Below are 1,153,433 nucleotides of genomic sequence, written 5' to 3'. Positions count from 1 at the left end.
CCCCTAATGTGCCCTTTTGTCCTACAAAGGAAAGTGAGCTCCCTGGAAACAATCCTTTGTTCATTTATGACTTCCTTGTCCTGCCTTTAAAAACCTTTCCCTCTCTGTAGCCCTTTGGAGCACCTTTCCATTGCTAGATGGGATGCTGCCTGATTCATGAATCATTCAATAAAGTAATTCGATCCTTAAAAATTTACTCAGTTGAATTTTTGTTATTTAACATATTTATATATAAAATTTTATAATATGGGTATTAAATTTAGTTTCCATTATTTTAATTCATCTAGGTGCACAATTTTCATACATAATTAGGACTATTCACTTACTAATTCACATATTGTCAAGGAAGAAGAATTTCCTCAGCCCTTCCAGGGTCTTTTAGCAAAACTAAGAATCAAATTGACATGAGACAGATTAACAGGAGAAAATAAAATTTAATTTTGTACATACAGGGAATTCACACAGACATGGAAATTCCTAAGACAGTCAGGCAAAATGAGGTACCAATATGATTATTTTAATTTAGGAGGTTGTACTTAATGGGTTAATCCAGTTTGTGATTTTTCCACTAACACACCAAAGAATTTGCATTCACTCATTTTATAGCTACTATTAGGTTCGTTGTTTTTCAACCTTGAGGTAGAAAAACAGCAGGACAACCAATTACTTTTCAAAGGAAAAGTGCCTCATTAAATTAATATATCATAAAAAAGAATTCAAGTGCAAAGTGGATTTTTACAAATATGTCATATATATTTAAAGCCAAAACACCAAATCATTTAGAGAGTTCTGACAAACTAAAAAAATAAAATCTTTAATAAACTGCTCATAGGATTTTCATAGTTAAAATTAGGTTTCAAAGGCTTTTCATTTATTCCTGTTTAGGTAGAATATAGTGATTCTTTTGACCATTGTCTTAAAGTGAGCTAACTGGCAAGTCCTTGGCCAGAGCCAAGTGCCACTGTTCTTAACCTCCCTATTTCCCAATAGCCAGGGTGAGTTGGGTGCCCTTCTCCCTACAAACTTACCCTAAACCAGAAAACATTAACAGAGAACCCAACTTCTTGCAATTTGACTTCATCTTCTTTATAGCCAGTCAAATCACACTGTTGCCAAAATGCAACTCTTTTGGTAATATCATTGTTCACACGCTGGTCATTCTCCCCACCTTGTCTCATCTGTAAATTGCATTTTCATACCATTAAAAATTAGTGTGAAATGTCCATCCCAGCTCAGCACTCTTGAAAAGTCCCTTCCTACTCCTAGCCTAGATTTCTTACACTCCTAATATAAAAAGTGCCTGCTGCTACATTCAGGAACTCAGGAAGTTTTCTCAAGATCCGCATCTCTTTCTATTCAGAAGCCCACAGGGCCCATCTGATGATCCTTTGGTTCTATACTGTTGCTTCATGCTTGATTCTCTCTCTCCACACACATCTCCTCCAGCATTCCGGCTTCCATAGTGCAGTATTGTGATTTATAAATCAGAGGACCAAATATTTTGGTTCTTAAAAAACTTCAGAACAATAAAGGTGAAATGAGTGTCTTGTTATTTGTAATAGCCCTTTCTGCTGTAACTGGGTTTATGGTTGTGAAAGTGAATTTTGCAAAGCACCTGAGGATGGGGGCTGGTTGCTGGGGGCACTGACCACAAGTACGGAGTACAAATTTTCAGTCCCATCCCCTTATTTCTAGAGAGGGGAGAGGGCCCAGAGGTTGAATCCCTCACCAGTGGACAGTGAGCTATTCGGTCATGCTGATGTAATGAAGCCTCCATAAAAACCGAAAGGAACGGTCCAGAGAGCTTCCCGTTTGAGGAACCAAAATGTGCTGGGCCCCCAGCTCCAGAAGGACAGAAGCTCCTTTGTTTGGGACCTTGCCTTACCTATCTCTTCATCAGACTGTGGATTTGTATCCTTTAATAGAAATCGGTAATCTAGTGAGTATATGGGTTTCCTGGGTTCTGTGAGTTGTTCTGGCGAGTTAATTGAATCCACAGAAAGGGTTGTGGGAACCTCTGATGTAGGCAGCTGGCCCGAAAAACAGGTCACAACCCGGACTTGAATTGGCATCTTTAGTTGGAGGAGGTTGTTGGAACCTCCCATTTGCTCTCAGTTGTTCAAAATCACAGGTAACCTGGGTTTGTGATTGGCGTCTTGTGACGCTGAACCCTCTATCTGTGTAATCTGCTTCTTTTTGCAGGTAGATAGTGTCAGAGTTGGGTTGATGTCTTGGGCACCAGCTGGTATCTAAGCATTGCTTGTTGGGGTAGGGAAGCCTCCACGCAAACACATTGGAATTGGGTTCAGGAACCTAACTGACATAGGTACATTTGCCTATAATCATCATTTCCTGAGTTTTGGGGGATCAAGCAAGGTAAATCGGGTCATTTCTTGACCTTTTTCATATAAACTTGGGAGTCTGCTTTCTTGGTTCTGGCTGAATTAGTTAATGCTTTTGCAAGACTTTCCAGTTCCCCACTTTTTTGTTCTTTTTTCTCCTGTCCCATGCTTCATTGTGCAAGCATCCCAGGGCTGTTACAACAAAATACCGCAAACCCGGTGGCTTAAAAGACCAGAAACTCAGTCCCTCACAGTTTTATAAACTAGGGGTTCGAGGAAGATGTTAACAGTGGAGGGGCACCTGCGGGGCTCAGTCAGTTAAGCGTCTGCCTTTGGCTGGGGTCCTGATCCCGGGGTCCTGGGATCAAGCCCTACGTTGGGCTCTCTGCTCCGCGGGGAGCCTGCTTCTCCATCTGCCCCTCCTCCCCCCGTGCACTCTCTTGCACACGCTCTCTCTCTCTCTCTCTCTCTCTCTCTCTCATGCTCTCTCAAATAAATAAATAAAATCTTAAGAAAACAAAAACAAAAAAGTGTTAACAGTGGCATTCTCTCTCTGAAACCTCTAGGAGTGGATCTTTCCTTGCCTCTTCCAGCTTCTGGTGGTCCCAGCAGTCCTGGATTTGTAGCTGTATTACAACAATCTCAGTCTACGTTTCTGTGGCATTCTCCCTGTGTGTGTCTTCATGGTCATCTTCCCTCCATGTCTCTGTCTTCTTAGAAGGATGCCAGCCATATTGGGTTAAGGGCCCACGTTACCCCAGTATCACCTCATATTAATTAATTACATTGGTAATGACCTGTTTCCAAATAAAATTATTGTGGAAGCCTCTCAGCGTTGGGACTTCAACATATCTTCTTTAGAGGACACAATTCAACGTATTACATTCTCCTAGTCGTCTTACGCATTTTTTAAAAAATGTTCTTTACTCTAGGTTTAGTGCAGTTTCAGGAGAAAGCAGAAGTCTTATATGACTTCTTGATGGTGTGATTGAATAATAGCAGTACTCTCTTGAACTCTGAGCCCATAAACTAAAAATTTATAGCTTTTTATTGAATTCCAGCCTCCTAAATTCCTGTTCCTCCCTACTTCTACCTATAACATCAGCTCTCAAGATATTGCTAGTTATACATAATTGTTATGGGCAATTGGATTTCATTTCATTGATGTTGATTTGTACTCATATAGAAGTGGAATAACAGCTAGCATGACAGAGTGCTAAGGTATTTTTCAAATTTATTTTACCACTACTCTTTCCCCAAAAAATGTTGGAGATAACCATAATGTGGCACAGATTCCAAGTTTTCAGAGGAAAGACAATTTTTGTAATAATAAAATTTTGATCTAGCAAATCTGACTTAAATGCTCTTCTCGTTGCATGCCCCTCTCTTAGTCTGGTTATGAGGACTGTTCTTTAAGTAGTGATATATAATAGAGTCATGGGAGAAGTAATAGCACCAAAGTGCTCACATTTTAAAGAAGATTTAATATCAAATATAGGTAATGGAAAAGATATTTAAGCACATTATACGTACAAATGCTGCTAATGATGGGTCACTTCTTCAACGGCTTTACTCCAAAGTGTACCACCATATTAACCAAATACTTGGTATTATCTGCACACGGATTATTACTAAGAGACTAGTATTTCAAAATAAGATCTTACTATAGTCATTAATCAGTCTCCTGGCTACAGTGGCACTTGAGTAAATTGACTCAGAGAAGTAAGGCTGTAGTTGAAGAACAGACTTATGGCTGACTCATCACCAGCTAACTGGTGACATTTGGGAAGATATTTTACATTTGTTGTAAAGATTAGATATTTACACAAAATAATGTGTATAAAACTGGCTAACATGTTGCCTACACATAATAGATGCTTGTTAAGAGTTATCACTTTTTATAGTATTCAGCTAAGTGCCAGGCACAGTTCAAAGCACTTGTCTGAATGCTTTTATATATTTAAGTTGTTTATCCTTTGCACACCACATATGTTTACATTGAAAAGTGACCTAACTGAAACTACCACTAGATGTACCATTTTGAGAAATTTATAATTATGCATTTTAGATACATGTAAATGAAGTAATAATAAATAGTGTTGGTCCAACTACCTCTTGAAAAGATTTTTACCAAAGCATTCTACATATATAGCTGTCTTTCTTATTTTTAAGGAATTTCAGAAAAAGTGATGTTTCTTTAGCAATGTTCTATTGATTAGTGGCTCTCAATCTTTAGCATGCGTCAGAATCACCTGGAGGGCTTGTTAAAATACGGTTTCTATTTCAGTAGTTCTAAATTAGGGCTCAAAAAATCGTGTTTTTAATAAGTTCTCATAACACATTCTCAGATGAAGCTGTTGGTCTAGGGACTGCAATTTAAGAATCACTGCTATAGGTCAATGATTGTCAAGGAGCAAGAAATTCTTCCTTAATTCTAAACATAAGTCTCTCTGATTCATATTCTTAACTTATATCTAAGAAAACATTTGAATTGCTCTTGCCTGTAAGGTAATTTATTTTGAAATACTGAAACTAAAATCTGAATGGATATTGAGGAAAGCCTGAAACTGAAACTCGGATGACAATTCCCATTCTGAAAGTATAAAAGATCTCAGTGCAGGCCCACTTATAAATATCCCAGGACATGAATTTCGAGCATCGGGGGAAGCAAGAAGTCCTTTGCACACAAGAGGACACAATCCTGCTTTGTTCTGGACAGACAGTACACCCATTCAGGAACATTATCCCTAAACATGTTAGTATTTTATTTCTAACCGATATTGGCAGGTATAATTGGATCATCTCAGGCCAATCATCTAAGTTAAAGCCATAAAAATCCCATTGCATGCTTTTAAAATTTGTTCTCAGGAACATATGGATTACTTTCTTGTAAAAAATATGTCTTGCTATTCAAGAATTTAGACTGTAATTAACTCATCATGGTACACAAAATATATTTTTCACGGAATAAGAGTCAAATTTCAAAGCTTTTTCAGTTTCTAATGCCAAATTTGAGATGATGGAGGTAGGAGAGAAGTAGGGCACAGTACCCTTCTTTGCCGAGAAGTCAAGCTTCCAGCTTAGAACCGTCGCTGAGAGAGCCAGCAGCCACATACCATATGCATGAAGCAATCCTCTGTTCTGAAAAACAGATATTTTTATCTGTAAGGGTGAATCTCATCCTATGAGATTTCACACATGCTACTCTAATAGTACAGAAGACAAAAAGTTCTTTTCCTTATTGTTCAAAACATATTTCATTCTGTTCCGGAGTGCCTCTCCCTCTGATGACAGGCTTAGGAAGAATGATTTACATTTTCTAACTAAAACGAACTTACTCTCTTTTGATTAAGCATAGGGGGCCAGGTCAAAGTCTAATCTCCCTCCCAGAGTCCATGGTCCTCCTCAAGAGGTCTCCCATCCCTGCCTGGTACAGAGGAAAACTAGTGCTCTCATGGCCTGGGATTATCAGAGGTTCAGATGCTTTCCTGAATGAAATTGTCTTGGTCGGCTTGACGCTGGGCATCTGCTTGCAGCCTCTCAGGCGGACATGCCCATGGCTGGTATGAATTGTGAATGACTTCCTCAGCCAGAGCAAGGCAAGCTAACTGCTTCCAAAGGCTTCAAGCCCCTCTCACTGTTGGCCAGTCTCCATGCCCCGCCCCCCGGGGCACCGCGGAATTCCTCCCATGTAGCCACAGCGGTTTTATGGGTCCACTCAGCAGCTATCAGCCTAGTTTTAGCCTCATTGATCTCATATAACCCCCTCAGGTTATGAAGGCACCCGTGGAGGCCACACACACCAATGAGAGCTGAGATTTACTCAGTGCATCATCTCAAAGCCTTTGTCCTCCTACACATGCCACACCACTGTTTCCCTCACCTGCAGAAGCTCTGAGTGGGATGCCGGCCAAGGGGCTCCCGGAGGAGCTAGTCTCCTCCCTGAGCTGTCTAAGTGACCCCTGGACTTCCTTCTTCTCAGAGCTCACACCCAAGGCCAGGCCTGGAGGCGAAAGGCTGGAAAAGGGGAGGAAGGCCTGGGAGGGCTGCTTTCCTGAGGGGCCGGGGAAGAAAGTCCATCCTCCTCTCATTTCCTCTGAGTCCCTGACTTTTCCACACTTTCCACCGTGAGAGAAACTCCTCATGAAAATTGGCTGAGAGAGCAGAACTTGAATGTTCTCACCAAAATAAAAATTTTAACTTAAAAACATTTAATTATTTTTATTTTTTTTTTTTGAAAAGACACTTCATGTTCAACCTGGACATATCTTGAGTTCTTACTAGTTATGGCTTGAAATCTCACTTCAGGTGGCCAACTTTTACTCTTGCTATGTAAAGAAAAGCTTTTACAATTTACAAAAGTTTTTTTTCTCCTAATACAGCAAGGCTTTCAGAACTATTGCCTGTCTGGGCTATAAGATCCTGTTTTGTCAGTTTAAAGTTGAAATTGACTGTTTTTGCCTTCTTAATTATTACGATACTTATCTTCCTGAGATAATAGATAGCTCTGGCTGAAAGGGGAAAAAAAAAAGATCCAAATTCAAGCAGGTATGAAAAAAAAAAAGCACATTAATTTTTTTAAATTCCCTGTTGAACGGACAATGTTTTAGGAATTTTTTACGAAAAAACAATGAGGTTAGGGACACACTCAGTAGGATCTTCATCATCTAAAGGCTGTTTTTAGCCCTTCAGGGTAAGAAATTTTTAATTGCATTGGTTTCCTCAAAGACATCCAAACTTAATAAATTAATTCTCACAATTTAAACCCATAAAAAGCTCATTTGAAACCATAAAGCTAATGTTATCATTTATAATGCAATACATATCTTCTTTGTCACCCCCCAGCTACAATCTTAGGAGGCAGAGTCCACAGGGACTAAAATGATGCAAGTAGATAACTATTTTTAATTGATTTGCAACAAAGTCTGATATTTTTAGCTTTAGGGTTATAATTATCTGAACACTTTTAAGGTATACACAATATGTGACAAAGCAATACAATTTAATGTTGAGTAAGAGGTATAACCATAGATATACCCTGAAATGTTATTGTCCGTGAACCAGAAAGTTAAATCAGGTCTCAGGCATTTTTCCATTCCATTTATATAAGTACATATTACTATCAAGAAATCTGATATTCTATTTCATACTATAAATACGTTATTTAATTTGGTATTAAATAAATACTTCTCATGCTTGGAGCTATTCATTGCAATAAAGTAAAGGAGAAATAGTATCCCAACCTATACATAATTACTTAATGGTAGATCTGGGACTACATGCTACTCTGATATTGTTTAATATTTTCATATTTTTAATTGAATACATTTATTTAGAAAAGGAAATAAGGCAAGTATCTGCTCTTATCACTTCTATTCAATGTTGTACTAGAGATCCTAATCATTGCATTAGGGCAAGGGGGAAAAAAGGCATAAAAATGAGAAAGGAAGAAATAAAAAACAGTTTTTAGTCACAGATGACATGATCATCTAAATAGAAAGTCCCAAGTAATCTATAAAAGAAGTAATTACTAGAACTAATAAGTGAATTTAAGCAAGGTTGAATAATAAAGGTATTATTAAATAATCAAATTTGATTAATCAAATAAATTAAATATCAAAAAATTTTGATTTTTCCATATCCTGCCAATGCATAGGTAAAAATTAAAATTTTTTTAAAATAGTGTCTTTTACAAGAGGACCATAAAATATGAAATTCTTAGGTATACCTAACAGAATAACTTCAAAACCTGTATGCTGACAATTATAAAAATAAATGGGAAAATTTTAGAAGAAAACATAAGAGAAAATCTTTCTATATTGGGTTAGGAAAAAGAGTTTTTAGGAACAAAGAAACATGTGCCAGTGAAGAGAAAAAACTTGATAAATGGGACTTCGACAATATTAAAATTTTCTGCTCTTTTAAGAATGCTGTTAAGGGCGCCTGGGTGGCTCAGTTGGTTAAAAGCAACTGCCTTCGGCTCAGGTCATGATCCTGGAGTCCCGGGATCGAGTCCCGCATCGGGGCGGGGGGGGGGGGGTGGTCCCTGCTCGGCGGGGAGTCTGCTTCTCCCTCTGACCCTCCCCCGTCTCATGCTCGCTCTCTCAAATAAATAAGTAAAATCTTTAAAAAAAAAAAAAAAAAAGAAGAAGCGGGTTAAGAAAATGAAAGGACAAGCCACAGCCTGGGAGAAAAGATTTGCAAAATACAAGTGAGGCGTGATTAAAAGTAAGATAAAAAGTAAGAATAAGTGGGTAGGGTTAGCTAATGATGTGGCACTTCATGCTAAATGCAGTCATGCTTCTCTTTCCGGTTTACAGTTGTAATTTTCCTGTCATATATATGACCTGCACCTCATTATTTCCAGGTGAAGGTAGCTGTGTCATGGATATTGAGAAAAGTTAGTGAGAAAGCACTATGAAGTCTGTAGAGCTAAAAGTCACCAACATTTTGTGGTCACTTTACAGTCAATAGGCATGTATTTACTTACTCACTGAACACGGTCAAACCTTCCACAATTTCATAGTATGGTATGACCAAACAGCCTGGCGTATGGATCTGAACGTTTGATTCAGCACAAATAAAATGCAGAAAATATGACTGACCAGATTAAACATGGTTCTCATGACCATTAACATGGAAAAGCACACTCTTATTTAGGAAGGATCTTGAATCCTTTCGTCCCTGAACGTATCTAAAAAGTAACTGTATAAAGCAATATGTATATGATTGTACTAGTAAGCATATAACAAATGGAAATGTAATATATTTGAAAATAACAACTCAGGAGGAGGGCGGGGCAAAGCTGTATTGAAATAAGAAAATGACACCACATGAATCCACATTAGCAAGTAAAAAGAACCAGAAAAAGTAAAGAGATATTATTTGATAGGATGAACATGTTTGCTCAGCCATTTGAGTTCAAAAATATGTAATTACAGTAAAGTTTTGGGCACTGCATTTGGCGCTGCAGATAGAATGTTTATTAAGACCAAAACCCATCTCATATGTATATGAATAGACAGTTCCTTGATAATATGGTGTTTCTATAACAGAGCATGTGCAGAGTTCTCTGTAGCAAGAAGGAAAGTTTTTATACTTGTTCTTTTCTAGGATAAGCATGAGACAACACTTTTCTTTTTCAAAGAGGAATAAAAAATGAATGAAAAAAATGAATTTTCTAGGTCATGAATTTGTTTAATCACAAAGCATGTTCTCTCTAATATTGTATGTTTCTTCCAAAAGAACTCTTATCAATACAACAGTCCTTTCTCCCTTATTAAAATAGATGTTCCGTGTTGTATGAGTTCATAACATTGTTTGGAGCATTTCTCTAACTAGGTCAATTAATTTCACTCTTTTACCAGTCTCATACTATACACTTACTTGATCACCATCTCAAAGTGAAGTTTTGCATAAGCCCAGAAGCATGGCTAAAAAATCAAGGCAAATGTCTTAATAGAGACTGAGGATAGTCAACTTGAATCGAAAGAATCAGGAACATATAAGAGAAAAGGAGTCTTACCTGCTGATTTTCATTTGTTGTTAGCGCTGTAATTAGATCAGAGGTTAGTTTCACATATTTAACATACTTAGTTGAATCTTACCCACCCGGCTGGCTCAAGGTTGTGTGAAATGACCTCCAATGTTTTGATGCTGCATCTCATTGTCAACCTTCTATTATATTTATTCATTCAATATTTATTAAATATGTACTCTGTGAAGTAATGTATCCAGCAATGGGAATAAAATAAATATTTACTTAATGCCTATTATGTTTATTCATTTATTTAACACAAAATTTTGAGTGTCTACTTTGTACAAGACACTGTATGAGTCAGTAGCTACATATTGATGAGGATGACAACAGTTTTTTCTTTCATAAGACTTATTGCCTGGGAAGTTGGGAAGGATAATTAAAAGCTGTAACAGAAAATAAATCACCATGGAAAGATATTATTCTGTAATAACAACAAGTGAGATTGTCTCCATGTCTGTTCTCCTTTTCCTATTTCATCGTCTTTAAGAAGCAGCAGGGTCTGTGTTCATTAATTGATGGGAGGCTTGAGGCAAGGTAGGAAGTAGAAGTCTATTACAAGACTTTTTGAATTTTATTCCAAAAGCTTAAGCCAACTGATGGTATTTAAAATTAAGTAAAGTAGATGCTGCCCTCAAATTAAAGAGGTCGTTTTCCCAGGCTGGGCATGGAGGAAAATGATTTAAGGACTTTAGAATGGAGAGTATAAATCACTATTTTATGGCACCACTCCAAGAAGCTGGTCAAACTTGGAAGAGGTGTTAGCCTTGTAGAGACATTAGGGTTTTTAGACTCACCATGTGCCTTGTGCTTGACCTAAAACATAGGAGCCACCACATTTCAAGGGACCATTATAGGCTTGAATGACTGGTGTTTTTGCCAGGATAGACTGGTATTTACAGGCTTTCTCCCCCTTTTCCCAAATATGACATAAGGCCCATAGGTGCTACCATGAGAGAAAAGGGAGAAAAATCTTAGTTATGACCAAGATGAAATTTTCTGCCAAGCAGGTAGAATGTGATAGAGGCTCAATGTCAGAATTAGGGTAATTTAAAGGAAATACAGAAAGTGAGTTTGATGAGTGAAATTATGCCCACCACTCAAGAAACCAAGATATAAATACATAATACAAATTTTGACTAGTACTACAAAGGAGAATGACCAGGGTGGGTTCAGACTATCCAACAAGAGCTCCTACAAATGAGAAGAAATTTCTGATGCAGGGAAGAGCATGAGTGAAGGGTCAAACACAGGAAAGCACAAAGCAAGATGTTGAAGAAACCTAGCACAGAGTGTTGGAGACAGTTACATAAGATGTGATAGGATAGTGACAGGGAAGATAGACCCTTCAGGGCTTCATAAGTCATAGTAAGATACTCAAAATTTAATGGAAAAATCAAAGAGGGATTTAGCTGTAGAGTGACTTAAGCAACTTAGTTTTTTTTTTAATTACTCTGCTCAATACAACTCAACACCCCAAAAACAAATAATCCAGTTAAAAAATGGGCAGGAAAAAAAAATGGCAGAAGACATGAACAGGCATGTCCCCAAAGAAGACATACAAAGAAACAACAAGTTTTGGAGAAGATGTGGAGAAAAGGGAACCCTCTTGCACTGTTGTTGGGAATGTAAACTGGTGCAGCTATTGTGGAAAACAGTATGGAGGCTCCTGAAAAAATCAAAAATGGAACTACCCTACAAGCAGTAATTGCACTGCTGGGTATTTACCCAAAAAATACAAAAACACTAATTCAGAGGGATATTTGCACCCCCATGTTTATTGCAGCATTATTTACAATAGCCAAAATATGGAAACAGCCCAAGTATCCATCGATAGATGAATGGATAAAGAAGATGTGGGGTGTGTGTGTGTGTGTGTGTGTGTGTTGGAATATTACTCAACTTTCTGAATGAAGAAATGAAGAGTGAAATCCTGCCATTTGCAACAACATGGATGGAGCTAGAAAGTATAATGCTAAGCAAAATAAGTCAGTCAGAAAAAGACAAATACCATATGATTTCACTCATGTGGAATTTAAGAAACAAATGAGCAAAAAAAAAGAGAGAGAGAGACACATCAAGAAATAGATTCTTTAATAGGGAACAGACTGATGGTTACGGAGGGAAAGTGGGTGGAGGGATGGGGAAAGTAGGTGATGGGGATTAAAGAGTACATTTATCATGAGGGGAAAAAATTATTTAAAAAAAAAAGTTACTCTGCTCAATGATAAATGCTCTGGATGGGGCAAAATTGAAAGAGGAGAGAACAGTCAGGTTTTCAAAAGTCCAGGTGAGAGATGATGGTTGTTCTGACACAGGTATGGTGACAGCAGAACTGGAGAGACATGGGCCAATATTACCCACATACATACAAACACATATGTACACATATAATTGGGAGTGTATAAAACTGTATTACGCTCAGTATGAAGACAACTTAGAATCAATTGAAGAAGACAAAATTTTAAACAAACCTTTAAAAAATTATGACAGCACATGATAGGTTCAATCTTAGACAATGTATGATAGAGTGTTATTAATTACAGAGCAGGGTGTGGAGGTCAAAGTCCTCTAGGATGTCTAAGAACTTTACAATTTGAACAACAATTTCAAGTGTACTGCTATGCAAAATGGAGCTGCCCGTCCCCAAAGAAGAAATTGGCAAATTAACTAAATACTATTCCACTAATTAGAACAGCTTCTTAACTTAATCTCGTGTGTGTGCGCATGCCTGTGTGAGCACCAATATATATCACTTTAAAACCTTGTAAAAACTGGATCTCAACTCCTTCAAACAAAACTCCCTTTTAAAAAATGGCATGTGTGTGTTCATAACAATATGTATCACCTTATAACCTTCTTGGGATCTCAACACCCTTAAACAAAATCTACCTTTGAAAGAGAGAAATTGTGAAACTTCACTCGGAGATTAAATTTAATATGACACTGAGTATTTATGCTGAAACCTTCCATCAGGGGCATTCTGCATCAAACAAAGCTTCAAAAAGAATAGCTCATATAATTGTGTCTCTATTAGGTATTTGATAAGCACACACTTTGTAACAGAAAATGTTCTAAATTATTTTCTGAAGCAGAGAAGAGCTAGGGCAGCATTTCGGTGGATGTACAAAAGAAAACCTGACTTATGAAGTAGGTTCTAGACCTTCTACTATGAGTCCCTGTCACCTCATCTTTAGACCTGAGATAATCATGCTGCTGAAGACGATGCCTGGACTAGGGGTACCCCTCGAGACTGCTTCCTGTCCTAAGATCTATGATGACAATAGTTACTATTATTGGGCATCATCTTTAACTGGGCACTCTTCCAAGTACTTTATATATGTGAACTCAGTGAATCGTTGAACCTCAGAGAAAGTACTATAATTTTCCCAGTGAAGAAGATGAAGCAAGGAGGAATATGCCTCCAGACATCCCTCAGCTTCAATGTTAATCCATCCCTCTAGTCCTCAGTCTCATCTTCAACTAAAAATCTGATTTCCCCTGATAGCTTGGAAGATATTTTAATGTTGTTTTTAACTTGTAAAATGTCAAGAAAGAAGGTCTATCTCTCGTTAGCCCTAAACATATAGTAATGAATGTTGGTTTCTTCACCTACAAATGCAAAGGACAATTCTTTGCACAGGTAGTATGTGTCCATCTGCCCACCTAGTTGCCTGAGTGCAAATGTCTTCATTCGTCCCTCAAAGAGTGTGCTCTATAATGAATGCAAAATCTTCTTATAGGAAAAAATAGTCATGCTGTGTTTATCTGGTGACAACTCCATTATAGAATATCAGCAAGGAGTTAAATATTTTAATTAATGATTTTATCATACTAATTCCCAGGACTTTTTTTTTACTTTTTTGTACAGAGTGAATTTTGAAAGTTTTCACAAATAAATATGTTGTCCCAAAGTAACCGCAGATAAATATGCCAAAAAGTATCCTAAGAGGGTCATTTATTTGAGTTTATAATCAAATGGCATCTCAGCTCATACATGAGGCCATAAAACTTTTTTCTTTTTAATGATGTTGTTCAGGTATCAATGTGCCCATCCTTTCACATCATTTTTTCCACAATGAATAGAGTGTTAACAATGTAATCTAAAACGTGATTGGCAATTGCACACTGTTTTAAAGCTTTGACAAGTCCTCTTTTCCGGAGAATTGATATTGCAATACAAATAAGGAGATGAAAACATGTCTTTCCCATGCAATGTTTTAAAAAACAACCACATACGCAATATTATATATAATAAATATTTTATATACATAATATTACATAAGTATATATAATTTTTAAATATTTATTAAGTATATACATGTAAAACATTAATCAAATTTGGATGTGGTTAAACTTCTGTCCTTGGTAATTTAAAATCTAAATTCATAATCTCCTGGATCAGGCAAACATGTAGATAATTAGAAATGGTCATATGAAGGGTGGGTCATTTTATTAATTGATGTGGAAAGGTAAAGCTACATTTGTCTAATTCCTGGTAGGATTTTAGGAAAGGTTTTCCCTTTCCCAAATTGTGTCCACTCCATCCGAATCTGCAAAGCTCAGGGATGGAAAGGAACCTGAGACTAGGTATTTTTAACAAGCTTATCCTGTCACTCTTCAGACCCAACAAGCTTGGAAAATACCCATTTGGCTATTTGTCAATCCCAGTTAAGGAGTTTGGTAGTTATCTCTTCCACTCTATCACAGATATTTCAGATTCCTACCGCTACTGTGCAAGATACTGCTGAACGGAGGCACGCAGTGATGGGCTATGATTTCTTAAAATCATAGTGTCTGGTCAGAAGGTAATTTAAAGGTCATCTTACCCAGTCTTAAGTGATTTCCTGATTTTTTTTTTTTTTTTCAAATTTAGCCTGACAGTCAGGTTATCACCTCCTGCTCATCAATCCTTCAGGTTGGTGTATGAGTCAAACATGGGAAACTCACTTAACTCAATTAGAGAAAGTAATATATTTTAATGAAAACACTACATTTCAGTAGATTCCATAATCACCAGCCAGTCGTTTTGGGCCTACCCTGCTCACGAATATTTTTGGATTGACAAGTGACTGTAGTGATTCATGTCTAATTTACATGCCTATTCATTCCCTAGGGCATAAAATAAGTCAAGCTAAGGCTACAGAATTACAGTTCCTTAGTTATTATCACCAGGTGTCATCCAAGATACCATGTCTACCAAAAACAACAACAACAACAACAACCGGAAATGACAATGATAAAATTTAATTGGTTAGTGCTATGGCTATTTAAGTAGACAGTTCACATCAGTCTTCAAAACTGCATTTGTTACCAAACATTATTGCTATTACTGATGGATTTTAGGGCAAAACCAACTCTGAATGATTTAGTCTGTGATTGAATTGCACAGTATAACTTCATTGTGTTTCAACAAAAATTTTCCTGTAATTCAGAGTCTGAGAGACATAAAGCAGTTATGTATTGATTCTTCCCCCACCCCTCAAATAATCAATTCAGAACTTGTGGCCTTTATTTCCCCAAAGACTGCAATATCCATAAAAAGATGATTTCTGTGAGTATACGATTCTGTATACTACAAAATGTCATCAGACATTTTTGAGGACCATCTGTACTATCGTCACTTCAGCAACAGAGGTGGGAAAGAGAACTGACTCTAGCACAAACACCAGAAACAAACAAACAAAAAGCCTTGCTGAAAATAAGATGTATCGAAAATAAGATGTATCAAGAAATGTTTAAAAGAGGTGGAATACACTGGATTCCACCTTTCTTCTTTGAATAGAGTAAAATGGGTTTTTTTTTTTTTAATCTTTTTTATTGGCTGATCATTTGTCCTTGACCATGGGTGACTACAAAATGTTATCATCGAAAGATTCACAAATTACCTAGTCTTAGTCAATAAAGAAATTATAGGCTACCTGACATTGATAGTTCATTCAATAAATATTTATTAAAGGGTTACTATGTGCCAACCAGTGCCCAGGGCACTGGAAACAGAGAAATGAACAAAATAAACAAATCCCTTTTATCCTCATGGGCTTTCATTCGGCTGGGAGCAGATAGATAATGAACAAACATGTGATAAGTACCATGAAGCAAAATAAGCTCAGGTAAGTGGATAGAACATTTGAGCAAGTTTTGTATGGAATGAAGGTGTGAGCCACATAGATATGTATATGTCTCTGCCCCTAAACTAAGACTTATGCCTCTTAAGGGCAGAGACAAACTGTTAAATGTCTTTGATCTCCTTTCCCCTCCTCTTAGAGCTTTGCATCATAGGGATCCAAAAATATTTTAACTGTTTTGAAAGTGATTTCAGTGGCAGTCATGACAATCACTAACATCCCTTTCCAGCCCATAAAGCTAAGATACAACTACTAACTTCATGAGGCAGGAGTACAAATCCTATCAGGCGAGAGTAGTTTCTCAACTCTCTCTACTTAGTTCAGCCCATATCAGAAATTTCATAAAACAGGACAGCAAACCCGCATTGACAAACTGGAAAGAAATTCATTTTATCAGTTCACTGACTTATCAGCTCCAGTGGAGGGACAAATCTCTAACACGTTAGTCATGACCTTACAGAAACTTGCATAAAAATAATGCAGATGAGAGTGATAACACCTATTTGTAAATGGCTTCAATCCGACAAAACTATGCTATATTTTCAATTCATTCAGCAAACACTTGCTGCACACTTACTATGTGCCAGACGCTGGGGATGTAATGCACAAGAGAGTCCCTGGCCTCTGAGAGTTTGTTTGCTGGTGCATTTCAGATCTAACATAGTCTCTTCCTCTGTAGGGGCTGATTCTTAGGGGCCTGGCACCACTGCCATTTAGCATTGTTTGAAGAAATAAAAAACACGCAGGGAAGAGCCTAGTAAAAGGATGCCCCACACTCCAGTGTTTCCCTGTCCCAAAGGACAGCAGTTTCCTTGACCTGACGGTTCCAACCCAAGTGTCTCTTTGGAGTCAGAACCAAGGCCTTCAGAACTGAGTCCCTTGTTGAGCTGAAGCTCTTAGGCAAAGACCAAACACAGACAGATGTAAACACACACATCTGGAGACACACTGCAGCAGCTACCTTGTACCCACTATTACGCCACGCATCCCAGAGTTTGCTTCCCTACCTCCGTTACTGGGCTTTCTCTGCAGATGTCGTTCTGTGGTGTACAGCCAGCCAGTCCTTGGACCACTGACCTCTGGTCCGGCCATTAAGAGACCTCTGCTCCTTGAAAAATCAAGAGGCATATGGGTGCAGAGGGAAAATAGCCCTGCCATTTTTTTGACATATTCAAATTACCAAGTTTCAGTTACAGTTCTAGATAAGAATTTGAGTAAGTCCTTATTTTATAACTGAAAAGGAGAAAAGCTAGCCTTATCTCCATTTTCTCTGTTGTCTACTGGCTCTTACGTTTCTTGTAATATAATGTCATGTAAGTCAGGGGAGATGGGGCTGGGGCTGGTCTCCTGTTGTTCTAGAACCTCCCTGGTCTGAGGTGAAAGTCTTTAATTGGGCACGTGTGCCATCTCATTTGTCCTTTTTGCCCTTTGCTTTGACTGTTTTATTGAGAGAAGCAACATTATTTTTAGTAGCTCCTGACTTGATGCTTCATGAGTACAGATGTGTCAAGTTGCTATCTGATCTTTCCAGAGTCAAGTGGCTACTCCTGTCCAGTTCTGATGGGAAATCTGACACACTCTGTGATCATGCTGTAATTTTGACAAGGGAAATCTAGCTGAACACACCACTGTCTCCGTACAAATAACCTAGAATGGCTCCCTCTCGTCCGTCCGTAAAAAATGGTGGTGCCAAGTTGAGGTGTAGAGCCATGAAGAGGCTGATGCATTATGCTGTCAGCTAAAGCAATGAGAAACTTGTGCTTTATCTGCTAAGGACGGCGACCTTCAGGCACACTAACAGCTATTCCTTAGTAGAGCATATACACTTGCATTTTCTCAAAAAATCGTTAAGTCTTATTGGTTTCTAACAGAAAATATATAATATTGTTAAATAACCAGCAAACTGAAAGTCTGGGACTAGAAGAAAAGAACTGGTGCTGAGTTTTAGGATTTAAGGTCTCAGAAAATAGAGTGAGATGAAAATAATCAAGAGAATTATAGATTGGATAATACGGTATTTCTTCTTCTCCACAGTTGTAAAGAGTCCATAATTTCACAATCTGGTCAATGATCCTTTTTTCCTGCAATAGCCACTCTAACATGGGCATATGAGGAATTTGGAATTATTTACTGTAGCTTAAAAAAAAAAAAAAGCCACAGTACTTATCTTAACTTTTGCTTCTCCATAACATTTACTAAAGAAAAAATGTTCTTTTAAAAAAAATGAAGTATCTGCCTTTTATACTTGATATAGCATAGCCTTTTGTGCATACTCAAGATCACCTTGGAAAACTTGTTAGATTATACTTAATGAATCTTTGTGAAGAATGACAGAGTTAAAAATGTCTCAATTCTTTCAATTTTATCAGTAGAAAAGCACAGTTTATTCAAGCCCATTCACTTCACACTTACAGAGCCTTCTGTTTGCACATCACTCACTTTATTAAGGGCTTTGCAATCCCTGTTCACAAAGTGAATATGCCTGTTTTATGATTCTCAGATCAAAAGTCAGCAACTGAAAATTTTGTACTGGTATTTCTTATTATAGAACATACATTTGCATTCTCCTAAAAAAGAATATTAAACTTATTGATTCCTTTTCAATTAAGCAACAAAAGTATATAATATTCTTATAAAGTGACTTTTATTAAACCAAAAAATTACTAAATAATAAGAATGTGGTTAAAACAAATTATGCAGTGAAAAAGAACAGTTCAGATGAATGATCTATGAAAAGAGCCTGACTAAAACTTTAGCTATAACCTGGAAATTGTTCCCGGTAATTTACATTGGAAAGAATGGCAAGGTGACAAAAGTATAAGATTTTTAAAAAGAAAACCTTAATTAGAAGTCTTTTGACTAGAAGCATGACCCACCTTAGTTATTTATATTACCTCACCTTGATTTCTCATCTTTAAAAATCTGTTATCTACTTAAAGGATAAAATAAGGTGAGAGAATAGATATTAAGTGCTTGTAACTTATAAAGCATCATAAATAGGCAAGTTACTTTCATTCTTTTTGTGGTATTACAAAACATCTTACAAACAGAAACACAATATTAGCTTCCATTTCTGAACTCAAAACGTTCTCTCTCATGAAATGTGTATGTAATCTATGTCACTTCCGGGTAAGAAGAGGATCTTCGAATGTAACATGGTAGCAGGGTTGCTGTTTCTTTAGTCTAAGGTACCAGAATCTTGCCAGCTGGGATTCAACTGGTTCAGATATAGATCCACAATGACACACAAACTTCTTTAATAGATGACTCTACCAAGACACTAAGGACTGAACTGAGAACAACAGAATTCACATTCTGCTATGTAGAACTGTAGACATCTTGGTATAAAATCAACAACAGCGCAGGTGATTACACCTATCAGCGATCCAAAGTGGTGCCCCATCATTAACTTCCTCCCGTACCCCTCCCCACTCACTGAAAGTGAATAGGGCTGGGGGAATATATTTTATGTTCTATGTTCCATCTTTCTGACTCAGTGATCTTCCTGTGTCCTCCTTGCTCTTGTCCCAGGCTGCTTTGCACTAAAGCGATTGCTCCCATATTTCTTTTCCCTTAAACCAAATAGAAAAAATTCCAATTCTCTCTGGAATTGTTCAAAGTTCAGACTTCAAAGAGCAAAGTCCTCATTAACTCTATTGCTAAGGAGATTGCTTCCTCCAAGAGATTCAGAAAAATGCCACTGCCATTTACTTCGATTTAGAGAGTGACTTCTCCCCCCACTTGCCCTGCGCTGAAACTTTTCTTTATTTCGGAACACTTTGTTCAGTGTCATGTAGGCTGTTATACTGTTATACTGTGACACACGAATCTTTTTTTTTTTTTTTTAATTCTTGCCTTTGGGAGCAGGAAAAAAATTCCTGCAATTTGTCTGCAAAGGCTCTCGCTTTGGGCAAAAGAAGTTTGCCAAGACACTCCTAATTGCAGCAGCTTGAGGCTGTATTATTTACCTCTCATGCCTTCTGTCATATAGGCTATGTAAGTCTAATTTTTAAGAGATAAGAATTCTAATGTTTGACAAAAAAATTAGCCATCAGACCATAGAAAATAAAATGTGTAATTATAATAATACTTAACCCAGCTAGACTCTTAGAAGCTCGAGTTCCATAAAGAAGAAAAGAAATACTCTGCTAATATTGAGAAACTCTTATACTATTAAAAAAATAAATATTAAAAAATTCAAAAGAAAAAGTTAAGAAAAACTTTGCTGGAGAATGCCTTTTTTTAACTTTCATTTTACGAGCTATAACTATTGCCAATTTTATAGGTATCTCTCCAATAAAGCACATTATGTTTAGCACCAGGCAAATGAAAGGCCAATATCTGTTTTATAAAAATCAATCATTAAGAGCTGTTTTCATTTAGCTTTAGCTCAGGTCAAGATTTTACTTTGCATTTTACTTTGCAGCTACTGTTTCGACTTGAGGTTTTATTTTGTCTTGTTTCCATCTTAATGTCTTATTAAATTGCGGCTATTTATCTCCTATGCTTCTTCTGTACATGATATGTTGACAATTCAGTTATTTGTCATTCTTGCCCAAGACTACAAAAAGTTACATACTAGTTAAAGGCTTTAAGAACCCTTCAAGATTAAAGCCTAGCAGAACACTCCTCTCTCCAGATTTGCATTTTACAATCCATTATTTATTATTGTTTCTTGCCCTCTCAGAACATTGTTCTTTATGTACTACTGTGAGCAATATACATAGTCCAAACTCATTATCTTTCTCCTTTTGTCTATCCAAACCTAAACCCAAGAGAAGACTCTCATTTTCCATACTTAAGATAATGCCTATGTGCCCAACTGAACAGCAGACCTGTTTCTAAGTACCCAACCTCTGAGCCTTAAATATCTAGATGCATGTCATATTCATGGTGATTCATACATAAACCGTTTCTGTTTCTGATCCCTCCAGCTGCCTAGTGTCTGAATGAGTTGTCCCAGAGAAAAAATAATAAATGAAACATCAGGCAAAATGCTTTCCCACTCTCTTGGCTCATACCAATCTTTATTGCTCCAGATAGTCTCAATATATATTAACAGAATCAGGGGCGCCTGGGTGGCTCAGTTGGTTCAGCATCTGCCTTCAGCTCAGGTTATGATCCCAGGGTCCTGGGATGGAGTCCCGCATCAAGTCCCACATCGGGGCGGGGGGGGTCCTTGCTCAGTGGGGAGTCTGCTTCTCCCTCTCCCTCTGCCGGCCACTCCTCCTGCTTGTGCTCTCTCTCTGTGTCAAATAAATAAATAAAATCTTAAAATATGTATCAGATTCAAGACACAGGGCTCTCCTTCATAATTTTAACCACAAAGAAGACTTGCTTGCTCCCTTTCACTATTTCTAAAAGTAACGTGTTTCCCCTCTAAGGTTCTTTTATTTATTGTTGGGGGAATCATAGACAAGTAATTGTCTTTTCCAAACCATGAAATGTGTATTGCCCAACAGCCTGAAAAACAAGAAGACAGAAATAAAGGTCACAAGATAAAAGGGGCACACAAAAAATCAATTCTAGGAACAAGGAGTGTGTTATTTTAATTATTCTACTTGACTCAGCTACTGACCAAAATTGCTGGATGTCTATCTTACTTACCAAGTTAAACAATCTTCCAAATGCCATTCTGAATGGGGAATGGCTGCTATATTCTTTTTTTAGCTGAAATAAGCTGTGGTTCAATTTAAAGAAAACAGTCATCGTAGAGCTGATACAGCTGCCAAAAGTAGAATGTTACATATAAAATTAACTTTTAGGAAAAGATTTAAGATCCTTTAAAGACAAATTTATCTGCCCAGATAGTAAGTTTAAGAAATTGATATTAGGAATAAAATTACTACCCATAAAAATAAAATGTTTTGGCCCCTCAATGGAAGATATACAATTATATGAATAGCATGCTGTGCCTGGAACAGAATCCAGTAAAATAAAGCTTTTTATACATTATCTGGAATATGAATGTCTATCATCACTCTGGTTTTTTTAAAAATAAAAAATAAAATCATATAAAATATAAAGTTATATAAAATCCAGGTGAAAATGAAAATAAGTATAGTTTCTTTCTATAAAATAAGTTCAACACAAACCAAGTTAGTTTACTGGACAATTGAATACCAGAGACAAAGCCAGATGAAATAAGCCAAAATTGAAATGAAATTGACAGCAATCTTTGATGTTCCCATGTTAGTGGTTCAGTTATTTTTTTAAATGCATTATATTGAATAACACATTACAGTAGTCCATGATTATTTTTCATTTTGAGCCTCAGAAACAAATAGAAATATTTGATTATACATTCATTCATAAATTCATTATACATCTCTTTCTCCTTTTACTCTTCTCTTGATATCTAGCAAAATCTTAGTAGCTCCTAGTATTAATGGTGTTTAATAAATATAATAAATAATAAATATATTGTATTTGCCCTCTAAATTAATTTCCAAATGCTGGGTATTTTCTATGAGAAAGTATAATTAATACAACCCTGTTTTTTTAAATTAAAACTGTAACAGTCATGACCAATTTCTTTTTTAGTGCCTACCACTTAATGAGCATTTACTATGGACAAGGCACCATGCTAATCACTTTACTAATATTTGTTGCATTTAATTCCCGTAGTAACCTTATGCCATAGATAGTACTATCAAGGATACTGAAGTCTAGAGAAGTTTAATGACTTAGAGGTAATAAGCCCCAGAACTAGGATTTATTTATTTTTCTTTTCTTTTTCTTTCTTTTTTTTTTAAAGATTTTATTTATTTATTTACTTATTTGACAGAGAGAGACAGCAAGAGCAGGAACACAAGCAGGGGGAGTGGGAGAGGGAGAAGCAGGCTTCCCGCGGAGCAGGGAGCCCGATGCGGGGCTCAATTCCAGGACCCTGGGACCATGACCTGAGCCGAAGGCAGACGCTTAACGCCTGAGCCACCCAGGTGCCCCTCTTTTTTTTTTATTAACATATAATGTATTATTTGTTTCAGGGGTACGGGTCTGTGATTCAACAGTCTCACACAATTCACAGCGCTCACCATAGCACATACCCTCCCCAATGTCCATCACCCAGCCACCCCATCCCTCCCACACCCCTCCATTCCAGCAACCTTCAGTTTGTTTCCTGAGATTAAGAGTCTGTTATGGTTTGTCTCCCTCTCTGGTTTCGTCTTGTTTCATTTTTCCCTCCCTTCCCCTATGATCCTCAGTCTTGTTTCTCAAATTCCTCATATCAGTGAGATCATATGATACTTGTCTTTCTCTGATTGACTTATTTCCCTTAGCATAATACCTTCTAGTTCCATCCATGTCGTTGGAAATGGCAAGATTTCAATTTTTTGATGGTTGCATAATATTCCAGTGTGTGTGTGTGTGTGTGTGTGTGTGTGTGTGTGTGTGTGTATCACATCTTCTTTATCCATTCATCTGTTGATAGCTTGGCTATTGTGGACATTGCTGCTATAAACATTGGGGGGCACGTGCCCCTTCAGATCCCTACATTTGTATCTTTGCGGTAAATACCCAGTAGTGCAATTGCTGGGTCGTATGGTAGCTCTATTTTCAACTGTTTGAGGAACCTCCATACTGTTTTCCAGAGTGGCTGCACCAGCTTGCATTCCCACCAACAGTGTAGGAAGGTTCCCCTTTCTCCACATCCCCGCCAACATCTGTCGTCTCCTGACTTGTTAACTTTAGCCATTCGGACTGGTGTGAGGTGGTATCTCATTGAGGTTTTGATTTGGATTTCCCTGATGCCCGGCGATGTTGAGCACTTTTTCATGTGTCTGTTTTCCATTTGGATGTCTGCTTTGTGGAAATGTCTGCAGAATTAAGATTTAAAACCCTTTATTTTTCCTGACTCTAGATGAAGTTCTAGCAACCAAGGTTAAGCAAACAAAAGCAGTACCTGGCAAAGGAGAGACTCTAGAGTGGTATGGAGAAGAAGGGGGGCAATGGATGATGACTTTCTTTGGTATCCTTATGCCTCCCTTTATTTAGCCCCAGTGACTCTATGCAACAAAACTAAGTACTCCCAGGGCCCCTGGGTGGCTCAGATGGTTAAGCGTCTGCCTTCGGCTCCAGTCATGATCTCAGGGTCCTGGAATCGAGTCCCACATCCGGCTCCTTGCTCGACAGGAAGCCTGCTTCTCCCTCTGCCTGCCACTCCCCCTGCTAGTACTCTCCCTCCCTCTCTCTCTCTCTCTCTCTCTCTCTGGCAAATAAATAAATAAAATCTTAAAAAAAAAAAAAAACTAACTACCCCTAAGGGACGCCTGGGTGGCTCAGTCAGTTAAGCATCTGCCTTCGGCTCAGGTCATGATCTCGGGGTCCTGAGATCCAGCATTGGACTCCCTGCTCAGTGGGGAGTCTGTTTCTCCCTCTCCCTCTACCCCTCCCTCCCCCTTCCCCTCTTCCCCTTCACTCCCACTCGTGCATACTCTCTCTCTCAGATAAATAAAATCTTTTAATAAATAAATAAGTAAAAATAAACTACCCCCAAAACTCATTGATTTAAAACAATAAGTATTTATTTAGCTTATGAGTTTACAAGATAACAGTTTGGGTGGGGTTGGGAAGAGCAGTTCTTCCCATGTTCACCGGGCTCATGCATGTGTTTGGTGGTCTGCCGAGGGTTAGCTGAAGCAGCGCGGTGATGGCGCCATATGTCTTCAGGAGGTAAACTGGTGAACACAGAGAAACAAGGGAGGGCACATTCAAATGCACAAGCACTCTTCAAGGCTGTCCTTTGTCCTATCCGCTAACATCCCCTTGGATCAAGTAGGTCACACGGCTGATAGAGAGTCACAGTGAAAGAGCCCAACAAAATTCCATGGCAAAGGGTCTGAATGCACAAGGTTGAAGAATTAGGTCCACTAGTGAAATCAATATGCCATAATCTGCAACTTTGAATCTTACTTTGGAGATTCTCTTTCACCTCTGGCATTCTAAGTCTATGATTCCACAAGAACAGCGATCTACGGTAAATAGAGATGACACATGGGTATAAAAATGACCTTCAGTCCTGCCAGGGCTCTAGCGGTGAAGAAGCATTCATTACTTTGCTACTCAAAGGTGGTAACTGGACCAGCCGTATCCACATCTTGCAGCATCTTGTTAGAAATTCAGAATCTTGGGCCATACCCCAGGCCTAATAAATCATAATGTACATTTTAACAGGATATCCAGGTGACTTATATTAACATTAAAGTTGGGGAAAAAAGCACTGGCTATTAGATTTATGAATCTGCTCTTAAATTTGTTCTCAATTGTGTTTGCGATGGAAACAAAACTAATATAGTTGGAAGGATTTTTAACTGAAAGAATGGAAACCAAAAAAGGTGTTTGACTATCTGATAATAACCTAATTTTTAAAACAGGCAAGACTTGGCACTTCACCAAAGAATATATACAAATAACCTATAAACACATGCAAAGATTATTAGTAACATTAGTCATTAGGGAAATCCAAATTAAAACCATACTGAAACCCACCAGCATGGCTGAAATTAAAGAGGCTGAAAAAATTTTCAAGGATGGGGAGCACCGGGTGCTCTCATAAAACTATCTTTGAAAGTGGTTTAGCAGTTTCTTATGAAGGTAAACTTCTACCTACCCTATGACCTGTAAATTCTCCTTTGAGTACATGCCCAAAAGAAATAAAAGTATATATCCACAAAATTACATGTACAAGAATGTTCATAGTAGTTTTATTCATAATGCTAAAACTGGAAACAACCCAAATATCCATTAACAAGAGTATGGATACACAAAATGTGGTATATTCATGCAATGAACTACTCCTCCACAATAAAATGGAATGATAAACAAAATATAGATGTATCTTGCTGACATTACATTAGAGAAAGACATCAACTACAAGAAAACACAGAGTATAGGATGCCATTTATCTGGCATTCAAGGACAGGGAAAATGAATCTATGGTTATAGAAATCAGAATTATGCTTTCCTGCATGGCTGTGGAGGATGTGGTGTGGATTCATCATAAAAGAACGATATCTGTCTATAGTAACAATCAGCTTTTGTATCTTGCTTTGGCGATTGGTTACACAGGTATGTATATTCGTCAAAATGTATTGAACTTCTCACATTTTATTATTTATAAGTCAATAAAGAAGCTTGCATCCCTTCATAGTTTCAAATCACATATACCCATATATCATCTCATTTGCAAACCCCCCTGGGACCAATGGGGCAGGTATTATTAGGGAACAATAAAGCTCACAGAGGTGACTCGCTAAAGTCTCCTGAGTGACTGGAGGCCTCTGGCCACTGTTTCATTTCTGTATGCTGCATTTCCATTCCCCCCCCCCAGCAGCAAGTGGGAGCAGGGCCACAAGTCCTGAACTAGAATGAGTTCATGGATTCTAGAATGCTGAGAAGAACTTTTCTGCTGGAATAGCAGTATTTGAATACGAACCATAGTCTCTGCATATCAAATGTGCACTTCCGTCTCTTGCCGGCTGTTATAGAATATAGGAGAAGCTTTCCAAAGAGGGAACTGGAGAAGACCCTAGAGAAAGGAGACTACTGTTCTAGGGGAGTGGGCTTCCTTGTTTGGCTGGGAGCTGGTCTTTCCTGTGGTTCACCAGAAGCATGAGGGAGAGAGAAACATTTTGGACCAGTACTGAGAGACTCAAGGAAAACTGCGAAGTCCTGTATCACAGCCAACCCAAAAAGAGATCCTGAAGAAAAGCCATCATAGGAGACTTGGGTCAGGCTAGCCAGTGTGATTGGTGATTTCTATAGCCAAGGCTATGGAAAGAAATGCAACTGTGGCCTGGTTGCCAGAGGTCAGGACAAGACAGGTCGGCTTTGGATAAGACAGTTTCTCTAGGCTCACAGGCTGCTTCAGAACACCAGATCCACTTCTAGTCCCCTGGCTGAGCATCTAGACCCACAGCCTTGAAGCTAAGGGAATGGCCCATTGGCTGATGCTAATAAACTGTCCCCTGCAGGAGAGATCGCTGCATCCTTGAATACTTAGAACAAGGCGTCCTTGAATACTTACCACAATTAGATTTACGTAGTAAATCTGTATATTGTTCACCTATATTGTTGTTCTGATTCTTCTCAGTAAAATCCAAATTGGGGCTGGCTAGAGAAAACACATGTAGATACAGGGAAGGGAAAGGTGTGAAGAGATGTGTTTCCTGTGATAACTGAAGGGTGGAAATCAATAAGCTCGGTGGTTCTTTATCCTGGATTCATATTAGTGTCATATCTGGAGCTTTTAACAAAATCCCAGTATGCCTAGATCCTATTTCCCAGAGATTATCATTTAATTGGTCTGAGGAGATGGAGAAGGGAGGGGAGCATGACTTGCAAAAGCTCCACAGGTGGGTCTAATGTGCAGTCCAGGGTTGAGAACAACTGAGTTAGGCAAAGGAGAGAGGATGGTTATTCAAAATGAGGCCCAAGTGCATAGACCGGCCCTCCAAAATGGGTTGGTGCCAACAACTCCTACAGAAAGAAGAAAAAGCACTCAAACAGGTTGTCCCACTTTCAGGCCAGATGGCCAAAGGGAGAGACACCAGAGAACCCAAGGCCAAGAAACTCTCCCACAGGAAAAGAAAACATGGCCCCATGAGGGCTTTCATTGCTACAGTCTTTGCTCCCAGCACATCCCATGGTGTTGCCATTTCTTATGGGAAATAAACATGGACACGAGCTGCTGGTATGGAATCTCTGAGTTCATTACTGCCATACATCCCACTTCATCTTACAAAATGTAAATCGCGACTTTCCCACTTGGAGTCACCTTGACCCAAGTTACCCAGAGAAGCCCTGAGTACCATACTAAATACATTCACTTTACTGATTCTTCTATACTGTGAAGTTGCATATTCATATCCTACTAGAAATCAGAGAAATATAAACTATAATAATAATATGTTCTTAGAATCAGATTAGAAAAGATTAAAAATATAATACCCAACACTGGCAACAATAAGGGAAAGAGGCTTTTTCATACTCTGCTGTTAGAAATCTAAATTTGTAAAACTCTCCTGGAGGACATTTTTTTTTTTAATCTTGAGAGAAAACTTAAAAGTTCAGAAAACCCTTAATCCAACGTACCCCTCTGGAAATTTATCCTAAGGAACTAATTATGGATACATACACACATTTATGTATCAAGATGATCATAACATTAGAACAGCCTAAATATTAATAAAGGATTAAGTAATTAAATCACTAAGTCCATTCCATAAAAAATGTGAAATGATATATGAAAGAATATTCACAGAATTAATCTATGATCAGACAAACAGTAGGTCATAAAACAGAATGTACAATAGAATCCTATTTTTTGGCTCTTTCCACAGTTTGGCTATTGTGGACATTGCTGCTATAAACATTGGGGTGCACGTACCCCTTCGGGTCCCTACATTTGTATGTTTGGGGTAAATACCCAGTAGTGCAATTGCTGGATCGTATGGTAGCTCTATTTTCAACTGTTTGAGGAACCTCCATACTGTTTTCCAGAGGGTTTGCCCCAGCTTGCATTTCCACCAACAGTGTAGGAGGGTTCCCCTTTCTCCACATCCCCGCCAACATCTGTCGTTTCCTGACTTGTTAATTTTAGCCATTCTGACAGGTGTGAGGTGGTATCTCATTGAGGTTTTGATTTGGATTTCCCTGATGCCCAGCGATGTTGAGCACTTTTTATGTGTCTGTTGGCCATTTGGATGTCTTCTTTGGAAAAATGTTTGTTCATGTCTTCTGCCCATTTCTTGATTGGATTATTTGTTCTTTGGGTGTTGAGTTTGATAAGTTCTTTATAGATTTTGGATACTAGCCCTTTATCTGATATGTCATTTGCAAATATTTTCTCCCATTCTGTCGGTTGTCTTTTGGTTTTGTGGACTGTTTCTTTTGCTGTGCAAAAGCTTTTTATCTTGATGAAATCCCAATAGTTCATTTTTGCCCTGGCTTCCCTTGCCTTTGGCGATGTTTCTAGGAAGAAGTTGCTGTGGCTGAGGTCGAAGAGGTTGCTGCCTGTGTTCTCCTTTAGGATTTTGATGGACTCCTGTCTCATGTTTAGGTCTTTCAACCATTTGGAGTCTATTTTTGTGTGTGGTGTAAGGAAATGGTCCAGTTTCATTCTTCTGCATGTGGCTGTCCAATTTTCCCAACACCATTCATTGAAGAGACTGTCTTTTTTCCATTGGACATTCTTTCCTGCTTTCTGGAGGGTGTTATGCTGAGTGAAATAAGTCAATCAGAGAAAGACATGTATCATATGACCTCACTGATATGAGGAATTCTTAATCTCAGGAAACAAACTGAGGGTTGCTGGAGTGGTGGGGTGTGGGAAGGGATTGGGTGGCTGGGTGATAGACATTGGGGAGGGTATGTGCTATGGTGAGCACTGTGAATTGTACAAGACTGATGAATCACGGATCTGTACTTCTGAAACAAATAATGTAATATATGTTAAGAAAAAAAAGAAGAAGATAGCAGGAGGGGAAGAATGAAGGGGAGTAAGTCGGAGGGGGAGATGAACCATTAGAGACGATGGACTCTGAAAAACAAACTGAGGGTTCTAGAGGGGAGGGGGTGGGGGGAATGGGTTAGCCTGGTGATGGGTATTAAAGAGGGCACATTCTGCGTGGAGCACTGGGTGTTATGCACAAACAATGAATCATGGAACACTACATCAAAAACTAATGATGTAATGTATGGTGATTAACATAACAATAAAAAATTATTAAAAAAGAAAAAAAAGAATCCTATTTTTTATAAATATGTATGCATAGAAAAACAAATGGAGCTTAACAGGAAACTCTTGGCAGTGATTATCTGGGTGAGGAAGTACTTTCTCCTTTTGTGTTATATCTTTCTGTTATATTTTATAACTTGAATTTAATTTTGTATTCCTTATATAATTAAGACAAATGCATGAAAACAAATAAAGAAAAAATACTAAAAGCCTATATGACAAAATACTAATAGTCAAGATGCAATCTTTGCGTCTCTATAGTTTCAAGATTTATAGCAATGACTGTGTATTACTTTTATAATAAAAAAATGCCCCCAAGTAATTTTAACTGGACATTTACTGATCTCAGACATTTCAGATTCTTCAAATAATTCAACTGTTACAGCTATTGTATCTCCTTTTTTGAGCCCAAAATTATTTTTAAAAATAACTGCAAACTAAAGCACCAATCGTTAACACCAGCTTATTTCTGCTTACGAGAAGAATAATCTGACCTTCCACTACTGACAGTCTGTTTGGGTTTTGAGAACTGTCCTTGCCATTATGTATGGCTTTACAACTCCAGAGCAGAAGGCATTTGAACTTTTGTTCTGCTTAGATATCCCCCCCTTTTTTTGCATGTTTCATTGTTCATTTAGAAGCAATCCCAAATTTTGCTTATAAATTCAAAGTTGCTAACAACTTTGTTCACTATGCCTTTTTCATTCATATTTTTTATTGATTTTTTTCCCCACATCAAATTGCCCTAGTTCTTGATAACCCATACCCTATTAGGATCATGCAATATTCTAAATGCATTGCAGTCTGCAAATGTTCAGGTACCATTTAGTGCAGAAAATCGCATCAAAATATTCCCCTTCAAATTTCATATTCAGAAAAAGAGGAAGATATTTCAGGATTTCCAAACCTATCATCTTGAGGTGCCGAAGCCATGTCTGCTGAGAAAAGCGTTCATCAACTATAGTCTGAGAACATTGTTTATATAGAAAGTTAACACTCCTTCCTCACTTCCTTCTGTGGAAGAACAAGATATCATTTCCTGTAACAGTTACCTGAGATGTCTGCCTCTGAACTGGAAACATGTCTGCAGTCCTCAGACTCAGGTGCTCTTGTAAGAAGTGGCATTGTAATATTGGAACTTATTCTTAAGAAATAATCTGTCATGAATCTGTATGGTGGCCTTATTTTAATTGTTATTCCACCTCTAATCTTGTGCAAATTCTTATGTATAAAGGTTTATTCTCCCTAAAGAAGTCCATTAAAATTCATTCACTCATCCAGCCAGCCAGCCAGCCATCAATTTAGGTTTTTATTTACTTATCCTGCAAGTATTGTCAAACACTTCTGTATGCCCAGTGCTGAGGACATGATGGGAACAAGTTTTAGTGTCTGCTCTCAGGGAGCTTGCAGAGAGTGATGTCATTGCCTCTCTGGTCAGCTGTTGGGATTGGGTGGACCCAGAAGTTCTTCCTGAGATATCCTTTTATTTATCTGGATGATGCCTAGGTACCACTGTGAAATATTCCCAACTGGGAGTGTGATTTAAATGTAGACTAACATAGGTCCTAGTTTAGATGAAGGGCATCTAAAACTCTGACAGACAAACCACAATCTTTCTGGCCTAAAGAACTTGAGGACAGAGTTTGGGATAATCACAGCCACTGGAAAGTGTACATATATGTGTGGCAGGTGGGGGCGTGGGGAGGTATGAATCCTGAAAAGGGGAAAGCTAAAAAAAGAGAATCCCAAATTTTGCTTATAAATCCTGCCCAAATCTCTAGCTGATCCCAGAAGCATTCATGCACAAAACAGTCAAACCAAAGATAAAATAACTAAACTGATACTAGAATTACTGCCTAAGATACAAAGTTTGCAGTTTTAGACCCTTCATTTAACTGTCTGCTAAAACAATGAAATCAGCACCGTTCAGAAGAATACAACAGAATCCAGAAACTCCAACACAGTGTTCATCAAGTTTAGGACACAATCCAAAATTACTAGACATATAGAAAATAGCAAAATGTGACCCATTCTCAAGAGAATATATAATCAACAGAGATTGACTTCAAGATGACCCAGATGCTAAAATTAGCAAACAAGAATAGCTATTATAGCTCTGTTCAATAATGTGAAGAATGATGTAACTTGACACAAACTTGGCTTTCATAGGTATGTTAGGAAATAATCACTATCTTCTCTTAGTCTATTATCAGATACTGTGTAATAACCCACTCTTTTCTGGAAATTATATTTATTTGTGTGGGATATCATTTTCTTCTCTCACTAAAAGCAATTTCTGACCCCGATACTCCAGTCCTCTGGCCACAGGTAGGTCCATGGGTCATCATGTGATCCAGGCCAGGCCAACCTAAGTCTCTGCCTATGATTTTTTTTCATACTGAGCTTTGGAATAGAGATTCTGAGAGACTTAAAAACTGTTGGCAGCCAACTTCCACGCAATGGGGAGAAAGTCACTCTACAGTGGAAGCAGACTAGATGAAGCTTCCTCCAGACAAAAGCAGAGTCCATAAGCACATGAAGAGACTCTTGATAGCGTTTGAATCTTAGTCCCAACTGTCCCTGAGTCCAGCTGTACCCACTGGTTAGAGGACCCAACCAATTTCCACATTTTTGTTTCATTTGACTCAAACTTGGATTCTCATAACCAAAAACTAAATTTTTGTAAAATACAGACCTAAAAAGCAGAAGATAGGCAAAGAGAAGAAATCACGGTGTCGAGGTAATTCGTGCCTGAGCACTTTCAGGACAAAGGGTAGCTTCAGAGACAAGCCAGAAAGCACAATGAAAAGACTTGCTTAGCACTTGCAAATGACCTTTTCTTTCCACTTGCACTGCACTTGAGATAAAATAGGGGCAGGGCTGGGCAAGGAGCAACAGTAGGAAGTGAAAAGTCTTTGGGAGGTTGCCAAGGAGACCACTCACTCATTCATAACTAATGACTTACCATAGTGGAAGGAGTATATAGGTTGCTGAGGATATAGCAATAAGCAAAATAGTGTCTCTTCTTATGGAGCTTCAGCCTAGTGTTGTGTTACTTTGGAGAAAGAATACAATTACTGTGGCACACCTTGAGCTAAGAAAGGTGTCAACACCAAAAATCACAAGATCCCTATGGCATGTGAAACCAGGCCATACACTAGACAAGAAGTTACTGGTACAGTGTCCCCAAAAGAGAGATTTCCAGAAAGATCAGCAAATAGCGATATAAACACATGGAATCTTATGACACGTCTTGATAAGGGGGAAGAGATACGCCTCAATGAGCAGGAGCACAAGGGAGGGAAATTGGGAGGATTTTGATTGTGCTAGAAGACACGTTTCTCCAGGGATTCAACTATCAAAGAAGCCATCTCCACTCTCCTATCTGCCAGGATTGGAGAAGAGGGGTAGTCTACAGATGGGCACGCAACATCCTTAGGATCTGTCAAAGACACTGATACACTGCTGTGTTCACGGTCACAGAGAGCACATAATTAGAACTTAGAGGTCTGAAAGCAGAATTTCTAATGGTTTGAAAGATCCTTCCTTTAACAGGATAGTTAAAAGCACTGCCTCTCACAGCCAAACTGAGTACTTCTGTGGTCGCATTTTACAAATAAATGAAATTTCACTGCCATCCCATGGCGTCAGCTCTCACCCAGGCCATCACATTCTGCCTGGCACACTGGGAAATGGGGGGCAAAATGACACATTCAGCTTTCACCAATGAGCGCTGGCCCTTGGGCTCATCAGTCAGTCCCGGTGTGACTGCGAAGCATTCCTAGAGGGGCTTCCAGGACCAATGTGTTTTCTGAAGGCACAATTCTATACAGATGGTGGAGAAAGTATCTTGATTTTATTTATGTGTCAGATGGCTTAAGATCATCAGAATTGCCTGTGTTGCTAACAAGCCCTGTCTCCTGTCAAGGCCATCTCCCCGGGCATATCCTCAGCAGTCCTCAGAGTCTACAAACTCTAAGGTAAATTAACCTCAACCAAAAAAATAAATAAATAAAAACAAAAATTATCTATCTATCATCTATCTATATCATCCATCTTATCTACCCTAACTATCCATTATCTATCATCTATATATCATCAATCTCTGAAGGGAGAGAGAGAGAAAAGAAAAAGCAGCATTATATAGAAATGAAAGTAGGATACAGAGGAAATCATTAAACTTTGGGGCCATTGTTGTGAGTTTAATACCATCTTCAAAGAAGGCACTTCTAGAAATATGCTCCAGATACATGTAAGTATATGTATGGGTGGCTGAAAAACAGATCTGAGCTACACAGGTCTTACCGCTGCACAAACAGGATGTCATGGTTTATCCATAGGATGAATATTGTCCAGACATTAAATACCATGTTTTGAAAAACTTAATAGTAAAATAAGCTTCTTGTATAAAGTTAAGTTTAAAAAGCACTCATTTAAAAAAGCGTGTTAATTTTGAAAGTATACACACTCATACACACCCATATACACATGTGTATATACATTTTTCTATGTTTTCTATATTTAACAATGTGTAAATATTGGTTTTGAAGATTTATGCACCAAAATATTAATTCTGGGGGTTTTTTTCTTGGCAGATTTAGCAGTAATTGATTCTTCATTTCTTCTTAACAATCTTCTACATATTTAAAATTCCATGTAATGAACACATGTTATTTCATAATCAGAAAAATATTACCTGCTTTTACCATCCCTTGGCTTTCACTTGACAAGGAGTTTGAATTCATAATTAATTGGAGAAAGGGAAATGAAACTTCATAAAGCTTTCTGGTTCATGCAACTTTCAACGTGAATGAAAAATGAATACTTTCCAAAACATTTCTGAAATGCTGATCTCTCTACTTTAGATCCTCAGTTTGTTAAGATGAAGGTGAATACAGAGAAAAGTGAGGACAGACAATGAAGGGCTGGTTTGGCCACATCAGATATTTGGGGTTTTATTTTATTGAAGTGTTTTATGGACCCTGTGACTTGAGGTCTCTTTTTGGAGGGGAAGAAAAGTCACTATAGAGTCTAGAAACTGGAAGAGTACAACTGACAGTAAGGAAAGTCTGTTAGGAAACTTACATAATCTAGGTGAGAGCTAGATTAGCATAAGCAAGGGCACAGGCAGTAGAGACAAACAAAACGGGCAGGTTTGAAAAAGCACTGGGAGGAAAAAAAACAAAACAACACTCTTCCTAGTGGTAGATCAGATACTGAGGATAAAAGGAAGGGAAATATCAAGATTCACTCTTGGGGTTCTAGAACCACTGAGACAGGGACCACTGGAGGAAAAGAGTAGATTTGGCAGATTGAGCACGACTTTGAACCCAAATAAATTGAGTTAGAGATGACTTTCAATCCTTCAAGCAAAAATGTTAAGTAGGTAAGTTAGTTATATCTGGTTCTCAAGGAGATTGCAAGGCTGGAATAAATTATCAAATGCTATTGAGAAATCAACAAAGATTGACTACAAAATGTCCAGATTTAGCAACATGGAGGTCATTCCTGACCTTAGAAAGATTTTTTTCATTACATGTTGGCGATTGATTAAAACTAAATTGGAAAATGTTCATTATGGGGTGGGACAATGTAAAGGGATAAAAACATTATAGATGGAAATTTTGGGGAAAGGAAGGCTTTCTGGCTTTGTTTTAATGGAGAGGTTCAAAAATTGTTAAGAAAGAACTATTTGAGAGGAAGATGTTAAATATACAAAACAAAGTATAATCAATATCATAAGATTTCTAAGTAGTCAAATAAATGAATTAATCTTTTTTTTCAAAAAGTTCTACTTTTTTTTATTTTATTATGTTATGTTAATCACCATACATTACATCATTAGTTTTTGGTGTAGTGTTCCAGGATTCATTGTTTGCATATAACACCCAGTGCTCCACACAGAATGTGCCCTCTTTAATAACCGTCACTAGGCTGACCCATCCCCCCACCCCCCTCCCCTCTGGAACCCTCAGTTTGTTTCTCAGAGTCCATAGTCTCTCATGGTTCGTCTCCCCCTCCGATTTCCCCCTCTTCATTTTTCCCTTCCTGCTATCTTCTTTTTTTTTTTTTTTTTAACATATAATGTATTATTTGTTTCAGAGGTACAGGTCTGTGATTCAACAGTCTTACACAGTTCACAGTGCTCACCATAGCACATACCCTCCCCAGTTAATCTTAAAGAAAAGAGGAGAAGACCTTTATTGAAATCAAGAGAACAGGAGGATAAGATGGATCCAGATGTAGGCCCCTAGCATATTAGCCACTTCATGCTCATCCTACCCAGTCAGCTTATTAATGTGATGTTCTGTGGGCTACCCAAACCATCCAGATTTCTTCATATCCTATTATGAGAAGAGGATGAATTAACATAGCCATAGGTAGGGCAAACCAATTAAGTGTCCAATCCATGAGAATATGAACTACTGCTGATCCTCTTTTCTTCTTCTTCTTTTTTAAGATATATTTATTTATTTCAGAGAGAGAGTGCGAGCACACGGCAAGGAGGGGCAGAGGGAGAGTCTTAAGGAAACTCCATGCTGAGTGTGGAACCCCAACACAGGGCTGGATCTCACAACCCTAGGATCGTGACCTGAGCTGAAACCAACAGTCAGACCCTTAACCGACTGTGCCACCCAGGCACCCCCCCGCTTCTGGTCCTCTTTTCTTACCAGAATACTTTAAAATGCATTCACAAAATTAATGGCCCAGTGTCATGTAGCTGAGGCTTTACGTATCTCCTGTAACAACAATGAAACATCTGACACAGCATCTGCGAGAAGGGCTACCAGTGTTGGATCCTGCAATGACTGACAGTTATTCCAAAGGATCCACCAGTATCTGTAAAGGCCAGACTAGCAGACTAAGAGGAAATAAGGAAATGATAGGGACCACTGCCCCACAAATCTCTGCCACATTCTCACTACACCCTTTCCCCACAGTGCATTAGCTAGCATGGGTGCTTCCAGCATGGGGGCAATTTCAGAGATTTCTGTTTGGCCTCCCTCACTATATGACCTCTTTACCTAACAGGCAAGGACCCAGTGAAAGAATTATTCAACTATCAAGTATGTCTATCTCAGTTATGCAATCGGGAAATGACCCTGGACACAAGGGACCCATTGAAAACTGGATTTTAGTCAGAACTCCATTCATTTTCCGAACTTCATAAACCACCAATCTAGCAGGGAAGCCATGATGATGCTTTGGAGTGGGACCAAACAGATAAGGTCTCTGTCTTCAAGGGGTTTATATTCTTGTTTGGGGAGATATGTAGATTTATTTCTTTTAAATGTAAGAAAATTCATGGCAATTGAAAGATTGTGCCTTCAAGAGAGTATTTCTCTCAATAGAATGCTAGACATCAAATTATGTGTTTATGGAATCAGCAAGTTATTTAAAAATGGAGCTAGTGGACATAGAATGTTATTGCGAAGAAGTCACACAGAAAACAGAACTTTAAAGGGAAGATACAAGTGTGTTAATTGGAAGAAATAAATGGAAACAGTGCTTGAAGATGTAAAATAAAGGGAATAATTAATGGAGTGAGTCCTGCAAAAGGGATGGTATTGTGAGTGTAGAATAAACCACTAGCCTTGAGAAGAAAAATGGACCTTCTTTTTTCTTTATAAGAACTGAGAATTTATAAGAATTAAGAACAAGGTGAGAGGGGTTGCCTGGGTGGCTCAGTTGGTTCAGTGTCTGACTCTTGATGTCAGCTTGGGTCATGATTTCAGGGTCCTGGGATCAAGCCCTGCATCCGACTCTGCACTCAATGGGGAGTCTACTTGAGATTCTCTCTCTCTCCCTCTGCCTCTCCCCCACTGACACGCTCTCTCTCTCCTTCGCTCTTTCTCTCTCTCCCTCTCTCTAAAATAAATAAATGAATCTTTAAAAAAAAAAAAAAAGAATGAGGTGACAGGTGAAAATACAAAGAAAATGTAAGGTGGGAAATACCTGAGAGTTGAGCTTTCCTCAGATGGTGCTATTTATCTTGGTGAAGATGAAAGGGGCTATGGATGGGTATTTAGGTGTGAAGAGAGGGACAAAAATAATATTGGAATTGTACCTCTGAGGACCATGACTCCAAATCATAACAGCTGGCTCACGGGCTTTGCTGAGGGCTCATCAAAGGTTACGTGCCATGAATTTTTAGAGCACCTAATCAGCATGAGTTTCTCCAGCAACCCAAGAGCAGAGAACATAGAAAATTCAGGTTGTAAAGCAAACTGAAATAAAAGTAAGTAAATAAACACATAAAAAATAGATGGCAAATACGATGGAAAGTCAGGGCATTTGATATACAAAAGTGTTACTGAAATGGATGATGACAAGGTCCAATATAGACAGAGAATTCAGAATCTAGGAGAGAAGTCATGGTCAGTTCATGGGAACATGACAAGCCGATGCAGAATAAGGCAGTTGGAAAGGTAGGAAGTAAAAAGATTGTAGACAGAAAGGAATTGCAGACTCTGGATATGGGGTTACAGAAGTTCCTAGAAATAATATAGTCAGGATGAGGCATTGAGCCTTAATTAAAAGTATTGTGTACAGTGAGGGTTTCAAAATATACTTTTCGAATCTCAATCCACCATTTATTACAGATCTGTATGTGAAATCCTAAGGTGCTAATTAAAGCCTTTGTAAACATTTGCACATAGTAATTTCACAATTCTTTGAGGAGATATGAAGAAGCACTTCATCCTTTGAGCACAGTTTATTTTTGCAAGTGGTTGTTATCAATGTGAAGTTATAAAAAGGAAACTTCAGATGCCTTCTCTGTGCTGTTGGCAACAGTCTCTTTTTGGCCAGGAAAGGAGGAGGATGTGATTGGATTATAGACTAGAAAATTCCTAAATGTGCCTCATGCTATATTTATGATGATTGAATTAAATTTCGTTACCCCCAGGGTTTGGCGATCAACTTGGAGAACAAACAAAAAACTAAAGAAACTGAAAAGAACATTTTCTCCTAATGTTCTGCTTCTTAGTAGAGAAAATGAATCTTAGGAGCTGTATTATTTTGACTGGAAGAAACAACTTGGGCAAGGCAGCAGGTGGTTATCGTTTTGAAACAAAAAAATAAACGCAAATTCCCATACCTTAAAGTTCAAAATGTTCTTTTGAACTTAATCCAACTGAGTATTAATGTCTCCTGAGTATTGATGTCTGTGGGTGAGCTCTGAAATGCGAATACAATGAGTGACTTCATCACGCTGGATCACATATTCAAAGTCCTAAATACAGAAAAACCAGGGTAACTTAATCCCCCTCTTAGCCTATGAGAGTCACATTTCTGGAAGCAACATCCCCCGTCCCCACCCCCGCAGCCCCACTCGGAAATACTGAAGTGATCAAAGAACCAAAGCATTTGGTTATATCGATTCCCTGAGAGCAATGTTACCTCACCTGAGCAGCTCACACAGTACACTGAGTTCTCCCCAGAATCATCTGCCTGTTTTAAACGAATTGCAGAATATCAAACTGACTACATCCTCAGTCCAATTTGGTCACATCTCTACAGATAGAATACTTGTTTAATTTGTTTTCTTCTACAGTGGAACTTTTTTCCTCCCCTCTCCTTTTCCGGAATACAGAGAGGAAATTCACGGTCTTAATATGGTTTGGAAGTTCTGCAGAATACTTGATGGACTGCTTTGATAGGTATAAAATGTAAGCAGACGGATTAAGTCCTCCAAATTACACAGCACCAGGACACAGCATTCTCGCAGAACGCCAGACTGTGTCCCAGGTGGTGTCATTCACATTACATTCTCTGTTGTGCAACATGGTGGCCCTGTGGAGAGCAGATGACAAGTGAGTTTGTCAGGTATGTGTGCCTGAGCAAATATTTGTGGGCAGAACAGGTTGTCTCTTCATCACACAGATAATAGTAGGCTAACACATAGCACTGACTTGTGCCTGGCACTCTTCTAACCCCGTGGGAAAGATAATTTTATTATCTCATTTTACACATGAGGAAGCTGAGTTAAAAAGAGATTAGGTGCCTTGCCCTTGGTCATAATGCTCATAAGTGGCAGAACCAAGATTTGAAAGCAGGTAGTCTGCCTCCAGAATCTGGGCTTGTCTGCTTTTCAGATTGAGGAAATAATAACCAGGACAACAACATAGTTCGTGAGATCTGCAATGATAGAAATATTTGGGAGAGCACTTGATTTATTATCCAGGCTGGGTCTTTCAAAAGCAAGCACTGGATATATTTTCTAGGAACTTGTAAAAAATATAAAACAAAAGGAATTGTCAGTGGCATCTGAGAGAGCAAATTTAATCATGGAGCAATTACTCCTTTCCTCTCAATATCATATCAAACCTGCACACACACAAAAAAAAATAAAGAAACCAGCTTTCTTTAGAGAGGGTTATCACACTCTACTCTCCATTTTTCCTTTTTTTAATGGAATGCAATGAAAGAAGGGTATGAGCTTTCTTTTGCCATATGTTTCTTTACCTTTACTATAACAAAGTGAAAGTCAATAAATGATGGAAATGAAATGCACAAAAATCTATATTTATAAAAAACTAAGAAAATATCTTAAAAGGAAGGGTATCACTCTTGGAGTCATTTTTCTATTGCTTTTATTCAGGTGCTTCCTGATGGTGCTATTTTTTATTTTATTTTTTTACTTATATGATAATGTCCAATTAAAGTAAATTTCTCAGGAATATGAGAGAACGTTTCAAAGTGTGTTATACAGAATTTTTAAAACATCATTCAGTTTTATCAAACACAGAAACTATTATCCTGGAGTTAAAACAAGGCATTACTTATTTAAACATGCCAGGCAACCACATAATATAGCTTTTTTTTCTACAAGATTTATCTTCTACTTGACAGTGTTCATACATCATTCTCAGATCCTGACAGATAACCTGATTGTAAAGATTTTACAACCGAGCTACTAAAGTATGCCAAGGTTCACATAAAAGAAACTCCGGCAATTGGTAAAAGGCTTCTCAATAAAATGGAACACGCTTACACCTCAAATAGCTCTGTGAAAGATTGAAAGATAAAGACATTTGGATAGAAATTGCTTGGCAAAGTCAAAAGTAGCATGCAGCTTGGTTCTGCACCTGAAAATGAAAGTCACAAACATGAGTAAAGACATTATCTTTGGAGAGCAAAGATGAAAGTTCCCATCCTAAAAGCTTTTAAGAACCAAAAAAAAAGTGGTTCCCACCTCGGTTTGAAAGTGCCCAAAGCAAATCCATTAAAGAAAACTAAAACTGTTTCTAGAAAATTTCCTTATATTTTCTGGAGTTTGAACAGAGCCACCTTCTTGGAGAGCTGAAAATGCACATGACTGTTTCTATTGATCAGCAAGAAAAGCTGAGGCTGCTTGCAATTTAGTTTGCCATCTTCAGGAGGGCACAAGAATATTGCACTCGAGGGTATTGAAAATAATATGCAGATTCTTTAGGAGGGAGCGACAGCAGTCTCGCAGTCTCCAGTTGTGAGGAAGAGTCTACCCTGCACCTGCAGCTGGGCTCTCTACCCCAAATAGCTAGGAGAATTTTTAGTTAAGACTGGAGAGTCAATTTAAGAAGGAAAAAAAAAAAAAAAAAAAGAGGAGTGTGTGTGTGTGTGTGTGTGTGTGTGTGTGTGTGTGTGTGTGTGCTTACTCTGCTTATCTTTTTATTTGTCTAGCTGAGCCCAGGAGAATGAGAGAGATACATGACTTAATAAAGAGATGTAATATCAATAAGAGCTTGTCCTTCAAATCCAGGTAAATGTGATTTGAAGGTCAGTGTGAACAAATGCTGCCTGTGAGAATCCATGGCAGAAAACAAAGATTAGCAACAAGGCACAAACAAAATGGGAAATGAAGGAGTGAGCAGCTCTCACTCCTTCTCCCTTGGCCCCCTTCCCACCTCCTAACCTTGAGCCTCCCTGCCTGAATCTTGTGGACAGACGGCCCACAGATGTTAGGGCTTTGTTCTTTTGTTTTCAAATAACAAAAAGCCAGCTGGGTTATCTCATCTAGGGAAGAGGGGCCTGGACTATAAGGTAGCTCATTTGAAAAACTGAAGCTGCGGTGCAGACTCTTCTTTCTCTTTCCTTCCGGCTCTCGTCATCCCTGGTCCACTAAGCAACGTCAGTTCTCTTTGACGCCCTCCACCTATTTTAATCTTTTCTGCTCCTTTATAATTTCAGTTTGTTCATGCTTTGGCTAGTTACAGGTCCTCATCCATGACATCCTCTCAAAAGAGAAAACTCTTATTTTACTTTGATCTCAGATTTCCAAGATAGAGATTGTGGTTGGCTCACTCATTCTTTTGTGTCTGGTCATGGTTCATAAATATTTGGTCACTGTTATGGCTTGAATTGTGTCCCCTCAAAAGATATATTGATGCCCTTACCCTCCTAGTACATGTGAATGTGACATTATTTGGAGATAAGGTCTCTGCAGATGTGATCAAATTAAGATGCAGTCATTGGGGTGGACCCCTAATCCATGATGACCGGTATCCTCAGAAGAAGAGGGGAATTTGGACACAGACACAGAGGGCAGATGGCCCATAAAGGTGGAGGCAAAGATTGGGGTAATCCTTCCATCAAAGAAGGAATGCTAGGACTACCAGAAGCAGGAAGAGACAAGGAAGGATTCCCCCTTACAAGCTCCCTGCTGACACCTTAATTTTGGACTTCCAGTCTCCAGAACTGTGAGAGAATATATTTCTGTTATTTGAATGTATTTCATTACAGCAGCCCTAGAAAATTAATGCAGTCTCCTTAGTCAGTTGTCCAACCCTGATCCAAATATTGGGAGGGTGTCATATGCCCAAAGTATGAAACTTTTGCACTTTAGCTGAGCTTGCGGGAAGTAAATAGCTGATGTCCATATCTCTTGTCAAGAACAAACCTGGTGACTATTACTAATAAAAATCTTCTCAAAAAGTGAGGGGAGGGTCTGTTCCTTTTCGTGAGAAGTGCATGGTTTATTTTCCAATTTCTGGGAAAGGAAAAATTTCAAAAGGAAGAAAATCAGTGCTTTCTTCTAAAACTGAAACTAATGAAGTTCCTTGAAAATGTATTGTTTTCTCCCCTCTAGCCAAGTTCTCGTATTTTTCAAGAGAGACTCTAAATATAGGAAAGATTCCATACTTAACATTGACCATCATTTTTTATTTTTTTTAAATTCTTCTGTTCTCATTAGCATCATGGAAGTTACTATAACCTGAAATAAAGCCCAAGAAAGAAACAGCCGCAATGTGCTATCCAATATATTTCAGTTAGTCCCTATTATTTTCTTGTATTGAAATGAAACTGATATATAACATTGTGTAAGTTTAAGGTATACAATGTGTCAATTTGATATATTTATACATTGCAATATGATTACCAGGGAAGCTTTAGCTAACACCTCCATCACACCACGTGGTTGCCCACATGGCAGTAGAGAAATCTGGAAAGTGAAGATGTGGGGCAATGGAGAAGAGAAACAGGGGGGACCCTGAAATAGCTCTGTGAAGGGCCCAATAGTAAAGGTTGTTGACTTTGCAGGCTGTGCAGTCTCTGTGACAAATTTTAGCACAAAAGCTATGCTAGGTAACAAGCAAATGAATGGGCATAGCCCCATTACAGTAAAACTTTACAAAAGTAGGGACGAGGAGGGGATCTGACCTGCAGGCCATGGTTTGCCAACTCTATTCTAGAGGATCAGTGCAAACACCTGTGGTTTCTGATGAGGTTCTTCATTGGTCAGCATCCAGCATGGAAGCGTGTGACATCATATCCGGGAGGACAATGCCTCCAATGACCTCTTCCCTGTTTCTCCATAGATGGGTCTCAACTACAGTCAGTTACAAGGTATAGGAACACATGCAGCCAATGATAGCACTTGCAAGGCATTACCCAGAGCAGCCTGGTGCTCCTTGAAGATGTGTTAGGACCTTCCTCTGCCACTTGGGACAATTGAGAAGCCCTCAGAATCTCAGTGTCTGTCAAAGGTCACACTTTACCATTTGTTGACATATTGCCATACAAATATTCTTTCTCAGAAACAATAGTAGCATGTTAAGCAAAAGAAATCCTTACCACAAGTGTACCTAGATGCAGAAACCAGTCAGGTCTACAGCCCCACAGCAGCTAATAAATGCAGTCTGATGTTACCACTGAACAAATGCTTAATGACAGCAGAGTGCATATGAGTGCCCCCTCATGTCTTTAGAGGCAAAAAGAAATTGGCACCCCATTCTATAAGGACAGGACACAATATATACTGTCGCTGGCCACGGAGAGACGTAACATGATGTCATCCTGGCCAATTCTCAGAACCATTCACACAATCCATAAGTATCACAATAGCCTTGAACCTACCAATACATGCTTAGAATGTTACTAATTGCCATAATTCCTGTATAAGGTCAAAACAGACCAGAAATGCCACAGTGTCCTGACCTCCCAATGTCCAAATGTCTCCAGGACCCTGTGCCATCAGGTTGCAGCTCAGACCTCAACCACTTCCATTTACAGTGGAGGAGTCCATCATAAAACAACAACAATAACAACAACAACAAACCCAGAAAACAAAAAACCTATTTTAGCCCCTATCCTGCGAATGATGTGATCTGCTAGATCTGGCTTATACCAGCTTGTCAGCGCTAAATGTCAGATTTTCAGAAATTTGTGAGCCAATTGACATCACATTGTAGTTTAAAATCAGCCTTACTGGGAATATTTATTTCACAAACATCAGCAAATACTACAAATCAGGATGTTTCTTCTTCCACGGACTGATGTCAAACAGTTACCAGAACACCACTGACCCTGTTCCTGCCTTACTGCACCAGCAAAATGTCCTTATGTTTTAATCAGATGGTCCATCTTGGACTGTCCTGCCTCTTGAACACCAGCTTTCAGCATCTCAATGCCTTCCATTTCAGAATCTACCTGTTTAATCGTCCTCCCCTTTGCCACAGAACAAGAGAGAAAGGAAATCAGCTGTTACTCCTCCCGGCTACAACACATCTGGCCCACACATCAGAGAATCCATCTCGTAATCACTCACGATACTCCTACAGCAGTAACAGCTGTTATCACCGCGATCATTCTGTGATCCGACCCCACCACCCATAAGTCCTCCAAAAGGATGGATAAAATACTTTTAAAAGATAAAATTTAAACGTGAGCAATTGATGAAACTAAGGTAGCATTGTGTGTCAACAATACTTCAATCAAAGAAATAAATAGAAGTGGGCATTTGAAAATATTGAGTGATAAATATTTTAATTTCAGACTAAGCCAAAAGGAGCACATCCCCCACAAGAAATACAGAGTAAGACTAATTCCTCAGACAAGCTGCTTCTGCAAAGTTGAGAAGAAAGAGCAGCTGTGCATTTTGGCTTCAGTCCAGCTTGATAAGTTAGAGATGGTCTGCGGCTGTTCATGGAAATTTTAATGTTCACAACTCCACTCTTTAAGATCTATAACAGGGATTGTTTATCCCTTGTGGTTTGCAATTGATTTCTCTCCCATAGAAGGGGAAATAAGCCTTGTTCTAACAGTAAACCCTTCTAGACTGCAATAATAACATAAGATGATAAATCCTATTCTTTCATTATTTTTATAACTGCGCTCTCCTACCCTCTCCCTTATGCTTTTTGTACCTGATGAGACAGAAAAAAATATTGATAAGAAAGGGCAAATTTATCAATAGATCATTCCTGAAATTTACACGTAAAATGCTATTCTGACTAAAAGAATCACCCTCAATAATCAGCCACATGTATACATTTCCACCATTAGAGAATCATTCCTTTGGTTTAAAAAATTACTGTATTAAACCATCCACATTTTAAAATGAGCCCAATTATTCCAAACTGGAAAAACTTACATTCTTCACACTATAGTCTTTGGGTGCCCTGAGTTAATGAGGCTCTGGATTGCATTAAAGGAATACATAAATGAGCTTAGACTTGCCCAAGAGAGATCTTGATGAAACAGTTCCCTTGAAGTGTGTCTTTTTTTAAAGAATTTAGTTATTTGTTTGTTTGTTTGTTTGTTTGTTTGAGGGGGGAAGAGAGAGAGCATGAGCAGAGGGAGGAACAGAGGGAGAGGGAGATAATCTCCAGCAGGCTCCGGGCTTTGAGCACCAACCCCAATGTGGGGCTCACTCTCATAACCCTGAGATCATGACTTGAGCTGAAACCAAGAGTCAGATGCTTGCTTAACTGGCTGTGCCACCCAGGCACCCCGACGTGTGTCTGAAGATAGTACCAGCACACGTTTATCTCCACGTCCCAAGGTAAGATATTAGGTAATATGCCCAAGATCACACCACTAGTAAATGGTAGAGCTAAGAGTTGAGCCAAGATCTAATTTCAAGACTCTAGTCTTTGTCATATAATGTGTTGCTCAGGGGGTAGAAAGGAGGGATCAGCCTCTGGTAATATGCAACAATCTCAGCATTATGGCATGTTTTTGTCCTGAATGACAGCTACCATAGTCTATGAAAGTGTTAACTAGTCTTTGGCAAAAATCTTTGGCCAAAGCATGATCTAAGGATTTCATTTTCTATTTCTTAAAATCCATGTATTAGGTATTAACAGAAAGGTGACATTGATGGTTTTCATTTACTAGGACTTGTATTAGTTTTCTGTGGCTGCTATAACAGCTTATCACAAACTGTGTGGCTTAAAACAACAGAAATTTATTTTCTCACAGCTCTGGGGACAGAAATTCAAAATCAAGGTGGCAGCAGGGCCATGCTCCCTCTAGAGGCTCTAACAAGGAGTCCTTTCTTTGGCTCTTCCAGCTTCTGGCACCTGTGGGCATTCCTTGACTTATAGCCATATCTCCATCTCTGTGTAGCCTTCTCCTCTGTTTGTCTGTATTATTTTTCTTTGCCTCTCTATTATAAGGATATTTGTGATGACATTGAGGGACCACCAGATAATCCACAGGATTGGCTTCTCTCAAAATCCTTAACTTAAATGCATTTGCAAATACCCTTTTTTCCAATTAAGACCAATTATAAGTTCCAAGGATTGGATCTGTTTCTAGAATACAGGTGAGCCATAGGCTATAAGTAACACTGTCCTTAAACCTTGGCTACTAGGGTCCTGTACATTGGAGGCCCTCACTCTGGCCTCACTATGACTGTATCCCCCCCCCCCCCGGGGAAAGAGTCCATGGTTCAAGGAGAAGTGCCAACCTAGAGCTCATGCCCTCCCTCTCCCATTGTAGATCACATTCTGGGAACCTGCAATATCAAAATTCCCTGCGCAAAGAGCCCCTAAGTCTTTCCTCCCAAAGATGGACTGCACTGCCAGTATGGATACCCGCAGTCCAGAGAGATGCCCAAGATGAAGCTATTTCAGGTGTGGATTCGCTTGGATGAAGAGACGGGGACATCTACACACATGCACTCCAGGCCAGAGCCAGGTGTGGGAAGTGAAGGTGGGAGGCCTATGGACTGAGAGCATCTATTCATTCTCTGACCCAAAGCCCTGAAAATGTCCAAGGTGGGCCTTGTGGTGAGGATGGGGATTGAGGCAAAACCAGGCATGGCTGAGAACTGCTCTTGGCTTCATCATGATGTGTTAGGAGACCAGAGAATCCCAGATCACTGGGAATAGCCAAGCAACTACTCTGCTGATTTAATATCCACCAAATGCTAAAAATATATAATGCTTGCTTTAATATGTTAATGGTCTTAATAATGTTCATACTTTTTGACTCAATAATTTTACTTCCTAAAATTTCGTCCTTGAAAATATTTCAAAATACAGAAAAGGTGTTATATACAGATGTTCATGCCCCCATGTTTTAAGATAATAAAAAGGAAGCATCCCAAATGCCCAGTGACAGACAGGTGGCTAAATAAACTGTGGTATATTGAAATCAATGTACCAGAGCTTATAAAAACAATGTTTACAAGTTGTTTTATGGCATGGAAAATCTTTACGACTTGGAATAAAAAATAAAAGATATATGATACAAAAATTATAACTATAAAATGGTCCACCTGTGTAAAAACTAATTCCAGGAAAAAAAAATGACTTCAAGGAAATAACCAAAATATTAATTACACACAGAAAGTGTTCTGGATTCTTTTAATTACACTTCATAATTTAATTAACAAATTGTTAATTTGTTGCAACAACACACATTACTTTTACAACCAGATTTTAAGAAGCAACACTAAAAATAAAACACTGAGACCACTTACACATGGTGTTAATCAGTTTCTTCCCACAACCACATGAGATGACAGTTGAGAGGTGTTTTTTTTTTTTTTAAGGATATAAAAAGAATAAGAAAGGGGACAACAGCAACACAATTTTGGAAAGTAGGAAGCTGGTGGATAAGAAGTCACTGACGATGTAAAGCTGAGAAAAATGACCTTACTACCAGCAGCATGGAGAAGTCAGGCTGATCCATAGAAAAGCTCAGGAATTGGAAGAACCCGATTATGTAAAAGCAGGAATACAAATTTGGGCTGTAAAAACTAGAGGATCAATTGAAAATCTGCACATAATTTATTTAGAACCCGGGAAGTCTCTCCCACTCCAATAGAAGACAAGTTTACTCTCTACAGAAGAGTGAACCAGAGGGATTCAGAGCTGGAGGCATAGGCAGTACTGAGGGTCAGTCTGTTGTATTGAGAACGGGGGCATTAAGTCGATGGTGAGATCCTCGCTTGCTTCCTCCAAAATGCTGGTGGATAGGCTTACGCTTTTCAGATAGGAAACTGACCAAACCAAGAGAAAAGACACATGTACTGCAGGTGTGGGGGGGAGGGGGGTCCCTCAGTAAAAAAGCCATCCAGTGACAAGCCTTTCCCATATCCATAGTTACATGCCACCCTTTTATTTCCTTATTCTAAAAAACGAGTGGAAACCAAGGATTATAAGGCTTTTGAGGAAAAGTTTCCAACATGAAAGAGAGAAGTTAAGACATCTAAAAAGTAAAAAATAATTCAAGGGAAACAAAAATATTGCAGTAAACAGAAACTTTGAAAAAACCGTAATTGAAACCTTCAGAGGTAAGATAGTATCCTTAATCCACAAAATCAAAACACAAGGCTAGATTTCATTTTTCTGATGGCTGAGTAATATTCCATTGCATATCTACCACATCTTCTTCATCCATTCATCTGTCAATGGACATCTGGGCTCTTTCCGTAGTTTGGCTATTGTGGACATGGCTTCTATAAACACTGGAGTGCAGGGGCCCCTTTGGATCACTACATTTGTATCTTTGGGGTAAACACCTACAGTGCAACTCAACCATCAAAAAAAAAAAAAATGAAATCTTGCCATTTACAACGACATGGATGGAACTAGAGGGTATTTTGCTAAGCGAAATAACTCAATCAGAGAAAGACAATTATCATATGATCTCACTCATATGTGAAATTTAAGAGACAACACAGAAGATCATAGGAGAAGGGAGGGAAAAATAAAACAAGACAAAATCAGAGAGGGAGACAAACCATAAGAGACTCTTAACTATAGGAAACAAACTGAGGGTTGCTGGAGTGGTGGGGGGGTAGAAGGGATGGGGGGCTGGGTGATGGACATCGGGGAGGGTACGTGATGTAATGAGCACTGGGTGTTATATGCAACTGATGAATCACTGAACTCTACCTCTGAAACTAATAATATGTTTATATGTTAATGAGTTGAATTTAAAATTTAAAAAAGAAAGGAAATAAAGTAAAATAAGTAAGTTTCACCCTTAAAAAAACAAAAACAAAACACAAGGCTATAAATCTAAGAATATTAAGGGGAAAAAAGATCTTTGCACTTTACAAATAGTATGATAGCAAAATGAAAATCTCAAACAAAAAGATTTGGAATCAAAGTTAACTGTTGGAGATTGAGTGGTAGAGCTGATCCTCAAACCTAACTTCCCACTATTCCTCTCCCTTCCTTCCATCAATGCCTGCCCCCTATGCATTCTCATGGATGGCGGCTGTGGTTTAAAGAATTCATCCGTAGCATTCTAAGCCTCCCTTAGAACTGTTACATAAAGCACTCTCACTTCACGAGCAATAAAACTTTATTGTCAGATTCTGCCATTTATCTGGAAGTAGAAGAATAGATTTCCCCTGCCCCCTGTTTCTCTCTTCATTCTTAAATGCATTCTATGCAATAATTTTATAATACCAATTGCCCACTGGGTGTTTTACTTTTCCAGGCAGCCCACACAAAATGGACTCTCCGTTATAGCCTTTGGAAATAGTAACTTGAATTAGAAAGAGGTACTGACATGCTCCCAGAGGCAATCCACAGCTCCAGCAGTAACTTCCACTAACACCAGCCAGCTCCATCTGAGGAAACTGCAGCCCCACCCTGCACCATCCTTCACTCAGCCCTCCAATCTCTGAGATCATTAATTACCCACTCCTTCAGCACATTTGTGCTGTACTTGTAGGTGCTGACAACACAAGCCTGTCTCCTTTCATGTGGTTGTTTGAAACTTTCACAGCAGCCAAGGCTCTGATTTAATCATTTGATTCTGATGCACTTTCTTTAACAAATTGTAGCAGCATTTAAGTACAGTATTACAGGTCTGGGACTGTGACAACCCTGTTGATCAGAGTTATTCCCATCATAAATTCCTGGCTTTACAAAGCTTTTAGACTTTTAATTTGGTGGTGCTGAAGGCTTTTGCTTGTTTTTGTTGTCATCTGGTATGTCCTAGAGTTCTAGAAAGACCAAATGAACAATGATCAAACTTGTTTCTAGTTGCACTGAATCAGAAGCATTACAGAAGACAAAAGCCCAGTCAAATAGATGTGCTTTAAAAACTGCTATGAGAAAGTTCAATACCTAGACTCATAAAACAAATGTATTTGAGGAAGTCATTCATACCAGTAAGATGTCTAATCAATTAGAATTTGCCAAAAATGAAATCTTTTGGTCCATCCAAACCACACACACATACTTTGCAATTTATGACCTATGTACTTTGGAGCACATAAGTTTATCTTTACAAGAGCTATAATATTTATCAGACATAATTCCCAAAATAATTTTGCATATCATTATCTCATTTGATCCCATGTGTGACCCTGATGAATATGCCCAGCAGCTCTTATCGCCAACTTACAGAGGATGAAATCACTTGTCATAATGAATGAAAACAGGCTTGCTTCAAATAAATGTTCCTCCTTTGCATATACCAATGCTTCTAGCAGTAGCTAAAAGCTCGTAGGAGCTCAATAAATGTTCTGGGGGAAAAGAAACATAAAACTCAAGAAAATATTGATTTTCAAAGTTATATCTTAAGGGATTTCAGGGAGAAACGTTTGCAAGACTAGCACACATGGTGAGGTAGTGCCGCAGCAAAGGTGTTGAGTGCCCAGCTTCCTGAAAGAGATAAAAAGTCTCTTGACTCAACCTCTTTAACCTAAGTCTCCGTGGGATGACATGTCAGCCTGGCTTGCTGTATCTTTTACAATATCCCTGGCCCAGAAATCAACAAGGCAAATAAGGTAAAACCTAACTAACGTGGGCCTCTTGGCAAATGGCTATAAAGAAATAAAGTCAGTTCTGTTTTTGAATAACACAAAGGAACTCAAAGAATGCCAACACTATGGCTTTAGCGGAAAAATAAGTAAAATTTATTATTAGCAAATAAAATGGTCCTTATAAGGGTTGTAGTGTGTCTATGGCCCTGTGACAGAGGTGGCCCATTGTTTGGTGATCATATGTTTCCATGTCTAATCACCTCCGCCTCCCACCCCCCAGGGTAAGGTCTGGGTCCTATTCATCTTGGTACTGCCAGAACCTATCTGATCCAAGTATTACAGGGACTCAATGAATGTTCGATGAGTAAATTAATGAATGAATAAATAAACTGCTGTTGAATGGTTGTTGGATGCATCTTGGCAGAGAAAACAGCATAGACTGTAGACTCAAAAAAAACTTAGGTTCACATTCCAGCTCATCCAAAAAGAAGCTGCATGATCTTAATTTTCTCAACCACTCTCCTCTTGTCTCAACTATAAAAGGAACATAACAGTGGGAAACAATGCCTACCATATAGGGCTGCTCTGACAAGGAAATGAGGGAATGAGGTAAGCATTTTACCTGTTTTCTCTGACACCTTGGATGCTCTATAAATTCACTTTAACTATGAATTTTTTTTTTATCAAGCAAGCTAAACTTCAGATCTCAAAATACCATAACCCTAAATAATTAAGTTCTGAAACAGAGTTCAACTAAATTCACTGTCCTCTCTCAATACACAAGACAGGGAGTGATTAATTAAAAGTGTATGCCAGTGACCACCAATTAAAATAACAAAATGAATAGTGCATATGTTACCAGCCACCAAAACATCTCTGTGAATACGGCTTTGATGTTAGATTATTAATTTTATTGAGAGCAAATATTCACTTGACTGCTTTAAGATTAATAAATTTATCTCAGTAATTTGTTGGAATTTGGACTCCAAGGTGATTTAGCGACAGCAATTTCTACATAGAAAAGGTTTGGCTCATGAAATAGCTGGGAAACCAAGATTAAGGCTAAACGTGATTGAAAGAAACAACAAAAACAAAAAATATTTCCAAAACCTCTGTGGGAATTCCCTACTCCTACTGCTGCAGAGGATCAAAACCTGGCCTGGTGTGTTTTCTAATTCCCTGTAAGGCTTTCCACAATGCAAATGTCACGGTGAAAAATTTGGCAATCGCTTTCAGGAAGGTAAGTTGCCCAGATCACTAGAAAATGTTTTGACATTTAAGTGACCCTTCCATTCTGTTTTATAAAAGAAGTTCCAATTAAGCTCAAAGCTCTCCTCTTATTTACTATCCTGGCCCTAAAAATGAAGGCCATAAAAAGTTGAATGCTAGTTTTGCTGTGGGAGCAAGGCTGAACGCTCTGTGAGATGGAACAAGAACTCTCAGCCACCTCCCAAGAAGACAAGAACTGATGAAAATTGCATTTTGTCTCGAAATTTATCACCATTTCCCCACAGCATTGTTTCTTTTCCCTTGGCTGTGGCCCAGTACAGATGCCCAGTGCAGCTGCTAGTGCTTGGGGAACAGTCTAATGTTGGAAAGCTCTGGTCTTGGTTTTGCTACAGATTTATCATATAATGTCAAATAAGCCTCTTCATCCCTCAGGACCTCTGTGTTAACACTGAGTGTTATATGAAAACAATGAATCGTGGATCACTACATCAAAAACTAATGATGTATTGTATGGTGACTAACATAATAAAATTTAATTAAATTTTAAAAAAAGAACCTCTGTTTTCTTATCTATTAAATGAGGGGGTTGCACCAGATCATTTCTGAGGCTCCTTCCAGCTCCTTCCAGTGTGTGCATTCCTGGTCAGGAGTGATGGAAGAAGGCAGAGCTTGTGTAATGAGGGGACTGCCCCAGGGTGGTCCGCCATCCCCAGCTTCCAGCAGAAACCCAAATGCTAAAGCGGAACCCCCAGAGTGAGCTGAGGCTGAAGGGGGAACTCCACAGTTACTCAACTGAAGAGGCCAGAAATGAGACACAGACCTCAGCAGGTGCAGGCGGGCTCTGGCAATCTAGGGAGTTTGGGTTCCAGACTTATTTGAAATAATACTGGACAAAAGACACTCATGTTTTCTCTCTAGTGCTAATTAGTATTCTCTCCTTGCAGGCTGTCATACCAAAGTAGCTTGAGGAAAAAGGTGGAAATGGTTATATGAATAAAATCTGGACCTAGGAAAAAACTGGAAAGGTGAATCCTTCAGGAACCTAGGAAGTAGTCTCTTGCTTACTGTCTCTTGTCACTGCTTCCTCCTCCGTATCTGGTCCTCCCCCATCCCCCCACAGCTCTCCTCTCCATCTTCCTTCCCCTCCCCCTTCTTCTTTTTCTCCTCCCCTTATCCCTCCCAGCAGGCTTTCTCTACTCTCCATCCACATAGAGAAATAGGATCCAGCGCTCCTGACTTTAGATGTTAAAGCTCTACTCATATCGAGAAAAAAAAAAAACTAGATTTCCAATTTCCCTGGACAGAGGTGCAGAATGGACCAGGCATCTATGCCTTGTCCAACTGTGGCCAAAAACTGTTGGCAGGGATCAGTGTTGGGGGGTACACAGGGGGCCATGTGAATAGACAACAGTTCTAAAACTTCAACTGTAAAGTCTAATCTTGTTAAGCCCTCCTCAGATATAAAGCAAACTTCCATCACTGGATTCCTTTTGTTCATTTGAAATGGGTTATATGAATGTTCAACCTCACTCACCTTCATGATGTAGCTAATGACCAAAATAGTTTTTCAACTGTTGAGATTGATATTATTTTTTAAGTAGTGCTATGCAATTAACCATAATCATATTTAAAATGAGAGCTCTTTAAATGCCTTTCAAAAATCTCACTTAATTTAATTGCTGTTACTTTGTTCACATAATTCAGAATGTTTGACTCCAAAGATGATTTCCTCTGGAATTTCTTTTTGAAGTAATTTCCTTAGTCAATAAAAAACACTATGCTTGAGTTCCCTAATAGGTGATGTTTATAGCTTGCATTGTATGGAAATTCCAAATTGATGTGAGGACACTGAGGATAGCTTCAGGAATTGCAAGAAGGAAGAAAGAAATGGCCAGATATATTTGAACACTCCTCAAGGAGGATCAAAGAAATGATTGTTAGTTCCTATGAGAGATTTATAGAGCCTTTCCTTTCTTAGCTAACAAAACATATCAATTTATTTCTACTTACTCATTTATTCCCCCAGCAAGTAGTTATTTGCTGTCTACTCTGCAAAAATAACAATTTGCTAGATTCTTTTTCCCACATGTAACCAGATTGGTCATTTGTTACCAAGAGAAAAATGTGTTCCACTATGCCCAATTATGAGTTGCTTAAGAGTTATTAAACATCTACCAGAAACACATTTTCACAGTTTTGTAAGTTTTTTATTCCTGGGTAAAGAAGCACATGTAAAAAAAAAAAAAGAATTCAAATGATAGAGAAATAAATAAAGCAGAAGCTAAAATTCTCCTGTAATCACATCCCTTCCTCTGTTAAACAGTTTGCTTGTAAATTCTGGTAGATTTTTTCCTATGCGTGCACTGATACAAATTATATATGCATGTAATTAACAAACATATAAATGCACATAAGACACATACACATTTTTATAATAAAATGTACATACTATTCTGCAATTAGCTTTGGTCACTTGCCAGTGTATTATAAATATTTGCTTTTAGCTACCTCAACCCTTTAAAAGGCAACAAAGTAATCCATTATTTGAATACAGCAAGTATCTTTCAAACTATCTCCTAATTATACTCATTGTAGGTCATTTCCAAGGTTATTTCCACTTTTTTTCTGTATGAACGTTGCTAAGACATTCTTATCTGCATATCTTTGTTTACTTGAGTCAGCATTTCCAAAGAATGAAATCCTAGAAATGGAATCACTACATCAAAGTATATACAGTTACCATTTAAGTAATAGCTGCCAAAGTGCTTTCCAGAAAGCTTTTACCAAATTATAACCTCACCTAGAATTCATGGCAATACCTGTTCTCTACACCCTGGCCAGTGTTAATTGTCTAATAAATCACTGCTACTTGTCCAGATGAAGAAAGGTTATTTCAATGTTTTAATTTGCGTTTCTTAGCAACAAATATTTACCTATGTTTTTTGGATTTCTTCTGACACTACCGATTTATTTTTCCTTGCTCACTTTCTATTGGATTAGTCTTTTTATACTGATTTGAGTGTGCTTTTGACAGAGTTGCTGTGAACCCTGTGTTGTCTGCCCATTCATTGCCTCTTGTGTAACCTTTCTCCAGTTTCAATGGCCTTTCAGCGGGCCTATGATCTGAAACTAATACAAAAACTGAAATACCTGATGTAATCAAGAACATCCTTTTTTTCCCCCTTTGTTTCCTGGTTTCTACCTCGTATCTTCTTGTATTAGCTTTCTCTGCTGCTGTAACGAATCACCACAAACTTGTGGTTTAAGACAACACACAATTATTAGCGTGCAGTTCTAGAGCTCAGAAGTCTGACACTCAAGGTGTTGGCGGGGCTGCATTCCTTCCACAGGTCCTCGGGGAGAATCCATTTCCTCTCCTTTTCCAGCTTCTAGAGAATGCCTGCAATTTTTGGCTCATCCCCCGATGCTCCTTCATCTTTGAAATCTAGTGGTGGAGCATTTTCAAATCTCTCTCTCCCTCATCTACTTCTTCCAGCATACCTCCCATCTCTGTCTCTGATGCTGACCCCCTGCCTCCCTCTGATTAAGACCCTTGTGATTACATTGCACCCACCCAGATAACCCAGAATAATCTATGCATCTCAATTAATTAAACATCTACTTTAATCAATCTGCAAAATCCTCTAGTTAGTAAGGTAACATGTTAACAGGCTTCAAAAAGTGGGACATGGACAACTTTTACTGTGGGCTTTTATTCTGTCTACCATACATCTCCATCAAAGGATTACAAACATTACTCCCTGTATTATCTTCTACTGTGTTGTGATTTTGATTTTTACAATTAGAAAAATCTAGGCTTTATTTCAGTATAGTATGGTCATTTATTTAAACCTCATAAAAGGGACGTCTGTCTGGCTTAGTCAGGAGAGCATGTGACTTGATCTCAGGGTGGTGAGTTTGAGCCCCACACTGGGCATACAGCCTACCTTTAAAAAATAAATAAACTTCATAAAAAATATACAAATAAACCCGCCTCTCTTTTATTTCTAGTGCTTTCCTTCTTTCTTCTATCTAACCTATAACCTTGCTGAAGTCCCACACATTGGACAAACAAACGAAAAGTGCTCTTGACCCTGCACCTTTCTAGTTACTGCCCCCCACCTTTGCTTCCCAACTGAGCTGCTCTGGGCTCTAGCCTCTGCTCCAGATAACACAACCTTAGTTTGCACTCCTTGGCCCATGGGAACGAGGCTTCTGTCATCTCACATCTTCTCTCCCTGGAGTTCCTAAGTGTTCTCCTGCCCCTCCCCCCCGCCCCATCTCATTCTCCATCCTCCTTGAGGCTGCCAGAATGTTCTTCCCCAAATTCAAACCAACCATGTCACTTCCTCGCTGAAAACCTATCAGAATGTCCCCATTGCCTGCAGGATGCAATGCAAACTCTGTGGGGAGGTGTACGTGGCCCTACAGGTTTGGACCAGTGAGGACCTGTCCAGGTATCCCTCTGCCAACCCCTTGTGCTTCATCACACTGAGTGATGTGCGGTTCTGAAGATTCCTGACGTCTTCTTTTATTTCAGCCTTCTGAGCCTTGTGCTCCTCTACCTGAAATACCCCACCCTTCCCCATATGTGCCAGCAAAGGGCCACCATCTCCCAAGACCCAATTCCAGAGTTGCATCCAGAGTCTTCCCTGATGAGCCTCCCTACCTCCCAATCCACATCTCATAGACCAGATTTATTATTACCTTATCAGTTTCTTTATTATTCTCTGTAGCTTACAGAGACTCGGGAGATAGCACAGGGATTGTTCGGGGTGGCTTTTATAGTCTCTCAAAGTTGATGTGCTTCTCTGCCTTAAGCCAATCGAAATAGACACACAATTACTGAATTACAAGGTGCTTGCCATGCAAATGACTTCTCCAGGTAAGTTCAGAGGAATGTGTTCAAAGGAAACAGCTCTTCTCCCTAAACCTCTTTATATCTGTCAGGCATGAGGGCAGGAAATAGATCCTTTTCTATGTGTATAAATGAGAAAGGGATTGATTACAAGAATTAAGTGCTCATAAAATTGTTGGGAGGGCTGTAGGAGGAGCCAGGGGGTGTCCTTGGAACTACTGGGTTCGAGAACACTCTACCATAGGAATCAGGCAGACACTGCCTTCAACCCCACTGCTGCAGGCATTACAACTGTCTTATGAACCCCACAAAGCAAGTGACAGATAGATTGATTTCAGCTGCTGTACCTGCCTCTCAACATTCACTACTCTGAGCTTTGCTGAGGGGTACGTGGCTTCTGCCTCTCCTTTCCAAGTCTCAATCGGCCGAACCTATTTAACATGGAGAATGTTAGCTGCAAGAGAGTCTGGGGAAATTAGACTTAAGCTTTCTAGCCTTTTGTAACATAAGACAGGACACAGAAAGAGGTGGAATGTTTCGAGGTGGGGATATTTAGAACCAACTGACCATCCCAAATTGCCCCTCTTCTATAAATATTTCACAGCCACCATGCTTCTGTTCACATCTATCTGAGTACATGGAATATTCTCCTGAGGTTGTTTAGTATCTGCCTCTCTTCACAAGACCTCGAGGATGGGGACAGTGTCAGCTTCATCTCTATCTCACAGCACCTCAAGACTGATCCCCAAGCAATGCACACAATGGCGAATAAATACATGTGCACAGAGGGCCAAACAATCTTGTGTACATATCCCTTCCTGCCTCACTACACACCCCTTGTCTTACTTACCTTTAAGATACATGCTCACAGCAACAGAAGGAATCAACCTATCTCAAGAGCACAGATTTTAGAGTTAGAAAGGTCTGTGTTGCAAGTCTAGATTGTGCGGGATTTTGAGAAATGTTTCCTCACTGAGTTCAGTTTCCTTACCTTTCCTTCTTTGAGGGGCTTATTAGAAATGTTGAAGAAGGTGGTGCAGGAAAAGCCCATGACAGATGCTGAGCAAGGGCGAGGTTTTTGCCCCCTGCTACTGAGTCCTACCCTATCTATGTCTCTTTGCCCATCTCACGTATCTGCAATCAGGAGGATAAGAACTAAAAATAACGTAATATGAAAGACACTACACAGAACATCAACTTCAACTTTTTTCTGCTGTAACTAATCATCTTAATTATCTTGTCCCCTTAGAATCTTTTATCTGAATATTTCAAAGGATGTTACAGCATGAATTATGATATATAATTGATAACTAGAGTAGCTGAGGCTTAGGGACTGAGAGATTTGTCAGTTGTCTTGTGATCCTCATAAAACCAGCAGCCTACTGGGTTTTTGCTATGCTTTTTTTTTTTCCTCTTCTTCCTTCTTTTCTTCCTCTTCTTCTTTCCTCCCCCTTCCCCTACCCCTCCCCCTTCTTCTTCTTCTTCATAGTAGTAGTAGCAGAGTGTTCTGACCAAATTTACATGTTTAAGGGCAGAGAAGTGTAAGAACTGGGGAGACAGGAACCCAACTATAGGATCACTTTTCTGCTTCTAACCTGGTAAAATTTAGGGAACATTTTCATTTTATCATATAGTTTATTTTTTCCTCAGATTTCTGAAGCTTCTATCTTTAGCACATTAACATGGTGTTGGGGGGCCATAAAGTCAGTTTTATCCCCAACCCTTCCTCTAGTTCACTCTGGGACTGGATTGAGTAAGTAAGATTGACAGCCTCTGGCTTTTGAAGCCTCCTGTCTGAATTGATTGAGCTGAGCGATGTCCAGTCCAGCTCAGTGGCTCTGTGAGCCTTTGTGCATAACTCTGAGGCAGTGACAATGAGGAACAACAGCACTTTTCATCAGTGGTGTATAAGAAGCCAAAAATACAGTCTCTGTGCCTTCCTTTCAGAATAGAAGCAGCAGCAGGTAGCAAAGAAGAGTGAATCACGACTTGTCCTTGCCAGGGCCAGGGCAAAGAGTTGGGAGCTGAGAGTGCCATGCAGAGGCTGAGCGAAGCCGAGGAGGAAGCTGAGAAGGCAGCTGACAGCAGAGATGCTGAGGTGCTCACTCCCAGCCTGGCAGGCACCAAAACCACTGAGCTACTGGGGATTCTGTTTGGTGAGGCAATCTGCAGTTCTTCACTCTAATAAGATGCCAAATACTTGAAATGGGATTTTTATGCAGGAGTCTTCCATATAATGACTTGGGCCCTTCTATGAGTACATCTAAACTGTGTAGGCATGCAAACTAAAGAAAAAATGTAAAAAAAAGAAAGAAAGAAAGAAAGAAAGAAAGAAAGAAAGAAAGAAAGAAAGAAAGAAAGAAAGAAAGAAAGAAAGAAAGAAAGAAAGAAGAAGAAAGAAAGAAAGAAAGAAAGAAAGAAAGAAAGAAAGAAAGAAAGAAAGAAAGAAAGAAAGAAAGAAAGAAAGAAAGAAAGAAAGAAATCAGAACGTGATTACACTAAAAAAGAGACCTTTGAAAATGGGTAATCCAAACTCTTACCCACCCTTATCCCCCTTCCTTTTTAGGGATAATAAAAATGAGAATGAGAAGAGAAATTAATGATTTGCTCAAGGTCATCCAGCTTATCAGAATTTGAGTTAATTTAAGCCATCTGATTCCTAGATCAAATCCCACTAAAGTATAGGTTATATTTGTATATGCCTTTGTGAATTATACTTGGCTACTTCTGGACTCGACTGGAATCAGAAAAAAAAGGCAGGAAAAAAACAAAAATCAGTGTGCCACTCCAAAGTATATATATTCAGACTGGACTTAACCCAGTCTATCTGGTCTAAACTTGCCTCAGGAGGTCCGGGCTGAAAGCACCAGGGGTCTCAGGGACTCCTGTTGTGAAATCTTCATTGGTCCCTTTGTCTTCTTTGGTCTTTCGGTCAGCTGTTTTCTACAAGTGCCTCTTTCATTTCAAGCTCTGCCCATGGAGTTTCTGACCTCGTAGAGCAGTCCAGCTGGGGGAAAACAGACATTTCTAGCCAGATTTGGCTAAGTAATAATATATTTTTTAAGAAAGCCTGAAAATCCCAGTGGCTTACTCAAAAACAAGTATTTATTTTTCACTTATGAGTCTACAGGTCAGCTGGGACTCTGTTCTGTGTGTGTTCTCATTCTGAGACATGACACAGGCTGAGAGGATAGCCCCTATCAAGGTCCTGTTCTCATGGCAGCCTGCAAGGCTGAACCAAACCACACAGCATACATACATACATTGCTGTTTGCAAGGGCATAAATCATGTCTACCCACATTCCATCAGCCAAAGAGAGTCACATCGCTCATCCTGAGTATGGGACATAAAAGCACCATCTACTTGGAGTCATGGCAAGGGTGGAGATGTATGATATTCTTACAGACGGAGGAACAGGTAGTTGGAAACAACAGTGAAACATACCGCAGCATAAAAAGGCTGGTAGGTGAATGATGTTTTCTTGAAGCAAGAGGCAACCAGCTGTACCTGGGGCAGATCAGTTGAAGAAAGTGAAAAACATAAAAACTTGCTCCAGGGCCTTTGCAGGGTGAATAGGAGTTTTCCAGTCTTAAAAGATTTAAAAAGCATTCTACATAAGAAAAACACCATGAGCATTAACATGAATGCGTTAAATAATGTATCGTATTCAGAAAACTGTGAGTAATCTTGTAAGAATGAATCACATTTGTTTTCCTTTCATCCTAGATAGATAACAAGATTCTTCAGAGTATAAAACACACACACACTTGAGATTCAAGAAGGATCACAAGAGAAAGGTAAGGTTTAGGAGATAGCGTTGCTCACCTAGATTCCCTAAAGCTTTCTGAAACTTCTGAGACATGACATAGTGGCTAAGGATTCCAAACACCACAGAGTAATGGAAGGGTGGGTACAGCTTAGCCCAAACTTGGCACTAAAGGTTCTGAAAGAGAAACTGTTACTTACATGGGTCACTATGTTCAGAATATAAAAACAAACCACAAGAGGGTTCAGTTTTAGGTAAAATCAAGTAACTCTCACCACCCTGTCTCTCCCACTGAATGCAGCTATGAAATCTGGATGCAGCTATTTAAAGACTTTGAAAAGTAGAAGGTATATTAGGAAAGAAGACCAAAATCCAAAGTATTGCTAAAGTGGTAGTGAGTTTACCATTGTTTTTCTCCAGTAGCTCCAGCCAGGACTTGAAGGAAACACTGCAAGAGGCAGGTATCAATGAGGACAGAGACAGCCCCCAGAAGAGGCCACTAGTTCAGCTCAGTGAGCAGGAAGGAAGTTTACTGGTACCGACAGCAGCAGTATCCAGAAGAGCACACATCTAAAGCTCTGCAGAAGGAAATTTCTTCCCTGGTTGGAGGAGCTGGGGTCCCAAAAGAATGGAGTAAACCTCTCTTGCTTTTTTTTCGCTTCCTTTCCTTCCACCTCTTGGCCCCAGACACAAACACAGTCATGGGAGTGCGTGGCAGTGTGTGGTAAATAAAGTCCTAAGTTCCTGACTGAAAGATTGAAAAGAATATCTCTAGAGAAGTGGAAAGCACCAGGGAGGTCACTGAGACGGAAGAACTCAGGAAACTGATTCCATAAGGAAATTCATGATCACTGAGGCTCACCTTGAGCTGGACATGGGTGGGTCTAATCCTACACAGCATAGTAAAGACTTTAAGAACTGAATCAAGATATAGACCACCCCCCAGGACCCAGAATTAGCCACTGGGTGATACACATGTGAGACAGATATGAATAGCACTGAATAGGCTCTGAAAATGGAAGAATATTTAACCACGTCCAACAGAGGATTGGTGAAAATGGGCAGCCTAAAGCCAACTGGGCTGATTCCAGGCTAAAACAAAAATGCCAACACATTCCCTTAGATTTAAGCAATAGGTACAGTTTCACAATATTCAAAATGTCCAGAATACAATCCAAATCTACTCAGTAGATGAAGAACCAAGAAAATCTCAACTCACATGGGAACAAGAAATAAACAGATGTCACCACCAAGGTGGCGTACGTGCTGAAATTATCTGACAAAGACTTGAAAGCAGCTACTATAAAAACGCACCAGTAAGAAACTGCAAACACAGTTGAAACAGAGAGTTAGAAAATTTTGGCAAAGAAATGGAAGATTGAAAGAAGAACCAGATAGAAATTTTAGGACTGAAAAAATATAGCACCCAAAAGAAAAAAGTTACTGTATGGGCTTAAGAGCAAAATGGAGATGACAGAGGGAATATTCAATGAACTTGAAAATAGATCAGTAGAAATTATCCAGTTTGAACAACACAGAGGAAACCTGTTCTTTAAAAAATGAATAGAACCTAAAGGACCTATGGGACAATACCAAAAGGTCTAATATTTATGTCATAAGAAGTCCAGAATAAAAGGAAAGAACATAATGTAAAACAAAATATTTAAAATAGAACAATGGATGAAAACTTTCTAAATTTTATGAAATATATAAAGTACAGTGAACCCCATATAGGATAAATATAAATAAATTCATGCCCAGACACATTATAATCAAACTGCTGAACACTAAGCACAAAGAAGATATCTTGAAAGCATCCAGAGAAAAACGATGCATTGCTGAGAACAATGATTTTAATTACTATGTATTTCTCATTAGAAACCATGGAGGCCAAAAGATGGGAACACATTTATAGAATACTCCTCCTGGTAACAGCAGAATACACATTATTTTTAAATGCCCACAGATATAGTAAGATAGAACATATCCTGGATCATTATAAAATCTTCAACAAATTTAAAAGAATTTAGTTCATTCTAGAGTCCTCCAGAAAAATATCTCCAAGTTCATACAGTTGCGCGGGTGAATTCTATCAAACATTTAAAAAAGAAATAACATCAATTCTAAAGAATCTTTTCCAGATAACAGAAGAGAAAGAAACACTTACAAATCATTTCATAAAGCCAGCATTACTCTCATACCAGAAGCAAAAGACTGAACAAGAGAGACAACCACAGATGCAAAACTCCTCAACAAAATATCAGCAAATCAAATATAGCAATATATAAAAAGTATGACACATCACAACAAATGCAAAGCTGATTTAACATTTGAGAATCAGTCAATGTATTTACAATATTTTAACTCCCTATGGAAGAAAAAGCACACATTCACATCAATTAATGCAGAGAAGACATTTGACAAAATTCAGCGCCCATGGTGATAAAAACTCTAAGCAACCTAGGAACAGAAGAGAACTACCTCAGACCGATAAAGGACATCAACAAGAAACCCACAGCTAACAACATACCAAACAGTGAAAGTCTAAATACTTCCCTCCTAAGATAAGGAACAACACAGAAAGTCCATCTTATCACTTCAATTCAAAATTGCACTGGCATTCTTAGGACAATGAGACAAGAAAAAAAACTAAAATGCATATACCCTGGAAAGAGAGAGAGAATATTCTCTCTATTGATAGATGGCATGACTATCTGCATAGAAAATCCCAATGAATCTACAATAAATCTCCTAAGACAAATATATGAGTTTAGCAAGGATCTAGGATACAAAGTCAACACACTAAAATCAATCATATTTATATTAGTAATAAACAATTAGAAAATGAAATCTCTTAACAATACCATTTGTAATAGCTCCACAAATATGAAGTAGTTAGGCATAAATCTAACCAAACACATACAGAATTTGTATACCAAAAATTACAAAATGCTGATGAAATATAGCAAAGAAGACCTTGATAATTAGTCATATCATGTTTATGGACTTGAGAACACCACATCTTTAAGATGCCAATCCTCTCCAAACTAGATTTAACATAATTTTAATAAAAATTTTTGCAGGATTTTTGGTAGATACAGACAAGCTAATTCTAAAATTTATATGAAAAGCAAAGGAATTAAAATAGTTGATTCAATATTGAAAACTAAGAATAAAGTTGGAGTAATCCCACCACTCTATTTTAAGCCTTACTATAAAGTTATAGTACCAAGACAGTGTACTGGGGAAAGGATGACATAGAGATCAATGGAACAGAATAGAGAGTTCATAAATAAAATCACACAAATATGGCCAGTTCATTTTTGACATATGCAAATGTTACTCAGTGGAGGAATGATAGTCTTTTCAACAAATGGTACAGAGCAACTGGTCATTCATAGAAAAAAAAAAGAATCTCAATCAAAACTTTAACCCTTATGCAAAAATTAACTCAAAACAGATTTCAGACTCAAATATAGAGTCAAAACTGTAAAACTTTTAGACAAAAATGAGAAAATTTATGATTTTTATGGCAAAAGCAAAAAGGGGCAAAAATTCTTAGATATAATAGAAAAAAAATAGTAAACTGGACCAAATCAGAAATAAGAGTGTTTGCTCTGTGAAAGATGCTATTAACACAAGGAAAGACAACCCACAGACTGGGAGAAAATATTTGCAAATCACATTTTCAACAAAGAACTTTTATCCAAAATACGTCAAGAACTTTCAGAACTCAACAGTAGGAAAATACACAATCCTAGGGTTTTTAAAATGAGCAGAAGATTTGAGCACCTCATAAAGGAGGATATACAGAAGGCAATCAGCACCTGAGAAGACCCCGGACATCGTTAGCCATTAAGAGCCACCAATGAGGATGGTGATGAGATTTAGAACACATCTATTAGAATGTCCAGAACAAAACTTCCTGACAGTGTGAAGGCCTGGCAAACATGCAGAGCAATGGGAACTCTCAGACATTGTTTGTGAGAATGCAAAACAGCGCAACCGTTCTAGAAAACACTTGGTCTGTTTATCAGGAAGGTAAACATACCCTTCCTATATGGTGCCCACATTCTCACTCCAAGCAATTTCCTCCAAGAAACAAAAACATGTCCAAATGCTACATCAATGGTCACAGCAGCTTTATTTCTCATAGCTAAAAACTGAAAACAACCCAGATGTCCTTCAGTGGGTGAGGAGATAAACAATGTTGCATCCATGTCATGGAATACTACTCAGCCAGAAGAAAGAAAGAAATTAGTGATGCACGCAACAACCTGGATGATCCCAAAGGCATGATGCTGATTGAAAGAAGCCAGTCTCAGAAAGTTCCATATTGTATGATTCTATTTATATGACATTGTCCAAAAGACAAAACTGTAATGACTGAGAACAGATCAGTGGTTGGGGATTAGGGAGATGGGAGAGAGGTATGACTATAAAATGAAAGCCTAAAGGAGTTGTGGGGGGTGATGGAAGTGTTCTGTATCCTATTGTGGTGATGCTTACCTTACTATGTATTAATTTTTTTAAAAATGTAAAAAAATACTGGTAAAATACCTCTACTTTTAGTACTGAGCCCTGTGTGGAATTTCCCTCATCATCTTAATAAATGTAGTGTAACGAACAGTAATGAATACCAAATATCCTGAGGATGAACCTATATAGTTACTCATTCACTAGTTTATTCATTCATTTATTCATTCCCTCGACAAATTCTTACTGAGCACCTACTACTTTTCTAAACACTATGAGTCACAGGATTTAGCAATGTGTATTATAAGACCTTAGTTTGACACATCTGCCAGTGCAGGCGGAGGGCACAAGGACAAAATACAATTGTAAAAGCAATCCTACATGAGCTGAAATAATACAGTCCAGGAACTCAGCTACCCTGTGCTCTGACTTGAATTGAGGATGGATTTTAGAAAATGTAGAGGAATAAATGGTTCGTAATATGTAAGCATTAGTTCTCTAAACTGAGCATTTAATAAACAGTAAGTGGCAGGGAGTTTGAGATAATATCCCTGCTAAGTACCTGGAGTGCATTATTCTCTATTTTCAGTTAAATCCAGAGCCACTTGATTTTTGAGTCAGCCCAGCTGGGGGTGGAACCCCTTACAAAAGCTGAGAAGTCTGATAAGTGCTCCAGCCCTGATAGAAAGCCGCTCTGCCTCAACCCAGAGAGGCTGAGGGAAGTAGAGATGGGAAAGGTCGTGAAAAATCTCCATTAGGGACTCAGAAAGTATAACCTTGAACCATATAAATTTTAGGTATACCCCACAGAACTTACTGTATCAAACATTGAACCATATTCCAGCTCAGTATTAGGAACTGACCACCAAAAATTATTATTTGGGTTTTGGGTTTTAAAATAGTTAATCTGTAATTCTTAAAAGGTAATGCTACTAGTATGAACTGAATTTTGTGCACCCCACACACAAAAAATTCATATGTTGAAGTCCTAACCCCCAGTGTGATGGTATTTAGAGATGAGCCTTTGGGAAGTAATTAGGCTTAGAGGAGGCTCTGAGGACAGGTCTGCCATGATGGGATTAGTGCCCTTATGAGAGAAGACACCAAAGTTTCCTCTCTCTCTCTGTCTTTCTCTCTTTCTGTCATTTGAGGACACAGTGAGAAAGAAGCCAGGAAGTGGGCTCTCACCAGAACCCAACTATGTTGGCATCTTGAGCTCAGACTTCTAGTCCCCAGAACTGTGAGATATAAATCTATTTAAACCACTCAATCTGTGGTATTTTGTTGAGGCAACCTGAGCTAACACACCACTCCTAGGTCATGACAAGAGTAAAAATCATTATAATTGATAAAATATACCGAGTGCTTAAGACATGAAAGATCATTTCACTCAATCCTCACAACGTCCTTATAAATTAAGTGACTATCATCATCTCCATTTCATAAACAGTGGAATATCTTTCCAAAGTCACCCAGCTAGTAATAGCAGGTGTGGGGTGTAGACTAGACACTAAAAAGAGCTCCAAGGTGTAGCTCTCATTTACTCACTGCAAACTGACATAAGAACCATCCGAGATCTTTCCTATTGACCCTGAATTAAGGTGCAAGTTCTAAATAAATGTCAATACCTGAGTGGGAGTGGTCTCTATGAAGATCATAGAGTTAATCCATAAACTATTCCTATCAACGACAGCAACAAATAACCTTCTATGATTCCTGGAAGATTTCTCCCAAATAAAGTGCATAACTAAAAGAGGTTAATGGTGGAATACAGTGTACTTAAATCTTTCCTCTAGTCGAATAACTAAACCTTGTCAGTGCCCTCCAGCCAAAATCAATGAGGAACACATCTATATTTAAACACGTTAGACTTCTTGCTCACTGCAGTAAGGGAGACCACACACCACGAGGAACTAGTACATTTCAGTAAGAGGATGTCAAAAAGAACTTGTAACAGGTATGAGGCTTGGGTTAGGTGACTTTGGGGGAAGTTTCAGGGAGTAAAGCTTTGCTCAGGATTGGATACTTTTCGGAAGCAGGAGGAACTCTGTAATTCTAGAATCACGTCTTAGATAGGAGAGGAGTACAAAGTCAGGCTAGAGCTGTGACTGGTAAAAAAGCAGAGGTCGCTCATAGCAGGCGGGATAAGGGAGTGTTCGGTATCTTGTGGTTTGCAGTGACCTTGTTTTGTTTGTGGGCGGACAAGATTGCAGAGCGGTCTTGTTTTGTGTCTCCCTTCTGCATGGTCACAAAGCGCCCTGGTCTGATGGTACTCTGGGAGGTTCTTGTTCAATAGGACGGTCAGATTCAGGCCAGCTCCTGGCAACAGCAGCGCCCACCTGACAGCGCCAGGCCAGTTCTGAGCTAGCCGGGGCTGCTTTGCTCTTTCTCAACTTAAACCTTTTTTTCTGCACTCAAAAAATGTAGGCCTGGGAGAATGAAGTTTGCAATAGATCAGTTAGGAAATTGGCATTGAGTTGCCACTCAGATGGAGCGTCTAAGAAACTAATTAGCATATAGTTGTAAGGGAAGAGTGTTGTCCTTTAACAAAAATGAGATAGATCACTCCCTGAATCAACGAGCTATATATTATGTAGCAGTGGGTGCCCTTTCAAAAAGAACAAAATCCCTTTTAGCCTTCTTCCTTGGCACAGAGATTACAAAATCATTTTTCATGTTATCCAAATGCATCTAAATGTTTCCTTAGCATCCACTGAGTCTTTCCAAGGCAAAAAAGGAAAGAGATCATGGAGGCCAAGGGAACATTTAGATTTTGGCTGTGGGGCTTTCCCAGTGGCAAATACAGTGGAAAGAGGATGGGTTTTGGAATTAGATTATCCTTGTCTAAGCAGTGGCTAGACCACATTGCTTGCATGACCTTGAGCTTGTTGCTTAAACCTGTAAAACAGACGTAATAATTATACCTGCCATCACAGGTTAAAGATAATTGAGATAAATAAGAAAACACTCTATAATCTCTAAAAGCATTCTAAATAACTGGTCATCTTGTTACTACATATATAAAATACTGTGCTATTGATTTTAAATGCATCACTGATGTCTTAGAAATAAGGATAATGAGCGGCGCCCGAGTGGCTCATTCAGTTAAGTGTCCGACTCTTGATTTCAGCTCGGTCATAATCTCAGGTTTGTAAGATGGAGCCCCATGTGGGGCTCTGTGGCTGGCAGGGAGTCTGCTGGAGATCCTCTCTCTCCTCCGTCTGCCCTCTCCCTCCCACTTGTGCGCGCGCTCTCTCTAAAGTAAATAAATAAATCTTAAAAAAAAAAAAAGAAAGAAAGAAGGATAATGATGTAAAAAATAAACTGATCATACTAGGGCATCCCTTTAAATTAGGCATAGAATGTTTTCAATTTCTAAAAATCTTCTAAAATTCATAGCAAGTTTATATAAGATGTTTATCTCAGGAAAGTTAAAAAGAGTCTCTGAGAGTCATCTCATCTACTATCTAACTGGCTCAAAGCCATTAATGTAAAATAAATGACCCACGGTATCATATTGATTTATTATTTCATCTTGTAAAAAAGATTCTAGTCCTTAGGGCATGTAATTTTCAAAGAAGAATAAATAGTGAGACTAACTCGAAATTAAAGGTACAGAAAATGGCTACACTCCATGAAAGCGGGTTAAATAAGTAGTTCAATCGATATGCACATATAAATGGAGAATTAGAAGTAGGAGTCTCTCCTTGGCTCTCAAGGTGCAAAATCTTTAGGAACAAAAGAAACAGCTCAATGAATAGACGATAGATTTGAAAGAACATGTGATGAGCAAGGATCTAAATGAAATTCACTGGGCTGTCTTAAGGAAGCAAAAATAGAACACATGGAGACAACACCCGGTGGAGCTTGGGACTAGAGGTCCCACTGTGAAGGGACCGTGCAGACGGAAGCCAAGTCAGGATGCAGAGATGGTCCAGCCTCCACCCAGCAATCCAGGCCATGGCTAACACCCAGAAGCACCATGGGTACAATTAGAGCCCATAAACCAGCCGGTCTCCTCATGCCTACTCCAAAGAGCTATACCAGCTATCCTCCCCGTTGGAGTTCAACAAGGACTTTCCTTTGACAGCAGCGTGCTTTGATCAATGGCCGTTAACCAGCCAGTGTAAGTGACATCCATCAGAGCCCCAAGACTCTGCTTGGTCTCTATCAACCTGACATCTGTGGAAAATCCCCTTGTCTCAAGGAATTCACAAGCCCCAGGTCTGTATGGGGATGTGAAGCATGACATCTGGTGAAGTGGTCAGAGTGCTAGAGAAACTCCTCCACATTAGCTGACACTGAACAGACCTGGGTGGCTCAGGTGGTTAAGCATCTGCCTTTGGCTCAGGTCATGATCCCAGGGCCCTGGGATCCAGCCCCTCGTTGGGCTCCCTGCTCAGTGGGGCTTCTCCCTCTGTCTGCCACTTCCCCTGCTTGTGCTCTTTCTCTCTCTTTGACAAATAAATAAATCAAATCTTAAAAAAAAAAAAAAGAATTAATGAGGGAGGAAAAAAAAGATTTCCCATTCTCCTCCAAATATCCTTGAGGATCCCAAACTTCCAAGATGACCATTAGACCAAAGAGATTACCACACCATTTTAGTCACTTATAATCCTTACTGAGCCCCTTGATTAAAAAGGTCAAGTGTTATTTGGAAAAAGTAGAGCATAATGGAGTAGCTTTCAACTGGCATTTGTAGATAATTAGTTTTTGTGGATGGATACACATTTAATGGACTGCCCCATGCTTACTCTACCATTCCTCACTGTGGATCATCAACACAGTTGAGAGACTTGCCCCTGCTCCAGAGTGAGCACTAAGTAGTCTAGACCAAGAATGGAAATCTCTTCACCCATACAAGCATTAGGAAGCCCTCCCAAGCCAACAGCTCATTTCCCAGGAAACAGCCATCAGCTCAGGAATAGGCATGTTACTCAAACCAGGACAAAGAGCCATCAGGGGCAAGTTTTCAGAGAGAGTCACAGGTAGAAATGCTTTCTCTCTCTTCTGCCAAAATTGTTGAGAAAACAGAGAGCTTCATTTGCTACTGGCAGGACTTTTATGACTGTCAGAGATCCAGCTTTAGTGTGGAGCCTACGCTGTGAATGGCAGACAAAATGAAAAAATCTGGATCTTTAATTGCACCCTAGGCTGCTGGATCAACCTCTCCCGATGCCAGCTAAATTCCCCTATACATTTCGTCAACATTTAAGCCAGTTAAGTTTCTGTTACTTGTGACCAAAAACAACTGAACTGATACATATGGCTATGATGCTAGTTTAAGGAAATACTATATCTGTGGCTCTAGAGGCCAAGATATTTCCTAAACATAGAGTCAATTTTTACCTGAAAATGTACCTTTTCTGGCATTCTCCTAGGTGATGGCTTGTCCCTCAGATTAGAAACCAAAAAGAATTAGAAGGCTTTGGGAGAGGATCAGAGTTAAAACACACTTTTTTGACCTTGTAGCAAAGAGACCACATGAATAAAGGCATTTTCTGGAAACAGAAGTGAAATGTAATCGGGAAGCTGGGAAATGAGGAATCTGGCTAAGGTGTTCTTTCTGGAGCAATGATCAGGTCAGCCATAGCAAAATTAGGAAAACTAGGAAAATAAGGAAAAAATTAGGAAAACCTTAGGAAAAATTAGGAAAACTAGGAAAATTAGGAAAAAATTAGGAAAACCCTAATGCTGTATATACTGGCTGTAATTTTCTGCCTAAAACTTCTGTATTTTATACCTCTGTTTACTATTAGTACTTTAAAAAGTCCTTATTGAAAGCTCTTCTCTCTGCTGTTCTACGAGAAAACCAAAGTCCCTCTAAGGGATTGAGTGTATCCCTAATTGTAATAGGAATTAAAGTGAGAAGACTCTAAGAGAAAAGTTAGAGCTCTGAATGCTGACTACTCCCCTTTGGAGATTCTCTTGGGTTTGGGCTTACCAAGAGGTCCTAAGTTTTATTTTACTGATGAACATCACGTCCCTTTGTGGCATTGTGGTGACCTTGTGGCTATGTTGGATTATAAATGGACCAGACTCAGCATCTAGATGGTCTGAGCAGTCACATTGGTGACAGGTGCATAGTCCCTGTGTAGTGTTTTCTCACTTCAGGAATACCCAGGTTAACAAGAGTTGCTGTCCAGGGTGCTCTTAAATCCTCAAGCACCATGAACACCCAATCTGCAGGGTGAACTCGTTTCCTTCCATGAGGCACCCATGAGTCTCATACAGCTTGAAAACGGGAGATTCTCTGAATCGGTACAAGCACACCACTTTGTAGATGTTAAGACCCTGCCCATCCATTTTAGAGGACCTTGCAGATTCTCATTTCAACAGAAAATCAATATATGGAAAGTAATTCATGTATCAGCACAATCAGCAGTGCACAAAGCAGAGACTAGTAAAGTAAGCATTTTTTTTTTTTTTTTTTTTTTACTATTTGGACTAAAAAATAAGTTATGGCAATTTTTTTCTCCCAATTGCTCAGCAAAAGAAAATGCCATTTTAGGATGTCCACCTTTACTGGCTGGTTGTAGATCTCTTTGACTTTAATTGCCTTTTTTGGAGCGATTTTAATCTATTACATGCACATACCAGGCTTACTTACTAAAAAAGCTGTAGAACCTTTTCATCAGGAAAACAACAAAGTTCCTGAAAGAACACAAACCTAAGAAACAAAATACCATGGAAATTACAATGTAATTAATGTTTTTTTAATTTGGTTGGGTTTTTCTGCATGTCTCCAAGCAATTGCACAAATTATCAGTTGCTTCTTAATTTTAATTCAGACTGACAAAACTATTTTTAAATTCTAAATCGACTTTAAAAATTAGCTTACTGTCTCACTTTTGCAATTTATTTCAATTCCAAATATATGTTTTATTTGAGCTCTTTAAAAAATTATGCCATGCTTTGAAATATTCAATCATTGCCCTCAAGTTTTAGTCTGCGGTTATATTTTTGTTGTTTTGAAGTTAGAAATCACTCAAGAGAGACACAGCAGCACTCTCCCTTCGAATGGCTCAGCTATGTACTGTATTTGAATGTTATCAATATTATATAATGTTTTTGAGTTCTTTTGAAAATAAAAAGTCCAAAACATCAAAAGGAAATCTCTTAGATATGCACCACATGCCACTCCTTTGGTTAAAAATGGAAAGCTAATCTTTGGAGCAGGAGTTTGTAGTGACACCAGATCTCTGCTTTTGGTTATTATTATTTTCATTATTGCTCAGTAATTGGTTCATAGGGCAGTAAAATATAGGACACCATGAGACCCATTTTCAGCACAGCAAGCAGTGACAGGGTTTCACCATGCAACTTGTCATAGCCTTACTGTGCAATGAGAAATACATTTCCACCTCCATGCTGAAATTCCTGCCAGTAGGACTGCACTCAGAATACAGTAAAACTGAGACCAACAGGCTACACCATCTCTGGTTGGACAGGTAAAGCACAAAGGGAGTTGAAGATTTGACAGCGATCAGTTAATTTGGATAAGAGATACCACCTAAGTGAAATCATTTAAGTCCTAGTGTGGGTCTAGGAACGACTCTTCTCAATGGTCAAATTAATTATATAATTGCCAGATATTGTTTACAAGAGTAAGCAGTGCTGTTTGCATAAGATGCAAATGAATGTGATTCAGATACCTGGTATTTCTGATTTACTAACATTGCCAAGATGGTCTGTGAATAGTGGATGAGGTAGTTTACTCCCCTGATACTTCAAAGGCCATTATATGACAACTAACAAATACAGCCAACAGAGTCATTGGTTACATCTCATTCCTTGAGGAAGGTACAGACTTGAGGTATGCATTCACACATCCATTTATTTTTCCCATGAACATATAGTGGGATGGAATGAACAAGGCACTGTTTTAGGAACTGAGGATGATCACGAGAAGAGGCAGACACTGAGGCTGCTGTCCTGTGGCTGTCCACAGGAGGAATGACACGAGCCAGACACCTGTCCATTCTGTTTCTATAGTAATCACAACACGACCTTCAGAGCCAGACAGACTTGGTGCATAATCTGGGCTCAACTCACAAATACCTACCACTTGTGTGCCTTTGGACAAGTCATTTAATTTCTCTGAGACTTGGTTCTCTTATATGTAAAAAAGGTTCTCTTATATGTAAAAAATCTCTTCCTCACAGAGATTTTTAGGATTCAGATAATCTTGGAAAATACCAAGGCAAGTGCTCAGATAACAGTTCTTAATCAAATGATGACAATGACAACAAGGATAATGATGATGGCAGTGATGACAAGTCTTAGATGGGGAAGGAAGATAATTATTAGACCTTTAAACAGTTAGAGTTGACCACTATTTTCTATGTATAACTTGAAGGATATCAGAAAAATCCTAGCACGAATCACTAATGGAAATACGCTGCATCTTAAAAATCTGCCCATTAGGAATTCACGCCTGTGAATTAGGACCTTGTACCTGTTAAAATACAAAGGCAGGGAAGAAAAAACATGGAGAGATATTTTCAGTCATTAATATCTTAGGATGAATTATTTCATTATATCCCAAATGGAGGACCTACTTGACAGGGTTTTCATTTGTGGATAAGAGGAAGAGTAGGTCCAGAGTACAGGGCGTTGTTATCATACATAATGGGATCTGCACAGTCACGAGTATGAAGACATAGCACATGTGGTCAAGAAAGAGCAAGGGAAGGGGCACCTGGGTGGCTCAGTAGGTTAAGCATCTGCCTTCGGCTCAAGTCATGATCTCAGGGTCCACACTGGTCTCTCTGCTCAGCGGGGAGCCTGATTCTCCCTCTTCCTCTGCCTGCTGTTCCCCCTGCTTGTGCTCTCTCTCCCTGTGTCAAATAAATAAATAAAATCTTGAAAGAAGAGAAAGAAAGAAAGAAAGAAAGAAAGAAAGAAAGAAAGAAAGAAAGAAAGAAAGAAAGAAAGAAAGAAAGAGAAAGAAAGAAAGAAAGAAAAAGAAAGAAAGAAAGAAAGAAAGAAAGAAAGAAAGAAAGAAAGAAAGAAAGAAAGAAAGAAAGAAAGAAAGAAAGAGAAAGAGACAAGGAGAAATGGCAGCAGGTGGGAAGGTGGGAAATTTTTAAATAATGGCTAACATGTGACTATTCTAAGGACTATTCTAAAGACCTTGCATGCATGTCACATGTGGTGCTCACAATAATCTTATTAGGTACAACTATTCATACTCCCAGTTTACAGCTGAGAAATTTGAAGCAAATCAATGTTAAGTAACTTCCCCAAGATGTACAAGTAATGTGACTGGCAAAGCCAAGATCCATACTCCATCAGCCTGACTCCAGAGCGTTCGCTTAATGACTGTCCCCAAAAGGCTCTTTCAGCTCTTCAGTCACATGACTGGTGACATTCAGCTCTTCAGTCACATGACTTTGTGACATTTAGCCAGTGTATTAGTTAGAGTTCTCCCAAGAAACAGAACCAATAGTGTATATTTAGGTATATTTAAAAGGATTTATTATAAAGGATTGGCTCACATGATTATGGAGGCTGAGAAGCCCCATGATCTGCCATCTGCAAGCTGGAGGTCCAGGAAAGTCAGGGGTTTAGTTACAGTGCAAACCTGAAGGCCTCAGAACCAAGGAGTCAGTGGTGTAAAGTGTCAGTCCAAATCAAAAGGCCCAAGAACCTGGAGCACTGATGCCTAGGAACAGGAGAAGCTTAAGCAGAGAGCAAATCTGCCCTTCCACTCTGCCTTTTTGTCCTACTCAGGCACTCCCTAGATGGGTTAATGCCTGCCAGCATTGCCGAGGGCCATCTTCTTCACTTAGACAAATGCTAATCTACTACTGAAACACCCTCATGGACACTCATCCTCACTACGCCAATGCTAGCCTATTACTGAAACAGCCTCATAGACCCATCTAGAAATAATGTTTTACCAGTTATCTGGGCATCCCTGAGCCCAGTTAAGTTGACACATAAATTTAACCATCTCAGCCAAGATTCTCAAAGTTCTTGGGATGTTTAAGTCCACCCTCTGAATCAATGGGAAGGTCCATTTTGATATCAGGAACTTTCTGAGCATACAAAACAAGTGGGGAAAGTAGAAACAAGACCAAAGGATTCTTGTGTCCTAATGCTTTTATGGAGAATGTCTAAAGAGAGTACAATATGTGCTGACCTACAGGCAAGGCATTTTGGAAGCTCTTTTTAAGGAAGGGACAATTGCTTCCCTTTGAGCACAGTTGTTAGAGTGTAGTAAAGAGAGCTTTTTTTTTTTTTTTTTTTTTGAGACAAGGCCAGACATTGATACTTAACAAAACAGGGCTCCTAAATCAATCTCTTCGGTAATAGATGGAGTAGGGATACTACAACCCTTACTTTCTGGCATTAAGTGCAGCTGTGGTTGTATTTGGCATTGGCAGCCCAAACCTTGGCAGAAATTTCTGTGATGCAGGAGTTTGGGAACGTGGGCAGGGGGCTGAGGGACAGGGAGCATGTGAAATTTCTCTGCCGAAAACAGGGGCACTCGAGGAGCATCTTGTGGGGACTGAATCTTTTGCTCCCAACTTACGATAGTTCTCAGGGGGCTGGCCTGAATTAAAAGTAAAATGAATTCCACACCCGGGAGACCAAGATGTCCTTTATGGTTTCCAGCATTAGCTTGGGACAACGTCTAAGTCTTATTACCAATGTTCCTCTTTGCCTTCTAAGCTCAGCTGGCAGAGATAGCATGTTAGCTCCCATACTGAGGAAGGTTATGGAATGAAAGACAGGGATCAAAACGTGGGAGAGGCCTTTTTCCTCCCCGTAGACCAATGTTATCTTTTAATTTTCATCAGTGTTATGACTGTGGAGGAGGGTAAAAAATCAAGAAAAAGAATGGAGGAAGCTGGCACTTCTAAAATGACTTCCAGACCTATTAAAACATCAAAGCCAAAATATTCCCCCAGGAATGATGACAGTTTAAAGGAAGACATTTCAAGAAATGTTTTTCTTCATATTCACAAAACCTAAGCTCCCCATCTCCATAGCATTCTGTGTTTTTATGTGTTTTAGCAGCTTGTAATGACTTCAAAGAAAAAGTAAAATTATGAGCATATATTGTTTTTAAATTGTATTTTAGATTTTATATATTTATTATAAGATTCTATATATTTAGATTTTACATACAATATATATTATATATTATATTACATATGTATAACATATATAATCTAAAACATAATCCTTAATCATTCATTATCACTCTAGTCTTATCCAGTAGGGACAGAATAAAATTTGAAGTTGTCATGCATATTAAAATAGATAAAGAACACTTCTACAGGACTATTCTTTACGGGAATATTTTTTATTGTCACAAAAATGTTTCTAACCACTGGAACACAAAAAGGCGCACAGATACAAAAAAGCTATAAAAGATTCTGAGGACCTTTTCTGAGTAAAGAGGAAATCTACCTCTAGAGAAACACACACCTCTTTTTAAGTGTATAGCTCTGTGTGAATTCCTTTCAAACAAAAAGAGAACAGTGATACAGTAAAAATCAAACAGAAAGAGCACAGTGATACAGTAAAAATCAAATTTTAATCAACTTCTCAATGCATAGTAAGGTTAATAGGATAAGCAGTTTTGAGCTCCTGGTAGACTTATGAATAATTTCCCGACATTTTTACATTAGAAAATCCAGTCATCAAATATCTCAACTTTGTGGGGAGAGTTTGCTCTCCAAAGCATGCTGCAGTTTTCACAGGAATGGGGGAGTAAGTGTCTCTTCTCTGCCAGTACCCCCTAGCAAGAGTGGAAGGGTTTCATCCTCCCCAAGGATCCATTTGTGCCCTTGGCAGTGGGAGTACCTAAATAGATTCCTTCTTCTAAGGCCTGTGTGAGACTAGAAATCATGATGGAAGCCAAGTGGTCAGGAGTACAATATATTTGGCATTACTGTCCCCAGATAGACATATACAGGCCAGACCATGTGTACTGATAGGCCATGCAAGAAATATGGTCACCATATGTTCAGATTTCCATGTTTTCCTAATTCTATTTCCTCTCCACCTTTCTTTAGCAGTTTATGGTTGCTTTTCATTGACAAATTGCCAATTCTTAATTTATAAAACAAACTAAGTGTAAAGTCACCATAGTGAGGAAACCAAAACAAAGGAAAAAATAAAGCAAAAAGAAATACAAGATCAAAATATTTCCCATCACCGAGGCATGATCTGTTTTCAAGCTTTGAGCCACTAGGACACTCAAGGGGAGCAAACACTACTCAGAGGTGACCCGACTACGATATTCTATGTTCTCTATCCATGTGGCTGGGGTGGGGAATGTGGGAGGGATACTTGTTCAATTTACAAACAAGCCAGCTTTCTAAAACAAGTGCAAAGGAACTGATAGGTTACTGAGCATTTTTAGAGAGCACATTTTCTTACTCTGGCTTTATCAAAATAAAAAGAAAGCATCTTGTATTAGAAAACCCCAGGAAACTGCCCAGTCTGCTTTAGTATCTAAATGTCTAAATAGGATCTTATGAAAGTAGTAAGCAAGTACCTTTCATTTGAGGTTCTCTCAACTCCCCAGATACTTCGAGCTCTCTCCCAGACTGTCCTTTTAAATCTGCCATCAGCTAGAGGCCCCAGCCCCAAGGCCAAGTCACTGCCCTAATTGAGGATTATGAGATTCTCTGTTCAAGATTAAGTACTTGCCTATTCTGACTTGCTAAAACTTTATTTGTCCAAACCCCAACTCCCCTAATTGAAGATAGACTTGATTTTACAATAAAAGCAGTTAAAAGGCTTCCCGTATCATAAGGAATTTTCTCCTTTCCTGTAGCTTACCAATGATATTAATCTACCCAAGAATATTTGCTTAAAAGGAGATGACCAGAACAAGGATATGGAATAGAATTTGCAGAATTGATTGTCTTCCCAAGTGGCTTGGTGCTTGGGATAGTGTCCCCAGTAAGGGTCATAAGCACTGGAAAGGAATGCTTCCTTCTCCAGGCTTAATTTCTACCGCTAGTCCTCATGACTGGCTGATGGGGTGTTTTGATTGGTATCAGTCCATCCCTGAGAGTCTCTGGAAGTACTAGTAATGTCAAGGTCTTCGAGCTACAGAAATAAAGATCAGATCTGATTTCAATATCTTCACTAAGGCTGGGATACCGTGAATAAAAGAAGCCTACTGGTGAAGAGCCAGTTGGTCAATAACACACTTTGGCCTCACAGAACACTTTTGTTCAAAGGTCATTGAACTGTGTTCAATCAATATTTTATAATCTCTTCCCTCCTTGCTTCACCCTTTCTTCCTTTGCCCTCACCATTCCCCTAACATGCCAAGAATATTCATATCTCTATCTTTTCCTCAAATTGTTCTTTCTGTTTGAAAGAGTTCCTTATGACTAACTATATCTGAGAAGTAAGCAAAAGAGAGCTTTTCCCAATGGTGCCCAGTCCAGGTGTATAGAAGGAAAGCGGTGCCATTAACTGAATTGAGATGCAGGCACAGTGAGGAACAGATCTGGGAGGGAAGGAGATAGTGGAGATAATAAACTTGGGGACCTGTTGTGTCTTTTAAGTATCTATAAAACATTTCAAAAGAGAGCTATGTAGCAAATAATTCAGGCAGAGTTTGGGGACAGTGATAGATACACGAGAATCATTAAAGCAGTGACAGACGAAGAGATTTCCAAAGGAATGATAGTAGAGGGAGAAAATAAATAAGATGAATGAAGACAGCACCTTGGTAAATGTATGAAAATAGGGCACACACAAAAAATATAAACAGTATAATTAAATTCCCCCCAAATGAAGAGAGCAGGCAAGTAGGAGAACCAGAAGACTTCTTGGTCACAGAAACCAAGGAAGGATCAATAATGTCAAGTAATAACAAGATGCAAAGCAACAAAAGAACTGAAACAAAAATCATTAGATATGGTCATTAAAAGATTAAGTAAACCTTGAGTAGGAGGCAGCCCAGGTAACCCTGGAATGGGACTGCCTGGGTTTGCATCCTAGCTGAAACTCTGTGACCTTGGGCAGATTATTCTCGCCTCCATGTCCACATTTATAAAATGGAGATCACGATAGCACCTACTTTGGAGAGTTGACATGAAGATCACGTGAGCGACCATGTTTAAAGCGCTGAAACCACCGCCTGACACAAGCTCTACAAGGATGTTTGCCGCTATCATTGATTATTATAAGATTTCAAGGAGTCAGAAAGCAATACATAGATGGCCAAGCATATTAATCTTTGAAGAAGTGTGGCAATAAATCAAAAGGGAGAAATAGGGCACTATCTTCAGTAGGAAAAAGTACAGGCACTTTTCCTTTGACTTTCCCCTACAACAATACTAAAGGTAAAAGAAAAGAATATCAAATTCATGGATAGTTACATCAATACTAGTAACATGGAAACTGAAGTTCTTGTCAAATACTGGAAAACACCACCAAAGTTCTTATGGGTACTTCTAATCTGACATTTTTAAAACATGGAGGTCAACAACACCTACTGGTCTGATTTGCTTAAGGTATATTTTTATTTCCACCCACTCTGTGATTATTTACCTCGGTTAATCAAATAACTATCAAGTATAGTCCTTTCTCATTGTCTCTAATATGGTTTCAAGAAGTAATTGTTGCATTATAATAGATTTGTAAATAAAAAATTCACTCTTTCCAGAGAAACATTATAGAATAACTAATCTAAACAGCACATGTTATTACATTAAGTAAGAACAAATTATGCTTCCCCAAATAATTTTACCTTAACTCTGGCCATAATCATCTCATAATTAGTAAACAAAATAATTCTTCTCTTTAATTATATAAATCCTTATATCTGTGAGTGAGAAGTAGGAAATAAAAATTTATTATAAGGAATGTAAGGCACTTTTTTAAAATTAAAAATGACTTTAGTTTTTAGTTTTCCCAGCATTTGGTGTCTTTCTGCTAATACAGTATTCTGTTGTATTCTTATTCCTTACCCTTACAAAGCTTCCATTCACATCAAAAGTATGTTCAAGACCCTGACCTTGACCATGAAAGTTCTCTTTGTCTGTATGATTACATCTGGTAGAACTTAGCTGGCCACCTGCTATCAATTATTTTATTTAGTATCATAGAATATTTTGGCCTGTTCCACAGAGCCTTTCAAGTAAAGTTTGGTTGGGATTTTTTTGTTTTGTTTCTTTCTTTTTTTTTTTTTTCTTTTTTCATTTTGAAGAATGAGAAACTAAGATAACAGGGAAAGATTTTTAATTTTTAAGCCCATTAATGACTCACATTTGGGAAAGGAAAACAACCAGGATTTTCACAAGCAAGTTACCAATTGACTATATTGGGACCAGCAGAGGCCTGGTAGGCATGGTAGGTCTTGTAAGTCACGGTTTGCCAATGTATCTATATCATGTTCCGTCAATCATTCTATCAAAGAATCTTAGTCCAACAGTGAGCTCCCTTTTTAAAGGACATTTTTCAGTTTCCAAGAATGTGCAAGGACACAAGTTTAACTTGGGAAGCAAAACTAATAAACACGATTGATGAAATATCAGCCGAGTGTCCAACAGCACTGGGAAACTGTCCATAAGTGCAGTCAGAGTGGGGAAAAAGGACATCAACAGTAAGGAACAGAAGTGAACATCCACCTGACTGGAAAGGTATTAAGGGTGAGGAAACTCTCTTGGTAGCAAAATTCCATGCAAGAAAAATCCCAGCAGCCAGTTCTGCCCAGAGAGAGCAAAACCGGGTGCCTGGGAGGATCCCAGTCACTGGCTCAAGCACACACCTGCCTTTAGATAGGCCAATTTCAGTCCATACACTTCTCGTTTTATCTGGAACAGAAGACTTTTTTTTAATGACTTGACACCTTTTATAACTCTAGTAAATTTATAAGTTACAACAGAAATTTCTCATATGGCAACCTAATTACTGGACTCAAAAAAAAAAAAAAAAGAAAAAAGAAACATAAAAATGTGTGTCCTCCCTAGAAAGAAATTCCTGTTCTTCCATGGTTTATTATGTGTAGTTACAGACTATTTTCCAAAGATGTTTGTGCTTCCGGTCTTCTCTCCCCCAGAATTATGCTGCATGTAACACCGAGTCCTATGTGGCCCCAAAGAAAACTGCCCACAGTCTCCCTGGTGAGGGGTAACCGCAGCTGCTGCCTGCAGAGCCTGGCCTGGGGAACAGACCTGATTGGGGCCGTGTGTACTGGCTACACACCTGAAAGTGTCATCCACCTTCCTAGATACTGTTGTGGCTCACTGCAGGTGTTTAATTCTATTGATAAATTGACTTTAAAATGACATAGCTGATTAAGCCATTTCCAGGAAATTAAAAAAAAAAGAGGATGGGTTTAGATTAGATTGAACATCATAGAAAAAAACCCTCTGCCCTGCATCACTGCCAATCTTGCCAATTGACTTGCTTTGTTGTGTGTGGAGGGGTGGGGGCTGGCCAGCCTGACGGCCACTCACCAGTTCTCTGGATCATTGACGTGGCTATAAAGAGTCCCCCCACGCTCCTCAAGCCTGTGACCGCTCACTCCACACCTAGACCTGCAAGGACCTTGAAGGACACTTCATAAACTCTATTCTATCCCCCATCACGTACCTGGGTTGATCCGAGCTGCTCCTTTTTGGTTACTGCTTATTCCAATTTTCTATTCAGCCTTTCATTCTATGACCCAACTGATGAGTCAGTAGAAACCGCACAAATAAATCCTTTAACGCTCGAATGTATGTGGCCAAATTCAGTGAAGAATATTGAACAAGTGCTTAATGTGTTTCCTATAGTTAGCTGCCACACAATGGTTGTCATTTTTAAAAGGTAAAAGGGAGAGGGAACGGTGGATTGAAATTCTGTTCCTTGATGCAGAACAGACACTAATAACTTACCAGAAAAGTATTCGGTTCTCACACAGGTAACTCAAATTCCTATAAATAAACAAGCGTGTCAACCTTGTTACCTTTTTATCTTAATAGTGGTACCAGGAAATAACTTTTCTAATCAAGGAACACCAGTCATTTGAACTATGCCAATGAAATCTAGATTTCTTATTAAATTTATTAATATGCCTCATGACCAGACTACAGCAAATAACAAGTGTTTTATATTACTGACTCATTAAGAAAACATTTTACATGTCCATTATGGAGGCGTGCTATAGTCATCAGTAAATGTGGGGTCAAAATGCCTCACAGTCAATGTATATAATATGTATATAATTACAGCTTCATTATACAAGAAAAATAACAGAAGACAAAGAATGTTTTTTCGTATCATTCTAATCTTGGCTCTTCCTCAATTTAATGTTAGCCTAATAATCTCTCAAGGCCACTTTCATATTCTGAAAATGGGGAGATTAGACTAGATGCTTGCTTAGACCTCTCATAGCTCTAAAAATGTCAATGAGTTTAGATTAAAAAAGCATAAATATCTAAAGTCATGGGAATAAAAAGCAGAGCATAAAAAATAGTCAATAATATGGTAACAGTGATGTCATGGGAGAGATGGCAGAGAGAATGTTTCTTTTTTCACTCACTACCTGTGGTGAGCATAGCATAATGTATAAACTTGTCAAGTCACTACACTGTGCACCTGAAACTAATGTCACATTATGTGTCAACTATACTCAAATTAAAAAAAATTTTTTTTAAACATAAATTTCTAGACAAGGTAACTTAGGCTAAGCATTGAATAACTATAGATATTAAGGAGGTTCAGAGTAGAAGTCAATCACGGCAGCTTGGCCAGGGGAAGACACCCAGAAGGAATGCAAAGCAGACCAGGCTCAAAGGATTGAAGTTGGATGGGGTGACTGGAGACTTGAACCTGCCTACTGAGGTGAGGTGATACAGAGCTACATCAGGTGCTGGAACCAGACTGCTTGTGCTGAGGGGACCAATGAGCCCAGCTGAAGGGAGAGAATTATAGAAGCTGAGATGAAGCTGTTATGAAGAAGCTGTTTCTTTCACATCATGCTAACTGCTTAAGTTACTGGTACATAATTTTTAACTGAATATAAATAAAAAGCCAAATCTTATTTCACAATAGAGCATATAACCTTCACTTTCTATTGAAACAGTTACACTGGATTCTTCCTATTTTTTTAAAAAGTCATTTATTTTATTTTAGAGAGAGATAGAGCAGGGGGAGGGGCAGTGGGAAAGAATCCTCAAGCAAACTCCCTGCTGAGTGCAGAGCCTGTCACAGAGCCCTACTCGGGGCTCAACCCGGGGCTTGATACCAGGACCCTGAGATCATGACCTGAGCTGAAATGAAGAGTTGGACATTTAACCGACTGAGCCACCCAAGGAGCCCCGGATTCTTCCTATTAAGTAAAGGACAAAAATACATCATTCAGGGAAAATAGTAATTTTGAAATTAGATAAAGGATCTAAGAAAATAGGCATGCATGTATTCCTTTTCCAAGCCCAAATAATTCCCCAAGAAACTAAGAATATGAATATCAGATTCAACTCAAGAGTTCTGCACTGATAGGAGATTTCGTCCAGGATTTCTGGGTCTTTAACCACATAAGGTCAGCTCCCTGTGTCCAAGCTCCTCTCCAAAAGTGAAGATTGAAGATTTCTATGCTACTTGTTCAACCCTTGCTGACCTTTCAGTTAATAAGCAAGCCCTAACATCTGCGGGAGCTTTAGCCCCACCCTTAGTCTGGCTGCCCTGTGGATGTTATGCACTTTGTCCCAAGTGAACCGCTGGAGATCTGTTTGCCCTCGAGCTTCACGTTTATGTCTGAGCCCTACCGTGTGTGTGCACCATTCACATGATAGGGCTTCTTCTCTTATTCCTAGTCGCTACTCAAGTTTCCCTACTGATCCTTGAATTTTACGCTGAAATCCAATCTGCTTGTCTGGGGCTCTACTCACCTAACTTGTGGCAATCCCCTATTTCAAGAGCAATCATATAAAAGACTAGAAGTTTTCAATTGAAACAGTCTCCATTGCTTCCAGTGATAGCCCCATCAATGTTTATTCGGGCACTCCCAGGAAGCAACCCTCCGCCCGGCTCAACAATGGTTTCAGGTGCCCATTAACAGAACAAAAAGTTCTTTAATTGTCCCTTAGCTCCCAGCAGATTCCAGGATCTATTTCCACTGTTAGTCATAGTCTGTACCCCAAATTTGATTGTATCAATAGCTCTTTTAAGGTAGTGGGAACTTAATGTCATTTAAGAATGGCTCTGGATCTCAGTGTGACTCTCTTAGGAACTCTAAAACACTCTGTACCTTATGCATTTTTTTTACTGCTGTATAAAAATTACCATAAACTCAGCAACTGAAAACAGCATCCATGTATCTCACAGTTCTGTGGGTCATAAGTCCAGGTGGACTTAGTTCTTTCATAGAGCCAAAATCAAGAAGTTAACTGGACTGACTTTTATCAGAAGACTCAGAGGAAGAATTCACTTTCAAAACCATTCAGGTTGGTGGCAGACACTCCCTTCCCTGGAGCTTTCGGTCTGAGGTCCCTTTCCTTGCTGGCTGCCAACAAGAGTGCACCCTCAGATCCTAGAAGGAACCCACGTACCTTGATTCCTGGCCCTCTCCATCTTCAAGCCAGCAATGGCACATCAAATCCCACTCATGCTTCAAATCCCTCTGACTTCTGCCATCAAGCAAAGTTTCTGCTCTTAAAGCCTCATGTGATTACATTTAGGCCCACCTAGATAACCTTCCTTTGCTCAGGTCAACTATGTCTATGCTATGGGTTCAGTTGTGTTACCTCCCCCACACACACACCAAAAAAAGGTATGTTTAAGTGCTATCCCCCAGTACCATACAGTGTGACCTTATTTGGAAATAGTGTCTTTAAAGAGGTAATCAAGTGGGGCACCTGGGTGGCTCAGTCGGTTAAGCATCTGCCCTCGGCTTGGGTCATGGTCCCGGGGTCCTGGAATCAAGCCCCAAGTCGGGCCCCCTGCATGGAGGGGAGCTTGCTTCTTCCTCTCCCTCGGCCCCTCCCTCTGCTTGTTTGTGCTCTTGCTCCCTTTCTCTCTCAAATAGTTAAAATCTCTTTTAAAAAAATCTTTAAAGATCTAACTGGTGTTCTCATAAAAAGGGAAAAATTAGACATACAGACTGGCACAGAAGGAAGAGACGTAAGGATACATAGGGAGAATGTCCCATAAAGACCGAGGCAGAGATTAGACTGTAGTCCAAGGATCATCAAGGATTGCCGTCCTCCACCAGAAACTAGGAAGAGACAAAGAAGGATTCTACCCAAAGTCTCAGAGGGAGCATGGCCCTGCCCACACCTTGATTCAGACATCTAGATTCCAGAACTGTGAGTTTCTATTGTTTTAAGCCATCTAGTTTGTGGTGCTTTGTGACAGCAGTCTTAGCAAACTGATATATCATGTTAACATAACACAATCCAAAGAAGTGATAATATTCAGAGGTTCCAGGGATTAGGGTGTGTGTGATGTTGAAGAACTTCCCAAGAAGCTCCCTACCATACTTACTCTATAGCTCTTCCACAGACTCTGAAGATCCTGTGTTCTGAGTTCCCCTGGCATCCCCTTCTCAGACCACACTCCTTTTCGCTCCCAAGGCAGACCACAGATCCACTGATTTTCTTCAACTCTTTATTGAGATGTAATTGAAACACAAAAAACTATACATTTTTAATGTATATACTTGATGACTTGGGACATATGCAAACACCTGTGAAATCATCATTACAATCAAGGTACTAGATATATCCATCACCTCCAAAATTTCCTGTGTCCCTTTGTTTTCTTTTGTGTGTGTTGTAGAAACATTTAACATGAGATCTACCTTCCTAACAAATTTTTAAGGGCACAATGCACTATTGTTAACTCTAGACACTCTGCTATACGGCCGAACTCTGGAACATACTCATCTTGCATAACCGAAATTTTATACCCATTAAATTCTTCCTTGGCTCAGAGTATTTTTTTAACTTCCTTAAACAGACTTCCTTTTAGTAGACTGAACTGGAACTATTACTCCCTCCTAGCAAAACCCAAGAGAAGACACAGGAAAGGCCCCTAAATTCTTTTTCAGGGGTTCCATCACCAGAAGTTGGAAAGACAGTTATGTAATTCAAATACCAGGAGCACTTTAGGTAGTTCCAAAGTGCTCAAAGTAGCTTTGTGAACAAAACCCTAAGGACGACTCTGGATTACACCAGAGGAACACATGCACAGCTAGTGCATTAGGGAACTACTCCTCTGTACATAGTCTACCAGAGGTACAGCTGCTGCAAAAGCTCAACACGATGTCTTCATGAAAGCAATTTGTTCTTACTGACCTTACTTGTTTAGAACAAAACCCCGAGGTCTGAGCATCGTCTTCCCAATTCCTAGCCCTCTCAGTACATCTCCTCTCCCTCTCAAAGAAGGAGTGATTTCCCTGCAGCCACTCAACCCCCTGCAGTGGATAACACAGACTTTGAGAAAGCTAGGATTCCCGAGGTTTCTCTTGATCTCCAGATACTCTGTCCTGTCATCTCCTATCTAAACACAGATTGCTCCTCTTTCTACACCTTTTCTCTCACTTTGCAACACTGCTCTCTCTTCCTTCCCCAGGAGAGTTTCTGCCAAACATTTTCCCCATATATAGACAACTCATCATACTTTCTGAGAGCCACAATATCCATTCATAAGCATGAAATACTGTAGGCTCAGGGCCCAGAGATCAGCCTTGACCCAAAAGCCTTCCTCAGTAGGCGAGAGGGGAGAGAGCCAACAGCCTCTGTCGAGTATCAGGCCCGAAAAGCCTGCCAAACACAGCCCATTCTGAACTGGTATGCGAGCAGAGAAACTGAGCAGGTCTTTCCAGCGACTCAGACTGTAAAACATACTGCAGGCAGGAGCAGAAACCGAAGGAGTCACCCGGGGCAGAGGTGATAAGCCTCAGTCATGACACAGAGGAAGGCAGGACTGAGTAGAAGCCACGGGAAAAGAAAAATAAATAAATAAAGGTAGTGTGAGAGTGGAAGGGAGGGAAACGCAGAGACAAAAGCGGAAACTGCAGAACGGTAAGGTACCCGGAAGAGGAAGCGATGGGTTCCACCTCTGAGGGCAGAGACCACAGGGTCTTTGCCTCCCGGGTGATGACTGCAACAATCATGATGAGCAGTGCAACTGCCACGTAGGCATGCAGAACCAGTGTCCTTAGTTTCCTTAAGATCATTCCCCGCCATCTAAGGCTATGGAACATTTTACTTCATTTTTTAAATTGTATTTTCTTCCATGTCTTATACCCTCAAATGGACTTCGGCTCTATTACATAGTTTCAACTCAAGTTATTATGTGTCATATAAAGAACATATACATGCCACCATGACTTGTCCTCTTAAGAGAAACACTACTGATATTCTAAGGCAGACTTGGATTTTATGTGCAAAAGCCAAGTTACCTATGAGTAAGTTCAAAGCGTTTCACCAAAATGTTACAGTATATGAACGGAAAAAGTATCTTCCTACTGATCTCCAACTATTCTCTATGTTGTAGTTGGACTGAAATACTTTATCAGCCATACCAGAAGTGGAAATTCCAGGCAGATGAAACCTGCAGTGACTCTTTTTTAACCTCTTTCCACTCAGCCACAAAGAGCATGAGAATATATTCATGGCTTAGCATATAGACATAGAGTAGTGAACTTGACCCCAGTATTTTATCTTCTTTTATATTAGGCTACAGTCTTCTTCTAGACATAGTATATAACACTCTGACAGCATTTTAAATTTCAACTTACCTTCTAAACACTAACTGATTATTTAACTACTTAATTGAGGGATTCTAGTGCTTATCCATTCAACACTTGCCTAACCAAAATGCTGGTTTGTGCTCATTTATGCATTCATTCAAATATTTATTGATGGTTTCTATGTGCCAAACACTGTTCTAGGAACTAGAACAAGGCAGGCAAGAGCTCTGCTTAGGAGACATAGACAAAACAAATACTTGAATAAGTCAGAAAATTGACAAAGAATGGAATAAAAATGATTATGTATTAAGAAACATTATGTGAGGCAGAGCAAGATGGCAGAGGAGTAGGAGACCTGGATTTCGTCTGGTCTCAGGAATTCAGCTGAATAGGGATCAAACCATTCTGAACACCTACGAACTCAACAGGAGATCGAAGATAAGAGTAACAATTATCTGAACAGAAAAGCGACCACTTTCTGGAAGGTAGGACGTGCAGAGAAGTGAATTCGAGGCGATATTTGGGAGGATAGACGGTGGGGGATAGGAACTCCGGCGGCTGCTTCTAACAAGTGATAGAGTCGCGGAGCACAAAATCGGAACTTTTAGAAGCCGGCTCCGCGGAGGGACGTCGCTCCAGTGGCTAAGCGGGGGGTGGAACCCTCGCGGGACAGTGTGGTCTCAGGACCCTCGGGGTCACAGAAAGACCGCGGGTGCTGAGTGCGGCAGAGCTCCCAGGTATCGGAGCGGGGAAGCCAATGCAGAGACGGAGAGGAGGCGCAGGCTCTCACCTCGGGGTTGCCATAAACTGTGATCCGGGCCCAGTTGGGCCACTGCTCCTCCAGCAGGGACCCAACAAGCGGCAGAGCCGGGGAGACTCCCCTTCCTCCCCGGGGAGGAGCGGCGCGGAAGCGCACCGCAGGGATCTGCCAGGTTTGGAGACTCCGACGGGGTCGGGTGCCAGACATAGAAACGCTCGGTCACAAGCTGGGTGAGCACGGAGTGTGGCCGGAGACCGGGGACATGGGAACGACTGCTTTTCTCTGGGGGCGCACTGAGGAGCGGGGCCCCGAGTTCTCAGCTCCTTCGGGCGGAGATTGGGAGGCCACCATTTTCACCCTGGTCCTCCAAAGCTGTACCAAGAGCTTGCAAGGAACAAAAGCTCCCGAGAGCAAACCCAAGCAGATTACTTAGCCCGGACTGGCAAGGGCGGGGCAATTCCGCCTCCGGCAAAGACATTTGGGAACCACGGCAACAGGGCCCTCCCCCAGAAGATCAGCACGAACAGCCAGCAAGCCAAGACCAAGTTTACCCATCAAGGAGAACGGGAGAACTCCAGCGCTAGGGGAATACTGCATAGAGAATTCATGGCTTTTTTACCATAATTCATTAGTTTTTCAAAGTTAATTTTTTTAACTGTTTTTTTTTTTATTTTTTCTTTTTCCCTTTTTCAAACAACATCTTATCAATCCCTTTTTTTAAAAAAAAAAACTTTTGGGACGCCTGGGTGGCTCAGTTGGTTAAGCGACTACCTTCGGCTCAGGTCATGATCCTGGAGTCCCGGGATCGAGTCCCACATCGGGCTCCCTGCTCAGCGGGGAGTCTGCTTCTCCCTCTGACCCTCCCCCCTCTCATATACTCTCTCTCTCTCATATTCTCGTTCTCTCAAATAAATAAATAAATAAATCTTTAAAAAATTTAAAAAAATAAAAAATAAAAAATAAACTTTTTATTTTTCATTTTTAGAGTCATATTTTTATCCCTTCATAGTAGTTACCCTTATTTTTGGCATATATATATATATAAATGGTTCTCTCTTTAAAATTTTGAGATACAATTTCTTCTAACAGATCAAAATATACCCTAAATCACTAGTGTATGGCTTTGTTCTATTCTCCTGCCTGATCACCTTCTCTCCCTTTTTTTTCTTTTTTCTTTTTCTTTTTAAATCTTCTTTCTTTTTAAAAAACAACTTCTTATCAATTCCTTTTATAAAATTTTTTATAATTTTCATCTTTACAGTCATCTTCCATCCCTTCATTGTATCAACCCTTATTTTGTACATATATAAGCCTTTCTTCCTTTAAAATTTTAGCAGGCACTTTCTTCTAACAGACCAAAATATGCCCAAAAGCTAGTGTGTGGCACTGATCTATGCACTAGCCTGATCATATTTGATCATACTCTGGTTTTTTTTGTTTTGTTCTGTTTTTGTTTGTTTTTATCTTTTTCTTTTCCCTTTTTTTTTTCTCTTCTTTCTTTCCCTTTCTTGTCCCCTGGTTTCAGATCTTTTCTGATTTGTATAGAGTATATTTGCTGGAGACGTTGTTAACCTGTTAGCATTCTGTTGTCTCATTCATCTATTCTCCTCTGGACAAAATGACAAGACGAAAAAAATCACCTCAGCAAAAAGAACAAGAGGTAGTACCGTCTGCCAGGGACCTACTCAATACTGACATTAGTATGATGTTGGACCTAGAGTTCAGAATCATGACTTTAAAGATACTAGCTGGGCTTGAAAAAATCGTGGAAGTTATTAGAGAAACCCTTTCTGGAGAAATAAAAGAACTAAAATCTAACCAAGTAAAATCAAAAAGGCTATTAATGAGGTGCAATCAAAAATGGGGGCACTAACTGCTAGGATAAATGAGACAGAAGAAAGAATCAGCAATATAGAAGACCAAATGATGGAAAATAAAGAGGCTGAGAAAAAGAGAGAGAAACAACTACAGGATCACGAGGGCAGAATTCGAGAGATAAGCGATACGATAAGATGAAACATTAGAATAACTGGGATCCCAGAAGAAGAAGAAAGAGAGAGAGGGGCAGAAGGTATATTGTAGCAAATTATAGCAGAGAACTTCCCTAATGTGGGGAAGGAAACAGGCATCAAAATCCAGGAGGCACAGAGAACCCCTCTCAAAATCAATAAAAATAGGTCAACACCCCGACATCTAATAGTAAAACTTACGAGTCTCAGAGACAAAGAGAAAATCCTGAAAGCAGCTCGGTAGAAGAGATTTGTAACCTACAATGGTAGAAACATTAGATTGGCAACAGACCTATCCACAGAGACCTGGCAGGCCGGCCAGAAAGGACTGGCATGAGATCTTCAGAGCACTAAACGAGAAAAATATGCAGCCAAGAATACTATATCCAGCTAGGCTCTCATTGAAAATAGAAGGAGAGATAAAAAGCTTCCAGGACAAACAAAAACTAAAGGAATTTGCAAACACAAAACCAGCCCTACAAGAAATATTGAAAGAGGTCCTCTAAGCAAAAAGAGAGCCTAAAAGCAGCATAGATCAGAAAGGAACACAGGCAATATACAGTAACAGTCACCTTACAGGCAATACAATGGCACTAAATTCATACCTTTCAATAGTTACCCTGAATGTAAATGGGCTGAATGCCCCAATCAAAAGACATAGGCTATCAGATTGGATTAAAAAACAAGACCCATCGATATGCTGCCTGCAAGAGACTCATTTTAGACCCAAAGACACCCCCAGATTGAAAGTGAGGGGGTGGAAAACCATTTACCATGCTAATGGACACCAAAAGAAAGCTGGGGTGGCAATCCTTATATCACACAAATTAGATTTTAAAACAAAGACTGTAATAAGAGATGAGGAAGGACACTATATCTTACTTAAAGGGTCTATCCAACAAGAAGATCTAACAATTGTAAATATCTATGCCCCTAACATGCGAGCAGCCAATTATATAAGGCAATTAATAACAAAAGCAAAGAAACACATTGACAACAATATAATAATAGTGGGGGACTTTAACAACCCCCTAACTGAAATGGACAGATCATCTAAGCAAAAGATCAACAAGGAAATAAAGACTTTAAATGAAACACTGGACCAAATGGACTTTACAGACATATTCAGAACATGCCATCCCAAAGCAACGGAATACACATTCTTCTCTAGTGCCCATGGAACATTCTCCAGAATTGATCACATCCTAGGTCACAAATCAGGTCTCAACAGGTACCAAAAGATTGGGATTATTCCCTGCATATTTTCAGACCACAATGCTTTGAAACTAGAACTCAATCACAAGAGGAAATTCAGAAAGAACTCAAATACATGGAGGCTAAAGAGCATCCTACTAAAGAATGAATGGGTCAACCAGGAAATTAAAGAAGAATTAAAAAATTTCATGGAAACCAATGAAAATGAAAACACAACTGTTCAAAATCTTTGGGATAGAGCAAAGGCAGTCCTGAGAGGAAAGTATATAGCAATACAAGCCTTTCTCAAGAAACAAGAAAGGTCTCAAATACACAACCTAACCCTACACCTAAAGGAGCTAGAGAAAAAACAGCAAATAAAACCTAAACCCAGCAGGAGAAGAGAAATAATAAAGATCAGAGCAGAAATCAATGAACTAGAAACCAAAAGAACAGTAGAACAGATCAATGAAACTAGGAGCTGGTTCTTTGAAAGAATTAACAAGACTGATAAACCCCTGGCCAGATTTATCAAAAAGAAGAGAAATGACCCAGGTCAACAAAATCATGAATGAAAGAGGAGAGATCACAACCAACACCAAAGAAATACAAACAATTATAAGAACATATTATGAGCAACTCTATGCCAGCAAATTAGATAACCTGGAAGAAATGGGTGCATTCCTAGAGATGTATCAACTACCAAAACTGAACCAGGAAGAAATAGAAAACCTGAACAGACCTATAACCACTAAGGAAATTGAAGCAGTCATCAAAAATCTCCAAAACAAAAAAAGCCCAGGGCCAGAAGGCTTCCCAGGGGAATTCTATCGGACATTTAAAGAAGAATTAATACCTATTCTTCTGAAACTGTTCCAAAAAATAGAAATGGAAGGAAAACTTCCAAACTCATTTTATGAGGCCACCATTACCTTGATCCCAAAACCAGACAAAGACCCCATCAAAAAGGAGAATTGCAGACCAATATCCTTGATGAACATGGATGCAAAAATTCTCACCAAAATACTAGCCAATAGGATCCAACAGTACATTAAAAGGATTATTCACCACGACCAAGTGGGATTTATCCCTGGGCTGCAAGGCTGGTTCAACATCCGCAAATCAATCAACGTGATACAATACATTAACAAAAGAAAGAACAAGAATCATACGATCCTCTCAATAGATGCAGAAAAAGCATTTGACAAAGTACAGCATCCTTTCTTGATCAACTCTTCAGAGTATAGGGATAGAGGATACATACCTCAATATCATAAAAGCCATCTATGAAAAACCCACAGCGAATATCATTCTCAATGGGGAAAAGCTGAGAGCTTTTCCCCTAAGGTCAGGAATGAGGCAGGGATGTCCACTCTCACCACTGCTATTCAACATAGTATTAGAAGTCCTAGCCACAGCAATCAGACAACAAAAAGAAATCAAAGGCATCCAAATCGGCAAAGAGGAAGTCAAACTCTCACTCTTTGCAGATGGTATGATACTGTATGTGGAAAACCCAAAAGATGCCACCCCAAAACTGCTAGAACTCATACAGGAATTCAGTAAAGTAGCAGGATATAAAATCAATGCACAGAAATCAGTGGCATTCCTATACACCACCAACAAGACAGAAGAGAGACAAATCAAGGAGTCGATCCCATTTACAATTGCACCCAAAACCATAAGATACCTAGGAATAAATTTAACCAAAGAGGCAAAGGATCTTACTCAGAAAACTATAAAATACTCATGAAAGAAATTGAAGAAGACACAAAGAAATGGAAAAACATTCCATGCTCATGGATTGGAACAACAAACATTGTGAAGATGTCAATGCTACCTAGAGCAATCTACACATTCAATGCAATCCCCATCAAAATACCATCCACCTTTTTCAAAGAAATGGAACAAATAATCCTAAAATTTGTATGGAACCAGAAGAGACCCTGAATAGCCAGAGGAATATTGAAAAAGAAAAGCAAAGCTGGCGGCATCACAATTCCAGACTTCCAGCTCTATTACAAAGCTGTCATCATTAAGACAGTATGGTACTGGCACAAAAACAGACACATAGAACAATGGAACAGAATAGAGAGCCCAGAAATGGACCCTCAACTCTATGGTCAACTCATCTTTGACAAAGCAGGAAAGAATGTCCAATGGCAAAAAGACAGTCTCTTCAACAAATGGTGTTGGGAAAATTGGACAGCCACATGCAGAAGAATGAAACTGGACCATTTCCTTACACCACACACAAAAATAGACTCCAAATGGTTGAAAGACCTAAATGTGAGACAGGAGTCCATCAAAATCCTAAAGGAGAACACAGGCAGCAACCTCTTCGACCTCAGCCACAGCAACTTCTTCCTAGAAACATCACCAAAGGCAAGGGAAGCCAGGGCAAAAATGAACTATTGGGATTTCATCAAGATAAAAAGCTTTTGCACAGCAAAAGAAACAGTCCACAAAACCAAAAGACAACCTACAGAATGGGAGAAAATATTTGCAAATGACATATCAGATAAAGGGCTAGTATCCAAAATCTATAAAGAACTTATCAAACTCAACACCCAAAGAACAAATAATCCAATCAAGAAATGGGCAGAAGACATGAACAGACATTTTTCCAAAGAAGACATCCAAATGGCCAACAGACACATGAAAAAGTGCTCAACATCGCTGGGCATCAGGGAAATCCAAATCAAAACTTCAATGAGATACCACATCACACCAGTCAGAATGGCTAAAATTAACAAGTCAGGAAATGACAGATGTTGGTGGGGATGTGGAGAAAGGGGAACCCTTCTACACTGTTGGTGGGAATGCAAGCTGGTGCAACCACTCTGGAAAACAGTATGGAGGTTCCTCAAACAGTTGAAAATAGAGCTACCATACGATCCAGCAGTTGCACGACTGGGTATTTACCCCAAAGATACAAATGCAGGGATCCGAAGGGGTATGTGCACCCCGATGTTTATAGCAGCAATGTCCACAATAGCCAAACTGTGGAAAGAGCCAAGATGTCCATCGACAGATGAATGGATAAAGAAGAAGTGGTATATATACACAATGGAATATTATGCAACCATCAAAAGGAATGAGATCTTGCCATTTGCAACGACGTGGATGAAACTGGAGGGTGTTATGCTGAGTGAAATAAGTCAATCAGAGAAAGACATGTATCATATGGCCTCACTGATATGAGGAATTCTTAATCTCAGGAAACAAACTGAGGATTGCTGGAGTGGTGGGGGGTGGGAGGGATTGGGTGGCTGGGTGATCGACATTGGAGAGGGTATGTGCTATGGTGAGCACTGTGAATTGTACAAGACTGATGAATCACGGATCTGTACTTCTGGAACAAATAATGCAATATATGTTAAGAAAAAAAAAGAAGAAGAAGATAGCAGGAGGGGAAGAATGAAGGGGAGTAAGTCGGAGGGGGAGACGAACCATTAGAGATGATGGACTCTGAAAAACAAACTGAGGGTTCTAGAGGGGAGGGGGGTGGGGGGATGGGTTAGCCTGGTGATGGGTATTAAAGAGGGTACATTCTGCGTGGAGCACTGAGTGTTATGCACAAACAATGAATCACGGAACACATCAAAAACTAATGATGTAATGTATGGTGATTAACATAACAATAAAAAATTTTTTAAAAAACAAGAAAATATGAACAAAATGCAGACTTTAGTTAAAAATAATATCAGATTTAATCATAAATAAATAAATAGTGGCTTTTTAATTCAAAAAAGGCACATAAAAAAAGAAACATTCTGTGAATAATTAATATAGATTGATGTGAGAAAGTGGAGATGCGAATCATGAAAGGCTTTCCTAAGGAGTTGCTACTAAAGCTCAGATCTGAATGATAAGAAGGAGCCACAGTGTGAGGTCAGAGAGAAGAGCACTTTAGGTAAAGGGAAGTGTTTCTGCAAAAGCTCTGCAGTGAGAACAAGCCCGATTAATTTAAAGAACAGAACACCGGCCAGTATGGCTGAGTATAATGAGTGAAAGGGAAGGTAGTGTGAATGAGGTAAGAGTCACAAACTGGACCCAGATTAGGGTGGGCTTTGTCAGCCAGTATACGGAGTTGATATTTTATTCTCATTGTGATAAGTTTTGGGGAAGATTTTAAATGAGTTTAGGAAAGGAGAGGGAAGGTGGAGTTGACAGAATCTAAGTTACATTTTTAAAACAATTTCTCTGGCTGTCGTGTGGAGATTATGCTGTGTAGGTGTAAATTAACCAGTGTTAAATAAAGAAATGCTTTAAAAAATTACTTAGGCTCTTTTAAACAAAGGCTATTTAGTACTAGGAATTGGTTACAGGGGCGCCTGGGTGGCTCAGTCGGTCATGATCCCAGGGTCTGGGATGGAGCCCCTCAGCAAGGAGCCTGCTTCTCCCTCTGCCTGCCGCTTCCCCTGCTTGTGTTCTGTCTCTCTCTCTCTCTCTGTCAAATAAATAAATAAAATCTTAAAAAAAAAAAGGAATTGGTTACAAAGCTGATAGAAGACCTAAGATTTCAAACAGGATATGATGAAGCAACTTGAGATTCACCAAAGCCTCTACTACTTCCAGGAGTGAAGGAACCAAGAGAGGTAGTTTGACAATGACCCAGACCCTTGAGTCCTCCAACAACAGAACCATCGTCATCACCTCTTGTCCAGGTCAGATTGTCAAGCATGGAGGTATCAAGTGTGTGCTAAATGAAGGTATGCCAATTTATCATAGACCATATGAGAAAGGTCGCCTAATCATCGAATTTAAGGTAAACTTTCCTGAGAATGGCTTTCTCTCGCCCGATAAACTCTCTTTGCTGGAAAAACTCTACCTGAGAGGAAGGAAATAGAAGAGACTGATGAAATGGACCAAGTAGAACTGGTAGACTTTGATCCAAATCAGAAAAGACGGTGCCATTACACTGGGGAAGCATATGAAGATAGATGATGAACATTATCCTAGGGGTGGTGTGCAGTGTCAGACCTCTTAAAGCAGCCAGTGAATAACACTGCTGGCAATGTTATTATACATATAATATGTATATTATGTATAATATATATGCATACATAATGTATACATATAATATGTATAAATGTAATGTATACATTACATATGTATACAAAAATGTAATTACATTTGTATTACAATGTACATATAATTACATATGTATTACTAATGTATATATATAATATGTATATATGTATAAGATGTATATTATATGGGGTAGTGAATAAGTGATGGACTATAATCATAGCTCACTACTTGCCATTGTTTTTGTTTTAATATTCAACTATAGTCATGTTTTAAAAGTTAAATGAAGAATAAACTCAAATATAAAAGCTCAAAAAAAAAAAGTCCATATGTTACCATGGCAGGATCCTCCTTTAGGTCTACAGAAGATGGGACTATCTCAAGCAGCTAGAGCCACAGAGAAGATGTGGTACAGGAGCCATGGCAGCAAGCCATCTTCTACCAATTCTCTCTCTATTAGGCAAATCTACCCACAAGTCAGAGGGCAAGGGAGGCTAGGAAATTTAGGTTGCTGAGGCACAGAGCTGAACAAGAGATCAAAGAACAAAAAGACAACTGACCAGCCCACAAGACAAAAGCAGAAACAAGGAGACCAAGAGGAGGCCGATGCAGTAGGTCAAATGAAAATTACAGTTGATTGGAGCAGGAAGGTGGAAGTGGAAATGACCACAAATAAATGGAGTCAATATATTTGAAATATGATCAATAAAACTCATTTGGAGAGCAGATGTAGCAAGTGAGAGATAAAGTGTAAACTTAGGGATAACTCCTAGATTTTTTACTTGAACAACTGAAGAGATAATGATACCTCTACGAGGATGAGAAAGACTGAAAAAAAAAAATTAGTGGGCTTTAGATGTGATAGAATTAAAAATTCTGTTTTGGCCATGTTAAATTCAAAATGCCAATTAGACATCTATGTGGAGATTTCTGGTAGGCATTGGATATATGAATCTAGAATTCTGGGCAACTATCAAGACTCAAGATATAGACTTGGGAGTCATTGGTATATACATTGTTTTAAAAAAGAATGGGATGGATGAAATTACCAAAGGAACATCTATAGACCCAGAGAAGGATGCCCAGGAACATTCCAATGGTGAATGCTGTTGACAGGTCAGCAAAGGAAAAAACCAGAGAGAGGACAATTGTATTGGCAACCCAGTGATCATTTATGATTTTGACAGTAGCCACCCCAGTTTAGTTGAGGGTATAGAAGCCAAATTAGAATGGGTTGAGAAGAGGATATAAATATTACATGGAGGGGGTTCTACTTTGAAGAAATTTTGTTCCAAAGAGGAGCAGAAAAATAGAGCTATAGCCACAAAGGAATGAATTTTTCATCTTTTTACAGACAAGATATTTAAGATAGGAGGAAAATTTGATTAGATATTGATGGAAAATTATCCAGTGGAGGGATACAGAAGATGCAAGAGACAGAAGAAGAAAATTGATAGGGCCAAGACCTTAAAAAATTAAGGAAAATATGATCCAAAGCACACAAGTTGAGGGGTTTGACCCTTGATAGGCATAGAGACACTCCAACCACAATCAGAGAGGACAAGTCAGAATTGGCTACAGAAGCAGGTAGGTTGGTGGCTGGGGATCTTGGAGGGTTTTGTTTGATTACTTCTGTTTCATGTGAAACATGAGACAAGGTCATCAGCTAAGAGTGAGGGAGTAGAGTACATAAGAGTTTGGGAGTTTGAGAGAGGGCTTGAAATTGTTTTGAAAAATGAAAAATAAATATGCAAGGGATGTATATTAGGGCTGCCCTCTATAATAGTGCCATTGGAGCAGATGACTAACAGAGCCTAACTAGGCAAGTGCAACAGAGCAAATGAAGGACGTTAGGGCAGTTATGGGTTTATGATGGTGAACTATGGAAACAACATAGGGTCAGGTCAGAAATGAGTGGCTAACTCTCTCCTGAGTAGATATATAACACACCTAGCTAATCACCTACATGACAGCAGCAATGCAGCTTTCTTTCAGTACCACAAAATGTGTGTATGGCAGAGCCTCTGCTCAAAGCCAAGAATGACCAACCTGACCACACCAAGGAATCGAATCCAACCTGACCACACCAAGGAATCAAATCCAACCTGACCACACCAAGGAATCGAATCCAACCTGACCACACCAAGGAATCAAATCCAACCTGACCACACCAAGGAATCGAATCCAACCTGACCACACCAAGGAATCGAATCCAATCTGACCACACCAAGGAATCGAATCCAAGAGTTTTCAATAAAAAACTATGAGTGTCTTCTACTCTGGGAGTTCGTTCTTAATTCCTTACAAAATAAATATTTGCATCATTCAATTATTTCTTCATACAGGGTAACTAGAGCAGGGATTGTATTAGTATTTTTAATTACTGACAGTATGTGCGCTTTTTTAAATTTTGGTCTTGAGATCCCTAAGTGAAGCTCTGTAAACCCTACTAAGCTTGGTCAAATGAAACAGACTCTGTCTTAAACAAAGATGTCCTTATTGTACAGACTAGTTTATTTTCATCAAAATATGAAGCAGCCATACATTAGGAACATTTTTAGTAACTAGATCATACTATTTATTATTTTAGTAAATAGATCATAATAAGAAGCCCTAGGGGAAAAATCATTTTAAATCCATTTTATAGACTGTTACAGATAGACAGCATATCCAAGAAGTTGAAAGATTTAAGGACTAAATTAACTGGGTTATATAACATTATGTAGACCTAACCATCGTAATGGGAGTCTTCTTTTTTCTTTCGGCAATTTAAGCAACTGAAAAATTTTCCCAAGCTGCATAAATATGGGCAACATTCAACATTTTAGGGTCTTATTTTCCTCCTCTGTGAAATGAAGGGTTACTCTCATATAATCTCAAAAATTATCATATGGTTCCTATCCTTTCTTTTATTAACATGGTGTATCATGCTGACTGACTTGCAAATACTGAACCAAACTTGCAGCCCAGGAATAAATCCCACTTGATTGTGCTGAATGATTCTTTTAATGTACTGTTGGATTCGATTTGCTACTACCTTGTTGAGAATTTTTGCATCCATGTTCATCGGGGATATGGGCCCTTAATTCTCCTTTTTAATGAGGTCTTTGTCTGGTTTTGGAATCGAGGTAATGCTGGCCTCATAGAATGAGTTTGCACCCAAAAAACAAATAATCCAGTTAAGAAATGGGTAGAAGACATGAACAGACATTTTTCCAAAGAAGACATACAGATGGCTAACAGACACATGAAAAGAGGCTCAACATCAGTCATCATCAGGGAAATACAAATCAAAACTACAATGAGAGGCCACCTGACACTTGTCAGAATGGCTAAAATTAACAACACAGGAAACAACAGATGTTGGTGAGGATGCAGAGATAGAGGAACCCTCTTACACTATTGGTGGGAATGCAAACTGGTACAGCTACTCTGGAAAACAGTGTGTAATTTCCTCATAAAGTTAAAAATAGAACTACCCTACAATCCAGCAATTGTACTACTTGGTGAAATACTGATTGACAGGGGCACATGCACCCAGATGTTTATAGCAGCATTATCAACAATAGCCAAATTACAGAAAGAACCCATATGTCCATCAACTGATGAATGCATAAAGAAGATATGGTATACACACACATACACACACACACAATGGAATATTACTCGGCCATCAAAAAGAATGAAATCTTGCCATTTGGAATTACATGGATTGAGCTAGATAGTATTATGCTAAGTGAAATAAGTCAGTTAGATAAGGACAAATACCATATGATTTCACCCATACGTGGTATTTAAGAAACAAAACAAGCAAAGAGAGAAAAAGAGAGAGAGCAAGAGGCAAACCAGAAAACAGACTCTTAACTATAGAAAATAAACTGATGGTTACCAGAAGGGAGATGGGCGGGGGGATGGGTTAAATAAGTGACTGGGATTAAGGAGTACACTTGTGACGAGCACCGGGTGATGTATGGAAGTGCTGATTCACTATACTGTACACCTGAAACTAATATTACACTGTATGTTAACTATCTTGGATTTTAAATAAAACTTTTTAAAAAAGTAAGCCCACTTAAAGGCCTTACCCTGTATGTCTATGCCATTGTCAAGAGTGGCATTATTTGCAGGAGGTGGGCTTAACACTAGTGAAACCAAAATGCAAATAACTAACAGAATATAGTATCAGTGGGGAAAATAGATGCAAATGACTAGGAAAGGGGAAGCTTTTTTTTTTCATTTGATGGACAAAGCAGCAATCTCACTATTTCATCTATAACTAACCTAATATAATAAGCATAATGGACAACTTTCATATTCAGCGTTAACATATTTAAATAGTGCTGTGTTGTACACCATACCTAAGACCCAATGAAAGAGCAAAGGCTTTGTAGTCACAGAGCTGAGATCATCCTCTAGCTCCTCCTCTTACTGTGTAGCTTTGAACAAACTACATAAACTGCTGAATTTTAGCATCCATGTCCCTCAAAGGGCAATATTCTTCTAAATGTCATAAGAGTTTAATGATGTTGGATATTGTGAGTACATAGTACAGTGCCTGGAACTTATTAGAGTTGAATAGATGATAGCTATCATCAGACAATAATAAATAGGGCAGTGAACCCTGTCTGCTAAAGTGCTCCGAATTCTGTTAGTATAGAATATAGAAAGGGAGTCATGTAGGAAGAGAGTCAAGGAGTCATGTGAACAGATTGGAAACAGGTGCCACGCACATCAAAGACAAAGTTTAAACTATTCTTGGTTGTGGCATCCTACACCCAGGAATCCAAATTCCCAGGAAGCCTGTGGAAACATTTCATTTGAAGCCTTCTGATTCAAAAGGTGAGAGGCTATAAACACTTTTTCTCTAACATAGACAATTCTGCTTGGTAAACTGGCAGCATCAGTGATGACTCCGTAACTCAGCCTATATAAAACGTGCTCCAAAGAGTCCTAAAATACAAGATAGGATTTCTAGTGGATGTGAAGGTTATTGGCTCTAAGGGAATGATTTCTTGAACCAACGGAATACTATTGAAAGATTTGTCAGAAACCAGAAAAATAATTTCTTCTTCTGCAGTTTCCAAGATCACATTGCAAAACATTCCATCTAGGAATCAGTAATGTGACAAAATAGTTTTTGTTTTACTCTAGGTAGACAATAAATACAATGCAGTGATTTAACACAACTGCATGAATTTCTCTCTCCTTTACTGATATGACATATACATCTTATTTATCTACCATGCTGGCTGCTATTATAAATGTACTGATTTTGTAGTCCTTAAAATAACTCGTTTGACATCATTTGTGTGATATACACATGAAAAACAAATTGGACATAAAAACCAAATAACTACATATAAATTTCTATTGCAGGAGTCCATTTGGAGACTGAAATTTCTAATGAAGAACTTTAATCAATTTATAATTCTGAGACACTGGAACTATAAAGGATCTCAGAGACTATCAAGACCAATCTCCTCATCTAAAAAATAAGGAAACTGAATCCCAAGAAGGACAAATGTTTCATACAGGATCACACAACTAGTTAGAAACAGAACAGGGACAGAAACCCAGAGCTTCTGACTCCACAGATGGTGCTCAAGACACTGGGCTCGTTATCAACTTAAAATAGATATTCACTCCAAGAAATAATAGATCCACTGAAAAACATCTTTATGTAAAGTATGAGGCAGCTCTGTAAGCAAACAGTCAGAATCTTAATGAAGTCAGGATGAGATTAATGAAAATTAAGAAGCAAGACTAATGAAGAAAGGCAAAAATTATTCAATAGTTAATATATTTAATTCCCCACACTTACTTTGTGTTGGCTTACTGGAGACTTAAACACTGTATGAGAGCTATATACAGATGTCTTATATCTTTTATTCTAGTCTTAAAAGATCTGGAGAGAAGCCACAAATGCCAAGAAGTAGGAGGAACAAAAGTAAATATAAATGGGCAACCATGTTAATTTGAGAAATTTCAGGCAAGAGTTCATGTACCAAAAATGAGTTTGAGGACTAGATGTTCTACAAACAGGAAGAATTTAGGCATCAAAATCCAATTTGATCAAACCACTTTGTACAAACGAAAGGAAACTGTATGCAAGACAGTTTGCAATGAGGTTGTCTGTCATTTCTGAGAAAAAGATTTTATATTCATACAAGATTCATAAGCAAAATCATGTCAAGTATGATGGTGTTGTTAAAGGATATAGCTGTAAAGTCAATGCATTCACCACAGTAAAAACTGTGTCTCATGTAAATATTGAGAAACATTTTAAAATGTGAATTTTAGTTACTAAATTTAAACATCCACTGGGAAAATGGCTATAATAAAAGAAATTGAGCCTATGACTATCTGTATTCAGGCACCAAATGCCACCAGGAAAGCACCCCAACCCAGTCTCCTGGCTCAGTTGATTGTGGGGTGAACAACATATATCACTGAGAGGACCAGTAAGACCTTCTTAACATTGTAATGATCTGTATACATTTTAATCTCATGGTCACAACCTACAAAACCAAGACCTATACAAATACCTGAAAATTTAAAACTCAATATATGCTTTATCTCAAGAAAGAGAACTCTAAGATTGTATCCGATTCACCAAAATCTTGAAAATCAACATTGTTGACTATGAATATCAGTTCCCATATCCAGAGATCAGTAATTCCTATGTTTATAAATAATTTTTACATAAGAAATAATGCATTATTATAGAAAAGTAGAAAATATATACATAAAGACAAAAAAAAATTACAAATGATAGGCAGTGAGAACGAGGCAAGGATGTCTGCTCCCTCTATCTCTGTGTAATATATTGGAAGTCCTAGTCTGTCTTGCTGTAAATCAAGAAAAGGAGAAGGCATTCCAATTGGAAATAAAAAGTAAAACTTGCCTTGTTCATAGATGATGTAATTTTATATACAATAAATCTTAATGACTCTACAAAATAAACTATCAGAACTAATAAATGAATACAACACAGTCACAGAATATAAGGTAAATGTGAAAAATCAACCATATTTCTATAAACCAACAATGTTTATGTTCCAATAAACAATTGGAAATTTAAAAAATTTTAAATGCCATTATAATAGTATTAACAAATGAAATACTGAGGATAAACTTAAAACACAAACGCAAGCTCTCTACACCGAAAACCATAAATATTGCTGAGAAAACTAATGGAGACCTAAGTAGGTGGAGAAACATACCATGTTCATGGAATGATTGATTCAAAGTTAAAATATCAATTCTCTCCATACTGACCTATAGATTCAATGCATTTTCAATAAAAATGCCATGAAGCTTTTTTGACTTGACAAACTGACTCTAAAAATCATCTGGAAATGGAAGAGACCTAAAATACCTGAAACAATTTTGAATATGAAGAACAAAGTTTGGAAATGTAAACTACCGGATTTGAAGAATTACTATATAAAGCTACAGTTGTCAAGACAGTGTGATAGTAGCACAAAAAGAGACATTTGAAAAAAATGGAACAAAATAGTGAATCCAAATATAGTTCCACAAATATCTGCTCAGTTTGGGGTCTTTAATTTTTTCTTGGTTTGGTTTGGCTTTTGGTTTTTGGCTTTTTAAAAATTTTATTAGAGTAATCTTTCCATCCAACATGGGGCTGGAACTCGTGACACTGAGATCAAGAGTAGATGAGTGTGGAGCCTACTTTAAAAAAAGAGATGTTTGGCTAAAAAAAAAAAAAAGTCCCCAAGGTTATCTGGGGAGAAGAAAAATGTTTTTTCAACAAATGGAACTGAAGAGTTGGAGTATCAGTGTGAAAAAAAAGATGAACTTTGATCCTTATTTCACATTGCAAACAAAAATCAACTCCAAATAGATCATTACCCTAAATATAAACTTTAAAACTATAAAACTTCTAAAAAATAATAAAACAAGAAATAGAAAAACCCTTTGAATTCTTGAGGGAGCCAAAGATTTAATAAATAGAATACACAAAAATGAGTCATTTTTAAGGAAATGATTATATGGATTTTAGAAAATTTTAAAACTTTTGCTTCTCAAAAACACCACTAAGAAAGTTGGAAAGCCAAGTCAAAGACCAGGAAAGATTTTTGCAATACATATACCTGACAAAGGACATATGTCTAGAATAATAAAGAACTCTTACAACTCAAATGGATGATAGCCCAATTAAAAACACACTGCTCACAGTGTGAGCACTGTGGTGCCTGGATGACTCAGTCAGTTAAGCATCTGCCTTCGGCTCAGGTCATGATCCCAGGGTCCTGGGATTGAGCCCCACATCGGGCTCTGCACTCAACGGGGAGTCTGTTGCTCCCTCGCCCTCTGCCCCTCCCGCCTTTTTCTCTCACTTTCTCTCTCTCTTTGTCTCAAATAAATAAACAAAATCTTTTAAAAAATAATGTGAGGAAAAGATTTGGACACCACAAAAAAGACTTATGCATGGCTAATCTGTGCATGGAAGGGTGTTCAGCATTCTTAGTCATCAGGGAAATGCTGATTAAAACAAGATACTGCCACAACCCCACTACAATTGTTAACATTAAAAACACTGATATTACCAACTATTGACATGAATGTGGAGCAACTCATACATTCGTTATTCATGGCAGTGTAAATGGTGCACTCGTATTGGAGAATATTTTGACCCAGCAATTGCACCCTTAGATATTTATCAGAGGGGCGCCTAGGTGGCTCAGTTAGTTAAGCATCATCTCTTGATTTTGGCTCAGGTCATGATCTCAGAGTTGTGAGATCAAGCCCCCACATAGGGCTCTGTGTTGGGCATGGAGCCTGCTTAAGATTCTCTCTCTCCCTTAGTCCATCTCCTCCCTAAAAAAAAAATAAATAAATAAACCAAAGAGCAATGGAAACACATATTTATAAAAAGTCTTGACATAAATATTCACAGAAGCTTTATTAATAATAGCCATTAAATGGAACAACCCAAATGTCCATCAAAAGATAAAAGGATAAACAAACTATGGTTTAAGCATGCAGTTGGGTACTGCTCAGCAATAAAAAGGAATGAACTACTGATACATACAACAACATAGCTAAAATCCCAAATCATCATGCTAAGCAAAAGAAACCAGAATCAAACAATATGTACTGCAGGAGTCTATTCATATAAAATTTTAGCGTATGCAAAACTAACCCATAGTGACAGAAAAAAACTAGTGGTTGCATGGGGCAAGGAGTTAAATTTTTGACTGTAAAGGAGCGTGAGCAAAATATGGGGGGATGATGAAAATGTTGGTATTTGTATTGTGGTAGCAGTTACATAGGTTTATACATCTGTCAAAACTTGAAAGTATAATAGAACTTCCAGACTGACAAGCAAATAAAAAAGAAAGAAGGAAATTTTAACAAGTCAACAAAAGTAGGGAAATGGAGAGGGAAAAATAAATAGCAAATATCAAACAAGAAGACATAAAATCAAGTATATCACATGACCTGACCTATTTTTAAAGGACATTCTGGCCTCTGTTTTAAGAAGAGGCTGAGAAGGTATAAACAAGTTTTCTTCTAAATATTGCCTCTACAAAGGCAATTTTCTTCTAAAAATTGCCCCTTCCCTGGCTTCCTTCTCTAAAGCAGTCACACACATCCCATTTATGATTTTAATACATAGAAAAATGCATAAATGATCAGAAAAATTACTAGAATTAATGTGATATTAGCAAGAGTCCTGGATACAAAAATCAATATATAAAAATCAATTTTGTTTCTATATAATAGACAAATAATTGTAAAAATATTTTAAAATATCACAATAGCATCAAAATATCAAAAACCTAGGAATCAATACATTATGAAATATTACTGAAAGAAATTAAATAAGACCTAAATAAATGAAGGCATATAATCATTCTCATGAATTGGAAAACTCAATGTTATAAAGATGTCAACTCTTCTACCTCCTACACTGTTGGTGGGAATGCAAGCTGGTGCATCCACTCTGGAAAACAGTATGGAGGTTCTTCAAAAAGTTGAAAATAGAGCTACCCTATGACCCAGCAATTGCACTACTGGGTATTTACCCCAAAGATACAAATGTAGTGATCCAAAGGGGCACATGCACCCACTGTTTATAGCAGCAATGTCCACAACAGCCAAATTATGGAAAGAGGCTATATATCCATCAACAGATGAATGGATAAAGAAGATGTGGTATATATCACAATGGAATATTATGCAGCCATCAAAGAAATGAAATCTTGCCATTTGCAATGACATGGATGGAACTAGAGGGTATTATGCTAAGCAAAATAAGTCAATCAGAGGAAGACAAGTATCATATGATCTCACTGATATGAGGAATTTGAGAAACAAGACAGAGGATCACAGGGGAAGGGAGGGAAAAATGAAACAAGACGAAACCAGAGAGGGAGACAAACCATAAGAGACTCTTAACTACAGGAAACAAACTGAGGGTTGCTGGAGTGGTGGGGGGTGGGAGGAATGGGGGGCTGGGTGATGGACATTGGGGAGGGTAGGTACTATGGTGAGCACTGCAAATTGTGTAAGACTGATGAATCACAGATCTGTACCCCTGAAACAAATAATACATTACATGTTAATAAAAAAAATTTTTTAAAGACGTCAACTCTTCTAAAATTTATCTATGGATTCAAAATTTGTTTATGGATGAGAATTTCTACAGCTTTTGGTAGAAGGTGGCAATCTAAACTCCATATTAAAATGCAAAAGACCAGGGCGCCTGGGTGGCCAAGTCCATTACGCATCTGCCTTCAGCTCAGGTCATGATCTCAGGGTCCTGGGATCAAGCCTGCTCAGTGGGGAGTCTTCTTCTCCCTCTCTCTCTTCCTCTGCCCTCAATTTGTGTTCTCTCTCTTTCTCTCAAATAAATAAATAAAATCTTTTTAAAAAAATAAAGTAAAATGCAAAAGACCAAGAATAGCCAAGATGAAGAACAAAATGAGAGTACTTACTTAACTAGACATACAACTGCAGTAACTAAAACAGCAGGGTACTGCCTCAAGGATAGACAAATAGACCAATACAACTATTAAAGAGTCCAGAAAGAAACTTACACATATTTGGTGACCTGATTTATGATAAAGATAACACTGCAGAGCACTAGGGGGAAAGAGACTATTTCAATAAATGATTCTGGGTCAATTGGATATTCAGTTCTACATAAATGAAATTATATCCCTACATTCTATTATATAGAAAAATGAATTTTGGTGGATTGAAGACTTAAATGTGAAATGCCGAACAAAGTCCCTAGATTAAAATGTTTGCATATATCTTTAGGATATTGAAGTCGTTTCAACTGAATATAAAAGTCCTAATGATAGGGAATAAGATTGATTAATTAGATTATAGTGAAATTAAGAACCTCCACTGAAAGATCAATACAAAAAGTAAATAGGCAAGTTATAGGATTGGAGATGATGTTTGCTACACTTATAACCAACAAAGGGCCCAAACACAGACTGCAGAGCTACTATAAGTCATCATTAAAGATACAAGTCTACTCACTTGAATAGGATAATCAAAAGGTCCAAAAAGGATAACCACATGGTCAACAAAGTTATGAAAACTGTCCAACCTCAGTAGTAACCAAGGAAACGCAACCTGAGATCATAAATCAGCATCACTATAAATGCACCAGAATGACAGAAATTTTTAAAATCCTGATAATATAGTGGTGCTAATTCACTAACCTATGTATTTATGATTTGCATGTATAGTGTACTCCACAATAAAAGTTACAACTAGTTAAAAAATAAATGATGGGGGATCAATATTAGAAAGTCAATTAGAAGAGCAAACAAAAATATTCTAATGAATGCACAAATGCCTAAACAATACTTACAAAAAGTAGAAGCTTTTGTCAAATATTAAATTCAGCCAATATTAATTTCATGCAATTTTAGTTAGAATCCTAATTTTGACGATTCTGTTGGGACTTTGGTGGGGAGAGAAGGTGCATAATTTTTTTTAGGATTTATAAGATAAAAAAGTGTCAGTGATAGAAAAAAAGATTGTGAACAAAGAAAAATGATAAGGGGAATATATGCATTACCAGATATTTAAATTTATTATAAAGTCGCTATTAACTCTGGGGCTGACACAGAAATAGATAAATATATTTGTGGAACAAAATAGAGTCCAGAAATAAATCCACAAAAGTGACATTTTAACTTGGGGGAAATAATTGGTTTATTAATAAATGATCCTGGCATAATTGGCTATCTGTCTACAAGAAAACAAGCTAGCTCTACCTCGCACCATATGCCAAAATGAATTCCAGATGGATAAAATTTTAATGCAAAAATATTTTTGAAGTTTTTAAAAATTAGAAAATTAAGAAATTTTCACAAACTTGAGGTAGAGAAAAACTTTTTATGCAAAACATAATTGTCTGAAGCCATAAATAAGAGACATATTTTGACTTCACAAAATTAAACATATATATCTATGTCAAATCCACTGTAAACAAAGTCAAAATAAAAAATGATAAACTAGGAAAACATTTGCAGTTCATGTAACAAAGGACTACTACATCTGACAAGCAAAAAGAATGCCTCTAATTTGAAAAATGATGAAGAAATGAAAGAAAAATGGACAGGGGTGCTGGGTGGCTCAGTCATTAAGGGTCTGCCTTTGGCTCAGGTCATGATCCCAGGACTCTGGGATCGAGCCCCATGTCGGGCTCCCTGCTCAGCTCTCCCACTCCCCCTGCTTGTGTTCCCTCTCTTGCTGTTGTCTCTCTCTGTCAAATAAATAAATAAATAAAAATCTTTTAAAAAAAAGAAAGAAAAATAGACAGAAACTATAAACAGGCAATTCATAGGAGAGGAAACCCAGTTGGCCAATAAATGTGGAAAGATGCTTAGCTTCATGAGTATCTAGAGAAGTGGAAACTAAAGCACAATTAAAGTAGCACTTTTCACCCATATCAGTAAAAATAAGATGTATGGCATTCGGTGCTGATGAAGACGTGGGGAAAGGAGTACTCTCGCATTTTCTTGCTGGGACTGAAGCTCCTCACAGTAAGCTAACGTTAAGAGGCCTGGCAATTGCTATAAACATTCAAATATACATACTTTTTGACCAAACAATTTTTCACTTTGGAAAACCTATTCTATAGAAACAAAAATACCAATGTGTGATGATAAATACAAGGATGATTGTTGCAACAATTTTTGTGGCAATAAAAAAGGAAAAATAGAAAACCCTGGAAACAAATGCATGTCATCAATATAGAAATAGTGAAATACATTGTGGAATATCCATTCTATAGATACAGCTTTTGAAACAAGAGAGAAGGGAAAGGGGAAATGGGGAGGTGCTAATCAATGGGTATAAAGTTGCGGTAAGATGAGTAAGTTTCTAGAGATCTGCTGTACATTATGCCTCTAGATAACATTGTATTGTCATCTAAAAATCTGTTAAGAGGGCAGATCTCATGTTCGGTGTGCTTACTACAATAAAATAAAATTTTAAATTAAGAAAAGAAAGGTAAACATTTAGATCAGTATCTATTCACTTACGGATATCCAGGATGCAATTCTAATTGGTATGCAAATAAGTATAGTATGATAACTTCTTTGTAAAAGAGCAAATGAGATCCTGTAGATGTGTATACATTTCTATGAGCCCTGAGAAAATCCTGGAACTTTAACATCCAACATGTATATCAGTTTGAAACACCTGGGGATAGAGGGAATGAGAAAAATTATCTCTTGATACATCTTTACATTGTTTCACTAATTTCAATGAGCACATATTTTGTAAATACAGATTTTTACCCAACACTTTTTATAGAATACTTGGTAACTAATTGAAAACGGACATTTGACCCTATTCTAGTATAAACTCACACATTCTAATTAAGACTAAATCTTTTCTCTTCACGTCTCTGTCACTCTTCTTTCTTGACTTGGCTTTTGCCCCCCTCTCTATCCCTTCCCTAGCTCCCCTTGTTAGCACCTTTTGGGTGGCTCAGTCGTTAAGCGTCTGCCTTCGGCTCAGGTCATGATCCCAGGTTCCTGGGATCGAGCCCCGCATCGGGCTCCCCGCTCCGCGGGAAGCCTGCTTCTCCCTCTCCCACTCCCCCTGCTTGTGTTCCCTCTCTCGCTGTGTCTCTCTCTGTCAAATAAATAAATAAAATCTTTAAAAAAAAAAGATTTTATTTATTTGAGAGATCGAGAATGAGAGAGAGAGAGAGAGAGCACATGAGAGGGGGGAGGGTCAGAGGGAGAAGCAGACTCCCTGCTGAGCGGGGAGCCCGATGTGGGACTCGATCCCGGGACTCCAGGATCACGACCTGAGCCGAAGGCAGTCGCTTAACCAACTGAGCCACCCAGGCACCCCTTTCTCACTCATTCTTGAAATAAATCATTTCTGATCATCCCTTCCCATAGCCATTCCTTGCCTGTGTGTTTATGGTCTTTATTTCATTCATTCATGTTCTCGAATCCCCACAGATTCAGAGAAATGTAAGAGACAGATAAGGAAATCGAAAAATTAAAATAGGCTGAGATAATCTCTTGATGTAACATACATTGAACTGCTAGAGGGAAGTACATGGAAGTCCGTTTTGAAACACCATAAAGGTACCAGCCACCTGGGGCTAAGCTTTTCGAGCAAAATCCTGGGGAAGGATAGGCCAACCTTCCTGACATCGCAAACGGTGGGTGTATGTTGCCATTCATTGATTCTCTTTTTCTCCAGCAACATTCAATGTTCAGATCAACCACATGAATTACAGAAGACTGCCTATTGGATGAAAATTGTGCTAAAAATACATTTCCTGTTCTGAAAAATGTAGAGAAATAAAGATGTTGCCAGGCTAGTAAAATAGGCCAACCAAAAGTATCAATTTGGAAATCAAATTCAGCAGGAGAAATAAGAAGCATGCAAATGCTACCCTACTCTCCTCTAAGTTTCCAGCATTTATATTTTTACTCCTACAAGACAAACGCAGTGCCTAGCTTCACAGAGCCATGCAGGTATGATGAGTGCAAACAGAAAAGGAGCACAGGATGCTGTGGTAGTTCATACACTTGTCATCCTTTGGTTTGATTAATTAATTATAAAATATTTTGTTATATATGTTGAGTCACATGATTTGTTGGGGGGTCATTTTTCTTTAAGGTGAAAGGACGATGTTTGAACTGAGGAGTGAAGTGAAAGGAGGCACTGGAACATGACTGCTACTTGCAAGGGCACTGTTGGAAAAAAAGAACCTGGAAGAATTCAGGTAGCTCTACTGCTGTCCCCCCTTCTCATCACACCACAGCGCATGACTGCTACCTGGATGGGAAGGACAGACATGGGAGGTTGTGTTCGAATTGGGCAAGCACACCTCTTCTGCTCTTTGGCTGGGTCATCTTCCAGAACACAGAAATATATTCCCTCATTAATATGGAAAAAAAGTTTACCATCTCGAGAAACTGCCTTGTATGGAGCAGAAGCATACACCTATGGAGAGGATAACTGGAAGCACTCTTAGAAATATCTGTCTCAGCTCTTTCTTTTTGTAGATTAAATCAGAGCAGAGCAGTTAAATAAGATGTTTAAGATCTCACAGCTACTAAGTAGTCTTTCCTCTCCATAATTCTACATCTCTATGGCAAGTCCTTTGAATGAGAAGCAAGCAAATATTTTTTGAATTTCCACAAGCATGAATTAAGATCTTTTTGAAAATTTCTACAGTAGGAATGCTACTTTAAATACACAAAGAAAAGGGACACCTGGGTGGCTCAGTCGGTTAAGCATCTGCCTTCGGCTCAGGTCATGATTCCAGGGCCCTGGGATCGAGCCCCACAGCGGGCTCCCTGCTCAGCGAAGGAGTCTGCTTCTCCCTCTCCCTCTGCCTCTCTCCCTGCTCATGCTCTCTCTCTCTTGCTCACTCTTAAATAAATAAATTAAATCTTTAAAAAAATACACAAAGGAAATTTCCTATTAAAAGAAGTTGAACGTAGAGGACCACAGTGGAAGGGAGGGAAAACTGAACAGGAAGAAATCAGAGAGGGAGACAAACCATGGGAGACTCTGGACTCCGGGAACCAAACTGAGGGTTACACAGGGGAGGGGGGGAGGGGGACAGGGTAACCAGGTGATGGGTATTAAGGAGGGCATGTATGGTGATGAGCACTGGGTGTTATATACAACTAATGAATCGTTGAACACTACATTAAAACTAATGATGTACTATATGTTGGCTAATTGAACATAATAATAAAAAAATAAAATAAAAATAATAATAAAAATCACAGACCTGTACCTCTAAAACAAATAATACATTATATGTTAAAAAAAAAAAAGAAGAAGATAGTAGGAAGGGAAGAATGAAGGGGGGGAAATCGGAGGGAGAGATGAACCATGAGAGACTATGGATTCTGAGAAACAAACTGAGGGTTCTAGAGGGGGAGGAGGGATGGGGGGATAGGTTAACCTGGTGATGGGTATTAAGGAGGGCACGTTCTGCATGGAGCACTGGGTGTTATACGCAACAATGAATCATGGAACACTACATCAAAAACTAATGATGTATGGTGATTAACACAACATAATAATAAAAAAAAGGAGAAAAAAGAAAAATAAATAAATAAAAGAAAGAAAAAATAAAAATAAGAAGAAGCTGAAATGTTTTCAGTGAAATAAATATCCTTTCATCAATATTAGGTTTCGGTTTTTAAATACTACTGTATTTTTCTGAGAGAGGAAGTAGTGCATTATTTTCTTAAACCATATCAATGAAAAATCAATGCTCTTGTCACAATAGCTAGAGAAAAATCATTGCAATGATCCTATCAACTCCACCATTAGATAGTCACTGAGAAATGTCTTATGTTTCTATTCCACTACATATGTGCCCAAGTGTGTTTTTTTTTTTTAAGATTTCACTTATTTATTTGAGAGAGAGAGAGACAGAGATAGCGAGAGAGAGCACGAGCGGGGAGGAAAGGAAGAAGCAGGCTCCCGGCTGAACAAGGAGCCCAGATGCAGACGCGGGGCTCGATCCCAGGACCCTGGGACCATGACCTGAGCTGAAGGCAGACGCTCAACCTACTGAGCTACCCAGGTGCCCCATATGCCCAAGTGTTTTAAAAAATAAAGGAAATCTCAAGATTGTTCTGTTAGAATAAGGTCAGCACATTTATTCACTCCCCACCCCAGGAAGTTCTGTTAATTCTGACTTGCCTTTTGTTTCTCTGCCTCCCTCCTGTAGACCTTTTTTTTCCTGGCATTTTAATTTTTTATTAAACGTTTTTTGTCAGCTGCAGGGCACCACCTGTTTCTAAGCACTTGGCATTCATGTCTAATAAATTGTTCTATAAATACTTTGGAGCCTTTCTTTATAGTCCTTGTCAACCTTTCCCTACTACATTTTTCAATCTTCAGTGATTATATTTGCAATCATACCCCAAATAAGAGAAGAATATTTAGTCACAGTCTAAGAGAGGGCAAAAAGTTGTAAAGGATGATAAGTGCAATCATGTCCATTTTGGAAAACGGATGTGATGTACCACAGCATATTCTCTTCTCCCTATCTTTATCCAAGTGTCGCTTTCCCTTTAGTGATTGTACCTCAACTATAACAACACCCTCACACCAATGCAACGTTTTAGTTCAACAAATATTTCAGTGCCCAGTGTGTGGCACGCACTGAACATCACAGACAAATGAAACGTGGCCGGTGCCCTGGGAGGGGAGGTTCCCACATGGAAGGAAGTCGGAGTTCAGTTACTATATTACAAGGAAGTTAGTGCTTCGTAATAGAGGTGTTATCATGCGATCGAAACTTTTAAGTTGTTCTTAAAATGCACATATAGAGTAAAGTATATGAATCATGTACACATGGGAATTAGAACCTAAGCAACTAATGAGGAAAATGTTGCTTAGAAGACTCTGGTTGTGGGTATCTTGGGCCACTGAAGATTAGGCCTATTCTGGAATTATGTCCTCCCTCTCTGAATATCCCAAAGTGTTTGGATCCTCTTTCGAATTCCAACTTATTTCTGCCCCTTCCACAGGCCTGGCTTAGTCCACCTCCCCCTGGGGGCTCTTTGAGATATTTATGCATCTACCTAATCTAGCCTCCAACCTCTTCACCTGTCCAAGACCTCTTTCCCCTGGCTGGAAGTTCCCCCCAGAGAGCTTCTCCAGTTCCTACAGACTGTAATGCCTCACTCTCATCTCTAAATATTCACTCGGCGGCTGGAATTAACTTTAGAATCAGCACCAGAATCAATCACTACTCAGAGAAGACGAGAGCAACCCCCACTCCTACCCCAAAGGGTAACGGACATGAGCCCAGAGAAGACATCGGCCTTAAGAGATGGCAAACTCGGGGATATGAAACCAGACAAAAAATAAAGATGAAAGAGACCGAAAAAGAACCCAAAACCTATCAACCCAGAGCAGAAACAAGATCTTAAATAGAATAGCAAAGTCTGGGAGTATTTTCAGGGGATTCTCCAAGGTCAACTTGGAGAACTGCTTCCCTTTCGCCTGATTTGCAGTTTGCGTTGGAGTTTTGTTTGGTTTTGTTTTGCATGCCTCCAATAGTTTCTTCCCACATCTTGATCGCGCAAAAGGAAAACTATAGTTTTCTCATCATCCAAATGCCACATTTAGCCACTTCAAACCCACACTGAAAGCACCAAGAATCTGTTTGGAAAATTGAGCGGGGAGAAAAAGGTAAGGGTTCTGGTTCATCTGGGTTCAATCAATCCAGGCTTCCAGGGGGCACTTGAAAGAAGGAGGCTTTTAAGTCTCAAAATACTTGAAGAAATTCTTGCAACTTCAAAGGAGTGTCAATGGGAGCCTTCTCAGAGCATCTTTTCTAGCTTCTCTGTGATGTCCCAGTCAAAGCTCTGAGGTAGAACCTGGTGTCTCCAGGCTTCCGATTTTAGCCCAACCCAGGAAACACACAATCTGAGTTCTTTCTGTGGATGAAGCTAATCTTTCCTGTTTGGTTTGGACTTTTGTCTGGCTACCTCAGTCTTTTTTGAAACTATAACATCTTGGGCAAAGAATTTCCACATGTTTTCTAAGCAAGGCTTAAGCTTAGGTCTTATCTGAGGGCAGATCTCTGGCTGCTTCTCACACAAGATGTGTTTTGTTTGAAACATCATCTGGTCTCTCCTTTATTCTTATTCATCATGATAATATTTCCTGTGTAAACTGTACCATGAAAATACTACCTCATGAATATTAAATAATGAAGGTGGAAAGAGAAAACTATTCAGCATTTCCTCAGAAAACCTTAACATCTTGAATATTTCAACATATTTAACTTGAGAATACTTATCTGAGTCCTATGCATTTCAAACAAAATATAGACTGGCGTGGGCCTAAAAGATTCTTGTGAAATTATTTAGAATGTAATGAATTCCTCATAGAGACTATGATATAAATGATGCTTAAATGAGGTACCAATCCTCATTAGCACATCTGATTCCATTTGACACTAATTGCACACCCCACTGTAGCAAACCTCCACGCACACCAGAGAATCCCAGAACATATCACATACTCCACCATACCTCCTCCTCACACCCAGCCTCCCTTGGCCTACCTCCAGGAATGCACAAAAAGGGAGAACAAAACTAATGTTTGTCTAGCAACTACTAAGTGCTGAGATGGGGCAACATATTAAATCTTACTTAATTTCCCATCAACAAGACATTCGAAAAGCCAGCCTGATAGGAGCTATAATTATATAATCATATGTTAATGTTGCACAATTTCAGTTGCAGACCTACAGCATCCCTTTCTGCACCAGGGGACTATGCTTGGTGATAGATGTAAAGAGGAATAAAATGCTGTTTCTATTCTCAGTGGAGTTTATAGAAGAATGGGCAAAGGAAACACCTAAACAGATAATGCCCTTACCACGATATTGTTTTCATCCTGCATCTTCATTAGTAGCGTGGGTCTAATAATACTGACCAAGAGGGAAAAAAAAAATACTGACCAAGAGGTTGGGAGTCAGAACTAGCTGTGCAAAACAGTTTTGTTAAGTATTATTAGCCCCAGCACTTTAACGCATCGCGAAACCTAACTTCCACCATGGCCATGAGGTTTCACGGGAGACCGCATGGAAACCATGACTTGCCATGTCCTGCGTGAAATAAGAACTGTAAACAATGCTGGCGCTCTTCCCTCCCTTCCTTGATATTTCATATTACACGTAGAATTTTAAAACTCTTTTTAAAAAGATGAAATTCCAGATTCTGAACCACAGAGGAAACTGTTCAAACTAGGAGCATAATTGCTACTGTGTGGGGCAGTCTACACAGTCAGTGGATCTTTCTGGTTTCTTACTTCTTCCACTGTAAACCGCTTTCCCTGTCCAAAGAGCAGGTGAGAATGTGGGTCATCTCTACAGGATGGGTCTCTCATGATCACTTAACGCTGACCCAGCTTGCTTCGCTATGGAATCCTGCATACACTTGCAAAGCCTGTGTTGCTACAAAAGGACATACTTCAAAGCTGGTGCAGTGTCGTTATTAGAAATAACACGTCTATTATCTCCCTTTATCTTCTTGTTCAGTAAGTGTCCCTTTGTTCAGAGTGACCTGGCAAAGTGTGACTAACGGGAACTTGCAGCCATTTTTTAAAAATCCATTCAGAAGTCTCCGTTGAAGGAGGGGAAAACTGAGAGCCTAAGACATTTGAGAAAATGCCAGGGGCTTGTTCAGAACTTGCCTTATTAAACCTCAGACCTAGTTAGCAATGAGTTCTTCTCTTTTAGGTGCATAAGGAATGATCTCTAAGGTGCCTGCCAGCTCTAAATTTCTATGATTTAAAGTGAGCAGGGTTTCCTTAAGAGAGCAATCTTTTTAATGATATGAGCAGTGGATCTGAACCCTTAAGCTCTTCTTCAGAAATTCATTTCAAGGGACTGATTTCTGCTTTCAGAATTCATCAAAGACCAAGCCTGTACTTACTCCATGGAGGCGAGTTTCTTTAGGGGAATGTGCCTTTATGTGATGTGCACCACCAAAGCAGCATGCATTTTTAACCTAGGTGCACAATATTGGGGGAAGTCCACAGAAATGTTTCCAGCTGATGAAACATCTCTCTCCTCTTCGCTCCAGCCTAGGAACAAGGAATGAAATACAGTGTTCTATGCATTTTAGGTCGCAATTAAAATTCTTATTTGTCCTCGGTCTAAATTCTTAATCCAGGCTCATCTTAAATTCTTTCCAACACAGACTCCTGAACTGCTGGGGACAACTGAATACACACAAAAATCTCCATTCGTGTCTGGACAGTCTTCTCCAACAGGCCCCTTTAAGAGGAAGAAACTAAGCTAAGAGGGACTAATAAGAGCTCACATGCCCCCCCATTCATCTAAAGTCTTACACAAATTCATTTAATCTTCATAATTAACCTATAAGGAAGAACAATTAATGTCACCATATTACAGCTGGAGAATAATAATAAGTTTCCCCAAGTTACACAGACACTGAGTGATAGAGACAGGTTACAAATCCAGGAACGAAGCATTGTGTTACAAGGGCTCCGTATGAGGGCTTTCCTTGGATTGATCCTCAGAGATTCTGAATCATTTGTGGTGGGGTGGGATGTGAGAGGAGAGGAGGCAGTGGAGGCTGGGGTAGCTTCTCAGGAACCAGCACCCCCCCCAACAACCCCACCCCCACCGCCACACACACACACACACACACACACACACAGCTGCTTGTTGAACACAGCAGCTCACCACTGGAGGGAGAGCAGGTACCAGTTTTTTAAAACTCTGATAATTCTAATACATGGGTGGGGTTGAAAACTACGCCCTGTAGACTGTTAACTCTAGTCTCTTCAAGGAGTGAAATCAGAGGAGAGAGAAGGTGGCCTCGTTTTCAAGGTGGCCTCTGTCTCTTACTTACAGATATAGAAATAGCCGTTGGTGTCATGCTTTAGACTTGGCAGTGGGGGTGGAGACAGCAGGTAATGAAGAAAGGTTCTTACCACTGCCTATCCAGGAAAGTCAAGAGCAGCAGAGTCAGTGGTGTGAACAGCCAAGGGCCGATTCTCAGCAGACAGAGCACAGGTCCAGGGAAGAAACTCGGGGAGTTATCAGGTAGGAAGTAAAGGTCAAGGAAATCAGGCAGAGAGGTCTGACACCAAAGAGCTGGAGTCCAGTTGCGATGCCTGGGCTTCAGGGACAAGAGAAGAGTTCATACCTGACAAGATTGGCACAAACCAGGGAAAATTTTGGTCATGGAGGAGCTGGGATCCTAGGCAGGACGCCCAGTTGTAAAGACATTGTGGAGAAGTGACCCTGAGGTGCAGTCCCTGAAAGACCAGTTCACTAGGCCAAGGTTCTGAGAAGAACAGAAACCAAGCTGGCCTGACTATGAGACTCTTCCTGAGCTTGCTAAATGTCTGGGGTCTTGGCCATGTCCTTGCCATGTTCTTAGAAACAAAGATGATCTGACTCCTGGAACTGAAATTCCGCAGGTGTGCCAACAGATGTGATACACACAGTGTCACTTTAGCAGGCATGACACTGTGAATTTTTATAGTATTTCTGGCTATGCAACTTCAGTTACATAGACTGAAAATAAATAAATAATCAAATCAGAATGCCATTGCAATTGAGCAACACAATGAGGCCACTCCATCCCCATTGCAAAATTTCTTACGTAACACGAATTCTCCATCTAGGTCTAACTTCCTGATTTTTAGCAAAAACCAAAGAGCATAGTAAAAGTGAAAAATAAGTAGAAAGAGTAAGTATCCACAGAGCAGCACAGATGTGAAACATAAGGGATATGTATCATATAAAACCCAAAATAGGAAACAGAGGACATGGCCCTATTATGTTCATATAATGATTCAGTTATCCTTAAATTTTTCAGTCAACACAAAAGAGGAAACTTTTGAGAATGAAAAATGGCTCCTCATGCTGCCACTAAGAAATATGTGGGTACCATACTGTATACCTTAAACTTATACAGTTCTATATGTTGATTATTTCTCAATAAAACTGGAAAAAAAGAAATATGTGCCTAGACAAGAAATCTATTGTATTGGCAAAACATTTTCAACAGCTTAATTCAAATGCAGTCTTTGAAAAAATATCATTCTTTCACTCTGACCCATTTGCTTAGAAGTGATGATGATAGACCACACACATACAGTTACTGTTCACAAAACCTCAGATTCATGGAGCTCCTTTGGGCAGAAACTCTAGTGGTGCCTAACACATAGTAGATATTCAATGGATATTTATTGAATTGAAAGGATGGTATACAATGATCTCAATATTGCCTATCACTGGGGTGGCAAGGGTAGAATTTTCAGAAGGAATTTAGATGATCCACCAGAATGCATTCCTGATGAAGGCTTTTTAGTCACTAGCTGGAGTAAAATAGGGGTCTTGTTGGTTACATTTACTAGGATGATATGTGCTACAGACATCTACAGTCTTTTAAATATTAGAATTACATCATACCACACATGGGAATATATGGACTCATTTCCTTTTTAATCTCTTTAATGGCACATTTACCTAAAATCCATTTTTATCGTAATTTATTATTTTATCTAAGCTAGATCAGCATAACTCCTCCTAAGATTTTTTTCCATCCCTTTAGTTTTCTATCTTGACAAACTAAACTTCAAAACCGTTTTTAACCAACCTGGAGACGTTCTGTTTTAATTTCTTATTTCGAAAAGAGTTCAATAGATTCACAGCACTTTGTGTATGCTAGCATGTTCTCAGCCTCTTTGACATTTCTGTCGTCCCTTCGAAGGTATTCTTATCTATTTTGCTCATGTTAAGGATTTGTTTTTGTCTAATTTATCTAAGACAACTTTCATTTTGTTTAAATTTTTCCTGAGCACTTAGTTATGTGGCTGTGCTAAGGTGCTCAACCTCGGAAACTTTGAAGCTACACAGCCAAAAAGACACGAATCACTCCTTTGTGCCTAATAATCTTGAATTAGTTGGCAGGCAAACTTGAAATGGATGCGTTGGCAAGGAGCTCAAGTTGTTCAACAGAGACAGAGAAGAAGAGCTCTCTGAGGTATTCTGCCCAAGGCTCTCCATTCGCCCATGCTCCACTCCAGAGAGGGTTTCCTCTCTATAGGAAGCCTAAGGACACTCAGACCTCTTTTAAGGATGTCACCATGTACATTAGTTTCCTATGACTGCTGTCACAAAGTACCACACATTTGGTGGCCTAAATAGTACCTACTTATTCTCACAATTCCAGAGACCAAAAGTCCAAAATGGTTTCATTAACCTGAAACCAAGGTATAGGCAGGACCACACGCTAGAGAAGAGTCCATTCCTTTGCCATCTCCCAGTTTCTACAGCTGTATTCCTTATATTGTGGCTTTGGCACCATCTTTCATCTTCAAAACCAGCATCATAGAATCTTGCTCCAGTGGTCATTGCCTTCTTTGTCTGGATCAAATATCCCTTTGCCTCCCTTCTGTAAGAACGCTCATAATTGCATTTAAAGGCCCCCTAGGTGATCCAGAATAGCTCTGTCTCAAGATCCTTAATTTAATCACATCTGAAAAGTCTTTTTTATCATATAAGCTAACGTTCACAGATTCCAGGGATTAGGATCTAGATATCTTCTGGAGCCATTATTCAATCTATCATGGTCTGTTATCCTCCTTTCCGTATTTTAACTTGTTTTACTAAAACAAGTTATTTGTATATGTTTTTAAGCCTTTGTACCTCAATAATAGAACTTTCTGTTATCCTTATTTATTCTATTTTTCATTCACTTACTCTTTCCACTTAAAGTTGAGTACCTCCTTTTTGCCAGACAAAGCAATAATCAGAGCAGACAGATATGGCACAGATGTTGAAGTGATTAGACAGGAAATTTAAGATAACTATGACTAATATACGAAAAGCTCTAGTGGAATGAGTAAGCAACATGTGAAAATAAATGGGTAAAGTGAGTGGAAAGACAGAAAATATATTAAATAATCAAAAGGAAATACTACAAATCAAAAACACTAGCAGAAATGAAGAATGTCTTTGTTGGCCTCATTAGTAAGCTGGAACACAGTAAAGAAAGAATCAGTGAGCTTTCATATAGGTCAACAGAAATTTCCTAAAGTGAAATCAAAGAAAAATAAGTATTTTAAAAAATAGAGCAGAACATCCAAGAACTGTGAAACAATATGAAAAATATAAGTACACTTAATTGGAATACCAGAAGGAAATGAGAAAAAGAACAAAGCAGAAGAAATATTTTAAGTACTATTTACCAGGTAATTTCCAAAATTAGTGACAGACACCAAACCACAGATTCAGGAAGCTCAGAGAACACCAAGCAGAATTAAAAGGAAAAGAAAAGAAAAGAAAGAAAGAAAAGAAAGAAAGAAAGAAAGAAAGAAAGAAAGAAAGAAAGAAAGAAAAAAGAAAGAAAGAAAGAAAGAAAGAAAGAAAGAAAGAAAAAAAGAAAGAAAGAAGAAAGAAAGAAAGAAAGAAAGAAAGAAAGAAAAGAAAGGAAAGAAAGAAAAAGAAAGAAAGAAGAAAGAAAGAAAGAAAGAAAGAAAGAAAGAAAGAAAGAAAGAAAGAAAGAAAGAAATCATCTTAAATGTACACATATCCTTCAAACTGCAGAACGCTAAACACAAGTAAAAAAATCTTGAAAGAAGTCAGAGGGAAGAAAACACCTGACCTCTAGAGGAGCAAACATAAGAGTTATAGTGCACGTGTTGCTAGAAACCATGCAAGCAAGAAGAGAATGGAGTGAAATCGGTGAAGTATGGAAAAAGAACCCCCAATCTAGAATTCTATACATAGCAAAATTATCTTTAAAAAGTGAAAGAGAAATAAAGGCATTCTAAGAGTTTTTGTCAGACAAATAAAAACATGGAACTTACCACCAGCAGAACTGTAGGCAGAAAGAAAAGGATATGGTCAGAAACTTGAGTCTACATTAAGAAAGGAAGACTGTCAGAGAAGGAATAAATGAAAGCATGAAGGTCGGTTCTGTGTGTCCACTTGGCAGCGCTCTGGTCTTCAGTTAGTCAATCAAGCACTAATCTAGGTGTTGCTATGATAGTATCTTGTAGATGTGATTAAAGTCCATAATCAGTTGACTTTAAGTAAGTGCGATTATCCTAGATCATCTGAATGGGCTGATTCGATCAGTTCAAAGTTTTGAAGAGCAGAGCCTGTTTTCCTAAAGAAGAAACCTCACATGTGGACAGTGGCTTCAGCTTTAGGTAGACCAGAAATTCCAGCCTGTCTTTCAAGGCAGCCTGCCCTGTGGATTTTGGTCTCGCCCAGCCAGTATAAAATACATGTCTGTAATATGTATGTATGTATCTGTGCATATATATCGTTGGAATTTTAATTTGAATGTGTTTGTGAGTGAAACTGATTATTTTTTCATGTGTTTAATTCTTGGTTTACAAGGGGAGCTTTTCTTTGAAAATTGGTTCTTGGTGAAAGGAAGGGGAAAAAAGGAAGGGAAAAAAGGAAAGAAGGGAAGGAAGGAGGGAGGGATGGAGAAAGACAGGGATAAGGAACACTGAACAGAGAGTGGACTTCTTATTTTAACAGGTTTAATTCATTGTATTTATATTATTCCTAAGTTTGCTTTAAAATTTTTAGTCTAGGGACACCTGAGTGGCTCAGTTGGTTAAGGGTCTGCCTTCAGCTCAGGTCATGACCCCGGGGTCCTGGGATCGAGCCCCAAGTCAGACTCCTTGCTCAGCGAGGAGCCTGCTTCTCCCTCTGCCTCCGTCCCTCCCCCAGCTCGTGCATGTGTGCACGCTCTCTCTCCCTCAAATAAATAAATAAAATCTTTTTAAAAAAAAATCTTTGTATCTAGTTTTTTAAACTTCTACTTTTAATCTTTGTAGTTTTAATTAATATTAACGTTTTAACTGTTTTCAATCACTTCATTTTTTAAATTACCATTCTTAACCTTTTATTCCCCCCAGGGAACTCCATTTCAATTTCCTCTTCTTTTATACAAACTTTATCTATTGACTGTGTTTCCAAGGAAGCACGTTCTGACTGCAGCGGGAAAAGCCAGCAAACATGAGCGGTGGGGAAATTACCCTGCTGCCTGTATTATCTGCTGCTGCATAATAATCACCCAAAATTGCAGTGGGTTAAACACCATAGTCATTGCTTATCTCTCATGATTTCTGAGGGTCAGGAATTCACACAAGGCACCCCAGGGCAGCTTGCCTCTACTGCAGTATGTCTGGGGCTTCACCTGGAAAATTTAAAGGCTGGCACCTGGAATCATCTGAAGGCTTGCTCATTCGCAAGTCTGACATTTGATTCCAGCTGAGACCTGAGCTATGGCAGTTGGCTGGGACAGGTACACATGGCCTCACCATGTGGCCTGGGCTTCTGCACAACAAGGTGGCTGAGTTCTAAAAATGAGCAAGCTGAGAGAGAAAGAAAGACAGCACGATAGAATCATACTCCCTAATTATAACCTAGACTTGAAAGTCATGCAGCATCACTTCTGCCACATTCTGTTGGTCAAGGCAGATGCAAACACACATCTAGTTTTAATGGAGAGAGAATACTGTCAATGTCATATTCTCTGAAGAGCATACCAAATGGGATATATATTGGTGAACCCATATTAGAAAATATAGTTTGCTAGAATGCCAGATGCATCGGAAACAATCCTTCAAGTTCTTCCTAAATGAAACTTCATGCCTTCCAAGTTTGGCTATAAAAATAAATAAATAAATGCAGGAATAAATGAATGAATGAATGAATGAATGAATGACTTCCCCTGGTTAACTTGGGAAGATTTGGGGTAATACAGTTCTCTGCCCTCCATTTGGTTCATTGATGATTATCAACCACTCACACATTCTACACATATTTGAGAGTGCCTGTCACATCTCAGTCACCATGCTAGGGTCTGGAGAAATAATGACAACATTACAGAATCTCTGTCCTTAATGAACTACAGTTTTGTAGGAATTACAAAGAGTAAACCAGAAATTATAACTCAAATATGTTTTGTATGAGAACAATGTGAAATAGTGTTCTATGGAAGTATCTGGGAGATACTCATTACCTAGCCCTAGGAATTGGGAACAACTTCCCAAGGGAAGTGACATCTAACCTAGAAAGAATGAATAAGTAGTAGGAGTTAGCCAGGAAATATGTATCCATGATGCAGGAAGGAGTGGGGGCAGAATTATTCAAAACAGAAGGAAGAACACATTCCACAGTTCCAGAGGCAAGAGAAAGTATGGCTTGATGGCAAACAAGCAAATAGTTAGTTTATTATGGCTGAAATGTTTGTTTTGAAAACAGTCATGGAAATAGTTGAGATTAAATTGTTAAGAGCTAGAGCGAGAAAGGTATTGTGGGGACACCTGGGTGGCTCAGTCGGTTAAGTGTCCGCCTTCGGCTCGGGTCGTGATCCCAGGGTCCTGGGATCAAGTCCCGTATTGGGCTCCTTGCTCAGGGGCTGCTTCTCCCTCTGCCTGTTGTTCCCCCGCTTGTGAGAGCACTCTCTCTCTCTTCCCTGACAAATAAATAAATCTTTAAAAAAAAAAAAAGGTATTATAAGTCTTGTTAAGGAATTTGGATGTACCCCATCAATCAGATCTTTTAATCCCAACCTGTTCTACCCAGGGCTTCAGATATTCTAGGCAAAGCAGCTGGGGCTATGTTCTCCAGTACAAATACTCCTTCAGGCTCTACTCCATCCTCTACTTTCCCCACAGAGGGCAGAAGAGACCAAAGAAGGAGGCAAACCATCCCAGATTGGTAGGCCGCAGTTTTAACAAGCAAAGGAACTTACTTACAAGGCCTATCTTCGGCAGCCATAAGACAGGTAGACCTCTCGATCAGCCAATCAGAATCTTAAAAGTATACGATGGCCTTAAAAGTATACTTATAAAAGTATATAAAGCCACATATGCCATCCAGATAGTCGAAACAACACATTGCTCTCTCAAGGCTGTGTCCTTGAAAATCCCACCCACTTTGGAAGAGGTGGACAGAGCCTACACTCTAAGGGTGGGGGAGGGGATGAGGAGATCTGATTGCTTGGATCCAGCTCAGGGTCAACCAACAGTCACATTTACTTGATGACCTCCCCCAACATTTATCAAAATACAGGAGATAACAACTGTTGGCAAGGATGTAGAGAAAAGGCAACCCTAGAATACAGTTGGTGGGAATGTAAATTGGTACAACCATTATGGAAAACAGTATGGAGGTTCCACAAAACATTAGAAATAGAACTACCATATCATCCAGCAACCCTACTTCTGGGTATATATCTGAAGGAAATGAAATCAGGATCTCAAAGAGATATCTGTACTGCCATGTTCATTGCAGCACTATTCACAATGACCAAGATATGGAAACAACCTAAGTGTCCATCAACAGACAGAGGAATGGATAAAGAAAATGTTTTGTATATATATATATATGTATATATATGTGTGTGTGTGTATATATATATGTATATATATATATATAGCCATAAAAAAGAAGGAAATCCTGCCATTTGCAAAAATATGGATGGACCTTGAGGGCATTATGCTAAGTGAAACAAGTCAGACACAGAAAGACAAAAAGACAGATACTCTATGGTCACACTTAACATGAGGAATCTAAAAAAAAAAAAAAGCCAACCTCATAGAAAGAGAGTAGAGTGGTAGTTGCCAGCGGATGGGGAATGGAAGAAATGGGGAATTGTTGGTCAAAAGGAACCAACTTCTAATTATAAGAAAAATGAGTTCTGGGAATCTAATATTCAGCATGGTGACTCTAGTTAACAATACTATATTATACACTAAAATGTTGCTGAAAGAGTAGGACTTAAACGTTTTTACCAGACACAAAACATATTGTAATTATATGAGGTGATAAATGATCTAACCATCACATTGTGCACCTTAAATGTACATAATGTTATGTGTCAATTATATTTCAATAAAGCTGAAAAAAATTCTACTTTAAAAAATCCCCTATATGGGGGCACCTGGGTGGCTTAGTCAGTTAAGCGACCAACTCTTGATTTTGGGCTCCAGTCATGATCTCAGGGTCATGAGATTGAGCCCTAAGTCGGGGAGTCTGCTGGGGATTCTCTCTTTCCCTCTGCCCCTCCCCCATCCCCGCTCATGCTCTCTCTCTTAAAAAAAAAATTCCCTGTGCAGTCTTGGTGTGCAGTCGGAACTCAATGAATGTGGGAGGATTTCTGGATGAGAAGCAGCAGGTCGTACCAGAAAGAGTACTGAGTTCTACCATTAACTTACATAAGTCACTTTTCTTCTGAGTCTTAGCTTCTTTTTTATCAAATGAGAAGATTGGTCCTTTAATCAGAAACCCTAGTGTTAAATAATTTGGTGCTAGCCCTGTACCTTTAAATCCAGCACACTTATATTGTTTTTTTCTCAGAAGGAACATATTGCTTTGGAAGAGCCCAACCAGAGAGCTATAGAAAGAGAGAAATATTCTACTTATTCAACATATCAGTTTATATAAAAATAGAACAGACTCAGAAAACACTAAAGCATGATAATATTTTAAATGCCTAAGTGAAAATAGTATGTGTATGTTAAAACCCTGAAAGCAAAGAATTAACTTCCTCTGATATCTGGCAGCCCCAGAAAAGGGTGCTAGATTATGTATTTGCTTGTTTGGAAAGCCATTTATATTCTATTCAGTGCTGGAAGATTTAGAACATCATGAAAATGTTGCAGCTCTTAAGGAAGAAGAAAAGGAAAGAAATAATAAAGTTAATCCTTGGATTAAATGAAAAAAATTAAAGGAAGAAGAAACAAATCTCAGAATATAATAAAAACAGGTATCTCCCAAGAGGAAAGGGGAGTATATCATGCAGGTAAATGCAAACTTAATAGGAAGAAAGATAAATTTATAGTAGATTTTCCACAATTCCAAAACACACAACCAAACAAACACCAGAGCTTCGCTCTATAGATTTGAATACATAATTGTTTCACGGTCCTGCTAAATGAATTCAAACCTATAATTGTTTAAGTTCCTATTGTATGCGAAGTTTTGCAAACTCTCAAATACATTTGGGGAAAAAAAATGCTACACTCAGCTGTGGCTTGAAAACAATCAAAAGACATTCAATAGCATTTCTCAAGTTATAAGAAAAATACTCAAGTATGGTTTATTCTAATTTAGACCAGCATCCACTTAAACCCAAATCTTGCACAGCTCTTCATTCGAACATTAAAACTTACTTTTATTAAAAACTTCAAAAAGCATTCTTTTTGCATTTTCAATATTCCCAGCGAGATGCGTTATCTGTACTGAATTTATCATTCAATGTAGCAGTAGCAGGTGGTCCCAGAGGCTTAATGAGGATTTGCTTATAAGCGCAGGGGGAAAACTGCAAGGAAAATGCCTTCATTCTGGACACTTACCTTTCTAATCTGTCTCAGTATGCTACCTTTTAGCTAAAGTTTCATCTTTATCCCTGACAGAGATCAGGCTGAAATAGCGGGGCTTATCAACAACGACTGGAGAGAACGGTGTTCGAATCTTACTTTGGCCCCGTTTTCCCAGACCATATCCTCTATAAATGGAGAAGTTAGGGAGCTTCCGTCCAGAGGCGACTCTACAGATAAACAGGCAGGCGACATCCAAATGGTTCCAGATGGGTTACTATACCATGGAGTCAAGTTTTTAAGATAATTTTAAAGGGCGAAAGGCTATAAAAAGGAAAGAGGAAGGGATTTTTTTTTTTTTTTGCAGCTGATGTTCCAGAAAGGAGAGCTAATGTCAAATATGACATACGTTTAATAAAGTCACCCTCTGGCCAAAGGTGACTAGTTACTTTAGAAGGTAATCCTCTCTGAATTTGACTAGAAAAACTTTTGACCGGCTAGTATCACTTAAATAAATTTTGGTTTTAAAAAATACAAGCAGAGAAACACTGGTAGCCTGGTGATCTCCCATTCTCCCCTAGCTTCTCTATTCTTGTGTATATTTCTCTTTTCTGCTACGATCCCCAACTGCTATATAAGGAAGTGAAGCCTCCTTTGTTCTGCTGAGTACTTTTATGAGTTTAGGTTATGCAAGTTTTTTTGGGGGGGATGGGGGTGAGGGATGAGAAATGCTTTGCAAAAAGCAGGAAAACGATTTTGAACTCTGTGGTCGATGTGGAATTAAAGAGAGGCAGAAAAATAGAGGACTATATGAGTAAAGGCTCCAAAAACTAACAGAAATCATGAGGCAACTTTTAGATGCTCAAATCCATGATTTTGGCAAGAGTCTTAGAAAACAATATTTGGATATCAGGAGCATGAGAAGCTTTATTTCATATCTGGGTTACACACCAAAATAAGCACTGGAGCATAGAGGGGTCTGAATGTAGAGACTGAAATCACTGGCACTGAACAAGGTCAGCTGGAATTCATTATGGGAAAAGGTCCTTGAGACTTTGGTCTCGAAGACGTCTCTAGAGTCATTTAGCCCATCCCTGCCATTGCACTGGGACCCATTCAAACCACCACAAGCAAACAGCATTCCTTAGGCACCCTTCCTCATGAGAGAAGAGTCCACCACCTTCCCCACAAACATCTCCCAATTCTCACCGTGCAGGGCAATATCTACCAAGAATCTACACAACTGAATGACTCCCTAGTGCTTACAGATTTACCTACCATTTAAAATCAGTAGAACTTGTCAGCTTTAATGAATTAATCCGTTTTCCTAAGAAACGTTTTAATAATTTAGCTATGAGATTAATAATAGAAGGTATTGCTAAAACTACAGCTAATCTGTTTCCCAGAAGGAATTAGCAATTATTTCAGGACTTCCAAATACCTTTTCTCTTGACTTAAGGTATGATTTCAAATTTGGTTTCTCCTAGAGTGAAGAAATATTTTATGAAAATGTGCTGGCAGAAAAGTCTCTTGTCAGCGTCGTTTGCAGTGTATTGGGATAGAATCGCTGCCGACTGAAATGGGTCTGCTGTGCCCCTCCAGACCAAAACAGCCAAGAGGCTAACACAAGGCATTCAAGCACATCATTAACATTTAGTGACACTCAGGGTTGGAGGTGGCCTTAAACGGAGACAAGGTCAGGGTGACTAAACTGTATTTTGAACATGATTTCATTTAGCCATCACAGTTAGTTCACTCTTTTTTAATCTTTAACTTGTGAAGTGACAAAAATGAAGGCAGGTTTTAAGAGAGAGAAAGGAACTAAAATAATTCATGAGCTCAGCACACATATATTGAATAATGCAACATTTACCATAATTAGAAATAGTCCCCTTTTTTGTTTTAAAAATGCTTGCTTCTTTTTAAATTGAAAATAGACACACGAGTGCTACAACAAAAACAGTACTTCTGTACACTTCTGAGGCCCCAAATTTTTCTTTCATTCACCAAAATGAAAGAGATAACAAAGTTTGGTTTTTGTGTACAAATAGCATTCATAAAAACATAATTATACTACATGTTAAATAATGGTCTATTTTAATTAATAGCTGAAAAGAAACATTTTAATTCTCATTTTTTTTATTCACACATGACTGGGAAGTGTCCTACTCTGATTAATTTTATGTCACTGTTTTTCTTCCTATAAATTCGCGCAGATCACGCACTACAGAATAAAGACGTTTACTACCTAAAAAGCCTTTGCAGCAACTGTCCATGGAGATGAACTTGTTCACTTTAACTATAATCAAAGCATTGATAAAAACCAAAACAATTTTGGAATGAGAAAGAGTTTAAGGTGAAAATAGAAAAAAAAAAAAAAAAGCTTACTTTTCCAAATGACTCCAAACAGGTAAATGTTGATACAAGGCCACATCTTCATCCATCCGGGTTTAGTTTCTAGATGTTACTTCCCCATCCTGGACCATTCGCTGAGGAATCCTCCCAACCAAGTCCACGGGTGGAGAAGGACCTACAGGTGTTTCCAATGGAGTCAGTGCAGTACCAGCCACAAATGGAGGCCGTAAGAAAACTCAGTACCGTTTGATTTAATTCATTTAGAACATTACTCTTAGACTACAATAACATAATTTAATAGAAATAGATGTATTTATGACAGAAAGTGTTTGGTCTCAGATGTTAAACGATTAATGGTCATAGATTTTGTTGATGCTGATGCCATTATCTTATCCTGACTGCGTATATTACATTGACCCATCTCCAATTGATCGTGCCCTTCTCTCCTGGAAAAGCCCTACTTGGAAGCTGGTAATTCTGTTTGCCTCCAAGGAATGGTTTCTGGTTTTTTTTTTGTTTGTTTTGGTTACAGTGGAGTTTGGCTTTGTTCGCGTCTGTCCTTGACTGACTTTATAATCTTCAGATTTTCTGGTATGTTAATGTCCTCGTGTCTTTAAAATACAGTCTCTTTTGTGAGAAATTCTATGGAGTAGCTACAAAAAGTCAAGAGGAAATTAACTTTTAATAAAAGTTAGCCTAAGGGGAATGTCACTTCCTTTGTTAGTGACTGCTTCATTAACAGGATTGTAACTCAGCTCAGACCAAAGCAAAGTATGAAGATGCCTTCTTGGGAGCTTCTGGGAACAGTGCGCCTGCCTAGGGGAGCTACTAGATGGAACAGCATCTCTTGCTCTGGACTTTGTCATGTCTGGAGACTGCTATGGCATATTACTATCTACACAGAGAGCCAACACTAAGAATTGCAGATCACAGATGGAAAGAATACGGATCTCTATAACCTCATTGAGGTGGGACACAACCATCCCTTAAGGGTGGTAACCAGTGTCCTACTGCTGGTGTTCCTGTTTTATAAGAAAGTGAACTTCATTAGTACTTAAGCCAGTTTGAGTCAGAGTTTCTATTACTTTCAGATGAAAGGACTCTAACTGATGTAACACACTTAACCACATTGATTTAGTTCTTATTATGAACAAGACCCCATGCTACTTCCCTCAGATTCTCATGAGCTTCCCCAAAAGATGTGAGAAATAATACAACTGACTTTGTGGAGAAACCAGTGGACTGTGTAATTTTTAATGAATAAGCTCTACTTAATGTTAAATCACAATTTTAGGGCGCCTGGGTGGCTCAGTTGGTTAAGCAACTGCCTTCGGCTCAGGTCATGATCCTGGAGTCCCGGGATCGAGTCCCACATCGGGCTCCCTGCTCAGCAGGGAGTCTGCTTCTCCCTCTGACCCTCCTCTCTCTCATGCTCTCTGTCTCTCATTCTCTCTCTCTCTCAAATAAATAAATAAAATCTTTTTCAAAATTTTTTAATAAATAAATAAATCACAATTTTAAAATGGAAATATAAACACTGCTATAATAGCATAGAATATCTGGAGCTCCTAACCAGAAAACAGGAGTCTTACTCCTCTTTTGCTTAAAGAACACAGAAATGGTCAAACAGTATAAGACTCTTTTTCCTCTTGAAGGGACTGCTGATCTATCAGTCATGTTGATGACCAAGTATTTGGGTGGGATCAGAATTGGATTCCCTGGGCTTGAATGGGAACAGGAGAGGCTGTGAATACTCACAGCCAGAGGGACAACCAGACCAAAGACCACTGGCGGGGCGGGGAGGGGGGCGGGGGGGGGGGCGTTTGAAGGTCCAAGAGACAGAAGCCAAGTGTCAAATCCAAGGGTAAAAGGCAAGAATCAATGCCAGGACCAAAAAGCTAAACAAACTTGAAAGTCAAAATTCAAACTAATTAGAATGAGCCCAACAAAACATGGTTTCCAGAACTGTCTCCACCACTTCTGGGTGTTCATACTTCCTTGATGGAGCCAGCAGGTGTAGGATGCTTGGAAAGATGAAAATGACTTCAAAGACTAAGGCTGGGCAGACGGCCAAGGGTCTCAAAATCAAAACCAAGTTTTAAGCACTTAAATGTGGATAACTATAACGGCATGAAGCAAAGTATCTGTTGCTGTGGAGAAAATCTGAAAGCAGAATTTCTCTCTTGGTGCAGCAGAGGATCTCTAGTGAGAAATAATGCAAGAAGACACATGTGTTACGGTAATTATAAAGGTAAATAACCCTCAAGTACGTTCAAGGATCCTAAAGTTCTAATAATGCTCGATCATTGAGAAAGAGCAGAGATCAAGTGTCTTTTGCATAATTCTTCCAACAAAAGACATCGAGATTAACTGAAATTCAGGTCTGGACTGGGGGACAGCCATCTGGAAAACACCACTGCAGATCTACTGCACGGCGCGTCAGTCAGCCTGCAGAGATGAAGGGAACTGTCGCTTGCCGGGGATGATGTTATGTATTGTGGGCCATATCTATCGGTGCATTCGAATGACTGTCAATATCCAAACTTGAAATAATTCCAGTGATAGGAATAAACATTAAATATTTACCAGCCAGTGCACCACTGGATCAATGGGCTCATCTTCCTCCCTTGAGTACACACAATAATAAATGAATAGGCTTGGACCAGCAAGAACGGTTTGCCATAAAATTGGAAATCAATGATACCACTATGGTTACATGACTAAAATAAGCAATAAATGGAGGTTGCTGTCATTTTTTTAGAAAATACTACAATAACAAGGAAAGGAAAACAAGGGAAAGGGAAATTTTCCTTGTATTTGCTTTATTTATTTTGAATTTTTTAAATGAATTCTTACAGAAGTCCCAGGCTATGTGTACTTTTCAAAACGACATATTGTCCCAAACTAACAATGTCTCCTAATCCTAAATCAAGTTCTTGTCAATCTGTCCCTAAAATATTTTAGGTTCAGATTCTCAGTTCTTGTCTCTGCCGAGAAAATGTCTGATGACTAAACATCTTGAGGAGGAATGGAAGACAGAGTTGCAATAAATAGTGTCATAGGAAGAAAAATATGTGTGTTTTCTTTTCATCTTTATTTTATTCTATCAAATCTCATGCCTTACAAGTTCTGCTGAACCAAAAAAAGTGCTCAAGTCATGACTTATACCGTGGAAAATTCTCGTGTCGATGCCTTCTCTCAGAAATAACGAGAGCGGGCTCTAGGAGCTGATCTAACTAGTCTTACAAGCTTACTTGAGCCAACGGTTAATAGTAAGACTGTGACTACAGTACTGCGTCCAGTCAGCAGACCGGGTGAGATCTTCCAGGTGCATGACAATAGCACCTTCAAGGCCCAAATCAAGTGGCTAAGTGATAAAACCAGATGGAAGACATACTGGAGAAAATGCCGCGGCGAATCAGCCAGAAGCTGCATCTGTGACCAGTGCGTTCTTCCTCCCCTGAACCAAAGAGTTGGCCCCAGCCAACTCCAAGGAGGAGACAGCAATGGCAGATGAAACTAAGGGGACACATTGGTACAATCAGAAAATACGTCTCCTCTTCCAGAAGAGAATTGGCGCTAACTCAAGGGAAAGATAAGTTCCAATTTATTACAAGCCGGGAGCCCTACAAAGTTGAAAGCCAGTTCAGGGGCCTAAAAATACTTTGTTTCTTCTGTTGCTAATTTTGAATGTTGCTTTTCCCTGTGCGATTATATTCAGCAGGATTCAAAATATTTGAAATGAACAAAGGGACTTGTTAGCTCTTTTCTTTATCATAAAGCCCATTCTTTACCATTTTATGTAGTCTGTTTCTCTATTTTCTATTTTCTTATGTACAAAATTTCAGAAAGCCCTCTAAATGTTAGATTATTTTCCTATAGAATTTATCTTCTTGTGAAAGTTCCAAAGCCTGTAGAACATACTTCTGAAAAGATGTGAAAGCATACATATGTCAACAGTAGGAGTTATTCAGTTCACAATGCCCCTATGATTACTCACTGAAGTTGTCAATAGGTAGGTCCATTCAGTGTCAGGGTTTTTTTGGTTTTGGTTTTTCTCTTTTCTTTCTTTGTTCCTCCAGTCTATACAGATTCTGCAAACCCTCTGAGGAGAAGGCCCAGTCAGTGAGTGCTTCTTGTAGCTTCTATGTCAAGCCAAATTAACAGTGTAGATACCAATATGCCACCCCTTACAAAACTACTAACTTCATTTAATAAATCATCCACGTTCATTTATTGAGCCTCTAGTTTGTGCTACTACTACTGAGCCAGGAGCTGTGGAGACAAGTCACTAGTCTGGCAGCAAGTCGTGCAGTCCCCAGGGTTTTCAAGTCAAGTAGGTTCAAATGTGAAAATGTGCGTGTCAAGAAATGGAGGTAGAGAATTTTTCAGCTACCAAGATTCTGCTTGGTATAAGCATTGTACACTTTTGCAGAACGAAATGCTGTGGAGAGCCACTGTAGTGGGATTTGAGACACGAAAGTAAAAGGCTTTCATTAAAGAGCAGAGGTCAGTGAAATGTGGTCAGAAGCTCCTAGATCCCGTGATGGATGAGAAGCCAGGCCGGGGTAGAAGGAGAGAGAGAGCCGCATGGCACTATGCAATAGAGGGCAAAGGAGCTTGAAGACCTCTGGGGAAATCCGAAAGAGCAAAGAGCATCCAGAGAAGGGGGAGTAAGGAAAAAGAAAGTAACAGCCACAGAGACTTGGTAGAGGCAAGGCCAAGAAAGAAGTCCAAAGAACATAAATTATCTCATGTGATACTTTTTTTAAATGCTTTGTTACATAATGTAGGATTCCCACTCCTACTCATTTCTGGCCACCCCCCTCCTACCCGCACCCTCCTGCCAGGTCTCCCCACTCAATGTCTTCAGTAAACACTACCAAAAAAAAAAAAAAAATACACATACAGAAATCCTTGATGTTTACTGGATCTCTCGACAAAACCATTGAATATACAATGTTGCAGATCTGGGTTGACATAGCCTGCAACAGAATCAGGATGTGGCTGAAGGGATAGCGGATGTTGGGCTGGTTTCATACACAGAATTCATTAGCAGGGCAGATCCAGGTTTTCTGGGGCCTAAAGTAATACTAGGAGGATTACATTTAAGAAAAAAAATTCCACAAAAATACAAATTTAGTCACAGGGGCTTGGAAGGAGTCCATACAAATGAGGGTTACCAAAACTAAAGCTTCATTTGCTTCAATGTCAACCTGCCTATGAGTCCGTCAAATTATGGGGACTTTTCCTAAAAGAAATACAAATATTGTGTGAGACTTTTCTTCATATAAGACAAGAAGCTCAGAACTCTGGATAGAGTGGAGAAAGGATGGGAATATAAAAATAAAACTTTATAAAGTCAATGTTTATCATTAATTATCTAAATCATTTCCTATATGCCCATCATTGACACATTCTTTTAATTAAATGCATGTCTGATATAGAAACCATCTCATTATGTTACTATAATCAGATAGGAGCAGTTTATGTCATTACATTTAAATACACGTTAATTCCCAGTGTCAAAGTAAGTATATATAGAATGTTGATTGCATTGGTTTCCAGTTACTCTTATTAAGACCTCTGAATAATCTGCATGAATTATAGAGCATATTATTATTATAATTATGGGTATAAGATAAACAGAAAGTATACTGTTCTTGTTTTATAAAATCCCCCTGACAATGAGGAATGCATGTCTAAGAAAGAAGAAAGGGGTGTTATCGCCGCCAGCATGCTTTAACCACACAGCTACCCTAATCTGTGCCCTTCCTTCAACTCAGTGCCTTCCCTACCAGAATTTCCCACCGAGAATCCATACAAAAACATCAGGAGAGGAACAATAAAAGCATGTCAAAGATGCAGATTTTTAATCAGAATATTATCTTTCTACCTGCATTCATGCTGACTTTGCCTTAGATGATAAGGCTCAAAGGACAGCAGGAAATAAAATGCCATTTGACGGTTCTACTTTGGCACAGAACAGGGAATGCTGGGCCTAGTCTCCCTTTCCCCTTCTTGGCAACAACCTCGGCTTTGCCTTTTAAGGACTCTACTCCGTCCAGTTCTTGTGGTCCGTTGAGGCTCTCTCAAGGGTATTGAAGGGACAGCATGTGACCCAGGCCAGACCAATTGGTCTTGCTTTCCTGGGAGGCTGCATCTATTTGTAACAACATGAAAGGCAGATGGAAGCCATTGGGGCTGAGTTTTTCCAAGGGCACTGTCCAGAGAAGACACGGCAGTGAATAGCGAACAGTTCCCTGGAGCCGGTCCAGGTCCTGTCCTTCCACAGGCTTGGTGACTCAGCAATTCCTTAGCATCTGCAAGCTATCCAGAATCATTCCTACAAAGTCCTTCTATACTTAGGTCAGAATGAGCTGGTCTCTGGATTGCTAGCAACCAATGGGCCCTAACATGGGGAGAGAGGTGGTGACCTCCATGAACAGAGCAGTCTATCACTAAGTTAAGAGCAGCTCATTTTCTGATTTTCCAGTCATGTTCATTTCTCTCTATAATCTTGGAGCTACACTGGAAGGAAATCTGAACGCAGTCTTAAAAGCAAAAAATCCCCTCCCCTCCTGGGGAAAAAAAAAAAAAAAACTTCCATGAAAAATTTAAAAACATTAGTTCCTTTCATACTTCACCAAATCTGCCATACCGGGTCTAAAACTACAGGCAAATGCAATATGAGAATTGTAGTGTCTTATATGGAAATTCCCAAAGGGAAATGTGGGGGGTTTTTTCCAAGAGCTTATAAGACTAAATGAATCTTGGGGGTTAAAAAATTATCTCTTGTGGTTTGAGGCCTCACTGAAACTTTTCTTTAAACTCTCTTCAAGGCCTATTTGCAAACTTACTTTCATTCTTCTCTCAAACTATTTAAAAATAGTTTAAAAATGTTTAATTTTTAAATGTGTCAAAAATATTTTCAACAGATTTGTATTTTGTGTTTGTTTGGATAATTCAAAAGAGATTAATTTTGACAAATTGAAATTAGAAAGCCAGTTACCTCTAAAGGCAGCCTAATTGATTTATCTACTTAAACAACAAAACAAGTAGATAAAGTGAATTTTCCAAGCACAGCATTCTCCTAATATGTTCACTACCAGCCGAAGAGGTTACCATAAGACACTCGAATATGCACAGAAGAAGTGAGCCCTCCGTGGAATCACTCAGAAGAGATCCCCAATTACGTTTCTGTATGGGATCCTGCTAGAGGTAGGCCTTTTCTCACAAGACAGGACTTAAATACAGCCAACTGCAGAGGTTTCTGCTCTAATGTCTTTGTGTAAATTTTCCAGAGGTGGACCAAATGTATTTCTAGACTTGTAAAACAGCACAGTAAATCTACTATGTCCAGCGTAGCAGTATGTTACATATTCACAAGTTGCTAATAATTACAAAATAACCTTTGGCTTTTTCTGCCTATATTCTGGATCATTCAAATTAGGACAAACTCAAGAAGCAGTCTATCTGATCTTACGGAGATTACTTACCAACCATACTTCAAGCCAGGGTGTGGCAGTGGATAGTTTACAGTTTTAGCAAGACCTATAAACCCCTAGATAACATTTGCTGATACTAAGATTATGGAGATAATGTGTACTGCGGTGTCAAAGAGAAATGCAAATGATAAAAATCTTGTTAACACCCATATTTTGGGTCCTTCTTAGAAATCAAAGTTGAAGTAGAACATTAATTGAGTTTCATTAAAAGAGCAACATGAATTATGGGGTAGGGAGTGGGCCACAGACAATGTGGTTTTGCGGCTCATATAACAGGGAGGGTACACATGGCCATGTTTCTACATGCCCCTTCTCTGGGAATGAATCTTAGGTTGTTTCTCCTCAGTTCTCCCCCAGTAAAGGTGTGAAGGTTTTGTTTTCTATGTCCCACATTGTCCTGGGTGTCAGAGACCTAAATTTTTGTTTTTGTATTCTGTAGATAGGGTTGGGAGTGACACTGGAATTTGTAGGCGCTCTGGGTCCCTATAAAGGGGGAGATCCATACCCAGGGGTTCAGACAGAGCTGAGCAAGCATCACTGTTGCCCAGCACATCAGCCCGTGATGGAAGTCCCCACTAGGTATCCACTAGAAAACCAGCTGCTGTGGCTCCGGGGTAGGGACTGCCCGGGCCACCATGACCTCAGTAGTGTTCATGTGGCAGAAGCCGCCAGAATCTCAGTGCTCCTCTGCTCTCCTTCCTGTGGTCCGTCCAAGCCTGTTCCTCTCATTGCGTGGCCCACTGACTGCCTCAAGTGTCACAGTCCATGTCTAATCCTCTGGCACGGCTCCCAACGCTGACTCCCTAATCTAGTCTGCCGAGGCTCTTTATCTGTTTTCTTCCCTGGTAATGTGGTATGAGTGTGGGTGTGTGGGTGTGTGTCACCCTGCTTCATTTCTCTCTTAGCAAAGTTTTGGTTTCCTCTAAATGATGTATGGTGGCATCTCAGTGCACCCCACACAACCTGCTTTTCCCAGAAGGTGGCAATGAAGTTAACATCCGGGATTCCAGATGTACTGGGCTATCCAAGAGCACATAGGTTAGACCTAAATCCTGGTCAAGTGCTCATGTGTTTCCACTAGAGAATCACTTTGTTTTCTCAGGATGCTCTCCTTTCTCCCGGCATCGCTGCCCTCACCCACCCCACCCAACCCAGATTGCTCAGCCTCAGATGTGGTCATGGCTTCCCTTGACAGCTAGGTAAGTTTCGAGGAGTCTTTGCTCAATAAGGGCAAGCAGTTGTCCTTATCTAAGCACAGAGAACAGGTTTGGGTAGAATATCAACCCAATCTCCTGCATTCCCTCCCCTCCCCAGAGTCACTGCATCTGTGAGGTGTGGTCATCTCATTTGAGAGGTAGTTTTGGCCCCACTTTCTGGATCTTCTCTCACTTCCACCAAGGAGATCTCCCAATTCCTAGCCTTAAAATCTCTTCCTTGCCTAATTATGGAGGCATTCTCTCCCTTCAATGTGAAGATCCTCCAATATCCCCTAGGCCTCCATACTTCTCATCAAAGATGGTACAGCATTCCCTCCCCAAGAAGAGATTTGATACTTTTGGCACCTTGGTGTCTGAAGTTGGGGTCCTTCCAGGCCCAGCCTTTTCTATGATACACTCTCAGTCATGGGCTTATGGCAGCCTCTGTTCCAAAATCAGCAGAGATTTCTGAGCATTTACCCCTTTGCCACACGCCATTTTTCTCCTAGGGACACAACTCTGATTTCAAGCTGACTTGTTCCAATTCTCATGCAGGATTATATTAGTTTGTGGAACAGTGTGCTTCAAGCAAGGACTCTTCAGAATTCCAGACAAGTGTCCCCGTGTAAGGGATATGAATTTTAATAATCACAAAAGATGAGTGTGCACAAGTAGAGATTTCTTTCTATCTTCATAACTAAACACAGCTCATACACTCCTTCTTTTCTGCTGATGATAAAAACATAATCATTCCACATGGATATTAAAGAATGTCAGAACAGAATGTTTCAGTCTGAGTTATGGCTGAGGCCCCAAAATCATAGACACCAACCATGCTCACATTTCACTTCCTATCGTGGGGGTAGTGGAGAAAAACCAGTAATGTGATCACTGGCCCCTAACCCACTGGTGATTATAAAGGGGGGAGTATGGAGCCTTTCTTGTCATCTCTAGTCAAGTGAGAACAACTTCAATGGGACCATTGACAAAGCTTTCCAGGCACAATGGGATCAAAGAATTCAATTAAGTCATGTTCTTCTCTCATAACTTTCTTGGCGTGACCATTCAGCATGGTGAGAGGCTTCGTCTTACTGCTTTAGGTGAGCCCTAGGGCAGGCCCCATAGGTTGCCTGACTGTTCTCAGATAACATCTAAAGTAGACTTGTTTTAGTAATTAATGTGTGTTTGAATGTAATCACCAAAAACCCAGATTTCATCCAGGGTTAAAGCATCCACCTTCCCTAGCTCGAGCCCGTGGTGAGTGGGAAGCCAGCAGTGGGAAAAGAAGGAAGAAGGCAGATTCCCCCTTTTTCATTCTGTCAACGTCTCCAGAAACAAGCCCCCCACATTGGCTACAGCTTCTGATCCCTCAGGGCTTGGAGCATGGAGAGCAAGAGGAATTAAAGGCAGGACAAAATATTGCTCAAGTGGCACTAATCTGGAATTGGTTTCCACAGAGATTGGCAGGTGTTTAAAATGGATTTTTTCTCCCGTGGGTGTTTCTTCACGGGCTCCTTGGCAGCAGGGCTGATGCCTGTCCCACGTCTGTTTGCTCTCAGATCCAGCCTTTACTCCACCTGCTCTGCATTTCCACAGAGCTGGTTTCTTGGGGTTTGGCTAGTTGGAGGCACTGAATGGGGAATAGAAAGTGGGAAGGAAAGGAGAAGCCAGAGAACTTCTTTCCATCTCACTTCACCTCTAGCGGCCCCTCCAGCTGTGGCCGTGCTGCCTCAGAAGCTCAGCTCCCACTGAAGAGCCCCACTCAGAGTCCAGATCCCTCCCAGTGGTCCCAGTGCAAGGGCTCCAGTAACACCACCTCTCGCTTTGTCCTCCAACCTAAGGACGTAGTTGCTTCCTGCTCTTGCCAGTCTCTAGATTACCTCTCCATTCCCTGTCTAGTTCCCAGTTCCTCTGTCACCCATATAAACAATTCGCTGCAGTAAATTCCCACCACTGTAGACACTGGAAGGTGTCTCTGTTTCCCTAGTTAGACTAATGATGTCCTCCTACACACATACACACGGCTGCCCCATGAATCAGGACCTCCCCTTCCGTCCCCTGACATGGGAGAGCAGTCGGGCTGGCCACTTGCAGTTTACCGCTCAATCCCTGGTCACTGGGAACACTGGAGCATTTTTCAGTGGAGGACTCCTCTCACTGCCAATGGCCGTCCAGGCTAGAACCTAAGATGAACTAACTGCATATGTCCTAGATGTGGTCCTCAGGGGAAAGACCCACCATAGAAATGGTCAATGGAAATCTAATTATTCCCTGTCTTAGCCAGGGTTCCCTCAAAAGCAGACTCTGAGACAGAGGCTTCTGCACGAGCACTTAATTTGAGATTGTGGTCCCAAGGAACAGGACTGAGGGATGAGGGGGTAAAACAGGATGCTGTACTAGTTCCCTATTACTGCTCTGTCTTATAACAGTACAAATGTATTATCTGATAGTCCTGAGGCCATAAGTTTGAACGGGGTCTTACAGGCTGAAATCAAGGTGTTGGCAGAGCTGGTTTCTTTTGAAGTCTCTGAAAATAAAATCCATTCCCTTGGTTTTTTTCAGATTCTAGAGAATGCCAGGATTCCTGGGCCCATGAGCCCTTTCTCACATCACTCCAAACTCTTGCTTCAAACATCATACTTGCACTATCTCCAAGTCTACTGCCTCTTTCTTGTAAGACCCTTGTGATTACATTTGGCCCGTCCAGATAACCCAGTATAATCTACCCATCTCAAAATCCTTAACATCTGAAAAGTCCCTTTTGCCATATAAGATAACGTACTTACAGATTCCAGGGTAAGAACGTGCCCATCTTTGGGGTGTCATTATTCAGCCCACCACAGACACGCTGGCCACTGCTGTGGGGAGTTCACTCCCGCAGAACCTTCTAAGTGGTCTTACAAAATCCATCTTAGAACTAGCCACCTAGAGGAAGAAAGGGAGACAAAGTCACCAGCAGCACCCATCCCCTGTTGATCAAGGTTGTCTCCGGGGCATTAACTCCCACAGTCACATCTCATGAGGGTGGGGGGGGGGGGGAGGAGAGAGAAAACCCTTCAAAAGCCTAAAAAGGAAAAAATCAGAATTTATCTCTAATGGCTACTACAAGGAAGTGATACAAAAAGAAGCTCCAAAGATTGGACCAAAGCACAAGAAAGGCAGTTAAAGAAATTATTCTCTGCCTAGCTAGAGTTAGTTCTTACTGAGAGTTCAAACTCTTCTCAGAACACACAGGGGATAGAGCATCTGAGCCCTGACTGGGAGATTTCTAAAATGTCACCAGAGTGAGAGAATCAGAAGGTAAGCAACATAAGCTATTCGGGTCATTCATGTTCTCAAGAACCACCACCCTTTAACGAGCAGGCACTTGGACTTAGAGAAAACATTAGGGCTGACTTCTCTCTTCCACCATTTATCAGAAATGGAAGAAAAGGATCTGTGTATGGAGACTGCCAGTAGCACAGAGAGTAACACCACCACACCGGGAATCACGAGTGTAAACTAAGACAATACTGTCTCACTTATCAGAGAGGCAAAAACTAAAGGAGGAAATAGATACAGTTTGGAGAGGGGATGAAAAAATGAGCATTCTGACAATTTCTCTGGAAGCGTGAATTGACAGTTTTTTGAAAGGCAGTCTAGCCTTATCTACCAAAATATAACAGGTGCAGCCCCTTTGACTCAGAATTCTGTTTCCGGGGAAAAAAAATATCTTACAGAAATACATAGACAAATAAGCAAAAAAATCATATGAAAGCATGACTGTTACAACATTGATTTGAATTAGAAATCGTCTGAGAAGTTGTTTTAGAAAAAAAAAGTAAGTTAATTCTTTATGTACTGATGTGGGAGGCTCATGATACATAAAGACAAATAAGCAAATTGCAAAATAGTGGGTGTGGTATGACCCAGTTTTATTTTACAAGATAGCATTTGCATGTGTGAAAGCTTAGTGTGATTTGACTAGCAGGTCGCAGCCCTGCCATGCTATGGAACAGCCTTCGCATAACATTGTCCCTCTCACCGCCAACATGGGCTTCACAGAACAGAAGCTGTAGCACCAGAGCTGCTTCCTTTGTGGACTTCCTCCTTTGTTTATGAGTAAAATGGGTGATTAAGATGACGAATGAACATGAAGTCTGTGTTAATGAGAATGCGGACAGCAGTAAGAAAAGAAAATCCATTCTCTCGAACAAAGCTGGATATAATCAATTATTAGATGTGCCCAGTGATGTTTAAGTTTTGTTGCTATTCTTAAAAGAGTTACTGAAACCCCTATAGGTAAAAAAATAATTTTGCTTTAAAATTCTAAACCCTGGGGTGCCTGGGTGGCTCAGTGGGTTAAGCGTCTGCCTTCGGCTCAGGTCATGATCTCAGGGTCCTGGGATCGAGCACCAGGTCGGGCTCCCCGCTCAGTGAGGGGAGTGCCCTCACCGCTGCTCATGTTCTGTCTCTCTCTCTCACATAAATAAATAAAATCTTAAAAAATAACAACAAAAAATAAAATAAAATTCTAAAATCTGTACTTCTAATCCCCTTTTCTATTAAAATAATTTAATACGTGATTATTTTTAAAGCAAGACAAAATGCCTGAAGAAGACAATTATTGAACTACAGCAGGACAAATTTATATATATTCCTAAAAACCTGGAACGTCTGACAACTTCAGGCTAAACATGGAGGATGGGATACAGATGCTGCTCTCTTGCAAAGCCCCACTGAAATAAGACTGGAGGAATAAAACCAAGATAGAAACCCACAAGGACCGAGAGAACATAAGAGGATACAGTAGTGAATGGAAAAGAGGTGTCGACACATTTTTGGAAGAGGGAAGAGTGTGAAGGAACTGAGAAAGCTGAACAACAAGGGTTGGTGGTGGCAGCAGGGGAGGAAGCTAACAGGAAGTAAGTCACTTCATTCAACAAAACCCAGAAAGTCTCAGGCAGGCACTGGAGGCACAGCTGCCTGAAAAAGTTAAGCAGGGAATTGCAAACAGGAGCATCTGCGAGCCTGTAGGAGGGAGTCAGATCTCTAGACCCTCATCCTCAACCAACACTATCAGGCCATTGCTGCTGAAGGGAGCTCAGAAACATATGGTAGCTTCCTTGATCACTTTCCTGATCACTTTCCTGTTCACTAGATATTGAGCTTCTCCTGTAAGGGAGTCAGGGGTAAGATATTCTCTGCAGGGAGCAGAGCAAAAAGCTTGGGACCGCCGAGGCTTCTTCGTGATCCTGGGAAAACTGCCACTATCTCAGTAGGAAGTAGGAGGAATCCAAGAGAATGGAAAGGGCAGAGGAAAGGCTTGAGATCTTCTACAGGGGAGGCCAAAACCTTCTCCAGGGGAGCAAGAATGTGGCTCCAAGACTGAGAAAGTAAAGCTGTTTAATGACATAATGTCCCTTTGCAAAGCACATACCACAATTTTGAGAGAGCTATAAAAAAAGAGAGAGAGAAAGAGAGAAGGGGAAAGAAAAAAAAAAAAGACCATTATCTACCCTGGCAGAGGGAAAAAAAGTATTTTGTATTAATCTAAGATGGCTGAACACATCAAATTTAAATTCCAGACTTATACCCACTGCAGTCAGCAGAAAGCCCTGCCAACACCGACAGCTCATTCGGGACATACCCAAAGCAGCAAAATGCTAGAGCAAGCATGCTAAGATTCCTCATCCTGGGAATTAGCAAGAAAGAAACTTAGAGACATCTGGTAGTGACCACAACTCCAGTCAATATTCACAAGCCACTGACAGCACAGGTTAGAAAAGCCCCCAGAATTGCTCAATGTCATAGGAGAAATGTTTTCCAGGTATGAATTTTCTATGCAAATCCACTCAGCTCAAGAGAGGTGGATCCTATAACAAGTACTCACTAAACCTAGATACAAAAGTCTAAGACGAGTCCCAAGAAGATCCACAATCTGAAAGAGTTAACAAATTTAACCGAGCTCATTAGTGACCATGAAACCTGAGTCACCAGATGGCCAACATCAGGATCTATCCTGATCCAGCTATATCAGTGACCTCTTGCCACCATATAGTTATATAAATACAACCACAAAACCTCAGTGGCTCACAATAATAAATATTTATTTTGCTCACAAATCTAGAGGCCATCTGGGTAGTCCTGTTGCTCTGGGACAGGCTTAGCCGATCTTGGCTGGACTCATCATGGATCTGCAGCTGGATGGGGCCTGATTGTCTAATGTGGCCTCGATATTCAGTTGGGATATCTCCCCTCTGATTCTTGCAGTTCCTCAACCCGGCAGGCTGGCTCAGCCTTGTTCTTATGAGGGAGCTTGGGCTCCAAGAGAGCAAGCAGCACCCTTTAAGGCCTCTTGTGGCCAAGGCTCAGAATGGGCTCATCTTCGTATCTGCGGCCTTTTATTGGCCAAAGCAATTCGCAGGCCAGCCCAATTTCAAGAGTGGAGAAGTAGACCACCTCTTTATAGGAGGTGCTAAAATTTTGCATTGCAGAGAGCATGGGAACAGAGAGGGGTGATAAATGAAGGCCATTAAGGTAATTAATCTACTCCACCCACATCTTGACATAAGAGAATTAGTTCCCTGAGTAAATCAAAAGAACTTGGTTAAAGGCAATGTGATATCCTAGAAGGAAATTAAAAAAAAAAAAAGATATCAGTGAGAAAACTGCTACAATCTGAATAAAGTCTGTATTTTAGTTAATTGTAATATTAATTTCCTAGGTCTGACAAATTCAGCATGGCTCTAAGGTATTAACAAGAGAAGACGCTAAGTGAAGGACATATGGAAACTGTACTGCCTTTGCAACTTTTCTATAGAACAAAAATTCATTCAAAATAAGTTTATTTTTAGAGTGCATTACAAAGAAGAACCTCGAGAGCAAGGCCATTTTGGCGTATGGCCCCCAAAACTGGGTGTACCACTGAGTCACGGAAAACGCTCCATCCTAGATTAGGAAACTCCTATGTGGCCTGGGAAAATTTGTCAGCATGCAGGGCACGAAAAGCCTGGGCAGGGGGCTTGGCCAAGGCCGTGTCTCTGCAGACCTCCCGGGCAACAGCGACGCTGAGCCTCCGGCTCCGCAGGGCAAGGGGCCGTGCCAGTGGCCTTTCTCAGGGTGTCCGAGGGGTGCTGACCCAGCTGGCTGTGGTGGCAGGAGCAAATGCCGCATGGCCACAAGCCTGCAATGCCTGGGGATTCTCTTTTTCTCCCTTTTCAAGTGAGTGAAATCTGGGCTCAGCCGTCTCCTTCTGACTTTGTTAGAGTGACAAGTTGCGATCTTCTTTGGCCTCCTTATCCCTGAGTCTAATGGGAGACCAAATGAGACATAGAAACACAGGATTACAGTACAATGGGATAAGGTCCATGGAGTACGCAGGTTCCCAGACCTGGTTACTCAGAGCAACCCTCCCTCTGGGCACTGCAACTGGTCAAGGGAGAGGCTTTGCCCAAGGTGTGCTATTCAGACCCTCTCTGCCATATTTGAGATAGGATCTCTGGGGGGAAAAGAGGGGTCTTTCTTTCTTTCTTCGATACTAGAAGCAGATTATAAAAATACAGACTGTCTAAAGCTAAAATTACCAGTGGGAAGAACCAGGCTATGGAAAGGGAAAATCATCACAATGTAGCTGGAACCCCTGGATACAGCCAAGCCTGAAGCCAGAGACACCTCTTGGACTTCCATACTTCTGGCCATAATCCACTTTGAGCTGGGTATTCTCTCACTTGTAGCCACAAAACCCTTACCTAATGCAGAGATCAGGACCTGCAAGTGGGGCTGGGAATTAACAGGCATCACAATGAGGATTTTGTTGAGAACAGGTGGGATGCCAGTCAGGGAAAGTGGCCTTTCAGGTTCTGGGAGGACAACAGAGCTTGGTAAGTGGAAACAAAGCAGCTGGGCAGATTTTTCCTATTTGTGTTTTGGGATTCAATGCAATTCATCTCTGTCTGGGGTGTCTGGGGAGTCAACTGTGACAAAGTTAAAGTCGGTTGACTCCCAGTTTCACAGACTTTGGGACAGTTCCTAAAAGTCTCAGACCAAGCTGGCTCTCTGACGGCGGCAGAAAGTGAAAGTTCCACAGAGCCTCACCAAAGAGATGACTTCTCCCCGCAATCCTTATGAAGATACAAAACCTGATTTTCCTATTTCCAAAGGAGGTCATATCAGGATGCAGGAAGAGCTAGAGCACAGGGGAAACCCAAGTTCCCAGGTCTTTATCAAACACCTCTACAAATACACTCCCTGCCTCCAAAAAAAGCTATCATTTCCCCCATTTTAAAAAGACATCCATGAGGATGAACCCCCATCATTATCCCAGCCCATGGTTCCAAGGAGAGGGACCAAGAGGCACGCAGGTAAAGACTTACTGCTAAGAGACAGGAACTGAGAAAGCAGGTAGGACTCCAGAACCGTGCCACAGTAGGACAGCTGGTCTTCATAGCCAGCCCACTGAATTTCCAGAAATTGAATAGGCTGTCCTCCCCCTGCGATTTCAAGGCACTGTTATTTCCACAGACTCCCCAAGCCCTGCAAACAGGCTTGTGATTGATTGTTCAACCCCTAAGGCAATCCCCAGGCCCCCAAACCTGCACTAAAAGAAAATGGGCTAGAGTTCCCCAGCTGTTCTTCCTGAACTTTATGGGTAAATTCGAGGAAAGGATTACAGGAAGTCACACTTGAGCCTGCCTCTGGCCCAAGCCCCAGTGCAGCATGACCGGCAACAAATCGGATACCACATTCTCATCCCCAGCTGGCTTGTGTCTAACCCACAACTGATTCAGAATTAGGAAGGAATAAGGGTAAGAAATTAAGCTCTGCCTCAAGCCCCAATACCAGGGGGTTGGTACTTTTATCCCTCAGGCTTTAGGGAACAGGAGGGACCTGTCACCAGTTTCAAGCAGGATTAAGGCAGGGGAAACTCATGGTGGGGTTTGTGAAGGTAACCGTGACCACACGGTGGATTGGTAGAAGAGTAAGACTGCAAAAATGAACCAAAACTGAGTAAGCGACAGCAATAGGAAAATGAATAATGGCTCGAACAACAGAGTTGCAACGAGTATGGAGAGGCACTGGGGGACACGGAGGTTGTGCAGAAGATGAAAATCTCACCAGTAGAGGAAATACAGCAAAAGGGCAGGCACATCCTGTACGCCAGCACCCAGATGAAACTCTGTGGACTGTAAATGGAGACAAGCCACTCATTTGGTTTTCGTTGGAGGGAAGGGAGCAGCAGATAGCTGGAATTCTATCTGGAGCAGAAGGAAAGACTTTAAAATCCCTGTTTGGTTTACACTTGAAAAGGATTTGTCCTGAAAATTGCCAAGCTGTACAGATGCTCTTAAGGGATCTTGGCAAGACATGCACAAAAGAACGTCTCGGTTGGCTCACCGAGGTGCAGCCCCCTGGGACCTGACACAGGCGCCTAGGTCCCACCAGCCCCACTAGGTTAGATAACGAGGTTAATTACATTCCTTCTGGGTTCCCTTTGACCTGGATGAGAGCACAGCGCTAAGCTAGCCTAAAGGATTCACCTGCCTGCAGAAATATGCAGACCAGAAAGATCTGAAACACACTTCCATGATTTATAAAAGCTGGCAGAGATTACCTGCCCAAAGGACTGCAGCATCCGTCCAGTTCCTTCAATATTCCTTCCCTGACGGGGATTCTATGAAACACTGCATTTCTTTCCATACTTAACCTTCCCTCCTCTGTCACAACTTGATGACAGTCCCTAAAGAGTTCTTTCTACCAAGGTGCTGACTAAACACCCACTGGTCTCTCAGGCAAATGCAGATTTGGTTTGGTAGTTATAGTTTGTCTGTCATACAGCATCAATGGGAGGATTAAATGAAATCTTGTGGGGTACGTGCTTAGCTTAACTCCTGGCATGTAATGAACAATCACATATGGTGGCTATCCCCAGTTACATATAACATTGAAAAGTCTGGCTTTAGCTACAAAAGGATTTAGCAAAAAGACACTTTGCTGTTCCAAGTATCCAGTAACCCACCCCTAATTTCACTCCAGTCTATACTTCTTCCTCTGTTGATGCTTCTCCAGAATTAATATATCAGAAGAATTCAGGCACATAGATCCTTAAATTTAATTTAAAAAAAAAACTTAATGGTAATCCAAACACCACCCAAGCATTCTTTGGCTAAGTGCAAGATTATTATTCACTAGCACACTTAAGCTTCTCACCCTTTACCAAGAGTAAAAATTATTTCTCATCATCAGCAGGAAGACTTAAAGTTCTTTCCCAGAAACAGCTTAGAGTTCTTTCCCTGACTTGGCCAGCTGCACTTGAATGCAGGGTTTCCGCCCTAGAAAGAATGTGGTTGTGTCCAAGTGGGATGAGTCACTGAATTCTAAGCAGAGAAGTTTTCATCTTTTTAAGAGGAGCAGTGGAGAGTTCCATGTTTGTGGTGAAACAGTGTTTGAAGGGAACCCGGATGAGAGCCATCCCATGTCACATCCTCTCTTCCAAGCCTTGCAGCTAGGAGAGGAAGGGACGAACTGACCGGAAAGAAGAATAGAACTCTGGCAACAGGCCACTTGGCCTTGTGGATTTACCAACTAATCTTGGCCAAGAGAAAAAGGTCCGATAGAGGGAGAGCTGAGAAGGGAGGCTGATGCAGTCTCGATCCCAGGACCCTAGGATCATGACCTAAGCCGAAGGCAGGTGCTTAACAGACTGAGCCGCGCAAGCGTCCCTCTAGTAGCTTTTAATCAAGAGGAAAGACAAAGCAAAGTGAGCTATGAAAAGCTTTGGGTTATTTCCCATAAACTCATGGAAAAGCATGGAAGGATGGTAGGCAAGAGCATGACAATCCTAATGGCATTTTAGAGAGCTCCCCCTGCCGGCAGGATGGAGAACAGATTTAAGGGGAGCAAACAAGTCCGAAAGCATCAAGAGGCTACTGCAATGGTCTAGGCAAGATACAAAGGAGCCTCAACCTAGTGCTCGGAATCCAAAGAGAATGCAGAGAACGCATTAAAGGATTTTAGTCAGGGAAAATTAGTAGGACTGGTGGCAAATGATCGATTGATGGGGGCTGCTGAGGGAATGTGAAAAGGAACATCACACCCAAGCCTTCAGCAGCTGGGTGGGAAACAGTGCTGTGGCAGAGATGGAGAAGGGCGTTTAGGCCGGGCCAGGACAAAGGAGCTTGGGAAGGCTTCAAGGAACAATGAGCACAGCGGACAAGGCTGAGAAAGCAGGCTAGTGCCGTCAATGCCAAGCATGGAGTTTGGACTTCAATTCAGTGAGCAATGGAGGCTTTTAAGCAGTAGAACCACAAGATTGAAGCAGTTCTCTTGGAAAACTACCCTGATCAACAAAGAGACTGAGGTTCCAAAAGGTTAACTGGTAAGACAACAAGTTAGTGTCAGAGGGGAATCTAATATGCAGGTCTTTGGACTCCTGGCCTGATCTGTCAGAGGAGGAAACTTGCTGGCTTCTCAGAATTCTAAATATGCACTCCTGTCCCCAAGAAGTCTTCTGCCCTTACTGAATCCTGCAGGCTTTATACTCAGCTTCGGCCTGACATTTAGCATACTAAGAGAATGGATGGCTACTTGTACCTAGTATCAACCGAAAAAGGTTGTTCTAATCACAAATGTGCAAAAATTAACTATAATTGTTAAATGTAGATAATAAGACTCCTTCAAAGGTAGGAATCTAGTGGGAATTAAAAGGGTATGGAATACTGTAAAAATAATAAAATGGCCTGCAAACACAAGTTATTATTATAAGACAACAAAAGTAAGAAATACATCTTACGGAAGTCTTATTCTGTGATAGCAATTACTTGAGCCATTATTTTGTCTTCACAAACAGCCATGTGGTAGGTGAGGAGGCTCAGGCAGGCTAAGTAATCTCCCGGCGGCCACACGGCGGAGTCATCATTTAAGCCCAGCCCTAACTCCACACATGCAGCTTTTAAATAGTCTGCTATTCTGCCCTTCCCGATCGTTTGCTAGGGAAAGTTCGAAAGAAGCTAGAAAGAGCAAGAGAGCTCATTTTTGTCCAGGGGCACTGAGCAGTGATTTTCTTGGGGCTGGGTAGGCCACCGTAGCAGACAGCTGTCTTTTACCTGGAGCCACAGTGTGGAGCCACAGTGAGAACCGACCCACTCCAGTCATGTCCGCATTGCAATCTCCCCTACTATTTAGGAAGAACAAGATCCTGTTACACTGGAAATAAAGACTGGGGAGGAGAGTAGAATGAGAGGGGAGTGGGCTGCCATTGACGTCACTTATTTTAAATAAACACTGTGATGAACAAAAACAACCCGGAAATGAAAATAAACGAAATTCTAATGAGTGCGTGTGTATGCATGTGCTTGTGTGCATGTATGTGCGTGCACAGAACTAGAGGGAAAGCACTGGAAAACCAAGCAGCCAGAGTCAGCAGCAAGCAGTGGGCTTTCCTGTTCACTTCTCAGAGCTGTTATTTTCATGACATAAAATGCTGTGTGTTGGTGCTTCCATTTGATTAAGGCCCATGCTTAGATTATTTTTTTATGAATGCCATTATTTGCCAAAGTAAATTTAATAAAGAGGTTCCCATGGGAGCAAAATGATGAGTTTCTTAAGTGAACATTTTGTAATATAACTTTACCTCAACATCTCCCTTTACCATGTTTAATCATGACCAGGCAGTGAATTTTAAATCTGTTCCTTTCATAATCCATCTCTTGAGAAGAATGAAGGCTGGGCTTAATAAGAAGGAAGGTCTGAAGGAGATGAGCTCCTATGCTGGGTTAAACATTCATGCTGGCTGGGAAGGAATTATGGAAAAAAGGAGCCATAAGAAAATACCCAATCAAAGCAGCATGATAACAGCATGCAAAAATTAACTTTTTCCTAGAAATGATTCTTTAATTTTTGCCAATTATTGAGCTAATATTCTCAGTTTCATAGCACTGTCTATATTATATCAAAGTATTGGTCCATTGTAATATCAAACTAGGGATAATATGGTCAATGGGAGTCATACGGTCAATCCAATCAGTTGCAAAACAATTCATTATAAATTCATTATAAATTCATTTGAGCAGTTCATTCATTTGACGACTCCAAAATGAACAAGTGTCAATTCAGGGGCGGAGAGACAGAAGGGAAGGATAAGAATGAAAGAGTAAGGGCAAGGGCAGGGGAGGAAGTCACCCCTAAGGCCTAGACATGAGTCCTTATGGAACAAGGTACATGTTTCATTTTTATATTTAAGCTGTTAAAAACAGATAAAGCAATAAAGTAGTTTAAGAAAAAAGAAATGAGTAGTCAATCTCAAAGATGTTGTTCCTATAGCCATTTAAAACTAGAGTTTAAATAGATAGAATACACAGTGAAATTAAATGCTTTAAAAAAAGAAATGGAAAAAAATCAAATAAAGCAACATGACAATCTCAATATGTGTTGATGTTTAAAATATTTTTTAAGAAGAGATGAAGACTTAAGGGTAGTTTATTCTAGGATACTCAAATCTAAAAGAAAAACTTTTTATTGACATAACAGACTTATCTAAGATCATATGAACATTGTTCATATTTTTTTAAGTGAAATATAGATCTTGAACAGAAAAATAAAAGAATTTTTATCATCAGTATGTCAAATGAGTTGTTAAAGAAAATAAAAACTCAGTCTAGGAATCACCAAAGAAATTACAAAAAAAATATTTACAATACCTCTTCCTTCCTGCCTTTTCTATAAATAGTAGTTTTACATTGGAAAGTTGGAAGGATTTACTATAGAATCACAGATCTGGAAGAACCTGTCTAAAACTACACATTCTTCTAAACAGGAATGATTTCAGACCAGGCAAAATTTTTTTCATTTAACTTTTTCTTAGGAGGCTCAGAAAAGGAGACACTACAGTCTTGAAAATGCCAATCAGTCTATTCCCAACAACCTTGAAAAGTATTTTTAACTCTAACATGAGACCAATAAAAACACAATAATCAGCTTTCAGAAAGGACATTTTTCCTAAATATTGTCTTTGGAAATTATATTTTTTCCTTCTTCTCCTGATTAAAAAAATACAAATCAAGGTATTTGTAACCTATTTTCCTAAAGCAAAAAAAAAACTTTTTAGATAAGTAAAGGGGCCAGATGGTCCACGGAGGAGCCTGAGAAAGGCCCAGACAAGCATCAGTCTGGCTCCAAGGAGACCCTGTGTCTGCAGTAAGCAAATTATGAAGGGACTAACTCACCTGGTGAATCACCACAGCTAATCTGCATCTGGAAATGTCAATGCAGGAAAAATTAACACTCCTGTGCCTGATCTATAGTCAGGACCTTCAGCCCTAGACTTGAAAAAGGCCCTCCACAGCCCAGCCTCTTTGTGTCAGAGAAGAAGAAAAGCTAAGAGAGCTCTCCCTCTCTTCTTAATCAATGCTCTGGTGTGAGGTGATGGACGTTCATGAAACTCATTGTGATGGTCATTTTGCAATATATACATATATCAAATCATTATGTTGTACACATAAAATTAATGCAATGGTACATGTCAATTATATCTCCATGAATAAACAAACAAATAAATAAATAGAACTAGGCTTGAGCAAACTATGGATTTCAAGAATCTTAACAATAGAAAGATTCTAACACAAGTAATAATAAAAACCAGAGGATGGAAAAGCTGGAGGACATGTGCTAATTTTATAACTTACAGAGCCAGGAATCCATCGATACTGTCTAAAATTTGAACCTGTAGTTTTAAAAAAAGGACTACCTTCTATTTTTTTAGCAAGGTGCCTTGAGAGCCAATTTCCCTCACAGTGAACATTTCTCTCCAGTTCCTGCAGCCTCTGCCTGTGCCAGCATCTCTGACTGGGGGACGGAGGGCGGGGAGCTTGGCAGGCCAGGTTGCCCCAGGAGGAAACCTCAACGAATGGTGGGCAGGAGCACGTGGGTAATGCTGGTCAGAAGGAAGATTCTGAGGTGTGTTCTGTAGTCCTTCAGAAGCTGCCTGATTCCTCACAGCCCTGGTCCCCTCACTGGTTTTCCTCCCTCTTTGTCTCACCTCCCCCCATCTCACAGTGCTCCTGGGATCAGACCTCAAAGTATCGGCGCACTCAAATCCTTGTCTCAGACTCAGCTCTGGGGAGAAGCCAGCTGTATTAGTCTGCTCAGGTGGCTATAGCCAAATACTACAGACTGAGCGGCTTAAACAACAGAAATTTATTTTCTCACAGTTCTGGAGGCTAGAAGCCCAAGATCAAGGTGCCACAAGGGTTGGTTGGTTTCAGGTAAGGCTTTGTTCCTGGCTTGAAGACATCTGCCTTCCTTCTGTGTCCTCACACGGACTCTGCTCTGTGCACAGGCAGAGAAAGAAATCTCTTGTGTCTCTTCTTTCTCTTAAAAGGACACTAGTCCTCTTGGTTTAAGGTTTCACCCTTATGACCTCGTTCAACCTCCTCACAGACCCTCTTTCCAAATACAGTCGTATTGAGGGTTAGGGCTTCAATATACGAATTGGGCTTTGGAGAGGACACGACTCAGCCCCTAACAGCATTCTAAGATAGGACCTCGCTGGGAGGAGACATCAGCTCCACGCAGCTCCCACAGGGACTCTCCATCCCAAGAAAAAGAGCTGCTGAGCCAGAGTCGGTAGAGGGTTAGGTGAGATGTCCCACTGTCTGGCTGAAACGCTTAACTGAGCTTCCTCTGGTACCACGGTCCAGAGCCACAGGTGAAGACTCGGGATGGCAGGAACACCATGGTTTACAGATCTCCAGCCCTTCTTAGGCCCTCAGTGAGAGGAGAAGCATCCACACAGTGGCAATGGCAGGAAGTCGAGGGTTTCCGTGTACGCTCACAGAAGAGAGGAGGTGGCAATTCCTCAAAAGACAGCCAAGAATAGACACCTTAGGTTTGAATCCAAGTCCCAATACCCAACAAATGGAGGCTAGAGTTCAAAAACTTATGGTACATACATATTCTTTTTTCCTAAGTGATAAAACCATGTTTTCCTCTTTTGCCTAACACTAATAACAACACCTCATTTCAAGGTCATGGTGAATAAATGAAATTGCAGATACCACGCATTCAGTCCAGTGCCCAAGCCAGTTGCCCGCACTTGACAAGCATGACTTCTCTTTCCCCTTCCACAAATGTGAGCATCCTTCTCCCCTGCACTGGAGACTGGGACGTAGACTGGTCTCTGGCTTAGCCTGAATATATCAGTCACAGCGGTTTTACTGTTGTTTACTGTTGTCAGTTTTTAAAAACTACCCCTAGGTTCTTATGTTTCAAATCAAATTTTGTTGAAATGAAAACAAAAAATTTCTCTTTTTCCATGGACCACTTAAGCTTTCAGATTTCTACTAAAATGAAATTTTGGGGACAAAGCTATCCTTTAACTGATTTGGGGGCAAAAAAATCAAGTCAACTTCAAGTATGTATCAGTGTGATTGATCTATCTGGTTCCTACACTGGAACAAGGGCCTACTTCCAGAGCTTGGCTCGGGGGTTGGTCAGATAACACCTTTCACCAAAGGAAGCTCTGTTTCATAGGGAAGATGAGGCACAACAGGAAGAGAGGCTGACTCCTAGTTTAAACGAGACAGAACTATCTCCATTGCTTTTCCTCTTAGTTAATAGGGATCTCTGTTTCTATAAGTCAATCCCATTTTCCAGTTCTTTGATCTGTTAGCATCCAAAGAACATCTACTTTTCCTTTCAAACTATTTCCATGTTTTAAATTCTCATCCTGCAATGATTTCTCTCCTCCTCTCAATACATCCATGTATTTCTCATACATTTCTCTCCCTCTCCAAAGCCCACACTTGCCTTTTCTTTTCTTCCTCTTAGCTTGCTACACCAAAGCCATTCCAGGACCAGGCTGTCTCTATGATGCCTTCGTGACAATTCAGTGAAAATCTCCGTGACAGCTGGCTCCCTGGATGACACACAGATTTTAACCGATGTTTGGTATTCCGCTCACACTGTTTTCGGGGCCTCGCTGAGAGGGTCTGTATCTTTGATAAGAGCATTCCTTGACAATCTCCACAAACACTTCTACCTTCTACCCTCCTGACTTCTCTAAAATTAGCAAGAGGAAAACTGTTGTGATTCTAGTGGAAGAATAAAATAGGCCTGATAACAATAAACAAATTCCCACATCGGTTGACCAAACAAAATATTCAACCCCGACTTGCTGGGAGCAGCCTGGTGCTCCTGGCAGGCTCCAGCAGCCCACTCTTCTGGTGCACAATGACCGGGGACCACAGCCTCACAGCGAACAGGAAGGAAGGGGAAACACCACATGAAATGGGATGAGCGCCCCAAGGCACCAGAAAAGCTCAACGCCAGACTTCCAACATCTGCCCCAATGACATCCTGTGCCTTTGTCAACTAAGCAATTTGAATTCTCTCCATTTCTTTTTTTTTTTTATCTCAAACAATTTCTTTTTTTTTTATTAGCATATAATTTCAGGGGTACAGGTCTGTGGATTCATCAGTCTTACACAATACACAGCTCTCACCACAACAAATACCCTCCCCAATGTCCATCACCCAGGTACCCCATCCCTCCCGCCCCCCTCCACTCCAGAATTCTCTCCATTTCTAATGGATGGACCACAGATACCACCTGCCCCATGCTGTCACCCAGTGAGAGAATTCTGTTTGTAACATTCCTGAAGCTTAGTCACCCAACTTCTGCTAGACTATTTCTAGAAGGCCTTGAGGGACAATGGACAGTCTGCTGCCTTTTTCACATCTCATTTTGAGCTCTTCTTCTGCAAGCTGAACAGTCGCGGGTCCTTTCCTCACTCCCAGTTAGACATGTTTTGTGGGCCCTTCACTCTCTTAGTTGCTCTATTCTTATTATATTTGGGTTTCAAAGCTGGTTTCAGACTCAAAGGGGTTCACAACTCCAGCTGGTATTACTGACCATATCACTAATACGATATTATAGATAACATTATTATTGTCAGCATCATGGTAGGCAAATGGCCAGCAGCTTTAGAAGTGATTATTTAATATTCCTCATTACATCCTGGGACACATGTTAGCCTCTAGTTAGCTCCCACTTCCTGATTTTTCTCAAATAGCTGGGCAGGCACTGAAAAAAATCACATTCATTCTCTTGCAAAATCAAAACATGTCTTATAAATGTCAGATTATGTCTCAGGAATGTCTTGTTATCTAATATTACACCACTCCTGAAAAGAATCATCAGCAAGAACTAAGGAGCAATGAAATTTAATACAACAAGGACTGGAGGAAAATGCATGTTAAAATGTGTGGAAAATCTATGTGACAAAATGAATCATATACTACAGAGAATAGCCTTGAATGACGTAAACATGGAAACCAAACTTTTTTAAAAATCTGGTTATGTGTCCGTAAGCTAAAGCACAGCTCTGGAAGTTGGTATTAACAAAAGCAGCAGACCCACACCCATGTCCTGCTTCCTCTGTTAAGTGGGCAAATACTGGACACTGCAAGGTCATTATGCTTTAGAATCTCTGCATAGCAGGCTGAGAAGAAGGGGCAAAAAATAGAAAGAAGGCAAAAAGGAAGGAAAAGTAGGAAGGATGAAATCAGTAACAGAACTAACCAAGCCTACTTGCCTCATACAAAAGGCATTTCTGCCAAGAGAATAGAAAATGATGATAGAGCGTTTCCTTTTCAATAACCCATCTATCAACAACCTCTGTTGTGTAGCCGCTGTAATGATTCACACTGTAATTAGTAAAACCTTCCCTATCTATATTCTCTAATGTGAATGTGCAAGGAAGAACATCATGTAAATACCCTAAAATAAGACAGCTCTCCAAGACGTAAGCACACACCCAAAGCTATCGCTGGACAACAGAGAAATAGAAAGAAGTACTGCTCTTTTCTGACTTCAGAGTGTGCTGGTTTGGTACAGAGAGGGGGAGTGATCTGTGGTTTTGTGCTTTTTTGTTTCGTTTTGTTTTGTTTTCCAGAAGATAGCATCTGCTGAGAGCCTTTTAAAAATGGAAAGAGAAGCTCCTGCAGGTTTCGTGGAGACAATGTGAAGAGCCATCTTTCCTGAATCACAAACATTAACAGATAAAAACGAGACAGTAACTAAAGGTCATCACACACTCACGGCCTTCTGAGTTTGGAGCTTTCCTTTTTCCTCTGGCCACCACACTGCAGTCCATTTACGTGTTGTTTTCTTTGTGGAATTGAGAAAAACAGGCAAGCCAAAAGCGATTATTTTCCAGAAGCTTTGCTTGTTTAGTGTCATGGGAATTTGACGTTGTTATCTGGTACATTTGGGAGTCAGAGCAAAGGTTCCACAATGTTTATGGATTTCTTTTCTAGTTTGATGTTTCTACCATCCTCACTCTTCCCGATGGATTTTGGTTGCACCTGCCCGCTTCCCCGTGGACCTGAAAGGACAGCTAATGTTCACTGTCCGAGGCTGCCCTGCCCTAATCCCAGAATCATATGAGCAGAAAAGTTTTAAAACATAAAGGAAGCAAGGCTTTTCTCAAAGCCTTATTAATCATATTTTGAAAGGGATAAAACACTTGACAAATGTTTCTTATTTTCTGGTCAAGTAAAAAAGAAGCATCAGATAAAATATATCCAATTTACATCCTACCATGTGCCCAGAACTATAACCAGGCACTGTAAGGGATGTGGCATTTTAAAAATACAAGACATGGCCCTTGCTCCTACATAGTTTAAAATTAAACTGAAAAAAAATTTAGAAGATAACGAAAAGGCCACAGGAAAAAGGAAAGTCTCAGGAGGGACAGAAAGTCCAGCAAGACCTTGAGCCAGCAGATTCGTGGTGAGCTAGAGAGAGAGGAGACTGCGGCCTGATAAGAGCATGATTAAAAGCAGGAGGGAGGGACCACTCTTGAGAATTTTCAGGCAGACCCAGCAAACCTTAGAGGAAGCAAGAGGAGAAACCAATTAACATGCTAAAAACAGGCTTCGATTATTTTAATTCTAGGAAGGGGTCATTTTTCTGCTCATTAGGGCATCAAATGCTTTGGAATAGATGTTTTATTTTCTTCTCATTTGTCTCAAGTTCTATTTCCTTTAATGTACAAATTCCTGGTTGGGGGGGGCGGGCGGTGGGGGAGTTGTTTGGCTGGTTGGTTGGTTTGGTTTTGGGTGGTAAATGGCTTGCAGGACCTGAAGTAGTGCTTCCTCATAAGCAAAGTACAACCTCTTTTTCTGCAGAAACCACATGTGAGCAGCCTGGGTTCCTCACACCACCTGCCCACCCATACTGCCCGGCCTAATAATAGCTGGGGGTTGGGGGGGGGGGAGGGGCTGTGGGTGGGGGAGGAGCACTAAGGGAGCAGGAGAGCATGATGGACTGGGTTTGAATTGTTCTGTTTTCGGGATTTGGTGGGGAATCGCTTGTTAGTATTTTATAAAGGATAATGTTCTATTAATAACTTCAACTCCACTGGAAATGGAAATAGCACCAAAACCCATACCTGGAGAGAAGGACAATATGTATTTCACTAAGGTTTGATAACATCCACAAAAATAGCCCCTTCTAAGATAGTAGGAAGGGAAAAATGAAGGGGGGGACATCGGAGGGGGAGACGAACCATGAGAGACTATGGACTCTGAGAAACAAACTGAGGGTTCTAGAGGGGAAGGGGGTGGGGGGATGGGTTAGCCCAGTGATGGGTATTAAGGAGGGCACGTACTGCATGGAGCACTGGGTGTTATACGCAACCAATGAATCATGGAACACTACATCAAAAACTAATGATGTAATGTATGGTGACTAACATAACATAGTAAAATTAAATTAAAAAAAACTAATGATGTAATGTATGGTGACTGACATAACAATAAAATAAAATTAATAAAAAAAATTAGCCCCTTCTCTCTTAAGGCAGTGTATCTCTGAGGAGGCACCTGTTTTACTGTGTTCAAGTAATATCCTGCAGGTTATTGCAAAACTGTTGGTTCTGTTGTTTAGCTTTGAAATTCCTTTTCAATTCTCTTCCTTCCATTGAGCCAATATTCAGGTAAAGCCGTGAAACAACCTGAAGACAAACAACAGGAAGGGATTTGTAAGTGACGGTAGATACCATTTACTATCCTTCATATGTCAGATCTCTGCCAAGAGTCTTACCTGCATTATCTCATTGAATCCTTCCCACCACCCTAATCAGGTAGGCGTTATAATCCCCATTTTATAAATGAGGAAACTGACACTCAGAGAGGATGGGTAAGTTTTCCAAAGTCACATTTTAGCAAGTGGTAGAGCTAGGATTCAAGGTCTGCCCTTGACCATTATGCATATTTCAGTATGGAGTGTGGGGTAAGTGAAAGGGAGGAGGGGCCACAGGAGGTGTGAAATTAACCCTTCAGGGAGGAACTGAAAAGACGGTCCTGGTGTCAAAGTGGCTGATCGCTCATTCTGAGGCAAGAGGGTAGCTGAAGAACCAGGATCAGAGTTTAGAACAGACGAGAGATCCAGAGGAGATGAGCAACACCCAGAAAACTAAAAGCGTGGTCTTAGCCAGAAATCATCTGAGCCCCCACATTCTCTACTTTTATCGTGAGTTATCTGAGTGGGCTCTGCTCTGCGTGGTTATGGACAAGCTGGGGAGAGAAACCTTCTCAGAGATACCAAAGACTAGAAACCAGGGGCGTTGCCCGAGAAGGAGAAATGGTCTCTATTTTTACACGGGGGTGGTGACAACCTCCTATGTGGAAGTAGTAAGATCAGTAGAAGAACCAAGTAGTAGACCAATACACTCTCACAACAATATCTGCTCATCTTCAAAGCACATTAAATATCTAGAATATGTTGTCATTTTTTAGACCACCAGTGTTGAGAAGACACTATTTAGAAAGACGATAATTTAAATGTGACAGGATGCTTTTTTGTAGGCTGGGTCTTCTCCAAAACCCTAAGAAAAGGTGTCTTCCACCATCATAGGATGTTTGGGGACAAGCAAAAAGGCTCTAGTCACATTTCCATAAGAACGGATCTGAACGGTGACAATGATATTCAGGTACATTAAAAATATGTCTGCTGGAAAAGTCCAGAGAAAGCCAGATGTCAGGGAGGAAGAGCCTCAGAGGAAATCCCAGTAAATGAAGAGAGAATCTGGTATGGTGGGTGAGAAGTAGCGCAAGACCTGAGTGTCCAAAGGAAAAGTGCTGGTTGGTACAATGCAAGGCAGTACACTGATACCCACCCTTTGAAACTCAGTCTCCTGATGGCACCTAAGGCCTTAAACCCAAGCAAAAGGAATTCACTAAGGAACACTTGGGTATCTCTGTCTCTTGGGATCCAAGACTCAGAATTTCACACAATCCGTAATCTTAAATATTCACCCTCATTACCAATGCCATTCAAACCCCAGGGAAACTCTTCACATTCTAGCCCTGTCTTTGAAGAAATGACAACTGGATCCAAATGCCATGAAGGTTTAGGACTATGCCACTGCCCATTTCAGTGACTGACAAGGCTTCAGAGTGCAGGGAGGATTCGAGCAGCCAAAAGGATTTAAGTAAGGGAAAAACAAATTAAATAATGTGTCATAAACCTGTCCAATATTATGAAATAATACATTCTTGCATAATGAAGAATATCATTTCCTATCGCTACTGAGCATCCATTGTCTTCCTTCTCTTCATGTTCCAAATTGAGTTTCTGGCGGCACTCACAAATTAGCACCCCATTCACAACAGTTGCATGTGGAAAATGAGGAACAATCTTCCATATTAAGTAGTTCGTGTTACTCTCAAATTATACATATAAGTTTATACTTTTAAACTATACATAGGATCTAGACATAACATGCATGAAGCAAATATATTTTCTTTACATTGGCAACTAGATGGACATTGAACACTAGAAGTAGTAATAGTTTTATTTTTACAGACAAATTTAAATGATTTAATTTATAGTCAGAGAATTAAAATACCAGCTCTATTTTAAAAATTGATTGCAATTTGGGCGCCTGGGTGGCTCAGTTGTTAAGCGTCTACCTTCGGCTCAGGTCATAATCCCAGGGTCCTGGGAATCGAGCTCCTCATCAGGCTTCTTGCTCAGGGAAGCCTGCTTCTCCCTCTCCCACTCCCCCTGCTTGTGTTCCCTCTCTCACTGTGTCTCTCTCTGTCAAATAAATTTTAAAAAATCTTTAAAAAAATTTGATTGCAATTTATGATATTCATTAATTATAATTTGAATTTTATCTCTTAATTTCAATATATCTTTTTAAATATTTTAGAAAAAAGTAGTCTTTGAAAATATAAAAAAAGATTTTATTTTTCAGGATTTGCATTTATTTTCATTTATTTTTTAAATGTGTTCAAATTTTGTACACTGTTAATAAAACTATATTTTATACTTTAGATCACTGAGATTGAAAACAAGCTAAAATCATGATAAAAAATATAAAATATGTTCAGAAAAATTAAAAGGCTGAAATTTTAAAAATAGAAAATTTGTTGTAATAAGAGATTTGTAAAAATCAAAGGATAAGCTATATTTTCTAGAACATCTTCGCTTAATTTATACTCTTAAGTCTTTAGACTTCAATATGTGGGCCTCCATTTTTACTCTTCTCCTGGGCCACAATAATGTTGGTTGCAGGACTGCTATGCTCCCTAAAGTGGAGAGAAATGTATAGAAAGACTTTTTTTAAATGTGCAAAGCTGTATTTCTAAGACCCTAAGCAAATTGTGCACTTTGCCCTTGGAGAGCTTGGTAATATAACCGAAACAGCCGTATGTCTTAGAGTCTCTCTTATGAGACAGCTCCCACACACCCACATGACCAGGAACGGGCTGGGCTCCAGAAGGAGAGTCATTTTACTTGTGGACAAAGGGTGAGATGAGCACCAGGGGTCAGGAGGCAGAATTCCAGGCCATGGCAACTCCAAGGATAAACACTCCAGGTCATCAGAGATCAAGGGCAAGTCATGCGTGCCAAGTAGTGACACAGCAGCCACTTTACTGGACCAGAGAGGCCAAGACAGATGGATTCCCTAAGGAGACCAGCAGCAGCCAGAGCACAAGGACAGCAGCCCCCTAGGCAGTGACTGTATTACAAGAGTCGCACTCCTCCTCTGTATTCTGGAGGATTCCCTGCATAACACAGTAATCATGACACATCAGGGACTGCCTCTTGAAAGAAGTGGCTGTTGATCCATAGGACCAGAGGATTACTACCAGGAAAGTCACCTGGCCCAGGTGACTCCAACAAGCTGATGAAATCTGGGAGATAATCAGGTCCTAGAGATACAGATGAAAATATTTAGTGTGAATATTATTAATAAGCAATAATATCCCAAGGCTGGTCCTCAAGGAATGTAAAACTTAGAAATAAAGACATTATTAAGCAAGATTAATCCATTAAAAATTTTTTCCTGAATAACATAAAATACTATTTTGAGATACACAGTTAAAAATCTGGGATTTTCAACTTTTTTGTCTCAAACCTGAAGTATGTAATATAATATATGAGGCACTTTAAGGAATCAAGACACTTCAAAAGACAATTTGGTTGGTTAGTTTTTTTAAGACATAACAGATATGTTTTACTCTTTCAGGCTGCAAATGTCATAGGCGCCACTTAACCAAAAGGAATAAACACACTTGAGATAGATGCTGCCTGTTCTAAATCAAACATAGCAAAGAAAATGCGTTGGGAAAGGATCCTTCCCAGAGAACCATAAAACGTATTATGCTTTTTCGGGGGGAATGAGTCCATTCTTTTGCAACAGTCAACATTCCCTTAAAAACAAATGGGAGTGTCCCTCTCAGCCTGGAATTTTTGCCCTTGAAGGACAATTCTAGTTGAGAACTTATGTATCCAGTCATGGGTGAAAGTGTGAGAACTTTCCAGAAGACTATGTTCTGTAATTTTCCTATCACGAGGAAACTTCAACTCCCACAGCCACATTCAGGGCTTCCCATTGACTCCAAAGGTCCATGCAGGAGGTGGCCTTTCCCAGATGGGTCCACCTCAGGCAGATGAGGGGAACCTAGGTAGACATCAGTGGAATTGTCTGAATGGTTACTATTTCTCCCCCCTGTTACAAAGAAAGATTTTCTTCAGGCCATTTAAATAGGCATAATATTTATCACCCATGTTAGCTCTTTTGGAACATTTTAAAAAGGATTCTTCCAACTGACCTCCTTTAAACAAATGATGCCTCTCTGTGTAATCCTTAAGAGACAGGAAGCAGAGATGCAGAGAAACTGTCATATACTCAGAGTAGGCTAATAAATCCCTCTCTGCAAAGATAAATAAGTCAGCTGTCACCCATGAGACTTGGAAGCCAAAGGGACACAAGCTACCACAATCCACTGAAGTCCAAACCACAGGGCAGCCTGGGTGAATTGGGGACTTGAGGTCACCCTGGAAGGGCAGCCACACTTGAAATCCCTGTGGCTGCCCTCAAGTCCAGGGAACATTTCTTCCAGCAGTCTGGAGAACACATGCTGAAGTCTCAAGCAAGGATCCAGTAGGCTCCTGTATGAATCAGAGCTCTCCAGAGAAATGGAACCAATAGGGTATAGACACATACAGGGAGAGAGCAATTGCTTTTAAGTAATTTGGCTCAAGTGACTGTAGGGACTGGGCAGGTCCAGGACAGACTGGCAGGCTGGAAATTCCAGCAGGAGTTGACTTTGCAGGCAGATTTCCTTCCTCTTTCAGGACCTCAATCTTTTCTCAAAAACCCTACAATTAACTGAAAGAGGCCCACCCATATCGTGGAGGTTAATCTGCTTGACTCAAAGGGTACTGATTTCAGTGTTAATCACATCTAAAAAATACCTTCACAGCCAGTATTTAGGCTTGTGTTTGGCTAAACAACTGGGCACCACGTAGCCAGGTTGACACATAAAATTAACCACCGCAGGTTCCAGAAAGCCTGGACTCCCCACCAAGGTGCTCCAAGCTCTAGAACCAGGTACTTAGCATGGGAGCTAATCCATCCTGCACAAGTACAAAGTCACCCACCATAGCCCCATCCCAAACACAGGTAAGGATCCCATAGCCCCAGATACTTCTCAGCCACCTCAAATCCTGAGGGCAGGTCTCTTGTCTTCAGAGCACCGCACCCTGTCTGAACATGCAAAATGGGCTCTCATTTTCTGTATCTGTGCACAGATCATAACAGAAGCCCCTCGTTTCATGATTGCCCCAACACAAGCGTTGAACTGAACCATCAGTGCAGTCACAAAATCTACCTGTCACATACTTTTAGGCTGGGTCTCTCAGACATTCCGACAGTCTGAAATATTTATAAATCACTCAGAGATCCCCAGATTGCTATCACTTTGTGTAAAAACTGGGTGACTTTTAGCAGCTCAACACTTATACATACTAGGAAACAGGTTCCTTTAATCTCTGAGCTTACTCTTAGTTTTAGAAATAAAGCCTTTCCCTACTGCTTTTGATAACAGAAATTATAGCAGAGAGAAAACACTGATGTAAGAAGATCCATCTCAGGCTCAGGAGCCAACACATGAAATGGGTCCCTGATGCCACAGGGCTCGTCAGGAGGCAGAGAACAAAAAAACAAAACAAAACAAAAAACAGAAAAAACAAGAGGCAAGGCATGGAGCACTCATTTCCTTACAGTTGGAGTCACTTTTACACACACAGACAGACTTTGTGGAGAGTTCTGGAGGCTAAGGGAGAGGAATGTCATACAGCAGAATGAAAACCAATGAATAACAGCATCACCACAAGGGATGAAATTTTCCAAATTCTTATTCATTCTCTAGTAAGACAATTGCAAGCAACTCTAGCATCATAAAATGAGTTACTGAAGATCCTGGTAGCTCTATAGAAATTAAATTAGTTCTTCCATCCTTAGTACAGTAGATGATTCACAAGGTAAGGGACGGCTGCATCGCCCAGGGAGCCTTGTTTTAAACAGGGAAGTGGCCTCCATTTCTGCTTCACGTGGGTCTGTCCCCTAAGAGGGAAGCTGAACAGCAGGACAGCTGATTTTGTGTACTTGTTATCATCACTGGTAATTAACATTTACCAAGCATTAAGGAGACACTAAGTGCCTAGCAGACACAAAGGCTGCCAAGTGGGCCCTCGGCCTAATTTCGGCCCCCAAACATCAACAAAGACCAACCACTAAAATCAATAGCAAGAGGATGCAGACTTGCCTCATCACACCGAGAATTGCCTGATTACACAACAGGAAAAAGAAGTAGCCAGAAAAGAACTTGAAAGAGGAAAGCTGATTTTTAGAAATGTGTCATTTCTTTCCTTTACCCATGGACCTCTTCTGTAGGACTTTGTAACAAAGGGATAATTATTTACAAAAATGGCTCACAGCACGCTAGAGAAGAGACCTGAAAATTATTAAAGATTCCTTATGGATTAGAGGAGGTTTTGGTTTCGGACGAAGGAACAAGTTCTTCATCATTCAAGTTGTAGTTATTAGAGTCACCGGTAAAACCAAAAGCTTACAACAGCCCTGTTGCCACGTCTTGAATTGGACATACAAAGGAAATTTCCTTATAACAAATAGGAAATCTGCATTCCTGTTTTATACTAGATCATTTTTGGCCTCGGTCAAATCCCTGGAGGAAAGTAGGGCACAGAGGTAAAGGGCTTGCCCGATGCGTTCACATGAGAGACAGGAACCCAAGCCTCCCGTTGTCTTTCTGACCCGGGGCTCTTCCGCGGCTCCCCAGGTCCCTGACAAGTTGTGCAAACTCTGATCCAGGTTTAGGCAGCAGGGAAAGGCAGGCTCAGTGCTGAGCCTGACTCACTCACCGGGGGCTATCACAGTTGGATCTACCAGTAAACTGATGTGCTTCCCTTCTCTCCTTGTTTCCTTCTAGGGCAGTTCCTCTTTCCCTCCGAAGTCCCAGCCAGCCTTGCAAGAAGATGCAGCTCAGACAGGGCTTTTGCAATAAAACCCAGGGCCCAAGGTCAAAAGCTACTCCCACCCACCTCCTCTTTTCCTTACTCACCCACGGTTCCTCTCTGTTCTGGCCCTTACATCAGGGCTTTTTGACCACAAGCCCTACAGACGGACTCCCAAGGAGGCTTTACTTCCCTGCTTCTCTCCCCTTCCACCCTGTCATCTTTACTCTCACCTTCTGCATGAATATCTTCTTCCCTCCCTCTCCCTATCCTGGTCACCTGACTACCCCTCCCTCCTCCTGTACATCTCAATTCCAGCATCCCGAGCTTGGCATCCTTCTGAATCACTCCCACCCACTGCGCAGATGGGATTCAAGTGCCTCCCTTGCTGGTTCCCAAATGTGGGTTTCTATCCTTGCTTCCTTGCACTTACCACACTTTTTAGATTTCTGCTTGCACGCTCTTCGAGGGCAGTGACCATCTGCTTTCACATCCCTGGGACATAGCACAGCGCCTGGATTCTCAATAAATATTTGTTTGAATGAATGTAACACAAGTAAAAATATCCCAACTATTTCATTTAGCTAAAACTGCCGTTGTTTGCATGTTAGTGACTTAAAACCCTTTCACAGGTTCCTTAACTGATGAAATAAGCAACTGTCCTGTTTTCTCTTCTCCTGACTATGATGTCCATACCTCCCCTCATGAGGCAGCACCTCTTCTACTTTGTTCTTTCCTCCAAAATCTACAATTTCAAAGTCAACCTCTCCACTCAAAGGGTTAAGAGAGACTTGAGGTCCCAAGGGTTGCGTGATGCGGAATCACCGACTACTCGGGAAGTACAGTCCCTGCAATGACAGATACACAGAAATCAGAGGAGAAGAATCTCACCGTGAACAGAACACACGCTGCCGCCGAGCAAAGGTGCGCTTGAAAACGCCACTGCCACACTCCTTGTCTCTCACCCCAACGGGCAATTTGTGCTGCCCAAGGAGCACACGAGGTTCCCCTGGTGCTTCCTTCTTCTAGCTTTCCTTCCCACTTTCTCCTTTTTCCCCAAATCTCCATCCCCACGCACTCATTCTCACCCTCAGCTTGCCGTGACCTTCCACTGGAAAGAGTTCAGCCCAACAGACCTCCCATGAACTGGCACCTCCACACCCTGCCCCTCCCATCTGCTCCGCACCTTCAGCCTCTCCTCTCCTGAGAAAGGCTGATGCTGCCCCCTGTGCACCAGATCCCAAGCTTTCCTGCCTCTTCTCGGACATTTCTCCAGCTCTTCTTTCCTCTCTCATGCAGCATCCACTTTTCCTTCTTACACTGGATACTCCCATCAGATACAACATACTCTTTTCCTCCCATCTTAAAAAAAGGAAAAAAGAAAGAGAGAGAGAGAGAGAAGGAGAGAAAGAAAGAAAGAAAGAAGAAGAAAGAGAGAAAGAAAGAAAGAAAAGAAAGAAAGAAAGAAAGAAGAAAGAAAGAAAGAAAGAAGAAAGAAAGAAAGAAGAGAGAGAGAAGAAAGAAAGAGAGAGAAAGAGAGAAAGAAAGAGAGAAAGAGAAAGAGAAGAAAGAAAGAAAGAAAGAAAGAAAGAAAAAAGAAAGAAGAAAGAAAGAAAAGAAAGAAAGAAAAGAAAGAAGAAAAGAAAGAAAGAAAAGAAAGAAAGAAAGAAAGAAAGAAAGAAAGAAAGAAAGAAAGAAAGAAAAGAAAGAAAGCCTCTACCCAGTTCCTTCCACATTTTCTCCTTCCCTTTCTAGCACATTTCCCAGGGAGCCGTCAGGAGCAGTGTTTGCAACTTAACCCTTTGTGTTGTGACTTGAATCTACACCAGTCACACTTTTACTCTCAGAAGTCCCCCATGCCCTCCACATTGCTAAAGCCATGGCCAAGTCTCTGGCTTCGTCCCATTGACATTTCAGCAGATTTTGCGAAGGCAGTAACTATCTTTTTCTAATTCCTCCTCACTGGCTTGGAGGACACCTCACACTCCTGGTTTGTCTCCTACTTGCCTGGACACTCCATCCTGATCTTCCTTCCTGGTTCCCCTTCATCTCCCAAATCTCTAAATGTTAGAGTACCCCAAACTCAGCCCTGAATTCTCTATACTCACTCCCTTGGTAATCTCATCTAGATTTCTCATTTGAAATACCATTTTATGCTAATGGTTTCCAAAGATATTGAATAGCATCTTAAATTTATCATATCTGGAACTAAACTCTCAATACAGACCCCCAAATTAGCTCCTTTATGGTTAATTGTAACTGAATTCTTCCAGTTGCTCAGGCCAAAACTCTTGGAGTCATCTTTAGATCCTTTTTCCATTTACCCTACATCAGCTCTGTCAGCCAATTCTGTTGACTCTGCTTACTTTTTGCCTTCATCAGCATCTTCTATTATTTATTAAAGGGCTCTAAGCCTCACACAACTACATAAATTGAAAGGAACCACAAATGCTATTAGGAATGCCAAAGAAGGGCAGAAGATCCCAAGAAAAAGCCACAACACTGCTTAACCCTCAGAGCCTGTTCATTCCCTGCTTCCCTGATGTGTCCTCCCCACATCTGCTAATTTTATCTCATTTTTGTACCTCTCACCCTGTTTCCATCAATGTTGTGTCTTACATAGTAACTGTAGCACAATGTCAAAACCAGGAAATCAACACTGGTGCGCATGGATAGTAGTACCATGTCATTTAACCATATATGGAGATTCCCATTAAGCAACCAACTGCAAAGATACAGAGCTATCTCTGACATGAAGATCTTCCTCGTGCCTCCCCTTTATAATCACGTTTACCTCCCCACATCCCCAACCCCTGCAAATCACTAATCTATTTTCCCATCTCTTTAATTTTGTCATTTTGATAAAGTCAGATAAATGGAGCCATATAACATGTGATCCTTTGAGACTGGCTGTTTTTCACTCAGCATAATAACCATGAAGTCCTTAGAAGTTTATTGTGTGTATCGATAATTTGTTCCTTTTTTTTTTTAGAAAGGACACACGTCTTTTTGTTGTTGTTGTTCCTTTTTCATTGCTGAGTAGTATTCTATGGTATGGCTGTTCCATGGTTGTTTAACCATTTACTTATCAAAGGACATTTTTGGTTGTTTCCAGTTTTTCACTTGTATATATAACAGTGCTGTGAATAATCCTGTACAGGTTTTTGTGTAGGGGCACCTGGGTGGCTCAGTCGGTTAAGCGTCCAATTTTTGATTTCGGCTCAGGTCATGATCTCAGGGCTGTGAGTTCAAGCCCCATGTCGGGCTCTGTACTGAGCGTGAAGCCTGCTTGAGCTTGTCTCTCTCTCCCTCCCTGCCCCTCCCTCCTTCTCAATCTCCTCTCTCTCCTCTCTAAAAAAAAAAAAAAAAAAAAAACAAGATAAAACACATAAGTATTCATTTCTCCGAGATAACTGCCCAGGAGTGCAATTGCTAGGCTATGTGGTAAGTATATGTTTAGGGTTTCATGTTTGTTGTTTTTGTTTTGTTTTAGAAACTGTCAAACTACTTTCCAGAGTGACTGTACCATTTTACATTCTGAGATATTTCCAGAATCCAATCACTTCTCACCACCATGGCCCGCACCCTGATCCAAGTCCACAGGTTCTATTACTCCTCTGTCTGAGAGCATACACTAGCTTCCCACGCCAACTGAGTAAAGCCAAATTCCTTACCATGATAGAATTTCGTTTTCCCTCTTTCTCTGACTCTATTCCCAGTTATTCTCCCCATCAGTCACTCCTCTGCAGCTCGGACAATGGCCTCCTTGCTCTGCTGACACGTGGCAGGCACTCTCTTGTCAACTTCACATCCGCTGTTCCCTTTCCTAAAAGGCTCTTCCACACAGTTCATTCCCAAACTCCTTCAAGTCTTTATTCAAACCCCCCTCCCAGTTAGGCTTTCCTGGCCATTCCACCTCCCCACCAACCTTCCCTGCTTTGTTTTTCTCCTTGGTGCATTATCACCACCACACACGGGACGTGCCTTGGGTGACGGTCTCTGACCTTTCACTACAATGCAAGCACTTGGAAGGCTGGATTTGAGTCTGTTTTGCTCCCTGCTGAATCTCCAGTGTCTGAAATAATTCTTGCCACACAATAGATGGCTCAATAAATATGTCTTAGGTGAATGGATGAATAGATTAGTGAACAATCGTAACTAGAAAGCGACTGCCAGCATTCCACATCTGTTCTCAATGTCCCTATAAAGAATGCCATTCTAAGCACATAGAAATGGAGGTCAAAACAAAACACCAAAAGCATTTACAAATGTTCCCAGGAAATTACAACAAGTGCATATTTGTAAATGTACCACATCAATAATGCACTGGGCCACTGGGCTAGAGTCCTTGCATGTCTGCATCTCTAGAACAAAACTCTGGAGCTGCCCCGTTTCTGAAATGTCGTATCAGAACACACAGCTCAGGAGGCCACAAGCCCATTCCCTGATAACCAGGAGAAGAAGGACACGTACAGTTTACAGCCACCCTCTGGTTGTCAATCCAAACACAAAGATAGACTCCTTCACTCCTGTAATGACTGATTCTCAAAAGCCTAAAAGAATATATCCTGCCTCATTACCCATTGCATTCCACCTTGAGCCACACTTAAGCTTGGTGAGGACAGAGAATTTAACCAAACACAACAGGCAAAGAGTTCACAGAGGGTGTAAGAAGGTTCAAAGCCAATAAGGAGAGCTTGCTAATAGGCTAGCTAGGTACCATTGCATGGCATGCACTTGGCTAGAAAAAAAATTTAAGTAGGCTATTTTATACTTCGCTTACTGATGTCAACTGCTTTTTTTTTTTTTTTTTTTTGAGGCCTTGCTGTGGAAATAGCCAGTAATTATATAGTACATATATGTACCAGGACTATCCTAAACACTTTACACATATTAACTCAACCAATCCCCCTCAATAGCAATGAGAAGGTAGACACTGTAATGGGCCCCAGGTTACAGACAGCTTTAGGCAACATATCCAAAGACACACAGCCAATGAGTGAGGCTCCGAGCCTCCTGAACCCCAGCAGCCTGGCTCTGGAGTTGTGTTCACACTTTGCCCCTTCACTTTGTGTTAACATCTGAGCTAAAATATGTTCCCCTCATTATCTTGTTAAATAGTTAAGACTACCCAAGAGGTAAAATAAGAGGGAACTGAAGAGCTGAAGTAAGTAGGCTGTTAAGTGGTAGGGAGGGTTTCCAACTCAGGGGACCTGACTCTTAAAGGCCATCCACATGGCCTCTTCTGGCCTCTCCCTCTACCTTTTCCTACACCATACCCCTGAAGGGAGGGGAGGGTGCTCTCCGTGGCTGCCCACCTTCACAGCCTTCATCCCAGCCTACAAGCTACACACACACCAACCTAGCCTCCCCTTCCTCCTTCCTTCAAAACACCTTTCCCTCAGTCATGTTGGAAAGGAAATGGATTCGGCTATGACTGAGACTCCCTTTAAGAGAGTCTACTACTTACCTCAAATGAAATTTTTATCTGTCAGGCTTCAGATGCCAAGATAAGAATCTCAGAGAGCCTTATGGAAATACTTTTGACTGGTATGGGGGCGGGGAGGGGGGTCTCTTTCTGGTAGACCACAGATCACATCCTCTGAGCGCTTGTCTTTATCTATAGTGGCAAAACAACAGTAGGCCATGCTGCCTGTGTGATCTCTGACAAGTCATGTCATCTCTCTGTACCTCAGTTTCCCCATCGCACGAAAGGAGATTAAAGACATAGCTACTCTGTGGGGGGGTGCGAGAGGCTTCTTGAGCTACATACAGAAAGCAGTGCTTGGAAAAGTTCTCAGCACAAAGTGAGTGCTATGTAAATATTTGCTATTATTACCCACTTTTATTAAATGCCCTGCGTACTGTCCCAACACGGTGGCCGGGAGGAAGGAGGAACGAGACTTTCTCCACTCCTCCATTCCCAAACTCCTCTCATCCAGAAACACTTCTGCCACTGGTTTTCAAGAAAGCTTGTTTTCTGCCTCGTGGAGTGGAGAATCGATTTGACTTAATATTACTTGCTATTCATATAGTGTTTTTCTTCCTTAAAAGACCTCTGTGCAACCAACATTACTTGCATGACACTAAACAAAGAAAGATTCTTTTAAAAGGAAGTTTTTGAAAGACATGTTTTGAGCCTCGTTTTTCAGGAGTGGCCAACCTGCTTAAAGTCTGCTTACTGGGAGAAATGTGACACAAACCCCCCAAAACAAGAATTTCCAGGGGACAAGGAAATGGACTTTGTTCAAATGAAAAAAAAAAAAAAGGCTATTTTACATTTATCAGCATTTGAGAGTAAATTTGCATTATTCTGAATGCTTTGCATGCTGCTCCTTCTGCTTCTTTTATAAGGAATTTAAAAGAAGGAAAAGAAAAGAGAACAGGGCAATAAAAGGAAGGCCTCCTTTGCTTATATAACTCCCGCCATGGAGATTTAGCGAAAACAGACGGCTAAGCAATGTTATCCAATCTCATTGCACAATCCACTGATAATCTTCACCTCACCTGATGGAAACTCCTATGCTTCCTCCTACTTTTGCATGGGATTGTTCATCTTCCTCATTCAGAATCTATTTCCCAAAGCACGAATTTTAAATTATTCTCATTTAACTCGTGCCTCACTGTGCTCTGAGAGAAGCTCTGAAACTTATAGACAGGAAACATGTCCTGTTCCCTATTCCCTAACTGAATATAGGCTTCTGTAATAATTCATTGCAGTGACTCCCAACACCACAATACGTGTTGCAACTTCAAATGAAAGGATTTGCTCGGGTAAGTATGAAAGAAACCAGATCAACGGTTAAATATCTGCATGGTCAGAGATGAAGAGATTTTCCTAAACAAGATATCCTAAGACACTCTGCTTCCCGTGGGCTTGAGGACAAGGGCTCTTGCTCCCGGTGCCGAGGGATCAGTATCTGGCCAACAGGGACTCCCCTCAACTTACCAGCTTGATTAAAAGATTGGCTTTTGGACCAATACACCTTTCCGTTCCATATGTCTGGACTATATTTGACATAGAAGACACTGAACTACCAACTGTTGGGGCCCTATGATTCTGCCTCACAAGTAAGACATGCTCAGCTGATGTCCCCATCTCAGATGACAAGTCAGCAGGGTCTGATTGGAGCCACGGCCTCCTCTGGCAATGGCTCTCACACATGCCTTTGATGGTTCCTTCTGTCTGCTCTGAGGAGACTGCCCTCCTTCGGCAAACAGTGCAGCAATTGCTTTGACATCTTGTTATCACACATCCTGTTCACAAGCACAGATAAGAAGACCTGTGTCCAAATAAGCAGAGTGCTGTCGCATTTTCTTCATTAGATTGAGTGATTCAGTTGCCTAATTATACGTGTATCCGTAAGCCCATGGTGGCCAGATCTACACACTTGGGCAGGATTTGTGCTGCTGGTTGAATCCAGAGAACACATACACTAATGTTGAGTTCTGCATTTTATCCCTATAGCTCTCCTTGGTTCCAAGAGCTCTCTTTGAAGTCAGCGCTCTTGGGTTTAGATCATTAGCATGCTATCATAACAACGCCAGAGCCATTAACCGGTTCATTTGTCAATTAATGTCACTCAGTTCTGTGGCACAGGCTGTACTCCTTCTACTCAATTTCTCAGAAATACTATAGGTTACCAAAAAGACCAACTTAAGAACAAGTGCTAGATCAGCATAAATCCACCACCCCAAGAGATAAAGCAAAGTCACCATCCTACAAAAAAAAGGCGGGGGGGGGGGGGCTCATTTTTCTTATGTAAGCAGCTGCATTGCATACAGAATTGTTCCTTAAGAGCGCCATTCACCTAGTATTTATGTAAAAGCATAAAACCAGCACCTGTACTAACACCTATTACATGTAATTAATATCTACAGTGTCAAAAGTTCAGAGTCTAATGTTCACACAAGTATGACATCACCATAACCAAAGCTTTTGTGGATTTACTCTATGGTCTTGAAGCATAAAAGGCAATGAAACTGGTTCTGCCCCCAGAGTCATTGTGACAACGTTTAGGCATTCCATCAGAATGTATTATATTAATAAACCAGGGATGAAGGCTGTTCACAAATTAGATCATTTTTAACATGAAAACATAGAGCCTGAAGTTGGTATTCCTCATATCAAAACAGCCAGAGGGGTGGATGTCCCTGCCCGAGTGCATGGCCCATCTTGTCCCAGAGGTGGCTATATCCATATCAGGAAAATGAATTAGTCCAGCTCCCTTTGGCAAACGCCATGGATTACTCAAATCATGCAACTAAATTCCCTGGTTCTAAGAATCTCTGTAGCTTGTCTATAGGGGTAAGATGCACTTGCTGCTGACACTAGCACTCATCTATTTATGGAATTCAACAAATAGGCATTCACTGTCTAATTCAGGCTTTTATCCTCCTGGAGCTTGAATTTTAGACAGACATTGATCAAAGAATTATATAAATACATATGAAATCCCACTAGTGACAAATGCTATGAATGCAAGGTGTCGACTCCTAAAAGAACAGAAAATAATCTGAACATATCAGTATTGTTATTATGGTGATCAGGTAGAAATCAATGTAATATTTAACTTTCAGAATTCTTGTGGAGATTAGTTTGATATACACAAAAGCATATTTTTAAACTCTACATACTTGCTGAACTCTACCTCTGAAACTAACAATGCACTATATGTTAATTAATTGAATTTAAATAAAATAAATTTTTTTAAAATTAAAAAAACTCTACATACTTAGATTAAAAAATAAGGATCGGTTTACTATAGTGGATAGGCTAAGCTATGTTGCAGAATAAGTAATAAATAAAATCTTGGAACTAAATACATCAAAGGCTTATTTCTCACTAAGGCAAAAGCACCAACAAATGTGGCAGCTCTCCAGGGCAGCTCCCTTCAAGCAGGGAATCATCTTAGAATTCCAGAGCATCTCAAGGTGTGGCTTCTAGATCACCATGGCAACAAAGACCCATAGGGCAAGGGACTGAAGGGTCATGCACTGGCTCTTGTATGTTCCATCTTACCACGAGGGCACTAGTAAATGTGGGGGAACATGGATGTTCGGTAAATATTTCTGCCATGAGTGGGAAAAGCATGGTTCTTGAATGAGTGATCTAACTCTTTTGAGACCATTTTCTCATGGATCAAATGGAAAGGGTCCTTCAAGCTATCTCGCCACGTTAAGAGGAGCTGTGAAGAAGACCTTATTTGCTGCAAAGAGCCAGAGAAAAGACTATTACTGCTATTTCTACCACAACCACCAATGACAGCAACACCAAAGGAAAGAAGAAATACTGAAGTGAAGCATGATGGGCCTGGACTAGTTTCTGCCAATGGAACAAGCCAGCCAGTCTGGCTGGGCACCCAGGGATCAGCAGCACCCTGCAACCATGTCACTTGGGGACAGACAGAGTAGGGTGGCTGGAAACAGCACTGGAGCAAACCGGTGCAGACCCTGGCCCATCCCCAACCTCTCGGAAAGCACAATTTGACTTCTGGGTCCCTGCACATTTACCTAGTGAGCTAGTCTAAAATTGCCTAATTGGGCTAACAGACCCAGTTACAAAAAAAGCTAAATATACCTAGTACTTTCTCATCCTGAATAATATTATCCTGGGTCAGAGATAAGGTATATTACTTGTTTAACTGCCATTATTGGTCTCTGTCTGACCATTATGGAGCCAACAGCCCTGATCTAAATTACAGACCCTTCTTTACCCAACTAAAAACCAAGAAACCCATAAAGAAGCAATTCCCGGTTCTCATTAGGGCTCCCAATTGTCTTTGGTAAGATGGAAACTCAGGTGGTGTTTATCTATTTGAGAAATATTGTATTTACTTAGACTCTCCTAAGCGTCCATCCTCAGCACCAATACATCTGCTTAATATGCTCCATTTATTGCTTTGGTGATGGATACCACCATTAGGCGCACAGCATGACAAATGTTTTTTGGACCTTGTGAAAATCATGAGTTTTAGTTGTCTGTCTCCCCGTGCAGCTATTCACAGCCAGAGCAAAGAAGCAACATGCAATAATATTAAAGGCAATACTAAAATAAGAAAAAGAACGTTTCTATAAAAACAAGTAGAAGTGAAAGAGAATGAACTGAAAGTGACTGATTGTAAGAAAAAGTCTCAGAGATTCCAAAGATCAAAGATTAAAAAAAATCCAAAGGCTTGGGAATTAATTTAACCACTACAGAAAGATGATTCTGGGGAAAAACAGCCTACAAGACCCGTTGAAAAATAAATGGCTGTCCCAGAAAATAGGATAAAATCGAGAATGTTGAGAAGATAGAAATGATACGGTAAACAAAACTGCATTTATGTACTTTTAAAAAGGTTTTATAGCCACAATGTGTATCATTATTAAAAGGTACTACGATGACCCAAAGCAAATTAAAACGTGAAAAAAATGAAAAACAGAGACACTACATTCCTGTTGTCTGCTAAGAGAAGTTAAAGAATTTTGGAGGCTTTCCTACAACAATAAAGCTTAAGAAATCACACAAAGAAAAAAAGAGATTCACTACGTGACCTTTTCATTATTACTGGTAGAGATTCGTTTTTAACTAATAGTAGATTGTCTGCTTTTAGCCTATTTTATGAAAACTGTCTATTAATATTTTGTCATATTATGGAACTAAATACGTTGAGATGTTTCCAAACGTGCCTGTGAGTGTGCTTCTATATGTATATGTGGTGGGAGGTGTGAGTAGTGTGTGTGACTACTGTGTGTGCACAGTGTGTTTATGCACAGCTGTGTAGTTCAAGTGTGTGCAGGTCTGTGGTTGTGCGAGAGGGTTATGTGTATGGGGTGGCATGTGGGTGAGCATGAATATGGGAGTCTGTGTGACTGCATGCGTTGAGCGTCTGTGGGGAGTGTGACTGTGAATATGTGCGAGCCTATTCAAGTCTGTGTGAGCGTATGTGCAAGTATGTCTGTAAGTGGGGATGTGATGATGCATAGGGTGTGATCGGATGTGTGCACCCGGGCACACGTGAGCATATGTGGGAGGCTGCTGCTCACGGCAGAACACTTCTAATAAACCCAAGGAGTGAGGCATTTCCATGGCCTAGAAGGACACAAAAGACAAGCGTTAAGGGGTAATTAGCATAGCAACTTGCTTCTTATTAGATCGCTCAGACCAGAACCACATTCACCACGAAAGTCATTTCCTGACTAGTCCCCTAGAAGCTGGGGCCTGTCTTCCTGTCTGTCCACTCACTGCTCTTTTTATCCTTAGCCCAAGAAGGGCAAAAAGAACTCCAGGAGTGAACCTCACGAGCTCCCAACCAGGTAGCACCTTGCCACCTCTGTGAGGAAGATGCGCCCTCCACCTGTTCCTCCAGGCCCGTGACGTCTTCCAAGCCCTGATTAAAAACAGTGTCATCGGGGGGCGCCTGGGTGGCTCAGTCGTTAAGCGTCTGCCTTCAGCTCAGGTCATGGTCCCAGGGTCCCAGGGTCCTGGGATCGAGCCCCGCATTGGGCTCCCTGCTTGGTGGGAAGCCTGCTTCTCCCTCTCCCACTCCCTGTGCTTGTGTTCCCTCTCTTGCTGTGTCTCTCTGTCAAATAAGTAAATAAACTCTTTAAAAAAAAAAATGTTCATTCAAGAAACCTTCCTTACCCAGCCTCCGCCAACACCAATCTCCCCCTCAGCCCTTAAGAATAACATTTACATTTTGAATGACGTATCGAATGGAATTAACTGTACAAAGAGATGAAATCACATGGCTACCTACACAGGATGATTTTAATAATTATAATAATTAACTTTTATTGAGAACCTACTATATTTGTGCCAGCCACTCTACTAAGCCTTTTATCTACATCTCAATTAATTGTCACCACATTCCTTTGATTTGACTGTAGTCACGACTTTCATTTTAAAGATAGGAGAGTGAAATTCAGACAGTTTAAGTAACTTGTCCGAGGTTTACTCTCTCTTTCTCTCTCTCTCTCTCTGTTCTGTTATTCATATTCAGTACATTCTACTGATATGTCCTCAAATTCACTGATTTTAGTCTGTCTTCTCTAGTCTACTACTGAGCCCACCCAATGAGTTTTTGCCTTGGTTATTGTATTTTTCAGTTCTATAATTTCCACTTGGTTCCTTTTTTATATAACTTCTGTTTTTTGGCTCAGATTTTCTAACTTTTCATTTGTTTCAAAAAATTCATTCCTTGTGAAGCATTTTTACAGGACTGCTGTAAGTTGTGAGATCATTTCAAAATGTGATTCATCTGAGCGTTGGCATCTGTTGATTGTCTTTTCTCATTCATGTTTTGATCTTTCCAATTCTTGGTATGAACACGTGACTTTCTATTGAATGCTGGGCATTTTGGATAGTTTATGATGAAACTCTGTATCCTATATTAACTTCTGTTTCTAGCAGGCTGGCCCTCCAGTGAGGTGCAGTGCAAGATGAGATGGGTGTGTATGTTCAAATGCCCTGTGGGCCCTGCCAATGCCACCAGAGCAAGAAAAAAGGACCGACTCACACCGCCTCCTCACAGACAGGGTATTCCTATTCAGCTCTCCTTCTACCTGATTGACACCTTCTTGGTGAAAGTGGGGCACTAACTCCTACACCCTGAGCTCAGCTGCCACCGGTGGTGGGGGGGAGGGGGGCTGACTGCAAGCCCTGCCTCCCAACATCTAATCCTGTCTTGTTGCTACTGGATGGAGTGGAGGCTCAGCTCCCCACTGGGGAAAGGAGAGTGCTGATTGGCCCCAGGGTGCACTGTCTCTGTCTCATTGTTAGTGAAGATGAAGACTGAGGTCAGCCCTGGGTCCTACTGACACGCCCCTAACCGATTTGCACTGCCTGGTTCCACTGGGCAGGACATGGGAGATCAGCGGCCCACTTGGTCCTGCCAACACAAGCCAGCGTGAGAATCGAGGCACTGCTTGCTTCCTCCAGGCACAGGACAGAAGGTTAGCTTCCTACTCGGCCCTGCTGAGGCCTCCCTGTGGGGTTACGGGAGCACGCTGCCTGCTTCCACACAGCAAGGGGGTAGAAGATAGAGGGGTCATTCCTCCATTGGTGTTTGACACTTGGCTAGAGTAGGGTAGATGTTTTCAAAATGCTTCCTGGTCCTTTGCCTCAGGGGAACAGAATCTTCTTGGAGCTTTTCATGCCTGTGCCTATAGGTGGTTCTGGTTTGGAGGCTTCTGAAGCACCTGTCCAAAGTATAGAGATAGCAGTCAGGTATCCCAGCAACTCACCATGTGTCATTCCTCAAGTCCTGTGGTCCCAGGCAGCCCTTTTTCATTTACCTTTCAGAGACTTCCTATGCTTGTTCGTTGTATTACATCCAGAGATGTTTAGTTGTAAGGGAGGGGAGGAGAAGGGGTAGAAACCTTATAGAAAGGAGGCTACCCCCTCTTGGTGGAATTGGAACATTCCAGGGTATTATAAACTCATAAATGGTGAGGCCAGAATTTGAATCAGGAAATCTAGTCATGAAATTATTATTTTAATTGTCATGGTAACACTAGTCATAATAGAAATTATACGGGTATTAGTTTGCTAGGGCTATCATACCAAAATACCAGAGACCGGGTGGCTTAAACAAGAGAAAATTTTATTTGCTCACAATTCCAAAGCCTAGAAGTCCAAGATCACGGTGTCAACAAGGTAGGTTTCTTCTGAGGCCTCTCTTCTTGCCTTACAGATGGCTGCTGACTTCTCCCCGCATCCTCACATGGTCTTCCCTGTGTGTGTGTGTGTCTGTGTCCAAATGTTCTCTTTTTTAAAACTTGTCATACTGGATTAAGGCCCACAGCAAGGACCTCACTTAAACTTAGTCACCTCTTTAAGACCCTATCTCCAAATACAGTAGCATGCTGAGGCACTGAGGATTAGGACTCAAACACATGAATTGGGGAGGGGGGGGACTGAATTTAGTCCACAACAATATGCAATTGTGTATAAAGCAATATATTACATAAAGGTAAGATATTATAAATGTATATTATACATGAGAAAAGTAGCCTAAATGTATAGTAGGTTCTTGGCATCAGGGTGAATTCACCAATCTGTACATTAACTGTAATTAACACCCACTTGTCTGGTCATTCTCCTTGGTATTATGGCAGGCATAGATTATAGCTGATTGAAGTTGTGCAAAGGAAGGAGCTAGTGCCCTCTCTGAGACACTCTGGTTGAGGAACAGGAAATCCATTGGCTCAACCTGCCCTTTTCCTGAAAATACACCCCAGGGCTTGGCTTCTCACCCCCTGCCCTAGGAAGGGAAGGTTGCTGGAGACTGTCAATGCTTCTTCACAGCTTGTGGGGGTAATTGGCAAGCTCAGCCCAGATCCCGGTGCCCCATTCCCACAATTACTCCAAAAACTCCATCACCTGAACTACAGTGACAACCCAACAACATGGAAGAATCTTAGCAATGTCATATTAAATTTAAAAAGTAAGTTCCATACCATACTGTCTTGATGATTACAGCTTTGTAATAGAGTTTGAAGTCCAGAATTGTGATGCCACCAGATTTGCTTTTCACATAGATCAGTGGAACAGAATAGAGAGCCCAGAAATGGACCCTCAACTCTATGGTCAACTAATCTTTGACAAAGCAGGAAAGAATGTCCAATGGAAAAAAGACAGTCTCTTCAACAAATGGTGTTGGGAAAATTGGACAGCCACATGCAGAAGAATGAAACTGGACCATTTCCTTACACCACACACAAAAATAGACTCAAAATGGATGAAAGACCTCAATGTGAGACAGGAATCATCAAAATCCTAGAGGAGAACACAGGCAGCAACCTCTTCGATCTCAGCCACAGCAACTTCTTCCTAGAAACATCGCCAAAGGCAAGGGAAGCAAGGGCAAAAATACACTATTGGGACTTCATCAAGATAAAAAGCTTTTGCACAGCGAAGGAAACAGTCAACAAAACCAAAAGACAACCGACAGAATGGGAGAAGATATTTGCAAATGACATATCAGATAAAGGGCTAGTATCCAAAATCTATAAAGAACTTATCAAACTCAACACCCAAAGAACAAATGATCCAATCAAGAAATGGGCAGAAGACATGAACAGACATTTTTCCAAGAAGACATCCAAATGGCCAACAGACACATGAAAGAGTGCTCAACATCGCTCGGCATCAGGGAAATCCAAATCAAAACCTCAAAGAGACACCACCTCACACCAGTCAGAATGGCTAAAATTAACAAGTCAGGAAATGACAGATGTTGGCGAGGATGCAGAGAAAGGGGAACCCTCCTACACTGTTGGTGGGAATGCAAGCTGGTGTAGCCCCTCTGGAAAACAGTATGGAGGTTCCTCAAAAAGTTGAAAATAGAGCTACCCTATGACCCAGCAATTGCCTTACTGGGTATTTGCCCCAAAGATACAAATGTAGTGATCCGAAGGGGTATGTGCACCCCAATGTTTGTAGCAGCAATGCCCACCAATAGCCAAACTATGGAAAGAGCCAGATGTCCATCAACAGATGAATGGATAAAGAAAATGTGGTATATATATACAATGGAATATTATGCATCCATCAAAAAAAAAAAAAAAACGCTGAAATCTTGCCATTTGCAACAACGTGGATGGAACTAGAGGGTATTATGCTAAGTGAAATAAGTCAATCAGAGAAAGACAAGTATCATATGATCTCACTGATATGAGGAATTCTTAATCTCAGGAAACAAACTGAGGGTTTGGGGGGTGGGAGGGATGGGGTGGCTGGGTAATAGACATTGGGGAGGGTATGTGCTATGGTGAGCGCTGTGAATTGTGTAAGACTGTTGAATCACAGACCTGTACCTCTGAAACAAATAATACATTATATGTTTAAAAGAAGAAGAAGATAGTAGGAAGGGAAAAATGAAGGGGGGGAAATCAGAGGGGGAGACGAACCATGAGAGACTATGGACTCTGAGAAACAAACTGAGGGTTTTAGAGGGGAAGGGGGTGGAGGGATGGGTTAGCCCGGTGATACGTATTAAGGAGGGCATGTATTGCACGGAGCACTGGGTGTTATATGCAAACAATGAATCATGGAACACTACATCAAAAACTAATGATGTAATGAATGGTGACTAACATAACATAATAAAATTAAATTAAATTTAAAAAGTTCCAAATATTGCTTACAGCATGCTGCCTTTTTTACAAAGTCAAGAAAATTACAAACTGCATATGCCTTTTAGGAACACAACAATAACACATACAATCAACAGTAACACATACGATAAATTATATAAAGAAAACAGTGAACATAAGACTCAGGATGATGGTTACCTCTGGGAGGAAACATCCAGACAATGATGGGGATGGAAGAACAGGTTATATTCGACAACAACCAGGGTCTCAGCTTCTCCTCTGGATGGTGGACACATAGGTGATCATTATGTTCTTTTAAAATAATTACCAAAAAAATTACAAAAAAATAAAAGAAAAAGAAAAGAATTACAGAAATAACTTATTAAATGAATAAAAGCAGTAAGAAACTGGATCATTAAGAGCTGACCTTAGTCGGGGCACCTGGATGCCACAGTTGGTTAAGCATCCAACTGGTGGTTTCAACTCAGGTCTTAATGTCAGGGTCCTGGGATGGAGCTCCGTGTAGGGCTCTGCGTTCAGTGCAGAGTCTGCTTGAGATTCTCTCTTCCTTTCCCTCTGCCCCTCCCACTCATGCTCTCTCTCTAAAATAAATAAATAAATCTAAAAAAAAAAAGAGTTGACCTTAGTCTTAAATTAGCTAAGATTCCAGATTATTGATCGTTTTCCTCTTCTTTCCCATTCCTCCCATTCGTGAAGAATGAACTGTACTTCTCAAAGGATGATGTCATTTCCTACTTCAAAAAGTTTAGTTTCTCACCACCCAAACTGAAAAATCGCAGCACGGTAATCATTAAGGTATATCCTCAGCATTTGCTACCTGAGGAATTTTCCAAACATAGGGACTCCCAGGCCTCACCATAGAGATTCTGATTCAGTAGCAGGAATGAGGTCTGAGACTCTGTATTTTATGGTCTGTGTCCTAAGAAGCCGTCCTGCCTTCAGCGTCTTGGTCATCATGTCTGAAACACTCCTATCACCAGCACCCTCTAAAACTTCTCTTTTATCATATTACTCTTTCTTCAAAAACCTTTACTGTTCCGTTCTTGCTTGCCAAATCTAAATTCTCTGCCCACCGGCCAGGGCCCTCTACAATATGGTGCCACCCTAATGATCCAAATGTATCTTGCACATTTGCCATAGGCAAATCTAAATACAATCAGGCCGGTGCTCCCTGCCACCAATGTGGAGCTTATTAGTGCCTCTGGCCTTTTTGTGTAGTCCTTGTCTGGAAAGCCTTCTCTCTCTTCTACCTCTCCAGATCCACATCCACATCCAGATCCTTCCAGGCCAGATTCAAATCTTTCCTTCCACATAAGCCATTTCTGATTTCATCTCACTTCTTCAACAGCACATGGTAGCCCTTAATGAATTCCTATGAAGTGACTAGTGTATTTCCTAATTTCTCTCTTTACAGATAGTAAACCTCCCTGTGACTAAAAGTTATTTTTTTCTTCTATATCACTTATAATTTGGATTATGTTGAAACTTGTGGACACTTAGGATACCATCAATCCAATGCTCCCGTCTACACACTATCTTTGTCCCAGGCTAATGCCTGAGCCTTCCTGTTGATAGCAAGACATCACACTACTGATCCTATTCAATGGAGCAAGACTGACTCTAATCTGAACTTGGCCAATGAGATCCTTCTGTGGGATTTTTAGACCCAGTGCCCAGAGATTTGAGGCCTTAAAAAGAAAAGTTTGGATGCTGACATCTCAATATCAGTCATGTTTCTTACTATGGGTAAAAGAGAGGCAGAAAAATCTAATGTTCAAATAGAGGAAGGCACAGCTGAACAGAAGCAGAATCAAGGACTGGAGGGAATGGGTGATTGTTAAGCCTCTGCTTCTAGTTAATTCCAGAGTTTTAACTAAATTCCTGCCCCCGGGTTTAGCAAGACCCCCTCAGTAATTAATAAATTCCCTGTCTTTCAGTTCAGCTACTTTAAATAAACTTTCTACCGATTTCATCCAAAGAATCAATCTTCTTTATGATCCATTCTCCATGAGGCTGACGCATCGTACCTGCCCCTCATTGTCCACCTTCCTGAGCCCTTTCGGCCTGTTAGCCAAGAAGGAATAATATGTGACTGCTATTAACTAGTTTAGGCAGGATTTACTGAGTGCCCTGTGATGCTGGGTACTAGAGATATTAGACTCTAGCCCCCAGGAGTGGGGGTTACTCCCAAGGAGAAGTTGGCAGTCAACCATTGGTTAAGCTCACTTCAGCTCTGACCTCCCCCAGAATCTCCCTTTGTTTCTGGAATGAACACCCCTAACATCCCTGGAACAACATTTCTTGGTCTCAGAATTAACATTTATTAATTAAAAAAAGAAAAATGCAAGGTTATATAGATTTTAACACATTCTCTCAGGTTTGGCAAAATGGAAAAAGGACTAAACCCTCTTTTTATCTCCTTGCAAGGAATTCATACTCTCAAACTTCACAGAACAGACTATTTCCTTAATATCTGACTTTCAGAGAACAAATCATGAAAACAAATATCAGGTCACTAACGCTTTGACTGTTTTAACAAGTCTGCACATTTATATACATCCTTAAACTATGGATTTCATGAAGCAATGTGAATTCTGAGCGCATTTCCAATATCTAAAATAAATGAGTTATTTATTTGCTCTGTGACCAACACAAGGATTTTGCACTGCTACGAACCTGCTTTTCACAGATAACATTGTAGCTGGTGTCCCAAGCCATGCAGTAGCCATAAAGAAACGTTCCCTCTTACTTTGCGCTGAATCTACAAAGCACATATATTTTTGCCTGCCAAGCATTCGAGCCTTCCCCTCGCCCCCATGTCAGAATTATGAATTCTGTGGTACGGATGGTATTCTACCACACAAAATAAACAGTTAGTGGTGGTAAATGATTAGCAAGGGAATACTGCAGGTCCCACAGAAAAACTAGAACAATAAAAAAGTCAAAAACTGGTCTCTTGGACACTCCCGGGGTCTCTCCCCATGGACCAATTAACCAACACTCAGATGTTGGCAGTCCTTTTTATTTTCAGAACCACGGGCCCAATTACGGGGCTCCAAACAGCTACATTTTATAGCTGAAATGATTTAGAGCCAATGTTTTCATTGCACAGTACGTGTTCCTCTTTGTTAAAATGAAAGTTCCCAGAGCAGGCCGCAACTGAGGCGGGGAAGGGAGGCAGGCATGCAAAAAGATCCGACAAGCAAAAAGCCAAATGCAAATTAGAAAAAAAAAAAAAAAAAAACCAGCAGTCTTTGGACTTCAGCCCTTATTCTTTGGGATTCAATGCCAAATGGGTATTTAAAGACACCCTGAAATATCACCAATTTAGAATTTATTTTTTGCCTTTGTTGAAAATGCTGCTCTGCCATAGAGTTTGTTGAACAATAAGCCTAATTCGATTACCAGAGGACAAGAAACTAGCCGTCCATCTATTTTTGCTTTGTTAATGACTAAGTCAGGTAGACGATCAGAGATTCTATTCATTGTTTAATGCTCAACCATTAAACATATTTGGAGTGAAGGGTTGGGAAATAGGCTTTGATTTTTTTTTTTTTTTTTAAAGTAGTCTCTAAGCCCAGTGTGGAGCCCACCCGGGGCTTGAACTCACAACCCTGAGATCAAGAGTCAGACGCTTAACTGACTGAGCCACCCAGTTGCCCTAGGCTTCAAATTTTAATACAGATGAGGACAAAGCCTCAAACCTGTGTCAAGCCATCTGCTGAGGAGAGTTGACCCAGTCTCACAGGTTTGGCCTATGTGGTTTAAATAAAGGAGACATCTCCTTTTTTTATTTGATTGCATAAAATCATTCTTCCCTGACCATCATCTTATAAATGAATCCTCTGTTCACAGTTCTACCTTGGGTAATTAAGAAATGACATATGATAAAAAGGGACTCTAACTCTGAGAGTGGTATGGATTTAACTGCTGTAAAACCTTTGTACTCAGTGGTTCTCCATGAGGTGAGAGAGGGATAACGCCCTCCAGGGATCGTTCGACAATGACCGGAGACATTGTTGGTTGTTACTGTGAGGGTGAAGGGTGCCCCTGGCATCTAGTGGGAAGAAGCCAGAGATTCGGTTAAACATCCTACAATGCACAGGACAGCCCCCCGCCAGTCAAGAATTTTCCAGTCCATAATGTCAATAGCGCGAAGGTTGAGAAATGCCATTTTATGCTTCCACACAAATTAACCATCAGATCTTTCAAAAGTTGAGCTAAGAGCAGGTTTCCATAAGATTTTATCTCATCTGAACAGGGTGTCTAGGGTGAGAAAGAATTAAGAAAAGGGTAGAAGGTAGCAGAGGGCAAGCAGAAAACTAAAAAGGGCCGTTACTGGAATTGAACACAAAACCTCCCTCCGTTTCACTTGGGCTTAAAAACTAACTACCTACTGGAGCCTTATTCATAATCAGCCTTGTTACCTCATCTCTGTTCTGAGAGATAACTCGGCTTCAATCCTCTTCCCACAAGTGTTCAAATTCTCCATTAACTTCTTTACGTGAGGAAACAAACTTCCCTTCTTCCTCACTCTCTTGGGGCTTCTCTCTGGATGTTTACATCCTAGAATTCAGCTTTTGATATTCAAGACAGAAAATGGGTCTTGTTTCTAACAACCTTTGAGTACTATATTTCAAAGTCAATTTCATATTAAGCACCCAAAATTCTATATATTTTCTCTAGGAAACAATACTGGGAGAGAAATATCAGCCAACTTGGAGAATTCTCATGACATCATGGGTACCGGCTCCCTCAGTTCTTTAAAAGTATTGATACAGGTCTCAATCTATCAGATCAGCATTCCCCATCTGGTTTCCTTAGAAGAGTAGTCTCTCGTGTGTTGCCCCCAGAGTCATGCATTCAAATAAGATAATGATATTATACTAGAAACAAGCAACTGAGTTTGGACTCTGATCCTGGCACTCCACCAAATGTTCTACATAACATTATATTATTTGCCATACACAATAAGCCCTATGAGCTGAAACTCATTATTCCCACTGCTACAATGGGGTTGGAAGATTCCCATCAGGGGCGCCTGAGTGGCTCAGTTGGTTGAGGGTCCAACTCATGATTTTGGTTCAGGTCATTATCTCTGGGTTATGAGATCAAGCCCCACATCAGGCTCCGTGCCCAGCAGGGAGTCTGCTTGAGATTCTCTCTCCCCCTCTCCCTCTGCCCCTCCCCCCACTCACACACACACACACACACACACACACACACACACACACTCTCTCTCAAAAATAAATAAAATCTTTAAAAAAGAAGAAGAAGAAGAAGATTCCCATCGTACAGGGAAGCAATTTGCCCAAGTTTCATGGCTAATAGTGAGCCTGGGATTTCAGTCCAAGTCTGTGCTCAAAGTCGGCACTCTTAATTACTACATCCTACTAGTGGGTTAAACAGAGTTTAAAGAAGAATTCTTTACTGCAGAATTTCTCAGACCCTTTAATATGCCATCTCTAATCATAAGCTCTAAATTTGTTTCCCAGCCTGATTTGTCCCATGCCACCTTTTTCACCATAAAGCATCCTGCATGACCAATTCTCCACAGAACCTGTTGAGAACTACACCGTGTTCTCCATCCGGAAGAGCCTGGTCAGAAAAAAATCTGAAGGGAAGCTCGCACCAGTTAGTTGTTCTCTAAGTGACCTGAGCCAGTGACCACAGGACCACCACAGTAAAGCTCTGTGAAGCAGTACAAGTGTTACGGGGCTGATGAGAGAAGATCATTTCCCAAAAGCAGAGGCCAAAGAGAGTCAGGTTTTTTGTAGAGTCTCCTTTAGAATTTAAACCAAGCATGGTTTTCTCCCTATGAGCCTCCTGTTGAGGTCTTTACCAACGAACAGCTGGAGAGCATTAAAAGCTGTGTGAATATTTTCTTACCTTCTAGAGCAAAAGATATAAACTGCCAAGGGAGGTTTGGTGACTTATGAAGTGTCCTGCATCATGAGCAGTTTGGTCGGCTGCAAGATTGGTTCAAAAAGGCCAAAAATGAAGTGTTACTATCGAATGAATTGCCACATTTTCATAATAACATTGTTAGTTTGTTATGCTTTTCAAAACTTTCCGCTGTGTTCCTCACTTTTATAGTCAATATTTAAGTGGGATCATAATTCTAGGAGGATTCAGACCCTGGGGAACAAGGCAAAGTCAAGTAAAGAGCATTATATTCCATAAGTCACATATACTTTAGGGAAGCCAAGAGGAGAGACAGTCAGCAAAATAAAACCAGATGTGAATTTGATATGATTATACCAGCCCTTCCAATGGGACGAGCACTTTCAAATTCACATTTTTTTTTTCTTGGAATCCGTTGCATCACGGGATTCTTTCAAATAAGTGAAACACTGAGCATCTCTTGCCCAAAAAGAATTACATGAAACCCACACAGGGCTTTTGAGAATTCATTTGCATTTGAATGATGCAAATTATAATTTAGTATAATAAAGTCTGGAACTGAGAGCGAGAAATTATATGAACAACTCCACTTCCAGTCAAGTCTACTCCTAGTCCTCATTCCAACCTTTGGTCAACATGTCCCATCAGAGATGTTTTTCTGTAAAATAAGTCATATCCTTGCTAAAGGGGCTGCACCTGTCTGTGGCTGACAGGATCAAATGTGGTGTACACGTGTGGCTATTTCCACCTAATAATGTATTCTCAAAGATTCCCCATGAACAATGGACGTTTTTGTCCGAGTCTTCCTTCGTACGATAGCTAAGGGATGATGATGCCATAATAAGAGTGAACCTCTCTACGATACGTTCAAGTTCTGATGTGGAATTAGCATAGAAACAAGTCTGTATTATAAAAGATCATATCTTTGCTGGAAAAAAACCATATTCATCAACTGTACACTATTAGACTACAAACAACTGTAAACATACCTCCTTATTTTCAAATTCAAATCAGATAATAATGCAAGAAAGATTGTCTAATCTATCCTCGGAATGGTTAACTCATGGAATTTCGAAGCCTGTAATATTACAACGTGGGGAAGGGAGACTAAAGCATCACTATTTGGGGAGAGCATGAAGGGGAAAGACCACTTTCCTTCACTGTGCATGCGTGCTCTGTCACCACAGCATAGTACTGTTCCCTTGAAGCTGAGCTTAAATTTGGCAAAAACACTTTCATAAAAAGTATGCATTTATAGTCTCTTTATCAACTCTCAGCCTTCAGAGAATCTTAGATGTCATCTAGCATACCCACCCAGCCCCCTCCAATCAGGACTGACATCTTAGCTGGTGCACCTTTAACAAAGAGGCAGCTGTGGATGCTTTGAGGTGATTACATCCCATGTTGTGTTTCTACTCTGAAAATACTTCCATAAACAAAGCAGAATTGACTTCCACAAAGTTCCTCGGAAACAGCACAAACTGAATCTAGTCCTTCTTTAAAAAGACTGAAAGGGGGACGCCTGAGTGGCTCAGTTGGTTATGCATCTGGTTTTAGCTCAGGTCATGATCCCAGGCTCGTGGAACTGAGCCCTGTGTCAGGCTCTCTGCTCAGCGGGGAGCCTGCTTCTCCTTCTGCCTCCCCCCAACCCCCTGCTCATGCTCTCTCTCTTTCTCTCTTAAATAAATAAATAAAATCTTTTAAAAAATAAAAAGACTGATGGGCGCCTGAGTGGCTCAGTTGGTTAAGCGACTGCCTTCGGCTCAGGTCATGATCCTGGAGTCCCGGGATCGAGTCCCGCATCAGACTCCCTGCTCAGCAGGGAGTCTGCTTCTCCCTCAGACCCTCTCCCCTCTCATGCTCTCTCTCTATCTCATTCTCTCTCTCAAATAAATAAATAAAATCTTAAAAAAAATTTTAAAAAAGAGGTTGAAATTAAAAAAAAAAAAAAGACTGAAAGGCACACTATTCCACCCTCGAAAGGATCTGCTCTCCCTAGAGCCAAAGTTGACCCAGTCACTCAACCATTCCTCATGCGATGGGTGTGGAGACTAAACACCCTTGCCTCCCTTCTCTGATACTTCCATCTCCCAACCTCCTCCTCCTCGACCCACCCTTTTGTTTTTGGGTTTTCTCATTTTCCTTCCTTCCCTTCCTTCTCTTCCCAAACCACACACTCGCTGCTGTCTCATAAATGAACACTACCCAGGCTGAATCTTCAGTGCAGATTTCCATTTCAAGCTCAAGTCCTAACTGAACCACAGGCATGGATCAGAGGCGTCTCAATCTCAACGTGCCAAAGTGACATCTTTCCTCTGCATCCCTGAGCTCACTGAATGCAATTGACCATCATCCAAGGAAGGCACTTTGAGCCATAAGAAAATCCTCTTTCCCCTCTCAATACCCCCTTCCAATAAATCCATTTCCTAGAACATCCTTGAGTTCTGTTCCCTCTTAGCCATTCTCCTCCTGTCACCTTCACTCAGGTCATTGCTCTTCCTCACCCATTTCCCTCACTCTGTCCCGAGTGATCTTCCCAAAACACAAGCATGTCACATCATTTTAATTACCACAAAAGAAGCTAAATCTAACTAAACCCCCTCTCATATCATGTAAAAGTGCACTTACTGGCCATATTTTGTAGACAAAAGATGTGCATATAAATGGTATTCTTTTTTTAATTGAAGTATGATTGACATACAATGTTATATTAGTTTTGGGTATACAACATAGTGATTTGACATTTATATACAATACAAACGACCAACTTGATAAGTCTAGTTACCATCTGTCACCATGCAAAATTATTATTTTATTGGCTATATTCCTTATACTGTACTTTATATCTCTGTGACTTATTTTATTAACTGGAAGTTTGTACCTCTTAATCCCCTTCATCTATTTATTTCATCCATCCCCCACTCCCCGCCCCCCGGCAATCACCAGTTTGTTCTCTGTATTTATGAGTCTGTTTCTGTTTTGTTTTTCAAATTCCAAATATAAACACCATACAGTGTTTGTTTTTCTCTGACTTATTTCACTTAGCATAATACCCTCTATGTCCATCAATGCTGTCACCAAATTGTATTCCTTTTAAGAAGAGGTTTGAGTTAAAAGAAACAGTTGTCAGAAAGGAAGAGCGGCAGCTTTACAAAACATTTCCACACAGCTCATCAGTTCTAAGCTGTTAGTTGACAATAAACATATGGGAGGAAACAACAATATAAGACAGATTTAGAAAATACCTGTAATTTCAATAAGACATTTTCTAGACCCTCATACCTGGGTAAAATCAAAGAACATGTTCTGTGGTGCCTTTCAGTTTTTAAGAAAGAAGTTAATCTTCCATTTCTCCCATCATTAATAACTCCGTCGTATTTTTATGCCTGTTTACCCACACAGATTACAGGGGGGCTCTGATAGCGCTCTCTAGTAGGAATAAATGCACTGGGCTGAAGAGTTTGAAAGGATTGTGATTCAGTAACAGAAACAGAAAACTGCATTACATTTTTTTCATGAGGCAGGTTAACTTCTATATCATATGAATTGTCTCTATCATGAACAGCATCACATGAGAGATGGAAAGTGGATTCTGTTAGTCCTCAGTCACTTTTATGAACAAAGCAGAGTGATTTAATTATATATTCTTGGGCTCCTAAAATTGGCACTCCCTTTCTTGGCTCTTACAGTTTTCAATAAATACACACTAAGAGTCACAACTTTGGAGTTTCTTGACAATTCCCCAACAAAATATTTTAGATTCATTCACTTGTCTAAATTTATTTAGAAAAAATAAAGAGTGATGATGGACTGGACCTAGCCACATTCCAGATGAGCAGGATGTCCTAGATTTTCAAATTTACTTATTTCTTTCTGAAAAAATCCACAGTACATTCTCAGTTAAGTAGTGCAAAATTAAAGGAAAAGTTCTTTTTTATTATTAGTCTTTGATCTCGAAGACTAATCAACTCTAAAAACAAACAAAAACAAAAACACTAAATCGTGAACAATAAATGATTTCAATTAGGTCCCAAGCCGAAAGTCTGACTTTTCTCATGTCAAAAGAACTGACATATACTCTAGAAACAGAACTGGTTTCCTTGCATGTTTGTAAGTGTTTATGTAAGTATAAAGCAATGAGTTCTCTTCTCCTCTTCCTTTAAAAACAGAAATATTTTGATTGAGATTTTTATTTTTCATTGTCCCTTTGGAATCTGACACAAATCTGCAGACCCAAGCAGTTAGGTGTTGCCAACAGCCCCTGAAGAAGTTAATCTTTATTTAGCATAATTTTAAAGAATTATTATTTAAATGGGTCCATTAACAGATATAATTTGAATTCAATTTTCATAGTCCTGTTGGTAACCAGAACACATGTTTTGGTGGCTGTATCTCAAGTTCGTCAACCTCCCCAGAGACTTGTCAGCGTGGATATGTTTATGGCCAAGTCACTGCCCTGTCTGGCTACACAAACAAGATGATTTGGGTCAAAATCATATAGAAAAAATGAGGTTTGGTTCTCTTTCAAACAAGGAAAAATAATTGCAATAGTTTTTGTTATGATTATGGCCATAAAATGATTTTTTTAACCCTCTCCAGGAAATATTTCAGATGCAACAGAAAACTTGAAAAAAAAATGGAATGGGAAAGCCACTCTTAAATATGACATTTGTACAACATCAATTCCCTACCTAAATGCAACCAAAAAGAGGAGGACAATATCTCTCTACGGTGGATAAAAATGAATAAATAAAACTTGGGAGTGAAAAAGGAAAGCACTCTGAGAAGATACATTAACAGAGGATTAACCTCTGAAACGCTAATAAGATAGGGAAGGAAATGATAAGGAATTTCGACCACATTTCTCCCTGCTGAGCCAGAGATAACAGTTCATCATTGCCAAGAGTTTGTTTATGTATTGTCATCTATGAAAATCTATATACATTTCACCCTATTTTTATGTATGTAGAATATAAGCATTTTTAAACACCTCAAAACAGCACTAATTGAGGATATTTTCTTTAACTTTCACCTTTTAACAGGATCCATAACTCATTATGGATTCATCTCTATATTTCAGCTCTTGGTTTAAGGCCCCCAGTACCGGATATGTCAATCTACGGCTATCTAGAGCATTAACTGAAAATGTCAAAAGTGTAATTCTTCATCACAGAGGAAATAGAATTATAAAAATTAGATCTTTCAATTACGACTGACATTTACCACTCTAATCAAGGTTAGCCTTACATGTGGTTGGGGTCAGAGGTCGAAGGAGAATGATTCTGTACTCCAAAATAACTCAAGCACAGGTCTGCCATTAAGGTTTTGTTTCCACCATCAGTAAATTCTTCCATTATCTTGGTTCTCACTCATAATAGCCACAATAATAGCCATACTTTGTTGCCGATTTCCTATGCACCAAATACCGTGGTCAGCCCTTAATAATTGACATAAAGGAGTCCTGAAGTATGGACACTAAAGTCAGACTCCATGTACTTGAACCCTGGCTCTTGGGAAAATTACCTAACCTTGTTAAACTCCTGTTTTCTCAAGTATAAAATGGACTTGATTGTATCTATGTCATAAGGTTGCTATAAAAACAATGAAAGATGATGACCAAGAAAATTAAGCATTTTTCCTAAGATCACACTCAGCTAAAGAGATGGAAAAATGAGATTCAAACCTAGTTCTTAAAATTCCAAATTTCCGAGTTCCCAAAACCGTTCACTGTATCACACCACCTCTGAGGGTGACCAGAATGACATGCAGACAAAAGGTGTCAAAGAGGAACCAGCCACCAACACAAACAGTATTTCCATTCCTGGGAGGTAATCCAGACCTTTGAGGTCCCAGGATAACGGAAGCACACAGAGCCTGTTTGACACTCAGAATTTGAGAAAATTATATTGGTGACATATTGTTCCAGCTGGACATCATAGGGGCAGATACAGAGTTTCTGACCAACAGTGCCTGACACACCATAAAACACACACACACACACACACACACACACACACACACACACAAAGGATTGAGGGTAAAGAATGAGTCAACTAAAGAATTCTAAGAAATTCTATATAAGGTAGAGAAAAACTCCTACTCCCAGTGAAACATTTTATACTCCTTTCCCAACTTCAGCACCCTTCAAACACCTTGATACCTACATTTTATGACAGAAGATGAGGGTACAATTCAGGAAATTTGGGATGAGTTATGGTGCCTCTTGATTGTAAGCTCCATGAAGTTAGGATGAACATCGGTTTTTGTGACCACTGTACTCGTACTAGCTAGCACATGCTGTGTTAACACTCAGTAAGTACTCTTGAATTTAATTGAATCAAATTGCTACTGTGATCTTCCTCCATAGCGCACAGATATTTGACCCTCCTGTTTTGTCTTGAACTCTCAATATCTAGCAATATTCAATTTGACATACATTTGGATCCCTTCCACATTAAGCATCTGCAAGGCAAAGACCCAAAGCCACACAGATCAGACATATCAACTCAAGGAAAATGGAAATATTCCACATCAAAAGGAATGAGCATTATTCTAAATGGTTCTGTTTAATATATAAGATAATGCAATTTGATAGAGGTCTGTAATATTACGTGATACTAATCTGGATTTAATATAGACTTTCCTCCTTCATGGTGGTTTTTCTTTGCAAGACATTAGAGTCATCTGAAGACCTAACTGGGACAAAAGAATCCATTTTCAAGGTGATTTACTCACAAGTTGGTTCTCATTGGAAGGCTCAGTTCCTCCCTAAAGAGGCCTCTCTGGAGGCTGCAGTGTTCCCTTAACATGACTCCTGGCTTCCCCTACAATATGTGGTCCAAAAGAGCAAGGTGGGAGCTGAGATTTGTATGACCTAGCCCCAAAACCACATGCCATCGCTTTGGATTTTTAATGCTGTCTTGCCGGCTGCCTACCACAGCTTTCCTCCACAAAGACAAGTTTAGGAAACCAAAATAACATTGTTCATAAGCCTATATAATTTCTGTAAAGCTTTTTGGAAATGTATGTCAAAGACCTTAAAAATGTTTATATCCTTTGACTGAATAATTCCGCTTCTCAGAATCTATCCCAAAGAAATAGTCACCAATGCAAAGAAACATTTGTATTATGAGAAAAAAAAGTTCGTTTTTTATAAATACATAACTTTTATAAATAAAAGACCCAGGATAACAAAATGATTAATTAAAATTCAGGTGCATCCACTGATGCTAAGATTCACCTTTATCCACATGTTAACCTCTCTGAACTTGAACTATGTCTTATAGTAGTCAGCCAGCATCTTACTATCCCCATCAGACACGCAGTAGGCAAAAAGTAGCTGTCAGTGCCAGGCAAGCATGAATATGGTCACAGATGTTCATCTTGTCATTACCTCAGCTGAATTATGTACATTGTTGGTACTACCCATGTTGATTTCACCACTACTTAAAATGTCTTCGAAGTAACACTGTGATTCAGCATTGTGATGAAAAGTTTTGTGTACACAGAAAGGCATGTAAACAGAACAGCAGTGGGTAAATTTTATATTGGTGAGGCAAATATTCGTCACAGGAGGAATGATCACTATTCCACATTTTGTTACAAAGCAACAAATCATGTGAGTACTTTATGGAACATAAGTAGACGAAGAGATGTTACATTTTGTTTTCTGAGGCACATGCAAATATATATATATATATATATATAGCATATGCAAATATATATTTCTTTTACATGCCACATAATGCAACTAAAGGCAAAAGAATTGCCAAATCCCTGAACTAGAAAGAAATGTCAAAGAATTGAAAGGCTGGTATGACCAACAAATTTTTCATGGAAGGCGATCATTAAGGCTTTGTGTCACAGCTTAATTAGAAACATTTTTGTCCTTTCATAGCAGTATATAAAATAATAATGTGTCCTAAAGTCAATGGCATCTTAAAATCACATTTTTTCTTAAGATTTTATTTATTTATTTGAGAGAGAGAGAATGAGAGATAGAGAGCATGAGAGGGAAGAGGGTCAGAGGGAGAAGCAGACTCCCCGCTGAGCAGGGAGCCCGATGTGGGACTCGATCCTGGGACTCCAGGATCATGACCTGAGCTGAAGGCAGTCACCTAACCAACTGAGCCACCCAGGCGCCCTTAAAATCACATTTAAAAGACAGACTTCCTGGAGACTTGAGAAAACGTTGGGCTTAAATAAAAATATAAAAGCAGCATACAAAATTGCAGTCACAGCCATGTTAAGATGATTTTAAAATAGTGTGGAAAAAGTGAAAGCAAATACATTAAAATGTTAAAAGTAAAATGAGATTATAGTTAATCTCTATTTTCTTCTTCCTTTTCATGTTCTCTAAATTTTTAAAAGAATGTGGGGTTTTTTTAATTAGTTACAAATAATATTTAGAATATTATAAACAGAGATAGGAATGTACCCTCCCAACACTTAAAACATCCTTTATAACCCATTATTGTTATCCACCTAAATCTTTTTTGAATCCATTTATATTTCATATCCTTCTTCTTCTGTGAGAAGTACATCCTATAGATTCAGAAGCTTCAAGTTTTACCTCCTGCCTGATGTTGCTGGCTTGGCCAGTGCTGGTCAACCCAATCTACATTCTTCACACTTCCATAATCTTCAGTAAAACTTTCACAGCTTTGCTATTCCAGCCACAAATGCTAGTTTATTAGTTTTTTTTCCCCCCTCCAAATATTGGAGCTCTTTCAGAAAACTTTAGGACCTTTCCAACTCATCTTTTTCAGTACTTAATAATTATTCTGAGCTCACCACCCGAGGCCATCCTGAGATCAGGTCTATAGCAGACCAAGTATATCCCCAATTTATCTATCCAATCGTGACATCTTTCCATTTCTTTCCTATGTGACAGAAACTAAGAGAACAAAAGAGGATACACATCTTTTCCTGGGCATACGAGTGATCAAAGGGCCTTTTAAATGGCATATTCTGCAACCATGGGCTTTTGGATAGCAACTTTAACATCAAACATGAGAATTTCTGAGATCATTGAGAAAATGAATGAGGAGAGCAGAAGGCAAAGATGGAACGGAAACAAGGAGATATGGAAGCTGAATTGAACCTCAGAACCAGGAGACTCTGAATGAGCTGGATTCACACTGGGGAATGTATCCCCAGGCCCATCTTCCTCTCTGCCCCGGATCTTTCTAAGTGTTATTGCATTTGCAAAATCTTTCTCTTTCTTCTTTTGTCTCTCTCACGCTTCTATAGCCGAAATAAATTGTGACCCATTGCCACAGGCAGTCCTGGGTTGCAAACAAGAAGCAGGATGAACCCAACCTCCCACGCTTGGGCTCTTCATCCTCAACACTAACAGAATACCTCCCCCAAAGCAGCATCTCAATTTGTCTCTGCAGTTCCCAAGCTTCCATCCTTGGGCCTCATACACTCTTCTGTCACTTACCAAAGCTGATGTGGACCTGCTGCCGAGGTGGCAAGAATATCAGAGGACCACCCATCAATTCCACCAGCAAAGGCCACCATGCCCCAAACGACACTCTCCCACTGGCACCACCAATCAGCCAAGTCCCTAAATCCAAAGTTGATTACCAGAAGTCATTTCCCTTTAGTCCCTCCTAAAAGCGTGTTCATTTCATGGTATAATGATCAACTCATTGAAGCATTTAACCTGCAGCCCATAAGCATGTTCAACTCCCTATTTTTGCCCTATCGCATCCCCGACTGGTTAAAATAATAAATAAATAAAATCAGGCTTTAATGCTAGTCATTTACAACTAATAATAAATGTCTGAACTGGTCTGCGATTGAAGTTCAAGACTTACTTGGCTGGAGCTAGACTTTTCCCAGACTTGGACACAGAGGCACGGTGGAGGAAGATGGGATGTCGGGGCACCACAGCAATATAGAGCTCATTTCAAATCAGAGACTCAGCACATCTGCTCGTTGCAGGGAGAGGAGCAGCCAGCGCACAGATTTGGGGGAGGAGGAAGAAGGGTCTACTATAAGTGTCTTGTCACCATTACATTAAGACCTAAACTTTGTAAAGTCAGAATCTGCCAAAAATAGCAAAGGAAGGATATATCTCATTGCTCTGTCATGTGTGAGACGTTCATTAGCATTTCATGCAGGCAGAAAATTGCTCGAGAAAGGAAGAAATCACATTCCTAGCTCATTCCCCACCAAGCCCTGCAAATTTGGCATTCCTGCGCAGGAGGAAACCATACCCTGCTGGCAACAGACTCATCATCAACCCAACTCACAATGAAAACACAAAGAAAGCAAAACACCCCTGCATCTTTATTGCTCTCAGTAACTTGTGAGTATTTATCAGACTCAGAAACATTTCCTGGAATCATACATAAACTCTCTGTTCTCCCAAAGTACCATGCTCCCTACCTGAATTCCGTTTAATTCATTGGAACAGAGGTATAATTAGTTTCTTTAATGAGCAACATACTCTGAGCCATCTGAGGAAGTGGGGAAAGAGAGGAGGGACGGCATGATTGCGCCCCAAGCACCGGAGGAAGGCTGGGTGTCACCTGCGTCTCAGCCCCATCCGCTCCGCCCTCTTGAGAAGTGGGGTCCCCTCTGACCTACCAGGCTAAGCTGCTACCCAGCCCCAAGTGATCAATTGGCCGCGATGCTGAATTTGACTTGCATCTTTGAGGTTACGTTGGTGCTTCTAACTCTGCAAGTTTCTCAATTATCTATGGCAACGCAGAACTCACAGAACTCAGAAGCAGATGAAGGCAAGCGCTTCGATTACTTGACCCCATTTTTCATCGCACCTCTTAAGCAGAACTGATTGGTGAGGAACAAAGTGGACAGTTTTCAATTTTACCTCTTCCTCCTTTAATGGCCCTGCTTCTGGCGTAAGAGTAATAAACAGGGACGATCTAAACGCCGTGTGCCGAAGCGGGACAGGCGGGATAATGAGCGTCTGAATGCTCAAGCGTCGCTTCTGCCTCTGCGTCCACCCGGAAGTTGAGGGCTCTGTCTCGCGGCGGCCCGGGGGGACCAGTCTGTGGTCGGAACGGTGCTTTGCACTGTCAATTTATGCTGATAGAGAGGACAAAAAAAAAAAAAAAAACCTATTACGCTGTCTTTAGTGTGTGTCTTTGAATTGACTTTCTGTCACCTGCCTCTCGACGACCTCTGCTGCTGCGGGCGGGAGACTGACAGAGCTCCGCTGCAGTTGTCAGCGAACGTTCCATGCTGACGTCGCAGATCACAGAACCAAACCTTGGCACCCTTTCTTTTCATTCCGTAGCAGGATTTATTCCACCTCATCCAGTCCTCGGGGCTCATCATTCAAAACGATAAAAACCAAAAAGAACGACCTGAGAATATTAGCTAGTTAGCGATTTAAAAATCGACTTCTTTGCAGAACATTGAGTGACATGGGGAAAGGCTCATCATATAATACTAAGTGAAAAAAACCAGGATACAAAATTATAGATGCAACATGATCTGACTGGATTATGCGCATATGTATGTGTGTGTACTTCCAAAATATTAATCTTGATCATTTCTTGACAATGCAGTTAAGAGTAATTTTAATTTTCTTCTTTATGCTTCCAAAAATTTACTAAATTGAGCATGTATTACTTTTATAAGCAGAAGGAAAATAATCTTTTCAAACTGCTACACAGATGTAAATTATTCCTCTCTTTAGACCTGCATTTTATTGTTTATTTATACTACATGCTACTACACTAAATCCACACCCTGTCATCTGGATTCCCCAAGTCCCACCCACATGGTTCAACTCTGGTTCTAGCATCCAGAATGCAAATGAAGTGAGCAAGCTGACTTCTGGGTGACTCCTCAGTACATCATGTGTCAGGAAGCAGAACGAGCCAGGGGAACTAACTTCGGGTCCCCATCCTGCTCCTAATAGTTATGCAAGAAACTTGGAAATCCCTCTGAGCATCCTGGGCTAACTTCTCCCCATATATGAACTGAAAGGTTAGGCTGGATGACCCAAGGGCCCATCTTGCCTGAAACTTCTACTTTTCCTGAGCTGCTGGATCTAACTGCACCAGAAAGTTCCAATCACCATGAGTGTGAGGTTACTGCAAAGTTCCATTCACAAGGCAAATGATTTTCATTCAACAGGAAATGGTGAAAGCCAAGAGTCATAAATACCCATAAATATGTGCTGTTTTATCTCGGAACAAATCTCTCAGGCAAAATAGTCATTGCGGATGTAAATACAGCCTAAACCTCTACAGTATTAAAAGGGGGGTGGTGTGAGGGGGTTCAAAGAAGAGATCAGTAAGGTGGTCTTTCAGAAACATTAAATTATATACTATCCCAAACATAAATAAGGAGTTTGCTGTGTACCCAACATTTAAGTTTAAGAGAGTCTGAATTCACCCGAATCATTAGGTGACTCAAGCATAAACACCTGGTATGATTAAAATAATCTGAATCTGAACAATTAGTCATAGAAAAATATAACCTTCAACTTGGATAAGATTATTGACATGTCAGTTAATTTCTTAAAATTATGCAAGTAATACATAAATTTGCCATCAAATAAAATTCAATCCATACAGATGTACTCTACATATACAGTAAAAACATGGAAGTTTCCTTTCAAGTCTCCCCCCTGCCCACAGCTCTGCCCACAGGTGACCTATGTTGTAGACCCTTTTTGTTTTATTTTTTTAAGACTTTATTTATTTGAGAGAGAGAGACAGCACTAGAGAGAGTGAGCATGAGTGGTGAGGGTGGAGGCAGAGGGAGAGGGAGAAGCACGCTCCCCACTGACCAGGGAGCCTGACGTGGGGCTCGATCCAAGGCCCTGAGCTGAGATCATGACCTGAGCTGAAGGCAGAAGCCCAACCAACTGAGTCACCCAGGCACTCCGACCTTTTTTTTAAATGTGCTTATCTTCACATGGATCCTATCTCTCCCAAAGCACTACAGGAATATCTACAAATGTCAGATGTCTTTGTTCTGTCAAATATAACCAAAAACTTGACAAATTTCTTACTAAAATGGAATAGTTCCTTTCCAAAGAAAAATCCATTACTTAACCTCTTCTAGAATGGATTCCAACCATTATTCTCTATCTCTGCTAATCTTCTTTTTAAAATAATAAACAGATCAACATGGATCTTAAAGGAAGAAATGCTACTGGGACAGCACGAACAGCAGAGAAGCCTGTGTGTGTGTGTGTGTGTGTGTGTGTGTGTGTGTGTGTGTGTGTGTGTGTGTGTGTGTGTGTGTGTGTGTGTGTGCGCGCGCGCGCGCGTATCTTCTGACTTCCCAGACACGGGCACATGCAGACCTTTATTAGCTCAGACTCTCGGAGCTCAGCAGATGCCCCCAGTTAGTTAGCATGTGAAAACACGTCCAGTCTGTGGGAACTGCTGGCAAATAGGATCATAGCTCTTCCTTCTCCATCTTCTTTCCTCTCACTCTCAACTCTTCCTTCTCTGCAAAACTATTCCCAGACAGAGCTACAGTTCAAGAACAATCTGGTATTTTGGAGGTATGAGAAGTCCAGAGATGGCTCTTAGATTAGAGATCAGTCCCAAAGCTTTCATAATTTAAATGCTGACATGGACAATGTATTACTGGAAAACCCAATTTTCTGGAAAGTCTTAAATACAATGAAGGTTTTGCAGAGATCACTTAAGTGTGGAGTAGAAAAGAAAATAATTTTGGGCACCTGGGTGGCTCAGTCATTACGTGTCTGCCTTCAGCTCAGGTCATGATCTCAGCGTCCTGGGATCGAGCCCCGCATTGGGCTCCCTGCTTCTCCCTCTCCCACTCTCCCGGCTTGTGTTCCCTCTCTCACTGTGTCTCTCTCCATCAAATAAATAAATAAAATCTTAAAAAAGAAAGAATTTATGAAATTAAATACAATTAACCAAACAGCTCAGGTCTAAAACATTATTGAGCTCAGGGAAGGGAAATGATGTTTTTTTTTTCCTTAAAATAGAGGAAATATACTATATCTACTAATAAGTATCATTTATTGGTGCTTACTATCCTAAACATCTTATATAAGTTAAACAATTTAATTTCGACAACAAACCTACAGGAAAGTACTATTATCATCTTCATTTTAAAGATGAGCAAACTAAAGAACAGAGAGCTAGAAGTTTCATCTCACAGGATCTGGGCTCTCCCTCCTTGTAGCAAAATGGCTGCAGCAGTGTCAGCCCTCACATCTCTTCCCCACACCAGCCAGAAGAGAAGTTCTCTTCTGGAATTCACACTCTCATTGGCCAGATTGTGTCACATGCTCTTCCCATGGGGACAGGAAGACTGGGATGTGCCAATTAGACTAAACCAATCAGAGCCACCTAATCATATACCCGGAGGGAGGGTCAATGTCACCTAAACTTCCTGGCTGAGAATGGAGGTAGTAGGAGAAGGGAGATAATGTATCTTGGAGAGGTAGCCTTCTCTGAAATGTTTACCATAGTATCCATCAACCAGAAAAAGAAGAACAGAAAGTTTCTCCAGTGGTACAACGATAACCATCTTCCAGCTTGAAACTATTAAGTCTTATTGGCATTATTTGTTCTGAAACAATATGTCCTCCATGCAGTTACTTTTTCAAGAAAAGTCAAAGTTTTATTCTATCTTCTCTTTCCCAGAATCAATTTCTCCTGGGGACAATAGTAGGTTTGTAATACATGTTGGGCACTCTCAGGAACATATGTGATCATTTTTTATGAGGAAATTTGATAGTGCGGAACTAGGACTATTATATACTTTTTGATTAGATAAAAATAATGATTTCAAATAAGGGGTTTCTTTCTACCTACTCATCTTTTATGCATGTGTTATTTCACCCCTGAGTTATGGAGTTAATGCTTTGCTTACACACAAGCAAAGCACACAAATGAAATCAAGAACTGTATGAGTCCTTATGAAGTACTCAGAACTATTTCTCTGCTTTTATTCTAAACAGATAATTAGCTATCCAATTTAAAAGATGTTCTCAAATGAAGATGCCACAGTGTTCCTTGAGAACACATTTTAAAGTTTAATGACCTTTACTATCAGCAGGATGCCTGTATTGAAACTAACATTGAATTCAGTTTAATCCAATGAATATAAATGGAGTTAAATATGGAGTACCCACTATGTGATCATCCTGAAGCTCATACCCGGGTCTCAATAGAAAACATCGTCCCCATTAGCCTTCGTAAACTAGAAGACCACAGTTGTACACAAGCCCTACACAAGTTAATCAACATGTATGTATTTGAGTAGCTGTGCGAGGGAAAGTGACATGCAAACAAGCGTAAACATTATCCTCAACCTCACCTCCCCAGGATACATGTTGCATTTCATTTTCCTGGTCCTCATCATTTCCATGGCTTTCCTCTGAACCTCCTGCTAATTTTCCACAGCTACGGTAAATTGATGTCTCACAATGGAACTCCACAAATAGAAACAACCAAATGGATCCTAGAAACAAATAGTCACTGATTTGGGGAAACAGATTCCCAACTACAACCCTTTTACACTGAGTTGTGCTTAAATGGAAAAGAAAAATAAGTATAAAACTAAAAGAGTAAACATAACAGATCTCGACTAATAATCCAGGGGGAAACGCTTCATATCGTTGTTACTAGGGATGACTAATCTGATAAAGCCCTTAGCTAACACCAGCTGTCCATAATCAAAATAGACTCGCAACCATTCCCAGGCCCATGATGTGCACACATGCGGCCGAGAAGGACTGATTCTATCAAAGCCTAAGCAGCTCCAAAGTTCATTTAGTTCTGTTCCTCAACAAGCTTCAAAACCATTATAGACCTCCCCAAGGGGGTGCAAAGCTCCAGAGCGGGCATATTAGGGAGTGATTGAAGTCATCTCATTTAATGCAAGAATCCCTCTACAACCACGGTTATCCATTGATGCAGCCCCAGGGGAGCTGGGCAGGGCTGCTCCAGCGACCTTTGTCAGGTTCCAAATATTGGGAAGCCATTCCTTACAGTAAGTCACACCCCTCCTCTGTCATTCCCACCACAAGGTGTCTAACCCTCCTTCTGAGGATAGGGCTTTAAAGAGAGGAAGACAGCTATCACGGTCCCTTAGTCATGTTTCCCACTGCCAACATCTGACGGCATGGGTATCGTTGGCATCTTTCTTTCTCCCTGTCACTTTGGTTCAGCAAGCTACGTGATCTAAAATCTAGACTTTTTGCAAAAATTTACCTGCTTCCTTTTCTACTATATTTTTTTTTTGTTAGAGATGTTTATGTTTATTTTGTCCTCACTCAGAATTGAACGAGTAAGTGCACCAATGCATGTCATAATAAGCCTTTATCCTGAGGATGTCCTTTTCATCATGAGTCAACATTTATGCTGCTTTGTGCCCGTTTAAACTCTACTCTGTTGCTTTCCTCTGCCTTGCAGTCTCTCCGTATTCAGTCTTCTCCATGCAGTTAGTCTTGCCCTGTGGATTAAGGTCAGGTAGCAAATGCCTCTCTTCTACATCATCTAATTGATCATGCTGCTGTGACATTTCAATCTCTGCTGCATCGGGAGAAGTAGCCTCACGTTAGAGGGTAATGCTGTGGAGGGAAACACAGAGACAGAAAAAGCCTATTAACCTTCAGAAAATGATAGTATATTTTGTGCTTCTCTTAACACCTGATTATTTTCTATGCAGTAAAACTTTCAATTCATTAAGCCCTAGGTGGGTAGGGGATGCTTTATCAAACGGAGAACATGAGATACCACTTTTACATGATTTTGTGGCAATCACACAAACTGGGAGAGATTGGAGTAATGACCAATCTACGAAAGCCACAGACCTGAGTTCCGAACACTGAGGTGCTCTGTCTACACATTTCTACACTGAAATTTGTGCAGATAACACTAACGTGGAACTCCAAAAGGCAGAATTCAGACCTTGTCTGAAAGATCTGGGATTACGACCCAAAGTACCCAATACAGACCCAGCTTGTACTGTGTATAGCAGCTTTACCCATCTTAACTCACTTATCCTTCAAAACATCCTGTCAACAACTGGAAGATGGGCTCACTTTTATGGACGAGTTCACTGAGGTTTGGACACTTGTGACTTGGTGAAGCTCACGTGTCAAGTGGAGTTAAAATAGAAAACAAAATCAATCACTGAGTTAGTGTAGTACACGTGTCTCTCATAATTCCTCCTCTTTGAGAGCTAATATTACAAAATTAACCTCTACTTTTACTTGCTGTAGCGTTTGACTAGTAGTACAGACAAAAGAGATAATCAGAGGGGAATAAGGATCCCAAGAAGGCTGCCGACATATGTCCCGAAGCCTATGTCACCAGGACGCTGTCTGGCAGCCAACCCTGATCTCGGCCTCAGTGACTTGAGGGCGAGAGAGAAGCCATCCTACGCTGCTAATCATGCAGGAACACCACAAAGCTGTCTTGGCATCTGCTGCTGGCCATCCCCCCTTCTGCTGCTTGCTGCAGAAATCTGACCCCAAAGACCCAGCTCCACTGCGAATACAGGACCTTCCAAAATATGGAAACCCTGAGACAGTACCCAATTTTCCCGTCTCTGGGGTGAGGTATGAAAACCCATTTTTTAAAAATGCTCCGAGGACAGGGAGAGACAATTTTTCTTTCTCGTTTTCTGAGAGAATTGAGAAGTTTCCCTCTGAAATGTTTGTAGGGGGAAAAAAAAGAGAAAAAAAAAATCCTTGGGGTGGGGATGCAATTTTCCTTCTGAAATTTTCCAGGTATTTCTGAACCTTCACACTACTTACTCCAGTACTAAGCATGTGAACATCGTGAACTTTTTTAGGTAACTAAGCAGAGAACAATCTCTGCTTTGCCATTTTCTTTATAATTGTAGGCTAGTGACATATGTTCCTTCATCTGTAAAATGATGATAACATTAGCCTACTCCAGGGAGATCTTGTAAGAATAATAGAGAAAAGCCTTTAAACCCAGTTATAGCAACCACCCCCAGACACAAAGGTTTTGAAGGGATTTGGGAGGAGTGGGAGGGAGCACAGAGGGGGTAGGATGATAGGAGGAAACTCAGAGAAAGAAGCACAGCCCACCTCTCCCCACGCGGTAGCATTCTAGCTTCTATTCCCCTAATACAAGCCCTCTTCTATGATCTAGTTCTTCTGACCCAGTAGGTTCTCCATCAGACTTCCTCCAGGTCCCAGAGAACTATTATTTCCACATTAAGGGCCCTTGCTTAAGATTTCGTTTGAGATTCTCCCATTTTTATATATGCCTTGCTGCTTTCCAGACTACACAAAATATGCTAATGCCATGGCTAAAGATTCTTGCATTAAAAAAATTATAGCAACGTGGAATCTGTTGATTTTTCGCCTTAGAGACCAATTACATTACCATCCACTTCCCGCTCTATTTTAACAACAGTTGACAAGCTCATGGAGCCTTGTATCAGTAGAGGCAAAGCGGGTTTACAGGGCCGACCATCCTGTGATGCTTACATACCCAGTCAGCCTCAGAGGTAATAAAATGTTACCCATTACTGGAGAGCTAAGGAAAATAAAAGAAACAACCTTCAACTGAACACCACCATGGCAGAATTATGAAAAAAATGAAGCCATTGCTTGATTGGATTTAAAAGAAACTTACATAAAGAAAAAAGAACATTTCTTTTGGTCCACCCAAATTCATAACATTTAACTCTACTGGAAGCACTCAATTGGCAGAGAATGTGTATCTGCGATTATAGGTCAAGCCACTAACAAAAACTCAGGATTCAAAATGTAATAACTTATAATTGGCCTTTTTTAAGTCACAAATGTCAGTATTTTCAAATTACTAGAATATGTTTCAATAGAAATCACTCTTTAAGCCCAGATGTCCATCGACAGATGAATGGATAAAGAAGATGTGATATATATATACAAAGGAATGTTACGCAGCCATCAGAAAAAATGAAATTTTGCCATTTGCAACGACGTGGATGGAACTAGAGGGTATTATGCTAAGCAGAATAGGTCAATCAGACAAAGATAAGTATCATATGATCTCACTGATAATGAAGAATTTGAAAAACAAGACAGAGGATCATAGGGGAAGAGGGAAAAATGAAACAAGACGAAACCAGAGAGGGAGACAAACCATTAAGAGACTCTTAATCTCAGGAAACAAACTGAGGGTTGCTGGAGAGGAGGGGGTGGGAGGGATGGGTGGCTGGGTGATGGACATTGTGGAGGGTCTGTGCTATGGTGAGCGCTGTGAATTGTGTAAGACTGATGAATCACAGACCTGTACCCCTGAAACAAATAATACATTATATGTTAATTTAAAAAATAAAGTAATTCTGGGGCAGCTGGCTGGCTCAGTCAGTATAGCATTTGCCTCTTGATCTTGGGGCCATGAGTTCAAGCCCCACACTGGATGTAAAAATTACTAAAAAATAAATTAAACATTAAAAAAAATCACTCTTTAAAAAGTTAGGCTTCTTGGGGCACCTGGGTGGCTCAGTCGTTAAGCATCTGCCTTCAGCTCAGGTCATAATCCCAGGGTCCTGGGATCGAGCCCCGCATCGGGCTCCCTGCTCAGTGGGAAGCCTGCTTCTCCCTCTCCCACTCCCCCTGCTTGTGCTCTCTCTCTCTCTCACTGTGTCTCTCTCTGTCAAATAAATAAATAAAATCTTAAAAAAAAAAGTTAGGCTTCTTAATTGTATTTGGAGATGAATTGATTGTGATTTCCCCACTTTTTAATCAAATAAAATTTTAGTATCTATACTGAGTTTGGTCAAGATGTTTATCCACAAATATAGCTAAATAACAACAACTAACTCTTTTTAGAAACAAAGACAAGACAAAAGACATACTCATCAAGTATAAAATCTGATAATTTTTTAGTTTAGCTTCACAAGCCTCAAAATTACCTAGACTGGATGATTACATGTTCATTCCCTTCTTCCTTTCCAACTACCTGTTTTGCATCATAAGCCAGACTCTTCTATACTTGTGATCCTTTTCCTGAAAATGTCAAAAGGCCAGTGGTCCTGCTGTAATTTCAGTGCCTCTCTCTCTCTATGCATTTCCATCCACCTTTTCACTAAGTATCAGATTAATGATCTGTTCATCTTCAAGTCACTACTTAGGCACCCCATAAATCAAGAGATGTGCTTTGATTCAATACATTACCCTCATTCCTTCTCTGCTAGACCCTAAAAAAGAAATCATTCAGATTAGGAAAAATTATTTCCTAGAAAAGAATCATCAAAAAAGTATTTCAAAGGGGCACCTCGGTGGCTCAGTCGGTTAAGCGTCCGACTCTTGATTTCAGCTCAGGTCATGATTTCACTGTCATGAGATCCAGCCTCACATCGGGCTTTGCACTCAGCGTGGAGTCCGCTTGAGTTTCTCTCTCCTTCTCCCTCTGTCCACCCCACCCCCCGCCACCGTCCTCTCTCTCTCTCTCAAATAAATAAATAAACCTTTTTTCTAAGTGTTTCATGGCCTTCAAAAATCTACATCAGACCTGCACTATCATTGCAAGGTACTATTTAAAAATAGCATAGGTCTATGTAATATAATATGCATTTGTGTATGCATGCACAATAATTTAAATCAAATGTAAAGACATACATATAAACTATTACAGTAGAGCTCTATGTGCATGTGTGTTTAATATTTTTGACAGCTCAATATTCACTTCTCCTTCCTATACGACACAAATTTTCTTTTGGTGAATTACTTCTTTCCCATTGTATTGCTTTGGTGGGACAGTAAATCCAGTCCCTGCATCCTACTAAGAATGTCGAATTAACCAGCCTTCTCCACACTTCTTCAGAAAAGCCAGAAGCCTGGGGAATCAGCTGCTGTCTTCCAGGATTTGCATCTTATGTGAGAGATACTGGGATGGAAGAAGCTGCTGGAATCCACACTTCCCACCTGTGGTGCCCAAACATGATCGTTCCTGGTCTGACAACATTCCCAGCCCCCAGAGCAGCCTTAAATAATGATTATTACTAAGTCTGATTCTCAGTTTTCCAAGGATTTGCTGAGTTCCTGGTAAATTTCCAGGAGATTCCCTTCTTCAATTGCCCAAAGTCATCTGTTGCCTGCAGTCCAAGGACCCTGATCATGACAGTTACTTATAAAATAAACACTGAGTAAGAATACACATTAAATATACTATTTACACTCCGGGTGACTAGTATATATGTGTAGATGCATTTTGTTGATCAGTGAGTAGAGAGGAGAAAGGAAGTTGCCCTTTCAGGCAGGAAGGTTGCCATGAGCTCTCTCCAAGAAAATAAGAGCTGAGAAGACATCTTTTTCAGACTGTGTGTGTGTGTGTGTGTGTGTGTGTGTGTGTGTTGCAGATACTACACATATATATTAGTGGTATGTTCTAAAATTTTATTAATACCTTCAATGGAATATCAATTAAAATTGGCAGCAGGGATGTTCAGTGAGAACTCCCAACAGCAAAAAAAAAGTAAGCTGCCTTTCTGTGTTGGAAAATTTTGTATTTTATGCAACCAGTTAAAAGAACATCTCATCCAACTATTCAACATAAGAGTTTATTATGCTCAAATAGCTATGGATATTTTACTGTTCACTCTTTGCGATCTTTTTTAATAGCTACTAACTATCCCAATGTGCCGGTATCACCCCGCCAGGAGGGGATTTCTTCCCTTTGTTGATGCAGAGCATTAACTTAATGTTGCAGAACTTAAGGTCTTCTCTTTTATAAACTTACCATATCCTTTCTCTCCCTGTGCAGTCTGATTTAATTATCTCCCAGAAATCAGTAAAGGTACTATTTTTGTCTTTGCTTGCCCTTAATCCTTATTTGATTAATTGGGTTGCGTTTACCTCCACCTCCTCCCTTCCACATATCATCGAATGTGGCCGTGGGACAGCTGGTTTTTTCACAGGCCCCTTGGCCTCCGCCGCAGGGGGCTCCGAGCTAACCAGCAGATGCGAGTAAGGCCCGTTCCTCTTCTCAGGGGGCGCTGCCCTGCACTCCCACGCCCCCTGCACCTCTTCCTTTTCCCAGTTCCTGCCGGCAAGGAAAGAGGAGATATTTATAAGAATGAGGCGGGTGTGTGACACCAATTACTCTCTGTTCAACAGGCTGGGATCTTTTCAATCTCGCAGGTCTTTGAAAAGACTTCTAGTGCTATTTGATGGAAACCCTGCAGTATTGACCAGAAAGGGCTCACTAAAAACCTCAGCATCTGAAAACGAAATAGAAAAACATAAGCCCCTGTCAATACATATTTTTTAAGAAAGTATGAGTATTATGGGGGCGCTTTTACCAATGAGTGAACTTGGAAGGTGCCAGGAGGGGGGTGGGGGAGGGGAGAGAAAGAGGGAATGGGGGCAGGGAGAGAGAGACAATTTCTCTTGGCTCTAAGTGGAAGCAATTTTTCATCAAAGTCATTTTCCCACCAGTAGGCATCTCCGGGGTCGCCATGACACAAGGCACAACTGTAACAGAACAACGTTGGTGGAGGAAATGACTGGTAATGTTTCGACATTACCCTCAGGGCCGGTTTCCTGTGTGGCTGCCATAACAAAGCACCACAAACTGGGGTGCTTAAAACAACAGACATTTTTTCTCTCACAGCTCCAGAGGCTGGGAGTCTGAAATCAAGGTGTTGGCAGGGTTGGTTCCTTCTGTAGGCTCTGAGGGAGAATCCCTTCCATGCCTTTCTTCTGGCTGGTGGTGCTTGCCAACAGTCCTTGGCTTTGCTTGGCTTGCAGCTGATTCACTCCAATCTGTGCCTCTGTCATCACGTGGCCTTCTCCCTGTGTGTCTCTGGGCACAAATTTGCCTCTTCTTATAAGGACACCAGTGAATTAGGACCCACCATCATCCAGGATGACCTCAACTTAATTTGATTACATAAACAAAAAGCCTTATTTCCAAATAAAGTCATATTCATGGTATGGGGAGTTAGGACCTCAACATACCTTTTTGGGAAACACAATTCAACCCATAATACCCTCCATAAATAAATTAGCCTTGTGCTATTTCCAAGCTCTTCAGTGTTCATCTTTGTATGTTCAACCCTTTCTAGAACTCACAATGGTCCACAGTCAGTGGCAACTACTCATGGTGTACCCTTGCATGAGTGTGTTGCCATAATTTCATTTAAATGTTATAAAGTAGAGGACAATGTGCTGCGAATAAGAGGTAAGGAACATAATTCATCTGGATACAAATAAAGGCTGTTTGTTCACTATAACCCACAAGAATTTTGCCTTATTGGTATATCAGAGAAGGAGTTCAGGGCAATCAATAGGTCTACCAAGATGGGCACCACTGAAACTGGTGAGCGGTGTGGGAGCAAGGAAGAATGTTCTACACACTGGGAGTCATGACCATACCGCGATGGCAGCCGCACTGTAATCATCGCTTACCTGTTACACTCTTCTGAGACTCTCAGTCTCTCCCAGTGTGCCATCAAATCTATTTATGCCGCATACATATTAAGAACCTCTGTTTTCAATTTTAAGTGTAGATCAAATGTTCCAACTCCAGTACCTCTCCCACTAAATAATACCTTCATAATTTACTGACTGCCTAACTCAGTGCATTGTCTAAAGATGAAAACCTCTGACCTATAAAGGAAATGATTTGTGGTGGCTGAGTGCTTTTTCTAATTTATCCAGTGATTCGATCCATGGATATAGGAAAATGGACTCCATTCAGGGCTTGAATAAAATCACCTAACTTCACCAGAAAAAACTTGGCCTCAAGAAGATGAATTTCAAGAATTCATCTATAGCTTCTGCGAGCACCTAGGAGGATTTGCCCAGGCTACGACGCCCAGAAATTATTGGGGAGCCAGAAATCCCATCAGCAAAGATTTATTCTGAAGATGACGGAAGAGCAGCCTGATACAGTGGAAATACCCAGCCCCGCACAAAAAGTGAAGATTTTATAGAGAACCCTTTATCAGGTATGTTTCCAACCAACAGAGCTAGAAGTAAACCCAGGAAAGGCCCTGCTGGAAAGACACAAAATAAAAAGCAAAGGTGCCTGATAATGTCACTGCCTTCGTAGCTGTCTTGGGGGCCAGTCCTGTGACTCTTCTCCCCATGGAGCTACTGGGTAGCATGTCCCCCGAAGACACTTTACATAACATGGATGATGGAGGGGTCCCATGAGGCAGGCGATCTGCCCAAATATGCTCTCAGAGAGGAAAGTCACATTCAATGAAGGGAAATGAGGGAAAGAATACAGATCTAGAGAAAAGAAAAAAAACGTGTTCTGCTTTTGCTCCAGTGGTCAGCTTCCTCACCCCTCAGCCACCCTCTTCTTCTCCAACCCGCTGACTGCTGAGTCCTCTATGTTTATCCCGAAGGCCAAGTGAACACTAGGTGGAAAAATGAGAGCCCAAGGCCCAGCGGCCTTCCACCACTCTCCACGGTCCAGGGCAGAGCTAAGGAGGAGATGCTCGCCTGCGCCCTGTGCGTCAGATGCAGAGACTGCACCAACTAAAAGCCAATGTAAGAGCCTCACAAGTTTACAGATGGGAGGAGGCCTCTGGAAATGTGAACAGTGCTGAAGCTCTCTCTCCTGACCACACCTTGACTTCTCTGTCCTTCAGAAACCTGCTCCTACTCTTCTCCACAAAATACTCTAGCCAGAACTTTCAGGCCACTTTGCTAGGGCTATAACTAAAAAAACACCTTCCCATTCACGGGACACCCTAGTGCTGCCAGGTTAGTTGTTTCAGTATGGAGGTGCAGCAAAACCACCACGGGGCCGAGACTGGGGGCCACATTCCTCGTCCTTCCTGGACACAGAGCTGGGCCTCACGCCCAGTTCCCTCGGAGTTAGGTATAGCCACAACACTGAACCCTAACAAGGGGACTGTAAGGGACATGCACCACTTGTCTGTCTGGTGCATGGAACTTCCATGCACAGCAGTCTGTATTCTTTCTCCACCCACTGGCCTGATGCAACAAACACAACCACTTTGGAAGCCACATGGGGAGGACGACAGAGCCACACGGCAGAGCCACAGGGTAGGTGCAGGTTGGGTCCCTGAATCACCACCAGGAAGCTCCAATTAAAGAACACCCTTCAGGGTATTATATAAGCAAGAAATAAACTATTATGTTTGAGCCATTGCACATTCTTGACTCCAATTTGTTTCTTACTGCAATGAATCTACCTTAATTAATATGCACGTTCTTTCAGAGGGGCCCATCCTGGAGGCTCTGTGCTTTCCCACACTGGTTTTCACTAGAGCATTTCATTGGCAGTTATGCTTCTGAAAACACTGTAGATGATGTAAGAGAGCCTTCCCTATTGATGATAAAACTTTGCTAAGCAACAGGCCTCTGTTCTTGTGTGGAGGAAATAGGGCAAGCTAGAGAGTCAGGCTGGCTTTGATCTCTTTTCCACAATATTCTGCCCAGGTGATTAATATCAGCTCACTTTATCTTTCTGATCCTAAACCCTTCTCTGTAATTGGGACAACTAATTATCCCAATTAATTATTAAGATACATTTGCAAAGAGTAAGGTTTAAGGAGTAGAATCAGGGCACTTAATACAGTGCCTGGTACACAGAAGCTATTATTGTCATTATTATTTATATTTACTAATATTTACTCGATTGTACCCTTTAAGTACAGGAACAGTATCTGATTCATCCTTTTAACTTCAGCATTAAACATGAGTTCCCAGAAGACATGGATTATGTCTGATTTATCTTTATATCCCTACATCTAGAACAGTGATGATTACTTCATGAAGGGAAACTATCCTTAGTATTAATATTATTACTAACTGTTGCCTCCAAAGCAAGGATTGTGTCTATAAATCTTTCTTTGGAATCTAGAAGGATGACCTGCATGTAATAGGCCCTCAACAATAGTAATTAGTAAACTAATTTCTCCAAAAAAATATAAATCGATTAAATCAATAAACCAATTTCTCTCTAGTAGGTAGTTGATGAGATTCTGGTCATGGGGATTGGTGGGAGGCAGTGGTCACCAGAGAGTAGGTGGGTCTGTGAGGGAATCTGGATTCCAAATCAATAGCAGCCTGGAGTTCCCAGACCCCCATACCACATAGGTGGCATTGCTCCCCACAACCACCAGAACATTCTTTCGAGGTGGAGCGTCCTCCAGTTCCCACTGTGTCATTAAAGGTAAACAATATAGCCTAACCAGCCTACCTCAAAAAGTTGTCATGAAATTCATCCAGTGCAAAAACAATTTACAGAATGCAAGTTTTTCTGGAAAATTGACTGGTACTGCTATATCACCAACGTACCTTGTATAACAACTGTCAAATAGTCATTTTTCCCCTAATTTCCAGAATCGTAAATAGAAATAGTGCCTCTATTTCTGATGCTGTAATTAAAAAATATTACACTATAAAACTTTAAATTTTTATTAAAAAGTGAAAATAGGGAGCGCCTGGGTGGCTCTGTTGGTTAAGCGACTGCCTTCGGCTCAGGTCATGATCCTGGAGTCCCGGGATCAAGTTCCGCATCGGGCTCCATGCTCAGCAAGGAGCCTGCTTCTCCCTCTAACCATTCCCCCTCTCATGTACTCTCTCTCTCTCTCTCTCTCTCTCTCATTCTCACTCTCTCAAAATAAATAAATAAATCTTTAAAAAAAAAGTGAAAAAAGTACTAAAAAAAAAGTTGACGTGAAGCGATACACACATACGGAGGGATGCTCTCACTGTTACGGGTGTTCTCACAAAAGTCACCTCCAGTCTTCTTTGTTGTCAGTACTCTTGTGTTCATCCTTTCCCTTCATCTGGCGGGAGATCCTGTGTCCCGTTCTTTCCCTGTGTAAGGTACAACGACGTCTTACTTTAAAACATTATTATTAAGACAAATACTCTTCTACTATATATTACATAAAGACAAATATCTTACATAAAGACAAATATTTTTTATTATTAAATTGTCCGTTTCTTGGAAACACACCCAGAAATGACTCATTTCTTCAAAAATAAGGTAATAAAGTACTCCGCTTTGTCCAAGACAAGACTGTATCACACGTACGTCAGGCTAGCCGGTGATAAGTCACATTTCACTTTCTCAAGAGTGTTTCAACAATGAAAGTTTATGAGTGTTTCAACTCATAAACTGCTTTTGAAATGAAAAACAGGAATTGGGAGGAGAAGGCGGGGCAAGAGCTTAAATGAGAAAAATAGGTTGAGATTAAACTTGGTCATAGCTGGAGGAAATGTAGTTCGAGTACACTGTATATAAATAATTGCCCTGGTTACGTACGTTAAGTCTGAAAGAAGGTGCAGGTCACGTTATTAGTGTCACCAGGAGGTCCTGCCAGGCTTACAGCCAAATGACCCTCAAAGTGACATTTAGCTTGGGGCTCTCTCCCTCAGGCAAGGCCAGTCCTCCCCTCTATAGGCTTTGATATTCCATGTTGTCAGCACACACAGTGAATTCACCTCTGGAGGATGTAAGCTCATGGGAGATTGAGGGAGAAACGAGAAAGCCAACACGTCCACTTACACTGAGCCTTGCAGCTTTCAGGACCCTCATGTGTGTGCCTCGCCTGGCCAGCCCGGAAATACAACCTGAAAGCAGTTCACTTGGTGCGCCTGGCCTCAGGGCGGGTTATAGTATTCCAATTACAGGACTTTCAGTCCATTCTTCACCACCACAGAACACACCTGCCTCTAGGAGTCAGTACATCAAGTTGGGGAAAATGGGCTCCTTCTGCCTTCCTAGCGTGCCCACCTTGGCCTCTCTGTCCCTTGGTCTCCTGCCTCCCACATGTACTTGTCCTCACCCCCCACCCCACCTGGATGGCACAGTCTTTCTCATTCTTCATCATATTGATCAGGTCAAACAAGGGTCTCAAGCTTCCTGTTAAGAGCATGCGAAATGCTTTCTTTCTATGGTGACTCTTGCCACTATTTAATCTCAAGGACCACGTGATACTTTCATTCAAGTTGTCAACTCTCCTTATAAGAGGTCCCGTTACTTTTGCCCAGGGCAGAATATATTAGGCCTGCTTTTTGAGGCAGATGCTACTCATTTGATGGTGTCATCTGCAAATGCTTCGGTTTCAACTTCCATCGTAGGGACAGATATACTTATTATTAAATAAATTGACTTCAGACGTACAAATTTCTTGTCAAAAGAAGTCTGAAAGAGCAAATATCGTAACTAAAAGAACAACTGGTACCTGAGGCACAAGAACGTTGTTGAAATAACAACAGGCTAGAATTTGGAGCGCCTGGGGTTCTCAAGCCGATTCAACCTTACAAGCTCTGTCCCTGGCTCTCCCTCTCCTTCCCCCACTCCCTCTGAGGGCCAGAAGGCAGCCAGCATCCGCAAGCCAGGCATCAAGCCCTCACCAGGAACCCGATCAGCCAGCATCATGATCTCGGATTCCCAGCCTCCAGAACTATGAGAGAGAAACGTTTGTTGTTTAAGCCACGTAGTCTATGATATTTTGTTTTAGCTCCCTAAGACACCCAAAGCCCTACAGTTACTACCAGGTTAGAACCCTGTGCTAAAAGAAATGACAAAAACATCTGAAGAAGTTGCCCCCAGGGCAGCCTACTAAATGCCAACAGTCCCAGATCTTGGGTGCTGCTATTCTGAGGGCAGAATTGGAAATTAATTTGTGTCAGTGCCAGCCCTACTCCCAAAAACGTGGCAAATGACCTAGATGGTCTAATTCAGAGGACGGGCACTCCAAAGGCCACCTTGTGCAACAGTATCTCCCTGGCCCGGAAGCCAGCAAACTGGGCACTTGCCAAGCCACCATTCCAAGTCCATTCTTCTGGAATCAGTGCTACTCTCCTCTGGAGGCTCTCTTTCAAACTGCAAGTTTCACTGAGCTGGGAGGCAGAAGCTCATTGCTCCAAGCTGGTCCACCAGATGCAGCTGCCAAGCAAGAGAGAGCCCCAGAGGCCTGGAAAAAGAAAGGGTGGGGACCGGCAGGAGGGAACTGGGGGGGAGGGAGGGAGGCAGATGAGGGGCCACCACTGCCTTTTCAGGGCACTGGCACGATTCCCCCATAGAGAATTCTGCCCCTGGCTTGAGCCGGGGTGCTAAAGCCATTATTTATAGCTTACAGCCTCTCAAATCAAGTGGCACTACATGCATGGGAAGGTAACCAAAAGAAGCAGGGAGCACATCACGGTGGGGACATTGCTACAGCAGATGGTGGCCATGGCTTGTTCAGAGGAGACTCTGTTCTGCTTTAATAGCATCTGATTCCAAGCGAGGCTGAGCCTCCAGATCTGCTGACACTGCCGCTCCTGGATCCAAGTCGGTCACCGGCTCGGCATCTGGACCCCTCAGCCTTCGGGCAGGCTGCTCTGAGCTCAGGCAGAAAATGGAATTTCCCCTTCCTGCCTCATTAAAGGAACCATCCGAGTTCACTTCTCCAACAGGAGCAATCTGGGCTGAATTGAGTCTTGAGCAGTGATGAGCTGGGGCATCAAATTCCCTGAGCCTTCCTGTGTCTCAGTATGCAATACACTGGAGTCAGAAAGAAATTGCTGCACCCGTCCTCCCTCCCATGGGGCGTATGCAACTCCATCTGCTGCTTCACGTTCTAAGAGCCACGGATGGCAGTCATTTCTAAGAAACCACAAAAATAAATTTCTTTCCAGGCCGTACTTTGCATTTTTACCTCCACTGAGCATATCACTGGGCACCAGGCAGAGAATACTATGGGTCACAAAATCTCATTGGCTTTCGATGTATGTACATTTGGGAAGCGGGACATTCTGGAGGTTTCCTCTGGAATATCCAGAGGATGGAGGTGCCACATTGATGAGACGTTTCCTATCTCTCTTAATCCCCTCCTTCGTTTCTCCTGTGTGGACCCCGCTTTCCTTTCAGCTTCTTCAGCTCCATTCTCGGGCATGAGATTTGTTGTTCCAGCGTGGACTGTGAGGAGAAAAATGTAAGAATGAGATCCTAGGTCTCACTAAACCCCACTGCCCCAAAACACAATGAGCCACTTCTGGCAGCCTGGCCAGTTGGACAGGAAGGCCAGCGGCTGAGGAACGGCACCAAGCTTTAGCTAAGTGCTTGCTGTTGGAAGGTTTCATGAAAAAGTCCTGAAGCAGAGAAGTGAAATGTTCAGGGAGTAGAGCCCCCCAACTCCTGTCCTGGAAATAGTGTTTATTGGATGGTCTCTGGCTCCCAGCAACCCGGTCTCAATTTCCACAAAGCAAATAGAAATGAACACAAACTCTCAGCTGCCCCACCCTCCCCACCCTCCCCAAGCAACCCAGGCTCGCAGCAGGCTCTGACTTCTCTCACTTCCTTTCTAAGCGCAAGCCCTCAGCACCCTCTGCTTCACCCAGAAGGTAGGTGGCAAACAGCCAAGCTCTGGGGGCAGTCAGAGAAGCAGAGACCCAAAAAACAGAGCCCTGGGCACATGGGCCATTGTGGGGGGGGGGGGGGGCGGGGAGAGGCGCGGGAAAGGTTCTGCCCGCCCTTGGAGTTTAAGGCCCAGGCATTGCAACTTGGAAGGACCTCTGTCCACTTTGGTCATTTACTGATAGAAAACCTAGCCCGGAGTGAGTAGTGGGAACCCAAGATTACACAGAACTTGAATTCAGGTCTCCTGGGCACTCTCTGCCCACTAGTCCTCATTGTCTTCTTGTGCTCGGGGTAAGAGAAAGGAAGGGGCTCATGGAGCATGAACGTTTGAGAAGCTCTAGCCCCAGGGTTTTCTGAATCAGAAACTGTGCACTTCTCATCTGTTCTGCCCACACTCCTCATGAGGCGTCTGGTGGGCTGCTCTGAAGAGAGGTCCTCATCTCCTCGTGCCAACTCGGACTGCAGTGGGGCCGAGACAGAGCTCAGCCCACGTCTGGACCCCACGGCCTCTCTCCTGCAGCCTGGGCAGGCTTGCATCTCCACGGCTTAGATGCCTGTCCCACCGACCATCTCCAAAGCCACTGTCCAGAAACGCAAATGTGAAATAAGGTGGATTTCTCTGCCTCTCCCCACAGGGTTTTGAGAGCTTCAAAAAAAAAAAAAAAAAGTTTCATCTTCTTTAGACTGTGGATCTACTTATAGCACAAAAACCTAGATTTTAACCCAGGGCCATGCCGCCTTTAGGAAACACAGATTCATGGTGATATCCAACCCTCCAGAATTTTTCGTGTGGGCCCTGTGGACATTGTTATTTGCCTTGACCCTTCTGTGTACCAAGATAGCAGTGATTGCTCTTTGTGATACAAGCCAGGGATCTCAGATACATCAGACAAAGCAGATGTTATTCCCATTTTACAGACAAATAAAATGAGGCTGAGAATTCCAGTTGCATGATTTGCCCCAGATCTTACAGCTGGTCACAGGGCTGTGATTCACACCCAGGTCTGAGTCTGAACCTGGTTTCTTTCTTAGGCACTGCTCCTTCAACCCACCTCCAGTACCAGCAGTCAGAACTTAAGTCAATTCATGACTCCTCTCCATAAAACTGAGCACCGAGAACCCCGGAATACCCACCACCCCCATACTCTATTTGACCACTGAGACTCAGCGAAGGGGAGCTCTGCTGTCCCTGTTCCCCTGAAATACTAACCAGAGAAAGGCAAACTACTTCCTGTTCCTCAAGAGTCCCCGTTACCTGCATATCTCCTTCTGATATGCCAATCATGGTTCCACCCATGCTGGCTGCTACCAAGTTGGTTTCATCCCTCGGTCATATTTGCAAATTTGTGCCCATCCCTTCAGCGATGGTGTTTACCCTAAGTTATAATTCTACACAGAGGAAATCTAGGCTGTTTAATTTTTGATTCAGTATCAAACAGAAAATCACCCAGAATTGGGCACTTAATGAAGATGATGATGATGATGATGATGATGATGATGATGATGATGAGGGCCTGGGACGCTCTGTCCCAGTAAAGCATCACCAAAATTATCCATAAATATTTCCCAGCAAGCTGCTGCAGACGACTCAGTAGACAAGGGCATCAGAGTCTCTGTGAACGGGTTTTCCCCAGTAGTACCGGATAAGGGTTTGGCATTCCCCACCCCCCCACCCAGGGCACTGAACTGGGTCGCGGGGGGAGGCTCAGAGGCAGCAGGAGGCTCAGAGCCAAGCTGACAGGCGGGAGGAAGAAGTCAACACACCTTCACATGGGGTGCAAGGACTACTGGTTTCCCTCATAACATGCTGAGCGTGGCTCTAAGTAGGAGAAGCTGGAGCAGAGAGCCCAGTCCCCCTGGTGAGCTGGCCGCATTTCCCCGCCCTCCCGGAGAAGGCTCTGCGTCCCACCACCGGGCCCGCTGAGTGGGCTCAATGCCATAGCACAGGGCCTCACCCCCTGGAAAGCAACAGTGATAGTTGTGGTCCTGTATGGAACACAGTAGCGATAATAAGGTAAAAACTGTGGAGACACTTTCATACAGGATGCAACTTCTTCCAGAAGGCACCCAGAGCCTAGCTGTGAATATCTTTTAAAATGCTCTGGGGGGCCTGGGGTCTCAGTCAGTCAAACGTCCAACCCTTGATTTCGGCTCAGGTCGTGATCTCAGGGTCCTGAGATCGAGCCCCACACTGGCTCCACATTAGGTGTGGAGCCTGCTTAAGATTCTCTCTCTCTCTCCCCCTGCCACCCCCCCCCAAAAAAAAAAGATTAAAGTGCTCAGAAACTTTCCCCCCAGGTTTTCTGCATAAATCAAAAATTACCTTTTATCTTCTAAAGCAATTAGACTTAAGTGATTGTAAATAAAGAAAATAAATAGCTTACCTAATACACCGAGTCAATATATCACCTATCTCAGACGAATAGCTGTTGCCCTGATTCCATCTTGCATTTAGGACGTTTGTTCTTTTTTTTTTTTTTAATTTTTTTTTAAGATTTTATTTATTTATTCGACAGAGAGAGCGAGAAGAGTACAAGCAGGGCGAGCAGCAGAGGGAGAGGACGAAGCAGGCCTCCCACCGAGCAGAGAGCCCGACATGGGGGCTCAATCCCAGGACCCCGAGACCATTACCCAAGCTGAGGGCAGATGCCCAACCGTCTGAGCCACCCAGTTCCATTTGTTCTTTGTTGCATTCGTGGTTTGCTGAGTGCTTTCAGGGAGAATAAATAAGACTTTGAAGGAATAGCCGAGGAAACTTATAAATTGGAAGTCTTCTTTACTTTTAAAATAATTGTATACCTCTAAGCAATTGTACGTCAATGGCTTATAGTCTTTTAAGAAGCTGTACATTTTTGGAAAGGAAATCTACTTTAATATGAACACGTTCTTGCTTGCTTTAGAAATAGGACACAGAAATCAATCCACAGACATATTTCAACTTTCTCTTGTCATTTTTGTTATTTTATTCCACAGCTCATAGAGATGAGAACCGGAAAAGAATAAAAATGTACCATTTGACTCATATATCCTTATTCTGTTTTAATTGCAAGTAAAGATGACACATTATAGTGAAGACGTTTTATTACAATTCAGAAAGAAAAAGCTTGAGTTATGAGCGGTATGGGATGGGAGCACAGAAAGATTCATGAAGGTTCAGTTCAGGAATACCCATCATTTCTCTGTATGTGGTATTGCAACAGATAGATAACCCACATGTCAGTGATTGCATCTGCTTAAATAAATGGCATCGGCTTGCTATAAATATTAAATATTGTCTTTTCTATTAGAGTAAGCATTAGTAATGATACTACTATCTCTGCATTTGAGGTCAAATGAAAAAATTAGTGTACCACATTCTAGAATGCTGAACTCTGACCATCCTTCTCTCTAGCACCCACAGCCAGTTCCCAGGCCTGCCTCATGGTGTTAGGAGTCGGGGAGAGAGGGGACGAACACACGGTCAGGAGCCAGCCTGAGTCCATATCCTGACTCTACCCCTCTCTGGTGCTAAGACCTTGACAAGCCACCCAGTTTCTCACTCTGTGCCTCATTCTCCTCCTCTGGAAAGTGGGGCAAGAAACATCGCCTGTTGTGTGGATTCATGGAGTTGCATGGAAAGCGCTTAGACCAGTGTACCTAATAAATGTGAAATAAGCATCAGGTCTTTTGATGACAGTGATCTTTTTTTCATATTGAGGCCTTTTTGAGTAGCGCTACTTCCACTCCTCTCCACACCTACTTCCCACCCCCTACCCCACCTCACCCCACCCCCTCTGGGCAACTGCAGCAAGTATGATCCTACCTGGGCTTTCTGCTTTCTGCACACCCACCACCACCACCACCCCGGCCCCAGTTCAAGTCTAACATCCCCTCCTTCGTGGCTCACACTACCCAGTAGACAGATCAATCCCAACACCCACTACACTTCACTTTTCATTTTCTTCATCCATCTATATTCATGTGTAGTGGGGCTGAAAAACACATATTTTAAAGGCTGATGTCAGAAGCCCACTTAGATAGGAAATTATCTTCATTTGGGATATACCTTAATAAGCAAACTTTGGCAAGAAAGATGAGTCCCAAAGATTCTGACTCTAAGGAGGGACTAACTCCTCCACACCAGAGGGACACATACACTTGGGTAAATGGTGGAAAATAAGTTCAGTGAATGGAGAAAGGCCAAAATGATTTCAACTTGCAGAAAAAGACGGCCAGTGAGAGATACCTGGTGGCAGGGGCCGAAGGATATTTAAGAAGGAATAAGTCCTCTTGAAGTTCAAATTGTTTGCATTTCTGGGATGTGAAAAAGACCCAAAACTTAAGTAAAGCCTTAAATAGGTTGGCTCAGGTCCTTCAAGAAACAGACAGGATTGGATGTGTAAGAGATTTACCATGGGAAACACCTGTGGAGAAGTAAGGGCAGAGAACTGGGAGAGATGCTGAGCTGACCAGTGCAAAAGAGGAGAGGGGAAGGGAGGAAAATTGAATAGAGCCTCAGATCACAGAACACTCTGAGAAAGGTCTGATCAGGCTGATGGAAAGGCCTTGAGTCAAAGTCACCATTGGAAGAATCCTGCATCTCACAGTGGGTGACAGTCCCCCCACCGTGCTACTAGCAGCCCACTCACTGAGGGTGTAGGACGCACAAACATGATGGTAGATCCAGAGCAGCGACTGGGGCTCTCAGCCAGCCATGCTCCCAGAGGAGGGGACTGGAGCTGCGCACCTGCCCTCGCCACCACCCAGGGTTACCTCAGCTGACAGGAATCATGTCTGATTCATCATTTGATACTCAACTGCTCAATAAGTTAATAAGTTGATCCACATTACACACCACATAATCATCCTAAACAACTATTGAAACCAAATGTGGTACACACGAGAATTCATTATACTCTTCTTTCTATTTTATTGCATTTCAATTTCCCTTAATAAGAAGGTTTATTACAAGTACTATTTAGAGGGGTGCCTGGGTGGCTCAGTCAGTTAAGCATCTGTCTTCAGCTCAGATCATGATCCCAGGGTCCTGGGATCGAGCCCCACCTCGGGCTCCCTGCTCAGTGGGGAGTCTGCTTCTCGCTCCCCCCCCATTCTCTCTCTCTCTCTCTCAAAGAAATAAATAAAAATCTTTAAAAATATATATTATTTAGAAACCCTCTGGTGGTTCCTCAACAAATTAAGTGTAAAAAAAATTAAATATAGAATTCCCACATGATCCAGCAATTCTACTTCTGGGTATATATCCCAAAAGAACTGAAAGCAGGGACCCAAACAGATATCTACATTCCCATGTTCGCAGCAGCACTATTTGTAATCACCAAAAAGTGGGAACAATCAAAATGTCCCATCGACAGAAGAATGGATAAACAAAACATGCTACACACATACAATAGAATATTATTCAGCCTTAAAAGAGAAGGACAATCTGCCACAGACTACAACATAGATGAATCTTGAGGATCGTTATGCTAAATAAAATCAGCCAGTTCCAAAAAGACAAATACTGCATGATTCCAGTTATGTGAGGTAACCACAGTGGTTTCAAACTCCTAGAGACAATGTTTATTCTTCCGATCCATGAGCATGGAATGTTTTTCCATCTTTTTGTGCCTTCTTCAATTTCTTTCATTAGTGTTCTGTAGTTCCTAAAGTATAGATCCTTTACCCCTTTGGGTAGGGTTATTCTGAGATATCTTATGGTTTTTGGTGCTCTCTTTCTACACTTGCATTGTTAGTGTATAAGAAAGCAACTGATTTCTGTGCATTGATTTTGTATCCCGCCACATTACTGAATTGCTGTATGAGTTCTAGTAATTTGGGGGTGGAGTCTTTCGGATTTTCCACAAAAAGTATCATGTCACCGGCGAAGAGAGAGAGTTTGACTTCTTCTTTGACAATCTGAATACCTTTTATTTCTTTTTGTTGTCTGATTGCTGTTGCTAGGACTTCTAGTACTATGTTGACCAATTGTGGCGAGAGTGGGCATCCTTGTCGTGTTCCTGATCTTAAGGGAAAGGCTCTCAGCTTTTCCCCATTGAGGACGATATTCTCTGTGGGTTTTTCATAGATGGATTTTATGAACTTGAGGAATGTTCCCTCTATCCGTATACTCTTAAGAGTTTTAATCAGGAAAGGGTGCTGTATTTTGTCAAATGCTTTTTCTGCATCAATTGAGAGGACCATACGGTTCTTCTCTCTCCTCTTATTAATGTGTTCTATCACACTGATTGATTTGTGAATGTTGAACCACCCTTGCATCCCAGGGATAAAGCAGAATGGTGGTTACCATACTGGGAGGAGGGGAGAATAGGGAGACAGGCTATCATGGGTAGAGTTTCGGTTTGGGGAGAAGAAAACATTCTGGCGATGAATGGTGGGGATGGTTGCACAGCTTAATGTCACTAACACGTACACCTAGAAATGGTAAAAATGGTAAACTATGTCTTATGCATATTTTACCACAATAAAAGTATATATTACTTAGAGATTATATCTGATAAGGAACAAAACTACAACTGGGATACTTTCTGCTACCACGTGCTCTTACGCTTCAGGCTCCGAGTCTCTGCCTCCAGATCCTCAGTGAAATCAGTACAGCTATGACTTCTCCCAGCCCAGCCATTTGGCTGTGGGCTGGTTCCAGGGCTTTCTTTAACTGTCTTCCTCCCAAAGTCTGCTTAGGGCAATTTCTCCCAGGAGCCTCCTCTTAGAGCAGCCATTCGCACAAAAGGTCACAGAGCCCAGGTCTTGGTAGCTCGTTAAACCCCCGATGCTGGCCCTGTCCTCTGGCCCCCTTAACTGAGATTTCTCTGTTTAAAAATAAAAGTAGACTTGTTTTGGTAAAAGTAGCCAGATGATATTTCTTCCCCTGAAAGACTTCTGCTAGGATGATGGCATGAGAAAGAAAACCCTAGTGAGACACTAAATGAATCTTTGGCAAAAGAGCGCCATAGCAGTCAGCCCCCATCGCCCCCTACTGGGCCACGCCCTCTGGGTTAACAAAGAGGCTCAAAGGAGGACCACTGCAAGAGGCAGACCCTGGCCTGTCTTCACGGTGCCTGCTTCCTTTCTTTCTGCTTTTCTCGTGCTCCTGACCCTTCTCACTTTCCACCCTGCTTCAGGCGCTAAACAACTCCAGATACCCTGTCATTCTCTCCATCTTCCTTCCTGAATATCTGTCTCCTCTATTAGTTCTATCATATAAGATGTTGCAATCATCAGGGACCCCAAATTCAAAGTTTGGGCTCACATACTGTTGTTCAAGTCAGTGTGTCAAACAAGATAACATGAAATCAGTAGGAGCTGCGGGAGCACTGACCACCCAAGCTTATAAAGGTGACCAACACAGCTGACCCAAGCCACCGTAGGGCTTAGATCTATACACAGTTCAGAAGGTCAGGGGAAGGGGGACCAAGAGAGCATTGGATGTTTAAATAAAGGATGCAAAAAGTAGGGCTATTCCCTCACAGTAATGGCAAAATACTCCAAAAGCTACTCTTTCCCTGAGTAGCTTGCCATGTCAGTTTACTTTCAGGTGACCCAAAACCAATTCTAAATAGTTTAAGTGAATAAATAAATAAATAAATAAATAAGAGGAGTTCTCTCGTGGGACCCTTAGAACAGCCCATCAATAGGCTTGGGGACGAAGCAGCCAATAAAATGCCCAAATTGCATTGATCCAGCCCTGTGGTTCCAGACATCTTGGCCCACACAATCAGCACTGCCACGACGGTCTCCAGACACGGGATGCTCTTACCCCTGCACTAGCCAAGATGGCCCCACACCAGCCCCAGCTTCACTGGCTTCCAATGTGAAGTCTGATTGGTGGGACCGAGGTCACATGCCTGCACCCTAACTGGAGGGCTGCTGGGTAAGAATCTGGGGAACTGGTAGGTGTCTCAGTTGGGGGAGTCTCCGATCATGAGCACCAGCCCAGGACTGACCCCAGGCAAGCTGGCTCCAGAGACAGTGCTCTTCACCACCAGCTAGTGATGGAGATACTCTATGTATATGGAAAACTTAATCATGGTCTCGACAGAAAGAGCATATTCTAAGAACTTTAAAGTAAATTTTCACAAATCATTTAATTTTAACATGGAGAATGGCTTAACAGAAGAAAGCTTACCAATATTTCTCTGTCCCTAACTTTATTTGAGGGGATTTCAGATCACACACATTGTACTTTCTCTCGCCTCCCAAGTCAAGTCAGATAAGGCAGGTTAGAGAAACATCTGCCTCTTTGTGGCACAGAAATACACACAGAAACATCTCAGAAATGCAAAAGCTTCTGTGAAGAAACCAAACTTTCCCTCACCTCTTCAATTTAATGGTATGCTAATCATACTATCTGAGGCATGTCTGAGAATAAACTCTGAAAGCCGCAGTTCTCAAGAAGATACCAAGAGTCTAATATAGATGGGTACCTACATCCTAGAAATCAAATTCTCTTATTTAAATATTTATGACAAGAAGTTATATGCCAGGGTTAAAATTTTCCAGTGGCTCCAGTCAAAAAGCTCTTTTGCTTTCATGTTATTATGCTGTGTTCAACCCAGGGGAGGTATTTTTAGTACTCTATTGCTAGGTGCTCAACTTTCCTCTCTCATCAGAAATATAATTGACTTTATTTTTATCTACCTCAACATTTCCTTAATATGGGAAGCTTCTAAATATCGGCATCTGATAAATAGTCAGATTTCAGTATATATGTAATGTTTTCAGCTCTCAATGAGGAAACTATAAAACTATAGGAAATTCATCTTGGATGGATGTTCCTCTGGGCATTTTGTGCCCTCCATCTTCCAGTGCCTTTCCAGAAGCAGGTATCACCTGAGAAATTGCTTCTAAATTTATGTTCTAGAAAATGTTTGGTCTCTCCTGAAGCGTAGCAATTATTTGTCTTACCAAAAATGAAAACTAGTCTTGTTGCTCATCTTACTTTGGCCAGCAGGAAACTCGGTGCCAATTGGCAGGCCAATTATATTTGGATCCATTAGCTGCAACTGGAATTGAAGCTACTTAGAATTTTACGGCTCAGTAGTACGCTTACCCACTTATTGCCTCTCAGCTCCTAAGTCGTTCTTTTTGTCTGCTCTGGAAAAATGGATATGGTCCCTTTAAATGTTTTTACTCTGCTAGCTGGCGCTATGTTAACCTTTGGAGAGACATTGCAGGAGGAAAAGATTTTTGTTTCCTGGTTCTGGTGTTTAATCTCCAGGCTCCTGCCAGACTCCCAATGTCTTGAGGGTCCTCTCCCAGCACACGTGGCTTCCCCAAGGCCCAGCACCTGCAGCAGAACCAGCTTCTCCCTTGCTGGGCTCCGGCAGGGCGCAGTGGTCTGCATCCCGGAGCAGCCCACAGCTCTCCCAACATCCCTTTGGGCAGATCTGTAGCTGAGTTTCTGAGACACCTCCCTGTGAACAACTTCGTCCAGCACCCTAGAAGGCAGGTTTCCGGCAAATTCCTAAGGTCAACTTTCTAGATAATTCCAACAGCACAGCATCACACTGACTTCTCTGCTATTGTCAGCCACAGCTGCACACTCTCCAAGGTGTGGATCTCTGGGCCCCTGGGGGCGCTCTCCCCTGACCCTAGCTTAGCCGTAGGGATAATGGCTGTCCCAACTCTGAAGTTCTGATATTCTAGAGTTCTCTTTACTTCTTCCCAGGTAGCCCCTTATTGCTCCCCTTCCCTGTTAGTCAGTAATTCTTTGTATTAAACTTTCCGTGTTCAAATGACTGTGGTTTTTCTCTTCCAATCAGACCCAGACTGATATACTTAGCATACGTGCATTTTATATTTTCTTCCCATCCTGACATCTACTCAAACATATTTTACCCCTTGGTTCTATTATTTTTAAAATTCAGAGTTCACTAATATCTAATTGTGTATATACTTTCTTTACTCTAAAACTATCTGTGGAATGTCAAGGCCAAGAATTAATTGAAATGTCTATGCAAATGAGGGTCATGCCTATTTAACTTGCTGTGCACCTTTCCAGAAAAGAACCAATCTCCATGCAGTAAACCAATTATTTTTGACGAAGATAATGAGACTAATGATCCTAGATACTTCCATCCCACTTTAGACTTTCCTAACAGCTGAAATAGAACCCCTAGAAGTTTAGAAGTTCACACCAAAATAACAAACCAGTAGACCCACGATAATAATTGTTCGTCATTGGGCTTCTCAAATCAAAATTTTCTTTTCCTACACGGTTCCTGAAATTCATGTGACCTGTCCCAGGCTAGCAGCTGATTCAAGAGATCCTAAACACAGAGAGATGGATGGAGATGGATGTGGAAAATTGTATGAGATAGAAAAGAGATTTTCAAACTAGCGTGACAGAACAGAGGACAGCAATTTCACATGAACGTAAGAGAGACCAGTGAGCACTGTGACGTATAAAAAGTAAAATTTCAGACCAAATTCCCATGGTGGCCCCAAACTGCAAACCTCCCAGGTTAACCATCAATCCCCTCACCACGGCCCCAGGGACCGAGGGCTGTGGCAGAGCTGGCTTCTGTGAAACCCCAGGCTCCGCTGAGTACTCATTATATGCCCTCGAGCAATTCCTTAACCTCTAGAGTAACAATGCCTACCTTCCAGGGTTGCCAGGTGGATAAAAAGAAGCACTAATTATGAATACCCTCATCACGGTGCCTGGCGCATCCCAAGTCTTAACAAATGTGATTGCCTGCTCCCCTTCGATTAATCAGTTTCCTAGGGCTGCTGCAGCAAAGAACCACAAACTGGGTGACTTAGTGCAACAGAAATGTATTGTCTCCCAGTTCTGTAGGCAGGGAGTCCCAAAATCAAGGTGGCAGCTTGACCCTGCTTCCTCTGAAATCTATAGGGGAAGGATTCTTCCTTGCCCCTTCCAGCCTCCCATAACCCCAGACATTCCCTGGCCTGTGGCAACGCAATTCTGAGCTCTGTCTCCATCCTCACATGCCTTCTCCCTGTGTTTGTCCATCTAGTCTTCTCTGTGTGTGTCTATCTCTGTGGCCAAACTTCCCATCATACTGGATTAGGGCCCACCCTTAGGTGAGGGTCATTAGACCTCATTTTAACCTGATTAAGTCTCTGAAGACTCTATTTCTAAATAAGGTCTATTTCTAAATAAGGTCACATTCAGAGGTACTGGGGGTTCGGGCTTTAACGTGTCTTTTTTTTGGGGGGGACAATTCACCCCTCCTTAGTTTTCTGCCTAGAGGTGACAGCCTAGTACCGTTCCTCCATGATGAACTATCGGCTGTTTAGAACACAAATTCTGCTTTATCACAGTTTCCTGACCGTGGGCTGTCTATAATACACCAGAGAGGTAAAGCATGGGTTCATTACTTAGAAACCTCCTCCTCTTCTCTGCCTCCCCCATTCTGGGAAGTGGCCATGATGGCCTCTCCAGCCTCCCCTGGGCTCTACCCCCTCTGGCCTCCAGTCCCCTGCCTCACTTTGCCAGCCCTGCACTCACCAGATACTGTCCCCTTTCCCTCCCTCTTAGTCTGACTCCTCACCTCAAATACCCATAACCACATCAGTTGCATTCAAATCTCTATACTCCGCCAAACAGACACAATCTATAAGAAACAGCAGAGATGGTAAGAAGCACATTTTAGTTGATCTGAAGGAAAACCCTTCACGTGCCTATGTTGAAACCCAAGTCCTAATCTGAAACGTAAGAACTTGTAGGAAGGGTACACATGTTGTCACTAACTCTTCCATCTGAGTTGCAGGGGGAGGGGTCCTACTAAGGCACCAGGCTCATCTGTGGAACAAGAAGACCATAAGGGCAGGAGCACAGACAGTGGGCACGTGTGAGTGGAGGCACCTCGAGGTACATTCAAACCGACCCACGCTAAGAAAACCCGGGGCACTGAGAGGAGTTCCTCAGCTTTGTTACAGGCCCAAAGCATCAGCAACAATGGATTCATAAGCACTGACTCTCTCTCCGTCCCCACAGTAAGCATGCCTGTATCTCCCACTCCAGAAATCCCAAATAGAAAAGAAGAGATGGCTCCTGAGAGGCAGTCCCGTGCATAGTCTGCTTTAAGGGAAATTCCCTAGTCTAAGGTCACCTCCCCAACTACCCCCCCCCACCAGGGTCTAAAAGTCCCATCATTAGGATCACTCTTAAGTTAAAGATATCTTATCCTCCCACGACATTTGATAAAAGCAGAACACTTCTGGGGAGGAACACACTGTCCTTAGTGCCCATGAATATTTCATGGACACCGGGAGACTGTATTCCCTGGTGGTCACCTCAGTCAGCTGTCCCCACGGGGGAATAAATCCAACTACGGGCATGCATTGGTTTTGTTCTCTGCTATATCCTCAGAGCTGTACAAATCCCTAGGTGTAAAATGTAATATAAATCTGCCTCTATAAAGTGGGACCAAATATTACCTAGCACATCACGCTGCTGTGAAGAGTTAATGATTAATACAGCTAAAATGCTGAGAACAATTCCTGGCATAGAGATCCCGGTAAATATTGACTATCATCATCATCATCATCATCATCATCATCATCGTTAATGACTGAGAAAACATACAAGTAAAGGAGAAACGTCTAGAGAATGGACACCGGAAAGCCCCCTTGAGGAGATGCGGGAGGGAGGGGTCTGAGAGGAAGTGGGTGGGGGGCCAGAAGGGACCGAGGGCAGAACCAGCTGCTTCCACCACACAAGCGTGCAGACAACAGGCCTGTGGACACGGCCTACGTCCCGGGCACGTGGCACTCACTGAGGCCCGCTGGGAGCCTGGCGCTGAACTGTGACCATCCCTTCCCTCCTGCACTGAGCCAGAAGCATTTGTCTAACTGCTTTGCCATAGCCAAGGAGGTGTGATAAAACGCAGCTGAGTGCAGCAGGGAGACACCTCCATAAATTACAAAGGGACTGTGTCCCGGAATCTCTGACACCGAACCAGAGAAATAGGGAGCCCAGGGCACTAGAAATGAGGTGTCCTCGATACCCAGCCAGCACCCACGGGATCCCACAGAGCCTAAAGGGAAGGCAAAGTGCCCCAACACAGTTTCCCAAACTGTGTTCCAGGTGGCTCAGGAAAAGAAAAAGTATTCAAATAGGTTTCTGGGTTAAATGGAGTTTAACGTATTTCTTCAGAATAAGGTTTTCAGAGCTTCTGATAGGCCTAAATGCATTGTGAGCCTCCAGAGGTGGATCCCGTGCACAGTGCTCCCCTCATATGCTGGAGAAGTGAAGGCTGTTCTTAACAGTATCCGGAGACCGGGGTCCTGCCAGAAAACCCTGGGGCCGTCAATAAATGCCGGACAAAATGTCTCGGAGGGCAGGTCACCTAGAGTTTCTGAGCCCTCTGTTTCCTCATCTGAGAAATGAAGGGCCTCAATCGGCAGTTCTTGGCCGAGCAGCTGGTAAAAGCTGTGCATTTCCTCCCTGTGACTAGGTGCATATTATACACACGTCAGATTTCTTCCCATACAGTTTCAGGGAATCGTAAGTCTCTCAACTCTCTGATGTTCTAAGACCCCTCCCATCTCTAAAATGGTGAACACACTTGAATTAGAAGGCTATCATGATAGGGGTGCCTGGGTCGCTCAGTCGGTTAAGCGTTTGCCTTTGGCTCAGGTGGTGATCCCGGGGTGCTGGGATCAAGCCCCGCATCGGTCTCCCTGCTCAGTGGGGAGTCTGCTTCTCCCTCTGCTTCTCCCCCGCGCCCCCCAGCTTGTGCTCTCTCTCACTCACTCTCTCTCAAATAAATAAAATCTTAAAAAAAAAAAAAGGACATCATGATAGATATCCATTGCTTTTGCCTTGCATCCCTTCCCTTTCATTTTGGGAACAGCAGGAGTCTCCCCTTGTGAAACCACCTCTTTCCCATTCTCCGTCCATATATTTCAACAAAAGTGGACTAACATCCCCCCCTCCAACTCCAGAAGCTGGTATGTCACTCAAGCCCGCTGACCAGTCAGCATACCTCGTTCCCATGGCCACAAAGAACCACATGGGTGGCGCAATGTTGAGAGAGTTCTTGAGGACACAAGCAGTAGCTATCAGATAAGGAAGGGCGGGAGGGAGGAAAGTGTCCACACTATGGGTACTAAATGAGCAGAATGAAAGCCTTCAGTCTCGGTAACCATCCTTATCTTTGAGAGGGAAAGCCATTCCTGATTATATTAGGTGAATCATCTCTGAAATCCACTTCATCCCCCCCCCACAATATCACATTTATGTGAGTCAATAAATATTTCTTCTGTTTAAACTAACTTGCAACTGAAAGAGCGCTGAATAATTCAGACATCAACCCTGGGAGTCCCAGGACTGCTGTGAGGCTCAATTAAGAGGCTCACAGTGTTACCGCTGAATCCACACTCAGCAGAGAACAACTGTGGAAGGACAGTGATGGATGACTGCATTGGTTGGTCCTGTGTCCCATGGGAGCTGTGTACAAGAAGACCCCAGAGACCTCAAATAATTTCTCCGCCCTGCTACTTGCAATGCCATCATGGAGCATCTGTGATGTTGGGGAGGGGGTGTAGGGAGAGGTGTGAAGGATGTCACAGAGACTTTTGAGAATCTAATGAATTTAATCAATCCTCTTCTTTAAAAAAATATGCAAAAATATTTGCCTGCAATTGCAGGGGTTTTTACACTCCCTGAAACCCCAAAGAGTCTTCCTTCCTCAAGGGTCTCAACTTTAGGTATGGAGAAATTGCTGAAAAATGGCAGCCTCTCAAAGGACTAGGGCTGGGAAGGAAGTAAAAAGGGAGCTCTCCGAGGACACAAGAAGGGAAAGGAGAGTGCCGAGATAATCCAATAATCAGCAAAGACTCTGGCATAGGGACAAACAGCATGAATTGGTCCCACAGCCTCCCCCCTGCCTTTTGAGGAGTTTCCATCTTATAGCAAAGGGGAGTCACCAGGGCGAGAGCCCCCAGAGTCAGATTTGGAATTGACCTGAGGTCAAGGTTGGACTCCTGTGAAAAGAGATCTCTGGAGAGAGGACCCTTAAAACTCCTATCAGTCAATCATACCTCATGCCGATAACATATTTCCATAAGGAGAACGGGTGAGTCAATGAACGTAGAGGGCAGAGTCCTGACAATGGATGTCTTCCGCAGTCTGCCTTTGTCTGCACTTGCTCAGCAGAAGCACTGCTGTCTTAAACAGCAACTGATTCCAACCTCTGGAACGTTTCACTAAATAACTGTTAAATGGCTACGTTCTTCCCAATTGTGGGAGGGTTTCTTTAAAAAAAAAAAAAAAACAAGGCCTCATAAGCAAAGAACTACTGAGTTTATAGTCGGCCTGACATTTAGTAGTAAAGTCAGAAGCTGATGGTGTGACAAATCCTCCCCGTTTTTCTTCCCATCCTTAAATTTTTGATCAGAAGTGGCCTCCCTCACTGCAGCCTAACTGGTCCACTCCCAGCCGCCCACCCCGCCCCGAGCAAGCCCGTGCAGAAGGCAGCCAAGGCATGTGCACGGCCGCAGCTCCGCTCCTGGCCATGACCCTTCCACCAAACCAAAGTCTCGGGAAAAAAAATCCCTGTATGGGATTTTTCTCCTGCCCTACAAGATGTCAGCTTGAGGGTCCCACGTCAGGAGGGCTCAGACGACTGTCTGTGAAAAACACATTTTAGGAGCAGGAGCCTTTTGCCAAGAATAAGAATGGTCTCCCTGTGCTTATTTCAGTCTCAAACAGAGAGCAGATAATAATTTATGTTTGCCGCACTCCCCCATAGCCCAGAAAGTGCTTTTCTTTATCATTCTGCCTGTGTGTGATACTTGAGGGGAAGCACCGTGTCAAATCCACTCCCTAGCAATACTGTCCCTCTCATTTCAGCCGGGCCCTGGTCCTCTCTGCAGATGCAGTCTGAGACTGGTGCCGGGTCCTCGACCTCACTTCAGGGGTATTGGTGCCAGCAAACATGAATATTTTTCAGTGTTTGCCGCCATAAATCCTTGAAAAATAAGAAAAACTTATTCTTATATGAAATAAGATGTTTACGTCTAAAAAGCAAATTTCACTAAGGCATCTAGCATTTTGAAAGGCCTGATGTCTTCCAACAGGAAGCTCATTAAAACCTGAGAAATAATCGTGAGCCAAGGCCTGACACCATCAGCTCATATAGCAAGAATCTGGGCAGTAGGATCTGTGTTTTTATGAATGACCACATACAGGCATGGCCTGGGGCATCGAGTGTGGATTTCACCTCAGTGCCACCAAGGAAAGTCAGAAAGTATAAGAAGTTTGTATCGGGTTCTACTCCTCTCTGTTTTAGCACCCTCCTACACTGTGTAGAACCCCCTTGGAAACTTCTCTTTGTTCTCTGTCCTCAGACTTCACCTTCATGCTGCTTCTCCATGTCAAAGGGCTCTAGGCTTTAACGTACCAACATGGCGGGTGGGGGGGGACACCTGGGTGGCTCAGTCGGTTAAGCATCTGACTCTTGATTTCAGCTCAGGTCACGGTCTCAGAGTCGTGAGATCGAGCCCCGCATCAGCTCCACACTGAGTGCACAGACTGCTTAAGATTCTCTCCCCTCTCCTCTACTCTCCCCTCTGCCCCCTCCTGCTCACGCTCTCTCTCTCTCTCTCAATTAAAAAAAAAAAAAAAAAAAAGGAACCTCCCCGCGATGGCAGTTGTAAGACTGTTGCAAGAGCAAGTTTGGCCTGTTAAAAAACAGTTTCATAGAGATGTCAGGCACCATCTGGCAGGATGCTTTTGCCTCTCCCTAGCAACTGCTCCCACTCCCACATCCATGTCTTTGGTTACCTTGCCTGCTTCCCTAGTTACCAGTGCTCCCAATCTCCTGCACACTCCTGACACCACCCACCTCCGTTTGCAGCTTCCCTAGTGAACCCCCCTGGAGGTGGATCCCAGAGATTCTGCCTCCTGAGCCCAGACTGACTCTCAGAACCAACTCTGGTTTTCAGCCTGCCAAACCCACAGTATGTTAGTCAAAACCCCCCATTCCAGCATTTTAATTCAGTGTTAGATAGTCTGATCAATTATCCCAGTGGATCTCAATCCTGAAGCTCATTTGAATCCCCCTCGGAAACCCTTAAAATTTACTAAGGCCCAGGGTTAATACACAGCCCCAGAGATTCTGATTTCACTGGTCTGGGGTAAAGCTGTGTTTTTTTAAGCTCTGCAATAGTTCAAAGGGGAGCCATGGTTATGATTGATCTAAGCCAAGAAAATTACAAAGCAAGCTCCCTTTCACATGCAAAGAATAATTGATTAATAATGACTATGTGGGGCACCAGGTGGCTCAGTTGGTTAAGCGTCGAACTCTTGATTTCAGCTCAGGTCATGATCTCAGGGTGGTGAAATCAAGCCCCATGTTGTGCTCTGCGCTCAGCAGGAAGTCTGCTTGAGATTCTCTCTCTCCCTCTCCCCCTGCCACTCCCCCTGCTCTCTCAAATAAATACATAAATAAAATCTTTAAAAAAAGCAAATGACTGGGGGCGCCTGGGTGGCTCAGTTGGTTGAGCATCTGCCTTTAGCTCAGGTCATGATCTCAGGGTCCCAGGATCGAGCCCCGCATCGGGCTCTCTGTTCAGCAGGGAGTCTGCTTCTCCCTCTCCCTCTGCTCCTCCCCCTGCTCGTGCTCTCTCTCTCACTTGCTCTCTCTCTCTCAAATAAATAAATAAGATCTGTAAAAAAAAAAAAAGAAAGAAAGAAAATAAAAATAAAAAACAAATGATTGTTTGGACAAATACTAAAGAAGTTATCGCAGTGTAAATTAAACAAGTAATTCCTCCAGATATTTTAATATGCCTAACATTCAGTAAAATACATATTTTATAATGATATTTTATAAAGACCAACCCAGTTTTTTAGCCTTGATGGAACTGCATCACTACCTGCTGACCGTAGACTCTGTCATGGGACTCCCCGGCTGACTATCACGCATCTTTGGCAACTGTAAGTCCTTCTTCACATCACTGAAGTCTATGAGACCCTGAAACAGTCAGTTACATACTAAGAATGTCATTAAAACCATTTTCCCGATGAAATCTTTGCAGTGTTCCACCTCGTGCTCCAATCCCTTGCTACTCCCCGTGAGGTCCACAGATTAGCAACAGGGAGAAAAGCAGATTCCATGGCCCCAGCCCAGACCAACTGAATCAGAGTCCGCATTTTAACCCAAGCCCTGGGAGAACGTGCAGGCACGTTCCAGTGTGAGAAGCACTACACAGTAAACTGCTTTTATCAGTCTTGGTGTTAAAGTACTTCTTTCAAGACCCTCCCTCTGTGGCCTTAGCCCTCCATAAATCCTCTGTTCCCCCCACACACACCGGAACACCTCCAGCTTCCAGAACTTTGCTCTCCCAATCCCCTTCTCCACCATCTGCTAAGCCCTCCTCTCTCCTTTTTGCCTAAAAGCAGCATTCCCATTTCTCCAAGTCCTCACTGAGACTCTCCTCTCCAAAGTGTTCACAGATCTCCCCAGCCCTAGCCTTCTTGCCTTCCTCTAATTTCATAACATTTGTCTAGCTACACATTCATCCAACATCCTGGCTGTTCTTGCTTTACCATTCAACCTTTATTTTGCCCTTGACTTTCCAAGTACTTCTGCCTTGTCTGCCCCACTAGTCCATCACTTATTTGCCTTTGCACCTGCCGTGGGGCTTTGCACAACAGATTCAACAAATATTTGGTGTTTGGCTTTGACTTAGATCTCTGATGGCAAACTATATGATACATAAAACCTATCTGAGTCTAGAAACTAGTAAAAAATTTACAACATCCAAGCTTTCCTGGCATTAAAACTTCCAATATGCTCAACATAGGAGCTGCAGAATAACATGGTGTATAAATAGATACTGGACTATTTCAAATAACTAGAGAAGACAAATATCAAAAATGAAAGCAAGACAATATAAGATCAGGTATCCGCTAACAATGCAAGTAGAAATATTTCATATCATTACTGTTAAGGACATCTAATCAAATAAAATCCCTTAGCTACCAACAGCTACCATTGACCAAAATGCCAATCCCAGCCCCATGATGTGAAAATAAAAGCATATCAGGCTCCTGCATATAGGATTTCTATCAGAGTTCAGATAGTCCCGAAACTCATTTCATTCCACTCCTCCATAGAACAACCCCATACCTGGCAGCAGGAAAATTCAGGGGTGGGCTTCTTTCTATTTTTTCATAAAGTCCATAAATTGTATCGAGAATTAACAATGTATCCTCCCACAGAAACACAAAGATGACTAAGACATGTCCTTCCATTCAAGTTGGTCACAGTCTTAGTGGGAGCAGACACTGACAGATCATTTCAACCCAATGTGGAGCCTACAGTACCAGAGTATACATACAGAGGGTATTGCTGGAACACAGGGAAGGGTTGCCTAACTCAACCTGAAGCAATCAAGGAGAATCAAGGATGGTTCTTTGAAGGCGGTGATGCCTGAGCTGAGCCTCAGTTGGAAAAGACATTAATCAAATGAAAGAATAAGACAGATATTCCAGTTAAGGGAAAGCACACAAGGAGAGGAAAGAGGTAACTGATACCATGGTGTGTGGAAGGAGCTCAGATTGTTCTGCATGATAAGAGGAAGGAAGTGAGGAAGTTCCCTTTACAGAGGCAGTGACAACTTGCTAGCCGATAAGCTCGGGTTCAGAAGACCTTCAACTTTGTCCTCAAGGCAAATGGAGACTCCCTGCAGCTTCCAAGAGCTAATTTGACAACTAAGAACAGCTTAGATTCTGCATGAACCGCCTACATTAAGTGCCATAGAGTCCTTGTCAACATGGCTACTGAGACACTGATTCAAAAATTTCTTGGATCATCTCTACAGGTGGATATTGGGGAACATGATCTCAGATAAATCCCTTCCAGCCCAGGTTCTACTTTCTGATCCCCAGTGGCCCACAAAACTATGGACCCATGATGTAGGCCTGCTCTCTGGAAGGCACTGAAGCATACCACAGGACAGTACCACAGTGTTACCAAGGTATGGTAATAAAATAAAAAGAGCCATAGAATTAAAGGACAACTGAGGACAAGAGCCTGTTTCTTCTCACCCCTAGCTAACGGCTCTCTTCAGCAATCCACGCCTTTTCTCCAATTACAGCTCATCATGTCAGGCATATGGTGTGTGTTTCGTATTTCTTTACCTCTAGTGTTTTAATTGAAAATGAAAATTAGTAGGGTTTTTTTTTCATTTGCAAACAACCAGTTCAGTTATTTGCTTTATACTTACACACACACATACACATTCACACTCACATACACACACTCACACACTCAGAGTTTTATCCAATTTTGATAGGTGAGAAGCTGGTTGATTTGAATGTTGGCATTTTGTGAAATTTTGCCTCTGTATAAAAAGTAAATTGTTTAGTCTAGATGTTCAAAACCATTAACACAGAAGAAAAACACCAGCAGGAAGTAATTGTTTAGTTCAGGCAGGTGACAAAATGAATTTTACCCAAAGTTACCCATAAGCTGGAATCATTCAACTGCCTGCCTTTAAAATATGTCATGTCTCCAACCTGAAACTTACATTCTGATTTCCCTAATGGCTCCTAATCTGGTCCAGACTTTTCAAAATCGGTGAAACTGGATTAACACAGCTCTCTCCTGCCAACCTCACAGTATCCGGATGCAACAGCCCATCCTTCCATCTTCTCACCTGTGCAGCTTTTGTTCTTCTGGCAGCGATTCTACTTTTTGGAGATGGGTGCATATTTACATTGTTTTTAATCTTTTCAGGACCAAGGAATTAAGTAATCTTTAGGAAAAATAATGATGATGATAAAACTTAGAATAATATTAAAGAGGTAGGTGTGATCCTTAAAAACATAAAAATTTACGGGCATCTGGGTGGCTCATTCAGTTAAGTGGCTGCCTTCGGCTCGGGTCGTGACCCCAGGGTCCTGGGATCGAGCCCCGCACTGGGATCCCCGCTTGGCTGGGAGCCTGCTTCTCCCTCTGTCCTGCCCCCTGCTCATCATGCTCTCTCTGTCTCTTCCTCTAATAAATAAACACAATTTTTTAATTAAAAACCTAAAAATTTAAAAAGCACATGGTAAAGAGCATGAGCCCTGGGGCCAGACCGCAGGGTGTGACTGTTGGCTTCCCCACTTGCCAGCTAGGTGACTGAGAGTAGGCCCTTTAGTCACTCAAAGGCCCCAGTTACCCAATGTGTAAAATGGGAACAATACTACTAGTTTCCATCTCATAGTGTTGTAGACAAATTTTTTTAAAAAGCTTATTTACATACAACATTTGAATCAGAGCTTAGCACATAGGAAGCTGTATGCAGTAGCTATTATTAGTGCCACCACCACCACCACCACCATCATCATCATCATTATAAGGCACCATAATCTATTAATCTCGCTAATTCTCAGAAAATAGTGCCATGGAATATCACAGGATATTTAATATTCACACACCCTCTACTTTTCCAGAAAAAAAAAAAAAAAAAACTCATCTCAAGAGATTGTATTATAAAGTTTAGTTAGCAGGAAAGTCTGATGAAGCAGACATTGTTGGTTAAATGATCAACCCCACTTCTTCCAGCCACTTCCCTGGGTCCTCTCCCAGCTTGGAATGTCCACATGACACAGTTCAGCAGGAAAAGCCTTCTCCCTTCTTCCTACTGATATGATGGCTGGGCTGCAGGAACCTTCCTTGGCCAGTGAGGGAAATCCCAAAAGAATCACAGACGTCAGGACTAACACTGCTGAGCCTAGGAACCAGAGCCAGCAAAAAACCCCCCTACAGATTTTTCTCCAGGGCACAAAGAACAAACTCCTTCACAAGTAAGACATCGTATTCAGGTTTTCCAATACACGCAGCCAAAAGTATCCCTGATGAAAACCTGTACAAACCCTGCATTGCTCTGGAGACTAACGGAGAGGTACCAATCTGCCCCAGTCAGATTCAGCCATTGCCACGGGTGGGTGGCAAATTCTTTTCCTAGAGTAAACCTAGGTCCTTGGCGCTGGTGCTCCCACAGGTTCAGCCTTCCACCTTAGCCAGCATATGTCGAATCCTGGAAATGCCCAGGAAGCCCTTCCTTCCAGGTCTTCTCCATTCCATCCTCTGGCTCTTGGGTATGGGTCCCACTTCCGGCTGCACCCACTGTAGGCTGTCCACTTCCTGCCTCCCAGGAAGCCACATTCTGGATAACCAGTGCACCTGTTACTGGGGCACTCATTACCCTTGACACAAGCATCACAAGGTTTCTCTTCAGTGTTACCCAGGAGGGAGCACACCTCTCCCCATCACTTGTCTCTCTCCGCCCTATCAGTTTTATTCTGGTGGCCGGTTTTTCCAGGCTCCGGCGGTTTTCAAAAAGGCACTCCTGCCCAGTCAATCCTCAGCCCCGGCCTGCTCTCTGCAGCAGTCCGTTACAGTTGTAGACACAATCAAATTGGTAAAAGCTACGCAGCTTGTGAACAGTGTTGCGGAGGAATGTTTCCAGTCATCCTTTGTGTTATTGTTATTTAGACAATCAAACGGCTCACTGAAATTAATACATTATTACATGATCCTGGAGTCTGGGATCGAGTCCCACATCGGGCTCCCCGCTCAGCAGGGAGTCTGCTTCTCCCTCTGAACCTCCCCCCCTCATGCTCTGTCTCTCTATCTCATTCTCTCGCTCAAATAAATAAATAAAATCTTTAAAAAAAAAACTAGTTTTAAATTGTCTATGGACTTGTTTAAGGTGGTACTTCTTCAGCTCTAAAATTATTCCACCAGTTCAATAAAAAAAAAAAAGAATGAAAAAACTGGAACCCAGACTAAGTAATTGATAAATTATTCTTCATAAAATTAGTTCATATTCTGGAAACAAAGGTTTGTCTGCTTAATATCATAGGAAAAATTATAGTCATCTTGGCTAAACAACAGTGTCAGTAAATAGCATCTAGATAAGACTGGGGGAAAAAAGGGACTATATTCTTGCTGCCAGCAGAAAGATAAATTTTGTTGGCCTTTGAAAGCCAGGGGATTAACTAGCGTTTGTGGGGAGATGCTTTGAAAGATACAGAACCTGTCATATTTTCTGCTTCATGAACTAAACATAAACACTGGGAAGGCTGTTATGAGTATGTTACAGCTGTCTGCCAACAGATGAGGCTTTTGAGGTTGTGAGCCCAAGGAATAGCAAACACCATTCTGTGTTTAGTAAGCCATGTACCCTCCAGTACTGAGATTACCCCTGATAGGGAGTTAAAATTTCGAAATAACTAGTTCTTCTAAGTCCTGGAGGTATAACATAAGATCCTGTGATTGTAAAGAAATTACATGGATTGTGAAAGGAGCAATTAGAAGAAATGTCATTTTTCTTTAAAATTCACTAGAACTTACAAATGGCAGGGGCGGGGGAGGCGCTGAGCTGATGAAGTATTCGAATTATCCAAACTACTATTTGAAAATGCTTTAGGCCACAGGGGACACAAAACAATATATTTGTTTTCTAGCAAAACATGTTTATGTGAATCGAGGTGAATCAGAAACTCTTCCCAGATAAGAAAACCTTTAAATCATCAAAATAATAAAGCTAAAAGTCACTTTCAGGCAATAACTCAATATTATACCAACAATAGAGCCATCACATATATAATTCAAGCATACTATAATCCTCAAGACACATATTCCTAAAATAAAGAGGCAGACAGCCTGTATGGGGATCTGGCTCTTGCTGTGTTACTCTATGCAAGTAACTTAACATCTCTGGGCCTCAGTATCCAGATCTATAAAGTGTGGGTAATAACTAAATTGTGGGGATGTTAAAATAAGTGAAACAGTTGATATTTGTACAGCGTTTTTAGAACAGTTCCAGATGCATCATAAGTGATATGTAAGTATAAATAACAAATAAGAACTGAATAGCTGGGACGCCTGGGTGGCTCAGTCGGTTAAGCGTCTGCCTTCGGCTCAGGTCATGATCCCAGGGTCTTGGGATCGAGTCCCACATCAGGCTCCCTGCTCAGCAGGAGGCCTGCTTCTCCCTCTGCCTGCCGCTCCCCCTGCTTGTGCTCTCACTCTCTCTCTCTCTCTCTCTCTGGCAAATAAATAAATAAAATCTTAAAAAAAAAAAAACAACTGAGTAGCTTACCTGATGGGATAAATTTAAACAAAGAGGTCACTGAAAAGAGCCATGGAAGCCTCCAGACCAACTTCTTATCTCATTACCAAAATTGCCTAAAACACACCAACCAAGCTTTGACACACAGCGAGGAAGAGAAGACTGCCTCTCCGTAATGCCCACCTGGAATTCTAAATCTACAACAGCAGATAAAGCCAAGCTGCCTTCCATATGGCAACACATCACAAATCTTTAAGGAGCCGTCACCACCCTTCCCTCCTTCTTTTCTTCAAGCTGAGCGTCCTTTATGTCTTCATCCTTTATGACTTGAATGCAGCTCCAGTTTCTCCACTGTCCCCAAGACCTGCCTTTACAGGCACTGAGCCTGTCAGGTTCCTCAGAAAAATGGGGCAGGAGGTCCCCAGCTGTGGTCTGTGTGGCATCTTTGACACTCTCTTCTGGATCTTGATTTCTAGTAACCTGAGGCTCAGATTGCATGAACAGTTTTTGACAACCATGTCACCCCATGGCTTTATACCTAGCTTCCAGTTAAGAAAACTAGCCTCTTGACCTGCTGAAAAGCCAGAGCACTGAGTTCTATCCTTACATTACCATTTTAAGCCTAAACTCAAAAATGCCTATTTATCCTTATTAATAAATCCTACTTTATTATTAATCAGGATAAATGGGTGTGCAAATGGAATCTTAGTACACCAAATCAGATTTTAAATGCCTAGAGGAAATTACGGGTTTTTTTTTACAGAAACTTAATAATGAAAATTTTGTAAAGCAGATAACTATCCTCTGATTGATTTTTTATGTAAATAGCTACTAACATATTATAGTTGCCTAAAGCACGATACAAATATATTAAGCTTTGTATAATACCATATTACATTATTACAGCAAATCTGCCCTCCTCTACTTTGATTAAGCTAATACTCAAATCAGTTTATTTTCCCTGAATATACTGAAACTGGAAGATTAGCGTGCAGAAGACAGAGTCAGGAAGCCACAGACCAGAAAGCTATGTCCAGGTCTAAAATGTCCATAAGGTGAAAAAAATCATTATAAATAAAGAAATAAAATATAAGGTATACTACCCTCACATGGCAAACCAAGAGTTGATTCTTTGGCTTAAATGTCTCCTCCCATCCCTTTTATATGAATGAAATAATATTATGAATAAAGAAACATTATAGTTGACTCTTTCCTATTTGTTCAGTTTCCATCTCATTCATGTCTAATGACACTCCATCTGTCACCCCTAGAGTTTCACCAGCCCCACCCACCTGTACACTCAGCTCAACCCATTTCTCCAAACCACTCTTGACAAAGGAGGCAGTAAGATCTCAAATCAATCCCATGGTAAGACAGCCGGTTTCTGGTGTGCCTGGGTGGCTTCCTGGCTCTGTCTTCTGTACGCTAATCTTCCGGTTTCAGCATATTCAGGGAAAATAAACTGATTTGAGTATTAGTCTAATCAAAGTACAGGAGGGCAGACCTGCTGTAATAACATAATATGGTATAATCTGGGAACCACAGCTGGGATGTGCCCTTCTCTGATACTTACTCTCCCCCACCACGGAGCACACTGTGCATGGCCTTCTAACTCAGTTTCTGACTGGGCCTTCCTATCCCACTACTAAGGCTGAAGGTCTTGCCTGAGCCCAGACACTTAACTGAGGTCTCAGCCCACTTCCAGATGAGTTACCACCTGAGATCCTGTCATAAACCAGAAAGAACTCCAAGCACCATCACGCCACCTCCCACTAGACTTTCAGTATCAGTTCCTGCCCAAGGACCTCCCACCACATTGGAAAATTGGCCCAAATTTACCATGGGTCTTTCTATATCACCATTAGGGCTGCCAATGCTAAAGGGAAGCTTGAAGAAGAAATAGGCAAACTCATGGATAAAGAAAGCCTCAATTTCTTTTTCAAGGCATAAAAGGAGTCTCATATAAATGAAGATTCAGGCCATGTTCTTGGGGGTAACAAAGAGTCAAGGCCAAGAAGTACTGAGAACCCAGTTGAACCCATTCAACCTTCAGCAGGACCAATCTGCTCATGGGGAGATTTTCCAATCAGAAGACTACTCAGGTGTAGAAGACTGATGGTTGGATTCATCCAGGCTTGATATTTTGCCGAGCAGATGTGAGAGAAGACATGGGAACAGAAGAGTTGATCATGTCAAGAGAGAGTCTGAAGTGATGGAACAGAACATCTAAATGGGCTGGGGAATGAATTAACTATAGAATATAAGTGATGGAGAAAGAAAATATAGAGGAATCAAGAGCCTGGAAGGCCTAATGAAACAAAGAGTTCAAAGCTCTTTGTTGGAGGCTATGTCCAGAAAGAGGACATCTGGATATGAGATTTCAGTGATGACATATGGAGGATGACAGTGCAAATTATGGCTTTTGAAGGATTTGATGAACAGAGAGATGGGGGAAACTGTCAGAATAAGTAAGTCAAATCTCTGAGAAGCTGTTGTCATTCAAGTCAATCTGGAGTCACCCAGGATGTGGCACAAGGGTCCACAGAAGGACCAAAGTCACAGGGCAAAGTAGAACCTATTTTAGAATGGGTAGGGGATTAGCTCATTTAGGACAATCACTTAGAGGGGTGCCCGGGTGGCTCAGTCGGTTAAGCATCTGCCTTCAGCTCAGGTCCTGATCTCAGGGTCCTGGGATCGGGATTGAGCCCGCATGGGGCTTCCTGCTCTGCAGGGAGTCTGCTTCTCCCTCTCCCTCTGCTTGCCCTCTCTCTCTCTCTCAAATAAATAAAATCTTAAAAAAAAAAAAAAAGGACAATCACTTAGATACAGAACAGGAAAAAGAAACTTGAATTGTCTGTAATCATTCCATGTCTAAGATTGAGTATGGGGAGATAAAAGGAATTCTCAGTTTACATGTTCTGGTTAATTCTACAAATACAAATTTGACTTCACCAAGAAAAGTTATGAAGCATGTTCCCTGGTAGGAACAGTGCAGCTCAGGTGCTAGAGCACAGCATGAGTTTCCAGAGGTCTCTACTTCAACATCAATGAAATAGAACCCATCCTAAAGTTACCTTTAAGCATGGCAAGAAAATGAACTCAGGGGATAACTATTAAAACTTAAAATAGAAAAAAAATACACTTGACAAATATTTATTTCATTAGTTTAGAAAGTTATTTAGAAATAATTAAAAGCCGTGACACCTCTAATAAAAAAGATTGGCAGAAGAAAAAAATGAAACTGGTTCTGAGCTGGGATAGTAGCTAGGACAACAGCAAAATTATAAAATGTTAAGTTCATGCCATAGAAAAATGCCAGTTACTGTAGCCTCCCCAGTACCACCCACTGATTTCCTTGGAACAGCATTCCATTTCCATATATCATTTCAAAGAAGTTGTACTTAGCCTGGAAGTTCTAATATCAAACCGAAAATAAAAACTCACGCATGTAAAAACAAAAGGTAAAGTTCTGTTGCTCCCACCTCCTTTGATAAATAAATAATAATAAATAAATAATAGTGATACTGGAAGGCCAATTTCATTTTAAAAGTTCCAACTTGCTCCCATGAAAGTCCATGACCTAAAAATGACAAACTAAATGGCATTGCTTTGAGGCCCCATCACATTCATCCGAAGAATGACCCTTCACAGTTTGGGTTTAAGTAAAAGTTTCTCTACAAATAGCCCACAAGCATTTTTCTGATTAGTATTCATACACTAAGTTTATAAAACCCAGAGATGGACTCTTGGGTTGGGGGAAAAGAGATTGAGCAAACGATGCTTGACTTTCTGGCATTTAATTTCTTCCACAAAGTAAAATTCTACTCGTCTTGCTCATTCATATGTCAAACTTTCTAACATCCTAAAGTTCTGTACCATATATAACATCCAACTGAGAACACAGAAGAGTAACTGGTAATCCACCTCCTCTGCTAAAGCAGAGGAGTCCGTGTCTGCATCCACTAATTTACCACCACAAATATCAGTATCACCATCCACTAATTTACCACGGAGAGCACAAATCTTTATCAACAATCCGGCGAGAACCAGGATTCTTGGCAGGAGGTTAATTTTTAACTAAACCATTTTTTAATATTTGCCTTCTTATGCAGGTCCCTCTTTTAAACTTGTGGCTGGGTTTATTACTCTTTTGATAATCAATTTTTAATCATCCTTGCACATAGGAATTGAGAGCTTTAATTGAAACTACAAAAATCTCTTAAAAAAAATAAAAATAATGTAATCGTTGAGGGCTCATACACCTTAACAAGTAAGTCAACTTTTGATATTGATGTTTGAAATGAGTTTCAGTTTTAAAATTATAAGTAAAAATCGTGCAAAATAATGAGAAAAAAGAAAGAAAACACACACATACACACACAAAACTTTTTGTTTCATTCTTCTAAATCCCAAAGTGACTCAGATGCAAGCGATCAATTTATTTCTGGGTAGCATAAAAGTATGCCAATACTTTTCTCACACTGAAATTTGGGCTGGGTGGAGAATGGGTATCTTTTCTATTAGCTTCAAAACTGGAGGAAAAAAAAAAGATTAAGTGAAAATACATCTTTTTCACAGAACAAAATACACTAAAGAAAAAGTTAACATGTGTGAGCTATAGGGAAAAAAATACCTCTTTACTTCCATGTTTCAGAGATTAATTCAATGTTTTTAAATTTTTCTATAAAAGATTATTCTCTCACCTTAAAATGAGAAAGCTGAGCATAAGCAAAACTGTAGTTTTCCCATGTTTCATTCTCTGAAATAAATACATTAACATAAAGCCACTTTTCAGCTTGACACAAGAACACTGAAACCATCTCAGACAAGTATTCCATAACCTCTCTGTCTTAATTTGACAACTTAATCTCCAAGACAGGCTCTGGAACACTTGCTGACCAAAATATTTTATGAACTATTCCTCATATTATTCAAAAATAATAATAAAACGTATCACACTGAGTCATTTTTCTTTTTAGAACACCGGGGTAAAGTCTTGCAAAGATTCAGTTGAACATCAGTGTCCCTCTGGCGATTAATTTAGCAAAGATGTTATGACTGGGAAAATCTTTTTCTGGTGAGATATGTAAGAAAAGATACAAAGCCATAAGTATTCATTTGTCCTTTTCTTCCCTGTGGTGACAATATAAAAAGGGTTTATCTACCTTTATTCTTGATTGCAGCATAAATTTAAGATAACCTGCTCCCTTGTAGACAATCCACTTGTAGATGCTTCGGTCTTGGCACCTGAGTTCCTGCAAGTTTGGGTTCTAAGAAGAAATTCTGCATGCCCAGAGAAAATGTGTCATAAAATAACGTATGCATGGAAAGTGTGAATTTGAGTCAGCATTTTTTCCTTTAAAACTGGTCATTCCAGAGGAAGACAAACCATTAAAAACTGCCCTAAATATCAAAGGTTTTCTTTCAGCAACATATTTTGAGACTCATGACTGAATCAAAGTAGATAATGATTAGAGTTTAAATCAAGAGGACTATAGAGCCTTAACCAAAATGCTGACGGCCGAGGAAGAGCGAGGAGAAAAATGTCAGCAAAACTGTTCACAAACACGTTCTTTACTTGTAGGAAAGCTTTGAATACAATGTCATGCTAATTAATTTTATTTTTTAAAATAACAGTTTCTCTACATGTCAGAGTAGAAATAATTAAATAGTTTTGCCTTTACACATTTTCCTTGTTGCCGAGAGGGTATCAATTTATCCTTTTAGCCTTGGAACAAGATTAGATTTTCAACCAAAATGTGACTAGCAGAGTCATAAAATTTGAAAAGCAAGGTATCATACTCACTTTGAAAATATGCTGTTCGACATTCACCAGTTCCTAGCTTATTTTTGTTCTTGCCTCAACAAAGCCTTTAATCTTGCCTAACTTCCTTCAACAAAACCAGTGAAGCCATTATCTCAAACAGCAAGACTTTTTCTTTCTAAATGTGAAGCTTTGGTGTCAAATTTTAGCCAGAATGTGTGCTCCTGGGCCCTGCTGCAAATCTATGGTCAATAGGGTAGAATCATTCTATTGTAGCATCTCTTGCCCTTTTCCCAAGTTCCGAGCAAAAAGATCTCTGTGAGCCAAGTTGCCAAAATACAGGCTCAGGATAAAGTGCAAATGCAGACTACTTTTTGTACAACTGACTCTTTCTTTAAACTAGAAATAAACTTTGAATACAAAAATTAGAGAGGTTTTGTTTTTTTCTTTAATATACTTTTTACCCAAATTTTGAAGGAAATAGTGCTGGAATAAGACCTGTGAACTTAATATATTTAACAAGATAAAATCTGAAAAACATATTTTTTTTAAGATTTGTTTATTCATTGGGGGGGCAGAGGGAGAGAGAGAGAGAGAGAGAGAGAGAGAATCTCAAGCAGACTTCCTACTGAGTGGAGCTCGACGGGGGGCCTCAACGGGGGGGGGGGGGGGGGGGGGGGGGGCCTTGATCCCATGAGCCCAAGATCATGACCTGAGCTGAAATCAGGCGTGGGTAGCTAAACGGACGCAGCCACCCAGGTGCCCCTGAAAAGTATTTTTAATACAACTAGTTTATATTTCCCAGGTATTACTTCCTCTCATTTTTCCACCCTCCTCTTTGTCAGTTTTCTACTTTTCTCCTTTTTCCCCCCTTTATCCCTATCCTTCGTTTGGGGCATTTTCCACGGTTCAAACTTCTTGCAATTTCTTTTCTCTCTCCACTTGATATTTCATAGTAGAACCACTTTTGTATGTCACTTTATATATTTTTCAACAGTTAGCACATTTGATTCTCATAAGCCTCCTATTAGATAGTCCTAAAAGGCACCATTACCTTTCATTCTACACCTACCTGAAATCACGCACCTCGTGAGTGGTAACACAGACACTCGCTAGAATCTCCTGATCGTCTTCACCCCCTCCAAGGGACCACGCGAGCAGGAACATCTCTTTTTCATCAGTGTGACCGCAGCAATTAGCACAGCATATGTTACACACACATAATTATATACAAACGATCACTGTAATATGCTCAAGGTTTTATTTATTTATTTATTTGAGAGAGAAAGAGAGTGGGCGAGAGAGAATAGGAGCGGGCATGGGAGGAGGGTAGGGACAGAGGGAGAAGCAGACTCCCAGCTGAGCAGAAAGCCTGAAGAGGGGCTGGATCCCAGGACCCTGAGATCATGTCCTGAGTTGAAAGCAGACGCTTAACCGACTGAGCCACCCAGCCACCCCTGTAATATGCTCCATATATTGAGTAAATAAATGAGTGAAAGCTAGCTCTATTTCTTATACATGTATGGGATCACAGACTTTTCAAAGTACTTTTTTAAATATGGACTCCCCGATGAACACATTTTATGAATTGGAAAGATCAACTTTGGTCCCTAACTCTACTGATGAAGAAATTGTGGTTCAGGGGTGCCTGGGTGGCTCAGTCGTTGGGCATCTGCCTTTGGCTCAGGTCATGATCCCAGGGTCCTGGGATCGAGCCCCACATCGGGCTCCCTGCTCGGTAAGGAAGCCTGCTTCTCCCTCTCCCACTCCCCCGGCTTGTGTTCCCTCTCTCACTGTATCTCTCGCTGTCAAATAAATAAATAAAATCTTAAAAAAAAAAAAAAAGAAAGAAATTGTGGCTCAGAAAAACTGAAGAATTTATTCAGAAATAATAGTCAATAGCAGTTCCAAGCTTAGAGACTAAAAAATATCAAGTTGAGAAGAATTTGGAATCCCATATGAACCTGTGAGCTATTCTTTACTATAAGGCTGCAGTTAGGTGAAATGAGTTATGGCTAATTATTTTCATCCTTCTGCATAGTCCTAATACCGTATATGTATCTGTGTATGTACCAGGGCAAAGCTTTTGGGATATGAGGGAAAAAATCTTATATATTTTTACTAGCCGATTGCCTCTACACAGTGCATTGAATTAAGCCCAATTAATCAGTTCCTTTTAAATTTTAAAACACATAATTAGTAAGATCAAAGCTTTCTGATATTATTTAAGCCACGACAGCAGTCCCTATACCACTGTTCTGTATTAACACTCCTTTAAATAAAAAACATCCATGACCTGAAACATTCCTCACACATTACATGTATGTTTACACATGTGTGGTGCATACACACTGTTTCTTGCAATTTTCATCACAATCCACCACCCTGCCCTTTGGCCCTCCAGATGGCCAACTGGTTCTATTCAAACTGAACCCCAAGATTCCTCTTTCCTAATTGCTGGTGCCAGAGGGAGCTGTCTGCAGCAGCTGTGCCCCATGGTCAACGGCAGCAATGCACTGCTTGGGCCTAGTCTCAATAGAGTCTTCAGGCGCTTCCTCTGCCTACCTACTTCATGGCCATAACCAGTCCTCAATTGTCTATGCAGAAAGGGGATTATCTATGCAAAAATTTAAATAGGTTATTTGAAATTCAAAAGGTTATTTGAAAGGACAAGAAGTATTATACCAGGTGAGACCCGTTGATCTCAGTTTTCTGGTCTCTGAAGGCAGCGAAGAGGCTTGTGGAAGAATTTGGTTACCAAGATAAAGTATATTCTTTACTAGTTATTTGTTCATTTATTCAATAATTTTAATAAAGAGCGTAGGATATATAAGACCTCAATTAAGTAGCTGGGGGCTAAAGAGAATGGAGGGAGAAATTAAGAAATGCAAGCCACTATTCCAAGGAGCTGAAATCAAGATTTCCAGCTACCATTTCCATGATGCACTCTGTTTTCTCCGGGCCAGGTGCTTCTGTAGCTGCTAGTCCCCAGCCTGCAGTAGCCCTCTGCCCCAGGTCCACCTTCCTTATAGCACCCTTCACCCTCTGCTCCAAACTAGTTAATGCCAACGCATCCCTCACATCTGACATCCAGGGTCGCCTAGTGGGAACCTTCCCTAAACCCACCTCCCAACCACAGCACCTGTCCCTCCTCATTGTGCCTTCCACTCTCTTCTACCATCACATTAGCTCTAACTTTACATTTAAAATATTTTATTTTGGGGCGCCTGGGTGGCTCAGTCTGTTAAGCATCTGCCTTCAGCTCAGGTCATGATCCCGAAGTCTGAGATGGAGCCCCACATCGGGCTTCCTGCTCAGTGGGGAGTCTGCTTCTTCCTCTCCTTCTGCTCCTTCCCCTGCTCGTGCTCTCTCTCTCTCTCTAATGAATAAATAAAATCTCTAAAAGATAAATAAAGAATAAAACATTTTATTTTATTTAAAATATATTTAATGTATTGTGTTATGTAAGAAATTGTTTTTATCATATTTAATTATTTCATTTAATATATAGTATTACATATTTTAATTATTTACTCTCTGTCTCTCCAGAACCTAATACCATGCCAACCATTTAGGAGGTCCCCAACTAATGTGCCTGAATAAAGAAATGAATTAGTAAATGATAGATGTAAGACAAAATGATGTAAGCTCTTGGTTAGAAATACAAGTTTTGAGTCAGATTGCTGGGCTCAGATCCTTCTTCAACATTTACGAGCTGAAAGAAACTCGAGGAAAATACAGAGATTAAAGTTGTCTCAAGCAAGAGGAGATTTTTAGTAAGGATTCTGTGATGGTTAATTTTATGCATCAGCCTTGCTAAGCTATGGTACCCAATTAGTAGGTCAAACACCAATCGAGATGTTGCTGTAAAGGTATTTTTAAGATTATCAGTAGACTCTGAGTAAAGCTCATTACCCTCCATGTGGGTGGGCCTCATCTAATCAGTTGAAGGCTTTACAAGAAAAAACCTGAGGTTTCCAAAAGAGGAAGAAATTCTCCTCAAAACTGCAACATAAAAACCATGCCCAAGTTTCCAACCTGCTGCCATATATGGAATTCAGACTCAAGACAGCAACCTCAATTTCAAGCCCTACAAATTTCAGATTTTCTGGTCCCCACAATCATGTGAACCAGTTCCTAAAAAATCTATCAGTATCTCCCCCATGATATAGCTACATACCTCTCTATACAATATATATAAGCATATATACACAGGTGTGTGTGTGTAATATTGGTTCTGTTTCTCTGGAAAACCCTTCCTAATGCAGATCCATACTAGGGAACCCAGGGGAAGCCAACAGTCCTTCTTCACATGGAAAAGAAAAGATAGAATCAGACTCATGGAGACCAGGACCATTCAGATGCCCAGTTACTGAGGGCCTCAGCAGCAGGCACTGGTACTTCTCGTCCTAGGACTTAGCCATCAGTGTGGCTCTGCTGCCACCCCCTTGTCTCTGTTTGTCTCCAACAGCCGGAGACGGACTCCTCGTGTGCTGATCTGCTCATCTGTTCCCTGGCTCATATCTTCTGCTGACTCACAGTTTCTGCCTTTCCATCTTCCTCATCATTTCTGCCTCCTTCTGACCTTGGTCTGTCGTGGCCTCATAGCACCAGTATGACTCCCCGGCTTTCTCCTAAGCAACCTGTGTTTCAGCTCCCACGGCTGGCCTCTTCCCTACCATTACGATTCACAGATCCCGTTCCTGACAGGGAGTCTTGAGTTGGCACAACTCATCATTTGGGGCCAGATCATAGTATAGGCCTCTGGACAGCCTCTGAATTGGCTGCTTTTGTTTTTGTTTTTGTTTTTTAAAGATTTTATTTATTTATTGACACAGAGAGAGAGAGAGAGAGAGAGCACAAGTAGGCAGAGTGGCAGGCAGAGGGGGAGGGAGAAGCAGGCTTCCCGCCGAGCAGGGAGCCCGATGCGGGGCTTGACCCCAGGACCCTGGGACCATGATCTGAGCCGAAGGCAGAACCCAACCGACTGAGCCACCCAGGCGCCCCTGAATTGGCTGCTTTTGGAACAATGAACTACAACTGGGGACGAGTCAGGTGATGCCATGCATGGCCATCTGAGACCGTCTCTTCATGGAGAACTCTGACAAAGTTTCCCCTGGAAGGAGCTGTGAGTATACGATGACACGTCTCCAAAAGGGGACTGGGCACTGGCAGAGAAGGGGCAGCCACAGGCCGATAAGAGCAGGGTCTCTCTCCCACCCTCGTGGAGGGGGCGACCGGCACCATCAATGTCTACAGTACAGACCACTTCTGACCCGTGCTCTGTCACTATCAGGGACAGAGAAGCCTTGCTAGTTCCACTGGTTGTAATAATGGGGGGACTGTCAGGTAATGACAGTATTCAGTGTTGTTATGAATAATAGTTAACATAGTATTCGCAGTGTTCACAGCCCTGTCATGAGCTCTATGCTTTTATTCTGACATTAGATTGGAGAACCTTCAGGGACGCCTGGGTGGCTCAGCCAGTTAAGCACCTGCCTTCAGCTCAGGTCATGATCCCAGGGTCCTGGGATCGAGCCCTGCATCGGGCTCCCCGCTCGGCGGGAAGCCTGCTTCCCCCTCTCCCACTCCCCCTGCTTGAGTTCCCTCTCTCGCTGTGTCTCTCTCTGTCAAATAAATAAATAAAATCTCTTTAAAAAAAAAAAAGATTGGAGAACCTTCAGAAATTCTTATTATCTTTGGGGGAGAAGGCGGTTGACCAGGAGCAGTCCAAATTCTGGCATAACGTTTACCTGCACCATAGACTAGCTGCCCCCTCTTGAATTCAGCTTTTTTTTTTTTTTTTTAAGATTTATTTATTTATCTTAGAGAGAGAGAAAGAGCACAAGCGGCAGGAGGGACACAGGGAGAGGGAGAGAGAGAATCTCAAGCAGATTCCCTGCTGAGTGCAGATCCAATGCGGGGCTCAATCCCACGACCCCGAGATCATGACCTGAGCTGAAACCAAGAGTCAGACGCTCACAGACTGAGCCACCCAGGCGCCCCTTGAATTCAGCTTCAAGATGTTGCAGAGAATTGCAGCAAGACTTTTAAATGACCTCAGTGGGATTACTGTGGACCCTTACAGATCACTCCTAGCTTGGGAAACATTGCTGAACTGTGGCCAGGGCATCACTGAGGAGCCACCAGGTGGGTGTGGAGCTGGACCATCCAACCCGGTGGCCTCTGATTATACATGGCTACGCACATTTAAGTAAATTTAAGTTGAATTAAATTCACAATGTACTTCTCAGTCATAGTAGCGAGTTTTCAAGTGCTCAGTAGACACATATGGCAAACAGCTATGATAGCAGACAGCACAGAAATAGGACATCTCTGTCATCACTGAAAGGCCTATTAAACAGTGCCTGAATGGCATGCTTGCTGTGATATTCAAAGTGAAAGGAACGGGAACACAGTCCACTAGACCTTTCCTTACAGAAGGATGATCTTAAAATTTCTAGGAAGGCACTTCTGACGAGACTTCCAGGAAAAAGAATTGTTGGTACCTTGCCTTAGATACTTGAATTTTTAAAGAAGCTGACCCATTTCCTAGAAAGTAAAATGAATACACTGTAAAATGTGGCCGAACACCAGAGCACGAAACCACCCTTGCAGTCCCAAGCCCCATGATATCGTAAGAAACGTATGCCCAGATACTGGAGTACAAGTGAGGTGCCTAATTCAGCAAGGCCCTTATAGCAGCAATAAAAATCAGAAAATTAGTGTTTCTCCAGAGAAATCCTGCATGAGTCTTTGAGAAAGACTTTTTTTTTTTCTCTTTGTGGTAAAATTTTTATTGTTGATACACTTTCTTTAAAAGATGCAGCACTATTGACATTTTCTATTTTTCATGTGTGTCAGTTTCTTTAAATTGGATCTTTTTTAAAAAAGTATCCATTTTATCTAAATTATCAAACTTAATGGCATAAAGTTCTTATTCCCCTTAATATTCTTTGGATTTCTGAAAGATGTGTCCTCATTTTCATTCTTAATACTGGTGATTTATATTTCTTTTTAATGTATGTCTTAAAAGGGATTTATCAATTTGATTACTCTTTTTCCCCCTTTAATTTTTTATTGTTATGTTAATCACCATGCATTCTGAAAGCTGGCTAAAACTGTGTTTAGCTAAGATGAAGGATGGCAAATCTGAGGGAGGAAAACCCTGGAATTCAGTAGAGAGCTTGCAAGCCCTTCTCTTGAAGGCAACCATGTTCTCACGTGGTACTAAGGATTTCTACCCAGGGGTTGGGAGCTGTGAAAAATTTAACTGCTGAAGCAGAATAAAGAAAAAAGGCCAAAAGTAATACAGGAAACAGTATAAAGTAAAGGACTTGATAATTAACCAGAAGTTGGACAGCTTCTGAGCCTACAATTCTCAGCGTTGACAGTTACAGGGCAGGTAACGTAGATCCCACCAAGGTGAAGCAAGCCAAGACGACTGCTCTGTGACGACACGGTCCTCACGTATTTCTTGTTGTTTATTCAACAGTGTGATGAATCACCTCCCTTTACTCTTTTAACCTTCTCATAATGGGCAAACACCTACTTACATATAATTATAGCCTCTAGGAATATATATTTTAATCTTTTTCATCGTAAAATGTATCCGCCAAGTTCTTTTAACCTGTTGGATTGGAAAGCGGGTGGCCAGAGTGTAGCCTCGAATTCCTGTGTACACATAACCCGGTTTGCCTCAACGGCTATGGTTTATGTTGCTATTCAGGTGTAATTATTAATAGAGCCCCCCTTCACTCACAGAAGTCTTAATTTGGACAATAAATATATGGCTACCTACCCATAATGCTCTTCTCTAAATGTGTTCCAAAATGCCAAGGGCAAATATGTTGTTTTCAAAGTCTGGTGGTTTTGGGGCCACTTTCCATCTCAGCAAATGTCACCTTGGATGGAAGACATTACTTCACCAAGTTGGCATTGTTGACCATTTTCAAAACTATTTCATTCTGATGCCTTTTTTTTAACCTCTCTGTACTTTTCAAATTCAATTTTAGTGTCAATTTTGCTTGGCACAGTCTTCTTCCTGTCCTTCACTCTTCAAGATTTTTTTCCCTTTGGCTATTTTCTTTACCTCTGTTGTCTATTTTTCTACATTTACTGTAATATGTGTCTCCTATTTATGGTTCCCTTTCTTCCCACATTCAATTTGTCTGTCATGTTCTAAATGACTGGTTTTGAGTAAACGATAGCATTTCACAAACAACCACTGGTAGAATGTGCACTACCGGATAACTAACCTTTTTATTCCACCTCAAATATATTATATTGAACTTAGTCTGATAGGTTAAAAATTTTAGTGCCTTTAAAAATATCTGAGGAGCTGCAGGCTGCTGGGAAATATTTACTAACTGGCTTTGGGGACAGGGAACCCTGATTTGTAGTGTTTGCTTATTTCTGTGGTGTAATACTCCCACCATGGATGATTTCAACGTACCAACATGACCCCAACCGATTTGTGAAAATTTAACAACTAGCCCTGATGAGCCAATATGAGCTAGCTTCAGCAGAGCACCAAAACCCTTTGCCGAGACACAGAAGTAAAAGCTCTGAAAAACAAATCACATAATAATTATTCTAATTATTTAAATTTTCTATTTTATCATAAAAGGAAAATAAGCTTATATTGTAAAAAAATATATGGAAAATAGCTTATATGTGAAGCTTATTAAATAATAAAATAAGCAGATGTTGAAAATAAGCTTCTGTATGAAAAAAATAACATCAAAGATTCTATCTGGTAACTAGAAATTTCAGTAGAGGCTATTTCTGGTACTAACTTTGCTCTATTCCCCCAAAGATTATTCTCAAATCCTGAGAACATTATTATGCAAGGTTAGGACTCCAGGCTCCATGACTGCCACAGTAAAACAAATCCATGGGCCAGGAAACTTCCAAGCTCTGGATCTGAGCCTCAGGCAGAAAGTGAAAAAGTCAGACACTATCAGAGCTATAGATCACTCTACTAGCTATCAAAAAATCCTTTGGTATTCAGCAAATTTAAAAGACTGCCTTCTTTCTGTTCTGAGAGATTCCAGAAGACCTAAAGGTTACATTTGGGATCAGTGGTTTTTCACAGATCTAAGCATTATTTTTATTTAAAGCCAGTTTATAGCTTTGATTAGTCCTATGGCTTAATATATAATAGAAACTAAAGTAGCTTAGAGGTGGGGAGAGCCCTTTGAGAAATAAACAGTTTACCACTCACATCCATTCTAATGATTTAATCAAACATAAGAGATTCTAACAGAATGCACTAACCAGAGACACCCAGTGAAGGGCCAAAATGAATATTTTCTAGAAAACATTCTGTGGCCAACACAACACTACCTCTGAACCTGAAATATTTGGCCTGAGGGGAAAAAAAACTAAAGGCTTAAGATTTACTGACCCCAAATTTATTAAGATACATGTCTTTGAACACATCAGCCATAGATATTATTGTACATTTTTTTAAAACCCATAAGCCAAACTTCATAGATAATAGATTAAAAATAAAATAGACTCTACTTATAGTCATAAACTGATGCATCATTTCTAGAAATAGCTCACATTTGTTGTTAGACGCTGAGATAAAATCTCTGCGCAAATTATTTTATTTAACATATTAAGAACCCTAAGAGATAAATAGTATGATCTACATTTTACACATTAGGAAACTTGAGACTTGGGTGAGTGACTTACCCAAAGTTACACAGCTAGAAAATGGCAGGATCTGACTTGGAACTCAGGCCATGACCCAGAGCACCTAAATTTAACCAAAGGCTGCCTTGCCAAAAACCTTAAAATCAGTTTATACTCACTCTCTGACCACTCATCACTGCTACAAACTTATCCCAAAAACTATGTCACAGGCAGACACAAATATAGCAAAAGACTTGGAAACGATGTAGATGTTCAGCAAAGTTAAATGATCTATTCATACAATAGAGTATTTTTGTCAAAAATTTGTATTCATCAAAGACATCTGAGATGAGAAACTCACCATATAACATCCAAAAAAAAAAAGCAGACTGTAAAACCAAAAATACAGTATTTCACTGTGTAAAATAAATATATATGTGGATGGGGGCTCCAGGGTGGCTCAGTTGTTTGGGCGGCTGACTCTTGATTTTGCCTGGGATCATAATCTCGTGAGTTGGAGCCCTGCATCTGGCTCTGTGCTCCGTGGGGAGTCTGCTTGAGATTCTCTCTCTCTTCTCCCTCTGCCCCTCCTCCTGCTCGCACTTTCTCTCTCAAATAAATAAATAAATCTTAAGTGTATATATATTTGGATGGGGAACAGCTAAAAGAAAAACACAGTAATATCTCTGATTATCTCTTGGATTAGGATTATATTTTTTTTTTTTTACTTTCCTTCTGGATCTTTCTATTTTTTGTGTTTTTTGTGATGAAAATATTTTTATAATGAGAAAAGAGTCATTTTTAAATTCAACAAAAGTCTATTTAGAGGGCTCATCCCCACATCTCATGAAAGAAATGTTGGAAGGAAAAGGGTCAAAGAAAAGTAACTAGAAGGGTCAGAGGAATGGGCAATAAACTAATATTATCAGCTCTGGGAATTATTCAAAAAGTTCTGCAATACACAGGCAGGTAATGTCCCAGCTGATTCGGTCCTGGCTGGGGGACATAATGGGTAGAATGTGCAGTCAGAACAGGACAGAGGCCCAGGCCAGCCCCACGATCTCTCATCTCCCTGACGGCCAAGACCCTTGAACGAGTTGCCTTCCCTCCCTACCTCCACTCCCTCAACCCCATTTACTCTTTAACTCACCATAACCTGGTCTGCCCCCCCCAACTTCCTCCCCTGCCCCACAGAAATTGCTGTTACCACTGCCACCAACGTTCTCTTTATTGTCAAATCCAACAGTCACATTCCATCCTTGTCTTCTGTGAATGACCTCAGCTGCCACTGAGCCAACGGACTCCTTCCTGGAGCATCTCTTTCTTTGAATCCCATAGCAGATCCACTGTTGCTTGGCTCCCCAGCTGTCATCCTCCTATGCCCAGGTGCCCACACGCCTACTTTCTGTCTACACAATACCCAGCTACGATCAGGTATAGAACAGCAGGAAGCTCTAAGGGAGTAGGCTTCTCCCCCAGCCCCAGGAGATGAACTGTGTTGGCCTAAACCAATCAAGGAAATCGCACTCTCCTTTGCTGTAATTGGTTTAGGAGTCAGTACTGGCCAAAGAGACCTGAGGATGAGCTCCTACTACGCACAATTCCTGTCTTTGAACGCAGTTTTTAACATTTGATACTGTGACAGCCTTTTTGTGATCATGAGAGGAAAGCCAGGAGAATTAGCAGAAGCTAATATAGAGCTTGGGACATGGAAGAAATGCTGTACCAATTCACCCTGAAACTACCCACCCCTGGACTATTATGGGAGATTATAAAAGCCTATTATTTAAGCCACTCTTAGTTACGTGTTCAGTTTCTTGCAGCCAAAGATATCCTAGTCAACGCTGATATACGCTCCTTTCTGGCGCCACTTCTCTATCCCATCTACTCTTCAGGCCCTGTCCTGAACTCTACTGCACCTTGCATGACAGTGTTCCGGAGAGTTTCACCTTTGGTCTCCTTATTATTCCATTCACTTTCTCTTTGCGCTTTCTCTCTTGCACTTGGATGATTTCAACTATGCATATTTATTTATAGTTCACATAAATATTTCCTGGAAGTCTTCTAGGAGCAAGATCCTGTTCGGTTTTCTAATGCTCTGGGAATATGCTGATGAATAAGACCACTGAGGGATAAGAGAGAGGGGGAAGACAGGGGGAGGGGGGAGGATTGAGGATCTTTTTATGAGTCTTTTTATGAGATTTATGGTACAACATGGTGTCTATGGTTAACAAATCAGTATTGTACATTTAAAAATTTGTGAAGAGGATAGGTCTCATGCCAAGTGTTCTTACACACACACACACACACACACACACACACACACACACAAATGAAGGGAGGGCTGAGCAGAAGGAAGAAACTTTTGGAGGTAGTAGATATTTTATTACTTTGACTGTGGTGATGGTTTCACAGGTTTCTGCATATCTCCAAATTCGCCAAATTGTATACATTAACTATGTTCAGGGATTTGTTTTTTTGTTTTGATACATCAACTATACATCAATAAAGCTATTTTTTAAAACATAAAAATACAAAAGAAAGTTCTCTTTTATAAAAATGAAAATGTTCAAAATGTTTTTGCCTCTTTTTCTATGGGATTATCTTTTTCATATTTCTTCTAAGAAGTGTTTTATTCTAGATACTACTCTTTCTATTCTCTAAGTCTGCATAGTATGGATAGTTGTTTCTTAAAGATTTTGTAAAACTTCTGGTAAATTTATCTGGACCTGAAATGTTCTCTGTAAAAGGACTTTTTATTTCTTCTTGAGTCAGTTTTGGGGAGTCATATTTTTCCAGGAATTCATCTATATCTTCAAATGCATTCGCTTAAATTCTCTAAAATATAAACTAAAAATTGCCCTGTTTTCAGCTTTGGTTGCTCCCAATAAGTTTTTACATACAGGAGAGGGCGCGGAGCCAGGAGAAAGATGGCGGCGCCCGCAGAGGCAGCTGAGTCGCAGGCTTCGGGGGGTCCTCGCCCCTCAGTTTGTCTAGGCTTACTGGACATCTACATAGCCAAGGCTCTCCACCTTATGTGATTAATCTGGACCCAGCTGTACATGAAGTACCCTTTCCTGCCAATATTGGTGATGAAATTTATTGAGAAGGCCCAGAACATGTCTAAATATGTCTTGATTGACACACCTGGACAGATTGAAGTGTTCACGTGGTCAGCTTCTGGGACAATCATCACTGAGGCCCTGGCATCCTCATTTCCAACAGTTGTCATTTATGTAATGGACACATCAAGAAGTACCAACCCAGTGACCTTCATGTCCAATATGCTCTATGCCTGCAGCATCTTGTACAAAACCAAGCTGCCTTTCATTGTGGTTATGAATAAAACTGACATCATTGATCACAGCTTTGCAGTGGAATGGATGCAAGATTTTGAGGCTTTCCAAGATGCCTTGAATCAAGAGACTACATACATCAGTAACCTGACTCGTTCAATGAGCCTGGTGTTAGATGAATTTTACAGCGCACTTAGGGTGGTGGGTGTGTCTGCTGTTCTGGGTACAGGCTTAGATGAATTCTTCATGCAAGTCACCAGTGCTGCAGAAGAATATGAAAGGGAGTATCGTCCTGAATATGAACGTCTGAAGAAGTCACTGGCCAGTGCACAGAGCCAGCAGCAGAAGGAACAACTGGAACGCCTTCGGAAAGATCTGGGCTCTGTAGCCTTGGACACAGGGACTGCCACAGACAGCTTATCTCCTGCACTTGACCCTTCTGACTTGATCCTGACTCGGGGAACTTTGGATGAAGAGGCTGAGGAAGCAGACAGTGATACTGATGATATTGACCACAGAGTTACAGAGGAAAGCTGTGAAGAGCCAGCATTCCAGAATTTTATGCAAGAATCAATGGCACAGTATTGGAAGAGAAACAAGTAGTTCCTAGAAGTCCAGAATTTTGGAACTCTGTGAAGGAACTATCCTAACCTCTGATTGGCGGCTACTATAAAGGACAATTTTGTTCAGAGTTAGCAGAGTTTCTCTTATAGGGAAATTTGACTTAGATGCAGCCAGGGATAGAAAAACCACTGGACGTGGCAGGTAGATGCCAATTCCCCTTGGCCTATCCCTTGGATTTATGCAAGGAAGGATATTCTGACTATTCTTGGATGCTGATATCCCTTCAAGCCTAAAGCTTCAAGTTTTATCATTTGAACTGAAGTATTTTTGCTGCTGATGGATGGAACAGTGAGAACTTTTCACTTCAAATCTCTGTCAGGTTGGGTCTGTATTCTACTTTCCCAGCATCTTGCCCTTGACCCTGTACCATGAGTTCCCCTCTTTTTAGCCGAAAGGGAGAGGAAACATGAGCTTGCCCAGGGTGGCAGTGGAGTCTCCTTGGCAACCAGTCAATGTTGGGTACAAAGTGTGCCTCACATGGGGGTAACTCATTATGGACAACAGGTACATTGCAGAAAGTGAGCAAAACATATGACTAATGAATAAGAATCCTGCTTTGGATGATGACTTGGATAATTTTAACTTTGTTATAAGCCTGCCTGTCATAATTTCAAATAAGAAAATTATGTAATTGCAAGTAGGTTCGCTTCTATTCAACACAGAGGTTTAAAGCCACATGTCCAAACCTGTCTCAGTAAAGCAGGGATGTTTACTAAAAAAAAAAAAAAAAAAAAAAGTTTTTAAATACAGTATCTTTATTTAGGGGTGATTCTAATTGCCTTCTAATTTATATTACAACTTTTTCTTTGACCCATGGGTTACTTAGAACTTTTTTAGTTTTCACATATATTGATTTTTTTTTTCTAGACATCTTTTTGTTAGTGATTTCTAACTGAATTGCATTTGTGGTTAGAAGACATGCTCTGTATGATTTTACCATCTTAAATTTGTTTAGACTTCCATTATGATATGGAATATATCAATTTTTATAAACAACCCATCTGTTCCTAAAAAGAAATGCATTTTTTAGTTCTTAGATGTCCTATGTGACCATTAGATCAAATCTGTTAATATATTGCTCAAAATTTTCTCTCTCCTTATTGATGTCTTTTTTTTTTTTTAAGTAAGCTCTGCACCCGATGTGGGGCTTAAACTCGGGACCCCTCAAGATCATGAGTCATATGCTCAACCGACTCAGCCAGCCAGGCGCCCTACCTTGTTGATTTTCTTGTTAACTAATTCCATTACTTACGGAGAAAGATGGGTTAAAATCTCCCACTATGATTATAGAATTGTTTATCTCCCTTCACAGTTCTGTAGATTTTGCTTTATGTATTTTGAAACTGTGTTATTTTGAGCATCCAAATTTGTTGCAACATTCAAGGGAATTAGACATGTTACCTTTATCTCTAGTAATGCTTTTTGGCCTTAAAACCTATTTTTTTTAATTAATATAAGTGCATAAGCTTTCTTCTGGTGAGAATTTGCCTGATTTATCTTTTTCAATCCTTTAATCCAATCTTTCTTTATCACATCCATTGTCTTTTAAATGATTCCATAAAACTATCACTGTAGTGTTCTAATTATAGTTTTGGCTTCCAAAATAAGATATTTACTTCTCAAAAGAAACAAGAAACAGAACTGGTATTTCTGGAATTATGGTTTGTGGTTTTGAATATCATTGGTTTGCCATGGTAAACCCTGTTCTTTCTCTGAAGACCAGTTCTTGTTTTTACTGAGCTCATGGGCTCTACTGGAAAAACATATGTGTGGGTGGATGCCAGGGCAGGAAGAGGGAAGATGTGGCCAGGAGAGGTGGTAGTGGGTATGCAATGCTAAGTGTAGGGTGGATGTGGCAAATCCAAATGCCTACGAGGGCCAAACAGCCAATTTAGGCAATTATACAAGGCAGGAGGGCACTGTCCAGACTGGGGATCACTTGCCCCTCTAAAGGCAGCTCTTTATTGTCTGTCAATCCTTACTCTGTTGGAATGTTGTCAGATCATTTTCAGAAGCACGGGAATTCTACACCAGTCAAACAAATCACATCTGTTACTTATATTTGCAAATCCTTGGCTCCACCTGCAAATCCTGGAAGAGACTGCACTTAGGAGAAAGAGAACAACTGGAGAAGGCTTTTTCCCATCCCTGCTCATCCTCCTAATTGGGCTAGCCACTCCTCTTTATGAAGAGAAATTCCTCTTAAGGAATGTAAACCTAATTCATGTCCTAGCTCTTGACAAATGGATTTTGAGGTTTTTGGCCTGGTCGGCTACCACAAGCAGCATGATATGCTGGTCATCCCTAGAGATACAAATGGGAGATGGTAAGAAGCAAGAGTGGGGCTCATGCATGAAGATGTACCAAAAAGTTGCTACCAAAACAAAATTTGAAACTTCTGGGGCCCATGCTGGCAGCCCTATGCCAACATCCAAATCTGAACTAATCTCACTAACCTCAGCCCAGGTTAGTCCAGTCTGAGAAAAAATATGGAAAAAAGAGGGAAGGAAAAGTTAAGATGTACTCCCCAAAAAAGATATATATATGCAGGCATGTATATATACAAAATCCTTATACTTCTGCTTATTTGTTATTATTCCCAAGTAATAAAATATTAGTGAAGTATCTCCAGAAAACCTTTAGAATCTATCCTGCCACCCTGAGGAGGTGCTCTGATAACTGGACAAACAGGGTGTTCTTTACCAAAAAGAAGAAGGAGGAGAACAAGATTGAGCCCCTACTACTTACAAATCACTTTTAGCTATTTTTACGTACACTATGTTACGGAGCATCAAAACAAAACTGTGAGGTACTCCCATTTTATAGTGAGAAAACTGAAGCACAAAGAAGATAAATGACTTACGAAGGTCACAGATTTAATAAGTGTTAGTTGCCAGGACTGAAAACTAGGTTTCTTGTACGGAAATCCTGGGTTTTTCACTCTATCACACCTTCTCTGGCTGACAGTCAGATGAGAATCTCAGCTCCAGCAGCATGGTTCTTAGATAGCCTTGACTTCTGACAAAGTGTGGGAGCTGGGAGGTGCCAATGTCAAGAATTCAAAGCTGGGTGAAATCAGAAATGAACAGCAGGACTCAGCATGTAGCAAAGACAGGGCTACTGGACAGTTGCAAGGAAACAACACTTAAGTCTGATTTTTAAAACCCTGTGATTTCTCCCCTTCCCCATAACCAAATCCCCTTTTCCTCTCCTCCACACACAGACCTCACACCCACATTACTTCTCTGAACATAAAAGCCATTTTACCTCAAATTCAAAGAAACTACTTTTCTATTTCCCTTTTTAAAGTCTCCTTCCACAACCGAATCAACTATTTAATTACTTTAGCTTAGCAAACTTCAATTTTACATGAAATTATTTCACTATCCACCTTATATTTTTAGTATATTAAGATAGGTAAGTCAGTATGTATTGCCTCGGGTAAAGAGAACACACTCTCGATATAGATTAGAACATTTTGAGTAACAAAAAATTCCTTCTGCTTTAATCTAGTGTCCGTGAACAGAATCATATTTACACCTGTTTAGAAATACTGATCATATAAAGTACATATCTAGCACGGTATTCTGACACAATTTTTGACTCATCATATGGTAATTGTATTGAATTCATCATACAAGAAAACAGGGTGTTTTCTTTTAGACAGAAAATAAACAAACAACAGAGTGGATAATTAAATTAGTTCTCATTCTCTTCAACATGCACAATATAAATTTTCTCAGGGAATTGTGATAAAAGACATTTCACTAGAAAAGAAAATCCATAATTCATATGCCATCTCTGGTTAATTCTGCCCGACCCTTCAGAGCAAAGCCTATAATTGTTCTCCAGCATTTTCATTATCAAAGGTTTATTTTACAAATAAAAATTATACATGTATAACCCATCTCCCAACATTGTGAAATTTAACTTATTCTTGGGATTTGTTAGAGATTTTAGGGATTCATTCTGAAGTGAACAGCTTCTCCCCATTCAAACTGATCTCAGGCCCACCTTCTTCACAATTGCTTTGTATCTCCGAAAATTCATAAAGGCTCTAATAAAACATTTAGTAGTAAAGACAGTGTCTTATTTACCTCAATCAGTATCTACCACAGTTCCTTGGAATAAATTGTGGAAGGAACAGAGAGAGCATATGAAATTGTAAGCAAGTAGGGTAGAAAAGAATTTAACTCTACCCTTCAACATTCTCCTAGGTGGTCTAAGAATCAAATTGACAGGAGACAGAAAAACAGGGAAAAAATCAAACAAAGTCTAATAATAATGTATACCTCCTGTACACATGAGAGAGACCAAGGAAAACTGAGTACCTCACTGAAATGGCTGAAGCCATCATCTTTTTTTTTTGTTTTTTAAAGATTTTATTTATGTGACAGAGAGAGACACAGCGAGAGAGGGAACACAAGCAGGGGGAGTGGGAGAGGGAGAAGCAGGCTTCCCGCGGAGCAGGGAGCCCGATGCGGGGCTCGATCCCAGGACCCTGGGATCATGACCTGAGCCGAAAGCAGACACTTAACGACTGAGCCACCCAGGCGCCCCTGAAGCCATCATCTTAAATATCACCTCCAGCTAAAGGCAAAAGGAGGTATTGGAGTTGGGGAGTGAGTTACAGAAGCTTACCAGGAAAAGCACAGTAAAGAAGGGTAGGGTTGTTATGCAGATTTAAGCCCCCTGTCCTCTCTGTTGACAAATTTCTAATGACTTAAGAACGTCCCCTTCTTCCTGATACTAAGGAAGGAACTTACAAATGGAGATTTTTCTTACACATGTAAATGTCTCTTACTACGAGCTAACTTCTACTCAGTTTTCAGAGTTTCTCTTGCCTCTGCAGTTTCTTAAAAATAACCAGCTCAGAACAGTCAATATGCCAAAGAGGCATATCTTGGGGTGGCAAAATTTGCTCCTTTACACCCACAAACAAAATTAAGCTTTAAAAATAGATTTCCTGTACAAATGACTCACACCTATTTTGAAGAGTTCTCCCATTTCCATAGGGAAGGTACTTGGGAAAACATAATCATTTACATTTAACTGAAAATTTACTTTATAATTTTGCTATAAAATTATAAGTTTTCTAAAAACTCCTTGCTTATTGATACATTTTCACAAACACAAACACACAGCATGTATTGAAATTCTCTGCAAAAAGAAACCATTCAGTTTTCCAACTTGATTATGTCCTATCCCCTTTAAGAAGCAGTTATTGTCATATGAGAGGGTCAATGATTATAAAAAGAATTCTGTTTCTCTGGTTTTTAATAGAAAAATTCGTGAAGAGCTTTTATGAAGAGCATTTTAAAAATCTCTAGCAGTTTGTTTTATCCATTTCTAGGACCTTTAGCTAAAACCAAAAATCCATTACGTTTTCTTGAAACATTTCACTGGGCTTCACAACTTGTATAGAAATAGGTCCCCCAAGGGCCCACATTATCCTCAGTGACACCCATACTACAGTGTCCCATTAACTCCTGAGCCAGCCCAGTGAATCATAGTCAAATAACTGCAGAGGAAGTAAAGGTGAAGTCTGAGAATAGTCGAGTATAATTCCAATTCTATGGTATCTTATACAACACTATTCTATACTGATAAAATACAGTGGTTCTATCTATCTCATAGAAACTGGAATAGGAAGTAAAACAGTGAGATGATCAATGTTCAATATATAGCAGAGAATTGTTCTCTTTTCTGGAACACTGAGTCTTCTAGGTTACTTGTTCACAAATGCTTTGTCCCATGTTTGGGGATCTCTTCAGGAAGATCATTTGCCTAAACAGAAAGGACTCAGTAGAATAAATGGGTCATAGATGAGATACCAAATGAAAAATATCAAGAATGTTAATAATTTATTTCCAGAAATGAAACTCACTGACTTTGATATACCAGAATAAATAAGCAACCTGTCCAAGATCCATGGGATAGACTCTTACAGACCCTATTAGTTTCCTAAAACTGCTGTAACCAATCACCACATATGTGGTGGCTTAAAACAACAGCAATTTATTCTCTCATAGTCCAACAGCCAAATGTCCAAAATTGATTTCACTGGGCTGAAATTAAGGTGTTGGCAGGACCACATTCCTTCCAGAAGCTCTAGGAGAAAATCCTGTCCTTGCCTCTTCCAGCTTCCGGTGGCTGCACCATCCCCTGACTTGCGGCCACATCACTCCAACTTCAGCCTCACTGGTTGTTGCATGGTTTACTCCTCTTCTGTCTGTGTTCAAATCTCCCTCTAACTCTCTCTTACAGGGACATTCGCAACGGCATTTAGGGGGACTCTGGCATAATCCAAGATAATGTAATCTCAAAATGCTTAACTCAACATCTGCAAAGACATCTTTTTCACAAACACTGGTTCCAGAAATTAGGATGGAGATATCTCTGAGGGAAGGTGGGGAGACAATTTCAGTTTACCGTACAGACCAAGACCACAGTTCAAGAATTTAATTGTGAGTAAAGAAAATGATGGATCCTGAAACAAATAATACATTATATGTTAATAGAAATAATTTAAAAAGAAAATGATGGGGGGAAAAAACGTGAGCTTTGCAAGCCTCACATGACATCTTTCCCAAGTCCTGACTGGGTCATGTCAGCCATTTGGAGAATCGTTCAGGGGTCTCAGTCACAATGATGTTTATGAATTAATAGATTATCTGCCGTCAGACAATCATCAACCAATTGAGAAGCCAATTTCTCTGCCATTTATCGAATAATAAACATACATGTAATGGGGGGGGAGCGATATTCTCCCCTGACCCTGAAGTAGGACAGAACATGTTCTCTGATTATCCCTCAATGCCTTCCAACAAAGCGTTTTAGTTTAAAAGCTGCCTGGAGACCAACAGTTTTTTGTCCACAGAATATTGTCACTGACACAGTTACAAATAAGGGAGGCAGAGTTTACTTCCAGAAAAGTCAGGTGAGGTGCTGGGAAAATGTCAGGCCAGCTTTGGTCGCTGGTGCTTACCTTTCAGCTGCTAATGTATGTAAATGATCCCATCCAGAGGCCCAGCTGTTGGATGTGGAAATGTGCTGATGAAACTAAATGGGGATTCTAGAGAATGCAAATCAAATTGTAGGCAAAATTACTGAAACACGCCAGCCCTCTTTTGAAGCATTATAGACCAACCCAAGAAAAATGACTAATGGGTAATAACACACAGTCCTGACAGGAATCATAAGCTAGGAAGGAAGTTGCATGTAAAATAATAATAAAGAATATTAAATTGCCACCAGGCCCCGCCAGAGACAGATGAAAACAGAGCAGATTCTAACCACCAGTCACTTACTCAATCCCTTTGAAAATGTCCCAGGAATCTGCAAAGAATGCTTTCACCCATATTCCCTTTCTGCTAGAAAGGCATGTTTTTTCAAGAATGTTTCCACACTGGAAAGGGCAGATAGGGGATGCCCCTCTGACAATTAGGCATCCTTCTGGCCAGTTCATCATCCTTCCTTGGGCACCGAGGTGAGATTAACAGGCTGCTTTTATCAGCTACCTGTAGAGAAAATTGTGCACTTTCCCCAAGATATCCACAGTTTGATGGATTTTCATTTCTTCTCTTATCATGTCATACCTCTCTGTCTTATATACATATAATATGAACTAATTGTTAATTGCCCATAAAACTTAAGATTATTTTTACTCCTAAGTGATTCCTTTTTATCAGAAGGCAATTTGAGGTCTTTCTGGAAGTTCAAATGCAAAGCTCTGTCACTGGTCACTAGTAAAAAGTGAGCCCCTGCCTGCCCGGCTCAACCTCCTACCAGCAAATTGCAAGTGAAACCCAGGCTCGAGGCCAGCAGCAACCCGCACAGGTTCCTGCAAAGGACAGGTAGCAAAACTCCAGGGCAGAGGACAGGCAGCCCCCAATCTCACACGGCAGCTTATTTCAGCCTTGTTCTAATCACCCTGTTTATTCCTCCTTGACTTTACTGACCTATGGGGACAGCAGTTCTTAACCCTAGCTGCACGTGAGACACATTCGGGAAATGTCTATAAACATAATTAAAGTCTCAAACCTTGCCCCAAACACGGATTGAATTGGTCTGAGGTGGGGCCCCGGCGTCAGTATTTTTTTAATTCCCTAAGTGACTCTAATGGAGCAAACAAGTTTGAGAACGCTTGTTCTACTTGCTGGCTTCCATTACTTTTGACCAGTCCTGTCTTCCCAGACTCTCTTCCACATTCACCTACCCAGGCCCACCATATTTATCCACTTCTTTTTCTAGGGCCATTTAAACTTCATTTTGCCGCCTGAAGCTGGGGTACCATCTTGCCCTTCTCCAGACTTGATACATTGCCTGGCAAGACTTCCCGTTCAATTCTATTCCATATCCTGGCTTCTCCCGGCTTGCTCCAATGGGACACCCACCAAGATCACAAAAATACCACCAGCCATCTCCCTTCTTCACTTTAGCCCATCCCAAATCTGACAAGTCACATAACCCTTTCCTCTTGGGACTCCCTAACATTCAATGCCTTGGTCCACATTTGAACCAAATGCCTTACCGTGGTATACCCTTGCCTACCTATGCATTCAGAATTATCACCATGTAGGGCCAAATAACTCTTTGTTGTGGGAGCCTATCCTGTATGTTAATAAGATGTTTAATAGTGTCCCTGGTCTCAAGACATGGCCCAATGATCCTGGGGAGGATGAAGAATTACCCCATCCCCACCCCATTGAGAACCACTCCTTGATCTGTATGTCTCATCTCCCAAACTACTTCAATCAAGTTGGTTCCTCTGCCATCTGGTATATATATTCTTCCCAGTATTAATTTTCACCCACGTTTATAATCCATTATTCTGAAGCACAGTCTTCCCCCTGAGTTGACAACCTTTAGCTCTGATTCATTTCCCAAATGATGCCAACCCCAAAGCAGCTAAGACAGATTCTCACATCCTCTGGTCATCCTTCACCCTCCTGTTGCAGATGAGCATTGGGAAAATTCTGTGGAACATATCCCAGTATAGAGTTCCAATCCATGCGATTATTCTGAAATCTTAAAACCACTACTGTGATTTTCCATTACATAGCTTTGTTGCATAAAGACCGGCCTTATGGGAGGCACCTCGGTAGCTCAGTAGGTTTAAGCATCTGACTTCAGCTCAGGTCATGATCTCAGGGTCCTGGGGTCCATCTGCATCAGAGTCCCCAGCTCAGCAGGGAATCTGCTTGTCTCTCTGCCCCTCCCCCTGCTCATTCTCTTTCTCTCTCTCTCAAATAAATAAATAATCTATTAAAAAAAAGATTGGCCTTATGTTTATAAGCCGTGCAAACACTAAATGAATTTATGTAACAATGAGAATGTTAACAGGATATAGACCAGGACCTTTCTTTTCTTTTTTTTTTTTTTAGATCTTATTTTTAAGTAATCTCTACATCCAACATGGGGGTCAAACTTACAACCCTGAGATCAAGAGTTGCATGCTCTACCTACTGAACCAGCTAGGCATCCCAGACCAGGACCTTTCTTAACATTAGAAATGCTAAGTTAATTCCTGACTCTAAACACTCTTACCGTCCTGAACAATTATTTATTCCTGCCTCTGACTTGTGGAATGGGAATTGTAATGTTCTCGCAAAGCCCTTTGAAATTCCAAATGGGGTGGAATTTCATTTCGAGTACCAACTCTTAATTATTTGAGCTAATGGAGAGGGACAAAGCACCAAAAATAGAATATTCATATAATACAAATTTAAGCTCATACTGACACAAACATATATTCTCAAATTTTCAGAAATTAAAAGGTTACCTAAAGTTATTGGGCAGATTTTATTGCATGATTCAGAACTCTTCCAACTGAAGAACTGCAAATATGTATGAGCATTATGTTACTGGCATAAGACAACCGGAAGAGCAACTTTCCATGGTTCTTCACTGTAATTAGAGGTGATTTCAATGTCAATGTTGGTTTGGTAGCTTTACAATAAGAATTTTTATTCTCTTCATAATTTTCTATTTTTTTATATTATTTTCCTTAAACGCATATTATTTTTATTGTGATAAAATACGCATACAGAAAATGTACCACTTAACCGTATTTTTTAAAGATTTATTCATTTATTCGGGGGGGTGTGCACAGGTGCAATGGAGGGAGGGGCAGAGGGAGAGAACCCCCAAGCTGACTCCCTGCTCGGTGCAGGGCCCCGGGGGGCCCAGTGCCACAACCCATGAGATCATGACCTGAGCAGAAACCAAGAGTCAAAGGCTCAACCAACCCAGCCACCCAGGTGCGCACCCCTCCCCCATTTCACCATTTCTAAATATCCAGTTCTGTGGCATTAACTGCATTCACATTGATGTGCAGCCATCACCACCACCCATCTCCGGAACTTTTTTATCTTCTCCAACACCACAAATTCTTTAACAGATAGCCCCTCCCTTCTGTCTACTAATAAACTGCTAAATATCATTTCAAGTTAATTTCCAGTAGCTCTTATTGCAATAAAGGTAAGTCTACCTACAGGGTTTATACGGGTTTATTAATTTGACGTTCCTACATAAAAATAAAAAAAGAATTCTTGTCTTTTTGTAGTTATGCTTCGTACGTTCCTGCTACCCAATGCCTGACTAACCCTGTCCTCTCACCATTTCCCCTCCAGGGGAAATTAACATGCGCAAGAGCTTCCGGCTGCTTTCAACAGTACATACAGTACAGGGTGGTTGACTAGACAACTATGGTTTTGTATCTGCAAAATTAGAAAGTTATTTTTAACAAATATACTTCATTTTGCTTAAAAAATATTATGGACATTGCTTATAGGATACTAAAACAAAAGCATGCTCATTTGAGGTTCTTTGTTTTTCTTTTTAGGGTGTGTGTGTGTGTGTGTTTTAAGCCTTTGGCTTTTAGACTAAACCATTTTTGGTTTAACAGGCGCAAAGTGTTAATTACTAGGGAAGACAGAAGTTCCATAAAGCTTTACTAATAAAGTTTATTTTAGCTTCCCACAGCCCTAGCTTTATTAATAAAGTTTACTTTAGCTATACATCTCTTAAAAAGGCTATGGCAACTTCTTTGGAACATAACATACTACCCAACTATCACAAAACTCCAAACTTTGGATTGAGGAAAACATTTCTACATTGATTTTTATACTAGAACTGCAGACTCTCATTTTCTGAGAGACAAAGACTGAAGTGAATGGCACTGATAATCACTAAGCATGTCTCCAAGATCCATGTCTTTCACAGAACCACTAACAATGATCCTCATGGCACTGTAGCCCTCATTTTAAAACTTCTCGATAAGGAAACTGTGTATCACAATTAAAAAGGTGAGTTTCCCATAGTTTCTCACTACAGCAGGTGGCAATTTTAACTTCAACATTTTTAAAGAAATGACTTCCTTCTCTCTGCTCTTTCTTAATGATCATTTTTGTTTAATTTGCTGTAACTAAGTGAGAGTTAATACCGTGCTCTTAACCAGAAGTCAATGGCAGATTTATCACTTATGTCATAGAGTGGATCAAAGACAAATGTCAAAGGATTCAAGCCCCAAAGACTCTCTTCATCTGTTAGATCCAGAAACTAAAACAAAGCATTGATTTTCTTACTTATCCCCAAACTGACTCAAACCTAGAATTAAACTGTATGATGATAATCACATGAAACTTGTTTCGAGAATTGTTCTAAGATTCCAGGAAAAGGAACCTCTACATTCCAGAGGAGAAATACAACAATAAAGTTTCACTGTTATTTGTCAGAGTTCGGGCTGCTGTAACAAAATTACCATAGACTGGGGGAACTTAAGAACAAACATTTACTTCTCACTTCTGGAGGCGGGGAAGTCCAAGACCAAGGCGCTGCCAGATTTAGTGTCTGAAGAGAGGCCACTTTCTGGTTTATAGACAGCCAGCTTCCAGTTGTGTCCTCATATGGTGGAAAAGACAAGGCTGCTTTCTGGAGTCTCTTGTCTCCGGGCACCGCTCCCATTCTTGAGGGTTCCACCCTCACGAACTATTCACCCCCCAGAGGCCCCACCTCTGAACACCATCACATCAGGGATCAGGATTTCAACATGCGAATTTTTGGGGGATGCAAACATCCAGTCCATAGCACTGTTGTTGTTTCTTGCTTGTATTTTAAAAGTAACACTCCCAGATGGAGCCGGCAACACTTTGACCAAATAGCAGTGACTCTGACATTAGCTCATGGAAAGTACTTAACACTTGGAACACACGTGGTTCTGAGCAGAATTGTAAGGTCGGAGCATCATGGCACACATTGATTGTTTTTAAGCTCTCGCAACTGTTGTTTTAAAAACCCACAACCCTTGCCAGCAGAACATTTGGAACCGTATACTCCAGTGTTCCAGGGAGGTCAAATTTCTTTCCTACAACTCTTAAGAGGCACCTCTTGAAACTTTCCAGTTAAGATTTTTGAAACTTTGTAATAAATACTAGCCCTGGATGAAAGCCTATAACATGGTTCTCAGTGAACTTGACTTACATCATAAAATGGAAACATTGTCAAGATGTGGGGTTTTGGAGCACCTGCCACCTAATAACTATTCAGAGAAAATACCCACATTACTTTAGGTCTTTTTGTAACCTTTGTGACTTTCAAATCATATAGAAGGGTAGTCATTTCTATTGATTTATGAAACTAGTTATAATTTCTCAAAAAATATATATGTATAGAGGCATTATTGATTCTTAGTAGTATTACCAAAAAAAAAGTAAAGAGCAAATTTTAAGTTTGTTCTTTTTCTCCCTAATACCTAAAACAGGATGAATGAACATGAGCATTCATTCATTTATTCAACAAACTTTTATTGATGACCTATTATGGGCTAGGTACTGTGTTGAGCCCTGAGGCGAATATAAAGAAATAAATGTTCCCCCCATCCCCCATAAATGGGTAAATCAATGTCAAGGCTAAGTGAAGATTAAAACCACAGCATATAAAGTAGAAGCAAGCAGCCCAAGTCACCAGGGAGCCTAAACCCCCAGTCAATGTCCTTCACATTCCTCTCGCTCGAAACTGTGGTTTCATTCAGTGCTTTTCAAAGACAGATAAAGCCTGAACAAGAAGATACTTCTACTGCCCTTTTCCTTCTATATACAGAAATGAGGGCTTGTTCTAACCTTAGATTCTCTCCCTCACCCACTTGGAAAGTAGAATGGAGAGAGGGAATGAATTAATGAGGAACAATTTGTAAATCACTTGGGAAATGTTGACTGTTATAAAACAAAGGGGAAGTCCAAATAACTAACTTTAGAATCTGTCATTACTGTGGTTCATCTTTTTTTTTTCTTGTTCTTATGCTTTAATTTTGCTTGGACTTCAGTTTTGCACATAAATGAATAAAAACACAACATGTCCTCAGTCAGGTTAGAATGGTCATCGTTTCTCCATCACGACCAAGAGCAATAGTCCTCTTTAATCCTCTCCTCCCTTCACCCATGTCAAGGCAAGTCCAGGGGAGTGGGGCCCCCACTTGATCCAGGAAGCCCCTTACCCCAAGCCCCTTTGGGTGCTCTCCCCACCCCGCCTCCCACCCCACCTCCGGCTCCACAATCCTGTGCTCCATCTTTTTCCCTTTGAAAAACAGGGGGAGAAATCACTCTGAGTAGCTATCAAGGGTATTTAAAAGAACTGTGGGGGAAAGGTAGTGTTCATAAAACTCTAGACATGCAAAGTGTATAAGGCCCAACAGTGCTGTTTTCCATGATTTCTGGTAGTGTCAGAAGTAAAGGCCCTTCACCTGGCCAGTCTACCACTTTGCTCTCCACTGTTGAAGGTAAAGAAGACATACCTGAAAGGAGATTGTTGCGTCTCAAATATATTAGGGACTCAGGGAATGACCGTTGAAGCTGAAAGGATGCGTTGGTGTTTCCGAGTTCTTGATGTACTATAACAGGTGCTCAGTAAAGTGCCTACTAAATACTTAGGTCTCTCAAAGACTCCATAAAATGTCTCTCGATTCTCAGATCTAGGGATTAACAGAAGAATTCCTCATTCAAACATGGTGCTCCCAATACATTGCAAGCAAATCTCATAGAAAACTGCGTGGCCTGAGAGGTTCAAAGAGAGGAGAAAGGTGAACAAAACCCTACCCACCCTCGCAGCTGGGTGCTCTGCCATGTGGCTCAATGTACATAAACTTGACCCCATACACAGCTGCCTAACTGGTTTCCAACTCCCTAGGCCCATCAAGCCATCCCCCACGGAGCTCCCAGTGGTCTTTGAAAAAGTGGCACTATTTTTTATTATTTCATACCTTACTTAAAATTCTTAAAATTCTTCAGTAAACACTAACATCTATCTTTTAACACAGTCTATGAGGGTCACCCTGATCTGGCTCTTACTACCACTCCAGCTTTTTAGTTGGTTGGCTGGTTGTTTTTTTTGTTTTTGTTTTTGGGGGCAGAGGGCTTTTTTTTCCCCCATGAGGTTCTGGTTTTCGCTGTGTTCAGGTGTTAGAAGCAGCCCCCCGCCCTTCTCTCCTTTACCTTTAAGCCTCCGTGCTGGCACAACCTCCTCCCGGAAGCCTAAGGCTGAGTCAGGTATCCCCCTTTCTTTCCCCAGCAATTCCTCAGACTATCCTAACCCTGCACCTCCAAGTTATTTTGTTATTATTTGGCTCCCTTCTAATGCCCATTACTCACAGATTGGCACAGTCTGGCCCATAGTGGGTGCTCAAGAGATTTTGAATAAATGAATGAATCCCGGATGGCTGTGCCTGAGAAAAAGTTGCAGCAGCCAAGTTAAGAATTAATGGCCTAAAGTGGCCCCTGAGTGCCTCCTTTCTACCTCGCCCCACAGCCCACTCTTAGGGGGGGGTCTGTGATTGGAAGAGAGGTGCATTCTGGCCCCAAAGGGAGACTGACCTTGAAACTTCTTATGTGAACAGAATAGAGCTGAGAACTTAAGAGGTTAACATTTCGGTTAACCTCTGAGCCTGGGTGGCTCAGATGGTTAAGCATCTGCCTTCCTCTCAGGTGGAATCTCCAGGTCCTGGGATTGAGCTCAGCAGGGAGTCAGCTTCTCCCTCTGCCCCTCCCTTGTTCTCTCTCTCTCTCTCCCCCTCCCTCCCTCTCCCTTGGTCTCTCTCTCTCTCAAATGAATAAATAAAATCTTTAAAAAAAAAGAGGTTAACATTTTCTCTAAACTATTCATCAAGAAACAAGCCCAGCATATACCTGCAGAAATTCTCAACCCCACCACCAAGTTGTTAATGACAGAGGAGGGTGAACTGTCCCTAAGATTTGACAAGTTCAAAATATCTTTTTTTTTTTTAAGTTCAGAGTATCTTTAATGTTTTGGGTTCTCTCTCTCTCTTTTTTTTTTAAGATTTTATTTATTTATTTCACAGAGAGAGACACAGCGAGAGCAGGAACACAAGCAGGGAGAGTGGCAGAGGGAGAAGCAGGCTCCCCACTGAGCAGGGAGCCCGATGTGGGGCTCGATCCCAGGACCCTGGGATCATGACCTGAGCCGAAGGCAGTCGCTTAACGACTGAGCCACCCAGGCGCCCCTTGGGTTCTCTCTTTGAAGTTCTTGTAAATTTATCATTTTTTCCATAAAACAGATTTTTTGTAAATTGCCTGCCAATTAAATGACTTCATTTCCCAAATCAAATATACACATCTGTTAGTCCAACTGATATTCCAGAAAGGGCCCCGTATGTATTCTATAGCTTCCCATCCTTTTCCAACTCCCCCCAGAGAAAACATTATGACATTATGGCTCCTCTTTGTATATTATATCCCTAAAAACCAAGTGTCAGCCATACTTCATGGGGGAGGAAAAAAACCCTAGACTAAAAATGGAATAAGGATAACCTTCAGAAATAGAAAAATGGGGGGCCTGGGAGGGAGGACTTGTCCTCAGTATGAAGGCCACATAAAACTTCACACTTGTAGATCCAATGATTCTAGAGTTACTCCATCTACCACCATCCCCATTCCCTTGAGAGCTCCCAATGAATCCTTGCATTTCCGTAGACACTACAGGAGAAAACAGTGACTACAGGTGATGTATCTCTTGGCATCACTTCATACAAAAAAGAGTCATAAAGGGGGGCTGGGTGGCTCAGTCCTGCTCGGCGGGAAGCCTGCTTCTCCCTCTCCCACTTCCGCTGCTTGTGTTCCCTCTCTCGCTGTCTCTCTCTGTCAAAGAAATAAAATAAAATCCTTAAAAAAAACCAAAAAAGAGTCACATATTTGCACATATGTGAAAAGATATTCAATACAGCACTCTTTGGAGTAGAAACAAAAAACCTGAAAACTTAAATGCCCATCAAGAAAGGACTGGTGAGATAAATGACACACTTCCAGACAATGACCCATCATGCACAGTATCCCGTAGCTAGCAAGCAGAATGAGGTCGATCCTTGCTACACGTTCACCCATGCACTGCATGAGCTCCAAAGAAGAAAGCAGGGCACAGGACAGGTATAATTCCTACTGAATCGAAAAAAAGGGAAGAATATATATATTCATTATATGTAGGATGTCTCTGAAAAAATATACAAATGGTTCCCCCTGGGGGGGAAAAAAACCCTCCAGGGGTTACTGAAGGAGGGAGATTGACTTGTTATTATATACAAAAATTATATTGCTTAAATTTTTCACATAAACTTTTCAAAAACCAAATTGTTTATGTGTATTTGTACATAAACACACACACTTTCAAAACAAAAGCTATCTAGAGGAAATACAGGCAAAAGCAAAGAGGAAGGGCGAAGCCTGGCTCACTCTGCACGCGCACTCCCGGCTTCCGGTACCACTGCCTTCAGCTTGGCTGGTTTCTCAGTCCAGAAGGCACTGTGCTCTCTTTCAAGAGGAGTGTCACCAATGATGGAGGGGATGCAGGAAAGAGACCCTATCATAAAAATGCAGATCTTCTCCCAACATTCTTTGGAAATTTAACTTCATGAATTGTACTTTTAATTAAGGCATGTCTCAAAGTTTCTATTTCTTTTTCCCTATGAACTTTTTCTTTGAGAGAGACAGAGAGAGAGCAAGTGTGAGCCAGGGAGGAGCAGCAGGAGAGAGAGAGGGACAGAATCTTAAGCAGGCTCCATGCCTAGCACAGAGCCCAACACAGGGCTCGATCTCAGGACCCAGAGATCATGTAACCTGAGCTGTAATCAGGAGTCAGACACTTACCCAAATAGCCACCCAGGCGCCCCACCCCCTCCACAAACTTTAAAAGGCATCTCTACCTTCATTCCCCACGTTCAAAACAATTTGCAATATGCTGCTAAGACTGAGGTCAAAGAAAATGTGAAGAACTCTTCCTCCACATTGAGTACCAATCCACCTTGACAATTCGCATTCTTGGCAAGAAACTCTGGGGGAAAAGCCTGTTCCCTCCTAGCCAAGCGGGCCAATTACACAGAGAGGAGGTCTTCTGATGGCGTAATGCTCATCATCAGCCCCACAACAACCTGGGAAGCATTCATTCCCACTCCTTAACCCCTTAAATGAAATCAGACCAGTGTTCAAGCCAATCCATACCCAGGAGCCAAAAGGAATAATTAAAGGAGTGAATGTTTTATTCTCTAGTGTTTAATAGAATACATAACAAGTCACATAATCAATGATTCATTACTTCACACACAGGGAGGAAAACAGTATCAAGTAGGTCTATTATACAACTGGTTGTGAACAGGGAGAACAAAAATCTCTAGAGCATTTGGATGGTTGAAGAAATTCTCACTTAAAGTTTGGGCTCGTCTGAATTGTCTTTTTTAAAATACAGAGGGGGGTTTTTTTTCTTGGCTTTCTGTTTCATTAGAAAAGTCTGATAATCGTTATGATTTTTTTCCCTTCCCCTTCTACTTTGAGAAAATGGTTCAGTGATACATATCACTTAGCATATAATGTTTTTAACAATTGCATAATCCTGGGGAGCTCTGTGGAAATCTTAGATTGTTTGGCAGATAAGAGTTTTTCATATGTAGGGAAAAATTTAAATAACATATAATTTATGTCTTTAAAATTAACATCCACAATGGACGTCTTAAACTTTCGTCATTAAATGTCACTAATGATGGGTAAGTGATCACAAACGAATTATCATTTGTACTCATAATGGCAAAATTCACTTGCCTATAAAGTCACGAAGACAGTTGTATAATAGTTTACATTACAATTAATGCTCACATACCTCAAAATACATTTAAAATACAAAAAAACTTGGCCTGTGGGGAAATAAAACACAAAATGTATAAGGTGACAAGGATTCTTGATCAACTATTCATCATCCTACCACACAAGATTAAACTCTAGTGTAAATTGTCTGCTTGGATTTCTTCCATCTAAGTTTCAAGGTCCCCAGTAGAGAATCTAAATCTTCAAATTCAAAGATCTTTAAGATTTTTATTGTCCAAAATTGTGACAAAGAAAAGTTAACTTCAACATAACTTGTTTCTGGCTCTAGGAAACCCTGCATAAGGTACTATAGCCACTGAAAACCCAAGAGTATTTTATTTATTCTCAAAAGACAGACTTACGTCATCTAAGAAAACTAATTCAGTTTTTAAATGAGTTATCATAAGGAAAAAACAAAAGAAATTCCAAAGGATTTACTCTGCTAAGTTTACAATAAAAAATATTCAGTTTACTATTTTAGAAATTTAAGTCAATTGAGTAAAGTACTTATGATTGAGACTATAAAAGAAATTCTTACAGAATTCAACCCCTCCAGTCAATACTTTTCTAAAATCTTGCACCATAATTTAGCATTTTTCATGTGGAGTACAAAATGTTTTGAATATTAGATTAGAATTTACCATAATTTAAAAAGTAAAAAATTACCAAAGCTTCACCTTACATGGCTTCAATGTAGTAACACTCCATGGAAAAGTCCAATAAAAATTGAATATGTTATGAGCATTGCCAGTCGCCCATTTTTGTCTGAGAATTCAGATTATGCATTTCCTCAGAGAAATAACAGGCCCCATATATGGATCTGGTTTGAAAGAGAAGACAATTTGGCTAGTATTACAAATTTTCACTTTGCTATCAATGCCAAAAACAAAACAAAACAAAACAAAAAACCACCACCACCATCACCACAAAAAAAGAAACACAAGAATAAAAACAGTACTGAAAGGGAAAAAAAATGTCTAAGTCTCACACCTCCAAGGAGTATTTTCTACAACGTACAATTTGAAAAATTAGACTGACTATGGTTCATGGTCTACATGTATTAAAAAACAGGCGACTTATCCAATACCTGGTGCAAAAGCACTGAGCATGGTACCTGTGTTTTTAACCACCACTGTCAACAATTCTTTTTTTTTTTAATGAAATTTGTTAAATCTCATGTCACTCCCTGGTACTTATGAACAAAATAGTCATTAAAGCCATGGTAAATGCACACTACACTGGGTCAGCTTCCTGCAGTCATAATTATCTGAATCATTTATAACATTCTCCCAGGTTATTTGAATGGTATCTTTGGAGGGCTTACTCGTATGGACCCTCGATATCCCATCCAAGCTCAGAGGTGACCACCGACACTCCAGCCCACTTTGTAGACTACCAAGGGTCCTTCTGTGGCCCACGGCACATGGAAGAGAGGGAACCCCAAAGCACCTATGCTAAGTCACCTCACCACAGTTATAGGATCCACCCAGCATAGAATGAGTTTCCTACCCAGCCTTTACTTTGGGCTAAAAGTAGAGTATTTTCATTTTTCGACAGCCAACCTTAGAGTGGACAGTCATCCCTAGGAACAGAAGTCAGTTTAGGTCTCTAACCATTTAAATTCCCAGTCTTTGACGGGATGAAAGGGGTAGGGGAGCACTGCAGGGAAGCCAGGGTGTGTGGGGAAGTTAAGATCCGTATGCCCAATGAAGTGGAACAGCTCAACTCAAAGTTTTACGAGATAAAATTCATTAAGACTTGAGTGGCACAAACAAAACTTCAGCAGTTTCCCATGACTCCCGGAGCTGTGCAGATTTAACAGGGAAAATCAGAATCCCAGAGTCTTGCCATCTGTCAGTGGATTTGATCTGTCCTAAAATGTTCTCAAGTATGTGTTTTTTGTCTCACAATCTAAGAGAACACCATATAGCATGGAGAAATCTCTGTGGCACTGTTTTGTCCAGAAAGCGACTTTGCTAAATCATTTCAGGCTTGGAACAGAGATAAGCTCTGTTGCATCACCTACTCTGAGAACACACCCAACTTCCTGGATTTCTGCTTCCATTTCTCTTACAATTACAGTCTTCATACATAAAGCTAACTTTACCTTTCTAAAAATGTAACTCCAATGAAAAGACTTCAAATCTTTGTTTACCAATTAAAAAAAAATAGAATTAGTGGGTTAAAAATACAGGTACCTCGATCTTAAGTGGACAGTTAATGGACACATTATTAGTACATAACTAATAGCCAGGAAAAAAGTATGGAGCAAACTCAGTTTTAAAACTATGTATTTTTTCCTAACCCGGTGTCCCCAGAGACAAAGATCTAAGAAACTCATGAAAACATGTTGCTTTAGTATATACACCATCTGATGCACGTTACTGGGGGTAAATATAGGAAATCTTTTAGCATTAGTAAATGAATTAAAAAACTAAATGATTCGTGTAAAATGTTTATATATGGTATATACAGATTGGATCACATGAATCTAAGAATAAAACTGTTCCAATTCTTAGTATCTGTTATGGACATAGTAAGATACAGTACAAGATTCATTTTTAAAAAGAAGAAAAATAGCACTAATTTGAACACTGAAAACGACTCTTACAAAATCTTTAAAAACATACTTCAGAGAAACTACTAAACCAATGAAAAAGGAAAGGCTTCTCCGTCATCACAGAATATCCAAAGGAGCCACACAGCATGAAAGACAAGGATTTACTTCCCTTCACCTAAGGTGTAGACAGGATATGCAGTGGGAATTTATTCCATGTTAGAGTAAAGGTATAAGGCAACCAGGTCTCCTTCTGTTTCTCTTGCATTTACCTAAAACACTATTTTATTGCTCGGCCCACTTGTAAGTACTTTTTCACCTTCGTCTAAAAACATGTCATTGTACAACTACCTACAGATGGGCAGCCCTTGGTGCTTCTATGGCTCTGCTGCTGTCACCCAAAAAGATTCCACCTTCATTTTAAACCATCTGCAGGAAAGAAAGGGCATTTTCAGGATTTCGGGGTTTGCCCAGAAGTCAACACTGGCTGGGTTTGAAGAAAATACGGATTTTTAAGAAGAGATCTTAAGTTTAACCAAAATCAAACAGATTTTGCTTGTTAATACATCTTAAAATCAGGATTTATAATCAACAAGAAAATAAAGTTTAAAAAAAAAACGAAACTAAAGTTCAAAAACTACTGGGTAACTCTTTGGTTATGTAAGTATCAGCAACTTCTAAGTTTCGACTCAAAACAGTTAGTTCATTAAACTGCCAGATAAGAGTGGATCTGTTATTAATCTTTATAAAATGCTTTGCATGTTTGTGTGTACTATTTTTTTAAATGTGCGTGTACTCGAACGGATGGCACAAACTTCCACCTTTCAAATAATAAATGAATGTGTCTGCTCCTCCCTTCCCACCCCTTCACCCCTCCTTCCTCCCTCCCCATCCCACCCCCCCAAGTCTTATGAGCTAAGGTCCTACTGCCATTCACTGCAAGAATATGGGCTTTCTTAATACCCACGACGTGCATTACTACTCCCCAGCTCCGTTTACAGTCACGGCCAGGTGACTTCCCGCAGTGCTTGGTGACCTGGGCTGTCTGGCCCTTCCGGCGTCAGCACTCTTGCTCCCTCCCGCCAGGAAGGGCGGCCATGTCGACCAGTCGAACTAAGCGCATCAAGCGCTGGAGCCAAGGAGAAAGGATGCCTCCTAACGCAGGAGAGTGACTTTATACAAGTTTAAGCCACAGGCGAAGATCTTTCATTGTGCACGGAAGAGATAGGATCCTTCATTGTGCCAGCACTAGATTCTTTTCCTACTTCTACCTGTAACTTGTCAAAACTTTAGTCATTTTGTAGTCACTGACCTGCCTCCACGGGATCCTAATTCCAGGTCCAGAGTCTTCCATCCAGCCCTCTAAAACTCTACCTTTAAAAAGGGTCAAAAGGTTACATAATGACCTTTTAAAACACTATTCCCAGTGTTCTCAATTCTGATCTCTTAAGCCTCGAATGAGTCAAAAGGGCTTGGGATTTCAATCTTCTACACACTGGACAGGGTCCAATCAGGTTCTGAACAATTCTGCCATCCCCAGGTACTTGGTAACTTTGTGGCCACACTGCCCCCATTAGATCCAGACTGAAGGACAATTCAAGGGAGGGGTGGTGTGAGTCAGGGGACAGAGGAAGCAATGGGGGGGGGGGCATCTAGGCTCTCTCGGTTAGCGGGGTCCAAAAAAGACGAAGAAGCCGAGAGGATCTGCGGCTGCAGGTTCTCAAGTGGGGGGGCGGGGTGAGTGGGCCTGGCCCAGCTACTAAAGCTGGGAGGCAGGGGAATGGAAAGGCGTGGGATAGGAGGGGAGATCTATAATCCTCTCCTTGGCAGGAAGGAGGGGAATGGGAGAGCTGGAGCCGCGAGGGGGTCTGGGGAGCTCACTCCCTGCAGAAGACGTACTCCGTGTAGCTGGTCCAGATCTTGTCCTCGCTCTGGTCGGTGCTGCTGGCGAAGGCGCAGGTGCCCGTGGAACTGCACGCCACCATGTGAAAGCCCGACTCGGACAGCTTGTCGAAGGCCTGCTCCAGGAAGTTGAACTTGAGGTAATAGCGAGAAGTGTAGCGCTCGGGAGGCCGGTCCGGATCCCGGCTCTCATTCAGGGTGTCGCCGAACACCTCCTTGGCCAGCGACGTCTTGCCGCACACGGTGATGCGTGCCACTCGCCGGAACTTGGCGTCCGCCTGCGCGTCCCGCCCGATAGTGTAGGAGCCGCGGTAGCCGATGGTGATGTAGCCGGAGCGCCGGCTGCCGTCCAACGACTGGGACGGCGTGAGCAGCGGGCCCGCCGCACCCCCGGACGGGCTGCGGCTAGCCAGCTCCAGCGTGGGCGACGGCGCCCCGGCCGACGAGCCCTCTTGCTGCTCGGGCTCCGCGTAGCCGAGCGGCAGCAGCTCGTCGCCCAGCGAGCCCTCCTTCTGCACCCCGCGCCGCGAGTGCGGCGGCGGCGGCCCGGGGCCGGGCTGCTGGGGCGCCCCGAGGCGGCGCACGAGCTCGGGCAGCTCGAAGTACTCGGCCTCGCGCTGCAGCCGGCTACGCTCGGGGAAATAGTCGGGCAGCACAAGCTGCAAGTCCCGCAGGTAATCCAGGATGTAGCGGAAGAGGAAGCCGTCTCGGTCCAGAAAGAAGCGGCCTTTGCTGTCCCGGGCCAGCTCCTGCGGCTGCTGCTGCGTGAACATGCGCCAGAGCAGCGAGTCGGGCACCGACACCACCGTGCAGCGCCGGGTCACATACACCTGGCCCCCCACGTTCAGCTCCACGATATCGGGGAAGAGCGGCGGCTCCGCAGAGGAGGACGACGAGCCGCTGCCACCCCCGCCGCCGCCCCCGTTGGGTAATCCACGTGTGCTGTCCGCCAGAGCCATGGCAAAGAGGTGGCCGGTCTGGGGTGGTGGGAGGGAGCGGGGCCGCGCGCCGAAGCCGCCGCCGCCTTTCTCGGACGCTGGCTCAGCCCCGCGCTCCGGCCGCCGCCGCCGCCGCGAGCCGCGCAGAGCCCCCGAGAACCCCGGTGCGCTCAGCCCGCCTCACCCGCGCGCTCCAGGCGAGTGTCGGGTCTCGGTCGGCGCGCGGCTTAAGTAGGGCCGCCAGCTCCGGCGCCGCGGCGCGCAGGAGGCGGGGGCGGCCACCGAGCGGCGGAGCCTTGCTCCCCCGGGCGGGGGGGGGGGGGGGGGACGGCGGAGCGGGGAATCGATTTGCATCCTAAACGCTGACGCCGCGCCCGGCTGCTGGCTCCACCCCGGCTTGCGCGCGTCGGGGGCGACCCGACTCCCCAATCGCCCCACCTCCACCTCGCCGGGCCCGCGCTCGAACCCTTTCCGCTCCCGCCCAACTTTCTTCCCTTCCAAGATGGACAGAGCCTAGGACGGGCCGCTTCGGAAGACGAGCTTCCTTCGGAGGGGCCGTCACTGCACCCTCTCCCCTCCTAATCCCGCCTGGAAGGAGGACGTAAACTTTTCGGCTCCCCCCGCCCGGGCAGCAGAAAAGTGCGCGGCCGCCTCGGCCCGGTCGCCTCAGGAACTGGCCGCTTTAAACACTGGGGCTGTGGCGCTGCCCTGGTCGGTTGTGTTGTTGCTGAAAGTCCTCAACAGCCGGCAACAATCTGGAGGGAGGAAGGGGCCGCCCCAGTCCGGAGGCGGCCAGATAGTGTTGACGTTAACGAGTAGCCTCGAAAAAGCCCGAGAAACAAAAAACTCACCTCACTCTCCAGCCGTAGAACTGTCACCGATAGTTAATTTTCTGGGTGAAGAGGCAAACTCATTGGTTGAGAGACCTCAAGGTAGGAGGAAATGAGCTGCAGTGGCCACGGGAGAACTTGGGTGCGCTCGGTGGCGCGTTCCCCTGAGGATGGAGGCCGAAGTAACCAATCCGCCTCCCGCGCCCTTTCAGCCTTCGCTGAATCTCGCCGCAAAACAAGGAGGTTTTACGGATCTAACGTAATTTGGAAAAACCACCTTTCAGCCCCTGCGTGTTTCTCCTCCCGAAGGTCCAGGTGCGCCTGCTCTCTCGTGCACCGCGGTCATTCCAGGCCGTCCTCTGTCTCAAGGGCCTTTGTACTTGGGAAGGCCTTCCCTACATCCCACCTGTGCTGTAACTCCTCCCTCCACGTTTGCATTCATGGGGCACGCGGCAGCCCAGAGCACTCCTTCTCCCGCACCGCCCCAAGCCTTCCCTGGCTTCCCAGGCCGAGGAGCCCTCTGGATCGCTCCCTCCACGTGCCAGCCTACCCAGGCCCAACACATTCTGAAATTTCTTATTTGTGGTGATTATCTGACCCTGACTTCGGAAAGTAAAATATAGCGCTACTGAGCACTACAGAACGAGGACAGAAGAGAGGGCGGTGAAGGATGTTAAGAAATCACCGTGTCAATGACTACGTGTTGTGCACCTCTATTTGCCAGCGCCAGATCGTGAAGAATGCAAGGTTGAATCTGATCCACAGCGCTTTCCGTGTAGCCCAGTAGGCAAAGGGTCAGAAGTCTGAGCAGTTGTCAGATCAGTTTGAAGTATGGACCGTCAGTCAGGATAAATCAGGGGAGATCTTTGTTCTCGATAAAAATGTTTACCCTTGTTGTAACTACCCAATGAGCTTTACAATCTTCTCATGGGTAAGTGTCATTTTTACTTTGAAATGTTTATGTCTGCTGAACAATTATCTCATTCATGTCAGAATGCTGAAATATGATCAAGCCCCAAACCAGCTCACTTAATTGCAAGTACAGACTTTGATACTGAATATATTTGACCGTTCTTTTTTTGTTTGTTCTTTGGGAGAAATAATAGATGACACAAAAAGTCCCAAGTTCCAATGTTGAATTTCTAGATGGTTGTGCTACTATTTGGCATATCAGTGTCACGAGACTGACAAAACCAGTCTCTTTTCTATATACCCCAGAAAAGCCTTCTTTCTGTACATATTTTTATATCATTACTTTGTTCATTGTACCAGCAGATCCTTTCAGTTCTGCCCTTAAAATACTTCCAGACTATTAACAAGTTCTTCCCCCCCACAGCTCCCCACCCACCACCCTGGACCAAGCCACCCATCATCTCTTATCTGGATTATTGCATTATTGTCTGCTAACTGCACCCCCCTTTGTCCCCTACAATATTTTATCACCAGAACAAAAGGAGGGATCCTCTTATAACCTAAATCAGATCATGTCTCTGTGCTCAAAGCCTCCCAGTGGCTTCCCATCTCACAAAAGAATAAAAAACAAACTCCTTTCATTGGCCTACAAGACTCTACAGGATTGGAGCTGCCCCCCACTCCCCAGCACCTCTCCACCCATCTGCTGCCACTCACCCAGCAGTTTGCTGGCTTTAGCCACTTCAGCCTCCCCACTGTTTGCTCAGGACCTTTGCACTCCCTATCTCTTTTGCTAAAAGGCTTACCCTCCCCCACCTTATCTTCCTCACCTTCTTCAGGTGCCTCCCTCCTCACCTTCTTCAAAACTGCAGCAAGACCTTAATCACTTTATTTAATATAGCGCAGCCCCACCCAAGCAGCTTCCCCTTCTGTTTTCTGTTTCCCTGCATTAGAATGCAAACTCCAGGAGTTCAGGGAGTTTGCCTGATTCATTAGCACATCCCCAGTGCCTAGAATAGGCATATTCAATAAGTATCTGTTGCTCACTTGCTCATTTGACCAATATACATTAAGTGCCTTCTACTCAGTGTGTTAAAACATAATCTCTGCCTTCTTGGAGCTTACAGTGTTGTGAGGAAGAGAGATAATAAGTATATAGATAGGTAAGTCCACTTTAGGTAGAGATAAATGCCATGAAGTAAATAGAATTGTGAAATGAGATAGAGGGACTGAGAGTGGAGATACTATGTATAGACTGGCCGGGAGGACCTCTCCATGAAAGTGACATTTGAGCTGAATGACAAGAAAGAGAACCATGGGCAGTCCTGGAGGAAGAGCATTCCAGGCAGAGGGCAAAGCAAGTTAAAGGCATCTAGGTAAGGAATGAGCTTGGTACATTTCTTTTTTTTAAAGATTTTATTTATTTAATTGACAGAGAAAGAGAGAGACAGAGAGAGAGGGAACACAAGCAGGGGGAGTGGGAGGGGGAGAAGCAGGCTTCCCGCCGAGCAGGGAGCCCGATGCCGGGCTCGATCCCAGGACCCTGGGATCATGACCCGAGCCGAAGGCAGTTGCTTAACCAACTGAGCCACCCAGGCGCCCCTGAGCTTGGTACATTTCAACAGTATAAGTTTATCTGTGGTTATCATCTTCTTGTATTATCATCGGCTTGTATCTTGTGAATCTTCAAAGTACCCTTGAAGAGATCAGTATAAGCTCAAATGTGAGAGATACTGCATGCCTACACACCGGCAGCATACTACCTTCAGTCTCTACCAACTGACATAACCCGTTCATCCACCACAAGCTAGTCCTACTGCAGGAAGCCATTGGTATTTCTTCACAGAAGTCTAGGTTGTGCATGAGGGGCATAGTGATGAAGGACACAGGTGATCTGAGACTGGAGAAATACTTTTCTGGCCAATTTGGTATGTTCTATTTCTTGTCTGTTGGTTAGTATCATGAAATTCAAGAAGTGTAACTGGGGAGCTTTAATGCTGGGACTTAAGGGCCTGCGTGTTTATAAGCGAAGGGAGGGCCATAACTCTGGCTTGCGTATGTTAATATACTTAAGGTAAGGGAGGAGTTGGGAAATCGCCAGCTCTGTGTCTAGTCTCAATCCAGTTTCTGGTGACGGGTAGATGGATGGTCATTGTTCCTTTGCAAGTGACTCGTTGCACTTTCCTAAATAAGAGACGGTGCTTTGTCCTTTTGTCCTAAAGCGTTAGGGTATGGGAAACCTCTCTGACCCACGTTCTTATCCGATTTGTATCTCCCCGCACCTACCACCTTCTCTTCCAGTCAACTTCCCACCCCACTGCGCCCCCCATGCACTTGGCAAATATTCTGCACACTAAAGATCTGAGCAAAGAAATGAGGATGGTTATGAGAAATATAAAGTTAAAAGGGGAGGAAGAGCTGGGTGAAATGAAGTGAGCACCTCGGAGGACTGAATAAACTCAACATGAACGAGCAGTAAGCTGTAAGACACCACTCGAATGTCAGAACCCCGATTTTCCCCCGCCTGTCAGAGGGCCTGACAAGCCTCCGCAATAAATACCGAAGGAGTAAACGAATGGCAAAAACACTGAAATGAATGCTCTGAGGAAAGGGGAGAAGAGACAGAATCAGAAATTACCCCAAATAAATGTTTCGTTCATTTATCATCCTTCCAATGTGTGTGAATCCCTTCTGAACGCAGCCTTTAAAATTCATTGACTTGTTGCTTTCAGAAAAAGAAAAGAATTGGATGCTGAACTTGAAGTAAAGCAGGGAATAAAAGAGTCTCAATAAAGATCCAGCAAAATATACACCAATATCTAATCCTTAAAAAAGAGAGAGAAAATGTTAAATGAGGGACATAGCCAAAGTCTAGGACATGGCCTAGAAAATGAAGGAAATCCCAACATCACTATGATGTGACTTTTATAGTTAATAGAACCAAACACAGGAAAAAAATTAATAATGTTGGAAATTTTTTAATTTTTAATTTCCATATCCTTATAGTGTCTGAGACTTTTCCCAGAAACAATTAGTAATATAACAGCAGGCTCCATATAGCACTATGTGCTGACCCTGTTAGATCCATCCATGGCATTAGCACATTTCATCTTTGAGGCTAGTACTATAACTACCCAATTTTTAGAAGATCATATGAGCAAATGAGGGGTGGAGCTGGGATTTGAACCCAGGCAATCTATTTCAGAATTGATGCTTTTTTTTTAAGATTTTATTTTTCCATTTGAGAGAGAGAGAAAGAGAGAGAGAGAGCATGAAAGGGGGAGGGTCAGAGGGAGAAGCAGACTCCCTGCTGAGCAGGGAGCCCCAAAGCAGGACTTGATTCCGGGACTCCAGCACCATGACCTGAGCCGAAGGCACATGCTTAACCAACTGAGCCACCCAGGCGCCCCAGAATTGATGCTTTTAAATGCTGTCTTTTCTAGCTTCTCACTTCTACAAAAGCTCTACATATATGAAGGAAATCGGTTCTATTATTTTCCCCACTTTACTGATGAGGTACCCAAGGCAAAGGGAGGTTAGGTAACTTGACCAACATAATGCAGCTGTTTATCCCTGCCACGGGCAGAAATGGTGCTCTAGTGTCCCTGTGCTTGTGAGCTCCTGGACTGGTGACTGAAAACTCCAAATAGTTGCTGTGAAAGAACTAGGATTAGGAAAGAGTGAAATCCTTGGCTCTCACTTCTGCCTTCTGTGGATAGCACAGTCTTGCCTCCAGGAGGCATCTCCAAGGACATGTTTGACCCCGCAGACAGAATAGACCCACTATTGCCCTACTCTTCGCCCAACCCGGTCCCACACGTGATAAATAAGATTTCATTCGTGGCCTTTGAAAATACCATAAAGGTTTGCTAGGCATCAGCTTCTTAGTATGTTTACTCTGATCTCATTACTCTAGACAAGGATAAAGTGAGTTGGTGAAAAGTGCTGAGATCCAGGCTCTCGCATTCCAGAGCAAGCAGTATCCACTGGTCTTCTGGGGCTTGTGAAATTGAACAAATGGATTCTACCGGTGGCTTTACATATCAAACCGAGCACAGAAGTAACTGGACCTCACACACACGGGTGACTCTGGGATTTCTCACCAAGGCTAATTATTAACACCACTGGTGTTTCCTAAGAACTTGAAGGCCTTGGTTTCAGACTGTGGGACTTCACCAGGAGGTTAACGATGAGTGAGTTACCACATTCTATTCCAGTGCCCCACTGTTTTGAGGGCTTTCGTACTGTCAGCTTCACTTGATTATTACCACAGTGTCGGCAAGTGTCATTCAACAGTGTCCCAAATGCGGAAGGAAGCTCAGAAAGGTTAGATGACTTCCCCTGCCCCTCACGCAGCAACAGAATGCAAACGGTGCCTCTCAGGGAGCTGGATGCAGGGCAGGGATGCCAACAGAGGCTTTGTGACTCGACATTCAGTGCTCTTCCAGCTTTTCAGCAGCCCTGTCAAATCTACTCAATTTCACGCCCCACATGAGGATTGTCATTCAAAATAATCATCTTGGAGACTATATGCTTATTTGGGAAATGTCAGAATCGCTCACCATTTTTGGCATATCTGTTAGGAATTTTCTTCAGAGCCAGTTTAGACAAGAACATCATTGCGTTACTGTATACGTATGCCAAATGTGGGGTCAATCTCTTTACAAGCCTATAAAACTAGGCACCTCACTGCAGGACAGACCCACGTGTCTGAGAATAAATTAGGACAAAACCAGTTTTCACGAGCATGAAACCAAGATGATGATTATCAGGTGTTCACCTTTTGACACGGGGCTTTAAGGATCTCATCCCCGGAGTTCTCTATATGCTGAATAGTATTGAGGTTAGGTTTTGCAGAAGGAAGAAGGGCTGATTCAACCGCAGAGATTTTAATATGTGGTTCCAGAAAGTCTGCATTTTTCACTGTGAGGTTTGGACAAGAAGCCAAGCCACTGGCTAGACTGTAATGGGCGACTTCTTATGTAATTGTAAGATCATTTGTTTGATATAATTAAGTGAGGGGAGGGACGTTTCCCTAATTTGCTTTCCAGTTACTGCGGAAATATGCATGATATTTCACAGTAAGGAAATGGCCTCAAACTCTGCTAAACTTTAAACTGATATTGCCCATTATGATTTATGTTTAGAAAATAAGTTTCTTTTCCTCAAGTATATGAGAAAATCATACACTTTGGAGTTGGATGAACCTGTACGCTTCTCCTGGCTTTGTTATTTAAAATGTAAGATTTGGGGCAAAATTATTTAAATATCATGAACTTCAGCTCTTTATCTTAAAATAGAGCAAAAATGCCGGACTCTTGTGAGATTAAATACGATAGAAAGCACTGCATTTTACAGTGTCTGGCACATAATGGGCACATCATAAACATCAGTTTCTACTGCCACCTTCCTGTTCCTGTCTCTACCCCGCTTCTGTAATCCCAACAGTTCCTTGCTAAATGTGCTTACCTTGAGAGTTTTATTACTCTGTCTCTTGGATGACCTCTCTAGTAGTATCAGTAGTGTCTAAAATGGGCAAGGTAAATGGCATTTCATCTGCTGTTCCCTCTTCTTCCCAGAAGTCAGTCATTTCCAAGATAAATTTGCTCTCTGGTTCAAGGATTTAGCCAAAATCTAGACAGTTTGGAAGTTTCAGTTTCAGGGCTTGTCATCCTAGACTTTGCAACTCAGGTGAACAATTAATAAAATAGCTTAGTTTTATTCCGAACTAGTTCAGCCACTGGCAACACCTGGGAGGAAGAGTCTAGGTAGCAGTGGGCAGAGGTAAGGCGGCATAAAGGGAGTCTAAGGAAACTCCGGATGTCCTGAAAATCCAAAGATGGTGACTTCCTCTCTGTGCCCAACCCAGGAGCCTAAGCCTGGAAGTGATGAAGAACCAGGCCTGAAGAGGACAGGGCAGCAAGAGTACCAACTCAAGTGGCAACTGTGGTGTTTCCCTGCAGCGCCCATGGTACAGTGGACCAACAAGAGGCAAAACACGTGTGTACCCTGCAAAGGAAACAGAAGTTTTACATTGATTGTAGCAGACATTACTGGAAGAGATATTAACAATATAACAGAAGTTACATTGCATTCTTTACATTGCGTTCAACATCCCTTTAAATATTTATAAAGCACCTACTATGTGCCTGATTTTGTTGGAAGCCACAGTAGCTCCAGAGGTCAAAATGGCTCATGAGAATCTGCACAATATCAGAATGACTGGCCACCAGGGGGGGCCGTTGGGAGTTTCATGTATCACACAGGAACATTATAGGGAAGGAAGATACCTTCCTGTGTCAGGTTCTCCAAGAGAAAAGAATCAATAGGATGGATATCTAGATCTATGTCTAAATATCTATCATTCGAAAGATAAAGAAAACGATTAATTTTAAAGAATTAGCTCACATGATTGTGGGGGCTGGTAAGCCCAAAATTTTTGTAGAACCAGCAGCCTGGAGTCCCAAGCCTTGAGACGGAATTCCTTCTTCTTTGGGAAACCTCAGTGTTTGGTTCTCTTGACCTTCCATTTATTGGATGAGGCCCATCTACGTTATGGAAGATAATCTCCTTTACTTAAAACCGAATAATTGTACTTTTTTTTTTTAAGATTTTATTTCTTCGTTTGCCAGAGACAGAACACAAGCAGGGGGAGCGGCAGGCAGAGGGAGAAGCAGGCTCCCCACAGAGCAGGGAGCCCGATGCGGGACTCGATCCCAGGACCCCGGGATCATGACCTGAGCCGAAGGCAGACGCTTAATGACTGAGTCACCCAGGCGTCCCTGAATAATTGTACATGTTAAGCACATCTTCAAAATACCTTCACAGCAACACTGGACCGGCGTTTGACTAAACAATTGGACACCATAGGCTAGCCAAATTGACACAAAAAATTAACCACCACACCTTCCAAATAGTGTCATAGTACGTGAACCTGAGCTTCTTTTGAGGAAAGATGGCTGTCGATCAGCAAGAAGCCACAGCTTCATAAGCTATAAAGAACTGAAACTACATGCATGTTAGTGAAAGAGCATTTTTAGCCCCCTTAGTCACTTGTTCTTATGATCAGGTGCTCTTCAGACAGACTTGAGGAGTCCAAGCTGTTTGTGAAGAGACGAGCCCCAGTGGTCTCACCCTCGGCTGTGTAGCTTAGGGACAGGAGGAAACCCTCTACTGCATTTACAGGCCATAAACCCAGGTAAAGTATGTGTGTGGATACATTGCACTGTATCTAAATGCTCATTTCTTAATGAAGACATTCTTTATTATTAATTCCTCTATTATGTATCATTTATTTATGATTCTGTTAAGGAGGCATAACGAGATCACAGGGGAAGAAAGCATTTCATAACTAATATGACAATGCCCAGTCCCCTCCAAAAATCACTTTTCACACCCACCTGTGTACCTTTCTATGTCTTCAGTCTCTAGGCTGTATATGAACAGAGTGTTGAAGGATTGACCTTTTCTACCTATGAATGAGAGACAATGTTGTTCAGCTTTCCAAGGAAAGAAAAAAGATAGTTCCCAGAAAGTAAAGACTAGAAACTTGACCTCCTCCTCTAAAAAATTCCAGAATGGATTCTTAAATAGATTGTTCATGGACTTTTTAGAGAGAGAACTGACCTCTGGAAACAATAACAGCTCACTTTCACTAAGTCATCTCTAACAAAACACTTTTCCTTCTTGGGCTGCATTGCTCATCTCATGCAATGTAGTAAGACTGTATCACAGTATACTATATTTTTATAAGATATTTGACGGCTCAATCATAATATCTTTTTGGACAATTTAGGGAGAGAGGCTGGATTTTAATATCAATTACATGGGCCCATTGTTGGTAACACAGGTCTATTCAAGATTGATGATGAATGGAACAATGTCAAACTAAAGAGAAAGGAGTAGGAACAAGGTTCTGTTTTCTACTCAACTTTTATCAGCAAATTAAATGAATATGTGAGAATCATGTTAACAAAATTTTTAGATGACACATATCTTGCTGGGCTTACTAATCCAACAAATATGGAATTAACATTCAAAATCATCCACATAGGCTTCAGTAACAAAAAGAAACAAGAGATAAAGTAATAGGGATAAATGTATATCATACAGTTGTATAAGATGCAGCTTAGCAGAAGTTCATGTGAAAATTTATCTGGGACTCAGCATCAGTTGCAAGTTCAAGAAGCCAATAAGAAATAAATAAAATCTTAAAAAAAAAAAAAGAAGCCAGTAAGACGGAATATCTGTAACACACACACACAGACACACCAAATACAATAGCTTTTAAAATTTGGAAAGGACTCTAGAAATTATTCAAATCAAATCCCTCATTTTATAAAAAAAAGCTGAACATGCAATCATAGAAACACAATAACTGATAGTAAAACCGGTATTTATGTCTTACTGTAGACATCACCATCTTGAGTTTTTATTGTCTTGATTTGCATTTCCCTGATGACTGGTGATGTTGAGCACCTTTCATATACCTTTTCATTGGCCATCTGGATGTCTTCTTTGGAAAAATATTCAATTCTTTTGCCCGCTTTGTAGTCGAGTTACTTGTTTTTTTGCTATTAGGGTATAGAAGTTTCTTACGTGTTTTGGATATTAAGCCCATATCAGATATATGATTTGCAAGTATTTTCACCCATTCCATAGGTTGCCTTTTCATTTTGTTGATTTTCCCTTTTCTGTGCAGAAGCTTTTTAGTTTGATATAGTCCCACCTGTCTGTTTTTTCTTGTATTATCTAAATATCCATTGATGGATGAATAAAGAAAATGTATATATATATAAAATGAAATATTACTCAGCTTTAGAAAAAGAAGGAAATCATGCCATTGGGACATGGATGAGCCTGGAGGACATTATGCTAAGCGAAATAAGCTAGACACAAAAGGACAAATACTACATGGTATCACTTACATAGTCAAACTCATAGAAACAGAGCAGAATAGTGGTTCCTAGGGGCTGGGAGTAGGGAGAAACAGAGAGGTGTTAGTCAAAGGGCACAAAGTTCAGTTATACAAGATGAATAAGTCCTTAGAGGTCTATGGTACTGTTTAGTGCCTAGTACTCAAAATTTTGCTAAGAGTGTAGGTTTTATGTTGTGTTATCACAAATAATAACAATAAATAAAGAAAAAGAGTTATTGCCATTGGCAAAGGTTATTTCAAAGAGTATAAGCAAGATTTTGAGGAATCCAAAAACAATAGAATGGCAAGACTTTTTTTAGTTTAGCCTAGAATATAGTAGAATCGCCTAGAAGGTAGTACTGTTTGAGGCAGCGTGGCAGCTGTAGTCTTCCCAATACCAAACAGCAAAACTAGGTTCTGCAGGTAGAAGTTAAAACGGAAAAGTTCAGGTTTAGCTCATGAAAACCTTTTGAACTGAAACCACCCATTGATGGGAAATGCCACTTCAACAAGAACTGTGTTCCCATTCCTGCGATAGATCTAAGCTGTAGGCCCACTGAAGACAAGTGACATAAAAGGGATTCATAATTTGGGTTAAGAAGCTGCACTAGATGATATACTTCCTTTATATTTCTTTCTTTTTTTTTTTTTAGATTTATTTATTTGACACAGAGAAAGAGAGAGCACAAGTAGGCAGAGTGGCAGGCAGAGGGAGAAGGAGGCTTCCCGCCAAGCAGGGAGCCCGATGCAGGGCTCGATCCCAGGACCCCGGGACTGTGACCTGAGCCGAAGGCAGATGCTTAACCGACTGAGCCATCCAGCCGCTCCTTCCTTTCTATTTCTAAGATTCTATAATTTCAGAGAATTGCCTCACCAACTTCTTATGCAAAAGTAAACAGGTTTGTTTTTTTTCTAATCTCCTCTCCCATTTTCAGGGATCAACCCTGATTTAATACCTCTAATTTTAGAGAACTTACAATCATAATCAATAGCTAATATGTCTTACACATTCCCCATATGCCAGGATACACGGCAAACAGTAGACCAGTGATGCCTTATATGTCCACATACCCAGTGATTACCAGGTTGAAAGAAAAAAAAAAGGCAGAATTTTCTTCTTGTTAAATCTTTGACTAAATGTGAAGGCAATACTCTCATTATTATCAAATATTTCCAAAGTGTTTTATAATCATTTTTATTCATTTACTTAAATAAATCAAACCATACAAGTATAACAAGTGAACATTTACTAATAAATCTACTTTTATAAGTACATTACAGTGGAAGTAAAAACCTATTAAATAATATGGTGCCAATCCACATAATTTAAATCATTTTATTGCACAAATTGATTTTTTAATTATATTGGTTTCTCACCTGTTCATTCTACTAAAACCTTTTTTTTAAGATTTTATTTATTTATTTGATAGAGATAGAGAGAGGGAGAGCACAAGCAAGTGGACTGGCAAGCAGAGGGAGAGGGAAAAGCAGGCTCCCCGCTGAGGAAGGAGCCCGATGTGGGGCTCGATTCCAGAACTCTGGGATCATGACCTGAGCCAAAGGCAGCCACTTAACCAACTGAGCCACCCAGGTGCCCCTCATTCTACTAAAATCTTATATTATTGAGCCCTTATGCTGGATGAAAACTGAGGCAATCATTATGTATTTGGCAAAATCCATAGAATTATACAACTCAGAGTAAATCCTAATGTAAAATATGGACTTCAGTTTAAACTAATGTATCCATCGGCGTGCCTGGGTGGCTCAGTCGTTAGGCGTCTGCCTTCGGCTCAGGTCATGATCCCAGGGTCCTGGGATCGAGCCCCGCATTGGGCTCCCTGCTCCGAGGGAAGCCTGCTTCTCCCTCTTCCACTCCCTCTGCTTGTGTTCCCTCTCTTGCTATGTCTTTCTCTCAAATAAATAAAATCTTAAAAAAAAATAAACTAATGTATCCATCAATTGTCACATCAATTGTAACAAATACACTACACCAAAGGAAAACACAGAAGAAACTTCGGAGGTGGGAGTATATGGGAACTCTTTGTACTTTCTATTCATTTTTTCTATAAACCTAAAACTGCTCTAAGAAATGAAGTCCGGTAATTTAAATAAAAAAAAAAAATTGAAGCAGTCAGGGACACCTGGGTGGCTCAGTCGGTTGAGCCTCTGCCTTCGGCTCAGGTCATGATCCTGGAGTCCCAGGGTCAAGCCCCACATCGGGCTCCCACTCAGTGGGGAGTCTGCTTCTCCCTCTGACCCTTCCCTTTCTCATGCCCCCCCTCAAATAAATAAATAAAATCTTTAAAAAGTAAAATAAAAAAATGAAGCAGTTAAACTTTCATCAGCCCTTTGATTATTTACGCTTAAGTCATGCCCCCAAAGGGTCTATCACCCTACATTTATCACTGTTTGCAAATAACTCAGCCATAGAAATATAGAGATACTAAAGATAGAAAGAAGCAGCTTTCATTTATCTCAGGAATTGTCCCAGTGTGTGACGTCATCACAATCTGGAAGCTTAGCTTTCCCCTACCCAATTTAACACAGGACCAGGTGTTTTTAATATATCCCAAGGAGAGTGGGAGAGTTGTTCCATGAATTTTATACATATTTGGACTATCCAATCCCTTTTCCTGATAGAATCTCCATCATCCTTCCAATTCTTCTAGCCTTCTAGCTAGACGTTATATCAGCCCTTCCCAAACTGCCCCAAGTATCTGTGTTGTTTGGACAGTGGAAGTAGCGGGTCTCCAGGCATTACGCTTCTACCACGTGTAAGGCCCTGCGCTGTGTTCTGAGGATAGAGCTGTGTGCAAGGCAGGCAGCCTTCTAGCCTCAGCAGAGAAGGCAAACATTACACAAATTTTACGATAAATAAACAACCCTCTGTTTATCACATTCACAGTGTCCATGCAAGAAATATCAATTGAATGAATGAATGAATTCAACTGATTAAGAACCTGGATTCAGTTTAACGTTTCCTTTCTACCTACTACGTAGAAAACGTTTTTCTAAGAAAAAATAATAGCGTAGACAGAATAACGCATGCATATCCAAACCGCTTAAACTGAAGATGTTTAAAACATTGGTATAATCATTTAGTTGATGTCCTAAGTTTCAAATAAGCCTTATTTTTTTTAATTTAAGAGAAATATTTTTCCCTAGTTAGCAGCTTCAAGTAACCAGATGATTATCCTGCGTGTTTTCTCAGAGCACCCCAGGAAGGCTAACTATGTGTGTTAGGTATTTAAATGTTCTGATCAAACCTTCCGATGTTCAGTTCAGAGGAGGAGCGAGGGAACTCTGTTCTGTCAGCAGGATAAGGAAATAGCCATGCACCCTGTACAAGAACATCAAAAGGCATATGTGTTTGTTTGGTTTTTGTGCCAACTACTTTCAGCTACTCAGGTGAGGCTCAGAGTTGGACGTACCCAGGGAAGGAGTGGACGCATCCAAGTGGTGCAAGGAAGGAAATGGGGATGTGAGTGGGGCCTTCTCAAAATAGCACTTAAAGACATGGGATTACACTTCACTATTCTTTTCTCCTCAAAAGAGGAGTTCAGGGAGCCAATAGAGCATATAATGGGGTTTCTAACCAAGAGGGAATAATGGAAAGATCATTTCCCACCTCTCACTTTTGCTGTCTCTCAGTGTGTCTCTAGCCTCCTTTATTAACATGACACACCTGGATCCTGCCGCTTTGGGTCTACCTGAAGAACAGAGCCTTTTCAGCTTCCTCTGGACTAATCAATATTCCTTTCACTTCAATTCTCTTTCGACCTTCAAAAGTAACCTTTGTGGGTGACTTGTACTCTTGCTGGTGTGAAAGGGGCTGAATTGCTGGATTTGCTCATCATGTTATTTCTATTTCTGTCTGTCGAAACCCTAAAATCCTATCTCCAAAGTTAGAGCAAAAAGCAGGTCCTTATTCCTCTAATCAAAATAGTTCCTTGACAGGGAAACAAGACTCAAGAGATACGAGTAAAACAAAAACCAGTGTCGATTATATTTCCAATGATCCAATTACAATGAGATGTGCTGGTAACCCAGAGGAAGGCAGGCACCTGTCCAGGTGTCCTGCCCAACACTCCCACATCAATCTCTGGCCCAAACTCAGTCATGTGGCCACGTCCTGCCTGCAGGACTACCAGGCGATGGACAGCACAGCCACCGACAAGTTCAAGAACACATCTATCCAGACAGTGGAACATTTTTGTCCACTTAGTCTCAAGGCATGTGAAAGTCACCAAAGGATCCTTCTATTCATATTTGTCATCCTGCTCAAATGAAAGAGGATCCTGGGAGCTGTCACTATGCCAATTCTCTGCTTACAAATCTGACTCTCCTTCTCTTCCTTGCCAGCCCCGCTTCATCCTAAACTTCAAGCCTTCACAACATAGAGGCCATTCCATTTTATTTTTGTATCTGAAATACATAAGCTTGCTCAATAAAAGTTTGCGTGAGTGAGTCAGTGAGTGGATGGGTGAATCTGAGGGAAGACATGAAGAAATATGTTCCAAGTATCTAATCTGCCCAATTGGCTTATTTTGTGTTTTTTTAATCACAATTTATTTAGCTTTTAATTTTTTCCCACCTCAAATTTTTTATCCATTGGGAGGGAAATTTTTAAAATTTAATATTTAGAATTGCTGAATTTTCAATCCAATGCCTTGATAAAACTTTTCCTCAAAAAGGTCCAGTGGACATAAATAGGAGGGTGGTTTATGTCCTCTTTATCTTCAAAAATGTTTACGATGTGCTTATCCACAAGCACTGGGTGGGAGAAATCCTTCCAGAAAAGCTAAACAAACAGGGATCCTATCAGCTACTTATCATCTATCTCAAGACATTTAGCATGAGACTATAAACACATTCCATACATTTTCCTCCTTCACAAATACAGATCAATAATAAGGCCTTTGAGTGATTTGTAATATATAATAACTTCAAGTTTTGTGTTTTTTATTATCTCACATGTAAAATTGTTTAGATATTATAATATGCCACCTTTCTGGGGAGAAATCATGGTCATGTCAACTGTCTTTTTAATGAGATTATAACCCCATAGCTTCTTTTCATGAATATGAATTAATAGCAACTAGAGGTATTGATAGTCTAGTTTTCTGAAATGTGGTATGGGGTGATACTGCAGAAAGCGGGGATAAGCTTCACTTTCTACAAAATGTTGAATGCTTGGCCAACCATTTTCAAAATACTGTACTGTTACACTGATGAGTAAATATGCAAGGTGAAGTTTTAGCTTGTTTAAATAGCGGTCAGGAAACAAAGGACTCAGTTGGTTTTGCATCTATCTTGCTTTTGAGCCTGGAGATACGTATGTGATGGAGGAAGAGTAGCACCTAGTGGTAAAAAGTATCAGCTGCACCCACCAAGTAGCTGACTGGAAGTGTTGCAGAAAGTAGTTCAGCCACATTTTAGAAAAATGCATTTTGTATTTCAGGCATTTTAAATGCTGGCATCTTCAGTTACTCAGATGGGTGTTTATCATGTCAATTACAGATCTGAGTCAACTTTATATGCTTGAATATTTCCAGATAAAATGTAGAGATGATCAATATATCCAAGAATTTAGAAAAAGACACTAGGGGTACCTGCAAGACTCAGTCGGTTAGGTGTCAGACTCTTTCTTCATCTTGGCTCAATTCTTGATCTCAGGATTGTGAGTTCAGGTCCCATGCTGGGCATGGAGCTTACTTTGAAAAAAAAAAAAAAAAGACCCTAAACTTTCCAAACATTTCATGGGTACCTAAAGTATGTATGGTAAAAGGTGCAGGTTAGATTTTTTTTTTTTTTTTTTTTTTTTTGACAGGGACACAGCGAGAGAGGGAACACAAGCAGGGGGAGTGAGAGAGGGAGAAGCAGGCCTACCACAGAGCAGGGAGCCCGATGTGGGGCTCGATCCCAGAACCCTGGGATCATGATCTGAGCCAAAGGCAGACGCTTAACAACTGAGCCACCCAGGCGCCCCAAAGGTGCAGGTTAAAATAGTATATTTCTTAGATGACCTCAGATTTTATTTAACAATTATCTAAGTCTACTAGTATATTTGAGCAAAAGAATATTGCTTTCTTAATCAATGAGTTAGTATTTCACTGAGATTATTTGAAGAACTTGAAAGTACATTTTTTTTTTTTAAGATTTATTTCTTTATTTGAGAGAAAGAGCAGGGAGAGGGGCAGGGGGAGAGGATCCTCAAGCAGACTCCCCCCTGTGCTCAATCCCAGGACCCTGAGATCATGATCTGAGCCGAAATCAAGAGTCAGACATTTAACCAACTAAGCCACCCAGGTGCCCCGAAAGTACATTTAAATAGCTATTCTGAAATTCTCTTTTCTTTCAGTGGTGGATAAGCATAACAGTATTTTACATCCTTTGGACATAAAATAAATTAATAATTGAGGATTAAAAACTTGTATAATGGAAACTAATTTTAATTATATAGCTTAGAGTTAGGTTGACATTGACAGAGATAAGGAGAAACCGTTGGTGAAATTATGAATAATCATTTGTATATACCTTTATTCCTAAATTAAATATAAATTCAACTAAAATTTTATTCCCCTAGTGGCATATAATCATAAGAGTACATCATTTGTCCATGAGACCCTGATAGGAAAAGACAGAATCGTGAAATTCAAATTGCACTTACATAAACATTTTGTTTTGATTCCCCAGGCTCCTTTTTCTAGTAGCAGACACCACACACACACACACACACACACACACACACACACACACACACACACACACACACACACACACACACTCTCTCTCTCTCTCTCTCTCTCTCTCTCTCTCTCTCTCTCTCTCTCACTCACACACACACACACACACACACACACACACACACACTCAGGCCAATCATCATATCCTGCCCATTGTCCTTCAGGATTATTCCAAGGTTGTCCATTCAAAGTGTAGCTTCCAGCAGAGATATCTTCAACCAAAGCTGGAAGGGAAGTCCCTTCTTTCCCCTTAGGTGGGCAACTGTAAGGGGCAATGCTCCAGCCACAAGAAGCTTCTTGCAGCAGAAAACAAAGTCAAATAACAAGACAAATAGCCCTTAAGGCATGAGTCTCTCTTTCTGGTTGCTGAGGTCTCTGGCTCCTGTTTTAAGTTCCTGTTTCTCTTCCCATAAATCTCTTTGAGGCAAAATCTACTTTGAGATATGTTTCTGCAAGCTGAAGAGAACTGACTCATACTGCATTTCTAAAATAAGGCGTAGCTCGGCTCATGCTACCGCCCTGGTCAGAAAATCTCCATTGCTCTCCATTGCTTGAAAAATAATCTCCAGGGCGCCTGGGTGGCTCAGTGGGTTAAGCGACTGCCTTCAGCTCAGGTCGTGATCCTGGAGTCCCAGGATCGAGTCCCGCATCGGGCTCCCTGCTCAGCAGGGAGTCTGCTTCTCCCTCTGACCCTCTTCCCTCTCATGCTCTCTCTATCTCATTCTCTCTCTCAAATAAATAAATAAAACCTTTAAAAAAAAAAAAAAGAAAAAAAAGAAAAATAATCTCCAAGCACTTCTGGCTTTGTGATTCAGCTCTAATCTACCTTTCCAGCCTCATCTCATTCAATCTAGTGAAACTGAATTATTTCTTATTTCTTCAAAACACCTACAATTTATGTTTATTCACTCTGCCCCAGGAAAATCATTTTCTATCTCCAGACACCCCAGTTTCCACCTTCTGAATTTGTATCCACTTTTAAGATCAACCACAAATGACTCATCTTCTATAAACCCTTCCTCATTACTCCATGAATCAGTTAAGGTGAGGGTCTGCTGCCTATAAATGAAAATCTAAAATTATAATGGTTTAAAGAAGTGAGAAATTTAATTCTTGCTCACTTTGTAAAAGGAGCCTGGAGGTAGGCATTCCTGGGCTGTTACAGCAACAGCACGGACATCAATGTACTAGTGTTCTATGTGTTCTATGCTACATAACAAACTAGCACTAACTCAACAGCTTGAAACAACACACTTTTATTATCTCACAGTGTCTGTGAGTGAAGAGTCTGACTTTGGCTTAGCTGGGTGGCCTCACAAAGCTGAAATCAAGGTGTTGGCTGGGCTGCATCATCATCAGGAGACTGGGAGGACAATCCACTTCCAAGCTCCCTCAGAACTGAATTGTTGGCAGAGTTCATTTCTTTGTGGCTATAACCTTTGTGGAGCATTACTTTTTCAAGACCAGCAAGTGAGCAAAAAGAGTCTCTGCTGCTTGGAATCTCTGAATTCAGGGAAGGCATAGGCCCTCTTTTAAAGATTCCCCTGATTAGGGCAAGTCTACCCAGAATAATCTCCCTTCTGATGAACTGGAAGTCAACTGATTAGGGACCTTAATTACATCTACGAAATCTTTCACCCTTGCCATATAATGAAGTGTCACTGTGGGAGTGATAGCCCATCTCCTTTGCCATGTCCCATTGATTAGAAGAAGCAAGTCATGGGTTCCATCTTAACCCAATGGGAGGGGATTCTACAAGGTCATGACTCATCAGGGGCTACTTAGTATTGTCCACACAAGCAGGGACCTGGGTCCTCAAGTTTTCTACTCTACCCTATCACTAGCTTCCATCCTCAAGTTCCCCTCATGATGGAAGAAGGTGCTAAAGCTCTACCCATCATGTCCTCCTAACATACTGCAGAGATGAGGAAAGAAAGAGCAAGAAAGAGTATTCCTCCCACCTGAGTCAGTTGCCGGTAAGCAGAAGTCCCACATGTTCACTTAAATCTCTTTAGCCTCGGCTGCTGGCAATAAGAAGAGCATTATCTGTAAAGGAGTTATTAAGAAGCAATAAAACGGACTTAAAGTCAGCCTGCTTTTTATTGTTACCATCCACTAGCAAGTCTAAACAATCCAGTGATAGAACACTCCTTCCCAAAAAACATTTTGTTGGTGGTCTAAATTCTAAACAATCGGTGTGATTATGGTTGAGTTTTAAATAATATACGTGGGGCGCCTGGGTGGCTCAGTCAGTTATGTGTCTGCCTTCAGCTCAGGTCATGATCTCAGGGTCCTGGGATAGAGCCCCACCTCTGGATGGCTCCCTGCTTAGCAGAGAGTCTGCTTCTGCCCCCCCCACCCTCATGCTCTCTCTCTCAAATAAATAAAGTCTTTAAAAAAATAATAATATATGTGCAAGTTTCAAATTAACACAGTTTTATTACTTATCCTCCATTGAGTATTCTACTTGGAAATTAATTCAAAGAACTCCCCACTTACCTCCCTTCACACAAGAACTTGTCTATTTCAAGAGTACATTCATATGCTTTAGAATCTTCCAACTCCCAGGACGCCTGGGTGGCTCAGTTGGTTGAGCCTCTCTGCCTTCAGCTCAGGTCATGATCTCAGGGTCCTGGGATCAAGTCCCCACATCGGGCTCCCTGCTCAGAGGGAAGGCTGCTTCTCCCTCTCCTCCCCACCTGTGCTCTCTGTCACTCTGTCTCTCTCTCTCAAATAAATGATTAAAATCTTAAAAAAAGAAAAAAAAAGACTTTTCCAAGTCCCCTCCAGGCAGTTTGTGCCTTCAGCTCCAGTGGAACGACACATCCCTGCATTAAAACGGCAGATTCCAAGTAAACAATGATAGTACAGGAAAGAAATAGAAACGGAATTACTTCAAATTCTTTCATTCTGTGTAACTGCTCAGAGTTGTTATTTTGTGTTTAAATTTAAAACACAGAGAGTGCAAACTGAGAGGTGTACTGTTTTTGTTTGGTGACTGCAAATTTTAACTTATGTATGAAATGTATGAAATATTTCACTTCACGGTGATGATTTAAAATTAAAGTATTTTCTTTATTTCCTTTTTTTTTTTTCCAAGTAGGCTCTACGCCCAATGTGGGGCTCGAACTCAAGGCCCGAGATAGAGTGGCATGCTTCACCCACTGAGCCAGCCAGGCACCCCTTTCTTTTCAATTGTTAGTTATTTCTAAACTAAAGAACAAATTCAAAAAATGAAACATCACGTCAGTGGTCAATTTAGTAGGTGCTTAATTTTTGCAGATGTTTTGGTTTTATTAAATTTTGTTTAACTTTTATTAACTTTATTAGTTACTATAATGTCATCCATGACTATGACAAACAATTATGAGATTAATGGGTTTTTTTCTTTCTATTTCATTATTCCTGACATATCTATGGAGCTCAGTGACCTTGACCTATCTTTCTAGAAAATAAAGAAGTATAATGAGTAACTACAGAACTAAAGTAGCATGCTTTGCTGAACCCAGTTTTGAGATGGAGAAATTTCAACTTCCTATACTTCTGAGTTGAAAAGAGAAAAAAACCTCACCCTGCTTTCTCCTCTCAGGTGCCCCAACGCCAGTATCAACATCAGGCTGTGGTTCTGGACTGAATAATCTGGCCATGACTGTACCATCTCCCCCAATACAGGTGAGCTTTCCTAGGTGTGAGTCAAAATCAAGCCATTATTCACTCAGTGATAAACTGGGTGAGTGAGGAAGAGAAACTGAAAAAATTTCTTGGAAGGCAGCTATGCTCACCACTATACCACCAATTCCTGAACATGGGAAATAAATTTTGTTATTTTTAATGGACAGGAATATTGCTATGGTTTAAAAACTTGACTTTTTTCTTTTTTTTTTTTTTTCTTTTGCCTGTGCTCAACAGTAGTTTGGAGGCATTCAGGCTCGACCTTTTAGCGAAGTGCAAGTACTCCATCGATTCAGCGGAGACTTTTGAAGGACGAATTCTCACCTTCTTTGGAATAAGCAGGCTATGTTAACCAGGGACAAGAGGTGGGGGCCACACAAAAACCCCATCCTGGAAATTCTTTTCTCAGAATTACACAGGTTGGAACTGTATCCTGGAACCTCATTCTCAACAGAGAGTTGCCCAGTAGAGCAAAACACACTGTCTCGAAAATCCAATAACAAAATGTTCATTCAATGCGTTATCATACCTCCCGAGATAACAAAGGACATCAAATCATCACCAGCTCTTTCTGCCCAGGCAATTCGTATAGCTCCCTTCTCCTTCTGGGCCCGCAGAAGGAGACCACCCACTTCAAAGTCAGCACCACTGGGTTATTTCCAGAAGAGGGCAGAGGGATGTGGGTAGTAGTACTGGTTTGTGATTTTCTGTAATTCTGACATTTGGTTTCCCCAAATGCCTCCTCAATTAATCTGGGGAGAGGGCTGGAACAGAAATTGCTCGAGCCCACTAGACTGTGGTTGGCCCCAGGGGGCGCAACCCTCTGTTCAGACGTTCACAATAAAAATCCAGGGACACACTGGCCATGACAAGGACAGGGTCAATGTATGGACATTCTCAAATGCAATACTTGATTATTTCATTGTGCAAGAAAACATGATTATGCATTTCAAAATTAAGTCATTTCTATATTTTAAATTCGTATTAATAGAAATTGAATGCTATTTATTTAAATAACTTTTAATAAATGTTATTCTCAGTAATATTAATGTTATTTACTAAATAATAATGAATGTCATGTGTTAAATACTTATTTAATATGATATAAATAATATACACTGAATAAATGTTATTAAATGATAACACACTCAGTTTTAAAATTAAGCATCAAATCTTCAATGTGCTAAATACAAATAGTTAAGTCAAATGCAAATGGAAAAAGAATAAAGCAGGCTGCATTCTGGAGTTAACCCAGTGAGGATATGTATCCCCACAACAGTGAGGATAAGATATGTATGTTCACTTCAAACCTCCTAACCTTTCCCCACAGCAGTGGGTCGGGGCGGGGGAAGAGGGTATTGGAGAAGCTGCATGGAAACCTCACAGGAGCACCTCCTCTGCTTTGCTGGGTTCTGATTCATTTTGTCGCTGACCTGCCTCCCAAGTTCTCTGGGTGAAGAGATACATAGTCCATGTTGAGCCAGCAGAGAAGAAGCAAGCCAGTCAATCGCTTCTCGGCCTTTTGGCTAAGATCAAGTGAAGCAAGCCAGTCAAACCAGAGGAAAATAAGTCTGGTGGCTCTGCCTCAGAGCCTACCCATTCCTTCCAGGATTTCTCAAAATGGTTCTCTCTGGCTCAGAAGAGATTCCCGGCTTCCGGACACTCCTGACAACTAACACTGTGGCAGATGCTCCCAAGACTGCAATTTGAGAAACTCTAACCTTTTAAACAAACTGAACGTGAGATTGTCTTAACACGATAGAGTAAAACAATGCTTTAATGGTGGGGTTTGGGTTATTGAATGTATTACGCCAATTTTTTCTATTACCTAGTGGAGAGAGTATAATGGAGTCCCTCATGTCAAGCAGGGGCCTGTGTCAAGCAATGACACAAGCAGGTAAGGTCCTGCAGCTACAAGACTTGGCAGGACCAGCGTCAGCCCACACCCCAGAACTGATAACGGGCAGAATCGGCAGACGTCTGCAGAGACCCAAAACTGATTAAATCCCTTTAAAAGGGGGAGGATTTGGGCAGCAAATTGTCAGACTCCTCAGACCTGAGCCCTCTATGTCTGACCACTTAAAAAAAGGCAACTGCCGCCCAAGGCTCTGCCGGATGGATCTCCGAACAGAACCGAGAGCCTTCCCTGCTTACACATCAGAAGCCGGCCATCGCTCGGAGCTGTGTCCCCATTTGCTCTTCTCCAGTTTCTGTAATCTCAGGTGTTCCTTATACTGACTTCTTCTATGGCCATAAAATATAGCCACCATCCCCTTTAATAAAAAAATACCTTCAAACGCCCCTGCATCCCCCTTTATTCTGTTTCACAAAGAAGCCCCTCGGAATAGGAATAATCGTAAGCAGCCGGTCATGTCCACCACGCTCCCGCCGCTTCTCCCTGCCAGGTGCTTCCTGCCCCATCACTGCCCTGAAAATGCTTTGATGAAGATTCCTGAAGTCTTCCCGTTGCCAAATATAATTTCTTTTTTTCAATTCTCAGAGTCCCCCAAACTCTAACAAGTGACCCTGTTGATCACTCCGTGTCTTTAAAACATTTTTCTCCTTTGGGTTTTGAGAAAACACTCCTAATTCTGCTGCCTCGCTTACAGATTTTTTTGTTGGTTAAGTGTTGGTGTTCCCTAGGGCTCTGCACTCAGGCTAGTCTATACCTGTGGCTCCGACTGTGGTCTCCAGACCAGGAATGTCATCATCCCCGCGGCCCTTGTTGGAAATGCAAATTACGTTGCCAGATGGAATTCAGGACACCCAGTTCAACTGGAATTTCAGATAAGCAGTGAATAAATTTTTATGATAAAAAATATGTAGGGTATGTCTCATGTAACTTGAGGACATACTTATCCTTTAAAAATGTGTTTATCTGCAATTCAAATTTAATTAGGCATCTTGCATTTTTTTAATTTGCTAAATCTTACAATCCTAAATGCAAATTTACAGTCTCTGTCACAGTCCTACTGAAATTCTGGAGATGGGGCCCATAATCTGTGTTTTAATAAGCTCTCCAGGTGATTCTAAGTTCCCGAAAGTTTAAGGAGCACTGCTCTATCTCACACCCGTGAGTGACCTCATCTGCTTGACATGACAACACTTCCCCCAAGCGTGGAATGCTCCTGAACTGCTAACTGATGTGAGTTTTCCTGAATTTGATTAACCATGTGACCCACCTCTGTGTGGAAAAGCAGGAAAAATACAAAAATAAAGCGATCAAGGGTTTGGCTTTAGAGCAATTTTTCTTTTTTTTTTAAGATTTTATTTATTTATTTGAGAGAGAGAGAATGAGAGAGAAAGAGCACGAGAGGAAAGAGAGTCAGAGGGAGAAGCAGACTCCCTGCTGAGCAGGGAGCCTGAAGAGGGACTTGATCCCAGGACTCCAGGATCATGACCTGAGCCAAAGGCAGTCGCTTAACCAACTGAACCACCCAGGTGCCCCTAGAGCAATTTCAACTTGTCTTGGTGTGAGACAGAAAGATTTCGGAGGAGGCAAAATGAGGGAGAATCTGTTTTTTTCTGCAATTCCCTGTAGAGAATTAAAAAAAAAAAAAAAAAAGTCCCTGGAAGCATGTTTGCTGCCCCCAGTCCCCTGTCCTTATCTCTGTAAGGGAAGGGGATGGAGGGATGAGGTCCCCCTGTAAGTGTGGGGGTCTGAGCCTAGAGGGGCCAGTGCCTCCCTCTGGAGTTTCTCTGAGCCCCCATGGCTTTTGAGTCTGTGGAAAGGCTCAGACAGTGAATTAAGTAAGTTGCGCAGCTGCAAGGTTCTTCCATCCGGAATAGTCTTAAGGACTTAACTCCGAAATTGTAGAGGAAGAAGTGGCCTTTAATCGAAATAGCACTGTTTATCAGTCTTACACAGTTAAAGAAGGCATGTACTGCATGGAGCACTGGGTGTTATATGCAAACAATGGAAAGAAAAGAAGAAAAGAGGGCGCCTGGGCGCCCGGGCGCTTCTCCCTCTCCCACTCCCCCTGCTTGTGTTCCCTCTCTCACTGTGCCTCTCTCTGTCAAATAAATAAATAAAATCTTAAAAAAGAGAGAGAGAGAGAGAAGAGAAGAGAAAGAAAGAAAGAAAAGAAAGAATGAACGAAAGAAAGAAATGGAAGGGGTGCCTGGGTGGCTCAGTTGGTTAGGCGACTGCCTTCAGCTCAGGTCATGGTCCTGGAGTCCCGGGATCGAGTCCCGCGTCGGGTTCCCTGCTCGGCGGGGAGTCTGCTTCTCTCTCTGACCCTCTCCCCTCTCATGTGCTCTCTCTCTCATTCTCTCTCTCTCAAATAAATAAATAAAATCTTAAAAAAAAAAAAAAAAAAAAAAAAGAAATGGAAGGAAGGAAGAAAAAGAAACCGTTTGAAAATAAAAAAATTAAAATTAAAAAAAAGAAATAGCACTGTTCAAACACCTGTGGGTCACAAGATCCCATCATTGAAAGCCCTGCTTGCCTTCTCCCCACTAGTTTATTGAGCACCCACTAGGCCCTGGGGACCACGTCAGATTGAAAGAGCTGGTGGTATAATTCTTGATATGTCGCTATTATATGGAAGTAAAAATCTCAACGGTGAATGGAGGCTATTAAAACGAGCTGCAGCAATTAAGCTTCAGATACTTATATAACTTTAGGATGAAAATATCAAGAAGGATAAAGGGAAAATCATGGAAGCAAGTAAGATACATTCCACAAAATAATAAAAGACAGGACCTTTATGTAAAGGCTTGATGGGAAGAAAATATCACGAGTTAGAATAATGCTCATTATGTGTTGACTGTGTTCCATATGTCACAGCGGAGATCTAATTCTATGAGAGATTTCAATTTACAACTCCCATTGTGATGACTAGGTCCAGAGCCACCTACTGGCTTCTTCCCACGCAAGGGCCTGGGAAACCAGTTTGGCACAGTAGGTGGCACTGTCCCCCCTGGCTTTCTGGGTCGGGGGCCTCGAGGCACGTGGAGCCTTCCTTAAGGAGGCACTGATGACACCGCCCCCTTGTCTTGCTGCTGCTGCCTCCCCGGCCACCCCTCCCCGTGCAGGTGCAGCTCCACCTCACTGGCCGCTTCTCCCTGAAGTCTCCCTCCGCCAGAAATGCCCTTACCCCTTTGCTCCACCGGGAAAATTCTACTCGTCCTTTTTTCAACAGGCCTTAATGAAATGTCCCCTCCCCTGTGACATCTACTTGAGGCCTCCAGAATTTCCAGGATGGTATGCTAAGGATGGGCGAGCATGTGCCCAGGGGAGCCGCAAATGACTACGCCTGGAGAGGCGAGAGGGTGGTGATGCCTAAGGAGAGGGGCGGGATGCCTGGGATGGAAATGCAGGGAGCAGTCAACATAGCTAAGGGAGGAGAAGGCACTCTGGGCAGTGGGGACAGTGGAAAGACCGTGAGTTATGCGTGCTGGACTTGGGGAGAACCTACAAGCAGTTAGGTGTTTGGGGGAATTCAGAGAAATTGACAAGAGGTAAGCCTGGAGACAGGAGTAGAGATCAGAACATTCCTGTCCTTTTAGGATGCTTAGATCTCATTCAGGCGGCATGATAGACTCACCCAGGTAGCATGATAAAAGTACACACCCCCCTGGGGCGCCTGGGTGGCACAGTCGGTTGAGTGGTGGACTCGATTTTGGCTGAGGCCTGAACTTGGGGTTGTGAGATGGGGCCGGCCATGTGGCTCGTGCTGAGCCTGGAATTTGCTTAAGGATTCTCTCTCCCTCTCCTTTTGCCCCTTCCCCCACCGCATTGCAGTTCTCTCTCTCTCTCTCAAAATAAAAATAAAATAAAAATATTTTTTGAAAAGTACACCCCCCCCAGAGGTGCTGATTCCATAGATCTGGGCAAGGGCCAGAAATCTTCCATTTAACAACCACTCCAGGTGGCTCTGATGCATTTGCCTAAGAATTGCATTTTTAAGAAACTTCTTTAAATGATGGGAAGCCCTTGAGGAACTTATACAAACACCTAACAAAGACTTGTGTTTTAGAGAGAACACTCTTGTGGTCTAAAGGAGGATGCAGTTAAGAGAATGAGGTTAGAAGCAGACAGTACACTTAGGTGGCCTTTTCTTTGGCCAAAGTAAGAAATGCTAAGGGCCTCAAGCACAGCAATAGTTTAGGGGACAATGAAATTCCCCCAACACCACCCAGGTGCTCCATTTCATGCTCTTTTTTGAGGAAAATATGGATCCTTCCCACAGAAGTGGGAACATCCACTTAAACAATGTCCCTGTGACTTTTGCAAAATCAGAGTTACTGCCCATTAAGTTGTGCAACATCCCTCGTGGAAGACCCAGACAATAAACTGCTTCTTGATTCAGGGCAAGAAAAACTTCAGTTCCTGAAAAAGCTGGCCTGTGTCCTACTGTCAAGCAATAAGAATCATATTACTCAAATATTTCCTCTTTTTGCCTCAGCTCCAGAGAAGTAGAAAATTATTGTGCCCTACTGCAGTAATTGCTTTGTCCCAAGGGCCCTGTAACATTGATTCCTCTGCTATATTAATGTATCTCTGGTCAAAATTGTGCATTGTGTTTGATTTTGTAATAGCCTCTGGCTTTTCTAGAAATAGGTGGGGTATCATTTTAAGGAAATGCATTTTAATTTTACCAAAAATTGGTTTCCTTCAAAACTTTTATCTCAGTTTTATTTTTTTTTAAGGCTTTATTTATTTGAGAGAGAGAGAGAGAGGGAGAGCACAGAAGGAGCATGAGAGAGAGAAGCAGGCTCCCCGCTGAGCAGAGAGCGCTAAATGGGGCTCGATCCTCAGACCCTGAGATCATGACCTGAGCCAAAGGCAGTCACTTAACCCCCTAAGTCACCCAGGCGCCCCGCAGTTTTTTTTAATGTTAATTTTTCTATGTAGTTAATCTCTGTGTCCTGCATCAGAACCTAAATTCCATGAGGAGAAAGACTCCATTTAATCAGCTGACTGTTGCAGCTTCAGTACCTAGCATCATGCCTGAGGGTCTAGGGTACCTGTATCAGTCAAGATAGACCAATTGTACTCCCCCACCCCGTGGGTTAAAAGTACAAAGAGTTTTTTTTTTTTCTTGCTCACTCTACATATCCATAGAAATCAGCTGTGGGTGTTTCCTGCCTCTGACCACTGGATGATCATCATGACAAAGAAAAGAGGAGAAGGCACAAATCACTTGCTGGCTCTTCCCTTTCAAGAGCCAAACCCCAGTCACAGGCCAAGAAGGGGAAATCGAAACCTGCTGGGGAGGGTTCCTGCTCTAAGGGAATTTAGTGATCACCCATTAACACTACCATAGGAATCAAATCATCTAGACTTAAAATTACATTGTCTTCAATTAGGTGCTCTGTCATTATTCTTTCCCATGTATCTTTAGCCTTTGGTACATTCGAAACTTATTTGTTTTATAATAGCCTGATTTCAAAGTATCTCACTACACTGTTGACTTATATTTAGGTCAAAATATACTTCACCATGCATAATATCTCCCTCCTATGAACAGCTCCGAAAGTCTAGAGAGCTGAATACTAACTTTTCCTGACACCAATATAGTACCTGAGGCCTCGGTGTTACCGGATTTCTTTTCCTTTAGTGCCCCCAGTTCTTGGTCATGCTGCTTCGAGGAATGAAGAGGTAGACCAGATGAAGAGTGGTAGGCAGCAAAGCTGTTTACTGAGTGATAGTTACTGAGCAATAGTACAAAGCTCCCGAAGAGGCAGGGGACCCGAGAGGGTTGCCATTTGGCATTTAGATCTAGGGGTCTTAATGGGCTATTTGGTGGGCTGTTTTAATCTGATTAACCCTCCAGGTGCCTGTCATTCAATCAAATCAATCATTTGCCATCTACCTATCACGTGGGGAAGGGTGGAGGGCTCCTTCCAGGGTGGTGTAAAATCCTTTAAAGGGTGATTTCCTCTTAGGGTGGGGCCCCTTGTCCCTGCCTGCCTGCCTTCCAACTATCCTTCATTACTAGTTGATTTTTACAGAGGGGTGGCAGTTTCAATGTTCTGTAATAGGACAGCCCAGGTAACCTGGAACCCTTTCACTTCAAGACACCTGAAAACCCTGGACAAAATATAACAAACATTCTCTTAAAGACAAGCCTGAGCTTAGAAGAAAATAAGGGAACTCCAAGGGCCAAAAATGAGAATAAAACTGAAAACTACAAGAGGAAGCCAGAGAGCCAAGAGTGTGTCAATCATGTGGTTGGTGGGGCTTTCAAGCTTGATGCCAGCCTCACAATCTCAGGGTTGAAATTTTATTTTTAGAGCATGTGTGTGTGCGCTCTCATGGGCACAAAGTGGGGGTGTAGCGCAGAGGGAGAGGGAAAGAGAATCTTAAGCAGGCTCCACACCCCGCACAGAGCCTGACATGACACAGGGTTCCATCTCAGGTCCCTGAGATCATGACCTGAGCGGAAATCAAGAGTCAGATGCTTAACCAACTGAGCCACCCAGGCACCCCTCAGATTGAGTTTAAAGTCTTCATGGAAGGAGACCTCAGTCGAGAAGTTACACCGAGACCCCAAATAAAGCTTGACTGCCCAAAAAAGACCTCGGCCCAAGTAAAAGATACGCCCAGAGTTGCCATATTTAGCAAATAACATAGCGTTAGAGGATTTTTTTCTCTGTCGATGCCCATGGCTCTTGGTCACACCACTTCAAAGAATGAAGAGGTAGACCAGACAGAGTGTGGGCACCAAAGCAAGGTTTATTGAGCGACAGCAAAGTGATAATACAAAGCTCCCGAAGAGGGCGGGGACCCGAGAGGGTGGCCACCCGAGTTTCTAGGTCTAGGGGTTTTTATGCACTTGTTGGCGGGCTGTTTTTATCTGATTAACCCTCCCAGCACCTGTCATCTAATCAGGTTTTTGTCATCTACCTATGACGTGGGAAAGGGTGGAGGGCTCCTTCCAGGGTGGTGTAAAATCCTTTTAAGAGTGTTGCCTCTTAGGGCGGGGGCCCCTTCTCCCTGCCTGCCTGCCTTCCAACTATCCTTCAATAGGACATCTAGTTAAATCAGTAATGCAAATGAACAGCAAATAAGTTTTTAATATAGTATGTCCAGTATTGTATTTGGGACATACTTATACTGGAAAAGTATTTGTTGCCAGTCTGAAATTCATATTTAACTGGGAGCCCTGTATTTCATCTGACAGCCCTAGATACACCAGAAAAATTATCCACCAGTATAGGGAGACAAGAATGCCTGCCTATCTCCATGTGGGCTCTGAGTAGGGGCAGGAAAGTATCCCCCACAAGAATTAACAATCATAGGTCTGCCCTTCCATGGTCTTATGATATGACTTTATACTACGCGCATGATCCTCATCTACCAAGCCAGAAATTAGCATAAGAAATGCTTTCCACCCTCCCCACTCCAAGACCATGAAATGCAGGGACTCCCAGCAGAAGGAAATAAAACCTGCTGTGAGTAAGGAAGGGCTGCGCCCTCAACTCAGGCCACTGTGGGGATCCACAGACAAAACTCTGATACGGAGAGCAAAGGCAGAAGGAAGTGGAGACGAAATGAAATGTCCTTATAAGCTGCAGCCCATCGTCAAGTACTTGAGGCAGGCAGAGTATAATGTTCCTCCAGGAAACCCAACTGTCTTAATGCTAATGCCTTGTTAGGGGGAAAAACAACCTTAGCTTGACAATAGCTAGGCCTCCAGGGTCTTGGGAGTCTTCTTTAGCAGATGAAAGTACTTTTGGAAATTTCCCTTTGCTTTTACCTCCCCCCAGCTCCAAAGTGTATAATCAGCCGTTCCTCACGGCCCCAGGGCAGCTCTTTCTGCCCACGGGTCCCTGTGTTTTAATAAAATTACCTTTTTGCACCAAAAATGTCTCAAGAATTCCTTCTTGCCCATGGGCTCCGAACCCCACCACTTCAAACCACATCAACCTCACTGAAGATGAGTTCACGAGCCAAAATAACAAAACAGGGGAGATTGCTGGTGTACAGCAAGGAAGGCTGGCCTTGTCACTTACCAGTTAAAAAAGTGAAAGGGCACACAGCCTTTGAAACACATCCAGGGTCGTTCAAAGCTGATCACTTCACCGTGTTCCTTTAGGTGGGGCAAATCACAGTATCCGGTTCCTAGACGTCAGACTATGATTCTCGTCGGGCCCACCATCTCCTACAGATCCATCACCATGGCTGAGGGGAAAAAAAGCCACCAAAAAAAAGCCAATTTTAGTGCCAGCAGGCTCAGCATTCACTAATCCATTAAGAATAGATCTTAAGGCACTAAAGGGCTTTTAGTCCCCTTTTCTCGCTAAGAAATGCTTGTTAACTAAAACTAGAGGGACACCTGGGTGGGTCAGTCAGTTAAGCGGCTGCCTTTGGCTCAGGTCATGATCCCAGGGTCCCTACTCAGCTGGGAGCCTGCTTCTCCCTCTGCCCCCCACGCTTGGTTTGTGCTCTCTCTCTCTCCCTCTCTCTCTGTCAAATACATAAAATCTTTAAAAATAAATAAATAAAAATAAAATCTTAAAAAAAAATAAAACTAGAGAAAAGCCGGAGCCCACCGCTTACAGAGCCTAAACTCCAAGGCTGCACTTCCCTGAATTTTCCAGAGACTAACCAACATCGCAGTGTGCCTGGGACTTTCCCGGCTTTGGCAATGAAATGCCTCAGTCCCAGGCACGGCAAGAGGATTGGTCATCGAAACATTCTTCATTTTAATAAAAGGCAAAGAAAGAAATATGTGAATGTTTTCCTCTGTATCCTCCTACCAGCAACATTCAGGCAAAATAAGCTAATAATTATTTCAAGAGGTTCTTGCAGAGAGTGTCCATAATGATGGCATGCGTATATAAAGACGCATACTCCTTGAGCTTTGGTTTCCTCATCTGCAAAATACAAGCAAACAAGGGAGCAGAAGGTTTGGGCAAGGATTAATGAGACTGTGTTGAATATAGATAAAGCTCTTAGCTCAGCTGCTGGCCCATCATAAACACTCAAGACAGATGGCTATTTTGACTATTAAGTTTCAGGCTTTTGTAGCATTTAGATCTTATATTTCAGAAACATTTACTAAATGCTTCCATTTTGCACATTTTGGGCTTGAAGTAGAGGTTTTGTTGGTATTGCTTGATTATTCTCACACAGCTTGTCAGAATTTATTGACAGATGCAAATTATTTTCTCTTACTGTGTTTGGACACTTATCTGATCATTCATCTTTAATTCTGATATCCAAAATCTTCATTGACACTTAGGGAAAATAACAAGAATCTCGATACTCTTTTTTTTTTCTTCCCACTTTTTAGAAAGCAAACTTGATGTACTTTATCTTGTCTGCCTATCTTTATTTTTTTCCAAAATGTAAGAGTAACTGTAAAAATTGCATTCTTTTTTTTTCTATCTCCTACCATCAGTGACCCAGAACTAACAGATGTACTTCTAACTGACTGATTTTCAAAGTATCCAAACTCTAAGTAACCTCTAAATTAAGTGTGTATGTTATGTCATCCATTGTTTTACTGGCAGAGAAGGGGCTAAAAAAGCTCATCTTTCCCGTCTGGCATTAGACTGCACTGAGCATATCAGTATTAACAATCTTTTAAATTGCTATCAATTTGAAGATATTACCTTCTCTCTGTTAGAAGGACATAATGTTGAGTCATTTGGAGTGAGTTGTGATAGATTTGCCCTAAGTCACCCATAAATTCTTATTTGGTCTCCTTTGTGGCCAGAATATAGTATAATGTACTGACTACTTTGGATATTGATAACCAATAAGGCTTATCTTTGTTTGACATTTAAAAGTCCTAAATGGGGTCAAAAATACGTGATCTAAACTAACACTTCTCATGCTTCAAGGTGCACACAGATCACATGTTGAGAAACTTAATGAACATAGATTCTGATTTAACAGGTCCGGGCTGGGCCTGGAATTCTGCATTTCCAGCAAGCCCCCTGCGGACGCTGGTGTGGACCACACTGCAGCACGGGTGTAAGGCAGTGGTTCCCAGAGCGTGGGTATGGCACCAGGAGCACAGACACCACCTGGGAACTTGTCAGAAATGTTCATTCTTGGACCTTCCCAGACTTTCTAAAAGAAACTCTAGGGGTGCCTGGGTGGCTCAGTTGGTTAAGCGACTGCCTTCGGCTCAGGTCATGATCCTGGAGTCCCGGGATCGAGTCCCACATCGGGCTCCCTGCTCAGCAGGGGGTCTGCTTCTCCTTCTGACCCTCCCCCCTCTCATGCTCCATCTCATTCTCTCTCTCAAATAAATAAATAAAAATCTTTAAAAAATAAAATGAAACTCTAGGGACAAGCCCTCCGGGTGACTCTGATACGCACAGTTTGAGAACCACTCTTCTTAACAAGTAAATCTGCTTGCCTAGATGAACTAAAACACATATTGGGTTATTGCCCAGGAGGAGGGGAGCCAAGGAGGAGGGGAGCCAAGGCTGTCTTGGGGCTAAGACAACGACGCCAGACAGGCCAATGCCCAGTTAACTGCCAGAAATGAGCCTTTAACAGATCCACCCACACTGCTGAGTGGGCTTTGGGGGAACAGACCCTGCCAGGTGCCGGCTGAAACTCTGTCAAGCAGGTATGTCCCCTGCCATCCAATGTACAGGCCGCACCGACGTCCCCGCTCAGCGTCAGGGAAGTGTGACATGAGGTGACAGCAACGCTCAATTGCCCAACAAGGGAAACGGGCAAGTGCTTACAGCATCTTTTTTTCAGTGCTTAGGGTCTTTAAAGAAATAATTTGTTGCCCAGTGGAGCCTGACACAGCTTAGGAGAAATCAGACAAAAGTCAGAACTGCATGGAGACAAGAGATAGCATCTGGAGAGATCTGTGGGCCCCAGGGAAAGACTGAAGAAAGAGCCGGCTAGAACTGGAGAGACTGTAGGGCTCTGAACGAAGCCAGGTACATATCTGGAGAAGGAGCAAGCCTTAAATCCCAGAGTGGAAGGCCAGAGACCAGTAAGTGCTGACTCGACGAAAGGAAGGGAACATCATCAGTAAATCTCAGAATCTTAGGCTCTCACCTTGGCTACAGATGGAATCATCTGGGTAACGTTAAAAAATACTGATGCCGGCCTGTCACCCCTAGAGAGTCTGTATCATTGGCCTGGGGCCTTACCTGAGGAAGAGATTTCTAAAATCTCCCCTACTTGAGTTTTTTAGATAGCAAGGGTTAAGCATCTTACACTAAGGTCAGCACTGATCTTAGAAGTTGTGAGGGGCCTCACTGTACATAGATGATCAATGAAATGGCTAGAAAAACCATCTCCGCTGCTTATCCCCACCTTCTCTCCTCTTTATATTTATGCTCTGGACTTAGCTCCTCTCTGGCTGCTGGTAGTTCATAGAGCACCTTTTTGCTATTCAGAAAAATGCTCCCCTTCTTCCAGACACCGTGTCAAGGACTGCGATATTACCCTACAAGCATGCTAACAATGTAGCCTACCACAGTTTCATGGATGGTGGCAGAAGACACAAGACTTCTGGGCCAGAAACAAGGGACTTTATTACTCACAGAAATAGCAGAGTATCAGCTTTTTCTTGCAACAAGAAAAGCCCCTTTGCCCACAACAATGGAAAGAGGTGACATCTACACATGCAGGGAATTTCATTACAGGAGAGAAACCTGAATTCAGGGAACCCAAATCTTCTACAGTAGGCAGTAAGCCTGCTTGCCCTTTCCTCCACAGAGATAATACTTCTACTTTCCAAGGCTGTTTACTACGCACATTTTTCAAAAGATAATCTGGAATAAACAGTCAGTGAGTCCGCTGGCAAAATGTGAAGAAACGTGTGAGACCCAGGCAGAATTGTCTTCCAGCATACTTTACTTTCCTCGTCAGAAAAATTGTTATAAAACAATGATTTCATCAGAATGAAAAACTTCATGTTTCTGCTATGCCGTTATTATCGCAGTCCTGCAGAGCTACCAGGTCTATGATGTAGATGGAGCCCTCCTACATAGGAGCGGTTCACAACCTATGCAAGTGTACCGTGTGGCATTTCCTATTTTTCACTTACTCGCCTACTCTTTAACCTTCTTGGCCCTATTCAACCTTGCTTTTGGACTTACTGTATTTTTCAATCATGTCATTCCTAAGCATTTTCCTTCTTACACCCCAACTTCCCACTAATTATTTACCTTAAAATTTTAATACTTTTATTTTTTTTAAAGATTTTATTTATTTATTTGACAGAGAGAGAGACAGCGAGAGAGGGAACACAAGCACGGGGAGTGGGAGAGGGAGAAGCAGGCTTCCCGCGGAGCAGGGAGCCCAATGCGGGGCTCGATCCCAGGACACCGGGATCCTGACCCGAGCCGAAGGCAGACACTCAACCGACTGAGCCACCCAGGCGCCCCCAAATTTTAATACTTTTAAACATGATCAGTCCCATTCATTCTTGGATCTATTCCTTGTGATTCATGCATTGGAGCAACATGAGGGACGCCCAGGATGGAGGCACACAGATTACCTCTGCAAATTAAACTAGCAAAATCCACAGATAATGACTGAGTTCTGTACAAATGACCCATGGTAAAGATGAGACGAGACAAGAGATGTCTAAGAGCAATGACAAGGTGTCAGGACCATGAAGATATTTCAGGAAGACATGATATGCCACAAGTAAGCAGACACCTTACCAGTTACAAGAACTCAAATATAATTTCTGAGAACTACACCGAAAACATGACCAAACAAGAATGTGCTGTCATGTATAGGAGTGTTGCAACAAGAGGAAGATGATCAGTATGGATTCTTAAAGGGGAATAAAGAAAAACAAGTAAACAGAGACCATCTAGGGTAACCTAAAAGGACTGCATCTGGTGAAGACCAACAGAGAAGTATCCACTCTGTGGGAGCAGGGACTTGTGACTGTCCTGGTGAATGTCCCTGAAATCCCTGTCACTGTTGTCTTCCAGTCCTACTCAGCAAGCAGTATCTCATTACTCACCTGACTTCCCAGCCACACTGCCCTAGGGAAAGACCCTACACGGTGAAAGTATCTAGCCTTGCAACGGAAAGGAACATCCAAAGTATAAAATGGCAGACTGGCATTCTGATCTATGCCTCAGCCTTTTTTTTTTTTTAAGATTTTATTTATTTATTTGAGAGAGAGAGAGAGAAACAGCATGAGAGGGGAGGTCTCCGGGATCATGACCCAAGCCGAAGGCAGTCGCTTAACCAACTGAGCCACCCAGGCACCCAGCCTTTTTTTTTTTTTTTTTTTAAGATTTTATTTATTTGACAGAGAGAGACACAGCGAGAGAGGGAACACAAGCAGGGGGAGTGGGAGGGAGGGAGAAGCAGGCTTCCCCTGGAGCAGGGAGCCCCATGAGGAGCTCGATCCCAGGACCCTGGGATTATGACCTGAGCCGAAGGCAGACGCTTAACGACTGAGCCATCCAGGTGTCCCTATGCCTCAGCCTTTTTAAAAGGTTGAGGCAGTCCCTCCCCAGTAGAGCTCAGCACTCAGGGCTGGATCCTGCAGGGTCACTCACATGACCTCATGAAGGCATGTTCCTAGCAAAGCCCTGCTGGATTGTCCCATTGGTCTCTTTAAATTCCTCATTACTCCCTGACGCCAGCTGTTCCCACAGTCAGCTTTCATCCCTCCGCAGGATGAGCTCCTGAGCTGATACTGGTCCCCCAACATTCCAGAAGTCCATGGAGGCACAGCAGCTCCAGAGCCTTTCAGGAAAGCCCCTGCTGTCCATTTTAGGACATGCAGGCAGAATGTTACCCCCCGGGGCAGAAGTGCAATTCCTCAACTGTCCAAAAACTAGAATAGGGGAGGGACTTGGAGCTACCATACTCACCTAGGGTCCACATTCATGCCCTCCCTCACACATTCATTCACACAGCACCCAGAATGGGGCAGAGATGATTAAACGTACTGGAGATACAAAGACAAATGATATGGAAGCTGGGGGCCTTGAGGGCATTTTGTATTAGGGTTCTCCAGAGAAACAAAACCAATAGAGTGGTGTGTGTGTGTGTGTGTGTGTGTGTGTGTGTGTGTGTGTGTGTGTGTGTGTGTGTGTGTGATTGGAATGAATTCAAATGGAGAGAGAGATTTCAGAGAATTGGCTCCTGTGATGGTGAAGGCTGGCTAGCATGAAATCTGCAGGGGAGGTTGGCAGCCTGAAGAGCCAGGGAAGAGTGGACACAGGAGTCGGGAATCTGAACAGCCATCTGGAGGCAGAATTCCTTCTTGGGGGATCTCAGTGTTTTCTCTTAAGGCCTTCTATTGATTGGATGAGACCCATTATAGATTATAATCTGCTTTACTCAAAGTCTATTGATTTAAATGTTAATCACATCTGAAAAACACCTTCAAAGCAACATCTAGACTGGTATTTGGCCCAACACATGGATACCATAGCCTAGCCAAATTGACATATTTAAAAAAAAAAATACTGGCAAAACTTGAGCCCAGAGAAGCTAAATGATGGCACTTTTCATTAAAGCTCATCAGGCTTACTAAAGCTCATCGTTCCTTTATTTTTTTTAAAGATTTTATTTACTTATTTATTTGACGGGGGGGAGGGTGGAGACAGGACAAGCAGGAAGAGCAGCAAGCAGAGGGAGAGGGAGAAGCAGGCTCCATCCGAAGACCCTGGGATCATGACCTGAGAGCGAAGACAGATGCTCAACTGACTGAGCCACCAGGCGCCCCTCATCATTCCTTTATAAAGCTTTTCCACGGTGAGATGGTTGAAGTCATCATAGCCTATTTTCATTTCATGTAAAAGTGGTCTTAGGAATTGCTCAGATGTTAAATAACCTGTTTTTTTTTTTTTTTTTTTTTTTTTTTTGGACCACTAGGAGTATAAACCAATTGTCTAAGACTAAGGAAACAGTAATTACCCAGAGAAGCAGAGCGAGATCCAGACTAGCCACAGCAGAGTGATTGATTATAAGCAAAGAGGCCTGGACAGGCTGTGGGGCCAGTGCCATGGGCGAGAGCAGGGAGGCAGGCCATGTATCCCAGCAGCTGAGCAGAGGACCAGGAACCAGAGATCTGCATCTGCAGAAAGGCAGGGCAGGACCCAACAAGGGTCGAGCAGGAGAAAAGCATGATTAATTCCCAATGCCCTTCTAGGTTCTTAATGTCAAGCTACCAGGAACTCAGGCTGGCACATTTGTCCCCAGACAACAGTGACCAACAGGGGTGACATGAAGGGGGAGATGAGTGTGCCTTAAACACTGCCCATGCCCTATTTTACTTCAGCAACCCACTGTTTGGGGGTACTTGATTGTTTTTAGTTTTTAATCTTATAAGCAAATCTGTGTTTTTTTTTCTTCCATACATCCATGCCGATTTCCTTAGCATAAACTTTTCGAAGCAGGAATACCTGGATAAAAGAGGGTGCATTTTTCTGCGTTTGATGTCTGGCATCTAAGCCCAGGATGCAATCCTACCTTTGCTGTGCAGTTCCCTGATGTCTACGAGAAATCATTTGACCATCTCTCTGTTCCTTCCTGGCCTCGTTTAATTCCTCATCCCCTGTAGGTTAAACAACTCATCATGAGGAAGTTGAAATGAGCGTATGTATGTGGGAGGTGTTGAAATAGTGGAAACTTTAGGGTCACAACAAAGAGAAGGGGAATGGGCTGGGAAGAGTGAAAGGTATAAAGGGTGTCACCCAGCCAGTGAAGTCCTCCTCCAGTTCGCGCCTGAGATACGCCTCCAATTTTGACACGATGCTCAAGGTATTGTTACATCTTACGTGGCTTATTTAAATTGGTTTTCTAGCTTACCTCTCCTTTTCTCAATGTCCTTAGAGCTTCCTGCTTTCTTCAAAAACGGCATTTTAGCATTTCTCATAGCCTCTGAGCTATCTAATTACCTGCATCTGGTTTTTCATCGGTGTTTTACCAGTAAGAGATGTGATTCTGTTGCACAGAATTAGGAAGAAAATGAATTATTACAAGCTCATTGAATTTTAACCTCCCGGTTTTGTCTGTGTCCATTATGGCATGGCCAGATTGCCTTTTTAATGTCTGTTTACTGTCCTTAGTTCCCCGGAGAAGATAATCTTTTTGTAGCAGGAATCCTAACATCTTGGTTTGATATTCTAGAGAGCTTAGCACAGTGCCAGACACATGGCAAGAACTTGTGAAATATTTATCAAATGGCTGCATGTTTTGCCTTAATTTATACATTGATAACAGTATTTTACTAAAAAGAGTTGTAAATGCCATGAGAAAATCAGGAAGACCAAAAAAACATTTTAGAAATAGATGGATTCAATCCTACAGACAGCTGAGCAGTTGCATGTTTATGTTCTCATGTTCCTTCTTCCTCGGGAGCATTTCTTTGGGACGCAGGCGCTTATCCAGGACTTGTCAGGAGATCCCCAGCGGGCCCTACCTTCGCAGGTCTCTAGCGCCATGGGATCATGCAAACGGATGCCATAATCCCCTTCCAGGCTCCATGTGGTTGCCCCCATGACACATGCTCCCCAGGCACACACGTGTCTGCATAAGCCTCTCCCAGGTCGGATCTAACCCCGGAGAGATGAATGACCAATCACTAAATGCCTTCAACTGTGGGAGCTGTGCGGATGGAAAGAGAGCTTGAAAAGAAGTCATTTTGCTTAGAACAAGGGATCCAACCAGTTCTGTTTACTTGGTGGATCATCAAGCCAGTGCTTTTCCCTCCTTCCCTGCCCCTGTCCCTAAATATGTTTACCCACATTTCTAGCAGCAGGACAATCCAAGTTATTATTCTCCATCCTGATTAGAAACATCCGTGCCAGCCCCCTCTCTCTGCCCCATCTGCCTTCTCTCCTGCTGTCTCCCACCCCAGGCTCCCCTCACCTTTCTACCAAAGTTTCAGAGACATACGACGTAGCCCATTCTTTTTCGAAAATGGCAAGGGTTCTGTGACTTGGTCATCTCAAGACTGAAAATAGGGAACCAGCTGGTGGGCAGGTTGAGGACTTTCAGATGGCCACTGGTTCCATCTCTGAACCCCTGCCCAGACACTGATCTTAGCATCAGGGAGCCCCACACACCCCAGATCCTCTGATTCAAAAACCCGTCGCCCTGTAGCCTATGTTTTAAAAAGCGGTATCTGATGCTCAGAGAGGCAAAGGAAGTTGTACAACAATGTAATAATCAGAACAGAAAAGGGAAACAAGCTGACATTTACTAAGTGGTGCTAAGTACTAGGCATGTCGTGAGACACAGTTGAAGAGTGGGTGTTTTTAGTGGTACATAATAGATGTTGTCTTGGGAAGACGTGTAGAAAACAAAATAACCACCTATACATTGAAGAACTTGATATTTAAAGGAATGGCAAAACACTCTGCTGCTTCTGAAATGCAAATAATCCCGCAGGTTTTTATGATCTGGTTTGTGGGTGGCAGCAGAATGGTCTTCTCCGGGGGCGCCTGGGTGGCTCATTCGTTAAGCATCTGCCTTCGGCTCGGGTCATGATCCCAGGGTCCTGGGATCGGGCCCCACATTGGGCTCCTTGCTCGGCGGGAGGCCTGCTTCTCCCTCTCCCACTCTCCCTGCTTGTGTTCCTTCTCTCACTGTGTCTCTCTCTGTCAAATAAATAAATAAAATCTTAAAAAAAAAAAAAAAAAAGAATGGTCTTCTCCACTAGGATGAGCACGGGCATTTCATATTCAGCAAGTTCACAGCTAGCCCGTCGTCACTGTCCAGACAGCTGCCCCTCTTCCTGTGCTCCCTCTCGTGGCACATGGCACCGTCGTATCCCCACCCAGAACCTGGGCTATCACAGCAGTCTCTTACCTGCCCTTGTCTACCCCTCTCAATCCATTCTCTGCACGAGGGCTGATGGAGATCTTTGCAAAACACAGTTCTGATCATATGAACCTTTTAAAGACAGCACCATGGCTCCCCTTTAAGCCACAGTCTTTAGCCTGGTGGAACTTCCACCACTCAGTCTAGCCTGCAAACCCCTCTCACCTCTGCCCCCTGTGTGCAGCTCTGCAGCTGGGCTTGCCTAAATCACTGCATCCCTCACACCTCTAAGCCCCAGGCCACGCTGTCACCTCTGCCTTTAACCTCCATCCTTGTCCCGGGCACCTTCACCTGCTGACTCCCTTAAGTCTTCATAACCAGCCCAGGTATCGATGCCTCCAGGTAATCTCCACCACCAAGAATAGACAGGAAGTAGTTCTCAAGTGTAATTTTAAATTTTCTAGTGGCCATATTTTAAAAAGCAGCTGATAAAATTAGTTATAATACTACATTTCATTTACTGATATATCCTAAATATTATCATCTTAGCACATAATCAATATTTTACAATTATTACTGAGATGCTCTATATTCTTGTTTTCCTACTAAATCTTCAAAACCCAGTGTTTATTTTACTCTTATGACACATCCTAGTTTGGACTAGCCACATTTCAAATGCTCAATAGTCGATGTGGAGAGTAGCTACCACGTCGGACATGATAGCACTAGAACATTTAAGAATCACCTAAAGATCTTAATGAAAACACAGAATCCTGCGCTATGCTTCCAAAGCTTCTAGTTCATTTGCAGGTGGGGTGGTAGTCTAATTCTGGAAGTCTGGAGTAGGGACCAGAAATGTTCATTTTCAACAAGAACCCCACATGTTCCGATGTTTCTTTTCCTCCTCGAGAAACGTGGCTTAATAATTACATGCAGCAGTTTGGAGTTAGGCCTGTAGGAATGTGTCCAAACTCCACCATCTAAGAGTTGTGTAACTCAGGAACATCAAGTCTGGGTCTCCTCACCTGCAAAGCGAGATGATGCTCATAATACCTACCCAGAAACTTGGCGGCATTCAATGGATACTGTATTTACAACAGTCAGCATGACACCTGGCGCATATCTAATAATGTTAGCTCCTAGATGCATACACCGGTCCCAGCATGCCCACCTTATTTTTTTTTAAAGATTTTATTTATTTGAGAGAGAGAATGAGATAGAAAGAGAGAGCATGAGAGGGGGGAGGGTCAAAGGGAGAAGCAGACTCCCTGCCAAGCAGGGAGCCCGATGCGGGACTCGATCCCGGGACTCCAGGATCATGACCTGAGCCGAAGGCAGTTGCTTAACCAACTGAGCCACCCAGGCGCCCCCCAGCATGCCCACCTTATGAGCAAGATGTCCCTCTCATGGTCTCCTAACTCTGTGCTTCCCTCCGCCATAGCCCACCCTCTCTGTGGCCATCACCTGCATGTTGGCCTGTGTCCTCAACTCGAGGACAGAAACTGGCTATTGGGCATTTCCACATCCCTTTGCCTCACACATAGCAGGGGCTCCGTGCTCATCATTTCTCAGGAATTGAACTTAGGTTGATTAACTGGCTTTCCCCTAGTGGAGCAAAACTCGTCACATAAAAGTACCTCAAGCTCCTGTATAGCGAGGAATAAGCAAATACAAATTGCATGTAGCATGTTCTAACACTCTTCTCTTTAAAGTCTGTCACAGAAAGCTTTGCCAGAGTGATCCATGGCTTGACAGTGGGGCACCTGACAGATAACGTTATTCAAAGAAGCAAGAGAATGATTCTGGATACTCTGGGCGTTGGCTTCCTGGGAACCAGTACAGAAGTGTTTCACAAAGCCAGCGAATATAGTAAGGTAAGAAGCTCGGTGTTTACTTTAGATATAAAACCAAATGCCTGCTCATGAGGTATACCTGCCAATGTGCCCAGAGATATGTGTTTATGGTCTATTATTCTACTCTTTGTTTTAGAGATAGTACTTGGTGTGTGTAGCATCCATCGCTGTATATGGTTTTATGCTCTATTCATCTGAGTTTTAATATTCATCCATATTCTTTGCTAAGTTACTGTCTATAGACCAATCTTAGGAATAGCGTCTACCCCAATAGCATCTACCATTTATTCATGCAAAGACTTTAAGAGTCTCTGGAGAAAAAGCTGGTTCAGCACTCTGAGCAGAGTGGGTGTGTTATGTGGGAGATGGAGCACCCACCCTCCAAAGGATGTACTTGGTATAGACAATTGGTCCACCTTCCCTGGTATTTACCCTCAAGAAATAAATAAGAATAAATTCAGACTCCATTCCCTGGCACACCTGTGGATCTCAGTCTGGGACAGAGCCCCAACATCTCCTCTCCCTTCCATGGGGAAAGTTGTGTATTCCTCTACAAGGAAGAGAAAATTCCAATGGTTTAAGGCTGCAATCCAGCACAAAGTGTTCAAATAAGCACCATTATTGACTCCAAAGATGAGGAACGGCTCTTGAAGTGGTAACTTGGCATGTTGTGTTTTCACTCTGTATCTCTGATTGATATTCTTTGGTTCCAGATCTACAGTTCCAACATGTCCAGCAGTGTTTGGGGTCGACCAGACCTAAGGCTCCCGCCATCATATGCTGCTTTTGTGAACGGTGTGGCTGTAAGGAGACTTACGTATCTTTTCAACTGTGAGACAATAATAATTTCAGAGCCAGGAAATAGCTCAGAAATTGTTCGGTTTCCATATTTCATGGATGAGTTACTGAAGTTCAGAGAGATGAAGTGGTCTGTCCTCTCTTCTATGTAGTTACTTCACTTTTTGTGTTTGACAGTGAATTAATGCTTTTCAAATAAATTGTGAAGCACAGGAAATAAGATGGAGGACTTAGATAAAACACCCTAAGGTATCTAAACTTTGCATATAGATAGCAAAAAATATAAAACTTGGTATCTAGACTCAGTTCCTTTTGTTGTAACCAGTGCCAGTTTCTATTCAATAACCAGCTTTTCATCCATCCATTCATTCACTAGATATTTATTGAGAAAGAAACAATGGCCATATGGTGTCTACATTTTCTGAAGCAAAAATCAGCACTTTTCATCTGACGAGTTTTTTTGCTTTGTGTGTCAGCATCCGTCTGTATCTATATACAAGATATAATTTAGACGTGAATGTGTTGGGACTTCTGAGATATTTTTATGGTTTGGGACAGTAGCTCAGAATACTGAAAGTCAAATCCAGCAAGTTCATCCAGGAGTAGATGTCCAGCATCCAGACCAGCCACATCCAATAGACATGGAATTCTATTTTTTTAAGATTTTATTTATTTGAGAGAGAGAGAGAGAGAGAGAGCGCACGAGCACAAGAGGGAAGGAGAGGGAGAAGCAGGCTCCCCGCTGAGCAGGGAGCCGGATGCGGGGCTCGATCCCAGGACCCTGGGATCACGACCTGAGCTGAAGGCAGATGCTTAACCGACTGAGCCACTCAGGCACCCCTGGAATTCTATTTTTAAGTGAACTTCTGGTTATTACTATTTCGTATAAGGGATAAGCAGATGGCTAGGATGAAGAGGAATAAAACCTACAGCAGCAAATAATGATTTTAAAATATAGCTTAATAGTTAATCTGGGTTCAAGAGTCCTTGCAACTTCCCTGTTAATTTGAAATTATTTCGTAATGAAAAGGTACAAAAATATATGGCCTGGTATGGAATAAATGGCATTAAACTTTTAGTGCAACTTATTTGAAGGGTGGGGGAGGGAGAGAGGAACCACCACCTAATTTCACAGCCTTATTTTTAAGGGGGATATAGCTCTTTCCAGGGGCTGTGCCAGAGATTTCTGGCCACCTGGGTAAGATCCAAGCCCACTGGGGGCTCTCTAGTTGCTCCCCAAAGTCCTGTCTGCTCTGGGCAGAGGACAGCAGGTCTCAGTGCCCAGCCATATGATTAAGAATTACAGCCAGCTTATAGGTTTTATTTTCTGATAATTAGATCTAAAAAATCTCATATCAAATAAAGTTATTATGAAACTAAACCCTTACTGGTCACTGCATTCAGAGAAATATTATTCTTTTTGGTTTTTGGTTGTTGTGTGTCTGTTTACATAGATTCACTCAATGGATTTTGATGACACATGGCATCCTGCCACCCACCCTTCTGGAGCTGTCCTTCCTGTCCTCATGGCTTTAGCAGAAGCTCTCCCTTCAAGTCGAACATTTTCTGGCCTTGATCTGCTGCTGGCTTTCAATGTTGGGATTGAAGTACAAGGCCAATTATTGCATTTCTCCAAAGAAGCCAGTGACATACCAAAGAGGTACGGAGAGAATCTGCCCCCACATGTCCCCTTCACCTGTTGATCGTTATCTCTGCGGAGCCTTCTGACATAGAGCTTAGCTCAGTTGAAAATATTAACATTAGTGCTGACAGCTAAGTCAATTTTCCAGTCACATATCAAACCATATATCCATATACAAAGGTGTGACTTCAGAAGTACTAATGAAAAGTCTCCTTTGGGTTTAGAGGGTCAAGCAACCATGAGCATAAAATTAATTGGGGCCTCTAGTCGAGGGTGATTCATGTCATTTTGGCATCCACGGGTACTGTGAATCTTCCCAATCCCATCTCAAAGTAGAATCTACTTTGATATTTGCTAAGGTCCTTCAGACTGAGAACATTCAGAAGATCTTGAAACTGACTGTTCAACCCACTAATCAAAAATGGTCCCATGTTGACTGTATCATGTAGTTCAATCTTATATTTACTTTTCCAATTGATCCCGCCTGCTAGGAGAGGAGTAAATTGGAATACTGAGTGGATTTTCACAGTTTCCACCAGGTTCTCCCTTTTTATAGCTACTTACGTGGGGTTTCAGCAAATAACAACTTTTGCTTTTCTGGCAACAATTAACAATTTACTGTGTCAGGCACTATTGTAAGCCTGTAGATTCATTCAAAACTCATGAAACCCTATGAGTAGATAGTATGATTAGCACCATTTTATGGGAGAGGAAAGAGGTGCAGAGAGGTTGAGTGACTTTGCTAAGATCACACAGCTAGTAAGTGGCAGAGCTGAGATTTGAACCCAGGCAGCAGGCCTGAGGCATCCACACGCCTGACCACTAACTATACTGCCTCCTGGTGACTGAGGTCTGTAAAGCTCCAACTCTTCGCTTTTTTTTTTACTTTTCAGATTCCATCCCCCCTCAGTTGTAGGAACTTTGGGTAGTGCGGCTGCCACATCCAAGTTTCTAGGGCTCAGCATGACAAAATGCCAAGAGGCCCTGGCTATTGCTGTTTCTCATGCCGGGGCACCCATGGCAAATGCTGCCACTCAGACCAAGCCTCTTCATATCGGCAATGCTGCCAGGCATGGGATGGAATCTGCTTTCCTGGCAATGCTGGGTCTCCAAGGAAACAAGCAGGTCTTGGACATGCAGACGGGCTTTGGGGCCTTCTATGCCAACTACTCCCCACAGGTTCTTCCAAACCTAGATTCCCACACGTGGCTGCTGGACCAGCAGGATGTGGCCTTCAAGAGGTTCCCTGCACATCTGGCCACCCATTGGGTGGCGGACGCAGCTGCGTCCGTCCGAAAGCACCTTGTAACAGACAGAGCCCTGCTTCCCACTGACCGCGTTGAGAGAATTGTGCTCAGAATTCCAGATGTCCAGTATGTCAACAGGCCCTTCCCAGACTCGGAGCATGAAGCTCGTCACTCGTTCCAGTATGTGGCCTGTACTACACTGCTCGATGGTGGCATCACCGTCCCATCCTTCCACAAATGCCAGATCGACAGGCCACAGGTGAGAGAGTTGCTCGGGAAAGTGGAGCTCGAGCACCCTCAGGACAACCTGCCAAGCTTCAACACACTATACTGTGAGGTAAGTGTCACTCTCAGTGATGGAGCCACCTTCACAGAGTGCTCGGATACCTTCTACGGCCACTGGAGGAAGCCACTGAGCCAGGAGGACCTGCGGGAGAAGTTCAGAGCCAATGCCTCCAGCATGCTGTCCTACGACACAGTAGAAAGGCTTCTCAAGATCGTAGAGAATCTAGAAGACCTAGAAGACTGTTCTGTGCTAACCACTCTGCTGAAAGGACCCTCTCCACCAGAGATGGTTTCAAAATCTATCCAGGATTTAACAATTCCATCGTACAATCTCTCCTGAGATTTATCAACATCTAAGTGACTTTATATTGGGGAGAATTCGGTTATTTGCTTTATAAAGCAAGGGTTTACGGTCGATCTGCCCAGGAATAAGGGAAGCAAGGTGGAGAGAGTCCAGAAAGAGAACTGGATTTTTATGGAAGGAGTAGTGTCCTATAAATTTTGCCAGACAGTTCCAGGTACCTAAAGCAAAATAATAAATATGCAAGGAACACAGAGAAATTGATTTTTATAAGCATTCATAAGGCTGAAATTCAAGTCACCTGTAATTTGCTTGTAAAGTTAATCTTTACAGAGGAGTTCTTTATGAACTTCATGAACCTCAAGATGTAGGAGGAATTTGAACCTACATGCAAATTTGCTGACAGTGGAGAAGGCCTCTGGCCTATTGTGCCACCAACAGATTTCTTAGACCACGGGTTTTTACAAACCCTCCACAGTGGAGGGGGTGCTATTGGTTTAAATATAAGGAGTTGGTGGGTCCAAATCCTGCCCCTACAACTTACTAAATGTGACCCTAGGCATGTTGCTGGGTAACCGTCTGCCTCGGTTTCCTTACTGATAAAGCAGAAATAAAAAGCAGTGTAAAAAGTAAAAAGAGTTTGGCTCTGGAAGCCACGCTGTTAACCTCTACAATATATTGCCATTTGTTACAAAAATTTCTTGGGAAAAATATCATGGATGAAGAGTCTGAGATATAATACAGGATGGCAACAAAAAAAAAAAGTATATATGTGAGTAATTAAATATTGATTTTGTAAAATAACAGAAATGTCTTATGGGGTTAAAAATTACAACTTTAGCAATAGATATAAGCAGGGAGTTATTGTAGTTAATGTAGTCTAAATTCCTTGTGTCATTTAAGAAAAGGGTAAAGCTATTAACTCTAGACTTTGATTTGTAAGTATGCATGTTGACATTTCCAGGTAACCATTATAAGACAGCAGTAGAATGTATCACTTCCAGGTTAATAGAGGGAGAAATTTAAAAAAATAATAAAAAATTGGGCACCTGGGTGGCTCAGTTGGTTAAATGACTGCCTTCGGCTCAGGTCATGATCCTGGAGTCCCGGGATTGAGTCCTGCATCGGGCTCCCTGCTCAGCGAGGAGTCTGCTTCTCCCTCTAACCCTCCCCCTCTCATGTACTTTTTCTCTCTCTCTCTCATTCTCGCTCTCTCAAATAAACAAATAAATCTTTTAAAAATAATAATAAAAAATTAAAAAATGGAGAAGTATGGAGTTAGGAAAAAAATAATCCAAAGGAAGGCAAGAAGGGAGGAAAAAAAATGAGAAATGTAGAACATACAAAAAACACAATATAAAACAACAGGAAAAAATCCAAATATACCTATAATTACAAAAAGAATAAATGGACTAAATACTCCAGTTAAAAAACACAAAGATTATGTATAATTAAAAACAATGTTTAATGTTTATTAGTTTCTAATTTACATATCATTAATTCATCTAGTTTGAGTGTATAGTTCAGTGAGTTTTAGTAAAGTTACAGAGTTGTGCAAACATTGCCACAATCCAGTTTTGGAGTACTTTTTAAGATTTTATTTTTAGTAATCTCTCCACCCAATGTGGGGCTCAAACTCACAGCCCGAGATCAAAAATTGCATGCTCCATCAACTGAGCCATCAGAATACCTGGAGTACCTCTGTCATGCCAAAAAAACAAAAAACAAAAACTCCTCATGCAGGCCTGTGATTAATCCTCATTCCCACCTCCAGCCCTTAGCAGCCAATGATCCATTTTCTATCTCTATAGTTGTGTCTTTTCCAGATATTTCATTTAAATGGAATCATACAGGGGTGCCTGGGTGGCTCAGTTGGTTAAGCGTCTGCCTTCAGCTCAGATCCTGATCTCAGGGTCCTGGGATCAAGCCCTCAGTCGGGTTCTCTGCTCAGCGGGCAGTCTGCTTCTCCCTCTCACTTTCCCTCTGTGCCCTCTCTCAAATAAATAAAATATTTTTAAAACAATGGAATCATACAATATGTAGTCTTACATGTCTGGCATCTTTCACTTAGCATAACAGGGCTTTTTTTTCCCACATATGTATCAGTATTTTATTCCTTTTCATTGCTGAGTACTGTTCCATTGTATGAATATACATTTATTTACCCATTCAGTAGTCGATGGACAGTGGACTGTTTCCAGTTTGGGTCTACTACAAATTATGCTTCTATGATCATCCACATGTATGTCTTGGTGTGAACATATCTTTCTATTTCTCTTAGGTCGATACCTAGTTGCTGGAATGCTGGGTCATTTAGTTAGTACATGTTTAACTTTATAAAAAAAACCTCCAGGGGTGCCTGGGTGGCTCAGTCCGTCAAGTGTCTGCCTTCGGCTCAGGTCATGATCCCGGGACTCTGGGATCAAGTCCTGCATCGGGCTCTCTGCTCAGTGGGGAGCTTGCTTCTCCCTCTCCCTCTGCCTGCCACTCTGCCTACTTGTGTTCTCTCTGTCTCTGTCAAATAAATAAATAAAATCTTAAAAATAAAAACCAAAAAACGTCTCCAAAGTAGCTCTATCCCATTACATTTCTACCAGTAATATATGAGGGTCCCAGTTTCTCCATATCCTTACCAACCCTTGGAATTGTCAGTCTCTTTTATTTTAGCCTGTCTAATGAGTATGTAATGGTATCTCGTTTCAGTCTGCATTTTCCAAATGATGAATTCTTGCCTATTTTTGAGAAATATTTTAATTAGGTTGTCTTCTTATTCAGTTGTAGGAATTCTTTATATATCCTGGGTATAAGTTCTTTATCAGATGTATGTTTTACAAACATTTTCCCCCAAGTCTGTGGTTTGTCTTTTCATGTTTTTAGTGGTCTTTTTTAAAGATCAAAAATTTTAAATTTCAATCAACTCCATCTTACCATTTAAAAAAATTTTATTAAAAAAATATAGAAAATAAAAATAAAAATGTTATTGTTCCTGCTTTTGGTGTCATCAGAAGGCTTTTTAAAAATCCAGTTATATAAGTTATCCAAGACTCATAAGGATGCAGAAAAGTCGAAAGTAAAAAGATGGGAGAAATATGGATGGAATACTAACCAAAGCAAGCTGGAATAAATAAATGTTAATGTTAGACAAAAACAGAACTCAAGCAAAAAGCATTACTGGGAACAAGGAAGGTGACTACATAATGATAAAAAATTCAAATCAGTAGGTAATTAAAATAATTCTAAGTAATACTGAACTACAAGGAGAAATACATGAATCCAATACCATACTGAGAGAATTTTAACACTAATCTCTTAGTAACTGATATCTCAAGAAAACCAAAGATAAATAAACTGTATTAAGATTTAAACACAATTTACATGTTTTATCTAAAGGACCTACAGAGAATCTGCACCAAACAAGTAGAGATTTCACAATCTTTTAAATATCTCACAGAACATTTACAAAAAAGGACCATAAGCCATAAAGCAAGTTTTAACAACTTTTCAAAGGACTGGAAGATATAGATCATTTTCTCTAATCATAATGCAATTAAGTTTAAATTCAATATAAAAAAAAGATGATTAGAAAACTTGAAATGTTTGGAAATAAAAATTCCTTGAAGTAACTTTTGGGTCACAGAAGAAATTGTCATAAAAATTATAAAACATTTAGAACCAACCGATAACAAAAATAGCATATATCCAAATTTGTAGGATGTAGCTAAAACAGGACTTAGAAATGTGTAGAATTTTCTATGGCTGGCTCTCTACCACTTGGATTATGCTGTTCGATAAGACATATCATGTAGCTGTGATTAATTTGAACAGTAAATAAAACGGGAGATCAAAGTGGTGGTTTCTATTGTGGCCTTCAGATACAATTTAATTATCCTGTCTTTATACACTTCAGAAATTTCTAGGGGCAAGATCTAAGGGCTAGTAATAATATCCTCAGGTAACCCCTGTTATAAGCAAGACACAGACCCAAAATGGAGTCCTTATGCTAAGCCCCACATCACTAAAATGAGGTTTACTTACAGTTTCAGCACTCCCAGAAATGGAATCTCAAACCAATCATTCAGGAATTTCCAGAACAGCACTAGTTAGGCAATATGCCTGACAGACCCCCGCCATCCCCTAAAGGAAAGTAACCTTGAAATAAACAATCTATTTGGTCTAATGTAACTTCCCTGTTCCTATTCCCTCCTACCTATAAGTCTCTCATCTTACACAGCAACTTGGAGCTCCTTTCTACCTGGCTAGGTTGGGTGCTATGTAATTCAAATCAATTTTTGCTCAAATAAACTTTTTTTTAATGTAATGTAATGTTATTTATTTATTTATTTGAGAGAGAGAGCCAGAGGACGAGCAAGCAAGCACTAGCAGGAGGGGTCAAGGGAGAAGAAGAGGGAGCGAGAGAATCTCAGAGCCTGAAGCAGGGCTCGATCTCATGACCCTGAGATCACAGTCTGAGCCAAAACCAGGAGTCGGATGCTCAGCTGACTGTGCCACCCAGGCGCCTCTCAAGTAAACTCTTTAAAAAAATTTAACACAGGGACACTTGGGTGGCTCAGTCGGTTGAGCATCTGCCTTCAGTTCAGGTCATGATCCCAGGGTGCTGGAATCGAGTCCCGTGTCAGGCTCCCTGCTCAGTGGGGAGTCTGCTTCTCCTTCTCCCTCTACCCTTCCCCCTTCTTGTGCTCACTCTCTCTGTCAAATAAAATCTTTTATTTTTTAAAGTTTTTTTTTTAAGATTTTATTTATTTATTTGAGAGAGAGAGAATGAGAGATAGAGAGCACGAGAGGGAAGAGGGTCAGAGGGAGAAGCAGACTCCCTGCTAAGCAGGGAGTCCGATGTGGGACTCGATCCCAGGACTCCAGGATCATGACCTGAGCCAAAGGCAGTCGCTTAACCAACTGAGCCACCCAGGCGCCCCTAAATAAAATCTTTTAAAAAAAATTTAATACGCCTCAGTTTATCTTTTCACAGCTTTGATGGATGCTTCAGACAAACAGCAGAGGTTGGGGAAGATGTCCTGAGGGGACCACAGCACTCAAGGTGACCTTGATATTGGTTATTATGCACACCAAGTTAACTGGCAGGAAAAACTATGAGGGAATATGGGTCTGTAGAGAGAACATAAGGGTCTTCCTCACTGGCAGTCCTGCACACCATCCCCCACCCCCACTCCCCCACCATACCACATACAAAAAAAAAAAAAGCAGAGGTAAGAGAGGGAAAGATTGGCTCCCCACATTCCTTTCTAGATGATTCCTTTTTAGAAGGGTCAAAAGCTTGGGCATTTTTGAGCCAGAGTGCTGAAGGAGAGCTTTGATGGAATGGAAGAGTTAAATCAAGCCCACTTGTCTCTTGGGTCCATGAAGCTGGAGAACAAGGATGGCCTGTGGGCCACTCACCCTGAGAAAGCCCAAGGTGGGGGCTTGGGCCGCTCTGATCTGCTGTCTAGGCAGTGTGGAAAATGCTTGCTTTTCCCCTTCCATTCCCTTGGGGGTGGCAGCAAAGGATGCCACTGTGTTATAGGCTCTATGTGTCGGCGAATGAGTCCTCCACATGGATCAGGCCGGGCCACCAGGGAGAAAACCCACCTGAGACTGGGACCAAAGCTCCAGCTCAGAGAGAGGCACATTCCAGCACCCTCCCTGTGTTTCTGCATCCTCTGCACACGTTCAAGGCCTTAAGTCAAACTACCTGTCACTAGACACACCAAAGGAACCACGATGCTGGCTAGCATATGTGTTTTGGGGATCCCCAAGATCACACGCACATTCAGGGATCATTAGAAGAATATAGGGGACTCTCGTACCCATGGGTAAGGTTTATTACAGTGAAAGGATACGTGACAAGTTCGACTAGAGAAAAAGCCACTGGCAGCATCTGGAGGCTTCAGATGCCCCCTCCCACCAGTTAGGAGATGCATGAATGTGTTCCTCTCTCCAGGAGTGAAAAATTCACTGAAGTGTGTACACTCTTTCTCCCCTGGGGAGAGAATTAGCACCCAAGGTTTTTAATAGTGTCTGGTCACGTAGGTCCCCTCTGCCCAGCAATGATCATAATCCCAAACTCAAAGAAGGAAAGCAGGTGTTTGGCATAATTGTCTGCTGAACAACTATGTCTGCACAGTCTCGGCAGAGCAAACTATTTTTATCAGTCAGGGAGTGGGTTAAGGGCCAAGCTCCCAGATGCCCGCCAAGGATGAACCTCATGAATGGGCCTTAATAAAGACAGCAGCTTGAGGCCTTCTACATTCTCTTTCCTGCACATTTCCCATCCCGAAATGCCTTTCTTTCCTATTTGTGTGGTTTTGTAGGCTATAAAGATACAACACAGGAAAATTGGATGTCACCTCCACTCCGGGAATTGTCTCTGCTGTGTAGCAGTGGGAGCTCTACAAGCCGTGGGTTCTATCACAGTGTTAACTAAAGCTGCTAGCCCCAGCAGCTCACAGCTGTCACAAAGAGCGGTAATGATTTTAGCCCAGGCACTGAAAATGAGACTATGTGAGTTTTCTTTCTTTTTAAGATTTTATTTATTTATTTGAGAGAAAAAGAGTAAGACAGAGAGAGCACAAGCGGGGTGAGGGGCAGAGAGAGAAGCAGGCTTCCCTCGGAGCACGGAGCCCGATGCGGGACTTGATCCTGGGACCCGGGGATCATGACCTGAGCCGAAGGCAGACGCTTAACAACTGAGCCACCCAAACGCCCCAAGAATATGTGACTTTAAAAGGAATTTTTATATGTTGTATTTTATAACAACTTTGCTCGGAAGCCTTTATCTAAAACAGATATCCCCGTCAGATGAATCTCCTATGACCCCACCTTTAGGCCTGTAATACCTTACGTAGGGGAACCTCTTTGGAGACGCTTTGTAAATGGTGGGCGTTCATTATCAACAAACTTATATCAAGGGCTTCATATGCCAGAGGGTGTTCCTGGTGCAGGTCAACAAAATAGACAGACGCCTCTTACCATCATGAGCTTATAATCCATAAGCTGTGAGTAGAGAGACAAGCAAATCAGTACACAGGACAAGGAAAGTGCTCTGTACCTATTCGGGGCCAGCTGCGCTTCCTCACTCCTCCCCTGGTGGGAATGTGAACCTTCCAGAGGTAGAATTCGTAGCTTCCGGTTCTTCCTGGGCCGAGACAGAACCTGTGACAACAGAAGCTTCATGGCACTGGAGAAATGCAGGACTTCCCCGCACAGAGCAAAGCCACAGGGAACTGAAGGGAGCAGGGCAAGGTCACAGTAAGATCTGCTGCTCCTCCTTCCGGCAGAAGGATGCACCTGTGCGCGTGCGCCCGTGTGTGTGGTCTCTTCCCATCCATATGAAATCTACCTGCGATGTTGCAGGTTTTTATCACCCGGTGAGATTGTTTTATTCCCCCCCTCTTCCCCTACTCTATAATTAAAAAAAAAAAGTATAGGGATAGTTCCTAGCAAGTGAAACACTCCAAAACAGATGAGCGTTCCACAGGCTACTCTGGTTCCTGCTAAACCCTGGGTGCCCAGGCACGGACAGCTGCAGAGGACATCAAAAGAATGTATGACACACAGTAACATTAAAAAGTGTCATGGCTTTATCTGAGTCATAGCAAACAGAAAACCTTCACAGAAATCATGAAGATTAGTTTAGTCATCTAGTTGAGTTGTAAATGCAGAAATCAACATCCAGATGTCATCATCTCACTTAAATTCCCCCTGCTTTCTATTGTCCTTCTTATTATGGACAATTCAACCCATCCCAGTTACAGTTGGTGTCCTTACAGGAGCCAACCTGGAGGTTCAGGAAAAAGCCTTTGGAACAGCCCAATGCCCGTCTGTTTGAAACACGGCTTGAGAGTCATTTCTGACTTTAAAAAATGAAAGAAGTGAAACTATGCTTGTCTAGAAACCATGTATTTCTGAATAATTCAGTGACAATTATTTAATCTTTGAGTCAGGATCACATTGAAAGTACCTCTCAGTAAGTGATAAAGTGTGTCCCTCATTTGGCTGGAGCTGTTTTTACTTGAACATGTTCTTCTAAATATTATAACTAAAGCATCACTTTTCAAATCCCTTCGAAAGCCTCCCCTGCCATCTTGCCGCTTTCTCCACACTGCTCCCATGGAGGGGCCGCCTCTGGGCCACTCTGTTGGCAGCATCCTAGCAGGACCCCCCTCCCTGCAGCCCTTTGCGCAGCCAGGCTCCTATTCGGCAGCGGCCCCAGCTGCATCATCGAACCTATCAGAAGAAAAGATACCTGGGAGGAAGAAAATGTTTCTTAGGCAATTGACAGCATGACTGTGAAGAGAGTTAAAATGATCAGCTTGCACTGGCCTCTCAAATGCGGCAGTGTTTGGAACAGAAGCCCACAGGCACTGTGCATGGAAGAAATCTGTTCCAACATGAGGCTTCATTTAAATATTCCCTTAGTAAGAGAAAATGAAGGCTGTATGTACTCAGATTAATAGGAAATAATTAAAGCAAGGATAATTTGATCCATTCAGCTGAATGATATCATACAAGAGAACTGATATACTGAGAATTTTTTCTTATAGAGTAAGCCAGTGTATTTCGAATGAATACATTTTCCCTATGATTCAAAGCCAGCTGGTCTCATCACCTTAAAGCACTGTCCCTCACCGTGTCCGGCCCCCACCTGAGTGCCAATTACCAAATATGGCAGGCCCCACGTGGAAGATAATTCGTTAAGCTACCAGGAAAGCAGTCACATTGATACTCATTTGGAGGAAGGAAAATGGGAAAATGCTATAGAACCTACTTACCAGGCAGTAAGCTTTTCACCCTTTCCTCCCCCTGCATCCACATGAGTTTCCTGACCCACTGTGACTTCACAGCATGAAGGTGTCAGCTGCCAGGATGTGTGAAATGCAACAGAAGAGTCCTTTACCGAACTGCTCATGGGGTGGCTCTGGGCCACCCCAACACCACCTACAAAGAGAGGAAACCCAGGGCTACCTGGGGCAGCTGACAAGAAGAACCTATGAACAATTAATTCTTCAGCAAAGAATTAAGGCAGATGAGCACAATAACCCACCATTAGAATGCAAAAATAACATTTCTTTAAGTCTTCTGGGGTTGGCAATGATTTAATTAATTCATTAACTTCATTTTTAAAAGTCAGAACAGCAACCTGTATTTGTCAAAGTTGCTCAGAGATCCTTCTGTAAAAAGCTGGTGCCAAAGGCTGAAACACAAACCTGACCCTTAGGGAATTTACACGGCTTCAATGTAGCCCTTGTAGAAAGTGGATTTTACAGACACCAAATAATAATAATAAACGTTTTTCATCAACAGTAAAATTCTGAAGATACAAGGTGGGATACCCATCATGATGATACTTTTTGCTAAATATTTCAAGTGTGGTACAAAGTAGAAATATAATTTTTAAAAGAGCATTTGAGATAACTTCAGTCCTCCTAAAAACAAAACTGTATCTTCATGTATTAGAATAAAAGATTGTTTTAAAAACCACTGTAATTTGTGCTCGCTTCGGCAGCACATATACTAAAAACCACTGTAATTTTTTGATTGATTTACAAGTGACACCATTTGAGACGTGAAAACTAATTTTAACATCAGACCTCAAGGGCAATAATCTTTACAAAGTTGTCTCAGGGCATACCTTTTCGCAGTGAGAGAAAAAAAGACTAAATCTACAAGACACCAGCAGCTCAAATAAAATTAATAATTAATCTCCCTTATGTTCCCCCCAGGTTTTGTAAAGAGATATTTAAACTTATGTTGTATATATAATGTGTAGCAAGTCTCCAATGCCCGATAACCATGCCGCCTAGTATTCTTTGCCTTTTGTAGACTCCTCTCTTTGAACCTAAATCTCCCTTTTGATCAATGGAATGTGGCAGAGATGACACTGAGGGACATCTGTGGCTAGAGTGTAAGAGGAAAGCCTGGGTCTCTTGGAATGTTGTTCTGAGGGTTGCCAGCTCTCATGTGAGAAGCTCAAACACCCTGGGGTCTATAGGTTACCAGGAAGCCCAAGATCACCACAGGGAATGGCCAGATGGCTGCTCAGGTGTTCCAGACAATCCCAGCTTAGGCACCAGAAAGACACCAGGGTGGTGACTTCCAGCCCAGTCATGCCTTCAGATGCCTGCAGCTCTAGCCACCATGCAGCTTGCCAGAGAGATCTCAAGCGAAGCTCAAGCTAAGCCTAGTCGACCAAAAGAACCAGGAAAGATAATAAATTATTGTTGAAGACGCTAAATTTTGGTGGTGCCTGTTACCCAGCAATAGATATCTGGAATACTTTGTATGTAAAATAGCAGTAAGCAACCTGTTCAGATAGACATGTAAGTATCCACAGCAACACACTCCTTATCTAAAACAATGATTTCTGATTCTCACGGTAGGACATCTCCAAACCACCTCCAAAGATTTCAAGAATATTGTGAACATTTCAAATAATCTTAAAATAGGGGCACCTGGGTGGCTCAGTCAGTTAAGCACCTGTCTTCAGCTTGGGTCATGATCCCGGGACCCTGGGACTGAGCCCTGAGTCGGGCTTCCTGCTCAGCAGGGGTGGGGGGACTGCTTCTCCCTCTCGCTCGTGCTCTCTCGTGTGCGCTCTCTCACTCAAATAAATAAAATCTTAAAAAAAGATTATTTTTTAAGATTTTATTTATTTATTTGAGAGAAAGAGAGCACAAGCAGAGGGAGCAGCAGAGGGAGAGGGAGAAGCAGACTCCCTGCTGAGCAAGGAGCCCGATGTGGGGGTTGATCCTAGGACCCTATGAAAATGACCTGAGCCAAAGGCAGATGCTTAACCAACTGAGCCACCCACGTGCCTCCCAAAATAAATAATCTTAAAATAACGGTGCATAGGTGGCACAGTCAGTTAAACATCCATCTGACTCTTGATTTTGGCTCAGGTCATGATCTCAGGGTCATGAGATTGAGCCCTGTGTCAGGCTCATGCTCAGGGAGGAGTCTCCTTGAGATTCTCTCTCCCTCTGCCCCCTCACCCCTGCTTGTGTGTGTGTGCACATGCGCCTGTGCGCATGCCCTCTCTCAAGAAAAATCTTAAAAAATAATCTTAAAACTGATTTTAAGTGTTTGAACAAACTAAAACTGTTTAGTCTGAAAAAGATCAATATATAACACACAGTTCCTTATGAGGGGATTAAATAAAAAGAAGTAAAAAACATCTAAGACAATTATACTTGTAAATCAATTATTTATTTTAAAAGGTAGAGTCACCTATCTATAAGTGATTCCTGCACTGAAAAGGTCCAGAAACAGGCAACCCTCCACTGTGATTTCCAGTGTCTCAAGGTCTCAAAACGTGGGCTGCATGCCACCTGTCACCTGGGAGCTGAATCAGCACCTGCGGGCTGTAACAAGATCTCCAGGTGATTCACATACCTATTAAACTTAGAGACAGGCTTTTATAGAGCAGTGGTTCCCAAACTTGTCTGCATATGAGAATCATATGGGAAGCTTAAAAAATTCCAAAACCCAGGCCATAGGGACACAGGCACTGGTGGTTTTAAAGTCCTCCAGGTGATTCCAGGCACAGCCAAGTCTGGGAACCACTGGTGACTCCTTTCATAAAGCACTGGTCCTCAAACTTGGCCGCACAGTGGGAGAACCTGTGGAGCATCAAAAAGCACTACCATCTGTTTCCAGCCCCAGGAAGTCTGATGCGACTGGTCTCAGGTGTGACCCAGGCACTGAGACTTTTTAAAGCCTTCCCAAGTGACTTTCATGTGCAGCAAAGTTTGAGAACCGTGATCTAGAGCCTGGCACAGAGACTTCAAGATGGTAGCTAAGTCTGCACCACTCTTTCTGCAAAGGGGTTTAAAGTCAGTGAACATTAATTAAAATTAACAGTTGGTCTCACAGCTTTCAGCTAACTCACCGGCATAATGACAGCTTCAAGCTTGCTGGGGTTCAGGTCTGCCAAATCTTCTATGTCCTCATGGGCTCTCCTGGCACTTTCCTCCAGCACATTTCTCTTCTCTCCTGCTGGGCTCTCTTTCAAGTGATTAACAATGTACATCTGCTCAGCATTAGGAGCAAATAGCTTCACCTTCAAAAATAGAAATAAAAACAAATGATGTCATTGCCTCTATGAAAATAATCAAGCAAATCAATCTCAGAGCCTAAACCAGGAAGGAAAGTCAGAAAACCACTAAGTAATTCCGTATGCCTTCAGGGCCAACACCAACTACAAATAGCCACAAGGAAGAACTGCAGGGGACTTCTGCAGGGGTTGGGGGGGAGAGCTATAAATTAGCTTCCAGAAAGAAAGTAGAACAGAAAGACACTGATTTCCAAATACATACATACACATATCTATCTATACACACACAGCCATATATGTGTGTATACATATGTATATAAATTACATAGCCCTTGAACGACACAACTCCATGCATCGAAAATTTGTGTAACTTTGACTACCCATAGCCTACTGTTGACCTAAAGCCTTACTGATAACATAAACTGTTAACGCACACATTTTGTATGTTACATATATTATATACTGCAGTCTTACAATGAAGTAAGCTAGGAGAAGAAAATGTTAAAGAAATCATAAAAGTACATTTACAGCTGTATTGTATTGATATTAAAAAAAATTCTGTGTATAAGGGGACCCACACAGTTCACACCCATGTTGTTCAAGGGTCAACAGTACATGCTTTTTAAAGAGATGGAAGAGAGGATTTTATTTTATTTTAAAGATTTTATTTATTTATTTGTTAGAGCACAAGCAGGGGGAGCGGCAGGCAGAGGGCAAAGCAGGCTCTCCACTGAGCAAGGAGCCTGATGAGATGCAGGGCTCAATCCCAGGACCCTGGATCATGACCTAAGCCGAAGGCAGACGCTTAACCGACTGAGCCACCCAGGTGTCCCGAGAGGATTTGATTTTATAGATAGAAACAGAGGGCTCAAAACCATGGGAGAGTTGAATAAATCTATGTTTAAAGTCTTTCTAAAGCTGGGATTCTCAAGCCTGCTGCATATTAGAATCACCTGGAGAGGCTGAGGCCCTGTTCCATGAGAACCCCTGGGATGGAAGCACTAGCTTGGGCATTGGTATGTCTTAAAATCTACTGAGGTGATTCCATCATCTGTCAGGGTTGGCAATCACTGAACTAAAGCAAATGGGAAATAAAACTCATAAACTCAGGGCTCTAAGTTAAAATCTCACGGGTTTTATTTATTTTTTTTAAGATTTTATTTATTTATTTGAGAGGGAGCGCACGAGTTCGATCCCAGGACTCTGGGATCAGGGCCTGAGCTGAAGGCAAACACTTAACCAGTTGACTGAGCCACCCAGGCGCCCCTAAAATCTCAGGCGTTTTAATGCCAAAAACCCAAAGCAGACCATTTGGAAGCTCTTGCTTGACCTACTTCCAGGCATCCAACCCAACCAAGCTCTGGATTATCACCCCCAGTCTGCCATCAGAAAGAGTTCCTCTTTCCCCAACAGCTGGATCCTGCAGGGGCAGTGATCTGGGGAGACATGAGGATTAGGAGGCAAGGAAGGAAGTGCAGGGCAGGCACCTATATACTGGGGCCCTAGGTGTCACAACTTCTTCACTGACTTCTACTCCACCCCAAAACTTGCAGGTCCACTTCTCCGGGATTTAGATAAGGCTGGTCTGAGTCAAATGTCCCTTGACTTTGAGAAGGCATCATTAGGACTAGAAAGCATACGATCATGTTTCAGCCTCCTGTTATTAAACTTTGTATTTGATTAAAATATATATTAATATTCTAAACATTCTCTCTTCTCTGTATTTTTGGTTTTACAAAACTGAGTAATATCTCCTATCTGTGGGATAGATCTACGGGAGAGATTCTAAGCACATATATATCCCATTATTAGTAAAAAGAAAAAAAAAGCTGCGAACGTTCTGAAGGGCAAGAAAGATGAAAAAAAAATGTGGACTGGTTTTTAAACCAGTAATTCTGGATACAGACTGGCTTGCAGTTGCTTCGTGAAATTAACCGGATCTACCTGCCCAAGGTGGAGGTGAAGATAAAAATTTAAATTTCACCTAAACTCTACCCTCCCCCAGAATCCTATAACTCTATTTTTTCCTTTGAGGAGATGCTATACAGTTCCACTGGTGGGCAACAGTTCAATGGTTGATAAACATGATTTTATCAGACTACAGTACTCTTCTGAGTGTTCTTAAGCTAACTGAGCAAGGACCCAAGGGAAACCAATTGGATTAAAATTCAAACTATTTTTTGATGGATCTTCCAAGATTTAAAAACCATGAACTAGAGAGAAGTCAGTACAATGAGGTATCAGGTAACAACAGTCTATAAGCATCTTCTGCCTGGGATGCTGGGGTCATAGCCAAAAGGAACAGAAGGCAGAACCAGGCCCGAGCAGATGGGAGCTACTGAGAGGCTGAGTTAAGGCTAATATGAGGGACTGCTTTCTCACCATTAGAGCTCCCTGCACGTGGAATGAAGAGACTGCAGTCCCGAGAGAGAAGAGCCCCACCACTGACCATGGTCAACTCGAAACTTGTTTCTATAGCTCTCAGAAGTCCTGAGTAGGATGGGAAGCTCCATTAGCCCTCTAGCCTATGATCCCATTATTTGTATATTGTTACTTTGGAGAGCTGTTTCAGGGGTAAATCATGCTCAAGTAAATACCCTCTGGGAATCCTGTGGGTGCCCTGTCAAACTGAACATTACATTTCAGCCGTCATAGCTAGGATGTGTTGCGCCCTCCCTCCCCACCCCCAACTTGTGTGGGTCTTTGGAGAGGTCAGTTGGTGATTCAGAACAGAGCCATGGTATGCAGGAGAGCTAGGATTGCACCCACCTAAATAGTTAGGTAAGTGGGTGTTAAAAGGGTACCCTGCCTGAATCTCCACAGAATTTCCCAAGCTGGCGCAGCAAGTGGGAGAAGGGGAGGGAGGTTGGGGGCGGGAGGGACAAATTCCCATCAGCCCTCAGAAAGCCTAGCAGGCGTGGGGAAGCCAGTGCTGCTCCCTCCATGGGTCATGTGGTCGCCTCTGACCTCACTTACTCCACTATCCTTTACAAATACTATGATGGTTCACAAGTGTTGTGGGTGAAGTGAAGGTAAGCTGCTCTCTTGTAAAACAAGTAACTATAAGTTATAACGCTTTTAATGTACTATTTATAGACATAAGTTAATATCTTTGTATAAAAGTATGGCAGGCCTTGGATATCTCACCAGAAGCAGGGCGGTTGATCCCATTGTTTTCTTGAGCTGGATGAAGGGTCAAAGAAGGGTAATGTAGAATCTTCTCCCCCACTGAAGCGGGTGATCCCAACAAGGAAGAACATCTGGGGGGGAAGGGGTGGAGTGGATTAAATAGCGTAGTATCGTGGGCTGTGCACTGCGGTGGCCATTGGCTCAGGTTGGGTGAGGACCAGTCATTCCTCCAGGATTGTCTTCCTCACTGCACCACCACCGCCAAATAAAGATTCTTTCACTCCAATGTTTAATGTCACCTAGTCTGGACCCTGTGTGGAGGGGTGAGAGTTCCGTGCTAGAGAATCCAAAGGAGGGGCCCAAAGACGGACTCTTTTGTTGGTGGTGGTGGTTTGGTTTAGGTGGGAATTGTTGAGCGCAGGTCAGAAAAATAGCTCCAAAGAAGCGGTGAACTTTAAACTGAGACGCGGGGCCAGAAGCACTGGGCATTCTGGGTCTGTTTCAGAAAAAGGAGGCCCCGAGGCCCGGATGGAGCGCTCCAAGAAGCCGGACCCAGGCGCCTTCCCGGCCGGCAAAGTTTTGAAAGCCACCACCCTGCGGGCAGCTGCGGACAGGAAAAACGGTCCGCACGAAAGGGCTCCGCTCCCTCCCGCTCCGGAAGGCGTCCGGCGCGGCGGGGCCGAGGCTCCGGCCGGGGAGAGGGTGGGACCGGCCGGACCCAGGCGGCCGAGTCCGGAGTTGGTGCGGCGCGGAGGCCTGGCTCCGCGCATGCTCAGTCCGCGTCGCCGGGGTCGGGAGGCGCCGGAAGCACCGGGAGCCGCCACATGGCGCAGGCGGGGAGCGCCCACCGTGGGGTCGGTGGGCAGCGGAGCGCGGGCGCGGCCTCGGGGTGCGCTCTTTGGCGCTGGGCCCTGGCGCTGCTCTGGCTGCCGACAGCCGCGGCCGACCCCTCCCGGCGCCAGTGGCCGGTGCCCTACAAGTGAGTGCGCGCGGGCGCGACAGGCGCGCGCACGGCCGGGGCTAGCGGGGCGGGGTGCCGGGGCCGAGAGGCGCTCCCCTCGCGGTGGGGGACCGGGTGGGGCGCGCCGCCCTGGGGCCTCCCTTCCTCTGGGGACACTTGCGCCAGTTTCTAGCTGACCTAGGCTCAGGACACTCCCTAATCATGAAAGAAACGGGAAGTAATGTCATTTTACTGAGTGAATTTTGGATGCAAGTAACCGACTGTTTGAATAGTTTGAGGAGACTGAATATCGCGTTTGTTTATTAACGTCTTGCGCGTCGTTATCGTGAGCGCGTACCCATTGGCACAACTGACAGCGTTACCCACTGGTTGGGGTTTTCTGAGACTTTCCGTTTTTATCCCTAAAAGTCATGTGTCCTTAGACTCGCCCGCCCCCTTTGACTCGGGCACCCCGGGAAGGCTGGTGACCTCGTTTGTCCCGTTCCCAGTCTGGGTGTAGGATGTGGTCATAAGACCAGGACAGAGACTGCAAACCTGTGAAGCTGATTGGAGCCTCTGACCTAGAAGAGTATTTACACAGCAGAAGATGGTCAGGTGGCTAAACACAAGGAAAGAAAACAACGCTGTTAACACCAGGCAGGGCTTTTGAAAACGCACAGCTATTTCGGATGACAAAATAGTGAGTGGAGAGGCAGGTTAACCTAGTGGTCAGGCGAGAGTTCTGGGTTCCAGTCAAATCAGTCACCACCATCACTAGCTGTTCGATAGCGGATATCCGTATCTCTGTAACCACATGTCCTGAGTTAGCAGGAATAGTAGCATTTACCCGGTGTTTGTAGGGGGATTACATCTAGTAAATGCCAGCTCTTGTCAAGCCTGGATATTAGCGTATTCTGCTCACTGAATGCTTTGCACCACTTCCTTGTTTTGCTCGATATATATGGAAAGAGAAGTTTGGGTTTTCTTGAAAAAAATGTTAATACAATGTTCGCTCAAAAAAACATAAAAAAGAAGTAAAAAATGTTCAATAAAATAAGAGATTGTAAATTCAAAACTACTTGATTTAAAATTAGGGAAATGTATGAACTATAACTTCGTGTTTCTATAAAAATTTCAAATATTGAGTTTAATCTTCTCTACTGAATATAATAAAATTTAACTTTATTAAGTTCACACAAATTATGCTTTTGAAATTACCCTTGACCTACAAGAGATTTAGCTGTGGGCAAGTGAAAACTATGTATAGTTAGTTATGTATTTGTTTCAACCAGATGAGCACCTCTAAAACAGGTAAGTATACCTGAGTCTTATAAATGTTGTGTGTGTGGAGGGAAGGGGGGTGTTAATATTTTTGGCTAACTTCTTAAAATAGAAATTTTTGTTGATGTGGTAGCGTTATAAAAGAACAGATCTGTCTAAAACCTTAGAGATCAGTATTCTTCAGGATAGATGGAGGCAGCGTCTTTCATCTGTATCTTCCACTGCCAAATATGGAAGGTGACCAGGGGTGTCTACTACTACAGTCCGCCCCCTGGTCCTATTGCCAAGGCCTTCGGGGATTGGGGGGGGCTTCTCTTCTTGTTACATTATGACAGTAAACTAACTGACCGATGCCTTAACTTCCTCTCTCACCGCCCTCTTCTAACTCATAAAATAAGGTTTGTTTTGCAGCAAATCCAGTCAGACCAGGGCTGCTACTTAAAATCCGTGAAGCTCACTCTGGGGCTCATTCCTTGCCAGTTGTAGAGTCCAGGGGTTGCGGTTCGTGCTGCGTCGGTGCAAAAGGACAGTCCCTGCTGCCCTCTCCTGCCCTGAAGCCTGAATTCTTTATTTACAGTTTTATTTACCCGCTGTCTTAAAATACTTAATGTTTTCTCTACTTTTGTGTCCTGACCTTTGGAAGTATTTTAAAAACCTAAGCCAGGTCTTCATCTCTTTCTTTGTCCTCATCCCCACCCATTCCACATCTGGTAAAAGTGATTTCTCTCCTGTGTGCTCGCAGGACTCTATCTTTCTTTAGCACTTACCACACTGCACTTGGTTTACTTGTTTAATGTATTCCCAGCCCCCACCCAAATGTTCTTGAGGAAGGGAACATCATTTTAATTTTGTTTTCCTCCTCCCTAGTATGGTGTCCTACACATAGTAGAGCTTTAATAAATATTGGCTGAAGGATCATTGGTTAATTTCATTATTTAAAATTGTTTACTTTAAAGATCTAATTAGCTTTATTAAACGATTCATGAATTGGGCCACATCCGGTCTAGCAAATAGAGGGGCACTCCTGTTGGTTAATTCTTAAGAAAACAGAAAATATATTCTAAAATATATATATATATATTCTACTTAATCATAATTATTTTGGAATCATCTTAACATATGGATTGTTTAGGAAATTAAATGTCACTTGAAAATACTCCTTTATTCAGTGAATATTTGTCTACTAAATAAGATCTGATCTGTCAACATTTTAAGATACAGCCTCCGTTTTCAAGATTTTCACAATGGGAGCAGGAAACAGAGAAGCATGCATTTATCAAAGTGCTTTTAATGTATCATTTGCTATTAAAGACATCATTGGAGGGCGCCTGGGTGGCTTAGTCGGCTAAGCATCTGCCTTCAGCTCAGGTCATGATGCCAGGGTCCTGGGTTGGAGGCCGGCATCCGGCTTCCTGCTCATCGGGGAGCCTGCTTTTCCCTCTGCCTCTGCTGCTGCTTCCCCTGCTTGTGCTCTCTGTCAAATACATAAAATCTTTAAAAATAAATAAGACGTCATTGAAGTTTGTTCACAGGATAACAGATCAAATGTTTAAACACTATGGGCTAAACTTTTGAATGTTTCCTCTGAAAATGTTATTGACAGTGGTACTAAAATCTGGATTCTAAAATGTTCAAGAAGAACCAAATTCCTATTAGAATCTAAGTTAGTGGTTTCTTTTTCTTTATTAGACGCTTTTCCTTCCGTCCAGAACCAGATCCTTATTGTCAAGCTAAATACACATTCTGTCCAACTGGCTCACCTATCCCAGTTATGAAAGGTGATGATGTTATTGAAGTCTTTCGGTTACAAGCCCCAGTATGGGAATTTAAATATGGGAACCTCCTGGGACACTTGGTAAGGCTGCATCTTGATCTTATAACTTCGGTTAATTAAATGATTTATTAAGTGGATTTGAGGGAATAATCGCTGTTCAAAGGGCTGATTTGAGACAATGTTTAATTGGTGTTCTTAGCATGTTTAAAATGAGTAGTCAGTGGGGCACCTGGGTGACTCAGCTGGTTAAACATCTGACTCTTGGTTTTGGCTCATCTCATCATGATCTTGGGGTCATGAGATCCAGCCCCGCCTGGGCTCTGTGCTTGCGGGCAGAGTCTGCTTGAGATTCTCTCCCTCTCCCTCTGCCCCGCACCCCCCTCTCGAGGGCACCCGTGTGCTCGCAAGCTTGTGCGTGCTCTCTCTCAAATAAATAATAAAATCTTTAAAATGGGTAGTCAAAAAAATATTACCGTATTTTATGATCCTGACAGTAACAAATGCAGTTGCTTTAATCCATTTTGATATTCTGTATCTGTACCCACCTCCTGTACCCAGCTCCTGGAAAGTAAGAAAGGAGAAGGCCTGGGGAAGGGGCAAGGTAGGCAGGAAACACTTCACCTCCAGTCCCTGCTGCACACACTTTTCCTAGGTTAGCTCACCATTTGAGCCTCTCATCCGCCTGTAAGTATATAGACTTCCTGAGACTGGCACAGAGCTTCTTGAACCCATTCTAAACTGTAAAGAAATGAAGAGCATGTCCGTATAGCAAACATCCTTACTGTCTGAGATAGGCAGCAGTCAAAACCAGAGTGGAGGAGGGCCTGGGCTTTGAGGAGCCACAGCATGGACGCAAGAATAGCAAATGGAGGAAGAATGGCTGAGCAGTTGCTGTAGTTGATAGACAGTCATGGTGTATTACATTTTCTCCCATTTGGTTCCTGGGCCAGTGGTTCCTTCACAGGTGCTTTTATACATGTATGATCTTTACACAGAAAATTATGCATGATGCCATTGGATTCAAGAGTACTTTAACTGGCAAGAACTACACAATGGAATGGTATGAACTTTTCCAACTTGGAAACTGTACATTTCCCCATCTCCGACCTGAAATGAACGCCCCTTTCTGGTGTAATCAAGGAGCTGCCTGCTTTTTTGAAGGAATTGATGATATTCACTGGAGGGAAAACGGGACGTTAGTTCTAGTAGCAACCATATCAGGTAAGTTTGAAAAATATGGCAATATTTGACAATTGCATCAGTATCCAAATGAAAAAAAAAATTACTTTCATTGAGGCATTTCATTCATGTTCTGCTCTTTAGAGGTCAGTTTACAAAATGTACTTCTGGAAGCAATAATTTTTGACCCAAACTATTGCTCATGCCAAGCGTCACCTTTAAACTTTTTTTTTTTTTAATTCATGAGAGACAGAGAGAGGCAGAGGGAGAAACAGGCTCCCAAGGAGCAGGGAGCCTGATGCAGGACTCGATCCCAGGACCCTGGGATCATGACCTGAGCCAAAGGCAGACGCTTAACCATCTGAGCCACCCAGGTGCCCAAGCGTCACCTTTAGATGATGAATAGTGTATCTCCTCTATTCCATGGTAAAAAATGAATGAAATGATAAAATGTTTTCTGCAATTAAATTGGACTTTCTAAATAAAACAGTAGAAGAACATCCACGAAACGTCCGATAAAATAACTGATTAAAGGTGCTGTTAACCGTATCTGGAAAAAGACTTTCAGTGATGATACCTTGTTTTTATGTCAAGAAGTAATAGCTACCACTCATGGGGACTTACTCTGGGCCCAGCAGCGGTTCCAGGTGCTTTATCTATATCATTTATCTATACATCATTTATCATCACAACCACCCCTCCCCAAAATAGTTACTGTTATTCCCCACCACCACCATTTTACAGATGGGGAAACTGAAGCACAAAGTGCTTAAAGTCACACAGCTAATAAGTGGGACTCCAACCTTGGCACTGAAGCCCTGTTGACCATTTTCTTAACTACTTCACTACATTATTTCCCAAAATATTCACAATCTTATGGATTTGAGGCTCCTCAGGCAATTGAAATATTTTATCTCTTAAGATTTTCTGTTCTGGGCACCTGGGTGGCTCAGTCGGTTAAGCGACTGCCTTCGACTCAGGTCATGATCCTGGAGTCCCGGGATCGAGTCCCGCATCGGGCTCCCTGCTCAGTGAGGAGCCTGCTTCTCCCTCTAACCCTCCCCCCTTTCATGTACTCTCTCGCTCTCTCATTCTCACTCTCTCAAAATAAATTAAAAAAAAAAATTTCTGTTCTTTTGGATGTATTGGAAAGTTGATGAAATACTTGGAATTTTGCTGCATGTGTAGCGTTGTTGGGTAGTGATGAAGAAAGTTCAGAACTTTTACCAGAAACTGGTATGTGACCTTGGATGACATTTTACTTTATTGACTCATTACCCCATGTGTGTAGAATGGGGATGAGACTGCCATTGCATCCTAGAGATAGGGAGCTTGCCCATATGATTCATAGAGCTCCGCATTATACTTGTTCTCCAAGAAAATGGAGATCTGGAATGAAAGCCCTGTTTGTGATAATTCTTCAGTAAACCACAGGACTTGAGGATGTTATCATGCTTTCCACTTGGATAGCTCTTTGCACAGCATTTTGGAGCATGTTATCTCATAGTTCAGTGAGGAGAAAACACTCTTCTTCCTTTTATAAGTAAGGAATTGAGGGTCAACCAGGTAGCATGACTTAACCAGTCTCTTCAAGTCACAAATCTGCTGGTAGAACCAGGAATAGAATGGTGTCTTAAATGTCATCTGGGGATCTTCTAACTGTACACCATGCTGTTACCTGATCTTCCTTCCTACTTTCTAATTGATGTGCCCCAAACCATTCCAACAATACCAAAGTCCATTTCTCTTTTAACCGTGCTCGGCATTCATACTCTTCATTCCAGGCCAGTTTACATTTCTCCTTTCTCTGTCCACCTATCTCATTATCTGAAAATTCTTCTTTCTGACATCAGTGTATGATATGAACAAGTGATCATTATTTCATGTAAAATAGTTTGTAATGTGCTGGTACCTAAATCTTTCAAGTTACCCATCTGCTTTGTGATTAATTCTGTTCATTGATATTTTCTCATGTTACAGAAGTGTTTTGAAGTATTCTCTCTTAATTACAGGAGTGACTTTTTAAAGTTGAAGAACACTAAGAACAGTATCCCCAGTTCTAAGAAAACAGGCTTTATATTATTCCACAATTTTAAGTCCATAAAGTTGATCAAAGCAGCCACTCTATTCATTTTATAGGACATGAAGTACTGATTTCATGGACTCAAGTTGGAGCACTTAAGAAAGGTTCACACAAGGTGAAAAAGTGAATTGTTGGGGCCAAGCTCTATTAGGCATTGTAAATGAGGTTGTAACCACACGAAGTATGGTGTTTTGTTAACTTTTGGAGAGATTCCTCTGGTCTGGTACAAGGTGGTGGAAGAGTGTGAGCCATTCCAGAATCTGTATAGTGCACAAACGTGGCCAAAAACATTTCCCGTTTAGTTGCTTCATTGGAAGAATTTGTATGGTTAGTGGGAAGGTTGTAAGCAGAATCCCACCAGCTGCAAGTATAGAGAGAAAAGGGAAATATCAAATATTCAAGGAGGATAGGGTATATAAGTATTTTTCTCTTGTAACATGAGTAGGCCAGCTTTCTAGAGTAGCGGCTCCCCTGGCTGCCATTCATACTGTGTGGGCACCATGCTATGTGACGGAAAAGCTCTGCATTTCCCCTCCTCCATTCTTAACACGCCTTGGCCCCGCCCCATTCACTTTTACCTCTTCCAGAGTTTTTTCCTGGTTTTCTCTCTTTTGCCTCTGAATCCAGAATTTGTTGAGTGGGGTAAAGAAAGAGGGCTTCTGGGGTGCCTGGGTGGCTCAGTTGTTAAGCGTCTGCCTTCAGCTCAGGTCATGATCTCAGGGTCCTGGGATTGAGCCCTGCGTTGGGCTCCCTGCTCGGCGGGAAGCCTGCTTCTCCCTCTCCCACTCCCCCTGCTTGTGTTCCGTCTCTCGCTGTCTCTGTCAAAATATAAATAAACTCTTAAAAAAAAAAGGGGGGGGCTTCTGCATGTGTATAATTTTGCTTTTGACTATACCTTAAATGATTGTAGAATTGGTATGTAAGACTTTATACACCTGTTGTAGCTAATGTTTACAATTCAGAAATACCTTGTACCTTGAAAAATAGAATAAAAATTGGCTGAGCTTGGATACCTATCGTGAGATACAGGTTTGGAACTATTACTATAAATAATAGATAATTAAATAGTAATAAAAACTATTATTTATTCATGGCCTTAATCATCAGGTTAGAACATTTTACATAAAACTAGTATTAGCTTTGATGTTCACATAGGTGATTTTTTTCTTTTTTTTTTAACTAGGAAACACATTTAACGAAATGGCCAAGTGGGTAAAGCGGGACAATGAAACAGGGATTTATTACGAGACATGGACTGTCCAAGCCAGCCCAGCAAGAGGGGCGGAGACATGGTTTGAATCCTACGACTGTTCTAAATTCGTGTTAAGGACATATAAGAAGTTGGCTGAACTTGGAGCAGAATTCAAGAAGATAGAAACCAACTATACGAGAATATTTCTTTACAGTGGAGAACCTACCTATTTGGGAAATGAAACATCTGTTTTTGGGCCAACAGGAAATAAGACTCTTGCTTTAGCCATAAAAAAATTTTATTACCCCTTCAAACCACATTGGTCAACTAAGGAATTTCTCTTCAGTATCTTGCAAATTTTTGATGCAGTGATTATACACAGAGAGTTCTATTTGTTTTATAATTTTGAATATTGGTTTTTACCTATGAAATTCCCTTTTATTAAAGTAACTTATGAAGAAATCCCTTTACCTAACAGAAACAAAACACTCTCTGGTTTATAATATTTTAATTCTGCTTTTTCTTTCCTTTTATCACCAGCATATATGTTTTTCACGGGGTGATTTTACATTTGTGGATTTCTTAGGCCTTTCTACCTTGGACCAGAAATGCACCTGGGCAGAATTGCCCCATACCATCTCAGGACTATTTTTGGAGAGAAGCTGAAACTTACTGCATTGGTCAAAGTGGGCCCATTAGGTGATCTTGGTTTCAAACTCCAAGCCTTTCTTAATATGAATTACAGTTCATATCAGATATATAGGATCTTTGGGGACACCCTTTTTTTTTTAATTGTGGATATGGTGTACCAAGATTTTTTTAATACCCTCAGTGACATTTTCATGATGGGAGGTACTTTTTTCTGGTACAGTAGTTATGCATTTTCATTTAAGTACTTTTTGGTGGTTTAGACGGACTTCACAGCTTTTGTAACTTTTGGGACCAGGTCTAGTAGTTTGATTTTGTTCTGTTCACTTAGAGACCAATCTGGACACCATAGCTGCAGCACTCGTGCTTCTGGATGAGGTAAAAACAGTGTTAAAGAGCTCAAGTTTCTAGCTAGCATTTTAGAATTAGCCAGCAACTAGCATTTTGTGATTTAGGCAGCTTAGCATTTCTGAACTTTACTGTCCTTATGTCTAAGATGATTCATCTGTCAGGATTGTTGTAAAGACTGAAGCCATGTATGTTTGTCATAGGAAAGTTACAGTAAATGGTCGCTATAATGATGAGTCAAAGAACAAAGTGCCATCCTTGATCTGGCCTAATGTAGTTTAAATGCCAACCTTTCCTGGGGTTTATAGTAATTCCCTAGACTGAGCTGACAGTTGAATGCTTCTGCAATTCTTCAAACACAGGGGACACAAGTATCTGACTGCAGGTGCATCTGGGTGAACAGGCACCCTCTGACTCCTCTACTCTTCTTGAATTCCTTCCACCCAGTTGAGGTGCCAACTCAGAAGAGGGTACACTTCTCAGACAGGGGACAGGTTTTTGTCAAGGATCTCCAAGTAGCTGTGCTTCAAGGTCCTTTAAATGTTTGGTGATGTCTATTCATGGAAAAAACACCACTCAGTAAGATGATGAAGCAGAGACAATCGGTTAAATATGTAAACTGTTACTCAGTTTCTACTAACATTTGAGTGCCTCTTGAGAGGTTAGTTATCACTGAGTTCTCCTACAAAGCCCAAACAGAGGCATTATTTACCTGACCCAAATGAGTAAACTGGGGCTTAGGTTAAATGACCTTTCCCTGGCTACCCAGCTAATGGTAACCGAGCCACATTTTGAACCAGTTCTGTTGACTGCATGGCAAACACTATCAAGCGAGGTTTCACCGTTACTCAAATATGTAGTCCTCAGACCAGTGCCTGCACCACAGGTTACCAACACCATAGGTTACTGGTCAAGTACAGACACGGATAGGAAAGATTCAGAAACTTCTTTTAAAGCAATTTATTGGAGTAATTTTGTTTCTGTTGAATCTAATAAAAAAATTGCTTGTATTTTGTATGTCTTTATTTCATTTGTCTAGGAATTAATTTTTATTGTCTTTTTTAAAACTATAGGCACTACACCAGTCTGAAAATAAAAACCCAGCCCTTCACCACAGATAACTTAAGCACTGCATTACTCTGCTTACTGCAGCACAAAGGCAAAGTCTTGCTAAGATACATGGGGAGAACTTTGTTTCACTGCCTACCATTTAGCCTATGTCCTCATGTTAATAGTGCCTAAACTCTCCTAATTAATTTTGCCTCTTTAACCTGCTAGTTATCTTCAGAAGGTCACAAACGTGGATCTTTGCGTTATCACCACCTAGTGGCTGAAATAGGGCAGTGCCAACTTTTACTAGATAATTTAGGAAAATTGATCTGGAAAACAGAATTCTGGATTTTCTAGAACTGCACTGGGGAAACAAGGAAAAACTCTTGTGCCACATTTGTGTTAACTCTAAAGCACAGAACTTGGTTCTGTAGCAAAGACAAATGAGGACATCTGGATGTGGAACTTGAATTTTTATTCAGTATTTTTCAGTTCCTAAGAATATTTTAACAAATGAAGGAATTCTGTGAAAATAATTGGTAGACTCAGGTGACTATAGCATAGAGCATAAAAATCACATTAGTACTTACTTAAGAATTTATCAAACTTGTCAACTGTACTTATGAAGTAGGCCTTTTGGAGTAGAGATGGAATGAACATGCTTTCAAAATGGTAGTTTATGGCCAGGCAGGAATTTGCCAATTAAATCTTGCTGCCCTTTGATCTACTATATAACTTAAATGTGATTTCTATTTTTCTGTTATGAATGTATAAAATTTCCTCTATTTCTGTGAAAAACCATTTTGTTGAAGTCTGATATAGGGGCTTTAGAATAAATATATCCTCACTTATTCTGGCTCAGTATTCAGTAAGTATACCCACAAAGTGTCATCAAATGTATTTTAATACTTATAGGAAAACAGTCAAAAGATTAAAATACATATTTGGAACCCTTGATATTGGCTCCTTTGAAATCAGGGAAGAAAGTCTTAAACTTCATCTAGTTTTATAATCTGGTCTGGTGGTACTTGAAGTTTTTGGGGCTTTCAGTTCAAGATCTTTTTTTTAAGAAATTGTTGGTATGTTATACGAAGAACAGTGTTCCAAAACCATACACATGCTTTTCCCTGTTCACAGCCAAGACAAATGGGCTGGGCGAAGTTTATTTCCATCATCTTCCTATTTACCTTTCATTGTCCAAGTAGCTTCCTGTGCTCTCAAATTTGCCTATCTACATTTTCTCTCCCCTACTTCATATATTCTTTTACTGGACTGATTATTCTAAGGATAAGCTCTTGGTTGTCTTTTGGAATAAAGGGCTTTGTGTCTGTTTGTAAGTCATATGTCCTTGTGTTTAAAGGATAGTTGGGTGTCAGAAGCAGGTAAAATTCTTCTGGCTGCTTGATAACAGTAAAATCTCAGATAAACTGAAGCTGGAGTCTACAAATATTGTTCCCAGTTATGTATGGGGTACAGATTACAGCTTCTTAAAGGACCTAGTTCAGGCCTAAGCCTTCACACCAACCCCCCCCATTTATCTATTCTAAGCTTTTCTGTAAATAAAAAATTTTCTCTGAATGCAGTAAATTGATTTAATCTTTAGTTATGCCTGTTGTTTTTTTTCCTGATAGTATTGTTAAATAGCCCAGATTACCAAGGGAAATTGAAGTTATTTTCTAGAAGCTGTGAAGAGAGGAAATGAAAATCATTTCAATAGTTTAGAAACTATTCTGGTTGGGACACCTGGGTGGTAAAGTCTGTTAAGCATCAGACTCAGGTTGTGATCTCAAGGTCATGAGGCGGAGCCCCAGGTCAAGCTGAGTGGGGCTTTGTGCACAGCAGAGACTGCTTAAGGCTCTTTCTCCCTGTGCCCCTCCCCTCAGCTCTCTCTCGAAAATAAATCTTAAAAAAACACAAACTATTGTGACTGTATGGATTTATAGAAGACATGTCTCTATGAAAAGGCTACCTGGGTTTAAGGACTTTTAAGAATTCTATTTCAAAATAATCTGTTTTATAATTCTTATTCTAAAAGCAGAGTCTATTCTTTTTAATTTAACCATTTTCTTTATAAAATTTGAAAAAGAAATGTGCATTTCACGGTCAGTTTTTATTTCCTATCACTTTAGTCATAAGAGTTTATTTCAAGGATAGATTCCATTTGCCTAATCTTACTACATCTTTCCATAAACTTATTTAATATTAAACACTGTATTTATCAATACAAATTTGAAACTAAAACCCTAAATTTGTATGCCTCACTTGTTGGAAAATCAAGTACATGTTAGGGTAGTTTTTAAAAATTAAATAATACAACAGCATTAGTAACTCTTTATTCTCAAATTGATAAAAGCATTTAACATACTTTACAGTATAAACAAAGTAAGTGCTATGCATTTTGCTTATAAAGTGACAAAGTATTTCAAGCATTATGTAATTCAATTTGTACAAAAAAGTAAATTTCCAAATAAAGCTTTGGTTAGTAGAACTGATTATGTACTGTCAAATCCATTTTCCAAAGTTGTTCAAGGAAGAAAAGCTTCATCCACTAACACAGGTATTTCTTGTACAAAGCTATTTACTATTGGTGAGAGGGGAAAATATTACAATAATTGCTTTTAATTTCCAAGTCTGGATCAGCCTTTTTTCTTCTCATTTATATGTGGCCAGAATACCATAACTTTTGAAAAATCACCTTTTACTTTATTCTTAGGAAGGTAATCTATTTAAAAAATAGATTAGATCTGTAAGACTGTTAGTTTCCGTAATTACCAAGATGCTTTCTAAAAGTTTCAAGCATTAATATATTAGTCCATTGGGGTAAATCACTTCTAATTTCCCTTAGGAAAGGTAATAGTCTACTAGCACTAGTGCTCAGAATCAAAGCTTATATAATACCTAAAAAAACTAAATATAACCCAAAACTTAATATTTTTACAGCAATGTGTGGATAACCTTTATTCATATGAAAGTAATAAAAATGCTACCTAACTTAAATAATATAAAATAGCATTTTAACCAAATTTAAATCACAAAACTTAAGACATTTTTCTATTAAATTTTTCCAGTCCACTGAGAATATTTACTCAAAAATATGATTATGAACTTAAATATATCCTCTTTTAAGTTTACTTGTTTATGCTGAACTGTACAATTGGTGCTCCTTTTATTTTTGAAAACTCTACTTATAGAACTATTTAATTCCAAAATGGAAAAATGAGCCATCACTAAAATTCACTGGAAATAATATTCTTTCATGGAAATAATTTATAAACATTTTAAAGTTCTACCTTTAATTACTTCAATTTGGCTTTTTTATATAGATAAGTTTTTCATTTCAATTATTGTATAATACTTCAAAACTAGCTTTAACAAAGATAAAACCAAGGAGAACTGGTAAAGCATTCCTTACTTTACACTGGATGCCTCAAAGTGTCACATACATAGTAACATCACAGAAAAGAATTTTTATGGTTTAGCAGATTATAGAGCAAACCTGAAAGTTTATACAAAGTTAAACACTGCCTCCCTTCCTGTTTTTTTCTTTTAATTTGATCTTGGCTCTGTTTATTATCCTTCTATAATAACCACTGACACTTCCAGTTTTCTAAGAGATCCAATTACTTATACATACCTCTTTAAACAGCTCTGTAACATATTTCAGAACATTCAACCAATCTCTTTCATTTGATACGACATATCCTACACATTTTTTCTCACAAAATGCTCTGTCCTGAGCTATATTAAACACCTTATAACAGGTGTATGTATAACTGAAGACCCTAAAATGTCAAGTTTACATTTTTAAAAAAATGCATAGAGAACATAACTTTGGAAAACCTATTAGTACTCACTTCTCAGATACTAGTATAGGTTTTGTTTCTTTCAGACTGTTAATCTTCATAACTGGTTATTACTTTCAGATCTGAATGACATTTTAAAAGATTTTTTCTGAGCTTTGCTATCAGGCTAAAGAAAGATGAAGTTTTCTGACCGAAACTGGTCCATGGGTCTTCCAGTAACATCCTTACATATTCAATGCAGGTATCAAATTTCCAAGCCACAAAACAGAATTACATCAGAACTACAGGAAATAAACTCTTATGATAATACAATATGCTTAATGTTAAGGTGCTATTCATCATGCCCTACACATCATTCGGTCTTTACCAAGTAGGCATCATGTCTGGAAACCACACCCTACCGAGATGCTTGGACACCTCCCAATGGATCTGCTCCAAACTATATTTTTGGTCAGGAATTAATACTTCTTCCATAATGGATAACTGAGACAGGCGGCCACCACACATCTTCACAAACTCAACAAAGGCACTACATGAGACTTCACATTCCCCTAGTCCAATAGCTGACAAATTTTTACAACGTTCTGCAATGCGAATTAACTCTTCATCAAGTGGCCGTAATCCATTAGCACATACTACTAGTTCAACTAGTCTAGGGCATGTCATTCCCACACGGCCAAGCACATCTTTGCTTACTGATCTCCCAAAGTAAAGATGGGTGGCAGGTATTTCATACCGGAAGAATGGATCAAATTCCTCTTCATATAAAAAAAAATACATCACTAAGTTCACTTTTGGTGAATGTCTGATGAAAGCATCCCAGCTGCTCTTCTGAATAGTATGGAAGTGTGTCTGTCCAGGATTTTCACTAACCACATCAATGCGCAAATGTTCTAATCGGACGTGTTTTTCAGAAGATAAAGCAAGCAGCAATTCATCACTTAACAAGTGGTAATTCAGGGCCAGTTCACGTAAGCCATGACATTGATCAGCCACACAAAGGATACCTTGAAAGAAAAAAGACCTAATTATTTCCAAATTTTTGTACAAATTCATCATTTGTTCAAAAAATTTCATGAAGTACATGTCTCACAATAAAGGTTTACCATATTTCCCTATCACAAAGCTATACAATTTAAAATTTAGTTATATTGTTGGACTACCAGAAAGTCACAGTTAAAAACCTATTACTAATTCTGTCTATAAGAAAATGAGACCAATTCTAAATATGATACCTTAAAAAGACATGAAGCTCACTTAACAACTTAGATCATAAATTATTAATAAATACAGTTGACCCTTGAACAACACCGGGGTTAGGGGCACTGACCCCTGTACAGTTAAAAATCTGCACATAACTTTTGACTCTTCAAACATTTAGCCACTAATAGCCTACTGTTGACCAGATGCCTTATTGATAACATAGTCAATTAATACATATTTTGTATATTAAATATATTTTGTGCTACATTCTTACAATAGTTAGAAAAAAGAAAATACTAAGAAAATCGTAAGAGGAAATATATATATAGTATAAATCTGTATTTATTGTAAAAAGTCCACGTGTGTGGACCCACAAAGTTCAAACCCATGTTGTTCAAGTGTTAGCTGTATGTTAATATTCCATAACTAAGTTTACCCCAGTAACAAATGGACAGTGTCATATTTTTTAAAAAAACTGATTATTAATACCAAACTTGCAGGTTAAGCCAAGAAAAATTATATGATCATTGCTATAGAGGCCAATGGACATTTTTTGAAATTGAAAACTTAATCCTAATTAAAAAGAAAAAAAAAGGTAAAGCCATACAAAAGAATCAATGTAACTAAATAAAACATTTGACAACTTTTTAAAAAAGATTTCTAACACGTGAGCAACAGAGTTTTAACTAATAGTATATAATAAACTTATCAAATTTCCAAGAAAAAAAATACCAAGATACCACTAGATAAATGAGTCAAAGATAAACAAATTCACATTCATGGAAATATTAAATATAACTAACATATTCTAACATATCCAGAAAACAGTTCTATTAAATGTTTCCCTATACTTAGGGCACTATGCTTCAGAACTGCACCAAACCCCTATCAGCAGCAGATCTTACCAAAGGTCAGTACCTGATCAGTGAAATGGCCTAGAATAAAAATTCTACCCCAACCAGATGGCCTATACTACTTGATAAATGATCCATTCAAACCATTTATTTCTTGTGTTTAGAAACAAGGATAGGAACAAAACACATATCATATTATCTACTATTTATTGTATAAGTATGACATGTCAGGTACTAGATATGTTATCCCATGAATACTCAAAAAAATCTAGAAAAGTGTTATTTCTATTTTGAAGTCGATGCAGCTAAAGACAGCAAAGCTGGAATTCAAACAGACTGACTCTTAAGTTCATGTACTTAACTACTGGTTGAGAAGTGACAAGACAGGCATCAGTAAGACAAAGCTTAATAGCAGTGGAAGGAGAATATAGGCAATAGAATCAGTGAAGAGATAAATTGACTCATCAGTATAAGAGTCACAAAAGAGGGAATAAAAGACATCTGTGCTGGAGCGCCTGGGTGGCTCAGTTAAGTGTCTGATTCTTGGTTTCAGCTCAGGTCATGATCTCAGGGTCATGGGATTGAGCCCTGCACTGGGCTCCGTGCTCAGTGCAGAGTCTGCTTGTCTCTCTCCCTCTGCTCCTCCCCCTCCACTCTCTCTCTTTCTAAAATAAGTAAGATTTCATTTATTTTAGAGAGAGAGAGCACAAGCAGAGGGAGCGGGAGGCAGAGGGAGAAGCAGGATCCCCGCGGGGCAAGGAGCCCGATGCGGGACTCGATCCTGGGACCCTAGCTAGGATCATGACCTGAGCCAAAGGAAGATGCTTAACCGAGTCACCCAGGCATCCCTAAAATAAATAAATTAAAAAAAAAAAAAAAAAAGACATCTGTGCTTCACTCTTCAGCCACCTCAAAGTTTTTGTTCTCCATAAGGTGTGGATATACTTTGAAATAAATCATTACCCAGGATAACCTGATCTCTGTTCTTTACAATCTCATAAAGCCTGATAGAAAACAAATACATGGGGAATAGTAACCAAAGACGCAAATAAAAGAAACAGATACCATTTGATAACTATTAAAGCAGTTGTGGCAGGCATAATTCTAAAAATGGTTCCCAAGATCACACAACCTAACCCCCTGGAACTTGTAAATGTGATAAGATACCACTCCCATGATTATGTTACGTTATACAGCACAGTTGGCTTTAGGATTGTCCAGGTGGTTCTAATCTAATCACATGAACACTTCAAAAGCTGAGTCCAGTTGCAGAAAAGAAGTCAGACTCAGAACTTCTCTAGCTAAGCAGACAAGCTAGCTGAGCAAAGCCTATAGCTCTGACGTACAGAACTGTGATACTACTAAATCAGTGTTGGTTTAACCTGCTAAATTTGTAGTTGTTAGTTACGCAGCAATAGAAAACTCAAACAGGGGCGCCTGGGTGGCTCAGTCGGTTAAGCAACTGCCTTCAGCTCAGGTCATGATCCTGGAGTCACGGGATCAAGTCCCGGGCTCCCTGCTCAGCAGGGAGTCTGCTTCTCCCTCTGACCCTCCCCTTTCTCATGTGCTTTCTCTCTCTCTCATTCTCTCTCAAATAAATAAAATCTTTAAAAAAAAAAAAGAAAACTCAAACAGTTACTATATGATTCAGCAATTCCACTCACAGGTATATAACCAAAAGAAATTAAGCCTTATGTCCACACAAGATCTTACATGAGTTTTCATAGCAGCATTGTTCATAACAGTCAAAACGTGGAAACCCAAATATCCATCAAATGAACAAAAGGTAAACGTGGCATATATCCATACAAAGGAATATTATTTGGAAATAAAAAGAAATGAAACACTGATATATGCTATAACTTGCACAGAAATTCATTATTGGTGGTATTATAAATTCACACAACTCATTTAGAAGAAAAAACAGTAAAAAGCATAAAAAAGATCCAGAACCTCTGACCTAGTTCTTCTACTTAATCATCTGTCCTATGGAAGAAATTAGTAGAAGGAAACCGCTATGTGCCAAAATAGTTCATTTTTTAAATCACAGCAAAAATGTAGAAATAAGTATCCAACCTTAAAAGAATTATAAGACAAAATGTTGGCTTATCAACAACACAGAATACTAACTAACTAAATGTTTATTATTTCAGCTGATACTTAAAAGCGTCTTCATATCAAGCACTGGTGCTAGGGCAGTAAAATACAACATGAACAAGACAGCCTTATCCTAATAGAAGGCAGCAGATAATGAAACAAGAATGCTCTGGGAGTCATAACAAGGGAATCAAGGAAGATTTCCCAGAGCTAACACAGTGGGACAGAAAGAATTAGAAGGATCAAGTGAGGGCAAGAGGTGAGGGAGAAGGAAAGTGAATAGTATTTCCCGTATAAACACCCAGTCGTGGAAGAAACACAAGCCTTCTAAGAACTAAAAGGAACTCAACATATAGTAATGCAAGTAAGGTAACATCTTTATGGATGAAGCCCAAGAGACATGCAAGGGCTAGATTATATGGGACCTTGTAAGCCTCAGTAAGGAGTTGGGATCTTACCTAAAGCATAGTGTGAAGAAAACGAGAAATCAGATTTGTATTTTAGAAAGATTACCATCTGTAGCATGGAAATCACATTAAAGAAGAGCAGGCTGCAAGTTAGGAAATCAGTTTAAGAGGGTACTGCACAGGGGCGCCTGGGTGGCTCAGTTGGTTAAGTGTCCGATTCTTTTTTTTATTTTATTTTATTTATTTATTTGACAGAGAGAGACACAGCAAGAAAGGGAACACAAGCAGGGGGAGTGGGAGAGGGAGAAGCCGGCTCCCCGCCGAGCAGGGAGCCTGATGCGGGGCTCGATCCCAGAACCCGGGGATCATGACCCGAGCTGAAGGCAGACGCCCAACGACTGAGCCCCCAGGCGCCCCTAAGTGTCCGACTCTTGACTTCAGCTCAGGTCACAATCTCAGAGTGGTGAGATCGAGCCCCACAACGGGTTCCTCAATGAGCACAGAGTCTGCTTATCCCTCTCCCTCTGCTCCTCCTACCCACCCCACTCATGCTCACATCCTGTCACTCTCTTGCTCTCTTTTAATAAATCTCAAAAAAAAAAAAGAGGGCACTACACAAAGATTATGGGGGCCTGTACTAGAGTAGTAAGGGTGGAGATGAAGAAAGGTGCAGTGTCAGTTCAGGTTGCTTAACAGAATACCACAGACAGGGTGGCTTACGCAATAAATACTTATTCCTCACAGTTCTGGAGCCTGGAAGTCCAACATCAGAATGTTAATAGCATGGTCAGGTTCTGGTGAGGACAATTCTTGCTGGCTTGTGGATAGCCACATTCTTGCTGTGTCTTCACATGGTGAAAAGGAGATCCTCTCTCCTGTCTCTTCTTCTAAGGGCACTAATCCCATTTATGAGAGCTCTACCCTCATGACCTAACTCTTCCAACCCAATTCCAAACACCACCACACTGCAACTTAGGGCTTCAGCAATATGAACGGGGATTGGAGAGGGGATCGACACAGATCTTCAGTCCGCAGCATAGAGATTCAAGGCATACTTTAGGGATGGAGCCACCAGACCTTGGTGATTGAAGGGATGTAGAAAGGGTAGGAAGAATCAAGGATGTCTGTCAGGTCCCTGACAACTAGGATGGATGGTACCATTTATTGAGATAGCATAAAGGAAAAGGTGAGAGATTTGGATAGAGGGAAAAGAAAGTTCATTATTAGTCTGAATATCAATGAGACACTCCCAAGCAACTGGGCCATCGCAGCTTAACAAAGCTCTGGAGTTCCAGAGCAACTCTAAGTAGGAAGTGTTAACATATAGAATGAAACTGAAACCATAGATGACCATGACACAGCCCAGAGTCTGCACAGTAAAACAAAAAAAGGACCCAGCACAGAACAGTGAAACACCAAAATTTAAGGAATGAAAAGAGAAATCAGTAAAAGAAATGGTAGAACAATCAGAGAGGAAGGAGGAAAATCAAGAGTACAGTATCAGAGTCAAGTCACTAGTATCAAATGGTGCCTAGAAATCAAGCAAGTAGACAACTATAAGGACTGTATGAAATGGGAAAGAAGTTTGATAAAATATTCAGTGAAGAAAAATAGAAAATAGCCCTTAATTTCAACTTCAAGAAAGAATAGTCCCACTATGCAAAATATGGATAGAAAGAAAATATGCAAATATGTTAAATTTTAAATTGAAATCCTCTATGGTTATACTCTTAAATTAAAAAGTATTACAAGTAACCCTCTTTCATTTCCCTTCCCTTCCTGAACAGCTTGCCCAAAAGCCATTAGGTAAGACCATGCAAGTTTAGACACACTATCAGAATTGATGTGTATGTTTAATAAAGTAAATGAACAGAAGATGGACCAGGATAAAGAGAATAATGAACTCATAGTCTCACAGAGAAACCAGAGACCCAAAGGCTCTCCTATATTATGGGAAGTGCTGTAAGTTATGTTCAGAGTGCTACAGAAACAACACATGGGGGATCTAAACCAGAGAGAAGGAGGAAATAAGAACAAAACTGGATCATCTGAGCTCAATTCTGAAGGCTGGCCTGGAGTTAGCTAGATGAAGAAGTGGGGCGGGGGGGAACGGTATTCCACAAAGTACAATGTACTAAAGCACACACACAGGGACTAAGAACTGTAGTTATGTAGGACTCAAGTAAAAGCGTCACGTGAATGAATAGCAAATAAGATTAAAGAGGCAGGTGGAGATCAGGATACAAAGGGCCTTGTACCCTATCAAGCTATGAAATATGAACCACACTCTCACAGCAAACCTATACTGTAGATAGAAAATGTAACCAAGGTCACATCAGAAGTGCCAAAGGTCCATTCTTCTTAAATTATATTTTATTTAGATAATCACTTTCAGTAATAATCTAGAAGTGGCAGAAGCAGCTAGGGAATACTGCAATAGACCTAGCCATTCCCATCACCAAGACCCTCCATGTAGGACACATGGACAACAAGTAAGTAATCTCCATCCAAGAGGAAATCATTTTCTTGGGGGAAGGCCAGGCTTTAGTTATGGCAAGGAGGTGGGAAGTATTTAAAGACACCAAGGATTTAACACTATGTCTTAAAAAGAGGTTTCTCAAATAACACAGCCAAAAGACTGGGAGGGATGTCAACAGTGGGAGGATGTGTCAGAAGTGAAGCATCAGAGAGCAGTTATACCAAGTGCGAGTTTATACTTACTTTACAATATGAACCATTTAGAATTTAAATGATTTCAAACTGAGTAATGTAGTAATGCTTAGAAAATTCTATAAAAGTTGGAAAGAGCTTTCATAATGCTATTCCCCATTCAATGGGCTCTCAGCTCCAAAATTCAACATAGGAATAGGGTTATCTTGCAAAATGTAAGATGGCAACTTTAGCACAACTCTCCTCCCTCTACACAGTGAGAAGAAAAACAATTACTAAATCGCTGATTCAAAACCTACCCTGCTGGCTCAACTACAATTAGAGAAAATTCTATCTAACCTGAAGGGACACCTCAGGCAGATCTAATACTGTCTTTTTTTTAAATTTATCCATTTTCTTGTACAGGTTGGACACAAGTTGCCAAATAAGAGTAGAAAATAAGTTGAAAGTAAGTGTCTAGGCTAGGAATGCTACAGAATTTATGTTATTGTATTATGACATTAAAAATATGTTTATGCAAAAGAGATGAAATAATCATATTAACCCATCCACAAGGTTAATGATCACAGTTTTTAATTTGATAAATACATCAATACATTTTACTAACAGGTCATCTGGCAAAAAGCACAACATACCTGCTGGAGAGACGTGAGGACAGCTGCTCATTTTCAGCAGCTTGAGTGTATCACTGTTGTTGGCCACTAGTACTTTGAGGGATGGATCATCTACTGGGGTATCATCTATTTTAAGCGAGGACAAGGATTTGGAGTTTACAAACACTACCGTCAGTGCAGAAATAAAGTGAGACTGAAAAGCAAAAAAATTAAAACAGTTGCAATTTTCACAAATGAGAAGGGGGTGTTCATATAATTCACATATGGTTCATCTGAACCCTAATGATATATTACTAACTGTTTTAGGCATAGCATCCCTGCACTCTGTAAAAAAGAGATGTGACTATTTGCGATCTTTGAGGAAAATCTTTTCAGCTGTAGAAGAAAGAGATTTCAAGCCTTAGGGTGAGTCCTAAATCACAATAATCACTGGTAAGAAGACAAATTATGGATTCCAGGATGAGAACACCTCTCCAAAACTTCATATCACATCTGGAAACCCTGCTCCGGTGTTTTATAACACTCGACTGCATTCTTTTTTGGTCTGATAATGACTGTTAAAATAGTAATAATTATTGGCATAATCATTAAAAATTATAACAAAAATCAACTCAGAAGCTATGAAAGACTTACTTGGAATATAAAAGCTCACAGAGATTTTGATCCTAAAATAAGGAAAATCACACCTAAATAAAATTCCAAGTTTAAAACTCCTTTAAATATGTTAAATTATCTATAGTATTTTCAAGCCATGTTATTCTAATGTATTCTCCCACAAACGTACCAGTTATTATTATTGCATTTATTATATACATGTAATTATCTGCTGGACACAGAATCTGACCCTAAAGGAACCACTGTAGTACAGCAGGAATTAAAGCATGGTCAGAGTATGTAACTTGGAATCAGCTAAAACCAATGGACAAAGAATCCAGGAGTAGGAAAGAGAGGTAAACATATGCTCCAACATCTTCCTCTACATAACCAATCTCACCCTCCATTTTGCTTTATAAATTCACTACAGCAGTTAAAAGGAATGAGGGCAGGCTAACAGCCAAGAAAGTACAATGAAACACCATTTTCATGATCACATACCCTAACTTTCTTTTCCCCTACAATTAAATAACTGGTTAACTAATTAAATTTTGACCCATTTAAATGTTAATAGCTTTCTCCTACCACTTCGGCATCAAACTCAATTATATCTTGTACAGTCACATGTCATTAGTATACTCATGACTATCACTGCCTTTTCCTCATTTCCCTCAGATTTATCTCTGGTCAAATACACTTCTTTCATGTTCTCTTCAGTTCTCCCAAGATTTCCAAGATATAGCAATATCCTATTTCAATCTTCTACAAAGCCAAAAAGGGGACGGGGGGGGTGGGGTGGGGGAACAATATAAGCATCTTAGACCCATTTAATTAAGGAAGGAAGCCATCCTACTAGATGCATCATAGTACCCAAAGAAAAAACTACTAAAGTATTAGTACTAGATATGTATAATGATAATCCTTAGTAGTAAGAAAAAAGGAAATTAAATTTGTTCAGCATACCTTTTAATATAGTATGTTTTATACTATATATTTGTTTAGCTATGCTATGTACGTAGAAAATCAATTCAGAATATATCATTTCCCATATAAGTCAGTGCTTTTTTTTTTTTTTTTAAGATTTATTTGAGAGAGAGAGACACAGCGAGAAAGGGAACACAAGCAGGGGGAGTGGGAGAGGGAGAAGAAGGCTTCCCACTGAGCAGAGAGCCCGATGCGGGGCTCGATCCCAGCACCCTGGGATCATGACCCGAGCCGAAGGCAGACACTTAACGACTGAGCCACCCAGGTGCCCAGTGCTCTAACTGACTTAATCAGAATCTCCTGGACTGCTCATAGGAGGGGGAAATTCAGAACAGGAAAAGTAATCCAAAATCTCAAAGTTTCTAAAGGTGATTTTCATGTACATTAAGTTTGAGAGAACCACAGTGCTCGGACTCACGTACTTACAATCTTAAAATGTTGAACAGAGTATCTTACCCATCTCCCTTACCTTACATGAGGAAAACATTTAATCTCAAATGTATGTAAGGAAACTTTTAAAAAATCAATTAAGGGGCTCAGGTCATGATCTTAGGGTCATGCGATCAAGCCCCATGTTGGGCTCCACATTAGGTGTGAAGCTTGCTTCGGATTCTCTCTCCCCCTCTCACTCTGCCCCCAACCCCAGCCACTCATGCTCGGTCTCTCTCAAAAAATAAAATCAATTAAGACTTTGTAATCAACTGGTGATACATTTGTTATTGATATTCCATTCCATTACCACCTGGGTTATAACACACACTCAATTTAATACTATTTCTTCCTGAATCACCCTAGTAAATTAAACTGTTAGATGTGTTATATGGGTATCTATATTTCAGTCTGCAGTGTACTCTGAAAAAAACCTTTCAAATTATTGCTGGATGCTAACCTACCCAACATCAGCTAACAACTCAGGGGGCCTTTATCAATTGCCTTTCTAAAAATGCACACTTGGGGTGTCTAAGTGGCTTAGTCGGTTGGGCGTCTGATTCTTGATTTCAGCTCAAGTCATGATCTCAGGGTCACGGGATCAAGCTCCACATTGGGCTCCATGCTGGGTGGGGATTCTTCTTGAGATTCTCTCCCTCTCCCCCTCCCTTTGCCCCTCCTTCACATTCGAGCGTGCTCTCTAAATTAAATAAATAGGGCTGCCTGGGTGGCTCAGTCGTTAAGCGTCTGCCTTTGGCTCAGGTCATGATCCCAGGGTCCTGGGAGCGAGCCCCGCACTGGGCTCCCTGCTCAGCGGGGAGTCTGCTTCTCCCTCTCCCTCTGCTGCTCCCCCTACTTGTGCTCTCTCTCCGTCAAATAAAATCTTTAAAAAATGTAAATAAAAAAATTAAATCTTTAAAAATGCACACTTATTTTTCTCCTTTGAGACTAGTTATTAGAGACACCATATAATTACATGCAGGATTATGTTAGAACATATATATATGAATATAAATAGTTCACTCTTCACCAAAAAGAAAAGGTTTTCTTTAAATAAAATCTATGCATTAATCCAAGCTGCACTAATTTTTGCTCAAGAATAAATCTTTACACATTTACCAGAAGATTTTATAAGTAAGCTATATATGTTCTCACTACTGGCACTACTTTTCTTTGATTATAATTTCACCAATCTGCTCTGAAAGTCCAAAAAGGGGCTGCTATATGTCTTTTTTCTAATATGCTTGTTTCTCAGTTTTACTTAGTCTCTGTTAGTATGTCCCCTCTGCAAATTCAAACTTTTCCCATCAAGAAGTACAAGGTAATCAGAAAAAGGAAAAGCTTTTTTAAAAATCCTATTGCCTAACCATCTAAATAGTAACCAGTTTTCCACTGAGTATACTATTTTTCTTACACTTTTATTGTCACTACAAGAAATGGGCAGGGCTTCATTCAATTTCTCAGTAACTGCCAATAACAAAACCAGCAAATACCTTTGGTAAATCCATAAAGCTTGGCCGAGCCGTTGAAATAAGTCCAAGTGTTTTTAAAGAGCAATTTACCAGCTGCGATAATATATCACAAGCTGCTTCAGCTGATTCTTTGCTGCTGTCCACCTTAAAAAAGAACACATCATTTAGCCATGCATATATTTACATTTCTCTGTGTAATCTTATTTTTACAAAAGCACGAACAGTTATTAGTTTATTACATTACAAAGAGTATTTATTCTTTCAATCATATACCCTCACATACATGTCTCCCTGAAAAATTTTAAGTGCAATTGTCAAGACTTAAATTTTGTTATGATACAATATATACTTAATGTTGAAAGGACTTGGTTTTTAAGTTGATTTATTCCAAACTGACCGTATGATATATAACCTAATGGAACACATGAATTTATAACCTCTGAAAAATAATTATATATTTGGTAGTGGATCTGATTCTACATGCAAATACAGTGTCTATGGTACACATGTTTCAAGGAACCATAAAGTGAGCATTTACTCAAAAGGTTCAAATTAGTCACAACCTGGGATTCATCATTAATGATATTAATGGAAAGATGAATGTGAAATAAAATAAGGACATCTGACCAGTGAAGCATGAAAATCTGAACCAAATGAGAAGCAGCTGCTCCCACACATAAACATTTCCTGGAGGAAGAGTAATATGGACAGAAACTCCTGTAGGATATGAGAAGGAGCTCTTCTACCAAAGAGGAAGTTTTCCCTGGGCTAAAAAACATCTTAAGAGAGACTACTTAAAAGTAATATTACTTTCATTTCCAGATTGATGTACACTACCTTAACCCAAAAATGTTCTCAAGAGCTGGTTGTAAAACTGATGGACTATTTCAGAAGTGTTTGTAATACTTTTCATTGGCTAAGTATTTCTACACAAGTGGTTCCAATGTGTGCTCCCTAGACCAGCAGCATCAACAACACCTGGGAAGCAGTTAGAAATGCAAATTCTCATGCTCAACCCAGATCATCTCAATCAGAAACTCTGGGGGTGGGACCCAGCAATCTTTGTCTCAACAAGCACTCCAGGTGTTTATGATGCACATAAAGTTTGAGAACCACTGTTCTATACTCATAATTGACTACAAGCCTGTCTAGCCTAGTTAGTGATAAACTGAACACAAATATAATCAGGAGAGCTCAGGAGAATCTTAACAGTATGGTTCTTTTGGTAAATCAGAAATTGTATCTCAGGAAAATAAACAATCCCTAATAAAAATGTTTAAACTTAGCCATTCTGACTGGTGTGAGGTGAAATTAACAAGTCAGGAAACGACAGATGTTGGCGAGGATGTGGAGAAAGGGGAACCCTCCTACATCGTTGGTGGGAATGCAAGCTGGTGCAGCCCCTCTGGAAAACAGTATGGAGGTTCCTCAAACAGTTGAAAATAGAGCTACCACATGACCCAGCAATTGCACTACTGGGTATTTACCGCAAAGATACAAATGTAGTGATCCGAAGGGGTACATGCACCCCAATGTTTATAGCAGCAATGTCCACAATAGCCAAACTATGGAAAGAGCCAAGATGTCCATCGACAGATGAATGGATAAAAAAGATGTGGTGTATATATACAATGGAATATTATGCAGCCATCAAAAGGAATGAAATCTTGCCATTTGCAACGACGTGGATGGAACTGAAGGGTATTCTGCTGAGCGAAATAAGTCAGAGAAAGACATGTATCATATGATCTCACTGATATGAGGAATTCTTAATCTCAGGAAACAAACTGAGGGTTGCCTGAGTGGTGGGGGGTGGGAGGGATGGGCTGGGTGATAGACATTGGGGAGGGTATGTGCTATGGTGAGCGCTGTGAATTGTGTAAGACTGTTGAATCACTGACCTGTACTTCTGAAACAAATAATACATCATATGTTAAAAAAAAAAAGACAGTAGGAAGGGAAAAATGAAGGGGAGGAAATCAGAGAGGGAGACGAACCATGAGACATATGGACTCTGAGAAACAAACTGAAGATTCTAGAGGGGAGGGGGTGGGGGGATGGGTTAGCCTGGTGATGGGTATTAAAGAGGGCACGTACTGAATGGAGCACTGGATGTTATATGCAAACAATGAATCATGGAACGCTACATCAAAAACTAATGATGTAATGTATGGTGATTAACATAATAAAGAAAAAGTTTAAACTTATAGGACAGATGGTTTTGTGAGGGTTATACAAGTTAGATACAGCTGAATTGTGTCACATGGCTGTAAAGGAGTTTAACACTGACCCAGCCAACCCCCTGGATGCAAGTGGTCTTAAACATATAAGATTAATGTATTACGCTCATCTTTTCTCAAATTTACCATTAGAATACTCTTAGACAACTCAAAGATGACTGAAACCAAGGAAGGCTCTTGAAGTTTCTTCATGGGGAGGTGGGGGGAGGGACAACACTCAAGGAGTTCTTGGATTTGTTTGATTCTCTCACCATTCCCTCACCCTTACCCTCAGTTAGGGTTGCCAGACAATATACAGGACATCCACTTAAGTATTATGTCCCAAATAATGAATGGAACATATTTATACCAAATTATTTGTTGATTATCTAAAATCAAAATTCAATTAATAGACATCCTCTATTTTTACTTGCTAAACCTACCAATCCTACCCCCAGTGGGCTAAGTGCCTTTGTGCATTTTTCTGGTAAAATGGCCAAATGTACCCAACCATTCCCATCACCACCTCTCTCCTCCTCTTCAGACACATGTGGAAGAATAAGCAAGTAATCTTCATCTAAAAAGGAATGACACCCTTGAGAGAGTCAAGACTAGTTTCTGCAAAGAACTCTGGGTTAAGAACCATTGCTTTATCTAGGTTTAATCTGACCTATTTAACAACTGCTACCTATGGGTAATCAGATATTCCATATGTTACTTTGCAACAACTGTCAGGTATGTTAAAGGTTTAGTAAACACGTCTACATTCCATTACTCATCCTCAGAACAAAACATTATAAGCCTCTGTACTCCTATAAACCACTGTGATTCCTTAAACTATTCCAGACAGCTCAAAAAGCCACCCCACTTAATTTCTCTCATCACTGCATGAACTCCAATATGTCCCTTCTGGCAATGAAAAGAAACAAACAGTTCTCTTTGGCATTCTTCCACACACCTTCTCCTATTTCTCTCTAAAATATATTCATCTAAACCTTTTACATAATATTTCTGTATCTCCTTTTTCTTTGAAGACCCTATATCATAAAGCCATCAATAAGCAGAATTCAGTCCCTATTAAACAGTAACAGGAATTAAGTTTAGTCAATCATAATCTCCACATTTTATATTTTTTTCCTCAAATTAACAATAATTCAATGTGACTGTCAGCTTTGGTAAATGATTTATGCTTATTTAATAGTTGCTTCTGTTCTTTTAAAAAATTATCAGTAATTATGATTTAATGGAGTTATTTAGCTCAAATATATTTCTGACAGCTTCTAAGGTATGCAGTAATTCTCAACCTTTAAGAACTTTCTCTAAAAAGGCAGTATTTTAAAGACAGGGGAAGACATATTGGTTTAGGACAAAAAAGCCAAAACAAAATATGCTTTATTTTTTAAAAGGATTTAAAGTATTACCTTGAAGCTGACATATTGCAGATGGTTTGAATGTCTTTTAATAATCTGTTTGATCAGCTCTGGATGTGTAGCTTTCAAGTAAGATGTAGCTGGCTGATTCAGTTCAAATTCGAAACATCTCCACAAGTCAGGCATGTGAAATACCTGGTTCCAGTTGCGGCAAACTTGTGAAGCATGAGCCCGGTCAAGAAGAGGCAAATACTTAAATACTTGGAGAATAATGTCCTGAAGGAGATTACCCCAATCACAAGTCTGAGAATGCTCATTTGTAGTCCTCAGTTTCTTAGACTTCTCTGCAGTACCTTCCGATGAATTATGGTCACTATCTCTTCCTCCTCGTTTCATCCTATTCAGAAAAATGCATCATTTTTTTTCATACTTAACTTTTGAATAAAAATAAATCCAATACTCATTCTGTCACTGAGATGCATATGTATGTTTATAAATAGAAACACAAACATGCAAAAAGAACTGGACCAGTAATTCAAGGAGAATATCAAAACAAAATATAATGAAAAATGCCAGTGGAGACCAACTGTTATTTTACAGGTGTTTTTAAACATGTTTTTATACTGTACTACTTGGGTGAGGGGAAGAATCATGATTTTGAAACTAAATCAAGAATTATATTTCAAAAACTGTAGTCAACTAAAAGGAATATAAAAAAGAATCTACGGTGATACTTTCCAAAGGTTCTTAACAGACCTGTACCTCTGAAACAAATAACACATTATATGTTTTAAAAAAAGAAGATAGTAGGAAGGGAAAAATGAAGAGGGGGAATTGGAGGGAGAGACGAACCACGAGAGACTATGAACTCTAGGAAACAAACTGAGGGTTCTAGAGGGGAGGGGCTGGGGGATGGGTTAGCCTGGTGATGGGTATTAAGGAGGGCACGTACTGCATGGAGCACTGGGTGTTATATGCAAACAATGAATCATGGAACACTACATCAAAAACTAATGATGTAATGTATGGTGATTAACATTAAAATAAAATTAAAAAAAATCATCTAAGGATACCTGCTATATCTGAGTTAAATTCAAGGACACCACAGTCCCAAGGACCTTTAGAAAGGATTTGAATTAAGTAGCCAACAGATCTTTCCACACTGAATAGTCTGTGATGTGCATTACTGCCAGATGCAATCTCTGCTTAAAATAAACAAATCCATCCCTACTATGCACAGGTCCAAAATGTGGTTTCTTCTTCCAACACATCAGTTACTATTGCAATGTTTACCCTAAACTGTATTTCTTTTTTTTTTTTTTTAAGATTTTATTTATTTGACAGAGACACAGTGAGAGAGGGAACACAAGCAGGAGGAGTGGGAGAGGGAGAAGCAGGCCTCCCGCGGAGCAGGGAGCCCGATGCGGGGCTCGATCCCAGGACCCCGGGATCATGACCTGAGCTGAAGGCAGACGCTTAACGACTGAGCCACCCAGGTGCCCCACTAAACTGTATTTCTGAACTAGGTATGTATTTACTCTGTATATATGTACTACCTTCATTCCATTTGTTTTTTTGTAATGGTCTTTGTTGCAAAATAGTAGCATGGTTAAGAGAATGGGCTCTGGGGAATCAAGCTCCCTGGGTTTGAACTGTGGCCCTACCTCTCTTCGTTATGTGGCCTTGAACAAATTACTTGACCTTCCTGTGCGCTTCAGTTTGTAAAGTGGGGATAATAACGCACAGGGTTCTTGTGAGGAATTAAATAGTATTAGGGCTTGAAAGGAGATAGAGAATGTTGAATTCAGGTACAGGAAAGCAGTCTAGCATTAAAGACATTACAATGTATGACACAAAAATGAAGTATGTGTGAGAAAGTGCAAGAACACGTTTATGTATAAGAAACACACACCGGAAGTAGATTCACCACAGTAACGTACTATAAGTGGGATTATACTGTATTATATATTAACAATGTAGTAATGAGATTATAATAGTGGCATTACAGTTGAATACTGTTTTGCCAATATTATATGCGTTTGTCTATATTATACGCATTTCTTTTAATGTCAATGAATTACATTTTAATCAGATAAAAAGGTCTTGTTTTGATTTGTTATTTGGAAAAGTAAGTACTGCAGGCTCCAAACTGAAGGGGGTAATTGCAGATCAATCACTAGTACCCCTGTTTAGTTTAGGCCTGCAACACTTTTATCTCTAGAGAATAGTTCTGGCAGGGTAGTGGTTTCGATTTGGAGTCACAGCTTTTGGAAAGAATGGCTTGTGGCTCTAACTCCCTTCTTCTGGCATATGAGTGTGTAAGAATTTCTGATTTCTGTGTGGGATGAAGGATGTGCATATGCATGACTCTTAACCAAATATGTCTCTGTAGACTCTATCCAACAGCTAGCAAAACTTGTAAAAGAGGACTGGCGGCTGGAAGGAAACAATGGCAAAGGCCCCTTGGCCTTCATGCCATTAGAATCCGCCCAGGAGGTCTTAGCACATGTGCAATAAATGAACTACATTCCTCACTGATCCTACTTCCAACTATGTGAGTTAAACAACTAGCAAGGGGAGAGGAAAGAAGAAAACAGAATGACAGAGGTGATGGCAAGAGGGTAGTTTTATGGAAGATTAAAACTTGGGTGTGAATCTAAGAATACATTTTTGAATGTGTTTGGAGAAAAGGTAGTATAATCTACAATATAATCTTTAATATAAAAAAAAACCTTCTAGTAATAATATCCCACTAGAGGTTGAGGTAACACTGTCACTATGACCCATTTTTCGGCCCTACCTTATCCTGAAGGCTTAATTTTAGCATAGAAAATTTGGGTCAAAGAACAAAGAGTCTGCTGCCCACCAAACTCACAATTTGGCTTATAATTTCTCTTCTGACTGCCTAAAATCACTCATAATTTCGAGATGCACAGATTCAAAAAAGAATGAAACTGTCTTTATAATTTCTACTCCTTAATATACAATGCTGACTGCCTGTTTCTGGAGAAAATCTTCTAAAACGATAATTATTCAACTTACAGATGGAATGATTCATTTTACTTTAGAATATAGGGATATATAAACAATAAAATGACAGCCTTATTTACACAATTATCTTTGCTAATACTTTGCTGATGCTAACAATAGGTACTTTCCTTTGTCTATTACAGCCCTGTTTTAAATAAAAATATGTTTCAATACCCTTCCAAGTTGAGGGGAGAAAAAAGGTGCCATATCGAAAAGACATATGCAACCCTGAGGAATAGTATCTCTTGGTCTAGATATAAGACTGTATGATCACCAAAGTATATTTTAAGCACTTACCTCTTATGAAAAGCTGAACAAAAGTCTACAAATTGTCATATGTAATATGACTGTAATATGTCAGTCAATAGTCTATGTCAGCAATAGAAAAATGCAAGGCCAAATGCTGATAAAAATGGTTCTCTGTATTATTTTCATTCATGCATGAAAATAAAAGAACACTGTAGGCGTCTAATAAAATTTTTAAATGTCAGTTTTTTCCAAGATGATCTCAAGTATTTTATTAAATCTATTTACACATGAAGCTTTGCTGTATAAACAATTCAGAGCATCCACCAGTCTGCAAAAAATTTACATCAATGGAGTTTTAAAACAGGAGTTCTCCTGTTTTAGTCAAAGTGAAAACACCTCTTATATTTGAACAGGAGTGCAGAGGAGGAAGCTGGACAATAAATGTCAATGAGACTTTGCAGAGCACGAAAATCAGGCTTCTTCAGGGCTCCAGCAGTTCCATTTCAAACTGCAACTTCTCCAGGCCCCAAATAATTCATGCAACTTAGGCCCCAAGAACATTTGGTAGGGACTGAAATTATCATGATGCACCAAAGGGGGGGGGACACTAATAAGGAAAAACTACAGACTAGTTGAGCAGCACAGGGAGTTACTGAACTCTTAACATTTCCATACACTCTGAAAGAAGCAGTAAACTCGTTCATTAGAAGAAGCGCTGAGAACACTCAGCTGTGTGTCCACCATTTGTATTAAGCACTTTTAGTAAACTGTGCATGTAGTGATTGTAAAAGCCCATTTGTACTGAGCTCTAAAAAGCCTCTTTTGGCATCACATTCCCTTTCCGTTTGTGTTCTGCTTTGACTAACATCAAAATTAATCTGCATTCTTCGGCTGGAATACAAAGAAAAAAAAAGTGGGAAGAGATTAATTCTCAGAACTAGATGGTAGGAAGAGTGTGGTGATGAAAATATATGTAGCGGTTATTTGTAGAAAACTGAGTGGAGGGCATTATTATAAATATTTCAAAAGAAGGAGAAAAAAAGACTAATTAAGAGATCTGGGCCACTGGATTGGACATCATCAGCAACAAAATAATGGCAATCTACCCTCTTAGCTTGGAGATGCATGTCAGTCATTTAACAGGCTGCTTCCTGATCCCTATTTGCAACTCCACCTGAAACGCTGCCCACGCCTAAGGCAGGCGCGAAGCTGCTCATCGCAAGTTGACCAAGTTTTCTACTTGGCTACGGGGCCGAAGCGTCCCCTCCTCCTGCGCCACCTCCACGGATTGGCTCTCCGACATTTCGCACGCGCTCTACCCTGGGCAGTCTGTTTTGACATCTTAACGCCCCTCGTTTTTCAAGCTACACACACGGGCACAGCCCACGCCGGGAAGAGCGTGGCAGAGCGCAAGCTCTACGGTGCCTGTCACCAATCCCCGTCAAGGGTAATAAAACCCGGCGACAACCCCGAGCCCGCACACGCACCACGCCTTGTTGACATGTTTTGAAGCAGGCATCGCGGGGAAACGCCCCCAAGCAGGCTCCAAGGTCTGGGCGCCGCGCTCCGCCCGACGCTCCCGAGGGGCGGCCAGAACGCGCCCGGGACCCCGCGCTCCCGACCCGCCGTGCCGCCCGCGAAGGTCGGCGGACCCACCCCCGCCCCGCCGTCACCGGGGGGCTCTGGCCCTGCCCCTCCGCCGTTACCTGCTGCCGCGGGCGGCTTCCCGCACACACCACCCCGGGCTCCGGGGACGGCGGCGGCGACCGGTCCCGCGGCTCTCATATGAGGCCCCCCGGGGGCCCCGCTTCGCGCTCCCGCCGCCGCGGCCCCCCGCGCTCCGCCCGCATCCGAGGCTCTGGTCCCGCGGCGGACGCCAACGCGGCTCCACCTTTGCGGCTCTGGCTGCCCCAGGAGAAAACTTCTTTTTCAGTCCCGCGCGGTCCGCGTCCTCCTTCCGAGACCCCTTGTCGCCGCAAAAGACTCCTTCAGCGAGTCGCGGCCACCGCGTAGGTCCCCGCCGCCTCGGCCCAGACAGCGGCTCCAAAATGGCGCCCGGGGCTCGCGGCCGCGCGCTTTCCCCGGCGCGTCTCCGCCCGAGAAGGCGGGCGCGTCTCCGCCCGAGGAGGCGGGCGCGTCTCCGCCCGAGGAGGCGGGCGCGTCTCCGCCCGAGGAGGCGGGCGCGTCTCCGCCCGAGGAGGCGGGCGCGTCTCCGCCCGAGGAGGCGGGCGCGTCTCCGCCCGAGGAGGCGGGCGCGTGTCCGCCGGGGCGCGCCCGCGGAGGGCGGGGGAAGGCGGGAGTGGGCCGCGCCCGCCGGGAGCGCGCACCGCCGGTGCCGACGGGAGCCTTCGCCTTCCGATTCCAGGAGAGTCGGCCGCCTTTCTCCCCGACGCGCTACTGCTCCTTTTAGGGGAGTTTTCGTTTCGAAGCCAGTGTGGGAGGGCTGGAACGAGCTAGATGGCTAAAAAGCTATCTGCTGTTGAAATTGGAAAGTTTAGGGAGATGGAGCAGGAAGGGAGGAAAGGAGGGACTGTCTCCGCAGCCAGCGGCAAACGCACAGCTGGTTCGCGGCAGAAAAATCAACTCAGCTGCTGACGGCGGACACACCTCCGCGCTGCCAGGCGGGGCTTCGGCTGGGCACGCCTGCGCCGCGGAACCCGAGGGGTTAAAATACAGGCTCTAAAAACTGACACACAGCCTAGGTTCGTATAGGTGATTTTAAAAACTATGAAGAGTCAGGGAAGAATGGTGGCAGTGTTAACGATGGGATTACAAATGATTTTTATATTTAAAGTTTGTATTTTCCAATTTTTCTAAAACCATCTTTTTGTCATCAGAGTTACTACTTTTTAAAACTACCTTTATAAAGTAGATAGACTCCTGAAATTTGAGAACAGCTTTCTGAAACACAATGAGAAAGTGTAAAGGAGTAGATGGCTATTTAAAAGATAACCCCCAGGTGAAGCCTTGTGTCAAGTCCAGGAGTCTTTGTGTCTTAAGGGCTGCCTACTTAGCTTGTTTTAAAAGTTCGGATTTTTAGATCCTGGGTTTTCTTAAAGTTAGAAATGTCCTTAGGTACAAAATCATAACTTGAATCATGCACCAAACCTCCGGCCTTCCTCCAAAATAAAAAGAAAGTTATTTTTCACCCCAAGAGGTCTTCTCCGTGATCTGCCCCATGTGTAAGAGCCTGGAAGCAGTGATGCCCAGCGAGTGCTCTACTCTTCTATCGCTCCCCAGAAATCAACCTTGGAAGCCATGTGTAAAATTACATTAAAATTCAGTGTGGGAAAATGCCATCGGTTCTTTGTTGAGGGCCTGGCTATCTGATCATCAGGTCAAATGGAACAGAGTCTCTCGCCACATAATAATGTGGATGGATCTGAACGGCAACATTTTTTTAGGTTGTTCAGTGACTGAATGATGAAGGACAATGGGAAGTTTAAGACAGGCAATGATAATTATTAGTGGAAGAAAAACAGGTAAATCAAATCAGGCCCATTTATTTAAAGCACGGTTAACAGTATAAATGATTGGCAAAGCATATTAAGCCAAATCAGCAAACGTAACTAGGATATATGGTATCACGTTAAAACTCTCACACTCCAGTCGCAGTCTCTTTTAAAATCCTCGTCACAGTCTGTTCTCCCCCTAAAGAAGACAAGGATCTTGACACATTTCACCTATTGAATGTTCCCTCTCCTTACCTGCTACTGTTTTTAATGATTTTGTTTCACCTTTTTGTAACTTGTGTTTTGAAATTTGTGTTTATTTTTAAACCTGTCAGCACTTACTTACATTTGTCAGTTGTATTAGTCAAGATCCGTGCCACTGAAGGGGAAGGAAGAGGGTGGCTGTGGAGTAGTTTGGTCCAGCACAGAATCTTGTATTGCCAACCCTGTTTAGAATTGCCAATACATGTGATAATAAAAAGCAAACCAACATTTATCAGCATTATGACTGTTTTTAAATTCTCTACAGACAGTGTACCCTCTCTGCCAGGAACAAGCTCTTCCCATCTCCACGCCCACCTTGGCCCTCCACTGGTTAAGACAAATTAGGTTATGTTGAGTAGCTCCTAAGACACCATTGTAGTTACTCCTTGTTTCAGTGACTTTCACAGTTAGAAGTACTACTCCAGGATTCAGTATTTTGTATAATGTTCCTCCATTGGGGTTTGTATCTTGTTTTTCTCATGATTAGACTAAGAGTATGATTGTTTGGGAGAAAGATCACAAATGTATAAAGTACCATTCTTATCACATCATATCAAGGCTACCTGTTGTCAAAAGGACTTAATCTCTCTTGATGTTGACATTCGTCAGGGTGAGGTCAAGTTGCTCCACTACAAAATTACTTTTTTTCCTCTATTTCCATACTGTATTGTTTAGAAGGAAATCACAAAGCACAGATGACACTAAAGTGTTGGGGAGTTATACTCCATCTCCGTGAGGGAGGGGAATGTCTGCAGAAATTATTGGGAATTGTTCTGCATGAGAGGATTGCCTCCCTATCTCTTAATTTCATATTTTTATGTCTTTATTGCCCTGTACTGAAATCTTTGTGATTTCCTCAGATATGTCTTCCAACTCACTAATTCTTTCTTCAGATCAGTATAGCTTCCTTTAAGCCAATCTCTCCCTATATTTTTTATTTCTAAATGTTATGCTTGGTTCTTTTTCACATCTGTTTGATCTTTCTTGATGTTCTTTTCTCGTTTTTAATTTTTTTTCTTTAATCATTTTAATCACATGAAATAATTGGGGGCCTAATCTTGATTTTTGTAAATGTTCATGGTGGGTTTTTATTCATGTATTTTATGATTTTTGGATTGTGAATTCATCTTCTGTGAAGCTTTTGGTGTAGGAATCCTGTGCAGCCTGGTTGAGGGCGTGTCACTCTAGAGAGGCTTTTTGGGTTTGCTTCTGCTAAGTGCTGCAGGGTATTACTAGCCTGGAACAACTTTTTATCATAATTTCTTGACTCCTGGGTTCTTGGGTCATGACAGTATAATTTCAGGCTCTAGCCTGTGTGAGGGCAGGCCCATGGTTATGAATGCTCAGAAAGACTTTTTTTCTTTTTCCTAACCTAGAGCTCAAGCTAAGACAGGTTACCTGATTGTTTATCTCCCTGTGGCCTGGGCCAGCTATTCCTTGAAAAGGATAAAGATCTTCAAAATTCCCACCTTGTGGAGGGATCTGGGTTACAACTTCTCTTGCAAACTCATCTGCCGTCCCCATATAAGTCACTGTCTCTTCAGATAGTTCTTTCCCTGCAACCCTTCCATTTTGGTCTTATGCACTGCATGCTCACTCCTCTCAATTCATTTTCTATGTCTTTTAACTGCCCTTTTATATTTTTCTCTTTGTTTCTCTTTGCTACATTACATATCATCTTCTAACTCACTGATTTTCTCTTTGCCTCCAATATAGAGTTTATACCAACTATAAGCTGAAATTGAAAATCCCATTCCCCAAATTTCTCATTTGTTTTTCATATTCATCTAATTTTAAAATAACTATTCCTTAGGGCACCTGGGTGGCTCAGTCAGTTAAGCATCTGACTCTTGATCTTGGCTCAAGTCATGATCTTAGGGTCTTGAGACTGAGCCCTCCGTCAGGCTCTGAGCTGAGCATGAAGCCTGCTTTAGATTCTCTCTCTCTCTCTCTCTCTCTCAGGGTGCCTGGGTCACTCAGCCAGTCAAGTATCTGCCTTTGGCTCAGGTCATGTTTTTTTAAGATTTTATTTATTTATTTATTTGAGAGAGAGAGAGCAAGAGAGAGCAAGTGGCTAGCTCACTTGATTTCAGCTCAGGTCATGATCTCAGGGTTGTGAGATAGAACCCACTGTTGGGTTCTGTGTGGAGCCTGCTTAAGATTTTCTTTTTCCCTCTCCCCTGCCCTTCCCTCACCCCTCGCTGCCCTCTCACTGTCTCTCTTAAAAAAAAAAGTAAAAAGGAACAGGTAAAATTAATTTTAATAATATATTTTATTTAACCCAGTATATCACAACTATTATATTTCAATATGTAAGGAATTCAAAAAAATAATTTAGGTATTTTCAATACTTTGTCTTTTAGTACAAAACCTTGGGCTACTTATTTAACCTCCATGAGATTCAGCTGCCTCATCTGCAAAAGGAAAACAATTGTGCACAGGTTTGTGGAAGATGAAAGTGTGATAACGCACATGAAGCCCCTTTTATTTATTTATATTTTTGTTTCCTATTGCTGCTATAAGAAATTGCCCCAGACTTAGTGGTTTAAAACAATACAGATTTATTAAAGCATATGGTTCTGGAGGTCAGAAGTCCAGGTCGGCTAAAATCACAGCTCTAGCAGAAAATGTTTCCTTACCTGTTCCAGCGTCTGAGGCTGCTTGCATTCCTTGGTTGCTGGCCCCTTCCTCCATCTTCAAAGCCAAACAGTGTAGGGTCTTCCACTCTCTATCTCTGAGCTCTGCTGCTATCACCATCTCTCCTTCTCTGGCTTTGATCTTCCTGCCTTTTTCCCATATTAGGATTCTTGAGATTACATTGGGCCTGCTGGATTAATCCCGGATAATTTCCCCATCTCCAGGTCTGTACCCTTAATCACATCTGCAAAGTCCCTTTTGCCACACGAGGCAACATATTCACATCTCCCGGGAATTAGGACATGGGCATTTTTGGAGGACTGTTATTTGCCTACTACACCCTCCACTCTGGATTAGCAAAGTGTTTAGCTACTGTAAACTCTTGACAAATGTTCATTTTTTTTTTTAAGATTTTTATTTATTTACTTGCAAGAGACTGAGACAGAGAGGGCAGGAATGGGGGTGGGTGAGGGGCAGAGGGAGAGGGAGAAGCAGACTCCCCACTGAGCCTGACACAGGGCTCCTTGAGGGGCTCCACGTGGGGCTCCATCCCAGGACCCTGAGATCATGACCTGAGCTGAACTCAGATGCTGAACTGACTGAGGCACCCAGGTACCCCAACAAATGTTCTTATTGTTAGAAAACCTTGATTCTAGTTCTTAACAACATTATTTACACATTTTTGTAAGTGTTCTGTGAGTGTCTTATCCTTGGCATTTGGCACAGCACATCGCACGTATTTTACTCACCAACTCATGTTCATCAGGTACTTTCTGTGTGTAAATCATGGTTACTAAAGCAGTTGGGAACCCAGTTCCCACCCTCATGAGAATGTACTGTCAACTGTAGATACAGAATGGTGCTCAGATATTTATCAATGAATTAATAAAAACAGCTTACTTCCACTTCAGAGGAACACATCATTGCTTTAGCTCTTACCATACTCTCTCCCTGGGATGCTCTTTCCTACTTTTCCTTGACAAAATTTATCCATGCTTCAAGACTAGGCTCAATATCTGCACTTTGCTTTTTTTGAGGAAATGCACATTAAGTTGTACCTGAACATGTTCCCTGCCTTGCTTTGTTAGCTAAGAAATGTATCTCAAAGTTGATGGCCTGTTCTCTAGCCACTATGTAAGACTGTATGGTTACTTACTGGACACTCATCTCTAACCTGGGATTTCTTTTCATAATTTTTCTTCACTTCAGTATTTATCTTTTATGGTCTTTGAATTTCCTCTAAGTTACCTTACATGGTTTGTGAAATGAAGACACCATAAGTAAGTCATTTAAAATGTGTTATCCTCCTGTGTCAGTCAGTCAGGTCCTCTGGGAAACAGAGGCCAAGATAAAGTTAGAAGTGCAGGAAGTCTGTTTGGGGTAGTGCCAATGAGAGATGAAGGGGTGAGGGGCAGCAGGCGGGGACGGCCATAAGACTGCACTGTGGGTTTGACATCTAGGAGAGGGTAGAAAGAAGGAAGGCTGGGTGGGAAAAGCTGCTCTGGGAAAGTCTCGGCTAGCCCCAGAGTCCTGGTGCAGATTGTCCAGAAAGCAGTGCTTGTTGGGCAGAGATGGCCAGGTCCTAGCACCCCATACTCCCGCCACTGGCTGGGGCTTCCCTGGGGAGAGTGTGGCTTTGGACTAAGTGCTGTGGCAGATCTCACAGGTGCTGCAGCTGGAGGCTGTCGATTAACAGCCTCCTTGACGTGGGGTCTCCCCGCAAGGAGATCCAAGCTGTGCACCTCCAGATCTAGCCTGCTTCTTGAGGCAAATACTGTCATGTTCCCTTCATAACCTTACCCATACAGCAAGTGTCCAGTTACTTCTTTTCATTGAAGCTGTGGGTGATGTAATAGCAATAGCATGATATGGTAGAGCTTGGGTTTTAGAGACAAAAAGAACTGGATTCACATCTCAGGTTTTGTTTTGTTTTAAGATTTTATTTATTTTAGAGAAAGAGGGAGAGAGGGAGAGAGAGTGCTCAAGAACTAGAAGGGGGAGTAGCAGAGGGGGAAAGAATCTCAAGCAGACTCCACAAGCTGAGCCTGGAGCCTGACAAGGGGCTCAATCTCGCAACCCCAAGATCATGACTGAAACCATGATCATGACAGAAACCAAGAGGTGGACGCTTAACTGACTGAACCACCCAGGTGCCCCCACATCTCAGGTTTTGCTAGATTAGATTAGCTGGAATCCAGTGCAAGTCATTTAACTTCTCTAAACCTTTAAAGTCATAAAATGAGATTAATAATGTTATATCCTTCAGAATTGCTGGATTAAATGAAAGGCCTACAATTTGGTGTCTGCCATTGAGAAGGTGTTGAATAGCTTAATAGAAGGTGCTGAATAAATGTTTTCTCCTTTACTCTTCACTTTCAGATACTACTTTGTTGTGGGACGAAGTGCTTGTGTAAATTCTTTCTCATTTGACTTAGATTAGGTATTATTGTTTCTAAGACATTGTGACTGAAGAAGGGTAAGTGGGTTACTCAGTTCACACAGCCAAAACAGAGGCAGAAGCAGGACTCGAACTCAAGCCTACTGGCTTCAACTTCAGCATGCTTTAGGCACTGTTGGTGGTTTTCAGGAAAATGAACTGCCATGTCCCATCAGACAGGCACTCTCAGAAACACATGTTACTCTACACAGGTAGAATTCGGTGACAAAGTGGGGAGAGACGTGGGGGCTGAAAATCTGAAAAAGAAGGCGAATCAACACCTGTTGTGAATTAAAAGTGAACAGAGAATACTGCATGTATTTTTCAAGTAATCTTATCGATAGGAGAAGGAATTTTTTAGACCTAAACAGTCTGGCGGGAAAACTGCTTAAAAATGGCTTATTCCTAGGCCTGAAAATATAAGAGGAAAGCAGGTTTCTTTCCAGCTTCCCTAACACCTGCTATCGTGATTCTGTTGTTTCTTACCTTTTTCTTTGTGCAAGGTATGCTTGAGACAGATGCATGCAAAGCCCCTTCCTTTCTGTGCTTTGTCATAACTTGTTCCTGAAGTTATGTTCTCTGGTTTTGAGATGCTTGGGATATGATTAAAAATACCTTCCTCATAAATTATGGTAAGTTTTATCCTTTTGATTTCTAGAATATTAACTTGAGATGGCTCATTCTGTCAAGCATCTCATTAGTTTCTTGTCTCCTTTTATATCCATCACAGTTTACACGCTGGAACCGATCAATTTGCCAGCAAAGTTAATGGATACAAAATGGTATTCTTTCCAGTTCTCAAGTGTCCGTGACGTCTCCCGTGTGGCATTCTGAAGGTTGGTCTCATTCCCATGGCCTGTGAGTTTACATCCATTCTAATTACCTTACCTCTACTCTTACCACTCTAATGGCCTTACCCCGTTCTCCCCTCCAGTCTCCTCGATATACCTAGGAACAGCTTCTGTCTCGTCTCTGCATCTATTTTGGGTTTTCTTTTTTAAGATTTTATTTGAGAGAGAGCGAGCGAGCTCACAAGTGGCAGAAGGGGCAGAGGGAGAAGCAGACTCCCCGCTGAGCAGAGAGCTGGATGTGGGGCTCGATCCCAATCCCGGGCCTCCAGGATCATGACCTGAGCTGAAGGCAGATGCTTAACCAGGCGCCCCTACTTTGGGTTTTCTGGAAAAATTTAAAGCCGGTCCTGAGCCTGTGCCCTCAGACTTCTCCCACAGGCCTAGGCCAGGCACCAGGTTACTGTCATAGCTGAGGGCTGGAAAAGGAGACACAGAGCTTCCTAAGTCCTGAGAGGTAGACCCTGGGCCTGAGTGGTCATCCCTTCCTGATGCTGCCCAACATCATCACGGCAGAATGATATGTTCTGAAGGAAAAGACTGTGTTGCCCTGAAGGTTCTGGAATCTTTTTTGAACACAGGCAGCAAGTCTCAACTGGCCCTTTGAGGATATAAACATGTGAATACCTTCAGAACACTTCTCTGCTTAAGGCATCAAGACTTCTTCATGAAATATTAACCCAAGGTCTTCTGGAGGGTCAAATTGGATTAGTTCTGCCTGCAACTCTTTCACCTTGGCTTGGGACCACCAGTGGTGCCCTCAAGGACAACAGATTGCTCCTGCTTTCAAACACATTGAGGCAATTACAAATTGCTTGTCATTCTGGGGCACCATCACCCAACACAGAGTTTGTGTAATCTCCGATGGATCAGATGTATCTTATTTAGATGAAGGGGGACCTTCTGTACTACTTCAGATCCTTCCTTGCTCAGGAAGCCCATGAGTTTGCACGAACAGCGGATCCACAAACTGCATCATGAAGAGATCAGTCTTTGTGATCTTCAGGTTTTTGTTTTTGGTTTGTTTTTGGCAGTAGTCTCCAACATCAGGAATTAGACTACTCACGCTGTTCTATTACATTGTAGAATTTTCTATTTACGTATTTTTCCTAATGCCTTTCTCCACCCCTTCAAATACTACTTATTCTTCAAGATGGAGCTCAAATGGCCTCTTAGCTACTCCTCTGCCAACAACAGCAAAAATAAAAACCAGTAACAACAGTCTTTCCTAAATCCTGAAGCATAGGACTTGGACATGTTTATGAAATTTATTAAAAGATTCTCTGAATAGTTATCTGTGTCCAGATTTGATCTTTTCAAGTTTCTTCAAAGCAAACATTATATTGACAAATAGATGTATACATTTTCAACAGTGGGAATGTAGAACAAAACTTATCAAAACTTTTGCCATTCTCCTGAAATAAATATAACCTGACTTATGATGACTCATAAATCAATAGTTTGTCAATTTCATGAGTTAACTGTAAAAAAGATCTACAGAAACACACTGTAGTCTGTAAAAAAAAAAGCCTAGTAATTTTGTTGATTACTTTATAAAAGTTTAATAAGGGGCTGGTTAGTAAGATGGGGTTGGTCAATTTCCTAAATGTTTTCTTTTCCTGTCTTTGGCATGTCTGTTTATTAACATACATATTTATATGTTTGTCCCAGTGTTTAAGATTCCAAAATGTACTGCATTACCACTCTTCCCTAAGAGTTAAGAAAGTCATCATTGTGCTGTGTTAGTGAATTTGGATGGATTTTTAGATCATAAAATCTAAAAATTTCCATTTTGTTTCTGAAGCAATAGCTCACACAGTTGTCAGACTTTATCACTGTATAAAAATGTACAGTGGTTTATTGACATGTACATTCCAATATGTTTACAGCTGCAAGATAATGAGGCACACTCCGTATTGCACTTCATTAAAATTTCAGGCTCAACGTAACCTAGAAGTTTAAATGAAACTGCATTTGTAATTTAGTAATTCTTATACAGGACAAACACTGATATCTTTATATACAGTGTGATACTTATTACATTTATATGCCAGTCCTAACACAATTTTTTTTTTTTTAAATAACAGTCTAGGAAATAAACCAGAATATTCCTCTTTTCATCCTCACCCGTGATGCAATTATACAGGATTACAAAAAGGCAGTATACAATAAACAATGATTATTTTTCTTTTTTTGCTTGAAAGCCAGCATCATTCTTAGTCCATGGGCATGGCGATTCTTTTATATCAATTACCTATAAATGTTCAATGCTTCACAGGCCAATGACGGTAATGGCCACATGCAAACACCTCACAAGTTTGATGTCTTGGTTCAAAAGAAGATAAACCGAAAGAATGGGGAAACTTTCCATAGCAAGAATTATGTACATGGTATTTGGCATCCTTCTTGCACTGTGAATGGTTCATTTTCATGGATGTAAAAATGGTCCCGTCCTTATCCTGAGCAGAGTTTAAACTTTACCACATCCACTTGGGGGATGAAGGCAACTTCTTCTCTGTAGACAAAGGAATCTGAGTGTTCTAAAAAGTGTGAGCATTTCTGCACACTCCACAACCCAAAGCAAATTCTTCCCCAGTGGGTGGATGAACAACATGGAGTGGACATTCAGTTCCTTCTAATTGTTTGCCTTTGGGACCTATATAAATTTTGAAGGAGGCAAAAGAATATAATTAAAAATGACACATACATACAAACCTAATCTAAATATAAATCACCAATAAGTTATTCAAAGAAATTATATGGCTATGGTTACACAAATATAAAATTTAAAGATTATATTTCTTCTAGCTACAAAAGTAAAAATGTTCACCATAAAAAATTCAACATAGCAGGTATATACAACAGAGAAAGGACAGAATCCCTTACCTACAACATCCTGCCTAGAAATAACCCCTATGAGCTATAGATCTTATTTGATTAATGAATGAGATATATCACCTAAAAAAAAATTTTTTTTTTAATTGAAGCATAGTTGACACACAATGCTACATCAGCTCCAGGTGTATAACATAATGATTCCACAAAATCTATACATTATGTTATGCTCACCACAAGTGTAGCTACCATCTGTCACCATACAAAGCTATTCTAATACCACTGATTGTATTTTCTATGCTGTACCACCTTTCAGTCCCATGACTTATTCATTCCATAATTAGACGCTTGTACCTCCCACTCCCTCTTTACCCATTTTGTATCCCCCCTTCCTCGAACTATCAGTTTGTTCTCTTTATTTATGGGTCTGTTTCTGCTTTTTTGTTTTTTAGATTCCACATGTAAGTGAAATCATACAGTATTTGTCTTTCTCTGACTTACTTCACTTAGCATAATACCTTCTAGGTCCATCCATGTTATCACAGATGGCAAGATCTCATTCTTTTTCCGGCTGCATAACAGTCGTGTGTGTGTGTGCGTGTACCACAGTTTCTTTATCCATTTGTCTATTGATGGGCACTTGGGTTGCTTCCATATCTTGGCTATTGTTAAATAATGCTAAAATAAACACAGGGGTGCATATATCTTTTTGAATTAGTGTTTTCATTTTCTTTGGGTAAATACCCAGTAGTGGTATTACTGGATCATATGATAGTTATATTTTCATTTATTTTTTTAAATAGGCTCCATGCCCAGCATGGAGTCCAACATGGGGCTTGAACTCATGACCCTGAGATCAAGAGGTGAGCTGAGATCAAGAGTCAGAGGCTTAACTGACTGAGCCACCGGGGCCCCTGGTATTTCTATTTTTAATTTCTGAGGACCCTTCATCTTGTTTTCCACAGTGGCTGCACTAGTTTCCATTCCCACCAACAGTGTACAAAGGTTCTTTTTAGTCCACATCCTTGTCAACATTTGTTATTTCTTGTCTTTTTGATTCTAGCCATCCTGACTGGTGTGAGGTGGTATCTCACTGTGGTTTTGATTGGCATTTCCCTGATGATGAGTGATGTTGAGCATTAGATACATCATTTTACGGCAAGGAATGATGAACAAAAATGATAATGAAAACCCATCAGTTCAGTTGAACAGAAAATTATTCTGGATGAGAGAATATGGAAACTTTTGTATAGAATGTTCTTCTCCAAGTAAGAACAAATTTAAGTGTAAATAAGCCATGTTATCCTTCTACCTTCTCTGAAAAAGTACACACTGACGAATGGGAAGACTGATTATTAAAGTCTGTTATTTTTAAAAGTATCTGAAGGGAGATTAGTAGAAAAATGAAAACCGGCCTAAATATACGAATGGTAAAATAATACAAAATTTAACAATGTGGAAGAAGCACTTTGGGGAAGATATAAGCTTAATAATAATCAAATAGATGAGGCTTAAAAATGGACATTGAGGGCACGTGATGTAATGGTGTAAAAAGACTGATGAATCACTGAACTCTACCTCTGAAACTAATAATACATTATATGTTGATTAATGGAATTTAAATAAAAAATAAATAGAAAAAAATAAAAAATGTATAAAAACCTGTACTTTTCTATTTTAAAAAAGACCTGTTATGTTAATGTGCTTCACATCATGTGTTTCATATCATTTAAAAGGCATTTTTAGCTCCTTTATAAATGAGGAGCTTTACTGTGCAGGGAATACTGGCTGGGCTTATACTTGAATGCAGAGTCCCTAACAGCAGAGGAAGGGATAAAAGTATGCATTAGTTTCCTACAGCTAGTAACCAAAACAATAAATGTAAATTTTGACTCTATTTAAGAGAAAAGTATGCGATCGGATGGAATGAGCTTATCCAGATCAATGGAGAATGAGATCTTATTTATCTCTTCTACGTTTAAAAACTTCTGTGATGTAAAAGAAGGAAAACAGGAGGGGAAAAAAGGCTAGTGTTTATGAAGCTTAGGCTGTACATATACTCAGTAAATGTTAGTTGTTATTACTACTACTGAACAACAACAAACTGGCCTCATGTAAAGGAATGAAAATTAAGCTCCATAGAAGTGGAAGACCAAGGCATGAGGGTAATATCAAACTGAGGACAGATCATCTCAGAAGAAGTCAACTGCTGGTTTCAGCTAGCAGACACAAGAGCAGCAGTTAAAACCTAGAAAGGTAATTATTCCAGTTAAAATTATAAAGTATATCAGCACCTCCCACCCCAAATCACGCTGCACACTGATATTCCACCTGCCTCCCTGGTGGGAGGGGGAGAGCTGTCAGGAGGGAGGGACACTCAATGGCAGATCTAACTTAAGTGCCTGACACCATCAACGATGGCCCCTGCAAACTGCAGTCCTTTGTTTTTTTCTGGGAGAAAACAAAGGGTCATTTATTCAACAAATATTTACTTAGTGCCTAATGGGTGAACGGTGTTACATCAGGTGCTTGGGATGTAAAAATGAAGAGTACAAGGCCCCTATCTTCAAGGAGTTCATAATCTAATCATGATGGTGAAAAACAGTAACAAAAACACACCTGCAGACATTTGCGTGCTTACTACTGAGGCACTGTTCTAGTATATTAACTCAATCTTCTACCAGTCAGAGGCAGGAACTATTGTCCCCACTTTGCAGATAAGAAACCTGAGGCAAAGTTAACTTAATCTTTCTTGATTCTTAGGTCCCTCATCTTTAAAATAGGCACAACAATATTTAACTCATAGGGAGCTATAAAGGTTAAGTATCCTGGCACAAAGAAGGTAGTCAGCAAATATTTTAGAAAGTAATAGAGGAACTATCTAATTTCTTAATCTGGACTCTTATCCTCACCCATATATTAATTGGAATTAATGGGCTGACAGTGGTTAGAGAATCAATCCTTCTGTCCTTCTTTTTTTTTTTTTTTTTTTTTTTTTTTTTTTTTTTTTTATTTTTTTATTTTTTTTTTTTTTTTTTTAAAATTTGCCTTACTGGTTATGATGTTCAGGTATTCTTTTTTTTTTTAAGATTTTATTTGTTTATTTGACAGAGAGAGAGGGAGACACAGCGAGAGAGGGAACACAAGCAGAGAGAGTGGGAGAGGGAGAAGCAGGCTTCCCGCCGAGCAGGGAGCCCGATGCGGGGCTCTATGCGGGGCTCGATCCCAGGACCCTGGGATCATGACCTGAGCCGAAGGCAGATGCCCAACGACTGAGCCACCCAGGTGCCCCAATCCTTCTGTCCTTCTAAGTAAAATGCATGGCCGTCTTCCCTGCTGATTTCACTGTGGGGTCTGCTTTAATTTTGTTCCAGTTCTCTAAAGGAATGGATAAATTAGAGGAATGTGAGAGGCTGGGAGAGCACACCTCTGTCTGAGCGTTATGATCTTAGACCAGCTACCGTACCACTCGAGGCCTTAACTTTCCATCTGTGAAGGTGGGGATAACACCATCTACCTTATAGGCTGTAAAAACTACGTAAGAATATACATTTAAGGGATGCCTGGGTGGCCCAGTTGGTTAAATGTCTGCCTTTGGCTCAGGTCATGATCCCAGGGTCCTGGGAGCAAGTCCCGCATCGGGTTCCCTGCTCAGTGGGGAGCCTCCTTCTCCCTCTGCCTGCCGCTCTCCCTGCCTGTGCTCTCTCTCTCTGACAAATAAATAAATAAAATCTTAAAAAGAAAGAAAGAAAAGAAGGAAAGAGAGAGAGAGAAATTAAGAAAGAAAAGAAAACGGAAACAAAGAAAGAAAATACATGTGAAAATGCCCAGGATCGATGACTGTTCCTTCCTTCTGCAAGCTCTCTAAATCCTCTCCTGCCTCATTTCTCTGGTTCACGGCTGTTTCCAGGGTGGGGCCCCTGTGTTGGCTGACCTAGGTGATCATGTGAATGTGCGAGGGGAGGCCTTGCCTTGGCCGGAACCTCTCAGCAACGACCCCACCACTATGTTCTCCACCATACTTGTCTTATTGCTAGCTAATCTGAATACTTTTAGTGTTTTGTTCTTTTGTCCTTGTTTCTGAACATAAAAGAAACTTTCTTCCATTAAGCAAAATGTGGATTTTCCCTGATGACATTGCTCGCCTCTAAGCTTTCTCAACTAGAAGCTGCTGATCTCCTGAGCTCCTCTATGTTATAAGGCCAGGAAGCAAGACTGACTCTCCTGGTTCCCATTTACCCAGACCACTGACTTACAACTTTCATTCAATAACCCCCTCTCCCTCCCCTTGAAGCTAACCTGATCCAAATGCTGCCCCCTTTTCACTCCCTTCATCTGCTCACCTCCAGCTCAGCATCCTCCTCCTGCTATTAGGTTTCACATCTTTATTCTGGCCATTATCCTAAACACCTAGCCTCACATTATTCTGATCTTGCTTCTTTCAAAGTCTATTATATCTACTTAAAAAAAAAAGTTTTTAGAGGGGGAACAGTGTAACAATTTCTTTTTGACATGAACAAACAGAAGTAGCCATACTAAAACAAAACAAAGCAAAACAAAAAAACCTTACATATTCTTTTTCTTTCTGGATAATTTATTTCTCATGGTTTAAAAATCAAAATGTTAAAAAAATTGTATATAATAAGTCACCTTCCCCCCTTCTCTACCCATCTTCCTGGGTTTTCCCAATAGTTAATTAATTTTGTTAATTTCTAGTGTACTGTTCCAGTATTTTTTAAGGTACATGTAAACAAATATGAGTATATATTTTCATTTCCCCCTTTCTTACAAGATCACATACTGTATACCCTGTTCTGTAACTTGATTTTTCATGTAACAGTCTCCTCTACATCTTTCCAGATCAGTACACAGAAACACCACCCTCATCATCATTTTATTTCTTTTTTTTTTTTTTTGATGGTGCATAGTACTTAGTGTTTAACCACCCTCCTACTGGATACTTGGATTGTTTACAAATTTTTATTATTACAGGTAATATCCTTGCACATTTACTTTTTATTTACGTCACATATGTAGGTATATCCCCAGAAGTGGGACTATTGATGTGTTTGCAATTTTGAGAGGCACCGTCAAACGGCTTTTTCTATAGAGTTCTAGCATCTGCACTCTGATAAGCAGTGAATGAGAGTGTGTCTCCCAGCTTTAACAAAATCGTGTATTGTGCTCTAAGTACTTTTGTATGTATTTTCACCAATTCCAGATATATCTCATGTAAAATTCTCTTCTGCGGCCATGTTTACCTCACCTTCCACTTCTCTCCCTTCCCACCTCATTGGGACCACCACCCTCCTGATCTCTTCCAATTTTTTCAGTTTCTTTTTGGTTTCATATTCTTATTTTTCTCAGCCTGACCTCCATACACAATCATTTCTCCCATATTCTCAGTGGCTTAACTCCTTGGCTTTCTGATGTTCACTACACTGCCAATTCCCAGTCATTCTAGATCAAATCACTTGTCCATTTTATGGCACTGGTTCCAGGTGTCTCAAAAAAAAAAAAAAAATCACAAGAATCCTTTAAAATGGTTCTATTATCAATTCGTAACTTCAAACTTCACATGGCCCTTTAGTGCTGAACAGTGATTCTTTTACTAATCTTTAAATGACTTCCTTCTCCTTCCCCAGGTAACTGTCTCCATTATAACTCCTGACCCCTCATAACCACGGTGATCTTTCTACTTCATTCAGAATGTCAGAAGCTTACAAGGGCCAAAAAATTGCCTGATTCTTCAGGCGAGTCTGAACCGGGTTTCTGCCACTTGGAACAGAGTTCTTATGTGATCATTAAATTAAACCAGAAAGTATATACATCACAGTCATGTTTAAAAATATTAAAAGCATACCTGCAGGACAGTGTGGTAGTTCTTCCTTGGGAATGCTAGTCATTCTCTGAAAATCATCATGACAAGCATTACAAAAATGTGTTGTTCCAAAACAGAAAAAGACAGCCACTGAACAGCAGTAGCGACATTTATATTCCAAAAAGTCTGTGCCATGTTTTGGACACATCTATAGCAAAAGAAAATACACAGACACAAGATTATGGCAAGTCATTTCAATCACACTTAAGATAGTCATATATATAGCTCAGTGATTCATATTTTGTAAGTACACATAGCCCTCAAAACTGACTGAAGAACTGATGACAGATACATTAAAAATATTGATGAATAAATGTGTGGCTTTGCCCAAATGGTCTGGAGAAAGCCCTAAATTCTCATCTCATCTCATCCATCAGAACCAATCTGATTTAATAAATAAGACACATTTAATTTCCTGGTGAATTGTTCCTGGGCAGCCAAATTGAATAGTTAATATTTCATCTATCTCTCAGTCTCATAGCTGCACTGTGGAGATTTCATTGGAGGTGAGGTAAACCTAAAAGTGTGGCTGCAGGTTTAAGAAAATGAAATAAGTAAATTTATTACTTGTTGAAATATGGTGACCATTTCATGGAGGACAAAATTATAAAATGCAAATACCATTGGAGAGAATAATATCTATGAATTAATTTGGAAAATTATACACTGTGTATAAACAACAGAAAACACTGGGCAAAAAACCTGCTATACTATTCCCACCACATTAGTTATATTATTATTTTTGAAAACAACAGAGGTTTAACATTTCTAAACTGTCCTTTCTAATAAAATGTTCTGCCCACCTGAGCCCTGGACACATCAGAACAGGCACCGCAAATGAGCTCTCTGGGATCATAGTCATCCCCTTGTCCAGCCTCAGCATCGCAGCGAGCTTCGCCACCAAAATATGCCTATGCAGAGAACACAATTAGATTACGGCAGGAAAAAAGAAAACCTTGCTATGGGAGATACAGTATGAGCACAGCGAAAGAAAGATCAAGAGGTCTTAGAAAATACTATTATCTATTCGACACTCCCTTGCAATGCCAAGTAGATGCCTATATGGGTGGATCAGGGTATGAAATAAATCTGCTTTAATTCTGCAATAAACTCATGCTTACAGTAGGAAGTTCAAACATTGTATTGTCAAAACAAAATAACGAAAGAATGTATATTATTCCAAATAAACATCAAGAATAAGATATTAAATAATGATGAGAAACTTTTTTCAGGGCAAAGTTTGAGTAATTTTTCTCATTTTGAAGTATTAAATGTTTCCTTCTACTGCTTCGAAAAATATGTTCAAGAAATTTCCAAATTTTGGGGCGCCTGGGTGGCTCAGGGGTTAAGCGTCTGCCTTCAGCTCAGGTCATGATCCCAGGGTCCTGGGATCGAGCCCCGCATCTGGCTCCCTGCTCCGTGGGAAGCCTGCTTCTCCCTCTCCCACTCCCCCTGCTTGTATTCCTGCTCTCACTATCTCTATCTGTTAAATCAATAAATAAAATCTTTAAGACAAAAAACAAAAAATATGCCTAAAATAAATATTAGTACACAATTAGAATCGTGGGGCTAATGGGACAGAAAAAAAAATCAATTTTGATTATACAAAAATTTTTAAAAAGGAAAGGGAACGGGTGCCTGGCTGGCTTAGTAGAGCACACGACTCTTAATCTTGGGGTTGTGAGTTCAAGCCCCACGTTGGGTGTAGAGATTACTTAAAAAAAAAAAGAGAGAAAGAAAGGAAAGGGAAATTTGGTAATTCCTCAGAAGACTGCTCATACTTATAAAGCTACACTGTGTGCAGGAACTCAGCAGTATCCAATATACACACTTGAATAAATGAAATTATCTTGGTGGATGGTTTATCTGTATTTACTCTGGACACGAAATAAATGAGGCCAATTATAATTGGGGCAATCTGCATGCACAACATGTCCCACAGCCAAAAAGCTATGTCCGTACTTGAGGATAAACAAGATAAGTCAATATAAATCTATTATCTGTACCAGAAAAACAGGTCAAAAGACAGGTTCCATTGATACAGAAGTTATAAATGGTTGTCCCCAGCTAAATCTGGCCTCAGAAGTACTTCATTTGCCCTGAGGTCTACTGTTTATTCTAGCTATTTCACTTTTCTAGATTCCCTGCTTGGCTTCCTAGACATTGGACTGTCATCCCTATGGTAACACAATATTCATTTACGATGTTTAACACATTGAACACACAGAAATACTATTTTGTTATTTGTAACAATACAAGTTCCACAAATGTACACTGTTAGTCTTGCCCTGAATGTATGTATGTTTATCTGCCTTTTTGGCTATCATCTACCTAGTTAGCCTTCCATTCATTAGCTATATTTTCTTTTTGTTATATTAGGAGACTATGCACTTTTCATTTACAGACTCCTTCATTCATTTATTCATTCTCTAATTAACTCAGTGTCTAATAAGTGCCAACCAAGTACTGGAGAAAGAGAAACGAAAAAACATTGTCTTTGTTCTCACAGAACTTATCAAGTGGCGCGGAGACAAGTGAATCAGTAATCATAATGCAAAATAAGGAGTGCTACAAAGACGGTATGTAAGATATCAAAATCATGTGGTAGTGGAGAGGAGGTGTGGGCACATTACAGAGAAGGTGAAACAGACAGATTTGGCTATGCATACAAGCACGTCAGTTTGGGCTGGGCGTCAGGTCAGAGTGAAATGCAGAGAAGGAGTAGGGAAGAGCATTCCATGAAGAGGAACAGCCTATGCAATGGCACGGAGGAGTCAGTGAGTGAGCAGACATGGCTGAATTTGGGGAATTGCAGGCTGTTCGGTATTTGGTAGCACGGGGTGCAAATGGTAGCATATTGGGAAATGAGACGGGAGATTTGGACAGGGTAAGCAGAAAAATGACACATCAGATCTGAGGTTGAGAAATATTAATCTACTAGCAGTGATGTAAGTGTAAAGGATGGAATGGAAGGACTAGGGGCTCCACACAATGGGCTCAGTAAGAAGGCTACTATAATTACCAAAGAAAATGATTAGGGTTGCTGAAGATGTAACAGAAAAAAAGAACTCAGAGAGATTTAGAGACAGAATTGAAAAGACTTTGTAAATAAAGACTGGAGAACGAGAGAGTCAAAGTCGATGATTAAATACTCCTCATGTGGACTTTGAAGTATGTGTGAGAAATTCAAATGTCTGGTAAGCACTTAAATATTTGTATCTAAATCTCAAAAATTTTGGAAGGTCAGGATGGTACAGATGTTTGGCAAAGACATGGATATACAGAAGCTCAGCAAAAGTAAGGAGGTTATTATTAGGCACGAATACAGTGCTGAGAAACTAAATATGTAAGGAGGAGGCGAATGAAAAGGAACCCTATATAAAGGAGTTAAAGACAAGAAACCAGAAAGAAAGGATATCCAGAGTATTGTCCTGGAAGCCAAGGAATTTTAATGAGGAAATGGTGAAAAGAGTTAAGTAGAAGACATTTATTTAAAAACCAACTGGAGGGGCGCCTGGGTGGCTCAGTCATTTAGTGTCTGCCTTCGGCTCGGGTCATGATCCCAGGGTCCTGGGATCGAGCCCCGCATTGGGCTCTCTGTTTGGCAGAAAGCCTGCTTCTCCCTCTCCCACTCCCCCTGCTTGTGTTCCCTCTCTCGCTATGTCTCTCTCTGTCAAATAAATAAATAAAATCTTTAAAAAAAAAAATACCAACTGGATTTGGCAAACAGGAGATTACTGATGTGCAGTAACTTGTATACAGAAATGTAACATGCTTTGGAAATAGTCTGTATAGGTTAAAAAAAAAAAATCCCCAAATTAAGTAAAAAAAATTCAACTTCAAGTGTAGTATCAAGCTTTCTGATTTTTAACTTCAGACTTAAAGATATAAGAATTAGATATCATTATACAATTCAATTCTTAATCACATAGGTAATCTTTAGTTCTTAAAAATTCCTAGTATAATTCACAGCATACCTTTCTGCATTTGTAGCAGACATAATATGCATATCTGTTCATGGCATAGCCAGCTGGGTCATTATAAAATCTCACACCAGGAGTTGTGATAGCTTCACTCTTATGCAGACCTTCGTATTCCAATCTCATTAAGGCTTTTCTTCTGACATCCTCATAGAGTTCTTTTATTGGATCAAGCAGGTCTTTTAATACTATATGATTTATTTTGTTCTGAAATTTAAAAAATGAACATTCTTTAACAGAATCATTTATCTATGAATTCAACAAATACTGAAGTGTGCACCTAAGAACCAAGCACTGTGCCAGGAGATAAGCAGAGAGTGAACATTTTCTAAATAAAATGCCATTTAGGAATAATCCTGTAAAATCCTCACAAGCTCACATTTTCCCAAGATCAGGGACAACAGGGGCAAAGGAGATATAAAGCATGAAAATTCTGTTTTATTAGCTTCACATTTCCTGAGTTTGAAATTTTTCTCTGGCTGCCTTAGCTCTTCTGGGAATAAAAGGTTGCCTTATTACCACAAGTAAGACATACTCCCTCTGTGTGTGTGTGTTCTGGCTCCTTGGGGGTAGGGTAGAACGCCAGGTGACAGAAATGAGGAGGTAGTATTTTCTGTATCATCTTCATATATCATTTCCTAAATGTGACCTTTCTTTGTGGCACCATATGAGAAGAGAGGGCAAATTACTACAATCTTTTTGATTGTTCCTCAGTCTAACTAAGCAATAATTGTGCTAAGTCTTTCCATGTTATACCCTTCAAACCAGTCTGCACATCTGAAGGAAATAGGGAGAGCTTAACAGAACAAAAAGCAATGAAGAATGAACAGAGAAGGCATTGTTAATCACAATCTTAAAGGTTTTTTTTTTTTTATTAATCATCACTGGCTTGCCAAAACAAGTTGCTACTTTGCTTACTATCCTTAAAGAGATGGGCAAAATGTCAGTATTTTCTCCTTATTTTACCTAAGATTCTAAAAGAATCTTGGTTTTTAGGCTTCATCTTTAATGAAGATGAAAACCCAGACTTCATCTTTAATGGCAGGTATCAGAGCCTACAAGCACCACAGGCTCATTCATTTTGGTAGTCACCCATTGTCATGTCACATATCTGAACTCTGAAGGGTCTGAACGTGGTGACAAACACCCTTTAATGCATGATGATATCTAAATGAATTTTCTGATGCGATATGTTTAATTTCACTTAACCAGCTTTTAATTGACACTTACGGTTTTGAAATGCATTATAACAGATAGAGAGATCTTATAATATTCTTTGGCATCACCTGGATGAAAAGAGCAGAAACTGATGGGGGCTGGGGGTAAAAAGTAAACTGGGAAGGACACCAAGAGATGTGGACACATTTATTCTGGAAGATGAAGATAAAGATGAAAACAGATAGAAAGTAGATAATTTCTGATTCTCTCCATACCTTGCAAATGGGACAAGATATAAATCCAAATGTTATCCTTGGACCAAGCCATCTGTTTTCCAAAACTCGTCGGCAGCACTGTAAGTGGAATACGTGACTACAGTCCAGCTTAAATTAAAAAAAGAGAGGGATATAAGCAAATGTGATAATAATAAACACTTGAATAACTGGCAGATTATTCAATGAAGGTGCTAATTAAAGCAGATAAAAGAAAAATCAAGTTTAGGACAATGAAATTTCAGCACTTCTCTGTTATTCATGAATTATTAACTAGGTCTTCAGCTTCTTCCAATTTATTACCACTTGCATATTAATGCCACCTTATAAAGAGTAAGTCAGGTTAGGGAGCAATTTAAAATTATTCCCTTTTGTATCTCATAGAAAGAAGGAACTACTGATTTAAAGATTTAAGATTTATTTTGTGAGAATATTCATTTATCTTAGAATCATAAGAACTGAAAATATAAACAAGTGGTCAAATTTAAAAAAAACATTTAGCAAATAGTAACTTCAATAATATCACTAATATTATAGACATATGCATATATGTTTCATACAGCGGTGTGTACTACTACGTACACATCAATTACATAGTGCTACCATTTTGGGTTTTGGAAATTAAGGAGAGTAGTTACCAGATAATCTGATTATCTTTTCCTCCCTTATGAACATTTTATACATTCCATTGATTATATAGGCTCAGACAAATGACAAATGAAAGCTGAGTGCACAAAATGGAAACAGAACATAAAGAGTCAGAATACACTCTTCGACAAACTGGGAGATACTAGGGGCACATTTTCTCCCAGTGAGGCAAGAAGTCCAGGGATCTCTTTATTTCACAGATATATTTCTATTTCCCATGTTAAATTCCAGGCACTTTATAAGCTGAGACAACCTGAATGGCTGGTGCTGCTGAGAGCGCCTCAGTGAAGCAGATCATGCACATGTCGTCGGCGTCCTGCTTCAGCGTTGTGGCACTTTTGTCACAGCCATGTAGACAGGGCAGACAGTGCTCTTCATTCTTGACACCTCCACACGGATGGCCACAGGGATGCGTCTTACTACAGGCTATCTTAGCATACTCCTATTAGACATAAATTATAATGGCATACAAAATATCAAAAAAGGCACACAGCCTGGTAATTATATCCATTATGTTAATTTTCCAAGATATTTCCCACAGGAAATACACATTAAGGCTATGTAGCAATAAAGTTATTTTTATTCTTTTTATTTTTTTAAAGATTTTATTTATATATTTGTCTGAGAGAGAGAGAGAGAGAGAGCACAAGCAGGGGGGGAGTGGCAGGCAGAGGGAGAAGCAGGCTCCCCACTGAGCAGGGAGCCCGATGTGGAACTCGATCCCAGGACCCTGGCATCATGACCTGGGCCAAAGGCAGATGCTTAGCCAACTGAGCCACCCAGGCATCCTATTTTTATTCTTTATTTGAATATAACTTATGGATTATTAGCAAATTTTTTTAGTGTGTAATTTTAAAATTTTAATTTAAAATTTTTCAGTGTGTAATTTCTCTTTTAATGTGATTTAAAAAAATTTCACTTCACATAATGGGAATGATGATAAAAAGTAAAATATAATTTTAATCTATTTATTTTTGTGCACAGTCATGAAGCAAAAAAATTCTGGGTATACAATCTCCCAATCACCACCTATCCCCTCACTAAAATGGGTATAAAAAACATACAGGCGGGCGCCTGGGTGGCTCAGTCGGTTGAGTGTCTGCCTTCGGCTCAGGTCATGATCCCAGGGTCCTGGGATCGAGCCCCGCATTGAGCTCCCTGCTCCGCGGGAAGCCTGCTTCTCCCTCTCCCACTCCCACTCCCCCTGCTTGTGTTCCCTCTCTTGCTGTGTCTCTCTCTGTCAAATAAATAAATAAATAATCTTTAAAAAAACAAAACAAAACAAAAAACCATACAGGCATCTTTCACTAGCTGGGGCCTATCCAAGTTCTTGTCAACTGAATTGAGGAACTGAAAATATCTGGATAGCATGAAATATGTGTATGGATGTTGAGGACTAAAGAACTCTCAAATATTGAAAGTTGATTATAGGGAAATAAGTGAATAAAGTAGGTTAGAGGTCAAAGAAATGCAGTCCATAGATTTTTACCTTTTTGTAGCAAAAAAGCAAACATTAAATATCTATTATGGTGATAGCTGATAAACACACACTGTCTGTGTGGGTTTGAGAAACTTATCCATTCTCTAGCTCTGATAAAGCATTTAGCTCTTGACATGGAGAATATATTAATTTAGAAAACTGAAGTGATGCTGAGCTCTAACTCTTAATTAAGATGAAGTAAATACATCATGAGGGAATGTATGCTATTTCTTACTGGGACAGCCTGTCTAACTGTATACTCACCTGGCAGTCTGCATCAGAACACACACTGCCAACAGCAGATAACTCTGTTCCACTCCTGGAACCACAAAAGCGGCATGCTTCTGAGCTACTTGTGGTGGGCTTGCCTAGGTTCAAGCAGAAAAAGAAAAATCCTCCTTAAGAATATGTTTTCTACATATTTTAATACAACTAATAAAAAAAAAAAACAACAGGAAAATCAGGTTTGTATCAGTTGCTATCTCTGGGAAACCAGCCTGGCAGTTTTACAGTGGAAGGGTTGTAAAGCTGTTGTAATTATAAAGTAATCACAAAAAAAGGGACAAGAAACTAAAGACCTATCAGAAGCCAAACAGATAGCAGGTTGAGCAGATACGGCAAATCCCCAGCTCCAAAAGCACAGTTCCAGATTAAATATAATAATAAAAATTAAATAAGAATGCACAGAAGATAAACCTTTAAGAATTTATATAATGACAAAATTACAAGGCATAGAAGAAAACCTATTGTTAGAGAATATGAAACTTGAAAAAAGAAGAATTCCCATCTAAGGAACTAGCATTGACAGAGCAATATGTAAAGGAAAATGTTTGAAACAGTCAAAGAAGGAACACAATCCATAAAACAAGAACAGAACAATAGGAAAAAGAACAGGAAGATACAAAAATGCAGACCAACCTCATTTTAAAACACAGATACAAAAATTCTAAATATAATAGTAATACACGGAATTCAGCAATATTTACAGGAAAAATAGGTTTTTAAAAAGGATAGTTTAATTCATGAATACAAGGATGGTTAAACATTAGATTTATTAATGTAATATATGACCTTGATAGATTATAGGAAAAAAAAAAGTCAGCTATGAGAAAAAAAGACCACGCTCTTGTAGCATGAAAAATTACTCCTATGTGGAGTTAAATTTGTTCAGATTTGCACTTAACTCCAACAGCAAAAATTTATGTCAGTCAGACAAACGGCAAGCTACAGAGGTACTGAAAATTAAGAATTTGTAAGATTCAATATAACTTTAAGCTGAGAATATAACCAGACTTACTTTAGAAAAAAATAAAAAATGGAAAACCATGTGTTTTGGAGATAAAATGACTTGCTCAAGGGAACATAGCTAGTGAGTGACAAACCAGGTTCTAATGCCCTCTCTATTACAGGACATTGTCCAGTACATATAATAATACAGACAGTGATCAATGATGTCATAGTTATCAGAATATACTCAAAATAATCCACATTAAATAATTCACAGTAAGTAAATAATATCTAGTTAAATCCTAAGCAGCAGGCATGGTTCAATCTTAAATCTTCTGCTACCTGTGTGTTCTCGGAATTCCACCATTGCCTTCATTGTTTTAGAATCTGCTAGTGCCATCAACCAGAACAATTTGGTTCTACCACAACCTTCATGAAGGTCAACCTTGATAGCTTCTTCTTCTTCTTTGAAGACCTATTGTTTCGTTAAGAAAAGGGAAAAATATTTTTTCACTCTGAAGGAGGAAGTATAAAATTTAATTACTCAATAACAATAATGGTTTTTATTTATTAAGCACTCTAAGAAGCTTTGGACATTTCTAATCTTGTCCTGAATCTTGACAACAGCCCCATTTTTATAAATGTGGAAACTAAGTCTGAGAGAGGTTAGCCAACCATCTTGGTTTATACAGCGATAAATGAGACAGTTGGGAACTCCACTGAGGCTCTGATTGCAAAGTCCCTTTCTTCCCATCACAGCAAGCCTCCTTCCCACATTTATTTCAAAATTTACTGAACGTATCCTATGCTCCAGATACTGCTCCGCACATACAGACAGAAGCTGTCACCTGTCTTTGATGAGTCTTGGTTCGCCGATGAAGATGAAGGAATCTGTCACAGTCAGTGCACAGATTTCCACATACGTTGCATAAAATGATGGCTGCAGTTTCTCCATCGTCATGGTTGTCACACATAGGCTGAAACAAGGTGTTCCCACATGTCATATTACATTTACAAGAATGTCGCAGACACTCATACAAATGGAATGTAATTTATTTACAACAATAACGTTATTGTTCTGAAGTCTATTAGGAATTTAGAAGCTGAACATTAAAAAGAATTATGGCAAGTGTACTTAAGTACAAAAACACCTCAAAACCCTTAATTCAATAATTAATGTGCTGAGCAGGTTTAATGATTTAAAAAAAATTTTTTTTAAAGATTTTATTTATTTGAGAGAGAGAGCATGAGAAGGGGAGGGTCAGAGGGAGAAGCAGACTCCCTGCTGAGCAGGGAGCCCTATGCGGGACTCGATCCCAGGACTCCAGGATCATGACCTGAGCCGAAGGCAGTTGCTTAACCAACTAAGCCACCCAGGCGCCCGGTTTAATGACTAATAAAATAAACATGTATACTTTGATTAATGACTTAAGAAACTTTCTTTCCCCTAGGTTCAAACATCCTGTATGCTCAATGAATAAATGACTCATTTTGAAACTTGAACATTAGTGAGAAAATGTTGAAAGGACCTTTATAAAGTCTTCCCTTCCAGTGTACCTAGGGATACCTATTCAAACTACTTTAAGTAGTGTATCTGTGAATAAATGGTATGTCATGGTGCCTCTCTTACTGCTTTATTTCCTTCTAACCCTAAGACTGATAACCATTTAGAGTAAAATCTAGATATACAATGAGAGTGTGGCTAAAAACACATTTTAATATGATGCAAACATGACTCAGAGAAGAAGGGGAAAGCTCTTTTACATAATTAAAGCCCCTAACAAACTATGAAGAGGGGACCCTAAGTGAAACAGACTTGTGAGATGACCGTGGGCAATGTGACACAATTTTCCGCTAATTGTGGAATTTTGATTTGCAGGTTCGTTTTTTTGTTTTTGTTTTTTGGTCTTTTTTTTTTTTTTTTTAGTGCTAAGCTAGAGCTTACTTATAAAAAAAAACAAGATACATTTTTATAAGACAATTCTGGTCTTACCATTTGTTTTTGCTGTCCATCCTTTCCCATCCATCTCCCCGAAGAGAGACGATCTACATGGTCCTGATCCAGCACGCACAGTGAAGCCAGAGCAAGCCAGAGCTGTTAAAAGGAAAGGCTGTTACAATACTGAATTTTTAGAAAGGCTTAGAAAACACTGACTGCCTGATACATGATAACAGCTCAACAAACGCTAGCTGAATTTGGAAATACATGGAGACCCAGTGGCACTCAGGTTTTCTGACATGGTACCAGGCACACGTGCTCACCGCTGTATGGACCACGCGCACAGTATGTTTACTGACTGCTGCTGGATGAACCATTCTGGTTTTTACCTGACATATAAGATTATCCTTTATTGGTCTACTGTGGAAGCAATGTATCAGTAAATTAATTTACATATTGAATATTTACTGTATCCATGCCTCTTGCAAATTTTCCCATCTAGTGTCATCTGCCTGAGGCACTACGTTCCAAGCAAGGTGGCACAATGACTGTTCAATTTTACACAGTCCCATGAGTAGGCGGGGTCATGTTAAATCCTTCTGCAGAGTAACAGCTCCTCAGAGGTCTCTGTATGCCCCTAAATGCCTAGCACTATCCTTGGTATACTTTGTCAGAAATAAGTAAATGTCTAGCAAACTTTAGAAAATAGCCTCAGAAACAGTTTAAAACTTTCTGAAGGCTTAAAGGGTAAGCTTCAGTTTTACACATCATTACCGAAAAATAGTTAATTATTTAAGAAGTGCTTATGAGTGTCACTGGACATGAACAGGAAGATGGAAAAATAGCAAAAGGAAAAACAGAAACAGAAACCTAAAGTGTGCAAGGATAAAGGGGGAGTGCAGAAGGAAAGAAGTGTATGTGCGTGGTGCTAATAAGGCTCTGCTGTTAGAGGAACTGCTTCACTTGTCACATTCAATAACAGCACGGCATCAAGTGGCTTTTTCTGCCCCAGAGAAAGACAATTTGTCTTCCTTTCCAGACTTCTGAAGATTAAATCAAACGATTTCTGCCAGTGTTTCCTTCTTCCTAATGCTGCCACACTGCCCTGCTTCAAGAAAATCCCTAATCTCTTTTGGAAGTACACGGGACATGAAATTTGGTGGGTCAAAAATGACTATAGATGTCTCATCGGAAGAATGCAATCCTACTCTCTAGCTAAGAGATTTTGCCCCACTCTGCCCAGGGCTTATACTTTTTGCTTTTTTTTTTTTTTTTAAAGATTTTATTTGTTTATTTGAAAGAGAGAATGAGGGAGAGAGAGCACATGAGAGGGGGGAGGGTCAGAGGGAGAACCAGACTCCCTGCTGAGCAGGAAGCCTGATGCAGGACTCGATCCCAGGACTCCAGGATCATGACCTGAACTGAAGGCAGTCGCTTAACCAACTGAGCCACCCAGGCGCCCGTATACTTTTTGCTTTTCTAAAAGTAAGGTCTGTAAATCCAATAGGTAGGCTCTACTTTAGAATAATTAGGCCATACCAAATGAGTAAGGGAGGGCCTTGTCTTTGAAGGACTCTCAGTCTAATGGAGCATAATGCTGACACTAAATTTACTATGTAAGCTATGATAAATACATTATTAGAAAGACAACATAAGGGAACTTAGCCTTTTCTAACCAGTTGATCCTTAGCTTCCCAAATAATAACAAAAACAAGGGATAAAGAACACATAACAATGAATGTTTATAACCACTATACTTGGTTCGTAATTCAAAAAAGCCTTTCACACCTTTTCCGTAAATACAGTATTTGGTAAAAAAAAATTGGATTAAGCTGACTTATTGATTTAAGTTTGTTCAAACCTATTACTGCAACGATACAGACCAAATGAAAAGAAACTCCTACCCTAGTTGTTGCAATACATCTCACTGGAGATCTAAATTCTTCCTCCATCTTGGTCAAGGCAATGATGGTTTCTGCAATGGCATTTTTTGTCACTCGGGACCATGCTTCAGACAGATGACCCTATTGAGCAGGAGAGAATAATTTAATAAGCAACCAGAAATGTATAATTGTAATAGTAAATTCTCTTCTCTTAAACAACATCTCATCAAAAAGGAAAGATCTGTTAGTGCAACTTTTTAAAAAAGATTTTATTTATTTGAGATAGAGAAAGAGAGAGTACGTGAGTGGGGGGAAGAGCAGAGGGAGAGGAAGAAGCAGACTCCATGTTGAGTGCGGAACCCACTGTGGGGCCCAATCCCATGATGCTGAGATCATGACCTGAGCCAGGAATCAAGAGTTGGACAATCAACCGAGTGAGCTACCCAGGTGCCCCTGTTAGTGCAGCTTTAGATTCAGGGGCATACTTCTGAAATAAAAATCCTTCACAACTCTATGAAAAATTCAACTTCTAATCACTATTTTAATGATTGGAAAGTAAATAAAAAGTTAGGTTCTCAATACTCAATCTATACAGCTCAAGAGTATTTCCTCTTAGGTTTAGATAAAAACAGAAGTACTAAATAAAGTACCTATGCTTCAGAAAAATTCTGATTATGAAGCTTTGTTATTTAACACAAAATTTATATAGCTAAGCTAATTGCTTTTAGATGAGTATTACTAGAACCCAAGAGGATAAATGGGTTCAAACTACAACTACTTTTATTTATTTTTAAAAAAAATTTTATTTATTTATTTATTTGAGAGATAGAGCAAGAGAGCACAAACAGGGGCAGTGGCAGAGGGAGAGGAAGAAGGCTCCGTGCTGAGCAGGGAGCCGGATATGGGACTCGATCCCAGGACCCAGGGATCATGACCTGAGCTGAAAGTAGATGCTTAACTGGCTGAGCCCCCCAGGTGCCCCCACAACAACTTTTATTTGCTAACTTGATTTTTGCTGAACATAAATACCTGACTACCATAGAATTTAGGTGTTCCTAAATATTTTTCCTTAGTATTTTCATCCAGTGAACATCCTGAGAAAGACTTGTTGAAAGTGAGAAAGTTCTCCATTACTCCAACTGAGGAAATGTCCTTGCCGTTGGGAGCAGTGACCGAACTTCCTATCTCCCCAGAATATCCTCTCTTGCCTCTCCTCCATATGGTATCAGTCTCTTAAAGGGCAGTTCCAGTCCCTCCTCCTCCTCCAGAATGTTTTGTCTGCTCTACCTCTCAGAAGCCCACATTCCACAGCATCTTGCCCTCCTGAGCCTGAACATATAATGGAATGTGAGGAAACTAGCATTACGGAGCAACCAATAAGAGCCAGGTACTCTGAGAAGTAATTCCCTTTTCTCCACACACCTGGATCTCCCTGAAAAGAACATCTACAGACAATGACAGAGAATATTAATAAAGAAGAGTAGAAGTTTTATAAACCAGGAGAACTAGGGAGAATGAGAAACTTTCACTTTGGGGAGCCCTGTTTTTCCTTTAGGGTTTTGGACTCAGGCTGATTTGTAGGGCTCAAAAAAGTGTATTTTATTTTTTAAGTTTTAAAGTCTTAGAAGACTAATATAACAATTTGCAAGTAAATTAACTGGGAAGTTGGAAATGAACAGTTTACACAAAGGACAAATTAATCACTGACCGAAAAGACGAACAGCATGATAGTTAACCTACTAAACGAGGCTTTAAGTAAAGCAAAATAACATCAGTGTACTTCTACTATTGATGTAGCAGAATAAGCTGCTTGTTTTAATCAGATTTTGACTACACTTCAGTGACATAATGATCAGGAGGAGGGGAACTCACTGCCGCCATATCCTTGATAAGTTTGATGATGATCTCTGAGATCTGGGTAGGAGTTGAGCCCTTCATCCACCAATGACTTTCACCTCGACGGACATAACTACAAAGAAAAGTCAGCATTTGCAAACTAATCAGTTACAGTTACAGATAAATATGATGAAAACTGCTATTTCAGCATGCATTTTAATTTTTTAAATGATTCAAACAATTTAAGAATTTTAAAAAGAAATTAATCAAGATATTACCCATAATTTATCTCTTCAACCCTGAGAGTAGCTATTCTGATACATGTTCCCTTCAGGCATTTGTTTATATACTATTTTTGTACCCTGCATCCTCTAGAACAGAGCTGTTCAAAGCATATCCAAGGACTACAAACTATTTGTTACCAATCCACAGAGAGAGAGATATTGAGGGCTTGTGCCAGAATATGTCAACTACATCATTGAGTACAACTACATCATAGAGTATAATTACTTCAGCTGACATTTTTTTTTTTCTTTTGTTAAGACTATCTAGATGAAGAAAACAACACACTGATTTACATTCTGGTGTTATTTAACATCATGAACTGGCTCTTTGAGTAGTACTTTCCAGATGTCTAATTTTCTGCTGTTACACACAATTCGGTAACAAACTTCCTTGCATATATCTTTGTGCACGTGTATAAACATTTCTGAGGGAAACAATTCTAGAAGTAGAACTGGTAGGTCAAAGGATAAGCATATTTTAAATACAGTGATATGTTATTAAACTGACATCCAAAAAGGCTGCAGTAATCTACATCAGATGCTATAAAAAATGCCTATTTCTTCATAATGCTGCCAAGACAAAGATATTTTCCTATCGTTTTAATCTATATTTCTCTGATTCCCAGCAAAGTGTCTTTTTGTTTGTCTCTGGCATTTGGAATTTTTCTTCTTGGAAGTAACTGCTCTTGTCATGTATTTTTCTATCAGTTGCCTTTTCCCATTAATCTGTGGTCATTTTTTAAATATTATGACTAATAATTCATTCCTACTATATAGGTGTTAAATATTTTCAAGTTAGTTTATATTTTAAAAACATTTTCATATAATTAACTTTCATTTTTATGTAGCCAAATCTGAGAATTTTTCCCCTGTGACATTTGGGTTCTGTGTTTTAAGGAGGTCTTCCTGGATTGAAGATTACAAAAATATTCTTCTAGAATTTGTCCTAGTAGATTTTTAAAAGAAATATACATAAAGCTTTAATTGATCTCAAGTTTATTTCTGTATATGGTGTGAGATAGGGGCCTACGATATTTTTTCTACATGAGAAGTATTCCAACGTCATATATTCGACACACTTTCCTTTCCCCACTAACTTGAAACTACACTTTTATTATAGACAGCATTTTTTTTTTATACATGGATTAGTCATTTATGGCTTCTCTTTGGTAAACAAACAAGGTGGAATTTGAAATCCTGTCTTAATTCTCTAAATAGTAGCTCCCTCTGTTCTATTTTAGTACTAAAACAGATGCAACAACCAACCTGGAATTGAAAATCATCGGAAGAGTAACTGTTGTAACACCTTTGCCCACAGTGGTACCAGCTGTTCCTGTGATGGTAGTTCCTTTGGCTTTGAGCTGCACTGTGAGTGCTTTGGCAATGCATCCCAGAAACATGTCCAAGATACCTAGTTTATTCCAATCTCCTTTTTCTGTTGAGTGAATGATATCACTGATATCTGCTGGGGGAAGGGATTTCACTCCTATGATGCTGGCCAGACGATTAGGGGTCACTTCAGGCAATACCCGTCTTAGTAAGGAGGTTACCTGACAAGAAAAATAAAAGGAAAGAATTCCTCTTAAAGATTGGTGTTCTAAAGTTCTTTTTTTAAATGAGCCTAGCTGCCATTCTATGACATCAAAAGCTTTCAGAAGAACAGAAGTATGACTTAAACACTATTTTGATTTCTGAAGTGGTAATTAGCCCTCCAGAGCAGCAAGAAAAAAACATGTCTTTATTTGGTCAGGAATAAAAAAACATTACACATTTCATGGTAATAAGACAATCAGTAGACAGGATATTCTTTATCGCAATAGCATAGTAATAAAATGGAACATACTTTGCTCTTCCATATTCTCAATACAATTAGTCCAAAATAAAAAGCATGGAGTTAAGATAAATTCAAAAAAACAAATAACAAAACAAAAAATAAAGATTAATAGTTAAGACCCTAAGGTGATTCTCTTTGATAGTGTAATTTTTAACAGTGTTTTGAGGAATAAAGTAAGCCAAAAGGTAGGTGGTATGACCAGTCACCTGTCTCTGGACTCGAGGAGAGGCCGTATGGAGCAGTGAAAAGAGATCCTGGAGCAGAGTTAGCTGCTGAGCCAGATACTGGCGGCCCACGTTAGAGCCACTCAGGGCTAAGACCATAGAGAGCAGCTCAAAGCAGTAAGCGTCAGAGGAGGCATCTTCATCATTGGGCTGAGAATTGGCATTTTCTTTGCTTGATATAGCATGTTCCCATTCTTCACGAACTCTGGTGGCCTCCATGCGAATAGCCTGGACGATGTGAGCACACACCTATTTAAAGCAACATAAAGAAAATGTAAAAACATATTTGTAAATCTGATTTACTACTTCTAGTAAAAAAAAAAAAGACAAGAATATTAGTTGATACTCAATTTAATACTCTTTCTCCCCATTAATTCTCCATCATACTATTTTCTTAACTCATCTTAAAAACAATTAAGGAAAACTAGCAGAACCATGAATAAAAATCATAATATTTAAGTCAACTACTATGTAGAAACTATTTATATACAAGTTACCAATACCCCTGGCTGTGGTTTAAGACATCAAATTAATCAAAGCAAATTACCATATTTTATCACTTCTAAGGCATATTTTCCTTCCACATTATTATTAATATTTCTATTCATAATGTGTTTTATAATTGATGGCATTCACAATGTAATTGGCAGCAAATTTTCTTTTTTTAGTGATACATGAGATAACAGCACATTTTATAACTGGTAGCATCTAAGATTCAATGAAACACTGTTAAAAAGATAAAGCACAGATAAATTTATTTATTTAAACAAGATTTAATGATGTTGAAAGTTAAAATGATGGGCTAATGTAAAGCCAGTGTTTTATTTGACTTCTGAAGGGCTAATTATTATGTTACGTAGGTACCTCATTCTGTGAACAATCTAGCACTACTCCATCTCCTTATAATTAAAAATATTAACACTGATTTAGTTAACACTATAACTGCTCAGAAAAAAAAAATCAACCGACACACAAAAAAACAGTGGGAAAAGGAATACAGAAAATGCAAATGAAATTTGATGCAGCTGGATATTTGACACCAAAATGAAACAATCTACCTGAAAATGAGAAATAACAAAGAGCAGCAAGGTAAGAAAGTTAACATTCATAACAAAATCTTTAAAGTGATGCAGGTATGCCAATATACTCCTTCCTCTCTAGAAAAAGGCAGACACATTCTGCAGGACCTACGAAAGAGTCAGCATAAAGAAGCCTCCATAAATTTTGGAAAACACTTTACACCTTAAAAACAAAAACTGATGAAGACAATGAAATGGCTATTTACCAACCTGTTTTTGTAAATTAGTCAGCTTACTCCTGCTGAATATGATTCCAACCATATGTTCTTTCAGGTCGGCATCTGATGTTGCCTTTACATAGAAAAAGGGGGGAAAAAAAAACCCAGGCTCTTTGAATAAAATTTGTATATTTGATCTTAAAGTATCTTGAGAAATAACTATGCAGGTATTTTTATAAGGTGAATTTATTTTAAATTGAGGTCTGTAACACTAAGATAAAGGATAAAGTTTGAAGAAACCACTGTTGGTTAAGGTAAACCATAGAAAAAAAAAAAAGCAAAATTTCTGAATTTAAGAAATCCAGAGAAGCATACTTTCTTCTCATGAACTTCTTTAATCTGTCAATTTGGGCTACTTTGATTACATCTATTTCTAAATTTTGAGTATCCTACATTTAGTTTTTAGAACTCAGAAAATGGTATTTGGTTAAAAGGGAAATTTCCTAACAAAACTCTATGATTATGGTGTTCTTAGATTAGGCTAATCTACCACTAACAGGAGTCAAAGAAACATATCATAAGAAGAGACGTAAAGGCTGACATTTTGAAGTGCTTATTATGTGAATGGCACTCTCTTAAGGTATAGATACACAGCTATATAGTTATCACATACACATACTCTTAACCTTCACAACAAGCCCATTAGGTAAATATGATGTTTTATTTTCCAGGTAAGAAAAGTGAGGCAAAGCTACTCTTCTGAGAATAAAAAATGACTCTTAGCTTCACTTTCCTTAGGATAAAGAAAGCTACAAGAGAATGTAACGCCCACTTTAACAATGAGAAGAAGCTGATAGTCTACAAAACCATATAATTTTTGGTATCCATTGAACAGCTGAGGTTTGCAACCAGGTAAACTAAAATCCAAACAGACAAATCCAAATAGCTGGACACTTCAAAACTTTCTCTGCACTTGACAGAACAAGCAGATGAGGAAACAAAAATCAGTAAAGCTCTTGAAGACTTGAACAAAAGTATCAACCAATTTGAATTGATATTTATAGAAACCCCTCACAGAACAAAAGCAGAGTTCAAGCTCTTTTCAAGTGCATGTGGACATTCACTAAAATATGAGTCAGAATTCAAATCTTAACAATTTTAAAAGGACTGAAATTATACAAAGTATATTCTTTGACTGCTACGAATTACACTAGAAATTAGTAATAGAAAGCTATTTGAAAAATCCCCAAATATTTAGAAATTAACAAGAAACCTCTACATTATCCAGGGGTCAAAGAAGAAACCGAAATAGAAGTAAAAAAGTATTCTGAACTAAATGAAATGAAAAAAAATATAACCAACACACCAAAATTTGTGACACTCAACTAAAGCAGTGCTAAGAAGAAAACTGTACCATTACTTATATGAAAAAAAGAAAGATCTCAAGTCTTTGAAACTAGAAAGAGAACAAATCAAACACAAAGCGAACAAATGAAAAGAAGTAATAAAAGAAGACACATCACTACAGATACTATTGATATTAAAAGGATAATAAGCGTATATTATTAACTTACACCAAAAAATTTACAAAAATTCATCAAACAATACAGTTTAAAAGGATGAATTTTTTCCTTATCTAAATTCTACTTTAAAAACCTGATGTAAAAAATGATTCTCTTAACAATTATGCTACTTCATGGGCATCTTACCACCAGCATAAACTTTCCCAATCAACCTTAACATCTCAACCTACACACTCCTACTATTAGGCCAGCCTCTCAGTGAGCCCTGCTCCCATCCCCTCTGTCAATCTAACTCTGACCCATTCCCTTTCAGGTCCAAGTCATACCCAATACCTACCAAAAGCCTCTTTTGACCACTGCAGGGCACAATACTTCTAATGTACTCTGAAACCCTGTGACATGTGCAATGTTTTCACATACATGAAAAATTGATTATATGCTACATAGTATCCCTATTGATTTCTTTTTGGGGGTGTGTGTGAAAGGTTCATATCTAAGAATGGAACACAAACTTTCCGAGGGCTTGGTACCAATTGTCATAGTTATTTAGCACAGAACTGCAATTTGCTAAAATTCAGTTGATTTAATGAATAGTCACACACTCTTGCAGTCATTCAAATGATATCCCCACAGGATGCTAAAAGAAACAACCAGAATTTATAAAATCTTATTTTCTACAGACCACAAATAGAAAGATGTGGGTGGATGACTTAGACATTACTATATCAGAAGGCACAGGGCTAGACTAGATAAATCCTTGAAATTATCTTTCAAAAGGCTGCCAAGGTGATTATCTGTAATATCTAATGACTTAAGAATATTGAGACCAGTCAGGGTTGACCTCTTTTTGGAAAAAGATGAGGTTTTCCTCTTGCTTTAGAGTAGACCAAATAAGTAAAGGCAAACACAATTTAAAAGAAATTTCAAGAACAAGATGAAGAACAAGTTACTCCAATAAAACTATACTGAATGCATGTGTGTTTTATGCCATGGATATAAAGACAAATCAGATATGCACTTGGTCTTTAAGAAGCTATGATTCAGTAGAAGAGACAAATATGTGTATAAACAAACATATGAAAGAAATTGAGAAGAGACTCATAGAAACTACGATGAAGTTTAGCAGAAGGAAAACTGCATTTTGTTGGGGGAAACATAAAGAAGATTCCTGGAGAAGACAGTATTTTTGAACTGGACTGTGAAGGGCAGATTAAATGGAGGAAGAAGATCATCGATGGTGCACAGTAAACGACTAAGCTGATTTTACAAATCCTAACATTTGAACACAACAGCCTAAGATACAGAGCAAATTCTGTTACTTACAATACTAGCTAGATCATATGTAAACAAATAATTTCTTCTGATAGTTTCTTCATCTTCTACTAATTAAAGTAAAAAACATTAACTGCATATAAACTAATATCATCTATCCATTAAAATACATGCCAATAGATGGATTATTTCACTGAACAAAAATAAGAAAATGAAAAAGGGAAATAAATATTTTTAGAATACAAATAAATACATTGTATACTTTTTCCTCTCCTTCAGGTGATGACAGTAGTGCTTTTTCCTCTTGTTCTGGTGTAGGTTCAGCATCTCCAGAGATGAGCTTTCCAAATACCTGATGAAGACAGGAACATGAGAAGGAATCAATGTGTGAAAGCTAAAGGATGCATGAGCTAATTCTGCAGGTTTTATAATATTACTATGCTATTCTTGCTATATACCAATACTTTTAAGAGTTATGAGTGCAAAATGAAACACAGGCATTTTGGGCTATGAGAAGAGGAGGAAATGGGTCACATCTGTTGCCAGCTATCTCTGACTTGTTTTACAAAGTATTTTGTTACTATTTTGGTGTTATTATTGAATAAGATTTTATTTCAGGGTATCCTGTACTAGATTATGTAGTGAGGACACTCACTTGAGATGTAATAAGTCTGAACACTCGCAGAGTCTCGGCTTCACAGTTCCTTTGCTGGGCCACGCTGGCTGAAATCTGGCCAGCAATTTTGGTGCTTTCGCCATCCTTCCAGCCCAGGACTTTTACTTGTCGAACTCTCAGCGTATTTTCTGGGCCCTTTAATTCAATCTTGATGATGTGATTATCCCCTCCTGGAAGTTCACTTGTTACCCAACCAATGTGCCTGGAATCCAGATCGACCTAGCACAACAGAAAAGGGACAGAAACCTGATACAGCTGTCTCACTCTCTTATCACTGTCCTAGACTTAGAGCTAATAACAGCAAGCTCAAATCACAAAGACTTGTGCAGGGACCAAGGTTTACTGTTACTTCATGCTGATTATCTTAAACCTTGTGAGGGTAAGTAATACTATAGTAGCTATTATACAGATGAAATGAGGTTAAAACAGGTTGAAGGATTCTCAGTACGAGATGGAGTTGAGAATTAAAATGTAGGTCTGAGTACTTTCCAGGGACAAGTTATATAAGTAACATCATCAATCAATTTATGTGACTGCCCTTTCCCTACACTGACTGTAAGTGGAAACACTCACAAGATCAGCATCGGGTCCTGTTTTGTGCATCTTCACATTAAAGCACCATTTAAAGATAAGCATTTTTTTTTTTAGAAGATGAGCATTTTTGATGTGCAATTTCTTAATATGTTTTACTTTTGAAGAAAAATTATATGTAACTTCACATTTGTGATTCCTTATTTCACTGCATTTCATTGAGAATATAACTTTTTTTCAAGGATTAAATTTCAATGCACTGTGAACTGGTTTTTGACACTATTCACTTGATAAAATGAAAACTGTTCTTATGGTATTTGATGTCAAAGAGAAATGACCTGGGACGTCTACATTATTTATATAGACATCTAAATTGATATTATTTTAATTGATAATGCCAATTTTCTAGAAAGAGCATTGAGCATAAATAAATAGTATCTCACTGAATAGGATTATTTCCCTAAATTTTTTAGCCTTTAAAACAAAACTTACTATTTGTTTAATCCAAAATCTCAATTCATTCTTTCAATATGATTTGAAAAACAAAGCAAAACAAGCGGTCAACATTTATGGGATAAAGTAGCTAGAGAAGAACAGCTTTGATAAAGTTTCACCAACACAAGTCAGTTTATACAGAATCTCAGATACATGCCCAAATAAAACCTAACTTGTTTCTAGAGATGGTGTGTAAATCGACTTGCAGCCTGGATACAGTTTTAGTGTTTTAAGTGATAGATTTTCAGGTTAGAGGACAATAATCTACATTTTAACCTGAAGAGTAGGTGTTGATTGTGAATTGATCTATGATGCATTTAAGGCACTCTGACTCTTTTTAAGAGCCTAGGCAGAGTCGAAGACTGTAGGTACAGTATAATCGCTCATGACGGGAACATTTAGGGCACTGACAGATAAGATGTTTAGCACAGGGATGGTTGTAAATGTTCCTATATCTGGACTATTTGTCAGTTTAGTGTTTTGTAAACAGATGATTTTCTATAATACTTTGGTAGCATGCCAAAATTAGAATTTAACAGTAAAGGCTGAGAAGAATTTCTCCCTGGGTAGCAAAACATTTAATGACAAAATTTTAATTACCTGCTTGATTCTGCACAAATCTTCTACTGCTTTGCCAGTTAAGAAGGTCATTGAGGTAACTTTATTCTAAAATAGACAATCAACAATTATTATTCCATATTCCTGCTCCTGAATTTACAGAGACTTCTTACAGTATACCAATGTCACATTAACTCTGTCATCGTTCTTCCTAACTGATCTCACTCCCTCTGCCCGACCAACCACATTCTTACAACCAACCCCAGTCTTGTCTTATTCTCACAAATTCTACCTTCATTCTCCATGGGCTCTGAAAGAGGAGCTTGGCATTCCCTCTTTTTATCCAAAGTCTATAGAGATTTATTTATTTTTATTAAAGATTTTATTTATTTGAAAGAGAGAGAGAGAGAGAGCATGAGCGGCGTAGGGGGGGCAGAGGGACAAGCAGACTCCCCGCTGAGCAGGGAGCCCAATGCGGGCTTAATCCCAGGAACCCCCGGGATCATGACCTGAGCTGAAGGCAGCTGCTTAACCAACTGAGCCACACAGGTGCCCCCAAAGTCTAAAGATTTAAGTTCTATCTCTATCATGAGACCTTTCAACAACTCTGTCACTCTTGTCCCACTCTCTCTGCTATACTTTCCTTGCTTCTGGAGGTATAAGGAAGGCAGGTGGCTTAATCAACAAACACTTGTGAGTGTCACAATGTACCCAGACTGCCTTACAGACTTGGAGAAGGATATATGAGAATGATGGGTTCTATCCTCTGGAGATCCTTGCCACACTAGAGAAGGAACATTAACACATGAAAGAAATACAAACAGAAGTTCAGTATCTTTAAGTACTGAAAAGAATCATGCTGGTACTAGAGCCAAAGACCTTAAAGTTAAGTAACTTTTATGCAAGGCACATCAAGAAAACAGATTAGCACATTAATTCCTTAGAGAACTGCATACTTAGCTATATATCAGCTCTAGGCTGATGCAATTCCAACAACTGCCATACATAAGGCACTGGTGGTGTTGGCAGATGGGGACGCAGAGGTATATTAGCCTCAAGGATGCATGTAACTTAGAGGTTTCTTAAAAGGAAAGCCGATGTTGGCTTACCTACTGAGGCTTTTAAAATCAAATATTGCTACAATTATCTCCCTAAAAGGGAAAAATGTCAAATTGATTGCAATCATTGTTCTGACAGAGAATATGTCCTAGCTTAAAATACACCATGAATCAAAGATAACTTTGTACTGAACAGTAAATTCTAGCTAGAAAAATGTTTTGATTTCTTACACTTGACTTTCTAGTAAGATAAAGTAGTTGTGCCAATTGAAACTCTTGGCTCCGAAAAGGAGATAAGCTTATGATATATTAGCTACGCTCCCTTTTCTTGTTTGCTGCCAGGAAACAGGAGTTGGGGGTGGCTGTGGATGGCAAGGAGTGTTCTGACAGCAGACTGGACTTCTGAGGTTGGCATTCCATCTGGGTTACCCAAGACCCAACCCCACCACTCTGGCTCTTTCTGGGAAAGGAAATACATGAATGGGATGGGAGAAGCTTGGCAACGGTCAAAGGGGATTTATTAATACTCTATCTGCTAGCAAGCCACACCCATTCTGAGGGAAAAATTCTAAGGAGTATCCTTCCCCAGGAATGGGGGGTAGAAGCATGTGGGTTTGGCAGCTGGTGCCTTCTTCTTGGTTCTTAACACTCAAGTAAATAGGCCTCTTTTTCCTTTGTTGACTGCCTTTGTGAAGGAGTACTTAATTCAGTTGAAACATGTGAATAGAATAGTGCTAGGAAGAATATAAATTATGATTATTCAGGTTAGTCTAGATACCCCACCAACACTGCCATGACAGCTAAGGGTGAGGGTTGGAAACTGAGAGCTAATTACACAATAGGTCCAAGTGTATTAAGTGCCGTCAGAGTAATATAAAAAAGAACCTAGAGAAGGGAAAGAGTAATTTTTTAAAAAAGATTTTATTTATTTGAGAGAGACAGACAGAGATAGCAGCAGAGATAGTGAGAGAGATCATGAGCAGGGAGGAGAGGGAGAAGCAGGCTCCCCGCTGAGCAGGGAGCCTAATGCAGGGCTTGATCCCAGGACCCTGGGATCATGACCTGAGCTGAAGGCAGACACTCAACCGACTACATCACCCAGGTGCCCCGGAAAGAGTAATTTTTATAGAAGATGTACTGGGAGAGGATTTTTCTCCTGGTCTTTCGAGATTCTGGGAGGAATCTGATAGGCAGAGTTTAAGGGGAAGACTTCAGGCCAAGAGAAGAGCTGAAACAAGGGCACTCGGGTAGGCAGTTATAGGGCATTCATTTATTCTGCTTAGCTGGAGCCATGGTGTTATTTTTAGAATTGGTATTCCACAGTGCCCCACTGCTCTTCATCTGTTTTTAGATTTAAGATTTATTTGGGAAACATAAAAATGTTGTTTGGTTGGTGAAGTTCCACATGAAAATCTTTTTGCTAAGCTCCGAAATGATAGGGCATGGTCACTGAGGGTCTGAAAAGAACTAATGAGCCACAAATCAAGTTTCCTTTCTTACCCCAAGATCTCGGGAATTGTCCACATGGACAGATACGTAGCGGGCATTGATTCCTTTCACACAGTTGATGGTGATGTTCTTAGTTTTGTTTTTATCCTCATCTCCTGACTCCCAAAAGGTTTCTGTAGAACCATCTGTCAAACTGCCAATCATGGCAGGTCGGCTTGAAGTTTTTATGTCAACAATGCTGGTCAAGTCCTTTAAGCACATTACTATGCACAATTCCTACCAGAAACAAAGGTACATTACTACAATACTGAAATGGAAATCTTTCATGATAATAAAACAAACAAGACATGAGGTAAGAAACAAATGAATCAGATTGTTTAGGAGTAACTTGCAGTTTCTCCTTCTGTACACTGTTGAATGTTAGCTCAGGATAACACAGCACAGGTGGTAAATGACTGACCTGACTCATCGCTTCAAAGCCAGACTGAATACTGATGCTAAAACTTTCTTCACTGTCTCCATCATCTGATTTTGACAAAATATTGTTAATGTGATGAAAGACATTACTCTGATGGAGGAACTGGTGATCAGACTGCTTGAATTTCAGACTCCAGCACCTAAAAAGGTATAAGCAATATATTAAATAATTCCTAAGGAAATCCTGGAAAAGCACTCTGTAGTTAGTATTTCAAAAAATCTTAAATGTTCCAGGTGAAAAAGAGAAATGAAAAAAAAAATGAGGGAATAATATCACTACCTCTTTGGAACAAGGTAAGATCTAAAGAAAGTTCACTCATTTTATACATAGAAAAATACATCTACATATAAAGAAATTTGCTTCTGTAGCCACGAAGATCAAGGCTACAGAAACGAAAAAGATAATAAATCAATTTTGCAGATAGACAAGTGTTATCCCAACTGAAACAGCCTCTCAAATTTATTAGTCTTATAATTTTACACTAATTCATGAGAGTGTATATAACACATACTGCACTTCAAAAATCTTGTAAAGGGGAAACACAATCTCCCCTCTGCTGGTCTTATCATCAGGGCTGTGGGTAGCCCCAAATCACTCCATCACCTTACAGCTTATAAAAATCAGTGGAGGATAAATATCATTTATATGTGTGGTCCCATATGTGGCTCTGATAACAAGGTTCACAATGTAGAAGTAATGTTAAAATCTTAGCAGGCTGAGACTTAAAAGTAGGTGATGTTCCCCAACGTAGACTTAGGCTGCCTTGTATATAACTAAGGTTCCATTTTTCTCAAAATTCTTTTCAATTCAAAACCCTATTTTGATTTCTGCTTCTGAGACTTCATTCTCCCTCTCCCTTTTGTGACATTTAAGAGTCTACCCTTGGGTAGCACTGAGACAAGAGACTTGGGGTAGAAGAGGGCAGAAGTGAGGAAAACTGTTACAGACTGATAATTCAGAGCACTAAGAAGTGTATTAACCTCATTTTACAGAGCAGCAAATGGGTGCGAGCTAAGGAGGATGATTCTAGATTATGACAGTAATGAGTGAAACACCATTCACATAATGTAGAGATTCTTTGTATCTTACTATTTAAAAAGGTCTTTTGAGCATTTTGAGTTGAACATTACATAAAATCTCTCCTCCACTGTACCTAGAACACTTAGATGTAAAATTACCTTAGGGCCATTTGCTGTAACGAACTGCCACTCGGAAGAGACATCATAAGATCGGAGATTGTTTGAAGTAAGCGGTGAAACGTGTGTGGTAAAGGATGAGCAGCTTCACCGGCAATCACTATATCTGAGAGAGGATGTTCGCATACCCTTGTGTCTTTCTCCTGAGACAGAAAGTGAAAGCAAGTTGATCAGTCTGTATGCTGAAAAGAACTTTCCCCACACACAAAAAAATTATGTATACTTATAAGGTTATGTATACTGTAAAGACAGTCATGTAACAGAGATGTAAATAAAACCAAAACCAAATCATACCCAAAACACACATTAACTAATTTTGTTTGTATTATCTTTTAGGGAAAAAGTGATGAGGTCACTCAAAAATAAAATCACCAAACAAATGAATACTGTATCTGTATTGATCCTGGTGTGCTCACAAATCTGACTCTATATGTGTATGCAGAAATTGAAGCCTCACCCACAGATTTGTCAGAAAAAGGCAACTGTTTTCATCTGATGAGTTTTAGGGTGGTTCCTTATGCAGGAATATCTAGTTGTTAAAGGTGTGAAACAATCTTACACTGTAATTGTGGATTTTTTTTTCTCTTTCTCCTTGCAGTTCTGTCAATTTTTACCTAATATTTTTAAGACTATATTATTGATACATACATGTTTAGAACTATTCATCATTTTGTAGAAAGCTTTTTTATCCCTATTATTAATTTTGTCTTAAAGCTTTTTTTTCTGATGTTAAAGAATCACACCAACTTTATTTTGTTTGGTGTTTGTCCAGTATATCCTTTTCTAAACTTCCACTTTTAATCTTCCTGGATTCTTATGTTTTAGATGTAATGCTCATGAACAGCAACTACCTTTTGTTTTTTTCATCTATTCTGACAATTTTTGTTTTTTATTTATTTTTTAAAAGATTTTATTTATTTGAGAGAGTGAGGGAGAGCGAGCATGAGCAGTGGGGAAGTGCAAAGGGAGAGGGAGAAGTAGACTCCTGATAAGCAGGGATGCAGAACTCAATCCCAGGACCCTCAGATCATGACCTGAGCTGAAGGCTCCAACCAACTGGGCCACGCAGGTGCCCCTTATTTATTTTTTAAAAAGATTTATTTATTTATTTGAGAGAGAGAGCGTGTGTGTGTGTGTGTGTGTGTGTGTGTGTGTGTGTGTGTGTGTGCGCGCGCGCTCAGGGGCGGGGGGGGGGGGGGGAAGGGCAGAGACAGAGAAGTAGACTCCCTGCGGAGCGTAGGGCTCCACACAGGGCTCTATCTCATGACCGGAGATCATGACCTGAGCCAAAATCACAAGTTGGGACGCTTAACTGACTGAGCCACCCCAGGCATCCCAATTTTTGTCTTTTAAATGGAAGATTTAGTCTTCTTTGTACTTATTTCTAATATGTTACTTTCTATTTGTACCACTTTTTCTATTTTGTTTTCCCTCTTGGGGAGGAGTTGAGTTTTTTTTTTTCATTTCTCTTATGAGTTTGGAAATTACACAGTCTATTTTTTTTTTTATAAAATTTTTTTAAAAGATTTTATTTTTAAGTCATCTCTACGCCTAATGTGGGGCTTGAACTCACAACCCCGAGATCAAGTGTCACACACTCCACTGAGCAAGCCAGCCAGGTGCCCTCTCCCTATACACTCTATTTCTATTCTTTGTGTAATGACACACACTCAACTTAATCTAAAGCTAATCAAAATCAGTATCAACCCACTGAACACTAACACCAATCACTTGCCTCCTCATGTATATGGTACTGCTGTCTGTATTTTGGTACTAAGTTTTAAAAATCATTCCCATTACACATTGTCACTTTTTATACAGTCTTTGTTAAGAAGTAACACTTTCTTTTCTTTTCATTCTCAGATCTTCCATGTGAGATCTCCTTTTGTACCTGAAGCGTATTACAATTTTCCTTTCTAACAGTCTGTTTGTGGCAAATATCTATTTATCTGTTTATTTTCTGAAAATATCTTTATTTTGCCCTTCTTCTACAAAGACAGATTCACTGGATTGACAGTTATTTCCTCTCAGCACACTGAAAATATCAATTTTTAAATTGGTCATAAAGGTCATAAATATGACCTCATATTTTTCACTTTTTAAAGCAATTCATTTTTTTTTTTGTTTTATTCTGGATGATTTCTTCAGGTCTCTTTTACAATTCACCAATTTTTTGACTAATCTGTTGTAAATTTCAGAACTGATTTTTTTTTGGTTCACTGCTTTTTTTCTAACATTAATTATTATACTAATATATAATTCTTACCTGTTATTTAGTTCTTTTTCAAATGTCTTTCTTACAGTTCTTACATTATTATATTTTAAAGTTGGTCTTTTATTTCCTTAAACACATTAAACACAGCCATACTACAAATAGATAAATTACCACCACGGAAATTGCTGGTCTGTTTCTGTTGCCTCCGTTTCTACTAGTTCTTACTCATGATACTTCGTTTCCTTGTGAGTTTTAAGAATTTGGCTGTAATAATGTTACTTGATATCCTTGGAAATTAATCATAAAATGTTAAGCATATAATTTTAGCATGCCTGCAAGGGAACTAAATGCTGTCTAGTCTTCCCTCTACAGATACGGAAACGAGGCCCACAGTTGCACCGTTACAGAGGTGGAAATGCGGCTGGCACCCAGGTTTCCAGGGTTCTAGTCAATGCCTTTCCATTATGCAGGTTGCTTCCCATAAAATCCAAGTCCTTTGCAGCCAAGCAGACATTTTTAAATTTCACATCCCTACATGGTATATTTTTACTCTCTGCCAACTTACAGCCATGTTGTGAAGTAGACAGGTTTTCCGTAGGATAATGTCGCCCTGGTTATCTGTCTTGCATAGGCATTATGTTGTCACTGCTTCATGACAATAACGTTTAGCGAGAAATCAGAACTGAATGATCACATCTTTGCTGGAGCGAAAACTCACTAAAATTCACTAAACAGAGTGAATATACTGCCCACAGCATTGAAATTTTATTCTCGCCTTTATGTTATACAATCTGTGAACGAGCTCACGTATACTATTGCATTATCTGGAGATGGTTCTACTCTTCTATAAAAATACGGACAACTGAGAAGCCCCGAATCTCCCGTACTTGTTCTGCATTTTCTTTGCTTGTTTTACGTTCCTCATCCTCTTCTTCCTCTGGGTCCACTGGGGCAGGTGTCAGAGAGGCCACAAAATGCCACAGAATGTCATGCAGAGAAGTCGTCTGGATGACATTACACAGAAGCCAGTTGAACGCCTGGACAAATGATGGTTAAGTGAGTCACAGATAGAAGAAAACATGCGAGCAAACATTCTGAGTAAGAAACAGAGTACTCCACGGACCAAGTGTTCCAAGGGAAGATAATGAACACAGCTGGCCTTCATCTCATTGAAAACACACTGAACTTGAAATCGTCAATAATTTTGGTCCCGAGTAAAAAACATAATAGGGAAAATAATACTTATGAAATGTAACACAGAAATATTTTTTCAAACCACTTTTTATTTCAAAAATTCATCTTCATATTAATTTGCTGAAGCACATTTTTTTTCCCAATTTGCATTTAGGATAACACAAAATGTTTCTCGAGTCTGTACAAGCTATCATATACTTAAATGTATTTACACTGTTCCCATCATCAATGAAGTGGCAGGTTATTTATTATACTCATGACAAAAAAGATTAAAATATATATATATAATATATATATAAAAATATGACAGATAGTAATCCTATCATTTCCTGAGAATAGACACAGGAAAGTCATTATAGTTAAATTTATAACTCAAAAGGTCTACTTGTTATGTCTTTTTCATGATTCTTCTATCTGAAATGACATCCTTATTACAAAAAGCTTTTTTAAAAAAGATACTAACAGGATTCAAACAATAAAGCAGTGCAGAAATAAATTTCTTTAGAGTGCTTAAATATGGACCTCTATATTCATTTATATTCGTAAACAAAGAGTTTAATTTTGATGTGAACATTTGATATTTTTGATTGGCTAATGTTTCTTAATTTTTTGAAATTTCTGTTGGGTAGAAAAGGAACTAACATTAAAAAAAATCATCAAATGATTTGTATGATCAATGAATCAATAACCCCATTAATGTATTCATACCTCCATAGCAAAAACTCGGCAAGCAGATTTCCTTAGGGCCTGTTTCATTGCTATTTCAAGACCTTCTAGATCATGATGTTGTATAACAAAAGCTAAAACTGGCCATTGGAAATTTCGTTCTCCTTTGGAAAGAGAGCTGTGGGCTGAGATTAGCCGGGAAAGCTCAGGAGATGGATGTCTCAAGAGGGAAGAACCAACTTCTATTTATTAAAAAAAAAAAAAAAATTAACTTTCATAGATAATACATACAATTAATATATTTAAGATGATATTAAAAATAACAGTATCTAGCTTATTCACTAGAGTCTTAGGGGGTTTTGTTTTTGCATGTGACACAAATCGTAACAATTTCAATTTTTACTGAGGCTGAGAAAGATTATAAATACTTTTTTTAAAAAGATTTTATTTGTCAGAGAGAGACAGAGAAAGAGAGCATGTGAGCATGAGCTGGAGGAGCAGCAGAGAGAGAGGGAGAAGCAGGCTCCCTATTGAGCAAGAACCCGATGCAGGCTCCCTATTGAGCAAGGAACCCGATGCAGGACTCTGGGATCATGACCTGAGCTGAAGGCAGACGCTTAGCCAACTGAGCCACCCAGGCATCCCAAAAGATAAATTATCTTTTTTTTTTTTTTTTTCAGATTTTATTTATTTATTTGAGAGAGAGAGAATGAGAGAGAGCACGAGAGGGAAGAGGGTCAGGGGGAGAAGCAGACTCCCTGCTGAGCAGGGAGCCCGATGCGGGACTCGATCCTGGCACTCCAGGATCATGACCTGAGCCGAAGGCAGTAGCTTAACCAACTGAGCCACCCAGGCGCCCCAAAAGATAAATTATCTTACTTTCCTAAAATCATGTAGCTATTAAGTTGTCTCATTGTTTTTTGAATTCTGGGCTGAATCTAAAGTTCATGCTTTCTAAAACACTCTAAAAGCTAAGTATTGTATTTTTTCCCTAAATGGAATCTATATATGATATACAATTACCTATGTATAAATATTAGACCAAATCTTCATTTTAGTTAAGTGGGCTACCTGATAAATCACGATATTATCCTTTTCTCTTGGATTTCTTTCTTTATTCTTGACATAGAACCAAGCAGCTCTACTTTGGGGCTATTGATACCAACTAGTCCAGATTATTTAACTTTTTTACTGATTAAGAGCTACTTATATCCCCACATTATTTATTCACAGTGGAAGTAGCTCCAAGAGTTAGAAGCTTCTATTAGGAATGAGAATATAATTGTGAAAGTGTAAGTCACTGGAACTACTAGTTCACTGAAACTTAGTAGAAGGGATAATGGTGGCAATGTTTGGCTTAGAACCTAACAGGTAAGATTTTAAAGGTAAACTTATTCTTGAGTTATCACTGGATGGTCTCTAGGTGTCTCTTCCAACCGAGATGCAAAATTTAGACAAGCATACTTTTGGGTGTGTCAAATAAAAGGAATGTCAACCACAATTTAAAATTAATCCATTTCCTTTCAAAAACTAGATTTTATTTATTTATTTTTAATACAAGCAGGGGGAGTGGGAGAAGAAGCAGGCTTCCCGCTGAGCAGGGAGCCCGATGTGGGGCTCAATCCCAGGACCCTGGGATCCTGACCTGAGCTGAAGGCAGACGCTTAACGACTGAGACACCCAGGCGCCCCTCAAAAACTAGATTTTAAAAAAAATATCTGCGAATAAAACCATTTGGACCACACAATCTTTCTTTTTATCTTTATACTTACCAGTGTCTCCACTGTTAACTCTTCTTCTAGGAATGGCTTTAACTCGTGCAGGTAAAATGGAGTGTTGTTTATCATATTCAGAAGCAACAACTGAGTATGATCTTTGGAAGACAGTTCTCTTTGCAAGATCAGTATCGGTTATGGGACTAGTTTCCAAACTGCAGATAGAACATGATGACAGATAAAAACTTAGGAGAAAAAGTGAATAAAGTGAAACTACATTTAATTTATAATAGTGTAGTCAAATATATGAACCTATACCTCCTGTAGAAAAAACACAAATTCAAAGCCAACTTGACAATCTCTCTTTAAGTCACAATTTGATTTCAGAAACTGCGTCCTAAAACTTCTGGTTTTCTTAAATCTACTTTGCATTTTTCAATGAAGAAGAAGAAAAGGCATTAAATGTTCTAAACTCCTTTCAGAATCAAAAGCATTGTGGTGGAAGTTATGTCATGATATTCAAGAAACCTAGACAGATATATTCGTAACAGCACAGAAGAAAAACAAAATAGGTATGTATACACACAATAAACTGGAAAGTGAAACAATTCAATCTTCTTTCTGTGCTTGAGTTTTCTATTAGGTTTCTCATTCTTGGGAAGTGCTGCCCACAGTCCTTTCTAGAGCACGGCCACACTAAGTGCAATGAGAGGTAACAAACTGATTTTTGGCACAGTTATATTATGCTGACATTCTAGAACTCAATGATTTTCATTCCAGTTTAATTAAACTAACAATTTTTCTATTTACTATAGCAACAATAAAAAATACTTGAAAAGCTATTAATATGGTTATATATTTTCTTTTACTGAGGCTTTTTATAAAAAAGAGAAATACCTTTCCTTACTTTCTCTCTAAGAAAGATTTACCAACTATTCTTTTCATGTGTTCTTTTTTCTGTTACCTCATTCCAAATGGGGACAGTTTTGCCCACTATGAGTTCTGGATTTCTTTTCCATCATTCAAGTCAGGTTTGAACTACTATGTCCGTCAGTCAAGCTTATGTTTTCTAGGAAGTAGTTAACTCCCTGGCTGTTTTCTTTACTCACCACCTCTCTAAGGGTATAATCATTCTTGTTTGAATGGGCTGTAAATACTGTGCCTGGATGTCAGCACGGGCCAACAGGTTCCAGAATGACCAGAGAGTAGGGATACATTAATTTAATTCACTTTATAAATGGTGTTACTACAAAACTCAAGACATTTGTTGTGCTTTCAGAGGAAGCTTATCCAACAACGTGAAAAAAAAAAGAGTTATACAACCTAAAAAGATAATGACTTGTTCTTATAAAAAGGGTCATGCTTATAATTCCTTGTTGTGGGGGGCTGTCTTGTGTACTGTACGTTGATTAGCAACATTCTTGACCTCTCCATACTAGGATGCCCATTGAACTAGCCTAGTTATGACAAACAAGGACGTTTTCAAACACTGCCAGATGTCACCTGCGAGGCAAAACCACCCTTCTATCCCCTACTGATTTAATGGAGTCATTATCATCTTTTGTAATAGCTTGAGTTTGTCAAGACTTTTTTAAAGAATAGCTCAAAGATGCTCTATTACCTGAATTACTATACGCTTGTGATGTTTCAACTTGGCTGAATATAAAAACGCTTGAGTCATAGTTTCTTTAAGATTTTATGAAAACTACCCTTATGTGTAAAGTCTATAGTGTTGTCTTTTAAAATTAATTTTTATTTTTTTATTTTTATATTTTATTTTATAATGTTATGTTAGTCACCATACATTACATCATTAGTTTTTGATGTAGTGTTCCATGATTCATTGTTTGCGTATAACATCCAGTGCTCCATGCAATACATGCCCTCCTTAATACCCATCACCAGGCTAACCCATCCACCCACCCCCTCCCCTCTAAAAACCTCAGTTTATTTCTTAGAGTCCATAGTCTCTCATGGTTCGTCTCTCCCTCCGATTTCCCCCCCTTCATTTTTCCCTTCCTGCTATCCTTTTTTTTTTTTTAACATATAATATATTATTTGTTTCAGAGGTACAGGTCTGTGATTCAACAGTCTTACACAATTCACAGCGCTAACCATAGCACATACCCTCCCCAATGTCTATCACCCAGCCACCCAATCCCTCCCACGCCCCACCACTCAGGCAACCCTCAGTTTGTTTCCTGAGATTAAGAATTCCTCATATCAGTGAGGTTGTATGATACATGTCTTTCTCTGATTGACATATTTTGCTCAGCATAATACCCTCTAGTTCCATCCACGTCATTCCAAATGGCAAGAATTTGGGTTTTTTTGATGGTTGCATAATATTCCATTGTGTATATAATACCACATCTTCTTTATCTATTCATCTGTCGATGGACATCTTGGCTCTTTCCATGGTTTGGCTACTGTGGACATTGCTGCTATAAACATTGCGGTGCACATACCCCTTCAGATCCCTACATTTGTATCTTTGGGGTAAATACCCAGTAGTACAATTGCTGGATCATAGGGTAGCTCTATTTTCAACTGTTTGCGGAACCTCTATACTGTTTTCCAGAGTGGCTGCACCAGCTTGCATTCCCACCAACAGTGTAGGAGGATTCCCCTTTCTCCGCATCCTTGCCAACATCTGTCGTTTCCTGACTTGTTAATTTTAGCCATTCTGACTGGTGTGATGTGGTATCTCATTGAGGTTTTGATTTGGATTTCCCTGATGCTGAGCAATGTTGAGCACTTTTTCATGTGTCTGTCGGCCATTTGGATGTCTTCTTTGGAAAATGTCTGCTCATGTCTTCTGCCACTTATGATTGGATCATTTGCTCTTTGGTTGTTGAGTTTGATAAGTTCTTTATAGATTTTGGATACTAGCCCTTTATCTGATATGTCATTTGCAAATATCTTCTCCCATTCTGTCGGCTGTCTTTTGGTTTTGTTGACTGTTTCCTTTGCTGTGCAAAAGCTTTTTATCTTGATGAAATCCCAATAGTTCATTTTTGCCCTTGCTTCCCTTGCCTTTGGCAATGTTTCTAGGAAGAAGTTGCTGCGGCTGAGGTCGAAGAGGTTGCTGCCTGTGTTCTCCTCTAGGATTTTGACGGATTCCTGTCTCACCCTGAGGTCTGTCATCCATTTTGAGTCTATTTTTGTGTGTGGTGTAAGGAAATGGTCCAATTTCATTCTTCTGCATGTGGCTGTCCAATTGTCCCAATACCATTACCATAAGATACCTAGGAATAAATCTAACCAAAGAGGCAAAGAATCTGTACTCAGAAAACTGTAAAATACTCATGAAAGAAATTGAGGAAGACACAAAGAAATGGAAAAATGTTCTATGCTCAAGGATTGGAAGAACAAATACTGTGAAGATGTCAGAGCTACCTACAGCAATCTACACATTTAATGCAATCCCTAACAAAATACCATCCACTTTTTTCAAAGAAATGGAACAAATAATCCTAAAATGTGTATGGAACCAGAAAAGACCCCGAATAGCCAGAGGAATGTTGAAAAAGCAAAGCAAAGCTGGTGGCATCACAATTCCGGACTTCAAGGTCTATTACAAAGCTGTCATCAAGACAGCATGGTACTGGCACAAAAACAGACACACAGATCAGTGGAACAGAATAGAGAGCCCAGAAATGGACCCTCAACTCTATGGTCAACTAATCTTTGACAAACCAGGAAAGAATGTCCGATGGAAAAAAAGTCTATAGTCTTTTATGCTTTCCATGCATTTTATTTATTTGATTAATCCATAATTTGGTTTTAAGATTCCCAAGATCTTTTATATTTCAGTATGTTTGATTGATTGGGTAAAACTTCCAAGGTAGTATCTTTCTTTTGAAGCTTTAGAGACATTGTTTCACTTGTTTTCTTTCACTCAAAGTTGTTCAACAGAAAACTTTTCCTTTTGTAAGTTGACTTCTTTTTTCGCTGCTCAGATACTTGAAAAATTCGTATTTTTTTTTTTCTTGGAATTTCAGTAACTTAACCAATTTTTTTTATTTTTTATTATGTTAAACACCATACATTACATCATTAGTTTTTGATGTAGTGTTCCATGATTCATTGTTTACGTAACACCCAGGGCTCCATGCAGAACGTGCCCTCTTTAATACCCATCACCCGGCTAACCCATTCCCTCACCCCCCTCCCCTCTAGAACCCTCAGTTTGTTTTTCAGAGTCCACAGTCTCTCATGGTTCGTCTCCCCCTCCGATTTCCTCCCTTTATTCTTTCCCTCCTACTATCTTTTTTTTTTTTTTTAACCATATATTGTTTCAGAGGTACAGGTCTGTGATTCAACAGTCTTACACAATTCATAGCACTCACCATAGCACATACTCTCCCCAATGTCTATCACCCAGCCTCCCCATCCCTCCCACCCCCCACCACTCCAGCAACCCTCAGTTTGTTTCCTGAGATTAAGAATTCCTCATATCAGTGAGGGCATATGATACATGTCTTTCTCTGATTGACTTATTTCATTCAGCAGAATACACTCCAGTTCCATCCATGTTGTTGCAAATGGCAAGATTTCATTCCTTTTGATGGCTGCATAATATTCCATTGTATATATATACCACATCTTCTTTATCTATTCATCTGTCGATGGACATCTTGGCTCTTTCCACAGTTTGGCTATTGTGGACACTGCTGCTATAAACATCGGAGTGCACGTACCCCTTCGGATCCCTACATTTGTATCTTTGGGGTAAATACCCAGTAGTGCAATTGCTGGATCGTATGGTAGCTCTATTTTCAAATTTTTGAGGAACCTCCATACTGTTTTCCAGAGGGGCTGCACCAGCTTGCATTCCCACCAACAGTGTAGGAGGGTTCCCCTTTCTCTGCATCCTCGCCAACATCTGTCGTTTCCTGACTTGTTAATTTTAGCCATTCTGACTGGTGTGATGTGGTATCTCATTGAGATTTTGATTTGGATTTCCCTGATGCCGAGCGATGTTGAGCACTTTTTCATGTGTCTGTTGGCCATTTGGATGTCTTCTTCGGAAAAATGTCTGTTCATGTCTTCTGCCCATTTCTTGATTGGATCATTTGTTCTTTGGGTGTTGAGTTTCATAAGTTCTTTATAGATTTTGGATACTAGCCCTTTATCTGATATGTCATTTGCAAATATCTTCTCCCATTCTGTTGGTTGTCTTTTGGTTTTGTTGACTTGTTTCTTTTGCTGTGCAAAAGCTTTTTATCTTGAGGAAGTCCCAACAGTTCATTTTTGCCCTTGCTTCCCTTGCCTTTGGCGATGTTTCTAGGAAGAAGTTGCTGCAGTTGAGGTCGAAGAGGTTGCTGCCTGTGTTCTCCTTTAGGATTCTGATGGACTCCTGTCTCACATTTAGGTCAGGAACATGGCAGGGATATCCACTATCACCAATGCTATTCAACATAGTATTAGAAGTCCTAGCCACAGCAATCAGACAACAAAAAGAAATCAAAGGCATCCAAATCAGCAAAAAAGTCAAACTCTCACTCTTTGCAAATGATATGATACTTGTTGTGGAAAACCCAAAAGACTCCACTCCAAAACTGCTAGAACTCATACAGGAATTCAGTACAGTGGCAGGGTATAAAAATCAATGCACAGAAATCAGTGGCATTCCTATACACCAACAAGAAGACAGAAGAAAGAGAAATTAAGGAGTCGATCCCATTTACAATTGCACCCAAACCCATAAGATATCTAGGAATAAATCTAACCAAAGAGGCAAAGAATCTGTACTCAGAAAACTATAAAATACTCATGAAAGAAACTGAGGAAGACACAAAGAAATGGAAAAATGTCCCATTATCATGGATTGGAAGAACAAATATTGTGAAGATGTCAATGCTACCCAGAGCAATCTGCACATTCAATGCAATCCCCATCAAAATACCATCCACTTTTTTCAAAGAAATGGAACAAATAATCCTAAAATGTGTATGGAACTAGAAAAGATCCCGAATAGCCATAGGAATGTTGAAAAAGAAAAGCAAAGCTGGGGGCATCACAATTCCGGACTTCAAGGTCTATTACAAAGCTGTCATCATCAAGACAGCATGGTACTGGCACAAAAACAGACACATAGATCAATGGAACAGAATAGAGAGCCCAGAAATGGACGCTCAACTCTATGGTCAACTAATCTTCGACAAAGCAGGAAAGAATGTCCAATGGAGAAAAGACAGTCTCTTCAACAAATGGTGTTAGGAAAATTGGACAGCCACATGCAGAAGAATGAAACTGGACCATTTCCTTACACCGCACACAAAAATAGACTCAAAATGGTTGGAAAACCAATTTTTTTTTTTTAAGTTCAGTTATTCCTCATAGTCACCTGGTACAAAAATTTCCTTTTAATCTAGAAATTCAATACTTCATCATTTGGGGGATTTTTTCTTATATTATAGCTTTAGATACATTTGCAATTATATTGGTTGGTTTTTCTAATTTAAAAATACTAGTCATTCTTTTTTTTTAAAGATTTTATTTATTTATTTATTTATTTATTTATTTATTTGAGAGACAAAGAGAGGGAGCAAACACGAGAAGGAGGGAGGGTCAGAGGGAGAGGGAGAAGCAGACTTCCCGCTGAGCAGGGAGCCCGACACGGGGCTCGATCCCAGCACCCTGAGATCATGACCTGAGCCAAAGGCAGATGCTTAACCCACTGAGCCACCCAGGTGCCCCAATACCAGTTATTCTTATGTTAGACTGTCCTGTTTCCATGCCTGTTATCTTCATTCTAACTGCTATAATTATTTGTCTTATTACTCTTTACTTACTGTGATTATCTCAAATTTTTCCTTTATGTCAGTCATTCAATTTACTATTCTAAATGTTTCTAATTTATTAGTCTTTTAATGGTATTGATTTGGTCTTCAGTCTGTCCTCTTAGCTCTGTGATATAACCTTTTAATTCATTCTCCCACTGTTTCATTAAATATATGTCATTATCAAGTTTTCCAGTACAACAGAGTACTTATAAATGTTCTTTTTTTCTTTGAGAGATTTTTCTTTGAGATTGGGTTCTTCATCTGACTTTCATGACATACTATTTATTTTCCTTTTGATGATATTTTTAAAGTGGGCAGCTCTGTCTAGGTCTTGTGTTTGTTCTGATAAACTATCAGTGGATTTCCCTAGACTTCCTTTTCCACACTGACACCTGTTTTTTTTTTTTTCCTTCCAGAGATAACTTGAGATTTTATTGAATATTCTATACCATTCCACTGAATTGGGTGTGTATCCTGTCTCTGTGGCAGCATTCCCTGGCACCTTGGATTGCCGCTTTGCTTCAGCATGGCACTGTGGGAAATAGGATTCCCTAGATTTCCACTTTCTTCTGTGACACTAGTGATACTAGGGGCTTCTATGTTAGAGGATTTTACCCTGACTATGATATTCTACAATACACAGAATATTCTATGATATTCCAAGATATATGCAAACTTCTTTTCACTGTTTTTTTTTTTTTTTTTTTTTTTTTTTTTTTTAATTTTTTATTGTTATGTTAATCACCATATATTACATCATTAGTTTTTGGTGCAGTGTTCCATGATTCATTGTTTGTTCATAACACCCAGTGCTCCATGCAGAACGTGCCCTCCTCAATACCCATCACCAGGCTAACCCATCCCCCTACCCCCCTCCCCTCTAGAACCCTCAGTTTGTTTTTCAGAGTCCATCATCTCTCATGGTTCGTCTCCCCCTCTGACATACTCCCCTTTTCTTCCTCTCCTGTTATCTTCTTCTTTTTCTTTTTTCTTAAAATATGTTGCATTATTTGTTTCAGAAGTACAGATCTGTGATTCAACAGTCTTGCACAATTCACAGCGCTCACCGTAGCACATACCCTCCCCAATATCTATCATCCAGCTACCCCATCCCTCCCACCCCCAACCACTCCAGTAACACTCAGTTTCTTTCCTGAGATTAAGAATTCCTCATATCAGTGAGGTCATGTGATACATGTCTTTCTCTGATTGACTTATTTCACTCAGCATAACACCCTCCAGTTCCATCCACGTCGTTGCAAATGGCAAGATCTCATTCCTTTTGATGGCTGCATAATATTCCATTGTGTATATATACCACATCTTCTTTATCCATTCATCTGTCGATGGGCATCTTGGCTCTTTCCACAGTTTGGCTATGGTGGACATTGCTGCTATAAACATTGGGGTACATGTACCCCTTCGGGTCCCTACATTTGTATCTTTGTGGTAAATACCCAGTAGTGCAATTGCTGGATCGAACGGTAGCTCTAATTTCAACTGTTTGAGGAACCTCCATACTGTTTTCCAGAGGGGTTGCACCAGCTTGCATTCCCACCAACAGTGTAGGAGGGTTCCCCTTTCTCCACATCCCCGCCAACATCTGTCGTTCCCTGACTTGTTAATTTTAGCCATTCTGACGGGTGTGAGGTGGTATCTCATTGAGGTTTTGATTTGGATTTCCCTGATGCCAAGCGATGTTGAGCACTTTTTCATGTGCCTGTTGGCCATTTGGATGTCTTCTTTGGAGAAATGTCTGTTCATGTCTTCTGCCCATTTCTTGATTGGATTATTTGTTCTTTGAGTGTTGAGTTTGATAAGTTCTTTATAGATTTTGGATACTAGCCCTTTATCTGATACGTCATTTGCAAATATTTTCTCCCATTCTGTCGGTTGTCTTTTGGTTTTGTGGACTGTTTCTTTTGCTGTGCAGAAGCTTTTTATCTTGATGAAATCCCAATAGTTCATTTTTGCCCTGGCTTCCCGTGCCTTTGGCGATGTTTCTAGGAAGAAGTTGCTGCGGCTAAGGTCGAAAAGGTTGCTACCTGTGTTCTCCTTTAGGATTTGGATGGACTCCTGTCTCACGTTTAAGTCTTTCAACCATTTGGAGTCTATTTTTGTGTGTGGTGTAAGGAAATGGTCCAGTTTCATTCTTCTGCATGTGGCTGTCCAATTTTCCCAACACCATTTGTTGAAGAGACTGTCTTTTTGCCATTGGACATTCTTTCCTGCTTTGTCAAAAATAAGTTGACCATAGAGTTGAGGGTCCATTTCTGGGCTCTCAATTCTGTTCCATTGATCTATGTGTCTGTTTTTGTGCCAGTACCATACTGTCTTGATGATGACAGCTTTGTAATAGAGCTGGAAGTCCGGAATTGTGATGCCACCAGCTTTGCTTTTCTTTTTCAGTATTCCTCTGGCTATTCTGGGTCTCTTCTGGTTCCATACAAATTTTAGGATTATTTGTTCCATTTCTTTGAAAAAAGTGGATGGTATTTTGATGGGGATTGCATTGAATGTGTTGATTGCTCTAGGTAGCATTGACATCTTCACAATGTTGATTCTCCCAATCCATGAGCATGGAACGTTTTTCCATTTCTTTGTGTCTTCTTCAATTTCTTTCCTGAGTATTTTATAGTTTTCTGAGTACAGATCCTTTGCCTCTTTGGTTAGATTTATTCCTAGGTATCTAATGGTTTTGGGTGCAATTGTAAATGGGATAGACTCCTTGATTTGTCTCTCTTCTGTCTTGTTGTTGGTGTATAGGAATGCCACTGATTTCTGTGCATTGATTTTATATCCTGCTACTTTACTGAATTCCTGTATGAGTTCTAGCAGTTTTGGGGTGGAGTCTTTTGGGTTTTCCACATACAGTATCATATCATCTGCAAAGAGTGAGAGTTTGACTTCCTCTTTGCCGATTTGGATGCCTTTGATTTCTTTTTGTTGTCTGATTGCTGTGGCTAGGACTTCTAATACTATGTTGAATAGCAGTGGTGAGAGTGGACATCCCTGCCGCGTTCCTGACCTTAGGGGAAAAGCTCTCAGCCTTTCCCCATTGAGAATGATATTCGCTGTAGGTTTTTCGTAGATGGCTTTTATGATATTGAGGTATGTACCCTCTATCCCTATACTCTGAAGAGTTTTGATCAAGAAAGGATGTTGTACTTTGTCAAATGCTTTTTCTGCATCTATTGAGAGGATCATATGATTCTTGTTCTTTCTTTTGTTAATGTATTGTATCACGTTGATTGATTTGCGGATGTTGAACCAGCCTTGCAGCCCAGGAATAAATCCCACTTGGTCGTGGTGAATAATCCTTTTAATGTACTGTTGGATCCTATTGGCTAGTATTTTGGTGAGAATTTTTGCATCCATGTTCATCAAGGATATTGGTCTGTAATTCTCTTTTTTGATGTGGTCTTTGTCTGGTTTTGGGATCAAGGTAATGCTGGCCTCATAAAATGAGTTTGGAAGTTTCCCTTCCATTTCTATTTTTTGGAACAGTTTCAGGAGAATAGGTATTAATTCTTCTTGAAATGTCTGATAGAATTCCCCTGGGAAGCCATCTGGCCCTGGGCTTTTGTTTCTTGGGAGATTTTTGATGACTGTTTCAATTTCCGTAGTGGTTATAGGTCTGTTCAGGTTTTCTATTTCTTCCTGGTTCAATTTTGGTAGTTGATACATCTCTAGGAATGCACCCATTTCTTCCAGGTTATCTAATTTGTTGGCATAGAGTTGCTCATAATATGTTCTTATAATTGTTTGTATTTCTTTGGTGTTGCTTGTGATCTCTCCTCTTTCATTCATGATTTTGTTGATTTGGGTCATTTCTCTTTTCTTTTTGATCAGTCTGGCCAGGGGTTTATCAATCTTGTTAATTCTTTCAAAGAACCAGCTCCTAGTTTCGTTGATCTGTTCTACTGTTCTTTTGGTTTCTAGTTCATTGATTTCTGCTCTGATCTTTATGATTTCTCTTCTCCTGCTGGGTTTAGGCTTTCTTTGCTGTTCTTTCTCCAGCTCCTTTAGATGTAGGGTTAGGTTGTGTATTTGAGACCTTTCTTGTTTCTTGAGAAAGGCTTGTATTGCTATATACTTTCCTCTCAGGACTGCCTTTGCTGTATCCCAAAGATTTTGAACAGTTGTGTTTTCATTTTCATTGGTTTCCATGAATTTTTTTAATTCTTCTTTAATTTCTTGGTTGACCCATTCATTCTTTAGTAGGATGCTCTTTAGCCTCCATGTATTTGAGTTCTTTCCGACTTTCCTCTTGTGGTTGAGTTCTAGTTTCAAAGCATTGTGGTCTGAAAATATGCAGGGAATGATCCCAATCTTTTGGTACCGATTGAGACCTGATTTGTGACCTAGGATGTGATCAATTCTGGAGAATGTTCCATGGGCACTAGAGAAGAATGTGTATTCCGTTGCTTTGGGATGGAATGTTCTGAATATGTCTGTGAAGTCCATTTGGTCCAGTGTGTCATTTAATATCTTTATTTCCTTGTTGATCTTTTGCTTAGATGATCTGTCCATTTCAGTCAGGGGGGTGTTAAAATCCCCCACTATTATTGTATTGTTGTCAATGTGTTTCTTTGCTTTTGTTATTAATTGGCTTATATAATTGGCTGCTCCCATGTTCGGGGCATAGATATTTACAATTGTTAGATCTTCTTGTTGGATAGACCCTTTAAGTAGGATATAGTGTCCTTCCTCATCTCTTATTACAGTCTTTGTTTTAAAATCTAGTTTGTCTGATATAAGGATTGCCACCCCAGCTTTCTTTTGGTGTCCATTAGCATGGTAAATGGTTTTCCACCCCCTCACTTTCAATCTGGGGGTGTCTTTGGGTGTAAAATGAGTCTCTTGCAGACAGCATATTGATGGGTCTTGTTTTTTAATCCAATCTGATAGCCTGTGTCTTTTGATTGGGGCATTTAGCCCATTTACATTCAGGGTAACTATTGAAAGGTATGAATTTACTGCCATTGTATTACCTGTAAGGTGACTGTTAACTGTCTGTTGTCTGTGTTCGTTTCTGCTCTTTGCTGCTTTTAGGTTCTCTCTTTGCTTAGAGGACCCCTCTCAATATTTCTTGGAGGGCTGGTTTCGTGTTTGCAAATTCCTTTAGTTTTTGTTTGTTCTGGAAGCTTTTTATCTCTCCTTCTATTTTCAATGATAGCCTAGCTGGATATAGTATTCTTGGCTGCATATTTTTCTCGTTTAGTGCTCTGAAGATATCTTGCCAGTCCTTTCTGGCCTGCCAGGTCTCTGTGGATAGGTCTGTTGCCAATCTAATGTTTCTACCATTGTAGGTTACATATCTCTTCTCCCGAGCTGCTTTCAGGATTTTCTCTTTGTCTCTGAGACTCGTAAGTTTTACTATTAGATGTCGGGGTGTTGACCTATTTTTATTGATTTTGAGAGGGGTTCTCTGTGCCTCCTGGATTTTAATGCCTGTTTCCTTCCTCACATTAGGGAAGTTCTCTGCTATAATTTGCTCCAATATACCTTCTGCCCCTCTCTCTCTCTCTTCTTCTTCTGGGATCCCAATTATTCTAATGTTGTTTCGTCTTATCGTATCACTTATCTCTCGAATTCTGCCCTCGTGATCCTGTAGTTGTTTCTCTCTCTTTTTCTCAGCCTCTTTATTTTCTATCATTTGGTCTTCTATATCGCTGATTCTCTCTTCTGCCTCATTTATCCTAGCATTTAGTGCCCCCATTTTTGATTGCACCTCATCAATAGCCTTTTTGATTTCGATTTGGTTAGATTTTAGTTCTTTTATTTCTCCAGAAAGGGTTTCTCTAATAACTTCCACGCTTTTTTCAAGCCCAGCTAGTATCTTTAAAGTCATGATTCTGAACTCTAGGTCCGACATCGTACTAATGTCCGTATTGAGTAGGTCCCTGGCTGACGGTACTACCTCTTGTTCTTTTTGCTGAGGTGATTTCTTTCGTCTTGTCATTTTGTCCAGAGGAGATTAGATGAATGAGAGAACAAAAGGCTAACAGGTTTACTACGTCCCCAGCAAATATACTGTATACAAATCAGAAAAGACCTGAAACCAGGGGAAAAGAAAGGGAAAGAAAGAAAAAAGAAAGAGAAAAAGAAAAGAAAAAGAAAAAAAAGATAAAAACAAAAACAAAACAATTCAAAAAAGGCAGAATATGATCAAATATGATCAGGCTAGTGCATAGATCAGTGCCACACACTAGATTTTGGGCGTATTTTGGTCTGCTAGAAAAAAGTGCCTCCTAAAATTTTAAAGGAAGAAAGACATATATGTACAAAATAAGGGTTGATACAATGAAGGGATGGAAGATGACTGTAAAGATGAAAATTATAAAAGATTTTATAAAAGGACTTGGTAAGATAAGTTGTTTGAAAAAAGAAAGAAGATTTAAGGAAAAAAAAAAAAAAAGGAAAAAGGGAGAGAATGTGATCAGGCAGGAGACTAGAACAAAGCCATACACTAGTGATTTAGGGTATATTTTGATCTGTTAGAAGAAACTGTACCTCAAAATTTTAAAGAGAGAACAACTTATATATATATGCCAAAAACAAGGATAACTACTATGAAGGGATAAAATATGACTCTAAAAATGAAAAAAAAAAAATGTTTTTTTTTTTTAAAAAAAGGGATTTATAAGATGTTGGTTGAAAAAGGGAAAAAGAAAAATAAAAAAAAGTCAACAAAAATTAACTTTGATGAAATAATGAATCATGGTAAAAAAAAAAAAAAAAAAAAAAGAAGCCATGAATCTATGTGCAGTATTCCCCTAGCGCTGGAGTTCTCCTATTCTCCTTGATCGATCAACTTGGTCTTGGCTTGCTGGCTGTTTGTGTTGATCTTCTGGGGGAGGGGCCTGTTGCTGTGGTTTCCAAATGTCTTTGCCGGAGGCGGAATTGCCCCGCCCTTGTCGGTCCGGGCTAAGGAAGCTGCTCCAGTTTGCTCTCAGGAGCTTTTGTTCCCTGCAAGCTCTCGGCACAGCTCTGGAGGACCAGGGCGAAAATGGCGGCCTCCCAGTCTCCGCCCGGAGGAGCCGAGAACTCAGGGCCCCACTCCTCAGTGCGCCCCCAGAGAAAAGCAGTCACTCCCGTGTCCCCGGTCTCCGGCCGCTCTCCATGCTCACCCGGCCCGCGATCGAGCGTTGCTATCTCTGGCACCCGACCCCGCTCGGAGTCTCCAAACCCAGCAGATCCCTGCAGTGCGCTCCCGCACCGCTCCTCCCCGGGAAGGAAGGGGAGTCTCCCCGGATCTGCTGCTTGTTGGGTCCTTGCTGGGGGAGCCGTGCCCCGACTGGGCCGCAGATCACAGTTTATGGCAACCCCGAGCTGAGAGCCCGCGACTCTGCTCCGTATCTGCAGCCGGCTTCCCCGCCCCGACACCTGGGAGCTCTGCCGCACTCAGGCACCCCCGGTCTCTCTGTGACCCCAAGGGTCCTGAGACCACACTGTCCCGGGAGGATTCCACCCCCCGCTTAGCCACTGCAGCGACGTCCCTCCGCCGAGCCAACTTTTAAAAGGTCCGATTTTGTGCTCCGCGGCTCTAGCACTTGCCAGAAGCGGCCGGCGGAGGCCCCTCCCCCGCCGTTTATCCTCCCGAATATCGCCTCGGATTCACTTCTCCGCACGTCCTACCTTCCAGTAAGTGGTCGCTTCTCTGTTCAGAGAGTTGTTGCTACTCTCCTGTTCGATCTCCTGTTGAGTTCGTAGGTGTTCAGAATGGTTTGATCCCTATTCAGCTGAATTCCTGAGACCAGACAAAATCTAGGTCTCCTACTCCTCCGCCATCTTGCTCCGCCCCCCCTTCTTTTCACTGTTTTTACCTAGAAGTTTATACCACTTAATTTTGATCCTAAAGGGTAATAACAACCCAATGAATCACATTTATCAGACTAGTCTCAAAATGGCTTCTGACTCTTCCAGAAAATCTATCTCCTTTAGAGATACTTTATTACCTTTAAAGATATAAAAGGCTACACTGTACTCTTTGGAGAAAATTTTAAAAGCAGCTCAAAAAAACTCTGAGGAATAATCCACACAGTTGGGGGGAAATGTTGCAAGTATTTTCAGTGGAAAAATACTCACTTGGATATATGAGTTCTACTGTGTGTATTAAAATCTGTTATATTAGTTATAATAATAACCACATAGTATTAACACAGTGGCATATCTGAAGAAGCACATTCTTTCTTCCTTCCCAATGATAATGTGTCTGCAATTACTCATGCCTGATATCTTGATGCTATCCTAAACTTATCCTTTTCGTTATCTAGTTAGCCAACAAGCCACACTGATTTTTACTAGAAAATATTTCTATTATCCATCTTTTTTTTAATAATCATTCCCAACATAATCCAACTCCACACAGTTAGTGGAAATCTTTGACTAAATTTATAAGCTTCTCAATCGACACTAGTGAGACTATCTTTGAAATTTTATCATGCAGTTCCTCCTCCAAAAAGTCACAGTGGTACCCTAATTCCCTCTGCTTTATATTTATATGCTTCTATTCAGTTTTCAAGAAGGTCTTTACACTGATGTTACTACCATACCTAAGCAAGTGGGAGAAGACTGCATGCGGTAATCCAGTAAGTTCAAGATTTATTTTTGGTGCTACTTCTCTCACGGAACTTTCCCTAAGCACTGCCTCAAACTAATCTTTCTCTAGTCTGATTTACTACAGCACTCGATACAATATCATACAATGGAATCCTTCATTATTACTTCCATCAGTTGATCTCTTCTCTCCAACTAGTCTGCCTCTGCTATCAAGGACTTTGTCTTATTCATGTATGTATGTATGCTTTTTCTTACAGCTCTAATAGTTAGCAGAGCTGACTCAATGTCCTTCTTGAGATGGAAGGACATACAAAAGAACTTCTAAAGCATTCTTTTTTAGTTCAAAGTCTTTCTCCCACCAAACACTGGCTATCCAATAGAGAGGGGAGAAGTGAAATACCTTGGTGGCATAGACTTCATATTGCTCTCTGGCTCTTCAAAAACATTAGGACTTGCATCAGGTGTTACGGATATGTACGGGGCCGGTACAGATGTTGAACGTAGATATCTCATTTCATCCTGGAAGAGGTTGTCATCTTGATAGCCCACAAAATTTTCATGATGATGCCTGCATTAAATCAAATCCAGTGACTTCAAGTATGATGGCACCATAGATACTTTTCATTTTTAATTTCTTTCATAAAAGTAAAAGCAGCACATTTAACTGTAAGAGTGAAGTATTAAAATAATCATAGATGTAAGTAGGAGGAAATAGAAGTCTGACAATTTCACACATAAATATTCCAGGTACCACAAACATTTCAAATCCAAAACTGAACTCATTTTCTTTTCTTCTGAGAACCTTTCCATCCTCTAGTGTTTTGGTGAATGATCCCACCAACTATCCAGGTGCCTGGGCCAAAGTATCTTGGAGTTGTGGTAGGCCAGTCCTCAACTGTGACCAGCTGTGAACACTCAGCCCTATGAATACTAAGTGTCCTCTCTTCTGACTCCCTATCATCATTGCCTTGGTTCAGGCTCATGTTTCTTGCATGGACTATTGAAATACAGTCACCATTTTTGGTAGGAACATATGTAAGAATCAAATTTGAGAGAGATTAGACCCATGAAATGTTCCATGGGGTGGGGTGGGTGTGGGTGTCCATTCCCCAGGGGGCTAAAAATATAAAATCCATGATTATGGTACAGTGGCATATTTTTAAACATGTTTTACAATTTGATTCTTTCCTTTTCAAACTGGAACAGAGAGTTGTTAACCTAAGTCTCCTAAGTCGTCTGACTGAAGCTAAAGATTTGTTACATTTGGCATACCTAATGATCTCCACCTTGGTTTCAAATGCATTTATATGACATTCTCATTTTGTTTCCTGTTTATTTTATTAAAATAGTAAGTACAAAATTAAAAAAAAAACTATATAATTCTGCTATAGAGAGGACAGCATCGCTAAAATGGAACTGTTGTTGGCAAGCCATTCCTGCAGGCAATTTCCAGAAATCTTCATTTGACAGCTGTTGAAAAAAGTCTGAATCTGGTATATGAAAGTGTGTTTACAATGCCAGTGTATAATGTACGGAAGTATAGGCTGTACAACTCAAGTCCAGTAAAGGACAACGGTATACTATGAACAGGCTTCCCCCACCTCTAGTTAGAACCTTTATGGAATTTCCATGTTTGAAGCAGAGTGATCTAACTGCAAATCGGTTCATTTATTTCCCTGTTTAATATTCCTTAACCGTTCTCCCTGTGGGATAAAATCCAAACTTAGCATGGGCTACAGAGCCCCACATTACCTGGTCTTAGGTAGCTACTACTGGGGCATTTCTTATGTTTCTCCCAGTGGCCAATGCTTTAACCAGCCTCTGATTCCTTAAATGTGTAATGCTATTTCATGTCTGTCTTCACACATGTGCTTTACTGTGGGGAATTGCTTTCCTCCATCACCTACTTGACTGATTTCTATTTATCCTTCAAGATTGCTTTCCTTCCTTGGAAAGATTCAGGTACTCTCCATCCTTCATGCCCTAACAGCATCCTATGCATACTTCTATTAGAGAACTCTTCATAAAACATCTTAAATGTTTCCTTTACAGGTCTGTCTTCCCACCAGAGTGTGAGCACATGGAAGTCAGGATTTTATTACATTCATCTTGGTGTCTTCAAGGTCTAGAACAAAGTTGGTACCCAGCTAACTAACATTTAAATGCTAACAGAATGAATACTTCAAAAAAACAAAATGGAAGATTTCGATAGCAAATTGTTTCTTTCCCCTTCAGCACTTCCAACTATTAACAGACTGAAGTCAGCTTTCCAAAAAGTAAAAGATAGCTAGAGTCTTAGTTTCTATGACATATTTTGTATTAATAATACAAATTAATATAGTATTTACATGTTTTTAAAAAATCTTGACTCCCATAAAGTGTGTACCCTACCAGTCATATATTGGTCAAGGAACTCACAAAATAAATCCCTGGAGGTCTCTTTATTGTACACAAAAGGTAATGTAGTGTGGGTATTCAGAGCATGATATTAATCAACAATAGCTACTAATCCCAAGTGATTAAAAAAAACAACCACCAAGTTATATTACCTAGCTAATGTCTGCAGGTAGAGACAAGGCATTTTAACGGGAAGATCCTCAGAAATGCCCTCTTTCACGCTGGGAAGATGAGACTGAAATGGCTTTGTCGGATGGTAACACAGAATGCTTGGCTCCGCTGCACTGCTCAGGGACAGCAAGAAGAGTGCATTCGCCTTAATCACCTGGTGAGCTTCCATAGTGGGCAAGGCACGAGGAGTCTTGACTTGCATTGGTTTCCTCCTGGACTGTTTGACCTGGCAAAGAAAACTTTGCAGTGATCTTTTCCTACTTAGATTCAAATTTTAAATTTCTTAGCCTAAGTATTGTGAGTTTCTAATAAAAATTATTAAACACTTATAGAACTATTTTAAAATAATAATAGTGATTACCAAAAATAACATTCACTTTATGCTTTTCCTGAGCTGTCTGAAATTATTTTATTTTGAACACAAACTATTTCTTTTCTTTCCTTGGGAAAATCTAAATGTAATTATTTTTTTTAAAGGGTAAGCAGTGTGTGTGTGTGTGTGTGTGTGTGTGTGTGTGTGTGTGTGTGTGTGTGTGTGTGTGTGTGTGTGGTGTGCATTGTATGTTTGGCAAAATTTTTAGTTAGGTGTGCCTCTAGTTCCCATAGACCTACAACATAATTAAGGATTAAGACAAAGAGAGTAGATAAAGAGTAGAAAAGGAAAAGGAGAATGGAAAAGAGGGAGAGTTGAGAGAGATAAAGGTGAAGATGGAAAGCTATGTACATGTGTAGAGTAGTACACCATGAATAATAATTACACAGTAAACATTTGTCAGTAAGGCATATGTGCCACAGGTTAGTTGTCTTGTATTATCCCAAGATATAATTTATTTTTGTAATTAAAAATAACTAACAGTACAAATATTAAATTTGAATATTATTCTGATTATAAAAGCTGATCTTTAATATCAATTCTGTGGAGTTATCTGATATTGTATGAGGATAAAAAGGGATTTTTATAAGATTTATTCTTATCATGAACAGTATAGCCAGAACAGAATAAAAATACCTTCTCCCTTGCAGCAGCCTGTTTTTCACGGAGATATTTTTCTCTACAGCGATCACATACCAGATACCAAGTGCTTCCTCCTAGGCCACCATCACCACAGTTACCAGCCCATCCTCCACAAAAATGTCCAATGCTATTGTAACCTTGTCCACCGGCATACCGGCCACAACCTTGAAACAAGAGCAAAAATACACTTTAAGTGTCCTTAACAATCTGATCCTTGATGCTTACACATGAATGATGACTTACCTTTGCAAAGTAAGCAAAATACTGAAGAAAGTATCTGACTTTTTTTTTTTTTCAGGCTATTAACTGCATCAGAAAAATAGCCCACTTGGCCAAAAAATAACCAATTAAATGATGCCTAAAATATTGGAGATACTCTCTATACAGGTAGAAAAAAATAAATTTAAGATGGGGGTACATTTAGGTTTACTGACATATGCCAGTAAGATTGGACAAAATATTCTGTAAGAATGATGTATTTCAAGGAATCATGTATTTCATAAAACATTTCATGTATGGTATGTAGAAAGAAAAAAATTTTAACCAAAGTCATAATAGGTGAATTTGGGAATACTTATCAATTGTTATAGAATTCCTTATATTTATCTAAAATACAGTCTTCTGGGCGCCTGGGTGGCTCATTGGTTAAGCGACTGCCTTTGGCTCAGGTCATGATCCTGGAGTCCTAGGATCGAGTCCCATATTGGGCTCCCTGCTCAGCAGGGAGTCTGCTTATCCCTCTGACCCTTTCCCCTATCATACTCGCTCTCTCATTCTCTCTCAAATAAATAAAATCTTTAAAAAAATACAGTCTTCTGATTAAATAGTTGAGATCAGTTCCATAGGAAAATGACCAAGGAAATCAGTGTAGTCTAATTTAATTTGCAACTTTTAACAGGAAAACACTAAAATCGAAGAAGACCTAATACTGGGATCTTTCCTATGTGTATGGACAGGTCATTATTTCTGTTGTGTTACACACTTTAACAGCACCCTTTGGGTAACACATAAAACATTTAAAAAATAAAGTGTTTCAGAATGTGATACATTAAGATACCATTGTACTGAATTGCCTTACCACCATACTATCAGAATTTCTTTACCTATTTTCCACAAAACTGATATTGATGCACTTTAAACAGTTTCCCTTTACTTTAACATAATTCATAGAGCAGCTCAAGTCAGAAGTGACTTAGTTCCTTTTTTTTTTTTTTTTTAACACAAAGTGCTTATAGATTCAGTAATATCATTTACCTGGGTGAGCCTGTCGCATGTGATAGGTCACTGGGTATGGATGGGATTCTCCACACAGCTCACAGATGGTGTCTTTCTCTGGTCCACCCACGGCCAGCTGGGCCATCTCACCAAACAAATTACCCCTGGGTCGAACTTCTGTCTTTTCCTTTTTCTTTTTGTCTTTTTTGGCCTTCTTATTCTCTTTTTCACACTCTTTCTTTTTAAGGACTGCACAAGAACCGGGACTTGGAAAAATCATATTCTGGGAAGCTGCTTTGATAGTAGCCAAAGAGATGTCTTCCCAAAAAGCCACTAAATGTTGTAAAGTTAAGGGAAGAGGAGATTTGGACTTCATTGGGTGGTGCATAGACATTTCGAAAGTGGCTTCGGTTTTCCCATCCTCACATTTTTCATGCAGAGGCGGTTCTTTAAGCATAGACAACACCTTATTTTTGTTGATACTACCCATTTTAGATATATCTGGTCCATGAGGTGCAATATTAAACATATTCAGTGCAGATGATATCTCCAATGAATGTCTATTTTTTAATTTGGTTTCTTTTTCTTCTGTAGGCTGTTGGCTGTTTAAACTATTTCTTATAGGAGCATGTTCTTTGGAAAGTTCAGGATTAAATTTTAAGAAAGAAGAACAGGCCATTGCATCATGTACTATGCCTTCATGCCACAGGAAAGAGGCAAAGACTGCTCTGGCACACTCAGCCACGGAAGGAGACATGGCTTGCTTGGCGGGCTCCAAAGGTTTGGATCCATCTCCTTTAAAGAGAAAGCTAGATTTTTCCTTTTTGGGCCTGCTGTGCCTATTAGCACATTTTCTACTTATTTTGGGGGATGCTCTCATTTCCTGTTCATCTTTCAGTGGTGCTTTTCCTATGCTGAAATGAACTTTATTGGAACTTTCATCGACACTCTTAAATTCACTGCTTTCGTCACAGGTGCTATCTGTTAGACTATTTGTTTTTAAAGTACTTGAAGTGCAGACCTCGACCACTTCACTGTGAAGGTTTTCTTGTACCACATGGGGAGAAGGAGCTCTATTTTCGGATCCAGGGGAATCTTTAGAATCCTTTGGTACCGGTTTTGGTTTTGGTGATGTTGATCGTCCCCTTAATGGTTCTGTGAGGGGCATTTTCTTCTTGCGTAGGGTATCTGGGTCAAGTGTGTAAGAGTCTGATTTGGAACGTTCCCGAGGAGGATCAAGTTTAGTTTTAACAGGAGCAGTGCTTTTTTGAGGTAGATTTTTATCATGTGGTGAGGAGGAGCGTGGAGAACTAGCACCAGATGGGCTAGACCTATTGGTTGGGAGAGTCTTTGGCTTAGGAGATGATGACCGAGAACCTGGTCCTGGGGATTCAGCTCTAAAGCTAGAAGACATCCTCCCATCAGATTTTAGCGTCTGCAAGGTATTATGGTTGGGGGACAAGGACCTACTATGAGAGTCTGACCTCAACTTTGCAGCATCAGATTTCAACATAAGGGATTCACTAGCTGATAAGCCTTCTGTACCCCTTGGCTTCTTCTGATCAGCAGTAGTCCGGCTCATACGTCCATCAGGTTTAAGAGATCTGCTGTGTTTAGAGGACAGTTCTGATTTTCCTGAAGTAGAAACTGGTCTAGAAGATGTTGAGATAGTTCCTCGGTCACCTGTATGGTCCATTTCATAGTGAAAATTGTTAATAAAACTATAACCTACTAACAATATAGCCACTAAATATTGAATAAAAACATAGCTAAAAAATTTATATTGTCATAGATAAAAATACTTGAAGAATAAGGGAAAAAAGGGTACTATTTCTTGTAAAATTTCTATTGCATCATTATACAACCATTTCCACCAAAAACTATTTTCATGGATGTACAACAGACTGAACAAATAATACCTATGCATCAGTATGAATTATCCATGATATCTGAATCTCAGCGCCAGTATAATTATTCATTAGAACTTAAATTCAGGGACAGACTAGAAAGAAAAACCATAACTATTACTTTTCTTGAATAAGAAATTAAAAACTGTGTGTTTTAAAATATAAAGTAGTTGAGCTAAATTTCCAGTAGAGTCATACCTCACATCCTTATTAGGATAATGGTACAGATCTTACTGAACTAGGAAACTGAATTTATATATAAATACATTTATTATTTTCAAGTACAGAAATACACACAATTAGGCTGATAAAGAGCTGCTTATTAGGAAACACAAATAATGATTGGATTAGAATTTATAATTAATATATGAATGCCTGAAAGTTATTATTTAATTACATGTAATTCAGGCAGTCTTACTGTTTATAAAGATTGTATTCTAAAAGTTTATTTAGTTCATTAAGTTTAGTTGGTTAGAACTTAGAGCTGTGTCTTCTTGGAAAAAAAAATGGTGGGATCCTCAGAATTAGGAGTACATGTCTGAATCATGGGGCCCTGAAAGAAGTAGTCAGGAAAATAACGGAAAAAAAGGATAAAAAAATGTCTCTCTTTCCCAGGCAGAGCACTAGGTATTTCCACAGGGACACCATTTGTTTTTGGCATCCTGGCCCTCATGCAGTGCCTCTCCTTCCTCAGGCTTTCCTTTGAGGCATTAGAGCCAGGTTGTCTCTGTCACCAGTAAGTGGTCAACCTAGAACATTACCTTTCTTCCCTAAAATAAAAATGTCTACCTTTAATGCACATAATATTAGTTGTCAGGAGAAAAGCAATACGATTAAAGTGATTCAAGTGGTATTAAAGACTGAAAACCCATAAACCTTGCTAGAAGTATTTATATGTTTTGAAAAAGGGTATGTGGTAAAGTGTGATGGCTCTCTTAACTGGTTATACTGCAGGTATCTCTTTTTTTGCAAAAGGGATGCAAACAAATTTGGGTAATGTAGGGAAATGTTTTTTGGCTGGCTTGTGTGTGTGTGCATGGGCATATGCAAGTGCACACAGGTGTTTGTAGTCTACACTCTAGTTGTCTATAGGTCAAGACAGTATTGCCATAGAATCTGCCCTCCTAATGGAAGGTCCATAAGGACTGGTATTTCTGTCTGCTACTCTTCACTGATACAATGTCAAGAATGGGTCCTGGAATATAGTACATGCTCAATAAATACTTTTTTCTTCTGCTATTCCCAAATTTCAGATTCCCTGAAAATCCACTTTTTATAATTATGACTGACAAGGCCACAAGGAAAACTAACTGTAGCCACTATGATGTAAGGGTCAGATGCTTCAGAGTCTTGTAATTCTGTGGTAAAATAATGAAGTATGGCAAATGGTGTCTCTAGAGCACATTAATGAATGGAACAGTTATTTTAACTGCAACGTAACAGTGTTCAGAATAATTACTCATTCTTTGAATGAGCAAAATATACTAAATACAATGCTCTTCAGTTTCTACAGTTCTTTATCATTCTATCACGAACTTCATTTATCATATGTAGTATGTGTTCTTTGCATAAAAATAGTGTAAGAGACCAGGCTAATTTGAGGGAAAAGTGGTGAAAAAAATCACAATATATAAAAAAATTTCTAGATACTGATGTTGCCTTGGTAGAGCACAGATAAAAAGATGTAAAATCCTGACAAATAAGTGCTCTCAAACTGTACAAAAGTAGTTTAGCAAACTGCTGCTCGTCTTATTGATCTAATAGTAGATCCACAGAGCAAATTTTATAAATAAACTGTATTTGGTAGAATTAAATACCAGTCTAGTCCTTTCCACTAATTTTCAATGTGTGATGTTTGGAGTACTAGTTTTTGTTACTAATTTGACAGCTGGAAGTGCTTTCACCATCACATTTATTTCAGAAGCTGAACGATACGTAACAGTAAAACTAGACAAATAAGTAAACAGTAAATCAGTTTGCCAGTCCTTTCTTTAAGAGATCAATTTGTGAATCGAAACAGGTTTGCTTTCTAAATCCATGGTGTGCAATTCCTCATAAAGGGAAATCTCTGTGGTTGGCTGAATAATGGAATCTTACAAATATCAGGAACACTACTTGTTATAAGTTAGCAAAAAATGTTTGCTATATAGAGAGGGTTGGAGGGCACAGGCACCTGTACACTTAATTTCTTTGCCTCTAGTATGGTGAATATTTTCTCAGGATCTGTAAGTGGTCATAGCTAAATATCTTTTGGGAGTCCAAGTATATAAATAATGCAGAGTTATTTCTACCTGAACTGTTAACTGCAAAATTATAAACAAATCCTTTTGAAAAATTTACTTTTCCAAAATGTATTTCATATATTTTTTAAAAAGAGTGTCATGTTTGTTAAGTATCGTAGACCCATGTGCTGCTAATTGATGTTTATTTTCTTCATTTGGGTTTAAAAAGTTTTGGAGCATGTAGCAAGTATTAGGAAAAACTGTCATGTTGTAGCTGCTTGAAATATCAATAAATATAAGAAATATCAATAAATATAAAATATTTAGAGCATATATAATACTTTCACATTCATCACTTAATTTAGCTTAATTTTTTATATTTATTGTATGTAAGTTTAAGTCATAGTAGGCAAAAATTGTCTAACCTCAATGGAATTCTGAAGAAAAAATAATACAGGGCAGGATGGAAATTTAGTAATTTCAAACAAATTAGTAAACATGTTAAATGTTACATATTCATTCACTAATGACCTGTATAATTTTTTTGTGCCAAAATCATAAATCATCAGGTTATGTAATACTACACTATAACTAACATACCATAATACTATCTTGTGCTATGCCATGCTATGTATCAGGTTACACAACACTATATACTGTAGACATCAGGTTCTACAATACTATTTATTATCCTATAGGAATATATGGTATCACTGTCAACTGTGAAAAGGAGAAATGTAAAAACGTTTTATTGATTTCTCAGAAAAAGGAAAACTACTTGAAAAACTTCTGCAATACGTTACCCACTGGTGCAAAAATAACTTGATAAAATTGTCTTAAAATACAGGATTTCAAGTTTAATTAAATATTACTTTAAGACAAAAAAATGAGTAGGCATCTATAGTCTTGTAAAAGACCAAAAGCATATTTTTAAACTACCTGAAATTTTACCAGTTGTCATAGTAGTTTGAGTATTTCTAAATTTAAAATATTAAAACTAAGTAATTAAGAAAATGCTATAAGGAAGACTCAATGCCAGATGGGACATGTAGGTTTAGACCTATGTATCTACATATGTATATCTATCCTGATACCTAAGTTAAACTGAAAAATTTCAACTTAATTATCAAAGTGTTTTTCATAAGAAACTGAAACAGGAAAATGATTTAACATTCCGTAGCAGAAAAATAAGTTTAAGACTAACCCTGTCACATGACATACTATGTTCTTACAGATCACAATATGCTTTATGCCTTACACATATATACCACCTTGTTCTGATAATATTGACTTTACAACCCCCAAATCAGGCACTTCTTTCTATATACCTATTTTGTTTAAGACCTTATATAGGTCTGAAATTAAGTAAAAACAATATTTAACCTATAAATATAACAACCATGCATATCAATAGGTTAATTAATAATATAATATTGAATAGATACAACACAAATTACCCCAAAATATCAAATTTTAAATAAAATGATAAACTTTAATCCAAAAAAATGGAATGGGATGGAAATGACTGAGGTGAAATAATAAAACTTTACTGAAACCTCCTATGTTCACTACGAATGGCCCATCCATGAATGCACGCATACCCACCCTTGAGTTTGTGAGACAGAGATGAGAGAGCAGAGGCAGGCCCAGCTACACCATAAGTTTTGTAAATGCGCTCGCGAGAAGCAAGGTTGTGAGATGGAGATTCTATAGTGGAAAACATTGGCAAAGAAGCAGCACAGATTCAATGGAAAAAAAAATTCAGCAGAGAACACAAGCAGAAACAAAGCATTTCAAATGGTATGCACAATCACCTCAGTAAAAAGTTTATATTTTGCTAAATTTTCCAACAGGTTTATATTTCTCTAAAATTAAAACGGAAAACAAAGGTCAAATTGATTTAAATGGATAAAGATAGCTCCAAATGCATTAAAAGTTAAGTAAGGCTCATTGCTCTCATAAACCAAATATGAACATTCCTTTTTAGACTAATGTTTCTTTAACTCAGTTTTCTTTTCTTTGGTGCTCATTTACTTATAAATACAAGTTTATAAGTAAATTTTTTTCTTTTGTAAATAGTGGGAGATACAGAAATATTACTTACAGTTTAGCATAGCTACTGTCACCTAGTTTTCTATATGGACACATGACTATATGATTTTTCCAGTATGTATGGAAACACAGTTGACTACTTTTCTAAGTCTACCTTTGGTGGGAAACGTTAGTGCTACTGTTCTGTAGAGCCTATTACTGAGATACCAAATTTTGTTTATAAAAAGTTTTGTAACACAAACAAAGCAAAGCAAATTTATAAGTCACTGAAAAATGTTAGACACATTAATGATTTACCATGCAGAAAATGAAGTACTTAAAATTATCATTTTTCCAAATAATTAATAGAACTTCTAAATTGTAGTCTTTTAAAAGTAGTATCTTAAAAAAACCCTCTATCTAAATCTGAAAAAAAAATCCATTTTATTTAAAATTTTAACTCATAGCAATGAAAATAAATGTAATCAGTTGAGCTAAAATAAATTCAGGTAGTAAGGAGATAACTTTCTTGTTACTGAAATAAAAAATTGGATACAACATACACTTTTCTCAATGCAGAAAAAGTAATAGTTGACTGATTTATTAGTGTGGCCAAGATTAAATATGAACTACTCATAAGCCAAGAAGTCCTTCCATGCAAGGTACTATGTATTACGTGTCAGGCACTGTTCTAGAAACTGAAGATAAAATGATGAACAGAAATAAAGTCCATATTCTTATGGAGTTTATCTTCAGGTAAAAGGAGAGGCAACAAACAAATATATATTAGATCAAGTGGTGATGAACTTGGGAGCCACAAGCATGCAGATGCTAAGTGACATTCCATGCCTGGAGAGGGCCAATTAGGGAGTGAGGTCCAGAAGAGACAAAGCCCTGGGACATTCCTAGGAAGACAGAACAGGAGGAGGATGCAGAAAAGAGAAATGAACAGTCAATGAGGTAGGAAATATCCAGCAGAAGGTATTTCAGGGAAAAAAAGAGGGATCAACTCTGTCATACACCACTGACAGATCAAGTACAATGAGATCTTAGCACTGACAAACAAAAGTGACTAATTTCTGTGAATAAGAATGACTGCAAGGACTCCTTGCAGTGGTTCAAGAGAGAAAGGTAGGAGTGCGTGGAGAGATGGGGCATACACGCCCTCAAATCATCATCTAAGTTAAAAAAAAATCTTAAATTTTTAATGTTTTTGAGCAACGTTGTTTTTGAAATCTATAAGACCTCAAAGGTACCAAGCACTGCAAAAGGAATTCTTCTGCTATTTAAATCTCATATAATACAAAGTCTGCAACTGTCACTGAAAATATCTGTTAGGAGGGTACCAGCTTTCGAATGGAACAGTTAATTCAAGGGGAATTCAAACTGCAAATGTAAGGATACAGTCGTGGCTTGCTTGCTAAAGTCTGTGAAGACAGGGTTTTTAACAGGAGGACACAGGAGAAGGAATCAGAATACTATCTTAATTGGAAGCACCCGTAAGCATAAATGTGAAAAACAAGGCAATTTGCAGGGTAAGATGTTAGAGGTTTAAGGACAAACTCCTGGAAAAGGTTTTGAAGCCAGAACAGCTTTGAAGTCTTTTCAATATGTTACAAAGCCTAGAGAGATTGAATTCCTAGGTATGATTCACAGTGAATAAGAAACATTTTTTGAAAGTCTTAAATGCCTAAAGAAATTAAGCTGTGACTACACACACCACTTGTTTTATGCATTTAATTTTTACAAAATTTGCTCATATTTGAACATAATTTGATATAGTTAACTTTTTAAAAGATGTGTATTTTTCAATTTAAAAAGAGAAACAATCCTTAAGACATACACTGATATCTATGCACAAAAGAAAGTCAGTCAACTTTCAGGCAATTTGTTGGAAACGAAATAATCATGTTCTTTTTAAAATCTCACTTTATAGGAAAAACAACCAATTATTAAATTTGCCTCTGTGGAATTCTGATTATTTTGGGTGCAATATATAGTTCACTAAAGAGAGTATTAAAACAATATAAAAAACGGGATTTTTCTCCAATATTTATTTGAAGTCAATGTTGTGTGTTTGGTATAAAATATCCCTTTATTAACAATACGGTTCTTTATGTGTCATTTATTCTTTGTTTTCTTTGTTTTGGATCCCGACTATTAAGTTCCCTGGGGAACTTAGTTCATTTTCTGATCACAGCAACTCTGAGTTCACTGTAAACTGTACTTAAAAAAATTACTCCTTAGGTACTGATAATAAAAAAGCAGTATAACTTTAATTTTTAATAAGGAAAACATTCTTGTTTCAGTTTAACAAGGACAAATTGTGGTTTTGCTGTAAATATTAGAACCTTGACCTTGTCACTGGGAACATACACTGGAAGAATCAAAGAATATGTCACCATCTGGTGGCAGCACACAAAACTGCAGTTCTGGGATTTAAAAAGTGGCATATACTCCTTTTCATTGTTAAATCAACAATTAAGCAATGATCAGAAATGTTAAACGGAATATTAGAAAGGACACTATGTTGGAAATACATTATATCTGAGAGGTCAGGTGTCTAATCACATCGCCTATGTACTAGCCTGATACTCAGACAGGGGAAGTAATATTGATGGACTTTTTCCCACAGAACATGCTATAGGAGACTACAAATAACTGGCAGAAATAGTCTTCAGCATCTATTTTTGCTTCTCGTCTAGTTCTCAATCTTAAGGAGATTTGGATTGGATTTTATAGTCTCAGTAAAATTACTACATGTAACCCTAACATAGATATTTGAAAGAATTTGAGGAAGTTTTATAAATAAACCTGACAATGCTTAAATTTCACTGTATTCTGTCCATGCTTATACATACCTACATTGGTGCGTATATATATTTTTAAATTATAAGAAAGAAATCTAATTCTATATATCCTTCATAAGCAATGATCATAAAATTTCATTGAGCTTATGGTAGAACAACAGGGACAGTGTTCCTGACTTTCTTCACCTGATTTAAATCCCAGTACTGTACATTTGTATTCTGCTCTGAATAGAACTTCAGATATTTTTGACAGTATAGACACCTTCCATAGGCAGTAAATGGTTAAGTCTAACTTGATATTCTGGAAATTATTTTAAAATTATCTATTTTTAAAAATAGAAAAAAACTAGTTTATTGGTTCTTGAGATAATATATAAATTAAACATTCAACCTGGTCAAAAGATGTGAGTAACTGAACAATATGCAGATAAAACAATTAGTATAATTAAGTATAATAATTATTTCCACTTCTATTAATAGTTTGGAGGATTTAAAATAAGGTGATAGTAATAATTACAAACTCTTAGCTAGTAGCTATCTGGACAGACAGCTTTAGATGCAGTATCACTGCATGATCGGTAAAATCAAGAATCTTGGTAAATTTATCAGGAAAAAAGCTGAATTATGTGAATACTAAAGGAGCTTAAGAAATGGAATAGGAAATAAAATTTATTCACATAAAGGTTAGTATACTAAATGAATTATAAAATAATGAAAGCTAGAACAAAATTTCCAACTGAAAGATAAAACAGAAACAGGCTTTTCATTAGTATATAACATTAACCTACATGATAAAAAAGTTGGAAGGAAGATGGATGAAAATCTGTAAGGTGGATATAACCCCCAAAACACAATGGGTCTCTAAATAACTTCTAGACATAACTGCACCTGCATAAAACATACTCATAGCATATTACTGAATACATAGTAAATTCCAAGTAACTATGGTTAAGGGATATAACATTAGGGAAAAGTGTATCATTTCAGAGTTTTTGACGGCTGAGATAGGAAAATTCTGAGCAAAATCTGATGTGTGTGTATCCTGGGCCTTAGAAAGAATAACTTCAAAAAACTCCATGAAAAGGTTAAGTATTACTCCTTCAGCGATAATGTGAGGCACAAGAGAGCTGGGGATGCTCTAAAAAATAAAAATCTGGCTCTCCACAAACTTCTTATTAGTTGCAAAGCAAAAAATGGTAACTATCGATCAGAGATATCAGACACTTTGGTCAGGTTCAGGATAACCATGTATTGTCTTAAGAAGGATACAACTTATGTAGCACAAAGACAGCTAAAACTGAAACCAACACAAAAAGGCTTTTAGAGAAGATAATAATGTTTGAAGGAAGAAGAGAGCAGGCACATAAATCCAAGTTTCCATCTGTGCCACACCTTCAAGGTAGGCAGGTAAACAAATGGACAAATTTTGTGGTATGATTACAATCCAGGATAGAAAGGACCTCTCAGTCTTGGAAACAAAGCTGGCTTTTATACACTAACATTCATAATATCTGAAAATAGTGTTACTATATGAAGAATCAATCTCAAGACAAATAATAAAATTATGCTGTAAAATGTACACCGAGGAGTAGCTAGGAAACCTCAATTGTCCCTTTCCAAATTCTTTCTTGCCACTCCTTCCACACTGAGAATAAAACTGCTCTCTCTCTGGCTGTGATTTCTTCCAACCTTCCTTGGTGCATAAGAGATGTTAACTGCTTGCATCAGAAGGCAATAATAATACCCTCAGATAACATTTACTGGGCACCCCAGTTTATGGATGGGGTAAACAGGGCTCAGATGTGTCAAGTAACCTAACTAAATAAAGCTAGTAAGTGGCTGGAGAGGAAATTTAAGTCTTTCCATCACTTCACCTCTATAAGCTAAATAAACACAATGCTTTATATTAGTATCCTCAAATGTAAATAAATATGCATGCAGGTACTCAAGAGGACTTTTTTAGTTACATTTAGCAAATTTTGGTCTCATTTAAGAATGTGACATACAGGTGTAATAGAAAAACTCTTGTTGCAAGGTAACCTTGAGGTTTCCTATCTGGGCTTGAAAGTCCTGTCAAAATAACAGATAACATAACAAATAATAACAAAATAATATATGTTACATGTTACATGGTTAAAATGCCTGGGAGAATAGTAAATTGTCTTCATTATCATTTTTTCTACAAGAAAAATAAAAACAAACTATTTAGCATCCTGTACAGTAGATATAAAATGCCCATATTAAACACAGTCATTTGGAATAGTTTCTCAGTTGGAGGATCATGCTTAAGTATAAACTCAGAATTAACATAACAGTACATTAGACACCATATCATCATATTATAGCGGTTTTAATTAGTATTGAAATATTCTTCCTCTTCTTTGAAGCTGTACACTGAGTAAATACTGGAATATCTAGCATAAAATAACAAGAAATACATGACCTTAAATTCATGGTTTACACTGAAGAAAGGGATCATCTTAGGCATTTACAGTCAATAAATATTCCTTCAATGCCTATGATGTGTAAGAACTGGTCAGGGGCTATAGGACAGAAAATGATGTTTTCAAAAACGAATGTGTAGACAGTGAAAATAAGCAGTGTGATATTCTTACAGAAAGCAGGCAGAGATAGCATTCTCCACCTCAGTTCACTAGAACCTCATTGCAAAACTGCTTACCAACTCTAAAAATTACAAAAATTATTTGAAATAAAAAAGTAAATTATAGAACAGTAAAGAAAAAGCCTATATGCACACTTCTCTCTCTCTCATGCCTATCCACGCATAAGACAAGGGAAATTTGTAATTTTATTTCTGTAATTATTCTATTTCACTACAATAACAGTTGAAATAATTTGTGTATATATATAATTTTGTTAATTTCAAAAATTATCAAATTAATTTAATGTACCAGAATAAATATCAATTCCAAATATTAGTGAAAAATTATGCCTCAGGAACAAAACAACCTAAAGAATTATTGATAATAGCACTCACAGAAATTCTAGGTAAAGTTAACATGTGGGGCAGTTTACGTGTGTCTACGTAGAGCTTGTTTACTTAACTGGGAACTTGAGTTATGACATTTAGGAAATCTTTTTTTCCTTTCCAACTCTTCTGCATTCTTTTAAAATTAAACTATAAAGGAAAAAATAACGAATCTAAACAAAACTAATATTCTAGATGATAAAACAAATGTAGTCAGAAATTTTAAAAACACATATTGGGGCACCTGGGTGGCACAGTCGGTTAAAGTGTCTGACTCTTGGTTTCGGCTCAGGTTATGATCTTAGGGTTGTGAGACTGAGCTCTGCATCAGGCTCTGCACTCAGCATGGAGTCTGTCTGAGGTTCTCTCTCCATCAGCACCTCCCCCCACGCACTCCCACTTGCTCTCTCACAAATAAATGAATAAATCTTAAAAAAAAACAAAACCCACACATATTAAAGGCCAGTTTTGGTAGCATTACTTATCAGTACAAAAAGGTGAATATTTATTTATTTATTAAAAAAGAAAAGCTTTTTTTTTTTTAAGATTTTATTTATTTATTTGACAGAGAGAGAAACAGTGAGGGAGGGAACACAGCAGGGGGAGTGGGAGAGGGAGAAGCAGGCTTCGCAGCAAGTAGGGAGCCTGATGCGGGCCTCGATCCCAGGACCCTGGGATCATGACCTGAGTCGAAGGCAGACGCTTAACAACTAAGCCACCCAGGCGCCCCCCAAAAAAGGTGAATATTTAAAACATGGTCTTTGTAGTCAGTAGGACTGGCCTCACATTCTGGCTCTACCATTTTACTGTAGGTGTTTCTAGGGAAAATCATTTATCGTTAAGTTTCTGTTTCTTTATTTGTAAGATGGGGACATTATCTTAAATGATTAAATGAGGATGTATTAAAGTGCTTAAATACAGCGTTTAGTACATAACGGTGACTACCAGTATAAGCAAAAATTAGTAAATATAGTCTTCTATACATGTTTTAGAATCACAAAAGTATGAGAAATGATTCTCATTTTACTAATTAGTAATGGGAAATTCAATACATAGTCATCTTCTAAAGCAAGGTGAACTGCTGGTGTGATGATAGCAGTGACGTTCAGGAAAGAATACCCTACTCAGGTAGTCTTAACAATAAGGACTCTGCCATATTTAATTTTCTTAATATGATGTGATTAAGGCCATTCTAATTTATTTCCAAAACATTAAAACTATTTTTAGATTCCGTACTGTTCTTAGTCATGCTAAAAATTTAAGAATTCTGGTTTGTGGAATTTGGAAGTCAGACTTCAATGATATTCTGATGAGACTAAGAGGTTTAGAAGAAAGATTTAAGTAATTCCCATTGTTGGAGTACAGGCAAGCAATGATTCAGAAAACTGGTAACTGAGATATGTCTAGGCCATGATTTCAAATTTGCTCCAAGATGGTGAAGGAAGAAGTGGTACTGATAACACCCAGACACAAGATGCATAAAATTATTTTGATACAATGTCAGTTGGAAACCTACTATCCTTTGGGAGAGACAAATCTGATTTTATTAGGGTCTTTATATTTTGAAATATTTTATTAAATAATTTGGTAAAGCAAAAACAATAATTACACTTTTTTTTTTTTTTTTTTTAGAAGACTTGCAATGACCCTTTGGGTGAACAAAAATATCCTTACTTCTTCTCTTGTCTGCTGTGGCTATGACATTATCAGGGTAATTTCTTGTTTATAATTTTATATCTAATATGGATTTTCTACCTAAACTGATCATGATATTTTTCATTTTTGTTTTTTCCCTTGTCTTTACTTTTCAACCTTCTTGTAATCTGGGCACATATAAACATAAAAAAAGATGTTGCTCCATAAAATGAGTAAGCTAAGTTGTCACTTCTCTTTCCTTCTATAATGCTTACCAAGGAAGGAAAAAACTATTTCACACACATGACACTTATATTTCCTTGAAATTCTTCTTTTAAGAGACAATCAAGTGAATATTATACATATATAAAGAAAATGACTGGCTAGAAATTGATATTACTTATATTTCTAAATTACTTAATTTCATTAAACTTGCTTAATGTATATAGTGCAATCCTAGAAAAGCTTATACTCCTATATACTCTAACATAGATAATATCATAACAAGTAACATTTGCATGAGCTGGGACTTTCATAAACTACCTCATTCAGTGAGTGTGTCAATATATTGTATGGCTGATATATGAACTGAAGGCCAAGAAGAACATATTGTTGTCATACTGCAAGAAGCTTTGAGATGTCTATGTGGAAGCCTCAGGAGGTTATTAAGAAAAAAGAACACTCTGTTAAGTGTAATTTGTTTGGGTCTATTTTCCAGATCAATGTGAGTTACTATCCTGGATGAATGGCAAGAACAATCCTAGAAGGCAGAGCTAAAATCAAATGATCACTTTAACATATTAGAAACAAAAAGAAGAAGAAGAACAAAAATAAAAAGCAAGAGAGGAAACAACAATTTGAGAAAATCTGGAAACCTAAAGTTGCTATACATTTCACAGATACCAAATTCACTTAAAAGAAACAAACTTGCCCAGTACCACCTCTCCTCCACCCACTTGTAGAGTGAAATAGGTTTATTCTCTTGGGGCATCTCTCAGTAATAAAGATCCAGTGTAAAACAATGAAAGTTATCTCTATAACTGATGCTTAGCATAGTCATGCATATTGTAAAAGAAAAACTTAAATAAAATAGGTTTTTCTTAACATGCTTTATTGTATGTATTTGCTTATGCTGGAATTAGAATAGAGAGCATAACAGTCATACTTCAAAAACTATACTTAATAAAAAAGGTGTGGTTAAAAAACTTATGTCTTAGCTGCAGAATGTCTTAGCTCAAAACAGCTTAAATTAAGCTTCAAAAATGTGGGAAGGGATAACATCCTCATTAAATAAAACCAGTCAAGTGAGTTGATAAATAATTAGTAACTGATAAACAACTCAGAACAAAGCTTCAGAAATGGCTTGATGAGGCAGGTAAGGCTGACAAACTTACTCTGAAGCTGAGGCTGCTGGAAGGAAAGGGGCTGTCCGAACACAAATGGGCTGTGGACTAGGGAAGAGGGAGGTTTTGCAGCTTGATCAAAGATGGAAGGAGCTGGGAGATTGGGCCGTGACTGAATGGAATTCAATATGGCACTCAGTTGGTCACCTGCAGTGGGCAAAACAGTCAAAACTACAACTTGTTATTAATTAACATCCAAAATGGCAAAGAATATGGTGTTTATGACATTCAGATAAAGTTAAACACTAAATAAAACTATGCCAATTCAGAAATGAGTGGAAGCTGGTGTTTGTTATCCTCAAGTTAGGGACCAAATGTTGCAAGTTGTTTTAATAATCTTATATAACAGCCCACCTACAAAAACAAATTCATGTAAATTCTTATACAACATTGAGCAGCAGCATGGGAGAATTCAGAGTCCATGAAGAATCTATGATAGATAAGTTGACTCAATATCATACAAGTGTAAATGAAGATCTAAGTAAACGATGTCTTCTACGTAATACCTAACAAATGACTAAATAACCCTGCCTCATATGCAGTACACTTCATGCAGAAAATAAGCAAATATGAAAAGGTTTTTAAGAAAATGTAGAATTGAAGGGAGGCAAAGCATATGTTATTAACTTAGTAATATATTTACATTTAGTTAATAAATTAATATTTTCTTTTTTTTAAGTGGTTCCTGCCAAGAAATTATACTTCTTAAAGCATGAACTCCTTTGCTTGGATGAATAATATAAAAATCTGTAAGACCTATAAGATAAAAAGGAGTATGAGCTATCTGATTTGAATAGTATCTCAAATATGAATTCAGGCATTTTTCCTTAAAATTAAATACAAAGGACTTTTATAGATAAATATTTTTAAAAATATGAAACAATATAATTAGATGGATGATCCTTAGCTCCTCCTTTATAAGATTATGCATATTAAATAGTTTATATGATGCTGAAAAAGAGCAGAAGAAAAAACATATCTAGACTAGCTGATGCAGAAACTGGAAAACAGTACCTTTCCAGTCCCTAAATATAAGTAAAGTTTTTTAAGTGAAAACTTTAAATGAAGCAGCAAGAAGGAAAAGACTTATATGGAAAGAACCGTGTACATAGCTACATGCCTACTGTTCAAAAACTTACGCTGTAGTTACAGAAAGGATTTTAGAGATTATGAAGAATTATTTAGAATTAAGAATACAGAATTTTTGCAAAAAACAATTTCTTGAACTTGGGACAGTATAAAAAGTTAAAGAAAATGGGAATTACTGTTAAAGGTTAAGTTCATAAACAAAGGTTAGATATATTTAATTAGATTTAAATTTCTTAATATTCCTTTGCACCATGTAAATATTTAAAAAGCCTACTAACAAGTACATGCCACTTCTGAACAGTATTAGCAGAATCACACTTTTAGAAAGTAATACTTTAATATTTCTACTTAATAACAAATGTTCTCAGCAATGTTTGGCTCTGAAAAGTTGGTTTATATTCCTATGATGTTTTAATAAATTATATTTTAAAGACTGATTTAAAGTGATAGCCACCAGTACAATTTAGACATTTTAGAGATTGACAGCATACAATTTGAATTAAACATGGCTTTAAAACGGATTATTAACAAAGCATAGTAGTGATAAGTAAATGCTGAGATTTTAATTTAGGAATCAATAATGGGAGAGAGAAAGGGACATGAAGAAAACACCACAAAGCATTTACCCTACTTAAGTATGAAGATCTAGCTCAACTTAGTTGAAATCTAACCTACCAAAAATAAACAAGCAGGTATCTCCAAGCCTGTAGGATAGACCAACATAACAAGAGTAGGAAAGGCCAAAAAGAAATCTTGTAGCTAGGCTTCCTTCATATGAATACTTTGTGGAAAGCAATAAAGGTATCGCACAAAGTGTGGTTTTGTTTTAAATTGAGTATTTCCTCTATACTGATGTCATTTTGCATCTTGTTGACTATTTCATTATTTCACTTGCTCTGCAAGTCAGGTCTAATGACACTGTCTTTGTTCCTTGAAATCAAATCCTATGAATTAGTGTAGATAACATTTTAAAGTAAAATTATTCCCCCATAGGCTATCTTGTCCCTTCTACCCGTCATCCAACTGTATGCTACTTGCTGATGATATGCTGATTTAGGAAAGGAGTCAGGATCAGGTACATAGAAAGGAACAGGAATGTGTCTGAATTTAGATACAAATACAATTTTAGATGAAATTCAGGTATAAATTATTCTGAAATAATTATTGTTTGGATTGTCCATGATATTGGTCTCTTCTAATATTGCAGCCCAACACAGCTACACACATTTTATATTCTTTGGCTTAGGGCTTTTGTTTTTCTTTTCACAACTTTCTGATTTCATTATACATACCAAACCCAAAGATATCATTCGTTTCATGTAATTTTAAATTAACTAAGATAACTTGGTTAGACATTCAAAACCGCACATATGTAATAAGGCTGATGTGTAATATTACTTAAAACGTTTTGATTTTACATGATCATTTTGGAAGGTTCTTTTTTTGCTCATTAACACTACTCTTAATAATAAGTAGATGATAAAAACAATAGTTCTTTTACTAGATATAGTGTCACAGAATCTTTATGATGTGAATTCCAAGTGAATATCTTTAAGAGCAAATAATCAAGAACTCCTATAAAACGTTAAGCTGAAACTGTTAAAAATGGTAATGTAAAAACAATACTTTTGCAAACATTTTGATTGTTAGTTTTCCAGGAAACTTAATAAAGTTTTGTGGGTGAACAGTAACAAAAATGGGTAAAAGAGAAGGTAATAAAAAATATTAAAGTTGGGTAGGTAAAAGACTCACTTTCGAAAACCTACCTTTATTATTTCCAAGTCCATAATCAAATCCTTGGGCGCTACAACTTGCCCCTTTATTAAAAGCTTGCACTGAGAAAGGGCTTGGAGGAGGAGTCTGAGAATTTTGATCCAGAAGAACTTGTTCTATAATAAAAGGCACAGCTATAACATTAGTTTCTTATGTGCTATTCCCTATTCACAGAATAAAGAGAGAGTGGCCAAGAAAGATTTTATAATGGTTAGATTTTAAAATAACCTCACATTTAGATTTAATAATAAGTCTAACAATTAGAGTCATTGACACTTGACAACGTAAATGGCAAATCTTTGTTTTCATTTATCAAATACACAGTGAAACTTAGAAACTGGATATGCTCTTATGGAGCCAATTTACTTTTACTGTGGCTGGATACATCACTGAATGTATACTAACATTTTTGGACCAGGAACTCAAATTTGTAACAAATTTATACAAGAGTATTTTATAAAATAAAAATGTGTATCCTATAAACCAGAAATTAAAATATTTTATATATTAGTACTCAAATAGTAAAGTCTTAAAAATGTCTAACTATATGGTACTTTTTTCTATTTGAGTACTAATATATAAAATAATTTAAATTCTGAATATAAAAATTGTGGAAAATTTAACTTTTAACTTATTTTTACTTATTATAGAAGGCCATTTTCCCCAAAACGAAAGGATGATAAACCAAGTCATGTAATCAGAGCTATTTGCACATGCTCAAGTCAATAAATATATCAGAATTCCTATTTCATGAAAAAAAGGCAAATATTTTATTTGTTTTACAACATAATTAATAAGCAAAGTTATTCTCTATTATCAATCAAGTGGCCATAAGATTCTGTATAATACTAAAAAACTAATGCCATAATTCAGTAGCTATATTAATGCCAGCTTTAAAAAAAGGCAAAATAAAAGGTAAAAAAGGAGAAAAAAAGTATTCCATCAAAGTAACATAATGAATAATGAAAATTTTGAGTATATTTTTTAAAAGCTACGATCTCTTTAAAGAGAAAATGGAACTAGAAGAAGGTGGTGGAGTATTCTTCCTCCCTGTGAATCAGAATCCTGCTGTACCACTGGTACTGTATGTCTACCCCTTCACTTACATTTCTAGACTCTTTTCAAGAAATCAACCCCAGCACTTCCCTTAGGCAATACTCTTGAGTATGAGAGATCTCAGCAGTGGAATATCTCTTCTGGAAAATAACCCATGAACACTAATCTGAATGGGAAAGACGGCATCACTCTTAAAACCTCAGCATGGTCTCAGACTCAGGATGGTCTCAGCACCAAGTATGAACTCTGTTTTTAACCAAGCAGTAACTTTGCCTAGTAGCTTTACTTACAGATATAAAGAATTTTAACAAGAGGAAAATTTTGTTTTACTTATACTACACCTCATATAAATTGCTATAGTGCCAAATCCTCTTACTTCCATATTAGATACAGTTACTAATACCAATGAGCAGACTATTCGGATACAATTATCAACTAATCTTAGTGATTTTAAGGCACCAACTTATCACTTTTTTCCTGATCACCCCAGGTCTTAATGTTAATTTAAGAATCACATTATGATCAAATATATATGTATTAAAAGAGCAAAGGACCATTAAGTGATGGCAGAGAGAAATTTCAACTTCTGCTTTTAGGGCAGAATATCTTTCTTAGCAGAAACAATATCCTAATTTAATTTAAGAAGCATTTTATCTAAGAAGAACCTTCTACCTTCTAAGAAGAACCTTCTACCTTCTAAGTATATAGAAATAAAATTCCCCATTTAAAAGTCAGTCTTTTTAGTACAGACGGCATTTTACATTTTAATAACAGCTAACCTTACCATCTGCTGGCTTTATGTTATTATTTGTTCATGTAGCTTTCATATAGAACTTACAAAGTATTTTCATTTTGTAAATGAGAAAACTCAAACACAGAGATGTTAGGTAATTCGGCCAAGGTCACACTACTGAAAAGCTGCAGAGCTGGTATTTGTATTCAAGCAGTCCAGCTCTGGAGTCCACTCTTACACATTAGGCTATATTGCCAGTTAAAATAATTATAAGCTAGGAAGGTCCTTTGCTAGTTACCTAAACTATTCTCATATTATTTAACTATGTCTTCTATAAAGCTGATCTCACTTTAGGTATTTTCATTTATATCTAAATATTCCTATATAGTGGAAATGTTTAAGAGTTTCTGAACTTGTAGTATGTACATAAGTATATTATAAATGGGAAGGTTATTTTGTAAAATGTCTGATTTACATCAAGTGAACCCTTTTTCATTCTCACAACAAATGAAGGATGGTTATGCCATTTCAGAACATTATTTTATAACCACATCATCTCTGACTATAAAAAGTGTCTGTAAAGACAAGGAAGGTAGTAGGTTCTCAAATTCTATTCACTGACTACTGACACAGGGTGGTATGGTGCAATGAGCACAGCATCTCAAATACAAATGAAGATTCTGGCTCAGGTCTTACATCTCCCATATATCCAGCTATATAACCATAGGGAAGTCATTTTAAATTCTGTGACCTTTAGTTTCCTTAGCTGTAAAATGAAGATTATATAAATTATCACACAGGCTTGTTGTGAGGAAAAAAAAAAAGGAGAATTGTTTAATGTATAATATTAATATATCTAGATGTACTCTGTCATTCATGAGGTTTCCAATTTAAAAAAATCTATACTTATGGCCATATTACCTCTTGGACAATAAATACTGTGAATTTATTCTCTTTTGGATAAATACGCGTGTTCTTTTATTTATCTGACCTTTTCCTGTAAGTTTTGGGATTTGGAATAAAATCTATGCTTGACTTACCCATTTATTCTGATGTCCTAATATTTTTGTGACTCAACTTGTATTTACAAAACTTAGTATGCAATTAATATGTACCAAAACTGTTTCAGAATGAGGAATACAAAGATTAAAAACCCTGTGCCTGTCCACATGGGACTCACAATCTAGTTTTAAAGATATAAAAATTAACTTCAGTATAATATCAGTTTTGTCTAGTGGTGAATATAGTTCTTTGGGAACACAGATTTCTTAGGAGCAGTTAAAGCTTCACCCAAGCGATGACATGGTCTGAACTTGGAAGAACCATGTTTTTGCCCACAGGAGAATGAAGAGAGGGGGACAATAAGGAAAGTCTTTTATTAAATGAGATCGTCACTGAAAAAGATAAAGTTGAAAGCTGAAACTGTAACAACAAAATAGGAATGCTCCAAAAGATGCTATGCATTCATCCAATGCTCCTATTCTGAGACAAAATTCAATCAAATGAAATTGCCTGGGAGAAGTACTATGATTGATGGTTTGAAAAGTGGACTTCCATTTAGTGGCAGAAAGGGTAAAACATTCAGCCCTGGACTGGCACAGAATAATGAGTCATATGAATCCACATCAATGAAATAAAAAGCATGGTTTTCAAAGATGGATTCATATGTTCCATATTTTCTTTTAATTCTCTTCTTACGGGGTGCATTCATTCACTATCCATTATTTTACAAACAAATGTTAACAATTTTAAGATTTTAACCTTTAGTTTTGCTTTTTACCTAAAAAATAAACACACAAAAAAGCTGTTTACTTCTGCATTTCAAAGGTTAATCAGAATAAATCACAAATTTAAGCCAACTTGCCATCTTCATGTCGGAGGTACTGGTTTCCGCCTCTGTCTCTAGCTAAGGACCAGGCCTCTCCTTCATCACTCTCACAGAACTCTACCATGCTGTTCTTATCCAGCTGCACCCACGCACCTTCAGAATTGGTTACCTAGTACATAACAAAAAGCATGATTGATTCGCTTGATTCTTTCAGGGCACTCAGGCTGAAAACCAGCAACAAGTTTAAGTGTTTGAATAGGGTAATCATTCCGAAAGTTTTACCATGAAATTAGTTTCTGAAATTAAGACCACAGCCTGAGGTAAGACAGAAATCAATAAAAAGTTCTGTAAAATACTGCTTATTTATGACTTTGGTAAAAGTAATAATTTTTAAGGCACAGGATAATCCCTAAGTAACTTTAAACATTACCCCAAAACAGGTGGCACTCTCTCGTTTTTTCTTTTTGGCACCTAAAATGTCCTAACACGGCAAACTATTATTTAGATTGGTCATGTCTATAATACAACCCGAAAATGACCCTGACGCTGAGAAATAGCATGACACACTACATCTTCAAGCTCATTGGCTGAGGCAAATGCCGCAGTTGACTGAAAAGTAATTTTATTTGCTCAGGACTTCAGTGAGACACATAAATGGGAACAAAGAAATGAAACTCTTTGTATGTATTACATCTCCATACCAATTCATAGCAAATATTTTAAAGTGCTGTTAATCCATGATGTTACTGTACATTTGTAATAATGAAAAGATATATGCACATACCAAACATTCATATATACAATACAAATCATTTTGTTATTATAAATATTGTTTTCACAAGGATAATTATGAGAAAAAAATTACTTAAAAAAGAAACACAGAAAAATTATGTTAGTAATATTTGTAATACAAGTAAAGATAAAGAACATTAACATTTAAAAACCTGGGATGGAAATGGCAACCTTTGGAAGAAAGAGATGCTCTCGTTGTATTATATTAAAAAGGAATAATTTAGAAGTCATGAAGCTACAAGAATCCATACCTCTCCCACTGCTTTGACTTTGTTTCCCAGAACTAACATTCCAATTGGGATACCTCTAAGGTTAGGGCAGCTTCTGATGTTGTGACCGGAAGGTCCCGTCTTCACTACCTTGTACATGCCTGGCCCTCCTCGCAAGAACGGCATATCTTGTTCTTGCATTGTGGCTTCCTGTGGGCAGCAGGAGTTTATATCTTTGAAAAAGTCATCAGTATTAGTTTTAGGTTCCTGAAAATTTGAATAGGAAAAAAAAAATAAACAAAATACAATCTATTATCACTTTTGCCATCCTCTTATTAATAGCTTTTACAGCAAGTCTATAATACTATCAAACAAGAGAATACATATCCAAAGATAACAGAAATATATACATTAATACCACTACTAAAGAATCTTTCAGTTTTTCAATGTTGAATAATACTTAAAATAGAGGTGAAGAAAAGAAAAGTTAGTGGGAGAGCAAATGAACCTCTGGTTTTGCCCACCACAGTTTAAGAAATATGGTAGTACTTGATTTTATTTTTATCTTTTAACGAAATATTAAACAGTAGGAACAACAAAAAAATATACTCTGTGAACCACAACTGAATAATTTTGAATCATTACTGCATTGCTGTACGTTGGTATGGGTTAAAAAGTCTAGATTTTCATTTCCTTTCACTCTGTAATAATTATTTATAGAGAAAACAGGTGTGAAGACTCTGGAGACTTATTTATTAATAGCGATAGCAATGATGAAAAAAATGTGCATAAAATATAACTGTATCTTAATATTTACTAGTTATGAATGAATTAAGAATGCTTCTAAGATTTTAACAACTTATACTTTCTTAATACAAATAAAAATGTTTTGCTAGATTTGTTAGGCCATTACTAAACAGCATTATATTAATGCTATTAACAGAAAAAGATGATAATACTTTCAGTACAGAAAATAATATCAAAGATGCATTTTTACAGAAATACAATGCATTTGGACATAAAAGGGTTACTTCTTAAAATGAAAGAAAAGGATATGCCCTAAATTTTCTGTTGAATCTGAATGAAATTGTTTCCTATGTGAATGCAATGAAGAGAAATAATAACCTCCTCATATTTGCTCATCTTCCTTCCCATCAACATGTAAAGGAAAGTTCCATACTGCAGGTTCCTCCATTGTCATTACTACTCCTTCAAGACAGGTTTAAACTGTACTTTTAAATACAGTACTAGAGACTCTATAAATTGCTTTATGTTTAAATACAACAAAAGATGACCATACTGGGGCACTTATTCAAACATTAGGTTAAAATTAATATTTAGTAATGTCATATAAATGGAATAAAAATGAAAAAAACCCACCACTAACATTTATGCAAGATAAAATAATACTGAATAGTTCTATCCCTCTATCACTACAAGTAGTCTCATACTAAAGAGTCTTTTCTATGGTAAAAAATTAAAAATAAAATCCTGAGGTTAAAAAAAATGTGGATTCAAGAATTCTGTGTACCTGTAACTTTAATTCAACATATGGTCAGGGAAAATTTTAAACCCACTATTAACCTTCACATAATATTGTATAAATTTCATTATGGTGATTCACCAATTTAAAAATATACAAATAGGTACTAGGGATAATATTTATTTAGTTAATGTAATTGTCATGCTGTATTTATCCAACATTCTTTATACATTGGCAATTTAATGGAAATGAGAATTTTAAATACCTGAAAAATTTAGATTAGATTTACAATCTAAAATAAACTTAAAATATGCATCGTACTTACCCATGCATATGCATTTGTAAAAACTTACATATGAATACAAAGAGAATGCTCAAAATAAAAATGGAGAGTAAGGGTCTAAACTTCAAACTGCTACTATACTAACAAAGTTTTTAGTAAACATTTAAAAATGTCTAGTTGTGAATAATCAATTTTAATACATACATTATGCTATTTCATAGTTGGAAGAGGCATATCAGTCCTATTTACAACTCATTTTTTAAAAAATTACATGGTATGATGTCAAAAACAACAAGCAAATATATTTATATATATTTATATATTTATATATTACTGAAAAATCAATTTCACTGGTATTCAATGATATATTTACAGCTTTTAACTAAGTTATAACAATATTTCCAACTTTTGATCATTTAGTGTAACATTAAGAGGTAAATCTTGGCAAAAACTAATAACAATTGCAAGTTATTCAGTGAAAGGCGATATATGAGAACTTCTATTAAAATATTTAATAATTATTGAACAAAGAAACTATATAAATTAATAAATGTAAAACAAAGTCTATCCATTTTTTTATACTAAGCAGTATAAGAAGAGCTAATAGACAAAAAAAGGTCATAGAACTGTAGCTGTCATTCTCAAGCAACCCTAACATAAATGCTTCATTCAGTACAGAAATGGAAGACCTGGGGACCAGCATGTGAAACTGATGAAGTGCAGTGTTATTTTTTTCTCCTTGCATTCCCACCCCATTCTCAGATGAACATCCAAGGGGGCATTGTGAAAGGCTAAGGGAAGAAGAGAAGAGCCACAGAGTTGAGACTTTCCCACTGAAATAAGCAAGCTCTGAGAAAGCCAGATGTGGATGTCACTGTGGGAGAAGCTAGTCATAAATTACATACAGCAAATTTGAAGTCACATAAAAGTTTAACTTGAACTAATAATACATTCTTTGGCAAAAGTAGAGGGAAAAGGATTACCAGGGAAACTCAACTGTAGCACTTTTTTGGCAAAAATTCTTTTATTAACCGTAAGCAAAGGCTTCAAAAGGTAGAAGGTAAAATTTATTATACATGCTGAAATACCTGAATAATGAATGACTGTTCCTTACAGTTAACTCACCTGGGGAAAAAAAGCTTTGGAAGTCCATGAAAATACGTCCAAATCCCTGACTCCTTGGCTAGCATTAAAGATATTCTGAGCGACAAAGTTTAAGAAAGAAAAATATCAACAAAGAAAGGGAACAGGATATTATCTGCAGAAGATGCGTTCACAGTAACAACATTGTTCTGTACTCTAGCACCAGCACTGTGATACTATTTTACTAAAGGGAAACTGAAGCCACCTGAGTAAACAACACAGCAAAGAAAGATTGATAAATAAGTTTTTGTCAAAAGCTCTTCATGGATATAGTGTGTCATGCCATTTACTAAAATTAAGAGCCAGACATTGATTTAAAGCTTAAGACAGTCAATGCAAGTAGGAAACCTTAAAACTCTTTTAAGAGACGACATATCTGTTTCAATACAAGCCAGATTTGTTTTATGACAGAAAACAGTCTGCTGTTTTATAAAGAAAATGTAAATAATATAAATTGTATAGATAGTGCAATTATTATTATGAATAATAATGGCATGTAGTTATCTATAGTGGACATTTTCACTTTTAAAGTAAAAAAAGAAAAAAAATAAAAAAGCTAAAAAAAAGTCATTTTTCAATTTCCCTTTCTTCTCTAAATAAGAAAAAATCATCTGGAAATGTAATTGAAAGCTGTTAGCAAATATGTTAAGAAAAGCATACAGAAAACATACAACCTGGGGGAATCTTTTCTCAAAAGACAGGCCTAGTTTTCTCCATTTCAAAGTTTAGGAAATGCACAGAGCATTTTCATCTCTATGTTAGAATCTAAAAATATTTTGTTAAACAACCAACTTGCAGCAGCATGGTCCCAGAAAAATCAACATCTTCACAAAATGTCTTAAGGAAAATGTAAATGATATACATTTTACATAAAAATATGCTATTGAATATATTTGTGTCATCTGAAATTAAAATCTTTCCAGTGAATAGCAATTACACAATTTTACTGCTTATGTAAATGCTGTGATAAATGATTATTTTGGGGAAAAAAAAAAGGACACACTTAAAATGTTAATAAAAGCTGTCATCATCTAAAACTTCAACACAAAAGAAACATAATTTCCAACCAATTATAAGCCATTTTAGATAATGAAAATCTATTTGATATTCTCCAGTTCTGTATTTTCTTCATATATATGTATATATGTATGGACAGACATAGATACACACCCATACACATACATATGTGTGTTAATTCAGAAATATGACATATAAAAGCCAGAAAAATGAGTTTCTAGTAATATGCCTATAAATAAATGTAAAACAAAACAAAAACCAAACCCCCCTCCACATTTAAAAATGTATAGCAAATAGGGTCCTTTATCTTTAGGTGAAGTAGAAACATGATGCAAAGCATTTTAAAATACTATTTTTTGGGGAAAAAGATGTCCTTACTGGTTCATCCATGTATATAAGAGTTTTTGGGCTATTGGCTCAATTGTTTTTCTCCTTCACAGAAAATAGTGGTGCAGACCTTTTGACATAAAGCAATATCAATATTTTTTTTTTGCATTTTGCTTCTTTTTTTTAGCATAAACTTCTCTAGTGTTAAAAGGAACGTAAAAAGCATTGTGAAAAGCAAGGCAGAAGAAGTTAGTGATAAAGAAGCAAGGTGGTGATTAACAATATTTAAAGCTTGTACCTTTCTTTTATTTCAACGTGCAAACTTAAGTGTTTCCTGAGTCTGAGAACATGAGTTAACATGTACAGTGATACTTTAAAGTGACTTGACTGCTAACTATTGTAATAAATTGCTAATCAAATCAATTTTGTACATGTTAATCATGTGGATTCAAATTTCACACTTGTTTGCTTTTGTTCTGAATTTGTGGAAAACTATTAGCCACACTGGTTTACTATTATTATTTTCAGAATATGGTGTCCAAACAAAATTGCATTTATCACATATCAAAAATATACCAGATAGAAAGCTAGAGTTTAAAAATAAAATATACTTGCATGGTTTTCTTTGGAAAATTTAGAAAAGTTTAGTCTAAAGATATGAACATGCATGAAAATTTTAATTTCTCCAAAGTCTCAATTTCTTACTATTAAAATACATAAATTAGCTTTCATAGATTAATAGGAGTACCACTATGTATATATATATAAGTATGTATGTATATACACATACAGAAATACACACATATCTATAATCATCTAAATCCTTTTATTCTCAAAGACTAAAGACAAAGATGTTCTCAAGAAAATTAAAAGTTAAAGCATACTAAAACCCTAACTAAATTAATGAGCACCAAACTGCAACTCTAAGCTGATAATCTTTCAAGGCACAGAAGATCAAGTAAGTGAGCAATTTTCACTGTGAAAATACATGACCAACATGACAAATGTTCATGCAAAAAAATGATAGTAATTCTTTCATTGTGCTGCTTAATGAGCAGAGTTAAGAATTGCCATTTTTAAAGAGAAAAAGATAAAATGTCTCAGGAAAATTAAGAACAGCATACGTATAACAATTAGTGTTATTTTAATTGCCTTAATTTCATTCCGTTACTGCTGTATTAAGTAAATATTTAGTATTTACTAAAGATTAAACAACAGGTTATGTATATATACATATACAAATCTATTAACATAACAAAACCAAGCAATTCAGGGTATGTTAAAGCTGTGGCTATCAGACATCTTCAGGTAACCCATAAAAATGAAATTGGACATAAAATGTGAAAAACATTTGCTAATTTTACCAACTGCCCTGGGTAATGCTGTCAGAGAGGTTACCAAAAGACATTTTTCCTTCATCTCTCCTCCACATCTTTGGGGCCCTAAAATTTGGAAAAATCTACCTACTTTCTATATGTGAACACCAATCAGCCCATGTAGGTTTGTATAAATGCATGGAGATGTTTGGAGACACAAGTTGCTTCTGCAAGAACTCAGATAATATAGGCATTATAAAGGTATCTTAGAACACTTCCAATGAGGTATCATTTACTCTCCTGGATATAAGCTCTCTCTACCACTCAACCTTCGCAAAGTTGGAAGCCTCATTTTTGGCAAAGTATCCAAAGAATCAGTTTCAAATCACTGATATGTCCTAGCCCTATCCTAGAAGTAAATTTGTTTTCCAAAAAAAATTTAAGCTCTACTCTAGGCAGTCAAATATCTCCCATGTCAGGTACATAATTGATTCTCTCTTTTTCTACTTATATTTTCCTCAATGATTGAAATGTCTTACTAGCCTGCTTACATTTTGTAGTTTCCAAATCTTCAGGATTTTAAGATCAACATGTTTTGCCTTATGCCTTCTCAGACTGACCTACATCAACTTCAGAGTCCAGAGTGCTAATCATTTCATGATGGGACCATGACCTGTGCCACCTTCAACATATATCACAGTATTCATCCTCAATTCAATCATTAAGGTTATGAATGTTCACATTCGTTTAATTTGGGAGTTTTACCCAAAGTAACATGATTATTTAAAGCTATATATTTACTTTATCCTTTTGTAACTGTATGTATCCTTCTCTCTCCACTACTTTCTACTTGTTGATCCTGGGAGAGCAGCTATTGTTGACACTAGAAAAATAAGACTGATAAAATACATAACATCACAGGTCACAATGAAATTAAATGAGAGACTAAATAAAAAATTAAAAAAAAAGGCATATATGTGATAGGAATTATTCTGAGCAGCACGATCACATCAAATGCCAAGATTTAAAATTTAGTATTCAACAAATGTTGAAAGCCTACCATGACAAAAATGTAACATTTAACACTTTGGAAGAAATGTGTATGAATAAGAAAGGATTCTTAATGAGTCTTTACCCTTAAGAAGCTTAACAACAGAAATAAGAGGTATACAAGTACAAATGGGCTGATGGCAAGAAAAACAAACTAAGCATTGTGGGTAAGAAGTAAGGCTTTTCTACTTCTAGAGACAAAATGCTGAGAAAAGAGAGAGAACCTAATTTCCCCAATACTTCTATGCTTTCTACCCCTACTCCTTTACTTCACCATATAACTAGTTTTCAGTTCCCAAACATAGTAGGCCTCCATAACTTTGGACACTTGATTCTCTGTCTAGAAATTCCTTCACTTTTTCTTGGCAACTTTTCTTCAAGACTTTTCTTCTCAAGTATGACTTCCTGAGTGAAGTCATTCTGTAACTTATCACAATGTAACCTAATCATTTGCGTATGGTATGTCTGTCAAATTATACAGGGAGTACCCCAAGAGGAAGAACTGCACTCCATCTTATTTATTTTGTATCCTTCCCCTTTCCTCTCCACTCAATGCCTATTTCCTATCTTGGTATTTGGTACATTAATAAGGACTCAGTAGTCCTCGAATGAACAACTAATAAATTACTAACTACAGCATTACTGGGAAGTACAGATAAGAAAAGATGTCAACAGAAATTTTTGAGCTTGGTCAACTAGGAAAACAGTAAAAAAGCTAGAAAAGAAAGGAAGTGAAAGCATTTTAGACAAATGAAACAACATAAACAAAGACTCTTAGATGCAAAATTGAACAGTGTGTTCTAAAAAGGGCACATAGTTCTTTTTTTTTTTTTAAGGGTACAAAGTTCTACTAGCACATAAGCACCTCACAAAAAAGGGTCTGTATTCTTCATATTTATCCCTGTTCTTACCACTTATTAAAATGTATTTTTAAAAATAGTTATTCATAATAGGAAAGTCTAATGCTGCTTACTTTCTGAACTAGAGCATTACTAAAGTGCTAAAATAGAGTGAAAGTCACATTTGCACTAAGTGAGGATGCCATCAATTCTTGGTAAAGTAATGAAGTATTGTTAGGAAGGCCAACAGTTAGTTACAGTACCTATTTGCAGTGACAAGAGTTCTATAAAATGGCCAAATACACAAGACAGTGTAACAAAAATCACTTTGAAGTTTATTCTAAATAGGATTATTTACTGTGATTTTTAAAAATAGTTCATGAAATGTTTAGTCAGTGTTCAAATTTCTTTTTTTTTTTTTTTTTAATGTTTTATTTATTTATTCATGAGAGGCAGAGAGAGAGAGAGGCAGAGGGAGAAGCAGGCTCACACAGAGCAGGGAGCCTGATGCGGGACTCGATCCCAGGACCCTGGGATCATGACCTGAGCCGAAGGCAGACGCTTAACCATCTGAGCCACCCAGGCGCCCAGTGTTCAAATTTCTAATCCCCACTCCCACTCTCCCCAGAGTTTGGGTCAGGATCTGGATAAAGTACACACATTGATGTGAATGCAAAATTGTTTTAACTAGAAAAGGTTGAAGAGGTAGATGTAAAGATTGCTAAAGACAACTTTTTGGTATTTTTGCATCTTCTTAAGGTAGTGACATCTGTCCTTGGTTATTTCTATATTATTTTTAAATCTCCCGGCTCTCTCCCTCTCTCTTTTTAATTGAGTAGTGTTTTACAATTATTAGGCCTAATTATACTTGATTTGTTTATAAATGGACTGAAGTAGAAAGGGAGAGTAGGTGGAAAGTGAATGTGTTTTTCTAGCAATAAATGTAGTAGTAGATACAAATAAAGAAGTAGAAAGACACATTTATTTAGCTGTATTAGTTCCCTGAGAGGATGAAATAGAATCATTATTCCCTCTATTCCCTGTCATGTTTAGCCCTACAGAGTAACATACTCATTAAAAACACTGTGCAAGGGGCCTGCCCTCATCCCTACGTACAAAACCTTAAAAAACTAGTCCATCTTTGCCTACATCAGGCTGACTGTGTGAGTCCTCATCTAACACCTGCACTGAAACAACTTTATACCAAATCTGTTTGGAGCCATAGGCCAGTTAGTTTTATCCCCTCTGTCATCACTGGTCACCACATAAAATATAAACCCTTCTGTCATCTACCTGTTCTCATACTTCTCCCTGATCCAGCATCAAACTATTGCCATCTGTCCCATGATTTTATATTGTATCGAATGGGACCCTTCCTTCAATGGCAAACATCTTTAACTTAACTGTGGGTCAGTGCTGCCATCCATCATCTGTGTGTCTTTGTGCTGATGCAGATGATCACCCAACTGCTGAGCCTTTTAGTTCTTAGACTGAGGCACTTAAAATGACTTTCACTCCCACTACACTTCAGCTACCTGCTCATGGCCCCATTAACAGGCCATATCATTCAGTAAAACACTCTATGAAATAAAATTCAAATACTTTACCTTATCACACAAACCATCTATCCTTCTCTCTCTTCAACTATAGCATACTTATAATATCATTCTAGGATTTAGTTATGCCTCCAAGTCCCTTGGATCCTCCACTTGTCCTTTCACATTTCTAACTCAGGCTAAATTCCACAGTTGGTGATCTCAAGTCCTCTTTCACAGCATCTGAAATTTTGTCCCTATTTTTCTGTCATAGCAGCCCCAAATTTCAGCCAGTGCTAAAACTGACTCTCTTGGCACTTTTGATTCTAGATACATAGGACTATGGGTGAGGAAGGGCATCCAGAATGGATCCATCCCTTGGTCTCACTGGGTCCTTAGTGGCCCACTAATCCAAAAACAAGTAGTTTTTCTTCAGATCCCTTTCCTATTTCTCTCAAACATTATTCTAAACCTTTACTGCATTTCTAAACCCTCTAACTTAACTCAATTGCTCCAATCTCAACTGACGTCTTTCCTCTTTTCTATCTTATAAAAATCATGGTCTCGGGGCGCCTGGGTGGCTCAGTTGTTAGGTGTCTGCCTTCGGCTCAGGTCATGATCCCGGGGTCCTGGGATCGAGCCCCGCATCGGGCTCCCTGCTCCGCGGGAAGCCTGCTTCTCCCTCTCCCACTCTCCCTGCTTGTGTTCCCTCTCTCACTGTGTCTCTCTGTCAAATAAATAAATAAAATCTTAAAAACAAACAAACAAACAAAAATCATGGTCTCCTTCAACCTCTGCCCTCTCTCCCTCCATCCCTAAAAACTTAGCTACTGCCATACCTATCCTCTCCCCTCCCTCACAAAACAACTCTCCAAATGTGCCCTGAATTTTTTCTTCCTTTTTCAGTCTTCAAATTTCTTATCTATATCTTTATTTCCCGCTTTTTACTGGCATCTTTCTTTTAATTTATAAGGTTCTCAAGTCAGTACTAAAATAAAGGAAGGGGAAAACCTCAGCTTTATCAATAATACCAGGCATTCTGAGTTACCTACATTAAAATAGAACTCATGTCATTCTTCAACATAAAGAAAGGCTAAAAAATACCATAAGTCACTTCATATCTTCAATATTCTGCCTCTGCCTCTAGATTTCTTCAAATAAATCAGTGACAACGTCTTTTACATTCCAGCAAAAACTCATCAAGAAATATTTGTACGGCTCACTCACTTAGCTTTCTTTCTTACCTTCGTTACTGCCCTTCTCTCTCCGACCTCAACAAGACTGTCTACTACGAACTGTCTCTTGAATGGAGTTTAAGAGCATCAAATAATGAAACACACTGTCCAAAATGAAACCATGGGATTTAAAACTTCAACACTCTTCTTGCTCTTCCTTTCTACCTTTGCTTATTCTCGTTTTATCTGTGTGAATATCTTCTTCTTCCAAAGGCATCTCCTCAAATGAGCAAACAACGGAATTAAGAAAATTTTGGAGTGGGGGAGATGGTAAAGATAATATAATTTAATATAATGCCTTATCAGAGATAATGGAAAATGGTTTCAAATCATTTAAGGCTAACTTTTTAGACACAGATGATAAAGAATTATTATTTATTTTCCAGACTAGTCCCTCTTTCTAGAGGGTCAAAATCCTTTTCATTTTTATTTTCAAAAGATTTTATTTATTTATTTGTCAGAGAGAGAGAGAGAGAGAGAGCGCACAAGCAGGGGGAGAGGCAGAAGGAGAAGCAGGCTCCCCACTGAACAAGGAGCCCGATGTGGGACTCGATCCCAGGGCCCTGGGATCATGACTGAGCGAAGGCAGATGCTTAACCAACTGAGCCACCCATGTGTCCCTCCTTTTCATTTTTAGTGCAGATATAAATATGAGGAAAATTAAAGAAGATCTGGCTTATTTATTCAAAACTTTATATTTTAATTATATATTTAGCATTGTTTAGCTTAACCTCAGTAAAACAGCATGCCAACACTCTCCAAACTTTATCACACACCTATTAGCAAAAACTACAGATACACCTCTCCCTACTGTACTATTATAAAACATATATAAAAGAAGAATGAGATCAATAAATATGAATAGAAGTTCAATTATTTCTTTCCCCAGAGAATCATCATTTATAACTGCCCCTTTGGAGCACATACTCCAGACTACCAAAGAGGAAAACAAATAATACATTGAATGGTTTGATATAATAAGCTAAATTTATACACTGATTTTTAAGAAATTCAACTGTTTAAAATAAAATTTACCAGTGCTATTTATGAACAGTGTCATAAGGAGTACATACATTTGATGGTGATGAAAAGGAAGAAAAATCATGTATTTCTGTTTAAATTATAAACAGAGCTATGGGTTACTATTATATTTACAGCAATTTACGGACACTGGCTCTAAGTACTCTACTGCATTTGTCAACGAGGTTTGATGAGTTCTCTGACACTAGGATTTAGCTTCAACTAGAACGTTATAACACCACTAAAAAGACTAAAAAATCCTTCTTATTTTTACACAATAGTATTATAACATAATAGTATGATAAGCCAAGAAAGAAAAGAGTCAAACTTAGACAAAACACAGAGAACTAATTACAAAATGCCAACATACAAAAGAAATACATTATACGTGTTTTTGAATGTATAATAATAGTGAATTCACAATTTTTAGTTTTGAATTGATTCCAAACAGTCGTATGAATAAGAAAGGAAAAAAATAAAAAATATATAAAAACTTCTCTACCTCTTAGAAAGGAATTCCATAGGCCTAGTTTTATTTTACTATCTCCTGCCTGTGATGGATCATAATATGTACTAAAGTCCTTAGTCTTGCCAAACTCCACCTTCATTACACAGAAGAATTAAGACCTATGAATTCAAGCACTTTTAAAATAAAAGTTATTTAGTTGTGGTTTACCTCAGAACTGAAAAGCCTTAATTAAAGAAAGCCCTGTAGTGAGGACAGAGTGTACCTATTATGCTTTTTAAAACCACCTTTTACTTACGTCAACTGGGACTAGAAGACTCTTGCCGAGATGCTGATTAAAGGACAGGCACCAGGCTTCAGTGTAACCATTCATGTTAGGAACATACTTCTTTATTGTCTCATCATTCAGTCTCAGCCATACCCCATCATCATTGTGGATCTATGGAAATAAGCAGTGAAAACAAGCCATGCCCACCCGTAAGTCCTATGAGGCTAGCAAGGGCTAAAAGGCTACAGAGCAGGCAAACGGTGGACGTGAAGGTTAAGCATCTAGTTTTTGCAGGAGGTAAGTAAGAGAAAAACTTTAAGGAAAAAGCAGCTAAGAATGACAAGCAATGTGGTAATTCACAAGGTAAGATAGTAAAAACAATGTCACTTAGGAGTAAAAGCACAAAGAAATCACATATTAAGAGAGTTTAAACATAAAATGTTTGTTTCTCAAAAGAACATAAATTCTTCCCTCCCCTCAATTTAGATTTCAATAATCAGAAGTTACTTAGTGGGTATTAATAGAAAAATATGCTGTCCAAATATGTGTTTTAAACATATTTAAAAACAATACTTAAAATATTTAAGAACTGTACTCATTTTCAGCATTTGTACAGGTTCTGTTTTTTTTTGTTTGTTTTCTTTTTTAAGGATTTTATTCATTGGTTTGAGAGAGAGAATGAACAGTGAGGAGTGGAAGAGGGAGAGGGACAAGCAGACTCCCCGCTGAGCAGGAAGCCCAATGGGGGGGCTCGATCCCAGGACCCCGAGGTTATGACCTGAGCCAAAGGCAGACGCTCAACGGACTGAGCCACCCAGGCGCCCCCAGGTTCTAGTTGTTAATTTTCTTTCAGGTTAAAAATATAATTTTATTTATTTGTTTTTAAATATAATTTTATTTTTATTGATAAAGAAAATAAAATGTTTGAAACTCAATGAACACATCCCACAAAACAATTTTCCAAACATTATCCAAACCAATTAAAACATACTAGCAGAAAATTTAGTAACCTTATTATCATGCAAACAATGCAAAAACTTTCAGTCCAAAATTTATTACCAAGTGTTTCTTTACAAATTACCTCATCAATGAAAGTGATAGTTCCATTGACTTTTACTATGCCTATCTGCTCACTTTGAAGGGAAGGGTGGCTACGGATACGGAGTCCTGCACTGTCCTTGGCCACAAATTTTCGAACCTGGGAAAGGCAAAGACAGCTGAGATGGAAAACCATAGAATAGAGATCTTATAAATAATAAGAAAATTGAACAGATTTGAGAGTATTATAATTCTGAGAAAGTTTCCAAAATTATTTGCAGTTGGTTTCCCTGTGCAAGTAACATTGGTTTATTTATAACAGAATTTTACAAGTATTAAAAGTACATATTTATAATTTCCTTTCTAAACTCTGAAGACATATGATAAAAAGGAGAAAAGACCCATTTTTTTTCTTTTTAGAAAGATAGGACACAAATTCTATTACCAATATTTCCTTTTTAATAGTTTACCAAAATCCCTATACTTACTTTCTAGATGTTAGGAAATTATTTTTTCTTTTAACAGTATAGGATACTTTCCCTGCCAACTTTATGTACTTAATTTCAGTAAAATTTTTGTTAATTGTAAATTTTCAGTAACAGAAGTACACAAGGCCTATAAATTACTACAGCATTATACAAAGAAGCCTAAAAGTACAGGTTCTACAATTTAGAAATGATTAGAATTACCAAAAAATACTATTCAAATTTATTTTGGGATATTTAAAATTCAAATACTGAAATCAATTAACTAAAATATTAAATGTTCGATGACCACCTTGGAGCATCAGTGAATAAAATTAATAAATCTCTGACCAATTCAGATTCTTATTTCATTCTATCCTAACCTTATTTGGTTGAGGTTCAGTCTTTGGTTTGACCAACTGAGTTCCTGGTGGTATCATCCCTTTTGGTGGGTCTTTTACTTTAACTTCTAGGCCAGCATCTGTAAGAAAAGGAAGGGAACTGTAAAATTTAAGAATACAAGGGGGAAGGATTGTTAAACCTAACCTTATGTACATTCACAGACTATTTTAAACAAATAAAATGAATATTTAAATTCTTTTTAAGGTGATTAATATTTAAAAGCTAAAAAAACAGACTCCTAACTATAGAGAACACACTGATGATTACCAGAGGGGAGGTGGGTGTGGGGATGGGTTAAACAGGTGATGGGGATTAAGGAGTACACTTGTGATGAGCACTGGGGGATGTATGGAAGTGCTGAATCAACATATTGTACACCTGAAACTAATATTACACTACATGTTAACTAACTAGAATTTAAATAAAAACTTAAAACAACAAGAGCAAAAATCAAAACTATAATAAAACCTTATGTCTGTCAGAATGGCTAAAATTAACAACACAAGAAACAACAGGTGTTGGTGAGGATGTGGAGAAAGGGGAACCCTCTTGCCCTGCTGGTGGGAATACAAACTGGTGCAGCCACTCTGGAAAACAGTATGACGGTTCCTCAAGAAGTTAAAAATAGAGCTACCCTACGATCTAGCTATTACACTACTAGGTATTTACCCAAAAAATACAAAAATACTAATTCAAAGGGATACATGTACCCCAATGTTTATGGCAGCATTATCTACAATAGCCAAATTATGGAAACAGCACAAGTGTCTATCGACAGATGAATGGATAAAGAGGTGGTGCATATGCACAATGGAATATTACTCAGCCATCAAAAAGAATGAAATCCTGCCATTTGCAATAACATAGATGGAGCTCGAGTGTATTATGCTAACCAAAATAAGTCAGAGAAAGAAAAATACCATATGATTTCACTCATATGTGGAATTTAAGAAACAAAACAAACAAAAGCTAAACAAAAGAGAGAGAGGCAAACCAAGAAACAAGAGTGCACACTGATGGTTACCATAGGGGAGGTGGGTGGGTGAGGGTAATTAAGGAGTGCACTTGTTGTGATGAGCACTGAGTGGTGTATGGAAGTGCTGACTCACTATAATGTACACCTGAAACTAATATTACACTGTGTTAACTAACTGGAATTTAAATTAAAACTTAAAAAAAAAAAAGAAATATTTGAAAAATGGCCTTAGGATTCCAAATGAGTGTCTCAGAGGTTCAAGGAAAAGAGAAGGGGTCCCTATTCCCTATCTATGAAATGATACTGAAAAAATATATAAAGAAAACAAGAAACCCTTGTGAAGTTAAATGTTAGCTCACATCAGATGGCTGTGCCAGCTCACTGCTTCAGATTATAACTTGAGTGACACCAATCACCATTCTAGCCAGTAGGCAGCACAGCATGGTAGTTAAAAGCTGGGGGAGGGGGGTTCTCATGTTAGACTGTTTTGGTTGTTCCCATATCTGCTGCTAATTGTCTGTCTCTCAGTACCTCAATGTTTTTATCTATAAAATGAGAATGAGAATAGCACCTACCTTGCTGAGCTATTGTGAGAATGAGACGATTTAACACATAAGGTGTGCATAAGACAATGTAGACATAATTAAGCGCTCAATAAATATTAGCTATTAATAGCATCGTTATTCTAATGAATTATTATCTGTCCTTGCCTAGGGTCAAGCAAGGTCCCAGCCTACTGACAGTTTGGTCACCCCGGGAAAAAGTTAAATTTGAAAGGTAGGACAGAAAATGATGCTAAGTTAATATGAATCATTTTCTTCAGTTTCATTTCAAAAAACAAATATAAGTGGATTTTTCTTATCTACCTTGTATCAGTTTTCTTCAGCCCATTATTAGTGAAAATTAAGCCATTCTTGACTACCTCCACTTTGAATTCTTATAATTTGTACTTTTCATGTATCACTACTTATATTCTACTTCATGTGATTTTGTTTGACCATTTTATCATGCAATCATCAGTAACTGTTAACACTTGAGGAACTGTCTTACCTAGAACAATGTTTTGCTCAGAACCAACTAAAGTTCGCTGAACTAAAGGCTTTATGGATACGTTGAAATAAAGAAGAGTGCAGCAAAGACTGAGGATAAAGGCCTCTGGAACAGGGGAATATGATATATCTATCTGATTATATACAGTTACATTAATGCATGTTCTATACAGTTACATAAAGTTCCTCTTTACCTTCACTGTAAAAACAAACTACTAAACCAGAGTTCTTCAAAGGGTATTTTGGTGGAATGTTAATCAGTATTGCTTTTATCTCTACCTTCACTCCCTCTTCCCTACAGCAAAAGGTCTCAGGATAAGGGTTAAACAAAGTTAGACAAGATTCTTAATTTCAGGGCTTTTAGAATCCCTTCTATGTTAATGTGAGTTGTATGAATGTCTAAGATGAGAGTTTTAGGTTTTCCGAATCTACCTCATCAAAGAAGCCCTTTCTCTTGAAAAGCATCAGGAATCAGTGTTACAAGGAATTTATATTGATAAACACTTACTAAAGCCTTCTTGTTTTATTGTTGTCTATTACATGAATAGTAAAGGAAAAGATTAACACCCAAAGGAAAAGCAATATACTTTTCAGAGTTAGTGGTGGATAAAGAAAATTCATTCATTCAATAGGTATTTATTGAGCAGCCATTATGTGCCAGGCACTGATCTAGATACAAGGATGAATGAGATGGTCTCTGCTCTATGCAAGGAAAGGCAGACAGACCATGAGGGGGAGATGAGGATGCCCATGGTTATAATTTAGCAACAGAGAGGAGATCATACTTGACCAGTCACATTAGAGAATGGAGGGAAGGAGTCATGAGCGCTATAATGATACCATAAATTATTACAAAATTTTGAGATGTTATGAATGCACTAATTAAGTACTCACTGTAAAGGAGGAAATGAAGACCCAAATAAGTAATGAAACCTGTCCATGTGTCAACAATATAAGTTAAGGAGAAAACTAGAACAGAAAGACAATTCTGATTCTGATTGTTTGCACTAAGTAACTCATAACTTAAAAAAGAATACCTATTTCAATGCCATCAATGGTCACATGAATAGTGTAGAGTCCAATAGCCCCTGGAGTCCAATTTGCACAGTAAGTGCCATCGTTATTGACACGGATCAGCATATTCTCACTGGGTCTGAAAAGAAACAAGATGAATATTGGAAAATTTACTTTTGGTTAAACAGCTGACAACATCATTAAGATAATTTCTACCTGTATTATTACAGTGGATGGCAATCCTATTGTCCTGCCACAGTATGTGTTCCTACCCTCCAAAATGACAATTTCATTTTTTTTTCCTCTCCTCAAACCTCCATCACCCTTCTTCCGCACTCTCAGAGGATCATGATCTTTTTTTCAGTGAGAAACAGAATTAGATACAAACCCAGAGTTGCAATCAGATTAATAAACCTACTTTCTATTTCTCTACCTCCTATCCTGTTATAATGCAAAAAGTGCCTTGGCACTCATTTAAAGCAAGCCCCCTCATTTGTGCTGTGAATCTCATTCCCTCAACACATCCATGCTGTAATTACCTTGCTCACTCTCATGCATCAATTTCTCCCACTTTACTGAATCATCTCTATTTCCATCTCGTTTCTATACAAACTTCAGAATCTCCCAACTTAAACACTCCTTGATGTGTCATAAGACCATCTCTAATAAGGTCTCATGTCCCCTTTCCCATTTATATCAAAACTTTAATCTAAAGAATGGTCTACAATCACCCTCTCCCATTTCTTCATTTCCAGTTCTCTTCCACAACTTATCCTAGTTAGGCCTATGTTCCCAGCACTTCATTGCAATTGCTTCTGTCGGTCACCAATGACCCCAAATTCAATGGTCATTCCTTCATCCTCAGCAATCTCTCAGTAGCATTTGATACTTGACAGCTCCTACTTTCTTGAAATAACTTCTTTTTGCTTCTGCAACATTCTCCTAGTTTTTCTCTTACCTCATTGGCCACTGTTTTTTAGTGTTTTGTTGGTTCTCCTTCTTCTGACCACCCCTTAATTTATGGACATTTCACAGGGTTTGGGTCTAGTTCTTTTTTCTTTCAGTAGCATCTCTCTAGTTGATCATTTATCCATTCCTCAGTTTTAAATACCATCTCTATGTAGATGACTCCAAATTTCATTTCTCCCCTGTATTTCAAACTGAAATATCCCCACTTTGATAACCAGGAGACATCTTGGCATCTTTAACATATCCAGAGAACTCTTATTTCTCACCCCAGCACCCAACAAAACAGAAAAGACGCCCGCTCATTTCTCAGACTTTTAGACCCCATAGAAATCATGATATTCTACATCAGAGGTCAGTAACATTTTCAGTAATGATATTTTAGTCTACTGTGCCAAATAGTCTCTGTCACACTACTTAACTACTCTACCACTGTGGGGCGAAAAGTAGCCACAGACAATACTTAGCTAATGAGTAAGCCTATGTTCTAACATCATTTTATTTACAAAAACGGGCCTGATATGGTCTGCAGGTCTAAGGTGGCCAACCCCCATACTACTATCCTGCTCTCTGATCTCACCCTCACCCATTTGCCTTCTTGCTCACTACTCTCCTGCACCACTCTTTTGGTTCCTCAGAGACATCAAGCTCCATCCGCCCTAGAACAAACTTCTTTCTCTGCCTAGAACGAACTTCCTCCAAATCTTACCACAGCCAACTACCATCCAGCTTTCCAATCAGTAAACACCTCCTCACACAGGCCTCTCCTGTCACCCAATACTTTGGTGGCCTGTCCTATCCCCATCACTATCAAAAAAACCCTTACTTAATTATTCCTATTTTGTTTACTTATTTATAGTTTGTTTCTCTACAGGAATGTAAATATCATAAGAACCAGTACCTTGTCTATTTTGTTCATAAAAGTATCCCAGAGCCTGTATGTCTTTCACACAGCAAATGCTTAATAGTATTGCTGAATAAATAATGCATTTACTTAGATGAGACTATTTTAATTAGGTTTAAAATGCCTTATGTATATGAAAAACTATTTACTGGCAAATGGTCATTTTTTTCTTATTTAACATGTTATAAATGTATAGTTCATATTTATTTTATAAAAATCATATGCTTCCATTGTATGGACATTTTGTAACTAAAATTAAGCCTGAGACAGAATGTTAATTCCCTATTTCTAGATAAAGATACATTTTCAAAACTTGGCTATTTTTATAGAAAACTTTCTACATTATGCATTAAAACTCTATTTTGAATACATGTCAGAATAAATTCACAGTAACCTGCTAATTTCTAATAAATCATGTGATATGCGATATAATGAAATGTGTAAGAATTTTTTTTAGGTCCACTTTGGAGTTTTTTCTAAATTTTATGGAGGTAGTAGCCTCTCCAAGGTACAATCCATCTAATAATTTTTTCAAGGCTTCCAAAAGCACTTCTTCTAACAAGGAAATAAAATAGTAAGTCAAAAAATCAGCTCAAATCTGGAGTTAAAACTACTCAAGGGCTGAAAAGTTAAGACCTCAGAACTAAAAATACAAGTACAACATGTACTGAAATCGCTCCATAACTCATTAGGTAAAGGTGAGAAGGAAAAAAATCCTGGAAAAACAAACTAAACAACTCTAAAGAAGCCAATATATATCTTTTTAGATACTAATTATCCTTTCTCTAGTATCTTAGTATTATATAACATATTGGCAGTATTGCAACTGAATATAATATATTCTATCTTTGCAACTGAATATAATATATTCTATCTGTAAATCTATGCATTATAAAATCTGTGGTAAATCTCTACTTGAACATAAAAAATGCTATAAAATATCTACTTATGGAAAATAAAGTTGGAATGCAGGGTGATGTTAGTTGCAAGCAGTTGACAATACATGTCTTGGCTATGTGTTGCAAAAATGGTCCTTACCTTTTAGGAGTTGGTGATGCAAAACGCAGTTCTTCAAATGAGTAATTTTCATAAACCTTTAAAGAGAGACCAGTAAGAATCCAGTAAAGTAAGAAATTCCATCAAGACCAGTAACTCATTAGAAACATTCCTAAGGCAGTGATAAGACATCAATAAATGGTCCTGAGACAACTGGTTCTCCACATAGGAGTAAAAGAAAAACTCAATTACCTGCATCATACCCTTTACAAAAATAAATTCTAGGTGTGTTAAAGACCCAAATGTAACAAACAAACCATCAACAAATTTAGAGGGAAAAAAAAATCTTCTGAGTACATTAAAATTTTAGATTTTTCCCAAAGACACTATAAATAAAGGGCAAGGATAAGCCTTCACCTGGGAGAAGAGGATTTGCAATTCACATAACCAAAACAGGATATGAATCCATTATATAAAGATTGCTGCAACTGGACCTGGAGAACAATCTGTTTCTTAATAAAAGGAACAAAAAAGTCTGGAAAAAATTATGGTGAAATGTAAAGACAAAAATGGACTGTAGGTCCCTGAAACTAGTTATTCCCAATATTTTTGTATTCTTGCAACACTGCCAAACTGATCATTATCTTTCAAAGTTCAGGTAAAGTTCTCCAACTGCTCATTCACTTCACTTCTAACTTCTACTCTGCTTAGAGTAAAGAGAGGCACACCCATACCACTCAGAAGCCTCCTTCCTTTCTCCCATACTTCTATTTTCATGAATGTGATTTAGAAGAGATCTAGCTGTCTTCACCTACTAAAAGTTACAAATGAGAAATATGCTGCTTAAGGTTAGGTCTAGCAGGAAAACCCAGGGTTCCAGATTCCCAGCACAATGTGTTTTCCACTCCACCATTTTCCCTCAAAACACATACTAAATTTACTCATGAAAGAATAGATATCTCATTTTCCCATCCTCCACAATATTTGGCTGACTGCTGAGTAGCACAGAGTAGGTGTGAATGGCTGATACAAGAAAATCCCTTTCCTGGAACATGCATTGGTATCTCAGAGACAGTGTGGGAATGGTATTCTGTAAATGCTCTAACCCTAGGCTACTCAGAATAGTCTTGAAAAACTGCATCCAGTTCTGGTAACCAGATTTTCAAAAGAAATTACACAAATTGAAGCATGTTCATAGGAAACTAAAAGAATGATTAGGGAGGTAAGGGGACCAAAAAGTAGATCCTTAAATAAAAATGGAAATGAATGAGAATGTTTATCTTCAAATTCTTTAAGTCAGTGGATGAGTCATCCAAAACTCCAGCTTTTCAGTTCCCTCAATTCTTCAACCTCAACAAACTTAACAAAAGTCATAGACCTGTGACATTCTGCAGAATTGTTCTTTCTTGGAATCACAACAAAAGGGCCTGCTTACAGTCTTCTGCCTCAGTGACTCCTACTGTATCTATTCTTAGATTACTAGTCCTTTTCATCCCAATTCCCTCTCTCTGGATCTTCATCGATCATCCTGTCCAAACCAATTAGGTTCCACTGTCCTTTCTTTAAGCACCATCTGCTGAATTCCCTTTTCACACTACTCATCTGTGGAGCTATCTGGCAAAACTTCAACGCTGAATCAATCCAAATGATTACCTTACCCATGTGCATACAACACACACTGCAATGTTAATAATACAGGATGTCCAATTTCATCCAATTCTTCAAGGATGGATGATAACTCTTTTCTCATCAGTTCTCTTTCATTCTCCATAATGAATATTTCTTTTTCCCCCTTTGTTTTAAAATCTTGACTCTGACATTCATCACTCCTAATCCAACTTAAAACGTGTAATTACTGGGATGCTGGGTGGCTCAGTCGTTAAGCATCTGCCTTCGGCTCAGGTCATGATCCCAGGGTCCTGGGATCGAGCCCCGCATCGGGCTCCCTGCTCGGCGGGAAGCCTGCTTCTCCCTCTCCCACTCCCCCTGCTTGTGTTCCCTCTCTCACCGTGTCTTTCTGTCAAATAAATAAATAAAATCTTAAAAAAAAAAAAACCATGTAACTACTATCATAATAAATCTTTTGGCTGCACAAGTTACAAATTAACAAGTATCTGTATTAATTACTTTTCTTTTCCCTCTCCTGTAGGGTGAAAGAGGTGATCCTCCTACTTAAGGCCCACCCCTCCCTTATAAAGAGTCTGGAGCTCTAGACTCTATTTTCATTTCTCAGACTATCTTCCTGGTTTCCTTCCTCTGGACTGTCTCCTCATCAGTATTAAAACGTCTAAGTCCTTCTCTATTCATCCCAAACTTTAAAGCCTTCAGTCAATTCCATTTCTGCTGTTTCTTCTTAGAACCAAATATCTTGAAAGACTTAATCTACTCATTTTGTCTTTATTTTCACTTCTGCTCCATCTATAAATTCTTCCAATCTATGATGCCTTTAAAAATGCTACTACCAAGATCACTGATGAATTCATTGTTGCTAGATCCTTCTGCAGCATAACTTTGTTAACCCCTCCCAAACTGCTCTTTCAAGATATGCTGTAAGGAAGTCGGCAGGAAAATCAAATATGGAGTCAGACTCCCTGCCACTTGTGTGAACAAGTTACTTAAGCTCTCTCTGTGCTTTAGTTTCCACGTACGTAAAATGGGAATAAAAACAGTAATTTATAGGGCTGTTGTGAGGATTACATGAGTTACTGTACATTAAGTGGGGGGAAAGTGGCAAAAAGTAAATGCTGGTCCTAGCTTAATGTCTTACTTCTTTGGCTAATATTCTTATCAATGTTTCTTTTTTTCTTTTTTTTCTTTTCTCTTACCTATTTTGTAAATCATTGTCTCTCAAAATGTAGGTTTTGAATTTGAATCATCACTCTGTATAGTTGCAAATTCTTGAACCTCTCTCCAGACCTACTGAATCTCAATCTTCAGATTATTGGAAAATCTCCTTTTTAAATAAGTGCTCCAGATGATTTTGATGTAGACAAAAGTTTGAGAATCACCAATATTGGTGTTTCTCAGGATCCTGCCCTGGAACTTCTCCCTTCACTCAAAATGGAAGATAGGTATCATCTGCTTCCATGATATCATGAGTAATCCAGTGCTAATTATTCTCAAATTCTTTTCTTCAGGTAAGGTCTGTGATCACTTCAGGTTTGTACAACCAACTTCCTTTTACATATCTTCGCGTGGATATTTCAGAGATATCTAAAACTCATCACACCCAAAAATATTATCTTCCTCAACCAAAACCTGCTCTTCCTCCACTATCAATCTTACTACTTAAGGTCAAACTGTGAATTTCACCTTTTAATTCTTACCTCTTTCTCTTTATCCTCTTCAACCACCAAGTCCTACTGATACTAAATATCTTTTGAATCTATTCTCATTAGTTCAAGCGATTAGCACATCTCACCGCATTAAGTCAACAGTCTCCTAAAGGGACTTAAACCTAACCATACCTCTTGATCATTTGTCCAATTATTCTCCATATTCCACTATGATCTTTATAAAACACAAATATAACTGTGCCGTTCTTCTAACTGAAAGCCTTCAGTGGCTCACCACTGCTCTCTGTTACTGGCACAATTCCTAACTCCTGCTTTAGCTAATGCGCAACCTGCTAATTTAGTCCAGTGTTGCCTCTGAAGAGAACTAAAAATGCTGCACAAAATATTTTTAAAAATCTGTCTAAAGGCACTGGAGAGCAAAAAAAAAACCCAAAGAAGGAGAAAACCCAAAGACATGAGGCTGGCATGTGAGAGAACCCCAAAATCGAAGGGGGCCTAGGTAAACTGAATTCCTGAAGGGCTATGTCCTAGGTGGGAGAAATGGTAATTGAAGATAGACAAATACTTTTGCAGGAAATGAAACTGAGTTTTCAACCATCTCAATCTCTGATTGAATTAACTTGATCTATTACTGGAATCCCCCCTAGGCATCTGCCAAAAAAAAAAAAAAATGAAAATCCTCTTTGGAGGAAAAGAAATCATCTAAAAAAAAAAAAATTCCAAATTTGTATCTAACAATAGCTCTCTAGATCTGTAATTTTGTGTCTGTGTTTGGATCACTGAAATGTCTGTTAAGTTAATAAATGGTGGAAAATAAAACTTTTCTGATGAGTGAAATAAATTACCTTCATCATGGTAATGGCAATATACCGAGCCTCCTTCACTATCATCGGTTCATAGGAAACATCCAGCTTTGGTGATGCCAGCCCGCCAAAAGTCATATCAGTATTAGAAGGTGCAGCTGCTATTGCAGGGCTGCCAGGGATCCTTTGAGGTTTTTTCACTTGCTCTTGTTGTAAAGATGTTTTTTTCTGAGAAACAGGAACGGCTTTCACTTCCACCTAACCATATTATAAAAACCAAATACTATTACTATATAATTGTCCATGACACATTCAAAGAAACAATTAACAAGTACGGACCCACAACTCCATAAATTTTATGTGACCACTTGGTCTGTCTTGGGCATTCCTTTCAAAGGTGTGCAGAATGACTTCAAGATAGTTCCACAATGTGAATCTGGAATGCACCATGTAAAAAGAGGCCTTGATTTTTGGAACAAATAATCATAGATATCAAAATATAAAATAAAAATAAATGCCACTATTCATAAAGTACAGGACAGTAGAAGGAATCTACACCAAATTCTTGAATTCTTGCAGGGGATAACATTAAATTACCTTATTAGGTAATTCAAGTATACTTTCCCACAATCTCCACATATTTTAAAGCACTAATCTCAATTTTAGCTGTACTATTGTGCAGAAGAAAATGTACTCCATTGATAAGACTTAAAAAATAACACATAATAAAAGAAATTTGGACTGATATAATGCCCTGGGAATATTACAAATCCATCTTATATTTAAAACACAGGAGTTTAAAGGTATGAAGTAAAATTCTTCAGCTTATATGCATTGCCATCATTAAAAGCTTTAAACTTTGAATGTAATAAAAAGAAAAAAAGGGGAAAAGATAAAAAGTAAACACTTTCAAATTTAAAGACACTTGATTTTTTAAATTACAGCCATTATTTTTATACATATATTTTGATTTAATCTTTCAACAACTACATTTACTCTAAGTAAATTAGCATCAAAAGTACATTTGCCTATGTACTATGAACCTTGAAGTAAATCACTAAACAATTTTATACTCTAAGAATACCGAGATATTGTAGAATGATAGTTATTCCACTTTCTTTTTATAAACTACTCTGGGAGTGAACAGGATTTCGTGGCTCAATCAATTCTAAGCTTCAAACAACCAAATCACTTTGTAACAACACATCTTTGAGGGGGTGGGGGCAGCTGGGGAATCGCTTATAATAAATTTTAATTCCATATACATTTTTTTAGAAATATAATAAAAGTTTTAAATGAGATATTTAATTATATCATAATGGATTCATTTTATGCATTACAGTATGCTCTAAAATGTCATTATTAATTAATGTCTCAGGAAAGATGTACCCAAATAACTATAGTCATTAATGTAGCGCATGACTATTTCCATTCCTCATTCTTTTACCATCCAAATTCATGTTTCTAATTTTTTTATTAAGTTTTTATTCTAATTCCAGTATAGCTAATATACAATGTTTGAGGGATACAATATAGTGATTCAACAATTCTATACCTTACTCAGTGCTTATCACACTGAAGACCTACTTCAGCCATCATCCCCCAACCCCCCTCCCCTCTAGTAACCATCAGTTTGTTCTCTACAGTTAAAGAGTCTTTTCTTGGTTTCTCTTTTTTTCCCCTTTGTTTTTTTACATTTCACATATAAGTGAAATCATTTAATATTTGTCTTTGTCTGACTTTACTCTCTAGCTCCATCCATGTTGTTGCAAATGGCAAGACTTCATTCTTTTTTGTGGCTGAATAATATTCCATTGTGTGTGTGTGTGTGTGTGTGTGTGTGTGTGTGTGTGTGTGTGTGTGTGTGTGTGTGTGTGTGTGTGTGTATTACCTTTTCTTTATCCATTCATCTACTGATGGACACTTGTGCTGCTTCCATAATTTCACTATTGTAAATAATACTGCAATAAACACAGAGGTGTACGTCCCTTTGAATGAATGTTTTTGTATTTTGGGGTAAATAACCAGTAAAGTGTGATTACTGGATCACAGGGTAGTTCTATTTTTAACTTTTTGAGGATCTTCCACCACATATTTCTAATTTAATATGTATCAATATTGTATTTTAAATGTTGTTTCAACAGTACCAAGTGCAGAATGTATTTGAGTCTTTTTTAAAATTTAAATCCAATTAACATATAGTGTATTATGAGTTTCAGAGGGAGAGTTCAGTGATTCATCAGTCTTATAAAATACCCAGTGCTCATTACATCACGTGCCCTCCTTAATGTCTATCACCCAGTGTGTTTGTCTTTTAAAAAATACATACAAAATTTTAAAATGTGTTCTTTCATTGATTTATTCAACCACTATATACTACAGGCCTTCCCTCTATGTGCATATATGGACACTTTCTTATCCTTCCCTTGAATCACCATAGCTCTTAGCAAAATTTAAGACACAAACGATAAAACATATAACTTGGAAAAGTGTGTACTAATTAATATAAATAAATCATTTAAACAATTTTTTGGCTTCCCCTACTTACAAGTATGAAGACAGTACTGCAAATGGACTCTAACCACTTGTTTTTTCTAAAATTTTATTAGTTAAAATAGTCAGTCCTTTGATGACCATTAATTTAATTCTGATATAATTACCTTCATATTGGGAACATGTACCACATCCCCATATTGGTCTTTTGTTTGAACAGTTATGGTGGTAGGCCAACCACAACGAATATCATCCTTGTTCAGGATCAGAGATGTTTTCTGAGGATCAGCATAGGAATCCGGCTGAAGCCACCTGGCAGTGATAAAAAAGCAAGCAAAAAACTAAATATTCATCAGTATCTTTAATGATTAACACGAAATTAAGCCAAATGAATAAAACCTGTATCAAACAAAATGCTAAAACAGTATCTTCATTTCCAATTCAGTGACAATCCAAGTGTCTCCTTTGCAAATTTGCTAATGACAAATTCGTTAAAAAATACACCAAAGTACAGGAGACTTCTGATGTTTTTATAAATAAAATAGAAATAATTTTAAAATCAGAAAAATTGACATTTTAACATGGCTGACATAAAATAACCGAGAAAATGAATTTAGGTTATACATATTTGAAGTCCTAAGTACATTCATTTATTTCACTGAGGGAGGTCTGCTTTAATCTGCCAGCCTGAAAACCTGGGAAAGAACAGCTCCTCTGTAAAATCAGTGACAGAAATGGCATTTTGCTTGCTTGAGAACAGCTAGGTTAAAGATACACTGTCCATCTTTTCTTCACACAATTTTCCAACTATCTTCCCTCATTACCTTCCATGAACATTTGTTAAATTTCTATACTTTGGGATATCCGTTCTTGAATTCATTGCATGACCTACATTCAAGTTGTCCTGGGAGATGAGTGATAAGTAATTCTGTTACATAAAGATGTCCACAAAGTTAGCAGTGAGGGCTGACTTAAAAGATTTTCTATTCTCCAATTACCATTTTGGTTTTTAAAAACCACAGAGGAATCTCTTTTTTTAAAATTAAAACTGGGAAGACGTTAGACTTCTATATTTACCAGTAAAATCAAACAAGCTAGCATATTTTTTCTTTTCATTAAAAAAAGAAAAGCAAATAGCAAAAAAATAAATGAGAACTCTACAACCTCAAATTTCATTTAAATTCTTAATTTATATTTATATTGGTAGATTTCAAGAGAAATCTTATTAAAATAAAATATAGTGATAAATTTTAGTCTAGATATTAAATGTTACTATTGAATACATATACTTCTCAATTACACCACGTGCTCCACCTATTTTTTAAATAAAAGTTCACCAAGGAAACTTTAATCAACTAACAACTACCATGTATTTAAAAAATATATATATACTTTTTAAAGATTTTATTTATTTATTTGAGACAGAGAGAATGGGAGGGAGAGAGAGAGAGAGAGCACATGAGAGGGGGGAGGGTCAGAGGGAGAAGCAGACTCCCTGCCGAGCAGGGAGCCCGATGCGGGACTCGATCCAGGGACTCCAGGATCATGACCTGAGCCGAAGGCAGTTGCTTAACCAACTGAGCCACCTAGGCGCCCTTAAAAAATATTTTAAAATATTTACCATTTTATACTTCAGCAAGTTCAAAACACATACACCAGATTATTTCAGGCTGCATTTTAACATCCTAATGACTTTCCTTTTGTTTCTCTTCAGAAATGAAGACAGAGGTGAGCCCTGAAAGTCAGGAATTGTAGTGCTTAAAGCATATTACCTTGCAAGCCTGCCACCACTTGATCCTGGAACACAAGCAATAAAATCATCCAGAAACGACTGTTCATTGCTTTGGATTTGAAGTGGTAAGTTTCCTTCAAGTGCCTCTAATATAGTTGGTGAATGAGAAAGAGCTAAACCCTTTCCAAGAATACCAGCATGGGTTTTGCACACCTGATGGGTAAAAGAGAACAGTTATGTATTTAAAATGAAAAATTTCAATTACACGAGTTTCTTGAACGTGCACAATTTTAGGGAGGCCTTTTTGGGGAAAGTATCTTCTCTCTATGGCCCCAGGGCTCCTTTAGCCTACAATATAGAAAACCTCCCCATGACGGAAAAATATGGGATAATACTTCCAGCCTCCTTCCTTCCACAAAATCAAGTAACACATCAGAGACCTGCAAGCTAGCTGAGATAGTGCATCTCTGCCCACTCTAGCCCTCCCTGTGCTGCATCCCCATCTGTCTGGACCAGGCTTCCCTTCTACAGGCAGCTGTGGAGGTCTTCCGCTTTTTGTGTTCCCATTATTGGGATCTTTCATGGTTGGACTATCTCTGCTCTCTTAGGTGGGTGGGTACCAAGGTCCTACCTTGGGCTAAAAGTGGACAGAAACTTGACTGTGGCTGCACATAAACTCTAGTAGCCTGTCTAAGCCTTAATTAAAATTAAGAAAAAAAAGCAGATAAAACTGAAATTTTAGTTCTCATTGATCTGACAAGCAAGCCTTATGTTTTGGAAAGACCTGCTTTAAATGCTGAAACTCTAGAAACTTTTTAATGACTATATTATAAATTTCAAAACAAAATACTTTTCATAGGAAAGGATTATATTTCCAAATACCATCACCTTTATATAACAGTACCTTCTGCATTCTACAAGATATGCCATTTTAAAAATAATGATCTTTAAAATCAAACTGACTTGAGTTCAAATCCTGACTTTGGACAAGCGCTGCTGTGTGCACTGGAGCTAACAAGTTACACACCATCCTGAATCTGCAAAATGTATAAACCGGTGATCAAATAAATATTTCTCTTCTGTGGTTATTATAAAATTTAAATTATATAACATATAAAGAGCACACTAGATTGCCTAACAAGTAGCAGGTCTTTTTTTTTTTTTTTAAGATTTATTTACTTATTTGAGACAGAGCGAGAGCGAGAGCGAGAGAGAGAGAGGGGGGGAAGGGGCATAAGGAGAGAATATCCAGACTCCCACTGAGCCTGGGGCCTGATGCAGGGTTCAATCTCACAACCCATGAGATCAGGACCTGAGCTGAAACAGAGTCAGACGCTTAACTGACTGAGCCACCCAAGCGCCCCAAGTAGCAGGTCTTTAATATATGTTAGACCACCACGACAACTACCTTATGTGCCAAAAACGTGGGCAATCTGAGACATCAGGTTTTTTTTAACAGAAGCACAATAAACATCTCTTTATATCTGGCCTAAGTGACATTTTATAAACCACAACAATCCCTGTAATAATGAATAACATATGAACTCCCTGATGGTTCTCTTTAAGTAGAATATTGTCTGATACATACTGTATTTATTAAATGTTTGTTGAATTTCTATTTTTGTATCTTAAAGTAAAAAAAATTTAACTTTTTTAAAAAACAAAAACTGGTAGATCTTTAAAGCCCAGAAGTTTCTTAACATTACTGAGGATACCAGGGCTCCCTACAATTAATTAGAGCATAGTGATCAAGATCATGGACTTTGTAACCCAATTGCCAGAAGTCAAATTCTAGCCTGGCTGCATGATTCTGGGCAAGTTACTTAAGTTCTCCATGCCTCAGTTTCCTTACTTATAAATGGAGATAAAAGTCTTTCATTCATGGGGCTGCTGTGAGGACTAATTGAGTTAAAAATCTGCAAAATGTTTGGAATAGTATTTGATAAGGTCAAGATCAAATAAATGTTTGTTTTTATTATTACTGCTGTGATCAATTCATCCCGGGAAATAAATAAGATTTAAACCACTAGCTGTAGGTATTAGACCTGGATACTAGCCTCTATCTCCCAATTAGTTGAATTCTTAGACAAATCACAGGACTTCTTTGAACTGCAGTTACTGTAACTGCAGTTACAATAACTGACCTCAAAAGATAATACTGACCTCAAAATGTAAATGCTAAAATAGATAATATTAAAGATACAATAAACTATAAAGTGCTCTATAGATATTATTTAAATTCCTACTACTAATACCCTTTTTTCTCTTTTCCTAACTGGTAAATAAAACTTCTTTCGAGATCCAATTTAAATGTCAACAGCTCGGCAAAGCCCTCTCCTATGCCCCCAGCACTTGGTAACTCTTCTTTCTCCCGCAGGATTTATGTCTCACTCCAAATTTAACAACCACCATGCAGCACAGCAAGAGCTTCCTTGGGTTTCTCCCACCAAGAAATTATGAGTTATGTATCTTTATCTGCCAATGAATAGAATGAAGTACTTAATGAAAGTCCTATATTCAAGAAAAATAAGGTTATCTGAATGAAGATACTGCTTTTAAATTAATGTACAAAGTCTATCCTTATGATGTTTGGGACAATACCTGCAATGCAGCCTCTTCAAGAATTTCAAGATCTTCCTCTAATTCATTACCTGTTGTGTGAATGAAAAGTTTTATCAGTATATATCAATATTTAGTTTAACTTTCTAGTCCTTTGCATTTATTACACCTTTTTCACAATTCTGATATTCCAGATTGAAAGAACTATTATCATTCTGGATCGGTCTCAGTGCTTTACATCTTAAAATGTAATTTTCAGTGTGAATATAAGCCTTAATTCTCAAGGCAATACTCAAAAAGTATCCATTGAGGGATTTTCACAAGATATATACTGTATTTAGGCATATAAATACGTACTTTTGAATTTAGCCTATTTATAATCCCTTCCTCCCCCAAATGAGGGAACTGATTATTCAGAATCTGAGGCTTTTTAACTTTGGTTATGTTACAGAAGAGCTACACCTTTAGTAAAAAGAGTAACTTACAGGAAAAAATGAGGTAGTGATTGTATCCTCTATCTCTTTTCTCCTTTATTGCTTAATATAAAACATATTTTATTTATTGAATTTCCTTTGATAGTTTAATTTCTAAAATACTACTAAGGCAATACATCTTCAAAAGGAAATATTCAAATTATACAGAAGTGTAGAATGAAAAATTCTCCCAACACCTCCCTTCTGAAGATAAACAGTGTCAACAGTTTATATATTGTTCAAGAAACTGTGTGTAAATAAGTTTATGTATGTGTGTCAACATACATACTCGTGCACACATACACCTATATTCATACATATATATAACATAATGTTCACAAAAATGGGACCCTCTTCTGCAACGTGCTTTTCTCAGTTAATATAGTTTGGAATCTTTCTTGTTCAGGACATAGAGATCTTTCGTTGTTGGTTTTTGACAGCTGCACACATTTGCAATGTAGGGAGTGTACCTTGAGTTATTCAACCAGTTTCCAACTGATATTTTGGTTGCTTCCAGGTTTTACAATCATAAGCACTGCTATATTAATCTATCTTACAACACATATTTTTTGAGCATTTGTGCAAGTATGTACAACAACTGCTATATCAAAAAGTAGAAGGCATATAAAATTTGAACAGGTACTAACATATTTTCTCCAAAGGTTGTACCCATTTTCTTCATATAAATGGAACACAAGATGTCTCATTTGTTCATACATGTAACAACATTCAGTAGGAGCAGGGGAACTGACAAGCATGGAAGGGAGCAGGAAAAGGGAAGGGAACAGAGAAGGAAGACAAGAGAAGATAACAAGAAGGGAAGGGGGAGGATGAAGTTGGAAGCATGGTCTCAGAGGGAGGGGCTACAGATGGACTTCTTGGGGGGAGAATTGGGGAAATACAATAGTAATGCCTTTTATTCCCAAACACTGTGAAAATAAAAGTTAAACCATGTCCAAGCATCATAGAATCAGTAAAGATTTTTAACTTTAGTTTCATCTTTACCATCCTGATCTTAAATCAACTTACATATCATACAAATTTGTGTCATATAAAGAGGTACTATTCCTGCCAGTGCCTCATTTCTCTGCTGTGCTTCACATGAAAACTCTTCTAAAGAGCGATCTACCTATTCAACCTGCCCCGCCCTTTCTGACTACCTATTCTCTTACTCCAAGCTAAATGCCTTCAGTTTCTCTCATATTTCTTGTTGAGTACATAAGTAACCAACCAGTTTTTCCATCTGATGGTAGATTTTAATTGACTTCTCAACTGCATTCAAAAGTCCCACGAATGTCTCCTCTCCTGGTTTTAATCCTGCCTCCTTGGCTGCTGCACCAGGGTGTTTTCTACACCCTCCTAGGCCTGTCCGTCCATTCTGGACACTCTGGCAAGCCCCACCTTTGATCCTGGGTGATCTTCTCGCTCTCATTTGCATTCTCTTCCTAGCTCATCTTTCACATGGTCCATGTCTTTAAATATCACCTGTGTTCAAATGACATGTCCACTGACTTGTCCTGAGTGCCAGACAATGAATATTCAATTGCCTACTTGATATGTCCACTAAGATATTTAAGAAATATCTCAAACTTTTGGTTTAATAAAATATATCCAGTGCTTAACCCAGTGCCTGGCACCTAGCATGTATGTGCCTAAGGAGGGTTTGTGTACATGTTTTTGTGTGAATAAAAAAGACTAGAGGATACTCCAGTAAAGAAAACCCAAACTACTAGTATATTTAACAGTTACTATTCATGAATGTATGTGACTATCAAATTCATTTTGCTAATTTATTTCAGAATATCCTAGATAAACATATTCTACTCTTGAAATTTTTTTAAAAAATCATAAACACCTAGTACTTGACCAGACTTACCAATAGGAAGTGCTAGATCCTTTTTCATCAAAGCTGCGGCACAAACTCCCCCAAGATTGGCTAATTCTTTTTCCAGTTGAATGACTCCCTGGATAATTATTAAAAAAAAAAAAAAAAAAATCAGTTGCTTTAAAAAAAAATGTTTGGAAGATAAGGTGGATTATCAGCATAATGTGATTTGCACCCAAGCATAACTTTTGAGACCAGAAGGAAGAACATGTCAGCTAGTGGTTAAATTAAGAGAGGAAGAGGATCAATAATATGTCTTCTGCATGTTAATAAGGTCCAGGCCTACAGGCTCATTGTCCAAAGAATTTGTCATTCACTACTTTAAAGTAGCACGATCATTTTCTTCAACTCTTGTTTTATTGTATGATTTGAAACATTCAGAAGAGATATTAAGTTAGTCCCACTGCGAAATTAGGTTCTATTATTTACTCAGAAAGGTATAGCCACCTGAGTACATTTGAAGCCGGCACAATTATACTTTCTTTAAAGGCTATATCATGGTGCACAGACTCCATTCTCTTCATGTATTAAAAGTAGCAAAAAACCCAAAAATAAAAAAAACCACTACACAAAATTAAACTATAAGGTATTCTAAATTAGACACCCTAACTTAAAAGAAACTTCAGGCTTCCTGAATATAGGTAGCAAATACAACTTTAGTTAACAGCAGCCCTCAGAAACACAATCTTAACAGAAAGAAGGTAATTCATTCTTACTTCATCAGGTCCAGGGCTAAACTCGTATCCAATTGCAAAACATTTAAAACCATAGAAAGAAGCTTTGTCATCTTTCACATAATCTGATGCCGTTTCCAATGAAAAAAGGGCCTCATTTCCTAAGGAAAAAAACTAACATTGAGTTCAAAATCTGACACAATTGTATTAAAATTTCCCTATCTTTTATATATCTCAAGATAGGTAGCAATACGAATCAAATACTAAAAAGCCCAGGCCTGTTTCGGGGGTTGGGGGTGTTCCTGTACCTACTTGAGTAAGACTGCTAAAAACAACGCTAGCCAACAACAAAACCATCCCAAGTGAATTGTTATTATTTTTCTTTATGACCAACCTCTCCATATCAAATGTTCTACCCTTCTGTTACATGACCATTTTTCAATTACCTGTCGATCACTGGGCGACCTAGGTTAGTTAGCCTTTTCTGTTTCAGAATGAGCAATCCTCTAACCTGGCCCCTCACAAACAAGGCAGGTCAGACTAGAAGACAGAAGATTCTGAATTCAAATAGGCTGTGAATTTGAGGAATCACAAGAATATTTATGGTTAACTGGTTAAAAACACAACAGACCACATACAGTTTTAATAACTTACAAACTTTCTTTGAAAGGAAAATACCAGTAATAGCAATAACAAGAGTGTTGCCTGTCCCGTCTCAGATACATACACACACACACACACACACACACACACACACACACACACACACACACACACACACCTGTCCCGTCTCAGATACATACACACACACACACACACACACACACACACACACACACACACACACACACACACACACACACACACACACACCCCTTCAAGCCTGAAGAACTGAAAACAATAGCTTTTTTTTTTTAGGTTTATTGATTGATTGATTGATGTAGTGTTCCAAGATTTATTTTTTGCGTGTAACACCCAGTGCTCCATGCAATACGTGCCCTCCTTAATACCCAACACCCAGTTAACCCATCCCCCCACCCCCTCCCCTCTAGAACCCTCAGTTTGTTTCTCAGAGTCCACAGTCTCTCATGGTTCGTCTTGGAAACAATAGCTTTAACATAACTCAGTAGGTTAGGGGGTTGACCAATTCTCTTGAATGGAAAAGAGTCCTGGTAAGTTCTCAAAATCTTTCACTTATTGGGAAAATAAAAGATCAAACCCACTTTTTCTATAGTTTGTTCCCAACTGTGCAGACAGCCACCCCTCAATATTAACTCGCTTTGGTCAAGCTAATCTTTTTTCACAAGATCCTCAAAACATTCTCTTCTAAAACTTAGTCGTGCTGTCCCCCGCCCCCCATACAGAGTCTTTTTCACTACTCATGTGCAATCGGATGCAGAGTAGGTCTTGAAGAAATCCTTCTAAAAGTTGTAAACATTTTTAATGACATATCCTCACTAAACATAATTATTATAAATGCATAGATTTTATCAAATAGAACAGAAGAGAAAAAATAACTTACCTGGCAACACTAAAACCATAGTAGGCCACCCAGAGGACCCTGAAAATTTCTTTAATTCTATCCAGGAATTAAGATTTTCATGAACAGATGTCAATTTTGGTCCATATCCTGAATTCTGAACAGTTCTGACAGGAATCAACAAACGAAGGACATCTTCTGACTGTGCAGTGCCACACTGGGGGTCAAACTCGATTGTCATCCACCGTACACATTCCGGGAACGTCACCTGAAATCAAAAGGCAGGAGGACACTTTGTTAAGAAGAATTTGATTTTTGTTTTTTTTTCCTATTTTAGAAACAAGACATACTGTAAAAATGATGCTTTCTCTCAACTAAATTTTAAATAGAAATTAATAGTTTCAGTATGATTAGAAATCAAGGTATTAATGTTCAGTATCAATTGTTCCAACTGCCCACTTGCAATACCTACTGGTTTCTACCTAATACTTCGTTGATACTACATTAATAATGTTTGTAAGTGCACACTGATAACATTTAAAAAATATTACAAGGCTGTTTAATTTCCATAAACATTAAACTATGTAATTTTCTTGTGGAAGTTTATTTATATAATAAATTTTCCATTTCAGTCAGAATGCATTTAAGGGATATAAGCAGGCAAATAAAAATATAATTTGATGGGTAAAATGTAAAGATATATTGATAGAAAGTGAATAAATCATTAAAATCTAAGGTTTTAGTCACTTTTGGGTATCTAATATTCATAGTATGTGCTACAAATGATACTTTTCATTAGCAAAATACTTCAGAACTTCATATATTATGAGAATAAATAAATATTAACACATGATGAGGGGTGTCGGAGTGGTCAGTCAGTTGAGCGTCTGACTCTTGGTTTTGGCTCACATCATGATCTCAGGGCTGTGAGATCAAACCATGCAACCAGCTCCACACTCAGTGGAGAGTCTGCTTCTCTCCCTCTACTCCCGACCATGTGCACCCACAACTTGTGCTCTCTCTCTCTCAAATAAATAAATCTTTAAAAAATATAAAAAAATAAACACATGATGAAAACCTAGGTTTTTTATATTTTCTTAACCTAAAGTTTTACTATAATATAAGTTTTTCATGACATATAATTACATGTATTTTTAAGCCCACTTTAAGCTTTTGTCACCATCATGGCAGAGAAAAATTCTGTCTCGATAGTCAAATTACAATTAAACAGGACCATGTCAAATAGTAAACTATGAAACAGTTATAGGATATGATATGAGCATTAAGAAATTTCCCAAGTATGATACTGGTCTAAAAAAAAATTACCTAGGACTAACGCAAACATTTTTAGTAGAGGATTAAAAAAAAAAAAATCTCCATTTAAATGAAACGCTCAACCTTGTTCATAATTACATAAATGCAAATTAAAACATAAGTAAAATACCATTTCTCCCATTTTATTAGAGATCCAAAATTTAACCATGTACTCTGTTGGGGAGGCTGTGAGAAAAGAAAACAAACACTCTCAAACATTGTTGGTTTGATGAATGGATGGATGTTTAAAAGTGGAGGGGATGGGAAAACTGTCTTTTACAATAGAACACCACATGGAAGGAATAACAGAACTAGAAAGCCACCATTTTTTAAAATTATTTTATTATGTTAGTCACCATACATTACATCATTAGTTTTGTGTGATGTAGTGTTCCATGATTCATTGTCTGCGTATAACACCCAGTACTCCATGCAATAGGTGCCCTCAATAATACCCATCACCAGGCTAACCCATCCCTCCACCCCCCTCCCCTCTAAAACCCTCAGTTTGTATCTCAGAGTCCATAGTCTCTCATGGTTCGTCTCCCCCTCCAACTTCCCCCCCTTCATTTTTACCTTCCTACTATCTTTTTTTTTTTTTTTTAAACATATAATGTATTATTTGTTTCAGGGTTACAGGTCTGTGATTCAACAGTCTTACACAATTCACAGCGCTCACCATAGCACATACCTCCCCAATGTCCATCACCCAGCCACCCCATCCCTCCCACCCCCCACCACTCCAGCAACCCTCAGTTTGTTTCCTGAGATAAGGAATTCCTCATATCAGTGAGGTCATATGATACATATCTTTCTCTGACTGACTTATTTCGCTCAGTATAATACCCTCCAATTCCAACCACATTGTTGCAAATGGCAAGATTTCATTCCTTTTGATGGCTGCATAATATTCCATTTTATATATATATCACATCTTCTTTATCTATTCATCTGTCGATGGACATCTTGGCTCTTTCCACAGTTTGGCTATTGTGGACACTGCTGCTATAAACCTCGGGGTGCACGTACCCCTTCGGATCCCTACATTTGTATCTTTGGGGTAAATACCCAGTAGTGCAATTGCTGGATCGTATGGTAGCTCTATTTTCAAATTTTTGAGGAACCTCCATACTGTTTTCCAGAGGCGCTGCACCAGCTTGCATTCCCACCAACAGTGTAGGAGGGTTCCCCTTTCTCTGCATCCTCGCCAACATCTGTTGTTTCCTGACTTGTTAATTTTAGCCATTCTGACTGGTGTGAGGTGGTATCTCATTGAGATTCTGATTTGGATTTCCCTGACGCCGAGCGATGTTGAGCACTTTTTCGTGTGTCTGTTGGCCATTTGGATGTCTTCTTCGGAAAAATGTCTGTTCATGTCTTCTGCCCATTTCTTGATTGGATCATTTGTTCTTTGGGTGTTGAGTTTCATAAGTTCTTTATAGATTTTGGATACTAGCCCTTTATCTGATATGTCATTTGCAAATATCTTCTCCCATTCTGTTGGTTGTCTTTGGTTTTGTTGACTGTTTCTTTTGCTGTGCAAAAGCTTTTTATCTTGAGGAAGTCCCAATAGTTCATTTTTGCCCTTGCTTTCCTTGCCTTTGGTGATGTTTCTAGGAAGAAGTTGCTGCGGCTGAGGTCGAAGAGGTTGCTGCCTGTGTTCTCCTTTAGGATTCTGATGGACTCCTGTCTCACACTGAGGTCTTTCAACCATTTTGAGTCTATTTTTGTGTGTCATGTAAGGAAATGGTCCAGTTTCATTCTTATGCATGTGGCTGTCCAATTTTCCCAACACCATTTGTTGAAGAGACTGTCTTTTTTCCATTGGACATTCTTTCCGGCTTTGTTGAAAATTAGTTGGCCATAGAGTTGAGGGTCCATTTCTGGGCTCTCTATTCTGTTCCATTGATCTATGTGTCTGTTTTTGTGCCAGTACCATACTGTCTTGATGATGACAGCTTTGTAATAGAGCTGGAAGTCCGGAATTGTGATGCCACCAGCTTTGCTTTGCTTTTTCAACATTCTTCTGGCTATTCGGGGTCTTTTCTGGTTCCATACACATTTTAGGATTATTTGTTCCATGTCTTTGAAAAAAGTGGATGGTGTTTTGATGGGGATTGCATTGAATGTGTAGATTGCTCTAGGCAGCATTGACATCTTCACAATATTTGTTCTTCCAATCCATGAGCATGGAACATTTTTCCATTTCTTTGTGTCTTCCTCAATTTCTTTCATGAGTATTTTATAGTTTTCTGAGTACAGATTCTTTGCCTCTTTGGTTAGATTTATTCCTAGGTATCTTATGGTTTTGGGTGCAGTTGTAAATGGGATCGACTCCTTAATTTCTCTTTCTTCTGTCTTGTTGTTGGTGTACAGGAATGCCACTCTTCAGAGTACAGGGATAGAGGGTACATACCTCAATATCATAAAAGCCATCTATGAAAAACCCACAGCGAATATCATTCTCAATGGGGAAAAACTGAGAATTTTCCCCCTAAGGTGAGGAACATGGCAGGGATGTCCACTATCACCACTGCTATTCAACATAGTATTAGAAGTCCTAGCCACAGCAATCAGACAACAAAAAGAAATACAAGGCATCCGAATCGGCAAAGAAGAAGTCAAACTCTCACTCTTTGCAGATGGTATGATACTTTTATGTGGAAAACCCAAAAGACTCCACCCCAAAACTGCTAGAACTCATACAGGAATTCAGTAAAGTGGCAGGATATAAAATCAGTGCACATAAAAATTCTATCTTAAACCCTTTTGTGTCTCTGACAGTGCCTAACCACCTGCTGATTTCTATATTTTAATACTATAAAAAAATTATACTTCTAACCAGAGGCAAAGTATCCTTTAAGATATCATTATAAAACATGAAATCAAGTTTTAAATTTAAACTCTGCCTAGGAATCGGTGCCTACCTTGTAGTGCATCACACATGCAGGCTTATAGGGGTGCTCACTCTCTATGACAGCATAGTGATTAGAGGTTGTACACGCAGAGAGGCCTTGCTCAGGCTGGTTTCCTGTGGTGCTATCTGTTGACTGATTAGGATTGAATGCAGGGGGTGCATACTTCTGATTCAAAATGGCAACTGAGGGAAGTAACTGTTGGACAAGACCAAAGACTTCTACAGCCACCTAGTATAAAAAGAAATGATTAAAAAGATAATAAATGTAAAAATTGTTTTAAAATGATTAATTAGTATAATTGTTGGCTACCCTTAATTACGAAGAACATTACTGAGAGAGTTCTTTAGCTAAGTTTTCATTCAAAGAGAAATTTGTTCTATGGATAAAAAACATTTACCTTAGAAGTCTTAGACGTCATATGAAAATAACCTCGTCTATACTTTTAAACACTTTGCCTTGTTGTAATCTGCTGTAAACTGGGTTTTACTCAATATTTAATTATGCCAAAGAATCAATAGTTTATGATTTCCTTCATGTCTTGACTATTTCACAATTATAAAAGACTCCTATCCTTCTACACTGCTCTTCTTACCCAAAAAGAAAGATTTGGCATCAACTTCATAAATTACAAAAATCCAAGTTAACATAAGCTTTCCTTATCTATCATAATTCTAAAATACATTTCTCATTCCCAAATTCTTCAAATGTAAAGCCAGTAAGTAAGCATAGTAATCCAATAAACAAAACGAAGAACAGTGAGATTTAACTGATAACTTTTACCATTTAACTTGTCTAACCTTACATGTTATACTTGTAACCCAGGTACCTCAAAGATCAAAGTGTTTATGAAGGATAGATAAAAATCTAAAAAAAAAAAGATATTTAAAAAAATATTCAAAATTACAGAATTAAATTACACACCTTGGGAATAGCAGCAGCTACTGGTCCTATGTAGGCTATAATAAGGGGAAGCAGCATGGAAAACAGACTGGAAGAGCTAAGCAGTTCTGGAATGTCATCAGCTAAAAAAGGCATTAAAACTATAGTTAGAAGGTAATTTCATTGTAATGTATATATGCTGTACTAAATCTATATTCCATTCTCTTGAGCAAAATAAAATTATAGTTGACATTGACTGAATGCTTACAAAGGACCTGGCCCTATTCTAAGGGTTTTATATACATGAAAAATTAATCCTCAAATTAATCCTCACAATAAGATACTTTTATTATTTCTGCTTTTTACAAGGGGAAACCAAGGCATACAATGTTAAGTAACTTATCCGAAATCATATACCTGTAAAGTGATAAAGCCAGGATTAGAACCTACAGTAACAGCCATGATTTTAAACCACTACAGCAGATACCACACATGGCTATATGTGTGACATTAGGCCAATTACTTAATTGGTATGTGCCTCAGGTTAGTCCTGTACAAAAGAATAATAACAGTACTTCCCTCACTGGATGTTATGAAGATTGAGTTAATATATATAAAACACTTAGAACAATGCCTGCACATATTAAGCACTACAAAAATGCTTACTGTTATTAAGCTATACCGCCTTCTCTTTTACCAGAGAAAGCATTTTGCTGATGGACATTTTAATCATTTATCTATGAGCATGGTGCTAGGAAGATAAGTTGAGTCTAGATTGAGATGATCTTTATATTAAAGGCCAATTATTCCCAAATACTTCTTTCTAGATCTGCTGTTGTCACAGTAGGATGCACTTATTTAAAAATACAGTTTCTCAGCCCAACCCAAACCTTTAGTTTGGATAGGCCAAATATCTTTTATTTTAGGAAGTTCCTCAGGTGATTCACTAGGTGATTCCCAGGTGTGCACTAGGCTTAGGAATAAATGTTATAGATAACAGTAAGACCGGGTGGGTAGCAATGAATCCTTTTGTAAATGAACTCCGCTGCCAGGGTGGAGGGTGAGCAGGTAACTAGAGAGGGAGCGGGAGAAAGGTGGCAGTGAGATTGCTGGGATGCTACCCACCCATGACGAAGAGGACACATGCCCTGCACCGTGGTGGCCTCAACTATGGAAGAAGGGGTAGGGGAATACCAACTGGACAGCTGCCAGTGGAAGAACTCACAGAACTCAAATCAGGTAAGTGAGTTTGGATTACCCAGATCTTTGGGTGAATGGTGATACTATTACTGGAAATAGGATATATAGGAAGAAAAACACACCTAAAAGAGAAAACAAAATGCTTTTTTGACTCCTAAAGGAAGGATAAAGCAAAGACTCAGCTTAATGGAGAGTTTTTGTCTTACTACGTTAAGTAAGAAAATAACAGGTATCAGGTAACTGCTTTTGAACATTCTAAAAAATCCTGCATATGGAGCGTATGGCTGATACAAAATGAATGTGTATGTATGTACACATCTACAATGAATAAAACACTCTGGGATTCTATAAGATGGTTCGTCTCAGGAACTCTGTGTATAAGTTAGAGAATAAAGAATCTAAACTATGACTATTAAGAAAATAAAAGTCTTACCATCCACAGCAAGAGCTCTGTGCAAGAGGTCTTTTGCAGCTCGAACAACAGTGCTTACCACAGAGAGAGCTCTGCTACAGTTTTTATCTTCTTCATTGGCTTTACTTAGAAGCTGGGATTGTAAATCTCCATCAAATTCACTCCTGTAACAAGAGTCACGCATGAGATTTTACATGGTAGGTAAAACATGATCTAAGTCCAGTTATCACATTTAGATCAGAGCTCCTCGCTTAAACTTATTTTAAATTAAGACCAAGGAGAGTGTACCTTAGGAACTGATATTTAAACAAAGGCCTGAATTATGTTAAAAAAAAAAAGTTGAGGGAAAAGTATTCAGGCAAAAGGAACAGTAAGAGAAAGGTTCAGACAAGAACAAGATCAGCAAGTTCAAGGAACAGAGTGACAAGTGCGACTGGAATGAAAGGACATGGAGGGTGACAGGAGTGAGATCACATGAGCTTTGTATGCCTCTGTGAGACCTTACATTTCATGCTGGGATGGGAAGCTGTGAGAGACTCTGAGCAAGGGCAGACCTGACCGATGTACATTTCTGTAAGATCCCTCTGGCTGCACCGTGCAGAACTGACTGCAGCAGGCCCATGGCAAAAGGAGGGAGACTGGGTTAGAAGCTGTGAGAGTTACCCACGGAGTAGTGATGGCTTGGGCTGAACTGTTAATTATGGGAACTAGAAAAGTCAGATTTAGAACATTTTACTTTGATTAATTTATTCATTAGTTAATTTGAGTGAGAGAGAGAGAGAGAGTGCACGTGTGTGGGGGGGAAGAAGGGGCAGAGGTTGAGGGAGAGAGAGAATCTTAAGCAGGCTCCACGCCCAGCGCGGAGTCTGATGTGAGGCTTGATCGCACAATCCTGAGATTATAACCCGAGCTGAAATCAAGAGTTGGACGCTTAACTGACTGAGCCACCCAGATGCCCCTAAATTTAATTCATTTTAAATTTAAAGCTAAGGGTATGTAAAGCTTGGTGGGAAACAAAAATATCTAAAACACCGTATTTTGTGTAAGAAATAAAGTCTAGATAGCAGATGCTTCTAAGGGGCTCCCCAGCTGTTTGAAATTTATAACTTCTGTGCATGATATTGTTTTTTTAATGTATGGTTTGAGAAAGAGAATACTATTTATTGTGGTGCTGTGTAACAAAAAGTTTTTCATGATTCGGTAAAAGGACTAGAAAACTTGTATCTCAGCAGCAACACACCACCAGGAAGCTATTTAACACCTACCATTTCTATTTTATTTCACATGCAAAAAGGCAGGAGAAAAATCTACATTCAGGGCAACAGCTTTGTACAAATTGCCCAGGCAGTGTTCCCAGGTTGTTTATGAAGGAAAGAGAGAAAGCAGCAAGTCTCTGAAAGTGATACACAACCTTAGTGGGATCTGAGGCTAAGTCAGACTGAGGGTAGTAGATATGGTGAATGGTACTCACTACCTATGATTCCAGCTAATTCACTAAAAGAAAAACTGAGACAAAAGTACATTTAGAAGTTTTTTTTTAGCCCAAACTGTTATCTTTTTTTTTTTTTTTGTACTGTTTATATAAGGAATGGTTAAGGAACACATCATTATATACTCTAGAATCCCCAGAACTAGATTCACAGACATCAAAATATACTGCAGAGTGGATAATAGGATCAAGGCAACACTAGTACTTGGGTAGAGTTGATGTGATCATCAATTTTTGCTATTTTTAAAAAGAAATGAATAAATTCCACTTAAATTTGAAACTGTAGACCACAAACTATAAAAGTAACAACAAACAACACATATGTCCAAGACATAAAAATTTCAAAGATATTAAAGAAATAATGACAAAAACATTTTAAAGCATTCACTTTTACAATAAACACTAAATTTATGTATTAAAATGAGATCTTTTTACATGAATTAGCACAAGTATGCGCAAGGCAGTTACACTAGAATTATAACTATGCATTTACTAGCATTTTTTACCTTGGTAATAAACTGTATGTCTCCTGTCACTTTACAACAGTCTCCTTACCTCTATACACACACTTACCTGTAGTAGAGTATCTGTGGAATCTGTCCTCTGGTTTGGTTTGTGCCATTACTACTCAAGCTGCATGTGCTAAATGTGAATGTCACACCATCAGGGCACTGAACTGTGGTCATTCCTCCATCTCCATTGGCTGTACGGCTTCCATAGTTCCTCAAGCGCACAGCATATTTAACATTTTCCTTCACAATCAAGATGTAAAACATGTTTATAATGTACAGAGGATATAAAAAAACTGGTCAAATAAACTGAATTTCTTTGTCATATTTATAGATGATTTGGTTAAACACATTTTTAATGTCAAACAGGAAGACAAGTAACACTGATGTTTATTATTTTAAAAGAACTATACTAAGTACTTCATGTGCTTTAATCAAATTAATCCTTAAAATGACCTCATGAGGTAAGTACCATTACTATTCCTATTTTATAGATGAGGAATCTGAGGCACAGAGAAGTTAAGTAACTCACTCAAAGTCACACAGCTAATACGTGATGGAACAAGTATTTGAATATAGTCTGACGATAGTTCCTGCTCTTAACCACAATGTAGAGTATTAACCACAACAAAAGATTTAAAATACATAATCTAATATTTTTCTTTGATGGGTTTAAATTTTGAAATAATTTCAAACGTGGGAAAAAATAATGGTGAGTCTACTATATTTTTTTAAGAGACACTCAAAGACAGAAATGGTTAGGTGGACAGAAATGGGAAAAGTATTCATAAGCAAAAGTTGTCCCAAATAAGATGCACTGTGCATAGAAAACATGAGATACAGGGCACCTGGGTGGCTCAGTTGGTTAAGCGACTGCCTTCGGCTCAGGTCATGATCCTGGAGTCCCAGGATCGAGTCCCGCATCGGGCTCCCTGCTCAGCAGGGAGTCTGCTTCTCCCTCTGACCCTCCCCCCTCTCGTGTGCTCTTTCTCTCTCATTCTTTTTCTCAAATAAATTAAAAAAAAAAAAAAAGAAAACATGAGATACAGACATTGGTGCCTTATGATCTATGATATAAACTTCATAGTGAAGATTTTTTGTTTTTTGGTACCTGAACTCTCTTTGATAATGTCTCTGATAAATTTACCTTATTCAAAATTCTGCTCTATAATAAAAATAATAATATACAGTTGAATTCAGAATTACTCCATTTGTAATTAAGGTTAAGTAAAATTTCTGTTTTGCTAATTTGTTATTTACTGCTAGACAATAAAGTTATATGAATAAACAACTTTTATATAAAGTAATAGTAACTTTAATAGTTAATACTCTATTAAGCCCACTTTTTTTTTTAAAGATTTTATTTATTTATTTGACAGAAGAGAGAGCACAAGTAGGCAGAGTGACAGGCAGATGGAGAGGGAGAAGCAGGCTCCCCGCTGAGCAGGGAGCCCGATGCGGGACTCGATCCCAGGACCCTGGGATCATGACCTAAGCCAAAGGCAGATGCTTAACCAACTGAGCCAACCCAGGTGCCCCAAGCCCATTTTTTTAAAACGTGAGTTTTGGCACAATGAGAGAAGGAAAGACAGGAACTGATATTTACTAAGCTTCTATACTGTGTTAGGCATGGAGCCAAGTACTTTATGCCATTATTTAATTTCCTCTGAACAACACTACAATGTAGGTACTATCCTTCCCAACCTACAGGTAAGTCCCAGAGTAGCTAAATAATGATATCCAATGTCTTAGAGCTACTTTGTGGAAGAGCAGGCACCTGAAGCTACTTCTGCCTGACTCCAAAACCTAACAATACTTTCTACTATACCAGATTTTAAGAGATCTTTTGCAAAAACAGAATATAATACAGTACAGTATCAGGAGTATAGCAGTGACTCTATAAACGTTTAAAGCACCACTTAAAGGAATACTTTTCATGACTTTTTAAGTAAGCTACATAATAATACCTCTTATTTACAAAAGAAACATAATTGAAATTACCTTTAAAGGAACAACTTTGTCAAGTCTGATTTCAGCTATATCACTGGGTGAATCATCTGTTGTATAGGTTCCTTTGACTAATTCTAGAGATGTCCATCTATGAGAATGAGTCGAATCTCCCGCATGTTCACTCTAATTAAGACAAAACCCACCATATTCTTAATTTTGTTTTATTGTTTTTAAGCAGTTTATTTTCTTGCATATAAAACTATCCATTAGCATTCCCCTATACATATTGAAGAAAAAATTTCTGGTATGCTGAACTATTCACTTTTATCGGATTTCCTGAGGACTCTAGAACCTAAATCATATAAATGGGATTTTTTCATTTGATGTTTTAAAATGATTCCCACTTCTTCAATCGGAGAGTGCAACTCTAATTGTAGAACCTAATGAAGTAGGGAAATAATTTAAGCAATTGCTAAAAAGAATCATGATACGGAAAGATTTCTATTTATTATGAAATGATTTACATGGTACCCTTCTGTCCCATTTTAATAAAACTTTGTGAAAACTCGGGTTCTTTAAATAATTTAGAGAATAGAGCAGGATAGAGCTTAATCGATCGATACTATCTTTACTAAGAATAATCCATTAACACTCTATGACAAAACTGCTTTAATCGCTGATAGAGATAATAGTATCGATCTGAATATTGTTCTTGTTTCTTAAAAAACTATAATAGCAAAAAAAATTATACAGAAGTTATCATCAGGGGCTTAGCTAAATAATTTCTAGTCTTTTCATTTAACATCTCTCCTGGAAGTGCAAAAAATATGAGGCAGAAGTGATCCAGAATGGCACACAAGCAATCATGCAGAATCACTCTCATTTTCTTTCATGTCTGCCATGACTAATGACTAATCAGCTAACCCCTCAAAGATTTAGGCAGTCTTACTATGATAATGGTAACCCATACAGCAAGATGAACACTGTAAGAGAGATACTTACATCATCAACCAATACCTCTAATTCATATTCATGAATTCCACCTCCTCCATAGACAGAAAAACCAACCACAACTATTCCAGGTTTGTCTACTGAAAAACAGATTGCATCAGGGGACCCATTCCCAGTGTTCCAACTTCTTCCTTGACTTGTTTTTGTGAATCGGTTAGCACTGGCTTTAACAGAGTGGAGAGAATTAAGTCCATCAACCTAGGAACAAACAAAAGCACAATTACACATCAGTAGTCTATACCCGAGTGTTAATAATATACCTTTAACAAAATTCCCAAATTTCCAAGAAGTTCAAAAAGATAACCTACATTTAACAATTGGCTGTAAACCTTCCTAAATGTACATTCTATAGCGATTACCTAGCAATAAAACCAGATTTTATCATTCTAAATTTACAAATCAGTATCACTTGACAGTTTTTTTTTCTCTTAGTCATGGGAAACTATACATTTCACTTAATTTATAATGTCAGAACTATATACCAATAAGTTATTACAGTCATAACATATGAATGAATTATATCACTCACTTTGAAAAGAGATACCAAAATTTCACCAACATTGTATGGACTAGCAGTTTTCAAACCATGTGACACAGAGCTCTAGGAATTCCACAGAGATGGGTAATCCAGAAAGAGGTGGATTCAAGTTTCCCTCCGTCAGTCAGACTATCCCCCCTCTTATCTGTGAGTTTTGAAGACTTCATTTGCAGAAAATGTGTTATGTCTTAAGTGTGAATACCACTAATGTATGTTATAACTTGGCATTCAATATTTGAATATATATATACACAAGTACAACCTCACTAATTATAGACTCGTTAGACAGGATCAGTAAACTTATTTTGGCTTGAAACTGCTCTTTTTATTACAGAGCCAGCTTTTGATCTAAGGTGGCTGCAGAAATTTGGAAGACCTATAAGAAGAAAAAAACTGAAGTTTATGATTCTAGCAAGAATTTCAAACTGCTCTGGGAAAGAAAGAAATATGAATGTCTAAGCAAGGACCTTTGGAAACTTCCAAGTTTGTATATTAGGCACCTGTAATTTGGGGCATTTTCATTAAAAAAAAAAAAAAAGTTAAGTTCACAGGGGAAAACTAGATAGTAACCTTCTGAGGGGGAGTTATGCATCATAGACTTTCTCTTCCAGGATCTGGTACAGAAGGGAAGTATATTATAGGCTGAATGACTAAGTGAAAAACAAAAACAAAAACAAAAACAAAAATGAACTAAACAAATTAAAATTTTCTGACAAGGGTTCAGTGACCTCCTGTGCCAAAGTCAAAGCTAACAAAGAAATGATGGAAATGCTTCCCAGGGTGAAATACTAAAATATGTGCGGGTACATGTCATCATTCAGAAATCCTAAAGGCTAAACTGTCACTGTGAATCAGAAATGAGTATAGCCTGGATAGATTAATTCAGCACAGATCTAAAATAAATCTATAAGTAAGAAAAAGCAAAAGCTAGGAATTATAAAAGTAAAAGAGAGAAAAGATGTTATCTGACAGGCAACTGAATATATGCTAGCTAGTAAACATTCATTTGAGTGATAAAAGGTATTTCACATGACGACATGATTTTCAAAACCAATCTTCTGTCTGCTTTTTTGGGAAAAAAATTAGAAAACTTCACTAAATTCAGTCAAAACATTTATATAAATTGTACAACAGAGTGAGCAGGGCAGTGAAATGGTTAAATGGTGAAATGGTTAAAAATACTGTTACTTTACAAAATGTAAAGTCCTTTCGAAGTCGTTTTCTCAAACACAATTAATATTTGATCCTTTAAAAATTTTGTGGTCATGGCCGTACAACAGTGTGAGTGTACTGAATGCCCATTTTACATATGTTCTTTGTCTAGTGTCAGTCAAGTGCGCAGAACTAAGGTTTAAACCTCTTTACCTTCTCCATACCATGTGTTCACTATTAGTAGCCCCATTTCTATGACTCATTACCCAGCAATGTGAACGATTTTTGCTTCCATTGGGACATGGCAGTGAGGTTGTACTATGGAGCATATAAGAGGAATACATACAGTTTGTATTACTGTGACATCCTGGGTAAATGTGAGGGGGAGGGGAGCAAGCAAGAGCAAAGAAGAGGTATAAGGAAGGGAAAACCAAACAATTTAGCTTGAAGGTTTTGTTCTGTTTTAAAGAAAAACAATACAAATGGGATTAAAATTAGTTTCTACAAAGCCAAAATATATAAAAAAAGAAACTATGTGGAAAGTTTAAACATGTGCTTATTATCCAATCTCAAAATATAACACTACCTCAGATCCCAGGGCTGATGCTGTCAGTTCACTGACAATACTAGCCAGCAATCCACAGGTGTTGGAAACCAGGTGGGAGGAGAAGAGCTCATTTTCTCTCCTCAGGCTATTCCTGACTGGGAGCACAACAATAACCAGCATTTTCTCCAGAACTTCACGGAAGCTTGTCATACCTGAGATATTCTCTTCACTCTAAGATACAGGAAAAGAGAAAAAAGTTCCAAGATACTACTGCTTTATTTTCCTACACCCTCAAAATTCAGGTTTGACTCTATGTCTATAAATCCATCCAGTTGTGTGTGGAACCACTGAATTTACTTTTCACTTAGAAGTTCTTTTTTCAATTATTCTCTCTGTATATCATAAAAGTACATCTTTACAAGATGTTTTTTATTAGCTTTGAGTCACTTTCACTTATTCTCTTATTTAACTTCTCAATAACAATCACATATGACAGAAAAACACTCCTATCTAAAAAGCTTTTTTTATAGGACAAGATTCCAATCTAAGATAATTATTTCTGGTGTATTTAGAGGTAAAGCAACTGAGTATATGTGCTGCTAAAGTGAACACGAGGTAAAGTAACTGAGAAATAGTCTGTACAAATCTATTTCCTAATAAAATTCTTTCTATACATGTAATAAAAACATGGAATTTTACTACAAATACTCCTATGCAGTTTTACATTTTCTACTGTACTTGATTTCTTAAGAAATTCCAACCCCTACCAATGGAAAAATTTCAAGAAATTATAAAGTCCCATTAAAGACCAAGGGGGAAAATACTTTTTTTCCAGAAATAAAGGGAAAAGATGATTAATTTAACTGATATCCAGCATGAACACTATTTATCTTTTTTACCATCCCTGATATCTTTTAGCCTGCTATGGACAGGGAGCAAAATGTATCTGGTTTTGTGAGGGAGCCAATTGTGAGCAATGACCCTTTCAATTTTACTGTAGACTAGCAAATCAAACAACCTGGGATTTAGTTCGTTTCTTCATAGTGCCTCAACTTCTGTAAAATCAGGGGAATTATATGCTATGATTCAGTTATCAAAATCACCTGGTTGACCCTTGAATAGGCAAGTTCTTCCACAATACTAACATTCCATACTGCATTATGAGATATAGCATATGTAACAAATTCAACAGATTTCATAAAGTCATAAAATCTCAAGGAAGTTAAGTCAGTCTTCCCAAGACAAATCAAATATGTAAATGGAGTATACATTCAACCCATGGCAGAAAATTAAGTAACTTTTCAGTTAAAATCATCACAAGCATTATTATACATCTTTCTTAATGTACAATCTTAGGCTGAACTAAAAGTCACTTAGAGATAATCTTCCATCTTTAAATTATTTCTATTATCATTTGAATAAGATTACCATAATACATCAGCTTCTTATGTAATTAGTTTTCCTGGCTTTAAAATCATCAATTCCTGATTTTGTTAAAATTGTAATTCTTCTATCCTTTACATCACTTTGATTCTCCAGAAACTTTACTTTTTGGAACTTCTCAGAAAATCAGCTTTGGATGAAACTCAATACCCAGTTGTACTCCATAATCAATAAAAGGGCTTTATTAGGGGGATGGGTGAAGTGTATTTATCTAGTTATACCCACTTAGTTTCTAATTAGTAACTAACAAGATTAATACAAGAAGCTTCCCCTATAATCTTAAAATGGAGTTAACAGTGTCAATGTTTTAGTTGAAGAATAAAAAAATATACATATACTTATATGCACATCACTAGCCACTTAAACTTTAGAAAAAGGAATTCGTTCACCAGTGGTGGGGAATGCAAGCTGACACTAGCTTTCTGGAGGGCATTCTGACAATTTGTAGTAAAGTCTCGAGGTGTTTTCCTTTTACTTAAGAATTTTTCGACTCCTGATGATTTACTCTGGAAAAATCACCATGAATATGCATAAAAATGTAGTCAATGATACTTTTAGTAGCATGTTTAAAATACTAAAATATTGGGAATAATCTAAATATGTATATATATGTAGAGGGAAAACATTAACTAAATTATGCTACACCCAAATGATAGAATCCTGCAATATCTATTAAGAAAAGGATAGAAGGATGTGTACTGTCTTCATAGAATATTAATAAAGACACAGAAATATACAATTATTAATTATTAATAATTACCAAATGTTTGTGTGTGGTTCTGAAAACTTTTAAATATTTTTAAATTTTACTATACTTTTAAGGAAAAGATTGTAACACTAAAGAGAATTCTAAAAGAAAAACAGAGAATTATCCGTAACTTTATCACCTAAGCATTATTTTCATTTCTCAGTATTCTTTCAAAATATGTACTACATACATATTAGAAAAATACATATGCCTTTTGCATACATAGTTTACAGTCATCATAGTATACCATAGTCATAAAGTATATATACTTTGGTTTCTGATTTTCTAATTTAAAAATGTAAAAATATCACCCCCCCCTTTTTTTTAAGATTTTACTTATTTGAGAGAGAGAAAACATGAGCAGGGTTGGGGGAAGGGAGGAGGGGCAGAGAGAGAAGCAGACTCCTCCCTGAGCAGGGAGCCCAACGTGGGGTTCAATCCCAGGACCTTGAGATCATGACCTAAGCAGAAGGCAGACACTTAACCGACTGAGCCACCCCAGGCGCCCCAACATCACCCTTATATTAAGTGTAAATATAGCTATTTTTAAAGGCCAAGCCCTCTTCTATCACACTGATACATCCAAATTAAACTATTTCACCTAGTGATGAACATAAAGGTTCTAATTAAGGTTTTCCATTTTTCCTTTTAATAAAATACACATAAAGCTTTAGTCTTTTAATTATTCCCTTGGGTAATTTCCTTTGCAAATACTCATCACACCTAATACTGAATTAGCAATCTATCTTGTAAGAATATCTTCCAGGTTATAGACACCCCCTGCCCCGCCAATTCAAGACCTGGTTTATCTTTTTCACTCCTGTCTCAATTAGTACCTAATCACAATCCCAGTAAATAGTAGGTACATAATAAACTTGCTGAAAGAAAAAGATTACTTAGACTAATTACATAATGCCAGAAACCATCCAAAAGTTTAGTAGGTTTCCTCATAGTCTCACCAGAGTAGGACTTAATAAGAGAAAAAAAAATCATTTTTCCTAATTTTTTACAAATAAACCAGTACAATTCGTTCACATTTAGTTTCTAGTAAGGCTGAAATTTTTCCCATGCTGGCTTGCTCTCTAAAGTCCCTCTTGTATTTACTCTTATTATTTCTACTGTAATTCTACAAAGGTATTATATTAACTGTAAGTTTTCTTTCCCATTCTATTGTCCTTCATTCTATATGTCACTTACAATTATCTCATAATTTTTCTGTTGCTTCAGTCAATAGAAAATTGCTATTGTACATTAACAATTATCTCATAATTTTTCTGTTGCTTCAGTCAATAGAAAATTGCTATTGTACATTAGGATACTATTCTATATTCTACTGCTTTTCTTGGCTTTCATTTTAAAGATTACTTCTCATTGACTTGATTTACATACGGTTTTCTTGTGTTTTTTTCTCTATAGTGCTTTCTAATAAACCAGAAATGGTTACTACTATGACTGTTTTAGAATGTTTATTTTAACATACCAAAATGTTATAGAAAAAATGTTTCAAAAATTTATTTCCCTCCAATTCTATCTTGGCAATCTAAAATATTAGAATCTAAAAGTTTGCTTATAGTATCTGCAACTTTCAAATGGTTTGGCAAATAACAAATACATGGGAATTCATTGCATAACCCTCACATTTTGTTTTTACAGGTTGGGTTTCATTCAGAATTTAAGAATTAGAGAAAAACTACTGCAGATTTATAGGTAAACATGAGGAAATTTTTCCCCCTGAATTTTAGCTCTTCTTGTGAAACATATACTTATTTGGTAAATACCAATATAGAAGAATAAGCACCAACTTAAATATGCCCTCATTTGTGGTTTTATTGCTTCAGTATAAAATATTTCAGAAAAAGACCTACCTGGCTGAGTTTTTCCATATGTGCTACCAAAAGGGGAAACCGGTGAGCGAGTGTTGAGTCATTCTCTGTGCTAACTTGTTTAACAATTGACCTTAGTAGTACTTCTCCATCGTACGCAATAGGGAAGATAGAAGTCAGCTTAACAGAAGTGTGGCACAGAGCTGACATAACAGCCGCAAGCAATCGGCTACTTGAGGTCTTGAAGTTTGCTTCTTGGATATCCTTTTAAAAACAGAAATATGCACCCACCAAAGAAATATGGCATCAATATAATCCACATTTTTAGGTATACAAAAGGTAAACAACTTTTTAAATTATTCCAAAATTTTCTAGGATTCATTTTAATTGTTGTGTTATGGGATTTCATTCTATCAATACTTTTAAATACAACTGTTCAAGTTACTACCCAACGAAGATGAAAAATTATTAAATATGGTCAAGAAAAAGCAGCTTCCTATTTTCCAACCAATGACTTTATATATCCTCAGAATCATAGTCCTCTTTAGCACAACGCTCAAAGAATGACATCAAAAAGGCCCCAATCAGTATATACCCATGTCCAGTAAAACAAGCACTGAAACCACTTTCTTCCAATAACAAATGATTTAAATTGTAATTCAGTGCTACTATAACATTTCACTAATGGTAATGTAGCACAATGAATAGCTACTATAATAAACATTTTGCTAAGGTCACAAAATTATGTCATCACATTATGTAGTTTATTCAGAAAAATAAGTAGCATGCTGGTAAATTCTTTTTAAATTTTATTTATTTATTTGAGAGAGAGAGAGCAGAAGCGGGAGCAGCGGGAGGAGAGGAAGGAAAGGGAGTAGTAGACTTTCCACTGAGCAGGGAGCCCAAGACCCTGAGATCATAACCTGAGCTGAAGGCAGATGCTTAACCAACTGAGCCACGCAGGCACCCCAGATTTTTTAACAAAATATTAAAAACTTTCCAAGACAGGATATACTAATTCACAAAAACTGCATACACACTACTTAGTTCAGCAAACATCTGTGTTACAAATTCAGGCTAAATGCAACATCCTATCTGTTAAACCAACATTTGTTAAGGTTAGCCTGCCTGTAACCTGTTCAGTGGCAAAGAAAACAATCATATGAGACTGAACAGGCCGAAAGAGTAAGTTGTGCACTAATCCAGGCAATAATCTCGTCCCAGGAAACTGACTGGTAAAATACACTACTCTGCTATAGAACACGGATGAACCTGGAGGACACTACGATGAGTGAAATAAGCCAGTCACAGACAGACAAAATACTGCACGATTCCACTTATATGAAGTATCTAAAATAGTCAAACTCACAGAAGCAGAGAATAGAATGGCTGGGAGAAGGGGGAAGTGGGGAGTTGGTGTTAAATGGGTATAAAGTTTCAGTTATGAAAGATGAGTAAAAGCTAGTGATCTCCTGTACATCATACCTGTAGTTAACAATATCATGTTATATGCTCAAAGTGTATTAAGAGGTAGCTCTCATGTTAAGTATTCTTGCCACAATGGAATAGTTTTTTTTTTTTTTAATACTAAGAATAAATTCAGTATGGAAACTGCTTAAAAAATAGTACTAATAAAATAAAAACAAAGTTGCCTACCCAGATGTCATCACTGGACTATCTTTCAAATAGGCTAGGATACCGTGGTGATGACAGTGACCTTTTTTAGGGAAGAAGGCACTAGAACTTCCACTACAATGTTAAATAGAAGTGGTGGGAACAGTTACCTCGTGCCTTGTTCCTGAACTTAGGGCAGTATTCAGTATTTCACCATTAAGTATGATATTAACTGTAGATTCTTCTGTAGATATCCTTTATAATCCTAGATTGAAGAAGTTTCCTTAAATCCTAGTTTGATGAGAAGTTTTCATCACCGAATTAAGTGCTAATTTTGTCAAATCCTTTTTCATTACCTATTGAGAGGATTATACAATCTTCTCTATTTATTCAGTTAATATGGTGAATTACATTGATTTTTGAAAGTTACACTAACCTTGCATTTCTAAGAAAAACCCTACGGGGTGTGATGTATTTTTTATATTGCTGGATTTGATTTGATAATATTGTTAAGAGCTTTTGTTATCTATGTTTGAGTAATGTTTGTCTGTACTAATTTTTTCTTCTAATATCTTAGGTTTTGGTATCAGGATAAGGCTAACTTGACTAAATTAGTGGGAAATGTTGTCTCCTATATTTTCTGAAAGAGTTTGTAAAAGACTGATATCATTTCTTTCTTGTAAGTTTAATATAATTCACCAATGACAATTATCTGGGTATGGACTTTTCTTTGTGGGAAAGCTTTTGATAATAAATTCAATTTAATGGATATAAGGCAGTTCAGATTTTTCTATTTCTTATTGTGTCAGTTTTGGTTAAGTTGTATTTTTCAAGATATTTGTCTACTTTATCTAAAGTTACAACTTACTAATATAAAGTTGTTCATAGTATTCCCTTACCAGTTTGCTGGATCTACAGTGATATTCCCTGTTTCATTCCTGATCATGGTACTTTGTGTTTTTTCTTTATCTCTTGTCTCTCAGTCAGACTTGCTAGGAGTTTATTAATTTGGTTTTCATTTCAAAGAACCAACTTTCAACTTTGTCAGTTTTCTCTATTTTTACTTTACTGGTTTCTGCTCTTATCTTTATTATTTCCTTCATCTTTATTACTTTCTTCTTTCTTTGGTTTGCTAATTCTTTCTGACTTCTTTAGGTAGAAACTTAGATCACGGATTTTAAACCTTTCTTCTTTGCTAGTATTATCATTTAATGCTTTAGCTATATCTCACAAATTCTGATGTTATACTTTTATCTTTTTTTTTTTTAAGATTTTATTTATTTATTTGACAGAGAGAGAGACAGTGAGAGCAGGAACACAAGCAGGGGGAGCAGGAGAGGAAGAAGCAGGATTCCCGCTGAGCAGGGAGCCCGATATGGGACTCAATCCCAGGACCCCGGGATCATGACCGGAGCCGAAGGCAGACACTTAACGACTGAGCCACCTAGGTGCCCTACTTTTATCTTTTAGTATGAAAGAGTTTCCAATTTCCTTTCCATTTCTACTTTGATTCACTGGTTACTTGTAAGTGTTGTCTATTTTCCACGTATTTAGGTGCCTTTCTCAATATATTTTGCAGTTGGTTTAGTTCTATTGTGGTCTGAAACTCTTTAATTTTAATCTTTTGAAATTTACTGTTTTATGGCCTAGCATATGATCTATCTTTGTGAACATGGTATGTATACATGAAAATAACATGTATTCTGCACTTGTACTTTCTGTTTTATAAATATCAATAAAACCAACGTGGTTGATAGCACTGTTCAGATCTTCTCTTTCTCTATTTTCTGGCCTACTTGTTCTGTAAATTACTGAAAGAGGAGCACTGAAATCTCCAAGTATCATTGTGAATTCGTCTATTTTTCCCTTTAATTCTGTCAGTTTTTTGCCTCAGGTATTTTGAAACTGTGATTTGGGGCATACACATCTAGGAGGCTTGCCATTTCCCCATGAATGACCGTTATCAGCAAGCAAGTTGCCTCACAGCTTTCTCTCCTGACCATTCTGCAGGTATGCGGGCGGCAGATGCTGCCCTTCTAGCGCTATCCTTGCTCTTACACACACACTCACGATTGTTCTTGCTCTCTTACATGTGCACACTCATTCACAGATTCAAAGAGCAAATCAGCAGCTGCACCATGTGCCTGCCAATTTTATAACTAAAAATGATAAAGCACAGAAAAAAAAGCAAGTCCTTCAACTTGGATTATGTAAGTCACACATACCAAGCCAATGTCCTAATTTACCTTTTATAAAAGTTAGAAAGATTGAGGCAACAGAACTTTATTTTCTTGAAGAGTATTAAGTAATATTTAGTTTTTCAACCCACATTTTACAAACTTAAATTACCTGATCCAAACAATTCAGCAGATCACAAAGGCAAGCCCACTGTAAGGCAGGAGTTGGGTAGAAAGAATGAAAACAGGCAGTGAAGGTATTATGACACTCCTGAAGGACAGCTTCTAGGAGACTCAAGGGTTGACTGAGATATCCTTGAGGATCATTATCCAACTTCACCATGCAGTGGTCAACGCCTTCTGATAAAATTTTTCTTAACAAAGTTCTGGTTTTTCCAATACATTCTGCTAATTTGCTAGTTTCTTCCACAACTGCTTTTCCTGTAGCTGTGAGGGAACAAAGCAGATTGCTAATTAAATAGAATAATAAATATGCATGGAGATATTCAATATAATTCAAGTAATTTCCTATACAGCGAAAGATTGCAAGTACTCATAACCAAGAAATGAAACAATTTAGAGATTAAATGTGGTCCAAAATAATTTCTTTTAAAAATCTAAGTAGGGCAAAAAACAAACAAACAAACAAAAAACAGAAACATTGGTTTCAGCATTTAAGTCCAAATGAGTTGTTCAAAAAATTTCTATTTGACCGAATCTGTTTAAAATAATACATTATCAGAGTATTATTTAGCTTAACATGACTTTTTGTTATCAACCCGTAATCTGTTTTATTCTTTGTAAGTAAATAAATAATAAGGCAAGCTTAATAAATAATAAAAAATAAATACGGCAAGCCGACTTTCTTCCCTCATTTTAGGAGAAGATTAAAGGCAGCTGGGGATCTTAAGCTCTTGGTTATCCCTATACAGACCTTCCGGATGTGTCAAATATTTTCTCCCTAAAGTAATTTAAAAACATGCTTCATACCTGATACTGGGTAAATTTCACAGGTATAGACACGCAATAACCTCAGACAACAGGTACCCACAAAGCGCAGTCTCTCTAGATCTAGGAGTGTAGCTGTGAACTGGAACCCTTTTAATCCTCGAAGTTCTTCAACTCCTAAGACTAAGGTGGTCCAGCTCCAGTGAAGAATACTTAACAAGGACTCAAAACATTCCTAATCCAGAATATAAAAAAACAGGTAACAATTAGTTCAAATGATACCATAGGTTGAATCAAATGGACAGATGACAGTGAACTTCAAAACTTTATTTGAACTTCTTTACTGAGTTTTGATTAGCCCAAATAATGGATATTTTATTAGTTCATTTATCAAATTGCCATTAGGAATATCTTTGAAGTTTGACAAAAAAGGTAAAGTAGTTAGGCATGTATAAAAACAACATTCTTCAATATGTGCCGATTTATTTATTTGTTTGAGGGAAGAGAGCATACAAGCGAGTGGGGGGATGGGCAGAGGGATAGAATCCCAAGCAGACTCTGCACTGAGCATGGAGCCAGACTTGGGGCTGGATCTGACGACCTATGAGATTATGACCTGAGCCAAAACCAAGAGCCAGAGGCTTAAGTGACTGAGCCACTCATGTGCTCCCATATTTGCCTATTTAAAAATACGTTGTTTCCCTGCTACCAACCTATCTAGTTTATCATATAAGGGAAAAAATTAAGAACATTTACAAATACATGATTACTTGAAAGCAAAATTAAACTCTACATGGTTACTACAGATTATATAAATAAGCCAAAAGTATTTAAAACACCTTAATAATTTTTTAATATAATAAAGTATTTTATTTAGTATTAGGTATTGGTGACAGCATCAAATAACTTATTTTATGTCTACATATTAAGTTTTACCACACAAACTACAGCTAACCCTTGATAAACAAGTTAATAGAAGATAAAATTTAACTAGAAAATACTAAAAAATTCTTACTAGATGTTTAAATTCTACAATATGGGTTTAGGGTAGTGAGCATCCCTTTCAGTTCTAGTTGTTCTGCAGGCTTCACCATACTTACATGATGACAAATACTAGATCATCTCAAAGCAAAGCACTTATTCCCTCATCCCCACCAAATTCCAGTCCTCTGGTATAGTAATACCAAGAATAAGAGTTTATAGTTTAGCTTTTTAAAGAAATAGTTGAGGGCGCCTGGGTGGCTCAGTTGGTTAAGCAACTGCCTCCGGCTCAGGTCATGATCCTGGAATCCTGGTATCGAGTCCTGCATCGGGCTCCCTGCTCAGCGGGGAGTCTGCTTCTCCCTCTGACCTTCCCCCTCTCATGTGCTCTCTCTCTCTCTCATTCTCTCTGTCTCAAATAAATAAAATCTTTAAAAAAAATAAATAGTTGAATACATTTCTTATATAAAGATAACAATTACCTAATGACCACAAAACCACTTAGACATACATAACAAAAAATTACTAAGCACAGAAAAAGAGATCACTGAAAAAGACAAAGTCATGATATTTATTTTGATCAAAAGGTATCTAACTGATATTAATACTAAAAGGATGCCAAAATACCAAGGAGCCCAAGTTCTTGTAATCTCTTATTGCAAGCACTATCTCTATAACTACCATAGATCTTTTACAAGGTCATTTGGCATGATATATCAAAATTTAAATCAGCATGCTTCCAGTAGAAATATTCACATAAGTATGTAAGTAATCAAAGGTGCATATGGAAGGACATAATAGTAAAAAACAAGAAACAAACAGTCCTTTGATAGGTACAGGGTTGAATAAATTAAGGGTACAACTATTCTATAGGATGTTATGCAAATACAAGAAAAGATTAACATAGAACCAAATATACTAACATGGATTATGTCCCTGATACTATGAAAATTTTGAAAAGGAAGATACAAACAAGGAGCTGTAGAGCATACTGTATATATAAACTAACAAGTTTGTGTATGTATAAAAATGGTCTGGAAGGATATACATCAAAATGTAAACAGGAACAGAGTGATTGGGAAAGAACTTTAGTATACTTTTAACATAGGTTTATCCCCACTCCACTCTCTTCCCAACCAGGAATGTATATTAATCTTGTGATTTAAAAAACTAATTAAAAAAGAGGGGGGAAAAAAAAGCATTCATCCTAACACAGTTCACAAACATGAAAGACTACCAACGATATTAATAAATCACATTCATATAGCGCCTTACAATTTAAGATGCATTTTTGCATCCCTTATCTCATTAGAAATTCATAATGATGCTATCACAAGGTTTATTTAGATAACTGGCATAAGAATGCTCAACTAATAAATGAAAGAACAAGAACTTAACTCAGACTTCCTGGGCAGCCATACCATGATCTCTCAATTACATCATGTTGGCTTTCCATTCTACACTGGCAACCCCAGTAATGTAGCATATCTTTAAATGTAGAATGTGGATGGTCAAGTAGTTCAACAGAGTCCTTAGTTAGATATACAACTCTTACATTTAGCTCCTCAAGCATCAGGTTACCACTTTTTGTCAATATCAGTTTTAACTTTTCTTTCACTTTTTAACTCCTTCAGCATATGTAGTCATACATGATTAACGAGAAAACCCACCAGTTATCAGTTCATGTTGAAGTTCATGTTAAAGTCAGCCAACATCTCTACCTTCCCATTATTGAAAGGGCATACTCTTTGGCCCAGGATCTCAGTGCTAATACAAAAACAAATCTGAGTTCATAAAACTGTGCTGAGATAAACTCTTAGAAGAGTGGCTAAATGCGAAACATCAAAATGAAACGGAGCACTGGACAAAAAACCTGAAATTTTAAAAAAATGGCTTACCACTGAGACAGTCCTTGCAAAAGATCTCTTTAAAATGTGTACAGGTTCGCTGGTTTGCTGTTTGCCTTTTGAGGCACTGCCATCACTGGTTGGAAGTCTGAAGGTAGGAGACACACATAAATTTATGTTGTAAAGTCCAATGACATTTTTCTTTTCAAAATATACATTTTGTAAGAGCAAAATATGCTACTATTAAATATTAAGTGCTATATTATTAAGAAGTTATTCCACCAGTGTACCCAGGAGTAGTCCGAGGAACTTGCTATGTTCATAATGCTACATGTTACAAATACAAACTATAATAAATTGCATAAAAACAAACAAAAATCTCTTTTTGGGAAAAGTGAGGTTTATACCACCTAGATTCTTAAAGTGATTACTAGGGAAGGAAAACATGAGAGACAGTCACTGTTCTAGAGGTATTTCTTTAGATTTTTTTGCTACTCAAAGAATGACATATTTTAGTGGGGTTTATATCTATTCAAATTCTTCATTCTAAATATTACTGCAGTAGTTTACTAGAAATAGATGGATACATAGGCATACGCTTCCATGTCTCAAATACATGAAGTAATTAAAATTCTTAAATAATGTTAAAATATAATAAATATTATCACATGGACAAGTTATTATTTGATATTTCAAATAAAAGGAGGAAATTTTTCAGCAGTAAGGGATTTTTTTTTTTTTTTAAGATTTATTTAGAGAGAGAGAGAGAAAGAAAGAGAGAGAGTCGGGGGGAGGGGGACAGAAAGAGACAGTTACAAGTTACTGAGCATGGAGCCCAAAGTGGGGCTTGATCCCACCACCCTGAGATCACGACCTGAGCTGAAACCAAGAGTCAGTCAGACACCTAACCAACTGCACCACCCAGGCACCCCTCTGCAGTAAGGGATTTTCTATTCATTCCATCACAGTACAAACAGGAAACATAAGACAAAAGCAAATCAATCAGGCCTGTACCTGAAGTCCCCATCTAACACCCCAATATCATTTCTCTAAGACAAATTTTTATTACTCTATAATATTTTGAAATGGGTACGAAAATCCAGATTAAAAAATAAGTTATTAAAATACTGTTAATGGCGTAATACAGATAATCTGAGTCATGAGGCAAAGTTTAAAATTAAGCTTGATGTAGAAGATGTTTAAAAATATACAAAATAAACGCTTTGTTAAAAACAGCTGTATTTCTACTGGTATATTATAACTTGCTGAATGCTTCAAATAATTTCTTTCATCGTGTCACATATATTTTGTAGTATCCTAGATCATTATAACAAGGGACTAAATCTCTTAATTAACTATAAATATGCTAAATACCTGTATAATAATTGAGGTATCTGACCAGCATTAACATCTGTACCATTATTTGACTTCTTTGAACTCTTAAATTGGAAAACCACCCTAAGAAAGAGAAAAAATAACAATACCAAAAAACATGATTCAAGATCCATGAAAGAAAATAAGAAATTTGACAATAGTGTTTTCAAATTTTATGTTAATGAAGATAGATTCATTCTTTAAGGAAAAACACAAGTAAAAAGGAATTGTTTTTATTTTGGTTCAAGCTCTGAATGGCTTAATGAATAAAATGAAGGAATTAAACCTGATCAGGAACTCTTGGGTAAGCAGCTGTCCTCCCCCCTTTTAGTACCCCCCAGCTCAACTTTAACCAAAACAATAAGCTTTTAACTAAATATTTCAACTTACAAACAGTTTAAAATCTGCTCAACCACACACATAAGCTTTAGCTTCAAACTGCTGTGATATTCCATAGTTCAATAAACTGCATATGGAATCACACAGTCCAGGATTAAGGCAGTCTCCCCAGTGCTAGCTCACAATCTTAGAGTGAGTCTGAAAGGGATACTTTACAGCAGACTTACTTTTTCTATGGCATTCTACCTGAACATTCAGGAACAAAGAATTCTCCTCATTAATTAGTCTGCTCTGTTTTTGGTAAGCTCTGTTATGAATTGAACAAAACTATTTGAAATATACTATTACATAACTTCTATTCATTTCAAATAATTTATGCTCAAGAAGAGTAAGGAGTAAATTAAATTTCTCTTCTAAAATAATGGTCCTTCCAAACACACGAATACAGAGTACTGAGAATAAAGAAGATTAGAGTTAGAGTCAAGCAATTCCAGGTCCAGATTGGGTCCTGCCACACAGCAGTGATATGATGTGCAGCAAATCACTTCACCTCCTGTCTCTCTATTCCCGAGTGGAAAACAGAGCTAATAACAGCTTCACAAAATTGTTGAGAAAATCAAATGAGAATACAGATATGAAAGTGTTCTATAAACTAAAAAGCAGTCCATATATGAAATTTAAACAGTAAATCTCCCCCTACATCTTATTAAAACTGTACCATCTCATATTGCTAAAACTCTGAAATTTTTATAAACTGTTTTTATAAGCACTGTCAAATTTTATAGCAAGTATTTATTTCTTTTTTATGGTTTCCAAAATCCTCAATCTTCTTGTCACTTTATATAATTTCTAATTGGAAATAAGTTCTTAAGTGATATAACACCCAGAAATACATACAAATGACAAATGGCAAGAGCAAAGAGTAGCAGTCCTATTCTCTCCCTGTTCTGTCTAGACCTTAATCTGGCATGAGACTGCATAAATTTAATGTTTGGCAGTCACATTATGTTCTAGTCTTACTGACATTTTTATCCTCCTGGAAGACCTCTGAGCTGCTAAAACAATATTCCACTAACAAAAATGAGAGTTGCTTAAGTAATACTTAAACATTTTGCTTACCCATCATCTGTGGTAATAGAAGCTTGTCCATGTGATCCACAGTCACTGCTGGGTCCAGACACTCGAGCCCATGCTACATACCACCAACCAGCTTGCAAGAGAACTGGTTCATCAAACATCATTGCATATTTTTCTCTGAGAGAAAAATTAGTGAGTCAAAGACAATGCCTTTGCACTTCCCTGTTACATATATTTCTTTTAAATCCTTCATAACAAACCATGAAATTCATTGTGTAAGATTCTTGTTGAATATCATTAAAAACCTTCTATTTTAAAAAGTCTGAAAAAAATTAAAAATCAAAAAATCTGGACAGGAACATAGAAATAGTAGTCATTTGTGTCATGGTGATGAACTCCTCACCTTGAATTCTAGAACTTGCTTAAATGTTATAAAGGTCTCATATTAAAATACAATTTTTTTAATTGGTAAAAAAAATGCCAGTTTAGTTGGAAAATGAAACTCTGAATTTTAGTTTTAAAGTGTTTTGAGAGGAAGCATATTAAGAAAATGGTTCTGAAGTCAGATGGCCTGAGTTCGAGGCTCAGCTTCGTGATTTGCTAGCTGTGTAACTTTGAGCAAGTTATTACACCCTCTCTGTGACTGAAAACAGGGATGAAGATGATGTCTACATCAACAATCTCAGGATTGTTCTGAGGATTGAGGAAATTCAGATAAAGTATTTGGAACTGTGCCTGTCACATAGTAATCACACAAAAAAATTAACTAAAATAGAAGGAGAAAGCTTGTATATAAATAAGGAGATCTGATAAAGATATACGTAAGTTATAAAGTTTTAGGTAACAGAGTATAGTGGTTGTAGCTGGGGTAGAGAAAAGAATTAAGGGTATTTGAGGAAGGGAACAAATTCACGCACTGTAGAGGTATGAAAGTACAAAACAGGGCTTGAAAATGATAAGGGGTCCAGTTAGATTAAAGCATTAAGACAGATAAAAATGAGTAGTAGGTAGAAAGTTAAAAAAGATGTTGTAAAAGATAACTGAAGTTCTTTAATGCTGGCCTTAGGAACCTGGGCTTTGTTAGTAGGGGAATGAATAAAATCTAGATGATTCTCTATATGTGAAACAATATATTTTTGACTCATATCATATGCTCAAAAATAAACACTAAGTGACAATGGCATCTTAAGGCTTTGTTAAAAATTAATCAACTAATTTCCTAAAATTTTCCTAATCTTCATTTGTGTATCACATAAAAAAACAACTAAAAAATATCTCATGATACTGGTGAATGCTTATAGTGAAAAAATAGTAAAAATTTTCTTTAGGTTTACTATTTTGTTCTCAAAAGTATTTATCAGTTAAAAGCAAACTTAATGCCTTACTACCATTTTTAGCAAACACACATTTTCACCAGCAAAAAGCTTATGTATAACACACAAGGTTTTAACACAGTTATTACTGGGAAGTGCAGTGTACTATTACTATTATGAGGTTCAATTTATTTTTTTTTCTCATCATTATATCCCGATTCAAATCACTAACTTGTCATAACACAGTGTTGGGAGATAATTCTCGGGATTACACAGAGAGGACTGGTAAAAGCTAATTCTCTTCATACTTCTAATGAAGCTTTATAAAGAAACATCCAGATTCTGGTAACAGGAAACCTACTATCCTAACAGGTTTCAGTAAAAACCGGGCCACGTCCCCATGTGTTATAACCAAGCACATACTACGGGCATGGTGTCAGGGCACACAAGTGATCTGAATTATGGCCCTCTGTTTGGTACTGTAGATACACTGCTACAGGTAGTAAATGACTGTAGGACATCATTTAGAAAGCTAGCACAGTAGGTGCTAAGTGATGCATGAAAACAAAAGTATGCAAAATATATGTATATTTTCATGTTATCTGCACTGGAGAAACAATTTGTCTGTCTTATAAAATACAAATATGGAAAATACTATTAGTTTTAGTGCAGCCCTGTTAAGTGCAACCCGTACCTTACATAATACACAACTTAAGTCCTCAAGCATCTGACCACAGATTATTTAAAAGAGCAATCGTACATTTCTTCAGTTACAATGAATTGCTCACAGCCCGTCTGTGAGCGTAGGTGAGGCTGAGACTGAGTAAGGAGGGCATCTTTACCTAGCAGCACAGTCATACGCCAACACGTCAGTCTCTGCAAGAAGGTCTCCGTCGGTTTCATGATCTCCTCCATCAGGACCCAACTCGAACAGCTAGGGAAAGGAGAAAAACACATTGTGTCCAGTCACTCAGTCATGCAAACCTGCTGAATAATATGTTTATCATTCTGGGTGTTTCCAATAATGTGCTGGACACTGCAGAATGTAAAAATCAGAATGCCTGCTTTTTTAATGTTAAATACACAAACCTACATATTTGAATTAAGAAACTTATGGTCTATATTAATCTCAGTTTTCCTTATTTATATATTCATCTATTTAGAGCAAATGCGCCAAGCTGTTCTGTACCAAATATAAACATGTGAAGGAGGTGAGAGAACTCAATCAATGCATTTTATCTAAGTGAGCTTTCAAATGAGGAAGAAGTTTGCTTCAACACTTACAATCTGTGAGATCTGGTATCCAGTTTCCTCATCCATAAAAGGAAGATGGATGCTAACAGTGCCTACTTTGTAGTAATTGTGAGAATTATGTGAATACTTATGGAACACTTAGAAAAATACCCAGAAAGAAAGGCTACAAAAGTGTTAGCTATGGAGGGACAGAGGAGTAACAGGAGGTAAGGATCCTTAAAAACCCAGGTAACAAAAAGCAGTTCAAGGTAATACGGCATGGGAACAGAAGAGATGAAGGTATGAAAGAAAATGGTTATAAAATAAGGGGAGGACCAGACAGTGTGGGATAAGGATAAGACAGAAGATATCAAAGACAAAAAGTGATGAAATTAAGTGAAAATAAAGGAGAATTATCAGGAAGAGCTCTTTTTTCTTTAAAAATGGACCAATACATTAAAAAAACCCTTATTTCTCTGGAGAATTATAACAGGTGAACTACAAAAAAGGCAGATAAAACACTATGGACGAAGAGAAGGGAGCGTTAAAACTTACTGGACAATTACCATGCTAGATGTCTCATTTTTTCAATTATATGCTAGTGATTTAAAAACCTGTCTCCAGCTCAGATCTCGTTCTCAACAGTCACTGCACTCCCCCCCCCCCCCCACCCACCGCCCACCACCAGCTGGATCTCACTAGCTCTAAAGGGACTCACTCCTCTCTCCCCTGCTTTCCCTGTTCTGATTAATGGCACTATCAGTCACCTACTCACTCAGATAAAAAACCTGTAATAATCCTTTTTTCCGTATTCTTCTGCCATCACTACATCTATTCTACTGCTGGTACCAAAGCTTGTCAGTTCAAGCATGCTCACTGTTACTAGCTAGAACGCATCAGTCTTCCTATCTCCATTCTCTCTTTGCTCTGGCCCATACTCCACAAAGCTGACCCCTAGTACTCCTTTTAAAATGAATATCTGATTAGAATACTTCTTTAATTTAAAATTCTTCAATGGTTTCTCATTTCCTTCTTTGTAGCATGACATACAGGATCCCCTGCTTATGTTCAACAAATACTTCTCAACACATACTGTGTACCAGGCACAATTCTAGACACTTGGCATACAGGTATGAACAATGCAAACAAAAAAATGGGGGCTATTGGAAAGAAGTTTGAGGGTGAGGGAGAGGATTTAGTTTTAAATAGGTTCACCATAGATTCAAGACCTGAAGATAATGAGGAAGTGATCACAGAGGTATTGAAGTAAAGAGCTGTAGTCAGAGGGAGTAGCCAATGCAAAGGTCCTGAGGTCTGACTACGCCTGGTTTGTCTAAGGAACAATGGCAGGCCAGTGTGGCTGGATTAGAGTGAGGCAGCTAGTATAACCTAAGGTCAGAATGATAATGGCACTCAGTTTTATGGTGTTTTGTGGGCTCTTCTAAAGGCCTGTGGCTTTTAATCTAATGTACGAAGACACTGCAGGAATCTGAACAGGGAGGAGTGGCAGAGTCTGGTGTACATATTAAAAAAATCTCTCTGCTGTACTGAGAATAGACCAAAGGGAACAAGGACAGAAGCAGGATACAAGCTGGGAGGCTACTGTCATAATCCAGGTGAGAATGGCTGTGGTTGAGAATGACTGGGTACTAGGGATAGTTTTTAGAAGTGGTTAGACCCTGGATTTATTTTCAGAGGGTAGCCAACAGTGTTTGCTGCTGAAGGGGCTGTGGGGTGTGACAGAGGGAAGGCAATGATGACTCCAAGATTTTTGGCCTAAGCAGCTGGAAGATTAAAGTTAACTGTATTCTAGGTCAGTTTGTTGGGATGGAGAAAATATGACAACAGCAGGTGTAGAGAGAGGACCAGAAGCCTAGTGTTGAAGATGTTATATCCGAAATGCCTATTAGTTATCCAAGTGGAGAAGTGAAGTAGGCAGCTGTATAGATGATTTTGGACGTTTAATAATAAGAGGAAAAACACTTAAAGCCATAAGGCTGGATCACTATGGGGATGAGTAGATTTAAAAAGTGTCCAAGACTGAATTCTGGCACTCTAACACATAGAGGTCGGAAGATGACGAGTAAGCAGCCTGAGACCTAGAAGAGCAGACCGTGAGACAGAAGGAAAACCAAGTGTGGCATTGTGGGAGCCAAGTGAAGACAGAATATAAAAGAAGGGGCTGACAGGATTAAATTAGGTTGACTGGTTAAAGAAGATGAGGACTGAGACTTGACCACTGGCTTCAGCAATCACAAATCACTCACATCCTTGACAAGAGCAGTTTTGGTAGAGTGGGTGGGGCAAAAACCTGATTAGAATAGGTTCAAGAAGGAACGGGAAGAGAGAGAATGGAAATAGAAAGTACAGAAAGTTAAGAATATGTCCAGAGTCCAGCTAGGTGGCTAGTCCAAGACAAGTCCACAAGTACCTTTGCCCAGAGTAGTTAGTAGTGGAAGAGTCTCCCAGCAGGAGGAAGGAGATGGAAGGGGACCTCCCCAATCAGAAGGATGTCTAGGTCTCTGCCTTAGGGTAACAAGCAGATGGTGGATGGTACTATTCAAGAGACGAACCGCTGGAAGAGAGCCACATCCTGGGGAAAGAGCATGAATTCAGTCGCAATATAAAGACCAACAACTGTCATGCTTTTAAAGTACTTACATGGAAATGGGTCAAAGAAGAAGTCTGAGCTGGAGATCTAAATTTGGGCATTATGGTATGCTGACAGGTATTTAAACTTTAGGCTTAGAAGAGAATGTTTAGGAGAAAATACAGAGTGAAGAAATAGGGGCTAGGGCTGGGCCTAGAAGAACTCCAACACTTAGTGGCCCGGTAGAAGAGGACAAACCTACAAAAGAGAACAAACAACCAGAGATATGAAAACAAAACAACCAAAAAAGAGATTTACTGCCAGAAAAAAAAACGTATACCTGAAAGAGGTGAATGGAGGCAAGAAAAAAAAAGACTTCTGTTGGAAAACCTTCGTCTACTCATTAATAACTGAATCTTTTTTTAAAGACTTTATTTATTTTTTGCGAGAGAGGGTGCATGAGCTGGGGGAGAGCAGGCTTCCAGCTGAGCAAGGAGCCCAATGCGGGGCTCGATCCCAGGACCCTGAGATCATAACTTGAGCCCAAGGCAGACATTGAACCAACTGAGCCACCCAGGTGCCCCAATAACTGAATTTCAAAGGCAAGTTCACTTTCAGGGAACGGAAGGAATAAAAGAGGATTTGAGACTTGGGGAAAAAAAAAATGACACCTAATTTAAAAATAGCATTATGGAAGGCCTATATACTTCTATACCACAACTATGGGAGATAAGGGCCACTATGGTATTCAATATTATCAAACAAAACAAAAAACCTTTCAGGAACAGAAAAAAAAATGTATCTTCTCGATAAACTTACTAGACATTGCCAACTAGCACTGTATCATTGAATTTGCTTCTCTATCTTGACTTCAAATCAAGACATCTTCAAGTAACCCTTTGAAAGCAGTTGCTCTGAAATAAGCCAAAAACCAAAACTGTTTTATATTCCCTTTTCTTTCTTTCCCTTCCTTCCTTTCTCTCTCTCTCTCTTTCTTTCTATATATGTACCTAGAAGCATATATTTTTTAAAAGTTTGTCGGTTCTGGTTGGGCCTCTATGGGAAGTGTCCTCAAAAATCATCACAGTAAGGGAGTTTTAACATATTAATATGTTTTAGATACAACTGAGAGAAGTAAGAAAAGATCTCCTAAACAGATAGCATTTATTTATTTTTATTTTTTAATTTTTTTTAAAGATTTTATTTATTTATTTAACAGAGAGAGACAGAGTGAGAGAGGGAACACAAGCAGGGGGAGTGGGAGAGGGAGAAGCAGGCTTCCCGCAGAGCAGGGAGTCCTATGTGGGGCTCGACCCCAGGACCCTGGGATCATGACCTGAGTCAAAGGCAGACGCTTAATGACTGAGCCACCCAGGAGCCCCAACAGATAGCATTTAATTAGAATTTTTAATGAAGTCTGCTACTGAAATTAAGGCACAAACTATAGTTTTCTCTCTTACCTTATTTAAAATTATTTTTATTTTTAATTTTTTTTTGGAGAGAGAGAGAGAGCATGAGCTTACACGTGTGAGCAGGGTGGGGGAGGTTGGGGAAGAGGGAGTGGGAGAGAGAGAATCTTAAGCAGGCTCCATCCCCAGTGCAGAGCCGAATTTGGGGCTCGATCTCAGGACCCTGAGATCATGACCTGAGCCAAAACCAAGAGTCAGAGAGACATTTAACCGAATGAGCCAGAGAGGTGCCCCTCTCTTTTACTTAAAGGTAAAATCAGATTAATTTGAGAAGTGGAACATTTAAGCTATTAGTGAATTTTCAAAGAATTAGTACATCCTTTGCTTGGAATAACTGCAGACCCTTTCTCAGATGAACAGGTATAATAAACTCAGGACTTCTGATTATTTTTATTTTGTCTACCCGATGAAATCCATAACCCCATATTCCATCTCTCACTTCATCCCTGGTCCGCATCTTAGGGTGATCATGTCTGTTTACACAGTATTTGGCATCAAAAATGCTAAACTTTTAAAGCTACATCAAAATGTCCCTGCATCAAAACAGCTGTGCCTCCATCATTAAAGTGGCTAACAGAAAGGAGGCATATCAAAATGTCCTGCTATTCCTAGACCACTAGGAAGCTCAGCATAAAGGATTGAGATGGACTAGTCTTTTTCAGCCTAAAATTATTAAGAAATAATTTTCTATTCATTTCCTCCCATCTTGACTTTTGATTTTCTAATGAGTCAATGATTTAGTATTATTGCATTACATTTTAGCAGTTTCCTCAAGTCCTTTTTTATTATACATTATATACATAAAATCATAAACTAAGTCAAAACCAACATCTTCAAACAAAAAAGGGCAACAGTGTCAACAAACTGCTTACCTTAATTTTAGCAGTATATTCTCCTCTACCTCCAAACAAACCAAGGCCACCAAGTAAAATATCAGTGTCAGCACTAAAACGTATAGCTTCTACTGAATGAGCAGAGTAACCCCAGCCCCCTCCATGACCTAAAAGATACAAATAATAATTTATGTTGTAAAATATATATATATATTTCACTTATATGACAATATTTCCTAGACATAAATATACATACTTTCAAACCTGTTTACTACACTATAATCTTCTTTGGAATAAACCTTCATTACTGCTTGAGTCTCCTCCTCTGTACTTGCAACACCCATTTTTAAATCCTGCATAGCTGCTAAGGTATCAAGGCAACCTAAAAACAAACAAACAAAAATTCAACTCCTTGAAATTAAAATTTCCCATTATATTGATGGTATGAGATGCTGTAGGGGATAAATTAAAATAATAAACTCTGAGTGTGCCAATAAATGTATTCCAAGCTTTAAACAATGCTTCACGAAAGAACACCTACAACCAATACGAATTCCCCTCTGTTTGGGTAATTATCAGATTTAAACACATTCTATATGTCAATGTTTTGCAAAAACCTTTATCTTTGAAAAGTTGGAATCCCTCAATCTTTGAGCCTTTATGGGGTTCTTCCTTTTATGAAACCCTGAGTTACTTCTAGATTCTTAAAGTTCTATATGAGGAAGACAAAGCAGCCTGAGAGAACCTTAATCAATGCGAGTTTTGGATGTTTACAATGATTACCAGATAAAATTTGAGAAAAAAGAAGCAAGGAATTATATGTATGATCTAGTAATTATACTTAGGAACATGATTTCACAACTGCAAATTTTAGATAAGGATGAATGAGTTTTTTTAAGAATCCTTTTTAAAAGCAATAAAATAAGTAATTACGTGGACTGGTGTAAAATTTCTACAAACAGAATATATATATATTCTGAAAAAATGCTGTATTATAAATTAAATAGAAGTGATGTGCTGTGGAAAACTGTTATATAAGAGACAGAAGTAATATGTATAAAATTCATAATTACATAAATATATTTTACATAACTTGTTATTTTAAAATAATGTATGTAAATTATAATTACACATTTAAATATTATAACTGCATCTCTAAAGTTTATATATTTACGCTGAACAAAAACATTATTAAGAAAAATCTGCCTGCTAGAATTATATTCAGGAATGCTTTATATTTGGGCATATATGAATTGTGTTGGTTAAAGTCTGATATATTGGTGTTTGTGGGATGGACAAACCTCTTAAAGTTAGAGGGTTTAACTTATATTGCACCTAGCATGTTGTTGTTTAACACACAAGAGAAAATGAAACACAAACCTAAATATTCTCTAAAAAAAGTTCTCAGCACATATTAATGAAAATTAGCTGATCATCAAAAGAGCAAGCCTACCTAGAATGTGCAAAGCTGCATGAGATCGGGTGGTGAGAGCCCTTGATCCTGCTGGTAAGGCAAGTTCAGGACTGAGAATACTACATCTGGATTGCATGTCTGCTGAAGAAGGAAGTCTGGCATCAGCAACCACTGCATTGTAACACCACAGTTCTCTAGTATTTGGTCGAAACCTTCAAGAAAGATAATCACAGCACTTCAACATACAGTTTCTAAATTTCTAAAGTACAATTGATACAAAGAAAATATAAGTCAGCTTAAAGAGGACAAAATGTAGTTCATTATATTCTCGGAGTTAAATATATAAATAAAATTATTTGTCACTAGAAGTGAAGTAATTTGAATGAAACAGTTCTACAGATCACGAAACGTTACGAGTAACAGAGCCACAGAAAACATGATGCATCCATATATGAAGTTTCTGTACAACAAAAACTCCATAAATAAGTTTAAAGACAAAGGGCAAGTTGAAAGAAAATAGGTGACACATACATTAGACAAAACAACAGTATCCACAATATATAAGAGCTCCTGCAAACCAGTAAGAGACAATCAATCCAGTATCAAAAATGGGCAAAAGTCCTGGAATGCGGTTTTCAGAAAGGAAGCACAAGTAAAGGGTACGTAGATATTCAAACACTCATAAACAGTAACCCATAAGGGACCCACAATACCCTTCAACCATTACCTCATTTCTCTTATCTCTTCCATAAATAATTCTCAAAAAGCTACCTCTACTTCTTTACTTTTTTTTTTTTTGCAATGAATTCTTCTTGGAAAAGTTGTTTTTATCAACTACAGAGTACATACAAAAGAATAGTAACAAAATATTTTCAAAATGAGGTATGAAGAATAAGGGTATAATGTGCACTAGTAAAAAGAATATTACCATTATCTTTTAAGTACCCTGGCTCTCCTTCCCTACCCACTCACCTTCTCTACCTAATTTCTTCCCCTTTCCTTCAAAAGTAGCAATTACCTGGAATTTTAAAAGTTTATCATTCTCTTGCTTTTATGATTTTTCATGTTTATATCAAAATTGTATGTTACTTAAATTTCACATTTTGAATTGTATATGAACAGGATACACCATGTATTCTTCTGTGGTTAGCTTTCTTCAAACAACAGAATATTCTTAACAATGTATTTTTACAGTGGTGTATGACTGTAAGTTCATTTATTCTTGTTGTAAAATAAAAATAGCTCATGTGACTACATTACAACTATTTGTCCATTCTATTACTGATAGCAAAAAAATCAAAACCACTCTATTTTCCATTACAAAAAAAGTACTGCTATGGATAATTTTATACACAGCTCCTAAAGCCTAAGTATGAGATTAGACAGGAAGGAAGAAAAAAATCCTCATTTTTTCATTAACTGGTATGTCTACACAGAAAACAATGATTATTTTGAAAATCTTATTTGTGTCAGATACAGCTAATATTCAGATTCATTTATTAAGGATGGTCTTCTCAATCAATGGTGCTTGATGATCCAAATTTACTAAATATAAGAGCCACTTAAATCCAAATCTTTGGTATATATCCAAAAGAACTGAAAGGAGAATCTTTCTTTTTTTTTTAAAGATTTTATTTATTTATTTTGACAGAGAGAGAGAGACAGTGAGAGAGGGAACACAAGCAGGGAGAGTGGGAGAGGGAGAAGCAGGCTTCCCACTGAGCAGGGAACCTGATGTGGGGCTCGATCCCAGGACCCTGGGATCATGACCTGAGCTGAAGGCAGACACTTAATGACTGAGCCACCCAGGCGCCCCTGAAAGGAGAATCTTGAAGTGATATTTGCACACTCACAATCATAGCAGCATTATCCACAAGAGCCAAGAGGTGGAAGCAACTTAAGCATCCATGGATGGATGAGTGGATAAATAAAGTACGGTAGAAACATGGAATGTTATTCAGCCTTAAAAAGCAAAGAATTCTGTCACAGGCTGCAATGTGAATGAATCTTGAGGACATGATGCTAAATGAAATAAGCTAGTCACAAAAAAGACAAGTACTGTATGATTGTACTTATATATCAAAAGTAGTCAAATTCATAGACAGTAGAATGGTGGCTGCTATGAGCTGGAGGGAGGGAGAAATGGGGAGTTGTTCTTTGGTACAGAGTTTCAGTTTTGCAAGATGAAAATACTTCTGGAGGTCTACTATACAACAATGTGAGTATACTTAACACTGCTGAATTGTACACTTAGAAATGGTTACATTTTATGTTTTTTAGCACAATTAAAATTAAAAAGTTATTTAAAATTTTTTTATTTTAAACAAAAATAATACTTGGCACAGAATAAATTCTATTAAAGTACGTGCTATAGTCAGTAGCATTAATATAATTGTACTATTGCTTTTTAATTTAATCTAATTGGGTTTTTTGTGTGTGTTATTATTTATTTCTCTCTGGTTGCTTTTAAGATTTTTCTCTTGGGCTTTAGTGTTCTGTAATTTCACTATAATTCTCCTGATTGCAAATAATGGAAACACATAATTTCTAATATTTGTGAATTTAAATCTTTTTATTTTTGGTTCTGGAAAATTCTTAGGCATTATCTCCTCAAGTATTGTTTCTCCTCTATTTTCTTTAATCTCTAAAATTTCCTCCATCCAAGAAGGTGGATGTCTATTAGATCTTTTCATTATATTCTTCAAATCTCTTTCATATTTTTTATATTCTTGTCTCTGCGGCATTTTGTGTAATTTCCTCTCAACTCTTCAAATCTGGTCTACTCATGCATTTGTGTAAATAACTATTCTTCATTTATAAAAGTTTTGCTTGGTTGTTTTTCAAATATGGCTCATCATTTTGAGTCTCATTATGAGTTTCTTTTGCTTCCTCAATTTCACCTTTTATTTTTTAAACATTTCATACATACATAATTTATATTGTTTCTGCTAATTCTGAGATGAAACCGATCTTGTTGCTTGTCTGTAGCTGAATTTCACTAACAGTGATATAATTTATATGTTAAGCAATCTTAGACTTTGTGCTCATATTTGATGGAATCTTAACTCACTAAAAACCTATGGGCCTAAACGGAGGAGGGGTTTTCTCTAAAGATGATGTACACCTGCCTTCTGCCGGAGACACAGGGGTATTACCTATTTAATCCCAGTTTAGCATCATTCCAAGGCCAGAAGCTTAACAGAGTTTCAGGATCAGTTTCCATCTCCCTCACCTTGCAGCTGGCCCAACACTCGTTTTCCAAATTGCAGCACTGCTTATCAGCATTTGCCCTCAGCAAAATCCCAAGTTTAGAGTGCTGACTGCTTACTTCTCAAGGGTCACCTCATCAGGTATGATTTTTACTTTTATGCTGGCTTTCTTTCTTTGAGATGGGGGGGTGGAAGACAGGGGCAGTATATTAGCGACATCTTGGCTGAGTGCCAAGCCAATGTATAAACTTTTTTTTTTTTTTAAAGCATAGGGCCCCTGTCAAAGTATTTAGTTTACCAAATTGCCAGAAGCGGAAATCCCCATTCACTCTTCAAACCACACCAATCTAGTTTGCACATCTAACACTTCCATGAAATCATTCTCAAAGTTGCAAATAACTTCTAAGTAGCTAAACCTAATGGAATTTTTTGTCATCTACTTAGTTAAGCCCTCAGCAGTATCCAACATCATTGAACACTCCCCTTTTAACTTCTATGTCAGCACACCCTCTTGCTTTTTCCCATAGTTCATAAGCTGCTCCTTCTATTCTCCTGACTAGTTCCTCCCATCTCACCTAACTTCTAAATTTTGTAGTTCTCCTCAACCTACATTCCCTGTCTAGGTGATCTCGTTCAATACCGCAGCTTTATACACCTATAAACTAAAAATTATCAAATATATATCCCAGCCCAGACCAGTCCTTTGAACTACACTCCCATGAGTACAAACTGTGTGTGTATATACACACGTGTGTTTGTGTGTTCACTCTGGCAATATAGGTAATACCGAAACATTAAAAAGTAATCTAAAATGTTCATCAATAGGGAAATAGTTAAGTATATTTTAGTTTAACCAGACTACAGAATTCTATACAGTTTTAATTAACAAAGCAGTTCTTACTATACTGACTTGGGAAGATCTACTTTTTGCTTTGTCATTTAGCAAAAAAACCCCTTCCTATTAAAATGAATATATTCTTATATGTACTAAAAAAACACATGCATTTTAAAAAAGTGTCAAAACAATATAAACCAAACTTAATACCTGTGACCCATAAATAAGGTTAACAGGATTTTTATGGGGGAAGAAAAACATCTGAAGAAGGACCACACAACTCAAGTTTTGCTTTGCTGTTAAAAAAGTAACAACACATATTTATGTATAAATTTTGAAGTGGGAAATAAAATTGCTATTCTTAACATTTATCTGCTTTTTACAGATGCTAAGTTTCTAATTACTCAGGAAAAGTTAGGTGTTAAGAATACAAAAGGAAGCCGACTCCACCCAGAAGGAAAGTCAAAGTGAGCTACTCCTGAATCTGCAGCATCTATGAGGGCTGTAAAATATTAGTACCTACTAAAAATACAAAGGACATAAAACAGCCAGAAGTCAGGATAATGGCATAAAACTCTGATCCTGATTACAAGAAAACACCTTCCAGCTGTTTAGTGAAACATTTGAGGAGACTGCCCTTCATCTTTTAATCTCTGTTTTGGAACAAGGGAGTAAGTACTCAAGGACCTGGCAAGGCATTTGAGATCATCTCTCCTACTGCTATCACCGTATGTGAAAAAGGCAAGGCTCAACTAACTGCACACTACACCTCCGAGTTCTGGAGTTCTGTTAAGACTCCAGGGAAATAGCTCTAGTTATACTGTCAGAATCCAGTTCTGCTAGTAACTAATTTAAAGAATGCATTTCTAATTTAGTGACTGTATCCATAAAGTCTCCACTGTTGATTTTTATTTTGTTAATGTAAATTTCTTTCATTTGAAGATAAAACATATAACGATTATAGGAAATAAAACATCAACTTAAACCTAAGTCCAAACCAGAGCTTGCTCTTTGGTAACTAAGTCTCTTGTATACAGACTTGTAATCAGTAAATAACTAATGACTAGTCTATCTTTGTGCCTTCCTATCTCCTCCATGCTCTCCCACTGTGACCACTCCAATTTTGGTTCTTAGTACCTCATGTCTTCGTAAGAATTACTGTAAGACTACTCACCTCTAGTCTCTCGTTACCTAATCTATCCTACGTAATGCTGCTAGGGAAATTGAAATTGACTGAAAACTCAATCAATTCTGGCTTCCAGGCCTTCTCACAAAATGCCCAACTAAGACAGTAGGCTGGTCAGCAACCTGGAAGCACTGTAATTCCTTCACTCTGAATGCAGCCTTAGGACTGATAGAAAACATGGCTTCTTAAGACCTGGCTGGCTGACAGAAATGAAAGTAGTCATGGGCAGAGGAAGAAGACAAAAAAGTCTTTTCCCTTTCCTCATTGGTGCCAGTTAAACCTTTCAATTTATCTAATTCCTGTCCACTGAGGTTGGCCAAATAAACAATACAAGAGGTGAAAAGAAAAAAAAAGAAAAAGGTAAGTCCTGTGATGAGTCAATCTGGTGATGCAGGGGACACCTCCTACTAGTATTCAAAGCTAGAAATGCTGAGGACAACAATTTTCTTTACTCATTATGTATACAAAGCACCATAATAAATTTTAAGCAAATACAATATAATTTGAGGCTCTAGTGTACCTGTATCCATTCTCTACATTTTTATAGTTTCTAGAGTTTGGCAATCTTACACATTTCTACATTTCTCTACCAATATACGTATATTCATAAAGGGCATTTATCTTAATTATTCTGTATTGTCTTTGGCACAATTTCTTCTACACATTTGGTAGTAATTCAATATATGGAAACAAGAAAATAGAATGAGTTCTATACAATTCAGACAGGATTGCTGACAGATCAAAAATAATTAACAACTTGGGGTGCCTGGGTGGCTCAGTTGGTTAAGCCGCTGCCTTCAGCCCAGGTCAAGATTCGAGTCCTGGGATCGAGCCCCGCATTGGGCTCCTTGCTCTGTGGGGAGCCTGCTTCTCCCTCTCCCTCTGCCTGCGGCTCCCCCTGCTTGTCATCTCTCTCTCTCACTGTCTCTTTCTCTCTCTCTCTGTGTCAAATAAATAAATAAAATCTTAAAAAGAAGAAAAAGAACCACAATATACCCTCTTTGAGGGTATTTTGTTAAAAAAAATAATAAAAAAAATAATTAACAACTCATGAAAGTAAAACTGCTTAATATAATGAGAGCAGCAAACAGTTCTTTTTTTTTTTTAAGATTTTATTTATTTATTTGACAGGGAGAGACAGCGAGAGAGGGAACACAAGCAGGGGGAGTGGGAGAGGGAGAAGCAGGCTCCCGGGGCTCAATCCCAGGACCCTGGGATCATGACCTGAGCCAAAGGTAGGCGCTTAACGACTGAGCCACCCAGGTGCCCCCAGCAGCACCTACCGTGTACCTCTGCTCTAAATTCTTCACTCTTCGTAACAATTTATGAGGTAGGTACTATTATTACCCCAAATTTATAAATGAGAGAAATAAAGCACACAGAGTCAAAGTAACCATTCCAAGGTGACACAGAAAGCACACTGTGGATCTGGGATAATCCGAGGCAGCCTGGCTCAGAACACATGCTTTTAACCATTGCACTACACTGCAAAGGTCCTGGGAAGCACAGTTAAAAAAGAGAGTTCTCATGTATAAAAGGTCTGCCTTATACATGAATTTTGTATCACCACAAGAGTATAATTTGATCAGAACTTATTTACTACTCCATTTATAAACAGAGCTTACCTCCAAATGACATCATACACAGGATCAAGACACACACCAAATCCTTGCAGGTCCTCTTGTTCAGAGTCATTAAAAGTTTTACAACTCCCATCCACTTTATTTATCAGAAGGCATTTAAATGGAGGAGGTTCTGATATAGAAGCAGGTACCAAGCCTTGGGGAAAGATATTTATCCATCTTAAAAATGCATTATCTTTTTATAATGCCTCAGCTTAGAAGATAAGGATTATTTATAAGGGAAGTATTATTATTACATCCATTTTACAGATGAAGAAACTGAGACTTCAATAGATTAATTAAAAACTTTTAAGTAATAGAATTAGTCCCAAAACCTCAGGCTGTCTAAATCCACAACACAAGCTCTTAATTTCCATACTCTATCACTTCAGCATATAATTATTTATGATACCACAGACACAAGTATAGATTGATATCTATAGATAGAACTTCAAAGTTTGACTTACCTTTCACAAAAATTAATTTCTACCACTTATTTAACAAGAACCAATACAGAAAAATTCCTCCTTCCAATGCAGGTTTTATCCTACTACAATTTGGCTCATGTTTCCACCACTCTCTAGCTTATAAATACTCACATAAACACAGACATTTAGAAGCTTCTTTTAAATTTCTTCAAATAGAAAGAAAACAAAAAGCTCTAAGATTATCTATCTCATGATAGGTAAAGATGAACCATTTACTGTCAATCACAACAAAGATTTTGGGAAGAACATTTGTTTGTTTGGGGGTATTACCTATTATGTGTTTACTGGCAAAAATTTCTGATGTTGCCAGCACGTGAGAATTAATAAGTGCTTCATCAATGCGTAAGAAAGTCTGGTCCCCACTTGCACCTATCCAGGTAGCCTTTCTTCCATACTTTGATCCAATGTTAGGCATGGGAGCTGGTTTTGCATTCCAATATGGCACATCCAAAATCGGTCTACCCAGTTGTCCTTTCTAAAAGATTAAATAAACCATAGTAACAACATTACTAGATAAACAATCAATAATTTTTTATAAAGTTAAGAAGACAGGAGACAAAAACAGCTCTATGAGAAATTATTCTTTATCAACTGTTAGTACTTTTTTTTTTATTAACAAATTCATGTGACATTTAGACCAAAATTTGTAAAGGAATAAAATAATTTCTATTATTCTTAGGAACGCTCTTCCTAATAAACCACCAAGTATATTATTAAAAATAACAATAAAGCTGAAAAATTTTTCCATCCAAGAAATCGCCCTGAAATACTGTCTTCACCTACATTTAAAAGTATAATAAATACACAATATGTTAAAAAATTAGTATTACAAATTGTTCATTTAAAAAAATCACTTTGATATTTTAAGTTGATAGTACTTAAGATGATAGAAAGTCACTACTAAAATCACACAGTCTGAAAATATCTGGGTAAAGGCCAAAATAATGCATACTACAACTGTGAATACAATTAGAAAATTACATTTTTTACACATGATCATGTGTTACTAAGTTATTTATGTTTCAAGATAAACAGCATAACCAATGGTAAGGTATGATATCTTAAGCAAATAATTGTTAACTCACTTAAAAACTATGGCTGTCTATAGGTAGTAGGTTAGGTAAGAGTTTAATTTAAAAAACAACAGCAAGTCTCTCATTACTAAGCTAGTAGTAGCTATAAAAAAAGGCTGATGGTAGATGGGTAAACATACATCCACCCCTGGTTCAGGAGCTTGCCCTCCCACCAAAGCACTCCCCTTCCAAAAGCCCTCTGGAGGGTGGAAAATGCTGTCTCATGGCATCCAGGGTCATCTGCAAGTCCTAGGAATGAGAAATCATTAGCAAAAAACCTGAAGAACACTGGAGCACTGCAAATAGCCTGGTTAATTCTCACCCAACTATTGGGTTTCTAAGGCATTCTATCACTCCTTCAATACCACAGCAAGAAAATACAGCCACAAAGTGACTGCAAAAGCACAGAGCTTTAAGCACTGGGCTGAACCAGGGAGGAAAAATGTGGCAACCACACAGAGAAGAAACCCAAAATTTCGATGTTAATATGTTAATTCTCAGCTTCTTTCAATGTCTATCTTTATTTTTTGACCAAAAAAAAAAAAAGGCATAAAAAATGTGAACAGTGAGCAAAGTATGTCATATTCAAGGATATATTATGCTTTTAGAAGAAAAATAAGTCTATTTGTCACTGTCTACTGAAATAAATATCTATTCCCTATCAACCAACTAATGTACAGAAAAGCAGTACAAAAATACAACAGATGACTGGACAGCACCATGGGATTCAGAATGTAGTTATACATAAGCCATAGTTAAATTCATAGAAGTTCACAACTAGGACTTCTGCGGGTAGAGGACAAAAATGGTTGTCTGATTTCAAATATTACCATTCACATTCTTCCCCAAAACAACATAAAACCAACACATAGGGCAAAGAAAACCACGCATGACTCAAGCCTTCAGCAGTTTAGGAAACAGCAGATCCGATGACCTTTAAGTCACCTGTAAGCAGAGGAAGCAACCAAATTCCAACAGTCTTCACCCTGGACCTGCCACTGCAAGCTAGAGGGAGTGAAGAGTGCAAAAGGGTGGCTTATGAAGGAGAACAGTGGAGTATGGAGGACTTAGAAAAAGCACTGGTAAAATCGTCTCCCAAAAAGAAAATCTAACCCTTAATGTCAAAATATGAAATGAAGGTTCATAGCACCAGCTACAGGAAAAAGGCTTCAAAGTGTGCAGGACCATTGCTCACCCATGAGACTGACACAAATTAAAAGGTATGACAGCATGTTCTGTTGACAAGGCTGTGGAGAAACAGGCATTTTCAACCATTGCTGGTGAGAATGCAAAAATGAAGGGAATTGTTAATATCCCACAAAACTGCATAGGCACTAACCTTCAACCCAGACATCTTACTTCTAGAAATTTACCTCAAAGGTACACCTCTAACAGTATTTACTGCTTTCATTGCAAAATATTGTAAAGTACTTGCAAAATATTGGAAACTATGTCCACGCATAAGAAACTAAATAACCTATAGTATATATGCACAAGGGTACTATGCAGATATAAAAAAAAGAGTAAGGAAGATCTCTACGAACTCTCACAGAATGATTTCTAGGAGATACAGTAAAGTGATAAGGGCAAAATGCAGAAGAGCATATATAAAATGCTACCTTTTGAAAAATAAAGGGAAATAATTGTATGTGTGTACATCTATACAACACACACAGGAAGGATAAACTGGAAAACAACGAAGTTCATTACTTACAAGCATGGAGTAAAGGGGATATGGGAGGAGATGACACTTGACTGAGTACACTATTTTTGTGTAACTTTAACTTTTGGAAACATATTAATGTTCTACATATTCAAAGAAATAAAATTATATCTAAGGGCACGAAAGGAGGGATCCTAGAACTAAAAGCAAACTGAAACAGTGCACTGGACCAGAAGCCCCTTTCCTTAGAAGTCTGAGAGCTCAAAGAGGACACGACATGCCAGGCGTCAGCATTTTAACCAGTGTCTTCCCCGGAATGGCTAGGAAGTCTGTTACCACAGGGAGAAGAGGAACACCACTGTGTAACAGTCCTCTGAATCTGCCCTCCCTTTGGCAACCCTAGGGAGCCTCATTCATTGTTCCAGGCCGAAGTAATCTCCGTGCCAAAAGGGCATCTCTCTCCCTCAACCCCTGACATTAGATCTTACTCACTTTACAGAGATGACCCCCTGACCCAGGACAGGGTGAGACAAACAGACCTGTAAAAGGGCTTGTTTTCAGGGACAAGGGGGAGAAGGGTGATCACTGGCTGTAGCTGTTCTTCACGAAGAATCTGTTATTTGTACCTATTCTTATGACTATTAACTAAAGTTTTTTTTTTAATTAAAAAAAGGCAAACTGAAACAGATGAATCTAATTCTATTCCAAAGGAATAACATAATTCCACTGAAATGGGGTGGGGGAGAGCACCCAAGTAACTTATGAACACAGTATCTGACTATATGCCGTCAGCTGTGGGGAAGAACACAGGTGAGAGTGACAGACAAATCCTGAACTCCTTTTAGTGAGTTTGTTTTCATAGTGGTGTGGGAAAAGCAAATATAAAACTATTTTACGCATATTTCAGGACTGACTGAATGAGAAATAAATGTACTCATATTGTTAGAAGCCAGAATTCTTATTGTGGAAGAAAGGAAACAAACATGGAATGGGTCAAGGTAAGAAAGACCCCTGTGGGGACAGATTGGAAGTAGAGGTACTGGTGTGGGCTTACGATTTCTAAAATACGTACAGGTATGCATACATATGTGTACTGCGGGTACAGAGACACCCCACTGCAATGAACACGCTTAGTGCTCCATCAGTGTCTAAAACTATTCCCCACTAAAAAGAACCCGTGTTCTTGGAGAAACGGCTGATTCTAGGACTGACACAGAGAAGCCTGGAAGAACTTGTTATGCCAGGAAGTAAGGAAGTACCCCCAAAATGAAGGGGCATGTCATAAGAACACAGGAGCCAGCTCAAAGGGACTCTGATCCATGAAATCTGAGACAATCTACACACCCAAATAATTATGGACAGTAATGAGGAAAATAAAAATACATGGGTCTGTACCAAACAAACCAAATGAAAAAGAAGGGCTCCTGCTTACAATAAAATGCAAAGGGCCAACTGTTAAATGTGAGGGGGTGCTGGAGTTAGAAAATCATCATTTTGCAGTCGTTAATAGTGAAGACTGGTTTAGGCAAGAATGGGAACCTAAATCTAGGGGGAAATTGTATGAGAAGCAGGTACCTTAAAACTGTCTTATTAAAAGAGTCAACCCATAAACTGCTTATTAGTTTCAAGAGAAAAAATACTAATTATGCAGTAGAAAAATCAGACATTTTCCAGGTGGGCATTTTGTGCCTTCAGATGTGATGCCTGAGGAGAACACAACATCACTTACATAGTATTTTGGCCTCAAATATACAACCTAAATCTAAACATGAGGAAATATCAGAGAAACAAAAATGAGGACCATTTTATTTAAAAAAACCCAAAGTACCATACTCTTCAAAAATGTCAATGTCATCATAATAGACAAAGAAAAGGTGTGGAAATGGTACAGATTAAAGGAGACTAAAGAGACATGACAATCAGATGCAATACCTGATCTTAGATTGGAGGAGACAAAAAATGCCAAAAAATAATTATTGGATCAATCAAAAAAATATAAACTGAAGTATTCAGGAATAAAGGATCATGATATATGCAAAGTTATTTTTAAAGGATTCAGGAAAAAATATGCTTTACACACACACACACACACACACACACACACACAGTGCTTAAGAGAGAAGAAGAGCATGTGCAAGTGATAAAGCAAATCAAAATGTTACTAATAGGTGAAGCTGGTTCAAGAGTATATAGGTGGGGGGTGGGAGGGATGGGGTGGCTAGGTGATAGACTTTGAGGAGGGTATGTGCTATGGCGAGCACTGTGAATTGTGCAAGACTGTTGAATCACAGATCTGTACCTCTGAAACAAATAATACATTATATGTTAAAAAAAAAGAAGATAGCAGGAGGGGAAGATTGAAGGGGGGGAAATCGGAGGGGGAGATGAACCATGAGAGACGATGGACTCTGAAAAACAAACTGAGGGTTCCAGAAGTGGGGGGTGGGAGGATGGGTTAGCCTGGTGATGGGTATTAAGGAGGGCACGTTCTGCATGGAGCACTGGGTGTTATATGCAAACAATGAATCATGGAACACTGCATCAAAAACTAATGATGTAATGTATGGCGATTAACATAAACACAATAAAAAAATAAAATGAATTAAAAAAGAGTATATAGGTGTTCTATGTACTATTCTTACTTTTTGCAATCTTTCTGTGGTTTAAAAGCATTTCCAAATAAAAGATTTTTTCTTAAAGTTCACATTTACATTTTTTAAAAAATCAATAGTTGCAAATTACATCCCAGAGACTTAGGTTATGGAGTTCTGAGTAGTTACCCACATCAGAGATGGTATAGGCTTATTAGCACAGTCTTATGGGGCTTTTCCTTGATCTCTACCATGCCCAAACTATACAAAATTCTCAGAGCATTTTCAGTCTTTTCAAGCTTTGGCAGAAAGAGAACAAAACAGGCAAGCAGACAGAGACAAGGAGAGAGGGAGAGGAAAAAGGAAACTATAATTTTAAACAAATCTATAAGAAAACCAGGCTTTTAGGAAGTTCTAAATTAGAAACAGTTCTATATGTTAAAAATGAATCTTTGCAAGCTACTTGGGAAATATGTTTTTAAATGACAGAATAACTCTACTGAATGCTTAAAGGATTTTGACCTGGAATAAGCATGTCAAATTTTAACACTGCTGTTAAATTTAATAAATCCTAATACTACACTAGAGAAGATAATTATTTCACAGTAATGTCATTCAGGTCTTGTGCGTGCTGGATGATAGGAAATATGCATATGCAATAATTATAACACAAGAATTTCACTGAAACCAGGAAAAATAGCTGACACAGACAAATTGTAAGGCAATGGTACAGTGCAATACTATTAATGCTTAAAAAATTCCTTACAGAAAAACTTCCAAATGTGAAGACCTGTCCATCCATTAAAAGTACTGCCGTGTGGTTGCTGCCTGCAGTTACTTGTGTGCTAGGGCCTGGCAAAGCTTGAACAAGAGTGGGACATCCCCTAGGTTAAAAAAAAAAAAAAAATTAAGTCAATTTCTTACAAGACTCAACCGAAATAAAAAGCAATAAATAAACATTGCAATAAGGAGTAGAAGAGATAAAAGGCACTACTAGTATATTTAGTAAATATTATTGAGATACTATATGCCTGCCTTCATCCTAGGTGCCCGATATACAAAGATGAAAAAGACATTATCACTAACTTTAAAGAGATTATTAAAGATTTCCTGAATTTACTACCCTACTTGCGGACACATAATTTTTATTTTTTCTGAAAGACTGGTGCTACCTTTGTTTTAAAAGGAAAAAAATTTACCTTTTATAGCAATGGCATGTTAGAGATCTCTATAAATATTTATTAGATGAAATAAAAATCATACGCTGCTTTCACAGGAATTCAATCCAGGAGCTATACAAAACAATCAATTCTATATAATTTTTTCTAGCTTTTTAACTGAGCTATAATTCTAGATTTTAACATAGTGGTTAATGAAATCAGAATACAGTATGGCGAGCGGCACTAGAGCAGTGACTGGATGCTCAAACTCTAGAGCTAGACTGCCTGGGTGTAAACCCTGGCTCCACCACACAACAGCAGTGACCAAGACTGTGAGCAAGGTACTCATCCTTCTTGTATTTTAGTTTTCTCTTCTATAACATAGAGGATAATATTAAACAGTACCTACCCCGTAGGGTTCCTATGAACAATAGAGAAGTTCATATATGTCAAGTGCTTGGATCAACGTCTAGCACACATTTAACACTGAGTAAATGGTAACTATTACAATAAAGGACATCCTTACATTCATTGTATCCATCCTTGTATGACTTTATTAAGCATTTATTAACCACTTTTAATAATCATTATCTGTGATTAGAATAATCACTGTAGAAATAGTAGACACATAATAGGAGAGCTCTGTTTTAGAGACAATTCAGATACTTTAAACTTTTTAAAATTTAATTTTTTTTATTTAGAGAGAAAGAGAGACAGCACGAGCAGGCAGGAGGGGTAAAGGGAGAAGGAGACAGAATCCTAAGCAGGCTCCATGCTCAGTGCGGAGCCTGACGCAGGGCTTGATCTCATGACCCTGAGATCATGACCTGAGGTGAAATCAAGAGTCAGATCGACTGAGCCATCCAGGCGCCCCATAATTTAAATTTTTAAAAAATTACATAAAATATATTTTCTAATGGTTATTCAGGCTGCAATGAATAGTACCTGGAAACCTAGTTATGAAAATCTTGCAATAATCTGGGGAGTTATGATGAAGACCTGAACAAAAAACAGTATGAATTCAAAGAAATGAATGAATTTGATAGCTGTAAGGAACAGAACTGACTAGACTTGGCAGGTGACCGATATGGGGCAGGAAGGTATTTTGCTTAAGCAACAAGGTAGATGGTGGTAACATTCACTTAAGCCATGAAAATGAATGAGATCTAGGAAGACAATCAGAGCAAAGAAGAGATCTTAATTTTTATTATGTTTCTTCTAACACGTCAGGTATGGACAGAGGAAGAGCTCACAGCAATCCCAGACATAACAAAGAGGAAGAATGACCTCTGGGAAAAATGTGGTATGAAGACAGTTAGCAGAAGAGAAGGTTTCAAGAAGGGGGAAATACTGTACATGCTAAATACTCTAGATACACATACAAATGACCCCTCGATTTAATAAGAAAAAGGTCTCTTTGGTGGAAAACAGGCACAAAACTAGCAGATGAAGAGTTAACAGTGGGGTCAGAGACTATGCAAAAACCCCTTCAAGAATCTCCACACAAAAAAGAAAAATAAAGGAGAACCAACAGCTAAAGGGAAAATGAAGCTCAAGGAGGCTTTGTTCCTTTTAAGATGATAGAGATTTATATAAGTTTAAAAGCATGAGTGGAGATAAAAAGGCTAAAGATACAGTTTAGAGAGGAGAAAGAGAAACAGGGCAAGATCCCTAAGGAAAAGGTAGGTAGGCTTCATAACATGGATGAGAACAGGTCCCTCTTTCAAAGTAACATGAAAAAGGAGCAAAAGAAGTAGTATGGATGCAGATAGGTTTGTAGAGTTGGTGGGTTGAAGAATTTCCCACCTAATGGTTTTTATTTCTGCTGTGATGGAATAGAAGGAGGAAATGGGTAAAGCAGAGGATCTGAAGATTACAGAAAAGGGATGGTGGTGAATGGAACAAATAAATACATAGACCAGGAGTTTTTAACTAAGATTCAAAGGCTACTAGGAAGTCTATGAGTGAGCTTCAGGAGATCTGTGAACCTTCTAAATTTGTAAGCCAACCTTTACGTGTATATTCTTATATCTACTGTTCTGAAGACAGACCCCATCTTTCATCAAATTCTCAAGAAGTGTTAAACCAAATAGTTCAAAACCACAAAGCAGAACAATGATTGCCCATTATAGAAGCCCTGGTTGAATCTGGAAGTCAGGTAACAATCTGCACACATACAGTGATTTACTTTTTTCCAGAAGCCTAAGTTAGACATGGAAAACACAGATAGATTGATCCATGCTGGAAGTGCCATGCCCTAGCACTGAGATCAAGAGGGAAAGAAAACTGAGGTTACTGGTGAGAGTATAGGTGAAGAGAATAAATAACAATCTCTAACTTGGGAAGAAAATAAAGTAAAAAAAGGTAGAAGAGAGTAAAAATGTAAAGGGCAATGGGGAATGAAGCACTGATAAAGTTAAAGGCCAAGTAAAGTAAAGCTAAGTAACAGAAAAAGAAATTATCATCAGATTATGAGGTGTTTAAACTTAAGAATTCAGAGCTGGAGCTGTGCTGGATCGAAGATGGATCCAAGATAACTATCATGAATGTGGAAGTAAAATTTACTAGATAGAAGGTGTCAAGATAAGTATATTGTATGGGACCACTGACAAGGAGAAAAAAGTCACTCATGAGTGTGACAAGACTCTGAGTCAGAAAACACTGTGAAACAGATACGAAATTTTAGATCAATGAAAGGTAACTGAGTGAATGGTAAGTAAAAAAAGGGGAGTCAAGCCCAACGGCCCCGCCTCAAAAGAGCAGTAGTTTTTTAACTTGTGGATGGAGTAATATGACCAAGAATAGTAGTGAAAGGTAAACGGTTTTCAACTCTGAGCTACAGGAAGTTGTGACAAAAAAACAACTGCCCCAAGGGCTATATGGTGAACTACTGCTCTCTAAATGTCCAGTAGCAAAGAACAAAAGGAACATTCTTATAACAGTTCACTTGTCCCTAGTTTGCAAAGCACTTTCATGTAAACTATCACTGATTATTAAAATAACTCTATGGGTAGATCTGAAGAGCTTCAAGCACTTTCCCAAGAGCTGGTGGCAGACTTTCTAATACAGTCTTTGAACCCTTTCCATAATATTAGTGAGCCCATTTATTAAATTATTTTGACTACACAGGAAGAACGGGAAAGAAAAACTACATGTGTATGTTTGCACGCATGTGTGCACACTAGGCATTTTACATACACTGCATTAATTCTTCAACAATCCTATGGGATATTTAAAGTAAGGCCTAGTAAATTGCAGTTATATAGTTGGTAAGAGATGAAGCAAAGATTTCAACCTTCTCTAAATGGTTCCAGATACTATGATTAGGTAATATATTAATGCAGAATGAAGATAGTCTAGCAAGAAAAAGAAAAAACTCAAAAACACTATAAGAATGATAAAAATTCTACTGGATAACAGAGAATAAAAGCATCTAAACTATATAATCTCTTTGCCAACATCCAGGTTAAGGTTTACTGAAAATGGTAAAAAAAAAAAAAGTGGAATTCAGACATACAGAAGCATACTGAACAAAATAAACAAACCAAAAAGAGGGTTAGTAGACTCATGTCATAAGAATATACAGAAGCCCTCACAAGCTTTCTGACATTCACTTTAAAAAGCAGCAGCTAACATCACTGAGCACTTACTGTGGACTAGGCCCTGTGCTAAGTGACAGGCATGATCACCCTGAATTCTCACAAGAACCTTCAGAGGAAAATATACTTACTCCAGTTAAACAGAGGAAGAAACGGAGACAAAGAAAAGTTAAACAACTTGGCCAAGGTAATACACGGGCACCAGGTGATAGAATCAGGACCCAAACCAGAGAATGAACTCAGTCATTCTGCCAAGATGACACATTAAGTAAGGCGACCATCAGTTACATTTTGTTAATCTTTGCCACCATGCACACTTCAATACTGACCTTCCATTAACCACACATTAAATTCCAGTTAAAAGCACTTGATTACTACAAACTTTTAAAAATAGCCCCCAACCACCCCCTTTAACTAAATATCTATTAAATGTCTTTGTGGTAGTTAACATGTATGCTAGAGGGGCTCTGTTCCTCCTGGGGCTGTTCTTCCACATACATGGCCAATTCGTTTCTGAATTAGTACCACAGTTCCTGTGTCCTGCCTTCCAAGTCCCACATAGGTCAAGACAAAAAGGGTAACTAGAGTGGTTACAACAGAAACGGTTTTGGCTAATTTCTATTTAGCACACCAGGCATAGTGTGTAAGCATTATTTCACTGGGTTACCCAGTTTACTCTCCCCACACCACATGCTACAACCTTCCAGTTACAACTCAATGGAACCAGGAATGGAAATGTACCTGTGGGAAAAGAACAACTTTGAGCAGTTAAAGCAAACTCCACCAGAGTTTAATCTTCTTAAGAAACCCTGAAATCTTTTTAATAATTTAAACCAATTATATTTTTGTGAAGATGATAAATTCCAGCTATTCAAAATACTCACCATACTGTTATGATATCATCACCTGAGCAAGTTACTGCAAATTAAGGGATGGTGCTCACTGATATAATCAGGTCAACGAGACAGTGTTTTTAGGTAACCTCTTTATTTTAAAAGCTGACAAGAGCACTTCTCTTTCAACAGCCATTACACCTCAATGTAGTGTAGCAGAATCTTGTGCCTATGCTGATCGTTCTTCGTATTGCAGTTACCGCAGAGCTGTGACTTGATTATAATCATGATTTTCACTATTTCCCTCCCACTCAGGAGAGACCATGAAATATGGTGTTTTGCCAATTACTTTCTGTGGAATGGCATCTAAGTACAAAGTACGACTTGTGAAGAAGCGCCCCCTTGTTGCACACAATTGATGGTCCATCATGCCTAACCGTAATGCACTTTTCTCAGCTTATGCCATGACTACAAAGTAATCAATAACAGCAACAATGATGATGCTGATGATAATGAAGATGATGATAAACCCTCTTCTCCTGTGTCATGAGCCTCAGTGAAAAACAGAAAAGTTGCCAAATTCTTCCCCATACAAATTACAACCCTGACTCAGTCTCTGCATATCAACGATGTCATTCCACTATAAAGCAAAATATCTGTTGCCTTCTAACACCTGACTGTAACTGCTCAACCCTGCAAGACATTGATATTTTATCATGTCCAACATCCAATATCCAAATGTCATATCCAGTGATACTTGATAAACTAACTGCCAAAGACCTTTTGTTCTCTTTCCAAGCGTAATATTTGTCATTAAGATTGTGATAGCTTTTGTTAACTAACTAGTATTAAAATAAAACACTTAAATAAAAGGAAAAAGATTGTGATAGCTTTACAAATCTCTTGACAAGAATATCAGATGTATGCTACACTATATTTTTAGTGAGAAATTCAACTTAATGGTTCCTTAATCATCTCTTCTCATTAGCAACAACATTCATCAAAGTAACTAGGACATTCCATTTCATACCCATTTTGTATGCACTGCAAATGGGTCTGACCCTGCCCTCAAGGGACAGTGAGTGGTTCTTAATCCTGATGCACATTAGAGTATGGACAGCTTTTAGGAAAAACTCTTGAACCTATCCAGCACTGCCCTTGCTGCCTCCATCCACCTCCACCCCACCCCCACCTCCCAACATACACTTCTCAGAAATTCTAGAGGTAGAATCCAGGCATAGGATTTCTGACATGACCATGCAGCTAAAGACTTCGTTTTCCTGCCTCCATTGCTGCAGAGTATGGCCATGTGAATTAAAATGATTTGTGATAAAATGATTACCTAGGGACATGTTCCCTAGGTAATTCCAATATGCAGCCAGGATTAAGAATCACTGGTCTTTACCATATAAATGGCAATAACTGCATCCCTACCAGAGTAATGGGGTGGTTTCAGAACAAAGTGAAAATCCTGGATTTTATTTAATGACTAGAGTAATTCACTGTATGTAAAAGAGAAACCATATACACCCAGTTGATTCTGGCAGGTATCTTATGACTACAAGGGAGAATGAGGCAGAACAGAGATTCACAAAAGAAGGTTCTTATGGCGAAATGAATTAGTAAGTCAAGTCTGGCCTAAAGCTGCCGTACCTATCTCCAGACTTGATCAATAAGGCTGGTTTCAATGGTGAGGCAGCCATATATGTGGATCACTCAGATCTCTGACACACTACTTTAGGGAGCATAGCTGACTGACAGCCTTAGATGCTGTCCCTTTGGATCCATGCGGCCATTCTTCCCCTAGGTTGCTGCCAGCCTATGTCTGAGCTGGACCATCCTGCCCAGTTTGGGGCTCCTCCAAAGGCAACCTCAGCTTGAGGACACCCCACTGCCTGCCTGAAACTCTCTCAGAACCGCACTTCACTTTAGACACTTCCTACTCTAACCTTCTTCCTTCCTTCCTCTCTCAGGGGTCAGACCTGTGACCTGTGCATTGTGTCTGACAGTTTTCCCTGCTTATTCCTGCTCTTTTCGCTTTTAACTTCCACAGGAGCTTTCTCCCAATGAATCCTTTGCACATCACATCCTGTCTTAGCAACTTCTTCTTCAAGTCCTGAACTAATAAAGATGGATTTTCTATACTTTTGGCCAAAAGCATTCTCACTACTACACTAAGCAGGAAATGGATTCAGCTGTTTTAGGAAAGCCAAAGTTAACAGGGACTTAAACAAGATAGAAGTTTATTTCTCTCTCAGCTAAGCGTCCACTTGTAAGGAGCCAATGTGGCAGTTCTACGGTGTCAGGGACTCAGACTATTTCTATCTTGTAGCTCTGCCAATCTCAATACATGGTTTCCAATTTATGATTGCTGTATCGACATGGATTCCAGGTAGCAAGCTGGGAAGGAAGGAGAGGAGCATGGTTCCAAAACACAAATCATTTTAATTCACATGGCCATACTCTGCAGCAATGGAGGCAGGAAAACAAAGTCTTTAGCTGCATGGTCATGTCACCAACTAAAACTCTACTCCTAAATGAAGTACGGAAGAATGAGTATGAGGCGATGTCTGGTAGCCTCCACCACAATTAGTTCTTCACTATTCCGGATTAAGTCAAATAGTTTTCTCTGAGAGACCACAGGTTTTGTTTAAAAATTATTCAAATGCTTCCATGATTTCATGTTAATATTAGACCAAAATTTCAAAACAGACAACATCAAGGAATATGAATGAATCCATTGCTGACTTTAAAAAATGCAATTTGGGATATTCACTGTCTTTTCTATTGCCATGAACAGCCTTTAAAAAAACAGTAATTATTAAGAATATGGTAGGATTTTGTGATAATCATAGTTAATCTTATATTTTAAATGTATAAAATGTAAATCAACTTTTCTTCTGAAACCACAAAATAATCCATCCTCACAAAAGCACTCAACCACAAAATCAAGATCCACCAATAATTTATGGGCTACACTTTACAAAACAGTGGTATAAACACAATTTCAAGTGTAGAAATATATATTTAGAAAGAAAAAAGAAAAAGAAAGCAAAACAAAACAGTATCTTCAAGTCAGAGTACCTGGAATTGACATCTCCATGTCCTAGTTGCCCATGCTGCCCATATCCAAACGTATAGACATCTCCATTTTCCATTAAAACCACTGAAACCAAAATACACAGCTTTTTTTAATTATATGCATTTTATATTTCTATCGTAACAATTCTGAAAGCAGTATAATACTATTTAAAATTTAGAGCCATTAAAATGGGTAATTGACATCAATGGATAAAGAATATGCAGCATACATATATACAATGTAATATTATTCAGCCATAAAAAAGAATGAAATCTTGCCATTTGCAACAACATGGATGGATTTAGAGAATAAAAGAAAGTCAGAGAAAGACAAATACTATATGATTTCACTCATATGTAGAATTTAAGAAACAAAACAAATGAGCAAAGGGGAAAAAAAAGAGATTGAGAGAGACAAACCAAGAAACAGATTCTTAACCACAGAGAACCAACTGATGGTCACCAGAGGGGAGGTGGGTGGGAGGATGGGTGACGTAGGTGATGGAGGTTAAGGAGTGCACCAGTCATGTGAGCACCAGATGATTAAAATAAAAACTTAAAAAAAAAAAGGGTAATTGAATCACAGGCAATTTATATTTAGTAAGATAATATAATTTTAGTTCATAATACATTAAAATTCTTATAAATACCCTTTAACAATATTAATATTTAATAAGATACCAGTTTGGGCCAACTGTAAAACCTTTTCAATAATGAGTAGAAAATTCCATAGAAAATAATGTTCTCTCATATCTAGGATAATCATATAGGTAGCACACGGGTTTGAGCTCTGTACAATTTATGCACAACTTCAGTGAATGTTAGAACCTTAATATCTGTCAATGCCTTATCAAATAAGGAAATATATTTAGTACCAAAGAAAGAATTTAACATTTTTTATTTTTATAACAGTTGAATAGTACAACCTACACTATATAGGTCAAATGCCAATAATTTACTAAGAATTTAATTATTTTCTACATTTTAAGAAAAGAAATTTGTTGATACACATTTTTCATTGAACAGTAGCAAAATATGAGACCGGGTGATAAAAATCGCAGAATCCTAGAGTGCAAAGGGATTTTAGGGATTATTTCATCTTCAGGAGTTTCCTTAATTGAATTATAAAATAAGTCCATCAGAAGACAAATTAAAAACCAGATTTCCAGACAAATACCTATTCTATCATGCCACAGTTTTTAAAAAGAGATTCTGTAACAAATACAAAGCTTTTACAGATTGGAGAGAAATTGCCATACTACAGCTTTTAACACATACTTAATAGACTACATTTGTCAAAACTAAACAAATACGTTATTTAGCACAATTGTAAAAATGCAGTTATACCCTAAAGTTCCAGCTGCTACCTGAATGGTGAAATCCACAGCTGACTTGTACTGCCCGAAGCTCACAGTCAAATCGCACAGAGCCTGGAGGATATGTTGTGATTTTGCTGGCATCTTTTTCTCCTCGTTCTCCACTTCCATCTGTAAGTGTCATAATTTGTGATTAAGCCATTATTCATCTTCAAAATAAAACTTTAAATCAGTTTACTATGGAAGACCAAGAGAAAAATGTTAAGAGAAATAAGCAAGAAGAATCTGCAGCTGTTAGAAGTGATAGATCAAGAATCTACCTGCAAAGAAGCAATTTTGGAAAGATATACTATATATTTCTGTTTGCAAATATCACTAAATCAATAAAAACAGAGAAAAGATTTGGTTATGGATAAAAACTATTAAGCTAGTCAGTTATGTAATGTAAATGGGTCATTAAATTATACAAAAAACAAAATCCTAAATAGTTTACATGGGAAAATTTAGTTTGCATAAAAATAACTGCATGCAAAGTCATTTAACAATTATTTTTAACTCAGTGATAGTGTTAGTACCAGCCACTTAAAAAAAAAAATTCCCATTTGAGTTGCAAATGACTTAGATTTCCCATATACATCTCAGAAAGGCTACCCTATCCATCAGTATTGTTACACTCAATTGAACTTTAAAAAATGTATAAAGACCAAAGAGCTTTATCCAATATACTGTAATCCAATGGCTGGCTCTTGTTCACCTTTCCTGTCCCACCGTGCCCTCAGCCATTCTACTTTGTGGTCTTCTTCTGGCCCCCAAACACTACTCTCAACCAAACCTTTCTGTTTCAGTTCTTCTTTCTTCCCCCCTTCTTTTTATAATTTCCCCCCTTCAACTTGCTTCAAGCATTTTCCTCCACCCCTACTTTTTACATTTGACTTTGAATATTCTGGCATTCTGACCATAAAATAAAATCCACATTCCAGAATATAAAACTTTAGTTTGGAATGTGTAAATAAGGGAGACAACTCATTTTTCCTAATCTAAAACTATACATCACTAACATATGACCTCTGTATCATCAAGATTCAAATTCCTTGCACATGGAATAAATGTAAATCTGGAAGGAATTTTAAAAAGTCAACTAGTCTAAGCCACTCTCATGTGGTATAGCAACTCTAAACAAGTGTGTATAATATGCAGATACACATGTGGACCTACACATTTTAATTACATCTGAATTTTTATTGACCATTTTAGAATGCTAGACAGAAAAACATCAAATCCTTTTATGTTCAATGTTACCCTTTCTTTTTTATATAATATTTCTAACCTTTAGTAATAATCCAGGTAAGACAAGATGGCCTAAATTATGAGTTCCCTTTTTATAACTAACTTTCTATTATTTCAAAAATCTTTAAACTCTTTATAACACTAGGACAGTAAAACCTCACTAATTCGGAATAACATAGAATGGGTTGGCCCATATGACTTACTGAGAAAGTCTTAATCATAAAACATTTAGATAAAAATTCAGTTCTCATACCTTCACAAGCAGTACAGAGTATAGATTAAATGCTACAATAAATAAAATGTGGTTACCTACATTATAATTCAAAATAGGCCTATATTACATAAAAATGTACCATAAACATAAAAGTCCTTTAACATACAAGAATTAATTGCTGGACCCAGAGGTTGAAGGCACGTTGAAGGAATCCTTCATTTCTTGAGCCCTTGGTTTGAAAAGCTAGTGTTTTAGACAGGTTTCCCCTTATAAGTATGACCCTGAAAATTCAGAGGAAGAAATTACTTTGATTTTTTTACTCAAAAAAGATCACAAATACTGCATCTGAAGTATAATAAATTCTGAATTAGTGAGAGGTTTTACTATAATAGGATAAAGAACAGGATTCCTCTTTTGCTAAATTATCTAATGTGGGTTTGCCAAATTAAATCTGCAAGAATGAATGGCCTAAAAAGAAAAAAAATAACAACACTTTGTTTAACTCCATCCAAAATGAAATACAATCTTACTTCAGAGACTCCTCATCTTGGAAAGACAGTGGAATGGTTAATATAAATAAGGGCCTATACAAAAAGGAATAAGTATTGTTTAAAAACTAAAGATGACAGATGTATAGAAATTTTATAGCTTTATCTCAATTGGTAAAAATATCTAATTATTAAAACTAAATCTAAGAGAGAAAACAGTGTTCACATGATTTTGTCAGACTTAGCTAAATTCAATATTACAAGTATCATTCCACTTTATATAGATGTATTGATGCTTAATTAGAAGTTTTTACCTTTGAGTTTAGCATTTTGCCCTCTCCCATGAGTCAGAGATTAATATAGATACAAATCCCACAACAGAGGTATAGCATCAGGGAAGGAGAAAAAAACCAAAAACCTAGTAATTTACTAATTAAAATCATAGTGATTAAAAAAGTATTAGTTATTATTTAAAGGTAAAAATAATACTGGAAACATTTTGTTCAAGTTCATCTAAACAAACCTATATCTAATTATATAAAATAATCTCTCAATTATTATAGATGGTGAAAACATAACAAGTAAAAGAAAAAAAAACAGGGATAAAGTTCTTGATCATTATCAGCAGTAGTGGAAGAATTTTAAAAAATATGTATCTGTATCTAGTATTTGATGTCAGTTTAAAAGATCAAGTATACTTCTAACAGTTTAGAAATTTACAGGTTATCAAAGAAAAAAAAAAGGTACCTGATTCATAGCCAAAAATTCAGTGTCAATTCAAGAATCAGCAAGTGAAACTCAGCAGGATTAATTCTGCTCAAGCTCGTTATTCAGTAAAGTGATAATGAGCAGCAACAAAGTTAATCTCAGATTTGCAGGAAAAATAATTAGGTCTGAATATTCTTATAATTGGCCATTTAGGTATAAGCATATCTGCATTTTCCCCTAATATAAGTGTGTTCATACATATGTAATAATGAAACTATAATAGCTTTGACAGATACCTAAAATATTGTATATATATATATATGCTACACTATTTATGCATATTTGTGTACACAGATAGAGAAAAGAAGATTCAATATCTAAAGGACTCTAACTTTTAATTTTAATCTTTACTTAAATTTACACTTTCCTGGGTAATCTTATAGTCATGCATATCACAAAATGTATCACAGAACACAGTGAGTACGTTGAGCAAAATGACTAAAAGAAAACAGCAAAGCACTTATCAAATACAATTAGCTACGCACTTACTTTATGCTAAACACTGTGAAAATTTAAATAGTACAGTGGAGAAGTGCTTTGGGGCATTGAAGACTAAGAGACTTGAATTGGAATTCTGGCTCTCCTATTTGCTAGCTGTATGACAACTGGACACTGGACCTTCTTAAAGCTTTTGCTTTCCCATCTATAAAATAGCAATAATAGACATTACTTCACAAGGTCCTCATGAGGATTAAGTGAAATAATATATAAAAAGTGCTCAATCAATATTCACTATTGTTGCTTTTTAAAATCAATACAATAATCTGATGATACCAGTATTGTTACTCTGCTTTGCAGCTGGGAAAACCAAGGCTTAGAAGGGTTAAGTAACCAGCCCTAGTAATAAGTAGTAGGGCAACTTTGAAGTTTGATCAAAAACAAGGCTCAATGACGTAGATGGAACTGGAGGGTATTATGCTGAGTAAAATAAGTCAATAGAGAAAGACATGTATCATATGACCTCACTGATAGGAGGAATTCTTAATCTCAGGAAACAAACTGAGGGTTGCTGGAGTGGTGGGGGGTGGGAGGGATGGGGGGCTGGGTGACAGACACTGGGGAGGGTATGTGCTATGGTGAGCGCTGTGAATTGAGGAAGACTGTTGGATCACAGACCTGTACCTCTGAAACAAATAATACATTATATGTTAAAAAAAAAAAAAAGAAGAAGATAGCAGGAAGGGAAGAATGAAGGGGGGAAATCGGAGGGGGAGACGAACCATGAGAGACTATGGACTCTGAGAAACAAACTGAGGGTTCTAGAGGGGAGGGGGGTGAGGGAATGGGTTAGCCTGGTGATGGGTATTAAAGAGGGCACGTTCTGCATGGAGCACTGGGTGTTATACACAAACAATGGATCATGGAACGCTACATCAAAAACTAATGATGTAATGTATGGTGATTAACATAACATAATTAAAAAAACAAGGCTCATGTATTTTACAAACACCAAATGGCTGACATCTTAAACCTTTTGTAAAAATAAACTAATTACATATTTAACAAATCTCAAATTTTGTGCCTTTTGGATAATTCTAAAAGAGAAAGCAAAAATTCAAAGAATATATATGTATATACAAATACATATATATCTTAATTTAATCTTCATATCAACATAATCAGTTAGGAATTATCATTCTTATTTTTTAAAAAAAGGAAAACTGAAGCCTAAGAGATTATGAAATTTATGAACAGCCACATAGTTCTAAAAAATGACAAATTTGGGACTAAAACTGAGGCCTAATTCCAAAGGCTCTAATATTTCCATTACACCACACCATTTCTAAACAGAAAATAGGTGTAAAATACACACAGATCTTTATCAGTGAGCCTTCGGGCTTTCACATTAGTCACTCCAAGCCAGATTTCAGGACTGTCTCCAGAGCAATTCAGATGTTCCTAACCAGGAGTACTACATCAAAATCTTTTTCTATGTAAGGCACTGAACAGCTGAAACAAATGTTAATCCACTTATCTGTTTGAAATACAGTCTGTGGTTACATTTCTAAAAAACTTACTATATGTTTTATGGATTAGATGCTATACTTAACTGAGACTTATATAGTTTGCCTCTAGTCAGATTTTGCCTGTAACAGGATGGATTCTATGACCTTCTCTGAATTCTCTCCAATTAGCCAGAAGCTTTCCAACTTTCCATCTTAGAACCCACTCCTGTGAACAATAAACCCACAGTTCTTACCCTCCACACACGCCCACAAAAAAGTTATAGTGGAGACAATTTTAACTATTACCATCCTACAATTTGTACCTCCAGTGTAATTAAATGTAAGACAGAACACAGCAATTAATATAGTAAATTTCTCAGTGGAAGACAACCAGGGTAAGAAAAAAAGAGAGAAACATACGTAGGAAAAATTTATTAAAGACCGTGATTATATATAGCAAGAGCAAAAGCAGTGCAAGGCAAGATGATTAAATGACAGGGACAGTGAATGCAAAGGGAACAGGGAGAGAGAATTTGTGGGTGTACAGCAATTAGTGAGTGGTAAGTTAATACTCTATATAAAATAGAGCACCATTTGATAAAATATTACTTACTTACACTTTAAATTCATTTTGGTGGTAAGGAGATGAAACTGTTTCCCTCTATAAAACCTGATAAAAACACATATACACACACACAACTGGCTGTATACTGTAATACCACAAGTAAGTCCTTCTAAAGAGGTTGCTACAAAAACGCAGTCTTGTTATAAGATAAACCTGTGGTAGATAAGATAGCAGTGAGGCTAGTTACTGTTGATTAACTTTTGCAGCTACTCAATGAAGACACTGTGAAAAGTCTGTTTTAAATTTGTAACCCTAGTCTTCATTTAGCATTTCATTTTCAAATTCTGCAAAAAATTAGGATGTTTGGCCATAAGATACTAACATGGAGCTGAAAAAGTTTTAAACTGTTTCATGAAATGTGAACATTTAACCTCAGGTAAAGTACTGGAAAAATTCCACTTTCTATTAAATGGGAGTAAAAAAAGACACTGAGAAAATCTATCCTAATAGTGGCATAGTATAAAATATGAGATCAGAGATTCTGGCAATTAAATAATTTACATATAGTATACCCCAAATATCGTTCCTTAGATTTAAATATTTATAGCATTATTAGGGCACTCAGTAAATAAAGCAATCACAAATTTTTCCTATGGCTAATCACATTAGATTTAAAATATTCTCCATTTTTATTTCTGTAGAATGTATCTTAAATAGTGCCCCACCAGTGCTTTGACTAATAACAGGGGTTTTTGTTTTGTTTTGTGGCTTTGCTTTGAGTGGCAAACTGATAAGCTGATAGAGGCAAATGTAAATAAAGTTAATTTTAATACACTGCATATGAAAGTTTAAAAATAAAATTAGTCTGTAACAGTTCTGCAGCAAAAGAAAAGTAAGACACAAAACAGGTTAATTTGTCCATATGGAATGTATGTGTTTAAAACTATAGTCTATTTTGTGGGGTATATCCTGAGCATTTAAGAAAGCAGCAACTGAAAGTTATACTTGTCAAAGAGTCCCTGCTTCACATGCCAGGATTCAAGGCAGAATTTATATATAAATTTATAAATTTTCTGCATTAAATTCTTTCCTGATCTTAGTTTACTCATAGCTGTAGTTTAAAAGAAAATAAGCTTGCTTTAGGAATATTTCTAATTAATCCAGAGCTGTGAGATCTCAAAGAACTAGACAGAAATAGATTCTTAGTCAACTCACAGACTTGTCTAGACCTCTGACACTTTTCGAGGACTAGAACAGTCCTTGCTTACACCTATCAGCATTTAACCCTCAAATACCAAGTAATTTGTGTGTGTTGTGTATATAAACTTTAATATTAAAACAATGGAAAAGTATAATAGCAAACAACTCATTATCACTTTATACACTGAATTTAGTAATTTTGTTAATTCTAAAGCATTTTTTTAAAAAAGGACTATAAAATGTCAGATAGCAGACATCTAAGAGCAAATAATAAAGGATAAAGAACAGAAAGCAATATTTTCTACCTTCCCTCAGCTTTATGAAATTTGAAAAGAAATGGAAAAGAAAAAGATACACTGCAAAATGCCTTCTTCGTTAAAGTTAACAAATAAAAAGAAATGAGACTGACAGTCACTGACAAACAGTACATCTTTCAGCATGTTCTTTCTCCTCAGGCTATATAATGATAGAAGCAAAGTAGAAGAATTAGGTTTGTGCATTTTCCCAGAGACAAAATTCAAATGAGTGGAAGAAACTGGGGAAGTATCCCACCTAATTGATAAGGAAGACCAAATACCTTTGTGCTTGTCCCGTTTATGCTTTAGCTGAGCTGGATGGGATCTGAGTCTGGCTAGAGCCTGTTCTCGATGGTTCATAAAAATAGGACCAGCAAATACAAGGGGGCCTGAGGAGAAACATTTTGTATGTGCATAGAAAAGCTCACAAAATGAAAACACTACAATGAATAAAAATAATTCAAACTAAAAAGCATGGAAATTTATTCTTTACTGTTTTAGACATTATACTTTTCTCCCAGTTCCCCCACGTTAATCCCCCACCCCCATTCCACACACAAGTTTTAATATCTGAACTATAGGTGATAAAGTAAAATTCCTTTTAACTCATAAAATTATCACATAGTTACTAACAGTCTCAAGAACATAATCAGAAAGTTCAATTAAAACAAATCATCTTACAAATATTTTTAATATCATATATATTCAAACTTAGTAAACCATTAATAGAAGACAATATATTTCCTATTAAAATAACAAAATAATTTTTAAATTAATAATTAAATTTTAAGAAGGTCTTCAAGATTTAATATCCACATCAGTCTTGCTACAAAACCAAGATAAATGTTATTGACTCAACTACATTCTGCCATACAAGTAGGAAAACAAGACAGCAAAAAACAAAACAAAACCAAAAATTACTATGATATGATATAGACATATACACATATGGACACACATTCATGGACATGAATATATATAAAATCACTACTTTATGAGGACAGGACTATAGAAATTATATTTAATTTTCTAAAAAGAATAAATCTAAGTTTAAATGTGATTTCTGTAACAACATATACAAAATCAGAAACAAGGTATTGATACTGAAGAGGGTAATCTAATCCAAGTAACATTTTTGGAACATTAACAATTCTCTGATAAAATAATTTCTTTCTGAAGCTCCACTATGTACATACACACACATATACAGATGCACATTCACATAGATTACAGTTATTTCCACTTATATTCAAGAAAAAAATAGCAAAATTAATTTCAATAAAAATTATAATTTGCTTTTCCCTACTATCACTTAGCTTAAAAAGGGAAACTTTAAGTTATATCTTAAAATTTCAGTTCTTTTCTTATAGAATTGAACTATCCCTTCCTTGAATTTGAGCAACATCAAAAATGCCTGCAAATTTCAAAACACTCTAAATTTGCCATTAAGAAGTTACCAAATTTGAAAAGGGAATTGACAGTACATAAGCACTGAATGTTTTTAATTAAAGCCAGTTTTTTCATGATTCTCTATACCACTTCAGCTATAATTAATTTTTCTAACAATGGAACAAAATAAAACTACTGCCTTATAATAAAATTTGACAAATGCAAATTCAACACCAAAGTACCCTTCATTAAATATTAAAAAATGGGTAGGAAAAACATATTTTAATTATGCCTTGAGATATAAATAAAAAATGCAGGCATCACCAATTCTATGAAAAACCAAAAATAACATAGTCTATGATTACTACAGATAGAAATATGCTAATTTAAAGTTAACAGAAAAATTAAATATTATTTCCTAGTAATGCAGTACCAATTATTTTCAAGCTAAGATTAGATAAATATGAACAAAATGTCTTATTTCAACATGCATTTTTTTTTCAATTAATATAAACCACTCTAAAAAGCATGAGACACTTTCCAACTACCCCCAAAGAACTGTAAATATCAAAATAACAGTAATATTAAGTTACAGTACTCTTTTCTGATTTCTATGGTCTGCTTGGGATATTATTTCTTCCTATAAAAATATTATACCCATAATATTCATAGTTATTTAGCTTCTCACTAAATTCAATCTTTTTAGGGTCTCTTGATATAAAAATTTAGAAGGCCCACAGGCAATCATGCCTAGAAAGTATACCATCTGAGCTCAATTTAAATCACCACTTATATCAGGCTATCAGGTTCTAAAATATTCAAGTCCCATGGACTAAAACAATTTTTCTTATAAACATAGTTCAGTCATTCACTTATTTGCCATTTTTTATCTTTAATGTAACACACACCAGGTACATGTATATTATGACAAAGACACAGATCTCATTAGAATTTAGTCCAATAGGGAAGACAGAAATAAAACAAGTAAGAGTTGCAATATGTTGTGATGAATGTTATAAAGGAAATCTGTACACACCCTGAAGGATGAAAAGTGATCATTCTACTTGGGTGAAAGAATAAGAAAAAGTTTGCCAAGAGAAAGAAGGAAAGAGAGGGCATTCCAGGCAAAAGAAACAGGATTTATGAAAGCAAGCAGAGATTAAACAATATTGTATAGTCATTAAAAACACACATAGCCGAAATGGATGGAATGCAGGGTTACGAAACAGAAAGTGGCAGGAAATGAGTCTGGAGCTACATATGAAAAACAGATAATTACAGTCCTTTTCTACCATGAAACTTTATTGTAGAGGTGTTGAGACGTCCGTGAAATGTTTTCAATTAGTCAACAAAGACGTATTAAGTACTGACCAATTTCAGGCACTACACTTGGTCCTGGGAACTCTTGGAAAAACAAGACACCATCTCTGCTTTCAGAAGCTCGCAGTCTAATGTGGGGAGGGGAGGGAGGGAGAGTTTACACACAACTCAACAAGAAATTATGACTGTGTGCTATGAGAAAATTAAGCACACTGAAGGGGCAGCCAGCAAACCTTAAGAGTGGGAATGTAGGGAGTTTTGGGGTACAAGAAGAGAAAATACCACATAAGCTAAGACTTAAAGAGGTAGTAGTACTACAAAGGTTCACAGATATGGGGGGAAAAACAGGCATAGGGAACAGGAAAAAGAGTAAAAAGAGATGAGGCAGTAGAGAAATTTTTTTTTAGATCTATTTATTTATTTGAGGGAGAGAGAGAGCATGAGCACATGAGCAGGGGGAGGGGCAGAGGGAGAGGGACAGGGAAAGAGACTCTCAAACAGACTTCCCAATGAGTGCTAGCCTGATGCAGGGCTCAATCCCACAACACTGAGATCATGACCTGGTCCGAAATCAAGAGTCAGATGCTTAACTGACTGAGCCACCCAAGCACCCCAAGAAATCTTTATGTAGGTTTTTTACACAGAAAATGCTTTTGTGCTCTTTAAATCAGCAATGAGGTAACACTTCATCATATTTTATAAAAATTAAGAAGAACAATACATATGATGCTAGAAGAAAACATCACTCTCAGATATTAGTCTGGAGAAGATAAACTCCTGTAACATTTCAAAAACAATTTGAAATATCTGTTAAAATTTAAAATATAAACACTCTCTGGCCCAGATATTCTATTTCTTGGAAGCTCTACTATATAAACAAAAACTCCAATATGGCTATAAGTTTAAAAATATTTATTGTAGAAAAACCCACAAAAACTTGAAAATAACCTAAATGTCCATCAACAAAATAATAGTTGAATAAACTGCAGTACAGCCACATTACAATATACTATATAGCTCTTAAATATAATGTAGTAGACCAATATTTACTAATTGTGTCTTCATGATGTAAAATGAGAAAAAGATGCTGCAAAGAACTGTATCTCTAATACAATGCCACTTTGTAAATAAACACTTGCCTATACATGTGTACATATCAGCATAGTAGATATATGTGTAGATATATTATAATGGAGTAAGATATGGAAGTATACCAATTAGATTAAACCTCATTTGCTTGGTAGAAAGAATGGGAAGGTTAGGAAAAAAATTTAAGCAAGATAAAAAAAATGTATATACTATCACATTAACCAAATACGTAAAACAAAACTGTCAGTGATACAACTGGAAATGTGTAAAACGTGATTAGAAAATAAAGAGAATTCCCATATTACTTTAAAACGGCACTGCAATAAAGCACAAAAATTTTCTTCTGATATAATATCAAAGGGAAAAAAAACAGGACACCAATATATATCACAGTATGAAATAAGATAACTCAACAAAAAGTATACAATAGAAAAAAATTGGAAGAAAGTACACCAAAATTCTACCAGTGGTTATCTTATTACATTGCATGTAATCCTCATTTTAAAGGTTAAGAAAAGCGAGGTTCAGAGTGGTTAAATTCCAGGATCATACATCCCCAGTAACAGTTAAGAAGCCAGGGTCTGAACCAAAGCCTAACTTCAGAAGTTGTGCTGACTGCCATGCCACATGGCTTCACTAACCACAGAACCTATTATCCAAGTGAAACTACTGAGAGGAAAAGGGCCTGGAGAGTCAACATAAAATGCGACTTCCCAAGCAAGCCAGGGCATAAGCTCACCGCGTCTACAGCTCCCAATTATGAAAGTTTGATGACATTTAAGGGAAAAGAAAGAGAAGTAGCCAACATTATTTGACCTTAGTTCTCCTTACAAGAGAGCACTGAAAAGGAATACAAAGATAAGATTATTGATACAATCACCCAGTAGTTCTGAGGAGTTAAGAGAGTTCTACTTAAAAATTCCACTGAACAAGCATTTCACCTATAAAGTTAATATAAGACTCAGAGAATTTAAACATCAACCAACCTTGTATTACCTAAAAAGCTAAAATTGATCACAAATGTCACTGAAATAAAATATGTAAATGAATACACTGGTACCTAAGAATATACATTTAAGAAAAACATTACCTAAAAGAATAATATAAAAAATTTAAAGACTAAGTGCCAAATTAATAAAAATGCAGTAATAACACTGTTCTTTCAGTTTTCAACAGCACATTCCATTATATAAGTCTGTGTCATAAACAGCTGCAGCTAAATTACATAAGTAGGCCTGAGACTGAGCAAAGCTTTAATACAAGGACTAGGTCCTAAAATTCTGATCAACTTTGAAACAACACAAACTTGATAAATAGGATAAGACAGATAAATCAAGTAAAATAATTTGATATAATCTAATCCTGAAGTTCTGAAATTTCAACAGAGGTAAAAGCCAATTATTAATGAGTATAATTACTAACTTATCACTAAACTGTTAATATCTAAAAAGTACCAAGAAGAGGCTAAGAAAAAAAATACAGGTATGTGTGGCAGTTGGAATACTAAAAATTTATTTTACTTTGTTTTGTCTTCCTCATTAAGACAAAACAAGGCAAACAATTCTCCCTAGCTCTTTAACAGAATGCAGAAATTCGGACGCAAGCCCAGGTATTCTGCTGTAGAAGGTGCACAGAAGCAACTCTGAACATCCCTGACCGGGAGCAGCAGTTCTCACATTTTAGCACCACCAGAATTACCTGGTAGGCTTGTTCAAACAAGAGTTTGCTGGGCTCTGCTCACTGAATTTCTGATTCAGAGGGTCTGAGGTAGGGCCTGAGAACAGGCAACTGTAACAAGTGCTCAGTGATGCTGGTTCCCTTGAGACCACTTTGAGAACCACTGTCCTACCATAATGAAAAGTGCCCCACTTAAAAGGCATTCCTCCATCCAATTAACATAAAAATATTTTTTAAAAAGCAAAGGTAAAGTATAAATGCCTTAGAACTCGTCTTTATTTTTTCAAGAAACAATGACTTAAGTTTTAAAAACATAACTCTTATTTCGTTTATAAAGTAATACACATATTGGAGATTATTTAGAAACACATTATAAAGAACAAAATAAAAATCACCTATAAACTCACTTTTCAGGAAAAATCACTACTAGCATTTTGGTATTTACCTTTCTAGTTTTTTCCCTATGCAAGTGTGGATATATCTCTGTGTACATTTTATTGTGTTTTCTTATAAAATTGCTAGCAATGGAGTACTGGGAAAGAATATAAAGATAATATGATAAAAGTGTCATATCACCATACTGGTTTTCAATTATTTAACATGGTATAAGAATTTCCTAAAGTCACTGAATAAGAATCTACAGTCTGACTTTTAAAAATGGGTACATAGTTAAAATTCTTATTTAGAAGTATTTTTACAAAACAAAATGTACAAACAGGCTTCTCTTTGCATTGTACTGTGTTAAATGAAACATGCATATTGTAACATGTCCTCACTGCACAATTCCATAGTAATGATGGCAACTGTGCAAAGCAAGGACATGGTTCTAATATGCACAAATTTCAGTATCACATAAGGTAACGAATGCCATAATTATGATTCGTAATGAAGATCCTAACCCATCAAGACATTTACTACATATTTTACTATATACTGTGTTTGAACAAAAATGAAAAAATGTGTAATGAAAAAAATGTGTAAGAAAGAGCTCAACCAAAAAATAAAGACAAGACAAAATTTCTGTGCACCAATAATCTTTCTATATATTGAGGACAGAGGATGAAATGCACTTGTCAGAAAATATACAGCAATTGCCTAGAACATAAGTCTGTGTTTATAAAATCAGATACAGTAATAAAATCTCTGTAAATATTTAAATAATGGAGTTTTTTAAACCTTTGAAAGGCTAGAGTTTATATTTTTAAGGTCTATGACACATTTTAAAATAAATGGGAAAAGAATATTCTGCAATCACAAAATTTTGTTGAACTAATGCATAATCAATATTCTTTTACTTTTGATATGCAGAAACATACTACAGCTAGAGAAGAAAAGCTTTTTTACAGAGGGAGAAAAAAACTAACAAAACACGCAGAGCAAGCAATTACATGTCATCATAAGGATTTGCTATACTTTGCTTGAAACGTAAGAAATTGATGTTTTTTGTAGGTCAATTCATATGATTCAACCCAATATTTCCCAAAAGAGAAAAAACAGGTAGTAAAAAGATGCACCAATAATTATCCTTAAACAAATCATATTAAAAGAAATTGTCACTCAATTACCATATGTCATAAAGACCTAGAACTTAAATTTTACCCTATTTTCTATAAAACATTTAATATGCATTTTCCCTATATTTATATAATGTAAACAATGACAGTATCTACATTCTCATTAAAATAAACCGCTTTTAAAGGTAATGATTTTAAGTAAACATAGCCAAGCTAACAGCAAATATTCCTGTATCAATTAATCAGATTGTTTATCAGATCCTATAAAGAACAATCAAGTTCCAAGCATGTTTTACAACTTAAGTTTAATAAAAATAGAATTTACCAAACATGATATATATTTTATGACTTATTCCATTTTACATTAAAAAAAGTACCTAGAAAAAATTTGTAATGGTGGTTAAATGGATAATAGATTTTATTTCATTTATCAAGTCTCACGTCATTTCTAACAAGCATTTAAAATATGCAGTATCAGTAAATATTTCCAATCAAGATTTTGCCTGGCAGAGGAATAAAATCACAGATCTCTTTAACCATCTGTCTTAATCCTACAAAGAAAAGATTCTACTGGGCAACAACAGCTTTTTTATATTTAATATTTATTTTTTAATATTTATATTTATTTATATTTATCTCTGCCATTGGATGTATATTAAAATATCTATATTTTACTATCTGCATATAACTACAGTGAAATGTATTTTCAGGCTGAGAAATGGTCATAAACAATGAGGAAAAGAGAAACAATACACCTATCTTTGCAATTAAAACCTGCAAAACTCTCCAACTTACCCTTCTTGTACATAACCAGAATAAGCTTTTTTGGGGAAAAAAAAAAAGAAGACATATAAAAACATAATTATGCACTGGATTGAAAGAAGAATGCTGGGACCGTGCTCAGATGGAAATGATCATAGATGACTAAGAAAACAGAAATTAAAATACTATATTAAACTAATTTGTTGTTTATGGTTAAATAACAACCATGAGTCCAAAATGTGGGAGAAAGACCAGTTCTTAGAATTCATATATATCTTTTTTTAAAGTTGCCATTGCTAATAGCTTTTGATGCTGGCAGATGGCACAATTCTTAATATGCCTGACTTACTATATAAACACCCTATTCTACTAAATTAAGTCTATGTTAATAGCACAAATGTAAATACTCTGAATATTTTCACATGATTTTCATATGTTACTATAATGTTACTAATTTTAATTGCAATGTCTTACAAGTCAGCCTATTCTGTAAACTTTCAGTGGTCTCAGTATAGGATAAGAAAATGGATTTTCATATACTTTTTCTCTGCAGCTACATCTTACCTCTTCCTTCCTCTAATCTGTGTCTCCTGATTACACGTTGTCGTTTTTCTTCTTGTCGTAACTGAAGGTGTTCTTCAATGTTAACCCCAGGTACTGGGACAGCTAGATGATTGACCAAAAAAAAAAAAAAAAAACAAACAAACCACAAAGAAACACACAAAAAAAAACATATATAGATAGATACAATAATAGATATGAAAGAACTATATGAAATTCAAGAAAGTAAAAGCTAACAAAACACTGATGAAAACACAAATTATTTTTACTCGAAGAATCTTAGCAAAAAAGAGAAAAAGAGCCTTACCCTTCAGTTAGTGACACACTATTGGCTACTATATAAGCAGTACTGCATAGTTAACTATTAATTTTTTAGCACATACTAATATAAATTACTGAGCTGAGGACAAGATGTGTAGTACAATCCATCACATTACCTAACAGAAGATCTAAAGGTATCATCTCCTTCACTGCATCAAGAATTCCTCTTTGTCTTGCCTCCTGACCATCCAACTCTCTTGCACAAGCCTTGCAACACCCACACACGGCACAGCCAGATTCTCCGGAACCACAACCACAGATCCTTAAAAAATAAAAATAATTAACTGAAATGCTTCTATTCTTTCCCTAAAACTCTTTTCTATAATGTCTTTTCAGGATTTCTGAAATTAAGTTATATGAGTTAGCAATGAAATTACCCCTTCAGATCAGGATGTGCCAATTTTAAAGAACTGAATACGTATGAATAGATGGAATCACTAAAAACAAGAGTTTATTAAGCTCCTCATAGGTATAATTGGTATATTTCTACAGAAAATACAAATGGATTCTGCCACCCACAAAACCACTATTAACAAATATTTTAAAAGTTATCACAATTAGTAAAGCACCAGCAGCTTACTATTAAATGGTCTGAGTGGGTTAGTCAATTACCAAACAAACACTGTTCTCCACCAGCTAACTTAAAGGTGTGCATAGCCATCAGTAAGTGAGCTCAGCTTGCCAGCTTCATGCGTTTAGCTCCTTCTCTCTCCCTCCTTTATATGCCATCATCTCTTATTCTCTCCTTCCACTGTGTCCAATTGCCTGTTCCTCTTCCTCTTCTTTGTCCTGTTCTTATCAGTTGTGAACTAAGTGTATGACATTGGATTACAACTGGCAAGAACACTCCCAGAAGTTGCCTACAGGGTCAGTGAACAACTAACTTCCTAGTCACCTATTTCGTAGATATAGATAGAAGTCACAGCTTTAATGTTATTGCTGGATCGGAACTGAAAACCTTTAGACAGCTTCGCTGAGCCTGTGGTTATCCAGATTTGTGGTGGTACAAGAGAAAGGATCTACCTGGCAGCTGTTTTGAAAGACATAGCTAGGTGCCCTGTGAAACTCCTGGGTTTAAAATGCAAGCATTATTGACATTTTGGAAGATCACTAACTACAGGAGTAAAAACTGATAAACTAATATGCCCTACTACATTGTCTATATGCACTCTTTAAAAGATAATGTGGCATTCTAAATTATTCTAAGATATATAGCCACAATTCTATAATAATTGAAGTCATTTTTAATAGTGCAGAGTGTCCTGGCATACACTCTTATGTTAATTTTATTCATTTTTGCCTCATTAATAAATATGTCACTGTATTTGGTTAGGTACTATCCATTTAGGTCTATAGGTTTAAGTTATAAATAATTACTGGAAACTGATAGTAGATCTCTGGGGAAAAGCACATAAAGAATAATTTTAGGAAGGAACAGAGAATTCAGAAATTCATTTATGATACTTACCAAATGCTTAAGTTCAGAGAAAACTTACTGTTAAAAAATCACAATATTTCAATAGCCTAAAAGAAAGGCCTGTTATAAATGATTTATTTTCGTATGTTAGGCCAAGTATAAAATTCTCCCCAACATTCAAGGGGAAAACTTGCATTCTGATTCTGCCAAACTCACATATAAAGTTTAAAATAGTGATAACATGGGACCCCAAGGGGGGGAAAAAAGGTCCAACAAAAGCAAAAGAGGATAAAATAAACAAGTATAATGCAACTTTAGAAGTAATAGTTCCTAGAACACCTAAAATTGTGAACATAAATTTAATTTAAAAGAAAATTATATGTCCTTAATCGAGTATTTTATATATTTGATAATTCCAACCAGAAAAGATTAATGTTCAACAAAAATGGATACATATTTGGCATTAAAACAGTCTTAGGAAAAAGAATATAAATTAAGGCAGAGCCCCAAGACTTTAAGAAATGTATGACTTGTTTTTATTTATTTTTTTAAAGATTTTATTTATTTATTTGAGAGACAGCAAGAGAGATCACAAGCGGGAGGGAGAAGCAGACTCCCCGCTGAGTAGGGAGCCTGATGCAGGGCTCAATCCCAGGACCTTGGGATCATGACCTGAGGCGAAGGCAGACGCTTGACTGAGCCGCCCAGGTGCCCCTATGACTTGTTTTTTTGTTTATTTTCCATATTTTATTTTATTATGTTAGTCACCATACATTACATCATTAGTTTTTGATGTAGTGTTCCATGATTCATTATCTGCGTTTAACACCCAGTGCTCCATGCAATACGTGCTCTCCTTAATACCCATCACCAGGCTAACCCATCCCCCCATCCCCCTCCCCTCTAAAACCCTATTTGTTTCTTGACTTGTTTTTAAATAATGGTTTAAATGAATCAAATGAAAGAAAAGCAACTTAAATAAAACTGACACTAAATTAGAAATTATTATAATAGAATACAATTATTAGAATTACACGTATATGCCAATATACCCTCAAGAAACAACAAAGAATACACTCTGGAATAATTTTGAAAAGAAATGTGTTGTGCACCTTTTCTACTAATATTTTATTTCTTCAGTATTAATCATGTTCTTACCCTCCAGGGACTCTGTCCGGACGCCCACTACTGACACAACTGGCTCCATAACCCGTACAGTCTCCACAGACAGTACACACCATGCACTGCTCCAGCTTCCATTTATGCATGCCTGGAGGGCACATCATGGACTTCTCATCTTTTTCATCTAGTTCTTCTTCCAGGTCTTCATCCATTGCTGTTGCCATATTTTCAACTCCAAACCCTATTTGACAGATCAATTTATAACTTTTATGTAGATTATTCCCATGTCAAAAAAACTGATAAAATTATATAACATATACTAATCAAAATGAATATACAATGTAATGCTAAAATATAAGAGCAACAAAAATAAAATTTAATATAGGAACCACAAATAAATGCTCTCATTTCCCTTCTGCAAAAAGAGGGAAGGCAGGAACACCTCTTAGCTATTACTTTCTGCCAATCATACTTTTAATTTTTGTTGATTTTAGTCCTTCATTTCCATCCTCAGTGCCAACACTGTCATTCAACAGACCATAGAATGTCTCCCAACCATGCTCTAAGCCATGAGTCCCTCCCCTCTAGAACATCCTCCCATTACTAGCAATTGGCAAAAATTTATAAAGAAAAATAATGAAAAACTTGTCACCAAAGTTTAGAAATTATATACACAAATGAAATCATAAGTAAATGTAAAGGATAAGCTAGTGAGTCAAAGATATGTGTAACACATACAACGTAATATATCAAAAATTCCTATAAATCATTAAGGAGGCAAGAAAACTAAGAAGTTTGAAGAGATGCTCTAACATACTACTAATAGTCAGGGAATGCAAATTAAAAGAAAAATGAGGGACCCAGCCATTCTACTCCTAGTTATACGCCTAAAAGAAAAGCATACAACTTTTCACCAACATTCACTAGAAATGTTCATAGCAACTCTATTTATAATAACCAAAACTAGAAACTACCCAAATGTCTGTAATACTTGAAAAGATTCCCAAACTGTGGTATATTCCCACAACTGATTACTATACAATGAGAATGAATAATCTATAAATACTTGTAACAATATAAATGAATCTCAAAGTTGAGTGAAAAGAAACTAGACATAAAAGAGTTCATGTGACATAATTCCATATATATAAAGTACAAAAGTATGTAAAACTAATTTATGGTGTTAAACTAGAAAGGTAGGTAATAACTGGAGAGGAACATAAAGGGGGTTTCCTGGGGTGCTGGTAATATACTGTTTCTTTATCAAGGTGCCAATTATAGGAATGTGTTCAGCTTGTGAAAACTGACCAAGATCTACACTTATGCTATGTGTATTTGGCCACATGTATGTTTTACTTCAATATGACAAATAAAAAATTATAATGAACTACAATGTCATTACCATCAAACTGACAAAAATCTGAGTGTTGATACTCCTGGATGATGTGGAAAGTCAAAGATACAACCTCTTCTAAGAAAAATCTAGCAAAGCTGCAATCTACAACACCAGAAATTATACTAGACAAGGTCTCACATGTTTGCCAGGAAACATGGGTAAAGGAGGTTTTGGAATTATTGATAAGAGTGAAAAATTGGAAATAAACTCAGCTATCAGCAGGAGAATGGATAAATGGTGGTATGTTAGTGGCATGGTTTTTTACACAGCAGTTACCATGAATCATTTAGATTTACATGTACCAACATGGACATATTTCAAGCACAATGGTGAGACAAAAAAAAAAACACCTAATTTGCAGAAAAATACAGATTAGCACTTATAAAAGTATCTTATTTTTATGTATAACATATGAGTATGTAACATATTTTACATATAAAATATGTAAGACAAATAAAAAAAACCAGAAATATGACAGAGAATCAAACTCATGATTGTGTTGGATTTTGGAGAGAGAGGGAGTATAAATAGTAACCCTTGGAAGGAGAATACAGGACACCTGCACCTTATCCACAATTTATTTTTACTGAAAAATAAGGCATGTGATACACAATTTTTTCATATTATAATTTAATTTTCTGTATTTTTCTTTGTTTTTCTAAAATTTAAAATTAAAAAAATCCCTTTATGTTCTTTATGACTTTACAATCTGTATTCATTATATGTCTTACACTACTTATCTGTTTCCTAATTCATTACTTACTAACAGAGGAGGTATGATTTTTTTATTAAGTAAAAAATCTTTTAACAATTTTATTTTGGTTATTACAAAATTTACAGTAATAATCTAGAACATAGGTATAAATGTATGACAAATTTTCACAAGTTTTAGAATAATAAGGAAACAATTCTGTTGAGTTCAAAACTTTAATAAAACAATCTGAATATATATTTATATTATATATAGAAAACTAAATGGCTTCTCTCCTTTTGCCTAGTAGGCATTATCCAGAACTATGTTCACTAGTTTAGCAAGAAGAAAAAATATTTCCATTTTGGAGTAATCCATTTCTTTTCTTTCTTTTGTTCTTCCTTCTTTTTTAAAATCAATGTGCTCTAACACACTTGCTCTTTCAAAAACTAAAGTATCTTAAGTACATGCACATATAAATAAGGTACTAAAAACTCTTGATATCCAGATGAGTCTGCCATCAAAAAGATCCCAAAAGAGCTAAACTTGTTTTTGTTAATATATACAAATATTAATCCTCAAATTCTTTTGTACTTTTTTTAAAAAAAGATTTTATTTATTTATTTGAGAGAGAGAGCATGCAAGCAGGGGGAAGGGCAGAAGGAGAGGGAGTGGGAGAGAGAACCTCAAGCAGACTCCACACTGAGCCTGACATGGGGCTTGATCTCACGACCCTGAGATCATGACCTGAACCAAAATTAAGAGTTGGACGCTTAACCAGCTGAGCTACCCAGGCGCCCCAAACCCCTTTTGTACTTTAAACACAGTTCATTGCTTAATTCTATCTATTTCCTATTCTCTAGCCCACACAAAATTAAAACAGAAAACCAGCAATTGGAATGAAGGGTATAGGATAGCAATGATAGCAGCAGAAGTAAAAACTGAGAGCAAGAATGAAGTGACCAAAACCAAAACAAAAAAACCCACAAACATGACAAAGGATAAACCCCTCTTCCTGTCAATAGCCTGAGCATTAGGACAAAGCAGTAAGGTGCATCTATAATTCAGCTCTTCGTAAAGGGCCAAGTATTCTTAAGAATCATTTTTAGTTGTCGGGAACGGATGAAATTACAGGTAGCGTGTGCTATTAAGCAGGAAGATAATATTTCCCAGATAGGCTGCTGCCAAAAACAGTTAAAACTGGAAATGTGTGGTGTAAAAGGAACTAATAACGAAGTTTGAAAAATGCACTTTTCTAGAATAATTTAGTCACTCAAAATGCTGTATCAAAGAGGTGTTATTATATTTTATATAAAATTTTAAAAAATTGGGGTGCCTGGCTGGCTCAGTCAAGAGAGCATGTGACTCTGGATCTTGGGGTCATGAGTTCAAGCCCCACGTTGGATATAGAGATTACTTAAATAAATAAACTTTAAAAGAAAAAAAAGAAAGAAAAACATTCAAGTTCATTTGCTCAAAAATTAAACGTCTAAAGTATATTCAATTGTTTCAGTTATATCATGTCAAATAAATAAGAAATTCAGTGGTTTTCCTATTTTATAAGTATGATATTAAAGAGCCACTTGTTTTGAAAAGAGTTAAGATTTGTCCCCATGTTATTCTAAAAAACTTAATGAAAAAAAAGATGAAAAGAACAAACAAAATTTAATATCCACATGTCCAACACTTACCTTTCCCCCCTTGGCTCATGGCACCAGTGTCTCGTCCACACTGTCCTTTATTATTTACACCAAATGTCCAAACTTCTCCATTCTTCATTAAAACACAAGTATGAGCTTTGCCCATAGCTACCTGAGTTACAAAATGGCCCTTCAAATCTGTTACCAAACCTATAGGAAAGATACAAATTTGGTAAGGAACAACAATAAAACCTTCCTGAGTCTAGTAAATCTTCAGTATTTTAAAAGGACCACCTCAACGCAGAACTTTTTATTTCTGGGATAAAATAACCCACCAAAATGAGAAATACGTGGGCAAAAGACGGGCAACGTATCAGTAAATTAATTTTGTAAGTTTGTGATGAAGTCCCAAAATCTTAAAACATTATCATCCAGACTTGGGACAAATTTTTATTGTGGCCATTGGCTCAAGCCCACGTCTCCCAAATGTTTACTTTAAATGTCAACACTCTCAACAATTCTCAGAAGGGTCACTAATTCTCAAACTTTCCTGGTCCAAGCACAAAGGAGCCTATAAATCACGTACTTCACCTGCTTTGATTTGCCTTAAAAAGGAATGAAGGAGGGCACGTGATGTAATGAGCACTAGGTATAAGACTCATGAATCGCTGAACTCTACCTCTGAATCTAGTAATACACTGTATGTAAATTAAAATTAAAAAAATAAAAAGGATTGACAAACACAACAAAATACTTCCTGGAGTATACTGAAATCCCATTGTTTCTGTAGAAGCCTGTGAGATGTTCCAAAGCAGCATTTTTCAATCCTTTTTAACCTACAGTGCTTTCTTCCACAATCCAATAGCTAACTAGGTTAGCCAGTTCCTAAATCACTTATTCACATATTACTTTCACTATATTTGCCATAACCAAGTGCCACCCATATAATCTTAATATTTTTGCATCAATTTTAAATTGACCAAAGCATTTTTAACCTTATCAAGTAGTAACAACGGTAAAAATCAAAGACTGTTGAGTATTTCCAAGATATACTAAAATAAAGACTTCTTGAAAAAATTAAAGTATTTGTTTTATTTTGTTATATTATGTTAGCATACAGTACATCATTAGTTTCTGATGTAGTGTTCGATGATTCATTGTATTTGTTTTATTTAATTTACAAATAATATAATTCTTGTATCACACTTTGGGAAAAACCATTCCACATTATTTTCTCAGGTATCACTTTCCTAAGGTGACCTTCTCTTCCACCCTGTATTACTTAGGTCTTTTTAGCTTAAAAACTCCCATTTTTAGTACTTAGTTTATTTGAAAAAGACATGTATATTTAGCAGTATTATTTATTATTATTAATAGTACTACCTGACACACCTTGGGTCCTTACATATGTCAGGCTCTGTGCTAAGCATTTCATTAGCATTATCTTCTATAATCTTATAACAACCATATAAAGCAGGTACTGTCATAAGCTCCCCTTTTGAAGATGGAAAAAAAAAATGAAAGTAATCTCTGAAAAGTTAAGGAATTTAAGCCAGTTATAAGCCAACTAAAAAGTGGCAGTCTTGGGATCTGTGTCTATATCCATAACCATTAAAACACACCTCTCTAATACTTAAGCTGTAAAATGCCCAATTGTCTCTCAGATCCTCAAAAAGAGAAGGACCATGTCTGCCTGGTCCACCAAGCTGTGACACACTGTCAGTTCTCAATAAACACATACTGAATAAATGCACAAGTTTTCTTCAGTGCTAGGCAACAAGATCTTAGCAAGCAACAGCTATACTGAACATTATTTTTAATGAGCCCACTCCCAAATTTTGATTGACAGTTGAGGCCAACTGAGGATCTAAATATTACCACATTAAGCCAATTCACATATCAACTGAGTACAGTTCAACTTAATAATTGCTAGAAATGTGTAATATATGTCATTTCCCCAGCAATGAGACAATCACTTAAACTTCCAATCAGAAATTTCATTAATTCTGTTTTCCTTTTCACAAGAAATTCACAGGCTTTACATATTTACCAAATATAAAATCCTACCAAGTGGGCTGTCACAATCATACTCATTTCTTAAGTGCTAGAAAGAAAATCTAGTAACCAAATATAACAAGTTTTTGAGATGAGAGCTTATAAACATAAAACTCTTCATTTGGCTAGTCCTATCCCACATACCCACTCATTATACTTTTGGTTTATCAGTCACTGAGTTGCTTAACAAGTAATTCTTACGACCCTACCATGTATAAGACACTGTGCTGGGAAATGGGGATCCAACAGTAAATAAGAGAGTCCCTCCCTAACTATCTAATGGGAGAGATGGATAATTCATCAGTTATCAATCAGTTATGTTATGAAAATCATTTCCCAAGGGTACTACCAAGAACATGTCACAAGAGCATCTGAACTGAGTCTAGGGAAAGCTTTCCAGGCAAAGTAATAGCTAAGGTAGAGCCACACTAGCCATGCTCTGTGATGAGCTCTGCATGGAACTAGTCACACTGTTCCCAGCAATAAGACAGGAAGGAATCACAAAATGTTGTATTTGGAAAGAATGTGAAAAATTTAGAGAAAGCATGCTACAACTGTTAATTTTCTACACCTATCTTTCCAATATATAATGTCTAGTACTAGACTTTCTTTGCATAAGTGAAATGTGTTTAAGTTGAACTTACTTGAACTGTCAGAGTAAATGGCATCTTTCCCAAACATGTATAGCTCTCCATCCTTAGAAATAACAGAACTACTTCCATTATTGCAGGCTGTATACACCACAATCTTTCCTTCCATCTTAATTATCTTTTTAGGTTTATAGGGTTTTGATTGCCGTCTGCTCTTAGCTTAAAAAATAACATAAAACAAATAAAATTAAGGCATCTATGTATAAATAAAAATAATGGTTTGTATAAAAAGCCCAAGGAAAAAATATATGCATTTATGATACACTTCATTTATTTTCACAAAGGCCTGGGCTTCCCAACATGTCAATTAAAATGAGTCAACCTGCAAGCCTCATCTGGTTAATTAATACTTAGGCTATCACTGTCAGATCCTTTTCTTTGTTACACACTGAAATTTCCAATGAGAAACACCAATTCTCTACCAAACTTCTGGCTTCTCGGGAGCCCAATCTCTAGATTTGCTATTTATATTATTAACACCATTCCTTTATCATATCTATGATTTTCTCTCAAACTCTACCTCACATGTATTCTTATGCTAGATCCTAGAAAGCTAAATTAGTTCCTCATCCATTCAACACATATTTAAGAGGCTACACCCGGTCAGTGAAATTGTCTAAGAAGGGGAAATATATATGGAGAAGGAGTAAATAAAGTTAAATGTGGATGATGATCCACATTGAGAGCCTCTGCTCTCAAAAACTAAATCCCTGATATGAGCAAAAGATGGGAAATATGAATCTTCTGTTCTTTCAGTCAATCCCAGTTCTTGATGCCTTTCAGAGTAAAAACACATTGTTGTGCTGGGCACAATTCTGGGACTTAAAAATATCATTATGTTTTTTCATATAACATGATCCATAATACATGTATATGGTAACTACACTATTTGGTGCTCAAAGAAAGATCAATGTCCTCCAAATGCTAGAAGGAAAACTTGGCAGTGCTGAAGTTTCTCAAATACAGCAATACACTTTATGGGGATCTTTTTCCAGGTAACTTGTGTGTACACATGATTTTTACATTAGATGTTGACTTCAAACCTAATCCTCATAAGATGCTACCCCACTGTGCTAAAACAATATAAAGTATATGAGAAGTTACAAAAAGAAAAAAATGACACTTTGAGAAAAACTGAACAGAAGTATAGGAAAGATGAGGGACAAAATTGTTTATGTTTTCACTGCTTAGGAATGATTTCATTACAGAAAAATAATAAAAAGAATAGTGACCCATAACTAACACTATTACACAGGTTACATAAGGTTTACTGCCTTCTGAAATATATATTCCTTATAAAATTTTGGGTTACATAAAATAACATACTATAATAAATAAGTTTTTTAAAATAACACCAATGAACAGATGAACAGTAGTGTATCCATAAAGCATCATCAATTTTTTTTATTCATGAACTCTAGAACGAAATCAGCACTTACAATTCTTTAATGAATAGTACAGCACCACATAATCAGCTGATTATGCCCCAATGTAAAATCCTCTATGAATTTGAAGTTAGTGCTATTGAAATTGATATACCTCATGTTAATAAGTTCCACAATATTTTTACTGAATGTCCAGTTGATCAGTCAACTTACTTGACTCTCCATCTTCTCCTTTACTAGCAGATCCTGTAAAGAATATGCTTCCATCTTCTGCAACTAAAAGGGCATGAGAGCCATCGTGTCCAACTGAAAAGTGTACAATCTTTGGCGATTTTGTAATTGGTAGCTCAACCCATTTTCCTGCTGAAGGACCACCTTGCTTGATTCCAAGACTCTGGTACTTGCCAGTATAATATATCTTGTATATATATATAAAAAAAGAGAGACAGAAAGACAGAGAGAGAGAATTATTGTACCTTTTGGAATAGTGTACCATGCTTCACATGAGAAAAAAAAAAACTTCCATATCTTACTGAAAAACAAAAAGAACCTGAAACCAAACTGTTTTTACACTATTCAACTTCTGTGAGATCAGCAGGAGAGAAATATACATATTTTTCACAAAGATCCAGTTCTTAATAGCTTTTTCATATCTACTCAGGTATAATCTTTCATTATAAGTCTTCTGAATAGATATGAATAAATATACTTCACAAATATACTCTAATCTCACAACAGTAGGAACTTCGTAAAATTCTCAACTATTTTTCCCAATGTAAAAACACCCTACATACAAATATACTATAATTGCCTAGTAATTTTAATTTTCAAAATTCTTTTAATTACCTTACTTTAACCTCACACCCATTAGATAAAAAGCTCCTATCTCTATAGATTGACCTCTACAATCTGTGACTTAATTAATCTTGCCTCTACTTCCCTCAACTTGTAGTCTCTCTATTTCTGCACATTTACAGAAATTTGCAGTAAATGTGTTCATCAAAATGAACTCAAAATGTGAATTCATTCCAACTCAAAAAATTACAAAAAGCTCCGTAATTAAAATAAACATTTGTAGGAATGGAACATTTCAAAAAGTTTATAAAGTTTTACACTCTTATATGTCACAACTTTCTTTTATACTATTTCAACATGAATAAAAGTTCACCATATTAAAATAATAATTTAAAATAAAAAATTTAATTATGTTTAAACATGTGAACTATGTAAACTAATCAATTGATTATACCAATTGACTATCTCATAAAGCACAGAATGTTCATTTTTCATCCTAAAGAGTAATTTACCTTTCCACTTGCTGTTTTCATTAGTGCAAACTCTCGTCCTGCACCAAGAATTGCTGACTCCTCATCAAATCCTGTACCTGATAATACAAGACTAATAAATACTACTATATTTTTAATATGAATAATGTAAATCATAATTTCACACTATTTTGAGTGATTAAAAAGTCATCTCAATTAATACCCTTCAAAAACAAGGATAACAATCACTGTGTTGAATCACTATGTTGCACAACTGAAACTAATGTAATATTGTGTGCCAACTATACTTCAATAAAAAGAAAAAACAAGAACGATGAAATGTCATATGATGCCTACCTTTAAAAAAAAAAATTAACAATAGATACACTACTCCAAGGAAAAATAAGGTTACCATAAGCTTTTTAATTTGTTTCAAACTAGTGCCAAGTTAATTTTTTAAATATAAAAAAATTTTAAATCCATGTCAGCAATATTCCTTGAATGAATGAATGAATAAATAAATTTTTATTGAGTATTATTAGGTATCAGGCACTAGAGAGTGCATGAACCTTATCCTCTCTGATCTTCATAACCATACTGCCTGGTTTACAAATGAAGAAATATAAAGTTTGATGAAGTTAGTCCATACATAGATTCATCTGGACTTGGACAATACCATGCAGATATTTGAATTAAGGTATATCAGATTCCTTGCTCCATGTTTTTCCACAGAAGAACATTTCATGTAGCTACTCCATGTATCTGAATACATATGTGTGCATAAACAGAAAGACCCTTATGCACGTTTTCAAACTGTAAAACTATGAGTAAATAATTATATATGACATATTTTATGACTGTCTAATTATACAAACTACTTATTAGTTTATGGGCTTTTTAAATTTAAAAACTAATTTCAGTACTTTTCTGTGAAGAATTACAAAAACACTACATAATTAAATAAAATATGCAAAATGAACCACTCATGTCAAGTTTATGAAATTTAATGAGGTAACAGTCAAAAAAGTGGGTCTTGCAAAGAATGCCACAAGCTAAAAATGGCACCATTAAACCTGGAACAGCATGGCAAACCAAAATTGAGAGCCTCACGGAAACTAAGGATCCTAATTACTACTATGACCCTGCAAGAGTACATATACTAAAACTGAGATATACTCTGTGTGGTCGTCTCTATTTCTGTATCCAAATGAAAGATTATTAATCAGTTTGTTAGGCTAATTACCATTTTCACAATCTATGAGAGCATTCTATGGCTATGTTGAAAATTTGTTCAAGTAACAAAGGTTTCAATGAGAGAACTATGTTTATTAATGTAGTAATATTTACAAGTTTTCAAAATTTTAAATAACTGAATATAGAACATAACAATTAATGATGTCCCTAAATGCTACCTATAATTCTTATCAGATTAAGTTTATTTTCATTTGCTCTACTCAAAATGAAAAAGGGAAAATTATTAGTCACTTCCTTAAAATGGTGTTCATATAGCACACTCTGTTTAAAGGTCTTATTTTCTAGCCACTTATACATATTAATTCATAAGTTGCTTTATAGTAATAGCAAAGTAACCACCAAAATACTACTGCTCAAAATACAATATGAGTTTTCAAAAGAATAAAGAATCTGAAAATTTAAATATGGGAGAAAGGCTTATTTGGCTATCTTACTTATAATATGCAAGTCCTTTTCCAGGTCAAATAGTGAGATACCACAGGCATGTAAACATTTTCTGGCCAGTTTAAGTTGTAATTCTTGTTGTAGCACAGGTTCAGTGCTTGTGGCAAATATTCTGACAACAAAGCCATCCTAAAAGAAATAAAACATTCAGAGTAATATGTTGTATAAATTGATCTTTCAAGGCTTTCTACTGTCTAATTAAGATCAAATAATTTATGAAAAAAGGCTTCCATTTACACCAGCTATTCATGATTCAGAGTACTTACATCTCTTGAAGCAGCTATCTGATTAATATATTCTCCATCAGTGAATAAAATATTTTGACCTTCAGTGTGGCAGTCTGTACAAAAAGAGGAAAAAGTAATTATATTACAATATAAATAAACAGCTCACAAAATGACTTTACACCTCTGTTGGAAGTCAGAAAGAGTTCTCCACGCAATAAGGATAAATTTAAACTTAAAGGGATACTGTGCTTTTTAATAAAGAATTACAAATTAGCAGAAACTAAATAATTCAACTATTATTACTTATTACATTTTGTGCTTACACTTATAAATCTTCCATAATCAAGGACCTGAAAGCCCACCTAATTTCAAAATGAATTAGTATGAGATGTAGTCTGATAATAAACATGCATCATGATGAACAAACTATAATATTGGTTATAATCATTTCAATACAATCACATGCGATGTAGCAACACTCTACCCTCTGACATACATGACAGTCATTAGTGTCACAGAAAAATACAGATAGACCTAAAAGCTTCTGCATTTGAGGTCTATGGTATCCAATTACAGATATCCCTTGCTTTATTAAATAGAACTGAGAAGTTTAATAGTTATTCCCAGCATTTTTTGAATTTTGCATGCTATACATTTGTGTGTGTGTGTGTGTGTGTGTTTTAAGTAAGCTCAAGGCCCAACATGGGGCTTGAACTTACGACCCCAATATCAACAGTCACATGCTCTACCAGCCAGGAGCCCCATAGCATGCTATACATTTTTAAATGGTCATCTGCTTCATAGAACAAACACATCTAAGCTTATGTATTTCCTCTGTCTGAAAGCGCTCACATATTTTGGCTGGAATAATGTGCTTTGTCAATACTGTACGTATCTCTGTGGAACAGTGCATATATACTCTGATCAAAATAATGCACAAGTGCCATTCTAACAAGGGATACCAGTATTACAGAAGGACCGCTGGGACATGTGTTAGTGATTGCTACTAAATAACATGAAACTACAAGCAAAATCAACATCTAAGTATAAACCGTATCCTTTTGGAAAAACAAATGTTCAGCAAGCAAGTATAAGAGCACACACACTTCCCAAAATAACTGCAGAGAACTAGGATGAATCTCTCCATTAATTACAACACACACAAAAAATAATATTTCATTTCTATTTGCACCTGAATCAACAAAACATAAAATTCTGGTTTTGGAATGCAGTAATGGAGCCCACCCAAATAAGCTGGATTACTCCATATCTTTGCCCAGGAGCTTCATACTAGCATACCTCCTTATTATAAATATGCAAAACACAGGCAGACCCTTACCAAATAGAGAATTCAGTGATCACAAACTGGAAATAGAAACTGGGAGACAAGGCCCACTGGTAGCCCAAGAGACTTGGTAATCAAAGAGAGGAGAAATCGAAAGAAAGAGTTCCTAGTCCACTGTACAGAATACAAAGAGGCGCAAGAAAGATGCTTCTCAAGCTCTAAGCAGTAAGATTTTAAACTAAAAAGCAAAGAAGAAAAACTCATTATAATTTCAGATAAATGCAGGGGTGAGGAAGTGAAGCGGCGCAAGAAGATTGGCAAAAATTCTCATGATCTGAGGCAATCTGTCACCAGACACGGAGTGTAAATGACATAAGGGTACAATATAAAAGATATGCCAACATATAAAGGCTAAAATGACAACAGAAAAAAAGTGTTCTAAGTTCATCAATGCTAGGTTGAAAATAACTCATTTATAAGTTAGAATCTAAGACAGGTTAGAACATGAAGCTCAAGGAATTACCAGATTTGTGTCAATTTTAAATATGGCATATTCATTATCGTCTATGAACCTGACAATTTATTTCTGCTTCTTCTGGATGTGAAAACTAACAAGTTGCCCCCAGCTAGGGGAAAAAAGTGCTATTGAAGAAACTGCAGTCCAGATCAAAGAAATGGAAAAATGATGATAGGCTTCCTCAGGCTTGAGGGCAGGTCTTCCTGCTGCATGATTTCAGAAAGATCTTCTCCTTATCCTTTCTTTATCCAGCATGTAATAAGACATCATCTTCAGGAAAATATCTGCCAGTTAGGAAGACACACGGCACAGGACTGTCCTCCCAAAGTTTGGTTCATTCTTCACCTTGAATATGGTATGTATTTATGAAACAAAGAAAGCCACACTTGTACTGTTAAAAGTTGCATTTCAGGTTAAATGATGTAGACTGATTTAAACTGAACAAAAACATTAGCAAGTCATTTTTTATCATGTTGGAATAAATAAAACAGCTATAGGGAGGCCATTTTCAAATGATCTTCTCAGTCACAATCTTTATTAATTGATCAGCATTTCTCAGAAGTAAATTCTTTATATTAGTATTCATCTGTTGGGAGGGGTAGTATATTTAAGAATTTTTCTTCCAGGACATTATTCTAAAATAACATGCACAAAGAGTGATAGGGATGCTCATTACAGTGTAATTTATATGGTAAAAAAATTGGAAGGAACTTCCATTCCAATATATTAATCAATGAAATATACTTTTTAATATTAAAATGATATTGTGAAGGACTATTTAATGGTCTGGAAATATATTCAGAATATTAAGTGAAAGGGATAGGTTAAAAAAGCATTAGATAGCATACGACCTCTTTTTTATAACACTGTCCATTCATACACAGAAAAAAGACAGGATATTTACCAATATGCTAACAGTGTTTATATATGGGAAGTGGAGTTACAATTAGTTTTGATTTTTTTTTTTTGCTTATATGATACTTATACAATAAATGTGATTTTTTTAATATAAGTATGTGTGTGTGTGTGTGTGTATACATATATATGGGGATGCAGGTAATTATTTTAAAATTATCATTATCATCACCATCATCACCAGAGACATGGTTCATCCAGGATTTGTGGTGATTAAAAAAAAGAAAAACAAAACAAAACAAAAACCTACAGGTGTATCTGAAAACAGTTATTTACAAAATGGCTTTAATAAGTTATCTGTTTTCCACAGTAGCCTTTTTTGTGAAACACACATGAAATGTGGCATTTACCTTAACACGGTGTCATGTACAGTAATTTGGATATATATATGCATGGCAATGTTCAAATAAATGTTTGATGAAGTCATAAGAATATTTTAAAAATTAACAACCAGCTTGGGAGCAGTTATCCTTCCAAATGTATTCTTCAGAAGTAGTTCTCATTTTCAGATGGTCAAGTGCTTAGAAGTAATATTGCTGCTTTCCATGAAATTATTGATATACACATTAAACATTTAAGGTTTTAATATAAGCAAACTCCTTCATTATGCATTTAAGGTATTTCCAAATTCAAGGACCTTATAAGGGATAATGTATTATGCATCTGCCCAGTGGTCCACAAAATTTAAGATCCACTGCTCCAGCACTTAGACAGTGATTTAAGTGATAAATACAATGAATTAAGTGATAAATATGTATGTGCAACCTCAAAATTAAAGCAAGTGAATTGTGTCCAAAGTGTCTTATCAGAGTAGTATTAAAAAGTATAAATGATGGAATTAAAAAAAATTCCTAATCCATTTAAAATCTGTGTCTGAAAACTATAAAGAGGAAAACCTAAAGTGCACTGTTGTTAAAGTAAAAATAAAAATTAATAGAGGGTTCTTCATACCAAGTTATATGAGAGCCAGAGTCATCCTATTATTAGGAGCAACAAAGTAACCTCACACCCCCTAATTCAGCAGCTGAAACTACCTTGGTGGGGGTGAGGGTACGAATCAGGCTGTAGATGGGCAGTGATTGGAAAACAAATATTAAAACACTTTATACAATATTGCCAATGTCTGTTTTCCTCACATGCATTAACTTTATATAGACTATAAAATATTTTGTATGTCAAGATTTTTTTCAGCCTATTTGTAAGCAAGCACTATTCCTGGCTAATCACTTTTTATGTGTCTAAATGGCCTAACATGCACATCTCTTAAAATCACCTGTGAAGAAAACAAATGGCTAGTTGAATAACATACCTGGCAACATTACTGTACCATCTTGTTCCAGTGTTTCAGGGCTTATTCTTATGGCTGTCATGCTGTGGTTATTAACATCTCTATACAATAAATAACCCTGAAAACAAAAAATTTTGCTGTGTTATGTGTTAACATTTTTTTTCATTAGCTACTTAGCAGAAAAAGTAGTCATACAGGTCTGTCTGTATAGTTTTTTGAGGTATGGTAATATGTCAATATTGATATCTAAAACAGATTTAAGATGAAAAATATAAGAACATGGGTATGCTTTAGTAAGAGGAGGAACTGTACACTACTGGGTATCAAGTTAACCTATTACATTCTCAGATACCTACATTAGAGACACCACCCAGGACAGCATAGACATTTTGTTCAAATGATTTTATCACTCGCCAAGTAAATAAGAGAAATGACCATTGTTACTTTAACAAATATTTTAAGGAAAAATAGCTAAAATATTTTGGTTAATATTTAGAAACGAATAGGGTAGTGGTTTTAGATGGAATGATATGCCACTGAACATATTACCATGTCATTATTTCTTACATAAAATACTATAGTGGCAAATAAAAATTTGATGAGATGTTTTGAATCAGGTTAACTTTTAAGAGACAATCACTGAGTAATTAGACATATAATATTTAATTTCAAAATCTCCCCAATAGTTGATATAGCAGAATTATTTTTCATAGCAACAATAATTTCTTTAATTTTCAAAATGCTTTCAAATATCTTTTATCATTTGATGATGACAATAAGCTGTGAGCTGGGCAATACAGGTATGCAGGGATATCTTTATTCCATATCCTTCCACAAGGGAGCTTGGACTTTACCTCTCAGGAAGGGACAGTATGGAACTAAACCTTCTGGCCCTTTGTCCATCCTTCATCTGCTTCTCTCCATGGGAGGTACAGTAAGGTATCTGATTGCTGACAGCCATTTGGTCACGTCAGTCAGGTGATGAGATCACAGCATTAAGAAAGCAACACAGGCCTAGCTCTTTTCTCTTTGGTGATACTTTGCATGATCCTCCATACAGGTAGTTGTTCACTGGGCAGACCACACACTGCTGCCCGGAGGTAATTTAGACTTAAAACGAAGGGTCTAGTGGCAAGAAGCTCTAATTTGGACTCAGGTCACACAGATACACTCCCAATTCATGTTTGCTAATGGTAGTGGTGGTCTTTGATTCTTATCTAGAGATCCACTTAAACAAGAATTCCAACGGAAGACATTTTTATGCCCATTTTATAGCTAAATAACAGAGGATCAAATAAGTTAACTAAGGTGTCCAAAGTCACACAGCTAGTAAGGATCGGGGCCAGAACTAAAAGTAAACCTCTTATGAATTCTAAGCCAATGTTCTTTATATTACACTGTATCATTGTTATTAGCCATAATATTAAAAATACACCATATCTGTTTAAACAGAAGTGACGTTATTTATTGATCAAACAAGTACAAGCCACATCTTCTAAAAGACAGGAAAGAAAAGTTTGGTTTATTATGGATATTCTCTTACCTGAGCATACCCTAACCAAGACTTTTTTTCTTTTCTGTTTCTGATGCGAGATGTAGAATTATATATATGGCCCTGCAAAGTAACAAAAAAGTTAGCCGATCAACAGTTTCATAATTAATAATCAATGAAAAATAACACAGATGGATGACATTTAATACTTATGTTTCCATCATGACTTTCAAAGAAATATTATTACATCAAAATTAAACAGTACTCTAAAAATTCTGAAAACAAAACACAATTCTGGATAGACATAACTTCTGCTATAATGAAGAACTATAAGGAATCACATTACCCTAACTGTTCCACTGTATCCAGAGCCTATTTTGTATAATCCATCCTTGCATAACAGATAAAGAAAAAATCCATCATTCTGAAGTAGACATTGATCATCTTCATCAACGGATATTTCTTTTAATGGCCACTTGTGCATTAAAGCTGCTTTCTTAATGCCATTGCTAAACCAGTCCTGAATTTGGATTTTTCCCACCAATACTGCCTGTACACTTCTCTGTAGGGAATTTAGTATCATTGGCACCTATTTAAAAGACAAGAAATAAATAAATAGGTATTTTTAAATGTCGCAAACATAAAACAGACAAAATAAAGATACTTCAGAGTATTCAAAGATACATCATCATTTATGAGAAAATCAACTGTTCGGAATGATCATGGTTTGGCACATCAGTAAAAACTACTAAGTACACATTTATCTATAAGAAGCAAATCTCAAGCAGCCCAAGATAAAAATGTCAAATTCAAAGAATATTAACTTGCATTTCTGGCTGAAAACACTGAAATATGCATCCTTCTCCAAGACACCCAATAACCAGTATTGCCTATGATTTCAAGTTTTGTGGATGGAAACATACTAGATTAGTAAAAAGTATGAACACTGGATATAAATAAAATTATGTTGGATTAGAATACACACAAGCCAAAAAATCTTTTGTAGGATATGCATAATTATTAATACCCTTCCTGATAACAAAGCACAAATTTAAGAAGAGAATGGTGCGGTATAGCTTCTACAGATGAAACAAAATTTCCAATGTTTCTCTTCCACTTTGTTTCTCCATTATTACTAATGCCCATCAACATCAACAAGATTCCATGATATGAAAACTCATTTGTGTTAATTGTGTATTCATTCAACCTTCATTTATCATTGGATATCAATATTTATCAAAGACCTGCCAAATACCTGGCACTGTAACTGAGTCGTCAACAGTCACCAGCACGGGACCAGCATTCTGCTAGCAGAGGAAATTCTGTTCCTCATCTTTTGTCTCTCTTTTACCACATCCAACAACACAGCCAGACCCCAGGGCATGACTCAGCCATTGTCCAACACGGCAGCCATTAGCCACATGCGACTACTGAGCTCTTGAAATGTGGTTAGTGCTCTAAATACAAAATACATACTAGATTTTGAAGACTTAGTATAAAAACAAGAATACAGAATCTTAATAATAATATTACACTGATTACACACTAAATGAATTTTTTGGATATACTGAGTGAAATACGTCATTAAAATACGTAATTAACCACACCTGTTTCATTTTACCTTGTTAATGTGGCTAATAAAAATTTTTAATTATACATGTAGACTACATTATATTTCTATTGGGCAGCATTCTGTAGAGGGAAGAGCTTTCACAGGGTAAGTGACCCACTGTTCACAGATACATTCTCCTCCCCTTCCAGTTCTAAAGCCTCTGACTCACCCAAAATAATTTATACTATATGTATACATAGTATACACATATAATAGAATTATACATATAACATATACATAGTTGAATACTACAAATTCTCTCCCTAGAAGCAGCTATATTAAACTTATAGGTGTTTTATCTAGAATCACTATCCACATTTCCATATAATATGCCAAAGCTTCCATTATTAATTTGTTTCAGATACTTTCTCTGTTGGTGTCTATTATGAAAGATGATGCCCCTACTCCCATCCCAAATCCTCAAAATTGAGCTATTATAATAATTTCTGGTTACATTAGTATTCAAAGGTCATTTACTATGACTGTGTAATCATGGTTCATGAACCAAATTGTATAACATACTACATTTCCCTCTTGTGTAATTTTTCTTTTTTTGGTTAAGTCAACAATTGCCCTATTTTTGCATTTGCTAAGTTTGCTCTATACCTACTCCTAAGTGTTCCCCATGCTCCTCTCAATAAAGTCACAAACACATCATTTCTTTTTTTAAAATTTTTTATTGTTATGTTAATCACCATACACTAACCATCAGTTCCCGATGCAGTGTTCCATGATCCATTGCCCACGCACAACACCCAGTGCTCCATGCAGAACGTGCCCTCCCCAACACCCATCACCAGGCCAACCCATCCCCCCACCCCCCCTCCAGAACCCCCAGTCCGCCCTTCAGAGTCCATCGTCTCCCATGGCCCGCCCCCCCCGACTTACCCCCTACTCTTCCCCCCTTGCCATCCCCCCCTTCTTCTCTTAACATACGCTGCACCACCTGCCCCAGAAGCACAGATCCGCGATCCAACAGTCCCGCACAACTCACAGCGCTCACCACAGCACACATCCCACCCAACGTACATCACCCAGCCACGCCATCCCTCCCATCCCCCACCACTACAGCAACACAGGTTGTTTCTTGAGATTAAGAATTCCTCATATCAGTGAGGTCATATGATACATGTCTTTCCCTGATTGACTTATTTCACTCAGCATAACACCCTCCAGTTCCATCCACGTCGTTGCAAATGGCAAGATCTCATTCCTTTTGATGGCTGCATAATATTCCATTGTGTATATATACCACATCTTCTTTATCCATTCATCTGTCGATGGACATCTTGGCTCTTTCCACAGTTTGGCTATTGTGGACACTGCTGCTATAAACATTGGGGTGCACGTACCCCTTTGGATCCCTACATTTGTATCTTTGTGGTAAACACCCAGTAGTGCAATTGCTGGACCGTATGGTAGCTCTATTTTCAACTGTTTGAGGAACCTCCATACTGTTTTCCAGAGGGGCTGCACCAGCTTGCATTTCCACCAACATTGTAGGAGGGTTCCCCTTTCTCTACATCCCCGCCAACATCTGTCGACAAACACATAATTTCTGCTCTTCCCACTTGGCAACACCCCTCATGAAACCCTGCTCTGACCTAGACTAAGGAAGAGGCAGGAATAGAAGTTAAAATTATTCCATATCTTGCATGTTGCAAAGCATCTTCTTCATCCCTCAAACATGACTGCCAGCTGAGCTACGTGTAGTGAACATCATTTTCTCTCAGAACGTGGAACACACTGTTATCTTTTATGCCAGTGCTGCTTTTGAGAAGTCACCCGATGCCATTCTGCTTGACCTTTGTTACATAATCGGTCTTTGCTCTCTGGAAGCTTTATTGTCTGTTAATTAACAGTGTTCTGATTTGCAAAGCTCTAACTTGGTGTGGGTTTTTTTTCATAACGAATGCTGGGCACTCAGGGTGTGTTCTGTCAGTCTGAACATGTGTATCTTCAGGGGACAGGAATTTTCCTTGTAAGATTTTTAATTTCCTTCTCTCTGCTTGAATACCTATTAGGTATTAGATTTCCTGGTTAAATCCTCCAGTTTTATTTTACATCACCTGTTTTCTCTCTTTTCTATTTTCTGGACACTGCTTCAACCTGATCTTCTAACTCTTCTACTGATTTTATTGCTGCTATCTTAACTTATAAAAATTCTTTCCTGTTCTCTAAGTTTTTTTTCTAAAAATAGAATACTGATGTTTCTATTATCCTTCATCAAAATATTATTAGTTTTCTTAGAGCTTCTTTTGTTCTTTATATTCTTTTTATCCAAATTATTTATTATCTTTTACTATTACTATTCTTGATTTGGGGGATGTTTTTCACGTTAGCCTAGTGATTCTTGGTTGTACACTTTTTTTTGTTGCTGCACTATTTTATTTATTTTTTGTTATTTTTTTAGTATTTCAAGTTTTTATTTAAATTTTAGTTAGTTAAAATATAGAGTAATTTTAGTTTCAGGAGTAAATTTAGTGATTCATCACTTACAGATAACACCCAGTGCTCATCACAAGTGCCCTCCTTAATACCCATCACCCATTTAGCTCATCTTCCCCACCCACCTCCCCTCTAGCAACCCTCTGGTTTGTTCTCTATAGTTAAGAGTCTATCTAATGGTTTGCCTCCCTCCCTCTCTCCCTCTGTTTTTTTCTTTCCCCTATGTTCATCTGTTTTGTTTCTTAAATTCCACATGAGTGAAATTATATGATATTTGTCTTTGACCAGCTTATTTCACTTAGCATTATACACTCTAGATTCATCTATGTTGTTGCAAATGCAACATTTTATTCTTTTTGTTGGCTGAGTAATATTCCACTGTATTTTATGTGTAATATACCACATCTTCTTTATGCATTCATCAGTTGATGGACACTTGGGCTCTTTCCATAATTTGGTTATTGTTGATAATGCTGCTATAAACAGCAGGGTGCATGTGCCCCTCTGAATCAGTATTGGGTAATCACCTAGTAGTGCAATTGCTGGGTCATAGGGTAGTTCTGTTTTTAACTTTTTGAGAAACTGCCACACTGTTTTCCAGAGTGGCTGCACCAGCTTGCATTTCCACCAATAGTCTAAGAGGGTTCCGCTATCTCTGCACCCTTGCCAACATGTTATTTCCCGTGTTTTTAATTTTAGCCATTCTGACAAGTGTCAGGTGGTCTCTCACTGTAATTTTGATTTGTATTTCCCTGAGGATGAGTGATGTTGAGCCTCTTTTCATGTGTCTGTTAGCCATCTGTATGTCTTCTTTGGGAAAATGTCAATTCATGTCTTCTGCCATTTCTTACCTGGATTATTTGTGTTTTGAGTGCAAACTCATTCTACAAGGCCAGCATTACCTTGATTCCAAAACCTGACAAAACCTCACTAAATAGGAGAATTACAGGCCAACATTCCTGATGAACATGGATGCAAAAATTCTCAACAAGATACTAGCAAATCAAATCCAACAGTACGTTAAAAGAATCATTCACCACGATCAAGTAGGATTTATTCCTGTGCTGCAAGAGTGGTTCAATCTCCACAAATCAATGTGATACACCACATTAATAAAAGAAAGGATAAGAACTACATAATCCTCTCAATAGATCCATAAAAAGCATTTGACAAAATAACAGCATCCATTCTTGATAAAAATCCTCAAAAAGTAGGAATAGATGGAAAATACCTCAACATCATAAAGGCCACATACGAAAGACTCCCAGCTAATATAATCCTCAGTGGGGAAAAAACAGATTTTTCCTCTACAGTCAGGAACTAGACAGGGATGTCCACTCTTGCTACTATTACTTAACACAGAACTGGAAGTCCTAGCCTCAGAAATCAGACAATAAAAAGAAATAAAAGGCATCCAAATCGGCAAGGAAGAAGTCAAACTTTCACTATGCACAGATGACATGATACTGTGTAGAAAACCTGAAAGGCTCCACCAAAAAATTGCTAGAACTGATACATGAATTTAGTCAAGTCACAGAATACAAAATCAATGTACAGAAATCTGTTGCATTTCTATACAGCAATAATGAAGCAGCAGAAAAAGAAATCAAGGAATTGTCCCATTTATAATTGTACCAAAAACCATAAGACACCTAGGAATAAACCTAACCAAAGAGATAAAAGATCTGTACTGTGAAAACTACAGAACACATGAAATAAATTGAAGATGACACAAGGAAATGGAAAAACATTCCATGCTCATGGATTGGAACAACAAATATTGTTAAAATGTCTATACTGCCCAAAGCAATCTACACATTTAATGCAATCCCTATCAAAATACCTACTAGCATTTTTTACAGAACTAGAACAATCCTAAAATTTGTATGGAACCGCAAAAGACCCGAAATAGTCAAAGCAATCTTGAAAAAGCAAAGCAAAGCTAGAGGCATCCAATTCCAGACTTCAAGCTATATTACAAAGCTGTAGTCATCAAAACAGTATGGTACTGGCACAAAACAGACACACTGATCAATGGAACAGAACAGAAAACCCAGAAATGGACCCACAACTATATGGTCAACTAATCTTTGACAAAACAAGGAAGAATATCCAATGGAGAAAAGACAGTCTCTTCAACAAATGATTTGGGAAAAGTAGACAGCCACATGCAGAAGAATGAAACAACCTCTTTCTTACACCATACACAAAAATAAATTCAAAGGAGAGGAAAGATCTAAATGTGAGACAGGAAACCATCAAAATCCTAGAGGAGAACACAGGCAACAACCTCTTTGACATCAGCCATAGCAACTTCTTACTAGACATATCTCTGGAGGCAAGGGAAACAAAAGCAAAACGGGATTCATCATGATAAAAAACTTCTACACAGAAAAGGAATCAACAAAACTAAAAGGCAACCATCAGAATGGGAGAAGATATCTGCAAGTGACATATGTGATAATGGGTTAGTATCCAAAATCTATAAAGAACTTGCCAGACTCAACACCCAAAAAACATATAATCTGGTTGTACACTTAGTTTTAAGAGTAAGCTACTAAAAAAAATGGTAGGAAGCTCGGTATGAATGGACAGGATTTGACAGATCACCTGATTTGAGCTCACCTCAAAATGATCACACCAAGATTGAGTGTTTCATTGGAGGACCCCCCCCACAAATGTCTGCATTTGTGGGTCTTTTCTCACTCTTTCTCCAGAGAAGAATCTGCCAGTCTTTTTCCTAGAAGCTATAATAAGTCTTATGGCCACTGTTCTGGAAACTTAGTGAGGATTAAGAAATTTCATCACCACTACAAAGACTTTCATTAAATCTCCATTTTCAGCCTAGCTCCTAATTCCACTCTCAATTGTGGCTAGTTTCCCCTGGCCTCTCTGGCTCTTTAGACAGCAAACCTATCTCTCTGGGGGATGAGAGGACAGCTGCTTGGCTACGAAGGGCAAAAAAAAAAAAACCGGCTCTGGGGTTCTCTACTTTTCATTATACAGATTTCCAATCAATTTTCACCTCATGCCCTCACCACCACTTTCTAGGTACCTATTACTTCCAATTCCAAATCCTATCTGGAGTTTTAGGTGAAAATCAACTTACTTTCTATGGGCATTAGCCTCTTAAGGAACTTAAATTTAAGCTTTCCCCAATTTCTATTTTTCAAAAATATGTCCCATTCTTAAAAGTTTATACTTTTAAAAAAAATTCCTTTATTAGAACCTTAGTGGAGATTAGGGAGGAGCAGAAATTAACATGTTTCTTCAACATGACTCTATTTCTCTCATGCTTTCTAAAGAGTACTTAAGTTGTTTTTATTTTTTTTAAGATTTTATTTATTTATTTGACAGAGAGAGACATAGCGAGAGAGGGAACACAAGCAGGGGGAGTGGGAGAGGGAGAAGCAGGCTTCCCGTGGAGCAGGGAGCCCGATGCGGGGCTCGATCCTAGGACCCTGGGATCAGGGCCTGAACCGAAGGCAGCCGCTTAACAACTGAGCCACCCAGGCTCCCCTAAAGAGTACTTTGTTTCTACTAACTCCAAATGATGGTGCCTTTTTTTCTATGTGCTTTTTGTTTGTGAGCTCAGATGTGGTTTGTCTGTGGGAAGCCTCTGAAGCTTGGAGTTCATTCCTCCAAAAAGGATTTTAGTCTCCTTCAATAATAAGGTACTTCATAGTACTATCATCCCTGCCCTATTTTAAACTCTCAGCTTAAGCTTTCTGGAACAAGGTAAGTAATATGCATTTGAATCCCAAAAGAATTTGAGATGTTAGAGTTATACATTCTCGGGGAAGATTTTTCTCCCTCCACCCATAGCCTGCCCAAGACAGTTCTGTGACATGAAGTGGTGGTGGAATGGCACTAAATCATGAGGAACATTGTAAGCCATGTTAAGATAATAGGCATTATTTAATATGGTGTTTGGGCTGGAGACAGGGATGCAGGGACGGGGCAGGTCTATAGAGAACCTTAGCTTTTGATTCAGGGGATCTAGTCGTTGTGCACAGGCTAGTGCCTATTAAGCAAATACTACAGTCAGACAGATATGCACACAAGTCCTGTCTCTGTTAGCTGGAAGCTCTAAATACTGTAACTATACCAAACTTCTTTCAGTCTTCAGTATTCCACTCTTACTCTTATCTTCCTGCCTTAGCACATGGATACCAAGAACATTCTCCCTCCACATCCCCAACACTAACACCTCCTCTGGCCAATTCAACTCATCATTTAGACTCCACCTCGTATCCTCTGAGATGAGTCTACAGACAAAAATAAATCACACAATGCCTAATAAGCTCATGTGTTTATGGTCACTCTATTTTAAAAAATTTGGTGTATGATATGTAAATGTTTGTGTTATTTCACTAAAATTTAAGAATTATTTGTGTATTTTAAGCATGTGTTTAAATTAAAATTTTGCCAAACCTCAAAGCACAGCTGCAGAACAGTTTTGAAAACCACCGCGTTAGAGGAACTTCAAAATAATTAAGGATCATAAAAAGGGAAAAGAAGATTTCAGGCAGGGCAGAAAGGGAAAAGAGTAAGAATAGAAATCTAGAGTAAGGGGACTGCTCATGTTTGACAAGGAGAGTTCAATACTGCTGAATTAAGTCCAAGAAAATGACCCACATACCCCTTCTGCTATCTTTCGCCTGCTAATAACAGGATTGAAGCAGCCCTTCCATCTGTTCTGGAGGTTGTCCAAGGGGCCCGTGAAGAGCACATAATAGAGACTTAAAACTGTAACTTCTTACTCACTTTCCAGAACAATCCAAAGGAATTAAATCAAGTTTGCTTTTAGGAGAATTATATTTCCCACCACTAACAACAATAAAGAGCTTATTCCACAATCAAGATATTAAAAGCTTAAAATGTTCTATGTAAAGATGAAGCAGCTCAGAAACAAATCAACTCATTAAAAGACTACATTTGATCCTTGAACAATGCAGGGGTTAGGGGCACTGACAATACTTAAAAATTCTGGGAAAGATGGGAAGTGGGGGAGAGCACAGAACAAGACAATGCAAAGAGGTGGCTGGGGTGCTGACACAAAGACCAGCTTAAAGATTAAAGAGTTTTTGCCAAATTTCATTTTATTACCTTTATATATTGTGGATTACTTATATATCAACCTTGGATAGATCAAACCACTCTAATGAGTGAGAAAAAGCAGGGGACTCCTACTAACAGAAATTAAGGTGAAATTCCAACTTGGCATCTTATAACCCTCTCAGCAGCTATAAATGAAATACCTGTATTGTTTGGCAAGCATGGCTGCCATTGTTGGTGAGGATAGCAGAGATGGCCTGAAGTGTCCTTCCTGTTTCTCCCCAAGAAGCCACCAGACTAAAGAGGCAAGCACAGGAAAGCGCTGTCAGAGACTGGCCTGTGCTGTCATTCATTCCAGTACTTCGAACAGTGATTTCCAAAAGGAGCTGGAAGAGAGACTCTGTGGATAAAATAAAATTCAATTATATTCATTCGACATACAAAACATTTCATGCGTCTGTTTATTTATTTATACCTTGCCTCATTATAAAATAAATATTTAAGGCACCTAGAACACTTACTTTGCATTAGTTCCTTTCTAGTTACCCTTTTCCCTGAAAAGTTAGAATATTTATAATAAAAAGCACCTTAGAGAACGTTTAGTTCAACCCCTTATTTTTGTAAATAAAAAAATGGAGTCTATCCCAGGTTGTTTAAAAGAAAGCTGTCTTGAGGCGTTCACGCATTCAAGAAATACCCTCTCGAGTAACAGGTTACTCACTGCACTTATGTTACCTTTTAGAGTGGGAAGAATACAAGCTTCTTAAAATGTTAATAAGTGCCCAGAAAATTATGTATTTGCAAAACAAATACATAAAATACATGCTATAATTTGTTTTAATGTAAAGTTGCTTTATTGCTAACATAATAGTTCACATTTTTATTATAAAGAGAGTATGTAATTCATTTTTTTTTTTAAAGATTTTATTTATTTATTTGACAGAGAGAGAGACAGCGAGAGAAGGAACACAAGCAGGGGGAATGGGAGAGGGAGAAGCAGGCTTCCCGCTGAGCAGGGAGCCCGATGCGGGGCTCGATCCCAGGACCCTGGGATCATGACCTGAGCCAAAGGCAGTCGCTTAACCAACAGCCACCCAGGCGCCCCCTGTAATTCATTTTATACCCTAGAAAAACCTCCTAGTCAATAGGACAGATGTCCTCCCCCTTTAACGGACAATGAAATTGAGACAGGGAGATAAAGAGATTTTCCCTAAATGATAAAGCCATTTAGTGGCAAAGATGGTAAAGTAACACCCGAATGTTCTATGGCCACAAGAAGTTTCCACACAAAATTCCCTAAACAACTCTGACCAAGACTGAATCAACAGACTTTCAGGTATTTCTTCAGCAGAAGGGAAGGGAAATTTGAAAATCCTTATAGAGAGTGAGCACTCAAGATAGAAAGAAACAGTCAGAAAAAGACTGCAAAATTGAGGAAGATGAAGAAAGGGAGAGGGAAAAAGAGAGCAAGAGAAAGAGAATTTGTGTACTGCAACCCTCTGAAAAGTAAAAGGCCATGTGTGGTTTATTCGCTAACTCACAGAAAGTTAGCCTTCCTCTGTCTCTCCCTCATCTCCTGTGTCTCTCATCCCAGTTAAGCCTGTCACTTTCGCTTCCTAATGCCTCCCCCGCTTGCTCCATCTCACGACCATCTTCCCAATGCATGCTATCACCACCTTAGAATTGGACTACTACAAAGTGTTCCTAAATTAGCTCCTACCTTCACTTTTGCCCCTTTATAGCCAAACAGAACTTTTAAACCAAAAATCTGTTTTTTTATTTAAAATCTGTTCACTCCTTTGTTAGTTCGTTCCTGCTCCTCTTCCTTCTTTCCATTCTCCCTCCCTTTCTTCACTTGCCTGTACATCCTTCAGTCTTCCCTTCCCTTTGCCCTTCCCTTCCAACTATCCTTCTTTCCCCTCATCCTTTCATCTGTCCTATCTCCATCTGTCCATCCTTCCTTCCATCATTATCCTTCTGCCCCTTCATCTTTTAATTACTCAGCAAATATTTACTGAATTCTTCCTGTACATGAAAAACTATTCTAGGTTGTGGTAGTACTTCGGGAAACAAGACAAAGCATGCTTGTCATCAAAAAAGTTAGATTCAAGTGGAAGGGAACAGTGTAAGTGCTATAAAATAAAGAACTTTTTTAAGCATAAGGAAATAGTGACTTTCCATTTCTCCTGGACCAATAGCCACCGGGCTCCTTTAACATGGCCTATGAAGCTCCACATGGTCTAGTCCCTGCCTCCCTCCTCACCCATGGCAAAGCCCTGCCTCCCTTCACTCTCCACATTCTAGCCAGTCATTCTCCTTCCTGTCCCAGAGACTTCCTGCATGCTGTCCTTTCTGCCTAGAAAGGTAGTTAACGTCTTCCTACTCATCCTTCAAATCGCCAATGTCTCATCTTCAAGGAAGCATGTTAGATTCCCAGAACTCCTTCTACTGTCCCCCATACTATTTACCCAATCTGCAATCACACGTGTCTGACTGTCTGATGCTAAGTCCCATAATAACAGCAACGATGTCTGTACTGATCACCCCTGAATTATACGCTTTTGCACAGAACACAGGAGATACTTTTATTTACATGAATACTTAAGAACATATATTCCAACCTTAAAATGAACAGTAAAATAGATGTAAGAAGAATGATTTTTTTTAACTAGACAATTTCTAAATCAAAATCTATCTGCTAAAAGAAGCTTGGTGTATAATAATCAAACTACCCTGACAGTAAGAGTGATACATATATACCTGTATTTTTATGAATAACATGAAAAAAAACCCGAAGTGTATTAATGTGATTATGCTATTAGATCAAAGAAAAAACAGAGATAGATTTCGATAGAAATTTAAACAGCCAAACTACATCTTTGAGCTAATTTTTTTTTTTTTTTTTTTTTTTTTTACATAACCGAGCTGTGGCTCTGGGTTTGCTGCTGCTTTTTTTTTTTTTTTTTTTTTTAAGATTTTATTTATTTATTCATGAGAGACAGAGAGAGAGAGAGGCAGAGGGAGAAGCAGGCTCCCAAGGAGCAAGGAGCCCGATGCGGGACTCGATCCCAGGACCCGGGGATCATGACCTGAGCCGAAGGCAGATGCTTAACCATCTGAGCCACCCAGGCGCCCTCTTTGAGCTAATTTAACAAAATAAGAAATATAAAGTGATGGTAAATGCCTCAATAGAAAAATAAGTCAAAGCGGTAAAGAGATCAGAAGTAAACCCTGAAAGGATAAAAGAGAGACGAAAGAAGTACAGCAGCATCTGAAACTGTTAACAAGAAAACAAAAACAAAAATAAAACCAGACAAATTAATCAGGTGAAAGTTTTGATAGCTAGAAGATGATTAAGCTAAAGCACACATTATAATTTCAAAAACAGATGAACAAGATCAGTTTTGAAAAGAATAAAGGAAAGGGAGTATTTATATATAGACTGGATACAAAATAAGATGTGTAACAACTGATAAAAGACAAGGGTATGCCAGAAGATCTAGGAAAAAGAAATGATCAGCATGTTATTCAAAGTAATAAATAGGATATACAGGTTTTAGTGGATATTTTAAATATTTCAATTATTGTTAATTGACAAACCAGAGTTAAGAACAGCAAAATATTTTTAAATCAATTAAATAAATAAAAGCTTTAGTAAGATGCTGTGATGTCAAGTAACATATCACAATAGTAATATAATCATTGGTGTTATCATAACAATAATCAACAACGTGCCATATGACAGCTTTTATTTAGTAGTATAGTAGTATTTAATAACACGGGGTGGGGGAGGGTATTATTTTTCTTAAATCTTCAGCTTGTTTTCCTGGCAAACACTCCCCTCCCCCACTAAACCAAACAAAAAAAATCAAACACAAAAACTGATTCCCTCCCCTCCAAAAAAACCATGACCAAAACAAAACCAGTATGACACGTAATTAGGTTCTTACATGTGGATCTAATAAACAGCAAATAACCAAGTTGGAAAAAAAGATCAAACTCTAGTCCAGACCAGCAGTGTGGTCCCCAGGTGAGCTGTGCTGGCACATTACCCAGAAATGTATTCTAAATGCAAATTCTTGGGCCCCATGTCAGAAACGCCACAGATAGGACCTACATGACTCAGATATGAACTAATGCTTGAGATTAGGAAAACTCTAGACTTTCAAGGCCCATGGTTAGCATCAGAGAAAAACAACAGCCAATTTCAAACTTATGGCCCATCTCTATTTCTATTCCTCAAGAGCTGCTAACTTGCTTACTGGATTATGTGTTGAACCTTTATCAGTAACACGAAAGGCATGCATTCAAAAAATCCAAATACATTTTACAAAAAGCAAACATATTTACTTATTGGAAGTTGCTACTAATTCAAAAGCATTATCTATAAGAAAAATGGATTTTTATTTACAATGAATACAGAAGAAATGCCCTCTGTTGGGAAACTAGATGTGCTGTTTGGGTTGGTAGCATCGGGTTCCACTCTTCCCATTTTTTTAACTACCCAGAATAACACATAAAGTTAGAGAAAGTCAGTGTTCACTATTTTGGCCTAAGGTTTAACAAGAATGGTTTAAGTTAATAGTAACTATAAGGCTTGGGATTATTTCTGGGTTCCAACAATTAATGTTTCGCTTTTTCCCCATCATCACAATAATCAAGAAATGTCTGTTCATGAACTGTAAGTCTTAAACTGTAACTCTAGTGGAACATAGCAAAATACCTTAAAATTTATACCCCTGCTGTTTTAATACCATAATTAAAAAAACATAAACAAAAACAAAACTGCATTACAAGCTGCTACATGTATATGCTTCATAGGAGAAGCTATTTACATTTAAAGACTTCATTTAATGCCCTGAGCTCTTACCTAGGACCTCAGGTGGCTCTGACTGGAGGCCTTCTGGCTGCTGACCCTGAAGTACATTAAGCAGGGCCTGGAGACTCCTGAGGCATAGGGATGGATGAGAAAATCGCGTCTCCTTGATCAATTCAAAAACTTCACAAAGTCCAACCTCAATGATCTGTTTAAGATGAAAAATAATAATAATAATATATATGTACCTTATAACAGGTAAGCCAATTAACACTTTCCAGGCAGTTCAACCAGTACAGCTTATTTACACAGCAAATGATTAATGCTGCCATATTTACGAAGCAAAAACAGAAACACATAAAAAAAAAAAAAACCACAACCACCCAAGATTCAGAAAACCATCTAGTTATATGGAAGGTTAAAAAATAATGGCACTACTTTATAAGTAGTTATAGCATAAGGAAGCCGTAAGAAAAATTATGAAAATTGTTAAGAGTGCACTAGATACTAGGTTACATTCACTCAGAAAAAATAAACTCTATTAATTTAAAAGTTCATTTGCCTGTACTCAAGTACAAATCAGCATTCTTTCATTAAAAGTCATGTCAATTGTTACTTATGGCCAGAAAAAGTCAACATAACTCATACAATGAAGAGATTTAAAAAGGAGTTTTTTCATCTTAGCCCTTCCTATGATGGTACAATCACTTTATTATTTACTGATGGTTTCCCCTCTTCTTGTAGGATTTAACACAAAAAGAATTAAAAACTGCATACTTAAAAGATCACTACTATTTAATTATCTTATCACCCTCATCAGGACCAAGGAAAAATCTGACTCACTATCTAGCAAAAGAGAGAAATCTGCAGCTAAAGATTGACAGAGAAATGTGATGACCTGGTATTGGGAGATACCTTCAGAGGACTGACAGAACAACAGTGAAATCCCATTTCTCAGTCAGTGACAATATTCTGAGAAATAGATGTATAAGATCTTTTCAGAAGGTGTTTATTTGGAGAAGTAACAGAAAAAGTTAAAACAAGACTAATTAGTACAAATGCATCAAAGCATTAATTCTATTGGACATAACAGTAGAAGAATATTCTCTAGGCTGAGATCTGTGCATTAATCATGTATTACATAAATATTTCCTAAGCATTTATTTGGCAAACTCACTACAGGAGATATGAAGATACACATTACACTAGTCCCTGTCTTCTAAGAATTTATAGTCTAACAGAATAAATCAGCCTTGTACATGACTCTTACCCAGTTGAGAGACTTCTGTTATGGCATTTATTATATTATAGTTAGCTCACTATTTTTGTTTCCTTTTTTATAACTAAACTGTGGTCTCCTCATAGACAAGGAGCATGTGTGAACTAGCTTAATATCTCCCGTGGCTAGCCCAGTGCCTGACACATGATAGGCATATATAAATATTTAATTGCTCTCTCAGTTGTGTGCTAAAAACCACTGCAACTCAGAAATATATCTCCAGACAACGGTCAAATCAGTTGCAGGAAAGTCAGTTGCAGTTTTGATTATCATTTACAAGGTTTCTGAAGAATACAGATATGACTGAAAAGTCAAAATAACTAGCAGGACTGTTTTTAGAGAAGTTATCTAAAATTCTAGCAGACTTAGTTGTAACTAAGATTACAGAAGTTGCCTGTATAAAGTTTCAACTGATTAAATGCACTAAGCAGTGGAAATTTTCCAGTTGATATAGTTTCTCTTCCTGGAATAGAGTAAAAAATAAAAACACACTGTTCAAGATTTCTATCTGCTTATGTACTTACAGGAAATGAATCTGAACTCAAAGATCTCCTAAACACAAAACGCGGAGCTCTATTCTCAGGCCAGTGGGAGACTACTATATTCTTTCAGTCTTCAAGAATGCTTACTCTACTGCTACCAATCATGACTTTTCAAAAGCCAAAGGAGAATCTTCACAGATAACATTCTTAGCTAGGGTTTATTTATATAAAATCCCTACAGTAACAGAGAAAGTATTGAACCTTACCAAAAAGAGTAAGGCTACTACTGAACAAGTTCCTGAGTTGTCTCTCTGGTAAGTTTAGGGTGTAAGAACAAATGTATGACAGTAAAGAACTCAGGTATGCTGCTTAGGAATAGAACACTGGCTGGTTTTGGTGAGACATACCCATAAAATGTTAGTCAAATGATAAGGAGAGAGAAATTACCCATCTGTCTAGGTTAACCACTGTAGATTCCCACTATTCATCTGTACCTTACTTCACAAAAAAAATTTTTTAGTAAGGGGAAAACTACTTCGTTTCCAGAATAGCGATATCTTTTCAATATACAACAAAATAAAAATCAACCTCAAGTTCTCCAACATATCTAGCTTTGAATTATTGAGCTGAGAAATAAAAGATGCTGTGAAATAAGTGTTTTCCCCTGAGGTTTGGCTGAGCGTATTAACGGTATGTATGAACTTTGAAACTGCACTTTACACATTGAGGCCTTTTTATTTTATTTTATTTTATTTATTTATTTGAGAAAGAGTGAGAGCTAGAGAGAGCACACACAGAGGGAGAGGGAGAAGCAGACCCCCGCTAAGCAGGGAGCCCAAAGTGGGACTTGATCGCAGGACCCTGGGATCAGGACCTGAGCCAAAGGCAGATGCTTAACCGACTGAGCCACCCAGGTGCCCCTAGGCTTCAATATTTTCAATGATAAACCATAACCAACTACCCAACATATAATCTTCCACTTCTCTTCAGAAAATAGACTTTTGTAAATTTACTGAATTTTTCTTTTACAGTTGCTTTCAAATAATTAAATCCTGAAGGCTCTCTATTATACTTGAAGGAACACAAACCCAAATAACTATCTGATACAGCTAGTCCAATGTCACTGCTGGGAAAAGTAAGATAAAAACATGCTTGGCCAAAGAAAAATGAGTTTTTCAAGGTTTTATTTTTGCTCTCCTCAAATCATATTATTTCCCAAAGTGACTTTATTATTTCACTAACAAGTATGAACATAAAAGTTTAGTTACATTTAGATGGAATAATAAATTCTTTGCCATTAGAAATTGTATCTTGTTCCATTAAAATGTCCTAGAGGGAAGGGGTAGGGGATGGGCAAAATAGATGAAGGGGATTAGGAGGTACAAACTTCCAGTTAAAAAGTAAGTAAGTCCTGGAGATGAAAAGTACAGCATAGAGAATATAGTCAATAATATTGTAATAATGTTGTGTGGTGACAGATGATGACTACACTTATCATGGTGAGTATTCTGAAATGTACAGAATCATCTGTATGCTCTATACCTGAAACCAGTATAATACTGCATGTCAACTATAAGTTAAAAATTGTTTTTAAAGTCCTAGAATCCATTCTAATACTTCCAGAATACATTTAAAAAAAACTGGAGAGGAAACCAAAAGTAGATTTATATATTACCACAGAGGAAAGTATACTGACTTTCAGGATTTTTTATATAAAGCAAATATTTGGTAGAGATGACATTTACAAATAATAAAGAAGAAAAATCTAAGGGCAGCGAAAGAAAGGGTGGAGAAAGAGCGGCAGCAGAGGAGGGGGAGGGCAAAAAGAGGAAGAGGAAGAACTCTGCCTCTCAGAAGACCCGGCTGTGAGATGTCCAAGTTCCTGTCCTCTGACATACAAATCTATCGTCGACTACTACCACCTTCTTCCCTTCTCTTCATACCCAAAAGGAGTGTTCTTAGAACTTTCCAAAGCTAAAAATTTTTAAGCAATGTTCTTGATCCCACCCCCATCCTATCTCTAACAGAATTTCCTTTCACCTTCTTCCCCCACACCATAATAGCTCCCAAATCTCTGTTTTTAGCTGGGACGTTTCTCTGGAACTTCAGTCCTGTATAGTGTACTGTATAGTGTACACGGGACACCTCATCATTCCAGCAAAGTGGTGTTTCTCCTCCAGTACTCCCTCTTGCAGTAAATGGCATTACCACCCAGAAACTTCAGAAATATGTTTAGATTTCACCTTCTGTCAGCCTTCATAATCAACTAATTACTAATTCCTGTCAATTCCGCTTCCTTAATATTTCCTCTATGCTGAACACTACCACTACCCTCATTCCAACAGTCAGTCACCCTTCGTGGACAACTGTAATAGCTGCCTAACTGGTCCCTCTGCTCTAATCTCACCACCCTCTAGTGATCTGTCTTACTAGCACCCATGTAACTTTACTAAAATACAAGTCTGATCAAAGTCTCTTGCTTAGAGGCATCTGGGTGGCTCAGTCAGTTGAGCATCTGCCTTCGGCTCAGGTCATGATCCCAGGGTCCTGGGATCAAGCCCCACGTGGGGCTCCCTGCTCAGGGGGGAGTCTGCTTCTCCCTCTCCTCCCCACCTGTGCTCTCTCTCCCCCTCTCTCTCTCTCTCAAATAAATAAAATCTTTAAAAAAAAAAGTCTCTCACTCAAAATCCTCAATATTTCCAAATCACAAGACAAAATCTCAAAGTGGCTGTAGGACACAGAAGGCCCTTCCCAATCTAGATGCTGCTCTCTGCCCCTCACCCTGCTCAGCTACTCCACTCTGGCCAAAAACAGAGCGCTTGTACTTTTACGACGATGCTGTTCCCTCTGCCTGCACATGCATCTGCAGTCAGCGCTGCAGTCTTACTCCACTATTGTTACACTACACCTACCATGCCCTAGAGTAGGCCTTAAGTCACTAGACATGCCTGCTATCCCTACCAGACATAACTTTCTTGAGGGTAGGGAATGTGTCTCCTGATTTCATTTTCAGGGCCTAATATAAAGCTTGGTATAACTAAAAAAAGAATTTAGAAGTAAATAAAAGATAAAGACTTAGATAGACTTGTTTACTTCTTAAGTTTAACAAAATATGTGGCATGACTAGCATAAATGAGACTGAAAGCGAAGTATGAATCCTAAAAATAACTATTAAAAATTATGTAGTTATAAAGCTTGGAACACTTTAGAGGATCTGGAAATCAGATAAAGATGGTTTGAGCTGGGTAAAAACTGTTTTTTTTTTAAGATTTTATTTATTTATTAGAGAAAGAGAGAGAGCATGAGTGGAGGGGAGAGGCAGAGGCAGAAGCAGGGAGAGAAGCAGGCTCCCCACCAAGCAGGGAGCCCAATGTGGGGCTCAATTCCAGAGTCCTGGAATCATGACTTGAGCTGAAGGCAGACGCTTAACCGACTGAGCCACCCAGGTGCCCCTAAAATCTGTGTTTTAGGTAGAAAACTTAATATGAAGCATTCAGGTGGCAGTAAGAAAGTTCTTTTAAAAATATCAATGATTGCTGACCTACAAAAAAGAAAAGGCAAAGAAACCTGACAAGCAAGGTCTATATAATAATCAAATTCAACTCAACTTTTAAAATTCAAGGAGAAAATAAAATTGCATCGAAGTGATACTTCAACGAATAAAAACTATCTTATTTATGCAAGAGAAAAGGAGTAGGAGAGGAAAAAACCACAGTGAAAAGAAGGAAAGTGAGAGCTACACATGCAGGAGGAGCAAGAGAGGAACAACTACAAAGAAAAGGAACTGATGGAAAAAAGTAGCATCTGGAACAGAAATGGCCAAAAGGAAAAGAAAAATGCTAACATTTCTCACCTGCCCTCAAATTCCCATCACCTCAGTCCTGAAGGCCTCATCTCTTCTTCTGTGTCAATCCTTCATGTTATGCAAATGACTGCCAAACACATCACCTGGGAGTTCCAGTCCCCACCCACGCCGAAACCCCACAGCATTCTGAGTGCCTCTGCATAAAGACATCTCAGCACTTCTTCCCCCTCGCTTGTCACATGATCTCACAGACTGTCCAGAAGTTTGACTTCCTCCGACGTATTTATTAATAAATTGAAGAGTTCCTTGAAAAGTAACTCAAATTCATTTGTACCTACACAATTTCTTGTTTGCCCGTGTTTGCACCTAACCTGATACTTCTAACTACTTATAGCTATGATATTTATTAACTCACTGAATCCTCACTACAACCCTGTGAGGTAGATGTTATCTTCATTTCATAGACAACAAAACTGAGGCACAGATAAGGCAAATAACTTTCCCAGCATCAGAGCTAGTATTTTTAATGGTGAGTGTCTGAGCCCGGACAGTTTGACTCCACTGCCCAGGTTCTTAATCACTGTACTCTATTTCGTGACATGTCAGTACTTGATGGAAAACTCTCTACCTAGAGGAACTTACATGGAAAAGATGAGCCTGATTGTTTTAAGTAGAAGAAAGGAAGTAGTAGAGAAGGTACACCTAAGGATACCAGAGAGAAAGAGACTAAAGGAAGAAGAGTCCCAAGAGAAGGATAGTTGAAGACGGTTGACCAAAAGGCTGAGGAAGTTCACAAAACCTCTTTTACTCTATGAAACAGGAAGCAAGTCATCCGCTGAGCATAAGGTGAGAAGAACCTGACAGTAATGATTAAGGACAGTGGTGCACTTAGAAATAGCCACCATGAAATGCGCAACAACAACAAAAAAAATCAGATCAGGAACATACTTTCTATCTTGGCTGCTATTTTCAAGTAGCAAAATATTTGCATGATAGCTCCCCTGGGTGTGTATAAAAGAGTTTTCAAGGCATAGGTTTAAGGTATCAGTTTAGTAAAAACGCAATAGACCTGAATCATTTATGATACAAGAAATCATTTTAAAATGTCTATATTTAGAAAAAAGCAATATGCATAAATCATTTATGATAAAGGTACCCTTTTAAAAATGTCTATGTCTTTTGTTAGAAATACAAACTATACCTACAATATAGAAAAAATACTATATATAAAATAACATTACAGTCTTACAACATACTAATACTTAAATAGAAGGGAGTTCCTTAAGAATAGCTTGTTCTACTACCACACATATTTTTATAACACCAATTAGCTTACATGTCTCTGGTAAATAGGGAATGATATCAGAAAAATGTAGAAGTCTTATTGCTTCATATGTAATTTTTTCATAGGGCAAGGGGAGCCAAAGTGGCAAGAGTACAATTATGTCCTCAGGCAGGAAAGGCAAAAGTTCTCAGCTCAGCAGCTGCACAGCCAGGAGCTCTTCTAGTTCTAGTTCAAGAAAAATAAAAATGCATACCTGTACCTCGGATTCCCTCCCCAGAAGGGAGCACTCCCAGCTTTCTATGGCTCTTGGCTTATGGTACTTTGCAGTTCTGCTTATGCCCACCTTAATGGCAGCCCACAGGCTCAGAGCTCCACTTCTATCTGCAATGGCTCAAGGCTTACAAGCCACCATTTCCACTTTACTGCTTTTGTACATTATTAAAAGCCCCTGATCTTTTTTCCTGGGCTGTCCAAGTACTCACCACTGAGTTACCAATTACTGACTTTGTTAGCACTCCAGTTACAAAGCTGCATAGTCTGGTCTGCCCCAAACCTGTTTTTACCCATAAGCCCTGTTAATTTTTAGTGCACAATTTTATAAAAAGCAAGGTATTTTAGCAATACAAATATTTGTACTATAGTTGAAACATCTCTAGGTTATCCATCCAAGTGGAACTTAGTGACTTACCTTTGGAAGCTTGATAGGGGGCTCTTTGGATTCCTCCTCTTCATCACTATCTGATTCTCCACTCTGCACAGAGTTCTTGGATGCGGCTGCCAATGATGTTTCCTTTTTCTGCCATTCCAGAACGCAATGGCGTACATTGCAATAAATATTGAATGCAGAAGGATTGCTATGTAGTTTAATATCTGGTATGATTACTGTATTCTCCAAGTTTTCAGACTGCAATATAAAATATAATATTTCAATTTCATATTCTTTTCCATCATCACCAATTCTCATTTCAAATAAAAAATTAAAGATTAGACATGCTAGATGACTTGCAGAAGTCAAATACGTGACACAGCAAAGATAATCTAAGTCTACTGACTCAACTTATAGTAACAACCCTTTCTTCCACACTTCACTACTTTCAATAACCAAACTGATAAGGGCTGGAGAGTGGCAAAGAATCTAACAGGAATGCCCTTTTATCCCATGGTAGGAATAGAGCCAACAAAGCTTAACGGTTGTAGTATCACAGAATATTAATTTGGTGTTTTTCTAAGGGACATGAGATGTATTAGAGTCTCAATGACCTACTACAACTGTTGAATTATATTTTGATTTCTTTAAAAAGTAGATTTAGGGACTTAAACAGAAATCAGAACTAAAAAAAAAACAAAACTCTTAATTTTAGTCAATTTTTCTAATTTCATTCTCATTTATTTTTTTTAAGATTTTATTTATTTGAGAGAGAGAGAATGAGAGAGAGCACGAGAGGGAAGAGGGTCAGAGGGAGAAGCAGACTCCCTGCTGAGTAGGGAGCCCGATGTGGGACTTGATTCCAGGACTCCAGGATCATGACCTGAGCCGAAGGCAGTCACTTAACCAACTGAGCCACCCAGGTGCCCCTCATTCTCTTTTAAATAATGATAAAGTTAGGAAATTAGATTTCTGCAGATTATGGACATATGCTTTCCTGAAGCTCTCTCCTAGCTATCAGTCTTAATAAAAACTAAAAATCACATGCTTGGTAATTTAATTGTTAAAACTAAATAGTCAATTTCTGTTTTGTCCCAGTATTTTATTCATCAGACAACAATCACACTTTTGAGATCAACACTTACATGACAAATATACAGAACTGGTTTAATGCAAGTTCCAAAAATTAGAGTATGTCCAGGAAGTACACCTCAATTATCAAAAACACTGGCCTCAAAATTCTACCCTTCTTCCATTAATAATTGGGGAAAAAGGGGAATATTCCTTGTTAGAAAAAATATATACCAAAGTTAATTGACAAATAACATGTAAGTCTCAAAATTCTACCCTTCTTCCATTAATAATTGGGGAAAAAGGGGAATATTCCTTGTTAGAAAAAATATATACCAAAGTTAATTGACAAATAACATGTAAGTCTCAAAATTCTACCCTTCTTCCATTAATAATTGGGGAAAAAGGGGAATATTCCTTGTTAGAAAAAATATATACCAAAGTTAATTGACAAATAACATGTAAGTATTAAAAACAAGCAATTATTACCAATCCAAATCCAAGAACGTATGAAAAAGATCTACCATCATGATCTACCAAAAAACCAGCTGGTACCAACACTGGAAGAGAAATCAGTATAATTCCCCATACCAACAAAAACAATAGAAAAAAACATATGGTACTCTAAATAAACATGGAAAAAGCATTTGACACAAATCAAATACTTATTCATGATAAAAAGTATAAGTAAACTAGGAATAAAAGAAAATTTCCAAAACTGGATAAAAGGCATCTTTGAAATACCCACATCTAACATAGTAAAAGACTGAATGCCTGCACCCTAAGATGCAAACAAGGAGAAGATACCTATTTTCAGCAATACGATTCAACATTGTACTAGATATGCTAGTGTAATAAGCCAAGAAAAAGGATAGGGGTGCTTCGGTGGCTCAGTTGTTAAGCATCTGCCTTCGGCTCAGGTCATGATCCCAGGGTCCTGGGATCGAGCCCTGCGTCGGGCTCCCTGCTCAGCAGGAAGCCTGCTTCTCCCTCTCCCACTCCCCCTGCTTGTGTTCCTGCTCTCGCTATCTCTCTCTGTCAAATAAATAAATAAAATTTAAAAAAAAAGGAATACAATGTAAGTTAGAAAGGAAGAACTACCTACTAGAAAACAAATTTATTTGCGGAAGACATATAGAGAATCAAAATACCTGCAAAAAAGCCACTAGAAATATGTGTGGATTTAGCAAAGTCACAGGATACCAGATCATGTTAAAAAAAGTTAAGGTATTTACATACTAAGAATGAACATTTGGAAAATATAATTTAGAAAAATAATAGCATTTCAGTTACAGACTGGGAGAAAATATTTGCATAACTGACAAAAGACTAGCATGCAAAATATATGAAGAATTTTCAAAACTCAACAGTAAAAAACAAACAGATAAGCAATTCAATTTAGAAAATGGGCAAAAGACATGAACAGGCATGTCACTGAAGAAGATATACAGAAGGCAAATAATAAGTTCACTATGGTGAACCATTAGGAAAATGTAAATTAAAACAAAATAAGATATAATACAAACTTATCAGACTGGCTAGAATAAAAAAATAATGACAACACAAAATGCTGGTGAAGATGTAGAGAGACTGGATCTCTTATACATTGTTAATGGTAATGTAAAATGATCCAGCCACTCTAGAAAAAAGTATGGCAGTTTCTTGCAAAATTAAATATGCACCTTACAGTACAATCCAGCAACTGCACTGTTGGACATTAATACCAAAAAAATAAAAACATATATTCATTCAAAAACCAGCACATGAATATTCATAGCAGTTTTATTCAAAATAACCAAAAAAGAGAAACAACTCAGATGTCCTTTAATGGGTGAATAGTTAAACAAACCATGATATATCTTTACCATGGAATGCTTACTCAGCAATAAAAAGATACAAACCAGTGATATATGCGACAACTGAGATAAATCTCAAGGGAATTATGCTGCGTGGCAAAGGCCAATCCCCATGATTACATTTATATAACATTCTTGAAATGAAAAAATTATGGAAATGGAGAACAGATTGGTGAATGCCAGAGGCTAGGGAGAGGGTGAGTGTGGGGTAATGTCTGTGCTACTCTATTTAAGAGTAGGAAAAAGAATCCTTGTGATAGAACTCTTGTACGTATTCACTGTGGTAATGGTCCACAGATCCACACATGTGATAAAACTGCATAGAACTAAATATACATCCACATACAAACACAAATGAGTACATGTAAAACTGGTGAAATCTGAGTAACTTCAGTAGGTTGGATCAATATCGATTTCCTGGTTGTGATATTTACTACAGTAATGCAATACCTCAGTAATTGGAAAAAACAAGTGAAAGGTATATAGGATCTCTGTATTATTTCTTACAACTGCATTACTATGATCATCTCAAAATTTTTTAAAAAATTAAATAACTGCATTTATAACATCAAAAACACAAAATTACAGTTAAATTTAATAAAATTATGTGCAAGCTCTGTACACTGAAAACCAAAATAACACTGCTGAGAGAAATTAAGGAAAACTTAAAAGAGAATAGGGGGGGTGCCTGGGTGGCTCAGTCGTTAAGCGTCTGCCTTCGGCTCAGGTCATGATCCCAGGGTCCTGGGATCGAGCCCCGCATCGGGCTCCCTGCTCGGCGGGAAGCCTGCTTCTCCCTCTCCCACTCCCCCTGCTTGTGTTCCCTCTCTCACTGTGTCTCTCTCTGTCAAATAAATAAATAAAATCTTAAAAAAAAAAGAGAATAGAGACAAACCATGTTCATTAATTAGAAGATTTAATATCATTAAAATGGCAACTCGTCCTCAAATCTACAAATTCAATGAAGCCCCAATAAAAATTCTAGAGACTTTTAAAAATAGAATTGGCAAGTTGATTCCAAAATTTATATAGAAATGTAAAGGACCTAAAGTAACTAAAGCAATTTTTTTAAAAAGACCAAAGTTGGAAGACATATGACCTGAATTCAAAACTAGTGTAAATAAAACAGTGTGGTACTGGTGTAAAGATAAATATATAAATCAATTAAACAAAAATAAATTCCAGAAATAGGTTCAAATGAATATGGTCAACTTATTTTTTATAAAGGTGCTAAGACAATTCAACAGAAAAAGAGAAGTCTTTGTAAAAATGATGCCAATCAACTGAATACCAATATGAAAAAAAATGAACATGAACCCTTATTTCATACCATACACAAAACTTAACTCTAAATGTACCACAGGCCTAAATACAGCAGCTAAAACTATAAAATCTCTAGAAGAAAATAAAGAAAAAAATCTATGTGACCTTGGGATAGACAAAGATTTCTTAAAACACAAGATACATGAATCATATATGTAAGAAAATAATCAATTACATTTATGAAACTTAAAAACTTTTGTTCTTCTAAAGCACTATACAAAAACAATAAAGCAAGCCACAGAACAGGAAGAATTATTTGTAATACAGATATCTGACAAAGGACTTGTATCTAGAGTACATAAAGAACACTGACAATTCAGTAATAAGACAATTATAAAAAGGTACGGCAAGATAGGAAAGACATTTCACAATAAAAAGATATGAATAGCTAAAGGCACATAAAAGGGTGTTCACATCATTAATCATTACAGAAAACCAAGTGAAAACCACAGTGAAATACCCCTATGTATTTAGAATGACTAAAATTTTAAATGCTAACGATACCATGTGTTTGCAAAGATGTAAGGCAACTGGATTTCTCATACACCACTGGTGGAACAGTAAAATGCAACAATTACACTGTGGAAAATAGTCTGAGTAGTTTTTTAACAGTTAAACATTCATCTACCATGCCACCGATGAGGAAAGAGTTAACAATGCAGGTATGACTGCTTATTCCTTGCATTTCCCCAAGGGAACCAGGACTGACTGTGGGCCAATCCTTAGGAATGTGGTCTTTAGACTTTTCTTTATGTTAGTTATTGATGGTTTTGTAAAATACACCCAGAGCCAGTAGACCATGCCTACTGGCTTGTTCAACAGCTTTGTACAAACATCAAGACTGATGATGTGCACCTGAGTTTCACGTATCATGGCTGATTGCAAAGCAGGACAAGTCTATGTATGACCAACCCCCCCATAAAAGTCTCATATCCTAAGACTCAAGTGGGCTTTCCTGGACAGAAATATTCCATACATATCCTTGTAGTTCACTGCCAGAGAGAAAGCATGTCCTGTGTGCTCAGACAAGGGAGGACTAGAAAGCCTATGCCATAACTCCCTAGACACCACTAATACTATTCATTTCTCTTTCCTGCTGCCTATTCTGTACCTTTGGCTGTAATAAATCCTAGTCATTAGTGTAAGTTGCTTTTGAGACTTATCAGTCTTCTGGCAAATCATGGAAGGAAACAGCATGTACTCATTCCACTTCTAGGTGTTTATCCTCCCAAAAAACAAAAACATATATCCACGCAAAGACTAATACACAAATATTCATAGCAGCTTCATTTGTGATAGCCAAAAACTGGAAACATCACAATGTCTATCAACAGGTAAATGGGTTAACAAATTAAGATATATCCAAATAATCGGATACTCATCAGCAAATAAAATAGAATGGACTGCTAATATATACAACTATATGGACACAACGCAAAATCATGCTGAGGGAAAGAAGCCAGATACAGAAGAGTACATGCTGCATGATCACATTTATATGAAATTCTAGAAAATAAAAACGAATTTATAATGACAGAAAGTACATCTGTGGTTGCCTAGAGCCACAGCGGTAGGGAGAGATGGAATGCAGCAAAGGATGAGGAAATGCTTGAGACTGATGGAAATTTTCTAAATCTTGATTATATCTTTCAAAATTCTGCTATTAAATATCCTAACCTAAGACCCAGGCATGTTTAGTAGCAGGATGCTGAAGAAGTTTCCTGTGTAATGGATTTGATTTCCTCTGTAAGAAAGTGAAGTCATTTGTTAGAGGCTAGGATTTATCATAACTTTGAGGAGAGTGACAAAGGTTTGAAATAGTCATAGAATATTTTATCAGGAAAAAATAAGACAGTCTAGCTATGTAAGGTACATTTGAGACTGGTGATCATGAATGTGTATTGGTATCAACTCCTTTAGCAGCACACAGGACTCACCTGCAGGCAAGGAGAAAACACCTGGATTTGTATAGGATTAAATTTTGTCAGATGAGTGCAACAAATATACACAGGAGAAAGGAAGATATGGTAAGCAGAATGCTGGCCTCCAAAATAATCTTCCCCCTAGTCCCTGGAACCTGGGAATGTGTCACCTTACATGATAAAAGGTACCCTGCAGATGTGAATAAATTACAGACCTTGAGATGGAGAGTTTATTCTGGATTATCTGGGTGGGCCCAATGTAACCAATCACAAGGGTCCTTAGGAATGAGAGAGGGTGGTGGGGCAGTCAAAGAAGAAGCTGTAACAACGGAAACATGTCGGAGTAATGCAACATGAGAGGACTCACCCAACCATTGCTGGTTTTGAAGGTGGAAAGGAGCACAACCCAAGGAATGCAGGCAGCCTCTAGAAGCTGGAAAAGGCAAGGAAATGAATTCTCTCCTAGAGTATCTAGAAGGAATGCAGATTTACTAACACCTTGATTTTAGCCCAGAGCCATTTTGGACTTCAGACTTCTAAAACTGTAGAATAATTTGTGTTGTTTTAAGCCATCAAGTCTGTGTAATTTGTTACAGCAGCCGTTGGGAACTAATACAGATTAAATACTTTTTTTTTTTAAAGATTGTGCTTCCTACTCTGAATAAGAAGGAAATTGAATGAAGGAGATGGCTAATGGATGAGAAGAAATAGAGGGGCCAATAACAGCAATAAACAAGGAAATAAAGTGGTATAGCTAAATGGTATCTTATTTCATTTGCTGAAAAGAAATGCTCGTTCTTAAATATATGGGGGAAAAAAGCTCATTGGCATTTTTAAAATAACTTTTTAAAAAAAGATGAATGAAAAATAGTCCAGAAACAGTAATAGGGGGCAGGGAGACTAACAACACTATTTTATTATTCTATATGCCCATCATAAGCAGAAACCATTTCTTACTCATCTTTCTATTCCAAATACCCAGCATAAGGCCAGCACATGGTCAGTATGCAATTAATGCTTTAGGAAAAAATGAGTAACTTTTTATGTATCACTCTTATCACACGGTGCTCTTAAAAAGCAGATATAAAACCTGAGGCCAAGAGAAGAAAGATGAATTACTAAAGGCACAAAGTTAGAGACAGAATTGAAGGGGATGAAAGACCTTGAATTCCCACCTCTTCCTCGATATGCCATCACTTTTAGGAACATCACTAAATGAAACCTTAAAATAACTTAAAAAAGATTTTCAAGATTCCCATACTCTGCCTTTGCACATAACACCAAAAAGTGGAAAAGGGGTAGAGGTTGAAAATCGAAATGACTATATAACAAGTATATTAAGAATGTTCTCCATTTCCCTCTTTTATCCCAAAAGCAGAAGTAATAAAAAATGATATAGTGAACATAAATCATTTACCTGCCCACCCAGCAACATTTTCCGTAGGGTAACTATCCCCTCCCATTTCACATGGCCTGCTTATTAGGATGCTCACCTATCACCTATCACCTATCACAGGGTTATAAACATAACTCAGTCTAACCAATCAAAGTACTCCATCTCCAAGGCCAAAATGAATGATGAAGGTCAATCAAAAATCATACCCAAGACTTTCTGCTAGAACTAATAAAGGAGATGGCCCCTCACTCAAAGAAAATGAAGTTGGAGCCGCCAGCAGCCTTCGTCCTCAGCCACAGGTAATAAACCCACAGAAGAAAGCAGAAGCAAGTGATGAAGACACAGATTTGCTGACATTACTGATGGATCCAGCTGTGTCTCAAGATAGAGCCGTGAAATAAATTTCATCCCCTATACTTTTATTTAATTTTTTGATTTACTACTTTAAAGTACATTTTTCTCAGTTACAAAATGGCAAGAACACTAATTAAAAAGGGCAGGAAACAATTGTCTTTAGAACTTAAATACGATATATAGGCCAAGCTAAACTATTGTTTCTTTAACCAAAAGTAGAGTTGTGCAGAAATCATAGTTATGACTCCCCTCTTTCTCCTGTCTAGGCTTCTTAGTACTGTTCAAAAGAAAAGACTCTGGTAGAAAGTGAAATGTTTAAGATTTAATAGAAAAGATTTCCGTTTTAGATAGGGAAAAAAAAAACCTTGCTCTCTATGATCTCATCTAATTCAAATATTCCATATTGCCTTTTCTTTTGCACAGCCACCCAATACCAAAAGAAGCTCAGAACAATATAGATACACCAGGATTCTCCCTAACTCATGACATATGCATGGGCCAAATCCAAGTCTCAATTAACAAGCCAATTTACTCTGTTTCTAGAACATGTAGTTCGAATGGAAAAAAGAGAAGAGAAATGGATGTGTTCCCCCAAAGAAGTGATCAAAGATAACATGAATAAACAGTAAATAATTTTCAGCACCCAGATACTAACTTCCAGGCTAGTGGTCATGAAATGCTCCAAAGATGAAACTAAATAGTATAACCAAGTAATGAGGGGCTTTTAAAAAATTAAAATAAAAAAATAGAAATGAAATGGCTTGCTAGTTACACCTTTTTAATCTTGTAATTTTTATTCCAATTACAGTATGAAAAAGTCCTTACTCCCTATAAATTGTCAGCAGTTTTACCTTGCTTCTTGTCTTCACTTTTGATTTGCTCTTCTGTTTTCTTTTCAACTTCTTCTTATTTAAAATTTTCTTATTCCTAAAAATGGAAAAAAAGAATTATGAAAGTTCATTATTAGGGCATACAAAGCTACAAAAAGTAGGTGCTTCCAAAGTAGATATCTGAATAATTCTCCTACAAATTTTCTATGAAACAATATACTCTAGATGCACATATAAGATACTAACACACAGTGTAGCTATTAAGATAATAACACAACACTGGAATGCTAAGAAACATATATTAAGTGATCAAAAAATTGAATTTTACAACTATTTTTATAAAATTAAAAACGGTAAATGGCATCAAATGACGTTTTTAAAATTTTATTCAACAGTAGGGATGCTAATAAATATCAGGTATATTCCCTTCCCAGAAAAATCTACTCTTTGTAGTTGCAACGGTTACAGTGTAAAAAGGGATAGGAAGCAATTTTTACTAAACTACTATAGAAAAAGCCCCAACTCATACTCTTCTCATATCCTGCAGCCAGTTTTTCACAACCTCAGGGGCCTAAGACCAAATTATTCTTTAAGCAGAAGGACGCCCCTGAATGACTTTGAGAAAGAGAGGGGAAAAATGTGGAAAAGAATAAGAATTATAGTGGAAGAAACAGAGTCAGGGAAAACAATATATTTTATTTAATATTTTTGTATGTCTCTAATACTGAAGTACACACGGGTACTAAAAATACAAGATGAAAAAGACCATTCTTGCCGTCAAGGAGCTCAAAGACTTGAATGAAAAACGTAATTTAATGATCTAGCAAGAGGATACTACTGTGGAGGAGGAAGAGGAGGGGGAGGAAGAAAGGAAAAGAGGAATAGGAGGAGGGGAAGGAAGAGACTCTAAATGCTAGAGGTCAAGTCCTTGACACTTGGTAACTAATTCAGTGGAAGTCGTGACCAAAACAAAAGTTGTACGCCTAGGCCACCTGGAGGTAGGGATGTCATTCACAAAAACAGGGAAGTCAAGGGGAAGAATTAGTTTCCAAAAGGAAAAAACAGGTTCTATTTTTTCTATTTATTTTTAATTTTTTTAAGATTTTATTAATTTATTTAGAGTGAGAGAGAGCAAGAGAGAGCAGATAGAGAAGGAGAAGCAGACTCCCTGCTGAGTAGGGAGTCCAACTCAGGGCTCGATCCCAGGACCCTGAGGTCATGACCTGAGCCGAAGGCAGATACTTAACCGAATGAGCCACCCAGGTGCCCTCATTTTTTAAAAATTTTTTTAGAGGGAGAAGGGACAAAGGGAGACAGAGCATCTTAAGCAGGCTCCAAGCCCAGCACGGAGCCCGATGTGGGGCTCCATCTCACAACCCTGAGATTGTAACCTGAGCCAAAATTAAGAGTCAGTTGCTTAACCGACTTACCCACCCAGGTCCCCCAGTTCAATTTTAAAGATGTTTGAGTTCAAGATACTAAAATGTCAGCAAAATAGACATGAACAAGCATATGAAAATTTATCTTTGACAGTCCCTTCAGCTTTACTTCCTAAACCAAAATAATCACAAAATCTTGTCAATTATGTTTTGTAAATAGTTCTTGAATCTGTCTACATCCCTATTGCTGCAATTCTAATAATCTAAGTTACCACCACCTCTTGCTTGGTCTACTGCAAAAGCTTTTTAACTCATTTCTGTACATCCACGTTTGACCCACTTCAATCCATTCTTCACACAAGAACCCAAGTCAACTTTTAAAAATACAAATCTGAAGGGGCACCTGGGTGGCTCAGTTGGTTGAGCATCTGACTCTTGATTTCGGCTCAGGTCATGATCTTGCACTTGTGAAATACAGCCCCACATGGGGCTATGGGTTGAGCCTCACATTTGCTTGGGAGTCCCTCTGCCCCTCCCCCAGCTCACATGTGCTCATCTGCATGCGTGCTTTCTCAAATAAGTAAAATCTTAAAAACAATAAAAATAGAAACACAAACCTGAGTAGGTAATTACCCACTTAAAACCCTAATAACATCTTAATTCTCTTGGGTTAGAGTCCAAAAGCATTGGCATGGCTTAAAAGATCTTCTACCAAGATCTGACCTCTGCCAGCCTCCCTGCCTCATTTTGTATTCCCCTCCAACTTGTTCATCATACTCCAGCCACAAAGACATCCTTCTAGTTTATGAACCTGCTAAGCTACTTAGGGGCTTTCACAAAGGTTCTCCCTCTTCCTGGTATTCCTTCCCACAACTTTTGCTAACCACCATACATCTCTGAGGTCCCAGACTGGGTTAGTTTCCCTAATATACACTCTCATGTCATTTTACACTTGTTTCATTGTGTTATCTACAAGTGTGATTATGTATGTGTTCAATGCATGACTCCTTCACCAAGCTGTAAGTGCCAAGAGTACAGAGGCCGTGTGTTTCTTGTGCAGTGCTCTGGCCTCTTTGTCTAAAAAGTATCTGGAACAAAGTACTCAATACTATTTTGAGAGAAAGAAAAAATAGGAGCAAGGAGACAGGAAAGAGAGAAAAGAAGGAAGTTCAGAGCTATAGCTTTAAGCATTACTCAGAGGGCCAAGGATAGATTCATAGATACACAGATACATTTAAAGGATATGTAAGCCAGACAAGTCCATTTAGGTGCTATGCATGAAATTATTTTATGCAGATTTTGGTGCAATGTAGGTAATGGAAAACCATGTACATGGATAAGATTTCCCCCAGATAGCATGCTACAAAAGTAAAAGAGAAAGACTGATCAATAGTATCATGTGCTATACATGAACAGAAATACATGTTTATATAGTCTATTCAACTATGAGCATTGTGAGAGCATGAAGAATATCCATTTCAACTCTGTACTTTCAAGACCTGCATTACTGCCTGACATATTATGGATGCTCAAGAATTATCAAAAATGAACAAAAAGTTAATGAAAAGTAATGAGTATTTCTCGTTATGGTTTAGAAAAACAACTTCTCTTTTATATTAAACAAAATCAGTTGTTTGAGCAACAGGAATATGTAACTGCTAAAAGGTTAGCCCCTTCTATACAATTTAGAAAAACATCAAGGTTCACTCAAAACCAATCTTCAGAGAAGGCGAACATATAAAGCCAAATAAAATGACTTTCCTGAAGGCTAGTCATCACAGACTAAAATATTCACAAATATACACCAATACTTGTGTTTCTTTTGTTTAATGAACATCTTTAAAGTTCAAATGGCTTTAATATATATTCCTAAAATACTTCTTCCTATGCATTTTAGTTTGGCATTTAATTAGTTATAACAATTTTAATGAACCTAAACCCACCAATTCCTGAATATACAGTTTAAGAATCAGCTTTTCCCAAATCCCCATGAATTGATTTTACTGTGGTTTTTGTTGTTGTTGTTGTTGTTGTTGTTGTTAATTTGGCTTGTTTTATTAGAAGTAGATGGCTGTCAAAGAGAGCCAGTAATAAGTTAAAAGTTATATGAAGAGAGGGGGAGCAAGATGGTGGAGGAGTAGGAGACCTAAATTTCGCCTGGTCCCAGGAATTCAGCTAGATAGCTATCAAACCATTCTGAACACCTGCAAACTCAATAGGAGCTCTAAGAAAAGAATAGCAGCAACTCTATGAACAGAAAAACAACCACTTTCTAGAAAGTAGGACTTGCGGAGAAGTGAATCCCAGGCGATATTCAGGATAGACCGTGGGGGGAGGGAGCGGGCTACCGGCAAGTGATAGAGCAGCAAAGCACAAAATCGAAACATTTAGAACTCAGCTCTGCTGAGGGACTTCACTCCACTGGCTAAGTGGGGGGTGGAACCCTCACTGGGACAGTGTGGTCTCAGAACTCTCGGGGGTCACAGGAAGACGGGGGTACCTGAGTGCGGCAGAGCTCCCAGGTACTGGAGCGGGGAAGCTGGCTGCAGAGAGGGAGCCGAGGAGTGGGCTCTCAGCTCGGGGCTGCCATAAACCCTGATCCACGGCACAGTGGGGCCACTCCTCTTCCAGCAGGGACCCAACAAGCGGCAGATCCGGGGAGACTCCCCTACCTCCCCCGGGAGAAGTGCACCGCAGGAATCTGCTGGGTTTGGAGACTCCAAAGGGGGTCGTGTGCCAAAGACAGAAACGCTCTGTCACAGGCCAGGTGAACACGGGGTGCGGCCAGAGACTAGGGACACAGGAGTGATTGACTACTTTTCTCTAGGGGCGCACTGAGGAGTGGGGTCCCGAGTTCTTGGCTCCTCTGGGGCAGAGACTGGGAGGCCGCCATTTTCGCTCTCGTCCTCCAAAGCTGTAGGGAAAGCTTGCAGGGAACAAAAGCTATGAGAGCAAACCCGAGAGGATTACTTAGCCCGGACCAGGCAAGGGCGGGGCAATTCCGCCTCCAGCAAAGACATTTGGGAACCACGGAAACAGGCCCCTCCCCCAGAAGATCAGCAAGAACAGCCAGCCAAGACCAACTTTACCGATCAATGAGAACAGTAGAACTCCAGCCCTAGGGGAATGCAGCACATAGAATTCATGGCTTTTTTCCCCATGATTCTTTAGTATTTCAAAGTTAATTTTTTAAATTTTCTTAAATTTTTCTTTTTCTATTTTTTTTAAATTTTTCCCCTTTTTCAACCAAAATCTTATCTCATCAATCCCTTTTTTAAATCTTATTTTTAATTTTTAGAGTCATATTCTATCCCTTAATTGTACTTAGTCTTATTTTTTGTATATTTGTATAAGTTCTCTCTTTTAAAATTTTGGGATACAGTTTCTTCTAACAGACCAAAATATACCCTAAATCTCTAGTGTATGGCTTTGTTCTAGTCTCCTGCCTGATCACACTCTCTCCCTTTTTTTTCTTTTTTAATTTTTCTTCTTTCTTTTTCCAACCAACTTCTTATCTTATGAATCCCTTTTACAAAATCTTTTATAATTTTCATCTTTACAGTCATATTCCATTCCCTCAGCATACTTACCCTTATTTTTGTACATAGGTAAGTTTTTCTTTCTTTAAAATTATGGGAGGAGGTTGCTTTTCTAACAGACCAAAATACACCCAAAATCTAGTGTTGCCACTGATCTATTCACCAGCCTGGTCATATTTGATAATATTCTTTTTTTTTCTTTCTTCCTTTCCCTTTCTTTTCCCCCCAGTTTCAGGTCTCTTCTAATTTGTTTAGTATATATTTTTCTGGGGTCATTGTTACTCCGTTAGCATTCTGTTCTCTCATTCATCTATTCTCTGGACAAAATGACAAGACGTAAAAACTCACCTCAAAAAAAAGAACAAGAAGCAGTACTGATTGCCAGGGACCTGATCAATATGGACATTAGTAAGATCTCGGAACCAGAGTACAGAATGATGATTATAAAGATACTAGCTGGGCTTGAAAAAACCATGGAAGATACCAGAGAAACCCTTCCTGGAGAAATAAAAGAACTAAAATCTAACCAAGTCAAAATCAAAAAGGCTATTAATGAGGTGCAATAAAAAATGGGGGCACTAACTGCTAGGATAAATGAGGCAGAAGAGAGAATTAGCAATATAGAAGACCAAATGATGGAAAATAAAGAAGCTGAGAAAAAGAGAGAGAAACAACTACAGGATCACGAGGGCAGAATTCGAGACATAAGTGATACGATAAGACAAAACAACATTAGAATAATTGGGATCCCAGAAAAAGAAGAAAGAGAGAGAGGGGCAGAAGGTATATTGGAGCAAATTATAGCAGAGAACTTCCCTAAGGAAACAGGCATCAAAATCCAGGAGGCACGGAGAACACCCTCAAAATCAATAAAAATAGGTCAACACCCCAACATCTAACAGTAAAACTTACAAGTCTCAGAGACAAGGAGAAAATCCTAAAAGCATCTCGGGACAAGAGGTCTGTAACCTACAATGGTAGAAACATTAGATTGGAAGCAGACCTATCCACAGAGACCTGGCAGGCCAGAAAGGACTGACATGATATATTCAGAGCACTAAACGAGAAAAATATGCAGGCAAGAATACTATACCCAGCTAGGCTGTCACTGAAAATAGAAGGAGAAATAAAAAGCTTCCATGACAAACAAAAACTAAAAGAATCTGCAAACAACAAACCAGCCCTACAAGAAATATTGAAAAGGGTCCTCTAAGCAAAGAGAGAGCCTAAAAGTAACATAGACCAGAAAGGAATAGAGACAATATACAGTAACCATAACCTTACAGGCCATACAATGGCACTAGATTCATATCTTTCAATAGTTACCCTGAATGTAAATGGGCTAAATGCCCCAATCAAAAGACATAGGGTATCAGATTGTATAAAAAAAACAGGACCCATCGATATGCTGCCTACAAGAGACTCATTTTAGACCAAAAGGCACCTCCAGATTGAAAGCGAGGGGGTGGAAAACCATTTACCATGCTAATGGACATCAAAAGAAAGCTGGGGTAGAAATCCATATGTCAGCAAATTAGATTTTAAAACAAAGACAATAATAAGAGCTGAGGAAAGACACTATATCATACTTTAAGGGCCTATCCAACAAGAAGATCTAACAATTGTAAATTATCTATGCCCCTAACATGGGAGCAAATATATAAGCCAATTAATAACAAAATCAAAGAAACACATCGACAACAATAAAATAATAGTAGGGGGCTTTAACACCCGCCTCACTAAAATGGACAGATCATCTAAGCAAAAGATCAACAAGGAAATAAAGGCTTTAAATGTCACACTGGACCAAATGGACTTCACAGATATATTCAGAACATTCCATCCCAAAGAAACAGAATACACATTCTTCTCTAGTGCCCATGGAACATTCTCCAGAATTGATCACATCCTAGGTCACAAATCAGGTCTCAACTGGTACCAAAAGATTGGGATCATTCCCTGCATATTTTTGGACCACAATGCCCTGAAACTAGAACTCAATTACAAGACGAAAGTTGGAAAGAACTCAAATACATGGAGGCTAAAGAGCATCCTACTAAAGAATGAATGGGTCAACCAGGAAATTAAAGAAGAATTAAAAAAAGTCATGGAAATAAATGAAAATGAAAACACAACTGTTCAAAATCTTTGGGATGCAGCAAAGGCGGTCCTAAGAGGAAAGTATATAGGAATACAAGCCTTTGTCAAGGAACAAGAAAGGTCTCAAATACACAACCTAACCCTACACCTAAAGGATCTGGAGAAAGAACAGCAAATAAAGCCTAAACCCAGCAGAAGAAGAGAAATTATAAAGATCAGAGCAGAAATCAATGAAATAGAAACCAAAAGAACAGTAGAACAGATCAACGGAACTAGGAGCTGGTTCTTTGAAAGAATTAATTAAGATTGATAAGCCCCTGGCCAGACTTATCAAAAAGAAAAGAGAAAGGACCCAAATAAATAAAATCATTAATGAAAGAGGAGAGATCACAACCAACACCAAAGAAAGACAAACAATTGTAAGAACATATTATGAGCAACTATATGCCAGCAAATTAGATAATCTGGAAGAAATGTATGCATTCCTAGAGATGTATCAGCTACCAAAACTGAACCAGGAAGAAATAGAAAACCTGAACAGACCTATAACCACTAAGGAAATGGAAGCAGTAATCAAAAATCTCCTAAGAAACAAGAGCCCAGGGCCAGATGGCTTCCCAGGAGAATTCTACCAAACATTTAAAGAAGAGTTAATACCTATTTTTCTGAAACTGTTCCAAAAAATAGAAATGGAAGGCAAACTTCCAAACTCATTTTATGAGGCCAGCATTACCTTGATCCCAAAATCAGACAAAGACCCCATCAAAAAGGAGAATTACAGACCAATATCTCTGATGAACATGGCTGCAAAAATTCTCACCAAAATACTAGCCAATAGGATCCAACAGTACATTAAAAGGATTATTCACCATGACCAAGACTGCGATTTATTCCAGGGCTGCAAGGTTGGTTCAACATCCTCAAATCAATTACTGTGATACAATACATTAATAAAAGAAAGAACAAGAACCGTATGATCCTCTCGATAAATGCAGAAAAAGCATTTGACAAAGTACAGCATCCTCTCTCGATTAAAACTCTTCAGAGTGTAGGGATAGAGGGTACATACCTCAATGTCATAAAAGCCATCTATGCAAAACCCACAGCGAATATCATTCTCAATGGGGAAAAACTGAGAGCTTTCCCCCTAAGGTCAGGAACATGGCAGGGATGTCCACTATCACCAATGCTATTCAACATAGTACTAGAAGTCGTAGCCACAGCAATCAGACAACAAAAAGAAATAAAAGGCATCCAAATCAGCAAAGAAGTCAAACTCTCACTCTTTGCAGATGATATGATACTTTATGTGGAAAACCCAAAAGACGCCACCCCAAAACTGCTAGAACTCATACAGGAATTCAGTACAGTGGCAGGATATAAAATCAATGCACAGAAATCAGTGGCATTCCTATACACCAACAACAAGACAGAAGACAGAGAAATTAAGGAGTCGATCCCATTTACAATTGCACCCAAAACCATAAGATACCTAGGAATAAATCTAACCAAAGAGGCAAAGAATCTGTACTCAGAAAACTATAAAATACTCATGAAAGATATTGAGGAAGACACAAAGAAATGGAAAAATGTTCCATGCTCATGGATTGGAAGAACAAATATTGTGAAGATGTCAGTGCTACCTAGAGCAATCTACACATTCAATGCAATCCCTATCAAAATACCAACCACCTTTTTCAAAGAAATGGAACAAACAATCCTAAAATGTGTATGGAACCAGAAAAGACCCCGAATAGCCAGAGGAATGTTGAAAAAGAAAAGCAAAGCTGGTGGCATCACAATTCCGGACTTCAAGCTCTATTATAAAGCTGTCATCATCAAGACAGTATGGTACTGGCACAAGAACAGGCACAAAGATCAATGGAACAGAACAGAAAGCCCAGAAATGGACCCTCAACTCTATGGTCAACTAATCTTTGACAAAGCAGGAAATAATGTCCAATGGAAAAAAGACAGTCTCTTCAACAAATGGTGTTGGGAAAATTGGACAACCACATGCAGAAGAATGAAACTGTACCTTTTCCTTACACCACACACAAAAATAGACTCAAAATGGATGAAAGACCTCAATGTGAGATAGGATTCCATCAAAATCCTAGAGGAGAACACAGGCAACAACCTCTTCGACCTCAGCCACAGCAACTTCTTCCTAGACACATTGCCAAAGGCAAGGGAAGCAAGGGCACAAATGACCTATTGGACTTCCTCAAGATAAAAAGCTTTTGCACAGCAAAGAAAACAGTCAACAAAACCAAAAGACAACTGATAGAATGGGAGCAGATATTTGCAAATAACATATCAGATAAAGGGCTAGTATCCAAAATCTATAAAGAACTTATCAAACTCAACACCCAAAGAACAAATAACCAATCAAGAAATGGGGAGAAGGCGTGAACAGACATTTTTCCAAAGAAGACATCTAAATGGCCAACAGAACATGAAAAAGTGCTCAACATCGCTCGGCATCAGGGAAATCCAAATCAAAACCTCAATGAGATACCACCTCACACCAGTCAGAATGGCTAAAATTAACAAGTCAGGAGACAGATGTTGGCAAGGATGCAGAGAAAGGGGAACCTTCCTACACTGTTGGTGAGAATGCAGGCTGGTGCAGCCACTCTGGAAAAGTGTGGAGGTTCCTCAAAAAGTTGAAAATAGAGCCACCCTATGACCCAGCAATTGCACTACTGGGTATTTACCCCAGAGACACAAATGTAGTGATCCAAAGGGGTACATGCACCCCAATGTTTATAGCAGCAGTGTCCACAACAGCCAAACTATGGAAAGAGCCAAAATGTCCATCAACAGATGAATGGATAAAGAAGATGTGGTATATATACACAATGGAATATTATGCAGCCATCAAAGAAAACAAAATCTTGCCATTTGCAATGACGTGGATGGAGCTAGAGGGTATTATGCTAAGTGAAATAAGTCAATCAGAGTAAGACAAGTATCATATGATCTCATTGATATTAGGAATTCTTAATCTCAGGAAAACAAACTGAGTGTTGCTGGAGTGGTGGGGGGTGGGAGGGATGGGGTGGCTGGGTGATAGACATAGGGGAGGGTATGTGCTATGGTGAGTGCTGTGAATTGTGTTAAGACTGATGAATCACAGACCTGTACCTCTGAAACAAGTAATACATTATATGTTAAAAAACAAAAAGAGAGTAGGAACGGAAAAATGAAGGGGGGGAATCAGAGGGGGAGATGAATCATGAGAGACTATGGACTCTGAGAAACAAACTGAGGGTTCTAGAGGGGAGGGGGGTGAGGGGATGGGCTAGCCCAGTGATGGGTATTAAGGAGGGCACATACTGAATGGAGCACTGGGTGTTATACGAAACAATGAATCATGGAACACTACATCAAAAACTAATGATGTAATGTATGGTAACTAACATAACATAATAAAATAAAATTTAAAAAAATGTTACATGAAGAAAATCTGTAGTCAACATTAGAAAACAAAAATGCTATTTGTTAGTAAGCTAACATCCCATTATATGACTAATGGAAAAGCTTGGCTGAAAACAAAGTTTAAATAAACTTTTCATGATATCTGAGGATGGACAGATAAAAGAAAAACTCTAGAAACCAGTCTTACACATTAACAATTCACCTTGGAATTTATGATGATTTACGACTTTAAATCCTAAATCAAATAGGAACTTAATGAAAAATGTCTGGAATTGATCCTGTAGGATTTTTAGTCATTTCACAAAAAGAACCTCATACCTATGAGATTTGAAAGAATTATGGGTGTTAATAAAAGGCAAAGTCTATTAACATTCTTTAAATATTTATTTTAAAAATATTTACTTTAAAAATTTCAAAGAAATTTTAATAGCTACCATGGTTTAAGGAAAACCCATTTTTTCCTGCAATGTAAGAACAAATGAATTTTTGCAAGTTGTTCCATGATACAGATCATTAGTTTCTCTATCAGCTTATTGCTGAGTCTGTTTTCTAAAAAACAAAACAAAACAAAAATTAGTCATAATTTAATTTAAAAATGTCTCTCACTCTGAATCTGTTTCTTCATTTGTAAAATAACAAGATGAAGGAGAGTATTTCTGAGATTCCTCTTAACTCTAAAATACTGGAGTTTTAATAAGTCCAAATTCAAAGAACTTCTGGAATAAGAAGATTTCAATCTTTTGTTTAACTTCCCTTAGTAATGAGAAATGAAAAATTTCTGAGTCTGTGGTCTAAAGCAGGAATAGGCAATTTTTTTTCTGTAAAGGGCTAGATTGTAAATACTTTTCACTTTGTAGGCTATAGGATCTCTGCTGCAACTACTTAACCATCATGGCATGAGAGCAAACACAGGCAACACATAAACAGACAAGTATGGTTATATTACAAATTATTTCTGGACACTGAAGTTTGAATTTCATATAATTTTTATCCGCCACAAAACACTTTTTTTTAACCTTTAAAAACATCAAAACCATGAGAGACTATGGACTCTGAGAAACAAACTGAGGGTTTTGAGGGGAGGGGGTTGGGGGGATGGGCTAGCCTGGTGATGGGTATTAAAGAGGGCATGTATTGAATGGAGCACTGGGTGTTATACGCAAACAATGAATCATGGCACAGTACAACAAAAACTAATAATGTAATGTATGGTGATTAACATAACATAATAAAATTTAAAAAAATAAAAAATAAAAAAATAAAAAAACAAAAACGTCAAAACCATTCTTAGCTCACAGGCCATACAAAACAGGCACTGAGCCAATTTGGTCTCTGTGCCATAGTTTGTCAACACCTGGTCTAGAGTGTACTTTAATAAGTACTTCCCTAAAATAAGATACTAGAGAGAAGCAAGCCATTGCTCTTCCTTCAAAAACTCGACTAGCATAAGGACCAGATAAACTAAAACTCCAGAGATGAAAGAGTACTTCCACACTGAGCTCAGGCCATTGCCATTTTCTTCCATGGGGGTATTTGCAAAGTTTGGATACACGTGAGGTCAAATTGAATCTAGTTTAAACAGAGGAACTCTACTAAAGAAAACCAGAAACTAGTGCGGCTTTAGCTGGAATGAGACTGGAAATCTAGAAAAGCCTCAATACATGGCCAGTTTCCCCAATAATATAAAGCTTAGTAATGGGATGCTGGAAGATAGGGAGGCTGGACCAACAGGGCAGAGTCAATTTCCCAGTCTCCCAATGTCTAGAAGACAGAACCCCAGTAGAGGGAGGAGTCTACTTAATCCATGATTGGATGGAGATTGTCAACACTTCATCCTACTTGTCTAACACAGCAAAGAGCAAAACTCTCTGAAAGAAAATAACTGTTAGGCACATAATAAACATATTAAGAGATCTACAAGAAGCAAAATAATCAGGCAGACTCAAGATAATTGATATTGAAGTTAAAATAGATGCAAAGATGGAAAAATAGGATGAAATGATGTAATTTTCAACAGAATCTATTTTTTAAAAAAGCCAAGTAGATTTTCTAAAAAATAAATATTTGAAATCAAGAACTTGTCAGATGATTTTAGAGCAGAACAGACCAGAGGAAAACAGGATTCATGGACTTGCAGATAGGCCAAGGGAAAATATCCAAACTCAAACACAGAGAAAAGAACGAGATGAATAAAACAGAATATGAAACATGTAGCACATAGTCAAATGCTCTCATATTCATGTAAATGAAATACAAGACAGAGAAAAAAATGGAACAAATGCAATATGTGAACAGATAATGACAATTTTACAAAAGTGAGAAAAGAAATCAACTCAGAGATTCAACAAATTCAGGGAAATGGAAGCAGGAAAATGCACAGAAAACCACATGCACACCAAATACTAGGCACAAACTGCTGAAACAAAGGATAAAGAGAAAATCTTAAAAGCAACAAGAGAAAAAAGATACACTAAAAAGAACAACAATAAGATTGATAGCTTCCATTCTCTGTGTTGAACAGTGCTGGGGAAAGAGGGATATAGACCTAGAATTATGTACCTACCACAAATATCCTTTAAAAATGAAGACAAAAATATATTTTAGACCCACAAAAGCTGACATAATTGTCAATATACCAATACTACAAGAAATACAAAAGGAAGGTCTTTAATAATTGCTATGGCAAAATTTTAATAAAAGGACACAGATGTAAAGTAGAAGAAATGGAGAAGATATATCCTGAACACACTTACCGGTCTTGAAAAAAATGTTGGTATGGCTATATTAGTATTTGACAAAATTAATTTTTAAGGCTAGAAGTATTATTAGAGATGAACTGAGCACTTCATAATGCTAATAGGGTCGATTCAATAGGAAAACACAGCAATTCCAAATCTGAATGCATCTAATAATAACATAACTTCAAAACATATGAAGCAAAATTGAGCAAAGTAAAAGGAGAAAGACAAATTCACAATCAAAAGAGATTTTAACATTCCTCTCTCTAACTGACAGAACAAGTAGAGGACAAAATAGCATGGATATAGAAAAGTTTAAAACATGATTAATCAACTTGACCTGACACACCTAGAAAATCACACCTAACAACTGCAGAATAGACGTTCTTTTCTAATGCAAATAGAATATTTACCAAAAGAGACAACAGAATGCTGGACCACAGACTAAGTCTCAACAAATTTCCAAAGACTGTGACTGTGATCACAGAAAAATTAAACTAGAGACCAACAGAAAGAAAACTCAGATATTGCCAAATGTTTGGAAAAAAAAAAAAAAACAAAAACAACAAAAAAACAGATTTTAAATAACCTATGAGTCAAAGAACTATAATAACATATAATATTATATAATAGCTATAATAGTTAAAATGGAAATCAGAAAATATTTTCAATTAAATAAAAATGGACAGATGACCAGACTTGTGAAATGTAGCTGAAGTAGTGCTTAGGAAAATGTATAGCTTTTTGCAAAGACATAAATGCAAATAATGAAAAAAGAAATTCTGAAAGTAAATGATCTAGGCATACAACTTTAGAAGCTAGAAAAACAACAGCAAGTAAACAATGTAAAAAGAGGGAAACAAAAGTAAGAACAGATATCAATAAAATAGAAAACAGACATTCAGTAGAGGAAATCAAGGAATCAAAACTGGTTCTCTGAAAAGATTAATAAGGAAAGACTGCTCTAACAAGACTGGTCAGGAAAAGAAATAAAAAGAAATAAAACCACAATCACCCATATGAGAAATAAGAAAGGGGACATCATTATAGATGCTGCCCATAAATTTCACAATTTAAATACAAGGGCATACCCCTGAAACAAGTAATACATTATATGTTAATAAAAAGAAAAAAAGTTAAAATATAAATAAATAAATACAAGGGCAAATTCCATTGAAAAATGTAACTTGTCAATATTAAACAAGGAAAAAATACAATATCTGAATAGTCTTATATTCTGTTAAAGATACTGAATCCCTAACCAAAACATTCCCACAAAGAAAACTGTAGATTCAGTGGCTTCACCAGAGAATTCCTCTAAATACTTAATTCACTGGTACATTCTTTCCAACAACTTCAATCTTAAACTAACTCTTTCTCTGAATATAAAAAAGAAGAAACTTCCCAACTCATTTTATGAGATAAGCATAATTTTGATACCAAAATCTAAAAAGAGTATTTCAAAATAAAATCTCAAGCCAACATCTCCCATGAACAAAGAAACAAAAATACTACCATAGCCAAAAAGTGGAAACAACCCAAATGTTCATCAATTGACAAATGGATAAACAAAATGTGGTACATCCATATAACAGAATTATTATTCAGCCATGAATGGAGTACTTTATGGATGCTACTTTATGGATGAAGCTTGAAAATATTACGCTAAGTGAAAGAAACCAAGGTCACCAATGATCATATATGGTATGATTCCATTTATATCAAATGTCCAGATTAAATAAATCCATAGAAACAGGAAGCTGATTAGTGGTTGCCAGGGGCTGATGGAAATGAGAAGCAGAGTGACTGCCACTGGGTATAGGATTACTTTTTCGAGTGAAGAAAAATATTGTTTGCACAACTTTGTTAATATACTAAAACTACTGATTTATATACTTTTACATGGTGTGTTTCATGATATGTGAATTATATCTCAACTAAAAAATAAGAGGAAAAAAAGCCACTGATCTAAACATAATTTCAATGTTCAGCAACCTATAAGAAGGATAGATAAATTGCAAAATCCAATCAATGTAACTCAACAGGATAAGAAAACAAGGAAAAAAAATATGATCCTTTCAATAGAAACAGAAAAAGTATTTTATAAAACTCAACAACTACTTGTGATGAAATGCTTCCATAAGGCAGGAAAAAAAATTTATCTGGTAATTACTTAATCTGGAAGTCAGTAAGTTAAACAAAAGAAATGAAAATCATAATGGCTGAAAAGAAAGCAGTAAAGCATTTTTACTTGTAGATAACCTAACTGTGTTTACAGAAAGTGCAAAGTAATCCATAAATAATAAGTGAATTATCCAGGTCAGTGGATGCAACACCAATTTTTTAAAAAATCAGCTAATTTATAAAACACTATATGTAAACTGAAGCTTTTCTATATAAACCAGTTATTTCTCCTGTGTAATTAATGTAATGACACTCTCATCATTGTGTTCAAGCATTACTGAATAAATTAGGGAGGAACAGTAGTCTGATTACTAAGTAGAAAACTTTTATTTACTTTCCTAGGCTGATAATTAGTAACAAGAGAAGAGATTTTAGCAGTTCAAACTGATCTAGGGGAGAGATGCAAACAGATTTCCTATATATAGCTTCAATCTCTTGATCTATTTAGAAGTCTTCATATGGCGGGTAGGGATGGGGGATAAAAACTCTGAAGCAACAGTAAAACTTTCTAAGGACAATCTGTTCACCCCAGGCCTCAGAGAGCTACCATAAGGGTAATGACAGCAGTCAAATAAACAGGCACACAAAAAGATACAAGGCACCCTGAGAACTACCAGAGATAAACAACAGACACCAAAAGAGAGTGCAAGTGGAATTTTCAGACACAACTATGCTTACCAAATTTAAAGAAATAAGAGATGGCTTTAAAATTTCTGCAGCATATGGGGAATAGAGCATATATGAAAGAGAATCAAATCAAATGTCTATGAAAATGAAAAATAACTGAAATTAAAGAACCACTAGGTAGGTTTGCAGCATCTCAGACAAAGATGAAGAAAGAATTTGAAGAAATTAGAAAAAAGTATCTACAATTCAGCATAGAAAGATAAAAAGGTTGAAAATGTATCCCTGAGACCTCCAGTTCTGAAACCTCCTCCTTCAACTCCCATGACCCCAAAAGAGAGCCTTTACTCCACCCAAGTATACTTCTTATACCATGGACCCCATCTCATTCCCCATCCTCAGGATTTCACTCAACCACTTACATCGTCTCTTTGTTCACTCTTTAACCTCTTTTATCCAGGATTTCTAAACCTAGAAGCCTACTGGCCTCCTCCAAATGAAGAAAAAAAAAAAGTTAAATGATTCTCTATTTCTCTTCATCACTAAATTTCTTAGGGAAAAATGGTCTTGAACTTTTTCAATCCCTTAATATCAAATTCCTACAAGTTTATGACTTCTCAATGCCACCAACTTCCTTGTTGCCTACTGAATTCCCTAGCTTCTGTCTGTATCCTTCACATTCCTCCATATATGAGTATTGTCAAACAGTCTACTTCTTTAAGTACCTTACCCCATCCCTTGGCTTCAACCTTATTTTAGTGTTCCTTCTACCTTTGATGATGATTCTTTCTCGGTCTTCTTTAACAGGTCCTTTTCTTGTCCTTTAATAGTTTGTTTATATGTTACTTCTCATGAGAGTTATCTGTGCATATTCTATATTTGTATCTTACAAACTTTGTTTTTAATAATCCACAACAACTCTAAACAGTAACTACTGAGAGTTCATGAACATTATTGGAATACTGGTCTAGAGCCAGTTATGTTCTCTGACAATAAAGGTACATCTACTATAAAAACTGACAACCCTTCTAGCCACTTCAAAATCCTACCCCAACTCATTTAGTTCAGATTAGATCACCTAACCTTCTTCTTTGCTGCTTAAATGGGGACACCATTATGAAGATACTCCTTTTACTTTCCTTCCACCCAACATGAAATGTTCTCTACAGGCCTTATTCCATACATTATCCCCATTCTCTCTTTTTTATTCATTATTCCTGCCCTTCTCCTTCAGTCTACTAGGTTAAAAGTACAGAATTTACAGACAAATGAACTAGGTTGAAATGCAGGCTGTGTCATGTATTAGCCGTGATCTGGGAAAGTTACTTAACCTCTCTGCCTCAGCAGTCTCATCTGCAAAATAGGGTGAAAACAGTACCTCTCCCATTGGATTATAAAGCATTTAGAGTTACACCTGGTATTTAATAAGTACTAAACAAATTTTACTTCTTATTATCATGCTAAAGTGTCTACCTTGGTTTAGATTTCCCCAGAAGCAGACTTGATTCAAGGATTCGTGTAAAAGGAACTGTTTTGGGAAATGAGCCAGGAAAAACACTGGTGGGGGGATCAAAAGTAAGACAGGTAAGGGAAGGCAGTCAGTAAAGAGTGCATTAGTCAGTTACCGTGATGGGCAACTACAGCATGATTCTACTGGAAAACTCGGGTAGATGGTGTAGAACATGGCTCAGTTACCCCAACTGAAGGATGAGAAAAATGAGGTATTTATCCACCAAATCCTCATCCATCACTGGTTGAAAGCTTTTCTAAAGGCATTAACTCTGGCATTTCTGGCTTGCCCTGCCCATAAGCCAAGAATGTCTATATGGCCAATAAGAAAGCTTTCAGACAGAAAGTCACAGATTTAAGTAGAGAGCATGGAGATAAATGCCAAAGAGATAGGGCTAGGACACTAATAACATCTACTACAGCATCTCTTATCCAAAAGATAATTCTTTGTCTCCTTCCTCAAGCTACCATCTTCATTCTTTCCCTTTAAACACTGATTTCTTTCTTTTTTTTTTTTTTTTAAGATTTTTGAGAGAGAGAGCGCGTGAAAGCACAAGCCAGGGGTGGGGGAGGGGCAGAGGGAGAGGGAGAAGCAGACACCCTACTGAGTGGGGAGCCCAAAGCGGGTCTCAATCCTAGGACCCTGAGATAATAACCTGAGCTGAAGGCAGATGCTTAACTGACTAAGCCACCCAGGTGCCCCTAAACACTGATTTCTAAATACTCTCCTTTCTTCACCTAATCTCAATTTACTTTCCCATTGAAATGTCACTTCTCCTTGCCTTCTGGAAAATGTGGTGGGAGTGAGTGGGTGTAGGTCATTATGATCTCTTAATGCAAACTCGAAGATGATGTCTTCAGACTTCTATTTAGCCAACCTACAGGCAAAGAGGCAGTTTGTAAGTGATGGTATGTTTATGAGGAGCCTTTGAATATACTGAACATAATGTATTTGAGACAGGATTGACCAGCAGCAGACTTTTCAAATTACAGGTCTAGAGATCAAGGGAAAGGTTTTGGCTATAAACCACACACCAGGAAGTAAAAAACAATTAGGTAATAACTAAAATCACAGAACTGACTGAAATAACCAAGAAAGAAAATTTAGAGAGAAGGGTACCAAGAATGGACTCTTGAGAAACTAGCTCTTCCTCTCTTACTATCTAAAGAAAAGGCATTGTTATTTCTAGATTTGAAATGTAGTCACCTGCTATACCTATCATTCTTTCTTCATTCTTCTAACACCAAAACATTCTCAAATCCATTCTATTCCATCTATTCCCATTGCCTTTACTCAGGATTCATTACCACTTGTCAGAACTACTACAGTTGTTTCTTTAAAGGTAATCTTGCTTTGGAGATCTGCACCTTTTGTCCTCTATAATGCTAGCAAAGCTATTTTTGTAAGTCGGAAGTTTAACTCTACCATTACTGTTCTCAAATAAAGCAATACTTGGGACATAATAACCTGGTCCTAACATATGTGCCTAGTTTCTTCTATGCCCTTATTCTCATTCACCCAGTTTCCCACACTTCAGTTATTGCCAATATTTGTGTTTTGTACTTGTTTGATTTTATCCCTGAATTAATAATGTAGCTCTAACAACTGTGACAGTCTCCGTTAGGAAACTATGGCCCGCAGTCCAAATGTAGTCTGCCACTTATCTTTGTAAATACAGTTATACTGGAACACAGCGATGCTCATCAGTTTACATATTTATTGCTTATGGGCGCTTTCAAACTGTAACAAGAGTTGAATAGTTGCAACAGAGATTGTACTATCCCAAAGCCAAAATACTTAAGCGTATTTGGCCCTATACAGAATTATGTTTGCTGACCCTTCACCCATGAGACAATAAATATCAAGCAATCTCATATGTGTATAACTGGATTCCCAGAAGGAAATAAGATAGACTTGAGTTTGAAATAATATTTGAGGAAATAAAAGCCAAAATGTGCCCAATTAAACAAAAATTATCACACAGATCTCAGAAATTCAATGAATACCAAGCACAAGCTAAACACACACACACACACAAACTCTATTTAGGCACAGCATAGTCAGATTACTAAAAATCAAAGGTAAAGAGAAAAACCTTAAGAGCAGTCAAGAAAGAATTCTGGTTCCAGTGTGGAGGCATAAACTCAAATGCAGCCTATCTTTCCCACCATTTACAACTAAGAACTGTGGATAAAATACAAGAAGAAAAAAGAAAAAATTACTTGAAGACTCTGAAAAGCAAACAAAAGCATATTGCAGAGTGGAGTTAAACTTGGAAAAATGACCCAGAGGAGAGTGAGCTTCCCAGTTCAATTATTTTTTCCTCTTTCTCTAACAGCTTTGCCCAAAGGCCAGGAAACAATCACTGCATCAGAGCAATAATTCAGAAGTTAAACCTCCAAGAGAAACCCTATCTTTCTGGCCAGCGGAATTGAGGAAGGAGGCTCCTGAGTGCTGCAGAATGTGGGGAAATCCTGAAAAGGAGAAAGATGAGAGAAAGGGATTCCCTAATTCTGTCTACAAACCCACACAGGTCTTGGGCTTACTCTGGAACTATACAGGTACGGGTCAGACCCTACCAGTAGAGCAATGACTCGGAACTGAACTGAGATTTGAAGTACCACCCACAGAGGGCAAGAGCAAATTTGCCATCTGAACCTAAATGGGTTGACAGTGTGCTAAAAGAAACAATAAAAATCAAAATTCTACCCCCAAATTATAATAAGCCCCAGAGTTTACAAAACATAACACTAACAATGTCCAAGGTACAATCCAAAAAAGCAAGAAAAATGTGATCAATTTCAAAGGAAGGAACAACAGGTGCCAACCCTGAGGTGATCCAGATGTTCTAATTATCCAACAAGAGTTTTAAAGCAACTACTATAAATATGCTCCCTCAAGTAAAGGCAAACACACTTGGGCAAAAAAAATTCCTCAGAAGACCAAGAGAAATTATTTTGAAAAAGAACCAAATGTAAAATTTAAATTTTTTAAAATATTTTATTTATTTATTTGACAGAGAGAGAGACAGATAGTGAGAGCAGGAACACAAGCAGGGGGAGTGGGAGAGGGAGAAGCAGGCTTCCCGCTGAGCAGGGAGCCCGATGAGGGGCTCGATCCCAGGATCCTGGGATCATGACCTGAGCCAAAGGCAGACGCTTAATGACTGAGCCACCCAGGCGCCCCCCAAATGTAGAATTTAAAACTCGACAATACAATGCGTAAAATAAAAAAATTCACTGGATGGGCTAAGAGAATGGAGATGACAGAGAAGAGTCTTGAACTTGAAAATGGATCATTAAAAAGTATGAAATCTGAAGAACAAAGAGAAAAAAACATTGACAAAAGGACAAATGAACAGTCAGAGACTTGTGGGACAATCTCAAAAGTTTTACTGTAATTGCCATTGAAATTTTTTTAATTTCTTTAGTTTTTTTTAAGATTTTATTTATTTATTTGACAAAGAGAGACAGCAAGAGAGGGAACACAAGCAGGGGGAGTGGGAGAGGAAGAAGCAGGCTTCCCGCTGAGGAGCCCAATGTGGGGCTCGATCTCAGGACCCTGGGATCATGACTTGAGCCGTAGGCAGACGCTTAACGACTGAGCCACCCCGGCGCCCCCAAAAGTATTTTTAAATCAACATTTTCATTTTTATTTTTAAGCCTAATCACAAGATTTTCTCTTATCTTGAGCTAGGACAAATTTATTTCATTTCTACCTACCGATATGCCAACAGCAGTTTTTCCCTTAAAATGTGTTTATATAGGATTCCATATATAAAGAGCTATATGAAACAAATTATTACCTAGTCACAAATATAGATATACAAACTAATTCAATCCCACATCACTTACTAAAATACTCCTACAATAATGTCTCTTTATAGCTCAAAACCATCAGTGTCTACTGAATAAAATCTAATTTTTACCCTGCTGTTCAAGCTGCCTTACCCTCTGATCAAAGCCTCCATTTCTATAATAATTCCCACTACTCTCCCTCCTAACACTTACATGATCCCTCTAACAGAATTCTTACCATTACCTACACATAAACTGTGCTTTCTCACCTTTTGCTCATGCTTTCATGCCAGACCAGAATGCCATTTCCTTTAACACTTTTATAAGTACCTGCCTTTGTATTTTTCACCATTACCCAGAAAATAAACTCAAGTGTAGAAACTATGTCTTATAAGTCTTTATAGGGTCAATGGTTAGCACCAAGTAGTAATCCCTGAAACTTTGTTGGATTGACTACTTAACCTCTTAAAACCAAAATCCCATGCATCTGAGATAAAGCAGCTGAAGGAACTAAGTGGGTTTAGCTTAGAGAAGAAAAGTAATTCCCCATTTTAACCATAATCTCCTCTACTGTTTCCACTTTGTTCTTCTACCACTTCAACCCACATCCCCTGACTCCTCTTTATCCACCAGTCTACGAGTTCCTTCCTTGGCATCACTTTCCTTTTTACCAAATGGTCAATCAATGTCACCAAAAACTTTCACTTTCTTTTTTTCTTTGACCTCCAGTCACACTTTAAGCTTGAACTAACTCAACCAACAGTTTTTCCCATTTCTTTGTTGAGTGGAAAAACTTACAATATCACGCTAACTGGAATTTTAAATATATAATTTTAATAATAACAATAGCAGCAGCAGCTGACATTTAGTGGGTACTTACCCTGTACAGGCACAATGTCCTTTTAATAACCCTATAAGGTTACAGGTAAAGAAACAGACAAAGAAATGCTAATTAACCTGCCCAACCTAGATAGGAAAAGGTTGAACTAAGGCAGTCTGCCTGTAAGACTGATTTAGCCATTGAACCATATTTCTTTCCAAATGCAATGCTAAATTGCCATTCACACAGAATTCATCAAACTTTCCTTTACTGATTTCCAGTCCAACCCCTTTCCCCAAGTGAATGTTCTAATTTTGATTGGTTCATTCATACAAAAATATATTTACTGAGTCACTGAATAAACGAAATCATTATTCTCACATTCATCACAGTCACTGAGACCAAAAATAAGAGTAAGACATGATCTTTGCCTTTTAAGTCCTCAAATGCCATCTGCCCCCTCACTCTCAGCAGAAATCAATAATATTTAATAGCACTTAATGTGCCAAACACTTTACATATAGGAATTCATTTAATCTACACAGCAATCCTCATTATCATTATCCCCATTCTACATATAAGGCATAAACAAAAGTAAAATAAAAAGTGGGACTACATCAAAATAAAAAGCTTCTGCACAACAAAGGAAACTATCAATAAAATGAAAAGGCAAACTACAAAATGCAAGAAAATATTTGCAAACCATGTATCTGATAAGAGGTTAATACCCAAAATATATAAGGAACTCATACAACAGCAAAAACAAATAATAATCATTCAATTAAAAATGGACAGAGGACCTGAAAAGACATTTTTCCAAAGAAGACATACAGATGGCCAACAGGCACATGAAAATATACTCAATACTAGTCATCAGGGAAATGCAGATCAAAACCACAATGAGATTACTCTCTCACACCTGTTAGAATGACTGTGATCAAAAAGACAAGGAATAACAAGTATTGGCAAAGATGTAGAGAAAAGGGAACCCTGTGCACTGTTGACGGAAATGTAAACTGGTACAGCTATTATGGAAAACAGTATGGAGGTTCCTCAAAAATTAAAAAAATAGAACTACCATATGATCCAGCAATTCTACTTCAGGGTATTTAACCAAAGGATATGAAAACACTAACTCAAAAAGATACCTGCATCCCATGCTCACTGCAGCATTATTTACAATAGCCAAGGCATGGAAGCAAACTAAGCGTCCATCAATGGAAGAATGGATAAAGAAAATGTGGTATGTATATATTTACATATATATACACAAATGTATACACACACACACACAAATGTACACACACACACACACACACACACAGAATATTTGGCCATAAAAAAGGAAATCTTGCCATTTATAACACCATGGATGAATCTTGAAGACATTATGCTCAGTGAAATTAAGTCAGACAAAAACAAATACCATAAGATCTTACCTATATGTGAAATCTAAAACAAAACAAAAAACCTGAACTCATAGACACAGAGAACAGACTGGTAGCAGCTAGAGGCAGGAGGTGGGGGTGGATAAAATGGGTATAGGTGATCAAAAGGTAAGGTTATAAAATAAGTCATGGTGGTGTAATGTACAGCATGGTGACTATCAATAATACTGTATTGCTTATCTGAAAGTTGCTGAGAGTAAATCTTAAGAGTTCTCATCACAAGAAAAAAATAGTTGTAACTGTGGTGATGGATGTTTACGCTTATTATGGTGATCATTTCGCAATATATACAAAATGTAATTGTTATGTGATACACAAGAAACTAGCATAATGTTATATGCCAATTATATCACAATAAAAATTTTGTTTTAATTTGAAGCAAATAAGTCATATAATATACCCAAGGTCACACAGCTAAAAAGTGGTAGAGCCAGGACTGAAAACCAGTCTAGCTTCAGAGTCCAAGCTCTTACACTTCACTAAAATGCCATCAAAGTCACTGACTCCATTAGGTTTGCATCCTTCAACTACTCTACAGGACATGTAAAATATAATCCACAGTAAATTCATTCAACACTGACATAACTCATTTGCCTTGTTTTTGTTCCTTGAATGCAAGCTTGTTCCCACCTCAGAGCCTTTATAATTTTCTATAACACTCTTCCTCCAGATCTGCCTTCCCATCATTATGATTCAACTTAAATCTCGAGATCTGTCCTGACCACCCTACCTAAAATAGCTCTCCTGCTATAAATCGTCTATCACATATATTCGGTTTTATTTCTTTCATAGTTACTTATCACTACCTGAAACTATCAGTTCTCTATTTCTCCCACTAGAGTGAAAGTTCCAAGAGAGTAGAGCTCTTGTCTATTTTGCTCACTGGTACATCTTCAGCACATAAAACAGAGCCTGGCACACAGCAGACAGTTGTTATTTACAGAATGGATACCAAAAACTGTGCTGTATGTTGGGATTACTAAAAAGAATAGGATACGGTTCTTATCCTCAATAAACTCTAGTCTTTATAAATACTAACTCCTCCCTTTCTATATTAAAGGAAGACTAGCCCTTAATTTTTTTCAATGGCTAACCTCTCCACCTGACATCTTAAACATGTCTCTGAGATCTCTCTTTGACCTCTCTCCATCAATTATCCTCTCTCACTTCTTTAATTTCTCCTTCTCCATTCACTGAACATTTCCCACCCACTCACCCGTATTTGAATATCCTTTCCTCAACCCTGCAACTCCCTGTTACCCCAACATCTCTCAATGACTCCTCACATCTCTCTATGACCACTTCCTCAAAATTTACCCAGTGACCTGGAAAATGTTCTCACTTTTTTAAGCATTTAACACTGCTGAGGATTTTCAATCCACTTTCTTAAGACCAGAGGTGCCACTGTCTCACAGCTGTCTTAATTCTTTTTTATCTCTTTTTTTTTTCAGCTTCCTTCACTATCTCCTCTCTCTCACACTTTTAAATTTGAAGCTCACTAGAACTTCATCCTCTATTCTTGCTCTATTCTCTTTGAAAGATCTCATCTTCTCCTCTAACTCAACTAGTGCTCCTATTCAAATAATTGTACCGTTCATTCACAACCTAAATCCTAGCTCCACTTGCCCTGTCATATTTAACAAAAATGTGACTGAATTCTTAAGAAAATCCTCAATAAAGGATAGTTGCAGGCTCACTTAGATAAAATAATGTGAACTAAAATAAGCAATAATGTTCTGAACAAGCACTAGAAGGCAATATTACACACCTTAAGGTTGGTTTCCATGACTACTTCTTGAAATATTTGAACTAATTCTTCATTAATTGTAATTGACAGGTTGTACAAAAATGGATCAATGACCAAAAATCACTAATAAATGTTATATATCTGATTAATCTATATTAATTTTGTCTAAAACTGTAATATAGCTTGAGATACACAAACCTGTATTATTACACAAGTATACTAGAAGAAAGTTAAAATAGGAATACCAGTCACAAATTATGTCTGGAACAACATACAAAATAAATTCAAGTTCTTTGAGAGGGGTTTGTAAAGATGTACCTAAGTGCCATAATTCAGAGACTCACAGCTCAAAATTATACCAATCAGAGCAAACTGTCTAATGACGTTTGGTGCTGTTTTCAAAAAACATGAGCAAGAAATAGGTTTGTGCCACTGTTTAGATAGCAAAAGGTAGTTACATACATTTATACCCATATGATAAACTGCCCAATCCTGTAAACAATTATAGACATGAGAAGACTGGTTTACCCAGAAAAAATGTGAACAAAGCTCCATCTTCACAACTCTGCAATGGGTAAGAGCCCCAGTACACAATGGTAAACTACAAATACCTGATGTAACAGCCTAGTCCCTTTCATAATTAAAGGACATCTTGTTATTGCCTAATACACTGCACATTCAATAAATGCAGTAAACTCTGGAACTTATTTGACAAAATACTACTATGCTTTCCCCATGTGTTGCAAGAAGCTGTGAGAAAAAAGATGAAGCCAACTCCCAATTACCACTGTCAAAGCCAAGCTGGTGAAACAAGTCAATCATCATCCTTCAGGGTATGTGGCATGTAAGGACATGGAAAAGAACACAATACGAGAGCCCTCAGCAAAAAGACACCCACATTTTAAGAAAAAGAAAAGTGATTTAACATCTCCTACATCAAGGAATCTGAAGATACAGGGAGCCTAGGAAGAGATGTAGGAGGCACTCAAATTTTCTAGATGGTGGCAACTAAACACTGTATAAGCAGTCATATTTTGAAATTCTACAGCTTTCCCCCTTTCCCTACAAAACCCCCACACCCCCCTTTACTCTAAAGCCTATAAATGGGAGGAAATAGAACATAAGATGAAGGGAAATGGCTGATGGGACATCAGAACACAAGTGCAGCTGCAATCACATCTCTAGAATACCAAAAGGTCCAGTTACCAAAGTACAGCTCTAAAAATCTCTATCAGACATCCTTCACATCCACATAAATCTCCTTCTGCACCCCCTTTGCATAAATCTCTTAAATTTAAACTCCATGCCTTATCCAACAGCATGATTATCTAAAACTCATCCTATATATATGACACTATCCTTAACCTATACCATTGCTCCCCTTTAGTGAAAGGCAGATTTTTTTTAAGGGAGGTGGAAAGTGGAGGATGGAATATCACGGGGGGGGGGGGGTGGTGGTAGAATACGTGCAAATACCATTGCGGCAGAGATACTGGAAACGCCACTTCCCTCACCACTCTTGCAAATTCTCTCCGTGCAATGCCCTCTTACCCTCTACCAATCCCTCCTCCCTCCTCAACAATACACACACACGTGTCATAACCGACCCGCACCATCACCTTTTCTAACATCACATGCTACCTCCCACTCTCACTAACCCCCCACAAAGACAGTCACACACACACGGCAGAAATTGTTGCCACCGCACCCTATCTCAGTAAGTGCTTCCACCACCCAGCATCATGCGCTTGCAGAAAGACAGCTCAGTAAACAGGTACGCAGACACACATACATGCATACATACATACACACGCACGCACACACATGGGGCATGTGGCCCAAGGAACAGCCCTGGAGACGCACCTGGAGGCTGGGTGTCCAGCGCCGCTGCCCCCCTGGTCCCTGTCACTGAGCGCAGCTGTGTAAATCCTCCGGTAGCGGTCGGCCAGGGCCCGGCCTGACAGCAGCAGCTGGTAGTGACCCCGGGAGTCCGCGGCCGGCAGCCCCAGCCCAAGCCCCGCGGCAGCCACGAAGCCCTCGGGAACCGGCATGAACAGCGCCCCCGGCGCCGGGGAGGAAGAGATGGTGGCGGCCGGGAAGAATCCGTCCCCGCCGGGCCCCGAGGAGGCGGCGGCGGGGGAGGCAGTCGCTGAGCACATCATCATCCTCGCCGCCGCCGCCGCCTCGTCCCTGCGGGCCGGGCAAGCAGACACGCGCGCGCACACACAGTCCTTTTCCAACTACGACGTCTCCGGCGGCGGCCTCTCGTTCTCGCAGCAGGAGACTACAAAGACAGCGTCCTCCTCCTCCGTCTTCTCCTTCTCCCCCCTGCGCCGCCCTCGCCGCTACTGGGACCGCTCATCTAACCCCGCCACCTCGGGAGTGTGAGGAGGAGGCGGTGCCGCCGCTGCCGCCGCCGCCACCGATGCCACCGCCGGGGCTACCCGCAATGGGAAGCTGCCGTCCGCACTGGGCATGCGCCACTCCTCGCACATGCTCAGTAACTCCTGCCCGTTACCCTCCCCACCCCCCCTCGCCACCACTCCCTCCGCCTCAGGGCTTTGGGTGTGGGGCGTTTGAGTTGTGCGGAATCTGAAAGAAATCCACTTCTCCGGGTTTTACTAGCAGCTTGAGGAAGAGTAAGGAAAGTGCTGGGAAGGCTGTCAGCTACAGGCTCTTGGCTTCAGGTAATGGGGTTCCTCTCCAGGTGGGAGAAGTTGGACCTGAAAGAGGGAATGTCCCCCCCCACCGGAGAATGAGTGTTACGCACTCTTCTGCTACTTTTTCTCAAAGTGTGTGCTGCCAACATGAAGATTTACTGGGAACAGCGCTGGTTAATTCAGAATCAAAGGCAGACAAGGCCAGCCAAACTGGAAGTATCTCTGGCGGTTTTATTTTGGATTTTTTTTATCATTAGGATTAAAATGGCTTTTATTTCGAAAAACAGGTAGTAAGCTAGTGCATTCTCTTTTCTATGAAAGTAGAATTCACAGATAATTGACATTCCTAAGTTCTATTCTCAACATTTACCACAGAGCTAAACCTTAATGCAGTAGTACTTTTCTGACATGTTGACCCCACACTCATCCTTAGAGTCCACTTTTATCTCTTGATAGTGGTCACTTAATGGCTTATCTTTTTCTGCCCAGACTTACATTAGTAGAGATAATTCTTGAATCTGACCTGAAGCTGTTAACTCTATGTGTAACATCTGAAAATGTCATATTTACCAAAGATCTTATCATTTTATCTCCTAAAACGTAACATTTGCTAAGTCCTTTGTGCCAAGGTCTTCTACTAACCCCTTGTAAGTAAGTGCTCTAGAAATGCGTGTGCCAATGAATTCTGATCCCTAAGTTTTTCCATTTAACTCTCAATTTGAAGAGTTCACCTAATTCATACTCCTGACAGAAATCATTTCCTAATCCTATCATTCCCAGTACTATTTTCTTTATCTACTTACTGGCTCTTCTTTTAAAAAAGATTTATTTATTTATTTATTTTGGGGGGGCTTGCATGCTTGTATGCACAGGAAAGGGGGGACACTCCTAGAAACCCAGGACCCCTGAGACTTTGGCCTGAGCAGAAACCATGAGTCCACTGCTCTACCCACTGAGCCACCCAAGCACCCCTTTACTTACTAGCTCTTAAGTCTATGCCCTTTCCACAAATGTGCTTCTCAAAAAACGAAACCCAAAACCTTGTTTAGTATTTTGAAAAGTATAAACAAGGAGTGGAGAAATAAATTAATTCTAGCTTTTGGGGGGAGAAAGTGCTAAAGTAGTGCATTTTACCTGGGGCTTTACCATATGGATGTCATTTTGATTTAAGAAAATGATAGTTACAAGTGGGATAATAAAAACATAGGGACAAAGGACTGGCATGGGAAGTGATGGTATTTTAGCACTGTGAGTAGCCCTGTTAAACAGGTTTTGTACTTGTGTCCTTGTCCTCAACTATGAGCTCATGAACAAGAGCTTCTTATTTATCTTTGTGTCTTCCTCAGCCCCTAGTCTAGAAACTGGCACGTAGTAGGTCACCAGTAATTATTTGTTAAACTAAATTCCCGTCCTGATGCTTCACAGTGTTAAACCTCAGCATTGCACAGGAAGCTCCCCCTCCCTCCCAACCCAAAGACAAGGTATTGAAGCAGTGAAGTGCTAGTACAGTTAAAGGCCTGAACAAGTAGGAGCTGCAAGGACTCATTACTGTTGATCAGCCAGCCAGGTAGCCAACAGGCTCTGACAAACCAGAATTTAGATCCTGACTCTGCTATTTGTATGTCTTTGGGTAAATTTCATCCTCTGAATAATGGTCAAACTAATGTTGCATGAGATGGTAGGAGGGCTTCAAACATCTAGGATATCCACCTTGGCACATGGCTTTTCACAAATTGTAACACACAGAACAAACCACTAGACTTTTCGGTGAGGACAGTAAAGGTGTCTGTGTCTGTTCCCCCATTACATTCTCAGCTCCTAGTTCAGGCTCTGGCCCTAAGCAGGAGAGAACCATGTATTGGCTGAATGAATGAATGAATGAATGAATGAATGAATGAATGAATGAATGAATGTCGCCTGCAAAGAGAAGCATTTCCAGTTCAGGTTTAGGTAGTGGCTTGCTCAGTCACAGCCCTTTTGGAGTTTCTAATGGGGATAGAACCCACCGGCTGCACGGTTCTCAGAGTTCTTCCCACCCCTTAGTTTCGCTTCAGTTTTTACCACACGCTTCTGTCCCAGGCAGGCCCCTTCCTGAGCCTTCTGGGTACACGCAAAAACCCGGTAACTGGATAATTTCCTGTGAAACCCGTTGTCATTGAGCGGTGCAACTAGGCGTGCGCGGAGTGGCACACATGCTCACTTAGGTGGCGGAGAGTGGCGTTTCTGTTGCGGTTGGCCGCATTTCCTTCCACGGCAGTGGCAACGGCCGCTCTACTCCAAATTGATAGCCAATGCAGTTTTTTCTCTTCCGCCGCCTCCTCTTTCCTGCCTGGGCACTGCGCGCTCCCTGGGCACTGCTGCAGCTACTGCCGTGGCAGCTGGGCACTTGGGAAGCTTCCCTTGGGTTGGCGGGGAGTGGGGCGCATGCCGGGAACGAAAGGGCATTTGGAGTCACCCTTAATTCCACTGCCAAGGGGATTTGAGGGGAGGGTGGTCCCCAAGGCAAGTCGCGAGAGCCACCTGAACCGTCGCTGCAGACGGGAGCGAGCTGTGGGTTTCTCGCCGCATGCAAAGCGAGAGTCCCCTCCTGCCCATCCTGCGCGTACTACTGCTGAATGCCTCACGTTGCCTATGTGGTGGGCGTGGGGGTAGGGGGCTCTTGTTACTCAAAAAAATGCAGAATGAAAGAATATAGAGAGATTTGCTTTTGTTTTTCCAGCCCCACTGAGCGCGGCTCCAGTACTTTCCGCGCTGCCATCTTAGCTTTATCTTCTGGCCAGGCTGGGCGTGTGTGTGCCTTTGGTTCGGAGGGAGGGTGGAGGGAGCACTGGGCGGGTTGGGTGTCAGAATTGGCTAGACAAGACTTCTGGACACAATCGCACGCAAAGAATAACATTGAAGTAAGGCGAATCCTGACTTTACCCTTTTATAAATGAAACACATGTGTAGTGTTTTTTAGTCTTTGTGGTTGATAATCATGTTCATTTCTCAAAAGCATCTCTCCTCTCCGCAATGATTGTGTAAGACTATGGCTTCATCTTTCATACGTATAATCACAGATTTTGTCTCTCTTTTCCACTTGAAATTGCAAACCTGGGAGTACAATTTTCTGAACTCTTCAGATTTGTCTTTTTTTATACTCTATATCTTTAAGGATATTTTTTGGGGTTTTTTTTTTTTAAAGGAAGCCATCAGCGCTGATGTAATAAATAACAGGCAGAAACCATAAAGTTTATGTAAGAGGACAATGATTGATGTTGTTAGTTTCATTTAAAAGGTTAATATTGTACTAAAGCTATAAGATTACAAACACAGGAAACACGTATGTTATGAGGAACACGGAGACTGCTGAAAATGCTGTGGTCAAGTCAAGAGTCGGGTTTGTTTCCCAAATTTGTACAACAGTGTTGGAACATTTAAAAACAAAATTGGTAGCTGAGACCATTTTAAAACAAACTTAGTAGCTGAGAACAATTTGGAAGGAAAAGAATGATCAAGCTTGAAGAGTGACGAAACATTTCACTCTTTGGTAACCTTCCCTTAGGGACCCTGATTCTACATTCTTGACAAAATGACCATATGCACTTAAAATGAAAATTATTTTATGTACTATATTTAAATACTCCAAAATGAACAGAAAAAATTCAACATGGTAATTTTAATTCTTTTAAACAAAAATTGCATATTGGATCCCCTAGATATCTTGACCTCTTGCTTTAAACAAATGTTATTTCTAGAGCCTTGGAAGATTCCGTAATTTGTAGGCATGAAGAGTTAATGCTTTTTTATTTTTATTCATATTAGCTTTTAAAGATACAGATTTTATGTTTTCCTATAAACAAAAAATTTAGATTCTAGGGGGCTTGAGGTAAATATGGATATTTTCAGCCCTGAAAAATTATTCGAAATGTGAGGATATTCTTTGAAGTATGTGAAATTCATTAACAAATATTTGAATGCAAATCATATTTAAAAAATCTTATTGTTGTGATGCATTTTAGTCCAAAAGAAGCTTTACAGATGATAAAGGCATATAAAGTATAACTCTTTGCAAGAGAAATGTAAGAATCTTGCATTTTAACCTTGAAAACTTCACTGTGGTTTATAAATTATTAGGTTGGTCATTATTACTAAGATTAAATAGTTTAATAATTAAATCATATCTTCCTAAACCCTAAAGGACTATTAAAATTCTTACATAATAGTAATTTTATCATATCAACATTTCCTTGAAATATATTCTTGTTGTTGTTTTTTATTTTATTATGTTATGTTAATCACCATACATTACATCATTAGTTTTTGATGCAGTGTTCTGTGATTCATCGTTGCTTATAACACCCAGTGCTCCATTCAATATGTTCCCTCTTTAATACCCATCACCCAGGCCAACCCATCTCCCCACCCCCACCCCTCCAGAACCCCCAGTTTGTTATTGTTTTTAAGATAGTTCTTGGCTAAGCCAGATATCGGGATATATCTAAATGGGTCTAAAATGATTACACTAAGCGTGATCTTATTTTAAAGACATGTACCCTCTTTCAGGCTATGTTTTCTCATCAATAAAATGAGGATAATAAGAGCAGCTACTTCAATAGATTCTTTGAGGATTATGTTAAATAATATATATGAAGGACTTGCTTAGCACACTACCTGTCAGGCATAATTATTATTATTAATAGTATGTGTGGTCTCCCTTATTTGAGGTGTATCCCAGTCTTGTGCCAAAAGAAGAAAACAGTTATACACTTTGAGTTATATACACTTGGATTTGGAAGTATGTTTTTTTAACAGAGTCCTTTTCACAAACACAGATTTACTGTATCTTGACATGACAAGAATAATAGAATCCAAAGATTATTTGTTTCCCTAAAACACTCTGCTCTCGTATGATTTGTTAATTCACAAAACATATTGCTTACTTTCATTAAGTTCAGTGAGTTTTTGGAATTCCAACCGATGGTTATTGCATTTTGACACATAATAGTCAAAACAGATCATAGTTTCTTCTCAAATGGCTGGTGGCTGTGATACACTTCTAGGGTCAAAAATTGTATACCATCCATGGCTCACATTCTCTGTTAATTTATCTGTCATTAACATGAAAGTTTTAGCACCACCTGGTTCAAATTCCTGTTTTGATCAATATTTTTACTAACAAACTGAGGGTTCCAGAGGGGAAGGGGGTGGGGGGGATGGGTTAGCCTAGTGATGGGTATTAGAGAGGGCACGTACTGAATGGAGCACTGGGTGTTATACGCAAACAATGAATCATGGAACACTACATCAGAAACTAATGATGTAATGTATGGTGATTAACATAACATAATAAAATTTAAAAAATTGAAAAAAAGTAAAAATAAATTGATTTATTAGTTCTTCATAATTAATTCTCTTAAAAAGATTTTGCCTCTTTTTATCATATCAGGTTTGCCTTCATAGTGGGCCAGAAGCTGTTTAAAAGCTTTTTAAAACATATAATACATGAAAAATAGTTTATACTTACCTAAATTAATTTTTGGTGACAATATTTTCTTAGTTTAGACAGAATGCTCTTATCTGTATGATGTCACATGTTGGGACCTAAATTATTTATGTGGTAGAGCAAAGACAACATTGCTTCTGGAGAAAAACTGCGGCTTCCACACAAGTATTCCTAAAGTCCACCTCTACATGCAGGTGGGATGGAGTGGCAGTCATATGCTTATTTGTTCCTGAGTGCATTCCTCTCCATTTCCCTGCTCTGCTCTGTACAGCAAGGGAGTGAGCCCTGCAAACTCCGTTTTCTGGGCTCCCTTGCCAGCTAGCTTCAAATTAGATTCAGCCAATGGAGTGAGACAGATGGTTGGGAAGTGGAAAGAGGGGAAAAAGTCATGCCTCCAGACCTCCTACTCCCACCTCTCTGCTTTGGGCAACATGTCCTTTGTGGTTCTACTCCTGCTGGGCAACTTCTCCTTCTGTGATCCAGTTCTAGCCAGGTAATGTCTGTTGTGGAACCAGTTCTCACTGGGCAGCCCCAGCTCCTAGAATCTGGTAATAGCATCTCCTCCTTTGGTCTCTTCAGCCCTAGACATTATAGTGGCTTCCTGCAGATATCAGTCCTTAGATGCCCTGTCCTTCATTGGGCTTTTCAGCTCCTTCACTACTGTTGCAATTAGTTCCTCATATTCAATTCCCTCTCTTAATGACCTGGCATGCGCCTTTCTGTTTTCCTGTTTGAACCTGAGTGGTACGGATAGTCTTCCATCCAAATAATAGACTTGATTTGGCTTCTCAGCCAAATGATGGCATTTTATCATCTCATATCTGGTCTTTAAAGCTTGTGCTTCTGAGCTCAGTCAGCCAAACAGAAACCTGGTTTGAAAACAAAATTGATTGATTCACCACACCCAGTCCAAATGCACCTCCCCCACCACCTTCCTTGCCTGCCTCTACTTTAAAGACTGGAAAAAGTGAAATATGCTCTCTGTGAACCTCTCCTGCATTTAGGGTTGGCTTTAGGACACAATTCAGGCAGCAAGATAGAGGAAAATCTGTTCTTATTGCTTCTGTCTCTCTTTCCACTTTAAAAATGGGCAGAATGGCTGACATTTGTAGCCGTGAGACAAGAGGTATGAAATAAAGGCCAAGAACATCACTGACATTGGCCTTGACATTATAAAGTCATTGAACAAAGTTTCAAACTTGTTTTTATGCAAGAAAAAGAACTCTAAATTGTCTCAGCTACTGTTAATGAAGTATTTTTTACTTGTAGATAAAAATGTTCCTACTCAATACACCAGCTCCAACATCTTGTCAAAAAAGTGTGCTTCCTATCTAGTTTCTATGAGTAGTCTGCCTGAAAGAAGAAATATTTATGACAAAATAGTAAAAGCATAAAAATCCACTCATTACCCTGGGTCCCAAATTTTCTTGCTTTATTCAAATCAAACATCAGAAAGTTCGCTGAACGATATTTTATATCATGCCATTGGATTTATTAAAGATTTCTGCAGTGATGTGCCTCCCAGATAACCTTCCAGATCTGAGGCACTTATTTCCCTAGCTTCTGCAGTGTTGACTGCTCACAGCTAAGTCCCTTTTCATAAGTTACTCTTGGCTTTAGGGAGCTGTCTCGCTCAAGGTTCTACTCCATCCCCAGAGGGAGTCTGCATCAAATAACGGGTAGATGTGGTGTACAAAGATCTGGACTTCTGACCTTAATTCAAGGTGATTCTGAAGAGCCAGCCCTGCTCCAGAATTCTCCATGGAATTAGCTAAGGCCTTTGTTGTAATTGCATTGCAGTTCCATTTCTCTCTCTTGACCCATCCTGCTTTCCTCACTCATTCATAAGCAGTATTGTTGAAAGCACTGATCAATAAACTTCCTGCATGCAAGTCTCCATTTTTAAGTCTATTTCCCAAGGAAACTGACTTAAGTCATTTGGTATGGGGAGTGGTCTGAAAAAGTGAACTCTAAAATGGGATGGATATTGGAGCTTGATCATCCACTGATTGGTTGGCAATGGGGATCCCATCTGTTGTGGACAGTTTCTAGGGTGGCCCCATGATCTCCATCTCCTAATATACCTACCCCTATATAAGCCTTTCCCCTTATGTGGGGTATGACCTGAAAATTTCTTCTAACCAATAGGATATGGCAAAAATGACAGGATGTACACGATTACACGTATGTGATTAAGTTAGTGTTATATTATCACTCCCATCTTGCTGGGTCCTCCTCTTCCTTGTTGGCTTGGAAACAGGCTGCCATGTGTGAGCCACCACATGGAGAGGTACACATGGCAAGGAGCTGTTGGTAGTAGCCTCTGGCCTATAGCCATTAAGGACTGAGTCCCACATTCCGGCAGCCTGCAAGGAGCTGAATTCTGCTAAAAAACATATGGCTTTGGAAATGATTCCTTTCTCAGCTGAGTCTCAGATGAGACTGTAGCCCCAGCTGACACCTTGATTGCAGCCTTGCAGAGGACAGAACTAAGCCATGCCCAGTCTTCTAATGTACAGAAACTGTCAGATAGTAAGTGTGTGATAAAGTCAACCACTAAGTTTGTGACGGTACTATTATGCAGCAACAAAAAACCTAACAGACCATCACTGGTCTACTGGTGGTAGGCTGAGTGTGATAGCCCTGAGATGGGTAGAACTGTGCAATTGCTGAAACTTTTACTGGAGGTGAACTAAGATGGGATAGTTGCAGATAGAATGCATTTGTAGGTGCAATAGCCTAAGCTCTTGAGAGGCTTAAGGAAAGTGTTCATTATAAAGACATTGGAACTAGATTACTCTTGCTGAGCACCATAGATATACTGGGAAGAGACAATGAAATGCTGGAAGTTAGGGTTCCAGTGGTCTGAGACATGTCAGAAATCTCCTGCAAAGTAAAGGGTAAGTTATCACATCTCACACTTCCTACCACAAAGAAGGAGGGACAACACTTGCTAGGCTTCTCTGAGTCTGCAGGCATAATATTTACTTGAGAATATTGCTCTGACACATTTCCTGAATGACACAGATGGCTGCCAACTTTAAGTACTGCCCAGAACAGTAAAGGGCTCTGCATTATCTCTATCTCTGTGGAGGGAGCAGTTTTGCTTCTTAGAGCATACAACATGACAGTGCCTATGATATTAGATGTATCAGTGGTGGGGAAAGATGCTATGGAGTGAATGGGAAATTTCCATGGGAAAATCACAAAGAAAAGTGTTCTGAAGCAAGGTAAAAAAACAAAACAACAACAACAAAAACCAACTTTTAGCAAACAAAATCATAAAGTATAGAAAAATGGCTTCTGGTAGGTTATTTGGGCCCTGATAGAGACAGAGCACCTCACCATGAGATGTCAAGTTGTTGAACTGCCTATAAGGAGCTAAGTTTTGTCAGACCCACTAATTCATAAGGTCCAGTGGGCCCAGTAAAACCTGTGGTCAGAGTAAGTAATATACCTAGGATTGGACATGAGCAGGGCCAGAGCACAAGTAAGCTGCATGGATGTGTGGCCAGACTCCTATGTCCATCAACCATTATTGCACAGGTACCAGTGCAATAATGGGGCCTGGAGCCTCTTCAATCAATATGGTTGCATGGGATTATGGAGTCCCTTAAGACTGGCTGGTGGAGGAGAAAAAAGGCTGAGTTTGGTTCAAGCATAGGTTGACTTGGTAAGTAGGTGTAAGCTGAAATGAACTGCTGTTACACTATGATCTGATAGTGATGAAGCAAAATCCTCCCAATGGTTCACACTTCATGCGTTGTCCATAACATCCATTTTGCACATTAAAAGCAATGGCCTGAAGTAAGACTCACAGGTAGAGGCAGATGGCTTTGGTAATTGGTAGGGGCCCGGAAGTAGAAAGATTGAAAGATTGGGGAGAAGGAGGGCTGCGGAAGAGACATGTGAATGGACCTTTGAGAGTGGGCACGAAGTGTGGCAGTCTTTGAATCAGATCACCTGGTGACGCCCTTCAGAGAACATCTCATCATGGTAGAGATAATAAATGACCACATAGACAGGATGATTCCACCAGTTGATATCTGCTAGGCTCTGCTTTTGTCCACCCACTGGGGGCACAGAGAGCATATGCACAGAGTAGCTATGGTGCAGAGGTTATACATGGAACTTACAGTTCTCTGCCTTAACAATGCTAATCTAGCTACTGCCACAGCCAAATGTACAACCTGCCAGCAAAAGAAACCAACACTAAGCCCTTAATACAGCATGGTCCCTGAAGAAGACCAACCAGCCACTTGCAAAAAAAAATTGATTATATTCCATTCTAGAAAGGCCAGTGATTCAACTTGGGTGGGAGTGATACATATTCTGCTATGGATTTGCCTTCCCTGCCCACATTGGCCAGAACCATTATCTGAAGTCTTAAAGAGTTCTGTTTCACAGATATGGGATCCTGAAAAGCATTGTCTGAGACCAGGGGGTTCACTTTATAGTAAATAATGTGTGGCAGTAGATATATGCCTGTGGTAGACTGAATTATGACCCCCCCCTCCAAAATTACCCAGGTTGTAATCCTTAGAAGCTGTGAATATGTTACCGTACATGGAAAAAGGGACTTCGCAGATGTGATTAAGTTAAAGATCTTAGATGATCTAAATTTATTTGATCATTTATTGGACTATCCAGGTGGGTCCAATGTAACCACAAGAGATTTTTTTAAAAAATATTTATTTTAGATAAAGAGAGAGAGGGAGTGTTGGGGGGCAGAGAGGTTGGAAGCCCAGCAGACTTCCCGCTGAGTGCAGAGCCCCATGTGGGACTTGATCTCACAACCCCAAGATCATGACCTGAGCCTAAATCAACAGTCAGCCACTAAACCAACTGAGCCACCCAGGTGCCCCAACGAGACTCTTATAAGAAGGAGGAACGTTGGTCAGAGTGAGAGAAAGCAGTGTGACAATGGAAACAGAGTCAGAGAAGATGTGATGATAAGGAGAGGAGAGAGAGAGAGAGATTTAAAGATGCTATGCTGCTGACTTTGACTATGGAGAGAAGGCCATAAGCCAAAGAATGCAGGTGGCCTCTAGAAGCTGGAAAAGACAAGGAAATGAAGTCTTCCCTGGAGCCTCTACAAGAAATATAGCCCTGCTAACATCTTGATTTTAGGACTTCTTACCATCAGAAATATAAGATAGTAAATTTGGTTTGTTTTAACCCAGTAAATTTGTTACAGCAGTAAGAAGAAATAAATACAATGTCCATTGGATCCCTTACCCTATCACATAAAGTGCCACCCAGAACTTGCTGTTGATCGAATTGAAGGTGCAATTGGGGCACTAGTTACACATAATACACCTTAAATTAACAGCTATTACATGGCCCTGTATCCCTAATAGGTAGAATATATGAATTCAAGAATCCAGAGTGAAAGCAGTAGTGGCCCTACTCCCAATGAACCCTTAGAGAATATGTGACTAGGGGCCCATGACTCTCAGGAATGAGTGTGGGTGATCCTACAATGTAGGCCACCTAGACTAGCAGAGGTTCTAGCTGAAGGGAAAGGAAATCTAGGACAAGTGGGGAGGAGGGTCATTATGAATTTCCATTGTAGCAGTGAGACTCTAGCAACAAGGACAGTTGTTTATCCCACTTATTTTCCTCTTTTAGGTTTCTGCAGAAAAAAAAGAACCTAGAATCCTGCATATGGGGTGAACTCTCTAGAGAAGCAAATAAAATTGAGCAACGTTAGGAGTGAACTGAAATGGATATAGGTTGTTGCCCTCATTGACTGCCCTTTGTGACTGAGTCACTTCCCAGTGGCCAGATGTGTTGGCTGCTGACAGCTCACAACTGAGCCCTTCCTTCTCTGAGCGTAGTCTTCAGTGCAGGGTTGCTACTTGGATCATGATTGTGTCCCCTCCCTGAGGTACATTTTGTTTCAGTGACTTAACATTGCAGTGGTACAAGAGCCTAACCTTAATCCTTAATTTGGGAACAACTCTACAGGTCATCCCAATTCCGTAGCCCTCTTTGTGTTTGGCTGATGCTTCTCAACTGATCCTCAGTTCAACATTTCCCTCTACCTAAACTTACTTTTTTCACTTCTTTACAGGTTTTATTCCTAAGTATACTGTCTAATAAACTTCCTGCATGCAAGTTCTTGTTTCAGATCTGATTTCCTGGGGAACTTAAACTAGGACAGTTACTGTGAGTAATATATACCAAATTTGTCATTGCATTTGCTTGAAATATTGATGGCATTATTCATGCCACACCATGTTCTAAATTTCATTTTATAAGTAAGAACTAAAAAATTGCTTTCCCTAAAACCTATACTTTTTCTTTTTATTAATAAAAATTTCATAATTGATCATGATTCCCTTTGCATTTGGCTACTGAGAAACAGTAAATTTGGTATGTGCTACAGTCCTTTTTCAGGATCTGATAAAAAAATTATAAAAATTTATAGCAAATGAAAGGAAAAACTTATCTTTATTACAGAAATGGCAAGCAAGAAGACAGAGCTTAATATAAAGCCAAAAAAGCCCTCTTTTCTGAAACCCAGTTTTTTTTTTTAAGATTTTATTTATTTGACAGAGAGACAGCAAGAGAGGGAACACAAGTAGGGGGGGAGTGGGAGAGGGAGAAGCAGGCTTCCCGCTGAGCAGGGAGCCCAATGTGGGGCTCGATCCCAGGACCCTGGGATCATGACCTGAGCCAAAGGCAGATGCTTAACGACTGAGCCACCCAGGTGCCCCTGAACCCCAGATATTAACAGTTTCAGCCATCCACTCACTTTAATACTGTCAGGGTAGTCCTCCTTACATGATATGGAAGAGATTGTGTGTTCTCTGAAGGATGAAAAGGAGGAAGGGGCTGGGGCTATACATGCCCAATTTCTGCTTCCTAACTCAACAATGAAATAAGGTACTTCTCCTCCCCTTTTCATCCATCTTCTATCATCATCATTCTCCTGATGGTTAGAACATATCAGGCACCATGAACCAAAGACATCAGTTAGGCACTTGTAGCTCAGCATGACCTGTTGAGGGCCTCAGCTAAGGCAGTCAGCATAGAGGGGAGAGGACTGTTCAAGAGGTAAGATGCACAGAAAAAAGTGATCTAATGTGAAGGGTAGGAGAAACAGAGGATCCTAATGTGACTCCCAGATTCTGGGTGGATAACGGTGTCATTCACTGAGATGGGAAGCCAGGAAAAGAGGCTCTTTGGGGACAGGAGATTAAGAGTGCTGTTTATCTTCTCTAACATATTTCTTGGTCTGTTAAGAGAATGCTTTTAGAGGATGTGATCACTCCCCAACTTACACACACTCCTCTGCCATTGACTTTTGGTTTGGTTCATCCTATTTTCTACACAGCTATCATTTTTGAAAACTGTACTATATGCAATGAAATATTATCCAGCAATAAAAATGGACACATGGTACAACATGCAATGAACCTTGTAGATGTTATACTAAATGAAAGAAGCCAGACACAGAGGCCAGATATTGTATGATTCCATTTATACGAAACATCCAAAATAGATAAATCCATCGAAACAAAGCAGATTGTGGTTGCTTGGGGCTTGGGGAAGAGGGGGGATAGGGAGGGACTCCTTAACAGGTATTGTATTTTGGAGGGGTGGGGAGGATATGAGGAAATTGTTCTAGAATTAGGTAGTGTGGATGATTGCACAACTGTGCAAATATACTAGAAACCACTGAATTGTACACTTTAAGAGGATGAATTTTATGGCATATGAATTATATTTCAATAGAACTTATTTTAAAGATCTGCTTCAAAGCCTTCAGTGATTTTGTATTGGAATCATTAAAGTTAGCTGCCACAACAAACAATCCCTGTGAACTGCTTATTCTCTTTGCCCTTCCGAGCCATTCTCCCCTCACTGAGCAGCTTTGTGCCCCAGGAGGCTAGAGCTCCATGCACTGCCTCACCTGGGCTCTCCCAAGGCTGCATTCTGATTGGGTTTGCCCAATGGGGAGACCCTCTCAGGAGACTGAAAGAAAGGAGAAAAGGCAGGTGAAGGTATTTTTCTGGCTCTCTTCCCTTCTTGTTGTAGTGGCAATGTCCCTTCGTGACTTGGGTTCCTGCTGGGCTGTTCCTCCTCTGTGACTCCAGCTCTCAGGGCTCTGATAACTCTATTTCCTCTCTGCCTTTTCAATTGTAGGAGTGGGAACAGCTTCCTGACTCCCATGTTTCTTCCTTACCCTGCCCATACCTCTGAAAGTTTCCTTAAAGTCTTTTCATTTGGGGGCTCCTGGGTGACTTAGTCGGTTGAATGTCCAATTCTTGGTTTCAGTTCAAGTCATGATCTCAGGGTCGTGGGATCGAGCCCTGTATTGGGCTCTGCACTGGGTGTGGAGCCTGCTTAAGATTCTTTCTCTTTCTCCTTCTCCCTCTGCCCACCCCCCCCCCCCCCGCCACCCTGCTCTCTCTATCTCTCTAAAATAAATAAAATCTTTAAAAAGAAAGTCTCTTCATTTGAACCATCTGGGATGATTTGTTTTCTGGTAGAATTCTGATCTATAACCCCCAAACCTCAGTGGCTTAACACAATAAAAGTTGACTCCTCACACATTTGATACAAGTCAGATAGCCCTCTTTTGCTATCTGGACCTCGCGGCCTCCATCACAAGGCAGGAAAAGAGTGAATTAGAAGATTGCAGAGGATGCTCTCTAAGGCCAGGCTTTCCTCTCTCCTACCCACATCCAATGCCCAGAACAACTCACAGGGTCCCAAGCTAACTGCTACCATCGTGGCATGGTGAACATATGGCATTATCTCTGACGAGTACTACAAAATTGTCTTCATGTTTAAATGAACTGTGTAGTAGGGCATAAAATATATGTCACCATCTGGCCCCAGCCTACCTTGTTACCTTTATGGCTGCTAGTGTCTGTTCCATGCCATGCCTTTGCACAAGCTGTTCCTTCTGCCGGAGTTTTCATCCTCTGTCTTTTCCACTTGGATCACTTCAGAACTCAGCTCAATAATTAACTTCTCCAGGAAACTTATTCTGATAAGTTTCCCAGGGCTGATTTAACTATTGGTCCTCCATGGCATAACCATAGTGCCAGGAAAACATCTCCATCATAACATTTATCACTCTATGTTATAATTTCATTCCTTTCTTCATTTTGGCAATTGAGCTGTGAATTTCTTGAAGGCATGGATTATATTTCATTTCTACCTTTCTCAGTACCTACCACTATAGTCACTATACAGATAATCATTTTAGTTAGTGGTTCTTAGCAAAGTTAGTATTATCCCCCTCAAGAGAGCATTTTGGAAATTTGTGGACATGTTTTTCATTGTCATAATAACCAGGAAACCCCACTGACATTTAGGGTATGGTCTAGAGGTAATAAACATCCTGCATTATATAGGACAGTCCCTCACAATGAAGAACACTTCCCTGTCCTGCAAGACTTTCAATTGTACCATTGGATCTTCAAATAGAAGAGAATCTGTTTATATTGGCTTGAATCTGGACCCTAATTCAGTTTTACATATAAATGATGTTTCAGTTGTCTATTGCTATATAATCGAACAACCCAGAATTTAGAGACTTAAAACATCAAAAGTTCATTATCTCCTATGTTTCTGTGGGATAACTGGCTCAATTGGCAAGTTCTTCTGTTCCATGTGATGTTGAGTGTTGCTGCACTCAGATGGGCTCAGTGGGGCTTGAGCATCCAAGATGGCTCTCTCTCACTATTGGGAGTTGATCTGGAGCTGTCAGTTGGAGCACTTCAGACCTCCTTCATGTGGTCTCTCCTTGTGTCTTGGGCTTCTCCTACCATTGTAACTGGGTTAACATTGACAAAATATTTATAAAATAATAGATATTTATATTTTTAATTATTAAATATGTGTAGTAAGTATAATTATACATAACACCAAGATATTTGTAGATAGAAGGGTAGATAGAAACAAACTTTTGTTTTAGTTTTCCCTTAAATTAGGGCATTGTATTTTTTTATTATGTATAAAGATAAGTTATATTATTAATTTAATATCAGGATTGTAAAGAAGTTGTTATACAATATTTGCTCTAAGGAGGAGGTGGGGTAATAGAGTTGAAAAACTACTGATCTGTGTGAACTGAACTGATAACTCTGGTATTCGCTTTTGGTTTCTGTGTTTGTCTTCTCTGGACACAAATGAACTCAAATCTCTAAAAATAATATGGGGAATATGAATAAATGAATGAATAAGTAAATAGCTAATTCTGTGTTTTTCCAATTATTAAAATGTATAATTCTCATAGAATATACAATATTTATCTTCAAAACTTATTTTTGTCCCACAGAAATAGTTCTTTGTTATTTTCTAGTTTGAACCAGGTTAATATCTAAATAATGTGTCATAACAACACTGTTATATTTTATTGGTGTACCTTAATAAGAACAGCTTCTTGATTTATCTACTACATAATCTTATTTTTGGAATAAGATGGAAATTATACATAATGATTTTAGATTTCTGACATTGCAAATTGCTTCACCTCATAATAAGATTTCTCAAGAAAAAAATATCATTAGACTTTTTAGTGAAGCCAGCCTATATATAAATGTATTTATCCCATAGCTTTCCTTAAAATATTAAGTTGAATAAATATTATACTTAGAATATATTTACTATCTGAAACTAAATTCTGTAGAGCTATAAGTACTGATAATCTCTTCCTGTGATTTCCTACTGCTTATATAATACATTACTCTCTAATCAAGGGTTTGTTTTCTAATGCTTATATTTTCATACCAAATACATAAATGGGTCTTTGATTATTAAATCACTAGCATTTACCGTAATATGATTTTTAAAACAAGTAGACAAATACAAAAATCAAATAAACTCATTTAATGTCCTTTGCTATGGGGTCTGAAAAATGCTACCTTCCTAGTCTGGTAAGCAGAGGATAACCCCAGTTACTGTTTTTTTAAAAATTTAATTTAATTTATTTATTTGAGAGAGAGAGAGAGAGAAACAGCATGAGAGGGGAGAGGGTCAGAGGGAGAAGCAGGCTCCCTGCTGAGCCGGGAGCCCGATGTGGGACTCGATCCCAGTACTCTGGGATCATGACCTGAGCTGAAGGCAGTCACTTAACCAACTTAGCCACCCCAGTGCCCTAACTTCCCAGTTTTTGGATAGATGTTAACCATTGGTTCTGGTAGACATATACTGCCTTGTTGATCTGGTAGACAGGTAATACCCTCCTGAACTGGTGCTACTCTCTTGATCTGGTAGACAGGTAATACCCTCCTGAACTGGTGCTACTCTCTTGGTCTGGTTGGCTGATTCTTCTCTCCTGGCTGGTGGACACATGCTACTTCCTTGTTTGATAGATGCTACTTTCCTGGTTTAGTAGACAGATGTCGCCCTTCTGATCTGGTAAGGCAGTAGAGAACCAAGCTCTCAAGCTAAAATAGTCCTATAAATCATCACTTAGCTTCTGCTCAGGAAACAGTGCAAATGATTCTGTTAGTTACCACTGGTATAAGGCACAAATGGTCCCTGAGAAGTATATCATGGGCAGGATATAAGAGATATAATTACTTAACTACTGTTGCTACAATAGGGTCAGATAAACACTGTCATTTTCCTTCTTAAACTATTTTAAGGAGGGGCAAGAGAAATCCAGATTCACATCAAGCTTTATCTTCATGCTTTATAAAACTGAATACTGTGTGGGAACCCCAAGAATATTTGACCACAGAGAGAAAATCCCCACCCTAAGCCAACCACTGTGTCTACATCAATTTTAGTTTGGGGAACTAGGCCAGCCTCAATTCTAATGTGGCAAGAGAAAAATTAGTCTGTCTCCTTATAAGTACAAATAGTGACTTATTTAATTGTTAATTTTTAAAACACTACCAACATGTAATATTGAAAGCTCTTACAAATATTTTTTGACCTGCTTTTTCTGTTACTCCCCCATCTTCCCCACACAAATCATAAAGTATTTTTTCAGTGTGTTAGAAAAGTTTTTTTTTTTTTTTAAAGATTTTATTTATTTATTCATGAGAGACAGAGAGAGAGAGAGAGAGAGAGGCAGAGGGAGAAGCAGGCTCCCAAGGAGCAGGGAGCCTGATGCGGGACTCGATCCCAGGACCCTGGGATCATGACCTGAGCCGAAGGCAGACGCTTAACCATCTGAGCCACCCAGGCGCCCCAGTGTGTTAGAAAAGTTTACTTAATCTTTTTACCAAAGAAAATATAACAAAAAGCCAAATAATAGTAAATTTTAGAATCAACCCACCAATATTGCTTATAATATAGGGGCTAGTCTATTTGAGTTAATATCATGTCTCTGACATTTAAAAATTTATACTTATTTCAAAGCAATAGAAGTTCAATCTAAAAACGAACATTGGCCCACCCTAAGGATGTTTACAGAATGTGAAAGAGAAAATTAATTCTGTTGACAAACAAAGGTAGTGCCTTAAAGTGTATGTGTGTGTACAGTATCTTGCCTAATGAATCCATTTTATAGCCACAAGCACAGAACTAAGCACCACCCTTAAATTTCTTTCTTTACTCTGACATAAAAATACAAAATAGTACAAAGGAAAGAATCAACTTACTGTCCTATCCAAGAAAAACACATCCCCCAGTTCAAAACATAGCATGAGACAAACTTAAAAATTGTAAACTCATTAGTCAGTAGTAGTATTACAAATTCACTAGTCAAAAGATTAGAGTTATTTGATGGATTTTCACTTGTTAGAATTATACTTTTCATAATTGCACAGATGTGATAACTATTGATTAAACTATTATAAACTATATACATCCCACTGCTATGATTCCATACTTTATGTAATTGGTCATAGAACAATACAGTTTTAGAGTACTACAATAACTGTCTTGTATGAAGTGAATTTGTTATCATGTGTGTTTGTGGTATAGCACTACTAATAAATTTAAAAAGCCAAAATACTTCTGAGCCATTGTACTCTTTATTTGGCTACTTTAATATGGCTAACATTCAGCAAGAAAACAGCCCTAGTTCAGAAAGTAAAATAATTAAATTAGAGAGCTAAAATGTGAGAGGGTAAGTCATAAAGGTAACAAGAGATTTAGCAGAATTTTGCAGAATAAGTGAGAACATTCCATTCTTGTCCTTTCCCTTTTATTCTATACACAGAAATCATCACTATGGCATCTTATGCTTTATGAGTATGATAAATTATTTGTTAAAAAGAACCTCAATAAGCTGATTCATTGTCACTATTTTTTTCCCAAGAGGGTGAACTTGCAAAGTAGTGACATTTAAAGTTTGTTACTGGGGCGCCTGGGTGGCTCAGTCGTTAAGCATCTGCCTTCAGCTCAGGTCATGATCCCGGGGTCCTGGAATCGAGCCCTGCGTTGGGCTCCCTGCTCAGTGGGAAGCCTGCTTCTCCCACCTCCACTCTCCCTGCTGTGTTCCCTCTCTCACTGTCTCTGTCTCTCTCTCTGTCAAATAAATAAATAAAATCTTTAAAAAAATAAAAAATAAAAAAAATGAAGTTTGTTATTTATTACCAGCTCTGATAAAATGCATTATTTACTTATAAATCTTCAGGTATACACACATGCATACATACATGGGTAGATATATAGCTAAGGAAGAATGAAAATAATTGGCTTACATAAATTTTCAGTTAATATTTGGCTCTATTTATTACATGTCTCTATATTTAGAATTTTCTGAATTGTACTTTATAGATATTCTCTTTTTAAAAATTCAATTTCTGTAGCAGATGAGCTAAGATCAATATCTCATATTTTTATAGCATGCTATAGTTTTAAATATCATTTCCAAAATATAATTGTAAATAATGAAGTACCATCACTCTATTCTAGATGAGGCAACTATGTCCAGAATGGTTAAAAAATGTGTCCAAGGTCACAAAATAAAGATGTGGCTGAGTGCTATATTTCATTCTAGTATCATTTCCCATTATATTTTAAAATGGCATTTAGTATAATCTCTAAACCATGTATGTATATGACCTTTTTAACCGAACTTGAATGAATTCTTTTTAAACAACTTGGACACATTACTTATCTCTCTGACCCTCAACATCCTCATCTCTAATATGGAGATAGTAGTAGTATCTGTCTACAGGATTATTGTGAGCTAGTTCATGGAAACTCATACACCAGTTCTTAGCACATAGTAAGTGCTCAGTAAATGTTAACCATTGTGATTACTGAGACCACTGACATTTATAGTCTTTTCCTTCATCCATAAATAATTCTGCTTTTCAGAGCGGATATCCTTAATTTTCTGAATTCTCATTCCATTTTCTTTCCTTCAGTAGGTCTTCAGTTTCATGTATTTTGGATAGATTTCTTTCATTCTTCCTTCCATACTTTTATGTATGTGTGTGTGCTGTATGTGTCTGTTTGTGTATCTACTTTGAATTTCTTTTTTAATGAGTTGCCTGTTCAAATCTTTTGCTATTTTTTATTGGGTTGTCAGTTTGGATTCTCTAGGAAGCAGATGCGAAGGTGAACATATATAAAGACATTTATTATTAATTTTAATTGCATTTCAAACTTTATAGAAACAAGGATGACCTGCTAGTTGAATGTAATGGGGAAGGGAGGATTCTTTTCTTTTCTTTCTTTTTTTTTTTTTTCTTTTTACAGTGAAGCTTTGTGTTGCTATTGCTTTGACTGGCTGTGCTGTGTTCTCAGTCTGGGGTGGGAAAGATAGTGATATATCTGCCATTACTTTATGAGATCATCTGTTACATTATCTTTTAAGAGTAGCATCCATTTTAAGAGTTTAACTGTTTGTTAATGTTGAGATGTAAAGTTGCCACCTTTATATTTTCCTGCTTCTGATTTTATGTGAGGGAAACAATAATTGGTTACCTTCAAATTTTGAAATTAAAAAATGTAGTTTTTTTAAAAGAAAAAGGAGGATAAAAGTGCCTTGGAATAAATAGTGAAAGCCTCTGACCTTAATGCTGATTTGACATGTGCGAAAGGAGAGAAGGAAGAAAAGTTGACTGTGAGGAGTATCTCATTGCAATGCAGCTCTGAGAAAGCATCAGCTGGGCCAGTGGGGAGTCTCAGAGCAAAGAATGCCCGTCAGAGAAGTCCTATGGTGGGTGGGAATGGTTAGCCCCTAGTACCCTGCCTTGCTCAGTTATTGGCTAGGAGCCAACCTGGAGAGCCTGGCCTTGGTGTGAATACTGTGGTGGATCCAAAAATGTTGCAGCTATCTACCAACTACCCTTCTTATTTATTTATTTATTTATTCATTCATTCATTCATTCATTCATTTATAAGTTTCGATCTTAATTTTAATATAGTTAGCATGCAGTGTTATATTAGTTTCAGGTATACAATATAGTGATTTAGCAGTTCTATACCTTGTTCAGTACTCATCATGATGAGCGTATTCTTTAATTCTCATCACTTATTTCACCAACTACCCTTCTTGCCACAGTTTCTCTTGAAGGGGGATCTGAGTAACACATCTCCAAGGCCACCACAATTGCTCAGTGTTTTCTCACATATACTAAGGAATCCCTTACATATTTTAAATATTAATCCTTTGTTGGTTGCTATAAAGGGCTAATTGGTTGCAATGACTTGTCTGTTAACTTCAAGATGTCAGTCACAAAAAGGATATTACCATTTTGGAATCCAGTTCTAAGTCTTCTTCGCCTCTGAGGTTGCATAATATGATGTAGCATCTGGAATATTCTAAAAAGAACTTCTCCACCAAAGATTATTGAAAGCCTTGTTCATATGGCATCTGTTGCCAAATTCCATTACTACACATCTATGCTACACATAGAAATTTGTATGGCTGTGAGTTTTTTTTTAAATCAAATGTCTGCTACCAGCTTGCATTATTTCCATGGCAAGTCTACCATCTACCCACTGATTAAACAATACAGTCCATTTGTAATAGAGCAGGGACTTTCCGTGTTGCCTGAGAATTAGGCTAGGGATTGCTTAGGGGCCACAGAACTGGCTCTGAAATAACTGGTGTCTGCCATTCTTTTTCAGTCTATGTAAGAAGTCTGAGAGTCAGGACAATGAAAGACAGTTGGGGGAACGTCAGTAGAAGTGGTATGGAGGAGAGAGTGCCAAGAGAATTTCTTCCAACAATTGGGAATAACCAGCTAGAAGAAGAGACTGCCATTCTGTTTCCTGGTAGACATCTTTGTTGGGAGAAAATTCTTCCCATTCTTCATGAGTCTTTCACGTATCTGTATGTCTTACAAATTAAGTATGGACTACCTTTTGTTCTGGTTTATTTTTCTGGTTCCAAACAGTCTTGGAACATAGGGATAGTGTCTCCCTTTAAAGCAAAGGGCAAGAACACTTGCTGTCTAGTGTAATGAAGAGATCTTCTTTTGGAGAAAAGGTCAGGCTTACCAAGTGCCTATCTTAAAACATTTGGATTCCCTAAGTTTGAAGTTCTTCTCCTGAAATGCAACCCATTTCATGTGCAGGTGACCACTGGCCCTCTTTATGACTCCTTGTGGGAATTGGGGCTTGGAAAAACAGCAGAAAACTAGTGCTGCTGTCGCTACACTCTTGCCATAACAAACTACTCTTCTTGTCTGATGCAGGAGTCTTGTGTTTTCTACCAGCTTTCGTGAAACTGTGACAGACTAACTTGTTAGCTTGCAAATAATATATTCCCGGACTTTTCAAAATTCTTAACATTCTGCTTAGACAGTGGGTTTATGTTGCTTTTCCTCTGTGTTTATCTGAACATAAGAAAAGTGAATTGGAAAGAGATGGCAAGATAGAAAGAAGAAATTGAATAGACCAGCTTTTACATAATCACCATTGGATGGATACACAAGTTATCTATTGCCACAGTAATGCCACACAGCAAACAACAATGAAATTTTAGTGACTACAACAACAAAGATTTATTTCACTCAAAAGTCTGAGAGATTCAACTGATATGAGTTGGGATCAGTTATTTTTTTTGGTGGGGGGGCAGGGGTGGCTCCTTAATGAGTTAGGATGACTTCAGGCATCCTAATGATGGCTTAGGCATTTCTGATCCTGGGATCAGTTAGTTGGTCAACACAAACATGGCCTTCTCGTAGTGATGGCAATCAGAAAGAGCATGGCAAACCCAATTATGCCAACATTTTCCAAGTTCCTGCTTATGTCATGTTTGCTAATAATCCATTGCCAAAGAACAACCCAGAAATAACATTGACTAAAGAAAATAAAACTATTTTGGGACAAAAATATTCCAACACAAGTCCAGGTTCAAGGAAAAAGGAAATAGACTCTATGTCTTAGTGAAAGAATCTACAAAGTCATGATAAAGGGCATGGATACTGGGAAGGTAAAGAACTGGGGCTCTAAACAACCAATGGATTAAAGAAGAAATTAAAAAAGGAAATAAAAGAGTTTCTTGAGATATTCAAAAATGGAAATATAACATACCAGAATTTATGGGATGCTGCAAAACAGTTCTAAGAGGGAAGTTCCTAGCAACAAATGCCTATGTTAAGAAGCAAGAAAGATCCCAAATATACAACCTAACTCTACACCTTAAGGAATGAGAAAAAAAAATTGAGCCCCAAGTTTGCAGAAGGAAGGAAATAATAAAGATTAGAACAGAAATAAATAAAACAAAACAAAAATACAATAGAAAAAATTAACCAAGTTATGATTTAGTTCTTTGAAAAGGTAAAACAAAATTGACAAACCCTTAGGTAGACTAACCAAGGAAAAAAGAGGACCCAAGTAAATAAAATTATAAATGAAAAGGAGATATTACAACTGAAACCACAGAAATACAAAGGATCATAAGAAGTTACTATGAATAACTATATGCCAACAAACTGGAAAGCCTAAAAGCAATAGGAAAATTATTAGAAACATACAACCCACCAAGACTGAATCAAGAAGAAATAGAATATCTGAACAGCCAATTAATACTAAGGAGATTGAATCAGTATTAAAAAAAAAAATCTCCCAATGAAGAAAAGCTCAGGACCAGATGGCTTCACTGGTGAATTTTACCAAACATTTAAAGAATGTTTGGTAATCTTTCTTAAACTCTTCCAAAAAATCAAAGAGGAGAGGCACCTGGGTGGCTCAGTCAGTTGAGTGTCTGACCCTTGGTTTTGGCTCAGAACATGATCTCAGGGTTGTGAGATCAAGCCCTATGTCAGGCTCCACACCCAGAGGGGAATCTGCTTGGGATTCTCTCTTTCTCCTCTCTCTCTGCCCCTCCCCCTGCTATATCTCTCTCTAAAAATAAATAAATAAATCTTAAAAAAAAACAACAACAAAGAGAAGGGAACACTCCCAAACTCATTTTAGAAGGCCAAAATCATCCTGATACCAAACCCAAACAAGAACACTACTAGAGGGCGCCTGGGTGGCTCAGTTGGTTAAGCGACTGCCTTCGGCTCAGGTCATGATCCTGGAGTCCCGGGATCGAGTCCCACATCGGGCTCTCTGCTCGGCGGGGAGTCTGCTTCTCCCTCTGACCCTCTTCCCTCTTGTGCTCTCTATCTCTCATTCTCTCTCTCTAATAAATAAATAAAATCTTTAAAAAAAAAAAAACACTACTAGATAGAAAAGAAAACTGCATGCCAATATCCTTGATGAATATAGATGCAAAAATTCTCAATGAAATACTAGCAAACCAAATTCAACAGCACATTAAGATTGTTCACCATGGTCAGCTATTATCCCTGGTATGCCAGGAGGGTTCAATAAATGCAAATCAATCAATGTGATAATATCATATTAATAGAATGAAAGTTAAGAATTATATGATCATCTCAATAGACAAAGAAAAGGCATTTGACAAAATTCAACAGTCATTAATGATAAAAAACATTTCACAAATTAGGCATAGAAGGAATTTATCTCAACACAGTAAAGGCCATATATGACAATGGTGATACTCAATGGTGAAAAGTTGAAAGCTTTTTCTCTAAGATCGGGAAAAAGACAAGGCTGCCCACTCTCACTGCTCCTGTTCAGCCTAGTACTGGAAGTCCTAGCTAGAGCAATTGGCAAGAAAAAGAAAGAAAAGGCATCAGAATTGGAGAGGGAGAAGTAAAATTGTCTCTATTTATAGATGACGTGATCTTATATATAGAAAATCCTAAAGAGTAAACTACAAAACTGTTAGAACTAATCAATGAATTTAGTAAAGTTACAGGATACAAAATTAACATACAAAACTCCATAGCATTTCTATACACCAACAACAGTTTCTGAAAAAGAAATTTAATTTAATTTAATTTAATTTTAATTTAACTGACAAGGTGAAAGATCTCTACTCTGAAAAAAATTGAAGACACACATAAGTGGAAAGGTATCTCATGTTCATGGGTTGAAAGAGTTAATAATGATTAATTAATAAAGGATTAATCAATAATAATAAAATGTCAATACTACCAAAAGCCATTTGTAGATTTATGGTAATCCCTATCAATATTCTAATGACATTTTTTACAGAAATAGAAAAAATACTTCTACAATTTATATGGAACTACAAAAGACCCCAAATAGCTAAAGAGATCCTGAGAAAGAAGAACAAAACAGAAGGCATCACACTTCCTAATTTTAAGCTATACTATAAAGCTATAGTAATTAAAATAGTGTGACACTAGCATAAAAACAAATAGACCAATGGAATAGAATTAAGAGCCCAAATATAAACCCAAGTGAATATGGTCAACTAATATTTGTCAAGGGAGCCAGAAATACTCAATGAGGAAGAGACAGTCTCTTCAGTAAATGGTGCTGGGAAAATTAAATATTCACAGGTAAAAGAATGAAACCTGATCCCTATCTTATACCACTCACAAAAATTAACTTGAAATGGATTAAATACTTAAATGTAAGACCTGAAACTATGAAATTCCTAGAAGAAAACATAGGAAACAAACCCCTTGACATGGGTCTCAGTAATGATTTTTTGGAAATCACACCTAAAGCACAAGCAACAAAATGAAACACAAGTGGGACTACATTAAACAACAAAAAAAGCTCTGCACAGCAAAAGAAACCATCAACAAAGTGAAAAGACAAACTAAAGAATGAGAAAAAAATATTTGCAAACTATATATCTGATTAAGGGTTAATATTCAAAATATATAAAGAACTCATGGCAAAGAAAACAAATAATTCAATTAAAAAATTGATAAAGGACCTAAATAAACATTTTTCCAAAAACAGTGTATAAACGGCCAACAGGCATGAAAAGATGCTTGACATCGCTAGTCATCAGGGAAATGCAAATTAAAACCACAATAGATATCATCTTTTTTTTTCTTAACATATATTGCATTATTTGTTTCAGAGGTACAGATCTGTGCTTCAACATTCTTGCACAATTCACAGCGCTCACCATAGCACATACCCTCCCCAATGTCTATCACCCAGCCACCCCATCCCTCCCACCCCACCCCCACTCCAGCAACCCTCAGTTTGTTTCCTGAGATTAAGAACTCCTCATATCAATGTGGTCATATGATACATGTCTTTCTCTGATTGACTTATTTCACTCAGCATAACACCCTCCAGTTCCATCCATGTCGTTGCAAATGGCAAGATCTCATTCCTTTTGATGGCTGCATAATATTCCAGTGTGTGTGTGTGTGTGTGTGTGTGTGTGTGTGTGTATTCTTTATCCATTCATCTGTCGATGGACATCTTGGCTCTTTCCACAGTTTGGTTATTGTGGACATTGCTGCTATAAACATCGGGGTGCATGTACCCCTTCGGATCCCTACATTTGTATCTTTGGGGTAAATACCCAGTAGTGCAATTTCTGGATCGTATGGTAGCTCTATTTTCAACTTTTTGAGGAAGAAGAAGATAGCAGGAAGGGAAGAATGAAGGGGAGGAAATCGGAGGGGGAGACGAACCATGAGAGATGATGGACTCTGAAAAACAAACTGAGGGTTGTAGAGGGAAGGGGGGTGGGGGGATGGATTAGCCTGGTGATGGGTATTAAAGAGGGCACGTTCTGCGTGGAGCGCTGGGTGTTATGCACAAACAATGAGTCATGGAACACTACATCAGAAACTAATGGTGTAATGTATGGTGATTAACATAACAATAAAAAATTTAAAGAAAAAAAGATATCCTCTCATACCTGTTAGATAGCCATCATCAAAAAGACAAGAGATAAGAAATGCTGGTGAGGATGTGGAGAAAAAGGAACTCTTGTGCACTGTTGGTGGGATTTTAAATTGGTATAGACACTATGGAAGACAGGGTAGGGTTCAAAAATTAAACATAGAACTACCACATGATCCAGAAATTCTACTTCTGGGAATATATCCAAAGGAAATAAAAACACTAACTTGAAAACATATCTGCACTCCCGTGTTTATAGCTGCATTTTTTACAACAGCCAGTACATGGAAACAATTTAAGTATCCATCAATGGATGAATGGAGGAAAAAATTGTGATACATATAATGTGATATATGTATATAATAGAATAGTATATATATAATGGAGTATATATATGAGATATATATATATATATATATATATCATGGAATATTATGGAATATAATGGAATTTTATTCAGCCGTAAAAAAACAAGGGAATCCTACCATATGTGACAACATGAATGGACTTTGAAGGCATTATGCTAAGTGAAATAAGTCAGAAAAAGAAAGACAAATACCATATGATATCACTTATACATGAATCTTTAAAAACAAAACAAAACAATCAAAAGAAAAAACCCAAACAAAAACACACACCAAACTCATAGAAAAAGCGATCAGATTTGTGGTTACCAGAGGTGGGGGTTTGGGGATAGGGAGATCTGGAAGAAGGTGGATAAAAGGTACAAACTTCCAGTTATAAGATAAGTAACTGCTAGAGATTTCAGGTACAACATTATGACTGTAGTTACCACTGCTGTATGATATACAGGAAAGTTGTTAAGAGAGTAGATCGGAAGAGTTCTCATCACAAGCAGAAACTTTCTTTTCTTTTATTGTATCTATACGAGATGATGGATGTTAACCAAACCTACTGTGCTAATCATTTAACAATATATGTAAATTAAACCATCATACTCTATACCTTAGACTTATACAGTGATATATGTCAATTATTTCTCAATTAAACTGGAAAAAATCCTCGAAAAATAATTGGGGCTCTTAATGCAGTCAGTCTTTCACATAGGAGAGTATACATGAATTTCCATGAGTTAAGTAAGCAGGATGGAACAGAGCTGGACTTCAGCCGTCTATTCAGAATGCCATTTAGGATCATTTCCTGTGAGAAACGGCATCCAGTAGCTGGAGACTGTGGGTGTCCCACGGGTGGTAGGGGCTGTGGGTCGTGGGTAGGTCAAAGAGATTATACCGGAGCCAGTCTTCCGCAGTTTAGGGATCTGTGTAGTAGTGAAGTCCTTCACAGGTTGCCAAAGAACTCACACAGGCTTTCTATGAGAGAACCAGTGTTTTGGGTGCCTGGGACAGAGGCCATCTATGATCCATCAATTAATGACAACCAATGTAGGAAGGACCACCTTCTTACCTCTTCAGTCCCCCTCTCCTGCCCCAGTCCAATCAAACCTATACCTTGAAGAAGAATAGAAAAGAGGAGTACGTGCACAGACAATACTCCTTTACACATTTTAGGCCCTTTAGCAAACCTGTAGATACAACTAATAGCTGGAGAGAGCCACTCGTGCTGGGGTTTGAGGAGGAGGGAAGGGGGGAAGGGGGGAAAGACGGATGGAGAAAAAAGTGACTGAATCTTATGGAATTTGCTTAAAATAATGTTAACAAAACATTGTTGATTAAAGAAGATAAAGCCATCTTATATTTATACCTCTCCTGAATTATTACTCCTCAATAAACCAGGTACATAATTAAATACGCTGTTCATTTTAGCTGAACAACCAGCATTTAAAAAATATACCTGTCTCCAAAATTTAGAGCCAAAAGAAATACAAAATGCTATTAGGGGGCAAATACATTTTAAAAGTAAATGAATCCAAGGACTGATACTGTGTTCTTTCATATGAAATATCACTGCCATTACATCAAAAAAAGATGAGTGAACCTTGCATTTAAAACATCAGGTTTATATTTTTACTATTAATTGATATGTACTCATTTATAGAAAGCTTTGGAAATGCAGTATAAAAATTCACCTATAATCACACAACTCAGAAACAACATGTTAATATTTTGGTGTATTTTTATTTAATATTTCTTATCTCTGTGTGTATATGTTTTAAAAGATATTTATGATTATACTGTATATCCAAAATTCTATCTTGCTTTTTTACTCAAAATTATGTTATCATTTTTAATAAAATTAATAATTGAGAAATTAATTTAATGGCTATTCAATAAAGAACATATGAAAGTACTGTTTTATTCAATAATTCCCTTTTGTTATTCTATTGTTTCTATTCTTTCACCCTTATAAATAATGTTGAGATACACATCCTTCTCCATAAAATTTTGTCATGATTTCCAATTTTATTTTGGTTGCGCTAGATTTCTAAGAGTGGAAATACCAGATGACAGGTTTTCTTTTAAGCTTTTGCATGCTGTACATTGCTTTTAAGAAAGATAATGTCAATTTTGACTCCCAAGAACAATTATGGAAACACCTATGACATAGCACTCTTGCTAGCATTAAAATAATTTTGCCAAGTCAATAGGCAAAATGGATATGATTGTTTTTGTCATTGTTTACTAGAGTGGTGTTTTATACATGTATATACAGATAAAGATTTAAAGTATTTATGTGTGTGCATGTATTTATACTCTTCCTTCTGGGAACTGTTTGTTCTTTCCTTTTCTAACCATGATTGGCAATTTTAAAAAGCTCATTCTAGTAAGTTCTACTTTTTCAGATTTGATAAATTAGATAATAATCAAATTGTATAATTTTACATTTGTTAACAGATCAGAAATCCCATGTCTTATGAAGGTAGGCTTAACTTATGAACACATACCTAGGCTATTGTGGTGGTTTAGCCTACCAAAAATTAAAAGCATTAAGTTGGAACCTGAGCACAAAATTTATTTTTACCACCTACTAGTACAGTGATCTGTATCCATACTTCTCTGAGCCTCAGCTAATTCAGTTATAAAATGGCGAGGATGATCCTTGTCTTCTGGGATTGTGAAACTTAGAAGATATATAAAAGAATCCATAATTGGTGTACTACATACTGTCATTCTTCAAAGTCAAACCACAAGAGAGCATGTGGAGACCCAGTAGAAAACTGATTAATGGGAAAATATAATTACTTTATGCTTTAGCAGTGTCTTCCCATAATGTATTGTCTTTTTTTTTTAATGGTGACTCATATGTTTCCTTCAAAAGAGGTAAAAACCTCAAGTTAATATACAAAAACCCTCGTCTATAACACACTTCCTTTTCTTATTTCCTCACTAACAGTACTCTAAAGTTTACTCAAGTCTTTTTTTCCTTTTATTATTTTTTAAATGCTTTCTCTTCTTAATTATTCGATGATTTGCGAGGTTCATTTCATTTATAACTAGAATTCTTTCTTCATCCTTGTCTAAGTGCTAGCAACTTAATTATCAAATGAGAAGAATATCAGTCTTCTGATTGTCATTCTTGCTTTCCACTAAACTGGTTTTCAGGACAGAGAACTAAGTTTCATACCTGTTTTGCAAACTCATTGCACGATAACAATGAATTAAACTGAATAAAGTACCAGAACAGTTTCTTCTGGTTATGCTAGTTATTAGATATATTCTGTATTTCAGGGGTGCCTGGGTGGCTCAGTCATTAAGCGGCTGCCTTCGGCTCAGGTAATGATCCCAGAGCCCTGGGATCGAGCCCCGCATCGGGCTCCCTGCTCTGAGGGAAGCCTGCTTCTCCCTCTCCCACTCCCCCTGCTTGTGTTCTCTCTCTCACTGTCTCTCTCTCTCTCTCTCTGTCAAATAAATAAATAAATAAAAATCTTTAAAAAAAAGATATATTCTGTATTTCATATTAAGCATTGATTTGATTTTGTATAGTAAGAAATACTGTATACAAAACAATGCTGCTTTTTGGAACTGATCCCAACCAAAGTAAGAATGTATGTTCATCCACAAAAAGGTTTAGAATTGCATTACGGATTTCTGCTTCTGATATTATTGGTCTAAATATCTCTGAGAGTATCATCCTTTACAGAATATTTAACTTCTGTAAAGCATACACCTTGGAGGAATTACTGGTTTTGCAAATGATAGGAGAGTTCTCTAAGGATAATACCTAAAATGCAAAACCAAAATTGCAATGCTGGGTCTAGATGTTTTATATGTATTTGAAAATTTCCAAACTAAAATTACAAATATTAAGATAGTTGGGGGATTTGAGGGTTAGGATGGGGAGGAGCATATATGTAGACATTTTTTTAAAGTTTATTTTTTTTAAAGAATTTTATTTATTTATTTGACAGAGAGAGAGAGCACAGGCGGGGGGCGGGGGAGAGAGAAGCAGGCTTCCCACTGAGCAGGGAGCCTGATGCAGGGCTCGATACCAGGACCCTGGGATCATGACCTGAGGCAAAGGCAGATGCTTAATGACTGAGCCAGCCAGGCATCCCTGTAGACATTTTTTTAATTAATTCCAGTATAATTAACATACAGTGTTATATTCATTTCGGCTGAACAGCATAGTGATTCAATAAATCTATACATTACTCATTGATCATCATGATAAGTGTACTCTTGATTCCCTTCACTTATTTCAGCAATCTTCCCACCCTCCTCCCCTCTGATAAGCACCAATTTGTTCTCTACTGTTAGGAGTCTTGTTTATTGGTCTGTCTCTTCTTTTTTTTAATTATTTTTTCATTATTATGTTCTTATTTGTTTTTTTTAAATTCCACATATGAGTAGTCATATATTATTCGTCTTTCTCTGCCAGACTTATTTCATTTAGCATTATACCCTCTAGATCCATCCATGTTGTTGCAAATGGAAAGGTTTCATTCTTTTCAGTGGCTGAATAATACTCCATTGTATATATATATACAACCTCTTCTTTATTCATTCATCTACCCATGGACACATGGGTTGCTTCCATAATTTGGCTATTATAAATAATGCTACAATAAATATGGGGGTCCATAGATCTTTTCAAATTACTGTTTTCATATTCTTGGGATAAATACCCAGTAGTGGAATTACTGGATCATATGATAATTCCATTTTAATTTTATGAGGAACCTCCATATTGTTTTCTACAATGGCTGCACCAGTTTGCATTCCCACCAACAGTGCATGAATGTTCTTTTTCCACATATCCTCACTAACACTTGTTTCTTGTGTTGTTGATTTTAGCCATTCTGACAGATGTGAGATGATATTTCATTGTGGTTTTGATTTGCATTTCCCTGATGATGAGTGATGTTGAGCATCTTTTCATATGTCTGTTGGCCATCTGGATGTCTTCTTTGGAGAAATGTCTGTTCAGGTCTTCTGCCCATTTTTAATGGGATTATTTGGTAGTGTGTGTGTGTGTGTGTGTGTGTGTGTGTGTGTGTGTGTGTGTGTGTGTGTGTGTTGAGTTGTATAAGTCCTTTATATAATTTGGATACTAACCCTTTATTGGATATGTCATTTGCATATATCTTTTCCCATTCAGGAGGTTGTCTTCTAGTTTTATTGATTGTTTTCTTTCCTGTGCAAAAGTTTTTGTTTTGATATAGTCCAAGTTTATTTTTGCTTTTGTTTCCTTTGCCTCAGGAGACATATCTAGGAAAATGTTGCTATGGCAGATGTCAGAGAAATTACTGTCTGCGCTTTCTTCTAGGATTCTTATGGTTTCAGGTCTCACATATAGGTCTTTAATCCATTTTGAATTTATTTTTGTATCTGGTGTAAGAAAGTGGTCCTCTTTCATTCTTCTGAATGTAGCTGTTCTGCTTTCCCAACACCATTTGTTGAAGAGGCTGTCTTTTTCCCATTGCATATTCTTTTTTTTTTTTTTAAGATTTTATTTATTTGACAGAGAGATACACAGCAAGAGAGGGAACACAAGCAGGGGGAGTGGGAGAGGGAGAAGCAGGCTTCCCGCGGAGCGGGGAGCCTGATGCGGGGCTCGATGTGGGGCTCGATGTGGGGCTCAATCCCAGGACCCTGGGCTCATGACCTGAGCCAAAGGCAGATGCTTAACAACTGAGCCCCCCAGGTGCCCCTTGTTCTTTTTTCAAGATTGCTTTAGCTATTCAAGGTCTCTTGTGGTTCCATACAAATTGTAGTATTAGTTGTTCTAGTTCTGTGAAAAATGTTGTTGGTATTTTGATAGGGATTGCATTAAATCTGTAGATTGCTCTATGTAGTATGGGCATTCTAACAATATTGATTCTCCCAATTCATGCATATGGAATATCTTTCTATTTTTTTGTATCATCTTCAATTTCTTTCATCAGTGTTTTATAGTTTTCAGAGTACAAGTCTTTAACCTCTTTTGTTAACTTTATTCCTAGGTATTTGATTATTTTTGGTATACAATTGTAAATTGGATTGTTTTAATTTTTATTTCTGCTGCTTTATAATTAGTGTGTAGAAATGCAACAGATTTCTGTTTATTGATTTTGTATCCTGTGACTTTATTGAATTCATTTATCTGTTCTAGTATTTTTTTGGTGGAGTCTTTAGGACTTCCTACATGTAGTATCATGTCATCTGCAAATAGTTAAAAGTTTTACCTCCTTTCCAATTTGGTTGCCTTTTTCATTTTGTTGTCTGATTGCTGTGACTGGGACTTCCAGTACTATGTTGAATAAAAGCGGTGAGAGTGGACATCATTGTCTTGTTCTTGACCTTAGGGGCAAAACTCTCAGTTTTTCACCATTGAGTATGATGTTTGCTGTGGGTTTTTGTTATATGGCCTTTATTACTTTGAGGTATGTTCTTTTAAACCTACTTTGTTGAGGATTTTATTGTGAATGGATCTTGTACTTCATTAAATGCTTTTTCTGTATCTATTGAAATTATCATATGATTTTATCTTTTCTCTTATTGATATGATGTATCACATTGATTGATTTGAGAATGAACCATCCTTGCACCCCAGGAATTAATACACTTGAGTGTGGTGAATGATTTTTTTGCTGTTGAATTTGGTGTGCTAATATTTGTTGAGGATTTTTGCATCTATGTTCATCAGAGATATTGGCCTGTAGTTCTCTTTTTTTGTAGTGACTTTATCTGGTTTTGGTATCAGGATAATGCTGGCATCATAGAATGAATTTGGAAGATTTCCTTCCTCTTCTATTTTTTGGAACAGTTTGAGAAGAATAGGTATCAGCTCTTCTTTAAATATTTGGTTGAACTCACCTGTGAAGCCATGGTCCTGGATCATGTGGGGAGTATTTTGATACTGATATAATTTCACTGTTGTTAATGAGTCTATTCAATTTTTCTATTTCTTTCTTATTCAGTTTTGGGAGGTTATATGTGTCTAGAAATTATCTATTTCTTTTAGGTTGTCCAGTTTTTTGGTTTATAATTTTTCATAATATTCTCTTATAATCTTTGTATTTCTGTTGTGTCAGTTGTTATTTCTCCTCTTTCATTTCTGATTTTGTTTATTTGAGTCATTTCTCTCTTGTTTTTGATGAGTCTGGCTAAAGATTTATCAATTTTGTTGATCTTTTCAAAGAATCAGCTCTTGGTTTCATTGATCTGGCCTATTGTTTTTTGTTGTTGTTTGTTTTGTTTTGTTTTTTTGTTTTTTTTTAGTTTCTATTTCATTTATTTCTGCTCTAATCTTTATTATTCCCTTCCTTCTACTGGTTTGGGGTTTTGTTTGTTGTTCTTTTTTAGCTCCTTTAAGTAAGGTTAGGTTGTTTATTTGAGATTTTTCTTGCTTCTTGAGGTAGGCCTATATTGCTATAAACTTTCATCCTAGAACTGCTTTTGCTGCATCCCAAAGCTTTTGGACCATTGTGTTTTGATTTTCATTTTTCCTCATGTGTTTTTTGATTTTCTCTTTGATTTCTTAGTTGACCCACTCATTGTTTGGTAGCATGTTATTTCACTTCCAGGTATTTATGGTCTTTCCAGATTTTTTCTTGTGGTTGATTTCTAGTTTCATAGTGTTATGATCAGAAAATATGCATGGTAAGACTTCAATCTTTTTTAATTTGTTGAGACTTGTTTTGTATCCTCACATGTGATCTGTTCTGGAGAATGTTCCATGTGTACTTGAAAAGAATGTGTACTCCACTGTTTTAGGATAGAGTGTTCTGAATATATTTATTAGATCTATCTGATCCAATGTGTCATTCAAAGCCACTGTTTCCATGGTGATTTTCTGCTTGGATAATCTATCCATTGATGTTTGTAGGGTGTTAAAGTCCTCTACTATTGTTGTATTATTATTGATTACTTTCTTTATGTTTTATTAACTGCTTTATGTATTGGGGTACTCCTATGTTGGGTGCAAAAATATTTACAATTGTTATATCTTCTGGTTGGATTGTCCCTTTCATTATTATATAGTGTCCATGTTTGTCTCTTGTTACAATCTTTGTTTTAAAGTCTATTTTGTCTGAAATAAGTATTGCTACCCAGCTTTCTCTTCACTTCCTTTTGCATGCTAAATGTTTTTCCATCCCTTCACTTTCAATCTGCATGTGCGTTTGGGTCTGAAATGAGTCTCGTGTAGGCAGTATATAAATTATATATACTGTATAGTATATATATAAGTATAGTATATAGTATATATAGGTATATATACTATATACTATATATATATATATATATAAGTATAGTATATAGTATATATAGGTCTTGCTTTTTTAATCCATTCTGTCATGCTGTGTTTTTTGATTGGAGTGTTTAGTTCATTTACATTCTAAGTATTTATTGCTAGGTATGTACTTATTACCATTTTGTTACTTGTTTTATGTTTGTTTTTGGAGTTCTTCTCTGTCCCTTTCTTCTCTTAATCTTTTCCCTCTTTGTTTGCTGGCTCTCTTTAGTGCTCTACTTTGATTCCTTTCTCTTTAATTTTGCATATCGATTACCAGTTTTTGATTTATGGTTACCATTAGGTTTATGTATAACATCTTATGCATGTAGAAGTCTATATTAGGTTGATGGTCACCTAAGCTTGAACTCATTCAAAAAGCACTAAATTGTTACACTCTCCCTCCCATGTTTCAGGTATATGGTGTCATACTTTACATCCTTTTACTTTGTGAATCTCTTGACTGATTTTTATAGATAATACTTTATTTTACTACATTTAGGCTTCTTACTTGTATTATTCTTGATTATGGTCTTTCTTCTCCACTCACAGAGTTGCTGTTAACATTTCTTATAAGGCTGATTTAGTGGTGATGAATTCCTTTACAACTTTTTTTTTCTGGGAAACTATCTCTCCTTCTATTTTGAATGACAGCCTTGCTGGGTAGGGTATTCTTGCTGGTAGGTTTTTTCTTTCAGCACTTTGAATATATCATGCTGCTCCCTCTGGCCTGCTAAGTTTTTGCTGAAAAATCAGCTGATAGCCTTATGGAGTTTCCTTTGTATTTAACTATTTTTTTTCCTCTTGCAGCTTTTAAAATTCTCTCTTTATCACTACCTCTTGCCGTTTTAATTTCTGTGTTCTTGGTGTTGTGTCAAGAGAGTCAACACACTCTCTTGTGTTGATTTTGCTGGCAGCTCTCTGTGCATCCTTGATCTGGATTTCTATTTTCTTCTCCAGATTTGGGAAGTTTTCAGCTATTATTTCTTCAAATGCATTTTCTCTCCCATTTTCTCTCTATTCTCCTTCTGGGATATAATGTGAATATTATTATACTTGATGGTGTTGCTGAGTTCCCTTAATCTATTTTCAGTTTCATTATTTGTTTTTCTTTTTTTTAAGCATTTTTTTAAAGATTTTATTTATTCATTTGAGACACTGAGATACAGAGAGAGAGAGAGCATGAGCAGGGGGAGAGGCAGAGGGAGCAGGAGAAGCAGGCTCCCCACTGAGCCAGGAGCCCAATGCGGGGCTTGATCCCAGGACCCTGGGATCATGACCTAAGCCAAAGGCAGATGCTTAACCATCTGAGCTACCCAGGCACCCCTATTATTTGTTTTTCTCTCTCATGTTCCGCTTAATTGCTTTCCATCACTCTGTTCTTCATGTTGCTGATCCATTCTTCTGTTTTCTCTTGTCAACTATTTCCACCCCCATCCCCCGCCTACTATTTATTCCCTCTAGTGTATTTTTAATTTCAGTTATTGAGTTCTTCATCTCTGATTGCGTCTTTTTTATGTTTTCTACCTCTTTGTTGAGGGTCTCACTGAGGCCATCCAGTCTTTTCTCAAGTCCAGTCAGGATCTTTATGATAATTACTAGAAATTCTCTATCAGGCATGTTACTTATTTCCATTTCTTTTAGCTCTCTTGCTATGATTTTGTACTGTCCTTTCATTTGGGGTCATATTCCTCTGTCTCCCCATTTTGTCTAACTCTCTGTATTTCTTCATGTGTTAGGAAAGTCAGCTACATCTCCTGATCTTGAAAGTAGTGGCCTTATGAATAAGAGGTCCTGTAATGCCCACTGTGCAGTGTCCCTTGTTCCCAGAATGTGGTAATTCAGGGGTATCTCCTATGTGTGTTGTGTGCACCCTGCTATTGTGGTTGAGTTGATTTTGCCTTCAGTCCAATCATCTGCAATGACTCTCTTTGCCTGTTGTATCCAGGGTTTGGTCCCTGTGTTTTTAGTGAGCCAGTCAGTCCTTGGACTTGAATTGAGTCATAGCAGGCATTTTTCAGAGCTGCAATGCCATCAAACTGCAGGGCACTTTCCCTATGTTGTCCCCTAAGAAGATTTTGTTGATGTGCAGGCCTGTAGTCAGACCAGATGTCTGCCTCAAGCCCACTGCTGGGACCTGAGTTTGGACAGATATATGTGGTTATCTTTAGGAAATTCCTGCCACTGGGATGGAGGCGACAGATCCACAGAATCATGTGGGGATGGGGCTCACTGTTAGCAAGTTAGGTGGAAAGTTTTGTCCCTGCACTGGTTCCCTACAGGTGTCTGTGTATCTAGACTGGGGGCAGGGGAGGGAAATGGCACCCACCAGCTCTTTTGTTCTTGAAATCTACCAACAATCCCTCCACTCCAGCACATGTTCTGAGATTAGGAAACAAATCTACCTCCTATTATACCCCAGGCATTTTCAAACTGCTGCTTCTATGCTGTATCTCTGCAGGGCTATTTGTTGTGCTGTCTCTTTAAGGTAAGGACTCAGCCCACTGAATTTTAAAGCTCCAGATGTTAAGCCCTGCTGATTGTAAAGACTCACAAAGCCAGGTCCCTCTGGACTTTAAAGCCAAATGTTATGGATATTTGTCTTCCCAGTGTGGGCCCCTCTGTGTCTGAGCTACCTAGTATGGGGTCCTCTCTTCTCCCCTCTCCATACCTATAAAGTTCCTCCCTCCTGTGAACAGTACTGTGGGTCCATTTGGCTCCTGACCATGTTTCCACCCTCCCTACCCTCATCAATGTGGCCTCTTCTCTACATTTAGCTATTCTGTTGTTATTCAGGTCATTTTCTGGTTTATTTATACTGATGTGGATGTTATCTATTATCTGTGGGACAAGGTGAACCCAGGATCCTCCAACTTTGCCATCTTCCCAGAAAGTCCATATATGTCAATTTAATGGTACTGTTAGTGTTCTAGATCTTGGGATAGGTAGTATATTTATGAGTATTGATTATGTTATGATTTATTTATTACATCTTTATTACATATATTGTTTACTTAGCATTATTTATTTTTAAATGAAAAAAATTAATTTACCTTCCTGACAACTTTTTATTTTAAAATTTCAAACATAGGGAAAATACAACACAATAGATAATACAAAATGGATAATACAAAAAATTCATATACTCCCATTTAATTCAACAGTTATTATTTTTAAAGGTTTTATTTAATTATTAGAGAGAGAGAGAGTGAGAGAGAGCATGAGAGGGGAGAGGGTCACAGGGAGAAGCAGACTCCCTGCCGAGCAGGGAGCCTAATGTGGGACTCGATCGTGGGACTCCGGGATCATGACTCGAGCCAAGGGCAGTCACTTAACCATTGAGCCACCCAGGCACCCTAATTCAACAATTATTAACATGTTGCCAAATTTTAAAATATTTCTGTCTATATACATGCATACATTAATTTTCTTGCTGAAATATTTAAAAGTCATTTGTAGACATATGAAACTCCACCTCTTAATAGTTCATCATACAACCTCTAAGAATAAGAATGTTCTACTTAATCTCAGTGCCATTATTACACCCAAGAAAATTAATAATAATTTTACGTTATTTAATACCGACTCCATATTTAAAGTTTTCCAATCGTCTCCAAAAGCCCTTTATAGATGCACATTTTAGAGTATTAAATTTGACATATTGATTTTGATGGTCATCTCTTTTAATTTAGAACAATTTGCAACCCATTTTTTTCATGAATTTTTGAGGAGTCCAGGACATTTGTCTTATACAGTATATTCTATATCCTGATTGTTTCCCATGATGTTATTTAACCTGTTCCTTTATTCCCTGTATTTCATGTAGACTGAAATTTAGGTCTAGACTTGATTAAATTCAGATTAAACCTATTTGTCAAGAGTCCTTCATTCACAACACATGTAATGTGACTTCATATCTAATCAAGAAGTATATAATGTTAGGTTGTCTCACTACTAAGGATACTTAGTGTGATTGTTAAGTTCAATGGCAACTTCCAGATCTTCACATTGTAAAGGTACATTTTACCCTTTGGAATTAATAATCTGAGAGGTTATACTTGGGCGTTGGGGAATATCCTGTTCTCCCAATAGCCTTCCATTCTGGTAATATTAGAAACCATTTCCTAGGTATTGCAAAATCTTGATTTTCTAATTCTGTCATACTAAACAGAATTTTCCCCAATATCTTAAAAGTCTCAATATTTTAAAGTCTCAATATTTTAATGTTTTTTTAAAGAATTACATCCAGATGCTAGAGCTTTAGCTTATATGAATGAAATATAACATGATTATCATTTATTATTATTATTCTATAGTTAGATTGATCTAGAAACATTTTTTAATATTGTGCTGTCTATGGACTGAATAGTGTCACCTCAAAATTCATGTGTTGGAACCATAACATAATCCATAGCCCCCCAGCTAGTTTCACCCAGGGGATGTGAAGAGCTGGGCTGTATAGCTTGCAGCTCAGATGCCACTGATTCCACCAGATATTCCCAGATGCTGCTGGTGCTGGCACTGCTACCACTGTGGCACCTGGATACTGGAAGCTACTATAGCTTCCAATGTGCTTCATTGTCCTATCCCGATCCTGCCAAATGAATCTCTACCTCATCCTCTGTTCTGGTTCTTTATGTCACTAGCTCTACATTCAAAAACCTAGAGTTTGATCCTGATGATTGGCTGAGCCTTGTTAATGTACCCATTTCCGAACTAGCACATTTCTTGGGAAAACAAGTATCCATCCTTTTCAGCTTCTTTAGTGGAAAGTAGACACCATATGTGAAGATTTAAAAGGTAGGGAACTGTCCCAGACATGGAAGGTGTGGAGGCTCAGACAAATGCAGTACAAGTTGGAAAGTGCAGTGTATGTTCTGAGGTTGGAATGCATGGAGAAAAAGTGGGGAAAACACTCTGGAAGTTGGACCCAGAACAAGGGGAATGCTGACAATCAAATGAAGGCATTTAGACTTTATTTGGTAGGCAGAAAAAGTCACTAGAAATTTCTGCATGAAGAGATCAAAATGGGAATAGGAATAATAATCTGCAGCAGTTTGTGTAGAAGAACATTTGGAGAAAGGAGGTTTTGGAGGCAGAGAAAACAGTGAGCAGTCCAGGGAGTTATCTACACATAAAGTGATAGATGTCTGAACTTGGATAGTGTCTGTAGCAAAGGGGGTGAAAGAAAAGGTGAGAAAATTGGAAGGTTAAATTCTAGAGCTTACTTAAAGAATCCACTTCTCTCCAAAGCATTCTCATATTCATTGTTTTCTTTGGGAGGGTTCCTTTTTTTTATTTAAATTCAATTAATTAACATATAGTGTATTATTAGTTTCAGAGGATTCATCAGTTGCATAGAACACCCAGTGCTCATTCCATCACGTGCCCTTCTCCATGCCCATCACCCAGTTACCCCATCTTCCCCCTCCACCTCCCCTCCAGCAACCCTCAGTTTCTTTCCTATGCTTAAGAGTCTCTTATGGTTTGTCTCCCTCTCTGATTTCATCTTGTTTTATTCTTCCCAGTTTTTTTTTTTTTTTTTTTTTTTTTTTTTACTAACCAGAATCATGCTGTATGTATTGTTCTTTGATGTGCTTGTTGGAGATGTTCTCAGCCTGGCACACTCCTTTTATCCATTCTATATTCTACAGAAGTAGTGTCACTGTTTGGGTTGCTTCATTCTGCTGTTATAATTATGCCCTCTTTTGTGCACAAACTTGAGCACAGGGGCTGGAATTTGAGGGGAATAGTGCCAGTTTGAGCCCTTGGCAATCTGAGGTGAAGGCATGTTGGCTTTCCTGCATGTTGACTCAGGCAGGAGGGCGGCTGGACTATGAATTTGGGACTCACAGGCAGATGGCATCATGTGTGACAGGGACGTGGCTGGTTTTGCTTTTAACTTTTGTATTTCTGGGAAACTCTCTCTCTCCTTCTATTCTAAATGAAAGCCTTGCTGGGTAGAGTATTCTTGGCTGTAGATTTTTTTCCTTTTTCCTTTAGTTGGAATTTATCATGCCACTCTCTTCTGGCCTGCATAGTTTCTGCTGAAAAACCCACTGATAGCTGTATGGGGTTTCCTTTGTATGTCACTGCTTTCCTTTCTCTTGCTGCTTTTAAAATTCTCTATCACTACTTTTGGCCATCTTATTTACTTTGTGTCTTGGTGCAGACCTCTTTGGGTTGATTTTGTTGGGGGCTGTCTGTGCCTCCTGGATCTGGATTTCTCTTTCCTTCCCCAGATTTAGGAAGTTTTTAGCTATTATTTCTTCAGACAAATCTTCTGCCTCCTTTTCTCTCTCTTCTCCTTCTGGGATCCCTATCATGCGACTCTTATGCTTGACAGTGTCACTGAGTTCCCTGGGTCTCTTCTCATTTTGCACATTTTTTCCCCCTCTCATCTGCTCAGCTTGATTACTTTCCATTACTCTGTCCTCCAGGTAACTGATCCATTCTTCTACTTCCTCTTGTTTGCTATTTATTCCAGGTGGTCTACTTTTATTTCCATTTAGTGAGTCCAATAGCTCTAATTGGTTCTTTTTTACATCTCCTATCTCTTGGTGGAGGGTCTCATGGAGGTTCTACACTCTTTTCTCAAGTCCAATGAGTATCTTTATGAGCATTACTTTGAATTCTCTATCAGACATATTACTTATCTTCATTTCACTTAGGTCTCCTGCTCTGATTTTTTTCCACTCTTTCATTTGGGACATATTCCTCTGTCTCCTCATTCTGTATATTGCCGTCTCTGTTTCTCTGTGTTAGGAAAGTCAGCTATGTCTCCCACACTTGATAGTGGCTTTATGAAGAAGAGGTCTTGCAGCACATTGTCTCTTTTTCACCAGAACCTGGTGCTTCAGGGTGTGTCTCCTCTGTGTGTTGCTACAGGGGTGTCCTACCATTGTGCCTGGGATGTGTTTGCCTTCAGTCCAGCCTATGATGGCTCTCTGCCTGTTGTGGGCACAGTCTGGTGCCTGTGGTGTTAGTGGGCCAGTCTGGGGCTGCCTTGGACTTGAGTTGAGTCAGACCAGGTGTTTGCCAGAGATGAAGTAGCACTAAACTGCAGGCACTTTCCGTTTGTTGTCCCCTGAAAAGGTTTGTTGGTGTGTGGGGCCTGTAGTCAGACCAGCTGCCTGCCCTCAGCCCACTGCTGGGGTCACAGTCCGACTGGTGTGTGGTTATCTTCCCCTCTCCCTGGAGCAGGACTCACTTTGGAGTGGTGCTGGCCCTTGTCTGGGCTGTGCATACTCTGCCAGGCTTGTGGAACTGCTTTGTTGGGATCTTGCCAAGAGCAATCGGAGGGGGTATATCTGCTTCACTGTGGCATCTTGTCTATGCCGGGCTGTGGAGAGTCTGTTCTGCCAGTTTTTGGGATGCTTTCTGGATTATTTATGCCGATGTGGGTGCTCTCTAGGTGGCCACACAGCAAGAGGTGAGCCCAGGGTCCTCCTACTCCGCCATCTTCCCAGCAGCCTCTCTCAATGTTCTTGATAGCATAAATATCAATAGCTCATTAAGAATATTCTATTCCAAAGAGAACTCAATGGCTGCCTAGGGCAGCACTCCTTAGAGTGTGGACAACTGGGGTCCTTGAGATCCTTGCAGCTAAGTCTGCAAGGTTAAAACTATTTTCACAGTAATACTAAGATGTTTTTACCACAGTGACATTTGCACTGATGATACAAAAGTCATAATGGCTAACACTGCTCCTCAGCACAAATCAAGGCAGTGGCACTGAACTGTGTCAGGAGTACATAGTAATCATTGTATCCTTTACCCACATACTTGTAAAAAAAATGAAAGAAAACTGTTTCATCTAAGAATATCTTTAGTGGTGCAGTAAGAATACTAAGTTTATTAAATCTTTATCCCCAAGTACATAGCTTTTAAGATTCAGTGTGAGGAAATGGGAAGTACAAAGAGTCTACTCTTTGTAGAGTAGTGCACATCAAAATGTGCAAAACACAAGCATAATTGTTTGAATTGGAAGCTGAACTAGCTATTCCTGCCTCCCCTCCCTACGCATCATTTTACTTGAAACAACAACTGACAAACTATGATTTTTGAGCTTTAACAAGTTGGCAGATACTATCTTGAAAGTGAATGAAGTGGATTTGTCCTTTAGGAAAGAACAGTTTTTGTTGCCAATGATAAAATTAGAATTTTGAAAAACCTGTATCTGTCAGCTCATCAACATCCTAACACTTAAATAAGATTTTTCGAATGAGATTATTGATGAAATTAATGGATGTGATTTAAAAAAGTTATACAATGAACTGTGTCAACATTTGGAAGATCTATATAGCTCAGTGAGCAAATATTTGCAAAATGACCAATGTAGGATATTATGAAATCATGGGGAAAAATCCATTCAAAGACCAAGACAAACCAATAGATTTTATGACAGAGAATGAAAAATTCACTGGTATGGGTTTAGATTCTATATTGCAACTAACTTCTGAAAACTAATCACTGACCAGTTTTGGTGTAGTTACCATTGAAGAATATCTACAATTATCTCAAAAGGCTATTTAAAAAATACTCTTCCCTTCTCTAACTGTATATCTAGTTGAGACTAGATTTATATTTCAACCACAACAACATATTACAACAGATTAAATATAGAAGCAGATATAAGAATCCAACTCTTATCTATTTAAGCCATATTTTAGAGATTTCCCAAAATATAAAACAATGCCATTCTTCTCATTTTTCAGTTTTGGAAAATACGTTTATTGATGTTAACATATAAAGCATTTGTTATTTATTTATTTATTTATTAGATTTTATTTATTTGAGAGAGAGAGCCAGCATGAGCAGGGAGGAAGGGCAGAGGGAGAAGTAGCCTCCCAGCTTAACAGGGAGCCCCATGTGGGGCTCGATCCTAGGACCCTGAGATCATGACCCTAGTTGAAGGCAGACACTTAACTGACTGAGCCACCCAGGCACCCGTTTTTCTTTCTTTTTTTTTTTTACACAAATAATACCTATTATTTTTTTCTAATCTCAGCAGTGGATAGACATCCAGACAGAGAATCAACCAGGAAACAGATGTTTTGAACAACACTATATAATTTTTATTATTATTATTTTTAAATGACCTCATTAGTCATTAGAGAATACAAATCAAAACCACTTCACAGCCGCTAGAATGGCTATAATAATAATTTTTTTTAAGTAGTAAGTGTTGATGAGGATGTGAAGAAATTGGGACCCTCATACATTGCTGGTAGGAATGTAAAAAGGTGTAGACACTTCGGAAAACAGTCTGATAGTTTCTCAAAAAGTTAAACAGACAGTTATCATATGATCCAGCAATTCCATTTCTAGGTATATACCTCAGAGAATTGAAAACATGCTTATAAAAAAGCTTATACAAAAATGTTCATAGCAGCATTATTCATAATATCCAAGAAGTAGAAACAGCCCAGTTGTCTATCAACTGATGAATGTATAAACAAAAATTGTATATCCACACAATGGAATATTATTTGGCCATATAAAGGGATAAAGTACTGATTCATGCTACAACATGGATGAATCTTGAAAACATTATGCTAAGTGAAAGAAGTTAGACACAAAAGACCACATATTATATGATTTCATTTATATGAAATGTCCAGAATTGGCAAATCCATAGAAACAGAAAGTGGATTAGTGCTTGCCAGAGGCTCAGAAAAGGAGGGAATGGAGGATGACTGCTAATGGATATGGAGTTTTTTTTGGGGGGGGTAAAGAAAATGTTCTTGACTTGGATAGTGGTGATGGTTGTAAAACCTTGTAAATATACTAAAAATCACTGAATTATGTACTTTTAAAAAAAGATTTATTTATTTATTTGAGAGAGAAAGTGGGGGAGGGGCAATGGGAGATGGAGAGAAGCAGACTCCCTGCTGAATGTGGAGCCCGATGTGGGGGTCAGTCTTATGACCCTGAGGTCATGACCTGAGCCAGAGTCAAGAGTCAGATGCTTAACCTACTGAGCCACCCAAGTGCCCTGAATTATACACTTTTAAAATGGTCCATTTTATGGTATGTGAATTGTATCTCAGTAAAAAAAATTATATGCCAGGAAAAAAAAAAACTGTGATGTTAGGGGTTAGCAGCTAATACTAAAGTTATTCCCATTGCAAAAATGTTTTCAGTAGCAGGGTTTGAAGGGTTGAATATTTGGTATAAATCATACAAAGATACAAATGTTGGTGATTTTAGAAATATGCAACTTTTCTATAATTTTGCTTCAGGCCTGACTAGCCTTAGTGCTCTGCTTCATTTAGATGCTAGTGATCATTACCATAACACAAAATCCCTTCGTTTTTCACTTTTAGCAATGGTGAGTGAGCTCAGTGACAGTGACTGAAGCCATCTGATTTCATGGGACTTGCTGACAGCTCATGGTACCTGCCATTAGGAAGAGAAGGAAGCCAGATGGAGGGTGGTTGGCAGTTGGAGTGGGGGTGGGGTGAGTGGTAGTCTTTGTGGGCATGGCAGCAGGATTGTCATGGCAGTGTTGATACACAGATTATCTGGCTAGAAGTGGCATCACGGTTTGCAAAGGTTTACCCATTATGGGGCAGAACTCTATTAATAGGTCCATTCCCCTGGTGGCCAGAGCAGCAACAATCTCACAACCCCAGTCCTAGCAGAAAGGGATTAAGGACCCTTGTCCCAAAGGCAGAAGACAGGAATTGGGGTGAAAGATCAGCCACAGAGACTAGATGATATTGTCAAGTGTGAAGAAAATGCTTCAGTTTTTGTGGTCACAGATTTCCAGATTTCCAGAGTTTGCCCTAAGTACCAAGCTGAGGTTACAGAACTAACTCTAGGGCGCCTGGGTGGCTCAGTTGATTAAGCGACTGCCTTCGGTTGAGGTCATGATCCTGGAGTCCCAGGATCAAGTCCCACATCGGACTCCCTGCTCAGCAGGGAGTCTGCTTCTCCCTCTGATCCTCTTCCCTCTCATGCTCTCTATCTCCCATTCTCTCTCTCTCAAATAAATAAATAAAATCTTTTTTTTAAAAAAAAGAACTAACTCTAGATCAAATCAACCAGGATTTTTTTTTTTTTTTTAATCCTAGGCTTACATTTTGGCTTGGGAGGAATTTCTGATGGTGTTAAATGCTTACTCATCTTGCATGTGGACTTTTGTTTGCTTTTTTTGTACAAGTTTTAACCAATGATGAGAACTTACTATTACTGAAAGACAAAATTACTGAATCACTGAATATTACTGAATGACAAAAAAAATACAATACAAATTGTTGAGAACACTGTATACTGACAACAAAGAAAATGGGGTCATTGAAAATTGTTAATTATAGAAAAACATACTTTGCAATTTTGTTGAGGTTTATTGTATACTTTAAAATTGGTTTAATTTCCATTTTTAAAGATAAAACTTTTCTCCTCCTCTTTCATTGAGAACAAACCCCAATTAACAGAAATACAACAGTGATTTGCATAACAATAACTTCCTTGGCATTAGAAAAGATTGGCATTTGTTTCTCTCTAAATGAAGGGTTTGGTCTCTCAGGCCACAACAATATTTTTATCTTAATATTTTGTAATCTTTCCATTATTTTCTGAAATCTGAATTTCAGTACATAATATATCATCATGCTCCTTGTTGGCATGACTGAAAATGCCTCTTAAATTTTTATAGCTTGACCCAATCTCACTTTCTATTTGTACCACTTCCTCCTATGCTCTAGCCAACAGATTGGTCTTTTCCACATTCCCCAAATAATCCGTGGTCTTTAATGGCACCACACAGAATCAATTACTCCTAGCTCTGTATTCCCACCACACTTTTGGTTTTGCCAGGAATACTCAGGAAAAGCTATGTAGAGTTTATGTTTGAGTGAAGTCTTGAATAATAGGAATTTGCACAATGAGGAAGTGAAGAAAGCATTTCAGGTGGAGGCAATTGCCTTTACCAGTTGATGTTGGGTTTAGCTTTTATGTGATAGCCCTACAAATGTTGAAAATAAGTATTGTGTCTGTTTTTACTCTTTAGGTAAATGTACATATTAAAAGGGTGAAAAGAATAGGCAATTTTTCCTTTAGCCTCCTTTTCTCTTCTGGAACAAGTACCCTGCAAAATAGGCTGAACAACGTTCCAGGTTGTTACTAGAATGTTTCTAAGGATGCTAGGTTAGTGTTACTACCAAAGAACATCTTTGTTCTACAATGTCCTTTTCCTGCATTATCTATAAAAATTGCAAAACCTGAAATTCATACACACTACCTTGTGAAAACTGCCTTAGAGGAGATTCTGGTCTTGTCTGAAGCCAAATCTTCAATCTTTTCATAATCTATAACTTGTTATATATATTATCCTGCTCCCATTTATGTCATAGGCTTTATCTTGGGGACAGAATCCATGTCTTATACTTCTTTATATTTTTCTATGAGTATAATATAGTGCTAGAATCTAGATAGAGCGTCCTAAATACCTCTTAGATTGCTTCTTGATTTGACCATTGTGGGAATGAGAGAAACTGCCGAAAAAATGTGTAAGGCTAGTCAAACTGCAGATATAATGGTAGAAGGGAATGTGTGTTGGATATTTACCATTGCCCCTCCAGATCCACCCTCCATCCTACTCTCACTGATCTTTATGGACTGTATCAATTTGTTCCCTTGCCCTTTGGCTTCCATTTGGGTCCAGCCAATAGGAGGAATTGGAAGGAAATCTGAAGGACAGAAGGAGGGAGGTCAGGGTATTTATTCACCCCGTTCCCACTCTGCAGGAATTCACGGCTGCTTTCCTCTACCTGAGTTCACAGCTGCTTGTCACTATCCTCCCACACATATAGCTATAACCCTCTTCAGGTTCTAATAATTGCTTGCTCCTCTTGCCCCTTCAGATCTAGCGATGATAATGACTCCCTATTATTTTAGCCTTGGTGCGCTTCACTCTCATTTGTTGATTTCCTTAACCCTGCCCACACCTTCTGAAGATCTTTCCATTCAACTCTCTCATTACGCATCTGTTCATATGTTGCTGGGATTCTAACTGATACAGGTGGTGGCCATAACATTCTGAGTAACTCTGGAAATCACAACTTGTATTTTATTGTTGTTATTGTAGAGCAAAAATTTTTTCTTATTTAATGTGAATATTTGCTTTCCAGGAAAAAAAAAAAAAACAGACAGAAATCCTGAGATGGATGCTTGAGGAGACTAGTATAATTTTAAATTATGACCTTCAGCGATTTGTGGAGAAAACCAAATTTCTTACTGTGCACTCCATTTTTATAAGCTTGTTTATGTAACAAAGATGTTTCCTGCCTAGTGATTCAATGATCCATTATTAACCAGCCTTGTTCATTCTAACACAGTGTTTTAGGAGCTTAATTGACTCCTTCCTCCCATACAAGATAAAACTTGCTCAGGAGACCCTTTGACTAGTAGTTACGTAGATAAGAATGTGAATTAAATGTTTGGACCAATAACAAATGATAGTCACAGTGGCTCCGTTTTTTTTTAATTGTTGAAAGAGTAATAAGAAAGATCAAAATACTATTAGAAATGACAGAGATATAGGATCTTTAAGTAATTCTTGATTTATGGAAGAATAAGTTATCCTAAAATATTACTGCTATTGTTTTTTTTTTTTTTTTGTAAAAAACTTTGGCTATAATCTTAAGATTCTCTTTTAAGGTTTTCCTCTAGTACTAGGAAATATATACTTTTTGAAGCATATTGAGAAAAAATATTTCTCTAGAATGTTCTTTCTTCAGGATTCTTTTGGAGACAATTTATACTTGAATTAATGAAGAAATCTCTCAATGTAGCTGAAAACTATCATAGTGGGAGCTCTAAAGAAAGTAAATGAATGAATGAATTTATATAGCTTTAGAAATAGCTTAATAAAGTGTCTGAACAGCAATATAACAATTATGTACTCATTTGCTCTGTCAGACTCTATTTGAGTTCCTTCTCTGTTTCCAGTCCTGGACTGAGCACTAAGGATATCTTTCATTAAAGGCCAACGTCATGGAAATATTACATGTATCAGGGGTGATGTCCAAATATTTAACAACTCATGCATCATAGTTCTATACAATCAGAAGCGAAGCCAGCGTAAACAGTAGATTTAGCTGGACCCGTGTATCCTACCTGAGTGTCCCCAAGACTTAATTCTTCTTGGTTTCATCACCTGAAGCCTCTCGGCCATTAACTGAAGATTTGTATTTGCCCCTTATTTGAGATCAGGATAGCTGGGTCTCCCTTCTTTGTCTTGTGTCCTCTGTTTCTGATTCTAGACTGTGCTATGGGCTTTGACTTTCCATTGTTCCTTTAAGTACTTCAGTCCTTCAGTCCCAGGTGCTGATTTGAATTTTGGATCTTCCACTTCCTCAGCTTCTGGTTATCCTCTTGACTTTTTTTTGGTCACCTACTTGTTTCTGGGGTCTTGATCATATTGCAACATATATTTTACTTCTTTAGTCTCCATTATCATCCCTCCTCTGACCATCACATGATACTTCATCTCTACTTTTCTTAAGGTGTTCCTCCTTTCTCTTGGTTACTTAAGTAAAGGTCTTATCAATCCTTCTAGATTGTAAACTTTCGACAGCAGAGAGCAATTCTTATATATATTTTTTAAGATTTTTGTTTATTTATTTATTTTAGAGAGAGAGCAAGAGCATGAGTGGGAAGAACAGAGAGGGAGGGGAAGAGAGAATCTGAAGCAGACTCTGCACTCTGTGCAGACCCTGAAATGGGGCTTGATCTCATGACCCTGAGATCATGACCTGAGCCAAAACCAAGAGTCAGATGCTTAACTGACTGCACCACCCAGGTGCCCTGAAAACAAGTCTTTTAGAACTGGATATACATTAATAGCACTGAATATTAAGTGATTACTGTTACCTTATTCAGAATGAAAATGCTATTATGGTTATGGTTTTAATATTCCTTACCTAAAAGATATATATACTGAAATACTTATAAGGTGAAATATGTATCTGGCATTTATTTAAAAATACCCTAGCAAATAAGTTTGGGGATACAGAGAAGATAAAATAAGGAAAATAAAATATTGGCAATTATTAAAGTTGAATTATGGGTAGATTGGGGGTCACTGTACTTTTTTCTCTACTTATATGTTTGAAAATTTCCATAATAAAGGCTAAATTATGTATAAATATAAATTACACATCACTATAAATATAAATAAAAATAATGATAAATATAAATAAAAGTCTATATTAAAATATTTGTTCACAGAATTGACTCCCAAAATTGCCCCTTCCCTTGGTCTAGCATGATTGCTGGATACCATAAACGTCTTCCTTATTCTTATGTAAAGGGGATGTCATCTGCGGTGGCCACTGTGCTCACAATAGTTTCCTCTTTTCTGGGAATGGATCAAAACACAGGAGCAGGTCTCTAGTGGCCATACCTATGCTACGTGGCACTGCTATGCTCTAGCCAAGTTCATTGATCCAGATGTAGATGGACAAACCCTTGAGCCAGTCATACTCTCTCCTGACAATGTGAAACTTGTAAGAGAGAAGCACACAAACTGGTCTGATTGGAAGCCTGTTGTGTTAATGACAATGCCCAGAGATAAGGTCTATGAACTCTCACTGTAAGGTTTTCTAGTTGCCTTTGCCCCTGTCTTCCTGTGGTTTTATTGTCCACTTCTTCCACTGATCCTGTGAAATGCCTCAGTATTTGTGCAGTAAATCCCTCTCCCCACTGTTTTTTGTTGAAGTTATCCAGAATTTGTTTCTGTTACCTAGAATAATAAAGAAAAACTTACTTAATGTGTCAACTGAATGAAATGAACTCATTCACATAATAAGGAACAGAATGTCTGAATTCAGCACATTTCTGCATATGAAACATTTTTATATGTTATTGTGCAGAGGATTTCCTTTCTGCTTGTTTGCTTTCCTACCTTCAACAATAATTATTGAGTACCTACTATGTGCCTACACTGTGACAAGTGCCGAATATGATGAGAATAACAGAGAAAGTTCTTGCCCTCATGGAGGAGCTTACAATTTTATGGGGGAGATAGGTATTATTAACTAATGATACTTGCCATTGTGTTATTAGAAAGATGAGTATCCAAAAGGAAAAGAATATATTTCAAAGGTGAAGAACCAGAGAACCTGATTAAGAATGGGTGGTGGGAGTGGGGAGTGAACTTGATTTGAGGGCTAAAAGATAAGCAATATGTAATTATATGAGAGGACAGTGGAATGGAGATGGGAGTGAAAAGTCATTCTTGAAAAGATGACTTCCAGAATTCTGTCTGATCAACAAAATGGATGGAAACAGAACTGCATGCAAGAAGATGTTTGTCACTGTCTGATTAATAATTAAGACTAAATTGGAATCTGTTTAATGTTCACCATTAGGACAATAGTTAAACTGGTACATTCACTTTATTTTAAGAACAAAAGCCTCCCTGAGGTTTCACTGGCCAGAACTGTAACACACCTGTCCTTTCTAAGCCAGGTACCAGTAAGAGCAATGGTGGTGAATTGCTTAGAGACTAATCTTGATTTCTGACCCTCAGGCTAGAGAAAGACCCACATCCCCTAAAGCACATGGTTGCTATATGAGCAAGACGTTGACAAAAAGAAATGGCTGTTGCCTGGACAACCAACAATGTGTGAGGCAGACAAGTCAAGTGACCTGGGCAGGAGCTGATCTACCGGAGCTGTGTGTGGGGAAATTTGATTGGAGAGGGTTTGAGAGAAAGTGAAAAGAGAATAATTACAGCAGTAAATATAGATAACTCTTTTGAGAATTTTTGCTATAAAAGCTAGAAGAGAAATGAAGTGGTAGTTGGACAGGGATGTAGGGGCTAAGAGAGATTTGTATCTAAGATTGGAGAAATTACTCATGTTTAATGTTGATGGGTATGAATCTATAGAAAGGCAAAAGTTGAGATGCAGAAGAGAGGACGTGATGTTGATTAAGAGGCAGGTGGTAGATATGAATGCACACATGGGAGGTTGGTTTCAGGAGGAAGACAATTCATCCGCAGTGATAGGAAGCAAGGAAGAATCCATGGGCCCAGATGTAGTAGATGTGTAGATAAGGTAGGAAGCTTGTGTAAATTCTCTTCTGATTGCTTTTGCAGAACGCTGACATGTAAAGTATTGAATAGGTTTCTCAGGCAGATTAAATTCTTGTTTGGCAGAGAATATTTCATTGTGTCCCCATGAATAATTTCCATGATGTTTTGATTCTTGATTTTAACTAGGCTGATTGTTAATACAGTAAAGTTATTATCCTAAAGCTATATTTATAAATAGATCAGTGGGATCAGTGCTAGGATAGAAGGAAGTGTCTCTGTACTTTGAATAAAATTCAAACGACTTACTGGAGACTACAGATCCCTACATAATCTGATCTTTGTCCACCTCTCTAAACACATCAAGTATTATTCTTCCCTTGCTTATTCTGTTCCAGCCAAATCATCTGTCTGTCTTTTTTGCTGATGTCAAGCTCATTTCAGTTTTGTGACCTTTGCACTCCTGTTTCCCTCTTCTTGGAAGACTTTTCCATCGGGTATGTATAGGGCAGTTTCACTGGCATCATTTAGGGCTCAGTGAAACTCCCTAGTCCCTTTACCTAAAGTTGTGATACCCTGACCAGCCACTAGTTTATTACAGTATTTTGTTTCTTTGTAGCATTTAGCACTAACCAAAATTCTATTACTTCTTTCTTAATTTCTGCATCCCCAGCAATTCATATAAAGCCTGGTATATATTAGGTGCCTAAATTCTTTTAAATGGTTGAGTACCAAAGGCTCTGTTCTTATCCTTAATTGCATGCATTCAACCTTTTTATCAGCAACTTAGAAAATGACAGAGAATAACATGCTTATCAAATCCATAGATGCTGCTAATTTAAATGAAACATATAAGTATCCCAATGTGTTGAAGTGAAATGCTGAAATAAAACTATTTTAACAGGGATGAAGGCAAAATGTCAAATTTAGGTTAAAAAATTTACTATAGAATCATAGCTCAGCAGTATTTCATGAGTAAAAAGGCCTGGGGATTTTAACTGTAGACTGCAGGGTGGCTAAAATAGTTAACCTGAACTAATAAAAGCACAATAGCCAGAAAACAGTGCCCTAGATTCTGCTGGGTTAAACCCACAGCTGGAGCAATGTGCTTGTTTAGGTTATTTGATTGTCTGAACATTTTTTTTACACTTACTTTTAAGTCATTATTTTTCAATGAACAGTATAAGTTGTTGTGTTAACTGGCCAGCAACTTCTGTTCTTGCAGGCAACATGAATGGAAAAATGAACTTGTAATCAGCTAGCTGATTATCGAACGAAAGTAATAGTTATCTTTGATGACATCAGACTCTTGAGTTACCTCCACACAAGGTGTGTCTGTAGAGGGTATGATCCTCTCCCAAGGCTCTGCCTCTCACTGGGCTCAGGTCTAGGGGTATAATGGCTCTCTTCCATTGCCAGTTCTTGGGGAATCAAAATGCCTTGTTGGGTCCCCTAGTCCTGCTCTTATCCCTGTTAGGGTCCGTCCATTCAATTCTACTCAACATCTCAATTTCCTTTAGGATACTGATTGATAGCATAGCTTTTGGGATTTCTCAGGCTGTAACATTTTAGAAGGGGCAAATTTTGTATTCCTTAATCATTATACACATAACCTCAGTTGAAGTATTTGTAATTATAACTTTTTGATTACTTGCGTGTGCCTGATATCTTATATGCCTTATTCCTAAGTCTTAAAGTTATAGAACAAGGTAGGCATTATTATTTGCATTTTACAGATGAGGAATTTGAAGCTCAGAGAAGTTAGGTAATTTGGCCAAGGTGATTGTTTATAAATGACAGAGACTTAATTTTGAGTTTGACTCCAAGGCTCACATTGCTATTTCCATTATACCTAGGACCTCTCTTATCTCCACCATGCACATTGGATTCTCTTTTGTTAGTCTGACTACTTAGCTGGAATCTCTTAAGTTTTTCAGAAGTAGATACTATATTGTATTCTTTTATCTCCACTGCCTAGCATAGTGTCAGGCACATGGGAGACATGCAAGATATTTTTTGAATGAGTGGATAGAGGAGAAATGTCACTTACCTGTTAACCTGTATTTCTATTCTTTGGGAATACACATCAGGTTTTTGATGTCATATTTACTTCCCCATTAAAGTCCTTCATGCTCCCTTTCCCTTTTTATCACTGGCCCTCACTTTCATGTACTTGATTTTCTTCTATATTCATTCCTTGCTGAACATTTGGACGTATCACATATCAGAGACAAACATGTGTCTGGCAACTTGGAAATGGTGAGAAAATAAAAATGCAAATAATGATCGTATCTATTTGGTGGGTCTGGGGTTGAGTAGCGGGAAGACATTGTTAAAAGCCACTTAAATCTTCCCATACTTTCTCTTAACATCTATTGTTTTATTTGGATACACTACGGGTGGTGTTGATTCTGTCCCTGCCAATCGTAAAATGAGGAGGTTCCACTTTGTGTATTTTAGCATGTATACAGTAGATACATTGAGTTAGTTGTTTGTCATAGGTTATTGTACACATTGAAGCATATATACTTGCTTTAGAGAATGGCTTGAGAAATACTAAGTGAAGGATGGCTAATAACACACCTGGACATTGTAATTCTCCTCATCTCCTTAGATATGGATCAGGTACGCTGATCTATTTTATAAAATGTTTAACAAAAATGCTGGCCAAACTTAAAAGCCACAGTGTTCACTTGCAGCAGGATGTTCTATGGTAGGGAAAATGCAATCCAAGTCTTTGTTTTTATTCATGTAGTAATGCTTTGGCTTCTGCCTTTGGGCCTCTAATAGGGAAGTAATCAACTCAGAAGTCCCAGAACACTGAAATGTTACAACTAAACAAGAAAGTATTAGATTAGAGAAGAAATCTGACTCCAAATTTTTTTTAATTTTCTGACTAGTTTATTCTTATTAAACTTTCCTTCAACGTCTTATTTTGAAAAATGTCAACTCAACAAAAAGATCAGAAGAGTAGTAAAATGAGTATCCATATACCCTCCTCCCAGATTAACTAATTGTTCACATTGTGCCACATATGTTTTATCCCCTTTTATAACTAATGATAATTACTTTTTTAAGCATTTAGTGGAGATAACTAATAAAAATTTCACACTCATTTTATTGCCTTTAGTAGCAACTAGATTTATAAACTCTATGAGGGTAGGAACCAGGCCTGTCTTGCACATTGCTGCATCCCTGGCACCTAACATAATGTTTGGCATGTAGTAGGAGCTCAATAAATATTCATTGACTGATGGGCTGAGTTGTTCTTTATACATTTGGCCCTGACTAGCTGCACAAATCAATTGAAGTTTGAAAGAAATTAAGTCAATCTGATCTTAAAGCAAAATATCCAAAAGTGTACTCAAGTTTTAAGGGAAATGTGTCTAAATCCTCTTATTTCTCTGGGCACTTATTACAAAGCCTTTCATCACATAGGTACTTATTAAGTATTCCCTGAAGAAAACTTGGTTACAGTATTCACAATAGTCCTGACTATGATCAAACTTTGGAAAATAAGCCTCAATGATAAAAACTTAGAGAGTGAGTTTATTCAGCCTGGGACAATTCATGAATGGATCTGGTGTCTTAGTTGGTCCCTGTTGCAAGATTGAGTCCTAGAGCTGGAATTCAGGGGAGAGGAAGAACAATGAACACAGAACAGGAAAAAACAGCAAAATTAATTAAAACTACTATACAGGAATTCTTAGACATAAAGAATACCTTCTTAAGAGTGAAGGCTGTTAAGTTTTGAAATTGGAGGATTTATAGAGGTAATTCTCTTCTGTAGATCTTCTCTTCTGTGGAGGAATCCACTACAAAGTAGAGTTTCTAGTCTTTTACATGTTTCTTACTAAAATGACCACATCTAAACATACCAAATAGATAAAAAGAATGTCAACAGAATATTTCCTCTTTGCCTACTTAATAAAGTTCAAATATCTTAGCATATAATTCAAGATCCTCTGCAAAAATAACTCCCAACTATCTTAATACTTTCACTTTTCCTGTTTCATGCCTAGCTTGGGTTGGTCCAAGAGTGGTGGTCCAGAGTTTTCCTAACCATGTTCCATGAAACTCTAGTACCCCTAATAGAAAGCATCTAGCATCTCTAATAAGAACAACTGGTGTTAAAAATTTTGCATGATGAAAAAGTTTGGGAAATGTTTCATATTAGATCCCTGACCCACCTACTGTAGGTTCAATGATAAATGAACCTTATTAGCCCAATCAGAACTACATTAGCCCAATTAGAAGATCTGAAAAATTCTACAGTGAGAAACCAGTTTAATGTATAGTTTACAAAATGTACTTGACCAAGGAATTTTTTTTTTTTTTTTGGATAGCAGGATACTTATTAATGTCATGAAAGATACTTGTGTTCTCCAGAATAGTTTGCAGAATGCTGCTTAACCATACTTGGAATTCCTTGAATGTTGCTCATGCCATCTGACTGGAATAACTTAGTTTATTTAGAAAAAGCCCCCATCCTTAAAAAGATATTCCAAGGGACTTACAAGAAAGAAGCCACAAAAGATAGGGAGTACTTGTGGAACTAATTCTGATTTAGATCCATGTCTAAATGCTCTCCAAGGTCTGTAATCAACTGTCTATTATAAAGTTGGAAGCACAGTCTTTAAGTACAGTTCTTCAGCATTCTCTCCTTATTTTGACTAATTTCAACCTCAGAAGTTGGTGTCATTTACATTTTAGTCTTTGGGATAAAGATTTTTAGAATCAAGGAATTTGTATAATAATCCTATGTGTGGAGTGGTGGAATGATATTTGAAGCAAATTGTTTCCATGAAGTTAATAGCATTTGGTAAGTTCTAAAGTGTCACCTGTTAAGTTTTGCAGGATTTATTGAAATGAGTGTCAATTATTGAAAGAATGACATACATCTTTGGGCATGAATCATGAAGGTTTGCAGCCAGCCCCAAAGGGTTTGTATATGAGGCAGAGTGCTATAAATACGTGCCTCACCATGCTTACCATCCAGCATTGCCTGGAGCAGCGAATGGTCAATTGGTGTCACTAACTGAGACCTCCTGGGATTCCATGATTGCAGAGGGAGGCCTGATGAAGTCTCCTGCTGCTGGTGGGGCTGCTGCTGACCTGGAAGAATGGATGGGTTCTGGGAGACAAGGCGGTCTACAAACACAGAGCTCCAGGAAATGTCTACCCAGGGGAGTAAGTACATTAATAAGGAAATTAAAAATGCTCTCAAGGGGGTAAAACAGATAAGCTCTAATAGAACAAATAAATGAAGAAGTGCAAATCACTACTCAGCAACTCAGAAGAAGCCAAGAAGAAGAAAGAGGATGCCCTAAATGATACCAAGGATTCTGAAATGAAGCTGCAGGCATCCCAGGGGGTGTGCAATGATACCATGGTAGCCCTCTGGGAGGAGTGTAAGCCCTGCTTGAAACAGACCTTTATGAAGTTCTGTACACATGTCTGAAGAAGCAGTTCCCACCTGGCTGGCTGTCAGCTTAAGTTGTCCCTGAACCAGTTCTCCCATCTACTTCTGGGTTAATGGCAACCACATGGACTCCCTGCTGGAGAAGACCAGCAGCAGACCCATGCTCGGGACTCATGCAGGACAGCTTCTACTGGACATCCAGCATCATGGACAAGATTTTCCAGGACAGACTCTTCACCCGTGAGCTGTAGGATACTTCCACTACTCACCCTTCCGCTCATTCCAGGAGAGGCCTGTCTTCTTCAATCCCAAGTCCTGCATCACCCAGAACAGAATCTATTTCCCTGTATATTAACCCTTGAACTTCCACGACATGTTTCAGCCCTTCTTTGACATGACTCACCAGGCTCAAAAGGCCATGGATGTCAACCTTCATAGAATTCCCTACCACTTTCCAGTGGAATTCACAGAAGACAACCAAGACCATACTGTGTGCAAGGAGATCCGTCTCAACTCCACAGGGTGCCTGAGGATGAAGGACCAGTGTGACATGCCAGGAGATCTTGTCAGTGGACTGTTTGGCTGACAACCCCTCTCAGGTCCAGCTGTGACAGGAGCTTGACAGTTCCCTCCAGCTTGCTAAGAAGTTCACCAAGCTGTACCCTGAGCTGCTGCAGTCCTCCTAGGAGAAGATGTTCAACACATCCTCTCTGCTGAAGCAGCTGAATGAACAATTTATCTAGGTGTCCCATCTGGCTAATCTCAATCAAAGTGAAGACCCATTCTATCTCCAGGTCACTATGATGAGTTCCCAGACTTCTGACTCCAATGTTCCCCCTGGCTTCACTCACTAAGGTGGTTGCAAAACTCTTTGATTCTGACTTCATCACTGTGATGGTCCCAAAGGTCTCCAGGTATAATCGTAAGTTTATGGAGACTGTGGCAGAGAAAGCTCTTCAGGAATACCACAAAAGGAACTGGGAGAATGAGATGTGAACATTACCTCTCCAAATATAGGGTCTGAATTCAGTTGCCCCCAAGATGAGCCATAGGCCCTTAGAGATTTCTGCATGTCACCAAGTGACCAGGCCTTGCCTTGAGGCCCTCCTGTCCCCTCACCCTGCCTTTCCTCCCTCTGGACACTTCACTGTAATGCCGGTGTTAATGAATCATGGGAAGAAATCCCACTAACTCAATAAAACTGCCAGTAATCTGAAAAAAAAAAAGAAGAATGACATACATTTAAATAAAATAAAATGAGAATCTTTCTTGGTGAACAGAAATGACCTTTATTGAGGTCATTATATGCTTGTGTGCTTATTTAGAGAAATAGAGAATGGATGAACTATTTGTTTTTTTTTTAAAGATTTTATTTTTTATTTATTTGACAGAGACACAGCGAGAGAGGTACACAAGTGGGGGGAGGTGGGAGAGGGAGAAGCAAGCTTCCTGCCAAGTGGGGAGCCCAATGTGGGGCTAGATAACAGGACCCTGGGATCATGACCCGAGCTGAAGGCAGACATCTAATGACTGAGCCACCCAGGCGCCCCGTGGATGAACTATTTGTATTGTATACTCATTACTTTGTGGGTTTCTCTTTTTCATGTTTCTGCACATCTTGTGAGCAGAAGTAGTGATAGCCCTTTGTTCTGGATGATCTTTTTTAAAAAATTTTTTATTGTTATGTTAATCACCATACATTACATCATTAGTTTTTCATGGAGTGTTCCATGATTCATTGTTTGTGCATAACACCCAGTGCTCCATGCAGAATGTGCCCTCTTTAATACCCATCACCAGGCTAACCCATCCCCCCACCCCCTCCCCTCTAGAACCCTCAGTTTGTTTTTCAGAGTCCATCGTCTCTCATGGTTTGTCTCCCCCTCCGACTTACTCCCCTTCATTCTTCCCCTCCTGCTATCTTCTTTTTACTTTTTCTTTTTAACATATGTTGCATTATTTGTTTCACAAGTACAGATCTGTGATTCAACAGTCTTGCACAATTCACAGCGCTCACCATAGCACATACCCTACCCTGGATGATCTTTGCAAAGATGTCTGAGAGTGAACAGAAGATAGAGATAATATCTCTCTCCGGAGCAGAGGGCCAATCTGTTTGCTGTCCAGTGATTATTTTCATTATTGTCCTCTTGAGCAGCTTTGGACAGGTTTTCTTGTAGCCCAATCTCTTGTAAGAAAAAGTTGGGATTTCTCAAGCTCAGGGTATCTCAGCTGTGATGCAAACCCATTGGGTAAGCAGCATTTGCCTAGGCTGCTCAGTGTAACCTATGGAACTTGAGGGATAAGAGGAACCAACACAAACATGAAGTTCAAGATGTTGACTGTGCCATGAATAACACAATCTTTTGTCTCCAGCCCAAAAGTCCTGTGTCTTCTGCCACTATCCAGAAAACTATGGCAGACTAACTTGTCAGTTTGCAGAGCTTGGTAAAATCTCAGAGCTGTAACAATGTTGTTGTAGTAACAATTTTTTGACACTTGTAGGAAGCATCCTCTTCAGGGATATATGGGTTTGGAAGGTTTTTTTCCTGGATGTCATCAAGGCTTGACCTGAATCAGGATCCTGGTATGGATCATTACTAGATGATCAGGGTGGGGCAGAGTTCAATTTGGAAGGAAAAGCATTGCTGGCCTGAGGCAAATATCAAGTGAACTGGGTTATCTGTCTTATCCAAGAAAAGCCATCTAAGCTGGGTTTGAAGTAGACCTGAATGAGTGAACAGACTAGGAAGTGGGCAGCCCTCAAGAGTTAGGGATGGCTCACGTAAGCACATATCCCAGACAAAAGTGGTCAGAAGCATGATGGCAAAAAGTAACCACTTGTGATTCCTTTCTATTCCAGAGCATGACTTTTCGTACAGCATGGGCTCTTTTCCCTCCTCCAAAAGTGACCTTTAGGTAAGAGTTCAAGTTCTTAAATTGCTAAGTCCTTGGGTTGTTCTAACCCCAGATCTGGCAGGCCCTAGTCATTGTCATTGTTTAAAACAAAATGATGTTCTTTCCCTGATCGAGAACATTGGCTGAGCCCTGAAAAGGATATTTTCCTTTTTAGGGTGTGTGGGTTCCTGGTGTCCTATTGTCCAGGCTCTTCTCCAGGATAGGCTTCTGCTCCTGGGACAAAGTAACCCTTCACTGTTGGGGTGAAAGTATGACAATTTGAGCCTTAAGAGATCACTCTGGACAAATAAAAACAAACAAACAACCAAACAAACAAAAAAGTTAATAGTGGCTTCAATAGTAACAAATTTCCAAACAATATGTCATTCATTGTGCTCTTTCTAAAGGGGAATGTGGTTAAAATAACAGCCGTCAGGGGTGCCTGGATGGCTCAGATGGTTAAGCATCTGCCTTTGGCTCAGGTCATGATCCCAGAGTCCTGGGATCAAGCCCCGCATCGGGCTCCCTGCTCAGTGGGGAGCCTGCCTCTCCCTCTCCCTCTGCCTCTCTCCCTGTTCATGCCTTCTCTCTATATCTCTGTGTCTCAAACAAATAAATAAAATCTTTAAAAAAAAAAAAATAACAGCCGTCAGTCCAAGCGGCAGACCAAAGCAGTGGTGGCTAAGCCTCTTTGTACTCATAAATAGACTTATAAAAATGGATATGCCATGAAATGCAATGGCCACGGCGTGATCATGTGAAAGTGTGTGGAGAAATTTCCCAAGTTATTTCAGATGCTTAATTTTGGCCCTAATTATTGTGACCCTCTGAATAGCTTATCAGTTATTCTATCAATGTTATTGGTAGGATCAACAAAAATACAAATTTTTATTACTTTTTTTTTTGAGAGAGAGAATGGGAGAGAGAGTGGGGAGGGACAGAGGGAGAGAATCTTAAGCAGGCTCCATGCTGAGCGCAGAGCCTGATGTGGAGCTCCATCTCGAGACCCTGAGATCATGACCTGAGCCAAAATCAGGAGTCAGACACTTAGCTGACTGAGTCACCCAGCACCCCACAAATTTTCATTACTTTAAGGAGAACATTTAGGAGCAGTTTATCTTAGAAATGTATAGTCATATGTCGCCTTTCAGTTTGATTATTCTTATATAATACACTTATATAATCTTATATATAGGCAGTGGGGGACATGCTTCTGGAAGTTGAATTTGGAATAAAAAAGGCAACATGAGTGAAAAAAAAAACCCAAAATATAGGCCTTGGTCTCAAAGCTGGCCGTCATAAACCAAGTTCAAAAGCAACCCAAGAGAAGCAGGTAGAATGAGGTGACATTAGGAATTCTAGGCCACATTAGTTCTTAGGACAGCTAGTTAAGATGAAAGACCACCTGATTAGAAGCACAGGAAAGCAAAAGAAATGTTTAGCTTGGTGGCAGAGAATGGGAAAAGCAAATACAGGTAGGACTACTCAGGCTTATCTGTGGCTCAGGGTAAGTAGGACAACTATAAGCAAAACAAAGCACCAGACGAGTGCCTGACCAGACTGCTTTAACAGAACAAACTAGGTGGACAGGGAGCTATAAAGAACCTGCAAACTATAACCCAGTCTGTTCTGTGCCTGGTGATAGCAGTGTTGTTAGGAGCACCTGGAGCAAGACTGGCACCGTCTGTGTCTCCCTCCTTTGGCTAGAGAACAAAATTTCTCTAACAGGGAGGGTTCCCACCGGGCTGGGTTGGTTAAGAGCCTCTTAGCCAAGTCTGGGATGAGTATAAGCAAGAGTAGAGCTAAAGCTAAATGCAGTAATTCAGAGAGGAGATTTATATACACTATCAAACTGAGGGACTGGAAGGTATCAGAAGTTCTGGGAAGGAGTTGGGGTAAGCATTCCTTTTCATTCGGTGTATATTGTATGCCAGGCTCTATGCTAGGTTTTGGGAATACAAAGATAAGACAACACCTCTGATAATTTAGAATACCATAGCTGAACTAGACAAAGTGATTGCAATCAAGAGTGGTAAGAACTGTGGTATAAAGATTACTATACAGGACTCTCCAGGAGTACACAAGGTGGTAGTGAAGGGCACAGAATGTAAAAGATGGCTTCCTGGAGGAGGTGATCATCAAGTTGTGTCAAAAAAGATGAGTAGAGGGGAGGCAAATAAAGATGAAGATTTTCTAAATTGAGGTTTGTGCAAAGCCTGTGAATTGAGAGAAAGCATGATGCATCTGGAACCTTCAAGGTTTCAGGGTAAATGAGGCTGGAGAGCCATAGGAGCATCACATATTCTCAAGTGGTAGAGAAACTCAACCACTCAGTTTTAGGTTTCTCAGACCAGCTCCAATCATGGACAATAGTGGCTATCTTGATTATCTTTGTACCCTTCTCTAGACAAGCTGATCTTGTGAGGATTTCCTCATCATGGAACTAAGTCCAAACTCTGTCTTCAAGGGCTAGAGGGTGTAGAGGGAGTAGAAGTGGCCTCTTTATTTCATATATACCCACATTTTGAGATGTTAGCACTTTTCCCCTTTGACTTTGGAATGAGGCTACAAACCAGCATACCCAGGTAAACCCATGGTGACTTTTTTCCGTGAGTTCTCCCCTTAGCGGAGGGATATGAACCCATACATGTCAATAAATAGCAGACTCTGGGGCATGCGCTAATGACAATTTTTGGACATTTTCCCCTGAGGAGGACAGGTCTATTATATCTTTTAGGTCTTACAGTCTTTGGACTGAATTTATATTTACCGTCTTCCTTTCTGGTTTAAAGATGTTACAGAAAATGAAAATGTCATGTTTGTTTAGTACTGCTTAGATATTATCTAGGGTGATGGATTGTTGCTATGAATATTTGAGTTGCTATGAATGCTCAAAAAGGCAGAGTGTGCGTTAAAGTGAAAGTACAAGAACAATGTATTGACCACAAGATTCTGATGGTTCTGGTGCTAAAGACAAATTATAAAGCTTGCATTGCCTACCTTATGTGGCTATTTGTAAGATTAAATCACCAAATGTATATGAAAAGGATGTGTCCCTAGGATACTGTATAAACATAAGATGTTATCATTTGACTTGCTCCCTGTCTAGCTTTCAAAAAAAAAAGAGCATTTTTTCTTTTGAAATATATCTTTTAGCTAAGAATGAGTTACCATGGTATTAGAGCTACTTTAATGAAACATTAACAAATAAATAAATAAATGATAAAACATTGTTGTTTATGAGTTTTTTAAAAAATTTCAATAAAGTTAACTTACAGTGTAAATGAGTTTCAGGTGTACAATATAGTGATTCAACACTTCCATACAATACTCAGTGCTCATCACAGCAAGTGCACTCCTTAATCCCCATCACCTATTTCACCCATCCACCCACACATCTCCCATCTGGTAACCATTCATTTGTTTTCTATGGTTAAGAGTCTGTTTGTTGGTTTTTCTCTCTCTCTCTCTCTCTTTTCCTTTGCTTGTTTGTTTTGTTTCTTAAATTCCACATATGAGTGAAATCATATGGCCTTTGTCTTTCTCTGACTTATTTTGCTAAACACAATACTCTCTAGCTCCATCCACATCATTGCAAATGGCAGGATTTCATTCTTTTTATGGCTGAGTAGTATTCCATTGTGTGTATGTGTATACCACATCTTCTTTATCCATTCATCAGTTGATGTATACTGGAGCTTTTTCCATAATTTGGCTATCACTGATAATGCTGCTATAAACATCATGGTACATGTGCCCCTTTGAATCAGCATTTTTGTATACTTTGGGTAAATACCTAGTACTGCAATTGCTGGGTCATAGGGTAGTTCTATTTTTAACTCTTTGAGACATCTCCATACCATTTCCACAGTGGCTGCACCCATTTTTGTTCCCACCAGTGGTGCAGGTGCGTTCCTTTCTCCACATCCTTGCCAATATCTGTTGTTTCCTGTGTTATTAATTTTAGTTGTTCTGACAGGTATGAGGTGATAGTTCATTGTAGTTTTGATTTGCATTTCCCTGATGATGAGTGATGTTGAGCATCTTTTCTTGTGTTTCTTGGCCATCTGTATGTCTTTGGAGAAATGTCTGCTCATGTATTCTGTCCATTTTTGAATTGGATTGTTTTTTGGGTGTTGAGTTATATCAGTTCTTTTTATATTTTGGATACTAACCCTTTATTTGATATGTCATTTGCAAGTGTCTTCTCCCATGCTGTAGGTTGCCTTTTAGTTTTGTTGATTGTTTCCTTACCTATGCAGAAGTTTTTACTCTGATGTAGTCCCGATAGTTTAGTTTTGCTTTTATTTCCTTTAGCTCAGGAGACATATCTAGAAAAATGCTACTATGACCGATGTCAGAGAAATTACAGCTTGTGCTTGTCTTCAAGGATTTTTATGTTTCATGTCTCACATTTAGGTCTTTAATCCATTTTGAATTTATTTTTGTGTATGGTATAAGAAAGTGGTGCAGGGGCACCTGGGTGGCTCAGTCATTAAGCGTCTGCCTTCGGCTCAGGTCATGATGCCAGGGTCCTGGGATCGAGCCCCGCATCAGGTTCCCTGCTTGGCAGGAAGCCTGCTTCTCCCTCTCCTGCTCCCCCTGCTTGTGTTCCCTCTCTCACTGTGTCTCTCTCTGTCAAATAAATAAATAAAATCTTTAAAAAAAAAGTGGTACAGTTTTATTCTTTTGCATGTAGCTGTCCAGTTTTCCCAACACCATTTGTTGAAAGACTTTTTCCCATTGCATATTCTTGCTTCTTTTGTTGAAGATTAATTGACCATATAATTGTGGGTTTATTTCTGGGTTTTCTATTCTGTTTTATTGATCTTTCATTGATTTGTCTACTTTTTTGCCAGTACTATACTGTTTTGATTACTACAGCTTTGTGGTATAACTTGATGTCTGGGATTGTGATACTTCCAACTTTGCTTTTCTTTTTCAAAATTGCTTTGGTTATTATTTGGTTATTCTTTGTTGTTCCATATAAATTTTAGAATTGTTTATTTTAGTTCTGTGGAAAATGCTTTTGGTATTTTGATAAGGATTGCATTAAATCTACAGATTGCTTTGAGTAGTATAGGCATTTTAACAATATTTGTTGTTCCAATCCATGAGCATAGGAGGTCTTTTCATTTCTTTGTATCATCTTCAATTTCTTTCATCAGTGTTTTATAATTTTCAGGGTACAGGTCTTTCACCTCTTTCATTAGCTTTATTCCTACGTATTTGATTATTTTTGGTGCAATTATAAATGGGATTTTTTTTTTAAATTTGTCTTTCTGCTGCTTTTTTATTAAGGTATAAAAATGCAACAGATTTCTGCACATTGATTTTGTATACTGTGACAAAATTTGTATCCTGCATTCATTTATCAGTTCTAGTAGTTTTTTGGTGGAGTCTTTAGGGTTTTCTATATATAGTATCATGTCATCTGCAGATAGTGAGAGTTTTACTTCTTCCTTACTAATTTGGATGCCTTTTATTTCCTTTGTTGTCTGATTGCTGTAGCTAGGACTTCCAGTGCTATGTTGAATAAAAGTAGTGAGACCGGACATCCTTGTCTAGTTCCTGACCTTAGGGGAAAAGCTCTGTTTTTCATCATTGAGTATGATATTCACTATGATATTCACATATATGTGAAATATATTCACATATATTTCATATATGACCTTTATTATGTGGAGGTATGTTCCCTCTAAACCCATTTTGTTGAGGGTTTTCTTTTTTTTTATCATGAATGAATGTTGTACTTCATCAAATGCTTTTTCTGCCTCTGTTGAAATGATCATATGGTTTTTATCCACTCTTGATGTGATGTATCTTGTTGATTGATTTACGAATATTGAACCACACTTGCTTCACAGGAATAAATCCCACTTGATCGTGGTGAATGATATTTTTAATGTACTGTTGGATTTAGTTTGCTGATATTTTGATGAGGATTTTTGCATCTATGTTCATCGGAGATAAGGGCCTGTAATTCTCTTTTTTTGTGGTGTCTTTATCTGGTTTTGGTATTAGGGTGATATTGGCCTCATAGAATGAATTTGGAAGTTTCCTGTTTTCTTCTATTTTTTTGGAATAGTTTGAGAAAAATAGTTATTAACTCTTCTTTAAATGTTTGGTAGAATTTGCCCATGAAACCGTTTGGTTCTGAACTTTTCCTTGTTGGGAGGTTTTTGATTACTGATTCAATTTCATTGCTGGCAATCAGTCTGTCCTAATTTTCTATTTCTTTCTGCTTCAGTTTTGGTAGATTATACATTTCTAGGAATTTATCCTTTTCTTCTAGCTCGTCTAATTTGTTGGCATGTATTTCATAATATTCTCTCACAATTGTTTGTATTTCTGTGGTGTTGGCTCTTATTTCTCCTCTTTCATTTCTGATTTTGTTTTTTGAATCATCTCTTGTTTTTGATGAGTCTGGCTAAAGGCTTATCAATTTTGTTGATCTTTCAAAGAACCAGCTTTGGGTTTCATTGATCTGTTATATTGTTTTCTTAGTTTCTGTATCATTTACTTCTGCTCTAATCTTTATTATTTCCTTTCCTCAGCTGGTTTTAGGTTTGGTTTGTTGTTATTTTTCTATGTCCTTTCGGTGTAATGTTACATTGTTTATTTGAGATTTTTCTTGCTTCTTGGGGTAGGCCTGTATTTATTATAAATTTCTCTCCTAGAACAGCTTTTGCTGCTTCCCAAAGGTTTTGGACCATTGTATTCTAATTTTCATTCATCTTCATGTACTTTTTGATTTTTTTCTTTCATTTCTTGGTTGAGCCAGTCATCGTTTAGTAGCATGTTATTTAACACTTCATGTATTTGTGGTCTTTCCTGATTTTTTCTTGTGGTTGATTTCTAGTTTCATAGCAATATGGTCAGAAAATATTCATGGTATGACTGCAATCTTTTTGAATTTGTTGAAGCTTGTTTTGTGGCCTAATATGTGATCTATTGTAGAGAATGTTCCATGTGCACTTGAAAAGAATGTGTATTCTGCTGTTTTAGGATGGAATGTTCTGATGAATATATCTGTTAGATCCATCTAGCCCAGTGTGTCCTTCAAAGGCACTGTTTCCTTGTTGGTTTTCTGTTTGGATGATCTGTTCAAAGATCTAAGTGGAGTGTTAAAGTCCCCTACTATTATTGTATTACTATCAATTAGTTGCTTTATGTTTGTCATTAACTATTTTATATGTTTGGGTGCTCCCATGTTAGGTGCATAAATATTTACAATTGTTTTTATCTTCTTGTTGGATTATCCCTTGTATTATTATATAGTGTCTGTCTCTTTTTCCAGTCTTTGTTTTAAAGTCTATTTTATCCAATATAAGTATTGCTACTCAGGCTTTCTTTTGACATCCATTTGCATGATAAATGTTTCTTCATCCTCTTACTTTCAATCTGCATGTGTCTTTAGGTCTGAAATGAGTCTCTTGTAGGTAGCATATAAGTGGGTCTTGTTTTTTTATCCACTCTACAACAGTTTTTAAAATAGTTTCTTAAAGCATTGAATAACATTTAGGGCTTTTTATCTGTATTTTGGGCTCTACCTGCAAACTGCCAGATATTTGATTCCATAATTCAATCTATTTTGAGGAAGGAGCACAGAAATAAGTAGCACTTTTTTGAAAAATAATTGTTTTAAAAAAGAGTGTTAGCTTTGACAGAGAGAAAGGTATTGGTAATTTCCAAGGATGCATTAAAAAATGGGTAAAGAATTCAGACAGGAAGCAGTAGGAGTGTGCACACTGCCTCTTCTAAAAGTTTAGATGTGCAAGGGAGATGAGAGGTCAGGAAATATATGGAGGTGGGGAGATATTTGCTCTCAATAAAGGGTGATGCTTGATGCATAAGTATTGCAAAAAGAGCACAGATCTTCACGTGGGCAATCATCAATATCAGGGATTAAGTATCTGCCCCAAACTCCTCCTATCAGTCATCTGCCCTGCTTGCCAAGCTATGCAAACTTCCAGAGGGAATCCTTTGTGGGTTTTGTGGGCAGAAGGAGTATTTTCCATTGACAGTCCCTCATAAGGCCGTGGATATTGACTTGGGCCTTGCAAACCTCCCAAAAACAAATGTCTAGAGCAGAGCCTTTTTTTTTTTTTTAAAGATTTTATTTATTCGACGGAGAGAGACACAGCGAGAGAGGGAACACAAGCAAGGGGAGAGGGAGAGGGAGAAGCAGGCTTCCCGCTGAGCAGGGAGCCCAACGCAGGGCTCGATCCCAGAACCCCGGGATCACGACCTGAGCCGAAGGCAGATGCTTACACGACTGAGTCACCCAGGCGCCCCTAGAGCAGAGCCTTTTTTTTCTGATTTTCTCCACTAGAGAAGGAGTCATGTTAATAACTGCAGAGGCAAACTGCTTCCACAAGAACATAGGTGCAGGACAGGGTGAGATTTCTTTGTCCCTCCTTGTTCAAGGAAGTACATTGCTTACACTCAATAGGGAGCATTGACTTCAGAGTTATCAAAAGTATTATTTCTAATGTTTCAATAAGTAGAAGACTATTCAAAATGAACTTGTTAATTTCAATGAAGAAGTAGTTACCTGCATTTTATGTAACAAAACTGCATAAATGGACCAGTGTCACACTAGTGTTTAAAAAGAAAGTGCAAAAAAAAAAAAGTTAAAGCTCTTGAATATTTAGTATGGCTGAGAATTATATCATATTGATAATATGTTAATCCAATGTTTTCAATGAAGTCTTCCTAATGAGTGCTCACAGATAATCTAATTCTATTCATGGGGGAATAAATTTGAATACCTTTATAATATCACCCACAGTCAGAAGATTTTTTTAAACAAAAATTCATAAGTACCTTATGAAAATTCTCTTTCAGTGCATTAGTTATTAAATTCTAGAACCAAAACACTAACATTGTTCTCTCAAAACAATATTTAGTTTAATGAATAAAGTACAGTAGTCATGTCAAATGGGAGATTATAGTTAATGAAAAGCTGCTTCATTATTTTGAACCTGCAAGTAATGAGTTTTAACTTTGTATTTTATTATATTAAGAAAAGAGGTCAGAAACTTTTGAAGATAGTGCCTATGTAATTTCATACTTGGCAAACTTGTTTTGAGGCTAGGTGATAGTGCATATGCTGAGCAGATATTTCTTGAAGAATGGGTGTGGTGAGGTGAATATCTGCAGAGTAACTGGTTTTTTCTGTTGGCCCAGAGCCTGGCCCAGAAAAAACTGGTTTTTTTCTGTTGGCCCCGTGTCTGTGTGTGTCTGGAATGTTGAGCCTGACCCATGGAGTATTTGGGTATTCTTTCCTACTGCAGAGTGGTTGTAAAGAGACTAATCTTCAGTTTTTTGAGGAACCTCCATACTGTTTTCCAGACTGGCTGCACCAGCTTGCATTCCCACCAACAGTGTAGGAGGGTTCCCCTTTCTCCGCATCCCTGCCAACATCTGTCGTTTCCTGACTTATTAATTTTAGCCATTCTGACTGGTGTGAGGTGGTATCTCTTTAAGGTTTTGATTTGGATTTCCCTGATGCCGAGCAATGTTGAGCACTTTTTCATGTGTCTGTTGGCCATTTGGATGTCTTCTTTGGAAAAATGTCTGTTCATGTCTTCTGCCCATTTCTTGATTGGATCATTTGTTCTTTGGGTGTTGAGTTTCATAAGTTCTTTATAGATTTTGGATACTAGCCCTTTATCTGATATGTCATTTGCAAATATCTTCTCCCATTCTGTCAGTTGTCTTTTGGTTTTGTGGACTGTTTCTTTTGCTGTGCAAAAGCTTTTTATCTTGATTAAGTCCCAATAGTTCATTTTTGCCCTTGCTTTCCTTGCCTTTGGTGATGTTTCTAGGAAGAAGTTGCTGCGGCTGAGGTCGAAGAGGTTGCTGCCTGTGTTCTCCTTTAGGATTTTGATGGACTCCTGTCTCACATTTAGGTCTTTCAACCATTTGGAGTCTATTTTTGTGTGTGGTGTAAGAAAATGGTCCAGTTTCATTCTTTTGCATGTGGCTGTCCAATTTTCCCAACATCATTTGTTGAAGAGACTGTCTTTTTTCCACTGGACATTCTTTCCTGCTTTGTCAAAGATTAGTTGACCATAGAGTTGAGGGTCCATTTCTGGGCTCTCTATTCTGTTCCATTGATCTATGTGTCTGTTCTTGTGCCAGTACCATACTGTCTTGATGATGACAGCTTTGTAATAGAGCTTAAAGTCCAGAATTGTGATGCCCCCAGCTTTGCTTTTCTTTTTCAACATTCCTCTGGCTATTCGGGGTCTTTTCTGGTTCCATACACATTTTAGGATTATTTGTTCCATTTCTTTGAAAAAAGTGGGTGGTATTTTGGTAGGGATTGCATTAAATGTGTAGATTGCCCTAGGTAGCATTGACATCTTCACAGTATTTGTTCTTCAAATCCATGGGACGTTTTTCCATTTCTTTGTGTCTTCCTCAGTTTCTTTCATGAGTATTTTATAGTTTTCTGAGTACAGATTCTTTGCCTCTTTGGTTAGATTTATTCCTAGGTATCTTATGGTTTTGGGTGCAATTGTAAATGAGATCGACTCCTTAATTTTTCTTTCTTCTGTCTTGTTGTTGGTGTATAGAAATGCCACTGATTTCTGTGCATTGATTTTATATCCTGCCACTGTACTGAACTCCTGTATGAGTTCTAGTAGTTTTGGGGTGGAGTCTTTTGGGTTTTCCACATAAAGTATCATATCTGCAAAGAGTGAGAGTTTGAATTCTTCTTTGCCGATTCGGATGCCTTTTATTTCTTTTTGTTGTCTGATTGCTGCGGCTAGGACTTCTAGTACTATGTTGAATAGCAGTGGTGATAGTGGACATCCCTGCCGTGTTCCTGACCTTAGGGGGAAAGCTCTCAGTTATTCCCCACTGAGAATGATATGGCTTTTATTATATTGAGGTATGTACCCTCTATCCCTACACTCTGAAGAGTTTTGATCAAGAAAGGATGCTGTACTTTGTCAAATGCTTTTTCTGCATCTATCAAGAGGATCATATGGTTCTTGTTCTTTCTTTTATTAATGTATTGTATCACATTGATTGATTTGCCGATGTTGAACCAACCTGCAGCCCAGGGATAAATCCCACTTGGTCGTGGTGAATAATCCTTTTAATGTACTGTTCGATCCTATTGGCTAGTATTTTGGTGAGAATTTTTGCAGCCATGTTCATCAAGGATATTGGTCTGTAATTCTCCTTTTTGTTGGGGTCTTTGTCTGGTTTTGGGATCAAGGTAATGGTGGCCTCATAAAATGAGTTTGGAAGTTTGCCTTCCATTTCTATTTTTTGGAACAGTTTCAGAAGAATAGGTATTAATTCTTCTTTAAGTGTTTGGTAGAATCCCTCTGGGAAGCCATCTGGCCCTGGGCTTTTTTTGTTGGGAGATTTTTGATGACTGCTTCAATTCCTTAGTGGTTTTAGGTGTGTTCAGGTTTTCTATTTCTTCCTGGTTCAGTTTTGGTAGTTGATATATCTCTAGGAATGCATCCATTTCTTCCAGATTATCTAATTTGCTGGCATAGAGTTGCTCATAATATGTTCTTATAATTGTTTGTCTTTCTTTGGTGTTGGTTGTGATCTCTCCTCTTTCATTAATGATTTTGTTTATTTGGGTCATTTCTGTTTTCTTTTTGATAAGTCTGGCCAGGGGTTTATCAATCTTGTTAATTCTTTCAAAGAACCAGCTCCTAGTTTCATTGATCTATTTTACTGTTCTTTTGGTTTCTAGTTCATTGATTTCTGCTCTGATCTTTATTATTTCTCTTCTCCTGCTGGGTTTAGGCTTTATATGCTGTTCTTTCTCCAGCTCCTTTAGATGTAGGGTTAGGTTGTGTATTTGAGACCTTTCTTGTTTCTTGAGAAAGGCTTGTATTGCTGTATACTTTCCTCTTAGGTCTGCTTTGTTGCATCCCAAAGATTGAAAATACCATATGACCCAGCAATTGCACTACTGAGTATTTACCCCAAAGATATAAATGTAGGGATCCAAAGGGGTATGTGCACCCCGATATTTATAGCGGCAATGTCCACAATAGCCAAACTATGGAAAGAGCCAAGATGTCCATCGACAGATGAATGGATAAAGAAGAAGTGGTATATATATATATAATGGAATATTATGCAGCCATCAAAAGGAATGAAACTTGCCATTTGCAATGACGTGGATGGAACTGGAGGGTATTATGCTGAGCGAAATAAGTCAATCAGAGAAAGACATGCATCATATGATCTCACTGATATGAGGAATTCTTAATCTCAGGAAACAAACTGAGGTTTGCTGGAATGGTGGGGGGTGGGAGGGATGGGGTGGCTGTGTGATAGACATTGGGGAGGGTATGTGCTATGGTGAGCACTGTGAATTGTGTAAGACTGTTGGATCACAGACCTGTACCTCTGAAACAAATAATACATCATATGTTAAAAAAAAAAAAAAAGATAACAGGAAGAGAAAAATGAAGAGGGGGAAATCAGAGGGGGAGACAAACCATGAGAGATGGACTCTGAGAAACAAACTGAGGGTTCTAGAGGGGATGGGAGTGGGCGGATGGGTTAACCTGGTGATGGGTATTAAAGAGGGCACGTACTGAATGGAGCACTGGGTGTTATATGCAAACAATGAATCATGAAACACTGCATCAAAAACTAATGATGTAATGTATGGTGATTAACATAACATAATAAAATAAAAAAAAAACCTTTTAAAAAAAAAGAGGCTAATCTGATCTTAGTTTGTATGTAAAATAGACCCCCCACCCCAAACCCTGGGAGATTAGGGTATGCATAGGATTTCAAATACATGCTAAGGTGGGGCTAGAACTGACTGGTTTATCAAGCACATTGACAGATGGGGAGATCCTTTGAGTACCTGTAGAACCAGAAACTGGACCGTATGGATTTTCTTTTTCTTAAAAAAAAAGTTGTTAAGGAAACTTAAAAAAATTGAAGTAGAATTTACATACTGTAAAGTGCACAAATTAAGGTATGTTCATTTATTGATCATTGAATTGTAGCTCCTTATTTCCCTCATATCAGCATTTAAGGCTCAAAATTTCACTCTGAGCACAGTTTTAATTACATCTCACAGATTTTGATACATCAGTTTCTGTTACAATTCAGTTCAAAAATTTTGTGAGTGATTCTTTGACCAATGGGTTATTTAGAGACAAACTACTTTTTATCAAATATTTGGGCCCTTTCTAGGTATTTTTTTAATTATTGATTTTCAGTCTTGTTTTATAAGATTAATAATTTAAATGCTTTGAAATTTGTTGAGACTTGATTGCTTGGTTAATTTTGGCAAATGGTTTATGTGCACTTGAAAAAATATGTATGCTATTGTATTGTATATAGCAGTTAAATGAGGCTCATTAATCATGTTCTTAAAATCTTCCAATCTGATGATTTTTTTCTTGCTTGTTTTTTCCTTTACTGAGAAAGGTGTAGTCAGATCTTCAAACCTAATTGTGATGCATCCATTTTTTTCTTTGATTCCATCAATTTTTGCTTCTTTCAAGGCTGTTTTATTAGAAGCACACACACATTTATAAGTCAATCTGGTGGATTGACCCTTTTATCTTTATAAAATATTTGCTCCCTCTAGTACTGGTTCTTTTTTTTCCTGATATTAGTTAGCTCTAGCAACTTTTGTTGTGTTTTTGCATTGTATACATTTTCCCAATATTTTGTTTTTAACCCGTGTCCTTGTGTTTAAGGTGTGTCTCTTGTAAGAAATATATAGTTGAGTTTTATATTTTAATCCAGTCTGATGGTCTTTTCAATTGGAGAATTACATCCAAATTACTGATATTTTTGGTTTTAAATCTAGCATTTTATTATTTGTTTTCCATTTGTCCCTCTGTTTTTTCCTCTTTCTTGCCTCTTTTGAACTGATGAAATATTTTATCAGTCTATTTTCTCCTTTATGAATTGTTGATTATGCATGATTTTATAATGTTTCTATCAACATGACAGCATGCATTCTTGACTTAGTAGAGTCTACAAAACTTAGTGCTTTTATCACTCCCTTGTAATGTCAAGACTTTAGAACACTTTCACTCTATATAATACACTTCTGCATTTTTTCTTCTATTTCCATATATGTATATTTTAACTCCCTCTTGGAATATTATTATTGTTTTCTGCCATTACAGTTATTTATAGTTTCTTTCTGTTGCTTTTCATTCTGTCTTGCACTTCTGTGTTTCTACCTGAGATTATTTTTCTCATGTCTGAAGAAATATGTTTAATATTGCTTTTAATACTGGTCTGCTAATGATGCGTTCTCTCAGTTTTTGTTTGCTTTCAAGTGCATTTCTTCTTCATGTTTTTAAAAAAACAACTTTATTGAGGTACAATTTGTATACCAGAAAAGTCATCATCTTCTTTTACTTTTTTTCTCTCTTCTTCACTTAAAAAAATTGTGGTAAAATGCACAATATAAAATTTACCACGTTAGCCATTTTTAAATGTATATTTCAGTAGTGTTAAGTATATTCACATTATCATGCAAAAAATCTCTTCTTCATCTTGCAGAACTCCTTCACTTTTTGGGGGTATAGGAATGTAGCTTGACAATTATCTTCTTTCAATATTTATGATATATCAGTGTCAGTATTATTGTTACCTATTTGAAGGAAATGTTTTTTGTTTCTTTGCCATAGATAATTCCATTATTTGGTTATCTGTGAATTCATTTTGTTGTCTACTTTGTTGTTGTTGTTTTGGCTTTTAGTTGTTGGTAATTTGGTCTTGTCTTCTGAGATGCCTAGTAACTGTTGAATGCTGGATATTAGGCATAAAAAATTATAGACATTTGGATGATTTTATATTCCTTCCAGAGAGGATTTACTTTTCTGTTAGTAGGCTTTTTATGTAAGGATAGATTTTCTTGATTTAATCAACCATTAAGATGATTTGTGGTGGAATTTCAGTCCATGTAAAGTTCATCATATTTTTGTTTGTCTCAATCCTGGGACATAGCCTTTCTGGGGTTTAATGCAAAGCTGAGTGTTTACCTTGATGGTTATTGAGCATCAGCTTTTATCTTTTCATCCCTGTGAACATGCTGAATACTCTGAGCTTGAAAGCTAATGCTCTGCTTGGCCACTAAGCGCTATGGTGCTTAAGTATTGGTAAGTTTCTCAAGGAGCAAATTTAGGAGAATGTTGAGCTTCTCTTCTATGAACTTCTCTTCTATGTGTTTCCCTCTGTGATGCTGGCCCTTTTAAAGCCATTGCTTTGTAGTTCCTTCAAATAGCTGATTTTTTAAAAATGAGATTTTGTTTAGCTTCTTGGTGGGAGTGTCAGTCTGATATATAGCTGGAAATGGATATCCTCTGGAATTTCTTTAGGTCAGGGTGAAGCTAAAGTATGCAGATTCTCTTAGCTGGAAATTCAGGTGTGACTAGAACTTGTATGTGGCTGTTCATCTCTCTGGGATGTGCCATCACCAGGTTTTATCTCAGTGGGAAAATGGGCTAAGAATATTAATTAATATTTCACAGAAATAATATAAATGTAGCAAGGAAATCTATAAACAAATGTTCAATCTCAGTTAGTATTAAGAAAATGGAAATTGAAATGAGGAGATGATTTTCCTCCATCAGATTAAAAAATTAATTTTCTTACTATTGGTGGGAATGTAAATCAACCAAATCTACATTAACAATAACTGACATTTATTGAACACTTCTTGTATGTGTCATGAGCTGTTTTAAAAGAAGGAAAAAATACTCTATCAACTATAGGAAAACTCTTTCCCTACTCATTACATTCACACAGAACATTTCTGTGACCGGGCATTTGTTTTTTTTTTCCCATACGAATCAATTCTAACACCAGCTGAGTGTTGTACAATTCAGTTGTACCTGAAGTAGGTACAATTCAAACTACCTGGAGTTAGTGTCAGATCCCACAAGTTAAGGGCTCAGTCCCACAAAACTTGCCCCATTTCAGACATCAATAGCAAATCCCAGGTTGCTAACCTCTACTTCTGACTGACCAGCTGTAAATTGAAAGTTCCCATGATCTCCTCCTTGGGTTCAATAATTTGCTAGCCTGGCCAACAGAACTCGGGGAAACACTTACTTATATTTACCAGTTTATTATAAAAGATGTAATAAAGGATACAGATGAATAACCAGATGAAGAGGTGCAAGGGTGAGGTCTGGAAAGGTCTTAGGTACAGAAACTTCTTTCCCCTTGGAGTTGGGGTGTGCCACCCTCATGGCATGGGATATATTCACCAATCCAGAAGCTCTCCACACCCTGTACTTTAGGGATTTTTATGCGGGTTTCATCACGTAGGCACGATTGATTATTAACTCATCTTCCAGTGTCTCTCCCCTCTCCAGAGAATGGGTAATGGGAGGGGAGTGGGACTGAAGGTTACAAGCTTTTAATCATGGCTTCATCTTGGCAGTGGCCAGCCTCCCTCCAGGAGCCCACAAAGAATCACCTCATTAGAACAAAAGATGCTTCTGTGACCTAGGAAATCCTGGAGGATTTAAGAGTTCTGGGTCAGACACTCCTATCACTCAGGAAATTACAAGAATTTTAGGAGCTTTGTGTCAGGAAACAGGGTCAAAGACCAAATATTAGCAGGAACTAGGAAGAGTTCACAGCTCTTCTAAACACTTCATATGTATTATTTATTCTCACAATGTTATGAAATGAATATAATTATCATTAATCCTATTTGTAGAAGGAAAATCTGACATACAGAGAATTAAACAGATGCCCAAGATCACTCAGATCATCAGTGATAGTGCTGAGATTAGGACCCAGGGAACCTGCCTGGAGTGTTCCACACCCTTCTACACTAATTTAGATGGCCTCTCAATTCTAATTCTAAAACTTCATCCTATAGACATGGTCACACAAATGCACAAAGAGGCATGCACAAAGAAGTTCCTTGTAAATTTGCTAATAGTTAAAAACTAGGAACAGACTAAATATTCATCCATATGGAATTATAAAAATAGTCTCCATGCAAAATATCCAAACAATGGAATACTCTGCATCAGTTACTAAGAACACAGATCTCAATTTCCCAACATGGAAAGATGTTCAAGATATAGTTTTAATAAAGGAAAGGTAAAAAGGCATTTCTGTGGAAAAATTATGTATCTCTATATAGGTATATGTTGAATATACATGTTGATATACACACCATGTTGATATACACACCCGATTAATAGTGGTTTCCTCTCGTGGGTGGTGGTGAGGGAGGATTTTTGCATTTTGACTTACACATGTCTTGTATTATTTGTATTTTACATATTGAATATATATTACTTTTGTATTATCTAAAAAATTTTTATGTTATGAAGATTTTAAGCATACACAAAAGTAGAAAATGCAATAATGAAACTCCACATATGTATTATTTAGAACACTGAACAATTATCAGAGTTTTACTTTATTTACTTCATTTTCCCACGTCCCTTTTTTTCTTTGCTAAAAATGCATTACAGCAAATCTCAGACAGCATACCATTTCATTCCTAACTCAGTATGTGTCAATAGAATGATAGAAATTTTATTACACAATCACAGTGCCATTATCATACCTCACAAATTGACAATAACTCCTTGGCATCATGTAACACCCAGTCTGTAATCGAATTGCCCCAATTGTCTTAAAAACATTTCTTTACAGTTGGTTTGTTTAGAACAGGATTCAACCTAGTTTCTCACGTTATATTTAATTGTTAGATATTTTTTTGCCTCTTTTTACCTAAAATAGTCCCATCACTTATTTTTTTATGCACTGACTTGTAATTTAGCAATTATTATAAGAAATCAAACATGGATTCTCATAGCTACTTAAATTATACAGCAACCCATGTCACACATTAAATTCTATGGAAGTAAGACATATTTGTATTTCTTCCCTCCATCATCCATCAATACTGTACTTATCAATAGCCAGTATTTATTGAATGTCAAAGGTGGTTTAAGCAAAAGACACTTCTTCCTTTCCTCCCTCCCTTCTCCCGCCTTTCTTCCCTTTTCTTTCTTTTTTTCTTTCTTTCTTCTCTGGCTACAGTCAGGAGTCATTGGTGTGGAAACCAACTTTTTTTCTAAAAATTATAGTAAATTTTAAATACCTTAGCTTTGAAAACCTCAGAAACTTCAAGAACTTTCAAAGACGGGCCAGTCAACATAATTACAATCTCACACAGAATTATTCAGGACAATTTAAAAGTATGCAATGCATAATAAATAAAGCTTTGCATCATTGTGTACAGCATTTGAGAGAGAATGCCAAGATGGCACAGAATTATTTTCTCTGATCCAAAGAGACCTAATTAGCACTAATGGGGGGAAAATAGCAAATGAAAGCAGAAGTGCAATATTATATCAGGGAAAATATCCTAATGGACAGATTGATTGGTTAATGGAAAATTCCCAAGAGAAGCAATGTTAAGGCAATTGAAATATGTAATTAAGAGGACAGAGAGCACTGGAGGAGAAATAAATGTGCTGTTTGTAATTCTCTACACAATCCTGCATAGATCAATTCCTGTTTAGAACATTTTGTCTTTATTTTGGAAAAAGATAAAAACTAGCATTGTTGTGTTCTTAGTGAAAATGTATCTAGAAAGAGAACAGAATGCTTATAACTAGATTTTGTTTTCATTCCTCTTGCTGATTTTAGAGTGTGCATTCTAGAAATTCCCAAAGGAAGCTCACATTTCAGTCTCATTCACTCACTTCAGTATCATAAAATTTGCTTAATTACAATATTATAATGATACTGTGAACATCCGTAGAGCAGTGACATGCATTCAGTTTATTGCAAGTTGGAAATAGAAAATTAAAGTCAAGTTTATGTCTGTTTATATGAAGAATGTATTCCAGTAAGCTAAATCAGTTTGTATTGACTTCACTTTGATTGTTGATGGTAGAAATAAGTTTTCACAGCATCACTGTGCTTGCTGTGATGGATGCTGACCAAGAAGGAGAGAAGTGAGACACACTCTTGGGAAGCTTTGTATCAGGAGTATGATAATTGAATTGCTAGCCCAACTAATCTGTCTTCAAAATAATAGGTTATTTTGTATTATGAAACTCGGAATATACTTTTTCTATTATATGTCTTTTTAACATTATTTGGTGGAAAATTTGAAATTATAGAATGACCTGAGACATCTCAAGAATTTCACCAAAGCCCTTTGAATTAAGCGTGGGCATATTAAACAGAGGTACAATGTATTAGTTGAATCAAATTTTTTTCACTTCTAGTGAAAGAGACCAATTTAGGACTGAATAGTGATTTAGCTTTCATTTAGCAATATACTGGAATATAAATCACTCAAATTTACTGTATCTAGCTTAACTTGCCTATCTATTCTTTGCTCTGTGTTGTGGCCAAAGCATTAAGATATGGCCAGAGGATTTAGAATTTAAATCAAATTTCAGGAGCGGGGGTAAGTGCAAAAAAATGTAATGGCTTGTTGATGGGAATAAGGGTTATTGTGAAAGTTTACAAACTAATTATAAGGAAGTGCCTACCTAATTATGCTCATTATACTTGCACTACACCCATTAGATGTATTTGTTTATTTAAACTTGCTGACCATAAACTAGGACACATCTATGTGAATGATGAGAAATGATCAGACAGGCAGTTAATCTTGATCCTGGAATTTGAAGAAAAAAAAAAGCCTGGAAATAGAATCTGAAGTCTATTACCAAGGTAATGAATCAACCTGAAAACATTCTACAGATGTCAAAGGAAAGTCTATATGGAAACAGCAATCTTCATATTTGGCAAAAATAAATTCAAATGAAAGGTAATTGAGCCTAATGAATAGATAATTTGCTACATGGTGTTATATTTTCCCTCGTTCTTTGTACCAGCTATACACTGTGCTTGATGATCTCTTTTGTGTCAGATTATCTGATTCACAGGGTGTTCACAAATCAAAACCATAATCCAGTAATCTTTATTCTTCCCTGGGCATAAAGCCATATTCCCTATAAAGTCACATCAATTATTTCTGTAATTATATGGTTGCATCTTATTCTTTAGCAATATGTCTATTATATTCACGACACAATGGCATTGCTTGTTGATATCAAGATAATACTAAACTATGAGTCTCTGAAGGCAGAGACCTTATTAATCACTCTTATATGCCTAGTATACATGGTAGGCATGGCACAAAGTACAGTGAACGACCTCTAATATAGATGAGATAAAAGTGTTATCATCCTAGTTTTAAGGCAATGGATTTCTTTCCCCACTGACTGGCTAGAATCCTAGGTACCTAATGGCTGGTTAATACCTTCAGAGGTTGGGATTACTAACACAGCTCACTGAAATGCACTGTGTTCTATGTGTTTAAGTTAAAACTTCAGGGAGGCAGGACTCTTACTCCAGGATTCCTATGTATAGTCCTCAAATTGATTGAAGGCTTTCAAGTCAAAGGGTGGTAATTTAGAATTTCACTGCTTCAGAAAGAGTAGTAATTTAACATTTCACTGTTTCACTATGGTGCAAAATAAGACTATTAGTGATAAAGTATTGTAATTCCAAATCTCCATTTATTTCAGGCTTTGCAGACTTTTTAGAAGTTAGGAAGTTGTTATGAATGTTAGTAATTCTTAATATTGGTGCCAGGTTTGAAACTTCAAGTGATATTTCTCATTCTACAGGCTGTGGAAAGTATGTTTTGTATTTTGTTTTGTTTTTAATAGCATTATTGAAGTATAATTGACATAAAATAAGCTGCATATAATTAAAGTATAAAATGATGTTTTAACTTATTTATTTACCTGTGAAACTATCACCATAATCGTGATAGTGAGCACATCCATCACACCCAAAAGTTTTTTTGTGATCCCTCATTTCTCCCTGTCTTCTCTACCCCATGTCACCAAGAAATCTTTGATCTATTTTTTGTCACTATAGATTAGTTTTTATGTTTCAAATGTAGTATAAAAGGAATTGTGTAGTACGTACTCTTTTGTCTATCTTCTTTCACTTAGCATAATTATTTTGGATTCATCTATGTTACTGTGTGTATCAATCAATAGTTCATTCATTTTTATGCTGAGTAATATTCCATTATATGTATATGGTACAATTAATTTATCCATTTACCTATTAATGGACATTTGGGTTGTTTCAAGTTTAGGTCGTTATAATATAGCCACTATGAACATTCTTATATAAATCTTTGTATGGACATGTATTTTCATTTTTGTAGACAAATATATAGGTATAAAATGGTGAGACCATATGCTAGGTCTATGCTTAACTTTTCAAAAACTGCCAACTTTTTTCCAAAGCAATTCTACTATTTTACATTCCCATTAGCAGTGGGTAAGAGTCGTAGGTACTCCATATTGTTGCCAATATTTGGTATAGTCTTTTTTTTTTTTAAGTTTTTTCATCACTTAAAAAATTTTAAAAATTATTTATTTGTTTGTTTCAGGTTTTTTTTTTTTTAATTCCAGTTAGTTAACATATAGTATAATATTAGTCTCAGGAGAATTTAGTGATTCATCACTCATATACAACACCCAATGCTCATCACAACAAGTGCCCTCCTTAATATCTCTCACCCATTTAGCCCATCCCCTGCCCACCTCCCTCAATCAACCCTCAGTTTATTCTCTATAGTTAAGAGTCTGTGTTTTGTGGTTTGCCTCTCTCTTTTTCCCCCCTATGTTCATCTGTTTCATTTCTTAAATTCCACATATGAGTGAAATCATATGGTATTTGTCTTTCTCTACCTGACATATTTGCTTAGCATAATACACTCTAGCTCCATCCACATCATTGCAGTATTTGAGCATATTTGACACACAATGTTACATTAGTGGTATAGTCAGTCTTCTTAATTTTAGCCATCCTAATAGCTGTGTAGTGGCATCTCATTGTGGTTTTAATCTGCACTTCTCTAATGACTAAAGATGTTGAGCATTTTTTCATATGCTTATTTGCTACACATGTGTCTTCTTTAGTGAAGTATCAGTTCAAATATTCTGATCAATTTAAAATTATTATATTACTATTGAATTTTGAGGGTTTAAAAAAATACGTTCTTTATGTTTTCTCCAAGCATGAGGTTTTTCTTCTCTTAGCAGTGTCTAAGAGCAGAAGTTAAAAAATTTGACAAAGCCAATTTGTCAAAAAATTGACAAAGCCAATTTTTCTTTTATTAATTGTGTTTTTAGTGGTGTATATAAGAAATGTTTGCCTAACAAGGAATCAAGTATTTTCTCCTATGCTTTTGTCTAGATGTTTTATAGCTGTAGATTTTACATTTAGGTCTTTTAAAAGCATTTAAAAGTAATTTGTTTCAGTAAATATAGGGGTGCATATATGCCTTCAAATTAATGTTTTTGTTTTCTTTGGGTAAATACACAGTAGTGGAATTCCTGAATCGTATGGTAATTCTATTTTTAATTTTTTGAGGAACCTCCATACTACATACTTACATACATGTCTTCCACAGTGGCTGCACCAGTTTGCTTTCCTACCAATGGTACATGAGGGCTCCTTTTTCTCCACTTCCTCACCAACACTTGTTGTTTCTTGAGTTTTTTATTTTAGCCCTTCTGCCAAGTGTGAGGTGATATCTTACCATGTTTATTGCAGCATTATTTACAATAGCCAAACTATGGAAGTGGACCAAGTGTCCATCAATAGATGAATAAAGGAGATATATACAATGGAATATTATTCAGTCATAAAAAAGAATGAAATCTTGCCATTTGCAACAACATGGATGGATCTAGAGAGTATAATACTAAGTGAAATAAGCCAGTCAGAGAAAGACAAATACCATATGATTTCACTCATATGTGGAATTTAAGAAATAAAACAGCAAAGGGGAAAAAAGGAGACAACCCAAAAAACAAACTCTTTAACTGTAGAGAACAGATAGTTACCAGAGGGGAGGTGATGGGGGGGATTGGTGAAAGAAGTGAAGGGGATTAAGAGTATACTTATCTTGATTAGCACTGAGTAAAATATGGAACTTTTGAATCACTGTATTGTACACCTGAAACTAACATAACACTGTGTGTTAACTAAACTGGAATTAAAACAAAAAAATTTTTTGGGTAATTTGTGTATATGGTATGAAATATGGATCAAAGTTCAATTTTTTAATGTATTGATCCAATTATTCTAGCACCATTTATTGAAAAGACTATCCTTTCTTATTGACTTATCTGAGCACATCTGTTAAAAAAGTCACATGCCAGGGCGCTTGGGTGGCTCAGTCAGTTGAGCATCTGCTTTCAGCTCAGTTCATGATCCCAGGGTCCTGGGATCGAGCCCCATATTGGTGTCCCTGCTCAGCGGGAAGCCTGCTTCTCCCTCTCCCACTCCCCCTGCTTGTGTTCCCTCTCTCACTGTGTCTCTCTCTGTCAAATAAATAAATAAAATCTTTAAAAAATAAATAAATAAAATGTTTTATTAAAAAAGTTACATTCCCCTATATGTCTAGGTCTACTTTTGGAATCTTTATTCTGTACTATTGATCTATTTGTATCTTCACATCAGTATCACTGTCTTGATAACTGTAGCTTTATCAGAAGTATTAAAATATGATATTAGTCCTCCAACTTTTTCAAAGTTATTTTAGCTATTCTAAGTATTTTGGCTTTTCCATATGAATTTTAGAACCTTGTCAATTTCTACACAAAATCTCCTTTTTTTGACTGGAATTGTGTTGAATCTATAGATCAATCTGGGGGAAAACAGCAATCTTAACAATATTGAGTTTTTCAACCTATGAACATGTATAGCTCTCAATTTATTTAGGTCATACTTAATGTGTCTGTGTTCTATAGTTTTCAATATCCAAGTCTTGCACATCTTTTGCCAGATTTATCCCCCAAATATTTTTTATGTTTATGCTATTATAAATGGTATTGTTTTTTCAATTTTAATTTCTGATTGTTGCTGTAATATAGAAATAAAAGTGATTTTTTTAAAGATTTTATTTATTTGAGAGAGAGAGAGAGAGAGCGCACACACAGAGGGAGAGGGAGAGGGAGAAGCAGACTCCTTGCTGAGCAGGGAGCCTGATGTGGGGGCTTGACCCCAGGACCCTGGGATCATGACCTGAGCCTAAGGCAGACACTTAACTGACTGTGCCACCCAGATGCCCCTAAAAGTGATTTTTCTATGTCAATCTTATATCCACAAACTTGCCAAACTCGCTTATTAGTTTTAATAGCCTTTTTTGTGTTTTTGACTCCACAGGATTTTCTACATAATTGATTGACATCTCTGAATAAAGATAGTTTTTTTTCCAATATAGAGGATTTAAAATATCTTTTTCTTGCCCTTTTGCATGGGCTATATCCTCAATATAATGTTGGATAGAAGTGCTGAGAATGGGTATCCTTCCCTTGATCATGATCTTATAAGGAGAAAGCATTCTGTCTTTCACCGTTAGGTATGATGTTAGCAGTAGGTTTCTCATAGACGTCTCCTAGCAGTTTGAGAAAGTTCTCTCCTTATGTTAATGAAACTTGTATCAAGAATGGATTATCTCACATGCTACATCTATTTATAAGATTATACATTTTTTTTAGTTTGTTAATATAGAGTGTAATCTTTGTATGTTTTCCCATCAGTGGGGGAAAGCATACGTCAAAAATCCAAAATTACAAAGATTTCAGTATGAATTTTTCTAGCAGAAGAATAATAAATTTCTGGAAATAAAGAGACATATAGAATGTACTAGAGAAAAAAAAGATTGTCAGTATAAAGCCATCCAGTTTTGAAAAAAAGACAACTCTTGATTTCTGGTGATACAAAGAAAGAGGAAAAAGGAACAGTAAATATTTGTGCCATTCAAAGCAGTTCACTCCGTTTCTGTTTGAATATTGAACAATTATGTGTCATTTTGGCCTCTAATACTAATTTAGGTGATTTGGATTTTTGCATTATACGTAGCAATCCTCTCTTGAGGTCCATCTTTTAAGAGCGCATCTATAAATAGGTAAATATGCCTTGCCCTGATGTGCTAAATAATATAAGCAAAGGAATTTCTCTGAATGATTGTGAAAACTCATTTTATCTTCTATGATCTCAATTCACAAGACCATTTTTAGTCTTTTATCTTACACTGGGTATATAACAATAAGTAAGGATAGCTGCCATCCTTACAGCTACTTACAGTTTTTTTGTTTTGTTTTGTTTTGTTTTTGAGAATACTGGGGGAACCTCATTATAGTCTAAGCTGTATTTTCTTCTAGGATTCAGACATGTGTGGCTTGCTGGGTTGGGGTGTGGAGTGGGTGGAGTGGGGCATGGGCCTTCCAGTGATCTATTTCTATGACTAAATGAAGCCTTCTGGGAAAGAACTCATACCTAAGAAGGAAAAGTCAAGGAGGGAAGATTTGGCCTAACAGATACCTCAGGCATCAAAAGGGGCCTTGATTTTATGTGTCTCACCTTGTCAGCCTCTCAGCTCTGGTCCAGTGCCACATAAGTCTTGCAGAAAGTAGGAATTGAGAGTGGGAGTGTCCACAGTCTCTATGACATGAGGACACCAAGCATCTCTACTTTGGTCTCTGGGCACAAAGTCAAAAAGAAAGAGATGCATTCTTCCTTTTTTGGAGGGAACACAGCATGGCTTTGGCACATGAAGTTTCCAGAAAGCTCTTCACATTTAGCATCATGAAAATTTAGCATCACCTAAGACTGGATCCTGCAGATACAGTGTCTGTGGCTGCTCCTTTGCAGATAGTGGAGGCAATGGATTTGCTCCTGGAGACTTCCAGGTAAAATTGGAGGGATTTTGAGAGAATCTGGGGATCCCATAATTGTGGTTGGGGGACAAAGTCAGTAGAAATATGAGTTGTTCCTATTAATGCGCCTTAATTCTATCCTCTAGGTGGGTGTAATATGGTGAAATATGGGCACCATATTCTGGTTAGGTTAATTTAAAATACTGTATTTTGAGTCCAATTTAATGAGATATAAGAAAGGAAAAAAATGATGATAAAATCAACTACCAATCGGGACGCCTGGGTGGCTCAGTTGGTTGGGCAGCTGCCTTCGGCTCAGGTCATGATCCTGGGATCCTGGAATCGAGCCCCACGTCTGGCTCCCTGCTCGGTGGAGAGCCTGCTTCTCCCTCTCCCTCTGCCTGGCACTCTGCCTACTTGTGCTCTCTCTCTATCTCTCTCTGTCAAATAAATAAATAAAATCTTGAAAAAAAATCAGCTACCAATCAACATATCTTTATTTTAAAAAAGTCCTCTTGTTTGACACAACAATTATTTTCCTGCTATTCTTGACTATTTTTAGATGATGAAAAATTTACTGTGATTTCTAAGTGCTAATTATTTCTAAAACTCACAGATCTGTAATGGTAAAAAGTGCAAAGGGTGTGATTTAGAAAAATAATGTCTACTTTAAGTTTATGTTGGAGTATAATGGATTATTTTTCTATTGCTATGACTTTGTCATTTGTTTTTGGGAAATAAGACATGGCCACTCACTCAAAAATGAAAAACTGAAGAGATTTTATATTAGAATATACCATTAGGGGTGATAGCCTGTAAATCCATTTCTTTGTGAATAGGTACAATTTGTTATAAACAGTGCTGGCAATGCTCCAAGCATGCGCCACCTGGATCAGGCATTGCTTCGGTGATACAGAAGTTGACTTTCACATATTTTTATTCTGGTGACTCTCATAGTTACCTCTACTGCTCAGAGCCTAATTAAAGAGGAAGGTGACTTTATACATCCTCAGGTTGACTAAGAGGGCACTCCTTCCAAATTATCATGAGCCTCTACAAAATAAGATTTTGTGTTGTTTAAAAACATGGATATTTCTAAAATGGGTATAGTATCATATCAAGATAATAAAATAATAATAATAACAGTAATAAATGTATCCTAGTCATACTTTCTTAGAACCATCATGCACTAATTTACCGAGGTGACTTTATTATTCTGCTATCAGCTGGTTTTCTGTAAAACAGGTTTTAAAAATAATTCCCTTATTTTTTTAACAGTCTTTGGATTTTTAAACTTTTCACTGGCATCTTAAACTTGATTTTCACTGTTGAAAAAGAAAGATATTGCTCTTTCCTTCTAAGCTGTTATTTTTTCTCTGTCTTAATATTTCTGTCATTCTTTTGAAAATAGACTTTTTTGCTTGTGCCATGGAAGAGAAACAGAAGGAACTTGTTTGGAATTGAGAGACTATAAAGATTCTGACGAGTAGAAAAGGGGCTGGGGAAGGATTTAGCAACTAAAATCCTTGAAACTGCATTTAAGCAAAACAACACACTGAAATAAAGAGAAAAAAATCCCTTTAGAGCCCTTTTTTGGCCTTTTTGTAAGCTATCATAAACTATTAGATTACTCTTTTAGATAAGAGTTATCAAGAAGTCTGGGGACCCAAGATTTTACCTTTTGACAGATGAACCAGTGAGCCTGCCACCGTTTGATGGAGGCTGGTGGAAGACACGAGACCCGTGGGACTGAGAGTAACATGAATCTAGCACAGCCAGCGGTCTGAGCATCACATGTTTGTGTCTGTTCCCTTTGCTTCCAAGTGCTGCTGAAGTGACACAGATGTAATGGCCCAGACAGATGTCTTCACAACAGTGGTTTCAGTTATAGGAAAGCAACCCTGAGCTTAGGGAACCTGATTTTTTTTAATAATGTACAACATGCATGTCTATAACTTTCAGGGCTGTGTGCTATACAAAAATCCTTGAAAAGATGGTTGAGAATGAATTAGGGTCAGTGCCTTGTTTCAGAAGAGGTATGGAAGCATGAGAGACTCTTAGAGAATGGTCTTCCAACAAAGATATAAAGACCTATCTCTTTCCCAGAGCCAGGAGTTAGAATTTAGGTCTTTTTTTTTTAAGTTTTTTTTTTTTTTTTTTTTTAATTCATTTAAGAGAGAAAGAGCGCAAGAGCAGGGGCAGGGTCAGGGGGAGAAGAACAGAGAGAAGCAGACTCCCCGCTGAGCAGGGAGCCCGATGTGGGGCTCGATCCCAGGATCCCAGGATCATGACCTGAGCCAAAGGCAGACACTTAACCAACTGAGCCACCCAGGCGCCCTAGAATTTATGTCTTTCTAAAAGCAAAACAAACACCAATATTCAGTGTTGTGCTGGCAAATATTTAACAACTGCTTCTTTGAGGAAAGCAAAAAGAAGAAGAAAAAGCCCTAATTTGTGACACTTGCTGATTTCCATGGTGTAAATATTCCCATCATGGCTGATTTTAAGCTACCAGTAGGTTACCACTGAACATGGACTTAGAAAGAGATGCACGATAATATACAATTGTATAGTATTTCTACCATACAGATATGATAGACATAAATAATCTCAAGAGAATAGATAATACTAAAAATTTAGTAGAATAATTAGGAAGTGTTTGAGTAATTATTACTTTTCAATTTAATATAATTTAATTATAAGTTTATGTAATTTAATTTTTAATAATGGCCACCTTTAACAATTATCTTGCAAAATTCTTGAAAATTTAACAGTTGGCTCTTGCAAGCAAGTATGAACCAGCTCCAGCACCTGACTGCCAATACTCCTCTGTGTCTGATTAATAGAGTTCATAATCTCATTCTTCAAAATCAAGTCTCTTTTGTGTTTGTTCTTCTAGCTCATTTAAAAATCCTTTTTCTCCTTTTATTTAAAACTAAGATGATATTCACATCTCCTTTTTATTTCTCAACACGATCTGGTTAACATAAATAAATCTAATGTATTATATCCAATCTTGGATTATGTTAGAAATAATACAAAACAGGTCATTTTGGGGGTTCTCTTTAGATCAGTTGTCTTCAATAATATGGGTGGGTGTGAGTAGAAAACTCATTTTTACTTTTTTGGGGAGGATTGATATTTTTCCCATCTTTTTCTGAGGATTTTATAAATAGAACTTACCTCTGTAAAGTCTGTCACAAATTTTAGGGAGATTTCATAGGCTTTGAGTTGGACCGAAAGCAGTGCTCAGTTTCCTAAGGATGGCTAATTCAAAATCAGATACAACAAACACTTACTGAACACTTATTATGTGCCAAATACCAGGCTAACTAAATGATTTATGTGTGTGTTTCATTTAATAATTAAACAAATCTGTGAAGTAGGTATTCATACCATTTTATGGATGGGGAGCTGAGATTAGTTTTGAGTTCTTCGTTTATGTTTTGAGAAGGAAATGTGATTATGTGCCTCTCCCCACCTCGTGATCAGTATAGAGGTATTAAGCAAACTTTTCCATAGCATTTCTTAGTAGGGGACCTTGACAGGGTAAATAAGACTCTCCCTTAGAGCTCCCAGAGGGAAATTTTACTTTCTCTGTGGTTACAACAATAATCCAGAATGAAATTATGGGCCATACATTACAAGATATGTGAGAACATTTAAAAATGAAGTGATCAAATATTATGTTCATCAAACAGAAACTATAACTTAGTTTTGGGAAAAGCCACTATCAATATCATCATTAAAAATGTCACGTGAAGCTATATACATACACTGGTGAATTTTTTTCAGGTGATTTAAACTCATAGTATATAAAAAAATAAAAATTTTTGTAGGTAATTATTTATCTCAGTGACATATATTCTCTCTTAAGAGAAATAAAGACCATAAACAAACTAATAAAGACTTTAGGTTGAGTAGAGTTGCAGTGAGTTCTTAAGAAAATAATACACTGACAACTTTATTTGATAAACCTCAAATAGATGGGAAAATCAATGTTATTCATTAGGGAAAGATACAAATATATACATGAACACAAATATTTGCAAATAATTTTGGGAATCGTAAATCCCCTGAAGCCTATTCCCGAATTCTCATCTTAAGAATCCCTGTTTTAGAATACTACTTATAGAATTCAATAGCAATAATATTGTTTCCAAACTGTAACTTGCTTATTTTTATCTGTGTTTGACAGCATAGAACTTCAAGAATAGAATTTTAATGAGCTTATTAGTAAGTTATATCATATGAACAGCATATTTTTGTAATTGAAAAACACAATTTATGCCAAGAGTACCAACTGAGGGATAATTTATATCAGGGCAAAATTGGAAACAATATCCAATATCCAGGGATAGAGTATAGGTTAAACAGTTTATGATACAACAAAATGTCATGAAGCCATTTGTAATGAATATGCACATCAATACAGCATATCACTGTGTCAAGAGCTGGCTTTAAGCAGTGTATATTTTTTTCCTTATGAAAAAATCTAGGAAAGCCCTTCATTTGGTTCTTAAAACATTCAAGGAAGCCTAAGAAGAGAGATCTCACTGATGGGCTCCATAAGAAATTTTAAAGGAAATCTCCTGGGTATGCAGGAGTCCAAGGCCTTCATTACACAGTTGATGTCATGATGGAATCTGGAGTGAGAGGTAGTTCTGGGTTTAAAAAGGCTCTAGGCAATCAGTTCAGAGCCTTCCTTCCATCTAATATTCCCCTTGAACATGACTCAGCCACACTGTGCCTCCCAGCTTCTTTCTGTTCCACTTTAAACTGGCATATTCATTATATCTGTTCCTTGTAAATTTAATTTGCTCATGGCACAGTATGGTCTCTAATTCACGACTTTTTGGTTTCAGATCCTACTGTTAACTGTTTATAGTTTAAATTCTCAAGATAGAACCTATTGCTTGGTTTATTTTATTGGACTAGATTTGTTTCTGGACAGCCTGTTGATTATTTCCTTTAGGGAGATATCTACCTGCAGCTGGAGTGATAAGCTGGGGTGGTAAATTTCATATGGTAGAAGGGTGTGGTAGGGTAATTTTATTTAGAATGACCTAGGGATATAAGCAGTGTAAAGTAATTCTAGTGAGGAAAGATTAGGCATCAAAAAATTAATAGTGGTTATCTCTGGGTAGTAGGATTATAAGTGATTTAAAATATGATCTGTACCTCTGAAACAAATAATGCAATATATGTTAAGAAAAAAAAAGATAGCAGAACGGGAAGAATGAGAGGGGTAAAATTGGAGGGGGAGACGAACCATGAGAGATGATGCACTCTGAAAAACAAACTGAGGGTTCTGGGGGGGGATGGGTTAGCCTGGTGATGGGTATTAAAGAGGGCACGTTCTGCATGGAGCACTGGGTGTTATGCACAAACAATGAATCATGGAACACTACATCAAAAACTAATGATGTAATGTATGGTGATTAACATAACAATAAAATTAAAAAATATGTGTATATAAATATATTTTTTCTTTTTGTGTTTCTCCAATTTCTAATTTTTAAATAATGATTATGTCTGACTTGGAAGATAAGGAAATAATATCACTAGAATGTGATTTGTACTTTTTCCTCTGTAGTTCTATAGTTTTGGTCTAATTCCATTTATTAGAGAATTTCCAAATTCTAGCAATAATAGGGATCCAGTGGTGATAAGATATAGTCACTGCCTCCTCAAAGAGCTAGCAATCTAGTTAATTATAGGAACAGGAAAATAAAATTAATATTGCAAGAGTCCATGTGAAAGTTCCAATGACTGATGTGCGAGTTCAGAGGAGTGAGAAATCATTGCAAGCTGGGATGAATAAAACAGACCTCATGAGAGATGTGGGATTTGAGTTGGATGGGTAATGCTTGGGTAAATGGGGGTATGATAGAGGACATTATTGGATTGTGGGAAGAGCCAGCAAGAAGTATACAGGTAGGAGGAACACAAGGCATGTTTAGAAGATGTGAGTGTAGTGGACCCATGTTGCAGAGTGCTGGCAGATAAGACTGGGTTAAGCAGAAACAAGATTTTACTAAATGCTTTTTAAGTATGCTTTCATAAAATGATTTGGAACTAGTTTTTTTTTAATGTTTCAAGTTCAATAACTATTTAGACTATTTCAGAGCTGACTAGCTAGCCTGTGTCTGAAAAGGGGATGGTAATCTATTGTCTTACACCTGCCTCACAGCCATCTCTCACCTAGAATCCTTAGGCTTCGAATCCTCTGTAACAAATGAGAGTCCAAAGACCTTCTTAATAGAGCACTGGCTTTTTTATGTTGTTCTGGTATTCTGATCTAGAAATCATGTTATTATGAATGCTTGCTTGGACTTTTACTCCATTTTAGGCTCTGAATCTACTGTTGCTTTTCCTGTTTTCCTCACTATTTATATATACTCTTCATTCTGCTGGATATCCTGATTCAGGTTGCTGGCCTTGACCCAGGGTGTTTTACCATGACATTAATTTTTGATTCCCAATTCCAAGGTCTTTGTCCCAAATCCTAGTTTGTGGTACTCAGTTATGACACCCGATGGAAGGAAATTTGGTGTAAAATGGAATCCTCTCTATCCTGTCTCAGATAATTTCTTGAATGAAGTGTAAAAAGTGGTGTATGTGTGTTCCAATACAGTAGCTCACAGTAAACATAGTAGGTGAATTATATGAAGCATCAAATATTTTCTAGAATAGTATGATCTAGGTGTTCACTTTGTACAATATGATTCATAGCATAGGCCCCAAGGGCAGTGTTATATTGATATCCATTCCATATGCTTGTTTAATAAATTTGATAGATATTAAAAACAATGAAATCAGTTTTACAGGTGTTTTTAAACATTTTTCTACTTCCATCTATTCTCCATGTTTATCCTCATCAACTCCTACCATCTTCAAAAGATGATGATGATAATGATGATTATCATTATTCAAAATAAATATTTTTAAAACAACATATTAAAATTCTGTTTACACAACACTGAATTATTCTGAGATGGTCAGTGGGTATGAGTGTGATAGTAGGGAGAGAACACTAGTCCATTAATGAATTTAATGTCTTGGTTCATTTCGAACTATCCCAGCCCCATTCAGCTGCAGGTACAGAGGATCTTTTCTGTAGCAGGCTTCTCTCCTTTGCAGTCTCGAACATATCCTGTCCAAGGCAACAGTATATCACTGGGCTCAAATGTAGCCAATAGTAGGGTCTGGAATGAGTCTAAATTGAGTAGCATATCCCTATGAAGCACATCCTCAACCATCATCCTGACCCCCAGCCCCCTTATTGTGTTTGCCCATGACTTATGACAAATTCTTGCCATGATTTCCTTTTCTGTACTCTAGTTTCACCTACAGAATGGTTGTTATGTTCTAACTCAGCCCTTTTGTCTAGTACCCTGTGTTCTTTTTAAATTTTGTCAACCCCTTTCCTGGGAATTCTCTCCAGAACCCTGCTAAAGCAAAAGGATGACTTGGAATCACAAAACTGGTTCTTAAGTGGCCCAATTAGTATCTAAATCAGATTAATTGACCCGATTAATTTTTCAATTGTCTTTGAGGTGTTTGACATGCTGCTTCCTTCTTAATTCTGAGGGGCATTTAAAGAAATATGCATAAAAACACATCGACTATAGTAACCATTAAATCCTTAATGAGTAGCAGAATTAGCAAGGTAAATGTTTAAGTAGTTAGATGTCATTTCCTTCTTTTGATGTGTCATGCAGGAGTTGTTATCAATCCAAAAGAATCTGAGACTTAACTCATTCACAATGTATATCTACAAACTCTGTTTTTCTGTACAGTGGTTTTTAAGTATTGATGACTGTATCTTTATTTTTTTAAAGATTTTTTATTTATTACTTAATTGAGTACTTTAATGGACAATAGGGATCCAGAGGTGATAAGATATAGTTATTGCCTCCTCAAAGAGCTGGCAATCCAGTTAATTATAGGAACAGGAAAATAAATTTAATAAAAAATAAATTAATTAATATTGCAAGACAATCTATGTGAAGGGTTCAATGACTGATGTGAGAGTTCAGAGGAGTGAGAAATCATTTCAAGTTGGGATGAATAAAAAAGAGAGAGAGAACACTCAAGTACTAGTCGGGGGCGGGGGGCGGTGGTGGCAGACAGGGAGAGGGAGAAGCAGGCTCCCCACCAAGCAGGGAGCCCAATGCAGGACTTGATCCTAGGACCGTGGGATCATGATCTGAGACAAAGGCAGATACTTAACCGACTGAGCCACCCAGGTGCCCACAATGACTGTATTTCTAACTTTACAGTGAATATTCATTTTCAAATGAGTACTAGCTTTTTATGAATCATATTGGACAAAGTGAACACCTAGATCATACTATTCTAGAAAATATTTGATGCTTCATATAATTCACCTACTATGTTTACCGAATGCCTACTATTTACAAGGCAATACACTATAAGGGATATCAACAGGAATATGGGATATGTAAGGGATATAAAAATGAGTTAAACATAGTCCTGGCCTTTGTGTGGAGGGATTAAGACAATTACATGTAGACATGGGCACAGAGCAGGATAGCCAATACAGTCCTTAAAAGACAAGAAAACAATTTTAATAATAATGGCATGATCTTAGTCCTTGGCTAAGATAAAGAATAATTACATACTCAAGATGCAAATTATGCCTGCCTTAATTATCTCTATCAATTTGAAGAAGCAGATGCTCAGATGTGCAGACAGATACTAATAACTCACTTGGGAGCACTTAATCTGTATCTTTTTTGGGGTGTGGGAGAGATGTTCACTGATTTCAATTGATGTTAAATTCTTTTTTCTTTTAAAATTTTATTTATTTATTTGAGGGAGAGAGTGTGAGCGAGAGAGCACAAGCAAGGGGAACAGCAGAGGGAGAGGGAGAAGCAGACTTCCCACTGAGCAGGAAGCCCAATGTGGGGCTTGATCTCAGGACCCTGAGATCATGACCTGAGCTGAAGGCAGCCGCTTAACCAACTGAGCCACCCAGGCACCCCTGATGTTACATTCTTTAAGAACAATATGGCAGATCTTTTCTCAAACTGTATTGTACTATGGATGACCTTTGCCTGTACATTCTTCAGTAGCTAAAAAGGCAGCCTAGTTGATGATAAAATCCAGTTTTTGGTGTCAAGCTAATTTAAGGAACATTTTATCACTTAACTTCACAGTGTGAAGAACATTAGTAATTCAGTGGTTTGTATACATTTCCATTCATTCTCCTTGTGAAGATGTTTATGCTGTGTAACAACGGTATAGAGATGGAGGAGTTGGGAAAGCCTCTTTGCTGCCCTGTTCTCATGCTTCCTTTCCTTTTAGAATATCTGGCTTCAGCAACAGTGGAATGAACTTTCGGTAGAGCTGAAGAAGTGCTAGAGTTTGTTAGTACTCTATGCCTTCTGCCACTCCTCATTGGTGATACCCTTCATGCTAACTTTGTCTAGGTTATTAAATACTATACTTTTTAAAAATTTCTATAATTTGGTACTAGTAAGAATAAAGTTTAGCATAAAAATCCTTTCTTCTGTCTTGGAACAAAGATTTTTAAAAATGCAGACTCTGAAGGAAGATTCCAGAGACTTGGTCTCTTGAGAACTACCCATCTGTGAAAAAATTCTATTTCTATTGGAATGGAGATCTGGCAATGGCAAAATGGACTGCCACTGTGAGCCATTTATTCTGTCTCACTGGACAGAATAAATTGTTTCCTAATTGAAGCTATGTCATGACATGAACTGTAAAATGTGGTTGCAATAATTTACTCTCAGCTTAAAGAAATGACAGAAAATTGCTCTTTAAAGAAACATTTTTTTTAAACTGGACTGTGAGATAATATTGAAAAAAGGAATACTTTCTGAAATACTATTTTACACATTAATTTAAACTACGTATTTTGCCATATTTTTAAAGAACGAATTAAAAAGCATTATGTATATGTGTGCTTTTGAATAGCATCATTTGTTATAAGTAACTCAGAGTTTCTTGAGCATAATTTCATTTACCGTTTCATACCCTATAGACAGACATTTTGCTACCTTTCAGATGAAGTCTGTAATACAGGAAACTTGCCAACAGACATTAAAACATATTATACAGGCAACAACTACACACAAACACACACTATGTCTATATTAAAAGCATCCATGAACACACCTAAGAATTTAGTATCATAATTACGAAATTTCAGAAATGATAGGCAAAAGGATTATTTCAAATGATGTTAAAATATTTGGCAATCTTGTTAGGTCTCTACACCACACCTAAATTTATACAACTAAATTCCAAATAGATTAAAGATCTAGACATTAGAAAAAGAAACTCAAGACTAAATGCTAGAAGAAAAGGGATTGAAACAAGTTTATAATTGTAGCATGAGAAAGAGCATTCTCAGCATAATATAAAACCTAGAAACCACAGAAAAAAAAATCAAGGCATTAGAAGTAAAACAACTTGGGGCGCCTGGGTGGCTCAGTCGGTTAAGCATCTGTTTTCAGCTCAAGTTGGGGAGCCTGCTTCTCCCTCTTCCTCTCCCTCTGCTGCTCCCCCTGCCTGTGCTCTCTCACTCTTTCTTTCTCAAATAAATAAATAAAATCTTAAAAAAAAATAAAACAACTTTTATTTGCAAAGATAAAAACAAAGTTAAAAGACAAGTGAGAGATTGGGAGAAAAATATATGCAACATACGTAAAGACAAAAGATTAATATCCAGAATATTTTACTAATATTATACTAATAAATAGAAAAAGACAATTAGCCAAATAGAAAATTGACAAAGAATACAAACAGGAAATTAATGAAAGAAAGAATATATGTGTCCCTCTTTCATTATCCATTTCAATAATTATTAAACATGAAAATTAAACAATAACTAGATATATTATTAGTCCACTTGATGGGCAACATCTCAAAAGATTCATAATGTCCACCATTGGTGAGAAAAGCAGGCACACTTGTATTGATGGTGGTGAATATGGGTATAGCTTTTTGTAAGGCAAATTGGAATTACCTATCAAAAAAAATTTGCATGATCTTTGACCCAGCAATTTCACTGAGAAATTCCACTTGTAGGGGTCTAGTCTACAGAAATACTAGCTTAATTATATATATAAACACATATCCAAGAATGCTCATTGCAGTGTTCTTTACTCACCAAACACTGGGGGAGAACTGTCAATCAATAGGAACGGTTGAACCAATTATAGAATATTCATTAAAGGAAATTCATATACCAGTTAAAAAAAGAGTAGTAGATTCACATGTACTGACTTGGAAAAGTATTTATTATAAGCAAAGCAAAAAACACATTGCAAAACCATATTCATAGCCTGATTCTATTTTCATCTGTGGAGAAAACCCAACAAGAATATATGTTCCTACAAGCATAAAATAAAGCCTGGAAGAAGATAAAATGATCTCTTGATGGTGGCTATCAGGTCGGGGCTGAAGAGGCAGGAGAGGAGGAAAGGAGGAGTTTCACTTGTCATTTCATATCCATTAAAAAATAAAAGTGAAATTATGAGTGATTTTGACTTTTTTATATTGAACATGTTTTCTATTAAAGACATGTATTGCTTTTGTATTAAAAGAATAGATGTAACCTTGAAAAACTAATTTCTGAAGGATGGGTTGAAAAGATGAGAGACTGGAGTCAGGAAGATAATTTAGGAGGCTTTAAATGGGCAGGAACAAAGGGATTGAGGAGAGGCTGAGGGGGACCCTGGGAAGTGGTGACAACTAATATGAGGCTATATTCCCAAATCTCAGTCCACAGCTCTTTCCCAGAGTCTTCCCAAAGGCCCCATGAAAGGCACCATGATGCCATCACACAGGCCCCTGCAGATAACAAAACCCAGCTTGTCCAGTTCCTATGTAGGCAACCATTTCAGTTCTGATTCCACACTTAATGTGTTCCCACACGAGACCAGATAAAAGCAACAGCATCTTTGCCAACGGTCCCTTGGGCTATTCTCTGCAGCTCTGCAACCTGAAGGTTATAGCACCATGACATCAGCCTCCTCCTTGGGGACGGGCAAGCAGCTCTCAGGCTGCTTCCACGGAAGCTCGCTTTCCTTCTACTGTGCTTGATCCAGACTGTTGCGTGTAGTCTGCTTAGCCTCTACTAAAATCTTTTGCTTCCTGTTTACCAAGTCATGCTCATAAACATGAGACCTAACCCACCTGCAATCTGCTCTGCATACAGCATCGTCAGTGCCCCAAACAGTCATTGTGATCATTGCACATCTCACCTTTGAGCTCCTTCATGCCTACAGAGCACACCCTCTGACATGCATAATGCCGTGCTCAATGCAGAGTAAGCAATGTCACATGATGGAAACGGATTTCACATGGGGCACCTCTCTGAAGGGCCTGCTCACTTTTTGCTTGTTTACTCAGAAACAGATGTTTAAACATCTGCTTAAATATTGTGAAATCTTTTCACAGATTGGGCATTTAGTTCCTGCAGCATAACTGGAAAAGATCATCTTTACTAAACTAGAGGCGAATTGTATGATGAAAAGGGGAATTTGGTAGAATAGCTTGTATAGCATTTCAATGAGAGCAAGTGTAATGTTCACAAAAGCTTTCGTGTGTTTAATAGGAAGTACCTTTGGTTGTTTCTAGCTTTAAATCTCAGTAGTATATTATTACCTTGAATCTTTTTTTCATTTTATGGATATATTATATAGAATTGCTACACATAGAAATTTTATGGAAAACAATTTTGAATAAAATTTAGACTGTATCTGAGAGCTGAACTGGTATGGTAGAGAAGATACATAGAAAACATTGTCCCTTTCTCTTCTAAAAGATTGTAAACCTTTCTGATTTTAAAACTATTGTGTGTTCACATAACATCTCTAAGGAGCTACATATTGGCCTATGAACAGTCCTGCTGTTTTCCTTCTGTACTGCAATAGAAGAACATTTGGCTTATACAATTAAGATAATCCGTTTACCTCGGAGATGTAATGTCTTATTTTGAATTTGAGTGATTTCTGTCTGATGTCACATAGAAGAAAATATAATTTTGCTTGTATTTTAGCAGCAGATAATTTGTAGATTTTGTTGCTCAATGGCTTGTATTTAGAAGGAGTTTTGAAATTGCACCTTGAGACTTCTACCATTTTGCATATGAGATAATTGATACGATTTACTGGTAGCTTTTTCAAGCAAAACATGTGACTGGTTGGAAGTGGAAAATTCAATCAGTTTGTTGTTTGCCCTCTCTGATCTCAATCACCGGTTTTAACAGAAGTGTTTAGTTGCTTAGATATCATGTAGAGTAGTTTGGAAATGAAGAAATTACTTCTAATTAAATCTCTCTCTTACCTTGCTGGGCTCAATTTTCTCCAGTTACTGCACACACACACACTGAAATAATATAATAGAGCCATTTTAACCCATTTTAGAGAAAAATAAAAAGCAATCATAAAGTATTATTAGAACTTCTTTTTTGTTTAAGTAATGTGCTACATTGAGAGTGATGCTTAACTGTTACCTTTTGGGGTGACCTCCACAATGACAATGCATTATTGCTCCTCTATGCTGAGGTCTAGTGACCGTGAGTCCTAGATCAGTTCTTCAGCACTCATAGAGGATAATCACTAGTTTCAATTAATTTAGAAACCTATTGATCTGCCCTTGGTTAGAAACATAGACTAGCCATATTCAAGTGGCCTACCAAAATTTTAACCTTGAACCGTCTGCTACCCAATCATTTTCAAAAACTTTATTCAGAGGAACAAAATTAGTAAATGTAAATATCTAATATTTAAAACCCAGTTGAAAGAAATAATATTCCCATATATATGAGTATCTAATATTCATAAGTATGTGATTCCTTACATGAGATGCCATTTACCTCTCTTCTTAGATACTGTAAACCTCACCACTGGGGCGAGCCAGGCCATTAGAGAGCTATACCATGCAGTTTTGACTACTTCAGCCTACCCTCTGAGACCTAATATTCTGTGATACCACAAAACTTGGTGTTTCGGCAGCTGAGACTACTGCCTATATCCAGTAGCTTATCTGAAACAGATTCTAAGGAGCTATGTTTGGGACTGATTGCTTGTGTTCTTTTGCTGTTATGTTCTCTAGCGTCCCTTGTAACTGGTATGCCAAGTCTAATGAAGGACACCTGTCCATTAGTAACTATGCCAGATTAGTCCCTGAGGTCAGTGACGAGGTGATGCGTAACAAGTCAGAAAAAAATAAATAAATAAAGGAATCAGGAAGGATATTTTGAGCTTAGTAGAGAATGTGGTTTTTCCTGAAAAACTGCATACTTCCTAATATGCCTTAGGGGAAATTACCTAATATCTGATTTGGAGAGGGAAAAAAAGTAAATATTGGTGGTCCAAGCAGCTAATGGATTGTGTCTTTGATAAAAATCTGGTAATTGCTTAAACTTTGCTTTCGTTTTATCTTTTAAACTATTGTCTTCATAGGTCAAACTCTGTTCAGTGGTCAGGGGACTTTTTGTTTTTAAAAGCCTTTTAGTAGCATCCATGACCAAATTACTTTTATTTTAGACATTTTTTTTAGTGAAACAAAGATGCTTTACCCATCTCTAATCCCCAGTAACTCAGTTAATTAACTATGAAATCTAATGAAAGTCATTCACAGTTGATAGCAGAAAACTATAGATATTCTACTCATTTACTGGCTTTTTATAATCAAGAGGACTAAAGCATGTTGTTTCCAGTTATGCATGCAAAAGGGAAAGGATGATGTTTTTGCTTTGTCTGAACGGAGTGGTTCCTTCAGCTCCTTTTCTAAACCATTCTGTGAGAATAAGCTGTTTTTTCTGGGAATAAAGAACTGCCTACAGCCATATGCACTCATCTGTTCTTCTCTACAAATGTGCTTGGTCTTTTCCACACACAACCAGTGGGTGCTAGTGGACAGGACAGGCAGGACTTAGAAAGGTATTTATTATTAAATGTGTGATTATAAGGAAACCATTACAAAAAAATGTTTTGCAATGTTTGTTTGTCATAACAAAGTTATTTCTCTGCCCTTGCTAATGGGCCACAGTCTTCTGAGGGCTCTGGACTCTGAATGCTCCTTTATAAATGCTTTTTCTTGGTCTTTGTTGCACATTGTCAAAGTAGCTTGTTTGTGTGCTATTTGCAACGTAGAAATAAGATCACACCCTTATATAGTTCTTGAACACTTTTGTCAAGGACATCAACTAACAACCATTCCTCCATTTTTGCTTTCTTGCCTCACTTATATTTCAACAACTCTTTGTAAGAAAATACACCTGAATTCACAGAGCAACTATACATAGTTTGTAGCAAATTGGGCTGGGATGGAAGGGAAATGCTTTCCTTTGTAATTTAATTTTAATTTCCATTTTCTTGTCTCTTAACATATCTCTTTTGGATGCTTCATTACTAGGTTCAATGGGAGCAATATATGAACGCTAATATTGAATTCCTTTCTAGCATTTTATTTTGACTAAAAATTGTAAAGCTTGTTTGCAACTCATCATAATGGAGTTTTACTGTGTAGGCAATGTAGAGGCTTGTAGGCAGCAGGCTTGAGCAATGGAAATCTGAGTAAGGTAAAAGGACCCACAGTGACCACCGGGCTGAAAGCAAAGAGGCCCATTAGGCGACCCACCTCAAAATATCCATAAGCCCTAGCTAACCATTGGGCTACTTAAAACGGGGCTCAGTTACCAAAAAAGGAAAATTCCAAATGTTCCTCACTTTCTCCCTTAACTGTGTGTAATTTACCATGGTTACACAGATGGTAAAGAGTTAAAATTGGGAAAAGCACTCCTATTAGCTACTCTATCCAATGATATAGAATATTCAAGTTGTCTATTTACTCATATAAATGATAGTGAGTATTTAAAAAAAGTTCTGATGGTTTTCGGTGTAAATGTTGTGTTTTAAGGGTTTCAAAATTATTCAGAAGCCTTTGTAAGTTGTGAATGTTTTTAAGGCATGACAAAAATGTGTGTATGTGTGTGTGTGTATGTATGAAACACGGCATAATTTTTAATAGGTTTAATATTTCCTGAGTCATAAATATATAAGATTAGTTTCTAGAAGCTAGTATGTATGCATAAATAACTATTGCTCCAGGTCACACACTGTATTAGTTTGCTAGGGCTGTCATAACAAAGTACCATAGACTGGGGAGCTTAAACAACAGAAATTTATTTTTCTCAGAATTCTGGAGGCTGCAGATCTGAAGTCAAGGTGTTGACAGAGTTGGTTTCTTTTGAGGCCTGTTGTCTTGGCTTGCAGATGGCCACCATCTCCTTGTGTCTTCCCATGGCCTTCCCTGTGTGCATGTTTATGATCTAATCTCCTCCACTTCTTTGTTTTTTTAAATTAAAAAAAATTTTTTTAATTAAAAAAATATATATAATTAATATACAGTGTTATATTAGTTTCAGGTGTACGATATAGTGATTCAACAATTTTGTGCATTGCTCAGTGCTCATCATAATAAGTGTACTCTTAATCCCCTTCACCCATTTCACCCCCCCTCCCCCCGCCCCGGGTAACCATCAGTTTGTTCTGTAGAGTTAAGAGGCTGGGGGTTTTTTGTTTGTTTTTGGGTTTTTGGGTTTTTTTGTTCGTCTCTTTTTCCTTTATTCATTTGTTTTGTTTCTTAAATTCCACATATGAGTGAAATCATATGGTATTCATCTTTCTTGACTGACTTATTTTGCTTAGCATTATACCCTCTAGATCCATGCATGTCATTGCAAATGGCAAAGATTTCATTCTTTTTTATGGGTGAGTAATATTCCATGATCGATCTATCTATCTATCTATCTATCTATCTATCTATCTATCTATCTATCTATCTATCTATATCTATATTTCACATCTTCGTTCATCTATCAGTGGACACTTGGGCTGCTTCCATATCTTGGCTATTGTAAATAATACTTTGATAAACATAGGGGTGCATATATCCTTTCACATATTAGTGTTTTTGTTTGAGTAAATACCCAGTAATAGAATTACTGGATCCTATGGTAATTCTATTTTTCATTATTTGAGGAACCGCCATACTGTTTTTACAATGGCTGCACCAGCTTGCCTTCCCACCAACAGTGCACAAGTGTTACCTTTTCTCCATATCTTTGCCTATACTTGCTGTTTCTCGTATTTTTTATTTTAGCCATTCTGATAGGTGTGAAGTGATATCCCATTGTGGTTTTCATTTGCATTTCCCTGATGATTAATGATACGGAACATCTTTTGCTATGTCTGTTGGCCATCTGGATGTCTTCTGTCCATTTTTAATTGGATTTTTTTTTTTTTTTTTTTTTTTTTGGTGTTGAGCTGTCTCAGTTCTTCATATACTTTGGATACTAACCCTTTATCAGATATGTTATTTACAAATATCTTCTCCCATTCAGTAGGTTGTCATTTAGTTTTGTTGATTGTTTCCTTTGCTGTGCAGAAGCTTTTTGTTTTGATGTAGTCCCAATAGTTTCTTTTTGCTTTCATTTCCCTTGCCTCAGGAGACATATCTAGAAAAATGTTGTTATGGCCAATGTCAGAGAAATCACCATCTGTTCTCTTTTCTAGGATTTTGATGGTTTCAGGTTTCACATTTAGGTCTTTAATCCATTTTGAGTCTATTTTTGTGTCTGGGGTAAAAAAAGTGGTCCTCTTTCATTCTTCTGAATGTAGCTGCCCAGTTTTCCCAACACCATTTGTTGAAGAGACTGTCTTTTTCCCATTGCATATTCTTGACTCCTTTGTCAAAGATTAATTGATCATATAATTGTGGGTTTATTTCTGGGGTTATGTTGTGTTTCATTTATCTATGTGTCTGTTTTTGTGCCAGTACCATACTGTTTTGATTACTATAGCTTTGTAGCATAGCTTGATACCTGGGATTTTGATACCTCTAGTTTCATTATTCTTTTTCAAGATTGCTTTGGCTATCCAGGGTCTTTTGTGGTTCCATCTAAATTTTAGGATTTTTTGTTCTAGTTCTGTGGAAAAAGCTGTTGGTATTTTGATTGGGATTGCATTAAATCTATAGATTGCTTTGGGTACTATGGACATTTTAATAATATTAGTTGGAAACTTTCCTTCCTCTTCCATTTTTTGGAATAGCTTGAGAAGAATAGGTATCAACTTTTCTTTAAATATTTGGTAGAATTCACTTGTGAAGCCATCTGGTCCTGGACTTTTGTTTGTTGGAAGTTTTTTGATTACTGATTCAATTTCATTGCTGGTAATTGTCTCTTCAAATTTTCTTTCTTACTCAGTTTTGGGAGGTTATATGTTTCTAGAAATTTATCAATTTCTTCTAGGTTGTCCAGTTTGTTGGCATATAATTTTTCATAATATTCTCTTAAAATTCTTTGTATTTCTCTGGTGTCAGTTATTATTTCTCTTCTTTCATTTCTGGTTTTGTTTATCTGAGTCCCCTCTGTTTTTTGTGGGTTTGTTTGTTTTGTTTTGTTTTTGTTGTTGTTGGTTGGTTGGTTTTGGTTAGTCTGGCTAAAAGTTTGTCAATTTTATTGATCTTTTCAAAGAACCAGTTCCTAGTTTCATTGATCTGTTCTATTGATTTTTAGTTACTATTACATTTATTTCTGCTCTAATCTTTATTATTTCCTTCTGTCTGCTGGTTTTCAGTTTTGTTTGTTCTTTTTCTAGTTCTTTTAGGTATAAGGTTATGTTGTTTATTTGAGATTTTTCTTGCTTCTTGAGATAGGCATGTATTACTATAGACTTCCATCTAGAATAGCTTTTGCTGCATCCCAAAGATTTTGGACCATTGTGTTTTCATTTTCATTTGTCTCCATGCATTTTTTGATTTCCTCTTTGATTTCTTGATTGACTCATTCATTGTTTAGTAGCATGTTATTTAACCTCCATATATTTGTGTTCTTTCCAGATTTTTTCTTGTGGTTGATTTCTAGTTTCATAGTGTTATAGTAGAAAAAAATGCACAGTATGATTTTGATCTTTTTAAATTTGTTGAGACTTATTTTGTGACCTATGTGGGATCTATTCTGGAGAATGTTCCATGTGCCCTTGAAAAGAAAGTATATTCTGCTCTTTTAGGATGGGATGTTCTGAATATATCTGTTAGATCCATCTAGTCCAATGTATCATCCAAAGCCACTGTTTCCTTATTGATTTTCTGTTTGGTTGATCTATCCATTGATATAAGTGCTAAAATCCCCTACTATTTTTGTATTAGTATCAATTACTTCTTTTATGTTTGTTGTTAGCTGCTTTGTGTATTGGGTGCTCCCATGTTGGATGCATAAATATTTACAATTATTATATCTTCTTGTTTAATTTTTTCCTTTATGATTATGTAGTATCCTTCTTTGTCTCTTGTAGCAGCCTTTGTTTTACAGTCTATTTTGTCCAAAATAAGTATTGCTACCCTGGCTTTCTTTTCACTTCCTTTTGCACGATAAATGCTTTTCCATCCCTTCACTTTCAATCTGCATGTGTCTTTAGGTCTGAAATTAGTCTCTTGTAGGCAGCATTTAGATGGCTCTTGCTTTTTTATCCATTCCATCACCCTATGTTTTTGATTGGAGCATTTAGTCCATTTACATTCAAAGTAATTATTGTTAGGTGTATACTTACTGCCATTTTATTACTTGTTTTGTATTTGTTTTTGTAGTTCTTCTCTGTATCTTTCTTTTGCTTTCTTCTCTCATTGTTTGCCGGCTTTCTTTAGTGTTCTACCTGGATTCTTTTCTCTCTATTTTTTGCATATCTATTATCAGTTTTTGATCTGTGCTCATATTGGGTTTATATATAACATGAATATAGCAGTTGATATTAAGTTGAGTGTCACTTAAATTTGAACCCATTCCAAAAGCATTACATTTTTACTCTTCTTTCTCTCATGTTCTAGGTATATGGCATCATAGTTTACATCCTTTTATTTTGGGAATCCCTTGACTGATTTTTATAGTTATATTTTATTTACTACTTTGTGCTTCCTACTTTTCTTACTGCTGCTTATGGTCTTTCTTTCCACTCACAAGAGTCCTTTTTAACATTTCTTATAAAGCTGGTTTATTGATGATGAGTTCCTTTCACTTTTGTTTGTCTGGAAAACATATTATCTTTCCTCCTATTCTGAATGATAGCCTTGCTGGATAGAGTAGTCTTGTTTGCAGGATTTTTCTTCCAGCACTTTGAATATATCATGCCACTCTATTCTAACCTGCCAAGTTTCTGCTGAAAACTCAGCTGATAGACTTATGGGGTTTCCCTTGTATGTAACTATTTTCTTTTCTCTTGCTGCTTTTAAAATTCTCTCTTTATCAGTACTTTTTGCTATTTCAATTACTATGTGTCTTGGTGTGGACCTCCTTGAGTTGATTTTGTTGGTGGCTCTCTGTGCCTCTTGGACCTGGATTTCTGTTTTCTTCCTCAGATTTGGGAAGTTTTCAGCTATTATTTCTTCAAATACATTTTCTTGCTCTTCTCTTTCCATTTACATTTCCCTACAATGTAAATGTTATTACACCTGATGGTGTTGCTGTGTTCCCTTAATCTATTTTTATTTATTATTATTATTATTTTCTCTCTCCTGTTCAGCTTGATTGCTTTCCTCTTCTCTGTCCTCCAGGTCACTGATCTGTTCTTCTGCTTCATCTAGTTTACTATTTTTTCTCTCTATTGTATTTTTAATTTCAGTTATTGAGTTCTTTTTTTTTTTTTTTTTAAAGATTTTATTTATTTATGTCAGAGAGAGAGAGAATGAGAGATAGAAAGCACGAGAGGGAAGAGGGTCAGAGGGAGAAGCAGACTCCCTGCTGAGCAGAGAGCCCGATGTGGGACTCGATCCTGGGACTCCAGGATCATGACCTGAGCCGAAGGCAGTCGCTTAACCAACTGAGCCACCCAGGCGCCCTCAGTTATTGAGTTCTTCATCTCTGATTTTTAAAAATGTGTTTTCTATCTCTTTGTTGAGTATCTCACTGAGGACTCCCACTCTTTTCTCAAGTCCCGTGAGTATTCTTATGACCATTACTTTAAATTCTGTATCAGGCATATTACTTATCTCTGTTTTGTTTAGCTGTCTTGCTGTGATTTTGTCCTGTTCTTTTATTTCATGCATTTTGTCTAAACTTCTGTGTCTGTTTCTATGTGTTAGGAAAGTCAACTACATCTCCTGATCTTAAAAGTAGTGGTCTTATGAAGAAGAGGTCCTATAGTGGCCTACAGTGCAATTTTCTCTGTTTGCCAGAAACTTGCACTTCAGGGGTGTCTCCTCTGTGTGTTGTATGCACCCTACTGTTGTGGCTGAGCCATGTTTACCTTCAGTCCAGTCATCTGCAATGCCTTGTTTGCCTGTTGTGGGTAGGGTTTGGTCCCTGTGTTGTCCCTGGGCCAGTCTGAGGCCATTTTGGGCTTGCGTTGGTTTAGACCAGTCTTTTGCCAGGACTGCAGTCACTGAACTGCAAGGTGCTCTTCCTATGTTGGCCCCTAAGAAGCTTTCATTGGTGGATGGAGCCTGCAGTCAGACTGGCTGTCTCCCACCAGCTCACTGCTGGGCTGCAGTTAAACTAGTGTGTGGGTTATCTTTCCCTCTTCCTGGGACAGGAATCACTTTGGCCTGGCTCCTGTTGAGGCTGCTTGCACACTGCCATGTTTGTGGTGCTGCTTTGGAAAACTGGGAGGCCAAGTTGGAGAGATCACATCTGCAGAAGAAAGCAGGAGTGGGGGCACTATTACCAAGCTAGGTGGAGAGTGTTCATGCTGTGCTGGTTCCTGCAGCTCTCTGTGTAACTAGACTGGGGGTCAGGGGAGGGAAATGGCACCCACTAGCTTTTTTGTTCTTCTGGAAATCTCCTAAAGATCCCTGCCCTTCTAGCTCATATTCTGAGATTTAAATCTCCTTCCTGTATACCCCATGTTTTTTCAAACTGCTGCTTCAATGCTGTATCTCAGAGGGGATGTTTGTTATGCTATCTCTTTAAGGTTGGGGATTCAGTTTCCTTTGGCCACTGATTTTTAAAGTTCTAGGAGTTAAGCCCCACTGACTATAAGAACTCATGATGTTAAGTTCCTCTGGTTTTCAAAGCCAAGTGTTATGGAGATTCATCTTTCCAGTGAAGGCACCCCATGCCTGCAGTGGGGGGGCTGCTCTAATCCCTTCTCTGTGCCTGTGGTGTCCCTCTTTCCCATGGACAGTCTCAAGGGTCAATTTGTTTCCCGACTGCCTCTGCCCTTCCTACCCTTTCTGGTGTGGCTTCTTCTCTATGTTTAGCTGTAGAAAATTTGTTTTGCCAGTCTTTGGGTCATTTTCTGGGTTATCTGCACTGATGTGGGTGTTATCTAGTTCTATCTGTGGAACAAGATGAGCCCAGAATCCTCCTTCTTTGCCATCTTCCCTGAAGTCTCTTTAATCTCCTCTTCTTTTTTTTTAAAGATTTTATTTATTTATTTGACAGAGAGAGAGAGAGAGCGTGCACAAGCAGGCAGAGCAGCAGGCAGAGGGAGAGGGAGAAGCGGGCTCCCCGCTGAGCAGGGAGCCTGATGTGGGGCTCGATCCCAGGAGCCTGGGATCATGACCTAAGGCGAAGGCAGATGCTTAACTGACTGAGCCACCCAGGTGCCCCTAATCTCCTCTTTTAATAAGGACACCGGTCATATTGGATTAGGGCCTACCCTAATGATTTCATTTTATCCTAATTACTTAAATTATTTAAATACCCTATCTCTAAATATGGCCACATTCTGAAGTACTGTGAGTTTGGACTTCAACAATGAATTTGTAGGGAACATAATTTAGCCCATCATACATACTAAGAGTCATATAAAAGATGCAAATAAATTGCTTTGGGAAAATTCAGAGAAGAGTGAGGTACTCCAGATATTGCAGAGGGTAGAATTCACATAAAAATCAATTGATTAACAAGGAAATATTTGACATATATGATTACTTTAAGACAGAGCCATCCTTCCCAGAGCACACAGAGATAAAATGGGGCTATCTTGATGAAGTGATAAGGAAATAGTAAATAAAATGATGGAACACATTTGTGTCCTTTCATGAGAAACACTTAGAGGAGTAAAGAGGTCCTTTGGTGAGATTCTTCAATTCCATTCCTGGGAAACAAACAAAGCCAGCAGCTAATGAGTCTTCTGATAGATCTGCCCATGTGAAAGAGCCAAATTTGTTGCTATGCTCTTAGCAACTGTCATGCCTAGCATGCAGATATTAGTGCATCTTCTTTGAGACAAAAACAAACAACAAAACAAAACAAACAAAAAAAACCCACAATGCAATATTTTGAAAAGGTTATTTTTCTCAAAGAAGAATCTGTTACCATAGATGATGACATATTTTACATGTGAAGTAAACAAAACATGCTATATTCTTTAGGGTCCTAGTTGGTGTATTCTAGAAGAAAGGTTCACCCTAAAGTAGCAGTCTAATCAACTGGAGCCAAAATGTAATCCTTTTATGAAAGCAGACAATGTTCACAGCAATCCTTTCATTGCCTTATCAACAAAGATGAAACTGCTCAAGTTGGTAGGAACTTACTTGGGCTGGCAGTTTAATCAACCTAATTTGGCCCATCATTATTCTAGTGCTACAGGTGGAAATATATGGACCTGGGACAGGGAAAAAAATCCCTGGGAAGGAAGAAAGATGTGTAGACAAGATGACTCATTCACTAGACGATAATGTAATGAAATGGCATGTAGAGTCTGAAAAAAAAAAAAAATGGTTAGAAGCTCCCTTGAATTTCCAGACATAGAAAAATAAGAAATTCCACATTTAGGTTATTCATCTGTTGGCATAAGTATTTGCTAATTTCATGCCTTGTATGTTTCTCATTATCCTTTACCATTTCTTTTTTTTATCCTTTACCATTTCAGACAAATGTGCTACTAGAGAATTTTGAAAATAATTTAGTTCTCAAATTCCAAATAATAGCACTAGTGGGGCAAAATGAATGTTTTCATGAAAAGTAGTAAAACGGGAGAGTGGGAGGATGCTCAGTAATGACAGTTAAAATGCTGTGTTTTTTCTAACATAGTATTGTTTCAATTATAAAGTCACTGAATTCAATTATCTATGTGTGTTTAATTGTTAACAATATGTGAATTTATTTAATGATAGTGTACAATTTTTAGTAGGGCTTACTGGAAATTTTCTAAGAATGTCGATTCTTTTCAAATCACATTGTTTTTCAGATGGGGTCTGTTGGGTTTTAACAAAACCCCATAGCTAATTACAGGTAGGAAATAATTATATCACATGACTATTTTCATTGCTGGTGTTGGTTTTTGTCTTAGATCCAGCACAACAATGTGCTGCTTAGCAACACACTTCCTGTAGTCAAGGAAACATTGTCACACAGTTAGAGGAAGAGATGGAAATGGATAATCGAAGGCGATCCTTGAGGTATTGAGAGGATACTTGCAGGAAGGAAGTAAATTCAAAGCAATTTTAATCACAACTTAAATGATTAAGGTTTGAAAAACATTTTTTTTTTACTTCACTGATGCCTAAACTTGGTTAGAGAGAGATTTTATAGATGGAGATGCCACCTTAAGTTTCAAGGCTCAAATGTGTGTGTGTGGGGGGGGGGCGGGGTGTGGTTGTGTGTGTGTATGTGTGTTTAGGTGACAATTCAATTCTAAGATTCTATGCCAGGGAGATGGAGAAGCTTTCTAAAAAGGGTCTTAAAGGAAGTCAAGAGATATGAAAAGAAGTAAAGAGAAGCCTGAACGGCAAAGTTCTTTATTCTTTTACCCATGTGTCTCAGTAAATCACATAAAGGCACCCAACAAATGTTTGTGGATCTGCCCTGCTCTGTCCCAAGCCAATAGAAGAGCATATAAGACAACACTGACCGTGTGTGTTCATATAATTGCAGAGGAGCTTCAAGGAAAGCAACTCAATTCACATTTTTAAATATTTTGCAGTATTTAATTTAAAGGTGTTTGTTGTTGTTGATCTTGGTTTTAAATAGTTTTACTATAATGTACTTGAGTATTTTGTTGTTCTTGTTCTGCTTGAGATTCATAGAATTTCTTCAGTGTGTGACATGCTGTCTTTTATCAATTCTGAACATTTATCAGCCAGTTTCTCTTCATTATTATCTCTGCATCATTACTCCTCCTTCCCCTTCCCTCTTCTCTCTCTCTCTCTCCCTCTCTTTCATTATCTTGTCATTTTTTTCTGGAATACTTATAAATACATTAGATGTTTTTCACCATGTCCTATATATTTATACTCTGTACTGTTTTTTTTAATAATTTTTTTCTTCAAGCTTCAGTGGATCCATTTTATTGAACTTGCTTCCAGTTTCCAATCCTTTCTTCTGCTGTATCTAATTGGTGTTAATCCCATCACTGAATTTTAAATTTTTATTATTGTACTATCCATTTATAGAATGTTTATTTATATTTAATTATTTCTTGAAGATTCTAGTTTTCTGATGAAATTACCCATCTTGTCATGTGTTTCCTTGGATATATTTATGATAATTTCAAAGGCTATATAACTCTAAAATCTGGATCATCTGTAACTCTTTCCATTGTCTGTTCTTTCTTTTATTTGCCAGATATTTGGTCCTTTCCAGGCATGCCTGAGAGTTTTTTGTTGAGCACAAGGCACTGTGGTTGAAAAATTGTAGAGATAATTTGAGACTTTCACAGATACTATTTCTTCCAAGGAGGAGTTTTCTTTTCCTTTTCTGATTAGCAGTTAGATTAAGGGAAGATCACTTGAATCTTATCTGGGGTTTATCTGATTCAAAGATGTGTTTCAGTCTTGGTAAGGTTTTGTTTCATATTTTTTCTTATAATATAGTCCTGGATTCTTAACTAGAAGTATGAGAGATTTTCTAGGGATTCCCCTCCTAGGAGGGCCCTAATTTTTCAATAGTAAGACTACTGAAATCCCAAATTAGGTAGGCAGACTTTTAGACACTGCTTTCTGCTTGGTTTCTTAATCTCTCCTTCCTGTGTAGCTCAGGAATCATCAAATTCCTCCAGGGGGAGAGTGCTGCAGAATGTTGGGTTGATATCAGCGAATTTTCCTTCTCTCTAAGATCTGGCACTTTAAATATTGACTGCTTGGTAGTTTCTTGATTTCTCCAAAGAGATTTTCTATTTAAATTTTGTCCAGATTTAGAATTATAGTCATATTCAAATTGGAATGCAGTAGTAAGTTCTTTTACTGTTATTGAAAATGACCTAATTTTCTTTTATCAGAACAATTAATTTTTCTCCTTGTGTTCATGATACTTTTTTGGTTCCCTTTTTAAAAAAACAACTTTTTTTTAAGATTTTATTTATTTATTTGACAGAGAGAGACACAACGAGAGAGGGAACACAAGCAGGGGGAGTGGGAGAGGGAGAGGGAGAGGCCCGCTTCCCGTGGAGCGGGGAGCCCGATGCGGGGCTCGATCCCAGGACCTAGGGATCATGACCTGAGCCGAAGGCAGACGCTTAACAACTGAGCCACCCAGGGACCCCTAAAAGGGCACCTTTTGCCATTCAACCATCAGCCCTCCAAGTTTCGTTACTTGACTTTCTTTGCCACTTTCTATTGCCATCATTTTGCTTCTATCCTAACATTGATTACTTCTTGTTGCATTAATAAAAAAGTTCGGTTTAAATTCATCTGCTACTCTCCAGCCACTGTTTATCTTTCCTTTTAATTTGCTGCAAATTTTAGTATCTATTGCTGTATAAGTAACCACTTTAAAAATAGTGGATTAAGGCAATGATTTATTATTTCTTTTATGGGTTGGTTGACAATTACTTCTGCTCCATGTAGTGTCTGTCAGCTGGGATCATATGGCTGCAATTAGTTGTGGCTGGACTGGGTCTGGAACACCAGAAATGGTCTTATATGTCTCTTGCCTTATCTGGGATGGGTAAATGGCTAGAGTACCTTGATTCTCCTCCATGTACATCCCTTTCTCCAACAGTCTAGACTGTCTTTCCTAAAGCATGACAACTGACTTTCCAGAAAGCAGGAGTGGATGCTGCCTTGTTTCTCAAATCCTCAGCCCAGAACTGTCACAAAGTCTATTACTTCTGCCACATCCTCCAGGTCAAAATAAGTCACAAGTCCAGGCCAGAACTGAGATGAGGGGAAATAGATTCCTGTTCTTAAAGGGAAGAGGGGAGGGACCTACACATGCAGAGATAAGAGGACTTGGTGGCCATCTTTAAAAGCAATCTACCATAGAGCATATTTATATAAAAGCATATTCCTTTTTTCAGTACAATTTGCTGATAGTACTCTGTTTGTTTGGCTTCTGCCCCAGAATTTTTTCTCTACCAGCAGCTAAGTTCAGTTACTTTCCACCAGTAGGCTCAGGCAAAGCATAAGTGCTGGACTCAGTATTGATCTAAAACAGAAAATTTTACTTGGGCCTTTTCTAATTACTTCTCCCAGTTTTAATAATTCTGTTTCTGTCTTTCTCTCTCTCTTTTTCTGAACCAAACCTACCTATATTCTATTCCTATTACCTCTTTTTAAATTTCCTGAACCTCATTGCTTTCTGGGACTGCAATATCTTGTCTTTCTTGACCCTCTGCAGGTCATTTTTTTCTTGATTAGATTTCTCTTTATATCTTCAGAACATTGGCATCTTCTCAGCACTCTCTTCCTAGTATTGTGGGAAATGCTTGCCCTGCTTCCAATGGGAGGGTCTTTGTTCCAGGTACTGCTCTTTTTGTTTCTTTTTTTTTTTAATGTTATTATGTTATGTTAGTCACCATACATTACATCCTTAGTTTTTGATGTAGTGTTCCATGATTCACTGTTTGTGTATAACACCCAGTGCTCCATTTAGTACATGCCCTCTTTAATACCCATCACCAGGCTAACCCATCCCCCCATGCCCCTCCCATCTAGAACCCTCAGTTTTTTTCTCAGACTCCATAGTCTCTCCCGGTTCATCTCCCCCTCCGATTTCCCCCCCTTCACTTTTCCCTTCCTGCTATCTTCTTTTTTTAACATATAATGTATTACTGGTTTCAGAGGTACAGGTCTGTGATTCAACAGTCTTACACAATTCACAGCACTCACGATAGCACATACCCTCCCCAATGTCTATCATCCAGCTACACCATCCCTCCCACCCCCACCACTCCTGCAACCCTCAGTTTGTTTCCTGAGATTAAGAATTCCTCATATCATTGAGATCATATGATACATGTCTTTCTCTGATTGACTTATTTTCCTCAGCATAATACTCTCCAGTTCCATCCACGTCGTTGCAAATGGCAAGATTTCATTCCTTTTGATGGCTGCATAATATTCCATTATATATGTATATATATATATATATATATATATATACATACCACATCTTCTTTATCATTCATCTGTCAATGGACATCTTGGCTCTTTCCATAGTTTGGCTATTGTGGACATTGCTGCTATAAACATTGGGGTACATGTACCCCTTCAGATCCCTACATTTGTATCTTTAGGGTAAATACCCAGTAGTGCAATTGCTGGGTCGTAGGGTAGCTCTATTTTCAACTTTTTGAGGAACCTCCATACTGTTTTCCAGAGTGGCTGCACAAACTTGCATTCCCACCAACAGTGTAGGAGTGTTCCACATCCCCGCCAACATCTGTCGTTTCCTGACTTGTTAATTTTAGCCATTCTGACTGGTGTGAGGTGGTATCTCTTTGAGGTTTTGATTTGGATTTCCCTGATGCCGAGCAATGTTGAGCACTTTTTCATGTGTCTGTTGGCCATTTGGATGTCTTCTTTGGAAAAATGTCTGTTCATGTCTTCTGCCCATTTCTTGATTGGATCATTTGTTCTTTGGGTGTTGAGTTTCATAAGTTCTTTATAGATTTTGGATACTAGCCCTTTATCTGATATGTCATTTGCAAATATCTTCTCCCATTCTGTTGGTTGTCTTTTGGTTTTGTTGATTGTTTCTTTTGCTGTGCAAAAGCTTTTTATCTTGATGAAGTCCCAAAAGTTCATTTTTGCCCTTGCTTCCCTTGCCTTTGGCGATGTTTCTAGGAAGAAGTTGCTGTGGCTGCAGTCAAAGAGGTTGCTGCCTGTGTTCTCCTTTAGGATTTTGATGGACTCCTGTCTCACATTTAGGTCTTGCAACCATTTTGAGTCTATTTTTGTGTGTGGTATAAGGAAATGGTCCAGTTTCATTCTTCTGCATATGGCTGTCCAATTTTCCCAACACCAGTTGTTGAAGAGACTGTCTTTTTTCCATTGGACATTCTTTCCTGCTTTGTCAAAGATTAGTTGACCATAGAGCTGAGGGTCCATTTCTGGGCTCTCTATTGTTGCTTTTATTGTTTCTAATAGGATTAATCCCTTTATTTCCAAAATGAATTGATAACTCCAAATCTATTTTTATTATTATTTTTTGAAATAGCATAAAGCATGCAGTCATGGGGTACAATGGACTCCACAGGTTATAAAGGGCCTATGTGTATAGAAAGTTTTACTAATTTTGATAGTTGCCATTATATCTTTTGAAAATGAAAATTTGTTCTTGAATAGAATCAAATTTGGCCAGATTTTCTCAATTTAGCTGCAATATTAAGCTACTAGCATATGTGTTTTAATTTGTCACAAGTTTTTACAAAAATAGAGTAGGTATAGATTAAAGGCAAATCTATGTTTTTTTCCAATAATTTAAAAAAATTATTATTCTGTGAGATGCTTGAGACACTTTAAGTCTCACCTAATGTCTAAGTGGCTAAGCAGTTGTAAGACCATATTATAAAATATGAAATAAAATGTGAACATTCATCTCTAAACAATATCACTGAGCACATCAAATTTGTCTTTTGTAATTCAGAATTATTCTTGCTAATGAAAAATATTTAAAACTAGTGCATTTATTATTGTTCAGGTCTTTGGAAAAAAAGTATGTCATGACTGTATTATTTTACTATGTAAAAAAAGCATAAATATATATTATTGGGAATTCAGGACCTCTTTGAAAGGGCTTTGACATTTTTTTAGGTTTTTAGAATAGAAAAGTCTCTGTTGGCAGTGACAAAGCACTAAGAGCTGTCTTAAAAGCAGGTAACTCTTTGATAGTTGGTCACATTTTAGCCACTAGAATGAAGAAGTCTTTGTAAGATCATATATTAATTTATTTGTCAACAATACCTATCTCTCATAAAGACTAGGTGGAAATTGTCCTTTTAAGATTTATCATGCCTTTCAATTTAAAAACTCCGATAGCCAAAATGTCACTGAGAACTGAAATATAGAATTCTTGCACTCTCTGATTTGTCAATTACTCTCTGAACCTTGGCAGATTTCAACAATTAAGTCAAGTTGCTGAATTGCCTGTATTTCTGAGTCCAGTTCTATTAATTTAAGTGGATGAAAAGTTCATTGTGAAGATGAAAAAATTATTTTCAGTAGACTTATGCAAATCATTATTAGTTATTGCTTTGTGTAATTTTATTAAAAGTAAAATTGAACAAAAAACTGAACTAAGAATTTTCTGGGTAGTCATAAATTATGTGAGTGCTAGTTTTTTGAAAATTTGCTCTTGGATTTTAGTTTGGACAAGTTCCATCACCATATCTATAGCATCACATTCTTTCCCCAAGTTTCAAAACAAATTAAAAAAAACTATTTAATGAATACTATGGGAAAACAATGTTTTAACAGTCTATCATGATTCAGCATAGGGGCTCCAAAGGTTGAAAAAAATGGAAGTTTTAAAACAATGATGATTTTGTTAATGGCAAATTTTAATTAAAGTCTCCAAATTTTGTTTTAAAATTTATACTTTGAGTTAACACAAAATGTTCATTTATCAATGAAGTTTTCAGTTTCAACTTAAATTTTGATTTTCTAGTATAAATTTTTTTTAATTTTATTTATTTGACAGAGAGAGAGACACAGCAAGAGAGGGAACACAAGCAGGGGGGAGTGGGAGAGGGAGAAGCAGGCTTCCCGTGGAGCAGGGAACCCGATGCGGGGCTTGATCCCAGGACCCTGGGATCATGACCTGAGCTGAAGGCAGATGTTCAACAACTGAGCCACCCAGGCGCCCCTCTAGTATAAATTTTTTACTGTACATTTTTTCAGGGTGGAGGGGTGTCTTCATTACCTTCCTTTTTCCTTTCTGATAAAATTCACTTGTATCTTTCACTTTAGGAATGTTTTTCCACACCACATTTCTCAGTCATGTTGTCTAATACCAGCCACACCTATTATTATCCCTTCCATTCCATTCATACCTCCTTCTTTTACTCCCTCTGACCCTCTGGCTTGGAACTCCTGTGTGTGTCTGTGTTCATAGCAGTCTTTTTGTAATATTAAGCAGTTCTTCCACTGATTCATCAAATATTTATTGAGCACCTGCTCTGTGCCAATTTGTATGCTAGATTTTGGAGATAAGATAATGATAGTCCCTCATTGAGCTCTTTGAGGTTGAGGTTTATGTCTTGTTCATCCTGGTATTCCTTGTGCTTGACACACACCTGATTCATAACTGACCTTTCATAAAACCATTTTTAAAGGAATCTACAAAAGCCCATCTGCCTATGAAGTGTTCCATTTGTATTGACTGTTTCCTCTTAGTTCCAATAACATTTATTCAAGTTTTGGAGACTATTCCACATACCAGTCAGTAAAATATGGGGGATAAATATTATTCTTAGATTTTCAAATGAAATCCACTAATGTGGCAGCAAATTGCCTGAGGACAAGGAACACACACTGTGCAAACATTACTTCAAATACTTCATTGCTATATGAAGCTGGGTTTTAATGCAACATTTGGTTGAATTGCTGACTTTCTGGATAGGATGTCTGTTGTGGATAAAGCAATATGTGCAGCACTGGCTTCGTGAGGCTGCACCTGAAACATACCTTTTGTTTTGTGACCCAGAGACCAAAAGGTTGAGAAATATAGAATGTAAAAGGAAATTAAGTTGTCTATTTAAAAATCACATAGTATAATTATTTATATTCTTATCACAATGGAAGAGACTACCATGTGGCAAGGTATATAATATCAAGACATTTATGAAATTAAATTAGTTTGATTTTTATTTCTGAGCAAAATATAATATTTTTCAACTGCAGAAATGCATTCCAGAAAAATCTTATAAATATTTCCTGATCCTTCTTCTGTGGGTAATCAAAATGAAATTGAACTGGGATGACATGTTCATATTCAGTTATTCAGTTATTCACTTCCTGACCTTGCAAACTTGGCTTAAAATAATTTCTTTTCAGTCACACTAGTTCCCAGAACTGTGAAACTACTATCAAATTTTTACTTGAAAGGGTCGATTCATGTATTGCCTGGCATTGGATTACAGTCCTGAAATCTCTAAAATCTCATTCTTTGTTTTGCCCAAACTTCTTGTGAAGAGTGAGTGCTCATGCTGACTTTAATAGCCCTCATTTGTTTTTCTAGATAATGTATGAGTTAGTCTTCATGGTTTATAGAACTCAAGATCAGACTTGCTCAATGCCATTCCTTTCTTCCATTTGTTTTTGTTTTTTTTTTAAGATTTTACTTATTTATTTGACAGAGAGAGAGAGAGGACAAGCAGGCGGAGCATCAGGCAGAGAGAGAGAGGGAGAAGCAGGCTCCCTCCTGAGCAGAGACTGATGTGGGGCTCAATCCCAGGAACCTGAGCTGAAGGTAGATGCTTAATTGACTGAGCCACTCATGCACTCCTTTTTGTTTTATTTGTGAGGAAATTACCCCTTTCAGGAGCAAAGAGGTTGATAAAAGATGACTGACAGAGCGCTGTGAATTGTGTAAGACTGTTGAATCACAGATCTATACCTCTGAAACAAATAATGCAATATATGTTAAGAAAAAAAAAGAAGATAGCAGGAGGGGAAGAATGAAGGGGGGGAAATCGGAGGGGGAGCCAAACCATGAGTGACGATGGGACTCTGAAAAACAGACTCAGGGTTCTAGAGGGGAGGGGGGTGGGGGGATGGGTTAGCCTGGTGATGGGTGTTAAAGAGGGCATGTTCTGCGTGGAGCACTGGGTGTTATGCACAAACAATGAATCATGGAACACTACATCAAAAAACTAATGATGTAATGTATGGTGATTAACATAACAATAAAAAATTTTAAAGAAAAAAAGATGACTCACAGAAAAGTTTGTTTTAGGTTGTTTACCAAAAGAGAGTATGAAAGGGGTCTACATCTAAGGTGAGGCTTAAGAGACAGAGAAGAGAAAGGAAGGAAAGGGAGATCTAACAAGCTAAGGAAAAAAGACTTGGAATTTGACATTAAAAATATGTATCTTATCTGTCCATTCCGGACATATTTATTATAATTTCTATCAAAGTTCATGATCCATAGAATTTCATATAAATTCAAAATATTGTTCAGTTAATTTTGACTTCCACTGAAAATAAATTTTGTCAACCATCTTTTGTTGAATGTTTTAGAACTAAACTCATAACAATGACATCTATAAAAATGCCATTAGGTTTTCTAAAAGAACATCAATCTACTTGGAAGTATGAGCTCAACTCTTTAATGCATGTTTTTACATAGATGCTTTTTTCCCCTATGGGCAGCATGATGTACTGGAAGGAATATGAGAGTCTGGGATTAGAAGCACTTTAAGGGCATGAGTCCCAGACTCTGTACTACCAGCTGTGTGACCTTGGGGAAGTCACTTCATCCATCTGAGGCTTGTTTTTCTTGCCTGTCAAATGAAAAATAAAAGACACCGACCTTTCAAGGTAAGATATAGATTAAATGAGTAATATATGTGGAAGTGCTTTATAAATTGTAAAGTATCACACAAATGATAGTTATTTTATTTCAGATTAACTCAAATATTGCTCTAAATTGGTAAACTGCAAACAAAACAAATGACTGTTAATGCCCATAGTAGCCCTGGTTCTAGCTAGAAAAACGTTCTATAGAAAACTAGACGTTTAACTAGCAAACTTTCAATAGGTTTGGACTCTTTTAAAAAAGAATCATTATATATTTAAGTCATTCAATTAAGAAAAAATTAAAAGCCTCCTTTAAGAGAACCCCCTTAATGCTGAATCATTTACTCTTATCTCAAGTTTGATCCTATCCTCATATTCTGAAACCAAACCTATCTTTCAGAGAAGCCTCGTTGAGCTGTGGATTGCATGAATGAGAAAAATGTATAAGAGCACATGCACACAGGGAAAACTTCCTCATGAGATAGTGGACACAGTGCCAAGGTTCCACTCTACTAAACAGAAAAGGTTTACTTTCTTTTGAAATTGGAAAAAAGAAATGAACTTTTAGGTCAAAGTAAATGTTTTAGTGTATAATATTAATACATTCATCTTTATGCCAATGAGTTATAGATATGGCTTTTATATTTGTCATAACTCTGGTAATCTACGATGAATTCTTTGAGAAGCCCGGTTATCTGTTGTTCAAGGCACACCTGAGCACTGTTCCAACAGAGGTGATGTTGCCAGGAATCACAGATGTGGAGTGATTAGTTCTAACCTGAGAAATAGGGAAGGCTTTGCAGAGTTGATATTTAAATCAGTCTTTTGAGAATAAATATGCTTACCACAGGTGGAGGTGGTAGGAAGGGCATTTCTGAGAGGAAAAGCAGCATGAACCAAAGGATAAGGCTGTGGAGAGAGAACGTTGGAACTTGGCAGTAGTCAATAACTGAGAGCGGCCTCTTCAATATAAAATCATGGGGGGAAAGTCCGTTATTTACATGGTTAAATCTTACTCAAGTAGTTTTTGTCCATTATCGTGAATTGAAATATTTTACAGCTAAACCCACAAAATTACACGAACACCTGCAGAAATACCTAATGAGTAAGGAGTTGGTTGTTCAAAGAGCTAATGAGCTTAGATAGAATTAATAAGGATGTTGTGTCGATAATAAGGCAGATTATCTTATGTAATAGTTATTCTTTGATTGCAAGCAACAGAAACTGATTCTAGCTGATCCAGACAGAAAAGAAACAGAAAGAGGAAAGAAGAAAGGAAGCCAGCCCTGTTAACAAAAATGGTATTCTTTTCAAATGATATTCTTTTCGAAGTCCCAGTGTTTTTCTTCTTTCCCCACAGCTGAACCATGTAATCAATCTCCATCCTGGAGGTTCAGTTTAACCCTAGAGACCACTGAACTAATTCCATCCTTTGTAGGGAACTCTAGGTCAATACTCAGGTTATCTAGCACCAAATATGCAAACATCTGATCCGTGCTCACTCTTTCTAGCAACTCTTGTGCCTTGCTACAAGACTGATAAGCATTATATCGTTGAATTCTGGAAACTGTCTTCTATCCCATTCCTAAAAGCAGGTCCTCACATTTTAGCCTCTAGATCCTCTTTCCTGTTATCAATGTCCCTGCTCCTCATCAACCATGTCTCTGCTTCTCATCTCATCTCCAAAGACCTCTGAGCAGGGCTGACATTCATGCCCTACACTGTGCGTTGAACTGGTTATTTACTGTTATCTGTTCTGATGTATTGAGGTGTCCTTTTGTTGGGCCATGACATCTGTTCTGACTAGTTGGTACCTGTATGTAGCAGTGGTTAGATATGTTCCATGTCATTCCTGCCCAGAATCAACATTTAATTTGACGTCTAATAGCTTCATTGGAATCTCAGTATGAAGACAATAAATGTAGGTCTTTTGTGTGGTAAAACAGTTCTTTTCTTCCTTTTGTCCACTAGAAAATACAGAATTGTCCTCCTATTATTTACAAGGCTAGCCATGCATGCATGACTCTAGTCAGAACTGTTGACAGATTAGCCTTTCAGTACATGCATGTCAAATATGCTGGAGGATTGTAAATCTGGGTTTGAATTCTGGCTCTACTCTTACTAAAGTTATGGCTTTGAGTGAGTTATTTAACATCTCTATGTCTCAGCCTCCTCATCTATTGTATGTACAGAATGTCGCTTGTCTGACACATAATAGGTGCCCATCATGTTAGCCACCTTCTCTCTATTGACCTCCTTTTCTCTTTCATTCATCCAAACTTTGGTTTCCTTATCTCAAAAAAGGAAAGGCTTTAGTTTGATCTCTGAAATCTTTAAGAATCTAAAGTTCTGTGATCTGGAATGATCCTCTGATCTTGAAAGAAGTACATTCATTACTTATGGTCAAATATGCAGTATTTTGTAAACACAGTACAACTTCATGAATAACATTGATTAGTCTCAAACACACCTGGCTCTTTCTCACCTTCAGTTCTTGGTGCATCCTGTTCCTCTTGCTTGAAGATCTCTTTCCCCTATGCTTAACTGGTTAACTCCTGCTCATCCTCCAGACCTTATTCTAGAAGTCACTTTCCCAAGGATGAATTCCACAGATGATTTCCAGGAGGCTGATCTGCCAATTCTCTTTGGACTCTACTCATCCTTTCAAAAGAGCCACCATACTACAGCAATCCCCCCACTTACATGTAAATGACAAAATTAGAATCTAATCTCTAATCTCCTAATGTGTTTCTCTTTAAAAAGGCAATGATAATGACTTCTTCTATAGACCCTTCTGGGGATAGGTTTTTGGTTTATTGCAGAGAATGAGGATCGATTTATATTTCATCCTCTCAATGCAAAATGTGGATACAGTTATTAATGGCTAACATGTATAAATCATTCATTACATGCCAGGCACTATGCCAGGCACCACGTATGTATTATTTCATTTACTTCTATCAACTTTAAGAAATAGGTTTATGAGTAAAATAGATTTACAAATGAAGAAATGGCAAATTAAGGAGTTTAAATAAATTTCTTACCATTACATAGATTACTGTGTTTCCTAAATGTCAAGATACCATAGGTTGTAAAAACAAAAACAAAGAACAACAAATGCTCAAAACACTACAGCCAACACACTGTTGGTTTAACGGTAGCTTTTCAGGGAGAGAAGGAAATAAGCCTTACATACACACATTGCTTCTAAGATGATCCTCTTGTCAGATGATCCTCATGTCAGATACATTTGGACTGAGGAGTGTCAGAGGTTGGTTTGAACTCAGGACTGTATAGTTTCAGAACCAATATTTTTACCATTATCTCTTCAGATCCAGAAAATCAGCCCTCAACTACCACAATGCTTGTGAAAGTCTCATGCGGTAAATACAAATTTTATTGGAATTGTGAAAATAGGCCAATGGAAAATAGAAGTGCAAAAACAAAAACAAAAAACCACTGATTAAATTCAAACTTGCCAACAATATTAGATTTACAAACTTTAAAATAAATGCAGGAAATAGAGAATATTTATTATGTACTAGTCACTTTATATAATTTAATTCATTTAATGCTCATAACAATTGTAGAATAAATGTAGTATTATGATCCATATTTAATGAGTCAGAAACTTTGGCATAGAACCTGCCCCAGTTTATATACTAACAAAGTTTGTATTAGATTTAGCTCAGAAATAGTGAAATTGGTAGGAAATTCTACAGTTTCCTAGATTACAGGGATGCAGCAATGTTTTCTGAATAATTGAGTGAAATTAGGTAAGAGAAATATTTGTTGTTGGAGCAGATTTTTAAAATGGGAGTATCTGGTTTGTTGTGGAAATGAGATCCTTTTACATCTATTTTCTACTACATCTTAATTTTGTCAGTTTCAGGTTTGATGGTCATGGTAATTTTAGGAACATGGCCACACAAGAGGCTAAAAGTAATTGCATTGTAATCTTTGGTTACTTGTCTCCATGTACCTAGACTGACAGCAACTTGTGGTCAGGTGCCTATGGTTTGTTCCTGGTTGTATTGGTGGCACATGCAGCCAAGGGGCTCAATAAATACTTGTTGAATGAATGAAGCATGTAAGAAATTGAGCACAAACAATTTTAGATTTAAACAAAGAAAAGGCATATCATGAAGAATGTGGTCTTTTCAGTGGCCACACCCAGCCTCTACAGGGCCTTTCATAAATTAGAAAAAGTGCTCTCTCAGGGTGGATAAATTAGGACAAGCAATCCATTGGGCACATGAGCTCTCCCTGATGTGGCCTAGCCCTGCAAAGAAATTCTTCCAGAGAGCCATGGAGTCCAGCTACACAACTAGAGCATAGATTTCCAAACCCACTTGCTCCCTTAGTCAGGCATGTTTAAACAGTACACAAAATGTACAACTCTATTGGGTGTTCTGGTTTACCTCAACTTTCCCTTGATTTTTTGGGGGGTGGCGAGGTGGGCGGTAGGGCAGGTGTCCTTTTGTCTTTCTTAATCAAGAAAATCCTAGTCTGCCTAGTTTGAAAAGATGTAAAATGATTGCATTCTATTGATTTTTACCTTATTAAACTATGCCAGTCTTTATTTTTCAAAGAAAATGCATTAGGTAGATTAGTTCCTTCTCTCCTTATACTGTAATCTATAAATAATTTTTATAGGATCTTTTCAGATTTTGGAAACCAAAAATATGAGCCCTGAAACTGTATATTTTAGTATTGAAACATTCTTTGAATTTTCTACTCAGTTTCTTGTGCCATTTTTCTTATTTTATATTAGATGAGCCACTAGAAAAAAAATAGCTAAATCCAGACTCTAAAAAATATGAAATTGTTTTTTCTCTTTCAGATATGCGTGCGTGCGCGCGCACACACACGCGCGCGCGCACACACACACACACACACACACACACACACACACACACACAGCCTTTCTGTATTAAGTGGGAACTTAGGGGCAACCTGATTCATAGCAAGAGACATAGGAATTCTGTTGGAATTAGTGGCTTTCTGAACTTCTCTGATTAATTGCAAATGATAATGGTAGTGATAGTTTCTTTTTTTTATTATTTATTTTTTAACAGGGAGAGACACAGCGAGAGAGGGAACACAAGCAGGGAGAGTGGGAGAGGGAGAAACAGGCTCCCCGCTGAGCAGGGAGCCGGATGCGGGGCTGGATCCCAGGATGCTGGGATCGTGCCCTGAGCCAAAGGCAGACGCTTAACGACTGAGCCACCCAGGCGCCCTGTAGTGATAGTTTCTTAAGAAGAGTTTAGTAAAACTTAAATCTTAAAACTTCAGTTCATATCACTTAGACACACACACTGCAAAAATTAAGAAATTAAAACCAACATTCCTTTCTTGAACAATGGAAAGGCCAATTAAAATCCCTTTTTGCCTTGATTATAGCTCTGTCATAGTGTGCCTTTTAAGAGTGATATTTGTATTAATTTTAATAAGGACCACGGAACCGTTTTCAATTTCAGATATATGGGGGAAGAGAATATTTCAATTCAGCTAAAAGTCCTCAGGTTAGAACATTGGTTTCCTGTCCCCTAATGCATTTACAAATGTGGATGGATCTCAATATCTGCTGTAGCTCCCTTTAATCCTCATTTTTTTGTTTTTAATAAGTAGGCTTCATGACCAACTTGGGATTTAAACTCAGGACCCTGAAATCAAGAGTTGCATGCTCTACTGACTGAGCCAGCCAGGTGCCTCCTTCATCTTTTCTTTTATACTGAAGTTTGTCATTCATTAAGCTAATGCAACAAAGTGGAAAGAAGTTTTATGATGGAGAAGAGAACTTGTTCTTTCACTAGCTCTGAGGGTGATTCACTCTGTGTGAGTAGTGTGTGTGAATATGAGCAGGTTCTCTTCTCTCCATTGGTAAACAGGTGCAAGGACAGCTCCGTCAGGTGAACCTTTGTGAGCAATAGTGAAATACAAAGCAACGTGTTTGGAAGAATGCTAATCGTAGTGTTAGGACTGCTAATGCCTACCAATATCAGTTGACCCCTGCCTTATTAGAAACATTAATTCATAGCACCTTTAAAATGATGTGGTTTCCTAACGGCAAGGCATTTTCTTTTCTGGTTCATGTTGGTTTTACTATTGCCTTTACTGTTAAGTAGATGCAACCCTGGATTGGCCTCCAGGTGTAGTAAGAATAGATAATAGAGGATTTGGGTCATCTGGAAAACAGTATTGGGTGGTAATTAAAAGATAAGGGCTTTAGAAACAGGACTTTGAATCACAGCTTTGTATCTAACTGTATGAGCTTGGGCAAGTTGTTAACCTCTCAAAGGCTTGTTTTCTTCTTTTGCAATAGCTCCTGCCTCCAATGGTTATTGTAAGGATTAAATTAAATTAGATAATTCATGTAAAGTATTTAGCATAATGCCTGACACATGTTCAGTTCTTGGTAAGTGGCAGCATTTTCTATTGTTGACATGTGATCCAGAAGAATCCTTCTTGGTCTGAAATGCCTTTCATATAGGTTGATTTATAAATCCTAGCAATACTACAATAAAATAAAACTCTGGAGGTTTTTGAATTTGTGCAAAGCAGAATATACTGCCAAGAGTAGTTATCAAAGCAAAATATATTGCCAAGAGTAGTTATCAAGTCAGCCTTAATATACCCTAAATTGTTTCCAATGAACTGGACTAAATGTATACTATAAATAAAAATAATAATGAGAATGCTTATAAAATAATATTAATGTTTTCTATTCAATGCAAACTTTATTTGCCAGGCATTTTATATATAATTTTAAGTACTTATAACAAATGACACAAATTAAATGCAAATCAAAACCACAGTGAGATATCACCTTATACCTGTCAAAATGGCTAGATTCAAAAAGACAAGAAATAATAAATATTGGTGAGGATGTCAAGAAAAAGGAACCCTCCTGCACTGTTGCTGAGAATGCAGATTGGTGCAGCCACTGTATGGAAAACAGTATGGAGGTTCCTCAATAATTAAAAATGGAATTACCATATGACCTGGTAATTCCACTACTGGGTATTTACCCAAAGAAAACAAAAATACTAGTTAAAAAAGATATATGCATCCTGGTATTCACTGCAGCATTATTTACAATAGCCAAGATATGGGAGCAATCCAAATGTCTGTCGATAGATGAATGGATAAAGAAGATGTGGTGTATATACACAGTGAAATATTACTCAGCCATAAAAAGAATGAAATCTTTCCATTTGCAACAATTTGGGTGGACCTAGAAGATATAATGCTAAGTAAAATAAGTCAAAGACAAATACCATATGATTTCACTCATATATGGAATTTAAGAAACAAAACAAAGAAAGAAAAAAGAGGCAAATGAAAAAACAGACTTTTAAATATAGAGAACAAACTGGTGGTTGCCAGAGAGGAGGTAGTTGGGAAGATGGGTGAAATAGATGAAGAGATTAAGAGTACACTTATCATGATGAGCATGGAGTAAACTAACATAACATTGAATATTAATTATACCTCAATAAAAATATATATATATAATTTTAAGTATTTATAACAATGGCATAAATTAAGTATCAATTTTCATATTTTATAGATGAAGCAGAGTCTCAGAGAGATTAAGGAACATCTCAAAGACTGCACAGCTAGTGAATAGAAGATCAGGGATTCAAAACTAGGTTTATTTTACTTCAGAGCCTTTGTTCTTTCTGATATACCTGCTGAAGTTCAGAGACTATGCCAAGTGGTCTACTCAATTTATCCTTCTGGTGACATGCAGTGAAAATCAACAGGTGACTTTGTCTCCTTAGTGAATATCAAATATTTTGCTGCCGATTTCACAACCTCTGAGAGAATCCTACATTCTCTTTTTGCTAGAATCCAGAATCCCTTTAGCTGATTAAATTATTTCCATTGATGTGGATTTCAATTCAATCTAATAGCAACAAGGCACTGTCTTGACAAAGGATGTGCTATTGTTAGGTGTTTTTCTGAGAGGCAATTCTTTCATAACTTTTTCAGTCTGATGAAGCTAGAATAGCATTATTAACATCTGTCCAGTCCATGGCAAAGAAAAGTTTTAATAGGGAATGGTTTTCCTTCTAGTCGATCTTTTCATGAGATTTACAAAATGATTTCATGAGATTTACAAAAGAATCAGTACAGTATTAAGAGAACAAATCAGTGTTACAAAGACCAAAGATGAATAAAACATAGGTAACTAGGAGGGAGAGACAGGGCTATAACCTAATAATAAAGTTAAAGGTACCAGGAGAGATAAATGTGTACAATATAGTAGAGGAACCAAGGGGAGGAATGATCTGGTTCATATATGTGAATCCAGGAACTTCTTCAAATAATTGAAAATCATTGAACTGAATATTGAATGTTGGCTATGTGCTTCCAAATGATGAAGGAGAGGAAGGGAGTGTGCAGGGAAGCTAATGGTAAAGTAAAGCATCAGACAACTTGGTGATCTATAGAAATGATCCAAGAGGAACACAAACAGAAAGTAAGCAAAATGGTAGACCTATATCCAGCCATATCAGCAATTACCTTAAAAGTCAATGAACTAAACCTGTCTTGTCTAATATGACTGCTACTACCATATGTAGCTATTTAAATTTAAGTTAATTAAAATGAAATATAATTATAAATTCAGTTTCTCAGTTACACTGGCCACATTTCAAGGGCTTAATAGCCACATGTGAATAGTGGCTTTCATATTGGATGGTGTAGATGTGGAACATTTCCATCATCACAGAAAGTTCTACTAGACAATGTTGGACACAGGAAAGGTCAAATGGATTAAAAAAAGAAGCCAGATGCAATTATATATTGTCTGCAAGAGATACATTTTAAATATAAGGATATAGAAAGATATACCATACAAATGTCATATAAAACAGACTTCAGGATAAAGAGTATTATTAGAGATAAATAGGAATATTTCATAATTAGAAAAGAATCACTTCAACAGGAAACCATAGCAAATACAGATATTAATACCCCTGTGTAGTATTTTCCCTGACACCGACTAATTCTCCAATGTTCTGACACCAAGTGGGTGTCCTACAATTCAATTCAATTGAATTCTGATACTACTTGGACTGAGTTAAGGGCTGAGTCCCTCAATCCTATACTCACTTCAGACACCTGTCACAAATGCGATCCCCAGGAGACCTACACTCCTGCTATCCTGACTACAAGGTATGAGGTTTGTACAACCTTCCCTCTGATTCAATAATTCACTAAAATGAATTATGGTACTCAGGAAAGCACTTAACAATTATGGGTTTATTATACAGGATACATCTCAGGAAAGACAAATGGAAGCAATGTTTAGGGCAAGGTATAGGGGGAAGGTGTGCAAAGCTTAATGCCGTCTTTGGGCATGCCACCCTCCCAGCACCTTGATGTGTTCACCAACCCAGAAGTTCCCCAAACCCAGTTTTTTAATGAAAATTTTATTATGTAAGCACAATTGATTAGATCATTGGCCATTGGTGATTGACCCAATCTCCAGTTCCTCTCTCCGTCTAATCACTTGGTTGGCTATTCTGGTGGCCAGTCCCAATTCTGAAGCTACCTAGGTCCCTGCCACATCTATCTCATAAGCATACAAAAGATGGTGAATTCCAGACGTTTTAGGAGTTCTGTGCCAGGAACCAGAGACAAAGACCAAATATTTCTATTCTACTACACCACCATGGCTCATTATAGAACCTCCAAACCTGTGAAGCAAAATCGACAGAATTAAATGGAGAAACAGATTCCACAATCATATCTGGAGATTTCAGTACTTCTCTCTCACTAATTGAGAAGTGACTAGACAAAAGAGTCAGTAAAGACATAGACGATGTGAACAACACCACCAACCATCAGAACATAACTGATATTTATAGAATGCTACACCCAGCAGCTACAAACTATGTATTTTTTAAAAATGTACATGGTAATAATGGTAGGCTATAATAATGGTAGCCTCAATAAATCAGAAAGGATTAAAACTGTACAAAGTATGTTTTCCTAACCAGAACAATTAAACTGGAAATTGAAAACCTCAAATTTTAGAAATTAAACAAATTTTAAATAATCTGCAGATCAGAGAAGTAGTAAGATAAATTAGAAAATATTTCAAACTGATAACAAAATGACAACATATCACACTTTGTGAGATGCAGCAAAAGCAGCACTTAGAAATTTAATCTTTAAATGTTTTTTTTAGGAAAGAAGAAAGGTCTAAAATCAAAGTTCTAAGGTTTCATCTTAAGAAGGTTGAAAATGAAAAGCAAAGTGAGGTGGAAATAAATAGAGGGAAAGAAATGATAATAGAAATCAGTGAAATTAAAGAAAAACAACCGAGAAATTTAACAAAGCCAAGACTCGGAGCGGTAGAAGCTGAGTGGTCCAGGGATGCCATCGTGAGGGTGACTGGGCTGAGGGGACAGGGTGTCATTGGGTCATGTGGTCATGCGAAGGGTTTTGTCGCCACTCTTGTTTTACCGTAGTGTTTTGAGGCATGTATTATTTTTTTTAACAGCATTTTGAAATTTAAAATTTGAGTATAATCTTATCTTGCTCAAAATAAAGTAAATGCCTGCCACTTTTCTATGCCTCCAATTTCTCTCTTTCCCCTTCAGCACTGTTGACAAAAACCTCTTCCTCATTTTTCATTGCCATTATCTTTGCTGGTTCACAGCAATATACAGATGCGTGTGGATTCCATTCAAGATGTAGGGCCTGGGGCACCTGAGTGGCTCAGTTGATTAAGCGTCTGAGTCTGACTTCAGCTCAGGCCACGATGTCACGGTCATGATGTCATGGTCCTGGGATTGAGCTCCACGCTCAGCCAGGATTCTGCTTCTCCCTTTCCCTCTCTCTCTGCCCCTCCCCCTGCTCCTACACACTCACTCACTCTCTCAAATAAATAAAATCTTAAAAAAAAAAAAAGATGTAGTGCCGGCAAAGCTGCATTTGGTCTTAGTATAGGGTCTCCAGGAGAGTACTGTCTGGAAGAGAGGGCTACATGTTCTTTCTTCCATTTAACATGCTATTGAAATTTGCAAATGCTGTGTACTTTTGTAAGAATGTTAAGTTACAATTTGGGCTATGGAAAATGACAATTTGATCAATGAATATTTGGTGTTAGTTTTCATTAGAATTTGGATTTTTTTGTTTAGTTTCTTTTCTTAAGTGACAGTCATAAGACTCAATAAAAGTTTGAATAGTTTGGGGCACCTGGTTGGCTCGGGTTAAGCATAGGACTCTTGATTTCTGCTCAGGTTATGATCTCAGGGTCATGAGATCAAGCCCTGTGTTGGGCTCTGTGCTGGATGTGGAGCCTGCTTAAGATTCTCTCTCTCCCTCTCCCTTGGCAACCCCCTCCACCCACCTCCTGCTCGTGCTGGCTCACTCTCTCTCTCTCTCAAAAAAGTTTTGAATAGCTTATGCATAAGCAATTGCATTTTATTATATGATTTCACCATAACATACTTTTGCTTCATTGTGTCTTTTCTCCCTCCCTCCTTCCTTCCTTCCTTCCCTCCCTTCCTTCCTTTCTCTTTCTTCCCTTTCTTTCTTCCTTCCTTCCTCCCTCCCTCCCTTCCTCTTTCTTTCTTTCTTTCTTTCTTTCTTTCTTTCTTTCTTTCTTTCTTTCTTTCTTTCTTTCTCTCTCTCTCTTTCTCTCTCTCCTTTCTTTCTTTCTTTCTTTCTTTCTTTCTTTCTTTCTTTCTTTCTTTCTTTCTTTCTTTCTTTCTTTCTTTCTTTCTTTCTTTCTCTCTCTCTCTCTCTCTTTCTTTCTTTCTTTCTTTCTTTCTTTCTTTCTCTCTTGTCAAATAAGAAACAAACACCCCTCCCCCAAAGTGTTTAAAGGAGATTTGTGACATCTACTGAAAAGTAGAAAATATAGAACTTGTTATCTGGAAATTTGTGATATATATGGATTTAGCTATGCCATAGGACTAATATTGTCCTCTGAAGCTAACTACAGTCAATAAAAAAAGCCTCATCTAAGATGATTTTTTTGTTCAGTCCACAAATACCAGCATTATCGAAGGGCTCCACTTTGTAGAGGTGCATGGAGAGAGCCAAAAGAATATGTCTTTGAGTCAGACAGACGTGGTTTCAAATACAAGCTGTGCCACCTAGTATTTCTGTAATCTTGATTGTGTCCCTTGAGGGGTTTGAATGTCAATATTTTTAATGCCTACTTCACAAGGTTACACTGTGCTTTAGAGGAAATAATGCATGTAAAGTGCTGGCACATAGAGGTCTTCTGTGTTCTTCCCTCCTTGACCTGTAATACAATAAACTCTGAGTGACTAGTAGCGTTTGCATTTTCAGAGAGCCAGTGTGGCAGACTGGAAGGAGAAGGCTTTTGAAGCACAGACTAAGCCTTACTCTCCTTTGCCGTTCATTGGCCATGTGACTTGAGACTAATTACTTAACCTCTTTGAATTTCTGTTTCCCCTTGTATAAGAAAAGAAAAATAAGATTGTATCTGTAGACATGTGATGGTTAAAGGAGTTACATAAACATTTAGCACAGTGCCTGGCATAATTAATGCTCAATTAAGAGTAACTTCCAAAAAAAAGAGAGGACTTCACTTCTATCCTTTTTGTGCTATTACAATTTTTTTTTTTAATTAAGGTTTTCTTTCAAAACGTCTTCGATTTTCACTGCGTTCTAATGATCAAAACCCGCAGGGGGTGCCTGGCTGGCTCAGTCCATAAAGAATGCGACTCTTGATCTCAGGGTCATTAGTTCAAGCCCCACGTTGAGTGTAGAGACTACTTAAAAAAAAAAAAAACAACCCTCAGGGTTGCAATCAGCAATGTTAGAGCTCAGATCAATTTCTGGTTCAAATACTGGATATTTAATTTTATCTCTGCTTCTGTTTATGAGGGCTAGAGAAGCCAATCTCACTGTTCCACATGCTGCAGAGCAAAAAGATGCTCTTGAGCTCAGTGGAGGTTATTTTTCATAGCTCCAAGAACCTAATCTTTATGATTGATGACTGTTGTTTTAAGATAAATAAAAAGTCCCATCCGAAGAATTCATATCTCAGATTATTGATTTCTATTGAAATTGCCTACCTTTCAGTGCAACAGAGTATATATATGATCAGGGAGGTAAAGAGCAATACTTATTTGATTAAAATTTCTTCAGCTTGATTTTCTTGTTGCTAGTGGCAACCAACAAAAGAATAGATCTAAAATGATAGGTAACAACCACAATGATTACAGTCTATATTTTTGTCTTTACCCAGTTGTGATTTTAAAATAGCTTTTCTAGTGCTTATAGTCACAAAAATGATCACTATATATACCACCTTAGATCTATTGACAAATCACACCTACCTAAACAACCCTATTCACTAATGAACCTCTTGCCAGGGCTTGGAGAGTCAACCCCAGGCCACATGTGCCATTGCTACACTAACGCTGTAAGGAAGATGATACTATTTACATTACAGGAATTATTTCCCAAAGTGCATTTCCTATTAACCACTATGTTTGGATCAGCATAACATTATGTGTTGCAGCAGCATTTACACAGTTTGTATCTTTTTGGAAAATAGTATCACTTCCTAAAAACAAAACAAAACAACTTCATATAATGTATTTAAGAATTTGGAGATTCTGGTATAGAATATACTGGTCTCCAAAGGTGACTAAAAATATACCCTTGGCAGATCTGCTCATAATCCAGTGAAATTCTATTAGAATCCTTTCCAAGGACAAAAGGACATCTTTGTATGCAGGAAAACACTAACTTTACAAAAGCAAGGCACAGCTTAGGGATGTTTGTTGGACCTTCCAAAATTGAACCTCACATACAGGAAAAAAAAAAACACTAGAGCAGTTCATGACATAATATAGTTTCACTCTTCCTCCAATCATTTTGTTCATTTGCAAGCCAATGGAGAGAATCTTCTAGTACATGATTTGATCTCAGCTTGCAATGATGCTATCTCTCTGACTCTTGGAGTGTCACATTCACATGGACAGGACTTGCAGGGGAGTGCCTTTATCAAACTTACAATAAGACTTCTGCTGGATGGGAAGCCTCTTTGGTGAAAATCTTGTGTGCTAAGTTATGTTTCTTGAGACCACGAAAGGTCCCCCATTCATTGCACGTTAAAGGGCAGGACACCCTGAGGAGGAACACTTTAGCCTGCTAACAGTTACAGCACAGTAGAGGATGGAGTTGGGGAGCAGAGCATTTTCTAATCAGCTGGGAATTAATGGAGCCCTTACTCCTGATGAGGGGTGACCCTTGGCAGCAAGACACAACACAGGAAGTATAATGCAGAGAGAGACTCTGAGCTGAGCAAGGCCAGAGGGCAGGGGAGGAAGCCAAGCAGTGGTGTGAGAGGATCAAAAACATTTTTTTTAAAGATTTTATTTATTTATTTGACAGAGAGAGACACAGCGAGAGAGGGAACACAAGCAGGGGGAGTGGGAGAGGGAGAAGCAGGCTTCCTGCGGAGCAGGGAGCCCGATGCAGGGCTTGATCCTAGGACCCTGGGATCATGACCTGAGCCAAAGGCAGACGCTTAACAACTGAGCTACCCAAGTGCCCCAAGAGGATCAAAAACATTTTGTCCACTTCAAAAAATCTCCTAAGCCTGGCACTCAAGATCATTTCTAATTGGAAAAAAAAAAAAAAAACTACTCTTAAAAAAAGTTTGATCTAGCCAAAGTCATGAGATACAAGTGACAGTTCCCTGTTTGCCTTTCTTCTAAATCTGTACAGTGATGCAACACTGCTTATCTTCTTGCTTAAATTTGCTGCAGGCAATGAAGATCTGACCTTCCTGGCTCTAAGCCGGAGCTGGCTCTGAGTGAGTGTTGCCAGGGTGAAGGTTGGAGTACTGAAGAAGTGATGAGTAAGCTGTTAATCTTAACTCTGCTTGCCTTCCCCATGCTCACGCAAACTGGAATGGATTGGAGCCCTCCTTGTTTCTAGGGCTCACTGGGGGATACTATTTATTAAATTAGAAAACAGCTTTGTCTCTGGGAAGAAGAATTTGGCTGCAGTCCTGATCATCAGGCCTTCATCCACTCACTGAGTGTGTGCACTTCTGTGGCACCTCCGTGGCACTCCCCGCGGCACTGGTGGTGCCTTGTGCACACACCCAAGTCTCACTCCATGAAGGTCACATGAGAATATGCTCTCTAGTTTGGTAATTCCCAGCATCGGTGATGTTCAATCCCATTCAGTCACATTTGTATTCATTAATTTGAAGCTCTTTCCATTTTCTCTTTGTGCTTGGGAGATCCCACACTCACTGTTTTGCCTGAATTTTCTCAACTTGTCTGCTTCTGACATTTCTCTTCTCAGTAGCTCATTTCTACAAAATCCCCCGAATTTTGAATTTTTGAGAAACCCTAGTGTTTTTGTGAACTTGCTGTATTAGAATCCTCCTTCTTTTCTCCCTTCCTTCCTTCCCTCATTGTCTTCCTGTAGGTATAAATTGTGCAGTAATTCTTTCAATGTGAAAATTGCAATATTTGGACCAGAGTTCTTGTTGCTGCTACAATCACAAATTTAGTGACTTAATATAATTTTATTTTCTACATTTCTGGAGGTCAGAAGGCTGGAATGGCCTCATTGGGTTAAAACCAACGTGTCATCAGGGCTGTGTTACTTTTAGAAACTCTAGGAGAAACCTGCTCCTTGCTGGTTCCCCCTTCTACAGTCTGCTTGCATTCCTTCTGTGGTGGCCTCTTCCATCATCAAAGACAGCAGTGGCCAATCAAGTCTTTCACGCTCATCACTGACTTTATTTCCCTCCTCATAGCTCCTTCTCTGACTCTTACACTCTTGCCCCCCTCTTTTCATTTATAAGGGTCCTTTACATTGGGCTCACCCAGATAATCCAGGATAATCTCCCCATCTCAAAATCCTTGATTTAATCACATCTTCAAAATCTTTTTTTCCATGTAAAACAGTATATTCACAGATTCTAGGAATTAAGATATGAATATATTGGGTGGGGTGGGGGAAGGTTATTATTCTGCTTACTATAGCCCTAATGAGCTCTTAAAAATAAAATAAGGTTGTTTATTCCTTTCAGGTTGAAAGGATAGCTGCATCTAACCTAGATTCTGAATCTCCAAATCTTGGCCCAAATGCTTGCTCATCTTCTCTGCCTTAAGTCCAGTAGAACAGTATCAGATGTAATACTTTCATGGAAGAGTATATTCCATTTTAGACCAGAATGAATCCTTTATGTATGTAGGTAATACACATTTTAGTGAGCTGAAAATGAGCTTGACTCTGCAAAATGTCACCTTATATTTTGGCACTTTTACAACTAGTTTCAAACACTTGATCATTTTAGTAATAGTATATGAATACTATTTTGTGTGCTATAATATTTCCCAACTTTTGTCCTTATGTTTTTGTACTTCGTTTTCTTCTTTTTCCAAGAAAATTAGATGAAAATGCTATAATATTTTCTTGGAAATAAAAAGATATGACCTGTAATGACTGCAATGATATAATTACCATTATTCTATTGTAGTGAATTTTAGACCAGGATGATTTATAAGATATAGTAAAAGCATCAATAAACATCATTTAGTCTGCCAGTCCTGTGTGTTCATGGGAATTAAATGACACTCCTATTCTTGAAGAATCCATAGTTTACTAGGAGAAAGAGATCATGCACAGAAGAGAGAACTGGCAACCTGTGGGAGCAAGACTCATACTAGAAAATTAAATAAGGTGATTCAAATTTTGTTAGTAGAGGACATTCAGACTATAAACATGCAAGCAAAGGTATTTCCTTGGAAATTGGAGGTAAATGTCACTTTCTTAAGTTTGTATTTGGAACAAAGGAGGTTAGCAATTACAATACATGTTGAAATAAAATTTCTAATTTGAAACATCTTTATATTTATTTACATATTTATTCTTGATGTTGTATTAAAAGATTTGATATTAATGAATAGGAAACAATGTACAGAACATTAAAATGGGTATTTCAGAGATTAGAAAAGAAAAGCAATTAAAATATGTATCTTTCTTGTTGGGATTTTTGTTTATAAAATACCATTGAGTATCTATCTCCCAAAGGAATACAGAGGACATAGGTTTGTGGAGGAAGAGTAAGAACAACATAGTTATTACTCCTGATGAATGGGGATGACAGGCAGGTCCATAACATTAATTTAATACAAAAATAATATAAATGATTAAATCTTAGAGACACATATACAATTACCTATGGTAGTGTGGAGATAATTACATTAAGAATTAGTTGTTAGGAAAGACGAAAGATTAAGAGACTAAGAGTTATTCTTGAGTAACTGCCAAAAATGCCCATATTAAGAAAAAAAATCTTCTTTAAAAGTATTTTGTACCCTTGAATCCCTTTGATGTAGCTTTAGTATATTCATTCAGGAGAAGATACAACTAGATTTGTGACAAGACCATGTGATCATCTTCTCTTGCTTTTGTCTACCTATCCTGAGTTGCCTTAGATTGTAGCTTTGGGAAAAATCTTATTTGATCAATGTAGCGTTGCATTTCCTAGTTCAAAGGATCAAAAATTTACTCTGCATGTATGTGGCTGCAATTGGGTTGAGGTCACATTAAATATGGTTATAATGACTGGGGCCGGTTGGCTGGCACAAATGAGGATGATTGAGAATCACTATCTTGTGTCATGAGATCTGCATCCACTTGCCACCGTTTGCCAAATGATGCTTTATCCCCCTTGGAATTGTGCTTGGTGGTTTTGGGTGAACAATATAATTCAATAATAGTAATTCTAATCTTGTTGGTAGATGGCTAATCAGCTTTTATGTCTATATGACACCACAATAACCCTATTGTTGTTTTAATTGCTTGAATTTGTTATTTTGGCTATATAACATCTTTAGAGTGAAAGTCACAATACATGCTGAATAGGACTGTAAGGAAATTTTAGGTGAAATTTCCTTTGGAAATGAAGACCACTGTGATGAACTGAAGGGACCATGGAATACTACTATGCTGTGGCTCTGAGGTCTGCAGGAGCCCTGTGGTGGCCTATAGAAGCAGGGAGAATGATGGCTCAGCATAACTAGGTCTCTGAGTATTTTAAGACATGAACGTCTGAATGACAGGAACCCAGTAATATCAAATACCATTCCCTAGGAAGAGAGGTGGGCTAAGTCTTTGCAGTTTGGGTAATATATAAACTGAGTCAGAGATGCCAAAAGATTTTTAAAAGATTTTAAAGATTATTTTTCAAATTAAAAAAATCCAAAAAAGATTTTGTATACTTAAAAACATACATTGTATACAAAAAAAAAAAAACATTTCCAAGTTAGAAACAATTTTTGCTTTAAAAAATAGGCTTGGGGCGCCTGGGTGGCTCAGTCAATTAAGCATCCGACTTGTGATTTTGGCTGAAGTCATGATCTCAGGGTTGTGAGATGGAGCCCTGCGTGGGACTCTGTGCTCTGCTTGGGATTCTCTCTCTCTCCCTTTCCCTTTGCCCCTCCCCCTGCTTTGTGGGTGGGCATTCTCTCTATCAATAAATAAATAAAATCTTTAAAAAAAAGACTTAAATAATAGCCTCAATTGTTTATTAAGTTGATCTTTCTCATTTCAGAAACTTATTTCCAAGGCAAGGTCCTGTATTTGATATTGTTTGTTCCCCAGAGAATTAAAGGCTTGAAGGACACTAGGGCCAAGAGCGTATGGCTGACACAAAGAGGCAGCTAAGGCCATTCGAAATTCCCTCTTGTGAGAAAGTGGTTTGGGCCTCCATTGTCCAGATTAGCTGTCTATTTACTAGAGTATCATTCAGTTTCCTCCTCCTTCTGCCTGGGTCCACTATCAGCATGACAGAACTAGAATGACTGTAAATCTGACCAGTGATTTATTGTGGCCAGTCCATAAACTTGAGGAGCGACAGGAGCATGGGAATGTCAGTGCCTTTGCCATGCAAGGTGAGCTCTGTGTTTTGCCATAACTGAGTTCTGTGAACTCTGGCCATATCACATTATTCTTCATGATAGAGAGCTACCCTTAGACACTGAACTTTCCTTGGAAGGGATTATATAGTCAAAACTGTGTGGAGCTTTTATGTGTGTGGTGTTAAAAATTTAGTGTATAAAACTATCCATTGTTAAGGGAAGACTGGCATGTTAGAAGCACAAACTGATGCTCATTTAGGCATATTGCTTTAAGTGTTGTAAGGCATTAATGCAAGCATTTTGTAGAAATGTTATGTTTTTGCTTAAAAGACTTGGGGCAATTGATGTGCTTCAGCAACCTTTGGTTTTATGTATCCCTCCCTTTTTTTTTGAATTTTATTTTATTTTTTTATAATTTTTCTATTTAAATTCAATTAACATATAGTGTATTATCAGTTTCAGAGGCAGAGTTCAGTGATTCATCAGTCTTACATAACACCCAGTGCTCATTACATCACATGCCCTCCTTAATGTCCATCACTCAGTTACCTCATCCCCCAACCCACCCTCTCCTCTAGCAACCCTCAGTCTGTTTCCTATGATTAAGAGTCTCTTAAGGTTTGTCTCCCTCTCTGATTTCGTCTTGTTTTATTTTCCCCTCCTTTCCCCTAGGATCCTCTATTTTGTTTCTTAAGTTCCACATATGAGTGAGATCATATGGTAATTGTCCTTCCCTTTACCCGACTCTCCTGGCTACTTGGCTCTGCATCCTCTTCCAGCACTTCTGTACTAGAGTGAGCCTGTGGGTGCAGCACTTCCTCTGGGTTTCCATATAAACGGCAATTAGATTGGAGTTTGGGTTTTGTAAGATATACAATTTCTCCTTTTTATTTTATTGCATTGGAGAAATAAGGATAATATTTACCTTGCATATTTATTTTAATAATGATCATAAACATATGTAAAGTGCTCAGGAAACTAACTAGAAAGTATGTTCATCCAGGAAATGTCTGTGGTTTTTATTTGTTTCCCTTTAGTGTGGATATTCAAGAAATGTTGCCAAATAAGAGACTGCTCAGATACAAACACAAGAGCACATGCTGAAACTGCCTTTGAAAATGCACCCAGCTGGCTGCTCTAGACAAACTCTTAGGAAGAAAGCCTTCCTCATCTAATTCATAAATGGGAAGTGGGATTGCCAGGTCTAACTGGCTTGTTTATTTATTTATTTTTTGTTTGATTAAACTATGTATTGCTGAATAACTGTGACAACATTAAGAAGAAGGTGTACTAGGAAAGTGAGGGATGACCTTTCACGAAGCAGTGTTATAACCATCTCTATATGTGGAAGAACCTAGAGATGATTCCATACAGGAAACACTCTGTATGGGTGGCGTGGTCTCTGGCAAGCAGCTGATAATCGGCAAGTATGTGTGTGTGTACCAACTTGACTGGTGTGTGTGTGTGTGTGTGTGTGTGTGTGTGTGTGTGTGTGTGTGTGTGTGTGTGTGTGTGTGTGTGTCTGTCTCACATGAATATATCCTATATTATGGCTGTCTCTCTCCATATATACAGGGGAAAGCATGAAACAATGTGGAAGTAGGCAACCATCAGTTTGCTCTTTGTATTTATAAGACCTGATTCTGCTTTTTCTTTGTTTGCTTATTTGTGTGTTTTGTTTTTTAGATTCCACATGAGTGAAGTCACATGGTGTTTGTCTTTCTCAGGGGAGGAGGACGGGGGGATGGGCAAAAATGGGTGAAGAGGCCCTCTTCCGCGGCGGCGAGCAGAGCAATCCGGCAGTCCCCCGCGCTCGCGCGCTCAGGGACGGCAAGGGTCGCGGTGCGCCTGCGCCTGGGCGGGAGCGGAGGGGGCGGCCAGGGGGGCGCCTTAGACACCCGGCCTTTCCTTTAGTTTTTCCCTTTCTCGCCCCCGCGGAGGCTTTCTGGAAGGGGCCTGCGCGGGGGACCTGGAGCTGAAGTGGCCGAGCTGTCGGGAGGGTCCTGAGTGAGCGCTTCGAGGACCCAAGATCGTCTAAAACCACAGGGAAAATGGTGGAAAATTCACCGTCGCCATTGCCAGAAAGAGCGATTTATGGCTTTGTTCTTTTCTTAAGCTCCCAATTTGGCTTCATCCTGTATCTCATGTGGGCATTTATTCCTGAATCTTGGCTAAACTCCTTAGGATTAACCTATTGGCCTCAAAAATACTGGACAATTGCATTGCCCGTCTACTTCCTCATTACTATAGTAATTGGTTATGTACTCTTATTTGGAATAAACATGATGAGTACCTCTCCACTCAACTCCATTCATACAATCACAGATAACTATGCTAAAAATCAACAGCAGAAGAAATACCAAGAAGAGGCCATCCCAGCATTAAGAGATATTCCTATTAGTGAAGTAAACCAAATGTTCTTCCTGGCAACTAAATAACTTTATGCCAAAAACTAAATTGTATGGAGACTAACACCGAGCATTTACTATAATTTTTTATATAATAATTTTGACCATAATTATTTTGACTCTCTCTCGTACCCAATATTGAAATGTAAACAAAGTAAGTTGATTCTTTTAGATTAAGTTATATTAATATTATAAAAGTTCTTGAGTATTAGTTATTAATGAAGAGAATAAATAAAATACTGCATTACCATATAGCAGACTTGTTAAAAAAATAAGTATCAGTAAAAACAAGAAGTCCCTCCAAAAAAAAAAAATGGGTGAAGAGTAGTGGGCCTCCAGTTATGGAATAAATAAGTCATGGGAATAAAAGCCACAGCATAGAGGATATAGTCAATGATATTGTGATAGCGTTGTAATGGGCAGACATGGCGGCTGCACTTGTGGTGAGCACAGCATAACATATAGAGAAGTTGAATTACTGTGTTGTACACCTGAACCTAACATAACATTGTGTGTCAACTATACTCAAATTCAAAAAAAGACAAAAAGGAAAACAAAATAAAGAAAGATGTGAACATAAATGCTGATTTTTGTTTATCTATCTATCCATCTATTATCAACATTTAATTTCATGCTCTTTATGCTCTCCCCAGCATATCAGGGCTAGAAGCCTGAGAACCCTGTTTTCCAGACTCCTTTGCTTTTGGTTCTGCTTATAATTTATGTTCTGTCAATGAAATGATCTCATGCAAGATCCTGACGGTAAAATATAGGCTCAGTGAAACCATATATGAAAAAAATAAGAATTCCTTTGCAATTACAAATAATAATTTTCCTAGTTTATTGGTTTTGTAAGTTTGGAATTGTGATCAGAGAACTTTCCCCCTTTACAGCAAGAAAGAGCTATTCAGCTTTCACTGCAATGATTGAATCCTTTATTAGAAAAAAAAGGGGAATGAATTTTTTTTCTTTTAGCTGACTTTTAATGTGACATTGTTTGAGAGACTGAGCACAAAATTTTTAAACAGATGACAAGGCTGTCACCTTTGAGTGGCATAAATTTAGTGGCAACAGTAGAGTTTTTATTATGATTTCTTTAAAGTATGAACCCCCAAAGTTATTCCTCTATGCCTTCATGATGAAATTACATTGAGTGGCAACGTTTAAAACAGTGATTGGGAGAAAGGTGAGTATGAGGAAGGCAGTATAATTTTCATCTAAGGAAATAGCGCTAGACTTGTGGGAAGGTAATTGTATGTATTACTGAGCAATGTGATGATCCTCCCATGTGAAAAGTTCATCTCCAAGAAGCATTCAGTCAGGTGAGCTATCAACTAGATCTGGCCTTTGATAAACACATCCACTTTAATAGCAGTCCCTGAGATGAAAGGTTTGGATTCTTTCAAGGAATCACAAATTCATGGCATTCAATCTCGGCAGCCTGAAAATATGAAATAAAAACTCTAGCATGCTGCCTTGAAAACCCTCAAATTATACTGGAATCCTACTTTCAGACATAAAAGGAAGACATACATAGGACATAGCATGTTATTAATTAATTCATCTCTCTTTCTTTTATATATCTTTTATTTATTTATTTGAAAGAGAAAGAGAGAAAGAATACAAGCAGGGGGAGCAGCAGAGGGAGAGGGAGAAGCAGGCTCTCCTCTGAGCAGGGAGCCCGTTGTGGGACTCGATGCCAGGACCCTGGGATCATGACCTGAGCAGAAGGCAGACGCTTAACCGCCTGAGCCATCCAGGCATCCCAATTCATCTCTCTCCTTACCCCTAAAATGATTTTAAGCAACTGGCTATGATAGGAAAGTAATGCTTCTTGGCCTGGTGTAGAATGAGGAATTGCCCAAGATGATCCCTAAGGTTTCTTCCATACTACACCCTTTATGAGAAAATCTGGGGAGTCTGTCCTTCAAAACTTCATTACAAGGGACCATAAGGTGAAGTCTTAATAATAAACCTCCTTATGTGGTATTTAAGATAGACCTAACTTTATTTTAGAATCTACCTGGTATTTGGACTGTTGTGATTCTGAAGCTTACATGTATTCACAGTGTTGTTGTAAACTTAATTCCCTTGAAAGTTAGAAGACAAGGATTTATTCTCTGTTCTTGTTACTAACTTGGTGAATTTGGCAAATGCTTGTTACCTTTCAGTGGTGCAAATTTAGTAACAGCAGGAGAATGTCTTATTACAATCCTTATATTACATGAATTCTAAAACTAAGTTTGGCGATTTGGAGGAAAGGTAGTTAGGAGGACATTTTACTTTTCATCTAATGAAACAACATTTAACTTGCGAAAGGTAATTGTAATATTATTGGAAAAAGTGGAGTTTCTTCTCTGACTAAATAGACTTCCTTTTGAAGCAAAGGGTGTCAGTTTTATCCTGTTGGGAAATTTTTCTAGCCAATATTTTATGTGTTTTAAAAAAAGAGTTTAAGCAACATAATTCACAATAACCAAAAGGTAGAAGTAACTCAAGTGTCCATCAACAGCTGAATGAAGGAACAAATGTGATATATACATAAGTGGACTATTAGCCTTAGAAAGGAAGGAAATTCTGACACTTGCTGCAATGTGAGTGAAACTTGAGGACATTATGCTAAGTGAAAGAAGCCAGTCACAAAAGGACAAATATTGTATGATTTCACTTATGCAAAGTACCTGGAATAGTCCGATTCATAGAAACAGAAAGTAGAATGATGCCTGTCAACGGCTGGAGGAGAGGGACATGGGGAATTAGTGTTTAATGGGGACAGAGCATCAGTTTGGGAAGATGAAAAAGTTCTGGAGATGGATAGTGGTGAAGGTTGGGTAACAGTGTGAATGTACTGAAATCTATAATACTGTAAACTTAACAATGGTTAAAACGGTAAATTTTATATTATGACTCTTTTAACCCAATTAAAAAAATAAATTTAAAAAGAAAGTTTAAAATGACTTCAACTGCATCTTCCCGTTTATCCCTTTTCCTAATTTAAGAGGGAAATAAGTCCTGTTTCTCCAAAATTCTGTGTCCCAGCTGCTTTAAGGCTGAATAAAATGTCACCAGTGGTTTTTTGCCTCTTTTAAGATGTCTTGTTTGGTAGGCCATCAGCTTTGAGACACATCTTTGTGGCTTTGAATTCAGATAAAATAGAGTTGTCTCTAAGTTGCATCTTGTGGTTGTTTTACAATTAAAAACATGGAAGGTAAATTAAGAAAAATAATGTTACCATCTTGGAAAATTGCCTTTTGGGAGATTAAACACATGACAGTTTATATTAAAGATGAGATATTACCATGTCTTCTTACTGAATGTATTTTAAAATGCACATTTTGGCATCAAGTTAAAGATGCTTATAAAATATTTTCTTGTTTGTTAAAGGGAACCCCACTTATTGATGATATGCTTCTTGTTCCTCTATGAATATTTGACCAAATCTTTCTGTTATTTTACCTTTTTATGGTGCTTAAAGTAAGCTAATAATGCCCTGAAAAGTTGTTTATTTTTCTATTCATTTTCTGTTATAATAACTCTCATGAATACCTTTATGTGTCAAAGTTTCATGCCAATAATACTAAAGTGAGAATAATTTTTCCATTTTTTAAAGTAAAGTTACAATGATCTATTAAGTGTTTAAAATTCAGGTTCTCATCCAAAAACTTGCATAATATTTATTTTAGAATAGTACCTACCCCCACCCCAGATGGGTGGTGAAAGATAAGAGGAAAGAGGGCACCACGCACCTAGACATATTTTTGACAGAATATAAGGCACCTTGAATTTTTCCTCCTTAATAGTCCCTTTTTAAATGAGTTTGTTATTACTTATGTTTTGGCAGAAAATTTTCATAAATGCTTAATTCTTTTATAGATAAAATAATTTAGAATAAAATAACCATCACAAAGAAGAGCCAATAACTTGTAACATAGTCCTGAATTTAAAGATGAAAGCATTTATAATGTAAGCACAAAGACACTTGGAAGTTCAAGAAAGTTATTAGCAGAGAAGTCCTGTAAGTCATGAGTGTCTGCAGGGGCAGGGACGGGTGAGGCAGAACTTTTAAAGTTAAATACATCTTGGGCAGTAGGGACCATGGCTTTGGACAGAATTCCCTATATTTTTTCTTCTCCCAACTCTGTTGCAAAATGTAGAGTTTCAAGTGCTCCCAGATGGTTATGTCAGTGAGAGTGAATTTAATGGTGGAAAGGCTGTCTGTTGGAGTCCATGGGGAGTCAGTTATTTCCCCATGAATAGCTCAAATTTATTTTGGGTCAGTCTGAGTAAATGCTTTTTCACACGGTGAAAGTGAGCTCTTCTGTGGCACTTTCTATGAAAGCCAGATATCATGGCAAAGATAGGACAGCTCCTCAGTCCTTTATGGGCAATTCCTAAATCCAAACTCTTCTGAAAACTCAGACTTTGTTTTCACAACTTCATTGATGATGGAATTGGAGCTGACCTGATGTGACTATTCAGAGATTTAACTACTTCTACTTATTATAAATATTTGTACGTTGAACTGTGGAAATATTAGTGTTTGATTACAGATGCTGCCCTAAAGTCTGCCAGGAGTGTTCTATAATGTGATATATGCACAAAAATCAGAACATTTCTGAATTCCCAAACATCTCTGGCTGTAAGGGACTCAGAAAAGGGATTTGGATCTATACTACTAACATATTTGTGTTACTACTGAGTAATGATATTCTTTCACAAAACAAATATTTATTATATGCATATTGTGTCACGCACACTGCCAAGGGTGGGGTATACAATTATGAGGAAAACATATAATTCCTACTGTCTAGTTGGGGAAACAATCACATGTAGAGCTGTGTAATTACAGATATATCTCTATCTGTATATATTTATGTTATGTGTATTTAAATATACCAGATATAGAATTATATGTAATATTATATGCAGTATATCATATACATATTAAATATATGCTATATATAATTTTATATTGATATAGATAACCATATGTATAGGTATATAATTACAAATTGTGTTAGATTGTATGAAAGAAAAGAACAGAGTTCAGGAAAAAATAGGGGAAGGCCTAATGTAGATTAATGAATCAGGGAATATTTGAATGGAAACCTGAGGAATTACTGGAGTAGACAGGTGAAGGGGATGGGGAAGATATCTCAACTAGAGGAAACAGGTTGTGCATAGGTACAGGCAAATGTGAAGGGTAGAAAAAGACTATATGCTTAGTGCATGGCAAGGGATAAGAGACTAAAATGAGATGCACCTTTAGAAGCAACTGAGGCTAGATTATTCTGAATGGGCCATGGAAAAGACAAATGTTATTCTACTTGCTGCAGAGTGATATAATAAAATTTAATTTTTAAATTATCATTATAGGATATAATAGGAATTCTAAGAATGAATTGGAGTTGTGCAAAATTGAAAGAACATAAAAAGCATTTCAGATGAGAGATGATGGAGGAAAGACCAGAGTGAAAGAAGTGGAGATGAAGAGAAAGAGATGGAGTTAAAATTTAATTTGGAGAGAAGACTGGCAAGGCTTAGTAATGGATTGTCCATAGCAGTTGAGGGAGAGGCTTGCTATTTTCTGGGTGAATGGTGGTGTCACTTCCTAAGACAAATAAGACTGGAAGAGGGTGGGTATTGGTTTGGGCTGGGGTGAGGGGAGAGCAAGAGTTCCATTTTAGACACATTAAGTTTGTGATGTCCAAGTGGACATCCAAGTGGACATGTCAAGTAGACATTTGGGTACACAGATCTGGAACTGAAATATAAATTTGGAGGCTATGAATTTGGGAGTTATAATACAGATGGATTTAAAGCATAGGAATGGATGAGGATACTTAAAGAATGAAGACAGAGACGAAGGTCAGATGTTGACCTTCAGCCTTGTTGAGGAATTTCAACATTTAAAAATCAGGCAGAAGAGGAAAAATCCACAATGGGGCATGAGAAGGAGGGACCAGACTGGTAGGAGAGGAACCCGGTGAGTGTGATATCAAAAAATCCAGGAGAAAAGGGTTTTAAGAAGCAAGTGCTCAAGAATGTTGAATGCTGCAAAGAAGCAGGAGAGAAGGGGTCTGAATGGCTCATTGTTTTTGACAACTAGGGGGTAACTTGTGGCCTTAGTGAGACCAGTTTCTATAACTGGACTGTGGTAGGTCAATCAGTGATGGGGTGGGTTCGGTTTTTTGTTTGTTTGTTTGTCTTCCAGAAGCTTAGTTGTGAGGGGGAACAGAGAAACAAAGATAAATAGAGACAGATGCAAGGGCAAAGAGATTATTCAAAAGATAGGAACTATGAGCACATGTCTGAATGCTGACAGGGAATAATGAGGGGAGAGAAGATGCTGAAGATGCCCAGGAAAAAAGGGATCCAAGGAGTTGAGGTCACTGCTTACTCTGTATCATGGTACTATGGTATTACATACATGAACCCACTTTAATACTTACAACACCACTAGAAATAAGTATCACAGCTGAAACACCTCTTTCCATTCCAAATAGCTAGGAAGTCCAGTGAGAATAGTTCCCGGCTTACTCATGTCTACTAGGAATATCCTTGGAGTTCAAAGGAAAGTGCAGATGTTTCTGTCCTGCTCCCCTTGTTTGTCTCCTGTCCCTGCCAACTTTGCTCTCAGCAGGGGCTCACGGACTCCTTCCTCCCTTGGTCTCCTTCTTTCTCATCCTCATTTCCACATCATCCTCTGCCCTCTCCCTCGGTCCTGACTTTGTGTCACTGTACTACTTTTACTTACATTAGTAAGTTTTCTTTACATTATATCCCCCATTCTTGGGAAGCATCCATAAAGTTCACGTGGCGCATCTTGGATTTACTCACTTAATTAAATGACTGTTGTGCACTCGGTACTGTACTATACAGTGGTGAACAAACAGATATGGGGCTTATGTTCTAATGTGTGTGTATGTATGGAGGAGTACAAATGCTTGGTGATTGAACCAATAAATTATTTTTAAAAGATAATTTCAGGTTATGATGAATTCTATGGACAAAATAAACCAGAGTAATGTGATGCGGAACTGAATGTTTCCTTTAGATTGAGAGGTCAGGAAAGTTCTGAATACTAAGCTAAAAGACCCCTCTCCACTGAGGGTGAGGATGGAAACAAAGGGAACCCACTGTGACCTACTGGGGAGAATGATAAAAATCAAAAGAGTGAAGGGGAAGGGAATGTGGTCTAGCAACCTACTCCCATTTCACAGACAAAGATGCAGAGGGCAGTTACCTCATCTGCTCAAGGCCTTCTGACTCAAAAGGGATAACATTATGATTCCAGGCTCTGTCTAGTTATTTCCTAAATAAAAGTACCAGTTCTAAGCCTACAGCATTTCCCAGGAAGCCTCGAACAGACTAATTTACCTGGCTCTACAAGTGAGGCTATTACCAACATAAGCATCTTTGGATGAAATTATGTATATGCAAAAGCACTGTGAACCTTTTGGAGACAGTGGACAATGTCAAATCAAGATTTTCACTGCCACACCATGTTATCATTGTGAAATGTCATTTTTTTAGATAGGTCTTAAAATTCTGCCAAAGGCCACTTAGTCTTTCCCTTCTCTTCTAGGAAGGAATGTGCCTAAATTTTCCCAGAAAGATGGGTGTTCCCTTCAGAGAAATAGATTGCTCAACCTTGCTCAGTGGCAGCCAACTACAGAAAATCATAATAATTAAGGCAGGAATTTTCTTTTTTTTTTTTATATCCTACCAAAAGTATTACATAGAAATCCAAGACTCTGTATGGTGGTCTGTTCTTCACCATTGCAGAAAAGGATCTAGAAATTGCTTTTTTTTTAAAGATTTTATTTATTTATTTGAGAGAGAGAGAGAGAGAGAAACAGCATGAGAGGGAAGAAGGTCAGAGGGAGAAGCAGGCTCCCTGCTGAGCCAGGAGCCTGATGTGGGACTCCATCCCAGGACTCTGGGATCATGACCTGAACCGAAGGCAGTCGCTTAACCAACTGATCCACCCAGGTGCCCTAGAAATTGCTTTTGCTTGATTGGTTTGACAGTCCCTCCAAGATTCCCACCAGATACCTGGGGTGTACCATGAGGTATAACTATGGAGCATGGCTTTGTAAAGTATGGAGAGGTGCTTCATCTTTTATCTTGAATACAGTTTAGGGGACTATAATGGAAAGTTTATAAAGCCTAGAAATAGCCTACTTATTTTAAAAGAGCAAAGGGAATGAAATGATCATTACATGGTTAGAAAATAAGATTTATGAGGAAAGATTAAAGAAGATGGGAAGAATGAATAGAAGGCTGAAGGTATCAGATGTCAGATTGGTGCTAGTTACTATTTCTTCCCCATTCCTGGGCTGGACCTCAGGATCCCATAAAAATCTCCCAGAGTACCTCAAGGAATATCTCCAAGCTCTGCTTCCTACTTCCATTCTATACCTCCTTCTTCTGGTGTCCAACTCCCTCTCCCATTTCTTCATGCCTGGTTTATTTCCCCCCACCAAAGCCTTTAGTTAATTGTCTTATTAAGCTGTGTTGTTTTCTTGCTCTCTACCCTTTTCATAAGAACCATTTGCCACTCCCATCTAGTGGTTAACTAAAGATGACCCTTCATGTTGGTGTCTGGCACATAGTTTTGCTTACTAAATATTTTTTGAATTGAATATTTACAACAATGTCTTTGCCACAGCTATCTTATCTTAGTCTGGTGCTTTGTGAATGAATGACACAGAGAGAGAAAACAGCAGATCTCTATATTCACAGTAATTCCCAGTAGCTTGGTTTTCCCATTTCAGCTCCCATCCATGAAGATCTTTAGAATAACATAACATCAGTTTTCTCAGATTGGTATATTAGTTGGGACAGGCCAACTGCTATAACACAGAATGTCAAAACTGTAAAGTTTGAAATTTGGATTGGAAATCCAAAATAAAAGTTTGTCACTCATATTAGCCTGGCTGGCTGGCTTTACAGGTCAGCTGTCCTCCAAATAGCAGTGTAGGCTGTAGATCCTTTTTTTTTTTTGATCCTGAGACTTCTCCATTCAATTGGTACAAGGGGGAAAAAAGAGAGAAATGTGTATGTGAGGGCTGGAAGTAGTATATGACTGTTCATATACTGTTCATGGTATTCATTCCATTGACCAACACCCAGTCACAGGCTACATCCAATTGGAAAAGTGGCTATGACATGTCACCCGGCAGGTACTTGGAAAGGAAGGAAAAATCATTTGGTGAACAACTAACTCATTGCTGGCGTAGATGTCATGAGTGAGCCTCTGTTTCTATTAATCAAATGACTATCACTAAAATGTTAAGATAAAGTATGGCCGCCATAAAGGGCAAAGTCTTCAAAGAATCTTACCTTTGGGAAACCATTACATTTTGACATACAGGGTTAAGGAAATGAAGTCAAACATATGAAATTATACTGAAGGTTAAAATATACATGATTGATATACCAGAATTGTGACCCTGCCAATATATTAAATGTTTCTCATGCAAACAATTAGGAATATTATAGTATCCACTAAAGACAATTCAGTCACACTTCTGCCGTTTTTGCAGGATATCTGACCCCTTCCCATTTCTCTCATTTTTAATATGTTCAGAAGAAGAAAAGTCCCTTTGTTTGATCTGCTTACGTGTGTTATCACGAAAGAATGAATGAACAGATGAAAGAGTGAGAAAGAAAGGGGGGGAGGGAGGATAAATCATACTTAGTACATAAATACACCCACACTTATTTTTTATGGCCATTTTAGTGCTATTTTGTTAAACAATGGAGCTTATTAAATTTTGAGATTTTCCTCCCAACTGTGAAAAAAATAAACAGGCAGAATTTTATTTAAGTTTGTTTTGGCATCAGGTTTAATTATTTTTTCTTTTCTTTTGGTTATGCCAGTTTACTCCTCTATCAGTGTTAGCTCCTCGTACAGGAGTACTGTGGGCTTCTGGTGGAGCACATGTTAAAAATAATGAAGGAACAAGCAATTTACAAACACCAAAACCTGGAGGAGGTTTGGGAAGAAAAGCAGAGCCTGGAGAGAGTAAGTAGAAACAGAGCTACAAACCAGATTAAAGATCAAAGAACCCTACTTCTTCCTAAAACATTTAACTTTATAAAATACCATCCTGGGAGCGATATGACTCATTCAAATGGCATTATTGAGTGTGAGGATGGAAGGGACAGGAAGGGCTCAGAGGAGAACAAGTGGTCTACAGCAGCAGTCTGGCAGATTTGATTCTGAAAATTCTGTTGGTATTTAAGAAACTAGAGCTTAATATCTTTCCATATAATCATTCTTCCCTTCCTTCCTCTTGTACAGAGCACCTCCGATGTGAGAGATGCTACGCAAGACACGACCCAGTCAATCCATCCTTTTGAGGAATATCAATTAACGTTGTCCAGCAGTTCGAGAACCTCAAGGCTGACTAACCTTCGCAAAGGAGGCCGACTCCTGCATCTGGAGGGCATGGCTGAGGCAGCACGGACACCTGGGAACAAAGTAGAGAACCATCCATGGAAGCTCTGGGCCTTGCTTCTGGATGGAAGATTAAATCGCCTTACAAGGAAAGTAAGCACCCAGGGACATGTGTTGGGTGAGTCCCATCTCTTGCTTACCTTCTATCTTGCAATCTCATTCATCTGGTCAATATTTATGGAGTTACAATTGTGCCAGACAATCAGGCAATTGAGTGATGTGTGAGACACAACCCTGCTTTTTAGGAATGTACAGTAACTATAATATAAGATAGACAAGGGCCATCTGAAGGGTACAATTAGGAATTGTAGGGGTGCATATCTCTCCTGGTGAGACTAGGGTAACTTTTGGAGAGGAATCTGCATATTTGAACTGGGCTTAAAAATCTCAAACTTGCAGGCACGTTAGCATCTGAACTTTTACCTTTGTGTATGACTAATTTATTTTACAACCTGTCCTATAAGTTGCATAATTACAGGCTAGGTTCTTTGTAGTAGAGCCAGGTCTACAAAAACCCTTTGGTGCTCAGAATCACTACCACATATGAAAGCCTCTTAAGGAATTTAGGAATCACTAATTCAAATTCCCCTGTCTCTTACAGTAAGTAGTATAACTCCAGTGAACCCAAGGGGCCAAATAGTTAAGGCATGCCTGATTCTACTGCCCCAGTGCAAATCTGCTTTATGAAAGGAAAAGGAAAGGCAAACCCAGAGTCACATAAATGTTTAGAGAGGAGATTTGAATAAAACGTGGTCATAAGACTCATCGTAAGATGTCTTATGTTAGGCTAAATGATTTGTTTTTCTCTGCATTCATATGAAAAATAAGTATTTACTTACAAAAATGGAAGTAAATATGCTCAATAAATTAATCTCCGCTGTATTTCAGACAAAGGGTTGGAGATTTAAGTATCTGGGACATAAGTATCACCCTTGCTCCCTTTTACAGTCAACAAGTTAGATTAGTCTCTCACTCTGAAAGAACAAGGATGTAGTTATTTCCCATTGAGTCAGCTCAAAGTGCTTAGAGCCTTTTCCTCCAAGGAGCCAGAGTGCTGTTCACGGAAGTCCTAAAACCGACTGCCCAAGCTCTGCTTCAGGAAATCAAAATGTGTTGGCCCTGACTTCTGTCTTTATTCATCTCACTTACCCCTAGAAGGTTCTTTAATTCCCTTTGACATTTCCATGGTTAATTCAGCAGTAGCTGATTTGGAAAGCTTCTTGAATGTGATATCACAATATACAGATTTTTCTAATTTAAAATAGCTAAGAGAAAAATTATAGACTGGCAATAATGAAAAAAAAAATCAGATGCCTACGACCTTAAAATACTTTTTAGCTTAAAGTCTGGGAATCTTCATAATGCATAGGATTAATTTTTCTTCATGCCTTCCTCACTCCTAGCCCAATACTCTTTTTGGAGAGATTTTTAAAGACTAAGAGCTGAGTACTTCAATGTCTGTCACCATTTTATCTGCATTTTCACAAGCGTTTTAGCAATCATGTGAGTCATCTCTTCCTCACCTCCCACAAATAGCGTGGGTTAAATGGAGCCATGGGAATTTTTTTAAAAAGTAACAATTCTGACTTTGGAATCTAAAAAGACATCGCTTACATTAAAAGCACATACACACCTACCATTGCAGCTGCCTGTGAATGTTCCATAAGGCAGATGCCAGTGATTTGTGTTTTGGGTGTTATCCTTGATCTTCTGCTGTTTTGGAAGCAGTGTTTGAAATCAAATGTGTTGGGGAACTGACCTCATTACGTCATATGTGCTGAATCACTGTCCTACAACTCTTGTCTCCAAGGCACGGGGCAGATATCATGCTGTGATTGTACTGTCCCGGAAATGTGTTCCAGTGAAAATCCTGGCACGCTTGTGGGACATTTTTACTGCTTTTTCTCATTGTTACAGTCATGTGATCAAGAAGATACTTTGTTCTTTATCTATCTCTGTCTCTGAATTTCTCTAACAATCTCTTTCTCTCTAAACATTGATCAAATGCTTTTTAAAATCCTTTCATTTGAAGTTACTTATCTAAGGACTTGCCTCACTACATCCCCAGTGTTTTGACTGTCCTCTAGTGGCTGTTTTGAATCATATTAGGTGTCAAAAAGGGAGTTGATCTTTTTGTTTCTTTACCATGTCTCAAATAAAAACCTGTGTGCTGGGAGTTGTCATTTAAGAATGTGATGCTTTCATGTTTGAAAAGAACAAGAAAATAATGATGAATTTTAATCTCTATTTTGCTTCATCTTTGCAGTTTGAAAACCCCAAACCTCTGAAATGCTAAATAAATTAACCCATGTCTGTGTAGCCTCCATCAATGAATGTGATAGTGTAAGAATACTCATTTTTTTGAAGAACAAACTGCCTTTGTCTGCACCACTCAATTTAAGGGAAAACTACTTCTGGAATCCTATCCAAGCTCTTCATACTCTGAATAATTTCTACTGCCACTCTAATTATCAGCCAGGACGCTTATTTGTAATCACCCGCTTTCAATAATTTAAATAGGTAGTTGTTCAGCCAACTATTTTTATTCAAAATGTGACAAAAGCTAAAATTACATGTTGAATTTTATCCAGATGCTGTCTTCTTTTAGGACATGACTGCGAAGGCCAAGGGATTGTTCATTTTCTTATAAGTCAGAAGCACATCTTTACTTCATGAATCTAACCAGCAGTCTAAAACACAGCCTACAATTTATGTATCAGTTCAGTTGCTTACCAGAATCAGCAGGCAGGGCATTTTACGATTTAATTCGATGTGCTGAATCATCAAACATAACCACACCCAAGCTGTGTTATTCTTCAGATTTTAGAGATGAGCTTTTCACTGTCTGTCTGAATTTCAGCAAGGCTCATTTTGGCAGTTCCATTTTCCTCCAATAATAATGGCCACTTTGAATAGATTTGTCAATGTGACTGTCACTACTTAATATTTCTGTAAAGGCCCTTAACGTCTTTGGTCTAAATTTTTTTTTATACCTTTGTATACAAAGTGAACCAACTTTTTCATCTCAAAAAGAATGAATCAGACAGAATCCAGATTCCTTAAGAAAAGATTTCTATTGTTTCATACTTTTTTTTTTTTTTTTAGTCCAGTAATTACCACCTTCCGGGCTGGCAAAGGAGGTCACTCTGAAAAGTCCCAGAGTTGCAAAACTACAAAATTGAGAAGTTAGGTTAAAGGTTTTTCTATTTTGTGAAATTTGCTAGATTTTGCCAAGCCCCTGTTTTTGCACCGAAAAAGTTTCAGGGAAAGCTTGTTATCCTTTGTCTGAGTCCTTGTTCAAAAACTCTCTATGGAGTAGTTAGTTGCTGTTAAGGAATGGAAATGCAAACAGTTGCCTCAAAGCACCTCAGTGGTCCTTTTGTCAGTTCCCACTACGCCCCCCCTCTCCAGTTTCTCACCGTGGGTTTTCCAAATTTTCATCACTTTCTTCAAATCCACCCCACAACCCCCTGCAGTCACGATCACCAGATTACCTTGGCTCTTACCTCACAGAGGAAGTAGATTCTATTTACAAGAACTCCTTCAAGTTCCTTTCACTTTATAAACATACCTGCATTAGTGATCTCAGGAGCAGGGTTGGGGTTGGGGGCGAGGAGACTCTTCTGATTTTCCAGGACTAGTCCCTCTACCTCACTCCCATTTCCTCAGAGCCCTTACTCCACCCTTGTCTCTTCTCTTTCATACATCTTCAGTCTCCCACTGGTCACTGACTCAATTGGTTCAACATATAAACCTCCCAGAGTATTGATTTAGGGTCCATCAGAGTCCCTACTCCCAACTCCCTCCTGAATACAGAGGCCACAGGTGGCTCCTTTGACCAAAGCTGCCATGTTTTCAGTTATGTGGCTCTGCCACGCCGGCTTCAAGGGATTGCATTATAGAGAGGGGCTGTAGCCAAAGGCAGCAGATGTAAGCACCATAGCCAAAGGCAGCTCAGATGTGAGAGCCATAACAGCATGGTGTCTGAGTCCTGGTTGGATTCCTGTTTGCAAGCAATAGGAAATGATTTTGGCTAATTTAACCTCAACAGAATATTTGCTGGAAGGATGTCTGTGGCTTGGATCTCTATAGGGACCTAGAAGACCTGGCTTAGAGAAGAGGCAGAAACCAAGGTGCTCTGAAGAGGTCTGCAGTGGGGAACACAGCAAAAGTTATACAGGAGGAGCAGCATGTTCAACCTGCTGCCTCCACTGCTGCTCCTTTGATGGGGGTGGTCTTCAGCTGTCCTTATACTTGTCTGGCTAGCTGAGGCCAAGTGACATGCTTGCTCCATAGCCAGGCTAGGCATGGAGAGAGCGAGCACTGGCTCATTGGCTACTGTGTAGGATGTGGGTTCCATGCCTGTATCTGTAGAAGATCCCCCAGAAGGGAGATTGGAGTGTTAACAGGAGTTGGACGCTAAACAGTCCAAGCCAACCAATGATGATTACAGACGTTTCTCTAACACAATGAAAGGCTCTCGTGGAGAACATGAATGTGAGACAGAGAGGACAGGAGAAGTGGAAAGCAGTAGAAATGGAGAAGCAATAGCAGAGAGAAGCAAAAATGAGAGACTCAGAGCGGGTGGGACAGACAGAAGTTGTGTCATGAAAATGGTAGAGTCACAAGAGTAGAGGGATGGATAGATGTTCACTCTTGGGGGTGGTGAGACAAATGGTGACCACAGGTGCTGAGTTGCTTGGGACACTTGAGCTAGCTCAATTCTGGAAGAGTAGATAGTGTTAACCTAGTTCATAGGCTTTGGAGTCAGAAAATGATGGAGGTCCCTGAGATTCATACCCCAGCCTAACACTCACCTGCTGGGTGATCTTGAACATATTTTTTAACTACATCCTCACTTTCCTAATCTGGAAAAATTATACTTACATTATTTGGTTGATGTAACAATAAAATGACAATACATATAAGTTCTTAGCATCGTTCTTGGCATATTGTATGTTAGCTATTATTATTATTATTTCATATCTTCCACGACTTTACCAATGCTATCCTATTTTTTAAAGATTTTATTTATTTATTTATTTATTTATTTGAGAGAGAGAGCACAAGTGGGGGGAGGGGCAGAGGAAGTGGGAGAAGCAGACTCCCTGCTGAGCAGGGAGCTCGATGGCTGGATCCCAGGACCCTGAGATCATGACCTGAGCACCCACTCAGTGGGACTGGAGAACCCTTGGGGGCAGAGAGAGGTCAGTGGGACGGAAGCAGAACAAGGGAGAGAGCAGAGGCCAGAGAGGTGTTAGGGATGAGGGCGGAAGATTCCAATTATTCATTTGCTTGGGGGTTACATGAAACATTGGCATGACATGCATAACAAATGCTCAGGGAAGGTTGAATGAATTATCTAATTGTAATAAGGAGAGATGTTATGGTAATGTTAGAACAGTAGTCCCTGGGTGTCAGGTGGGAGAGTTATTGTTATCATCCCAGTTCCAGGTGAGCCAGGGTGAGTAAGACAGGAAGGGGATGAGGACCCAAGAAGTAGGGCTCAATCCAGATTGTGGCGTCTCTCTCCCATTCGAGCACTGTGTTATACCACTCAGTCCCCACAATGCATGTGGCTCGCCCAGTCACCCATGGGATCATTCACCCACAATTTTTAAATGTCATTTTCTCTGCTTTTGACTTGTTAGGTAAATTTTGTCAATGATGGTTTCCTTCATTTCTGGGTCTTTCATGTTTCCAATTATGATTTGTGTCGATTAATGGCTAAACACTGTTTGAAAATATAATAAAGCATTATGGAAATTCTGAGCAACTAGATTATTTTTTGCTTTCGTGACTCAGAATTGGTAACTTTACCATTTGTGTTTTATATCCTTTGGGTGATTACCTTGATCAATCAAGGTGAATGGAAATAAAACCTACTTTAGGTGGGGGTGGGGCATGGGCAAGTACACTTTGGCCAAGTAGAGCTGACAATCTTTCAGGGCTGGAAAGAATCTTGTCCAATTTCTTCATTTTGCAAATGTGGAAACTGAACTTAGTAAGGCCAAATGACTTGCCAAGGCTGTCCTGGGGGAACAGAAATAGGAGCCCATATTTCCTCCCCTTAGTCAAATCATTATGGAATCATTAATATTTGGTAGAGATGCAGAAAAACTTTGTTTTCTAAGTACTGGGTAAGTGGAGGTGGAATTTTTAAAAAAATTTAAATCAGGTTTTATTGACCTATTCATGTATAATCTCTATTCCACGGGTGTAGGGTCTATTTTGAGAATCTGTGACGAATTTGAGGAAAATAGTGAAATGGTCAGATTTATACTTTAGAAGTTAATCTAGCAAGAGTACTCCTCAGTACTGCAAAGAAATTTTTAAAAACTGTATGTATTTAAAAATATTTCTCACTGCATTTTTATTAACTGAAATTAGTTTTATTGGTGTGACTCCTTTTTTTGACTGGTACAAGAAATATATTACCTTTTTGCTACTATCATATTATTTCTAGATACTGCCATGTGTTTCTCCTTGAATTGACTTGGTTCAGATGAAATTTTAGTTGAGTTGCTTATAATAGTGATTATCTATTAGTTATCTTTTATGCTCAGTGGGCCCTTATATCCAGTGATAATGCAGAATAAGACACCTGTGACCATGCAGTGATCAGTGGAGGCCCTCTAGGAACCCACTTCAAAGTCAGTGTGAAGACTCATACTCATGTATTCTTTGATTCACTGCTATAGGATGCAGCATTGCTATCTTTCATTTTGACTTATAAGATCTAGGATATTAGTTCATTTAGTGTGTTTGTGTGTGTGTGTGTGTGTACATGCATATGTATGTGTTTGTGTGTGTGTAATGCTAGGGGGGAATAAAAATAGTATAAATCATGGTCACTAAACTCAAGTTATCTCCCAATTGTGTCTCCTTAGCCCCTGCCGTTTCTTATACAACATGGGTAGTGGACCTTTATAAATTTTGTTTTTGTCCATCCAAGCATCAGAACCCATAGTCTATGTTTGGGAAATGTTTTCCCTTATGATGTCTTGCCAGAGCTCACTGTCGGAGTGCTGATAATAGTGACTCCATCTTTGGCTGTCCACCTTGCTCATGTTCACTCGATGACCTCTCTTGGGGCTGCATGTTATTCCCTTGGGGATTAATGTACAAACCTTAGAAATACCTGACAAAGCTGGGGTGGGGGGAGGCTTGCTTTGGCCTCCCACAAATCTATAGTTTTTCCCTTTCCTGATGCACAGGTGGCGCCACAAGATCTAATTAAAGGTTAGCTGTAAATTAGGTTCATACAAACCCTTTGATCTTACTATATATCCCACTCTCCTCAGCTCCATCCCCTGCTCTATAAAATTTGTAGACCAAGGTCTGGACTTTGCTGAGAATAGCTGTGCAGCCGCTGGATCATTGCCCGCCCGATCCCTAATCAGTAAGTTACCCTGAATAAAACTCTGTGTGAATTGTATGGAGTCACCTACTTTGTTTTCCAGTCTCAAACTGCATTATCAGTTTGTGGGATACTTTCCTGTCCCTCCCTTACCTTCTAACACTCTCCTTTCTTTCTAGGCTCCTTGCAGTTAGAGCATGGATCTAGGCTCTGTTAATCAGCTCCATCTGCCCTCCAGACTGTGAATCAGTAACTAGTGACACCAAGAAGCAAGGACCATCCAGAATATATTTGGACAACATATGGGGTTGGGGACAGCATAAACAACCACATTTGGTTCCCGAGGGGAACAGTGGGAGCTGCTCCCTAGGCAGCGTCCAGGGTCTGGTCATTGAGGCTCTTCAAGTGTGCTGTGGTGTTTGTGCCTGGTAGGAGCCTCAGAATGTTTTTACTTGACAAGTCCTGTGGTTTGCTTTTGGGAATTGTTTCTGGCTGTAAAATCCCTAAGTTTGCTTTGTTAGCCCTTCCAGAGAGTATGTGAGCTATCTAATATCTTTTAAATGATTTCCATTTCTGCTTTAATTAGCTGGGGTTGGGTTCTTTTATTTGCATCCAAAGCCCTGTTATTGAAATTTGTACCAGGAGAGACTGCAGCCCATAGACCTTCAGAAAAATTGTGGGGAACCTAGAGTTTATTACCTGTCCTTGGAGGGGGTAAGAGAAAGTGGAAATCAAGTTGATATTAAGAAAATGGATCCGAGAAGCCACTGAAATTAGTGAAAAAAAAAAAAAAACACCAACCAATCAAATTATCACTTGTTGTCCCCTTGAGTGACAGTCCCATTGAAGGCTGGTTTGTGAGACAAGGTAATTGCTCTAAGAGGGCAGTTGAGGGGTGTGAGGAATTCAAGGACAGGGGGTATAGCAGTGGACAGTTTAATAGAAGAAAATGACACTCAAAATCTTTATCTCTCAGCTCAAGATACCAACTGAAAACTAGTCACTTCCTAAGATAGAAATATGTAATCTCTTTCAGCCACAGGGCTGAGATGATTGGAACCTACACTCAAAGATTTATGCTCCAGGTTGCTTACATCAGTTTATACCTTTCCCTAGTCTCTTATATGGAAATTTCTATTTTAACTAACAGGGTGCTAAGCATTGGGTTGTGCAGTGTTCAAACCATCAAAGTCCACTACACTGTGCCCTATACCCCACTCCCAGCATAATCATGCCCCAGGGCCTATTGCAAAATCAACCCAATGGAATTGTAAGATTTTATTAACTTATATTTGCAAAACTCTGGATGATACATGAGGGAATGAATTCTGAGGATTGTTGACTAAGGATGGAAGAATGTGATTTAGATCAAGAAGAATATGTCAATATATGTACATGCACCTATATGCAATTCTATATTCAACTGGGGTTGAATTTTAGTTATTTTTTGTAGTCTGCTGATTAACTTGGACTCAACGGTGGCCTAGACATTACTTGTATAACATAGAGGAAGAAAGTGAGAGGGAATTTTTGTGTGTGTGTGTTCAATCCATTCCCTTAACACCTGGCTGTGGCCCCAAGGCCTCTCTGAGTCATGCACTGAGAAATTCATTGGTGAGGAGAATCCCAGCCTTTTAAAAGGTAATGTCTGTAGAGTCTCTTCTTTGTGGACCTAGGATTCAGTGAGAGGAGACACAGTCGAAGTGAACTCTGATTTCACTGGAATATTAGAATCCCAGGGTGGCAGAAGTCACATATCAGGATGTTAACATTGGAGACAGTTAGGGTTTGGGTAGTGGTGGGGAAAAAGAGATGAGTCAGTGGGTAATCACAATGGTCTGACCCCCAGAGATCTTCACTATTTGCTGATTAGTCATGAGTACTCTAGAAATAAAATATACGTACAGCCCAGCAAGAAGACATTTGATTTGTAAAACAACACCAACATCGACCAAAATCCCCAAATTCTAGGTATGTCAATCAAAGGGCCAATTTGGACCACGACTTAAAAAGTCTTGGCCTTTTATCCAATATCCAAACTTAAATTTTAGACATGAAAAGGAAGCTTAGGTACTCTTGAGAAAGAATTCAGTGATGATATGATAAGTGTGCATTTCTTCTAGCCTTTAAGCAAGGGACCTTCAGCTATGGGAATGGCTCTGCACTGGGAGAGGGAAATGCTTGCATCTTTCAGGTATAGCACAAAAGGTGCTCTGAGCTCACACTAGTTCCTGGGGATCCAGAACCCCATAGTGACCAGTCAGAGTGAGGGCCTATGGGGGTCAGGTAATAAGAGGGATTTTGAACTGAATCTACCTCAAAGGAACCCGAGCTCATCTCTGTTACTTTATTCAGTTCCTGGTTTTGTGATTGGAATGAAAACTCTCAGCAACCACAAAATCCTTTTGTTGACTTTCCGACACATTGAGTAAGGGTTATTATGATAAGAATTGCCTAGTGGAAACCCCTAGGCTTCCTAGTGGTTTTTAAAATATCATGCATTCATTCACTTTTCAAACAATTTTTTAAAGATTTATTTTTTTACTTATTTGAGAGAGAGAGAGAGAGCATGCACATGAGTGTGGGGAGGGGAAGAGGGAGGACTCTCAAGCAGACTCCCCACTGAGTGTGGAGCCTGACACGGGGCTTGATCTCATGACCAATGAGATCATGACCTGAGCTGAAACCAAGAGTTAGTCACTTAATCAGACTGAGCCACGGAGGTGCCCCTATTCAACAATTTTTATATATTGCCTGCTACAGGTCAGAGCCTATGCACTGGTAATTTGTTAGTAAACAAAACAAATAGAAATTTCTGCCTTAGTGGGGTAAAAATGTTAGAGGAAGAAGACAAATTGATAAGTGAAGTATATGGTATGTCACGTAGTGATTAGTGCCACAGAAAAACTAAATTAGGAATAGAGTGACGTGGAGGGATTGCTTCATTTCTCATAGAGCCAGTTGGGATTACAAGGGGATGGGGGTTGACGTGGGGGTCCTAGACTTCTTGCAATCACCAATATAAACATAGTTTGAAGGAATAATGAAATAATACGTAACACCAAATGGGTAAAATTATAAACAAAAACCCAATTTCACATGGTAGAAGAAATCAAAGAGTCACTTAAAAGGTGCAGGGGTGTTCACTCCCTCTTTGATCTCCATTAATTTGCCTGTGTGGCAGATGCAGGAGGCAGATGCGTGTTGGAGAAAGAAGTGTTTGCATTTTGATATTAGAATTTAAGCTAAGTGTGCAACATAGAGAATCCAGCTCATTGGGGGTGATCAGTAGATACCACGTTATATCTTTGAGTCCTCATTCTAACTGACACTGAACCTTAAGCACTGATCATTTTGGCGTTAATTTGAAAGTGTTTAGCAGCTCAGCTGGTCTCCGCAGAGTGGTGCTAGAGAGTCAAGTACTAGATAGTGTTTGAATCTTATCTGCCGTAGGCTTGATTGATTGTTATATTGTTTGTTTCATAAATGGCTTCCCTTTCCACTTGGTTTTATCATCATTAATCAGTGGAATAGCCTGCTGGATGTTGATGTCTAAACTGAAATTAAAATCTGTTTGTTCAGGAGGGTTTCATGGAAGTTTAGTATAACAAGAGAAGAATGATTTATGCAAAGGTTTATCTTTCAGCACATTGTTTACAGAACCCACCAGTTTTGATTATATAAAGTGAATTAGCTTTTGTCCTTGAGCGGAGCAATTTTGGATTTGCTGCCAAGATTAAGGTACAAAGGGAAGATCTCCTCCTATTTAATGTAGTTCTTTGTTAACGACATTAAGAAAAATGATGGCAGTTCACCATTCTTCAAAATAGGGCTCAGTTGACCTGACTTATCTACATTAATTTTGTAAAATTCTTATTCTGGGAAGTTTTTTTTCTTTTTTCATAAAATATACATATTTATTGCAGAAAATCTGGAAAATTCAGAAAAGTGGAAAGGAAATGTATCAACAATCTGCCAGTTCATTTGTGTAATGTAAACATTGTACATATGAATGCTCATCTGTAATTTTATAAATATTCATTTATCCATACAACCCTTCAGACTGAGTGTTTTCTTTCATACTTGGCAGAGATTAGCAAACATCAGGAGAGTATGTATGTTCTGACAAAAACAAAATAGGTGCTTTATTCTACAGTTTTTCTGAACAGGTCCCTGAGAAGCCCAAAGAAGGTTTTCAGCTATATTTTATATGGCAGTTGCTCTCAAAGAATATATTTATGAATTACTTTCTTTTCTTTTCTTTTTTCCCTTTTCTTTTCCTTTCTTTTTGTATTGCTAGTGCTTTTAGTTTGTATTTTTTAGCAACATGGTTCCTTGAATTCAGCCCAGGTGGAATTTCCTGGTTAGACAGGACCGAGATGTTATTTGTGCAGACACAGTGTTGCCAGCATTCTATTTTAGGGCAAAATCAATCTGCTTAAATTAACTGAAAACGTATATTTTCATTGATCTGTTTGCAATCACAAAAACCCCATGACACAACATGAATAGGTTGTCTGGTGGGGGTGCAGAAACCAGGGAGACATGAGCAAAGAATTTTTTTGTTTCATAAGACATTGTATAAACAACTCATCTAAAAAAACTTGTATGGGACTTTGAATTTTATAGATATGATCTCATTTCTAATGGAGAGATAACACTAACATTAATTTATTTAGTCTCTATGTATTTATTGAGTGCATGGTATGTACCAACACATAGGACTGCGAGAAAGACATAGTGTGGCCGGAAGACACCTAGCAAGGAGGCATTTGATTTCAAGATGCTTGACTATTTGGTTAAATGTCATTAAATGATAATTCAGTGATGGTTTTATGATCATAAAATGTGTTTGTTTTAAGTGCTTTAACTAAGGCATCAGCCAAAAATATACCAGATTGTTATAAGACCAGAGAAATTAATTACCTTGGTCTGGACTCTTGTATAATTGTTCAACACCTGCCTCCATTTAAATTTTCTGTTTTATCTTTTTCTTTCCTCTACATTCCAAAAGCATGTGCTCATGTGACCACCCCCCACACCCCCCGGCAACACATATACACACGGATTTTATTATCCAACCCTGCAATGTATTCAACAAATATATCCCTGCTTGTGCCTTATTTCTTCAGGAAAGCTTTAATGATTTATTACCGACAGTTTTGAGTTTATTCAGCTTACTTTAACTCCAATCTGCATCATACTCTCCTTGTACTCTTGAAATTATACACATTTCTTTTGCATGTATATATTTCTACCTTCTCTTCCACATCAGATCATACATCTTCAAGAGAGCCGATCTTTACCTCAAACAAGAAGTAACACAGTGATACCGCTTTTAGTGCCTTCAAGTACCGTATTTATGAAGTACCAGAAGGAGTTCTATTATTTTCCTTAGGGATCTGTCATTTGCAATGAACAGATGCACTAAGCTGTGCTGTATAAGGACATAATCAGATATTTCATGGGAATCTGAGAAGAGGAGCTGAAACAGATAGTTGGGAACTGGATGCCTCTTGTGTCTCTCTGCCTGTTGCTGAGTCTTTCTCTCTTGTGATTTTCTGTTTCTCTTACCATGTATGTTGTTATTTATTGTCTTCTTTGTGTCTGTACACTAAGTTGCCTTTATGGGAAATCAAATTTGGCAGCAAAGCCACATGGCCTGGATTTCAATCTTGCTCTTCCACTTACAGCTTGTGACGAGTTTCTTAATTCCTTTGTGCCTCAATATTTTCGTCAGTAAAAGGGTGGTGGTGGGAGTTGTTAATAACAGTAATTACTTGTTGGGTAAATACATTAACAAGGTGAAACACATAGTAAGTACCATATAAATGGTGGCTTTTGTTATTTATACATTTTATTTTCATTTCCTCATAACTTCAGTTGACTATGTACTATCATGGTTGCCATGATATTTTCTACAAGAGCTCTGATCCTCCTGGTACTCAGTCCGACACTCTCAAGAAAAGAATCTCTTTGGCTCAGGTCATCTTTTTAAACTGGGCCACGTTGGTATTGGTTCCTCGCAGGCCAATGGATTGTCTTGCCCTTTAGGCCAGGGCCTTGCTTTGGTCCAATCCTTAGTTAAGGGCTTGAGGGTAGAATCCCTTGTTCCATGGTATAGCTGCTGTCTCTCACCAGGTACAGTCAGTCAATTTCCCAGTTTCCAGTGGAAGAGAGGGTAGGCAACAGACACCATAAAACATGTATTGGCCAGAGATATAAGTGAATATGTTTTTGCAAATATCGATTGGATTTTTAGTGAGTTTTTTTAAATTGTATCATAATTTTCGTTGGTTTTCTAACCTCAAAGATATAGTTCATAGACTTTTTACTATTACTAAGGTGGACCCTTTAAATCCGGTAAAGACATGACAGTGTTATGGAAAGAGCACAACGTTTGGAGTCAGGTGATCTGGGTGAGTTCTGGTTTCTACCCTTACCCACTGGTTAATCCTGTGCAATGCACAATGCATGGTATCTCTCTGAACATCACTTTCTTCATCTGTAATCTAGAATGAAAAATCCATTTCACAGAATGTAAAATATCAGTTATTGTTATAAACATACTACTTTATAAGGAGTAGCTTCCCTCAATAGTGCCTTATTGAAAAACTCAGCATCAGAACTCAGAAGTAAAGAGTACAGCATGGTCACAATAGATAAAAAGTCTTTTTAATGTCTGTGTTTGCCAGACTCAAAAGGCTAGCAGCATAGAGAAAAAAAAAAATCAATGGTAGAGTGAAGATAACAATGAAGCATAAGTGATAATGAAGAACAGCAGCTCAATACTAAGCTGGAAATAATAAAATTCCAGCAGTTTCTTCAGTTGAAGGACTTGAGCCTCATAAAAGAGAAAAGAGAACCATTTGGAAAATTTGAATATATTCTGCTCAGGTATATCGGGGCTCACTCTTACTAACCTCATTTTAAAAATTGCAACATCAGGGCACCTGGGTGGCTCAGATGGTTAAGCGTCTGCCTTCGGCTCAGGTCAGGATCCCAGCTTCCTGGGATCGAGCCCCACATCGGGCTCCTGGCTCAGCGGGGACCTGCTTCTCCTTCTCCGTCTGCCTCTCCCCCAACTCATGCTCTCTCTCTCTCTCTGTATCTCTGTCTCAAATGAATAAATAAAATCTTTAAAAAGAATTGCAAAATTAACTTACTTTCTAATGTTCATATTGTTAGTAGCTCAAGCATGATGACACATAGGATTCTGTTGGACAACCAGCTTGTACCAGCTGGTTGAATGTCTACAGTGTGATTTGAGGGATATGCAAGGCCCCCTTCCCAAAGTACTCTTCCAATAGATTGCTGATTCTTCTTCTTTACTTCTTTACTTACTTATTTAAAAGATTATTTATTTATTTTAGAGAGAGGGAGCATACACACAAGCCAGCATTGCAGCAGGGGGAGAGGGAGAGGGAGAGAAGGAGACTCCCCACTGAGTGTGGAGCCTGACATGGGGCTCAATCTCAGGAACTTAAGATCATGACCTGAGCTGCAATCAAGAGTTGGATACTTAACTGACTGAGCCAACCAGGCATCCTGAGAAGACACATTTTAGCTAGGCTAAGGAGTTGTGTTTTGTGAAAAATGTGGTTATCTGATAAATAACACCAACTATATTTATTTCACAAATATTCCTGAGGGAATAGAATGTGTTTGTAGAACAGACTCACTTCAAGCCAGACTGCCTGTGTTTGGATTCTAACTCCACAATTTACTAGGTTTAATGGCTCACACTCTCATCTTTAAAATGGGATAATAAGGGTACCTCATAGTTATGTACGTCATAGGGTTGAATGAGCTATATTTAAGGACTATATAAGTATCAAGTCTTATTATATTAATGTAGATGAGAGGAAAATTCTGGAAAACAGAATCATGCCTTAATGAAAGGGGTGTGTGTGTGTGTGTGTGTGTGTGTGTGTGTGTGTGTGTGTTAAGTGTGTGTGTAGGGGGCAGCCAAGGAGCATCATAAAGAATGTTAGGGCTAAAAACAGTTGGTAGTGGAGCACCTGGGTGGCTCAGTCACTTAAGCCTCTAACTTGGTTTTGGCTTGGAGCATGATCTCAGGGTTGTGAGATTGAGGCCCGCATCAGGCTGTGCGCTCAGTGTGGAGTCTGCTTGAGATTCTCTTCCTCTCCCTCTGCCTTTCCCTGCTATGAGCTTACTCTTTCTCTCTCAAATAAATAAATAAAATAAAATAAAAACAAAACAAACAAAAACAGTTGGGAGTGCTAGAAAATAATGTGAAGAGCCCACCCAGAAAGGCAGTGGGCATCAGTTATTAATTTTCCTTTTTTTCACAGCTTTGCAGAGAATCATCCATCCAGCTATAAATAAAAACACCTTTACTACTGTGACTGCCAGAGAAAGATTAGTATAAAACCTTCTCTCTCATCTTATAGCCCACTAACCCTTTTGTTCATCATTCTCTAGTTAGTTATTTTTTTCCCTTCAGTTCCATTTATTTTAAATGGAGTAAGCTTTTTGTAGTAAGCAATAGGAGTAAGCAATGTTGCTCAAGGTAAATCTTATATTTATGTAAGAAAATTTGGTGACTGTGAAAATTTCTCAAGAAATAGTGATGGAAGTAAACATGTCTATTCTGGGAATGTTGATATCACTGCTCTGTTGTATGTTGCATTAAGTGGAATGTTAAATAAGCTAAGAACTGATAATCCTCATCTTACTACTTTGGACATTGATAGCCACTATGACCACTTAGCCTTGATGTGACTTTTGCAAAGAACATGGCTCTGTGAATTATTTAGAGTTGCATTTGTTTGTGAATTTCAGTAAAACTCAATGACAACACTTGAATCAACAAAATTCATTTCTCTCTCATTAATGCCTGGGTGTGGGCATTCTATTGCTCTAACAGCAGACAGCTCTGCTTCTTGAAGTGCTCAAGGATCCAAGCTTCTGTCTTTGTGCTCCTCCATCCCATGGCCTCCATTTCTCAAGTCAAGCCAGCATATCTCCATCCAGACATTGGGAATGAAGAAAGGGAGAAGGCATGTTCCCGCCATTTCAGGACCCATCATGGTGCTTCACCTAACACTCTACTCACATTTCATTGGCCAGAACTTAGTCACAGGGCTATGCCTAGCTGTAAAGGAAACCAAGAGCTGTACTCTTTATTCCATACAGTCACGTGCCCAGGAAGAAGGGAGATGAGCTCTTTTGTAAAAAATAGTAGCCTTTGCCATCCTGGGTCCAGGTAATTAACCTGTAAAATGAGAGACACTGCAAAATGCACTTAAATGTTTATCTAGGTATTTCAAAGCCATCTCCATTTGCTCAGTTTCTTTAAGATATAGTACTTATTTATCACAAAGGAGCTCATTTATTTCAAGTAGTGAATTAGAAGTTTGAGAAAAGAAGGTATAATTTTAGTGATCTGCTTGGCTTCCTAAACCCATATTTGTTAAATTCCCATAGCAGATTCCCCACAGGGTCAGGTGCATGCTTGACTGGAAGAGTAAGTCCATTCTGAGCTGGAAGAAATTTCAGACAATTTACATCAATGGCTTGAAGGCTCACATGCCACGATTTCCCTCTCACTTTACTTGATTCTAAACTTTGATTTTTTTTTTTTTAATGAATAAGCCCTTGTCTTGAACTTCATTAATAGGTCCTCCAGGACCCAAGTTCTTTTCATTCCTCTGAAGGACAAGTGCCTAACCCTTCCTCTGAGGTTCTGTAGCATCTGCCACTGATGTCAACCACATCCAACTTTACATTCACTGGAGTCTCCTGTTGCTTTGTCCCTGGTGTTGAGACACCCATTTGCTACCCACTGCTGAACGCTTATGCCATTCTGGGCTTCTGGGCACTGCCTGGGGCTTTTTGGAATTTCTCCTGAGGTGTCTTTATTTTCTGGGTTTCTGCTTCTCTATCCAGCCCATTCTAGAAGCCTATGACCTCATATGTCTGATGATCCAGATGAGAAATCTGGATTTGCATGATGAAAAAACAAACAAACAAAAACCAAAACAAACCCCTATGTACTTACATACTTAACCATTGTAGAGACACAGTCCAGAACGGACTAGTTAGCAGTGGGAGGACATTGCTTATGGTAGCTGCAGTTACATATTAAACTTGGAGCTGATAGATGCACGATGTAAAGGATTCCTCCCAAGAACAAACCAAAGAACCCCTGAAGAACAAACATGCCCACTGTCAGAATTCATCATGGTGTAAATCAAAATCAGGTACACTTGAGATTTTTGGTAATCCAGTCTAAAATGAGTAGCAGGACTTCTCCCAGTAAGCCAAAAATGCCTTCTTGGCTTGAAAATATTTTACTTGTAGAAAGGATCCTCAAACTTGCTCTTTGCAAATACTCAAAAGAAAATTTACTCCTTTCTTTCAGAAAAGGAACTAACAGGATAGTGGATAAAAGTTTTGGCTCTGGATTCTGGCAGATCTCAGGAAACCCCAACTCCCACTTCTCAGCTATGTAAGCTTGGGAAAACTGCATCATCTCCTTAAAACTCAGTTTCTTCATCTTTAAAATGGGTATAATAACAGCACTTATAAGAATATTGTGAAGAAGAGGGAAATAATTCACTTAAATACTTAGTCTGCTATCTACACATTGTATGTCCCTAATAAATACCATCATAAAAGCAAGAAAGATATTACTGTAACTATAACTTCTTTGCTATCTTTAAAATAAGCAGGTGGGGAAACACACATCAGATTTAAAAAAAAAAACCTAGTATGATCCTCCATAGTACTCTAAATGCTATGGAAAACTCATTATTATTTTTCTTCCCCCATTTCATTGAGATATAATTGACATACAGCACTGTGTAAGTTTAAGGTATAGAGCATAATGATTTGACTTAAATACACCACTAAATGATTACCACAGTAAATTTATTTAATATTTATCATCTTACATAGATATAAAAAAGAAAAAAGAAAAAATTTTCCTTGTGATGAGAACTTTTAGGATCTTCTTTCTTAACTTTTATATATATCATACAGCAAAGTTAACTCTAGTCATCATGTGGTACATTACATCCCTAGTACTTATTTCTCTTATAACTAGGAGTTTGTACATTTTGACTACTTTCCTCCAATCCCCATTACCCCCACTCTCTGCTTCTGGGAGCCACAAATCTGATCTCTTGGAAAAAATCATGATTCTTAGCATGTTCTACCATTATGCTATATTAAACTCCATTACTGTGGTGTTTATATTCTAGTTTTATGAGTGATGAGAAGTTCAGGGAATACAACAAATTTAATAAGGAAACCAAAAGGGAGGTGTTCTAGACTCTTTGCATAATTATTACTCCACCTAAACCTTTTAATCTCCAAAATCTCACTTTAAGCTGTTGTGATTGCTATGATTTCTAGTACAACTGGCTATTACTATACCTGTTTCAAGCTGGTGGAACCTGAAAAGGTCTTGTTTCATTTGACAAAGCAGAGAGATGCGGTTCTCACCTTGTATTTCAAACAAATATCAGGTAAAAAGCTTCCCTACTTACAGAGCTGTCTGTGGATCAGTACATCAGTATCATCCAGGAACCTGTTAGAAATGCAGAATCTTGGGCCCCACCTCAAATCAGCTGAATCAGAATCTGCTCTATAAGATGCTCAGAGAAGCACTGATGTGAAGAATATTTGACATCATGTATTTCATTTACAATTTAGACATAATTATACTGGAGTGATGGATCTTACTCTGTTTCAATCAATTTGTTAAAAATTTCATGTTCCCTAATTGTCTTTTCTTCCATCCACTAGTCATGACCTTTGGTCTTGGCATGAGAAAGTAACATGGGTGATCACTATTTAAATTACTATACCCCATATTTTGTTCCTCACCTTGGCATTAATGTTCTTGAGCTAGAATTGTGGTAAAGTCCACAAGCTTTGAGTTCAGAGAGACAGAGATTGTTTCATCTCTGCCAGTTACCTCTATGAAAACTAGAGTAAATCAGTTTTTCTCATCTATAAAACGGGCATGAGAGTAATGGTTCTTTTCCCAGTTAATTTTTTAGTGCCCCCCACAGCTTATAGGGTCAGAGAAGAGGCTCTGTATGATCAGTCAATTTTCTTGGGAACCTTGATTGGTTAGCTCAGACTAACCAGTAAGTGAGTCAGAATATTTAGAATTTTTGCAATCTAAACTCTCCTGTTGATTTTGTTTAGTTGTTAGTGGTGATTTCTGTCTCAAGGTGAGGACAAATTTTTCACCCCCATTGCTCAAGCCTTACATGCATTCAAGTAAGACTCCCTGTGCTCAGCACTATCCATTGTTGGGGACATCATACTGAGCAAGGCAAAGAAAGCTGCTTCTCTCGTGGGGCATACATTCTAGTAATAACTGTACAAACCTTAAATGTGTTTACAATATCTTATTACAACATTTACTTTCCCTTTCTGTTTCAGACAAAAATTTTTTAGAGCATGGCTTACCGCATTTCTAGAACTATTATCTGAGTATTGCAAATTCAAAACTAAAGATGAAAGTCAAAACAATGCGGCCATTATAATCGTCATTTTCATTATTGTCATTATTTTAGTTCTAATAACCTATAGGATTTATAAGAGCTGTTAAGTTTTGGAACTTAGGAATAAGTGAAAGACAGGTGTAATGTTACTTCTTCAGACTCATTATTATATGGAAAATTTAGAGGCATCAAGCAGCACTTAATTTATAAACCCCCAGATTTTAAGGAGCAAGAAGAGATTAAGAACTAAATTTATACTCATTCATCCTTGCAAATAAAGACCAAACATACACCAGCACTCAAAATACATTTTTTTAAGATTTTTATTTCTCTGACAGAGAGAGACACAGCAAGAGGGAATACAACAGGGGGAGTGGGAGAGGGAGAAGCAGGCTTCCCATGGAGCAGGGAGTCCAATGCGGGGCTCCATCCCAGGACCCTGGGATCACGACCTGAGCCAAAGGCAGATGCTTAACAGCTGAGCCACCCAGGCACCCCTCAGAATACATATATTTTGATTTTACAAAGATTATTCCAATAAGTCAAATTGGCATTTGTCACTTTGCTAGTCTAACAATGGCTGGCTCTTAATAAAGTATAATATTGCATGTATATATTTTAAAATCAGGTACTACCTCACCAAATACTTTGAGTAAATGTACTAGGACACAATGGTTGTTTCTTGTTTTTTGGGTTTTTTTTTTCTCAGTAAGAATAATCCCTAAATTTGAAGTATGTTTGTATGAGGCCAGTTAGAAGTTCAAGTTCAAACATTATCATCTCAATATGAAGATAATCCATATGTAAAATAAGATTAAATATAATCATGGGGTAGCACTTGGAAGATGAGGTTTCCTTCACCTGAAATTTTGATCCACTTGAAGGTGGAAATGGACAGCAGATAAGGGGTTAAAGACTAGGAACTCCCAGAAGGTTTTAATGACACTTGTTACCAACAACAAAAATTCCTGACATTTTCTTTATGGAAAAGTGGTGATGAAGTGTGTGCACTCAATTACAGTACTTCTTTTTCTTTTATTTCTGAAAGCCATGACCTTCCTACTGGTGTCCTTAAAAAGGAAGCTGAAGTCAGAAAGGGGTTGTTGCTTCCTGTTCATAATGACAGTGAAAAATGTGCTCCTACATGTAATTGGGAAAGTAATTTCCTAAAAAGAATTTAAATAGTCCTTGAATAATAGGCAAGTGTAAACCAAACCCTTCTCAAACCTGACTCACTGCTTCACTATTGTTTTCTGCCTCCATGGGAGATGATGATTCTCTGAGTTTCCAGCTATATATTTGTTCCTGAGAAGTGGGATTGAAGTATTGTGAAAAAAAATCCAAACTGGTATATTTTGAAACCAGCTACCATTTGAAAGCCTTTCCCCCTGTAAAGTAATAGAAGAATACATTAATGAAGTGAAAAGAATAGTATTCATCATCTTTCTTACTTTCTTGCTTTGTTTCCCTCTAATGCCCCAAAGTGAAATGTGCGTGGGTATTTTATATGGAGACATGTCCAACTCAAAGGAATTTGTTCATTAAAAAAAAATGGGAAGTTTACTCTTAGGGTTTCTTTTAGAACCTGGGCGCTGTTGCCATTTTAGAACCATGTGTGGCCCAGAGCTCTGATTCCCCTCTCCCTCCTGAACCCACCAGCATCATTGAACACCTCTTCTTTTGGATAATACTCAGATTTAAAGGAACAAAGCCCACTTTATGTTTGTTTCTATGTCTTCTGCCTGGACCTGGTATTTTCCTAAATTTAATAATTCTACAAGTGTGATGATGTGCAGATTTTAGGCTTAAGTTGGAGCCATTTTTAGCCAGTAGGTTAATACAACCAAATTAGCTTATAGGCTTAATACAATCAAACTTTAACTTTATGCTATAATACAGTAATTTTTTTTTAAAGGGGGAATGGAACTAATAGTTGGATTTCAGGTATCAAGTGCTCCATTTGAACCAGAGACATCATCCTGGTCATATTTGTGGTCATTCTTGAGCATCTGAGGCAGTAAGTGTCTGTCTTTCCCCTCGTCTTAAAAAACGGAACAATAATTAAAGCTTGCTACCATAATAAGAGTTATTACTTTGGGAGAGAATTCATGTTGATACTCTACATGAGGAAGAAAATGCTCTGTGGTCATTCTGGGCTGGTGCTCTGGAAGTGTGATTCAGAGCCACTTAAAATTCCTTTTGGCAGGAGGCAGAGTATTTATGGCCAAATGATATTTTTAAGGCTTTTCTAGGGTTTGATGATCTCACAGTTCAGGCTGGACAATTTCCCACAATGACAGGTCTATTAATCGGAGAATCTAGGTGTGACAACCAGTCAGAGATGCCTTTGTCCTCTTCTCAAAAAAATAAGGTACTGGACAGGCTAGCAAGGAAGCACATGGGTGCCCCATGAACTTGTCCAAGCCTGACCTTTTGTGATCTCAAATATATGGCCAGACACCTCAACTTCACACTCCTTGCCTATTCTCCATCAGATGATGATCAGGCGACACAATAAAAGCATTGCTTGGATTTCAGTCAGTTTCCTGATATGTTTTTAAAGCTCAAGATAGAACTGTTGAGCTGTAAGCAACATCCTGGGTACTTCAAATTAGAAAAGGGAAGGTGGAGATGAAGTAAACCTGGATGAGAAGTTTTCTTTGGCATGATTTTAAAGACGCTTGGCAGTAATCTTCAAAGGAGGGTGTGTGTTTATCTTTTTTGGCATGGCTTTTGTTTTACTCATTCTGGAGCCCCACCTTTTATTTAGGGTAATATTTTATCTGATATCCCTGGCAGCTGTGCTGAGGCTGCTCACAGTTTCAAATTATCTGGTCAACGTAGAGAAAAAGTGGAGTAATTTGCATTTATGGCATCAATTAGAAAAATATTATCCAAACTATCGCTTTGCAGTTTAGAATATTGGTCGTTATGTTGAGACAACCGTGAATCAATCTGAACACTGCAAAATTTTGGCAACTCATTTATACAGAACTCAGTGAAGTGAGACTATAAAAATAAAATATCAATGAACATTTTACTTCACTTAAAATATTTGTTTTAGTTCTCTTACCCATTATCAGCTGCTTCACTTTTTAATGGAAATAACAAGTGATAAAGGCAACATTTTAGGATCTTCAACTATCACTTGACTGTAGACCAAAATTTAAGATAGAGGTTTTCAAGAAGAGTTAATTATTTTTTCTTTCTTTTCCTTTTTTTTTTTTTTAATTTATTCGAGTGGGAGAGAAAGAGAAAGCAAGAGAGCATGAGTGGAGGTGGGGGGGCAGAGGCAGAAGTAGAAGCAGATTCCCCACTGAGCAAGGAACCTGACATGGGGCTTGATCCCAGGACACTGGGATCGTGACCTGAGCTTAAGGCAGATGCTTAACCAACAGAGCAACCCAGGTACCCCTAAAGACTTAATTCTTAATGTGAAAATATAATGGCCAAGTGTGTGGATTTTGGAAGTATACAACCTTGAGGCTGAAAATACGTTCCATCACTTACTAGCTGGGAGAACTCTGAGGTTAAAGACTCCATAAAATTAAGAATTTTTTCTTTCTTTTATGCCATTCTGCGTTTCATGTCTAGCTAACTGCTTGACACATAGTGAAAGCTCAAGTATATTTGGTGACTACATGAGTGATAAGGGCTTTTTTTTCTATGCATAATTCTTTTTGAGTCACTGTTTTTATATAAAAAGACTCCTCTTTGCTCTTTTCTAGGATCAGTTGGGTTCTGCAGCATCTTATATGCTTAAGAAAATGAAATATCACTCAGCAATCCGGCATTCCTTGCTTCCTGTTTCCTATTATGTTGCATGCTAACAAAATTGTTTCTAAACCTACTTCCTTATTGATTGGTTAAATGAGATCAGAAATATATCTAATAATAAATGTTTTATAACATTTATGTTTTAAAATATTTAATAAATGAAGGACCACCCAGCATTTGGAGCCTAGGAAGGCAGAAATCCTCAAAACTAAGGAAAAAATGATTGCATTTTACTGTTAAAATTTCAGTTGATTACTATCTTCTGTATTCTATGGCCTGTAATCACCAGCAAATTTTGTCAGCACCTGAGTCTTACAACCACATCAAACTTTAAGAACTGGGTCCTTAAGGAAAAATGAAGGGGGGGAAATCAGAGGGAGAGATGAACCATGAGAGACTATGGACTCTGAGAAACAATCTGAGTGTTTTAGAGGGGAGGGGGGTGGGGGGATGGGTTAGCCTGGTGATGGGTATTAAGGAGGGCACATACTGCATGGAGCACTGGGTGTTATACGAAAACAGTGAATCGTGGATCACTACATCAAAAATTAATGATGTATTGTATGGTGACTAACATAACATAATAAAATAAAAATTAAAAAAAAAAAAGAACTGGTCCTTAAATTCTCTCCACAATGGCAGGTTAATCCTGTGGAATATCAAATATAGGTATCTTGAATATCTCAGATGGCTGTCCTATCAACTCATTAATTTCATGAACCTTACATAAGCAATGACTGTGGGGCTGGCTCTGAGCCAGGCATTGGGGCATTTAAAAGCCAACATAGATATTTCATATCCAAAAATTATATGCTATAGTTTAGGATAGTGACATAAATACAAACAAAATATGGTCTGATACAAGTAATAATAGAATATGTACAAAATAATGGCAGATTTCACAGCAGAATGATATTCAGAGACTGATAATTACCAATCCAATATTAATTTCACCCTCTTTCTTATAAAAGCACTCCAATTTTATACCAGGTGGCAAAATGCCCAGCTAAAGACTCCATTTTCTATCCTCCCTTGCAGGAGATGTAGCCATGGGACTAAGTTTTGGCTAATGTAATGCAAGTAGAAATTTGGAATTGAACTTCTGAGGTCTCATTAGTGTGGGGACAAATGGCTGGGGCTTGCGGGCTGGATTGTGGGTGTGATGGCTGGAGCTCCAGGGACAATACTGGAGGATAATGTGATCTTTTTTTTTTAAATTTTTTATTGTTATGTTAATCACCATACATTACATCATTAGTTTTTGATGTAGTGTTCCATGATTCATTGTTTGTGCATAACACCCAGTGCTCCATGCAGAGCGTGCCCTCTTTAATACCCATCACCAAGCTAACGCATCCTCCCACCCCCCTCCCCTCTAGAACCCTCAGTTTGTTTTTCAGAGTCCATCGTCTCTCATGGTTCATCTCCCCCTCCGATTTCCCCTGCTTCATCTTAACAATGGAAGCCATATATAAGAGATGACAAGTGGAGCGCCTGGGTGGCTCAGCCAGTTAAGTGTCTGACTCTCTTTCAGCTCAGGTCATGATCTCAGGGGGTCGTGAGATTGAGCGCCACATTGGGCTCTGTGCTCAGCATGGAATTTGCTTGGGATTCTCTCCTTTCTCCCTCTCGTCCCCCACCCCCCAACTCTCTCTCTCTAAAAAAAAGGATGACAAGAAAGGAAGAGAGAAAGAGTCTGATCACTGATAACACAGCAGAATGAAATGTGGACTGCCTCTCCTTCAGTTTTGGGGTGGAAATGCTTTTCCATCTTATTTAAGCTACTTCTATTTTCACTGTGTTACTAGAATCTGAATGCAATTCTAGCTGATATGGAATGTGTAGTGTTTTGTTTTGTTTTGTTTTGAGACAAAGGTGTTGGGGAAGGTAACATAGAGAAAAATGCCATGGCAGATTATTTTAAAGGATGGATAGGAGTTTACAGGTGATAACAGATGAGGATTTCAGTAGAAGAATATTCATTGTCACTGTTTATTTCATTAGATACCTTCTCCTTAATGTTGTTGTTGGGTTTTAAAATAATTTCAAACTTACAAAAAAGTTGCAAGAACAAGAATACAAAGAACATCTCTATACCCTTTACTCATATTTACCTGTGGTTAACATTTGATTTGATTTGCTTATATTTGCTGCCTCCATCTATGTCTTTTGCATTGTATTACCAATATTAAATTGTATACATCATGACCCTTTGACCCAGTACCATTTTTCTAAGTGTTTCACTGTAAATTTCCTCAGAATATTCTCTTTCATAAACATAGTTCACTCATCAACTTTAGTAAATTTAACCTTAGTGCAATAGTTTTAGCTAAGTGATTGCCCTTATTCAATTGCCCCAATAATGTTCTTTATAGCATTTTCCCCTCCAATTTAGAATCCAATCTGGGGTCAGATATTGCATTTAGTTGTCTTGTGTCTTTAACCTGGAACATATTAATACAAATTGTCTTGCATCCTTAATCTGGAACATTTCTACAACTTTTCCTTATGTTTTATGCCAATAATATTTTTGAAGACTATAATCTTCCCCTCTTTTTAACAGAATATTCCTCATTGGTTTGATGTTTCCTCATGATTAGAGTCAGGTTACACATTCTCACCCACATACTTCATAGGTGATGTGTGTCTTTCTCAAGGTATCCCATCTGGAGGCACACAATGGCCATCTGCTCCTCACTGGTAACATTAATATTAATCATCCAGTGAAGGTGATACCTAGCTTCTACCCTGTATAATTAACTTTTTTTTTCACTTGAAACTAATTGGCAGTTTCTGATAAGGCACTTTAAATCCAGTTCAAGTTTCTTGTTTTTAGCCAAATTTTCTCTGGATTTAGTTATCATTCATTGGTGATTCTTGCCTGATCTAGTCTTTACTCTAATGCTGCAAATGATTCAACTCCTACCCCCTGCACATTAACAAGCCTGTCATTCAGCATTCTGCCTTAAAAGCATGAGACTCCGTCCTCTTTTAATTAATTAATTAATTAATTAATTAACTTATTTATATCAATAGCATATTCGTTAGTTCATATTTTTCAGTGTTTTTTAAGTCATTACTGTACTTAATATTTTGGTGCTCATATTATCCCCAGTTTGACTTGACAGTTGAAGGCCCTTTTCAAGTTGATTCCTTGTTCTTGTTTTAAGCCCCCATTGCTTTTTTTTTTCTAAAGCACTTGTTCACTTTCTGGCATAACAATATATTCCTGATTCATTTTGTACTATACAGAATCTAGCTTGTGGGTGATTAGTGAATAGCACAACATATATATATCTTTGAACCCTCAGCCTAATTGATATTGCAAGCCTTTGTGCAGATAAATTTGATATTAATTTTCAAGTATTTGGCTCAACATATCTCCATAAAGTACTGCCTTGTTTCCTTTCCTTTAGTTGAAATAGTAGTAAAGGCCAAATTTTGGGATTAGGTATGCTTATGGTTACTTTGGTATGGTCTTTGCTTCTTGGCCCTTTCAGTATGCAAAGTTAGGAATATGTATGTATACGTATACATATATACATGCAAACATATAGATGCATATGCATATACACATGCACAAACACATGCATATACACATTCCGATATATTTTAGAAATTAAGAGTCCACATCAGTACTTCCAGTTCCAATCCACTCCCGTGAGGTTCTTTCTTGCCATTCACCATTGTGTATTTCTATATCCCTTCTTCCTTAGTGAGAACTCTGCTTCTCAATAGCATAAACACATTTGCTCATTGCTTAATCCTATAAAATATCTCAATTGTTTCAGAATCACTTCCCTCATTCCACTACAAAAATTACATCTATGAAAAAGACTTCAGAACTTGTTTGCAAATTCTCTATCCCCACTTTCCACCCCATAAATAGTATTTTAATGGGAGAACAAATTTTAATGTCACCAATGTGAGACTTCCATCTACTATTGACCCAAGACTATACATTGAATGTGGAAATAGTCTTTAAAGTTCTGTGGTTCCTGTACTTGGCACATTCATATTGTTGAGTGTAAATCCTAAATGACTGGGATGTGTGTGTGTGTGTGTGTGTGTGTGTGTGTGTGCATGCCCTGTGCACACTAAATATTGGTAAAGCGCTAAGAGTATTCTTCTAAAATTGCTTCTGTTTGCTTTATCCTTTTCTATCTTTCATCACTCCCTACAGAAAAATAGAAGTTGCACCTTAAATTCATACTGCTAAATGAAAGAAGCCTGTTTGAAAACAACTATATATTATGATTCCAACTATATGTCACTTGGAAGAGGCAAATCTATAGAGATAGTAAAAAGATTAATGGTTGCCAGGAATTTGGAGAGGGAATAGGTGAAGCACTGGGAATTTTATTATGGACTTTAATAATAAAGTTAATAATAATCTATCAGTGTTGGCTCATTACAGAGCAAAATGTGTATACACTGGAGCTTTCAAAGGACATCCATGTATCATTGTCATGTGTTGTTAATGGCACCTATCCCAGGAACAGACCATTAGACCATACTAATGCAAGAGGTTAATAATGGAGGAAACTAGGGCGCCTGGGTGGCTCAGTTGGTTAAGCGACTGCCTTCGGCTCAGGTCATGATCCTGGAGTCCCGGGATCGAGTCCCACATCGGGCTCCCTGCTCAGCAGGGAGTCTGCTTCTCCCTCTGACCCTCTATCCTCTCGTGCTCTCTGTCTCTCATTCTCTCTCTCTCAAATAAATAAATAAAATCTAAAAAAAATAAATAATGGAGGAAACTAGAAAAGTGGGATGGTCAAGGGGGTATTTGGGATCTCTCTACTTTCACCCAATGTTTCTGTAAACCTAAAACCTCTCTAATAAATAGTCTATTTAAGAAATAGCAAATTTCAAATCTATAAAAAACTTAACAAGAGAAACAGAGAGCGTATATGTTATTGTGAGCTTTTAGAACATACCCAGCACAGTCATTAATTAATTTATCATCTATGAAGCTGACCTAAATATTGACAAAGGCTTTTTGTTATTGTTGGCTTTGATCAGTTTTTTTTCCTGCTTTTTAGGATTTATAATAAATTTGGAAAATTTTAAAGGTCAAAAATAATTGTATTTTATTTGGCTTTCAATGATCTTTAAGCCATCATTAAACTCTCAGAGATCTACTAAGGCAAATCCTTTTGGAATTACCTAGTTTCCTTCTGCATTGTGCACCCCCCCTGACAATTACAATGCTGTGAAGACTTTCTGGACTGTTCTCAGTGTCCAACCCCCTGAATCTGAGTTCAGATTAGCAGACTCCTAAATTGTTCTTTCATGGTGGTGCCTACCCTTTCTTGAGCCTCCTGGTTCTTTAACTGTGGAGGAGCAGACATCTGGGAAGACACACAGTCTTATTATCTTTCTGCAGCCATGGGAGACACTGCTCAGGGAGCACCGACAGATGGGTCATGCTTTGTATTAGGACCCATAGTAGTCAGGGCAAAAGATTCTCTTCCTTTGCATCTTCAGGATAGTGGTCTTTGATCACCTACGTTAAATAGAAGTCCATTTGCTCTGAGATCCTCAGCAAAATTTTGTGCTAGTTACTTATTACTTGGAAAATGGCTTCTCTTGTTCTGAGCACAGCTGTGCAGCTATGCCCTGGGACTGTGTGTCCTTGTTGCTTAGCTGCCTCGATGTTCTGCTCTGTTAGTTTCTCTTGGCTTTGAATGGAAGAGAGAGTAGCAGCCTGGAGCGGGCTGGCTTTGATGGGAAGTGTGGTTTTCAGATGGATTCCAGTGTCTCTCCCAGTCTTGTGATTCATGTCATTTCCCTGGTACCCATTTTGAGTAGCAGCACCATAACCTTTTCATGCCAGCTATTTGATAAATTTCATGGACATAAAGGAATTTTATTTAGCTATTAATAATGACAAGTGGGTTGGCTGTTGTCAGTATAATAAATGATTATATGTGATAATCACCAAAAAGAAGCAAAATGCAGGCTTGGTGCATACATTTGTGGCAATCATGTGAAATTTGATTTTATAATCAGGAGGTCAGAAGAAAATTTGGTGAGAGAGTTTGGAACCTAATAATGTTTATCAGTTTCCTTCTTCTTCCGTACTGATGCCAGCGTAGCTACACAGAAGTCATTCTGCAGAAGGTGTTAGTGTGTTCCAGGCTTTGCTGTACTCTCTTGTAAACTTGGAAATATGGAGGAGGAGTGACTATTAGAAATTCTGGCTTCAAGACCATATTAGTTAGCTAGCGCGGCCATAACAAAGTACCAAGGATTGGGCGGCTTAATACATACAACCCTGTTACCTATCGAAGTTAAATATTTGTGTGAATTTCCTTCTGTGGTATTTGTCCAATTAATCAATTAATCAATGTATCTATCCTTATACACCACTGTATTAATTACTACAGCTTTATAATAAGTTTTTATATCTGGTGAGACAAGTCCTGCACCCTACCACTCCCTTGTAATTCAGAAAGTCCTTGAGTATTCTCTCTTATTGATGTAAGTTTTAGAATCAATGCATCAATTTCCATGAAGAGTTCTATTGATGTTTTGATTGGAACCTCATTACGTCTGTAGATTATTTTTGGGAAAATTACAGTCTTTATAATATTAAACCTTCCTATCCAAGAACACAAGTTCTGTTTCCATTTTATTTAGGTATTACTTAATTTCCTTCTAGAAAGTTTCATAATTTTCTGCATATCATAATTTTCTTGCATATTATTTAGTAAGCATAGCTAATGAGGTACATCTTCTATTTTTATCTACATATTTTTGTGAGGTGTCTTCTTTTAGTTCTTATAGCTATTAAAGCTAAATGTTGAAATAAAATGATTTTAGAACCAGACATTTGAATTCTATGTTAATTGAAAAAATTAATTACAAACTAATATTTTATTAATAAAAATTTTACTTATCAACTAAAATAATTAAATTAATATTTGTTATTCTTTATAAATTTCTACTATGTATATTACACTTTATAAGGAATATGTGTCAGTCAAATTTCTGCTAAGGAAACAGAAAGGCCTCGAGGATGAAGGCCTAAACAAAGCTGCTGATGGCTTTCAGGAAATCAGGATTGCAATGCAGGAGTTGAAGGAAATGGTTGACCCTGATTCAGCTACATGTTCACCACTGAAATGAAATAATTCACAGGAGGAATACCAGAAGCTTCTGGAAGCATCTTAAATCTACTGTTTGCCAAAGCATATGACATGCCTGCCAGTGGCAGGGAACAATATTATGGTTTCTGCTTCTCTCCCCTGTCCAAAGCTTGTGTGAGTCTCTCCTGTAGGCAGAATGTAACACAAAACCCTGCTGGCAGGGATTCTGAGAAATGTAGCTCCTAGTCTTCTAGCTTTAGCGATCAAGACATCTTGGAAGGTGGATAGTGCTGGGTTATCCATATATAATCTGCATGAAACAAAATACACAAAAGTGCAAAAAAGGAAGTAAAATATTAGATAGTGGTATGTGCTCAAAGTTCTTTTATGCTGGTAAGGAGATGCAATCAATTCTTTGAGATAGTACTTCCCTCATGCCCGTGACTCTAAGGAGTATCTCATTCTCTTAACCCCACTTACTGTCTCTCCAATTCACAACCCTTTTCCCTGCCATCTTGCTCTTTGATCACTTTCTTCTTTACTGTGCAATAAACATATAAGACACATCAATTTCCTTCTCCTCTGTCTTGGGCAGGACCTATGGCATGCAGGTGTTCTTTGCCTCTGAGCAGTTTCCTCCTGAAGACGTTCCTGGGAAATACAAACATTAGAGGGTAATGTTGAGTGGGTAATTCTCAAATGCTCTAATAACGGCTGGGGAGAGGGGAAGTCTGTAAACCGCCATTCATGAATAATTTTTGCTTCAGCACACACAAACAGAAATGATTACAGACAGTACAGCTTTCTGTCCCTGAGGTAACTCTGGTCTTGTCCCAAAGGGTCTTGATAACATCCCACAGACGTTTTGTATGACTTCTTTCTCCCAGCATCCTCTTGTCTTTCAGTTTTTGTCTTTCTGGCCTCCAGGAAACTGGCCTATTATTTCATCTAGCCCTACCCATGGACAAGTCAGTGTCTTCCTTAGTGCAAAAACCAAAATAACAACAACAAATATCCTTTAGTGCCCCACCCACTCAATGCTGGTATTCATAAGGGTCGTGCCTAGTTCACAAATGATTCACAGGGCCATGACAATTGACTCCCACTGGGACAGCTCAGCTCACCGCTGCGGTCTCCCTAATTCTCTCACTCAGCATGAGACTCCTCCCCTCCAGTGGAGAAGTAGTTTTACCCCTTGCAGGCCAACAGAGTAACAGCACCTTTATCACCTGATACTGTATTCTGTCCAAAGTAAACCAGAACCACACATCCAAAGATAGAAAGATAGTGACATCAGTTTGGGTCTGGTAGGAACCCTTGAGATAAAACCATGGGGGCAGGAACCAAATTCCTCAGGCCTTTGACTTTTCCTGTGATTGATGTGGCCTGTGGAAACAAGGTTATGGTTAAAAGACATTAATATCTCTCTGCACACACAGTGCCCTTTAGGACTGAAAAAGAACCCTCTGGAGGGTCTGTTTTGGGTCCGAGGCCTCTCGTTCCCCCTGGGATGTAAGGGGTAGTGGAGTCCTCCTCCTTCCTGGGTTGTCAGAATGCACCAAGAATGTCAGGAGCTATTTCACCAGAGCACATGCAGGGAGGGAAGGAGGGAAGAAAAGAGAGAAGTAGAAATTGTATTTATGCAAAATGTCCTGTATGAGTTCCACTTGGTTCCTTGGTTCATAACAAGTAATATTAGCCAGTCTAAGTTTTGTTTTGTTATGATTTCCGTTTTAATATGTTAAAGAGATCAGTAGCAGAAGAAGTCTCCAGGCATTCTAATGTAAATGTGAATTTTTAGATAAAGACAATGTAATATTGATTTCCTCTAAAGAAGCTGTAAATAATCTTATGCCCCTGGCTGAGGAACTTGTTCTTTATGCCACACTTCATGAGGAAGTTGCAGCTGCCAAATTCCTTGCACAATCCCTAAGAATGTCTTTGGCTTGAAGGGCGGGTGAGCCCACAGGCCGGGCTGCATACCTTCCCTGGGAGACCCAGGAAGCTACCCAGCCACTCACAGGGCAATGGGAACTTCAGGTGCAAGAGTAGAATGTTTTTCTGTGGTTAGGCATTTGCCCAGAGGTACCTCAAGTGCCTCAGTCAGGTCCTCTCAATGGTCATTTTTTGTTGTTGGTTTTTAATGACTTTATTTACCTTCAGTAAATGCCTTCAATGACATAATTTTTAACATTTCTCAATTTGCCTCTGCTGTTGGAGCAAATCACTGTTATGTGAATTATGTTGGTTTTCCTTCCTTCTAATCTTTGCAGGCAACTCAGGAAGCCTCGAAAGGAGCCCTGCTCTGTTTCTCTGCTGTGGACTCTGCTGAAAGAGAGGGGAAAGTGCTCAATGAAGCTGTTTTATGATGTGACCCATTGCTTTGCTATCCCAGTCTCGTCTTACTATGGACCGCCTTACCCAATTTGACTCCAGACTTTTTTTTCTTACTGTTGGAGAAATAAAGATCTGGGTGAAAGAGTAAAGGACCATAGACCTTATCAAGTAGCTTCATTAGAAACCCACTAGGAATTATTCTTGCTGCAAGATAGAGTTTGCTCCCTTTTAATTTTTCATTTGAACCTCTCTCTTTTTACAGAGGCAAAATGGGACTTGGTTGGGAAAGGAGAGCCAGAGAGGGAATATATGCCTATAGGTGTCAGTAATCTGAGGATAGTACAGTTTATATATGCTTTTTTGTACAATCTGAAATAAAAATAAGTGTGTAGACCATGTAACTTCTTAAGTAAATGACAAGTAACAGTGGCTTACATCCATGCATTGGCTACATGAAGAATAATATTTGATTCTGTAACATGAACACATCAACTTAGAAAAGTTTGTCTTCTGCTCATAGCTTGCCATTTAGCCTGTGATGGCTTATTCTTTTAACAGTGGAGGCTTTAGGTATGACTCACCAAACCTTCATAAGGAAACATGTTTATTCAGAAAAGAAGTGGTCACTGCACCTGTCTTCAACCCTTCCTCCATTTTCTACACCTATTTGTTTTACAGGGCTTATGGAGAAACAAAGCGGGGGAAGTGGGCAGAGGCTAATGTGGGGCACTGTTAGGGGCTAGGAACGCCCAACTTTCTAAAAGAGTCACACACTTCAGCTGTGAAATCAAAGTGAACTCCAATCCAGTTTTTCTGGGGGCCTTCTCTGGACTCCTGGTGGCTGTGGACACTGGAGCTGCTCCAGGAGTCTAAGAGAGGGCGGGAGCATGAAGTTGACTTCCTCATCAAGTCTCCTTGGGTTGGTCTTGTGCAAGCAAAGATCAAACACTTCACATTTCCCAGCCTTTCTACATGGGGTTGGCCATGGGTGTGTGAAGTCAGGGTCCACTCCCTGTTTCTGTGTTGCAGAATTACAGTTAGACTGGATAGGCGAGTCAGGTTACAGGAGTGCTTCTGAGGGGGAGAAAATCCTAACCATGGCATCTTGGATCCGATGTGACAATGGAAGTCTTGTATTGGCTTCCCAGAGGACATGGAATAGTATGCAATGGAAAGTGGAGTGGTGGGCATGTTGCTGCAGCAGCAGCAAGTAGCAGAGGGTGAGAAGCTCTGGCTCTTCTCTGGACCATTTCCCTGCTGTGAAACCCTATGCATATTGCTTAACCTCTCTGAATCTCAGTTTCTTCATCTGTGAAGTGAAGATAATAACAGTACTTTAGAAAGATGTTGTGAGGATGCAATCAGAGAAGGCTTAAGTGCTTTGAAGCTTACCTGAGAGAGTAGTGGTCAAGGAATGTTCCGTAATTTTGAATGGGCTCTGGTCTCACTTCCACAAAAATGGAGTTGGAGATTTAGCAAGTCACCTGACCATTCAGAACCTCGGTATTCTTGTCGGGAAAATGAGGTTTGCAGTAGATGTTTGTGATCTTTTTCTCATTTAGCTTTCCCCCTCCACGGGGAGGAGGAAAGGGAGGAGGCATGTTTTTCTCAGTAGGATTCAGTTAGCATGGACCGAAGATTGGCCCCATACTGCCAGCTCTGGATCCGGCAGACCACTCTGCCCATGCTCATTCCTTAACCAGACTGTCTCCAGCAATGTTCTGCTACAACAGCAGAGCTGAGTTTTGGGATATGTCCCACAAAGCCTAAAATAAAGTATTTACTATCTGCCCCCCCCAAAAAAAAAGAAAAAAGAAAAAGATCTGACCTCTGGCCATAGAACAAAGAACAAAAAGGAGGATTGATTCTGAATTGCATCAATTATGTTAATAGTAAAAGCTATTACAACATTTGTATTCTGCTTGATACTTTTCATAACGACCTTTGCCTCTATCTCTATTCAGAGCCAAGGGGTGTCATATTTTATTTGCTATTGAAAAATTTGTGAAAATTGGTCTCGATGGTTTCTTGGAGATCTTCCCTGATTAGGAAGAAATATTCTGTGAGAGGCACTTTTGTAACTGTCATATTTTAAACACTGGCTTTGGAATTACGGGTCAGTATTGTGCCTTTAATATATATATGGATTTAATCAAGTCTTTAGGGTTACCCTTGGTAATTTGATTGTTAGTTAGTTAGCTTTAAATTTCCTCACCTTCTTTACTCTTCTTTTTTAGGTATTAATATTAGAACTGGGAAAAGTCAAGATTTATTTTCATAGAAGACATTTGAATGTATAAACATATACAATTTTTTTCTTCCTGAAGGGACTGAATATTAAGTAGAAAGAATGGAAAATAAAAAACAAACCAACTTCAGAAAAAAAAGAAAAATTAAAAACATCAAAAATTTAAAAAGATTATGAGATGCATGACATAAAAAGCAAGTTACCTCATGGTATTCCAAATGACCTCAGGCTTTTCTTTCTCTCTCCCATTCTCTCACACACACCCCACTCCCAAATTATTGAGGCCAACTATTTTTAAATAATTTTAAATGACTTGATGAGGAAAGGAACTGTTGTAAAATCAAAGCAAGTAATAAGGTATACCAATTCCAAGATACTTGCAGATCCCTCTTTTCTAGGGCCATCATTAAAATTTTTACAGATTTGCCTCAGCAAAGGATTATCCATTAGTTTACAATAATGTTTGGAAATTAAAAATTTTCTAGAATTCTCTGCTCTCTTCTGAGAATTTATCCTTTGATTGTATAAAGTAAAGGATGGGAGGCAATACAAAGATGAGTTGTGAGGAAAAACACAAGTGGGTAGAAGGAATAGTCCCGGGGAAGGTGAGTGGGAGGGGCTGAAGGTGCAGGAAGTGGGGGCTTTTCAGATATTGTGTGTGGAGAGGGAGCAAGGACACAATTTGGGAAAACCAAGTGGCTTGAGAGATTCACTCAGAATGTGTAGGAGGTAAAGAAAATAGCAGCACAAGAGTAAGCATGAAGGCGGGGGACTGTTTGAACCCAGTTCTTTGGTCTAATCTTTTGAAGCCTGAGATATTGAGAAGGAGGACACAGAAGGAAGGGTCTGATGATTTCATTTTTTTGTCAAGTGGCTTCTATTCCGTTTTCCCATGTGCCACATGGTAATGCAAATGTATTCAATTAAGAAATAATCACTGAGAACTGGCTAAGTCAGGCCTAGTGTAAGCATTACGAATTTGAGGGAAAGTAAACCTGGGCTCATGCCCCGGAGACACTTACTTCCTGATAGGGAAGACAAACACAGGTAGAACTATTGACGTGTGTGTGTGTGTGTGTGTGTGTGTGTGTGTGTGTGTGTGTAGATGTTTAAATCTAATATATATGTGCTATATATATATATAAATCTAATATGTGAGATATGTTTATAAATATAATATATGCAGGGCCTCCTCGGTGGCTCAGTCAGTTAAGCATCTGCCTTCATGATCCTGGGGTCCAGGGAGCACTCTCTGCTCAGCGGGGAGCCTGTTTCTCCCTCTCCCTCTGCTGCTCCCCCCTGCTTGTGCTCTCTCTCTGAAATAAATAAATAAAATTTTAAAAATATGCATTATGTATGTGTAAATATGAACATATAGAGGTATATATATGGAGATATATACATGTGTTTGGATAGCATAGGTAATATATACAACTTAGGTATGTTTCCCCCAAAATTCAGCTGGGAATAGATTTCACTTTATTACTGTAACCTGTACTCAAGCATCCAGGGACCATCTGAAAACATGCCTGTTAATATTGTTTATATAACTCATGAGTGGAATGGAGAGAATGTTTTAAAAATTGGATGTTTCTAACATTTGTTCACAAGATTTTTAAGTATAAAACTTTAGATGCAATCCTAAGGATGTCAACTATTTTTAAGAGTATAGATTTTTAAAATTTATTTACTAAATCAAAGAACTGCATGCATTTTGAACTTTACTCAATGAAATGTTAAGTTTTTTAAATTGTAAAAATAGAAGAAACTAGAGAGAATGCCGAGAAATTGTAAAAATATGATAGGTGCAGTAGGCCGTATAATGTTTCCCCAAAGATGTCCACATCCTAATCCCCATAACCTGGGAATATGTCACCTTGCATGACAAAAGGGACTTGGCAGATATGATCAAATAAAGGGTTTTGAGATGAGATTATCCTGGATTATCTGGGTGGGTCCAGTGTAATCATAAGTGTCCTTCTGGGACAGAGGCAGAGGATCAGTCAGAAGGAGGGGATGTGATGACAGAGCAAGAGGTTGGAATGAGGCAAGGAGTCAGGAACCAAGGGAAATAGGCAGCGTCTAGATTCCTAAAAAGGCAGAAATGCATTTTTTTTCTTTGAACCTCCAAAAGGAACCAGCCTTGCCACCACAATGAAACCGACTTAGACATTAGCCCAATGAAACCGACTTAGACTGCTGATCTCCAGAACTGTAAGATAAAACATTGTATTGTTTTAAGCCACTAAATTTGTGGTAATTGGTTATAGCAGTGATAAGAAACTAATAAAATAGTGAATTATTAGAGGAGAGAGAAAATAGATTTTAAGAGAGAAATGAAACTCTACCGTGGTGGATGGATGTGGGAACACTGAGGAAGAAGAGAGAGATTGGGGCTGAGAAGAGAGAAGAGTCCAGCCAACCATAAAGAAGAGAATGTGCATAGTAACAGGCTGCCATCGAAGAGAAGGAATTGTGAAATGCTACGGTGGACACTGAACACACACAGGAACTTCTCATTCTATTGTTTGTAAATAATCCCTTCTCATTCAAAGTTTCCTGGATGATAAGCCTTTTATAAGTCCATCAATACTTTATCAATAAGTCCCAGGGACTGACTCTTGAAAGGATGGTCATACACCATCCAAAACCTATGTTTTGTCATAGATAGCTAATTATACTTGCTCATTAAAGAGTTGGACCATTGGACACAACAAATGTGTCTAGCTGAGTGAAATTGTTAAATGCACGTACATTCTTGTTCGTCTCAGATATATTTTATATGTAAATAAACAACATGCATTACTATTTTACTAATAGTTTATTTTTAGGTAGCACCCTGACTAAGTTCCAGGCCCCATTCTAAGTGCTTGTTAATAGGAACACAATTGATCATCACTGTGACCCTATGTGGGAAGTATTATTTTATTATCCTCACTTCACAGATGAGGAAACTGAGACAAGAGTGTTGCAAGGTTATGCAGTCCGTCACTGGCAGAGGCATCGGGCGCCAGCCTTAAGTACTAGCCGTATTGTTTCCACTATTAAAGTCTAGAATGTATGTGGTATGCTGAGTACAACTAGGTTACCAAATAACATAGTTAAGTACTACAATAGAGGCAAATACAGAGTTCTCTTGGAGCAGAGAGAAAAGGGGGTACCCGCCTGTGTTTAGGGAGTGGAATGGTAGGAATATCTTCACAGAGTAGGCTGTGTGTTTGTTGGGACTTTAAAGGTGAACAAGACATTGACAGGTGCACAAGAGGCAAGGATATTTCAGGTCACAGGTATGCTATAAAAACAAATATTAAAGGCCTAAACTGCTAGTAGTTTGGGCAACAGCAAGGATTTTAATGTGGTTAGAGCTTAGGGTGCACGGGTAAGTGGTGGGGGATGAGCCTGGAATAGTTTAAAGTGGCTTCAATAAGGCTGACCAACTTCCTGTTTATCTTATCTGTCCTGTCTAATATGGTATTTGAAAGGTGGCTAGTGCAACTGAAGAGCTGAATTTTTAAATTTATTTAATTTTGATTAATTTAAACTTAAATAGCCACAGATGGCTAGTGGCTGCTATGTTGGACAGCACAGTCCTATATGAATGTAAGGAGCTTGAATTTTATGGGACATGGGAACTTATGATATGTTTGAGGCTGGAGAATGATATGATTGCCTCTGTTTTGGAAAAATAATATTAAAGGGTGATGTGTCTTTATTGGGGAGAAAGTAATAACTTGGTATGTGCTATGCATTTAGCCCACTTCTGAGCAGTTGCAAGGAACTGTGCTTTGAACCGTGCAGTGCTGGGGTTGGTCACAGCTGATTGAGATGGGGTGGGTGTCTGAGCAAAACTGTCCTCTATGACTCACCAGAAGCCCAGGAGATGGACTGGTGCAAGGGCTCTGTGTGTAGGAACTTGGGCGACTCCCCACCCCAACTCAAAGCAGTTCTCTCTCAGAGGATTTAAACTGATACATGCAGAGACTATGATAAACTGGTAACATAGTAGAAAGAAGAAGCAAGAAGAGACTAGGTGGGAGGGGAAGTGAGTAATGGTACAGAGTTCACAGATATACTATTGGGTGCCAAAGGAACCAGTGTTGTTTTTGCAAAGTAACCAGCAGGAAATAGTGTATAATTTCTAAGAAGGCTGCTGACACTGTCCGTTTTCCTTTCAGCCTCCCAAATCTTTGTACTAAACCTCCTGTGCTGTGAGGGTTAATTCCAGCAAGGGTAGGATTAGCCTGAGTTACTCTACTACAATAAGAAATAAGCATGCACAGCACTCATCTGAAATGTATTAATTAATATCATTACTTTGTAACCATGTGCCCTAAAAGTTTCAGGATGGTTTGTACCAACTAGTCAGCATTGTTTCTTGTTAACAGTAAAACTGATTATTTGTCTCCTGAGACCCCAGAAGACCTGGTCACATAGCAGGAATATGCCTACATGACTAGCAAGGGATAAGAAATTCCAGCTGAGACTCATTTGTATAATCCATTCACAAATCAGTGGTTCTCTATATGGGAGAGAAAGCAGATCTTGCAAAGACCCTTTCAGAGAGAGGATAATGGGAATTTGCAAGAGGCTTCTCTGACCCTTCAGCCTTTATGTATAATGCCTATCTATCTTTACTTCAATGCGGTTGTTACATTGAATCTTTTTCCTGTATTAAACTGTAGATTTCTGAACATCATTATTTGGGGGTACTGTGTCTCTTCCCTGTTTAATAGCCACTGTTAGTGTGTTCCCATTGACTGAGATTTCTGGAGCTTATCTCTGATCTTTATAACCTGAAAGAGCCTGAGTGACTCAGTAGGGGACAGGTCTGAACACCGAAGAGGCCAGTTAGCAAGTGATTGAAATGATGTTCCCTCAAGACGATGAGGTTCCCAACTCAAGCCTGGGTGGTGGGAGTCAAGTAGAAGGGAAAGGCTAGAGTGAAGTAGGTGGTAGACTTGACAGTGATGGGTCAGTGACCATTTCATTAGATGTGGATGAGGAGAGAGCAAGGGAGGAGACAATGGGCATGGAGGCTCCAACCTTGGGCAATAAGTTCAGTTATGATAATTATTGTTTGAGCAATCTCTATAAAATGCAGAGAAATCTTTTCCTGCTTTAAGAGAACAATGAGTATTACCAATGAGTTGAAGAACTGATGCTATAGTCTTTAGTTCAGTCTATTATAATCTATAGTTCAGCCAGGGATAGAAAAATCTGATAAGAAAATCAGACTTATAAGACAGATAAACCAGATTTTTGGCAAATGGTGAATATCCCTTGTGTATGCCCACTTATTGTTTATGATCATTATTCATTCAGTCAGTCAAAATTTAGTGAGTGTTATTATGAGTCAGGAACTGTGCTACATGTTTAAAATATAGACACATTCAATCCCTACTCTCTGATCCCAAGGAGCTTGTGATGTAATAGCATGAGATAGTTGGCAATGGAGAGACTGGTGTAAAGTGGAAGCACTGACTATGAATTGAAAAAAATCAGACATGATGATCATGAAATTATGAAATAACAATCTAAAAGTAAAGACTTTAATTATAGAAGTTGATTTGCAAAAAAATAAAAATTAAAAAAAGCTGATTTGCCATTCTAGGTTTTTCAGTGGAAGGAAGAGCAATTCTTCCTTCTAATCCCTGAAGAATTGGTTATTTCAGCCTGTGGCAGGAGGCTTGCTCTGTGTTTGCAGTGTAGTTCACATTTGTCTACAGGAGACAGTATGACTGGGGAAATGTGGACTGACTTACACCACTTTGAGGAACTGTTTTTGCTGCTGCAGAAATGCTGCTTTAGGTGGGTGCGGGAATGAGCAAGAAAGTAGCAAAACTTTCAAGCAGGCTTTCTTGACTTTGGCACTATTGAGGAGAATCTGGCTGCAAATCCTTCTTACCCAATTAGATCTCTGCTCCTACTTCCCTCATTAATCGGGCCAGTCATGCCTCATACTGCCTCAGACTGCCAAATTCTGAACTATATTCATAAGCAGGAATCTGGAAGACCTTAAGAAGCAAATCAGGGAAGGTAGAGTGGATGAATGGCTCTTCTCCCCTTCCACCAGCTAATCAAAAACGTTCATTCAAACTTCGAAACTCAGTATCAACATTGGCCCCTTATGCCCAGGTAGGATTCTTCAGTCTCTCTACCATGTAACTATGCCCATAAGATTGCTGTGTATTACTTTATCCTGGTGTATTGTAGCTATTTAATTCAATGTCCATCTCTCCAAACATGGTGAATTCCTGGAGAGCAAGCACTGGATCTCATTAATTTTTCTGTCCTTTGGACTGAAATAGCCCTAGGAGCACTTACTTAATTAAGTGCTATTAAGCAGTACTTAATATTTGTTAAATGAGCAAATGATTGAAGTAGACAAATGAGAATAAGAGGGAACAGGGATAAATTTGTAAATCCATTACAGAGGACAATTTGCTAATATTTATCTACCAACATTAAAATGTATAAATTCTTGGAACCAGCAGTTACATCTATAAGCATTTATCCTACAGATATATACACACATGTGCCAAATATTTATGTACAAATGTTATTCGCTACAGCATTGTTTGTTAGCAGAAGCTTAGAAATGAGGGAAATGTCCATTAATAGTGGATTGATGAAATAGATTATGGCATATCCATAGGATGAAAGGCCAAGCAGCTACAAAAAACAGTATGGAAAGATCTTTAGGATATAATGTTAAAGTACAAAAAAAAAAAAAAAGGATTCAGAATAGTGTAATACGCAAACATTTCTGTAAAAAATGGAGGAAATATCTGTATCTTACATTTGCTCATATATATATAAATATCTATGGAAGGACCCAGAAGAAACTAAATAACTGCCCTTTTTTGGAGATCAAAATTTGGGGGGGTGGAAGACTTTTCATCGTGTTTCTTTCTATACTTTTAATTTCTGAAAAATGTAAATATATGGCTGGTTCAAAATATATTGTGTAAATATTTTTTAAAAAAGAAAACTGCCTGTGGATGGTTATAGCAAGTTTGTTCATAACTGCCAAAAGTTGGAAACAAATAAGATGTTTTTCATTAGGCAAATGGATAAATAAACTGTGGAATAGACAGTGGGATAGCTAAAAAGCAATGAGCTATCAAGCAATGAAGAGACATGGAAGAACCTTAAATGCATATTACTAAGTGAAAGAAGCCAATCTGAAAGGCTACATACTGTATGATTCCAACAAGATGACATTCTGGAAAGGTGGAACTATGTAGACAGTAATAAGGTCCGTCATTTCCAGGAGTTGTGGGGAGGGAAGGATGACTAGACAGAGCACAGAGGATTTTTAGGGCAGTGAAACTATTCTGTATGATACTATAATGGTAGATACATGTCATTATACATTCATCCAAATCCATAGAATATACAGTACCAAGCGTGATGTCCTAATGTAAATTATGGACTTCAAGTGACAATGATGTGTCAGTGTAGATTCATTCATTTAACAAATATACGTGTCTGGTGGGGGTTGTTTATAATAGAGGAGGCTGTACATGTGTGGGGGGAGGGGGTGTATGGGATTTCACTGTACATGACTCTCAATTTTGCTATGAACCTAAAATTGCTCTAAAAATATTCTTAAACAGGGGCACCCGGGTGGCTCAGTCCATTAAGCCTTCGGCTCAGGTCATGATCCCAGGGTACTGGGATTGAGTCCCACATCGGCCTCCTTGCTCAGTGCTGAGTTGCTTCTCCCTCTCCCTCTGCTGCTCCCCCTGCTTGTGCTCTCTCTCTCTCTGTGTCAAATAAATAAAAATAAATAAAAATAGTCTTAAACAAATAAATAAATATTCTTTAAATAAAGAAAAAAAGAAAACTGATGTGTTAGATTTACACTATCATTAAAGGACCCTGGCTTCTGAAGCCACTCAAGGCCATTCTCTGGTCTAACATTGCAATCTAACACATGTGGGCTATGATGATATAAGTGCATATATATATACATTTCCTGCTAAAAGCCGTTGTACTTTTCTGTCACCTATTAGTCAGGGCTCAGGCCTGTTACACATTTAGCTCATCCTGTGGTGTAGCCAGTCTCTTGGATTAAGGAGTGCCCATGCTCCTTTCTGGCATTTTGGAGAGACAGTGGAGCTTCATATCCAAGAATGTGGGCTCTGCAGTCAGTCTGCCTCATTTGGAATTAAGGACACATCTAATTCCTAGCTGTGTTTATCTTAGGCTTTTGTTTTCTTATCTCTGTCACAGATATAACGGCAGTTCCTATTGTGTAGGGTTTTTTGAAGATCAAATGAAATAATACATGTAAAGCACTTAGCAGTGATTGGCACATATTTAAACGGTTGGTGTTGCTATTGTTATTGTTATTTTCATCATCATCATTATAATCACCATCAACTATGCCTAATCTCTGCTGTTTTCTTTGGGCAGGGGAATTGCCTGTTTGTAGCATGAAGAGTCAGAAAGGACTCAGAGCTGGGTCTTCCTGGTTCTTCCTGATGTTTTCTATAGACCAAAGGTTTGGAGTCCTGGTTAAAAAAAACAACAACCTGACATCTTCATGGTGACCTTTACGCAGTTGGTAATGAGTAGATCTCATCAGTCTCACTGCACCAAGACATGGGCATCAGGGTTAAGTGATTTGCCCATAGTGAAGAGGGGGTCTGCGCAGACAAGGGCCCTCGGGCTCCCATGCACCCTCTGCTGAGCTCTCCACTGGTCCGCATGCTGCTGGCACCAGGAGGGTATATTAAGCAATGCACCAGCTCTTGCAGTGCTGACAGTAAGTCATTAATTCTGACATCTGTCTACTCCCAGCCAAAGAGAAATTGGCTCTGTAATTATCATCCTAATGATACATCTTTGTTTTAACATGCACATAACATTTTTTTCCATCTGGGAGGAAAAAGGGGAACCCTCTATCTTCCCACCCCAGAGTGCCTGTGTACTAGATTAGAGAACTTCAAAGATGATTTGTCCCATTTGCATTTTTTGCATTTTCCACATCACTTTTGGAATCTGTCTGGGTTGAGGAGGTAACTTAGTCTGTTCAGGCTGCTATAACAAAATACCACAGACTGGACAGCTTATAAACAACAGAAATTTAATTTTCACTGTTCTGGAGGCTGGGGGTCTGAGATGAAGGTGCCAGCATGGTTGGGGGGGGGGCTTCTCTTCCTGGTTCATAGCCTGTGCCTTCCCACTGTGTCCTCACCTGAAGGAAGAAGCTAGAAAATTCTGAGAGATCTCTTATAAAACACAATCCCATTCATGAGGGCTCCACCCCCAGCACCTCCCAAAGGCCCCAACATTACCCTTTTTGGGGGTTAGGATTGCCACATATGGATTTCAGGGGGATACAAACATTCAGACCATAGCAGAAGGTGACCATAATTTAATAACAATTATTAAATTAATGTATGAAAAGTACTTAGGACAATGCCTGACACATTAACAGAGCTATGTATTTGCTATTCTCATTATTATGTAGTAATAAGAGCTCATTTTGGCTGATTGTTTCATTCTATAATACATAGAAAAAGCACTGCTTTAAAAAAAAAGGGAAAAACACAAACAAAAAAATACTCTTCTATTTTAGGAGATATATTCAGCAAAAAATCCCCCCTCTGAAACACGTGGCAGATATTGTTAATTAAAACTATGGCACTCTTCTGGGTAAGTCCAAAGTTGCTTTACAAAACTCTTCATATCCCTCCAGGCAGCCACTACCAAGCAATTGGCATTGGGCACCTGCAATAAAACATCCCAGCCTAGGAGCTCATGTTCTAAAGAGACCTCAAGAACTCAGACACTCACAGCGAAATAGGCAGGTGGAACCAAGTATTCCAAGCATGCTCAAGGCCTGAGTGAAACCAAGACCAAACCTATCTGGCCACCTCCACACCCAAACACATTCCTGACTGACCTCTTCAAACTTTGAGATTCTTAATTCTCAGCAGTCTTTTCACTGAATGTCTTCTCAGCCAGGAGGAGGTGTGAATTTTGCCCAAGTGTTTAGAATTAGCCCCTTCTTGAGTCAAACATTTGGTTCTAAAAGAAAAGACACTGGTGTGGCTTAGTGGTATGGATTCCTCCTGTATAAGAGGAACCATCAATTACATGCAGAAATAATTGTTTGGAAGCTCAAAAGCCTAAGATGTATCTTAGGCAGTATATTTTACTTCATTAAAATTTAAAAACTTATTTTTCTGGTTCTATATTTTATGAGGACAAAAATATACATTTAAACATTCTATAATGTAAGTTACCACCTGTCCCTAAAGCTGGCTCTGAAACTGTTTTAGCCTTTCATTTGGCTAAATGAATGCTGAATCATGCTGAATATAACTTCTAATTTATTTTACTGATTATAACTTCTTTATAATGCTGAATATAACTCCTAATTTATTTTTTGAAATGAGCCAAACATGTTTTTTCAACTTTCTCATCTGTAGTGTTAATATCCAACCTCAATCAAACCAGCATTTACAGGCATCACAGAAATTTAGAACACACTTCCAAAATATTTTTCATTTATAAAATTCTGTAGGAGGACTGAATAGACATGTATATGTATGTTAATTTTTATTTCTTTTAATTTAATTTTTTTAAAAGATTTTATTTATTTATTTGACAGAGAGAGAGAGAGCACAAGCAGGGGGAGCGGCAGAGAGAGAGGGAGAAGCAGGCTCCCTGCTGAGCAGAGTCTGATGCAGGACTCAATCCCAGGATCATGACCTGAGCCAAAGGCAGATGCTTAACCGACTGAGCTACCCAGGCAGTATGTTACATTTATTTATTTATTTATTTATTTATTTATTTATTTAAGATTTTATTTATTTATTTGACACAGACACAGCGAGAGAGGGAACACAAGCAGGGGGAGTGGGAGAGGGAGAAGCAGGCTTCCCGCAGAGCAGGGAGCCCCATGCAGGGGCTCGATCCCAGGACCCTGGGATCACGACCTGAGCTGAAGGCAGACACTAACGACTGAGCCACCCAGGTGCCCCAACGGTATGTTACTTTTAAAGAACATTTTCCATTTTAGATTTTCAAATTCTTCAGCCCAGAGAAAGGGCCCTTGAGGAAGTGATTTCCCAGAGAATAATGACTGCATACTACAATTGCCTGTGCCTTCCAGTCTGAACAGTTTTCTACTTGTTGTTATGGTCATTTCTGTGGCTACAGCTCAGCTGGACTATAGTTTTCAGGAGCTGTCTTGAAACTAGGAGGATCTGGTTAATTGTTGGTATGCTGGATGAGTAAAGATGACCCAGGAAGTTCTAATGACTCAGCTTCGCTCAGCAATGTTCCAGGTTTGCTGAGCTTTTTGTAAAGCCTCCCTGGCTACTATGGAAGGTACAGTGCAGAGGCTATAATGGGAGCCCCCACCAAGCATGGCTTTTCTGTGTTGTGGCTTCCTCCCCAGCGAAGGTGTTGACACTGGAGTCTACTTCCACCCTCAGATGTGAAAGCCGTTCCAAGCATCTCTTTCACGTTGTTATCTACATTGAAGTAATAAAAGGATCAGAATTTTTATATTTCATAATGTATGTTTCCTCTGATGGTTTTATAAAATATCCCCTGTGTAGAATTTGTGTCATTTCTTATTTTCTGATCTCCGAGTTTCAAAGGACTTTTCTCTCCTAGAGGACATGGTTCCCATGTGTAGTGAATGTCCTATGTTGCGCCTTGGTGCCCCAGCCTTCCAGCCACTATGGGTAGATAGAGAAAAACTCTTCCTACCTTAAGTTTTTGTTTTGTTTTTTTAAGAGACTCCAAAACGGGTTGGGTACTATGCCTCCTTGTCAGTGATATAGTTGTGTATATTGTTGATATCAATTAAAAGGGCGATAACAGGAGCACATTCTTGTTGGCTTAACGAGGCCATAACTTAGAACAAGAATTCACCAAACAGAGACAGTAGGTCCATGAGTGAGCCTGTTTTAATTGAATTGGTATTTATACAAGGTGACACCCTCTTTCACACCACCCACCTCCTCCCTGGGTGACTCAGCCACTGAAGGAGAAGCCTCTGAACTGTTCATTAACACAGTCAAGCAGAGGGGGAAAAGACACTCATTTAACTCCGGGGACACGTTAGTTTCAGCAGGATCCACCTGGGGAATTGCTGCAGGCAGTTTAGACAAAAAAGTCCTGGTTTTTGGCTCAAGAGAGGTAAGTTGAATGATATTTGCAAACATAAATATATCTGCTTTACTTGCATAACTTTCCCTGTGTTCTTTGCAAATGGTTACAATGAGAACTTACTGTATTAACTTTGTCTTTTCTCCAGTTAAATTCCACAGCTTCCAAGGGGCTGTTCTGCTTGTCAATAGCTCTGCTGCTCCTTGTGATTTGAGATGGCATTGCCTTTTAACTTCTCTGCAACTTAACACAATTACGGGCAGCAGAGAAATGAGAGCCTCTTTGAGTTTCTGTGTGGGAGCTGTCAGCTGGTGAATCCGATCACCCATAAGGATAGTAAATTCTTCAGGGCAATTTTATTTCACAAGCGAATATAGAAACATTTTTTAAAAGGACCTCCCTGTTTTCACGGATGATGCTATTATGGTATACTCCATTATTTTATAGATTTGTTTTTCTTGACTGCTAAAAACGTTGCAAGCATTGAGCTGTTAAGGGGGAGATGCCAAGCCCATACCCCTCTACCCCATCTTCCCCAAATAAGAAAAATCATATTTCTTGCACTAGTATTTGTATAGCATTTGTGGATTATAAGTTTACCTTTCATGAAAGGTGAGCAAATTTAAAACTCGCTTTCGCTTTCACAGTTTATAAAGCAGATAAGGTCTTTCTGATATTTGTCCCACTCCAGTGTTTATTGGAACAATCAGTTTGAGAAAACTGAGATATGTTATCAGTAAAAATTTGAGCAGAATATTTGGTTGATTTTAAATGTCAGGTTAGACAGAACACAGATAAACAGGCCAGGGTTTTTATTAAAATTTTGGCTTCATGTAAATCTTTGATCCGACTGACATAAATTTCTGATTGGAATGGAGCATAACCTTATCTAGTCTAACCTGTAAGTTTTTTAGATGAGGACAACAAAACATATCAGTGTCGAACAACTTGCCAAGACATGGTTAACAGAGCCAGAACGAGAAGCCTGACTTTCGTCTTACTGAATTTTTCAAATTTCTTTCACATAAAATATGTAGGAGCAGTAAATTAACTTCCTCCCTCTGGCTTTATAAAAGAGCTAAAATGATACGGAGATAAGAATTTCCTTATTCAGGAATACTTGTGTGTGTGGTATGACTATGACTTATGAGATACATTTTTATTTGTGGTTTATGGGGTCAATCCTGTTATTCATTGTATTCCCAGGGTTTTAATCCAAGGAGTGGTCAGCCCCTCTGCAGGAAGGCAGTGTGGTATGTGTTTGGAGGTTGTGGTGCTCCTCATCAGTGACATCCTCACCTCAGCTACCATTCTGTAGTTGCAATGTCTTCCCTAACCACTGGAATTTTGACTGAAATACCTAAAAAAGTCACTTTTCTATAAACAAACAAAGAGGATATGTTTTGAATGACCAAACTCAGACTGTGGAATGAACTGCCTCTAATTCACTAAGCAGTCAACTTAAGTAAACATGATTTAACTGAGAGTATCCCTGTGATTCAGGCATTAACTTGAAGCATTCTTTACGAAGAAAGTAATAAAATCCTTGGCCAGCAGTCCGAGGGAAATCTTTGTTGTCCCACATAGTTTGTCTTCTGATATTATCTGCTTCCAGGCCATTGGTTGATCAGATTTACTTTTCTCTTGCTGAGAATTTTAGAATAAGGGTTTTATGTATTAATTTCTGTGTACTGTCATTAATTTCTCAGGGTTTACTTTTTAATCACGAGTCTTCATCAAATATGTTTATGTGTTTCTAGTTTACCATTGTAAAAATCCGTGTGATTTTAGAATTTGGGAGAGTCCCTTCTTCAAATGGATGCTTTCTCAAATGACAGCTATATTTATTAGGTTGCAATTTATGTCAGTTGCTAAACTTATTAAGGATACAAGTCATCCTTTTATTGTGATTATTAATTGGAAGAGTGCCTTTTATGGCTCTCCATTAAGTGACAACTAGCTTACTTCTAGACATGAGAACCAATAGTGCTGGATCCTCATCGTAATTGTATACTTGAGAACTCTAAGCATCTAAATAATTTATTCTGCATTTCTAGACCTAAGTTTCCCTGGCCTAAAATGTGATTAAGTCTCCTTTTATGGAACCTCCTGGGGGGAAGTAGTGAACTGTAGACCATACTTTTCAAACTGGAACACACACATCCCGGGAGACTGGTGGTATTTGAAAAAATGCACAGAATGCCACATGGTACCTCTACACTGAGAACTAATTTTAGTTAAAAGGTTTTTCAGAAAAATGCCCTCCTATAACTCTGCCCTTTTCCCCATTCCTTCCCAGTGTTCTCGCTTTTGTCATTAGGTAAAAGTTTGAAAGGAATTCGTATAGAAAAAATGGCGGGAAGCTGGAATCCAGATAGACTTGGATTGAATCGTGATCCTACTTTGAACCAAGGGTAACTTGTATGATCATGCATATCTCACAGCACCAATAGATAAAAAGAAAATTTAGAATTCTTTTTAATTTTTTTGAATCTTTTTTTTTAAAGATTTTATTTATTTATTTGAGAGAGAGAGAGAGAAAGCAAGCACCAAGCAAGGGGAGTGGCAGGCAGAGGGAGAAGCAGACTCCCTGCTTAGCAGGGAGTCTGATGTGGGACTCCATCCCAGGACCCTGAGATCATGACCTGAGCGGAAGGCAGACGCTTAACTGACTGAGCCACCCACGTGCCCTGAAAATTTAGAATTCTTTTTTTTTTTTTAAGATTTCATTTATTTATTTGACAGAGAGAGAGAGCGAGAGCAGGAACACAAGCAGGGGGAGTACGAGAGGGAGAAGCAGGCTTCCTGCCGAGCAGGGAGCCTGATGCGGGGCTCAATCCCAGGACCCTGGGATCACGACCTGAGACAAAGGCAAACGCTTAACGACTGAGCCACCCAGGTGCCCCTGAAAATTTATAATTCTTAATGACATATATATTGTATTATTATTTCTTTCACAATAGCACAAGAAATGTAAAACATCAAGAAAAAATCTCCACGAGAAAAATGTGGGACCCAAGTTAAAAAAAAATCACAAAAATTTACTGTAAGACATGAAGAATTTCTTGAGTAAAAGCTTCTTTGAGTACTGTCCCTAGATGGACAGATTGAATATCGTAAATGTCAGCTCTTCTGAAATCATTTTATAGGATTCATGCAATTCTGATCAAAAGTTCCAATAAAATATTTATTTTGGAACTAGAGGAAATAATTTTAAAGTTTATCTGAAAGAAATAAGTGGATGAGAATAGCTGATAGAATTTCTACAAAGGAAATTAATGAGGGGTGCTTGCACTGGTATTAAAATGTATTATAAAAAGACAGTAATTAAAAGTTTGTTTCTATTGCAAGAAACTAAAGACAGTTTTCTGGAACAAAACAGACAGCCATGAAGCCTTCTAGAATATGTAAGAATTTTATGTGACAAAAGAAGAATCATATCAACAGGAAAGGGATTCATTCCACCATTACCAGAGTAAATCCATATGTACTAGAATTTCCGTGTAACAGTAAAATAGTTAAAAAAAAATTTTAAGAAAGCATGCGTAAACATTTAATTAATCTCACTTGTCTTATAAATATCCCTCTAGAACTGATTATGTGCCAGATACTCTAATAAGTTTCTGGAAACGCAACTGTAGAGAAGATGGTCTTGTTTATTCTCAAGATATACTGTGTGTGTGCGTGTGCGTGTGTGTGTGCGTGTGCATGTGCGTGTGCACGCCCTGGGGATAGAAGAATAGTCAATCACACAAATAGGCAGTCCGTTTGGTAAATGTTTTTATGGGGAGAGATACTCTTTGCTATTTGAGCACTTAGTAGGGCCCATAACTCATCCTGGGGAGGTTGGGGGGGCCAGGTTGCAATGGTGTCACTGAATGCTTCTGGGAGGTTATGTGACCTGAAGAATGAATAGAAGTCTTTCCTGAAAAAAGAGTAAGGAGTGAGGAAAGGCTCAGAATGAAGACTGTTTGGGGCCTAGTGCATAGAGTAAGCAACAGCCTAAAGGTGAGAAAATGGATGAAGCCTTCAGGGAATTAGGGTGATTTAGTGTGGCTGAAACTAGAGCTTGAGTGAGGAATGGGGAGTGGGGAGAGATGAGGCAGGAGCGTGTGGACTTGTAAGCCTTGTTAACAACTTGGCTTTTAGCCTGACGGAAGTGGAACACCACTGAAAAGTTTTAAGCAAGATAGTAACTCTTTGGCAGAGAATGGGTTGGAAGAGATTAAGTCTAGAGACCGGGAATATATCTAGGAAGCTGTTAAAATAGTAAGCAGATTATGGCAGCTTGAATTGGTAGCTTGAATATGGAAAAAAATACTACAAGAGATATGTAGAACCAGAGTTGTAGGTCTTGGTGATTGCTTGGATTTTGAGGTCAGAAAGAAATTTCATGCATGGTCTACAGGAATTTTTAAAAAGAGTCTCAAGAATTCATAAGGGGAAAGGTAATTAGAAAAGTGAATGCTGCTGATAAAAACAATCAGAATTAGAAGGCAAGTGAAAATTGGAAAAGTAAAAATTAATATTACTGATATATGAAGAGAATAAGAAAGCAATAAGAAACATAATATAAATCAATGGAGAATTCACAAAATAAATAAAATAATGGATACAGTTATGAAAATATACAATTGAGGTAAAGTGATTCCACTTTCATTTATTAAATTATTAAAGGATTAATAAGTGACAATTCTAAATGCTGGTGAATGTATGGACATTCATATGCTGCTGGTACATTATAAGCAGATACAGGGTTTAAGGAAGGAGATTTGGCAATAGGGATCAAAAACATTTTAGAAGTTATTCCCTTTGGCAAGTAATTTCACTTCTAGGGATCCATCCAAAGAAAATAATCAGAGATGTGGTCAAAGATTTTTGCATGGTTTTGTTGGAAACACCAGAGGAATTACGTTATATTCATAGACACATAAGATGAAATATATTTTAGTTGCAGAAGAAATGATCATTTAATTGTTTTTAATGACATTGAAAAATGGCGATCAGTAGGATCTAATAGGCAAAGAAAACCCTGGAAGAAAATAAGGATATAGATGAAAGGTGTCTCATTTTTTCTTCTTTGTGCTTTCTTTGACTTTTCACATTTTCTTTTGAGCATGTATTATTGATATAATAAAAATGATGGTACCGTGTAAGACTGGAATAAAGAATGACCTCATGACAGAGCTACTGTGAATATGAAATATGGTAAAGTACTTATGGTAACGAATGGGGTTTTGGCTCATAGTCCATGGTTAAGAATTTGGGTTTTCACTCATTTAACAAATGTTTTCAGCCAGAACTGAGAATAGCCCATAAAGGCCTCAGGTGATAGATAACTTTTGTTCCATAGCGTTTTTATTAATGAGTATTAGATTAGTGTCTTTTATAGAGTGAAACAGATCATTGTCCCAGAGAGTCGAATTCTTCATGCTAGAATTCGATGCTGTCATTCTGTGGAAAAGATAGGTGGTAAGGGGCTCACACTAAAAATAGAACAAACAGAAAATGTTATGGTGGGTACCAGAAAACTGGTAGCATGTAGACGTCTTGCTGGCTGAAATATTTCACTCACACTATGTTCAGAACTGTTTCACTGCCAGTGAGCGACTTTCTCAGTGTTAAGCTCAGACTGTGAGATCACATGACTAAAGAAATAGCAAATTTCTAAACATCACAGCAGGCTAAATGAGTCTTTACCAGCCTGGTAATTATTGGATTTGCTTCTACACTGCGTACGAAGGCTAAACACAATCTGTTAATTTAAATGGACTTTTTAATGTTTGTGCTTCATGAAGACCTGTTTGTTTTCTTCTTACATAATATTTCATGTTCTTTTAGGTGGTAATCGGTTGTTTGGTGGTTTGTTTTTATTTATCTTCCAGAAGCAAAGGCTTCTGTTTATTGGTTTGTAATTACTAGGCTCCTCTTACTCTTCTATAGAAAATAGTTTGATGGCATTTGTCCTTTTCCAGTTTCTAGGGGTTTTTCCCGCTTACCAGTGATTTCTGGGAAACAGGGACTAGTGGGTATGGCACTATCATTGGGCCATGAAACCATCCAGACTTTCATACACAAAGGTGAATGCCACCAGGGCATGTACATCTGTAAGTTTTTAGCCATTTTTTTCTGCTGTATTTATTTCCTTATTCTACATTAGCTTTTTAATACTTTCCATCACTATAGTGATGTCCCCTAGGCGAGTATTCACGTTTGTTCTTTTTCATAAAGATACCAGTTTACCTAAGTAGATTAGAAGCTTGGTAAATTGGAAGATTTTGGAGCAGTTAAAATAACCAATTATGACTCAGTGCTGATCTCATTATACTTTGGTAAAATGATCCAAGAAAGCCTACTCCAATCTCGCTCTCGGTTGAGATCCATCAGGGATCCACAGTGGCAGAAATGTCATTCTTCTCACCCCTTTCTTTTAGCCTGTCACTTTCCATCTGCCAGTCCTGTTTTGTTTCCTGGGCTTCCGGGGACCGGGACTTTGTTGCCAGGTCGAATCCCAACTGTGCGCCAGCTATGTAGCCTCAGGCAAATTATTCATCCTAAAACCTCTTTCCAGAAAAAACTAATTTCACTCACTGCCCACATTTCCAAGTCCTGTCCTACCTTCTGAAAAAAGATTCTGACTTCATTGAAGTCATTCATCACAAAGTGTCACTTAGGTGTAGAATGAGGTTGATGACAGCATCAACTTTAAAGCCTTGTGTGGGGGGGTCTTAAATGAGATAATATATATAAAATCGGAGCTCCATACAGCTAACACTATCACATGACCCAAATACCAGCAGTCAGATTGATTTTTCTTTATTTGTTTTTACTTCTTCTTTCATCGTCTATTTTGTCAGCCTATTTTCCTCTTTCCTGTCTCACTTTTCCTGTTCTCTTTCCTCTATGCAACACCCCATTCCAGTTTCTTTGCTCACCCAATCTTTCTGAAGAGAAAGTTAGCAGAGTGTTGTAAGGACCTTGTTAGGTAAGCCAAGAGGCATTTTGTCCTTGTGCGGGAAGGGAAGAGTGAGATCCAGGCTTTTTGTCAAGAAGACCCAAATGATGAAGGAAAAGACTGTAGCTTAGTTAGGAGGTGGGTCCAGGAAGTTTTTAGAGTTGGGACAGGAGGAGATGGAACTGAGATTGGGTATAACCTAATGGACCTAAGGGCCCCTAGGAAAGTGCTATTATTACAAATAGAAAACACTGAAGGAAATTGAGAAAGACTGTAAGGAGATGAAAAGAAACCGAAAAGAGGACGAATTTAAGAAATAGGAGATGTTTGACAGTTTCCAAATACACCAAAGAGAACTAAGAAACTTGATTGCTTTTGTGATTCAGAGCTTAAGCAGAGTGATTTCATCTAAAACCTAAAGACAGATGTCTTCGTGGGTAGGCTGTAGGCATGGGGTAAAAACCAGCTCTTTCTGGTGGAAACGAAAGATGGGCCAGAAGTTGAAAAGTTTTTTTTCTTCTATCTTTATTGATTTGATGTCATGATTTCACATCAGAATTTTCAACTTATGCATTCGATGCTTTAAAGGGAAAGACTTTTGTAGTTTTGTCCAGTATAATAGAGAAAGACAGCTTTCACACATCTTTTCCCATAAAAATTCCACATTTAATGGTTGGTTATCTGCCATTGTTAGGCATATGCACTGGTAACAGCTTTTTGAGAAGCTGATGTTAGAGTCTATCTTTCTTCTGAGAATTTAAAAACTTAATTGGAACGAAACTCAAGGGCAGCACTTAGAAATAAGTCTAATTGGCTGAACTGAAGCTACTAAGGTCTCATTATTAGACACTTTATAGACACATATAGACACAGAAGTGTCTGAGTAGGTTTGAACGTCAGGATAACCTCAGTCTCTGAAATAAGTAATTTCTTTTAAAAACGCCATAAAAATAAAATTTGGCTGCGTATATTTTTGACACTATCAACTTAAGAGGTTTATTATCTCTGGTTCACTCGACAAAAGGATACTTAATTAGTATTTAATTAATATTAATTATTAATAAGGGTTATTCACAAAGACATATGTTGTTGATCCATTTTAATAACAGTATAAGAAATATCCATATATAAAAAATATTGCTTTATATTCTGGGCAAGATGGAAAGAGTTCCATTGCAATAAACTTTCTGAGGTATGAAAAGCAGATGAGACAGGGGCTTGCACCCTAGAGGTTTTAGATTGGAGCTTCTAGGAATGGTTCTGGGCCACCAAATGGGCTGATGTGGGGAGATGGTTAGGGTGACATGGCCAATGGGTCCTAAGGAGGACAAGGAGAAGGTGGGAATGAGGAGATTGTGTGGGAGGTATAAGAGGAACACATGCAGGGCACCAGGGTGGCTCAGTCAGTTGAGCGGCCAACTCTTGGTTTCTGCTCGGGTTGTGATTTGGGGTCATGGCATCAAGCTGCACTCAGCATGGAGTCTGCTTGTCTGTCCCTCTCCCTCTGCTCCTCCCCCCACCCCTGCTCTTACACACTCTTTCAAATAAATAAATAAATGAACAAACAAATAAGTAAAATCTTTAAAAAGAGGGACATGTGTAGATTTAATGAGAAAAATTTATTTTCTCCCAATATTAGTGACTTTCATAAGAAAAAAACTCTTGCATACTTATTAAACTATTATTACCTGAAAATGGAATATATTACATGTTCCTTTCTCATTACTTTGTGTCAATGGACAGCATGGGGCTAAGAAAGAGTATAAAACATTATCAAATTATCTAGCAAGGAGATTAGATCCGGGGAAGGAGTCTGGTCAGCAATAGTGCCAGGTTACTCACAGCTTCAAGTGTAGATGGAACAGGAGTGAGGCTTGAGGAGCTGTCCAGAGATGTTGGAGCAGCCCTTCGTTACTGCTTCTCCTCCCAGCTCCTCTTCCATTATCTTCCATTTTTCAGAACTCCAGGGCATTTCCTTGAGTGTCTGGTGTTGGTTATATCACATGGTACTTTGAGTGACATGTAGTACCATGTACTCAAAAGAGCCTCAGCATTGCTGTCATCTGGACCTAATTACAGTTCCTGGTTCCGCCACTTACTGTGTGACCTTGGGCAGGTTGTTTAACCTCTCTGAGTTTTGGATTCCTATAATGAGAGATAACAGTACTCATTTGGAAGGATTAAATAAAATAACATTCATAAAGCATGTGGCACAATCTGAAGCAATAATAGGTACTCAATAAGGGATCCTTCTTGCTAGGAACATTGAACACATAGACATATTGCAAGAAATAGTGTTTTACTAATAAAGAGTCACTGATGTCTTTTTAAAAGATTTTATTTATTTATTAGAAAGAGAGCACAAGCGGGGGAGGGGTGCAGAGGGAGAGGGAGAAGAAGACTCCTCACTGAGCAGGGAGCCTGATGCGAAACTCCAGCCCAGGACCCCGAGATCATGACCTGAGTCTAAGGCAGACACATAACTGACTGAGCCACCCAGGCGCCCCAAGAGTTACTGATAGCTTATATTCTGTAGACCACCATGGGCTTTTTACACCTTATACCTTCTATTTGCTCCACAATGGCCTCATAACAGGTGGTAGGAAGAGCATTAAGCTTGTGTAATAAAAATATGGAAAACAATCTTCTGAACAAACTAGGAGGTTTGTTTTTTTTTTTTTTCTTGCAAGGAGAAGTCAAGAGATAGATAACCCAGGGCTATCATGGCAGCTTTGTGATACTGTCAAGGCACCAGGCTCCTTCAACTTCCTGCTCTGCTATTCTTAGTATGTGACTTCAGTCTTCATGGTTAGTCCCTGGCCCCAAGATGGCTGTTCCTATCTTCTGCATGCATCCTAATTTGAGAGAAGAGGGAGGGTGAAGCTAAGTTCTTAACAAAAAGCTAAGTTCTTCCTGGGGATTTTCATGGAAGTGGCAACAAGATAGAACTGGGTGTCCTAGAGAAAGCAAGTGGGTTTGTTGGAAACTTTCCTAGAAAGTATTACAGAGACTCTGGGGTGGAGCCAGTGAGGTGTTTACAGGACAGCTGAGACTAGTCATTGTCAGAGAGAATGAGGTAAAGGGCCATGATCTTCATGGTTGTCTTATCTCACTTGACTCCATTTAACTAGGACTTCTGGAGAATGCCTAGCTACGGAAAGCATGAAAATGGCAGACCCTCTAGCAGAATGTTGGATCTGATTAGAGCCATTCTCTAAATATAAGGTAAAGAGGAGATACCTGCTTTTCTCTGTACAACTTTGCAGAAAGTGCTAATGGTGTGGGAGTCTCTGGCATAGAGAAAAAAATGATGAGCCTCCAGCTAGAAAGCCTCAGGTTGAGTCCCAGCTTTGCCACTCGTTAGCTACTCGAGCTGAGTCTTTGTTTCTGTCTCTGCAAGGTAGGGATTGTATCACTCTAATTTTTTTTTTAACTGAGGTATAGTTGTCATACAATGTTATATTAGTTTCAGGCATAGAACATAGTGATTTTGACAATTCTTTGTATTAGGGCTCACTACAGTAAGTGCCATCACCATCTGTCATCATACAATGTTGTTACAACATTATGGACAAAATTCCTATGCTGTCTGCTGCAGACGCTGTCCAGGTTCTCATTTTGCCAGGCACTGGGGGCAGAGCTCATGGCAATTCCAAAGCCTGAGATGTCAGGAGTCAGGTGGGGACCGCTGGGGTCTCCCTTTCCTCTCACCCTAATGTCAGGGCCCAGTCTTGCAATGACTCAGGATGAGCTTTATTGCTGGTTGCCGTGGAAAGAGGTGGTTTTGGTTTAGAAGGCAGATTCTGCCTCTTCCCAACTTAGGGGTGTTGCATCCTCTCCCTGAGCTTCAGGTGTCTTGTCTGGGAGATGGAGGTAATAATAGGTACCTCACAGAGTGTAGGACGAGGATGAGACAATGCCTGGGGGGCACCCCATTCCGAGCAGGTGCTATTGTGGCCTCGTGCAGTAGGACAGTTGAAGACACAGAGGGCACAAGTCAGAGACAGTGTGACACAGAGCCCTTTGAATGACCTAACTATTTTAGGAATATTTAAATCACTTTTCCCATAAGTACTCTATTTATTTGCTAGGGCTGCCATAACAAAATACCGCACGCCAGTTGACTTAAACAACAGAAATATCTTGTTTCACAATTCTGGAGCCTAGAAGTACAAGACTGGGGTGCTGTCAGGTTCGCTTTCTCCTGTGGCCTCTGTGTCTTGCAGATGGCCCCTTTCTGTGTCCTCAAATGGCCTTTTCTCTGTGCACATATATCCCTGGTGTCTCTTTGTGTGTCCAAAATTCCTCCTCTTGTATGTTTATGAGACAGGTTGGATGAGGACCTACCTAATGGCCTCATTCTAATTTAATCATCTCTTTAAAGGCTCTGTCTCCAAATACGGTCATATCTTGAGGTACTGGGTACTGGGCTTTGACATATAAACTTTGGGGGAGATATATTCAGCCCATAATAAGCACCTAGGAGCATCTACTCTGTTCTAGGCATGGAAAATACAGAAGGGAAAGACTTAGGTCTTGCCCCTGGGACACTCAGTCTTTTGGGAGAGAGAGACAAATAGACAATTATAAAAATGCCTTTTCTCCATTTACCTTGCCCTGTGTCTTACATGTAATTTTCAGTCTTTGCAAATGAATCATCAAATATACATTCAGCATTTTGCCCACTGCAGAATCTCAGTTCAATCAGCTATGAACTTTCCAGGTCTTAACCAGCTCAGGAAGAGAATTTACCGGAGCCCACTGAGAAACAGGAGAAGGTTAACCAAGAGCCCAGATAAGCTGGGCCAGACTGAGGGGAAATGAACAAATAGTTGAGATTGAAATTTGTCTTCACATGCCTCTTTTCCACCCCTGTCTGCCAAATTTTAGTGACCTTCGAACACAGCCAGCCAGAGGCTGCCCACACTGCATTTCCAGTGTCCCAAATTAAGACTGTTCCATCCCCTCCCCACACGCAACCACCCCTGCCTTATGTCTTTGTTCTCTGATTTCCAAGATGATAGAGGCATGAGCCTAAAAACTGAGCACTTTCGTGGGGCACCTGGGTGGCTCAGTTGGTTAAGTGTCTGCCTTCAGCTCAGGTCATGATCCCGGGGTCCTGGGATGGAGTCCCACATTGGGGGAGCTCCCTTTCAGCAGGATGTGTACTTTTCCCTCTCCCTCTGCCCCACCCCGCTCATGTTCTGTCTCAAATAATTAAAATATTTAAAAAATTTGAGTACTTTCAGTGTGTCGGGCAATAATCAGACACTTTACAAATGTCATCTAATTTGATCTTCAAAACAGCTGTTTCACCTCATTTGATAGATGAGGGAGCTGAACTACAACACACTCAAGATAACAGTAAATAGCATCCTTTAAATGCATATCTTTCTAACTTCACTAAGACCTTCAGACTCTCAGCTATTAGTGATGTGAACAGCTGTTGATCTCTGTGATGATAATGCCGTGATTGACTACATTGGTGGTTAGTCTTAGGTTGGGTTCCTAGAAGCAGTTCCTGAGAGGAATGTGGGTGCCTGTGACTTACTGAGGGTAAGCTCTCAGGAGGAAGGAGAAAGGGAAGCAGGGAGTAGAGGCAGGGGGAGAGGCTGAGCAAGGATATGCTCTCTGTTAGTCTAGCTTCGGCCTGATCCCATAGTGAGCTCTGAAGCATAAATCACCCGCAGAACTCGTTCTACCTTGAGGCAAGAGATCCACCTTTTGCCCTGGGTCATTCTACCATTGGCTGTAAGTTGTAGTGTGTGGGGTGGGTGTGTAACCAGGTAGCCCCACCAGGAATCATGAGCCCATACTGCCAACCCTGAGATAGGTAGAGGGGACCTGGTCTGGGCACCAGCACATTCCACTTCTTACCTACTCTAGGATCGGAGGATGGACATTCTAAAAGAAGGCCCCAAGGAAAACAATGATGTGATCCAAATGAATGTGTCTTTACCACTTCAGGTCCTACAGCAAGTTATTTTAGGAGATACTTTTGCATCAGAAGGTGAGAGACAGGGGCTTTTAGAACCCCTGAGTTAAACCTATGAACAGCTGCCTGATAGTATGGTCTTAAATCGGAATAGCACTTGTAGTTTAACGATTGATGTTTATGTACGTTATTCATTTAATCATCACAAACCTATGATGGCAGGTTTCATTAGCCCATTTTACAGGGACATTTTGTGGTTCAATTACAGAACTTTTGTTTTTAAGATTTTATTTATTTATTTTTTTGAGAGAGAGAGAGAGAGAGTGCATGTGCACAAGCATGGGGGAGGGGCTGGGAGAGAGGGAGAAGCAGACTCCCCACTGAGCAGGGAGGCCCACCTCAGGATCATGACTTGAGCCCCTGGGCTGAAGGCAGATGCTTATCCTACTGAGTCACCCAGGTGCCCCTCAATTACACAATTTTGATGTGATAAGGCTGGGCCTACGACTTGCCTCTGACTTGAGATCTAATGTCCCTCCTTCATTTCATCCATTGTATGGTTGAATGGATTCTGCAAAACACCTCATGCCCCACCTAGGGGACCAGCCATCCCCATTTGCTCAGGACTTTTTCAGTTTTAAAACTGAAAATCCCACATTCAGGGAAACCCAGGGCCAACTTAACTGTTAAACAGAAAAAGTAGTGCCTAGGGCCTATGATACCTTTAGAGGCCTACAAAAAGGTTCTAATTTTAATTCCTTTTAACAATGGAAGAAAACATATGAATATTATAATAATAATGAAAGTATGCTAATTAAGCCAGCCTGGATAACTTTTCATCTTTATATTAACAACTGTAAAATATAATTTTTAACTGTGTGGGCATGTGCATGTGTGTGTGTGTGTGTGTGTGTGTGTGTGTGTGTCTGTGTGTCTGTGTGTCTGTGTGAGTGTGAAGGAAGAAGCCTATGAAAGCAAAAGTGCCTAGGACTCACAAAATCATAATGCAGCCCTGAGTTCACCTGGGCTTCCCCAGAGGCACTCTGCATACTGTGCTGTGAATTCCATATCTCTATCTCCCTACTGACCTGACTAGACATTTCTCTTACTCATCTTTTTGTCTCCAGCTCCTGGCTTAGTGCCCAGCACACTATACACACCCAATGCCTATTTATTGATTGAATAAATGAGTTAATTGATGGCCTCATTCAGCCGATTGCTTGATAACATTGGGGACATTCACTGCTCTTGGCCTCAATTTCTACATCTGTAAAATAAATACATTGGAATAGAAGAACTCTCAGGTTCTTAGGGGGCACTTGATGTCATATATTTGTGATACCAGGTCATGGGACTCTCTTAATGTCATTGAAAAATGTCAGTTATCAGATGGTTTCACTTATTTGTGGAACATAAGGAACAGCATGGAGGACATTAGGAGAAGGAAGGGAAAAATGAAGGTGGGGAGATCGGAGGGGGAGACGAACCATGAGAGACTATGGACTCTGAGAAACAAACTGAGGGTTTTAGGGGGGAGGGGGGTGGGGGGATGGGTTAGCCTGGTGATGGGTATTAAGGAGGGCACTCCTTACTGCGCGTGGAGCATGGGTGTTATACGAAAACAATGAATCGTGGATCACTACATCAAAAACTAATGATGTACTGTATGGTGACTAACATCACATAATAAAGTAAAATTAAAAAAAAAAAGAAAAATGTCATTACCAATGAAATAATCACTTGTAAATTCTTAGAGTCATTGTTGTGTTTTTCCCCTCCTTATTTTTCTTTTAGATCCTTACTGGAAGGCAGGATGTCCAATTTTACCTCGCGAAAAATGTCTCCCACAGGAAATGGTAATGTAGATAATATTTTCATTACTCAGAAAATTTAAAAATCTGAGAAAAACAACTCATAGCTCTTAATTCTTTTATATAGATATGGAATGCTTAGAAGCAACTGCCAACATTAGGCTTAAGGAAAAAGTAGGAGTGCGATAGGTTTTATTCATGTAATTGCAATGCAAAGATTTTTTAAAAAATCAATAAAAGTGTTCTTTTGTGTGTGGGACATTCTGTGCTTCTGACTCCCCTGAGATTAAAGAATTCAGTTACTTATAATCAAAAGCACCAGAACTTCTTGACTATCATTTATTAGGTACTTGTAAAGCAGTCTTGTGTGAACTTCTTTTTTTTTTCTCTTGTATGTACTTCTGAAGCATATATATATATTTTAATAAAATGGCCAACCACCAAACCATGGCTTGGTTTATCCCATGCCCGTGGCTCTGTGTTCCCAGGTGCCACACAGGACCTCGTGAGCTGTCCCGGCAGTTTCACTTGGCACTGGAGCAGTTTCATATGTTATCTCTGGTGCTGGGGTGTGGGATTTGTTCTCTCTTACCCGCGCATCCTATTTTGAAACCGTGCTGAACTTCTCAGCCTACAAGATGGATGCTGGCCAATGAGATGTGCCTCTCAAGACACCCAGGTTAACAACTCACACTTGACCCCATGAGATTGCATCTCCCAGTTTTTTTTTTTTTCATTTTTTCTGTTGATAGATATGAAGAGTACCACTCAGGGGACCACACTGAGGCAACAGGGTTTTCATGAGGTTAACAAAAGAAGGACTTTCTTACAAGACAACAGCTGGATAAAGAAACGTCCCGAAGAAGAAAAGTAAGAGGGTGTGGAGAGGGTGGGTGGGTGGATGAATAGAGAGAGCTATTCTCTAGCTGGGGAGCTAGTGGCCATCTAGAAGGCAGGTGCTTTCCTTAAAACATTTTGTTTCATGGCCTAGTGTTTGGTAAGATTTAGTAGGCATACATTGGTTTTAAGATTTTCAAGAATATTTCTACCATTTTTATTATCCACGTAATGAAGAGCATGTGAGTCATTAGGGAGAAAAAGCAGAGTTTCATTGTTACAACTAGAATGGACGTTTGTGTCTTTTTGATAAACTGAAAAGAACACGACTTAGCAGTTTCCCAAAAGGTAATATTTAATCCACAGTAGGGAGACTCCTCATGCATGTTCATCATGTCAGTTGAAACAAACAAATAATAGTATGATTCCTAATTTACAAATTTAATAATAATTTATCTAAAATTTCTATATGTGCAAGTGAAATCAATATATCCTCACCTCATTTTAGTCACAGTGGTATATATCTCTATCAGGTGGGTGCTAAATGTGGTATTACTTTGCAAAGGAAAACATTTACCCTCAAGAACGTTTTGTCTGTTTTGAGCATTGCTTCTACTAGCTCTATGTTATAGATCTGAAAACTACACTTGTAGGCATATTGCCTCATGGCCAATATAGATTTATAATAGACATTTGTCTAGCCCAGATATATTTATGATAAATTACATATATACATATGCATATGTTTTTTGATTCCCTCTTGTGTACAGGTACATACTTTACATATAAGGCATCTTTAAATCTCACAAATCACACAAGGTAGGTATTACATCCTCTATTTTATAGAAGAGAGATCTGAGGTTCAGAAAAGTTAAGTAACTTGTCCAATCCACACAGCTATTAAGTGATGGAGTTGAGATTTTAACATGACCTATTGTCTATTACACCAACGGTTCTCATTCAGGGGCAGTTTTATCCCCACGGGATGTTTGGTAAGATCTGGAGACATGCCCAGTTATCAAAATTAGGGAGTACTCCTGACATCTAGTGGGTAGAAACCATGGATGCTGCTAAACATCCTACAATGCACAGGGCACTCCCCACGATACAAAATTATCAAGCCCATAGTGTCATAGCGCTGAAGTTGAAAAGCTCTACATTACAGGATACTTACTCTCAACTAAGCAGGATACTTACTACTAAAGTGCCCATATATAGTTATTTGAGGAACATATTTATAACTGTTAAATGAAGATGTCTATTAATTTCTGTTATTAAATCTTATTATTTTAAGGGAATATAGAGGTATTTAGAGACTCACATTGACTTTTGGAGTTAACATTCTTGGACAATCATCATTTCCTTTAGTAACACACATTTACTACTTCTCTCAGAGCCCTTATATGGCACTTCTATTTTTCTATAGTGGTTGAGTGATGTCAAATGTGAATCACAAATTCTGTGTTGCAAATATTTGCACAGATGGGTGAGGATAGAGATGTCTAAGACAAATTATAATTGGTAGGAATGATGGTTTTATGCCAGGCACGCCTCCTTTATAAAGGCCCAGGGAAGCCAGTTTGGATGGCATGGCAGCTGCTGAATGAAGGCAAAACGGGCTCCAATGTTTCCCCCACTCCTACTGGCCCAGGTCTGGACTGTGTGTTATGATTCTTCTTCAGGTCAGAATGCATCTGGTGTCTGCTACTCTCTCACAAGTTTAGGGAACTGGATACCAAGAGAGATGGAAAAGTTCTCTTGGGATTTTTGAGGGTGTATATTTGCTGGAATTGTTTCAGTTTCACTGTTCATCTTTCTTTTTAATTATCTACCTCAGTTTCTTGTATAGCTTTATTATAAATAGTTCCAGAGTGTTGCGTAACATTAGGGGAGCAGAACCAGGAGCAATGTGGTATTTCAGGTTTGGCTGGGTTGACATGAAAAAGGTTCGGGTACTTGGTTCAAGGCCAAAAGCTCTACTACATGTTTTGACATTTCCTAGTTACCTGTACTTTCAGGTCTGCTGTACAAAGTAAGAAAGACACTGTTTGGAGTTTTATGTATGAAGGTCTATGTATGTAGGAAGGGTTATGTATGAAGGGTTAACTAGGAGGAAAAGCAAAAGTTTGAAATAAAAAGATCTGGGTCCTAGATCCATGCCTGTCACTTACTAACCTTTTGGTCTTAGGAAGTCTCTGATTTTTTCTCTGATCAATTTCAAAATCTCTGATCAATTTCTTCTTCTGTGAATTGGGTATGACAAGGTCTTCTTTGCCTAAGTCATAGGATTATTTTAAGGACCAAACAGTTCTCATGGTTCAAAAATGGGCCAAATATCCTGTGAATGATCCACCTTCTTAACCATAAATTTTGGTACTTATTTTCCTGCTTTTTGTCAAGGAAAACTATCAAGTCCATCAGATGAAAATATCTACATATAAAAGACTTAGTTATATTTAAGACATGTTTGTGAAAGCTTTTGCCTTCCTGCAGAAAAGGACTCTTACAATGTACACAAAGTGGATGTCCACATACATGTTCCCACACTCTGATAGAAAAATAAATAAATAACACTCATTCCATTGTTGAATCATATGGAAATCTCATGGGGTATATGAGAATAATGATCATTTGTACTGACAAACTTGTTTCTTTTCACCATGCTCTTTCAAGGGGAGACTGGTAAAAATAAATGTATTGTTGTGTTCTTACGCCTGCAATAAGATGAATTAATCTTGCTCTAAATTGTGAGCTCTTTCCTGTCTCCCTTATTTAGTGCTTACCAAATACTGTGGTAACTTTCCATGTGACTTAGTTTTGTTCTTTCTTTACAGAGATGAAAATTATGGTAGGGTGGTGCTCAACCGACATAACTCCCATGATGCCTTGGACAGGTGGGTGTTTCAGACAAGTTACATCATTAGCAGAAACACAAAGACAATAGTTTTGAGAGAAGACTTGTTCAAGACAGGCTGAATATTTGTGGCTAGCCTCAGGCTTTCCCTGGCATTCTGGAAGACTCTGTGATATCATTAGGAGTTTCCACAGAGCAAAGTCTGTGCTTCTCCAGCTTCATGCTTCTAGAACCACAGCTTGGAGGTATAGAATAACCAATCCATGGAGGTAGCCCTCTGGATGGGAAAAAGAAAGGGCTGCCGCAGAAATGTGACCAGATAAGATATCTCAGAACCTTAGGAAAAGTAACCCTAAAATATAGAAATAACAGCAGAGTTCACTTGCTTTATGGGCAGTACACTTCTTTTTAGAAACTCCTAGGTTTGTGAAAAACCGTTAAATGATATTGAGTGGCAAAAAGACTGAGGCAAATTAGTAGAAAAATTCAGACAAAACTCATAATCACAATAATGTAAATAATCTAAGATTGATCAAACAAGTAGATAATACTCTTGTTAAAACACATTTATGTTCACACACATACAAACAACCACACCCATCAGAAGAACCTAAGTATTTATCAGACACAAGTTTTATCTGGTCTAGTAGCCTGTGTCTGTCTGTCACCAAGATGTATATAGTAAAGGAGTGTGATTATCTTTTATGGCATGGACTTTAAAAAGTAGACACCTTGAATATTTTAGAAACTTTTATTTATTAATTTTTCTAAACCCTTCTAAACCTGTTCACAATTTTGACCTGTTATAAAGGTACTGAGCTTAGAACTCTCTACACAAAGTATCTGTTTGGTTTTCTGGTTCGCAGCCTTAGTTCATCTGACTGATTGTTCTGTGATTACCTTTGCCCTCTCCTTGGTTGTCATGATTTTGAAGATTACAGCCTTGTTCTCAGGTGGCTCTCACCCCCAAAGGGAGTCTGATCATTTTAGTCTAGCCACACATGGAAATTGCTCCCTCCATTTTACTGGCTAACTCCCCTACGTATACTGGCTGGAACAGTACATTGAACTTTTATCTTCAGTAACAAAATTGTGTGAGCCCGAGATGTTTTCCCCTTAACCCATAACTAGCGTCTCAAAATACATGTTCCTAGAAGGGTAGTGCAGATGATTTTCCTCCTTGCACTTGCTCAGATGGATGCCTACTTTGCCATTTTCTGCCCTTTCACAGAGGCTGTACCCACTTGGTGGACACTTAACACCATTTTGGAACATCTGCTATGTGCTGCCATAGTGCTAGGTGCTGGGAATACGAAGATGCATAAGATACCACCCTTGACCTTAGGGAGCCTTTACATTCTGGAAAAACATGGATCCATAGACTACAAGACTAAAATTTACCATGGAGGTGCTATTGTAGAAGTGTGTGAGAGCGCCTTGGGAGTAGAGACGAGAGAGCCTAACTCTGCCTGAATTAACCACAGATGGCACCCAGAAAATGGTCTTCCATGTTGGTGCTGCTGTTCGAAGGATGAGGAGGGGTTTCTGAGTTGGGAAGGGCAGCTGGCGGGCAGGAAGCAGGAGAGAAGTGCTTCCAGCACAAGTGGCTATGTGTGCAAAAAGCTCCATGTGAGCAGAGACTGAAAAGGCTACAGGAAAGGGAAGGTAAACAATATAGTGTCCTCACCTAGATAACAGCTTCATAGTATGCATGAACTAAGAACTTTCGCTATGTACTTCTGCCAGATCATTTAAACCCGTCGAATAAGCCTGGCAGCAATACTTGTAGAGATGCCTACTGTGAACCAGACACTGGCCTGAGGACTGCGAATAAAACAAAGTCCCTGCTTCCATAGAACCTGCCTCCTAGTTGAAGGTGGAGGAGGGGAGAGACTGAAAATAAATAAACACAATATAATATGTTATGTTGCCATAAGTGCTAGGAAGAATAAAGCCAACTAATGAGACATAAAGTGATGCTGTCTGAGAAGGGGCTGTTTTACCGAAGGGAGTCAGATGGCCCTTCAGTGTCTGTTTGCATTCATGCATTCAATACAATGCTGGGCTAGACCATGATTTCACTCTGAGGTTCCTTTAAAACTGAGGGAATTGCATTAGGCAATTTTCATTACTTTTTTCTCCCATCAACGGACACTGTTCCCTCTGCTTCTGTTTGAAAATGTTCACGGCTATTTATCTTCCAAGGCCCAGCTCAAACTGTGCCTTATCCATGAAGCCCTTTTTGATTCTTTTACCTAGAAATAAACTTTCTCACCTTAGAACTTCCTTCCCTTTCCCTGAACCTCTTTTATGACAGTGGCCACTATTTGCCTTTGGGTGTACATATCTAATTTTTCTCTCTAGCTCTGTGTGAGTAGATTCCATAGTTTTTTATTCTTGACTTCCTCATAGTCATCAGCACAGTAAATTATATATTGTTTACCTTCAAATATTTGCTTAATAAAAGTATACTATATCAAGTTAAAAATTAAATTTTAGGTGCATATACTGTTTTAGTGCTTTTTCAGATTCAGTATCTTTGATCTGTCAGCTTCAAATGATGCTTTGAAATGCAAACACAGTAAATCATGGTATAATTCATCAGAGAGCTTGCTTTTCCTGTATCACAGGGTTATATAAGGCATTAAACAGCCTGTTTTTGCTGATTGATCAGTCTGATCAAGATATTCCCATTTGCTTTGATGATCTTGATTCCTACTATTGAACCTCCTATCCTTTCTTCCCTTCTTTTCTTGTCTTCTTCCCTCTCCCCTTTGTTCTGCTCGCCTATCTTCCTCAACTTTCTTTGCCTCCTGTCTCTTTTCTCCCTACTTCTCCTTACCTCCCCTTTCTTCTCCTCTCTTCCCCACAGCTCTCCTTTCTCTCTTCTCTCACTCTCTTTTCTTCATTTCTTTCTTTCTAGCTTTTCCTGTTTCCTTCTTTTCCTTTCTTCCCCCTCCCTTCAGTTCAGCAAGTTCTTTTTTTCAACCCTGTCCACGGTGCTGAACTTTAAATAAAGCTATTTGTATCCATTGGTGAGCTAGCTTACGGTGCTACTAAAGTTCTGCAAACAAAACATATCTGATTTTAAGGGATTAAGTTCCTATGATGTAGAAGTCAACAATATTGATAAGAGTACACATTAATTGTTAACCACTTTGCATGCCATGTTGTTTGTTTTGCCTATCCTTTATCCCCAATTTGAATATGTTACATTGTAGTTAGAAATAATTGGACCTAGAGAAGAATTCCTTTATTAGCAGGGGGAGTTGGGTTAGCCATAATTTATTCTATCCAAATCAAAACCTTGGAAGATTTAGATACTCTGAATCTGTCTTTCCTTGGTAACATGTACAACTCCTACCTAAATAGGCCAAAATTTTACTAAAGACATGATAGATTTTATAAACTTTTTTTGGTAATTTATTTGATCTTTCTGTAATTATTTTTTGCTACAGGAAAGCAAATGAGAGAGATGAGCCAAAAGCTATGATTAGTCGGTACAGATCTGATGACACTTTAGACAGGTAAGGTGTTTTTGAACCATGTAAGCAGGATGCAAAATGTATATGAAATCCCATTTTTTTAATCAACCATGAGGTATTTAAATGTTTGCCAAAGTAAGTTTTGAACCATGATATTTTATCCCCAGGGACAGAAGGGCTATTCAGATGGAATCATCTTCAAAATTCACAAAATCTTGACTCAACATGCTATTTTCCCAAAATCCTGCCAGTAGTAGATTGATAAGAACAATTTTGAAGAAACTGGTTTGAGTATAAGTAGGGTGGACACTACAGGGAATCTGTTCAGTTTAAAATGGAGAATCTAGTTATTTTTGTGAATGAGTAGTCAGTTCTTATTCTAACTTTTGGGCTTTCCATCCCATTGGTGGGAAAAACAGCAGTTTCTATTTTTATAGAGAAACTATAAGTTTTACTAATAACATAGTTTTGATCCACTGTAGTATAAAGGCTCTTTACTTTAGAAAGTGAAATTACTCTTGTGGGTGGCACTAGAGTAACCATATGGCCTATAGAATGGGTCCATGGGGCTGTGCCTGTTGTTAGTTCCTTCCTACACAGAGGAAAAGGGCTCCTCTTTATGGAGAAAATTGAGAAATGTCTATTTATTTTTTAAAGTAGGCTCCATACCCAGCATGGAGCCCAATGCAGGGCTTGAACTCACAACACTGAGATCAAGACCTGAGCTGAAATCAAGAGTCAGATGCTTAACTGACTGAGCCACCCAGGCACCCCGAGAAAGGTCTATTTGGATTGAAGTGTAAATGCTACAAATCACATTTTTATCTTATATTTGGTAGAGATACTTAGTAAGCATATATAAAGTGCAAAGTTAACATTTTTAGTTGGAGTCTAGACAATGGACACCCGAGGCCACTGACAGTTGAGGTCACTCCCTGTAGCTAAAGATATGCTGCTATTGTAGACAAAAAATGCCACCTGCTGCCTTTTAAGTAGACATGCTGGAATTTATGGTATCTAGTGGATTCTATATTCAGTATTTGCCAGTATTAATTCATGTAGGAAATGTACACACTTCTGTACTAGTCATAGGTTTTCAAGCCAGTCTCCCTTAATAGAGGCTAATCCTCACTGGTATGCCCAAGGAGTTAACTTCTCTCTTGTAATTAATAGCCTCACAAAAAATGAGTTTGTAGAAGTATATGTACAGGATCTCATCTCCACAGCACTGAGTGGAGGGAGGAGTCAAAATAAGTCCATTCATGTTGGCCTTGTGGGCTGTCCTGTTGCACCGTTAACTGAAGATGGAAACCCTATTTCTAGGAATGAATCTGAAAGTGAGATAATTATGCCTCAAGAAAGGTAAATGTGTGGGAGACCTAAGCCTTTGTAGGCTGTGGATCTGAAGGTCTATGTTGGGCCAGTCATGACAGAGCCTTGGAACATTAGTAATGAACTAGACCAGACTTCACAGGCTAACAAGGTGAGTCATTCTCAGCCTCGGCTGCAAATTAGAATCACTAAGAGAGCTTTTAAACTTTACCGATAACTTGGTCCCACCACCTCTCACCCTCAAAATTCTGATTTAATTAGTCTGAGGTGGGACTGGGACATTCTTAAAGCTTATGAAGTGATTCTAGTATGCATCCAAAGTTTAGAACCACCAATCTAGCCCAAATCCTTCTTCATTTTATATCCTAGAAAATGAGGCCAGAGGTGACCTACTTTGTTTACACAGAGGTTTAGTGGCATGTTTGGTCAGCTCATTCCCGAGGCAGTCCTGAGTCCCAGCAGTATGCCACATCTCTCTAAGTGTGGAAATAGATGTGAGGGAGAGAACTCAGAAATCGGTAAAGAAAGGCAAGTCCTATCAGGAGTCAGACTTTTCATAATGCTGGTCACTCCAAATGTGAGATAGGAAATAATTTTAGGAGGAAGATGACCAAATATATCTGGTATGCACGTATGTATGTATTTCAATAATGCATTTATTTTATTTTTTATTTTTATTTTTTTAAAGATTTTATTTTTAAGTTATCTCTACACCCAACGTGGGCCTTGAACCCACAACCCTGAGATCAAGAGCAACATGCTCCACCAACTGAGCCAGCCAGGTGCCCCATAATAATGCATTTATTTTTAAATGAATATAAGAAAAGTACTGACTTTATATTTGGAGTTCTCTTTTTAAAATATATATGTAGGTAAAAGTGTGAGGTGTTCTAAAGAAACATAAGTAAATACTAATGTATGTAGCATGCAATAGGGCCCAAATCCTCCAGGCCGACGAATGACTTATTTGGAAAACCTAGGTTATGGTGCCCTCTTGTGTTCTCTTGTGGAAGTGTAACTTTTCCTCTAGTTCTTTTGATCATACTGCTAAATGACTATATTTGAGTATTTCCTGTCTCCAAGACTGACACTTATCAAAACAACCTATTTCACATCATAAGTTGGCAGAAACTTAATTTTCAAGGGAAATACAAAGTTAATCTCCCTAAGTAAAAAGAAATTGACATATGTATTGGAATGGTAAGTTAGAGTTCTCTCCATTATTACTCATAGACTGATGCCCCTAGTGGCACAGAAGAGATAGTGAAAGTGAAAACCAGTAAGCGTAGGAAGACCTGTTGACTTAAGGTGTGAATGTTGAAACAATCACTCTACAGAATCAGATGTCTGACATTGGGCCCTACTGGAAAGAGTTTGGAGATACCCTACTTCTTGGCTGGATGGCCAAGAGAAAGTATTCTTGAGACTCCATTCACCATCTCTGAGACTCCACGTTTTCATCTATAAAATGAAGATAATTACGCCTCCCTTGTAAGGATATTTTAAAGAGTAAAGGAAAATGTATATAATAAGCAGCAAAGAGTAGGTAGCTATTTTTATTATTACATGCAGTATTGCCCACATAGGCTTACACTGTAGAATTTTGATTAACTTCATTTAATTTTAACATCAGAACTTGCCTTGATATAAACCTTGAGAATGTTTGATATTAAGGTTCTGTTTGCTTTAGACAGATTGTTGTTTTCAGCAAACCAGAGTAGCAATTTCCCAAGATTATTTTTATCTCATGTTAGGGTCTCATGACAGCTATAAAGTCTGAGGAGAGTTTCCAAGGAACATTTAAGATTAAAGATTTAGGGTCACCTGACCTCTTACTTAAGGTACTCACAGTGGTTTACTGTAGAGCCTTTTAAATATAAACATTTCAGAGGCTCAGTAGCAGTTAACGCTGGTGATATAGTCACAGTCCTTGGCCTGATCATCACCTTAGACATGAGTTTTTTATACATGGATTCTAGGAGCCTGTACAAGTTAATGCCTGGATTGTGAATGGTTTGTTGAGAATATGGAGTTCTGGAAGATTTCAACCTTCCTTCCTTTTTCCATTCAAGTGTTATCAGTTTGTGGCATTATGTGCTATAAACAAAAACGTGTTTGGAGTTGACTTATAGCCTTTTAATGTATTAGAGTTATTTACCCAATATTTTAGTTACACATATCAAGGAATTGAAATCATTTTAAACTCATGACAGTTAAGTCATATGTTTTTCCCACATTAATTTTTTTTTTAGAGTGAGGCAAAGTTAGTGCCCATCTTTCCAGGAATAGTTTATATAAAGCCATGTACTTAAGCTGATGGTAAAATTGAAAGTTTAGAGAAAGTTATAGTAGACCCATAGTGTCGGATCAACAGAAAGGTTTTTCTGACCTTTTGTTTTCCTGAGCCTAATTTTGCTACATCCTTGTGTTGTGCAAGCCTGCAGAATGCTCCAGGGGATAGTCTCATGTCTTAGGAAGAAACTTCTTCTCTGATGTGAGTGAAGGAGAGTCTGCAGTCATGAGAGCCCACCATTGGCATGGAGACCATGGGATTTGTCTTTTCTGACACAGGGGACAAATACACCTTTTCCAGATGTGACCTCCGTGAGGAGACCTGGTATTTGAGGGATTAAAACCTCTGATGGCCAGTAGAGGCTATTAACCAAATGTGTTAGTCAAAGTAAACTAATTCACCAGGGTAGAGAACTCTTTTCTAGTTCCCTCTCTTGCCCCCAAATCTATTGTAGTTTAGCACAATAAAAGATTACCGTTCACTCTCTTCAGGGTCCAGTGTGATAGGCTGGAAGACAGGGGATGTCTCAGCTCCATGAAGTGACTCAGGAACCTAAGTTCATGTTTGGATGCTACCACCTTCAACCCATGCACAACAAGACCATAGTGGGAAGAGGAAGAAAGAGCAAGGAGGATCACACAAGAGGTTTTATAATGGGTCTGATAGTAGCAAACAACATTTCTGCCCACATTCTTTAGTCTAGAATTCAATCACATGGTCCCAACTTAACTGCAATGAAGAATGGGAAATGTGGTCTTCCTGTGTGCTCAGAAGGAAAAGAAAACTAGTTTGGCAAACATATAACAATATCTGTGCCACAAAATATCTAAAAAATACTTGTCTTTCACTGATGTCTTTTACAGACTTGGTAAGCACACTGTCATTGACTGGATGTATAGTTGACAATACAGGGTTTATGGGTGCTATGCAATCGAAAATTCACATGTAACTTTTGACTCCCCAGTACTTAACTACTATAACCCACTATTGATTGGAAGCCTTCCGATAACATAAACAGTTGATTAACACATATTTTGTATGTTATACATAACTGAATTCTTACAATAAAGTAAGCTAGGAAAAAGAAAATGTTTTTAAGAAAATCCTAAAGAGAAAATATATTTACACTACTGTACTGTATTTATCGAAAAAATCTGCATGTAAGTGAACCTGTGCAGTTCAAATCCATGTGGTTCAAAGGTCAACTGTATTATTAAACAATAATGAATATAAAATAGTGGGTTAAATGCTCAATGAATCGGAGCATCTAGTAGAAAGGCATAAACCGTAAAAATTCCAAACTGTATTATAGCCTCATAAATAGATTTTGTCTTAAGTAGCTTTTTTTTAATTGCAAAATATTCTAAAATGTAACACCTGAAAACAAATCTCTTTACCAGCAAAAGGTTATATTGTGGAGTTATTCTTTCATGAAAGAGGTCTGAAAGGACTTTAATGATCTAAATGTTCATCCAAACTTGTGTCTTGTTTCTTTACAAAGGATCTCAGACAGAAATGATGCTGCTAAAACAGATAAGGCCAATACCTTGGATAACCGACTAACCAATAGGTACCAGTATCTATTGACTTTGGGAAAGACCCAAGTACAATATTTTTCTGAGCATAACTTATTTACTTACAATTCTCATGTCCTACTTGATATATTTCTGTAAATTCTTTTCCTCTATTTCTTAAACACAAAAATTCTGGAGTAAATACCTTTATTCCTCCTCATGGTTAGAGAAATAGAAAATCTTTGTTGCCTTGCTTAATTTTTTTAAAAGATTTTATTTATTTATTTGTCAGAGAGAGAGAGGGCACAAGCAGGGGGAGGGGCAGGTAGAGAGGGAAGCAGGCTCCCCACTGAGCAAGTAGCCCAATGTGATGCTGGACTCAATCCCAGGACCCTGGGATCACGATCTGAGCCCAAGGCAGATGCTTAACCAACTGAGCCACCCAGGCGTCCCTGTTGCCTTGCTTAAAAAATTGAGAGAGTTCATTGCGTCAGGTCATCTTTCTCACCACATTCATGTTTTTGTTTTAAGTTATCCTGGTGGCAAGAGTATGAAATACATGTAAATGCCCATTTTACATTCTTATTGCTAAAGAAAATTACTGAACTCAACAAATAAAAACGTTGAACTTAAACAATAACTGAATTTTCTGAAATAAAATGATTTCCTTTAGAAGCTAGTACAAGACAAAAAGATCATGAAATCACCTTATCAAATTTATTCAAATACTGATGCTTTCTTTCTCTTTCTCTCAAATAATGTCTAACTTTAAATAACAACTCTAAATTCATGGACAGTTGCATATTGATGCAAGTATTCATTCTTTGTTGCTGCTCAAACTTTTGCCTTTTTTTCTTTTTAGCAGAAACATGTCCACGTTTAGATCACCAGAAGCAACAAAGATGTATGTGTTTTTCTGACTGAAGTTACATTTTAAGAATAAAGTGTATTTCTTTGTATGAGTTCAAGAAAAGTTAGGGTATATGCCCCTCAGCCCAAAGTTTCATTATAATAAAGCCCCACTCCTGTTGCTTAGGCAGGGTTTAGTAGAAATAAGAAAATGGTCCATGAAGCTTTAAATATTTACTATCTGGATTTTAACAGAAAAAGTTTACCAACCTCTGCTCTAACCAAACACCTGAACTTAAGTCATTCTTTTCTTCTTTTCTTTCTTTCTTTTAACTTTTTGTCTTATTTTTTCCTTTTTATTTTTTCTTTCTCCAAATTTTTATTTAATTTCCAGTTAGTTAGGATACAGTATAATATTGGTTTCAGGAGTAGAATTTAGTGATTCATCACTTACATACAGCACTCAGGCTCATCATAACAAGTACTTTCCTTAATGCCCATCACCCATTTGATTTTTAATTTTTTTCCCCCAGAGACCTTTATTTTTCCTTGTTCTTACGGCCACTAACTTTCTTCCCCTATGTCACTTGTCTTTCAAAACCCCCATCACATTACAATTCAACTGAGTCATGAAATCATAGGTTTGCTAGCAATCAATTTAGATGAAGTACATTTTCTCTGAAACGTACTACTGGTGATTATAAACAGCCAAACTAGGTGGATTTTTGAAAACAGAATTGGTTTTTAAATTTGTATTTACAAATAAAGTCATTTTCACCTTGGACCACACCTCTCAGTCGTTGAAACAGGCTTGGTCCTTTTTTTGGCAGGGGGGAGGTCTATGTATATTAATAAATGCTAAATAGAGATTTAAAATGGTGTGATTTTTTAAATGTTTTCTTAAACAATCTAATGCTCTTAATGCAAAAAAATTGCAATATAATTCTGTTAGTCATAATATACACAGGAATAAATATATAATATGAATCCAGAGCACATCAGAATTCATTGGTCCGGATTTCAGACACACGATGTCATATAATGAATGATTTCATTCAGTTCCTTCCATTCTAGTTACTCAGATGAAGGCCTGACGATTTATAAAACGGTAAACTAAGGAAGGACTTGTTTTCTGTTCTTCTTTTGTCCATTGAAATATGTTGTGGTGGGTAAAGAGCAGGTGGGAATGTGAATAGATGATAAGACCTTTCAAAGGTGGGACAGCATAAAAAAGTTTCAAGAATGTGATTTGTGGCTGTGATTAAACAGGCAACCTGGAGTTTCGTTCAGTGCCAACACCACCAGCACCCCAGCTCCCACCTCTGCTACAACTCCTGTAAAGAAAAAGAGGTATGATGGGCTGGTTGCATCTGTTTCTTGCTGACATTCTGTAGAGGATTGTCCTTTATTAATTTCTGGACCAAACAATCCACCAAGACCCCCGGTGGCATTCAGAAGTTGGTCTCTCATCTTGTTGCCTCCTCCCTTTCCAGGGATCCAGAGCCACTGGATTCTGCTGTCCTCAAACTTTGTTCCTTTTCCTCCTCACTTCCATTTCAAATGTGCAGTCTTGGGATGCCTGGGTGGCACAGTCAGTTAAGCGTCTGACTCTTAATTTCGGCTCAGGTCATGATCTCAGGGTTGTGAGATCCAGCCCCAAGTGGGGCTCTGCTCTCGCTCAGTGTAGAGTCTGCTTGTGGATACTCTCTCCCTCTGCCTCTGCTCCTCCCCCAGCTCACACTCAAATAAATAAATAAATAAATAAATAAATAAATAAATAAATAAAATCTTAATAATTAACAAACAAACATTCAGTCTTTTCTCCAGGTCCCTTGGGGTCTAGAATATCTAAGTAATGTTTTCGATGAGGGAGCTCAGCAAAGAGTAAGCTACTTCAGGTAACATCTTTAGTAGAGTCCTACTACAGGGAATGCCTTACCCTGAAAGAATTATGACTGTGGGGTGGCCAAATATTGCCACACTCCTGAAATCTGCCTGCATCTTTGCGGCCTTCTCTGCTCTGTAGATTGGGTTGACCCTACTTCCAAGTACAGAGTCGAAGTCCCCATATTGACACTTCTATTTATCTAGTAGGCATGGAGAAGTAGCTAGACCTATGGTGGCAGAATATTCTTCATGAGACAGAATGTAGATGGTCGAAGCAATTTTTGCTTGTTGGAGAGAACACAGTGCTAGTGAATCATGATCAAATGGAAAACAAGCATTCATGAATCTTAGTGCTTTTAAAATGTTTTTATTTTCTTTGCCTGCACCGAGGACCGTGCCTAGGTTGGGTAGGTGCTCAATGTTTGTTGATTGCCTGGCTGATTGCCAAAACGCTCCTGCAGTGGGAATTCTGGTTGTATCTGTGAAAATGTGAGTCTGAGAAAATGTGATTACCTTTCTCTTGGACCCAAATTTCACATCTCCTACCCACAGCAAGAATCTTTCCTCTGAAAGGCTAGGCATAATTCAGGATCATTGAAGCCAGCAATAAGACTCTACTTTTGTGATATACATTGGACTAGCTCTTGTGAGTAGAACTGACTACTTACATTGAGTTGAAATCTGCTTTGATTTATGCCCATCTCTTCTTAGTTCAGTCCTGTGGTACCTCAGAGAACAGACCTGCTTCAAGAATTTAAAGCCAGCTCTCCTGGCTTTTTTATCCTCGCCTTTCCTTCCCTGGACTTTCCTCTGACATGTCACTCTCTTCTAAACATCTTCGTTTTTGGTCCATATTTAAGTCTTTCTGACATAACCCCTAAGCTATCTCTATCAATTAAAATTAAGTCCTGGTAATGTGAAGACATCTTTCTAATTGGATATATATGTGTTTGTATATATGCATATACATATGTATGTATGTATACATAATTGAGGTTAGCATTAGTGGGATGTTCACTTATGTTTTCAATACTCTTACTTTCAGAGTTTTCTTTTTATCATGGAGCTTTTTTTAAAAAAAATTATTTATTTATTTGACAGAAAGAGAGACACAGCAAGAGGGAACACAAGCAGGGGGAGTGGGAGAGGGAGAAGCAGGCTCCCCGCAGAGCAGGGAGCCCAACAGAGGGTTTAATCCCAGGGCCCTGGGATCATGACCCTGAGCCGAAGGCAGATGTTCAACAACTGAGCCACCCAGGTGCCCCATTATCATGGAGCTTTTTTAAAAACTCTAAATATAGAGTGAGCATATAGTTGGTTTTGATTATAAAATATTTCAGGTGTGCAGAAAATAGAAAAAGAGGTGTGTTGATGATAAACACCCATGAACTCACCAGCTAGATTTAACAAATACTATTTTGCAGATTCTCTTCATATTTCTTTCTAATGAAATGTCCACATTTTAGTGTCAAGAAAACGGGGAAAGGAGCTTACTTGCGGAGCAGAGAGCCTAGACCATAGTATAGTTATTTTAGTTATTTCCTGTTGAGTTTATGAAATAGTTTTCATTTTATTTCCAAGGCTTGTAGAAAAGTCATCTCAATTCCTTTTAGCTGTCAAATTACTTTCAGCTTTTCCTGGTAGACATGTGGGTGGGATCAGGTCTTTCAAGTGCCATGTTTATAACTGATGTCGTTTCTTAACAGACAGTCCTGGTTTCCACCACCTCCTCCAGGTTACAGCACCACCCCAAGCACAGGAGCAAGCAGAAGGTAAGGGAAATGTATCAGATGTAATTGCTATGTAACCTAATGGAAGAATGTGTGGGATATTGACAATGTATAATTGCAGGAGCTTTGGAATAAATTGGAGGAGAGCTTGTGAATTCTGAGAGCTGAACAAGACAGTGCTCAGTGGGAGTGAGGTCAGGCTACCAGTGCCTCTGAAAGGAAATCTGACAAGTTGCGAGGAGTAGGTAGTTGTGTTAGTTTGCTAAGGGCTGCCGTAACAAAGTCCCATAAACTGGGTGGTTTAACAAAAATGCTTCTCACAGTTCCAAAGGCTAGAAGTCCAAGATCAAGGTGTCAGCAGGGTTGGTTCTCTCTGAGGGTTGGGAGGGAGACTCTGTTCCACATTCTCTCCTGATTTCTGGTGGTTTCCAGACACCGTTTGGCATTCCCAGGTCTGTATAAGCATCATCCAGATCTCTCCCTTTATCTTGACGTGATGTCCTCCCTGAGTGCATGTCTGTGTCCACATTTGCCCTTCTTAAGGGGACACCAGTCATATTGGATATGCGGCCCATCCTACTTCATCCTATATGACCTCATCCTAACATATCTAATTACATCTGTAATGACCCTCTTTCCAAGTAAGGTCACATCTGAGGCCCTGTGGGTTAGGGTTTCAGCATTTGAGTTTTGGGGGCACACAGTTCAACCCACAAGTGGCAGAGGAGAGAATGGAACGAAGCACCAGGCAGGGCTCCACTGTGGGCTCCTGGTAAACCACCGCTTCCAGGCAGCAATGAACCCAGATGACTGGATGGGAATATGAGTTGCAAGTTCTTTGTAAACTTTAAGGAATAAGTGGGTGTTTTCTACTTTTATATTTTTGTTGTTGGGATCAATAATTATAACTAAAATTATAGACCATGTGCAGGGCACCTTGTTCTACCAAATCCATGCTGGGAATGTCAACAACCATTTAACTTAATATGTGATTATTGTGTGCCAGATATTGTTCTAATATCTTGGGGTGTATCAGTGAACAAAACATGGAGCCTACACTCTGACCTTCAAAGAAGCAGACACATGTGCAGAACTCCTATCATCTATGCCATCTTTAACACACAAAGAAAAATAAGTCTCTGATTTGGTTTTGCTTTAGGGTATCCAAAACTGTTGTTGTCTTCAATCCTCAGAATATCTTCACCAAATATTTCCATGTTCCAATGGGACTTATTTTCCCAATTTAACCATTGGGAAAAAGAGTTATTAAACTCTTTGTGCTTATTTAGCATTAGATTGTTTTATTTCCTAAAATTGTCATCTGTTGTGTAGGCTTTTAATGTCTCTTTTATTTCCAAATAATGGAAATATTTGGAAATAAATGTCCTTTATTACAATTTAGGTTGCCTCTATAAGGATGTAAATAAATTCAGTTGATCAATAGACACAAAGAGCTCAAGTTGCTTTTTTCACACATGTTGCATCTGTCTCTCTCTGTATATTTATATATCATATATTATTTATATATGTATAGTTATTAAACACATTGAACAATCACAACTTGGAATTACATCCACCTTCTCTTAAAATATTTTCTTTTTAAACCTCCTCATCTATAGATGACTTCCAACTATATGAACTGCCAAGTATGGATTATGTTTCTCGTTTAAAACCTTCTTTCCCCTCAGGCAGTATTTAGATATGTCTCTATGAGTGACACCTTTCATGGAGCTACCTATTGAGGAAAATATTATCTAGGAGTTTTGCTAGTTACTATTGTTTCCTGAGGATTTTAAGATCCATCCAATTTGTCTTGATAGATAATAACTTGTACTTAGGAATATTTATTACTTATTTCTAAAATCTTATGTTCATCTTCTATTTATTATTCCAATATTGATGTAAATTATCATTACAATAAACTGGTTATATAACTGTGTAAGAATACAGAAGGATTATTCATGAGTTAATATCTCATGCTTTCAATGCCCATTGAGCTTGTGCATCTCTGTTTGCACAGAACTGGTAGAGCTTGGCTATATGCCGTTACAATTTATGCATTGCTGGATGTAATTTACGTGGAAGATAAAATGAGTCACAGTGCTCCTATTTCTGGTTCCTGGATCAGATCCATAGCACCAGAACTAAAGGAAAGAGAAGATTATTGGACTAAGTTGATCAGTTTAGATATCCTTTCCTTTTTTAGAGGCACAGATTATTAATATAATGGCTAAACTGAAAGACTCCTCTTTGAGGATCAGCGCTAATGTCATGCCAAGCTTTGAGGGAAAGGAGGGAATAATAACAATATAGCAATGCCTTTGATTTCTAAAGTGCTTTTCTTTGGAAGAGCTCAGAGTAAAGCTTCTGTTTCTCACCTTTAATGCCAGTGCATTCCTAGGACTGAAAAGAGACTTTTCAGTGAAGAGCTGAAAAATAGAAGCAATTATTAAATGATAAAAGGAAGCAAAGGCATCAAAAAGAGATCTTTGTTCCCAGAAGTAACACAAAGAAAATGAAAATAGGTCAAAAAATATAAAAATGGGAGTGTGATTTTTAATACTAGCTAATAGCTCAATGCTAAGAATATTTCCCCCATCCCTCACTTATACATTGGTCCTCATCTCTTTTCCCATGCTCCTGCAAGAGAATTTCCCCTTAATACTGATACTCTCGCTCTTCTTCCTGTTCTTCATTTTGTGAACCTTCATTTTTCCCATCACCTGATCTTTTCCAGAGATTTCATTCTCTCTCACACACCTGTCTGTACAACACATTTGAAAAGACCACCAGACTTCCCAGCCATTGTCAGAGTGGGTCCTTTTCTTCAACTTTCTTCCCCCTTGACCTCTCCATGGCCTTTGACACCATGGATCACACCATCCCTCAGTTGCTCCTTTCTTACAGAATATGGCAAAATCAAACTTAGTTGTGTTTGGATTGAAAACTTGTGTTGGCATCGTGTTTGGATTAAAATCTATTAGCGGCATGATGTAAGCGGCCTTACAAAGGGTCTCAAGCTCTTTTACCAGCAGAGGAAGCCATATGCTATCATAGCTTTATGTGTATTTATACGTAAACGTATACCTATACCTATGACTACATAGGACCGTGTTTACGTCTCTATCTCTTTTGTTTCTACACTTATAACTACACCTACGTGTAATTCTGTGTACAATTAACAGAAGGCTGGGGGTGCCTGGGTGGCTCAGTTGGTTAGGCGACTGCCTTCGGCTCAGGTCATGATCCTGGAGTCCCAGGATCGAGTCCCACATCGGGCTCCCTGCTCAGCAGGGAGTCTGCTTCTCCCTCTGATCCTACCCCCTCTCATGTGCTCTCTCTCTCTCTCTCTCATGCTCTCTCTCTCAAATAAATAAATAAAATTAAAAAAAAACAATTAACAGAAGGCTGGTGAGCTCAACTAGAGAGTAAATGAGAAAATCTAATTTTCTAAAATAACCATATATTATAGCCTAAAGAAAAAAAGCAATTTCTTAAAACAGTTATCCTTTTATGTATGATATACATTAGTCTTATGACGAGAGGTTAAGATATGGGTGATCTGGGCGCCTGGGTGGCTCAGATGGTTAAGCGTCTGCCTTCGGCTCAGGTCATGATCCCGGGGTCCTGGGATCGAGTCCTGCATCGGGCTCCCTGCTCCTTGGGAGCCTGCTTCTCCCTCTGCTTCTCCCTCTCTCTCTCTCTACCTCTCTCTCTCTCCTCCTCTGTCTCTCATGAATAAATAAATAAAATCTTTAAAAAAAAAAGATATGGGTGATCAAACAGAATTTTGGAGGTAAGAGTTAAATGTCTTTGAAAGCCTCTTGCCTTTTTTTTTTTAATGAAACAAGATTAAAGAGAGAAGCTGTGATTTATGGTAACAAGACATAGCATGTAAAGTTTGAAACTTAAATAAAACCTTTTCTAGATGGTTTCTAAGGCAGTTCCTTGGTCATTGGAATGGAAATATTCTCCGACCTTCTCTTCCTTTTCTTGCTGATAAGGGAAACAACCAGCATAGTATTTTGAATGACCAACCTATGTCAACAAGGTTATATCTTTTGAAATCTTCTTATCAAATGCCCCAGAACCTATTTCTTTTCATTTTAATTAAGACTGAATCAAGATTTAACTTTTATAATTGCTGTTCCTTGTTACTGTCATCTATCTCTCCTCCTACCTCTGTGATCAAATCCCTGCTTCACTGGTTTCCCCTCCTTTCCATGTTCAAACCCCTTTCATCTTAAAAAATAAGCTTCTTAAAAATTAATAGCCTAGGGGGGCCTGGCTGGCTCAGTTGGTTAAGTGTTGGACTCTTAATTTTGGCTGGGGTCATGATCTCAGAGTTGTGAGATCGAGCCTCGCGTAGGCTCTGCACTGAGTGAGGAGCCTGCTTAAGATTCTCTCTTTCCCTCTCCCCCTTCCCCCACCCTGCCATGTGCAATTGCTCTCTCGCTCTCTCTCTCTGAAAAAAAATGAATAGCCTAGGGGCGCCTGGGTAGCTCAGTTGGTGAAGCATCTGACTCTTGATCTCATGGTCCTGAGTTCAAGCCCTGCCTTGGGCTCCCTGCTGGGCACTGAGCCTACTTAAAAAAAAAAAAAACAGTTCATAGCCTAATCACACAAATCCATTCGACTGGCACCTTATCTCTCCACTGCAATCAAAGTTTTCAGAAAAGTTGATGATACTTGCCATCTTTATTTTCTGGTTCCCACCACCATTAATTCATAGAAACAGCTCTTCTCAAGGTCACAGATGACCTTGCTGATAAATTCTTGTTGACATTTCAGTCCCTATGATTGCTTGACCTTTCAAAAGACATCACTGGCTATTCATGCCTTTAGGAAATCTCTCTCCTTATCTTTTGAGAAACCCCCTGCCCCTCACCCTCCCCCACCCCAAACATACTCCTGGGTTTCCTTCCTCTAGCCATTCTTTATCAGACTCCTTTGCCACTTCATCATCCTATACCAGCCAGTAATTGTTGATGCTCCTAAAGCCTCAAAGTTCCTCCCCTCTTCTCATTCTGTAATCTGCCCCTCCACAGGTTATCCATGCCCAGGGCCTCAATGACCACGTGTGTGCTCTTGACTCCACTTATATCTAACTATACCTGTTCTCTGAGTGACTTTGGACAGCCAACTGCTTGCTCAACACCTTCCCTTATATTTCTCAAAAGCATTGCAAACCTAACATGTTCAGAATGAAATTCCTAATTTTCCACACTAACCTGATGCTCTATCACAATTAATAATACCAACCTTCCAAAGAAGATGTTACACGCGCACGCGCACGCACGCACACACACACACACACACACACACACAGGAATATTATGCAGCCATCAAAAAAATGGAATCTTGCCATTTGCAATGACATGGATGGAACTAGAGGGTATTATGCTAAGCAAAATAAGTCAATCAGAGAAAGACAAGTATCATATGATCTCACTGATATGAGGAATTTGAGAAACAAGACAGAGGATCATAGGGGAAGGGAGGGAAGAATGAAACAAGACAAAACCAGAGAGGGAGACAAACCATGAGAGACTCAATCTCAGGAAACAAACTGAGGGTTGCTGGAGTGGAGGGGGGTGGGAGGGATGGGGTGGCTGAATGATGGACACTGGGGAGGGTATGTGCTATGGTGAGCGCTGTGAATTGTATAAGACTGATGAATCACAGACCTGTACGCCTGAAACAAATAATACATTATATGCTAATAAAAAAATTAAATACCATCCTTCAGGCCATTGACACTTGAAAACTTGAATTTACTTTTTACACTTTTCTTTCCTTAATCACCAATATCCAAGCCATTTAGCAAATTCTATCAATTTATCTGCAAGATGCCACTTGAATCCATATGCCTCCTTCCAATTCTATCATCATATCTTTCCTGGATTACGGTAGTAGTAGCTACCTAGATATTCTCCCTTCATCCACCCTGATGCCCACTCCCCAAACCTCTTCTCTGCACAGCTGCTCAAGTGATATTTAGGAAAGGATAATTAGAACATATCACCCTCCTAAAGAAAAATATGACTTTCCATTTTTCTTAGAATAAAGATCCAAATCCTTAGCACTGACTGCCTGCCCTTACCTGGCTTCCATCCCTTATAACTCCCCTTTGCTCTCTGCTCTGGTCATGTAATCTGTTTTAAATGCACCATATCCCACCTTCTATGGACCCTTAGTATATAAGGTCCTCTCTGCTTAGAATCCTGTCTTCTCCCAATTTGGAGGCCCTTACATTCTTGTGGCCATGTTTTCATCTGATTTCTCTTCAAAATATCACTTCTGACTCACGTCTGTTCTGTTCTCTCTGCTTCATACTCACTGAGGTATAGAAGATGGCAGCTTTACCCCCTTGATTTGTCCAAATACCACTTGCATAAGATTTTAATAAAGACATGGGATGATGAAAGTGCTAGCAATACATTGCAGAAGCCCAGCCCAAACAAGGTCAAATGTAATATTAGAAATTCCCGTTTGTTAGTTCTTTGGCCACACCTGTTGTTGGTTATTTCTTCTTGGCTGACATTTCTCCACAGGCCTGATCTTGTTGCTATTTTGCTCAGCAGCCCCTCACTCCTTCTTTCTTCCATCTCCCTTTTTCTCTACCCCACCCCTCCTTCTCCTCTCCCCTTTTCCCTCCACCCCTCAAATTTCTGTTAATTATTTATGTGGGCAGTTTAGTTCTCTCTTTGCTCTGCCAGGCTCTTTGCAGAAAATCTTATCCCTATAACCAAACATGATGATCTATTCTCTCTTTGGGAGGCACTCTATGCTACCTTTTAAAATAAAATTATTTTCTTGTGTCACAGTCATATAAACATCCAGTCACCCACACTTAAACAGCAAAATTGTCATTGACCTCTCTGTCTCCTTTTTCTTTTTCAATAGTCGTTGTAGTGAGTGTGAGAGACTTGGGTGCCACTCAAGAAAAAGGATATGACCACTGGGGGATAGTTGCACACTCTGAGCCTTATTTGGATGGTGCTTTGATAGGTTTGCCCGGGGAGGGAATCACACTCCCACATAAGACTTTCCAAAAACAACTGCTCAGGAGCCACCACCCAGAATGGGAAGAGGACAAGGGAACTCCTGAAGGAAAGGGAGATTCATGGAGGGGGCTTTCATATCTAGGTGATACCACTAAGCAGCATGGCAGGCAGTTCCCTGGTCAGAGAACTCTGAGAGGCAGCAGTGGTTTGGGGTCTTTTATGACTCCCAAACTTGGGTAGTATGGATGCAGAAGAAATCCCAATGCAAGATCAGCTGTGGGATCATGAGAAAAGCATCAACATTCTCTGGGAACTCTGATGTGGTAGGGAGAGCTTCTAACGAGGGGTTCAGGGAAAAGGTCCTGAAAGAGGTGTGGCATTTGGGGGGAAGAGAGGGATTACATAATACTAGGTTTTCAAGCCCAGAGTGATTTTAAGCCTAGTGATGCCACCTATCAGTATAGGAAGAAACAGGAGCAGAATGGGGAATACAAAATTGGTTTTAAGAGGCTGTGCATTGATTTGAGCAGGTAGAGTCTGGCTTACTGAAAAGATATATTTGTGAAGGTAACTACCAAACAGTGGGAAATGGGGGAGCTGCTCAGGGAAGAGGTTGGTGCCACAGATCCAGGTTTTGGAATGATACCAGAGATTTAAATAGGTATCTTCAGAAACTGAGAAAATATTAAATGAGAAGAGAATGGAAGTTGAACCTTGATGTGTGTCTACACATCAGGTGGTGAAGGAGGCACCAGAAAATGAGACTGTAACTGGTACAATTGCATGGTAAAGGTGAAGTGTAATACGAGTTTGGTAGTGGGGAGGCAGAGTAAGTGGATGCATTCTACATCCCAAAGTCTAGTATGAATCTCACTTCCACCACAGCTTTCTCAGCCCAAGAGGTTGTTTTTGTCATCTGAACTCAAAAAAACTTATTGTCTATAATCCTCACTTGACAATTAATTGTCCATTACTGTAGAACATTACTTATTTTCATGGTACACTCGTTAACTAGATGGCATAATCTTATAATTCTTTGAATCATCCATATGACTTTATCCATAGTAATTTGTTAATAGGTACATATTTATATCAACTTATCAATGAATTATAATATTTCTTAGTAACTACAAGATAGGGAATTCCCTCAGCCCATTATGATATTTGTCTTTTGTAGTTAGGCTTTATTCTGTGTGCTCAAGCTATGATGACTGTTTAAATAGCTCCCTCCCTCTCTCTCTCTTCCTCTGTCTGTGTCTGTCTCTCTGTCTTTCCAAACAATTACTGAGCTCTGACTATGTGCTAGGAAAGCACTTTGCTAGAAGCCAGGAATACAGAGATGTGTGAGACCCAGTCTGAATTGCAAGAAAGTCAAAGTGTATCAGGGAGTCAGTTTGAGCCAGGAGTGCTAAACACGAAGACTGGCCCCAGTTGAGAGCGAGTCATTGAGTGTATGATAAACACAAATGTTGCGATAGCCACAAAAATATGTGGAGGCATGGAGAGGGAGGCAATAGAGGACGTGTCTGAGGTACAGTGGGATAAGCAAGAGTAAGCCAGGTATAGAGACGAGGTAGGGATGGAGCCATTCCAAGAAGAAAGGAGTGGAGGAGCAAATGTTCTAATGCCAGAGAGCATGGTGTGGGTGTGGGTGTGTGTGGGTGTGTGCATGCGTGCACATGCACACACACACCATGCATCTACATGTGTGGAACTATGGGACTTCTATCCAAGAGGCATTCTCTGCATTCATCCTCTATCCGTTATGCTTAGTGGTAGCAGGAAATCTAGTAATTGCAAATTCAGTGTCATATGGAAAAATGTCTAGATATCCATTTGTAGATAATCTGTTTATCATTTGTGATAAGTTTAGGTACTTTTCCGAATATCATGTTTCTTTTTGAAGAGTTAGTACTTTGCTGTTATGTGATTTGAGCTCTGGGTATGTGCTAGAGATTGTGAAATATATAAAAGAAAGCACAAATGTCATCACTATGGGTAATTGTTAGGTAAGAGACAGTGAAGTCTGCCTTTCCCACTTTTTTCGCTTTAAGATGTATCAGAAATTTTGATGCAAAACTGTTTGTCAGTGGCAACTAGTGTATGTCTCCAGTTTCCAACTTCTTAAGCTTTTCCTCATTTTTGAGTCCTTCAAAAGAATGATGACATTTGCCAAGCTTGAGACAGGGCATGGATAATAGGTGCCATTCATGAGAAATATTCAGTCACATCACAATGAAATGAGGACACAGCATTTCTAGGAAGTTGATGTTGAAGTTGTTTCTGATTTCAGAACTGACCATTCAATGTATTCTGTTTATGATACATTCAAGTGCTTGTAACTATGTGTTTAGGTGACTTAGAGATTCAGTGGTTCAATGGCATGTGGAGCTCATTTAAGAAACTCACAGAAACTGAAATAAGGTAGTTGCTTAACAGCCAATATAAATGTTTATGGTGTTACCATTATGGTGATTCAAGACCAGCAATGAAGCCATTTCCGCCACCACCACTACCAAAACACCAATGTGTTTTTTTCTGGAATCATTTCCGAAGACAGACAAGAAAATACACAGCTTTTGATAAAATTAAAATAGTGGAAACACACCTAAGAAATTTCCCTAGGAAATTACTGTATAGTTAAATGCTTGCTATGTACTTTTATAATTTCTCATCCATATTTGTTTCAACCTCTTCCTCTTCAGTGGTTTTCACTTTCAGTTAGCTGATTGGTAGAGTTGAAGGAAGAAAGAAAATCCTGATTGAAATGTGAGTTGCCATGGCAACTTTACACTAGTTATATTTTTCTGTCTGTAACTATAAATGGTAAAATGTAACCTTTCTAATTATACTGCTACATTTTTAACTCTATTGGTACCAAACACTCTGCGAAGTTTGTTGTCATGGTAAATTAAATCAATGTATTTTATTTTTATCTCAACCAAATTCTTTATATTAACTAGAATCTGTTTTATAAAAACTAAAGATTTTATAAAAATCTTAGTAAAATGTCAAAGTACAGTGACTTTAAAATTTTATCTGAATGCCTAGAAATACCCATTGTAGGGGCGCCTAGATGGCTCAGTCAGCTAAGCGTCCGCCTCTTGATTTTGGTTCAGGTCATGATCTCAGGGTCGTGAGATCCAGCCCCACCTTGGCTCCAGGCTGAGTGTGAAGCCTTCTTAGGATTCTCTGTCTCCCTCTGCCCCTTCTCCTGCTCGAACACGCACTCAAGTACTCTCTCTCTCTCTAAAAAAAAAAAGGAAAGAAGGAAAAAAATACTTCTAGACATTCAAAATAATTAAAACGTTAACCTAAAATAAGGTTTTGAATAATGTTATTTTTGAATAGTGTTGTTTGAATAGAATGAGGAGAAAGCTTATTCAAAATGTGTCAATGAAGGACTTAACCTTTAGCATTGAGTTAGTTGCTTTTTCAGTCCTATGAGGTCAACATAGACAGTTTCTGATTTCATAACACTAGTTTTAAGTAATTCATACATTAAAACACAACCAACAAAGGCATCCCTGCTTCCCCCCAATCCAGATTCCACCAGCCCTACTCCCTTAGAGCTCCTGTTGCCTCTCCTGCTGCTGGGGGAGCCACTCAAAGTATGATGAAGCGGGGCATCTTCAGGTTCAGAAGCAGGGGGAAGGAAGAAGCTGTGAGAACCAGGATACCTGGGGTCAAGCGCCCTGCCAAGTTACAGCTCCATCTGCCCCAACCATAAAAAGCAAGCAGTTTGATTTTTTTTTTAAATGTATTTCACCTTTTAGTAGTATTGTTTGAAGGTCTATCAACTAAAGATGATAAATCTCACCTCAGCAAAAAGCATGAAAATTCCAAGAGGTTAAAGGGGCTGTCTCTGGTCATCCAAATCTTAGTGTCAATGACCTAAATCATGTTTCTTTCCTGCTAGAACTGGGCAGAATTGGGACATGCTGAGGTATGGTGGCTTGAATTTCATGAATAGGGGATGGCTTTGGAGCAAGGAGACAGGGCATCCCGGGTATGGTGTAGTGTGGGTGAGAGGAGCATTCTGTGACATAGGAACTGAGCTTCTAAGAGCCTAGGAGGAGGGAAAAGTGGGTAGGGGGTGCAAGGACCCACATTGTACTTAGGAGTGTCTGCACACTTGGTGGCACTTCTTTGTCTTCTGATCTTTCTTCTTCCTCTGTCAGGAATATACAGAATATTAGATATGTGGAGTCACACAGTATATATAGCCTTTTGAATCTGGCTTCTTTCACTTAGCATAATTCATGTGGGATTCATCCATGCTCTTGTGTGCATGAATAGCTTATTCCTTTTCATTGCTGAGTAGTATTCTATTATATGGAGCTACATAGTTTATCCATTCACCTGGTGATGGAAATTTGGGTTGTTTGCATGGGCTTTAAATATTCACATACAGGTTTTAGTGCATACATGTTTCTTGGTATGATCATTTCTCTTGAATAAATGCCTACAAGTGGGATTGCTAGGTCATATGGTAAGCATATGTTTAACTTTATAAGAAACTCCTGATTTGTAAAGTGGCTGTACTATTTTGTACCCCACCAGCAATGCATGAGAGGTCAACTTGTCCCACTTCCTTAACATCACTTAGTATTGTCAGCTTTTAAAAGAATTATTTTAACCATTCTAATAGGTGTGTAGTGTAGCTCATCCTGGTTTTAATTTGCATTTCCCTAGAGACTAATGATGTCAGGCATCTTTTCATATGCTTATTTTTTAATCTGTACATCTTCTCTGGTGAAGTATCTGTTCAAATCGTTGGCCTATTTTTTCACTTGTGGTTTATTTACTTACTGTTGACTTCTGAGTTTTAAATAATTATGTACTGCTTGAAAGTCCTTTGTCAGATATGTGATTTGCAAATATTTTTCTCCCAGTCTGGCTTATATTTTCATTCTCTTAACAATGCATTTTACAAAGCAAAGTTTTTAATTTAGTGAAGTCCAACTTACCAAGTTATTATTATTTTTTTTAGTGAATTGTACTGTTGGTGTCATATCTAAGAACCCTCTCCCTAACCCATGATCACAAAGATTTTTGTTCTAAAAGTTTTGTACTTGTATGTTTCATAGATAAGTCTAGGGTAGACTCCTTTTTTTAAAAATTTTTAATTGTTATGTTAATCACCATACATTACATCATTAGTTTTTGATGTAGTGTTCCATGATTCATTGTTTGTGCATAACACCCAGTGCTCCATGCAGAATGTGCCCTCTTTAATACCCATCACCAGGCTAACCCATCCCCCTACCCTCCTCCCCTCTAGAAACCTCAGTTTGTTTTTCAGAGTCCATCATCTCTCCTGGTTCGTCTCCCCCTCTAACTTACTCCCCTTCATTCTTCCTCTCCTGCTCTCTTCTTCTTTTTCTTTTTTCTTAAAATATGTTGCGTTATTTGTTTCAGAAGTACAGATCTGTGATTCAACAGTCTTACACAATTCACAGCGCTCACCGTAGCACATACCCTCCCCAATGTCTGTCACCCAGCCACCCCATAGACTCCTTTTTAATGCTAAAAATTTCTACAACTTCACCTGATAATAATTGGACTGTTTTTATTATGTCTTTGAGAAAATATTTAAGGATCAAAAGCTTCTATGAATTCAGCAATACTTAAGATTTTGTGTCACTTTTTGTTTATTGACCAGAAAATGTTGACATATTTTCTTACAAAACTGACATGAATTATGCTAATTTAAATTGTATTAACCACAGTTGCATCTACATACATTTGGAAAGTGCAGTATATAACTGTGCAAGGTGCTTAGTATACAGCAAGTGCTCGGGGCTCTGTGAGTTGAAGATGCCTTGCAATAATGCTGCCTTCCCACAGTCATGTAATGGTTTGCCAGCCACAGACATGGACCAATCTTCTCCTTTTATAAAGAAGCGGAGGTTCAGAGAGTCAGCTCTCTTTCTAGTTGGTGGCAAAGCTAGTCTAGAACCTAGGTCTCTGGAATTTGGGTCCAGTGCATGCTCTATTGTTGTGTTATGGTTTATTGAAATGGCCACTATGAAGTGAGACTTCATTACAGTAATCATTCTTTTGAACATTTGCCTTGCATTCAATAAGCTCGTTGAGAGCAGAGACCACATCTTTTCTAGTTTTTGAACACCCAATTTTGCTCTGCATTGCTGTGTGTCCTAACATTATACCTGGGGCCTTTGTGGTATAAGTGCCTGTTGGGCTAATGATGCTGTCCTTGGGCAAGGAAACAATCCAGGATAACCTATCATTATTAGATTTTCACTGGGAATACCAGGAAGAGTATTGGTTTGATGCAGTAGGATATAGGAGAAAGCACATGAGATTCAACATCAGAAAAACCAAGTTGAAACCCTGGCTGAGCTACTTACTAGCACCATGATGTAGGGAAAATTACTCAACCTTTTTGACTCATTGAAAAAAAACATCTCCATGGGATAGATGTATGGATGGACTAAAATAATGTTTGTGAGAGCTTGGCAAAGTTAGCATGGTACTGAAACTAAAAAAATATAAGTTCCATCTCCTTTGTCGTTGTTGTTAAAAATTCTGCGTGTGGGAAACAAGGGCTAAGTGTGATGGAAAGTGAAAACAAAACTCAGAGTTAAATGTTAGAGTCAATTATTCTTGTTTCAACCTGGGCGTGTGCTGCAGTAATGAAATGCTCTTCACAAAGGCAGTCAAACAGAATTCACAGAGCCAGGCATGTTGTGCAAAAAAGCTATAATGGAAAGAAGTGATCTTTGTAGCAGCACGTGAGAATAAAGTAACATAAACCACTTCACAGGGTTATTTCTATTAGCTCTGGCCTTTGGGCTATTATCTGCAAGTTTTCCCATTTCTTGTGAAAGCTGCCTTTTTATTCCTGAAAGTTATTCTTTACAATCATAGCCACTAATGTGGTGGCGTCAATCCTGCAAAGGTCTTGGGGGCTTGAGGGAAAGACAGAGGGTAGAGCCAGGGGTCAACTTAGCCAGGCTTAAACATTGCATCTCAAAGTGGTATTCAAACAGGATCATTCCACATCCATGTCCCTTGTTTCCTTCTCTTCAAAACATTCCGGACCACAGCTTCCTGCCTCGCTCTTGCATTTTAATCCCCCTGCTTGGCATTTCATCAAGCTCCTGGCATGGCATGAATGACTTCTCTCATTGCCCCTAAGGGCTTGGGTTCTGTCATCTGTGGCTGTCATTGCAGAGATGCAAATGAAAGCTCCTTTGAGGTGAATTGAAGTCAATGTGGCATTGCCTAGCCCTGGCCCAGCGGGGGTCTAAATGCAGCACCCTCGGAAATAAATATGCTCCTCTGCTTCTCTTGGCCTGCGCAACTGCACGCCCATCTTTACTTTCTGGGTCATCCCAAACCATATCCACACTGTGTACCCAGATCTACTTCTCTACCTGTACCTCTTTCCCAGATACACCCAGTCAGTATTTACCCACCTCTCTGAGGGCTTAGCCATTGTAACATGGAAGAAATGTAGCTTTTCATCAGCGTGACTCTGGCATGAGCAAAGTTTGGCGCCATCCTATTTCTCATTTTTGTAATCCTCCTTTCCATCTTGTTACCTCTCTCCTGCCTATTCTCAGATATCCAGTGCCCTGTGCAGACTTACTAGCCAGGCCTGACCACCCTTTTACCCCTTTCCTCTATCCCTGGAAGAAAAGTGTATAATCAGCTAATCCACCCAGATACACGAAAGACACATTATCACTTGTGATTTCCCATTATCCCCAACACAGGGATATTTTTTGAGAAGAGAAGATGATGGTAGTTCCAATAAAATAATATTTAGTTGTAAAATCTAACACTAAACCAGAACGGGGAGACTGTTCTTATGTAAATTGTTTTCCAGGCATATCATATAACACCATAACTCATCTGAGCTCCTGGCACCTACTCAGTACTGTTAATAGTGGAATTAACAGTAAAGTTCTCCAGTGGGACAGCTAGATTTGAACAGATTTTATAAGTTCCAGGACCCTCTTCAGTACTCATTTCCTTCCCCACCAAGTAGAAATCCAGCCAATCACTCCCTCTTTCAACACATCTTTATTGGGCACCAAAATTATACACAGTCCTAGTACTTGGGATATAACTATCCTTCTAGGAGCTTTCAGCCCAATATGGGGACAGAAAATTATGTGTAATCCAGAACAGTGTGATATGGTCCATAAAGAGGGTGTGCTATGGGGAGACATAGGAATGTATGGAGCACAGCTTTGGATACCACCACAGACAGTAACACCCAAGCCAGGTCTGAGGGGCAGGGAGGAAGTAACCAAGGAGGAAGTATTCCAGGGGAAAGGGAGAAGCACGTAGGCCAGAGAGCAGAGAGCATATGGTGGTGAGGGTGGTTAGGAGTGCAAGTGTTTTGGCACAGCTCCAGTATTGGGGCTCATGTGGAGGAACACCAGCTGCAGCACTAGACATAGAGGGAGCACTTACTGTGAGCCAGGCAGAGGTTGAACGCTCTGCAGGCCCTTCTCCTGGCTTCGGTGCCACCGTCCACACAAGAGCCAGGAGACTCGCCACGCTCTCTGCTCTGCTGCCTGCCCATCACCCAATCACTACCACACTCTGTGGAGAAAGATTTAGAACTAATTGCATCATGTCCTCCAACCCTATGGCCATGGATCTCCCAGGAGAAGCCCAGTCTGATCATTGCTTGTCATCTGGACTAGCCTCACAGAGCTCTGTCTATCAGAGCTTGACCCAACCTAACAGTAGCCTAACCACTCAAACCTTCCACAGTAACTCCCTGGATGTGTCATCTATTATCATCGCAACTAGCTGCTGTGCAGTCTCTTCTTTGACCCAATGGCACTCACCTCTGGTGGGCTCTCCCAGAGGACTCTGCTTCCACAGAGTCCAGAGGAGGAAGAAAGGTCCTGTTTGCTCCTCTTTGCTACCACTTACCAATATTAGCTTTCTCCTCCCTAAAACTTCCCCATCTTCCTTGAAATCGTGGCATCAGAAACTTCTCTTCCTCATTGCAGTCATCTGCAGGTCTCGGAGTCACTCGCTTGCACCCTTTGAAGACTCTGGCACCAGGCTCATTGTCTCACATGGGTCTCCTGCCATAATGCTTGGTGATTTCCAAATCCATGTGGAGGATCCTTCCCCACCCTGACTTTCTCACTTTCTTGATCTTCTCTCCAATGATCTCCTCCTTTGCCCTACCTCAGCCACCCATGGATCTTGCCCTTGTGAGTAACCATAAATTTTCAAAATTTCAAAATCTTCCCATTCTGCTTCCACTTTCTATCTACTGCGTTTAGCTGACTCTCTCCAGTCCTCTGAACCCAGGAAGTTTCTCAGCCTTGCCCCTGCCAACCACCAAACCTCTGACTTTTCACATTCCCTCTCCCCTCACAGCCTCTGTTTCCTCCATATCCATCTCCGATCCCACGGTCCCTCCTTATCATCACTTCCTCACATCCCCCTTCCCCTCCTTCGCCACCGTTCTCTTCGTTGCACTCACTTGTCTGAATTATAAACTTAGTTAAATCCAACTCTCTGTTTTGCCTGTTTCTGCCCCCTAAGCAGCTGAATGTGGCAAGAGAAAACAATGGCAGCTAGCTTTATTTAAATTCCATGACCGCAAACCTCAACTGAGCCACTGATGCTGCCCAAGAATTCCTAGCAAAACATGCGGGGGGTGGCTTATGGAGCCCAGATTATCCACTTTGTAGAGTGCCTGGTAGAGTGCCTCAGTTGGTTAAGCGGCTGCCTTTGGCTCAGGTCATGATCCCAGGGTCCTGGGTTCAAGACCCGCATCGGGGTCCCTGCTCAGCAGAGAGCCTGCTTCTCCCTTTCCCTCTGCCTGCCGCTCTGCCTACTTGTGCTCTCTATCTCTCTGTCAAATAAATAAATTTAAAAAAAATCTAAAAAAAAAAAGAAAAGCATGGTCTAATTCAGTCCTGACAACACCCCAGCAATCCTATGAGAAAGGTCATTACAGACGAAGAGATGGTATCAGGTTGATCCATTATCACACAGCACGCAGTTCAGACAGCTGGACTCCAGAGCTTCCATACTCACCTAGTGTGCTGCAGAAGCCAGAGGGGTACCTGGAGTCTAGCCCACAAGTGTACTTTTATTAGGTATGGGGTTTAATAGGGAGCCACTGGGGTGGTAGTGGTGGGGGTGGAGGGCTGACATGCCCCGGGTAAGGTGTTGACTCCATCCAAATGATGGACATCCAAATGATGCCTGTCTGTCATTCCTAGGTTATCAAATCATGCTGGCTCAGAGGCTGCCTTGGCTCTTGGTTGGAAAGTTTAGGCTGACAGCATATACATGCTTTGCAAGCAGCAAACTAGCCTGTGCTGCCAATATTTAAGTCAGATTTAGTTAAAAGCTTCAAATCAACTTTATCTTGAGGTCTATAAAACTGAAAACCTTTCTTGCTGTTTCCATAGCAGCCTGATGGTTGCCATAATTCTTAAAGAAGATTATATGTTAATGCCCAAGAACCATTTACTATGCTCACGCGCTGCTGACCCAAAATGCCACAGCTTGAGCTAGATAGTCTAGCAAAATATTAAGCTTTTAAAAGAACACATTATATTTCAAACTATAGTAAAAGAGGATAGGGTTTCCAAAAACCTGCTTAAGTAACTTTGAAAATACCAGTAATTTAAATATATGACTCCTCTAAAGTTTAGTGCTATATAGATTCTGGCCTTTCAGCTACCTCTTGCCAGGGGGGTGGGGTGCGATGGGGGGGTGTAAGACGCATGAGTTATTTCCATATAGGCCATAAGTATATTCAGTTAATAGATGCTAAAATTTGCCATGTTTCCATGGTGAAATGAACTGATGTTTTCTGTTTTAAAGGGAACCAACTGTTCACCCTCCAATACCTCCAAAGCCCAGTTCTCCTGTTTCATCTCCTAACCGGCTGAGACGGGAGAATAGGTGAGAACTGGCATTCCAGAATCTCTTGCTCAAATGAAGAAGTTAAAGAAATGAAAGCAAATGAATTGTGACCTGTTTTGTGCAAAGCATGGGTATGTTTTGTGCACACATTCACAGAAGAAGCACTTTTAAAGCTTTTTTAATTCTAATTACCAACACAAATGCCTATTTATGTTTGCCTTTGAATACTTATGGCCATGTTCTGTCTTATGGAAATACACCTTCAAGATAGAAGCTGAACAGTATTCATGTCCGGGAAGTATTCACCTTCTGGTTTCTTCTAATTTATGTATTTCATGTCCAGGAAATATTCACCCTCTGGTTTCTTCTAATTTATGTATGAGCATTATATAAGGAATCTCTTTCTTTCTGTCCCTGTGTATATAAATACATAAATATATATGTATACATATATAGTATTTGACATATGTAATCTAGATAGAAACTATATACGTGTGTGTACACACACACACACACACACACACACACATATGTATAAATACACACACACATTTGGTGTATATTTACTCCTAGTTAAGTTTCCCATTAAAAGCTACACTTTCTGATGAAAAATAGTCTTAAAACTTTGTGTTACTGCTCAAACTCTCCTTATGTTAGAAATACTTTTGGGTAGCTCTTTAGTCTTGTTTTAGCTAAGGAATTTGCAATTTATTTCAAAACTATTACAATTAAAAAATGTTCTAATTAATTTGTCTCTGAATCAAGAAAAAAAAGAGACTTGCTTTTTCATTTTGAATCTCTGATACTCTATAATTAATACTTAGAAACAAATTCAAAGATCTGAAAAATTTTTCATGTGTTTCTGTTAAACTGTTTAATAATCTCGAGCTGTTTTTCGAGACGTACATTGCGCATTTCCATTATTATTATGAGATTTAAAAAATGATATCTCATTAAAGACTGAATACATTAGATCCACTTGATAACCTGCCTTTGATTCTTTTGTATTTTTGTATTTTGATGGTGATTTTTGTTGACAACATGAAAGAAAACTCTAGAAATATTCTTCAGGAACAGGGTAACTTCAGCTAGAAAATGCTGACTGGGCAGCAGGGCTATGAAGCATTAGGTACTCAACCTATTAAGTTAAAAACCGAGGTCTGAATTTCTATTCAATGAAACTTTGCAGGATCTTTGAAATTTTGTCCTTAAGATGAGAAGATAATTTTTTTTCCCTTTAATGAGCCAAGAATATACTTCTTCCCTAAATTAATGAAAAATATAGACCAAAGTTATAACTTTTTATTTGTGCAAAGGTTATAATTACAGTCTTAAAATAATTTAATCTTTCTATCTTACATTATTTTTCCTTTTATTGTATTGAGCAATTAAACCTTAATTTGAATAGGAATTTTTAGGGGGCTTAAAAAACTGGGTTTAGTATTATCTAAATTCTAGTCTAAAATCAGTGACTCTAGAGCCGTGAGCTTGTGTAGAGTCAAAAAAAAAAAAAGCTAAATTTCACGGGAATTGGTTTAATCCATTTTTACTACTTTAATTTCTTTCTTCTACCAGTGATCTTAAAAATAAAATTAGAACAACTTGCATGTTTTAAACACTGATTACTTTAATCACAGCAAGATGATTTTAATGAAAGAATATGAAAGGGAAGTGTTTCCTATGTAATTAACACATGTCCTCAGGAGGACAAAAAATAGTTGAATATAGTTTTTTGAGAACAAGCAAGAATATATAAATAGGTCAGTCAGATACTTAGGAAAATAACAGAGAAAAACCTCATACCATAAATTGTGACAGAATCTAACATCATAAACTTGTTCTGTCAACTCAGTGTGGTCATTCTCAATGTGGTGGGTGTGTTGGAAATTTAAAATATTTCCCATCTTATCTGAGTAAATATATTTCTGGATTGTATTCAAATGAGATAAGTCTTTAAGAAAAATAAAATCATCCATTTGATGCCTAATAACAAAAAAAGAGTCTTAAGAGATAAGTATGGAAATGCTTTATTGATGACTGGAGACTAAAATAAAATGAACATAAACACATTTGGGACAGATATTTCTAGATATATTTAGTAGTTAAAAATATATTTAAAGAGATTGGCCAAATTGCAAAATTATTACATTGGACTCCAGATTTTCAAATAAGAAATGGTTGAGGGGCGCCTGGGTGGCTCAGTTGTTGAGCATCTGCCTTCGGCTGGGGTCATGATCCCAGGATCCTAGTATCGAGCCCCGCATCAGGCTCCCTGCTCCTCCAGAAGCCTGTTTCTCTCTCTCCCACTCCCCCTGCTTCTGTTCCTGCTCTCACCACCTCTCTCTCTCTGTCAAATAAATAAAATCTTTTAAAAAAATAAATAAAAAGAAATGGTCGCGTTCTAGCCAACCAAAAGAGCTAAAGTAAAGTTTGTTATCTCAAGTAGTGCATTGATCCAACACACTGTGATCCTTTTGAACATGAATGTTTCCTTAAAAATTTATATTTAACAGAGAATTGTTTTCTTACCTAACAGACATTATCTTTAACTTTGAAAATATAGGCAGATATGTCCACCTAAACCACGTGTATATACAGAAACCAACAGATCTGCTGAAAGAAATATAAGGTACAATGATCTCTATTTATATCTATGTAATTGTAGAAATAATAATGTTTGCCTTACTAGAATACTTAAAAATACAAGACAGTTAATAATAAAATAGACAAAATCAGTTCTCCAGCTGGCTTCAATATAGTGGGTAATTAATATTTTTATATGTACCTACAGAATTTTATTCCTTTTATTTCTATTCTTAGCTTTACATTAAGAAACAACCAAAATTGTCTGAACATGACAACAGAATAAAATAAACCCCTTAAGAAAGGAAAATACCTCTTTATTCCCAGCACTTGTCCCAAGGTCTGTGACAGAGTTGTGTTGATGTTTAAATAAATAGGCGTAAATATAGTCATTTTATTGAACTTGTTCTGCAAAAGCTTTGCTAGAATTGGCTGTATAATAAGGCCATATCCAGCTCCACCCACATCATCAGAAAAAGGCTCACAAATACTATTGATCTTTGGGTAAGGTTTCCCCATAACGGTCCTGATTTATGCCTGTTGTCTTGCTCATCCCATCTGGTTTAGTATGTATTTTGGTTATATCTTGGTTTTATTATTTTTTAGAAAAAATCCCCTATCTTTGAAATTAGTTTTAAATGATGATATTCTATAGGTTTATCAATATGATAAACCAGTTTTTAATTATTATGGTAAAAACATAACATTAAATTTACCATCTTATCCATTTTGACCAACCGATTTTTTAAAGTTCAAAACTTACAAACTTTTTGGGTTTTCCCTTGACTCTCAGAAAAGTCTGAGTTTGAAACATACATCACATGGATATCTTACTTTGGGGAGAATTATCTTTCTTGAAACATACATCACATGGATATCTTACTTTGGGGAGAATTATCTTTCCCTTGTACTTAGTAACTTCAAGTGCCACCGTATCTCAGCATTTCCCAAGCTGCGTCCCATGTGCCACAGATTTCAATGCATGTTCTGTGAAAGAAGAGTTTGATGGCCAACCCATTTAGGAGACACAATAAAATAGAGTTCTCTACCACAGGACTTCTCAGAACCTTCAATGTGCTTATATACATTCAGAATCTCCAAAAGTTGGTTTTATTTCCCAAATTTACTTGACTGCAAAATTCTTTCTTCATGGAACCCTATTAACCTTCAATGAAACATTGTTTGTGAAACACAGGTCTTGATTACAGGGACACCAATAAGGATTTTCTCAATTATTCCTTTCTATGATCTAGGGGGATTAGTGTGGATTCAACCCTCTGTGTCAGGTGCTTCCACCTACCCTGTAGTTTAAAATGTACTTTCTTTCCCTTTGGAAGCCTAAGAAGACAAATACTTTCACCACATGTGAGGGATGAATTAATCATCTGGACATGTTGCTTAATGCTCTTTGGCTCCAGTCAAAAAACCTCTGAACACATGTCTGTGTTTACTTGTGTAGTTAACTCTACTTTCTTTTCCATATCCTTTAAGTATAGAACTAGGGAGAAGCCAGTGTGTTTAGGAGAAACTGTATTATTTTAGTGAGCACTAGATGGCAGAGCCAATACCCAGTGAAATGACTGGTGTGTGTGTGTGTGTGTGTGTGTGTGTGTGCACGCATGCACACACATGCACACACACTCCCACCTACACACCCCATGAGCTGATACGATAGAACTATTTCATTATGCAGCTAAACTCAATAATTCCTGAACACATGGACTATTATTTTCTTTACTGAAAACATAAGAATTTCTAGCTACTTCAAAGATAGCTCTGCTGTCATTGACTTGTGTTTCTTTTTCATCCTTTGAAGGAGTCAGCATCTCGAGAACATTGTCAAAGTGGCCACTTCACTTCAGAAACCTAACAAGGGGTAAGAGCTTTTGAGCTTGCGTTTTTCCTTTCTTTATGTTTCACAAAAGCTTAACCAGTACTTTTAAAAGTTCCAGATATAAACAAAATCCCAATGCTGTTTACTATATATAATTTAAAAGAAGAAAGAATCAATCTCTCTAGATAAGTGTTCCTGAAAAATGGGTGAGACTGACATTTACCCATACTCTTCTTCCTCTGCTTTGTCTTTTAGTGTGATTGTACTCATCTTCATCACCTCAGCTTTCTGTGGTTTTGACTTTGTTCCAAGTTCTTGTCCTGTATTTATGTTGCTGGCTCAGATCTCAACTTACCTGTCTTCCCAGAACCCTCATTTAGGATGTCCTCAGCCATATTTACTTTCCTTCCCAAATGCGCTATTTCCTCATTTCTTTCTGTTCTTTCCTTCAGCCAAGCTCACCTTTCTGGAATCATTCTTGATTCTTCCATGTCTTTCCCCTCAATGTAGTATCGGGCATATACACATAAAATGTCTAAAATTCTCCTCTTGCCCACACGGCCTCACCCCAGTTCAAACTCTCATCGGCTCCATCATAGGTTATTAGAGTAGCTATCCAGATTTACTTACATTCCCTCAGTCTCTCCTCCCCTAAACCATTACTACCCATCACTGCCAGAGCTTTCTTCCTAAAATTCTCCTTGAACAACTGCTTCACTGGCTCCCCATTGCCCGTTCAATTACATTTAACCTTTGTTAACTTGGCTCCAACCTAACATTCCAGAGTTATTTCTGACTTTACCCTTACATTTACCCTACATGCAATACCAAATTAAACCACTCTCTTCCTATAGTTTCCAGACACTTTGCCTTTGTTTATGCCATGCCACCCATATGGCAGCCTTTCCTAGCTTCAAGGCCACCGTATCAGTTCATTCAAGTCCTACCTATTTTTTCAAGATCTAGATCAGATATCACCTCCTCTGTGAAGTCTTCCCAGAATGATTCAGTGAGATGTGACTTCTTTTCTCTAAGCTCTTAGAGCCCCACTATTCATGTGTTATAACAATGAATCATATTTTTTATTTCATGGTATCTATGTAAATACCTCATTTTCTCTATCATCTCTTTAATCTCTTAGAGCAAATATTTTGTCCTATTGACCATAAGTCATTTGCAGAGTCTGACATGATGCTTTGTGCAAAGTAGGTGCTTATATAACAGATTATGGTAAAGAATGATGAACAGCGGGAAACCTGGAGTATAAACATTCCATAGTTTAAATCCAATTCCTACAAAAATAGTCCTGCTCAGTGGAATTCAGCAATGCTAAGTGTGATTAGGGATTGCAGTCTCAATCAAAAGAACTGAAGAGAAGAAACAGAAGCAATAAGTAGCTCTTTTGTACAAACGAAACCGATTGGAGCTCTGAATCTAGACGGGGACTCCAGAAAGTAGCCTGAATGTTTCATTTCCATTTCTCTTGTCTAAGTGCCTGGATCTCTAATTTTATCTATTTACTTTTTTTGAGGTAATATTTTGTTTTTGTTTTTGTTTTTGTTTTTAAGATTTTATTTATTTATTTGACAAAGAAAGACATAGTGAGAGAGGGAACACAAGCAGGGGGAGCGGGAGAGGGAGAAGCAGGCTTCCCTCGGAGCAGGGAGCCTGATGTGGGGCTCGATCCCAGGACTCTGGGATCATGACCTGAGCCGAAGGCAGACGCTTAAGGAGTGAGCCTCCCAGGCGCCCCTAATATTTTGTTTTTAAGAGGGATTGAACAGTTTTTTGGTGAGTGATGGGGGTGTTTGAAGGAGAGACGGGTGAGTGATGCTGATGGGAAATTATGGTTTGGCACAAATCCAACAAAAACAATGAGAACTACAGTTACTCCTGTCCCCTCTCTGTAGGCATGATGCACAAATTCCACAACAAGATGTGTTCTTCACAGGGAAAAGTTACTGCTCTGGCTGTGGCCGGGGGAAATGTCTGTTGGATCTACATACCCAACTACCATTACTGTGGGCCTTGTGTGGGGACTAGAAATAGTTTTTTTCACCTGAGCTGCTCTTGGTGATATTCCAGTGTGAAGTGGACTCTTACCTGATTAAGAACATTTAATTTACTGCACATGCAATGGTGAAATTTAATATCCAAAGCTTTCCTCAATGTAAGGTCATTTTAAAAGTCCAACTTCTTTAGTCAGAATATTGTTTCCATTTTATTTAATTTACCACCGAGTGTCTTCTCATGATTTATGCCCATTTGTTTGTGATAAACATGAGCAACCCCAAATCCTGATCATCACATCACTGTGACTCACACCAGTCAGAAAGACCTGGGACTACAATTTTACAGGATTCTTAGGTTTGCTCTTTTCCTTGGAGACACAGACAGATTCATAATCTCAGAGCAGGACAGTAGAATTTCAAGCAAGAAACAACAATGGGGCATTGTGTCAAGGGACTAGGTAGTACGTTAATCAATTTTTTGTCAGGGTCAGCAACATTTATATTTCAGTATTTATCCTACCACTGAATATGTAACATTACTTGAAATGATTCATCTCTATGATGGCTGTTAATTTAACGTGTTTTTGGGTCTCTAAGCCATTATGGCAGTGCATTGTGCCAGGCATCTTCAAAGCACATAAATGACTCAGCAACTATACCTGTCTAGCTGGAGCCAAAGTCTTGATGTCTCTAAAAGCATTTTAAAAATAAGCATAACAAGCATTTATGAAATGAAAGTTTTAGTAGACTGGGAACTGTTTCCTATAATGGGCAAAATTAATTGAGAGTTTATGACTTGCCAGACATAATGCTACACACTTTATACTCACTAGCTTATTGATTCTTTTCTCAGATGGGTACAATTAGTATTCTTGTTGGACAGATGGAAAAGTTGAGGCGGCAAGAGGTTCAGTAACTCACCCAGAGTCACCAGATAATAAATGGTGAATCCTGGGTTGGGATCCATGTATCCCTGACCTGAGACACTGAATACGTAACTACTGAGCGACATGGCCTCATGGCCTCCTGGTCAGTTCCAGGGATGATGCAAAAGAAAGAGAAACATTGAGACGGTGTGGAAAATGTGTGATTCTAGAGCAGAAAGAAGGGAAAACCATGATTGGTGATCTAAAAACTGAACTAGGAAGGCAAGAGAAATGGGGGCAAAGGGATGGCAGAAATGTTGAAGAGAGACAATGCTGTGAGGAGCAAACAGGAACCACAAACCCACTGAGGCTGCCTTTTTGGGGAAGAGACCCACACTCTGGTGACACTAAGGGATATTCTGGAACCCAGGGGTTTAGCCTAAACAGGTTGCTCCATGGGAAGCAGCCAGAAAGTTGCAGTTCTCAAATACAGACACAAGATCACAAATTTAAAGTGGTTAGAATGAGGTAGGATCACAATTTAAGAAAGCAGCCAGACTTACTGATGAACAGGTGTTTTCCTATAGCTACTTTGTGCAGGTACATTGCATAAAGATAGAATCTACAATTAGTCAATGTACCTATATTTGTTGATTCAATTAAAAACCTATATTAAATATTTACTGTTTAAAGATTACGGTATTAAAGACTGAAGAGGATCCAATGTAAAACACAGTTCTAAATTTTAAGTGGTGTGTGTGTGTGTGTGTGTGTGTGTGTGTGTGTGTGTGTGTGTGTGTGTGTGTGTGTGAAGGAGAGAGATGTAGGAGTAGGGACATTAACATGAGACAAGTATGTAGTTGCTATATTACAGAATATAGTAGTGTTAGTGCCATAAAGGAGATGGAAAAAAACAAAATGCAGAAATGTTTCCAAAAATGTAGAGGACTCTATTCCGTTGAAGGACTGGGAACTATGTGTTGGAGAAAGAGGCTTTTGAAGAGAGCCTTGGAGGATAAGCAAGATTTTGGTGGCATGTGTTATATTCCAGGGAACTCAGAAACAATGGTTTAAGGTGGACCTGCCCTTTGACTCAGGGCAGGCTTTTAATGATGTGAGATTTTTTGTTTTGTTTTTTTCTTCCAAAAGTGAAGAATTGGATAATCTCATCAAAATGAACAAAAGCTTGAATAGGTAAGATTTGAAAACATCCATTTTTTTGCTTTATTATTGAGTTGCACATTGTGACTTCTTATGTCTTTTTAGTATTTGAGCATGAGGACCCACATACTGGGTGAGTTAAAAATAGCTTACAGGTCTTGAATAAAAAGCTTGCAGGAATCATCATCATTTCATCAGTGCTATAAATGGTTATTACAACCTAAAGATACTAATATTAAAGTATCTTTGATTTTCACACTCTATTTAGTAAGGCAGTTATATAAATAACCACAGTTCTCTTCCTGAAATATTAACATATTAGTATGTGGACAGAGTTGTTTGGTCACTGAATGCTTTCAGTTTTACACTTTACAAAAGCCACTTACTATCTTAGTTAACCTTACCTCCTTAATTTTAATCATTTATAATTGCACAATTTAAAGATTATAGTAATTGAGGTCTGTGTTGGAAGTGTGTGCGGTTTTTGCTATCTCTTTGTTACTTTGCCTGCTAACATAATAAATGTGTAGGGACCAGAGAGACAGAGAAACAAGGCAAATATCAAATGAGCTCATTGCTCTGAGCATCCAGAAGTATGGTGTTCATACCCCGTTCTGACAAAGTGATCATATGATTGACTATCAACAACTCATTTAAATGTACTGCTTTTCAGTTTCTTCATCTATAAAGACAGAAGGTCAACATTGGCTCACATTAAAAACAAAACACTCTGTGAAATCCATACAATGCATCATGGACTTATTGGTTGTGTGTAGATCCCCAGTTTGTATTTTCTATCTTATTTTCTCTGAGGTCAGCTGCAATTTAAATTTTGAGTTTATGAAAATACCTATTTGGAATAAAGCAATTTCAAGAATTGTCGCTCATCTTTTCCACCCAGTTTCTATTTCCTCTCTATCTATAGAAATATAAACTGGTCTATATTTCTATAGAGTTAAGTATGTATTATTACCACTGATGAGGTTTTTTTGTTCAATGCATTTAAAGAAATCAAGGTCTTGATGGTCTCTTCAGAGCAAATCCTAAGGCAGAGCAAACAGAGAAAAGGTAAGTGCATCTGTCCCTAACCTGAAAATCCGATCTCCCAGATTGCTTGCTTTATTCTTTCAGACGTTCGCTGGAAGGGGGTTGTATCCTCTGGCATGGAAATGTACTAGCAGATGGAGAAGTGCTCTCAGAATTGTACATTTAGCTCAGATATAATTGCCCGGAAGGATTTCTGCTCTTCCATTCAATAAGAGTAAATGAGCAATTCATGAAGAATGTTTATTATATCTGACCTCTCAAGATACCACACAATTTTATTTCAATATGTAGCCTTTTATTTGAATTTCTTTGTGTTTACAGAGCCAAAAGCCTTGAAAATCTCATTTTTATGAATACTCGGACAGAAAAAGACGGCAAAGGGTAAGATTTGACTATTACAGTCCTCTTTGATTGAGTCCTAGACTATATGCCATTTCCAGTGTGTGACCTCCTGCTCAGGACAAGGGGCAGGCAGGCTGGTGGAATAAGCCTTGGATGGGGGGTTGGGGTGGAGGTCAGGAAATAAGTGGATATCTTGGTGCTGGCTCTGCCACCCACATCAACCTGGATGACCTTGGGCAAGTCACTTAACCTCTGCAGACTGCTGTTTCCTCATCCCATAAAATGAAGAGCATGACCTAGATGATCTCCAGGTTCCCTTTTGTATTTAAATATGAAGGAACTCTAGCTGGCTGTTACAAGTAGTGGACAATAGCCTGGTTTATGAACTAAATATATTTACTCTAAGACATTTTGATGCTGGGAGCATAGTTTCTCCCCCCTGAAGTCTTTATAATGCTCTGAGGCACTTTTCAGTTAGAATCTTGGTTGAGTCACTTCATATGTATATCTCACATATATTTGTAAGTATCTCAGGGTCAAGAGTAATGCCTTTACTTATTTTATATCATAAGAAGGGTTAGTGAATGATTAGTAACTGAACTGATAACATTAAAGATGTTGATTTATAGTTCTAGACTGATACTGAAATCCTAGAAAATTGACTACATGACTGATATTATTTTTTATATGGAAAGAAATCAAATTCTTGACAGTTTTATTAAAGAAAATCCCAGAAAAGGGATGCCTGGGTAGCTCAGTTGGTTAAGCGTCTGCCTTCGGCTCAGGTCATGATCTCAGGATCCTGGGATCAAGCCCCGACGCAGACTCCTTGTGCAGCAGGGAGCCTGCTTCTCCCTCTGCCTGCCACTCCCCCTGCTTGTGCTCTCTCTCTCTCTGACAAATAAATAAATAAAATCTTAAAAAAAAGAAAGAAAATCCCAGAATGGTCAAGAATGACAAAGGGTAAGGATTTCGGAGATCACTACTATTTTTCCCCCAGATTGGCTGTTTACCTTGTACTTGGTTAGTCATCAGATTTGCCTTTGTAATGTGATAATTATTTCTATTGTCTTATCTTTTAAAGCCATTCATCTGTGCCATTCTGTGCCCAGAATGGTATTCTAGCTTTCCAAGTCAGTCTTGGCAGATGCATTCTCAACTGTCTCTGATGTAGAACACTTAAAGTCTATGTGATAATAATGTGAAAATAATTGGCAATAATAGTTTCACAGATACTGAATCCTTATTAACAATATATTATTATAAATGTCAATGTGCAAGTATTATTACAGGTAAAAGCTTTTCTTCTCATGGAGAACAGATGAAGTGGGAAAACTGTCAGTTCTCTGTGAGTGGTTATATGAGCTTTATAGGAAAAGTTGAGATTTCAGATATTTAAAAAATGAAATTGGGAAGAGTCCACCAAAGTGGTAAAAAATAGAAAAATTAGGATGAACTTCTCAAGTAAACCATTTCTGGGCTGGTAAGGAGGAGAAAAGACATGTGATTTGTAATGTGGGATAATTTGATAGCAACTGGCTTTCTGATGCAGGAATGACTGAACTCACTGGTGTGGTTGAATCAGTCCATAGTGCCTTGTCCTTCTTCCAGCCCTCCCTCTCTGCCTTCTTTCTTATATTGAAAGAAACTAAAATGTTAATAGTCTTATCACAGTAGAATCAGAGACAGATGAAAATGACAAAGGGCAACACCTGGACAATTGGGGGATTTAGAGGGATTAACTTTGATGTTCCCTAATAGCTTTAAATGATCTGCATGGAAAAGGTTTATTGTTTGTAGTCAGTTTATATAAAGAACTGGAGCCATCGTAGAGTTATTTCTACTTTTCCAAGGGTAATTCAGAACCTTGAACTTTTTGCTAAAAATAACATGTCTAAATCTCCAAAGGGTTGAGGCACCTGGGTGGCTCAGTTGGTTGAGCATCTGCCTTCGGCCCAGGTCATGATCTCAGGGTCCTGGGATGGAGCCCCGCGTCAGGCTCCCTGCTCAACGGGGAGTCTGCTTCTCCCTCTCCCTCTGTGCTCTCTCTCTCTCACTCTCACTCTCTCTCAAGTAAATAAATAAAATCTTTAAAAAAAAATTTCCGAAGGGTTTAGATTTAAAATGTTGACCATCTGATTTCTACACCCTATATGAATGATTTTCATGTTTAAAGAAGGCAGTATATCAACAAATATATTAAAGTTAGCTTCCCACCAACCATCCCTGAAAGGACAAAGAAAGCACAAACTGAGACCTGAAGGGAACTTTTATTTTTAAAATGGTTTAATGATAAAGAAAATGTGGTGTGTATTTATACACACACACACACACACACACACACACACACACACACAGACACACACAGGAATATTACTTAGCCATAAAAAATGAGATCTTGCCATTTGTGACAACATCGATGGACCTAGAGGGAGTTATGCTGAGTGAAATAAATCAGACAGAGAAAGACAAATACCATATGATTTCACTTATATATGAAACCTAAAAAAAAACAAAAACAAAGAAAAAGCAGAAATAGGCACATAAATACAGAGAACCAACTGATGGTTGCCAGAGGGGAGTGTGGTGTAGGGATGGACAAAATGGGTGAAGGAAAGCGGAGATACAGGCTTCTAGTTACGGAATGAGTAAGTCACGAGGATAAAAGGTACAGGATAGGGAATATAGTCAATGGTATTAAAATTAAAATAGCACTATATGGTGACAGATGGTAGCTACACTTGTAGTGAACATCGTATCATGTATAGAGTTGTTGAATCACTGTGTTGTACACCTGCAACTAATGTGAACATGTGTGTCAACTCTATTTCAAAGATTTTATTAATCTATTTGACAGAAAGAGAGTGCACAAGCAAGGGGACTGGCAGGCAGAGGGAGAGGGAGAAACAGGCTCCCCGTTCAGCGGGTAGCCTGTTGTGGGGCTCGATCCCAGAACCCTGGGATCATGACCTGAGCTAAAGGCAGATGCTTAACTGACAGCCACCCAGGCACCCCTCAACTCTATTTCAATTAAAAACATTAAATTTACTGGGGCGCCTGGGTGTCTTAGTTGGTTGAGTGTGGGACTCTTGGTTTCAGCTCATGTCATGATCTCAGGGTCATGGGATGGAGCCCCACATTGGGCTCCATGCTCAGCAAGGAGTCTGCTTGAGATTCTCTCCCTTTCCCTCTGCCCCTCCTCCCCACTTGCACACTTTCTCACTTGAGTGCTCTCTCTCTAAAATAAATAAATAAATCTTAAAATAAAACCGTTATATTTACTTTAAAAATAAAAAAATAAGGGATGCCTGAGTGGCTTAGTTGGTTAAGCATCTGCCTTCAGCTCAGGTCATGATCCCAGGGTCCTGGGATCAAGCCCCACGTCATGCTCCCTGCTCAGTGGGGAGTCTGCTTCTCACTCTCCCTCTGCCTGCCTCTCTCTCTTTCTCTGTCAAATAAATAAATAAAATCTTTACCAAAAAAAAAATAAATAAATAAAAGTAAAAAAAACAAAGGGTTTGCACTAACTTGGCCTCAATCCATGGGTCAGGCTCTTTGACCATTAGGTCTTTTGAGAATATGAAGGATAAAATATTAAAGTAAAAAAGGACCTTAAGATAGCATAGTCTAATTCTCTTAAAGTGAGGAAACTTGGTGCAGAGAAGTGAAAGAACATTGTCACAAACCCCATTAAAATCAGAACTAAGATTTGAATCCAGATCTCCTTATACTGATACTGGGCTCTGGTGCTATGATGCATAGTTATAAAAGTAACCTGAAGATTATAACATTGTATAAACTGTCAACATAACAACTCAGTTCTAAATAGCAGGAATGTTTATTATTTTATTAAAAATTATTCCATTAAAGTGATTTAATCACAATGGAGTAATGACTGGGATCTTAATATTAGAATAGTTGGCATATCTCTTCAGCATTTTGCATAAGAAGAGTCACTTGTATTAAACATTTTTAAAGACTTCTGAGGCTTTAGGTACTGGTAACATCTTTCTCTTGTGCTGAGAAGTCTGCTGTTGCCATAAGAGGTTGAATTACTCTCTCTCCTCTCTTTCTGTTGCTCTGCTGTCCTCCCTGCTCCAATGTTATGAAGAAACCAAGGCCTTGGAAGTCTTATTAAAGTTAATCAAAGGACTGACAAAAATGAGAAAGGGTAAGAGAAAGTCCTACCTTGCTGCGGCTCTCTTTTTTCAAGTTAGTTTTTCACACCTTGTTAGAAATGGGAGTGTTATGCTTTCCTTGGTCACAGATGAACTGTTGCACTTTATAGGCCTATCAGAGAGTAAGCAAAGGAATATGATGAATGCTGTTTCCATAGGACCACATGTTTGAGTTACATTGAAGTAAGTGCAGGAAATCTGCTACATAAGATCTTATTCTGTATTTTCTTAAACAATTAAAACATGAGCCAAGTCTTATATTTAAACTAAGAAATATAGATGACAAAATTGCAAAGTGAGAGGTATGTTGGGAAGTTCTTCTAAACGGATTTAAACCAAGTACTGCTGGGGAAATTAACAGAGCTCAGTTGAAGATAATTACATCCAAGTTTTTCTGGCCATTTGGCCCGGAAACATCTGATATTCTTTCAGGGACATTCTTGTTTATACAAATTTCAGAGAAAACTGAATGTAACCTAAGTAACACAAGGTTTTCATGTTTTTTTTTTCCAAAGAAGCCAAGATCTCGAAACGGTTATCAAAGTGAATGCCAGGGCAGATAAAACTAGGAGAGGGTGGGAACTGTTTTGATGTTTCTGAATCTTGGTTTTTTCTACCAAATTTCACTGTGTGATATTCTCAGTGACATCGAGGGGATCACATCTTTGAGTTTCCCTTCTGTCTTCTGTGTCTGATTCCTACCACCCTGATTTTCACTTCGTAGGCTCTACAACAGATTCTATAAATTTACATTTGGCTAATATAAAATCCCAGAGATTAACTATGTTATTCGTAGTTAATTATAATAAATTATATATAATATATATAATAAATTATATATAAATAAATAATAGTTAAATATAATAAAATTAATATAATTCCTGTACAATAATTTTCTCCAAAAGCTTTTAATTAATCATCAATAATACGGAATGTCTATTTATATATAATACTGTGGGAATACTTTGGAACAGATCTAAACTTTTTTTAAAGAGGTGAAGACCTTGATAATCTTATCAAAGCAAAGCCCAAAGGAAGTGAAAACACCACTGGGTAAGAATTATTAGTGTCTTTAAGTCTGATTTCTGTAAGTAACAATCAATAAGATAAAATGATTTGGCATTTTAACTTCATAACCATATTTTATTAGCATGGAGATAGATAATAACAGTGGGCCACATGACCTTCCCTTCTTATTCCTAATAAAATCACTTATTTTTTGAAGAACTGCCCTAGCATTTGATAGTAAGTTGCCTTTTATCCCAGATGAGTTTCTTTGTATCTAAAGAATGCATGGTCTTGACAACATTTTCAAGGTGGATCTCTAAAATAACAAAGTTACTGGGGTGCCTGGGTGGCTCAGTGGTTAAGCATCTGCCTTAATGATCCCCAGGGTCCTGGGATTGAGCCCCACATCGGGCTCCCTGCCCTGTGGGAGGCTTGCTTCTCCCTCTCCCACTCCCCCTGCTTGTGTTCCTGCTTTTGCTATCTCTCTCTGTCAAATAAATAAATACAAAATGTTTTTTAAAAAAATAAAATAACAAAGATAGCCAAAAGTGAAGCTTGACTAAAACTCTTGTGAATCAGCTTCTCTAAGGATGTTGGCCTCAGAAAGCAGCCCAAGGGAGGGCTGGGCAGGTGTATCCACTGGGAGTAAGGAAATTCCGCCACTCTTTCTCCCCTTCAGGGCTCTGTCAACGTGGCGGGGGCATGAAGTCATGATACTTCTGCCAACCTCACAGTATTCTCTTTTCTGGGTTCAGGTTATCCCCTTTAATACTACTCAGTGCATTTTAATGAGGGTGACATGACCCCCCCAAGAAATGAATCAATTTTCCTACCATGTAAGGTATTTTTTTCTTGCTCTTTGTAATTTATCATAATCTAATTATATTTTTAAAAAGCTTGGGTTAAGGAAATGGTTGACTTTATATGAAGACATATTCTTCTTTTAAAAATATGATTATTATTATTATTGACATTGTTCTTATGATTTAAAAAGAGAATAGGCAATTATATCTGATTTGTTGAGTAGAAATTTATATTCTGTCTGGATCCAGTACAGAACTTTATCTGACTCACATTACTTCTCCAATCATTGTTCACTTGATTAGTGTTTTACTTAATAACATTCATTAAAACTCACTTTTTTATTCAAAGCAAACAAGACCTCAATGGATTTGTTAAAGTGAATCCTGAAACAAATAAAAGTATCAAGAGGTAAGACATTTAAAGCTTCCCCCCTTCCCTTTGGCTTTCATAAGCATATTGGAATCCTGAGTGTTTGTATTCAGGAGAGTAAATTGAAATTCAAACCCAGTTGTCTTTTCCCCAAACATATCATATTAAGCAGTTTTATACAAGTGATACCCAGAAGTGATCTTTTACATTTTATTTTTGGGTGAAGTTTACTATCAGGTAGATTTTGAGAAATTAAATGGGAAATTGATTTTCTCTACTGAGTTAAATGATTTCTGTGTGTGTGTGTGTGTGTGTGTGTGTGTGTGTGTGTATAAGTGTATATATGTAAGCAGTGTGTGTTTTTATTATTGTATTTGTGTATATATAAATAGTGTGTATGTATAAGGGTTTGGGTATAAGAGTATGTACGTGTACTGATCAGGGTTTTCCAGAAAAACTGAAACAATAGGATATGTATGATGTATGTGTATATATATATATATATATATATAAAGAGAGAGAGAGAGAAATTTATTGTAAGGACTTGGCTCATGCTCTTACAGAAGCTGAGAAGTCCCAAGATTTGTAGTTTGCAAGCTGGACACCTAGGAGAGCCAGTGATGCAGTTCCTGTCTAAATCCAAATGCCTAAGGATCAGGAGAGCTGATGGTTTAACTTCCAACACCAGAAGAAGATGTCTTAGATCAAGCAGTCAGGCAGGCAAACTCCCTTCAAACTTAGCCTTTTTGCTCTATTCCAATCCTCAACTGATTTGTTGTGGCCCACTATGTTTGGGAGGACCATCTACTTTACCCAGTCTATAGATTTAAATGTTAATCTCACCCCGAAACACCCTCCCAGACAAACCCAGAGCAAGGTTTGACCAAATGTAGGCACCCTGTGGCCCAGTCAAGTTAACATATGAAATTAACCATCAAAATGTGTGTGTGTGTATATATATATATATAGTGTATGTGTGTATTATACACAATATAAATATATTTAAGTGTATGTATGTGGATGTATAAGTAGTATATGTGTATATAGTGGATGTGTTCATGTGTGAATGATGTGTGCATGTCTAGTGTATTTGTGTGTAACATATGTATGTCTATATAGTATAGTGTATGTTTAAAGATGAGCTTAACAAAGTATACTTCATTAAAAGAGTTCTACTACCCATGAACTGTCAAGTAAATCTGGAAAGCTTATGTCCTCCTGCTTTTTATTTTTTAAAAAGCAGATGGAATATATTTGAAACTGAGCTTGTTGGTATGTTGCTGCAAACAGCGCACCAAATAATTCCATGTGGTTTCCTTTGAATTTCTTTTCATTCAGTTAACTCAGTACATGATATTATTAGTGGATTCTAAAATGTGTCACTGATGCCTATAGGCCCAGTCAGCAGAGCAAGGGCTCAGCTAGCTGAAAAGCTGGTGTGTACACAGTCAGGCTGTCCTGTTCTCAGCAGCATGACATGGTCAGAGGCTCAGCGACCCAGGGAGTTGAGTTAGAGACTCCCAACAGACTGAGCAGAAAGCGTGGATTTCCTTGGCTACTTGGGTGGTCCTGGAAGGTAACCGGAACAGGAAGTTCAAATTCTGTGTTCAAATTTTGGCTTGGTCACTTGCTAGCTGTGTCCTCATGCTTCAACTTACTCATCCACAAAATAGGGATCATAACACTCATGCCTGGCACAGAGTAGGTATCAGTAATTGTTAACAATAATAAAGATTTAGGTGAATTATAATCTGTTAATGATTTACATACTGTTCAAATATTTAATTTACTTTGATTCTTCAAGAAAAACCCATGTTTTCCTTTCTAATTTTTATTTAAAAGAGTAGTTTAAATCATCACCTATTGTTTTTCATATGTTGGTGTGTTTCTGTGTGCACGTCTATGTGTGTATATGTGTATACACGCAAATAAATGTTTTATGTGTGTGTGCCTGTGTTTGTATGAGTGTGTATATGTATAGGTGTGCCTTTCTGTGTATGTCAGTGTACATGCATATGGGTGTGCATGTTTTTGCAAATGTCCTGTGTGTGATGGCATAAAAGTGCACACATGCTTACATGTGCATAAATATATGTATATCTGTATGCTTTTGTATGTATATGAGTTCATATGTACATGGATGTCTATGTGTGTGCATCTGCGTCCATGTATTTGGGAGTATGCACTGTGTGTGTGTGTGTGTGTATGTGTGTGTGGGTGCACACGCACGCTTCATGAGACCTTTTAGGGACAGTAGTTGTCTTTTTCTTTCACTACATGTAATTAAGTTTTGTTGATCTTTTAAAAGCAAAACCAAATCATCCTCCCTCTCTTATTAAAAAATTACAGTGTTTTTCCATTTCAGGTAGATTACAATTCTAACCCTCAGGAATGGTCTCTTACTTGTTCAATACAGTCCAGCCAAATTAATCTTTTTTTCTATTCCTGGCTCATTCTTACTTTATGAGTTCTGCATATGCTATTCCCACTTTGGGACTGGCTTTACCCCCATCTTGTCATTTCTGACCATTGACTGTAATTGTCACCACCCCCTCCTCCAACCCCAGCACCACAGGCACCAGGCACTCCTTTTCTTCAGAGCATGTATTGTTATCTGGAATTGTGACATTCATTTATATGTTTGATGGTATGTTGCCTGCCTCTTTCCAAGTTAGGATAGAAGCCTCATGAGGGCAAAGCCTATGTCTATATTATTCACAGGTTTCCATAACTACTTGTGGATTGAAAGAATGAATGAATACTGAGGATATATATACTATGAGGCATTAATTGACAGTTTAGCTCAAAATACTATTTTAAATGACTACATTAATTAGCATACTCCACTTTATTGATTTTATTTACTTTGAGATTTAAATAACCTTCCACTTATATATTCTTAATATGTTTAAAGAGATCAAGTTCTTGGCAATATAATCAAAGTGAACTCCAGAATCAACAAAAGTATTACAAGGGAGGGGTTACAATGCTTACTGTTGTGTTATTTTTTTTTAAGTACTCAAATCTGGAAACAGAATTCTGGGAATTTTTTTCTTAGACTCTGGCATTCAAATCTCACATACTTCATTTAGGCAAAAATTAACAAGAGGTAAAAAAACATCAACAAGGGGTATTCTGGGATAGAATACTTGCCTCTGTTGGGTTAATTGTTTCATTTTGCATGGAAAAGGTCTGCATTTTTTAATTGCTGCTTTTAGCCTGGGTATACACATTCTCAGACATGTGGATACAAGTAAAAACTTGGGTCAACATCTGGTTGCTTCCAAATATCTGTATCTTTGATGTTGTATAGATACAACCTCAGAGACTTTGTGATACGATCTTAGTAGGACCACAGGGCATGGAGAAACAGAGTGTACCTTTTGTAGATGTCCTTTACCCATGTGGCATCCTCTGTAGATCAGAGGGGCATTGGCTTGTGCTGTGTGTGTGGAAAACACATAGAAACAATATGAAAAACAAAATTCCATTAAGATCAGAAACAGAATATATTCAAGGGCAACAAGAAAATACTGACATGTTTTTAGTGACTACATGGAGTTTTTTATTATAGTAAATATAGCTTACATTTCGGAACTCTATAGATTTTAATCTTGCTATTGTTTGTTGCCAACACAACTAGTCCAAATTTGTAGTTTGAACACATAAGTACCAGACACAGATACTAGGTTGTATAACATGGACCTCAACAAATTGGTATCTTATTCTTAATCCGGTGTTGTGAATAGAAAACCTGCTAATGAATGTCAATTTTACAAAATATGGATTCTCCAAAGTTGATTTTAAATTCCCACAGCATGTTGGAGGTTGATATTAAGAGAGGATATGCTTTCTGGAATGTTCCATGATATGCGTATATCGACTATTACAAAATGTTCAGTGCACCTAGCAAAGGTTTAGAGCATAGCATTAAATGAATCATAATCGAGACAGAGTCCCAGTACAGTGTTTGCAACTGACCTAAAGGCTCTAAGATTAAAATACTGTCTCATTGAGTCTCAGAGATGTATAAATCCCTACATACTTCTGCATCATCACTTTTAACAATCTTCCATTCTTTGGCATAATCTCAGTAAGTGTTTATCCTGTTTCTGAGTTTTAATAAATAACTTTATTCATTTGGTATTAATCTATCATTAACCTCATCATTTTTCTTCAATGTTTTAAAGGGGCCAGAGCCTTGACAATCTCATTAAAGTGACTCCTGAAGTAAACAGAAGTAACGCAAGGTGAAGATTATGTCTTATCTTTCTTCCTTCCCTGCCTGCATCAATTTGTGACCCTCATCAGAAAAGCTGTGTGGAAAAAATCTTTGGGTTGGAATCAGAAAGTCTGAAATCCATTACTTCCCATTACTTGCCTTTGAGCAAGTCCCTAGAACACTCTGAGCTGAGGCTTCTTTAGTTATAAAATGAGGATCATTTATAACTGTCTGGTCTACCTTTGTCACTTGGTTGTTGTAAGGATCAAGTGAAATAATGGATATAAAATGGATATATAAAATCCCTTTAAAGCAAGAAGGTACTATAAATGGAAATTATTAACAAAATACAGTTTAGTAACAGCTACAGTGTTAGATGGAATACTTGTTGGGGGGCAGGTGAAAGTTTTTGGCAAATCATTACATAGTTGCTAATTGATTTTTTGAAAAACTCAATATTGCCCTAAAGTTATGGTTTTACTTTGAGGTTAAATAGGAATCTGAGCCATATATTGATGATTTGTATGGAGGTCAAAATTTGTACTTTAAAAATTAAGGACAAAGACTGGTATGATTTTTCTCAAAACTTAATAGTAAAATTCATCTTGAGCACATATATCTTTTAAATAAATACTTAGTTGATTTAATTCCATTTTTACTTATCATTTTTGTTTTTTGTTTTTAAGTTCCAAAGATCTTGATAACCTCATCAAAGTGGTTCCAAGAACAGGAAAAAGCATGCAAGGGTAAGATTTAATAAGCTTCTGGTTTTTTTGTTTCATACATGCCAATGCTTAAAAATATAATTAAATTAACATTTCAGCAGATTGACAACTCAATAATAGTTCAAGAAAAGTCATGTGACCTCCATGACCTCATATCTAAAATGCTGAAGATTTTGGTCAACTAATTCTTAATGTAATGGAGATAACCTTTGATTAATTAGATGCACAGTTGATTTCCAAGAATGGACAAGACACATTATGTTCATTGATTTGTTTATTCTTCTTAAGCAGAGGATGGCACAGGAGTGGGGAAAGAGAACTAGATGGGAGACCATAGATGTGGGCCTAGGCCTTAGCTCTGCCCTCACTAACCGCAGAATGTGATTGGCCACTTCCCCTTTTTGGGCTTCTTTCCTTGTCCTCACAGTAAGGAAAGTGGACCAGGTGCTGTCTAGTCACTTCAGTGCTAATGCAATTACTAAGTGCCAATACGATGGTTGGTATCATGGAAAGAGTCAAGTGCTCTTGAGTTAGAGTACTTTGCTTTCACATAATCTTTCTGTTTCAGTTTTTCCCTTTGAGAAAATGGGATGGTAATACTTCCCATATTGAATAATTGATGTGAGGATTCACTTATATAAATCATGTAAATCACTTGAACAGTGCCTGGCACATCATCAATTTTCTAAAACCGGTGGTTATTGTTTATTATTTCTATGCAGCAGTATGTAGGTCCAAAAATATATATTCACAACACTGGAAAATTCCAATCGTTTGAGATGATCTCTATATTCATAAATATTTTATAACAAAATATTTTTATAACAAAAAATGTTTCTTGGTTTTAATATTTGCAACCACATGATGTAAATCAACCACTGATCTGATCATTTCTTCCATGTTTTAAAGTGGCCAAAGTCTTGACAGCCTCATCAAAGTGTCTCCTGAAACAAACAGAACTAACCAAAGGTGAGGTTCATGAAACTCTTCTATTTAACTTTAAAAAAAAAAATGTAATTCACTGTTCTACCATTGAGAAAACCAGTGATGGGACCCAAAACCAACAGCTTCGTGTCATAAACCTAATGTTCAAGTCCTTGCTCAGGGCTCTCGGGCTGTGGGCTTTAATGGAGGATAAAGAATTTCTTAAAATATCTCTTATCAGTCTGGGGTTTGTGTTCCATGCTTGGGATTTCAACATAATTCTATTTCAGCATAATAGTTCAACATAATAGCATGCAATAATTTACATGAAAGGATACGTACATGATAAAATTAGTTTACAAGTTAATTCTAAAGATTCCTTAAGTGATACAAACCTTTCTGGCCTTTTTTCCCTTCAGGATATATAACATAGTGCCCAATAATAATGTATATTAAATTAGGCAACTTGTTTAGGCCTTTGGGGTTAGTGCTGGTATGAGAGCCCATTGCGTGGTAATAGAAATGTCTCTTTAGAGCTATGATTGCCTATTTGGGTGTTTAGAATAAAAACAATTTATGTAAACCAAAAGTCTTCCTTGTTCTGATTTAGCCTTGCATGAAGTGCAATTCTGAAGTGATTTAATTAATACCTTAGAGTAGCCTCAATATTACACATTCACGTTATGTATATTACCTGTATACCTTGGAATCAGGAAATACTCTGTTTTTTGAAAGTCCCAGGTTTTGTTGTTTTGTTTGCTTGCTTTTGTTTTTGTTATTTTTTGGAGGGGAGAGAAGCAAGGAATACCTGGAAATGATAAACAATTTTATATTTTTCTCTTGTTTGTTACAACCTCCTAAAACATCCTAAATGCTACTTCTACTACAAAATGTGATATGGAGAATAAGAAGCTTAAGAGCAATTTAAACTTGAGGTTGTCTTGAAAGAAACAAGAATAAAACTAAATTAAATTCTCATATATACATAATTGTATAAGATATGAATTCATAGCCACCTGCTTTTACATAGGGCTAAAAAGAATTCAAGTAATGATGAAGTTTTTTTTTTAAAGATTTTATTTATTTATTTGTCAGAGAGAGAGAGAGAGAGTGAGCAAGCACAAGCAGGGGGAGCAGCAAGCAGAGGGAGAAGTAGGCTCTCCACTGAGCAGGAAACCCGATGCAGGGCTCGATCCCAGCACCCTGGGATCATGACCTAAGCTAAAGGCAGATGCTTAACTGATTGAGCCACCTAGGCATCCCTGATGAAGTTATGTCAGCAATAATTTCTTAATGTAATATTAAAGTTGAAAAAATGTACAGATTATTATTGATTTTAATTTATTTTACCAACTGTTGCAACTTGCATCATTTTTTAGGATCCAAACACATTCCCTCAGCAAACACAAGGTAGATTTATCAAGATTATTGAAGACTCCTGAGCAAGTCTCCAATTTCTGCCAAAAAATAAGACTAATCATTTAGCTAAGGGCATTCTGAAAGGGGACATGAGAAAAATGAGAACAAATTGATTTGTTGATGTGTAGTGATGCTGGATAGACTTTTCTTTTTTCATTGTTTCAATTTATTTCATTACAATATTGAAGCAAATTCTGTATAATTACTACTTGAGAAATCCATTTTGATACAATCATAGCGTAACTAGGTCATTACTGTAAATTTATAGTTAATAAATCATTAGTTCATAAAACTGAATAAAACAAAGAATATTGACTTTCTACTCCTTCACGAACCCAAGGATTAGTTTTTAAATGACTCGAGAAAATTGGTGACATAGCATTCTTATACTTGACCATAATATTTTCGCATGACATTGAATATATTTCTGTCTTCTTGAGTAGTTAAGACTCATTATACCTGGGGGTCAAAGGTCAAGAAAAGCATGAGAGAGTGACTCCAAGGTACCTCTCTCAGGATTACTGTGATGATGGTGGAAAGCATGGTGCAGATATAAGGGATTACTGTGAACACAGAGGGAGGATGATAGTGGGAAGGGGCGTGAGGGTTGGGGTCCAGTTGCTATGGTTCCAAACCTGGTTCATCCTCTGTTATTTCTTCCTACCTGCCCCCAAAGAGAGGCTTAACCTCCATGAAGCTCTATTTCTTATTTGTAAGGGGACGATGGTAATATCTACCTCAGTAGGTTGTTTTGAGGATTTTTAAAAACTTTGTAAAGTAGAAACTTGGTAAACATTACTTTTTATCTAGGATCCCATTGTATGATCCACATGTGTCAAAAGAAAAAAATGTCAGTCATAAAATTTGCAGATTACCAGCTGAATTTGAACTTTTATTTTATTTCGTTTTAGCAGGAAAGAAGGTCTTGATGAACTTATTAATGTGGGCCCCAAAGCTGTCAAAAACATGGCTGGGTAAGAGAAAGATGTTATTTAGGTTCTGTTTCATTTTTTTCCTCTTTAAGTACAATACAAACATAAATGGTTTACAGTCATTCTGTGGGCAAACTGAATACAGGTCTTGAAAAGCCGTCACAATTTTTATATGTTCCTGGAAATAAATGTCTGTTTGTTACTAGCAAGAAAAAGCAATAGCTGGAGAAAATAATTTGGTAGTGACTTCACTTCTTTTGGCCTCAAGTAAAGCAATTGAAGGGAGTGATTGGGGTAGGAACATAGCTGGTCTATGTGCTATATTTGTTTTTTCTTTGTAGTATTGATGTTAATACCTTTTCTCTGGAACTGATGAAAATGTATTAATAATAGTTAATTTTTAAAAAGACCTAGAATGCTTTATTAGATTCATCATCAGCAGTACCATGTACTTCATTTTTAAAGAGTGTTCTCTGGTAGTCACTGGAAATTTTATGAGGTATATTATTTCTTAGATCTTTTGATGCTCCCAGCAAAGTTAGGGACCTAAAATTTGTTATTTCTTTAGGTAGTATCTGTAAGATGATAAAACTCACCTTTGCCTCTGGTTATACGAGGATTTTTATACTGTTACACACTACTCCCATTTATATGGGAATTATATATGTTATATATAAGGGATTATACACACACACACACACACACACACACACACATCTCTTAAGAATGTTCTCATGATTTCCCTTGAGTTTAGTTGGTACATATAAAAGTGCAAAATTATAGAGATGAAGGAAGGAACCTGAGAGAACTCCCAGACCAGTTAGTTTGAATAGTTTTGAAAACCACTGTTCCAGTCAAACCCATTCCATTTCCAGGAGAGGAAACAGACTCAGAAAGATTGAGTGATCTGACCAGGATCACAGAGAAAACTGGTGGAAGACTGGTAGTAGTTCTTGATCTGCTAGGCAGTGAATAATTATTGAGCACCTACTGGGTTTGAAACTTACAACCAGGTATCTTTAGTTGCACATTAGGTATAATTATAGGCCATGGACACCAAAAAGAGAATTCAGTAGACATAATTTTATTAACAGCAGGCAATTATCATAGATTAAAGCTAATTATGTACTGGGGGTACAGAGATGTTACTCCAAGAGAATAATAGGTTGTCAATTTAATATATTACATTTTGGAACGCTCATGTTCTGCTTGCTGAATATAGAATGCATTGGCAGGACATTGCATTTAAAAAGAAAAAGAGACATTGACTAGCTAATTTAATAAACATGACAGGCAATCAAGTTCATATTCATAGATTCCTAGGAGTAGAAGATGTTAGCGATAGGCAGATTCTTAGAAATGGTCCAGTCTCCTCATTTTACAGATGAGAATATTGAGGCCGGGGCAAAAATCTCATAGTCTCCTGTGACTTTTTCTAACTCCCAGACCAACTCCTGATCTTGAAATCACAGCACACGAACTTTGATCTTAAATGAAAGTTATCCTGATGTCGTCTTTGGAAAAATAGACTTTTAGGTCCTCTCTTCATTTTTAATAAGATTATTACTTTGTATGGTGATAGATGGTAACTACACTTATTGTGGTGAGCATTTCATAATGTATAGAATTGTCAAATCACTGTTGTATACCTGAAACTAATAGGTCAACTATATACTTCAATAAAAAAATTTAAAAAAATAAAAGTAGATGAAAGTTAATTAAGTACTTCCGGAAATAGTGGAGGCTTATAAAGCTAGGATTGTTGCTCTTGCCATGGGACAGCCAGGAAGTTTCCTTTACTGCTCCACAGGGTCCCTTGAAATGTGACCTCATAGATGACAATGGCACAAATGTGCAAATGACTGCAAAACTTTATAGCTCTTCAACTACATGGAGGTAATAATAGCTAAATATTCTAATACATCTCTTTCCTACATCCTTAAAGCAAGAACAAATGAAAGCAGTCACTTGATCAGGAAGAGTTACATTTTTCCTGGATAAAATTCAGATACAAGATTCCTGTGTGTGCAGGGATCCAGGGCCTAAAAAAAAGGTGTATAAATTTGTTATTTTCAATTCATTGAGATAAACTGCATGATGCTATCAGTCAAGGCAATTCAGAACTGATACCGAGATCCTTGTTTTGTTAAAAACACTGTGCTGTTTTTTTTAAGAATAGTGGTAGAATATAGCATACATTTCTATATTTTCTAAGCTAGGATTTCTCAAACTGTGGGTCAAAACCCATGAAAGGGTCTTGTAATTAATGTAGTGAGTGGCAATCAGTATTTTTCCCAATTAAATAAAATTAATTAGAGTGGAAAAGATGAGAGTTCTTATGTGGTAAAGGTATTATTTAATGAAATTTGTGTTTGCTTATGTATGTCTGTCTGAAAAGAGAGAATTGGGCTGTGATACAAAATGTATTTCTTAGTGGGTTTTAAGAAACAGCAATTTGAATATCACTGTTCTAGGCTGTTGGATAAATCCGATTTTCTGTGCTCATCAGAACAGTGAAAAATGCAAGTTCTCATGGTTGTGTGTGCAGCTTACTCTAATTGTGCTGGTACACAAATATTATATGTAGTTACACTAAGAAATATTGTGATTAATTTATACGTTAAAAGACTGGCCTTTGAGTTTATCTCCTCTACAAAGTTTTATTCTTTGTATTTTTCTTCTAATATGTAAAATTAACCTCACTTTAATTTAATTTAATTTAATTTTAATTCCAGCGTAGTTAACATACAGTGTTACATTAGTTTAAGGTGTATAATAACCTCACTTTAGAGATTATTGTCTTTTAGGCACAGTTGAGCTTTATAACAGATTTGCAATCAGTTCATGCAAGGAAATTATATTTTGGATAGCTGTCATATGTTAATCATTCCTTTAATAGTATTGGAGACATCAATGGATTATCTTTAATTGCAAATACTATTATTGGAGATAATTCAAAACAGTGAAAATTCAATTAGTGGCTTTCTGTCTACCATGAAAATCTGAGAATGATGATGGAAAGAAGGAACTGAGTGAAGCCAGAAGCTGGGAAGCACATTCTATGGAAATATTAGGGCTGGGGGAGGGAAATGCAGACCTTTTCTTAGAACTTTTTGGTGATGAAGCTCTAAATGGCTCCCCTTCAGTCCTTAATCTTGTTTCAATCTTTTTGACAGTTAAAATGTCTCTTACTTTTCTATAAGGAAAAAGAACTGCTGTTGGGGTGTAGGGAAGAAAGGCAGGTTGTTGTCCAAGATGGTAGTGAAAAGCAGGTGTTCTCAGTCTTGCAATTTCTTGCCATGACAGACTATTTTATTTCTCTGAATAAATATTAAAAAGGGGTTTAAAGGAACACTTTGAAGAATCATCATTCACTAGCCTTTAAAACAAGGTATTATACTGAGGCAGTGAATGGCAGCAAACTATGTGGGAAGAAATATTTTTGTGACTGAGAAAAGAAACTGGTGGGGCTTCCAATAGGAAGAGGACAGTCTTCAGAGTCTGTAAGTCATTTGACCATGAACAGCTGCGTTTAATTCAGCTTTTTATTTATTGTAAAGCAAAGAAAAGTCACCAATTTAATGGATTGCTGGAATTCTCCATGCCAAGCCTTAGGCTAAGTATAATTCCAATTTTAGAGCTTATTAAAAAAAATATCTTCAGTTGGTGAATATGATCTTAAAAATAACAAGGAAAAGGACATGAAAATCAGAGTATATCTCCATAATGTTAAAACACTGCAGAGTGCAAAGTTGTTAATCACCAGATGTTTGCTGTGAACGCCTGCCAGTGTGCCCCCGTGGATGTGCTCTGGCTTTGAAGTATGTTAAGTCAGAGCAGCTTCTCTTCTAATCCAGCAAAATTTGTCCCCCCTAAAGCTAGGAAACTTATTTCAAGGCTGTTCTGTGCCAAACCAGTATGTATAAGTGATAAGATAGCTAATCCTTTCTTCTAATTTCAACCAACTTGAACCTGCATTATCTCTAACACAAGCTGCTTTAATTTTTTTTTTTCACTTAAAGAAATCAAGATCTTGATAAGCTCATCAGAGTGAATCCTGAAACTCTCACCAACAACCAGAGGTAATAGAACTATATTCATTTTTGTGCTTTGGTCAGGGAGAATGTTTTGTCTTAGTATTATTTCAAGCAGATTTGTAACCTGAATCCACCTGCCAAAAGAACTTTATCATTAACCTGCTCTCCTTTTATTTTTCTATTTAAAGAAATCAGGATCTGGATAACCTCATCAAAGTGAATCCTGCAGTGACCAGAAGCAGTCAGAGGTAATCAGATAAAAGCAGTCATTTCATGTTTTCATCTGCCTGTCGCCCCTGGGTGGAGTGGATTTATAATGTTGCTTTATTGACCTAGCCCAACCAAAAACCTATCCCTAATCTGAACTTTTTTTTTTCCTCTTTCGAACAGTGAAGGCTTGGACAACCTTGTTAAAGTGAAATCTTCAGCTCTCAGAAACCCTGAGCGGTAAATGACTTTGCCTAACTATCTTGATGTGGTCTCAAGATTCTAGTTAGGAATTTTACATTTTACATCTAATCCTTACAACTACCCCATGCAAAATATATTCACACACCCTGTCTTATAGAAGAGGAAACTATAGCTCAAAGACATTCAATGACCTTATTAAGACAGAAAACCCATCCCGGATCTAAACTGAAGCCCTTCTGATGTCACTAAATTGAAGAAAAACAAAAAATCTGTGACTAAAACAGTTCAGATTCTCCTCTTCTTCCCACCCTTCATACTCCCCACAGTCTCTTCCCTTCCAAGGCTCCCTCCCACCCTGCAGCCAAAGGACTACAATTAGAAACATTTATTCTAGAAAATCATCACTAAAGTGACAGGGAGGGGAGAAAAGTAGTTGTTTCCTAGAGGTTTCCTAATAGCTGAAATGACAACAGACTTTTGCTGTCGACCCTGCCACTGAGAATTGTATGGAAATATCTTTAAGTAAAACCATTTCTTCATAGTGGTTTTGGTGGGGACAGATTTTTCTTTTCATTAGTAGCAGTATGAGGAGTTTCCCCACCACGTAGGAAGCGGTTAGGTTTACGAACCACATGCGGAATCACTGACAGTCGTTACTGTGGCCAACTCTTCCCTCCGTGGCTGATTCCACAAAATGTACTTCTGTCTCTGTCTCTGTCTCTCTCACACATACACATGCCCACGTGAGTGTGCACCCTCACACTTTCCTCTTTTTCTCACTTTCCCTTCCTTCCCTCCTTCTCTCTGGCAAATGTGCTTTGTTGACAGAAGATGGAAACTTTTCTGCCTTTTGGTTATTAGAAGACGCTAATTTTATAAAAAGGTAGTTTGTGTTTTGGCAACTTCTAAAACAATTTCTATAGAAAGAAGACATTTTCCTTATATGGATGAGATTCCTAAAAAAAGGAAATTTGAAAACATTGGCCATCATGTTTCTTTCAGATGGCAGCTTGATCCATGAATCTAAACCTAGGCAGTGTCTGATTGTTCTTTAGGGGTGACGCCAGATTTAATGATAATCAGCCAGGTTGTTCAAGAATTAGAGCAGAACAGACAAACAGGAAAGCTGCTTATTTGAAAAGAGTGACTTCATTCAATTGGTTCAGCCACCTGTAATATAATGTATCTACCCTGCTCACTTGATTTTAATGGGGGATAAGGAGGGGGCATTTTAAAGGATTTCCCAGAGGAATAACAGCCACAGGCTGTTTTACATTCAATTCAGTGTGACAGGAACACCGATTATTTAATAGTAGAACAGCAGTGAATCAGAATCCTTTTTATGTGACTTTGCTGACATTTCCAGCAGCTGTATATTTAATTCACAGTTAGAGGCAGAATAAACTTTGGTCATCGATCAGAATGTAAGCAGGTGTCCCTGAGCTCCTTCTAGGAACACAACAACCTGAACAAATGCAGATGTGCACAGAATTTTCATTTATTCAGGGAGAAACTGCATGGCTTTTAGCAGTGACAGTTTCACATTTTCACGAACCAACATAAAAGGAAGATGTTCAATTATCTGTAGCCCATAAACTGCTGTTCCCAATTGAAGATTGAAAAACAGCTAGTGCCACTTAGGCCTGTACAGTTAGAAAAGGCATCCTTCATCTGAAGTAGAAAAAATATTCTGAACTATTTACATTATTATACTTCCATAATTTTAAGGGCTTCCATTGGCTAAGACATACACCTCCAAGTTCTAGTATTCCAACAAGACAAGAGGTTCTTCCTATCTTCCTGATGCAGATTGCTCATATTTCTGCTCAAGAAAGAAAGCTGGGGGGGAGGGGTAACCTTGACTCTTTCCAGCGCTTCATTCCCCACATAATCAGTAGGTCATTTTGGAGGCTTCTATCTCAGGAACTAAGACGTTTCATCTTCCACTATACTACTGTAACTGGATTATAATTGTCTTCTTTTTTTTTAAGATTTTATTTATTTATTTGACAGAGAGAGACACAGCGAGAGAGGGAACACAAGCAGGGGGAGTGGGAGAGGGAGAAGCAGGCTTCCCGCGGAGCAGGGAGCCCAATACGGGGCTCGATCCCAGGACCCTGGGATCATGACCTGAGCCGAAGGCAGATGCTTAACCACTGAGCCACCCAGGCGCTCCTATAATTCTGTCTTCTAATTGCTCCCTCTGCGCCAGTCTTGCCTCCTGTTCTTCAGTCCATCGGTCACAGTATAGAGTGACCTTCCTAAAACACAAATCTGATCACATCATTCTGATCAAATCTTCCTGTGGCTTTCCATTGCCATTGGACAATGACCATACTCCTTAACGTGGTTTCCAAAGCCTACCTTATCCTGCCTCCACAGGCTTCTCCTCCCACCTCCCATGATGCTCCCCCCACAAGCAAACCCACCCATCTTTCATCTGTATTGCATTGATAACTTCTACTTATCCCTTAGGTCTCAAAATAGCTGTCTCTTACTTAGCTCTGGGAGGTCCCCTGGACCCACCACATCTGCATCAGGTGCTTCTTCTAGACATTCTCAAGCTCTCTGACCCTGTCCCATAGCATTTGTCTCATAGGGGGAATTATTATTTAATCATCTCTCCCCAACTGTAAGATTTTTGAGGGTAAGAACTGGGTCTGTCTTATTCACTTCTTTATTTACGATGCAGAACATAATGCCTGGCCCATATTAGGTGCTTAACAAATACTTTGTGAATCAAAGGCTAAAATCTCAAACTAATCAAGGACCTTTGATCATCCAGCTAGTAAAGCTTACTGCTTTCCAGCTCTAACATTCTGAGCCCCCAGGAGTGAAACCAGATTGAAGAAATCTGGTATCTTATGACAGGTCTGCTTGCTTAAGCCATGACTATCTCTTGCTTGTGACAGAATTTCAATCAACCATGGTGAATTAGAGCCACTAAAATCCTTGGTTACATCTTATATTTAAAATACCTACATTGTCCAATTTCTCTATGGACCTGTTAATTTATTTAATAGAAAATATTTAAGACTCTCTCACTGAAAGGAACCATAAAGATATACAAATCTGGGCCCATTTTGCCACGTCAGCAGAGCTGAAGAATTATACAGTTATCTCACTGTATTCTGTACTTTCAGAGAGCCAAATATTCCTTTTGAACTAAAGCTTAATGCCTAAGATTTAGTTCTTGGCACAAAAGAAGTGCCATAGTAAACTTTTTATGTGGAGGCTCTTAATTTTGCAAATGTGTTTGATACTCTACAAAAACAATTTAAGTAAGCTGTAGAGAGAGAAACATATTGCAGCTTTTAATAAATACCACCCACACCCTCATGAGAGAGGAAGAGCACTGGTGAGTGAGCTGTTAACTTTCTCTCATGCAGCACTTATCTTGAGAAAAGTTATATAATAGCAGACATAGTAATACCTATTTTTTTTCCTTAATCTGCTCTGTAAGGGAGTGTTATATTCCTTAATGGGACAGTAGAAAATAAATTACATTTATTGGCTTAAATTACATTTATTGACTTATTGGATAAATGGCTTATATTCAAAAGTTGTACTATGACTCTACATAACAGATGACTCATTCCCCCTTCCCCAAATTTTGAAATCTACATATAAAAAAGCATTTTTAGTTGCAAAGGTTAAAATTTCTTTTTAGCATTTCTCACTGTGTCCATGGAGAACTTTCCTTGGAGCTAATTCCAACTACTCATAAATATACACAGGTCTTCCTTCCACTGCAACTGCCATGGTAAGTGTTGGGAATCAAGCCTTTGCTCCAACCTGCTGCACGGAGCCGGGCTTCTAGAAAAATCTACATGTCACACTTTGGCTCACAGTGTTTCATTTTCCGCCACAGTGCAGAAGACATGATGTAATAGATGTGTTCTTAATAAAGAGTGAAAATTTATTTTTATATCCTTCAATTTGGGAAGTTTATGGGCAATCTGAACTTCTTTTATTGGATCTTCAGATCTAGCTGATGACGTCAATCAGGGTGAACAACCAAAGCAAATACACATTTTGTGCTCTTCATAATCTGGAACTTTTCATTTTGCTTTAAATATTAGTATAGATTATTCAGAATAAAATCATATAATCTACTCTATCAAACTTGATATGTGATGCTGTTTAATAAAAACACCAAAAATTCTAAAAAACCACTAATAATACGGCTTAGCCAATGATTCATAGTTCTATCACGTTGGGGGTAAGTTCCGTTGAAGGCATGTATAGGTTCCAGTTTTGAGTTACCTACTTGTAATTACTGGATTTGTTAGATTCGGGCTTCTCCTTCTTCCTCAGGCCAAAACTCATTCCTGTTCTCCCTCCTGATAGCTGGGATCCAAAAAGGCTTGGGTCCCGAGGCAAGGGTGGGAGGACATGCAAAGATCCAGTATCTGCAGCAGCCAGGATCGAATGGAAGGTACCAGCAGAAGTGAGGCAGTCCGGGATCAGACTCACAAACTAAGTGTAATTGTGTTGTGAGGGCAGAAGCAGATCTCTGTTAGTTTTCTAGGGCTGTCATAACACGTACCACAGACTGAATGGCTTAAAATAGAAATTTATTTTCTCACCGTGCTAGAGGCTAGAAGTCCAAGAATAAGACGTCTGTAAGGGTGGGTCCTTCTGAAGATCGAGAAAGAAGAATCTATTCCAAGGTTTCTCTCCTTGGCTTGTAAAGGGTTGCCTTCACCCTGTATCTTCACATTGTCTTACATCTGTGTGTGTCTTCATCCAAATTTCCTCTTCTTGTAAAGATACTAGTCATACTGGAGTAGGACCCACCCCAATGACCACATTTGAACTTGATGACCTGTGTGAAGACCCCATCTCTAAATAAGGTCTCATTCTGACCATACTAGCATTAGGACTTCAGCATATGAATTTGGTGGGGGAACACAATTTGACCCGTAACAACATCCCAGAACAAGGAAACAAAGCCAGAGTTGAGAGCTGTATAAAAAAAGAAATATATGTAATTCAGGGGTGAAGTAAGGCAGGCTCTGGGTGACTGACACCAAGGGAGATGAAATATCCATCACTGCCTTTACTGATCTTTTTCTACAAGGTCATGGTGAACACTGTGTACCTAGATGTGGGTAGAGCTGACTGCCTTAAGGGTTCACGGTCTAATGTCTTCCCCTTGGGGGTCCCTTTAATATCTTTTCCCAGAGCTAGGTAAGGTAGTTAAAAATTTCCCCTGGAGATGTAGAAAAAGAGAATTTGAACTTAATTTCCCAAATATGTTTGGAGCAGCTTCTATGTACAAGGTCATGTAAGGCCATGGTAATGAGACTCTACTCTCAAGTTGTAGTAAAAACCACCAGTGTCCTTAAATAATGGCACTCAGTTCATCCTAGGTTAACAGTGGAAGGAGAATCATTTGCTGGGACAAAATTTTAATTCCCTCAAGATTCACAGTTCTGGTGGTCTCTCACCATTTACTACTGCCAACCATCCTAGGAAGCTGGATTATGTAACATCATGATACATCTCTTCATTTTATTTCATTATCCCCAAGTATTTAGTGAAGTATTATTTTAAAATGATAAAAGGAGGATCACTTAATGCCAGGTTATTAAAATAGTACAGTGGCCCCTGCGGCCAAGAAGGTAGCTCTAATAATTAGCAAAGGACCATTAGGGGTTCAGCAAAAGCCTTCTGTCTCCATTTCTAAATTTGAACGATATGATCTGGGAGGTTCCCTTACGTAGTTCTAGCAGTTATGTCGTTGAAGGAGTCAGTTCTGAATTTTATATCATTCAGACTACAGAATCAAATGATTGCAACACTTCTGAGCTACTTCTGAAATCTTGTGCTTTTGACATGTATTAATTAGCATATTTTCCTGACTATAACTCACATTAAAAAATAATCTAATTTCTACATTTTCAAAATTATGCAGCTAGTTTTTTAAATGTGAAGTTTAAGTGTGGCTATTGAATGCTGCCTAATTTGCAGATTTACCAATTGTTGATGGTTTGGATGTTATATAAAAAGAGTGTTAAGTCTTGTTATACTACAAGAACTTTTTTATAGTATTTTCATCCTTATCGATATTAATTTCATGAGTAAGAGTCCATACTCTGATTCCATGTATAATAACCTTATTTAAATCTACTATTCACAATCACGAGAAGGGAGATTTATGAAAACTAGAGCTAATTCCCAAGGTGAAAAAAATTAGAGCAGAAATAAAAATGAAAAGGTAGTCCGTCAAAATATTGGAATCAATAGTGCCTACTGCTGTGTCACTGAACTTCTAGTAATTATCATTTACTTATGCCTATTCAGTTCACACATGACTGGGGGCATTGTGCCATGAATTTTATTTACATTAGCTCATTCATCCTCACTGCAACCTTATGAAATTAAATATGATTAGTCTAGTTTACAAAAGGAAGATTAGGAAGGTTAATTAACAAGGAAATAGGGAAAGAGATGACTTCATTGTTTTGACTCCTAAACAAGCCTCCCAATCAATCGGGTTCATGACAAAGCCTTTTCTAAACTCATGGGAAAAAAAAAATCAAGAACCACCAGTGTTATAACCAAATATATAAATAACTAATGTATGAATAACATACCAGGGGATATTGTATATCATGAAAGTGTATCTAATCATTGCTGCAGCTCGATTCAAGAATCTAATTGTCCCATTTATCCTCCACATTATGAATTGTTTATTCAAATTTTGGGTTTCGTGTTTCTGTGATCTACAAAGCTGGAATGAAGTCTCTAATTAAATATCCAAGAATTGATTTCAGATGGGCAGGTGGCTTGGCCTCAAATCTTGACTCTTTTACAATTTAGTTAATTGACCTTGGAAAATTCGCTTAGCCTTCCTGAGCCCTAGATGCTGTCCTACAGGATTTTGTGAGATCTGAATGAAATCATCCATGTGAAAATACATAGTTAGTACTTTGTGACACAAAGTTAGTAATCATTAAATGTTAACTTAAATGGACTATAAATCGGTTGTTTATTTTCAGATTTCTTAAAACTTCTAAAGCATTAGTTCTTTCTCTCTCACACATAATCCACACTCTTATATTTGAGTTGTATAGGTCAATTAGCTCAATGTCAGATTTCCAATGTCCCGTATTTATATTTATACATATTTATATTATACATATTATATATATTTTTCTCCTATAGAGACCAAGACCTGAAAAATGTAACTGAAGTAAATTCTAATGTGCCTAAAAACAAAAATGGAAGGTAAGACTTATTATAATTTACTTTTTTGTTATCAATCCCATATAAGCCTACATAAATTATATAACCTTAGAAGATTTGTTGAGGAGTTGAATTGTATTATGGTATAAATATAAATGCTACTGAAATACAAAAATCGATATACAGGGTACTTAATAGTTCATATGGAAAAAAGTGAACAAAATTCAAATTCTGTTGGAATTTCAGACAAAGGGGCTTCTATTCAATTGCTTCGTGTAAAAGGCATCATGGAAATTCAAAGCTCTGCACTTGGGCTGTGAAGATTTATTTTTACTTATTGTTGCTTGGTAGTTCTTCAGTGGTGCAGAAAGCACTCTGGGACTTTCTTCCTTGGATACATAGTTCTAAAAGAATGCACAAATTCATCACAGCTATAAGACAGGACCTAGTTTTGAAAGTTGTTTACACCACAGAGTGTAACAGCATTAAAACGGTTGTACTTTGTTTTTTTGTTTGTTTGTTTGTTTACAAGGAAAGTATAGTTTATAGAAGCTATACTTCATTGTTGTTACAGACTGTTTAAGAAAGAATTATAATTCTTTTCCATGTTTTGCAATCCCCCCTCCCCACATATGGGAGACCCAAAACCAATAGGTTCCTAGTTTTTACCTTTGCAAGGTGCAGTTGTCTTTTCTATTAGTTTTTTTATGCAAAGAAATGATATTGTCAACATTGTGTGTGGAGAGTGGAAAAGCAGGAAGAGATCTGGGTCACTTCTTCCCCATAATGTCTACAAAAGATTTGCATCTAATGGGTAGTTTCTTTCTGTTCCCTTAATTCCTTAAATCATCTTCTGCCTTCTCTTCTTGTAATCACAAAAAGCATTTGATAAAATGAGGGAGGGTAAATTTTCAATAGGATCTGTTTATCTTAGAAAAACATCCACTACTTTGGGGATAGGACCGGGCTTACGGTTAACCAGTCTTCCAGATAATTCAAGTATTATTTGGAAGTGATCAAGGTAAAAAAATTTTCAAGTCAATGATCGTGTATGATTAAGGAACTTTTCATTTAATATGATTTGACAGATGTTCCAATTTCAGTGTGGCTTTTTCACGAAATGGGTTTTATTGGAAGGATTAATGAAGAAATGAAATTTTATAGAAATTCAAGAGCAGGGATGGTAGCCTGGCCAGGCCTCATAGAGGCCTGAACTGGAAGATTGCTCCCTTTTGGCCAGAGAACATTCCATCAAGAATCCGTGAACATTAACCCTAGTTCTTTGTCATTACTATAACTCAGCTACTCCCTGAATTTTGGCTCCTCCCCATTTTCCTCCCACTCTTCCTTCTGCCTGTTGACCTCCTTATTCTCTACTCTATATCTCTTTGATAACCAAGATTCTTTGCTACCTCCCAGTTTCTGCCTCCTCATACCTGGAGTTTACTCTAGCTTTCCGTGGTCTGTCTGGCTTTCTAAAGCAAGGCAGTGTGGGTGTGGCCATCTGCATTGAAGATGGTGTGTAGATGGAAAACACCATGGTTGACAATAAAGTTAACACAGTCTCCTTCCCCTTCCTGCAATTCCATCTGTTTCTCCTGCCTGACATAATCCAACGATGACAGAAACATGCGCAAACACACCCACTCTCTCCCCAGGGAGACGGGAATCAGCACATTCAGTGACTACGTCTCGAGGTCTTAACTACCACTACTGCAAGACCGTTTGTTGATCTCTGAGTTCTGTTTTCAGGTGGTGTTTATTCTCCTTCAGTTCTATCACAATCCTGTAGATGTACGATTTCTCATGGTTCTGCTATCTAAAAATTAAATGGAAAATGTCACCACCACCCTGGCACTGACACAGCAACCATAGTAAAAATTTTCACCTGGAAAAGAGTGGAAAGAAGAAGTCTCTGGGCCCAACTTTTGTGCCCATGGATTCTGGCTGCAAAAAGGACTGTCAAAATGCGTGAATGGGTAAATCTGGAACAGAAAGAAAATAGAGAAAATTCACAGAGAGTAAGAGACTTGACCAAGTGCGGAAGGTTAGTAAGTTAGAGAGGTGGGATGAACCCATGTGTTCTGGCAGCAAATCCTCTCATTTTTTTACAGTAGGGTACTTTTTTTTAAGATTTTATTTATTTAATTGACAGAGAGAGACACAGCGAGAGAGAGGACACAAGCAGGGGGAGTGGGAGAGGGAGAAGCAGGCCTCCCGCGGAGCAGGGAGCCCGATGTGGGGCTCGATCCCAGGACCCCGGGATCACAACCCGAGCAGAAGGCAGATGCTTAACGACTGAGCCACCCAGGTGCCCCAACAGTAGAGTACTTTTTAAAAAATACTTAAAACTTGAAATTTTAAATTTTTCTTTTTTTTTAAAAGATTTATTTATTTATTTTGAGAGAGTGAGAATGAGAGAGAGAGAGAGAGTACATGAGAGGGGGTTAGAGGGAGAAGCAGGCTCCTCACTGAGCAGGGAGCCCGATGCGGGACTCGATCCCGGGACTCCAGGATCATGACCTGAGCCGAAGGCAGTCGCTTAACCAACTGAGCCACCCAGGCACCCTAAAATTTGAAATTTTTATAAGCGCTTAAGAACTTGACATTTTACAGAAGTAAACCCTAACACATATGATACAAAATAGTGGGCTCTTAATAAGATTTTATTCTTTTTGCAAAAGAGATTTATAAAGTTTGCAGGGGTATAGATATTTATCAGTTGAAATTGTTTTATGGTGTTTAATGTCAGGCTGCTAAGGCTAAGTTAGTAAGATGATGGAAATCCAAGTAAGAGTCCTGAGCCAATCTGCTAAACTGAAACTTGATTCACTTTATGAATGCATTCACTTTGTATAGTAACTGGATATCCAAGTAAATATATGTTCCTAATCAGTATATTCATGCAGTTGTGCAACCATCACCACAATCCATTTTAGAACATATTTATCACCTCAAAAACAAACCCCATACCATTAGCAGTCACACATTTTCTCCCCAACCCCTCGTCCTAGGCGACTGCTAATCTACTTTCTGTCTATGAATTGCCTATACTGAACATTTCATATAAATGGAATCATACAATATGTGGTCCTTTATGACTGGCTTCTTTCACTTTGTGTAATGTTTTCAAGATTCATCCATATTATAGCATGTATCAGTATTTTATTTCTTTTTATTCCCAAATAGTATTTTTTCCATTGTATGGCTAAACAGCATTTTGTTCATTCATTAATTGATGGGCGTTTGAATTGTTTTTGACTTTTGGATTGCATTTAACTATTGTGAACAATGCTGTATCTATAACTTTTTATTTGGGATATGTTTTCATTTCTCTTGGGTATATACCTAGGAGTAGAATTTCTGGATTGTGTAGTAACTCTACGTTTAACCATCTAAGGAACCAACACTGTTTTTCAGATCAGCTGTACCATTTTATACTTTGGCAATGTATGAGGGTTGCAGATAGGTAAATTTTCAAGGTGAATTTCTACTGCAGGAAACATTTTCTCAAGAGTAATTCCATTAGGAATTCTGTAAGGTCCTATATACAGTGTTTGAGTTTATATTTTGTAGAGTTGTTATTTAATTAAGAAACAAAACTATGACCATTAATTGGAAGTTATAATTTAACAATTGTTTCAATGAAGAATAACTTCTTAACCATAAAACTTAAACAACAAACATTGTGAGTTATGAGTTCTCCTTTATGAGGATTGTTTAAGGCATTTGAGAGGAATACTTGGGCAGAGTTCCTTGATTGCACCAGTTCCCAAACTTTACTGTATATCACAACCACCTGCTGACCCAGGGATCATACTTTAAGAACCAGTGCTCTTTTGGGTAAGATGTTGGACTGCCCAACCTCTAAGGTGGTGGTTCTCAACCTTAAATTGCACGTGAGACTCACTGGAGAGGCTTAAAAGAAGCCCAGTGCCCAAGCTGTAATTCAAACTAATTAAACCAGAATATCTGGATGTGGGACCCTGTAGCATTATAAAAAGCACTACAGGTGATTTCACTGCCAAAGTATTTTCTAACTATTTCTATGGTTCTAAATAATAATAAAAAATAGATCACCACTTATTGGCATCAAGATAGAATTTCCTGTGTAACATCTATCACCATCTCATGAAGAGCAAAGAAAGACTTGGCAATGATCACAGACCCTAGGAAACTAAAGAGACATGATGATTTTGTGGAAGATATATCCTGATTCTGATTCTGGAACTGAGAAAGGATATCAGTGGAAAAACTGATGAAATACAAATGAAGTCTGTAGTTTAGTTAACAGTATTGTACCAACGTTGATTCTTTAGTTTTGACAAATGTACCATGGTTATATATGGTATTAGTATTAGGAGAGGCTGGGTGAAGGGTAGACACGGCTTGTCCACACTGTCTTTGCAATTTTTCCATATATTTAAAATTACTTGAAAATAAAAGGTCTAGAAGATCTCTATATATTTTTTTAGCAATTTATTTTTTTAAAAGATTTTATTTATTTATTTGAGAGAGAGAGAGAATGAGAGAGAGCACATGAAAGAGGGGAGGGTCAGAGGGTAAAGCAGATTCCCTGCTGAGCAGGGAGCCCGATGCGGGACTCGATCCAGGAAGGCCAGGATCATGACCTGAGCCGAAAGCCGTCACTTAATCAACTGAGCCACCCAGGCGCCCTAAAAGATCTGTATTTTTTTAATCTGTCATCTTCCAAACCTACTGGTGGAGTAAAATCCATCAAAGAGTTTATTGTTCCACATTTCAAATTTGTTTACTAATATTTGGTTTTTATTCACAAGTTAAATCTTCATGAAGGCATAGTCATTAATCTCATTATAAACACAACGAGGAAATGCTACTCGTATTATCACTCCATCTGGGCTGCCATAGCAAAATACCACAGACCAAGTGGCTTAAACAACAGAAATTTTTTTTCCCACAACTCTGGAGGCTGCCAGTCCAAGATCAAGGTGTTGGCAGGTTTAGCTTCTCCTGGGGCCTTTCTCCTTGGCTTGCAGATGGCCATGTTCTCACTGTGGCCTTGCATGGCCTCTCTTTTGTATTTGCACGAACACATGCAGATCTCTCGTGTCACTTCCTCTTCTTAAAAAGACACAAGTCCTATGGCCCCACCCATGACCTCACTTAACCTTTTTCACCTTCTTATAGGCTCTGTCTGCAAATCACATTGAGGGTTAGGGTTTCAACATACGAATTTTGGGGGGAGACAATTGAGTCCAGAACAGTACTGTTTGCAAATTATTTCCCTTTTCTATTTGCCGATTTTGCTAACTGGTGATAACTTGATTTTATACTGCTGAGGCTGGTGCAAGCACATTTCAGACTCACTGACAACCTTTGTTCTTTGAAGCTGTTTATCTGTTAAAATTGGGTTTTTGTATTGTATATGATATGATTTGAATATTTCCAAATAACTGCTAGCTAGGTTTATAATTCCTGGAATGACATATTCTAATAATCACGTTAGAGAATCTGATGTTAATTCTACTTTCTCATTACTTAGTATCATTTTAATGTAGCTGTATGTTTTGTGAAACATCTGTCTTAAAACTAGAAGATAATTTTCTGTATGCCAGAGATAATATGTGAACAAATGTTTTCCTCTTCTTTAAGAGCTATCAGGGAATGGAAGGAACAGCGTGTTTAAAAATGATAAGTCTTGATTAAGATCTCAACTGTCCTCTTGGTTTTCACATCTCTTCTATATCAGAGTTTACTAACCTGGAGGGAGAAATGTGGCTAAAATTTTTACAATTCCTGCATTAAAATTTTCCTTTGTTCCAGAGGAAAAAGAAAATATGCCTACACTTTGTTAAGCGTAGTGATATTTTTTTGAGTTAGCAGAAATCTAGGTCAGGAATCTGTAATCTTCAAAGTATTCCTTTCCATTAAAAATAAGATGGAAACTGTAATTTCCAAAAGCAACCCCTGGATAATTTTCATCAAATTGATAAACTCTCAAGATATATTATACATTATATATTATTATATATTATACATGAGAAGCTTTGTACAGTGGCACTGCTGTAGGTAATATGACACATGCCTGTAGATTATTCTTAAAGGTAAGAGAGTGGTCGCTGTGGAGAGTGAAACAGTATATGTATTCTATTTGTGTATCTGCACAGAAACCAGACAAACATAAAGAGGTTCATGTATGTAAAGAATGTTAATTGAACAGAATTTTAATAAAACAAAAAACTTCTAAGTGGCCTTAGAAATGCCAAATATTTGTGTTTGCTTTCCCAGGCTAGATGGCCAAGTCGATGGATCCACAGATGCTTTAAACAACCAGCTCACTAGAACTCCTGCCCATTTGTATGAAGCCAGGAGAAATCTCAGGTACTGCAGCCAATTATAAAACAAATGACAGAACTATTCTCCTTCTGTTTTTAAAAATCATCTTATATAAAATCTGACCCCTCCTTTGAAATGCATAAATTTCTAATTTTATCCGTGACTATATGTAAACCGCACACAAAGACATTAAGTTAACAACTTAGTCATTGGGAAGTTTTGATACCTGCATAGGAAAGTGTAAATGTGATTTTTCCCTGAAAATTTTACTTTTTTTTTTACGAGCCTGTTTGTGACATTGGTGTTGATATTCTTTAGATAGATTTAAAGGTTTCATTAAATTACATGTTATCATGTTAGTTCATTAAGGTCAACTTTTTGAGATTTATGGGGAAAGTTATGGTTTGGAAATATGAATGAGACACCAGGGAAACAAACAGTAAAATGTATTACACAAATATTCCAAATAATCTTCATGCTCTACAGCAGATATTCTGAGTGACCAATTTTCATAGCAGCATTCTGGAAGTAGGCCAAGACAGTGGAAGCTAAGAACATACTGGGAGATATGAAGACATTTTGCAGAAGTGGTTTAATACCCCTTTAACAATTACATTTCAAAAGTTATAATTTAAAAGGAATATGTAAGCACTATTTGTTTGCTTTGAATTGGATAATAGCCTTATTGTTTTCATTATCCTTATAACTAAATTTTAAACATTAAGTAAATGGTTTGTATTTCAGCTTCAATGCTGAAACCAGGCATGCAGGACCGAAGGATACCTTTGTGTATACAAGGACGTACGTGGAGAACAGGTACTGGAAATTTATTTAAAATATTTTGCTACATTTATTCTAATTTTGAAATAATCTGTGTGTAAGAAGAGATGCTATTATTTTGGAGTAAGCTTGGATTTTTTCAAATAGAAGACCACTTAGGAGTATGTTAAGTTCTAAGTATATAATTCTTTATAATGTTTCCAATATCAAGTAGTTGGCAAATAATCATAAGTAGTCATTGGATGAACCGAATACTTGAATATAACAAGTATATACATAATAGGATAACCATTTGTCAGTTCTCACATAATTGTATGTAACTGAATGTTTATAACAAGCTTTATAAAATTACACAATACAAAATTACACAAAATTACTCAGATATTCCTATGCTGACTTCAAGTTCCACTTAAATAGTTCTATATACTACTCTGGTTCTATCTATTATCATTTGCCTTTATTCTGAAATAAGGGGTATTACCTTTAGTAGATACGCTCTGGCCCAAATTACAGAGAATTGATATCCCCAAAAATCTGCTGCTTGGAGTGATGGGTGTTGAGGAAAATGTCAAACAAAGTCATTAATTCACAACCCATTCCATTTCAGGGAGTACAAAAACAAGAATTAGCCTAACTGTGGAGTAATATACTGATGGGGAATACAAATGTGATCTTTGTGACATATGTGTTAATCAGAGCCCATTTCAAAGAAGGGAGAGCATCTCTGGAGAGGGTCCCTGAAAGGACTCTAGGAACATCATTATATGTCAGAAGGTGGACAATTTTCCAAAAAAGGTTTCTCAAAACCACACATCATTTTCCTTGTAAAATTCAGCTTCAAGTTCAATTTTTCTGCTGAATCTAATTCTCCCTAAACTGTATGCTGATGTTGCAGTATAGCGTAGAGATCCTGGTGTCAGATCTGGGATTGAATCTGTGTCATTTGCTAACCATGTGGTCTTGGCAAAAGCAACTTAAGTCTCTTCACATCTCAGTTTCCTCATCAATAAAATGGGAGTAATAATATATGTATCCTGCACAAATGTGTACACACTCTTACTTAGCATTATGCGTTACGTATTCCAAATAGATTCTGACAACAGTCTGCCTGTGGGCAGTTTGGAGGGAGAGAGAGATTTCCTATTTAAAAATCCCAGGTGAAGGTTGTGGAATTACCACTCACTGTATGAAATAATAGGAATGTATTGCTTCCAGCCTTAATATATTCCCAGGTAGCATAAGTCTTGGGAAGCAATTATGAGCAGCTAGCTGGTTAGTGCATTGCAGATTTCGTTTGTCTCCGGGAAAGACTGACATTTACAAACTGGAGCAGTCTGAGAAATAGAACAAAGAGGACCTAAAATTACCTTTTTTTTTTTTTTTTTTTTTGCTTTCATGCTGGACTGTTCTTGGATGTTTTCAAATAAAAATAAACATTTCTACAGCTTTCTGTAGTTCAAGAATCTGCTTCTCTACCTGAATGGTGATTTTTGTATGTGCTTACACTGGCTCATGCTTTGCGTATTTCCTTTTCTCTGTTAGATTACATGTGGCTTTCTTTTAGTAAATGAATGAGGGACGGGAAGCATAAATTTCATGAGAAATGGTAACTGCTTTACCTGTTCATACTTGTTCCTGTGCTCCTTGCCCTATTCTCTATTTACTTCAGTAGATATGTCAACTTATGTCACCTTGGAGGTGGCTTGTGTATTAGCTCTTCTCTATATTAAAAAAAAAAAAAAGATGTTAGTTCCATGATGTTTGCAACATCACAGAGAAGAATAATAAGGCTGCATGAGGAGGTATGTGTGCTTTGTCACCTGCATATGGGTGTGTACAACAAGACTAGGGAAATAGTCAAATTCTCACACATCCATATGTGTTTGTTTCTAGTAAATCACTGAAGGATGGATATCAGAATATCTCTGGAAAATACATACAAACTGTTTATTCGACTTCAGATAGGTGAGTATGTCTATATTTCCACACCTAAAAGTATATATACTCACATACTTACATGTACACTTATATATACATATGTGTATACATAATTTCATTATAATATATTATGTATTTTAGTGTATATGTATGTATGTGTGTATGCATATATATACTTTCACATATAATATATATTTTATATCCACATCTGATATATTTTTATTATATATGTAACATTGAAATATGTGATTCTTGTTGTCCATTGTACTTAGAGACGGCGTCCTGATGGTGATTGTCATATATGTGTACGAATGGAACAACGTACAACAACCTCTGCATCCAGGAATTAATTCTTTGGCTTCCTGTGTGTTGCTGCTCTCTGATTTTGATGTACTTGATGTACTTGATTCCAGTAGAGTTTTGCATGCTTTCCAGCTACCTCCCAGACCAGCCCCTCTGCTGTTGCTGATTCCCAGGAGTCCCTGTTAATGTCACATTTTTAGCGTCTAGGCTCCATTGCGTCACTTGACTGTGCCCTCAACCCTCCGTCCTTGTGGTTTTCCAGAACCAGCTCACCTTACAAACAGCTGCGTGGATATGCTGCTATGATGCGCTCTGGGCCCACACTCACTTCTCAAGACAGGGGTTATAATGCATATCAAGTTAGTTCTGGGAAACGGACACCAGGCTTTTGCTGTTGGTGATCCTTTTTTACCATTTAATGTTCAGTGAGGCACATAGGTGATGCTCATGAGAATATAACCTGCAGATTTCCAGTGGACAAAATGAAAATAATTAACATTTCAACCCAACCACCGGAAAGAAGCTGTAATGCAAATGTACAACGTTTTATGGATGGTGTTTCTTTATAGCAGAGGCGGGACATATGACTTATTGAGGGTGAGGGCCTATCTTATTTTTATGCACAGCCTCAGCTTGTAATGCAGTGTTGGGCAACTAACAGGTACTCAGTAAATGTTTTCAGAAAAAATAAACCAATGCTCTGTTGGCTAAGAAAAACACGGATGGGCCAGGCATCAAAATTATATCCTCTTTCTGTCACTTTTATAAGATCTTGTAGTACCAGCGATCTTCTGAGTGTCTTGCCTTTAAGTCACACTTCCTTAAAGGATAAAGTCATCTATGCAAGCATTAAAACTACAAATACTGCCTAGATAACTAAAACCAAACTAACAAATAAAAAACAGAGCTTTTTTTCATAATGCTTTTTAAAAGGTCTTTGATTAACAGTATGACCTTAATAAGGACAACACCAACATCAGAGCTGTCCCTGGGCTCTCGTTGTTACTGTTAACTTAAGGAAGGAAAACATTCTTCACAGAAGTATTGCTCTTAATATGAAGAATTTCAGTTCTGTTACTCAAGTGGTCCTTAAAATTTTTCTTAGTCATCAGAGCAAAAGTCAATTCTCTGTAAGACCAGTCAAGCAACTTTTTTTGATTATTGTGTGAAATTAACTAAATTCCCAGAGTTCTTATCTAAGCATTTCAATCCCATTTAAAGTGGCTTCCCACTTAACAGGATAAAGACTAATTCCTTTGCACAATTATTTATGGGCTTTAAAATCTGTTCCTGCTGAATATTGACTGGTGTTTAATCACTCCAGATACTCTCTTGGGTACATCCTGTTCACTCTGTGTGGAATTCCTCTCTCCTGCCCCTCTGCACCTCACCGAGCTCACCTTGAAAGCCCCTCTGTCTTCAAGCTTTAACTCATGTGGCACTTTTTCCAGCAAGGCCTCCCTGACTCCACGCCGGGGAAGAGTTGTTTCGTTGGCCATGCTCTCCTAATTCTCTCCATGTATCCGTAATATGCTGTGATTATCAAATCAAACACTTGGCTGCCCTCATGGAAGGAAGGAGACTGTCTCCCTCTATGTAATTCCCAGCTCTTCCCTCAGTGCCTCTACAATGGAAGTGGGATAGAGAGTGCCTGTTTTCTACTCTTGAAGCGCTTACAGTCTTCCATGGGAAATTTAAGTGTGTGTGCACACATGCATGTATATATATGAATTATCCATAGGAAAGTATTTGCCAGGAATATGTAAGGAAGTGCCTTTAGAGTTAATTGACAGAGGAAAATATTTATTGATATATATATAAGGACTTGGACGAGGGTGCTAGAATGACTGAAAGTATAAAACCAGACAGGTTTCATCTGCTTGAATCTCATCTCACCTCCTCCTTCCATCCGTTTTCTCTTCTCTCTGCTTCTAGTCCTGGGCTTGATCCTAGGATCAAGGCTCCCAGGCACGACTAGTTCACCTTCCCCCAGGGAGCCCGATAGGTTTCATGGGCAGGCCCAGGGTAGCCCAGGGACTCTGGGTCCACACTGCCTTACTCAAATCCTGCCACTGCCACTCAATTGTCTGCATGACCTGAGCAAATTTCTTACCCTTCTGAGCCTCAGTTTCTTCTTCTGTAAAATGATGTAAAAATAGTAGTACCTGCTTTTCAGACATGTTGTGAAAAATAAATGAGTTTATATGAACCACGTGCATGGAAAGCACACTGCCTGTATAAAGCATATTAGCACTATATAAGTATTGGCTATTTTTTAAAAAATATTTATTTATTTTAGAGAGAGCACACACGAGAGGGGGAGGTGTGAAGGGGAGGGACAGAGGGAGTCAGGCAGACTCCACGCTGAGAATGGAGCCGGATGTGGGGCTCAATCTCACGACCCTGAGATCATGGCATGAGCCAACACCAAGAGTCGGATGTTTAACCACCTGAGCCACCCAGGTGCCCCAGTATTGGGTATTTTTCTTTTACCACCCCATTGTGTACCCTACTGTGGAAATTTCAGGCCTGCTGCTCACACCCTGAAACTAATAAACTTTGCAGGGTGCTACTTTAGACAGTTCTAATACCTTCCCAAAAGAAAAGAATCACAGAGCTGTTGGCCGTTCATGAGGTGATGGTGTGACTTTTTGGACTTGCTGATCATATCTGTGGTTCATTTGTTATTGAATATTATTTTTCCAAAATAAAAAACAAAACTCTCTTTTCCTCATCAAATTTCTGGACGGGTTATATCTTGTTGGAGAACATAAGTTTTGTCATGAAAGCTAGCCCTGTAATTCTGAGTCTTAAAAGACACCAAGAGATTATACACAGTTACAGGGGAGCATTTTGGGGACTCTAGACCCTAGAGTCTGGGGTACCATGGACCCATCATTTGTGAATTTGCCAAAACACTTTTGAGTGGAATTGTATTTTTGTCCTATTGAATGTTTTGAGAGCTAAAATTTTATATTAATCTACAGTATAATTTTTCTATGATATATGCAAATTAATAATTCAAAACCCTCTTCTAGCTTCAGGGGGTACTCATGACCTAGTTCAATTAGGAAACTGTGAACATCTTTGCCCTGCCCAGATGCACCCTTGATTGCTAATGAATTAATAATTTGAGACTTTCCTTCATGTTAATTCTTTGATATTATTTTGAGGTAACTAGAAGAATCAATTCTATTAATAGAATAAGTAAGTCCCAAACTTTCCTTGATTTTCATACAATTTCCTAAAGTATCAACAAAATTAACATATCATTTCCACATGACTTTATGGGGAATACATCCATCACTTGCATGATGACAAATTTATTTGTAATTGCTTACATCCCTATAGGTCTGTCATTGAAAGAGATATGTGTACTTATTGCCGGAAACCTTTGGGCACAGAAACAAAAATGATTTTAGATGAATTACAAATTTGCTGCCATTCCACTTGCTTCAAGGTAAGGATATGTTTATTGCAGTTAATGAAATATAGACCTGCATAATGATGACTAGAATAAAAATAATTATTTGATGAAATACATGAGATGAAGTTAAAGCCTTCAAAAATAGTCTAATCCACATTAATAATATACTACTTAAATATTTCTCAGAGTTCTGCAGCCTGAACCTCAAAGGTTTATAATTACTATCTTGGCTTTGGGCTTAGGGTTGATTACTGACACATTTATTGCTCTTACCCTAGAGATTTAAATCTGTAAAAATATAAATACTTGTTCTCTTTATAAAAGTTTTTGTAACATTTTAATGAATCATGCATTGCATAAAAAAATCATGAAATCCAAAAAGAAAAAGAAATTGTTGAGAAGAAAGCTAGGAGCTTTTTACATGAGGCATGAAATCAGGACTGATAGGCTTAACAATAGTTGAAAGTCAGTCTGCTTTTGAGAACATGATTAGTTATAACTAACTGTGGCTGTAGCATAATAAAAATAAAGCTTATGTAGCAGAATGCTTCAGTTTGTGGTCATACGCCATTTCTCTTACTTCTCACAGTAATATTGAACAGGTTAACATGATAGTTGTTGGTGTAACTGGTTGAGCACTGAATTGGGAATCTGAAGGCCTGAGTATGCATTCTAACTTCCACTAACTGTGGCTCATTTTGGACCAGCACCTAATTAGTTTGGCTTCAGTTTCCTTCTCTGTAAAATAGGTAGCTGACTAGACTAGTGGTTCTCAACTCAGGCTGTACATTATAATTATCTGGGAGCAATTAGGAGAAAAATAGAATGCTTGGGACCGGCCCCGATTAAATAAAAAAATCTCAAAGATGATTCCTGGGCATTGGTATTTTTAAAAGCTCCTTGGATAGCTCTAAGGGCAACCAATTTAAGAATCATTTGCTTAAATCCAAGGATCCTTTCTGTGCTGACATTCTGTGGTATAGATATAATTACCTAATGCAGTCAAATACGTGTAATACTTTGACAACTGATTGCTTCTCCTTCAATTAGCTTCAGACAGTGACACATAGCAATCAGATATATGATGCCTCGTTTTGAGAAAAAAAATCCAATTTTAGGCCACATTTTATAGAATTCCATTTAAAATAATTGTGAAATTATTTTTTGTGAAAAATTTTTGTGAAATTATTCACAAAAAAGTTGTGAAAATTGCACAATTAATTATAAGAAAATGAAATTTCCTTTTAGTTATGAAAATTTACTCAATAAAACAAAAGTTAGCCTATAGCTCTTTATTTAAAGTTATTATGCAGAAAACTTTTTAAAATAAGATAATTCTCCCAATTATTTCTTTTGGTAAATAACAATAATTTCCATTTATTATATTTTGGATGATTTATTTCTATTTTCGATTTAATTATAAAATACTACTGAGAATAAAAATGTCCCCACACTCCTCAGAAAAGATGTATTACTCTTATAGCCATGATAATAGAGAACCACCTGGACTTGTTTAAACGTATTGAATTGATCAATGACAATTTGCTTCAATGAACTCACCTCTGAAAGCCATCCAATCAGTGACAGCCTTATGCTTGAAAGTCAGCCATTCAGCAGTGAACTTGTTTCCAAAGAACATAGGTCAACCCTTTTCTGCCTCCATAACCAACACAACACAAAACAAACTGTTCGCTAAAGCCTATGTAATAGCAGAGGTCTGTTTTGTCCAGTCAGGCTGTAATTGGACAACATAACTCCCCCTTAGTAAGCAAACAAATAGGCTTTGTGTTTTTGTTTGCGATATTGAGTAGTGATCTTATCCTTGGCATAACCAATTTTTGAAAATTTATATCTACTCTATTGTGAGTTAAGTAGAAGCTTCAGTGCTATAGATGCCCTGAAATGCACATTTTCAGAGTAGAGAGATGTTGTGAGAATTTATTTGAAAAGTTCAACATTAGGGTCCTGGACAAGTACATTCTCGCTTTCCCGGTGGGTTCTCTTTCACCTGAGTGTTGCTATGTAGCATGGTAGTGAATGAATCGAAAGGGCTTTTCTATTACACTAAGAATCTAGACTTCACATATAATATGTGCAAACTTCATATATTGTTTTTTCCTTTAGTGTGAAATATGCAAACGGCCTTTGGAAAACCTACAAGCAGGTGACAGTATTTGGATTTACAGACAGACAATACACTGTGAACCTTGCTACTCTAAAGTAACGGGTAAGTGTTAAGCTCTTTAAGAAATGATCACTTTTACTAATATTAATGAGCACTTAATATTGTTGAAATGAAGGATTTCAATAAAGTTAAAAATATTTTATTAATTACATTTAGTTAAGAATTCAGCTGAAGGTAGTTATACAATCATAGTATTTTAAGGTATAAAATCAGTTAATATATATGATTGTCTCCTGATATCAGGCCAGGCATAATACAACTAAGTAAAGAGGTCACTTATTTTGGAAAGTTTTTTTTATTTTTTCCAAACAAAAATAAAGATCTTCTTTGCTCAAATAATTGTTTGAAGTCCATTTCTGTGAATGACCTTTTATATTTGCACTGAAGTATACTTTTGTATCTAATTTGGTTACTATGCTAAATGCTTTTCAATGTTATCTTTAAATGGAAAGTTTAGAGCTAGTTCTATATAATTCTATATTAAGTATAGCATCTAAGTATTTTTTATGAGCTCTTAATTGGCATAAATGATATGAGAAGAAAACACTAAGGACTTGCATTTTTAACTCATTTTCTTTAAGCAGTGTAAAAACTTTAAAAGTTGATCTGAAAGTTATGCATAAAGTACACTAAGTTAGCAAAATAAAATCCTATGATACTTGATTAGTTTTTAATAGCCAGTATCAGGATTTTATTTTAATTTAATGATACATAGGTAGAATAACCGAGATGATATTGGATAGCGGGTCAACAGAACTACATGAGGGCAAGTTCCCTGATGTCTTACTGGCCTGGCGAATAAAAGAGGAGCATGTGCAGTTCTTACATGGGATCCAAAATATGGAATTTAACAATAAATGTGTGACATTAATGAGGTACTGGGAGGCTGCATCTGGAAAATGCTCTGAGAAATACTCAGAAACCCACATTCCATCAGGCTGCAGTATCAATTACAAGAACAAACCTAATTATATTCATACTTGGCTTTCTATTTTCTGCTTTCCCCAGCCAGTTCCCATATTCCATTTTCTTCGTAATTTAGCAGCCTTATTATGATCCAGTATTATATCAAAGGCCTTGGTGTGCTTGGTGGCACTCTCAAACTTTCAGTTTTCTAGAAATCCATGAAACGGCTTAGGAGATATGATTACCAAAAGACTCAGAAATCTTTGTGTCTTCCTGTCTAGGTGCACTCCACATGCATTGCCTATTTTATAGTACATATTGGTTGTCAAGACTCGACTCTCAGGCATCTCATAAATACAAGTACCAGGCATTGGTAACTTTGTGTTTATGGTGTCTGACCAAAAGCCATAGTGATGAATGCAGTAGAAAGAAAAAATAAAATGCTTAATCCACCACTACCCCGTTGATGAATAGTTATTTAAAATTTTTTAATTACAGGCTTATGTTTGTACTGAAGTTGTATTTCTAACTGTTATTTTCTTTAAAATTTTCAGCTAAGTGGATTCAATAATCCTGGCACATGGAAATCAAGAGAAAAGCATTCATTAGGAAGTTAAATTTTATTTTAAGAATATGTCATCTAGAAAAGCTTTTACACTGAAGATTGACTCTTGTATACAACTAACAATTCTGCTATTGCATAAATAATCTAATTGCCTTCAATAAGGTCATATACATAAAGGAAGCCATCTGGTATCTGGTTAGATTTAGCCATGAAAAATTCAAGTGGTTCCAGTTACCAATGTCAAAGGAATGATGCTTCTGATGGCAGTGAGCTGTGTCAACCCTAACCAGGTCCATCTCTGCTCCGTAAGTGGGCTGCGCATCGTGGTTGCCATTATAGACAAGTTTATTTTTTTCCCATCTTTGTTTCCCTAAAGATTTGTATTTACAGACATTATTGACATCCTGACAAACTGTCAAAAAGGCAAGATATATTTCTCTTATGCTCAAAAGAAATGTTGATAGAAATTTTTTTATGAAGTTTGGCAGAAAGATGTTTCATATAAAGTTGTATGAACCTCAGAGAATCACTTGACCCTTCCATACAAAATGATTGGTCCCTTTCTGCTCCCCACATTTTCTGATTCTAAAGCAAGTGTTGTTTTCTCTTTAAAAGCATATTTGAATATGTGTTTGTTAAGCATATTGAACTAAATAGTACATCTAAACAATTTAATGTTATCCTTCAGTTTGCCACAGATATAATTTTTATAGAATGTTTTAAAAACAGAAACATGGATTTATGGGTAATGGGTAAAATTATACATGATGTGTATAGTTTACATATTATAAATTGTTAGATTTTCTTTGCATGCATTTCAAAATCCAAGTATATGAATAATCTCTGAGAAATAATGGTTGTGGATTACAAAGACATGTTCTTTTGCTTGTCGCATCTATTCATATTACATAGCACTTTACAGTTGCAGACAGCTTATAAATAAAAATAAAATGAACTACCAGTTACACAGAACCTTTTTGTGGAGTGTCTATAAATATCATTCGCTGATATCGATGTTGTCAATTACAGAGATCATAATTTTGTATATTCTATGCCATGCTGGTTAATGTAATTCTTTAACTACTTGAGCTATAGCTTTTATTTTACTATTATTATTTTTTTGAGAGCGAAGAGTAGTGGGGGAGAGGCAGGGGGGAGAGAGAATCCCAAGCAGGTTCCACGGCCGGTGCAGATCCCGACACAGAGCTCCATCTCAAGACTCTGAGATCATGACCTGAGCCAAAATCAAGAGTGGGTTGTTTAACTGACTGAGCCACCCAGGCACCATATAGCTTTTATTTTTAAAGAGCTTTTTCTTGATGAATTGAGAATTCAATAATCATATATGAGGAACTAGTATTATTGTGAGAAATTGAAAAACTATTTTATATGCACATAGCAACTGCTTTCTCAAAGGAAGACATACAGAATATTGAAGAGAGGGAGGAATTTTAGGGAAGCTTAAGGTAGTTGTGAAAAACTGACATCAACTAGGGAGATTAAATGATCATTATGTATTTTCCAAACGTTGATAAATTTAAAGAATTATTCTTCAGTGTAATGATTTCAAGAATCTGTTTCTTTTAGAGACTGGTCTGCAAAGCGTTAAGTACAAAACGCTTATAAAAATACAGCAATGTATAATTGTTGTCCTACGGAGGGGAAGCCAGAAAAAACAATTAATAATAATTGGATATTCATTAATTCATGCCTGATGAGAAGCAGTGGTAATTGAGCCATATGTTTTATTGTTCTTTTATTACAGGCTATCAGAGTGGATCAAAAGAAATAATTTTCTTAGGGTTGGAATTTGTGGCAGAAAAGGACTGATGGAAGAGTATCTCTCCCTTTTATATGAAGTGTATTAACATCTCAATGCATTTGTAGTAATTAAAAATCATTTGAATATCATTTTAGAAGTATTCTACTTTTTAATGCTTCATTTAAAAAATTTTAAAAGGAACATATTTCTCACTTTTCTGTAGCTGTTTAATGGACCCTTTCTTCTATAATAATGTATTAAAATAAACCAAAAGCTGTTGTAAAAATGGAATAAATACAGAGTGAGAAAGCAGGGCTTCCAATTCACTAAGACCACTTCATTATGTCTGGGTTTATTTGCACCATCAGAATACAGATTTCTAAGACAATTTGGAAGATCATGTTTTTTTTTTGTTGTTTTTTTGTTTTTTTTGCAGCCAATTAATTATGTTATTACTGGCATCCTTTTCCTGGACACAATCGCCTAAATCTCAGAATATCAGGTCCTGAATTCTATTGCTAATTAAGAGATACCTCTAAAAAGAATGGCTACAACATGACAATATCCTTCTAAAAAAGCAAAATGGAAGAAATATAATCATCTCAGAAATAGGATTTGTTAAGATAGTATTCTTTCTTTTAATAAGGCTAAGAAATAAAAATGTAGTCAAGAAATAATTTGTATACCCTAATTGTTTGATTGCACCCACTCCTGTCTTTAGATATGGGTGATGAGATATGGTCCAACGCTCACTGTCACTGCGATCTCTGACTTGTTTACTACCATAGAAAATCATGAGTGTTTGAAATGTTTTCCTATTCAGCTTGATTCAGAGCTCTACCAAAACAAGTGACTGTTTGGTCTACATTATGGCAAACTAACAATGCTGATGTTGGTTTTTATTTTTGTGTGTGTGTCCTACCGAATTTTGGTTATTTTGTAACAAAGTAAGTAAGTTGGTATTAGAGATCCACCTATTCTTAAGTACTCAGCATTCCCCAGGGGCACCCATAAATATCTTCGTTAACTTGGGGCATGCCCTTTCCCCCGTGGGCCTAGTCACTACTTAAAATGTGAGATTTAGGGGTGCCTGGCTGGCCGAGTCAGTGGATCATGAGATTTTTGATCTCAGGTTTGTGAGTTCAAGCCCTACATTGGGGATAGAGTTTACCTAATAAAAAAAATTTTTTTTAATAAAAATAAAATGTGAGATTTAGAACGCTTACAACATGTACCCACCAGCTCCAACATTGCACGGATCTGTGAATCTATTCCTGCTGCTTACCCCATTCTGAGATGATCTCTTTCTTTAGATGCCTAGGGGTTGTTGAATGTTTTATGTTTTTATTTTTGCCTTTTGACCCTCTACACACATATCTCCCACCCCTACCCCAACCCTTGCCTATGATAACCACCAATCTGGTCTCTGTATCTATGAACTTGTTTTTGTTGTTGGTGGTGGTGGTTTTGGGTGTTTTTTGTTAGTTTTTTGTTTGTTTGTTTTTTTTAGATTTTTTTTTTTATTTATTTGAGAGAGAGGGCGGGTGAGAGGAAGAGGGAGAGAGAATCTGAAGCAGATTCCTCACCGAACACAGAGCCAATGTGGGGCTCGATCCCACAACCTTGAGATCATGACCTGAGCTAAAACCAAGGTTTGGACACTTAAGAGACTGAGCCACCCAGGCACCCCTTGTTCTTGTTTTTTTAAGACTCCATATATAAAAGAGATCATACTGTGTTTGTCGTTCTCTGTCTGATTTACTACACTTAGCATGGACCTTAAGGTTCATCTGTGTTGTTGCAAATCGCATTTTCATTTTCTTTGAATAAACACCAAGAAGTGGAATTGCTGGATTATAGGGTAGTTCTATTTTTACTTATTTGTTTGTTTGTTTGTTCGTTTGTTTATTATTTTAGAGAGAGGGAGTGTGAGTAGGGGAGGGGCAAAGGGAGAGGGAGAGAGAATCTCAAGCAGACTCTCCACTGAGCACAGAGCCTGATGCAGGGCTCGATCTCATGACCCTGAGATCATGACCTGAGCTGAAACCAAGAGTCAGATGCTTAACTGACTGAGCGACCCAGGTGCCCCTACAGGGTAGTTTTATTTTTATTATTTTAGAAGATTTTATTTATTTGAGAGAGAGAGAGAGCAGTGGGAGAGGGAGAGAGAGGGAGAGGGAGAAAGAAACTCAAGCAGACTCCATGCTGAGTGTGGAGCCTGCCACAGGGTTTGATCTCATTGCTGAGATCACAACCTGAGCTGAAACCAAGAGTTGGACACTTAACCAACTGCACCTTTCGGGTGCTCCTATTTTTAATTTTTTGAGGAGCGTCCATACTGTTTTCCACAGTGGCTGCCCCAATTTACATTCCCACCAACAGGGGTGTCCCTTTCTCCACAGCCTCACCAATACTCGTTATTTCTTTTCTTCTTGATAATAGTCATTCTACCAGGTGTGCGGTGATATCTCATTGTGGTTATCTGGTATATAGAAAAGCAGAAGATTTTTGTGTATCAATTCCGTATCCTATGACTTTACTGAATGAGTTTATTAGTTCTAACAGTTTTTTGGGCAGTTGTTTTGTTTGTTTTTTTAGTTCTAACATTTTTTTGGTGGAGTCTCTAGGGTTTTCTATATAAAATATGTCATCTGCAAATAGTGACACTTTTTTCCAATTTGGATGCCTGTTATTTCTTTTTCTTGCCGAATTGCTCTGGCTAGGACTTCCATTACTATGTTGAATGAAATTGGTAAGCGTGGGCATCCTTGTCCCATTCCTTATTTTAGAGGGAAAGCTCTCAGCTTTTACTGTTGAGTATGATGTTATCTGTGCACTCGTCATATATGGCCTTTATTACATTCCCTCTATAGACACTTTGTTGAAAGTTTTTATTATAAATGGATGTTGAATGTGTCAAATGCTTTCCTGCATCTATTGAAATGATCATATGATTTTTATCTTTCATTTTGTTAAGGTGGTATAAATACATCAATTTGTGGATGTTGAATGATCCTTGTGTCCCTAGAATAGATCCCACTTGATCATGGTATGATCATGTATGATCCTTTTAATCTATTGTTGAATTCAGTTTGCTAGTATTTTGTTGAGGATTTTTGCATCTATGTCCAGCAGGGATATTGGCATATAATTTGTAGCATCCTTGTCTGGTTTGGTATCAGGATAATACTGGCCTCATAAATGAGTTTGGAAGAGTTCTCTCCTCTTCTGTTTTTTTGGAAGAGTTTGAGAATGATTGCTATTAATTCTTCAAATGTTTGGTAGAATTCACCAGTGAAGTCATCTGGTCCTGGACTTTTGGTTCTTAGAGGGTTTTTGAATACTGATTTAATCTTCTTACTACTAATCAGTCTGTTCAGATTTTTTATTTCATCATGATTCAGTCTTTTTTTTATAAAGATTTTATTTATTTATTTGACAGAGAGAGCGAGAGAGCACAAGCAGGGGGAGCAGCAGAGGGAGAAGGAGAAGCAGGCTCCCCGCTGAATCATGATTCAGTCTTGTTAGGTTGTGTGTTTCTAGGAATTTATCCATTTCTTCTAGGTAGTGCAATTTGTTGGCATATTTTTGTTCATAGTAGTCTCTTATGATTTTTTTGTATTCCTGTGGTATCAGTGCAACATATCCTCTTTCATTTCTGATTTAATTTATTTGAGTCCTCTTTCTTGGTGAGTCTAGCTAAAGGCTTTTCAATTTTGTTTATCTTTTCAAAGAATCAGCTCTTAATTTTATTGATTTTTTTTTTCTATTGTCCTTTTAGTCCCATTTCATTTACTTTTGCTCTAATCCTTATTGTTTCCTTTCTTCTACTAACTTTGGACTTTGTTCTTTTTTCTAGTTCCTTGAACTGCAATATTGGGTTGTTTATTTAAGACTTTTCTTGTTTCTTAAGGTAGGCATTTGTCGCTATGAGCCTCCCTGTTAGAAATTTTTTGCTGCATCCCACAAATTTTGGTATGCTACATTTCTATTTTTGTTTGTCTCCAAATATTTTTTAATTTCTTTTGATTTCTCTTTGACCCATTTGTTGTTCAGTAGCATGTTGCTTAATCTCTACATATTTGTGAATTTTCCAGTTTTCTTCATGTAATTAATTTTTAGTTTCATATCATTGTGCTTGGAAAAAATGGTTGATATGATTTTCATCCTCTCAAACTTATAAGCCTTATTTTGTTGCCTAATATATAATCTCTACTAGAAAATGTTCCATGTACACTTAGAAAGAATGGGTATTCTATTGCTTTTGAATGAAATGCTCTGTATATATCTGTTAAGTCCTTCTGGTCTAACATGCCATTTAAGGCAGATGTTTCCTTATTGATTTTCTGTCTGGATGATCTATCCATCGATGTAAGTGGACTATTAAAGTCCTCTGCTGTTACCGAATTGCTTTCTATTTCTCACTGTAGGTCTGTTAATATTTGCTTTATATATTTTGGTGCTCTTATGTTGGTTGCATGAATATTTACACATGTTATATCTTCTTATACTTTAGAATTGCATGTTGGCTTTATCACAGTACAAATGTTTGGCACCATCTGAACCTTATTTACTGGATCTTTGTCCTGTCATTTGAGAAGTATGTCTCTGAGAGATATTACTGAAATGTTCAAATAAGTGAGTTGGGTAATGGTTTCAGTTTTTCACTAGAAGAGAGGAAACTAAATATCACGATTGCCTTATGAATGATACAAGAAGGATGTTTTAACATCATTGCCTCTGTAGTTTCTTTGATACATTCTTCTCCTTATAACATTGAATTGCTGAATTGTTCCAGGTGCTGTATAAAAAAAAAAAATGCATGGTTTATAATCTACTACCATCCATCCATTCATTCAATTGTTCTGTTATTCAATAAACTTAAAAATCTTCATTTCAATCCTATGTTCCAGATCTTAGTGATGACCAATACAGCCAAAGGATCCTGCCCTCATGGTACTTATATTCTAATGGAGCAGTTTGGAAGATGGAAAATAAACACAGTAATTTCTGAAACCAATAAGACCCATGAAGGAAATAAAACACTGACTAGGTTTTAGTAGTGGCCAAAGTCAGAGCATTTTCCCCTTTTAAACATAATAAGATGGAAGTTCAAAGATGCCAGGAGGCAAAGACCAGCCAAAACTTTTTAAGCTTCCTCTATTCCTCATGCAAAAGAATATTCAAATATTACTCAGATAGCTTTCAAAAAGTCTCTGCAAGGGGTGGATTACACCAAATGGTTCCTGAAATCCTGACCTCAGGCTGAAGTGCTCACTTGGATAAAGGAGCCAACAGTCATGTTCTGGTGACTGTGCCCAAGGTGGTGATGGGAGAGAGGGAGGTCTGAACCAGCCCTCAAATGGGGTGGAAACCATGGGCTGGGTATGACCTTTCTTCACTTCATTTGAGGCACTACGGATTAAGTCCCTTTCTGTTTTCCAAGTGGAAACATGAAACAGCCAGCATCATTTCTGATCTAGGAGAGACTTCTCATAGAAATTTTATAAACATTACATGTTCTCTTCCCTTGTTGCGATATGAATAATGTATCTGGTGGAAAGAAACATTCAGATCTTTGTATAACTTTCTTGGCAGTCATGGTTTGTTAATTTTACCTCCTTTCCCAAGAGAAAAGGAATTCGTGAGCTTCAAGGGCCCTTCAGGCTCATAAAGCAGTGAACTATGAAATCTGCAGAAACATGGATACTTCTTAAATGCATGTTGGTAAATGAATAAAGTCAGTCTGACAATGGCTCCATGCCCTCTGATTCCACCTATATGACATTCTGGAAAAGACAAAACCATAGAAACTGTAAGCAGATCAGTGATTGCTGGAGGTTAAGGGAAATTGGGTCTGGGAAGCTGGAGAGTTGAATAAGTGGAACACAGGGAATTTTTTAGAGCAGACTGTTCCATGTGACACTGTAATGGTGAATAAATGACACTCTGCTTTTGTCAAAACCCACAGAACTTTACAGTACAAAGAATGAACCTTATTATATGCAGATTTAGAATCTCATTTAGGTGATCAGGGGCAGGGCATTTCAGGATAGGAGGCAGAATGTGTCAAAAGAATCTAACTGTATTAAAAATGTATGACACCGGGCGCCTGGGTGGCTCAGTTGGTTGGGAAACTGCCTTCGGCTCAGCTCATGATCCCGGAGTCCTGGGATCGAGTCCCGCATTGGGCTTCCTGCTCGGCGAGGAGCCTGCTTCTCCCTCTGACCCTCCCCCCCTCATGTACTCTCTCTCTCTCATTCTCACTCTCTCAAATGAATAAATCTTTAAAAAAAAAAAACGTATGACACCATCTCACTAAAGGGGCTGAGTAGAAAAATGCTGCCCTAAGTAACTTTGGAAATGAGTGGCCTCTGTAAGACTATGGCAAAAGTAACTGTACATGAACACTGTACTCTAGCTGATAAAGTTGTTTTCTGTGGGGTCCAGGTTAACAATTCTGCAACCTCTATTAATATATGCTGGAATTGAACAATTAACTAAATAGTGGATAGTGGGGGTCAGATTTCTCACAGTCGGAGTGGGAGATTACAGATAAGCAAGGAGAGGAATCTAGAATGATCTGTGTGATAATGAGTACATCGATAGGGATTCAGGTTTAGTTTAACATAGATACAGATGATCACATATAGAAATATTTCTAGATATGTACATATACATGGATTGCTATACACACATATATTTTCTTGTTCTGTCAGCTGAGAGGGCCTAGAAGTAATGGAACTCCAATAGCAATGAATATAGCTGGTATCTAGATCTTGACTTCTAATGCCATTCTCCAATACAAGGGATTAAGGTTTCTTGGAGAAATGGCTGGTTCTAGGACTGGACTAGGATGTATGTAAGATGAATCTGGAGCATCTCACAGTGCTAGAAAATAAGGAAGTGTTCAAATACACACATGAACATACACATGCACCCCCCCCACACACACACTAATGTGGATATGTTAAAAGCATATAGGATTCAAATGAAAGAGTTTCCAATGGCCAAAGCTGGAACAATTTGAGCAACTAAATAAATAATGTAGTATTGAATTATAATCCAAAGTATAAAATGAACATTTGTAGATAGATGCTGGTTTATTTATTTATTTTTTATTTACTTTTTTAAAGATCTTTTTTTTTTTTTTCAATTTGACAGAGACAGAGACAGTGAGAGCAGGAACACAAGCAGGGGGAGTGGGAGAGGGAGAAGTAGGCTTCCTGCCGAGCAGGGAGCCCGATGCGGGGCTCGATCCCAGGACCCGGGGATCATGACCTGAGCCGAAGGCAGACGCTTAATGACTGAGCTACCCAGGCGCCCCTCGATGCTGGTTTAAATAAGTGATTGAGTAAATAAATTCAATAAATGCAGGAGACTCAAATCTCCCGTGCAGAAGAGTGCCAAATAATTTATATGACTACTCCATCTTCAAGGAGGTAGAGCATAATTGTCCACTTATGTGTGGGCTGTGCATAGTGACTGCCTTCCACAATACAGTGTGGGATGAGAGAAAAGAATAGCTTTGGAGGGACCTGATAAACACTTCCTCAGACAGATTATCAAGATGAACGTCAATGACAAGAAATCATATTGCTAACATGCATCCTTGATAGGATGTGATAAGTATGACACAGTTGCTCTCTGATTTTCTTCCCTAAAAACCTGTAACTGCAATCTAATCACGAGGAACACATGAGACACATCTTAATTGAAGAGCCACCACTCCTCAAAACTGTCAGTCATCAAATACGATAAAATCTAAGAAACCATCACAGCCAAGAAGAGCCTCAGGAGACCTGATGACTAAATGTAACGTGGTACATGGATGAGATCCTGGGACCAAAAAAAAAAAAAAAAAAAAAAGGAACTTAGGTTAAAACTGAAGAGTTCTGAAGAAAATGTCAGCTTTAGTCTTAGTTTCTTTCTTTCTGAATTTTTTCCATCCCTTCCCCGAGAATCACAGGCTCCGTAGCTAAGGTAAGAGAACTTTGCCGGACGTTTTGGCCATGGTGTAAGGAGGGTTCCCGGATTTCCAGCCTGCAAGACATAGTTCCTCCCTCCCTACTGCACGAGCGATCAGCTAACCCCACACGTTTCAGGCTTTTGTTTGAGAGCGCACTCGGTCTAGCCCCAGTTTCTAAACAAGTTAGGGCACAGCTAAATGGCTGTAACAAAGAACCTCTGAAGTCCAGAGGCTCTGCCGAGATGCTTTGTTCTCTTTCTCATAGTAAAACAGGAACAGGTCTGTCCACGACATTGTCGAGAGCATATTGTTGCCCTGCTGTCCCCTAGTATCTCACCATCAGAGCTGGCTCACCGGCCGCGGGACCGTGGCCCTGTCTGAGGGGAGGGAAGAAGAATGCGATGAAAAGCCGCCCTGTTCCTGTCGGTCACATCCAACTGGCCACTCATGTCGCATTGGCCACACCTCACTGCCAGGTGGCATGTAGTTCCTAGCCACGTGCCTGCTAAGATAATTTGAGATTTCTATTCCTAAAGGAAGATGGACCCATGGGTTGTGGGAGCAGGTGGTCATCTCGGCACAGAAGCCCATGAGCTAGGACTCCTCCTTCAGCCCCTGTGAGAGCTCATCAGTGGATCGTAGCAGAGTCTCCTATAATCACCTCTTTGTATACAAAGGCATTGTGATCAGATTCTCCCAGGCCATTGTTCATGATGTCTTTTCCTGACAGACAAAGGATTTCAGATTCGTGTAGCCATTTGAGAATGGTTCGGGCCTGATGACCTCAATTGACAGGATTTGTGGGTGAGGAGAATTGGGGGCCTGAGTTTGCCAGTGGCAAACTGGGATTGGAGACCAGCACGCTGAAGTCTCTTTTACAAACCGTGGGGTTGAAAAGTGAATACAATAATCTAAAAATGATCTCACCAGAATAGAACACAGTGGCAGACTAAGCCTCATGTGACACTCTCTTATTTAGAGAATTTGGTGTTTTATTAGCTTTTAGAATTACAGTGACACACTGCTAACTCCTACTGACCTTGCGGTTTTTATGATTCTAAATAAATGTATGTGATACATTTGCAAAATAAGTTCTGTCCTAGCCTTTGCGTTTTTATAGATTTCTTCTTCTGTGAGTTGCTTTTTGTACTCTCCATGTGTCATTATTGAATTAGTTAAATTGATGGTCCTTTGGATCCCATTTAATATGAGATGCTTTAAAGAGTCAAATCCTGGGACCAAATAAAAATTTAACTAAAATCCATATGTGTTATATCCATTATATGCCCCCAATTTACTATATTTATCCCTATCGTAGAAAGAAAGATTAGGATTTACTCCTTTAAAGGCCACATTATTTTCCACATTTTGCTCTTTTGAATATGTATTCTAGTATTTCTTCTAGCAGTATAGCTGATTGGTCTCCAATTCTAGACTTATTCCCTTCGAAATCTGATTTTCTTTTTCACTTTAAGGCTTTTCCATAAACACTTCACTTTACATTTGGTGTAGAGATATATTTTGCTTCTGCAAAGTGTGTGGGTTTCCAGGACCATCCTCACTTCTGGCACCTCCTGCAAGTTCAAGCCTTCTCCTAGACCACCGTTCATTTCTTTTTTTTTTTTTTTTAAAGATTTTATTTATTTATTTGAGAGAGAGAGAGAGAGAGCATGAGAGGGGGGAGAGTCAGAGGGAGAAGCAGACTCCCTGCTGAGCAGGGAGCCCGATGCGGGACTTGATCCCGGCACTCCAGGATCATGACCTGAGCCGAAGGCAGTCGCTTAACCAACTGAGCCACCCAGGCGCCCGACCACCGTTCATTTCCATAATTCACAAGAAAGACTCCTAGAACTCAGAACAACTATTATACTCATGGTTGTAGTTTATTATAGTGAAAAGGTACCGGTTAAGTTCAGCCAGGGGAAGAGGCACGTAGCGCGGTGTCCAGGAAACAGCAAACACGGATCTTCAGTTGTCCTCCCCCGGTGGATTTGTGTGGACTGCTCTTATTTCTTCCAGCTATGATATGTGACGATACGCAATGAGTTGTGACGGCCAGGGAAGCCCAACCCAGCCTTGGTGTCCAGAGTTTTCAGTGGGGTTCAGTCACGTAGACTTGGCTGACTGCTTGCGTCGTTGACCTTAATCTCCAGCCCCGCTAGAGGTAGAGCTGATACTGTGTGGCCCAAAGCCCCATCACTGTTAGCTGAGAATATCTGGAGTGGTCCAAGACCTCCAGGGAAACAAAGATACCCTCAGCAGGCAGAACATTCTAAAGACACCCCTCCCACCCCCACCCCCGCCCAGGAACCAGGGGCAAAGGCCAAATCTCTCCTTGGGCAACGTCGATCTTTTACCGCGTACAACTTTCAAGTAAATAATAATATAAGCTTGTAAACCCAGAGACACTCGGGGTTCAGTCCCATCACAGTACTACAGTTAAGAAGGGTAGTTCAATTCTTAGACATAATTAGAAGGAATTCTCTTTTACTGGTGACTCTCAAAGGACATTCAAGGGGATCCAATACATACTCCACATCCACTTTTATTAAAATCTCCTTCCCTCATTCCCACCCCTTCCTGCCCCCACAACACTCTTATACCCCCACGAGTGTATCTTAATATCGCCCTCCTCCTTTTCCCTCTCTTTCCCCTCACAGTTATTAGAGTTTAGTCTTAAATTCAGCCCAAAATTATCCATCCCGTTTAGGAACTTGGATGAGGTGGAAAATTGGGCTCCCCAGTGCAAATTCTCTTTGACAGGCAGGAAAATGGGGAAAATCAAAGCATATGCCAATATTATTTTTTTCCTGATACAAAAATATTAACTTCCATTCACCGGATACCAACTGTTTCACTTTCCATACAAGCGTTTCTGGATCTAATATTTCACTATTTCAGAGATGATACAGCTTGGGAAAAGTGAAGGCAAAACCATAAAAAAATGCTACAGATGTATATTGAGGAAGAGCTTAATTCCATGATACTTTGCTATGGAAAAAGAAATATGTACCATGGGAAGACAAAATATGTAAGTATCAAAATATTCAGCCTCAAAGATTCCTTTTTCTTTATTATTTCTTACTCTTATGATTGTCTTCTAGCTCAGTATTGGATGGTTAATTTAGGGAGAACAGTGGGAAATTTTTAAGATTCTACCAACTTCTAACAAACACAAAATTCTAAAATGCAGGCATATGTCTGTATATTTAACTCTCTCATCAAGTATTGACTTCTATTCTCCAATATATGTGGAAATGTTTGACTCTGTGACAAAGTTTCAATCCACTTTCTTTACTAGAGGAAAATGAGGCAGAGAGAAAACTTTTTCAACTATCTATGTGCTTTAACAGCATCGTGGATTCATTTGTTAAACTACTCATGTGCATGCTTCAGGGTGAACGAAAACCAAGCTTGAAACACATTATATACTTTATTCTTCTGGCAAAAGGAAATAGCAACCCTTCCTTTCTACCTCCGTGATCCTCCTTCCCCTTACTTCCGACCGCAGGAGACTATTCAACGCTTGTTAAAATACCATGCTTGCTGTATTACCTTTACTATCCTTACACTTTTAAAACATGACAATATCACCAATATATCTCCCAAATCAGCTACAATTCCTTAATCCCCTCAAATATCCAAGCAGTGCTCCCATTTCCCAAATTATGCTATAAATGTTCTCTCTCTATTTGAGTTTGTTTGAATCATGATTCAGAAAGCTCTGTACATTGCATTTGGGTAACACGCACTTGTCTCCTTTAATCTATAGATTCTTTCTCCATCTCTTTTTTTTTCCATTTGGAATTTTGTACTTGTAGAAGAAGGAGTGGGGGGGGGGCGCTGGGAGAAAGAGAAGAAGCTGGGCCACTTGTCTCATAGTTTTCTGCAGTTTATATTTTCATTTTGTTGTGTTTTATACGTGTTTCCTGGCCTATATATTTCCATGTCTTGAGATATCAGGTTTGGTGGTGGTGGTGTGTGTGTATGTGAAGACTACCTAGGAAGTGGTATTGGGTCCTTTCATCAGAAGTGCAGAATATCTTTCATTTTGGGATATTAGCAGTTTGCCAGAGATTGCAAAAAGTGATGTTCTCCTTCTGTTGTTCCTTGTTCATTTGTTAGCCAGAACACAGCTATTAAAAGATACTTTCTCTCATCACTAATTTGGTTATACATAATTTGTATAGAAAAGATAGAATAAAGGCTTTCTCCTTTATTTACCAGTTTTCAAAATAATAACTCAAAGCCCTGGTATGCTCCAAAGATGATCTAGGTATGTAAATATCATTAAACATATTTGATGTGCTTCACTTCATGGCAGTTACTGTTCTTATTGTCACTAGATTAGTGTAATCTTTGGAGAGTGGGAACTTATTGAAGTTGGGCTTCTGGGTCTTTTTGACACAATCTTACTGGCCCTTGATAAAAAGTTTCAGGATCATCTAGCACATTTCCTACCTCCGACTTCCAACCAGCTCCTTTTTTCAAGAACGCTGATCTCTTTTTGTGGAAAAAAAAATGGTATTTAAAGACCAAAATCTAGGCACTAAGATAACTCATTGCTATTGTGTTGGTCGGTATCTCTAAGTCATTTCAGTGGCTAGTGTTAAAAATAAATATTTTGTACTGCAAATGAGTTTGAACTGATACTCCAATTCAATTCAATTTAGAATTATAAAGTTAAACTCATAATCTTTGTACCATAGTACACACATCACAGTCTCTAAATAACTATATCAACACCATAATCAACAATATATTTCTAGAAATTTCTTCAACTCAAATAAGAGTATCTCTAGGAAAGGGATAGAATCTGAAAACTGACACCATGGATGACTCTTAAGCAAAGATGAATCGCACGGTTTAAGCATATTTACTTGGTGTTATTTAAGGTCAGTTGAAGTATTGCAGTATGTGTGGAAGTCCGGCTCAGGAGGATGGTAAAATTTGCTTCTCAGAATTAGCACCTCATATTTCAGATGATTCACAAGCATGTCTATAACTAATTCTTATCTCTGTTGTACGTTAACCAAGTGCTAACATATTTGCAGAAAAACTCTCTTGTAATGTGACAAGACTCACAATGAGCTGGTTTCCCTCCGTTAGAAAGGCACAGTAGGGGTCAAGCCATACCCGATTATACCATGCTTCTGTCTGGTCTCCCCGGACAGTTACCATAGCCACTTGGAAGCACTGAAGTTAACAGATGGTAAATTTAAAAGAACAGCTTTTGAAAATTTAAAACAAATCCAAATGTAAACCTCCCTCATCTTTTCCATCCCACTCTTTGCCAAGAAAGGGGAGAAAAACATCACAAGTATGATTCCGAGATGTTTATTTTAAACGTATCATTTATCCTAGCTTTCAAAATCCATTACAACTCATCTTAAACAGTGGGTTGCTTGCGGTTTCTTTGGCGAGCCAATGCTTGATTTTTATCAGTTTCCCTCACTCATGACCAAGAGGTAGGAGCACAAGAGTTACGAGGCTACAATTTCCAGGAGGCGCTAGCAGGGAGGAAGCTGCAGCCAATGCCCAGTTGATTCTCCTAGACTGACACAGGACAGCATATCACTATACCTAAACGCATGTGAAAATTTTGTACCTTTTTTTTTTTTTGTGAGAAGATGTTTTGTGCAATTTACCTCCTGGTATTTTACAGCAGAGAGAGAAGTTTAAAATCACTGTAGCTTCCTCTCATTCTGTGATCAGGGATGACATACCGATTAAATGGCGAACCGTGTATGGCACGCTAGAGGCCAAGTGGGGCCGTGACCTGCAGAGAGAGCTAGTGCACAGACGTCTGCTGTGGAGTGGGGCTAGGATGCACTCACCAGTTTTTTTTTTTTTTTTAAATCAGGTAATAAAAGAGTGTAGATTTCCTATCAAAATGGCAAAGTTCATACTTTGAGCTACCCACAGATTCCACAACCCAGTGAATAAAACTGGGAGAAAAAAAATCCTCTTTATGGATCAGGAATGGAAGAGAAGTGTGGGACAGAAGCCACAGGACTGCCACTCTCAGAACCACGTGTGGCCAAGACAGTGGGGGATACAAGTGCCCAGGACCAGGGAGAAGTGGGGTGGTGGGGCAAGTCACTCGCCCCCTCCTTCCTTTGTCCCCATCCTGGGAAGAGAGGCTGTGAAAAGGTGCTGCCATTTGCTGTCCAGAGCTACAGCTGATCAGAGCCTGAGTGCCAAGGCAGACATCAGGATGGACTCGACCTTCACGACCAAGTGTTGCCAACATATCTGACTTTACACTACTCCCAATATCATGGTGGAATAAGAACCCTGAGCATCAAGAGGAGATCTGGTGTTGGACTCTGGATCCTAGGGGCTGAGCTGAGGCCGCCACAAAACCTTTTAAATAGAGAAGAGAAAGAAAAAGAAAAGTAGCATCAACTCAAGGTGGATCTGAAATCCAAAATTTCGAAACATACAAAGAATATTAACACCAAGAACGACACCAAGTAAAATCAAATATTGGGAAATAAAATCATTCTGCACAAAATAAAAATAAGTGTGCTGTCTTAAGAAGACTTCAAGATATCTGGAGTTGTCAAAGAGATATCAAAAACACTAGCATCATTCCAAAGAAGTGAGAAATGATACAGAAAAAAAAAAAAGATGGAGAAGGAAGGGAAAAATGAAGGGGGGGAAATTCAAGAGGGGATGAACCATGAGAGACGATGGACTCTGAGAAACAATCTGAGGGTTCTGGGGGGGGATGGGTCAGCCTGGTGATGGGTATTAAAGAGGGCACGTACTGCGTGGAGCACTGGGTGTTATACGCAAACAATGAATCATGGAACACTACATCAGAAACTAATGATGTAATGTATGGTGACTAACATAACATAATAAAAAGAAAAGATGATTTTTAAAACTCAGTTGAGTGGATAAACACTAAACTGGAATAATCAAAATAATATGAATGAATTGGGAGGCAATTCAAAGGCCTTCACCAAGAATATAGCAGAGAGGCAAAGAGAAAAAAGCATATGAAAAATCAGTTAAAAGATATGGAGGTAGGGGCGCCTGGGTGGCTCAGTGGTTAAGCGTCTGCCTTCGGCTCAGGTCATGATCCCAGGGTCCTGGGATCGAGCCCCGCATCGGGCTCCCTGCTCGGCGGGGAGTCTGCTTCTCCCTCTCCCACTCCCCCTGCTTGTGTTCCCTCTCTCGCTGTGTCTCTCTCTGTCAAATAAATAAATAAAATCCTATAAAAAAAAAGATATGGAGATAGATTGATATGGAGATAGTTATGAATGAATGAATGAGTGACTACACGGACAGGAGCATACAAGCACACGCACACACACGCTTGCACACACACACGCGCACATGCACGCACACATGCACACGCACACACACGCTCACTTGCACACACACGGGATCCCAGAAGATAATGGGGGCAGAAGCAACAAGTGGAGAGATAAAAACTGAGACTTTTCCAAGCTGATGTAAAACATGGGCTGTCAGATGGAAAGAATACTCCTGATGAATAAAAGTAAATGCACAATTAGACACATTAACATAAAACAACAAAATGCAAATATATTCCTAAAATGTACGAGGAAGAAAAGACAGAGTCCCTACATACACCTGGGCTTCTCATGACCAGGAGACGCCAGAAGAGATAAAATCGTAGCTTTGAAGTTCATAGGGAAAATATCTATCTACTCAGAATTTTCATTCCAGTATAGTTAACATACAGTGTTAGTTATATAACTTTCAGTATACAATATAGTGATTCAGCAATTCTTTACATTACTTAGGGCTCTTTGTGATAGGTGTACCCTTAACCCCTTCACCTATTTCACCCATCCTCCCACCCACCTCCCCTCTGGAAACCATCAGTTTGTTCTCTATAGTTAAGAGTCTTTCTTGGGGCGCCTGGTTGCTTAAGCTTCTGACTCTTGATTTCAGCTCAGGTCATGATCTCAGGGTTGTGGGATCAAGCCCCACGTCGGGCTCTGTGCTCCTCAGGGAGTCTGCTTCTCTCCCTCAATCTCTCTCTTGGCCCCTACCCCTCCTCCCACTCTCTCTGAAATAAATCCATAAATCTTAAAAGAAAAAAAGAGTCTGTTTCTTGGTTTCTCTCTCTCCTATTTTCCTTTGTTCATTTGTGCTGTTTCTTAAATTCCACATATGAGTGAAATCATACGGTATTTGTCTTTCTCTGACTTATTTCACTTAGTGTTATACTCTGTAGCTCCATCCATGTCATTGCAAATGGCAAGCTTTCATTCTTTTTATGGCTGAATAATATTCCATTGTATATATATGTACCACCTCTTCTTGATCCATTCATCTGTTGATGGACACTTGGGCTGCTTCCATAATTTGGCAGTTGTAAATGATACTGCAATAAACATAGGGGTGCATATATCCTTTTGAAATAGTGTTTTTATATGCATGGGTAAATACCCAGTAGTGTCATTACTGGATCATAGGGTAGTTCTATATTTAATTTTGGGAGAAACCTCCATACTGTTTTCCTCAGTGGCTGCACCAGTTTGTATTCCCACCAACAGTACAAGAGGGTTGCTTTTTCTCCATTTCCTCACCAACTTATTGTTTCTTGTTTTTGATTTTAGCCATTCTGACAGGTGTGAGGTGATATGTCATTGTGGTTTTGATTTGCATTTCCCCGATGATAAGTGATGTCGAGCATCTTTTCGTGTGTCTGCTGGCCATCTGGATGTCTTCTTTGGAGATATGTTTGTTCATGTCTTCTGCCCATTTTTTTTTTTTTAAGTAGGCTCCATGTCCAGCATGGAGCCCAACAAGGGGCTTGAACTCAAGACCCTGAGATCAAGACCTGAGCTGAGATCAGGAGTTGAATGCTTGACCAACTGAGCCACCAGGCAACCCCCCTGCCCATTTTTTAATTGGTAAAATACATAATTTCTAAATCAATGGAGGGAAAAAAATGAACTATAAAAAATGCATAAATCCAAGAAAAAGCAGAAAAGGAAAAGGAAAAAGGTATGATAAACAAAAAAACACAAGCTATTATGATAGAAGTCCAGAAATACCAATAATCACAATAAATGAATTCACTTAATAAATAACAGAGGCCATCAGACTGGATAATAAAACAAAATTTGACTATATGTACCTTATGCAAATCACTTCTAAAACAAAGCAACATAGTAAGATGAGAAGATTAAAAATGCTAACTGAAAGAAAGCCGGTATAGCAATATTAATATTATGAACATTAAGTAAATTATATTTTAGGGCAAAAAACATTAAAAAGGATGGAGACATCACATAATAATAAATGGAATTATCCACAAATATATAAATCATGACCATGAATACATAAAATGTATAATACAACAAATATGTATTTATATATACATTATCACAATAGGATATTTAAACACTTTTCTGTCAGTAACTGATAAGTAAGTTAGACCATAGAAGATTTGAATAACATAAGCAACTTGATTTCAAATAAATACACATAAATTATATATTTTATAAATATAAGTTTAAATAAATGTTATAATTTATATGTGTACAAATTATATGTGTGTGTCTATGTATCCAACAAATTGAATGTATATATACTATTCAAATACTCATAGAATATTTCCAAATACTGGCAGTGTACCAGGGCGCAAAGGAAGTCTCATTAAATTTCAGTGAATCGGGGTGAAATAAATCAGACAGAGAAAAACAAATACCTTAAGATCTCCTTTATACGTGGAATCTAAAAACAAAACAAAGTAAAAACCTGTAGGCAGAGAAAACAGATTGGTGGATGCCGGAGGTGGTATGGGAGGAGGCAAAACGGGCGAAGGCGATCAAAAGGTACAGACTTCTGGTTATAAAATCAATAAGTCATGGGGATGTAACACGTAGCATGAGGTACATGATTGATACTACTGTATCATATATTTGAAAACTTCTAAGAAAGTAGCTCTTCAAAGTCCTCATCACAAGAAAAAAATTTTTGTAACTGTGTATGGTGATGGGTGTCAACCCGGCTTATTTTTCAATATATACAAACCATTTTTGCAATATATACAAATATCGAATCATTATGTTTTACACCAGAAATTAATATAATGCTGTATGTCAATTATACCTCAAGAAAAAAGTTTCAGTGAATCAGATTTATATAGGTCATAATCTCTAGTCACAATGCCATTAAATAGGAATCAATACTGTAAAAGATGGTAAAAAATATATATATACAAACAAAAATTGTCTCTAAAATTACAAATGAACCTAAGACACAATCACAATGAATTTACAGCCAAACAACCACAAAAACAGGAGATTCCAAAATTTATGGGAATCTGCCAAAATATTTTAGGTAAATCTTAGCCTTAAGTTTTTTTAGTAGCAGGAAACATTCACGTAAGAGTGTATTATAGTTCAATGCAGTACACTAAGTATTTCCAGTTCTTCTAGTCATATGGTATGATTGCATACTCGTGGTGCTTTGAAGTTACATGTAGCCATATGACTTGCTTAGGTCAATGAAATGTAAGTAGGAAGCGTTTTTGCCACGTTTTTGAACTTGTGTGCAGTTGGCCAGATCCTTTGTTCTTACCCTGGCAGTTAGAAAGCGTGGAGATGGAGCCTCCCTTAAGCCCAGGTACCTGGGTGAGGATGACACTCTTCTGAGTCCTCCTCTGACTCTCTTCCGGTCTGTCCACATGTGAAAAGCATCAAAGGGACAGACTACCACCATCACATTTCCAAGTTAGATTTCCAGTTACTCTCTGGATTTCTATCTTCTATAAGCTGAATTATTTTAGATTTTCTTCTTTGGAGCTGCATTTGCAATCTTTTGGCCTAATCACCTAATCAGCCTGACCTTTTAAAATTATCTTTCATTATTTCTTGTTTTCTCGGTCTCCAATTTTTTAGTAGTATCTGGGAGCTTTCAGATACTTTCCACAGACTAACAAAAAATGGTGGGGTGCCTGGATGGCTCAGTCAGTTAAGCTTCGGACTCCTGATTTCGGCTCAGGTCATGATCTCAGGGTCTTGATCTCAGGGTCATGAAATCGAGCCTTGTGTTGGGCTCCATGCTGGACACCGAGCATGGAGCCTGCTTAAGATTTTCCCACTCCCTCTGCCCCCATCACTTCCCCCTTCTCAAAAAAAAAAAAAAAAAAAAAAAAAAATGCAAGCTTAATATATCACCAAATAAAGCCCAGAGTCTGAAAACAAAGGCTTTAAGCTCATTATAAATCCACAAAACTGCTCCATAGTTAATTCCTCCCTGTCCTACCCATTCAACTATTCTTTAGTTGCCAGAGTACATTCATCTTTGAGCTTTTTTGCATTCTGTTTTGGTGAAGGCCATCATACCTTTAATAAAGTATTTTCTACTAATTGACGTATCTTCCTTTCTGAAAACAAACAAACAATATCCCTAGAGATAGAAATAAGAACATACCTATAATCATAATGGCACAATCCTCCAGTGACATGATTATAACCATAGGCTCCGTGAAGCATGTAGGATGAGGTTTTATAGTTGAAACACAGATAACCCTTTTCTGGTATAATTATTATTCTTTTCTGAAAATTAATTGTGCACAGACCATGATTAGACACTCACTGATTATTTATTTTGGATAAACTTGCAGCAACTTTTTTGAGACTGGCTTCTGACCTCTAGAATGTGATGACCTGCCCAAGAGAATGCTGCACTATTTTCTGTATGCTGCCTTCTCCCACCATTTACTTAGATTCCGACAGTCATGTCCTTGAAGCTGTGCTAGTCCCTTGAAGGAGGCCTAAAGAATCCGCTATCATAGGAGGGCTTGTTGCCCTGCCATGTCACACAGACTTTTAAATAATTTCTGACTTTGGTTTCTAACACTCCAGAGTGACTGCAATTTTTTTGCAAGGGAGTTTTTGCAAATGCTCTGGAAATTATCAAAGAAAAATAACTCTTTTGAATTAAAGAAAGAAAAAACTCTCTACCATATTGACTCTTTTGATGACAGAAACATTTGAGGAAAACAGGAAAATAGATTCTTCTACATTGAAATACTTTCAAAAGCTCTAGGGCAGATACCAGTGTGATGGTAGGTATACGTACCTACCGATTTTTGCCCGTGAGACTCAAGCCTATGAGATTCATTTTTCTCTTGTAAAGTTAACACATTTTGAAAAAAAAAATTAAAGATGGTTTTCAGTCTGATGTATCCTTCAAGGTTTAAGTTATCTTACACACTAATTTTCAAGAAGAGCAAAACTTCTGGTGGGTAAAAAAAGTCTCAAATTTTGAAAAAATTTTCTGAACTTTTTTTGTTTTCCTTTTTGAACTTTAAAATCATGATGGCATCTGCACAGATCGAACATAGGCTGTGACATTGTTTCTTTTGAGTATTCTTAACAGTGGTATGGACATATGAAGAAGCTAAAAGGCTAGAAACAGCAAGAAGCAGCAGGGACAATGAATGCTGTTTTGTCATCTGTGCAGAAATAAGCATTGAATGAATAGCCATTGTACTGTTGGAAATGTTGTACCAGCACTGGCAACTTTGTTGATCTTGGAAACCTACTGTTTTCTAATCTGTGCTGGGTGACAGAACTGAAAAATTGAGTTCCAGTAATATTTGCTTATTAATGAATCAGACTCCGTTCAAGACATTCCTTGCTATTGATTTTTGCATTAGTCAATAGTTTTTATTGATAAGCCACTGAGACCAGAACAGGGTATTTTGGTCGGTGCTGCCTAAGACTGAAAGAGAAATACATCATTTTACAAGGCTGGACTCTGCAGCTAGACTGCCTGGCTTCAAATCCTGGTTCTGCTGCTTACTGGCTGGGTAAGAGTGTTGGACCTTTCTGGGCCTCAGTTTCCTCATTTATAAAACAGGAATAATAACAGAAACTATGTCAAAGGGCTGTTCGGTGATTAAATGAGCCAATGCCGGGAAAGGGTTTGGAACAGCTACTGGCAGTTAGTAAGCACCAATTGCTACTATTAAGGTAAATTATAAAAAGCTTCATTTTAATGGGAGTGGTAGATATGTGAGCTATTTACAAAAACAAAACAAAGTGACCACAAAGGAAACAAAGTTGACCAGAAATTAGAGATGGGCGCTCAACCCTAGTCCTACTAATTCTTTGATACATGCTATATCCTGTGTGATAAATGAAGGTCTCAATAGTTGCCCCAATGCCCCACAGCTTGATAAAGAGAACCAAATGAAATAATGTTCACTTTCCACAAAACCTCTTCCTAAATTTTTTAGCCAAAGTTAATTGCCCCTTCTTGGGCAATCCCTGTGCTGTTGACTTGTATTTTTGTCATGACCCTTAACTCACTAAGTCTTGTACCATAGTTAATTATTGATGTGCTTCTTTCTCCAACCAGATAAAGGTCTTGGTGGTGGAGACACTGTCTTTCTCACATCTCAAAATCATCTAGCATTGTGACTTGAACATAATAGACATGTAATAAGTGTTTATTAAAGAGGGCTCTGACAAATATAGCTTGACATATAAACAGAATTATTATCATTATTACTATTATGACTACTACTATATGTAACTTTAGAGGGTATAATTACATGGGTTATTGGCCTGAATTCGAATGGTAGAATTGGGTGGGGTTTGAATGGAGCAACCCACACAGGGATTATTTATATAAATTGTGGCTTCGTGTATTTTTGTTTTCTCTCTGCATTATCCCTGTGCATTAAAATGCACACATTAGTTGCAGCAAGTATGTTTCTAGCTTTTAATTGGGCCAGATGTGAAATAATCAATTATTACGGGGTTGCAAAAAGCCTTCTAATCCTTCCATGTTGTTACCACATGATAAATGAGGCTTATGGAAATAACTACTTAGGTTTTTGTCTAGATTCCAGCTAAAACTTGGGGATTTATTTATTCATTTATTCTTAAAAAAAATTTCAATGTGCCTTTGCTACATGCTAGACAGTGTGCGAGGTGCTGCATCAGAGCAGTGGGGACCCACAATATTCAAGTCTATTCTGTATGGACAAACAGGAATCTTCATTAAGAGGCAAACAAAATCAAACACTGTAGTCTGAATGGACTTGAAAACACAGTTGGGGATCTTTGATCTTAGTTGAACACATTAGATGATTTCCTTTTCTTGCCGTAATGGGATCTATCAACATGATAAATGTAGTGCTCATATTAGGGTATGTCCATTGCACTGATGGAAAATCTACATTTAAAATGTATGGGGCTTACTCTTAGAGGACTTTTACCCTAAGACAAGGGTATAAGGAGAAGAGTGGTTGGGCCACTAGAAACTGTGCTGAGAACTGTCATCGTTTTCATGCCTGGATTTGGGCGAGTTGCCTAACCTTGTTAGGTCATCTATAAAACTAGGATAATAACAGGCTGTTCCTAGATTTCCTCAGAGAATTAGGTTTACAAACTCAAGAGGAAACTGCTGCCTTTTCAGTTCTGTGGCGAGGTCGTCAATTTGATGTCCATAGACACTATTACAGGTATATGTGAACATACAGATCAAATTAATTATTTTCTCTCTTAAAGTTCACTAGAGTGAACTAGTGTCCATAGTTCTGAAGTGTAAGGAATGGGAAGCAATAGAGAAATATGCATTTATTCATCTGGTTTGAATGTGTGATGTATGGATGTTTTTCATCATTTTATGCTATTTTAAATGCATTGTTAAAGCAAAGTTCTTAATGAGACATGTGCTTTCATATATCATAAACCTCTGAAATCATATTTTTAATTTAAAATAAAAATAATTTAAAATGGAGTAACTATGCATGCAATTTCTTTCAAAGCACAAAGCTTTGCAAATTTGCATCAAAATAAAAAATCAAGACTGCTTAATTAAAACCTTGACACCATCAACCTCTTTAATTACGTGTTAAAGTGACAAGCATCCTGGGGATACCAAGTTAAAATCTGTACATTCTGATCATCTCTGGTGTGTGTACATGAGTAGTTCACAGAAGGGGAGAAAAAAGAGGTGCTTTAATAGAAAGGAAAAGAAATTATTGAAAATTTCTCTGGACATGAGTCATTTCATACTTTTTAAAACAGTTATGAAGAGGGCAAATTCGTCTTTTCAGAAGAAGAATGAAGAATAGAAATTTAGGGCAGAATGTGTCATCTCTATTCTATGTCTAAATTTCAATGCATGCTTTTTAAATACTAAATTTTTTATTTAATAATTGTGACTTAGAAGACACAGTTCTAAGACTTGACTACTGGTTGCTTGGATGTATTCTATAGACCATATTGAGTAAATGGGGGAGGAGTGAGCTGTTTATTTCACTGCTTCTCCAGAGTATATAAATTTTGTAGTAAAATGACTGCTTTTCTTTACATCTGAATTCTTGCTGTCTTCACTATTATGTGTCTCTTCCCAATTTCTTTTGCTAATAGGGAAGCCAGCAGCTCTTTGTTCTCATTGTGTCTGTTGTCTCCCTTTCTTTGTGTTGCAGGGATCCTGCTACCCGCATCTGCCACTGAGCATGCGGAAAAATCCTCAATAGATTCTTTACTTAGGACTTTCAGGAGTATTACTCCACTTCTCCAGGTTTTAGTAGTCACCAGAATATCCAGAAGATAGACCGAAACTTGGAAAGGTGATACAGGTGGTTAAGTGGTAGTCTAGCAAGGGGGACCTCCAGATAGGAAGGGTCCGGGTAATTGTCACACATACTTCTTTAATTTATGGAAGCTCTCACCATGCAAGTTAAATGCACATCACCCAACCTACAGGCAGAACCACAGATATTGATTGATAACTGAGAAGACACAAGTGTTTCAGAGCAGGAGGGCACAGAGCTGTATCTAAAACCAATGATACAATGTGCTAGCAGTTCCAGAGGCAGTGGAACATTGTCACAAGGATCGGTATGTAAAGTCCCTGAGCAGGAACTCTCACTAGATAGCCTATCATCTGAGGATGAGAACCAGTTGTGTGGACTTTTCTCATAATAAAATCTTAGACTTTTCTCTGATTGTGTTAAACACTTGCAATGCTGTCAATATTCGTTGAATGAAACCGGATTCAATTCTTCTGCCTAAAAGCCTCCCCCACTCCCCCCAAGGCAGATTGGCCAATGGTTTCCAAAAGATTTAAGAAGAGCAGGCTTGCAGGTGAGTTCAGGGACACTGGGATAGAGTTCTAAGGTTTTGTTTTTCTCTGGCCCCTTCCACCCCGTAAGTCTGACCTAATAGCTTGTAAATTATTAAAGAGATGGAGCACTATACAATTTTACTCATGTTTCGCCTATAATGATTTTTGCTTGTTCTGTTCACTGCTTGATGGCCAACTCAGAATCGTGTCCAGAACAGTTTAGTGCTCAAAGATCTTTTGTCTGATAAATATAAGAATATGCATAGTATGGAAAATGCTCTAGCTTTATTATCACAAACATTGGTGCTAACAGAATAATTTGAATTCGACTATTTTAGAATAAATAAACACTTGGCTCTTTGGTAGCTGGCCACTCTCAGGATTTCTTCTTTCTCCTCGGCCTCCTCTCTCCCACCATTTTGTTTCTGTATTACCAATTAGTGGATTAATAGTATTGTCTCAAAGTCTTTCAGTTCCACGTTTTCACTTTTCATCCCTTACGATAACGTCCCCTGGCCCTCTGGTTCTTTATAGGTTTCATTAGCCAGTGGTTAGTGGCTAAGGTCATTGAGCACAAGTGCTCTCGGACCCTAGCAAACCAGCGGGCGCCGGGTGCTCTCCTCTAGGGCAGACACCTGAGGCCGCTTTTGGGGAACCCCGGCTGAGAGATCCGCACAGTTGGCTTCTCTCCACAGCTGCGGAAGGGCCTGTGGCGGGAAAGCTCAGGCCAAGTCTAATCAGGCACCTAGGGCTAGGTGGCGGGGGCGGGGGGGCCCCCAGGACCCCCGGCCCCCGCAGCCTGCCCCGCCCTCGCGAGCGCCTCTTCCCCCCCCGCAGGTCCTCCACCGGCCCCGCCCACCCGGCGTTCGCGCCCCGCCCCGCCCCGAGGCCGCGGCTAAAACCCGGAGCCGCCGCGGCGCCCAGGGGACTGGAGGGACGCTCTGAGCATGTGCAGAGCTGTTTGGCGGCGGCTGCCTCGGCCGGAGGCTGGGCCCCGGTGCTGATGCGAACAGCCGGCTCGGCCTCTGCACCAGCGTGGTCGGCGCCCCGGGCCCGGGTGGCAGGGAAGGAGCCGTAGCCTCCCCACGGCCGGAGGAGCAGGCGCGGCGACGCGCACTCTCTGCCTCCGCTCCCGCCCCCGGCTGCCGCGGCGCCTTCGGGGCCCACGATGATGGCGGAGCAGGTGAAATGCGCCTCGGCAGGGGGCGGCTCCGGAGCGGGCTCCGGGCCGGTGGTGAACGCGGAGCTGGAGGTGAAGAAGCTGCAGGAGCTAGTGCGCAAGCTGGAGAAGCAGAACGAGCAGCTGCGGAGCCGGGCGGCTAGCGCGGCCGCCGCCCCGCACCTGCTGCTGCTGCCGCCGCCGCCGCCCGCCGCGCCGCCCCCCGCCGGGGCCTGCAGCCCGTTGGGTCCGCGGAGCCCCCCGGCCGCCGCCGCCTCGGGGGGCCTGGGGCTCGGGCTGGCGTTGGGCACCGGGGGCGGCGGCAGCGGCGGCTCCAGCCCCGCGTTCTCGGGGACCTACTGCCTGCCCAGCTCGGCGCCCTCCCTGCTCTGCAGCCTGGCGCAGCCCCCCGAGGCGCCTTTCGTCTACTTCAAGCCGGCGGCGGGCTTCTTCGGCGCGGGCGGCGGCGGGCCGGAGCCGGGGGGCGCGGGGACGCCGCCGGGGGGAGCCGCCGCGCCGCCCTCGTCGCCCCCCACGCTGCTGGACGAGGTGGAGCCGCTGGACCTGGAGAGCGTAGCCGCCTGGCGGGACGAGGACGACTACACCTGGTATTGCCGAGCTCCGCTCTCTCCCCCGGGACCCCGGCCTCGGAGGCCCGGGGACGGCGGGGAGGGCGTGGGCAGGGAGGGAGAGGGGGACCTCGCCATTGCCCCCGGACGTGGTGGCCTGGCAGGTGCCCAACTCGACGAGGAGGGGGGGCTTTTCGCGAGGGCGGAAACCTGTTTCTCATAGCTCAGGCTGAGCCAGCTGGGGATGAATTGGTCCCCTCCATCTCCCTATCTTCTGCTCTCGGCTGATGATTCGGTCCCAGGCTCCCTGTTAGCATTAAGTGAAAAATCCGTGCCGTCTTTTTGTTACTCAGCCCTGCTTTTTCTCCCGTCATTTTTGGGAGTAGCGGGGGTTGGGTAGGGGTTGGCCTCAGTCTGCGACCGTTCCTGGTCCTTCCTCCCAAACGAACGCTGGACAGGATTTGCGTGTTGTCTCCTCCCGTGGCATCCCAAGCCTCCTAGGGATGGATCTCTCCTCAGAGATTCGTGCTTGCAGTTTGAGTTGTGTAGTCGCATGTCCTCATTCGCCGCATTTTCGTTGATAGCTTCTCATTTCAAAGACAGACTTGCTTTTTTTGAAATCTGCTGCCCTCACTGGCTTTACTTGTCAGTAATGGTGTCAAAAATGAGGGCTTTTTCAGGGAGTGGAGTGGGCAACTTGAGAGCACTGTTACTTAGAAACCAAGGATCTTTCTTTAATTTTTAAAATCGAACCGTTGATTGAAGAAGAAAAGAGATTCAAGAAGCTTTATTATTATTATAGAAACTGTAAGTTGGTTATCAGAAAACTTGTAGCTGGCAGCATCTTTTCATTTGAAATCTGGCTAGCTCTTTCTGCTTTCCATCCATGAGCAGCTTTGGTGGGGATGTCTAATTCCCTTATTTTTCATGCTGTTTTCTCATGGAGCAAGTCCTTTCATAACTGACTTCTTTTGGTTGGTTCGTTTGCTTTCCTCCATCAGGAGAGGTAGTGGGACATGGTAAGATGAGTAGAAGCCTCAGAGAAGGTCAAACTTAAATTCCTGCAGGGAAAATGAACAGCATTCACCTTTCCATACCTGCGGCCCCATGAAGAACAGTTGTTGTTCTTTTTATCTTGGGTCCTTCTACTTAGGACCCTTCCTGTTTTTGCAAGCTGGGTTTTCCTCACTTTCTCTGTGGTCCTGTTGCATGATCGCACAGGGGGGAATGGGAGACGGAGAACCTTACTGGCTTTCTGTTGAGACCTGTGGTGTTCCCTTATACTCTTAGTGGGAACTCCGACTGTAAGGTACGTTAATTGGGTTGATTCAGAGCATCAAAATGTTAGGGCGCTACAAGAAAGCATACTCCTCCTCCTTAGTACTCCACCTGTGGGCAACTGTGCTGGTAGCTCGGGTTGTAACAAAGATCAGAACAACTCACCACTTTGGGGAGCTTTAAGCGTTTCTTCAGAAATGACACCTTTGTTTTTGTGAAGCCCAGGCTGTGTTATAAGCTGAGTTTCAACCTGAACATGGTACTAGAAAATGCTCTCAGGTCATTCTTAGGTTATAAAAACTATAAGCCCTTATGCTACTTTCAAATTATGTTACCTTGATTTAGTGCCCACTTGGCCTTTTCTGGAGATACACGTCTGTATTTTTGATGGGCATCAATCCTGTGCATTAAAAATGTTAGCATTTTTAAACATATACTTCCTATTTTGTAAGTGTATTCAGTTGGGGTAGTGTGTACATAGCTCATATAATTGTAATATTTTCTTGCATTGAATGGACTTCTACCTATTTAGTTTTCATCCAGCTACTGCTAGAATTTTGATATGTAGGCTTTTTGTAGGTTATTTTTTGTCAAAATAGTATTGGAATAACTTTGGGGAAAAAAATGACCTGCTTAGTGGGATTACTCTTAGCACTTCAGGTGGTTTGAAGTGAATGTAAAGTATAGCATGTTCTACTAATTTAACTCATCAGATATTTAGGGAAGTACATAAATCAGTGCCTTGACATTTTACAGATGTTCCCACAGACAAGGGGCACACTGTTTTGTAGCCTTTCTCAAAACAAATTTAGGATTAGAATCCCATGTGGAAAATGGAGGGATCATTACTCTTAGGTGGGATGTAATTTAAAAAAAATTAAGGTCATCTGATTTACAGAAAACTTTCTGTCCTGGCATCTTATACATTAAAATATTTTTGTATTGCAGTATTTTGGCTTATTGATGAACAAATAACAGGTCTAATTCTCAAAGTTTAACCCACTTGTTAATGCTTGCAGAGCTCTCTGATGTTCCTTCATCGCTGCAAACTATGTCCCTGTGCTGTAGTCTCACAAATAGGGTGTTTTTCATTTGGATTGCCTAGTAGGTTTGCAGGGAGGCAACTTATTTTAATTTCCCCTGTTAAGAAACAACTGTAGTGTTGTACCTGATTATTTTAAAAATACTTAAAAATAGTTTTACATTTTCACTGTGGAAGAAAAAAACCCACAGATGTGAGTATGAAGTCACAGGAGTCTTCCCTCTTGTCCTCAATCCACTACCATGATTCAGAGTTTAACCGTTAACATTCTGTAGATCATTCAAGATAAAAACATAATTATTCAAATCATTATGCAAATATATACACATCAGTTTTTTTACTTACCTTTTACTGAACATATCTTGGACATCTTTGTCTCCCTGTAAAGTTGCATCATTGTTAAACTAACCGTGTTTATTAAGGAATAGCTTACTGTCAACTGTCTCCCCTATAATTTTTCATGCATTTTAATCATGATTTCATCCTAATGGGTTAAACAAAATTGATATTTAGAATAGTACTTCCTGCTAAGATGTCTTGTCTTCAGGAAAGAAAGTTCACAAATGTAGATTAATATTTGAACATTTTAGAAGTTCTTTCATGTAAGTCCCATTTTTTTTCTAATAAAACCTTGGACTGTAACTCTTCACCTTTTATTAACAACCTGGCAACTTTTGGCTCAAGAATTATGTGTAGAAGGAAAACAGTGAATTGTAGAATCAGTATTTGCTCGATGACAGTTCATTAGTTAATGAACGGTCAATCAGGTCTCTTGGGTCTTTTTTCCAAACAATTATTTAATCTATAAGTATCTTCTGTTTACAAAAAAACAAAACTTTGTGAGGATAGCGTGTTCTGCTTTTCATTTTGATGAAAATCTTTGAAACAAAACAGTGTCTCATTTCTTCACATATTTCAGTTGAATTTAAATTGATTTTTCTTTAACCTTAGTACAGGGCTGCTAGAAGTAAATGTCTCAGGAAATTAGATTGTGGTTCCAGGACCTTAATTTTTTTTTTTAAAGATTTATTTTAAAAAGAGAGAGTGAGTGTGCATGAACAGGGAGAGGGGCAGAGGGAGAATCTCAAGCAGAGTCCCCACTGAGCATGGAGCCCCATGCAGGGCTTGATCCCACAACCCTGAGGTCGTAACCTGAGCCAAAATCATAACTGACTGAGCCACCCAGGTGCCCCTTAGAGCCTTAATTCTTAAGTCCAATTTGTTATAATCCCATAATAAACTTCACATCCTGTCATGGATTTTTCAGTGACCGCTACTAATTTGACAGCCTTAGCTCTCCAGAGGACCATAGGCTAGAAAGTAAAGGGGTCAGTCTCTGAATATCAGGAGCAAATAAGCTCCAAGGATTGCAGTTTTGATGCATACCTGGGGGCATGTGACTGGATGATTTGCCAGTGTGTATGGAAGGACGTTTTCCAGATCACTGTCCCAGTGTCACTAGGCTGAGAAGCACCAGGGTATCAGGAAAAGAAAGCAGATTGGTGTGAAGTGGCAAGAGGAGCAGGAAGTTGTTAACTGCATACTAGACCTTTCCATGACCTGTTTCATTTCCCCTATTTCACGATTGAGGGACTGAAGCTCCGAGGTGAAATGACTTAAAAAAGCTCCTCTAGTTATTTATTGAAAGGTTAAAACCACAGTTCAGATTGTTTATCCAGATTTGGAAGTGTTTACACCACTGATATTTTTCCCGAGCTTGGTTATGACCATTAATGTGTCATAAAGTCAGTTTAGTGGATTGACCTGCATTTCTTTTTTAAAAAATGAAGAGCAGTGGAATATAAAATCAGAATGCATTATATCTTGCAATACAAATTTGTCTTCATTAAACTTATTTCAGTTTTGCATGTGTGTGCCCTGGGTTAAATAGTAAATGTATTTGTGCATTATGGTCACAGTTAGGAAAACTCCATTTGGAAGCAAAATGGTCTTGAGGAAAGCAAGTGGAAAAGCCCAGCTCTCTGAAGATACGGTAGCACTGGGGAAAGTCAGGTCTTGCACACCTCAATCAGGAAGACAAGTCTATATTCAGAAAATGTCAAGATAATAATATGCTAGCTAACACAAAATACAGTCCTTTAGGGCCTTTATTTTAGTGGGGTGGCAATTAGAAGAATATTGAAACTTACGTAAAAGGGATGTGGCAGAGATTTTGAACTTGCCCAATGGGAAAGGACAGGAGAAGAGTTCATAATTATATAAGGGGAAAAGGGTGCAATGTACAAATTAAGGAAAATTTAATGAATGAGATATTCATCTTTCGAGTGTAACACCAAGACCCCGGACAGCTGGCTAAAATCCTTGCCAATTCCATCAAAGCTGCTGAACACCTTGTACTATACATATGGCACAGTTAAATTAGACCACCTGAACTGTTCTTTTTCCATAATTGATTTTCAGTGAAAAGACCAGAGGGTGCTTCACTTTGTGACAGTGCTAATTGAAAACCGCAGTGTATTCTAGAGGCAAATGGAGTTGAGTGAAGTATGTGCTGAGGTCTTCGAAACCTTGCAGTGAGACACCGGAACAGAATCCAGCCCTAACTGTTGAGGGTTGGGGAGAGAGTCTGCTGTAGGACCATTGCATAACTCCAGTTTGGACTTCATGTGTCCTTTTAATAGCTTAGTGGTGGTAGGTTTGCTTTGCAGTGGCTGACCGATGTGACCCTAGCAGGTGCTAGTGAATCACACACTTTAGTTCAACTGAAGATTGATTGATTGTGCTTATCAGTGCTGGTGTTTTAGCTTTCCTTAAAATAGATCTTGTGATGATTGAAGGCTCTTAAATCACATGTCTGAAAATTGCCACATATTCCTTCTCAGTGATAGGTATGTAAAACATATATGTATATATTTTGTCGTATCACTTGTTTTTGTGTTATCAGAAGGATGACTTTAGAACCAAACATTTACTTGAGAATAATGGATTTTTTTTTTCTAGGTAGTTGTAATACTTCCTTTGAAGCACTCAGGTTATTATTATTATGGCGGGCTTTGTGTTATTCCTGTCCTCCCAGTGTTAACACGTGTTTTAAGTGAGGGCATCCAGAATGTGAAATGTATGGAAAAGAAGAGATTCTATGAGAAAGCTAATCGTTTCTAGTCCTGTGCCTTTGGAAGTTCTTGAAGCAAAGTTAAAGAAAATTAGAGTGTGACATTTTAAAAGATAGCTTTTCTAATATTTGAAGAATTCTCAAGTTGTAGATGGTTTTTCTTATATCTTGTCAGATTCTAATATAGTTTCATTGGTGGAACTATAGAAGTTGAAAGAGCAGTTTGTAAGTCAGTAGGAGGTATGTTGTATTAATGATGGCAAAATAGGATCTTGTAATGACAACAAACAAGGTGATTTTTTTATGACTTTTTGGAAGATTGGAACCATTTAGGAGAAATCCAAGTTGTACCTTGCTTATCTAATTTTGAGGTTATGTCATATTCAAGGAGTTTGTAGCTACATGATCGCCATCTGCCTTTTTCTTCTTTCTTTAGGTCCAGCTCTAGGCCTACCTATAGAAATAGGAGGCTCAAAGCTATCCTGGGTATGTTCGGAGACTGACTCTGAAAATGATCCCTTGTCTTAATACCATGCTTTGCACGGTGCTTCTAAAGTTTTATCAAAGTGATGTAATAAATAGAATGTAAATAGCAAGGCTTTTTACAGAAAGCAGCAGTCCTCTGTCATTCCTACCTTTGAGTCCTCCACTTAGGCATCATTTGATACTCATATAGTTGTTTCTTTTGCTCTTTATTTCTGAACCGTCATTTGTACTATATATTTGTACTATATGATCTTAGACATCTGTAGACTTGTTTTGGAAGGTGAAGACTAAACCCTCTTCTCCTCACCCCCAAACCTTCTTTCCCTTCTCATAATGGTTTTCATAATTTTTGTGTTAAATCCTATGTAATGCCTGTATTATTATAATAGTTATTAACTGAACGCTGTTAATTGTATGTTACATTTGTCCTGTAATCCCTTTGTTCCTCCAAGAGTTAGCAATGGCCTCTCTTTTCCCCCTTCAATTTCTTTAATCCCTATTACTAATTACTTTTTCAAATACTCTGCTGGAGCAATAAATTCCTTGATAAGGTCATCCATATTTGACAGTCTCTTAAATCTGTTATTAAAAATTTATTTTGTAATGCCATCCCTGCTGGAACTCTTAAGCCCATTGCTCCAGTCTTTACTGTTCGCTTCTTAGGCTGCATGCACGGTGCTGTGTTAATGGGAATTTCTTAGGTTTCTTGCTTATGTGGGACCTCCCATTTCTAAGATTCTTTGTCTTCATATTTCGATTATTCTAGTAGGGTGGGGCACAGCCTCCAATAGTTTTCTGAGAAAGGGCATATATATGAGAAGTACAGTGTGAAATCCTGCTTATTTAAAAATGTCTGTATTCTATCCTCATGAAAGATTCCTAGTGGGGCTGGGTATAAAAAGCCTAAGTCACTTTCTCTTATGTTTGAAGGCATTGTTCCATTTTGTTCTAATTTTTATTATGTTTTAGATATTGAAGTGCACTGTAATTTGGATACCTAATCTTTCTTGACTTCTTTTTTAGCCTCCTTTATCCCTGGTTTTCTAAAATGCCATGTTGTACCTTGGTATGGGCCTCTCTATTTGTTGTACTGGACATTTTTCGGTGTTCTCACTTTAGAACTCAGTGGCCTGCCTTCAGTTCTCAAAATTTTCTGCTCTTTTTGTTTAAATAACCTTCTCTCCGTGTGTGTGTGTGTTTTAGAACTTGTAATAATCAGATGTAGGCCCAACTAGTGCAATCATTTTAATTTTTTTATTTGTCTTCTTTCATTGTAAATCTGTGTCTTTGTTTTGCATCTGGGAGACTTTTTTAACTTGATCTTTCAAACTCACTTATTGAATTTTTTGTTTCTGCTAAAATAGTTTCATTTTCCAAAAATGAAGAAACTGTTTCTTTTTCTTTCAAAGATTTTATTTATTTATTTGACAGAGAGAGAGACAGCGAGAGAGGGAACACAAGCAGGGGGAATGGGAGAGGGAGAAGCAGGCTTCCCGCTGAGCAGGGAGCCCAATGTAGGGCTCGATCCCAGGACCCTGGGATCATGACCTGAGCCGAAGGCAGACGCCCAACGACTGAGCCACCCAGGCGCCCCGGGCCTAGGGTTTTAACCAGCCAACATGTAGATGTTCATTTCATCTCTCTGGTTCAGTAAAGTACTTGATCCCTCCTTCGGCTAAATTTGGTGTGCCTGAAGTCAGTGCCTCTGGGCCAGCCTCTGGCTGGTCTTAGGTTGTGATGTTCTCAGTGGTGGGAGTGAGCACTGCTTTTTGAATATGCCACGAGTGTGTGGTGTCAAATGAAAGAACTAAATGACATAGGCCCTACGGGATAAAGGTAATCTTCTTATAGAGTTCCCCTATAAGCAAAAGCACCCCACAAGAAACTACCAGAAAAAAATCCCGACTGGTGGGAGTACCTAAAATCCTGAGGCAACCTGGTTGGTGGAAGCTAATAGAAGATATGAGCAGTTCTTCTTACGATGCTAGAGGTAATGAGCAGAACAGTGCTTCACCCCGTAGTTTCAGGAGGCAGTGAGAGGGATTTGAGAACAAGCAGAGACTCAGGCAGTGATGTGAATTTGTGTGTGTATCAGACAGTGGGGATAACTTTAATTAAAGAAGTCTAAAGTCCATTCTCTCCCTTTCTAAAAAAAAAGGAAGCTAAGTAAAAAATAAAAAAGGGGCACCTGGGGGCTCAGTCAGTTAAGCAGCCGACTCAATTTCGGCTCAGGTCATGATCTCAGGATTGTGAGATCAAGCCCTGTGTTGGGCTCCACGCTGGGTGTGGAGCCTGCTTAAGATTCTCTCTCTCTCTCTGCCTCTCCCTGCCATCTCTGTCTCTCCCCTCACCTCTAAAACAAATAAAATAAATAAAATAAGTAAATTTCCATGGTTGACTGATTTAGTGGCTCCTTTATGTCAGGGCTGGGGCACCTGCTTGTTTGTTTCACCTGAATCCATCTGATTCACCTGGAATGGCTACTCCAGTCTCAAGGACATTGAAGGACAGAAGACAGTTCCTGTCTCGTGAAATTTTTTTTTAAAGCTTTATTGAGGTATAAGTGAAGTATAAGCTGCATGTATTAAAATGTACTATTTGCTAGGTTTTGACATATACACACACCCATAAAACCATCACTAGAGTCAAGAGAGTGAACATATCTTAATGCTCCAAGTTTCTTTGTGGCCCTTTGTATTCCTTCTCTCCTGCTCCTGCCTACTGCTCATCAAGGCGCCCAGCCACTGGTCTGCTTTCTGTCAGTCTAGATTAGTTTGCATTTTCCTATACTTTCATATCTGTGAAATTATATAGTGTGTACCATTTTTCATTTGTTTTTGGTCTGGCTTCTTACAATCAAGATAATTTGAAATTCTGTGTTACATGAATCAATAATTCATACCTTTTTATTGTGAGAACTATTAGACTGTATGGATGTAACAATGGTTTTTTTATCCATTCATCTTTTAATGAACATTTGGGCCATTACCAAGTTTTGGCTATTACAGATAAGCCTTTGTGCGGACGCATGCGTTCGTATCTTTTGGATAAATACTTAACTGCTGTTGAGAGGCTGGAACAGAGAGTAGGTGTATGTTAATGTCTTAGGAAGCTGCCAAAATCTTTCCCAAAGTGGTTAGGCTGTTTCATGTTTATGCCAGCACTGTATGAGAGTTTCAGTTGCACTCACCATACTGGCCATGGCCAAGTCTTTTTAATTTGAGCCATTCTGATAGGTGTGTAGTAGTACCTCATAGTGGTTCTACTTCGCATTTCCCTCATGACAAATGAGCATATTTTCTATGTGCTATTTGCCGTTCAGATTTTCTTTGGTGAAATGTCTGTTCAAATCTTTTGTCCATTTTTAAAAATTGGGTTGCTTATTATTGAGTTTGCAGAGTTCTTATGTATATTCTACATACAAGTTTTTTTATCAGATATGTGATTTGCAAATATTTTTACCCAATCTGTGGTTTATCATTTATTCTATTAGTGTCTTTCAAGGAGGAAAGTTGTAATTTTAATTTTAGTGAAGTCCAATTGATAAAAATTTTTTTTTCTTTTATGGATATTTTTCCATGTAAGAAATTCTGTCTAAGAAATAATTGCCAACCCAGGGACACAAGGACTTTGCCTATGGTTTCTTTTAAAAATTTTATAGTTTCAGGTTTGACATTTTTGTAAATCTGTTTTGAGTTAACTTTAGATGTTGTGTGAAGTATGGCTCAAAATTTATTTTTTGTATATAGACTTCCATGTGTTTCAGCATGATTTGCTCAAAAGGCTATCTTTTCTTCATTGAATTGTCTTTATACTTTGTCAAGACTCAGTTTTCCATATGTGTACAGTTCTGGGCCATCTTGTTTCTGCATTGATCTGTCTGTCCTCACGTCCTACTAAACTGTCCTCTCCGCTGTAACTTTGTAATGTGTCCCACTCAGTGGTAGCTCTCCAACTTCATTGTTTTTTCAAGGTGGTTTTGACTATTCTAGGATCTTTGCATTTCCATATGAATTTTAGAATCAGCTTTCACATTTCTTCAAGAAGCTTACTGAAGTTTTGGGATTTAGTTAAATGGGTACATTGAAGGATAATCGACATCTTAACAATATTTAGTCTTCTGATCCGTGAACATGGTCTGTCTTTGCATTTATATCTTTAATTTCTCTCAGAACGTTTTGTAGTTTTTAGTGTATAGAGCTTGATATCCTTTATCAGATTTATCCTTTATGGTTTTTGTGTAAATGAGAAGTGAAATTTCAAAAATACTGATTGTGGCTAGTATAGAAATGCACTTAACTCTTGTATGTTGATCTGGTATGCTACAGTCTTTTTCCTAAACTCCCTCATTAGTTTGAGTCTCTTTTTTGTAGGTTCCTCAGATTTTTTACATAGATAATCGTGTGATCTGTGAATAAACATAGACTATTTACTTCCAGTCTAAATGTTTTTATTTATTGCGTGATTGCACTAGCTAGAACCTCTAGTCCTGTTTTGTTCCTGATGTTAGGGGAAGCGCATTCAGTCTTTCACTATTAAGAATGCTGTTTTTGTAGATGCCTTTAATCGGATCAAATGTGTTTCCTTCTTAATTTGCTGAGAGTTTTTATCAGGGATGGATGTCAGATGCTTTGTTGTTGTTGAGATGATCATATGCCTTTTCTGTGGTAAGCTACACTGAATGTTAAGCCGACCTTTCATTCCTGGGATAAACCCCACTTCGTAATGATGAAGTATCCCTTTTATATGTGGTTGGACTCAATTTGCTAAAATATCCAGATTTTTGCTTCTGTGTTTATGAGGAATATTGGTCTTCAATTTCTTTTCTCAGTGATATTTGGTAGAATTCAGCAGTGAAACCTTCTGGGCCTAGGCTTTTCGTTGTGGGTATTTTACTTTTACATCCTTTTACTTTTCGCCTGTGTGCTTATATTTAAAGTGCATATGTTGTAGGCAGCATATACTTAGGTCTTTTGTGACTACTTTAAAAATGAGAAACTTGCCCATCAGAATATTTCCCGTTAGTTTTTAGTGGCCAGAATTGTGTCCAGGGCTGTGCCTGAGCCAGTGATGGGGCAAACAGGGATGCTGGAATGACTCAGATCGGCTTAGCCCAGTGCGCCCGTCTCCGGGTGAGGTCTCCAAGGCAGCGGTGTCAGCATCACCTGGAAACTTGTGAGACATTCACGTTCTCGGACCACATTCCAAACCTTCTGAATCAGGTAGATTAGACCTGCCTGCAGTCGAGTGTTAGCAATTTGTGTTTTAACAAGCCCACTAAGAGATTTCAATGCACCAAAGATTGAGAACAGCTGACTTAGACTAGCCTTTACTTGGGGAACCGGAGCGAGGTACCCAGCACTGGGCTCTTCAGGGGTCTTTTAGCAAGGGAGGGTGGAAAGGTTGGATTTACATAGGTAGGTATGAATCTGGTCAGAGTAGACTGAGGTGGGCCCAGGAATAATCCATATACTCTTGATAAAGGGAGGCCCATGGCCCACCCAGGGAAGAATGAGATATTAGGATTACTCCTGAATCGATTAAACGACATTTTAGAATCTGCACCTGTAACAGGAGTTAGCAAACTGTGTCTTAGGGGCAAGTTGGCCCTGCTGCATGGTGTGTATGGCTGGTCAGCGAGATTTTTACATTTTTAAATGACTGAAAAAAAAAAAAACCAAAAGAATACTAATTCATGACATTGAAAATTATGGGAAATTCACGTTTCAGTGTCTGTAAATAGTTCATAGGAACACAGCCTACTTATTCACATTACATGTCATCTGTGATGCTTTGGGGCTGTCATATGGAATTGAGTGGTTGTGACAGAGACGATGTGTCCCACAAAGCCTAAATATTGACTAGCTGCCCCTTTATAGAAAAAGTTTGCCAACCTCTGATCTGTAAGAAGAATTTACTGAAGAATAGTACCATTCCTCAACCATCTTGGATAGCTGAGAAATTATCTTGACAGGTGGGGGCTCCTGACTGTAAGGGTATGAGAGTGAATAATGAAGTATGATATTTCAAGAATATGTACTCATTAGAATTCTGGTAACTTTGTTTAAAGGAGTGTTACTTTAATGCAATTTGTAATTACAATACAGCTTTGTAAATAAAGTTAATTACTAGAAGCAGGGATTATAATTTTTTCTCTTCCTTTTTTTAGTCAACTGAAAAGATTAACTTTTTTTGTATAACCCTGTGACTGAAAATATTCTGTAGTTTACCTTAGTACCATATGTCAGAGAGAAAATCTTTAACTTAAAGTGCCTCATGGTGGTTATTTTGAATTCTACCCATTACTATGTAATAGTATAGGTGCTGGAAAGCAATTTTTTCCTAAAACCTAGCTTTGGAAGCTATTTGGCTTTTGTGAGAAAGAAGCACATACCAAGTTTAGTACAGATTTGAGATGGGGGGTATCTGATTATTTAAGGGTTGAGAGAATCAATAGCCTTTCACTTACTTATAGACTTTTTTTTTAAAGCACATAAAATGGGCCTTGTTTGCCATGCCATGTTTACATAAATTAGCCCAGTTAATGTAGCGTTCTGCTACCAAAGAGATGAAAGCGTTCATTTGTACAAGCACAAGTGAGGTAGTCAGATCATCACGGTGCCTGTTCAAGGCTAGTTCAATAACAAAAGCCTCCGATCTCTGACTCTGAGACCTAGGTTCTCATAGTTTTGTGAACTCCTCCTTCCCACCAAGCTACAGAAAGCATCACATTTTATTTGGGGGTATTTGCCTGTTAAAAAATAATTTTGGTATTTGAAGTAATCCAATGTGAGTTTTGTTTCCATAGAAACTGTGAAATACATGTTGTTTTCCCTAGAAGGGAGGTCATCTCTATATACCTATATAATACCTATAATGTAGATTTCTTTTTTTAAGGTTATACGTTGGCTCTTCAAAGACATTCACATCATCAGAGAAATCCCTGAGCCCTTTGCAGTGGTGTAGACACGTCCTAGATAACCCGACTCCAGAGATGGAAGCAGCAAGGCGTTCCCTGTGCTTTAGACTGGAGCAAGGTAATCTCGAACCTGTACATTTACGTTCTGAAACTCTTGCCACTGTCAGCTCTGTTTTTGTTGCTGGTTTTGGAATTGACACTTAAATGGAAAAGCCTTACCCAAAGGGGCAGCTGTTGCATGCGATTTGCTTCACACTCATTCCCCATCAGGGTTTTTCAAGGTAGAATATAGTTTCATGCTTGTGTATAGCCACATTTTTAGCTTGTTTCAGTTTGTATTGAAAGGTTGGAATACATATTATTTTTGTTTTTTTTTCCTTTCTGTTTGCAGATATACCAATAAGTAAAATGGTTCAGCCTTAAATTCTCTGGGGACAGTAACAGGTGGTGTGGCTGAAATCCAGGATAGAAAACGAGTTTCAAGGGGACCTGAGTACTGACCTTTTTGAGTTCCATAAATATTTAATTGGTTGTATAACTGGAAATCCTAACCTTTATAAACTGGGAAATAATCTTCATATTGTATATAACATTAATTTATGGGGCCCAACATAAGTTTAAGGCAAAAAAAAAAAAATTAGGACTGTTTTGGAAGTAAAAACAGCCAAAGGCATTAGCAGTCCTTTGTCCCTTGCCATTTTGTATTTAATTAAGGCTGTGATCACTTAGGCTTTTGCTCATCTCTTAACCTCTCGGTATCTTTTCCATTATCTAGGAGCACTGTTTCCATTCCCTGGACTACCTGTATCCAAATCACACTTGAGCTTGGAAATGCAGATATCTGCCTTTTCCAGATTAAATAATCAGAGTCACTGGGAGTGGGGCTGAGGGTATCTGCACTCACAAGTTCACCAGTGTGATTGTGACATACAGTGAAGTTTGAGAACACTACCTGTGAGGCTCTTCAGGGATAATGATGGGTATCAAAATCGGGACATGAGACAGTATAATAGGTAACATTTCTTGCGCTCTGAATTCTGTGACCGTCAGTACATTCGGTTCTTGACATCCTCCATTTTATTCAGTCTAACCACACTCCTGTGAGTTAGGTACACACTCACTTTTAAGGAAGAAACAGGTGAAGTTGAGAGGTCAGATGATTATTGGGGCTAGAGCGATACCCCAGGGGCAGAGCCAGAAGCTGGGTCTCCCTGACCCTAAAGACTATCCTTCATCAGTGTTCTGTGCTGCTTTTTTGGCACAGTCATAAGTAAATATCAGCAGGAATTTGTTTTAAATATTTGGGAAACGTCAAAATAAAAGGCACATTTTATTAACATTTTAACTAAAACTAAGTGTTTGAGTAAGAAGTTGAAGGGTAGAGTAGGAACCAAGGAGTAGTATTAGGGTTAAAACTTCGGCTACAGATGCTTATCTAAGAGAGGAGCCATGAGATCAGACTCCAGCCTTGATTCTGTTCCCATTTACCTGACCGACTCTAAGCAAACCATTAAATCCCTCTGGACTTTTTTAAGGGTTGTGTAGACTGTCTCTAAGGTTCTTTTTTCAAACATCTCTTGATTCAAGGACTCTTTCTGTGCACATTTTTTTTAAAGATTTTATTTATTTGACAGAGACACAGCAAGAGAGGGAACACAAGTAGGGGGAGTGGGAGAGGGAGAAGCAGGCTTCCCGCCGAGCAGGGAGCCCGATGCGGGACTCGATCCCAGGACCCTGGGATCACGACCTGAGCCGAAGGCAGACGCTTAACCGACTGAGACACCCAGGCACCCCTCTGCACATTTTTATGTATGAATTTGGCTCAGTTTCATTTCAAATGAAATTCAGAACTAGAATCCTTTAGTTCAGGGGTCAACAATTTTTTTCTGAAAGGGACCTGATAGCAAGGATTTTAGGCTTTGCAGGCCACACGTTGTCTACCATCAGTAAAAAGCAGCCATAGATGCAAACATTAACAAACAAGGCTGTGTTCCAATAAACCTTTAGCTGTGGACACTGAGATTTGAATTCTCATGATTTTTTTTTTTCGATGTGTCACAAAATATATTCTTTTGGTTTTTCTGTTTTTTAACCATTAAAAAAAAACATAAAAACCATTCTTAGCTGGTAGATATTACAGAGCTGGGGGCAGGTTGGATTGGGGCCTCCCCCACCTTAGTTTGTAACCCCTGCTTCATTTGCACACAAGGCAGATTTACATACAAGGCTGATTTATAAAATAGAGGCTTTGTTGAATTTAATGTAATTAATCCTTATCGGTGGCTGCTTTTGAGATTTGAGACTAAGTGCCTGATTATCTAATTTTCCCTTCATTGACAAGGGCTAGAGCAGAATGGTGAGGTCCTAAGGACATGCATTGATGTGCTGTAGTTTTATTCATAATGTAATGGATTTCAATTTCATGTAAGAGTTTAAGCAGAGAACTAGCTTTTCAAAACCTGCCTTAGTGTTTTGCAAAATTTGTATCTAAATCTAAATCCTCTCTTGCTGTGAGACAAAATGCTTTTGTTCCAAAGATCTATAATTCCTTCATGAGATAATAAGTCACTGTCTACAATAGGTTGTTCTTTGGATGAAATTTTTTTTTGAAATTTAACTTTTATTTTATAAGGCAATTTGTCTATAGTTTAGAAAGTATTAATCTTACGGGTATTATAAGGAAAATAGCAGATACCTACCCCGTCTCTCATGTCCATTGGATTACCCAGATGTGGTTACTTAACAAAAGCTATTTGTTTTGGTTTTGCTGTTTATCTCATTAAATTCCCATGCCTATAAGGCTGTGGCTTAAGTTGTCAATTTCTTACTTTGGATGGTGAAGTTTTAATTCTTTTAACACTCTTTTCCCCTTACACTTTTTCCTCTGCACATCTTCCCATGTAGCTTTTTACCAATTTGGGGATACATTATTATTGATTACAATAGACATAATCGTATCTCAGCCATACCGTATTTTATTGTTATGTTTCTTTTTTTCATCCAACCTTTTGTTTTTCCTAGAGTTAATTGTGAAAAGACACTTGCTGTTTTGGTTTTTGTCATTAATTTACCCCCAGACTCTCCAGATGAACCGACTTCGGTACAGTTAGATGTACAGACCCACCAAGGGTTTTATTTCCCTTTGTTTTGTTAACTGTTCCTGCTGGTAGCTCCCTCAGATCCCCTGCCGCCCTCTGACCTTCTTTGCAGACCCGCGCACAGTTGTCTTGGGGGGCCTTCCCTCTGCCCTCATCCTGGGAATTCTCCTGTCCGCTCCTCAGTGTAGCCCTGCCTGTGTCCTGGATGCCAAGACTCCCTTTTCCTTATGTTCCCTCTCGGGGTGGAATTCATTCTCCTGGTGCCTTTTCTCAGGAGCAGGAGAGGAAAGAGGTTAAACTTTGAGAACCTCCTGCGTCTGAAAATGTCTTCATTATATCTTCAGTCTTGATTGTTCTTTGAGCTAGGTATAGAATTCTAGGTTGGAAACCATGTCCAACAGTATAGAAGACATTATTTCATTATATTTCAGCTTTGGGATTGCTATGGAAGTCCTGTACCATTCTCATTTCTGATTCCTGTGAGCTTTCTCTAAAATACCTCTTAGATAGAATCTCAGAATCTTTTCATTCCTAGTCCATGACATTTTCATTTTTTGTGCTGGTGGGTATTTTAACCAGGAAACTTGAGTTCTGCAAAACATCCTGCATTCTTTCTCTGTAAATCCCTCCTGCCTTCCAGTTTTCTCTATTCTTTCATTCTAGATAGTCCTTTTAGTCAGACGTTGAATCTCCTGGATTGATGTTCAGATTTTTTTTTTAAAGATTTATTTATTTGAGAGACAGAGTATGTGTGTGTGCGTGTGAGAGAGAGAGAGATCACAAGCAGAGGGGGGTGTAGAGGGAGAAGCAGACTCCCCGCTGAGCAGGGAGCCCAAAGTGGGACTTGATCCCAGGACCCTGGGATCATGACCTGAGCCAAAGGCAGACACTTAATCAACTGAGCCACCCAGGTGCCCATGATGTTCAGATTTTTATATTCTGTCATGTTTTCTATCCATGATATTGATCTGTTTTCTTGGAGATTGTAAAAATTCCTCTCTGAAACTCCTCTGCTGCATGTCTATTGAGTACACTCTGTGTGCTAGGCACCTTGTAGGGAATGGGGACGCAGCAGTGACCAAACAGATGGCAAGTCCGTGCCATCACTGAGTCTACCTTCTTATACACAGACCCTCACTTAATCCTCCTGTGTTTGTAAGGTACCTGTATTTGTGTAAGGTATCTTAAGTCCAGTGGCTTTTAATTTCGGTTTATTTAAGCAATAGAATAAAGCGGGAGAGGAGCAGCTGCTTGGGGAGGGGAGGGATTTGAGGGTCTCAGTATTTTCCTAAACAGTCGTTCTGTTTTTGCTTCACTGTAAAGCTCCCTGCCCTCAGTGGTAGGCTGTACATCCAGTTCTAGAACATTTCAGGTTCTTGTTGGTTTGTCCCCCATTGTGGGTCTTTGGAGCAGAGAATGTCAAAACCCAAGTCTGTTACCTAATGTTTATCCATTTTACATTTCTAAATGAAGTGACCGCCTCGGACTGATAGTGACTCCTTCCTGTTCCATCTTCCTTGCAGGTTTAGAAGACTGAGTTTAGCTGTCATTCTTGTGTGTGTTTTTACATTTAATTTTATTGTTTGTTTAAGTATAATCAACAGTGTCAGGCATACAATATAGTGATTCGACAATTCTGTACATTTCTCAGGGCTCATCAAGTTAAGTGTACTCGTAATTCCCTTTGTCTGTTTCACAACCCCTCCCTCCCATCTTCTGTTATTCACCAGTTCCCTGTTTAAGAGTCTTGCTCTGTCTCTTTTTTTCTTTATTCTTTTTTTTGTTTGTTTCTTAAATTCCACATGAGTGAAATCATATGGTATTTGTCTTTCTCTGACTGAGTTATTTCACTTAGCATTATACTCTCTGGCTCTTTTCCATGTTGCTGCAAATGGTAAGATTTAATTCTTTTATGGCTGAATAATATTCCATTGTATATACACCATATCTTCTTTATCCATTCATTTGTAGATGGACACTTGGGTTGCTTCCATATATTGACGCTTGTAAATAATGCTGCATTAAACATAGGAGTGTGTATATGTTTTCAAATTAGTGTTTTCATATTTTTTGGGTAAATACCCAGTATTTACTGGAATTACTGGATCATAGGGTAAATTCTATTTTTAAAGTCCTAGTCACAGCAGTCAGACAAAGAATAAAAGGCATCCAAATTGGTAAGAAAGAAGTAGAACTTTCACTATTTGTAGATGACGTGATAGTATATATAGAAAACTCTGAAGACACTACCAAAAAACTACTAGAACTGATAAATGAATTCGGTAAAGTCACAGGACAGAAAATTAATATACAGCAATCTGTTGCATTTCTATACACTGATAATGAAGTAGTAGAAAGAGAAGAAAATCCCATTTATAATTGGCATAATTATAAAATACCTAGGAAAACACATAACCAAGGAAGTGGAAGACCTGTACACTTTGAAAACTATACAACCTTGATGAAAGACATTGAAAATGACACAAACAGGTAGAAAGATAGTCCATGCTCATGGACTGGCAGAACCAATGTTGTAAAAATATCCATACCACCCAAAGCAATCTACAGATATACTGCAATCTCCATCAAATTTTTTCACAGAACTAGAACTGAAGTTTGTATGGAACCACAGAAGACCTTGAATAGCCAAAGCAATCTTGAAAAAGAAGAATGAAGCTGGAGGTATCACAATTCCAGATTCAAGACATAGTACAAAGATACAGTAATTGAAACAGTACGGTACTGGCACAAAAATAGATCAACAGAACAGACTAGAGAGCCCAGAAATGAACCCATGCTTTATGGTCAATTTACGACAAAGGAGGCAAGAATATACAATGGAGAAAAGACAGTCTCTTCAACAAGTGGTGTTGGGAAAACTGGACAGCTACATGCAAAAGAATGAAATGGGTCACCTTCTTACACCATACATAAAAATAAACTCAAAATGGATTAAAGGCCTAACTGTGAGACCTGAAACTATAAGAATCTTAGAAGAAAACCTAGGCCGTAATTTCTTTGACATCAGCCATAGAAACATTTTTCTAGATATGTCTCCTCAGGCAAGAGAAACAAAAGCCAAAATAACCTGTTGGGACTACACCCAAATGAAAAGCTTTTGCACAGTGAAGGAAGCCATCAACCAAACAAAAAGGCAGCCTACTGAATGAGAGAAGATACTTGCAAATGACATATCCAGTAAGGGGTGAATACCCAAAATATAAAGAACTTATGCAACTCAACACCAAAGAAACTAATCCAATTAAAAATGGGCAGAGGACTGACCCCAGTAAACATTTTGCCAAAGACATATGGATGGCTGACCAGCAGACACGTGGAAGGGTGCTCAACATGACTCATCATTAGGGAAACGCAAATTAAAACTAGAGTGAGATATCACCTCACACCCATCAGAATGGCTAAAATCAAAAACACAAGAAACAAGTGTTGGTGAGGATGTGCAGAAAAAGGAACCCTTGTGTGCTGTTGGTGGGAATACAAACTGGTGTAGCCACTGTGGGAAACAGTATGGAGTCCTCAAAAGAATCCTGTGTGGTTTTGTAAGAGAATAGGGAGGAATTCATATTTAGTCTTCAGTATCAAAGAATTCTTACTGGCTTCCAATTAAGGGAGGCCTTGGTCCATGACAGCTAAGTAACAGATACCAGAAATTATGGTTTTAACTTTATTCATATTATAGCATAAATATTTAATTGGATAATGTGAGCATTCCGTATTTTAGAACTTTCAAGCAATGCTAATAAAACACTTTGTGTAGATCTCATGTCTCTCTTAATCAGCATTTCCAGGTAACAAATATTGAGCATTTTCTTTGAGATCAAGTCCTTCATTGAATAGAAATTGCCCAAGGACAGTGACTTTGTTTTGTTGGTCACGCGGGCTAGAAGGGAACCTGACATCTTATAGACGCTGTTGCTAAAATAAATGAATTTTTGTTTAATTCTTTTTGAATCTAATGTCACAGTTACTGCTGTTATATTTTTAGTTTTGGCTTTGAACATTTTAAGACAGGGCGGAGTATTTGCACTCTTTCCTTACCGGCCATCTCTCGCTTTTCAGCGTCCTGCAAAGCATTAGCTTTCAGCCTTGTTTTACTGTTCACAAGCATGTTTACTTTAAAATAGTCAGTTTTTACTTATCTTACTGTATTTTGTTGCAAAATGCTCCCGCCCCCTTCCCCCGCCCCGAATGTAAAGACCTTTCCGTAAGACCATCCACTGGCATGACAAGGACTGATGAGAGATTAGATTTTTTGAAAGGGTAGTATTATCATCCCCTTTGTCTTTCTTTTCCAGTCTCTCCTACTTGTTAACCGTGGGGTGGGAAAGTGTTCTCCACTGGTAGCCTGGGGCTTCGGATTAGATGCTGCCTTAATTAGAAAGCAAATAGGTTAAATACTTGGTTTCTATTTCTTGACCCTAATGCTTCTGGGAAGAAAATTACTTAAAGATTAATTCCCTGTAGAACATGTGGAGGCAGGGCCGTAATAATTAGGGGCCAAAGTGTGTCTAGTGGCGACCCTGTAGCCCTTCTTGTCCCATGGGCCTTCACACCCTTCCTTAGCCCCTCTTGCACCCTAGGGACTTGACGGGTGCTGTTTTCTTGGTTGCAAGTTAGCGGTCTTCCCTGCTTGAGAAGTAAACTTCCTTGGGAACACATCTGAAACCTCAGTTTCCGTGGGTCCATTGGGTAGCATTTCTCCCAAGGTTGTCCCTAATCGTGCAGTTGCTCCTGAGCTCATTCTGAGTTCATTTGGATCGTAACTTTGTGAAGGGTCCGACTCTCTTCTCGCTGCCTGCCTTCTTGGGGATGGTCTTCATGCTCCAGCTGATAACCTCGGGACCCTGGATCTAGGTAACGAATCTTGGTAAATTATGGGAGAATGTATGGGAAGTCTTCACGTTTTGTTGAGGTTGTGAGAAAAGGCTTATTAAAATCCCACCCTTCTGAAGGTTTATTTTTATGAAGAAAACGAGGCACAGAAAGGAATGTTTCGTTATTTATTGAGGTAGCACCATCATTAAGAGCTTTTTAAAGATATTGCTGAAAGAAATGCTTTGTCTTCACAGCTACAGTTTTGTAAATTGGTTAAATGTGTGTGTTTAAGATACAGTAAGACAGTTACTTTCGGTGTAAGGTAGGTGTATACACACACACACTCTCTCTCTCTCTCTCTCTCTCTCTCTGCTAATATGTATCCAGTGCCCCGAAATTCTCAGTTGACTTGGTCAATTAATATTTTAATTGAAAATTAAATTGAAACGTTTATTGTAAATCCCAAAACTTATTTTCCCCTTTTCCAGAATGGTCTTTTAATACCCGAATTTCATAATTTATAAGGTCTTCTATATCAAGTAGTCAACACTGGAGAGCTACTTAAGCTTTCTCAGCCTCTTCTACATTTATATTTATTTTCTGCAGTTGTTGTCAGACAATAAATACGTTTGTAAAGCAGACATAGTGAAGGCTTAAACATTGGGTCTCCTAATACATTTGAAAATGTAAATGGCTTTTTGGGATAATGTACAGAAAGTAATGTTCAAAGAAAAATAACTCATTGTTGAAAGTTAAATCTTTCAGTACCTCTTTTTAAAAAAAAAAATGATTTATTTGAGAGAGAAAGAGTGAGAGAGACAAAGCATGAGAAGGGGGAGGGTCAGAGGGAGAAGCAGACTCCCCGCTGAGCAGGGAGCCCAATGTGGGACTCGATCTCGGGACTCCGGGATCATGACCTGAGCTGAAGGCAGACACTTAACTGACTGAGCAACCTAGGCACCCCCTTTCAGTACTTCTTAATCTGCAATCTATTGGTATAAAATTAAGAATTAGCCTAGAATAATATTCTCTTTTTTTTCCCCAAAAAAAACCATTGGGCCCTGATTTGAATATGCAATCTTAGACATACTGAGTATCTTGGTTGGTTTTTCTCTTTGAAAATGGTCCTAACAATGTTATTTTCCATTTGGAAGTGTCTTGTTTTGTGAGCATCTTTTTACTTACTTAATTTTTAATATGTATATGCCTTCTTTCAAGTAGATGAAGCATCTGATGATAGGGGCCTGTGCCTCAGTTTCCTTTTGAATTACCAATGCTTAATAAATTCTCAAACATGTTTTAAGTTCCGAACGTTTGGTTTTTTTATGATTTATTAATTTGAGTACATTTAAATTTCTTACATGGACAAAGAAACTAATTGACCATTGGTGTTGTAAATGGCATCCAACTAGCCAAGCCAAAAGAAAGTTACTTGGTGGTGCTCGTTAAAATGTTAGTGTTGGAGGTAGATACTTAAGTCTGCTTTGTTCACTGCTGTTGACCCTCCCGGTGCCTAGAATAGTTCCGGTCCCATTGTCGGTACTGAATGCTAATTGTTGAGTGAATGAATATGGTGGGGATTTTGATTTAGTACTTAAGACAAAGTGCTCACTAGCGCCTTTGTGTGTCTTAACTGTGGTTAAGAGCAGGTCTCTGTCCCCTGACTGACTTTATAACTGGAAGTTTGTGCCTCTTAATCCCCTTACCTGTTTCCCCCATCCCCCCACTCTCTTTCCTGCTGACAACCAGCAGTTTGTTCTCTGTATTTGAGTCTGTTTCTGTTTTGTTGTTCGTTTTGCTTTTTAGGTTCCACACATAAGTGAAATCATATAGTATTTGTCTTTCTCTGTCTTACTTCACTTAGCATCATACCCTCCAGGTCCACCCATGTTGTCTCAGATGAGAAGATTTCATTCTTTTCTTATTGCTGAGTAGCATCTGTGTGTGTGTGTGTGTGTGTGTGTGTGTGCACGTGTGTACCATATCTCCTGTATCCGTCTATCAGTGGATGCTTAGATTGCTTCCATGTCTTGGACTATTGCAGATAATGCTGCAGTGAACATAGGGGTGCATATATTTTTTTGAATTAGTGTTTTTTTCTTTGGGTAACCTAGAAGTAGAATTGCTAGATTGCATGGTACTTCTATTTTTAATTTTTTGAGGAAGCTCCATGATATTTTCCATAGCAGCTACACCAATTTTCATGCCCACCATTAGTGCACAAGGGTTCCCTTTTTTCCACATCCTCACCAACACTTGTTTTTTTTTTTTTTTTTTTGTAACAGCCAGTCTGACAGGTGTGAAGTGATAGCTTGTTATTTTTTAGTTAAGAAAAAAAAAGAAAGCATGTCATTTGCTTCTAGTGTCTTGCCTAGTAAGTGGGGACATTTAACAGATTTCACAGGGCTATTAGAAAGATTTCAGGCAATGTTGAATGTAAAATTACCTTGATAAACGTGAAGTGCTATCTAAATATGTGGACACATTCCTACTGTGCAGTTCCTTATTCAGAATCTGAACCAAAACATACAGGGAATCCTCTTAGTTTGGCTATTTATACTTTATAGGAAACTAATAGCTTTTTTTTCTTTGGGGTGGGGAGGTTTGTTTTCTCTAGCTATAAATCAACCCATCTGTTAGAGTTGGGATCTCAGATTGGAAAGTTTTTGAGTGTAATTTATTTAAGAATAGGAAGTTTAAGGCAACTTCATTAGCTGTTCCTTTTCTTCTGTCTCTTCTTAGATCGATATTTCTGACATGCTTTTTATTCTTCCCACTTCCCCCACCACTTTGTTTATTTTTTATTTTTTAAAGACTTATTAGAGATAGAACATGAGCAGTGGTGGGGTGGAGGCAGAGGGAGAAGCAGGCTCCAGACTCCTCACTGAGCAGGGAGCCCAATGAGGGGCTCGATCCCAGGACCCCAGGATCATGACCTGAGCTGAAGGCAGATGTTTAACTGACTGAGCCACCCAGGCGCCCCTTCCTCAACCCCTGTAGACTGTAAATAACAAACACCAATAGAACTTCCATGGGTAACATTAACTCATGTGATATCCTAAATTGAAATAAGGCTAATCTAGAACCTTTGGTGAGTCCTTGTTATGAGGCTGGGATGTTAAATAACCAAATAATGATTTAAAAAAAAAAAAGCTTATCTGAGTAATTGGAAACACCCAGTATGTGTCTCAGTTAATTTGGGGCCAGTTAATAGAAGCTTATCTTGCCTGAAGATACTTGAATATCCATAACTATTGAATCAGGACAGGTCACATTTGAGGAGTGTGGGTATAGCCTTCGTAAATAGTGTAGCCCTACACAATTACTATCATGGGTCATGTTTCCTTATGAGCATCTTTCATTTCCTCTGTGATTATATGCTATGCACATGTAAATAGATGTTGCTTCTTTTTTTTTTTTTTAAAGATTTTATTTATTTGAGAGAGAAAGAGAGAGAGTGCGCGTGTGCGTGCATGAGAGGGAGGAGGGTCAGAGGGAGAAGCAGACTCCCTGCTGAGCAGGGAGCCTGATGTGGGACTCGATCCCAGGACTCCAGGATCATGACCTGAGCCGAAGGCAGTTGCTTAACTGACTGAGCCACCCAGGCGCCCTAAATAGATATTGCTTCTTAATTGAGTTTTTCTTTCATCTTCCTATGATACCAGTTCCCGTGTTTGTCTTGGTTGTTATGATGTGGTATTCCTCTCTAAATTTAGCCAATGGAAAAGAAAGTTGTCAATCCAGTGCTCTGAAGGTGGCCTTTTCATGTGTTAAAAGCCGCACAGATTGAATGGAGACCTTAGGGAAGCTTCTCGAGTGTCTGTCTTCTGGACCCCGTCCAGCCTCTTGCCCTGGCCCAAGATGCTGTCTTCATCAGCTCGTGTTTCCAGTCTCGAGGTGCTTCCTCAAATTGGGAACACAAAATTAAAACTTAGTCTGTGCAGTTCATTTTAGGTAAGCTTTGTAAAGGAGTCCCTTTCTCATTGGAAGAATAATCTGGAATCATACTGAAATTTGCAGACATGGTCTCTTGACATTTGCTCTTATTCTTGTGTGCTAGAAATTGAAGACACACTGTCATGGCTGTGGCCTTTCATCACATCTTTGCTTTCCTCGTATGTTCAGAATAGTTCCAGCGTGTTTGCTTCAGTACTGGGAATGATGTTCAGTACAATAAATGGCAGATCAGTAGGGACTGTACTCCTGGGAAATTTGCGGTGTCTAGCCCATTATATCCAGCAACATGGGAATGTGTTCACCGCATACTCCTGAACAGCCCTCCTGCTTTCCCTTCTTTTGCCAATTACATGTGTTTCTCTGTGGTTTTTTGTTTTTTTATTTTGCATTTCCACCACAAGACAGTTATTAAAATAAGCAAAGCTTATGACAGTGTGTAACGTTTGTTACAATGAATCTGTATCATTGACGTGCTATTTTCTTACCCTGGTGGAGGAGGAAATAAAACAGATATTCTCCCACAGTAGTTGTTTACTGCTTTCACAGTACTCTAATGATTGGTTGAATTGGCTTTTATGGCAGTGGAATTTTATTTTGGTAGATGTTCATACCTGTCTCGTGGGACCTCTACGTAGAGCGTCCATTTAGGCAAGAATTTGTAGACTCTCCTTTTCTGAAACACTGCGCCTTGATCAGAGAGATGATTCAGGTGCTTACTCGTGAAATAAGTGTATGGAGCGCTTGCTGCATGCAGGCACAGTGCTAGGAACGAGGGGTCGGGGCGAGATGAACCCGGGGCCTTGCCTTCGGAACATGCAGTCTGGTATGACCCACCGTGCAGACAGCCGCTCTTGTTCTTCTTTTCTTCCTTTCCCTTAAAACAAGCATGATGGTGCTAGTGGACCTGAGTCTGAGGGGTCTGAATGGCCAGGAAATGCTTTCCCAAGGATGTGTGTGACGTCAGCAAGAGTTAGGCTGTATTAAGAGTTAATGGGGGGGAGCGCAGAGGTGCGGGAGAGCGGCCCAGACCCCAGGAACAGCGTATGGAAAGGTCTCACACGGGCGTGGGACTCCTGACGGGAGAGGAAGTGGCAGACCGTTGTGGTGGGAGTGTAATAGAGGTGAAGGGAGAAAAAAGGAGCCCAGGGATTCTCCATGAAATGAGGGAGATATGCGGGGTATTCAGGGCGCTTAAGGATTTCGGACTTTGTCTTAAGATGGTTTGGAAGCCTTTGGGTAGTTCTCAGCAAAGGAGTGATGTGACCCTGAACAGGAAAGTGTCAGAGTGCTAATGGAATTGTTGATTGTTACTAGCCTTTCTTGAAGTCTGGCAAGACGCAGAGAATGAAATGGTGATTTTAGAAATTCTTAGCCATGTGAGTGAAGTTATGCTTGAGCATGTTTTGTTTTTGAAGGGATTCTTTAACTTATATAAACTTGGAAATGTTTTCTGCTGCTTCTGTCATTAATATCCTGTATTTCTTGTGTGACTTCTTGTGAAAAGTGGTCGTTTAAAATATGGCCAAACTCTTCATGATACTTAATTTACTTGGAAAATATAAAACTTTGATCTTCTCAATTACTTAAAATACATGGAACTTTAAACTTTTACATAGTAACAGGTTTCGTACATTTGAGTTTTGGAGCTCTTAACGGTTTTTATTTGTGAGTTTAATTTTTTTTTTTTCATTGTAGCTATAAAATTGTGTTTCGAGGAACAGGGTGTGTGTGTGAGTGTGAGTGCAATTCAGATACTGTCATCATCATCCGCGTGTCTGTATTCATGTGCACATGTGTATGTATGTACAGTCTGATCTTCCAGTCTGTGGCATTTTAGATAAGCCAAGTTAGATCAGTAAAAGGATATTCAGCAGTAGGAGTCGCTGGCATGCACTAAAAGAGGATGACGGCAAGTAGGTGGACATTTAGTCTCCCGGGTAAAACCAAATACCTATTCTTAAAGAAAATCCAGACATCTAAGCATGGGATCCCTACTCCTGACTGAGAAGCAGAGTTTGAGGGAACTTTAGTTGTGATGTCCACAGTAGACTGAGCAGGACTTGGGGGACTATTAGATGAACTTGTAAAGCATCCCAGTCCTAGCATAAAGACCACCCGACTTCCTCAGCCACTCTGTGGCTGCACATCTAGGCATCTCATGGGAAGTTTGCCTATGGAATAATCCAGGCATTTATGTAGTAGTGCCTGTTGTCCATCTTCTAAGTCGGAGGCCTGCAGGGGTAATACCTGTACTGGTGCAGAAGAAGTTCATTCCAATTACTTATTCAGATGAACATAGTCTGTGTTCATAAATACACACCAGTAACCAAGTCTCATTTGCTTTTTGGGGAAACTGATAGCATGAACAAAATAAACAGATCAGCTGACTTTGTAGGAAACAAGAACCTAAGGGAATAGAGAAGTCCATGTGCTTAGATTTAAGAGAATAATACACCTTTAAACAAGAACAGATTGCTGGAAAAAGCAGCAGTCAAATCATTATTTGTAGTCATTTTTTATTTGTTGGAAGTATGGAACGGGAATGGACAGGACTTAGAACCAAGCTGCTTACCCATATTTGTCAAAGGAAATCCCCCTCAAAAAGAGACAATATGAGAGAAGTTAGGGGACATGGAGGGCAGATCCCAAACCTCTAATCTTTAACAGTTCTAGAAGCAGGAACAGACAGTTGAGAGGAAGGAAGAATAAATAATAGAAGAAAATTTCTTTGAGCTCAAGAAAGAAAACTCCCTGGTATGAACTAAGGTAGATGAGAAAAGACCTAAACCTAGACATCCTGGTTGAATTTCCAGGGCTAAAACCCTACAACACCCTGAAGAAACAGGTTATCTGCAGTGTAATAGACTTCAGGCATTTCATAAGGAATGCTAGATGCTTAGCTGGGAAATGAATATTGTCTTTTTAGTTTTGAGGAAAGGTATTTTCAAACCATATGTCATGCCCAGGCAAATCATAGGTTGTGGAGACAAATGGAAGGGGGTTTTGGTTCTGCAAAGATTTAGAAAATTTACTGTCTGCACCCTATTTTAATGGTGGAGGCAGTACAAGGAAAGAAGATCCAAGAATCTGGAAAAGAGTGCTTGTGGAGGTGACCCAGGAGGGGCCAGGAATGAGGAAATGAGAAAATAGGTGGACTCTCAATGCTTGGGGCGTTCTTCGCCCAGTGGTTGGGATCTGATGCCAGACAATTCCTTTCTTTTCCCTGGGTCCTCTGACGGTACTCAGCTCCCCGGTGGGCAGTGCTTCTGTGAGGCCACGGACATGCCACCTGTATGTGGCTTAGTATCTGATGTTCACCTTAAAGTTGTCCCGATCACAGCTATGCAACAGAATGGAGAACCAGTAGACCTTGACAGTGTCGAAACAGAACCTTGAGGTCTGGAGATGGGAGCGGAAGAGAGGAGAGACTTAGCACGGGCTCAATATCAGACAGCGAGGCAGAGGGCAACAAGGTGATGTTGGTGTATCTGCTTAAAGTTACATAGTAGTTAGAGAATTGTCCCCAAGCTCCCAAACAAAACTCAGAGAAAGTGGATCTGGGTGGGGAAGGGAAAGAGATTTTTGTTTTAGACCTTTGTATATATTTTAATGTTCTTCCATGTGCAGGCATTAAATTAATTAATTTTGGGGGGGCGGGGAAAGGGAGAGAGAATCTTAAGCAGGCTCCATGCCCAGTGCAGAGCCTGACACGGCTTGATCTCCCGACCCTGGGATCATGACCTAAGCCAAAATTAAGAGTTGGACCCTTAACTGACTGAGCCACCCAGGCATCCCCATGTGCTGGCATTTTAATAAAATCATGCAGTGGTTACTTTTAGGGCCAAGAAAATAGTTTTGTCCACCTCAAAGTTCTTAATAATATATGCTTACTTTCTACCACCTCTCAGTACTAGTGGGTCAGAGGCCTTTTCTGCCACAGGGCTATAAGCACATGTATTGTGTCCCTTATTGGAAGAAAAGTATTTTAGCCCAGGAGATACTGAAGAGGAGGGAATATCCAAATTCTGTTTCCATTACTCTTCCTATTCAGGAGTGCACAGAGCTTTCTAGTAGCCTGCTGGGCTTGCATTTTCTAACACACTGGACATGGTCAAGGGCAGGAAGGTTCTTATTGGTGATCTAGTCTATCCTTTCAGGAGAGGAACCACACTGTTTTCAGACATGAGATAATCGAGCCTGTTTCTTCTAGAACTGGACTGTAGCCTCTTCCTTGACTTACCTTGTTATTGCCATGTGGAGCTTGGAAGTCACTCTGGCTGGCTGTCATGGCCTGCGCGGTGGCTCTCGTCCAAATTAGATGCAGCTGTCTACAATCTGCATGACAACATCGCATCATTGGCAGATGATTAGGTCATTCTTTTCCCTTGTTCTTTTCGGGTTAAATTAGGACTTTCGCAGAGGCCGACTTCTCACGTTTTGTGGCCATTTTCACTGTCCTTACGTTTGATTAAAGCCACAGTCGTCAGGTCTAAAGGAAAAATGGCTTCTCTAAAAGGGCATTTTTAGACATGCCTTTGAAGTGTAATTACTGCTGAAGTCAGATGTGTTTTTTTAATCTCCCCTGTTAATTAAATAGAGATGGGAAGTCTGATCATTTGTGCAGTTGCAGACAGAGCTCACTCCGGTCTTGGGCAACCCTGAATTTGGTCCATCTATGTTTGGAGTTGGCAGCTTTTCTTCTGTTTTGACCAGCAATGAAATGGAAGCAAGTTGGCTGACAGTCCAGAGAATATCCCCTTTCCAACCCTCATTTTTCAGTTTTTAGACCATTGCCCTGGTTAGAGAAGACCCATGGAGAGAGAAGAGCAGAGAGAAGAGCATTCAGCATGTGGTCTTGGGACGGGTTAAGCTCTGAGAAGTAGAAAAAGTCTAATGCTTAAATGGTAACTGGACACTTGAACCAGCAAGTCTTACTTTACCTAGGAAACGTTTGACCTATTAAATTCAAGATCAAGAATAATTCTAAAAGTCAGATCCCTATGGCATAAATGTGGTTAAATAATACTCCTTCATGGTGAAACTTTGTAACTCTCATTCAAGTATTAAACATTTATCTGCCAGTCATTGCAGGTATATAATCCCTTAGTTACTTTTAAACCTCATATATTTTAAAACTTAATCCTAATGTTGAAAGTGACTTTCTTGATTAGCTCTAGGTACTATTTATATGGGTAAATGACCTCTTTTATTAGATGTTTCTTAAAGATGGTATGTAAGTCATGTTTTGTAAGTTTTACATTTTGAATACAACCGAAGTTTATATATTGAGTATTACAGTGTTCTGGGGCTATGTGTTTATATAAATATATATATATATAAGATTTATTTATTTGAGAGAGCGAGAATGAGAGAGAGAGTACATGGGGGGGGGAGAGTCAGTGGGAGAAGCAGGCTCCTCGCTGAGGAGGGAGCCCGATGCGGGACTCGATCCCGGTACTCCGGGATCATGACCTGAGCCGAAGGCAGTCACTTAACCAACTGAGTCACCCAGGCGCCCATATAAATATATATTTAAACACATAAATATGCATATTAGCATATAACACAAACACATTTATGAACATAAATATGTGTTAACGTGTAACAAACACATTATGTATATTGACATTTAACAAGTATACTTACGGTTACAATTAACTTATCCTGAATAAATAGTCACTAAGAATACAATTAGGGACATTTACTAGTTCTGTAGCCCCTCTCCTTATGTGAATACACTGGCAAATGCATAATAGTTGAATCTTCTTTACTTTGTGTATGTCTGGGAGAGAGTGCCAAGAACACCTGTTTCAAAGAAGTAGTAGGCCTTCCCAGCTCCATGTGCATATTCATTGGGTCATGGAAAGCGGTGGAGAAATTAATGCTATCAAGTTTACCCAATAAAAATAGGGAATCAGATAAGCTGCAGGCCATATGTTCCTACCCCTGGGGGCTTGCTCAAGCTGGGGCCAAGTCAGCAGTGCTTACTTAATGTGAACTTGAAGCCCTGATCTGGGCAGTCCGAGTTTATGAGAGTGAACCAGTAAAATACTGTCTTTGCCTAGGTTCCTTAATTCCTTTAAGTTTAGCGCGAACATTTGAGTACATCAGTGTGCAAGCCTTTCTGTAGGTTCTAACCTCTAGGTATGGACAAATATAATATCACCTGGGAAGTTTATAGCTGAGAGGATGGTTCATGAAAACAGAATCTTCTTGCCTGGTGGTGTGTGGGTTTAGGTCAAAGTGCTGTGGTCTGGATAAAACTTCCTTCCCACATAAGCGAATAGCAGGTATTAAAAGAGATGGTGTCTTCTGTCCCTTCCCTGATCTCAGACCACTTGGTCACTGGTGTGAGTGAAAGGCCATGTATGGAATTCCTCCAGTTGTTTGGCTTAGTACTGAGTCCTGCCCACCTATTATGTAAAGAAGGTATAAAAGCAGAGGATTGAAAGTTTATCTCCCCTTTCCTCCTCTGGCCTTACTTTCCAGGACTCTGTGGTAAAGAACACCATTATTTAAGTGTCAGAGACATGACCTTAGGAGCCTGTGGTTTTGAAGAAACCATATTTCTTAAAATGTGGCATTTGGGACATATGCTTCCTCTGAGATAGTCTTTGGATACGTAAGTGAGCACTGTTGACCTACCCTGATCAAATTGTGGAATGTTCAGGGTCTAGTACTTTGCCTCTGACTGAGTTGAGGAAAGATCGAGTCTATGACATTGTCTAGATAAGAAGGTGTAGTGTAGAAAGCATGCGCATCATTTTGAGAAGACAGGTTAAAATGCCTGCGAATTGGAGGAGTGAAAGGGCAGAACATTTCTGTACTCTCCTTTCTCCTAGTTAGCTTCTAGAACATTCCCCTCTGGGTTTAGAGTATGGTTTTCCTCCAACTAGCTATAACTTTTCAGTAGGCTTTTTAAAAAAAAAAAATGCTTTATAGTTTGTGAATGCATGCCACAAACTGCAAACTTTTGTCTTGTGCTTGCCACAGCCTTGCTTATTATCTTCCCACAAACATGCGTTTTCACATGGAAACCCTGCAAACACTAAGATGTTACATGACTTGCTCCACATGAGAACTAGCATGTGGCAGGATGGAGACTGGAATTCTGGTATCTGGATTCTTAGTCCAATCTCCTTAAAATCTTCTGTTGATCTTTAATATGTTATGAAAAATTGCAGTAAAGAAGTACCCTGTTGGCCTTCATTGCTATATTGCAACACCTGACTTACCTTACAGTACAGTTCCAATCCTGTGTGTTCTCCAGAGTGAATATTATAAAACTGGTACGTGTGTTAGCCCAGGGGTTGGCAAACTGGCCGTATCTGGCCTTCAGCCTGTTCTTGCATGGCCTGTGAGATAAGAATGCTGCTCACGTTTTCAAATAGTTGGAAAACATGAAAATTCATGACCCATAATTTTTACGAAATTCAACTCTCAGTGTATATAAATAAAGTTGTATTGGAGCATGGTCACATTCATTCATTCATGTGTTGCCTGGGGCTGCTGTATGGCTATGATGGCAGAGTCCGTAGTTACAGCTGAGACTGTATGGCCAGCAAAGCCTAAAATACTTACTGTCTGGCCCTTTACAGAAAACGCTGGTCAACCCTTGTGTTAGTTAGCCTGTTGCTGTGATCTCTGATTTCACTGGCGGTGAATACAGCCATCTAGCCCTTCATTTAACTCCCTTTACCAAGATCCTACCAAAGATCTCTAAAATTTCCCAGCAGCAGATGACCTAGCAGTCGGTATCTAAACATAAACATCTTCAAATAAATTTTGAGCCTCACCTATTGTTACATACTCACCTGGGCAATCACTTGGGCTTCTCCCAGTGGGGGCCAGGCCATTACTACTACATTGGTTCTGTGTTCAAGCCTCTGCCTTGGGAGCACACTTACTGCCTTCTAGTTTACAGATAAAGGAGGTCATCGTTGCATTCTCTGTATTCTCACTAGCTTTGCCTCCCAGTTTCAGAGGAAGAAATAACCCTTCCTGTTCCCACGGCTGTCCCCTCTACCTTCTCTCTTTGCCCCCTGCCTCCTGATCTCCAGGACCTCACGTCAGTGCATTCCCCTTTTCTGTAGACTCTTGTTTTCTCCACTGGTTCTCTTCTGTTTTCATTCTATTAATAATGCTCGTCTTTTCCCTTATCCTAAAACTATCCTCCCTTGAGTTTCATGCTCTGCAAAATACAACCCTATTTCTTCTTACTTTTATAGGCAGATCTCTCTAGAAAGAGTTATTTCTTCTTCCTCATCTGATATCTGCTTGACCTCTTAACACAGATTTCTGCTTTAGCTCCTCTGTTGAACCTGCTCCCATCAGTGGCCCCGTTGCCCAGCCAGTTGCTTTTTCTGACTCATTATCCTGTAGGACCTCTCTGCAGGAATTCCCATATTAACTGCTGCTTCCAGGTTGCAGGCCTTCGTTACCTTTAGTGGTTTGGGGCTCTACTGATCCTTGAGCTTCTGAATTCTCTCGGTGACCTCTCTTAGTCTCTGTTACTGAGTCTCCCTTTATCCACTCGTAAATGTTCCTGAAGTTCCTTATGTACATTCTCCTTGGGTGATTTCATTCATGCCTGTGGCTTCATCTAACACCTACTTGTTTACGTGCCCCTAATTCTTCCTCTCTAGCTTCTTTCCCGAACTCTCAGCTCCTTAGTGGGCACCAGCACGTAGGCATGTCCTATAACTCTCTCAAATGCAGCTCATTTTCTCCTCTCACTAAGCATGCTTATCTCATGTTGCCTGTCTTAGTGGATGGCATCAGTGTCTTGGAAAGCATGGCCGCCTCCTTTCCTCCATTCCCTGTATTCATTGGGCCACCAGGTGACTCCTCTTTAGCTCAGATGTGGCTTAGTTAACATGTTCTCATCAAGTGTTCTGCTGATCCTTTAGTTTGATACCTTGTGATGTCTCACCGGCTCCCCTGTGAATCCTAACTGCTCTGGTCATCACTCTGCCCACATTGTCCATCATCTATATGACGATTTATGTCATCTTCACAAAACACGCATCTGGCCATGCCTTTCTCATTCTCAGTCAGAACACCGATTGAATATTAAAGCGCATCCTCCTAACAGTGCAGAACCTGCTGCTCCCGACCCACCAGCCCTGGCTTTTCTCCCACGTGCCTACGCCTCAGTCCCAAGGCCATTCGCCATTCCTTGAATGTGCACTGCTTTGTCTTCCATGGCTTCTGCCGAGTTATTTCTGCCTGGAATGGCATTGTACCCGCAGGGTAAACTCCTCAACCTTCAGGAGCCATGTTAAACATAATGTCTTCTGGTAAAGTCTTTGGTCTCTCTTGGAAAGTGAATCACCGTCTTCACTTTGTGAGTGTACTTCATGGTGCCTTATTCCACTTACTCTATCACATCAGATGCATATCTGACTTGCCTGCCTTCCACGCTAGCTGGTCTTTAGGAACTGGAGTGGGAAGGAGAGGAGAGCGATAATCATATTGTATTCATCTCCGTATCTGTAGCATCTGGTACTTTATAGCCCCGTGGTGGGTGCCTGCTCAAATGAATAGAGAAATGAATTTTAAAAAGCAGGTGGGAACATCCGGGCCAGATTTCTCAGAACGACTGTGAAGCAGGAAAATAACTATGCGCTGTGTGTGTCTTTGAAAGGTATTTGCATCACTACTGGAGACTGACCTTTCATATTTTTGGGTTTTGGTTTTTTTAATATTTGTGGGTAAATTTTGAATGAAGGAATGACTCTGGATGTGGTCTGTAAATGTTGGGTGTCTGCATCATTCTGGAGCACTTCACTTTTTTTTTTTTTTGCGCAGGGGCCCATAGGATCTTGCCTGTGAAGATTTAAATATTTGTTGGCCAGTTTCTCAAGGAAGATCCTGGGTTAGGGAATGAGGAAGGAGAATATAAATTTGGGTAGCTGAGAGGAGCCATGAGCAAGGAGATACAAAATTATGAGTTATTTAGAAAGCAGTTTTGTGAATTTTAATACAACAGATCTAAAATTTGTTTTTAATGAGTTTTCATCAGACTTATTAAAAACTGAAGAAGTAGAACATGTATAGGGCTGCTTTGGACTGATTTCTTTTTTTTTTTTTTTTTTTTTTTTTTAAAGGATCCCATTTCTTTTTTTTTTTTTTTTTTTTTTAAGATTTTATTTATTTATTTGAGAGAGAGAGAATGAGAGATAGAGAGCACGAGAGGGAAGAGGGTCAGAGGGAGAAGCAGACTCCCTGCCGAGCAGGGAGCCCGATGCGGGACTCGATCCCGGGACTCCGGGATCATGACCTGAGCTGAAGGCAGTCGCTTAACCAACTGAGCCACCCAGGCGCCCGTGGACTGATTTCTTCACACTTCCAGGATCATTCTGGCCTCCTGAAGGGATGACCCTGGGTCATTTGCTTTGCATGAGAGAAAGATAAGAGGATGTGGCAAAGTAGACTGAGCCATGGTCTCTACAAGTTGCAGTTTTGCCTTTTACAGCCTTACTCTTAGATGAGAAAGGGGGTAAGAGGATAGAAGTAGGGAAGATCAGGGCTTGTTTTCTAGAGAAACTTGCTCCTGTATCTTAGTCTGTTCTGGCCGCTATAACAAAATACCACAGAGGCGGCGGCTTATAAACGGCAGAAGTTTTATGGCTGGCAGTTCTGGAGGCTGGACGTCCACAATCAGGTGCCAGCGAGGTCGGGCTCAGAGGTCCCCATGCCAGGTTGCGGACTTCTTGTTGTGCCCTCATGTTTGGAAAGGGCTCAGGAGCTCTTTGGAACCTCTTCTATAATTATGGCACTAATCCAATTCACAAGGGTTCTATCCTTTTGATGTAAGCTTCTCCCAGAGGCCCCACCTATAATACCTTCCTCTTTGGGGGTTAGCATTTCACCATGAATTTTGGGGGACACAAACATTCAGACCACAGGACCCTGATTAGAAATGCGGCTGTACCATTAGAAGCCAGTAGAAAGAGTAAGAGTGCTGCCCTCCAGGACTGACTTCTTCACCTTGAACTCAGATGCTACACCATTGGAAGCAGGACATACAGAAATTCCACGAAACGCTCTTAGCTGTTTTGTGAACAGTGTCTTTGATTGTAAGAAATGGTAGCATTTCAAGAATTTGAGGAAGCTTTGTTGCCTTCTTGCATGGTTTACTGCCAACTGGTATTCTTGGCACAGCCCTTCACTTTAACTGTGCAATGCAGCGTTGCTGGAATGAGCTCATCCTAAGACAGTGACCCCTGTTTAATCTTGATGTGACAGTGACCCAATCATAGCTCCTAGCCATAAGTGATATAAAATCATTTAGCTGGAAACCAGAAGATTCACACACACGAAGTTCAACAACTTAATAGTTATTAGGAAGTATTAAGAAATTGTGCTCCTACAGGTATATTTCTTCATGGAGCCTCTATCTAGCTGGGCTGAAAGGTCTAAACTAACTTTTGTCTTCAAAGATACTGTATATATTGAATTATAGTTAATAAGTTTAAGAAGTTGGGCAGAATCATTTAGGTGTTAAGGTAGGAATGGTAGAATGGTTTGAAGTAAGGAGATATTAGTGAACTCGGCCAAGATTTTGAACACACTGAGCTTTGACTGTTTACTGTATGCCAGACAGTGTATTAGGTACTGAAGGCTATCTCTGTAGGGAGAAGGAAGTGTGAAAAGGATTGTTTCTAGAATGTATTCTAGCACTGCCTTATTGAACTCTTGGTACCGATCTTTGAGGATTATCACTGAGCTTCTCATTAGATCAGTTTCTCTTTTTCCTTTTATGCAAATTAAGTCATACTCTTTCTTAAATTTGATTTTCATTATATGCAGAGACCTATATATTCAACGAAAATTTGAATATTTACTGTGTTTGCTGTGAATCTAGGCAAGGCATGGAAGGAATGTCATTGTTACTTTTTGATTAATAATTTTCAGTGTGGAGAATTAAAGAAATTTAGATTCTTTCTTAAACCTTTCCTGTCCTTTGTGATTTTTCTGGATATTATCATCACTGGAACAGTTGTCAAATTAAACTTTTTCTTGGGGGGGGGCATTTATATTTAATGATGTACACAAATAGCTTCACAGATTTGTAATTTACTTTTTAAGTCTGGCAATTTTGAAGATGTACCAAAAATAATTGCCCGTTAGACATTCTTTTGGCAGAAAGATGAAGGACCAGTCCACACCTTAGTACTTTATCAAATTTATTTCAATAGAAGATGCTTGTTAGGGGCGCCTGGGTGGCTCAGTCGTTAAGCGTCTGCCTTCGGCTCAGGTCGTGATCCCAGGGTCCTGGGATGGAGCCCCGCATCGGGCTCCCTGTCCGCGGGAAGCCTGCTTCTCCCTCTCCCACTCCCCCTGCTTGTGTTCCCTCTCCCGCTGTGTCTCTCTCTGTCAAATAAATAAAATCTTTAAAAAAAAAAAAAAGATGCTTGTTAGAGGAGGGAGGCAACGTAGAAGGTTTTGCTGTCCGAGTGTGTTAGCAAGGAAACCAGAAATGCCGGAGGTGGGCAGGGGGGCCCAGCGGTGGGGAGGAGTCCTGGCGAGATGATCCCGAGTGCCTTCCAGATCCCGTGTGCCATGAAGAGCCACTGCGGTACTTCAGTGGAGGAGAGTAATACAGTTTAAATAGTATCGGACAGACACAGCGATGGTCGTGATGTTCAGAGCAGGCTGGCCGGGGCAGTGGTGGTGGCTACAGGTTGGTTGAGGAGTAGATGGCGTTCATCTGGTGTGAGGTGGCGAGCATCTCGATTCAGGAAGTTGCAGTAGGATGAGAGAGCATGCAGAAAAGAGTGTTCTGGGAGGCAGTCCAACTTAAGGTATTTGGGAATGAAAACCTTTAGTGTGTCCTCGTGTTTGGGCCCAGCTTTGCTATTTGAGGGCTTGAAATAGAACAAAAAGTTACGGAGTCCATGCCGCCTCCAAGTTTGAGAAGCACCTGACTTACAGGTAGAACTTTGCAGCGGAGGGTAGGGAAATGTAACTGTCGTTCAGAACTTTATAATCCATTTTCTCTTTTTTTTTAAAGATTTATTTGAGAGAGAGAGAGAGAGCGCACGGGAGGGGGGGAGGGTCCGAGGGAGAAGCAGACTCCCCGCTGAGCAGGCAGCCCGATGTGGGACTCGATCCCGGGACTCCAGGATCATGACCTGAGCCAAAGGCAGTCGCTTAACCAACTGAGCCACCCATTATCCATTTTCTCCATTAGCAACATTGTCTTACTCTGTTTTTAGGGTCATTACAATCATCACTGAGCCTCTCAAATAACATCTTCATATGAAAAGTCCATTAAATTAATTGACTGAAAAAGATAAAATTGCCCTTTAGAAGGTTCTTTTGTTTTATGCTCTGTAAGAATGCTTCCTGGGGGGCACCTGGCTGGCTCGCTCAGTAGAGCATGCGACTCTTGATCTTGGGGTCATGAGTTCAAGCGCCACAACACCCATAAAAATGCTTCCTGTTACAATTCGTAGAATCCTTCGGCCACATAGTGAAGAAGTAGGATGTCATGGCTTCCGCTCTTTTCCTTCCCTTCTCCTCCGCCACAGCCTTGGGCGCTGGTCTAACGTTGTTGTTTTGTTAGCTTGCCCCCATGATAATTCTCCTCCCTCTTCTTAAAAACCTCCATGCTAAAGGACAATGTAGAGCATTCTTTCTTGCAATAGATGCTAATTGTGTTCTTAGTCTGGATCTTGCTGTCATAGCCACAATCACTGTGCCATTGTGCTGGGAGGCTGGGTCACAGTAGTTACTGTGCCGAGCGATGAATGCTGTTTACTTGGGATGCGTTGTCGCCTGCATCTGTGGGTGAGAACACGCAGTTACTGTAATTTGCCTGGCAAGTGATCAAACATCATCTGTTAAGCAAGTCAGCCATCACAAAGAGCTATTGATCTTTTTTTTTTTAATATAGAATTTTAATGAGAAACTTTGAGTCCTAGAGTTTGAAGGTGTGAGAGCGGCTACCTCTCACATTAACCCCAATCTTTCAGTATATTTGGGGATCAGGTTTACATATCTAGAAGTTCTGGGACTAGTAATGCCAGCCCCGCGGGTCTCCGCTCTGGCTCAGCTTGAGAAGAGCTGCTCAACCACACGTAGTTACATACTGGGTAAGTGAGGTGACTGGTGTGAGTTAGGAACCAGGCTTCGCTGCAGCAGTGGCCCCTTGCAGACACTTGCGAGTTCCAAAAGAGGGGTCATTGTGAATGCAGTTTCTTTGCCTAGCTTTTTCACCTACAGAAGGAAAAGGTATTTTTTTTTTTTGGAACGGCATGGTACTTCTCTCAAGAACTCTTGCTTGAAATAAGAGGAAACGTTTTGCTCTTTTAAATAACCTTGGTGATATTTGCAAGGGTGTTAAGAATCCCAGATTTGGAGCCAGTTAGTTCCTTGACCCCCCCAACATCCCGTGGTGTCTCTCTCTCTTCACCCCACCGCCCACTTTTAAACACTTTTCAGTTGTCCCACCGACTGCGCGTTAGCAGTGCTCATTAAAAGTGGTCTGGGCCATGCATGTCACAGTGGCCCTTTGTATACTTGCTCCTCCAGGTTTTGTCACATTTCCAGCAAATACAGACCCAGTTATTGCTTTAAGTGAGGTTTAACCTCATCTATATTTCTTAGGTGTTCCCTCCTGTCCTGCTTATTAGTACATGTCGAAATGATTGCTTTTCAGAAAAATGGATTTTCCTAGCACAGTAATTTGCATCCCTTGAAGGGAGAGTACGTGGTATTTGGTGTGACTTAAGTTTTTACAGTTTGAGGTCCTTTTTCATGATCTCGAGAACTTAGAAATAGCAGGGTTTGGCAGTTTGGGAGGAGGGAAATACATTAATTAGGCCAGGTGAAATAATGTAAGAATTTGATCATTTGCCCATTGTAGGTAATGTTCCTTTTTGTTCCTTATTTTAAAGGATTAAAGTAATAGTATGTGTCATCCTACCTTTAAATGTTACACAAGTAACACATGTTCCATACAGAAAATTTGGAAGATATTTTTTATAAAAAAAAATACCCAGCAAATCACCAGTTAATCTCTACGCCTGCCATTACAAATAGCTGTCATTAAATTTTGTAAGCTTCTCCTGTGGTTTTGGTATTGTTTTTCCATAAGGGCTTGTTTTGGACTCAGGGCGGCCATTCAGAAAGGCAGTCGTCCCGTTAAGTTTGTCCTGTAAGCCAAGAGCAGGTTTCCATGAGAATTTTTTGACCAACATTTTCTGATACTAAATGGGTTGAAAATTAATCTTAGGAAGAAAAAATATAGGACTGTGTATAGTTAATACTAACATTCCCCACAATTTCTAATTTTGAGGTTTTTTTGGACACTCACCTTTTATATTACTACAAAACACTTAAGTCCTTGTGCAGAAATACAGAGTAGGAAACAAACATTTCCAGTGTAGAAACTCAAAACGAGGTTTCCTTATTACCCAGGCATATTGACTTTAATCAAGCTGATTACTAATTCTTGAGGTATCAACAGGAATTCACAAATGACCTGTTTTTACATATTTCCGCCTTAGATAAATGGAAGTCATTTAAGATATCTTTATGAAACGTTGCTTTGTCTTTTCATTTTTTTTTTTTTTAACCTCTGCCCTTTCTCCCTCTGACCAGTCAGCACATGCTCCCGGGTAGCTAACTGCTGTTGTTTATTTTCTGCTTCTGTGACAGTGAGCCGATGGCGGAGTCTCTTCTCTTCAAATGTCTCACTGGCTTTTCCTTACAGTCCTGTTGCAAGACTCAGCCCATATAGCAATGGCATTAATACTCCCAGCTTCTCTAAAACCTCAAATAAAGCAATACTAACACCTGAGAGAACAGGTAATCTTTCAACTTCTTGACTAGCTGCTTGCATTGTCAGTAAGAACAGCTTAAGTTCCCTCTTTCCTGGAGACGTTGAGGGTGATCCTGCAATGGAGAGTGTGTGCTGCACACTTACCCTGGGTGCAGAGAGAAGGCCAGCCTTCATTTGTGCTCGAGCACCGGCAGCATGCTCTCCCTTGTGTGTCATAGGCAGGTTTTCCCTGGTTAGCAAGGACCCATGTGTCTGGTGACCTGTCCAGACACCTAATGTGCTTTCAACATTAAATGTCGAACTCAGTTCAGGTATTTTCATTATGATTCAGGAAGATAAACCTTTTGTGTCTTTGGTTTTCTCAGTTTCATTTTTCTGATAGCTTTTTGTTTTTAAAGCCAGGGCTACACAGAAGAAATAGCCACAGTACCTTTTTGGGAGATGAAGTTCCCTTCCTTTCCTTATTTGTGTCAGTGTTGGTGTGATTCCATTCCTACAGCTTTTCTCCCTTTGGGTCCCTTCTTCCTTCTTTCTCTTACCCAAGCCATTGCTTTTTTTACTTTCGTGGGTGACTCCGGGTCTCCTGTGACTACTGTACTCTCTCCTTTATTAAGGTTTTGGATATGCTTCTGTGTATATATGCGTGCCTTTTCTGTGTGATGTTCTTGTACCTGTTCGAAAAACGGACCAGAATATAATAATCAATTACTACCAGAGACAAGCATATCTGATTATTAACTGAAAGTGAACATGGATATGTGTTCTTATATAATGCCTTTAGATATATATTTATCTAATGGGATGCAGATTTCACCAGTGGTGAGATACATACATATATATATAGATGTAGATATTTATATATATATAGTTTTTTTAATGTGGTAAAAAAAAAATAACTCCGCCTACTCTCTTAACAGTTTTTTTTTTTTTTTTTTTTTGGTGTGTAGTACAGAGTGATTTTTAAATTGTGGAAATTGAATTTGAAAAAACAAATGGTTTTGTATATGTGAATTATGGACATGTGAAAGATATGCATATTGTCTCGCTGGTAAATGGTGATGTGTTGGTCACTTTTGGGTGATTTGGAACTAGGGAAAAAATTGCTGACTTGATACAGGAATTGTTAGGCATGATGCAAATATCAGTTCTTCAGGCTAAATAATAAACATATTTCCTTTGTGTTTTAGGTTACACCTCCAGGGGCTCCCCTCTCAGTCCCCAGTCCTCTATAGACAGTGAGCTGAGCACTTCGGAATTGGAAGATGATTCTATCTCCATGGGATATAAGTTACAGGATCTCACTGACGTTCAGATCATGGCTCGTCTCCAAGAAGAAAGTATGTTCTTTTTAAAGTAGAAAACTTCTTAAACTAGAGGCTTCTGCTTGAAATGTAAGGAGGTAGGGAGACTCGGGCATTTCTCCCCAGGTAATGGGTAAACAGATGCTTGTTTTCATACTCCTCTAGCTTGTAGGTGGGCCAGTTAGTGCTTCTCAGGCTCTCGTGGGCATCGGAAGGTGTTAGAACATACATAATACATTATATATAAAGACATTGATCAGAATACATTAATATAAAGACATTGTGGTATAGCTACTGTGGAAACCGTTTGTCCGTTTCTTAAAAAACCAACCATGCGATTTCCGTAGGCCCCAGCAAGTTGCAGTCTTGGGCACTTCTTCCAGAATAGTGGAAATTTGTGTTCACGCAAATAGCTGTACGTTTGTGGTGCTTTATTCGTAATAGCCCCCGAACTGGCAGGAACTCAGATGCCCTTCAGGCGGTGCATGGTTCATGAGGCTGGGGCGCCCCGTACCCTGGAGTACCACTACTCAGCAGTAAGGAGGAGTGGACTGTTGATGCAGGCAGCATCTTGGATGACTTTCCCAGGAATGATGCTGAGCGAGAAAAGATGATTTCATACTGCCGTAATTCCATTTATATAACATTTGAGAATGAGAACGTTTTAGAAATGGGAGGACAGATGAGTGGGTGATGGGGATTAGAGACAGGATGTGGGATCTCGGGAGGGAGGTAGATTGGTGATGAAAGGGCAGCACAAGGGATTTTTGTTGTTTTGTGAGTTTTTGGAGTTGTTCAGTGTTTTGACACTGGTGGTAGATATTTGATCCTACAGGTGATAAAATGTATGGAACTTAATACTTAACATGTACCTGAGTAAAATTGGGAATATCTAAACAAGATGGGTTTATATCACAATATCCCAGTTGTCATATTATTCTGTAATTTTGCAAAATGCTACTGTTGCGGGAAACTGGGCAGAGTGCACAAGGAACCTCTGTATTAGTTCTTTGAACTGCATGTAAGTCTATAGTTATCTTTAATGTAGGCTCAGTTAAAATGCATTAATAAACTTCTCAGGATAAATAATGGTAGAAGAGAAGATAATTAGAACTGGAACAGCTTATCACTGGTTCTGCAGTAGAGTTAACCAGTCATCTAGGAGTGAACTGCTGCAAGGGTTTTACAAGGGCATCAAAATGCACAGTGAGCTGCTGAGCACTGGATGGGGTTAGGCTTGTTCTGGAATTACCTTTTCAGGTCAGCATAAAGTAGAAACAGCCAACTGTCCTTCCATTGAAGCATGACCATTTCCTGCTTTCAGAATTAGGGGTATTATGAGAAACACTGTCATGCTTACGGAGAGTTTAATAAGATAACATTCTGAGGGGCAAAGTGATGGTTTTATGTTATTATTCAGTAGTAGTAAAATAACAGCGACTTGTTCTGAAAACATGGCTAAACGATTAATGTCCTTCTTTAAAAAAAATTGTGGTATTGGCAGTGACATGAATAACTAGACACTTCCAGTCTGTTTTTAGATGGTTGTCATTTGGGATGACCCAAAACCATTGAAGTATTGAAGTGTCAGGATGCTTTGAAAAAGATAATATTAGTAACAAATAGAACAGAGAGGCGACCTTGTAAGAGAATATTTTGTACCCCAGCTTTTGAACTTTGACTTTGAAAGCTGGGGGTGAGGGACAGGAGGAGTTCCTCCCTGGAAGGAGATTTGATTGTTTTAACTGTCTAACCCATAACATACTCTTCATAATGATAATGGGTAGCTTCTCCTAAGTATCTCCAGATTTCAGAAGGGATCATTTGGGAGTATTGACAGACACTGACCGATGAACTGTGGCAGTATATTTAGTCTTCTCTGGAATCGGGGCAGTCTTTTTGTAGAACAGAACAGCCTAGTATTAGACACCTGTTTTGGTGGGTGAATGTATCTGTTTTCTTGGGATTTAATAAAGTGTGAACAGGATACGGGTCTTCATTTGAACTGTTAATCTGGAGCACATTTTCTTCCAATACTTGATTGCAACTTGATTTTTGCTAGACTGAAACGTCTCCTGAGGTAATACTGTTCCTTGTTGTCCTAGGTCTCAGGCAAGATTACGCTTCCACCTCAGCATCTGTGTCCAGACATAGCTCCAGTGTGTCACTCAATTCAGGAAAAAAAGGGACGTGTAGCGATCAAGAATATGATCGCTTCAGTCTGGAGGACGAGGAAGAATTTGATCATTTACCACCACCTCAGCCTCGTCTTCCAAGATGTTCACCTTTCCAAAGAGGCATTCCCCACTCACAGACTTTCTCCAGCATTCGGGAGTGTAGGAGGAGCCCCAGTTCCCACTATTTTCCTTCAAGTAATTACCAGCAGCAACAGTATTACTCACCTCAAGCCCAAACACCTGATCAGCAACCAAATCGGACCAATGGAGGTAGGTTATGTGTGCCCTTCGGTCTTTAATGTGCTTTGATCTTTCATGTGTGGTTGAGAAATGGTTTTAAGGTCAGTGTAAATAATTAGTAAATGTTTCCCAGATTTATGAAGTATATCTTCAAGACCTGATCAGTTTGGTCTAAGTTTAAATCTAAAATTGCCCAGCATCTGATGATATGTCCCAGATTTACAGACTTACGGCTTCAAAAAACCCCACCATGAAGTAGCCAACACAGAACGGGCAACGCATGGGGGGCGTCTTTGTGCGGTGGCTCGGTCAGGGCAGGATGGGCAGGTGGTGCTGGTGGCGTTCACAGGGGAGCCCCGTGGGGGCCGCCGCACTGAGCTGTGGCTCCTTATCTGGGCCTCACCTCAGTCTCTCCTGGCCCGTTCTTGGCATGGAGTGATGTGGGGGAAACATGCCCATCCAGATTTAGGGCACGTTTGGATGTGTCTTTCCTTGTGACATCTAGAAGAAAGGTCTGTGTAGCAGGAGGGATAAGGAGGCTGATACTTGGCTTGATAACGGGAAGCTGATCTTCCCCAGCGTCAACACGGAGGGTCAGAGAACGTGTCACCTCTTTTGTATTTTTTCCTTTCTCCCTCCTTGCCATCTGTCTTTCTTTCCCATTCCAGGACTTACAGTCCTTGACCTCCAACAAACTGTAGGGAGAACAATCATGTATTCTCCTAAGCCTGGTATGCTTTTATACTAATGACCAGCCAGACTTTTCACACACAGATCCCATATAATATGGAGGAAAAAAACAGATTTATAATTACAGCATCTAATTATCATATAGCACCATTTCTGGGCCCAGGAGTGATTAAGCAGCTCACTTAAAAGTACTGCAAGGCCAAATACAGATTGTATTTGTGATACCTGTCACCGTGTTTTTAGTTTTCACCTTTTCTTCTTCTGTACTTGTATCTTTCATGCTGAGAAATCATTTGAAAATACTGAACGTTTTAGTCATAATTTCCCTTTTAGGACCTTGAGGTTTCAGATTTGAAAGAAAAAAGTGGCAGCCAAGGAATGTCATAGTAACTCAACTTATTAAAGCTCGTCATATCAGAAAAGCGGTGTATTCCATGTGCTTAATGAAAGCCAGCCTTGTTTTAAAATTGAGGAAAAGGGCCCGTAGAACTGTTGCTCTAAAGGTTATTTGTCAGGTGTCTCAGGACACCCCAGCCTAGCTGCCCAGCAGATGCCAGCTCGGCATCTTGAGCCGTGTTCTCAGCAGGTCATTGTCTTAACCTTAGAAAAGTGGTTTTACCTTACACAAAACACCACGATGAAAAGGATTAGGTTTCCTGGGAGCTGTGCTATGATGGTTCCTATTAGGAAAGCAGAGACATAACACAGCTTCATGTCCCGACTGTGGTGGTTTTATTTTTCCTAAAAGCTCTGGTCTCCACGTACAAAGGACAACGGACTACAACGGCAGTCGTCTGGATTGGACTTGTGCCACTTAACTTAGCGGTGAGCGCACGGGTCTGGAGTCCAGTCCCGTCCTCCCACTTCTGCCTTTTACAGGTTTCTCGGGTCTGTAAACTTTGATTTCTTTGACTATACAATGTGGCCAAATAATACCTTTTACTTGGAAAACTTAGGTATAATTTCACATCAAACCATCTGGTGCGTATTCTCCCAACCTAAGGAAGAAATGAAACAATGACCATTATTTTGCCTAGAGTAAAATAGAAGTACTGAAAAAAGGGAATAAAGGTTGTCACTCTCCTTTCCCACATGCCTTTTTTTAAAAAATAGGACTCACTGGGGCACCTGGGTGGCTCATTCGGTTCTCTGCCCCTGCCCCCCCGGCCCCAGTATATAGATATAACTCAGATAGCTAAGCCTCCATTTGTTACCACAGAATATCATTTGAACAAAATTGTTTAATAAGAACGGTAACTTTGAAACTATCATATATCTTTCTAAATTACCAAAATGATAGAGATAGAAGAATTGTTAAATCATTGATTCGTTTAAAAATAATTAAAAAGAAACCAGAAATGCATATTTATGTTTATTGCTTCCATAGCTCCTACACTGCCTAGATTCAGAAGAGAGGGCTCTTAAAAGTTATGGGACTGTTTATAGGGGATATAGAATTAAAAGGAGCATATTTGGAATAATTTGCCAGATGTGAAAAATGACTAAATCTTGTAGGATCTTTAGTCAATGTCAAGGGAGTTGATTGGGCAGGGACTGTTGGTGGCATGATGTAAGCACTGTTAGCCCCAGGCCCTCCCCTGTACCCTGTATTGATTGTGGAAGGCCAGATCGGATTGGTGGGTAACCGAGTATCTCCTTTATAGCCAAAGATTCTTTAGTCTGTGTTTTCTAGAGTGGTAAGTCTTGCTGCTACTTTAATAATGGGAAAACTGATTTGAATTCTTTCCTTGGTCTATTCCTCCAGCTTCCCTGCTGAGTCTCAGTACTTGAGGATAAATTACTGGTTTCTTGGGAAGATAGAGTGTTATTTTTGATTCCTTGAATATTAAAGTATATATGGTCATTAATATGTTCCAGATTGTTTGACAGGAAGGTGTACCTCATTTCCAGATGGTCCCTGACACAGCTTGGAGATCACAGCTTAGCTCCCGGAGGAGTCATGTTCTAAATGTTTACACTTGGAAGCCTTTATTTTTAAGAGCATATTTCAGATTTAAAGCTTTGTGAAACTGACTTGATGCTCACATGAATAAAGATTGGTTTTGAAAGGCAGATGCATCTAGATGAACAGACTAGAAACCTATCCACCACAACTAAGGTGTGAACCTTGATTGATTGTGGTTTAGGGGGAAAAGCTTATGAAAGACCTTCTTTTTTTTTTTTTTTTTTAACTAAAACAGTTGACAATTTTATTTTCACATTTCACAATACAAATGAAAATTGCTTTTTTTTTTTTTTTTTTTGGTCCCACTACTCCCCGGCAAAAACTATTCTCTCTTTGATAGGAAGGGGGAGCAAGTCTTCCTTGTCCTGCTGTGAGAAAACACCCAGAGTCACAACACCATGATCTCCTGGTGAAGTAAACAAGTAATATAAAATGAACATAAAGAGGTTCCTATCTCTTCTTATCTGTCTGGGCGAGTGGGCACCATCATGGGACAGGCAGGAGGTCTCCTCATTGGGGGCCCAGGCATCATTGGCATGTGGCCTCCCATAGGTGGCCTCATTCCAGGAGCAGGTCCCACTGGCATCATCCCAGGAGGAGGAGGGCCCATCATTGGCATCATGGGAGGGCCCCCCGTATGGGGCGCTGGCATCATACCAGGGCGAGGAGGACCCGGGAGACTGGGGGCAGGTGAGATCATTGCCCCTGCAGGAGGAGGAGCAGAGAATGGAGTAGGAGGTATCTTTCCTTGTTGAAATGCAGCAGTTGTTTTGTCGATCAGGCTCTGAGCCTGCTCTTCCATCCATTTCTGATAGTAGTCTTTCACATTCTCTTTGTGTTTCCTACCACTGCAGTGTGTCTTTCTCACAGATGGAGAGTCATGGGTGAGGTACGTGTCGCAGTAGTCACAATAAAACTTAGGCATGTTGCTCTGCAGGCCGTTGGCCACTCCCTTATGAAAGACATTCTTAATGTGTGCAAAATTTTGTGTATGGATTGTTAAAAACTTGTTAATTTGTTTACATGTCATGACAGTATTGTGATTCGATAGAATTTTCAGATTTAAAATTTAAAGGGAAATAGTGGCAGCTAAGGAATGTCATAGTGACTAATTTATTAAAGCTCAAACTATCAGGAAGAAAATGTATTCCGTGGGCTTAATGGAAGTCATGGCATCATACTAAAATTGAGGGGGAGAAGGCAGTTAGGGTTCAAGTGTCAAGATGTCTGCAGCTTTTATGTGGCTTAACAACAGCAAACAAGTGTGTGTATATATGTATATGGAGGTGAATTAATTATGGCAGAATGAAAACAACTAGTACATCTAGGTGGAAAACGTACAGATGTTTATGATACTACTTTTCAACTAGATACATGAAAACTTTTATGGTAAATAGTTTGGAAACTTAGATGTACAAAAACACAATTCATATTCTAAATAATAGCATATCTTTCCCTGTGCCTCCCTTCAGCCTAAATATATATAGTCGAAGTAATTTAGTCTTGCACTGATAGAGGCTCACTTTTCATGCCAGTTATTTATTTATTTGATGGGGGGGCGGGAAGAGAAATAGAGAATGCACACGCAGAGGGAGAAGCAGGCTCTCCGCTGAGCAGGGAGCCCAATGCGGGGCTCGATCCCAGGACCCCGGGATCGTGACCTGAGCCGAAGGCAGAGGCTTAACCGACTGAGCTACCCAGGCGCCCTTGAAGTTAGGAATTTTAACAAAAATTTGGGAATATGAGACCTGTGGTTGTTAAAAACAGGCCTCAAGGAGATAATGAGGAAAGTGGGCAAGAAATCTAACAGTCACTGGCAGTAACTGAGCATGATTCCTCCAGAAGTGTGCACAGGGAGTGAGGACATGGTGTGGGGTGGTCGGATCTCACTGTGGAGCTCTGTGGAAGTCAGCTGGGTCGGATCTCACCCCGGAGCTCTGTGGAAGTCAGCTGGGTTGGATCTCACCCCGGAGCTCTGTGGAAGTCAGCTGGGTCGGATCTCACCCCGGAGCTCTGTGGAAGTCAGCTGGGTCGGATCTCACCCCGGAGCTCTGTGGAAGTCAGCTGGGTCGGATCTCACCCCGGAGCTCTGTGGAAGTCAGCTGGGTTGGATCTCACCCCGGAGCTCTGTGGAAGTCAGCTAGGTCGGATCTCACTGTGGAGCTCTGTGGAAGTCAGCTGGGTCGGATCTCACCCCGGAGCTCTGTGGAAGTCAGCTAGGTCGGATCTCACCCTGGAGCTCTGTGGAAGTCAGCTAGGTCGGATCTCACCCCGGAGCTCTGTGGAAGTCAGCTGGGTCGGATCTCACCCTGGAGCTCTGTGGAAGTCAGCTGGGTCGGATCTCACCCCGGAGCTCTGTGGAAGTCAGCTGGGTTGGATCTCACCCCGGAGCTCTGTGGAAGTCAGCTGGGTCGGATCTCACCCTGGAGCTCTGTGGAAGTCAGCTGGGTCGGATCTCACCCTGGAGCTCTGTGGAAGTCAGCTGGACAGGGCTACAGCCCTGTACCTGTACAGCCGGGTATAAGTAATGTAGAATGAGCATTGCAAAGAGGGGGGGAAGGAAGAGATGAGTTTGGTTTTGGCCTTGGACACATTTTGGATTAGTGTTCAAGTACAGCATTTGTACTTGAAAGTGACCACAAACTCGTGTGTCCTGATAATGTATCTCTTAGTGCTTCAGGGCATATACCAGTAAAATTGAAACTATCTTGGTGAGTGAGGCGCGAGTGAAAAGCATGAGATGTCACAATGGTTTGTGGTCCTCCGAAGTTCCCAGTGTTTCAGAGTTTCACAATGCTATTTTCAATATTTAATTTGTTCCATTTGGGAGAAACAAGATTGAACATTAAATTTATTTTAGGTTTTCTTCTTAGGCTCAATAACGGAAAAAAGATTGCAAAACCATGGTCTAGACGATAAAACTCAGAGTCAGGGAGTGTACCTATAGTACACTCTGGTATCCCCCACATTTCCTAGGGTGCCTGGCACGGAGCATGTGCACGGTGAATTCTGGTGTCCCTGTTCGTTCACTCCGTAAAGTGGGGAAGCGTGGCCAAGGGCGGGGGGGGGGGGGGCGCGGAATCAGCATGTCACAGGTGCAGGAGAATGTGGAGCGTTTGGGAACTCTGCTCATCTGCTGTGGTAGGAGGGTAGCCTGAGGGGTGGGAGTAGCAGGAGATACGGTTGGGAAGAAGGGAAGAAGGACGGGAGCTGATACCTTGAAGGGTCTCATGTGGGCCATGCCTGGGGGCTTTCAGATGAAGGTGGGAGAGTAATTGGAAGGTTTTAAGCGGGTGACTGGGTGTGTACTTGTGCTCGAGGAAGAGTGGAGCAGGCTGTGTGGAAGGTGGGTCAGAAGAGCAAGACAGGGTGCATGGAGACCGAGTAAGAGGATGCCGTGAAAACGTGGGTGATAATGTGGTCCGCACCGATGAAGTGGAAGAGTCATTAACTACTGACAGGACTTGGGGCTGAGGGTGTAGAAGGGAGGTGAATCTGAGGAGATGGCCCCGATTTCTGGATTAGAGGACTTGCTGGTCGAGGTGCAACCTGCAGGTCTGAGTAAGTGTAGGAGGAGCTGTGTGTAAAGGGGAGGAAGGCGTGAATCCAGTTTTGTACTTGAGCACGGAGTTTTTGGCTTAGCATCTAAATAGATCCTTTGTTTTCTGAGCTTGAGTGAGTGACCTGTTACACGTACTTTAGTTTGGAGCCACCACCCAACCCCCCACCCCGCATTGAAGTCACAGCGCTGCACTGAGATCTGTGGCTGGCTCTCTGCTGCCCCTTTGTGGCAGAAGACGGACTCAGCAAGGAGAGTGACAACAGAAGCCATCTCTTTTTCAGGTATCCAGAAGTTTAGAGGCGTACTCCTAGTTAAAACTTTCCAGGACTTAATGGGGTCATACTGATGTGATGAGTAGGTATCTCAAAACACATCAAGGTAGAATTTTAGTCATTCTTTCCATTTTGATGTGCTAGCAAAAGATAAAGTAAGTGTTGGATTTGACTGTTCTAGGGTTTTTTGTTAATATGTAACAATTTCTAACTAAGTGGCTGTCAGATGATTCTCTAACCTCACTTTGATCCAATTTTATCCACTTACTGTATATATAGAAACAAATAGCTAATTGATTAGCTAATCCCTACTTTTTATAGAACACTTAAAAAAAAAAAAAAAACAATTTATTTGGTAGACCCTTTCTGGAGATAGCGAGTTTGTTCTCCAAACAGAAGGTTAATTCTGTGGTAGCTTGTTACCATTCATAACACACGTGATGATTTTTATCTGTTATTGAGCTTACTATCATTTAGTTTACTTTTGAAAGCTAGTAATTTAGTTGGCATAAGCCTTATGATTTTTAACTAGAATTTTTTTCTCTTCTAGACAAGCTCCGGAGAAGTATGCCTAATCTAGCTCGGATGCCAGGTACGACTGCTGTCCCTAGCAATGCTGGCTCACCAGTCACCGTGAGAAATAGTCAGAGTTTTGACTCGAGCTTGCATGGAGCCGGAAACGGGATTTCAAGAATACAGTCTTGCAGTAAGTATGACAATTTGTAATTTTTTTTAAGTAAGTTTTAGTTGTAACACAATTAGAAAAACAGCTTATTCCTTTTTTTTTTTTTTTGAGGACATAGCAGGAAACTTTTCTCATGACTTTTTTTTTTAACTTCACCAGTACAGTTTAGTATTTTCATCAGTGCATATGTTAATGAATTAATAATTAGGAAGTTATATTTAATCTTCTCTATCCAAGGATAGCAGAAGTACTACATGGTGATTAATTTGCCCACTCAGCGTATAACAAAAATTACGTGTTTTCCTCGCAGATCTGCCTCTTTCTGGCTGTATCTGCCCGATGCCTTCACTCTGAAGAACGCATACTTACTCAGTCTCGCTGTCACTTTGCTCTTGTTGTTTACCAGTCCAGAGCTTTGTTCCTCCCAAAAGGAAGTTCTGTTTTAGTGTGCTGAGGAGTATCTATCTGCCCCCTTTTCAGCTTACCACACAGTCTGTCGTTCATTCTCCGTACGTTTTACCCAGCGGTGAGCAATGCAGTGAGCATGAAATCTCGTGTTCATGTGTTTTTATTTTGTGTGGGGATGTGGTGGTTCCAGTTGTCCCCGTCCCATTCCGACTCATGCTGTTTATGGGGGTAGTTGGGGTTAAGTCTGAGAACGACCCCTGGGAGGCGGACTGAGGGTCAGAGTCCCAGTAACGATGTGGCCCAAACGTAGGGGGCCCGGAGTGTGTTCAGAGTGGGCCGGTCAGCAGTCATCAACCGGATGTCTACATCTGCACCCAGAATGGTTTGAAGCCTTTCTCCCTCGGATTCCAGTTTGGGGCTCAAGTGGCATTTTCCCCACACGTGACAGTTTTTCATTTCAAAATGGCAGCATTTACTGAGCACGAGGAACCATGCTAACTGGCTTATATCTCTTGTCCGACTCAGTCCTGCCAGCAACCCTATGAGGTCGTTTCTGTCCTTGTTCCCATTTTGCAGATGAGGCAACAGATAACGTAACAGTTTGCACAGGGCCATACAGGGAAAAGAATAGAGCTAGAAAACTGTTCTGATGACCCCGGAGTTCATCTTTAACTACAAACATATTCTGACTCCTGTGTGCCATTCTTTCCCTTTCTTTATGCAGTTTTGTTGCTCTTTACCTTTATCCTACAGCCCAAACACCACACGCCCTTTGAAAAGGCTCCATTGATGACCCTGATAGACCTCCCCATAAACCCCCGAAGCAGATCTGGGATGGATTCAGTTTTTGGTGCTTACCTTTTTTTCCCCCCCAATGTGTCGTATTTCATGGTCTTTATATTTATCTTCCATACTAGCTCATCAGATCCCTCTGGGCTTGGGCCCTAGCTTAACTGATTTTCTGCACCCTGTACCTGGCACCCTGCCTGGTATTTAGTGAGTTTGAATGCATGAGTAAATGAATGCCACAGGGCCATATCTTAGGCCTTGATCTGTTAATATCGGAATTAATGACTTGTGTAAAGACACAGAAGACAACCTATGGAGTTTGCTAATGGTGGGAAAGGGAGAAATACTATTTCACATGAGGCAGCTGGGGAAACCGGCCAGATAGGTCATGATGAAATTTGACTTAAGTACACAGTTCTCTAGTTGAGTTCAAGAGTCAATAGTTTTCATGTAGAATGAGAAAGAATGGTTTTGACAGTAGCACATGTGGTAATGATTAGGAATTTTTGGTAACTCTGACTCCATTTGGCTTCATAGCATGATTTGAGTGCCAGAACAATGTATGGAACCCAAAATAGAATGTCCACAACAGAGAGTGGCCGGTTTTGATGGACATGCTCAAAGACTGATGGGGATGTGTCAGAAGTGCCCAGTAACCAAATCTTTGACCACTGAAGTCACCCAAAAAAAAGCAATTCGAAGGGATTCTAACCAGTAGAGCAAAATAAATACAGTTCCACATTTAATAGACAAAATACATAAATGGAGAAGGGGAAATTTTTCTTTATAGGAGAATGCCAGTTCATCAATGTAAAAAAAAAAAAATCAATGTTTGAAAGTCACATAGTGTAACAAGGAAAGAAGAAAAACCCTCCAGAGCACTGCTATGTAAGAGAAGTCAGTCAGACGCTTCTCTCAGATCTAAGGATTCTCTCCGCATTTACTTTTATTCGAAAGCATTCCAAGGAATTCTTCTCTATACAATGTAAGTTTATATCCTGACGATCCCTGGTTCTGGGCCATCTCACTTCCTGGGAAACACAAAGGTAAGGTAACGTTGGAAAGGCAGCGTGATACAGAAGGAGAACCCCTGGGTTTGCAGTAAAAAAAAAAAAATCTGAGTTTGGGTCTTAATCATAAGTTCTTGGATAAGTTATGTATTCTTTCTGATTCTTGTTTTCTTATTTGTACAATTGGGATTTTGTCTGTTTTACTCTCATCTGTTTTTCCACTTGTTTTAAAATACTTGAGTGGTTAGAGTATAGACATTGTGTATAGGAGAATTCGTAGGATGCTTTTCTTGAGTAACTTGTGTAATTTCATTTCAAATGATACTGATTGGGACGTCAGTGAATCTGTAGATAAATTTTAGGAGAATGGAATCTTCATGATATTCTTCTAATTCATTAACATGGCACCTCTCTTCATTTAGATCTTCTTCCATGTCTCCCAGCAAAGTGTTTGTAGCTTCTTGTATGGAAGTTTTCTGCACCACAGTTAAATTTATTCCTAAGTATCTGATTTTTCAAATGTTTTTATAGGTAGTGTTCTTTTAAATTTTAGTTTCTGCTTTGCTGATATTTAGAAATAGTTGATTTTTATATTTTGATATTGCATCCAGTGACTTTGCTGACTTCATGTATGCTGATGGTTATAGAATTTGGAATATACCTTACATAATGAGTGCATATGAACACTGAAATATATTCAGGAATGTTCACAAAACCCCAAACTGGAAATAACCCAGCCTTTCATCATCGGGCAAGCAGATTGTGACATTCATACAACCAAATACTACATAGCAGTGCAAACAACATGGTTGAATCTCAAAAACACAATGTTGAGTGAAAGAAGCCCGAGAACGTACTGTGTGATTACATTTCTATGAAGTTCAGAGTAGGAATAACCAATCTGTGGTGATAAAGTGAGAATAACTGTTACCATTATGGGAACAGTGAGTGGGAAGGGGAATGGGAGCCTTCTGGGGTGCAGGTAATGCTCTGTATCTTGGAGTGACTGGTGGTTCCACAGTGTGTTCACTTTGAAACTTGAGTGCTAGACTTAAGATTTAGATGCTTTATATGTATTTTATATATATAAGATTTATATACTTTATATGTATTATGTTTTTCAAAAGAAATTGAATTCACATTGAATTTTTAAATTTAGACTTTTTTCTGAGCAGTTTTCGGCTTAGCAATGAAGAAGTACAGAGTGCCAAGATAATCCCTACCTATCGCTTCCTTCCCTGGTTTCCCCTTTTAACTTCTTGCATTAGTGTGGTGCATTTGTTACACCTGATGAGCCAATGTATTGAAATATTCATGGTTGAAAGCTACCTCATTAAGGAATTGTAGAATTGGTTGGAATGGAACTTAGAGATTATTATTTGTCAACTGACAAGTTTTACAGTGTCACAGAAACTCGATGGGACCAAAACTACGGCAGCATCTTGTGTAGACCTGAGTTTGCATCGAGTGTTGACTGCTGTACGTGTGCATCAGCATTCCCGTGTACGGATCTCATCTGACGCTTGGGCAAAACTAATTTTTTAAGAAAATTCGAGAGACACTAAACCACGGACATTTTTTTTTGTCTTTCCCCCTTCCTATTTTATGGTTAAGTATAAAATCAGTTAAACTGTTTTAGAAAATGTTGGGTGTGTAAGTATACTGATGCAGTTCTTAAGAGTTCTTATGCAGAGAGCTCCCTTCATCTTAGATTTTGCTATTCTCAAGGTAATAATAGCACTGGTTGAGTGGTTACTAAGTGTCAGGCCCCACTGTAAGGCTTTATGTGGATTAATACTCCTTTACTCTTCCCACCAACCCCAGGAGATCGGTCAGTGCCATGTTCGTAACCTACTGATGTCACCTCTGTCTTCCCATCATCCCAGTATTGTCCCCTGGTTTTATTTTCATGAAACCATCCCCAGCGCAACCATCAGGAACATCCTCATGTCTTCCAAGCAAGCAAGGAAGAAACTGTCCTGTGAGAACTCAGGGATGGTTCTGTTCATTAAAGGAAAGGAAGCTGTTGTTAGGTGTGGCTTCTAGATATAGTTAGGTACTCAGAAATGTTGCTGACTGACAGAACGGGAGACGTGTCAAGAATTAGAATTTTCTAGTACTCAGTGCTGTCTGGAACGCACATTTCATTTCTGTCTGTCTATTACCTTTCAGACCCTGCTGGTCTAGGGTTAAGGTCCACTTCCTCAGTTGGGTGGCAGTGTAAGTTTTCGCTCTCGTCCCTGTCTTCCTTTCTAGTTCCTTCCCCAGGACAGCTTCAGCACAGAATGCACAGCGTGGGGCATTTCCCAGTGTCCGTGCGGCAGCCTCTGAAAGCCACGGCCTACGTGAGTCCCACTGTGCAGGGCGGCGGCAGCAGCATGCCTTTGTCCAACGGCCTCCAGCCATATTCCAGCACAGGCATCCCCACACCAAACAAAGCGGCCGCCGCGTCGGGGACACTGGGCCGCAGTGCGCTTCCCAGACCTTCACTGGCAATAAACGGGAGTAACCTGCCTCGAAGCAAAATTGCACAGCCTGTTAGAAGGTAGGAACCTTCGTTCGCTCCACCGCCTCTTTTGTGGCTTGAAATTGGAAACTGCTTGGGAACCAGCCTTCCTTTTGGGGTCTTTGGCACGCTGCCCTTCATGGCCTGACCTCTGACCACCTCCTTCTGGAAAGTGCTGGGGCGGGGGGTGTCCCTTCCTCCCTCCTCACTTCACTCCCGATGCTCCAGGGTTTGCTTGAATTTACCAGGTAAGCTCCCTCTGCAGAGCTTTTGTGTATTTTCCTTTCCCCAGGTTTTTCCCTCCAGGACTTCGCTCAGATGACCCCTCTGTGCACAAGTGCAGCTCCAGGGGCAGTTGTAGCTCCTTTTTCACCCCGTCCTCCTTCCCCCTTCTCCCCCAGAGCATTGATCACCGCCTGAGGGAGTAGAGTCTACTTCCTTACTAGTTTATGGTCTGACTGTCCTCTCTAGAATAGAAGCTTCATGGGGACGGAGGAAGGGAGTCTTCATGAATATAAAACCCCAAGGCTCAGGACTATGCCTAGCACAGGATCAAATGGTAAATATTTGTCGAAGCAATAATTTTATCAAAATAAGCAAACACGTTGGGCAGCTGTACACATGCACACCTGCTCACAGTCTTTTGGAGCTGGGCCTTTGTTAGTTTATGTTGGTAAGTTTAGTAAGGGTCCCGCTGGAATTTTTTTTTCTTTAAAACTTCAGATTAGTTGCAAGGCACACACTAGACAAGTTCGTGGTCATGATGTACCCTTCTTGAACTGGAGATCTTGAAGTGTTCTAGGTCAGTAAGAATTCCATAGCACTGGCTCCAGGATAGTTTTGGAAGAGGAGACAGTGACCACAGACCACTCCCAACAAGGAACTAGGCTCTGGAGGAGGAGGGGGATGGACCATGGTGACAGTGTGCAAAGGGGTGATGCGCGAGCAAGTAGTTCTTCCTTCTTTATGTGTTAATATGTGTAAATATTTTCCGATTAGAAGTAATAAGTGCTCAGATAAAAAATTCAGAAACTATTAAACATAAAAGTAAACAAAAATGAGTGAATTCCTAGTCCTGTTAGGAGTGCTTCCAGATAGGAAGCACTTTGTTGCATGTTTAATAAATTCTGGCTTTTTCTCCCCTTATAAATACAGATGTGTGTTATATTCATGGCAAATAGAATCCCAGTATTTGATGGATGTCGGTTATTGTGACCCCTCTATTTGTCCTTGAATAGGTCTCCAAACTAATCTTCTCTAAAGGGAGGACGTTTCCCCAAACTTAGGCAAACACTGGGTATTATTCTTTGCCAGTATCATAGGCACATCTTTATTTGTAAGGTTGCAAATTTCATGTGAATTTGCTGTTTGCATTCAAGGAAGTACCCATTTGTTTTTAGACAAGAGTTTATCTTTTTCTTTCTGGTTTTAAAATACCCTTTGTCCAGGAAGGATATGTTGCAGTACACACGTACACACACCCCCATCCACCCACCCACGCATGGCTGTGTGCTGAGAATGGGGTTTCCAGCTGGTGAGCGCGTGGCTCAGGAAAGTGCTAGTAGCTGCCGGCGCCCACCTGCGTGGAGGAGAGCAGATGGGAGTAAGGGCCGGGACCCCTGGGATTGTACTAACCGTCTCTTTCCGCCCCCTCAGTTTCCTTCAGCCTCCAAAGCCTCTGTCTTCGCTCAGCGCTCTGAGGGACGGAAGCTGGAGAGACGGTTGCTACTGATGCGGTTCCTCGCGCCCTTGGAACACGGGAAAGGAGCGGAAATGAGGGTCGAGTTACCTAGCTGGCTAGGTAACCGTGAACGTCGGGATATTCTTTCCCTTCTGCGTTTTAACATATTTACTGCATTGTTTTTCAACAGACCAAGCGCCAGAGACTAATGATTGCACTTAAATATTTGCCTGAGAGAATACTGCACCAGTCTCAGATCCGTGGTTGCGGTATTGTGACATTTAGATCTAGGGGGTTTTTGTAGAACTGCTATGTACCTGGACACTTTTTGAGAGGATTGAGATGTATCAATAATGCTTTCTTTGCCATGAGTTTTTTTTTTAAGTAACTGGTTCAATTTACTTACGTGTTCTAAACATCATCTTCCCATTACGTGTTCTGTATCTTAATACATTGCATATTTACAACTAGGTTCTATAATTTATGCTTTGAAGTTTACTTTTTTATAGTTTACAGGAATTTTATTTTTTGTGCCTATTTCTTTTTACACCTCTGTGAACCACTATGGAACAACTTAAATTTTGTGCCATAAAAATATTTTTGTGGTAAGGTACTATTTTTTTAGCTCTAGGGATCTATCAGCAAAAATCCACCATACAATTTGAAAGACCTAATTTTATGTTGAATGAGCACAACATAAGCTGAAGCATTGCAAGGAGGTAGCCAGATAGCAGTTAGATGGTCTTGTCTTTTTGTTAATTTATTGTCATACTTGGGTTTCCGATTTATAAAGGCATCACAGGCTCATTGCACTTAATACCTGCAATGTTTGCTACTGTACCACAATTGATTTTCAATACTTTATTACAGAGGATGAGAAACTGTAATGTTTTGTTAACAATGCTTCTGGAAATGGATGCATTTTAAAGCAAATAAATCTTTTTGATAGACCTTTTACAAAACCCATTTGCACTAATGAATGCTTTCTTATGGTATAGGACTTAATATTTGTTACTGTGTACACTGCTCTTTTGGAATGTTCGGAAATAAAGACTATTTCAGCAATATCAGGTCACGCATGAATGTGCAGCACGAGCAGTATAAACACCATTTCTCTGTTTCACTATCATTGTGAAAGCAGGATACTCACATTTGTGAAAACTATTTCTCTAGAATACTCCTGATACGAATGGGAGGTTTTGGTTTTGCAGTGAGGTTTAGGTCCCATTTAGAAAAGCCATCGAAACTCAGGTAGCCTCTTGCCCAGAAGTACTTACGGATGAACGCTGTCCGTGATTAACAGTTCATGGGGGTCGAATTTGAGGTATTGTCACAATATCAGCAAAATATTATTCTACATTATGTCTGATATATGTTGAAAAAACTTTTCACCTGAAGGTCCTATGGAAAAGCTTTAATGTTAAATATTAAAATAGAAACACATCTAATTCCATCTGGAATGGCTTTTATAGTTAACTTGCTGTGTAAATGAAATGTGAGCTGGAGGAGGGGTGAGATACCAAAGGGGAAGTAATATTTTTTGAGCATTTCTTTAGTGAGGAGAACTGTCCTAGAGATTTCAGGTACATTTGTCTATTCCAGACCATCTGCTGTTCTCACCATTTACATAATAAAGATACTGAGTCCAAGGTAGCAGGTTAACCTTACATAAACATTTAGCTAGTACTGAAGCTGACTTAGGAATCCAGGTTTAGCCAATCTCAAATCTGTTTTCCCCACCGCTGTGCTCTTTTCCTATGAGCACATGTAATTAGTACATTTTTTTAAAAAATGGGTTTCTATTCTAAGAAAATTAAAGGATTAAATTCATTTTCAATTTAAATATTTCTACTTTAAAAAAGTCCATTCAGCTCTTGGGATGATAAAGAGCTCTGTGCCTTGGATTTCACATTCTAGTTGGTGGGGGACACAGTAAACGAACAAGTGAATGAATCACGGTATAGATCCCTACTGCTCAGGGAGGGGACAAAAGGTGCTCAAAGTAAGGGCCAGGGGCTCAAAGCGAGAGAAAAATCGAGACCGGGAGAGATCACACTTTTAAGTTACCTGGCTAGATCTCATTAAGGACTTGACCCTTGCAGACTTGGGAGATGGAGAGTTAGTCCTAAAGTTACTTCATAGACTCTTTCCCCTGGAGTTCTCCAGAACACCAGCAGCTTTGGCATCTCATGGGAACTTATTAGAAATGCAAATTCTCAAGCCCCACCCCCCAGACTTAGTGGGTGATTTGAAGAACCTCCTCACAACTGTCCCTGCAAAGGCTCAGGACGGAGCAGGCCTGGCGTGCTGGAGGAAGAGCAGAAAGGCCGGTGCGGAGTTTCATGTTACTCGGCAAGGGGAGCCGGGCACTGTTCCGAGCGGCAGAGTTCATGATTTGACTTAGGTTTAAATAGCTCACCCTGGCATTTGGGGGAGAATAGACTAGAAGATGGCAGATGTAGATTAAACTATTTCAGTAATCCAAGCAAGAGAGGAGGAATTGGACCAGAAGGATTTCAGTGGGGGTAGTCAAAGTGGCCAGCTTTGGGGGTATATTCTGAAAGCGGAGCTGTCAGGATTTCTTTATGGACTGGATCTACTCTGATCAAAAAGGAAAACAAGCCCTTTGGGCTGGCAAGCAGAGGGACAGAGTTCCACGGGTAAAGATGGGGAGGGCCGTGACTGGCTGAGATCACCAGAGGGAGCCTAGATGGAGAAGAGGACTAAGGACTGGGAGCTGGGCACATGTGCCTTTGCGCTTACGTGAGTTCCTCGTCCCGGTAACGGGGCCGCGTGCAGGGAAAGACAGCCCAAGAGCTTCGTTTTCGCACATGGAGGGGAGCGATGGTATTGGGTTAACGCAGATCCGAGCAGGACTTCTCTTTGGATTAGCTGTCCCAGTGTAAGCAGCTACCACAAAACTTGGCGGCCTCACCCAACATCTCACAGTTGCCATGGGGCTGGAATCTGGCCACAGCCTAGCCGAGTCCTCTGGCCTAGGGTCCCTCCCCAGGCTGCGGTCATGGGGAGACTGGCCTGGGAAAGAACGCGCTTTCACGCTTACTCACAGGGCTGTTGGCAGGATTCATTTCCTTGTGTGCCATCCCCCGTTTCTTCCACACGGACCTCTCCTGGGGCAGCTTCCACACAGTGGCTGGCTTCATCAGGATGAACAAGCGCGAGGTGCAAGAGAGTGAACCAGAAATATGGAAGTTAGTCTCTTGTAACTCAATCTTGGAAGCAATATCCCATCACTTGGCCATATTCTATTTGTTGGAAGCCAGTCACTAGGTCCAGCCCTCATTCAGGGTGAGGGGATGACACGAGAATGTGAATACCTGGAGACAAGGATCTTACAAGCTGCCTGCCAGACACTGCCTCCAAAACCTCGCCAGCAGCCATACTGGATGATGCCCATGGAATTTCCAAAATGATTAACACTATCTGTATGCCGGCAGTATGAAAATTCCTGTTACTGTACACCCTCAGTATTGTTTGTAGTGTCTCTAACTTTGTGGGCGGGCAGTACTGTGTCACGGTTTCAATTTGCATTTCCTTTTCCTCTAGCTGGGATCGTATACCTTTTCATTGGTTAGATTGAACATCAGCTTATCTTCTGTGGATTCCTTTTCAGGTCTTTTGCCCATTTTTCTGTTGGGATTTTCTGACCGGTTTATAGGAGCTCTTTATAAAGCCTGCTTGGAGCCTTTTGTCAGTTAGATGTGTCACGTCTTCACGCTGTGTACCTTACCTTTTAACTCTATGGTGTATTTTGATAGACTTACTAACTTTAATAGGGTACCATTTATTCCCTTAAGATTAGCCATTTTGTGTCTTATTTAAAGAGTATTTCCTACCCTAAAATCATGAATTTATTCTGTATTCTCAAAGCTTTATTATTTTGCTTTCCACCTATATTTTTTATTATCCATGTAGTTCTAATAACACTGAAAACTCCATCCTTGCCCCAGTTTTTCTGTCATAAAGCAAATGCCTTTGTGTCTGTGTCTATTTCAACTGTCTATTCTTGCAGAATTCCAGAACGGTACTGTTCTAAACACTGTAGCATTATAATTAGTTTTGCCAAACAGCAAAGCAATCTTGTCATCCTGTTTTCCCTTAGGAGTGTCTTGGTTATTCCTGTCACTTTAGCTTGTTCAAAAATAAAGACTTGCAGTCAGTGACATTCCAGAAAAACATCCTGTTGGAATTGCATAGAACTTACTCAGTTTGGGGGAAATTCTTTATAATATTGAATCTTATAATCCATGAGCATGGTCTATGTCTTTTATTGATTGAGGTATTCTTTAATCTCTCAATTGTGCCAAGTTCTCCATGGAGTGCTTATATAGTCTTTGCCAAATTAATTTCTAGATATTTGGAATTTTTTGCTATTGTAAGGGATATTTTTAAAAATTTCATTCCAGCATTTTGTTTTGAATGTTTTATTCAACAACCGTAAGTTTATGTCAGTTATATTTATCATTTGTTACTTACACAGTCAAATGTATGAGAGTGAGTTTTATCTCTTCCTTTCCTGTCCTTCTAACTTTGCTTTTTCTTGACTATGGTCTTCAATGCAATATTAAATACAAATGATAATATTTTTCTTTTTGCTAATTTCAAAAGGAAAGCTTTTTTTGCCATTGACTTTCAAATTTGCTAAGAGCATTTTTAATTGCAAAAGTGAATTTTAATAACCCTTTTCTGCATCTATTAGAATATCTCTTTTAGTCTTAATACGCCAACTTTATGAGAGCTTTTAAAATTGAATCAACCACGGATTAAAGGTAAATCCAAGTTGGTCTGGACATTTATTTCATTTTAAAGATAGATGGATTTGATTTACTAATGTTTAGGATTTTTGTCCAGTTTTTTGAATAAAAATGACCTGTAATCTTTCTTAAGCTATCTCTGTCAGGTTTTGGAATTAAGATAGTTTTAGACTCATAAGACGAGTTGGGAGGTACTTTCTGTTCTAGCTGGATAAATTCATATAATACTGCAATTATTTCTACTTTAAAAAACAGGTGATAAATCTCAGTTGTGAAGCCATTGAAGCCTGGAGTCCAGGTCGTGTTTTAAAAATCTGGTGGTATATCTACTTATTGTACTTGGCAGAAGCATTAGGAGAAAACCTACCTTAGTGGTGGACATCTACATACTCCTCATGGTTCTGTCAAATTTTGCTTCATGTCTTTTGAGGACATAGGATTTGGTGTATACACATGTAGATACGTTTTATCTTCCTCGCAGACTTGAACCTGTTGTTGGAACTATTTTTTTTAATGTCTAGGAATCTGTTTTTCTCAGATTAGGTAGCTACATCAGATTTCTTTTAGTGTTTGTAGGATATATATTTCTTAAACCTTCACTGTCAAACTTATTGTTATGTTAAAACAACATATAGTTCAGTTCTTAACCAAGTATGAAAATCTTTGCCCTTCAGCTTGAGCATTTAAGCCAGTAGTATATAAAATGACTGACATATTTAAATATAAATTTATGAGCTGTTTGTTATATCTGTTCGCTTTCTCTCCTATTGGTTTGAAAATTATACCCTAATGCTCTTTTGCTGTTTGTGGCTACCCGAGGAATTGCAATTTTCATCCTTCACCTATCAAAGAATATTTAATCTTAACTTTTACCATCCTCCTAGGCAACACAAGGACATCCTTGCATCTCATCTAGTATCAGACTAGGCATTAGCCTCCTGACACACCTAATCTCTGTACACGCATTTTAAGTCTCAGCCAGGGATTGGGGAGAAATATCATATGTAGATTGTGGGGCTCTCTGAAATTCAGAGAAAACAGAGTTAGCCATGTAAACAATGCAACGTTGTGAGATTAAAAAATATTTAGAGAAAGGTACACAGACTAATGATGGGACCAAGGGAACGATCAGCAGGTGAAGTCAGAAGTTTCCCAGGTAGTGTAATTATTTTGTCTTAAACCAGGCCCTTAGTTCACTTGCCCAGCAAATATTTATTGACAGCCTAGTATTTGTCAGGCTTTGTGCTCGATGCTGAGGACATCACAGTCAATAAATCAGATATGGTCCTTGCCTTTATCCAAGTTACATTTTTGATTCAAGTGCGAAAGAGCTTAAAATAAAATGCCATGTCCTTCCCATAAACAAACAAGTGAGGGGCGAAGATCCCGAATAAGGGGTCAGAAGAGGAGGACAAGAATCATTTACCTAAAAGGGATGCTCCAGAAAGGCGAGAGAGAGAATATTTAAGCTGCGGATGTAGAGGATCAAATGAAGAGAAGGGGAAAGATTATTTCAGGCAGGGATGGGGAAGAATTTGGTGTGTAAAGAACCAAAAGGAGGCTGGTGGGGCTGGACCTTAGGGTGCCAGTGACAGGACTAGCTACAGGAATTTGGGGTCCAGTACAAAATGAAAATGCAAAATAAAAATCGAAGACATTAAGAATTTCAAGATGGCAACAGTAGAAAATTAAACCAATCAAGGGGCCCTTCTGAGCATGGGGCCACATGCCACTACACAGGCCACAGGACCAGAAGCCAGCAGCCATGGCTAGTGGGAGAGTAGTGAGAGCTGAATTGAGGGAAGAGATGGGCCTGATCCTGTAGAACCTCTAGTAAGGACTTTGAAGTGTATTTGAAGTTCAATGGGAAGCTACTTAGTGGTAATACTGACATAATGCTCTTCCTATGTACTAGACATTCTGCTACATTCTTTAGTTTTTATTAATGTAATCCTCACATAAACTTACTGTTTTAAAATTAAACCTGTGGGATTTGTGGAGGTGGCTAAGTGATGACATGGAGAAGTCCATGCATTTGAAAGGAGATTTTTATTAGTGACATTTCCCAAGAGGAAGGGGCAGTCATTACCATGCAGGGCCACGTGAGAAGCATCAGGCTTTGTTCAGGAGGCAGAAGCAGGAGAGTGAGGGGCAAGTCTAGGCCGGAGATGTTAATGGGGTTTCTGCGGGAAAAGCACAGTGATCAGTTTAGGATTGGCCAGTTTGAATAATTCCAGTGGGTTTAGGGCTATCGAGGTGGTCTCTTGTTGCCTGGTACTTGGCCCTGGGATGAGTTAGGGCAGGGGAAATTTGTTTTGGTGTGTGAGAATTGCCTGAGAAAGCGGGTGGGGGGGCTCAGCCCAGGATCAGCAGGTCTGCACAGGTAAGCAGACTTGCAGGAGCGAGGTAAACCCGTTGGTAGTTTGGTCCTGTGATGAACAGATGCCAGAATAAATCTAAGCAAGCGCAGCTAGAATGCTTACTGAGGTAAGTACTCTTACCCCCATTTCATTTTTTTTGTGACAGCCTAGGACTTATTTTCCAACTGGAGATTTGGCCTTTTCACCCCTTTCACCAATTTGGGCCACTGCCCACCCTCTGCCTCTGGTAACTACCTTTCTGTGCTTGTCTCTGTGAGTTTTTTTTTTTTTTAACCAGAACCCTGGTGAGACTAACCACAAAGTGGGGGACACCACAAGCACAGAGAAGCAAGAGGATCAGACCCTATGCCAGGAACTCCAGGTTGGGGGTGGGGGGGGCAGGGAGACACACTGGGATACGAGTCCCCCCTAATAGCCAGCTTTGAAAACCAGTAGGGCTTAACTCCAGGTATATTTTTTTTAATTTTTAATTTTTTTAAACTTTAATTCCAGTTAACATATAGTAATTCATAAGTATATGAATTACTTCATATATACTTCATGTCTTCTGAGGACATAGGATTTGGTATATACAATACAGTAATTGAACTCTTCCATACATGACCCTGTACTCATCATAACAAATGCACTTATTAGAAATTAACAGGGCCTGGGGCACCTGGGTGGCTCAGTAGGTTAAGCAGCTGCCTTCGGCTCAGGTCATGATCCCAGGGTCCTGGGATCGAGCCCTGCATCGGGCTCCTTGCTCAGCGGGGAGCCTGCTTCTCCCTCTACCCCTCCTCCAGCTGTCTGTCTTTTGCTTGCTCACGCTCAGTCTCTGAAATAAATAAAATCTTAAAAAAAAAAAAAATTAACGGCTTAACTCCAAGAGAGCCTGGAGGGCAATAGGAAACAGAGTCCCCACTCTTAAAGGGTCACCAAATAGCTGTCCAAGACACAACACAGAATCAGCATTTTGAAAAGCACCTGTGGTATACATGAAGGAGATTTATTTACTAATCTCAGAACCTGTGCTGAAAGAGCAGGGATCTTCAGGAGACTTCTCCAAGAAGAAAAGTGCTATTTCTCTTCCCCTCCCCCAGCCTAGATAGCTGGACATTTGCGAGAACCAGTGCTAACAGTCTCCACGTTGCTAGTGCCCTGTGCCCAACTCATTGTTCCCCTGCAGACCCACCCATCCAACCCACCCACCTTGCTAGGCATCCCTACAAAGCAGCCCTGGCAGGAACTGGCCGCACTCCAAAATGACTCCTGCCCTGGGAAGAGAGGGAGATAGCCACACCAGCATGTCCACAGTGCAAGCAGCCAAGGCCTTAGTTGGCTGCACAGGGAGAAAGCCCAGCCATTCAGTGTACACACAACAGTGGCAGGGAGGCTAAGTGCAGACAGCTAACTTGACGGCTGACAATGCCCACGTGCAAGCCCATAGCAGCCTCATTCAGGCCCCTCAATGGCAAAGGGACCAAATCCTGACTGGTGTGCCAATAGCAGGCAAAGCAGGTCATTTTAGCCAAGTGGGCTAAAAACCAAATGTGGTTCAGCCACAAGAGTAGGGCACGTGTAACCCAAATAGACATTCATGGAGTGCCTAGTTCTGGTAACTGGGGGAATTGTACTACAGGGCACCCCAGGACCTCTTCTACACAAGGCCACTACTGTCAAGACCAGATGTAGCTGACTTCCCTAATATGTAGAAACAAACTCAGAGTTAGGTAAAATAAAAAGACAAAGGAAAATGTTCTAAATGAAAGAACAAGACAAAAATCACAGCAGAAGAGCTACCTGAAACAGAGATAAGCAATGTGTCTGATAAAGGACTCAAAGTAATGGACATAAAGATACTCACTGAACTTGAAAAAAGAGTGGAAAACCTCAATGAAAACTTCAACAAAGAGAAAACATTAAAAAAAATGAATTTAGTAACAATTAAAAATACATTAGAGGATGCAGAAGAAAGGATCAGTGATCTGGAAAATAGCAACCAAGATGAGCAGCAAAGAAAAAAAATGCGAATAGGTTAAGGGGACTCAGTGACATCACCAAGCATCACGACATTTGCAATTTAGGGATCTTGAGAAGAGAGGGCAGAAAACTTATCTGAGGGAATAATAACTAAAAATTTCCCACTCTAAGGAAGAAAACACATCTAGGCCACAGAAGCACAGAGAGGCTCTAAGAGATTAACCGAAGAAGGTCCACACCAAGACACATAACAATTAAAATGGCAAAAAGTAGTGATAGAGAATTTTAAAGCAGCAAGAGAAAAGAAAAAACAGTTACATACAAGGGAAACCCTATAAAGCTAACACATGATTTTTCAGCAGAAACTTTGAAGGCCAGAAGGATGTGGCAAGATCTATTTAAAGTGCTGAAAGGAAAAAACCTGTAGCCGTGAGGATGAATACTCTATCCAGCAAGGCTATTATTCAGGATAGAAGGAGGGAGAAAGAGTTTCCCAGACAAACGGAAGTTAAAGGAGTTCATCACCACTGAATCAGCCTTACAAGAAATACTAAAGAAAAGTCTATAGAAAGGGAAGAACATAACCAGAGTAAGACAATTATGAAAGGAAAATATTTCACAGGTAAAAGCAGACATTAATAAAGGTAGTAAGATTAATCAGTCATAAAGCCAATAATGGAGGTTAAAACACGAAAGTAGTAAAATCAATTATATCTATAAAAATCGGGTGCCTGGGTGGCTCAGTCGGTTAAGCATCTGCCTTCAGCTCAGGTCATGATCTGAGGGATCGAGCCCCACCTCGAGCTCCTTGCTTAGCAGGGAGCCTGCTTCTCCCTCTCCCTCTGCCTGCCATTCCCCCTGCTTGTGCGTGCATGCTCTCTCTCTGTCAAATAAATACGTAAAAAAAAAGCCCATCACAGTTTTAAAAAAAATAAAAGTCAAGGGATACACAAAAAGATGTAAAACATGATGTCATATACATAAAACATGGAGAGGGGAGTAAAAATTTAGTGGTTTTAGAATGTGTTCAAACTTTAACCATCCACTTAATAGTTATTGAACTTGAACATAAGACTGCTATAAACATAAGACACTATACATGAACTTAATGGTAACCACAAATCAAAAACCTCTAATGGATCCAAGCGTCACACTAAAGAAAGCAATCAAACCACAAGAACAGAGAAGAACTACAAAAACAATCAGAAAACAATTAACAAAATTGTAATAAATACATACCTAGCAATAATTACTTTAAATGTAAATGGACTACATGCTCCAATCAAAAGACACAAGGTGACTGAATGGATAAAACAAAAAACAAGACCCCTCTATACACTGCCCACAAGAGACTCAATTTTAGATCTAAAGACACATGCAGACTGAAAGTGAAGGGCTAGAAAAACATCTACCATACAAATGAAAGCAACAACAAAAAACAAAAAACTGGGGTAGCAATATTTATATTGGGAAAAAATACTTTAAAACAAAGACTATAACAACAAAGGGCACTACATAATGATAAAAGTATAACAATTGTAAATATTGATGCATCTAATACATAAAGCAAATATTAACAGACGTAAAGAAAGAAACTGACAGTAATACAGTGATGGTAGGGCACTTTAACACCCAACTTGCAGCAATAGAAAGATCATCCAGAAAGAAAATCAAGAAAACAGTGGCTTTGAAGAACATGTTAGACCGGACAAACCGGTCCAAATCAAAATACACATTCTTTCCAAGTGCACATTGAATGTTCTCTAGGACAGATCACATGTTAGGCCACAAAACACGTCTCAATAAATTTAAGAAGACTGAGTTCACATCATGCATCTTTTCAGACCACACCATAGGAAACTGGAAATCAGTTATAAGAAAAAATCTGGAAACACAAATACACGGAGGTAAAACAACATGCTCCTAAACAATGAACAGATCAAACAAGAAGTCAAAGAGGAAATTTAAAAAAATATGGAGACAAATGAAAATGAAAACACAATGGTGCAAAATATTTGAAACAGCAAAAGCAGATCTAAGAGGTAGTAATAGCTATATAGGCCGACCTCAAGGAACGAAAAAAATCCTCAAATAAACAACATAACCTTAGACCTAAAAGAGCTAGAAAAAGAATAAACAAAGCCCAAAGCTAGCCAAAGGAAAAAATAACAAAGATGGGAGCAGAGATAAATGAAATAGAGGCTACAGAAGCACAAGAATAGACAAATGAAACAAGGAGCTAGTTCTCTAAAAAGATAAAATTAAATTTTAGATTCATCAAAAAAGGTTCAAATGAATAAAATCATAAAGAAATACCACCACATAAATAAAATGGATAAGAGAATATTATGAAAAATTAAATGCCAACAAATTGGATCACCAAGTAGACAGAAATTCTTAGAACATATATATAATCTTCCAAGACTGAATTTAAAAAATGCAAAATTTGAATAGACTCATTACTAGTAATCAGTAATCAAAACAACAACTAAATCTTCCAACAAACAAAAGTCCCGGACCAGATGGCTTCACAGGTGTATTCTACCAAACATGTAAAAAAGAGTTAATATCTATGCTAAAACTATTCCAAAAAATAGGATAACAAGGAAAATTTCCCATTATATGAGGCCAGCATTACCCTGTTACCAAAACCAGACAGAAACATTACAAAAAAAGAGAACTACAGGCCAATATCTCTGATGAACATAGAAGTAAAAAATTCTTAAAAAATTTTTTTTATTTACTTGAGAGATAGGAAGAGCAGAGGGAGAGGGAGAAGCAGACTCTGCACTGGCCATAGAGTGTGATACAGGGCTCCATCTCACAACTCTGAGATCATGACCTGAGCTGAAAACCAAGAGTTGGACGCTTAACCAACTGAACCACCTAGGCGCCCAGAGATGAAAAAATTCTTAACAAAACCTTACCAAACAGAATCCAAAGATATATTTAAAAAGCATTTACCATGGTCAATGAGGATCTATTCCAGGAATGCAAGAATGGTTCAATATTAATAAATCAGATGAACATAGATGCAAAAATTATGAACACATAGGCAAAAACAATTTAAAAAAACCTAAAATTCACTTACCACAATCAAGTAGGATTTATTACAGGGATGCAAGTGTGGTTCACTATTTGCAAATCAATCAATGTGATACATATATATCACATTGACAAAACAAAAGATAAAAACCACCTGAATTGAGACATAGAACTGGCTTCAGGGGGAAAAGATGGCAGAGAAGTAGGGGACCCTATTCCAACTGGTCCCCTGAATTGAGCTGGATATCTACCAGACCACTCTGAGCACCCATGAAATCAGCCTGAGATGTAAGAAGATATATCTGGATGTCTACAAACAGAATATCGCAGGCGGTTGGTTTCGAGGTATGAAGAGGGGAGCCGTGATTATGCGGGCAGATATCAGAGGATAAACAGAAGGGGGAGGGAGCCTTCTGGATCCTGCACTGCCGGTGAGCAATAGCCTCCTGTGCTGGGGATGGGGCACAGACTCACAGACCGGTAGCAGTGGGGAAAGGACTTCAGGGCAGTCCCCCCAGACAGAAACCGGAGCGGTGGGCCCGCGTGTATGTAGTGGGGGCAGCTGGCGGTTTTAGAAGCACAAAGGGCAGAGATGTGCCCTGACCTAGAGGCGAGGACTGGGAGCGCTGCTGAGGGGTGCACAACCCAGGACTGCAGTTTATAGCAGCACAGACAGAAACGGAGATAGTTTGGCCTGGAGAGCTCACTGAAGAACAGACTGCAATCTCTCTGCTCTGAGGTAGAGGGTTGGAAATGGTCTCTCTCCTGCTCTGACTCTTGGAAGAGACTCGGAAAGCTGCCAGGGAAAGCCTCCGGAGAACAAAAGCCCCAAAAAACTGGTTTTCACTGAGCCCATCCCCCCCCCATAGGGGGCAGGGCAACTCTACCCAAAGAGGGTTGCCTGCGTAACAGTGAGGCAGGCCCCTCCCCCAGAAGATAGGCTGGGAAACCAGAGGCCAGCAACCCTAAGGTCTCTATAAAACAGGTGCATCTTGCAATGGTCGATAATTTGGACTCTGTACATTCCCTCAACCACCCCTCAACAGAATGACTAGGAGGAGGAACCCCCAAAATAGGAAAGACTCAGAGACTGTGACGTCTGCCACAGATTTACAAATGGATACAGATATAAGCAAGATGTCAGAAACAGACTTCAGGGTAACAGTTATAAAGATAATAGCTACAATGGAGAAATCCATTAATGGCAACATAGAATCTCTAAGGGCAGAAATGAGAGCTGAACTGGCAGAACTTAAAAATGCTATCAATGAGATCCAATCTAATCTAGATAATCTAACAGCTAGGTAAACAAGGCAGAAGAACGAATTAGCGATCTAGAAGACAAATTGATAGAAAAGAAGGAAAAAGAGGAGGCCTGGGAGAAACACCTTAAAATCCATGAAAACAGAATTCGAGAAATAAGTGACGCCATGAAATGTTCCAATGTCATAATTACTGGGATCCCTGAGGGGGTGGAGAGAGAGAGAGGACTAGAAGATATATTTGAGCAAATTGTAGCTGAGAACTTCCCTAATATGGGGAATGAAACAAACATTCGTGTCCTAGAGGCAGAGAGGACCCTTCCCAAGATCAAGGAAAACAGGCCAACACCCTGGCATGTAATAGTAAAACTCGCAAATCTTAGAACAAAGGAAAACATCTTAAGGGCAGTTGGGGGGAAGAGATTCCTTATGTGCAAAGGGAGGAACATCAGAATAACATCAGATCTATCCACAGAGACCTGGCAAGCCAGAAAAGGCTGGCAAGACAGACTCAGAGTACTAAATGAAAAGAACGTACATTAAAGAATACTTTATCTGGCAAGGCTGTCATTTAGAATGGATGGAGAGATGCAGAGCTTCCACGACTGGCAGAAACTGAAAGACTATGTGACCACTAAACCAGCCCTGCAAGAAATATTAAGGGGGGTTCTATAAAAGGAGAAAGACCCCAAGAGTGATACAGAAAAGAAATTTACAGAGACAGTCTATAGAAACAAGGAACTTCACAGGCAACATGATGACAATAAATTCATATCTTTCAATAATCACTCTCAATGTGAACGGCCTAAATGCTCCCATAAAATGGCACAGGGTTGCAGATTGGATAAAAAGACAGGACCCATCCATACGCTGTCACAAGAGACTCATTTTGAACCTAAAGTTACATCCAGACTGAAAGTGAAGGGGTGGAGATCCATCTTCCATGACAATGGACCTCAAAAGAAAGCTGGGGTAGCAATTCTTAGACAAATTAGATTTTAAGGTAAAGACTGTAGTTAGAGACACAGAAAGACACTATATCATTCTTAAAGGGTCTATCCAACAAGAAGATCTAACAGTTGTAAGTATCTATGTCCCCAACACGAGAGCAGCCAACTACATAAACCAACTGTTAACCAAAATAAAGAGTCATATTGATAACAATACATTAATTGTAGGAGACCTCAATACTCCACTCTCAGCAACAGACAGATCATCTAAGCAGAAAAATCAACAAAGAAACAAGAGCTTTGAATGACACACTGGACAAGATGGACCTCACAGATATATACAGAACTTTCTACTCTAAAACAACAGAATACTCTTTCTTCTCGAGTGCACACGGAACTTTCTCCAGAACAGACCACATACTGGGTCACAAATCAGGTCTCAACTGATACCAAAAGATTGAGATTATTCTCTCCATATTTTCAGACCATAATGCTTTAAAACGAACTCAATCACAAGAAAAAATGTGGCAGAAATTCAAACACTTGGAAGCTAAAGACCACTCTGCTTAAGAATGTTTGGGTCAAAAAAAAAAAAAAAAAAGAATGTTTGGGTCAACCAGGAAATCAAAGAAGAACTTAAATAATTCATGGAAACCAATGAGAATGAAAACACATGAGTCCAAAACCTACGGGATACAGCAAAGGCGGTCCTAAGGGGGAAATACATAGCCATCCAAGCCTCACTCAAAAAAATAGAAAAATCCCAAATTCACTAACTAACTTTACACCTTAAAGAACTTGAGAAAAAGCAACAAATGATGCCTAAGCCACACATTAGAAGAGAAATAATTAAGATTAGAGCAGAGATCAATGAATTAGAAACCAGAAATACAGCAGATCTGATCAATGAAACTAGAAGCTGGTTCTTTGAAAGAATTAATAAGATTGATAAACCACTGGCCAGACTTCTCCAAAAGAAAAGAGAAAGGACCCAAATTAATAAAATTATGAATGAAAGGGGAGAGATCACAACTAACACCAAGGAAATAGAAACAATTATTAGAAATTATTGTCAACAACTCTATGCCAATAAATTAAGCAACCTGGAAGAAATGGATGCCTTCCTGGAAACGTATAAACTACCAAGATTGAAACAGGAAGAAACTGACCACCTGAATAGGCCAATAACCAGTAATGAGATTGAAGCAGTGATCAAAAACCTCCCAAAAACACTGTTGGTGGGAATGCAAGTTGGTACAGCCACTTTGGAAAACAGTGTGGAGGTGCCTCAAAAAATTAAAAATAGAGCTACCCTATGACCCAGCAATTGCACTACTGGGTATTTACCCCAAAGACACAGATGTAGTGAAAAGAAGGGCCATATGCACCCCAATGTTCATGGCATCAATGTCCACAATAGCCAAACTGTGGAAAGAGCTGAGATGCCCTTCAACAGAGGAATGGATAAAGAAGATGTGGTCCATATATACAATGGAATATTACTCAGCCATCAGAAAGGATGAATACCCAGCTTTTACATCAACATGGATGGGACTGGAGGAGATTATGCTAAGTGAAATAAGTCAAGCAGAGAAAGTCAATTATCATATGGTTTCACTTATTTGTAGAACATAAGGAATAGCATGGAGGACGTTAGGAGAAGGAAGGGAAAAATGAAAGGGGGGAGATCGGAGGGGGAGATGAACCATGAGAGACTATGGACTCTGAGAAACAAACTGAGGGTTTTAGATGGGAGGGAGGTGGGGGGATGGGTTAGCCCGGTGACGGGTATTAAGGAGGACACGTACTGCATGGAGCACTGGGTGTTATACAAAAACAATGAATCATGGAACACTACATCAAAAACTAATGATGTACTGTATGGCGACTAACATAATAAAATAATATTAAATATAAAAAAACCCCACCTGAATTGATGCAGAAAAAGCACTTGACACAATACATGCCTTCATGATAAAAACTCCCATGAAGTAGGTTTAGAGGCGACATACCTCAGCATAATAAAGACCATATGTGATGAACAGAAAGCTAAATCATATTTAATGGTGAAAAACTGAGAGCTTTTCCCGCAAAGAACAAGACAAAAAATTCATTATCACCACTTTAATTCAGCATAGTACTGGAAGTCCTAAATGCCCCAGTCATATGAGAAAAAGAAGTCAGTCATCAAAATTGGCAAAAAAAAAAAAAAAAAAGTTAAAATTGTCATTAAGCAGATGGCATGGTACAGTTTATAAACAAAATTCAAACTGCTTCAAAAACTATTAGAACCAATTAATAAATTCAGTAAAGCCAGAGGATACAGAATATACAGAAACATGTAATTTTTATACACTAATAACAGAGAAACAGAATTTTTGAAAAAAATCCCATTATCAATTATACAAACATAAAACACCTATGATTAAATACTAACCAGCAGGGGAAGACTCATGCTCTAAAAATGAAAAAAACATGGAGGAAGGGAATTGAGGACACCTACTGATGGAATGATGTAACATGTTCAAGGATTGCAAGAATGAATACTGTGAAAATGGTCATACTACCCAAAGCAAGCTACACATCTGATGAAACCCCTATAAAATACTGACAGTATTTTTCGGAGAACTAAAAAAAAAATCCTAAAATTGGTGCCAAGCCATAAAAATCCTCAAAGAAATCTTGAGAATAAAGAATATACCTGGAGGTATCACAGCCCCAGATTTCAAGATATACTCCAAAGTTATAGTTGTTGTGTGTGTGTGTAATGTTACTGACACCAAAAATAAACACATAGATCAATGGAAAGAAACAGCCACAGAATAAACCTAAGCTTATATGGTCAATGAATCTACAACATAGGTGGCAAGGATAGACTATGGGGAAAAGACAGTCTCTTCAACACACGGTGCTCGGAAAACTGGACATTACATGCACAACAATAAAACTGGACCACTTTCTGACCCCTTACACAAAAATAAACTTGAAATGCATTAGAGACCCACATGTGAGACCTGAGACCATAAAACTGCAAGAAGACATTGGCAGTAACTACTTGGACATTGGCCTTTGCAACACTTTTCTAGGTAGGTCTCCTTAGGCAAGGGAGCTAAGGGCAGAAATCAACTATTGGGACCACACCAAAATGTGATGCTCTTGTATGGCAAAGGAGACCCTCAACTAAATGCAAAGACAACTTACTGAATGGGAAAAGTCTTTTGCAAATGCTATATCCAATAATTGTTGAATATCCAAAGTACTGGGAGAACTTTCATAAGTCAACACAGACCACCACCAAATCATCAGATGAAAACATGGGCAGAGGCCCTGAATAGACATTTTCAGAGAAGGCATACAGATGGCCAATAGACACATGGAGAAGTGCTCAACAACACTAGTGATCCGGGAAAGGCAAATCAAATCCACAGTGTGATATCAGCTGACTGTCAGAATGGGTACAACTCAAAGGGTAGAAATACCAAGAGTTGCCAAGGGTATAAAGAAAACAGGAACCCTCATGCACTGCTGGGCGGAATGTAATTTGTTGCACCCATGGGGAAAACAGTCTGAATATTCCTTCAAAATTACAGAGAAATAACATGTGACCCATTATTTTCACGGCTGTGTATTCATGCAGAGAAAATAAAAAAAACATTAATTTGAAGAGGTATAATCACCTTGATTTTGGTTGCAGCCATACCCACTATAGTCTAGATATGGAGGAGACCTAGGTATCCATTGACAGGTGAATGGATCAAGAACAAGTTATACACATATAGAATGGAATATTACTTGGCCTTGAAAAAAAGATGTTTCATTTGATGAAACATTAATGGCCCTAGAGAGCCTTATGCTAAGTGAAATTAGTGAGACAGAATATAACAAATACCATAGGATTCTCCTTACATTTGGAATTTCAAAAACAAAGCAAACCAACCTACCAAGAAGACTCTAAGAAACAAAACAAAAGCAGACTACTAAATACAGAGAACAGAGTGGTGGTCAATAGTGTGGGCATGGTTTGTGGTAAAAATGTATAAATGGTATCAAGGGTTACAAACTTCAGTGATAAAATAAAGACCAGGTATGTGGAAATTATTGCATAGGGAATATAGGCAATAATCTTGTAATAACACTGTTTTGTAACAGCTGGTGACTATACTTATGATGAGCAGTTAGTAATGTTTAGCATTTTTACATCTTTAGCTGCACACTTGACACCAATATAACATTTTATGTCAATAATTCCATTTAAAAACTCATTTTATATTGGATTAAAGAGTGCAAGATTGGAAGCAAGCACACAGTGATATGTACATATCTTGTAAAGGGAGCTGGATGTACATAGAAACTTGGGCGAATTATAGAAGTGGCAATGCTTGGTGAGTCCAGGATTGTCTCAACTACATGGCAGGGTGCCAGGGAGTGTTAGAAGAAAGAAGCTCAGGAATGGGCAGGAGGTAGTTTTGGGATGTCCTTTTATCCTATCCAATGTATACATGGAGAATATCCTCTAAAACTCTGTTAGCTAGGGTTTAGTCCAGATAGAACAAACTACTCTAGCTGTTTTGAAGCAAAAAGTTTTTGATAGTAGAAATTAGTACCTACAAAATTATTGGAAGGATAGCTTAGCTCGGCCAGGCTGGGCTTCTGAGAATGGCTTTCCTAGCACTGCCAATCAGGAGACAGGGAGCTTGTGAGAGACGGATGAGGGGAACTGGAACCACTGGAACCACTGGCTTCACTAACACACTCTTTAACTTCGGCACATGGATCATGCTGCATGCAGGCTGTCATCATGCCTTCCAGATCGGCACTAACCAAAAATAGATGGCTATGGGTCTCGTGTGTCCTACCCGTGAAAACAGTGACCAGGTAGGGGGATCTCTGCTAATGTTGCCACAGAATAAAGCCAATGTCTCTCTGGCTGTACTTGTTAACAAAAGCATCAGACTTTCCTGAATGCTCACATTTCACTACAAGTGCATCTGATTCATGGACTCTCAATTGCTTCTAGAATCCATCCAGCAAGGAAGTGTAAAAGAGGAGGTTGTTAGCTTTATTTCTCTGCACTGTAGGGAGAAATACCCAAAGAAGCCCCACATTCACCATGGAGATTATTGTATTCACCTAGTGGACAGTAGATAGACCGGGAGGAAAAGATTGGAGAGAACCAGAGAAAGTAACATAGACAGGATTTAGTGATTTATATAGGCTTTGGATTAAACAGAGCGAAGCCAATTTATCAGCTTGTGCTGGAAAGATTCATTTAGTGAACTCCACGTCCAGTGACTGACTGGAGGTGAGTGAGGGCTGTGAGGTGCTCTCCCCTACCTTCCCAGCAAGAAAAAGGAGGCTACAGCTGGACCAGATTTTTTGCCACAGCATAACAAGTATCTCCATTTTTCTAGCTCAGATGCCATTTCCCTAATCTCTCACTGCTTGACTGCTAAGCCAATGGCATACTGAGACAGGGAAACTGAAGGACTGCATAAAAATCTCCTTTTTGCTCCTTTTCCTGCTTCAAGTCTGGCTAGGACCTGCATCCCCAACCCACTTTACCCATGCCTCATTTTGCAAATAGTGTACATCCTCTTCATGAGGGATAGGGAGTTAATGATTTCTTTAGAATAGATAACATCTAAGGAAGACCAGGTGAGAATGGCTGGACAAAGCTATCAAATGCATATTCCAGACCATGAGCATAGACATCTTAAGGCCAAGATGCCCTGACTCCAAGGCATAACACTTAGCCCTTTGTCTTTGTTTTAACTGGTTCCTGGATGCCTGAGAGGACATGTACACCAGACCACCATCCTCAATAAAAAAAACCCCAGACTTCAAGCAAAGACAAGACTCATGCTCCTTTCTTTTCTGAGTCTCCCAGACACTCCATCTGTATCTGCTCTTTCTATATCATCAATAAACTCTGCTCTCACTTTCTGCTAGATTACATTTGATTTCCATCCTGTGCGAAGCCAAGGACCCTTTTGGCTGGTACTGCTAGACCCTTCCTGGGTCCTCAGACCTGGCCTTCCAGCATCAATACCTTTTAAATTTTAGTACAGTTAATGTCTCCAGGACATCTAAACCTTCTAATCGGCTAAATCCAGTGACATCTGTCTTCCAGTTTTCTGTTTCGAATCTTGTGATTTGCATTAGGTCTCCAAATTTCATTGCAAATGGAGTTTTTGTTGTTGTTGTTGTTTCTGTTCTCTTTTCAAGAATTGCCCAAGATCAACAGAGAAGTGTTAAAAATGTCTTTACTTAATTGTCTGAAAAATAAAGCCTTATTTTGTTAATTTTAATAATTTCTTCTCATAAAATATAATTCTTCTAAATAACAACTTATGTTTATATAATAGATTCTGTAGAACTCTGAATTCTAAATTTTTTTGACCTGGAATAGTTTTTATCACCACTCAGTAAACCTCTCCACACACATATTTAAATGAAACACAGTTAACAATATATGAAAAAAATTACTATAAAGGAAAAACAGTTGATGGCAAATATAATTTTGATACGTAAAAACAGGTAATGCAATAAAAACAACAAAAGCAACAAAAAAGCAATCAGGTTAAAAAGTGGTCAAAGGACTTGAATAGACATTTTTCCAAAGATCAAATGTCCAATAAGCACATGAAAAGTTGCTCAGTATCACTAATCATTAGAGAAATGCAAATCAAAGCCACAATGTGATAGCATCTCACACCCATTAGAATAGCTTTTATAAACAGAACAAGATTACACAAAAGAAGTTTTGGCAAGAATATAGAAAAACTGGAAATCTTGTGAACTGCTAGTAGTAATGTGCAGCTTCTATGGAAAACATTACGGTGGTTTCTCTAAAAAGTAGAATAGAATTACCATATGATCCCACAACTCCATCTCTGGTTATATACCCCAAAGAACTGAAAGTAGGGACTCAACCAGATATTTGTACACTGCTGTTTATGGCATCATTAGTCACAGGAGTCAAAAGTGGAAGTAACCCACGTGTTCATCTGCAGATGAATGGGTAAATTAAGTGTGGTATATACATATAATGGAATACTATTCAGCCTTAAAAAGAACGAAAATTCTGACACATGCTTCAACAGACATACGACTTGAGTACATTAAGCTAAGTGAAATAAACACAGTCACAAAAAGACAAATATATGATTCTACTTATATGAGGTACCTAAATTAGTGAAATATATAGTGGTTGCCAGTGGCTAGGGAGCTTAAAAATAGACACATAAACCATGGAACAGAAGAGAGCCAGAATTAAATCCCAGCCCATAGGGTCAACTATTAATTGACAAGGGAGCCAAGAACATCCAATGGGGAAATGAAAATGATATCTAGTCAACAAACAGTGCTGGGAAAAATTGGAGAAATTCATGCAGAACAATGAAGTTGGACCCCTATCTCATACCACTTAAAGAGTTAACTGAAAATGTATCAAAAATTTAAACATAAGACCTAGTCTCATAAAACTCATACCAGTAGGAAAAAGCTCCTTGACATTGATCTAGGTGGCAATTTTTAGAAAATGATGCCAAAAGCACAGAGATCAAAAGCTAAAAAAAAAAAAAAAAAAAAAATCACCAAATGGGACTACATCGAACTCAAAGGCTTCTACACAGCAAAAGAAACTATTAAAATAAATAAAAAGATGACCTATAGGATGGAAGAAAAATTTTGTAAACTATCAGTTAAGGGGTTAATACCCATAATATCTTATATAACTTTATTATAAAAAGATGAACAGTCCAATTTAAAAATGGGCAGAAACACTAACTAGACATTTTTCCAAAGAGGACATCAAAATGGCCAGCAGGCACATAAAAATGCCCAATATCACTAATTATTTGGGAAATGCAAATTGAAAGCAGAATGAAATGTCACCTCACACCTGTTAGAATAGTTATCATCATGGGGCCCTGTGGCTCAGTAGATTAGGGGTCCAACTCTTGATTGACTTTGGCTCAGGACATGATCTCAGGGTCATGAGACTGAGCCCCACATCAGGCTCCACACTGGGCATGGAGCCTGTTTAAGATTCTCTTCCCCTGTCCTTCTGCCCTTTCCCCACCTGCTCACACTCTCTCTAAAAAATTAAAAATTAAAAAATATACATATAAAAAAAGAATAGTTATCAAGAAAACGAGACAACAGATGCTGACAAATGTGGTAAAAAGGGAACCCTTATATACTGTTAGTGGAAATGTAAATTGGTCCAACCATTATTGGAAATAATATGGAGATATGGCAAAAAAAACCTAAAAATAGATCTACCATATGATCCTGCAATACTATTTCTGGGTATATACCCAAAGGAAATGAAAACACTGAGATATGTATACTTACATGTTTATTGTATGACTATTCACAATAGCCAAGATACTGAAACAACCTAAGTGCCCATCAATGGATAAATAAATTAAAAAGGTGTGATATAGATATGCAAAGGAATTTTATTAGCTATGAGAAAGGAGGATATCCTATCATTTGTGACATCATGGATGGGCCTTGAGCACATTATTCAATGTGAGACAAGTTAAAGGAAACAAGTATAGCATAATATCACCTATATGTAGAATCTTAAAAAAAGGGAATAAAAATCATAGCATAAGGAATATAGTCAATGCTATTGTAATAGTGTTGTAATTGGGTCAGATGGTAGCTACACTTGTGGTGAACATAACAGTGTATAAACTTGTCAAATCACTAGTTGTACACCTGAAACTAATGTAACATTGTGTCAACTAAAATAAAAAAGAATACATTTAAAAATTAATAAAAAAGTATAATCGTGATTATCATGGGTGGGGCATGAAGGGATAAGATAGATGTTAAGAGTAAAAAATTACAATGAGTAGTAAATAAATCATAAAGATCAAATGCATAGAATAACAATCAAACTTTCTTAGAGACTAAAACTTAACTATTTCAACCATTAAAAGAAATGGCTAATTATGTAGTGTGATAGAGGGGCTAAATATTGTTACAGTAGCAATCATACTGCAATGTGTAAGTGTATCAGATTAACATGTCGTATGCCTTAAATTTACATAATGGTATATATCAATTATATTCAATACAAATAAGTTACAAAATAAAACAAAGACTGTTAAAAAGAGACAAAAACAGCATTAATAAGGGGATCAATCGAATAAGAAAATATAATATTTGTAACTATTTATACACCCAACTTATAAATACCTAAATATTGGCATTAACAGATGTAAAGGGAGAGATAGACAGCAATACAATATTAGGGGACTTTAATACCCCACTTACACCAAAGGATAGATCAGATTATCCAGAGAGAAAAACCAATGCAGAAATATCCAACCTTAAATGACACATTAGACCAGACGGGTTTAACAGTTATATACAAACCTTCAATCCAAAGGAACAGGATACACATTTTTTTTTTAAAGATTTTATTTACTTATTTGACAGAGAGAGACACAGCGAAAGAGGGAACACAAGCAGGGGGAGTGGGAGAGGGAGAAGCAGGCTTTCCGCCGAGCAGGGAGCCCGATGCAGGGCTCGATCCCAGGACCCTGGGATCATGACCTGAGCCGAAGGCAGACGCTTAACGACTGAGCCACCCAGGCGCCCCGGGATACACATTCTTCAAGTGCACATGGAACATTCTCCAGGTTAGATGTTAGAACACAAGATAAATCTTAATAAATTTAAAAAGACTAATATTACATCAAGTATATTTTTGAACCATAATAGTATAAAAATAGAAATCAATTACAAGAAGAAACTTGGGAAATTTACAAATATGTTGACATCAAACAACATGTTACTGAACAACCAATAGGTCAGAGAAGAAATAATGAAGTAAAAAAGCTTTGAGACAAATGAAAATGGAAATACAACAAACAAAAACTTATAGGATGAAACAAAAGCAGGTCTAAGAGCAAAGTTCATAGCAATAAAAGTCTTTATCAAGAATCAAGAAAAATCTCAAATAGACTTGATGGGAGGGTAGGAGGATCTTGAGCTCATCTTGACCCATGGATACATCAAGGCAACAACTACATCTATGCAAATAACTCTGAAAATGACCTAAAGACCAGCAGAACAAATCTTCCACAGCTAGCTATAGAGAGAAGGCTACATCTTAAATGGTAAGAGTGGCAGAAATATAGTTAGGAGCCAAACTCCTGGCATGACAAACCACAAACAGGAGGACATCATAAGCATGGATGAGCGAGGGGAATCAGATCCCACACCAGGCACCCCTGGCCCTGGGGCTTTAAATAAGTGTGGCTTAACTCTGGGAGAGCTGGAGGGATATAGGAAACTGAGTACCCACCCTTAAAGAGCCAGTACTCCAAATAATGGCCTGACACAGAACAGAAGCAACAGTTTGAAAAATGCCCAGGGTATATGTGAAGGAAATTTATTAACTAATCTTAGAACATGCACTAGAGGGGCAGGGATCTGCAGATTTCTTGAAGAAAAAAAGTGCTGGTGGGTGCCATTTTTCTTGCCCTCCCTCTGCCTAGATAGCCAGATGCTGGCAGGAGCCATTTCTAATACTCTATATCTACCTTGTTAGCTCTGTGTGCCCCACCCCAGCATTCCCTTGTGCACCTGCCCCACCAAACCTGCCCACTGTGGCATGCCTCCCTCCAAAGCAGCTCCTGCCCTGCCACACATGGCAAGCAGCTCTGGCTGGAGCCAGTGCCACCCCAAAGGACTCCTGCCCTATGGAGTGTGGGGAGATAATCCACACATGCAGTTCTTGCAGCCAGGCCTCTTAGCTGGTTGCATAGACAGCAAGCCCTGCCCTGTGGTGTGTATGCAGCTGTGGCAAAAGCTAACTGCAAAGAGACAGGCTGAATACCAGCCCCACCCACCAGCAAACCAAAATCAGCTGCAGCCAGGCTTCTCAACAGCAGAGGGAGAAAACCCTTCCTACTGCCCCAGGGCAGGCAAGGCAGGTGGTTTCAGCCAGCCCAACTCACCAACATGCCCACAGCAGTCATGCCTCAGCTACAGCAGGGCACATGCAGCCCCACAGGAGACACCTGTGGAGTGCCTGGTTCTGGTGACCAGGGAGGACTGAACTACAGGGCACCAAGAACCTCTTCTACACAAGGGCACTATTTTCAAGACCAGGAAACAGCTAACATCATTAACATAGAGTTAGACAAAATGAGGAGACAGAGGAATATGTTCCAAATGAAAGAAGACGACAAAAATCACGGCAGAAGAGCTAAATGAAATGGAGATAAGCAATATTTCAAATAAATAATTCAAAGTGATGGTCATAAACGGCACTGAACTTGAGGAAAGAGTGGATGAACTCGGTGAGAACTTCAACAAAGATAGAAAACACAAAAACAGAATACATTCTTCTTGAGTGCACATGGAACATTCTTCAGAATAGGTCACATATTTGGCCACAAAAAAGGCTCAACAAATTCAAAAAGATCAAAGTCATACCATGTATCTTCTCTGACCACAATGCTATGAAACTAGAAATTAACTACAAGAAAAAAAATCTGAAGACAGCACAAATACATGGAGGTCAAATAACATGCTACTAAACAGTGAATACGTTAACCAAGAAATCAAAGAGGAAATAAAAAATACATGGAGACAAATGAAAATGAAAACACAATGGTCCAATATCTTTGGGATGCAGCAAAAGCTATTCTAAGAGGGAAGTTTATGATAATTCAGGCCCACCACAAGAAAGAAAAATCTCAAATAAACAACCTGACCTTACACCTAAAGGAGCTAGAAAAAAATCAAACAAAACACAAAACCAATAGAGGGAAGGAAATAAAGATTAGAGCAGAAATAAGTGAAATAGAAACTAAAAAAACAATAGAACAGATCAGTGAAACAAGGAGCTGGTTCTCTGAGATCAATGAAATTCATAAACTTTTACCCAGACTCATTAAAAAACAAAACAAGAGAAAGGACTCAAACAAAATCAGAGATGAAAGAGGGGAAATAACAACTGATACCACAGAAATACAAATTATAAGAGCATATTATGAAAAATTATATGCCAACAAATCTGACAACCTATAAAAAAATGGATACATTCCTAGAAACATGCCATCTTCCAAAACTGAATCAGGAAAAAAAAGAAAATCCGAATAGACTTGTTAGTACTAATAAAAATGAAAGAGTAGTCAAAAACATACAAACAGAAGTCTAACACCGGATGGCTTTCAAGTGAATTCTACCAAATCTTTAAATAAAAATTAATACCTATTTTTATCAAACTATTCCAGTGATAGGAGGGAAAGAAAGACTTCGAAATTCATTCTATGAGGCCAACAGTACCTGGATAACAAAAACATTTACTCATTCATTCATTGAGCAAGTATTTACAAGAGCATAGTGATTAATTACACGGACTGAGTTTGGATCCCAGCTCTGCGGCTTTTTGGCCATGTGACTGCGCAAATTATTTAAAATCTTTGGGCCTTGGTTTCCTCTTGTGTAAAATGGGATGTTAAGGGGTTTCGCATAACGATGTTGTGATGATTAAATGAGTTAAAGTATGTGGGGGATAAAAAAGACACTACCCAAAAAAAAAAAAAAAGGAAAATACAGATAAATATTCCTAATGAACAGAGATGCAAAAATCCTCAAGAAAATATTAGCAAATCGAAATCAACCATTTATTAAAAGAATTGTTCACCATGATCAAGTGGGATTTATTCCAGGGATGTAAGGACAGTTCAATATATGCAAATCAAACAACATGATACATCACATTAACAGAATGAAAGATACAAACCATATTATCACCTCAATAGATGCAGAGAAAGCATTTGACAAAATTCAACATCAGTCCATGATAAAAAAACTAAAACTCTCAGTGAAGTGGGATTAGAATATATCTCAACATAATAAAGGCTATGTATGACAAATCTATAGCTAACATCATTGTCAATGGGTTAATCCTGAAAGCTTTTACTGTAGGAGAGGAACAAGGCAAGGATGTCCACTCTTGCCAGTTATAGTCAGCTTAGTACTGAAGTCCCAGCCGTAGCAATCAAACAGAAAAAAATAAAAGGCATTCAAATTGGTAAGAAAGATGTAAAACTGTTCCTATTTGTAGATGATACAATACCATGTATAGAAAACCCTAAAGACTCCACCCAAAAAATATTAGAATAAATAAATTCAGTAAAGTTGCATGATACAAAATATACAGAGGTTGATTGCACTTCTACATATTAATTCTATATATTAATAATGAAGTAGCAGAAAGAGAAATTAAGAACACAGTTCCATTTACAATTGTACCAAAAATAATAAAATACCTACGAATAAACTTTTTTTTAAGATTTTATTTATTTGACAGAGAGAGACACAGTGAGAGAGGGAACATAAGCAGGCGGAGTGGGAGAGGGAGAAGCAGGCTACCTGCTGAGCAGGGATCCCGATGCGGGACTCGATCCCAGGACCCTGGGATCATGACCTGAGCTGAAGGCAGACGCTTAACAACTGAGCCACCCAGGTGCCCCCCCTAGGAATAAACTTAACTAAAAGAGGTGAAACACCTGTAACTCTGAAACCTATAAAACGTCAGTGAAAGAATTTGAAGACAATAGAGGTAAATAGAAAGCTATTCCATGCTGATGGATTGGAAGAATTAATATTGTTAAAATGATCTATAAAGCAAAGCAATCTATAGCTTCAGTGAAACCCTTATCAAAACACCACTAGTGGTTTTCGTAGAACTAGAACAAACAATCTTAAAATTGTCATGGAACCACAAAAGACCCTGAGTAGCCAAAGCAATCTTGAGAGAAAAGAACAAAGCTGGAGGTCTCACAATCCCAGATCTCAAGATATACCACAAAGCTGTAGTAATCAAAACACTAATGCACTGGCACAAAAAAAGACATATAAATCAATGTGGAACAGAATAAAAAGCCCAGAAATAAACCCACACTTACATGGTCAATAAGTCTACAACAAAGGAGGTAAGAATATACCATGTGGAGAGACTGTCTTTTCAATAAATGGTGTTGGGAATCCCGGACTGCTACATGCAAAAGAATGAAACTGGACCACTTTTACACCATACACAAAATTAAACTCAAAATGAACTGAAGACTTAAATGTAAGTCCTGAAACCGTAAAACTCCTAAAAGAAAACATAGGCAGTAATCACTTGGACATCAATCTTGGCAGCGTATTTATGGATATGTCTCCTCAGTCAGGGGGAAAAAAAAACAACCCAAAACTATGGAATTGCACCAAAAAAAAAGAAAGAAAGAAAAAAAAAAAAGGTTTTGCACAGCAAAGGAAACCACTGGCAAAATGAGGGGCAATCTACAAATGGGAGAAGATATTTGATAATCAGATTAATGATATATCTGATAAGGGGTTAATATCCAAAATACACAAAGAACTTCTACAACTCAGCCCACACACATAAAAACCAACAACCTGATTTAAAAAAATGGGCAGAGAATCTAAATGGACATCTTTCCAAAGAAGACATACAGATGGCCAATAGACACATGTAAAGACTCAACATCACTAATCACCAGGGAAAGTCAGATCAAAACTACTTCACACCAGTGAGAATGGCTAGTATGGAGAAGGTAAGAAATAACAAGTGTTGGCAAGGTTTGGAAGAAAAGGGAACCATCATGCAACTGTTGGTGGTTATGTAAATTTCACAACCACTGTGAAAAACAGGATGGAGTTTCCTCAAAAAGTAAAAATAGAAATATCATATGATCCAGTAATTCTACTGGTATTTATGCAAAGAAAACAGGAACACTATTTCAAAGAGATATATGCACCCCTATGTTTATTGAGGCATTATTTGTGCTAACCAAGACATGGAAGCAACCCATGTCCATCAATAGATGAATGGAAAAATAAGACGTAGTATAAATATACAATGGAATATTACTCAGCCATAAAGAATGAAATCTTGGTATTTACGATAACATGGATGCACTTAGAGGATATGATGCTAAGTGAAATAAGTCAGACAGAGAAAAACAAATACCTTATGATTTCAATTAGATTTGGAATCTAAAAAACACAACAAACAAAAAACAGACTCATAAATACAGAGAAAAGCTAGTGGTTATCAGAGGGGAGGTGGGAGGGAGAATCAGCTAAATAGGTGAAGGGGTTAAAGGGTATAAATTTCCAGTTCTAAAATAAATCATGCAAATTTTCATATTGCACAGGCAATATAGTCAATTATATGATAATATTATTGTGTGGTGACAGATATTGACTACACTTAACTGCGTGAGCACTGAGTCATGTGTGGAACTGTCAAATCACTATGTTGTACATCTAAAAGTAATATAACATTGTATGTTACCTATTCTTCAACAATAAAAACAAACTAAACAAAAAGTTACCAAACTCTTTAAGAAAAAAAAAAAAAAGAAAAATCTCAAACAACCTAATTTTACATCTCAGGGAACTAGAAGAGAAAAAGAACAAATGAATCCCAGTTAACAGAAGGAAGGAAATAACAATCAAAGCAGAAATAAATGAAATAGAGACTGAAAGACAATAAAAAAGATCATTGCAGCTAAGAGCTGGGTCACTGAAAAAATAAAAAAATATTGAGAAACCCTTAGTTGTACTCACCAAGAAAAAAGAGGATTCAAATAAAATCAGAAATAAAAGGACACATTACAACTGATACCTCAGAAATGCAAAGGAACATAAGAGACTATTATGAAGAACTATTACCACAAACTGGACAACGTGGAAGGAATAGATAAATTCCTAGCTATATAAACCTACCACGACTAAAACATAAAAGAAAATTTGAATAGATCAAATACTAGTAAGGAGATTGAATCTGCAATTAAAAGCCTCCCAACAAACAAAAGTCCAGGACCAGCTGGCCTCACTGTGAATTCTACCAAAAATTTAAAGAATTAATATCAATCCTTCTGAAATTTTCCAAAAATTAGAAGTGGAGTAAGGACTTCTAAACTCATTTTTTTTTTCAATATCAGCATTACACTGATGTCAAAAATAGACAAATGACACAAGAAAGAGTATTGCAGGTCAATATCCCTGATGAACAGAGATGCAAAAATTCTCAATGAAATGTTAGCAAACTGAATTCAACAATACTTTAAAGGATCATGCAACATTGTCAAGCAGGATTTATTCTAGAGATGCAAAAATGGTCAACCTTCATAAATGAATCAATATGATACACCACATTCATAAAACGATGAAATCCTATGATCATTACAATAGGTGCGGAAAAAGCATGTAATAAAATTCAACATTTGTTAATGATAAAAACTCTCAAAGTGGGTATAGTGGGAACATATCTCAAAGTAATAAAGGCCATATATGATCAACCCATAGCCAAGATCTTACTCGATGGTGAAAAGCTAAAAGCTTTTCCTCTAAGATTAGGAACAAGGCAGGATGCCTACTTCCACAACTTTTACTTCAACATAATAATGCATATTCTAGCCAGAACAATTAGGCAAGAAAAAGTAGGGGCATTCAAATTGGAAAGAAAGGAGTAAAACTAATTAGTAAAACTAATTTCTACATTATATATAGAAAACTCTAAAGACTCCATCAAAAACTATCAGAACAAATAAATGAAGTTGTAGGATACAAAATCAGTACATAAAAATCTGTTGCATTTTTACACACTAATAACAAACTACCAGAAAGAGAAATTAAGAAAACAATTCATTTACAATGGCATAAAAAAGAATAAAATATCTAGGAATAAGTTGAACCTAGGAGGTGAAAGGATTGTATGTGAAAAACGACAATAAAGAAAAAAGACAAATAAACGGAAAGATATTCCATGCTCATGGATTAGAAGAATATTGTTAAAATGTCCATATTACCCAAAGCAATCTACAGATTCAATGCAATCCCCATCAAAATACCAATAGTACTTTTCATGGACCTAGAACAAATCTAAAATTTGTATAGAACCACAAAAGACCCCAAATAGCCAAAGAAATATTGAGAAAGAACAAAGCTAGAGGCATCATGCTCCTTGATTTCAAACTACATTAAAAAAATTATGGAAATCAAAATTATATGGTATTGGTATAAAAACAGGCATAGCAATGTAACAGAATAAAGAGCCCAGAAATAAAGTCACATATATATGACTGAGTGGCCACATGCAAAAGAATGAAACTAGGATCATTATCTTACACTATCCACAAAAATAAAGACTTGAACATAAGACCAAAAACCATAAAACTTCTAGAAGAAAACCTAGGCACTAGACTGCTTGACATCATTCTTGGCGTTTTTTGTTTCGATTGGACCCTAAAAGGTAACAAAAGTAAAAAAAAAAAAAATGGAAGTATGGCAAACTTAAAATGTTCTGCACAGCAAAAGAAACCATCAACAAAATTATAAGCAACATATAGAATGGGAGAAAATGTTTACAATCATATATCTGATAAGGGGTTAATATCCAAAATATATAGAGAAATCATACAACAGCCAAAAAACCCAATCTGATTAGAAAGTGGCAGAGGGGGCCCCTGGGTGGTTCAGTTGGTTAAGCAACTGCCTTTGGCTCAGGTCATGATCCTGGAGTCCCGGGATCGAGTCCCACATCGGGCTCCCTGCTCAGCAGGGAGTCTGCTTCGCCCTCTGACCCTCTTCCCTCTCATGCTCTCTCTCATTCTCTTTCTCTCAGATAAATAATAAAATAAAATCTTAAAAAAAAAGAAAGTGGCAGAGGATCTGAACACTTTTTTCCAAAGAAGATATGCAGATGGCCACAGGTACGTGAAAAGATGCTCACCATTACTAGTCATCAGGGAAATGCAAATCAGAATCAAAATGAGGTAACACCTCACACCTGTTAGAATGGCTATTATCAAAAGACAAGAAATAACAAGTGTTGGTGAGAATGTGGAGAAAGGGGAACCCTCATGCACTATTGGTGGTAATGCAAATTAGTGCAATCACTATGGAAAGCAGTATAGAGGTTTCTCAAAAAATTAAAAATAGAACTACCATATGATTCAGCTCTTCCATTTTGGCTATTTACTCAAAGAAAATTAGAACATTAATTTGAATAGATATATGCATCCCTATATTCTATATTCATTGCAGCATTACTTACAATAGCCGAAATATGGAAACAACCTAACTGTCCATTGATGGATGGATGAATGGATAAGGAAGATGTGGTACATATACACAACCGGATATTACTCAGCCATAAAATAGACATGGATGAACCTTGATGGTATTAAGTTAAATAAGTCAGCCAGAGAAAGACATGATCTTACTTATATGCGCAATGTGGAAAAACAAAACAACAGCAACAAAAAAATCAAACTCATAGATACAGACAACAGACTGGTGTTTATCAGAGGGGAAGATTGGGGTATGTTGAGACGAGTGAAGGGGGTCAACTGCATGGTAGCAGATGGTAACTAGACTAATTGTGGTGATCACTTTGTAGTGTATGTAAGTATCAGATTATTATGCTGTAATCTGAAACTAGTATGCTGTCATACAATAGGACCTCGATTAAAAAAAAGTTCTTCCCAACCTCCAGATTATAAATGCAACTGCTTAAGTTTTCTTCAAAAATTTTTACTTTATATCTTTAATCTATACAAAATTTACTTTGTATATGGTATGAAATAGAAGTTTAACTGTTTTTCTGCTTAAATAAAACATCGTAATCACATATTAAATGATCAAATATAATTTTTTTTCTCTGGATTCTCTATTCTAGTGTCTTTCAAGCCACAGGTCAGGATTATTTGTTGCTTCTGATATCAATTTAGTAGGCTTTATTTGGCATTTTAGGAAGTATAAAATAGAAGAACAAAATATCAGTGTGCATAATATGTAATGGGGTAAATGTTTCATGCAACTTTTATTTCTGTTTTTAATACAAATAAACACATGCAGTAAGGGTCATTCTGTATATAAAATGTGTTTCTTATTGTGAATTATAATAAAGTTGGAAATTTTTTAAAAAGACACAGAAATAAACTAAATGTCCACTGATGGGTAAATGGATAAAGAAAAAGTGCTGTATATACAATGGAATATATATTACTCATCCATAAACAGTGAAATGTTGCCATTTGTGACAACATGGGTCTTGAGGGCATTACACTAAGTGAAATAAGTCAGAGAAAGATAAAAACCTATGATTTCACTTATATGTGGAATCTTAAAAAAAAAAAAAAGAAAAGAAACAAAGCAAGAACTGGGCTTATAGGTACAGAGAACAGATTGGTGGTTGCCAGAAATGAGGGGTGGGCAAAATGAGTGAAGGGAGTCAAAAAGTACAAACTTCCAGTTATAAAATAAATAAGTCATGGGAATGTAGTGTGACATGGTGACTATAGTTAATACTGTACTGCATATTTGAAAGTTGCTAAGAGAGGCACGCCTGGGTGGCTGAGTCAGTCGAGCACAGACTCTTGATTTCCACTCAGGTCATGATCTCAGGGTGGTGGGGCTCTGCACTCAGCAGGGAGTTTGCTCAGGATTCTCTCTTCCTCTCCCCCTCCCTGCCCCGCACTTGCTTACGTGCACGCTAATTCTTTTTTTTTTTTTTTAAAGAAAGTTGTTAGAGATTTTAAAAGTTCCTATCACAACAAAAAATGTGACTGTGTGGTGAGAAATGCTAACTAGACTTCTTGTGATTATTTCACAATTTATACAAATAGTAAATTATGTTGCACATCCGAAACTAATTTATGTCAATAATTTATGTCATTTATAAAAATGAATATCCAATATAAGAATAAAAATTAGGAGATGTTTGATGTAATAGGGAAGTAGGACTGTTTTAAAAATTTATTCCAATCCATTCATACTGAACTTGTTTATTAATCAGGTAACTGTAGTCTTTTTGAATTTAGCAGAACTTCTTATTCTTAACCTAAAATTATGATAAACTCACTGTTATAATAATTATGAGGTACATTTATTCAGTATAAATGAATAACCTACTGATTCCATGTAAATGAATAAATAAGTTGCAATGGTTTATTTTCTTCCTTGGGGAAACTTAAGTTTAAGTGAATAATTGATTTTAGATTTTGAAAAGTAAATGGATTTTTAGCTTAATATTAGATTTCTGTCCTGAAAAGTGATGATTAAAAGTTTGAGACTGAGAAGTGAGCTCAGACACTTTGTCATCTTAACTTCTCTTCATTAATAATGTTCCATGATATGTTGCAATAGTGTTGAGAAATGGAGTAACTAGGGTAATTACTTGTCCTGGTTGACATAACAACAAAGTTTTCTGGAACCACCGAACATGTTAAATGTTTTTCTCTTCCAATTTCAAATTTTATTAAGAATGTTGAAAACACCAAATATGTCCATTTTGTCCCCCAAATATCTTGTTTTTCCATAAAAAATATGCATCATAAATTGAGTTCTTATGCTCTACTGTCCCTTATGATAACCAAAACCTGATATGATCCAGTAAGTGGTTATGGTTAGTTCCAATCTCTGAAAAAAAAAAAAAAAAAAAAGGGAGGAGGGCTATTCAGTGGATCTCTTTTAAAAAAATTAGCAAATTTCACTGGCTTTCAATAGACTATGACAATCAGCATTTTAGATGCTGAAGCAATGGTAACTGTACATAAAACAGTGACTCCAAATGGCACTCTTATTAACAGCTTAGAGCAATTAAACTGAAATCATAAATTAGTGCAGAAGTATCTACTACTCTATCAGTTTTGTAATTCTTTTAAAATTTCTGTTTAATTAAATTGACCAACAATACTCTCTTCCAACTCTATAAATACATTAAAATTCAGTTAAGTGTATAATTTAAACAACACAACAAATTCTAGCAAAATAATCTTGCCACACTTATCTGACATAAGCTCAAAGTTTTGCCCAGTTTTCAGTGAAAGCGTCAAGTTGGATCCCAAAAATCTAGACCAGACTGTAACAGCATAATAGGTTCTGATGATTATTGTGCAAGAAGACAAACCAATTGTATTTTGTTACTAATAGAAGATATGGATTTCCACATATTAGCATGGGAAGTCATAGAAAACACATCCAAACATGTGAAAATAATTTTATTTTGCTAGCTGCTATGTCTTCCTTTGCTACATGGTAAATAGGAGGCTTTCTGATAGTTGTAACTAGGAAATAGTTCCAGAAGCTTCATTATTTTTCTTTTCTTAATATTTAAGAGCCTTAATAAATTCACATTTTGTGTTTCCAGGTGTCTCATTAATTTTGAAGTGGGTAAGCTTTCAGTTTTAAGACTATTAAAGATTATACACCCTGATTTGTTATTTGCATTGCACAATGAAACAACATGAGGGATGAACAAAGAAAGAAAGAAACAGACTCCTAAATACGGAGAACAAGCTGATGGTTGTCAGAGGGAGGTGGTAGGAGGATGGGGGATGTAAAGGGGATTTAAGAGGTACAAACTTCCAGTTATAAAATAAATCACAGAGGTGAAAAGCACAGCTTAGGGAATACAGTCAATAATATTGTAGTAACATTGAATGGTGACAGATGGTGAATGCCCTTGTGGTGAGCGCTGAGCAATGCATAGAATTGTTGAATTACTATGTTGTCCACCTGAAACTAAGATAACGTTGAATGTTAATTATACTTCAATCACAAAACCAAACATTAGATATAAAATATTCCACTTTTTTTCTTTTTAGGAGACTCAGAAGAAATCAAAACTTGCTGATTAGAGTCAACATTTTTCTCGTAATACACTGTTTATACGTTCAGATCCAGCAATGATGCTTGAACTTGATCAGACCTCTATATTTTACACGTCATTGTTCTTTTTACCTCCTAATAAGAAATGATCAACTTAAACGACAATTGGACTATTTCATGACAAAGTTACAACTGTCAAGAACTTAGGACATGTAATAAGCAGGCCAAAGTACTAAAATAACCCTAACTCAATGGCAAGTCCCAACATTTTTGCAGGCGGAATAAAGTTAGGCTGCATTTTGCTTCACAATTAGTTATAATATATAAAATTAAGTTGGGGGACATTAACTGCATTAGTTTTCTACTGCTGCATAACAAATTGCCATAAACTTGGGGCCTTAGCAGAACACAAGCTTATTACCTTACTGCTTGGCCTGGGCAGAGTCCAGGTTGGGAGGAAGTGGGTTTTCCTCTCAGAGTTTCTCGAGGCTGAAATCACAGTGTTTGATGGTTTGCTTTCCTTTCTGAAGCTCAGGGTGTTCTTGCACCCTCATTCATGTTGTTGGCTGAATTCACTTCCTTACACTGGTAGAACTGAGGCTCCGTTCTGCTGGCTGTCAGCTTAGGGTTAGCCTCAAGTCCTCACCTGGTCGTATGGCTCCCTCCTTATGCCTCAAATCTTTCGGGAGAGGCCCAGGTTCTTTTAAGGGCTAACTTGATTAGATTTGGCCCACCTGAATAATCTTCCTTCTGATTAGTTCAAAAGTCAACAGGTTAGTAATCTAATTACTGTAGTGATGCTCCGCGTTCCTCACGTGTTTGGAATGCACTCAAGAAGGAATTATATATACTAAGCGTGTACATTAGGGGGCAGCAGAGTTCTGGAGGGCTACCTCGGAATTCTGCCTACCACCTTGGTTTATTATGTTGATGCTCAAATTAACCATTACGCGCCCGGAAAATCAAGTGAGAAACTAGTGAAGAAAAGATCAAATGACCTTCCCTGGCTAAGACATGAACTTATCACATTATTCTGTCATTTGAAACATACACCTCTTGCACTTCACAATTGACCATTTTTTAGTGTGCATGGGTCTTACTAAGGATCTGTGCAATCCTTTCTAATATTTTCTACTTATTCTTTTTGTTCTATTTTATGGCTTTTTTAGCAAAAGCGGAACATAACTCAAAAAACGGATTTCACAAAATAGATTTCATGATCCATGATTTGAAAAACATGGTCTTAATAGACACATTTTATTTTAATTAGTAATCTTCAAAGTTTTCTTTAGAGTAAGAAACACTCAAGTATATTTATGCAAAAATAATTGTTTCTGAATAAATAAATATGTACTAAATTATAGGTGCGGATGGGTAAACAAATGTATCATCTTCAAAATCTTATCACGAGACAATCTGCAATGCCAGTACAGTCCACAGGAGGGCAGCATGTGTTCTAGGTATATTTTAGGCTTCACTTAAATGTGCTGTTTTCTAGTTGAGTAGGAATTCTTAGTGAATTATTTATAGTGTAGTGGTATGAGCACTGGAAGAGCAGAGAGGACTCAGATTCTGCACCGTGGGAGCATGACCTGGACCCTGAGTAGAATTCGGAGGGGTGGGGCCTCATATTTTGAAAGAGATGGGGAGTAACACACTGCCTGGTGGAAAAAACCCCAGACTACAAGTTTGCTAGAGCTATGTGTTCTTGGTTTCAATTGTACTCTGAAATGCATGCTCCTTTTTTCTTTCTTTTCTTTTTAAAATATCATTATAAAACTTCACATCCTTCAAAAAAAAATAAGTAAGTGTAACTCTTCGGCCTCACATCACTCCCTACACTCACACTCTCTCAGCTCTGGGAATCTAAAAAGGCATATACCCCAGACTCTCATCACACCCAGCCATGCAGGGGCTGGTTTCCGGGAACAGCCCAGCCAGACCCAGCCCATCTTTCCTTCTTTCTAGGAAGTGACCTGGCGACTAGGGTTGTTGAGCCCGGGTGTCTGAGCAACCCCTGCATCAAGACTGTTACTTGAGTGCTTGAAATGGAAATAGCTGACGTTTGGAGGAGAGCATTTCAGGACCTGCTACATGGGAACACAGAACGACGTGTATTTCCAGAGTTAGACTCAACCATTGTACTGTTGGAACCATAGCTTGAACCCCAGAATCAACCATTTTAAACCACAATTTAAATATGCCTTGGAAAAAAACCCTCTTATTACTAAAACCCAGAAATGAGCCATCTTCTGAAAATTGGATAAAATATCTCAAATACAGATATTCTCTATCCCTTTGGTCATGAGATAGCAAAGCCCTAGAAAATAACAACCATCATAAAGTTAATGAATAAATGCTGAGTTGCTTTGCTGCTATCACACGTGGTACTTCAGTTGATATAAACCAATGGAGTTTTTCTTAAGGCAGAGTAAGTGGGAAGGGGCAGATTGTAATGGATGCATATGTGAGCATCAGGATGAAGGATGAGTTGAACATGTCTTCTTTATTTTTTAAAGATTTATTTATTTATTTGAGAGAGAGAGAGAAAGGGAGAATGTGTGCACACGTGGGGGAGGGGGTGGGAGAGAAGATGACTCCCTGGCTGAGTGTCAAGCCTAATGTGGGCTCCATCCCAGGACCGGAGCCCAGTCAAGAGTGGGCTGCCCAACCCACTGAGCCACCCAGATGCCCCAGAACATCTCCCCTTTAAATTTCTTTTGTATTTTGTTTTCCATAGCTATACCTAAAGGGAGGAGAATGATAAAATAAATATCTAAAAAAGCAAGGAATATGTATGATAGGTGATAAGATCCAAATATAAGAACACTCACTGGAGTATTTTTTATAATAGTAAGAAGCAGGAAATCATCTAGATGAGCATCATTAGGAATATGGGTAAAAAAACCCATGGGACACGGTGGAAGACTATATGGTGGTTAAACTGACTAAGCTGAAAATACGAAATAACATGGCAAAGTCTTGTAAACATAACATCTTTTCAGGTTTATTGCGATATCACTGACATATAATGAAAACAATATTGAATGAAGGAAGCAAGTGGCAAAGGACATGTGCAAAATGGGAACATTTATGTGAATGGTAATATAAAAAATTATAAATTGTACATATTTATCACACAACTTGAAAATACTTACAAGGAAGGATAAATCCCCAAATCAGGATATTGATTTTCTGGGGGTGGGAGGGGAAGGTGGTATAGCTGGAGTTCTAATGTCATATTTAAAAAAAATAGAATTCTGAAGCTAATATGGCAAAACGTTAAAATTCCTTAAAGTTTTGTGATTGACATAGAAAGATTTATTGTATTTTGTTCTTTTGGGTGGTTTTGAAATATAAAAATAAAATTAAGGAGACATGTAAAAGTAAGCATCTAAAAACAGTCTCAGATAATAATTGCTGCCAAGAGACTCAGCTTATCAGTTTTTAGCTCTTTCACATAGAAATTGTGTAAAATTGTGCCTGACTGACGTCGTGCCTCTTCTTCTTGGGGAAGAATCACGGGAGGAAAGGAAAGGGTGCAAGACGGTGCGGAAATGTGAGTCTTTGGCCGCCAGCAGGTTTTTTGTTTCCTCCCAAATGGGAACTCCTCGAACGGAAGGACAGCCTTTGATCTTCCTGTACCAATCCGGGGCACATCCAGCCAAGTGCTAGGAACACAAAGGTCACTAAAAGTATCAATAACAAAACTTGAGGTTGTTCTTCCGCATGGCTCTGAGGCGGGTTCACAGGGACTCCTGGTGTTGATTCACTGGGGTCCTGGGAATTGGATTCAGATCCTATGACCAGCGCCACTCTGTTGAATCACCGCAGTCTTATCCCGTTCAATGTGGAACCAGAAGGGCTTTGTTCTAAGAAAGATGACATGGGATGTCCTGCCGAGATCTATTAGTCCGGATTGCATTTGGCTCATCTCATTACTGGATTGATAAACGCGGAGAACAATGACTGTGTGTTTCTCTGTTGGATTTTTTTTTTTTTTTTAGTTTAAAATAGCATCTTTATTCTACTTTTTTTATTATTATTATGTTATGTTAATTACCATACATTACATTCTCTGTTGGATTTTATTGAAAGAAACTTGCATTGGATACTTCTGACTGTGACAGAGCCTTAACATATTTTCTCTCAGTGCCTGCCATAGAGTTTCTGAGGGTTTTCATGGTTTCATGGTCTATAAGCCAGGGTTTTGAGGGTTCTCTGTGTCAAGGATGTAGGGAGAGTTGCCTCAAGCTGATTCAGGAAAACTAGAAATCTCTGCTCATCAGGCCCACGTTACTCATTCTTTCTGGGCAAGAGAAGCACGGATCCAGTTTAGCACTGACTCCTTAGAGTTAATTATTGATATCACAGGTTAGCTATTAAATTAGAGAGCCAGAGAGGACCAGCATGCTGTTTGTTTTGCTTACTCTGCAGAGATATTTCTGTCATTCTCATCCTAATTTCTGGTAACTATCTTGATTCATAGCAAATGGTTTGATTTTTTCCAAAGGATAAAGAAAACACCCTGGATATTATAATGCAAGTTTTATAGTCTGTTTAGGCTGGTGATGGTGGTCAGGTGAATGTGGTTCCACTGTAGGCCCAGCTACCTCTCACTGAGAAAATAATGATTCTGAAGAGTGCAGAGAAATTAAGCTGAGCATTCTTTTTGTGGATGGCAGGTGACAAATTTTGATGTAAGTAATTCTCTGTGAGGACAGATTGGGGGCTAAGGAGGAAGAAATAAAGAGTGGAACCCCAGAGCCCTTATAGTGGCAGCACCATGTGAGCTTTCTGAGCTAAGGGATGGGGCCAGCTGGCCTGGTGGGCAGTGATTGGGAGGGAAGAAAATGGGAAACGTCCACTGTTGCTCATGCCTCCAGGTGGGACATTCGGTCAGACTTGTCTTCTGATAGTCATTGAAAGGAAAGAGAAAGAGACTTTGTTTGTGAGCTCTTGTTATCTCTAGGCATTTGACTGAGTGTTTAAAAATAAGTTTTAGGGGTGCCTGGGTGTCTCAGTCAGTTGAGAATCCGATTCTTGATTTCAGCTGGGGTCATGATCTTGGCTTGTGGGATTGAGCCACACGCTGGGCTCCGTGCTCAACGGGGAGTCTGCTGGAGATTCTTTGACTCCTTCTCCCTCTGCCCTCACCCCACCCCCGTGCTCTCTTTCTCTCTCCAAAGTAAATAAATCTTAAAAAAAAAAAGTTTCAAATGAACTTGTCAGACATGTGATTGTATATTATTATGGTAATTTTTTCAAGGAGAAAACCAAACTTGGAGAGATTTACTTCCCTAAGGTCATATGTCTAGTGAATGGGGGAGGTAGAATTTAAATCTAGGTTTGTTCGAAGCCATGTTTATTCTACTATTCAACATTTGGACCATAAAGTGGATTATAACACAGATGAGAGCATCCACGTGCACAAACAACATTCACTTATGTGCTTTCATTGTGTTTACACAAGGGATTTCCCAAATGGGCTGCATGTCCCCTATGGAGTACACAGGCTGATCAATTGAGAGTATGGGAAGAAAATACTAGAACTTCCATTTGTATTTTTATCTCAGCTTTTTAAAATTACTACTTTGGATATATATTGTAGTAGATATACATTATATACATTAGTTATATCATACGTAATGCATGTATAGATATATAATTGTGTGTGTGTGTGTGTGTGTGTGCATATATGAGATATGTGCTTAAAATGTTTGGAGAGTGCTGATACAGGTTAGAGGTTGGGAATTACAGCCTGTGGATCAAATCTGACCTATCACATGATTTTGTAAATTTCAATGAAGCATAGCCATGCTCATTTGCTTTCATATTGTCTATAGTTGAGCTGAGTAGTTGCACCACAAACCATATGGCTCACAAAACCTAAAATGTTTCCCATGTGGCCTTTACAGAAAAGGTTTGCCAACCCCTGATTTAGACCATGAAGTAGAAGTAGACGATTAAGTTTTGAAACAAAACTTTGACCTTAAATATAAATTGGTATTTGATCACTGCTCTGCCTAGAAGTGGATAGAACCCACTGTCTCATCTCAATGATCATGAATTAATTTTTTAGTTAGTACTTGATATACCATTGCCTAAAATTCTGTACCTTAGCAACCTGTTTTTGTAAAATAGGTCATGATGAACAGGCTAAAGAACTAGCGGAGAAAAATTAAAGGGAAATGTACAATAATGAACAAAAAAGGATACTTTCTGTAAAAGCCAGCCTTGATCTACCAGCCTGAGATGCGGCTCTCTTGCACACCCCCTTCCAATCTACTGAGCAGCGGGACATTCAGAATTTCAGCTGTGAGCTCAGTCTTACTAGTTTCCCTTAGTCAGTCCTGACCAACGTGGCCTCAACTCCACCAACAGGAAGTTACTGGAGTAATTCTAGGATTTGGTCTGCCTGGGGTCCAGATTTGCTCTCTGTTCTCCCTTTGGGCTAAAGTTTCAACTACAATCTACTGAGCTAGGGTTGAGGCTACTTTTTAACCGGGACATGACCTTCTACGTGCAAGTATCCTGTTCGAATTGTATGGTGTCCCTCCCCCAACTTCCACACTCAGAACCATTCCAGCAAGACTTAGCCTCGTAGCTAGTTTAGCCTCTAGCACATTCTTTTCAGATCCACGCTCACTTCCCTTCCTCTGACAGCACATTTTGAGTCCCTAGCTTGCCTTGCAAATAAGAACATAAGGGTTTTGTCTGCGGTCTTCCTGAACAGTAAAGTATGAGCTACAAACTTTTGAAATAAGCAGGGTAACAGAACAAACCACTTACGAAGTAAATCAGTCACAGCTATGATCCTTCTCAAATAATTAAGCATCTTGCTGCTGGTATCCCCGTTCCTCAGGGGAGTTCCTAACAGGACAAAGGAGTTGCTAAGAGGTGTGGACGCTCTTAGCATATAGTGATCAGAGATTAATAATTCCCCACAGCGGTGACCCCTGTACTCAGTGGAAACTGTGGCCTTGCATTCCAACTCCAGACGTGATAGGCTCTCGTCAAGACCCTTAAATAGGGGAGTGCCCACTTGCACAGCTCAGTCAGTTCGGTGAAACACAGCAGTGATGCCCGATTCCTCTACGGTGCTACGTGGAGGTGGGGCTGACCCAGTAGCCACTCCCAAGGTGTTATCTTACTTTTGGTTTGAACAACCTTGAGGGAAAATGATCCTCTGGGATCTAGTTCTCTATAATTCTTGTAAAGATTCACCACATCATGAAGAATGGCTTCCAGAAGATGTCCGATTTTGTCCTTGGTCTCACTTCTTCCACTCTTGTCCCTCTAGCCAGACAGATCCTTCAACGCACAGGTCAGATTATATTTCTTCCCTGATTAAAATCTCTCAGGGTTCCCCAAAGCAATAACCAGAGCTCATTAGACCCTGCACAATCTGGCCTGTGCCGACTTCTCCATACTCTACACTTCCCGTGTTTTAGCCCCATTGGACTTTCATGTTCATTTCTACCTCAGGACCTTTGCAACTGCTGATCCTTTATAGTTCCTGATCCTTGGACTGCTCTTCCCCAAATCTTTGTGTGTCTGGCTTGATATCATCACCCATGTCTTAGCACAAATGACGCCTCCTCAGAGAAGTCTTCCTTGACCACCCTAGCTGATACAGGTATCCCCAAGGGCCACTCACTCTCTTCCCCCATTCCCCTATTTTATTGCTTCCATAGCACTAATTACTCTTTGAATTTATGTTATTTATATCATTTATGTCATTTTATTTGTTTGATTATTTATTATAATTGACTTATTAGTTTGTTCACATCCACATTCCAACGAGACAAAGTTCCATGCAAGTAGAACTTCATTTGTCTTGTTCACTACTTCATGTTCAGACAATAGAGATATGTTTTCAATAAATATTTCTGGGTAAAGCATTGAATGAATAATGAGGCAATGGCAAGTTTCCTCCACTACTTCTTCCATCACTTTTTCATCTCCATGAGCTCCTTAGGGATATCCTTACAGTTAAGCCTCAGATTTCACATTATACTTTCCAGAAAACCCCTCAATTGACTTTGACGTCAAGATCTACCACATCTCTACAGACAAACAGAAAAATCAACTCAATAGCCCTACTATTCTAAAATACTAACAGAAACTTCCATACCATACCATTAAGCTTGCCCACAATTATTGAGAAGCCTCTGAAATTTTCTTTGCTAAATGCTTATATACCCTTACAAATTTATCAAATTGAATAATGGAAGTGAACAGCCCATGAAAAGTTTCAAGTATTGTGCAAGTTAAGATGACATGTGGGTTTTAGAGACATCTTCTTGATTTTGAGAATTGTGCTACTTTAAAAGAAGTTAGGTAGATACAAAATGGTAGAAAGTAACAATTTTTCAAATGTGTCTAAACCATACATTTTTAATTGATTTCAGTGTAATTAGTCATGCAGGTGTGTCAGGAAGGGTGTGATCAGTGGAGAACCCCACTGAACGATAAAAAGGATTTCTTGTAGGGATTTGACGTTATGCAGTTATGGGAGCTGGGGAAGCTGTTGCATGAGTATGCTGCCCTTGTGGCTGAATGCTGGGTCCAAGTCAGCTGGGAAGTCAGAATGGGAAGAAGAGTAAGGGACGTGGAAGGCCACAGACTGAGCGAAACCCAGGAGGATGAACTGGAACTTTTGTTGTCTCTCACTGGGACTCGGGGTGGTCTCTGACTGTTTCTAAGCTTCCTGCTTTGATGCTATGGGTGACTGCAAAAGAGCTGGTGTGCTTGGCCATGGAGGAGCTGAAGGAAATCTGGAAGGAGCTGGAAGAATTAAAGCCTGGATATTGCTCCGTGCCAATGAGGCGACCTAGCGGACCCGTGACAATGTGCATGACGTGAGCCCCGACAATGCCTTACTCTCAACCAACCCTTCCTGTAAACACAGCTGCTGCCTCTCTTCCACCTTCTAAGTCTTGAGTAAATTTCTCTTTTGGCCAGTCCTAACTCAAACCATGCTGGGAAACAGTTCTGGCTTAGCCGATTTTATGCAATACTAAGTCACTGCTCTAGGTGGTAGATTTTACTAAACTCTACAATCCATACAGACAAACATATGTATTTCTTTGAAGCTCCTTGATTCCAGGTAAGAGCTGGGTACTAGTTGAGACTTCACCCCTGACCAGCACCTTCCCTTTCAGAGGTCACTCAAACACCTTGATCTTAAGATACTGCATTGGCTAATTAAGGGCATTGAGCTCATATCTCTAAATGGCTTTCCAACACCATAATACCCTGACTCTAAGATTTACCTTCCTTTTACTTTTTTTAATTTAAAAGAGGAGAGTATAGAAAATGCAACCAATAAACATGGTCTTTGATAAGTGTGACTATTTATATGCTGGTTCTTGGTCTGTGAAGTTTTAAAGTACATCTTATTTTTTAGAGACAGGCACTGAACTCTTTGTGGATGAAATGACATGATGTGTGGGATTTGCTTCAAAATAATAAGGGTAAGAAGGAAGCTCCAGGGAAGGAAGGGGGTAAACATGAAACAATAGGCCATAAGTTAATAATTGCTGAAGTTTGCTGTTCTTAAATGTGGGTAATGGCTTTATTATATTATTTTCTCTACTTTTGTACATGTTTGAATTTCTCCATAATAAAGTGTTTATTACAAAATTGTATGCTAAACAGTTTTGGATGTTACATTTTGGTTTTCTTCATCCTATTTTACTATTGGCTATAAAAAATGAGGTATAATTGCTTCATTTTACCATCTCCAGGAAGACAGAGCCCTCTGCCCATATGATTATTTATATCTACTGGTCTCTATAAATTATTCTCCTCCCACGCCCCCCCCCCCCCACCCTCCAGGTTGCAAGCTCAGGCCTGGGAACTTTTTCTTTCACTTACAGGGAAGAAATGAAAACATTCAATATACAAAATTAATACAATCCACTTTTTTTCAGTGAGGTGCTTCACCTTTGCCCCTGGCAGAGCCTTTCTGGTCCAACATTACCAGAGAATAAACCTTTGGTTTCATGTAGTGGTGGAGGAAATCGTCAGCCAGCTCTAAGAGCTGGGGAGTAGATTTGGAAGTCTGACCGTGTCTTACCAGGATTTGAATGGATCCTGTTTGATCAGCCCCCTCCAGTATCCCTACCAGTCAGGTGGGGATTGACTTCAGTCAGACAGGAGTTTCTTATCTGGGCTCTGTGGAGTCCGTTGTAACTAGTCCTTGGAATTTCCACCTTCTAAAATGTTATTGACATATGTTGTTTCCTATCATTTCATCTACAATTCCTTTTGTTGTAATTAATTGACATCATTTTTATCCTTCATTCTCGATTGTAGGGCTTAGTAGGGCTAGAGATAAATGCGCTTGTTTAATCCTGTCCCTTCAGCTGGAAATCGCGGCTTGAGGGTGTTAGCCCAGATCACCATAGTCCTGGTTTTCCCAGAGCTCATTCCAGCTGTCTCACACGGATGGACCCTTCTTCCTTCCTCCCTCACATGTTAACTGTCTGCCTATCGTGAACCAGCCCCGCCTACTTGCGGTATCTGCCAAGCTCACCTGCTGAACTGGATTCCTACTTTTAGAATCTTTTGATCAGTCCCGTCTCTTCTGACACAAGTAATACTTCATTGGATGGAATTATTATTCTAGCCTAACCAAACCCTCAGAGTGATTATTACCATCAAAGCATCCAGACGCACTACGGAAGACGACGCTCATCTGTGTTTAAAAGCAAAAGCCAGGCTAACTCTACCTTCTGGAAGGTCACACTGCCAAATCCTGCTTAAGCAAAACAGGCAGCCACAGAGCTTGCTCTTGTGTACGTTTGCGGTTTGGTGAAAGGGGACTGTCCCTCACAGGGATCAAAATTTCCTTCTTGGTCGTTTTCTGAGTGGTGCGTAAAGCATCTTTGGAGTGAGTGACAGCCTTCCAGAGGTGGAGATGCTAGCTCCCTTCTATCACCTCGCAGGGGTTTGGTGGAGAGGGAAGGCCAGGAAATGATGCAGTCGAGGCACAGGCAGGGACCCTGGGAAGCCTGGCAGGGCCCAGCAGAACAGAGCATGTGTCCGATCTCCTACCTTTGCTTAGATCTTTCAGGCTCCAAGCCCAATCCCAATTCTGTTGAGATCTGGAAGGAATTGTGATCCTGCGCCAATTTGCAGAGCTGCTATACTTCAAAATCTCTGCTTTGGTTTAGACAGTTGTCTTCACTATAAAGAGAGTGGTTTTGATTTAGCAATTCAGGCAAAATACTGAAATGAAGAAATCTCTCAAATTCTGTGGATTCCTGCCTTTGTGTGTTTACTTCTTATGGCAAGATAGGGATAGGCCTGTGATAATAACACTTCCCTCTTTTCCTTCACTTTGCTTTGTTTCTTTTTCCTTCTCTGCTTCTGTTCCTTCATTATCAACATTCACTGAGTTCCTGACATTTGAGATTTTAAAAAAAGTGGTAAGACATAGTTCCTGTCTTCAAGAAGCTTACAGTCAACACAATAACATTTAGCTTGGAGGTTGTTATTCAGGGTAAGAAGAGGAGAAAATGTTTCAAAAAGGGCCAGATTTTCATTTTCCATTTTCCTCCTCATTTAGAATTACACCCTCTGTGCTCTGCTCCACTTTGTTCCTGTGCAAAAATATTGTCATCCGGGCGCCTAGGTGGCTTGGTTGGTTATGTGTCTGCCTTCGGTTCAGGTCATGATCCCAGGGTCCTGGGATCGAGCCCCACATCCGGCTCCCTGCTCAGCCAGGAGTCTGCTTGTCCCTCTCTCTTTCCCTCTACCCCTTCCCTGGCTTGTGCTCTCTCTCTCTCTCAAATAAATAAATTTTAAAAATCTTAAAAAAAAAAAACATTAGCATCATCATACACAAGTCTTCCAAATTTATTTTTTATAACTCACATGCCACCCACATTTGTTCAATCCCTCTTTAATTGTTCACAGAAGGATGTGTCATCTTTGGTTTGAGGTTCTTAGTCCTTAATTAGGAAGTCTGTTCCAAACCCACCCATTCTTTTTTTGTGGAGAGTGTTCCTTTTCCTTTCCCCTGGAATACAGCTGACTGCAAATGAGCTTCTCATCTGTTTCATATTTCTGTGTGCACGACTCCTGGGGTTAGAGTTGGTTTCTTCCATTATCTTCATTAAATCCATCTTCTGCATGTAAACATTTTGAAGAGAAATGTGAATTGTGCAAGGGAAGGCAAGGACTTTGAGTGTGAGGACTCTTTATTTATTTTTATTATTTTTAAAAGATATATTTATTTGAGGGCGGGAGGGGCAGAGGAAGAGGGAGAGGGAGAGAGAATCTTAAGCAGACACCCCACTGGGCACGGATCCCAAGGTGGGGCTGCATCCCAGGACCCCGAGAACACGACCTGAGCCAAAAACCAAGAATCTGACACTTAACCGACTGAGCCACTCAGGCACCCAGGCCTCTTTTTATTTTTAACTGGCTGGGTATCCCATGCTACTCAGGCATGCTTTTGCCTCAGTTTCCCAAATTGGGGAATTGCCTTTCGAGTAACAGCTTTGTTTATTTCATGGATGTTGGAGATAAGAAAAGACTACACATCTAGGCATGTGATGCTGCCGTCTAGGTTTAATCTGCTTTTGAGGTTGTGCAATGTCATGAAATATAGTTCCCTATTGCCATGTTACAGAGTGGGAAGATGCGATGCTTCATACTCTGTGTAGTTCAGTTTTGAGTTTATTCATCAGTTGCCTGCCTCTATTCTCATTCTGGAGGGAGGTTATATTGCTCTGATGAGATGAAATAAACTTAAACGTGTCCAAGTTGTGCAGATAACTTCCTGTGTCTTATGGCTTCTTCTCTTGTTCCTTTCACACCAGGGCTTTGCTTCTGCACCCATATATATATATATATATTCCCTCCACCTGCTCATGGGGAAAGGAACTTCAAAAGTTGACAGCGAAGTGAAGTTTTTTCCCCTTGTTCCAACAAACAATACAAAATATTTAGATCCCCAAGTTTCAGGGGATAAAAATGAGGGGTAACTCTTCCGTATTAAGACGTTTTCTTTTACATTACTTAGTTCATAGCTGGAATTGTTTCTGCTCTTACTTGATTTACCGACTCTGATTTGCAAACAGATTTTTAAGAAATTGTGTGAAATCGTGCATACCATTCTCCACAAAGCAGGCAGTCATCTTTTAAAACATTAATTAGCTGATTTTTGTCTCCGTTTAAGACCCTATGTACGTTTTCTACTGTATTTAGAAGAGAATCTAAACTACTTCCTGTGGGCTTTAAAACCCAGTAACATCTGACTCTAGCTCACCTCTGCAATGTTATCTCTCACCAATTTCTCTTTGCTTACTACGTTTTTTGACACTGACTCATTGATTTATTTATTCACTTGGCAGTATTTTCGGAGGACCTCATCTGTGCTAGGCATTGTTCTATACCCTGTAAATACCACTGAGAAAGGGTGCAGCAGTTTTTGCCCATATGGGATCAGTACTTCAGTGGAGGACAGGTAACACACCAAATAATATGTAATATATCAGAGATACATCCAGTGAAACCAGATACAACATGTACTGCAGGGCAAAGATGGAAGAAGATATCTTTGTCTTGGTGGCTAAGGGAGACCTCTTTCAGGAGATAGTATCTTAGAAAAGGCATCAATGAAATGAGAGAATGAGTCACGAGATTCGGTAGAAGAGCGTTTTGGGCAGAGGGAATAGCAAATGGAAATGTCCTGAGGTAGAAATGACTGTGTGAGTTTGACAGACAACGGGAAGAGGAATGTTATGGAGAGGAATGAGGGAGGGGATCACAGGGGATGAGATCATAGAGACAGGTAGGGCAAGATCATGTAGGAACTTGCAGGTTTGTGTTGGAATAGACTCTAAAAGTGTAAGAGAGGAAGCCTATGGGAGGGGAGACCTCTGGGGATTTTGCAGTTGTATAGGTGAGGGATAATGGGATCTAGAATTAGAAAAATAACTATAGATTCTGGAAAAGTATTTGAATTCTGGTAATAAATTTTAAAGGTTGAGTGAAAAGTATTACTGTTGGATTTGATATGGTGTGTAAAAGGAAAAAGAACTTAAAGATGACTCCTGAATTTTTAGCCAGAGCGACTGTGTAAATGAAAGTTCCATTTACTAAAATTGGGAAGACTGAGGGAGGGCCATGATTTGAAGACATGGCAGAGTTTCATTTCGGATATGTGGAGTTTGGGCTGCCTATTAGATGCTCATTGGAAGATGTCTTGGCAATTTAAAACGTAAATCTGGAGCTTATGGGAGAGTTTTTGAGTGGGCTATCTAGATGGTCTTTGAGCTGAGGCAGTGGATAAAATCGGTTAGAGAGTTGACACGGCTAGAGAAGAGGGCAGAAGAAGAGACATTGCCTGCACAAGAGACTGTAGAGGATCATCAGCTGAGGCAGAAGGAAAGCTGGACTGTGTAATGCTCTAGAAACCAACTGAATAAAGACTTCCAAAATGGAAGAAATAATCAACAGTGTCAAATGCTGTCAACCATGTCAAGTGAGATGAAGACTGTCCTGACGACTGGAGTTGGCAAGATGGAGCCACCAGCTGTTCACCTTGACAAGAGTGACTGAGGTGTAGTGCTGGGGTTGTGTTGGGGTTGAATTGAGCCAACTGATATTATTTAGCAAGTTAGCAGCTGGCTAAGAAATACATTGAAAGATAAAGCCTCCACAAAACTCAATAGTCTTCTTAGGGTTAGCAATATGCTAATGTAAAGACTAGAACAGCCGAGGTTGCCAGAGTTCAAGGTCTTTGTTAGGATGAGTGAAACTCGAGTTCATAAAGTAAATGAACACAGGAGGAGGGTTCTTGGGATACGGGTGCTCAGGTGCACACACGGGATGGGATTAAAGAGATTGTATGCAGCTGTCAGAACCTCATGACCTGAATTCAAATCCTAGCTCTTCTAGCTGGACAACCTTCCCTCAATCAACCTCTTGAGTTTTGGGTTCTTTATACAAAGTAGGAATAATATTAACCAGATCAAGAAATGGCTGCTAGAATGAACTGGAATAACATATGCAAAGGGATTAGTAGCACAGTTACTTAGTTTTCTTCTCTAAGGACTTATTGAAAAGTCTCATGAACATTCTATATCATTGGATGCTGAAGCTCACACCAAAGGGCCTCTATTTCCTTGGATTTCTTTTATCCTAGAGAAATAAAAATAGTTCAATTAAAAAAAAAGGCAGCTTTAGCTTCATCCAAGTGTGGGTAAAGTTGATCGTTACTATGCTCAAACTCCCTCCTGTAAGGAGCGATTCTATTGCTTTCCTTTGGAAGAGAAGCAACCTCTGCCTCTCTCCCTCCCTCCCTCTCTCTTTCTCTCATCTTTCTCTTAATCCTTCTGTACATTTCTTTTTTCTTCTTGTATTCTATTTACTTTAATTTTCTGATTTTATAAATAATATTTATTTTGGGGGAAAAGGAGATACGTTTTAATTCTTTCTTTTTAAAAGATTTTATTTATTTATTTGTCAGAGAGAGAGAGAGAGAGAGAGAGAGAGAGAGAGAAAGTGCACAAGCAGGGGGAGGGGCAGAGGGAGAAGCAGGCTCCCTGCTTAGCAAGGAGCCCGAGACTTGATCTGGGGACCCTGGGATCATGACCTGGGCTGAAGGCAGACGCTTAACTGACTGAGCCACCCAGGCCTCCCAGTACCTTTTAAGTCTTAAAGAGATGGTTTTAACCAGTGGTGGCCATGCCAGGTAATATTTCCCTAGGAATTTCCCACCAGGTGACTTCTTGACTCTCCTCTGGCTGCTCCTGCATTCATGACATTGAGGACAAGGGGAACTCATTCCCATTTTCACGTAGCAGACAGTGACTAGGTATGATGAAAGGCTGTTGTGGAAACTTCTATGGGTCTTAACTTCATGGTGTCTTTCAAACACCTCCCTTTTCCCTACCACCTTTTCCTTTCTGCATAGTATCTATGTAGTTGGGGAATCTGAGTCATCAGCTACTCGTGGAGTCCTGTCCTTCTTGCCTGATTGACCAGGGTGTCATTCAGCTGCGTTAGTCCTCCATTCCCAGCTCCCAGATGCTTCCCAGCAGCCAACCCTCCTTCATAGTCCTTGCCCAGGGGGCAGAAAGAAGACTTCTGTGCCTGGTGACAAATGATGACATTTCAGGAAGCTGAGTCCTGGAGCACTTGGGGAAGCACTTCCTCTCCTGAGACAGTTGTGGGTTGGACGGCCTCTTTTGTTTATTGTTTCATGGAGGTAAGTGAATCTGAGAGACAAGATGTGCTACAAGATGTCCCTTGAACAAGTTTACAAGCCTGTTTTTGCCGAAGTTGTGTTTGTCACACTCAGCTGCTGCTCTGTGAAGAGGAAGGAGGCTGGCTTTGCTTAGGACTGATTCAGAGATGCAGGAGGAAAGGGTACGCATACATTGACCGGAGCTGGACTGCTTCTGGGAGCCAAGCAGGTTTTCTGTGCATGTGTTCCCGGAGAGCCTTCCAGTGCTTACATACACTTGACAGGCACCTGTGATTTATATTTTGAACCTTGCCCAAGTTTGTGCAGCACACTTTTGGTTTACTCTGTGGGAGAGGTTGTGAGTTTACTATGAGAAGGCTGCTTGAAGCCCACACGATGTAAGTGGATGTGCAGTTGCTCTGAGTTGTTTTTAAATGAAGGAAATACGAAGTTCTTGAAACAGATCCTCAGAGTTGGTGTTGGAATTCTTGGCTACGGAGCAGATTGGGCTGGGAGAAACTTGTGAACTCTGAAAAATCTTCATGTCATTTTCCATTTAGGCTTCAAAAAGAAGTATCTGTGATATCAACCATGGAAGCCCATCCATGTTACCAGATCCTGGAGCTCGCATCAGATTGAATGGTGGGGGAAATCCAAGTGGCAAATGTTAGACTTAATGATTTCCATCAAGTTCTATCAGAAAGCCCCATTTTTATGAAATGAGTTATATTTTTTGGAGGAAATAACTATTTTTTTATTCCCACAACAAATTAGGAAATATTTTGAATTTTTAAAAAGTTGCATCCTTTGACAAACATGATCCCGATGGTATCAGACTCTCAACATTTTGTAAGAGAGACAAATGTATTTATTGTTCTAGATGGATCGCTGGGTCACATGAAGTATGTGAAGCCTAGGTTTGGTGTTTTTAAGGTAATATCAGTAGTTTTAAAGATCCAAAGCAAATCCACCCAATTCTTTACAGAATGCTAATCAACAAAGGCTTGCCTGTTTTCCAAACTCCATGATAAATCAGCTTCATGTCCTCCATATGAAAGTCCTAAAGTTTTAAAGGAGAATGTTAAAAGCAAGATTTTTTTTTAAAGATTTTATTTATTTATTTATTTGACAGAGAGAGAGAGAGAGAGACAGCGAGAGAGGGAACACAAGCAGGGGGAGTGGGAGAGGGAGAAGCAGGCTTCCCGCCGAGCAGGGAGCCTGACGCGGGGCTCGATCCCAGGAGCCTGGGATCATGACCTGAGCCGAAGGCAGACGCTTAACGACTGAGCCACCCAGGCGCCCCTAAAAGCAAGATTTTAAGGGCCACTCTGGCTGCTATTTTTCTACATAAAATGAACTTCAGTAACAACAGAGAAATAAGACCAAAACCCCAAACCAGACTGTCCTACAGCTGCCAGATGGTTCTTATCTCATAAAAACTCACATAGATATCAAGAAGTCACATCAGCAGACAGGCCTGTTGGTTTTTGTTCTTTGTCCTGTTCCTATCACTTGTTATCTTAACTATAAATTTTCTCTAGAGTGGGAAATAAATAGGATCCTTCCTTCCACATTTGTCTACCCTAGGAATTGAGGGGAATCCTACCATCTTTTTCCCCAGAGACTGTGAAATGTGAAGGCTGATGAAAAGCACTCTGTTTCCGGGCTTCAGATTCTACTAAACACCAGCAGCAAATGCTGATTTTGGCCTCTGAGACACTGTTGAGGAAGTAGTGTTGGGAGTGTTCTCTACGATGAACTTCTTTGGGCTCTCAGGGAGATACAAGCTTCTATAGCTTGAGGCAGACTCATATGTGAGGAGCAACATTTTAATTGTTGCTTCATTTTTCTGGGTTGAGGTCAGAAATGTTCTGAAACAGAGCACATTCATCATTGGGAAAGCCCACCCTGTTGGATGGCAGAAAGGAAGAATCCAACATAATTCTAGATGCCTCTGATAGTTCACACACAGGTTTGGATACTGGACTTTTCTCATTTAACAACGAAAACCCTCTGGAGAGTTTGAGGTTATTCAGGACGCTGGCTATATTTTAAATAGTTTAATATGATCAAAAGCCTTCATAGCCTCCCAAAGCTCCCTTACAATTTTTAATTGATGGACTAAATAGCTATTGCTTTCCTAAAGGATTATTTTATACAGAGTTTTCCAGACATTTTTCCAGTATATCCCCAAAATTAGAGTGTTAGTAAAACATGGCATATGCTGCATATTATTATTCAGCTTTTGCAGAGTAGTAACTGTGCCTATTGTGCTGTAATAATTTCTCATTATTTTTCTTGTGCGTATATCTCGTCTTGGTAGTTATCAGGAAAAGCAGAGGCTGCATTATGGTTCTTTTTTTATTACCTTTTCCAGAAGGTGAAACAGAGCTTGGTTGGCTCCATACTGGGGATTTGGTTACTACTGAAGGCATGGGGCTAGGACGAATGCTCCTCAGCTCTCACTCCTAGTTCTGTACCCTTATCAAGATGCGGGACTTTGTGTGGACTCTGGGGTGATGCCTTTAGGCACATTTAGGACAGCTCCTGTTTTATGTTTGTGCCCGGAGAACCAACCCCGGCTGCATCTTTAGGAAGCTCACATCGCCCCACTTTATCTGTCACCTTTCTTCCTTTCTGCTTTATGTCTTGACTCCCAGCATATTTTTTTTTCTCTCAAGAGGGCAAAAATAACTTTAAATAACCACCGTTTTCCAGGATTTGCTTACAAATGTTGCAGTATGGTAATTAACAGCTGCCTTGTAAGAAGGCTGACTATATACCAAGCACAGAGCAAGTGTCATATATATCCTCTTTCCTTATTGACGCTTCTGTCCTCATACACTGTGCTCAGCCTTGAGACCTTCTTTCTGTTCTTTAATGGCAACAAGTGGGTTTCCATCTCACAGCCTTTAAATTTGTCCATGACCTTGCCTGGACCCCTCTGAAATGCTCTTCCCTCTGCTTCGCATAACTGATGCTACCCATCACTCAGGTCTCAGCTCAATGTTAACTTCTCAAGAAGACTTGGTCGATGAACTTCTCTGTCATGACACTGACAAGATCTGAAATGATCTTGTCTATTGGCTTACATGTCTATTTTCTGTCTCCCCTCATGAGACCATACACTTCCAAAGAGAAGGAAACTTGCCTATCTTGTTTTCTCCTGTGTCCCCAACATGGAGAGCAATTTGTAGTCCATGTGGTACTGTATCTATATACTGAATAGAGTATAGCGGTTGCTCTACTGCTTGAACAAATGAATGATCTCATCAAATATTTATAACAATTGTATGAACTATTATCTCCTTAAAACATAAAGAAATTGGGACTCAGACAAGTTAAGTAATTTCCTTGATGATGCAGAGCCAACAAATGGAATTTTCTACGTCACTGAATTTTTCAGATTTTCATGATCATCAATAATGGTATCTTTCTTCTCATCTTTGCCCTTGTCATATCATCACAAGAATCACCTTGGAGAGTGAATGACTGATGTGCTTAATCCTAGGATATTCATTCATTCATTTATTTATGCCCTGACATGCTTTAGTAAAATTTCAGGTGGCTCAGAAACACATGCCCTGAAGCTAGATACTATCCACGGTCAAATAAGTGAAAGAGGAAAAGCATCCCAAGAGTAGAGGAGATTAAAAATGTAAGGTGAAGCCAGGAATGAGATCAGTACCTAAAATGCTCATCAGAATCTGGTGCATGTTGTAAGAGTCAGTTGCAACTTTGGCTTTACATTGTCCAGAAGAGAAAGAACAATTACATTCTTCAGTGTTCTTGTAAAGCAAAAATTAATGGTTGACTCAAAAGCAGAAGAATTTTGAGACCCCAGAGAAGTATCCTTGGTTTTTCTCATAATGATGACATTGTGTGATGTAAGGAATGATATTTTCTACAGCATCTATATGGTAAATATAACCAAAATTTTCATTTTCCCCCTTGTAATATGATAGCACATCAAAGCCTAAGTGAAGAAAAAAATATAATCCTTTGAGGACCCTAAAAGCAATTCTATAGGGGACTCAAAATAATGCTGTTGGGTTGTCCAGCTCAATGCTGTATGGCTCAACACAAAGGATATGTTTTAGGCCATTTTGGAAGTATCAGGTTTATGTCAGGTCATAAATACTGTTCTCTAATCAGGCTGATCAGTGCTAATCAGCATTTGATGGAAGAAGGGTAGGACACACACACACACACACACACACACACACACACACACAACTTCTGGCAACTACCTGGAGTTAAAAGACTCTGACTCTGATACTGGTTTTGTGTGTAATCATAAACTTTGACAGTTAATGGAACTCAGAAAGGGCTAGTAGCCCTGGTACATACATCATTGCATCTGGGGTAGGAAATCTTGGGAATTGTATTTGAATTTGAAGAGTTATTAATGTTAATGTATTATTAACTTGTGCGATGGGGACTATTTTACAGCAAATTTCTGTGTTATACTCTTTTTTACCACCTCCTGGCAGATCTGAGGCATTGGGGGCAACCACTTGGCATTCCATTTATGAATGGTTGCTTATTTCTGTCATAGTTTAGGGAAAGTGGAACATGTAACTGTGGGCCTGAACTGACACTTCAGCTAACCTCGTGTAAGCAGTGATTTAATTTTGGCTAAATTGATTGAATCACCTGGATGGCTCAAAATATTAAATAGCTCTCATGAGATTTCCACACCTAAGCAAGTCATTTTCAACAGTGGATTGATTATACAAGATGGAAAACCTTTGGTGTGTCAAGCATCCGTACAGTTGCTGGGAAATAAGTCAAGGAAACACTAATCAGTTCATTTAGGAACTAATAACATCAGCCCCAAGGCTACAAGAGCCATCGAGACTGGGCTTCCTCCGTGAGGGGCACATGGTCTCTCTGAACCGGTGGTAGAGTGGATTTCATCAGATAAGCTGTCAAATGCTTCATAGAACATGCCTTGGAGAATTAAGCTTCTACTGTTCATACAATTTTATCAGACACTAGCAAAGTAGATTTTCCAGTAAAACAGGAAATTGCCCTAAGGCCATGCTTTTGAACATTTATTCAAGATGTACTTTAAATGCTGTTTCAGCTGTCATTTATTGCTATGGGCAGAAATGTCTGCTTTTGTTGCAGATGAGCAGTTCTCTTTAATCATCAAAATCAACTAAAGTGTGGAGGAAATAAGAGCTATAAAATTAGAGTGTGTGCAAGAAGGGGTGAGGGTAGGTAAATTTTGACGCAAGAGCAGTTGAAGCTGGTTGGGAACATGATCGAGATCCCGAATTGACAACAGAGAAATTTATAAATTCCTTTCTTTTCATAAGGCTAATCAGATATACTATGTTACAATGTATATGAGGGCTGCATAGCGTAGTAAACGCATGAACTCTGGAGACAGACCGCCTGGTTTTAAATGCCAGTTCTGCAACTTCTAACTTTTGGACTTTGAACAAGTTACTTAACTTCTTTGTGCCTCAGTTTCATTAAGTAGCGAAGCCGTATCACTACATTGCACACCTGAAACTAATATAACAATGTGTGTCGGCTATACTCAAATACAATTTTTATAAATAAATAAATAAATAATAAAATGGCAAGAAAAGTACAATACTTAGTAAGCACTATCTCATTATTTTCTATTGCTACTATAGCTCTCCGTAAAATTGGTAAGGAGTCATATGAAAATTTGAATATAAACATATTGGCTCTATGTAGCAATTCAAAGTATCAAAATTAGTAACTTCTGAAATGTATATCAATTAAAGATTTTAAGAACCACTATAAAATTTCCAGCTTTGTTTAGGAAGTACAGAATGTGTGTTTCAGAAATATGGAATGAATATACAGCAAAGGAAAGGCTCAGTTTTCAAAAAGTAAATTGTAGGATAATTATAAATGTCACATCTTCCAGTAGGAAATAACCTCCTGGTCAATATATGGTAAATTATACAAAATATATACACATGGCTTCATCATAGTCAATACATGAAAACATATAGTTATTTCCCATTTTATCATTTATGAATCTAAGCCAGCAGCTCAGGAAATGACCAGCTGATTTCATGTGGGATTCATGTGGTTCTCTACTTCCTTCTAATCTGAGAAGAGAAGAACATTAATGTCTTTTGCCTTGAGTCATTTTTGAGGAACATCAGGTCATTTCCTCAGTATAGTAAGAGAAAATGAAGTCACCTTTCTGACACTTGTCTTAAAAGGCAAATTTAATATATAAATGGTAGTCCAAATCTGTAAGTTCTTTTACTGTGAGAGCAGCAAACTGCTTCAGGTCACTTCAGGATCAGTGTGGATAACATAAGCAATGCTGACTCCTAAATGACCAAGGATTTGTCGTTCAACAACGCACCACCGCACCAGTACACTTTCTATGGAAATGTTGACACTCACTCGACTACCAGGCTTATTCTAGAGATTACAAAATATATCTGTGGACAAAGGTCACCCTTTGATATGTGAAGAATATAACTTTGTTTTGAAGTTCATAAGAGCTCATTCCTCAGTTTATCAGAATGACTTTCATCATGAGTGGTCTGTGGAATATTATGTAATCTTCACGCTGTATGTGCCTCGTAAGGAGACAAAATATTATCCCCATTTTAGAGAATGTAAAAGAAGGGCCGTGTGAACCTACGTGACTTGCCTACATTATATTGAGCAAGGAGATCATTACCTGTATTTCTGGCTCACAATCTCACACTATCATTTTACTCTAGCCTTCTTTGGAAACATTAAAGAATGTGTCTTCATGTAGAGTTTTCTGCCTATTTGCAAATATAAATTAATATTTCACACTGTATATATAATATAGAAGTCAATTCAGCTGTAACACTTACTTTGCAAATGTGAATTTGCTTCCAAAGTAATTAGTATATTAGAAAACAATTCGAACATGAATGAATTTCACATTCCTGTAGCGTTAGACAAACACAGAAAACTGCACTCAGCTGGCCCTGGCAACAGAGAAATACACAGAACTCACCCCACACACCTCAAACATCTACCAGTTGTCTGGTCCCTGAGTGCCTCCCTGGTCCCGCATGCTTTATGAGACTCCCATCTGCATCTGCTATTGTAACTTCCGCTCCGATTTTAGAAAACCCCTCTTCCACCACTCCGCAATTACTCACAAACTGCAGTCCTTCCACACATAACTCCTGCAAGCAAACTTCAGGTCCTTTTCAAGTAAAGTGCCATATTTATTGTAGTATTTACATATTCTAAAACCATTTAACATGCATAAACTGTTCAACTCTTTAATCTGTGCTACTGTTCGTACCAAGTTCCTTATCTTGCTTTTAAGTGTCTCTGATAAATGTTGTATACCTAACCCCATGTTTTTCCATACAGTCTGTGGTTTATACTGCAGGATATTACATAGCACAGTGATTTTTAGGAAGGCATATATCACATTACAAAAGAACCCTATGTGGCATGCAGATTATCACACTCTTAAGCTCCACAGTTAGCTAGCACTTGTTACCGTTAGGCACTGCTCCATACATGGTGAAGGATACAAAGATGGCCATTTTGGTCCCTGCCTTCTAGGATTATGTGGTCTTTCAGAGACCATTACACACATAAACATCTTTAATGATAAGTCCCGTTGTGCTCACCAGTGAAGAGTTACAATGGGAGGGTGGAGGGAGAAAGTAATTCCACTCCAGAGGATCTATAAGATTTTCTTGGAAGACATGAGATTTGACTTGGCCCTGATGGGTAAAGGGTGAGTTTAGCAGGCAGGTGGGAAAGATATAGAAAGAAGGATTTCCTGGTGCTCCTTAATGACAGTTTAAAAATGTTTCCATTAACGGCCAATGTTGAGTCCATGGTGGTAGAATCTTTGAGGAACAAAATGCCTACCAAGGAAGGATCTCTATGCATCACAGTGTTGGCTTCCTTGAGGAGGAGATAGTCTGAATTAGACAAACCCTTCTTGGTATCTATCCACTGTCCCTCTGAAAGACCCTCTTCTCATTTTTGTTGTTGCTCTTCCTCTGACTCCTAAAGGATTTTTGTTTCTAGTGGTTTGTTCTTGCCTGAGTATTATTTGATAACGAAGCTGTCATTTTAAAAGAATGTGACCTCCTCCAGAAGACTGACAATTTTAGAGGGGAAATGGGAAGGGAAGTAGAAACTTAGAAAAAAGACATTTGTTGAGCACCTAACGTGCCCTGCCTTGTGCAAATGAGTTTTACGTACATAAACTTACTTGATTATTGCAAAAACTCCATGAACTCTTCTAGTTCATCATTCCCACTGTGGAAAAGATAGAGATGCTTGCTGAGCCTACAGCAGTGGTTCTTAAACCCTTGGCTGCACATTAGAATCGCCTGGGGGTGGAGGGAACTTTTGAAATCCCTTTGCCTACACCACTCTTGGCACAATGGAATTGCAATCTGGTGGTGGTGGGGCAGGTATTTTCTCTCTTTTTTTTTAATGCTCCACAGGCGGGGCCAATGTGCAGCCCAGGTTGAGAACCACTGACCTAAAGGAAGATCTCATATCCCTGCTATACCTGCCTCACAGAGGGAAGTGTGAGAGCAAACTCATTTGTTTGATTTAAATGGTACTTTTTATAAACTCTAACCTTCATATTTTAATATGAAAGAAAAGGAATTCATAAAATTACTTTAACTTAGAAATTTTAGAAGGGTTGCATTTCAGAGTTCTGTGCAGATGAATTGCTAGGTTCCTGTCAAAATAGATACATAAGTGCTGAGGATGAACCTGTTATTGGACATTTGGATTGTTTCCAGGTTTTTGGTTCTATGAATAAAGCTGCAGAGAACATTTGTGTACAAGTCTTCCTGTAGACATGTGGTTTCATTTCTCTTGGGTAAATACCTAAGAATAGAATAGCACTGTTTTAGAGCAGGAATATGTTTAACTTTATAAGAAACAGTTTTCCAAAGTGGCTGTACAATGTTGCATTTCCACCAGCAACGTATGAGAGTTCCAGTCACTCCACATCCTTTCAAATACTTGGTATGATCAAGGCCCTTAATTTTACCGGTTCTAATGGCTATTCAGTGCTTTCATTGTGATTTCAACTCACTTTTCTCTGATGACTAATGATGTTGAGCAACTTCTCATGTTAATATTGACAACTCACATATCTTCTTTGATGAAATGTCTCTTAACTATTTTTAAATTAGGTTAAGTTTCTTCTTAATACTGAGTTGGCATTCTTTCTCAGTGGCATTTCTGTGAAATAATGAAACATTTACGCCCAAAGACATCTATTATATGTAACACATTAACAACTCTCGAATTCTTCTATAATGGTGCAAGTGATGCACAATTCTTGGGAGAATAGAGAAAATAGTCACACAAATAAGCTTCTGTCCTCTGTGTTTCAGATGAGAAATTGTGTTAAAACTCGTTTTCACATATAAGTAATGCATAATATTTTCTCCTAGTTGGTGTCTTGTCTTTTCAGTTTTCTGTTGGTCTCTTTCAGAAGGACATTTTGAATTTTGATGAGGCCTAATTTATCATTTTTAATGGTTCATGGTTTCTTTGTCATCTCTTAAAACTCTTACCTACTTCAAATTTAAAAATATTTTCACTTATATTTTCTTCTAGGAGTTTTATAATTTTAGCTTTACACAGAGGTTTATTGGTTGTTTTGAGTTTAAGAGCCAAGGCTCATGTGTTCTTTTTCCATGTGAATATCCAGTCATTTCAATACTATTTGTTAAAAGAGTCTGTCTTCCCCATTGAGTTACTTTGCTATTTATCTCTTTTAAAAAGTATTGACTTTATATGGATGGGTCTATTTGTGAACTTTCTTTTCAGTTCCATTGATATAAATTTCTATCCTTATGCTAATATCAAAATTGTCATGACTACTATAACTTTTTGAAGTCAGGCACTGTAAGCAGTCCAAGTTGGTTCTTTTTATCACAATTGTTTGGGCTATTTGTGAGAATAGACTTTAGAATCACCTTGTCAATTCCTAAAAAATAAACTGGTGGGATTTTTACTGCATCAAATCTACAGCTCATTTTTGGAGAGCCTTGGCATCTAACAGTACTGACTGTTCTGGTCAATGTGCATGGTAGCCTTTCCATCTATTTAGGTCTTCCTTAATTTCTTTCAGCAATACTTTGCAATATTCATTGAATAGATTTTACACATATTTTAAAAATTTGCCCCTAAGCTGTTTATGTTTAGCGAAGCTATTGTAAGTGGTATTTTAAATAATTTTCCAAATGTTTGTTGTTTTCCAAAGTGGCTATATAATGTCATATTCTGCATATGTAGATGTACAATCGATTTTTTTTATGTTAACCTTCATCCTGCAGCTTTCTTAATTCTGTTTATTGGTTCTTATAACTCTCATTTATTAGTTGTTTTTTGTTGTTGTAGATTTTGTCTGTAGTTTTTAAAATAGTTTTTAAATGTAGTTTTTTTTTAAAGATTTTATTTATTTATTTGAGACAGAGAGAATGAGAGAGAGAGAGAGAGAGCGTGCACATGAGAGGGGGGAGGGTCAGAGGGAGAAGCAGACTCCCTGCCGAGCAGGGAGCCCGATGCGGGACTCGATCCAGGGACTCCAGGATCATGACCTGAGCCAAAGGCAGCTGCCCAACCAACTGAGCCACCTAGGCGCCCTTAAATGTAGTTTTTAAAATATAAAAATAGTCACGTTGTTTATGGAAACTCAACATTTTTATTTATTCCTTTTCAATGATTTTGTTTTCTTGTCTCATTTCTTTGGCTACAACATTGTGGAATACCATAAAGAGAGCAGAATCTTTGCTTTGTTCCTGATTGTAAGGGGAAAAAAATTCAGTCTTCTTTAAATATGACATTAGCTATAAGGTTTTCATAAATTACTTTTATCGTGTTGAAGAATTTTTTTTTTATTCCTAGTTTGCTGAAAGTTTTTATCATTATGGGTGTCGAACTTTATCAAATTAATTTTCTCTGCAGCTTTTAAATGTCACATTTGCCCGTCTTCACTCATTAAAAAAACCCCACAAAACTCATGGAAAAACAAAACAAAAACTTGCCATCTAGTGTTAGTGTGGCTCATCTTCATATAGTTTTTATGCCCCTATACTCAGAATAAAAAACAGGCAAATCAAATTTTATTCAAACTATTTAAAATGCTAGGTTCTATCTTTTAAAATAATAATGAAACATACAAGGATGTCTACCTGATGATTCACAGATATTTGAAGACACCTGTAGTGGTTTGAATGTTGCCTCATGCCCACCCCTTCTACAAAAAAAAATATGTTCCCTCAGAGTCTGTGAATTTGATCTTATTTGGGGCGGGGGGAGTATGTTCAGTTGTAGTTAAGTGAAGGATCTCAAGATGAGGTCATCTTGGATTAGGGTGAGCTCTAAATGCAATGACAAGTTTCTCATGAGGGAAGAAAGAGGGAGAAGATGTAGAGGACGAGGTAATGAGAAGGCAGAGGAAGGGGCTGAGGTGATGCTTCCACAAGTCAAAGAACACCCAGGATTGTTGGCAGCCACGAGAAAGCTAGGAGAGAGGAGTGCAATGGGTTCTCCCTCAGAGCCTCCAGAAGAGACCAACACTGCTGACACCTTGATTTTGGATTTCTGACCTACAAAAGTGTGAGAGCAGAAATACCTGTGTTTTTTGAGCCACTAAGTTTGTGATAATTTGTTACAGCAGTCCTAGGAATCTAATACAGTACCTCTTATGTACCAGACATTTTTTGAAGGCATTGAGGCTACAACAATGACCAACAGATGGATACTATCCTGTTTTTTTTTTTTTTTTAAAGATTTTATTTATTTGAGAGAGAGAGAGTGAGAGAGAGAGAGCACATGAGAGGGGAGAGGGTCAGAGGGAGAAGCAGACTCCCTGCTGAGCAGGGAGCCCGATGCGGGACTCGATCCCGGGACTCCAGGATCATGACCTGAGCCGAAGGCAGTCGCTTAACCAACTGAGCCACCCAGGCGCCCTGATACTATCCTGTTTTTGCTACTCTGCAGAACTGATGATTTTATTTTTCTCTCTTTCATTAAAAAATATTTTGAAGTTTTATATGTGTCTTCTCTTGGAAAATTTGACTGTGGTGATATTTTAGAGAGAGAGCAGAAATTTGAATCTTCATACAGTATTCTTTTATCTTGGAAATGAGTCTAATATTTATGTAAAAACCCCTTCTTTAATTTATCAGTCTGCCTGCTTTGATCTATACCAATAGTCATTAAAAGAAAAAGAAAAAAAACTGACTTAGCATATCAATATCATTCTGATATGCTAAGGAGGAACAAGACCAGCGTTTGAGCTACAACTTCTAATGGTAGTCTTTCTACGCTAACCTTTAAGCAAATAATACCCAAACATAGATTTCACTAACTCATTGGTGAATGTAGATTTCACAGTCATGGGGAAAAAAGACACAGATGTTTGCCTTATTTGTTCTGTTTAAGAGAAAAAACATTTTCAGTTTTAAACATTCATACTTCCCCAAATTAACTAATAGAATGTGTTACTGGCATAAGGTTGAAAAGAAAAGGACCAATGGAACTAGATACAGGGATCAGAAACAGACCTACTTACATATGGCCACCTGGTTTACGACAAAGGTGACACTGCCATATAATGGGCAAAGAATGATCTTTTGAATAAATGTTTCAGGATGGGAAACATAGTATCCACATGGGAAAAAATGAACCTTGATCCTACCTCACACCTACGCAAAAATCAATGTCCACACCAAGGTTTACATATGAAAGGAAAAATAATACAACTTTTAGAAGAAAACATAGGACTACATCTTTATGTCCTTGGAGCAGGTGCAAATGTCTTAAATAGGGACAAAACCCAAAAAACAAAAAACAAAACTCTAAGACATAAAGGGGAAACTGATTTTAGATGATATTAAAATTAACTTCTGTTCATCAGACGACACCGCTAAGGAAGTGAAAAGGCAACCTACAGAGTGGGAGAAAATATTTACAATCATGCATTAAGAACTCCTACAAATAAATAAGAAATAAGTATAAAAACCAATAGGAAAATGGACGAAATAGAACAAGCACTTCACAAAAGAAAATATCCAAATGGTCAATATGTATGTGAAACAGTGCTTAATTTTATTAGTCACTAGAAAAATGCAGATTAAAACCATAATGTGATACCACTATACATCTACCAGAATGGCTAAAATGAAAGCAGAGAACAAAAAAAATCCAGAAATACAAAGTACTGGTGAGGAAATAAAGCAACCAGAATGTTTTTACACTGCTGGTTAGACTGTCAATAGGAATAACCACTGGAATATTTTGGAAAAAAATATTTGGCATATCAATATGCATATCCTATGACCCAGCAATTCCACTCCTACTTATCTTCCCCCAAAGAAATGTAAATATGTATTCACAACATGACATGTACAAAATTGTTCCTAGTGGAATTATTTATATTAGCTCTGAACTAGAAATTTCCCCAATTGTTCAATAGTAGAATCGATAATAAGTTGAAGTATATTAATGTAATATAGTAGTATGCAGCAATGAGAATAAACATAGTATATCTATATGGAACAACCTACATTAATTTAGGAAACAGTGTTCAAAGAAAGAAAACAGACACAAAAGAGTGAATACTCTTTTTCAACATGAATAAAGCTTGAGTTAGTTAAAGCTAATGTATGCTGATAGAAGTCTTGAGAGTGGTTATCCCTGAGGATGCCAATAGAGACTGGAAACGGGCACAAGGGTGACTCAAGGATGCTCATTATGTTCTGTTTCTTGATCTGGGTGATGATAAATGGGTGAGTTCACTATGAAAAATCATCAAGCTGGACACTTATGATCTGTGCCTTTTTCTGTGTGTATGTTATTCTTGAATAAACATGATTTTTTAAAAAGTGTATCTTTTGAAGTATACAATGTTTTCAGTCAGGTTTTGGTTCTGAGTATATCTCTTGATGTTGCTTCCATTGGGATTGATAAAAGTATTAAATTCTTTGATGATGAACTGTATCTGAAGATAACTGGTGAGTTGAAATGCCCTTCAGACCAGAGGGTCTTACACTTCCTTAGAACTCATCACAGTACCATGAAGAGGCCATTCACATAATGCTGTCCAGTCTTCAAAAAAGAACAAGAGCTTTACAGTCTGATATTGACTGTAGTCTTGGTCCTAAATTGTGCAAGCTAATTAAACCATTCTGAGATTCAGTTTTCTGATATATAAAATGGGGGTATGAATATCAGTTGCTATTGTTATGGGGCCTAAATGAGGTGATGTTTGCAAAGTAGAAAGTGCACTTATTAAACATTTTTCTCCTCTAGATGTCATGGAATATATAAAATTGAATAACATCTACTTTTTAGCTCTTATGAACATAGGCTTGTGAGAAATATGAAATATGTAGTTACTATCATGTAAGCTAGAAAGTAACGAATTCTACAAGAGGAACATATAATGTCTTTTGTTCAGAGAGAAGAAAGTGGTAGAGGCTAGGGGACACTTACATTTATGGTCTACCATATGCCAGATACTTTAAACTTTATAAAATCTAAGGATAGCAGAGAATGTTTTGAAAAGGAAGTGGCATTGGAGCAAGGCTAGGAACGATGCCTTGGGATAAGGAAATAGAGTTAATTGGGCATATAAAGATAGTGGGATATTCATTATAGGAAAGAAAATAGTATAAAGAAAGTCTTAAAAGCAGAAAGTACAGGGTGTATTTAAGAAATAAATGGGAAATGAATTTGGCCGGAATATTTTGTGGATGAAAGAAAAGCAATAAAGAATAAAGCTGGAGAGGAAAGTAGACGCCAGACCTTGACCACCATGTTAAGCAAATTTGTCTACAGTTTTTAGGAGGTGAGAAGACTTCAGAGATATTCGAGCAGATGGATTCAGTGTTCATAGCTGGGCTTCATTTGGGAAGATTTATACACCAGCACTATGATGTTAGATGATTGGATGCAGTCAGGAAAAGTAGTAGAGAATAGATTATTGCTTTTATCTAGAAATATAGCAACATAGTCTCGAAGAGTAATTAGTGAGAATACAGAAAAAATGGATAGAGTACTTGCAGACTCTATGGAATTTAGGAGTTAGTGGATGTGGAGGGCAGTTGTTCAGTTCTGCTTATCCGAGCTTGGTGCAAATTTGGTGGAAGGACAGATCAAGCACGTTGATTGATGGATCTGGCAGAATCAGGCAAGGTGTTTATTTCTATGAAGATGCTAGAAACAAAGAGTAGTCAGATGGCAGGTGTAAATGATCTCCTCAGTTGAGCCAAAGTCAGTGCCAAAGAACTAGGGTCTTACCTTAATGGATGCAGCACTGGCCATGGGATCCAGAAGGGATTATGAAGGAAATTTTTAGGTGAGAAGAACCAAACTTCATCAGGGACAATGGAGTGAGCAAAGCAGAGTGCAAGGTGTTAACTCTTGTTGGGTGCTCGTGTAGGGTCAGGCTGTCTCTCAGAAGTACTGGTTTCAAATTTAGTAGATAGGGAGGAATCCAGGATGTTGATGTGACAATACATTCCTCAGACTATAGTATTATAAAGTCCATTATTAGGAATGAGGAGGACAGAAAAAGAACAGGTGTTTGGTTGGTAGTACATGTGTGTAAATTTGGTGGTTGGCTTAGGTGAGGCATGTTGTGAGAGCATTTAGGTAGAGGAAAAAATTCTGCGTTTGTTTTTGGTACATGTTGAGTTTGAAATGCTGATGGTTCACCTCATGGAGGTGTTTGGAAGCAGAGAAAAATATAAATTGTAGTTCTGGGTTTCAGTTGGTCCCTGAAGTACACTGACCTGTATCTTCTTCTAGGTCCTTATTGGTAAGGGTTCCCTAAGAGTCTGAGCCCCAAGTTCCAGCCACCAGTAGACCAGATTTGTTGCTTGTTCCTGTTTGTCAGTCCTGGTTGACACCTCCAAGTACTCTGTCCACAGCGTGGGGCTGTTTTTTCCAGCCTGTACAAGCCAGAGCCATTTGGAACAGCCTGATGACTTTTCTATTGAAAACTGGAGGGATTTATAGTTTCCTTAGGAACTTACTCTGAAGTTTCTAAGAAGTTAGAGAAAACAAACTGGGAGACTCTAAAAAGCTTTTTGCCTTTTGTTGGGTTTTGTTGGTTCTTGGTGGTCATGCCAGTTGTCTCTGTTTGTCCTTCCAGCAACCTATTCTCTTCTCTGCCCTGCTTTGTGCTCCAGAAGGCTAATGCCTGAGGACTGCTTCCTTTCTGGATTCTGGTTGAGTTTGGCCAATGGAAAACACTGGCAAGAGATGAAAGGGTTGAAGGAGCTATAATCGGGGCATTTCATCTCCACTCCCTCCATTCTTTGGTAGCCTGTCTTTGGCAGTAGCTGAAATACAGCGCTTGCCCTACACGTCCTCCTCTGTTGCTCCAGCCTTTATTGTGCTTTGATAACACTATTTCCTCTCTCTGCTTCTTTAACCAAAAGGATAATGATGACTTCCTTTTGTTGCGAATATCTCAGTGCCTCAGTATCCCCTGTTGGCTCCCTTAACCCTGCCCTCATCCCTGTAATTATTTCCCTTATTAAATCACTTCATTTGAACAATCTGGGGAGTGAATTCTGTCCCTTGCTGGGACTCTGACTGATACGGTTGTCCCAAGAACAGATGGACACTGCCCCCAGTACACCCTTACCTCCAAATGAGATATCATGGCCCATTAGAGCCCAGGATTTGAACAGAAGACCACTCCCCTGCCATAAGTGGTTCTAAAATTTGATAATATAGGGTAGAGATCATCTAACAGAGTACCCAGATTTACTATTATATTTCCTACTTGTAGTAAGGTGAGAGTATCCTTGAGAACGACATTGTGTCTGGGATCAAAGTTAATTACCTTATTTGACAATATAATCACTCTACAAACATCCAATCAGATGGTTAAAAATCTGAAAGGTCTTTCCAGTGACATATTTTTAATGACCCAGACATGGAAAAATTATTTTAACATATTTACTTTTAATGATGTACTAACACTTTGTTTGAACTGAAGTCTTAGATTCCCAACCAGGCATAGGCTTACCCAATATTTTTCCATAATGGTTATTGTAAACAAATTATTCATCTTATTTAATCTAATAAAGTGTTTCCCCTGTAGAATTAAAGACCAGAGACTAATTGAATGAATTTCTAGATTGGAACTCATTTGGGCTTTCCCAAAACATGATATAACTCAATGCATTAATCAATCAAGAATTATAAGTATATCAGACAAGAGCTAGGCCTTTATATTTCTGCTATAAAAATATGCTGTTATACAGTTTGAGTTGTATAGAAGACTTTAAAAAGGGTTTTTTTGTTGTTTTTTTTTAACAAGGATGAAAAGTCACGCACTTAATTACACGTACAGACTGTGTATGTACTGGCTAGCTCAGTTCAGTAAACATCATTTAGTAAACCTCTGAAAATGACTAAGAATCAATACCTTTAAAAGATTTAATGGTAATATACAAAAATGACTGGAAGTAGGGAAACTTCCTGGTGTCCTTAAAAGAATTAGGATAGTATAAAAGGAAAATAGCAGATCGAGGGGACAATAAATAAACACTTAATGGGGTGACAAGTACTGTTTATTCATTTCCACTTTGGGAATAACATGAGGTAAAACCTCTGTTATTTCAGCTCTTCCCTGATCCCTTGGTTGGAATTTCTCATATCCAAGGACTTCGTTTCTCTATCTCAATACATTTTCTGGGCCAGGCATGGCTGTGGGCTTGGATGGGGCTCATCCTGAGGGACAAACGTGACAGATAATCCAACATCAGTTAATAGGGGCTGGGCAGGGATGAGAAGTCTAGCCACCTGCCACAGGATAACACTGGGGTACCTTATGAGATTAGGAGTTCAGTACTGAGGGTAGCAAGTTCTGTTTATGACTGGTGTGTCCAACTTTCTGTGTTTGCTCTGCCTCTCTGACTCCACAGTACATTTCTTGAGGTCAGCAATTATGTGTTCATTTTAATTCCCCACAGCATCTCATAAGGAGCTTGTTGCTTGTATTTTTCATAAATGACTCATAATTAAGTCAAAATTACGCTATAGACATTAATGCTGACAGAAATAAATGGTATCAATTTTTTCTCTTTTTGAGCACAAAGCATCTTCCATTTTATGTAATCGAGGAGGACGGTACTTAAGGGATGAGGCTTAAATTAGATTATTTAAGATCCCTTCTGGGGGCACCTGTGTGGCTCAGTCATTAAGCGTCTGTCTTTGGCTCGGGTCATGATCCCGGGGTCCTGGGATCGAGCCCCACATCGAGCCCCGCATCGGGCTTCCTGCTCAGCGGGAAGCCTGCTTCTCCCTCTCCCACTCCCCCTGCTTGTGTTCCCTCACTCGCGGTGTCTCTCTCTGTCAAATAAATAAATAAAATCTTAAAAAAAAAAAAAAAAAAACGATCCCTTCTGGTTCTAGGATTCCAGAGCTACGTGGCAATTAAGATAGCCCTCTGATGCTGACTGCAAAAAGAACTGATGACTTGGATTTAAGGTACGTAGATGGGGTAGACTGATGCTGGATACTGAATCCAGGTCTAGAAGCCATTATTTTTCTAGAAGTCTCTTCAATAGTTTACACATGCGGTATTGGGTGAGATTGGGCTTTCAAATGGGCACAAGAGACAAAAAGTAAAGTCTTCGTTCCAGCATTTGTGTGATTGTTACTGACATTCAGGGCTCACAGCAAAAAGCAGGCTGTAGAGTTGATGAGCGAGCTGGTTGAAAAGCCCTATTAGAGGTGAACAGGGTCCTCTCCTTGTTCCTCATTTGCACTGCTGGTAGAGTTAATGTTTTGAGTCTGAAGGACACTATGACTGTTATCAGTTTTATTGGACAAGTGAATATAAAGGTAATTAAAGAGACCATGCCTAATAACCCAACTCTTACAATTTAAAAATAAGAAAGAGGCCTGATAGGGTACCAGGGATATACCTATCATCCTAATTAAGTGCTAACAAGACAGTTGTCCTCACTTTGGTAACTTCAGTGTATTCCCTCTGTTAACTGTCTCCATCCAGTGGACTCATCTACAATTCTTAATTCTTCTCCATGGTTACCCTTCTTCATTCTCCACATGAGCAATGTTTCTATAGGTTTCTGTGTTTAGCAGGTGGTGTCCCCAAAGCACTCATCCCAAATTGCCCATCCAGTTTATTCATTCACCACCTTTTCACACCTTCCCCTTGAAGTTGAGATTTGGCCAAATTGCCATGCAGTTTGAACTTGTCATCTCTCCTAGCCTTTCTACTTTATTAAGCAAGCACATCTCATAAATGAAAACAAGAGGAGATGTGTGGCTAGCCCACTCTCGTTTTATCTAAATTTAAAAATCACCTCACCAACTTGCATTGCTTCAGGGAGGTGGGTGGAGATAGATCGAATATTTAAATGCATCAGGAGAGGATGGAAAAATGACCATGCATAATCAAGTGGCAGTTTTCCAAATCAGAGGAGTGTCTTGTGCTAGCTATATTCAAACTCCTCAACATTCTGGTTAAATGTGCCTAAAGACAGGAAATAACTCTTTTTAGAACTAGAGAACAATGGTTTCTGATGTTTGTCATGAAAAACTCTTGTTGCAGAATTACCTGAAACCTCCCGATTTTATTTGAGAGTTTGTTCAGCTTCCTTTTAATTCTAAGAAGTTTGAATTCTGGGAATGGACCTGCATTGATATTTTCTGTGAGTAGATTGAGAAGGTGAAACCCAACACAAGCTGATAGATCTATCGATATTTGCTATCGAATGTTAACTCTTAAGAGGAAAGGGACAACCACAGGCCCAGGTCCAGGAGTATTTTCATGGACATGACAGCTTAAATTGAGGAGTCAGTGGTGAAATCATGATGCTTTAGTCCTGGTCATAATTTACAAAGGATACTTTTTTAGACATAATAAACTACTGTTGTGTGCAACAATGTGTGCTGTTTCATAAGGCTTAGATCCCACAAGGATCTTTCTACTCTCTCTTTGTAATGCCATCTGTTACTTTTCCACTTATGGAGAGAAAGCATTTGAAGAAAAACGCTACTTTGATAACTGTTTTAACTAGTAAAATATTGAATTCATGCTAAAAAGTCATTTTCATTTTGGAATGAAGCTCTCCTTTGTGTAACTAATTTTGATTCCTATGAATTATCATTTCCTTTTTTTTTTTAAAGGTGCATTTTATTTAAGGACTTAGTTAGGGCCCAGTAATTCCATTTCCCTAGTAAACTGTGACCGTACTGTTCCCTCTCCTGGTTGGGGGCTGTATGCAGAAGTGGTTGGGGCGAATGAAGAGTTTGCCCTCCTTTTCTTCCCAATGATGGGCAGTTTGCACCCACCTCCTACCAGCCAGATTGCAAACAAAATATGCTCTTCGTAGCTTCAATCAAAATGTATGTTGTTTTAACCTGGAAATAATGTTTGGTAAAGTTCTTTAGCTTAAGGAAAAATATTTTGTGCTCTGTCACACTTAAAAATAGCTCCCATATGCTTGAGTCATGTTGATCACATTCAGGGATTTTTAAAAGAATTTGTTTGTCTGTGACCATAGTCAGTAACAAAATGCAGGAAGAGAACTGGACTCTTAATCTGTATTCTGCCATGAAGGCAAAATAAGATCTCAATGGGGGGGAGGAAGAATATTCTATTTAAATTTAAATCATGTTAGAGCTGCTTGCATCTTGGTTTTATTTTGCTGTCTCCATGCCTCTTAGGGGTCTGTCTTTGTTGACTATCTCAGAGGAGAACTGCTGGAAGGCAGGGACCTGGTTGATGTCACTCTTGGTGTAAGAACAATGAAGCACTTGTTAAAGCTAGTGGATGTGATGTCTAGAATTTTCAGTCCAGAGCTCTCATTTGAGATGCTTCCGGCTGCTTGAGCAGAGAATCTTGGGGTTGTTTATTCTTTGGGGAGCAAGAGCTTAAGGGTACCCCTAAGTCCCAAACAAACATTTGCCTGATTTTAGAGATAATTTTTTAAAGTTTTTATTTAAATTCCAGTTAGTTAGCATAAATGTAATATTAGTTTCACGTGTACAGTATAATGATTCAGCGCTTCCACACAACACCCGGTGCTCATCACGAGTGTCCCCCTTAATCCCCTCCGAGGTAATTTTTGACTGACTTACCCTTACCAATCTCATATGATGCTCATATATAAGTCAGAATATCAACTCAATAATGGAAAAATATATTTAGTCTTTCCTTCCTAAACCATCTAGTAAATTCCTGCTATTTGAACCTTTACATAATCTCTCCTATGTGTGAATATCCCCATTTTATTGATGAAGAAATTGAAGCTAAAAAATACTGAACAAACCATCCATGTTCACACAGCTTATATATAACAGAGTCCAAGATATGAATTGAAGTCCATGTAGCTTCAAAATTACTACTATTGGTTTATGCATTTATATTTATCACACTGGAAAATGTAGTTTTCTGGTCCATTAACTGCCTCCTTTCCCTATGAGATAAGCTTCATAGAGATCTGTTTTACAACCAGAACTATTTAAAATCAGAGTGAGAGATACTTTGAATGATCCAATACAGGGTACTATAATTGAGCAACTTAGCTGAATAATTTTATTTTGTCTGAAGAGAGATATTTACCAAGGGAATCCAGTGTTTAGTTTTGTAAGTCAGAGCACTCTTTCACCTGTACAGTATTTGAAATACCTTGAGATTTTTCCTCTTTGGGCTCCCGGCCCCCTTTTTGTTAAACCAATAGTCCTTCAGACTAGGTAACGAGAGACACCACTGAAAGTGGTAGAACAAAGGAACCTGAGTCCCCAGTAATACCATTGAACCACACCATCCATCTAAGGACTGCTTATTTCCAAATCACTTAAAAAGAAAAAAAAAATTTATATTTATGGCTTATGCCACCGTTAATTGAGGTTTGGTTTGGTTTGTTGTTGATTTCTTTTTGCCATTGTTAATTGAATTTTCTATGATTTGTGGCTCAAAGTTTTCCTAACACATGGAACTTCATGAAAGTGCAGAAGAGATATGCTTTGCCTGAAGGTGTTAAATACAAACACACAAAAAAATCACCTCTGTGATGGTTTTGCATTGCTTTTCCTTTTGCTTGGCTCAAAAAATCCAGTTTAGGCTGCAGGAGCAAGTTCCAAGTAGTAGATTTTTTCTAGTATCTGAAAACACTTGATTAGAGGTGTCCCTACTCTAGAATGTGCTGTTACATGAGAAATGGAAACTTTCAGAGGCGATGGATGTTTATGGCTTTGATTATGGTGATGGTTTCACATTTGATTATGGTGATGGTTTCACAGTGTATACGTATCTCTAAACTCATCAAGCTGTATACATTAAGTATCAACTTTTTGTATGTTAATTATATCTCAATAAAGTGGTTTAAAAAAAAAAAAGAAGAAGAAGAGCTGCTCTGGCCCTGGATCCACTGGCCGGCCTGGAGTCCCTATAGCTTGCCTGTCACTTCACCCTTCTTTCAGCCCCTGTGCAACTGATGAGTCTGAAGACAGAGAAATTCGTTCTTAAATGTTACCAAGTTCTTTCTAATTGGAACCCTAGATGATTCCAAGACAGGCTGAGCACAGAATCTTAGCAGGAAGATCACAGAATTCACACTTGCCTCGTGGAGGCAATCAGTATTGTTGCTTTTTTCTCCCTCTCATTGTTAATACTGAGCAGAGCTATTGTACCCAGTGACCCAAGAAAGTAAAGAAGTTTTTATCGGAGAGCCATTAAATACGTGAAGTCCTTTTGTTTACTTCTCAGGCCTTATCCAAATCTTGATATGTGGCTGCTGTGAATGGAAGTTTTCAGACTGTTCTGCCAAACTGCCCGTCTCTTTATAACTGTTCTAACGCAAAAGTGTTTGCCCGCTTTCCACATAATGAGGCTTTTTAGACCTGATATAAATGATGCTATTCTTACATTGGGGCAAAATAACCTGCTCACATCTCTTCTTTGTGTCTGACCTAGCACTTGCCCTCTTCCTGAATGTGGGCCTTGAAGCAAATATGTAAAGTAAAAATAGGAATTCCATTCCTGAAGAGATTTCTTTATGCTTGTTTTATATCAGTTTTTACTCCGCTCGCAAGTTAAAGTCATAAAATGAATAGACATGGCCTTTGAGGATCTGGTGTCCTTCTCTGCGAATCTCATTTCATCTGCAGCATTTGAATTGGGAAAATCCTTTGTGTGATTTCAACAACCTTTTGTCCAGATAGTTAAATGCACTGACAGAGTCTTTTGACAGAGCCACAGAAAATTCTCTGCTGAATACTCAATCAGTTCTTAAGTTGGCTTGCTTCCACTTTTCCTTTCTTCAAGACTATGTTGCTATATTACTAGCGTTTTTATTTGTGGTTGAGAGTTTAAGACTAAATAAATTTTGGGTATATGGTCTATATGTTATCTTCATCACACACATTCATTATTTTATATACACACACACACACACATTGGGGTGTATTGAAATTTATGCTTATACTATTTAAAAAATAGGTTTATGTTTTTATAAATGCATTCTTTTACATTCGATAGCTTGATTCTTAATTACTTTACAAATGAGGTATTTTGATATCTCGGAATATTAACACAGAAATCGAAATCAGATCAGATTCTATTTCTAGGGATCAAACAGAATAACCCTGTTGAGTGAAGAAGAACTTATTGAAAATTGCTGTCAGACATGCTGAATGAAGAACAATGAGGAAAGACAGTGACATTCAAAATTCTCAATCTCTTTTTCTAGGGATTCATGGCAGAACCTGTTAATGGCAGATTTTGTGAGCCAAGAAAGGCAATAACCTTCTGCTGTGAGTCCTCATCCATTAGATGTCTGGAGTGTGTGGAGCAGACTCCACGGGTTGACTGGTTCTGACTTTTCCATCTACTAAAGTAATCAAATCGACTGCATGTTTTACCACTGTGATCTCTATATAAATAGACTTCACTTGAGTATCGGAGGGTCTTTTTTTTTCTTTTTTAAAGATTTTATTTATTTATTTGACAGAGAGAGACACAGCGAGAGAGGGAACACAAGCAGGAGGAGTGGGAGAGGGAGAAGCAGGCTTCCCGCCGAGCAGGGAGCCCGATGCAGGGCTCGATCCCAGGATCCCGGGATCATGACCTGAGCCGAAGACAGACGCTTAACGGCTGAGCCACCCAGGCGCCCCTCGGAGGGTCTTTTGAAGAAGAAGCAAATCTTGCTGAGGTTCCTTACTTACAGACATGGGAAATGCTGGTGGCCATTATAATACTCCAAACTACTTCTTTGGATCTTAATTTTAATATGGAGAAAGAAAGTCACTTTCATTTAAACAGGGGTTTAATTTTGGAGAGACATTGCTTTGAGAGACACAACATACATTACAACATTATGATGTGTTCGGCCAGATGTATGCAAGACAGAAAATCACATGACTAAGCAAACCATGTGAGTGTTCTTGAAGAAGAAAAAAAAAATAGAAAAGGAAAAAAAAACATGTGTCAGATATTTTCTTTTTTGCTGCACATTATTTCAAATCATATGGGTGCCTTATGTTTGTAATTTGTCAATTATGACTTTCCCCTCATGTGTACTAAACTCAGGGATCACTGTAATTTTGGTCTTGCATCACAGTCTTGCTCTATTTATTTATATCTAATTATGTGGGCACATGTGAATGAAGCATGGAGAGCTCCCTAGGTATCTGTTAGGGAAGTCGTGAGGATATAGTGAGAAATTATTCTTTGCCACTCACAACAACTGTATATAGATCACATTTACTCCCTTGGGATCCTGGCCCATATAAATGAAAACTGCATGCACTTGACAATCCTGAGCAACACTGGAATCATTGAATTAATTTATTTTATTTATTTATTTTTCCTGTGTTGGCAATCCCACTGTCAATGTGAGTAAGTATTCACTAAGTGACCACAGTGTAGATCACAGTTTCTCAGCCGTACAGGGATGGTGGGGTTCCTCCAGGGATGTCCTTACCTGAAGATAAGAGATCAGAGCACTTTTCAGGAAAGGGAAGGAAAATCCCAGGTGGGGGAAATGGTCATGGATTTACTGTCACTTCACTCTATTTTTAACAACCCAATCACTTCTCTGGTGGCTGTCCCCCACACAGCCTCTGGCATATGGGTAGATATCCAATGCATAATTGCTGAATGAAAGAATGAATTCAATCTCAAGGGCATCCATTTCATTTTCTCTGCAGCTACACCATCGGCATGGCAACAGCCCAGTCAGCATGTTATTTTAATAATTTTTTTCTTTTTTTCTTCTTATGCTAGTTTCCATGGGCAGTGGTCTATACAATTTGTAGTCCTACATCACTATTAATGAGGAAGTTTTGTGCATACATTCCCCAAATAGCTATTTTATAAATAAAACATTATCTTATGTTATAAAACATATTTAATAAGTGGAAGAAGGAGATTAAGTAAGTTAATAGACGTTCTAATATTTTTATTCCTGTCTTCTAATAGTTCACCTCTCTTGTCTCCATTCCAGAGACTAGGCTACCAGGGGTAAAGGAAGAATAGGATGCAGTCCCTGCTTTGGGGGAGCTTAGATCTTATTTGCTAGGCCAGATGAATACAATGAAGTACAGTAATAGAGAAGGTAGTTTTATGGCATGGTGCGCTAGAAGAGAGTCCTGAAGAGACTTTTCCTGAAAACACAAAATTTAAAACGTAATACAGTCTCTACGACCTTTGATTTGTAATAGGATATTTCTTATTCTCTAGTAAGTTCAAGCACACTTAGGTCTTTTCAGTAGGTAGACTCTATTCTCTTGGAATCACCCACATTTAATATTAAACTTTTTTTCATGTTAAATTTTCCCTTTTTCTTCTATCCTTAAAAATTTGTGTACTTAAACTTGGCCTTTGAATCCCCTGGCTCAGTAAATTTTACTTTTTGATGGAAACATTTTTTACTTGAATTTTGACTCTGAGGTGTTTTATAAATTACATCCTGGAGGTCCATTTACTTCAGGCATGCAGGATGATGTGGCAATATATTTACAGATCACAAGCATAAACACAATGATTCTGTAAACAATACAATCATCTCAAGTTTCGTGGCTGCCTTAATGTGTACACCTCTCTTCAGGGGTCTTCATCTCTTACAACCTAATTGCTCAATTCTCTTTCTTCATTTCGACTTTTAGTCTGCTATGACGTTAGGTCATATGTATCTCTTGTTAGCTCAGTGTGGTCCCCAAAAGGGAGGATAAGGTCAATTATTTAGAATAAAACTAGAAAATACTCACCTAAAGCAGATTCACGTAGTCATTTGGAACAACCTACCTTGAGAAATGGTTTCCACACAAATTCCTTCCAGGTGTTTACCAAGTGACTCAGATATATTTGTAGGGAGATAGTGATATAACATTTATCTACTCATTTGTGCTGTAACTTGACTACATAAAGTAATTATATTAACAGGATTGCGGTCTGCATTGAATCTAGGGGAGAAAGAACTGAAAAGCTAGGAGTGGTGATTATGTCTCTAGGAGTGGTTAGTTTCTAGGAGTAGTTATCCTGGGTAATCAAGATAATATTAGTTATAGGTGTCTTAGTAAATGAATATACTGGCACTCAGGCTTATAAATTCATCTCTTACGAGTTTGGCTAATGTGAGTTTGGTTATCTGAGCAAGTTAATTTTGCACCCACAATACAAAGGGCCAGAACCTGTATCATGATGAATCTACTAAAACACCACACAATGAGAAGCTCTGCTCGAGGTTCCAGCTGACCTCTTTGACATTGTTCTCTATTATTGGTAGTAATCCCATTTCTCTATCTGCTTTGGCTTCTATTATAAGTACATTGTATAATTTATTAGTTTTATAGATCAATTTCTCTCTTTGAATAATTATATCTCTCCCGTGTTAGGGTAATGCTAGCTGCTGTCAGGTACAAATCCCAAAATTCTAGTCATTTCACAGGATACATTATTTCTTTTTATTCACATAACACTTCAGTGCAGATGCTCCTGGTGGGAAGGTGGGGTGCCTTGCCCCATTCAATTATACAGGGTCCAAGTGGATGGGGGATCTGCCATCTTCCATACATGACTTCCCAGGTCTCCTTGCCTGTTGACATCTACCGGGGAAAGAGAATAGGTGCGAAAGCCACGCACGTTTCTTACTCACCTGAGCAGAGCAGTGACATACATCACTGGGGCAAGTCAGTCACATGCCCAGATGTAGAGGAAAGGGGGAGGGGAGTAGGGACTGTGGTCTCTGGTGGGGCAGCCAGTTTCCCAGCAACCGCTCCTCACTAAGGAAAGAGGGCGTGAAGCCTTGCAGAACAGCTAGCCTGCTCTGCCACAATCCATGGCATGGTGGAATGTCCAAAGGACAAGAAATGTAATCATTAAAAAAAATCCCTCGTTTTGTAAACTAAACTTCTGATGCAGTGTTTTATGCTTAAGAACAAGGCACGTATCTTACACCGACAGTGAACGTTTAAATTACAGAAACACAGTGTTTAGACTGCTTTTAAAATACAAAGTTATGTCCCAATCTGACAACTAACTGTTGAATTTCATCAGTGTAGACAACTGACTCAGATAAACCTAACATGATTTTTAATCTGATTATCTAACTTAGTTTACTACATTATAGATAAATAAAATAAATTCTTCCTTTGTTTTATATTACATAAATATAATACGAATGTGCTTAGTCTTCTTTCCAAAATTGTTTCTAATTGATTAAAAGAAAACAAGTTTAAATTTTTCCAGATGTGTAATAGAGCAGAAAGAAACCTCGAACATTTATTTTATAGTTGTTTCGGGGTTCGTTCACAGAGATATTTAACAGTGTGGAAAAACATTCTGTGGGATGTGTTAAGTTACAGAAAATATCACCCAAAGATAAATATATATATTCCTTAGCACGTGGGGCTTCAGAAACGCAGAACTATTTAATGGGCAAAAGATGGACTGAAGTAAATATTGAAGTTACTTTTCCATAAAAGGACATGAGTTCTGTTTTAATATATAATCTAGAGTGTGCCCAGTCTTCTTCTCAAAGCATTTTTTTCTTTGCAGTTTCTTTGACTATTAATTCTATATTCAATGAAACAGAAAGCAAACACGAAACTAAACAAAATATTTAAATATTTTGATTGCAATTGCCCTTTTCTATTTAATTTAATTTAATTAATTTTTAAAAACAAGTTTTGTTCTAATAAACTGAATTTCCATCAGTCCTCTTAGATCTTGTGGTGAGACCTCAAGCCATAATGTGGCCAGTTTGGGCAGGGAAAAGAGACTTTCTCAAGGACAGACTGACGTCACGTCTAATTAAACAAGCCAAGTGAGTGCTGTAGGAGGGTTTGAGGCATGAGGATGGGTTATGCAGGAGTGTGAGAGGATATTCTATAAGAGACCGTTGGATTTTTTTAAAGTAACGATTAGCAAGGGGGCGGAGGTCTGGGCTACGACGGCGAACCTGAGTTCGTTAAGGCAATCGGGAAAGATTCTTGGCGTACTACTATTTTCCTCCTAAGCGACATGCGATGAACAACTAGGAGATGTAATGATACTAAGTGTCATGAATTATTAAGCACCTACTTTGTGCTAGGCACTGTGTTGGAAGATTAAGATACACTTTCACTAATTTCAGAACAACCCTACAGGGAAGGTTTCGTTATTTCCATTTTGTAGATGTGGACCCTGAAGTTCAAGGAGGTTGAGTGATTTGCTCAAGGCCACGTAAGTATTAGTAGGAGAGGCGGGATTCTACCGACTTGTATATTACCCCAAAGCCCTAGCCCTTTTCCCTGGGCGAATCCTCTGCTCACAGTGAAGTATCCACAGCAAACTTCTTGGCTCCTTAGACAAGTCCATCATCACACTTTTGCGGACTTCGGTCTTCGCCTTGCTCCGACATTTCACGGGTACTAGCATTTCACTGCACACCGCAGCAATCATAAACAATGACTTGGAGATATGCAGCCTGGGGCTGGTTTACCGGAACTGTTTTGAACAAAACCAAAAGGAACTCTTTTCTCGGATGTGCCAGGATTCTTTGATTCTTTGATCCAAAGGAGCTCTGTCTTCTACAGGAGATGGGGAGGAAGAATACACACAGAAGAAAGGCCCTTCCAGGCCAGTGGCCTTGCTTGTTTTGTAGGAGTCTGACTTTCATACCAAATCTCATCAACTTCAGCAGTTTATGATTACTTAAAAACTCCCTGTACAGTGTCCAGGCGGGTGAGGATAACTGAGCAGGGAATGGGATGGTCTCCGGACCTCGGCAGGTGAAATATGCACATCTCCCAAGTGAATTTATATTAATATTAAATTAATTAATATTAATATAAAATTTATATTTATAAATTTTTATTTTATTTTTATATAATTTTATTATGTTAATTTTATATATAAAATTTATATAAAATATGAATTTTATATTTATAAATTAATATAAAATTGATATTTATATTAAATCTTTGTCGCTGGAATGTTGAGAGAAACGACTGCCAGTCAGGCACAACCCCCCCCCATGCTGCTGCCCCATCTTCCTGTTGCTTTTCTAACTGTGACCCTTTCTTTAAGACTTAGCTTCACCTCATCAAAAATCTTTTCTCATCTTCTTATGTGCAGGGCTCGGTGGACAAACTCTGCTCCCCTGGCGCTCTTGTTGCATTTGCCAGGTTAGTATTACAATAAATATTTGTGCCTGATAATAATTTAAAATGTGGGACAGGGACTAGGTCTTATTCATGTTTGTACTACCAGTACACAAACAAACGTCCTGAAAATTCTCAGTATGTGTTTGAGAAGACCTGAATTGAGTTATATCTATTTATTCAATAAATATTCAGTGAGCACCTACTATGTGAAGATACAAAGAGGAAAATCAGATACCATCTGCCTGGCCTTTTTCTCTCCTGAGAACCATCAGTTAATGAAGATCCGGATGGTGACTTAGATAAAGTGTAACACACAAGTCTGGTGAACCCGAGGGAAAACCGAATCATTACAATGATATCAATAAGAATAACAATACAAGAATAATAACTCAATTACAATAGCAAGACATTCTTGTTTCATTTTGTACGTACTGGATTAAAAATCTGCTTTGGGATTAGACCCCTGAAGCCATTGAGACTTATCTACAGAGGTGGTGTCTTTCCTTTAGTTAAGGCACTTGCTTGTGTAAGTATCCCAGGTGTGGACAGCTGAGAAAGAAGATAACCCAGTAAGATATGATCCTTACTAAATAACTGAAGGACAGTAATCAACTAATCAGTTGTTACTGACATTTGTGTAGAAGATTAAATATGGAAGCACTCAGTAGGTATATAAACTTAGACACCAAGGTCCAAGGTCGAAGAAAAGCCTTCCTATGAGGTTTGGTTCTGACCAATTTCTTCCCCCAAGTCTAAGGAGAAAACGTACTGTGAAGTTTTTCTTACTTTCAAATTTGTCAGGGCATATATGAGACTTCAGTGTTAATCTGAATGGTTTTATTAATCTGCTTAAAATTAAATCACCATCAGAATACATTTAAAAATCCTTTTTTTTTTGCATGGAATGAAAGGCCTCCCATCCAATCCTATTTGGGCCCCTCTTATCTCTGTCATTCTCTCCCTTCCACACTATGATCATACCATTCCAAATGTTTACAGTCCCCCATCCAGATGGCAATTCATTTCTATCCAGTTTTGACGCTTTGGTCCTTGGAGAACTCAGCTTATCCCTGTCCTTTTAAAAGCTTTCCCTGAGCTACCTTGCACTATACAAACCTGCTAATGTTACATTCAGCCCATGCCACTGTATTCTCTGCTTGGTTGCCATATTCTGAGATCTTAAGAAGGGAGGGATCATGTCTGTCTTACTTTTCTTTGAAATCTGAGTGGCCAGTGACAAGTACTTCGTCAACCCTCAGTAACTGTTTAATAAATAAATGCCTTTGGGCTTAGATTGTTCTACGGCAATCTTTTGAGAGAGAGAATATTATTTACCTTCCAATTGCTTTTCATTGAACTCACAGACTCCCACCTCAGAGCTCACTTTATTTCCTGTATCCTCTTTTGTTAGAAAAGGCATTCTGCTTTTTAAGCTGCAGTTAGGTAAGAAATAAAAAGAGAAGGTGACTGTTTTAGGCCCACCTCCCATTTGCCATCCCCCACCCCCTCAGACCTCCAGCCCCCCTGCCCTTTAGGAAAAAGTTTTCTTGGCAACAGAACTTCAGAATTCACTGTAATATGCTTGGATCCAGACAGACCTGATTCAGAATCTATACCACTTACCCTTTACTGTTATTCAAACTCTCTGAGCCTCAATTTCCTTGTCTATAAAATGGGAATAATAATGTCACCCTCATGGAGTCTTTTTTTTAAGTATTGAATAGCCAATGAATAGAAGACATCTGGACCAAAACCAGATTCCTAGACACATTTAACAAAATTCTTTTCTCTTTATCAGATTTTTGAATTTATCTTGATTAATTTTTGGTGTATTTACATTATAGTGTTTGAACTACAGGCTTTGGAATCAAAGTTACTGAGTACTCATCTCCTGTGGTATATCTAGTAGTAACTAAATAACTAAGCAAATGAAAACTCACTTTGCTTCTCTGTAAACTAGAAACGAGAAAACTATCCCTCTGTGGGGTTTTTGGGAAGATAAAATAAGATAATGTCGCCTTTTTTTTAAGGCCTTCTTTTTTTTTTAAAGATTTTATTTATTTATTTGAGAGAGAAAGCGAGAGAGAGAGAGAAAGATAACATGAGTGGGGTGAGGGGCAGAGGGAGAAGCAGACTCCCTGCTGAACAAGGAGCCCCGTGTGGGGCTTGATTCCAGGCTTCTGAGATCATGACCTGAGCCGAAGGCAGCTGCTTAACTGACTGAGTGACCCAGAGACCCCATAATGTCTTCTTCTTTAAGGATTTGCTATTTCGTTATGAATTTTCACCCCTGGATTTCTGTTTTAACACACAGTTTAAAAGACCATAATGATATGTTTCCCTTTTTACAAATGTTGTTTTTTATATTACTGAGGACTCTCAGAAAGGCTGTTTTCTGAAATTTCACTGTCTGAAGAGGTTTTCATTTGCCACAAGCATATTTTGTCTGCCCAGTACCCCTATTCTTTTGTGGAACAGGTATCTTGCAGAACTTTCCAGTAGCCACATTCCAAAAGTAAAAAGAAGCAGGTGAAATTAAGTTTCAGAATATGTAATTTAACCCAAACCATCCCAAAGATTGCCATTTCAACAAGTTACCAGCATCAACACTACAAATGAAACATTTTACATTCTTTTTTCATGCTAATATTTGAGATTGTGCATGTGTTTTATGCCAACAGCCCCTATCAATCTGGACCAAACACGTGATAAGTACTCAGTTGCCACACGTAGCTCGTGGCCCGTTTCGAACAACACAGGTCCGCAGTAAACCTGCAACCTTGGGAGGATGACGGGGAGGAAAAGGTGGACTAGAAACAAATCTTCAAGGTGAACCTAAGCCGTTCTGCAGGGCAAATGGGGGTGAATTTAGAGAGATTTCCGAAAGAGTGAAAACTCAACCTAGGCCAACTCTTTAAAGAGTCTCCATCTTGAGCTAGGAGTGAGTGGTGGTGCCGAAGAGAGTGCCCGTCCTGATAGGACAGATCCTGAATCTTCCTATCCATTATGCCACTTTGGGGTAAACAAATAGAAAAAAATGATGTATTTTTAAAGCGGATTTTTTTTTTTAATTTTGCATATACTTAGGTGTTTGGGGAAGTATTGTGGAAATGTGAAATGAAGTTTGAAAAGCTTGTTCTAAAAATGTGAAGGTATTTGAGAGAAAAATGGATCCTCTTTTTGTTTATTTAGGAAAGGATTTTGAACTGTTTATCACTAATAGAACACAGCACAATACTCTCTACGTATCCGTGGAGAAGCATAACAAAATATAAGGTTTGTTTACTTACCGTGCATCTAGAAGTTCACAAAAAACAGATCCAGAACTAAGAGAATACATGTATATCTTTGTACTTATATATAAGGTAACATCCAATGTTTTCAAGAAACAATGGTGATCAAATAGGATGTCATCAAACCTGAAGACTCTCAATGCTATAGTCTTTATAGTTTCTAGTTAGCAATCACCCATCCGCTTGGTAGAAAGGAATGAAAAGAGGTAAAGCAGATGTCTTCAGAAATACTAATGAAGAAACCGGAAGAGAAAAAACAGCGAAGACATGAAAAATAGCAGATTATACTGGCAACAATAGTGAGGCTAACAGAAGTGAATAGACCGAATCCTTTGCAGTTGCTGTGTAAAAAGCCTAAAGGCTTGAAGGAATTGGTACTAATAGGAAGATAAAGCACAAATCTGCTTATGGGAAAGTTTAAGAATCTAAAATAGCACATACCCAGCCATGGGCTCTTGTTTCAGAAACTTATAAAATAAAATTAGATTAGATTGAACCATATGAAATAGCTATTTTTGAGATCATACTAATCCTCCATTTCATGCAGTTACATATACAGGGTGTTGGAAACCTTATATTATCAGGAATATGGGAAAGTTTAGAAAATGCTCTGGATTGCATTAATCTAAACAATTCAGACGAAGTAATCAGGCTGGATGTTTTATTGGGAGACAGCATACGTGCCCTGCTTTACAGATGGGAATCCGAAGTCAGGCTGTTGGGTCCTGGCTCCCCTAGTTACTTACCGTATGCTGTCGGGCAAATAATTTAAGTCTTCTCTGATTCAGTTTCTTTATCCATAAAATGGGGATATTTTAAAATATCCTATTTATTTAATCTTCTCTAAGATATTATGAATATTTAATTTATACCTCCACAATGTATAAACACTACACATTCATAATGTTTTGGAGAAGATTAAATAAGATCATTGATGCAAAGTAGTCAACCCAGCGCTTGGCACTTAGAAAGTGCTCCATAAATGTTAGTTATTTTTGAACAGCATCATGGAGGTATAAGTCACACCATAACATTCTTTTATTTTAAGTGTACAATTCAGTAATTTTTCAGAAATTTAGAGAGTTGTGTAATAATCACTCCAATGTAGTCCTAGGACATTCTCCTTTTGTCTTTTTGCCGTCACGTCTCACCCCCATTCCCAGCCCCAGATCTGCTTTCTGCTTTCTGTCTCTCTGGACTTGTATTTGCCTAAACAATGTGCATAAATTGAATCACGCAATATGTAGTCTTCTGTGTCTGGCTTCTTTTACCTAGTTTAATATTTTTGAAATTCAACTATCTCATAGCAGGTATCAACAGGTTGTTCCTTTTTATTCCATTATATCATACATTGCATTTTAAAAAATCTATTCACCATTTAATGGTTGTTTCCAATTTGGGGATATGATGAGTAAGAATGCTGTGAGCGAACGTGTTATTTATGTGGGCACTTGTGTTCATTTCTCTTGAGAATTGCTAGGTTGAACGGTAAGTTTGTGTTTAACTTTTTAAGAAACTGTCAAGTTGTTTTCTAAAGTGCCCACACTGTTTTATGTACTCACCAGCACTGTCTGAAGGTTATAATTTCTCCACATTCTTGCTACCATGTGCTACTATCCCTTTTATTATAGCCATTCTGTATAAAATTGTGTCTCATTGTGGTTTTAAGTTACATTTCCCTAAAGACTAGTAATGTTGAATGTTTTTTCGTATATTTTTAGTTTTTTGTATGTCTTTTTTTGTGAAATATTCATTCAAAAAATTGTCCACTTTTAATTGGGTTCTTCACCTTTCAGTTATTGAGTTGTAAGTGTTCTTTATAGATTCTGTATACAAGATAGGTGTATATAAGACAGATGACTTGTAAATATTTTCTATGGCTTATCAGTTTCTTAATAGTGTCTTTCGGGGAGCAAAAAGATTTTAATTTAGATAAAGTTGAATTTATCAACATTTATTTATTTGTTTATTCATCTATTTATTTAAAAGATTTTATTTATTTATTTATTTGAGAGAGAGAGAGAGACAGAGATAGTGAGAGAGCACAAGCAGGGAGGAGAGGGAGAAGCAGGCTCCTGGCTGAGCAGGGAGCCCGATGCGGGGCTCGATCCCAGGATCCCGGGATCATGACCTGAACCCAAGGCAGATGCCTAACCGACTGAGCCCACCCAGGTGCCCTGAATTTATCAACTTTTAAGTAGATCTGTCTTTTTGTGTCATATCTAAGAAATTTTTATCTATTCTCATATCACAAAGACTTTTCTTTGTTCTTTTATTGAGATGTAATTGACATATAACATTATATGAGTTTCAGGTATACAACACGATTTGATAGTTGTATATATTGCAAAATGATCACCACAATAAGTCTAGATTTTTCTCTTATAGAAAGTCTCCTTTTTCCTAAGAGTTATATAGCTTCAGTTTTTACATTTGAATTTATGGTCTATTTTGAATTAATTTTTGTGTTATGGTGTGAAGAATCTGAATGCTTTTTTTCTTTTTTACGTATGTATATCTTGTTGTCTTAGTAGCATTTGTTGAAAACAGTATCCTTTCCCTCATTGAATTGTGTTGGCATCTTTATTGAAAGTAAATTAACCATAAATATTAGGATTTATTTCTGGACTTTCAATCCTGTTCCATTGATCTATATGTCTATTCTTATGCCTAAGAACACTGTCCTATTACTTTAGCCTTATAATGAAGTTTTGAAATAGAATAATCCCAATTTTTTCCATTTTGTCTTCTTTTGCAAAATAGTTTTGACTATTTTTGGAACTTTACATCACCATACATTATTTTAGGATCAGTTTATCAACTTATACAAAAGAATCCTGCTGGGATTTTGATCAGGATTACATTGAATCTATAGATTAATTTGGGAAGAATTATAATTTTAACAATATTAAATCATTCAGTCCATGGACATGAAATATCTTTTAATTTGGATCTTCAAAAATTCTTTCAGTAATGTTTTATAGGTTAGTGCATATCTCTCACACTTTTCTATTTGATTTATTTTTAAGTATTTTATGCTTTTTGATTCTCCTGCCAATGAAGTTTTCTTAATTTTATTTTTGATTGTTTGTTGCTACTTTATAAAAACACAAGTGATTTGTGTAAGTCAATCTTTTAACTTGTGAATTTCCTGTATTTACTTATAAGTTCTACTTGTTTGGTGTATATGTATATATATATATATACACATACATACACACACACACACACACATATATATATGATTTTGTAATTCAGGATGGTGTCATTCTCAAATAAAAACAGTTTTAGTTATTTATTTCCAATATGAATACCTTTAATTTGTTTTCTCACCTGATTGTCGTGGCTAGAACGTAGTACAGCATTGAATGGGAATGGTGACGATGGACATTTACCTTGTTTCCAATCTTAGATGAAGCATTTCTCTTCTACCAGTAAGTCTGATCATAGGTTTTTTTTTTTTTAACAGATGCCCTTTATTAGGTTGAGGAAGATCCTTTCTGCTCCCTTCTCATTTGTTAAGAATTTTTTTTAAAGATCTATTTATTTATTTTAAAGCAAGAGAGAGAGTGGGGGGAGGGGCAGAGAGAATCCACAAGCAGAGTGCCCGCTGAGCGCAGAGCCAGATGCAGACCTTGAGCCAAAACCAAGAGTCAGAGGCTCAACCGACTGAGCGCCCGGCACAACTTGTTAAGAGCTTATATCATGAATAAGTGTTGGACTTCGCCAAATACAATTTTATCCTTTATTCTATTAATATGGTATATTAATTGACTTTCAGGTTTTAAGCCAACCTCACATTAATATGGTATATTAATTGACTTCAGATTTTAAGCCAACCTCACATACTTGGGATAAATCTCACTCGGTCGTGTTGTACAGTTGTTTTTATATGTTGCTGTTTCTTTCCATTCTTTGGTGTCACAGGTATAACAATTGTGCAAAACCTCCTTAGAGTAAGTTGGGTAACAGTTGACTTCCAAGGAGCATTGATCTCTTGTCTCCGGTATATTCTACATCAATCTAGTTGGAAGATTTTGGGTACCCGGAATGGCTCCCTGATACCTTGTGCGATACATTAAAAAGGCCATAACTGCTTAAACGACTTCCACTGTATGACCCTGTGGTTCAGCTGCCTCTCTCTGTTACCTCTGTAAATAGGATGACCGTTGCTCATAGCACGTGAAACACCAGGAACAGGACACGGTCCGGCATACCCGCTTCTGTTCCCACCATCAGCAAGAGTCAGCTGTGCAAGTTCTTTAAACTGTTTATTCCGGATGTATTTGTTATTGTTGTTAGAGAATTTAATTAAACATTTAAGTTGATGAAATGTGAAAAGAAAAATTTTCTGTGGAAAGTAAATTTAGAATATTGGCAAGATAACACAGTGGAGAGGGATTTTTCAAGATTATATTGAATTAAAGTTGGATGAAATAGTTGTAAAATATTGGGAGAAAATGAAAAAGTATAATTCTGTATTAAATTTGCTCTTTGTAAGCACTGGTAAGTTCTAGTTTTACTTAAAAGAATTTAAAAAATGACCTTGAAATTCATGGTTAAGTCTTTATGGTAGTTTTGCAGAAAATAGGTCCAATTAGGACACGCAGTTTCAAAATTCACGAGTTCTTCATTAGAAGGCCAGAAAACAAGTGTACAACAATATTAAGCTAAAATGTAATGTTTTTGTATGTATATGTGTATTTCTTACATTAAATAACTTTTTCAATGAACAATGATCTATAAATCCCAACTGTGTCATTGTGTCAGGTAAGAGGTCTTGTACTAAGCCTCCAAACATCCCAGGGTTTGGATGTTGAGGTCATTATTTAGTTATTTTATGTCTACTTGTCTACTATGTATTGGCTATGTACTATGCCTTCAGATTGGAATGAGAGACAATAATTTAGAGAAGGTCAACAGTGCTATTTTACTTTGCTTCTATATTTGAATGTAAGGAAAAATATGTTAGGACAAGTAAATAACTTCCAACTAACATGTAGCTCTCAAGGGGGGAAGGGCTTTTGGGGATGTTGTTGAATGATGGAGGTTTCTTTGTGCTGTCAGTGGTTTTTGGAAAGTCAGGAGGAGAATGACATAGAATGAAGAGATCCGAGAGCATGACCAAATGATAATAGGGATGAGGTTAATTTTTAATTAGAAACAAGATTCCATGAAAGCAAATTGCAAACCTAAGTGAAAGAGTCAGGCTACGCGATGGTAATAAACACTCAAGTGAAAAGGAGAGTTGGTCTAAGAATTCATTCTTGTGTCGTTGCCCTATTATGTAGAGAAATGCTCATCTGGAGCCGAAGTCCTATTTTCTGTGGCTTTGCGTATTCCTTTTCTGGCAGTAACTTGGCCAAAGGCTTTTTGGTAGGTGTACACACTTGAGAAAAAGACCATTTTGTTAGATGACTTCTTTCCATTTAATTAGGAATCAAGTCGTTAGTCTCATTGCAATCTGATTAGACGACTGTCTTAATATGATAACAACAGGCAATAATTGTTTTAAAAAAAGACAAATTGCTGCGGACAAGGAAAGACTCCCTTTGCCTCAGTTAAACTTCTGTTAATAACGTGTGAAGAAGCAATAACAAAGCCCCCAGTGTTCCCTTTAGAGGCTCCGTAAGAGCAAGTCTGTCTGTAAGAAGCTTTCTTTTGCTAATGTGGGCTGAGTCACTGACAAAGGCCAGTGTTAATGGTCAGCTTCAAAATCTAATCCCTGGAAGGGACGCTTTTCCTTGGCTGGTTTTGTAATGTGCTTGTCAAACATTTTAAACCATTTAACAGAAAGAAGCATTGTGATGACAAGACACAACACGGCCAGTTCTTTGGAGGCATCTGCCAACAGAGTAATGCAATGATCCTTTCGGGCTCCAGTGGCTCAAGCACAGAAGCAAACTTGTGTAGAGTTCATCTTGCAACTGGGTTTTGATGTTTCCCCTACAAATAATTAGTTTTGACGAGGCTTATTGGCTTCATTTGCATCTGTTTCCTCGAAGAATATATTATTAATGTTTTATCCTAAAGAATATCCCTCCTGGCTAATCTTAAACTTCTTTTAGAAGGCTAGTAAAGTGACGATTATAACAAGCTTGTCTTTTTGCAATCACAAAACAACATGGGTGGGACGTTGAAAAATAAAACCGGACGGAATCTCCCTTTCTCTTGCCCGTCGAAATACAGTAAATATCCTGTTAGTTCGTTTCCAGCTAGAATACTGAATCTAATACTAACTTACTCTGGGGATTAATGGGCCTATTGTTGTGTTTTAGCAATGCATTTGCTTTATGACAGCCAGCGATTGATCTATAGAAACACACTGACCACACCATCCATGATTGCTGGGCTCAAAGATACAACTTGCAGTATCAAATGTCACTCATTCTCAGGAACCAAAGATGATGAATACTTTTATTCATCTTTTAAATAAATAGAAAGAGAAGGGTGACAGAAAAAAAGGCTTTAGGTTTAACTCAGACCAGGAAAGAAGTTCATTAATATATTTATTAACTTGTTTATCCTCACACCATCTGCAAGAACTTGGAGAGGGAAGGTAGCATCTATAACTTCTTGCTGTTGGTTACAAAACGCATTATTAGTAGTGGAGGGAAGGGGTGGGGGCGGTGGGAAGTGGTAAACTCCGGAACCACGTTCTCAGAAACGCTTGTGCATCTGCATCCCTTTCTTTTCTGTCTCTTTCCCCTTCTTCTCTTTCTCTTTTTTCTTCTTTTTCTCTTCCTTTCCTTTCCCTATTTGTTTTCTTGCCTTTTCCTCTGACTGACTTGCATTCTCAATGAAACGTTTCTTGCCTATGGGTGGTGAGTATTGTGTGGGCCTTGGGAACACTTAAGACTCAGCTGGCTACCAACCTCCTTCTCTTGGGCTCGTAATCTGTCAAAATTCCTTTCTGACCTAACAGTTATCATTCCTGGAATTGAGAGCCGAAGGAAAAAGTGTTCAGGTGTCTGGTGTTGCTAATATGAACTTAATCCAGATGTTTGGAAATTATTAACAATTAAGAATTATTAATGCGGTATCACTCACTAACTTTCTCTTGTTTTTCTGAATGGGGAGAAAGAACTAGAGCTTGACCACAATTCACAGTTGATCTTATCTATGCTTGCAAGCTTTAGAGAGCAAGTTACCAAGCCATGGCTTTGTGGATATCCCATATTTAAAAGAGAAGTCTGCAGATCTATTAGCTTTATTCTCTGAACTTCACAGGAATGTTTTCAAAATCATAGGAGAGTGTCAAGTAGGTATTCCCAGTATCTGGAATAAGCTTGTTTCACCTTGTGGGTACTCAATACACGTTAACTGTTGAAAGAACGCGAGAGGGTCATCATTCGTGTGTTCTGGGGTGAGAAGCGAGCATGGGGAACTGCTCTGTCCCGCATCCTAATCGTACTTGACTCACATTCATATCACCTTAATATTCCCACGCTGTACTGAAATTGCAGTTTTTCAAAATTGGAATTGATAGCTCAGTATAGGTGTCACTTGAGGGTAATGTCCTCACCACCCACCAGTGTGTGTGTGTGTGTGTGCACATGTGCGTGTGTAGCTGTTTGCATGCCTGTTTCTTATGCACAGACCCGGGAACTGTATTCATCTCTGCCGTGAATCCTTTCATGTGTCTTTGTTGGTCTCTTTCGTGAGACTTGGCAGCAGCTTGGGGGGCAGGAGATGCGTTGTTCTTGTCTTCCCAAAGCCTACAAGGCTGAACAAGCTGACCTCAGTGGTTCATAAGCATTTTACTTTTGGAGTCACCTTGCCATGTCATTGCAAATGCATTTCAATGCACTCATATCCTACATCAACATAGTTATTTTTGTTATAAACGTTTTTATAGAATTTAAAATTACCTGACTATAAATAACACATTTAATTTATGATTGGCTGGTATTTCTCAGCAATCACTGTAAACTGTCAGAGAGCTCCATGAAGTAGTGAAGTGTGAAAACCTAACCTACAACTCTCTGCAACTAGTGTCTTTTTGCATATCAATGTACTCGGACAATTAATGCTATTGAATCACAGTAGAAATTTGATAGAAATAGGCATTAACTTAAACATTTGTTACTTCATCTTTGGTTTTTCTTTTCTCTTTTGGAGCTCATAATTTTTTTTCAGCTCTCACACATTGCTGTGGGCCTGGGAGAGGCTCACGGGCATTAGACACGGAGCCCAGGGGCCTGACAGGATAGAACAGGCCTGCAGAGCAGGGCCCAACCAGCCGCTGACACCCAGTCAACCAAATGGCTGTCCACCAGGGCAGAGCACTTAGGTGTGCTTACTGCTTTTGAGGAGAGCATTTGGTGTCGGGGCTTCTCTCCTTAGTGCCTTTGAAACCAGAAGTTTTCTAAGAGGAAACAATTAGGAATGAGGATAGAGAGAGACTTCTGTCCCAGGAGCCTGGTACAATTGCTGAGCATGGATAGAACGAAGAGGAAGGGGGTGGGGGCGAGGGCTTGGTTCCCATCAGGAAGAATTCCTATAATCCGTTTGGATGATTAAATGGAAAGAGTCATGTCACACACGGAAAGGCCTGTCACGGCTATCGTTGTTTATTTGAGCGGCATCTGGAGGTTCAAGATTGGGAGAACTGGATGAGACATTTACACGGACGCTTTGGTGTGCTTAGATTTTATTTTGTATAAACTCGATGACAAATATTAATTGGCTCGTTAGAAGAAATGCAACTCTGTGGTTGGAAGCTCTTTGCCTCCTATCTAGAGAGATGTCATTTTTCTGTTCTTTTTGTTCCGACTATAGATCTTTATCTACGTGGTGCAACACTAGTCATTTTAATAACTATCCAACACTTACTTGGGGCTAGGCATCACAACATGGATTTCACGTGCACTTATTTCATCATCACAGCAAACCTACGAGGTAAGCAATATTATTATTCCCATTTTACCGGCTGGTAAAAAGAGGCTCAGGGAGATTGGTGACTTGATAAGGTCACAAAACTAGCAGTAGGTTAATGCTGCATTTGCAATTCCTGTTCCTTTAGCTTGCCTGCAATAATACTCAGACACCCTTTGTTGAAGTGACTCCCATTTAAAAGACCTTAGTTACAAGGTCTGCAGAAAAACTTTCCTTTTCATTTCATGGTTTATTATTAGTCTGGTCTTGTGTTCACAAAACTCTCCTTTCTAAGATTCAAATATTTGAAGCTAAATTTTTGAAAAGACACAAATATGTGCAGTAGCTTCTAAAATATTTCTTTTTTTTTATTATTATGTTATGTTAATCACCATACATGACATCATTAGTTTTTGGTGTAGTGTTCCATGATTCATTGGTTGCGTATAACACCCAGTGCTCCATGCAGAACGTGCCCTCTTTAATACCCATCACCAGGCTAACCCACCCCCCTATCCCCCTCTCCTCTAGAACCCTCAGTTTGTATTTCAAGTCTATATAAAAACAAAGGCTTTAATTTAATTGCACTATACTTTTTAATATATTAAAATAACAGAAAACCTTTTGAATTTGGAGCCTATTGATTTTAATTGCATGACATTTCATCCAGGTTGAGTTGGAGTTTCCCTTTGCCTGGTCCTTAAAAAATAAATAAGTAAATAAAATAAATAATGTAATAGAAAATGCTGATAGAATCTTCTTAAAAGCATGAACTATTTTAGGTATATTCAGTATAATTTATTTGTATATTATTAAATGACCTATTAATAAAATTGTTCCTTCCAGAGTTGTAGAAACTCCAAATTTGTGGGCATTTAGTTTAATTGTTTAAATGAACAAAACAGAAGTGCATCCTTTAATTTGTTTAAATGAACAAAACAGAGGTGCATCCTTTAAAACAATTTATAATTCGGATTGATGTTATAAATTACTGTTAGTCATCAGATATAAATCAACTTCAAGACAATTTTCAATGAGAAGGCATATCTTTTATTCATATTACTATTTAGAAATTATCCTGAAGGGACGCCTGGGTGGCTCAGTCGGTTAAGCGTCTGCCTTCAGCTCAGGTCATGATCCCAGGGTCCTGGGATCGAGCCCCGCATCGGGTTCCCTGCTCGGGGGGGAAGCCTGCTTCTCTCTCTGCCTGCAGCTCCCCCTGCTTGTGTTCTCTCTCTCTGACAAACAAATAAATAAAATCTTAAAAAAAAAAGAAATTATCCTGGAAAAAAAAAGGTTTATTGATCTATTTCCTGAGAAATAACAGCCTCTACCTAATCTTAGATCATCCTTATTTATCCCTTCCCTATCCTCATTCTGCCAAGAAACAAGTGAAAGACTCCACAAGGGGTTTTAATTTAATGGATGTAAAATAATTCATGATTGTTTTAGCTCAGGGTTATTCTTACTCACTTGTTTCTTTGTCACTTCTTGTGGTATTTTCCTCTACTCTCCTTGCTCCATTCTCCTAGTGGTGCCATCTTGGTGAGTGACAGTCTGCCCGCATCCCCATTAGCCAAGAGATGGGCACTGATTTGAATGAGGTGGGTCAGACTCTCCAGCTCTAGGGTCTGCACCCAGGGCACAGTGATGAAAGGATAGGGCATTATTGGAACTGATTTTTCCCACCCAGAAGAATGTGGCCATTCATTTTGGCTCTTGTTCCTGTTCCTTACAAGTCTTGGATTCTAAGCTTTACTCACCATTCTGTGAATTACTCATATGCTGCCAGTAAGTCGCCTTTCTGCTTAGTTAGCTGAAGTCAGCTACTGCTGCTGACAACCAATGACCCCAACTGATCTGCCGCTCATTGACTGCCTTTCTGTTTTGCTTCCCTTCCTATTTCTTCCCCTTTTAGCCTTCCTCTTCCATGCTTCCTAGTCTCATGTTTTTCTTTCTCTTACTTGGAGGCTTTCAAACATGAATGAAGAATGAAAAAAGCTAATACAAAGTAGAAAAACGAAAATGTTTTGAAAGTATTGAGTTATGACTGCTTTATTTTTCTTTTCCATTTAAAATGGAGCATTCCTTGACCATACACTGTGGACAGTTCCAAGTCTTTTTTTTTTTTTTAAGATTTTATTTATTTATTTATTTATTTATTTATTTGACAGAGAGAGAGACACAGCGAGAGAGGGAACACAAGCAGGGGGAGTGGGAAAGGGAGAAGCAGGCTTCCCGCGGAGCAGGGAGCCCGATGCGGGGCTCGATCCCAGGACCCTGGGATCATGACCTGAGCCGAAGGCAGACGCTTAATGACTGAGGAACCCAGGGGCCCCAGACAGTTCCAAGTCTTATTTGAATACATACCAAGTACTATCAGTGATAACAAAAAAATAATACACAAAGCAACGTCACCCCCTGCCCCTCCCCAGCACACACTAAAACTACGCAGCACCTCTAACAGTTTTAGTTTGGGCCCATTAAAACACATTCATCGCTTGTCTAAAATAATTAGATGATTTGACCCACGCAGTATTTATTTTCAAGGCATCTTCTGCCGATCTATGTCTTACTAAAGCACTTAATAGTTATTTTTGGAAGTAAGCATGTAATGTCTTCTCCGCAGCAGGTTGAAAGAATTTAAGTTTTGATGGCTGGTCTTCAGCTATAATTAAAGGTAAATTTAAATATTTAACACAGTAGTACAGGATAAACAGCTACAAAGTTTACTTGAAAATAAAGTGAGTCATTTCACTGAACCATTTATCTCTTCTGCTTGCAGCATGACCAACAGAAGTTTGTGTTTTGTCCTCAATTCTCTCCCCCGATAGTCAACAGCTGTTGCTTCCTTCAAACTGTAAACTCCATCTTCCTGTTTTACCTTAACTGTTTTGCCCAAACTGCCTTAGATATGATGGCAGTTTAAAATCTGAAAAGTTTTTGTAAATCACAGCAGTTACATTGTGAGTAATATTTGCTAGTTGATACTATGGATCAAAGTCAAATCTCCTAACATCCATAGTTAATTCAGGTAGTGTTTCCAACCATAAACCATTTAAAAAGGAAAAAACAACCCCCCCTCCCCCCGCAAGCCTAGCCTGGAAATAATGTTTTTTAGAGAGGAATCAAACATGATTTTTCTCGTCTGAGGACAATATAGCAAGCAGACTACTATCGCGGACATCTACCTGAATCTATAAAATTTCCCTTTTACGTTAGCAAACCTCATTTGTCTACATCAAGCATAACACAAGAGTTAACAAGTGCAGAGACTTTATTTCAGGTTTTTTTTTAAATTATGAACATAATGTTTGTTCCCTCTGTAATTGTCTTAATATCTTATACATTTGTTGGTCATGTCCCAAATATTTTTGGCTTAGATTTTATGTCATCCATAAAATAATAATTTGATGCATATTTTCAAGTGGAATATATCATTTAGTTCCAACCTTGCACTTAGGATAAGGTCTTATACTTCCATGTACATAAACGTCTTCCTTTTCTGACAGAGGCATCCATTATCTTGGGGTGTATTGCAAACATTGCAGCAGAGATGACAAGAGAAAAGTAATAGTTGAGATTCATGACTTCAGTTTTAAAATAGTGATTTGAACTAAAAGCAAACAATTTTGAATGCCAAGGCTTTTGATTTGCAATAACTGGCTCTTTGCTAGACCCAAGGTTTTTGAGTAGTGAAAGTCTGGTTTTGGGTCTCCAGAGCTAAGTCCTGGAGCAATCAGGAAATAAAGTTAATAGGTTCAGGACTATCTTTGGAAGAGAGCAGATGAAGAGCCAGATAATCTGTTTTAGAATTGTTTTGGGGAAGATAAGAGATAGGGAGGAATCCCAGATTTAGCCCTCACCCCCACCCCTCCCCCCGGGCCAGAAAATACACTTAGCTAATACTGGTAGGGATGAATCCAGAGGAGATGTGGAGATCATGGTGATTTATAAAAAAAAAAAAAAGTTCATATATATTTTTGGCACATCTTGTATTTTTTACTGTGAAATGTACATGCTAATGGGTGATAACACAGATTAAGAGGTAATAGTTTACTAGTTTTTTTCCATTAATAAGATAGGTCAAAGAACACTGTGGAAGGCTTTGAAATGTACAAAAAAGCTGCGCGTGGTATCCTGTCTAGTGCACTCTCCTGGATCATGTGTGCCTTTTGTTGTCTTTAAGCTAGTTTGCAATCTAAATTGTATACTGATGGAAATAGCGTTTGTCCATAGAGATACAAATGCATTTTATCAATGGAAATGCGATTTGTTTTTTTCCTGTGGCTATTAACCAATTTTGAATCTATTTATACATTCATTTCAGCATTTCTGATTGCCCATATATATGTGCATGTTTTTTGAATTCTTTTTTAAACTGGTTGTAACATCTTACTGGTTCTCTCATTTATTACTGAATTAAATTCTTTGATACATTTTTATCTTATATGTGTATGAGTCATGATTTTACCCTTTTAAAAAATATCATTTAACATATACTTTTTAGTGAACAGGACATTTCTGGAGATACATTAACTTATTTTACATCTGTGCGTGATGATGGAGATCTCAGGCATCTCCCCCAAACAGCAGGGGAAATAGTTGGTAGAACAATAAGTAGTAGTTACTTATCTATTGTCACCTGTCCAATCATAGGATATCTAGCTATTGTGTGCTTAGGGACAAACTCCTTTCCTCTCAGCTTGACTTTGTGTTTGCATAGGAAGGTTTTCCATTGGGAATAAACCCTCCTGTCTTCCCCACCCCTTTTACTCAGTACTGACTAAGGGAGATGATGTACTTTTCTGATTAGAAAGATTGGAAGAAAAAATTGGACAAAATTCAGAAGGAACATAGCTCAATCCCCTTTTCCTGGTATGCTTTAGGATTACTTTCATTTTAGAGATTTCATAGGGATAAGCACTAAAAATGAGAGGGCTACCATTTATCTGCCTTGCCAGTGAGGTCCACTGGATTAACAGACCTAAAGCTCCATTTTCCAAGAGCTTTATCAGTAATAAAGCTGATATTTTGAGTTCCATTGCTTGCATCTATCTCTCAAATGGTTTAGAGCATGGATGAGAAAAAGAGGAATTATTTATTAGTCTCCCAAACTCTAGATCCAAGAAAAGGAGCTGTTGCGTCAGTCTTCCATATATAAATACATAAATTGATGTTGACATACTTTAACACCAATTAATAAGATATGTTCCAGGAATGCCTTAGTAGAAATCAAGGTGATTATAGAATAAAGTTACATGACAAAGCAACCTTGCAGAATAGAAATATCTAGTTAAGTCTTTGGCATTCAATTTTAGAAGACAAAAGACTTGCTTTATTTATATTATGTCAGAAAATGTCTAAAATTTTTCTAGGTTGTGACTTATGGGGTAAGTCCAATGCCCTGTATACTTTCTGAAAGCACAGGGATTTTGCTCACGAGGATAAGTTAATGAAGTTAAAGATGTTGCAGTTTACTTAATATAGTGGCAATAGAGGTGAGAAGAATATTAGAACAACCCAATGCCAAAACCATCAAAAGCCTCCAATGGTTTTATGACGATGGACTTTTTATCCCGTACAAAGTAATTAGATGAAGTTTTCATGCAGCATTTTTTAAGCTTCTATGTTAAACTTATCCATTTAGTCCAATAAACCATTTACTAGGGAGTTGTTATAATCATAAATGTAGTATGTAAATGAGAATGATAGACATAATTAGTATCGTTGGTTACATAATGTAAAGGAGGGTTATTTAAAGTTTACAGGGCCAATGACTGATTCCATGAATCCCAGAAAAGACAACCAAAATAACTTGTTCATAAAGCAAAGCCAAGTTATTACCTCAGTAAGAGAGACTCCTACCTTGAGATTCTTTGCACCCTCTCAGGAGAGGAAGGAGAGGTGGGATATTTATAAAATTTTGAGGGTTCTGGTTCAAGGCACGTCTTTCAACGTGGGCTAGGGAGCTGATTGAAACTGAGGGAAGTTTGTAACAAAATAGTTTAGAATCAGTGGACACAGGGAGGTGAAGATCTGAAAATAAGTTTTGAGGAGTAAACGGTTGATGAGCTTGGTGGAACAATCCTATGTCCTGAGAAGGGGTATTTACGCTGAAAAGGGCTATTTGAGTAGTCTGTTACTGGAACAAATGAAGTTTTGGAAAGTTCCTCCAAAAAAACAATTAAGTTATTTGCAACTTCATCTTCCTGGGCAAGAATTTACTGGAATAGTAAAGTCCCATGAGAACAGGCAGTTTAATTGTAAAGTCATTTTGATGTAAACAGTATACTATGTGGTGACAGATAGTTTAGGTTCTCTATAGCAAGTTTTTATAATGTAATCTTCAGTAACAGTTTTTTTTTTTGCCGTTTGTTGATTATCTCAGAATATAAATAAACAAAATTTATTGGAAGGGGCAATTTAGAAAATATTGTTTAGTATTTTAGAGCTGGAAGAAATGGAAGCAATAAAATATTTGGACTTATTAAATGCCGGAATAATCCTGAAAAGATGAAATGGAGACTTTTTTTTAGACAGAATTGTTTTGCTAATTATTTTCCTTGGAAGTAATTTATAGTCTGTCTGTAATTTGTGGTGCTTCCAAAATAGATATGTGACTTTCCTTGTACCTTGCTCACACCAAAAGTCTTTATAGACAACAAGCTTCCTTATATATTTTTATTTTTATTTTATTATTATTTTTTAAGTAGGCTCCATGCCGACTTGAACTCACAAACCTAAAATCAAGACCTGAGCTGAGATCAAGAGTCAGATGCTTAACCAACTGAGCCACCCAGGTGCCCCATGTATTTTTAAAATTCATGTTTTCTTATTAAACATTAACATTAACTGGTGATACTATTAATGCCAAATCATTTGTTTGTGGATATATGTCATCTAGTTCTGTCATATCCATGAATTTGACTGAAACTACAATAACCGACTATTTCAGTATCATGCAGATAGCTTTGATATCAGAGTAGAAGTCAGAACAACATAAAATATCTCAGAGAAGTGAAATAGAATTCATGGTCCTTTGGAAAGAGATTCCATTGGAATACTTTAGCTGTTATTTTGAAGCATCACTAAGAATTTCAGAGTTAGTGTGTCTGGTTTGTGATCTTTGCCTCTTCCCCTTTTTACAATTTAGCTTGAAAGTTTTCATTCCATTAAGTAGCTAGCATAGGAACCTAGAACTTCACTTTCTTTCTTTTTTTAATTGGGGAAAATCAACATTTTTAGAGGTGAACAAATTTAGTCGCTAAGGTAATCCTGAGAAAAAGAACATATGCAGAAGTATCATGCTTCTGGATTTCAAACTGCACCAGTATACTAGCCATAGTATAAAAGTAATTTTTAAAAAGCCATAGTAATAAAAACAACACGGTACTGGTACAAAAATACATACATCAACCAATGGAACGAAATGGAGAGCCCAGAATTAAACCCTGGCATATACAGTCAACTAGTATTTGACAAGGGAGCCATGAATACCCAATGGGGAAAGGATAGTCTCTTCAAGAAATGATGCTGGGAAAACTAGAGAACTAAGGAAGAGTATAGAACAATGAATTTGGACCTCTATCTCACATCACTCTTCAAAATTAACTGAAAATGTATCAAAGACTTAAACATTAAGATCTGATACCAAAAAACTTCTGGAAGAAAATGTAGGGAATAAACTCCTCATTATTGGTCCTGACAGTATTTTTGGGGGCATAATGCCAAAAGCACAGAAAACCAAAATAAAAATCAACAAATGGCACTACATCAAACTCAAAAGCTTCTGCACAGTAAAAGGAAACGACAAAATAAAGACAACCTACGGAATGGGAGAAAATTTTTGCAAACCATATATCAGAGAAGGGATTAATACCCAATACCCAAAATATATGAAGAACTCAGTCAACTGAATAACAGCAACAACAAAACCAAACGATCTGATTAAAAATGGGCAGAGGAAATAGATACACATTTCTCCAAAGAGGACATCAAGGTGGACAACAGACACATGAAAAGACACTCAACATCACTGATCATCAGGGAAATGCATATGAAAACCACAATAAGATATCACCTCACACCTGTTAAAATGGCTATCATCAAGAAGACAAGAGACAGCAGGTGCTGGAGAGGATGAAGTGACAAGGGAAACTTTATACATTGTTGGTGGGAATGTAAATTGGTGTAACTACTATGGAAAATGAAATGGAGACACCTCAAAAAATGAAAAATATACCTACCATATGATCCAGCAATTCCACTTCTGGTTATATACCCAAGAAAATGAAAACAGGATCTCAGTGAGATATGTGCACTCCTGTGTTTATTGCGGCATTATTCACAATAGCCAAGATATGAAAACAACCCAAATGCCTTTCAATGGATGAATGGATAAAAAAGATGTGGTACATATACACAATGCGGTATTATTCAGCCAGGAGAATATTCCTCAGGCCTATTTGCAACAACATGGATGGACCTTGTGCATGCTATGCTAAGTGAGATTAAGGCAGACAGAGAAAGATAAGCACTATATGATATAACTTACATGTGAAATCTAAAAAAGTTAAACTTGTAAAAAGCAGAGTAAAATGGTGATTACCAGGGGATAGGGGATGGGGAGATAAGAGTGATGGTATCTAAGGGCACGAAATTGAAATGAGTAGTAAAGAAGCGAGAGAAATCTAATGCGCTGTTTAATGAATATAGACAATAATATTGTACCGTAATTATGTAATGTGATAAATATTGCTACATGGGCTATCATATTATAATATATAAATATATCAAAATAATATGCTGTACACCTTAAACTTATACAATGTTACATGTAAATTTATGCAATTGAAAAATTTTTTTAAAAGAGAAAGCTTATGATTGAAAAAAAATTGATTCAGTCAGCCAATAGTTTATTTATTTATTTATTTATTTATTATTTTTTTAAAGATTTTATTTATTTGACAGAGAGAGACACAGCGAGAGAGGGAACACAAGCAGGGGGAGTGGGAGAGGGAGAAGCCGGCTTCCCGCCGAGCAGGGAGCCCGATGCGGGGCTTGATCCCAGGACCCCGGGACCATGACCTGAGCTGAAGGCAGACGCTTCAACGACTGAGCCACCCAGGCGCCCCTCAGTCAGCCAATAGTTTAAAAACCATTGTTTGTTAAATGTACAATTAATCTATAAGGTCCCTTATTATCAAGGCAAATGGATAAGTGTTTTTGTTGTCTTCCTAGGCTTCTGTTATGGGATATTGTTTTCTTTTTCAAAACGAACTTTGATATTAATTGTAGCCTGATTTCACTTGAAGGAGAGAGGAGGAATGGAGGGGAAAGATAATGTAAAAATAGGGACATAAAAAGTCAGACTCCTCAAAGATATTATAGATTGCATTCATTCCTAAGGATGGCCTAATCTTTAAGCTACTTTCAAACTGAATGTTCCTTAAGATTGTCAGTTTCTCCCCAAATATTCAAGTTTGTCAGTGTCCTAATACCAGTTTGTACTATCAACGCCTGTTCATTCAACTAATATCCATTAGGTATATACTATTTATAGTATTCTATGATCGGTACTAGAGACAAAGTGGTTCCTATCCCTACAGAGCTGACATTCTAGGTGGGAAGGCATATGAAACTGATGTAGTAGGTCTGATACAGTTGCGTGACTAATAATGCAGAACGTGAAAAAAATTAAGCAAGAAATACTGTAGTTGAACTATTGACTGCCAGTTTTATGACTTGTGAAAATCTCAAATTCCTTCTTAAGTTTCTTTGTGACAAGGAGAATATAAATTTTTGGTCATATAGCTATACTGAGAACAGATACTAATTCTCCTGTGGGAAGGATAGAAAAATTTACTTTTGGCTTCACAAAGGCTATTTCTCTTCACAGTCTTGGCATTATAGTATCAGAGTATTGGGGATTTTCAGGCAGGTCTAAGAAACTTCATAGAAGAAAAAGGATGAGGAATCTCAGCCTTTCTCTTCTGAGAATCACTCCAGAACCTCTCTAATGAATCAAGGTGGTCCTAGAGGGAACTGTGTCCAGAGTAGCAGTATGAGGAACTTCATAGGCTTGTTCCCTGGGATACAACTATAACTGGCGAAACTCATTAGAAAACAAATTTTTAAAAGAAAAAAAGAAAGGAAGTCTGGACATCATCTTAAAATCATACAGAAAATGAAGAAAGGTTTATTTAAGAAACTCTACTAT

The 1,153,433-nt window shown here is 38.7% G+C and overlaps 10 protein-coding genes, 4 long non-coding RNA genes and 2 pseudogenes across 41 annotated transcripts; 8 read left to right on the top strand and 8 right to left on the bottom strand.

The window, feature by feature from the left end:
• Window positions 1–130,942: 130,942 nt before the first annotated feature.
• LOC113920581 lies at window positions 130,943–148,069 on the bottom strand. Its single transcript, XR_003519316.2, has 3 exons — window positions 147,948–148,069; window positions 142,380–142,518; window positions 130,943–131,064 (listed from the first exon to the last, which is right to left on the bottom strand). It is a non-coding gene; the product is annotated as an uncharacterized LOC113920581 (long non-coding RNA).
• A 55,112-nt stretch (window positions 148,070–203,181) lies between these two features.
• Window positions 203,182–217,145, bottom strand: LOC113919341. The gene is made up of 4 exons (XR_003518959.2): window positions 216,859–217,145; window positions 216,037–216,164; window positions 211,215–211,401; window positions 203,182–205,961 (listed from the first exon to the last, which is right to left on the bottom strand). It is a non-coding gene; the product is annotated as an uncharacterized LOC113919341 (long non-coding RNA).
• A 44,935-nt stretch (window positions 217,146–262,080) lies between these two features.
• Window positions 262,081–263,757, top strand: LOC113919339 (annotated as a pseudogene). Its single transcript, XR_003518955.2, has one exon. The product of XR_003518955.2 is annotated as a GPN-loop GTPase 1-like (transcript).
• A 5,562-nt stretch (window positions 263,758–269,319) lies between these two features.
• Window positions 269,320–288,760, bottom strand: LOC113919342. Its single transcript, XR_003518960.2, has 4 exons — window positions 287,456–288,760; window positions 276,863–277,039; window positions 270,059–270,145; window positions 269,320–269,560 (listed from the first exon to the last, which is right to left on the bottom strand). It is a non-coding gene; the product is annotated as an uncharacterized LOC113919342 (long non-coding RNA).
• KCTD12 (potassium channel tetramerization domain containing 12) lies at window positions 280,586–286,790 on the bottom strand. The gene has a single exon (XM_027588225.2). The coding sequence runs from the start codon at window positions 286,623–286,625 to the stop codon at window positions 285,642–285,644; it is 984 nt and encodes a 327-aa protein (XP_027444026.1). The 5' UTR covers window positions 286,626–286,790; the 3' UTR covers window positions 280,586–285,641.
• Window positions 288,761–291,651: 2,891 nt separating the features above from the next.
• LOC113919340 (glutamine amidotransferase-like class 1 domain-containing protein 3A, mitochondrial) lies at window positions 291,652–348,835 on the bottom strand. Of its 6 annotated transcripts, none has more exons than XR_003518956.2 (7): window positions 348,703–348,835; window positions 345,391–345,561; window positions 342,275–342,440; window positions 340,552–340,655; window positions 317,645–317,813; window positions 305,971–306,055; window positions 291,652–294,355 (listed from the first exon to the last, which is right to left on the bottom strand). XR_003518956.2 is itself a non-coding variant. In XM_027588229.2 (5 exons), the coding sequence occupies exons 1-4, from the start codon at window positions 348,724–348,726 to the stop codon at window positions 317,738–317,740; spliced, it is 375 nt and encodes a 124-aa protein (XP_027444030.1). In that variant the 5' UTR covers window positions 348,727–348,835; the 3' UTR covers window positions 291,652–294,355; window positions 317,645–317,737. The 6 variants fall into 6 exon arrangements, 3 of the variants coding, with proteins under 3 accessions (XP_027444030.1, XP_027444029.1, XP_027444028.1); XR_003518958.2 differs by having other exon boundaries at window positions 305,971–306,030; XR_003518957.2 differs by lacking the exons at window positions 340,552–340,655; window positions 342,275–342,440.
• Window positions 325,252–334,607, top strand: ACOD1 (aconitate decarboxylase 1). The gene is made up of 5 exons (XM_027588219.2): window positions 325,252–325,358; window positions 329,075–329,236; window positions 329,929–330,018; window positions 331,468–331,673; window positions 332,549–334,607. Exons 1-5 carry the CDS (start codon window positions 325,350–325,352, stop codon window positions 333,525–333,527), a joined length of 1,446 nt encoding a protein of 481 aa, XP_027444020.2. The 5' UTR covers window positions 325,252–325,349; the 3' UTR covers window positions 333,528–334,607.
• Window positions 348,836–349,378: 543 nt separating the features above from the next.
• On the top strand, window positions 349,379–360,134 carry CLN5 (CLN5 intracellular trafficking protein). Of its 2 annotated transcripts, XM_027588224.2 has the most exons (5): window positions 349,379–349,663; window positions 352,595–352,760; window positions 353,675–353,900; window positions 355,871–356,056; window positions 357,125–357,259. In XM_027588224.2, the coding sequence occupies exons 1-4, from the start codon at window positions 349,509–349,511 to the stop codon at window positions 355,882–355,884; spliced, it is 561 nt and encodes a 186-aa protein (XP_027444025.1). In that variant the 5' UTR covers window positions 349,379–349,508; the 3' UTR covers window positions 355,885–356,056; window positions 357,125–357,259. The 2 variants fall into 2 exon arrangements, with proteins under 2 accessions (XP_027444025.1, XP_027444024.1); XM_027588223.1 differs by lacking the exon at window positions 355,871–356,056 and having other exon boundaries at window positions 349,467–349,663; window positions 357,125–360,134.
• A 1,356-nt stretch (window positions 360,135–361,490) lies between these two features.
• FBXL3 (F-box and leucine rich repeat protein 3) lies at window positions 361,491–383,274 on the bottom strand. Of its 2 annotated transcripts, none has more exons than XM_027588220.2 (5): window positions 382,881–383,274; window positions 377,947–378,292; window positions 374,328–374,450; window positions 370,849–371,020; window positions 361,491–363,989 (listed from the first exon to the last, which is right to left on the bottom strand). In XM_027588220.2, exons 2-5 carry the CDS (start codon window positions 378,289–378,291, stop codon window positions 363,346–363,348), a joined length of 1,284 nt encoding a protein of 427 aa, XP_027444021.1. In that variant the 5' UTR covers window position 378,292; window positions 382,881–383,274; the 3' UTR covers window positions 361,491–363,345. The 2 variants fall into 2 exon arrangements, with proteins under 2 accessions (XP_027444021.1, XP_027444023.1); XM_027588222.2 differs by having other exon boundaries at window positions 383,066–383,200.
• A 9,360-nt stretch (window positions 383,275–392,634) lies between these two features.
• MYCBP2 (MYC binding protein 2) lies at window positions 392,635–662,556 on the bottom strand. Of its 12 annotated transcripts, none has more exons than XM_027591552.2 (86): window positions 661,988–662,556; window positions 634,816–634,891; window positions 626,085–626,300; window positions 618,600–618,753; window positions 613,933–614,129; window positions 604,958–605,200; window positions 604,663–604,734; window positions 603,141–603,237; window positions 599,154–599,227; window positions 598,878–599,016; window positions 597,232–597,308; window positions 596,138–596,342; window positions 594,534–594,698; window positions 591,886–592,044; window positions 588,144–588,348; window positions 585,685–585,830; window positions 585,251–585,352; window positions 577,217–577,324; window positions 570,223–570,342; window positions 568,859–568,940; window positions 560,949–561,066; window positions 555,126–555,330; window positions 554,371–554,524; window positions 547,555–547,727; window positions 546,358–546,483; window positions 546,141–546,268; window positions 540,819–540,910; window positions 538,706–538,840; window positions 537,248–537,331; window positions 535,925–536,021; window positions 533,088–533,280; window positions 532,270–532,544; window positions 528,349–528,570; window positions 524,332–524,523; window positions 522,047–522,253; window positions 521,096–521,227; window positions 519,159–519,337; window positions 517,118–517,260; window positions 515,527–515,627; window positions 514,615–514,833; window positions 510,416–510,641; window positions 508,936–509,054; window positions 508,211–508,298; window positions 505,904–505,953; window positions 503,343–503,515; window positions 501,738–501,882; window positions 499,120–499,335; window positions 495,021–495,076; window positions 492,136–492,251; window positions 489,055–489,152; window positions 488,251–488,367; window positions 487,200–487,340; window positions 478,079–478,153; window positions 475,230–475,454; window positions 474,223–474,355; window positions 470,563–470,685; window positions 467,699–467,878; window positions 458,445–458,546; window positions 452,750–454,393; window positions 451,490–451,659; window positions 450,462–450,706; window positions 448,313–448,480; window positions 432,614–432,771; window positions 430,884–431,083; window positions 429,869–430,018; window positions 426,749–426,909; window positions 425,553–425,709; window positions 425,144–425,368; window positions 422,628–422,693; window positions 420,981–421,220; window positions 420,579–420,677; window positions 417,583–417,663; window positions 416,276–416,542; window positions 415,502–415,785; window positions 413,988–414,084; window positions 412,137–412,256; window positions 410,287–410,388; window positions 409,142–409,270; window positions 408,636–408,768; window positions 407,331–407,434; window positions 405,840–406,028; window positions 404,942–405,049; window positions 403,506–403,715; window positions 400,332–400,439; window positions 399,511–399,676; window positions 392,635–393,468 (listed from the first exon to the last, which is right to left on the bottom strand). In XM_027591552.2, exons 1-86 carry the CDS (start codon window positions 662,287–662,289, stop codon window positions 393,353–393,355), a joined length of 14,394 nt encoding a protein of 4,797 aa, XP_027447353.1. In that variant the 5' UTR covers window positions 662,290–662,556; the 3' UTR covers window positions 392,635–393,352. The 12 variants fall into 12 exon arrangements, with proteins under 12 accessions (XP_027447353.1, XP_027447354.1, XP_027447356.1 ...); XM_027591553.2 differs by having other exon boundaries at window positions 420,588–420,677; XM_027591555.2 differs by having other exon boundaries at window positions 467,699–467,854.
• On the top strand, window positions 465,925–467,429 carry LOC113921029. Its single transcript, XR_003519480.1, has 3 exons — window positions 465,925–466,168; window positions 466,302–466,380; window positions 467,023–467,429. It is a non-coding gene; the product is annotated as an uncharacterized LOC113921029 (long non-coding RNA).
• Window positions 662,557–662,693: 137 nt separating the features above from the next.
• SCEL (sciellin) lies at window positions 662,694–965,031 on the top strand. Of its 7 annotated transcripts, none has more exons than XM_035726889.1 (32): window positions 662,694–662,811; window positions 814,382–814,655; window positions 876,658–876,719; window positions 877,427–877,544; window positions 880,346–880,405; window positions 883,824–883,892; window positions 888,977–889,045; window positions 889,852–889,893; window positions 891,108–891,188; window positions 893,432–893,497; window positions 911,308–911,388; window positions 913,913–913,978; window positions 915,749–915,808; window positions 919,794–919,838; window positions 920,814–920,873; window positions 921,174–921,233; window positions 925,306–925,365; window positions 927,533–927,592; window positions 931,744–931,803; window positions 932,462–932,521; window positions 933,410–933,469; window positions 935,758–935,817; window positions 939,798–939,857; window positions 940,001–940,060; window positions 940,203–940,259; window positions 947,397–947,459; window positions 953,688–953,780; window positions 954,480–954,551; window positions 956,409–956,480; window positions 960,108–960,216; window positions 962,308–962,410; window positions 963,829–965,031. In XM_035726889.1, the coding sequence occupies exons 2-32, from the start codon at window positions 814,576–814,578 to the stop codon at window positions 963,843–963,845; spliced, it is 2,085 nt and encodes a 694-aa protein (XP_035582782.1). In that variant the 5' UTR covers window positions 662,694–662,811; window positions 814,382–814,575; the 3' UTR covers window positions 963,846–965,031. The 7 variants fall into 7 exon arrangements, with proteins under 7 accessions (XP_035582782.1, XP_035582781.1, XP_035582784.1 ...); XM_035726888.1 differs by having other exon boundaries at window positions 935,755–935,817; XM_035726891.1 differs by lacking the exon at window positions 920,814–920,873 and having other exon boundaries at window positions 935,755–935,817.
• On the top strand, window positions 719,804–721,443 carry LOC113920481 (annotated as a pseudogene).
• LOC113920170 (phosphatidylinositol N-acetylglucosaminyltransferase subunit P-like) lies at window positions 803,698–804,145 on the top strand. The gene has a single exon (XM_027590444.2). The coding sequence runs from the start codon at window positions 803,713–803,715 to the stop codon at window positions 804,097–804,099; it is 387 nt and encodes a 128-aa protein (XP_027446245.1). The 5' UTR covers window positions 803,698–803,712; the 3' UTR covers window positions 804,100–804,145.
• A 22,996-nt stretch (window positions 965,032–988,027) lies between the features above and the next one.
• Window positions 988,028–1,053,901, top strand: SLAIN1 (SLAIN motif family member 1). 3 transcript variants are annotated; one of them, XM_027590097.2, is made up of 8 exons: window positions 988,028–988,046; window positions 1,004,164–1,004,303; window positions 1,031,746–1,031,895; window positions 1,033,057–1,033,206; window positions 1,035,276–1,035,617; window positions 1,042,628–1,042,783; window positions 1,047,226–1,047,514; window positions 1,049,132–1,050,916. In XM_027590097.2, exons 2-8 carry the CDS (start codon window positions 1,004,261–1,004,263, stop codon window positions 1,049,205–1,049,207), a joined length of 1,206 nt encoding a protein of 401 aa, XP_027445898.1. In that variant the 5' UTR covers window positions 988,028–988,046; window positions 1,004,164–1,004,260; the 3' UTR covers window positions 1,049,208–1,050,916. The 3 variants fall into 3 exon arrangements, with proteins under 3 accessions (XP_027445898.1, XP_027445895.1, XP_027445896.1); XM_027590094.1 differs by lacking the exon at window positions 988,028–988,046 and adding an exon at window positions 990,569–991,426 and having other exon boundaries at window positions 1,049,132–1,053,901; XM_027590095.1 differs by lacking the exons at window positions 988,028–988,046; window positions 1,031,746–1,031,895 and adding an exon at window positions 990,569–991,426 and having other exon boundaries at window positions 1,049,132–1,053,898.
• On the bottom strand, window positions 1,038,548–1,039,189 carry LOC113920006 (U1 small nuclear ribonucleoprotein C-like). The gene has a single exon (XM_035726742.1). The coding sequence runs from the start codon at window positions 1,039,166–1,039,168 to the stop codon at window positions 1,038,704–1,038,706; it is 465 nt and encodes a 154-aa protein (XP_035582635.1). The 5' UTR covers window positions 1,039,169–1,039,189; the 3' UTR covers window positions 1,038,548–1,038,703.
• Window positions 1,053,902–1,153,433: the final 99,532 nt, after the last annotated feature.

The sequence above is a fragment of the Zalophus californianus genome, chromosome 3, assembly GCF_009762305.2.
Source record: "Zalophus californianus isolate mZalCal1 chromosome 3, mZalCal1.pri.v2, whole genome shotgun sequence".
NCBI classification, from domain to species: domain Eukaryota; kingdom Metazoa; phylum Chordata; class Mammalia; order Carnivora; family Otariidae; genus Zalophus; species Zalophus californianus.
This window is presented reverse-complemented; position numbering and strand designations above follow the sequence as displayed.

Bases quoted from the DNA above. Each gene is read 5' to 3' on its own strand.
- KCTD12 (XM_027588225.2), bottom strand. From the start codon at position 286,625: ATGGCTCTGGCGGACAGCACACGTGGATTACCCAACGGGGGCGGCGGC.
- ACOD1 (XM_027588219.2), top strand. The intron at 330,019-331,467 runs GTAAGGAGACTT...CTGTTTACATAG, and splicing joins CTTTTGTGAACGGTGTGGCT to ATTCACTCAATGGATTTTGA. The intron at 331,674-332,548 runs GTACGGAGAGAA...TTTACTTTTCAG, and splicing joins GCCAGTGACATACCAAAGAG to ATTCCATCCCCCCTCAGTTG.
- LOC113919340 (XM_027588227.2), bottom strand. From the start codon at position 348,726: ATGGGATCAACCGCCCTGCTTCTG. The intron at 345,562-348,702 runs GTGAGATATCCA...CTATTTTTGAAG, and splicing joins GATCAACCGCCCTGCTTCTG to GTGAAGCTATTTGCTCCTAA. The intron at 340,656-345,390 runs GTGAGTTAGCTG...CTGTTGTCACAG, and splicing joins TTGAAGCTGTCATTATGCCG to GTTCTGTCTCGGCCCAGGAA.
- CLN5 (XM_027588223.1), top strand. From the start codon at position 349,509: ATGGCGCAGGCGGGGAGCGCCCACCGTGGGGTCGGTGGGCAGCGGAGC. The intron at 349,664-352,594 runs GTGAGTGCGCGC...TTTCTTTATTAG, and splicing joins CAGTGGCCGGTGCCCTACAA to ACGCTTTTCCTTCCGTCCAG. The intron at 353,901-357,124 runs GTAAGTTTGAAA...TTTTTTAACTAG, and splicing joins TCTAGTAGCAACCATATCAG to GAAACACATTTAACGAAATG.
- FBXL3 (XM_027588220.2), bottom strand. From the start codon at position 378,291: ATGAAACGAGGAGGAAGAGATAGTGACCATAATTCATCGGAAGGTACT. The intron at 374,451-377,946 runs GTAATACTTTAA...TTCTTTTTTAAG, and splicing joins TGCAATATGTCAGCTTCAAG to GTGGACAGCAGCAAAGAATC. The intron at 371,021-374,327 runs GTATTTGCTGGT...TTTGCTTTTCAG, and splicing joins GCTTTATGGATTTACCAAAG to TCTCACTTTATTTCTGCACT.
- MYCBP2 (XM_027591552.2), bottom strand. From the start codon at position 662,289: ATGATGATGTGCTCAGCGACTGCCTCCCCCGCCGCCGCCTCCTCGGGG. The intron at 561,067-568,858 runs GTACTCTGACTT...TTTTTAACCTAG, and splicing joins CATGGAGATGTCAATTCCAG to GGGATGTCCCACTCTTGTTC. The intron at 499,336-501,737 runs GTAATTATATCA...TAATATGGTTAG, and splicing joins TACATGTTCCCAATATGAAG to GTGGAAGTGAAAGCCGTTCC.
- LOC113920170 (XM_027590444.2), top strand. From the start codon at position 803,713: ATGGTGGAAAATTCACCGTCGCCATTGCCAGAAAGAGCGATTTATGGC.
- SCEL (XM_035726888.1), top strand. From the start codon at position 814,576: ATGGAAGCTCTGGGCCTTGCTTCTGGATGGAAGATTAAATCGCCTTAC. The intron at 913,979-915,748 runs GTACAATGATCT...CATCCTTTGAAG, and splicing joins TCTGCTGAAAGAAATATAAG to GAGTCAGCATCTCGAGAACA. The intron at 921,234-925,305 runs GTAAGATTTGAC...AATGTTATGAAG, and splicing joins ACAGAAAAAGACGGCAAAGG to AAACCAAGGCCTTGGAAGTC.
- SLAIN1 (XM_027590094.1), top strand. From the start codon at position 990,828: ATGATGGCGGAGCAGGTGAAATGCGCCTCGGCAGGGGGCGGCTCCGGA. The intron at 991,427-1,004,163 runs GTATTGCCGAGC...TCTTTTTTTAAG, and splicing joins GACGAGGACGACTACACCTG to GTTATACGTTGGCTCTTCAA. The intron at 1,047,515-1,049,131 runs GTAGGAACCTTC...CCGCCCCCTCAG, and splicing joins ATTGCACAGCCTGTTAGAAG to TTTCCTTCAGCCTCCAAAGC.
- LOC113920006 (XM_035726742.1), bottom strand. From the start codon at position 1,039,168: ATGCCTAAGTTTTATTGTGACTACTGCGACACGTACCTCACCCATGAC.